The sequence below is a fragment of the Ochlerotatus camptorhynchus genome, unplaced genomic scaffold (genome assembly GCF_037179485.1).
Source record: "Ochlerotatus camptorhynchus isolate MF236.1 unplaced genomic scaffold, CSIRO-AGI_Acam_v1.1 ptg000274l, whole genome shotgun sequence".
Taxonomy (NCBI): Eukaryota; Metazoa; Arthropoda; class Insecta; order Diptera; family Culicidae; genus Ochlerotatus; species Ochlerotatus camptorhynchus.
In genome coordinates, this window is record NW_027040763.1 from 7646798 (window position 1) to 8652444 (window position 1005647).

Consider the following 1005647-nt stretch of genomic DNA (forward strand, 5'->3'; position numbering starts at 1 on the left):
AGGAAATTTGATGGGATGGATTTTTTGAACTAATAGTCGATGTAGTCCTTACTATCTGATGCAGTACCAGAATTTAAAGATTTAATTAGTTCTAAATAATTCTAATATTACTCTGAGGTTGATCAGATTAACAGTTTGATTCTTGACATTATACAACACGCAACACCCAGCAGACTTGTAGGCATTTTTTTATTTTGAAGCAAAATTCACCGGACTGAAGTGGGAATCAAAGCCTAACATCGCGGAACTCACACACAGTTTATCTAAACTATGGGTAACTCCACTCTTTGCATGACCATGACGAATAATTTTATGCCAAAGAATATTTTTTTCGCCTTTTTTATTTTTAGTTCAATTTGAATCATCCTCGAATGCAATCATATTTCTTTTCTATAGGGTATACGTCCCTAACCTCGGTCTAATATGCAGCCATAGATTACGTTTTTAATCATAACTCATCAATTAATTTACCTGCAAACGATATTCTACTGCTAAATGGTATGCTTAGATATGCTTATCATGTCGTTTGCTATCAGGAACCGCAAAAAGTTGAAAAACTTACTTTTTTTAAGACAAAAACTCACCAGGGAAATGTATGTAATATCGGTCTATTGTCCCCAAATTGGGTCTATTTATGGATGCAACTTCGTCCTATCCTGTTTGATTCTCAAAAAAAACGCTCTTGGTAACGTTTTCTTATGTATTTTTTTTTATCACTATCACTGTTAACTTAATACTCTTCATTCCTCAAAACATTTCTTAGAGAAAATTTTACGAAAACTACATTAAATCACTCAAGTTAAAAATTAAAAATTAAAAATTTCGCTTATCGTCTTTCGACCGCAGAATATCTAAATCAAAACATTGTGATGTTCATTATACAGATTTGGCAGAAAAAATCTCCCTTCCTGTTCGTTCCTTATCATCCAAATGCAAACCACATTGTTGACGTTACTCTTATTGCTATATGCTGTCAAATGAATTTCATGGGCCAAAGTTAGGAACATAGAAAAGAAATGTGTCCCTAAAGTTGGGTCCATGATTTACTTGTGAAAACGTTGTTAAACAATTAAAATAAACATAAAATATTCAAACAGTAACTGTGAGTTTTACGTCTAGTGTGTATTATCAGGTAATTCCATTCAATAAATGCCATAATCAGGCCATTTGATGATCGTCAGTGCAACCTTCCCATCTTAACCTTAGAAGTCATGGCGGCTAAAAACTCCGAACAGAGTGATATTCTCAACCAGTTTTATTACTTACGAGAGCTGAAAATGTATTGAAATGTTGTGATATAAATTGATTTGTGTGTGGTACACATTTATCAATCATCAGTGATCAATATTTTCCTTATTTTTTGTGTAATATTCCTTAATTAATTATTTATTTGCGTGATAGGCCGAATGAAAGGACTAGACCCACATTACATACCGTAACCCTATTCCCCTAAAATAATCTTGAAAATATCTAAATTTTTCTAGTAACATTCTAAGAATTCTTAGTATTACCTCTTGTAATTTCTTATAAATTCCACAGCTCCCTCAAACTGGCAAGAATTGGCTCAATTTTGTGTCCATTTTTCTCTATGAAATTCTTAAAATATTCTTAACAATTTCCTTGGTACACAATGACTGTCACATTCTTCTCAGACTCAACCGATAATTTCCTTCGAACTGCTTTGTAGGTAAAGTCAGAATTATTTTGAAATCCTTTTCAGTATTACCGAACTACTCAAGTACTTTGCCAAAATGGTTTTGAAAGTCTACCAGAAATTGCGCTTAAAATTTTATGAAAATTAATCTCCCTAGAAACATTGGACAGAATTCCAATGAAATTATTCTCACGATTCGTATCAGCAGACCCCTTAAGTTTCATCATAAGAATTTTCTATGATTTCTTTTCCGGATTGTATCTTCTTTAGTGACATAATCTCCATGCAATTTTCATCAGAGTTGACAAGACAATTGACACCGTCTTCAACCAGAGGTTTCACAAAGAATTCGTCTCACAGTTAACTGTGAACTATTTTCAGAATTACCTTAAAATTCCAATAATGTCCAACGTTGGTTAAAAAATCTGGGAAAATCTGGAACATATTTTAAAAATCTGGAAATATACGTGGTCTGTCTGTCTATCTGGCAAGGTGACTAAAAATCTGGAAAATCCAGATAAATCTGGAATACTGGCAACGCTGAGTGCAGGTTCAACGCCAGAGTCGCGACGCCGTAGGAGATTCTGCTGCAACAGTGAGTACCGTAATACCCAACAAACAATTTTAGCTGCAGACTAGCATATACAGGCAAAAATTAGCTGTATAAGCCAATTTTTTGCTGTATAAGCTAATCTGCAGCTAAAATTGTTTGTTGGGTAGCTTCATAAACTCTCGCTTACACGCCACACAAATACGTGAAAACCCACACCCACACGCCACAGAACAGGGTAAATAAATGGTTTTAGAAAATGTGAATATTCCTGTGTGTTCATACTTTGTCCGCGTAGCCCCTTCGAATACCCAGTAACATGCCGGCCCTGCGACACAGTTCAGCGGTCTCGTGCTACTGAGCTAGTTACCCGGGAGTGTCTGGTCATGCCATAGTCATACTACTGACACCTTCCTGTGGGGAAAAAGGTTTCCAAAAAAATAAAGTATGGAGTCGTCCATTAATTATGTCAAACATTTAGGGGGGAGGGAGGTTTTGAAAACTGTGACGATCCATACAAAAAAAAAATAAGTTCCATATCAAAAATGTGACAAAGGGGGGAGGGGGGTTGAAAATGGGCCAAATTTGCGAAATCAGCATTTTCCGGGTTTCTGCATACAAAATAAATCGCCGGAACATTTTTTTACTAGCGACATCTGTTGCGAAATTCAACCATGCTGGTAATCCAATGGAAATCAATCTTTACTTCGTTGCTAATGCCAATACAACTTTCTTAGCTAGTCAAGCCCCCAGGACAACATCATTACTACTAATCCTTTCTTTGATCACCCGCCTTGAACTTCTTTCTGTTAAATTGTCCAGACCGACCCAAACCATAACTGTTAACGTAGCAATAACCAGCAGCAGAAGAAGCCAAAAACCAATCAACTAGGTAGGTATTCGATCCTGCGATAGTGTTCGTGAGCTGCGGAAGGAGGAATGGAGGAACAATCCCGGAAATTGTTTTAGGTTGGGTTTTTTTTTTCTCGCTTTTACAGCCAGCTGAAGTAGGATGGAAGGAAGGTGAAAGGTTAACAGACTTTTGGACGAGTTTGATTGATACATTTCATTCGCATTGGACAGTTGGTAATTTAATTGAGTTGAGTTGCTGTTCGTTTCTTTGTCAAACATGGTTTCAACTTCTAACGGTGTATGACGCGTCCCCATCGAATTGGATAGTTTTCCTAGATTTCGCTTTGTTGTTTGTTTCAAACCGATAGAGCAAGCAATCAAAACCCTTGGTCTCGAATAAACCTAATCTTCTTCGTTCCACATCGTTTAATTCGTACTGAATTTGCAGGAATATGTTTGCGTGCACAAGAATAAGCGTGCGGGGAGAGCATCTAGATAAAAAATAATGACCCCAATAGTGTGCAATGAAAGAGTTCTTTTACCACGAGCATGATTGCTTCCACTCACTTGGACTTATTCACTTCATAAAATAATCATTAGTCACTGATTGTGACGCTGTGAAAGCGAAATTGACAAACACATACAGTACCCGTTCAATTTTGGCACGGTGCCAGATTTTGAAAATAATGTATTTTTGCTCCTTGTGATTGCAATTTTTAATAAAATATTAACTATTAATTACGTCTATGTCGCAAAGATAACTCACAGTGGTCTAAAATCAACGAATTCATAAATTAAATTTCATGATAGACCGTTCGATTTTGGCAACACTAAATTTTCGAATCGAACGTGTACTGTACTTTACAACCTCTTGTTGAAACTTGCAAGTAGAAAATATAATTATAACATCTAATGATTTCATACTTCAGCTGGTCAGCTTGTCTTTAAGCATCCAATCGCTCGCATCTTCTTGGAAGCATGTCAAAAATAAGCCACCAGGTTCGCCGAACTCGCACCGACGGAAACAACCCTCCCAGACCAGATCCTATCTGCCGAAAGTCACGTTCCCAGTCCCCGGGCATTGTAGTTCGGTAAAAACGCGCAGCTAGAACAGCTTAATTAACTGCCTTGTTGTGGGTGGTGGCCCCATATATCCTTTAACGACACTCACTCAAAAGCTCACGATGCGGTAGGGACGACGGTGGCAAAGCTGATGCAGAACGTGACATCATGTACGCGCCTATCTGTGCGCTGTCGGGTCGTTCGCTAGGAGTAAGATACACGTTGGAGAACGATGAAATTGTTCCGCGAAAATTGAATTTAATCAGCTTCATCTTAGTCGTAAATACGTGCACTGGCGAGGACCGTCCTCGGTTTACCCCTTCCTTCCTCCCTCTCGAACGGAGCAGGGGCTGTTGTGCCACGCGTTGTCGATTGGGGTGTTATCTCCAGTGTAGTTGGAATGAAATTGTTCTCGAATTTAATGGGCCGGCTGACTGAAACATGGAACTGTGTAATTAAAATGTTACTTGATAAGAAGAAAAAGAAGGAGTAAGAGTGAAATATTATCTGATAGGAATACCCAACCGGGAAATGTACGATTTTTACTACAGATTTGCATACAAATTATGCAGAATTTATAATTTTTTTCCGCATGAACACATTCTGTAATTTAAATTTTTAAATTTTATGTTTGCAAAATTTTCGAACAAGGTTTGCTTCATAGAAAACCTTTTTTTTTTAAGGATTAGCAAATAAGGTAGTGGATTTAATTGGAAATTACTAATCCTTTTCTCTTTCTTTATACAGGTGTTCCACTAAGACACCCACATTCATCAGGATTGCAGTACAAGCTAGAAAGTACCATGATGGATGATTTTGTAGATATGAGGGAAAGCTATATCATGGTCTCATAAAAATAATAATGGCTGGAATATAAAATCATTGTAGTGAAGCTTTATAGCTAATGAAACGATAGATTTAATCAACCGGCATGATGGGCATTTATGCAGCATAATATAGGTATGTTAAACGTTAATTTCCCAGGCATTTTTGCATAGGAGTAGTAATCCTTCTCAATTTAGCGTCAAACCAATTGTAGTGATCGGACCGGAATAAAGAACGATTAGTTACGAAATACTTAAAATCTTTATTTTTACTTTCAATAGAAAACAACCACGTTCGCGCGTTGATAGCTGCGTAAAAAAGATTGACAGTTCTTTTTCTTCGACGACGACCCGATGGAAGCCAGGCTGACCAGTGTTGCCGGGCGATGCCACAGGGCCCCTCCAGTTACACCAAAAATCTTACGCGATGTCCAGATTGTGTAACTTTCGTACGATGATCATCTTGAGGATATTTCTGCAAATCCGGATTACAAGTGAAAGCCGCTTTTATTCGGTCGACTGAAATGCGCTGCTGTTTTCCAGAAATAAGTACGTCGAAGAACTTATCATCTCGTCTTATTACCTTGAATGGACCTTCATAAGGATGCTGCAACGGTCGCTTCACAAAATCCACTCGTACAAATACATGTGTACATGTTTTCAAATTGGCGTTGACAAAAACTTGTCGTTCTCCATGACGTTTAGTATCGTGCGGTTTTATATTGTCGAACGTACGGTGAAGCATTTGGGCAAACTCCGATCGGTCGATATCTCCAGGTGCAGACTGAAAGAATTCACCAGGAATCCGTAAAGCCTGACCGTAAACCATATCCGCAACCGAGCACTGCAGGTCGTCACTAAATGCCACCCTTAGTCCCAGAAGAATCATTGGAAGTTCGTCGTACTAATTCTTAGAGTTTACACACATTATCGATGCTTTCAATGTTCGGTGAAAACGTTCTACGATGCCGTTCGCTTGTGGGTGATAGGCATTCGTACGAATATGGTGAACACCTAACATTCGCGTTAACTCCCGAAAGAGATCGGACTCAAATTGCCGTCCTTGGTCGGTTGTCAGGTTTTCTAGGACTCCAAATCTTGCTATCCATGTTGAGTACAGTGCTTGAGCCACAGATGCTGCAGTCATATCGACAAGTGTAACCGCTTCGGGCCATCTGGTAAAACGGTCAATCATGGTCAGTAGGTAGCGGTATCCTTGTGACGGCGGCAAAGGACCAACCAGATCAATATGAAGGTGTTGGAAACGAGCCTTCGGTAGGTCAAATTTTCCCAACGGAGAGACGGTATGTCGATGCACCTTCGACCGTTGGCAGTCGACGCAGTGTTTGACAAACTCATTTATTTCACGGTTCATAGCTGGCCAAACGAATCGCTCGGAGATTAACTTCCTGCTGCCTCGTGGTCCTGGGTGAGAAATTCCGTGTAGGCATTCCATGATGGTTCTCCGTTGAGTACTTGGAACGAAAGGTCGTGGTTTTCCGGTCGAGACGTCACAGTAGATCGGTTGAGAACAACCACTCATCCGTTTTGCTTCAAATTTCAGCGAAGTAGATTTGGATTGCATCAACTGCTGAAGCTCCGCGTCGTTTTTCTGCTTTCGTCCGATTTCTTCATAGTCCACCGAAGTAGGCGCTAGTATACTCTCCACACGAGACAATGCATCGGCGACGTAATTTTCACTTCCACTGACATGTTGTATATCCGTAGTAAATTCCGAGATGAAACGTAGGTATCGTTCTTCATGCGGTAGCCGAGAGCTGGAATCGGTTGTTAGCGCCTATGTTAGTGGGCGATGGTCAGTGAAGATCGTGAAGTTGCGTCCTTCAAGGAAGTGCCGAAAATATTTCACAGACATTTTCATCGCAGTCAGTTCACGGCCAAAAGTAGAGTATTTCGTTTGGGACATCGAAAATTTTTCAGAATAAAATCCGAGTGGTTCCCAATTCTGCCCATTTAGCTGCTGCAAGACAGCCCCCGCAGCAATATTTGAGGCATCGATCATCAGAGCTAATGGTTTCGACGAGTCAGGATAGTGAAGCAGTGCTGTCTCCGCTAATGATTTTTTACAACGTTCGAAGCTTGATGAAGCTGCATCTGTCCACTGTAGTTTACGTATGTCGTTTTTCCTGTTCCCGGGAATAAGCTTCTGCAACTCAGCTTGGATGTCGGATGCATGACGAACGAAGCGTTTGTAGCCGTTGGCGAGTGCCAGAAAGCGACGGAGTTTCTTGACTGTTGTCGGTTTCTCGTAGTCCATAATGGCTTGGACGCGTGACGGGAGCGGCCGCACTCCATCACTGCTGATCAGGTATCCTAAAAATTCCACTTCCTTTTGGGCAAACACGCTCTTACCCAAATTTAGAACGAGTCCGTGCTGGCGTAGGCGGTCAAACACTATGCGTAGATGCTCCTGGTGTTGAGCAAAGGATTCAGAAGCGATGCATATGTCATCTATAAAGACAACAACGAAATCAAGATCACCAAAGATTCGGTTCATGTAGCGCTGGAACGTCTGACTTGCGTTACATAACCCAAATTACATGCGGGTGAACTCAAACAAGCCAAACGATGTGATGACCGCCGTTTTGGGAATGTCTGCTTCCTCCACCGCAACCTGATGATACGCTCGCTCCAGATCAAGAGTTGTGAAAACGGACTTACCATGAAGCGAATGCAGCAAATCGTGGATGTGCGGTACCGGATAACGGTCAGGTGTAGTGATATGATTTAAGCGACGGTAGTCACCAACGAAACGCCATTTCCCGTTCCTTTTTAGCACACAATGCAAAGGACTTGCCCAACTGCTACTCGATGGTCTGCATATTCCTAGGTCACACATAAGGCGAAACTCTTCCTTAGCAGCTTTAACTTTGTCCGGATGCATTCGTCGAACTTTAGACGCCACGGGTGGTCTACGAGTAACTATGTGATGGGTTACGTCACACTGCGTGACAGAACGAAGCGTCGATGGCAGAGTTATTTCCCGGTACTCCATTAACAAATCGTGGAACGGATGATCGGCACCAACAAGTGTTACACTGTGCAGAGCAGCAGTCATCATACCTCCAGAAGACTTCAATCCTGTCTGGCCATCTATCAGTTTTTGGTTTTTCAAATCGACGAGTATGCCGAAGTGCACCAAAAAATCAGCACCGATTATTGGCATCGTCACTTCAGCAACGAGGAAATTCCAGGTGAATCTTCGTCTCAATGCTAGGTCAACAGGAATAAATTTCGTTCCAAATGTCCGAATTCTACTTCCGTTGGCTGCGTGGAGCTGTTGTATAACGGTACCGTTCAATCGATCTCTCCTGGAGGCAGGCAATATTGTGACGTCCGATCCAGTGTCGATTAGAAAGCGTGTATTGTTTGTCCTGTCAAAAATTACCATTCGGCGACTTTCCGACACTCCGGCCACCACCGCCGATGATGGTGGGGAGGATGCTAGTTTTTTGAGCTCCATGAACACGGTTCTCGGCACCGCTGAGCATCGTTTCCATATTTCCTATGGTACCAGCACAGTCCGGATCGTGATGACGAACGAGAACCACTTCGGTTTCGCGAAAACGAACGGCCTCGCTCAGGGTTGGGAGCCTTCAGGCGTCGGATTTCCGCTGTGAGAAGTTCGATCTGCTCTGCTAGCTCCTTTCACCACTGTTGCTGTACGTTGGTTCGTTGTGCACCATGGCAACTGCGGAGGACTGACCGTTGGAGGCGTCGTTGATCTTGTCTGCCATTTCAGCCAACTTCTCGATGGTACCATCGTGGCATGTGAGAATTGGTCGAATGTTTGCCGGGAGGCGTTGAATGAAAATCATTTTGAGCAGATTGTTATCCACGCCCAAACCCGTCGACAACTCTCTCTCTCATCTTTGCTAACAGATGCGTTGGGCGCATATCGCCAAGATCGTGGGCCCCCAGCAGCTGTTCGAAGCGGCTTTCAGCAGACATGGCGAAGCGAGCAATTAGGCGATCTTTCACTGTTTTGTATTTATTTTCCGCTGGAGGAGCAGCTACCAAATCGGCTATGTGACATATAACCGATTGATCCACTTTGGCCACGATGTGGTAAAACTTGGTTTCATGATTGACGATTTTCGCAAGGTGGAATTGCGCTTCCGATTGCGCAAACCACATAGCCGGATCAGTTTTCCAAAAATCCGGTAGTTTTACCGCGACAGATGCTGCTGCGTTGCTCCCGTTATCGTCCGGCATTTTGAGGTTAGTTTCGGCTTTGATATCGAATATCGGCGAATAACCGTGAAATCGGACCGAAACTTTTAGATTCGCGACGTCGCGGGTCACCAATGCAGTGATCGGACACGGAATAAAGAACGATTAGTTACGAAATACTTAAAATCTTTATTTTTACTTTCAATAGAAAAACAACCACGTTCGCGCGTTGATAGCTGCGTAGAAAAAATTGACAGCTTGAGTTCTTTTTCTTCGACGACGACCCGATGGAAGCCAGGCTGACCAGTGTTGCCGGGCGATGCCACACAATAATTAGGAAACGCTACCGAACGGTTGAGTTCTTTAAACTTACTTTTGAATTGATGCCTCTCATTTGCTCTCTTGTTGTTGTCAAAATTGAGCTCTATTCACTCAACTCGACAGATCCGTGCGCTAAGTTAAAATTGAGTAAGTTGTGTCAAGCTCAATTTTGAGTAATTTGAACTTGAGTGATTTGAACTAGGGGAACAGGATTTTTCAGTAATCAAAGGAACACATCTTAGTTACTTTTTATGCCTTGTTAATAGTGACAAGACTCGTCTTTGTCCACCGAGGAAGATCTTGAAACAAGGAAAAAAATTAGTTAGTTAGTCTTCATCTTTGTGATTCCTAATCTTCCATTCGTTGTTCACTAGTTTGAATTGATTAAGACTAGGGTTCTGATGCATGGTTATTTTGTCGCTAAGGAATCCAATTTTGACTGACAAAGGGTTTCAACACTCCGACGGGTATAAATAGCGGAACCTTTCAATTAGAGTCGGATCCTTGCGATAAATATAAGAATGACAACTATAAAAACATCGAATACTTCATCATTTCTCAATAGTGATGGAGTAATACGACATGCAGTAAACTAAGGACACGGGATATACTGCAATAGATTAAATTACTGGTCGCAGTGGTATTAGGTTCCGAACAGAGAAAAAAAGGGAGCGCCCCCTTTTAATCTGGGATGGAAATGAAAATATAGCCGGAGACTGAAATTTATCAGCATTTTCATATGATATTCTATGCAAAGGTAAATCAAAATTCCAAATTCCCACACTATTGTATTATTGATTTTCATTGTGTTAACTATAACTCACCTGATTCACGCTTGCTCAATCCAAACAATTGAATTTCACAATAAATTTCACTAACTTTTTCACTTTCACACGATTTACACTGATTACCTTCCGATGTAAACACGGCTCCCAACCACTCAAGAAATCCGCAATTTTCCTAATAAAAAGCAGCTCTTGCGATACCGTCCTAGAAATCGATTCCAATCCCGGGCATAAAACGCACACCGGAGGAGCACTTAATTACTTTTGACGAGTAATCCGAGCATAAATTCGAAGGAAAGGAACCACCGGAATCCGACCGAGCACCATATAAACACGGACCACGCGATTGCGTCGTTATCAAAACAAAACAGTGTTTTCGACTCTCCTCTTCACTTGCGTCGCCACAGCTGATTTTTGACATTTGCTTGTTTTGCTCTCGCTTTCTGTGAAACGTGCCCTTCAGGAACGTGGTTTACTATACACTGGATGCAAATTTCACATGCAAAATCGACGCATGTGGTCTTTATACCGCTATCTGGTTGTGATGAATTCGAAGATTGCAGTGTAACTATTGCGCGCTTTCGACACCTACATTTCAAAGTGAGAACTGTTAGATGCTTAGCTGTAATTTATGAAAATGGTGAAAATATGTGATTTCCTCCTTCCGGAGGATTTACTAAGAAAGGTTTCATTATGGGATGTTGGAGAAGTTGTTGTGTGACGGTATTATCAACAATCAATACGAAACTAACGATTTTAAATTGGCTCACCACTTTAGTAGCCTATTGGTCCCAAGCAAACGATTAACGTACCCTATTCTAGTTGAAATTCTATTACTACACTATGTTTGTTTTGATTCGCTATGAAAGTTTGACAGATAACATCAGGGGTGTGTGGATTCATGCAGAACATGCAGGGGTGAGTGAAATAGCTTGGGACTGCTTGGGACCGTTGTTCTGGTACTGAGTGAGCCAAAAATAATAATGATTTTCTTCGGGACCCAGTGGTCTTAGAGTTACCTCTATGGTATTATTCAATAATAGTTAATAACTGGGTACTGCGGAGTCGTTCGATTTCATTTTGCAAGTCAATGGAAAACTGCTTGAAAATTTTCGTAAGTTTAAAATTGTTTTGCTCGTTCTCAGTTGATTCCCGCCAAAAGGCTCGAGCCCCCATGACTCTATCAAAGTTTGTTTACATACATGTTTCGCCCAAGCATGTTTTACTGCAATTGAAAAGTCAGCTGAGTCATAAAAACTATGCTGGTTTTTATAGTTTCATCACTAAGCCTGCTAGTTTTTGTCTTTGAGCTTAAAATTAAGTATGTGTTATGAAAAAAGTATGGATATTTTTTTATGAATTTACAATGCTTGACGATGGATAAGAACAGTAACTACATTTGTTGCTTCTGAATGTTAAGCTCCCGTTTGACAGTTCTCACTGGCTCCCAAATGACAAGCACATTGAGTGAGTCCGCAGTACTCAGGTTCATAAAAAACCTTTTTGGGAAAACATTTGGATACTCACAAATTTCGATGTAAAATACAATTCGATGTAAAATACAAAATGCAAAATCCAAATGAAGGATGTTCCCGATTCACCCGAGCGTTGCAGAACACTAACCAGTGCGGAAGTTAATTATGTTGTCGGTTTCGGTTGGCTTTCATACCCAAAAAATCCGTATTGCTTTTTCGATATGGTCACCTGTTGTTCACGATTAGTCTTCACGCACATAACATATCTGGAGCTAGATTGTTGCACAAAGGCGCTTCTCACTATGTGTTTTTTCGAAGGAACTACTGGAGGGATGCATTGCTTCTACTGAAGATGGCCTCTACTACTGCATTTGGAAGACGAGGTCTTTTTATTTTTGGAGTTGGAACGTTTGGGTTTCACTTGTTTCCGATGCTGTTTGTAAGATTTCCTGGAGAAGTGAAAATTCGATCGTTGGGGACATTTTCTGTCGTCATCATTTCCGGAACTGCAACTAGTGGTAGAATTGCAGCTACTGCACGGCGGACTTGCTTTCTGAGTCAGAAGTTAAACTACCAACAAACCGACATAAATGACCATAGCAACAATAAAATTTCTGACCAAAGCACACTACTTACATCTGGCTCCGTGTACGTGAGAAATATTTAGCTAAGCCATGAACCCGCATGCAAAAGTTTGTAGCAGGTACACCAAGTGTACGTACATGTTGTAAATAGTAAAATTAAAAATTAAAATAAGAATGAAATAGATCTAATCCATACGCCAAAAAATATGCCAGTAGCAAAACGACACTGGTCGATTTACTATAAAAATAGAATGCCTCGTGAGTAAAGCCACTCGACCTTGTACAATTTCTCCCAAGGCCGAGTCCAGTGAAATCTTCGGGAAAGTTGGGAAAAGAGAGAGTGTGGCTACACCCGACTTTGAACGAAGGACCAGCGATCGGAATAATCTCTCGCATTACCGATCTCGTTCGAAGAAGTTCGCGGGAAAATCGAACTTCCGTTAAGTTCGGCCGAGGTCACCTTCCCTAATCTGAGGTCACGGTTTCGCTTCACTTTCGTCCGAACCGCAGATTGCAGTGGAAGTGTTTCATTTGTTCGCGTGATTGTTTCGTTTTGTAAAGTGGTTGTACTTTTATACTTCAATTCTAATTTCTCCTCGTCGTTTGTTTAGTTATAGCTATAAATATAAACGTAGTGTGCGTCGTAGGCTAGACTTTGTGTGTGCGAAAAATAAGCTAGACCAGGTAATGTGCTCGTTAAAGAAATCTGTGCATTGTGCTTAATGTTCTTTTCACCAGCCAACGGCTACGTTTACGCTTCCAACGTCAGCATCTGCATCCCAGGGCGAATAATCCCGGTAACCGTCACCTTGTCCGGTGGAAAGCGATCCGCATCTACATCGCTGAGCGGGGCTTTGTGGTTCGTCCACCCACGTGGAAATCGTTGGCCGTTCAAACACCAACGGTCGAACGCGCATCGATTGACGGTAGCATCGTCGCCGCGCCAGTAACAGCAGCGCAGCAATCATCAGCAGCTAAACCAACTGGTGAGTCCGTTCTGTTTTTTTCGTTGAGTGTGGCGTCCGGCGAGGGCGCCACGGAGGACATTTTTTGTCGACCATAAGGTCGAAGAGCATGAATTGCTAACATTTGGAGAAGTCCAAGAATTGTAAGGTTGGGTGTCGGCAAGACAAACGTGCGCACGTAACGTCATACATGGATGCCCACCCAACCCAACAATGTTAGACACCCGGGTGCCAAGCTTTGCCGTTCCCCGCTTGCTGCATCGTCGTGGGATTCGTCAAGAAGAGACACAAGAGCACAGCACAGATAGGTAGTTACGCACACAAGGATAGGACCAGATAGAGAAATATAATAAAGAGGAGTAGAAAATATACAAACAATGGAAATTTCGTAAAAGCATGCATTAGTTCATAATAAAATCTCAACTTACCGTTTTCCGTTGTGAAATAAATGTTTTATTTGAAATTGATGTAATGTTGTTGATCAGTCCTATCAAAGATTAGAATGAGAGGAAAAAAGTATCTTTACGTTGTTTTCGGATCCGTTTAATTATGTTGTTGTCTTCCGCGTGGTCGGAATTTGACTGTTATGTTGCGTACCTCTTTTACTGCAGCTGCGCCTCTGGTTATGAATTGGTTCGTGTCTAATCTATTGTGGACAAATTATTTTTATCTAGATCAAAACATCCTATGGTTTTGACAGTTCTGATCACTGCACATTTAAATCGGCCGTTTACGATTTTCGGGCATAAGTCAGAATTGTGTGTCATTTCGGTTTGTCGGTGGTTAAACCATAGAGGTAACTCTAAGACCAGAAGGTCCCGAAGAAACAAGCTCAACTTCAGAGTTGGTTGGAAATGCTAACATGAAGCTTTAGTGTGATGATTTATTAGCTAGAGAATGATCTTTAGAATAGGGTAGGTGGATAGTTCCGTTAGAGTACGGCAGTATGAAAATTGAATAGAAGTTGAAAATGAGCGAAGGGCCATTAATGCGACAGTTTTTAAAGATAGACGCACATTTTTGCCTAACCCGTACGATGTACGCGGAGACTTGAAGTATGTCTCCAAGTCTACAGGCAAAAATGTGCGTCCCATAAAAACACTTTGAATGTAACAACTCAAGGCGGGAGTAGCCGTCAACAATGCTGATGATGGTACAGCACGCAACAACCACCTGCTTTCTCTCTGATATGATCACGTTGGTCATGACGAGAGGAGCAACACAATAGTTGGGTAAAGAAGAACTGCATTATAACACACCATCGACTGGAAATGCTCTCGCAACGTGGGGCTTTAGGTAGTGATGAAAACGTCGCTAGAACTATTCCACAGCCGCAGTCAGTTTATGAGCAAAAAGAGGGACGCACATTTTTGCCTGTAGACTTGACTCGTATTGATTGTTGGTACTACCATCTACGATACTTTTAAATTGACCGTTAAATGCTTGTTCTATGAAAAACTTGCAATAATAATTTACTTTTCCATTTATTTTTCAACTGCTTACCAGCGTACCAGGCTAAACCACAGAACAGAAGGGGAAGTGCAAACAAATCGGTGAATCAAAAAGGGGTACGTTTTTCTGCTCAACAAGCGATGCAATGTGAAGATGCCCTCACGGGCTTTCTATGCGCACCGAGTTGAGTATCCTAATCTATTATTGTCAGGAGGGTAAATATGAGGTCTACCCCTCTGACAATTATTTGTTCACCGCCGAAAATTAGCTCTCAAGGATTTAGTATATCCATAATATAGGTCACAAAACTGATCAAAAATTTAAGCTTGGCAATGATCAACCACACTTTTTACGAAAATTATTAAAATTCAGATATGTATATTAAGGGATGTTTTCAACGGTCGTGTTTGTATCGCATGGGTATTGGACACTTGAGGAATCTACAAGGAATCACATTCAAAATGTCTACGATTCTAATCCTTAAAATGCTATTGTATATTTTCAAATTGAGGACCAATACAGTCACTTGCATGGTGGCCAATACCCTGCGCACATGGCGTGTATCGCCGATGTCTTCAAGAAGGGTTCCTACTACGTGGTTCATGGAACAGAGCACGTCGACTGCGAGGATGACTCGGTGCAAGCCATTGATTGTTTTTATAAATCCTTTAAGGTCTTTAATTTACCTGTTCCGACCCTGCTGAGATCACTTCATGACTCATTCAGTATTATTCATTATAAGACACTCACACAGAGCAGAAGTTTTCAAGTGAACTTGTTAGTGCAGGCATTCAAGCAAGTAGAGCAGGTTCAGTAACCGCTTATTTTTGTAGCACTTGTGTTTTCGCACAGTAACAAGCTTTTCGTCCCTATTCCCGTTTTCAAACAAATCGAATCCGCCATACAAAATTATTTTTGGAATCGTTTGAAAACGATAATAGGTGTTTTTATTGTTATGCACATGCATTTGAGAATAAAAAAAAATACATAGCATTGTAAACTTACGGTAAACTTGTTTAATGAGGGTCTAGGATAAGAGAGGATCGAATTCGAAACAAACTGCCTCGGCAAGGTGGTTCATAGTAACCCTTTAAATGAAAACAAAATTAAGATGAGCACTGCTCGATTGCCTTCGTTTGGCTCAAAATCAATTCTCCTCTCCTCTCCTCTTTATCCTAGACGCTCACTAAACTGTCCAATTTATTTTAAACGTTCATTCAAAAAAAGAAATTTTTCCAACACAATTCAACGGGGTTTACTCCAGGGTTTTCTCGCTTTTTTTTCTTTTTTTCCCCTGGGTAGAAAGTTACCCATTTTGAAAGTTCGGTTCTACGAACTCATTTTTTGAGTTCGAGGCCAGTTACCCAAAAATGAGGAGCGCTAACGAACTTCGATTTTGGGTAACTTTCTACCCATAAATGGGTAACCGGGCCTTAGCGTGTAGCAAATGTAGTTTTTATTGCAGTGTAATTAATACGCTGCTGGCGCCACCTTTGAGTCAAATATACAAAGTTCGATGAAAATGTTATCGGTTGCATCAGCAGATGGCATTGCTATTGATCATTAGGGTAAGGTACGTATTGTTTTGCACAAGGTACCTATTTTAAACACTGTAATCTGAATCCAAAATATAATAAAATTAAGAAGTCGTTACAAATTTTATTTACAAATAATAGAATATAGCAGGCATTTCTTTCCAAGGAATACCAAACCTACGTTCATTACTTTTGCATGTATTTCAATATTTCGATTGGGTGATTTAAACTTTTGCTTAATAATATGTATGTAATATGTGGGTCTGTGTGTATGTGTGTAATATTGGTGTAGATTTCCCTTAAATAGTTCCATAAGTAAAGTAATGCTCTACTAGCATGCTACGACGCTCAAGTACCGCCTTCTACACAACTGGATAATGGTTTTCAACGTTTTTGTTTTTTAAATTTATTTAACTTTACTGATTGTTCTTGTTTTTATTTGCGATCCTCGTGTCTCTTTCATAATAAAGTAGGCATATATTCAACTTAAATAGCTCGAGTTTAACCTAAACAAAAACATAGACGATAGCAATAAGACAAATTTCTTACACAAAAATTACAAGCAAAAAAAATACACTTTTCGCTTTGTCCTTCGATGATAAATGCATCTGGACAAAGCGAAACTTAAGTAGCTTAACGAAGCACATCCAGATTCGCCCCAAAAAATAAAACAGCTTATCGCTTAGAAAAGGAAAGACTGCATATTGATGTCCTTAGGTAGTAACGAGGGTATTTAACAACGAACTTAGGCAGCTACAATTTAGCGAATACAAATAATAATAATACGAACAATGCACAAAGTTATATAACACAAGTTAAATTTAAATTAACAGATTCTACACGAACGTTGTAATTAGATGCATGTAAATGTTTGCTTTATTTGGTATGTTTCCGTTCTGTAAGTTCGATTCCTATCGAGTGTGTTACTTAATACGTTTTTTTTTTTAAATTACGATTTGATATTTTTGTTTCCGTTTGATAAATAGGCAAATGTGAGTAAATGTGATTTAATGTAACTTTTTTCATCCGTAAATATGTTATCGCAACATGATTTTTTTTTTATTGTTTCGATTAACCGATTGGATTTGATCAAGACGAAAATTGGTGTCCTACAACATGTTTGTGATTTATAAATATATCGGTCGAATTATCTAAGCTCGACATGACGATTCCTTACAAGTTCAATAATGTATTGTATATAAAGATTGATGTATTTCAACGAGGGCGAATTGCAAATTGGTGTTGCATGTTGCAGTTGTCGCTTAAAAGCTTAACTTTTTCACTAACATTAGATTTTTGGTCACTTAAGAGATACAAAACTTACGCGATTTTAAAGAGTTTACGATTTTTTGTTTTTATTTCATGATTGATGGTCGTAAATAGTATAAAACAAACAACGAAAGGCTTCTTCGTTAACAGTTTCTCTACGGGAATTGAGGGGGCTACAGGGTGCGATTGCTTTCGGTGCAGTCTATTTGAACGGTGTGTGGAAAACTTTGGAAGACGCTATTGGCTAAGCACGTTTTAGGGTAAAGTTAGGAAGGATGATTACGACTGTCGATCGATGGTTTGAAAGAACCACTCGGTGAAGCGTCGTAGCTGCTGGACAGCGGCCTGGCTCTCGTCCTGGAGACGACGGTTCTCTTCGGTCAGTCGTCGGACGGCATGTTCCAGTGACCGTCTTCGGCGTTGTTCCCGCAGCACCCGGTCCGATAGCTGGGTCACTTGACTCTGCAGCTCCGGTAGGCTGGAGCTGTTCGACATTGACATCAGCTGAGTGCCGTTGCCAGTGCTGCCACTGCCGATGGACACCGGTGAAGCGGAACTGGATGTGGACGATAGATCAGAGAGGGCCGGTGTTCCGGAGCCGTTCTGGTGTGTGGGAGGGGTAAGCTGGGAATGTTGTTGTTGATGTTGTTGTTGATGTTGATGTTGTTGAAGCTGTTGCTGCTGCTGTTGTTGGAGTTGAAGTTGCTGTAGCTGCTGTTGCTGTTGTTGAAGTTGCTGCTGTTGCTGAACTACGCCGTTCAAGACCTGACTGATGTCGTCGTAGTATACGTTTCCATGTGGGTGTTTAGAACCGGATTCGCTGAGCTAAAATAGAAGGGAATGCATGAGAATGGTATGTTTAATGCTTTAAGTAAAACTACAAACTTTTTATGAACAGCAGCTTGATCATGACGAATTGTTGATCAAGATAAGTTATTGATCAAGGCAAATGTTCACCAACGCACATTGTTGATCAAGGAGAATGTTGATCATGGCAATTTGGCGAGCAAATCAAATTGATGATCATGGCAGACAGTTGATCAAGTTGAATTGATGATCAAGGCCAAATTGTTGTTCAACGTAGATTTGTTGATTCAGGACAGGATCAAGGAGAATAGTTGATCATGTCAAATTGTTGATCGAAGCGAATTGCTGATCAAAGCGTATTGGTAATTAAGGAGAAATGTTGATCAAGGCAAATTATTCATCAAGGAAAATTGATAATGTTGGTAGATTAGTCAAGTCGAATTGTTGGTCAAGGTTAATTCTTCAAGATTGTTCTTCAAGGCAAATTTTTGATCAAAGAAAACTGTTGATCACGATAGATTTTTTTTTATTGAAAACATATATAGACCACGGTGGATGGTTGATTTAGGCAAATTATAGGTCAAACAAATTGTTGATTAAAACAAATTGTGAAAAAAGCAAATTGCTGATCAAATTCAATTTTCCAGAAGAGATGTTCATCAGGTCAAATTGTTGATCATGGTTATTTTTTTTAGAAAGGCAAATTTTTGATCAAGTCGAATTGATGATTAAGGCGGATTGTCGATCAAGGCCAGTTGTTGATCATGGAGCATAATTTACCAATGCATATTGTTGAGCAATGCGAATTGTTAATGAAAACAAATTATTGTTGAAGGTCGATTCTTGATCAAGGTTATTTTTGATCAACGCATGTTGATAAAAAAAATGCAGCTTGTTGATCAATTCAATGCGAATTGGTGATCAAGTCATCAATACGAATATTGTTCATCATGATCAAAGGAGATGTTAGTTAAGGAATAGCCATGAATTTTTGAATTGTCAGAATTTATTTGATTACTGGTTTTCCTTCCAGAAATTTTGCATAAATTTTCAAAGATAATTATATAAGTTTTGAAAATCTCTGGAAAATTTTAAATGAAAGACGATTAAGCCTCTCAACGACCATCAAAATTGAGTAATTTCCAGCGCATTGCGTCCAAATCGTACCAAATATTAACTACCTGAAGCTCCAAACCTCTACGAAAAAAAAATCCCACAATCCCAACTCACCTGCGTCATTGCCTTGGTTGCCGTATCCACCAGACTGCTCCAGTCCATCTCTTGCATGTCGGGCAGAGGAATCTTCCCTCCACCATTCACGTTCCCTCCAGCACCCCCGCCACCTCCGTTGCCATTGGTCATCATTCCGCCGTTCTTCAGAATCCCACCAGCTGCGGCGGCAGCCGCCAGGGCCATAATTTGCTGCTTCTTGCCCGGTGACATCTTCAGGTGATCCTCGTTGATGTGCAGCTTATTGTTGTTGTTGTTGTTGTTCAACTCACTGGCCGGGCTGGAACAGTTGCTCGTCGTCGAAGAAATCACCGTAGCCGGCCGGGCCGTGGTGAATATCACATCCGACTCCGACTGCTCGGACCCATTCGCCGAACCACCGTTGCCGTTCACATTACCATTACTTTTGGCAACCTTCAGGTTGTTCGAGGAGCCCAGATTGATGCCCTCTCGTGAGCGCGATTTCTGCGTCAACTGCTGCTGAATTGGTTTCAGCCCTGCGGCAGCCGTCAGCGACGAAATGTTCCCCAAGCTGTGACTGTTTGGGTGACCTTTATGCATTTTCTCTATACCGCCGGTGTTGAAGTTGTCATCACTGGAAGCCGCGGCAATGTAGTCCGGGTTGATCAGCTTCATCAAATCTTCCTGCAGGGAGCTGCCTGTGTAGTTGACGCTGTTCCGTTGAGGTGCTGCACTTTTGGTCCGCGGTTTGGCATCTGCGGCGCCGTTATTCGGCCGAGGACTGTTATTGCGGGAGCTGGAGGTGCTACTAGAGCTGAGGGCTCCGTTGGGCAAAGCCTTCTTGCTGCTGCCGCTGCCACCACCACCGTTGATTCCGTAGATGTTCGTAGTGGTAGCGGAGCGTTTCAGCTGTGGCGAGTTGTGGCGGGATATGTCTTCCTCCTCGGTGGCGCTAAGGTGATGGTGATTGGCAAGGTTTTTCATTGAGCTGCTGTACAGAGGTTCGGAGGAACCGTTTTCGTGGGTGCCGTTGTTTTCGCTGATGATCAAGCGTTTCAGGAGGGCAATGTTGGCGTTGCTGTTAGGGTTGCTGCTGATGTTGTTTAACTGGCGGGAGTCTTGATGTAGGGAAAGGGGGCGAGGAGAAGCTCCAGCCAGGGGTAAAGAGTTACTGGAAGCGGTCAGCTTTGGATGGTGGTAGTTGTTCGGATCTGACGGAGGAGGCATAACCGAGGGAGCTGGAGCTTCATGTTGGGGTTCCAGGACGTCGTACCAGCGTTCATCGTTCGATGAGTGACCACTGGATGAGCTCGTTAAAGTACCCATATCCGTTGGTCCGTATCGGTGATCACTGGGAGGAACTCCATTTTGGTTCAATGCAGTAAACGATCGACTACTGCTGCCGGTTCCATAGCCAGAACTGTTGCTCGATCGCGGTGGCGAAAAGTTCCGTTCATATCTTCGGCGATGGTTTGCCGATTGCAACTGGGCACTGGGTAGGTGTTTCTTCCCGGTCTTATCCGCCTGTTCCGGAACGGTGTCATAATCGCTCTCGTAGTTGATTGCATTGAATCTACAGTTCTGTAAAAAACAGCCCCGTCGGGGGCTGAAGTCTGCAAACGATTCTATCACTGTGACTGTAACCTGCGCGGAAGTCTTCAGCAGGTCTACCATCTGATCGTGCGATAAGGTAGCCACCGCTACCTTACAAATCTCAACCAACCTGTACCCTTGCCGAAGTCCAGCCGTCCACGCCTGTCCAGAGATCTCCACTTGCGTGACAACGCCATCCGGCTGAACATGAAATCCCAACTGCCCCATGGGATTCCTTCTCAAACTCAGCTCCAACGCTCCGCAACCATTCGTAACGGCTCGTAATCGTTCGATTACCTCCAGCTGTTCATCTCGATCACCTGAGTCTCTCATATTCAGCGTCACACATTCTCCTTGATGGTAATACACCCTCAACGAGTTCTGACTCGTCGACCACCCCAAAATGGCCTTGCAGGGAGTCACGAAGATGATCTGTCGCGAGCACTCCTCGATCAGAACAAACGTTTCCGCCGAGATTCCCAGGAAACAATCCACCTGCGTAGACATTCCGCTATCGTGCAGCACAACCTGCCAACAGAACGCTCCCCGTTGCGTCAAGTCCCCTGAGAACCTCGGTTTACTCCGCTCTCGCTTCTTACTTGGGAATATCGAAAACTTCTGCCCGGTATCCACCAAAGCGGCGCTACAGTAGTTGCTGGTAAGATCCTTCAGGTATTCCTGCCTTGTCCGCGTAGCCATCGTGGCGAACTTCTCCGATCTATGTGCCGCATTCTCGGCGTTGATCACCTTCGACAGCAGGAAATCGGCGAAGTGTTTTCCTTTGGCGTAGAGAGCACCCGGTCGTACCGGTGGGCCAAATACCGGTACTTCCTTCGATCGGGAAACGGCCACCCGGTACTGGGTGTGATCCGTGCAGGGATTCACCGCTCGAACGATGATAAACACATGCTGAAACTGGCTTCGTATGTTCTTTGGAGTAAACGGAAGAGCTCCCGGTTCTTGGAATACGACCGTAACAATGTCGTTACCGATATGCCGCTTGCGTAGCAGTTGCTGCCGGTTGTTCGGTGTGAACGGGAGCATCGTCGATACGTGGAACATAATTTCGCAGTCCTGATAGTTGGCGTACAGAGAGTGTGTCCCAGTCGAGTCGGTCTTGTTGTCCAGGCCGGCTTTGTAGTGTTCGAAACCTTTGAGACGCGCACGTTTGCCAATTGTGTCCAGGAATTCGTTGAACGCTGGGCCGGCATCTTCGTTATTGTACATGTCCTCCTCGGAGGACTGACCCGCTCGGCAGTATAGGATCCCAACCTTGTACTTGTTGGTCAAACCCTGTTCATCGAGCTTCAGGAGTTGCTGTTCACACTGAGGTGTGTTCACTCCTAACCTTAGACAGCTGATTTGTACTTCTGGAGCAACGTATTCCAGAATTTCTTTGGTACTGACGTGCTTACCCGTTCCGCGAGGATTCGGGATGGAGTCCTCGATGACGGATCCGCGCAAGGTTAACAGCTCCGACGTGCGAACTATCAACCGATACAGGTGCTGAGGAGCTTGATTAGACGTTGCAGCGACGTCCGCTCCGTGGATCGTAAGCGTAGGTGTTGCACTGGGGGGAAGCTTTTCCCTCTTGATGGAGATCGCTACCGGACCGAGCTGCTCGTCCATTCCGAACCAGTTTTGATGTTCCTGGCTAAAGAAGTGCTGCCGGTAGTATAGAGCACCGTTGTCAATCTGTTCGATTGGTCGAGGACCTTTCTGATAGGGGCAGCTGTTCGCCTTCCACAGAGTTTCGTTCGTACCGCATTCCAGCACGGAAACTCCGTAGGCCAGAGCTGGTCGATGGATTGCTCGCCTTTGCTGACCTGCCGGGAGTGGATTTTGCATTCTTGTTAGACTGACCTCCCGTTCTTCTTCGCCGCCGATTTCGTTCCGGAAGAATGGGCAACTGTCAAGCAGTTCGTTCCCCTGTCCGTCTCCGTAGTCTTCGTCTATGCTGTCTCCGTCTGGGGTGGATGATCGCGTCCCGTACGTAGCAGCTGCCGACGCACCCGTTGTCGTATTCCTCCGTCTAGCAAGTAGAAGTCCGCGCAGCTTGGCTGCATAGCCCAAATTTGCCGTCAGCGATTGGCAATCGAAGTGGGCAAAAGCTCTTCTTCGTTGCCGTTCTTCGATGTCGGCTGACGAAACCGTAGTCGTCGACGTCGTACTGACATTCGATACGTTCGAGAGCACCGAAACGTTCGGGTTCATCGCGGCATCGTCTAGGGAAGCGCTTTGCGTTTGTCCACGACCTGCCTTAACTGCATGGCCTCCCGAGGAAGACCACAACCGATTGAACTTCATCCGTAGCTTAGGACTGGAATTTCCACGATCCAAGCTGTCTTCGCCGGAAGAAGTCATCCCACCATTTCGACCATCGTGGTGACTGTGATGTCCGCCATGGAGATGCGAATGCTCCATCCCAAACACAGCCGGCCGGTATTCCTGCAGCATAGCCAGGAAACTCTCCCCCGTCGACTGGCCATGGTGGCGATCGGAAGATATCACATCGATCGAGCCATGACTGCCGTACTCCCGCCGTAGATTGGTCCCTCCCGCATGAAGGCCATCGTGATTTCCACTGTGATCGTGTATCAGCTCCAAGCTCGAGTTGCTCCGGTACAGATTCTCGGAATTCTGCGGAATCAACTTACCGCCAGCGTTCATCCCCAGATGACGCTGGATGTACGGATATCGTTCGTGGACCGAACTCCTCGGTCCGGCCAGGCCCGCACCGACCCGTGCCCTCAGGACATTACTGTTGTAGTACTCGACCGCATGCTGGGCGCGTTCACGTGCCGTCCCACCGGAACGTCCACCCATCTGCTGGGGTGGCGGTGGAGGATGAAGATGCGCCTGATGGGCCATACCGCCCGCTGCCGAATGGTGGTGACCTGGGGGTAGCAGACTGCCGGGTCCACCGTTGTTGGGGTTGGCAGCAGCAGCAGCCATCATCGCAGCCGGTGTCGTCATCAGTTGTCCCGGCGGTGGACCCCCGAGCTCCGCTTGCAGTCCGATCATCCCATTGCTGGAGTCCTGAAGGTAGGAAGAAAAAGGGAGAGAATGGGCATAATTAGAAGGGATTATCACATTTGATCGATCTTAAATTATAATACACAAACATCAGTGGCGTTCTTGGGGGAGGATAAGCCTCGAAAACGGATCTTCTTCTCGATTCCGACAGCGGGAAACAGTCTATGACGGGACACTAAAATAGGAAATTAATGAGGGTACTCAGCGTAGGATAAAACTCAATCGAAGAGGAAAACTTTCCACAACCTGTTTCGAAACGATAGACGGTAAAATGGAAAAGGTGAAACAGATGCTTGCGGAATAGGGTGTCCCAAAAACAGTGTTGATATGAGAAGCAACTTGATCACCCAGGAAATATAGGCGGCCTTAGGTACACCCTAATGTAGAATCCTAAATTAAAAAGGAAACGACGAAACCTGTGGGAAAGTTGATGTTTATTTCCCTTTCGTCGCTTCCTAATCTCCTTCGAAGGTCGTAAAAATTCTCTATCCTCCACAAATGACCTGAGCATTGAAGATAGTCCCCCTGCCGAAATGCGTGGGAGTGACGTTTGGGCAATCGAGCCATAAATTAGACCTGCTTGCCTGCTTTTCGATAGCGCTTCGTAATCCACCCACGAAATTTGAAGGCTGCTGCTGAAAGCCCCGTCTCACTAATCTTCGTCTAGTCCGTATATTAATTCAAAACATCTCAATGCCGTAATTCGATTGATACGAGAACGAGAACCAGAACTCAGAGCCAAGCACTCGCACTATCAATTGACTGCAATTGACATCAATTTATCCTGCTGTAGCGATCGGGTTACAAATTGCTTCATTTCTTGCAATTCGCACTCCACTCAAGGTCGACTCCGTACTGAATGTCATTTGACATCGAACGAAAGTGACCATTTTCTCCGTTCGGCTCGCCATTCGGTCGTTGACAATGATGGGTTTGATTAACAACCCATCAAAAAAAAAAGAAGTGGCTACAATTCCTATCACGTACTCCCTCCGGACAACAGTTTACTACCTGTGTATTTTAGCAACTTTGCATTTTGCCTGTTCGTTGGAATTCTGAAGCACACCTTGTTCATTGTGCCAAATACCCATAGAACGGCCGTCGCGTCGGTCGGTAGTTGTTCCACTTGCGCGAGACTCTTGAAAGTTATGGTCAATGAAGGATGACTGATGACTCTTTGCTCTGCTTGGGGGGGGAGTGAAGGGAGCAATACACGTACCTCTCTATACCGCATTGCGTTTGAGCAGCGAAACAATCGACTCATTATGCCTCCCCGGTAGTAAATGAAATTATTCAAATTCTTAAGCTTTCCACCGATCGATCGACCCTCCCACTCGGTGGCGATACTTGTTGGCTTCTGCTATCTGCTTGAGCAGTATGTTGGGGTTCTTTATGCTCGGCGCGTATGGGAAAAGTTTAGAAAGAAGTTGATTGAAAGCGATATTTGCATATGGAATTTGTGTGTCTTGTTTTAAGCTTCTCTAACTATGCCGATTGACGCGCGGAAACGATCAGTTAGACATAGGAACGTTGGAATTTTTGAAAGTTTTATTCGAGGGACTGTCAAGAGTAACGATTTGCCCTCAAGAGGGTCAGAACATTTTAAGAATAACCGTATTTTGAAGACAAGTGGTTCTCAAACTTTCGTTGACTGCGTTAAGGTGATTCCCTGTTGCGTCCTTTTTCGTGTTACACATCGCAATTTCACATGTAAAATTTTAAGGTTTCTGTGAATACACGTAGCTGAAACTACTACTTGTTGTTTGCTGCAGAGAAGCAAGCAATGTCTGGAATTTGCAGATCTATTAACCTCGTAGATCTTGAGTTGTGTGCTCTTGAAATTGCGAGGTGTGATGGAAAAATGGACTCTACAAGGAAACACCTTAAGCATGAGATGATCAACTTGTAAACAATGTTGTTTCCAACAATGGGCTTTTGTATACAATACTTGCTGCATTGCATGAAATGTCTCAGAACTTTATATAATATATATAATGTAAACTTATATGATATGTGACGCTCCATTTATACTCAACAGAAATTTACACTACTTTTTCGAACTGTGTTGGATAAAAGGGGTGGGTTTTCAACAGTGACCGTTTCGGTTTACAATACGCTGAATTGATGTGATGGGTTCATGCTAACAAAGTAAGTGATGCGACACCAACGAATTCAACGCGAAGGAACCTGTGATTGAACCCTCGATCTTCTGTTCAGTAAGCAAAAACGGTTGCCACTAGACAACCGAGTCCCTTATATAGCAACACACCACCTGTGATCGAGTTGTACTGCGATGTACTTTGAGAAACTCTTTTATCTCGCGACCCACCAATACTGGAAGACAGGTTTTCCTTACAACAAAATGACTTTAGAACGACGAAAAAACCTTCATAATTGCATAATTGCCTGTATTCCATGCCAACTAGTCTAAAAACGCCTATTCAGGCCAAATTCGTACATAAGAGTTTTGCCATCCTATCAATATCGATGGCTGGACCAGACCTTATTTGGGTACATTGGAACCAGTTCCGGTATGGTATCAAAAGGAATACTTTCAGTTTCTCAAATAATGTTTCATGATTTTTCATGAAGAAGTGTTTTACAAGGCTCGATGGATGGAGTTGACCACATACTGTAACCGGTTCAGATGCATTGGGTTAATCTTGTTGCGATAGGTTAATCTATGACGAACTTCAACCACGCAACTTCGAAGTCGTAGCACTGCAGGAACTTTGCTGGACGGGACAAAAGGTATGGAAAAGCGGACATCGAGCGGCTACTTTCTACCAGAGCTGTGGCACCACCAACGAGCTGGGAACCGGCTTTGTAGTGCTGGGTAAGATGCACCAACGCGTGATTGGTTGGCAGCCGATCAACGCGAGGATGTGCAAGTTGAGGATTAAGGGCCGTTTCTTCAACTACAGTATCATCAACGAGCACTGCCCACACGAAGGGAGACCCCACGACGAGAAAGAAGCGTTCTATGCGCAGCTGGAACAGGTGTACGACGGCTGTTCGCAACGGGACGTCAAAATCGTCATCGGCGACATGAACGCTCAGGTAGGACGGGAGGCAATGTATAGACTGGCAATCGGGCCAAACAGCCTGGATGCCGTATCGAACGCCAACGGCCAACGATGCGTGAACTTTGCAGCCTCCCGGGGTATGGTAGTTCGAAGTACCTTTTTCCCCCGCAAGGATATCCACTAAGCCACCTGGAGATCACCTGACTAACACACAGAAAACCAAATCGATCACGTTCTAATCGACGGGAAATTCTTCTCCGACATTATCAACGTCCGCACGTACCGCAGTGCGAACATAGATTCGGACCACTACCTAGTTGCAGTATGCATGCGCTCAAAACTCTCGACGGTGCATAACACCCGTTGAAGTCGAACGCCGCCATAGGTAGTACTGCTGCAGTGGCACTAGGTACTGCAATCCCGGACCGAAGAAATGACTGGTTTGACGGCGAATGCAAACTGTTAGTAGAGGAGAAGAATGCAGCACGGGCGAGAATGCTGCAACATCGCACGAGATTGAATGTGGAGCGATACAGACAAGCGCAGAACAGACAAAACTCGGTTTTCCGAAGGAAGAAGCGTCAGCAGGAAGACCAAGATCGCGAGGCGATGGAAAATCTGTACCGCGTAAACGACACACGGAAGTTCTATGAGAAGCTAAATAGTTCGCGCAAAGGCTACGTGCCGCAAGCCGATATGTGCAAGGACTTGGACGGTAACCTTCTCACGAACGAGTGTGAGGTGATTGAGAGGTGGAAGCAGTACTATGACGAGCACCTCAACGGTGAAGCAGCAGAAAACGAAGGTGGCACGGCAACAGACCTTGGAGCACGCGCAGAAGACGACAGGCTACCGGCCCCTGATCTTCAAGAAGTTGAGGAGGAGATCGGTCGGCTGCAGAACAACAAAGCAACTGGTGTAGATCAACTACCAAGTGAGCTATTAAAATACGGTGGTGAAGCACTGGCTAGAGCGCTGCACTGGGTAATTGCCAAGATTTCGGAGGAGGAGATATTACCAGAGGAGCGGATGGAAGGTGTCGTATGCCCAATCTACAAAAAGGGCGACAAGTTGGATTGCTGCAACTACCGCGCGATCATACTGCTGAGCGTTGCCTACAAAGTACTCTCCCAAATTCTATGCCGCCGCCTGTCACCATTTGCAAGAGAGTTCGTGGGGCAATACCAGGCGGGTGCCCGCGCTACCACGGACCAAATTTTCGCGATTCGGCAGGTTCTGCAGAAATGCCGCAAATACAGCTATGGCAGATTATGCACGAGTACGGATTTCCGGACAAACTGACGCGATTGGTCAAGGCGACGATGGATCGAGTGATGTGCGTTGTTCGAGTATCGGGGACACTCTCGAGTCCATTTGAATCTCAAAGGGGGTTATGGCAAGGTGATGGACTTTCGTGTCTGCTGTTCAACATCGCGTTAGAAGGTGTGATCAGAAGAGCTGGGATAGACACGAGTTGCACGAGCATCCAGCTCCTTGGCTTCGCCGATGACATTGACATTATGGCACGGAACTTTGAGATGATGGCGGAAACGTACATCAGACTGAAGGCTGAAGCTAGACGGATTAGACTTGCCATCAACGCATCAAAGACAAAATACACGAAAGGAAGAGGTTCTAGGGAAGACAATGTTAGCCTCCCACCCCGAGCCATGGATCGAGTAGAGTGGAGACGACTTCTTCGGACAGCAGAGAACAACAAGGCCTTAGCCTGATTGGTAAGGTAAGGTAAGTGACTACGAAAAAGCTTTCGACCGACTCAATCACGAAAATCTGCGTCTCGAAGTTCCGAAGCACAATACGAGGCTTTCACATGTAGATTCCTGCATAATGGAGCCTTGTCCGACCCTATCCGGGTAGTCGCACGTGTGAGGCAAGGATGTATACTATCACCGCTACTGTCCCTCATCGTAATCGACGAGATCATGGTAGGTCCATTTGACCGTGTACCGAACACCGTGGAGCACCTCAACGACTTCGAGTTGGCTGATGATGTTGCGCTATTAGCACAACGGCACTTTGATATGCAGATAATGCTCCTCTACGGCGGGTGTCACCATCAACGTCGATGGGTTCGATTCCCGGTCCGGTCTAGGAATTTTTCGGGTTGGAAAATTTCTCAACTTCCTTGGGCATAGAGTTTTTTTTCTTCTTCTTTATTTAAGAGATTTTTAGCCATATGCTAGTTCATCTCTTCTGGGCACATAATTATACTAATGCAAAAATGGTACATGCATCAATTAATAACTGTGAAAGTGCATCTACAACACTCAGCTAATAATGCTATAAGCAATAAGTTTGAAATGATACAGAAGTATCAGAATTTAACGGGGATCAATAAATTGCAGTGGTTTAAAAAGTTTATTAAACTTCCGTTGATTTAAAATTTTATGAAAAATTTACTTTATTTTAAAGTCATGTTGGGATTAAAATGGTACTTAAATGAGATCCTTTTGTTATGTAAAATGATTTGAATTTCTAATTATGAAAAATTTGCGGAATATTAAAATAAATTTACAATTATTTACAATCTTCTATCAAATTTTTTATTGTTGGCTACAAACATAATTTATAAAACCAGGAAAATCGGGAAAAATTCAGTTGCCACCCTGAAAAAAATTACAGCAAATAACAGTAAATCGGCAACGGTGGTGTAGTGGTAAGCGTGACTGCTTTCTAACACCCCGATGGGTCTGGGTTCAATCCCAGCCGAGGTCGGTGGGATTTTTCTGAGGCATAAAAATCTCTGGTCACGTCTTCCTTCGGAAGGGAAGTAAAGCCGTTGGTCCCGGCCCATGTGTGTTGTGAATGGGTGCGATATCCTACGCAGGTGCGGAAGCTGCCTTCGTGCACATTCGATTGCCGTCAATGGATGACAATCGATGTCCGTCGGTGATTGGCACTAGATTGCGGAACAGAGACCGACGTTAAATAAAGGAAAGAAGAAAAGAAGAACAGTAAATCTTGGTTTCAATTTGATCTCCAGCTTTGCTCGAGTTGATATTTTCATGAAATATTTCATGCTGATTGAAAAGATACACCATCATGCATCAAAATTAGGCTGAAAAAAAGAAAACAATTGAGCAAAATGTTACACTAAATTCATCTGGATCGAATTAATTTTCATCAATTGTGTGTCAAATAAAAAGACTTCAAAAATCAAAAGTGTCATAGATTTTATAATATCAACAGTACATACTGCAAAAAATAGCTTGGAGTCATTTGGATCCCAAAAGGGTTGAGAATTTCAATTGATTACATCTCAATTCCCTCTATGATTACCATTTGCCTTCATATGTCACTCAAAGCTTCCAAACGTATCTTCCGTGAATCATAACAAACACCTCCGTTCGAAGCGAAAAATTAAAGTCGGAAGGTACTCTCGCGTGAGCGTGAGCATGTATCCACTCGACACCCAAATAAAGATATACCTTCCAATCAATAAACAAACAAGCAACATTTTATTATTACCTATAATTTTCTGTTTCCCTCCGCCACCGAACATCACCCCCTTCTCGAATGAACTTCTCAAACTTCAAAACATCGCATCGCTCGTCGCGACGCGCACAAGACGCGCATTTATGATCTGTTTAAATAGCGACAACAACAACAACATACACCGAACCATCTTCGGGGTCCACCACGGTCGTAATCCCTTTACCTCCCTCTCCGGCCCATTCCATGTATGTTATTACCCATCATTACAAACTATTTATGAAATCTAATATCCATCACACGATCATCGCCCTGCCATAGGGGCAAACAAACATAGACTCACGACGACGACCGCAGGTCGTCCGTTGAGCTGTCAGACGATATTCGATGTGCTTCCTGAACTCCGGCGTCGTTGCCCTGACCTGTTGCCACCTCGTCCATATGAACCACTAGTCACGGTTTCAGACAAGAAGCAGATGAGTCTAAACTATCCGCCACCGCATCATCATCGTCGTACCCAATTTGGGTAGTTTGGCACGGCCAGCCGGAGCGAGCGAGCGAGCGAGGTGTTGAAAAGTATGATTTTCCAAATCTTCCTCATCCGACGCATACCGCATACTCTCATCTTGGACTTGAACGGGCGACCGTGGTGTCGCTTCGGTTCAACTTTAAATTAAACTAAACACAAACACCAGACCATATCGTGCGGAGTTTGAGGACCGCTTTATAAATATGCTTGTTCCGAGCGCTCACGGTGTGTAGAATATTTGAACGAACGGTAGTGCACTAGAACTCTAGGGGATGCGAGGGCTGAACAAGAACAGTCTTTCACCACTTGCGTAACTAATTCCCATTGCCCCTTATATGGCTCGAAGGAACACCGTGATGATGATGGATAAACGAGTTGAACTTCAAATCAAATATAAAATAGCGCAAAGTAGGTAGGTACCTACTCCGGTAACACCATCAGGAACGAGTACTCCGTGGTGCGGGAGGAAGCGTAAACCAACATATGACGGAGGTAGAGAAGGCCCCAAAGATCGTGCTCGCCCGGATTGACCAAGATAGAAGCTTGGATGAAATGGGAATAGGATGGTATAGACAAACAGCAAGAACTCTATAGTCTAGTAGTAAGTAGCACGCTGCTGCTGTGGCGGCAGTGGCGGCGGGGTTCGAAGAATGTGAAAGAGCCAGAGTGACGCGGTGAGAGAGGTAAGGTTCGTTGCCCTTCTCGTTGCTCTCGAGCTGACCGCGATGATGATGATCTTGATGGACCCGGCGAAGCGTCTTATTCGCGGGATGGACGAACTACTGTGGTAGTTTGGATTTTCTTTCTCCGATTTTCGCCACACAATGCGAGCAAAATAGAACGCTAATGAAAACAAAATTGATCTTTTATTCGCGTTGCATGGGTCGATGGATGGAAAGAATTGGCTGCAATTACCTTCCGATGATGTTCGTGACTTACGTACGTTCACACCGAATTGAATGAATACTGCGATAAGCGGGTTCGAATGAGATTTGGTGTTATCTGCCTCCGATGACATTCTCAAAAATTGTTTGATTTTTTTTCCTCGAAATGAGTGCATTTCGACTTCAAGACCAAAGAGCTTCTGGGACATACTACTCCAAAATCTTTCATTTCACACTATATACCTAAGTGTCTTGGGGGAACTTTCTAGGCATGCGAAGCCCTATCTTGTGACGGTACCTGGTTGGTTGATTTATCCCCCTTAAAGTGAGTTTTTTGAAAAGTTGAGATAGAGACTTGGTGTCTTTGGCAAAGACACAGTAAATGACAATACACCTGAAGACACCAATCCTCTATTTATTCACACGATACAATTTTGAAGCGTTTTTTTTACGGACGATCCCTTAAAATCTGTTTTATATCTATAAGTTTTTGCATGTAATTTTTACTTGTTTGTCATGTTCTAATGAGTTGTTTATATTTTTAAAATACACATTGTACAAGACAATCACTGGATATTCTTTGTATCTTCGGAGATATTGTACTTTTTTAATCCAAATAGGCTCATTTTTAAATTGAATAATTCATAGGGTTGCAAATGGTGACATATCAGATAACTTATGCTGGAAAGTACAACAAAAATACTGCAAAACCCCGTTGGAATTATCTACATCTGACAACACCGTGAAAAGTTATAGCAGACAGAATTTAACCTTCGAGTAGATTGGTGCGTCTGCTCAATCCAGCTTTGTCCATCAAAAATCAATACCTTGACCGCATTGGAGCGCGTTTGAGTAAATGCAAGAATGGTGGAGAGTTAAGCAGGTTTTAGACACGGCAAATCATCGATCAACGCAGTTGAATTCAATTGGATTGAAAAGTTGAGCCTGGTTCAACTTTTTTTTCAATTCGAATGAGTTGATCAATTTACTTACCTTGTCTAAACCCAGATTTAAGAGAAGATGATGATTTTTCTCTGAATACTTCAAGTTATGGTTCCTTATTGTGTTCTTAACAGCTTGATAAGCTCACAGAACTAACTAAATAATAATTTAGGATAATGGCGAAGACTGTACCTGTCGCTTGGATTCTGGCAAAGTTGCCAGTCTTCTTGATTTGTTGTCTTTGATAATGGTCTTGCTTGGGAGGAATTTTGTTTTAGATTGCTTGGAATAGCACTTTTATGATGGAATAATGATTCAAATATACGTAGACAAGCATTGCCTTGACAGTTAGCCTAGTTTGTTCGTAAAATTAGCTTCTCATTGAAGTTTTAGTTCTGTAATGTTGCTGCTATTGCAATTTAAATGGATTTAACTTACAGAATTTCGGAGGTGAAAGCGCTGTTTTTTACGATTTCCCACTGGATGAATCCGCCCGCGAATTAGCTTATGGTTAAGCGTATTATCCGGAATAATTTTCTTGCGGAGCTGGGTCTCAAAATATGCTCAAAGTATGGTATTAAAAACAAGTGTTTTCTATGTAAAATTCAGGGTGACCAGTAAACCGGGAAAACTGAAAAAAAAGCTGGGAATTTGAAGTCACCGGGAAAATTCCGTGAATTTTGATGACAAATCTGGAAAAATATACCTCGTCCTCTCTTCGAAAACAACGAAAACGACCCTTGGACTGGACTAGATTTTCAGGATACAGTCACTTTGAAGAAGTGTTAAGAGAATTTTAGATTGTTTTCCAAAACAAATTAGAGCAGATTTTAGAATGAATTCTAGAGATAACACCAAGGTATTTCAGAGAATATTTGCAAGGAAGCTTTAGGAAAACCTCTAAGATTCCGTAGTTTTCCAGGATTCCAGGATTCTTGAAAAATACCAAGGGAAGCAAATTTTGACGGTACAATTCCAAAATAATTCTGCGAAGATTTATAAGGAAAGTCCGAGGATAATTCCATTTAGACTGGAATTTCTAGAGAATTTGAATGAGAATTCCATACAATTTCCAGACGAATTTGAAGGCGAACTCAAAGATAATTCTGAGCAAAATTTGAAGACAATTTTCGGCGGAAGAGTTTTCCCTGCCCGATGGTGTGTAAGGAAGGTTTTTCTCAGAAAAGCTAATAGGCCGTTTTCAATTGTTGGTCGAGAATCTAAGTTGAATTGCATGGTAACTCTACGGAAAATTTCAAGCAATTTAAAAAAATGAAGCTCCAGTGAATTCTTAAAATCAGTTTAAAATTCGGAGAGAGTCTAAGAACGAAATTTAAAATTGGTTTGGAGTGTTCTACTGAGAAATTCTGTACTGTTATAAAGACATTTTCAAGGGACTTTCAGAGAAAATTTCTAATTTATTTTACAGGGTGATTCGGAATAACTGTCACTTTTAAAAATGGTCATAGCGATGGAACGCTTGCATGAATTTTTGAGATCTGTATATTACAGAATTACAACATATATAACCTTCAACTTAGCTTACGTTAATTCAAATCTCTCTCCCTTTACCTTAATTACCAGTAACATTTGTCACGAAAATTAACCACAGCTGGCACGCACGCTTAAGTCCCAGCAATGTTTGAGTGCTGGCGATGCGTCTAAGCTCTGATATTGAATGGATTATCCAAGCATGCTTCATTTGTTCCTCTATAATGATGCGAAAAATAAATGCTACATTCTTTCGAAGAGATTTCAGTTTCTAAGAGATAACACACGCCTTTAACAGATTTTTGACATGCTCTATTTTCAAGTCCATGGCTGCTTAAAATCGCAAACAATGGAAATTTCAAATCCTACTATCAATACAAGCTGATATTTGTACACACTTTAAAACAAAAATACTTGAACATATACCCATTTTACCCATTGAGAATTGCATATTTATGAAACCGGTGACAGTTATTCTGAATCACCCTGTAGAAGAATTCTGAAAAGAACTCTCAATGCAATGCCTGTAAAGTTTTGAGCGAAGACTTCGAACGTGTCGCAGGGCCAAGTTCAAGATCCGGGAAATTTTCCAAAATTCTGGGCGAAAAACGGGGAAAACCAGGAAATTGCTCATCGAGGTTTGCTGGTCACCATATGGAGGAGATCTGGATGAATGTAAAGTCTGTTCCATTTAGAATTTGGCCGCACAAAATAGGTCATTAGGGTAAATAAAGTACAAAAACATAGGGGAAATAAAGTACAAAAACGCTAAAGGTATCATTTTGAAGGATTTAGATTATTTAGCTTTAAGGGAAGAATACAACAAAAATTATTCGTCAGCTTTTCGGATGAATTTTCGAACTTTTCGCAGAATACCTCTCATCATGTCTTGTACAGTAGTACTGTCAACCTCATCTACCATCCTTTTCCACCACTTCTCCAAATCAGATGGTGGTTTGATTGTTTTGTCACATTTCTTCAATTTGCGCTTGATAATTGCCCAAAATTTTGCAATGGGACGAAAATCTGGACAATTTGGTGGATTGATACTTTTCTGATAAATCGACATTATTCTGCTTATACTATTCTATGACATAGCGGCTGTAATGGCAGCTGGCTAAGTCAGGCCAGAACTTTGCGGGACCTTCGTGTGACTGAATGAACGGCAAAATTATGTTCTGGAGACATTCGTCCTGGTAAAGTTGTCCATTCATAGTCGCTCCAGTGATGAAAACCTTTGTTTTTTTTTCTGCAACTGCAGATGCCTTGCCAAATCATCAACTTGCGAGTGAATTTATCTGCAAAGACAATTTGAATTTATCAGGAGCATCCCCCTTACATTTAGCAAAGTAAAAAATTTGGCCCGGGATTGGTCCAAAGTCCATTTTTACATAATTTTCATCGTCCATCAAAATACATCCGTTATACTTGGTTAGAACTTGCTCGTACAGCTTCGTTGCACGGTTTTTGGCAACCTGGTTTTGTTTCAGCATCCTGTTGGGATTTTTGCTGGCATGGTACTGCCGGAAACCTTCTCGCATACAGATTCGCCGAACTGTACTGTGTGCCGCACTGAACCTTTTCGCCTAATCACGACCGGAGATCCCAGGATTCTTTTGGACTGCCCTTATGACCTTCGCTCGTAGGTTTTCGGTCATATGTTCCACTTCTACGTTTGTTTTGTTTTGCACTATCCAGCGTTAGTGTTTCCCGGTAACGTTTAAGCACGATATTCAAAGTCGATTTTGGAAATTTGAGGGCCTTTGCAATCATTCTTCCTGACCACGTTGGATTTTGCACGTGTAGATTTTTTTCACGTCTGTCACGTCGATAACTTTTGAACAAGTATATGAATCCTGATGACATTTTCACTACTAAATAAATAATCCTTCCGGATCAAAACGCTGTCAATAGTTTCTTGCTACGACAACTAGAGGCGCTACAGTAATTCAAAAGAAGCGACCAAATACTAACTGGATCATACTTTACTTTTCTATCCGCATAGTATCCGCATAGACTCCGAACAATGTATGTTTAGAATAGGGGTGTTTTATATCAAATACTCATCAATATTTATATGGGTATTTTTGAAATCAAGATGACGTCTAGAGGCCGAAAATCTATATCCCATGTCATTCTGAAATACAAGCTGGCGGCTTCCGGTTTCAGAAAAAGTGGGATATACTCCCAAGTAACATTTCCAGTTTTATAGAGGTTTTAAAGCATTCTATAAGTCTTAATCATGGTCTACAGAACCTTCATAAAACCAAAATTGTTACTTGGGCTATCAAATACCCATCAATGTGGGTATTTTTGGAATCGACGTCTAGAGGCCATAATCGATATCTGGCGCCATTTTTAAATCCAATATGACAGCATCGGGTTTCAGAAAAAGTGGGAAATACTGTCAAATACACATCAATATAAGGATTTTGGAAATCAAATTTAGCGGCTTTCAGTTTTTGAAAAAGTGGGAAATACAGTCAAATCCCCATCAATAAAGGTATTTTTGGAATCGGGTGACGTCTACTGGCCGAAAATGAATATTCGATACCTGAAATGACGGCATCTAGCTTTTGAAAAAGTGGGAAACACTGTTAAATACCCATCAATACTAATTATGGATGGAATGGTCAATGGTAATTGTGGAATCAGGGTAATGTCTAGAAAAGACTGGAAATCGATATGAAACTCCATTTTGAAATCCAAGATGGCGGCCATCGGGTTCAGAAAAGTGCCAAATACCCAGTACGCGTTTGATTAAGCAATTTTATAGATTCACTTCCACAACTTTGATGCTGGACGCTTTACAATGGTTGTCGCAAAGAATATTATATTTGACTACCCAACAAACAATCGTCTATTGAAGAAACGACTTGTTGGCCATTTTATTCGACTGCATGCTTAATAGTACTTGCACTATTTTTAATAATAACTTCTGTTCAGGCTTTGTTCACACAAATCTGGAGAATTTATTCAACCACAACATTGAACTACTGGTGTTGTATAAGGTATGTCGAGAAGCTTTTATTCGACTTATATGAGTTGTAACAGAGTTTATACGATAAAATTTTTGATTATTCAGCGTTTATTAGACATCACTGCTTCCTTAAAACAGTGATGCTCTGTATACGCTTGATTTTCAAGTGAAGTAACGTTTAATTAGACATTATTATACATTTATTAAACGATTATTCAACTGCGGGAAAATTAACCCAAAAATAAGAACCCCCGTGATGGGTGTGATTCTTAAGTGTATTGTATTTCATTATTTCTGACGGGGCTCGCGCATCACACAGATATTAGAAAATTTATTATATTACTTATACATGTCGTTGTATGGGATTCGAACAATGTACCTTCCGATCACCAGCCGCTTGCCTTGTCATCTGAGCTATTCTAGAATTCATCATATGGGCAACTCAATAATCAATAAAAGCTTGCATGAAAGTAAATACCTATCAGCACTCCCGATCGCAACTCTGGCTCCTTCAAGGCACTGTGGGAATGATTAATTCATTCATCGTTGTTTTAAATGAGAGCAATGTTGCCTCTTCACATCTCAAAGTCGAAAGAAAGGATGCTCGGTTATATTTCAAACTAGATCAATGCATTCATTATCGTGAGTCATGTGATCGATGATTACTATTTAAATTAATTATGTTCTACACAAATAAAAAAAAAGGGTTGAGCGTGGGATTGAACTCACGACCTTCTAATTGGAAAGCGGAAACGATAACCACTACTCAACTGATTTCGCCTTGTTGTAAGACTGAATCAGTGTTGTCGAATAATGAATCTAATACGTCGTTTATAAAGCATTTACAAATAATGTGATTACAACATGGACGCATAGTGGTATAAGAGCTATTATGCTGACTGTTTTCACCTTTATTCAGCAATATTGTAAAGTACTGCAATGAAATCTAAAAAAGGAGCCGGAGAACATTTATTAGACGTCTAATAAAGCATGTTATTAAATCAATTGAAAACAGTTGAATGAAAGTGTCAATGTATGTACAAATTACACTTATTCAGTTTGTTATTAGATCGAACTTCTGGCGTTGAATTGGGAAGACATTTAACAGTTTTACAGCTTTTAATAAGTAAATTAATCAGATCAGAGCAAACAGTGGAATAAATGTGCATCTATCGATCTTAATGTGCTTTTTTAGCACATAATTTGACAACTCTTTTATTCAGCATTGTACACTATTATACAGCATTTATTCAATATACATGCTTATTTGTGATTCTGAGTTGTTTGTTGGGTGGTATAAGAGCTATTTTGCTGAGTGTATTCACCTTTATACAGCAATATTGTAAAGCAATGCAATGAAATCAATTAATGGAGCTAGAAAACATTTATAAGACGTTTAATAAAGCATTTTATTCAATCAATTGAAAACAGTCGAATTAAAACGACAATGTATGTGCAAATTACACTTATTCAGTTTGTTATTAGATCAAACTTTTGGTTCTGAATAAGGAAGACAGTCAATGTTTATAAAGCTTTTTATAAGGAAATTAATCATATCAGAGCAAACGGCGGAATAAAGGCGCATCTATCGATCTCAATGAGCTTTTTTCAGCACATAATTCGACATCCTGTTTTATTCAGCATTGTACACTGTTATACAGCAATTATTCAATGTGTGACTTTGAATTGTTTGTTGGGTAAGGTGTTCATTTTTATCTAGTTTACGGTTTGCTACCTCGATATTTGTGTGATCCAAGAGGAAGTGATTTTCATAGATATAATAAAGGGTGTTCACATTGCATCACTTTCAAAAAGCTGTAACATTATGCCCTTTGGGTTAATTTTAATGAAATTTTGGGGAGATGACCTCAGCGTGTATTGTTTACACTGCGTGAGGCTCAGCGCGTGCGCGAGAAAATTTTGCACACTCTCCTCAACAAGTTACATCTTTCGCACCGAGTCATCGGAAAGATGTTGAAAATCCAACGATCTACTGTTTCTCGTGTCATAAAACGTTTCGGAGAACGTTTAACTGTCGATCGGAAGCAAGTGAGTGCAAGAAAACGACTGCTTCCGTTTCACAAATCACACAACGTTCCTACAAGTTTTTGGCCGGATCTAGCTTCCTGTCACTTATCCAAAGACGTGCTGGCATGGATACAAAACGGATGGGGTCAACTTCGTGCCGAAGGATCTCAATCCCCCAAACACACCGGCGTTGCGGCCGATTGGAAGCTACTGGGCTATAATGAAGCAACGTCGCTAGAACTATTCCACAGCCGCAGACAGTATATGATCAAGTCAAACACGCACTCTTTTGTAGATTTGAGGTAATACTTCAAGTCTCCTCATATATTAATGTATAAGTTAGGTAAAGGAGTGTACGTTTGACTAGTACTGTCGCAGTAATGGCCCTCGCTCATTTTCAACTTCTATTCAAGATTCACACTGCCGTACTCTAGCGGAACTATCTACTTACCCTCTTCTAAAGACCATTCTCTAGCTGATAAATTATCACACTTAAGCTTCATGTGAACGCCCAAGCTTTTCCACATTTAAATCGATGTGAAGCAACTGTAAACCCTAGAGGGAATTTATAGCTGTAACTGTAACCAGTTCGATTTTGTTTGCAAACCTGGTTAAATTGTCATATTAAATTATCTTAAAGAAAAATCGTCCAGCTCAAACCTCAAAGAGGTAGGACCATCATCATCATCATCATCATCATCATCATCATCATCATGTTGATATTAGATAGCATTTAAAACCAACTCTGAAAATCGTAAACTTCACGTATGAAGTAACAAAAAAAAAATTACTTTTTAATAATTATTGTAGCACTGCAGTAGTCTACAAAACTTTGAGCCTTGCGCGCGTATTACGGACACAGATGACTGAATTTAACATTTTATAAAGAGAGAGAGAGAAAGATTAGTAATTTCCATTTAATTCCACTACCTTATTTGATTATCCTTGACAGATACGCGTATTTCATCAACAATGTGCAGACTTCTTCAGTGTCTTGTACTAATACTCGACTTACAAGACTAATACTCTACAATGTACAAGACACTGAAGAAGTCTACACATTGTAGACGAAATACGCGTATCTGTCAAGGATAAGCAAATAAGGTAGTGGAATTAAATGGAAATTACTAATCTTTCTCTCTCTCTCTCTCACATTCATCAGGATTTAACATTTTATATAATAAAAAATGTAACTTTGAAGCTTATTTGGAAGATACCTTGAGTTAGTAGTAAGTAGTGACATTGCTGAGGATTCCAAAATGGGGTCGGATATCGATTTTCGGAGTGAGAGTTCGTGTTTGGCTTTCAACGTTAGCAGTTCAGCTCGTGCCGTGCTCTGTGTGTGCATTCTTTTATCCCTTTGCTTGTTGCGTGCTGGCCTTCGGCTTCCCGAACGAAAGGCGCTGGTCGAATGTTGTCGTCGTCGTGTTTGTGCGTTGAGGTTGTGCTTCAGAAATGCAATAGAAGTGTGTCGTGACTGCTTTTAAGTGCACCCCACACGACAGAAGTTTCATCAATATTTCCATCAATATTTTTTTCTTTCCTTTATTTAACGTCGGTCTCTGTTCCGCAATCTAGTGCCAATCACCGACGGACATCGATTGCCATCCATTGACGGCAATCGAATGTGCAGGAAGGCAGCTTCCACACCTGCGTAGGATATCGCACCCATTCAACACACATGGGCCGGGACCAACGGCTTTACTTCCCTTCCGAAGGAAGACGTGACCAGAGATTTTTATGCCTCAGAAAAATCCCACCGACCTCGGCTGGGATTGAACCCAGACCCATCGGGGTGTTAGAAAGCAGTCACGCTTACCACTACACCACCGGCGCCGGCTATTTCCATCAATATGTTCATGTTAATATTTTTAACAATATTTTCGCGGGGTCATTAACACAGGGTCACTTCTCACTAACATTGTTGTATCCGTTGGAATATTCCGATTCAAATCACAACCGCCTTGATAAAAGATGTCGAGGAATAGGCCCCACCTGCTGCTGTATTCAAACAGAAGAACCAATATATTCGTCGTCAATATTGGCATCAATGTGATTTGTTAGGAGCCTCATAGCCTAGTCAGTAAAGGCACGGTATTACCAAGCCGGAGGCGGCGGGTTCGGTTCCCGGTCCGGTCGAGGGAATCTTTCTGGTTGGAAATTTTCTCGACTTCCCTGGGCATAGAGTATCATTGTGCTTGCCACACAATATACACATTCATGCATTGGTATTGGCATCGAAAGCTCTCAATTAATAACTGTGGAAGTACATTTAGAACACTAAGTTGAGAGCACGCAATAAGCTAATATGCGCTAAGCAATAAGCTTGAAATGCGAACAAGAAGAAGAAGACGTGATTGTCAATACTATTGAGTATTGACAATATATTTACCTCAGTGTCGAAAACATTAAATGCTGGGTACGGAAGGGGCCACCAGGGCACCCGATTGAAGCGAAATGGATGGAAAGAGTGGAAATGCCAACTTCCTGTCTATAACATTTCGTGAATAAAGGCCGGGCTCTTCTCCCCACTCATTGGGGCTTCCTCCTGTTAGATTGACCTGTTGACCTGTATGATCCTGTTGTTAGAAGGAGATTCTCATTTATCCCGTGAATGCACGTGAGGGATGTTGCCAATTGATTCACCCAAACCCAGTGGCGTTTCCTTAACCTCAATCTACCTGTGCACCAACTCGTAAAACATAAACAATTATCAACATATTGCTTGCAATGGATAGATATCGAGTAAACTAGAAGATTAAGTGTATTTGTCAATTGATTCGAGTATGAAGTATGGCATTAAATCTGGTTTTGAAAGTTGGTGCACAGGTAAAAAGTGAGGTTACGGGACGCCACTGCCCAAACCGTTTTGGCCCTTTACACAATGGCAGGTTGGGTACACAATTAGAGGATATTAAACTTGATCTAGTCGAACAGCGAGGATAGTCAACACTCTACCGACAGTTGTCTTGCTACAGTGAGTGGTAGTTCCATATCATCATCATATCATCATTAACGCGTCGTCCCCGTCCCGAAAATACCCATATCAAATACCTTACTTTGACACTTTTTCTGAGCCCCATAGCCACCATCTTGGATTCAAAAATGGCGCCGGATATTTATTTTCGGCATCAAGCGACGTGATACATTGGATAATGGATAATGAATAGAGGTAATTTTGATGCCTGGCCACGGCATACTCACCTGAAAATTTTCGCTCGATTCTGCGATCAACGAATCACGTCGCTATAGTCAATCCAATGAATCACAACTTTCGAGCAGTTTAAAATGACGCTTCCTACCAGTCGAACTTTGCCTACACTGTATGAACAAGTGTTTCTTAGGCAACATTGAGGGCATCGGATGAATTCCTGCCCAATCGGACAGAATCCAGAGGCCAACCCGGAATCCCTTACAGCACATCAATTCTCAAGAGAAGAAGAACAATTTTTGAAACTCAACAACCAAACACGCTCGGTCGACGAAATCGATTGATCCATGAACTTTTGAGACGAAAATCAATCGAATAAGGAATTCAGCCGCGAGTCGGACATTCAAATTGCTGAAAATCTAATTATCAGCAATTGTGTCTGTTTCTTCACATTCCACATTCGGTTCTTCTTCCACATACTTATGTATATAAATGCTTTGGGAGGAAATCGAACGAAAACCAAACCGAAAAACGCCCTCCAGTCTGGTAATGAGGCTGGTCATGACCTATGGGGCGCCTCCGCTGCCGGTGCACGCAGTTTAACGTGTTTTATTTGTCGAGGAATTCCGTGCTTCATATGCTGTGCTTGTATGGAAGGAGCGCTGTGCGCACCGCGACCACCAAATTCACAATTGGCATGAAAACGAAAGCGGGTTTTTTTTCTCGACCGCCTCGCGTCGTCGGTTGCTCTTCGACCTGGTTTACATCCGTCTTCCCGCACTGATGGATGGCACAGACGGAGGGGACGTTTGTTGGCTGTCGATCGTCGTCGTGGATGTCACCGACATGTGTGTCACGAGGGAAATTGCCTAAAAATGGCACACATCTTCTCTCCAATTCACCGCTCAACTATTACGTTTGTAGGTACGCGTTGTCGCAATTATGGGTGTATGGCGACGATGAAGAGCGTCAGAGTTTCCGGGACCCATAAAACAACGCATTATTGAAGGGAAAGTGCAAAAACCTACTCAGACTCAGAAGAGATGCCAGCAACGTGAGGATTTAGCATAGTTTATAAAAAAAAAACCAAAAACTAAACCCACAGGGGAAGAGCACAGGAATATGGCAAAGTGAAAACGAAAACAAAATAACTCATCCCAGATATAAGACTACGCAGCCAGATGTTGTCAATTTAATTTATGCAAGTAAACGTGCACGGTTTCGGAAATTTTCCCTAAAGAGAGCTGGGCCACTACAGTACCATAACCGATTGTAATTTTGCTGGCAGAAAACGCGTGGAAATGGGACTTCCAACAGCAAGAGCCAAAACTAAGTATTGGATTGGCTACGGTGGATTCGTTTCGCTCCCAGAACAACGACGTGACGAGAGTGGTTACGGTTCGTCTTCGTCTTCGTTGGCAGCTGTAAATTAATATCATAGGATGGATTATCATGACGACTGCCGTGAGGTCGTCAAATGCTCCAATCTAGAGCAGAGAGGGATGGATATTTTTGATTTAAGACAACCAGACAGCGTGTGATCTCCAAACTGGCACGTGTTTCCGTTGTATGAGAACTACAAATGTTGATGCTGGGAATTATTCCATGATCCAGAGCGTTTCAAAATTATATGTTCGTAATACCGAGGTCAAGAGTTTAAGTTGAATACAATCAATTGCCAATTGGAGTAGCAAACTGGAAATGTAAGATTTACTTACTGTTGCCAAATATTCTAGATAAACGAATCTCTAATTTGAAGAAATTCCATAAATTCACGACCCACATGGGCAAAATAGTTTTTCACTCTGGATTTTCTCTTTCGTGGTGCTTTCCACATCCCGGGGGCCTCCACTTCTCCTGACGCTTTCAGTACAATGCATTGGTTCTGGTTACTTCTTCTGAGGCCTTCGGAGCGTCTCCGGGAGTGACCAATGTATTTATTTATTTGTTTATTTATGTCACCAATCAATCGTAGACCAATTACAATGAATGCTTATTAAGGTTCAATTTACTTTGATGCAGTTTCGAAAAACTCAAATGCAGTTTTTTTCGACGCATCATTTCAGATTGCAAAAAACTCGCGTCATTCTACTCTTTTTGCTATATTACACAAAATGACGCGAGCTTTTTGCAATCTAAAATGATCCGTCGAAAAAAAAACTGCATTGGATTTTTTTTTAAATGCATCAAAGTGAATTGAACCTTAACTACGTCTTAAATATTACTAGCTAAGTGTGCCCGGCCTTGCTCGAGATTCAATATTAGCTTGAGTTTATGCGCCAATTAAAAAAAGCATGCTATATTGTACGTAGCCCCCCTCTTATTTAAGGGGCTATCCCCTATGACCTCCATATGCCAAATTTGGTTCCATTTGCTTGATTAGTTCTCGAGTTATGCAGAAATTTCTGTTTCATTTGTATGGGAGCCCCCCCTTAAAGAGGGGGAGGGGTCTCCAAATATCATAAGAACCTTTCCCTGCCCCAAATACCCCTGCATACAAATTTTCACGCCGATCGGTTCAGTAGTTTCCGAGTCTATAAGGGTCAAACAGACAAACAAACAGACAGACAGACAGACAGAAATTAATTTATAAATAGGTATATAGATTGCCTGGCGAACCTTGAAAAGAATGATTTTTTTGGATTGGGTTGATTGGGAATGTGCGTTATAGCAGGACATAATTCCATTCAAAGGCCCATTTTTAGTATAGCTTGTTCTTTGACTGTTAATGGAAAACAAATTCCTAATCCTCAGAGAGCGAGTGGGAGCATAACAATTTATATTTTCATTAACATTAACTCTTTGTGCAATAACATCACAATGTGGACCACGGTACTCAATATGGCTTCCATTGAGCTAATATTTGAAGGCTCGTGTAAATTGAGGTGTCACATGGCAGATTTGGACATGCTTGGCATGCACAGTTGCACACACCAACTGCTCATTTGTTAATAACTTTTCACTCAGTTGTCGAAATTTAGTTTTCTTCAAAGTAATTGATAGATTAGGATCATAGTTTACTGTAGACATGCAAATAGTAGGTAAATCAATACCAATGAATTTTTACACTTACAGTCCGAGATGTGCAGCGAGCATATCTCACTTCATTTTTGCAACACAAAATCAAATACAGTTCATTACTAGAATTAAAATCTCCTTTTTCTACGTACCTATAAGAAGCTTAAACTCTATTCTATCGACTGCTTCAAACAGAACTATGTTTCGTCAACTCTGTGCAAAGTTATTAGCAAATGAGCAGTTCGCGAGCAAAACTGTGTATGCCAAGCATGGATTTGGGCTCTGATCATTTTCCCTAGGGCCTCTGGAACACGCTCAAGCCAATGCGGTTCACGAACCCACTTGTTTTCCATTGATGCGCGTTTTGTAGGCTCATGTGGATTGATGTGTCTTACCACCAGAGGCGTCGCGTGTCTCATTTTTATACCTTTGCGCCAAACTGTATTCGTTGCAATTTACCACATTTACCACCACATATTAGTTTTGTTTTATTTTCATTTGTAGTAAATATCTTTTGTAAATAAATCTTATATGGCCCTTTTCGTGCGAACCGAAGTACTCCTACGCAAACACTTCTCATTTTTATCACAAGGCTAACTCTTTCCACTGAAGTGTAATACAGAATATCCATCGAACACTTCCGAAAACATTTTTTGTTACAAGACAGTGTCGAAATCTAGAGAAAATTCATGAAGTCCCCTGGGTGGCAAACTTGAAATAATCAACACTTCATTCATCGGAACAAAACTATCTGAATGAACCACAGAAAGCTCTTAAATTTGGACAGGTGGTCCAACCGGCAACCATCGGCAATTGAGAGATTTGCAACTAGCAAGAGAGTGAGAGTGAGTAATATTTTCTTTTCCTACGCGGGAAGGCGGGAGAAATCAACATTTTGAGCATTTCTCTGTTGCTCTGTTTGCCTACAATCAGATCTACAAGTGCACAGCAAGAAGTGCACGCTTTAAGCACCCATACATCACAAATGTTCTTCTAATTAAAACTCATAGATTCAAGACGGTGTGCAAGTATGATACACGTCCAAAGCGCACCAGACTGCTGATTCCGCGTTGCTCCCGTTTAGCGCGTGCTGGATTGAAAGTTTCAATTTAGACTAGTGGCGCAAACCGACATGTGGTAAGTTTCAAGCATAATTTAATGTTATCTCCAGATGATAGAAGATCTGGAAATCACTTAGCTTACATCAGGCATTTGACCATTCAAAAACTTGTCACCCACCACCAGAAAAAGCTCGCTTTTAGGTGCACGAGTTTTGTCATGGTAGTAGTATCGACATGAATCAAGAAATCAATGCACTAGGGATTAGGCAGACCATCCGAACTGAATGTAATCCTTCATGAAGCAAACCAAGGTTAACGATTTAATTGAGTCACACTATAAAATAGGGTATTCATGATCACTTGTGGTCTAAAGTATAGACGCATAGCTATAAGGTGACTATAAAATCTATAAAAATCTAATTTTAATTTTATATTATTTGCACCTGTGTTGGTTGTGCACAGGTTGCACATGTGGACGCGACGCCACTGGTTACCACTTACCCCGGGGCCTCCCGAACATATCTGGTGTTGGTCAAAATGGTTTCCAATTAACTGCTTTCTAAAAGCTCATGCACTGAGGCAAATAAACGTAAGAAATTCATAAGGATCGACTTATGAGCTACACATGTGTATTTCATAAGCGTAACTTATGAATGAATTTCGTCTAACATGAGGTAGCTCTTATACGCCTTCAACCATTTCATTATACCAAACATTAAAAAACGAGTGGTCACAACACGGCCCTCATCCATGATTCGGTTCCAGTATGCTCCGTTATATTATTTTTTGTCAACATTATTTTTCATAAGGCAAATCAATGAAATTCATACCGATTTCTTGTGGCTAAAATTAATAAGTAGTTCTTATGGAATTCTTCCGTTCTTTTGCCTCAGTGTGTGATTTTATGTACCGCATCTGGGTAGTTACTGTGGAGTCAATCGATTTTATTTTGCAATCCAATGGAGAACTGTTTGAAACTAGCAGCAAATTGTGTTGCTCTTCTTCAGCTGAATCCCACCAAAAACTCTGATCCAGGAGTGCTTGAGTCCCCATGACAATCATAAAGTTTGTTTACATTAGTTTTTCGCCAGAGTATGTTTTATTGGAATTGTAACCCAGTCACCAGTGCTGCACAATTTCGACAATACATGGTGATACTCAAAATTCTGCTTTGGTCACTCGTTTGAGCTAACAGTCATCGTCAAGGCAAACCATGTCAATTGTCAGTGGCATTTTTGTCAGTGACGAACATGTGCTGATTTGTTTATTAGCTAAATTTAAAATGAAATAAAATGGCTTGAGGAAAACAATTACATGGAGCCATTAAAGTGAACAAGCATCTACGTCCTGAACAGCTTGGATAACAATAATGTGACTCAGAATGCAAGAAATTACCCTTTCTGTTACCAGGTGAATCTTTGTCATTGACGAAAAAATGAATGAGATTTTGACAAAGATTTTTTTGAGGATCAAGTCTATCATTGACTATGTGAAAAACAATTTTGTCAATATCGTGCAAAAGTCTGTCAATGACAATGACAAATCTCAGCACTGCCAGTCACCCTTGATTTGTTTTCCGTGCTGAGCACCAATGCTACCGACGCCAGAGAGGCAGCTCATGGACCCTACTTATCGACGAGGTAAGGTTATCAGAGATGTTATTCCTTAGAACATCCCGGCGGCGCCGACTGGGATTGAACCCCGCTGAGCCTTTTGGTTTCTGCCGTTGAGCTTACAACATTCAATGATGTGTTATGAAAAAGTGCGGTTCATTTTTGACGTAGGACTATGCCTGTGATTTCTATATGGGGGTACACATTGTGAAAACCGAAAATGGAACATGTAACAAAATTATGAAAGATTTTGAACATTAATAACTCAGCTGACCCTGGACCGATTTCAATAATTTTATCACCAATCGATCAGAAATATTTCTACGCATCAATAACAATGCTTCCGGCTGACGATTTTCAACAAGAAACCATTGAAAAAGTGGTAATGTCAAGCATTGTCCAATGTTCAACTAAAAATTGATAATTTTATCACTGTTTTCATAAAATAAACGTTGTTCCCAAACCCAGTCGTCATAATCGAGTACCACTTGGTTACGCATCATTTTGTTTTAACCTGGAAAAATATAAAAGAGCGCTGCTGTCTAGCTTCAACTCATTTTCGCTTCGGACGGTGTGGTGAGCAGGCAGCAGAAGCAGCAATAGCAGCAGTAGGAAGGTGGTGGTAGGTTAGGTAGTCCACTTTTATTTCTAACAAGCAACAATGACTGGTCGTGGCAAAGGAGGAAAGGGTCTTGATAAAGATGGCGCCAAGCGTCATCGCAAGGTTCTTCGTGATAACCGCCATCCGTCGTCTGGTACGCCGTGGCGGTGTCAAACGTATCTTCGGTCTGATCTACGAGGTGTGCTGAAGGTGTTGGATGTCATCTACGCTTTGAAGTGATTGAGACGTACTCTGTACGGTTTCTGAGGTTAATCATCACCAAATTTGGCACCAAAACGGCCCTTTTCAGGGCCAACAAGCTTATTACATAACTGCAGTAAAGAGTTGGAATAGAATTGATCTGTACCTGTGTCCATATTCAGAATGTTCTCCAGAGTTGTAATATTGTAACCAAACTTGGAAACAGGGATGCAAGTGATTTTGAGCTATTCTCTCCATTAACTTTCTCTTTGAAAAAAAATACTACAACGTTGGTACGACTACAATTCAAACAATACACGTCAAGCTTCCGTTCGTGCCCATAGGCACAGACCCTTCTACTTTTATGTTATGACGATACTTGGAGATAGTTAAGAAGAGTGACTACATGTTTGGCTTTTGAATGTTAGCCAGTTCACATTGGCTTCTAGTCGACAAGCATATTGAGTGAGTCCGCAGTACCCAATACCGTATGATGTATTTAAGCAATGAGGTACAGAGAGAGGTGGCGCAGATTGTGAAATATTATTGTATTGGTTGTATAGGTATACCACGATATACCGTAACTGTCACTTTTGACCGTCATCGTCGATGTCTCTCAAATAACTATTAAATCATATAAATCAACATTACCAATAGATGGAGGTTTGTCTCAACTTTCCCATGAAATCATTACTTTGCATGATTGAATGATCGTTTGTGAGAAATCGGCGAGGGAAGTCAAAAGTGATAGTTACGTTATATCGAGGTATACCTGTATTTACATGTATCGTACAGTGGTTTCACTCACACAACTTAACCAATTGCCTCATCTCGGTAATCAATCTCATTGGTATTTCAGAACCTTAGGTAGCCAAGTATGTTAAGGGTAAACCGGAGGCGGCGAGCTCGATTCCCATACCGGTCAAGAAAATCTTTCGGTTTGGAAAGTTTCTCGACTTCTCTAAGCATAGAGTAACATTGAATGTACAAATTTACGCATTGCTAGGCATAGATAGCACTCAATTACTAACTGTGGAAGTGTTTCAAAGTGAGAGCAGACGACAGCTCGTGTAAGAACGTCAAAACCAGGAAGAAAATGAAAACAAGAAGCTAATTTTGCATTTAACGATTTAGACTATTTTGGCGTCTACATCATCGTTCTTGGGGTTTTAAGCTATTTCTGTGGTTTTTAACCATTTCAGGTCTTTCAGGTTATTTTGATTTTGCTTATGTATTAAATGTTTTAATGATATTTTGACTATTCTTTTAATGTTTGCCTACCATTTTCGGCAATTTAAGGCCATTTCTGGACTGATTTGACGTTTTAACTCCATTTTGTCGTTTTTTGACTATCTCACGGTTTTTAAGACCACTTTGACTGGTGTCAGGCCATTTTTACACCCAGGGCTGGTAGTTGGTATGTGATATAATAGTAGTGACTTTAGACTTCATGAACAAATAGTGACTTTAACACAATGAAAAAGTGACCAATAGTGACATTAATAGATAGCGCTGGAATTAGGGCGTAACAGCGTTTGTAAACAATGACTTCTCTCGTTGATTTATAGGAATTCAAGGCACACCTACACAAACCAACATATACATCGAGGAAGAGGAAATCTTCCTCTACTCGATGGTGATGTCGATTTGCCAAGGAGAACCATGACGAGAAAACATCGAGAGAAATCATTGTTAACAAAAACTGTTACGCCCTAATTCCAGCTCTATTTAAATTTATTGATCGGAAAGATATGGTTTCAATTTTCCGTTGATTGCGACTCACTTCCAGAAATTTTAAAATCTCAACCCATCATTAGCATTTTTTATACTTCTTTAAAGTAAAGCAAATTGCTGAAGGATCCCATAAATGTGTTCTCGAAAAATCAGTATTAATTGAATACGTAAGAGTACGGTCCTATTCTAATCTCTATTTCCTCACTCTGCACTCATTTTTCTAACTCGAACCATTATTGTGATTTGGAGCTAAACGGAGCCGAAGGACTAATTTTTTTGTCAATACAATAATTGAGATCTTGATTTTTATTCTTCTTTCAGGACTACTTTGACGTTTACAGGCCAGTTGTGCGATTTCAAGATTAATTTGGCATTTCAAGATTCTTATAAGAGTTGGCATTTTCAAGATTTGTATAATAGCTGTCGGCCGTTCTAATAATTTTAAGGAAGATTTGACGTTTTCAGTCTTATTCTAGGTCATTTTAGTTTTGACGTTTTGACTGTTGAGGCCATTTTTGCGATTTTCAACTTTTGACGCTGCAAGTTGGACCGGAGTCAATGCTTTTCTATTCAGGTTTAATAATAAGTTGATCTTAAAAGAAAATGTAAGATTCCGGGAAAAATTTAAGAGATTTTGGATAATTTATTTTTTAATCGAGATCTTTAAGACAAACAAATTAAGAAAATGTGTACTTCTGAAACATAGAAAACATTTTATGATCCGGGACATTTTTTTTCTAAAATCAGAAAAGTCCGAAAAAAAATACAGTGCAAATATTGAATGGACTTAGAAAAGAGCTTGAAAATTTTCAGAGACCTTTTTTCGACATCGTGTGTGTTTTCCAAACTTATTTTTTTTTTGTAAAATCGTCTCGAGGTTAGTGGAGATTTACTGTTTCATGGATGGGGAGAGGGAGAAGGAGGTTTGAAATATGATTTACGATACAATTATTTCATTATACCTAAAACATGAACTTATTCGTATTCAACTTGATATCATAAGTGTAATTCTAGTATTATTTTAAAACAAACATTTAAAATAAAAACCCACACACACAAAATACAAACTAAACACAAGGTTAATCAAACTTACAATCTAAGGTTAATATTTTTCAAATTGGAAAACTTATAAAAAAAAGCCATTGAGAGCAGATTTATTTCCGAAACCTCCAAAAATTTGCAATAAGTCTATTAAAATTTTATAATCTGGAAATATTTGCAACATAACGGACTTGAATGTCTAGATCACAGGCTTGAAAAGAAAAAACAAAATATTAGTGATTTTGTCAACACCAATGGGACAGTAGAAGTTCCCGACTGTTCTAAACTCTTCTTGTCAGAATTAGACGCTAAATTTTAATCAATCTTCCTAACACAAATTTGTTACCAAATCAAGCTGTGATTTGATGCGAGGAAAATTCTTCTCTCATTGGTCGTAGAAAAGTGACTTTAGTGATATAGTGATAGTGAAATACTGTACAATATACGTCTTTTAATAAGGGTAGGTCGTGATTAATATCTCAAAGTGGGTCGCAATCAACGAAAGTTAGAGAACCACTGAGTTATGCCACATTTACATTCATTTTTTTTTACATTGAATTGTCTGTCTTCCCGAGCAGGAACGAATATCTCGATACTTTAAATTGGTATGGATGAGGCTGACATAAGAGGTAAAATACCAAAAAAATGTTCCCACAATACTATTACAATACCAAATTATGATAATTCAATACCAAAACATACCACACAGGTATTCTTTTGGTATCCAAATACATATTAATGTTGGATATTTACAAAGTATTTTGCATGCAATTTTTTGGTATTTTACCTCTTTCCGAGCAGGAGAAAATAACTAATGAATACCTAATTTTATCTGATTTCAAAATTTGGTGTTGATCAGCATGACATAAGAGGTAGAATGCAAAAATTGGTATTGGGATGGTATTGTGGGAACATTTTTTTGGTATTATTTTTTGGTATTTTACCTCTTATACCTAGGCTCATCCATACCAATTTAAGGTATCGAGATATTCGTTATGTCGGATTATGTCATGCTGGTCAATTCCAAATTTCGGTATCAGATCAGAACTAGGTATTCATTAGTTATTTTCTCCTGCTCGGGTTGCTAAACACAGAAAACAAAAATGGATTTTTTTTTTATCGTGGCGTATTCCACGTGTAATTTTGAGCTATAAACAAAGCGCATGCAATATTGTAGATTCACGCGATATTTTGTGTAAATTTACATGATGCCGTTTGAAAAATTGCCCACCACCAAACTATTATAGGTCTTCATATGAAGCAGTTATCACTATTCGATTACCTCATCAACATCGACTCTTCCATCCGAAGATTTAAATCAACCCTGTGCCTAATTTGCCTCATTATTTAAATCCAAATGAGTTGAAAGCTAATACAATTTTACGCCACATTAAGTGCGCTAGCAGAACCGTACCGTGAAAAACCCCTTCGAATATCTTTCGACTGCTACTAAAATTGATCTATAAAACCCGCGCACATGAGGTTACCCTCCATCATGCATCGCTCCTATTACTGCCGCTAGCTAGTCCCTTGCTGTAGCTTTGCCAATCAAAGCTCCATCCACCACCATCTACCCAGATTCCTTATTTTGAAGCAAACAAAACATTAGTAACACCTTGCCGCTCGCTACCGCACACACCACCATCTGCCACCCTCGGATGTTATATAGCAGCCAGCCACTCTTATTTCATCCATCATGGCCCATAAACCGTGACGCGTTGGAGCAAAACAGTGAAAAGGTAATAAAATTAAGTAACACACTACCTAAATACTCGCGCTCGCTCTTCGACTCCATAGATCAATCGACATGGCTCGAAGGCAGAAGAAATCAATTCTAAACTTTTCAGAAAAATAACAAATGATTCTTGCCGGTTCTAGAAAGGAAGCGCACGGCGCGGTGTGCCGAGGTTCAATGTGATTCGATTCGGTTCAATAGGTTCCGAATGGGAGGAAATCGGAATGGCCCAATTTAAAGCTTTCGAACGCGTCTCGTAGGATGGCACTCGTCATTGTTATTGACTCGCTCGAGCCTCTCCGATTACTAATAGCCCCGGATTGGAACGTTTTTCGCCGTCTCAACTCCCACCCAACCTAGCTGAAACGGTCAACGACGGTGATTGATGGATTGATTATAGCTATTATGGCAAATCGATTGGATTGTCTCAATTTCGGGTCGGAGTTTGCGCCAATTTAAGCCCGTACGTCTGCCAACCCTATCGCGGGGAGCTGTGGCCCACAACCAACTCCAAGAGGGAGAACTGGAATAACGTGTCTCTTTTACGTTGTAAACAACTTTGGGCGCGTGGAACGAGTGCGGAGATGTGTCCACGAGATGTGAGATGGTATCCGATGACGACGAGGAAATGAGTGTGTAAACAAACCTAGACAGAGACCCACTGAAACGCCGTTTGTTGTTGCTGGTGTGGCAGGACCGGTTTTCCATCTGCAACTGCACCGAACGAAGAGGAGGAAAAACCGCAACCGTCCGTAGGCACGGACGGGCGAAGTTACTGTTGTAGTTCAAAGTCTTGGCTGGCTGGCTGATGGACAACCAAGATCATGTTGCAAGTCGGGGTCGTCAGAGCCTAATGGGTGTAGCGTTGATTTGCAGTGTCAGCGGGTTGGGTGGATTTGCTGTTGTTTTCGGGAAGAGTGACCTTAGAAATTATGTGGATGTGTGGGTGTGAACACTACGGCACTTGTCTAATCGTCTTTGCCTTGAATTCAATTCAAACACAAGCAAGCTTGTTGCGTTCTGAACTCCAACAGCCATCGAACGCCAATTTCACTCAATTGCACCTCTACCCTACACTCTAAATTTCTAGGTCTTCGCCTGCGGTATAACAACTGTCAGGGAGTGTAAACGTGTGAATTCCAACTGTTTAAGTTGCTTCAAAGGATTATTATCTATTTACATTGCAAAGAGCTTATATCAACGGCGAGGACGGACGACCGTGCGGAAGTACTTAGATAGAAACCCTTCCATTTTACTCGTACTCGTCATTATCAGTTGCTTGCATTCCATATAAGTACATGTATGTACTTCCCTTTAAGTTGCGTTTGCCCTTTTCCGGCATGATTCGCATTTTATCAATCAACGCCGTTCAGTGTCAACAAACAAATGTAGACTTTCGCTTTCAGCTAATCGGTAAACCTGTTAACCCAATTTAACCCAATTTCGGAGAATTATCTCAATCCTAAGGCTAACGAGAACACTGCTCGCATTTTGGTGCGGCGCTCCAGTTTGGGTGAAGCTCAGATCAACACATCCCACGAGAAGTCGTCTAAGAAATAAATCAAATTTACACCGAATCGAGGTGCGCCACCGAATGTGTGCCAATAAACTCTGAAAGCTCGCCAAAGTCCAGCGTGGGATTCGCGACTCGCGTGAAAACGAAATGATATTATTTTGTATTCCAACCGACGAACCTCCCAGGATGGCGATGATGACCGATGATGGCGAGTGCGCGGTGAAATAAAGCACTAATCAGATTATGCGACTCGTTTACTGCTTCGTCCACCTATGGAGCAAGGTTCCCCCGTATCGAAGCTCAATTGCATATTTATGACGAAATCCAGCTGCACGAGAAGGGGGAACACAGAAAGCCAACGAATGATGACTTTAGAATGCAAGCCCAACCAAGAAAAGATCGACATCGATTTCATAATACGTGCCTTTATATTGCTGACCGCTGGCTGCGCTGCCATTTAGGTACTACTACAGACAGACTACAGCTGATCTAGAACAACCGAGTCAGCGTAAAACCTCGCACACGACATACGACGAGCGGACGACCCCCCGCGTTTGAGTTCGAGTCGTACCTACTTGTTGATAAATATAGACATTGGACGCTCTCTGGAGCTCGGCTTCTACAATCGTGCAATTGTGTATCAATTTGTTTATTGATACTGGCTGCGAGTCACGTCGTTCAAAGCTAATAAATACAAAGCAAGGGTCGGAACTGAGGTGAGCGGTTATGAAAAGGCGTAAAGGGGGAAGCTAAACAAATACAGCTGAATGTTATCGAATGCGTGGAAAGGAAGTCGATGCAAAGTCAGAACACTTCTTCATCATTTAAGAGCCAGGTACACTCTTTGAGTATTTCTTGGATAATTTTGGAAAGTTTATCAATAGGTTGGAAAATTCCTCGGCTTCCATGTGTATATAGTATTGTACTTGCCACATAATTATTCTAATGCAAAAATGGTACAGGCATCGAAAGCTCTTAATTAATTACTGTGGAAGTGCATCTGGAACACTAAGTTGAGAGCAAGCAATAAGATAATATGCGATTACTCACAGGTCATTTTACTGTAGTGTGGTAGAAATGGATCCAGAGCGATACATTCCTAACAGCTCAGGCTGAGTGCGAGAGCGCCAAACCATCCAATTCAGTCACCCATCCACATTGTTTGTATCCCACGGTAGAATGACAAGGTAAAGAAAGATCAAACATTCGGTCACTCCCATAGAGGCGAAATACACTGCTGCCTTCGCTCACTAGCTCGGAGACCCAATAACGCCTTCAAGATCTCAGATTTACCAAAAATAAATCTTGAACTAACATAAAATGTCAGGATTCGGACACATTGATGATCTGGAGAATTTTGATGAGAATTCCAAATCAGTATTGATGAGAATTGCAGTCCTATAAAATTAACTCTCTTCAGGAATTCTGAGCATAATTCTAAAGAAAGTTGACTAGAAGCTTCGGGGAATTTTGAGAAGCTTTTTATTATGAAGATACTACCATCAGGATTATGAGTACAATTCCAGGAAATTCTCAAGCAATTCTGAAGGAATTTCAACAAACTTAATAATGATATTCTTTTTTTTTCATATTCTCATATTCAATTCTGACACCCTTATTCAATACATCAATCAGAGAAAAGAACATAACTCTGTACTCGCACGTTGTACTTTGTACCATAGTGTGAGTTTTCCATTGCCATTTTGCTGCCGAGCTACCAATCGATCTGAAACCAACGTGTATTCCCCAAAAAAAAACTTGTTTTGAACTAAACAAGCTAAACTTTGACTTCAGTCAACTCCACGGATAATAGGAAAATGTAAATGGAAACCGCGTAAACGGTGTCCATTTCTAAGTGGGATTTGACTGAATTGGTTACGACATGCTGTGTTTCCCATTTGCAACTCTACACTGAGCGGCGCTCTTTGCGTCGGAGCCGTCGGAGCGATGGCTACACATTGAGCTTTCGTTATTTCTGGGTATGTGTATGTCTTCTCTTCTCCGCTGCTTTACACATGCGCAGGGTGAAAACAAGCAAACTTTGTGTTTGCTTGATTCTCACTTTGTATATTTCAGAAAATCAGTACAATGCGCGCATTGAGTGATCAGATGACAGCCCTGCTGAGGAATATTTCAAAGGAATGAAATAAGAGATAAGGTAAGTTTCAAAGAAATAATTTAGTTGATTCAAACATTGAAAATTATTCACGATCCCGTACAAAGAAATTCAAGTAAAATGAGCTACTCTTAGCTCATGAAAAAAGCAGGAGTAGCTCACCAAGGAGTTTTAGATCAGAGACAAAGCTGAGGAAACTTAATTCTCAGGAAAGGTTCACGGTGAATTCCGTACAAAATTATAAACTATTTTCATGGAGAATCTCGAACAACTGGTGAATTCAAAGCTAAATTTAGAGCGAATTTTGAGTGGATACATTTGGAATGGAAATTTCAATTTCAGTTTTCAATAGATTTAAAAAAAAAATCTGTGAAATATTTGTGAACTTTAAAGAGATTTATTTAGAAAAGTTTAAGCAAAATTTCACGATAATTATTAATATAGCTAAGATAGTTGTAGAGGGAATTCCAAGAATATTCTTAAAAAAATGATTATGAAACTTCAAAAATCGCATTATTTTAAACAAAATTACAGTTTAAAAAACTGGGGATTGAAATACGTTCACAAATTATGTATTTTTTAGAAATTCTGGACAATTAATATCCCAGAGACTTACAGACATATTTTAAATGTCATACATCGATAAAGTAATGGGATTCCGAAGTCAATGAAACTTCAATATCTGAGACTTAGGATTCTTACATCTATCATTAAGAGAAAAAGAGTCAACATCTTGCATTTTTTAACTTTAGGACATTGACAGACAGACAAACTTGGAAATTGTTTCGCTATCCTAATCCTGATCCTGACTATTTTAGACCCTCTCTCTCCCTCGTAGCGTATTTCGCTATACCTAATACATCGCTAGTAACAGCATCAAACCCCCCCCCTCCCATCTCCTCTCAAAAGCTACGTAATTTGTAATCTTGGAGAAATATTCACGATTCTAAGGTTTAAATACATGGCTGGTCACAGCATTTTAGAATTGTTACATGTATCATTAGGAAAAAAAAAAGATTTTTTTGTAAATCTTAGGACATTGACTGACAGACAAACTTGGTTAATTTTATCGCTATCCTGGACTAAAGGACCATCCATAAATGACGTCTTAATTAACAAATTTTAGACCCCCTCTCCCCTTTGTAGCGTATTTCGCTTTAACATGGCTGGTCACAACTTCTGAAAACCCCTCTATCCACCGTCAAATGCTACGTAATGTGTGCATGTTCCCTAAGATAAAAATAATAAAATCGAACTTGGAGATATATTCCCGATTTTAAGGTTTTATGAACAGATTCTGGGAGAACCCTAATAAAAAAATACTATAAAAGAACGATAACCCAAATGATTTAACTATTCCACACATGGTTTGGATGATACACCGAACACGTCGTTAAGCAAATTAACCATACAATTTTTATTAGGGAAGGGCATTATTTTGTATACATATATTGAACAGGGTTGCTTCCACTCACTTGCTATAAAAAATTGTTTTTTGAAATTATAAATTCATTAGGTGATGTAACGATATGTTGTAGTTGTAAGTAACAAGAAGAGGGTGTAAAGTATGTGTTTAACTCATAAAACCTGTCAATTTCGCTTACAGAGCGTCACAATCAGCGATCTTATGATTCGTGAGCGTTCACTCAGAGTGAGTGCTCACGAGTCGTAAAATCACTCATTGCGACCCACTGAAAGCAATATTGACAGGTTTTATGAGTCAAACACATACCTAACGATCTCTTCTTGTAACTTACAAGTACTAATTATGATTATAACATCTAATGATTTCATAATTCTGAAAGACAATTTTTTATAGCAAGTGAGTGGAAGTAACCCTGATATTGAACAAGGTACAGTCCGAAAATTTAGTGTTGCCAAAATCTAACCGTGCCAAAATCGAACGGGTTTATTTTGAAATTTAATTTATGATTTCATTGAGTTTGGACCACCGTGACCATCTTTATGACATAGACGTTATTAATAATTAATCTTTTATTAAAAATTGTAATCACAAGGAGCAAAAACACATTATTTTCAAAATCCGGCACCGTGCCAAAAACGAACAGTTTTATGGTTTTGTTGCCTAAATGGAATCGTGTTAAATTCGAACGGGTAAAGAGTAAATAGTATAGTGGGTCACCGTTACATGGAAAAACGCGAACTTTACCCCACCAAGCGATAACAACTCTTTTTTGGTTCCATTTGGAGTCCCAATCAACTGTACCAAATTTGGGGACGATTGGTTTCAACCTGGCTTCCGCATTGCGGTTGGAATTTGTATAGAAATTAGTATGGGAAAACCTACTTTTTTCCATTTTGATCCCTAGATAGTACAATTTAGCTTGAACCATGCAACTAATTATGTACAAATATAGTCCAGGAAGTGCCTAGCAACTTTTCCAAAGGAAGTACGGTGCTAGAATGTTATAACTATTCAAATATTTATGGTTTGAATTAAATGCAAAAAATCACTTTTTCTGGCAACACTGCGGTGTACCAATGAAATTCAGATTCCAAACTGAAATGCTAATCCATTTGGTATGTTCAGATGAATTATTCAAAACCAATGCGTAGTTAAAGGGCGGGAGTTTTTGAATTAAAAATTGTTGTAGTGTAAAAATTTAATATCCACTTATTCGTACAGTTGTTAGTGAAGTGATGTTGTTTGAATTATTAACAGTTTGAAAGTTTTAAATTTCAATATTAAGCTTTAATTTGAAATATTAAACTGCCATAAGGGGCACCACCATATAGAAAACACAGAAGTAGTCTTAAGTCAAAAAACAAAAACAGGAGAAAACGAAAACTGTCTTCACGACATAGGTACAGTCGGATTTAGCTCGTTGGGCTATCTTTAAGTGGGCTACGTTTTAGTCAAACGTCATTTCTGACAGTGCTGATTTCTTTTCGAAATTTCGACCGACTTCATGCGAAAACCGACAAACGAGTGGATATTATTTCAATGCGATACAACGAATTGCTTCCTTGATGGTTGTCAACGATGTGGCTGAAGGAGGGGTGAGGCTAATTTCTGACTCTACCGAGAAATCCACCCGATACCCAGTTCAACAACTATATTTGCTTAAGGTGATCGAACAGCATAAAAAAGAGTACCCTAAGAAATCGTAAAATATTATACTGAAATATGATCGTTGCAATCCAATGTCAGATTATATCTCTGTCATATTACACCAAAAGAGTAGGGAAGGAGGTGGGTATACTCACTTTCAAACTGCTCTTATGAGATTGAGCAAATGTTTTTGAATAACCCATCCGAACAACTCGAAAGATGGGAAACTCTGAAGTTATCTTTACTTTCATTGATATAACTGAGGGGGCAAAAAGGATACAGTAAGCCCCCCCATATCCAACTACGCAAATGTTTTTGAATACATCTGAACACACCAACTTGACAAGTTCAGAAACACCGAAGCTATTTCAGTTTTACTTTTATTTATATGAGTAAGGGGAGCGGCGGTATAGTATAGCAAGCCCCCTCCCCTATTCTCTAACTATACCTATGAGGTTGAGAAATTGTGTTTGAATAATTCATCTGAACCACTAAGAAACTCCGAAGTTATTTCAGTTTGAAACTTTACTTGTATTGATATGAGTGAGGTGGCGGGGAGGGGGGGGGGGTGTATTGAGCCCCCTTCCCTCTCCAACTACGCATATGAAATTCTATTGTTTTTGAATAATTAATCTGAACGCCAGGTTAGTACCAATCGTCCCAAAAAATTTCACAGTTGTTCGGGACCCCAAATGGAACCAAAAAAAAACATTATTCTAAAAACATTATCATGATGACCCATCCTAATAAATAGAACTACTGAAGGAGTGCATACACCGTGAAACAATTCGATCAATATTAATATAGGGTATAAAAAATATTTGAAGGTTACTATCGAGTCCCAGGGTTCGTTTAGAAGTCTAAGCAGCGCCGTTTTTGTGTGAAAGAAAATAAACACTGATAGAACACGGTCCGATGCAAACTTATGAGTATGCGGTATTCTAATCCGGTATAGAAAGCATAGCCGGTCACAGTGGTTTTATGTGAGGTAAGGGGCTCGGCGGCATATTGACGACTGTTTTTGCATACTGAGCAGAAATGGGTTCTATGCCAGGCTCCTTTACATTACTGAATTGATATGGTCAAAAGGTGAAACTTACCATTCCCACTAGCAAAAACTTCCTTCCCGTGACAGCCGTGGAGATGCGGAGGTGTATTCGGTCTCTTGTAAAAGCCGATGAGCGTAAGGGCGTGGCAGGTGCCATTTTTCACCAGATAAATAAATTAATCTTCGGATATGTACAACTTAACAATTCCCTACTTCGCACAGTTCTTTCGATTTTTATTGAAGGTCCCCAACTACTGTGCCACGTTTGAACGAATTTTGTTACGATCTGGATTTGCGGGAGTTTTATAATTTGTATGGGAAAATGTATGGGAAACGGTTCGAATTGTTTGTCAACAATTCAAAAATAGCTAAATTTTTACCAAACCTAGGACTTGGATTGAGAAAACAAAAACAGAACAACTTCGTTGAAGACCGCAACTCGATTCACATTATCTAATCTAATCTAATCTAATCTAATCTAATCTAATCTAATCTAATCTAATCTAATCTAATCTAATCTCACACTAACGCAGCCAATACTTTGAAAGCATCCTGGAAAATGACGGCTTCACGAATCCGTCATTTTTCTTGTGAAGACCGCAACTCGATTCGCATTATGTGCAAAAAGTTGTTGTTTTATATTTATGGCCATGATTTCCGCACATATCTACTGGGGTGCATATAAGCATATAGGTATGCGAGGAACACCCGGGTGAAACTAAAAAAAAATGTTTGCGCAAAAGTTGAATCGTTTTGCGACCTTCAACGAAGATGTTTTGGATAGTTTTATTAATCTAAGTCCTAGGATTGGGGAAAATTGAGAAATTTTTGAAAATTTGTTAAGCTAATGAATAATTTTGTTCCGTTTCCCATACAAATTTCTTCTCAAATTTTCATTCACATTTGGAACAGTTGCTGGGGATCTCAATACGAATCGAAAGAGTTGTGGGGAGCCAGCGGTTGTGATCTGTCGTAAAAAGTTGACCCACCCTAATGTACATACAGAATGGTTAGCTCATCGTAGATCTATGTGCATATTTTGCTGGTTCTTGTCAATCACGGAGCAGCAGCTATGAAATGTACTGCTGTTTTATGCCAACTATAGCTCAAAATTACACGCAGAAGATTTAAAGCAGCGATGAAAATTAAAGTGCGTTTCGCTCTAGTGATCTTCATAGAATGGAGTGATTTCTCATTTTCGCAAGTGCAGTGATGGAAAAGTTCGTGAAAACTCACTATGACTCGCGAACTTTTCCCTTGGTGAACTTCGTGAAATATCGCGAACTTTTTCAACACTGCGCAAGTGTTTTCTAAAAAGCTCATTGCCTATTTTAGCTGTTAGCTCAGACCAGAAAAAATAAAAATCAGGAACACGTTGCATGATTTTTGATGTCTGATACGCACACTGGAAATCTCACATTGACCTCTACGGGTTCGGGTTCAAAAGGCACGCCAGCACCATCAAAGTGGTAGCCAGCCAAGCAGCCCACTTGGAGTCCGTAGCGTTTAATTCTCGCTTACTCCCCCTAACTCTCATCAGGCATTCATTTTTTGCCATTATTACGCATTTAAGCATAACGCTTCTACGGGTCTCCACCAACTACCCCCCCCCCCCTTTTTCCGGGCGCATATACATAATTATTTATGTGCGGTGTTTGCTCGCTCGAGTAGCAACAACATGGATTCTCCCGGTAAGGTGCTTTGTTTCTGCCAGTTTTTTTTTAATGTTCGTTCCTGGGAGAGATGAAGCACACAAAAAAAAACAGAAGACCCGCAGGCACACCTGGGTCTGAAATCGTGATTCATTCAAGAAGTAGTTCCTCTCGGTGGGGCAAAAAAGCAAAACGCAAACTGTACCAGCGGAGAAGATTTTCATTCCCAGATTATGCGGGCTTTTAAATTTGGGAACGTCTCGGATGCGTGGAAGAGCCCATCTTCGTCGTCGTCGTCGTCGTCGCCGTTTTTGTTGTCAGGAGTGATTCAGAGGTTTGCCATGAATTTGGCAAAAATTTGTTAGATTTAAACGCCCGGACTGTGTTTTTTTTTCACAGACATGAACACAACAAAGAAACTCAGTTAGACTGGAGGCTTTCCATTAGATGTTTGTGAGCAGACTGAAAACTAGGGTGTTCAAATCTAATTTTAGAAAATCAAAATGCACTACATCTTCCTCAAGAAGCCCACCAAATTGAATCGATATGAAAGTTTCTGATTCCTGATTTACAAATTTAGTCCTCACAACATGGTCACACGTAAGGGTTTTTGGGACACCCTACCGCTCGGAACCAATGAATTAATTCGTTCCAGTCTCTTGGCCGGTTGTCCCTTCTTACACACCCTGACGATGACCGCCGTCCGCGACACAGACTACGAGGAAGCATAAGAAACGGCACGATGCAGCACGTTTTCTGGTCCCGCCGCAGAGTTCAGCAGCAGCAGCAGCATATAAAAACGGGTTAAATAAAGAAACATCATGCGGTAACAACAGCTACACAGCCACAACGAACGGGAAGGTGGAAATCTGGATGGACGAGACGGGACTCGAAGAACCCATCATAGAAAACCGGTTCTGGTGCTTCGGCTCTCGGCCCGGATCGGGGCAAGATAGGGCTGTGTTTGTGTCGTCCGTCGGTCGCCGTGATCTTTTATGTTGTTATTGTCGTCTAAGCAAGGAATCAGAGTTGGTTGGGTGGTTTGGGTGTGCACACAAATACAGAACCCGCAACTCAGTCGTGTGATCTTGTTTGAAGAAAGCCTCGTCGCATTGGGATCTCGACATAAAGGGCCAAGAAGCGGAAAGAAGTCTTCGATCATCAGTAGAGCATTGCTGTGTGTATGTTGTGTTATGGTGGTATGTTGGAGGTGTGGAAGTATGGGAGCCACGCTGCTGGTTGATGGTTGGTGTAGAATGAATTAAACGCAAAAAAAAAAACAAAAGATCGAGACCTATGCTTGCAAAAGGGAAACTGGAACCTCTCGCAGTCGACGGTTTTTTATGTTCAATTTATTGTTATTGATTGTAACAAGACGCGTCTCCGGTTGAGGGGGTCACGCTGCGAGGGACAAGCACGAAGATATAGGCACGATTGAGGCCAATTATGCTCGCAAGAGGCGAATCAAAACGTTTACTCACGTACATGGAGAGATCTATCTAGGATGCTTGGATGGAGATTGGTTTCAAGATTTGTTATTAATTCGTAAGAGAACAGCGGAAAATTTACAGTTGCTGAAGGACGAACTTCCGGGATCAGTCCAAAATATCTAGCCTGGTTAGTTATCATTTTAGCAATGGAAGAGAAAGCTGAGCAGTTCCATGCCAAATAGCAAACAAAAATGAATTATTGAATCATTTATTTGAGAAACCGCATAAGTCACCTTTTAGCTCTTTTTGGATTCGCTTAGATTAATACACCTCCTACAAATATTTGATAATTTGGATGAGCAAAACCGTTTTAAATTAGGGTCCAAAATATTCATTTGTAGAGCAACCTAAGCTCGGTTGTTTGTTGTTTTCCAGCATTAGTATCAAATGGACTTGGATGCGGTTTCTCAAATAAATGATTCAACCATTTGGACTATTTTTTTACGTGCGGGATTCATCTTTGAAGGAAAGAATGAAACGTTAACAAACATGGCATGTAAAGTTAAGAGTTACGTGACAGAAAAATATGTAGCTCGGGGAAAAATCCGTTTGATTGAAGTGATGTTTCATGACATAAGTGACGCTCGAATATACCAGTCACAGAGCACCAACAATTGATTTTCGTTAAGGTGTGTGGGCAATCATTCACATTTGAGCTAAAGTTAGACCATTTTGACTCGTCAGGGCGGCCAGTGGATTATCATTTTGAAATTCCCACTTTTTTGCCAGGTTCAAAACTAAAAAAATCCTAGTTTTATAATATACAGCAAAAATCGGAAGTAGGAGAAATGACTCTAATGTTGGCCTATGGATCTAAGATTGGGTCCATCGCTAAAAGTCCGCTATTTATCAGTTTTATCTAGATAAACGCGTCATTGGGACGGAACTAATGGATATTTTTGGTCGCTATTGAAAATTTAGTCAATTGCTGAATTTATGTATGGGCGCAAATTAGGGGCATTTAGGCCGACATTACATCCATTTCCCCTATTCAATGTTTTTTTAATGTGACCAGATGCAAATTTTTGGTTATTTGTGAGAAGCTTATCTTCAATAGCAAAACTACAGAACACATTTTTTAAAAGCTAAATACTTGTTAGTTTACACTAGCTTGAATAGCATTCAACTAAAAGACTCACAGTGGGACGAAAACAAAATCAAAAGGTTCGTGCCAATCGGCTTACCCCTCACCCAATTTTTTATAAACACCCGTTTACAATTTTACATATCTCTGGAACCAATAAAGATACAAACGACGTTTGGTACCCCTTTTTAAGCATTTTGAACGTGCAATCAAATTTGCGATCCTAATTTTTCTACAGTGTTGCCAACTCTGCGATTTTGTTTTATTTGGTTAAACGCAAAAATGACAAGATGTCAACACTGTAGACCAAAATCAGATCTCAGAATTTGATTGTACTGTCAGGTCTTAAGCATACTCACAAAAGCAACTTTAAACTTCGAAGCGAATGAATTGGGATCATAATCAGTGAATTGATTATTATTGATGCTGTAGTGGTGTGAGTGTACATCACCCACTGCCGCAACTTCCGTAAATATAGCTGCTAGACTTAGTTTTGATTTGGTCGAAAAAGTAACATTATGACTAAACCTCTACTAAAGTGTCTACTGCATGGAAAAACCGGAAAACCGGGAATTCTCAGGGAATTTTATTTCACCTGAAAATACATGGAAGTCTCAGGGAATCTTATCATTACTCAGGAAATTTAATATTTTTTTTTACTAAGGATATTCCAAAGAAAATAATGCATTTTAAAATAAAAAAAAAACAATATTCCTAGTTATATTCATTCACACTTTTGAAATCGGAGCATAAGTTCTCGTAATTTTTTGGTGAACACTTAGGGGGTGAAGGGGATGCTAAAAGGAGGATTACAAATAAATCTGAGAATAACTCCAGGAGATGTTTAAAGAAATTCGGAAAATAATTCCAGGAGATATTTGTAAAACAAATCTAATGAATTTGTGAGGACAAATGAAATTGAATTCTTAGGAGGCTTCCAATGTGAGTAGAATTCCAACGGAAGGAGTGAGATTGAAAAAGAAATCTGAAATGAATTCAAAGAAAATGCTGAGAATTTTTCCATAGGATTTCTTACTGAGGAGAATTTCAATGCAATTCTAAGGAAAATTAAAAGAAAATTTGCTTCGGAGGATAGTTGCAAGAAGTATTCGAACTATATTCTTGTGATATTTTTTAGAGAATTCAGAGAAGCGTTCCAAGTGAATTTCTGAAATAATTCCATGAGACTTTCGGGAGAATACTATACGAGCGAATGACGAGGAGAACTCCAAGCGAATTTTCATGAGAAATCTCCGTTGAATATGTAATGGACTATTCTGAGGTCTTCAGAACAACTTGAAAGCTCCCAAAATATTCTTGAAGAGTTAATGAAACTGCCTTGAAGTTCTTTTGTAGTTTGAGAAACTAGCCTGATGCTCACAATACTTCTCATCATTGTTTTTAACTTCTCTAAACTTTTTCGGACTTCCTAAAGTTTCCACAATTTTCCTAACGATCATGAATCTTCTCTAAAGTTTTAACAATTCGCTGAATTTCTCGAAACTTTTTAAAAATTAATGTGATTTCGCTGGTCTGAGGATATCTCTAGATAGAGCTGGAATTAGGGCGTATCAGCTTTTGTAAACAATGACTTCTCTAGTTGATTTCTTGGAATTCAATGCAGGCCTACACAAACCAACATATCCATCGGGTAGGAGAAGTCTTCCCCTACTCGATGGTGATGTTGATTTGCCAGGGAGAGCCACGAATTTCGAGAAATCATCAAGAGAAGTCATTGTTTACAAAAGCTGTTACGCCCTAATTCCAGCTCTATTTAGATCTGTGCTTTTTTGAGGTTTTTTTTTAGCTTTTTAGCGAGATCAATATCTTTCTTGAAGTTCTAGAAACTTCTCTAAAGTGTTTGTAGTTCTCATGAAGCTTGTTGTACTACCTTGCATTTAATTGAACTGTTCTAAAAATGTTTAAGCTTCCGTGAACTTCTGGACTTATGTGAAAACCTCAATAGTTTTCTTAACATCTCTAAAATTCTCTGAAAGTTTATGAACTTCTTGAAATTTTCAGCTTATTTAGTGAAAATAAGGAAACGGAACTCTCTGAAATTCCCCTTGTTTTTGGAGCTTTACTAAACCTATTTGAAATGCTCCCGAAATTTTCTCATAAGTTCCTGAAGTTCTCGGATCGTCCCTTAAGTTCCATAGACCTTTATGAAGTTCTCCAAATGTTTCTGAAGATCTCTGTACTTCTTTGAAGATTTCGAAGTTATTCTGAAATTCCAGTAACTTTTTTAAGCTCCCGCAACGAAATATTTAATATAGTTCTATGATTTTCACTGAAATTCTCAAGATTTGTAGATTTTCGAAACTAATTCACAGCTTCTTCAATAGTCTAGAGTTTCCTGATGTTTTAAAAACTGCCTTAAAAGTAAAATTCTCTAGACTGCCCTGAATATCTTAGTATTTTTTTAATGGCCAACAATTTTACTGAAATTGATTGAATTAAAGGCAATTTTCCTTAAGTTTTATAAATTTTATAAACGCTCACGGAACTTTGCCTTACATCACTTATTTTCCCTGGAAAGTCCAGCTCTGAAGTTTTCTATGCTTACCTTAATTTCTACAAAGTGATCTAATGTTCCGGTAAATTTTCTGTAATTTATTTATAATTTCCTGAATCAAAATATTCTTAAATTTTCAGATCAATCATAGAATTCTCGGTATATCCCATAATACCAAGGAATGTAAGTCGCAGCAAATTTCCTTAAGGGGAGAAATACATTTAAAAAAATTTTTTATCGATTTTTTTATATTTTAAAAAATTAAAAAAAAATGCTACGAGCACGAGGAAGGAGTGATCTACGGCCCCGGTATCGCCAATCAACCGTAAGTTCCAGAAATCATGTTTTTACACAACCCAAAACTTTAAACGCGTTTTTCTCAAAACAGTGTTTTCCAAATTGGCGGGAAAGATAACTCAAAAAGTTCTCATCCAAATAGCTAGCCTAGCGCATCTTAAAGGAAATAGATTTTTACTCTATGTGAACCACTGATATCATGAAAAAATTAACAATAAATAATTTTCAGGTCTGCCTAAAGTGAAAAAAAAAACAGTGAAAATCAACTTTTTTTTCATATATTTTTTTCAAATTTTGAAATGGTTTTTTTTTTGGGTTTTAGAGGTTCACCTAGAGCAAAAATCTTTTCTGAATAAGGTCCAATTGATAAAAGTAAGTTTTGTCTATTTTTCAGGTCTCTAGAACGCCCGCCAATTACTAATCCCCACCGGAGGCGACCTCCTTCCGATGTGACCCCAAGGAGCCAAAGAGGTCACACACCAATGAAAAAAATCTCAAATGTAGAGGAAGATTTTAGCAATTTAATGCAAAAAAACCGAAAACGTTTGCGTTGTTTCATTTGCTCACAAAAAAATCCGAAAATCGTCGAGTTTTTGACGTGTTACTTGTATTTCCCCCCTTAAGTTAACGGTATTTTTCTGATGTTATCTGATCGTCCTCGAAGTACTCGGAACTGCACTGAACATAACGAAACAATCTAAAATAATCTAAATTTCTTAGAAGTTCTCTGGAATTTCTTGAAAATATTTTTGGTGCATGCTTAAAGTTCTCGCATTTTGTTTTTAATTAATGGGACTTCATTGATGTTCTCTAATCAATTTTTCGAAATTTTTTAGATCTTTAAATTTCCATGATATAACACCCTCTCACATATTCTGGATGTTCATATAATTTTTATTGCGTTCCAGAATTTTTCTCTTAGCAAACCAAAGTTTCCGGAAATTTTCTTGAAACTTCTTTAAGGTTTCTGCAATTTCCTTGAATTTTTTTTTAACTGCCCTTTAATTCTTGATGTTCTTGGAGCTTCCCTAAAGCTCTCAATTCTAATGAAGATGTCGGTACTGTTTTAAAATAAATGGAATTCTCGTGAACACCTTTAAACTTCCCTGGAATTCTCTCGATTTCTGTAAAGTTCCTGAAAAATTTCTGAAGTTTTCATAAATTTTCTGTACTAAATCCCTCGGAACATCTTAAGGGTTCTCGATTTTATTTCAGCACATCATGGGATTATCCTGAATTTGTCTAAACTCACGTTTATAGATTTTTAAACCAGTTAAAATTTCGGGGACTTCCGTTTAAGATCTCTGGAATTCCCCATGATCTCTAGATCTAGTTTTTCTGAGATAAATAGAACTTTTTAAAAGTTTCCACAATTTTGCTAGTACGAATCTTCAAGGCATTAAAAATTTTGTGATCTTAGACTTACTAAAATGAAGTAAAGCTGTTTCTTTAAAACTGACTGGCATGTCTTAAAACCGTTTGCGTTAGTTGTTGTTGTTTTACAAAAAAAAATCATATTTTAACACATTTCATAAATAGCTTTCTTATTATAAACCTGGAAATTATCCGCCAATTTTATGGAAAAAACCTGGAAAACTCAGGGAACTTTATTTAGCCAAATGAGTGGACACCCTGTAGATAGAGAAAGACGATTAAACGTGAAAAAAACTCTATACAAGGTCGTTAACTTCGAATTGTTCAAAAATTAGAACAACATGTAGGCCTTTCCTACACACTGCAAGAAGAATGATCAATCTTGAAGTAAATTCAGGTTAAAAAAAAGTTTAAAATGGTGACTGATTAAAAGAAAAAGTGACTTTAGTGACTTGGCCTTAAAAAATAATACTTCTTAGTGACTTGCTAGAAAAAAAAGACTCGCTACCAGCCCTACAATGATGAACTAAAATGGGTACTATCTCATTTTTTTTTTAAAGCCGGAAACTTTTCATGTACTCATTTTTTAAGATATCACTTTAACAGTTTTCTTTTGATATATTACACGCATACACTTACATTGAACACTTATCATTCTTAGATGAAACGTTGAAACTTACCTGAAAAAAGAAGAAAAGAAAGATAATTAGCAACTTTGGAAAATAAGATAATTAGGATATGTTTCCGAATACCTCCAAGGCTGAAAATCTCTATAATAAAGCAAAAAAAAAAATGTGTCCGAATCAGCGTTGGCAAAATCAGCAATCAATTGATATTTTTCCGCTATCATGCGCTCGCAATATCACGCGTGATATTGTAACAAAATATCATGCTTGATATTGATTTTACAAGCTCCTTTGATATTGCGCGACTATTCACAACGTTCAAAAATCAAGCTGAGAGTTGACTCGACACACAAATGATTCCGTTGCACATCGTTTTCTTAGAAAGAGAAAGTATAGTTTGCTATCTCTTTTTACTCTTCACCGATGGCAGGCACGAAGTGACTGCTGCCAGCCGTTATGGAAGTTTCGGTTGCATTCGGGTGTAAAACAAAAATCATGAAACTCAATCTCACCACAGTTTGTTGAGATTTGCAGCTGGTGAGTTTTGTTAGCTTGATATTCCGAGCTGCGATATCACAGCTTGCAAAATCAACCGCAGTTGTTTGCTTGTCTACGAAAATCAAGCGTGATCTTGGGCGTTGGTGAGATTTGATTTTTTGATATTTTCCCAACACTGCTCCGAATAAAAAATTAGAACTTTAGAATTTAGGAACATTTTGAGAACGGCACACAATGCAATGGGACGAAATCAAAAAAGTGGGACATGGGAATTTGCGACGAAACTATTGAGTGTAGCTTTTTGATGTATTTTAGAATGTTTCTTCAATTTTTTGAGTACTTTATTTGAGTGGTGAAATTTTTTGGTTAAGGGAGATATACACTCAAATAAAAAAAAATAACTTGTTTACTTCTTGTTAAAATTGATGAACATCTATTGAAGCATTGTAGATGAAGCCATTTTACGAAACTTTGTTGAACACGACACTTTTATATCTCTTAAGTGGGCGAAGTTATAGGGTGAAAATGGAATACAAACGGTAGTAGCCCCCTTAAAACCCGTTTTTTTTATCATAAGTTTATGCTTGAATTTTCCAATTTCTTCAATGTTCTACAAAGTTGTAAGTGCTCTAAAAATGCACATTTTTGCTGGAGGAAACAAATCGATATGTCTTCGTTTAAAGAATTTACATCCTTATTTATAATTGTTTAACACTATCTTAAAGGGGGTGTATCTTGCAGGTTAGCAGGTATTAGCAGATAAACTCAACGTAGTTTCGTTCAGCAACTTATACCTGACTGTTACATATCCAATCATAGGGCAATCCAAGGGAATGTCTAATGAATTTTCGAATAAAGTACCTCAATGTTTTGTTACGTTTTGCTGTTTTCATGATAATTTTTCCAAGTATGTATATTAGGGTGGCTTGCGGCTTGGTTTAGTATAGTGAGTCCGAGGTTTGGTGAAATTTGAGCAATATTTGGATTTTTGGTAAGCAAATGAATAGGATCGTTAAGTTTCCCATACATTTTCCAAAACAAAATTTAAAACTCTCCCACAAATCGAGATTATAATCAAATTCGATCAAATTTGGCTAGTTGTTGGGGAGCTGAATAAGCATTGAAAAAGCAGTAGGGAACCCACCCTAATGTAAATACTAGGAAAAATGGTCATGGAAACAGCAAAACGCAACAAAACACTTACGTACTTTATTAGAAAATTGATTAGGCATCCCCTTGGATCCCCCTATGTATTGTATGGGTAACGGTAGGGTATAAGATGCTGAACAAAAGCTGCTAATACCTGCTGATCTGCAAGGTACGGGGTGTACCAAGGATTTACGTCAATTTTTATAATATTTTAACGCTATGTTAAAGGGGGTCTTTAACATAGCGTAAAAATATTATAAAAATGGACGTAAATCCTTGAAACGAAAAGATAGCGATTTGTTTTCTTGAGCAAAATGTGCATTTTTAGAGCACTAACAACTTTGTAGAACATTGCAACAATTCTTTCAAAAAAGTTATGGTAAAAAACCGGTTTTTAAGGGGGTGGTTTCACTGGTACTGCATTTTGACCCTACAACTTAGTCCAGTTGAGAGATAGAAAATTGTCGTCTTGGACAAAGATTCTTAAAATGATGTCATCGACAATGTTTTCATAGATGTTTATCGACATGCTTGGTATGCACAGTTTAACACACCAACTGCCCATTTGTTTATAACTTTTCACTCAGTTTATGAAATTTGTTTTTCTTTGAAGTATTTAATAGATTAGGATCATAGCGTACTATAGATATGCCAAAAGTAGGTAAATCTTCACATTTGAATCAACTCCAATGAATTTTTACACTTAAAGTCCGAGATGTGCAGCGAGCATTTCTCACTTAATTTTTGCAACGCAAAAACAAATACAGTTTACTACTAGAATTAAAATCTACTTTTTTTTACATATCTATAAAAAGCATATACTCTATTCTATCTACTGCTTCAAAAATAACTATGTTTCGTCGACTGTATGCTAAGTTATAAGCAAATGAGCAGTTCTTGACTAAAACTGTGTATGTCAAGCATGTTTATCGATTTTAACAAGACATAAAAAAGTAATTTTTTATCTTAGGGTATACCCTCTCATGCAAATTGTTTTTGCAAGTACTCAAAAATTGAAGAAACATTCTATAAGACATCAAAAAATGCTACACTCAATAGTTTCGTCGCAAATGGTCATGTCCCACTTTTCTTGATTTCGTCCCACTGTGCGGCATTCCAAAAAACTTCTCTGAAATTTCCGATAGGATTTAACACCGAAAGTTAGACATTTTCAAGAATTTGCTTGTGATATTCTTGTTGATAAGAACGGATTCGAACACCATCACACTCAAATAGCTCCCAATTGTTTCACTCGGCGGTGAATCTTTCTGCCACTGCAATTAAGCTCCCATCAATAAGATTGTCGATTCGACACAGGTATCCGTAACACATCGGACAGTTTAACCATCGAGCCCCATCTGCCGTCCCTAGAATAATGCCTCGTCAGTTTTGGTTCTTCCTGCCTTTCGTTCACTTCGCTTTTTACAGGGTGCAAAACTGGTCCCAATTAGGTGGTGCGTACGATCATCACAAACAACACGTTGTAAACCATCCGATCGATGGATGACGCCACTTTCGTAGAATTCTTTTTTAGCCCAATCGAAGACTGTACTCACCGTCTCTCATCAATGGAGAATCAACCGTATGGCACTCTTGCGTACGTAGCTTAGCAGTCAGTAGCAAAAGGTCGTTATCTTGCGCGGGCTATCTTCTCGTCGACGTGAAATTGATCGACCAGTCTTTTCGTTGGATCTTTTTTTTTCTGGGAGCGAAAATCTTATTACACAGCAACATGATGCCGAGATAAGCTGAGAACGTGGGGTGCCAATTAGACCCCTGCCGATGGCTGAATTATTGATACTTTTGTTCTGTTACAATTGGGGATCTAAATTGGCACAACAATACCGGGATCCAATCTCCATTGGAGCTTAAACGATGTTGGAAAGATGAAAAAGTTAATTCCCCAAGATTGATTTCCTCCCGTACGAGATTTTGGCCAGCGAAAAAAAAAATCGATCGGGAAGAAGTGAATTACACTATTGGAAGAAGCAGTCAGAAAATTCGTAAAATTACGAACCGAACGCCAGAATCGTAGGCGCTGAAAGGCGGAAACAGAATCAATTCTTTCCGCTCTTTCACCAAGTTTGTGGATCTATACCGGGGCCCGGTTAAGCCAATTATTGGCCACTCTAAAGTGTATCTCTTTCTGCGAAGCGGTTGTGTTCGTTCTGTATGTGGGCATAGGGTAGGGTACATCAACGCCGCAGTTGTTCTACGGTCAAACGCTATTATAAAAACAAAATTTATGCACAAAACAGAGGTGAAATGATCGATTTTCGAACTTTCCAAGACGGAGTCGAAGGCAGCAGCGGATGTAAACAACTGATCCTAACCGAGAGAGAAAAAAAAAAACGACAACGAAGAAGCCCTATCGATCGTGTGCGTTGAAAGAAAACCAGTTTCTTTCACGGCACTTTCAGTGCGCTTCACCGAGTACCTAGCGTAAGAATAACACTATACACAGGGAGCAGAGGGCTTCTGACCCGGTAGGACCAGCGATCTGATGTCGGGCGTGGCGCTCTTTTTTTCCTTTCATCGGAACCCACATGAATATTAATTACAGTCGAAGAAGGGAAAATTCGTCGGGATCCGTCGGGAGGAAATCGGTTCATTAATAAATTTGGGTCTACTCAATCGTGGTCTTCTTTTTTTGCCAAGAACGAACCCGATCGCTGACAGTGAACCGGTCCTGGACCTGGACCTGGGGATGGAGAAACTATTAATAATCAAATTATACAGAATTACTCCTTCAGTCGACGGTGTGGTGTAGTGTGTACGAAGCACGCTGTGTGGATCTTCGCCTTCAGGCATAGGACCCACGGATTCCCACGGTCGCCGATCGGTTTGTTGGTCGATTCCTGACGATGTTCGCGTGTGGCGATTCGGTCATGGGCGATGATGATGATGAGATTTGTTAATGAAATTGTACGGGCTGGTAGGTAAGGGGGAGGGGGTTGCTTTCAACGGGAACGACGGACGGGGGCAGGAAGGGATAAATTACTGGTGGATGGGTTCGATTCCAGAGTAGATTTTCAAGTCGACCCAGAACTGGGTCGAACACGCAAAGTGGAGATATTTCAATTATTCTAGTGCGGGTTTGATCAATTTTTGGAATTTTGCGTAGGGATAATACCAGCTCAAATGGCCCGGAGCCTGTGGAACTGTGAAAGTGCACAACAAGATCACTTAGTTGAGAGCATAAATATAATTCAAGCTGGGATGTAATAGACATAGAATATAGAAGATATTTATCAACAGGATGAAAGTAGTTGCAAAAAATTTGGTATAATATTGCATGTAATTTGATGCTATATGATCAACATGAATGTGATCAAAATAGTGAGATTTGGAGGATAAACATGTGTGACATAGCATTGAGTGACAAAACTGATTACTTAAGTTCCTTATTGATTCATGATTTAATTCCTAAACTGTTATCTTGGATTAAATCTTCCATTCACCTGTCTCCACGTCAGTCCAATAAGATTATTCACCGCAGTAAAAAAAATAACCTCATTTTTCTTATCCTGATGTGCAACATTGTATGCGCCTGTTAACCCGTCGTCATCGTCGTCGTTGATGCCATTCCCGACAAACCAGCTCTTGTTTGCAAACGTGTCTTTCTGGGTTGGCTTCAGTTTTATTCGAAATTAAAATACATACCACCACCAGACCGAAACCGAGTTTCAGTGAAAGGAGTCCTCCTCGGTTGAGAATCCATCACTAGCAAAAGTATGAAACTTAATATACGAGATAGGCATTTTTAACACCCCCGACTGACTGCGTAATTGGCATCTCATTTTTGGTCATATTTCACCAACGGCTACCGCGGTTCATCTGTCAGTCATGAATACATTTTTGGTTAAGATGAAATCATAAAACCGTTGGACCACAAATCTTCCCTGAGGACCACTAAAGAGTCGTTTAATTAAAAGTTTCCGGGTGCACGGCGCGGCGGTAGGTGATGGATAAGTGATGCAAATCATAGATCTTCAATTCCATTGTTTCGGCAGCTCGCAATCCGATCGCCATCTACGAGGAGGTTGTGGATGTGTTCACATTTTATCTTTCGGTTTTTGTTGTGTTAGCAAGTGACAAACTAGCGCCGAAACGCCGTTGTAAAACAACGAACTGAACTGAATTTATAACCAAGTCATAAACCAATTAGACAATGTACTATTGTCATCGGCTCAGGCGAAAACGAAAACCCAAAAACCCAGGCTAATTGAGTTGTCAAATGTCATACAGATGCGATCCAAATCTGAATACAATTCAACCGCGAGTGGGAAAATGATGCGTTCCAAATAAATCATAACGCTCGCCGTTGTCAGTTTGAGGGTGACTTATGGAAACACAATGGAGGCGTCATAATGAGAGGATTCCACGCGATTGTAAGACCATTAACTTTTAAGTCGGTTTCCGATTCATGGCTGTGGTGGTGACAGGTAGTGCAGCGTGGCAAACAATGGAATGAGGGCGATAAATTTTGACAATCAACGTAACGAATGGTGCAGTGGCTCCTCCTAGGCAAGGGACTGGAGGAAGCCGAAGAATGGTTTACGATCTGCGATGGTGGAGTTGATAATTTGAAAATATGGCATATAAAGAACCTTAAGTAGGCACAAGCACCCAATGATTGCGTGATTATAATTGTAAAATATGGCGATAACTTAGAAGGATGCAACCATCAATCACTTTAGGAAGAACTTCAACAAATGTCAGGTTGGTAATATCAAATGCAATAATTTAGACAATTTGAACAATGCAATAGTTTTGAATTTTTCGGAACTGTTGAACTGTTATTATCAGCCTGACCTTATAGTTAATAACTTCAGCTAAGAAGTATTTGGAAGCTCTGGGTGAAAACCAATGAAAGCCTGTGCCCAAGGTTGCTAAACAATTTACCAACCCGAAAAAATCCCTGAGCGACCGGAAATTGTACCCGTCGCCTGCGACATGGTATTTGACTGACCTCCTAAATGAAGTTGCAAATTTAATAGCATATATATATTGTTTTAAGCATGTCGTTATAGAATCAATTTACAAATCCCACAATAGAAAATCCTTGGAGGTAATTTCATGACTAGAGTAAATTTATGACGAGTTCAGCCTATTGTCGTTAATCCACAAATGGTCGCTATGATGGTTGGAGGTAAATGAAGTTTGCATGTGAAAACATCATGTTTCAGAGCCTTGTTTCGCTAAAATTAGGCGTTCAAGAAATTTGTTTAGCGTCTGATGATAATGGGTAATGGTACTGTTGAAGCCATCATTTACCCTACGATAGAAATTGTTTTGCAAGATTTAATTGTAAATCTGAAAGGAAAGATTCCAATGCATCTTACGTAATGGAATCTAACTTGGACCTTTTTTTTTAGATGAAAAAAGTAAAAGGTTGTATCCAAGACACGACCGTAGATTTGACGTAGGATTACGTGCTCGGTATCAATATTTGGCGACTGTGTTAGGGAAACCACTTTTTGCAGGCAATCGGTGATAATTTTAATCACCATTGTAACAGTTGGACATTTGTGTAATTTTCAATATTGACCTATTGAAAATTGATAAAGTATTCATTTTTTCAATCTATTTGCTTGTTAAGAATTAAAATCCATCCGCTATTGACAAAGTTATAAGTGGTCAAAACCAGACCACTTTTCGTAACACGGTCGATTCTGGTTTTTTGAAATTGCACTCCCAATATGTTGCCGAAAGACGTAATCCTACGTCAAAAAACCGTGAAATATTTAGTTGCTACTCCATGATTGATCAGACTAGTGAAATTATATAAGGAGCAACGTACATGGAACTTGAGATGAGATTTCCAGCTTCAATGTTCAAGTTTATTGTTTTAATTAGTTCCATTTTAGACCAGTAGTAGCGTTCGGCACGTCTTTGATGAAAAGATAATTAGTTTGACGATATGAACGTGTGACATATCGATCGTTTGATGTTTGATCGAAAGAAATATAAAGATTGTATGGGATCAATCAAACATACATTATAGATAATATATCATATTAACAATGATTTATTCATGACTCGCACCATTCAGCGGCGAAAAAGGACATACAAAAGGGCAAAAAAAAGTTTTACTGAGGTCTCAGCAAACATTTCATTTGTGTGCTGAGATTCAGCTAAGCATTTTCCGAGACTCAGCAATCAAATGTCACTTTTGCTGAGATCTCAGTGAAACTTATATTTGCCGAGATTTGCACATCCGAGCTCGGTAGAAAAAACTAAGTGTGTAGCACTTACTACAAAGATTAAAGTCTAATTATTTTCATTACTTACATTTTATTTATAACATTATTATTAAGAATCAATTATAATAACTTTATGTAGAATCGAGTCCTCTTACGGAGCAAGACATTTTTTTTTTAAAGTATCGTGATCTGTACTAATATAAATCTTACAAACAAATAAAATCCTTAAAAAAAACTCTATGATTCTGAGGCTTTGACATGTGCTTAGAGACTTTGAATATGCAATTTTTTAGAGATTTGTGACTTATGAAAATCCATCCATTTAGAAAAAAAACAGGATTGGATTTTTTTTTCCAACGATAATGAAACAGAAAAATAGTCAAAATGTGGGATTTCGGTGGGATATTTTTTCCAGATCCCTGATTAAGAAAAAAGTGTCAAGTTTACTGATTTGGAGAAATACAGTCGCTGGAAAATTGTGTGGTCTTGGAAAAAAATTTCTAGAACTCAAGAAGAATTTTTAATAGAATTTAGAAAATTCAAACTCAAAGATCTCGAAGAATTCAATTCAACGGAACCCTGACAAGAAAGGATTTTAGGACAATATTTTATAAGAATTACAAGGGAGTTGTGAGGCGAACTTCAATGGTGATTCTGAAGAGAATTGTATGCGAATTGTGAGGAGAATAGCAGGTAAACTTTAAGGAGAATTTAAAAAGACAGATAAACAGAATTTAAAGGGGTTTCTGATGATAATTTCAAAGGAATACTGATGAAGATTAACTAGACAACTTTAAGCAAGATCCGAGAAAAATGCCGAAGAAATGTTCTGATGTAGGGTAAATGTCGGCTTTGACTGTTTGCGGCAACCAACATCAAACACTTCGCTGAATGTATTCAAACGATTCCTTAGTCTTTCCGGTTCAATCTGATTACATTTTTACGACTGAGATTTTTCTTTAAATGAAATATACGCACTTGAAAATGCGGCTGATTTCGAGTTGCCGATAATAGAACAGCAAGTTTAACACGCAGTTCAAATGGAAAGGTTGTCGAAGAAAAAGGGGTTGCCTACAATAGTCACACTCACCTGAGTGGAACTGAAAAATTTAAATTAAATTCTTACGAAAGTTTTACTAAAATTCAGCACATAATTCCAAGGTATTCTGTGGAGAGATTTAAGATAATTAAGAGCTGAATAAACCATTTTTATGCTAACGAAACATATGTTTGCTTGATTAAGCTCAAGCTGTTATTCAACTTAATTTTTGTTGGAATATGTTATGGTTCATTGATTTTTCCCGGTTCTCCCGTCAAATTCCCGGATTTCACGATTTTCCCGGTTCGCTGGCCACAATGTTATTTGATTTATCCCTCGTGAAGATAATAAATACATTGGAAGCCTATTATCCACAGAGGTACTCTCTTCGCTAAGAATTCGGTTCGCCAGCTAAGCGAAAGAGTGGATCATATGGTTAATATGTTATATTTTATTATAGGTATTTGGGCCATACATGTGTGTTTCGAAAAAAAATCAAGATTTCGTTCAGAAAGGATTTAGGATCCTAAACTCAGTCATATTTGCTGGTATGGAAAACTTTTTAAGATTTTGGGGCTTGAAGATAATTGTGAAGATCTTGGGCACAGAAAATGTTCTAGGAAATAAGATTCGAACACAATTGAGATCTCGAGAAAGATTTTAAGCTGAGGAATTCTTAGCCTCTGATTTTCAAAAATTGATTCTTTCAAGTTTAAAGGGTTCATCTGAAGACATTTCTAGTTTAAAGTTTTCCTTCTAACCTTGTTATTCCCTATGTTACTTAAATTGATTACACGTAATATTTATGTATCCTAGTATGTTTAAGAACAGTGAAAAATCAATAATTTCCAAATCAAAATCCACCCTAGATTCTTACAGTTAATTCACTTGTAGCGGTAGCTGTTATGCATTTAAAATACCAATACCAATACTAGTTTCAATAGAAAGAGGCATCTATACACATTCCTGAGTGGTAAGTACCCGTGAATAAAAAAAAACACACTGTCCAACGCTCAGAATTCTATAGTTAAATGGAGCCTGGGATTTATCCGAATATCTTATGTTTAGCAAACAAAAACGGTCACCACTAGGCCATCGGGCTCTTAACATCACAAAATACCACTACAATCGAAGATCGTTCGAACCTACCTACTTGAAGCTATTCGAATAATGGAAAGATGCTCACGGCAGGACTCAAGTCCATACCTCTCCGATCAAATTCTCGCTAGTTCAATAGCGATTTTATGCGTCATGCACTGGAAATTTTACGTTAAATACGCTATACAGTGTAGCAGTCCTAGACGACTGTATGGTGGTAAAACAATTCATTTTGCAGAAGCCGTAAAAATGCACTTAGGATCATCGAAATTTATGGTTGAGCGTTTCAATAGAATAATTACATATCTTCTTCTTCTTCTTCGCATTTCAAGCTTATTGCCTATCGCATATTAGCTTATTCCATGCTTTCAACTTAGTGTTCTAGATGCACTTCCACAGTTTTTAATTGAGTTGCGCCTTTACCGATTGAGCTAAGGGAGAAGGTATATCTTATTCTGTTGTTTTTTTTTTCATTTATTTCTACTACTATTGTAGCACTTCACTATACACCTTCACTATCACTACTTGCAAACTGAGGAAAAACAACGTAAAAAGCAATACTTATAATCAGTTCCAAACACAACGAAATCCCATTAACCGAGCCTGTATGTTCGATCGCTATTTTAGTACCTCTGTCTTCAGAATTCCCTTAGTAGTCTTCCAAAAAACGCTTGGAATGCTCACAGAAATCGATTGGCTACGCAGAGAGAGTGGATCTTATACCTCTCAAAAATTATCTACGTGGTTTACGAACCGCCCCTAAGTATGTTCGCGAAATTCCCTTGGAATTTTCCTCAAAATTACCTTGATTTGCTCTATTCCTAGGAAATACTCTTGGGACTATTTTTTCCCTTGATTTGTTTTCCGTCGATCTTGTTTTCCGTGCTGAGCACCAATGCTAGCAACGCCAGGGAGGCAGCTCCCACATCTGGACCCTACCTATCGACCCATCAACTCATGAACCGGGGGGGCGTGATCAGAGATGTTATGCCTCAGAACATCCCAGCGACGCCGACTGGGATTGAACCCAGGCCTGCTGGGGTGAGAGGTAATCACGCTTACCACTACACCACCGGCGCTGCTCTCTCGAAACTATGTTCAGAATTATAATTTGATATCATCATTCCATTGTAACTACTATTAAAATTATCATCAACAACTCTTTCAAATTTCTTTGGAATAATAATCACAAATCTACTCAGAGTTCCTTTGGAATTTTCTCAACTCAAACTCTCCTGGAATAATAATCCCTATGAGGTTCTCCTCAAAATAACCTTGAAATGCTCATGACTCGGTTTCCTTAGTATTCTCTAAGTATTAGCGTTGGATTCCCTAGGAATTCTGTTAAAAATCCCTTAAAATTATTTTCGTAATTCTCACCAAACTATCCTCAATAGTTACTCATAAAATGCTGGGTAATAGTTACTCATAAAATCGTTTAAAAAGATCAACCATTAATAAGCCACTTTCCTTCAAAATGGGCAAACTTTTACTCATTGTTGAAATTGATTTAATGTTTGCTGTGTTTTTTTTGTAAAATTGTATGAACAAAGAACAAATAATAATCCACCACCTAAAAGAGCAAATTAAATTCTCTTTTTATTATAAACTATCAAATTCAAATTCTATTTCAGACAAACAGACGTAACTCTTTGAATAAGTTTTTCTTAAAGTATAGTATCTCAAAACATAGGACTTCAGTAACGACATCTCTCGGGATTCTCGCGGAAAACAAGCTTGCTCGCTAAGTCGCAAACAATATTCATGCAATATATATAAATCCCGCGTAACAGGAGAAAAGGGCCTATAATTGTTGATCGATTCTCTTCATCGATTTTCTCTTTGGCGAAAAACCCGACTGCAAATGAATTTTCCATTGAGTGTGTTATCGATTGTAAAAAAAAATAATCTTAATATACTTGAATACGACGATCTAGACTCTGGAAAAAAAGGAATGCATTTTCTTTGAAACCGTCAAGAAAATAGCAATGGTCCAAGCTTCAATCTTCCTTTTTGGTAAATGAATTTATGCTGGGAAAAGGCCGGAAAGTGAGTAAAGCGTTAGTTTGATGTTACATCTATTTTCATTGTCATTTTTCGTATTTATACATGAATATTGTAGAAAAACATTATTTTTACCTTTTGCATGCTTACCAATGTCGAATCATACATATTTAATTTTAATTTTTATCCTTTTGCTCCGCACTACTGACAGAATGCACTTTTTAAAACGACAAAGTGATTACTCAAATGTGGTTATAATGATAGTTGGGTGGGTTTGTAAAAGCATAAATCAGGTCCAGAATAGTAATTATATGATGTCTACAATACTACTACATTACGGATTTCGGAAGTTTGTACAACTTTTTGGGTTAAATACTCCTATGTGCAACGTGTGGATAGGGAAACGGATTGAATGGTGTGGAACTCGTCATGATTTAGTCACTGTGCATATTATTCTTAATAATCCTTGAAAATGAAAACGCAGCCTTGAAAGATAATATTAATCCTAGCCATCAAAATCAAAGAAAGAGAATTACTTTGCAAATACGGAAGGGGATCTGATCTAAGATTAAAACCACCATCTTTTCCTCAGAAAACAAAAGCAGTAGCCGGTTGGGCACCAAGCCCATATTTGCATTTATGGTAGCCACTTTCCAACTCGATTTATATCCCACATTTTTAATGGTCGCTTTCCATTTTTTATGGATCATTTATCGGTGTTAAAACACAAAAATACGTTTGCCAATTTGAACTGGCATACGGAATAGAAACTAACACTTCTAATCCAGGATAAAAGGTGGCCAAACACACCGTTTATTGTAAGTGTGGATTCAATAGGTGTGAGTAAGATGCATAATCATTTTTAATCGTGTTTCAATCGTACTTATAAAACGTAAAATTAGATAAAATTTAAAATAATTTTAGAAGTCAAATCAACTTCAGTGTAAATGTAAAATTCCGATCGAAAAAAGAGCTAGTTGTTACGTGAAACCGAACCCAACTCGCTTTAGGTGTTAAAGACTCAATCGATTAAATAACATATCAGAAGAAACAAAAAAACTGCTTGCTTCGGGCGGTTCAAAAAACTACTACTCGATCAATAACAATGAATCTCGTGCTCAACCCGGTCAATTAACTGATATATCCGGGTAGACGCGGGCACACTCGAATGCAAGCATGCACGGCAATGCGTTCATCATAACGTTTATTGATAAGAAAAGAAATCACTGCTTTTTTACGACCGATAACGACGAGCTATAAGTAGACATGCATTCGTCACAATCGATTTCGTTGATGACGCGTTCGGCCGTGTTTGGGAGCAAATACGATCATTTGTGTTATGTTTGGAGTCAACCGGTCTAGACATACCCGCGAGGCTTGTTGGAAATGTGCCGGAGTTGACGAATTGGCAGTGAGCTAATTCTCACAGCTAATTGTTTCGTGCAAATAGAGCGTGCCTAATTCAAGTTGAACGGACAAATTACCTAAAGTGTTGGTTCGATCAGTATTGATCCAATTTCAGTATCGCCTCCCTCACGAGAACGGCTCTACCGCTGACCAACGACCAACGAAGGCGAAGCTAAGTGAGTCACCCAATAGAGCCAAGATCGCAACAACCCCCGTCGTCGGCATCTAACACTGAACACACCCGCGTGTGCCGGCTGTCACAAATCGATACGCGGTCGGTTACGAAAGTAATTGGCCTCTTGCTGAGGGTCCAACAACAACTGCCTGTCTCCAGTGGCGCCCGGCTAGTGTGGGACCTAAACATTGCTCTCTAGTACCAGTTGGTTCGGGTAGCAAAAAAAAACATGATCCGAGAAGGTTTCTGAAGTGCGTAGGACTCACAGATCCGAGAGTTGTGCATTGGCATCGCTGTTGTACAGAAAAGACCTCGAAGCTGTCAGATAGTAGTGCATTTCAAAACGTTTGGACGTCTCGTGCGAAAACACGTTGTTTGATATTGACGCGGGGAATAGTTTCGTAAGTAAATACATAGAAAGGCGAAGGCACGAATTGTGAGCTGTATTGTTCTGGATGCATTCGCATCACCGTAAATTTGATAGGAAAATTAATTTATAAACACTATTTGGAAATGCAAAGAAGGCAACCAACAAGCAGCAATTGATCGTTTATTAACCAACATTCTCCTAGCAGAGGCTCATTGGTGGAAGAAATTAATAGGCTTAATTAATAATTCAATTTCATGCTATTTTGAGAGTGGTGCAAAACGACGACGGCAGAGATGGTGCAGTAGTAGGTAGTCTTTTGTTGTTGCCGCTCCATGCTGTTGTCTGCCAGAGATGAGGGTGTCGTAAATTAGGGCCACGGCAGTTGAGTTGAATTAATCGTTTAGAGATCTTCGGGGTGCACCATGCTATGGTAATAGATATTGAGATTGAGATGATCAATTTCAAGCTTAATTGCTGCTTGTGGATCGTTAGCGGAATAAAATGGACGAGAAGGCCGAATTATGGATTCAAATATAGAATGTTTCAATTTATTTGATTCAAACATGGGTGGGTTGATTTTTCAATTAATTGATTGACTGGGGTCAAAGATTCAATTTCCGGGCGAAGTTGGATGAAAATTTTCGAGTAAGTACTGGAAAAAATTCCAGGAAAACCAGAAGCACTTTGAGGAAAGTCGGAATAAGCTTTCATGAGAAGTCGAAAGAAACCTTCGTGAGAAGCTTGCAAAATCTTCTAGACAGGAGGTTTGAAGTTGGGAAAATATTTACACTAGAAGTAAGGTTAAATCGGAAAAATCTATATATGTATTTATATTGTTTCACCATCTTTGACGGAATAGCCACACAGACTGTTTAAAAACACTTGATTCTGTTCTTAAAAACTAGTCTACTAATATTAAAATCGTACACCTAATACACTTTATTACATAGTCTACAACATCTATCTAGATGATTGTTATATCGGAAAGCCGAATGGTGCACAGAAAGTAAAAAGTGCTTCGGTGGTGCATGGGAGCGTTGATGTTCTGAAGCATGTAAAAAATGAACTGCCTCTGCAGGAAGCTGCGACGACCTGACAATGTTTGAAATCCAATGGATCAATGAAAATGCTGAGGTTTTGACAGAACTATGCTGTAACTATGCTACCACAGTATTTTACATATGATCGTCCATATAACGTAGCGCCAAAAGCATGCCGTGGTGGATTCAAAGCTTGAGCATCTAAAGTGATTAATTAGTGCGCATCTATGTTCGGTCTTCGGAAGCCGCCTTAATTCGATTGTGAGTAAGCGGTTTTGCATTCTCTCAATGCCAGGGAGTCCATACAGATCAAATGTTTCAATTCCCGGTTCTGAAAAACAATCCAACTCCCATGACCTCGCCCTACACGTTATAATCATATAATTTCTTCGGTAGAACTGCACTGCAGAAAAAATATGACATGGGATTTTCATTAATACGTTGATGACTGAAACCTGCCAAATCTCATGAAACTATTAATTCGCTTAAAATCAAAGAGTTTCTTGCAAGTAATGAGAGTTCTTCATATCATCATGGAGTTTAGATCGCTCAGGCTTGATACTGGAACTACTTCACTTGGGAAAATGTAGAAGTTTTACCAAACCTGGGACTCAGATTAAGAAAACTAAACGGCACAACTTCGTAGAAGATCACAAATCGATTCGACTTCTGTGCAAATCCAGATCTTAACTAAATACGTTCGAGTTGTTGGGGACCTTAATACAAATCGAAAGAGCTATGGGGAGCAGGGGATTGTTAAGTGGACTCACCCTAATGGACACACTGCGGATTCCACCAGGGTTGGTTGAAATTCCTCCCTTAGCTCAGTCGGTAAAGGCGGAGCTACAAAACAAGACCTTGGTGGAGGTGGCTTCTAGGAATTTTTCGGGTTGGAAAATTTATCGACTTCCCTGGACAAAGCCTATGATTGTACTTACCACACATGCAACAATGGTACAGGCATCAAAACCCGAGCAGGAACCGATAGCTAATCGATAACAAACGAATATCTTAATGTGGTATGATACCAGATTTCTGTATGCTTGTGGTATAAAACCTTGTTTTGATATTATTCAGTTATCGACATATTTTGTAAAATATCAAATGACTACCAAAATAACAAATTGTGATTTCTCAGTTTTTGGAAAATAACACCTAAAAGAATTATTGAATTGGTATTAGAAGACCTTCAAAATAACAAACTATGGTATTCTTGCATCTAAAAAAGCGTCTGTTATTGTAATAACTAAATTATTGATTAGTTCGTTATTCGTAGAACATTTTTGATGTATAATTTTTGGTATTTTACCTCTTATGTCAGCCTCACTAATACCATATTTAGGTTGCCAGTTATGCTATTTTCATACCTGAATTTGGTATTAATAAGTTATTTTTTCCTGCTCGGGAAGCTCGCAAAAAATAGCAGTGGAAGTGCATCTTAGTGTTCTGAAGTTGAGAGCTCGCAATAAGCTAATATGAGATAAGCAATAAGCTTTTTTTTGGGAGGGGAGTAAAACCACTGCGTCCATCATTTGAACTTTTGTGGTACCCCTATTTGCTGTTTGTATCATGCAAAGCGACTACTATTAAACGAGTGAACGGCTAATTGCCTGGACACATCTCTTTTCCCAGTCCGGTATAATATGGTTTATAAAACCAACTACCTTTCCTGAATTAGAAGACCAAATTCTACTAGGTTGTAAGCTAATACTTCCAAGAAATTTAGATCTACGCTTGTGTAATGCATCACAACACAGAGCAGATGTTCCAAGGTTTCACGATCAATGCTACAGAAACGGCAGATATCGCTCTGAGCCCGCCCAATGTTCTTCGTGTGATATCTACTAGAACAGTGCCCAGTTACTAAGCCAGTGTATATACTAAGAGCTCTTTTATTGAGCTCTAAGAGCTTTTTGGTGTATGTTATATTAGGAGTTAAAATCTTATCGACTGGTTACAGTTTGTGACAGTCGTTCAGTAGGCCATCACCCTTTGCTCTTCCCAGCATTTGAGTTCCATTTTTACCGTACAGTATGATATTCCACAGTATGGTTCTGGGCCAAAAAAAACTGTGAATTGGAACGTAGCTTTGCTAGGTCGCCTGCCCTAGTCTGCCACAGTGTCCTGGTACCCAATATAAGTTTACTGAGTTCCGTTGGCACAGTTGCCGAAGCGAGAGAATACATTCCCAGACGATCTTTGATGTACATTTGTAAGCACTCAGTGCTTTCAGCGCTGCTTGACTATCCGAAAAAAAAAACAAATATTTGCACATCTGTATTTCCTCCTCAGACAAACATGTACACATTCAAGTATGGCTAAGCTATAAGTGAGCAATCAGCTTGAAATGCGAAGTAGTAGTAGAAGAAGAATGGTTGAAAATCGATTCTGAACAATATCAATACAAGTTAGAAGAAAATTGTGGTAGAAGTCGGAAGAACCTTTTGGGGGAATTCCGAAGAAACTTGTAGAGCAAAACGAAAGATTCAGAAGATTCTTTCCGGAGAAACTTCCGGGGAAAGTCTAAAGAAACTTTCGGAAAAGATTGCAAAAGAATCTGCGAGATGTCAGATCAAACTTCCTAAAACTAAATATCGTGAAATTTCTACTTGTTATTTATTTATGAATGATTTTCAAATGGCATCCAGAAATCATAAAAAAAAATGTTATTGAATGTAATAATAGAGAGCAGCAGTATGAGCAATCATTCATATTTGTGCTAAAATTCGACCATTGTGAATCTTGTATTTTTTTTAATGGCGTATTAAACGTTTTTTTTTTATTTTAAATGCAGAAAACCGGAGGACGGGGTTAGTGAGAATCAAAATAAATTTTCAAAATTTTTTAATTTTCATTACTTATTATAATTTAGATAATTTTTTGAAGTCCGCAATTTCTTAATTTTCGTAATGCTCTGAAGTATCTCAGAATTCTGAAATATTTCTAAATTATAGGGATAATGTCCCTAATGTCAGCCTAAGTGTCCCTAATATTTGGCCCATACATAAAATTCGAAGGAAAGCATGTTTTGACAATGTTTAACTAGCAACCACAAATATCCATTTGTATTAGCCAGATGACGCTTTGCGTTGCGAAGAATTGAAGAACAGGAGATTTTTATCGATGGGCCCAATCTTTAGATCCATAGGCCAACATTAGAGCTATTTCCCCTTTGTTAATTATTCGAAAGGCACAAGGATGAATGGTTGTAAATGTTGATCTATCAAAGATAAAATGGGTAATAATTCCAAAGAAATCAAATTCTTAATATAGCACAACATATTCATTGCAGAATTTTACGCTATTCAAACATTCAATAGAATTCCTAAAATAATAAATAAAATTTTTGTTCCTCTGGCGGAATTTAAGTGAAGCTACCGATGAGGAGAAATTAACGTGGAACGTTGTATAGGGTTTGTGTATTCTCTTACCGGGAGCTTTTCAGAATTGATCATTTTATCAAGCTTCTGCATTCATGTTCCATCCAGGGCTGAAAAAATCACAAAAATTCATCAAAGTTCACTATGGATGAAAAATTCATTTCATAGTGAATGCTGGTGATTTTTTCATGATTTTTTCAACCCTGGTTCTATCAGATGTCACAGCTGTTGTTTGCGGTGACATCTATCGGAAACTAGACACAATCTGTTTTCCTATAATTGTTCACAGAGGACACTGCAGTGCAAAACATGTCTGGTACCTCTATAAATGCATTTGCTTTAACATTTGAAGTCCCTCCCTTTTTACACATTCTGCACACAAAATAGCTCACCCCTCACAGAATTTCCCGCCGAATTTTATGTATGGGGCGGGGCATAAAGTATCTTTTGCGCAGAATATGTAAAAAAGGAGGGACTTCAAATGTTAAAGCAAATGCATATATAGAGGTATCAGACATGTTTTGTAGTGTCAGGTACTCTATTTTGTAATCTGTGAAAGGGAAATCACAAATCGAGTGTCAACAAAATACATGGCATGTTGAGAGATTGAAGTCGTGAGAGCAAATTTTCTCTCTCAAATTTGAATTTTTCGGCTCTCTGGGAGCTGGTAGTAAATCAGGTAAAGCTGTATGGGGAAAAATCATTTTTATTTAATTGTAGCTTGTTTAACAATAATTTCCGGGGAAAAACTGAACTACAAAGTCCCTGATTAATTTCTTTAGGTTGTCGTTCACTTTTTTTGACCTGAATATGCACCGAAAGCGAATTATTCCCACTTCTCTCAATTTCTATATGGGGATTTTTATCACTTCCTACCAGCGGAACAGCGCCATCTCTGTGGAAAATGGTCGAAAAAAATGATTAATTATTTCAATGTTGTGATAGATTATGCTGTTTCGCAATAGGGGTTTCTACTCGATCAAATTCGGTAGTAGTCAAGCTGGCTCGATCTCTTCTTTCTATGATTTTCAATTGGACTCGCCCTGAGGCAGTCTCATCCGGACAAACTCAACGTGGCCTGCGGTCTGAAGAAATTTCCCATGGAATTCTATGGAGGATATCCTAGAAAATTAAAAGAGATCCTTCTCAAGAGCAGTGCTGAGATTAGTTGTTGTCACTGAAAGACTTTCGCGCGATATTGACAAAATTGTTTTTTTTTCACATAGACTTGATCCTCAAAAAAATCTTTGTCGAATTCTCATTCATTTTTTCGTCAATGACAAAGGTTCACCTGGTAACAAAAAGCGGAATTTCGTGCATTCTCAATCACATTATTGTTATCCAAGAAGTTCAGGACGTAGATAGTTATTTACTTTAACGGCTCCATGTAATTGTTTTACACAAATTATTGAATTTCATTTCTAATTAAACTAATAAAAAATCTGTACATGTTCGTCACTGACAGCATTGTCACTGACAATTGTCATGGTTTGCCTTGACCATGACTGTTAGCTCAAATGAATGACCAAAGCAGAATTTTGAATATCGCTGTGTATTGTCGATATTTTGCAGCACTGCTCAAGAGCACTTTGAGAAGCATTTCAAGAAAATTCTGAGGAAAGTTTCTAAGGAAGTGTTCTGCTCAGAATTTTTATTTAAATCGAGAAAATCATCACAGAATCATCAGATTACTGATTTGAAATTCTGAAGACATTTTGAAATGATCCTATGGAAATCTTTGAGAAATGTGCAAAAATATCATGAGATAAATTTCAAATGGATAATTTAGTTATTTTCACATCCCGTATTATGTTTATTTTTATATTCCACAAGACGTTACAAGACGATACGACTTTTTCATACAAGCGTTCATTGGACAAATGTATCGTTTTGACCTTTCCAATGAGGTCCCTGGTCTTAAAAAACTGTCGAAAATCTTAAGGCAAATAACTACAATACCGGACAAATTATCAACAAATCTCCTATGAAGAGCATTTTGAAGTGATTTAAATAATTTACTTTTACTTACGTTATACATGATGACTAGCAAATAGCTATTCCCATTTTGTAATTTGATTTTGATTCTGCCTTCGAAATCTTTAAATATTTGATATATCTAGGTAGATAACTTTGATAATTTGCTACGAAATTTTCACAGAATTTCTTCAGAATGATCTCAAGAACTTTTTTAGAATAATTCCCCTTCTCTTAAACTTGGAGGCAAATAAGCTTTTACAAAAATAATATTGCATTCTTGAAATTCTTTGCAGAAAAATCAACAAAATTCTTGGAAATAGATTATTTTCGTAGTTGGAAATGCTTTACATCAAATATCAGCACTAAAATGGACATTTTATACAATAGATCAGGAGATGAAAGTAAAGAGTTAATAGTTCCGTTGTAGTATGGCAGTGTGAAATTTGTGTATATAAAGTAGAAAGCGAAAAAATGACAAATTTGAGGAAGGTAGAGACATTTCAAAACAAAAATTGATCATAAACTTTGAAACTCTTCTCAGAATTCCTTTTGAACCTATTTCGAACTGCTTAGAATTCTCTTGGAACTATCGTCAGAAATCACCCCAGAATTCTTTTAGCACTAACCGCAGAGACCATCTTTGGAGTTCACGGGATTTTCATGGAATTTTCATCAGAGCAAAGATTCAGAACTAATTTTGAATTCTTTTTAGAATTGGACCTAGAATCCTCATCCAATGATCATAGAATTCTTCTCAGAATTCTTGTTGAAATGCACTCTCAATTATATAAGTATTATTTCCAAAATGGTTTCGGAGCTGAATTTTGCGTCTCTAATAATTTAAACAATGATCAATAATCGTATGTGTTAAGCCAAGTTTAACTGTATAGGTAAACCTGGCTTAAGATTTAAGCGGAGAAGAAGAAATCGGTCACCGGAGCACTTAATTTTACATGAGACATTCGTAGTCTGTACTTTCGTATTCTTCTCTGATATATATTGGTGTCATCCCTAGAACCTTTAAAATTATTTTAAAATTTACTTTGGATTTATTAAAGTTCTTAATCATCATTGAAAAACTTTTGAAAATCTATCACAGAAAAATACCTTTGGAAAGTTAGGTTTCCAAGGTTTACAATTTATTTTCTGGGAAAGAAGGTTTATTTTCCCCAATTTTTAGTCAAAATTGTAGGCATTTCCCAATAGTTTTCCGGGTGTTCTAAAGTTTTGCGATAAAATTTTCAATTTTTTAAAAGATATTTATATTTTTTTTTAAACTACTGTAGACTTTCTTAGTGCCAAGTACTCAATTCATAAATTTTGTTGATATTTTAAAATTTCACTCTATTTTAGTAGTGAAAAAGGGACTTTAGTGACTATTTTTAGGGAAATAGTGACTTTAGTGACTTCTTGGTGTAAAAAGTGACTTTTTAGTGACTGACTTGAAATCAGTGACCAAATCACTAAGAAGTGACCTGATACTGCACCGCTGTTGAATATTTTTTAAACTTTTTAAAAAGCATATGAAAAATGCAATATTTCAAAATATGGAAAACCGTGGACCCTTAAAAATTACAGTAAATTGTGGGGAAATTTTTGAACTTTTCAACATTTTTTTAAATTTTTTTACCCAAAAATACTAATCAAAATTTACCGTGTACATTTTTATTAGAAATAATTCATTATTTCGTAATGCAAATCGTAGAAGGACGAATCTGATCGATTCGTCATTTGGCATGGAACTGCTCTATAGATACACATTTCGAAAGCCATTCTCTTATCCATCACTGATATCGTAACGCATTTCGGTCCAATTCACCGTCATAGGTTCAACAGTCACCAACAACAACTACAGCAGGTGCAACAAGTGGCTGATCAAACCTGTCTGACAAGGGAATCGTCTGCAATTACCCTTACGCACAGATATTCGTACTCCTGCAAAATCTATGCCACTGACGCCGCCCCACTGTCGTCACTGAAAATCGACGACACAGTGCACGTATGACCTGCTGCAACAACAAGAAGCAACCATAAATTACATGCGGTTGCATCGACGAGAAGCAGTCAATTCTTTCGCGATGACTCCATTGTTGTTTGCATTGTGTCTATGTACAACAATGCACGTTAATGCACACACAGGTTGGTTATCGAATAAGCATCAGTGTAACACTAAGTGGAAAAACTGGAAAATCTTACCGGTTAGGAAAAGCTTCACCTCCATCTCCTCTTCGTTTCTACCGTACGGCGTTCTTGAGGTTGATTGTTTGAAGAAATGAAAATTTCCTCCGTTCGATAAGCGCTCATTAGAAAATTAGCATACAATCGCTCAAAACAATACCCCTCTCAGCCTCCTTCCTTGCCGCTTGAACAACCGTAACATGCATGAATGCGTCGGAGAAGAGCCAATTTTTGTTTTCGTTTCAATAAAAGTGAGAAACCATCTACGCAAAGACAACGAACGGAAAGGAAAATTCACGTGGCGAACCGTTTTTCCGTGGTGCAACGGCGCAGCTCCACCATCGGCAGAAGAGTCAGTCAGTCAGTCAGTCAATCGGCCTACCGCAACTTCCCCATTTCCATCGGGCACCACCACCAACCCGGGAGATGAGAATGGAAAACATGAGGAAAAAGTGAAAATTTCCTCCCCATCTCCATCATCGAGTGGCGAGCAAGGTGCCTAGTGGCAAAAGTGCAACAACGTTATACAGGCCTATTGCTCTTTTTCGCTTTTCATTAACCATATTAATGAAGCGTGTGCTAATGAAATATCGCACTCACAGATAAATAGCGTTTGTTCATACATTCACCCTCAGTGCCCTCCAAACAGCAGACTCTGCTCCGGCAGGGCAGGGAGTAGTGTTAGTAGTCGAGTGCAGGTAAGCAAATTTTATGTTATACAAAGCAACGCATCACCGAAGCTCAGCGCGCGATTATGTTTTTTTTTTGCCCTGCACGGTTCAACAGACAGTGGTAGTGAAAATAGTTTTGTTACGCGTCGTCGCGCGGCTTTTGTTATGCTCGTGCACCCATGACTGATTGAGTATTTTTACTAGATTACGTAATCTCATTAACCCTTGTTCGCTGCTGGCCTATACGAAAAACACTGATGCTACTCACGGGTGTGAAGTGTATGTGAATTTGATACGGTGGTTTTCTGTAATAGGTTCGGTACTCGCACCTTCATAGAGATCGTTAATGGAAAGCTTAACAGTCTTCCGGGGTCGTTTTTTTTTCTGATTTTTTTTTCTTATTAAAATAGTTTTGTTAAATTTATACAGCGCAATATGTTATTTTTGTTAATCTACATACAATTTAATTTCGGCTCCGTGTAGCTAACCCGATTGTAAATGTGTAGGGAAATTAAACAAAAATTAGCTAAAGTTAAACAACATTTCCAAAACATTTTTATGAGTTCCTTCCATCTATTATATGAACAAAAGAACATCTTTGACAAACGACATTTAAATGCAGTATTAGTAAATTTTAACACTTTTGATTGACTTTCTATACCAATAATATTTGAAATCGATCGATGCTGCCAGAAGTTTAAGAACTACTAGAAGTCCCCAAATTCATGAAACAATCTCGAACCATTAAAACATTCAATGGATTGCTCTGGAATAAAAACAATCTAGATATTCTCACCATCTCCGGAACATTGGGAGTTTGTCAATGTCATGACGTCAAACTCTTCGTTACAGTAGAACAGCGGTAGAATGAAAGAGACAACAAATTCACATTGCCGGTCCTGTTCTCCATGACATATGACATTGAGAGTTTGTGGCTGACTGAGAAATCCACATTACTTTTATCATGTTGAAACATTCGGAATTTTTCACACACCAACAACTTTGAGGACTTCAGGAACTGCTTCTGGAGCAGCCAGGAGTTCAAGGTACGACATTTTCAGATTTCATGGCTGTTCCAGAAGATTCTAGCTTTTGCAGGAGTTCTGGAAGTTTTAGAAAGTTCGTGGAATATTGAATTTTGAAAATCTTCGGATGTTCTGTGAGTTATTTGAGTCTGGGAACTCATTCACTAACTCATGTTTCCTGAGCACTTCCAGTGGTGCACTTGAAAGATTGTCATCCAGGGCGGTTACTTGGTTTAGATTTGATCAGGGCGCAGCTCACTTGCTTGATTTCATTGCTGAGGCTTAGCCACCTGGGCCTGTCTCTGCTGGGATCCAATCCAGCGCTTGTTAGCAGAATTCGTATCCGCTCTTCATAGAGTATGGCCAACCCACCTCCACTTACGTTTATGGATTGATGCTAATATCGGTTTTTGATGATATCGACGATGAAATTCGGCATTCGAGGTCCAGTAGTGAGGCCACCAAGCACGAATTATATAGTAAGTCGGGTAAATTTCCGGCACATCCAGATTTTCAAGAATTCTTAAAGTATCCTAGATAGTATTTTGAGCTCTTGGAGCTCTCAAAGTATTTTTTTTTTGTTTTTATATAAATGGAAAATTTGTCTTATGGACAGATTAATGTATCCTTAAACCAAAATGCATATCTTCAATATAATTCGAATTATCTGATCGTGTAAGGGAAATCTAATTTGAAAAATAATTTCCATGTATCTTTTTCTCCTTTGGCTTTACTACGTCCCCACTGATACTTTACGCCGACCCTCGAAAGTTAGTGTTCTTTGAGCACATCCACAGTTGTTAATTGACAGCTTTTTAAGCCTGTACAATTTGTTTTAGATTATATTCTGTGGCAAAGAAAGTACAATCATACTATATGACCAGGAAAGTGAATTAATTTTCCAACCCGACAAATTCCTAGGCCAAACCGGGAATCTAACCCAGCCGCCTTCATCTTCTTATTCGCATTTCAAGCTTATTACTTAGTGCATATTAGTTAATTGCGTGCTCTCAACTTAGAGTTCTAAAATGCACTTCCACAATAATTAATTAAGAGCTTTCGATGCCAATACCAATGCATGAATTTGTCTATTAGGTGGCAAGCACAATGATATTCTATACACAGGGAAGTCGAGAAAATTCCAACCCGAAAAGATTCCCTCGATCGGACCGGGAATCAAACCCGCCGCTTGGTAATACCGTGCCTTTATACTGACTGGGCTACGAGGCCCCCCAACCCGCCTTCAGCAAGGTCTTAATTTATAGCTGAACCTTAACCGACTGAGCTAAGATAGGCCCCAAGTACAAGAATCTTAAAATAATTATATGTTTAGTATCTCGAATATGGGATTATCAATTTTCCCTAAACCTGTTTATCGAAAACGATTCCATGTCCCGGAGTTTTAAATTTGTCTAGGTTTAAGATTTTGTGAATGTTTCTAACAGCAAGCACCATAAAAAAAAGCTCATAGACATTTGATTTTCTTAAATTGACAATCTGTATTTTTTTAGCTGGCGACAATTCTTGTATGAGACCATAAACCCTTATATTCAGGTTCCTCCACCGATTAGTCTCGGTATTCGACTCAACTAGTAAGATTCAAGAAAATTTGGCAAAACTTAAAAATATAAATCACGTCTTCGTAAAGCTCCCATGAATTGAAAACTAATTCAAGGGATCTTAGCAGTTTTACGATCTAAAAAGTTTTCTATCACCTAGAATTAAAAGGTCGGAAATAGAATTCTCAAAAGTCTCAAAATCTAAATTAAAAAAAGAACATAAAAATCATAAACTCAATCCAGGCCGGAGAATCTTTAAACATTACAGTAATGGTTAGAACACTGGTTGATAATACGTCTCCGATTTCTTTAATTTGCTTGTGCTTTGCACTTACAAACCTAAGAACCTATTTGGTATATTTCTTAGATTTTCCGAATAATTGTGCAGCTTTGGAAGTGGTTAGACAATTAGAAATGCAAAAATCAGACCCTTACTGTATACACCGTAATAATCTCCAAACAATTTCTTAGCCCAAGATTTAGATTTTCTAATAACATAAAATGAACATCGACTCCGTAAAGCTACTGCAAATGAGCCATGACAAATAAAAAACAAGAAAAAAAAATTCTCATTTTCCTCAGTTGATTTTTTTTAAATTGGCGGTTGTGTAATTAAGAAAAAAATCAGCATGTTATGAAATGTGTTTTCTCAAATTTTCCTGATAGTTGTAAAGCTATGGAAGTGGAAAGGTAATTAGGTTTGCGATAATCAAAATTTCTTTTTCTTCTTCTTTTTTCGCATTTCAAGCTTATTGCATATCGCATATTAGTGTTCTAGATGCACTTCTACAGTTATAAATTGAGAGCTTTTGATGCCTGTACCATTTCTGCATTAGTATGATTGTGTGGCAAGTACAATCATACTCTATGTCCAGGGAAGTCGAGAAATTTTCCAACCCGAAAAATTCCTAGACCTGACCGGGAATCGAACCCAGCCACCTCCAGCATGGTCTTGCTTTGTAGCTGCACCTTTGCCGACTGATCTAAGGGAGGCCCCTAATGAAAATTTGTGCGAGGTAAAAAGTTGGGGATTTCTTTTTACTATCTGACAGGTTTGGGCCAAAGGGTTTCAGGATTTAACAGAAAGAGTTTAATATTAACGAAAAAAAAATCTAGGGTGGTTAATTTTTCCGCAAAATAGTAGTTGAAGTTTTTGGAATTTCCCTGACATCACGTATTTTGAACATTCAAAACTCACGAACCAATAATCGTAGAAAAACGTTATGTAGTAAAATTATAAGGAAATTATATCAGCAATCAAAAAAATTATAATCTGAGAACTGGTTTTCACGAAAATTTGTACGGTGGAGGAAAATCCAAAAAATAACCGGGAAAAATTATTAATGAGTTACGAATTATCTAAGTACTTGAGATTCGGGACAATCCAAAAACCCAACTAAAATTTTCCCGGAACATTAAAGGGGGAAGGGGACGTCATTAATTTGGAAATTCAAAGGCAGTTTTCTCGTTTAAAACCCAAGTTCTGTCAATGAAAATTTTATCCGCGTTCTGGTAGGTATTTTCATGAACGTAATTTTGGTTTTGAACGAAAAATCTGCTTTTGTTTTTTGAAAATTAATGACGTCCCCTTTCACTTAACCAATACGATTTTTTTATTGTTCATGAGCTCTACCTGTTGGTTTTTCCGATAGTAAATAAAAACCCTGTAGCCAAAATCTAACCCTTAAACTTAAAGGCACGTAATAATCTTTAAACAATCATCAGGATTTTCACCAAACTTAAAATGAACTTCGACTCCGTAAAGCTACTGAAAATGAGCCATGAATGATAAATAAAAAACTTGATAGAAAAAAAACTTCTCTGTTTTTATAGTTAACAAAATTTAAAAATTCACGCTTGTGTAATTCAAAAAAAAATTAAACGTTTTGAATGTCATTAATTGGGTTGTTAGTGAAATACTCTTAGGAGCAAAATAGCTATTTGTTATCATATAATTCCACTTAGGATATTGTATTCATTTCATACAGAACATTGAGTAAAATTACATGGTAACATAGCATTTTTTATTACACAAAATATGAGATTTTGAATAACTTTCGAGTGCTTGAAGTCCAAAAAATGCTTCAAATTCAGTCACTTTTTTCAGCTTGATGTTTTTGACATTCAGGAATCTGCAAGGAACTAAGATATCTTTATGAGTTGAGTAGAAAGTCTGAAAAAAATGATAAAAGATCTAAATGGACGAAAAGTCGAATGACATTTGAAGGGACGAAAATTCGAAATGGACAAAAGATCAAAAAGTCCTCGTTACAATCGCCAAAACGTCCCGAAAGTCTACCAAGATCCATAGAATGAGTATATTCAAGATACAAAATTTGACCATTTTAATCTACCTCCTAGCTTCAATTCTTGTATATACGATATTTTACCAAATAACCGCGGAAGTTCTCACAATCCTGAATGTTTTCGGAGTTCAAAGAATTTCGAGCGATCTTGATGTTCGGGAAGCGACTAAACATATTTCAAATTTCTTGAAATACCCAACAAACATTGGGAGTTTCATAGAACCTAAACAGCCCTAAAAAGGGCTTAATCAACTGAAAACAAAGGCCTATTCAGCTTATAATCAGCTCACATGATTATTGGATATTTTATTTTTTCTTAAATTCAATGAAAGAATCAAGAAATCGTTGAAAATTTTTGAGGAAAGCAGATTTTTAAATCTACAAGTTTCTGTTATTTTTGAAGCGATATCGCATTAGAATTATTTAAAAAGTGTATATCTATCGTCACGTTTTTCCTATACCTAATGCATTGCTTGTCACAAAATCTTAGACCCCCCCCCCTCGCCTCTTGAAGCGTGACATAATATATGCATCAACCCTTAACTACATCCCTAAACTATTTGTTGAATATTTAAAGTTGTTCAATTCTTTCAGAATGCATCATGTCATGATAAAAGCCAGGGGACCCTATACTACTCCCCCTAATTTATATTCAGTACTGACAGCTTCCGGAGATTTCGGGAATTCAAGGGAACACTGGGTACTCCTGCAAAGTCTAGAATACCTAAAAATCTAGCAGCTCGGAGCCTCCCTTCCTCTAGTAAAAATCGGAACTGCAGGATTTCCCGGAGTTCTGGTACACAAGCATCTTAAGCTCCCAAATCTGCTGGAACCCCCAAAACTCTCTGAGATCACGAAGGTCTAACATTTTCGTAAGTTTTTTGTCTCCAGAGTTGTAGAACGTCGAGGGTCCTCAGACAACCAGAATTCGTATACAATTCACATGTAGAATCTTAAATGATTAAAGCAGGGTGACCAGTGAATTTACATTTTGAAATTCCGGTTTTTCAAAAAAAAATCCCGTTTGTTAATATTCAACAACAAAACAAAATTTAACGTGCTGAAAGGAATTTACTGAAAGTTGTTTAAGATGATTCCCAAGATTCCTGGGCGTTAAAGTCTGAAACTAGAACTTTTCCTCAAATTTGTGATTAATAACAATCTTCGTGATGCAAGATTAGGAGAGAAAATAATAAAAATGAGAGATTTTGAAAAAATTTCAAGATCATAGATTTGAAAAAAAAACTACTTATGAGTCGTGAAGTCATAATTGTCACACTCTGAGACTTGGAAGCATTTTAAGGGTTATAACAAATTACAGAACAATCTATTGAATCTAGCGGAGAAACCCTGGAATTTTTAGTAAAATTCAAAAGAATGTTGAATGTCAAAGTGTTGATTTCAAACAAATATTGAGAAGGATTCCCACACAGTTTTCGAGGGGGAAGTTCTGAGCAGAATTCCAGAATTATTCTGACATGAAATCCTTAGAAAAAGGAGTTGTGAAAAACAAAACTTTGCGGAAAATCCCTACGTGATTCTGAGTAGATTTGTATGGGGATCGTGAGGAAAATGACAGATGAATTTTAAGAATAATTCCAAGATAATTGTAATCAGAATTTAGCAAGAAACAGAGTTCTAAGAGTGTTCTGGCAATAATTTCAACCCTAGTGCGAAAGATTCATCACAGAACTCCAACAAATTTGAATGCAAAAAATTTGCTGATCATTAGAAAGAAATTCTTTAAAATACTCCAAGGGGATTCGAAATAAAAATTCGAGAGATTTCTGCTGTTTTGAATAGAGTTGAAAGAAATTTTTGAAAAGATTTTCAAAGGAATCAAAGTCTCCGGATAGGCTCAAGGGAATTCTAAGAAGGATTCCAATTAAATTCTTAGAAGGAATTGCAAGGAAATGCCAAAAATAATTCAACGGTAATTATTACGCGGAGTGTTTTCGGCTTTATTTCAGAATAATTTCAGAGCAGAATTCCAAGTTAATTATGGAATTCATATCATGAGAATTTTGAACAACGAAAAATTAAAACCCCGGAAAAGTATAATTCAGTTTCGGTTTTTACAAATATTTGTTTCCAAAGTCCAGCATATTCAAGAAGTCCACTTATTTAGTTCAATTATCCCAACACCAATCAAATCCCAAACCATTTAAACTCCTTAGCCCCCTCCTCCGGAACTTCGTCCGAGCCATTTGAAGTAACCAATTGCCAACGAGGAGAAAGTTTCTTTGTTTCTGGTCGTCGTGGCACTTCGATCCACTACGATCCGGGTGCAATTAAAGGCCGCGCCGCATCGGTCGGTCGTGGGGGCCTATACTGAGTGTGCTGAGCCGGGCGACAACTGTCGCGGATTTTCGTGATCATGATCTTTTTGGATCATTTTACTTCGCGCAGCTCGCGAGATGCGGATATACCCCCTTATAGGTAGGTATATGTAGCAATAAACCGCACGATCACCAAGGAAAAATATCCGAGCCCAAAGCGGGCGCCATTATAAGCGTCTCCGGATTTCGAATCCGCGTCTGATGACGCGAGGTGAAAGGAAATTGAATCTCTGATTTCTGATTTTGTTTTGGGTGCAATAGTTGATTTTTTCCCTCAATCGGGTCGATGAGGTTCGGGTAACGATTGACTGATGGTGTCGAATCGTTCCGCATCGCAGCCAAACTAATTACCGTTGCAGTGAGACATTTTTTTCGTAATCCTTCCATTATTCATACGCGACAACAAAAGGTATTCGATTGGAGATAAGATATATTTTGCCGCTGAAATGATAATATCGAAAGTTCAAGGTTTCCCCCGTGTTGCAAACAGTATGAGCAGAAATCTCTCGTTCAGTACAAACGATTTTCGGATCAGTTAAGCATGTAATGATTGTTTCGCATTCAAAGCGTCGTTTGGAAACAATTTTAGAACTGTAGCCAAAAAAAAGTCCCACTAAGGCGAAAAAAAAAACGTGGCGTGAAATGGTTTAATTGTTTCAATTCCAATTACCATCTTCGCTGAGTTGATAATTTTGCAACCGACAATCACATACAGCGTCTGCCTCTTTCTGTGAAGGTTCAAGTGCTTACCAGTTCGTTTTGAAATCGTTCAAAAATTAATCTTCTACAATCTTAAATGCGCACCTCCTCGTTGTATGTACGCGTGTAAGAAGCACCATCCATCCACCGGGCCAATGTAAACACAACAAAGTCATGGAAATAATTTCTCGGAACGTTAAATCCCCTCAAAAGCAACAATACCGCCGGCGGCGGTAGGAAAAATAGGAAAAATGAAAATTTAATTGAAATAGCGCCCCATTGAGGCTCGGGCGGCCGCAGGTACCAGAAGCAGTTCCGCAACCTGGCAGACGGCCGAGGTCGTTTGTAAGTAATAACAGACCGGGCAAGGAATTAGGCACAAAGATCTCTCAATAAACGAAAGGAAAACAATGCGGATTGTTATGATGTGTGAAGAGAGTCGAGAGGAGATCCATCATCGATCGGAATGTGTGTCGGTCTGTGTAGGAAATTTTACGCTATAGTTTTGATTGCGGTGCAATTTGGATGCGCGCGATGGATGGTTGTGTGCACTTGTAAGCTGAAAGGAATGGGGAAAAGCGCCTTTGTGTCGGGCATTATAGGATAAGTATCGCAACGGAAGTATAATTTCTGTTATTCATCGTTAAGGTTGGTTCGGAACTGGTAAGGTTGAAAATTGATGGACATCGTATACGTCCTGTGATCATGTAATCCCGCTCAGAAAAGGGAGCGTTCGATCATTTTGCCATGGTTGATGTTAGAGTCAATTTTGTGTTTCCGATCTGAAGATCTCCGCGAATCGATTTAACTGATTTGAAGGGTTGTTACAGACATCCATATTTCGAATCCGAAAAATCCACACCGCGAAAGTTGATGATCCGGTCTTTAGAAAAAAAAATATTGAATTTACAACTCAAATACCCTTTACGGCTCCACAAAGCTAACGCAATGGAGCCTTGGCAATAACATGGATTACAAAAAAAAAACTCAACATGATTACTTGGCACTGAGGAAGTCTACTTGTTGTGGATGAAATACGCGTATCACTTATAAGAAAGCCAATTATCACTGAATAAAAGAGGAAATTACTCAACGCACTCCAAAAGCTCTTCAGTCGTCACGGGTTGCTGTGACCGTTATTATCAACAAAAAATGTTCATAAATTCTGTGTATCCCAGCCAAAAGAGTTGATCATTCTACGTATTCACTGTGAAAATCAAAATAATCTATTTAAAAAAAATAGAATCGCTTTTAAATTTGTTTTTGCAAATCCCTCCAGATAACTTTCATGGCAGGATCACGTGTTCTTTGATATTACCTCCTACGGACATTTTTCAGACGGATCAAGAGCTGAAGAGCGTCGTCTATATTTTAATTGAATCGAATTTAACCTCGCAGTTTGGTACTGAGGCAGTTTTTGCAGAAATGAAACCATCTTTCCTCGGTGTTCTAGATGACGAAATTTTATAATATTGCTCCGTGGTATAGTTTGAGTGGTAGGAAACATCAATTTAAAGTGCTCGAATGATGTGATCCATTGAGTAGAATTTTGCTTAAAAGCAAACTTTTCTAAAAATATGCTACATTTTGAATAACATTTTCTCAGTTTTCAAAAATTTTCATTGTTAAAGAAACTAGCGAAATCTGACTCAGTATTGAGTTGACTAAAACAGCCAACAAAAACAAGTTTCGGAAAGAAAGTAGATACTAATGTACCTCCAAGATGTAAACTAATTTCCCTATTTAATCATCCCCTTACACCCGAATATGCTTTGAATACTGCTGGGAAACCAGTAGTTCCTGCCATTAAGGAGAAGCTCACAGCCCAAAAAAAAATAGCTTTTTGATTTTTTTTTTAATATTGGAAAAAAATCTGTTTATTTTTTATTTTTCTATTTTATCATGGCACCAGGGTTGCTTCCACTCACTTGCTATAAAAAAATGATTTTCTGAATTTTGAAATCATTCGATGTTATAATGATATTTTGGACTTCTTTGATACAAGAAGCGGATGAAAGGCAAGTGTTTGACTCATAAAACCTATCAATTTCGCTACCAGAGTGTTACAATAAGCGATTTTATGATTCGTGAGCGTTCACTCAGAATGAGCGCTCCCGACTCGTAAAATCGCTGATTGTGACTATCTGAAAGCTAATTTGACAGGTTTCATGTGTCAAACACTTGCCTTTCAACCTCTTCTTGTAACTAACAAGTACAAAATATGATTATAACATCTAATGATTTCAAAATTCGGAAAATCATGTTTTTATAGCAAGTGAGTGGAAGCAAGCCTGCATGGCACAAAGTTGAAATCAAAAAAACATAAAAATCAACCATTCAGTTTTGTTTAGAGTTCAACCTTATTTCATAATGAGATATAATGATAAAACACATCATAAAAGGAACGATTAATTATAATTGCTACACCCACCCTGTGTACATGTATTTTTTTTTTTCTTGTATTTTAGACATCTTTTTCCAATATTTTTAGAAAACCCAAACTGCACAAGAAAAAAAATGGAGATAGCTTCCTCTTAAGGTATGTTCCGGGCACCCCTCCGATAGTGACTAGAATATGATATCAAACTATTTAATATTATATGAGAAAGACACTTGCCATCAGTATGTTGGAGATGAACTGGCTTAAAATCTTCTAAATAAAGCTTTAAAAAATAACTTGTCCCCGTAGGTTAATCAACCACCCAAAATTTCACGATTTTGGTCATATCTCCGGAATCAAAAGTCCAATTGGTATACAATTGAATAGAGTTCTATGGGATATAGAAACAAACCAAATGGAACCGGTTTTGCTCAAATCGGTCAAGCCATCGTTGAGAAAAGTGAATGAGCATTACTGTTATATAGCAAAATTTCACTGTTTTGGTCATATCAATGCTTTGGAATCAAATGTCAAATCGAGATGAAATTCAATAAACGGGGTGGTCACTGGATTTAGGAAAATAAATTCCCGTTTTTTTTTTGTTTTCCCCAGATGCTCATCATACCTTTCCCGGATTCATATCAACAGCTATAGGGTATATGTCCCTAAACTCGGTCTAATATGAAGACTTCAATTACATTTTATGCCGTATCTTATGTAATGATTGAGCTGCCGTCAATATTTCACTGTGAACATGTAAGCTTAGATATTCTTATTATTTGGATATTGATTAGGCACGACTGAAAATTGTTTAATCTCACCATTTTAACATTAAAACATTCCAGGTACGTGGATGTAATGTTGGTCTACTGTACTCAAATTGGGTCTATAAATGCAACTTCGTTCTATCGAAGAGAAACCTCGTTCTACAAAGGATCGGCAAGTGGAATCGCGCTTCTTTTTCACTCTTTATCATTAATATGTAACCACATCGTTGACGTCACTTTCACTTCTCGCGTAAAAGCTGATAAGGATGAAAGATAGTGTTTTCCATTGATCCAGATAACATAAATCACGAGCCAAATAGATCATCTCACGACCACACATATAACGAACTGTAAAGTCAAGTGATAGCAGCCGAACAATGCATTAACATTGAAAGATTCCTTTAGTAGATTTTTTTCTTTGCATCCCCACGGCCATGTAAAGATACTTCCAGCTATTTCCAACACATAGTTCGATAAAAGAAGCAATTATCTAGCATCTAATACGGCAAACTCGACAAGAAACGGATTTGTAGCCAAGTTATTAACGAAAGAGAAAGTGGACGAGGAGAATCGATCAATGTTACTTAGGACCTTATGCATTGTTCGGCTTGATAGTTTTTCGACGGGCCTATACGGTAAATCAATATGACTCATATTTGAATCCCGATCACTCAAATTTGCAAAAACGTAAGTCACTCATAGAATGAGTAAATGTTTACTCAGATATGATTAAACGTCACTCATATATGATTAAATGTCAATCAAATATGAGTGACATTTAATCATATTTGATAAAAAAAATACGCTTTACGCTTTTGTGAGTTTGAGTGAACGGTACTCAAATATGGGTCAGTCACATTTGCCGTGAAGTTTGTTTTGACGGGAGGATTGACTGCACGCTATTTCTAAATAACCCAATTTTAGTAGAATCTACTAATATCCGTCAAAAGTAAGGCTACCGAAAATTGAGCAAACAAAGTTGCAACTGACAAGATGACAAATCAACAACATCGTTTGGATTCGTCTCGATGTTTTCCATTCGTCATCTTGTTAGTCTAAACTTTGTTTACTCAAATTTGGTGTACCCTACTTTTGACGAATATGAGTAGATCCTTCTCAAATTTGGGTTGTTTAGAAATAGCGTGTGTACCGCTTCGACTGGACCTTGCACGGAAAGATTAACATTTTACCTACGAGATTTTTCAGTGGAGTGAAAGGATAAGAAACGAAATTCGACATTTGCTTATGGGGGTTTCCTATAGAAGTGAACAGTTGCAGAGTCGTCGTCAACGCGAATGGTTTCACCAATACCAAAACAAGGTTATCAAATAAAGTTCGTAAAATCGTTAAATCTTTTAAATTACCAGGAAGATTGAAAAGTGTGATATTCATTTATGATTTTAGCATGTTACAATAAGGTAAGTCCTTTCAATTCATGAAATTATCAGGTTTTTTGATGACCACAGCTCTGCAGATTTTCGTTAGTGCAATAATACGGCAAGATCATGGCGCCTAGAAATCGAAAATTAAGTAAATTTCGCGAAACTTTTTCTTGGAAAAAGAGGAATACATGTTCAAAAATTTCCCAAAAATGGGCAATTCATTGACGGATTACAATTTTACAGCAGATGTTGTATTAGTTTTTCATTACTATTGTGTATTATTGCTGAATTAATGAGTTATTTACTTGATAGGCCGAAGTGAGGGACTAGGCTGACATTACATCCCGTAACCCTATAAGGTAAAATTGAGTAACAACAAGAATCAATTTTCAGAATTAATAAAAAAAAATTAGGCTTCAAGTATAAAATTGTCTAATCATGTTTCAGATACGAACCAGCCCACGGCTGAAAGTCTTTTAATAAAGAAATCAATCAATCAATCAAATCATGTTCCACAATTTAGTATACAAAAATTCAGAAATTTGAAATTTCTCATGGTAGCAGAGCTGACCGTATTTTACAAAGTTATATATTGAACATGGGAATAACGTACTGAGAAGTTGTATGAGAAAATTATCCAGATTTTCAGACTGGACCAGTTTTTAACATTCTTGAACTTTTCGAGATTTCACATTCCGAAAAATTTAAAATTTCAATATTTAAGATTTATTAAAAAAAAATGGATTCTGACACTTTGAATAATTGTGTACAGAATTTTAAAGAAAATGCGAAATGAGTCGTGAGAAGAATTGTAGAGGAATTGAAGGGTTAATTATAACGGAATTTTGAAGAAAATTCTAAAGGAATTCAACTAGAAGTACCAGGTTATTTTAAGAAGTGTTTAAACAGAATTGATAGGAGAGCTAAAGGTAAATTCCAAATTAGTTCTGATGAGACTATTATAGGGCTGGACAGGAGGATTCCAGGAAAAATATAAAAAATTAAAAATGAAAGATCAATCGATCAATAAATCAATGAAAGAAAATTCTGAGCAGAGCTCCATGAAAATATTCCAAGGGAATCTAATTCTGCACAGCAAAAATTTTTGATATCACATCAAAGTGGATGCACTTCAATCGTGTCAAAAATATGGTGTAATATTACTTGCCAAAAAGGACAACATTGTCATTAAAACAGTGCATGAACTGACATTACCGCTGCTTTCAATGCATTTGTTTATTTTTGTGGCCTTAAAAATTACATGAGATATTCGACATGATTGAAGTGCATCCTATTGGATGTAATATTAAAATTAATTTTTTGCTGTATGACGAAAGATCAAATAGAAAAAAATCTTTGCTCAATTTCAAGCCAGTTTGAAGACAGCTTCAAAGGAATTTCTAGGAGACTTCTTTAGAATTTTGAGAGGGTAACAAGGATTTTCCGAAAGGAATCCAATAAGAATAGTAATGTAATTCAAAGGGAATATGGAACATATTTTCAAAGAATTCTGAGTACCATTCCAGGAAGTTTCGGAAGAAAGTTTCAATACATCTATTGAGAGTTTAAAAAAAAATCCGAAGAGAATTCCAAGGAAATTTTAAGAGATTCTATCAAGGGCATTTCTTTGTGAGAATAATTTCAAGAGAATTCAGAAAAACAGATTCATGGAATTCCAAGCTTTTTTTTTTTTTTTTTTTTTTTTTTTTTTTTTTTTTTTTTTTTTTTTTTTAACTCTTTATTTGTTCCAAATTCAAAATAAATTACATTTCATTTTTAATCTAGGTGCTCCAGTTACTACAGTAACTTACCAGCCTTAATTGTTATGATATATATCTAAGTGTTTTTACATTGTTCCTGTCTTGGCAATTCAGTATTTTAAACAAGTTTTTTAAACCTGCATGTCAGTATAACAATTGATAGCTTAAAACTAAATAACTAAAACTAAATCTTATCTAAGTATAAAGGGAATTAATCGTTGCAATTGAGGATTGTAACGATTTTTGCCAAAAATTATTAATTATTTTGTTGGACATTTGTGCTAAAGTCTCAACATTCGAAATTCTATGTACTTCGGTAGTACTGTACCAGGGAGGCAACTTCAAAATCATCTTCAGAATTTTGTTCTGAATCCTTTGAAGTGCTTTTTTCCTGGTAGTGCAACAACTAGACCATATTGGCACAGCGTAAAGCATGGCCGGTCTAAAAACTTGTTTAAATATTAGAAGTTTATTCGTCAGGCAAAGTTTGGATTTCCTGTTTATAAGAGGATACAAACATTTTATATATTTGTTACATTTGGCTTGAATGCCCTCAATGTGATCTTTAAAAGTTAAATTTTGGTCAAGTATTAATCCAAGATATTTCACTTGGTTTGACCAGGAAATTGGAACTCCGTTCATAGTGACTATGTGACTACTACTAGGTTTCAAAAACGAAGCTCTAGGCTTATGTGGAAATATTATAAGTTGAGTTTTGGAAGCGTTGGGAGAAATCTTCCATTTTTGTAAATAAGAAGAGAAAATATCTAAACTTTTCTGAAGTCTGCTGCAAATAACACGAAGACTTCTTCCTTTAGCGGAAATGCCTGTGTCATCAGCGAACAAAGATTTGTGGCAACCCTGAGGCAAATCAGGGAGGTCCGAAGTGAAAATGTTATACAATATAGGCCCAAGAATGCTACCCTGAGGAACTCCTGCTCTAACAGGTAGTCGATTAGATTTGGAATTTTGATAATTTACTTGCAGAGTTCTGTCAGTTAAATAATTTTGAACTAATTTCATAATGTAAAGTGGAAAATTAAACTTTTTCAATTTAGCAATCAAACCTTCATGCCAAACACTGTCGAATGCTTTTTCTATGTCTAGAAGAGCAACTCCAGTTGAGTGGCCTTCAGATTTGTTTGAACGAATTAAATTGGTAACTCTCAAGAGTTGATGAGTAGTTGAATGCCCATGGCGAAATCCAAACTGCTCATCTGCAAAAATTGAGTTCGTATTGATGTGAAGCATCATTCTATTCAAAATTATTTTTTCAAAAAGTTTACTTATTGAAGAAAGCAAACTTATTGGACGGTAGCTAGAAGCTTCAGCTGGATTTTTATCCGGCTTCAAAATTGGAACAACTTTTGCATTTTTCCATTTATCAGGAAAGTATGCCAAATGGAAACATCTGTTAAATAATTTTACCAGGAAAGACAAGGTACTCTCTGGGAGTTTTTTGATGAGGATATAGAAAATTCCATCATCACCTGGAGCTTTCATATTTTGAAATTTTTTAGTTATAGACCTTACTTCGTCCAAATCAGTCCCCCAGGAATCATCAAAAATATTTTCCCGAGAGAAAATATTCCGAAAATCCCGAGCAACCTGATTCTCAATAGGACTAGTAAGACCCAAACTGAAATTATGGGAACTCTCGAATTGCTTAGCAAGTTTCTGAGCTTTTTCCAAATTTGTGATCAAAATTTTACCACCTTCTTTAAGCGCTGGAATTGGCTTTTGAGGTTTTTTCAAAATTTTTGTGAGTTTCCAAAAGGGTTTGGAACTCGGGTCTAATTTAGAAACATTATTTTCAAAAGTTTTGTTCCTCAGGGCAGAGAATCGCTTTTTAATTTGTTTTTGCAAATCCCGCCAGATAACTTTCATGGCAGGATCGTGTGTTCTTTGATATTGTCTCCTACGGACATTTTTAAGACGGATCAAGAGTTGAAGATCGTCGTCTATAATCATTGAATCGAATTTAACCTCGCATTTTGGTACTGAGGCAGCTCTTGCTTCAACTATAGAAGTAGTCAGAGATTCAAGAGCATAATTAATTTCATCTTTGGTTTGCAAAGGAATGTTTGGATCGAAGTTATATTCCATAAATGTTCGATATTGCTCCCAATCAGCCCTATGGTAATTGAAAGTAAAGCTGTTGGGATTAGAAATTATTTCTTGGGATATTTCAAAAGTTACTGGAAGGTGATCAGAACCGAAGTCAGCATGGGTAACCAATTGGCTACAAAGATGACATGAATCAGTTAAGACCAAATCAATAGTTGAGGGATTTCTTGCAGAAGAAAAGCATGTTGGGCTGTTTGGATATTGAATAGTGTAATAACCTGCAGAACAATCATCAAACAGAATATTACCATTGGAATTGCTTTGAGCATTATTCCATGAGCGGTGTTTTGCATTAAAATCACCAATAATGAAGAATTTAGACCTATGACGGGTAAGTTTCTGGAGGTCACCCTTGAGAAATTTTTTTTTGCTGGCCTACGCATTGGAAAGGCAAATAGGCAGCTATAAACGTAAGTTGGAATTCCAAGCTAATTTTAGGACAATACTATGGGAAACCAGAGGTGAATTTCAACAGCAGAGACATCCTAACGATAATTCCTAGATAATGCTGATAAGAATTTCAAGAAAATTATGAAGCAAACCTTATGGGAATTTAGAGGAGAAATACTCTAGAGTCTGCGACATGAAAAGTTTTCAAGGTTAGGAAACTAACAAAGTTACTCAAATTGCCGAACTTTTTTTTTCCAAGATTTGTTTTCCGTCGATCTTGTTTTCCGTACTGAGTACCAATACTACCGACGCCACGGAGGCAGTTCCCACACCTGGACCCTGCCTATCGACCCATCAACTCATAGACCGGGACAATATAAATCAAGTGCTTGGATGATTCTCCCTGGATTTATTTAGAAAAAAAATCTGGAACTAATTTGTTTGGATCTCATATTTAATTTTTGGTATCTCGTACTAAGAAAAAGATAAGTATTGCAAGATTTAAGAAATATTCAACATATCGGACTGATAAGTTGTATTACCAGAATTCGATTTATTTAAATTAACTCATATCAATAAATGCATAAAGCAAATCAAATTATGTTTTAAGGTTCAAATCAAATTCCCGGTTTCCCGATTATTTTCGATTTTCGGATAATTCCCGAATCTCCCGGCTTTCCCGGTCCATTGGCCACGCTGAATAAGGTTCTATGAGATATAGATACAAACAAAACGGAACCGGTTGCACTCAAATTGGTCTAGCAATTTTCGAGCAAAGTGAGTGAATATTACTATCAGTGTTGATCAATCAAATGATACTTTTTCCGTTCTCATACGCTCTCAATATCACGCGTGATATTGCAACAAAATATCATGGCTGATATTGACTTTACAAGCTATTTTGTTGTTGCAAGACTATTCACAACGTGTAATAATGAAGCTGAGGATTGACTCGACACAAAAATGATTCCGTTGCACATCGTTTTCATAGAAAGAGAAAGTATAGTTTGCTATCTCTTTTCACTCTTCACCGATGGCAGACACGAAGGTACTGCTGCCAGCAGTGACGGTTGTTTCGGGTTGCGTTCGGATGTAAAGCAAAAATCATGAAACTCAAACTCACCACGGTTTGGTTAGAACTGTAGCTGGTGAGTTTTGTTAACTTGATATTCGCAGCTACGATATCTCAGCCTGTAATATCGCCTGTAATAATGCTTGCTTGTTGATTGTTGTCTACGAAAATCAAACGTGATCCTGGGAAATGCTGAGATTTGATTTTTTTTTATTTTCCTAACACTGATTACTGTTCTGTAAAATTTCATTTTTGGGCATATCTCCGGAACCAGAAATCCGATCGGGACAAGGTTCTACGAGAGCTAAAAACGCACTAATTGGTACTTGTTGCGCTCAAATTGGTTCAGCCACTGCCGAGAAAAGTGAGTGAGTACCAACAGCAACAACACACACATACATTTTTTGATCTCGACGAGCTGATTCGATTGGTAGGTATATGACACCCGACACCCGACCCTCCGGGCCTTTTATTGAGCATGTGTTTTTTCAAGTGATAGTATAGCCTTCCGGTTTCACGAGAAAGGCAACAATAATCATAAAATTTGAATCTGGTATTGTGTAGAAGAAATGCTGTTGTTAGGTTAGGAGAAATATCAGGAGAGATTTCCAAAATGAAAGGAAGTCATTTAAGTTATTCTATGGATGGTTTTATGATAATTCCATGCAAAATCAATATTAAGGTCCATGAACTCATTCAATGTTCATTTATTGTGCCCCAAAAACATAGTGGATCAACACCAAATTTGAATATCCCAAATTTGAAAATTCCACAATTTTACAAAATTTAAATAGTTAACGTTATGCTGAGTTACGAAAACATCTCTCATTTAAAAAAAAAAAAACTACTAGGGACCGCCCTATGGGGCTGTACGCAATGGTGACGGTGGTCTTATATAATAAATGATATTTGTTAACTGCAGCAAGAACTTGTGTTTTGTGTAGGAATAGGAATTTGAGGGGGGGTTCTCTCTGTTAATACTCTTTAGTATGACTATGATTGCCCTTAAAAGAACCGTTTGATATGAATTTTTGTTGGGAAATTTAACTTGGATGAATGTGTTGGGGAAGCAGCATATGTATGTACTTAATTGGTGGATTTGTTAGTTATTTCAACGCTTTTGGACAATGCTTGACATTTACCACATTTTCAATAGTTTCTTCCTTTTAATTTGTCGAACCTCATAACGGAATCCCTTTATGAAGAGCTTTGAGTGGGTTGGTTTATTTCCTTTAAATTCCGTTATAATTGCTTATCTTTTGACAGATACGCGTATTTCGTCTACTACTTGCAGACTTCATCAGTGCCAAGTACTCAACACCACTGCAAGTAGTAGACGAAATACGCGTATCTGTCAAAAGATAAGCAATTATAACGGAATTTAAAGGAAATAAACCAACCCACTCAAAGCTCTTCATAATAGTTTCTTGTTGAAAATGAACAGTCGGCTGCATTGCGTAGAAATATTTCTGATCGTTTGGTGACAAAATTATTGAAATTGCTCCAGGGGCAGCTGAGTTATTAACGTTCAAAATCTCTCTTAATTTCGTTACATGTTCCATTTTCGGTATTCACAAAGTGTACGCCCATATAGAAATCACATACGAAGACCTGTACGTCAAAAAATATACCTGGTCAGCGTAGGTGTAATCAAATAAAATAAAGAATAGGGGAAAAATTACCGCCGCGTAAAACGACCCATTGCCGTTTCTAAAGACTATTTCGAAACTTTAACGGAGACAGATTTTATTTGAACCCTTTTTTGATAGTAAGTAGCTGACACACGGCCTTTGCTTTTGCAGCGTCAAGTTTACTCGATCCTTATGGGAAATGACATTGCGGCGTTTCCCGTTCATTTGAAATAACCAAAGGCCGTGTGAAATTTTGTACAAACGTTTGAGAAAAATGAAAATGCCGCACGGTGTTTCAAATTGAAGGAATCCAACAATATTGGCTAGGCGTGGGGCAAGCATACGAATGTTTTGATGTGGAACAATCTTACGTATAAAATAAAAAAATTTGTACATGTTCGACAACTTTTTTTTTTCAATATAAAGGACTGAAATTGACACGTTCCTACACAAATCAAAACAAAACAAAAAGCTGGACGTATTTATTATCTACATTTATTGATAAATAATTATCTTTGAATTAAATAATGTCTTACATACATCAAGCGGAACTTTTCTCGGAAAGCCTGTCTGCCCCGGTGTCAACATCGAACTAAATTTGTCCAACATTTGTTGGTCCTTATCTTCTGTGGCGCGGCGTCGGTCATAAAATTCCAACCTACATGAACAACACCGCTCTAAGAAATTCTCCTAAGATACATATCGATAATTATTTAGTCAAGGCATCAACATCGCATCACTGAATTTAATAACTTCATGCCTAGTTATAATCGAACCTATAACAAGCACAGCTGCACAGCAGCGGTCTCCATGCGGCCAATTCATTAGAAATCAATTAAAGCTTGCTAGTTGCACATTCCGGCAGTCCATCCAGCGCAGCCAAGAACAGTTTAATTGGCCTTGAAAAAGGCATCACCGGCATGATGAACATAGACAACAAAAACAACTGAGCAAATATGGTCCATTTTTCACGCTTGGACAGGCTTTCTATATTTATCAGCTGTTGCAGCTTACAGCAGTGCAAATGCAACCATCTTCTTGTCAGCAGAAGGCTTCCCGTCTGTGTAGCACGAGCAATCCGGCAACCATCCAACAAACGGTGCAAAAACAGAAGTGTTTAATCGAGCCATCCATCCTTGATGTTGCTTCTACTGCTGAACCAGCAGCAAGAAAGAGAGCTATTACAAAAAAAATTGACCCATTTTCGATGTTCATGCTACGCAGCACCAACGGCCTGTTTTTAAGACATTTTATGTTCTATTAACTTCGTGGAGCTAATAAGAAATAGAGCTTTTCGCTTCCACCTTCTCAAGCACGGATCCTCCTAATGGTCCCGAATTAATTACTCAATCGTTTTTTGCTTTTCTGGTGTTCTACCGTGCATCGCCCATAGCATCTTCGGTATTTAATGAGGTGAATCCACTACGAAATTGTTTGCTATTTTGTTGCTCTAATGATGACCATCCACTATTTTGCAAACTCAGGGAAACAGGGACGGGTGAACGGAGTGCCCAACATAAGGCCAACGACCTGCAGCACCCGGATCCAGCGAAGCGCAAAGTCTACTGAATCAACCATTGTTCTTGGATTACAGCAGCGATATGCTGGTTGGTAGAAGTTCTCAGAGCCGGACCGGGCGTGTGAAGGTGAATTTTAATAAGAATGGATACAAGTCTTGTACAACCATCCGAGCGGCATACAAATGGCTTCCTGCTGGAGCGGCGGCACAAAAACCGTCACAACAAATGAACGGGGGATGTGTTTGGCCCAACCCCTCAGGGAAGTCATCGTTGCAGCCTCATTACGGGTGACGACGATCGAAGTGTCACTTTGCGTGCAGTCAACCGAAATTAGCAAGTGAATTGCCGAATCCGGTGGAACCTTCACAGTTCGCTGCAAACGATGGCCAAATGACACTCGACGGTATGCGGTGAAACCTAGCCGGAGCAGAAGGGGAACCATAAACTACGGTTGGGAGAACCTGGGGTAGTTCACGGTTGAGTTGATTTCTTTTTTTCTATGCGGATGAGTGGCTTGTATCTTGTTTGATTAGAATCGAAAGAAGTGGGAGCAGGTTGATCAATCAACTCAATAGCGCCGATCCTTCCTTTCCTTCTCTCAATTAAATCCCAACCGAAATCCTGACCAACCACTTTCATCTTCATTCGATTGGATCAGCCTGCTTACTACACAAATTTCCTTTCGTTTCATTTACACACTCACCGGCTGTCTCCTTTTCTCCTTTCACCCAAACCGTCTGCCTACTCCCAGTGGAATCCCAGCTCCAATCCGCACCGAATCAGCAATCACTTCTCGCTTACTGGCACCGGGATCTGGGTCAACAACCAGAGTATAACAACTCGAACATTCACCGCTGCTGCTGCTGCTGTCCATTTCTCCGTTTTGTGCATTGCATACACCTTTCTTTAACACTCCCGCACTCGCGGGTTCCGCTGCATATATTTCACTTTCTACCGTACCACAACATCGAACGGTCTTCGAGAGTTGCGCCACTGGATGAGCGCTGAAAAATGGTTACCGCTTTGATTTCACCCCAACAGCCGTTTACTTAGAATTTTCAATTTTCCCACTCACCCGACGAGACCAACTCAGTGCGAGCAACAATTACCTACGGCAGGGAGTCCGGAATTACACGTGTCATCCATTGTGATGAGAATTATGCTGCCGTGTCCAGCTGAAGAAATGCCCAAGGTGGTTGGCGTTTCCAACATGTTGAACATACTAATCCAACCGAACGAACGAGGCTCATAAGCATAAGCATAAGCGTGAAGTCGGATTTTTCGGGGTATTGTGTTTCACGGGTGACGTCGAGCATTAAAAACGTGATGTGCAAGAAATTATTGCTTGTTTGCTGAGTGGGTACTTAGCAATGCCGATTCTGCAGTGGAATTGTAATTTGTTTGAATAAATACTAACAGCGCATTATCGATTGATAATGATAAACGAAACACATTCGAAAAATTAGGCCAACAATCCCAACGCTAGGAAGGTGGAAATTATAAATTTAGCGCTGAGCAAATTTGTATAAGAAATATATTTGGGCGATTAGATTTTTTTAAACGGTCAATGACCCACTTCCGCTGAGAATATCGTACATGTTACGGTACGACAAAATCCGGAAACATAATCTCCGGGACTATTGTTGCTATGTCCCGGCCATTTTTGGCTTCCCGGGAAACGGGACACAGCTAATGGCTCCTCCGGGAAATATTTTGTTCATACACCAGAAAAGTATTGGCCTGGAGCTGGAGCTGATTCCGAATTTTCTCCTAGAAGTCTCTTCCAGCTTTCCTAGAAATGTTCATATAATGTCAATAGAAACTTCTTTAAGAATTCTTTCTGGCTTCCACGGTAGCTTCTTTTGACTTCCTCTGGAACTTCAACTTATTTAGCAAGTGAATATAAATTTTCCTTGGAGGTTTCTATTCAATCGATTATAACTCTCCCAAAAGTTTTTTTTTTTCGATATCCCCGGAAGTATCGTCCTTTTGGCTTCACATAAAAATGTCTCCTGACTGCCCAGAAACATTTTCCTGGTATCCCCAGAAATTCATTCTAACTTCCCTTGGAAAATTCTACCGACTTCTTCCCAAAAATTCTTCCGATTGCCCTTAGAAGATCTACAGATTGGTTTGAAAGATTCTTCAAACTTTCTCCTTAGAAGTTTATTTTGACTCTTCAGTTAAACTTCTTTTAACTTTCACCCGAAAATCCGTCTAAAATTGTTTCCCGGGAATCGGGAAACGTGATTTTTTGGTTTTGGTTTGGCTCTTAAATATATGAAAATGCATCGTAAATGATGGACAATCTACTGAATCTACTTAGACATGTTTAACTACTATCGACATTGTCCCAGTCGTGGTAGTTCGATATGAATATATGGCGATATGGCCAAGACCAAGGTGGCCACTGGATTTGGGAAATTAAATTCCCGATTTTTCCCGGGTACCTATATGGTAAAATGAAGGGGTACCGCCCAAGTAACAATTCAACAGCCCTTTGCATTTCACTATGATTTATCGTGGTTTTATAACGGCAATAAAAAATATTTTTTATTTAAATAGGGGAAATGACGGCTTCGGCATGACAGACTATTTTCGGCAACCAAAATTGAAACACTATTTTCACGGGATTTTCTTACGAAAACACTTCGCTGAATGCATGCAAACGATTCTTTATGCTTTCAGCTTCAATTTGACTATATTTTTACCACTGAGAAAAAGCAATCTAGCAGGGTTTTCTTGAAATGAAACACACGCTCTACAAATTGTAGCTGATTTCGAGTTGCCGATAATAGAACAGCAGATTTACATGCAGTTCAAATGGAACGGTTGCCGAAGAAAAACTGGTTGCCGACAATACTCGCTCTCACTAGAGAAGATTGGAGCTTTGTAAAAGCGTTTCAAAACAGTTTTTGACAATTCTTTCGACTGAAATTGTTAGAGCAGCTGGCAGCAAAAGATTGTAAACAAACCATTACTGCATATGTGTGCGTTCCATAGAGAAAAAGGCTATAGAAAGAAGGTCGAGAATACGTAAATTCCCCTACAGCATTTAATAGTGCAAAACATTCTTGGCTAGCAGTTCATCATTTTGCTGTTTAAAAAACCTTTTAAAGTCTGACGATGAAGTCAAAAAGTGTCTGATTTTTTATATTAAACTTCATTAAACTGTTCTGTAAATCAATCTAGTGTTTGTTTATTGATGTCACGATAATGTACTCCATAAGGATTTTTTTTATTATTATAAAAGCAATCATAAAACCATTGGGTTTCAAACAGAAACAAAAAGTATATATGCATATTGTTATTTTTTGTGTAAATAAAGGGTCTCATAAAATCCCCCACTGTTTACATATTAAACTAAAAAGATGGATCTGCATAGAGACAAACAGTGAAAAAAATGTATCGAGCTACGTTTTCAAACCTGGAACCACAAGGAAATGCCAAAGGATAGTCGAAGTAGGAGGAATAATTCTAGCGATGCTGACGACGGAAAGGAAAATTAATCCAATTCCAGAACTTCCTGGAACGATCAGTAGCTCCAACTGAATCAATCAACAACAACAGAACAACCAACTGAAAAGAATGAAGTGAATGCGGTCAATGAAGCACTGAAATCCGTCAAATTAGACTCTTAATATGTTGGGTCATGTTCTGAATAAAAATATACCAGCCTTCTCCAGAAATTGTGTTTCCATGATGATCTGAATAACATGCATCAGTGCCGAACTGAGACTGCAGAAAGCTGCCGACAGGAAACTACAGAAGCTATCATCCGGGAGAATGGAAACTTTTCGGGAACGATTGAGCCTGTTCCAATTTATGCAGACAATTTCCTGAGTCCGGAGAAAATTGTCCTTATTGAGGATATCACGCAACTCGTTGACCCAACGTTGGAGTAGAACCTCGTTGCAATGATCGCACTTCAAAACTATCGAAAGATAAACAATTTTCGACTTTTAACTTTTTCCAGGGAACTTGGCCATCACTAATGCTGTCATAAAACCAAATGGTTTAGGATCAATCAAAGTGGCTTCAGATACAAACAATTCATTGTAGACTGAATTGTTTGTATCTGAAGCCACTTTGATTGATCCTAAACCGTTTGGTTTTATCTTCATAAAAGCTGTATTAAAACGTGTTGCATTTGTTAGTAATTTCATGGAGGTGAAACAGCTTTTTCACAAATGGCTTATATGGAAAATCAATTTTTAAACCACCTTGCTATTATTCTATTTGCAGGGTGGCCAGTGAATTTTGATTTTGAGATTCCCGGTTTTCCCGGTTCAAAGCTCAAAAATTTCACGATTTCAGTATGATATTCAGTAGAACACAAAAGTATTTAATGATAATTTTAATTTAAAACGTGACCATGAGTTAATTTTCAAAAATATGTGCGGGAACATTATCTTCAACAGCAATAATACAGGAAACATTTTTAAAGCTGAAGTTATAATTCAACTAAATGGCTCGCTTGATATATTAAAAAATAAACCATTGATTTCACGATTTTGTGATCCATTATATACGTTTTACTGTCATCCCACAATTATGGATGTGTGTGTGTCATCCTCTAAATACTTCTCACTCAAGTGGGAGCGTTGGGCGAATAGAACTGCGAATAATTTGATCAAATCTAATGCTCCGTGGCCCTTTATGTTGTGAAGATCAGTACTTTAAAAAGGCAAGACAAGGTATCCTCAACTAGTTTAAGGAAGTGGATGTACTAATGTCCACAACCGGTACAGCAAAACATCACAGAGACGCCCTTATTCGCACTATCTATTGAGCGATAGACGGAAAAGAAGAGACACCGCAGCCAACTGAAGCTTGAACCGTGTACCTGGGAAACCCACATTACCCGCGGCAACAGCCAGCAATCGATGCCCTGTCGTATTTAGTTGTTGAATATTGTTGCATTTATAAATGCATTTTAGGTTATGTACTAGAATAAATGTATTTTTATTAAATTGATGGATCTTACCAAAATTTGAGTCTGATCCTGTTCTTCTCCAAACATAATGTTATTCTGACCGCCGTCTGAATTAATCATATCGTCTGGCCATTTTCCACAGAGATGGCGCTGTTCCGTTGGTAGAAAGTGATAAAAATCCCCATATAGAAATTGAGAAAAGTGGGAATAATTCACTTTCGGTGCATATTTAGGTCAAAAAAAGTGTACGACAACCTAAATACATTAGTCAGGGACTTGTCGGTCAGTTTTTTCCCGTATATTATTGTTAAACAAGCTACAATTTAATAAAAACTGATTCTTCCCCATACAGTGTTACCTGCTTTAGTACCAGTCCCAGAGAACCAAAAAATTCGAATTTGAGAGAGAGAATTTGTTCTCACGACCTAAATCTCTCAACATGCCATGTATTTTGATGACACTCGGTTTGTGATTTCCCTTTCACAGATTACAAAATAGAGTACCTGACACTACAAAACATGTCTGGTACCTCTATATATGCATCTAGATTAACATTCGTAGTCCCTTCTTTTTTACATATTCTGCACAGAAGATACTTTCTGCCCCGCCCCATTCATAAAAGTCGGTGGAAAATTCTGTGAGGGGTGAGCTATTTTGTGCAGAATTTGTAAAAAATGAGGGACTTCGAATATTAATCTAAATGCATATATAGAGGTACCAGACGTGTTTTGCATTGCACTGTCCTCTGTGAACAATATGCTTATAAAAATCAATTTGCATTGCTTTTCTAAGTTTAAGACCTCTTATGTTTGCAAATCCCCACAACTTACTGAGCAACTGAGTCATGGAATATTTGTATAGTCACTACACAGAACGCCATTGAGCTGAATTAGTCATTAAACCGAATTGTAGAGAGTGACAGATTGACTTAAGAAATCAGTTTAGAAATTTTTAACTTGATACAAATGAGATAGTAGGTAAGTCTAGGAAAAAAATCAGGGCTCTACAACTACTTATTTGAGAAGAATACTCAAATTCGGAATATTGAAAAAAATACAAGATCCCTGATTGGTCCAGGGAAAAATTCAGGGCTCTACAACTACGTATTTTCAGGAGAATTTAAAAGGAATTAAAGTGTTAATTCAAGAGAAATGCTGAGAGAATAAATAAACAATCTGGTAAGATGCTGTGCGTGTGTTCAAACCTGACGTTTGTTTTTTTCCGGGGAGTTTTTTTCTAAATCTATAATCGATTGCTAATCTGGCTACAACCAGACCCAAGAGACAATTTCTAGTTCCTCATTCTAGATCCCTATTATTTGCCACTGAGAAGCTGTTCCGAAGCTAAGTTGAACCTCCACGAGGCGTCCCATCATTAGTTCCATAATTCGTTGAGTCGCAGCGTTGAACCTGACTATTGGCCACGGAAAAGCTTGCCAATGCACGTCAAAAATCGACTACATACATCCAAACATTTGTTTATCTCAAATCGAAGGAAGACATTCCGCGCAACTACCATAAACCGGACTAGTTGATGTTGATCTTTGTCAAGCTTCGTCTACAATTTGGACTTCTACATCAACACATGTCAGGCAGCCTTCAGGTTCAAATGGCTAAACTTGGTGAGTTCGTTCCATTTTGTAAATTTTTATCTTTTCAAACCAGTAACGTTGGGAGATCACCTTTTTGTGGTGCGTTACTGGTATAAGATCTACCACCGAACCCTAGTCGTGCCAACTTCAAACTAGGGGATCAGGATTTTTCAGTAATCAAAGGATCACATTGTTCATAGATTTCGCATAATCCTTTTCCCTTTGTCCTTCTCCTTTTCCTTTCCCTCTTCTCTTTTTAGAAAGCGAGTAATGGCGCTATGGCCATAAGTCATAAAAGGCTAGTACAAGAGTTAGTGCTCATGCCCCAAACGTCAGAAGAAAATGGAGCATTACTTAACCTTTCTAGCTTTGATGTTTCCAACGACCAACCAATCATATAATTACCAAAATCGGAACGTACGGTACGAGATGTCCACGTTTCATCCACTTATTGGATTCTGAAGCATCATGTTTAAATCTCCGATTTAAAGAGGCCCGATGTTTTCTGAATCATCTTGCCCCTTAAATGCTGCACAGTAGGCCTGACCGTTCTGATATGTATGACGCATCTTCGATGTGAAACATATATAAAATAGACAAGAAAAATGATGTAGGTTATATATATCATTTTCCAGGATGCTTTCAAGAACTGGCTGTGTTGGTGTCAGATTAGATTAGATAATTCAAGAGAAATGCTGAGAAGAATAACTAAAAAATCTGGTAATTATCTTAAGAAAATCCTGACCAGGATTCGATGATAATTCTGAGATAATATCCTAAGGAATTTCTGAGGAGAAGAAAGGAAGATCTGATTTCAATTCCTAGGTAATTATTAGAATAATTCTATGAGAGTTGTGAAAAGAACTTCAAGTCGAGCCAAGTTCTTATACAAATTTTGACCATTTCATTGGAAAATGAGGCAAATTACAAATGTTATCATGCAATTTAAGCCATTTTTCATTTAATGCTCTGGAATCACGTTCGAAGCTCATTTTTTTATGCGGTTCAATATAATTCATTATTCGATTTTTTTTTTGTAATAGATATATTAAAAAAAAAAATATCATTTTTATTGGCGTTATTTTGTGATCAGTCAACAAACAGTTTTGTGACAATCAAAAAACTTTAAAAGCATTACATATGGGTCATTCCAGCTCAACCAGCATCGACCTGTGGTTGATGTCACCGATTTGAGCCAAACTTGGCCAAAATGCTTATATTGACATTCTGAACAAACGCCTTTTTTTATTTTGCTCTGAAGTGCCTAGATCCCTCTCGAATACAACCCTGGATTTTCGATATTAAAAAAAAAACAACTTTCAGGGAAGCTATTCGTGATATTAGAACGTCAATTTGAAGGTTTTTTAATGTAGATTCTTATAGGTGTACTCACATTTGTTTTTGTTATAGTCACTACAGTAAACAGGCTGATTACCGGCAGGCATCCAAATTGTCAAAAAATGGCCGATTTTCACAATGGGCGGGATTTTTTATTTCTTAATATTTTGAGCTCAAATTTTCACCACACTTTGCAAAACTCTTCTACTTGATGTGTTTTTACGGGCAAATTATTTGGACAAATAGTTTTGAAATATGACCAGATGAGTGAGGGTTGTTTTGAGATTTTCTGATCGAAAATCAATGCTATTTAATATTTTTTTCATTTTGTATTGAATTCCTTCACGCCGATGACACAATAATATTTTAATGTTATTTTTCACATGTTCTGGGCAGGATTCTCTTTATGTGAAATCATAACTAACCAATTTTTTGACAATTTTTATACCTGCCGGTAATCAGCCTGTTTACTGTAGTTACTATAACAAAAACAAAATGTGAGTACACCTTTCTGAATCACCATAAAAAAAACCTTCAAATTGACGTTCTAAGATCACGAATAGCTTATTTTGTTGTGGAGTAATCTCTTCTGAAAATTTAAATTTTTAAAGATCTCGAAAATCCAGAGTTGTAGCCCAGAAGAATCGAGGCATTTTACAGCAAAATAAAAAAAGGCGTTTGTTCTGAATGCCAAAATAAGCGTTTTGCCCAAGTTTGGCTCAAATCGGTGACATCGACCACAACTTTTTTAAATTCTTGAGCTGGAAAGACCCATATTTGATAACTTTGTTTAATGCCTTCTTATGACATTCCTGAACAAATTAATTACTAATTAAAAATAGTTTAAATTAATTTATTAGCCTTGGAACTTTTTTTACTCAAATGTTTTCTCTAAAATTCGAAGGATGGATCACAAAATTGATGTTCAATTAATATATTTCAATGTACAATTACAATATTGAAAATTCAGCAAATATTTGAATCTGTGAGCAAGGATCGTTTTGCAAAAATCTAAAATGTCAATAAATGTCATTGCCATTTAGTATGGAAAATTGTAGCTTAAATGTACTAAAGCTATTTTTGTTTAAACATTTAATCAACTGGATTCCATTGAAACACATTCTTATTCCATGTATTTGAGGAGTCGAAGTCGGAGTCGGGCGATATAGATTCGACTCCACAGCCCTGACTAAAATAGACTAAAATATGGGCGAGATGTAAATGAATAATCTTGGTTTGATGCAATTTTCAAAACTAAAATAAGAAAACTGGATTTCTCCAATTATCACAAACCTCTTGAAGAGCTTTTGGACTGGGTTCAGTAATTTTCTTTTAATTCCGATAGTATTGCTAATCTTTTGAAGATACGTGTATTCCATCCACTATTTGTTTGAACGGCCCCGGCATAGTGGATAACATTCATACCTCGCACGCCTAAGCCTAAGAGGTCAATTCTCATCCCGACTAGTTACGAATGACCCAAAAATATGAAAGTGACTATATTATTTAAATAAATCCACTATTTGTGGAAATCCGAAATAAGACACCACATATTCTCTTGGTAGAGTTGCCAAAGTTCTGAAAGATTCAAAAACGAAAGTTATGTGTTTTCAGATACAAATTTCAATATCTTATTGTGATTTTAATAAAACCACGTAGTCATTGTAACTATGGGACAGATTATATGCAATTAAATCTTTCATTATTACTAAACACCAAAAATTAAGAAAAAAAACATGTGCAAAGGCTCAAGATCACCCAGTTCGAGACCTTCAAAACTCTGGAATTTCACCCTTTTCAGAAAATTGGCAAATCACGTGCGCCATTGAACTTGATTTTGCAACATTTAAAACAAACCAACCGACCATCGATCGTCAAAACAAACCGGCGCGAAAGAAGTGCAAGCCAAACAGTCCATTGACCGTCGAAAAAAACGATCCGCCGCAGTCTACAACACAATATTTTCGTTCACCACTCGCATATGGAAAGTATCAAGCACTCGCCACGAACCGATCATAAAAATCGCCAAAAAGAAAGAAAAAACCTGTCCCGGTTTTCGTTCCGCCTCTTTCTCCACACCACGTAGTTATCCGTTGAGGAGCTGTTAAGTGACGTTTTCCAATTTAGAAAGTGGTCTCTCCCCGTCATCCCGCGTCCCGTTCATGGGTGTTGTGTGTGTACGGTTTCGATCCTGGCAAGATTGCAAGTTGTTTTCGCGAAACTTGTTCGACTACATCAAAATTGAACTGACGACGGCGTCTTTCGAAGATGATGGCTTTTGTCGTCCCTTTAAAGAGCTTGTTCTTCGGGGGTAATTACGACCGTTTCCTTGTTCTACGCTGCTACGCCATATAGTCTTCCTTCCCATTTGTGGTTGTCGTAACGGCCCATAAAACGAAGCGAAAGCATGAAACCACATTTCCTGAGGTTTGAGATCCGAGCCGGAAAGTACCGCTACACGATTCTTAAAGGTTTCCTTGCGCCGCAGTTGGTTGGTTTGTTGCAAGATATCGAAACTCCGATTGCAGCTGCCGACCCTGCCTCCTGGACAGGTTCTGACGAGTGATTCCTTTTGTGCCAATCGAATGACGTTTAATAGCCGTTTCTTCTTTGCTTGGTAGTAAGGAATATCGACAAAAGAAACTGTTGCAGATCGGGCTACAAAACAAAGACCATTTCGCATGGACCCAACTGAGGTATTGGTGAAACCCGGTAAATGTCGTGATATTTACTATACTACGCCATAAACTGTCGGATAAAGATTAGTCAGCGTCGCGTCGCGTAGCGTCGGGCTGGCGAGAGGCTTCAGTGTGCTCAGCGCTCGTTAACCTATTTATCGATTTGTGTTTGGGTTTCTCACTGGCTGGGGTGCTCTTAAAGTGTTTACTCATGCTCGCACGCTATGGGTAGGCACCACAGCTCTCATGAGGAATCTTGTGTTTTTTTTTGCACAACTTTAAATTCACGATCACGACTTAGTAGTATGACTAAAAGCCGCGACTAAAGAGCTAATACGTGGTCGTAGTAGGATTTGTGCAACCGGATTTGCTTCACGCGTTTCATTACCAACCAAACAACCAGTTTCCTAGTGGGGCTTCTCAGGGCGCTCGCTCCTACACTAGGTCATGCCGCCCATCTACGCGCGATAATTGAAAATCTTTAATTCTGACAAAGTCTACCCATTTGGGTCTAACTGAGCAGGTGATTCCTCTGCTTATTTACGCATCGTCATGACGCTCCAATGCCATGATTATTATGACACACTCATAATCCCCCATCAAGACCACTTGGTACAGAGAGCCGATGATGAATCATCACTGACTACCTCACCTGAATGCTAACGGAATCCCGAGCCCGAGAGGGAGATACCAAGCAGCTACTAAAAATTTGACTGTACCCTCTCAATGAAAAGAGTAATACATATTAATATGCTTTACGGTGCACTCGAATCGTACGTAGAAAATATGAATGCCTCCTGCACACGAGTGAGTGTCGAACTTGTGTAACCTGATATTGGTGTGCGGTTAACCCTGACGCGCCTACCTAGCCAAGTGTGATGCTGCTGCCCACCGGTATTGACGGACCCCGTGTGAAGGCTTTTAATTGTTCCGACGACGTGCCGAGCCGGTATTGACCAAGAACAACAGTACGGCGCTGATGTGGGCATTTTTATTGGCATCGGTTCTGCTGTGGCCAGTACCGTTTTAATCGGAGGTCATCACCGCGCAGTGTTGCCCGATGTTGTGACCTAAGGCAAGAATATTTTCTATAGACAATCTTGAAAAGCATTCAAAATTTCGATAAAAGCTTCTGGATTATAGTATGTTCTAAATGTTCACAACTAGCCCCGGCAAACGACGTACTGCCTAGTCGTTTGATATGAACCCGTCGGGGCCCAAGACGAACAAAATAAAAGAAAAATCTTGCAAATCCGTCAATCCTTTCTCGAGTTATAGCGTAACATACGAGCACCATTTCATTTTTATTTATGTGTAATGGATTTAATCAAGAAGTTCGTAAAAACCACAATTTCTTATATTCCTGAAAAAAATAAATCCAATTCCGGGGGTTTCCCTAATAGGCATCTTTGGAAATTGATCAATTCCGCAGAATTTTCCGCAGATCTGCCATCACTGCTCCGTCATATTTGGAGTTCTAATTAGCACCAGAAGCTTAACGGATACTGCAGTGCATTATTCGATTAATACCAATGCCCAATATATCAGTCTGATTTATGTTGATGTCTGGGCGTCGTGATGACGGACGGATGGACGGACGGGCGGACGGTGTAAGTCAGCATTGGTCTAATAGATGGTACCGTTTTGTTTTGCTTATTATACCCGTCTGGTGCCGTACGGTATGGTATGGTAGAGTAGAATCAAACAAAAGTGTGTCAACTAACTAGGAAGTGTTCACCCTACTCGCTTCACAATTATGTGCGTGCTGCAGCTTGCAGCAGTTGTCTATTGTGTGATTTAGTACTGCATAATAGTCGGGGAAATATGTTTCCCTACGGTGTTTACATTTCTTTCCACAAGTGTATGTGTGTATGGGTGCGCGTGCGGTTTAGAGCATGAGGTTGCGATCACGGAAGAGCCGTTAACAGAGCATGACTCAATTAGCTTGGGAAAGGGCCGTACATTTTAACCTGTCCACCCGTCCGTGGACCGTTTTGCGTACAATTTGGGTCCATTTTGGAAAAATACTAGCTACCTGTACAAGTTATCGTTAAACCTCGTGCCATCAGTCAACTACAAATGTATATGCAATGTGATGTAGAATACTTACAACTATGACTGACAAAATATTTCTGAACATACCTGTAAGAAAAAGTAGAAAAAAAACACGTTAGTTGCAAATACCACTGAGTTCGTAAACAAAACAGTAGAAGGAGATTATCAGACTTAAGGAACCATAAACTCAATTAGGACACTGCGAGAAGCTCACAACCTACACCAAATAAAAAAAAAGCGGAAAAGAAGAAAGGAAGTTGCGCAAAAAGTCACACGACTAAGCGCTGAACCCAGTCACATGAAATTATTATCCCATTGTCGTTGTCCCCGAAAAAAATGCGGGAGTAGGTTTATTCTTCGCTTCGGGGACGCCAACAATTAACTAATCTACGCATTTCTGCGCGCTCAAAGCTGATTCTAATCGCATTTTCACACGGAGTTTATTTCTTTCTGGTTTGGCGGCGTCGACGACGACGACGACGACGACGATGACGATTGCATCACATTCTGTATTTTTTTTTTTTGGGGGGGTCGACTCCAGCAACTTTCGTTTAAACGTCTTCCTACTGTTGAGATGGAACGAACAACAACAACAGCCAACAACAAAAAAACTGTTACTTTTGGATCAAGCTCCGGACGCAGCGTCGCGGTGGGTGACGGAAAAAGTGAATGATGGTTCGGCCCCCTCGCGCGATCTTGACAACTCCGATGACTCGACCGACCGGGAAGAAGTGACGGATTATTGCGGAACTGCGGAATTAATAATACACTGGAGTCGCTTTTTACGCGGGTGATACGTCCCGCGTAAAAAAAAACCGCGTAAAAAAAACCGCGTAAATTCCGGAATCCGCGTAAAAAAAAACCGCGTAAATTCCGAAATCCGCGTAAAAAAAAACCGAGTAAAAAAAAGACCGTGTAAGAAAAAACCGCGTAAAAAGCGATATACCGCGTAAATTCAAAAATCCGCGTAAAAAAAAACCAAAATCCGCGTAAAAAAAAACCGCGTAAATTCCGGAATCCGCGTAAAAAAAAACCGCGTAAATTCCGAAATCCGCGTAAAAAAAAACCGCGTAAAAAAAAACCGTGTAAAAAAAAACCGCGTAAAAAGCGACTCCAGTGTAATGGCGTAACTTTTTGGGGGTCTTTTGGTGATGCTTTTAAGGTGCTAATTAGCTTTAACGATTGATTATATATACACCGTGTGCCCGGGCAGATTGTAAATACGATGGGAGCGCCGAGTGGGATTTCTCATTGTGGGGTGCAGAATTTTTACGATCGCATTGTCGTTATCGAGAGTCATGAATTATTCTAGGGCACACAATCAACGGAGTTTTAAGCTGAGACTGTGGGGGTGATATCGAGGCAATGCACATTGGAGAGTGATGATGATGTTCTTGACTGCAAGAGAATGGGGTCATTCACGAGGACGGTCAAGAAAAATTGAACATTTAAAAGAACAAATTAAAAAAAAATCATCCTTTGGAAATTTCACATTTAAATTTTATGGAAAAGATTGATAGAAGCCACAAATTGATCCCGAAAAGTTACTGAAGCAATGACTGACATAAAAAACATAAAAATCAGTCAGACATCGATTCAATAAACTGCTAATAACTTTTTAGGATCAACTTGGATCGTCTTCCGGTGTTCGACAAAGTTGTTGAGCATATAATTTTCTGGTGTTGGGTGTGGTTATGTTTGGGACGTTAGCAACGCCACCTAGTGGCAAAATTTTGAAAATTATGTATTTTTATACCTTTCAAATTTCAACTCGTAAAAAATTGCCCAAATGGGTTGACCGATTTGGCTCCAATTTTGAACAAAGCCGTAGGATTACATAGAGAATAAGTGGTTTTATGGCGAGGGAGATGATCATGTTTTAGTCACCTTAATGGCGTCTAAGGTTAGAAAAATGCAAATTTTTTGACGTAGACTACGGGAAGATGCAGGTTGTCAACCGAAAATCTAAAATTGTGACCGTCATGAAAAGGTGTTAGGGTTTGAACACTTTTAACTTTGACATTTATAGCTGAAATTTGAATCCAAACACACCAATCGAAAGGAAATAACTGTACAAATCTGTTACTACATTTACAATTTTCAATTAAGAAAATTTTGAACAATAAACAAATAAAAAGTGTAAATTATTATAATCGCTGTATTCATGAACTAAACGTTTTCCTAACCCAGTTGTCATACTCGAGTACCATTTGCTTGCGCATCGTTCTGCATGAACCTGTAGAACTATAAATTAGGGGGTCGACTCAACGAAGAAAACAAAATTCCCTGATATTCCCTGATTTTCCAGTAATTTTCAAAAAAAATCCGGGTGCGGTGCCTACTCGTTTTTGGCAATATAACATTTCTCAGTGCTTTATGGAAATTTTTTCATGAAATACCACACGGACCTCTAACCCATGAAGAGTGGTCCAGTACAAATTCAAATTAAAATAAAGCGTTAGAAATCTCGTTTAGCCAACACTGGAAAGGATCCGCATTATACCCTGGGGGCATACATTCATTAAGATCGACTTCTGGTGAGCAACAAATCTCTTTTAGAATTTTTTTCGTTTCCTCCCGGAATTTTGGAAGTTTTCGCGGTTTAGGTAGGGTAGAGAACTACTTCGGCTCAATAGCTCATTTTGGGCCTATCGAGCAGAAAACTTCAAATAAATCCATGATTTCAGAGTTAACAAGTCAATTATGCAATTGGTACGATACTTAAGTTAATAAGCTACAGAACGTAGTCAATTATTCCCGAAAACAAAAGAAGCGCACCGACCGAATCAATTTATATCTTCATCCGATAGGCCGAAGTGAATTCATTGGCGTTTCAATGGAGTTTCAATGAGTTAGGCCGAGTTTAGAATCCGTAGGCCGACTAGTAGTGTTAGACTTTTGCCAATATCTCAACGATTGGTTTCTCTTTATCAAATCTTACGGAACATACGGAAAGGTAAATAGATTTTGAAGCCATCAGTAATAATAACATTCCGTTTGGTGCTAAACTGCACTAGATTAAGAAAGACTAAGTGCGGGCTGTGCTTAATAGGCCGGAAATGGGGTAGTGGACCCTATTTTAATTAGGCATAAAACTGAATGCGATTGAACCGAAGGTTAAATAGGTTATTTCCAAGACAACAGCACCTTTGCTGGACCTTGAATTTGGTTCTGCAACGGGTTTGAAGTCTTCACAAATTGGTGTATGAAAATTTCTCTCAAAACTTTACAGGCCTATATTTATTGTTCTCATGCTTTTCCTTTAGATTAATTTCCTGTCACAGAGATCTTTCCAGAATTCTTCTAAAATAAACTTGAAATTCTATCTGGAAATCCCTTGATTTTTTTTTATACTAGTCTGGAAATTCTCCGTAAAACACTAAGAATTAACCTTTTAAATTTGCATGAAACTTTCCGTAGAATTTCCATGCTCATAATTGTCTTTGAAGTTCTCCTATAATTTTTTTCTAGAAATTGTATGAAATTATCATTAACATTCTCTAGAAATTCCATTCGAAATGCACTTGGAATTATACTCGGACTTTCCTTATGATCTTGGCAGAATTATTTTTGAATTGTTGAGAGTTTTAGTAAAAACACTCTAAGAGGTTTTCCTAAACCTATCTAGAAAATATTCTCTGAAATATATTGGTGTTGCCTCTAGAATTGATTCTAAAATCTATTTAAATTTGTTTTGGACAAATTCTAAAATTTTCTTAATAGTTATTCAAAGTGACTGTAGTTATCCTGAAAATCTAGTCCAGTCCAAGGGTCTTAAAATCTCATTGTTTTCAAAAAGAGGACGAGGTATATTTTTCCAGATTTGCCATGTAAATTCACGGGATCTTCCCGGTTCACTGGTCACTCTGCATTTCACATATGAAACACTTGTTTTTAATCCCATTATATTTGTTTTGCCTTGAGCACATTTTGAGAAAATTATTCCGGATAATAGGCTTAACCAAAAGTTAATTCACGGGTGCATTCCTCCAGTGGGAAATCGCAAAAAAACAAAAACTGTTCATGGCTGACATTCACCTCCAACATTCTGTAAGTTAATTTCATTTAAATTGCAATAGCAGCAACATTACAATACTAAAACTTTACTGATAAGCTAATTTGATGAGCTAGCCAGGTTCACAATGAAGACCAAAAATACTTAATACAGCCGCTCTATGCTGTCAAAGCAATGCTTGTCTACGTATGTTTGAATCATTATTCAATAATAAAAGTGTTGCACGAAGCAATACAAAAAAAATCCGCCCAAGCAAGACCATTATCCTGAATTCCCATTTAGTTAGTGCTCTGAGCTAATCAAGCTGTTAAGAACACAATATGAAACAAGACCTATAAGTATTCAGAAAAAAATCACCATCTTCTCTTAAAACTGGGTTTAGACAAGGCAAGTCTCAGTTGAATTCAACTTGCTTGAACGTGTAAACCATGCCATTCAACTGACTTGATCAACTAACTCGAATTTAAAAAAGTTGAACAACTCTCAACTGAGTTGATCAATGACTTGCCTGGTCTAAACCCAGCTTAACTCTTAACTATTCTTGCATTTACACATAGGCGCTCCAATGCGCTTAAGGGATTGATATTTGTTGGACACAGCTCGATCGAGCAGACGCACCAATCTACTCGAAGGTAAAATTTTGTCAGACGCAATTAGGTATAACGTCTATTAAGAGACGCACATTCCCATTAGCAGCTTAAATTTTGCAACAACTAACAACGTCTTGCGTCTCTACGAAAATTAAACTCTGGAATGTGACAACACCCAGTGGGAACTAAATTTATAATAGGCTCAAAATCATCGAATACCCTTCTATTTGAATAACTTTTGCTCAACTTGCAAAAATTCAACATCAAACATTGAACAACAACAAGTTCGCAACTCTAGTTCAAATTTGGAATGAAAGACCATCCTTAAACTACAACCAGTTAGTTGTTTACTACAACCAGTAAGTTGTTTAAAACTAGCGAAGTCAGCCATACTTATTAATAAGTTTCTGTTATAAAGAAATATTTCCCGAACTTTGAATGAAATTCCGTCCCTGATTTTCCAGGTAAAAAAAAGAATTCTCTGATATTCCCTGATTTTCCAGGTTTTTCCATGTAGTCGACACTCTAATAAATGAAAAGCGGTAAAAGGTGAAATGTTTCCCTCTTTCTGCCGTCATTCAGAAAAAAAAACTTCCTCGCAGCGGAGTGGATCGCCTTGACAAGCAATGGCGGGGTGGAAGGAGACTCACCTCTTCAACGAGCTGTTTTTGCATTAAGTTCAATCTGCACCTACCCGATATCATCTGAACCGACTGGCGATTTTCTATACATACATATCTCGCTCTCTCATTTGTGGAGAGTCGATCGAATGATATCGAGCCGATGTGATCGAACAAATCTCCTGAGCAACTAGCAGCGGCAGTATCTCCAACGGTAGGTGGAGCCTTTTGACTCGGATTGAACAATCGGTCCTTCTCAGGACCACACATTTGTACAGAAAGAGTTAAATTCGTGTGATAAATTGGCAGTTGATTAGCACTTAATTTTATGGCTTTCTCAGTCTAGTCGACGTTTCGGCCGCTTATTGTGGCCTTTTTCAAGGGTAAAACAGTCTACCGTTTGTCGTCTGTTTTACCCTTAAAAAAGGCCACAATAAACGGCCGAAACGTCGGGCAATGCAAAACTAACTGTTTGAATTACCCTAGACTGAGAAAGCCATAAAAACGAAATCTCCATAAAACCAGTCGAACAACCAAATCAGTATACTTGATTTAAATGCATATCGCACAACCGGGAAAATGTTCAAAATTCTGGAAAAAAAAACCGTTTGTTTCTGGATCCAAAGTCACCAAAATTTGTCAATGTTTTAACTATCTTGAAAAAGTTCGGTCGGTTCCCTTAGAAATATTTCCCCTCACAGAATTATTTTCAGAGTTTCACGAAAATAAATTTGAGATTCTCTCTGAGTCGCCGAGAAACCCTTGAACATTATTCTTTATAACATTTCAGAACACTAAAAAAAATCCAGGAATTCATCCTAAGATTCGCTTTGAAAAAAATCACTGAAGCTTTTTTTCATAATTATATTTAAAACCCTTTCATAATTATATAGTGAATCCTCCTTAGAACTTCCAATTCTTGCAATTCTGCTCATAATTATGCTGGAACTCTGCTCTTAATTAACTTAAAATCCTCTTAAAATTATTCACGATATGCCCTTGGAATTATTCTCGGAATTCTCATAAAACTATTCTAAGAATTGCTCTGGAATTTGATCCTCTTGGTATTTCTCGCTGGATTTTATTGTAACTCTCTTTCGAATTAACTTGAAATTATCTTTAAAATTTTCAAAGAACTCAATACTCTTGAAATTTTCTTGGAGTGGTCATCACAACTGTTTGAAATTTTTTCTCATAACTTATTTGGAATATTCATTAGAAATGGACCTGGAATCCTCTTTACAATCGTCATGCAATTTTCCACACAGCTATCTAAAGATATCTACTCTGAACTCACACTATTGACTTGGAGTTCTAGTGAAATATCTTGGTATTTTGCTATGAAATATATTCTTGTTATCTCCAGATTTCTTTTTAAAATCTCTTTAAAATTCTCTTCATATTCAGTTCATCAGAGTGACTGTATCCTGAAAATCCAGTCCAAGGGCCTTGAAATTTTTAATCGAAATTACAAGCTTTTCCCGGTTTTCTCTATTTCCCGATTCTGGTCACCCTGCAATTAGATCAATATTTCTATTACTGATTTCCCTATCACAGATTTCAATACCAAGCACTGCAATTATCAGACGGTACCTCTCTTTATTCTGTTAGATTAGCATTGTAAGTCCCTTCAACTTGGAGCATAATGCTATGAAACGGCTTGTTGTGCCACGTCTCAATTTTAATTTCCTGGATTTTTTTCTGATGGGGGCGAGCATGCCGTACTTTAGCATATTTCTCCATGTAGGAGGGACTTACAATGCTAATCGAAAAGCGTTAATAGAGGTACCGTCTGGTTTTTTTTTCTCTGTGCAAAGTACTGAAATTTGTAATCTGTGATAGGGAAATCGCTTTTTTCCCCACCACAGAAACGCCCATACAAAATAAACAAAGACAAGTTGTTCACAATGCATTAAACTAATAGGGTTAATGTTCCTAAAGTCAGCCTAATTGTCCCTAATTTTGGACCTATAAATTAATTTCGAGGGCAAGTATTTTTTTGATAATGATAAACTAGAAATCAAAAATATTAATTTGTATTGTCCAGATGACACAATTTAAGAACAGGAGATTTTTATAGATGGGTCCAATCTTTGGATCCATAGGTCAAAATTAGAGCCATTTCCCATATATAATTTTTTTTACAGCATTCTCTTCTGATAGGAATGCTAAGAATTAAATAAATTATTACAGTCAACTCTCACTTACTGGATCTCTCCTTATCTCGATTCTCCCTAACTCGATGGAAATCCAGGGACCTTGATTCGCAAGTCGAATCAAACTAACTAGCCTAAAGCGTGCAGTTATGATTCGCCACTCAACTACAATAAATTGATGCCGTAAATCCTGAAAATATTACGTTGGTGATTAAGAATGCACAACTATCATTATAAAATTGAAATTGTCACTGCAAGACACTTCTGATCCAGCCGTTAACTATCTAGGAACGATTGCGCAATAATAGTGTGAACCAATGACAATCACGGTAGCAGAAAACATAAATTATCAGTTCAGTTGCGTACTTTGAATTTTGGCGTGCACCTTTTCAAACAAATGTTTTGCAATTTGTGACTACAAATTAAAATTATCCATAGAAAATTTCAACACTAACCGTCGAACATTAGACTTTTGACAATATATCAACGATTGGTTTCTCTCTATCCAATCTTATGGTACGTACAGAAAGGTAAATAAATTTGGAAGCCATCAGAAATAATAACATTCCGTTTGGTGCTAAACTGCGCTAGATTGAGAAAGACTAAGTTCAGGTTGTGCTTAATAGGCCGGAAATGGGGTAGTTAACCCTATTTGAATGTTATCAATTTTATGGAATTTTTACTCAAAATAAAAAAAAAATTTACCGCTAATGTTTTTCCCAGAAAGGCTTTACTTTTTCAATAACTTTGTCTCAGACGTCATTTCGATCAAAAGTGTCGTTTCCGTGCTACAATTTATTAAAAATGTCAAAGACGCCATTTTGAAATCTTGTCCAACATGATCGATTTTTTTTTTGTTTTTTGCAAAAATGTGAATGATTGACCATAACAAACAATTATGCAAAGTTTCATGCAAATCGGAGAAGGTCGAGTAAATTTCTTTTATTTTTTAGCTATTTGACGTGGAACTGGTCACCTGAAATTGGAATAGGGGAAATCGATGTAAATGCCCCTAATTTGGGCCCATACATAAATTCAGCAATCGACTAAATTTTCAATAGTGACCAAAAATATCCATTAGTACCGTCCCAATCCTAGATAAAATTGATTAATAGCTGATTGTTAGCGATGGGCCCAATCTTAGATCCATAGGCCAACATTAGAGCCATGATTGAATCCTAAAAACAATAATATGGGATACAGAACAAGTCATTCTTTTGATAAGGACTCGCTCTATTATATTGGGTAATTTTGAAATTTTACCATGTTCGTACTCTAAGGTTTATTTACTTTCCCAGTTATTTCGTCTAATTCCCGTGTTTTTCTCGGTTACTTTTAAAATTTCTGGTTCGCTGGGCAGTGTGAATGGTGTATTTTGGGGAATTGATTCTGGCGAATGGTTTTCGAGCAAATGTCATACAATCGGAATTTTGATAAAAAAAATCCCTTGTAATTATAATCATAAAATGAATTCCACTCCGTGAGGGCAGAATTGAAATATATAATGAGGAAAAAATTATCATATCTTCAGATCTTCAGAAATCATCAAGGATATTTGTATTATTAGCTAAATTTGGAGGATTCGCTTTTTAGAGGCTTATTATTAAATTCAAGAACCCCGGGCATGAACTTTTCCAATCTCAACTTGAGTTCAACCAAGCATCCAATTCTTAAAATCCTGCACTTCCTCTGTTCTGAAGCCGCACAAACGAATAGAATCTCCCAACAACAACGACAACAACAAAACAACCCCGGGAGTAATCTAAATTAAACATTTCCGTTTTCAATTACGATCCAATCAAATGCGAGCCAGAATGGAGGAAAATCTTTTTTTTATTATTATTGTATCGCAGAGAGGCTGCGATAAAACGCAGCGCCCGGCGGCTTCATCCTATTAAGGGGTAGGGTATCCCATTGCAGCGAATCACACAACAAAGTGAGAAATATGAGAACACCTTCAGGAAAGAGGCAGCAACAACAATCTAATTACAGCTCCGAATTAGAAGACACGCTGGAACATCCAAAACAAGGCGAAACAAAACCGAGAATCTTCTCCGAAAAGAATCTTTCAGCTCGTTGTTTGTGAGTTTGAGAATTATCTAAAGCCCGGCTCATATATCATCCTTTGCGTTCCCTTGGCATGGGTGTGGTGTGTGGTTGGAGCTGCTGACAGTTTTACGAGTTGGGCTGTTGCTACTGGCGCTCCCGAAAATTTAAAAATGAAAAATCTAAACACACATCCACCTCTCGGCGCAAGTGGGTGTCAAGTGTTGGATAGATCGACGATCACGTTTGGTGAATGGAAAAAAAATATACAACTTACTAGAACGAGCGATTAAGACACTTCGTTGGTCACTGCTGTTGCCTCAATGGTGGTGTAGAGAAGTGGATTGATGCCTTACAGCAGATAAGTTTGACATAATTAGGCTATTCACTGAATGAACGATGGGATTCAGAGCAGCGATGAAAGGGAGTGGGGTGCGAGGTGAGACGAATCGGAATGATGTGTGCGTTGTAAATTGGAATGCTGAGAGTTGGTGCATATGTGCAATGATGGAGGCTGTGGTCCGATCGTCGCTCGGTCGCCCTATGCAGACGATCATCATTGGTGATGATGGTATGAAATATTTGTTTTAATTTATGGCATGCATGTTTGTTTAGAAAACTGTATGTCGTTTGTTGCAGTTAAAGAATGGAATGTTTTATGCTTTCTGTGTTTTCCGACAATTGAAAGCTATTAAAATAGCGATGCGATGTGAGATATTAGCTTCGTCGCACTTGCTTGGTGAGGCAAAACTGTTCCCAGTTAAAGTAGTGATATATACAGATGTTTTTTAATAGGTAATCTCCACAGCCCCATTTCTTAACTAAATAAATGTTCCCTATTTCAAGGCTGTTCTTCGTTTGCATAACAATGGCGGCTCCTAAGCACAGTCACTAAATTCCGAACAAATGCACCGCATCCAGGTCAACAATTGGCAATTTCGGTCAACGATCCGTTAGATTATAGCATCGCAAGATTTAGGCCATTCTGTGCTGGTGGTTGTAGTGGCGGTTGGGGGTTCCGAGCGCCTATCGTAAATACTTCTTCCTCTATTCGCCCTCCCTAGAAGGAAGCTTAATACCAAAATACCAGTTGCGTTCTATCGAATCCGTTTTTAGCTATCATATTTAACGCGCTTTCCACACCGACTCCTCCTCTTCCTGCTTTCCGATAGTATTATGTTGACTTGCTAGTTCTTTACTATTATTTGCTCACGGGACACTTCTTCATCGCTCTTCTTTTTATTTTGTACCATCGAACAACGAACTTTACTTGAATGCCAGATGTCTGAATAAATATTCAAATGGTTTCTATTTTCGATTTTTGCTTCCCCTCTTTTGGGTAGATTTATCATTTTATTGTTGCTGTCGTTTGCTGGAAATCACCTCGACATAAATCATCATCAGCTGTGCAACTCCGTCCAACGACTGTGTCTGCTTGAAGTAATATCTAACGAACTGTTGAAGTGGGTGCAGAGGCGTTGCGTTGTTTTGATTCACGGTCCAAAGTGTCATTTTGTTTGTTTATCCAAAAAATGTTCAGGAGATTGATATACATGAGGGTGTGTAGGTATAACCGATGGATGGTAATCTAATCCACTAGTTTGAGGTAGTAATTCATCAAAACGGTACTCGATTATGGAATCCGCCTTTCCGGTTTTGGAAGACAACGATTCATGTTTATTACCGTTTTGGAATTTTATTGAATGACCTGTGAATAACCCACCGATCATCGTGGATACCACCTCTGCTGTTTGACCGGCTTTAATGAGAACGATAAATTATGATTTATTTTCGTGGCTCATCATCATCATCGCCTCCGTCTTCATGTTCGACCTTGTTGATCGCATCTAATACTTGGTTTATTATTTTTAAATTAATTTAATTACCTCCGCACGCGTTCGCGATCTGACAGAGCATTTTTCGTTCCCATATCGCACACACAATGGGGCAACCTTTGAACCAACGTTCTTGAGATTTACACGCTACAGAAGTGCAATAACGCTGCAACAGGTCACAGAATGGTCGCAAAAAACTTGTTTGCGCCCCTCCAGGGCACTTGGCGGAACATATTTTAATTACCTACCCGAGAACACCCATCATTTGAAAGCGATAGTTGCAAATGAACCCATTTCCTGGGAAAGCACATGGTCGTGGTTTGATGAGACCCTTAGCGAACGACCTCCGAACGACACACGAATGTAGGAAGTTGCAGTAGATTGTCCAACTTGGTTCGGCTTTGCTGGCTGTTGACCGCATGCCTGCGAGGTTGCGAAACCACAACTGACATGCGTGTGTAGGAATTTACTATGGCCGAGGTCATCCGTGTTATTGCTGCTTGGCACCGCTTTCAAGCAACATGCGTGAGATCCATGCGAAACGCATTTATAGCCATCCGCAAGCGGGCGAGCAGCGAGTGTGCAAGACTGCAAGTCATGTGTGACAGTTTGATGGGACAAAGAAACTTATGGACCATGGTGAGGGAAAGTTGCTTCGTAGTAAATTCCGCAATGCCACTACTGGATGTCCATTCCATTGGAGGGTATTTGCAACTTGTCATTAGTTGGTAGCATCTCTGCATGGTCTTGGTGAGGGATGTGTATGAAATACAATCGACTCCTCAAAACAGAATTTGAAAACAAGCTCAATGGTCGCTCAAAATGTTAGTGACCAGTTTCTGACTAGAACCAAAACGCATCACTTTAATGCCACATGAGAATTCAAAACCAAGTTCAATGGTAGTTATAAAATGCACTGGGGACCACATTGGTCACATCTGGACATGTTAAGGGTACCTCCGAGGAAGTGGCCATATTTTGACTTGGACCAAAACCCATCATGCAACACCTCAAATCACATAAGAAAAGTGGCGTTCCGGAACCTCACTTTTTACCAGTGCACCACCTTTCAAAACTAGATTTAAATTAATGTTCATACTCGATTCTGTTGAAAAAAATACACTTAATCTTCTAGTTTACTCGATATCTATCCATTGCAAGCAATATTTTGATAATTATGCATGTTTTCAGAGTTGGTGCACAGGTAGATTGAGGTTAAGGAAACGACATTTTTTAATATATCACGAAAACGTCACTTGTAATCGATGAAGTTTGATGCGAAGTTGAAGAGAAAAAATAAAGTCTTTGTAAGAAAAATAAACACGGTAAAAAAATCAGCAAAAACATTATAAAAAAAGGTGTTCAAAACTTAAATAACAAAAAATGCAATTGTGCAATATTTTGTTTTTGTTTTAAGTTTACGGATAATGCAAACTGTTGATATATAAAAAACTTTGGACACTTGAAAATTGACAAAAATCGTAGAACAACTCTTGGTCAATTTTTTGGATTTCAGGGAATTTCACTCATTTTCCTAGAATTTCGTCATATTCGAAGAAAACCAAGGAGAATTTCACTCATTCAATGAGTAACCAACTTTTGAAGAGCTTTGAGTGTGTTGGTTTATTTCCTTCAAATTCCGTTATAATTGCTTATCTTTTGACAGATACGCGTATTTCGTCTACTACTTCCAGAATTTATCAGTGCCAAGTACTCAACACCACTGATGAAGTCTGCAAGTAGTAGACGAAATACGCGTATCTTTTAAAAGATAAGCAATTATAACGGAATTTAAAGGAAATAAACCAACACACTCAAAGCTCTTCATAAAGGGATTCCGTTAAGAGGTTCGACAAATTTAAAGGATTCAACTTTTAAAGATTTTGAATGAAATCCGGCTCCATTTTGAGTTGATCTCATCGGTCTCAGTTTTGTGGACTATACTGGGGTGCAAATCAAAACATTGTGTAACGAAATAGTGTTAGGTTTTGAACGCTTATAACTTGGTCATTTATTGATAGATTTAAATTCTTTTCGCACCCTTTGATTCAGAATTGATGTGAGATTTTTTGATATAAAGATTATAGTACTTTACCATTTGTAAACTATTGAAAAATTATCAAACTTTTAGGCCGCAATCAGCCAATTGGGTTCTTTAAGGGTATTGAGGTAAATGCATATTCGTAATCTGCATTAAAAATGGAACCCAAACCCAAAATTTCATCAATTTTGGTACACTGGAACTATTTTAAATAAGAACGATTACATTTGCAAAAATCACCTTATTAGCGCCCCTCGGTGTCACTTTGTATGAGAGTGAGCTGTCATTTTGTCAGTTTAGTGTCAAACAGTGAAGTTATTATTTTGCTTTAAATCTTGGTTTAAAAATCGAGATTAAAATGTGTGGGTTCGAAAAAAATATCGCTGTGCTCAGAAAACGAAGCTCTTTCAGATGATATATAAAAACCAATATATTTTTCAAAATTAAAGAACCCAATTACGTGCTCGCTTGCTATAACTTTCGCGAGAACTAAGAGAAGACCGGTTTCTAGGTTATAAAAGAGCTTACCTGTACGTTTTAGTTCAGATCGTATGGGGATGTGACGGTTGTCACATCGTCTCAAGCCGTACACGGCCGATGAAACTAGCTCGAAATTGAATTAGTATTAGTAAGATTTCTCTCAAGATAGCAGAAGTATACGGCCAATGAGATTAACTCAAAATTTAGTCGAATTTGACTCAAAATTTGCTTAGTGAATGAGCAAAAACTTCTTGAATACCGTAGAATCCAGTTGAATAGCTAAAATTGCATTTAAACGACACTCACTTTGAATTTGTTTAACGGGTACTCCTGCAGTGCCCAATGGCGCTACGCAATGTAATATAATTGTGAGTTGAATTCGACTCAGGAATTAAGCTACTTTTATCGGCCGTGTGGGTAGAGTGGGTAATTTTTTTCTCTCGATTTTCGTCATATTCGAGCAGATTTTTGAGGAAAATTTGACTCGCTCAGTTAATAAAACTTTCACGATTTTAAGTTAAATATTCAGTGATGTCATGGTGGTTAGAATTGGTAACCCTCCAGGGTAATATTTATATTTATTTCCTACAAGGACGCAAAGGGTAATTCTAAATGAGTAACCAGTTCCAAATTTACCATGACATCACAGGATTGAGGTCTTCATCAAAACTGTTCAGATGCACCGGAAGGTGAACAGTTGAGTTCAGAATTCGTCGTCCAGGTGGCTAACTAATAAATTATTTGCTTAACTTGACATCTTGACTAGATAGAAGGTTACTGTTTTTGACAAAGTTGCTCTGATTAATAAGACCAGTACGACTAGACAGAGGGGCCTCCCTTAGCTCAGTCGGTAAAGGCATAGCTTCAAAGCAAGCCATGCTGGAGGTGGCTGGGTTCAATTCCCGGTCCGGTCTAGGAATTTTTTGGGTTGGAAAATTTCTCGTTTTCCCTGGGCATAGAAGTATGATTGGACTTGCCACCCAATTATACCAATTGCATAAATGGTACAGGCATCGAAAGCTCTCAATTAATAACTGTGGAAGTGCATCTAGAACACTAAGTTGAGAGCACGCAATAAGCTAATATGCGATATGCAATAAGCTTGAAATGCGAAGAAGAAGAAGACGACTAGACAGAAGTTTGCTGTCTTCGGTTCTGAATGACAAGATCTATCGTATCTCACTCGAACAAATCACTAACCCCTAGTGCCATTTGATACTAATGGCTTGCTTAAGTCGACATCTCGACTAAATAGAAGGTTACTTCCAACACGACCTATTGTATAGGGGACAGCTTAGTTCAACATTCTCACACCTGGATTGGCGAGTATACGATTTGACTTGAAATTACTTGCTCTAACTTGAAAGCTCAACTAGATAGATGGTTGCAGTTTTTGACAAAGTTGATCAGATTTATAAGACCTATTGTATTGTTGCCAGTTTAGTTGAAAATTTCTTCACCATTGTGATAGGAACTGTATTTTGAAATATGAAAATTGAATTCAATTAAGGATATTGGATGTCCCTTAATTTCAAAAACTTGAATTGAATGTTTGTTTATTTTAGGATAAAATTTATAAAACAATAATATTGAAAATATTAGTTAAATTACTAAGCAAAAAAAAACAATCTCAATCCTACGTCAATAATGCGGTCGTGGCTGGGACACAATTGGCAAATCAAAGTTGGCTCTCGTGGAGAATAGAAGAACTATGAAAGTGATGATGGTTTCAAAATTTTCCACGGGGAAGTATACGAGTGCAATCTTAAAATGCTTTTATTTTGAAAATGGAGCATTTTATTTAAATCTGGTTACTGCTACAGTGGTAGAAAAGCGGAAGTCTATGTTTACACCTAAAAATCTGAACAGAAATTATGTTTTCTGTATTATATGTCTATTGAGTAGTCCTGAAGTTTTCTACTAACGTAGCACTAACCAGATTTAAATAAAATGCTCCATTCACAAAATAAAAGCATTTTAAGATTGCACTCGTATACTTCCCCGTGGAAAATTTTGAAACCATCATCACTTTCATAGTTCTTCTATTCTCCACGAGAGCCAACTTTGATTTGCCAATCTTTATTTTTGACCTAGGACGGTAAGGTTCTGAATGTATCGTACCTATTGCAAACTTTTCCAAAGTTTACAAGCTGAAATTTAATGCTTGGTGATAGTTTTGAAATAAATAATAAATTACACCTAAAATATTGTGAGTAAATGTAAATTTTAACACAAGAGAATGATTGAATTATATAAACTATAATTATTCCAATGAATTGAAATCAAATTTCGCCTTTTGAATTTAAAAATATTAATTTTCTGGCAGCCGGTGCTGAGTTGGGTTGTCACGAAAATTTCCGAAAAAATATAAATCGGAAAACTTGCCAATCATGAGCCGGTTGGCCAATCAGGAGCTAGAGTAGCGTAGGTTGACTTCGAAATTCGAACATAGCTAGCGTAGGGATTGTAGGGGGATTCCACTGCTCGCATCTCTTCGAAATTGGTCTAGGTAGCCAAGACCAATACCATTACAGCGGCTACTCTACTACAAAAGGCGCAATTCACCCTGAACGTGATCCGGTATATGTGACCTGGTGATATATCGTACGATCGATCATACGATCCCTTTTGTAAGCATGGGACCAGGAATGCTATATAAGATCGTCCGGCCCACAGGGACGGTCTCTTATACCTAGAATAGCGAGAAGATCAAGTCGGTGAATATTTGGCAAGCGTGAATAAAGTGAAATTGTGCTGACAAAGTCTAAACTTCGTTTTCAAATTCACTTGTTTAAAGTTAATAAGATTTGCTTTAGCAAATAGTGTTTTGGTTCACAAACAGTTAAATACGGTTCGTGGAAAGTGATTTCGGGGTAACTTGTAAGGCCACCACGTGGCCCTGGTCCTCCTTATCGCCAACGTTGAGGCCAGTAGTGGAGTGAGAGATCGCAAACCGTTCGAGACGTGAGAAGTCGGCACATAGACTGTCCGTGAAGTTAGCCGACCGGAATCGCAAGGTGTCGCGCGAGTGTGAACTAAACCGAAAATAATTCCTCTTGAAGAAAGTGTGCACATGAACGCTATCCAGGTTTGCCAAAGGTCGTCCGTCAACATAGGTCATCCACGGTGAAGATCACCTCCGACCGAAGTCGGAACCGGAAGCCGTAGTAGCATGAGTGCAGCCTCCGACGGTACCGTGGTAACGGTATCACGACCAGCAGCAGGAGCAACAACGAGTATAGTGAGTCCGTTCTTATTTTTTAAGTAAATTTCCAATAAATTTTGGAGTTAAATATTTGAATAAACCGTTAGTTAGTTTGCTTTCCGTAATTTTTTACTTTTAATACTTTTCTTGTGTGCACCGAAAATTGAGTTCAGCTTGGTTCGCTTTCGGCAGCAAAAGGGACAGGTGAGTTTCCACTAGTGCGTTTGGTCGACCCTGAGAATTATTAAAGAGGTGAGTTAGCTCGGCTGGCTAGTGAAGACGTCCGCGCCAAATACGGTGGGAAGTTTTCATTAGTTACACTATAGTGCAATCTGTCCCTTCTAACCAATATAACAAGTAATTCATCGCACCATGAGATTTGACTTATTTGACACCATAAGCAAGTCCAAGTGTGGTCAATATGGCCCTGAGCACCACTGTTATTATCGAATATTAGGTTTGATTCAAGATGATGTTGACCACTTCTCGGAGTATTCTGGCTTTTTGGCGTTCTTACGCCATTTAGGCAATTTGAAGCAAATTTTAATTTGTCGTCTTTGAAGCCATTTTGGTATTTATAGGCCATTTTGGCCTTTCTTAGGGCGATTTTATTGTGTTTATAGAGTCATTTTCGCGACATCAGGGCTGCCATTCGGATGACCAATTTGATAGTTCTAGGCCAAGTTCCCTAAGTTCATCCGTTCTCAAGTAATTGCGAATTTTAAAAATAGACGTTAATATATTTCCATTATTTTAGACCTTTTTCGAATATGAAGAGCTTTGAGTGGGTTGGTTTATTTCTTTAAATTCCGTTATAATTGCTTATCTTTTGACAGATACGCGTATTTCGTCTACTACTTGCAGACTTCATCAGTGCCAAGTACTCAACACCAATTGCACATCTACTCGACTAAGTTGGCAGTTACCTCTCAGATTCCAAATTACAGCAATTGGGTGCAAATATTTTGACTGATTGGGTTGTTTAACTTCGAAAAATATATCGATTTTTATACATCATCGTTATAGAGCTTCATTTTATGAGCACAACGATATTTTAATCGATCCCGTAGACATTTATCTCGATTTTTAAATCAAGATTTAAATTTTTGATCGTTGACAGCTCGCTTCCATACAAAGTCCTTCCAAGGGGCTCTACGATGATGATTTTTGCTAATGTAATCGTACTTATTTAAAATAGTTCCAGTGTACCAAAATTGATGAAATTTAGGATTTCGGTTCCAACCCAATTAAACATCATTCCATACTTGTTTTATGATTTTTGAAAAGGTCTAATTTTGGAAGCTTACGATTTAAAACAAACTAAACACATTTTTTAAATAAGCCATAGAAAAATTAGTCCGGAAAAATTGACAATTTGTAATGGAAAATGTAATCTTGGGTAGCAACCAACTTATCTGCAAATTTTCATAAAAACCTGAAAGTGGTTTCATTTTTGTCGAGAGATGGAGAACTCTATTTTGTGTTTCAAGTGCAATTTTATCGTTTTATAACAATTGAAGCATTCTGCTGATTCTTTTGGTATTTTTACACCACGGGGTAGATTCGAAGAGCACCTTCTGATGACTTAAATTAAAGCTATGGCACAACCGGCCATTAGGGACACCCTACTGCGTCATTCGCGAGCTGTTTTAAAAATGACCAGGACCATATCAAGTTTGGTAAGTTTCCAAGAAGAAACTTTCCAACGCTTCTGCAAGACTTTTTGGAGACGATTATCCCATTCCCCGTGTTTCCCACGCAACCATACTACTAAATATATTAAGTGAATTTGTCAGCCAACAGTGCCGGGCATCCGGGAAATTCTCACGTGCAGAGAGCAGAGCATCCTTTTTTGGCCCACTGCCAGCAGCTGCTTTGGGCAGGCCTTCGAGGGTAATGTCTCGCAACTATGCAGCAGCTCTTCCAGAACATCGTCCCAGACGACGACGACGGCCGGCAAAGAGGACGTGAGAAATTTTGCATTTTCATAATTGCCTCAGACTCACGTAAAATATGCTGCTCCTGCTGCTAGTTCACACAATGACTTATGATGAGAGCAGCAGAAGCACTATCTTCTTACTCTCTGGCACAGTTTTTCCCCCAGCAGGAAGGACTATTTTAAACGTCAACTCCACACTTAGCCGTCCGGGACCGGGTCGTACGAATTCTTGGTAATAAATTAATGACTTTAATTTGTCCCAACTATTCTGCTCGTTGCGGCTTTCAAGAAGATGTCGGATTTAGTCAAGAGTTGTTGCTGGGAGGAAAAGGGCCAAATTCTGCGGATTCCTCTGTGGGCAAAGTGGTGCGATGTGTCGTGCACTATGTCCGTCTCCGGCACAAAGCGTGGAACCGTGTGGATCGGGTAATTAAACCTGATGCTGTCGGTGCTCGAGCTAGCCAAATAGACAGCGCAGTGGAATTTAGTGTAGATGGTCTCACGCCGCCGTGCCGGTCGATCCGCCAGAGACGTAATCTTGCGAGCATTTGGAAGAGCGGTGGTTGTAAATAGAAGCTGGCGAGAATAAACAAAACTAATAGGTGCACGGACGTGTCGAGTTCAGACCGAGTGCGGATTATCTTATCTCGGGCGTTTTTCGGGAGAAATTGGAGACGGCATATTTGTTAGACTTAGTGGCGGCTTGATGTGGGATTGAGGGTGAACTGAACTGCGAAACGCGATCTAGCACTACATTTAAATTCCAATGACCCTTCCATCGGATCTAAACACATGTGAATGTAACTGGGGTTTTTGCTATTCTTTTTTGGGTCGTAGCCTGCAATAACTGGTTCAAAACTTGCATTCGAACGGACTGAATTATGCATTATTAGTAAGTAAAAGCTACAGAAGAATCTACAACGCTAACCAACCAGAGCAATTTAAAACCTATGTACTGCAATTAAGTACCGTTCGCTAGCAGTTACACATTTGCATAGCTCACCCTTTGCCAAAGGGGGTCAGTTCAGAACATTTTTCCCTCCTTTTTCAGTAAAGCCGTGTAAGATTACAACTCAATCTCCCGGAGCAACGGATGTTGCTTTGGTTTCTTCTACTTCTCCGGCTCCAATTGACCACCGGGGGAAAAACGCCGGGCGGTGTGTTTTATGGCAATAAAATTTCCTTTCCCAACTTTCATCCTGCTGATGCTCTCTCTCTCTCTCGCTTCATGTTTATTTACTCCTGGCCAATATGGCATCGTGAAATTATTAAAAGCATTTTTACCACTCACTCTCGCTCGTGCTATTTGAAACTTTTAGTTAAATCTCTACATTTCGCCAGAAGGAAGCTTCTCAGACCCCCAAGATTTCCAGATCCCCCCTTTCCCAATATAAATAATCTATATATGTAGATTTTTCTCGCGTCTAGTGCAAAGTCATCGTCATTATTTTAATAGCCCCAACCCGGCTCATGCCCCTACGAACACGCGGTCAGATTGTAGGTAGGCAGCTGAGCGAGCAGGAATTAACTCGCTTAAAAATTGCTGATGGATGGATTGGATTGGGGGATGGGGGGATTGGTACAAACTAATTTTCATAAATTTCAAAGCGATTTAAATAGCGTGTAGCAAATCCGCGTACCGTGGCGGCGGTGGCGGCCCATGCACCCAGGGCATATGTGAATGTGCGCGTTTTTTTTTTTCAGGAATTGAAATACAACAAAAACGATGAAATCTACTTTGTTTACGTTAGTTGGTCGGCGTGGCGCGGCCATTCTCTGCTCTGTGCAGTGAACCTTCTTTGGGGTCTCTCTATAAATGGGCATTAAAGCAGAGGCATAGCACCGGAGGGTTTAAGGTTTAAGGCCCAGCTCTGCTCTGCTGCTGCCAAATGTGTTTCCTGTTTGCTGGTCGCGGAAGCCCACACACATGCACGCTGCACGGCTTAGAAGCGGTGCGGCGGTGGTGATAAACAATGGTGTTGTTGTTGATGGTCTGACGCCTTTGTCGGAGAGCTGAGGGTATTTAGATTTGATATGCTGACATGTGGCAAATACGGGGAAATGAGTGGTTCACCAAAAAAAAAAATGAATTTCGTTGTGCTTTGAAGTTTGGCATGAGTTTTAGCAAGTGTGATAGAAAGATTAACGTCCGATCGTTATGGTGGGATGAATCCGTAATTTGACAAGATTTCTAAAAAAAAAATGAGCAATGGAAGTGGTGCAGTGACGCCTTCCAGCTTTCACTGTAGCTTGAGCTTGAATGCCTGTACATAGCACAGTTGCTACTCGATGATTGACAAAGCTAGCAAAATTGCTCAATGAACCAAATGAATGTATCTTAACTTTAGCTGAACATTCTCACTGCACAATTTTTGAAAGCTTACTACATTATTCTGTAATAATGACGCAGACCACGTCCTTGCTATATTATTGTTGAGGTTAGCTTTATCAAACGATTCAGTTACAACATCCATGACCCGTATGCAATAAAATCACTGTACTGTCTTACATTTATGTAAGATCAATAGTTAAATATTGCAGCATAGTTTGGTCACTTTTTTCACTCACGCTGAGGAACGATTAGAATCAGTTCAAAACAAATTCTTATTATTTGCTCTTCGTAAAGTATCCCTAATAAAAAATAACCATAAAAGAGAGCTTAACGACGTGTTCGGGATATCATCCAAACCATTTGTGGGATAGTTTACCCATCCGGAATACAGTTCGTTTATGGTATTTGTTTATTAGGGATGTTGGACAAGATTTCCTCTTCCATCTTATGATGCACGCTGCATGCTCATCAACATCTTCTTCTTCTTCTTCTTCTTCGCATTTCAAGCTTATTGCACATCGCATATTAGCTTATTGCGTGCTCTCAACTTAGTGTTCTAGATGCACTTCCACAGTTATTAATTGAGAGCTTTCGATGCCTGTACCATTTTTGCATTGGTATAATTGTGTGGCAAGTCCAATCATACTTCTATGCCCAGGGAAGTCGAGAAATTTTCCAACCCGAAAAATTCCTAGACCGGACCGGGAATTGAACCCAGCCACCTCCAGCATGGTCTTGCTTTGTAGCTGCGCCTTTACCGACTGAGCTAAGGGAGGCCCCCAGAAAAAAAAACAGCAGTACTTTAATTCTATTCGTAATGTTAACACATGACTTGTTACTTGTTGAAAATGGTCTACATCTGATTGACGACAGTAAATAAATAAATAAATAATTAAATAAATGCGCATTTGATTTATAAGGTTGTTAAGGACGGAAATTTCAAGGGAATGCCCAGAAGGAATTATAAGATGATTCTGGGGAGTCCTGAAAGCAAGTCTGAAAACATCTTGGGATGATTCTAAGAAAATTATATCCTATGAAGAAGTACATCTTATATAAATCTGGAAATTGTCTAAGTTATCATAACTACCTATCGTAATCCTACTTCAAAGTTATGATCGTTGATTCAGAATTAAAAAAAAAACAAAATTTCTGTGCCCGATAATGTGTGTCTTGAAACATTTTCCATAACTTAGTTATGGAAAATTTTTCAAAACATACATTATCGGACAAAGAAATTTTGTTTTTGTTTTTATTCTGGGGCCACGACCGTGGCTTTGACGTAGGATTACGAAAGGTAGTTTTGATGTCACAGCAAAAGTATAGTATATATTAAATTGATTTCTTAACTCGTTATCAGTGAAAAATTTCGATAGGTTGAAATTCGGAAGCAATTTGAGAGTTCTGTAGTACAAGCCAATCCTGGACAATATGTCTTGGATAAAAGCTCTTACTTAGTTAACTCTTTTATCAGCCATTTGTGGTCCTGAAAAGGACCGATGGGTTGGAAGCCTGGAAGCCAGTTTAGAACAATGCTGTGGAAATTTGTCCTCGATGTTCTTCGAGATGATATCGGTGCGGGAAATGAAATATGTATTAGGGAAAACACATCAATCACAGAATCTGAGCCTACCGGACGGTACCTACGTTTATACTTTTTGATGCAAATTTTAAGCCTCTTCTATTAAGAGAATTTGGTAAGATTTTTTTTCGTAATTATCTTAAAAGGAGGAGCTTAAAATTTGCAACAAAAGGCATAAAGATAGGTACGGTCTGGCATGCTCAATGCTTGGAATTGATATTCGGCGACTGTGTTAGAGAAACCACTTTTCCTATCACGGAAACGCCTCGTTTTTTATGTCAAAATTACGCATTTCGTACAAAAAAACGCACAGAACTTTTGGTTTATTCAATAGATAATAATGAGAGAGAGAAGGATTAGTATTTTCCATTTAATTCCACTACTTTATTTGCTTATCCTTGACAGATACGCGTATTTCGTCTACAATGTGCAGACTTCTTCAGTGTCTTGTACTAATACTCGACTGAAGAAAAACATCGCATTTACCGAATATATATTAACACAGGTACATTTTCACTTAGAAACTAGGTAAACTTAAATTTAATTTTCTATAGGAACAGGTACTCCGCTGCTTACTCGTTGATGTGTCCTAGGTAGTAACTTGAAAAGCCATGTGTGTCCGTTTCCTTGATCCCTGTTGAGTAAAGTTGAATTACGTTGTTTGTTGATCTCGAGGCTTTCTGCAACATCCAATTTCCATGGTGTAGATACGGTTCGTAAAATCGTTATGTCCTCCGTCGATAGTTGGTGGTCCTCTGTGAATATGTGTTCTGCAACCTTTGATTTGAAATCATATGTTAGGCCCTTTTCTTCTTGCTTTTTGGCCTTATTAACCTCCGCTATATGTTCTTTAAATCTAGTTGCTAAAGTTCTCTTGGTTTGTCCTACATATACTTTGTTACAATGATTACAGCTTATTTTATATACACCTGCTTTACCTAAAACATTAACTGGGTCTTTAGTGGATCCTAACAATGATTTCAACTGGTTATGTCTACTGGTGAAAACTAAATCTAATCCGAATTGTTTTAACTGTGGTCTTAGTTTACAAGTAATATCTTGATCAAATGGAACGGACACTCGTTTCAATGGTTCAGGTGCTGTGGTGAGGGTTGTAAATAATCTCCTTTGTAGAATTCTCGCTTTTTTATCGATGATTGCCTGGATTGTGGTCTCCTTGTATCCGTTGAGTCTTGCTGTTTCGAAGATGTACTGTAATTCCTTAACCTTTCCTGTATCGCTGAGTGGAAGAGTCTGCATTCGGTGAATCATGTGGTGAAAGGCGGCCATTTTCTGCTGGAACGAATGGTTGGAAGTATAGGGGATAACTCTTTTGGTGCTTGTTGGTTTCCTGTAAATTTCGTATTCAAGCGAGGAAGATGATGACGATTCCCTGATGACTAGAAGATCGAGAAATGCGAGTTTCCCGTCTTTTTCTACCTCGTGAGTGAATTTGATATCCTTATGAATTCTGTTGATCTCATTTAAAATTTGTGGAAGGGCTTCCCGTTTAACTACGCTGAAGATATCGTCAACAAACCTCCACCAACGGTTTGGTAATAGTCCTTTCTCCTTCAGGATTGTCTCCAAGTTGGCCATGAAAAGTTCACACAAGAAGGGGGATAGGGGGTTTCCCATTGGGGCTCCTTTCGTCTGCTTGTAGAAGTTACCTCGGAAAGAGAAGTAGTTCTCTTCCATACAAAGGCGGGTCAGCTTAAGGTACGTCCGAACCTTGTTTCTCCATGCTGCATCCTCTCGTTGTGTTAATAGCCAGTCCTCCAAATGGTTGATCGCTTCCTTGACCGGTACGCTGGGAAAAAGAGCTGTGACGTCGAAAGATACCATAATCTCGTCCTCGTTGATGTCTCCTGAAGATTGTAGTTGCTGGGTGAACTCCTGGGTGTTACTAACTGCTTTACTCTGGAACTGATTCGGCATACTCTGGAACTCTTTGACTAGCCACTTCGCTAGTTTGTGGGTGGGGGAACCAACTGCAGACACGATCTCTCGCATTTCATTTCCTGGTTTGTGGACTTTGGGAAGACCTTTGATCCTGGGTAGAATGGGATTGGGTTCCCGTATACGACCTGCTCCATCTCCTAATATCGATTTGCACTCCTTCAGTGCTTTCTCCACGCGTTTCACTATGTTCTGTAAGGGGTCTACTCGAAGCTGTCTATACGGTCCGTTGTTAATCTTCGTTATCATTTGATTATCGTAATCGTCCTTGTCCATGATAACGACCGCGTTTCCCTTGTCTGCCTTTACGTAGTATACTGCTTTACTTTTTAGCTCCTTTACAATCCGAATTTCTTTTTCGTTGGCGCGTCCGTCCTGTCCGTCCTTGATTATGTTCGATGTGATAGTCCTAACCGTATTCTGTGATGTTGTTGGAAGCGTCTTGGTAATCGCTGTTTCTACGTCAATGATGATCTGCTCCACGTCTGGCTTGGTTGTAACCGCGTATCCTAGCCCCTTGTTGAGGTGTGTCAATTGTTCTTCCGTGAATGCGGTCGTCGATCGGTTGACAACCAACCCATCAATGGAGTGAACCCTCGGCGTCGTGGTGATGGTTGATGGGATCTGCTCACCCGTTCGGTGTGTCGTCCGTCTCCGTTGAGACTCCTGCCGTAGTCTGTTTAGCTTCCTATCCTGCAGCTTCCGCTTCCTATCCGATTCGCACTCCTCTGCTACCTTGGCCCTAGACAGAAACTCCTGGAATTTAATTGGATACTCCTTGGCCAATTTGAGATGTAGATAATAACATTCCAAAACCTTCATGTCCAGTTTGCTATATAGCCGTCTGATGCTATCCTTGATGAACTCTGCTTCCATCCTCTTTACTACGCTGGGTGGGGTGGGTGTCCGTACCTTAATCCTATGGCTTATAGGTATAACCTTATATTTTTGGCATTTCTTCAGAAATGCTACGTCCTTGTGAAGCGATGCGATGGTTTTCTTCAATCCGATGAATTTATTTGGCTCCGACGGCTTGGTTGCCATGATGAATCCTGATGAATGTGGGCGTCTTAGTGGAATACCTGTATAATGAGAGAGAGAAGGATTAGTATTTTCCATTTAATTCCACTACTTTATTTGCTTATCCTTGACAGATACGCGTATTTCGTCTACAATGTGCAGACTTCTTCAGTGTCTTGTACTAATACTCGACTGAAGAAAAACATCGCATTTACCGAATATATATTAACACAGGTACATTTTCACTTAGAAACTAGGTAAACTTAAATTTAATTTTCTATAGGAACAGGTACTCCGCTGCTTACTCGTTGATGTGTCCTAGGTAGTAACTTGAAAAGCCATGTGTGTCCGTTTCCTTGATCCCTGTTGAGTAAAGTTGAATTACGTTGTTTGTTGATCTCGAGGCTTTCTGCAACATCCAATTTCCATGGTGTAGATACGGTTCGTAAAATCGTTATGTCCTCCGTCGATAGTTGGTGGTCCTCTGTGAATATGTGTTCTGCAACCTTTGATTTGAAATCATATGTTAGGCCCTTTTCTTCTTGCTTTTTGGCCTTATTAACCTCCGCTATATGTTCTTTAAATCTAGTTGCTAAAGTTCTCTTGGTTTGTCCTACATATACTTTGTTACAATGATTACAGCTTATTTTATATACACCTGCTTTACCTAAAACATTAACTGGGTCTTTAGTGGATCCTAACAATGATTTCAACTGGTTATGTCTACTGGTGAAAACTAAATCTAATCCGAATTGTTTTAACTGTGGTCTTAGTTTACAAGTAATATCTTGATCAAATGGAACGGACACTCGTTTCAATGGTTCAGGTGCTGTGGTGAGGGTTGTAAATAATCTCCTTTGTAGAATTCTCGCTTTTTTATCGATGATTGCCTGGATTGTGGTCTCCTTGTATCCGTTGAGTCTTGCTGTTTCGAAGATGTACTGTAATTCCTTAACCTTTCCTGTATCGCTGAGTGGAAGAGTCTGCATTCGGTGAATCATGTGGTGAAAGGCGGCCATTTTCTGCTGGAACGAATGGTTGGAAGTATAGGGGATAACTCTTTTGGTGCTTGTTGGTTTCCTGTAAATTTCGTATTCAAGCGAGGAAGATGATGACGATTCCCTGATGACTAGAAGATCGAGAAATGCGAGTTTCCCGTCTTTTTCTACCTCGTGAGTGAATTTGATATCCTTATGAATTCTGTTGATCTCATTTAAAATTTGTGGAAGGGCTTCCCGTTTAACTACGCTGAAGATATCGTCAACAAACCTCCACCAACGGTTTGGTAATAGTCCTTTCTCCTTCAGGATTGTCTCCAAGTTGGCCATGAAAAGTTCACACAAGAAGGGGGATAGGGGGTTTCCCATTGGGGCTCCTTTCGTCTGCTTGTAGAAGTTACCTCGGAAAGAGAAGTAGTTCTCTTCCATACAAAGGCGGGTCAGCTTAAGGTACGTCCGAACCTTGTTTCTCCATGCTGCATCCTCTCGTTGTGTTAATAGCCAGTCCTCCAAATGGTTGATCGCTTCCTTGACCGGTACGCTGGGAAAAAGAGCTGTGACGTCGAAAGATACCATAATCTCGTCCTCGTTGATGTCTCCTGAAGATTGTAGTTGCTGGGTGAACTCCTGGGTGTTACTAACTGCTTTACTCTGGAACTGATTCGGCATACTCTGGAACTCTTTGACTAGCCACTTCGCTAGTTTGTGGGTGGGGGAACCAACTGCAGACACGATCTCTCGCATTTCATTTCCTGGTAAAAATAATAAAAAAAGTAAAAAAAGCGAAAAAATAATAAAGATAATAAAAAAGCGAAAATTGATTGCAGGAATTTCTTGATAAAAAGGTTCCAATCGCAATCAATCATATAAATACGAGATTTTTTTGCTTTTTCTAGCGTCCTGGAGAAAACCTTACGAAGTGTTTCTGATTATTTGACATGGTCATTTGGTATTCGGTCATTGCGAGAATTGTTATGTACCACTTCAATACTTGACGCATTTGACCACAAATGTTTGGTTGATGGGTACATTATCAAAGAGCTTTGGGGTTGATGTGGCTGGCAGCAAGGCGAGCGAACGTTGAATGAAAATTAACTCAACAACAATAATTTATGGTGGTCCTGAAAAGAACCGTTTTGTCGTGATTTTTGAGTAATGCTGAGCTATTAGGGTGTTCAACACGGAAGGGCTGACGAGCTGTATGTTGTTTGGAACGAGGGTGACGCGCTCGGCATAGATGGCCCACAGTGGCTCACGACGAGTAACTGAATCCGATCAGCGGTTGAGGCAGCCTTGATAGCTAGCTGCTCGCGGGGAGCCTTTCGTCGTGTACTGGAGAACACCACACTATGTTAGGGAGAGCGCTTTTCGCAGGCAATCGGTTGACCATTATATGATCATAGCAACACTTGCACATTCGTGCAATTTTCAATAGTGACATTTTGAAAAATGATAAATCCTTAATTTTAACAGACTCGTAGAAAACTTTCCTATCGATTTGCGTATTCAGAATTAAAACCCATCATCTCTGGATCAAAATCAGACCACTTCCATGCCGTGACCGACTTTTAATTCTGAAATTGCACTACCAATGTTGCCTTAAAAATATATGGTATGTTAGATTTAAACATATGGGAACTGAAATCCGATTGATGACCTTGACAAATGTCCAAAAAATACTCTTTATCAAATTTATAGTGGTCCTGAAAAGGGCCGTTTTGTCGTGATGGTTGAGTAATGCTGAGCTAGTAAGGTGTTCAACACGGATGAGGCTGACGAGCTGTATGTTGTTTGGAACGAGGGTGACGCGCTTGGCATAGATGGCCCACAGCGTCTCACGAAGATGGATCCCGATCAGTAGCGGTGAGGTTTCTTCCTCCTTCTTCGGTGAATGAACACTCATGTGGGCTGCTGCTCGCTGCTTGCGGGCAGCCTTTCGTTGTGTACATTGTTCAACGCTACGCGCCGAATGCACTGCTGCTGCTGCTGCTGACGACCGACCGGACACCACCACACACGGTGATTGAATAAGCACCGTTCAGGGAGACAGGATCGAATTCGATTTTGAAATCTGTGTTAAGGAATGCGCAGTTTACAGGTAATCGGGGATAATTTTGATCACTATTGCAACAGTTGGACATTTGTGTAATTTTCAGTAGTGACTTATTGAAAATTAATAAAGACTGGAACGCGCAAAAATTGATCGACAAAAAATCGGTTCTTTCAGTCAAAATTCATATTACAAAAATCTTCTTATTTTTCTTTTGGTAATTCAATTCATATATTTAAAGGAAAAAAATGTGCGTTTATTCTTTTGGTTTGCCAAATCCGAACTTCCGTGCCTTCCGCTTAACCTCTTCCACTAAATTTCACAGTGGTCTCATCGACTTTATTCGCCGCCGAACGCCAGTTAGATTTAAACTGCTGCTCGTTTTCCATGGATTTATTAGTTTTTTTTTAGATTCCGTTTGACCAAGGCCCAATACCGTTCGATAGGGCAGAGATCTGGGCTGTTGGGAGGGTTGTGATCTTTGGGTACCAAAACCACGTTGTTCGCTTCCCGAACACTTTTAAAACGTTTGTCAGGTCGATTTGGCCACATCCAGCAATTTTGCCAACTTGGCGTGTGAGAACGTCGGATTCTCTTGCTGCGCGAGCAAAATTTTGACACGCTGCTCCTCTTGCTTGGACGTCATTTTGAAAACTGTAGAGCAAACGGTGAAAACTCATCATAGCAACCATTGTATATACACTCAACTGCCAAATACAGCATTTCAGTTTTTTAATGTTTTGTTTGTTTGTTTGTTTATTAAGGACATTTACATCTCCGCGATGCATTCATGTCCGTAGTTTTTTAATGCATGCTTAACAGAAATACACCAAAATGAAGCAATTTTTGCGCGTTCCAGACTTTGAAGTGTGCAATTTAGCAGATTTGTAGCAAAATTTCTAATCGATTGGCTTGTTTAGAATTAAAATCCATCCGCTATTGACAGAGTTATATGTGGTCAAAACCTGACCACTTTTCGTAATGCGGTCAATTCTGGTTTTTTGAAATTGCACCCCCAATATGTTGCTGAAAGACGTAATCTTACGTCAAAAGATCCCGGAGTAAGAAAACGTTTCAAAACAGAAAGTGTTCGGATCAATGTTATAATAGCACTAAATTTTTGCAGCAGCTTTTCAAGCAGCTCAACGGTATATTTTAATAAACAACTGTTTCACCTTGAATTAATTACTAAATTACTTGCAAAAAATAGTCCCCTCTAATCCCTTGTGCTCCGACACTGGTTATGCTGCTGTTTTGAGTTCCAACACTAGTCCTAAATAGGTAAGTTTAATTTCTTATTGTTTTGCTTTTAATCTTATTCTTTATAGGAACTCACAAATCAATCAATTTATTTCACTTGTTTACGAAACTATTCTGATAGGGTTTTTGATCTAATTTCCGCCCTACTAAGTACAACCTGCACTTTACCTCTGTTTTCTGAACGAGTTTAAACAAAAATTGAAATATTTCTGTCAAAGATGACTTTTAAATTTATTCACCTTTTCATACGTATCCGTTGGATTTGATAAAGAGTTACAAATTGTTGAGATATTGTTTAAAATCTAATACTGCTTCTTGATTTTAAATTCGTTCTACGAGTTTCAATTCCGTTCTAGCGCATTGAAACGCCATTTGATTTTCTTCGTCCTACGGATAAACGTAGAAAGGGGGATTCGCTAAGAGCGCTTCTTTTGTTTTGAGAACAATGAGCGTAAATATTCATACAATGCGCTCTAATACAGGGCTGGTAGTGCTGATGCGATATAATAGTAGTGACTTTAGTGACTAAAATTACGAGAATAGTGACCAAATAGTGACTTGTAAATACTAAATAAGTAACCATTTATATGGTAACTTAGAAATTCAAATACGGTATGATATTGAAATAAACTTTTTATGTCATGGAACTTAAAGTCAAATTTCATAAATTCCTCTAATTTAATCGAAGCTCACAACGGAATATCCTGTGAAGAGCATTTGAAGTGATTTGAATAATTTACTTTTGCTTACGTTGTATGATACATTATTAGATGACTAGCTATTTCCATTTTTTTTATGATCTTGTATTTGATTCTGCGTTCGAGATCTTTTAAATTTTGGTATATCTAGGTAGATAACTTTGATAATTAGCTAAGAACTTTTCTCAGAATTTCTTCAGAATGATCTCAATAAATTAATAATTCCCTTTCTCTTAAATTTAGAGGCAAATAAGCGTTTACAAAAATAATACTGCATTCTTGAATTTTTTTCAGAACAGTCAACAAAATTCTTGGAAATAGATTATTTTCGTAGTTGGAAATGCTTAACATCAAATATCAGAATTAAAATGGACATTTTAGACGATGGATGAGGAGATGAAAGTAAAGAGTTGATAGTTTCTGTTATAGTACGGCAGTGTGAAATTTGTATATAGAAAGTAGAAAGCGAACAAACGACAATTTTGAGGAAGGTACAAATCGGGTAGAGCATCTCCCTTACCAAGCTCATCCGTTAATGAGGAATGGTGAGGGGTGTTTCCCCCTGCCATCACTGGCAAAAGGGATGATCGCCGATTTGCTCATGTACCTCCGATGCGGAAGCAGTTATATCGATTGTTTCACACTCAACTCGATATCTGACGTAAACAATTACTCGATTCATACCTTCCTCAAAATTGTCCTTTGCTCGCTAGCTTTTTACTTTGTATATACAATTTTCACACTGCCGTACTATTACGGAACTATAAGCTTTATAATTTAATCTCCTCATCTGTCGTATAAAATCTCCACTTTAAGTCTGATATTTGACGTCAAGCATCACCAATTCTGTACATCGTTAAATTCACGCATGAAGTAATAACACATGATTAGTTAAAATGGAACTTTCGATTTTGTATTGATTCTTCTAGGAACTCCCTGAAGGCCCCTTCCATAAATCCATTTAAAGTTTATGTGAATTCTTCTTAGAATTTCCATGCAATTAACCTCAGAAATTTCATAAATTTCTGCTTAGAATAATCTTGGACTTCTTCCTTGCATTCAATTGTAAATTTAATTCGTTAGAATTCCCATAGTATTTCCTCAGAATTCTCAAACCAAAAATCCACCACAGAATAACTTTGAAACTTTTCTTTGAGATTGAACCTTCAAAATTCGATTCCATTGAAATTATAGGAATTTATTTCTAACTCTTTAGAATTTTCTTGGAATTTCAGAATTAATTTTGAATTGAGGGGGTTAGAGGCAAAGGGGTGTAAGTGACTTTGATCGATTCTCTTCACCGACTTTCTCTTTCGTTAATAATTCAGCTGCAAACACATTCCTTGATTCGTGTGCCATTCGGGATGCTAGATGAGAACCTCCGTTGTCAAACTAAATATGTGGCAGAAATAGCGCAAAATCTGTTCATAAAGCTGTGACGATCAAAAGCGAAAGTGGATGAAGAGAATAGATCAAAGTCACTTACACCCCTCTTCTTCTAACCTCCTCAATTCTTATTAGAATTGGACCTAGAATCCTCATCAAATTATCATAGGGTTTTGCATCTCTTTTAATTTAAACAACAATCAAAAGCGACGCTCGTATGTGTTAAGCCAAGTTTAACTATACATATAGGGAAACCTGGCTTAAGATTTAAGCAGAGATGAAGAAAACAGTCGTCTCGATGAGTCTCATCGTCGCCCACTGGTCACCATAGCCGGTCGAACTCCAGACGAATCTAGAACCGTTCATACTGGCGACAGCGCTCTGATGAGACAACGAAACCCTACTCCCAAGCTCCTCCCCTTTTCCTATCCTTCGACAATGTACCCCTCTAATCTCGAGTAAGCCGCGAGTATTCGACCCAACTCCTACTAGACATAGAATTAAGTGAATTTTTTTTACAAACAAAGAACAATGAATTATCGGCTCCGTAAAGCTAACGCGATTGAGCCTTACAAATAAACGAACTAGATAAAAAAAAAAGAAATCAGTCTTCAGAACACTTAATTTTACATGAGACTTTCGTAGTCTGTACTTTGGTATTCTCCTCTGATATATCTTGGTGTCATCCCTAGAAACCTTTAAAATTCTCTTAAAATTCACTTTGAATTTTTTTAAAGTTCTAAATCATCCATTGAAAATCTATCACATACCTTTGGAAAGTTTTCAAGGTTTACAATTTATTTTCTTGGAAAAGAGGTATCGGAGAAAATGATTTTTAATCGAAATTGAAGGCATTTCCCAATAGTTTTCCTGGTGTTCTAAAGTTTTGCGGTTCACTGGTCACCTGGTTAAAATTTTAAATTTAACAGATATGTATATTTTGTTAAAACTACTGTTGACTGTCTTAGTGATAAGTACTCAATTCAAACATTTTGTTGATATTTTTAAATTTCACTCTATTTTAGTAGTGAAAAAGTGACTTTAGTGACTATTTTTAGGGAAATAGTGACTTTAGTGACTTTTTGGTGTAAAAAGTGGCTTTTTAGTGACTGGCTTCAAAATAGTGACCTGCGACCAGCCCTGCTAATAGGATATATTTTGCATCCGAAAAAAACCTATTATTGATTTGTGCACGGTGATGTCATTTATCTTTTCTAATCGATAGAACGGAAATGGGCGATTACGACGCAGCAGCGCTCTACCCTATTATCTTCCACTTCTGGCAGGTAATCATACGATTTAGAAAATTATCCCTAGTATTGAAATATGTTATGTCACATCTAGTAAATATAGGGCATTTCATTTTGTTTACTCACGGAATATTTAGCACTAAACTAATGAACTACCACTTTCGCTGAGAACTTATTTAACTAAACTCCTCCACTATCTCTTGGGTTTGTTTTTGTTTGTATCCTCCCTCCTAACTTCTCCGCGGATCGACGTAAACATTCTACCGCTTCGGCGACGCATACATCTCGCTGCTCACATCTCACTTTACGGCAGGTCGGTCGCGAGTACAACTGAACCCCAGTGGTGTCAACAGAAAGCTTGATTCGCACAACACGAGTCGGACCCTATGATATGTTTGATTGGTAAGCCACCTCAGGACAGACTAAGGACTTTTTTTTTCTATCACAGGCTAAGGAAAATGAAATCGATAAGCGATTCTCTGAAAAGTACAAGTCAGTTTACATGCACATGTAGAGAAATCATCGAGGAAAAAAGTACAAATAGATAACAAGTTAACAGAATTCGATCAAAACATATTTTGAGATTGCCATCAAATTCCTGCTTCTCGCGGTGTTGGGTGTCCTAAACGCAGAAAAATTAAAAAGCATAGCTCGACTTTTATAACCCACCAAGATTTTAATTTCAAATAAATGTTGTATAGTCTTTTAAAACCAAATGAACTGAATTCTAGCGATGCATGGATCGCAAGATCGAATTATCAGCCAGCGGGCAGGACGCAGTTCATTCAGTCGTAACCCAAAGATTGAGAAACGCTCTTTCAGATTATTCCCGGAAGTCCTCAATATTTTGCTCCAGACTGTTCTAGGAATGTGCCCTCAAAATTCGCTAAGCCTGTGAATCCTGACCGATTTCCATGTCAATTTACGTGCTGCTAAAAATTGAGCAGTTTGTGCGCTAACGTCTCACTATGGTAGCAATTTAAGATTGTCATAAATTTCAAGAATTATCTTAACTCATCAACCTTTTCCAAAAGTTGTCCCAACTCAAACTTGATTCCCTCAAATCTACCTGCATTCAAATCCACCAACAACACCACCAGGAAGCACGATGCACGATAGTTATCGGCAAAAATTAGGCCACTGAGGCAAGATCACTGCACCTGATAGCCTCTCCGCATATGGTCGTCATTGAAGCACCCCAGAGCAGCGCGATCGCCGGTATTTGAGTCGTGCCATGTCCTCGTCAATACGACGCGTGAAAACGGGTGGGCGTTCATAATACAGAAACACACACACACACACACAGGTTGTTCAGGATGAATCATCATCGCAAGTTTCACCACTGAAGTTTTGCGGCGGGAAACGCAGCGATGATGATGGAATGTTCATCAACCGCCGACGACGTCAAGAGCAAAAAATCCGACTAACTCAACTCGAGAACAAGTTCGTCATTGTTTTGAGCCAATTTCGTTGCGGAAAAGATTTCAAGAAGAAGCAATCTCTATGGATGGGTCAATAGCCTGTCTGGAGCTGGATCTGTTGAGCGATTATATTCATAACGATGCAAACAGGATTGTTATTTCGGCGGCAGAAGACGTGATCTGAATGCAAATTTTCTGTATAATTCGGCTATCTCGAGGTGTGGCAATCTGGCTGATCAACTGAAATACGAATTGCTCATTTCGAAACCGGCTTCGGGCGAGTGGACATGACACTCTTTATTGTTTTAAAAACCATCCATCAACTTCTCAAAACACTTAATAAAAAACTCATTGCTAATTGCAGCGATTGCAATAAAAGTTCAAATGTTATCTGTTGCCTCTGCACATAGCTCGATCGTACGCGCACTTGTTTGTTGTTGCATCTTTCCAGAGAGAGAGACCACCCATCTGAACGGCACCGAACGCATAATCACACCCGAGAGTCGCCCCGGCAAATGGTGTAATTGCGAGCAATTTCATTTCCGTTTTTCCCAACACAATACGACGCACTGGATGGATGGATGGATGAATCTCCGAACGTAATAAAATGGCAAACAACAACAGCATCGCACACTTGAGAAATTAAGGCCGGATAAAGGAAATATAAATTTTCCTCTGATGTAGTTACACGCTCGTATGAAATCAAAAGTGTTGCTCCAGACGGGGGTACGGGGTCTTATGGGTGGTTTTTCTCAAGTCCAATAATAACGACCGCCGGAGACGACCAAGACGGCAGTGGCTAAGGCCAAAGTAGGCAGTACCGGAGCAAGTGAATTTTGCGCACAACGACGGAAGGAGGCGTCGCAGTGGAACGAACCGACAAACGCTCTCGGGGCTGGTGGGTTTGACACGCGGCGTTAATGAGTCGTTTTGTTGTACAGAATAATTGTGAGGATGCTGGAGAAAAAGCTAAATGAATATCTGAATGGGAAGTGCTTGTAAAGAAAATACAACGCGATTAAATTAAGTAAGATGGCGTATAGAGTAAAGTTGCGAGGTTGTCAATTTCTTTCTGATTTCAGTAGCAGTCATTCTTTCACTTCTTCCACTGTGACCGTCCGATTAACATCCGATTGATTCTAAAGAACCATAACCAGAAGTGATTGGTTGGGCAACAAAGGGTTAAATTCGAAGTACCTATATCTATTTCTCAATCTTTCTCAAGGCTTTTGCATCCACACTAAGTCGTACACTGCTTTGCAGCGCAATTTCTAAACGTCATCGCAGTCGAACAGGTGACTCAACTCCGAGCATGTCAATTTCATCATCACATCATATTGCAATATTACCCTGTCATCTCCGCGCACAGCAGCGATTTCAGGTGTGCTATCTGTTAATGGAACTCATCATCATCACCCTACTTGGCAAATACGATAGCATATAGAAGAGCCGGGGTGGAATATAGATAATGTAGTTTTCAATGAAGCATCTTCACCCCTCACCGGTTTCCACCAGGACAGTCTTCTCTCCAACCCAATCAATAATCCACTGAATACTTGCGCGTAAAAACATCGCGCGAGCGCTCTTTTAGAATTAGCATAATTCCGTGCAAGTAGTTAATGATTCACGTTTCCAGCTCAGTTATTGCTCGGTTCTTTCTTCTGCTTCCTCCACCTAGTAGCTCGTGGGCACATGTTCCATTAGTGGGTCCGTCCGGCAGTCAGTCAGTCAGTGGCTGCAACCACCAACGAGAGTCACGTTTCCTACGATATTATGGAATTATAATAAGTGATAAATTTCGCGTGAATCGCGTTTCCAGTGAAGCGTACGAGCGTGATCCGGCGATCCACGGGCTGAGCATTTTTGGCAACTAGAACTGTCGCTTAATGTCACGTCGTAGAGAGACGACACGACGGTGAATTTTCCAGCTAATTTGGTTACCCATCCATTAGTGCGTATTTTACATAATGGCCATTAGGGGGCCCACGATAGAGGCAGTCGCAGCGGAAGCAGCTGACCAACAATTCATAGTGCTCACTCCCCCGCAAGGCCCACTTAATAGTAATTGTAATCGCTCTACGCCCTCTGGCATCAAACCACCACCTTGCGAACCTGACAAAGGCAACGACGGCGCGCAGATGAGATGAAGATGACCCGAAATGAGGTGAAAATTAATTTCTTCATTTTTTCTTCCATCATCATCCGCCCGGCGATAGGCGCGTGCTCCGCTGATGGCCACCTGAGATGGGCATACCGTGCGTAACCGCCACTACGTGGGATGAATCGTTGGAAACCAGCAACAATGTATGGTAAAATATTAACAAGACGAATAAAATGCCCGTTAAAGTTATGTGCCGAATAATGGAATAGAATTGGGATTGACCAATCAGGGAAGTGACATTTATCTGATGTGCATTTGGCAATGATGTTTACGAACCATTGTCGTGCGACGAAGCCACACGGCAATAGCGAAAACGTCACGATGTACGACGCCAAATACTCTCTTTCGTGCAATCGCAAGATCAACCCGTGAGAAATAAACAAACAGTGGATGTTGATGTTGGGAAGCACTTCGGAAGGTTTTCCGTGATTTACACGAGATTTTAGGCGGAGGTTGCGATGATGAATGCTGATGCAATTTTTAAATTGCGATAAAATTAAGTTGTTAAATGCCGGGGACTTGATCCTTGGTCTAATGTTACGACGTATTGTTCGGATAGCTTTTGAGGTGGTGTCAACGAAAATAATTATAGGTCTTACGGGTAGAAACTTCCCATTGTATGGTAACAATACTAATGTAGCATTCATTTCTCAGAAGATCAGTGCCAAATTTTTGTTGATTTTGAACTACTCGTTTCAGACTACAATGACTCACAGTGGACTCTCCGAACATTGCAAGGATATATAAATCGAAATTTAAATCCCCAGAAGCCTCCACAGCATTTCCTGTCGAGCCGCCCAAGCCGTAAACCACAAGAAACCGATCACTCTGCAATATGTATATTGCTTTGCAAAAGATGCTCCCTTGTCGGTAGTCACCTTTCGGCGATTTAATCCTTTCCTCCCGAGTAAGCGTGCTTCCACCGAGAACCGGTTAATATATGGGCGAATAGCATAACTAAAACCAGATAAATGAACGTAGGCAGAGGGGGGCTGTTCCAGAATTAAAGTCCACTATGTCAAAAAATGTCAAGGTTCAGAGTGAGAGATTGAATAAAGAAATTGTTTCAGAATTCTCAAACTTGATACAAAAGAGAAATCATAAAAAAAAATTGGATTAAGAAAAATTCCAAGAGTCTTCGAATTTTGTAAGAAGCATTCGACAATGACTATTTGTTTCAAGATTTGTGTTTTATAAAAATCTTTAAGATTTAGAAAAAAAAAAATGACTTTTTTAAATATGGGATTGAGAAAAATACTCAAACTGTGGAATTTTGGAAAATTTACAGGTTTAAAAATATAATTATTTTGGTCGTGGAAAATTTTCAAGGCTGTCCAGCTTGGAAGATTGTTTAAGAAACCTTAAAAAAAATTCTGAGTAGAATACACATGGAATGTTTAGGAGAATGTAAATGAAATTGAAGTGTTAATTGAAGAGAAATGCATAGGAGAATTACAGTAGAATTTTGCTCGTTGGGCTATCTTTAAGTGGGCTAAGTTTTAGTTAGGCTCCCTTTAGTTAGGCTGTAGCCTGCCTAAATCGAAGTCAACCATCAATTCTGGCAGAACTTATACCTTATCTAGGGGCTCGTGGATGAACGATTTGGATAGTTGTTAAACCATTTTGATGATAATAACCAATCGGTGTATCCCTCAACCAATTTTCAGCTTTGACTGCTGAGCCCAACTAGCGAAAGCTTTTTCCGTTATTTTGTGGTTGGAATTTCTGAAGGAAGATGTGCGCGGAATGACGGTCATGCATGTCGGTCTTTCGGGAGAATGATTCGAGCCCGCCTGCCAGATGCAGAATGTATACATTTTGCATATGTTGAACGAGTTCTGGGTCGTTTTCTGCCATTTCTGAATCAAGTGCAATTTAAATTCATAATGTATGAATCCGCACCATTGGACACCCGAGCAAAGTCGGTTAACAAAATGAAAGCTAATCGATATTAAAGTTTGCAGTTTCTATCATAATGAAAACTCATTTTGATTTCAATTGTCGCGACATAAATCTTATATCATATTGTGCTTTAATTATGCAGTCAAAACTTTTTTAAATTAAAGCAACTTAACTTGAAGTTTTGCTGTTAACGTCTTGTTTAAAATTTAATTTAAGTTCATCTGTCGTTGAACTAATGATTATTGTTTATTTGTTTTGTTTAACACATTTTAGGTCATTCATGACTTGCCCGGGGTGAGATTTGAGCTCAACTCTTTCAACGTGAGAAGCATGGATACTAACCATTTACGCCACGCCCGTATTCAGTTAAACATTATGAATGCAAAATCAGTAACCAAATTGATTTCATTGAAAGCAAGATTAGTTTTCCGTTTGATTCAACAGTGTAAAATTTTGCTCTCATTTTTGCTGTGTTAACCGTTAAGTCAACCGAAATGAGATCAACGGGAGTATTCAAAATAAGTTACATCATAACAGCAAATTTTGATTTCAATTTGATCTCCAGCTTTGCTCGGGCAACGATTATCGTTGAATTTGGTGAGTTTGTTCCAGTTGAAGAACGATGCATTTGTTATCAGTGTTCTTGATTTCTTGATTTTGTGAGTTTTTGTGATTTTCCTTTGGCTGATCGGAGTGTGTGATTGGGATTAGTGATTAAGGTTCTGGCCAGGAATAGTGAACATTATATCGAAGTATCGTTATACATATCAGATTATTGTGCAGCAACAACACAATATTTGTGACACAGATGTTACAAAACTGCCATTGGATATATTGATTTAAATCAAGGGTGGAAGTTTTAGCGCGTAATTTTTCGAAATCTTTGTTCAGTGTTTTTTTTAAATAGAGATAACGACGCGATAAAGTTAACTCTTTTTTTGGCATGTAAACTTGAAAGAGCGATTCATTTTAAGCTTATGAAACATTAGGAGACCAGCTAACTACATCATTGGGATGAGATCCTTTCCAGGTATTTGCTTAAATTTAAATCAATCTTTACCAAACAACGTCTCAAAAAATTAATTGAGGAATTTGGCTGCTTGATTGTTGCCAGTTTATGTTTAGAGCATGTTGATCGGAAATCCATATTAAATCCTTCTCAACAGCACTTGTTGTCGTCGTCTGTGAGGTCAGCGCTGATTTAAGGACCTCGGTTGCCTAGTGGCGACCAAGCTCCTTCACATAATAGAGCTCTAGTGTGAATCGGATTTATTCTTAATATGAGATAAAGCGTATTGAAATTCGGTTAGAGGAACGATTACGTAAAATAAATAAAATTCGTGTCTTAGGAAAGACGTATTGATCGGAAATATTTAACAAATCATTTTCAAGAGTAGCTGTTATCGTAGTAACAGCAAGTTGAACAGGAACTTGGACGTAATTGTTTTGTAAAATAAGGAGCTCGGTGGCCTTGTGGTGACCGATTTTGCTAACTGACCAGAAAATCATGGGTTCAATCCCAAGCGCCTTCACATTTTAGAGTTATACTCTAAATCGGAATTTTTTCATAATATGATGTAAAGCGTAAAGAAATTCGATTTGAAGGGCCGGGAATGTAAAGAAGTAATATTTGAGTTTTTGGAAAGACGTGTAGATTGGAAATCCAAATAAAATCCTTCTCAAGAGCAGTTGTTGCCGTTGTCAGTGAGGCACCGCCGGGATGACAACAAATTGAACAGAAAGTTGATCGTAATTGTTTTGGAGGAGCTCGGTGGCCTAGTTGCGACCGATTTTGCTTACTGAACAGAAGACCGTGGGTTCAATCCATCAATTTCAATTTTTGCGCAAATATATATTCAAATTCAAAACAGGGGATTAAGTGGGTCCACACTCCACTACGGTTTAAAAAAGTAGTCAACTCCTAGAGATGAAAAAAAACTTTCGAGCATTTTAAGTTGAGTTATTAAAAAGCATTTATCTGTCAAAAAAGGCTTCATGTTTGAAAGAAGGAGTCAACTCCAAGAGAGGGATAAACCTTTTGACAATTTTCAGTTGGATCAATAATGTGTATCAGTCATAGAGCTGCTCATTTTTTATGTAGTTAAAGTCAAGGTATATGATAAGGATTGGACATGAGCTGTGATTTTATACGTGTCATGTCGAGGCTCATGTCTAATCACTGCTCGTTAGACTCGCATTTCTTTCGAATTGGGCTCACTGGCAGCAATTTGTGCGCTTGTGGTAGTGGTTATCACGAGATCGACCACGTGCTTTGGTCATGCACCCTACATTGTGTTGCTAGATCCGAGTTATCCGCATCCCTCAGGGCCCGAGGAAAACAACCTTTGTGGCCTGTTAGAGACATCTTGGCGAACTGAGATTTCGATTATTTTAATTTAATTTATGTGTTTTTAAAACGGATCGATCTGAGGATTTAGTAGTTAGTGTCATCTTGTGTTCTCTCAAGTTGTTAGGTCCCCATCGGTGTACCGTCATGTTCGTCTTTTTCTCCAGTATGTCGCTTAGTTCTAGATCAAGATCACATTGCTCGAAAAAACCTTGTGTTCTCAATCCCTACCCTGCCATCCGTTTGTTACAATTTGTTACCCCTAACCTCGAGATAGCCACGAGTAATCGGCCCCCGCTTTACTAACGTTAGTTTTAAGTAATTTTGTAACCCAAACGATGAATATCGGCTCCGCAAAGCTACGGAAAATGAGCCAGTCCCAATGCGTTCATCTAGATAAAATTGATAAATAGCAGATTTTTAGCGATGGGCCCAATCTTAGATCCATAGGCCAACATTAGAGCCATTTCCCCATTATGCTCAATTTTCCAATTTAGACAATTTTAAGAAGCCCAAAATTTGAAATATTCCTTCAAGTCTCAGAATTTTGAAATATATCTAAATTACATACAAATTATTGGAAGAGCGCAAGGCCAAGTTGATAGATTGAGCTTACAAATTCTTTTAAAAACAATGAGATCTACAAATATTTGAATTCGGACAGAAATATTGTTCGAAGATTGCTTTACAAAATATTTAAGATTATTTGTTTATCACATTCTTGAACTTTGCGAGATTTTTACTTTGCTTATTTTAAAGATTTAAGATTAAAAACAAATCATGGCAAGAATTTATATGAATTTTGAGGGGATTTCAAGGAGCTTCCTGGAGGGTTTGGCAAAACATTTTGAGCTTATATTAAAATAAAAACTTTGAGTAGAATCTGAAGAAATTTTCAGACAAATGCTAAAGAGATTCCCAAGATTCCATGATAATTCCAAGCTATCCAGAGGCATTTTGAGAAGAATTCTGACGTGAAATCCAAGGAAATTTTAAGAGAGTACATTTCCTAATAGAAAATTTGTCTTAAATTTGTGACACGACTTGACAAGTTTTCAAGGTTCTAGACTTATCAAAAATATTCAAAATACCAGACTCTGGGACATTACTATTTCTTTTATCTCAGGCTTAATTGTTGGCATCCTGTACTATCGAAAGGAAGAAGAGAAATAAGTGCTTGAAGAAATATTCAAGATATCGAACTTAGAATGTTTATTGACAGTACAACAGACTATTGTAAGGAGTCAAAAACATTCTCGGTTATTGCGGGTTGTTTTCGATTCCTGATTAAATCCCGATTCTCCCGGTTCGATGGCCACTCTGAATTTGAATTAAATTATCATCTATGCATTTGACCAGATGGCTTTTCCAAGCTTATCCCATTCGCCCGATTGAACCATAACCAAAAACGAAACAAAAAGCCGCCGCTCTGTTTGAAACCTGGCTACGCCTCTTGACCAGATTACGCAGGTGCCATCGGCAACGACGTACAGCAGGACATCATTTCCTTTTGAAAACAGTGAATGTAGACTGCGTTGTTGTGATCCCTTCTCCAGCAACCGCAGCAGCAACAACAACACCGACATTTATTACGACGGAAATGTCGATTACGATTCTTTACGACCTGATTTTTTCTTTACCTCTTAAATATATCAAGACCAAGAGATAGCACCCAGAAACCCAAAGGAAACCGAGCAAACTACTGAGCTGGAAACGATAACGTGCGGGAGAGAGAAAAAAAAGTGCAAAAAAACTGAGAACGGAAATGAGATCTTTAAACTTGTAAAATCTACCTAAGAAGCTACGACCAAAGAAAGGAAGTTCGAAACCAGAAAGTAAGAAGAACAAACCAATACAACAACTAAAAAAAAGAACAGAAGAGAAGAAAACAGACAGTTGGAGAGTGGCACACGAGCAGCAGCAACAACAACAACAACAAAGCAGCAAAATGACAAAATCTGACTTTACCTTGGTCTTCTTTGCGATCGGGTAGTGAACGGAGGATGCTCTGGTCCTATGATACATGCAAAAGTGTGCGCTGGCCACTTACCTGGAAAAGGAGAGAATGGAAAATAAAATTAGAGCATGATTATTAGAGTGCTATACGCCATAGAACCAACAAAATAGTGTTGAATCTCATTTTTGTCAGGAACATGGACGGTTGATGATACATGTAAGCTTATGGGATTTTGTTTTGTTTTGTCATTTAAACGTTCTGATCATGTTGTGTCAAATGCGTCAAATGTGTTTTTGTTCCACCGAAAATACTTTTAAAAAAATTAATAACCACAATTGTACCACTTAGTTTTTGTTGAAATGGTCCCATTTTATGGGTTATAGGTTCCACTATATGAAAAGTTTACAGCCGACAGAACAAGTTTCCACGATGTAATGTTCACATCTGCAGTCCTTGTCAACTGCACAAAAAAAAACTTTCACGCAAAAGCATGCAACCAAACCCATGCGCAAGGGATGCTGAAAAGCAGCCCTTTATCCTCCACCGTGTCATCTGCTGTTGTTCTCACATAGCGCAAAAAAAACGCAACCTGCACCTGAATCACCCAACACGTGCACTCACACTCATGTCGGTCTTTCAGTGACATCAGTGCATCTGTTTCAAGTGCAGCAAAAATGTTGCTGCTGCTACTGATAGTGATGCATCATCGCATCGGCTGAAGTGAGTTTACAACCTGCACCATGACAATCGATCAGTCGGCTCAACTATAGGTTCATGTTCGAAACACACCTATAGCCATATCGTATCCCATTGAATGGGATCTACAACTGAAAAAGAGCAACGAAATGGAGGGAAAAAAACATGTCTCTAGACTTCGGAGATGAACTTTGGCGACGACTGCCATCGGTAGTCTGCTTTTGCTGTTAATAGCATTTTGCTGATAATGACATTTCCGGCGACGATGGACGGCGCGCGGATGGGGAGCTCGCTCTTGACAAGCGAGTATCGATACAATAAATGGTACATAAATAGGGTGAGCCAAAAACGAAGCAACCAATGCTTTAAAGCGGCTCCGTAAAGTTGGATCCATGATTCCGTTTTATTCGCTAGTTCCATAATCTCAAAGTTTCAGGCACACCCTAACCCAAGAGCACACATGACCGGCTGCTGTTCCTCCATTGTCAAGTGGGCAGTAAATCGAGAAAGATGTATAATTACAGTACTCCAGTTGATGGTTACGTAACGCGTCTGCTGACGAGTTTAAAACTGCGCACTTCTATTTTAAACCTAGAAATCGGATTTGTCATCGAAGGTTTCCAAACTTTCCCCACCCTCAGCATTGTTTCCCAGGCCAAATTCGAATTTCCAAACAAAAAAAAACGTTTCACCTCGCTTCTTCGAGCGCTAATTGATAACAACGAAGGAAATTTAATTTACAACTTATTTGACAACCGGAAAAAGTGCTTCATCCATATAATGATGGAGCTCCATTATGACTAAATGTTTTCTCTTCAAAGGCACTAGTTTCTAATTAAATTTGCCCAAAAACCGCTCAATTTACACCGGAATTAGTCATTGTGTGTAACGCCACAGTCTCGTCTCGTCTTCCTCTGGCGATTTTAGATTAACTTAGCCGACCAAAACCGACGAGATAAATTATCTTCCCATCTGTGCCGTTTACCCCCGCAGCACCTAATTCCGACCAAGGTCCATTTTATCACCCTTCTGAACGAAATGTGTTCGATAACACACTGCCGACGTTGCTCGCTAAAACCAGCTGTGTGTTTCGGAATTGTTGTTTCATTTTCAAAACAAAAAAAAAGTGCAGCAGCTGTTTTTCGAAGGCGGGTGAAGCGTAAGCAAACTCCGTAAATAAATGCTCGAAAATCATACTTGAGGAAATACGCATACTTTTTGTTTTTGTTTGCGGAACTCTAATCCGGATTGCGATTTCGGCGGGAAAGAGAGACATCATAAATCTTTACACTCTTATCCGGGTCCGGGCGCTTCGAGGTGATTAATTTTTATTGACCCTCAGGCAACTCTTCTGGCATATATTGCTGTGCGCACTCGCTTTCATGGATATTTAAATATATGCTTTTATAAATTAGCATAGATAAACTAATTAGGAGGGTCTCACCGTAGTCTATTAGTCATTACTGAGAAAGTTTGCATAAGATAATAAAGAAAAACAAATTGAGTAGGGGAAATGGATGTAATGTCGACCTAAATGCCCCTAATTTGGGCCCATACGTAAATTCAGCAGTCGACTAAATTTTCAATAGCGACCAAAAATATCCATTAGTACCGTCCCAATGACGGTATAGATTTTTAGCGATGGGCCCAATCTTAGATCCATAGGCCAATATTAGAGCCATTTCCCCTATCTTAGTTATTTCAGGCGATGGAAAGTGACTTCTAAATGTTTAGGATAACTGTACTGCTTTTGTTCAGCGGCGTTTGGCGTTGTCGTATGAATCACGAATTGTAACATGGAAATGGCTCTAATGTTGGCCTATGGATCTAAGATTGGGCCCATCGCTAAAAATCTGCTATTTATCAATTTTATCTAGATGAACGCGTCATTGGGACGGTACTAATGGATATTTTTGGTCTCTATTGAAAATTTAGTCGATTGCTGAATTTATGTATGGGCCCAAATTAGGGGCATTTAAGCCGACATTACATCCATTTCCCCTGACACGATTTTTTCTCGGTTTTTAAACATCAAAAATTTCCCGGTTGTTAACATTGAGTAAAAAAAAAGGATGCGTAAAATGTTTGCAAAATCACATTAGTTAAGGGGTACTTGGAATCAATTTGAAATGACTCGAGTCCTCTTTAGATTTTAAAGCGCCAGCTTTTACAAAGTACCAGAGTATTTGTTTAAGGTCACACAGCCGAACGCAATCGGGTTGAATGGGTCATTGGAAGAGATTAAATTAAGAAATTGTTTTAGAAATCTTGAACTTGAATCACAGATCTCAAAATACATGAACTTAAGCGCATGATCTGTACAACTAGAAATATATTCAAAAAAAATAAGAACGTTTCTATGATTCTGAGGCTTTGACATTTGTTTAGAGTCTTAGAATATGACTTTTTTTTTCGAGATTTGTGATTTATAAAAATCTATCCTAGATGCACAAAAAAAAGGATTGAAATTTTTTCCAACAACTGGGACTGAGCAGGACCGTCTCAACCACCCTTGGTCCATTTTTGAAATTCTGGCACACATTAAATTAAAATAGATAGGGTAGAGAACTACTTCGGCCTAATCGCCCATTTTGGGCCTATCGAGCAGAAAACTTCAAAGAAATCCATGATTTCAGAGTTAACAAGTCAATTGTGCGTTTGGTACGAACTTTAGTTAATAAGCTACCGAACAAAGTCAATGAGAACGCCTGGTATGAAGGTTTGAACACATTATTCCCAAAAACAAAAGAAGCGCTCCGACCGAATCAATTTTTATCTTCATCCTATAATAGGCCGAAGTGAATTCATTAGAGCTTCAATTGCGTTTCAATGCGTTAGGCCGAGTTTAAAATCCGTAGGCCGAGTTTGGCGTCGAGAAGCAGTGGTGGACTTTTGACAATATCTCAACGATTGGTTTCTCGTTTTCAAATCTTACGGTACGTACGGAAAGGTAAATAAATTTGGAAGCCATCAGTAATAATAACAATTCGTTTGATGCTAAACTGCGCTAGATTAAGAAATACTAAGTGCGGGTTATGCTTAATAGGCTGGAAATGGGGTAGTTAACCCTACTTGCGGCAATCCATTTTCGTTGATTTTTTTCTTCTTCTGACCTGCTTTTATTTTAGCACCCATTTAAACTAAATAAACTAAACTCATACTTGCGAATTTGTTAATAGAAGTGTTGATATCAATTTCCATTAATATTTCGTACTCAATATTCACGACCAGCAGTCAATTAAGTCTGGTTTTAATTTACTTTAACTATATGTTTTGTATTACTTTTGCGTGAAGTCAACGATTTACATACACACTAAAAAAATCTGAATGTTACTGGTGATGTAAACATCCATGCATGCAAACATTCATGCATGTAAACTTCCTTTTCACGTAAACTAGCAGCTTGCAAGAAATGTTGCAAACAAAGGTGGAAAGTTGCATACAATATATGGAATATTGCATAACATGTCTCATAAATTTACACGATATATAATGTAAATTTGTGTGATTTATGACGCTCCATTTATGTGCATCATAGTAACGGAAATTTACACTACTTTTTTTTAGCTGTGTAGTTGAAGATGCTAATTTCAAATAACAGACTAAAGTGGTATTTTTTATACGATAGATGAGGAGATGAAAGCAGTGGCATCGCGTAACCTCACTTTTTACCTGTGCACCAACTTTCAAAAACAGATTTAATGCCATATTCATACTCGAATCGGTTGAAAAATGCACTTAATCTTCTAGTTAGCTCGCTATCTATCCATTGCAAGCCTTATTTTGATAATTGTTTATGTTTTGAGAGTTGGTGCACAGGTAGATTGAGGTTAAGGCGACGCCACTGGATGAAAGTATAGAGTTGATAGTTCCGTTAGAGTACGGCAGTGTGAAAATTGTATATAGAGAGTAGAAAGCGAACAAGGACAACTTTTAAGGAAGGTACAAATCGGTTTGATCATCTCTCTTTACCAAACTCCCCCGTTAGAGAGGGATGGTGAGGGGTATTCCCCCCGCCACTACTGGCAAAAAGGGATGATCACCGACTCGCTCATGTACCGACGATATGTTTGAAACAGTTCTATCGATTTTACCGCACTCAAGTTGTTATCTGAAGGAAGGCATCCAGTCGTAGGTTTGGAAATTGCAGCTATTGTTACCTCTACCACGGTATGTCAAGCTGAACATTGCATTAGGTCCTAAGTAACATTGATCGATTCTCTTCGTCGACTTTCTCTTTCGTTAATAACTTGACCACATATACGTTTCTTGTTGTGTATGTCGTATTAGATGCTAGATAAAAGCTTCTTTTATCGATCAGTGTGCTGAAAATACCTGGGAATGTCTTTAAATGGCCGTCAGGATGCAAAGAGAAAGTCGACAAAGAGAATCTGTCAATGTTACTTAGGACCTAATGCAATGTTCAGCCTGGATAAAACTACTACTTGGGTTCAGTCTATATGTCAATAACTAGTTTGTACAACCCATCTTCTTCTAGTTTCAGGCATAGTGCATTGGAAAAAAACACACACACAAACACACTTAGTTCAAACATGCACCGAACGTAAAAATTATAGAAAACAGTTCAATGAAGATCACAATCTTCACCAACATGAGTGGTTCGTAATTCAAGATCTGCAAGTAACGGATTACCAATATATTATTGCGAAATGCTCCATAGGTTTCCTTCCACCTGGCATCTTATCCCAACCAAAAGTACGCTATTCTAGAGGTTCTACGTAACAGCCAAGGGAGAAAAGCAATTAAAATAGTTTTTATTTAGCGACTTTCCTCATAATTCATTGCATTAATAAAAAAATATTTTATAAGATTTTGAAAAAACAAACAATCAAATCGCGAATCATTCAAACAATTGATTCTATAAAACTGTCATACATTTTACGAGCTCTAAAATTAAGTTAATATTTTGAAGTTGGATATCTCGAAAGATGTCCAATGACTTTTCTAAGCTACAAAATCATGAAAATTATCCGAAGGCTGCTATGCTGAACGCTATGGTTAACAGAGTTAAATTTTAAAATTGTAATAAGAAATTCTTTTAGAAGCCTTGAGCTTGAAAAAAAAACTGGGATGTGTCTTGAACTCGATGAGAATTGGCATAATCTAAAGGTTATTCCAATGAGAACTCATAGGGAATTCTGGGAAGTATTCTAAAGGAATTCCGAAGAGACTAGAAAATAATTCTGAAAAGAAATTGAAAGGCTTGGGAGGAAAGCTTCAGGAAAATACTAGGGCAATTTAGAGGTAGTTATAAGAAGAGCTACATGGCAATTATGAAGAGAAAACCAAGGGCATTGTGAGTAAATGTCTATGAGAATTTCCAAGAATCTCTGAGAAGAACTCTAAAAGAATTCAGAGGATAATACCAAAACATATCCAAACGTCCACAACTCCAAATAAATTCATACAAGATTTCCAAAGCAATGCTGACAAGCTGACATTAATTTGAGCAGAATTGTGATAAGAATTCGAAAGGAATCTGTACTTGAGGTTGAGTCGGTTCCAAAGGAATATTAAAGAGAATTTAATATTTTCAACTGTGTCAAGGAGAGGTTTTATAGCAGTAATTTTGAGTTAAATTTCAAGGAAGCTCAAACTCACAACATCTGAGCATAGTGTGCGGAAATTTTGAGGATAATTCAACATAATTAAAAAAATATTTGCAACGGAATTTGAAAGATTGATTTTTAATATTTGATTTAATAGTAGATTAATTAAAAAAAAATAGTCTACAAAGGTTTGAGCCTCGCGCGCGTATTACGGATATAGAGGACTGAATTTAACATTTGATAAAAAAATGCAATTTTGAAGCTTATTTGTAAGATACCTTGAGTTAGTAGTAAGTTTTCTGGCAAATGTTAGGGGTTCGTGACATTGCTGAAAATTATGATAGCATCAGATTGCGGGGTTGCTGGTGTAATAGGATGCTTTGTTGATTGTTCATTAACTCTTGATTGCTTGTAATACTTATGAATATTTTAGGTGGACGAAAAGGCGAACTAAGAGGTGGACGCCTGAGCTTTTCCACATTTATATCGCTGTGAAGCAACTGTAAACTCTAGAGGGAATTTATATCTGTAACTGAAACCAGTTCGATTTTGATTGCCAACCTGGTTAAAATGTCATATTCAATTATCTTAAAGATAAATCGTCCAGCTCAAACCTTTGTAGGGGTAAGAGGTGGGACCATCATCATCATCATCATAAAATTCTGAAAATAATTCTGAGGATGAAAAAGAAGAAGTTCCAAAAAGAGTTGCAAAAGAACTCTGATATGAAATCCAAGGAAATCTTAATTTAATAAGCTTCATACATACATTGGGACCTCCCTTAGGTGAACTAGCTCAGTCGGTAAAGGCGCAGCTACAAAGCAAGACCATGCTGGAGGTGACTGGGTTCGATTCCCGGTCCGGTCTAGAAATTTTTCGGGTTAGAAAATTTCTCGACTTCCCTGGGCATAGAGTATGATTGTACTTGCCACACAATTATACTAATGCAAAAATTGTAGCGGGCATCGAAAGCTCTCAATTAATAACTGAGCTAATATGCGATAAGCATTAAACTAATATGCGATAAGCATTAAGCTTGAAAAATGAAAGGGAAAAGAAGAAGAAGACATTCCACAGACTGAAAGCATTCTACGCGCCGCATGTGGACGGTGGGCCATTGGATTAGCAGCACTGTTCTAGGCGGTGGGAACAAGAACCAAACAGAAACCTTAAAAAGTTGGTGCTTTGTAAACCGAACAACTTTGTTGAAAACCGTAGAGCTGTAGTAAATATGCCCAATGACTCTGGAGATTTTGGCCACGCTACTGGCCCTATTGTTCTTCTGTAACCGGACAGTATATGTGAGAGTTTTAATTTTCATTTAATTTATTAATTTATATAGTTGAAGATGCTAATTTCAAATAATTAGTCTGTTAGTCCACCTACGACTGGATGCCTTCCTTTAGATAACAACTTGAGTGCGGTAAAAATCGATAGAACTGTTTCAAACACATCGTCGGCACATGAGCGAGTCGGCGATCATCTCTTTTTACCAGTGGTGGCGGGGGGGGAATACCCCTCACCATCCTTCTCCAACTGGGGAGTTTGGTAAAGAGAGATGATCAAACCGATTTGTACCTTCCTTAAAGTTTTCCTTGCTCGCTTTCTACTGTCTATATACAATCTTCATACTGCCGTACTCTAACGGCACTTTCATCTCCTCATCTATCGTATAAATATTACCACTTTAGTCTGTTATTTGAAATTAGCATATTCAACTATGTAAATCGTCGACTTCACGCAGAAGTAATACAAAACATATCGTCAAAGTAATTTATTAAGTTAGTTGAGTTAAGTTTTCTTTATTAGGGAGGCTTTCAGCCTGAGGTTGGTTCGCTTCCGGTATTTAATTTATTTTCACAAATACAAAACTAACCAACGATTAATTACTTGAAACATATTATTGAGAAGGTTATGATTGACGTATCTGAGCCTTGGGAGGGGGGGGGGGGGGAGGCTCTAAATTAGGGGCCCTGGTTTTACCCCACAATCGCTCTACCGTTAATATGGCACTGGAACTGAGAAATATATTAAAAATGTGAGATTTTAAAAAAAGTGACAAAATTCCAGATTTTGAAAAAAATTAAAGATCCCTGTTCCTGTAAAATTTTGTAGGCTTGGAAAAATGTCTAGGGTAGGGTTACCAAAACTAAAGATAAATCTGTATTTCTATGAATTGTATGGGGATTGTGAGGAAATATAAACATAATTTAAAAGGAATACTGAGAGAGATTCAGAAGAAAGCTTTAAGCAAGTTTCGAGACAAATGCCAAACGAATCGTGTTCTTAGGTTGATTAAAAAAATGCGGAAGAATTTAAATGAAACTCTTAAGACAGTTTCAAGACAATTCAGAAGAGAATTCCAAGATATTCTGCGAGAATTCCAAAGGATGTCTGAAGGGAGTTTTGCATAAGCTCAAATAATTTTTTTGAAAAGAATTCCAAAGATTTAAGAAGAGCTGAATAAGCTATTTTTTAGCTGAAGATGCATATGTTTGCTTGATTAAGATCAAGGTCGTATTTTCAGTTTTTGTTGGAATATGTTGAGGTTTATTGGGTTTTCCCGGTTCTCCCATCAAATTCCCGGTTCACTAACCACAATGTTACAAGTATGTAACGGAATGGACGTTTCCGATGCTACGGTGGGCGGATCATGTAGCACGGATGCTGGAAGATCGATAAGGGAATATGATACTCAGTAGAGAACCCGGATGAGCTCTTCGATTCCAGGGTTGAGTCGAACACGATGAGAAGGACATTAGATAGTTTAATGTCTATAGCGACTGGAAGCGATTGGCTCCGGACCAATTCCAGTGTAAAGATTTCTCCGTTTGGCGTAGATTCAACGGATTGTAGCCAATCAAACAACACCTAGCTGTGAATTTGGAAATCACCTCGGCTTCACTGTCACACAATGTACACATTCATTCACCGCTATAAGTTCCAATTGTTTTGGGGATAAATCTAGACCTAGAGGATTTCTGAGACCAGCTATGCTAAATTAGGCACGAATACGGATTAACTGATGTGCGTTGTTCGAGATTGGAGGATACTCTTGAGTCCCTTTTTGGGCTTTCGTATCTGCTGTTTACATCGATTTGGAAGGTATCATCAGTACGATCTTGCTTCCATTTCCTGGCCATATTTAACTACTCGCGAAGAGGGAATCAATTTAAATCTCGTCCCGGGTATCTGGAAATATTTTAAATCCGTAATCAAATTCAACGAAAGATTGATAAAGGATTCGATCTTTCCACTTACTCCAGAAGTCCTTCCGGCTCTGTCTGCAAATGTATTTGGTTTCTTCAGGAAAGTGCATTCAACCGAGTTTCGTCTTACTTCTGCGAAACGGTTCATGAAAACTTCCTCTTGAAGATTCTTTCGACTTCTTCTGGAAATTTAACCGGTTTCCAGGTGAGCACTGGATTTCATAATGTAAATTCCCGGTTTTTTCCTTGTTTTTCTCGGTTGTCTAACATAGTTTCCGGATTTGATTGAAGCAGTTAAATATAATAAAAAATACCACAAATAATAAGTTTGATCGAGGATCTACAAAAGCGAGGTCTATAAGAGAATGATAAAATCAAAACTGTTATTTCGGCATAGACTATTATTTCGGCATCGATTATTATTTCGGATAACTTTTGACCCTTTTTTTTTTTTAAAGGGACGTACCTGCTTTTGTACACAAAGATCCAAACATCAATTTGTTGAAACTCTTAGTACCACCACGCAAACTAACAACACCATCTTGTTGGGGAAACATTACCCTAGCTGATGGTCATGTTAGTTTGCATGTGAGTGCAATAACAATAATCGAGAAATATCTGATTAGAACTTTTTGACCGAGTGTCCAATACAAATATGGGAACAGACTTGGACACTTGAAATTTTACGAATGTCGTTCTAAGAACCAACGACACCTGAAAAAAAAACCTGAATTTATTCACCTGTGGTGTGATCGAACCTTCCTAGCCAATATTGATTTATCGAACCATGAGGAGATTTGACTCAAATCAAATAATCGTTATTTCCCTGGGCGTATTCGGAACATGTCCAGGTGTGGCCAGTGCAATGTGGTCCTGGGCGCCCTGTATCACTGCCATAGATGATGATTGTATGATGGGATTCAATTCTCTTCTAGTAACAAAACCAATACTCAACGAAATATTGAAAATTTAAAAAAAATTATAAGTAAAATCCCGAGCATAGAGCAATTTTCAAGATTTTAAACATATGTCCAAAAGCTTGTGATTCTCTTTTATGTATCTCCATGCCATATGTATTACTATGTACACAAACATTACCAAATACCGATTAATCATCCCTTCCCTTCGCCTCCACCCAACGCCAAATTCCAGCACCACCAAATTGCGTAATGCAATTCGTTCTTATTGCTCCCTTCAAAGGCTTCCTATCGTCACACCATATCTTTGCCCTTCTGTAATAAACGCAGATGTTCGATTTTCACTCGTCGCATTCAATCTTTAAAAAAAAAAACTGCTGTGCCATCATGAAACGATGGTCTTTTGTGCTGCATACAGAGCGCACACACACAGCGTAGCACCGGAAATGAAATTGAACTCAGAAAATCCAGAGGGATTTGCACTCTCTTCTATCGTCATCAGTATTCGGCTCCGGTTTGGTTCACTGCGATAACAGTTTGATAAGAGCAGCAACGGCACTTCGCTTAAGAAAATTGAGATTTTTTCCCCGTTTTTTTTTTTTCGTAGGATGCAGCACTACGATAATTTTCTATTGTCGTTATGCAAATTGTCAATAAGACTAATGCCTCTCGGGAGAACCCTTCTTTTTTTCCGGAGAACTGCATGATTTTAATCATAAAAAAGCACGCCGTTAAGTAACAGCGTGGATTTCGTCGTTCCGCACGAAAGTCACGTACATTTCATTCAAATTGGATCTCTTCATTTGCCGAGAGTGCACCCAGCGTTCTTCAAGTGTCACTTTTCATCATGCCGCGTTCTATATCTATGCGGGAATTTGCCCCGGTTCGGTGGGAGAGAACTTCCCTCGCCGCCAGGAATGCACACAGACACACACTCGCACAGTTGGGCGAGCAAAGTTGCAAGTGATTAAAAATAAAGACGTTCGCAGATGAAATTGGAGATGCTCGCTCGCATCATGAACTGAAGTGATGAGAAACCCATGCAAGCAGCAAACATGCCAAACTCAGGCGGCAATTGCCGAGCAGTTGATGGAGACGAGGTTGATGAAAACCGGCTGGAATTCACGTCCGCGTCTGACTGCAGCCAGTGAGTGAAGAGGACCACCGCGGCGGAACGGGTTCAAGTCGTCGGGTTTCGTCCAGCTGCCCAAACTTGTGTACGGGCGAGCCAGCGCGCGCGTATAAAATTGGTAAATTACACTTACGGTGTGGTTCTCGTAAGTTGCAATGGGGTCACGATCGAACAAAACAATTCGGAAGAGTTCATCATCTCCCGCAGCGAACGAGTTCCGCGGATCGGCAATTGGTAGGATTGGCATTGTTTTGGAAATTGTTGCGGCGGAAACAAAGGTCGTCCGTCGTCGTGCGATGGGGTTGAAGTTTGATTAACGATTTCGGGTCCTGGATGGCTGAGAATGGGCAGAATTTGCGTGCATTTGAATTGACGGGAAATCGTTAACGAATTAAGTCGTCTTGACTCGCTGAGAGTTCCAGATGAGTATGGGTACCTACTCAAGTGCATTTGTATTGTGGGATCATACGCAGCGAAATTTAAATTCAGTGGAAAACCAATTAGCAAGGGGGATTTACGATGAATGTGCGTGAAGAATTGTATATTTTCAACTTACCGTGGATGATGGTTGTTGAGAGCTTTCAAAGGAAAGGTTTCCATTGCATGATTATACGTGTATCAGTATTCTCAGTCAGTATTTTCTTACTGCTCATGAAACCCTTCGAGTTGTGCTACTTTTCAACTAATTGAATATCTTTTTTTAATCTAAATAAAATGAAACAAATATTTTCTAGTGCACCTTTCAAATAATACATCAGGTTCAGACTTCGCGCGATAATTTGCTATCTTTCAATAATTAATGTCTATTATTGCCAATTTTGAGTGCAAGATGTTAATTGTTTAGGTGTCAAATTTATAGCATCAATAATCTGCAATAAATGTTATTGTAACTTTCACGTCGGCATTTTTTTTCTCCAATACTTGATCCACATAAAGATTTTCGAGTGGAGTCTGGGATCTGAACTTTATACCAAAATGATGCAACTCAACGTAAAAGAAAAGGCAAGCAACTATTGCATTGGCAATGAGCATGAGTAACCTGCGTAACTTTGCTTCAATAAGTACCCATCATAATTTTAATATTGCATTCCATCGGATGCACTGATAACATACACATTTAGGGTGGTTCAAATAGTTAATTTTCCCCAGCACAACGAAAACGATTCCAACTTTGGAGCCGAAAGAAGCGAATTTAATATGAACTGCTGGTATGAAAATTCGTTTCTGCGTTGAACTGGATTTTTCGGCAATTTCTCGGCTATTTTTCAACCGATTGAGCAGATTTTTTGTATGATATTAGCGTCAATAATAAACTAGTCAATCAGCCCAGATCGACAAGCCGAGAAAAAGCGGTGGGTTGACGGCTTACACCACGGCTTACATTTCTCGTAAGAAACACATACGGAGAACGTAAGAAAGCCATAATTAAATTTGCTGCATTTGCCCATGTTGGTTTAACAAGAATGAGAGTTCACATTTGGAGAGCCTAATCAGGACCAGATTTCCAATAGATTTCACCGTGCATAGTGAATGATTTGAACCACCCTAATACACGTACACATAATCCCTTCGCTACCACCGACCTGGTCGTCGCCGTGACCGCCTCCGGTCCTAAGCAAGCGTGACAAACAAACGACCGGAACTCTGTCTGATGTCTGGTGCTGCTCTAACCAAGCCTCTTCTATCATCGCAGCCGGCCGTCTGCTGCTGCTGCTCCGTTCAGGGGGCTCTGCCTCTCCTCGATATGTGTTATCACTATCAGCCCGCCGCCGGACCCGATGAGAAAAATAATGGCATGTCATTTGTTTCCCTTTCGTTTCCCGGTGTGTCCCGGTAATCGAACAGACAGCTACATAGTTCGTTGGATGCTACTTCTTTTTCCGTTTTCCACTTCAGCAGCTCACTGACGCTGTTGCATGTTTTTGTTATAGTATATTGAACTAGATTTCTAATAATAGAGGTGAGTGCATTCTACGGTTATCGGTTACAAAGTTTGTGCGAGTCATCGTCCTCTTAGCAGGTCGATGAAACACGGCAAAGGCTTGCAGGACAATGTATATTAGGATGAAGGCATTGTTGCGCTGAGATTGACTGGAAGTTGGTAGTTTTTATCGAAAATAGCATTCATGAAACCGAATCGATCAAGATCCGTATCGCACTTTCGAAACAGGCATCTCCCGCTTATTTAAAGCCTAGTTGCAGCTGCTGCATCCGATCGGGCGCGGACACACTCTTTTCGAAAGCGCATGCCTCGATGCATAATTGTGCAACTTCACTGCGTTCAGTTTCATTCGACCAACGCAACGTGGAACTCTTGATTTTAATCTTGATTGAAATTCTGGCTCGGATGGAATTCGGACGAAAGCAAAATCCGCATTGAATTTCGTGCTACACTTGGTTGAGTTTTGCATTACCGATGCTACCAACCTCTTTATCCAGCTCCGATAGGCGATGGGAGGCTTTTCGTGAAAAGGAATGCCATGTTTCACTTTCAAAAATGATGTTTGCCTCAAGCTGATACATAATTCATAGTTCGAGGCAGCGTACAACCCAACTAGGTCGTAAATCTCGGAAAACCGACAAGATAATCGAAGCAGATGATTTGGGAAAACAATGTATTTTTTCCATGGTTTTGTGCAAAACTTCATAACGCACATTGCGTTATCTAACACACGATCGCCCCATTTCTAGTGTACCGAATAGAAGCTGGGCTTTCTCCTAAATCTCAGCCATCAAAAGTAGGAAACCTTCACCTTGGCCAGCTTTGCTCGTTTGCGCCAAAAGTATCCTACTGTGGTAAATTAGGCACACAGGAAAAAAAATATGCAAGCAACCACTTAACCGACATGTGTCCGACGAAGCAGAGCGGCAACAGTAGCAAACATGTGAAATGCACTTTCAATATCAAAAAACCAACCGCGTCGCCGCCGCCCGCTGACTGACAGAATGGAATGACCCCACACGGGCTGTCCGTGAAAAGTGATTCACTGCAAGCGTGCTACGTGCTGAGGTGGCTCTTTAATTCTGCTTACCCGAGTGAACACATTTGATCGGGGTATTTTTTTTTCGCGCAATTGAAATTTGAATTGATTGATTCTCACTTGTGAACGACAGTCGGTTAACCGTGTGAATACGGTACGGTACACACTTAGAAATTATCGCGGACTTCGGTAAGTTGTATCAATATCTCAACAACTGAGCTTTTTTTGTTCATTAATTTATTTCATAAGGCTCAACCGAATTAACTTTACAAAGCCGAGGATTCTTGTTCACTATACAATACATCTTAAAACTACAGTCAAAAGGTACAACACAATAAACATTTTAACTTCCGCTTTCCAATAAGCCTCCTCCACCAAAACGGGAGCCGCTTCCAGTGGTTTCATTGTATGGCAGATTCGCCAACGGGGGTCAGAGCGCTTCCATCGCAGCAATGGACGCAAAACGTGGTCAGCACTCACACATTCATCACGTTGCTTTCCAAAGTCGACGATGCATCGACTGAAAGAACTGCTTATGAAGAACAATGAGGAGGACCACACAATGGTTGCTGCCGAGTTAACAGACAATCGAGTGACACCCATTGAGAGTGGTCTGCTTCTGTCGACAATCGAGTGAACACTGTAACAGCTGAACTGTTCGGTATTATTTAGGCAGTTTAATTGTTTTAAAACTAAATGAAAACTTCACTACAATGACAAGATTTATTCATTAAAAAAACAATTCCACTTAATTATCTTTTGTAACGTAATTTGGCTACAATTTACATGCTTCCCAAGTGGGAATGACACTGATGAATACGGCACATTGTAGTCGAAATATCTTACAAAAATTAATGAAGTGGAATCAAATGCAAGATAACCTGTTTTTTAGCCTACCACTAACAACCCAATTCAATTACTTCAAGAATTACATTTGAATTAGCTTGAACGTGTTTTAAAATTATGTTTGAGGTAAACGTTTCACCGAACGTTCAGCTGTTATGATTTCGGAAAAAAAAAATTACCGAACACGGCAATGATTTTCGAGTGTGTGGGTGCTTTTTAATTTACGATTTCTGAAGTTCCCAGCAGGGTTGCCAAAAGTAAATCTGTGCTTTTACCCGAAAAAAAAATCCTTTCATCTTAGTTTTTGTCCAGAAAATCTGTGATGATATCTGTGTTGATATTTTAAAAATTTCCTTTGAAAAGTGTTTGAGCCAAAAATAAATAAAAATATATGTATCGTAAATTACTTATGGTTCGGCAAAAAAGAATACCTCTGACAGTCCTCATTCTCCTTTTTAACACCGAAAAAAACATGCTTAGATATATAAGTTGGTGATGGTAAAATAAGTTTAAATAATGTTTTGTTTTTAAACATCTAAAGTTTTATTTTTTAAATGTTTGATCATATTTTTAAAATCTGTGTACACTGGAGTCGCTTTTTACGCGGGTGATACGTCCCGCGTAAAAAAAAACCGCGTAAAAAAAAACCGCGTAAATTCCGGAATCCGCGTAAAAAAAAACCGCGTAAATTCCGAAATCCGCGTAAAAAAAAACCGAGTAAAAAAAGACCGTGTAAGAAAAAAACGCGTAAAAAGCGATATACCGCGTAAATTCTGAAATCCGCGTAAAAAAAAATCAATATCCGCGTAAAAAAAAACCGCGTAAATTCCGGAATCCGCGTAAAAAAAAACCGCGTAAATTCCGAAATCCGCGTAAAAAAAAACCGCGTAAAAAAAAACCGTGTAAAAAAAAACCGCGTAAAAAGCGACTCCAGTGTAATTTGTTTAAATTCTAAAAATCTGTAATCTGTGAATACAGAATCGTGGTTTTAAAAACTCTGAGAAATCTGTTTTGGTAACCCTGCTTCCCAGAACTTTTATGAACTTCTCTAAATCTTGATGAAATATTCCAAAGGTCGCTACAATTTTTAGAACGTTTCTGATTCAGCATACTGAATAACTACAAAACTCCTTGAAACCCCTCGAAGTCTCATGAACAGGTCCGTATTTTTTTGAAACACGCATAAGATCTTCAAAGTTTTCAGAACCTCTCTGTATCCGTCTGTAGTTCGAGTTAGATGATCTCAGAGCTCCACAGCTACATATTTTTAGAAGCTCTACGATCCATTCAGACCTTCTTTAAGAAATTCTGAGACGATTATTGAACTGCAGCGTAATCCATCGAACTTTAGAGAAATTTCCTGTATTTCATAGAAGACTACACACTGAGAAATAACTACTTTTACACGAGACGTAATCCATAATGGACGTAAATCACGGAACGTAGATAAATATTTCATGTAAAATTAAGTGTTCTCAAACCGAAACATAAGCAACTCGGCGAAGAGTAAGGCTTGTACTCGAAAAAAATGCACCATTTTTATCCGTGTGTAACTTTTTTATCCGTGGGTAAAAATTGATGAAAATCTGGGTATAACTAGTTTGGAGTGAATTGTTTACATGTGCAAAATTTCGTAGCAATCGGTTCAGTGGTTATTGAGATGTCATCGAAAATCGCCGGAAAATTTTGCGCGCCGTCATCGAAAATCAGACTGCGACCATGAGATGGATCGGAAGACAACTGGGAATCACCCATACAACAGTGTCTCGGGTGGTAAAATCGTTTAAGGAGTCCCAGACGACCGAGCGGCGGGCTGGAAGTGGAAGAAAATCGAAGACAGCGGACCCTGTGAAGGGCCCGGAAGGTGTTGGATTATTTCAAGCGTAATCCGAACCTTTCGATTCCCGACGCGGCTCTGAAGGCAAAGTGTTCCGCCTGGTTCGTTCAGCAAACCATGAAACGAGCTGGGCTTCGTGTATTCAAGGTCCGGAAGGCGCCGAACCGGCGTGATCAACAAAACACGGCGGCCAAATCCCGCGCAAGGAAGCTGTATCGAGAGTGGTTAACGAAACCGATGTGTGTGGTTATGGAGTTCTACGTTGCCAAATCACGGTTTGATGTTCCGGAAGACATAAGGAAGAAGAAAGTGGACAAATTCGCCAATGCGGTAAACTGAGTAAACCGTACATCACAAAGGGTACCATCAACTGCGAAATTTACTGCACCGAGTGCCTCCAGAAGCGTCTGTTGCCCTTCCTGCGGTCCCACGGAGGCGAGACATTATTTTGGCCGGACCTGGCATCATGCCTTTACGCGCGATCGACGTTGGATTGGTACAGAGACAATAACGTTGTTTTTGTACCAAAAACCGCCAACACCCCAAATTCACCAGAGATTCGTCCGGTGGAAAGATTTTGGGCCATAATGAAGGCCAAAGTTCGAAAATCGTCCAAGGTGTTTAAGAACGAGCTGGAGTTGAAGAAAGAATGGATGAAAGTGACCAAAAAGGTGGCGCCCACCATTGCACAAAATGTAATGAGGGGTCTTAAGGGAAATGTGCGGGCTTTCAGCGATGGAAAGGAAATTGAATAAAGTAATTATGCCGAAACATAATCCATATGTATTAGTTCATTCCCTGAAAGTTTCAAGGAAATCCGACTTTTGTCTGGTGCATTTTTTTCGAGTACAGGCCTTACGTGTGATTGAATTGATTTTATCGTTTTTTTTTCAACTGATTCTTATGTCAAAATGGCCGCTTACATGTGTCGGTCTCAGGGAACCAAAATTTACACGACTTTTTCGAAGTGTGTAACAATGTTTAGAGATGAGATGCTCAGGGAACTAAATAGTAATCTAAGAAATTTCCGAAAAACTCTTCGGAGCCGTCCAAAGGAACCACATATACAGGGCTGGTAGCAATCACTGCTGTTAAAAATAGTGATTTTAGTGACCATGTTGATGAAATAAGTGACCAAATAGTGACTTATAGTTGAAAACATAGTGTCCTAAAAGTAAATTTTAATGAAAACTCTCAGGAATTTCTGAGGAGCACAACTCCTGGATTTTTTTTTTTTTAATTACAAAAAGAAGGATTACAATTAAATCTGAGAATAACTCCAGGACATCTGCAAAGGAATTCGGAAAATGAATTCAGAAGAGTTTGCCAAACAAATTATGAGAAGAAATCTAAGGAATTTGTGAGGAGAAATGCCAATGAATTCTTAGGAGACTTTCAATGTGAGTAGAATTCCAAGGGAAGGAGTGAGATTGAAAAGGAAATCTGAAATGCATTCAATGAATATCCGGAGAATCTTTCGAAAGGGTTTCTTATTGTGGAGAATTTCAAGGTAATCCCAAGAAAAACTAAAAGAAAATTTTGAGGAATATTTCAATGGAAAACTCCGTTGAATATGGACTATTCTGAGGTTTTCAGAACTACTTGAAATTTTTCTTGCAGTTAATGAAACTGCCTTGAAGTTCTTTTATAGTTTGAGAAACTAGTCTGAGTCTCACAATACTTCTCATCAAATTCTTAAACTTTCCTGAACTTTTTAGGACTTCCCAAAGTTTCCTAATTTTTTTCAATGATCATGTATCTTCTCTAAAGGTTTTACAATTCGCTGAAGTTCTCTAAACTTCTTTACAATTTATGTAACTTCTCCAATGTTAACGGAACTGCTCTGAGGTTCTCTGTTCTTTTCTGAAATTTTGAAAACCTTTCTAAAGTGTTTGCAGTTCTCATGAAGCTTGTTGTGCTGCGCTGAATTTAATTGAACCGTCCTAAAAATGTTTAAGCTTCAGTAAACTTATGCGAAGACATCAATTAACTTTTTAACGTCTCCGAAGTTATCTGAAAATCAGAGAACTGCTTTAAATTTCCAACTAATTTTCTGAAACTAAAGAAACTGACCTCTCCCTGAAATTCCTTCAATTTTAGGAGCTTACTAAACTTCTCGCACCACTGTCCTTTTGTAAAGTTTTCGAAGTTTTTTTTTTCTAAATAACTCGAACTTTTGTGCTCCCGCAATTTTCATGGAATTCGAACGAAATAATTAATATAGTTCCCTGGATATGTTCACAGTAGTAAAGTGCATATGGATGCAATATTATTAGCGTCAATTAAAGTTTCCATTTGATTAATCTATTTTCTATCGTATGAGGGGAAATTGGGCAAAATGGACTATTTCCTGAGATACGGTTAAGATGAGTCCAGGTCCATTCGACCTCTCAGATATTTTTACAATAGCAAAGGACACCTGAGTCCAATACTGTTGCACCACGCTTAAGTTTGTTTTATCTAGTTCGTTTATTTGAAAGGCTCAATCACGATAGCTTTACGATGCCGATAATTCAATGTTTAGTAACAAATTTAACTTATTTCTATGTCTAGTAGGAAATGGGCGGAATAGTCGCGGCTTACTCGAGGTTGAAGGGGTACATTTTCGAAGGATAGGATCAAGGGATAAGCTTGGAGTGGGGTTTCGTTGTCTTATCAGAGCATTGTCACCAGTAGATCAACGATAGTGCGGTTCTAGATTCAACTTCGTCTGGAATTCGATGAGACTAATCAAGGGGGGGAAACAAAACAAACAAAAACTATTTAATTTTTCGTCTGCAATGAGAGTAAAATCGGGCAAAATGGGCAACTTCCTGAAATCCATCCATTTGATTTTTCATATTTGTTTTGCAAGACTCCTCTAGGAAAAAGTTAATGTTAAAGTTTTGTTCCTCAGAGCAGAGAATCGGGTTTTATTTTGTTTTTTGCAAATCCCGCCAGATAAATTTCAAGGCAGGATCGCGTGTTCTTTTATATTGCCTCATACGGACATTTTTCAGACGGATCAAGAGCTGAAGATCGTCGTCTATTATAATTGAATCGAATTTAACCTCGCATTTTGGTACTGAGGCAGCTCTAGCTTCAACTATAGAAGTAGTCAGAGATTCAAGAGCATAATTAACATCATCTTTGGTTTGCAAAGGAATATTTGTATCTAAGTTATATTTCATAAATGTTGGGATTTGAAATTATTTCTTGCGATATTTAAAAAGTTACTGGAAGGGGATCAGAACCGAAGTCAGCATAGGTAACCAATTGGCTACAAAGTTGCCATGAATCATTAATAACCTGCAGAACAGTCATCAAACAGAATATTACCATTCGAAATGCATAAGTGGATTGGAAGCGGTGTTTTGCATTAAAATCACCAATAATGAAGAATTTCGACCTATGATGGGTAAGTTTCAGAAGGTCACTCTTGAGAAAATTCTTTTGCTGGCCTACGCATTGGAATTGGTAATAGGCCACTATAAACGAAAGTTGTCCAAATTTTGTTTCGGCAGAAACTCGCAACAACTTTGGTTTCAAATGAAGAAAGAATTTGATGATGATTTGATACGTCTATGAACAATGATGATGTAGATCTCCAAAATCCCATGGAATCGTGAATTCGTATGAAATCAAAGAGTTTCACTGCAAAAAATGAGCCTTAATCTTGTGTTGGTATGTCAGGAAAACATATATCAAAAAATAAAAAAAAACCTAAGCAGGAGAAACGCAGTATTAAAATTTCTTCAAATCTTCCTGGAGTTTAGATCTTGAAGTTCTATAAGCCAACTAACAAAATATTTATCATTTTTCAAATTGTCCTAGCGATACAGGTTAATTGTAATTTTGTTCGATGTCTACTCAGAATTTATGAGCATTTTGTACTTCACGAAGACTCATAACATCATTAACAACTAGGGTTAACTACCCCATTTCCGGCCTATTAAACACAACCCGCTCTTAGTCTTTCTTAATCTAGCGCAGTTTAGCACCAAACGGAATGTTATTATTGCTGATGGCTTTCAAATTTATTTACCTTTCTGTACGTACCGTAAGATTTGATTAAGAAACCAATCGTTCAGATATTGTCAAAAGTCTAACACTGCTTCTTGACGCCAAACTCGGCCTACGGATTCTAAACTCGGCCTAATGCATTGAAACGCCATTGAAAGGCCAACGCATTCACTTCGGCTTATCGGATGAAAATAAAAATTGATTCGGTCAGAGCGCTTCATTTGTATTTGAGAATATTGGGTGCAAACATTCATATCACGCGTTCGTATTGACTTCGTTCGATAGCATTTGAACTAAAGTATCGTACCAAACACTTAATTTACCTGTTAACGCCGAAATCATGGATTTATTTGATGTTTACTGCTTGATAGGCCCAGAATGGGCGCTTAGGCCGAAGTAGTTCTCTGCCCTATTAATTGTGTTTAAAAATAACATTGTTGGACTATCCAAATCATACCGGATATCAGATCTTGAAGTTCTGCAGACTCAACAAGGTATACGAAACCCCATAATATCATTGGTTTGGTTTATTAGGTTTTCCAAAATTCCTGGAGTTCAGATCTTTATTATCTTTGTATTGTCACATCAAAAGAAATTATACCAAATAACTCTGTAAGCTATCGTGGTAGGAATAATGGCAAAATCACCATTTGCCCCGTGCGCGAACAGATTGCGAGTGAGAGTAAAATTTGCAATAATTTTGAGGATTTTATGATACTTTACTTTACTTTGATACAGTTTTTGGTTGTTTATTGATTTATTTGATAAGGCTCAAACGAATTAACTTTACAGAGCCAAGGATTATTGGTCACTATACAATACATCTTAAAACTATAGTCAAAAGGTACAACACAATAAGCACTTTATCTTCCGCTATCGAAAAAGCCTCCTCCATCAGAACTGGAGCCGCTTCCAGTGGTTTCATTGTATGGCAGTTACGCCATCGAGGGGCAGAGCGCTTCCATTGCAGCAATGGACGCAAAACGTGGTCAGCACTCACACATTCATCACGAAACGGTTGCTTTCCAAAGTCGACGACGCATCGACCGAAAGAAGTGCTGATGAAGAACAATGAGGAGGACAACACAATGGTTGCTGCCGATAAAACAGACGATCGCGTGGCACACATCGAGAGTGGCCTGCTTTTGTCGACAGCCGAGTGAACACTGACTTTACCACAGTGAAAGACATAATATGACAGTTGTAAACAGATGTGTAAACAAGAGAATATAATGGAGTATGTGATATAAAATTGATTGATTCCAAGTCGCATTGCATGTTTTATAAAGGCTTAAAGAATTCTTCAAGATTAAATTTTGGCATACAAGGCTATGATAAAACCAAAATTGTTACTTGGGATGAGGGTATAAGGTCTTTACCGGTGCGATTTGGGTTTTCCGGCATTTTTGGCGATTTTTTCCCAGTCAGATTGACATCCTGCATTATGGCTCAAACTGTTCGCTTTACGGTGCCGAATGTAATTTATTTTGCTATAATAAAATGGCATCGATTGGCTTCTTGCTCCCCTCGATCAGTGTTCATCAGATCATCAGCTAGTTTTCTTTGAAGATTGATTTAATTCCATCTTAGAAGAGAATCTCACGGATCGCTAGTTATAAATATCTGCGCAATTTGTTGGGCTTTTACTTGAAAATCCGTTTACGAACTTTTCGGTACATCGCAGATGAAATACTCCTGATAATGCTGGAATAACCGATTAAATTAACTACTCTGTACCTGTCAAGTACAACTTTAACTTGATTGAACTTGACACGGAGCCCAGTTGCAACGTCAATATTTCCAAGCTGCTAATTACGCAACTGTTTTACAATGTAATCCAACAGCAGAACCAGTTTCGCTCGACAAGTGATGGAAACAATGAATTCTAGACAAGTCGTTCATTTCGTCCGAAAATTACACCGGAGGAAAGTCGTACAAAATCATTATCATAATTTTCATAATAAAAAACTTCCGTTGCAAAATTTACTACTCATCAAATCATACCCGGGCCGACATTACTCCGTTATTACCGAGACTGATACAGACCGAGTCACAATTGTAGAAAATGAAGAAAAACAGAACACTTTGTCCACATCGGCAGAAAAGTTGCATTGTCTGATTGCGAACGGCAGGAGGGACAGAGAAGTGAAGAAGACATCGCATCATATGTCATTTCGCGCAATGTAAGTCCGATTCCAGGAACGGGCAACAACGACAACAACAACAACAACAACAAGCTCTACACATAAGAAGTCGATCCGTTCTGTTCCAACGGCAAGAGGGTTGCACCCCGCTGCATCATCACCGACGACGACGACGACGACGACCGCTCCGAAAGATTTTCTGATGAGCTGAACAATCAACTGACTCTCTGGGGATATTTGACGTCCCCATTCTGTGCTCTGTTGTACTCAGAGTATAAAGTGCTGGTGGTGTCCATTGTCTCTGTACGGGTGCTAGGGCAACGCGTACCTACGTCGTAGCCCGCGGAGACCTTCGGAGCAAACTGCAAATGCAGCAAGATTTTCCCAGAGCAAACGTAGCGTGGAAAAGCCCGGACTAATCCACTCAAGAGCACGATTCGAGTTTTCATTGGGTCTGCAGGGCAGAGTTTTGCATCTGTAGGAAACAGAGAACTTCAACTTCCAATGAGAGTCTTCGGACCGGAATTCGAACCTTCCAGCTCCTAGCACTAATATGAGATCACGTCGCTTTGTGGTAGAGTTTAACACTATACATTACTGAACCCCGGTAGGACTTTGCCATAAGCGCCCATTTCCGTCATATCGAGCCGAAACATCAAACATGTCAATGATTTCGACGGGAACGAATTAATTATATGTTTGGAAAATGATCGTTACAAAACTAAATCTTTAAGAACGCGTATCATGAATATTTACATTCATTTATCTCAAAAACCAAAGAAGCGCCCCTAGCGAAACCATTTCGTCTGTCTTAATCCGTGTGCCGAAGCGAATCCAATGACGTTTCAATGTGTTCGACCCGAATTGAAACTCGTAAAACGGAATTGGAATCAAGAAGCATTATTAGATTATTAACAATATCTCAACAATTTGTGACTCTTTATCAAATCAAACGGTACGTATGGAAAAGGTAAATAAATGTAGAAGTAATATTTATGGAAACAATTAATTTTTTGTTCAACCTTGTTCGAAAGAGAGAGATAAAGTGCAAGTTGTGCGTAGTATGATGGAAATTTTGTCGATTGTTTCGCTTTTCTCGAATCTCAGAAAGAGTAGGAAACCCACCAAGACATTTTTATTATGCCCACATAGGTAACTAATTGCCGCTGCTTAATGTTTTCTGTACGGCGCAGGCCCTGCGTGGACATGCAGCTCCTGTTAATTGGCGGGGAACGCGAACCGCCACTTTATACTTGTTAGAGTCCATTGTCTTGCTTTCGAGTAGGAAAATTCACCACCCAGTGCAAACAACCGACTGCCAGGGCCCTGAAAGAAAATGGTTTATTTTTGCTAAATGACTTCGCTTGTTTGCTGTGTTGCATTTTTTGTTTTCGTCAGTTACCCATTATCTACCCTTGCCTGCACCGACTGACTGACTGTTCACACCTTTGCGTAATTCTGCCTGCTGCTGCTCCGATGTGTAATCACAGTTTGCGCAGCGAATTGAATCAAAATGCTTTTTGATGCTGAAATTTTGGACCCATTTTTGCGCCGAAAATTTTGAAACCAACTCGATGGTGGAAACGCCCCTGTTGCGCTGTAATCGTCAACAGAGGGCCAAACTGTTACACATTTTGAACTTCATTGCTACCCCTGGCTGGGGTATTTCATCAACGAGAGTGACAATTTGTGGGCTAATGAAATCGTAAAATCAGAAGCAGATAGCATTGTCTTTCGCTGCGAAATATGAACGGGTTCTCTTCTCTTGGTTGTGAGCTAGCAAGGTTTGATTACGTGTATCGACATAACACACAACGACACTCGGTCACAACAAACTTTTATCATTTCCAAATGTAGGGCAAAGTTCTGTGCAATGACAGCCCACGTCCATAAACTGTGGGAAATGATCAAATCAGTTTTGTTCAACGACAAAAAAAAACCAATTCACTCTACTTTCATCAATCTTATCGACCGGCGGTTGTCAGTGACCGTCTACGACCGTGTCCAATTGCCTAATGTTTGCTCATGGTTTTATGCACCCACCAGAGACACGCATGTAGGCTCGAACCGGACGACCGGAACGTGTGACAGGTTCATCTCCGCGTGTCCGTCACGCAAAAAGTGCCAATCCATTAAAATAGCCTCCACTCGAAGGTTGCACTTTCACTAACTTCCGGATATTGTATGTGCTGCATCTCCCTTGAGCTTGAGCAGACGATGATGATCGCTAGCAATTACACCTGTCTATCGTCGTTTTGTCGTGTCCGTGTCCGCATCTGCCTCTGGCTCTGACTGGTCAAATATCTAGCCGATTCATCATGATGCCGGTTGATGAAGGCCGGAGGAGGGCACAATTTGTGTTTTAATCACACATCGATCGCGTCGCTGATGGACTTTACGAGTGAAGGTAAACCCTTTAGTGGTATGCTTGAATCAATCGATGGTCAGTGTGGTGGAATGTAAATAGTTGCCAATAGTCTCGGACCCTGTAATTTTATGTAAATTAGGGGTAGGGCTTACCAGATCAGGTGTTCATGTCCGTAACAATTAACCAAATTATAAATTATGTAATATGCGTGGTGACTGCCATGTTGATTGCATCCAAATTACAATAAGTCAAAGTAGTAATTTGGTACGTCGTGGATCTTCGATAGACATTGAGACATCATTTTCTTATATTGGTGTCAAACTGCAAATATTTTGCGATTGACTCCGGTAGTTCGGTTGAGTCAAGATCATTCCATATCAAACGGCAGATTGTTAAAAAGTAAGCTTTTTATTTATTTTATTGTCACTATAACAGTCTTGGGTCATGCGCAGTGTTGCCACATATACAGAACGATACAGAAATTTGTATTGCAGATTATAGATTTTTGTAAAAAAATACAAATGTTAAGAAAATATCTACGCATTGATAAAGATTTTTTAGGCTAAAAATCAATAAAATACAGATGTGGCATCACTGGTCATGCGTGACTAGTCGGGGGGTGAGATTTGAACTCGTGTCTTTGACGTGAGAGGCATGGATGTTTACCACTAAGCCGGGGCCGTCCTCTTTGTTTTATGATTGAAATTAATATTATTCAACAGAAATCAATTAAAATGCTACACAGTTCGAAAAAGCAGTGTAAATTTCTGTCATGCACATAAATGGAGCGTCACTTACCATACAAATTCACATAACAGATCGTGTAAATTTATGAGTCATTTCATGAAATATTCTAAATATTGTAAGCAACCATCCATCTTTGTAAGCAATATTTCTTCCAAGTTGTTAGTTTAAGTAAAAAAGAAGTTTACATGCTTCAATTTTAGCATGCATGAATATTTACATCACCATTAAAACTCATAATTTTTTGGTGTGTATAACAATAACAAAATGACCGTAAAAACCCAGTGATTTTTTATTTTGAAATTCCCGGTTGAAATCTCGAAAATTTCCCGGATGGTAATATTCAGCAAGAAACGAAAATGTTGTCAAAGATGTTTGTGGGAAAATTATCGTAAGTAACCAAAATATAGGAATCGTTTCTTTAAAGCAGAAAGATTAATGCAACTAAATTTATTTATTTATTCGTCAATCAATCAAATCGTCGACTACATATTAACATTAGGACTTATGTTCTATGACTTCGCAGGGTTCTGAAATATATTTTCAATTCTGTTGAGGGCATATTTAGGTCAATCATTTCACAATTATGATTATAAACAATCATCATCTGATTGACCGGTTCAAATTAGGCGTAATTGGTCCGATGGCGATCTACTGCGAACAAGTTTCAACTGCGTAATTGTCGGGAATGTGCATACAAATTAAATCTTGACAATAGATCAGCTGAGTCAATGCGTTGCGAAATGATATTGTTTAATAAAGAAATTTTTGCGTAATCCCGACGTTCTTTCAATGTTTGAATGCTGATCAACAAGCAACGTGCTTCATATGACGGGAGAGGAAAAGTCGTACAACCTAACTTACGTAGTGCACATAAAAAAACTGCTTTTGGATTGACTCTATTCGTTTTCCATGCTTTTTCATATAAGGTGACCAAACAACGCTACAATATTCTAATATTGACCTCACATAAGCAAAGTAAAGTGATTTGATTGTATAAGGATCTTTAAAGTGGAGACCGAAACGTTTTATAAAATTAAGCATATTGCCTGCTCTAGGTATGTATTATTGTGATGTAATGGTCCACAAATGTCAATTTAGAATCTAGAATAACACCTAAATCTCTTATATTTTCGCATTTTTTAACATTTTCATTACCTAATGTAATAGAAGATTTTGTTTGTTTAGTTCTAGTTTACATTTTTTAATATTTAATTTCATCCTATTTCTAAAAATAGCTTCATGTCATCAGCGTATATAAGTACTCTTATATTTTTTTAAATAAGAGAGACGTCATTAATATACAAAATAAAAAGAAGGGGACCAAGGTGTGAGCCCTGGGGAACCCCTGACGTGACATGAATTGGCTTAGATGTTTTCCCGTTGAATCTTACGCTGGCGATCAACTAAATACGACTTAATCCAGGTGAGCTTCATCTCAATTCCCATTTTTTTTTTTCAAATTTAAAAATCAGCATTGGGATATCAATTCTGTCAAACGCATTGCTGAAGTCCGTATATAAAGCTTCTGCTTGGTTACCTCTGTCCATTGTATTTAATACGAAGTCCACAAATTCCAGAAGGTTTGTGGTGATTGAACGGCCTTTAAAAACCGCGTTGTGCACTAGTTGTTCTTTGTTTTATTTGGCCAAAAATGATTTGATTTATAATTGATTCGAAGAGTTTTGGAATGCACGAAATGATAGCAATCCCACGATAATTTCGAATATAGGATTTTTTACTAGGATTTTTCCATTCGTTCGGGAACATACCAGATTCAAATGACATATTAAATTACCAGAATAAAGGGATTGTGAGTTCAGTTGCTAAGTTTTTCATAAAAATAGGTGGGATTCCATCTGGTTCTGAACCTTTGTGGCGTCCAAATCTCGTAAGCCATTCCAAATATCATGAACCGAAATGTTATTAACGCAAACAGTAGTTGAAAAGTCAGGAAAATATGAAAAAAAATATTCATTATCACGATCATTATCTGATAATTTCGTGTACGTTTTCTTGAAAAAAAAAAGTGGCGGAAAGATTACATATATCATAAGAATTATTACCTTCCTTTTCATCCAATATCATTTTTGATGGAAAGCCACACGATTTCATTTTATTTGTGACGTAATTGAAGAAGTTCCTTGGACATGATTTAATTTCATTCTCAGTTTTTATGTTATACTCAGACAGTGCCAAAGAAATCGCATCATTAAGTTGATCACAAATACTTAAGTACTTTTCAAGATTATCACGATTTTTTTTTCTGTATATTTTGTGAGCTTTTTTCCAAGTGAATGATATGATTATTGAACCAAACCGGATATTAGGAGGAATAATTGCGTCGTATCATTTTTAATGGAAATTCCTCGTTAATTACGTCAAACAAAATTTTATAAAAAAAAACCTCCACTGCACATTCAACATTTATTTACCTGATCCTTCAAAATGGTTTTCCAATTTACTCAATTGAAATGGGTCGCTTGGTTTATTCAAAAACGAACCATAAATATTTACGATACTGTTTTGATTCATTATAAACGTTTTACAGTCATCCCACAATTATGGGTCAACTAATAATAATTATGAATCAGTCTGTTCAGCATGTTAGTCAACTGGAAGGGATCCTTAACTTTTGTATGATTGAATAAAAGATACAAAAAGTAAATTTTATCTTCGAAATACAGAAAACTCTTCCATACTCGATATTCAAGGAACCATCAACTTAGGGACGTATCAAGTTACAGAATATAAATAAAACAAAATGAATGAATTGCAAAAATAAAAATTATTCAATTCCAAAAATCAAAATTAATTAAACTCAATAATTTAATGGTCTATTTAGCTATGATTTTGATATTAAATTAGAAATTATATTTAAAATGTTGTTCGTCAAGTGAAATATTTATTCCAAACCGTTTAACTAAAAAATTTACTTAATATTTTTTTCCTAAAATATATCCTCTAGATCACAATTAAACACTAATTTGAATCTCAAGTTCTATCTAAAATTGTTGTAAAAAAATATACATTATATCGACATAGGGAGGTGACATTGAATTGCATCGAGTAAGGGATAATATCTAAATACATAATATCAAGTCAGGGAGAGTTGACTATACTTAGAAACATCAATTTATAACTTGTATTTATAAATTTTCTTGGAAATTAACCTTTGCGTCTCTGAAGTATTTTGTTGTCCTAAATGTTGTAGCTAATTTGGCTCTAGTTTTCTCAATTTTTTACCGATTCAAACCAAACACCCTGCACATAATCGAGAAATTTTCAGAGTTTCAAATGGTGAGGCAGTTTCATTATATTTTTTATTTCTAATATGAACATAGCACTTTTTCGTTGTCAAATCATAATCGAATCGTATATATGTGACTTTGAATAAGTTTCCGGGAAAAGTTGGAGAACTAAATCGGGCGAGTTCAGAAAAAAACCTCCGATTGCCATGTATACCAGATGTTTTAAGTTCTTCAAAGCGTTCTGGAGTTCAGATTATTTATTCTACAACCATGACTGGGATCAAGTCTGTAGTATCGAAATATATCCAAACAGATTCATAGTGTCTATATGGATAATGTTCAATTATTTCCACGTATACCAGACGATCTAGGTTCTCCAAATCGTCCTGCAGTTCAGATGATTTGTTTTACTAGATCAACAAAAACTGGGATAATATTGGCAGTATCGAAATATCGATTTGGAAATCCTAGAACATTTGGCATACATGGAAATAGGTTGGCATGATCCACATAGACACTGCAAATTTGTTTGGGCATATTTCGATACTACAGATATTGAATTAGTCTTGGGTGATCTAGGAGAAAAACAATCTGATCTCCAGAATGATTTCAGAACCTATAACATCTTGTATCTGTTTGAACATATTTCGATTCTACAGACATTATTGCAGTCTTGGTTGATATAGTAGAACAAATCAACTGAACTCCAGCACGATTTAGAGAACCTAGAATATCCGGTATACATGGCAATTACTCGCATATATACGATTCGTTTATGATTTGATAAATTTTATGTTCATATTGGACATAAAAAAAACATGAAGATGTCTCACATTCGACAGACCACAAGGAATTTCCGTGTAAATCCGGTGTGGCTTGTGGAATTTGGATCATTTCTCGATTATTTGCAGGGTGTTTGGTTTTAACCGGTAAAAAATTGAGAGTCAAATGAACAACAAAATTGATGACAGCAAAATAATCCGGGACGGAAAGGTTACAATGAATTCCACAATTTTTGGGACAGCACATCAGTCCCTTCGCGATTTTCGCGACATCATTTAATGTTTCCGCGATTTTCGCTACTGAAAGTTCAAATCCGCGAAAATCGTGAAATCCGCGCCTGTTGTAACAGCCCTGCAACTATGGTTTGTTATGATCAATTGAGCTGAAACTTTGACACAGAACTACAAATATGCTGAATTTCGCATGTACATACGTAATCAAATTATTGGGAGCGCTTGCCGGAAATTGACGGGCTGGTTGAAAATGACCAACTAATTAGCACATGTATAATTCGGAATTTCCGAAGTGTTATAGTTTTAAAATTTTCAACCATATTGACAATAAACGACGGCGTGCTTAAGAAAGTTATTTATGATATGGTCAAAAATTTCCGAAATAATAGACTTCGGAAATTTCGAATTGTGAATTTCCGGCAAGCGCTCCAATAATTTGATATTACGTATACGCAAAATTCAGCCAATTTGTAGTTCTGTGTCAAAATTTCAGCTCAATTGATCATAACAAAACATAGTTGCAACGTGCCAAAGTTGGCTAGCTTGTATGAAAATCGGCCTATTGTGCTAATTTAAAGGCCATCAAAACAATTGTTCGAGGAATCGTATGTTTTTCCACAATTTGGGAGTGAGAAAAAAAGTTAAAATGAGGGATTAAAAATGTCCATGATCTTAGATTTGAACACTACAAACATTATTATAGTATAGTCGAGTATTAGTACAAGACACTGAAGAAGTCTGCACATTGTAGACGAAATACGCGTATCTGTCAAGGATAAGCAAATAAGGTAGTGGAATTAAATGGAAATTACTAATCCTTCTCTCTCTCATTATACAGGTATTCCACTAAGACGCCCACATTCATCAGGAAATATCATTATAATCAGCCTTGGGAAACTTTCGAGTCGCAGGGGCTTGGAAGAATTATCAGGTTTCAAACAATTTAAAGGATATTCCAAAGAATTCTGACGCGAATTTTGGGAAATTTTGAGGAAAAATTAATAAGAAATTAAGTGTTGATTTCTAAAAAATGCTCAAGAGAAATCCTACAAAAATCTTGGAAAATTATGAAGATTTCGACAGGAATTGCAACATGAAGTCCCAAGGAATTCTGAGACTAATTCCAAGGGATTTATGGTAGAATGAAAAATGAAGTTCTGAATTGAATTCCCATGCTATTATAACAATAATTCCAAAAGAGTTATGAGGATTACTTTATGGAAAAATATTTTGGAATCCTTTTTTATGTAGTTCGTTTATTTGGAAGGCTCAATCGCGTTAGCTTTACGGAGCCGATATATCATTGTTCATTGTTTGTAACCAAATTTACTTAATTCTATGTATAGTAGGAATTGGGCCGAATGGGGATCTTGAGGAGAACAGAAGGTTAATTTTAATGAGAATTCATAGAAAATGCTTATAAGCATTTAAATAGAATTATTAACAGAATACAATGGAACAATTTTAATTTTTTTTGAAGGGAGAAAAGTTCTTAGGAAATAGAAAATGTTGCGTGCGTCTAGAATTTATAATCTCGATCTTGAAAAGACTTCTAAGATTTCGGTATAAATTTTAGAGATTTTTGACCATTATTTTTTTTTAATTCTGGGACTTAAAAATTCGAGATATATAAAAAAAAAACAAATTAATGTTGTGAGGCCATGAAGTTTTTTTTCGATATTTTGAATATTAATTTCACAATCCTAGAAAAATACAAATGCTGCTGAAACGTAGAAAACATTTTTGATCTTAGACATAGATTTTCTTTTCAATCTGGGAATGAAAATTGTTTGATTCCGGAGTACAATATTGGAAAGAATATCCTACAATTTAATGGACTTAGAAATGAACTCAAGATTCAGCACCATGAATTTTTCCTATGCCATTTTTCGACATCTTAGGCTTGGACAACTTTCCAGATCACGAAGTTAAAAAAGCTAGGATATTGGGATCAAGGGACAAGAAAACTTAGATATATTTGAAAATAGCATCAACTATTTAAATATCAACGAAAATATATAAGTATTTTCAAAAACTGATGCGTTCTTGGTGCTCAGCACGGAAAACAAGATCGACGAAAAAACAAACCAAAGGAAAAAAAAACTGATGCGTGTAAAAGATAGAGCTTTTTGAGCTGAGCAATGTTTGTTCTACGGATACTAAATGTTAATAAATAGTGATTTTAGTGACTTTTTAATGATAACAGATACTTTTTAGTGACTGACTTTAAAATAGTGACCTAGCCACTAAAAAATAACCTGCATAATGCTTCTTAGTGTGCGATTTTAATATTTATTTTCAATAATCTAGAATCTTGAAAAATGAATCTTCGGGTTAGTGTGCTTCGACTCAATGACCCTACACTTCTTGGATCCATTTGTTGCTGGACATAATCTAATTTAAAAAAATAGCTAGAATTAATTCAATAAAATCTACTGTTTTACAGAATTCTGTTATGCGAAGATTAAGACGGTTAGTTTTCCAAACAATTGGATTCCGATTCAATAAATAGGTCGATGCCACCGGAAATTGTTAACGACATGACGACATGAAGGTCGCGTACCTCTTATCAGTATACAGCTACGAATAGCACCGCTTTGGTCGTAAGCATATTACTATAAAACCTAATCAGCTCCTGTGGAAAAAAAAACAACACTCGTACTCGTAACAACAAGAAGCCCGACTACATATCAGCGTTGTATGTAGTAAATGGTAATCAATGTTTTGGCCAATCTTGAAAGAATGCCGCGTGCACTTTGACAAATTTTTTTTTTGCTGCTCAAATTCCTAGTACCCCACAGATAGGAAAATGAAACTTGCACATTTCGATGGAAGAAAAAAAAGTACTTGTATCCTCGATCATGAATGGATTCCATTCATTGAAGTTCGGTCTCACACAAGAGCCAGAGCAAATGAAAGGTTATAAATTATCGAAACGGTGATGCCGAAGAATTCTGTTCTTCGTTCCGTCTCACCTTCGTTGGAGTCCTACCTATAAGGCTTCCTCTTTCCTTTGTTGCCTCATTCGCTCACATGGGAACAGTTTCGAATTTTTCTCTTCTCACATGCCTCGAACTGAAACAGCATCCACTATCCTTTTCGGTCCAAGCTCGGAACAGCTGCTGTTACCGCACCACAGGTAGCACAGCAAGATCAAGTGTTGTCTAGAATGGAAAAATCCAGTTCACTGGCTCGTTAAATAATCGAGCATTCTTCAGCCTTTTCAGGTAGGTTGGTACACGCGTTGAACCTCCGAGCTCGACGACTCGGCGTTGAGAGATGCAATTGCATCTCGAGTGTGCATCCGTCCGAGGCCAAGCACAGGTTAGTTTATGGTCCGAGCTATGCCCATAACTTAATCTTGCATTGATCTACGAACTTGAAATGGAAGACTGCAACCCGTCGTTGCAACGAAATATAAAGCGAAATAGCGCTGATTAGGGCCCAGACCAATAATAAATCCGATTGCTGAATGCGGAGAAACCGACGGCGACGGCGATGAAGACGCCGTGAAGGTTTCGAGCTGACATTGAATTTCCATCACGACCCAGCAGCGGCCCAGTGCTTATGGGTTTATAGGCTGGCTGGCGATGTGTGGTGGGACCCAGCGAAGCATGGCCCACAGACCCACCCATCGCACAAAAAGCGAAAGTCTCCACCTCGCGCTCGGTGGTATCAAAAATTAAATATATTGGTTGGTGGTGACTACGAAATTAAAAGTGAAAGACACCTCACCTCACATTCATTTATACTGAAAGGCTCTCTTCGGTGTGCTAAGGTCGCACTTTCCTTTCTGAGGTGCGGTTTCGTGTGAGGCTCGTGGTTCGGATTTGGAAGAATTTAAAAACCGGTTAAGGCTACTAGCTAGGAAAGGTTGGTCGAGAGGGTCTTCGCAGAAGAGGTGTTGTGTTGTTTTTTTTTTTAATCTGGGACGGGGACGTACATACATCACGGGTTATTTTGGAATGATAATCTTTTCGGTTGATATTTGGAAAGCGGTGGTGGCGCAAGCCGGTTTGATTACGATGATGAGTTGATTACAAGACATCGGGTAGTGGATCTTTTGGGGACAATGCTCGTAACTGGTTGAAAGGTTAATTCGTCGATTTAAATCCATGCATCGTGTTGATGTAATGTTGGGGTCACATAAAGGTGGTTGTCTGCGCTACAAAAGTCTGCATTTAAATGATTTACGATCTGGTTCCGGAATAATCCGGAATAGTTCCGGTTGATCTTGTATGTGTTGCCCTTATCCATGGAATTATACATATTACTTTGGTAGACTTCAAAGCACATTTAGTGGGGCGAGTACCAGGGCAAATCGGAATTGGTTTTTGAGGCAACTTAAGGAAGTTTCAACGCAATATCATATAGTTATAGTAACAGTAATATGTATAGTTACGAAGCGGTTCCGATGAACGATGGTGGTGAGTACGCAGTGTTCGAAGATTGATTGAGGATCCATGGACCCAAAATCCCACTAAATTAGACGACGCAGGGTAGGAGTCCTCCCTTAACTCAATCGGTAAAGGCGCAACTAAAAAGCAAGACCATGCTTGAGGTGGCTGGGTTCGATTCCTGGTCCGGTCTAGGAATTTTTTGGGTTGGAAAATTTGAAAATGAAAGATCAATGTTTTTCAATACAAAATTAATTTTTTTAATACCATTATGTTTGTCATTAAAGACATTTTTAATTACCTTTCATTACCACCGTAATTACAAAATAAAAAAATACGGGTTTAATATTTTGCGATAGGGAACAAAAATACTAATTGTTACGAAATTCTGAGAACCACTAAGTCGTTTTGCTAAGGAATAGCTGTATATATAAAGTTACTACATCAATCATATGATCGATCAATGTATCGGAATTCATAATTGTGTTATGATATTCAATTTTGTTATGATATTGCAATATAGTCTTGTGTATTTCAATTATCCAATGTTTGCCATTATACTAAATGTTGCAAACATAACAGTGCCGGTCAAAAGGTAAAGTTCTACCACAAACCGAACAATTTTACTAACATCCTTGCTTTGAATCGGTATCAGCCGGAAGTGCACGTTCAGGCAATCTTTAGCGATCCGCAAAACCTTGAAGCATTTGTTGCAATCCGACACTTTTGCAATACATTGATTCACCAAACTGCGATTCCAGTCGGTCCCGTAGTCTCCACATTGCACCTCGAGGCGTTCCAAATTGAATCCATCGGCATCGCTGTACAAACCCAACCTAATGAAGAAGCATCTGAGTAGACAGGCTTCTTCCGGAATCCTACTACCGTTCTGCGCTGCTTGAAACAGGCTTTCTTCCGAAATTCCCAGTATTTCGGCGCATTCCACCAGGATCTGAGTTAGTTGAATCACAGTGAAGGGAATATAATGTGGAGATTGTTCATTCACTTGTCCATAGTGATCGTTGAGGCACTGAATGGAATCCTTCGCCCGCTGACAACTATCGTGAGAGGTTACACCATTTAGACATCGCTGGGTTCGGTTCAGGAAACACTTGTCCTTTGGATCCGGCTGATAGAATCGAGCAACGAATTTTAGTCCACTGGCATCGCTCCAGAGCCGATCGACCAGTCCACGGCATCGTATGTTACAATCTCCATGCTCGTTGCCCAAGTACTGCAGGCACTCCCTGTCCGTCAAGCGGATACTTTTGAAGGTGGCAGAATGCTGTCCAACACAAACTACATCGCTGGCTTGATGGGTCAAGACTGTTAAAAATAACAGTAGCTGAAATCTCGTTGAATCCATTCGATAGTCTTCTCTTGATGCTTACGGAATTGGTACTGAATTTAAAATCGACTTGTTTGTTAACTTTATAGTTCTGTTCGTTAGTGTACGCTTCCTGGCGATAGCATATTTGCTATGAAAGCACGAATTGTGTGATATCAAATGTTTGTTACAGGCTTCTGATTGTCTGAGTGCTCAAGTCTAACATACATGTAATCATTTTTGGATACCATTATTCTGCCGTTCTACGCATGCCTGTCCCATGTTGGAAAAAACTGGAATTTATCCACAAATGGTGAGATCTAACCCTATTATTATATTACAGGCCGGACTCGATTATCCGGAGGCTCGATTAACCGGAGGCTCGATTATCCGGGGCTCGATTATCCGGAGAAAATGGCTCGATTATCCGGAGTGATATTTTTTTTTTACCTATCTTGCAAATTATTTTTCATAAACCGCTTGGAAAACCGACTTTCGATCTGAGAACGAGTTACAGGGCGGACTCGATTATCCGGAGTCTTGAAAAAAATTTCACTCCGGATAATCGAGCCCTCCGGATAATCGAGCCATCAAAATAAATTTTTTTTTTTTTGGTCCTATGTGGTCTTATTTAATGTTTTTAGTGGTCCCATTGAACGCTATTGAAGGATTATGGAATCGGACCACTGGTTTTGTAGATATGGCCGGAACAAGTTCCGGCGTTTATGGGCCATGAGGCTTATTTGACCCGAAAGGAACAAAACCCATTAAGCGACATATCAAATTAAATCAAAATTTGGTATCAAGATCAATGGTGGCAAAAATTTAGTACTTTGGACCATTTTGGCCACTTCCGGGCTAGTTCCGGGTGCCTCCGGAAAAGTGGCCAGAACCAGACTTGAATAATAACCTATCATGCGACACATCAGATTATCTCAAAATCCGATAACCAGATCAATGGTGGAAACAATTAAGTACCTTGGACCATATTGGCCACTTCCGGACAAGTTCCAGGTGCACCGGGAAAGTGACCAGAATCGGACTTGGATAATAACCTATCATGAGGCACATTAAAATACATCAAAGTTCGATAAGAAGATCAATGGAATTGAACCCATGGACCATCCGCTTGAGAAGCGAACGTGTAGCCAACCACGCCATGGGACCCCTCAACTTGAGAAAAATCGTAGTCTCGCGACTAACACAAGTGTGTAGAGACAAAGTTGACCTTGGCTAAAAATCACGGCTACCGTGAAGGCACCATATTTGACGCGGTTCCTAACTTGACGCACTCGATCAATTTCGACCATTTTCCATTGATATTTTTGAAATTTTAACATTGCAAATATTAGTTCCGGTGCTCTAGGGATGATAGCGTAACATTTTTTTTTTGAAAGTATCTCACCAAAATCGAATTGTAATTAAAAATAGAAAAGTGCGTCACCATTAGGAACCGCGTCTAATGTGGTGCTGGCACGGTACATACTTGACTGTAGCTCACAATAACAAATCCCACACGCTATTTCAAAACTACCCAAATTTGGGTAGAATCCACCCAGATCATTCAATGCTGAACCTACCCAAAAATGGGTAAACTGTGTTGGGAGTGACAAGTTGACAAATGAACAACATCGACTTTCGATCCTAGGACGAGTAACATACATCGTTCGACTCAGTCTGACAAGATCGGGAAATGACTATATGTGTTTGTGTGCCTGTTACAAAATCCGGCGTTAAGGGGTTTTGGATTAACTTTGACCTGAAAGGAATCAAACATATCATGTGCCACAACAACATACAAAAACTAAATCGCATGATGGTCCGTGCACTAATTACGTCACATTTCAGGGGGGCGGGGAATTGCAACCGAACAAAATTTTTGAAGATCCGTAAAAAAATGTACCAAAGGGCCTTTTAAGGGGGGTTTCGTGAGAATTGGTCTTTTGGTGGCTTCATACCTGAAAATTTATATCAATTTTCTTATTTTTCTTCAATTCATTTATTCATCACTTCAGTAAAAACAGTAGTTCATCAGTAAAGTAATTGTGTAAAAACATAGAGAATTGCTAATTTAATCATAAATCAATCCTTATTGACTATTTTATCAAGTATATTTCCCCTGATTTCACGAAGTAAAAACTGCCGTTCCAACGGCAATTGGTTTTCCTCAGCCCATGTGATGAGAGTGTCAATACTGTTCAGCGCTGATTGATCTGGAACTGGTTCGTACTCCTCATCTCGGTTGTCATCTGCTGTAGACATGTTTGCAGTTTCATCCAGAGTGGTGTTCGTCACGCTTTCTCCTTCATAAAAATGTGAATCATGGTTAAGAACAGCATTGACTATGTCAGCATCAGACATGACATCGAATTCCGCATTCTCGTCTTCATTTTCGCCTGCAGCCGCTTTGTCAGCAACCATCAGTTGAATTGTAGTCAAACGTTCCTTTATGATCGACAACGGTACATCATCTTCTTCGTCAAATTTTGGTTCGGTGTATAGCAACTTCCAGGACTTGGAAATCGATTCGGCCGAAACTTCTTCCCATGCTTCAGCAACCCAGAATATGGCGTCCTTGATGTTGATTCGCTTTATGTTTTCAATAAATTCTCCAGGTCGTCCGAGTATCTCCCTCATCAACTTTTGGCGGTAATTGGCCTTCACCATTTGAATAATATTCTGATCCATTGGTTGCAGTATAGCGGTTGTGTTTGGGGGTAGAAAAACAGTTGTAAAAGCTCCATCTGGAGTTATCAGTTCATCGCTGCTGCAATGTGCGGAACAGTTATCCAATACCAATACAGCGCGGAGCGGTAGATTCGCAGATTTCAAATAGGCAGTCACTTTAGGGACGAACTCTTGGAAAAACCAATCCCGAAACAGTCCACGTGTCATCCAAGCATTTTTCGAAAACGTATAATGCACTGGCAGCACACGTATGTTCTTAAGAGCCCTTGGGCGCCTCGATTTTCCTATCATCATAAGTGGTAGCTTGAATGATCCGTCTGCGTTACAACATGGCATGAAAGTTATTCGCTCTTTGTTGCCTTTTCGTCCCGGGGCCGAAGATTCATCGTGGGCTACAAATGTAGATGAAGGTGTGCATTTATAGTACAAACCACTCTCATCAGCGTTGAAAATTTGTGCAGCAGATAATTCATTGTGTCGAACTATGCTGGCAAATTGACTGACATATGCATCAATACAAGCGACATCATTCGATAGCTTTTCACCGGTAATTTTGAGAAAACGAATGTTATGTCGTTGGATGAACTTTCGTGTGTATCCTCGACTTCCCCGAAACTGTCCTTCGCCATAAATTTCATTAAATAATTTTTTGGCTTGGACAGCCAACATGTCTTGACTGACAGGAATGTGTTGCTCCCGCTTCTGCAAGAACCAAATGTGCAAAGCATTGTCCAGTAGAGGGTACTTTGCTTTCTTCAGAGTCTTGCGTTTATCTATACAAAAAAAAAACAAATTTCATTGCCAGGCACATATGTATAAAATTTCGGGATTTGGCTATGCAGTCTAGAGAGTTCAAACCGTACTGCGGTTTGAACTCGCTACACTGCTTAGCCAAATCCTGAAATCAAGCAATCTCAACAGTCGGAAAATCAACACATATGTATAAAAAACATCTTTTTCAAAAAAAAAAATCTCCAAAAGCCGTGACTTACCTAATGGTATTAGTTGGTGTGCAATTTCGTCTTTCAATTGGTTTTTCTTCTTCTTCAAATCATGTGCAGTCGATTCCGGAATTTTATATTTGCGCATTATATCACTGACAGATAACTCTTTCTCAAAATCTTCAAAAATTTTAACCTTTTCTTTCATCGACAAAACTACTCGGCGTCTCTTGACTCGAAACTTTCCACTAATCGTCTGTACTTCCGCCATTTTGTTCACTTTGAATCTCTGGATATGCGAAAACGTGTCACGAAACCCACAAAGTTCTCTTAGTCTTCAGGCCGGCGACCAACCCCAGCTACACATTCGGTTCCGACAAGAAACCGATTTCGTTCGTTCTTCTTCTTCGTTCGAATATATCTGGCTACTCACACTCGCGAATCGATGTCTTTCCACAGCGAGTTCCACAACTTCGTTTCGAAACCGATGAAGCGGGCAGTAAAAAATAAATAGCCCGCCTCTAACTGTCATGATTACCTGTACGCTATTTCAAAACTACCCAAATTTGGGTAGAATCCACCCAGATCTGTCAAAACTGAACCTACCCAAAAATGGGTAAACTATGTTCAGTATGACAAGTTGACAAATTAACAACGTCGATCGGATTCATGTCGATGTTGTTCATTTGTCAACTTGTCACTCCCAACACAGTTTACCCATTTTTGGGTAGGTTCAGCATTGAATGATCTGGGTGGATTCTACCCAAATTTGGGTAGTTTTGAAATAGCGTGTGGGATTTGTTATTGTGAGCTACAGTCAAGTATGTACCGTGCCAGCACCACATTAGACGCGGTTCCTAATGGTGACGCACTTTTCTATTTTTTAATTACAATTCGATTTTGGTGAGATACTTTCAAAAAAAAAATGTTACGCTATCATCCCTAGAGCACCGGAACTAATATTTGCAATGTTAAAATTTCAAAAATATCAATGGAAAATGGTCGAAATTGATCGAGTGCGTCAAGTTAGGAACCGCGTCAAATATGGTGCCTTCACGGTAGCCGTGATTTTTAGCCAAGGTCAACTTTGTCTCTACACACTTGTGAGAGTCGCGAGACTACGATTTTTCTCAAGTTGAGGGGTCCCATGGCGTGGTTGGCTACACGTTCGCTTCTCAAGCGGATGGTCCATGGGTTCAATTCCATTGATCTTCTTATCGAACTTTGATGTATTTTAATGTGCCTCATGATAGGTTATTATCCAAGTCCGATTCTGGTCACTTTCCCGGTGCACCTGGAACTTGTCCGGAAGTGGCCAATATGGTCCAAGGTACTTAATTGTTTCCACCATTGATCTGGTTATCGGATTTTGAGATAATCTGATGTGTCGCATGATAGGTTATTATTCAAGTCTGGTTCTGGCCACTTTTCCGGAGGCACCCGGAACTAGCCCGGAAGTGGCCAAAATGGTCCAAAGTACTAAATTTTTGCCACCATTGATCTTGATACCAAATTTTGATTTAATTTGATATGTCGCTTAATGGGTTTTGTTCCTTTCAAGTCAAATAAGCCTCATGGCTCATAAACGCCGGAACTTGTTCCGACCATATCTACAAAACCAGTGGTCCGATTCCATAATCCTTCAATAGCGTTCAATGGGACCACTAAAAACATTAAATGAGACCACATAAGACCAAAAAAAAAATTTTTATTTTGATGGCTCGATTATCCGGAGGGCTCGATTATCCGGAGTGAAAATTTTTTCAAGACTCCGGATAATCGAGTCCGCCCTGTATTACTAAACCTATGACTTATTGCAGGGAAATTAAGTAAGATAGTTTCTGAATAGGTAATAATAACGTTTTTCTCAGAAGTCTAATCGACTTGCAGTCTTAGGCAAAGTTGTTCTGCATAGTATTCCCAATGTAAGGCCAAGATTTGGTGAAATTTGAGCAAAACTTAAATTGTTGGCAAGCAAATGAATAGGTTCAGTGTTTACTCGGCTGTCGACAAAAGCAGGCCACTCTCGATGTGTGCCACGCGATCGTCTGTTTTCTCGGCAGCAACCATTGTGTGGTCCTCTTCATTGTTCTTCATCAGCAGTTCTTTCGGTCGATGCGTCGTCGACTTTGGAAAGCAACCGTTTCCACGTTTTTGACCACGTTTTGCGTCCATTGCTGCAATGGACGCGCTCTGACCCTCGTTGGCGTAACTGCCATTCAATGAAACTACTAGAAGCGGCTCCAGTTCTGATGAATGAGGCTTTTTGGATAGCGGAAGATAAAGTGTTTATTGTGTTGTTCCTTTTGACTATAATTTAAGATGTATTGTATAGTAACCAAAAATCCTCGGCTCTGTAAAGTTAATTCGGTTGAGCCTTATCAAATAAATTAATAAACAAAAAAAATGAATAGGTTCGTTTTGTTTCCCATAGATTTTCCCATACAAAATTTAAAATTCTCCCGCATATCCAGATCATAACCAAATTCGTTCAAATATGACACCGTTGTTGGGGACCTCAATATGCATAGGAAGAGCAGTGGGGAACAGGGGTTTATGATTCACCATACAAACTTCAACCTCCTACTAGGCACACAATATTATTGTTATTGAACTTTTATGAGATATAACGTGTCGCATGGCGGCTTTTTGGCTTTTGTCAAATTATGGTCAGTTACTGCTCCTGGGATGACTACAATTGAAATTGTATTTGAATTTTCATCGACCTCAAGTGTCGCAAGATGAGTTTTGATCCAAGACATAAACTGGCCGCTTCCCGGTGGACACCCGGAACATGGTCGTATGAAGCCAATGTGATGCAGGGAACTCGATATGACTACCATTACACTTGTTTTTGTATGCTCATGTCATTTGAGGCGTCGTATGGTGAGTTTTAGTTCTAGCCACTAATTTGAGGGAACACGCAACATGTTTGAGTGTGACCAATGTGGACTTGGACACTCAATATCCCCACCGATGGTTTTGTTTTTCAATTCTCATGTGATTTAAGGTATCACATGATGAGTTTTAACTCAAGTCAGGCCACTTTCCCGGGGGCACCCAGAACATGTCCGGTTGTGGCCAATGTGGTTTTGTTTCCAGATTATCATGTGAGTTGATTTGTCACATAAGGGTTTTCGTTCAAGGCAGATTCTGGTCACTTTTCCCAGTATCCTCTCAATGTCTGGTGACTGGAACACAGCCAAAAGTAGCAACAGAACCTTTAGAAGCCAGTCTAGAGTTTTATCGACCCGTTGGGGACCATGGTATTTAAGGGGAAGGTGGGTATGCTTCATTTGTGACAAGGGGGAAGGGTTGTTCACAATTTGGCATATTTATAAAAAAAAAATTCAAGTACAGTCAACTTTCCATTTCTTGATATTGAAGAGACCATCGAGATAGGGAGAGATCGACATTCACAGTGTGGCCAATGAATTTTCATTTTGAAATTCCCTACATTTTTCCGGTTTTCCCGGTGCAAATCAGTAAGAAACGAAAGTGTGTTAAATAAATTTGGGATTCAAGAATATTTTCAGGATTGGTTTTGACATTTGTTTACAGTCTTAGACTACGATATATTCCCGAGATTTATGAATTATAAAAATGTTCGGGATACTAGATTTAAGAAAAAAAAACTTTGTCAAAATGTGGGATCTTGAACAAAACATCAAGATCCCAGATTTTCAAGGCTTTAGAACTTTCAGGGATCTAACCTAACAATTTAAAGATTTTTGTGTAGAATTCAGCCAAGAAAACCTGTTGGGGCAGGTTCGTGATTTCTGTAACTATGCTGAGCGGACATAGTATTAACTGACATAATCCCAAGCCATCGAAACTTCCTCAAAGTACCAAGACTGGAAAATCCGTGTCGATTCATAGTTGAAATGGCTGGTTCTCAACAATGCAATGACCAATCGCCAGCCACCAATCGAAAGATATGGCAATCTAATTTTATTTTGAATAAATAGAAACCCAATTGGACCTGTAGTTGGCCAGCCGGAACGGAAAAACCCGGAAAAGTCCCGAGCAAAATGCGTGTCGATTCATGTTGACATGACTGGTTCTCGGCAGTTTGGTTACCACATCTTAAGATTGAGCCACTACTTGAAAGGTATGACTATCTACTTTCAAACGGAACAGACAAGGGACCGATTGGAGTTGTGGGTGGCCAATCCGAACGATAAAACCCGTGAAAGGTGGCTCTGTGGAAATTCGGATTCACCGGGAAAATGGTCAATTCTTGAAAATAGACTTAGAGATCCGCGAGTTTTTTTTCTAAATTGCATACAATCATGAGCATAGAGAAAATATACCTTCACCTATATCGATTTTGCAACCAAGTGGCCAGAAAACGGTCCTCTGGATATCCGGAATCATCGGGAAATTAGTCAATTATCAATAATCATTAGCAAAGAGAAAATATGACATCAACATATCGATTCTGCTACCGGGTGGCCAGAAAGCGGTCCTCTGGATATCCGAAATCACCTTGAAAATAGTCAATTCTTAAAATTAGATCGTGATTCCTTAGAAAATGTGAAGAACCCATAGTTGAGAGGATATATCTCAGTGCCATATTGATTTGGTCCCCCGGTGGCCATCTGGCCATATCCGGAATACATCTGGAGAGGTAACCCTAAGACCAGAAGGTCCCGAAGAAACGTGCTCAACTTTTTGGTTGTTACTCCCTTTTTTACTTCCCTTAGTCCAAACGTGGAAGGGAACGCTCCCAGGGTCGTTTTATGTTTATGTCTGACACTGTTATCGCAGCATAAAGAAGAACCATCAAAAACTGGATGAACATTAAAGGGTTCGTCGGCCAGGGTTGAACCTTCTAATTACACCGCCCTTACCTTTTCAAACCACGGCAAGAGTTAAGAAAGCGAGGGGTGGGAAACTTCCACTTTGTATGAAGTTTTCAACGTAGTAGAACGGATTCAAATAAAAGGTGTGAAGCCCAAGGAAGACTATCTTCTTCTATTAATAGAAAAGCTACTAATTTGTGGTTTGAAAATCGAAATTCGTACATCGGGTATTATTTATTTCCCCATTTAACCTCACTACAAACTACTACGTGATCACGTTTTTAACTTGTTTGTGTATGTCTACCAATTTTACAATTTTAACAATTTTCGTGTTTTGTCTTATGTCCTAACTCTACATGCATATCGGTTTTCAACACAATAACCAGCGCGACTTGCGGTTTTTTCAGGAGGGTGCTGTGGTGGTGGTGGTGACTTACGGACGCAGGTGCTAATAAACTACGGTGGTTATTGGTAATACGGGGTGATGGTGATCAACTGCTCTTCATTGGCCACCTAACCGTTGATCCGGTCAACCGGGAGGCCTCAGGTGATGGTCAATTTCAATGGCCGCTTTCCGTGGTGACTTCCAGCCAAAGTGGTCGAAACAATGGCCTTATCCAGGGGACGCAAGGCTCCCCAAAATGGCTGACACAATGGATGGTCCCAGCCTTGGTTCTGGCGACGTGTAGCTCCCAGAGTGACCGAAACAATGGCCGATCTTAGCCGTCGTTCTGCCACTAAAATTGCGTACTGGGAGAGATGTGGTGGACCTTACCACTCGAGAGAATCATCTGCCGTGGCCTCCAATGAAGCACCCGCAGGGACGATTTCTGGCTCAGGGATGTATTTTCCGGAGGACAACAATGTCCACGTGGTATTTGACCGTCGATTAACGAGCTGTGCGGTCCTAGATCTATCTAGACGAACGGAAAAAGGCCTCACTTGGCCTTTTTTCCAATTTGCACTCCGGTAACTCTTCGTATTGGAGATGGACAAAGGTCCCTTTCTCCGGCACAGCACCCCTCTACTAACACGTACTAACACTAACTTTTTCAAACACTCTGACTTTTTCTACCACTAGATAATAATTAATCTAAAATAGAAAAAAATAGACATTTATAAGGAGAACCACACACTTTTTACACAACGGACAACCTCGATTATATTAACGCGCCGCGCACTTCTAACTTCCTTGAAGTCTTGAGCCAGAAAGAACGAATCAGTCCGACCGAAGTAACTAGAAAGTTTTAAAATTGCAGGTAGCCTACAATTTTCCTGTTCATTTTTTTGACAAGCCCCCCACTGTTCAACCCGATAATTATGTTTCTTCCCTAGCTTGGATTTACAGTGTAAGACATCCTGGAGTAGACCCAATTCATTTGCTTAGAAAATGAACACAGATTTGTGACACACAGATGGCAGCACTTGACTACCAAATGCAAGGTGCGTTGAAAGGCGTAACTCTATGTTAGTGCACTTGACAAAGTCAATGCAAATGGGTACATGAAACCAACGGTTACATGGTTCAGCTCTGGTACTATCTTCGGTCCCAAGCTAATCGATGCACCCCTCGAAACATAGGAAAATCCACGAACTCCTTATTTTATCTGTCATAGCGAATCAAAACAAACATAGTGTAGTACTAGAATTCGATTTGCTTGGGACCAATAGGTTATTCAAGTAGTGAGCCAATTTATAATCTTTAGTTTCCACCGGTTGGTATTACACTCATTTGCAGTACTAGAAATTTGGGAACAGATTGAGAGCAAACAAAACCCATGGAAGTTTGGGGTAAATTTAAAAAGAGTTAAAGAGTTAATACAAAAGAGGTATTGAGTAGGATTCCTTAAAAATTCTGGAAAAAAAACTAAATCCAAATTTTGATATTTAGTCCTAAGACATTCTGAGATGAATCCCTAAGTGATTCTGAAGCGAATACCAGGATTTAAGGAGAATTAGAAAAGAACTATTAAAATAATTTAAAGGGTGTTTTAAAGATAATTCTAATGAATACTGAAGGAGATTCAGAAACGTTGAAGTATTCAAAAAAAATATCAAAAAGATCATACTCTGAGGATAATTTAAAAAACGAAGGAAAACTTAGATGCAAATTTCAAGGGTTTTTTTCTGAAGAGATTTTCATAGGATTTACCAAAAAAAAATTGAAAAGAATTTAAATGGAATTTGCTTATTGAAATATAGATCACTGACGCAGCGGTGAGGTAAATATAAAATCGTCTTTTTATACAAAATATAGGTCAAACTTAATGCTTTTTATATGCACATAATGTGAACCTATTTTAGCGATTTTTCTATGGATTTTTCGTTCAATCGTTATTGCATGAAAAATATCGACGACATGTTTTTATGTTCAAGATCTCCGATGAAAATGTTGAGCAGAAGTATCAAAATGCAGAAAAAAGTGTTTTCTTTTTTAAATTGTGGAAATCGTTTAATTCAAATTTTTAGAATTTATTTTATTATAACAAGCACCCCATGGAATGATTTCAACTAAATTCTCTAAAGTATTAAATAAATTTAACAATTCTGTTTTAATATTTTGATTTAACCTGGAAGACCAAAAGTTTCGTCCGACTTTTCTGGAAGTCAGCTTGTTCCAGATGTTAATTTCAACTACTCCAGGAAGTGTCATCCGACTTCTCCAGAATTTTGTTTTCCAAATTTCCCCGATTTCTTCTGATTTTCATCAAAGATTCTTCAGCCATGCCTCGGAAGTTTTTTTTTTAAATTTCTCCGGAAGATTCTTCCGACTTATCCGGGTAGTTTATTTTCTATATTCACCTAGAACAATCGAAAGGTTACTCCTGAAAATCCATTCTAGTTTTCTTGGAATGCTTAGCTCAACATTCTTCCATCTTTCCGCGTAAGCTTGTTCCAATCATATTAGGATGTTTTTACAACTTCCACCGGAAGAGTCCTGTATCTTCTGCTGGATGTTAATTCCGGTTTTTCTAGACTCGATCTGGAAGCTTCTTCTGACTGGCATTGGCCAATTCTAACGATTTATCTTGAAAGTTTCTTCCGAGTTCCCCTAGAGGTTCTGCTGACATGCCCCGGAAGATTCTGGAAGTTTCTCTAAACTTTTTCTGAAAGTTTCTTCCGCCTGGCTCCGGAAATTTCTTCCGTATTGGATGTCGGGAGTCTGTCAAGTTTCTTCTAACTTTCTCCGGAAGTTTTTTTCTGACTACTCTGGAAGCTCTTTCTAACTTCTCCAAATAGTTTCCATCAGCATCCATTCGAAATTTCTTTCAATTTATTGAAAGTTATTCACAGAGTTAATTTCCCTGGTATGTTATATTTAGATTTTTTCCGGAATGAATGTATATTAAGCATGTTTTTTAACTGTTTCCTTTATCAATAGAAATAGCTTCCATGGAATTTGATGGAATTAATGGAAATTGGTGTGGTGCTTTTAAAAAAATTACGTTATTATCACAACCTATACAGTTTTCAATTTTTGATTTGTTATTGGTAGATTTAATATCAAACCAACTGTAAATGTTACTAAAGGATGACAAATTTTTAAGTTTAATTTCGTAAACTTTAAAATAACGTTGTTCATTTTTTGTACTTTATTAACTCTCAAACCCCCAACGTCTGACACTGAGAAATTTAAAAACTAGCATAACTCTGTAATTTTTAAAAAGATTTTTTATCGATCCATCTAAAAAAAAACACAATCTTTTCAAGTTTTGATTCACTTTAAAGTATTTAAAAAAAACTTTTCATTTTTCAAAATATTTTGATTTGAAATGGAGTGTTGGAAAGTTAAAGAGGTTCACCTCTAAACCAGGTTAGTTTTTTTTAAAGCTCCATCTCCATCTTAGAAAAGCTTTTAATGACTTCCACAGTTATTAATTGAGAGCTTTCGATGCCTTTTCCATTTTTGCATTAGAAATTTATCGAGAAATTTATCCACCCGAAAAAAAAAACCTAGACCGGCATGGTCTTGCTTTGTAGCTGTGTTTTCACCGACTGAGCTAAGGGAGGCCCTAAACAGATACTTTAAGTAGTATTATTTACGGTACAATTTGAAGTGTGCTAGTGCTGGATATAACTTATCGATTTGTGGTCTTCGACAAAGTTATTCTGCATAGTCCCAGGTTTGCTTAGAATTGAGCAATTTGTGAATTTTCGACAAACAAATTAATACAAACAGTGAATTTTCACTTTAAAATTCCCGGTTTTTTCCCGGTTCAAATCTGAGAATATTCCCGGTTTTTAATATTTAGTATAAAATAATGATTGCAATATCACGTTATTTGCGAGAAACTTGAAATCAATTTGAATCACTTTTTTTAGACTCGAGTCCTCTTATGATTGTAAAGCGCCAGAATTTACAAAGTACCACAAATATTGATTTTTTAACGTCGCTATCGGGCTGAATGGGTCATTATACCGAAACTTAGAGGGAGAGATAAAAATAAGAAATTGTTTTAAAAAGCTTGAACTTGGTACGGAGCAAGAATTTTTTTTTGAGTATCGTGATCTGTACGAATATAAATCTTAAAAACAAATGTAATTTTAAGAACCATTTCAATTTCTAAGATTCTAAGACTTTGACATGTGTTTAGAGTCTTAGTATATTCCATTTTTTTACAAATGTGTGACTTATGAAAATATATCCTATTTAGATTTAGAAGAAAAAGCAGCATTGGATTTACAGTCCCTGGAAAATTTTGTTCGCTTGCAAAAATGTTCAGGGTTCTAATAATTTGCAGAATATTTAAATTGAGCTCTGACAAGAATCCCAAACTAATTCTAGGATTAACTCCTGACGAACTCTTAGAAGAATTACAAGGGAGTTGTGAGGAGAACTTCAAGGAGAATTCCTAGTTGATTCTGAAGAGCATTTAAAAAGAAATTTAAAAAGAATTTAAAGGGTTTTCTGATAATAATTTCAAATGAATACCGAGGAAGATTTACAACAGAACTTTAAGCAATATCCGAGAGAAATGCCGAAGGAATCGTGTTCTGAGGTAAATAAAGAAAAATGCAGAAGAATTTAATTACATTTTTAAGAAAGTTTCAAGACAATTCAGCACAGAATTCCAAGGTATTCTGAGGAGAATTCCAAAGCAGTTCTGAAGAGAGTTTTGTGAAAGGTCAACTAATTTCAAAGGTTTAAGATGATTAAGAGCTGAATAAACCATTTTTTTTTTTTTTTTTTTTTTCCTTTATTAACGAGACTTTCAGCCTCTGAATAAACCATTTTTGAGCTGAAAAAACATATGTTTGCTGTTATTCAACTTTCTATTTTTGCTGCAATATGTTAAGGTTTATTGATTTTCCCGGTTCCCGTCAAATTCCCGGTTTTCCCGGCTTCTTTTCATATTCTTGGTTATTTCCCGGTTTTCACGGTTTTCCCGGTTCGCTGGCCAAAGAGGAATAGTTTCGTTCCGTTTCCCATGCATTTTAATATACATACTTCAAAGTTCTCCCGTAAATCCTGATAGTAACCAAATTGGTTCAAATTCAACATCGTTTTTGGGGACCTCAATACAGATCCAAAGAGCGATGGGGAGCTTTTGATCCCCCATATTAACTTGACCCACCTTGATGTATACATAATAAGGAGCTCAGAGGCCTAGTAGCAACCGTTTTTGCTTGCTGAGCGGAAGATCATGGTTTTAGCTTTTTCTTTTCTTGGTTCGCAGGGATTCGCCTAATTTCCTTATTAAGCTATAAAATACATCGCGAACCTTATTCGCGTGAAATGGTGGTAAGCAATAGATTAAATCAAAAGCATGATCACATCACCCATCAAGGTGAATCCTGATCCAAGAAACATTACCTACTAACATAGTCTCCATGGGACCTTTGGTGGGACGCAGAGTTTGACACAGTCCCTTAAACAACTTATACTTTATACTTATATATATGCCCCACTCTTATTTGACTGCAAGGACGTGGCCGTGACAGCTAGCATATTTTTATATTTCTCAAGGAATTCAGACAAAAACAATTTAGTGTATGCATACAAGGATTTATGATCTAAGGTTTTTCATATATTGTTATATCAATAAATAAAATAATGAATTAAACATTTATTCACCGTACTGCAATGGACAAACCTTATGAAATTCAATCACGTCGTCTGAATTCTAAAGACGGAAAATTGAATAATAGTATTGTTTCTTAGGGCGTTTGGCACAGTTTTTGTATTCCGTTGCAAGTTTCGACGTTGTGAATGAAAATATCACACTAGCACAAGCATTTCATAAATAAAAACAATGGATTACATCTTAGAAACAAAATTGAACAGTTTCGTTTACCTATGTATCTGGGAAATGTATGTAATGTCGGCCTAAATGCCCCTAATATGGGCCCATACATAAATTCAGCAATCGACTAAATTTTCAATAGCGACCAAAAATATCGATTAGTACCGTCCCAATGACGCGTTCATCTAGATAAAATTGAAAAATAGCAGATTTTTAGCGATGGGCCCAATCTTAGATCCATAGGCCAACATTAGAGCCATTTCCCCTATATCCGAAAATTGCTTCTAATGTGCCATGCTTGAAAAATTGCCATAATGACAGTTTTCTGCATCAAGCGATGCATGCCACCTTCAGATTAACTGAACCAAGTCTGTTAAATCTTCACCGCTCAATCAAACACATCATGCTGTGTTGCCATCTTCGCAATCAGTTTCATGCGTCGGCTGATCGTGTAAGCATTTCACATAAAAAGTGCCTCTCAAACCATAAACCACAAAAAAAAAACAACAACACACACGTGATGGATACTCCCCTTCACCTTTCCATTCAACGAGATCAACATCATGTAAATGCTACATCTACCCCTCAATGATGATGAGCAGTTGTATTGGAAAACGATATGCAGCCCGCGGTTTTTTTGTATTATTCTCCTTGCGCAAAATTTGCCCCAGCCCCACGCGATGTAAAATGCCATCGCTCACGCGAAAAGCAAAAAAAAAAGCCTTTAGCTTACTTGCTTACTAATAAAGCGCTAAATATCGAAATAATTCCTGCGTGCGTACGTTGAAGCTACTGTAGATCCATAACGACCGCGTGATTCGGTTGAGACTGTTGACTTCAAACTGTGCACTTTGAGGTACATACATTATGGTTATTTTTTTTTCGTCATGACTTTTATTCCAAAGCCGAATCGCGTGTTTTTGCTTTGCTTTAGGTAGGTGCTCAAGTTTAGCATTACAGTGCATGACGACGACGACGATGATGATGGGTTCCAGCCATACAATAACGAAATGGATACTTGGGCTAAACGATCGAAAATACCTATGGCTAATGGGCGAGTTGAATCGATGGAAAAAAATTGCTACACATTCTTTGAATATTGCTGCAAACCGTTGAACTTCAATGTAAACCGTTCTAAATAGCTTGATGATTGGTTTGAACGATCCAATTCACACTTTCAAACTCTGCTCTGCTCGGCGCACCCGTCCGGTCGCAGACTGATCGTTATGGCGAAGGTTATCACCACTCTCCGTTTTACATACAGTCAACTGACAGATCGCCAAGACATTGCATTGTCAAGGACGGACGGAATTCCATTCCAGCGAAACCACTTTCAACCGCCAGAATTAAAAAGTGGGAATCTCTCTGTCCTCCCACTTTGGTTGGCGTCAATGGATGTCGATGACTGATACCGACCGTAGCCAATCAAACGCACACCTCACTCGCGATCAATCCCATGGCACGTTGATCGGTATGCAAAATCAGGTTTTCAGTGTTTGGAATTTCACACAGAGAGTCATGACGCGACAAGCTCGACGACGACGACGACGACGGCACCGAGCACGTTGTCGACGCTGCTCTGTCCCCTACTGAAAGCCCCCAGCGAATCTACCTTTAGCATGCGGTTGGGACTCAGAGTGGTGAAAACGCAAACGCCAAATTCTTCAGACATGAGATCACTCCATGTGCAGTGTGCAGCCGACCAGCCGACGACGACGTTATGACAGAGGTCGCGTGGCGTTGATCAATATTGGAACTGGACAAGAAGGTTTTTGGCAATTTGCGTGGGAGGATACCTGTTTGCGGTGAGTGTGTCAATAGAAAAGCCGAATCAGTGGAGATTTCCGTTCTTGATCTTGATCGCTGCTTCCGTTAAATCTAATTGAATTTTCAGCTAACCCATCTTAACATAGATAGTTTAATGCTATTAATCGATCAAAATTCAATGTGTGGAAATTTTGCATTTTGATAGGAGATTAATAGCACTTAACTATATGCCGGTATAGAATTTAAAACCAATTGTATTTTGTCTACAAGGTGTACCGTAAGCTGCATCAGATTTGACCTACCTTCTATGATAGCACTACACGAATGTAATGTAGTTTGACTAAATAGACATATCTCTGAAGTGAATATGAAGTTTTCTAGACAGTTCTCTGATATACTTTGGAGACTTCTTTGCAGTTTTATGGAATCTTCTCTGAATGCTATTTGGACATTCCCTTGAAGATCTTTGGACACTGTTTCTGGAATTCTTTCGACACGTCTCTGTCGGAAACTTTTTTGAGATTGTATGGACACTTTTCGGAAGCTGTTAGCAGACTTCTATAATGTTCGTGACTAGACACTTCTCTGAAAGTCTTCGGAACCATCTCTGAAATTTTCTGGACATTTCTCTGAAATTCACTGGATACTTTTGCTCTACCATGCCCAGCTGGAATGGGAGGGGAGAGTAAACTCACTCAAGATTACTCTTAGACTAATAAAAGTCGTGTGTATCAATTTAACGTGTCGCCAAGGGCCAAAAACAGCACTGAAATAAACAAAATTACTGTTTCAGATTTCTTTTCGACCCTTGCTGCGCATGTTATTTGGACAATCGTTTGAAATTCTTTGGACCATTCTTTAACCTTACCAATGTATTAGGAAAAAGTCACACATTGTGCATTATCGGGTCAAATAAGACCCAAACTGCAACTCGCTGCCAAAAATCCATTTTTGAACCGATTCTTAATCTTTTGGCGTCAAATGAAAGATGAAAGTTTCTAGAAAGGCATCCTGCCCAGGATTTTTCAAATTTGGCCATTTGGGCTACCTGACACACTTCCAAAAGTATCGCCCGACGGCTCAAAATCTATGATTTTTTCTCATACACCATGCCGTGGACCAACAGATAGATAAGGACATTTCCTAAGCCTCATGTACTGGTACCGTCCAACGGCTCATAATTTACGATTTTTCATCCCAAAGTAAATAGACAAAATCTTCGAATATTGCACTAGCAGGGTGGCAAGTGAATTTCCATTTTGAAATTCCTGGTTTTTTCCTGGTTTTCCTGGTTAATGATTTAAAAATTTCCTGGTTTTAAAAATAAATACATGGTTTTTAAAACCAGGAAATTTTTAAATCATTAACCAGGAAAACCAGGAAAAAACCAGGAATTTCAAAATGGAAATTTAAAAAAATATATATAGTGAATCCTGGTACCATCATTCTTCGCGCAATGCGGAATTTCACAAACCACAATAGGTATTAAGGTTCTTATGAATGCCCGTGAAATCTTTATCTGATTGTTTGCTGCAAAGAAGCTAGTAGGGAGCCGCGCTACTTAGTTTTTTCCAAAAACATCTTTGCTTACAAGATTAATTACGATTGACACTGAAACATTTGCGATAGCCCGTAAAATGAGCGATTTTAGGGGTGTAAGACGAAGAAATGCTGAGATACGACGGACTAGCGCGGAGCCCTATCTAATGTCTGAAATTTAAAGATCTATAAGCCCCTAAATTTTAACGGCGCCGGTGATGTAGTGGTAAGCGTGATTACCTCTCACCCCAGCAGGCCTGGGTTCAATCCCAGTCGGCGCCGCCGGGATGTTCTGAGGCATAACATCTCTGATCACGCCTTCCTTCGGATGGGAAGTAAAGCCGTTGGTCCCCGGTTCATGAGTTGATGGGTCGATAGGTAGGGTCCAGGTGTGGGAGCTGCCTTCCTGGCACGTCGGTAGCATTGGTGCTCAGCACGGAAAACAAGATCGACGGAAAAAACAAACCAAAGGAAAAAAAAAAAAAAAAAAAAAAAAAAAAAAAAAAAAAAAGCCCCTAAATTTTGAGATTTCTTTTACCTTTATTATTGATATTTTTAGCCAACGGGTTTATTAAGTTTATCTCAAGGTGAAATTGCGAAGTGTGATATGAATGAGGACTCTTTAAGCAAACCTTTGCTTCTAACAATTTTAAGGATTTCCAGTTTGTTTAAATTTTCCGCAAATTGTCAACGATTAAGGATCTTATTTAGCGGAATTTTGATTACAACATGGTTTCAAAATCATATGATTAAAAGATTTCATAAACAACGCCCGTTTAATAACTCTTATTATTAAAAAGACTGACTGCTGAAGTTCATAGAAAGTCCCTAAAGTTCGTAGAACTTCCCTGAAGCGTTAAGGTCTTTCCTGAAGGGTTCATTGAAGTTTGTAATGCCTGAATTTCATGGGACTTCCCCGAAGATCGAAGGACTTATTTTAAGATCTTAGAACTTCCCTGAAGTTCGGAGTTTTTTTTAAATTCATGGGAATTTCTTCAGAAGTTCGTAAGACTGAGGACTTCCCTGAAATTTGAAGAACTTAACTGAATATATGAGGACCCTAAATTTAGAAGAGCTTCCCTGAATTTCATAAGGCTTTAAATATCGAAGGGTTTTTTCCAAAAGTTTGTGGGTCTATCCTTAATTTCTTGGAAATTCCCAGAAGTTTGGAGAGCTCCCATGAATTTCGTAGGACTACATGTAGTTCAATCGACTTCTCGGAAGTTCTAGGAACTTTTTTGAGCTTGGAGAACTATGTTAAGTTCAAAGAACTTCCCAAGAGTATTGAAGACTTCTCTGAAGCTCGGAAAAAAATCCATAAGTGCCATAGAATTATCCTTAAGTTTTAAGCAATGCCTAAATGTCGTAGAAGTTACATTAAATCTGTAGAAAATTCTGTAAAATTCGTAGTTATTCCCCAAAGATTAAAGGACTTCCCTGAAGTTCGTAAGACTTCTCTAAAATTTGTAGAACTTCTCTGAAGGTTCGGAGAGATTTTCTGACCGTCGTGAGTCATCACAGTAGTTCACAGGATTTTACTGAAACTTGTAAGACTTTCCCGAATTTTGTAGAACTTGCATGAAGTTCGAAGGCCTTATCTGAAGTTTTTTAGAAATAGAACTTTTTTATTGAACATGTTGAACAGGTACTTCAAAGGAGTTACGCGTCGGCACTGCTTAAGTCTGCTATCAATTAAGCACAAATCAAACATGCAATTGATTCGAGAAAAAAATTAAATTATAAATAAATACAAAATATATTTACTAAACTCTCAGGGTAAATTTTGTTCATCAATGTTCAGTTGTGTGAAAGATTTAGCTTGAACAAAATGGTTAGTTTTGACCTGATTATAAAAAGAAACTGTAACATACATAAAATTTAAAACCTTTTTAAATTATACAAACAAGATTATTTTCCTGGTGGACTATGAAATTCCTGGTTTTTTCCCGGTTTTTGCTGGTGAAAATAAATTCCCGACTTTTTCCCGGTTTTCCTGGTTGTCCTGGTTCACTTGCCACCCTGTCACTAGTCATCTGGAAACAACCGAAAGTTTTCTGGTTTTTGATGATCTGGAACGTTGGAAATGGCCAGTTTGTTTTTGCGTTAGAAATCTATCGTGTGACAAGTAAACCATTAAGTATTAAGTTGTTTGCCCAAAATGACACGTGGCCTTTGATAATCGTTGCCATAAAAGATGTAGTCGCAATCATCAAAAATTCAACAATAAATAGGTTTGAAAATCTGGGGCAGGGTGCCTTTTTGGGACCCTTTATCTTTCTTTTGAGGTCAATAGATCAATAATCGGTTCAAAAATAAATTTTAGGGAGCAAGTTGCAGTCTGGGTGTTTTTGGACCCTAATGCAAAATGTGTAGCTTTTTTGTAGCGCCACTCTTAGACGTCACTGAAAGCTTCTTTTGACAGCAAAATGTTCGTTTCCAAAAGTTGAGAAAAGTGAAGAATTTTCAGGTCTCTATTATATTTCGTTACAAAGTTACAGCTTTTTTAAAGTGACGTCGGTTCTAAAAAAGACCCTAATGCACTAGAAGGTTAATATTCTTTGTGAACTTCTTTAAAATTTTGAAATTTGATGCTATTTGAATACTTCATCGATGATCTCTTGTTACATTTTTGAAGATATTTGGAAGTATTCTAATGAGATTGTAGGAACACTTCAATGCAGTTCTCTGGACACTTATTTGATATCCTTTGGAAACTGCTCTGAAGTCTTCTGGGCACTAAGTGCAACATGTGAAAAGGGCATTTGTACAAAATGTAAACAATGGCTTTAAACGTCAATATGTCTAGGATTAAGACTCATTCAGGCAAACACACAGCACCATCTGGTAGATGAAGTTTCATGAGCGTTCGACGTTTAAAATCATTGTTAAAATTTGGCATGGAAGCCCTTTTCCAGATGTTGCTCGAGACTTATCTAATGTTCATACAACACTTCACTGAAGTTTTCAAAATACTTCGATGATTTTCTTTTTTTTTATTCCTCTGTACATTCAAAATGTTTTTTATGTTGCTTCATACGCGAAGTTTGCGATTTTAGGAGTTGTATAGTAGCAACTCTGAGAATCGCAAAATTCGCGTATGAAGTAACATAAAAACACTTTGAATGTAACAACTCAAGGCGGGAGTAGCCGTTAACAATGCTGATGATGGTACAGCACGCAACAACCACCCTACTGCTTTCTCTCTGAGATGACTACGTTGGTCATGACGAGAGGAGCAACACAATAGTTTGGTAAATAAGAATTGCATTATAACACACCATCGACTGGAACTGCTTTCGGCAACGTGGGGCTTTAGGTAGTGATGAAACGTCGCTAGAACAGTATTTGAGCAAAGTCAGGCGCTCACTTTTTGCCTGTAGATTTGAAGACATACTTCAAATCTTCGCATACATCGTACGGGTTAGGCAAAGAGTGTGCGTTTGACTTGCACTGTTGCATTAATGGTCCTTCGCTCATTTTCAACTTCTATTCAATTTTCATACTGCCGTACTCTAACTGAACTATCTACCTACCCTCTTCTGAGACCATTCCCTAGCTAATAAATTATCACACCAAAGCTTCATGTTTGATAGCATTTCCAACCGACTCTATTCCTCTGTAGTTTTCTGGACATTTCACTGAAATCCTCTCGACATTTCTCTGAAATTATCCAGACATTTCAGATTAGTTCTTTGGTTCGTTTTTTGAAGATTTGTGAACACTTCTACGAAGTATCCTGGACATCTTGACTTCCATTATGTTTCCTGAACATTTATGAAGTTTTCTGAACCTCTATAAAGTTCTCTGACCTTCTATGAAGTTCTCTGTACAGCTCTAGGTTTCCTGAACTGTTATGAAGTTACCTGTGCTTTTTAGCATTTGTTAAACCTGCTTAGATTCTGTTAACTTTGCATAAATTCCATGAATTATTCTGCTATAAATTTAATTGAATTTATCTGCAAAAGTGGCTTTTAGATCTCAGAAATCATATTCAGTACGTGTACATTTCTAACACGCAGGGCAGGGCTGACAAAACTAGTTATTTTAGGTACCGTGTTGAAGAAATAATTGACCAAATAGTGACTTATAGTTCACTAAACAATTTTCTAAGAGAAGAAAAGTTGTCGTTCTGATGCCACACCAAATAAATGTTTAATGTTTTAGACCTATTAAATTAGTATCTCATAAACGTTTATGTATGACATGAAACTTTAAAGCGAAAGATTCAATAGAAAGTTAATGCCCGAACCCACGGTATTAGCCAGGGTGTACTACCTGGAAAACCTTGGAAAACCGAGAATTTTTAGTGAATTTTATTTTTCCTGAAAATACCTGGAAGTCTTAGGGAATTTAATAATTTTCAAACAAAGGATATTTCAAAGAAAATAATGCATTTTAAAATACAAGCATTTAATTTTCCCCGTTATTTTCATTCACACATAGAACTTTATAGATCAAGAGTAGATTAAACTTCAGTATTTATTTTTTTTTTAATTCAGAGACTTGAAATGTTTTTTGCGCATTTCCAGGCCAGATACAAGATTTTCAAAATAGGATCCACAAAATTCAAGATTTATCAAAAAGAAATCCGCGACTTAAAATACTAATCCACGACAAATAAAACACTTTTTTCAGTGCCTAAAAATACCATTTGTATTACTACTAAGGTAAATGTCGGCTTCGGCACCCATTGACTGTTTTCGGCAACCAAAATTTAAACGTTAATTTCACTGTAGTTTCCCATCAAAACACTTCACTGAATGTATTCAAACGATTCCTAAGTTTTTCAGCTTCAATATGATTACATTTTTACGACTGAGCAATGCTGTTATGCCAGATATTTCTTTAAATGAAATATACGCAATGCAAAATACGGCTGATTTCGAGTTGCTGATAATAGAACAGCTGGTTAACACATAGTTCAAATGGAAAAGTTGCCGAAGAAAAAGAGACTGCCGACAATAGACACACTCACCTGAGTAGTTTGGAGCCATGTAAAAAGTCAAACAGTTTTGAACAATTCTGTCGATTGGAATGGATAGAGAAACAAGCAGCAGATAAACGTAAGCAAGCAAACACGACTTATGTTATTGCTAATAGAACTGCGGACGCTGCTTAGATTGACGAGAATACGTAAATTCCCCTAAATGGCATTTCAAGCTTATAACATATTAGCTCTCAACTTAGTCTTCTTTGAAGCACTTCCATATTTTAATTTAGAGCTTTCTATGCCTGTACCATCCTATACCCAAGGAAGTCAAGAAATTTCCAACCCGAAAAATTAATAGATCAGACGGGAATCGAACCGAGTCGCCTGCAGCATAGACTGGCTTCGTAGCTACGCCTTTACCGACTGAGCTAAGGGAGTATCGTTTGTACACTTAAAAAAAAAATAAATAACAATGTATCATCTTCAGCTATTTATGTTCATGTTAGTATAAATTCTAAATATTTAGTGAACATAATAAAACACCCTTACATTATTAGATTCTAAGGTATAAAAAACGGTCAGGCTTTTCTGAATCATTAATTTAAAACATTTATGCATTTTCATTTGAAATACAAATTAACTGCAAAATGATTAACATCGAAATCCTAATAAAAAATAGGATACATAGAACGAGTTACCATTCAATAAAATTAATTTATGGTTTTCATTTTAAGAACAATAATACAGAACATAACCCTTCTTTGGAGTATTCCAAAAGAGTTTTGGAGGAAAAATTTATGTTAATTCCATGGAAAATTCTACGAGAATTAAACTCTGAACTTCTAAGCTAGTTCCAACAAAATTTAAAGGAACATTTCTAAGCAATTCTGAGAGTTATTCCAAGGATAATCCAGTGATAACTTTTAGAAAATTCAAACGATAGTATCAAGGAAATTATGAGTATTTTATTTTTTAGAGTATTATGGCGGACAAAATATTAAATTATTCCATAAACAATTGCGAGATTGTGGGCACAGAAAATGAATCAAGATTCAATGCTTGGGAAACAAAATTCTGAGGCTGAGTTTTTTATGGTTTCATGCTAAGAAAATTACATGATCCTGGATTTATAAAAATCTTCAAAGTCATGGTGTTTTATTTAAAAATAATATTCTAAACATGGAAGAAAATTAGGGAACGTGAGAAGGTTTCCAATTTCCAAAACTAAAGACATATTTGAAATGCCGAATTTTGAAATTTCATTTTGCGAACATACCACTCCGAACACGATGCCTCCGGTAAAATGTGTAACGGTAAATTGGCAATGATTGAAAAATCATTGCTCAGCAATTTATCAATAGATTTTCGGAAGCTTTCGAAAACAAATTTTATCTCTTAGAGCTTAGAAGTTATTTATAAAAAATAATTTTTTTTTATTGAATCCTCTGATACTTCCGGAGCATTTCAGAAAGTATTCCAAAGAGAAGTTCAGTGTATTGTTAAAGGAAGCAGTGGTGCATTTTAGGAGATGTGTTTCCTGAATTGTATGTGAAGATTCCGGATCTAATAAAAAAAAATCGGTTTCCTTAACCATTTCTAAGATTCTCTTTTTGAGTCTTAAGAAGTCCACGCAAGCTCATAAAGTTCCCCAACTTTTATAAGATGTCTAATCTTTTCAGAAACTCCCTGATCATCCCGGAAAGGTTCCAAAGCGAAGTTCAGTGTATTCATAAAGGAAGTTCTGGATAATTTTGCAAAAATGTTAAACAAAATAATTCAACGATCCCCTAATTTAATAGATAAATCTTAATAATAGTCAATGATTCCCTTAAATTGAGGAACATCAAGTGGATGTTCTGGGAACTTTACGGAACAAGTTTGGGATGTTTGAGGACCTTTGAAGAAGGTTTATAAGAACTACATTAAGATGGGAGAACATTCAGGAGAGAAATTTGGAACATTTTGAGGTTGTGCTGAGAACGTTATACAGTTGTTCAAGAAGCTCGAAGGAAATTTCAGGAGATTGGGATGATCCCAGGCCCGGAAATTATTAAAAAACTCTTAATGAAAACTCAAGTAATTCAAATGAACTCCGAGAAAGTGCTTGTTGACCTTTTAAGAGATTTGATGGAATTCCTGGAGATGTTCAGGGAATAACAATGAGAAGTTTAAGATAATTCTATGAAATATTCCAGGATGGTTGCGTTACGTTCAAAATAAATACGGCTATCCTCCTTCATAAAAGTACTGGGTAAAAGAGCTACCAATTGCTTCCATAGTTTTTTTGAACTCTTTTTCGTAGTATCTCCAACTTTCATTTGGTATGGGCTTTGGAATGACATGAATAGTCTTGAGTGAGGCTTATTCAGGCTCTGTGGCTACGTTCGATTGTCTTGATGATGGGAATGTTCTTGTAACCTTGACGTCAAGGGCGTAGGCAGGGAGAGGAAGGCAGAAGGGATCAAATTCAATCATGAATTTAGTTCTCAGAATTTTGATTTTTCAAAGATCTTAAAAACCATCTTTGGCAACAAATGTCCCAAAATTCTATTCAGATTTGTTTGAAGACGGATAACGTAGAAATTCATCAAGAATTCATAATTTAAAAATACAGTTACAGAGTTAGAGAATCTTGAAAATTTTCCTTAGGTGACATACAAGCTTTTTGTAAACAAACTTTTGTTGGTCCTTTTCTCGCCAACCGAGGGTCGCCCACGCAAACCAACAACATGATCGGGAAGGGGAAAGCTTCCCCTACCCGGTGATGTTGATGGTTAGCGTTGGTGTCATATGTGTGGCGAGAAAAGGGCATAAGAAGGTTTGTTAACAAAAAGCTTGTATGCCCTTTTCACATGTGCCTCTTGAGTTATTGTTTTAAACATCATAGAAAAGCAAAATTTTGAAATCCATTGAAGAAAGATCTCGGATTAAGGAAAGTGTTCTTACGGAAAAAGAATAATTCTCCAGATTCTAGAGCTTTTCTGGAAAATTTTCGAGATTCTGATGCATGCATTATTCGAACACTGGGATTTTTTCGATTTCAGAATGAAATAATAATGAGTAAGTAGATACAGAAAAACAGTTCCACATTTCAAACTGAGAGATTTTTTATGATTTCAAGGGGTCATCCACAAATTATGTGAGGGTTTTTGACTGACACTATTTTTAAGATTCTAAGTTTTTGATTTTTGAAAGCAGATCTTATTAATTTTGGCAATGACCAATCATCAAAGAAAAAATGTTTTTACCGCCCTTTGCTTCAACTTGACTATGCTGATAGGAAAATTTAAAAAAAATATCGATTTTCAGGCAAAGTTTTCGACTCTGGTAGTCTCAAAAGCAACAAAAACGATGTTTTCTTGTACACTAGACGTTCGCTAATTGAAAGACTTTTAACTGAAAGTTTCAGTTATCGAATACTTGTCAGTCAGATTGGTGCATTTCAAAATGTCAAGATGAACCAAATGAACAAGGAGATGAAGAATTATGTATTTTAAGTGCATTTAACAGCTGGTTTGACACAAGAAATGCATCTCCGTTAGCGAGTGCCGTTCGCTAAATGAAAAATAAACATGTTTCAGTTAGAGGCAACGTTTATTGATAATATGTTGTACCCTACATATTTTCTTCCAACAACATTGGTCCACAACGGTGCCCACTTCAGAGCATTGGTATCGATTTCTGTGTGTCCCACTGTTCACTTGATCTGAAACGTTTACCGTTAGGATAAAAATTCTGTTCTATCGTTTGATTATGGAGCGCGGGAGTTTACTCTACGGAGAATTCCTACAATACTTACATTCACATCAGACGAATCGGAAGACAAGCGTTGCTTTACCGGTACGCAAAACAGCGCCAGGTTGGTCCTTATGTATCCTGCGTTCTATTACCCTCTCCGATCAGTGTTGGATGCCTCTTTAGTACGTCGATTTTGTCCCAAAGGGTGTAATGCTCTCCCTTAACTTCTTCCTTCGCTCGCTTCAATATCCGGTGCAATTCTTTTCCCCTGTTCTTTTTTTTTTCTGCAGTTAATTATTCCTTCTTCTTTTTCTCAAGTTCCCATGCACAATACTAGCGCACACAATTTTACGGAACCTTGCACAACTTAATTGGTTCAACTAGCACACTGGACTGGGGTCACATTCGCACTCTCCGCGCTGCTGCTGTTTACCTTTCTACCGGGAATAGACGAACCAAGGTAAATACCATTAAGTAATCCAATTTACTTGCTTCGAATTTGTTGTTGTCGTTATTGCTTTCGATGATTTTCCACTATTTGATATGGATTTATCGCTTACTTATTTGCTTGTTGTCACACGAACCGTTTTTTGCCACTTTTAGAATTTTTTTTTATTGTTCAGGCATTAGAATAACAAAATTCTGATAGAAAACTACACTTTTTCTTCTGAAGCACTAGTATTGGTGTTTGTGACAGAATTTCACCGCACGTTCGTTCTGACGATGCTCATAAACACGCTCAAACCGTAGTAGGTACCTATGTATCGTGTTTCGTGCAGAGCGGACGCAACAAGTTTTTTATTATTGTTATTCTGATTCCACCCCAACTTCGTCGTCACTGCCTGCTGCAATCCACAGAACTCACCACACTCGTTTCACCACTATTTTCGCGTTTGTGTTGTTTTGTTATTATTCATTGACAGTTGCACTGGTATGGGTGTCTCGTTGCCGATGTGCTTGATTGTGGATTCTTGTGGACACATTCAATTCAACCACCAACAGTTGCGAATAACGTTGAAAAGGCAAAAAAAAAAATAACTCCACTCTCTTTCGCGCGAGCATTCATATGAGGCACTCAAAGAGAAAACTTTACAATACACGGGCCTGCAGCGCTGGAGGATAATCAATATTCATGAAATGCACAATACACTACTTTTCCAAAACTGCAGTAATACACACCCCAATTCCGATGAGATGCGATTTCGCTCTTTCTTTGCACAATCCAATAGCTTTTCGGTTTGAGTATTATATTTTTTTTCGCTCCGTATAATTCAAATAAAAAAGGCAGGATTTCCGGAACTAGCTCAGCGCACAACAATCAACAATTATTATTCCAATTCTATCAGAACAACGATCGAAAAGAACAACAATAATAACCGCACAACCACTTTCAAGCTTTCTTTTGTGTTTGATTGCACGCACTGCTTGCTTTCAATGCTAGGATGTTGTGCTATTCTCTTCTTGGTGTGTGCTGTGTGCTAGGCACGCATCTTCTCAACACAAACACACAGGAAAAATCTAATGCACTTCCAGAAAACACCAAAACAGCTAAATCCGAAATGCCGACACTACTTCAATTCTAGACTAACATTTGAAAAGGGCGTAATTCCAAAATGACCATATCGAGAAAATCGCTTCTGAATTTTGTTGACCTAAAAATTAATCCTATTTCACGACTTTCCATTTTCTGGTTGATTTTATAAGCTTGACATATAGTTAATAGTGTAATCTATCGTCATGCATCACTAAAAACTCAAAAAAAGCTTTCTTTGTCGTGAAAATGAGAAGAAAACATCATACGCCCTGATAATTTCATACATGTTGTTACCCCCCAGATCTTCCACCCTTTGAACTGCCAACACTGGTGATACGCCGTGGAAGTACACCCTCGGGATTTTTTGTTTGTTGTTCCGCCTTGGTTCTTCGTTCGCAAATTTTGTGAGAGTGGAATTACGCCCGGAGATGTTTTGGTCTTCTTTTTGTTCGTTGTTTACACGTGAACTATCAATCGGATGCATTTCAAATGAATCGGGCGTGACTAGATACTAGAGAATCAAAACATTTGGCATATTAAAACGATATAATTCGTAGTTCTGGTGCAAGGCGTAACAACCAGATTCATCATAGAGTTGAAAGTTGGAAATACGCCATGTAAGAAGAAACGTTTTTGATGATTTGAAGTGATATTTTCTTCTACTTTTTCGTGTTTATCGAGTAGTTTGTGAACTATTCTCTCTATATGTGGCAAAATATGGTTTGTTTACATTTTGGCTCTTACGCCCCTTTCAAATGTTAGTCTAGAATTAACTCGCGTTCTCAAAAACATGAATCCTGACCAATAATATGAAAGGATTTACACACTTCACACGCACACCCCCGATTGGTGACGGTCAACTAAGGATACGTCCGTACGCGATCAAATCTCAACTGCGAATGAGATAGCTTGGCGTGGTGTTGAACGCTTTGAAAGGCTCTATTCAGTATTCACCCCAACTCACCACACTCGGTAAGTTGATGCGATCTCCACACCACACCACACCACACCAGAACAAAAGAGGGAGGTCGGTTCGGGTACGGTCGGTTCCATGAATGCTGAAAATAATGAATGAACAAACAGTGTGTGTGTGTGAGTGGAATAACGGGGGATTTGTAGTTACAGATGTGTGAGTGGTATGGCGCAGATAAACGGAGTTTGTAGTCGAAGCTTTCGCCTATCGCGCGAGAAAGAGCTTTACCGTTAGCTTTTTTCAAGATAAGGCTAGTACGGGGGGTGTACCGAAGGAAAATAGAACGTGTAATCTTTGAAAAATAAAAGAGCAATTCTAGATAAACATTTCAAAAGGTCCTATCTGCATTGAACGATTATCTTCATCGACGTTCTCTTCCATTTATAACTCAACTTCAAAAGCATTCCCTGCTGTGTTCAACGTTCTAAGCACAAGATAGCAACTTCTGCCATTAAACTGTGTGGCAAAAAATGCACCAAATGAATTTGTGTAGGCGTGGTTATCAAAAGAGAAAGTCGATGAAGAGAATCGATCAAAGCAGATAGGATCATTTCGACAGTGAGCATGCATAAGGGCCTTATCGCGATAATTGATTCTCTTCGTCGATTTTCTCTTTTGTTAATAACTCGCTCGATTTAACGTTTCTCGGTGCGTTTGCTGTTGCTTTTGATAGCCAATACAACCTGTTACTACTCTGCATTGAACACATTCTAGAAAATTGTTTCGCTCAGCTGTAGCAATGCAAAGAGAAAATCGATTAAGAGAATCGATCATCGCGTATTCGCCCTTATGCATGCTCACTGTCGATTCGAAATGTTCATCGAGAATTGGGTTCTTTAAGGGTATTGAGGTAAATGCATATTCGCAATCTGCATTAAAAATGGAATCCAAACCCAAAATTTCATCAATTTTGGTACACTTCTTCGTTCTCTTCTTGTTCGCATTTCAAGCTTATTGCTTTGCGCATATTAGCTTATTGCGTGCTCTCAACTTAGTGTTCTAAATGCACTTCCATAGTTATTAATTGAGAGCTTTCGATGCCAATACCAATGAATGAATTTGTATATTGTGTGGCAAGCAAAATGATACTCTATGCCCAGGGAAGTCGAGAAAATTTCCAACCCGAAAGATTCCCTCGACCGGACCGGGAATCGAACCCACCGCCTCCGGCTTTGTAATACCACCAGCTAAGATCAGCAGGTCCCGAAGAAACGTGCTCAACTTTTTGGCTCCGCTCTGGTACTCTCTTCGGTCCCAAGCTAATCGATTCACCCCTCGAAACATAGGAAAATCCACTAACCCCTCATTTTATCTGTCAAACATTCATAGCGAATCAAAACAAACATTGCGTAGTACTAGAATTTCGACTAGAATGGGGTAGGTTAATCGTTTGCTTGGGACCAATAGGCTAGTCAAGCAGTGAGCCAATTTAAAATCGTTAGTTTCGTATTGATTGTTGGTAATACCGTGCCTTTACTGACTAGGCTAATAGCCCCCTTTTGGTACACTGTAACTATTTTAAATAAGAACGATTACATTTGCAAAAATCACCTAAATTGGGTTGTTTCATTTCGAAAAACATACCGGTTTTTATTATAGACACTATAGATTCCATACATAAGCGGATGCGAAGTAGAATTTAGCCAAACGAACTGTCAGTTAGTGTAGCCAAACGAGCATGACGCCATCAAGGAGTTTTATGTAGAGGAAGTATTGTAATATGATGAGCAAAATTTTATTTATTTTCATATTATTTTTATTTTTTTCGTGACTAAATATATATCGGAAGTAACTGTTTTTCAACAATAAATTACATTAATTTACACGTAAAGTTTTAATAATTTAGGGCACAGATATGATTACCCATCTCTAAATAGCCATTGATTTATTTCATGAAAACGGAACAAGAAAATATCACGCAAACCACTCCTCGATTATAATTTTTTTTACAAACATTTGCTTTGCACTTCATTTTGAACTTTTGCACAGCGAAGAGCGCTTTGGTGGCATCAACATTTTCACGGTAAGAGCATTTATTTTTAATGGATGCCAAAACAAACCTTTTCTAATTCATCTATAGAATCATCATCTTAAAGAGGGGGGCTAAGACCTAGGTGCCTAAAGCATAGGTGATACAGTAGGAAGAAGTGTTAGTTTGTTTACTAAAATGAACTATGCCAATTTAATTATGGCAAGTTTTGCTATAAGAAATGCTCCTCGTGTTTATTAGCGAAATTCACATCAAAGATTTATTAATTGCGTGAGAAATCATAAAAACATCTCGGGTCAAGATCTAGGCGCTTAATATAACAGGTGGGCAGGAGCTCACGGTCTCCCAGTGTTGGTGAGTTCTTTACCGTTAATGTTCACGAAAAGTTCACTTTTTTGCCATAAAGAACTTCAAAAGAAAAATTTTTATGGCGGATCTGGACAGTTTTTGACCTGTTTCATACGACCGGAAGGTGTATGCTGGTCACAAATGCCGTGCCAAACTGATTTCCTACGCAATTAATCAATCTTTGATGTGAATTTCGCTAGTAAACACGAGGAGCATTTCTTATAGCAAAACTTGACATAACAAAATGGGCATAGTTCATTTTAGTAAACAAACTAACACTTCTCCCTACTGTGTCAACTTTCTATTACCCGCCTAGGGCTAAGACGGTGATTTTGCCTAAGGTTGTAACCCGACAGCCTTACGAGTTTCCCGTTTTTAGTAAAAATGGCTTAAGCGCCACTCCCGAGGGAGACCATCTACCGAGACTAGGGTTGCCCGACCATATGAGACCTTTCAGGGAAGGTTCTGTTTTTCTCAAATGAATGAGCGGGAAGCAAGTTGGCTGTTGATCGATTACGATAAGGACGGGAATGCCCACGACCTATGGTCGTGAAAGAATCAAATAAAAGAATGAAGCATTCACGAAAACGATTTCTGCCACCGATGAATTGCTCTCGCGGATTTTATCATCACGGGCAGACTTGACACAACACTTCGAACGGATCCCGTTCGAATAGAGAGAAATCCTGGTTGGTTTCGGGGCCAACTTCCCCAGTAAAACTCTGCAAAAACTTCAAAAGAAAACGACCGGAAACGTGAAAAAGCCTTACATTCGCTTTTCTAGATCACTTTGGGAAATGATGAACAAAAACTTTTTATCTGTAGTGTGTTGGTTTATTTTCGTACTTCTACGTTATCGACAATTTATTATTCTAGGCCTATCTCAAATTCATTCCCTCTAGTTAGCTATCCTTTTCTTCTTTCTTCTTCTGGCGGTATTTATCTAGTGTGCTGTGCGACGAATGGTATTCATTTTGTGTGTGCTACAAAAAAGCTGTTTGGCGTTACCGACGCTTGCGCGGATCGGAATGGGTAACGGCTGAATGAACAGCGGCCACGCTAGCGGTTATGCTATGCTAGGGGCTTTAACTCACCATGCGCATGGGAATTTTGTGAACATGCATGTTACTCACGTTTTGACTCGCTACTTGCGTGGAGGAATTGGCGGTTGCTCGATGATGCCGGTTGAACCCACGTGTACCACACGTGATACTCCTACGGACTCCGAAACTATGCTACTGCGGACTGCACATAGCCGATGTAGTTTTCCAACTACGCCTCACACGCTGAGTTGTGGTCTTCTACCTAGACGGGGTACGGCCGTCGCATCGATGGTCGTCACCGTCGACGGGAAACTGCGGAAAGTGGTTGCCGCTGGAGAGGGAGGTCACCGGTTCGAAACCAGTGGGTTGCTGCTCACTGTGCCTAGGGCGCGGAAACCTTTTTGCTGCCCTTTTCCGGCCTCTGGTACCACCGGGTGTTCTTCGAAGCTGGAAAATGGGGTCGAAAACGGTCGCTGACTGATGTGGGTGGTGTGACGAGCTTCGCAACTTGCCACAAATCTGCCAAAGAGAAATTCCGTCGCGTGGCATTCAACATCTGCACACTGAACAAAGTTATGCACACAAAATTACCTCGGTTTCAATACACCTTCGCACACTCCTAACCGCCGAACTAACGCACTAAGCACTTTCTGCTCTAATTTCGAAAACTAACGAACTAATCGAGGGAATTTATAAAGAATATCTAAATTAACAAACTTAAAGACTATTTCACGTTTACTAATTCACCTTTAAATTCACACCACGGCGCGATAACTAAAACTCGGACCGCTCTCGCCTCTTCCACAAACCAGAACGAAGTGAAAGAATCAAGTCTGAAGGTCCTCAGATTAGGCGCAAGAATTGCAATCTTCGTCGCCGGAAATTACGTGAAATCAACGAAGTTGATTTTCACGAAGTTCAAAAAATCGCCTTCACGCATACTAATTTTTTGTAAAAAATTACGAAGGAAGGCATTCTCCTTCTATCAAGTTAACGCATATGCCAATTCGCTTCCCACCCGAAGTGCATGAAAGGATGGGACGGGTCAACAAATCCTGAAAGCAGAATTGTGCAGGTCGATGTCCGTGCGTTTACGCGTGGTTTGCTTAGACTCTTCGTTTGGCTATCGAATTACGCTTTGGCGCCCGAAATGGTACAGAGAACTCATTTACCATCTAATGAACATTTCGGTGAGTGAACTTTTTGCGAACGCTTCATGCGTCAAGGGGTAATTCGATGGTGTTTGAAAAATTTCAATTAATGTACAACTTTTTACATTTTGATTTTTATAATATAGCACCTGCCACATTATTCCTCACTAAAATTTCGAAAATTTGATTGGTCATTGCAAAAAGGTGTTCAAAACCAATCAAATTTTCGAAGGTAATTTGGTTTTACTTCGGTAATTACTGATGATTTCCGGGGTCATATGTGTTCATCGTCAACGTTTGACTCATCCTCTATTTACAGATCGTTATCAGTTAATCACGTCTGCCACTGACCATCAACGTTTTGCAACTCCGGTCTCCAGCGGAAATCAAAAATTATCACAAAGGCAAAAACAAAATCCCTAAAATATTTACAAAGAAAAAGTATACTACTAATCAACTAATATTTACTTACTACAAAAACAATGTCGTCTCTCGAAATGCTGATCTTGATCAAACAAATTAACTTTAACATACAAAATTCTGACTGTTGGCAACACTATCACTCTTTAAGAAAATCAATGAAAATTTTAGCAAAAATATGTTTGAATTAAATTTGAAAAATAACACAATCACTACACAAAAACTTAAAAAGAATACAGCACCAACCTCAGTATAAAAACTAAGCAACAGGTGTGTTTTCTCCGAAACTATCACCGCAGTGAAAAATAACTGATGAATTATATTGACATCCAAACCTCAGGTCAAATCCTAAGAACGACGGATTCAGTATAATTCAACTTAAATGGGGGTCTGTTTCAGCTTATGGAAAACTACCCAGAACTCTTTCCAGGAAAATGTTTTCCGTAAGCTTGAAACGCAAAAAACATTAAACTAGAAAATTTTCTAACCATCGGATTAACACCGACTACAAAAATCTTCTTTAAACTACCAAACACAAATTTACCATTAACACACCCCTCGCGTATGCGCCACAATCACTCACACATTCATTCAAGTCGCTCACTCGTGCCAACGTCATGAACCCTGATAGTGAACAAAAACAAAGTTTGACGGATCGATTTGTGAAACGCGCGTCTGGAAAGTGATTTTTCCGTGAAAAACGGTGGAAATTCAGTGAAAACGATGGACTACTATGGGAAAACAACTGCTAACCTGGATCAACGGATAAGGAGAGTTATTTTTATGTCGTTCCATAGAGATGTAAGTTGAAAAGAGATTTTTTTGCTTGTTTCCATTTTCGTTCGCAGATGTAGCGGTGAAACGGCGATTCAGTCACTGATATTGACGATGTTGCTGGGGAAAGCAAAATGAACGGGATCAAAATAGGACGGGATCGATATAGAAGGACAGCATGCAATAAGGAGCATTTATGATGGAATATTCTCTAATGAAAATCGGCAAAACAGAGCTATGGATGATGAAAAATAGGATGGGAATCGGCAAAGAAGGACTACAAAGGGATGGATGGCAATAAAAACTGGAAAATACAACGGATGTCTAAATTCAAAAACAGAGTGCAATTTCGAGAAACAACCAACTATAAAAAGGTAACGATTTGTTCTAATCCTCAAATTAAATGCTGAAAATGCAAAATACTAATTCAATTTTTCGACTTTTAGGTAATATTCGACAAAGATTAAAAAAAATGAATAATTTACAAGGAAAATTTATGAATTTATTCGAAAAAAAAATGGAAATATTCAAAACTCAAAGGAAAATCGTATGTTATTTGAATTATCTAATACTAACCTAATCTAAGTATTCACTATAGTTTTATGAATAGGACTAAACGTAGGACTTGAAAAACTAACTAACTAATCTAATCTACTTTATACAAGGGGATATTTACATTGAAATGCGTTGTTTCGAGTCTTCATCGGTTGAAGATGTCGTATTGTCTGCCCGTAGTTGGTGTTTTTAGGGAAATTTTTCTCGTTGTCACTCACTTGAGATTTTGCATAGCTTATAAAGTAAATTTTGAAAAATTCATGTCGTTACTAGTTGTCTCTTCCAAGTACTCTCGGTTAAATTGATTTGCTAGTTGGCTTGCTCATCCGCTTCATGAAAAACACTACTAAGTTGATAAGGAAGTCATCGTCGAGACTCGCTTTATGCATTCGTGGATAATCCACTACTGTAAACAGGTCATAGTCTCGGCTCCTTCGCTTCTTCGTGGAGTTCACTACTAAGAGGAAATCAGCACAAGCTGATACTAGAACTATCAAATACACCCAATCGTTTTCCTCCAAGAATTCGACTTAGTAATCGAAAAATAATTGCCCCGTAGGTGTTTTGTTTTCGATTTCGTACTCATCGTAATCGGTAGTTGCTCTTAAAAGAGGCACATAGCTGAATTTCCAAGCTTTTTAGTTTGGATGAGATGGTGCGTTCAACTTTTTCAGCTGATTAGCAAAGAAAACTCCAATTCGTTTACCGTTTTCATCTTCCAGTTCGTAAGTATGCGATCCAAGGACTTTCCTTACGACACAAGGCTCAAACTTAGGCGCAAGTTTTTTGCAAAAGCCTTTACCTTTGTCTGAGAGGTCGAAGGTCTTTTTAAGGACTTTTTCCCCAGCAACGTATCGCGGACAGCTAACGTTCGATCGCAGATTGTAGGTTTTCTTGTGCTTTTCGTAAGCTGCCGAAAGGTTTTTCTTAACCTCCTCAAACGACTTCTTTCTCGCTTTGGATACCTCCGTCTCATCCGACTCGTCCGGTTGATATTTATCGCGTATTTGTGCATATTCTCCGCCATCCGATACTTGATTCCTTCCGAACACCACGAAGTATGGACTATATTTGGTGGAATCGTGCACCGCTGTCCTGATCGCGTTCGCGATCGCTTGGATCCCCTCAGCCCAATGCCTATGCTCCTTCTTCAGTGTTGCCCTGATGGCCGTTCCTATCACCCGATTTACCCGCTCGGTGTTGTTGACTTGCGGATGATATGCGGGAGTCAACCAGTGATTTACGCCGTATCGCTGCAGCAGATTTTTGAATATCTTCGAGACGAACTGTGATCCGTTGTCCGTGAGGATGATCTCCGGAACACCAAACAACCGGAAGATCATATTCTCCACAAATTCAACTAGTGGTTCCGCTTTAGCCTCCCGAAAAGGCTGAACAAGGACAAACTTGCTGAACACATCCGTTGCTACTAGCAGACAGGTGCAGCGATTTCTTCCCGACGCTGGTAGTGGCCCAATGTAGTCCAACGTGACAAATTGCCATGGGTATTCCACCGGTTTCTGCGATCCCATTGGAGGTGTCACGTTAATGTTTCCTGCCTTGCTCGTCTGACAGATCAAGCACTCCCTGCAGAATTTTCTAATCTGCTCGTTCATCTTCGGCCAGAAGTATCGTTCCTTGATGGTGGCTAGGGTCTTCTCAAAACCGAAGTGGGCTTTGTCATGCTCCTGCTGAATAATACAGATCCTTTCCGCTTGCATGGGAAACTGTTTCCACGAGAATCGAGGGTCGTTCTGACGGCTGGGACACTTTACGTACTTCCAGATTTTCCCGTCTATCACACGATACTCGCCATAACGCACGGCGTCGGCTTGGATGTTTGTCGCTAGTTCCTCGTACTCCGGATCAAGCTGGATAGCCATGATCATCTCGATCGATCTGGACAGACAATCTGCAGTGATGTTGTTCTTCCCTTTGCGGTACTCGAGTTCGATATCATAGGATTGAATTCGAAGAGCCCATCGTAAAAGTTTCGAATTCCCCGATTCTGCTCCAATCTTGAAGAGCCATAGCAAACTTCTCGCATCCGTCACCACCTTGAACCGTGTTCCTTCCACGTAATGTCGGAAATTGTCTACGGCCAGTAGGACACCTAGGCACTCTTTCTCTACTGCCGCGTACTTCCTCTGGGTACTACTGAGCTTTTTGCTGAAGTATCCGATGACTCTGGTTTCTCCACCCTGTTCTTGGACCAACGCAGCTCCCACAGCATTCTCCGAGGCATCCGACTCGATGGCGAACGGTTTCGTGAAATCCGGATTGGCTAAGACCGGTGCCGATGTGAGCACTGATTTTAGTTCGTTCAGAGCTACTTCCGCTTCCTCCGACCAGGTGAACTTCTTCTTGTCCTTCTTCAAGAGATCCGTTATTGGAGTCGTGACTCGGCTGTAATTTTTAATAAACCTCTGGTAGAACCCAGCAAGACCCATCAGTCTACGAATGTCCTTCATCGACTTCGGACGAGCGTAGTCCAGGATTGGTTGAATCCTTGAACGGTCGATGGAGACGCCTCGCTCGGTCAGCAAATACCCCAGATACATCACCTGTTTTCTGCAAAACTTGGATTTCTCCAACGATATGGTTAATTTTCCCTTCCTCAATCGTTCTGCTACTATTCCGAGGAGTCGAAAATGTTCCTCTAGGGTTTCGGTGGCAATCACAATGTCGTCTAGATAAACAAAGACGAAGGGTTGAAGGTCGAATCCAATGACCTTGTTCATCAACCGACACATCGTGAAAGGTGCGTTTGTTAATCCAAACGGGCACACCTTGAAACGGAACAGCCCTTTCGACGTTCGGAACGCAGTGTAGTTCCTGCTCGCTTCGTTTAAAGGGATCTGGAAATAAGCATCCTTTAAGTCGATAATTGTGTAATATTTTGCATGGCCTAGCCTGTGGAATATATCCTGCATGTTTTGCATCGGATATGCGTCCTTGACAGTCATCGCATTTATCCGACGGGAGTCAAGGCAGACACGTATTTTCCCATTGGACTTCCTCACCGGGACCAGCGGGTTAGTCCACTCGCTGTAGCATTCTTCGATTGCGTCCAGCTCCTTAAAACGCTCGATCTCCGCATCAATCTCCTTCTGGATGAAAGGGGAGCATTTATAGATTGGTTGGTTCCTCGGCTTAGCATCCTCCTTGAGTACGATCTCGTGCTGGATTAGGTCGGTTCGACCTAGCTTCCCAGGAGCGGTAAACTCGAACTTCTTAATTGCTTCGATTAGTCTATTTCTCTCGCTTTCCGACAACTCGTGTTCCGTCTCGATGTTTTCCGGTACTGGTTCTGCCGGCACGTCAAACGTCGGTATGTCGAGTGTCTCATCCGGCTCTTTCATTTCCACCTTCGGTAGCTTCCCAGTTGGTTCTATGTTGAAGCAGATGTACGGCTCTGCCACGGCTTCTAGGGTCTCGATTTTCTCCAGTCCGTTCCCGACGTCAATCATCGGTTGGATTCCAAAACTTTCCCAAAAATCCGCTCCTAAAATGAGAGTTCTGGAAATCTGTGGAACGATAATTGTCGGAACTACCCTAGTAATCCCTTTGAAAGTGAAAGGAATGTTTAGGTATCCTACACACGTGTACTCTGTTCCATCTGCTGTACTAACTCGGACTGCGGCTGGGAGAACCTTTAGGCCGTACAGTTGTGCAATATCCGGTGAGTTGATGACGCTGATGCCTGCACCCGAATCCAAAAGTGCTTCAATCTCAGTTTCAAACACCTGCACTCGGATGTGGGGACATTTTGTCACGCTTACCCTAATGTGGTGTATTCTCGTTAGAGGGTCAAAATCGGTCATTGTCGTGTTCGATTTGGGAATCTCGTTCGATTGAGGGGTGGTTCGATTCCCTTCTCTACACCCCTTGCTTAGTTTCCCTGATTTGTGTTGGTTCTATTCATTGCCGAACACCGTTCGCAGCAACGAATAGTTCGTCCCAAATTTCCGCACCCGTAGCAAAAAATTACCTTGGGTCTGGTACATTCTCTCCAACTGTGACCTTGCTGTTGGCAGTTCCAGCAGGCTCGTTGGGCTGATGGCTCACCATTTCCGGATGTCGGTTGATTCTGTCGCTGGGTTTGTTGGGTTTGTGATTGGATCTGCACTGTTGGAGTCCTGTTCTCCCTGGTCGGTCGTGGTTTCATAGCGTTAACCGCTGCTGACTCGTCGCTGTTGTAGTCTGATTCCTCGACTTTCACGTTATTAACCGTTCGCCTTGGGTCTCCGGGTTGATGAAGAGATGGGTCCGCTGCGTCGATCCGGTGGTTCAATTTGACCAGTTGTTGCAGGTCTTTCACGTCGACGATGGATATCTTCGAGCGATAGTGCTGTCTCATGTTGTCCCAGACCAACTCGAACTTCCGCGTTCTTGACAGTGGCTTAGACAACATCCGGTTCAGCTTCTCAATTTCGGTGACGAATGCGATAAAAGTTTCACCGCGATGTTGCTTCCTCTCCTGGATCTTCTGGCGGATTCCCTGGTCTTGGTTAGGATTTCCGAATCGGTATTTGATGAGTCTCTCGAACGTAGACCAATCCTCAAACTCGTCCACAAAGGTAAAGAACCAATCGGATGCCGGCCCATCTAAGAGTAGGTGAATGTCCCTCAACAATTGTCTCTTTGAGACGTCCTCTCGTTGAGCAATCTTTTCCAGTTTGTACAAGAAATTCTCTACACTTACAGATCTGGAATCTCCGGTGAACCTGATCTTCCATTTTTCCACTCGGTTGAGATGATCCCTAACCCCATGCTCACGTCTATCATTATGGCGGTGTCGTAGATTTATCTGCGGCCTCGGATGTCCCCTGTCTGACCGATTGTTACTGTCGATGGAACTCTCCGAATCGTTATCGGTAGATCCCCGTTGCTTCCGGGCTGTCTCATAGTGTCGGTTGCTACGTTCAGGTTTATCCTCTTCACCACTAGAGCTAGAATCGTGTTGAGAAAATAATCCAGAACAGCGAGATTGCTTGATCACACGTTTGGTTGATCGTTTATTTTCGGTTGGCGCTTCACATGACTCCCGCTCCGTCAGCAATTTTGCCATACTCTCGAGCATTCGCTCCAGGTGGTCTATCCTCTGCTGCGTTTCATCGTTTAGTTCCGATTCCTTAGTCCCTGTGCTGTTTTGCTTTGGCCCTTTCGGTATTGTACCCGTTACCTTCGGACTTGTGGGTGTACTATTTCCCTGAGCCCCTGGCTGATCCAGACCTACCCCACTTTTTTCTGCTTCGGTTAGCATGTCGTTGATTCGCTCAACTACTGGTGATGCTGGTGGCCCTATTTTGTACTCTTTCATCCACTCTTCTATGCGACGTACCAACTCTCTCCTAACCTTTTTTTCGTCTTCATCCCTGGCAATGGTCCGTTTCGTGCGGTACCAGTAGTGAAGCAATCGTGAAATATACCGTGGTTCCAGACCATGACGCTTAATCGATTTCAACAAATCCGTAACCCTGCCGTCAATGTGATCATGTTCATGCATAATATTGTATGGCGACGGGTAATTTTTAAAAATTTTAATATCATGTTTAAACAGGGCTCTGAGATGTCTTTGTTTATTCGCAAGATCAAGTGCAGCGACAGTTTCATCTAATTCACCACGAATAAGAAGTTCATAATCAACTTCTTCTTGATTCAAGTATTCTGGATAAGGAAATTTATCCATGTTGTGTTTTTTTTTACGAGAGAGACCGTTTGTAGTAGGAAACAAAAATATATGTATATAAATATTTTGAGGAATGCAATTTATGTAACAATAAAAGAATATCAGTGTTTCAAGATACTAAGGCTAATTTGTACTAAGAGACTATAAAAAGATTAATTGAAATGAAGGAAGAGAAAGAAAAAAAAAACAAAACTTAATTGTACCTAAAAAATGTTCTACTACTAGTACAGTACTAGTTGTAAAAAGCTACTCAATAAAATGTATACTAAATTCAAATTAAAGACAAAAAATTTTAATCTACAAAAGCAAAATGTGCCGGTTTTGTTGGGCGCCAAATGTAACCCGACAGCCTTACGAGTTTCCCGTTTTTAGTAAAAATGGCTTAAGCGCCACTCCCGAGGGAGACCATCTACCGAGACTAGGGTTGCCCGACCATATGAGACCTTTCAGGGAAGGTTCTGTTTTTCTCAAATGAATGAGCGGGAAGCAAGTTGGCTGTTGATCGATTACGATAAGGACGGGAATGCCCACGACCTATGGTCGTGAAAGAATCAAATAAAAGAATGAAGCATTCACGAAAACGATTTCTGCCACCGATGAATTGCTCTCGCGGATTTTATCATCACGGGCAGACTTGACACAACACTTCGAACGGATCCCGTTCGAATAGAGAGAAATCCTGGTTGGTTTCGGGGCCAACTTCCCCAGTAAAACTCTGCAAAAACTTCAAAAGAAAACGACCGGAAACGTGAAAAAGCCTTACATTCGCTTTTCTAGATCACTTTGGGAAATGATGAACAAAAACTTTTTATCTGTAGTGTGTTGGTTTATTTTCGTACTTCTACGTTATCGACAATTTATTATTCTAGGCCTATCTCAAATTCATTCCCTCTAGTTAGCTATCCTTTTCTTCTTTCTTCTTCTGGCGGTATTTATCTAGTGTGCTGTGCGACGAATGGTATTCATTTTGTGTGTGCTACAAAAAAGCTGTTTGGCGTTACCGACGCTTGCGCGGATCGGAATGGGTAACGGCTGAATGAACAGCGGCCACGCTAGCGGTTATGCTATGCTAGGGGCTTTAACTCACCATGCGCATGGGAATTTTGTGAACATGCATGTTACTCACGTTTTGACTCGCTACTTGCGTGGAGGAATTGGCGGTTGCTCGATGATGCCGGTTGAACCCACGTGTACCACACGTGATACTCCTACGGACTCCGAAACTATGCTACTGCGGACTGCACATAGCCGATGTAGTTTTCCAACTACGCCTCACACGCTGAGTTGTGGTCTTCTACCTAGACGGGGTACGGCCGTCGCATCGATGGTCGTCACCGTCGACGGGAAACTGCGGAAAGTGGTTGCCGCTGGAGAGGGAGGTCACCGGTTCGAAACCAGTGGGTTGCTGCTCACTGTGCCTAGGGCGCGGAAACCTTTTTGCTGCCCTTTTCCGGCCTCTGGTACCACCGGGTGTTCTTCGAAGCTGGAAAATGGGGTCGAAAACGGTCGCTGACTGATGTGGGTGGTGTGACGAGCTTCGCAACTTGCCACAAATCTGCCAAAGAGAAATTCCGTCGCGTGGCATTCAACATCTGCACACTGAACAAAGTTATGCACACAAAATTACCTCGGTTTCAATACACCTTCGCACACTCCTAACCGCCGAACTAACGCACTAAGCACTTTCTGCTCTAATTTCGAAAACTAACGAACTAATCGAGGGAATTTATAAAGAATATCTAAATTAACAAACTTAAAGACTATTTCACGTTTACTAATTCACCTTTAAATTCACACCACGGCGCGATAACTAAAACTCGGACCGCTCTCGCCTCTTCCACAAACCAGAACGAAGTGAAAGAATCAAGTCTGAAGGTCCTCAGATTAGGCGCAAGAATTGCAATCTTCGTCGCCGGAAATTACGTGAAATCAACGAAGTTGATTTTCACGAAGTTCAAAAAATCGCCTTCACGCATACTAATTTTTTGTAAAAAATTACGAAGGAAGGCATTCTCCTTCTATCAAGTTAACGCATATGCCAATTCGCTTCCCACCCGAAGTGCATGAAAGGATGGGACGGGTCAACAAATCCTGAAAGCAGAATTGTGCAGGTCGATGTCCGTGCGTTTACGCGTGGTTTGCTTAGACTCTTCGTTTGGCTATCGAATTACGCTTTGGCGCCCGAAATGGTACAGAGAACTCATTTACCATCTAATGAACATTTCGGTGAGTGAACTTTTTGCGAACGCTTCATGCGTCAAGGGGTAATTCGATGGTGTTTGAAAAATTTCAATTAATGTACAACTTTTTACATTTTGATTTTTATAATATAGCACCTGCCACAAGGTAATCGCACTTATTTAAAATGGATCCAGGGTCAGGGGGCGCACTCATCGATTTGACTGCGAGGAAATGAAAATACAATTCAAATATTTATTAATAATTAAAATATTTTAAGCGGTATTGAAATAATAAACAAAATATTTAAAGCAATATTAAAGCAGTCGAAAATTATTAATATGAATATGCATTTATCGCAATACACCTAAATAACCCAATTGGGTTGTTTAAGGGTATTGAGATAATTGGGCTGTTTAGGGGTATTGAGATAAATACATATTCGTTATCTGCATTAAAAATGGAACCGAAATCCAAAGTTTCATCAATTTTGGTACACTGGAACTATTTTAAATAAGCACGATTATACTAGCAAAAAATCACCATCTTAGCGCCCCTTGGTGGGACTTTGTATGGGAGCGAGCTGTCAACGAAAAGATTTAGTGTCAACGATCAAAAATTTAAATCTTGATTTAAAATTCGAGATGAATGTCTACGGGATTGATGAAAATATCGTTGTGCTAAGAAAACGAAGCGCTATCAGATGACGTATAAAAACCGGTATATTTTTCGAAGTTAAACAACCCCAATTGCATTTTCGTAATCTGCATTACAAATGGAACTCAATTCCAAATTTTGATAGACTGGTACATTTTAAATAAGTGCGATTACATTAGCAAAAATCACCATCTTAGCACCCCTCGATGTGACTTAGTATGGGAGCGAGCTGTCAACTAAAATATTTAATGTCAAAAATTAAAAAAATAAATCTTGATTTAAAAATTGAGATGAAAGCTATGGGTCCAAGAAAAAAAAAATGTGCTCAGAAAACTAAGCCCTTTCAGATGATGTTACTATATGATATATTTTTCAAAATTAAAGAACCCAATTTATAAATCAACGAATCACTAAAGCGAGTCTGTGTGGCCTTCCATAAAAATTTAAAAAAATCTATCCCCTTGATTGTGAAAAAAAAGTCACAACTTATCGAGATCTATGTGTTTCAAAAATGCGAGACCCGTCGGTTCTTTATGAATTAAAGGAAAAACAGTATTTATAAAACCCTAAAATTTACTAAATCAGACGTTGCGATCACGAAGAACCTAGTCGAAACGAAGCTGTTTGAATGGTTTGAATGGATCATCGTTACCGGAGATGTATTCATGTCCTTGCACCATCAAGCGACCCCTCGTCAAAACAAACTTAAATCATAATATGAATACGGCAAAAGCGTAGACAAGCTGCCGAAACACATCTAGCAAACAAAATACCATCTTGCGAATATCCATTTAATAGAATTGCATTTCACAAATAAATATTAAAACTTAAATAGTTAACTTACAGTAAATGGCCGAAAAATAAAGAAATTTAGGAAATCATTCAGCAAACAACACAACACTAGATATGTCGATCCATCTGATGTGTCTCACATCGGATGGCGGAGTTCCGATCTACTCGAAAAAGAAAGGCGACTGTGAGACCGTGAGAATCCTAGATAAGAAACGAAATACTAATCATTGATACTTATTCGGACTAATCCAGAGGTGCTGGTTCTCTCAAATGACTAAGGTGGTGGTTTAATGCTAATTCAACTGAAAATGGGTTCGTAATTGCGATGCCTTGATAGTCAGTAGTGGATACAAGAATTCCTATTTCAGCTTCCATTCTCCACGATCGCCTCCCTGAACGGGGTGCACATGTTCTGCAAGTCGCAGGGCGTGGACCTCTCGATCACACACCTGGAGGAGGGAATGATCATCTGGAAGGAGTACGATGGCACTCTCATGATGATCGGTATCGCCAAGGGCCTCAGCGAAAAGATTCTGCGCAATCTGATGGACTTTGCCTACTACTCGATGGTATTCTGCGTGGGGATATCCGCCATCAAGAAGATCAAGAACATTGATCGTTTCAAACGGGAGTTGAAAAATTGCTATACGCTGATCGATCAGCTGATGGAAGTGGTTGAGAGTGACTTTTTCCGCTACAACGAAGCAGTGCTGTGTCCGGAGAGTATGGCAATGTTGGTCAAGCTGAACGAGTTCAGTGTGCAGATTGGATCTCCGTTCTGTTCGATCCTGGTCCGGCAGAAGGTCGCCTGCGGAACGGAGGGATGGTGGGACTTGGATATCGTGGACAGGAAACTGCTGATGGTTCTGTTGAATGCATCCAGCACCATTCAGCAGGACGTTCCGGTGTTTCTGCCGAAGAAGAGTCCCGGCATTGCGTATCGGTTCATCAGTATTCCGATAACGCAAGGCGTAAGCATATGTGCTCTGTGCGGGGCGGAACCTCCGTACGATAAGCTACAAACGATGAGCCAGCAGTTTTGGATGAACGAAATCGATCTGCTGATCACGGCGGAGCAGAACTATCCGAAGAACTACCCGGCGACGGTTGAGCTGGACTCGAGCATATTGGGATTTTTGCTGGTTAACAGGGAGCAGTCCAAGTACGTGATATCGAGAAATGTGCATCTGACGAGTACGGGGAAGAGAACACTGTCCGGGAATCATCGGTTGGACGTTCTTCGGACTTTCTTCCACCAGTCGGTGGAGGCAATGGACGATCTGTTTCGAGATGCGGATAAGGTTGCGAATTTGGAGCAGTACTGGTGTTCGGATTATCACAAGTGCTACGCACTACTGGAAGGGCAGAATATTCTGTGCGTACTGTACACATCGGCGATCCCGACGCATATTATGAGGTGAGCGAGGATTTCGGTATACTTTAGAATAGTAATAAGGCTCGGTTGTTAGTAAAATATGTTGGTTTTTCTTGCTTATGTCAATTCCCTCTAAAGATTTGGTTTTGCATTTGTATAATTTATTATCCTTTAGTTGCTTTAGTCTGCTGGGTATTAGAAGTTTATCACTGCTGTGAACTTAGTTGATTATATAGTTACCGTCGTCGATTCTAATTCCCTCCGAAAACTTTCGTTTTATTCCACAGATTCATAACACAAAAAACACTGAACACGCTAATAGCGGATAAGGATGTCTGCTGGTAGCTGTGTCATGTCTGAACTGCGACACACCCACCCTTTTTTGAGCTTCGTTTCATGGATTAATACTAGGGATGTTTACCGGTAATGTCAAATCTAAAAAGCCTTAAACATCCAAATGTAGATTAAAGTGAGTGGGAAGGATAGATAAAGCGAACATTGGTAATGGAGTTCGTAAGCTCCCGACACACATAGTCGACTTTATCTATCTTTCCAACTAACTTTAATTCACATTTGGATGTTTGAGGTTTTTTAGATTCGATTTTAAAATAAAAACACGATCAGCAATGACATTACCCGTAAACAACCCTGTTAAATACATGCTTTCGTATGTGGAATGATCCTTTCCGCTTTTTATTTCTTGCCTACATAAGAACGACTACTAGCTATAGTTTGGATTCTTACTTGAGTGTTTAAACTATATCACAAATCCAAAACGGCAACCGAGATGATCCAAGAGAAAGGTAAATAGACTTCCAAGATCAGGAGAGGATAGATCGATAGACGAACAGAAAACCGCAGTAGAATTCCGATCGTGTCGCTTATTGTCTTCGCGTCACCAAACAATGGAGGCAATAAATCATGATAAGAAGGTATAATAATAATAATAATAACAGATTCTCTAGTTTTTGATTTCGTTTTGATGATTTGTCCCTCTACACCACCCACTTGGTGTATGAATTCGTTTGCCTAGTTTCGATTTTCCGCTTCAGTCTTCTCTCGATAGAAGCTTTCCCTACTAACAACTTATGCACGATAACAGAGGAAAAACAGTGGAAGATAGTACGATAGATTTGGAAACTTAACCAACGTAGATCGGATAGAAGCGTTATTGGTTGACTTACAGTATTCACTTTACGGCGAATGCATATATATCCTAAATACCTTAAACGTATCTAATGCTGATATAATTTAGTTTATTGTCATGCTAGAAGTTTATCGATAAGTAACGTGTCGTTACGACGACTGGAGCTATTTCCCTTAGCATACACAATCTAGGATTATTATCACTCTGACTTTCACTGATCAGATTGAATTTATGTTTTGCACTGAAAATTTGCGTGAATGACAAACTGGAGGATTACACGATTTTGTGCCGTCTGCTTTGTACGAATGATTCGGTTGAATAGGTGGTGACTTGGTGGAACAGTGTGGTCGAAACTGTAAAGAGGAACTTCAGGAAGAAGCTCAGTGAGGTGTACTTGGGGGAAAATCAAATAGTAATGCAAGCATTTGGCAGATCTTATCTTTAAAGTAAAAAACAAAAACGATGAATCCAGGAACTAGTTATGAGAAGATTGATTGCCAAACTACACTGCCCTATTCAACCGAAACCAACCAACTCGAACCACAACACAGAGCATATAAATGTTCGTTAACTTATATTTTACGGTAAGTTTCATAACCTGGATCGAGTCATTGGAAAAATGCACATTTTACGTTCACGCTAATCTTACACACTATGCCTAAATTAAAGAAACGCACAAGTTCACATTAACTTCACCATCGCTTCGTATGTATGTGTGTGATGTGTAAAAATTTGGTTTGAAACACGCAAAAGTAACACAAATCTACACCACAATTACTCATTCATTACACAGTGGACGTCTCGTCCCAAAACCTTCTCTTCGCGACACACTATACACAGTAAATTGTATAATACCTTTCTCATTCCTCCGTGAATACGCTTGCCTCCTGCGAATCTTAACCTAAGAGCGATTATCATATGGCTAAAACTAAAATTTGTTATAATCAAATCACACACCCGTAGGTGCTTAAGATCTTCCACGTTTCACTTTTCACCTGTTTCCTAAATCATTTGTATAAATATATCATTTGTTTCACTTTGTAGGTGTAATGTACAATCTTCCTTGCCATTAAAAAACAAAAATCTAGAAATCTTTCCGTTCTACGTTCAACCCTCAAGAACGTATAAGTTCGCATTGTCCGACACCTTAGACGCCTTAGTTCAAGTTCGGATTGATAATCCGTGCTACACTGGTGTACGTACCGAACACGAATCCACAGATGCCGAATGTCATGATGGCAATGTCCTTCCACAGGACCCAATAGTTCCTACCGAGACCGTCCGGCCAGAAGGTAACGATCTCGATCAACGGCGGGAAGATCAGCGCCAGGGTGGAGCTGCTGACGGCGCCGACTAGCGAAATGACCGCACCCAAGTTGGGAATCATGGCCGCGAGGAGGAAGGTGAATACGACCATGCCCACGCGCAGCAGATACTCACCGATGAGTTGCGCCTGCTCGGATTGGAGGCGCCGTTTGATCGACGGACTCATGATCGAGATGGGCACGTAGAACTGCAGCCCGTAGGAGAAGAAAATGGCCAGCGCCATCATGATCCGGACCAGTTGGGCGATGCTACGGAATGGATGGGGTTAGAGAATGGCTTAAACTAGAGGATTACTCGGACAACCAGAATGTACTTGCGTAAGTGATGCAAAACTTAACTAACTAACTTAAGTCGCAATTCAACGACTTCGGAAGACTTGCTTAAGCCTTACCACCTAAGCCTAGCCAAGTAACAGATAGCTATATACTAACAACTTAAGTAAAGTTGAAGTAGTGGGTCTAACCTGGGTGATGCGAAGACGGACCCCAAAATCGAACCAATTTCGAGCTGTCAAATGTAAGTATTGTAGTCCATCAATACTAAAAATGTTCAAGCTTATCTTAAATAATTCTTTTAATAGTGGGATGTTGTGATAATGTAAGCCACATTTTTACAAATATATTTTAAAATGGGTTTGCAAATAGGTTCATTTCGATTCTCTCCAATCTTTCACGAATTCACGAACGTAAACAAACAATGGCAGAGTCACAGATTGAGATTTACGCATAATGCTGTTTGGTAGCGCTTGCTGCCAGCCAATGACGAAGAATAGCACTGCCAACATTGAAAAGAAGCCACACCGCATCACCCAGGTTCTAACTATACAGGGAAATTATGAAAGCACCAGTTTATAGCCATATTCAAAGGCTTAGATATCCAGAACCTTATGAAGTTTTTATCTGGACAGCGACAATACTTTTTGAAACGGAACCTGCATTGCCATGTTTATCAAAACCAACTTGTCAATTCAAGATGAATTTGCTTGTCACCAACGTGTTCTAAGTTTTCTAAATTGTTCTGGAGTTCCGATTATTTGATCTACTGAATCAACCAAGGTCTACACGATGTCCTCAGCGACAATACCTGCCCAAACATGTTCATAGAGCTTTTACACATAATTTATAGTCTGTTTTTATGTAGGATAAATGTGCCAGTTGAGCCCTAGTGGTCCCCTATGGCCCTATAAAAAATTTCAATTTATTCATTCTTCCCAAATTCAATTCAATGCAAGGCTAGAACATAGATTCTGCCATATATCTACGTAATTAAAAACAAACAAAATTATTTCATACTGAAGCACTAGTGCCATAACTGGAACATTTACTCTATATGATGCTAAAGGTTCTCCCAAAATTATCATGGAGTTCAGATCAGATGATCTACCAGATCAACCAAGACTGTTACAAGGCCCTTAATAGCGAAACATCTCCAAGCAGATTCATGGAGATTACCCAAGTAACAATTTTGGTTTTATGAGGGTTCTGTAGACCGTGATTTGGACTTGTAGAATGCTATAAAACCTCTATAAAGCTTGCAATGTAACTTGGGTATGCACATCATTTATGTTTCAATTGCATGTGTATAGGATGTTCTAGATTCTCCAAATTGTCTTGCAGTTCAGATTGTTTTATCTACTGGATTAACCAAGGCCTGCACAATGTCCTCAGTGGCGACACCAGCCCAAACATGTTCCTATAGCTTTTGTGCATAATCTAGTTTGAAATATATAGGATGCTAAAGGTTGTCCATATTATCCTAGAGTATCCAGATCAACCATGACTGATACAAGGCTCTTAATAACGAAATATTTACAAACAGGTTCTTTCTTAATGCACATAATTTAAGTAAGAGATGAACAAGCATACGGCTAAAAATCTCAACAATAAAGTAAAAATAACATAATTTAATAATTAAAAAAAAAACATAAGTTTCAATTTAATGTGTATAGCCCAAGCAGCACACTTCGACCGAAATAACCTGCTGCAACTTGATTGTGACTGGAATAAGTGGCACACAAGTAACCAAAATTGTTGCCCCGTAACGTGGTTAGATCACCTTTGCATGGTACGTTACGGGATGTAAGATCTACCACCGATTCCTAGTCTTGAATACTTCAAACTAGGGGAACAGGATTTTTCAGTAATCAAAGGAACACATCTTAGTCCTTGTTACTGTTCATGCCTTGTTGATAGTGATAAGTCCTCGGGTTGCGTGGAACAAGGATGATCTTGAAACAAGGAAAAAATGAGTTAGTTAGTCTTCACCTATGTATGTGATTCCTAATCTTCTATTCGTTGTTCCCTAGTTTGAAGTGGTTAAGACTAGGGTTCTGATGCATGGTCATTATCGGTGTCATTGCTTTTTTTTGTTGCTAAGGAATCCAATTTTGACTGACAAAGGGGCGCGCCTTTGAAGGGTATTCCAACACTCCGAAGGGTATAAATAGCGGGACCTTTCAATTAGAGTCGGATCCTTGCGATAAATGCAAGAGTGGCAACTGTAAAAAAATCGAATACTTCATCATTTCTCAATAGTGATGGAGTAATACGACATGCACTAAACTAAGGACACGGGATACAGGGTAAATTATGGCTTCGGCACCCATTGACTGTTTTCGGCAACCGAAATTGAAACGTTTATTCCACTGTATTTTCCCATCAAAACTCTTCGCTGAATGTATTAAGCCGATTCCTTACCTTTTCAGCTTCAATCTGATTACATTTTTACGACTGTGAATTCCTGTTATACCATATTTTTCTTTAAATGAAATATACATACTACAAAATACGGCTGATTTCGAGTTGCCGATAATAGAACAGCTGGTTAACACGCAGTTCAAATGGAAAGGGTGCCGAAGAAAAAGAGACTGCCGACAATAGTCACTCCCGCCTGAGAAGTTTGGAGCGTTGTAAAAACATGTTCAATCCGTTTTGATCAATTCTGTCGATTGGAATTGGTAGAACAGCAAGCAGCAGATAAATGTCAACAAACAAACCTGTCATGTATATGTGTTACGCTGAGAAATCGCTAATAGAAGTTCGGACGCTGCTTAGATTGACGAGAATACGTAAATTCCCCTACTACAATGGATCAAATTACTGGTCGCAGTGGTGTTATGTCTCGAACAGAGGAAAAAAAGACCAAAATTGTTCAGTGACCTGTGTGCTTCTAGGGAGGATAATCCAGGTTCTCCAAATTGTCCTGGAGTTCGGATTCATTGATCTACTGGATCAACCAAGGCCTGCACGATGTCCTCAGAGACAACATCTGCTCAAACATCTTCATGGAGTTCTTAGGAATTATGCATAATCTATTATGGTGTATATAGGGTGCTAAAAGTTCTCCAAATTATTCAATTCAGATCAAATGATCTTTAGATCAACCATGACTGATACGATGCCCTTAGCAACGAAACATCTCCAAACAGATTCATAGAGATTATGCTCGTCATTTAAGTTTCAATTTCATCTAATAATCTGAACTCCAGAACAATTTGGAGAGCCTAGAACATCCTATACACATGCAATTGAAACGTAAATGATGTGCATAACCTCTCAAAAACCTGTTTGGAGATGTTTCGCTACTAAGGGCCTTGTATCAGTCATGATCTGCCCAACACGCACGTTCAATAATAGTTTATATAACCTTCCTTTATATTACTGGATTTGGTTTTAAAGAATTTTACTCAAAAAAATTGCATGAAGTTTTGTTACTTCGGTGGTAGATCATTTCATCTGAACTCCAGAATAACTTGGAGAACCTTGAGCATCCTATATACTTCAAAATATAATCTAAATAATGCGCAAAAACTCTATGAACATGTTTGTGTTGGTGCTGTCGCTGAAGACATCGTGAAGGCCTTGGTTGATCCAGTAGATCAAATAATCTGAACTCCAGAACAATTTGAAGAACCTGGAACATCTTCTTCACATATAATTGCAACCTTAATGATGTGCATAATCTCAGTGAACCTGTTTGAAGATGGTTTGTTACTAAGGGCCTTCTATCATTCATTGTTGATCTGGGTAGATCAATTGATCTGAACTCCTGAATAATTTGGACGTCTTAGATAATCCTAAATGACCTCCCTTAGCTCAGTCGGTAAAGGCACAGCTACAAAGCAAGACCATGCTGGAGGTGGCTGGGTTCGATTCCCGGTCCAGTCCAGGAATTTTTCGGGTTGAAAAATTTCTCGACTTCCCTGGCATAGAGTATGATTTTACTTGCCACACAATTATACTGATGCAAAAATGGTACAGGCATCGAAAGCTCTCAATTAATAACTGTGGAAGTGCATCTAGAACACTAAGTTGAGAGCATGCAATAAGCTAATATGCCATACGCAATAAGCTTGAAATGCGAGGAAGAAGAAGAAGATAATCCTAAAAAATCGGCTTCCGATAATTTCTAAGCATTTGTACTTAAATAGTCTAGAAGTTACATTCGTTCAGCAATCGAGCTATTTGTTCGCTTTCCCTTGCTCAACCAATCACCGTTTTCTTGATGGAAGGTACTTCTCAGGCATTATCGATATCGACATCAGAACCACGTCGCAAACATCGATTCAGACTTCTATCGCAACGGTACAATCTGGAACAACTTGTGCATTCCGAAGGCGCAACTAACTACGCCCTAAATCTAGACGTAGCGTTACCGGAAGTGCTAATTGAAGTCCCTCTTGATGACGGCTGGGCAGCCTTTACCGACTGAGCTAAGGGAGGCCCCGAGGTGAATGTCATGAAGTGATGTAAATAACCTGCTCTCCAATCAAAGACATAAAATCTGGGAAACGGGATTCGATATGCAAGACGTGTATGATAACGTTGTAGACTCATTTGTAAACATACAACGGCATTTGTTCTGAGCATTAGCCCATAAAATGTAATCTATAATAATTTTCTAAAAAAATACATTCAGCTTTATAAAAAAAATCAAGGTTGACGTTATTGCGATGTGCGTGGAAAATGGCTTTCAGTCTCGATAAAATAAAAATAACAAAACAGTCTGGATTCGATATATTAAATTAGCTTGTGCTCTGCACTCAAAAAATGTCAATCCCCATATATTTTCCTTAGACTTTCTCTATGATGGTGAAGCTTTGGATGTGGTCAGATAAATCAGATTATCAATTATTAAAATTTGTAGAATTTGTGTGTTACTAAACTCGAACACTTACTGTATTGCTTTTTTATTTTTGTCTGACGTTTCAGTCCGTTTGTGACCTTCTTCAGGGACTCGATAGCTAAGGTTTTGTCGTCCAGTATGATTATGTAGCGAAAAAAATGGACTGGACCACATCTTAGATTTTTTAAACATCTTGAATCTAAATTGAAAATGCTTTAAATTCCGCAAGATCCATAATTTAAGTTATTCTTTAAAGGTAAAAATGTTCAGAAAAAATAGCAGTATCAGACATTTATAAAAATACCAGTACGACATGGTCACAACTTGAGAATGAAAATGAGCATGAGTATGACGGGAATGACTGACCACCATTGCTACTCCGTTTTTACCAAACCACCTAACACAGATAACCAACAATTTTCTTCAATGTGTGAAAACTGCTAGTCTCAAACTTTACAATAAGCATTACAAGCGACCTCCTCGTCTGAATACAGATCAGTTACATAATTGGTAGAAATGTGTTGATGTGATACACGATTTGAAGGAAGATAAGAGATTATCTGCAATGCCAAGAAAAATCACTGGCTGGTTTTGCAACCGTCATTTTCGTTTGGTGTTGCACTTACGACTTTATAAATTTGAAGGAGCTGTGAAATTAATCCACAATCTTCTGCTCAATAAGCAAAAACAGTCGCCTTTAGGCCACCGAGCCCTCAACATTACAATACAGCATCTGTGATCGAGTTGGAACCTCAGATCGCCTGGACAGTAAAAGCATGGTATTACCATGCCAGTTAGGTCTAGAAAACATTTTGTGTTGAAAATTTTCTTGACTTCCCCTGTGCATAGAGTATTATAGTGCTTGCCACAGAATATACAATTTCATGCCATGGGTTTTAAATTGGTTTGGGCTCTTTTTAAAATTCTGAAGTACGAATAGGGGTTTTGATCTTTTTTGAACGGGTTCGAAGAAACAATTGAATAATTCTGTCAAAGATGACTTCTAAATTTATTCACCTTTCCATACGTACCGTTAGATTTGATAAAGAGTGACAAATTGTTGAGATATTGTTCAAAATCTAATACTGCTTCTTGATTCTAAATCCGTCCTACGAGTTTCAATTCCGTCCAAACGCATTGAAATGTCATTAGATTTTCTTCGTCGTACGGATAAACGAAGCAAAAAGGGATTCGCTAGAAGCGCTTCTTTTATTTTGAAAACAATCAGCGTAAATATTCATACAATGCGCTTTAATAGGATTTATGTTGTACCTAATGAACTAACGCATCGGAACAAACCTATGATTGATTTGTGCACGTTTAAATCATTGATATTATTGATCTTTTCTGATCGATAGAACGGAACTGGGCGATTACGACGAAGTAGTGCTCTACCCTAGCTAATGGCCAAGAATGTCATAAGTCGAATATTTAAACAATATTAAAGCTGTAAAAGAAAATCAAAATTTGTAAATACAGCCAACTCTGCCCAACTCTTCACTTAGTCAATATCGAGTTATAGAACCATAGAGCATTTCCAGGTCAAATAGCAAAAAACAAGAATTTCAGCCTCGACCAGTGATGCCAGGATTGCTTTGATGTTTATCTTTTTGCCAAATTCATGTTTTTAATTTCTCCGCTGGTCTCTTATTCCAGTGTTCCTAGTTTGAAGTAGTTCGGACTAGGCTTCGGTGGTAGACCACGAAAAGGCAATCTACCAGGCGTGACTGGGCAGGCAAGCTTAAAATTGGCATCATGGCGAGATTTCAGTCAATAGTGCTTCTATTTTTCTTATAATGAACCCTTTCGTCAAGCTTCTGCTCTTATTTTCCTTCAAGTAGCACTACGGTTGTTTGTAGCGACATATATAGGAAATTATAAGCAAACCAAACTTTTTAGCGTTACAGTTTTTAATAGGGGACAGTGCAGTCAACCTATCTAGATATAATTTTCACAGTCATTAAAATAGAGTACTTTGCACAGCAAACATATCTAGTACCCTTAAGCTTAGTAGGCATTTAGAAGAAAGCCGGGGAACAAAAAAGGCAAACTGCATGCTGCACCCTGCACGAGTAAGCTCCAACCAGTACTATCATGACATTTTCTACCAATCATGTTCTTCTAAAAGTACTGTTGAAGATAACGGAGAAAGTCAATCAGTTAGTTGTAAAAGTCTATCTGATACTGGTCCATGTATATCTTGCGTCTTCCATATACATTGAAAGTTGACAGATTATGCTCGAGAAAGCGAATTTTCTCTCGTGGATATGACTTTTTCGGCTCTCTTAGACAGTGTTCAGAAAATCATACTCAAATCTTAATAATTGAGCCTGAGAGTATAAAATCGCGTGCAAATTTTCATACACTGATGAAAAAACAACACTGATACCTGCGACGCCGCAAACATTACGCAAACATTGATACACGACTTCTGGTTGTCCAGCAGCTTAGCTTGTTAAAATACTTACAACTGATCCCCTGGCAGATTGAGTGTGATGCTTCCCTGTACATCTTCACCGTACTTGAGATAACCGAAGAAACCAACGGCCGTGTACAAGCAAGCAACGATCACCATTCCGGTGTTGAGCACCCCTGTCAATCCGCCAAAGTCCTCCGGAGTCTTCATGTTGTTCTCCAGCGGAAGCACGATACCAATTCCTTCAAAGGCATACACGGCCGTCCCAAAGTACAGCGGCAGTTGGGCCCACGATGCGAACGATTTGACGGTGTGCGTGTTCGGCAGATCCTGCAGCACGAAGTAGAACGTACACGTGAGACCTACGGGAGAAATGATCAACAATATATGAAAAATTCCCGTCTGCGCAATTTCATTAAAACGATCACATACCTGCTACGGTCAAGCAAGCCGCAATCAGCGAAACCGGAGTCAGGAACTTCAGGTTCTTAACCAGATTCAGTAGCACCATCGGAACCAACATCAACAGCAGGTAGACCCTCACATCCAGATCGAAGAAGTAATGTGCGACCACTTCCCGCAGATTGACAGCCACGAATACGAAATACACACAGCAGAAGCCCAGCTGGGTGATAACCAGGAACATGTTGACCAAATTACGTGCCAAATTGGAGTACCGCCGTAGCCCAATGGGTCCCGTCTCGAACGATCGGCAGCAAACGTCGGCAAAGTTCAGCGATGGGACCTGCAACCGTCGGCATAGTTCGTGCGAACACTTGACCAACATGTGCATACAATGGGTACAGATCATGCCCATCAACAGCGTTCCGAACAAACCCACATACAACCCGGCATTCTTAAATGCATCCGGCATCGCTAGGATCCCGGTTCCGATGTTTCCTTTCAGCAGGTGGATCATCGTGTCCACATTGGTGGTGGGGTGTTCCAGCGTTCGGTGCAACGAGGGGTCGTACGTTTCGTTAGCCGAACCATACGTGGCATCCTCTTTGGTGGCTGACTGCGTGAGGCTGTCGTTGTCGTTGTTGACATCAACGATCATATTTTCCGGGGAACTGCGAAGATCCGGCCGCGCTAGCAGGTGCTGGTGCTCATTGTGCGTTACTTCCAACGAGTTGTCTGAGGTGCTTAGCAGAGGTTCTCGTTCGTTTTTCATCCTTCGAGAACCCTAGATTTGGGGGAGGGGGGAATAGTGAGCGTTAGGATTTAAGCAAATTTATTGGATGCGAAAAAAAAACTAAAATCATACCGAAAACTAGCTCGATTCACAGCACAATTAGTAACTTAGATCAGTGCAGCAAGTGTTAGTCTCTCTAGCTGTAGTGTTAGTACTTTGATGGTTGCGGTGAGTTAACATGCTAAATTGTCATGAACAGCTGATAGTGCCAGTTAGTATGAAATTTACACCACTTGTTATCGCATAATTCCGAAGAATGAGAGCGGAACTAATTTGCTCAAATCCAGTACATTATCAGAATAGAACGACCTTTACCGTTATGCCAATTTTTTCCAACATTGATAACCGAACCATTTTTGATTTCGTCCACTTTGACGTACAACCGAGCGTGACTGACCACGCGTAATCTCAATCAAAACGGAATCCACTAATCCGGAGATGTTCTCGAGACGAACGTCTGTGCCAAACTGATAGATGGGATGCTGGGCCTGTTCCGACGTTGTTCTGTTCAATTTCGCGCGAACGCTGGATGCGGGCATTATTGTCAACGATCGACGAACAAACGCAAAGCAAAGCCCGAATCGGCTTGGTTTGATAAGATGGTACGTATGTTATGTTTTGCGGGAGGTGGAATACGTCGGAATCGGCAATTTGCTGCCCAGTAGTGGAATTTTATCGATACTAACACTCGTAAAGTTGTTCAAATGAAATGAATAACCGAAGTTGATATATGCATCGCATCAAATCTTTTAGCTGGAATTCAATCGAAAACTTGCATGGAAATATTCTACATAACTAGTCAAAAGAACTTGCTCACAATAATGACCAAGTGGAAAAAACCCACCCGCATGAGAAATGCCTGGAAACGAACGCACAAAAAAGGAAAGTTCAATACACTCAAATTTATGAGCTGCTCTGGAGAATTGCCTCTAATGGTGTGATCAGGTATTAGAAATAGATCTTTGTACTAGAATACGGATATGGCGGTGATTAACTGAAACTCGGTAGGATTATACGATCTTCAAAAAGTGTATGTATAGATTTTTCCACAGTTGACCTCACCTACGTTACACAATGATTAAGTGAGAGTTTTCCATGACCTCGCATCAAAAATAACTTAAAAGTCCTCGTAGCAACATGCTAGTAATAAATAATTTCCATTCATAATCTTTTATTTTTGTGGCTGAGGCCATTTTCAAATGTGAAGTAGGTATTTCAAAACAGTTTTTCAGTAACACTTTAATCAATCATCAAAAATGACTTTTACCAGCCTTTCTACGTATTGATTGTTTGTTTTACCTTCAGCCTCTTCCAATAAGAAAGTCGTTTTCGATTTGATTATAAAATAATCAATATGATTTTTATAAGTAGCGGGATTAGCGACTGTCTACGGATTCATTTTCATTTTTCATTTTGCAGCCCAGGGTGGAGCAGTAAGAGCGCAAGTCATTCCAAGGTCGATAGTAAGGGGGAAAATGGGCTACATGATCGCCATGGGAAGGGATGATGATTAGTTGAAGTGAATGGTTGAATTTTTTTTGGATTGAGCTGGCCACGATGCCACAAGATGATATGGAATGTGTAAGCTGGTAATAATTTGAAATTTGAATGAGTTATTTATATAGGGGTCATTCCAGCTCAAGTGGGTACACCACCTGTGGTCGATGTCACCGATTTGAGCCAAACTTGGCCAAAACGCTCAATTTGGCATTCTGAATAAGCACCTTTTTTGATTTTACTCTAAAGTGCCTGGATCCCTCTCGGCTACAACCCTGGATTTTCGAGATTTAAAAAAAAATATTTTTCAGAAGAGATTACTCCACAACTAAATAAGCTATTCGTGATCTTAGAACGTCAATATAAAGGTTTTGTAATGTAGATTCACATAGGTGTACTCACATTTTATTTTTGTTATTGTTACTACAGAAAACAGCCTGATTACCGGCAGGTATCCAAATTGTTAAAAAATGACCTATTTTTATCATGGGCGGGATTTTATATTTCTTAATATTTTGGGCTAAAATTTTAATCATACTTTGGAAAACTCTTCTACTTGGTGTGTTTCACACAGCAGCAGCTGTCATCCACAACTGAAATTTTATATATGTACCTATTAATCTATCGGATTTCATCGTACTTCTAAAGCACAACGTTTTGGCTGTATCCCATAGGAACGTATTTTTCATTTTTAGGACCACAATTAAACTATGGATAGAAGTAAATAAATGAGCTAGTTATGATTTCATATCAAGAGAACCCTGCCCAGAACATGTGAAAAATAACATAAAAATATTATTGTGCCATCGGCGTGAAGGAATTCAAGAAAAAATAAAAAAAATATTAAATAGCATTGATTTTCCACCAGAAAAGCTTAAAACTAATTGTCCAAATCATTTCCCCTTCGAAACACATCTAGTAGAAGAGTTTTCCAAAGTATGATGAAAATTTTAGCCCAAAATTTAAGAAATATAAAATCCCGCCCATGGTAAAAATAGGTCATTTTTTAACAATTTGGATACCTGCCGGTAATCAGCCTGTTTTCTGTAGTAACAATAACAAAAATAAAATGTGAGTACTCCTATGTGAATCTACATTACAAAACCTTTATATTGACGTTCTAAGATCATGAATAGCTTATTTGGTTGTGGAGTAATCTCTTCTGAAAGTTAAAATTTTTAAAAATCCAGGGTTGTATCCCAGAAGGATCTAGGCCTTAAAAGGCCTCTAAAGAGTAAAATTAAAAAAGGGGTTTGTTCACAATGCCAACATTAGCGTTTTGGCCAAGTTTGGCTCAAATCGGTGCCATCGACCACAACTTTTTAAATTCTGTACCCACTTGAGCTGGAATGACCCATACACCCAATGACCCTAATGTTGGCATTTTGATCTAAGATTGGGCCCATCGCTAAAAATCTGCTATTTATCAATTTTATTTAGATGAATGCTTCATTAGAACGGCACTAATCGATATTTTTGGTCGCTATTGAAAGTTTAGTCGACTGCTGAATTTATGTATGGGCCCAGATTCGGGGCATTTAGGCCGACATTACATCCATTTCCCCTATGAATTCATTATTGAGAGTTCTGCTCTGCTTTGAATAGAATTTGATTTATTGAGAGGTAAGGAATAGTTCCAATGTGATAAAGATTTAAACATTTCAACTTTCGGTTATTACGGCGCCTTATGATCTCGAAACCCGGCGATGGTGGTTTATTCTGTTGTGGGAGAGCTTTTTCAAACCCATGATTTTTAGCTCAGTAAGCAAAAACGATTCCTCCAACATTCCAAAACTACAACACTCCACGACAAAATATGATTAAGTTTTCGTTTGGTATGTAATGCGATAATTCATATGGTTTTTACGGTTGATGATTAATAAGCTAATACCAGTGGAAAGACACAATATCCCCCTACCAGATACAGACAATTGCATAACAATCCGAACTCTCACTACGAGCAATCAACAAATTCCTGACCAGCCTCATCCTATCATTACTTATTGAATTTTCTTTCTTCCCTAAAATTCACTTGTTAGCAAACATATGATCGAAGATTTGATTACTATTTGTATTGGTTGAAGCAACAACTTCCACTATTGCCTATAACTACAAATAAACAAATTTGGGAGATTTATTCTACATATTTAAGGCATGACCCCCCGCATCATATTCTTCTCACGAGACCAGCCTGAAAGTAATATTTCTCTCTATCTCCTTATTATGCTACCTTTCTACATTGATGCGCAAAATTTATCTTGTCTTTGCCCGTCTTAGGTAACACTTTTCTGTGATAAAATGCTTCATTCCGAGATTAGTTTCCAATCTAAAGTATATTTTGTTTAGGGTAATCACGCCCACCTGTCACTCCATCCCAACGCATCCTGTCATGGTAAATGGTATTCCCAAATGCCACAACCGAACACATAACAGTACACACAGCCATAACGGAAGCATTCACTCTTTTCGAAAATGAAGCAATACATAAATTATGTAAGATACCAACTGCAATATTATTGGTTATTCATTCAATGTTAATTATTGAATGAAAAACAATTAAAGTACGTCACATAACTGAAAAATGCACTTTTAAGTAGTTTCCCCCACTGGCGTGTATAGGGTGAGGCAAGGTGAGGCAATTTCCCCCCTTTTATAAATAAGATTTTCATTTTCACATTTACAAAATTAGAATATAAAATAACTTGATTTCTTGATAACTTGATTTCATAATAAAATGGCACTGAAAACCTTTTATTGCGTCAAAGGTGCATAAAGCAGGGTGGCCAGTGAATTTTTATTTTTAAATTCCCGGTTTTTTCCCGGTTAAAATCTTTAAAAAATCCCGGTTGTTAATATTAAACAAAAAAACCAAATTGAACGCATTTTCAAGAACGCTATGAAAGGAATTTACTGAAAGGACAAAAAAATGTGATTTAAGAAGATTCCCAAGATTCTGGGGCTATAAAATTTGAGTAGTGTCTGAAAATAGAACTTTTTTTTTTTTTTTTTTTCAAAATTTGTGATTAATAACAATCTTTGTGATGCAAGATTTGGAGTAAAAATAATTAAAATGTGAGATTTTGAAAATTTTTCAAGATCACAGATATGAAAAATAAATAAATATCATACTTATGAGTCGTGGAGTCATAATTGTCACGCTATGAGACTTGAAAGCATTTTAAGGGTTATAAACAATGACATAACAATCTATAGGATCTAGTGGACAAACCCTGGAATTTTTATTAAATTTTAAAAGAATTCAAAGTGTTGATTTCAAACAAATATTGAGAAAGATTCCCACACAGTTTTCGAAGGAAAAGTTTTGAGCAGATTTCCAGAATTATTCTGACATGAAAACCCTAGTAATTGTTATATGAATTCGGAAGGATTTCTGTGGAGAAGTATGCAAATTCTAAATTAAATAATTTTAGAAGATTTAAAAAGGAGTTGTCAAAAACAAAACATTGCGGAAAATTCCTAAGTGATTCTGGTGAGATTTGTATGGGTATCGTGAAGAAAATGAGAGATGAATTTTAAGAAGAATTCCAAGTGAATTATGATCAGAATTCAACAAGAAACAGAGTTCTTAGATTGTGCTGGCAATAATTTCAACCCTAGTGCGAAAGATTCATCACAGAACTCCAACAAAATTTATTGCAAAAAATTCTGAGAATTAGAAAGAAATTCTTTAAAATACTCCAAGGGGTTTCTAAATAAAATTTCGAAAGATTTCTACTGTTTTGAATAGAGTTAAAATAAATTTTTGAAAATATTTTCAAAGGAATCAAAGTCTCCGGATAGGCTTAAGGGAATTCTAAGAAGCATTCCAATTAAATTCTAGAAGTCAATTATTACGCGGAGTGTCTTCTGGTTTATTTCAGAACCATTTCAAGATAACTCAGAGCAGAATTCTAAGTTAATTCTGGAATTCATGTCATGAGAATTTTGAACAATGAAAAATTAAACCCCCGGAAAAGAATAATTCAGTTTCGGTTTTTACAAATATTTGTTTCGAAAGTCCAGCATCTTCAATATTTTCTTTTAAGGACCATGCACTTTACATCTGAAATTGAGACGACAAAAATCAATTTTCAATATTGCTGAGTGATTAAATTCTAAAAACAATAACACGGGAAACTGAAGAAAATTATGCAGCAAATAGAGCAAGACATTCATTTAGTAAAGGATAACTCTGTTTTTTATGATTTATTATGAAATTCTGGTGTAAAAACTTGTTCCTATGGTATGTTTAATTTATTTTCCCGGTTCTCTCATTGAATTCCCGGGTTTTTCCCGGTTACTTTTCAAATTCCCGGATATTTCCCGGTTTTCCCGGTTTGCTGGCCACCCTGATGAAGGGACAAACTTCAATGAAATTTTTTGGTCAAAAAATTGCACCACAGGTGTGCATACAAAAAAAATTCTGGTGTAAATTTTTTTTTTTTTTTAAGGTAGTTCATGGAGTTTGAACCCATTTTTAAGAGGGTAATTTTAAGGTTGACAAAATTCACCGAAGAAAAAGCTTTTTATTGAATATTTCTGGTGTAAAAATATCATCTGGTGGTGCATGGAGGGACTAATCAAAACAATAACTTTGGTGGAAAAATTGAATCACGCTTAACATTTGGAGGTGCACATTTAACTGAAAATTTCTGTTGGAAAGTTCGCAACACTGTGGTGAATGTAGAAGCAAGGATTCTTCATTTTTCTGGTGCATAATTTGCATCGTTCTGATGAATGCAAGCTTCATTCATGGTTGCAAATACTCATTTCAGCTAAAACAATGTTTTTTTTTATTATGAAATAATTAGATGCCATGATCATATTTTGAATTGGTAGGATACAAGAAGAGGTTGCAAAGAATGTGTTTGACATATTAAACCTGTTTATTTCACTTTATGAGAGTCACAATCAGCGATTTTTCACACACTCACTCACTCACTCACTCAGCGATCTGAAAATCGCTGATTGTGACTCCTAGAAAACAAAATTTACAGGTTCTATGTTTCAAACGCATACTTTGTAACCTCTTCTTGTAAGTTACAAGTAAAACATGCCATCATACCATCTTTTGGTTTTATTATTCAGAAAAACATTATTTTAGCTGAAATGAGTATTTGCAACCTTGGCTTCATTGAGAATTTATGGTGGAAAATTTGCATCATTCTGGTGCATGAAAATTGCACCACAAAGGTGCATGGTGAAACAAACTTCACTGACAATTTTTGGTGCACCGTTCTGGTGAATAGATGAGCATGCTTTATTGAAAATTTCTGGTGCAAAATTTGCATTGCTCTGATAAATGAAATGAACAGAAATTTCTGGTGGAAAACTTGCACTGGTCTGATAAATAAAGGTACAAGTTTTATTTAAAATTAAGCTTAATTGAAAATTTCTGGTGGAAAATCTGCACCGTACTGGTGAACGGATGGTCAAGCTTTTCGAAAAAGTTTTGGTCTTAAATTTGCATCCTTCTGCTGAATAGAGAAACTAATTTTAATAATAATTTCTGGTGTAAAATTTGCACCATTCTGATGATTGGAGGAAAGCTGCTTTACTGAAAATTTATGATGAAAAATCCGAAAATAGGGGCAAGCTTTATTTGGTGGAAAACCTGCAACATTCTGATGATAGGAGAAGCCAGCTTTATTGAAAATGTCTGGTGGAAAATGGAAAAAGGAAATCTGCTCCAATCAGAAGATTGGAGAAGCAATTTTTAATGAACATTCACAGTGGATAATTTTCACCGTTCTGGTCAATTGAAATTTTCTGGTCTAAAATTACCTGTAAGATTTGCAACAATCTACTGCATGGAGGGGCAAGCTGAATTGAAAATTCCTGATGTAAAAATTGCACAGTTCTGGTGAATGCAGGGGCAAGCTTTATTGAACATTTCTGGTAGAAAAACTACAACGTTTTGGTGAATGGACGGACAACTTAAACTTGACTTCCGAGAAGAACCTCAAGGGTATTGAATTCTGATGACAGTTAAAAAAAAACAGATTTCTGGGGATGATTCCATGAAAATTCTGCGAATAATTTCTAGTGAATCCTGCAGATAGTTCCAAGATAATTTCGATAAGAATACCGAGGGAATCAAATTTTGAACGAAATTCCAAATAGATGTTGAGGAAAATTTCAAGGGAATTCCGAGGATAATTTAAAGCTCATTCTGGGAAGAATTTCTGGAGAATACAGAGGAAATTCGTTTGAAGCTTTAGGGGAATTTCAGTTCCAAGGTGTTCTGAGAAAAAAAAGTTCTTAAATATTCCGAGAAGAACCTCAAGGATATTGAATTCTTAGGACAGTTCCAAAATATTTCTGGGGAGAATTCAAAGAAAATTCTGCGGATAATTTCTAGTGCATCCTGCAGATATTTCCAAGATAATTTCGAAAAGAATACCGAGAAAATCAAATTTCGAGTGAAATTCCAAAGGGATTTTAAGCAAAATTTCAAGCCAATTCCGAGGATAATTTCTAGCTCATTCCGGGAAAATTTTCTGAAACTCTACAGGAATTACAGTTCTAAGGTGTTTTGAGAAAAAAATCATGAAGAATTCTAAGTATAATTCCAGAGGACTTCTGAAATGAATTTCAAGAGAGTTCTAAAAAAAGAGAGTTCTAAAAAGATCCGAGAAGAACCTCAAGGATATTGAATTCTGAGGACAGTTCCAAAGAATTTCTGTGGAGTATTCCAAGAAAATTCTGCAAATAATTTCTAGTGAATTCTGCAGATAGTTCCAAGATAATTCCGAAAAGAATACCGAGAAAATTAAATTTTGAGTGAAATTCAAAAGGGATTTTGAGGAAAATTCCTAGGAAGTACCGATAATTAATGTCTAGCTCATTCTGGGAATAATTTCTGAATAATACTGAGGAAATTCTTCTGAAACTCTAAGGGAATTTTAGTTTCAATGTGTTCTGAGTAAAAGTCAAGAAGAGTTCTAAAAATAATTCAAGAGGACTTCTGATTCTGCTTAGGAATGGCCTACGGGAGGGCTAGCAACTACGGATTCAAACAAAAACTGTTGAAAAATAGTATGAACATCTGTCTACGGAGGGAGAAGTGATGAGGGCAGGACTGATCCAGAACCGCACGTATTTCGTGCCGCTGGGTCCAGGTGGTCCCAAAAATCGATTCTTTTCTAAAATGTTACGATCACTATAAATGAATGGAGACGCATGGTAGTCTAGTCGCATAGTAGTATTGACCGAAAACCTCGAAAAGGTTTAGTTCAGCTTCAGTTTTAACATATAGTTTTTTTTTCCAAAGTCCAATATCTTCAATATCTTATTTTAAGCCCGTGCAATGTACATTGGAAATATTACTGAGGGATTAAATTTAAAAAAAAATATATGGAAAACTGATGGAAATTATGCACCAAAAAGAGCAAGTCATTCTTTTGGTTAGCACTCGCTCTGTTTTATTGGTTTATTCTGAAAATCTGACGTGAACATTTGTTCGTATTTTTTATTTATTTCATCCCGGTTACTTTTCAAATTCCCGGTTATTTCTCGGTACATAGAATTTTGTTTCAAGAATTTCCTTAACATCATTTTGCTGTTTTCTCAAAGTTCATCTTGGCAGTTTCTGTGGTATTTCCGCATTATTCATCATAACTCACACGGAATTCTATGTAAACAACTCTTAAAATGCTATTATCTTGGAATTTATAAAAATCATCATAGAATTTCGTTAAAATTTACCTTAGAATTGTGTTGAAAATTTTCTTGGAATTTCCTTCAGGATTTTATAAGTATTCTCCCTAAAACATCGATGGAATTGTTCCAAGAATAAACTTTAGATTTCTGCCCACGAATTCATTTACTTGACCTCAGCATTCTCATGGAAGTCTCCTCCGAGTTCCTTTGAAATTCCTATGGAATTTTTCTCAACATTCCTTTCGAATGCGCCATGGAAATCTTTTGGAATTATCCTCAACATTTCCGTCGAGTTCTCTTGGCATTCTAGTCAGAGCTGCTTTGGAATTTTCCTTAGAAAATACTTGGAGTTCAATTCATTGGAATCAGTACTCTCCTCATAATTATCCAACTGAAACCTCCAACTAGTCAGAACTCCCTTGGAGTTTTTTTTAATACTGCAGCTGAAGCTTCTAGCTACCGTCCAATAAGTTTGCTGTCTTCAATAAGTAAACTTTTTGAAAAATTAATTTTGAATAGAATGATGCTTCACATCAATACGAACTCGATTTTTGCAGATGAGCAGTTTGGATTTCGCCATGGGTATTCAACTACTCATCAACTCTTAAGAGCTACCAATTTGATTCGTTCAAACAAATGTTAAGGCTGTTCAACTCTAGACATAGAAAAAGCATTCGATAGTGCTTGGCCTGAAGGTTTGATTGCTAAATTGAAAAAGTTTAATTTTCTCTCTATAGTTAAAAAAAAAATATTTAAATTCCAGCAGAACTCATACCTACTCAGTTTTATTTAAATAGCCTAGTAATTTGTCATGGCATTCAAATTGCATACAATAATGCATTTGAGTTTCTAGGGGACGGCCCGTGGATAACATCTATACCATCTAAAAAACGCAAAATCTTGTTTCAAAATGCATCTGTTCACAGAGTCACAAAATAGATGAAATTTAAAGATTCTCATTCAACGGAATGGACAAATTTTGATCTGAATGTATGGTTTGAATGGTGTCAACTGACATTGAAAAAGTGCGATGAAGTGCAAAAAGAAGCTGTATGGAAGAATGTCAACTACGTGGTGTTTTCCCCAGTAGTGACATCAATTTCAACTAACAAAATTTATGAACGGAAGCAGAGCAAGTCACTTTTTGACATCGAAACATACTGCACAAATTTTCGCTTCCATGATTTAGATAATTGTGTTTCATTAATGCAAGTTTTTTTTTTCCTTTGATTTGTTTTCCGTCGATCTTGTTTTCCGTGCTGAGCACCAATGCTACCGACGCCAGGGAGGCAGCTCCCATACCTCGACCCTACCTATCGACCCATCAACTAATGAACCGGGGACCAACGGCTTTACTTCCCTTCCGAAGGAAGGCGCGAGCAGAGATGTTATGCCTCAGAACATCCCGGCGGCGCTGACTGATTAATGCAAGTGTAGCTCTCTACATAATCAATGAGCTTTTACGTTTCTGTTTACAATTAATTCAAACAGTAGTCATAATTTATGCCATCTCTGATACCATGATGAAAGGTCAGCGAAAAGCACATAGCCGGAATAATTATGCTGTGGTAGAAAACAATTAATTTACATTCACACCTTGCCATCCTTTGATTACCACTGCGTGATGCAAAGTGGGGTGTTTTTAATATTTATGAAGATACTTAAACATAAACATTGCATAAATTATTCATCATCGTAAATATCAGGATCCGGTGAAGAGGTTCCTCCAGCGTAATGTTGTTGCGGAAACCCTCTGATCACTGACAATGGCATTGCTGCGATGATAAATAAGGTAAACGTGACTGGCCAGCAGTATCTAGAAGGATGTTGAAAAATAAATGAAAATAATTTTCCATGTTGCTTTTCCCCTCTTACTAACAAGACGATCAAACTTTTCCTGCGCCTCGATAATTCATTCCTTGCTACTTGCTAGACACCGGTTGAAGTCGAAAATTCTTCGCCTGCGTGGGTGAAAAAGCAATCCAATAAAGATGCGTACCAGCACAAATATTATACAGCAAATACCTAAATACGATTCTAATAAATATCATCATCATTATGCTGTTTCATTCCCCCATCTTAGTCTGGTCCACTTTGTATTCGAATTCCATCCCACTTTTCCCCCGCCATCCGGTTCGGGGTAATAACAAATGTTAACGGTGTAAAACCCTATTATAAATACCCATTTGTCTTGCAGGCGAACATGCTTCCGATTCTCCCTTCTCCTAAGCCCTTCCAAAATGTACGACCAGACACAAAATTCGGCGAAAATCCTCTTTATCGCACGTCCCGTGTAGATACCGGCACATGTTGACAGTCGAGTGGTTTTCGCTTGTTTAGATAGCACATCATTGGAATGGATCCCTGCCTCGAACCCCTTGTAGAAGCCAGGAAACGTCCTCCCTTCGTTTCCTTTTTTCTAGCCGGCCGGCCGGCTGACCTGCAGTGTAAGCCGAATTTTTCGCAAGTGAAGGAAATCCGAGCTTCACCCACCGACGCTACCACAGAGTGGAGGGAACCAGTTACGAAAGTTTTCCCGCAAAAGTGCTGATCTATGGAGGCTTTTCTGCAGATCAACGATTGTCTATCAAAAGCGTGAAGTTTGACGTGTTGTGAACGTTTAACAATGCTTTAAATGGAGGTTCGTTATAGGCGTGTTTATGGTTGTGGGATGCTGGTGGTGAAAAATGGCTGCAGGGATGAATCCTTGCGAATGTAATACAACACTCGATAGCCGTAAGTGTCGCAAAATTGCACCTTACCTCAAATAATCAAGTGGTGTGGTGCGGATACAAATCGACTTCTTAATATGAAGGTTCGGGTAACGAAGCTAGTTCCTGTGAATATTGTGAATTTTGAGGTGAATTTGCAAAAAACCGTTTATAGAAAATCAGTGTGTACGTAAATGACCTCTCTTGGATTCAATACTTTTTATTTTACAATGCAAATAATATTTGATTTTTACAGGCTGTAGCGAGCAAGTAAATTTTTCCTGAACCAATATTTTCGTACAAAACCCTGATAAGATGATTTTCAATCCCAAAAAATTACATTTTGAGTTATAAGTTTTAACACTTCTTAGAAATTGTTATGCAAAATTACTAAAAACAATTACCGGGTCTATTGACGTCTTCATGCTACGATTTATTGAAAAATGGCAAATACGCCATATTGAAAGAAAAAAGCAAATTTCAAAATGGTCGAATTTCAGCACAAATTTGAAACTTTGCAGATTTGTTTGTTATGAACGTTTTTTATTTTTTTTTTTTTTCAAAAAATTGTAGCACTTTGTATCAGATTTCATTTCGATCAGAAATGCCATCTTATAATTTAATATTTAAGATTATTTCTTACTCAAGCTTTTTTACTTCTACCAAGATATCAGAACATCTATGAACTTCTTCTAATATCAGGGAAAATCCTCAACTTTTTTAACATCTGAGAAGTTCCTAGAATTAAAACGAGCCTCCCAAAACTTTCAGGAAATTCATTTAACTTTTTTGAAGCAAGATCTCTGAAAAACTGGTAAGAAGTTTGTTGAGCTTCTAAGATGTTTTCCGAACTTTTACGGGGGTCGTTAAACTTTTACAAAAAAAAAACCCTGCCCTTCTATGAAGTTTCACGAAGTTCCTCGAATTGCTACGTAAGTTCGCTGCGCTTCTACGTTTCTTGTTGATTTTCTACACAAAATTTCCTGAACTTAAATGGAATTCCCTGAACTATTTTAAAAGTTCATCAACTTCATCGGCACTTCGATGAAGTTGATGAACTTTTGAAATAGTTCATGCAATTTCATGAAGGGCTCTTAAGCAATGTTCCCTTAACGTATACGAAGTTCCACAATCTTGTGCAAAGTTCCTGAATCCACGAAGTTTCCTGATTTTTTTCAAAGCTCCCTAGATTTATGTGCAGTTCTCTGAAGCTCTACGAAGATCCCAGAATTTTTACGAAGTTTTCTGAGTTTATACAATGTTCCCTGAACCTCTACGAAATCTCTGAAGTTTTACAAAGATCCCTGAAGTTAGACAAAAATCCCTGAACTTAAGCTACGCTCCCCAAATTACTACAAAATTCACAAAATTTCCCTAGTTCGCTAAATTTGTACAAAGTACGATGAAGTTCTACAAAGTTCACTGAAGTTTTACAAAATATGTTGAACTTCTAATAAATTTGTAATACTTCTTCAAAATTCGACGATGTTCACTGAAGTTCAAAAAAGTTTACGATCTTCTACAAAGTTGGCTTGTACTTCTTGAAAGCTTTCACAGTTTCCTGAACATTTATATTCGATATAAACAGGCTTGATGTTTCCTAATAATCTTACCGCTTATATGTGACTAGCAATGGGCGATCTTGGATCGAAACACAAGAAATCGATTCTTTTGGTTTGATTAATCGATTTTTTGAATAGATCTCAACCACGACAAAAATCGACTGGATCGATCCTTTTCATTCGATTTTTTTTTTTTTTTTTTTTTTTTTTTTTTTTTTTTTTTTTTTTTTTTTTTTTTTTTTTAAATTATAGTCACTTTAACGCTCTTGGGTCATTTGTGACTTGTCTGGGGGTGAGATTTGAACTCGTGACTTTGGCGTAAGAGGTATGGATGCTAACCACTACGCCGGGGTCGCCCCCTCATTCGATTTTTGTTTCAATCCTAAAAAATGTTTTCTGTGCATTTGCATTTGCAATTTAATATTGATTTTTTTTTGTCTCCACCTTTGCACATCACTTGCCTTGAACATGGATTCAGTGAAAGATTTGGCGGAAAAAATTGCACTGCAGTTTGACGAGAGGTTCAAAGACGTTGAGCTGGTGGAAACATTAGCTATTGCAACGCTCCTTGATCATCGTTTCAAGACACTAAAACACTGTCGATCCTTTTCAAATATGGGAGAAAATCCGTATTGAATATCCCCATGTATACCCCATTGCTCGAGAATATTTATCAAGAATGGTCAGAGAGGCTATTATCGAAAACTGGTGAAACCACACAGAATCGATATCGGCTCAATGCAAAACGCATGGCTCAATTAGTTTTACACTCAGACCATCTAATCGTTTTGTTTCGTATGCTAATCTTTTGTTTTTTAAATCGTTCATTTAATACCAATAAAACGAATATTATAACCTGTTGAATCACTTAATCAAGTATATTGAGCAAAAACTTTCACATGTGAAAGAAATCAAAATAGTCATTAACTATATTCTCATCATGTATGTATGTTACACTCACAACTTTTACTGCGTACGTACAACACAATTTATTTCCAAATGATATCAATCATCACACTAATTGACTATTATAAGTGAAATCAAGCTGAACATTGCATTAGGTCCTAAGTAACATTGACAGATTATCTTTGTCGACTTCCTCTTTGCATCCTCACGGCCATGCTAAGACATTCCCAGCTATTTTCAACTCACAGATCGTTGAAAGAAGCTATTATCTATCTTGTAAAATGCCAAACATGACATGAAACAGTTCTATACCAAAGTAATTAACGAAAGACTTACTTACTTAGGACCGAATGCAATGTTCAGCTTGAAATGTCATAACAAGACAGCTTATGTAACGTAATATCAACTTTAGACTTAACTTGGCGTTAATTTGCACCAACTTTCCTATGATCCGTTATATTTGAAACATTCGTGTGCCATATTGAAAAATGAATCGATTCAAAAGATCGATTCAAAAAGATCGATTCAAAATGATTGATTAAATCGGTGAATAGATTATTTTCAAAAAAATGAATCGATTCACTAAGATCGATTCTTCCCTCAAGATCGCCCAATGCTATATGTGACACGCCTCTTCGATTTGAAACATATATCAAATAGACAAGAAAATTGATGAAGGTATATCCATCATTTTCCAGAACGCTTTCAAGAACTGGCTGTGTTGGTGTTAGATTAGATTAGAGAACGAAATGATTAGTTTTGAATATTTTTAGTTTTGAAACATGTGCCAATATCACTTATGTGAAATTCAGAAACTTTTGAAATCATTTTTCTTTTAGATTTTCTGGTTGACATGCCACCCTGTATTAACGCTTAATGCGGTTAGGATGCCTTGGGTGTCTTGAAATATTACAAATATATTGTATGAAAACGCTCATCTTCACGACCGATGAGATTGGCTCAAAATTGGTTACTCATAGGCTGAGTCAAATTATACTATATTTTCCTCAAAAAATGTTCAAATAAGATATAAATCGAGGAAATGTTTGCTCTGTCTGTGAGTAACCGTGTTTTAGCGAATTCGCGTCAAAAAGTTATCAATTTTGAGTCGATCTCATCGGCCATGTTGCTTGCAAGCTTTTGCGCACAACTCTTACAACTTACAGCAATCTTCTGCTCAAATGGTTAATTTGTGTAAATGTGGAGTGTAAAGGAAGATATTTTCATCCTACCAGGAGTTCAACCCTGTCAACGTAAAAATATAGCCACTGTTATTCGCTGAACGTGGGCGTTGTCCACCCCTGCTGCCGCGTTAGATTTTCCATTCAAACCACTTATGATGGAAGCGTCAGACACGGCATCATCATGCGAACGCAGCATCCCGTGAATGACGGCAGGAAATGGAAAATCCTTTAGCATGTGATATGAACACTCTGCCATCCTTCACCCAACTAAATGATCCGTGTGATACGACAGCACAGAGCAATCACGATCAAGATAGTCATACTTCAGGAGGAAAAAATCTTAGTAAAAAAATATTCGTTTCCGGTCAAATAGTTATTAAACCTTCAATTGAATAGGGTAAATGATGGCTTCGGTTTCCATTGACTGTTTTCGGCAACCAATATTTAAACGTTAATTCTGCTGCATTTTCTCACTTAAATTTAAGTGAACGATTCCTTAGTCTTTCAGCTATAATTTGATTACATTTTTACGACTGAGCAAACCTGTTGATAGGTTTTTCTTCAAATGAAACATACGCACTACAAAATACTGCAGATTTAGAGTTACCGGTAATAGAACAACTGGTTAACACGCAGTTCAACTGGATAGGTTGCAAAAGAAAAGGAGGCTGCCGACAATAGTCCCACTTACCTGTGAAGTTTGGAACGTTGTAAAAACGTATTCAAACCGTTTTGGGCAATTCTGTCGATTGGAATGGATAGAACAGCAGTCAGCAGATAAATGTAAACAAACAAACACGCCAAATGAATGCGTGACGCGGAGAAATTGCTAATGCGAACGCTGCTACCATTATTCGAGCAAAAACCCCATTCCACAGCTATAGAAACTCCACCAGAATACGTACCCTATAGAAACTTATTCACATTGTTTTTGTTGTTTTGTTTTGTATATTCCAAGATATCAACTAAGCTAGTTCTACAAGTCCGAGATTCGATAAATTTCACATGACTCACAACCTTGATTTCTGTTTCAAGTCTGGAAAAACCTAATACAAAATTAAAAAAAAAATCATCAATACGAAATCTTGCAAATCTTTCAGGTTTAAAATATCAAAAATATGTAATAGGATAAATGACTCTAATGTTGGCCTATGGATCTAAGATTGTGCCCATCGCTAAAAATCTGCTACTTATCAATGCTATCTAGATAAACGCGTCATTGGGACGGTACCAAGGGATATTTTTGGTCGCTATTGTAAATTTAGTCGATTGCTGAATTTAGGTATGGGCCCAAATTAGGGGCATTTAGGGCCGACATTACATCCATTTCCCCTAGTCCGGAATTTGTATAAACTAAAATGATCGTGTTTCTTGTTTGACAAGCTTTGGATTTTAATAAAAAGTTAAGTCCGCAATTTTCAAAATTTTCCTAAGTACGAAACCTGGAGTCCCAGAGCCTTAAAGAAATTGTCCATTTTTTGGATCATTAAATATTGTTTCTAGGTAAAGAACTTTTTCCCTGGATTTGAAATGATCACTAAATCATACCCATACATTGTTTCACTTTTCAACACGATTGGTGATCTCATTATATAAAGAGAGAGAGACAGAAGGATTACTAATTTCCATTTAATCCGATCAACCATTTGGAGGACTGGCTATTAACACAACGAGAGGATGCAGCATGGAGAAACAGTGTCCGGGCGTACCTTAAGCTGATCCACCTTTCTATGAAAGAGAACTGCTGCTCTTCCCGAGGTAACTTCTACAATCATACGAAAGGATCCCCAATGGGAAATTGGAGACAATCCTGAAGGAGAAAGAACTATTATCAAACCGTTGGTGGAGGTTTGTAGTCGATATCTTCAGCGTAGTTAACCGAGAAGTCCTTCCACAAATTTTAGATGAGATAAACAGAATTCACAAGGATCTTCTAGTCATCACGGAATCGTCATGATCTTCTTCGTTTGAATATGAAGTTTACAGGAAACCAACAAGCACCAAAAGAGCTATCCCCTATACTTCCAACCATTCGTTTCAGAAAAAATGGCCACCTTCCCCAAGTAACAGTTTGGGTTTTATGAGGGTTCTGTAGACCGTGTTTTAGACTTGTAGAACGCTTTAAAACCTCGATAAAACTTGCAATGTTACTTGGGTTCCATCACATGATTCATCGGATGCAGACTCTTACACTCAGCGAAACAGGAAAGGGTAAGAAATTTCAGTCAGTGCTACAAAATGCTGAATTTCTCTAGCCACCGGATGTCAGTATCAGTTCACACCGTTGGAATATCAATATCACTGATATTCAAAGTTCTGTCGCAATTATTTTCTTATATAGGGGAAATGGCTCTAATGTGGGCCTATGGATCTAAGATTGGCCCCATCGCTAAAAATCTGCTATCATCTGATCTATATGAAAACGTCATTGGGACGGTTCTAATGGATATTTTTAGTCATTAAGGGGGTATTCCCGATCTTTTTTTTCAAAAAATCAAATTTTTTTTTTCACGTTTTTTTGTACTTTAGACTATATACTTTCATCCCCCCAAGCCGTTTTCCGATCAGCGAATTCGGTGTCCAGGCATAGCTGACTAATGGTAAGAACCCCCAAATGGTTTTAACTAAAGTCAAAACTTTAAACGCGTTTTTCTCGAAACCACATTTTTTTTATCGGGCGAAGATTTTTCTCAGAAACTATAAGAGATATTGACTTGAATCTTTGCGCATTTTGTTCCTTATTAAATTCTTTGGAGCTTCTCCCACTTTCAGCCAAAAATATTAACATTTAACATTGTTTGAAGCACCTTAAAGCTGCAAAAAAGCGGGCTAAAAATCGCCTGTTTTTTCATATGGCCGCCATTTTGTTAATTTGCAAGATTTTTTGCTGCCAACGGGAGAAGCTCCAGAGAATCTTATGCAGATTATAATTTCATCACGAAATCTGTTTCAGATGAAGCCGTTCCAGAGAAAAGTCTTCGCCCGTCCAGGCGTTTGCGGCGAACAGGGGTCTGTTTGCCACCATTTTGTGACGTCAATAATGTCTTTTTTTATGTCGAAAAAAATTTATTTGTAAACTTTAATGTTCAATAAACAAGAATCCCAAAGAGTTAGGCGCATTACTATTCATTTTCCTTGAAAAAAAATTAATTGAAAAACAGGCCGAAAAAAGGCAAAAGATTGGGAATACCCCCTTAATGAAAATTTAGTCAATTGCTGAATTTATGTATGGACCCAAATTAGGGGCCCAAAGTGGGCCGACATTACATCCATCTCCCCTACGCAAGCTAATCGAGTACCGAATCTTTAGAAAGCTCATCAGCTCGGCAACGGTTATATTAAAAAAGTTGATTTATTGAGATAAAAGTAAGATCTTCAACTTGTCCCTGGTGATATCATGCTTACCACGAATATCAGTGTTGGAACTGAAATTCACTGCTAAATCAATATCTTATGTAGATGAACCAGCGTCTGGCTGAAACTCTTCTTAATAAAGACAACCAACCAATATATTACGTCAATTGACATTGTTCACAGCACGCAGTACGGAGCAGAACATCTTCGAAACAGCGAGACTCAAATGATAAAAGGAGACCACAATCCAGGCAATCATCGATAAAAAAGTGTGAGTTCTACAAAGGAGATTCTTTACAACCCTCACCGCAGCATTTGAACCCTTGAAACGAGTGTCCGTTCCATTTGATATTACTTGTAAGCTAAGACCACAGTTCAAAAAATTCGGATTGGATGTTGTTTTCACTAGTAGGCATAACCAGTTAAAATCATTGTTAGGATCCACTAAAGACCAAGTTAATGTTTTAGGTAAAGCTGGTGCATATAAAATAAGCTGTAATCATTGTAACAAAGTATATGCAGGACAAACCAAGAGAACTTTAGCAACTAGATTTAAAGAACATATAGCGGAGGTTAATAAGGCCAAAAAGCAAGAGGAAGAAGGCCTAACATATGATTTCAATTCAAAGAACACATCTTCACAGAGGACCACCAACTATCGATTGAGGACATCACGATGTAACTAACCGTATCTACACCATGGACATTGGATGTTGCAGAGAGCCTCGAGATCAACGAACAACGGAATTCAACTTTACTCAACAGGGATTAAGAAATATGTCTTTTTCAAGTTTCTGCCTAGGTCACAGCAACGAGTAAGCAGCGGAGTGCCTGCTTCTATAGGAGATTTGATTTAAGTAAACTTAGCTTTTAAGTGAAAATGTACCTATGTTAATATATATTCGGTAAAATGTGATGTTTTCTTCAATTGAGTATTAGTACAAGACACTGAAGAATTCTGCACATTGTAGACGAAATACGCGTATCTGTCAAGGATCACCAAAAGGCAGTGGAATTAAATGGAATTTATTAATCCTTCTCTCTCTCTCTCTTTATACAGGTATTCCACTAAGACGCCCACATTCATCAGGATATCATTATAGTATTCGATGCAGTTATTATTATTATTATTATTATTATTACTTTACTTACTACTTCTTCGCTTTTCAAGCTTATTGCATATCGCATATTAGCTTATTGCGTGCTCTCAACTTAGTGTTCTAGATGCACTTCCACAGTTATTAATTGAGAGCTTTCGATGCCTGTACCATTTTTGCATTGGTATAATTGTGTGGCAAGTCCAATCATACTTCTATGCCCAGGGAAGTCGAGAAATTTTCCAACCCGAAAAATTCCTAGACAGGACCGGGAATCGAACCCAGCCACCTCCAGCATGGTCTTGCTTTGTAGCTGCGCCTTTACCGACTGAGCTAAGGGAGGCCCGTTCTATTATTATTATTATTAAATATTTTCATTATTTTGAGAAAATTCCCAGATTTTCCATCTTTTCGAAGAAAACCGATCGAACCAAAAAGGATTATATCAACACTGAACGCTCATAAGGGCCAATGTTGCAAACGTAAACAATGGCTTCTTTAAATTTCTCGTAATTCATTGACTTTGAGCCACCAATTCTATCAGATAGGGGGACGCTCCCTCTACACAATCATCGTGGTGGTCTACTTGAGCGAGTTTTCATGTTCGCTAAATTCGCGGAAAAAGTCATTGTTTCCGTTTGCGACATTGGCCCTTATGAAAGAAAAGTAGAGATAGGGATAACTACCCCATTTCCGGCCTATTAAGCACAACCCGCACTTAGTCTTTCTTAATTTAGCGCAGTTTATCACCAAAAGGAATATTATTATTACTGATGGCTTCCAAATTTATTTACCTTTCCGTACGTGTAAGATTTGATAAAGAGAAACCATCGTTGAGATATTGTCAAAAGTCTAACACTGCTTCTTGACGCCAAACTCGGCCTACGGATTCTAAACTCGGCCTAACGCATTGAAACGCCATCGAAACGTCAATGAATTCACTTCGGCCTATCGGATGAAGATAAAGATTGATTCGATCGGAGCGCTTCATTTGTATTTGAGAATATTGGGTGCAAACATTCATATCACGCGTTCGTATTGACTTCGTTCGGTAGCATTTGAAGTAAAGTATCGTACCAATCGCATAATTTACCTGTTAATGCCAAAATCATTGATTTATTGGATGTTTTCTGCTTGATAGGCCCAAAATGGGCGCTTTTGCCGAAGTAGTTTTCTACCCTATTTCCCCTTCATCGTTTCGCATTCTTCTGGAAATACAAAAAACCACAAACCCTGTATGAGCCTACACTTTTGGAGAAAGCTAGTTAGCACGATTTTATGAACTCGGTTGCCCGTTATGATTTTATCAACTGAAATATCTGCGCCATCAAAAGTGATCGCAAAACGATGAAAGGGTAACATGTAGCAAACGCATAATTTATTAGTCATACAAAACCGCAACTACATTCAGTCGAAGCGAACTAGACCGAAGTCTTCAACTCGATAACAAACAAACAAACAAAAAACTATATGAGTCATTCGATACGATCGGTTCGCTATCTTTACACACATACACAAAAGGACCCATGAAGCCAAACAGTCTGCTGGCAGGTATAGGAAAATCGCCATATGGAAGAATAATTCTGCTGAAACCTGAAGCTCAAGTTCACTTGCTAGTAAGCTAGTCAGGCGAATCGACAGTTGCCTGGTGTTAAACCACCCTACATTAGCTGAACTGCAATTTCAAAATGCAGCTGATTGGGGGTCAGCTCACAACGATGATGTCAGCGCTTGACGAATCCAGTCTCGCGCTAATTGAGTGGGACGATAAATGTAACAAGTAACGCAGTGAGTGATAAGAATATTGCATGTGGCAATTTGACCAACTTTGTGCACGCTTGAGAGTCATGCGTGCATGTGAACTATCATAGTTGGAAAAGTTCGATCAACGACATGTGTTTGTAGACCGACTGGCCGAGTACACAAATGTACGCTAATGCCCTTTGCTAACCGGTAGGCCCACTATCCGCTATCAGCTGCTGCTTCTTCGATTGAGTTTTGTTTGATTTCGGTGGGAATTTTCCTCAATAATGCACTGGTTGTTATGTCATCAAATGTGTGCATGAACTACGACTGTTTACACCAATCGTTTTTGTTGGCGATCGCTGTAATTCATTGCAGTCTAGTTAGCTCAGCTGTTGAAGCGATAGCATTAGATCAATGTACACTGGTTTGGAACACACTCACAGTGAGACAGTGTTGTACTTCGAGACTGTTGTTACTGATGTTGGAATACATTTTGAAACATGGGATTGTGCAATAACCATAAGTTATGGTTTACGGTTTTGTATAAAAATATACAGATTATCAAATAAATCACCATATTTATAGATTATGGATTTGTGCGAGGTTAATGAGTCAGGGACAAGTTGCAGTACTGTGTTTGTAAATACTGAAATATAGGACAATACAAAATGTGAAGGTTTTTGAAGAACGAACTTACTTACTAACGATTCTATAAAGAAGCTAAACATTATCTCAATTTTATACACCAGCTAAGTTCCAACCAAGGTTGCAAATACTCATTTCAGCTAAAATAATGTTTTTCGGAATAATAAAACCAAAAGATGGTATGATGGCATGTTTTACTTGGAACTTACAAGAAGAGGTTACAAAGTATGCGTTTGAAACACAAAACCTGTAAATTTAGCTTTCTATGAGTCACAATCAGCGATTTTCTGATCGCTGAGTGAGTGAGTGAGTGAGTGAGTGAGTTTATGAAAAATCGCTGATTGTGACTCTCATGAAGTGAAATAAACATGTTTAATATGCCAAACACATTCTTTGCAACCTCTTCTTGTATCCTACCAATTCAAAATTTGATCATGGCATCTAATTATTTCATAATTTAGAAAAAAAAACATTGTTTTAGCTTAAATGAGTATTTGCAACCTTGGTTCCAACCACAGCGACTAATGTATAACGTATTTAAAAATATAATAACTAGAATATCAAAAGATGACTGAAGATTAACTTAAGACACTGGACAATCGTTTAAAGCTGCTAACCGTTTAAAGCACGTCAACTCATCGCTCCCCAGAAAAGCCCTCAACCACATTTTTTTTTTTTTGGGAACGTATTTCCAGAACGAGTTACTGCCATCCTTCTCGTCAGCTTTGGACATTCCACTGCTGCCAGTCAGTGGGGTGATTGGTGGATGAAGCTCAAAATTCCGTCCCTTCCGAAAATGTTGACTATGTTTCCTTCCCGGCTGGTTTCCGGGCTTGTCTGGGCCCCAACAGATCCAATGGTGTGTTATCTATACAAGCGAAAACCACTCGGCTGTCACCGGTCAACATTCCGGCATCTGTATTTGTAGACAGAACGGGCAGTTAATAGGCTTTTCGACGAATTCTATCGGTGGTCGTCGTCGCCAATTTTGGGGAGCAGAGCTATTTGTCTCGTGTTACAAAAATGAACTGTAAGTGGCGAGAGGAACGACAGATAACAAATAGATTTTTATAATGGGGTCCTAGACCATCAACATTTTTGTTGTTGTTTGCTCAAGCAAAAAAGCTAGATAAGGGCAAACATTCAAATCCATCACAGCGCTCATTGCTACCAGTTTCGAGATGGAGAAACAGGAAAATGATGATATTTCTTAGAATGTGAGGTATTTGCTGTATAATATTCGTACCACCACCAGCGCACTTAATTGGATTTTTGTTTTGGGCTACGATGCTATGTAGGCGGAGAAGCATGAACTTCTCTTGGAATTGTGTTGGAAGGAATGGGATTTTTTCTTCTAAAAAGCATGTAATTTTCTAACGTTCTTTAAGGTAAGAAGAATATTAGGGGAAATGGATGTTATGTCGGCCTAAATGCCCCTAATTTGGGCCCATACATAAATTCAGCAATGGACTAAATTTCAATAGCGACCAAAAATATCCATTAGTATCGTCCCAATGACGCGTCTAGATAAAATTGATAAATAGGTAATTTTTAGCGATGGGCCCAATGTTAGATCCATAGGCCAACATTAGAGCCATTTCCCCTATATTTTAACCAAAATACCCATACAAAATTCAAACTAAAAGCACCAGCTCATCTTACAGCCAAATGAGCTGAAACATTCAGAGATTTGGGCCCGTGGAAAATTAAAGCTTGAGTCATTTAATATCTGGACGCCTAAAAACGGATGTATCTCGGAACCATCTTAATGAAATAAAAATGTTGAGTACTCAAAATGAAGGTCATTTATTGCACTTTAAAGGAAAAATAGCGAAAACAAATTATTCCGATTTGGTTTTGATGAAATCTCGAACTATAATCGAATTGAATACCACTTATCATATTTTGGACAATCTGTTGGCTAACCTGAGCGGTCGTTTTGTTCCACAATTTCTTCATCTCTGTCGCATCCAGAGTCACCTTTCCACTCTCTTTAACTTCTGCCCAAAATTTCTCAATTGTGCGGAATTGAGGGCAGTTGGGTGCATTGATGTCCTTTTCGAAGAAATTTATCCCGTTTTAACTTCTCCGCTATAGTGGCAGCTTGCCAAATCAGGCCAAAACTTCAGGTCCATTGTGAGCCTTAATGTACGGAAGAATACGTTCTTTCAGCCACTCCTACTTGTGCATTTTGGAATCCATAGTCTTGTTTGTCACGAAAACCTAGGTTATTTGTCCGCAGCTTTCTTGCCAATTTACCGGCAAAAACGAATTTGAACTTTCTAGGGATATCACCTTGATCAGTGGCTTTACAGAACTTTTGTCCGGGAAGCTGCCCATAATCCATCTTCACGATCGTTTCGTCGTCCATGAGGATGCAACCTTCGTACTTTATAAGAAACTTCAGTGTCCTGTTTGGTTGCTTACTTGCTCGAAAATATCGAAATCCTTCTCGCTGATGAATCCTTCTGACTGTGCTTTGGCTGGCATTGAATTTCTTGGCTATATCATAATCCGACAGGCCTCCCGAGCAAAGTCGGTTAACAAAATGAAAGCAAATCGATATTAAAGTGTGCAGTTCCTATCATAATGAAAACTCATTTTGATTTCAAATGTTGCGACATAAGTCTGATATCATATTGTGCTTTCATTATGCAGTCAAGACTTTTTAAATGAAAGCAACTTAACTTGATGTTCTGCTGTTACGTCTTGTTTAAAATTTAATTGAAATTCATCTGTCGTTGAACTAATGATTATTGTTTATTTGATTTGTTCAACACATTTTAGGTCATTCGTGACTTGCCCGGGGTGAGATTGGAGCCCAAGTCTTTCAGCTTGAGAAACATGAATGGTAACCATTTACTCCAGGCCCGTATTCAGTTGAACATTATGGATGCAAAATCAGTAATCAAATTGATTTCATTGAAAGCAGGATTAGTTTTCCGTTTGCTTCAACAGTGTAAAATGTTGCTCTCATTTTTGCTGTGTTAACCGTTGAGTCAACCAAAATGAGATCAACTGGAGTATTCAAAGGAAGTTACATCATAACAGCAAATTTTGATTTCTTTCAATTTGATCTTCAGCTTTGCTCGGGCTGGGTTTACCCTAACCGTTCTCAACACCTTCAAATGCAGCTTCCGATCCTTAGTTCCACTACGACGCTCGCTATGATCCTACCGATCGATAGTATGCCACCCACGGAATTGACTTTGCGGTTTTTGAACCTGACCAGGTTGGATTTTCCAAGAGGGTGTCCAATATTAATTTCTTTTAAACAAAATTAATCGTGACGAACTTGTCAACACTGAACGAGAAAACATTTCAAAACAAACTGCTGTCAAAACATTCCAGATTCGACCGCTAGTAAAATAAACAGTGCGTCCAGATATTAAATGACTCAAGCTTTATTCGCATAACAGTTCTATGTATATAGGAAATCCACAGGACATGGGATTGTTATGCGAATAGCGGCAGTGCAGGAGTGAATGTGAATAACAACGAAAAGAAGCCAGTTGTCGAATCTTATCTTAGGCAGGGACAGCTGTTTGTTTTGAACCACGTTTTTTTTAAATGTGTTAGTGAAATCTCACGTCACTTTTCAAATAGACCCATCTACATTATTTTTTTCTTTTTTATATTCATTATTAAGGTGATTTTTAGCAACTTCTGGGCTTGTTAATTACCAAATCTACATTGATCTATTCTCTTCATCGACTCTCTCTTTCGGAAATAACTCGACTACAAAAACGTTTCCTGCCATCTTTGTCGTATTAGATGCTACATTGTTGCTTCTTCCATCGATCTGTGTGTCGAAAATATCCGGAAATATCTCAACATATAGATAGGACTTATTGAAAAGTGGCGCGAGAAATGACCACCACCAGAAATGTCAAGTTGACTATTATATTCATTCTGGAAGGCGGGGGGAGATGACTGTCAAATACGAACAATCGTCGCCTACCTCTCAAAACTGGATCCAAACGACAACAAAGCCATAAGCAAAGATGGTTTGTTGATGTTTGGAACCAAATTCACATATTGATACTCAATGAGCGTAAACAGGTAGCCGGCGCCGGTGGTGTAGTGGTAAGCGTGACTGCTTTCTAACAATGGGTCTGGGTTCAATCCCAGCCGAGGTCGGTGGGATTTTTCTGAGGCATAAAAATCTCTGATCCCGTCTTCCTTCGGAAGGGAAGTAAAGCCGTTGGTCCCGGCCCATGTGTGTTGAATGGGTGCGATATCCTACGCAGGTGTGGAAGCTACCTTCCTGCACATTCGATTGCCGTCAATGGATGGCAATCGATGTCCGTCGGTGATTGGCACTAGATTGCGAAACAGAGACCGACGTTAAATAAAGGAAAGAAAAAAAAGAGCGTAAACAGGTGATGCCCAGTAAACTTGCCGTCTCTTTTGTTCTCGCGCTGATTATATGGATGACGAAGTTTGACGTCACACTCCTTCAACCGGTTAAACGGCGCGGGAGAACGAAAGAGATGACAAATTCACTGAGCCTTACATATTTACATCTCATTGATGGATGTTCAGTAGGCGGATTTGACAGCACATTCCGCCCCTGCTGAAAAGATGTTAAGGCTGTGCAGCGTTGCCAGATGAAACGATTTATCGGTATTTGTACCGATTTTCGAACTTGATACCGATATACAGATAAGGTTCATCAGAATACCGATTGTAGAAATTTTATACCGATTTATACCGATTTTTCAAATAATCAAAATGTCAACATATCTTTATGAATATGTCAATTTTCTTAAGATATTCAAAAAATTATTTATCTTTAAATATTTTTTCTGCTTGATACTCTTTCGACTAGTGTTTCCATTTCCTCGGCGTTTTCGGCAACACAGGAATTGGGAAACGGTTGATGGCTCATCATGATGGAATTATCCTGGGAATCGAGAAATACTTTTAACTTTTTTGTTACCGAAAAATTTCATCAGAATGTTAATTTTATAACGTTCTAACGCTTATTTAATCTTCCCTTAGAAGTTTCTTCTAGCTTTCCCCTGGAATTTTCTTTCACCTTACGCCTTATGTTATTTTCAGATTCCTCCCAGAAAATTATACCGACATCACTCGCTTCTCCTGGCTTCGCTTGAAAGGTTATTGAATATTGTGCTTGCCATAGAAGATTCTACCGGTTTCCACCGGAAATTTCTTTGGACATCCCACAGAAATCTCTTTCTTCCGGAAATTGTTTGCGCCCAATTTCTTCTAGAAGTTTCTTTCGATTATACCAAAAACCCTCTGGTTTCTGCTTGATGAAGTTTCTGACTTTCTTCCCAACTACCTCAAGAGGTTTCTTCCAGTTTCGAATTCTCCCAGAAGATTATTTAGTCTTCCTCTAGAAGTTTCTCCGTGAGCTTCTTCCGGAGGTTTTTTTTTTCGGCTTCCATTCGAGGGATTCTCCGAGCTTCTTCTAGCTTCCCCTGGAAATGGCTATTCATAGAATGTTCTTCCGATTTCCGAAACCTTTCTGGCTTCCTCTGGATGTGTCATCCGATTTTTCCCGAAAGTTTCTTTAAATTTTCCCCAGAAGTTTCTCAGCATTTTTCTTGGAAGTACCCCAGATGCTTTTTCGATTTTTCTTGGAACTTTCTCCGAAAAGGCTGCTTCTATTTTTGGAAGTTTGTTCGGATTTCTTCAGAAGCTAATTCCCGGAATTTTTCCGGCTTTCCTGGAAAGGCCGTTCTTAATCCAAAAGTTTCGAAAACATTTGATGCCTATAAGCTTGAAAACATCTGGCAACGCTGAAGTTTATTTGAAATTTTTCCATCTTTCAAATTTAAGTAAATATACCCCAAATGGAACACAGCCTAAGAGCAGCAAATTTAATTGCATGGGCCAAGGAGAAGTTGAAAGCTAAGTAATAAGTAAAAAGCAACGAGAAAAATAAGATTCATGCTTTGTTAGAAGTTCTCCTTATCAAGGAAGTTTTAAAATGAAGATTTTTACCGAAGACAACATATCAAGTCGACTGGCAACTCTTTCATTTTTTCGTACAACCGCTATGAGGCATCGCGTTATCTACCGTTCAAAGGTAAATGCTTCGAACGAATTTGATAGCAAAGATTACATCCTCCGAAAAAAAAAGGTTTGTGTATTTGCTAATTTTTCCAGCGTTGCTCCCACCTTCGCTCTAGTGCAGCGCTACTGTATGTGTCGGTTGGATTCTGGCAAAGTTGCCAGTCTTCTTGATATGATGTCTTTGTTTTTACATAACAGCCACAACTTGATCAATCATTTAAATTTTACGAACCTCTTAACGGAATCCCTTTATGAAGAGCTTTGAGTGTGTTGGTTTATTTCCTTTTAATTCCGTTATAATTGCTTATCTTTTGAAAGATACGCGTATTTCGTCTACTACTTGCAGACTTCATCAGTGCCAAGTACTCAACACCACTGAAGAATCCATTTTTTATCTACGAGTTATATCAATAGGTATCCACTGCCATGTCACAATTTACCTAACCAGGTACCTAAATTTAGTCTCGAGTATCCGTTTCCTTGATCTCCTGCTGCTGAATACTAAATCTAGGCCAAAACTTCTAAACTTCGAAATCAATAGTTTGGTAATGTTTTTGTCGAAATTCACCGCTACCCGTTTTAAACCCTCAGTTACTGGTGTAAGAGTTGTCGAAGTATGTACGCCTAAAATGATCCCTTGTTCTTTTATCGACTGCTGCTTGAATTGTTTTTTTTTTTCTTGATATCCATTAAGTCTAGCGATTTCAAAAATGTGAGCTATCGCTAAGAGGAAGAGTTTGCATCCTGTGAACCATGTGGTGAAAAGCGGCCATTTTTTGTTGATGGAAATGGTTTGAAGTGCTTATGCTCTCTTTGTATTTGTTGGTTTCCTATAGATTTCGAAATTGAACGAAGACGTTTCCCTGTTGATGAGAAGATCTAAGAAGGGGAGTTTGCCGTCTCTCTCTTCTTCGTGAGTGAATTTGAACGTTGCTTATGGCCTCCAAAAATTTTGATAAATCTACCCTTTTGACAATGCTAAAAATGTCATCCACGTACCTATACCAACACTTGGGCAACAAATTCCAATCCTCCAGAGTATTTTCTAGGTTAGCCATGAACAATTCACATAAAAATGGAGAAGGCGGATTTCCCATAGGAGCACCTTTAGTTTGTTTATAAAACTTTCCTCTGAAAATGAAACAATGTTCCTCCATACAAAGACGAGTTGCTTTAGAAGCCAATCCTCTAAAAGGCTGATGGCTTCCTTTACTGGTACACTCGTAAAAAGTGCTGTGACATCAAATGAAACCATGACTTCATCTTTCCGAATCTCTCCTGATGTCTGAAGTTGATTTGCGAATTCCTGTGTGCTATTAACTGAGCGAGTGGTAAAGGGTTTAGGCATATTTTGAAATTCCTTTACTAGCCATTTGGCAAGCTTATGAGTGGGGGATCCTTCAGCCGAGATAATCTCCCTCATTTCGTTTCCTGGTTTGTGTATCATTGGTAAACCTTTGATCCTAGGTAGAATAGGGTTTCAAACTTTCAATTGATTCGTAGTGTTGCCAATAAACGCCTTGCACTCTTTCGACGAGGGGGTCAATCCTCAACTGCTTGTATGGGCCATTAGTATTTTTCCGTCATCCGATTGTCATAGCCCTCTTTGTTCAAAATCACTACTGCATTACCTTTGTCCGCTTTTGTATAGAATACCGGCTTTGTTTTTAGTTCGTTGAGAATTCGAATTTCCTTTTTTTCGGTTTTACTATGTGAATGTCCCTTTCCGTTTTGTTTTGTTTCTGAAATAATATTCATGACAGTATCGTGTAATTGAATAGAAAATGTGTGAGTGATTGCTGTCTCCATGTCAATGATGGCCTCTTCCACGTCAGGTTTTGAGAGGATCGCATATCCTAATCCCTTGTTGAGAAGTGTCAATTGTTCTTCTGAGAACTGCTGCGTCCAGCGATTTACCACAAAACCTTCGACGGATTGAACCATAGCTGTGTTAACTGAACTGTGTGATTTCTGGTTTATCTGCTGTGTTGTGTAATTCCAATGGTATTGTAGTGACCTGTAGGAAATACGCGTATCTGTCAAAAGATAAGCAATTATAACGGAATTAAAAGGAAATAAACCAACACACTCAAAGCTCTTCACACAACTTGATGTTGAAAACGACATTTTCGTAAACTTCGCTTCCATGATCCTTCATTATAATGGAAAGTCACGTGCACCCTATTTGTCATCATCACAGCGACTGACCGCATCTTGTAAAGCATCGTCTATCATCACCTACTTAGTTCTTAGCGCTCCACTGCTATTAATCCCGAAGCCTGATGGATTTGTATGATCTATGCGAATGTGTTATAAGCAACCGTCTAGGTTAAGGTACATGAATAATAAAACCACCCCTCACTAGATCCTTTGCCCCTGTGGCAATGATGGAAGGGCAAAGAGGTGTGGATGTAAATTAATTCTTTGCCACCACAGCAACATGGCTGTTTTATGGTTACGAGCCTTTCGGTAGTTGTTCATCCGGGGCAACAGAGATGATGATTATTATTCGACTGAAATGTAAATTAATGATTGTCGATTGGGAGAGTGTTAAATTTCAATTACCTTGATAGGATCCAATAATCAAAACAATTGAAGTGAAAATGGAGCACAGCTATGTGAATGCATAATTTTGGAATAATAAACACCTCAACACGATTTAAAATGTATTAAATATTTATTTCCGTGTAAAATAAAAAAAAAACGTGTGAAGTAGAAATAGCTCGAGAAACTTCCGGAGAAAGTTGGAAAAACTTTTATGAAAAGTAGAAATAAATTCCCTGGAAGAATTGGAAGAACCTTCCAAGGGCAGCTGCATGAATCTTTAGTACGAAGTCAGTAAAGTTTCTGGACGAAGAAAGTTCCAAGCGAAACCGGTAGACGCTTCCGAGGAAAGTTGAAACAGACTTCCAGGAAAACTGTATGGCTGGGAGTAAAGTCAAAAACAAAGGCAGTCACAGGGACTTCTGGGGAAGCCGGAAGAAACTTTGTTACCTGTTAACTCGGGATAAGGGATCTCAGGGTCATTTACTCTTGCTTGTATCGTCCACTTCTACGTCAACTATGCGAATTCCAAATTAACAGGAGCAACTGCACTGAATCGAAGACAACGAATCAAGAAGATTGACAACTCTTCCATTTTCTCATACGCACGCTATGAGACAGGTACAATCGCGTCATCTGCCGCTCAAAGGTAAAAGCCTGGAACGAATTTGATAGCAAAGATAACATCCTGAGAAGAAAGGTTTGTGTATTTGCTCATTTTTTCTATGCGTTGCTTCCACCTTCACTCAAGCGCAGCGCTATTGTATCTGTCGCTTGGATTCTGGCAAAGTTGCCAGTTTTCATGATATGATGTCTTTGACTGAATGAAAGCTCAACACCCACGAAGAAGAAATTTTAACTAGTATCTCATGGAAGGCGACGCCTGATGTTTCCCTTGTGAACCCGGTTTCAGACGGAATTACGGACATGGTGAAAATGTGTTAACCAGGGCCGCTCCTCTAAATAATAGACTACCACTGAAGCTACTTTTCTATTTTACATTTGTATATTCGTGACGTCACAATTTAGGGTACTTGCATGCTTTATTTTCGGACCTGGATCCATGTTTACGCTGGTGATGATACAGTTGGTCGTGCTGGCGATGATAACGGTGGTTGACAGCGATGGATGACAGTTGTAGCGGTGGTGTAAGGTGAAGGTGGTATGGGCGGACGACAGCAGCCGGATAATTTATCCGCAAGGGCGAAAGAGGATAACCGAAGATAATGATGATGATAGCCGGGGACTCGATTCAACCCGCTAACATTAGCGTTGACCACGCTGTGGCTTTGGCTACGGTGGGTTTACGATGACGGATGGATAGTTTTAATAATGGCCGATGTGGCTTTTGTGGGCAGTCACTGCATCCCCATATGGCTATAATCACAATGGCGGCCATCCGAGACGTCGGAAACACCCAGCCTCTTCGCGGATCACGGAGTACCACCGGAATTCCACTCACCGAACACTTTCCTGTCGGATTAAACCACAAAATAAAAGAAAAAGGCCATTTGGACCTAACAAGCAACATTATTTACCCTGTGACGTCAGTTTTGTAAACCTGCATAGTTTTCACAATCTTACAAACTAATTACTTTTTTCTTATAGTTTTCCTGGTTTCTGTAAATTAACTTCACTCTTTTTTAACGTACTAACTCCGTGTACTATTTACAAGGATCCGAGCAAGAATCTACTAAAATAAGAGACAAACACTGAAACTAACACGTTTTCACCATGAGGTTATTTAATTTACTATCTCTGAATTACTGTAACACACACGCGCACTTCTACGCCGTTCTAGGATAAGTTGGGAGTAAGTAAGTCTTTTTTCGAGTAGAAGCTGAGCTATATCAATCTGAACATTGCATTAGATCCTAAGTAACATTGACAGATTCTCTTTGCATCCCCACGGCCATGTAAAGACATTCCCAGGTATTTTCAGCACACAGATCGATAAAAGAAGCTTTTACCTAGCATCTTATACAACAAACACATCAAGAAACGGTTCTGTGATCAAGTTATTAACGAAAGAGAAAGTCGACGAAAAGAATCGATCAATGTTACTTAGGACCTAATGCAATGTTCAGCTTGATATATATACATTTTAAAATAATAATGTCCATAATCTTGAACATTCCAATTGAAGAATCAAAGTGACGATTGACTCACAGATGGCGAGTGCATGACCTTTTTTTAGCACATCTAGTGTAACATTTGAAATGGGCCTATGTAAAAAACGTAAACAAACCAGAAAATGAATTTTAAATTTTTCCGCCAATATTCAATTCATATTTAAGAAAATTGAAGTATTTTAGGCATTTACTTTGTTCATAATAACAATAGTAACTGTATCTCAGTATACAACATCCAAAATATGCGAAAAGCTTTCAAAAATATATGAAAATCGATAACCATTTTAATTTCATAAATTAATATGCCTTTTTGTGAATCTTTCAATGGTTAGGCCCTTTTTGTTAAGCCGTTGTGCTTGTCATCACAAAGGGTACGCCCTTTGCTAAGCCTTTTCGCAACGTCAAATAAATTCAAAATAAATAATTGGCCCTGCCTCAAGCAGTAGGGCCTAGCTTTGGTTTGAAAATTTTCAATCATCGGCCCTTCTACGTCACTAGGTTTATCAAATAAATGAATGGTTGGCCGTTTTAGCGTGCGTATTAATGAATCGAAAATGGAGTTATTTTTAATGATTTGTCTCGATTAAGCGGAACTTTCCTACACGATTAGTAGCTATCAAGCGGTGCTAAAGAATGGAATCAAAACCCAATTTGTTTATGTTTTGGACATAGGCCCATTTCAAATGTTACTCGAGACATCATCATTTTTGTAATTGTTGATTTGAAAACTAGGTGTCGCATGACCAGTTTTGACTTTGCTTTGATTCGCCAATTGATGAATTTACGTTACGGTCGACCAGCAGATGGAAATGATGTGAAAATGATAATGACGTTTTGCTACTTGTCAAATCATATGGAATATTTTCTAGTACATCATCACTTTTGTGGTTTTGGATTTCAAACCTAGGTGTCGCATGCACTGGTGCAGTTTCGCGTAAATTCATTAATTGACATTTGATAAATTTAAGCAAAGGTAAAACTGGACATGCGACACCTAGTTTTCAGATTTGCAATTACAAAACTGATGATGTACTAAAAATATTCCATACGATTTGACAGGTAGCAAAACGTCATTATCATGTTTCACCTCATTTCCATCTGCTGGTCGACCGTCACGTAAATTCATCATTTATGTTTTATTTTATGAAACACCTTGCTCTCAAAACCTTACGCGCCATCTGTGGATGAACTCAGGTACTAGTAGGGCTGGAATATGTTTTGCTTGCTCAAACTGATCTAACAGAATCGCACTCGGATCGGTACTAGTGGAAGTGGAACAGGCTCACACACTCGCAAGCCAATAAGTGAGTGGCACTGTTACCAAAGATTCAGTAAAAATGCTCGTTTAATCTGAAGGGCACATTCGTTTTATACGATAATCAGCTTGTGGAGGAGCCTACAAGTAATAATTTGGAACCACTGGTTACAATTTTAATTTTCAGAAGAGTCATCCATGGGAAGTCTGAAAGAACTTCAGGGTGAAATGGGAAATAATTTCCGCTTCCAGAGGATCCTGTTGGAACCGAGGGGGACGAAAGTAATCTATTATACATTTAATTTAACGGATTTCAATAAAATTTGCTTCATAAAGTAGATTTTTGTGGATTTTTCCGATTCGTAAAGAATTATACCGATATCACCCGATTTCATTCGCTTTTCATCAATAATCTTGAATAAGTCAGAATTATCCAACGCTCTCTTATTTAAATTTTAATGTGTATCACGGTTTGTGTTCCGGAGAAGTCGATAACATACAAACACCGTCCTTTAGTTGTGCCGAAGAAGAAACTTTAAGGCTAAAATTTATTTCAAAAGACTCAATGAGGTTATGTTTATAAAAGTGTTTTCTACTACTCACAAAACGGTATTCTTTTGTGGTTACCGGTTATCGACTATCTCTCGCTTCTTTCATGCGATGCGGACGATAATTTCTGACCTATCGAAGCACAACATTAGTTACTAATTAACAAATTTAGTTCCGTCTTACACTTATAGCTTTCTTTTGAATTTCTCTACCTAATTTCTCGTTCACAGATTAAAACATTTTACACAAGCAATTTTCGTTTGAGAGTATATACAACGCGTTTTTCAGTTTTCGTCTTCTTCCTATCATCGGATCAGTTGTTTAGGTAACCGTGTTCCCAGTTCACCTATTCGCTGCCCAGTCGAGGGGCCTCCGCCACAGTTTGACCAACCGGTCCGCACTCGTGTTTATTTCAGTTACCATGGGGACGTAATTTGTGATTAACCCCGGTCCCTTTCAAATTGTATCATTATTTATGTATGGCCATATATTTGAAATGACATTTCGCATTCATCTAGTGATGGCCGATTTTCATTCGAATAATCGATTAACGAACCGAAAAGTAAAATATTTGCAATCGGTTATATCATGCCGATATAAGCATTAACTTTTCCAGAGGATCATCACCCATCGTTTCAAACATGTGCATGTGTAGTTGTTAATCAAGTAATTAAAAAAATGGAACATCTCTGATTTTGGGGTGACTGTTTTGATTAAAAAGAGCGCCAAATTTCATCTCTACCGAGGGGGCAGCGAAACCACAAAATTACCTTGCATACGGGGGGTATTCATTGTATGAAAGGGACCGTGAAAGAGGACACTAAAATAGAAAGTTATTCTTCCGACTGTTTCATCTTAGTATTCTTCTTTGGTTTGACTGTCTGTCACTTTATTTTTTTATCGAACCTCGGACTACCAACTAGCCAGCAGCAGCTGCTTTTTGATATTTTCAAAAAGTTGTGCCCAAATAGCATTAACCCACCAAAAATTCTACTTTCGCCCAACCATCTACAGCAGAAGCACACTCCAAAGCTCTTCGTATGAAGCTCCCAACCAAAGAATTTCTTTCATAGGATTTAGACCTCCATTCCTCACCGAATACTTCTGAAATACAGCCTTCAGCCGAAATTCGTTTGCCTTCGCAACCACTTCCACCTTCTAGTTGGATGTTCCCGAAGTGCGGTATAAGAGGTGAGGAGAAAGGAAACTAGTGGACTCTTTCATTCTGACGGTGTTCTTATGCAACAGCAGACGTGACGTCACGTCTGTTGCTGCATAAGAAGACGCGAGAACGAAAGAGTCCACTAGTTTCCTTTCTCCTCACCTCTTTTACCGCACATCGGGATGTTCCAACTTGGAACACCTCTTAAGGTGATTCGCTGTGACATCCTTATTCCCGTAATCACTTCGAAACTTTAAGTGCACAAATATCAGCTTCCTCGACACGTGCAGCATTTAAATTATTACTCCACGTTTGCTGCACTGCAGTATACATGAAGTAGCAATTTCAAATGAAAAGGAGCACTGATTTCCGAGATTTGTGTAATTGAAAATTCGAAGTGGAAGTACATTTATAGCCATTTGTGGACTCAACAAGGAATCACCTTAATTGTGACATTATCATCGTCCTCATCTTTCCGTTTTCCATTGTCTTGCATCCTTTTTTAATTGTTAACTCCCTCTATTGAAACCGAAAAATCCTTTGGTTTCTTCCCCCATACGGCCACTAATGTGATGTAAACAGGGGAGGCAATGTGAATGTTTGTCCATCCCATCAACCATTCAAACAGTGGGAGAATGAAAGAGACGACAAAATCACAATGTTTACATCGCATTGTACCGCACCGAGGCGCTCCTTCGCGGCGTCCTCAACAGCGTTGCCAGAATGTTTACAAGCTTATCGGTATCAAAGGTTTTCAAAAATCGGTATTTATCGGTATTTACTATTTTAATTAATTTTAATATTTTTGCCGTTTTTGAAAGCGATAATTTTAACTTTTGGACTATGATCGGAAAATTCTGGACGAAAACTCCGGAGTATGTTTGAATTAGCTTCTAGAGGAAGCTGAAAACAACATCCAGCGATAGAAGAAAGAAGCTCTCCTGGAAGAAATTTGAGGAAAGTTCTGAGAGAAGTCGGAAAAAAACATCCGCGGAACTTCCAAAACATAAATTGAGAAACCTCTGGCGAAAATTTAAAGAAACTTTCAGAAAAAATCAGATGTGCTTTAAAGGAAGGCAGAAATGTTTCGGAAATTGGAAGTAAATTCCAGAAGTAGCCATTTCCAGGGAAAGCCAGGAGAAGCTCGGAAAAACCTTCTAATAGAAGTCAAAAAAAGCAACGGGACAAAATTCCAGAACTAGACGAAGGAAATTTCTGGGAGAAGTTTAATTGAACTTCCAGGAGAAGACGGAAGAAACTTCCTGGAGACGCTGGCAGAAACTTCCTAAGGTTGATTGGGAAAAAAATTCTGGAGAAGTCGGAAGTCAGAGCGCTTACGGAGCAGTCGAAAGAAACAATGTGGGATGTGCTAATGATCCAGAAAGTGTTCATAAACAGCCCTGAAGCCCTCGCAATGCCCCTGAAGTTTTTGGAACATTCCTGAAATGTACTTAGGGATTTTAGGCTGTTATGGAGTACTCTGATCATTTTTGAAATACTTGGAACTTCCCTAATTATAATGAGACTACCGGAATATCTCTAATCAACTTTGAAGGTCTCTAGACTTTCTTGAAGATTACGAAATTTCTAAAGCGCACAATTTTCTTGAATTAATTGTAACATCAGCAATGAAGTTCTCTGATCTTCCCGATTTTTCTAATTTTTAAAAGTTATCGACACTGCCATTAATAAGCACGGAACTTCCCATAAAATGTTCTCACAATGCGCTAATGTTCATGTAACTTCCCTTACTTTTCTTAGATTTGCATGAACCCCACGGAACATTGCTGAAGTTTTCGGAAATTGCCTGAGTTTCTCTGAACTCTTTTAAAATTTCAGCGATTTCATTTCCCATATTAAAAAAAAAACAAGTTTTTCACAATAATTTTCTCCAAAATTCGAGAGCGGGCAGGCAATAATCATATTGATTATTTAAATAAATCGGTATAAATCGGTATAAAACCTCAAAAATCGGAATTCTGAGGAACCTTATCTGTATATCGGTATCTAGTTCGGAATCGATATAAATACCGATAAATCGGTATATCTGGGAACGCTGCTTCGCGGCGTCCTCAAATACCCACGGCGAATGAGAACAACTCAAATTTGAGTTTAGTTCACTCATAATCGCCAAGAGTGCAGGAACTCAGCGATGTGTAAAATTTGTCTCATGGTTTCCTGTGGAAAACCTAAAAAATCTGCCGGAAAATGAGGAAATTGACGAAAATTTTATTCAGTTTCGGAGTAGTACCAATAGACTGAGTAAATCCAATCTTTACTTTTCTCATATTCAGGAATTTTTCCCTGGAAAATCCTGGAAAAACCTGGGAAAACATGAGGCAAATTTACTCATCGCTGAGTTCCTGCACTTTTGGCGATTATGAGTGAACTAAACTCAAATTTGAATCGTTCTCATTCGCCGTGCCGTATTCTGTCATGAGATAGTTAGAGATGTGACCCGATATTATAGAGATGTGATCGATAAAAAACTATATCTAGATAGAGCAGGAGTTAGGGCGTAGCAGCTTTTGTAAACAATGACTTCTCTCGACGATTTCTAGGAATTCAAGGTACGCCCACGCAAACCAACATAAGCATTAGATAGAGGAAGCCTTCCCCTATCCGATGGTGATCTTGATTTGTGTGGGCGAGCCTTGGTTTTCTAGAATTATTCGAAAGAAGTCATTGTTTACAAAAGCTGTTACGCCCTAATTCCAGCTCTATCTAGATATTTTTTATTTTGGAGATAATTTATCGGATAAAGTGGATTTATTCAGAAATGAATCGATTTACCAAAATAAAGATTTTTTTTATAAAACTTGAATAAATCTGGGAGTTTTGTCCCCCTAGGTTGGAAGGGAAAGTTTAACGAAACTTCCGTTGAACGATGGTAGAATTTTCCGGAGAAAGTTGGAAGAACCTTTCGTTAAAAGATGGGCAAGTTGGATAACAAAAAACTTCCGGGAGATTTTGGAAGAAACGTCCGTGTAAAGTCGGGTGAAACTTCCGAGAGAAATCATGAAGAAATCGAAGAAACCGTTTAAAATCTTCAAGGGGAAGTTGGAAGAAACTTCCAGATTTCGGAAAAATCTTCCGGTGGAAACCAGGGCGAATCTGGTGAAACATCCGGAGGGATGTTTGCGGATGAAAACAAAATATTTAAATATTGAAATATGTTGCATGCTTCATAAGTCGATCGGCAGAAGTTCAAATTCTAATAATCGGAAATTATTCCTGGTCACCGAATAACAATATTTTCCTATTCCCGGGTAGCTAGAAATGGCCGGGAAATGGATTGCTTTAAGCGATCTAAATAGTCAACTCCGGAAGTCTACGAATAAACATTAATTTCTGATATCTCGATATCTGTCTTATAGGTCAACTCCGTAAAGTCAACACCTTACGGAATAAGTCTACATAATAATTGGCTCAACTCAGAGCCGTACTCAAGATATTTTTCGGGATAAACTCTCATTTTTGCGGCTCCACCCCACCTCCTGACATTCATTTTTACGATGTTCCATCACATTCGTACCTATTTTTTCTGACATGGAGTGGGAGTTGTTCTACATTCAAATCCGTTTTTTTTTCCAAGATGTCGTAGAACTTTGATGAAGTTGTTCAAACTTTTCTTGAACTTTTCTTATGTTTGATTTTTTTCCATGGATTTGTTTTCCGTCGATCTTGTTTTCCGTGCTGAGCACCAATGCTACCGACGCCAGGAAGGCAGCTCCCACACCTGGACCCTACCTAGGGGCTGTCCATAAACTACGTAGACAGTTTAGGGGGGGGGGGGGGGGGTGGAGGTTGACAATTATCCACGGCCCATACAAATTTTAATTTTTTTTGTATGGACAATTGTCTACGCAGGGGGAGGGAGGGGTCAGTAATCCTAAAAAAAACTATCTACGTAGTTTATGAACAGGTTAAAGCTCATATCATTTTGATAGAGTTCATTGAACTCTCATGAAGTTCCTAGAACTTACCAGGAGGACATTGAACATACCTTACCCTATTTGTATGGGAAATCCGTTTCGAACGGAACAGAGAATAGGGGTGATTAACTCCTCCGAAACAAATCACTATGGTTCCCACTAACTACCCATAACAGGTAAAACACTGCCAAAAAATATACTTTACCAAAGTGCAGAAAGATTTATCAGAACCAGAAATGGGGTGTTAATCCCTGTTGTTGAAATATCTCCCCACAAAAAGTATTATCCAGCAACTAGCAGACAACCCAGCACGACAGTAATGTCACCCGTGGAAAAGTTTGGAAGACCCGGACTCCGACTGCTACAAGTGCCCATGTGATAGAGAACAAGAACAATGTGCTGAAAAAGTGTGCAGGCATAAAACAAATTGCGAAAATAGCTATCTACTGTGACGGAGGTGTGGAAATGTACCGAATCGTTGCTGTGGCGGTTTGCAGCCCGCCGTGATTTTGTGGGTATCGTCGGCAGATGTGCACATCTATGGGTTGTGCTGTGTGTGTGTGTAAGGTGGGGAGGATCCAGGGATAAGCAAAACAGTAAAAAGTACGACCGAAAAACTAGCTTTTTGTTGTTGTTGTTGTTAGTACAGAACAGTGAGGAATGCATACCGGATAAGTAAGAACACTTACTAAGACACAATTGTTGCACGAAAGTGATTCCCCGTTCCACCGCTACTGACGGAATTCCAAACTATGTATTGGATGGTGGAAGATTAACGATTTCTGGGATTACTTCCGCCGATTCTTTTCCTTTTCCTACGCCGGTCGGTTCTTGCTAAACGAGGCAATTATCTTGTACCCAGTTTTTACTCCGTTCTTTGCGGGGGAAGATAATAGTACTTGCACTTGCAAACAAGAAAGCAATCCCTGCCAGTGTCTTGTTCAATTCTGCTGTGGTAATTCGAGAAATAAATTAAACAAAAAGGAAAAGTCAATTATGGTATAATTGTTGGGGAATCAGGATCAGGATGGACCCGGAAAAAATATATATTAAGGATGGAGTTGGTTTGGATTTTTGGACGGGGGGTCCAATATGTGTATGAAGCATAATTTGAAAACCTGAAGCTTTTTTTTTCCAGAATTTACTAATTTGAAGTCCACATCCAAATCATTGTTGGACCCCCCAGGAAAGGATCCCCGCTCTATGGCGACATACCGACTCATCGTGGTCCGGGTTGGGGTGGTGGTGGAATGGCAACTTCTAACAAACAAAGAAACGAGCCTTGCAGCAATATTGCAAAGTTCATCTGAAGGAAGGCAGGCAACCGCCAGGGCGACTGACAATGAACGTGTGCGAGAGAAGGATAATAATTGGAGGAAAATTTCCGGATGCCAAACCAGAATAAGGGGGAAATTGTCTGGAAAAGCGGATGTTTTGCGTCGGTTGTTTCGAGGGGATCCCTGTTATTTGATAAGGTGGGGGTATTCTGCCATTGATTGGATTTCTCAACCTACCTGTAGATTGATCAGCGGGGTGAAATCCTCCATTCCTTTTTTCGCTGCTCACGCTCCAATGGAAGAAGCAAACACTGATGATCTACTGAAAACTCCCGGGCACACTGCAGTAGGTATCCGGGGAAACAGAAGCAATGCAAATTCGGTATCACTCTTTTCACTTCGTTTTCTTTTGCTTATTACTCAGTCCCCTATTCTTGCTTTGTTTTGTTGCGGTCACCACAATCACACTCCTCTTCTTGGTGGTGTGAAACACATACACAACAAACGTTTACACAATCGCTCCTACTGTTTTCGCCTTTTCACTATTCTAATAAAAATGCACCAGCCTTGGGAGACTACGTAACTGCGTTTTATTCTCCTACTGTCCACCCAAAATTCGCGAAACATCCGACGTCCCAGTTGAGGAGCGCACAATCGACGACGAAAAATTTCAATTCACACACAATCGCGGACAATCACTCACTTTTGCCTATTTTTTTGCACTTTGGATGCTCAAAATTCTGTGTCCACACGAGAGCTTAATCCTCCCCGTTGCTTGCTTGATGGCCGATCTGATATCCAATGCGAGCTCCAAACAACGAATGCGACATGCAGCAGTGGTGGATCGAATCGAGTCGCGAGAAAAAAAAAACAACGCAAAGCAAACACCCTTATTTTTCCTATTTTTCTTTTGCTGTTTTTTGTGACAGTTCGCAATAATATAATATCGAAGATAATTATCCAGAACAGCTCTACCTCTTGGTTGACTACTCCAGCGTTGCCAGATATACAGATTTCTTATTTTCACAGATATCCAACTGTAGAGATTTTATCACCATTTTAAACCGAGTTATACATTTTTTTCAATAATCAAAGTGATGCCCGCGCTAGAAAAAAAACCTATTGTAGGAGACTTTTATTTATGTTTTTGAATATTTAATTTTTTTTGTAGATGCTCAAAAGTCTACTGGCGTCTTCCAGTAGAACTTTTGTGAGTTTTCGCCACCTACATTTCGAAGTGAGAACTGTTATATGGATGATGGTTACAAAACTCTAAAAGGGAAATTAGCGATTTTTGGGGGAAAATTGCTCCATGAAGCCAAACTAATCTTTTCCCGGGGAAACTGTTACTTTAATCGTGTAGGAATACGTTTTAGGTATAACTAACTAATCATTTCTATTTTACACTCACATGGAAAGTTTACCTTCTGCGCATCTTTATTTTTAGGAAAATGGCAGGGAAAATGGTTATATGAAAGTGAAATCTGAGTGCATTTACTAAGGAAAGCTTTTATCATGCCGGTGAGATTGGAGAAATGGTTGTCTGGGGCGGTATTATCAACAATCAATACGAAATTAACGATTTTAAATTGGCTAACTACTTGACTAGCCTATTGGTCCCAAGCAAATCAATAAACGTACCCAAGGGGTAAGACAACTGTACTCAGAGTTGATATATTTGCAGTGAGTAAATTTGTGTTACTCATATTTACTCAAAAATAAACAAAGTAGTCTAATATTTTTCATCACAGTCCCGTCTGACAGAATGTTTTGAATTCAAGATTTAATTTTCATTCATTAAAAGATCCAAGTTAGATGGCTCTTGTCCAGGCCAGGCGATGTTTAGGACTCTTTTGCTTTCTAGGGATGGATGGCTAAAGCGAGGGCTGAAGTAATGTCTTTGAAGTTTTTGGTGATGTGGTGGTGTTAGTGTTTCCATTTCCCAGCCATTTATAGTAACCCGGGAATCTTAAAATCGCTGAAGACTCTTCCCGGCAATCGGGAAATATTTTCGGTAGCTATTTATTAAAACTTGAACTTCGTCAGGATTTCCTCCGGAAGATTTTACCGACAATTTCTGGAAGTTTCTTCCAACTTTCCCTTGAAGATTTCAACCAGCTTCTTCAGAAGGATTCTTATGATTTTTCTGGGAGTTTCAATTCTAGATGCTCAACAAATCTCACTCTAGCGAATCAAACTTCGAAAAATATTCTTTCATTTCTCTCATCTACTTGCATCGCGCATCATCTTTTTGCATCTCTTCATAATCGACATCAATCTTCTTTCTATCTACTCCGAGGCGGACGACTCTATCTACAATGCAAAAAAGATTGTGTTTTGCTGTAGCTAGCAACGCGCACACTGAGTTGTGTGATCATTTTTAATATACATGGTTTTTGTACAAAAAAGAACCGCTTCTCGGGAAGTCAAACTAGTTTCCTGGGAATCGGGAAATGATAATTCTGGTAAATTGCCCGGGCAGGAAACACTAAATAGTGTGACTTCAAGACTAAGGAAGTAGGAATTTGGCCAAATGTTTTCAGAAGATTAATTTTAGCTCATGAAAATTAGTATTCAATCTCACAAAATCGGTCAAAAAGGTTTCACATTTTGTTGCATTGCATGCCTGAAATGAGGAAACTCATCATTAATAATTATTATTAATAATTACGGTGTACCGTGATAAGCAACATTTTATTTACCAGCATTCATAAAGGAAGAGGGATTCAAATCTTTGAGAATATTTAGCTGGAAAAAGTCAGAGTTAGTGTCAATTCTCTTCAGAAGCGTTCATTGTTTCCACTGATGCTCCTGCAAGACACGAGATGCATCAATAGACATCAAGCTCCTGCAAAAAGACATCAATGTGTCTATTTGAAGGGCTTGAAGTTGAAAAAGGGTGAACAGGAACGGGTTGAATTTTCATCGTCTGATGTTATTGTGATGATCCATATTTAGCATAAAAGGAGCATTGTTGAATGTGGTCTTTTATTTAACTGTTCATCCCCGGTCAAATCTACGTGATGAACTAGCCTACGGCTAAAAATCACGGTAATAATGAAAAAAAAAATCCCAGGTTAGTTCTGGACAACTTCATAGTTGATTCTATTCTGAAACTTATTTGAAGTTTGTCAATGCGCGATCGTCGAAGGGATTCAAGAACCACATCCCATTGTTTCATACTGGGATTGCCCAGAATCCCCCTTTGGATTGACTGGATTATTTGGAATTCCTCCTGGACGGTCATTAGACTGATGCAAATTTTGACATTTTCGCTCCACAGTGCTCAAACGGTTCCAAATCGGGTCCTGATTAGTCTCCCAAAATTTGAACTCATTTGAAAAGAAACTGACTTCTCACAAACCATTTGAAGTTTATATGGAAATTACTATGGGAAAAACTAATGTTTTGTTCATATCCATCTAACAATTTACCATATAGTTCTGCTTTAAAAAATGATAACTGAGCTCGTAGAAAATTTTCTCAGCTACAACTTAGTCCTGAACCACTTTTCAATATAATGTTAGCATCAAAAGTTATCAATAATTCAAGCCACTAATGTCTTACGATTATGCTCAATCAACTGTTCAGCAGGCAACATTGGTGTTTCTGGCGCTTGGAATAGAGCACAAAAATCATGGCTACTATGTCACACTGCAAGATACAGTGTTGCTCACAAAACAGCTGCTCGATCATGCCATAAGATTATCCATCTCTTAAACAATTAATAACTATTTTATTTGACGTTTGGCTCAACAACTACATTCTGCTAAGTTGAAGCTGAGAAAATTTTCCATAAATATTGCTTTTGAATTTTTGAACAGTGCCATATGGAAAAAGGTAAGAAGACAATGAACAAAAAGTTTGGATTTCCCATAGTAATTTCCATATAAACTTCAAATGGTTTGTGCCAAGTCAGTTTCTTTTCAAATGAGTTCAAATTTTGAGAGACTAATCAGGACCCGATTTGGAACCGTTTGAGCACTGTGGAGCGAAAATGTCAAAATTTGCATCAGTCTAACGGTCATGAATCCCCCTCAGTATTGAGTGAAATCCTTCCTGTGATTGTGTGGAATCTCCGCTGGGATAGTCCATATTCCTTCTTTGGATATTCCGAAGTCCCCTTTGATATTGTTTGGGGGGCCGAACTGGGATTGTCTAAAATTCTCCTTAGTATTATCTGAAATTCTCCTTAAGAATCTCTACTGAGACTGTCGTAGATCCCCTTTGCGATTAACTGAAACCCTTCTAGAGATTGTACAGAATCATCCTAGGGGCATCCCACTCTAAACTTTGTATTTCTCGCATTATACTCAGAAAGTTCTTACTGATATCTAAGATACCTGCAAATACTTAAAAATACTTAAGAAATATTTAGCGCTAGTTTGTTACCTCCGTTGCTAGACAGATTTTTTTTTTTCGATTGTTTACCCGGTGTCATCCGGGAATTTGTGTGTACGTATTTAGAAAAATCAACTTTTATTCTTTAATTTATTCCTTTTTTGTAGGAATTGAGGAAGAGTCCATTTTGATTTTAGGAATATTACATTGCCAAACCGATTCAACTGTCATTCAAAGGAAGAATAATGAACTATTTGGAAAGTTACTGTGGAAGAAACTGCGTGTGGAAGCTAATTCCCTGAGCAAATGTTCGTATCCCAAAACAATGTCTCCATAAAGATGGATTTTTCGTCCATTAGGTTATTGACCGTTGGACGATAACTTCAGGCCTTTACGCTGATTGAAGTGTGAAAGCTTTCTGCACCATCCGCAAAGCCACATCTCCTAGATTGCCGTCGAATGAGAAGATAATCACATTTCCTCGGTTTTGGAACTATTTAGCAGAAAACATCAAATCAAACCATGATTACAGCGTTAACAAGTCAATTATGCGTTTGGTACGATACTTCTGTTCCAAATCTACTGAACGAAGTCAATAAGAAAATGTGATATGAATGTTTGCACCCATTATTCTCAAAAAACAAAAGAGTGAATAACAATTGCGTTTGAATGGCGTTTCAATGCGTTAGGCCGAGTTTAGGGTCAAGAAGTAGTGTTAGATTTTTAACAATATCTCAACAATGTGTTACTCTTTATCAAATCTTACGATACGTACGGAAAGTTCAATAAAATTGGAAGGCATTTGCATTGAGAACATTCCATTTTGAAAAAATCGTTCTAAAAATAGAGGTAAAGGACGGGTTGTGCTTACTAGGCCCAAAATAAGATCTAAGCCGTATTAAGGCTGAACATAATAAAACCAACATATTCACTCCGTGTTAATCTCGGAACCGTTCTCTAATTGATTCTATCATTCATCAGAAACGGCTATGTGTAAAACTTTAATTTGGACTGTTTGGGGAATGGTTTGAAATAAATTCATACATTTTAACTTAGGATTATTTTACATGAAATTGGTATAAATAAGTAACGTTTTGGAACAAAATCTTTTTATTTGGAATATCAATGGTTTGATATAAATTATAATTTCAGAACAGATTAATATTTTTCTTATCCTTACTTACTGGAAAAAGTGAGAAATTCATGTTGATTTCACATAAAGCCTTCGGTTGCTATCAGGATACTCACTCAACTCCCTCACCAGTCCGTCATAACTCATATTTACCAATGTAAATTTATCAAAACGCGGTACGATACGACCACCAGTGGCAATTGTAATTAGTTCAACTTCGAGCCCACCAGCACAACGTATTTTTGGTAGTTATGCTTCATTGTCCTCTGGCAAATAACCAGCGTAATCCTAGCATCCTTGGCCTGCTTAAAGTCAAGAATTCCATAATCATGCAGCTTGCGATAATTCTTAGCCGAATTGACATTCAACATACGCTTTTATTTTGGCAGTTCAGTTTGAAATCTAGTTAAATAATTGAACAGTTTGATATCGTACTAAACAGCCAGTTCGAAATCATAAATAATTCGCTATCCCTGCTCCAACTTGTTCGCTGAAAGTAAAATGTTTTTGTTGAACTATTTCATAACTAGAATTAAAATACTTACTTATAAACATGATCACACTTCTTCATTTAATTTAAAACATATTGAAACTAGTATTTATATGCTTTAATACGTGATTCAAAGTAATACATTGACGGGATATACAACAGTAAACAACTACATTAGTAACCGGTCACTACGATTAAAAAATCCAAATCTTAAAATACTTAAACATACTTAAGAATACTTATCAGATACTTCGAAATACTAAATTGATACTAGAGCTATAGTTTAGAGTGGGATGCCCCTTGGAATCATCCCTGTATTAGAACGTCATCGGCATGGCAGTAAGGCAAGACAGCTCTGACTGTTCCGTAAGGTCACTATAAAAATCTTAAAATGTTGTTGATTTGCTTTGCTTGACAGTATCGGTTGCTATGTGCATCAGTATCAAGTTGAGCAACGCGAGTTACTCAGAGTTACTCAAAATTAACTCCGATTTTACTCATGATCAAAAGCTGTCTTGCCCCAAGAACGTACCTTATTATCATAGAGGTAACTCTAAGACCAGAAGGTCCCGAAGAAACGAGCTCAACTTTTTGGCTCAGCTCTGGTACTATCTTCGGTCCCAAGCTAATCGATTCACCCCTCGAAAATCCACTAACCCCTCATTTTATCTGTCAAACTTTCATAGCGAATCAAAAAAAACATAGTGTAGTACTGGAATTTGTACTAGAATGGGGCACGTTAATCAATTTGCTTGGGACCAATAGGCTAGTCAAGTAGTGAGCCAATTTAAAATCGTTAGTTTCGTATTGATTGTTGTTATTATAGCCAAAATTCTAGTACTACTCAATGTTTGTTTTGATTCGCTATGAAAGTTTGACAGATAAAATTAGGGGTTCGTGGATTTTCCTATGTTTCGAGGGGTGCATCGATTAGCTTGGGACCAGGGCCTGGACCAGGGTTTACATTGTCAAAATTGTTAGTTGGGTGGTTTCTAGCAACAGTTCTAATGTAATCAAGATAGGTACACGGATAGAAATCACCTTATACCTTTTGGCAAATTACTATTGCTGATTATTCATAAAATGAAACGTGAAACGCATGAATAAAATAATTAATTTTCGTTTCGTGTACTGCTCGATTGGCTCTGGCTGTGACAGTTCGTTTGGGTCAAAACCAGCCAGTCCACTCCTCTCTTATGGACCCTCTCTAGTTGAACCGGAATGATGACTTGGATGGATCGATCCTCTAAGAACGACTGGATGATCTTAGTTAGATCTAAGAGAAGAGGTGACAATACGGGGGCGAAAATGAACCACTTTTCTGTCAAACGTGAACCAGCTCCTGATTGGCGTAAGATAGAGATGGAGATAGATAAAGATAGAGATAGAGATAGAAATAAAAGAGGAAGAAGCCAATTGTCACCTCTTCCTCTTAGAGTTGGATAAAGTATGCACACCAGAGTAGGTACACACTTAGATTAGATTAGAGCACAAATATCACTTCTCACGAAACATTCAACAAGGAAACTGGAACTTAACGTTTGCTGCACTGCAGGGAAATCCAATTTCATGAGCAGTGTCACAACATTGTCTGAGATTTGAGCTCTAGAAAACTTGAAGTGATAGCCCTAATAAAAAAAATGCTAAATGATCGATTATTCAAATAATATTGCAAAATGTTTCTTAACATAGATTTTCGCTTTCAATTTCGCACTCACCACTCCCACCTTGGATCATGTATAACGCTTGGTTTCCATTACATTTTGTCTGATGTTTACTTTTGACTCGTTTGCTCCAAACCAGCTGGTTAATCCTCTTCCATATGTGACATGTGACTTCTTTGTTCTCGAGGTCACAGCTGGTCATGTTTACATAACAAATCCAGCTGGTGAACCTGTTTGCGCGCGAAAACGACAAGGAATAGCTGAAATGGTAAGATGGTAATGGTAATGGTAATGGTAATGGTAACGGTAATGGTAATGGTAATGCTAAAACCACTGAAAAATTTGGAAGCTTCCACATTTCTTCGAGAAAGTCTAAATATTCATAAAAACCACAATAGAACTAATCCACAAATGGTTTGGATGATACCCCAAACAATAATGGAAAAAAATTGTTCCATGTTGCATTTACCTCGGCATTTACTACTCACTCACACGCATACAACATCAGAAACGAACACCAGCTTGTGCAAGCTGCACTGATTTCGTTCGTATTCGCATTGCTTCTATTTTCTTCGATGAACGAAATATGATTTGAGTAGTAGCTATACTGAAGATCCGAAAGATGTCGCCCTTCAGTGGTAGGAAAATCATTTTTGCAGTATGGAGAATATCAGTAAATCCACGATTTGAGGCTAAACATGCTTTCACAGAAGGAAACAAATAAACGAGTGTTTACCTTATCACCCTGAGTTACCTCTATGCTAATACTACCATCAGATAGGGGAAATTCTCCCCTACCTGCTAGTGGTGTTAGTAAGCGTGTGCGAGCTACCAGCTACGCCCAATCGACGATGAAATGCATTGTTTACAAAAGCTGATACGTCCCTTTGAAAAAGTTATCGAGTATTGACGAAAATTCAAATGTACACCAAAAATCTGAATCGAGTTCCAGCAAAATTAATTGCTGGACTGCTCCCAGCAAAAACATTTCTTGCTGAACAACCAGTAATCCATAAAAATGCTGGATTTTACAGTAAACTGTTTGAAACGTCAAAGTCGACCGGGGTCATCGTTCACTTCTCTGCAGTTCATTTTTTTTTTTTCGAGTCAAGAAGTGTACGACTTTTGAATCATCCTATGAATTACATGAATGGTATTTTTATCATGGTGTAAGTATTTTTAACTTTAAGTCTTGCTGACTAAGTTTAAAAGGTTATTTTCTCTTTATTTATAGCCTTTTCATATGAATAAAACTATAGAATGGCCACTGGAATGTGCTCAAAATAAGTCGTTTTTTTTATCGTTTGTTCAAAAATTGTCTCTTCATATGAGAATAATAAAGTTTTGTAAGATTCTAATACAGTAAACCAGTGTAATAAAGTGTTTTTCAGTTAAAATTCTATCAAGAATGTTATAAACAATTTAAACGATTGAGAATTACTGCTCTTCCAGCAAAATGATTGGCATTACGCAATGCTGGATAATCCGTATACATCACTGGTTTTACAGCAAAGTGCTGTCAGTTTGACTTTGGGCCTAATTGGGTTCTTTAATTTTGAAAAATATATCGGTTTTTATATATCTGAAAGAGCTTCGTTTTCTGAGCACAGCGATATTTTTTTCAACCTACACACTTTCATCTCGATTTTTAAATCAAGATTTAAAGCAAAATAATAACTTCACTGTTTGACACTAAACTGACAAACTGACAGCTCACTCCCATACAAAGTGACACCGAGGGGCGCTAATAAGGCGATTTTTGCAAATGTAATCGTACTTATTTAAAATAGTTCCAGTGTACCAAAATTGATGAAATTTTGGGTTTGGGTTCCATTTTTAATGCAGATTACGAATATGCATTAACCTCAATACCCTTAAAGAACCCAATTGCTGGTGGTTCATCAAATAGTATTTTGCTGGATGGATTGCTGAACTTCCAGCTCGGCAAAATCCAGCAAAATATTGCTGAATTCCAGCAATAAAAAATGAGTGTGTGATTATGGGCAGTGCAGTGATTAAATTCAAATCGAAACGGCAGCACTGCAATGGCACAGCTCTGTAATTCCAAATCTCCATCGACCAGCAACACCAACACGTCAAAAGTATCGATTATGCATTTTCCGATCGCAAAGCACTACGTGTCTCGCGTTTGTCTCATTCGTGTCCTCGACGGAGTGTGTAATTTTGCGGCATTTTTAGCTTTAATTCGACGTTAAAATCTCCAAAACAGCAGCAAGATGACCAACATCAAGACGGTTCTGGCCAAATTCTACGACGAGTACACCACCTGCACTCCGAAGAAGCTGAAAATCGTCGATTCCTATCTGCTGTTCATTCTGCTGACCGGCATCACCCAGTTTGTTTACTGCTGCCTGGTCGGAACATTCCCGTTCAACTCGTTCCTGGCCGGATTCATCAGTACCGTGAGCTGTTTCGTCCTGGGAGGTGAGTTCGGTTGTTTCATTAATTACTTTACTTCTAGCACGTAAAGTTGTCGGAATAGATCCATCAAATTCCCCCGATGCATTTGACCGCTTCGAATCCGGATGTTCAAAAATAAGCTTCATTTCGGTTTTGATTTCAGTCTGTCTCCGCCTGCAGTCGAATCCTCAGAACAAATCGCAATTCCTGGGAATCTCACCGGAGCGGGGTTTCGCCGATTTCGTCTTTGCCCACATTATTCTGCACCTGGTGGTGGTCAACTTTATCGGTTGAGAAGCCATCGTGGAGGAACGTAAGTGTGTGAGTCCGAATGCATTTCCTTCTACCAATAATCTACCTAATTTAGTTCGCCTATAAAATTACTGTCTCCCGCTCCGGGGAGCATTGAATATGATTGTGTGAATCAGATTGATCCCAAAAACACTGATATGAAGGTACTAATAGAAAGTTTCCTCAATTGAAGGGAAGAAAGTTTGCGGGAGATTGTTGGTTGTAGAAAAAAAAAAAGCAAATCCGAAAGCCTTGAATGGTTTAAATGCTTTTAAAACAGTTGATTACTACGCGGAGACCGATTAGGATAAATAGCGTTTGGAAAAGAAAGAAATTAATTAGAAATAAATGTCTGATAGTTTTGTAAAAGTTTGGCACTGAAGCTACCTTAGAATTCTATCCAAAACAATTATTATATATACCGTGGGCCCGTTTTTAATCTGAACACTTTTTAATGTTAACCCTGCTAATCTGCATTTCAAGCTTATTGCTTATCGCATATTAGCTTATTGCAGGGAATTGCCCAGGGAAGTCGAGAAATGTTCCAACCCGCAAAATTCCTAGATCGGAAATCGAAAACCCAGCCAACTCCAGCATGGTCTTGCTTTGTAGCTGTGCCTTTACCGACTGAGCTACGCTGCCCATAATCGCATATCAGTCCCATCTTTGCTTGATTTCCTATCCATATGGGACTGATATGCGATTATGGGTAGTACGGCAGGTTCCAAACTAAACATTACTCAAAAACAAAACAACAAATAAGGCTACCAGAAACATACATTTTTGTTGCTCATAGATTTAGTAGATTTTAATAAGAATTTCCTTGTCATTTGGATTGTCCTCAGAGTTTCTTTGGAATACTTCGAGAATCAGGAAATACTTTTATATAACATGAGGCAAATTTACTCATCGCTGAGTTCCTGCACTTTGTGACTTATGAGTAAGCTAAACTTATAGCGAATTCGTTTATTATTCAGTTCCAACCGAGGGGGACGAAAGTCCCAGATTTGTTCAAATTTTATCCAAAAATACCTTTTAATTTGATGAATTGATTTAAATCCATGCAAATTTATTTTATCCGAAATAATCGCGTTCAAATCTTTAAAATGAATAATATCGTCTTTTTATCGCTCACATCTCTAATATATCGGGTCACATCTCTATCTATCACATGACAGATTATTTATCATTACACAAGGCCGTTCGCAATGCTGAGTTTCAAAATTGTTTTAAACTACTCGTCAATTCTATAATTTGAAACTGTCAAAAATAAAACTGCAACACGATCAGCGCAACGCACAGTTCTAAAACATGTTTGTAATCATCAAGTTCCATAAACTTTACTGTTCTCTATGAAGTTCTCCGTTTTTTTTTGTGGAGCTCTTCGAAACATCTTCAACACATCCAAAGAAATTTGAAACAGAGTTCCATTCGTGTTTCAAACTCGCTCAGAAATAAAACAGAATAGTCGAGCAGTTGCAAATCTGGTGCAAAATAGTGCTCGAATAATGAAACTGCAACTCAGCATTGCGAGAGGTGTGTTTCTGTTCTAGTTTCAAATTGAAACAGTCCTTATAAAATACAACAGCATTGCGAACGGCCTAACAACTCTCTGCTGCTTTTTCATAAGGGCCAATATCGAAAACGTAAACAATGACTTCTTCCGCGAATTTCTCGAAGATGAAAACTCGCTCAAGTAAAATACACCATGACCGTTTAGAGGGAGAGTCCCCCCATTCAATAGAATTAGTGGCTTGCATGGATAGACTTTGAATTAGGTAAATTTAAGAAAGAAGCCATTGTTTACGTTTACAACATTGGCCCTTATAAACGCTCAATTTCGAGATGTTGAGGTGGATTTCTTCAGAGTTCGATGAGGAATGTGGGTGCTTCGAGTTCACGAATCTCAACCTGGATAACGGGTTCTGTCCAAATAGCTGCAACCGACGTATGACCGAGCAGCACCAGGTTTGCTTGCCTGAGAATCATGAAATAATTGAGCATCTTCCGGGTGAGAGGCTGAGGTGGTTGTAAAACCCTCGGCGAGACCAAACGGGTTTGGGTTGACGGCTGGATTTCGGGAGTACTCGGTGAGGGGTTGTCTCGATCTTGCGAGGGAGGTTGTTGGTTAGGAGCGGTATAGGCGGAGTGCCGGAGTTAAGCTTCTTCTACTGCTGCTGATGGGTTGCGAATCGGGGACTGGTTAGGGGATTTGCGAGGCGTTGTCGCTGATATTTAGGTAGATTAGCGCGATCGGAATCTATGGGTCAGAGAATGGGACGGAGGTCATGGACCAGAGACGGAGGACGGAGGGGATGAGTATTTAAGCCAGATACCCTTTGGAGTGCAGATTGACTAACTTCGGCGATACCGTTCCCTGGCAAATAAGCGTAGTGTTCACTTGGCGTGTAACGAGTACCGTAATCTAAACTCTTCGCTCTACAAATCGTACGTTTTACGAGTGCAAACTAATTTAAGGCGAAACCCCAAGAGCTTTTGGAGCTATGTAAACTCGAAGAGGAAAAATTCAACAATGCCTGCAAGCATTTTTTTCAATGACGTTGAATCGTCGATAGGCGGGGAGAAATGTGAGCTTTTTGCTGCTCATTTTTCGTCGGTTTTTGCCGCAGAATCCATCACCTCGACTGAACTTGTCTCGGCTGTTTCGGATGTGCCTTCAAACCTTGTTGACATAAACACTTTTGAAATAACGCCCGTTATGGTAACTAATGCCGCCAAGAAAATGAAATGTACCTTCTCGCCTGGACCAGATGGCATTCCTTCTGCAGTGTATTGTCGTACCATTGGAGCGCTTGTTGAACCGCTTTGCAGAATCTTCAACAAATCTTTTGTAGAGTCGAAATTTCCTGCAATCTAGAAAGAGTCATTTATGGTTCCGGTACACAAGAAAGGAGATAAACGTGACGTTAAAAACTACAGAGGAATTACTAATCTCTCTGCAGCATCAAAACTGTTTGAGATAATTGTGAGTGGTTTCATTCTTGAGCACACCAAATGCTATATCTCTAGTGACCAGCATGGCTTCATGCCTGGACGATCGGTTACCACAAATCTTCTAGATTTTACCACGACATGTTTTGAGCAACTGGAAAATGGGGCACAAATAGACGTCATCTACACTGATCTAAAAGCAGCGTTTGATACGATCAACCATGACATTATGTTGGCAAAGCTATCCAAACTCGGTGCGTCGGACCGTTTGACTTCGTGGTTGTGCTCCTACTTGACTGACAGGTCTCTGCGAGTGAAACTCGATTCCAGTACTTCCTCGTATTTCACGAACTCGTCAGGTGTACCACAGGGTAGCAATCTTGGCCCGTTGCTGTTTGTGTTGTACATCAACGACGCACTTCTTCTACTTGGAGATGGCTGTAAGCTTGCGTATGCCGATGACCTAAAGCTGTACTTCGTGGTGCGGACTGCTGAGGATTGCATTCGTCTTCAATCGGTATTGGATCTGTTCGTTGATTGGTGTCGTCGGAATAAGCTTACCCTCAGCATTCCTAAATGTATGGTAATGTCGTATTACCGCATCAGGCAGCCGATTGTTTTTGACTATGCCATCAACGGTGTGGTTCTTCAAAGAACCGACCAGTTCAGCGATCTTGGTGTTCTACTGGACCATAAGTTGACGTTCAACCTCCACCGCTCTGCTCTGATCACAAAGGCGAATCGCCAGCTAGGTTTTGTGTCGAAAATATCGAAGGACTTCATTGACCCACACTGCCTGAAAGCTCTCTATTGCTCACTTGTGCGACCAATCCTGGAAAATGCCTCCTTGGTCTGGTTTCCTCATCAGTTGACTTGGAGCTTGAGGATCGAAAGTGTTCAGCGCAAGTTTATCAGGATAGCATTACGTAGTCTACCATGGCGTGATCCGCAAAATCTCCCGCCGTATTCTGATCGCTGCAATCTGTTGAGCTTGGATACTCTGGAATGCCGACGGAAAAATCAGCAAGCAGTTTTTGTTGCCAAGCTATTGAATGGTGAGGTTGACACTCGAGGCACAGACAAACAGACATAACACATTGAATATTTCTCACTGTAAAACATCGTCGCTAAAACATTACCACCATCTGTTGAATACACTGTGGTGGGTAGTACGCTGAACAGATGGCGGTAGTGTGTAAACGTCAAACGCAAGGGAATTGACTATGCGCGCCACAGGTGGCGGTACTACCAACTACGTTACTTTTAAATTGACCGTTAAATGCTTGTTCGATGAACAACTTTCGAGTGTTATGTCTGTTTGTCTGTGCTCAAGGCTTCTCTCGCTGTTAGATATCCGAGTACCACCGAGAACATTACGAAGTGGTACCCTTCTCCAACCGCGGTACCATCGAACGGCGTTCGGTTACAACGAACCACTAACAACTATGATGCGTACGTTTACGGCTGTCGAAGAATTATTCGAATTTGGGGAATCTTCATCTCGCTTTTTGGCACGGATTAGAAACACTTGAATTGTTTTAGCTTTAAGGTTGTTTCATGTAGACAATAGTCCGATGAATAAAATTAAATAATAATAATAATAATAATAATAATAACTTGACCCCGGGGGTGGATGCTAGTCCTGTCCTCGATGAGTTCTTTCAGACGTTGGAATTCAATTTGGTGACCTGAGAAGCGCATTTGATGGATCCTTTTCCGGTCATGTTTCCAGCATCCGATCGTCTGCCACTATTTGGGGTCCAAGACTGCATCAACTAAACGGAACTGCTTTGCTGAACGGAAGATTGGCAGGTAAGGGTAGTATTTGTTGTTACTCCGGGGAAGAGTGTAGTGGCCTAAAAGAATTTGCCGCTCGATTTGAGATTTTTTCAGTGAACATAAACACACTGAAACATATTAGAGTAAACAGATAGATAATTCTAACTCATCCAAGATTATCGAAGAATAGTTCCATTTTTTTTTAGTTAAATCTGTTAAATGAAATGTAAAATGGATTACTTTCGTCCCCCTCGGTACCAACCTGGATCGGGTATCAAGATTGGGTCTGATTGTTTTCTGACAGACGTCAGTTTGATCATTTGTTTTTAAAACCCAGCTCAGGTTGAGGTTCGCACTGACGAAAAGTTCGGTTTCGCACTGGGTTGGAACTGGTTCCAACCCCGATAATAAACGAATTCGCTATTAGTCTTAGGCTGTTAGCAAGGTGAACTACATGTAGGTGTTCTAATATGTCAAATTCATGATTCAGCCATGTTGGATTTTTGTATGGGACAGCGACCGAGTTTGTTTACAATTTGCTCTAAAACCGCACTTTTCCCCCCGCGACCTCCTCGCCTATATAGTGACAAAGCTGTATCACCATTTATATACCCACCATGGCTGTGAGCCATTTGGCGGATTTTTTCAACCTTTGGTTAAAATTTGACAGATGGAAAGTTATCGATTAACCCTGCTATTTCTGCGTGGTTGTTTCTGACAGACAAGAAGCTAAATTTTGACAACCGTGGCTGAGTTCTGCTCGAAATCCGATCGATCGGTAGCACAGGCATTTTCGAACATGTAAAATAACTTTCGGAATGTCACTTTTAACCACGAGTTAAATTTAACTCGACAAATGGTTCACAGCCTTAGTGAAAAGCACAGCAGCTAAAGGCCTGTATAGAGATCGAAGCGAAGTGAAATTCCCATATAAAATACTCGAATGTAATTGACCACTTTGTCAAGCAGTTTTGGCGTGACTTTCTACCAGTGATTTCATAAAACTGGACCAACTAATTTCTAATTTTGACGTAGGACTACGTCTTTGATTTCTATATGGGGGTACACTTTGTGAAAACCGAAAATGGAATATGTAACAAATTAAGAAAGATTTTGAATTTTAATAACTCAGCTGCCCCTGGTCCAATTTCAATATTTTTATCACCAATCGATCAGAAATATGGCTACGCATTGATAACAATGCTTTTGAATGTTGATTTTTTTTAACAAGAAACTGTTGAAAAACTGGTAAATGTCCAGCATTGTCCTAAAACGTCGAATTAACTAACAAATCCACCAATTACCTACATGCATATGCTGCTTCCCCAGCACAGTCGTCAGAGAGTAGTAAGTAGACGAAACAAGTCGAAGTGGCATTCGCCTCCGATCCTCGGGCGCGTGCGAATAGGGAGGATGGAATTGCGTAATATTTTGCATACTCATCGCCATACTCAGAACCACACGCTCCCAAATTAGTCGAAATTAGTAGCAGCAGTAGCAGTGCTTTCGGCGTGTGGCGTTGAAAATTGTTCTCCAGTAACAATGAAAGGCTGCCTGCAAGCAGCGAGCTGCAGAGCCCACATAAGCAACCATCAAAGGAGGAAGAAACTGCACCGCTATGCTATGGATCGGAATCTGTAGCTCTTCGTGAGTCGCTGCGGGTTGGTCATATATGCCAAGCGTGTCACTCTCGCTCCAAACGACATACAACTCGACAGCCTCATCTGTGTTGAACATAAAACTCAGAATTACTCAACCATCACTACAAAACGGTCCTTTTCAGGACCCCCTTAAATTTGTTAAGAGTATTATTTGGACATTTGACAAGGTCATCAGTTCCCGCAAGCAGCTAGCTATCAAGGCTCAACCTGGTCTCTATAAAAGGTGTGAAATTGTAGGCCCGAATGAATTGGTGAGATTAATCAACGTCCGACCATTTTCCAGAACACGTTGGTAGGAAGTGTTAAAAATCCATATAGAATTTGAGAGAAGTGGGAATAATTCGTTTTGGGTGTATATTCAGTCCCCAGAAAGCCAATAAAATCAACTTTGAGAGAAAATTAGCTCTCAAGAGTTCAATCTCTCGAAGTCCCTCTTTTTTTTTACATATTATGCACAAACGATACTTTCATATAATTCGGAAGGAAATCATGTAAGGGGTGAATTGAATACATTTTAATACCGAAATGCACAAAACTTTCAAAATACACCTTTTAAAGTCGGGTAGATGAATCGAAAATACTCAAGTTGACAGCTCCTTGGATTCTCTTCATCAACTTTCTCTTTGAAATAAATACTACAAATTTGATACGCTTACAAATTAAAAACGGAAAGAGTTAAGATAATTGATGATTGATCAATTAAAAGAACTAAATGTTCACATTTGTTCCGTCCAGTAGCGGTCCTACGTCAAGCTTCCGTTCGTGCCCCTAGGCACAAACCGAGGGGGACGACTCTATCTACGATGCAAAAAAGATTGTGTTTTGCTGTGGCTAGCTGCGCGCACACTGAGTAGATAGAAAGAAGATTGATGACGATTCTGAAGATTTCCTTTAAAAAATTGATGAGCGATGCAAGTAGATGCGACAAATGAAAGAAGATTGTTCGAAGATTGATTCGCTAGTGTGAGATTTGTTGACCATCTAAACTTGAGATTTAGATGTGTCGCCCCCCTCGGCACAAACCCTTCTACTTTTTTATGAAACGCACAAAAATAATGTTTAATTTCAAAGTTCGAGTGGTAGTAAACGTCATTGTAACTGCTCGAATGAAGTGGTTAATTAACCATTTTATTCGAGCACTTAAAATGACGTTTACTACCACTCGAACTTTGAAATAAAACATTATTTTGAGATTTTTTCTTCTAGAACCTCGAGAAAAGTAGCCAACATTTGTGCGTTTCATAAAAAAATATAAATTATTTGGTCCAGTTTTGTGAAATCGCTGGTAGAAAGTCATGCCAAAACTGCTTGACAAAGTGGTCAATTGACAAAATTTTCACTTCGCTTGGAACTGTAAACAGATACGGTCCAGTGAAATCAACTTTTGTGGATCACATCTTTTTCGCGTACGTTTAGTTTTTTCACGCATGCAGCTGATTGTGAAAAAACAGCAGCTAAGCGAAAAGTTGACGTTTCGAGAAAGAGTGTATCTGTCAGAATTTCACTTCACCGTAAAGGCCTGTATAGAGATCGAAGCGAAGCGAAAATCTCATACAAATTACTACATTTTTCACCAGCGTGAAAAACGCAATTGGCAAATTTTTCACTTCGCTTTGAACTGTAAACAGATACGATCCAGTGAAATGTAATGTTGTAGATCGCATCTTTTTCGCTAACGTTTATTTTTTTTCGCGCATGCAGCGCTCGCGAAAAGAGCAGCAGGTAAGTTGACGTTTCGAGAAAGAGCGTATCTGTCAGATTTTCACTTCACCGGAGGTGTAAACTGACCGATTTCGTTTCACACTGCGAAAAAAGGAAACTGGAAAATGTTCCACAAACATTTTTTCACAACCTTTTTCGCTAGCGAAATTTTATGATTTTTCGCGTGCTTCAATTTTCGTTTCGCTTCAATCTGTATACTAAGCTTAAACTGATCAATTTCGTTTCACGTGAACTGTGAACTGTGAACAAGAGGAAATTGGAATATGTTCCACAGCAATTTTTCCACAACCTCTTTTGCCAGAGAAATTTCATGCTTCTTCACCTTATTCAAATATACTTCTCATTGTATACTAGGCTAAGACATCGGCAAAAATGTTAAAATAATCAAAATAGTAAATTCCGATTAATACCGAACCTTTGATACCGATAAGCATGAAAACAATCTGGCAACTCTGTATCGAACAGCTTTCTCAAACACGCCACGTGGGCTCAATTGAAATGTCAAACGCGTTCGTCGGATTGTAAACAAAAATGCACTTTTTGGTGCATTCATTCGTGACTCGCTCTGCACGCTTGTTTTTTCTTCTCAACTCACGGCGTATATCAGTCGGGCAGCATGTTGTGCAACAATCACGTTCTCTGCTGGTGAAAGTATTCTAAATATTCTTCAGTGATCCCCCCCCAGTGCGCATCAAGTTCAAAATGTACAAATTGATCAAGTCTGTGATTAGAGTGGACCTGCGGTCCCCGGGCCTGCCGGTACCGGCATTGTATTCCACCTTCAGACCCGCCGAATTCCACTTCGAAACGTCAGACGGCGAAAGCGGCACATTGATTCATCGTTTCTCGAGGCACATCGCCCTCACCAAGCGGGACTACACCGATACGACGAGATTTAACTTTAAATATTCATCATTCTACCCGGTTTACCGGCCGGACCAGTTCATGGAGCAGTTGGCGAGCATATCGACCCACGATCTGGGAAAGTTGATCTGTATGACCACTGACTTCCGGGGGAAGACCGATACTAGAATGTATACCGATGTGGTCAATGTGCTGGATGAGGAAAGTGAGAGCCGGGTGGAACGGACCGAGTTCCGGGAGTTGGTTGGTATGATGCACGGGTATATGTATTTGCTGCCGAACAAGATAACAAAACTAAAGACGTACCAGAAGGCGATGCCACGGTTGGTGGAAGCGTTCGGAAGGAATGTGAACAGAAAGGATTTCATGACGCTAGTGTTCTTTTTGGGACTGTGGAAGAAGAATGCTGCTGGAAGCCGACTGATCGAACAGTTTTTGCAGGATTATCTTGGTCAGTTTTTGAATGATGAAATGGATTTGATGGATTTCGTCATCGTGGCTAATGCCAGCTATAAAACCAGTGTGCGGATCAAGGATGGACAGTTTCGGGATCGTTTGGTGGAGGAAATTTGTAAGCTTGAGGACAATGACATGGCACTGTTTGTAACGCTTATTAAATGTGCTCGAATGAATCGGATACGATCGGATCGGATTGTGGAGAAGTTGAAAAGCATTATGCAGGACAAACCGGAGTCGGTGGATTTCCGAGGTCTGTCCCATTTGTTCGCATACGTCGCTGATAATCTGATAAAAGATGATACTCTAACCAATATCTTCCTGGGAGAAGGCAGCAAGCACATAGAAGCTGAAATCCTCGCCCAACCAGAGGAAAGCGATTCTGCTCCGCAAAACTTCCGAGCCAAAGATTTTGCTACCTTCCTTTGGAGTTGTTCAACGCTATCGATTTCGCTGGAGGAGCTCGACTTGGAGGCAAAAGATCTGAAGGACTTGGTTTTCCGAAAGATCGACAACAACGAGTATCGCTTCATTCCGGACACCCTGGTGGACACGTGTCTCTCGCTGTGGTTAATGGGCTACCCGTCGGTCGATATGATGGCCAGTATCTTCAGCGACAGCCAGTTTGCGAAAAATTTCAAGAAGGATCGGGTGAAGATCGAATCCAGACGCGACTTGCTGCTGGCTTGCGCCGAGATTGAAAGACCGGAAGCGTTCAAAATTATCTCCAAGCTACCACGGGTCCGGGCGTACCAGCTGGAGAGACCGGCTCCGGATTACTCGGTTAAGAACCGCAGGGATCTTCAACGAGTCCGGGCCTGCCTTGAGAATGTGAAGGATAAGCTTTCGATCAGCGGAGTGGAATTCAACATGCCCATTAGGTTCTTGAACATTGCAGGGCTGCTCGTGAAGATGGACAACGAAGAAGTGATCAACTTGGATGTGCTGGACAGAGCTTACTGTCTGTCGGATGAAGAGACACCGACAGGATTGTTACTGTTGAAGCAACGGCTTTTGAACAAAATGGGAGTCGAAACGGTTCTGGTGAGTGTTACTTTGATCTCAGTTGGAAATCTCAAAGACTAACCAAATTTGCACATTCTTACAGGTCAAACCGCTTCGGATAGAATCCGACGAAGCTTTGGCTCAAACCTTGGAAGACATCATTCGGAGTACGATGAAACCAAAACTCAGCAGAGAAACCAGCAAAGCGGTTTAGCTAAAACACAAATCTATTAGTCAATAAAATATCAAATGATAATTCAAAATGGTTAAAATTCGTTCAATTCCATCCGAACAACGTCCTAGTCGTTTCTAAAGCATGCCTTTCGAGTCCAGCTGCCGGATGCATCGGTCCATCACCTGGTGGATGGCATCCGTCGTCTGTGCGGAACTGTACGGCTTGCCGATGTCCGGCACGTGAATAAACAGCGACCGGTCCCGATCGACGTCCAACGATTTGAGGTAAATATATCCGCACAGGTAGCTGCCTACTTCCTGCGAGCAGCAGCACTTGACCGCATCCAATTCACCGGCAATTGCGTGCACGTCGAGATTTGTCTCCAGCAATTCGCATTTGCCCTCACCGGTAGCGCTTTTCAGCGTTATCTTATCGGAGGGTAAACACTTGTTCGCAAAGTCCGGTCGACAGTAGCCCGACGAGTCGGAACACTTTTCCAGATTAATCGTCTCGATACGACCGTGCACACCGACGTGGATGACCAGCTGTGAAACACAAATAGAATCAAGTAAAATTCCGACTGCAAAACACTCCGGCAAACACTTACCGCCGGATTTTCGCTCCAAATCTTCGGCACCATGGCATCGACCGCTTCGTATGTAACAGGTATTTCCATCTTTTTCACTTGATACTGAACACTTTTATATTGGTACGAGTCGGGAAGCAGCTTCACGGCCTCCCAGCTAGCGTTGCGTTCTTCGTGGCCAGCGAATGGGCCGAACCCGGTCACTATGATGATACGGGACTTGCCAACCATATCTAACTAGGATCGTTGGGACCGGAGCTCTCGCTGTTTCGGGCTGTGCCTAGATCCACCCACGTATTATTAGGTACTGCTCGCTCGTACCTACCGGATTCACAGCTTGCGAGGAATGATATCATTTCTCTTTCTTTATATTCATCTGCTAGCTTGTTTTGTCGCATCGCTTGCATAGTTGTATGCTGGTACAATCGTCAGTTTCGTATTTTTTTGGTACTTCGTATCAAGTATGAAAGGTGCAAAACGGTAATGTACCTACCTAAAATTTCCTTTTTTTTTTAAAGAAATCTAATTGTCATATTTTGGTGATTGTGTCAATTCTAGAACAACCGCATTCGCAACAATTAAGTGACGGCTATCAGGAGTCAACCACTAGGGACAGCGAACGGGAGTGCAGTTGCTAGATTTTCTAACTGGATTTAGAGCAACCTCTGCTTTTGGAATTTCTGATTCTCCAGATCCACCATCATTAGACTGATGCAAAATTTGAAATTTTCGCTCCACAGTGCTCAAACGGTTCCAAATTGGGCCCTAACTAGCCTCCAAAAAATTTGAACTCATTTAGTGAGAACCTGACTTGGCACAAATCATTTGAAGTTTATATGGGAATTACTATGGAGAAACCATAATTTCGGTTCATATCTATCCCAAAATTCACCAGTTCACTCTACTTTAGAAAATGATAGCTGGGCTTGTTGAAAATTTTCTCAGTTGAAGACCACTTTTCGATCAAATTTAAGGAACAAAAATTATTAATGATTCAAGTCACTGATGTCTTATGATTATGCTCAATCAACTGGCAACATTGGTGTTTATGGCACGTAGAATATAATATAATATAATATAATTTCTATCTATATCTATAGAGGACAAACATCATGGCTACTATGTTACACTATAGAATACAGTGTTGCCCACAATACAGTTGCTTAATCTTGCCATAAGATTATCAATCTCTTAAACAATTAATAACTATTTAATTTGACGTTTGGCTGAAAGTTGGAGCTGATAAAAATTCCCATAAGAATAGCAATAGAATTTGTTAACAGTACAATATGTCAAAAGGCTAGAAGACAATGAACAAAAAGTTTTATTTTCCCATATTAATTTCCATATAAACTTCAAATGGTTTGTTTTTTTTTTGTTTATTAATATATTTGATAAGGCTCAACCGAATTAACTTTACAGAGCCGAGGATTCTTGGTCACTATACAATACATCTGAAAACTATAGTCAAAAGGTACAACACAATAAACACTTTATCTTCCGCTATCCAAAAAGCCTCCTCCATCAGAACTGGAGCCGCTTCCAGTGGTTTGATTGTATGGCAAATTGTTGTACGCCAACGAGGGTCAGAGCGCGTCCATTGCAGCAATGGACGCAAAACGTGGTCAGCACTCACACACTCATCACGAAACGGTTGCTTTCCAAAGTCGACGACGCATCGACCGAAAGAACTGCTGATGAAGAACAATGAGGAGGACCACACAATGGTTGCTGCCGAGAAAACAGACGATCGCGTAGCACACATCGAGAGTGGCCTGCTTTTGTCGACAGCCGAGTGAACACTGCAAATCGTTTGAGTCAAGCAGAGTTTTGCATTTTCGAAACAAAGAAAAGAAAACTGAACCCTCCGCAGAATCGCTTCATTTCGAGCAAAATCCGTCCAAAATGGCGGCCATCGGGTTTCAGAAAAAAGTGTCAAATACCCTACAATAGGGTATTTTCGGAACGGGGATGCCACGTAGATGCTGAAAATCGATACCCGACGCCATTTTGGAATTCAAGATAGTGGCCATTGGTTTTATGAAGTGTCAAATACCCTAAGATATGGGCATTTTCGGAACGGGAACAACGCGTAGATGCCAAAAATAGATATCCGACGCTATGTTGGAATCCAATATGGCGGCCATCAGCATTCAGAGAGTGTTAACAATCTAACTACAATATGGGTATTTTCGGAACGGGGACGACGCGTAGATGCCGAAAATCGGTATTCGACGCCATTTTGGAATCCAAAGATCATAAGATCTGGGTATTTTTGGGTCGTCCTCGTTCGTAGATGCTGAAAATCGATATTCGATGCCATTTGTAGGTTATTTGACACTTATTCTGAAATCGGAAGCCCGATTTAAAAAAAAACCACATTGATCGGTATTTGACAATATTTCACAAACCAAAATCATACCCGCCAACCTGAAAATAATGGGTTGGGACATATTTTGGAAGAATTTTTTTTTGACACCCAAAAACCCTCCAAATCTCGATTAGAGCCGTATTTACGGAGATAAATCGATTTAAAGATTTTCATACCCGCCAGCCTGAAAATACCCAACCCATTATTTTAAAGCTGGCGGGTATGAAAATCTTTAAATCGATTTATCTCCGTAAATACGGCTCTAATCAAGATTTGGAGGGTTTTTAGGTGTCAAAAAAAAATTTCTTCAAAAAAATGTCCCAACTCATTATTTTTAGGCTGGCGCGTATGAAAATCTTTAAATCGATTTATGTCCGTTAATACGGCTCTAATCAAGATTTGGAGGGTTTTTAGGTGTCAATTTTTTTTTTCTAAATTTCTTGAAGTATGATAGCTTTCAAGTTCAGAACTAGTTCAAATCATTTTTTAGGAAATATGCATGTTCCAAAACCAAAAAAAAAAAAGATTTATTTTATTGAATTTATTCGTAACTGAAGATTAGTCCACTGTGAATCTTCAAAGTTCAAAGTGTGAGTGGAAATAACGAGAAAAAATAAATGGTTGTATTTTAAAATTCATTATTTTCTTTAAAATATCCTAAGCAAGAATTTTTTTTTAATTTTAAATTTTAAAGAAACAAAAAAAAAGTAGAAGGGTCTGTGCCTAGGGGCACGAACGGAAGCTTGACGTAGGACCGCTAGTGGACGGAATATGTGAAGAGCATTAAGTTCTTTTAATTGATCATATATCTATTATCTCAACTCTTTCCGCTTTTGAATTGCAGGCGTACCAAATTTGTAGTAATCTTTTTAAAAGAGAAACCCGCATAAGCGCGAACCATAAATTGACCTTACCGATAATGGTTATAAATTGTTTATAATCCCTGCTAAACTTCAACTGAAATGGTTATGGAACTTTACATGAACGTTTAATGATAAAGTTTTAACCTTAAGTATTATAGTTTTTTGGAAGTGGACCTTACAAATAATGGGTTGTTAAGAACCATTACCATTCAAAATTCTTGTTTTCTCCATACATTTTCGGAAAGAAAACTATACTGAAACCTTTTAACTTATGGTTTGAGAACATTAATGGTAATGGTTATGGTAACCAGTAAGGTCCATGAATGGTTTTGTAACATCGATCAACTTTATGTGGAATATATCGTGAATTGGTAATCAGTAATGTACAGGCAACCAATTCGCGATATATTCCACATAAAGTTGATCGATGTTACAAAACCATTCATGGACCTTACTGGTTACCATAACCATTACCATTAATGTTCTCAAACCATAAGTTAAAAGGTTTTAGTATAGTTTTCTTTCCGAAAATGTATGGAGAAAACAAGAATTTTGAATGGTAATGGTTCTTAACAACCCATTATTAGTAAGGTCCACTTCCAAAAAACTATAATACTTAAGGTTAAAACTTTATCATTAAACGTTCATGTAAAGTTCCATAACCATTTCAGTTGAAGTTTAGCAGGGATTATAAACAATTTATAACCATTATCGATAAGGTCAATTTATGGTTCGCGCTTATGCGGGAAGTTGATTACGAGAATCAATCACTTGCACCCCTGCTTCCAAGTTTGTGTGGTCGTTGGGGGCTTGTGGTTCTGAATATGGACAAACAAGCACAGATAAATTCTATTCCAACTATTTACTGATGTAAGCTTGATGGCCCTGAAAAGGGCCGTTTTATTGAAGAGAACATCCATGGCCACTTACGCTTGGCGTGTTTAGTGTAGGTGATAGCATCACGGACCTCATTTTCCAGGAACACCTTCAACACACCGTAGATCAGACCGGAGATACATCAGACACCGCCACGGCGAGCCAGACGACGGATGGTGGTTATCTCGAAGAATTTGCGATGACGATTGGCACCTCCTTTGCCACGACCAGTCAATTGTTGCTTGTTAGGCTATAGAAAAGTGGACTAACCACCTTCCTACTGCTGCTATTGCTGACCACGCCGTCCGAAGCGAAAATGAGCTGATACCAGACTTGACTTTTTTACTGACTTTAAATGATCTATATTTCTTGTGAATTTGTGTGGTTTACATGTATAACTTATCAAGTGACACATATGCGTCTTTTCAACTTTAGGAATAGGAGCTTTTCGTCAAACAACATCCCGAGATAGGTTACTTCGGCGGACCACTCAACCCTTGTGCCATCCATGATTACAGTACAAAAGGGGGCCGGTTTTAGTTTGGGTGATTGCCGATGGAGGAACATGATTGTTTGTGTTTTGGAAGCATTGATTTTGATTTTCCACGTGGTGGCATAATCAGCAAAGGCGTTAAGGCATCGTTGAAGTTTGTTCGTTATTTCGCGAGGCATCCTTCCTTTGACGGCTATTGCGGTATCATCTGCGAACAGGAAAAACACGCAACCGTCTCCAAGGGGAGGAATGTCGGAAGTGTAAATGCTGTAAAGCAAGGGGCCCAGCAGACTGCCTTGCGGGACTCCTGCTGAGATGGAAAATGTGTCGGAAAGACAACCATTCAACGATACCTTAAACGACCTTTGCTGGAGGTAGCTACGGGTGATTTTAACCAGATGTAATGGAAAGTTGAAGTTACAGAGCTTGTATACAAGCCCATTGTGCCAGACATTATCAAACGCTTTCTCAACGTCTAACAAGGCCATGGCTGTGGACTTGGATACAGCTTTGTTACTTCGGATGTTATTCATCACCCGCACTAGCTGGTGATTGGTGGAGTGCCCCTTTCTGAACCCAAACTGTTCCGGAAGGAGAATGTTATTTTCCTCGACAAACTTGAGCAAACGATTGAGAATGAGTTTCTCGAACAATTTGCTCAGCGCTGAAAGGAGGCTGATTGGTCTGTAGCTTGAAGACAATGTTGGATCCTTACCGGGTTTGCGGATTGGTATGATTTTTGCTATTTTCCAGATGCTTGGAAAGTAGTGCAGTTCCAAACAACTGTTGAAGATAGCGGTTAGAAGAGACTGCACTTTCATGCTGAGTCTCTTCAAGATCAAGTTAAATATACCGTCAAACCCGGGAGCCTTCATGTTCTTGGTGCATTTCAACGCTGAGCAAATTTGTTGTACTGTAATCATATCCGCCGGAGGTACGACACAAGGGGAGGCATCTAGGTACTGAACGCATTGCGCAACCTGATCATCGAGCGGACTTTGGATAGTCGAGCCAAGCAAATGCGATGAAGCGACATGCTCGCCGATCGCATTTGCTTTCTCCTGTGGGGTAATTAAAAGCCGATCGTCATCATTTTCGACTTTGAGAGGTGGAACGGGTTTGGGATGATTTTTTAGGACCTTGGCTACCTTCCAGAATGGTCTGGAGCGGTCGTCCAGATTCTGGACAACACGCCCGAAACTTTCATTTCGGAGTGAGTCCATTCTGGAAGCAATCTGCCTGTTCAGAACGGCCACTTCACGTTTTTTGCCCAGATCTCCAGTCCTCTGAAACTGGCGTCTACGAACATTTCTCAACCGAATAAGTAAATGGGTGTGGGAATCAATAGCAACAAACTTACCCCTCACAGGAACTTGTCGAACACACGCCTCGTCAGCCACGCATATGGCCTGTTGGAGTCCTTCCAACGCCCGGTCGATGTCATCTACAGTGTCGAGCAGTGGATTTTCATCGATGTTGCTGTCCACCATTCGCCCGTACTGCACCCAGTTGACATGGTGGTAGTCTTTACGCAGGCAGCTTCTAGCAGGAACCACGTTGACACCGACTTCAGTCACCACCGGTTGGTGGTCGGAGCTGAGATCGTTGTGCGCCTCCGGCTTGGATAGTCCGATGTTTGACAAGAAAAAGTCCAGCGTGGAGGGATTTCCCGCCGGAGAGATGAAGGTTGGTTCGTCCGGAAATTGCACAGTGCACAGTCCATGTTGTGCGTGGTCGAACAATAGACATCCGTTCCGGTTCCTCTGGTAGTTCCGCCAAGCTTCATGGCGGGCATTCAGGTCCCCCCAACGATGAATCGGGAGCTAGTATGGGTGATGGCGGTCAGGTCCTTCTTGAATTGGATTCCTAATCCGTTGCTTGTGGTACACTGGCGTGGGCAGTAAACAGCGATGAACCGGACGTTTCCAGTTGGTGATTCCACCTCCACACTAACGGCCTCGATGATAGAAGTGCCGATGTGGGGCAGAGTGCAAAACTTGATTCCCTTTCTGACGATGACCGCTACACCACCCCCCTGGAGCTGGTGCGATCAAGCCGGATAATGTTGTGGTCAGGCAGAAGCTGTCACCGGACTTTAGGTGGGTCTCGGTTAGAAGAACCACGTCGATGCTATGCTTGCGGAGGAAGTCGGCAAGCTCAATCTTTTTTGCTCTTACAGAGCAAGCGTTCCAGGTAGCGATGGTTAGCGGTTTAGACACCATACTGGATGATGAACTTACCGAGCACTTGGATCTGTTCGAGCTTATTGCGGCACTTACGAAGAGCACCGGTCATGTTGTCGAAAATTTCCATCAGTTCATCCGCTGAAAACAGATCGGGGTTGTTGTTTTGCGCTGGTGATTGTCTCCAGAATCCAGGGGGGGATGGAGAGCTTTGGCCAGCAGAATCACCAGAAGTTGCTTGAGCTGAATGCACCTGTGAATTCGCTTGCCTTTGCTGAGGAGCACGAAGAGGCGGGAAATCCTCCGTCCGAAATGCCGGGACTTTGTCCTTCTTGCGTCCTGGTTGGTTGTTAGTTGCCGCCTGTTTTCGGATGCGTTTGAAGTCCTCGCGTTTGGAGCACTGTCTGTCGGAACCATGGTGAGCACCACCACAGTTGGCGCATTTTAACGCCACGGCTCCATCCGCAGGGCAGTCGGAAGTGGCGTGGTCTTGAGCGCAATTGCCACAGCGTGGCTTAATGTTGCAGTTGCGGGTGCCGTGTCCGAAGTTCAGACATCGTTGGCACTGGGTCACATCGCGATGGCCTCCACGGTATGGCTCCCATCGTACGATTATGGAGTAGATTGAGCGGATAGCCTGCAGCGCATTCAGCGTCACCGTTCCCTTCTGGAAGTGCACCAGGAAAAGAAAATCCGGGTACGTCTTCACGTTTTCGTCTCGCCTCGTCATCCGAAAGACAGCGATTGGGGCCAGCTTGTACCGGTCCTTGAGTTCTTCTTCGATCGCCTTGGGATCAACATCTGGTAGACCCCTGATTACTACCTTGAAGGGCTTTTCACCGGGGATGTCGTGCGTGAAGTATTCCGCATTGGAATCCTTCAGGAATTTGACTGCGATTTCGTATTCCGCTTTCGTCCGGAGCATCACCTTAGTGCCGATCCTGCTGATCTTGTACTCAGCTGCGATGCCCAGCGATGCGAAATCGCCAATGAGCGTCTTGAGTGGCACTACCTTCACCACCAGTGGAGGAAGCTTGACTTTCGCCGCACTCGGGCCGGCAGAATTCTCGGTTTCGACGGCGTCGCCGAAATCGCCGATGTCGCTGGCGTTCGTCGCGGTAACATCGTCGCGTCCGCTCGTACCATCAGACTGTCCTTGGTTCTTCTTCCTCTTTTTCGTCCGCTTAACCGGGACTGGGTTGGTATTTCCAACATCGGTGGGCAGAGTAGCGTACCTATTTGAGGTAGGTACCGAGCTACCCTCACCACTGTTCTTCTTCTCCGCTTGGTCACGAAGTCGGCTCCGAGAGCGCAGTCTTCCCATCACGCGATGCGACCGACACTACTGACGACGCGACGTGCAGTATATCTGCGAACGTTTGTAACAAACTATAGATTTATCGAACAACTCGACAAAGCGAGCAAAGACCGAACTGAACTGCTTGACGTTCAAGCAGATAATCTATGAGCTGATACCAGACAGCAGCGCTGCTTTATATCTTTTTAGGTTAAAGCAGAATGATGTGCAACCAAGTGGTATAAAAGTTACAAAAAACCCCTCCCATTATGATTAGTTTGCTATCAAGTAGCGACACTGGCTATTTTCTTTTTGCGTACACGGCGAATGAGAACGACCCAAATTTTTAGTTCACTCATAATCGCCAAAAGTATAGGAACTCAGCGATGAGTAAATTTGTCTCATGGTATCATGTGGAAAACCTAAAAAAGTTGGAGGGTGGTGTACAAGACACAACCGCATTGTTGACGTAGGACTACGAAATTTTGTACGGTTCGGACGTTTTCGAAGATGTCGCGCAGCAGGAGAATGCATACGATGAGGGTTTCTCAGTTAATGAAAGTGAAACGGAAAAAAATTAACCCACCGATAAGATAGAACATAATTTATTTCCCTAACAAATTATTTGATTTTTGAATCGTTTTGATGTATCTAGTGACAAATTGAATGGGTGAATCATGGTTACTCTATATAAATTCTATTCTAACTCTTTACTGAAATGAACTTGGTGGCCCTGAAAAGGGCCGTTTTGTTTCGTTGGTGATAAGTAACCTCCGAAAACGTACAGAGTGCGTCCCTGTCGCTTCAGAGCGTAGACGACATCCATGAACGTGACGGTTTTGCGCTTAGCGTGTTCAGTGTAGGTGAAGGCATCACGCATATTTTCTAGGAACACCTTCAGCACATCTCGGGTTTCCTCGAAGATCAGACCGGAGACACTTGACACAACCACGTCGAGCCAGACGACGGATGGCAGGCTTGGGAAAACCCTGAATGTTTTCACGCAGAACCTTCCGATAACGCTTGGCGCCTCCTTTTCGAAACCTTTGAGTCCCTTTGCTTACTTGATGCTTGTTTGTCGTTGAACGGGTGAATCGAAACTAAGCCTAAAGCGTAGATAGCAACCTGCTATATAGACAACCAGCTCTGCCGGTACCATATTTTCTCGCTTCCCATTGGCTATATAATAATTTTTCAGGGACGAATGACCGTTTACGGTTAAAGTCCCGTTAAAACAAAGACAAGACAACACAAGCTTTAGGCCTAGTTTCGATTCACTCGTTCAACGACAAACAAGCAACAAGTGCTTGGTCGGAAAAGGAGGCACCAAGCGTTATCGGAAGGTTCTAGGTGAAAACACCAAGCCTGCCATTCGTCGTCTGGCTCGACGTGGTTATGTCAAGCGTCTCCGGTCTGATCTTTGAGGAAACCCGAAAAAACTTATCACCAATGTAACAAAACGGCCCTTTTCAGGGCCACCAAGTTCATTTCAAAAAAGAGTTAGAATAATGCTTCCAAGTTTGGTTACAAGATTACAACTCTAGAGAGCAGCGCCCGTGGTGTAGTGGTAAGCATCCCAGCAGGCCTGGGTTCAATCCCACTCAACGCTGCCAATAAGTTCTGAGGATCTCTGATCACGCCTTCCTTCGGGGTTCCCGGTTCATGAGTAGGTAGGGTCCAGATGTGGGCATGCACAGTTGTGCACACTAACTGCTCATTTGGTAATAACTTTTCACTCAGATGTTGAAATTTATTTTTCTTTAAAGTAATTGATAGATTTATAGATATGCGAAGATTAGGTAACGCTTAACATTTGAATCAACACTAATTAATTTAACACTTAAATTCCGAGATGTGTAGTGAGCATTTCTCACCTTATTTTTACAACGCAAAAACAAGTACAGTTTACTACTAGTATTAAAATCTACTTTATTTTACATATCTATAACAAGCTTACACTCTATTCTATCTACTGCTTCAAAAAGAACTATGTTCCGTTAACTGTGTGCAAAGTTATTAGCAAATGAGCAGTTCGTGACCAAAACTGTGTATTCCAAGCATGGGTGTGGGCATTGGTGCTCAGCATGGAAAACAAATCCAAGGAAAAAAACTGCATTTTGTGTGGTCGTTGGCGGCGTGTGGTTCTGAATTGGCAACAAAATGGTCCGCAATTGTATCCTCCCTATTCGTACGCGCCCGAAGATCGAAGGCGAATGTCACTTCGACTTGTTTCATCTAGGAACCATTCTCTGATGACTGTGTTGGGGAAGCAGCACATGCATGTACGTAATTGGTGGATTTGTTAGTTATTTAGAAGCTTTTGGACAATGCTTGACATTTACCACTTTTTCAATAGTTTCAATTTGAAAATCAACAGTCAAGAGCATTGTTATCGATGCGTAGAAATGTTTTTGATCGATTTGTGATAAAATAATTGAAATTGGTCCAGAGGCAGCAAAGTTATTAACGTTCAAAATCTTTCATAATTTCATTTTTCGCTTTTCATAAATTGTACCTCCATCTTCCCGAAAGACGTAGTCCTACGTCAAAATCTGCCAGAAAATGAGGAAATTGACGAAAATTTTATTCAGTCTCGGAGTAGTACCAATAGACTGAGTGAATCCAATTTTTACTTTTCTCAAATTCGGGAATTTTTCCCTGGAAAATCCTGGAAAAACCTGGGAAAACATCAGGCAAATTTACTGATCGCTGAGTTCCTGCACTTTATTTCTTATTTCTGAGATAAATAAACTCAAATTTGGCTCATTCTCATTCGCCGTGATAGATATCGGCGCCGGTGGTTAGCGTGATTACCTCTCACCCCAGCAGGCCTGGGTCCAATCTCAGTCGGCGCCACCGGCATGTTCTAAGGCATAACATCTCTGGGAGCTGCCTCCCTGGCGTCGGTAGCATTGGAGCTCAGTACGGAAAACAAATCTCGCGTCACTTTTCAATAGGTCCTATCTACATTGATCGATTCTCTTCATCGACACTCTCTTTCGTAAATAACTCGGCTTCACAAATCTGGATCAACAATAGAAAAGGGCCCATCAGTATTTGTAAACAAACCGTTTCAAAGCCCTTTACTCACAAAGCGAAGGCCACCCACACAAACCAACACCATCATCGGATAGGGGAAACTTCTACCTACACAATGATGGTGTTGGTTTGTGTGAGCGGCCTTCGATTTGTGGTTAGTTTACAAATGCTGATGGGCCCTTTTCTATTGTTGATCCAGAAATGTTTCCTGCCGTCTTCGTCGAATTAGATGCTAGATTGTTGCTTCTTCCATAGAAAATATCCGGCCGTGGCGATTCAAAGTGGATCAAGGTTGATCAAAATAATTTGTATCCCTGCTTCCAGTTTGATTACATGAGCATTTTGTGTGGTCGTTGGTTCTGAATATGGAAAAACAGGCAGATGAATTATATTCCTACTCTTTACTGTAATAAGCTTGGTGGTCCTGAAAGAGCCGTTTTGTTTCCAAAGTTGGTGATGATTTAACTTCCAAAACCAAACAGAGTGCGTCTCTGTCACTTCAAAAACGTAGATGACATCCATGGCCGCTTACGCTTGGCGTGTTTAGTGTAGGTGACAGCATCACGGATCTCATTTTTCAGGAACACCTTCAGCACACCTCGTATATCAAACCGGAGATACGTCAGACACCGCCACGGCGAGCCAGACAACGGATGATGGTTATCTTGAAGAATTTGCGTTTGGTTCTGAATATGGCGATGACGATGAGTGTGCAAAATATTACGCAATTCCATCCTCCCTATTCGCACGCGCCCGAGGATCGGAGGCGAATGCCACTTCGACTTGTTTCGTCTACTTACTACTCTCTGACGACTGTGCTGGGGAAGCAGCATATGCATGTAGGTAATTGGTGGATTTGTTAGTTAATTCGACGCTTTTGGACAATGCTGAACATTTACCAGTTTTTCAATAGTTTCTTGTTGAAAATCAATATTCGAAAGCATTGTTATCGATGCGTAGCCATATTTATGATCGATTGGTGATAAAATTATTGAAATTGGACCAGGGGCAGCTGAGTTATTAACGTTCAAAATCTTTCTTAATTTGTTACATGTTTCATTTTCGGTTTTCACAAAGTGTACCCCCATATAGAAATCAAAGACGTAGTCCTACGTCAAAAATCCTGGGGATTCTCGGTTTTCCAGATTTTTGCAGTTAGTAGATACCGTGACTAATACCATGGGTTTGGTTATAAACTTTCTATTGAATCTTTCGCTTTAAAGGTTCATATTGTACCTAAGTGTTTATGAGATAATAATTTAATAAGTCTAAAACATCAAACATTTATTTGATGTGCCTTCTTTTTATTCACTATTTTTACAACTATAAGTCCTATTTGGTCACTTATTTATTCAACATGGAAACTACAATCACTATTTCTGACAGCAGTGATCGCTACCAGCTCTGCTATAGGACTCCACAATCGAGAGGGGGTGAAGAAGTAGGCTTTGAAAAGCTGGCATTCTCAAACTAGCTCCCTAGCTGTAAATACCACATTTAGAACCTAATAAACGTTAGTTGTAGTTGTTACGACTGCGTCTTTGCCTGTCTGCTCATCCAGACTAGGCGGATTCAATTACAATAATATCCAAAAGACTTCAATTAAGTTTATGATCAGTTGTAGGTCTTCAACGCGAACAACCCTTCCAAATTTACCGTAGCAGGGCGGTAGCAGTGGAGAAAGTCATACAGTCATACTCTATGCTGAGGGAAGTCGAAGCTGCACCTTTACCAACTGAGCTAAGGGAGGGAGCCATCATAAAATATAATGATTTCATAATTCCGAATAACATTTTGTTTACCTAGAATGAAAATGTTCAACCATGCTTTTATCGCCTGCAGTGATGGAGGCTCGGAGTTGACGCGAGTGATGCGCCTCACCCTATTGGTTGATCATAATGGTTAGTTGGTCGTTGAAACTTGAAGATGTTGTTCGAAGTGCTCAAACCAACATTTCAGCTGGGGTCAGGAGGAAGCAACTAACCAGTCACGTCCTTGCTCCATTCAGGCGTCGTGACGAGCTATCGTAGAGGGAATTACAGTTGTTACAGCTTTACTCCTTGTTGTCCCCTGGAAACATCCAGTTTTACCATGCCCGTGCCCAGTATGGAACAACAGGATAAGCGACTAGTGAATAACCCATAGCAGCTTGTATGCAAACATATCGATGAGTGCCACGAGAAAGGGTGATGAGATCCAGTACCGAAGGGCCTTTTTCTCATTACTTTCCACCGCAGTAAAAGATCCCTTCGCTAGGAAATTATTGCACATCATTCTCATCTGACAAATGTATTCACTGATTCTCAGGAAACGGGGAGCTACAATATTTCAGGAAAGAGTGTTTGCACGTAAGACTTTTACTGTGAATGAGTGGGTTGAGTTCGTGTATTCTACGGTTTTGTCTTTCAAAAATAAATCATATTTCCATTGTTTCTTAAATCTGAGATGCTTTGCAATTGAGTTTTTACATATTTTTGTTAGTGTAACCATTTTACATTTCTCAGACTTGATCGCTTCCTTTCAATAATGACTTTGCTGGAGCTTCTTCCTACACTTAACCATTTATCACCATTATGCATGCAGTATGGTTCAATGTTACATTCAGTTTGCTGTGTGTTTGTGTGTTTTCTTTAAATATATAGTTATGGATTTACCGATTTCTTACTCGCTAGATTTGTGTCACTTACAGTTGCTTACATACTATAGTTTGCATTATTTGATTCTCCTCTTCCTGCTCATGTGGATGCGGAACTAGCCCTCCAAAATGCTACACGGTCTGCAACTATAGAAATGCTTCGAAAAAGTTTCTCTCTGATTTGTCAACGATAAAATTTTGCATCAGTGCCAGTCGGGGTTTTTTTTCCGTTTTATGTTGCGGAAATTCTAAACCAAAGCTGAAGTGCATGCATTGCAGCTAATTTTGCTCCGGAGAAAGATATATGTACAAAAGAATGCGTTCACATTTCCCGTTTCTATTGCTTAGTCATATAAATCTACTGTACCGTGGTTGTTTCGTATCAAAAAGAAAACAAAAGAGTCAACATTGACATTGGTTTTAAAAAAGCTACTTTCTTGCTAGTATCAGTTTGGTAAAACCTAAGCACCAACGATAACTTAAAAATAACTTGCCAAGCAAATCATAATTAATATTCACTACAACCCATGAATTTACTGTTCGTAAAAAATCTAAGTCTAAAAAAAAAGTCAGGCGAAAGATATTTACAACTGAAAAGTACTTAAAAATAATCAACAATTCTTCGAAGGTGAAAGCTCGCTCACTTTGCTTAAAAGTTAATTCAATGTGGGGTGTGAAATTCGGTGCGAAATCAGGTATACCTATTGGTTTGTGTTTCTCTCCTAGAGCATACACGTCGAATGAGAACGACCCAAATTTGAGTTTAGTTTACTCATAACCACATAAAGTGCAGGAACTCAGTGATGAGTTAACTTGCGTCATGTTTTTACAGGAAAAAATCCCGGTAAAATTTTCGTCAATTTTCCTCATTTTCCGGCAGATTTTTGAGGTGTTGCACAGGAAAACATAAGCCAAATTTATTCATCGCTGCGTTCCTGCAAATTTGTGTCGTTCTCATTGGCCGTGTATATCGTCATATGTGGAAGTAGTTCGATATTGCTTCCAATTGTTTTGTCTATACCAATGAAAGGGGGAGGGGTTTAAGGAATGATATCCGGGATTGATGAAGGAGAAAAAGCACACAAGTCGGTGAAATAGTGCTGCTCTACGATGGGGGAAACCTCAAATTCAAATCTTTCTTGTTACGGTTGTTTGATGGCTATTATCGTATTCTACATCAGTTCTCGTCACACGGAGAAGATATACGGTTGCGCATGTGAACATTCGGTCGATAGGAATAAAGAGATTGTAGTTTACAGTACCGTATGTGATTTTTGAATTATAATTTTAGAAAATTGTTCAAAACATGTTTGATTTGTTGATGTTGAACTTTGGATGCAAAGTACAGAAACTGTTTTGTTAATTTGTTTGTACGTCATTTTTTACCTATACATACGGGGCCTTACGATTTTTGCTTGCTGTGTTATTGTTGCATATTAACTTAATAAACAATAATTATAACGTATCATTTGAGTGCCGATTCCAATGATTTTGGGGCTTTCAACTCGATTCATATGGCTTATCCAAATTTGACGGAATATGACATAACTCCCTGGGATGCTCAGTATTTTAGGATGAGCCCACTCAAAATACTGTTTTCGATCACTCGAACCTTATAAATCCGGACTTATGCAGTATCATTCGCATTGTTTGAAGCTTAAGCGCCATTGGAAACAGCACAACAATAAATCCCTTCCATTCACCTCAAACCAAATTGCTTGTATATTCTGCTTTTCGTTTCTACCTAGTCCACCATTTATCGGAAGCCATAAAATATACTTTATCGCTTTACTTTGTTACCTTACTCCCACACCTTGATAATAAATACCTACTCGTAAACATACATACATATACATAATTAATGTCTCCCGGTTAGCAAGCAACGGTCCTGGCGTCCTCTTTTCCGTTCGACTCACGCGCGGTCTGCAAATTAGGAATCAAACTACAAGATAATCGAAGCTGGAACTTAATACCCTTGCTGAAAGGAAAAAAAAACATAAAGCGATAATACCCCCCACATCAACTTAGACATCGTGACTCAATAGCGGCACGTCGTGATGCTTCCGATTCAGCGTGGCACAGGGAAACAGCCACATGGCAGGATGACCCCGGCCGCACACCTCCGCCAGCAGAGCCATCTTGGGCCTGTGGCTGCGGTAGGGTCCCTTCTGTTGGACCGCTTCCACTGCGGTTTCGTCATACAGGATGGCATGCATTTGGTCCACCATGATGGCTATCACAAACAGCCCGAATAGAGCCGACTCCAGCAGGAGCAGCACGCTGTGCAGCATGCGGCTCTGCGTTTCCGGAACCGTGGTCGAGCAATTCTCACAGGGGTACACCCACGAAGCGATGATCAGGAAGATCGAGTACAGAGCCAGCGCACAGACGTACATCAGAAACTGCAAGAAGTACTTCTGGTTCCTCTCACCGACGCAGTTGTTAATCCACGGGCAGTGGTGGTCCATCCGGCGGATGCAGCGCTTGCAGATGCGACAGTGGTGGGCCCTCGGGGGTCGGTACGTCTCACAGCGGGTGCACACGGTCCACTCTTCGTGCTCGCGGTTATAGTTTCGTTCCGAGTGCAGATCGGAGAAGTCGATACGGGTTTGCGGCAGTGGCACAGTCCCCGGATCCAGCAGCACCGCCTTTAGGTGAGCCATCGACAGCAGGAACACGATGGTGTTGAATGCGACCACGTGAAACGGGGCCCAGAGGCTGGAAGAGGGAAATGGGATTAATGGACGCGATTATAATTCTGGGGAACTCTAAAGCGAATGGAAAGGAATTTCCCAAGTAACCATCCAGCTCGCTAATTAAAAAAAAATGCAACATAATGGTGAGGTTATGTTGCAAAAAAGGCCATTATTAGGTTATTTACGGGCTTGTTGGTTACTTGGGTAGTTTCAAGATAATTCCTAAGAGAATTCAGAAGCATTTTGAAGGGCATTTCAATGAGTTTCCGGGAGGCAAGAATTTTTGAGCATATGACTAGTACTCCAAGATAATCTGAAGAAATTTCCAACGCAATACTAAGGAAAGTTTCAAGAGAATTCCAAGGTAATCCCAAGAGATCTTAAGGACATTTTTGGGTTGAAATCCAAGGAAATTTTGAGATAATACATTTCTTAATTCTAAACGGCATACCAAAAGATTTCCGAGGAATATTTCAAGCGAATTCTAAAAAAAAATTATGGATAGAAATTAAACAAATTCTTGCGAGAATTATTAAAGGGCGAACACGAAATTATTGCGACACATTCAACAGGGCATAACTTTTTTACCATTGGGTAACAATCAATCAAATTTTGCACACTTTCTCATTGATGTGTATTGTGTACATGCTGTCAAACTCGAAGTCGTGTTTTTCGATTCAACGAAAATGTTGAGAGAACAAATTCTTTCCAAACACCTGGAATTTCCTGACCTGTCGCACCGGCAGCTGGGAAAAATGTTGAACATTCACCATTCAACCGTCTCCAGAGTGTTGAAGCGGTTCCAGGAGCGGTTGACGTTGGACCACGGCAAAGGAGCTGGAAGAAAACCGGGACCGGAGAACAAAAAGATGGAGGGAAAGGTGAAGCGGATGATTAAAGCAAATTCCAACGTCTCAAGCCGTGATTTGGCTAAAAAGATCGGCATGTCGCAGAGCTACGTCCAGAATGCAAAGAAGAGAGCTGGACTACATACATACAAGGTACAGAACTTCCCAAACCGCGATGAGCGGCAACAATCGACGGCTAAAACTCGGGCACGGAAGCTCTACGAGAAGATGCTGACAAAATATGGCTGCTGTGTGATGGACGACGAAACGTATATAAAAGCCGATTTTAAGCAAATTCCGGGGTTGGAGTTTTTCACCGGCAAGAGCAAGTTCGATGTGGACGACAAATTTAAGAAGAAAAAAATGTCGAAGTTCGCCTCCAAATATCTCATTTGGCAGGCCATCTGCTCTTGCGGACTGAGGAGTGAGCCTCTCGTGACAAAGGGCACAGTAAATGGCGAGATCTACAAATCTGAGTGCCTCGAGAAGCGCCTTTTGCCGTTCTTGCAGCAGCACGACGAAGCTCCGCTATTTTGGCCAGATTTGGCATCATGCCACTATTCTAAAAGTGTCCTGGAGTGGTATGAGGCCAATTCTGTTCATTTTGTTCCAAAGGACATGAATCCGCCAAACTGTCCGGAGCTGCGCCCGGTGGAGCAGTACTGGGCAATAATGAAGCGGGAACTTCGGAAGAGCAAGAAGATAGTCAAAGACGAGAAGGACATGTTAAGAAAATGGAAAAAAAAAAACTGAGAAACTGGTACCGGATGACACTGTAAAGACTTTGATGGAGGGCATCAAGCGAAAATGCGTTCAATTTTACACTCAAGGCTCCATCGATTAACTTTTCTTTTGATTTTTGAAGTAAATATATGTATAAAACTACCCTAAAATTTTGGTTTGATTCTAAACATTATAAGAAAATTGGCATGACATTTTCGGTGTCGCAATAATTTCGTGTTCGACCTTTATGAGGATTGTGGTAAGCGATTTGCCTATTTTCTGTATGGGTTAGTGTGCTCGTGTATTTCATTGCACATTCACTACACTCTAGCAAAGCTTATCACGGATAATGCAAATGTTCTATTCAAGTGTAGTAATTGTCTGTCAGATCAGAGTTATGACGAGCAGAATGTATCGGTTTCGGATGGCAAAATCATCGGTAAAGACTCTATTACTGACATACGAAACAACGTTGCTGATCAGATAGACAACGCGTAAGAATCGAGATGGAAAGAATGCAACAAAATGCAAATGGTTCTTTAAGTTGCTTTGACAAAATAATTAAGGAGAAATGGAACACGCTTACTAGTTAATTTTTTGAAATTAGTGCGAAAAAGACTTTAGCTGCAACAAATGTTCAGTGCAGTGCATCTAGGAAGATCATTTTGAATCGGACCGAAATCCCAGACGCAAAAAACGTAAATTTCAAAATAGTAACAACGATCGACTGATGATGTTTTTCAACAAAATGCGAGTTTTGTGGATGTTGTATCTAGTCGTGCTAGTACAAGTACAAGTAAAAATATTAGTAACAGTAACAAGCCGAATAATTGTAAGCCTCGGTCATTGTGATTAAACCGATAGAGTACAAAAAAACTTGCGAAGATACTCGTAAGTTAGAACACAGTTAGATCAAAAAACACACAAAATCAGCAATTTTAGGAATGGTAAAGATGGCTCTATTATTGTTGAGTGTGCAAAAATTGTATTGAAAGCAATCTGGGTGAAAACTATAGTGCTGTTGTTCCCACTTTGGTGCCAAGATACAGTATTCCTCCGATGTCTTCATTGACTACACAAAAAGTCAAAATGAAGACATCGCTATAAATGAAGTAAAAGTAGTTAACATGTTTCAAAATCCACGCTTCACTTACAACAAGTTTAGAGTTGTTTGTTTGTTTGTTTGTTTATTTATCATCTGCCAGTGTAAGGGGTAATCCCTTTTAAAATACCACCTCCGTGTTGTAAAATGTTTTGTACATAATATAGTATGTCGTCAGTTATATAATACAAACACTAACCTATGTCTAACCTTTATCGACAATTCCAAAACTCGAGGGCTGCCTCGAGTTTTGGAATTGTCGATAAAGGTTAGATCGTCGAACGTTTAATCGTAGAAGGCAGCATATTCCAATTTACCACACCTCCGACGAACATTGTGCTTGCGTAGCCTGACGTGTTGTTCGGTGGAAGGATCAAATTTTGCGATCGACGACTTTGAAACGGGATCAACTTCTGGAAGAGCGCTGGTGGGGAACACGTTTTGGCAAGTTTCCACAAAAAGACACAATTCTGCTACGAGCAACCGATCAAGTTTGGCTGGAGATGACTCACTCCTGCGTACCGGTCAAGCCCATAGACGAAACGGACACAGCTATTAAGTGCAACTCGTAACCTGCCCATGGAGTTCGCGCTGGGGTTTACATGCAGAAGATCTCCAAACAGAAAATCCGGCAGTAAGAGAGCTTTGAACATCTTAAGCCGAACATTCGTGGATGGGGCAGAAGCTGTACTATAGAGCGTGCGCAGACAAGCGTAGATTTTCCCGCATTGCTGATTAATTAGTCCATCCCACTCCAAGTCAGCTTGAAACACGAAACCAAGATTTACAGCTCTGTCGGTCCATTCAAAGGGTTGTCCTTTCATGGAGATAACAGGCAGCGAATCAGTGCGAACAGAGTTACGACGGCGTCTCTTAACGAAAATTGCCGTGCTTTTCGACTGGTTCACGAAAAGCTCGTTACGATCAGACCATTCAGCAACTCTCTCAAGGTCTTCGTTCACCATTCTCATTAGCTCATGAACACACGGGCCAAACCGTCTTACAAACAGCAAAACAACAAAGGGCCGATCACCGACCCTTGCGGTACGCCAGATGTTACCTCGCCAATCTTAGCGCATTGATTGCCACAAAAGACAGTAGTTTGATTTCTTCCAAATAGGTACGAATTGACGAGGCATACTGGGATTGTATCGAACGCCTTGGAAAAATCCAACAGGAGCAATATGGCGGACCCTTTCTTGTCGATTGTGGTCGCCAAATCATCGTAAACACGTTACGTCGCAGTTTTGATGCTATGTCCTCTGCGAAACCCAGCTTGACAATCCGATAGAAGATGGTTCTCAGAAATGAACGCCGACATTTGTTGCTTTAAAAGTTTTTCAAAAACCTTCGACATCGCACACAAGATGCTAATAGGCCTGAGATTTGTGAACGTGTTCAAATGTGTCTTTTTTTCGTAGAGGCAGTACTTTCGCTTGCTTCCAGTACGCAGGAAAGGTAGAATATAATGTCCCATGTTGCGTTCACAACTTCCCAGTCTTGTACAGGATGGAAGGAGAAGCTTGTGTGGAATGCCTTGGTATGTACTATTGGTGTAGCTCGCCAAAAACACTCGGTTTATTTCGGTTGGGTCGAATTCACAGTCCGCTGACACTTGTTCCTTACCAGCACCAAGAGTTTTGATCCGCTTCCACAGAGTTTTGGATGGGATCCTGTCGTCTAAGAAGCGGCGCAGGTAACGTGCATTGGTGTCCTTGATCAACGCGTTGGTTCGATTGTTCAGTGCTTTATATCGTTGTCTTGCTTGTAACTTTGAATCCGACGATGCATTCAGCCAGTCCTTGTAGGCTAAATCGCGTTCCAGTATTGACTTCCTGATATTGTAATCAATCCACGAGTTACTCTGCATACGGTCGCTGTCTGTTCGAAACGGGAAACATTGATCATGGATCCGTTTGAGATGACTGTTGAAGAAATCGAGTAAATCATCGGGGTCGTCAATGGAGTACATATTGTCCCATGCAACGGACTGTATAGCGTTTTCCAAAGCCGGAGCGTCGAAATTGACATAGTCACGATATGTTTGAATTATTGGTGCAGGCGAACCATCAAAATCCAAAGAACCGAAAGTCAGATCATGCTGCGAAAGTGCAGGGAAACTAACCTGATTAAAGCGCAGAACCTTCGAATCGCAGCTAGTGATAAACAGATCCAACTGTGAGCATCCCGTATGGTGAAAGAAGGTTGGCTCGTCACCAACAGACGTCAACGCAAAACTCTGAAGCACTGTTTCGAAGTTTGCTTGCTTACTGTTTCGGGTGTTCAAGCCTGTGTTGAAATCTCTAATAAGCAAAACGGTTTCATAACGTGCGGCAAAGTCGGCTAATTTATCGGCAAGAAAACCTGAACAGTCGTTTTTTGGGGGATTGTAAACGGCTACAATCAGCAGTTTCTCCGAGCCAAGTCGCAACTCCAACGCTAGGCGCTCTGTTTTGTCTTCTGAATCGAGTTGTAGTACTGTCCCAAAAATGTTATTAGGGGAAACAGTCTGTACGTTAGAAGCGTTAGAAGCCTATTGTTGTGTATGGAGGTCTCCATACACAACAATAGGCTCCTAACGCTTCTAACGTACCGCAATAATAGGAATGTTTCCCCTACACCGTAAGTGATCTTTGTAATAGATCACAATTCCACCTCCACGCTTATACAGTCGGTCGTTGCGTAAGATTTTATATCCAGGAATGGCAATGCTGCGGTTACTAACTTTGGAGTCTTGAAGCAGTTTTCATACTTCGTCCAGTTTGGTTGACCTCCTAGCACAGATACTTTGGGCATTTCCGTGACACACATTTAGTTTTCCGGGGAGAAGCACTGCATTCATCACTGCACGGGGAATGTTCGTCAGGGTGTGGCTATTCAACGAGGGAATAGAGAGCACAGAGGGAAGCAATTCTTAGGGGGCTGCAAGAAAACACGAATACAATTTTTCAACATAGTACAATCAACAATCAATACGAAACTAACGATTTTAAATTGGCTCACCACTTTAGTAGCCTATTGGTCCCAAGCAAACGATTAACGTACCCTATTCTAGTTGAAATTCTATTACTACACTATGTTTGTTTTGATTCGCTATGAAAGTTTGACAGATAACATCAGGGGTGTGTGGATTCATGCAGGGGTGAGTGAAATAGCTTGGGACTGCTTGGGACCGTTGTTCTGGTACTGAGTGAGCCAAAAATAATAATGATTTTCTTCGGGACCCAGTGGTCTTAGAGTTACCTCTATAGTACAATCTTCACAAAATAGAATATTCTACAAACTCTGATAGTGGAATACAGATAATATACACATTGTGATTGAAGTCGATGGAGATACGTATAAATGTTTATTAAGTGCGAAAGAAGTAAATGTTGGGTTTGATCGGTGCTCGATAGTTCCCGCGATTAATGTGTTGAGATGCTTCAAATGTGGAGAATTTGGGCACAAGATCATGGCTTGCAAACATTGTGAGAAGTGTTCTAGGTGCAGCCAACAACTCTAAACCTCGGAGTGTACGTCAACTGTATTGAAATGTGTTTATTGTTTACAAATGAATAAAGAACGTAAAATGAACTTGAACGTCAACCATGCCGCATTTAGCTCTGAATCTTTGCTCTATAAAAGACTTTTTGATCAGAAGAAAAGCAGCTTGCGTTTCAATAAATAGCAGCCAAGTTCCAGGAATGTGAATCAATTCGATTTTTTGTATTTGAATATTGCCGGGTTGTCAACAAACTACGTTGCATTACGTCAGATTGTTGAGGAAAAACGTCCTATTTTAGTTTTATTATCTGAAACTCATATTGTAGAAACTGAAACTTTTGATCAGTATAGTATTCCGAGATATAATGTTGCTGCTTGTTTATCGCATTCTAGACACACTGGCGGCGTTGTTATTTATGTCAAAGAATCATTTCAATTCAACCTTCGTACCTCGCTTCGTACTAGTAATCCTATATTCAAAGATTCGCAGAAATATTATCAGACGATTTCGGTTTTTTCTTTGCATTGCTACAGCGAAATAATTTTCTAGAATTTGTTCAATACAGAGTTTTAACGGGTTGTATTGGCTATCAAAAGCAACAGCAAACGCACCGAGAAACGTTAAATCTAGCGAGTTATTAACAAAAGAGAAAATCTACGAAGAGAATCGATCATCGCGTTTACGCCCTTATGCATACTCACTGTCGAACTATTTTTATATAAATTTCAATTAAAATTTATTGTATATGAAGCGCATTGCCAAGTTTTCCCCTAACCACCGTCGTGGAAGTGTAACGAGGTGTTGGAGGCGAACCAGCCTAAGGCTGAAAGCCTCCTAAATAAAGCTAAATTAATTAATTAATTGTAACGAGGTGTAACAATGTGAATATTTTCCGGTTTTCAAAAAACGCTGAACTTCTTGAAAAATGACTGGAGTTTTGCGGACTACCGTCGGATTTTCACCTAGTAGATTTTATGCGTTTGTGCAGTGTATGTTATGCCGCGGATACACTTGCATGACAATCTGAGTGAGCATTATTTGTATAATACAATATGAGCTAATCCATGAACTATACAAGTGTGACCATGGATGTGCTCATAATTTATAATACAAATAATGCTCATGCTCATAGTTGGTCATACAAGTGTATCCGCGGCATTACAATGATAATTATTTGTTGGTATCTAGTTAAAACTCAATGCTTCTTCCGGTACCTCTTCGAGCACAAGCAATTGTATTTTGCTACAGAAGGTGGAGAACTTCTGAATTCAAAGTGTTGCTTGTTACTTCATACGTGAAGTTTACGATTTTCAGAGTTGGTTGGAAATGCTATACTAATATCAACATGAAGCTTTAGTGTGATAATTTATTAACTAGAGAAAGTTCTGAAGAGGATAGGTTGATAGTTCCGCTAGAGTACGGCAGTGTGAAAATTGAATAGAAGTTGAAATTGAGCGAATTGCCATTAATGCAACAGTACTAAGTCAAACGCACACTCCTCTACCTAATTCATACATTAATGGATGAGGGGACTTGAAGTTTTTCTTCAAACCCACGGTCCGTCACACAATTTTTCGATTTGCCCCCCAGTAGTTTTTTTTCCTTGACGTGTTGAGCAACAATGCTACCGACGCCAGGGAGGAAGCTCCCACACCTGGGCCCTACCTCTCGACCCATCAATTCATAAACCGGGGACCAATGGCTTTACTAACCGGTGTAAACTAACGATTTTAAATTGGCTCACTACTTGACTAGCCTATTGGTCCCAAGCAAATCGATTAACGTACCCCATTCCAGTCGAAATTCTAGTACTACACTATGTTTGTTTTGATTCGCTATGAAAGTTTTACAGATAAAATGATGGGTTCGCGGATTTTCCTATGTTTCGAGGGGTGCATCGATTAGCTTGACACCCAAGAGAGTACCAGAGATGAGCTAAAAAGTTGAGAACGTTTCTTCGGGACCGTCTGGTCTTAGAGTTACCTCTATGGCTTTACTTCCTTTCCGAAGGTAGGCGTGATCAGAGATGTTATGCCTTTTCGGTCCTTCTCATACTTTTTAATTAGTAGCGTAGCTTTAAATGACTATTTTTTTTCAAACATCAACTGGAATTTTACGACTGCTCCCTCCCAACATAAGTATTTCAACTAACAAGTGTTGGACTACTTAAACTTTCAAAGCCAGCACCTTTCTTGCAACTATGATACTCTATGTCGGCGCGAATCGAACCCGCCGTCTTCATCGTCTTTCCACAAACATCTACACACACCAGTGTTTTCCTAATAAATCAAACTTTGAACATTATTTTTGATATCTACACCCCGAAAGCCAAGCGCGATTAACAGATAAGATCTCAAATATGCATTGAACCGTCGTCCGTCACTGTACCAACCTGTTCTGCATGGTTTGCAGGATGATCCACCGGGTCACCACATAGTCGGCGTAAATCACCGCCAAGTAGGTCACCAGCACGCAAACAATTCCGCACGGATCTTTGACGAAGCCCATTTTTTTGCACTTTCGATCGTAAGTCACAGAAAAGTTTGTCGCAATTCCTGTTGTGAGTACTCTGTGCAGCAAGCAGCTAAATAGCTATACAGATAGTGATTACAGCTTCTTCCTTCCAATAAGCGTTTTTTTTTTCCAAGCCAGATTTCGGCAACTCTTGCGTGTAATCTTCTTTTCGTTTACGCTGTAGAGCACAATAATGTCGTCGTCGATGCCGTTTCCTTTTCGTCTCGATCGCTTTGCTGATGGACGTTGAATAGTTAGGTAGCTACATATATTATTGCCAATCAAATCGATGCCCCTCCAGCAAAAGCAGCAATCTTTCACGCATTTTGGGCTGCTTCCAGACTATTCTTCACCTGCACTTGAACGGCTGCACTGGGAAAGTCACAGTATCAATGGCTATGTTTTCCTTTCTGGAGATTTTTCACCTTATTTTCACACCACGGAGCTCATAAGCATAATATCACCAGCCATGAGCAATAGATGAGCCACTTCGAGGTAGACGGACGGTTCACGAAACCAAACACACCACCCCAGCAGACGGGAGAAGACAAGAAGCACAAACACAACTGCGCAAGCTCGCAATCGTTTTGACGGATTTTCCTTCTCATCGATGAAGTGCTAGTGGTTGAGCAAACGAGCGGATCAGCTGGCGGTGTGGGACTGCGGGGGTGGATTATTTTGACACGCATAACTGTCAGACGGTTGACTGTTGTTTATACACGCCTATAAAAATTTATACAATATTGACAAAAAAAAAACTGTGCACAATGGACGAGAAAAGTCCAATAGTGGACAAAATGCTATAAGCTGGGATAATTAAAATTGAACCAAAAATACACTAATAAAAATTCAATGATTATTTTTATGTGTTCCACATATGAATTTTTGCAATGTGATAAACAAATGATGTATATGTCGACGACACATACTTTTTATGTGTACTTATAAAAATCATGTGTAACCACACACACGGATAGAAATCTCCTTATACCTTTTGGCAAATCTACCAAAAAGAACCAACGCTAACGTTTAATTTTACCAATGGTTTTTTTTTTAAATTTATTAACGATTATTTTTTGTGTGTATTCACGGGAAATATTTAGCTAAGCCATGAACCCTTATATAAAAGTTGTGAATTGGTTTGTGTCTGATCTATTCTGAACAAATTATTTTTATCTAGATCAAACAATCCTATGGTTTTGACAGTTCGGATCACTGCACATTTAAATCGGCCGTTTACGATTTTCGTGCATAAGTCAGAATTAAGTGTCATGTCGGTTTGTCAGTGATTCAACGGAATTTTGACGGGGTTTTCACGCGTTCTCGGTGAAGCAGCCCTCATAAACGCGAACCATAAATTGACCTTACCTAAAATGGTTAAAAATTGTTTATAATCCCTGCTAAACTTCAACTGAAATGGTTATGGAACTTTACATGAACGTTTAATGATAAAGTTTCAACCTTATGTATTATGGTTTTTTGGAACTGGACCATACAAATAATGGGTTGTTAAGAACCATTACCGTTCCAAATTCTTGTTTTCTCCATACATTTTCGGAAAGAGAACTATATTAGAACCTTTTAACTTATGGTTTGAGAACTTTAATGGTAATGGTTATGGTAGTCAGTAAGGTCCACGAATGGTTTTGTAACATCGATCAACTTTATGTGGAATATATCGCGAATTGGTTGCCTGTAATTTACTGATTACCAATTCACGATATATTCCACGTAAAGTTGAGCGATAATACAAAACCATTAATGGACCTTAGTGACTACCATAACCATTACCATAAATGTTCTCAAATCATAAGTAAAAACGTTCTTATATAGTTCTCTTTCTGAAAATGTACACTCAAAGATAAATTAAATCAAAAAAGCTTAAAAAGTATGCAGATTCCCGCTTCACCTTATTGAGTCCGAGCCATGATTACTTCGGCAGTAGTCATGCATGATTAAAATCGAAATAATCTTCCCAGTATTAAATTTTATTCTTTTTCAATACTGATATATAATCAAAAAAGATCAAAATTCAATCAAAAATTATTAAAATGAAATCAAAAATGATTGACATTTATTCAAGAAAAGATAATCTACAATCTAATCAACCATGATTAAACTAGGATTAATATCAGATGCTTATATTTTAGAAAGAGAGGATTAGTTTTTAATCATTCGATATGATTAAACGGAGTTTAATGTCAAATTGATTAAATTTCAAGCAAAATGGGAATAGTTCAATTTATCAGTGTATGGAGAAAACAAGAATTTGGAATGGTAATGGTTCTTAACAACCCATTATTTGTAAGGTCCATTTCCAAAAAATCATAATACATAAGGTTGAAACTTTATCATTAAACGTTCATGTAAAGTTCCATAACCATTTCAGTTAAAGTTTAGCAGGGATTATAAACAATTTTTAACCATTTTAGGTAAGGTCAATTTATGGTTCGCGTTTATGCGGGAGGCTTAGCACGATTTCGGAGGAGGTTTTCGATGTTGACACTGGAAGTTCCGGAGGCAGCTTCTGCACGATTTCGTTTGAGATTTCCGTTGCTACCGGATGAGGTTGCAGTGAGTTTCTAGTAAGTTTATGCGTGTTCACGGCGGAGAAAATACCATAGTATGATTTCGGTGGATATTTTATATGTTACGGATGTTCCGGGGAGATTTGACAGTGTTTTCAAATGTTCACGTCGGATAGAGTTCCGGGCGAATTCGATGGAGATTTTCGGTGCTGCCAACGGAGGTTCCATGGTAAGTCACTCTGCCACCTTGTAACTGTGCTAATTGTGTTTCTTGTGTGTTTTTGGGTGTTTCAGAGTGTTTCTGTGTCGAATGAGCTGTCAAAACGTCAAGCGGCAACATACAATGTTTACTGGCAACCATGACTTCCACATTGCTGAAATGACAGATCCCCCTGCGATCGTCTTTGTTTATTGGCGTTGACGGTGACTCTGTATACAGGTATAGCTCTTTACTCCTACACACAAAAAATAAAAATTGTTTCTTCAAAAATAATGCATTTTCAAATTAAAAGTCTCCCAACTTTCGTAGTTTCAACTACGACAAGATTTAACATGAAAGCAATATTGTTATTTTATAAGTTTGTCTTTCACTTTATACTTGTCATTTTAATAAGACATATTTTCAAACTGAAAATTGTTCAACTGTCAAAAATACCATTGACTAAATGTTGGGTTGTTTCGTTTTTTCGTGCATCACAGCCATCACAAGTGAAAAAAAAACAAAAAACCCGGGAAAAAATCTACCAGTTTGATGTACTTAAATGTAGTTTAAAATATTAAAATACATATGTATTCGCATGTTCAGTGGAGTGAAGTGCGAGCATATGGAAGTGCTGGAATCAGGTTTGGCCAAGAGTAGGTAGCTTATTTCGGAATGTGCAACTGGAGTTGAATACTAGGTAAGTTAATTTGGGGTTAGGTTTTAAAGGTGAATTATTTAAAGGTGGTCTTATCTTGTTGCAGATTTTGACACGTTTCTGGAAAGTACGAAGCACTTTGCACCATCTTCGATGTTGACACCACAGAAGCCACTACGGATGCCATTGACGGTGGTTTCACCGGGAAAGCATTCCTCTAGCCGATCCGATGTATCCTCCTTAGCGAAAATTGCAAGAACTGACAAAGGAATATTATTAGAAGTATCCGGCGCTCAGCTTGGAAAACATGAAACCACATGAAACGGTACATCGAAGAAATATCGGAGTCTATAAAACCTGCGAGAAATATCGTAGTATATAGAACCTTTTCTTGGATCTGGAGTACTTCCCTAAAGATTACGAGTAACTGGGATATCAATAAATATATATTAATTAAATTATAATAAAAACATTAGGAATTAAAAAAACTGATACCAATATTTTATAGAAATGAAAATGAAAATTATGTGTTATAATATTAAAATTGCTTATTTTTTAACTTAATTTTTATTATATTAAACTAAAAATGACCCCTCTTATTTCATTCATACCAAACTTTCAAGCCCAAAAGCATGATTTTAATTTAAAAAATCCACTTTTAATTTCAACCCAGTCGATCTTTTCTTTTGACAGCAGAACAATTTATTTTGAAAGTTTCAACTTTTAAAAACAGTGACCAGGCAACTTTTGATTAGAAAGTTGTCTGACTTTTGTTTTGAATGCTAATGACTTTCTACCAAAAAGAACCAATGCAAACTTTTAATTCTACCAATGGTTTTTTAAATTTTATTAGCGATAATTTTTTGTGTGTATGGTAAAATCCTGTAAAATCCAATAAGCAAACGACAGTCTGTGCGTGATACATGGCGGAATTGATGCACATCTTCGCACCGGACCAGATCACGGCAAAGTCCCGTTTCTGGTACTTCCTGCGGCAGCTGCGTAAGTTCAAGAAGGCCACCGGTGAGATTGTCTCGGTCAAGCGTATCCTGGAGAAAACTTCGCTGCGCGTGAAGAACTTCGGCATCTGGCTGCGGTACGATTCGCGTCCCGTACCCACAACATGTACCGCGAGTATCGTGATCTGACCGTTGGCGGTGCTGTCACGCAGTGCTATAGCGATATGGCTTCGCGCCACCATGCCCGTGCCCACTCCATTCAGGTGAGTTGCTTTTTGGTAGTATTGACCCGGAAAGAATCACTGATGCGAATATTTTCCCAACAGATCATCAAGGTCGAATCGGTTGAGGCCTCCAAGACCCGTCGTGCTCACATCAAGCAGTTCCACGACTCGAAGATCCGCTTCCCGCTGGTGCAAAGATACCACCACAAGCGCTACAGGAAGCTGTTCTCTTTCCGCCGACCGGATACTTACTATCAGTAAACCAGGAGCCACCGTTCATGTACTGTTAATTCCACTCTTTTTTAGGGAGTAAAAATGATGAAGATCCGTAAGAAACCATGTGAACATTCTTCGTGATTCGTTGAGAAAGAAAATCCGTGAGTGGAATAAAAGTGGATCCTAAGGAAGTTGGTTCAATGCTTCCCTTGAGAACAACTATTTTGTGAAGATGGATGAGTTTGAATTGGCGATTTCATGCCGCATTAAGGCTGTGAACCATTTGCCGAGTTAAATTTAACTCGTAGTTAAAAGTGACATTTCGAAAGTTATTTCTTATGTTCGAAAATCCCCGTGCTGTCGATCGACCGGTTTTCGAGCCACGGTAGTCAAAATTTAACTTCTTGTCTGTCAGAAATAACCACGCTCGGATAGCAGGGTTAATCGATAACTTTCCATCTGTCAAATTTTAACCAAAAGTTAAAATAATCCACCAAATGGTTCAGAGCCTAAATTTAGCAATGACGGACATTCGTAATTGAGTAATGCCGTGTGAACATTTCAAAAGGGCCGAATTGTTTTTGTAAACAATGACTTTAGACGTCGATTACTCGCGAATGAAAGCTCACAGCTGGTAAACTTCGCCCCGTACTAAGTGTATAAGACTGGTAGTTCTCTACGGGCACGAGTCTCTCGAAACGGATTTCCCATACAACGGAATAGAGAAAGGGGTGATCGCAGGGGTCAAACACTTACCTGCTAGATTCTCAAAATATGTCCTGATAATGCTCCTATCTCTATACAGTTCAAATAAACAGCCGTACGTCCATAAAGAGCAACTCAGGGAAAGTAAAGCCAAACGCACTGAAGATGAAATGAAATTCTGATACCTGTCCCCCGGTAGAAAATTCGACAATTTGGAATGCCACCGCAACAGCATAGCAACCACTGATGGCGCACGCTTATTCTGGTCAGCTCAAAATTGAGTCGAATGTACTCATCTCAGCGGCAAGTATGGCTACTCAAAATTGAGTAGCCTTATGTTGACTCACTTTTGAGTAAACTACGTTCTCACGTAGACTGAGTCAAATCCACTCGCCGGTATTTTCAGTTGCAGGGAGAGTTTTTGTTTTGATTTTTATTCAAGGAAATGGAAATTGCCTGCTCCGGATTCATTCTACCGGAGCAAAAAACGGTTCAACACCGTTTCCCTAAGCAATTCGTACATACCTGAAGGCATTTCAGCCGGTTTTGAGTTACATTTTCTATGAGGTTTCCTACGACATGACTGGCATTTTTTCCAAGTCAAGAGCAAATTTTCATTATGTCGTAAGTAACATTCGCACCAATCCGAGAAAAATAAAGTTTTGTTTTGATGACCGAAAATTTATTCCTATTTCCAAGTAAACACATATAATCTCATAGTGATAGCAATGTTTAACATATTTAGCAGGGTTTTAATCATACAAATGCAAATCGCTAGCTTTCATGCTAAAAAATACTGGTTTTTGAGTCAAAAGTTATTATACGTCGTTTGGTGGCCCCTATTGTTACTTAAGTCAAAGTGTATTTACCAGGATATTCGGGAGAATTATCAATTACGTCTCCTTACGTGCAGCCCATTCATCATTTTAGGACCACCGAAATCATCTTAGCAACAAACAGTTCGATTTATTCACTTTAATAATGAGAAAGCGAAACGACGAACGAACACTTTTCACGGGTTTCTCAGCGCTGTTACTTAAGTCAAACGGCATCTCCATAGAAATTGGGTGACTTAAGTAACATCGAAAACTATTTTGATCGGAAGGTGATTACGTCAAAAAGCAATTTGACTGGTAAATAAATTTAAAAATGGGATTTGATCCTATATTCGGACAGTATTATAGTGTAATAGCAGGAGAATCGATTGACACTGATAGCTCGACTTTGTTTACATTTGTTACATTCGACGTAATGAAAATTTGCTCTTGAAGTCTAGGATTTTGCTGACTGAGTGGCTTTTACTCAGTTTGACATTTCTCGTTTACTCAATTTTTGACAACTCGATACATCGGACGAAAGTGAGTACGATCGACTCACCTGGTGAGTAAGCAGAAGTTAGCGTGCGGAGAATAATAATTCACTGTTCTATTGGCGTTGACGGCACCGTCGAAAAATTTGCTCTTCCACAGGCTCTTCCAACAAATTTAGACAGTTTCTTATGGGAACTTTCGGTGAAGTGAAAGGATAGTGCAAAGTCCGCAATGTTTCACGCACAGTCTGACGTTTGCTTATGGATTTTCTCATAGGAGTAAAGAGCTACAGAGTCGCCGTGATCGCCAATTGATCAACAAACGTAAAAATTAATGGCAGTGGTGCCAGAATTCATGAAAACATTAACTTTTATGTAATTGAATGAATGTAAATGTAAATGTAAATGAATCATCTTTGTGTTCATCTGGTTCATCTCGACGTTTTGAAATGCAACAATTTGACAGAAAAGTGTTCGATAACTGAAACTGCTTGTAGTTAGTGGACTTTCAGTTAAAAAAAACATTTCAGCCAAAAGTTTTGCAGTTAGCTAATTTCTAGTGTACTTATCAAACACCTTCATCTTTTTGAAAAGCCTTATCAAAGTTGAGCCTTTTTCAAATATCCGTTGCTACTCGTACTAACCGTTTCATAAGTTTTCTAACAGCTTCTAAGATTTTTCCTAAGAGGAAGACGAGACAACTGGCTTCTTACTCTTTTATCTCTATCTCTATCTATATCTATCTCTATCTCTATCTTACGCACTTCAAATCGGCCAATCACGAGCTGGTTCGCGTTTGATAGAAAAGTGGTTCGTTTTCGCCCCCGTATTGTCTGCTCTTCTCTTAGGATTTTTCTAACCACCTCTAATCTTTGTAGTGGTCTGACAGAAACGTCTAAATTTGGTTTTGTTTGTTGGTGTTCCTGACGTTCCTGTCGGAGGAGGTTCCAGAAGATTTCGGTGGAGATTTCAGAAGCTGCCAATGACTCGGTCAATAAAGGATCCAGACGATTCCAACGGAGTAGATCCCAGACGATATCGATAAAGATTTCAGACAATTAACTACTTCATTCGAGCACTTAAAATGACGTTTACTACCACTCGAACTTTGAAATAAAACATTATTTTGAGATTGTTTCTTCTAGAACCTCTAGAAAAGTAGCCATCATTTGTGCGTTTTATAAAAAAATTGAAATTAGTTGGTCCAGTTTTGTGAAATCGCTTGTAGAAAGTCACGCCAAAACTGCTTGACAAAGTGGTCAATTTCGATGGAGTTTACTGATGTGTGTGACGGAGGAGATTCCGGTGAAGATTTCAGATGCCACCCACGAAGGTTTCAGCAGATTCCGACAGATATTTTGCAGACGATTTTGACATAAATCCCACATAATTTCGACAGAGTTTACTGACGTTCACCATGGAAGAGGTTTAAGCTAGGATATTTGAGATACTGCCTCATCTGGATTATTTGTCAAAATTTTCTGTAATGTTCTTCGTCTGAATCACATGGAAATTTCACTGGCAGTATCTGAAATCGTCGTGAACGTCAGCAAACTCCGTTGAAATCGACTAGAATTTTTTTCGCAATCGTCTGAAACCTCTTCCATGGTGAACGTCAGCACAGTCTATAAAAATCGTGTGGAACCTACACTAATATCATATGGAACCTCCTCTGTCAGGAACGTCAGCAAGCTCCGTCACAATCGTGTGGAATCTGTGTTGCAATCATTTGAAACCTCCTCCGTCGGTAACGTCAGCAAACTCCGTTGAAATTGAAGTTCACAAACATCACTTTTATTTCATAGGAATTCGACAGCTTGGCATGGTTTACTTACGAATTTTCGTGAGCAAATCACCCCAAACTGTCAAATTCTTAAGGAGAACAGTGAGGTTAACATATCCTGTACATCTATACCGTTAAAAACTCGATTTTTCACCAGCGTGAAAAATGTTTATTGACAAAAATTTCACTTCGCTCGGAACTATAAACAGATACGATCCAACGAAACCGAAATTTGTCGTTTGCAACTTTTTTGCTTAAGCCTAGTAAACATACAGTTCAAAGCGAAGTGAAATTTAAAGCTAGTGAAAAATCTTGAAATTTCGCTAGCGAAAACGGTAGTGAAAAAAATGGTTGTGGAACATTTTTCAATTTCCTCTTTTCGCAGTTCGTTCACAGTTCGCACAAAAGTGAAAATCTGACGGATACGCTCTTTCTCGAAACGTCAAGTTTTCGCTTAGCTGCTGTTTTTTCACGAGCAGCTGCATGCGTGAAAAAAAGTGAACGTAAGCGAAAACGATACGATTTCACTGGATCGTATCTGTTTACAATTCCAAGCGAAGTGAAATTTATGTCAATCACATTTTTTACGCTGGTGAAAAATCAAGTATTTTATATGGGAATTTCACTTCGCTTCGATCTCTATACAGGTCTTTATACCTAGTACACAGTTCAAAGAAAAGTGAAATTTTATGCAAGTGGAAAATCTTAAAATTTCGCTATCGAAAAAGATTGTGCAAAAATTGTTGTGTACTTGGTTGTGGAACATTTTCCGATTCCTTTTTTCCGCAGTTCACAGTTCACGTGAATAGAAATGAACTACACAGCAAAAAAAGTTGTTGAATATTACATCGAAACTGCTACAACCAGGTCAATCCCTCGGTTGTGTAATATCACATTGTACGATGTACATCGATTTTGCGAACAAAATTACATCCATTGATGTAAAATTGTATCTGCTTTTTGCTATTACATCATTATTTCATACATCAGCGTGAATTACGTTGATCGATATTACATTTTTTTTGCTGTGTAGCCTATGGCTAAAAATCTCTTAAATAAAGGAAAAAAAAAGTTCACGTGAACCGAAATCGATCAATCTTGATGAATGTGGGCGTCTTATTTCCACAACCTTATTTGCTTATCCTGACAGTTACGCGTATTTCGTCTAAAATGTGCAGATTCCTTCAGTGTCTTGTATTTACTCGGTCTTGTACTAATACTCGACTATCGATCAGTGGACACCTCCGGTGAAGTGAAAATCTGACAGCTATGAAAGTTTGACAGATAAAATGAGGGGTTCGTGGATTTTCCTATATTTCGAGGGGTGCATCTATTAGCTTGGGGCCGAAGAGAGCGAGGAAGGGAGTACCAGAGCTGAGCCAAAAAGCACGTTTCTTCGTGATCTTCTGGTCTTAGAATTACCTCTATGCCTATATGGCTTTAGTGCGGTAATTTATTAGCGAAAAAGTTTTGAAGAGGATAGATTGTCAATTAAATTTCATGGCTAGTTCTGACGGACGACTGCTTTTTAGTTGGGACGTCACCCAATCAGTGAACACCCAACTAAAAAAATATACTAACTAGAAAACCCACAACGAGTGAATCACATTGCCGTTTCAGGGAAAACAATTCGACGCTACTGACATCATGCTATTAAAGCTGATAATGTATCCTAATAAAAAAATACCATAACCGAATGACAACCCAAATGATTGATCTATTCCACAAATGGTTTGGAACACGTCGTTAAGCAAAAATAGCCTTAACAATGTTATTAGGGTATCGCCAAAGGCTAATTTTCTCTGAATTGGCAACCCTAATAAAAATACCATAAACGAACGATAACCCAAATGATAAAACTATTCCACCAATAGGTTGGATGATACCCCGACCTAAAAACGTTAAGCAAAATAACCATAAAGATTTTATTAGGGAAACTTTTTTTCTCCAAAAATTGATTAAACTTTACACATTCTTTGATAAATAATAATTTTGAGTGTATACACTTTCGTCGCTCACCCCTGCAAACCTCTCGAAAAACTCTGTCAACAAACTGCTTGAATCGAGCAGTTTTTGATTTGATTCATCATCGCTTCGGCGAGCTGTCGTCGTCGTCGTCATAAAAAGAAAAAAAAATCTCCAATCTGCACCCATCAGAATCTGTCGGAGACAGTGGAAATTTAAGCTTTTCGCGTTGAAATTTCCGTGTCACGGTAACGAAATAGTGCAAAATCGATAGTTCGCAATCGGTTGCATCCGGAGGTGATAACGTTTGGACGTGGAACTTGTTCGTCGGGCGAAAAAACGGGTTTAACAAAACAAAGGTTCTCCCCTCGGGACTCCTCCATCATCATCGCGTCGAGCAGGGGGAACGACAAGACGTGAAAAAGAGAGAGAGAGGTACAAAGACGTCGGTACGATTATTTTGCTTTCTCGTCACTGGTGCGTACGCGGAACGGAGCGGAGTGTGTTGGGGGTTTGTGGGAGGTGTAGCTGGAGTGCAGTCATCAGCAACGAAGAAAACAAGAACCTGTCAAAAAAAAAATTAGTTCGACGGAGATTATTACTATTATTTGTGTGCGCCTAGTCGTGTTGAAAGGAAGGATCGTCCTTGAGAGTTCCGTTTACTATATCCGCAAGTAGCCGTTCGATCGAAGGATGGGCATTTTAGGGAATTCAAATTCACTGGCCTCCGATATAGGTGAGTCAAAGTCATTTACAATGCAATGGGTTAATGGGTGGTAATTGATATCGCATTTCATGAGCCGTCATGCAAATCTTATCTTTTTTTCCCCCTGAAGTACGCTGATGATGAGTAACAATATTTGGAAACTGAACGAGAGGTGAAACCCTACCAATAAAATCGAACAAAGATGCAGACAGCAACTTTATGTTTTCATCATCTGTCACGGGGTCATTTTCATTTGGTCTGCTATCCACACACTGTTCCTGATTTATTAATTAAGTTAGTGTTGGCTCTGTGGTTTTGTGAGGACAGCTTTTGTGGTCAACCGTTGCTGTTGGAATGCAGGCAGTTTTTGCGTGTTGCTGCGGCTCCGACTGGCACTGAAGGAAGGGAAATATTTATTTACGCTGGCTTTAGCTCGCTGCGGTGCTTGGCTTTGTCTTTTGAGGTGGTATTGATAGAACCATTGGAGCTGTACATTTTTTTTACAGGCTTTTTAAGGAACTCGATGAGATTCGTTCAGGCGGGCACCAACTTAATCCTGAATGAGATACTTGAGTGATTCGTTCTAGCGTAATTTGGGAGATTCCCTTTATCGACCATTGTGTGTGTGTTTTTTTGCCTTCTACCCCATCTGGCGGAGCGCTACGCGCGCCAGCTCATTCATTGTTGTCTACTTTTGCGTCGCGACTGGAACGTCATCAATGTTATTTTTATAGCGAATTAGCAGAATGTGCATGCACTGCATATAAAAAGAAAGTAATTGCGAAGAAAGCTGATGCATCACATTGTGGCGCTTCCCACTCTGTAACTGGACGAGACTACTGTAAATACCTAGGTGTATGCAAACATTCATCCGTGACTGTGTGAATAGGACCGATTAGCACGTTGGTTGGTGCTCTAGGTGTTACGGAATACTAATAAACTTGATTAGTAACAGTTAACTGTAGAGTAACTGTAACTACCTTTCACTTCATATTAACATTTGTTACACTCCTAATGGACCACTTTGTCAAGCAGTTTTGGCGTGACTTTCTATGATTGATTTCTCAAAACTGTACAAACAAATTACATTTTTTTGATGAAGCGCGCAAATTGGGGCTACTTTTCTCGTGGTTCTTAAAGAAAAAGTTCGAAGTGGGGTATACTACTCGAATGAAGTGTGTCAACTTTCCTTTTAATTTAACTGGGTTTCTTACCATATAGATTCTGTAATGTAGTCGTTGGAGGACTTTTCGGATTTAACCTTTCAAAGTTTAATTATTTAATTTATTTAGCATAAAGTATCAGAAACTGTATGTTATCGTTTGGTTTGGGTGTATGGTGCATTTTTATTCGGGTTGCGTTTCCATCGAAGAAAATCAAAAACGGAATGTTCAATGTGTTTGAATCGAAAACTTAAGCTTATCGCGGCTGGCAACGTATGCGCTAGCGATAACCTACGCGAATTCGTCACAGTGATGTCATGGTCGACCGGTATAATACGCGTATTTGCAGTTATCAGAATGTACACACTCTTGAAAAATGTGTTGATGTTTTTTGTATTTAATTCAATTAGTTTAACTCGGGTGGTGCTCTGAAATACAATACAATGACTGGATCAGTTGAATCGAACAGTTGAAATTTACTTTCACATGCACATTAAAGGGTGATACGGTCAAAATTTGGTCAATATCAACTTGACGTATTTCTTTCAATTTTGCATTTAAAAAACCTGAACACCCCTCATTTTGAAGGTGTGTGTGTGTAGAATGTTGCTCCTATTTTGATTTTGGAATTCACTCTTCAGTTGTCAAAATGCCGTCCAAGCAAGAAGAGCAGCGTATCAAAATTTTGCTCGCGCATCGCGAAAATCCGAGCTACTCGCACGCAAAGTTGGCAAAATCGCTAAAAGTTGCCAAATCAACCGTTACAAATGTAATTAAAGTGTTTGGGGAACGTTTGTCGACAGCCAGGAAGTCTGGATCGGGGGGAAATCGAAAACCAGAAGCCGCTGAGACGACAAAGAGAGTTGCCGGTAGTTTCAAGCGAAACCCTAACCTCTCTCTCCGAGATGCCGCAAATAAGCTGGGTGTATCGTCTACAACCGTGCATCGAGCCAAAAAACGAGCCGGACTATCGACTTACAAGAAGGTAGTGACTCCAAATCGCGATGATAAACAAAATACGACGGCCAAAGCGCGATCCCGGAGGCTGTACACGACGATGCTGACGAAGTTTGACTGCGTGGTAATGGACGACGAAACCTACGTCAAAGCCGACTACAAGCAGCTTCCGGGACAGGAGTTTTATACGGCAAAAGGAAGGGGAAAGGTAGCAGATGTTTTCAAGCACATGAAACTGTCAAAGTTCGCAAAGAAATATCTGGTTTGGCAAGCCATCTGTACCTGTGGCTTGAAAAGCAGCATTTTCATAGCTTCCGGGACTGTCAACCAAGAAATTTACGTGAAAGAGTGTTTGAATAAACGTCTGCTGCCTTTCCTGAAGAAACACGGTTGTTCCGTACTGTTTTGGCCGGATTTGGCATCTTGCCATTACGGTAAAAAGGCCATGGAGTGGTACGCCGCCAACAACGTGCAGGTGGTTCCCAAGGACAAGAACCCTCCCAACACGCCAGAGCTCCGCCCAATTGAGAAATACTGGGCTATTGTCAAGCGGAACCTAAAGAAGACCAAAAAAACTGCTAAGGGCGAGCAGCAGTTCAAGGCAAACTGGCTTTCTGCGGCGAAGAAGGTGGACAAGGTGGCTGTACAAAATCTGATGGCAGGGGTCAAGCGTAAGGCCCGGCAATTCGGATTTGGAAAAGCGGAAGCCTAACTGAATATTTTTCCTGAATTTTATACTAATTGAACTTGAAAAAGAAATTTAATTTGATTTTTTAAATAAACGATTTCACCGATTTACACGCGTTTTCCCTTGACCAAATTTTGACCGTATCACCCTTTACATTCGTTAATTTCTAATCGACTTGGTTGTCACACAATGATCAACTAAATTAAAACGAAAATTGAAATAATTCACTAGTTTGTACTAGTAACTTTCAGTTTAGTACATTCTTTCTTTTGGAAACGGATTTGCAGATCCTTTAAATTTATCATCATTTTCTACCAAAGGTTTTACTAGGCTAGGCTACAATCGCGGATAATTTGTTTTTCAAGCATACCGTGCAAATTCCTCAAATAATTATATTCTCGGTATCACTACACTTTTGCAGAGTAGTCACTGAACCAACCAGTAGATGCCAATTGATAGTGGATAGCGTTGCTATCTCAAAATTGACGAAAATGCATATGGGACTGATATGCAATTATAGGCAATGCTTGTATCGAACCGTATCGTCACCTATCCAGCATACTACGTTGAATCCGGTGACGAAAGGTTTCCGCTGTGCAGTTGAAGTCAAAAAAAGCATAGAATTCATTGAAACGACGTGCTGCTCGGGGTCCGAGATGCAGGAAAATTCTCGTTCAGGTGCATAGATTTCGAATTCGGCCAAAATCCCAGGAGAGTCGATTTCGCTTATCAGCACTTTCGCTGCAAAAACTGCCTGGTTAATCTTCCGCCTAAGTTCAAGAGTTTCAATACCCAGGAGTTCGCATCAGCCATGGTAAAAAGTTGAAGGGTCTGTGCCTAGAAGCTTGACGTAGGACCGCTAGTGGACGGAATAAATGTGAAGAGCATTTAGTTCTTTTAATTGATCAATTATCTATTATCTCAACTCTTTCCGTTTTTGAATTGAAGGCGTACCAAATTTGTAGTAATCTTTTTCGAAGAGAAAGTTGATTAAGAGAATCAATCAAAATCACTTGCACCCCTGCTTCCAAGTTTGGTCCAAGATTACAACTCTTGAGAGCATTTTGTGTGGTCGTTGAGGGCTTGTGGTTCTGAATATGGACAAACAAGCACAGATAAATTCTATTCTAATTCTTTGCTGATGTAAGCTTGATGGCCCTGAAAAGAGCCGTTTTATTGTAGAGGACATCCATGGCCACTTACGCTTGACGTGTTTAGTGTATGTGACAGCTCCACGGACCTCATTTTCCAGGAACACCTTCAGCACACCTCGTAGATCAGACCGGAGATACGTTTGACACCACCACGGCGAGCCAGACGACCGATGGCGGTTATCTCGAAGAACTTTGCGATGATGCTTGGCGGCTCCTTTACCAGACCTTTTCCTCCTTTGCCACGACCAGTCAATTGTTGCTTGTTAGGTGTGAAGGAGTGGACTAGCCACCACCTTCCTACTGCTGCTATTGCTGTTCACCACGCCGTCCGAAGCGAAAATGAGCTAATGTCATACAGCAGCACTCTTTTATATCTTTTCAGGTTAAAGCAGAATGATGTGCAACCAAGTGGTATAAAAGCTACAAAGACTCCTCCCATTATGAGTAGTTTGCTATCAAGTAGCGACACTGGCTCTTTTCCTTTTGTGTACACGGCGAATGAGAACGACCCAAATTTGAGTTTAGTTCACTCATAATCGCCAAAAGTGCAGGAACTCAGCGATGAGTAAATTTGTCTCATGGTTTCCTGTGGAAAACCTAAAAAATCTGCCAGAAAATAAGGAAATTGACGAAAATTTTATTCAGTCTCGGAGTAGTACCAATAGACTGAGTGAATCCAATCTTTACTTTTCTCAAATTCGGGAATTTTTCCCTGGAAAATACTGGAAAAACCTGGGAAAACATGAGACAAATTTACTCATCGCTGAGTTCCTGCACTTTATTTCTTATTTCTGAGAACTGAGAACTCAAATTTGGCTCGATCTCATTCGCCGTGATATCACCTTGTAAGATATCGGCGCCGGTGGTTAGCGTGATTACCTCTCACCCCAGCAGGCCTGGGTCCAATCTCAGTCGCCGCCACCGGCATGTTCTAAGGCATAACATCTCTGATCACGCCTTCCTTCGGGAAGTAAAGCCGTTGGTCCCTGGTTGAGTTGATGGGTCGATTGGTAGGGTCCAGGTGTGGGAGCTGCTGGACAATGCTGGACATTTACCAGTTTTTCAATAGTTTCTTGTTGAAAATCAACATTCGGAAGCATTGTTATCGATGCGTAGCCATATTTCTGACCGATTGGTGATTTAATTATTGAAATTGGACCAGGGGCAGCTGAGTTATTAACGTTCAAAATCTTTCTTAATTTGTTACATGTTCTATTTTCGGTTTTCACAAAGTGTACCCCCATATAGAAATCAAAGACGTAGTCCTACGTCAAAACACTGAACCCTTTTGCACGGGTGGCAGTTTTATGTACAAACACACCACCAAGAGCATTCAGTTTCACGCTCCGTACTAGTGCTCGATAGAAAACACCAATCGCAGCGAACAAGGCACCGGTACCGGTGCTCATGCATAATAATTGTTTGCACCGGTGTTTCGGCAAGCACCAAAGCCGAGTGTTTCTGACTTCGACAAACACCGCAGTCGAGTGTTTTAGATTTCGGAAAACACGCTTGCTGCTCACAGGAATCTTCCTTGGGCGACTTCTGAAAGATTATCGTAGCTCTTATACGCCTTTAGCATCTTCCGTTTCGACTAAAGCTGATAGACGAGTGGTCGAAGCATTTCTTTCATAATGCCAATGTTCATGGTTCGATTCCAGTCTGTCCCCCTCCATTTTTTTCTGTCAACATTACTTTCATAAGGCAAATCTATGAAATTCATTTCGATTTCTTTTTGGCTAAAAAGTATTACGCAATCTTATAAAGCTTATGAGCTCAAGGGATCATCTACCAGGATTATTAAAAATACACAAATCACTCACTTCGGAAGAGCGTGTTGCTGTTGCCGTCCACCCACTGGTATTTCTTGGCTTTGTATTCAATAATTTAGCTGATAACTTATCTCCAACAAAAACAAACAGCTCAACTGATTGAATAATAGTAGATATATATAGGGTGTTTACATAATATGTAATAATGCTGGTTCACTAGCTCAACCAACTCAACTAACCAGCACGAATTTCTGAGGCTCCTAAAATCTCATGCTGGTAGATGCTGACGCCCTGTTTACATTATGCTGACTATTTATAAGTACAGCTTTATTTCACTAGCATCAGCACACCAGCACAGATGTAAACACCCAAATAGCGGCGGACGAACAGAACTACTCACCATTCATGTAGGGTAGAACCAACAATCAATACGAAACTAACGATTTTAAATTGGCTCACCACTTTAGTAGCCTATTGGTCCCAAGCAAACGATTAACGTACCCTATTCTAGTCGAAATTCTAGTACTACGCAATGTTTGTTTTGATTCGCTATGAAAGTTTGACAGATAAAATGAGGGGTTATTGGTTTTACCTATGTTTCGAGGGATGATTCGACAAGCTTGGGACCGAAGATAGTACCAGAGGTGAGCCAAAAAGTTGAGCACGTTTCTTCGGGACCTACTTGTCTTAGAGTTACCTCTATGGTAGAACAGCCCGAAATGCACCCCGGGCCAAACGCCCGATTTGATTTTTCATAGCTATTCCACTCTTAATTTTGCCGAAATGCTAGTTCAAGTACTAAACTAGCACTGTGACTTGTCAAATTTATGAATTAAAAACGGGAATGCTATGAAAAATCGCATCGAGCGATTTGCGCCAGGTGCATTTTGGGCTGTTTTCCCCAAAATAAAAACAACGCGCTACCTTCTACAAGCTCCGTATCAGCCATGGTACACTGAACCAATATGACAAATTCATGTTATGTGGAAGTCTAATAAATTTGCGCTATAAGATAATCCATTGAAAATGATATGATTGAAAATTTGTCAGGTAAATTCTATATGAATATCTGATATATTTACAATGCTGATAATTTGGATACTAATAGATATTTTTGGTCGCTATTTAAATATTAGTCGATTGCTGAATTTATGTATGGGCCCAAATTAGGGACACTTAGGCCGACATTACATACATTTCGCCTATTTAATCGATTTCTAAAAATAAATCGAAAAATGAACATCAGGTAGTGGGAGCTTTCACAGTTGTGTCTTTTTTTTATTGTAGCTGATTTGGGATTCGATCAAGAACTGTTGAGGTGTGATGCTTTCGGTGTCTGCGCTCGATTCCACTGGGCCAATGCTGACTTCAATATTGAGCTCGTTCAATTAGCATGAAGTAAGAACAGCTCTCCCGACATGGAATGAAGTGCAACGTTATGCTCGTTTTGCTAGAGTGAAGAAAAATAACACTGACAAATTTATGCTCCTCGGTGGTGTCGTGTATTCAAATCTTTCTTAATGCTCCTGTGTGCAATAAAACAACGACTACATTATATGAGTTCATGGAACTGGTTCAGGAAGTTCGAGTACTACTGTGTTACCTGACTTATAATGAATATACGTTGTATACGAGTACCCCGAATAGAGATGATAGCATTTGCAATATAAAATTAGACGAACTATACTTTGTATTCGGGGTATTCGTATACAACGTATATTCGTTATAAGTTAGGTAACACAGTAGTGCTGGAATCTGAATTAGCCTTACAATTAGAATCTTAGCAAAGTAAATATTGCAGTAGAATATTTTTTTTTTTTCAATCTCAATACATTCTTTTCCGGAACCCCTTATATTATTGAACAATAACATACAAAGATTATTCAATACAGTATCATTGTTGTTAGCAATATTTAGTTCGACTTATCATTTTAATGAGTGTACGATAACATCGTTGAAAATTGTTTTAATAATTTATAAAGAACAATCATGTAAGATGTTTTTTATTTTTATTCATCCCGGAAAATCATGCCAAAACAAATGTTTGCTGTTGGATTTCTCAAAACGCAAATCTATATGACTATAATAATGATTGGGATAGATCTGTTTACAATCTTTAAACCTCAAAAATCAAAGGAAGCTATTCCAATGACATGTTTTCCTATACTGCAAAGTTAAATGACAGTCCAATAGTTTCTACATGTCTGTTCAAACGCGACATATCAACAAACGTCAAAAATCGTTAAAAGCAACTCCAATAAAATATACAGGATTATCTTATAAGATATATCTTTTGGTGAGCAATATTCATCATGAAAACAGGTATATTTTACTGAATTTTCTCATAGTGCAAACTTATATGATTTTCCATCAGTTTCTAGATGTCTGTTCCCACCCATGACATATCAACAGTTTTTCACCATGCAATATTCATATACATCTTACCTATCGCTAACCACATTCGAAGCAAAGTTTTATCAAGTACTAGGTATGTGAAATTACGATAGAAATCATTCCATATCGCAGTCATAGTTTTTAAGGGGGTATTCCCAATCTTTTGCCTTTTTTCGGCCTGTTTTTCAATTAATTTTTTTTCAAGGTAAATGAATAGTAATGCGCCTAACTCTTTGGGATTCTTGTTTATTGAACATTAAAGTTTACAAATAAATTTTTTTCGACATAAAAAAGACATTATTGACGTCACAAAATGGCGGCAAACAGACCCCTGTTCGCCGCAAACGCCTGGACGGGCGAAGACTTTTTTCTGGAACGGCTTCATCTGAAACAGATTTCGTGATGAAATTAATAATCTGCATAAGATTCTCTGGAGCTTCTCCCGTTGGCAGCAAAAAATCTTGCAAATTAACAAAATGGCGGCCATATGAAAAAACAGGCGATTTTTAGCCCGCTTTTTTGCAGCTTTAAGGTGCTTCAAACAATGTTAAATGTTAATATTTTTGGCTGAAAGTGGGAGAAGCTCCAAAGAATTTAATAAGGAACAAAATGCGCAAAGATTCAAGTCAATATCTCTTATAGTTTCTGAGAAAAATCTTCGCCCGATAAAAAAAATGTGGTTTCGAGAAAAACGCGTTTAAAGTTTTGACTTTAGTTAAAACCATTTTGGGGGTTCTTACCATTAGTCAGCTATGCCTGGACACCGAATTCGCTGATCGGAAAACGGCTTGGGGGGATGAAAGTATATAGTCTAAAGTACAAAAAAACGTGAAAAAAAAATTTGATTTTTTGAAAAAAAAAGATCGGGAATACCCCCTTAAGTGATAATCCGATGGAATCTATCAATCATCACATTAAATGAATAAATCTGCTGACATTGCTATGATATAAGATGGATCCAATAAACGGTACATGTCGATTTGTTTCAGTGTAGCTGTTTTGTTGTTGTTGTTGGATATAAGTTATCATTATTAGATTGACTCAAATCGTGTAAAAACAATAAGCTCAATTAGTTAACATAAAGCTAAGAAATACCATTGGGTGGACGGCAACAAAAACACGCTCTTGCGACGTGGGTGATTTGCGTATTTTTAATAATCCTGGTAGATGATCCTTTGAGCTCATAAGATTCATAAGATTGCGTAATGCTTTTTAGCCAAAAGAAATCGAAATGAATTTCATAGATAGACCCTATAAAAACAATGTTGACAGAAACAATTGGAGGGTGACAGACCGGAATCCAACAATGGACATTGGCATTACGAAACCAATTCTTCGTCCACTCGTCTATCAGCTCTAGTCGCGTGGTGAAAGTTAATGCTTTTCCGTTGATACTGACTCCGCACCCGTTCGAACCACACCCAAATTCAAAATGCATCAATACCAACAAGCATTGCAAATTCGCAAAATGGGAAGTATTGAAATTTTGACAAATACAAAATTATTGTAAAGTTATAATAATTCTACTACTGAAATGACAATTTCAATTCCAAGATTCCAAGGACAGGAAAGTCCTACTGAAGTTCAGGGAAGTCTTGGCGTAGTTCAGGGAAGGCCTGCCGAACTTCAGGAAAGTCCTGCCAAAGTTCAGGGAAGTCCTGCCGTAGTTCAGGGAAATTCTGCCATTTCAATTCTTGGAAATAAGAGTTGTCCTGATGAAGTTCAAAGAAGTCCTGCCGAAGTTCAGGAACGGCCTGTCGAAGGTCCGGGAAGTCTTGCTGAACTTCAGGGAAGTCCTGCCGAACTTCAGAGAAGTCCTGCTGAAGTTCAGAGAAAACCTGCCGAAGTTCATGCAACTATTGCCGAAGTTCAGGGAAGTCCTGTTGAAGTTCAGAGAAGTTCTGCCATTTCAATTCTTGGAAATCAGGGAAGTCCTGCCAAAGTTCAGAGAAGTCCAGCAGACGTTCAGAGAAAGCCTGCCAAAGCTCAGGGATGTTGCGCCGAAGTTCAGGGATGTTTTGCTGATGTTCAGGGAAGTTCTGCCGAAGTTCAGGGAAGTATTGCTGAAGTTCAGGGAAGTCCTACTGCAGTTCATGGAAGTCCTGCCGAAGTTCAGAGAAATTTTGCTGAAGTTCAGGGAAATTCTGCCGAAGTTCAGGGAAGCTTTGCTGAAATTTAGGGAAGTCCTGTCAATGTTCCTGGAAGGCCTGCTGAACTTCAGGAAAGTCCTGCCAAAGTTCAGGGAAGTCCTACCAATGTTCAGGAAAGTCCTGCCAAAGATCAGGGAAGTCCTGCCAAAGTTCAGGACAGTCCTGCCAAAGTTCAGGGAAGTCCTTCCGTAGTTCAGCGTAGTCCTGCCGAAGTTCAGGGAAGTCCTGCCGTAGTTCAGCGAAGTCCTGCCGAAGTTCAGGGAAGTCCTGCCGAAGTTCAGAGAAATTTTGCTGAAGTTCAGGGAAATTCTGCCGAAGTTCAGGGAAGCTTTGCTGAAATTTAGGGAAGTCCTGCCAATGTTCCTGAAAGGCCTCCTGAACTTCAGGAAAGTTCTGCCAGAGTTCAGGGAAGTCCTACCAATGTTCAGGAAAGTCCTGCCAAAGATCAGGGAAGTCCTGCCAAAGTTCAGGACAGTCCTGCCAAAGTTCAGGGAAGTCCTTTCGTAGTTCAGCGTAGTCCTGCTGAAGTTCAGAGAAGTCCTGCGGTAGTTCAGCGTAGTCCTGCCGAAGTTCAGGGAAGTCCTGCCATTTCAATTGCTGCCAATTCAGGGAAATTCTGCCAAAGTACAGGCAAGATTTTCCGAATTCAGTGAAGTCCTGCCGAAGTTTAGGGAAGTCTTGCCGAAGTTCAGGGAAGTATTGCTGAAGTTCAGGGAAGTTCTGCTGCAGTACATGGAAGTCCTGCCGAAGTTCAATGAAGTTTTGCTGAAGTTCAGGGAAATTCTAATGAAGTTCAGGGAAGGCCTGCCAATGTTCAAGGAAGGCCTGCCGAACTTCAGGAAAGTCCTGCTGAAGTTCAGGGAAGTCCTGTCGTAGTTCAAGGAAGGCCTGCCAAAGTTCAGAGAAGTCCTGCCATTTCAATTGCTGCCAATTCAGGGAAATTCTGCCAAAGTACAGGCAAGTTTTTCCGAACTTCAGTGAAGCCCTGCCGAAGTCCTGCCGAAGCTCAGGGAAGTTCTGCCGAAGTTCAGGGAAGTTATTTCGAAATTTGTGGAATTATCTAATTATCTTTAAAAATACCAAGATATAACAGAATACCTTCATCAAAAAGGCTGAAATTTTTACAAAATATACTCAAATACTTGTGAAACAACATATGAAAATTGAGGAACCTTTTGATATGAAAAATATTTCATTTAGCAATGGCAAAGATGGGTGATTTCTAAAATTGTTCCATTTATCTATAAAAATATCCAGGTATATCAGAAAACTTCCATCAAATAGGCTGAAACATTCACAGAGCCACACTTGAATTGTTTTTATTATTTCACAAATACACGCGTTTCCAACACGACTTAGAAATACTCTCAATTTAGAAATATTTTTAGTATTTATTTTCAAGCACTTTCATAATGGCGATAACGCAAAGATGACATTGCCGAATAGCATCCATTTTCAACTATCGATAATTTTAATTGAAATACCAATATCAATAATAAATATTTCGAATGGAAATACCAATAGATATCTTGAAATATGCATCAATTATTGCGAATGGAAAACGTCACGCGCGTGCTTGATCCTGCTGACGGTGCTGATGGTTTTTCGTGCTAATTCACTCATGGATCGCGCCCCGTCTTGTGGCTTTTTTTTTTCGCTTCTCTGTTTTGTGCGAGGGTTCCAAATCACATTGTTCTTCAACCTGGAGCATGCTTACGCACAGATACATGCAAAAGCCAGCTGATTGCTTAGGAAAACGAAATCTAATGCTTGGAATTGCGTTACAAAAAAAATGGTTTGCATTGAAATAATGCATTTTACAGGTATATTGTCTTCGGAGGAAATGTTCCTAACAATATTTTGAAACAATCTACGGGAGTGAAATATGACCTTTCATAGGAAATACTTGTATAATTGATGAGCAAAGTTAGCGACCACTATGATTGAGGTCCAAAAATTGAACTTAGAAAATGGTTTACAGAAAATTTAAACAATAAATCAATCTAGTAAAAATTGCTTGAGATAGCAATTTTAGTTCTTTAATTTTGCACGGAAGAATTTTTTCGATTGAGCGTTGCAGTATTTTGTAACAAAAATCGATGAAGTGAGTCATTCTGAACCCATCCACTTTCACCTTAAGGGGGGAAATACAAGTAACACGTCAAAAACTCGACGATTTTCGTAATTTTTTTTTGTGAGCAAATGAAACAACGCAAACGTTTGGGTTTTTTTTTGCATTAAATTGCTTAAATCTTCCTCTACATTTGAGATTTTTTTCATTGGTGTGTGACCTCTGTGGCTCCTTGGGGTCACATCGGAAGGAGGTCGCCTCCGGTGGGGATTAGTAATTGGCGGGCGTTGTAGAGACCTGAAAAATGGACAAAACTTACTTTTATCAATTGGACCTTATTCAGAAAAGATTTTTGTTCTATGTGAACCCAAAAAAAAAGGATTTAAAATTTTTGAACTGTTTTTTCCAATTTAGGCAGACCTGAAAATTATTTATTGTTAATTTTTTCATGATATCAGTGGTTCACATAGAGTAAAAATCTATTTCCAGAAGATGCGCCAGTTTTCAAGTCATTTGGATGAGAACTTTTTGAGTTATCTTTCCCGCCAATTTGGAAAACAAAAGTTTCGAAAAAACGCGTTTTTTTTTTTTTTTTTTTTTAAAGTAAAATTTAAAAAATCGATAAAAAAATTTTTTACTTTTAAGTCCTACCTTGTGTAAGAAGATAATCTTTCATAAGTCGCCCAAAGAAAACTCCTGCGAGCAGCAAGCGTGTTTTCCGAAATCTAAAACACTCGGCTTTGGTGCTTGCACAAGATCCATACACCGATGCAAACAATTATGCACGGGCACCGGTACAAGTGCCTTGTTTGCTGCTTTTGGTGTTTTCTATCGAAGCACTGGTACGGAGCGTACAACTCAATGCTCTTCGTGGAGTGTAAAAAAGGCAGTACGCAGAGTAGTGTTGCGTTTAGACATGCCTACACGCTATTTGTGGACTACTCAGTGACTGGGTAGATCGCACTCATTTTTGCATGCTGTATGGAGTTGTCAAAAAATGAGTAAACTGGTTTTACTGCAATGAGTTGGATCTACCCAGATTGTGGGTAAATGGTTCTGATATCAATTTTTCCTAAGTTCAAAATGGCGCACTTTGAACGGGCGATCTTTGCGCAGTGAGTTTAAAATTAGTTTTTAGAAGTGAAACAGTGAAAATGGAGCAGCTATCAGTAGCTAGTTGATTACGTATACAACTCTAACAAATAGTTCGTTGGTATCAATAAATACAAAATTATCAAATTCACAATATTTTTTTTAATATTCTTCCTGGACGAAACAAATTATCATTCATGGGGCATTCATTCGTTTCTACCGATATGGGTAAGGTTTACTCAGTTGACAAATGTCATAATCTGAGTAACCGTTACCCAGTTTCCTCCATAGGCTCGGTTACTCAAATTTGAGTAAAATCATGTTTACTCATTTTTGGGTAACTTACCTTTTGGATGGGCTGAGTAATTTTCGACTCAAAAATGAGTAGCCACAAAATAGCGTGTGGTTCGCATCGATCTTCGTAGGGTGGAAGGTTCGTTGGATCATGGTGGCGAAGAACGTAACGAACGAATTTCCTCTGAAAAGACTAGACCTTCGCTATCCAAACTGTTTCATACGGACACCGTACTACATGATACTACTGCACCAAATTTCAAAATCGATCGCACTAAAGAATATTAAAGCTGTCTTTGGACAGCCCCGGAGCATTCATTGTTTTGGACGTATATGACGGAACTTAGCTCTATACCTTATTCCTCTGAAATCCTTTAGGAATTGCATTGAAATCCTAATGGAATTCCTTGCTAGATTTCACTGAGAAAATCTCACCAAATCTCACCAAACTAACGGCAAATCCGTAAATTTTCTATGCAAATTGTACCAAATTCTTAGAGAATTATTGCAAAATTCAATTGAAAGAAGTCAGTGCCTGTTAAACTTGATTTGTCCTCTGTCATTTTCTCCCCTCTCGCCAGATAAAGCAACCAGTGAGACCAACACGCAGGAAAAGTGGGGCCTCATCATGGAGGTGTGCGACAAAGTGACCAACGGTGCGGTCAACTCGAAGGAATGCCTAAAAGTGATCGTGAAACGGCTCAACCACAGCGATCCGCACGTGGTCATGCAAGCGATAACGGTAAATTAGCAGAAATTGAAATTCCAAGACCCATCTTATAGAGATCACATTCAATCTTCGTTTCAGCTCCTGGACGCTTGCGTCAGCAATTGCGGTAAGCAGTTCCACCTGGAGGTGGCGTCACGTGAGTTCGAAACCGAATTCCGCAAACTGATGCAGAAAAGTCAACCCAAAGTTAATACGGTTCGTTGCCCCGTGCGATGATTTGTTCCGCTGTACACATTCCTAACATCCCTTCCGCTTCTTTTGACAGCGTCTCAAACTGTGCCTCAAAAAGTGGGCCGAATCGGAATTCAAAAGCGATCCGCAGCTGAACTTGATCCCGTCGCTGTACATGAAGCTGCGTACCGAAGGGCACGACTTCAGCGACCCCTCGGTAACGCCCAAGCGCGAAGTTCCGCTGAGCAAGGATCCGAACGTGGTCTCTAGTCAACAGGAGGAGGAAGACATTGCCAAGGCGATCGAACTGTCACTGAAGGAAACCAAGAGCAGCGCTGGTGCCAGTGGTAGCAGCAGCAGCCAGTCACCGAAGATGGCATCCAGCGGGGGTGCTGCCGCCTCGGTATGTGTTGCTATTGAGCGAAGGACGAGGTAAACGAAACTGTAAGGTCTATTTTCTCTCTACAGAGCTCCCTTTATCCTTCGCTGCTGACGACGACGGCGACGTCCACGGCACCGCTTGCAGAACCGAGAAAGGTTAGTAAAACTTTGTCGTCTTGGGTGCTTATTTGAAGCTGACAATATTTGCTGCCTTTGCAGGTTCGTGCCCTTTATGACTTTGAAGCGGCTGAAGATAACGAAATGACGTTCCACGCTGGAGAAATTCTCATGGTGCTGGACGATAGCGACCCAAATTGGTGGAAGGGTGAGAATCATCGAGGGGAGGGACTGTTCCCGTCGAATTTCGTTACGACGGATTTGAATGCCGAACCGGAAGGGGTGAGTAAGAGTAAGAAGAATGTGCAATTTTCCGACGAACAAAAGAAGGATGAGGAAGAGGAGGAGAAAGCGAAGGAGCAGGTAGTCGAGATTAATGAGGAAAATATCGATCGATTGTTGCACCTTTTGCATGAGGCGGATCCCGAGGATCCTTCGGCGGACAGCGAAGAGATGTTGCAGTTGGAGCAAATGGTCAATCAGATGGGACCGTTGATTGATACGGAACTGGAACGGGTTGATCGAAAACATGCACAGCTCACTCAGCTCAGCAGTGACCTAGTGGAAGCCATCAACTTGTACCATACGCTTATGAGAGAACCAGATCGTTCGATGATGATGGGATCGATGATGGGAGGATTTCCGGGACAAGCTCCAATGTCGGGAATGTACAGCATGCCGGGAATGTACGGTCCAAATATGCCAGGAATGTTCCCGGGAATGGGAGGAATGCCTGGTGGAATGTCACCGTATGGAATGGGCCAGCTTCGGCATGATATGGGACAGATGAGCGTCAGTTCGATACCACAGTTTCCTCCTCCACAGCAAGCGATGCCCACAATGAGTCAAAATGGTCCATCTAGCTTACCACCGCATCAGATTCCCACCAGTGCAGCTGCTGTGGCAGGACTACACGCTTTGGGGCAGCAACAAGTGGCTGCAGGACAGCCTCCTATGCATCAACATATGCCGTCTCAACCGAGAACCCAACAGCCGCAACCTACTCAGTCTCAACACATGCCAAATATGACGATCCAGCAGCAGTCAACGCCTAGTGGCGCTCCCCACATGATGAACATGGGTCACATGCAATCTCCACTACCACAGAACTACTCGAATCCGACATCTCCGCCGCCGGTCATTAGTTCAGCTCCTACTTCTCTGCCTCAGCAGCAGCACCAGCAACAACCGCCAGCAATTTCGAATCAACCTATTCCTCGGCCTCCTATTCAGCAACAACAGCCACCTCAACCAGTGGGTGCTCCGGCCGGAAGCTTTCCTCCATACGGAGCAGTACCACCTCCTCAACAACAGCAACATCATCAAGCTCCCCAAAATGGCCCGGTTCCTCCTCCCCCTCAGCAACATCCTCAACCACCGACAGCAACGGCTCCGCCTCCCAACAACATGAACCACCATCCTCATCCACCCCAAATGGCACCTGTTGCACTCTATCAAACCACAGCCCTTCCGCCTTACATGCAAATGCCACCGGGTGGTGCTCCAGGAGGTTTTCCCCATCATCACATGCTGGGCCACATGATGGCTCCGCCCGGATCGCCCCTCTCGATCAACACCGCTTCAAATTCGCCGCAGAACATTCCAATCTATCAGCAGCAACGGTAAACCTTTTCCTATTCTTGGTACCACTTTTTACAGAATTTTTCCTACACCGACACTCACACACTCATGCGCTTCGGGGACAGATGGTCTCTTGTACATACTGGAGAAAGTTGATATTCTTCCATTCCTGAGTTTACCTCCCTTTTTTTTGTTGTTGATTTGGTCTTGGTGTATTTGACTGATCTTGTAATCGTTTTCGCTCACCTATTTTAAATTCATTTTCCCCGTTCGTGATACAACTTTTGAAGAATTCCCGAAGTAATGCATGTATCTAGTAGCAAGAGGAAGGCAAACAATCAAGACTAAGCGAAGAATCGTCCCCCGATTTGTTGAGCCATGATCGTCAACGAAACGAAAACCTATGAAATGTTACTTGCTTCAAGCGTGAAACAGACAAGGGCTAAATGATTTGACTCCCTCACCCTTGAAAGAAGTTACTTGCTCTGATTAATACCTAGAAATGATATAGCGAAGAAACAAATAAAAATAAATCAAGCTGAACATTGCATTAGGTCCTAAGTCACATAGCACATAACCGTTTCTTGTTGTGTTTGTCGTATTAGAATCTGTCAATGTTACTTAGGACCTAATGCAATGTTCAGCTTGAAATATGAACATAAAAATACTAAATTACTATTACCTACTATGAATATTATGTATTTATAACTAAACGCAAAATTAAATGAATAAAAACGATAAAATGATACTGAACTAGAAAAGGGAGATGCACATACACATACACGTGGTGGTCACTAGTTTATAACCATAGAAGCATATATCGCAACCAGCGCGGAGAGTCAAAGTGTGTGGGTCTCCAAAAGTGTAATATAATGAACGATGGTGTACAACAAGTTGAGAGGCCGGCAACGGGAAAATAAAGTTTATTCAATAATAAATTCAAAACATTAATAAATAGTGTAGAAGGACGTGGTAAGGTCGTTTGTCCGAAAATCCGTGGGTTTAAAATTTATATTTGCTGTAAATGGAGTTAACTTAAATTGGCTGAGACCACGACCGTTCACAGCTGCAACTCTGAATAAATAGCTGCTGTACTCCCCCCACCACAGAAGAACCGACATGAATGACCATACACGGCCATTGAGTTCGACTTAAATTTGAGTTCCGTTTACTCAAATTTACAAAACCGCTGGTCACTTAGGCTCTGAACCATTTGGTGGATTATTTTAACTTTTGGTTAAAATTTGACAGATGGAATGTTATCGATGAACCCTGCTATCCGAGCATGGTTATTTCTGACAGACAAGAAGTTAAATTTCGACCACGGTGGGTCGAAAACCGGTCGATCGACAGCACGGGGATTTTCGAACATAGAAAATAACTTTCGAAATGTCACTTTTAACCACGAGTTAAGGGGGTATTCCCAATCTTTTGCCTTTTTTCGGCCTGTTTTTCAATTATTTTTTTTTCAAGGAAAATGAATAGTAATGCGCCTAACTCTTTGGGATTCTTGTTTATTGAACATTAAAGTTTACAAATAAATTTTTTTCGACATAAAAAAAGACATTATTGACGTCACAAAATGGCGGCAAACAGACCCCTGTTCGCCGCAAACGCCTGGACGGGCGAAGACTTTTCTCTGGAACGGCTTCATCTGAAACAGATTTCGTGATGAAATAATAATCTGCATAAGATTCTCTGGAGCTTCTCCCGTTGGCAGCAAAAAATCTAGCAAATTAACAAAATGGCGGCCATATGAAAAAACAGGCGATTTTTAGCCCGCTTTTTTGCAGCTTTAAGGTTGCTTCAAACAATGTTAAATGTTGATATTTTTGGCTGAAAGTGGGAGAAGCTCCAAAGAATTTAATAAGGAACAAAATGCGCAAAGATTCAAGTCAATATCTCTTATAGTTTCTGAGAAAAATCTTCGCCCGATAAAAAAAATGTGGTTTCGAGAAAAACGCGTTTAAAGTTTTGACTTTAGTTAAAACCATTTGGGGGTTCTTACCATTAGTCAGCTATGCCTGGACACCGAATTCGCTGATCGGAAAACGGCTTGGGGGGATGAAAGTATATAGTCTAAAGTACAAAAAAACGTGAAAAAAAAAAATTTGATTTTTTGAAAAAAAAGATCGGGAATACCCCCTTAATTTTAACTCGGCAAATGGTTCACAGCCTTAGGCCGTTCGCAATGCTGTTGTATTTTATAAGGACTGTTTCAATTTGAAACTAGAACAGAAACGCACCTCTCGCAATGCTGAGTTGCAGTTTCATTATTCGAGCACTATTTTGCACCAGATTTGCAACTGCTCGACTATTCTGTTTTATTTCTGAGCGAGTTTGAAACACGAATGGAACTCTGTTTCAAATTTATTTGGATTTATTTAAAGATGTTTCGAAGAGCTTCACAAAAAAAACGGAGAGCTTCATAGAGAATAGTAAAGTTTATGGAACATGATGATTACAAACATCTTTTAGAACTGTGCGTTGCGCTGATCGTGTTGTAGTTTTATTTTTGACAGTTTCAAATTATAGAATTGTCGCGTAGTTTAAAACAATTTTGAAACTCAGCATTGCGAACGGCCTTAGACTATCTGATTTGTTGGTCTGATTCGAGTTGACTGCTCGATAATTTTGTCGGATGCAATGTTCGAATGCGTTCACACTTTTTCGAGATGATGATCAGATTTGACGTTTGATTTGTCGAACGTAACACTAGTTTACAAAACAACATAAAAAGTGTGAACTTTAGTGGTCGACCAACGTTTCTAATACAAAATCCTACGCTGAATTCAATGCCGTGGTCAGAAAAAATTAAAGTAGAGCCATTTTTAAGATATACAAAAAATTTGATTTTTTGTATTTTGGACAAAAGTACGACTACTAAAATGTCAATATCTTTGAAACTACCCGCATAAATCACAACCATACGATTACCACATTAAAAATGGTTTATCTTCCTCTGAAAACCATAATGAGAAAGGTTCAGTCAACTTTAATCAAACCATACCTAGATAAAGTTTTGACCATATTGATTAAGGTTTTCGAAGACCCAACCATATGAACAATGGGTGGTTAAGAACGTTCACCATACGAAATCTCGCTTTTTCTCATACATTTTTAGCAAAACAACTATAGCCTTACCACATCAGAAAAGGTTCTAGTTGGATATGTGAAACTATTTCCATTAACTTTCGAATAAGGTAGTACGGTTTAGAACCAACCATTGTTGTTAACTTCATGATATACTATGAAATGGTATAAATTACTATACTTATTGACGTTATAATAAATACTGTCGTAGCTTATCCGGAATACAGCCATCATGGGTTGTTCTTTAATTTTAATGTGATTTACAAGATTTCTTTTTGTGGACACCTCCCTTGCTCTTGGTAACATGTTTATTGATCTAATATAAAATGAATAGATAAATGAATTTGCCCTGCAAAACAAACTCCATTCCATTTCTGGAAGATAAAAAGGCCCCGGCATAACGTACCTGCTTCGATTTCCTTTTTGGATGATGTGAGCCACCAACATCGAAATCTCCTTCACATGTAAACCGCTGTTAGCCCTGAATATTTGTGTAGAAAATGCATGCGCTTTTAAGAAATATTTTATGCTTTAAGCTAATATTACCAAGGGTTTTAAAAATAAAATAACGAACAAAACAACACAATGAACTCACGAGCACCGTTTCAAAAGCGTTTTCTTCTGTTTGTACAAATTGTAAAAACATAAAGCAACCATAATCGAAACACGTAAGCGTTGTACAAGTTGTTTACAACTTTTATTCGTAATGTTTTGTAACAGTTCAGTATAGTTGATCAACCGTAACAAAATTTAGCTGAAACATACCAGAAACTGTAACAGTTGAAAGTAGTGTTTCTTTAATGTTTATTACATTCCATAAACCATAACAAAACTATTTTGTGAAAAGTTAACATAGCTAGTAAGGTGTCAGTGAAGTTTGAACTGTTCTAGAAATGGTATTTTTCTATGCGGGTAGTGCTACAATTTTAAATCTTTTTTTATGAAAGTGAAGCTAAATAAATTTGCTATCGTTCACTAGAATATTATGTCTTAATTAAAAATTTAATTTTGAAGTCATTTAAAAATTTACAGCATTTTTTTTTTTTTTCCTGCTTATTTTCCATAAAAATCTTGTTTTAATCAACATTTTTAATGGGATAAAAGATTCAAAAATCATTCCATAATTTATTCTTAAAGTCCATTAAAAACTGGAGAAAATGAGCCTTTAATGGATAAAATCGGTTGGAAATTGTCGAAGTTATGAAATTTTTTGTAAAATCTTGGAAATTGAATGTTCCAAGATTGGCCGTTGTCCCGCTCCTAGGTTCATGCACCACTTCCAGTAAGCCTTTCTGCGGACGTGTACGCATACGGTGCATTTCACAAACACTACCAGCTGTCACGCAAAATTAAATGGGATATTTTCAACAATATAATTTACGCTAGTGTTTGTGAGACCGCTCGGCGAGAACCTAACGCAACCAACTCAATTTGACAGCTTTCTTTCTTAAACATTGCTTAACGATGTATACGACAAAACGTGAATTCAAGTGTAAAAATGATCCTCAAAAGTTTTGTTACGCGTGTGGCAACTATATATTTACAAAATCGGTCAATTTCACTGCTCCGTTGCAAACTGCATATAGGCTTTATTTTAAAATTGATCCTGGAGACTTTGACGAACCGTGGATTCCAAAAGTATTATGTAGTTCGTGCAAAACGTGCTTGGCTAGGTGGATGTCAGGCGCAAGGTAAAATGATTTTTTGAATAACTTTCATATAAACAATTTATGTACAGCATGGTAGTGCTTTGTTCTTTCCTGATCGACATTATCTTACTTCATCTATTTTTGATAAGTGTTAATGTCTTACTTACTAACTCACTTATTTGTTATCTGTCAGTCGCTATTTGTCCTTTGACATGCCCACCATATGGCGTCGACCGTTTTGTCATGCAACGGATTGTTATTTCTGCTTGACAAAAGTTAAGCAAAAAGGACGCCAGCCAACGGCTAAAAGTCTCCTTAATAAAGACATAAAAAAAAAAAAAAACAAGGACGTCACAAAACAGTTGAGTATCCACAAGTGGCTTCTATGACAAAACCTGTTCCACATTCAAGTTCGGTCCCGTATCCTGTCTATCCAAAGCGGAAACGAGCGCCCTCTGTTGAATCGACTGTTACAAAAAGTGAGGAGGAATTCAAGGAGGAATGCGAGGAAGACTTCGAGGTGGAATTGGAAAGAAACCCAAAACTGTTTACACAATCCGAATTTAATGATTTGGTGCGAGATCTCGACTTATCGAAGGAGAAATCCGAATTGCTGGCATCACGCTTGAAAGAACACAACATGCTGAGCAAGGAGGTCAAAATTTCTTGTCACAGGAATCGTCACAAGAAATTTGACAAATATTATTCTACAAAGGACAAGGCATGTTTTTGCCATGACGTAAACGGCTTGTTTGAAGAGTTTGGTGAGCCATATGATCCAGCTGAATGGCGTTTATTCATCGATAGCAGCAAGTTGAGTTTCAAAGCCGTTTTACTGCATCAAGGGAATGAGAAACTTTCCCAAATTTATCTGAGGCAAAGATAAAGGAAGGTGTATTTGTTGGCCCACAGATCAAAAAACTGCTCAATGATTCCGCATTCAATACAGTTTTGACACCAGATGAGGAAGAAGCGTGGAAATCGTTCCAGCGTGTTGTCACAACCTTTTTAGGAAATTTCAGAAGCCCAGATTATGAGGAAGCCGTCGATGAATTGCTCAAAAATTATGAGAAAATAGGTATAAATCAAAAATATTGTGTTTGTTACATATAATTAATTTCAAATCCTTTTATTTCACTGAACACAGGTGTGAATATGTCTTTAAAGATACATTTCCTACATTCTCACATGGATTTTTTCCCGGAAAATCTTGGTGACGAGAGTGATGAGCACGGCGAACGTTTTCACCAACAAATGAAGATGATGGAACGTCGTTACCAAGGGTTTTGGGATGAAGCAATGATGGGTGACTATTGTTGGTTTCTGATTCGAGAAACAAGTTCAAAACATCGAAGACAAAGTCATTCGATTCTCAATCATTTTTAATAAAACCTAAATAAATTTCTTTTGTATCAACTCGGTTGAAAACTTTACATGCGATTTGGATGCTTACAACGACACCTAGAAAAGGAACTCTAAAGCTGTTGTATTTCAGCAACATTTTTAAGTGTTTTACAAAAATGCTCATAACTTCGACAATTTCCAACCGATTTCATCCGTTAAAAGCTCATTTTCTCCGGTTTTGAATGGACTTTAAGAATAAATTATGGAATGATTTTTTGAATCGTTTTATCCCATTAAAAATGTTAATTGAAACAAGATTTTTATGGAAAATTCGCAGGAAAAATAAAAAAAAAATGCTGTAAATTTTTAAATGACCTCAAAATTAAATTTTTAATTAAGACATAATATTCTAGTGACCGATAGCAAATTTATTTAGCTTCATTTTCATAAAAAAAAGATTTAAAATTGGTGCACTAGTTTCAAAGATATTAACATTTTAGTAATCGTACTTTTGTCCAAAATTCAAAAAATTAAATTTTTTGTATATCTCAAAAATGGCTCTACTTTAATTTTTTCTGACCACGGCATTGAATTCAGCGTAGGATTTTGCATTGGAAATGATCATCACCTTACCGAGTTCAAAAATGCTGTAAACTAGTGTAATAGGTTGACAGGAGATTGAAGCAGCTGTCAGAAGCATGAAATCCAACCATGCTCCAGGGGTCGATCGCATATCAGCAGAGATGCTCAAAGCTGACCCCATGCTATCCGCACAAATGTTGCATCAACTATTCTGTAATATCTGTGACACCGCGACTTTTCCGGCCGACTGGATGCAGGGCATCTTAGTGAAGGTCCCAAAGAAGGGGGATCTAACTGTGTGCGACAATTGGCGAGGCATCATGTTACTGTGTATTGTTCTCAAAGTTCTGTGCAAAGTTATCCTGAATCGGATACAGGAGAAGATCGACGCGACTCTCCGACGGCAGCAGGCAGGATTCCGTGCCGAAAGATCTTGTGTGGACCATATTGTCACGCTCCGCATCATCCTGGAGCAGGTCAATGAATTCCAAGAGTCCCTTTATTTGGTATTCATTGACTACGAAAAAACTTTCGACCGTCTCAATAACGAGAATCTGTGGGGCGCCCTGAGACGCAAGGGAGTCCCGGATAAAATCGTCAACCTTATCGGCGCAGTATGAGGCGTTCACGTGCAGAGTTCTGCATAACGGAGCCTTGTCCGACCCTATCCGGGTAGTCGCTGGTGTGAGACAAGGATGTATACTATCACCGCTACTGTTTCTCATCGTAATCGACGAGATCATGGTAGGTGCAATTGACCGTGTACCGAAACGTGGGCTGCTTTGTCAGCCTATCATCATGGAGCATTTCAACGACTTCGATTTGGCTGATGATGTTGCTCTACTAGCACAACGGCGCTCTGATATGCAGAGTAAGCTCAATGACCTAGCCGAACGCTCCTCTGCGGCGGGTCTCACCATCAACGTCAACAAGACCAAATCGTTGGATATCAACACGGGCAACCCTTCCAACTTTACGGTAGCGGGGCAAGCAGTGGAGAAGATCGAAAGTTTCCAATATCTTGGCAACCAATTAGCGTCGGACGGTGGGACCAAGAGCGACATATGTGCACGAATCAAGAAGGCTAGGGCTGCCTTTGCGAGTTTACGAAACGTATGCAGATCCATCCGCACCAAAATCCGAATTTTCAACTCGAACGTGAAATCTGTGTTGTTATACGCCAGCGAGACGTGGTGTGTATCAGCGGAGAACACTCAAAAGCTGCAGGTCTTCATCAACCGATGCCTGCGGTATATAATTCGTGCCTGGTGGCCTCACAATTGGATCTCGAATGCGATGTCGATGATAGCAACAGAAATTCGAGAGCGAAAGTGGAGGTGGGTCGGCCACACACTTCGACGGGGTGGAAACGAAATCTGCAAGCAAGCGCTGGATTGGAATCCGGCAGGACATCGCAGCAGAGGCAGACCCAGGGGCTCATGGTGGCGGAGCCTCAATAAAGAAATTAAGCAAGTCGATAGGAATCTGACCTGGGCCCAGGTCAAGGCAAAAGCGAACAGCCGCCCAGGATGGAAGTCTTTCACGTTGGCCCTTTGCACCGCTGGTGGTGGACAGGACCCTTAAGTAAGTAAGTAATAGGTTTGTGTTTAATTTCCATTCGACTCATTCAGCAAAATAGCCGCAAGTGAAATGAAAATATTGTTTTTTTTTCTTCTAAAATTTCATGGATTTGATTTGTGTTCACTATTCTATTTCAGTGTGTATAATTTGACTGATTTTTATGTTCTAGTGTGTTTGACCGTCAACAAAACAGTGTTTATATAATAATATAAAATAATAATAATCATGCCAGTCAGCAGGTCTGAAAGCCTACTAAGCTTTTTTTAGAGCTTCAGAGAGATTTGTGATTTGTGTAAAACTATAAAAGAAATTTCGGTAAATATTCAGGGAAGTTCGCAGACCTTCAGCAGAATTTACAGTGATATGTAAAGAATTTCACAGAAGTTTGGAGTCTACTGAAAAATTATTGAACATAAGAAAAGTTCGTAGATTTTCAGAACAAAGCTACAAAACTTTGGAAAAATCACAAAAATGGTCATAGATCTTCAGATAAATTTTTAGACCTTCAAGAAAGAGTGCAGATTTTCTGATGCATTTTTAGATAGTCAGAAATTTCAGGGAAATTTGTAAATCTTGAGAGAAACATTTAAAACTTCAAGGAAGCTCAACTATTTTCAGATAGATTTTGAGAACTTTAGGTAATTTAGAAGATCTGCTGGGACATTTTCAGATGTTCAGGGTAGCCTGAGAGCCTACAGAGAAATATAAAAAAACTTCAGACAAGTTTTCAGATCTACTGAGAAATGTATTGAGCCTCAAGGTAAATCGTAGATCTTGAGAATAAAACTACGGAGCTTCAGACAACTATACAGAATTTTAAATGTATTTTCAGAACTTCAGGAGAGTGAATATTTAGAGAAATCTGTAGAACTGCAAAGAATTTTGCAGATCTTCAGAGACATCCAGTGATTCAGTGTTTCAGAAGAGTACTTCAATAAAAAAAAAAAAAAAATCTCAGCGAAGTACGAAAGTCCAAGATTTTGCAGAACTCCATGGAAGTTGGAAATAGATAGATCTGAAGAACTTCATAAAAGTCCGTAGACCTTAAGAGAAGTATGTAGAACTTCAGGAAGTTCGAATTTTTTTAGAAAAAACTGCAAAACTTCAGCAAAAATCACAGAACTTCTGGAAAGTTCGCCAATCTTCAAATGTATTTACACAACTTCAGAGAAATTCAAATATTTTCAGATAATTTGTAGAGCTTTTGTGGATTTCAAAGAATTTCAGATAAATCTGCAGAACTTTACGGAAGTCCAAGAATCCACAAAGAAATGTACAGAACTTTAGAGAAGATCTACTACAAAATCTAAAGTTCTTGGACTTTAAGTGAAATTTGCAGAACTTCTGGGAAGTTCGCTGATCTTTATAGATATCTGCACAACTTCAGAAAAATTAGTAGATCTTCAGAGAACTTCCTTAAATTTCCGGGAAGCACAAAAATTTCTAGATATTTTTTTTATACTTAAAGGAATTGCGTAGATGTTCAAAGATATTTGCAGATATTAATCAAATCATGATAATCTACAGAGAAAATTATATAACTTTTGAGAAGTTTGTAGATTATTAGACATTTAGTGAACATCAGAGATAATTGTTGATATTTAAGGATCTTAAGTCTGCATGAATTCAGGAACTTTGTAAATTTTTAGACAAATTTGCAGAACTTCTAAAGAACACGCAGAATTTCTAAGAAATCTGCAGAACTACCGAGCAATTTGCAGATCTTCAGGAAAGTTTGTTGATCTTCAAAGATATTTTACCTGAAAACAGCAATAAAACTTCAGGTACGTCCGCACCTCTTCAGAGAAATATGCAGAATTGAGATCTTAACAGAAATTTTCAGAACTCAAGGAATCATCTAGATCTTCTCCTTCTCATTTTATTTAAAATAATAAAAGCAAATACGCCTGTCGAAGCTAGAACAATTTTCCGGTAATTCATTATGGAAGCATTTACTTTTGATTCCGGATACACATTTTGTTTTGAAATCTAAATTGGCAATTCTTTTGACATGTGCAAGCAGTGTGAACACCAGCAAACAGGGGGGGTTCGACAAAGTGTGTCAAAAGTAAAATCGAGCAGATTTTTCATTATGGCGGCGGTCAAAATCAGACCAAGAAATCAGATAGTCTAAACGGACTTTTATAGATAAGATTAAGTAATTTTTCCTCAATTTTCCTCAAAAATCTGCTCGAATATGAAGAAAATCGGGTACAATAATTAACCACTTTATTCGAGCAGTTAATAAAACGTTTCCTACAACTCGATCTTCGAAAAAAAAAATATATATATATATATATTTTCCTATTTTTTTTTCTTCTAGAGTCAAAATTTGTGCGTTTCTTAAAAGATAGTAAATTTTGTCTGTGGTAAATTGTTGGTCCAGTTTTGTGAAATCAATAGAAATAGGTAGAAAGTAAAGTACTCAGTCTAAGGCCGCTGGTAGAATGAAAGCTGGTGACCGAGCGGACAAAAGATTCTATTTATTAATAATTGTTATTCCTTTTGCTGGTCAGCTCGGTCAGCCGGAAAATATTTACTTTTTTCTAGATTTTTATCTAGATAAAACATTTCTATGGTTTTGACAGATAGAATCGCTGCACATTCGAATCGGCCGTTATGGTTTCTCGATCAAGAGTTCATTTTAAGTTTCATGCCGGTTTATCGGTGACCCAACCGCCCTGGGTCAAAAAAAAATGTTGTAAATACCAAAGAAAGAAATGTGGATCGGAATAATCGACACAGACCTACGCGACGAAATAAGGACTACGATTGGAAATTCGGAACATGGAACTGCAAACCGCTCGACTTCCCGGTCTGCGATAGATTAATCTATGACGAACTTCAACCACGCAACTTCGAAGTCGTGTCACTGCAGGAACTTTGCTGGACGGGACAAAAGGTATGAAATAGCGGGCATCGAGCGGCTTTGTAGTGCTGGGTAAGATGCGCCAACACATGATTGGTTTAACGCTCAGGTAGAAAGGGAGGCAATGTACAGACCGGTAATAGGGGCCAAGCAGCCTGCATGCAGTATCGAACGACAACGGCTAACGATGCGTGAACTTTACAGCCTCCTGCGGTATGGTAGTTCGAAGAGGGCCGAAGTACCTTTTTCCCCCGCAAGGATATTTACAAAGCTACCTGGAGATCGACGGGAAATTCTTCTCCGACATTATCAACGTCCGCACGTACCGCAGTGCGAACATAGATTCGGATCACTACTTAGTTGCAGTATGCATGCGCTCCAAACTCTTGACGATGCATCACACCCGTCGAAGCTGCTGGAGTTGCCTAGGATTACGCGCAGCAGCTGGAAGCTGCACTACCCACAAAAGAGCAGCTTGGTGCAGCTACTCTTGAAGATGGCTAGAACGACATCCGTTTCGCCATAGGTAGTATCATAGAGGTAACTCTAAGACTAGAAGGTCCCGAAGAAACGTGCTCAACTTTTTGGCTCAGCTCTGGTACTCTCTTCGGTCCCAAGTTAATCGATTCACCCCTCGAAACATAGGAAAATTCACTAACCCCTCATTTTATCTGTCAAACTTTCATAGCGAATCAAAACAAACATTGCGTAGTACTAGAATTTCGACTAGAATGGGATACGTTAATCGTTTGCTTGGGACCAATAGGCTAGTCAAGTAGTGAGCCAATTTAAAATCGTTAGTTTCGAATTGATTGTTGGTAGTATTGCTGCAGCGATACTGCGATCCCGGACCGAAAAATGACCGGTTTAACGGCGAATGCAAACTATTAGTAAAGGAGAAGAATGCAGCCTGGGCGAGAATGCTGCAACACCGCACGAGATTGTATGTGGAACGGTACAGACAAGCGAAGTACAGACAAAACTCGATTTTTCGAAGAAAGAAGTATCAGCAGGAAGACCGAGATCGCGAGGCGATGGAAATAGTTCGCGGCAACAGACCTTGGAGCACGCGCAGAAGAGGACAGGCTACCGGCCCCAGATGTTCAAGAAGTTGAGAAGTAGATCGGTCGACTGAAAAACAACAAAACAAATGGTGTAGATCAACTACCAAGTGAGCTATTAAAATACGGTGGTGAAGCACTGTCTAGAGCGCTGCACTGGATAATTGCCATGATTTGGTAGGAGAAGATAGTACTAGAGCTTAGCCAAAAAGTTGAGCGCGTTTCTTCGGGACCTGCTGGTCTTGGAGTTACCTCTATGGTGCAACGGTATTACAACGGTGTATTTTGTATGTCTGTGCTAGGTCTAAATTGATCCGATTGGTCAAAGCGACGATGGATCGAGTAATGTGCGTTGTTCGAGTATCGGGGACACTCGAGTCCCTTTCAATCTCGAAGGGGGCTACGGCAAGGTGGTGGATTTTCATGTCTGCTATTTAACATCGCGTTGGAAGGTGGGATGGACACGAGTGGCACGATCTTTAGGAAGTTCATCCAGTTCAAATTGACGGTGACGAAATCGGGGTGGTCGACGAGTTCGTGTATTTCGGCTCACTGGTGACCGCCGAAAAATTCAAAGACGCATTATGGCAGGGGATCGTGCCTAGTTTGGACTCCAGAGCGAGGGGGACGGCTCTATCTACGATGCAAAAAGATTGTGTTTTGCTGTGGCTAGCTGCGCGCACACTGAGTTGATAGAAAGAAGATTGATGACGATTCTGAAGATTTCCTGCAAAAAGATGATGCTCGATGCAAGTAGATGCGACAAATGAAAGAAGATTTTTCGAAGACTGATTCGCTAGTGTGAGATTTGTTGAGCATCTTAACTTAACGCTCCGGTCCAATAAAATTCGCCGCCGCTGGAAGTTGACTATCTACAAGACGTTGATTAGACCGGTGGTCCTCTATACGGCCACGAGACCTAGACTACACGCTAACTTGGAAGCAGCGTTGCCAGAATGTTTTAAAGTTTATCGGTATCAGAGGTTTTAAAAAATCGGTAGTTACTATTTTAATTAATTTAAAATTTGAAAGCGAAAATTTTTATCTCTTTGGACTATGATCGGAAAATTTCAGAAGAAAACTCCGGGGGATGTTTGAAATAGCTTCTGGAGGAAGCTGAAAACAACATCCAGAGAAAGAAAAAATAAACTCTCCTGGAGGAAATTTGAGGAAAGTTCTAAGAGAAGTCGGAAAATCATAAGACATAAATTCAGAAACTTCTGGCGAAAATTAAAAAAAAAACATTCAGAAAAAAATCAGGTTTCGCATTCAAAACAAGACAGAAAAGTTTCAGATATCGGAAATAAATTTCAGAAGTAGGCATTTACAGAAGAAGCCAGAAGGAGCTCGGAAAAACCTTCCACTAGAAGTCAAGAAACAAAAAAAAAACCTCTGGACAACATTCCAGAACTAGACGAAATAAATTTCTGGGAGAAGTTTAATTGAACTTCCTGGAGAAAACGGAAGAAACTTCCTAAGGTAGATTGGAAATAAAATTCTGGAGGAAGTCGAAAGCCAAAGCGCTAACGGAACAGTCCAAAAAAACACAAGGACCTGATTCCGGAAGAAAGAGCTCTTGGGGGATGTTCTAATGATCCAAAAAAAAATTCCAAATGGTCAGAAAACATCCCTGAATACCCCGCGATGTCCCTGAAGTTTTTGGAACATTCCTGAAATGTACATAGGAATATTCCATTTTTCCTCGGGTTGTTTTGGAGTGCTCTGATCATCTTTGAAATACTTGGAACTTCCCTGATTATACTGAGAATAGCGGAATATCTCTTATAAACTTTGAAGGTCTCTAGACTTTCTTGAAGATTACGAAATTTTTTAAGCGCTCTCACAATCTTCTTGAATTTATTGTAACATCAGCATTGAAGTTCTCTGATCTTCCCGATTTTTCTAATTTTTAAAAGTTATAAAATGTTCGCACAATGTGCTTCCTAAAGCTCTCTCAGATCTCCTGAAACTAATGGAACTGTCCTGAAAACCATTAAATTTTCCAGAAGTTCATTGGACTTGTGAAGTATCCAAAATCTAGATAAACATGTCAAAAGATCCTATCTGCATTAATCGATTCTCTCCATCGACTCTCTCTTTCGTTAATAACTCAACTGCAAAACCTATCTCTGTAGTATTTGACGTTTTGGACGCTAGACAATGACCTCCTTTATCAAACAATGTGGCAAAATTAGCGTGAAATATGTTCGTATAGCAGTGCTTATCAAAAGAGAAAGTCGATAAAGAGAATCGATCAAAGCAGATAGAACCATTTGAAAAATGTTCATCGAGAAATATTTAAGATGTTTCCTAAAGTTCACTGGAGTTCGCTGGACCGGATTTTAGAATTTTAACAGAAGTTATTGAAACATTCTTCAATTTATCGAAACTTACTCAAGAGTCTGGACTTTTCTGAAGTGTCAGAGCTTCTTAAAAGTTCTTGCAGCTAGTGTGAATCCGCAATCAAAATCTGGAAGCATCCCTGAAGTTCCGGGAAAGTTGAAAAAACTGGCGGGAAAAGATGGAAGAACCATTCGAGCGTAGGTTGAAGAAATCTCCAAGGGAAGTCGAAATAAGTTTCCGAGAGGAATCGTAAAATAATTTACGATGCAAGGTGGAAGATAATTCAGGAAGTTGAATAATGTTTATAAAGTATTTCCCGATTCCTCTGGAATTACAAGAAAGGGCCATTGACTGTTTATCAATTCATGGGTAGCCAAAAACAGTGAGGAAATTGCAACATTAATCGAAAGAGTGTCCATAAGAAGCGGCGCCAGTGGTATAGTGGTAAGCGTGATTACCTTTCACCCCAGCAGGCCTGGGTTCAATCCCAGTCGGCGCCGCTGGGATGTTCTGAGGCATAGCATCTCTGATCACGCCTTCCTTCGGAAGGGAAGTAAAGCCGTTGGTCCCCGGTTCATGAGTTGATGGGTCGATAGGTAGGGTCCAGGTGTGGGAGCTGCCTCCCTGGCGTCGGTAGCATTGGTGCTCAGCACGGAAAACAAGATCGACGGAAAACAAATCAAAGAAAAAAAAAAGAGTGTCCATAAGACATTTTTAAGGATGATTTTCTTTTAAATTTGAAAGGCTCAAAACATTTGGGATATTCAAAAAGATACGAGTCTCTCACAATAATTTTCTTCAAAATTCGAGCGCGGGCAGGTAATAATCATTTTGAATACCGATTTTTGAGAATTTGTACCGATTTATACCGATTTTATTAAATATATTTAATAAAATCGGTATAAATCGGTACAAATTCTCAAAAATCGGTATTCTGAGGAACCTTATCTGTAAATCGGTATAAATACCGATAAATCGGTATATCTGGCAACGTTGCTTGGAAGTACCCATCAAATATGTACACGGATAGAAATCTCCTTATACCTTTTGGCAAATTTCCATTGCTGATTATTAATAAATTGTATAAGTCAACTAATAAGCAGACACCTTGCAAAAAGTTAATAAAGATCATGTGTCAAATGAAATGTATAAGCAATCACACATACCTTTTATGCATTCTAATAGGACCTATGTGGTTTGTCTTATGGAATGTATAAGGCTGATGCTTTGGCAAAAATGTATAAGTGAAACACATGAATTAAATAATTGATTTTCGTTTCGTGTATCTTGTACTCATTTTTTAAAGTTATTCAAATCTGTAAAAAATTGATATTTTCAAAAAAGAAAAGCGTGTACTTTTTCCCCATTTGAGAAAATGTTTTCTGCAAAAAAGAATGCTTTCAATCAACGTCAACACATCTCCGACGAAGTGAAGACCCAAAGTGAGTGTTGCGATCATTCGCGAAACGAGTATTGTCTTTTTCATTCGAGACAATACTCACCGAAACCATTTCAAAAATCGTCGTTATAGGAATTTTGAACCGGTTGCTACGAGGTAAGAATTAGAAGTGCAATCATGATGAAAATTATGGCACGTATTTTGAAAATGTGTTCCGTTTCAGGCTAACGAAGAACTCTAAAAAGGAAAAAGCGAACCTGTGCGATGAGCAGCATCTCTCGCGGACTAAAATTGTTCTTTCACAAGGACAACTTTATGCCACGGAACTCGGATATATGATGATTATTGTGTTTATAAACAATGAAGAGTATGGCGTGTTTCAATTATTAAGGATTTTTTAAAAGATTTAATTGGTTTAATGTCAGGTTAGGTAGCATCATGAAGCAAAACACTCGGCAAAACACAAATCAACAAAATAGGGGAAATGTATGTAATGTCGGCCTAAGTGTCCATAATTTGGGCCCATACATTAATTCAGCAATCGACTAAATTTTCAATAGCAACCAAAAATATCCATTAGTACCGTCCCAATGATGCGTTCATCTAGATACAATTGATAAATAGCAGATTTTTAGCGAACAACAGGCCAACATTAGAGCCATTTCCCCCTGTTTTACTCATCTACAGAAATTTAGAGATGAACTAGCCTAAGGCTAAAAATCTCTTTAATAAAGAATTAAAAAAAAAAAATCTACAGAAATAAAAAGGGTACATTTTTTTGACGTATTCATCATATACTCATTAATGAGTAAAGTCTTTTTGATTCATTTCATGAGTTAAGCCACTTTTCTTCAAAATGGGTCTTTTTTACTCTTCGATGGGCACTTTTAAGTTAGCGTGTTCACTTTTTACCGATATGAGTAGATCCTAAAAATTTGGGTAGTTTTGAAAAAGCGTGAACATCGCAAAATGAACTGCTTTTGTTTTTGTTCATCCATACATCGATCCACATCTGATCGATCGGTAGCCGGTGTACAGTGCGTGGAGTCGCGCTCACTCGTTGTATAATTTCCTAGAAATCCTACCGGAATAATGTTCCGTTTAGTACAAAGATTCCGAATAAGGAACTACTGCACCCAGTCAGGAACGTCGCAGTTGGTAAGTTGGTTTCATTCCATTAAACTGTTTTTTTTTAAACCGATTCCCATCTTGCTCCCAGGTCAATTCGCTAGCTTCCTCCATCGATGGTCTGGAAAAGGAAACTCTGACCAAACTGTTCCAAAGCGCACCACAACTCGCCAAGTATGTCCCCGAGCTGTGGCATCGGACGTACAATCTGATGGCTCAGGAAGGTATCGACACCGCCAACTTCCTCTCCATCGTGACAGGCTATCCGGAAGTTCTTACCCGGCATCCGGACCGGTTGACTTCCAGCATGCACTGCTGGCGATCGTGTCAGTTTGGTGACCGACAAATGCAGGTGCTGTTGGCTGCCCATCCACAGTTGTTCGATTTTACCGATCACAACCAGCTGGCCCAGAGGGTAGCGTTCCTGCATTCGTATTTTGAAACGCGAAAGAACGTCTGGCGGTTATTCCTGAACTGTCCGAATCTGGTGGTGGACAAGGAGGGGGACATTAGGCCGAAGATAGACTACGTTCTGCAGACAATGCGAATCGAAGTGCTGGAGGTGGTCAAGTCATGTGCGTTTGTGGCGGATCTGGACCTGATTCGCTGTAGGCATGTGTTCCTTGAACGGTTGGGATTGTTTAAACCGAGGAGTTTGAAGGCGGAACCCGGGGATCCTAGCAGTAATCCTAAGCTGCACCAGATAACCGACACCACTGATAAGCGATTTGCGGTGAAGGTGGCATTCGTGACCCTGGAGGAGTATGAGGCTTTTGTAGAGTTGTACCGGAAGGAGCGGGACCGCTTCGGGGAGGGAACTGGGGACCTGGATGAGGAGGACGATGAGTACGATTTTGATGATGCAGCTGATGAAGGACGCCAGGAAAGGAAGCAAAAGTATCGGAAGAAGACGAGAAGGAACAACTCCGGGCGGTGATAAGGTAGCTGGTTCCAGTCTGTTGATTCTTGTAATATAGATTAGGTTCACGTGATTGGTGGCTTCGAATGGTGAAAGAACTTCCTCTTTAGAATTGTCCAGAACGTGAAAAAAGGACCCGCATTTAAATTCATTCATTTATTTCGTTCACTGAGCCTTAGATTTTTTTTTTGTCACTTGTGTATTAATATTATCAGTATTTTTGCAAAGCAAGATTTTTTTCAATTGGGGGTTCCAAGGTTAAGACCTGTGTCGCTTCTTCCCTAATTTCAATCCTCACTATCTCTTCTCATATTATCGCTTCGTTCGATACCCAGAATGGTGGCCGACTTTAAAAAGCTAATTGGATAAAAACTTTAAATCGATACACAGTCCCCTGCCGCGCGCGGTGCGGCGCTTGCTTTCATTTATATATAAACATTAGGTAATGTACTTTTTATATGTATAGGTATATAATTGTAGGCGTGTGTAATAGGTCGAAAAGTGGAAAGGAAAACTCGTTTTTAAAATATTAGCGTTCTTCGTCTGCTATCATAATAATTAGAGGGTATTATGGGTTGAAGGTAATCCGATAGTAGTAGTCCTAGCCGTTCTCCACTCATAGCTGATCGTAGCCCTGCTTGATCTTGCCGTCAAAATGTCGAACCATGTCGGCAAAGTCCCCGTAGCCGGCGATCTGTATCGCGTCGTCCCGCTCGAGCCACTTGAGATCCTGATGCTCGTCGGACAGTTTGACCTCCTTGGACGGGTCGATCAGCTCGGCCAGCCAGTAGACGACCGCCTTGTCGTGTCCTTTGACTTTGTATTCGAGGGTGCGGGTTTGGTTTTTGAAAACCCGGAGATCACTTTCCTGGTAGCTGAAATAGAGAAACAGCGGTTAGAACTATAGGGTTGTACCGGTACTGACATTTGAAAGTACCAGTATTTTCGGTACTGATCATTTAAAAAATGCTTAAGCTCATTTTCAATTTTGATGCTAAATATAATTTAAAAGCATTTTTAGTAGGAGTGAATACTTTATATTATACTATTGGGGCCTCCCTTAGCTCAGTCGGTAAAGGCGCAGCTACACACTTAGTTTTTTCTATCGACCTCGGCTGTGCAAATCTCGGCAAAATAAATTTCACTGAGATCTCAGCAAAAGTGACATTTGATGACTGAATCTCGGATAATGCTTAGCTGAATCTCAGCAAACAAATGAAATGTTTGCTGAGATCACAGTAAAAAATCTTTTGCAGAGATTTGCACAGCCGATCTCGGTAGAAAAATCTAAGTGTGTACAAAGTAGGACCAAGTTGGAGGTAGCTGGGTTCGATTCCCGGTCCGGTCTAGGAATTTTTCGGGTTGGAAAATTTCTCGACTTCCCTGGTCATAGAAGTATGATTGGACTTGCCACACAATTATACCAATGCAAAAATGGTACAGGCATCAAAAGCTCTAAATTAATAACTGTGGAAGTGCATCTAGAACACTAAGTTGAGAGCACGCTATAAGCTAATATGCGATACGCAATAAGCTTGAAATGCGAAGAAGATGAAGAAGAAGAATACTTTATAAATCGTCTTGAATTACCATGCTTGAAATATTCTATAAAACATCGTGAACAGAACAGTGAAAGTACAAAAGTATCGGTGAGTCAAAAAGTTAAAAGTAAGTGATATGCTTTCTATTAGCACTCAGATCGACTGCCAGTCTTAAAAACTGCAGGCTGCAGGTAAATGCGTTATTTCTACACACTAATTTTTTTTTTACAGTATACCGTAATTTTTTACCGAATATGAAACAGCTGAACATTCGGTAACCTAATCGGTAATTTTTTTATTTGAAATCCGTTTGGTAAATTTTGTTTCCTTGTGAGCTGTCAAAATGTACTGACCAGGACTGTAAATTTTGCTGAATGATCGGTAAAGTTTGCACGGCCCTTGTTACGAGTATCACTTCACGGTGAAAACGAAGTGAAGTGACCACTAGTCACTCACGGTGAAGTGCTTGCCGTGTAAATCAAATGGGAATCACTTCACCGTGAAGTGACATCGGTAATAAGGGCCAAGGTACTTGCTAGCGTGTAGGAAGTCAGTCTACAACATTTAGGCTCTGAACCATTTGGTGGATTATTTTAACTTTTGGTTAAAATTTGACAGATGGAAAGTTATCGATTAACCCTGCTATCCGAGCATGGTTATTTCTGACAGACAAGAAGTTAAATTTTGACAACCGTGGCTCGAAAACCGGTCGAGCGACAGCACAGGGATTTTCGAACATAGAAAATAACTTTCGAAATGTAACTTTTAACCACGAGTTAAATTTAACTCGGCAAATGGTTCACAGCCTTAGGCTGTGTTCCATCATTTCAGTGCCAACATTTCAAAGGGGCGTAATTGCTTTTGTAAACAATGGCTTTAGTCGTCGATTTCTCGCAAATGAAAGCACACTTATGAAAATGAATGATACCAGCACGCAGAGGAATGTTTCCTGTATTAGCTAGCATTCGTAATTTGAAGGGGTGGGTTTTCATTTGCGAGAAATCTACGTCTAAAGCCATTTTTTACAAAAGCAATTACGCCCCTTTGAAATGTTGGCACTGATTTGGTGATTTTTTTCTTAAATTTGACAGATGGAAAATTTCCAAATAAACTTGCTATTCCAGCAGACATATTTCTGACAGACAAGGAATCAATTTTGACAGACGCTTCCTCGAAAATCGAGGGATTTTCGAACATCTTAATTTATTTTCGAAGTGTCAAATCTAAGTGAAAATTTAAGAAATGGAACACAGCCTGAGGTTCTGAACTGTGTTGAATGGGTGCGATATCCTACGCAGGTGTGGAAGCTGCCTTCCTGCACATTCGATTGCATTCAATGGATGGCAATCGATGTCCGTCGGTGATTGGCACTAGATTGCGGAACAGAGACCGACGTTCAATAAGAAGAAAGAAGAGGTTCTGAACCATTTGGCGATTTTTTTTTTACTTTTGGTTAAAATTTGACGGATGGAAAGTTATCGATTAACCCTGCTATCCGAGCATGGTTATTTCTGATAGACAAGAATTTAATTTTTTACAATTGTAGCTCGAAAACCGGTTGATCGACAGCACGGGGATTTTCGAACATAGAAAAGAACTTTTGAAATGTCACTTTTGACCACGAGTTAAATTAAACTCGGCAAATGGTTAAAAGCCTTATAAAACATATCCAGTGAGCGTATTTCAGAGATCATTCGGCATACTGCAACTACCTTCAGATGGTAATCGAATGGCATCGATCGTGTTCCTGCTCATGCAAGAATGTATTACAAGTATCGCGATGATTTAGGCTCTGAACCATTTGGTGGATTTTTTTTTAAACTTTTGGTTAAAATTTGACAGATGGAAAGTTATCGATTAAAATGTGATTCCTTGTGAGTCCACAAATGGCTATAAATGCACTTCCAACTCGAATTTTTAATTGCACAAATCCCGGAAATTATAGTTTTATTTCACCTGAAATTGCTACTGCAGCGCAGCAAACGTGGAGTAACAGTTTGATTGTAGTACGTGTCGTGGAAGCTGATATTTGTGCACTTAAAGCACAGACAAACAGACATAACACTCGCAATTTGTTCATCGAACAAGCATTTAACGGTCAATTCAAAAGTATCATAGTTGGTAGTACCAACAATCAATACGAAACTAACGATTTTAAATTGGCTCACCACTTTAGTAGCCTATTGGTCCCAAGCAAACGATTAACGTACCCTATTCTTGTTGAAATTCTATTACTACACTATGTTTGTTTTGATTCGCTATGAAAGTTTGACAGATAACATCAGGGGTGTGTGGATTCATGCAGAACATGCAGGGGTGAATGAAATAGCTTGGGACTGCTTGGGACCGTTGTTCTGGTACTGAGTGAGCCAAAAATAATAATGATTTTCTTCGGGACCCAGTGGTCTTAGAGTTACCTCTATGGTAGTACCACCACCTGTGGCGCGCATAGTCAATTCCCTTGCGTTTGACGTTTACACACTACCGCCATCTGTTCAGCGTACTACCCACCACAGTGTACTCAACAGATGGTGGTAATAGGTCGTATGAATAAAAGCGTTTACTTTACTTCTCCCGTAAGAAAAGCACGGTAAAGTAAAGTAAACTCTTTTTATTCATACGACCCAATGTTTTAGCGACGATGTTTTACATTGAGAAATATTCAATGTGTTATGCCTGTTTGTCTGTGCTTAAAGTTTCGAAATGGTAGCCCTAATAAAAAAATTACCATAATCGAACGATAACCTAAATGATTGAACTATTCCACAAATGATTTGTATGATACCCCGAACACGTCGTTAAGCAAATTAACCATAATATTTTATTAGGGAGCGAGAATAAGGATCTCACAGCGAACCACCTTAACCAACCGGTGGAAACTAGGGTTGTGTTCCATTTGGTAAATTTTCACTTAGATTTGACACTTCGAAAATAAATTAAGATGTTCGAAAATTCCTCTTCTTTCCTTTATTTAACGTCGGTCTCTGTTCCGCAATCACCGGTGGACATCGATTGCCATCCATTGACGATAATCGAATGTGCAGGAAGGCAGCTTCCACACCTGCGTAGTATATCGCACCCATTCAAACACACACATGGGCCGGGACCAACGGCTTTACTTCCCTTCCGAAGGAAGATGTGACCAGAGATTTTTATGCTTCAGAAAAATCCCACCGACCTCGGCTGGGATTGAACCCAGACCCATTGGGGTGAGAAAGCAGTCACGCTTACCACTACACCACCGGCGCCGGCTCGAAAATCCTTCTGTTATTGATCGGCCGATTTTCGAGAAAGCGTCTGTCAAAATTGATTCCTTGTCTGTCAGAAATAAGTCTGCTGGAATAGCAGGTTTATTTGAAAATTTTCCATCTGTCAAATTTAAGAAAAAAATCACCAAATGGAACACAGCCTAGAAACACTGGAATTAGAGACCAGCGGAGAAAAAAAAACATGAATTTGGCAACAAGATAAACATCAAAGCAATCATGGCATCACTTGCATTTGTAACTGCTTTCGAGTGACTTCGCCAATGCACCGACGAGCGAGTTCATGAGTGATTGTTAAACGATTTTAATACTCCTCCCTAATTGAAGCAAACCATTTGTAAACATTGCAGATTGGAACCGCTTTTGACAGTTAGATTGGAATCATAACAGTTTCTCCGCTGGTCTCTTATTTCAGTGTTTCTAGTGGAAACTAACGATTTTAAATTGGCTCACTACTTGACTAGCCTATTGGTCCCAAGCAAATCGATTAACGCACCCCATTATAGTCTAAATTCTAGAACTACACTATGTTTGTTGTGATTCGCTATGAAAGTTTGACTTTTCCTTTGTTTCTAGGGGTGCATCGATTAGCTTGGGACCGAAGATAGTACCAGAGCTGAGCCAAAAATGTGAGCACCTTTCTTTGGGACCTTCTGGTCTTATACACGGTTAGAAAAAAGTACCCAAAATTAAGTTCTTTTCACTCATCTCGGCACTATAGTGCAGGAACCCAAAAGTAGGTAAAGCGGGTCAAAGTAATTTTGATTTACTTGTGTGCAGTTCGTATGGAATTTTCCACTAGCTTTTTAACCAAAAGTAAGTTAGTTGTACCCAACAGTAGGTAAATATGATTATACCCAACGTTGGGTTCCCACACTTTACTACCCCTGTTGGGTGGTTTTGCTCCTTCTTTTTTGACAACATTAGAAGGAGAAAATGAGACAAACTAGTCAAAAGTAGGTAAAAGTGAACTGGCCGTTGGGTACTTTTTTCTTACCGTGTAGGCTCTGAACCATTTGGCGGATTTTTTAACTTTTGGTTAAAATTTGACAGATAGAAAATTATCGATTAACCCTGCTATCCGAGCGTGGTTATTTCTGACAGACACAGCCCGGTGGCAGGCGCGTAGGCAACATGTTATACCGTGACAGCGGGCCCAGTACAGCAAAATAAACTATTTGAGCCCGGGACATGCTGCCAACTGTCAAACGCTGCTGTTGGTATAGGCCTTGTCATTGGCCTGGACAGACAAGAAGTTAAATTTTGACAAGCGAGAAAATACCGAAACATCTGTAATTTTTAGCATTACCGATCTAATACCCCGTTCACATTACAGCCTATATCACGTAATATAGGCTGTCTTGTAATGAGCACTCATACATAGGATTTCCAGTGAAAACTAGATGTATGAGTGCTCATTGCAAGACAGCGTATATCACGTGATATACGCTGTAATGTGAACGGGGTATAAGACGGTAATTCTTTTACCGAACTCAGGGTCTCTGTTTAAGTGTGTATGTAGAGAACTACTTTGGCCTAATAGTAACCGGTGGAAACTAATGATTTTAAATTGGCTCACCACTTGACTAGCCTATTCTGCCGGTAATCGCAAGTCAGTCCCATCTGCATTTTTATAAATTTTGAGTTAGCATCATTATTCAGTTTATCTTTCTATGTTTTTTGAAATGTGCTATTGAAAAAAGGTGGTAAAAGGTTACCGCAAGTCAGTCCCATTAGAAAAAAAAAATATGTTAGAAATGTTAGACAACACATCGCATCATGAGATTTGTCTCAAGACAGATTTTGTCCACTTTCCCAAGGGTATCTGGAACATGTCCGGATGTTGCCAATATAGTTCTTACGATACTCAGTTTTACCGCCAATGAATTGGGCTTTTGAACTAATTTCCGTCCTAACAAGCACAACCCACGTTTTACCTCTCTTTTTTGAACGGGTTTGAACAAAAAAGGAATATTTCTGTCAATGATGACTTTAAATTTATTCTCCTTTCCATACAGGATTTGATATAGAGTCACAAATTGATGAGATATTGTTTAAAATCTAATACTGCTTCTTGATTCTAAATTCATCCTTCGAGTTTCAATTCCGTCCAAACGCATTGAAACCACTCCGGTGGCAACAGTTTAAAGAGACGTTAATAGACGTGATATATACGTATCCACTCCGGTGACATCAAAGTCATTCAAGAACATTTAGCTTGAATCCAATTTTTTGGTTCTTTTGGTTCGATTATATGTCAGTTATTGACAGCTAATGTAAACATTAGGAGTTTCAACTTCGTTTATGCGTTTGGTATCGTTGCGGTAGGTGAAAATTTATAAAGTGCGTGGAGTTTTAGATGATTGTTTCGGTGTATTTCAGTTGTTTTTCTATCGCTCGATGTAATTATAAGAGGGAAGTGCATGAAAGCGAATTCACGGTGGCTTCAAGAATCAATGACCGTGCTATTTACGTGAGTGGATGGTAACGTATGAACCAAGCTTAAAATCACTATGACATCAACGCCACCAATACTACTGACGGCAGCTTTAAGAACCAATGGCCGTTCCAGAGGATTGATTGAAACGCCAATAGATTTTCTTCGTCCTACGGAAAAAGGGGATTCGCTTGGAGCGCTTCAATTGTTTTGAGAACGATGAGCGTAAATATTCATAAATTGCGCTCTTATAGGATTTATGTTAAAGCTAATGAACTAACGCATCAGAACAAACCTATTATTGATTTGTGTACGGTGGAATCATTGATATTATTGATCTTTTCTGATCGTAGAACGGAAATGGGCGATATCCGGAACATGTCTGGGTGTGGCCCACATGGTGCTGGTCACTCAGCATGAGTCCTATTGATCTTATTTTAGAATTCTCATGTGCATTGATTTATCGCATGGTGGGTTTGGCACATTTATGAAAAGCTGTTGTCTGATGAAGACACATACTCACCGGAATATGTTTCGGCCATTGCTCTGGAACCAGCGGATCAAATCCAGAAATCAATAACGTTCTATGGGACCATGGTATCTTTCTACTGTTCAATACTGTGCTAAACTAATGCAACATCGTCATGGAATTGTGACTGACTTGCGGTTATTTTTCTCATTGACGTTAAATGTAATCGCAAGTCAGTCCCACTCAGATTTTGGACATAAAATAAAAATTTCACGATATTTTTCAAATATTTTTGGGTAAACATAGATGCATTCTATCACATTGTACATTTAGTTTTAAATTTATCACTCCAAAATAAGTGTCAAATCAGAAAACTTGAAAAATCTTTGAATGCCGTTTTCTCATTTCAAGATTTTTACAGATGGGACTGACTTGCAATTACCGGCAGTTATTGGTCCCAAGCAAACGATTAACGTACTCCATTCTAGTTGAAATTCTAGTACTACGCTATGTTTGTTTTGATTCGCTATGAAAGTTTGACAGATAAAATGAGGGGTTCGGAGATTTTCTTATGTTTCGAGGGGTGCATCGATTAGCTTGGGACCGAAGAGAGTACCAGAGCTTAGCCAAAAAGTTGAGCACGTTTCTTCGGGATCTTCTGGTCTTAAACGCTGTCCAGACTGGAGAGTTATAACATGTTATAACGGTTGTCAACTAATTGCAACACAGAAACCACCATCAAGATAGCGCTATAACATGTTATAACTCTGTAGTCTGAACCTGGGTACTGCGAACACAGCCGTTTTTGTTTTGCAAGTCAGCAGGAAACAACTTGAAAATATTCCGATATCACAAATTGTTTTGCTAATGCAGTGCTCACAATTTGCATATACATGCTGTCGAAAGTTCACCCTTTGCTCCATAAATAACGTGTACATGGTGTTGGGAATGCACCTACCCACATGACTCTTATAAAGTTTGTTTGCATTCTTCCTTCAGCAGTTCGTGCAGGTTCGTTCGTTCGTTGCATTGTTTACATCCGAGTATTTGAGCAAGTTTTTTGTTGAAGAATTTTAGTAAAAAAATGCCGAAATGACAATATTTTCAACATTGACCACAATACTTTCTCTGCCGACGGGGATTGTATGAGAAAAGTATCACTTTTAGCAGCTCTAGATCGTTGGATTCTTTTTGACAGCACCAGTTGGATTCTTTTTGACAACCATTTCGTGTTTCTCCGCACCACTCAGGTCTGAACGTACTATTATAGTACGTTCAGTCTACAGAGTTATAACATAGAGGTAACTCTAAGACCACTGGGTCCCGAAGAAAATCATTATTATTTTTGGCTCACTCAGTACCAGAACAACGGTCCCAAGCAGTCCCAAGCTATTTCACTCACCCCTGCATGTTCTGCATGAATCCACACACCCCTGATGTTATCTGTCAAACTTTCATAGCGAATCAAAACAAACATAGTGTAGTAATAGAATTTCAACTAGAATAGGGTACGTTAATCGTTTGCTTGGGACCAATAGGCTACTAAAGTGGTGAGCCAATTTAAAATCGTTAGTTTCGTATTGATTGTTGTTATAACTCTCCAGTCTGGACAGCGTTTAATCGCCCATTTTGGGCCTATCGAGCAGAAAATTTCAAATAAATCCATGATTTCAGAGTTAACAAGTCAATTATGCGTTTGGTACGATACTTTAGTTAATAAGCTACGGAACGAAGTCAATAAGAACGCGTGATATGAACGTTTGCACCCATTATTCCAAAAAAAGGAGCGCTCCGACCGAATCAATTTTTATCTTCATCCGATAGGCCGAACTGAATTCATTGGCGTTTCAATGCGTTAGGCCGAGTTTAGAATCCGTAGGCCGAGTGTGGATTCAAGAAGCAGTGTTAGACTTTTGACAATATCTCAACGATGGTTTCTCTTTATCAAATCTTACGGTACATACGGAAAGGTAAATAAATTTGGAAGCCATCAATAATAATAACAATTCGTTTGATGCTAAACTGCGCTAGATTAAGAAAAACTAAGTGCGGATTGTGCTTAATAGGCCGGAAATGGGGTAGCTAACCCTATATAAATAATCCGAATTTCAAAAAAGACCAGTTTGATTTCAGAGAAATTCAAAGAACAGCGACAGAACCACAGAGAAGTTTACTGCGGCTATACACATAAATGTCCCACGGCCCACAAGGATTGTCTTGAACCAGTGACTGTTATGCATATAACGGCCGTTTAGGAACCTCAGAAAGACTTTTTGCCTTCCCAGCTATCCGCCAAGGACAGAATTTATATGCACAGGAATTAAGGACTCTTATCTAAAACTAGTGTAATGGTAAAGGAGAAATAACGCCAAAGTAAACCTTGTGACATAGACATAAATCACAGACAAACAGACATAACACATTGAATATTTCTCACTGTAAAACATCGTCGCTAAAACATTACCGCCATCTGTTGAGTACACTGTGGTGGGTAGTACGCTGAACAGATGGCGGTAGTGTGTAAACGTCAAACGCAAAGGAATTGACTATGCGCGCCACAGGTGGCGGTACTACCAACTACGATACTTTTAAATTGACCGTTAAATGCTTGTTCGATGAACAACTTGCGAGTGTTATGTCTGTTTGTCTGTGCATAAATGCTTTGACCCATTCCGTCAACCAAATTACCTAATGTGAAGAGGTTTAATAAAACGAAGACAACAGTGCCGTACCGGCGCGGACAAACTTACCCGGACTCCTCCATCGTCTCCCGGAGGGCCGTCTTGAAGTCGTCCTCGCCGGGGTCGACGTGTCCCTTGGGTGGAGACCAGTGGTGCTGCCCGTAGGACGCCTGCAGCATCAGGAACTCGATCCGTTCCCGCAGCCGGCGGAATATGAGAAAACCGGCGGCCCGTTTAGCCATCACCAGGTCGGACAGTTTCCGGTTTGAGGACGTAATGTTGACGACTGACTTGTGTTTTTTTTATTGTTTATCGATACGCTGCAGGCTGCAGCCGAGCCGATGAGACGATTCGGTTCACACGCAGACACTCACCCGACCGTGCCGTCTTCGCTCGTCGTAAATATGATGGTGTCGATTGCCGGCGCTGGGTGCGGATATGATAGAGCCGAGTCGATTGTGTGCGGACGGGGAGGAGCTCGGATCTGGAAAGGATGATGACGATGTCGGCATGTGCCGTTTGCATCGATAATCAATATTTTCACGGTCATGGTTGAATTTTATTTTTACCTACCGATATTGCTGCACTTTTTTCCTGATTTCAAACTACACAACGAAGGTTTTCTTCACAAAGAGAAAGCACTAATGCGGTGAACTTGAAGGTATTTTATTTATGTACTCCCGGACTCGATATGTACTTGTGTGTATGAAAGCGCATCCAAATCCGTCCAAATAATGATGATCGATGACTGTCGTCGGCAAATGTCAAAATAATGCAAAACATGCAGTCAAATGACAGCTTCAGATGCAACGTTCATTTACGAGGCTCGTGAATTCGTGAACTCCAGCTACCGCACTGTAACATTTTTAAGAAAAATAAGTCAATCCATTTTATGGGTTAACAATTTTTTTTCCCCATTAATGAGTTACAAGTTACTCATAAATGAGTAATTGTTACCCATTGGCGGATAAACGTTACTCATGAATATGTAATTTTGTCAAAATGGGTGAAATTGTATCCATTAATGGTGACTTTACCGTTAGAGTGTGCATGAACATCTTTGCTTTGAGCTCGTTCGCGAAAGTAGTTAAGATTTTGTTTACGTCGGTGCATTTTGGTTGCTGATAAAAAACATACAAAGAATGTCCTTTAACATTCTTCCCAACGAACTTCTGGAGCACATCTTCGGCTATTGCGACAGGAACGACCAATTTACGGTGGGTTTGGTCTGTCACCGATGGGGTCATGTCGTGGAGGCTTTGCTGCTCAGGCGAACCTGCTTGAAGGTTTCGTACGGTATCCGACTGTATGACCAGTACGGACAAACCCTGATGATCGACAAGGCGGTTTTGGAGCAGTCCACACGACGCTACAGTTGCTTGCGGGTAGAATGGGGCGATGGTGAAAGTGAACGGAGTATGGCTGCTTTGCATGACCTGCTGGACATTTGTCAGGAGCGATTTCCGATTCAAAGACTGTACATCAGAGGGACACCGAACAAAACGTTGGCTGAATTTTTCGAGGATTACCGGACGTGGTTGGAAGATTTGCTGGAACTGCACGTGGAACTCGGGTCTCCCTATAACGGAAAGTCGACGGATGATGCTTTTTGTGAACTTTCACTGCCTAAGTTGCAGAAGTTGACCTGGTTGGAGATAGAAAAGTCGGACGCTGATCCCGGAACCTGGGGTGATCGTGAATCGAACATATTCTTCGACGAGTGGTACGCATTTGCCGTGATTGCTCCAGAGCTGTCCCAGTTGAAGGTCCGAATGAACAGTAAACTTGTGCGGAACCCTCTGTTCAGTCGTTCGAAAGTTAAAGGAATCTGTGAACTGTTCCTGCCCAGTTTGGAGCTGAAAACGTTTCCCAAACTTCAAAACGTTGAAATTGAAGGTCTGTTCGAAGTCAACCAAAAGCGAGTGAAGGCATGCGAGATGTTTCTGCAGAATTTGCAGGTTCTGTCTTTTATCATGTGCCACAGTAACGTCATCAAGAAGATATGTCACAAATGTTGCAATCTACGCGAGTTGACCATCGACGAGCCAATGGAAGGTCTGCTGTCCTTTCAGGTTTCACAAACCATATCCCCTGTGTTGGAGAAATTCACCTTCAGAGGAATCTACCACTCGTTCGCCCGTAACGACCGAGCCGTTTTCCCAAAGCTACGTTATCTTAAACTGGAAGAAATGTGCATCGGTTTGATTTTGGGAAACGTTCCTCTGGTTGCCCCACAACTGACCACATTCATTGCACCCCAATCGGATTACTGTCAGCTGATTCTGCCTCACAAGGAACAAATTTGTACCATGGCAATGGAGCTAGACTCGTTGAGCAAGGAATTGGCAACGCCGCCGCCAAATGTAACGGAACTGTTTCTCCGATTGTCGGACAAATGCGACGAATATTTCTCAGTCAAGGAATATCTCAAACTGTTTCCTAATCTCCGACGACTGACGCTTGCGGGCATTGACAAATCCGTAGTAGACGGTACATTACTCAGTGGCACCTTTCCACACCTGGAGTACTTCCATGCACATCGTCTCAGGCTGGATTTGTCGGATCTCCAAGATATAGCTTCTCTGAAGGTACGTTCAAGTTATCTCAATTCCAATAAACCTTAGATAATCACAATGGGTGAAATTCCAGTTCATCATTCTCACAAAATGCACCGTCCAAATGCACCCGGGTGACGACGACGAGCCAGTAACAGTAGCGAATTACTTCCGAGCAGAGCTAGTCACGATTGAAGTAGTAGCGGACGAAGGCGGCGATGGCAAAAATGTGGACCGGTTTCCAATCCGAACCAACGAGCGACAACCACCGGTCGAGGCGGTTGAGATCTCCGACGACGACCGGCGGAGGAATGTGTTCAGTTCCCGAAACTTTCACATGCGGCTGCCGGAGGAGTTTCAGCACATCGTAGAGCGGAAGGTGGAACCGATCATACGGCAAACCTGGTAGGGACGATTCAGCGTCAGCGCGTATGCTGAGAACTAAGTTTTGTTATTTTTTGATTAGCTGTATTTTGTTGGACGTGTTTGAATTAGCTTTTAAGCGGATTTTTTTTTTAAATAAGGTATATAAGAACAGCTAACAGCATTTTCTTTTAATTATTATAGATTCAATTGCGCATCGATTGTTTATGCGCATAAAGGATACGAAAATAAATCTGTATTACTCTTAATAGTTTGGTTTGGTTCTTCTGATGTTTTTGCATAGTTAGTTTCGACCTCGGTTTCGACAAAACTTCCAAAAAGTCCACAGAGCTTCCGACAAGTTCATAGTCTATACCAGCTGCATATGTATTGTTTAAACATACATATTAGTTAGCTGGAGGGCCAGAAATTTACATTACATTATCCTTCCCCCATTTGTACAAAATCAGAAGCTTTTAACAAGCTCAGACGTGGGAAATGCCATGAAAATGTTATGGGGAAACATGTCGTGACATTAGTTTCCCCCATACAATTGAGTGGTGACATCTCTGTAGTAAAAGTTTACATTTACCACCTCTGAACAAGCATTAAAAATTAACTAAATAAAGAAAACGCAACGATCATCAGCAATGTTTTAACTTTTTTATTTAATTTTGTTAGCTTTTAATACCCCGTTCACATTACAGCCTATATCACGTAATATAGGCTGTCTTGCAATGAGCACTCATGCATAGGATTTCCAGTGAAAACTAGATCTATGAGTGCTCATTGCAAGACAGTGTATATCAAGTGATATGTAATGTGAACGGGTATAAGATAAAAGCGGTCATGTGCTTCACACAAGAAATAAAAGTTAATTAAATTCGTAGAATTAAAAGTTTGCGTTGGCTCTTTTTGGTAGAAAATCTTTAGCATTCAACACAAAACTCAGTCAACTGTTCCAATTCAAAAGTAGCTAGGTCTCTACTTTTAAATCGAATATTGTAGAACTGTCCCCTGCGCTTTGGTCAGATAGCGAATAGGGCGTCGTTGTGCCAATTTGGTCGTGGCATATATCGAGTATGAGAGAGTGATTGCAGTTTGCTCAAAGGTGCCTGAGTAAAATGCAAGTATTTTCGATGATTACCTGTAGTTGTTACAGTGAAGATATACACCCATATTCTCGTTTATGTCTGGACGTGTTTGCCATACAGAAACATTTTTATTTGATTTTGTGTGGTGGATGGGTTTCGGGCGTGGATGGGCTTATGGGTGATAATATTAAGTTTACGTTAGGATAACGTTGAAAAATTGATAAATGTATCGCTTCAGTTTGAGAAGCACCTCACTTCGCAACCGATGAACCATTCTGACGGCCAACATTACCGTGCAGGCGCCGTGTGTTGGCAGGGTCCAATATTGGGCAGTTTAATGTTTATAAAGTACCATCAGTTAAAACTGTATTTTTGAGCTTTATCCCTATACATTCTTAGGTGTTTCTTAGAAGATTATCATGTTGGTGTACGCTGATTCAAAAAGGAAATGGTATTAACAACAATCAATACGAAACTAACGATTTTAAATTTGCTCAATAGCCGGCGCCGGTGGTGTAGTGGTAATCGTGACTGCTTTCTAACACCCCAATGGGTCTGGGTTCAATCCCAGCCGAGGTCGGTGGGATTTTTCTGAGGCATAAAAATCTCTGGTCACGTCTTCCTTCGGAAGGGAAGTAAAGCTGTTGGGCCCGGCCCATGTGTCTTTGAATGGGTGCGATATCCTACGCAGGTGTGGAAGCTGCCTTCCTGCACAGTCGATTGCCGTCAATGGATGGCAATCGATGTCCGTCGGTGATTGGCACTAGATTGCGGAACAGAGACCGACGTTAAATAAAGGAATGAATGAAATTTGCTCACTACTTGACTAGCCTATTGGTCCCAAGCAAATCGATTAACATACCCCATTTTAGTCGAAATTCTAGTACTACACTATGTTTGTTTTGATTTGCTATGAAAGTTTGACAGATAAATTGAGGGGTTCGCGGATTTTCCTATGTTTCGAGGGGTGCATCGATTAGCTTGGGACCGAAGATAGTTCCTAGAGACGAGCCAAAAAGTTGAGCTCGTTTCTTCTGGTCTTAGAGTTACCTCTATGGTATTAACATTGAGCTGTCCATAGTTGGGCGTTGTTGAACATGTGGTACTTGCACAACATTTCATGTGAGTACCAAAGTAACCAATAATCACAAAATATATCAGCAAAATAGGGTTATCTTCCATTTAATTCCACTTAATTAATTTTGGTATCCATGACAGATACGTATTTCGACTACAATGTGCAGTCTTCATCAGTGCCATTCCCACTAAAGAACTTATCAAAATCTAACCCCCTTAAGTACTCATCCCCTAGGTATAAAAGTCAAGATCACAGGTATATAAATGAAACTACAATGTGTTGAATCGGAACCTACCTAACTAATTAAAACCAAAGATTTAAGTAAGCTAAAGGAGAAAAATCTATTCAACTCTCTATGAGGGGTGATTGGTTTTTCCTATGTTTCGAGGGGTGAATCGATTAGCTTGGGACCGAAGAGAGTACCAGAGCTGAGCCAAAAAGTTTAGCACGTTTCTTCAGGACCTACTAGCATAGAGGTAACTCTAAGACCACTGGGTCCCGAAGAAAATCATTATTATTTTTGGCTCACTCAGTACCAGAACAACGGTCCCAAGCAGTCCCAAGCTATTTCACTCACCCCTGCATGTTCTGCATGAATCCACACACCCCTGATGTTATCTGTCAAACTTTCATAGCGAATCAAAACAAACATAGTGTAGTAACAGAATTTAAACTAGAATAGGGTACGTTAATCGTTTGCTTGGGACCAATAGGCTACTAAAGTGGTGAGCCAATTTAAAATCGTTAGTTTCGTATTGATTGTTGATCATAATCTTGCGCACCACCAAGACACTACCTGAACAGCTTCGTGCAGTTATGTCCCTCGTGCAAAAGTATGGACCGTAAAGCCATCAAAATAGTCAATTGGAACGCTTGCTCGCTCAAGAGTAAAATCATTGAGTTCGTTGATTTCCTCAATGAACATAGCATAGACATCGCCGTCATCACCGAAACACACCTGAAGCCTGGGATAAATGTTCACCACCGATTTTCGGCTCGTAAGGCTAGACCGGACTAGCTTCTGCGGAGGAGGAGTGGCTATTGCATTAATCTAATCTAATCTAATCTCACACTAACGCAGCCAATACTTTGAAAGCATCCTGGAAAATGACGGCTTCACGAATCCGTCATTTTTCTTGTCAACGGCCAGGCCAACTGCGCAGCATGTGCCGCAGAGAGGATTTCAATGAGTCAAGTGATGTCAGAAATAAACATCTGAAACCATTCCACAACCTGAGATCAAGGGAAAGGAAGAAAGCGTGGAGCTCCCGTACCAAACGCTTCCAGTTACAATTGAATAATAGTATTTACATAGAGGTAACTCTAAGACAAGTAGGTCCCGAAGAAACGTGCTCAACTTTTTGGCTCACCTCTGGTACTATCTTCGGTCCCAAGCTTGTCGAATCACCCCTCGAAACATAGGTAAAACCAATAACCCCTCATTTTATCTGTCAAACTTTCATAGCGAATCAAAACAAACATTGCGTAGTACTAGAATTTCGACTAGAATAGGGTACGTTAATCGTTTGCTTGGGACCAATAGGCTACTAAAGTGGTGAGCCAATTTAAAATCGTTAGTTTCGTATTGATTGTTGGTAACGTGCTCAACTTTTTGGCTCAGCTCTGGTACTATCTTCGGTCCCAAGCTAATCGATTTACCCCTCGAAACATAGGAAAATCCACTAATCCCTCATTTTATCTGTCAAACTTTCATAGTGAATCAAAACAAATATAGTGTAGTACTAGAATTTCGACTAGCATAGGGTACGTTAATCGTTTGCTTGGGACCAATAGGCTACTAAAGTGGTGAGCCAATTTAAAATCGTTAGTTTCGTATTGATTGTTGGTACTACCAACTGAGATACTTTTAAATTGACTGTTAAATTCTTGGTCTATGAACAACTTGTGAGTGTTATATCTGTTTGTCTGTGGAAGATTGATGACGATTCTGAAGATTTCCTGCTAAAAGATGATGAGCGATGTAAGTAGATGCGACAAATGAAAGAAGATTTTTCGAAGATTGATTCGCTAGTGTGAGATTGAGAAAACACTTGAGTTCCACATTCTACAACCATCTGGCACTGATTTTTAATCTGTGCCTTCGACTTGGCTACTTCTCCTCGTGTTGTCAGTTAGCTAAAGTCATACCCATCCGGAAACCTGGGAAGGATCCGTCCTCACCTTCAAGTTATCGACCAATCAGCCTTCCCTCAGGGTTATCAAAACTGTTCGAAAGAGCAGTCTATCACCGGCTCCTAACATGTGCCGAAGAAAACAACTTGTTACTCGAGGAACAGTTTGGTTTTCGGAAAGGTCATTCGACCGTCCACCAGCTGACTCGAGTAACCGAGCGAGTAACAAACATTCTTAGACGGAACTAGTATGTTTCGAAAACATCTGCCATAGCGTTGTTGGACGTTGAAAAGGCGTTCGACAATGTCTGGCATGATGGCCTGGTGTTCAAATTGCAGCAGTACGATCTTCCAATCTTCATAGTGAAGATAATAAATAACTATCTATCGGACAGGACGTTCCGAGTCTCTATGATTGGCATCACATTGAATGCTTTCAACATCAGTGCCGGGATTCCACAAGGAAGCTTCCTTGGCCTCATTTTATTCAACCTGTTCACCTCCAATATGCCGGCTCTCCCTGATGGTGGATCGTTGTCTCTGTTCGCAGATGACACATCCAGCGTCTACAAGGGTAGGGTTATCGGAGCTCTGACTGCCACACTTCAGAGAGGCCTGGACGTCCTGTCTGAATATTTCAACAGCTGGAAGATCCGTATCAACGCGGCAAAGACCCAGGTCATCATCTTTCCACACTCCTAAATCTCCCAGACTTGTTCCGTCGGAAAATAATAAGATCGGCCTGAACGGCACAATGGTGGAATGGTCCAAAGAGGTCGTGTACCTCGGGCTAACACTAGACAGCAAGCTTCTTTTCAGGGAGCACGTTGATAAAACGAAAACCAAGTGCAACATCCTGATAAGATCCCTGTATCCACTCATCAATAGGAGGTCAACCCTGTCCCTGAAAAATAAGCTTGCTGTCTACAAACAAATTATCCTTCCCGTAATCGGGTACGGTATGCCAATCTGGGAGAGTTGCGCCAAATGCCATCACCTCAAACTCTAAAGGATCCAGAACAAAATCCTTTTGATGATCCTAAACAGTCTCCCGTGAACTAGAAATTCTGAGATCCACCTCCTGCCTGGAATTCAGACATTAGAAGAACGGAGAGTTTTTATCCTGGAAAGGTTCAGAGACACCTGTCTGAGATCAACTCATCAGATCATACGTAGGTTATCACTTTTTTTTCAATTCAAACATAACACACCCCCCAAGGGGTATTCTGTAGACTGTTCGGTTCTCTAATTCAAAGCATTAGCGAGTAGTCAGATATCAGATGAAATTGACCCGTAGTTCACACGAAAGAAAAAAAAGCAGGATAACCTATTTATTTGAACAAAAAACCTTTAATGTTAATTATTTATTCGTCCGACTAAAACATTGGATCAATTTCAGGACAAGAAAATTGTCTGAATTTGTACTCCTTATGAATTAATTTATTCGTACTAAAGAACAGGGTCGAATCATTCCATTTGGTAACGACCTCCTGATTGGCTCCGTTGACCAACAGAATCGGAAAATCGGTCCTCGATGTGCCTCTCAGTTGGACGCAATCGACAATTATCCGTTCTACTCCTGGCAATCGAACAACATCGTTCCACATTCCGCTACAGTTGATGGTACAAGCGACAAGCTTGAGACTCTGAAATGTATATATTTTATTATTTATTTCATTCTTACTGATATTCAACCATTATATCAACCTTGAGCGATTTCCAGCCCGCAAGTAAGCGGAAAAAATTGATAGGAACATCAAACCGATGCAACTCAAGATGTTCTACGCTCTCTACTATGCGATCATAGATGAAATCATCTTGAACTAGAACCTCCCCGGAGCTTACCCTCCCCAGTGTAAGATTTTTAATATGTTTATGTTCCTGTAAGAAAGTACAAATGATCTGTTCGAACGAATCGTTATAGATCGAAACTTGCAAATCCACATAGAGTTCAAACAGGTGTTTGTTTTCGCGCAATTGTAGATAATTCAGCATATCCAGTTCCAGTGATAGAGTTTTGAGCTTGGGAGCGTTTAAGATGCTGTTTTTAGAAAAGGTAACTTCTCTTAGTTTTAGAAACACCAACTGGTCAGCTTGAATCTCATTGTTAGCTGTAAGATTGATTCCAAAAAGGTCAAGTGTCTCCAAATTCTCAAACTTTCCGATGATTTTCTCCAGATTTAGCGTGCATTTATCGAGACTCCGGCTATCTGATCTGATAATCAAAACCTTCAGCAGTTTCGAATTTGGCATTGCTTCCACTTCTTGCAAATAATTCATGGCATTACCAAAGTGCAATGATAGATACCGCAACTGATGCATTTTGGAGAGGCAGCTAACATTACACTTGTCATGAACAATATTAAGAATGAGGGTTTCCACATTGCCAAAGTCGCCAACGAATATATCGTCGAAGTGCTTCGTGTAAAACATGCACCTGATGTATTTTAAGCGCTCACAGTGAGGAATTCTCAAAACGGCAGATGCGTCTAAACTGTCATCGATGTGTACGAATTCCAATCCGGGGGCATCAATCGTGACTGTCTTTTCTCCATGGCCGTACAAGCATTCCTTCCAATACAGTTGTTTCAGATTCGGTAGTGTTAGAATGTAATCCTCTGGTTCGCACACAAAAAGGTTTTCGAATCTATCGTCCAACGAAACTTGCAAGAATTCGAGTCGCTCCATCCAACGCCGGTATGCCCGATAGAACCGATCGAGGTAATCTTGTAGCACACCAGCCAGATACAGCTTCCGAACATTCGGGAACTTTTGCATGCATTCCGATACCACCGCCTGAAGCTGTTCCCATTTGCTTATCCGATAGATGAGAATTGATTGATAGTTACGGGTGCTATTACGAACCATTTCTAAATTTTTCACCACTTGCTCGTGGATACTAAGCTGTCCATTACGAACGATGAACGTTCCGGATGCCTGATTCCAACGGTGGCAGACCAACGATGCGACCTTAAGCTCGTCATATGAAAGGTACGACAGAATCTCTTGAAGGACCTCCAACGGAAGCTGATTGATGTCCATTATTTGGTGTCATACGGCTTACAGGAATTGTTGTCAAACGAACGAGGAACACTTGCTACTGAATCTGAAGTAGAACACGCGTTCACGCTCGGGTAACAGTACTGGTGAGGTGACAGAGTGGTCATTCCTTTCAGTTCATCACAGCCTCACCATGGGCGCGGTTCATCTTCCCCCCGAAATTTGGGATCGCATTTTCGATTTCCTGCCATTTGGACACCAGCTCAGAACAGCCACCGTTTGCCGTGCCTGGAATGGACGCGTAGCTCGATGGGCCACTTTACGGCTATCGTGCCTTGGTCACAGAAGCAAAGACCATATTTCAGCAATCAGTCAGTCCCTGCGAAACTACAAAAATTTCTCTGTGGAAACGCTGAAAACCGATGAAGACTACCAGTGCATCCAGAAACCAGTAAAAGAGTGCGAACGCAAATTCACCGTTCAAAAGTTTCGCTTCGGATATGTTACTGCTGCAATGTTGGAACGATTTGTTCAGGAACATTTCGAATGGTTCTGTACCGTGCGAAGTCTGCTAATACATCTAACCGATGATGGACGGTTTGCAATGGATGTTTTGCAAAATTTATGACACCTTCGAGAACTACGACTGCTGAATGTGTGCGATACGACAGTTGATTGGACCGTAATTCGATCTGCTTTCCTTACAAAACTAACGATAGATGCAGCCTGGTACTTCAACGACGAGGCACTGGAAGAGCTTCTGGATGCGGTAAGCAGTTGTAGGAACCTGACGGATTTGACGCTACGTTCGAACGATACGGCAAGCTTGGGAAGGATAGCCGACAGTCTGCCACGTCTGGAAAGGTTGACCATACTTAGCATGACCGTACGTTTGGCAGAAGAAGTTTTGAGTTTTCCTGTTCTCAAATACCTAAACTTCGACATCGAATGGTTTGTGTTCGACAAACCGTACCTTGTTCTACGGACTCCGGTGCTACAGTCCCTTAAAATATCTAAAAAAACGATTCACTTTGTAAAGTTCTCCGAATGTACCCGGATTTCGCGCTTGAATCTTTTCGGTCACAGTTTATCAACCGTGCATCCTTGTTTTGCGTCAGTGAAAGAGCTGAATCTGACCACGTGGGAACCGCCCAATCAGGAAGCTGTCGTAGAGGAAATACAGCTGTTCCCCAACGTCCACAAACTGTCTGTGAAGCTTTGCTCCAAAGAATGCACCATAGCGGTACCGGAAGCCGTCATTTTTCGACACGTTATGCGTTTGCATTTGAATAACTTCGTGCTGTCGATGCAGTTTTTTGCGGAAATCGAACAGATGCAATTGTTGGAGGTAAGTTTATTCCGCTGAATATGCCATCTTGTATATCAGTAGCTGAGTGTGCCCGGCCTTGCTCGGAATTCAATATGAGCTTGAGTTTGTATGGGACCCCCCCTTACAAAGGGGGGAGGAGCTCGAACCATCATAAGAACCTTTCTCGACCCCCAAAACCCTTGCATACAAATTTTCACGCTCATCGGTTCAATAGTTTCCGAGTCTATAAGGGTCAGACAGACAGAAATTCATTTTTGTATGTATAGATGTATAGAATTACAATTTATTTGTATTTGTTGACTTTTTTTTTAAATAAATTTAAAAATCCTTGAAAATTTACCTATCCAGATTTCCATGTTCGGTAATGATGGCCTGCGAGGTTCTTAAATTGCATCATTAGCTTTAGTGTTTGACACTATAATTTGGGATTGCAAGTCATTTCATTTTCCTCTGTTCGTGGAAATAAAAACCGGTACTGTAAAGACAAGAGTGAAAATTCGTACCTGCACTTAGTGTCAAATAGGATGCGTTTTAAGACCATGCCATTATCGAGCGTGAAAGCTGGATTCCTGATACAATTTCCCTTTTTCACTGTGTATTTTCCTGCAGCACCTATCGCTGGAAGAATGCAACTTCTTCCCGGAATCGACCGTCCTCGGCGACCAAGCAAACCTGTCGCATCTTAGCTATTTCAACGTAAAGCGAGTGTCCATGGCCATGACGGTGGAAAAATTCCCCATAATCACCAACGAGAATCAGCCTCCCATCGAGATTGTAGACAAACTTCGAACGCATCTTTGGCGGAACGATCATTTCAATGTTTTTAGCTCCCGAAGCGACTAGTATTAACCGGTTGATTTGGCAGCACTGATACTACTGTTCATGGTAATTTAAATTCATCCATTCATTCGTCCGCCATCGCACAAACACAAATGAAGCTTCATTCATTAATCAAAAATACTACGCACAACAGCTGATCGTCTATCAAATATGGCAACAGTGCAGGCACCCTTCGCCCAGCCAGCACATCAGTCAAAACAAAAACATAAACATAAACAGTCACCACTGTAAGCAATCACAAGATGTCGTTCGACGTTTTACCGGCGGAAATACTGCAGAAAATTTTCGACTACATCCCAGGGGTCGAGCAGCTGCAGAAAACCGCAATCAGCCGCCGCTGGAACCGGCTGACGCTGCGGGAGACGTATTTGATTTTGGCCTACGGTGAGCAGGTCATCAGTGAGAGGATTCTTCGACGCACCCAGAGGGGCTACTGTTGCTTTTCGATCGAATTTAGTGAAGCGTACGCGGTACTGAAACCGCGGCTGCAGATATGCGCGGAGAAGTTCTTCCTCCGGAAGTTAATTCTGGATGGTATTCAGACCTACGCCCTGGTTCAGTTTGTTAAAGAATACCGTAATTGGCTACGGGGTGTGGTTCATCTATCCGTGACACTAACCAACCAGGTCGATTCGGGCAGCGAAGATGATCATTTGGATTTGCCACGATTGCGAGTTCTATCGTGGACCTGTGGCACCGAAGGAGGCAGCCCGGTTCTGCCAAAGTTTACATTGAATGCCCCGGCATTGGAGGATGTGTATGTGGAATGTGCAGATACAGACCGAACGCCATTGGTATTGGAGCACACGACGAATCTGAAGTCACTCGGAATTTTCGTGCCGAAGCTTATCCCCGCCATGTGCCCCAATGGACTGCTTGTCCTCGATTGCTTGAGAATCTACAATTCGATGAGACCGTTTTCCTGGGATCCACAACAATTTGGTCTACCTCGACTGACGGTTCTCGAGCTCTGCGGCTGTACGGTGAACAACGAATCGATCTCCAGTTTGCAACACTTTCCAAATCTGGAAACTCTCATAATCCAAACGGAAACGACAAACCTGATTAATCTGCACATCATAGCAAATTCGTTACCGAAGCTCAAACAACTTCGTCTCTTCGACGTCAAATGGACGCACAATGCGGACATTCTGACCTTCCCAGCCCTCCAGGTGCTCGACGTTAACGATACCGTTCAAACGGGCGACGGTTGGCCACTGGAGATCAACGCTCCGCATCTGATCACCCTCAAAGGGACCGCCTTCAATCTGCTCGGATTTGAGCTGACCAATCCAGTCAGCGTCAAATGCATGATCATGTACGGTCTGTACCTCAACTATTTCCACCCGCGACTGTTTGCATCGGTTATGATACTGCACATCGACGTGCCCTGCGACAACCGGCAGCTCATGATCACCGAATGTATCCACCAGTTCCCGAATCTCACCCGGCTCACGTTGGTCCTGCACGAAAAGCAATCGACCGTGAGTATCAATGGCCATTTGCTCGCCATAAGTTTCATACACCTGCGTTATCTGCATCTGCGGAACTTCGATCTGGATTACAACTTCCTGGTTGGGATGGGAAAGTGTCTCAAGCTGAGGGTAAGATTGTTGATTCATTTCGTAAAGTGCACACTTCTCATTCTAGATTGCGAATTTCAGACACTGGTCCTGCAGGATGGCACACTGAACGTAACGCCGGACGACAGGCCGGTGTACTTCTCCGACCAGCAACTTTTTTTCCTGCAGAATGTGAAGATTCCGAAGGACGTGACGTCGTTTCCGGTGTTTAATCCGCCGACCAAGATGATCCTTTCGCTGGCCGATGGCAACGTTTTTAGCACCCTCAAGTGGGACGAGAAGAACATCAAAAGCGCAGAGGACTACGTCACATTTCTGCTCTGGTGAAAAAAGGGGGGTTAACACTTCATAATCATATGATAAGTCAGTTTTCATCGTATTGTATTTTATGTGTGCATTTTTGAAGTTTGATAAGACTTTTTAGGAAGAATTCTGAATTTTTCATTTGTCGTTAAATTGATGACATTCGTTGGCTTTTTGATACAGCTCGACCGCAATGTGGTGAGGCGGTGGCGAAATCGGCCAAGGGCGACATGCCCCGCATGGGTAGTTATCAGTAGAGTTGTCACTGTTATTTAAAATTGAGATTTAGATGTGTCGCCCCCCTCGGTTAAAACTGCATAGACTTTCATGCTAAGCCTTTTTATGATTAGGTTAAATATGCCGTCAAAACCTTTGAATATTTCAGCGCTGAGCAAATCGATTCTACAGTAATTCTATCCTCCGGAGGCACGGCACAAGGGGAGTAATCTACATTGCGTCACCTGGTTTTCGAGCGGATAGTTGAGCCAAGCAAATTCGAAGCAGCAATATGATTGCCAATCGCATTTGCTTTCTCTTGTGGGATAATGAGCCGATCGTCATCATTTCCGACTCTGAGAGGTGGAACGGGTTTAGGATGAGTTTTCAGCACCCTGGCTACCTTCCAGAATGGACGGGAGCGGTCATCCAGATTCTGAACAACACGCCCGAAACTTTCATTTCGGAGTGCGTCCATTTTGGAAGCAATCTGCCTGTTCAGATCGACCATTACACGTTTTTAACCAGATCACCAGTCCTCTAAAACTGGCGTCTACGCACATTGCTCAAGCGAATCAGTAATTGGGTGTGGGAATCAATGGCAACAAACTTACCCCTCACAGGAACTTGTCGAACACACGCGTCTCGTCAGCCACGGATATAGCCTGGTGGAGTCCTTCCAGTACCCGGTCGATGTCCTCTACGGTGTCAAGCGGCGGATTTTCATTGATGTCTCTGTCAACCACATGCCCAAACTGTACCCAGTGGACATGGTGGTAATCTTTGCGCAGGCTTTGAGCAGGTGCCACGTTGATGCCGACTACAGCCACTACGCCATCGGTTTGGATAGTCCAAAGATCGATAGAAAAAGTCTAGAGTGGAAGGATTTCCCGCCGGAGAGATGAATGTCGGTTAATCCGGGAATTTCACTGTATACAGCCCATGCTGCGAGTGGTTGAAGAGCAGACGTCCGTTCTGATTCCGCTGATAGTTCCGCCATGACGAATCGTGAGCTCGTGCGAGTGATCATGGTCAGGTCATTTTTAAATTGAATGCCTAATCCATTACTGACAGCACACTGACGAGGGCAGTATACGGCGATGAACCGGACGTTTCTAGTTGAGGATTACACCTCCACACTAAGGGCCTCGATGATAGAAGCATAGAGGTAACTCTAAGACTAGAAGGTCCCGAAGAAACGTGCTCAACTTTTTGGCTCAGCTCTGGTACCATAGAGGTAACTCTAAGACTAGAAGGTCCCGAAATAACGTGCTCAACTTTTTAGCCAACAATCAATACGAAACCAACGATTTTAAATTGGCTCACTACAAGACTAGCCTATTGATCCCAAGCAAATCGACTAACGTACCCCAATCTAGTATTAATTCCAGTACTACACTATGTTTGTTTTGATTCGCTATGAAAGTTTGACAGATAAAATGAGGGGTTAGTGGATTTTCCTATGTTTCGAGGGGTGAATCGATTAGCTTGGGACCGAAGAAAGTACCAGAGCTGAGCCAAAAAGTTGAGCTCGTTTCTTCGGGACCTTCTGGTCTTAGAGTTACCTCTATGTTTTGGCTCAGCTCTGGTACTCTCTTCGGTCCCAAGCTAATCGATTCACCCCTCGAAAATCCACTAACCCCTCATTTTATCTGTCAAACTCTCATAGCGAATCAAAACAAACATAGTGTAGTACTAGAATTCCGACTAGAATTGGCTACGTTAATCGTTTGCTTGGGACCAATAGGCTACTAAAGTGGTGAGCCAATTTAAAATCGTTAGTTTCGTATTGATTGTTGGTACGTTAATCGTTTGCTTGGGACCAATAGGCTAGTCAAGTAGTGGGCCAATTTAAAATCGTTAGTTTCGTATTGATTGTTGATAAAAGTGCAGATTTGGGGCAGCGGACAGAACTTGATTTCTTTCTTGATGATGATACGATCAATCCGGATAATGTGGTGATCAAACCAAAAGCTGTCACCGGATTTGAGATGGGTCTCTGTTAGAAGGCCCACGTCGATACTATGTGCTTGCGGAGGAAGTCAGCAAGCTCGAGCCTTTTTGCTCTTATAGAGCAAGCGTTCCATGTGACGACAGTTATCGGTTTAGACGCCATACTGAATAATAAACTTACCGAGCACTTGGATCTGTTCGGGCTTGCTGCAGCACTGACGGTCACGTCGACGAAAATCTTCATCAGCTCATCCGCAGAGAAGAAATCGGGATTTACGTTTTGTGCTGATGGTTGTCTCCAGAATCGAGGGGGGATGGGGAGCTTTGTTCAGCAGAAGCACCGGACGTTTCTTGAAGAGGGCCGGATTGCACCCGCGGATTTGCTTGACCGTGTTGCGTAGCACGAAGAGGCGGGAAGTCGTCCACTCTGAATGCCGGCGTATTGTCCTTCTTTTGCCCTGGTTGGTTTCTTGTGGACGCCTGCTTTCGGATCCGCTTGATATCTTTGCGTTTGGGGAACTGTGCCACCACAGTTGGCGCATTTGACCGTTTCCGACTCGTCGACATCACACTCGGAGGAGATATGGTTTTGAGCCCATTTGCCACAACGCGGCTTGATGTAGCAGTTTCGGGTGCCGGGTGACGTCGTGACGGCCGCCACGGTATGGCTCTCATCGGACAATGATGAAATTGATGGAGCGGATGGCCACAGTTCCCTTCTGGAAATGCACCAGGAAAAGGCAATCCGGATACTGCTTGACGTTCCCGTCCGTCCTTGTCATCCGAAAACGGCAGTTGGGGCTAGCTTGTAGCGGTCCTTGATTTCCGCTTAGATTAACTTCAGGTCAAAGCTGGGTAAACCTCGGATGACCACTTTGAAGGGTTTCTCGCCTGGGATATCGTGAGTGAAGAATTCCGCCTTGAACTTCTTCAGGTAAGATGTGGCCAGCTCGTATTCCGCTTTCGTACGGAGCATCACCTTTGTTTCGATTCTACCATAGAGGTAACTCTAAGACTAGAAGGTCCCGAAATAACGTGCTCAACTTTTTGGCTCAGCTCTGGTACTATCATCGGTCCCAAGCTAATCGATGCATCCTTCTAAACATAGGAAAATCCACGAACCCCTCATTTTATCTGCCAAACTTTCATAGCGAATCAAAACAAACATAGTGTAGTACTGGAATATATACTAGAATGGAGTACGTTAATCGATTTGCTTGGGACCAATAGGCTAGTCAAGTAGTGAGCCAATTTAAAATCGTTAGTTTCGAATTGATTGTTGGTATCAGCGCCGAAGGGGGCGACACATCTAAATCTCAATTGTAGATGCTCAAAAAATCTCAGACTAGCGAATAAATCTTCGAAAAATCTTCTTTCATTTCTCGCATCTACTTGCATCGCGCATCATCTTTTTGCAGGAAATCTTCAAAATCGTGATAAATCTTCTTTCTAGCCACAGCAAACACAATATTTCCTACATCGTAGATAGAGTTGTCCCCCTCGATCAGCGCTGTGTGGACACAGCAATTGACTACGACGTCCTACCGGAGTCGTTCGAAGAAGTCGATCAGTGTCTGTGCAAACCATCGAAGAGGCGATATCCCGTGCCAGGGAGCAACACGTACCAGCATCCAGACAGGTGAGTCATACTCTGAACCTTGACAGCCCAACCGAAGATTATATCAGGCTCCGTAACACCATTCGTAGGCAGTTCCAGCGTTCTGGGCTGCCCCACTTGAAGACCAATGTCAATAGGCTAACCAAAATTATCCACGCCAGGATGGTGCAACTCAGAAATAACGATTTTGCCAACAAGATTCGCTCTCTCCCAGATTGTGCAAAACCAGTTTGGAAGATGACCAAAATTTTGAAAAATAAGTCGAGACCGATCCCTCCGCTTTCCTCTGTTGACCAGTACTAGGGATGGGTCCACTACTCATAACCCCAGTTGAAAAGGCCAATGCTCTTGGCCAACATTTTGTGATTTCACATAATCTTGGCCAAACCCCCCATGGGCCTGCCGTACTGGAGGCAATGTCTAGAGTCGCTGACACCCCCGTAGTAGTGCATGATGATAGTAGAATATCGGCTGATGAGGTGATGCAGCTGTTAGAAGCACTAAAACCATGAAGGCTGCGGGTATGGATGGTGTAGTCAACCTCAAGTTGAAACACTTGAGTACATATTGACTTCTTCAACCATCTTACCCTTATCTTCAACAAATGTTTGGAGCTTGGCTACTTCCCTGCATGCTGGAAGTTAGCCTAATTGATTCCAATACACAAGCCTGGCAAAGATTCTACCAGTGCAATTCGGGTTTAGGAAAGGCCACTCTACCATCCACCAACTCGCACGGGTTACTAACATCATCAAGCGGAATAAGTCCATTTCCAATACATCTACCATGGCATTGTTGGATGTCGAGAAGGCGTTCGACAATGTATGGCATGATGGTCTAGTGTACAAGCTGCATCGATACAACTTTCCGATCTACCTCGTGAAGATTATCAAAAACTACTTGTCGGGCAGATCATTCCAGGTCTACTTGAACAATGTTCCCTCTGATACGTTCAACGTTGATACAGGGTAAAGGGCGAACACGAAATTATTGCGACACCGAAAATGTCATGCCAATTTTCTTATAATGTTTAGAATCAAACCTAAATTTTAGGGTAGTTTTATACATATATTTACTTCAAAAATCAAAAGAAAAGTTAATCGATGGAGCCTTGAGTGTAAAATTGAACGCATTATCGCTTGATGCCCTCCATCAAAGTCTTTACAGTGTCATCCGGTACCAGTTTCTCAGTTTTTTTTTTTTCCATTTTCTTAACATGTCCTTCTCGTCTTTGACTGTCTTCTTGCTCTTCCGAAGTTCCCGCTTCATTATTGCCCAGTACTGCTCCACCGGGCGCAGCTCCGGACAGTTTGGCGGATTCATGTCCTTTGGAACAAAATGGACAGAATTGGCCTCATACCACTCCAGGACACTTTTAGAATAGTGGCATGATGCCAAATCTGGCCAAAATAGCGGAGCTTCGTCGTGCTGCTGCAAGAACGGCAAAAGGCGCTTCTCGAGGCACTCAGATTTGTAGATCTCGCCATTTACTGTGCCCTTTGTCACGAAAGGCTCACTCCTTAGTCCGCAAGAGCAGATGGCCTGCCAAATGAGATATTTGGAGGCGAACTTCGACATTTTCTTCTTCTTAAATTTGTCGTCCACATCGAACTTGCTCTTGCCGGTGAAAAACTCCAACCCCGGAATTTGCTTAAAATCGGCTTTTATATACGTTTCGTCGTCCATCACACAGCAGCCATATTTTGTCAGCATCTTCTCGTAGAGCTTCCGTGCCCGAGTTTTAGCCGTCGATTGTTGCCGCTCATCGCGGTTTGGGAAGTTCTGTACCTTGTATGTATGTAGTCCAGCTCTCTTCTTTGCATTCTGGACGTAGCTCTGCGACATGCCGATCTTTTTAGCCAAATCACGGCTTGAGACGTTGGGATTTGCTTTAATCATCCGCTTCACCTTTCCCTCCGTCTTTTTGTTCTCCGGTCCCGGTTTTCTTCCAGCTCCTTTGCCGTGGTCCAACGTCAACCGCTCCTGGAACCGCTTCAACACTCTGGAGACGGTTGAATGGTGAATGTTCAACATTTTTCCCAACTGCCGGTGCGACAGGTCAGGAAATTCCAGGTGTTTGGAAAGAATTTGTTCTCTCAACTCGCGTTGGTTCACCTCCATTTTCGTTGAATCGAAAAACACGACTTCGAGTTTGACAGCATGTACACAATACACATCAATGAGAAAGTGTGCAAAATTTGGTTGATTTTTACCCAATGGTAAAAAAAGTTATGCCCTGTTGAATGTGTTGCAATAATTTCGTGTTCGCCCTTTAGCCTGCTTGGGCCTATCCTGTTCAACATCTTCACGTCAGACGTTCCTCTCCTGCCGGGTGGTGTTATCCTGTCAATTTTCGCAGATGACACCTCCATCATCTATAAGGGTCGAGTGATCCGTGCTCTGGCGAGTAAACTACAATCAGGCCTGGATGTTCTGTCCGACTATTTCAAGAGCTGGGAGATTTGTATCAATTGCCTTTGGCTGAAAATCTCCTAAATAGAGATAATAATAATAATAATAATTTGTATCAATGCAGCTAAAACACAAACCATTCTGTTTCCACACTCGAATTTACCTCGGCTTGTTCCGCCTGCTAACGTCAAGGTCCATGTTGATAGCACTCCTATTGAATGGTCGAGTGAAGTAGTCTACCTTGGTCTCACCCTCGATAGCAAATTGCTATTCCGATTCCATGTGGACAAGACATCCACCAAGTGTAACATCTTGATCAGGTCGCTCTACCCTCTGATAAACAGGAAGTCCACCCTCAAAAACAAGCTTGCTGTCCACAAGCAGATCATTCTGTCGGCTATTGAGTATGGCATGCCAATCTGGAAGAGTTGTGCTAAGTGCCACCACCTAAAGCTTCAGAGGATCCAAAACACAAACCATTCTGTTTCCACACTCGAATTTACCTCGGCTTGTTCCGCCTGCTAACGTCAAGGTCCATGTTGATAGCACTCCTATTGAATGGTCGAGTGAAGTAGTCTACCTTGGTCTCACCCTCGATAGCAAATTGCTATTCCGATTCCATGTGGACAAGACATCCACCAAGTGTAACATCTTGATCAGGTCGCTCTACCCTCTGATAAACAGGAAGTCCACCCTCAAAAACAAGCTTGCTGTCCACAAGCAGATCATTCTGTCGGCTATTGAGTATGGCATGCCAATCTGGAAGAGTTGTGCTAAGTGCCACCACCTAAAGCTTCAGAGGATCCAAAACAAGATCCTCAGAATGATCGTTAGCAGTCCTCCGGGAACTCGTAATTCTGAGATTCACCACCTGGTCGGTCTTCAAACACTCGAGGAGCGAAAGACTTCCACGCTGGAAAGGTTGTCTGCGATCAAACCACCAGATCATTCGTGATTTGGCAACCTTGTTTAAGTAGTTAGGCAGGTTCCTGTGCTCAAGTAGGTAGGTTATCAATTTTTTTAATTCAAACCTTAACAATCCCATAAAGGGTATTCTGTAAATTAGCGCTAAACGCAATCATCACATTAGAATAACCAATTAACTAGAACAAAGATGAAGAGCCAAAGGCTAATCAATTGAAATGTTGAACCAAATGTTGAAACATAAAAAATAGAAAATAAACGTAAATTTTACTACTAAAAAAAAAGCTAGCGATGAGCATGTTTAGAGGTGCATTTTTCACTACTAACGGTGGAAGTTTGACATTTGCCGTACTTGGGCTGGCATTTTCGGTTTCATCAGCGATACCGAAATCGCCGATATCGCTGACGTTTGTCGTGGTAACATCGTCGCGACCAATCGTGCCATCGGACTGGCCTCGATTCTTCTTCCTCTTTTTACTGCGCTTTTCCATTACAGCTGGTTGGGTATTCCCATCGAAGGGAAGAACAGCAAACCTGTTTGCTGTAGGTACACCCGAGCTTCGTTCACCCATTTCAAGGTATGCACACAAAAAACCGCGAAAGAGAGAGCGCGAACACTATGGCAACGAACTTTCCGAACAACTCGAGAGAGCGAGCTAACACCGAACTGAACTGCTTGACGATCAACTTGACTTATATCCGTCCGTTGCTCGAAAGTAAATGACGAAGAAAACGATTTGGCAAGCGTTTCTATTACAGCTGCTTATCTCCTCCCTTTCTTTGATTGGTGAAATGGTGAGCGGTCAACTAAGCATTCTATTTGCTCTTTATCGTTACGTCCGTGTTTGGGATTTTTCGTTACATGTATGAATTTTGATTTTTTTTTAATGTGACCCCCAGTCGAGGGGGGCGACTCTATCTACGATGCAGAAAAGATTATGTTTTGCTGAGGCTAGCTGCGCGCACGCTGAGTAGATAAAAAGAAGATTGATGACGATTCTGAAGAATTCCTGCAAAAAGATGATGCACGAAGCAAGTAGATACGACAAATGAAAGAAGATTTTTCGAAGATTGATTCGCTAGTGTGAGATTTGTTGAGCATCTTAACTTGAGATTTAGATGTGTCGCCCCCCTCACCCCCAGTATAGAAATTAAAGACGTAGTCCTACGTCAAAAGGTTCTAATATAGTTTTCGTTCCGAAAATGTATGGACAAACAAGAATTTTGAATGGTAATGGTTCTTAAGAACCTATTTTTTGTAGGGGTCACTTCCAAAAAAACCATAATACATAAGGTTAAAACTTTATCACACAAACATTCATGTAAAGTTCCATAACCATTTCAGTTTAAGTTTAGCAGGGATTATAAACAATTTTTAACCATTTTCGTTAAGGTCAAGTTATGGTTCGCGTTTATGCAGGTTGGTCCCCTTATTATTCTCAAGAGCTGACATCTATTAAAATGACCTGAAAAAGAACTGGCATCACTGATAAGTTCGAAATGTAGTGGCTTGCTTAACGCTTCAGTGGCACCACCATGACAAATGCGAGCACATTCCCAACTAAAACCTTATTTGTGAATAATGTGATTGTGGGTGCTATGTCTGTTTGTCTGTGCTCTACGTGTGAATAAAATTTCATAACATTCTGACACCTTTCGGCTCATTTTATCCAATACTAAAACGGCGTAAAAAGTTCACCCAATACATATTCTCTAGACGATTTCACTAGCAAGTTCGCTAAGTGGTACATACACAATTTCAGTTAAACGACACTTATCTGGCACAATACTGCAGCATTAACATATGCAAACAAAACTCGTATTATGGAACTGTGTTGGAAAACTCTCAATAACCAAAACCGTAGCAGTTCCAGCTCTAACGGAATCACTCAAGTAGAAAATCAATCCTCAAAAACCCTCAATGAAACAGTCAGCAAATACCGATTACATAGGGCAAATTCTTTTATTTCCAAGCGAGTATTTCCGCACCAATTCGTCATTTGCGCCATTTGAATCGAAAACGATTGACCCGTACCGTTTTTCCCCCACCAGATCCTCCCCGGTGCTCGTCGCCAAAGGAAAGCGCTTCTGATGTTGATTGACCAACTGCACTTGGCTGACGGTTAGCTGATTTAAATGGTCGAGGATCACCATTTCGTCGGCGTCTTTGGTTCCGATCAGGCATTTGGACAGGGTGAGATGCTGAAATTGTACAAGGGAATTATTATTTACGAATCCATAGCAGGTTTCGTCCACTCACTTTCAGATGGTTGGATTCCGCAATGAGCTTAAGGCTTTCTAAAGAAATTGCCATATTGATTAAATGGAGTCGTTCCACGTTGTGTAAACCACTTAGCGGGCAACTAGAATCCACAACGGTATCGTAGCAGTCAGGCTTAAACAGTATCAGCTCCCGGACCATGTTGCTGGATTGTTTCAAAAAAGGGCTCAAGTACGAATCCAGCGCTTCTGCCAGGTTAAGCGATTCTACGTTTACAAAAAGTAGCTTATTATTTGGTCCAGCTTGAAGACTTATTCGGGAAAGCAGTTTAGCATTGAGGGAAATTGTTCGCAAAGCTGGGTAGTGCATTGCAAGAATATCGGTTTCTTCCCTCAAATCTACGTTGACTAGTTTTAGGAGGGTTAATCGTTGAAAAGCTGTCGGCTTCCATCCCGGGCTTAAGTACACATTGTTCAGCTCCAGTTGCTCCAGGAGAGGCAGTGATTCAGCAAGTCGGTTAAGGTCTACACTGCACGGTGCGGTGTCACCCATCAGCACTAACTGCAACCCTTCCAGGAGCTTGCATCCGGTGATCGCATCCATAGTATCGACGAAAAGTGACTCCAGTAGTTCCTTCTCCAACTCGACCAGCAACGTTAACCATTTTAGCCTAGGTAAAGAGTATAAAAACTTAACATTTTGAACCGTATAGTATATTCGCAAAATAAGCGTTGTCAAGTGTTCGAAAGATGCTCTGTATAGTTCGGTAAAGTTTTTCCTGTATAAAGTGCACTCCAACGATTCTAAAGCATCACAGTCGGGCAGTATTAGAATGAGTTTGCTGGCGAAGCTGTCGCTAATGGATACCCGTTTCAAACGGGGTCCATTGACAGTGATGGTCCTGTTGCCTCTTCGTATGTGAATTTCACTCCAGTGCAAGCATCTAGCCGTGGGTAATCGTATCACGTAGGTCTTTCCACTGCAGGTGTCATTCCGAAAGAAGCGATGATCGAGCGAGATGTGAACCTCTTCGACTCTATCCAACCAATCAGCGTAGAGCAGGAAAAACTGGCACACATAATCTATCCAAGCTCGGGTGATGCTCAACCGCCGGAGGTTAACCTTTTCACTACAAACGTCCATCGTTGGCTTCAGCTGTTCCCACGAATGGACCATGGTGAGAAGGACGTTTCTGTGACTTCGACGGTTCCATGCCAGCTCGGTGAGATCATTGGTCCGGTCCAGGTGAATCGCAAGCCAGCTTCTTCTGGTGAGTGGGTTCTCGGTGGCATAGTACCAACTCTGACACACCAGACTGGCACTGAGCAGATCCCGAAACGGTAGCCAATCGAATATGAGCTGCACGATTTCCAGTGGAAGGCTATCGAAGGACATAATGTTCGAGCATGGTGCACCGTTTCGTTCAACTTCAGAATTAGTAAGAAATGAGAATTTTAGCGACTTTTTTACGATTAAATTTTGGAGCTTTGGAAACTGAAACGTCAACAGTAATCTAATTACTGCAGCATTCACTCGTACGCATACATGTTGCAGTCAAAATCAGCTGATTGGACCTTTAAATACCGTTGCAGTTGGTGCGGGCTGTGTGGTGGCCGGTGTGCGGAGGTGTAGCGGTTCATTCTCTTTTGTAGTGTGCGTAAAAGGTAGTGAATTCATTCGCGTCAATGCAGTCGTAGCAATGGCAAGTTGTTTACCACCCCGAGTGTAAGCTTGTTTCAAACGATTGCTAGAATAATTAAATATAAATAATAAATTGTTTTGGTGTGATTCGAACCCACAAAGTATTTAGAATGAAACAGGATCCCTAATTTAAGGTTTACAACTTTCTCTATTAACAATTTGATGATGTTCAATGTTTTGATGTTTTGGTCAAAGTTTTTCCTCGGTTTTTGCTCTGATTGTTGTCAATTTTTGAGTGTTCAAAGTTTCAAAATTTAAAAAGTTTGCATTTTCATAAGCTGTTAAGTGGTACATATACTCTTCTTTGTAAGAAGGGTAAAAACATAACAGGATGTCTCGATTGAATAACGTTTTCATGAAGTTTTAGCTAAACATAGTTTAACAAAAAAAAAGGGGTTTTTATTTAACCTAGAAAAACCTGGAATTCTCAGGGAATTTTCGAATTCCTTTTTCAAGCTAATATTGAAGTACGCAAGAGAACCTTCTTAGGAATTTAAAAATATTTTATAATGCAACCACCTTTATCTTCCTCGTTTACTTTTACTCTTTGGACAAAATAATTCTGGAGTGGATTTATCTTCAGTAACAACATACATTCTTAGACTGCAATTCTGTTTTTTTTTAACTTCTGGAACTTGTAAAATTTCTACAGATTTTAAACATAGACTATTTTTTGAAATCTTGGGTCCAATGAAATCAAGCTTGGAGACATTTTCAAGAATATAGAACGAAAATAAATATTCAAGACAACCCCAACAAACAATACAAAGCTGCAAATAAGCATATCTATTGAATAAATGCTGAACAACAGTGTACATCGAATAATGTACCGAACAAAACTAATTTTGATCAAAAGATACGGTTTGGTTCCACTTTTAATTTTTATCTGAATAGTATGCTTATTAAACTCTTTACAAACGTTTTCTAACTGCCTGACTCGATGATAGAAGATTTGTCTAATAATAAGATGAATATGTGCAACTTCCACCCAAATCGACGCTTCCATTTGACTTGCTGCAGTTGCTCAAATAACTTGCTTATTAGATGCCTAATAAATGTTCCTAGTTGCATTGTTCGATTGTACTAGATTCCTTGATAGTCAACTTTTGAACTTCTATTCCACTATGCGAACATGGTTGAATAGTGTGCTTAGTATGTAAATGCTTAATAAACGTTGCACAAATCTATTATTAGACAACAGAGAATCAGCCTAATAATACAATGGCATAATTGTTTATTGAAGAACCTCCTTCATAGTAATTAAATTAGGTTAGTTCCGCAAAAAGCCCTACTTTGTTTAAGGTGCCGAAGATCTGGAAACTATCGCTTTATAATCGATTTTTCGTAGACGATTAAGTTACTTTCTGTGCTGTGGAATTATGACCGCCGAGATAAGAACGATACCGAATTTGTCGTATAGTGCAGTGATTAAGTGGTTCAATTATTTGTTGATTTAATAGGATATGTACCCAGAATTGCTGAAATAGAGTGAATAAAGGAAGATTTTGGAAAATAATAACTACATATCTTCTTCTTCTTCTTATTCGCATTCCAAGCTTATTGCTTAGCGCATATTAGTTTATTGCGTGCTCTCAACTTAGTGTTCTAAATGCACTTCCACAGTTATTAATTGAGAGCTATCGAAGCCAATACCAATGCATGAATTTGTATATTGTGTGGCAAGCACCGAGGCAAGCACAATGATACTCTATGCCCAGGGAAGTCGAGAAAACTTCCTACCCGAAAGATTCCCTCGACCAGACCGGGAATTGAACTCGCCTATATTATACTATATTATGTAATCGTAAATTGTTTTATGACGTGTGCCTTGTAGCGATTTAAAGGCTATAACTTGGTTTCTTGCAAAATGCTGAATAAAACAGTCGAAAAAGAGTTGTGTAGACACCATTATAAAGCTTCTAATCAACGATATTGTTGTAGAACGACATGTGGCATTTCCGTACCAGTTCTAAGTGTTGGTGTAGCGAAGTTGGTACGAGTTCGAGTCCACCTTCCAGTCAGGTAATAATTTGCTAGTAAAGTTATGATAAATACCTTAGATAAAGGTTAGTCGTAACATAATAAATAAATACAGGAGATATGGAGTGTGGAGTAAAATGAAACAACTTGCCATGTGTATGTACCAGGATGTAAACAATATTTTGCTAGGCACCCATCACAAAGCTGTATAGTGATTATCTGGCAGCTGATTAAAGCTGGAATAAGCGCCTTTGAAGTTCATACTCAGTTAAACAGTTGTAAAACAGCGTTTAAGAATACAAGAGCCTTTAAAAAAAAATCAGATGTGGCTGACTAATTTCGCTTTCATGACAAGCGTATGCAACGAAGAGGGCCAATCAGCAGTGAAGTTTAATAAAAGCTGAACCAGCTAAAAAATAGTCGAAATGTGTAACCGTTTTGTTACAAAGGTTCAATACAATATTTTAAATATGCACCATGTGATCGAGCATTCAAATAAATTTGTGTAACACTTGCGGTGAAACCCACTGGGCAGACGATACAGCCACAGACAAACAGACGTAACTCTTAGAAAAACTTGACTCAATACAGCCGACGTTCGGTCAGCCTCGCTTCGTCCGCCATTGTCGGAATTGTACCAGAATTTCACCGAGCGGTGGTACCGCCATCTTGCCGACAAGATCGGCCTTTAAGGATCTTTCCGGAACCACAGCGAGCGCTCGCTGGTCTGCAGTCGTCGTAGTCGCCATCGTCATCAAAGGTATGTGCCAAGAAAATCGAACACAACACCACGCAATCCCCACTATCGGTAATTGGAGAAATACAGTGTTTAAATTGATCCGCGTTGTGTTTCAGTTTAATTGAAGGCTTGAGTGCCTTTTCATCCGCGTAGCCCCTCCAGTTTGCCCAGTAGTGCGCCGACTCTGAGACACAGTTCAAGGAGTCTCGTGCTGCTGAGTTGTTGTCGGGCAGAACATAAGTTTCAAATGATACAACGCTCATCAGTTTAATTTTTAGTTGAATAGATTCTCCAGATTTGTGTGACAAAGCTTGAAATGAAGTGGTGACAAAAAATAGTGCAGCTATTATTCAGTATGCAACTTAATTAAATTATCATGAAGGCGTTTCTACAGATAAAAATTGTTTCTTGGGACGTACAAAGATTAAATTTTAAGAACCCAGATTTCAAATAAATTAAGGGCCATGCATAAGTTTCAAAACTTGAATAAATTTGATCAAAATTTTCTAGGATGTCTAGTAATAATTTCAAGGGAATTCAGAGGAAAATTTCCAAGGATGGATTTTTTGGAAAGTTAATTCTGAGGAATCTTTTCAAATAAGTTCTGAGAAACTCCAGACTCCAAAGTGAAACGTACGAAGAATTCCAAGGTATTTCTGAGTAGGATTACAAGAAAATCCTGAGTAGAATTCAAAGTACAAGAGCATTCTGTAGATATAATTCCAAAGAGAATTTAAAGAGAGTTATGACTAAAACTACAAAGTAATTTTGAGGAGACTTTTCTAAAGGATTTGCAAGGAGAACTGAGAAGAATGAGTGTCCAAAGGGAATTCCAAAATTAATTCAATGACAATAATTCCAAAGGATAATTCCAAAAGTATTCTTAGAAGTATTTCAAAGAAGTTTTCATGAAAGTTTAAAGGAAATTCCCAACGAAGTTTTTCAAAGGAATACTATGGAGAATTTCAATGATGTTCCTGTAGTTACCTTTGGGGAATTCAAAAAAGAGTTCGTAGAGAACGGAACCACTCCAATAGAATTCTGAGTGAAATATAGAGGGAATGCCGAAGATTATTCCATTGGAATTTTAGAAGAATAATTAGTGAATACGATAATGCAGCGAGAATTGTTAAGAATCTTATGATAATTGCAGACGGAATTAAATAGCGTTCTGTAGAGAATTTCTTGCGTATGCACAGGAAGCTTAATTGACAGGTTTTATGTGTCAAATACATACTTCCCAACCTCTTCTTGTATCTGACAAGTACAAAATATTATTATAGAATCCAATGATTCCATAATTTCGAAAAAAAAAAATTAAAGCAAAGTGAGTGGAAGCAGGGTTGCTTTCACTCACTTGCTATAAAAACATATTTTTTTGAATTATGCAATCATTAGATGATATAATGATATGCTGTACTTGTAAGCAGTGCGCAAAACAGTCAGGTTCATTGAGTCGTTTTGATATGAATATGAACTACCATCTGCCTCATCATTCACTGCCTCGTGAGAGTCTGAATGATTGAGAGGTAAACGAGTCACTGACAGCCGAGCACTCAGTCGGTAGCTCAGTCAACACGTTTATTCTGCCGTGATGGTACCCATTTTTTTTTGAATGACTGAGCGTACATTTTCTATGGAAAAATGGCTGTGTGAGCGAAGGCAAGCGGTGTGCGTCACCTGCTCATGAGTGACTGAATGTTTTTGTCGGCTCTTTCATTGCCTCGTCCTTTACCGTTTGGTACAAACGGTCTGCACAGAGCAATGGATTGAATAGTGCAGTGCTTTCACACTCAGCCTAGGCAGTTAATAATTTTACGCTCTGCTTGTAAGTAACGAGAAGAGGGTTGAAAGTATGTGTTTGACTCATAAAACCGGTAAATTTTGCTTTCAGAGCGTTACAATAAGCGATCTTATGATTCGTGAGCGTTCACTCAGAGTGAGCACTCACGAGTCGTAAAATTGCTGATTGTGACGCACTGAAAGCAATATTGACAGATTTTATGTATCAAACACATAGTTCACGTCCTCATCTTGTAACTTACAAGCAGGGTTACTTCCACTCACTTGCAATAAAAAAAAATGTTTTTCGGAATTATGAGTGGAAGTAACCCTGTTTCCAGTCGATGGTGTGTTATACTGCTATTCTTCTTTACCCAACTATTGTGTTGTTCCTCTCGTCATGACCAATGTGGTGTGTCAAACACATACTTCAAGACCTCTTCTTGTGACTTACAAATTCTAATAATCATTATACCATCTCATGATTTCATAATTCCGAAAAACATTTTTTTATAGCGAGTGAGTGGAAGTAACCCTACTTTTATGAATTGACCATTTTCCCGTTGAATTTGAATTTCCACAGAGCCACCTTTCCCGTTCCGACTGGCCAACCGCAGGTCCAATAGATTTTCTGTCCGTTCAAGCTGAACATTGCATAAGGTCCTAATTAACATTGACAGATTTTCTTCGTCGACTTTCTCTTTGCATCCCCACGGCCATGTAAAGACATTCCCAGATATTTTCAGCACAAAGATCGATAAAAGAAGCTTTTATCTAGTATCTAATATGACAAACACATCAAGAAACGGTTCTGTGCTCAAGTTATTAACGAAAGAGAAAGTTGACGAAGAGAATCGTTCAATGTTACTTAGTACCTAATGCAATGTTCAGCTTGAAGTAGATAGCCACTACACTGAACGAAAACATCCGCTATACTTCGACTGATTATTGTATTGCTCGAGCCCTTCAACAATATACTGTCGAATTTCAGATGATTTCCTTATGGTTGAATTCGTCATCAACTGATGAGCATCTGAGCATTCGATTGTTTACATTTCCATATTGAATAGCCATGAACAACCATTCATCATGAATACAAAAATTACTCGTTGGTGTTGGTAGAGGAAACTTCCTCCACCACGAAATAGACAATCAATCATGTTTTGTTGTTTTTGACATCATCCACATCCAGAGGGCCAGTCACTTTCGAATGTATGGGAATTGTAGGAAACCATTCAGTTTTTATTCATTATCGTCTTTATGAGCAGATTTAGATGCACAAAAATTGCACGAGAACATTACTATGGTGATAAGGTAAACACTCGTGGATTTTCTGATATTCTCCATACTGCAAAAATGATTTTCCTACCACTGAAGGGGTGACATCTCTCGGATCTTCAGTATAGCTACTACTCAAATCATATAATTAATTTATGGCTTCTGAACTTTACAAATGTTCGTACCACCTCTGATCACGATGGCTATGCTTCCACCTCGTTTGACTACTCAGAGCAGCAAATAACGTTCGATAGAATTATTTACATCATCGATTTGAATGATTTGCGTTAAGGGGCTGAACCAATACCATATACATTTCAATTTAAGATGACTATCATTCTGCAGAGAGCATTACGCATTCCAACTGAAGGCCCTATACCTTTTCATAACAATGTTCATCCTGTATATGAGAGGAAAATCATCTGATTTCAAAACAACCGTCATCCGGTTGCAGCTATTATTCGAAAAGGCGATTTCGATGTTTCGATTTGAATGGTCTGAGGTTTCGTTCGAACAGAGGACGGTGGTTTGGTACAGGCTCAATCTTAAAATTCTAGTGCAACACGAGAAATGGGCCTATCCACGTTGATCGATTCTCTTCATCGACTTTCTCTTTGGTTTACCACAACAACATAAACGAATTTCTCGCTAAGCTCGCAGCACAGTTCAACAGAAGATGATGTTAGCTTGCACCTAAAACAAAACACTGAATGGGAAATTCATTTGCAGTCGGGTTGGTCGCGAAAGAGAAAATCGATGAAAAGAATCGATCAACAATGATAGGCTCTTTTCTCGTGTTGCACGAGAGTTTGGTTAACAAATTGCCCTAAAGCTGGGTTAGCTAGGCAAGTCAAATGATCAACTCAGTTGAATTCAATTGGCTTGAAAAGTTGAGCCTGGTTCAACTTTTTTTCAATTCAAGTGAGTTGATCAGGTCAGTTGAATGGTATGGTTTACACGTTCAATTCGCGTTCAAGTCAGTTGAATTTAACTGACTTGATCAATTGACTTGCCCTGTCTAAACCCAGCTTAAGAGAAGAGGTGACAATTATAGTCGCTATATTCATAGTCTGGCGAATAGAATTTCGATCTATCAAAAAGCGGAACCAATTCAATATATTTTAGACCAACAATTGAAAGGGTACTATCAAATTTATAAACAAAACGTTGATTATTCTTTCCTTGCCAAACAAACGCAAATTGCCAGCATCATCGGATAGGGGAAACTTGCCCCAACCCAAAGATGGTGTCAGTTTGCGTAGGCGAGCCTTGAGTCACGAGAAAGGGTTTCCGAAGTTTTGTTCGCAATAGCTGATGTGCTCTTTTCTGTTGTTGGTCATGATTTGCTCAATTGGTTCCGCTATTTGACAGCTCAATTGGTTCCCGAGATTCTATCCGCCAGACTATGAATATAGCGACTATAGTGACAATACGGGGCGAAAATGAACCACTTTTCTGTCAAACGTGAACCAGCTCCTGATTGGACGATTTCATGTGCGTAAGATAGAGATAGAGATAGATAAAGGTAGAGATACAGATGTATGTATGCATGTAAGTAGCCACCATCCTAGCTTGGGTCTTGCCCTACATGCGGTTCCACTCAACAGCAAGATCAAATTCCGTAATCATTCTGAGATAAAGATAGAGATAGAGATATAAATAAAAGAGGAAAAAGCCAATTGTCACCTCTTCCTCTAAGAAATTGCCGAGAACAATTATTGTCAACATGAATCGACACGCATTTTTCTCGGAACTTTTTCGGGTTTTTCCGCTCCGGTCGGCCAACTACAGGTCCAATCGAGTTTCCAAATGAAAATAAATAGCCATACCTTTCGAATGCTGGCTGAATCATAACAGTTGATCGTCGCATTGCCGAGAACCAACCCTGTAAACATGCATCTACACGCATTTTGCAGCCTTGCGGTTTTGTCAGTTAATTGGCCCGAAAAATCGTCTCTTCTAGCAAAGATTGACAGTTTCTTATGGGAATTTTCTGTGGAGTGAAAGGATAGTACAAAGTCCGCCATCTTTCACGCACAGTCTGACGTTTGTTTATGGATTTTACCATTGGAGTAAAGAGCTACAGAGTCGCCGTCAACGCCAATAGATCTTTTGAAGCAAATAGGATCCAGCATTTCTGTTAAAAGTTAAAATATTTCAATTTCAGTAATACCAACAGTCAATACGAAACTATCGATTTGAAATTGGCTCACTACTTGACTAGCCTATTGGTCACAAGCAAACGATTAACGTATCCCATTCTAGTCGAAATTCTAGTACTTCACTATGTTTGTTTTGATTCTCTATGAAGGTTTGACAGATAAAATGAGGGGTTCGTGGTTTTTCACATTTTTCGAGGGGTGAATCGATTAGCTTGGGACCGAAGATAGTACCAGAGCTGAGCCAAAAAGTTGAACACGTTTCTTCGGGACCTACTAGTATTAGAGTTACCTCTATGGTAATACCATAGAGGTAACTCTAAGACCACTGGGTCCCGAAGAAAATCATTATTATTTTTGGCTCACTCAGTACCAGAACAACGGTCCCAAACAGTCCCAAGCTATTTCACTCACCCCTGCAAGTTCTGCATGAATCCACACACCCCTGATGTTATCTGTCAAACTTTAATAGCGAATCAAAACAAACATAGTGTAGTAATAGAATTTCAACTAGAATAGGGTACATTAATCGTTTGCTTGTGACCAATAGGCTACTAAAGTGGTGAGCCAATTTAAAATCGTTAGTTTCGTATTGATTGTTGGTAATACCACAAACGAAGTGACAGACGACTAACTGGCGAAGAAATCCATTAAAATAATGTGGTTCACTGTAATAGAATTTTCTTGGAAGCTTGTGCCATCATCCACCAGATGGGTTAGTTTTTTTGTTTTGATTTGAACAAAGTTTATTTTGTGTACAATGATTCTTTGACAGTGTGCAAAGAGTGCGTATCATTTTGTCATTTTTTTATGCATTTCAGTTTAGAGTTGAGTGAAAGAGATAGAACCAAAACATTCTAATACATTTGGTGAAAATGCTAGTACAATCCAGTAGTAGTGTTGCCATGTGGTACACTGAAAAATTGAAATAGCAGATTAGTCACCAAAGTTTTCGAGCCGCTCCGTCTGTCACTTCGTTTGTGGTAATACATTGATGTTAGACTTTAACTTTCATTAGCTGTTCTTTTAAAACTGTTTTGACATTTAAGTTATTGTCGCGACTCCAGTAAACCAAAATTCGTAGGTCTGAGTTGCGACTTCCGACGTCAAAATTTCCACTGGAGACATAGGAAATTCAAGTGTTGCCAGCGAAAACGGCGCATGCACCTTATGTAAAAACGGTTGTGGCACTTGAGTTATTGTTTTACCCAAAATAGCATTTTTTTTTAAACCTGGAAATTTGCCGTTGAAGTCCTAGAAAAATCTGGTAAACTCAGGGAATTTTATTTATCAAAATTAGTAGACACCCTGTATAAACCAATGCAAAAACCGCATAAAGTTTGATTTTTTTTCTTCTCTGAGATCTATCCAAAATTAAAACATGTGTGATCATGCTTGTTCAATATACTCTCGCTTAAAATCGAAGAATAATGTCGATTAGGGAAATCAATCAACAGATTTGATCCCGTACCAGCACGCACTTTCATTTTAACTTTTCCTAGGAGGTTAGAGATAGCCTTCGTTCATTCTCGCACTCCGATTAAAAAGCAGATGAAAGAATTACATTCGCAGTGCGCCTGTGAATGATGTGAATTTCCTTATGCACATCTATAAGCTTAACGTGCGCTTCTCGCTAGTATCGGAAATTGCTTGTATTCATCTTGCAAACCTCGCAACGCCGTCGATGAAACACGAGCTTTTACATCATTGACTGCTACCTTGCGTCGGATGTGGCTATTTTAGTACACCATTCAGTATCCTTCTGCTGTGCTGTAGTGAAGATCAACGTCGGTAGTGATCAAAAGAGATTGGTTGGATGGATGTTATTGCGACTCTACCGGAGGAAATGCTACGGGAGATCCTGTCGCTACTTCCGTTCAACGATCTACTGCACTGCACGTTGGTCTGCTGGCACTGGCACAATATCGCCGAGCCGATGATCCATCGTAGAGGCTACATTCGGATAGGCGTCGACATGACCGGTCACGGTCGAACATTGTGGAACAGTACCCGGCAGTATCACACCGTTGTCGTCGACAATCCACCCGGTTCGAGGCGATCACTAGTGAACCTGTTGATGCTTCCAAGTACGTGGATTTTCAAGCCTTCGGAAATTCAGCTGTTGAACTTTCTGGCGGACAGTTTGGATAAATTTTGCAGACATGGCCATCGATTGCTTGAGAATGCTGAGACAGTCCACATCAAGTTGGACGACGACAGACACATGTATCTGAACGACGGTGCTGAGGAGTTTGTTTTGAAGTTTCCTATGATGAAACACCTCGTCTGGAGTGAATCACTACACGGTCATGGATGGAAAACGGTAACAATTGATGCTCCTCTATTGCAGACTGTCGTTGTGAGTGATGCCCTGGATCCTACGGCTGTGCTGAAAATACCTGAGTGCGATCAGCTGCAACACGTGAAGTGTTCATTTCGCACGAAGACATTCGAAAACGTGTTCACCGGTTATTTATCGAGATTAGAGACGTTGATTTTAGATTTTCACCATCATGACTACGATCTGTATATGGTAAGAGGTATGCCTTGTTTGAAATGGTTGGAGTTATCAGTTGAGTTAGAACTACCACACAGCATTATTGAAACGATCCTCGGTTGTTCAAAGTTGGAAGGATTGAAACTTGAGGTGAGAAATTGTCATGCGCCTCACGGTAGGATAAATTTGAACCAGGTGTTTGACAAGTTGTCAGAGCTTCAGCAGATTGAGTTATCTGGATTGAGTTTGAGTGGATGCAATCCCATTGAGGCACAAGAATTGAGACTGCTCAAGATGAGGAATGTTAAGCTACCGAAAGCTGATTGTGAACTATCATTCAATGCTCCAACACTTCACACACTGTCAACCTGCGAAGAAAGTCTTGTAAAGATGAATATCGACATCGGCAATCGAATGAAAAAGCTGTACGTAGAGTTGAAAGACACTAATTGGAAGGAAGCATTCAACGTATACTTGCGACCATTCCTACATCTGCATGTAAGCATTGACGAATTGATACTGATGTTCCCGTACTCGAACAATTTGATCACATGTGATAAATCACTCTTCGACCAGCCAGCGCTGGAAGTGGTGCGATTGGAGTTGCATCATTTCGAAATCCGTTGCGATTTTACGGAAAATGTTAATAACTGGCACTCGTTGCAGGTACGTTTCGTTGACGGTGTTATTTGAGGTTATGTACCTAAATTAGCTCAGATTATTGTGTTCACAGCGTCTTTCACTAGTCAACTGCAACGTCATTTGCTGCTGTCCGACGACAACCTCCGAGTGTGGAATTTTTAATAGCAGAAATTTGCCAGCAATTGTTATTAAGACGATGAGGAATCACCGGAAACGAAGAGAATGGACATCTCTTGGACGAAATCACATAAATCCTTTATAAAGAATATAGTGGAAAACTGCACTGGATTGAAAGTAAATAATCAACTAGACCAATCCGAACAACAAACACCCTTAAATCCCTTGGATTAAAATGTCTTTCCAGTCGGGTTAAACCGTCATGAACCTTATGCGATTGGGTGCCATCTTAACCCACGTAGGATAATGGATTTTGGTTGGACCTATTTATGTCATTTTCACACTGCGTTTAAATGTATGCCGTGTTTTTTTTTTGCAATGAATATAACATATGGACATGAAAAATGGGTGTTTGGTGATAAAGTGTACCTTTCGATAGTTGAAGATGCTAATTTCAAATAACAGACTGTAGTGGTAATTTTTTATACGATAGATGGAGTTTTAAATAAATAAAATTTAAATAAATTGCTCCATTTGCAAAATAAAAGCATTTCAAGATTGCTAGAAGACTCTTATACCTCCCCGTGAAAAATTCTGAAACCATAATCACTCTCATAGTTCTTCTATTCTCCACGAGTGCCAACTTTGATTTGCCAATTCGGCAGCAGGGATTTATTCCTAAATTATCTTGCAACCCTTGTTAGAAGCTAGCATTTCACATGACTATTATTTTTGATTCGATTTACGTACAAATTAATAATTGATTGCAATTGATCATTAAAAATGTAACCCAAACCCAAAGCTTCATCAATTTTGGTACACTGGAACTATTTTAAATAAGTACGATTACATTTGCAAAAATCACCTTATTAGCGCCCCTCGGTGTCACTTTGTATGGGAGCGAGCTGTCAATTTGTCAGTTTAGTGTCAAACAGTGTAGTTATTATTTTGCTTTAAATCTTGATTTAAAAATCGAGATGAAAGTGTGTGGCTTCGAAAAAAATATCGCTGTGCTCAGAAAACGAAGCTCTTTCAGATGATATTCAAAAACCGATATATTTGGCAAAATTTAAGAACCCAATTGTGCCGAGATCTCGCCTAACAAACATAAATTTAGCTGAGATCTAAAAATAAATACCGAGTCTGCTCGTTGGTGCCAATCTCGGCAAAAATCTAAGTGTGTACACGTAGATTTATAGTGTTTCAATCTTTGAAATGTTGATAATCTCTGTTCTCTATCAATTCAAGTGTATTGCACACTACTGTTCAAAATAGATGGATTTGAAGTGTTTTGCATTTCCATGCGATGTGAACTGTTTTTTCTACAAAGAATCGAAAACATGAGTCGTGACTTCATCCTTATCAACCAAAGATTACAAATGAGAATAACCGTGGCCCAGTGATATCGAACGAAGACAACGGCAGCAGCACACCCCAAGTGTTCGGGATCAAGTCCCAAATCAGACGTATTAAAAAAAATGCATGTGCACACTCAAAAAATTCAACACGTTTGATCGAAGTGTTTAAACACTTGATTTTTTAAATGCATAATCATATTTACTTTAAGTGTATTTCACCTTGGTTCAATGTGTTATACACGTTAATTTATAGTGTTTCAAACTTTGAAATGTTGAAAATCTTTCACTATCTATTCAAGTGTATTGCACATTGGAATCACACTACTGTTCAAAACAGATGGATTTAAAGTGTTTTGCATTTCAATGCGATGTGAATTGCTTGCTCAGAAAGGTAAACATCGAAAACAAGACTTGTGCTTGTGACCTTATCCTACACACTTAGAAATAACTACTTTTAAACGAGACGTAATCCATATTGGACGTAAATCATGCAACATAAACAAACTTTTGATGTAAAATTAGGTGCTCTCAAACCGAAACATAAGCAACTCGACGAAGAGAACGTTTGATTGATATGATTTTCTCGTTTCTTATATCAAAAGGGCCGCTTACATGTGTCGGTCTCAGGGAACCGAAATTTACACGACTTTTTTTTGTAGTGTGTATCAACACGCCTCATATATGAGAACAACCGTGGCATAGTGAGAGCAGCAGCACACCCCAACAGTCCATGATCGAGTCCCAAATCAGACCCATTAAAAAGATATGTGAAAGCTCTGGCCTCTGGCAGTTTTGTTTATATATTTGTCGATTCATTTTTAGAGCCGGTAAAGTAGAAGTCGATAAAGTAGAATATTGTAGAATATTGAACTATGATGTGCAACCAGCGTTGCAAGAATTACCGATTTATCGGTATTTATACCGATTTCCAAACTAGGTAGATACCGATATACAGATAAGGTTCCTCAGAATACCGATTTTTAAGATTTTATACCGATTTATACCGTTTTTTTTTAAATAATCCAAATTATTATTGCCTGCCCGCGTTCGAATTTCGGAGAGACTTGTATCTTTTTGAATACACTGGAGTCGCTTTTTACGCGGGGGATACGTGCCGCGTAAAAAAAAACCGCGTAAAAAAAACCACGTAAAAAAAACTACCAAGATTTTGATTTTTCACTAGCTTAAATATTTTTTATAAATCGGATTTTTATGTCATTCGTTATTATAGCATACTATGGTCAATATAGACATATTTTAAAAATTTATGTATTTAAAAATTTATGTACCAAAAATTGTGATTTTTTAAAAGTATGCCATTCGATTACCTATAGTTTGAAACGGATAATGTGATTGGAATCATGTCGATAGGTCGTATCGTTCTCGAGAAATGTTTAAAAACCTACCGCGTAAATTGCGACTCAGCGGCACTAACCGCGTAAAAAAAACCGTACCACGTAAAAAAACCGCGTAAAAATCGACTCCAGTGTACCTCATATTTTTTGAGCCTTCAAAATTCTAAACAATCATCTCTAAAGATTCCTTATGCTTGATACTCTTTCGACTCATGTTTGCATTTCCTCGCCGTTTCTGGATACATATCAATCGCGAAATAGTCGTTGGATCTTTCCGATAATTCCGAGGGTAATTCCTAGGGAATCGAGAAATATATTTCAAACATTATTTAACTTCCGGAAGTTTTTATTCATTTTTTAACTTCCTGAAGTTTCATCCAACTTTTCCTGGAATTTTCTTTCACCTTACCTTGGAAGCTTCTTCAGCCTCCATGAATCTTTCATCTTCTCCCGCCAGTTTTTTCAACTTTCACGGAACTTCAAGGATGCTATCAGATTTGTATTGCGAACTAGCTGCAGGCACATTTAAGAAGATCCGAAACTTCTGAAAAGTTCAGACTTTTGTGTAAGTTTCAATAAATTAATGACAGTCCAGCGAACTCCAGTGAACTTAAGAAAACATCATAAATATTTTGGAAATTTCACAAGTCCAAAGAACTTCAGGGAAATTTAATGGTTTTCGGGAACTTTAGTGAAGCTCAGAGAACATCAGGACAGATCAATTAATCAATAAAATTGCTGACATTCTAAAGGAGTTCCGAGAAACTCAGACAATTTCCGAAAACTTCAACAATGTTTTGAGAGGCTCATGCAAATTTAGGAAAAGTAAGGGAAGTTAAATGAACATTAGAACATTGTGAGAACATATTATGGCAAGTTCTATGCTTTTTAATGGCAGTGTCGAAAATTTTTAAAAATTAAAAAAAAATCGGGAAGATCAGAGAAGAAAATTCAAGAAAATTGTGAGAGCACTAAAGAGATTTTGTAATCTTCAAGAAAGTCCAGAAACCTTCAAAGATGATTAGAGATATTCCGATAGTCTTATTATAATCAGGGAAGTTCCGAACACTTCGAGGATGACCAAAGAACTCCTAAACAGCTCCTAATTTCAGGAAAATTATAAGAATTTTTAAGGAATTTCGAGGAATTATGGAGTTCTGAAAACTTCAGGGAAATTGCGGAGTCTTAAGGGATGTTTTATGAAGATCAGGAAAATTTTCTGGATCATTATAACATCCCCCAGGAATCTCTTTATTCCGGAATTATGTAGTTGTTTCTTTCGACTGTTCCGTAAGCACTCTGGCTTCCGACTTTCTTCAGATGTTTCTTCCAATCTACCTTAGGAAGTTTCTCCAGGAATATTCTTTCGTTTTCCCCAGGAAGTTCAATTAATTCTCCCAGAAATTTCTTTCGTCTTCTGGAAGTTTGACCATAAGCCAAAGGTTTTTTTGTTCGACTTCTATTGCAAGGTGTTTCCAAGCTTCTTCTGGCTTTCCCTGGAAATGGCTACTTCTGAAAATTTACTTCCGGTTTCCGAAACTTTTCTGGCTTCCATTAGATGTGACATCCCATTTTTTCCGATAGTGTATTTAAATTTTCGCCACAAGTTTCTCAATTCGTGTCTTGGAAGTTTCTTCTGCCTTTCTCTGGATGTTTTTTCGGCTTCGTTCAGAGACTAATTCAAACATTCCCCGGAGTTTTATTCCGTAATTTTCCGATCATTGTACAAAAGCTAAAAATTTGCTTTGATTAACGGCTTTCTCAGTCTTAAAACACTGCAACGACTACGATGTAATCTGCTCGACATTTCGACCATGGGTTGTGACCTTTTCAAGTGAAAATATTGTTTGTCGTTATTGTCAATAGTTTAGTCGTTGTTGTGGCTGATTTTCCATATTTTGGTTTCATTTAATGATATTTAATTGAAAAAACTACTCTCTCACAATTTTGATCACCACTTGAGGACAACAATTATTTTAGAAATTAAATTAAAAAAATAAGGACTGTTTAAAGACTGAGAAAGTCGTTAAAAAAGTAATTCCCCTCAAGTCCCAGTCGTCACCATCGTTAAAATTTTCGCTTGCAAAAACGGCGAAAAATATAAAATTAATTTATAGTAAATACCGATAAATACCGAAGGTATTAATTTGACACCGATAAGTTTTAAAACAATCTGGCAACGCTGTGTGCAACGCTATTGATATCACCATACACTCAAAAAATTCCACACGCCATCATCATGTGTCTCACACTTAATTTTGCGCTTATTGTGAAACACATCCATTTCATGTGTGAATCTTTGTGACACACTTGGATTCTATGTGCCTCATATGGTGATATCAATAGCTTTGCACACCATAGTTCAATATTCTACAATATTCTACTTTATCGACTTCTACTTAACCGACTCTAAAAATGAATCGACAAATATATAAACAAAACTGCCAGAGGCCAGAGCTTTCACATATCTTTTTAATGGGTCTGATTTTAGATTCGATCATGAACTGTTGGGGTGTGCTGCTGCCAGAGTCTTCGTTCGATCTCTCTGTGCCACGGTTGTTTTCATATATAAGGCGGGTTGATAGGGAAAAGTCACAACTCTTGTTTTCGATGTTTACCTTTCTGAGCTAGCAATTCACATCGTATTGAAATGCAAAACACTTTAAATCCATCTGTTTTGAACAGTAGCGTGATTCAATGTGCAGTACACTTGAATAGATAGTGAAAAAATTTCAACATTTCAAAGTTTGAAACACTATAAATTAACGTGTATAACACATTGAACCAAGGTGAAATACACTTAAAGTAAATGTGATTCTGCATTTAAAAAATCAAGTGTTTAAACACTTCGATCAAACGTGTGAAATTTTTTGAGTGTATGAGGCACATAGAATCCAAGTGTGTCACAATTCAAATCTATAATGTTCAGGCATGGTTCATAGCATAAGATGCACACATGAAATGGATGTGTTCCACAATAAGCGCAAAATTAAGTGTGAGACACATGGTGATGACGTGTGGAATTTTTTGAGTGTATAACATTGTAGAACGAGTGTTCAGCAGAAAAAGCGGCTCGTCCCAGGAGGTCGATAAGCCCTGCACAAACCCTCATTGTGCAAAGGCAGGAGTGACAACGGGTTCTTAGAGTGTAGACGACTCTGACCAAGTCGCAGCACACGCAGCTAGTACGCAGTCACGTTTGTCCTGTCCCGCCGTGGACAGCTGGCTTGCTGCCACGTCTGCTCTAGAACTCAGGCGAACAACTAACGGCGAACGATTAAGAGGAAGGCCCTGCACAGCCGCTCGCTGTGCAGTAGCGAGTGAAAACACTAGTGGTGCGCCATAGCGCAATCGGCCCCCTCCCATGATGTAATGCTTTCGGGCGGTTCCGGGGAGGGCAAGGGCCAAGAGCACAGGGTAAGGTTTAGTGGGTTGACTACTTCTACCATCCCCACATCTTCTCAGGTGTCTGCGAGCAGGGAATGGACTATGCGTGCGACAGGTGGCGGTACTACCAACTACGATACTTTTAAATTGACCGTTAAATGCTTGTTGAACACCTTGTTGTTTGGCAAACAAAAACAATTGAACATTCGTCGACAGTTATTTCTCGAGTTATTTCTCAATCTCGAAGGTGACTCTTTTTCAAAACGTGAGCAGCTCTTTGGCTCATGGCAATTGAAAACTGCAAATTATTCGAAAATTATTTCTCTCTCTCTTGGAGTTCATGTGGTCCTTTCTCGTGAATCGATCTTGAATTGTCAATTTTTGGGAACCACAAATGGTTCAAAAAAAAATACTGCATAATAAATCATAGCTTTGATTATAAAAATACTAAAAATTACTCATAATCCGAATTTATGCGTTCTTTATTCTCCCCAACCCTGCCCGCTACAGTGTGCTCCACAGTATTCTATTGGTTGAAATTTCTCCAGTCATTAAAACACACTCAATCATCATTCTTCTGAATTTTATTACCTCTTTTGTTTTGCATTGATTCAAATATAAATTTCCTAATTTTCATTACACCGCGTCGCTTCTATTTCTTCTTCCTTTCCTAATTGATACAACACTGGTTTCTTTTTGGTTTGCTCTTCTCTGCATCTCTTGCTCGTTCTCGCGAATGGTGTTTGGCTCTTTCCCTCTCACTCCCTCTCCTTGTCTCGCACCATCGACAATTTGCTTTATTTTTTGTGATTAATAAAAAAAAGAACTGTACATAACATTGCCCCCTCCCCCCCTGTTTTTTTTCCAGAAGACCGTCTGCCCAGACTGAGTGTGTGGCTCTAAGCCTAAATTCGATTTGTTCTCTCCTGAAACGTCAGACGTCTTCTCTTTCTCTCACTCTTTATCCTGATCGATTCAAATCTCATTCATAATTAAGCCGGGCTCTTAAGCTTTCTTTTCTCTCGCTCTCCGTTCTCCGTAATGTTTCATCAATTTTTTGCTTGTTTGGAAATTTCGTGTGATTCTCAAATTAGCTTGTAGCAGATTTGCTCAGACTAAATCGAAACAATATAGTAGTAGTAGTAGCAGTAGTTCAAATGGCAACTGCCTGACAGTTGGATTTATTTGAATCTAATTTAAACACTAATCGATAAATAACACTAATTAGCTTTGCTTTAGTGGTGATTCTCTTTTAACTTGTTTGTTTGTTTGTTTTTAATGACTTTCTTCCTTTCGATGAGTTTTTACTCGTTCTTGCCAAACCTTTCCGGGTAGCAATCAGTAAATTTAATTTCTAAAAATATATTCCATTTTTGTTTTCCTAATCATAAAGACGTGTCTCTTTTGATGTTCTCCTTTTGCTACTCGCATCGTTCGATTGTTTTAGACATTTCTTTTTTTTTATTTCCTTTCACGGTTTAGTTTCTTTTTGTGTGTGTGTGGAATGTCGTTTGTTTTTATTTTCTTTTACTTTAAATAATATAGTTTATTATACAGTTTTCTTTTGTAATCAACTAATTTTCTAGCTATTTTGAACTAACTAACTCAAATATGTATTTTTCAATAGTTGAAATGCTATGCAACTAGTTTCAACACTTTATTTTGTAAATATACAATACAAAACATAAAGTAAACTGAAAAAATAAACATTAAGACTAATCGTTATGAACAAGTGGCTTAATGAGTAAACGAGCATTGAAACAAATAAACAGTTGAAGGATGGGTAGGACAGCGCAGGTCGAAGAAGGCGGGGTGTTTTCATGCAACTTCCGAGACAACCCAACAAACATTGGAAACTAAACAAGAGCTTATTCAGCTGTTAATCAGCCCCCGTTGTTTGTTGGGAAAACGGTCGTGAGGAGTGGTCGGTAGCCATGGATGATGGTAAGCCTACTCTGATATCTTAGTGTGCTAGATCAACTCGGCTGCTGAGTTTAATTATGGATGAAATTGACAATTTGTTCGTTCTGCTGGAGGTCGGGGCTTGCTTTTGATCCTGTGCGCCTGGCTCTGCTGTTCCCTCTCTCGCTCGGTGTCCGGGTCTACCGTGTCTGTGTCCTAATGTTATATAGTGATCTACCGTTTGCTTGGCGTAAGTTTACGCAGCAATAAACATTAACAGTTTGTTATTTCTATACAGCTGATTGGGATTTCGGAAGGATATCACATCATTTGTTCTATTCACTCCAGTCGCGCGGGGTCCGGTCCGGTGCTCTGGGAAACTCTCGTGTGGAATCGGTTTGTTGCTTGTTTGTTTAGTGATTTGCTTTCTCAGATATGCTCCAAACGACCTTGAACGTCGACCTTGAATTTATGGCAGCGCACGAGTGGTGTGTGGTGTAGATTCCGGATCCCAGCGGATCAATGCCAGGTAAAGACTACGTGGGCAAACATTAGATAAATGGTGGACACGATCACGCTGCCGACCATCACTGGGAAACCGACTCTGCAAGAAGGGCACGAAAAAAAGTGAGGTTAGAATGCGTTCTGATCAGATTTTAAGGTTATCGCAACTTACTTGAAATATTCTATGAAGGTAAACCTATAGCCGTGTTGCTCAGCAACACCGGCGCATACTACGTTAGCGGAGGCACCGATCAGTGTACCGTTTCCTGGAATGAGAGTTGAATGAGGTTAGAATTGTACGAAGGGTTGTCAGCAGTCGAGGTACGAACCTCCCAAGCACGCTCCTAAGGCAAGTGCCCAAACAAGTGGTTTGAGGGGCAGGTCGAGCGCTTCGTTCTCGGCCAGGCCAATGGCGATCTTAACCATCATCGTGGTCAGCGGAATATTGTCGACAAAGGCGGATGCGAATGCAGATACCTGTAACGATAGTTGGCATGGTTAGATGAAATACTTATTTGACACGAGATTTACTTTTTATTCGAACATTATATCACCGACAAAATTATATTTTACTCAAGGATCTATAACTCTTAGACCACCGAACCAAAATTAAAATTTTCACTATTTTTGTAATATTATTTCTAATTTTCAATGATTCTCCGATGAATATTATCTTGTCGGAAAGAAATTTAGTTCCTCTTTCTTATGATTCAATTGGCCATGTCACAAGGTGGTTGGGTACGATTGTATATCCAATTTTTGGATTTTCAATATTTGTAGAGTCGGTAGTCATTAGCAAGTTAAAACCAAGGTTGCAAATACTCATTTCAGCTAAAACAATGTTTTTTTTTTTAAATTATGAAATAATTAGATGCTACGATCATATTTTGAATATGTAAGCGTTAGCGTTAGCGTTGTTATGATATACTTCGTAGATTGGATACTAGCGACACTCACGTCTCTTCTGAAATTCTCAGTTAGACTACTTTCAGGAATAATGCTGGGGAGTAAACATTGGTTCCAATCTAAACAAGAGTAACAGAAGCATGACTGTCGCTATTCCCGGCCACGCCCATCTTTACCATAACTAGGGATAGGGAAGGAAATGTTGATGTAGTACTTACTTAACGAGAGGCCACCGACTTAGCGACACCCTCATAAGTGCTACGGAGTTGGAGGGTTGGGTAGGGTATTCGGTTAGGATTCACCTCAAGTTGGCGATGCAACCAAAAGTATGTATTGCTTATTTGTTGTTGATTTAATCTCTCGATAGCCGGCTATCGAAAGAACATATTTATTTTGTTTAGTAATAATGAATATTAAGAGTCATGACGGAGAGCTTGGGATTAAACCCATGAATTTCTGCTCAGTAAGCAAACACGATCCCTCCAGGGTCATCGAGCATCTCAGAACCATAACGCTTCGCGACAATACAAATAGTTTCCGAGGTTAATATTCAATATCAAATATACAAATGATGGTGGCGATTTATTGTGCTGTGGAAGAGCTTGGGGTTAAATCCATGATTTTCTGCTCAGTAAGCACAATCGATCCCTCCAGAGTCATCGAGCATCTCATTATCCGATCATATTTTGAATAGGTAAGATACAAGAAGAGGTTGCAAAGAATGTGTTTGACATATTAAACCTGTTTATTTCACTTCATGAGAGTCACAATCAGTGATTTTTCACACACTCACTCACTCACTCACTCACTCACTCACTCACTCAGCGATCAGCAAATCGCTGATTGTGACTCATAGAAAGCAAAATTTATAGGTTTTATGTTTCAAACGCATACTTTGTAACCTCTTCTTGTAAGTTACAAACTTGTAAAACATGTCATCATACCATCTTTTGGTTTTATTATATCGCAAAACATTATTTTAACTGAAATGAGTATTTGCAAGCTAATCAAAATATCTAGTAGAATTCTACATAGTCGAATTTTTAATAGCACTACTGAAAGAGTACTGACCTCCAAATTTGTTTTGGTAAATTAGGTAAATATGGTAAATATAATTTGATAAATTTAGTAAATTTGATAAATTTGGTGTAAATTTTGTAAATTTGGTAAATTTAGCAGATCAGATATATTTGGTAAATTTCGTGATAGAGCTGGAATTAGAGCGTAACAGCTTATGTAAACAATGACTTCTCTCGATGATTTTTAAATCGCCCATGCAAATCAACATCGCAATCAGGTTATATTGGTTTGCATGGGCGTACCTTGAATTCCTAGAAATCATCGAGAGTAGTCATTAAAAAAGCTGTTACGCCCTAATTCCAGCTATGTATATCTAGATTAACTAAATATGATGCAAATTTGATAGGTTCGACAAATGTAGTAGATTTGGTAAATTTAGTGTAAAATGGATGAATTTTGTGTTAATTTGGTAAATTTTAGTAAATTTGATAAATTTGGAAAATGTAGTAGATTTGGTAAATTTGGTGTAAAATTGATGGATTTTAAAATATGGTAAATTTGGTAAATTTTGGTAAAATTGGTGTTAATATGGGGAATTTTGTGTTAATTTAATAAATTCGGTAAATTTGATGTTAATTTAATAATTTTAATAAATTTTGTGTAAATGTGGTAAATTTGATAAATTTGGTAAATTTGATAAATTTGGTGTAAAACAGATGAATTTGAAAAATTTGGTAATTTTGGTAAATTTGGTGTAAAACTGATGGATTTTAAAATATGGTAAATTTGGTAAATTTTGGTAAGATTTGTGTTAATTTGGTGAATTTTGTGTTAATTTAATAAATTCGGTAAATTTGATGTTAATTTGATAAATTTAATAAATTTTGTTTAAATGTGGTAATTTTGATAAATTTGATAAATGTTTTAGTTAATTTGGTAAATTTGGTAAATTTGATAAATTTGGTGTAAAATAGATGAATTTGAAAAATTCAGTAAATTTGGTAAATTGGGTAAATTTGGTAAATTGGGTAAATTTGGTAAATTGGGTAAATTTGGTGTTAATTTGGTAAATTTGGCAAATTTGTAAACTAGGTAAATTTGGTGTTAAATTAGGTAAATTTTTTAAATTGGGTACATTAAGTAAATTTGGTGCATATTTGGTGTTAATTTGATAAATTTGGAAAATGTTGTTGAATTTGGTGTAAAAGTGGTAAATTTGAAAAATTTGGTAAATTTGGTTTTATTTGGTGAATTTTGGGTTAATTTAATAAATTTGGTAATTTTGATGTTAGTTTGATAAATTTAATAAATGTTGTGTGTATGTGGTAAATTTGATAAATTTGGTAAATTTGTAGTTAATTTGGAAAAAAAAAATTTGGGGTAAAATAGATGAATTTGTAATTTTTGGTACATTTGTGTAAATTGGGTAAATTTGGTGTCTATATGGTAAATTTGGCAAATTTGTAAACTAGGTAAATTTGGTGTTAAATTAGGTAATTTTTTAAATTGGGTGCATTAAGTAAATTTGGTGCAAATTTTGTGTTAAATTGATAAATTTGGAAAATGTTGTTGAATTTGGTGTAAAATTGATAAATTTGAAAAATTTGGTAAATTTGGTAAATTTTGGTAAATTTGGATTTATTTGGTGAATTTTGTGTTAATATAATAAATTCGGTAAATTTGATGTTAATTTAATAAATTTAATAAATTTTGTGTAAATGTGGTAAATTTGATAAATTTGGTAAATTTGAAGTTGGTGAATTTGAAAAATTCGGTAAATTTGGTAAATTGGATAAATTTGGTAAATTTGGTGTAAAACTGATGGATTTTAAAATATGGTAAATTTTGTTAAATTTTGGTAAAATTGGTGGTAATTTGGAGAAGTATGTGTTAATTTAATAAATTCGGTAAATTTGATAAATTTATTAAATTTTGTTTAAATGTGGTAATTTTGATAAATTTGATAAATGTTTTAGTTAATTTGGTAAATTTTATAAATTTGGTGCAAAATAGATGAATTTGAAAAATTCGGTAAATTTGGTAAATTGGGTAAATTTGGTGTTAATTTGGTAAATTTGGCAAATTTGTAAACTAGGTAAATTTGGTGTAAAACTGATGGATTTTAAAATATGGTAAATTTGGTAAATTTTGGTAAGATTGGTGTTAATTTGGTGAATTTTGTGTTAATTTAATAAATTCGGTAAATTTGATGTTAATTTGATAAATTTAATAAATTTTGTTTAAATGTGGTAATTTTGATAAATTTGATAAATGTTTTAGTTAATTTGGTAAATTTGGTAAATTTGATAAATTTGGTGTAAAATAGATGAATTTGAAAAATTCAGTAAATTTGGTAAATTGGGTAAATTTGGTGTTAATTTGGTAAATTTGGCAAATTTGTAAACTAGGTAAATTTGGTGTTAAATTAGGTAAATTTTTTAAATTGGGTACATTAAGTAAATTTGGTGCATATTTGGTGTTAATTTGATAAATTTGGAAAATGTTGTTGAATTTGGTGTAAAATTGATGAATTTGAAAAATTTGGTTAATTTGGTTTTATTTGGTGAATTTTGTGTTAATTTAATAAATTCGGTAATTTTGATAATAGTTTGATAAATTTAATAAATTTTGTGTATACGTGGTAAATTTGATAAATTTGGTAAATTTGTAGTTAATTTGGAAAAAAAATAAATTTGGGGTAAAATAGATGAATTTGAAAAATTCGGTACATTTGTGTAAATTGGGTAAATTTGGTGTTTATATGGTAAATTTGGCAAATTTGTAAACTAGGTAAATTTGGTGTTAAATTAGGTAATTTGTTGAATTTTGTGTAAAATTGATAAATTTGAAAAATTTGGTAAATTTGGTAAATTTTGGTAAATTTGGTTTTATTTGGTGAATTTTGTGTTAATTTAATAAATTCGGTAAATTTGATGTTAATTTAATAAATTTAATAAATTTTGGGTAAATATGGTAAATTTGATAAATTTGGTAAATTTGAAGTTGATTTGGTAAATTTGATAAATTTGGTGTTAAACAGATGAATTTAAAAAATTCGGAAAATTTGGTAAATTGGATTAATTTGGTAAATTTGGCAAATTTGTAAACTAGGTAAATTTGGTGTTAAATGAGGTAATTTTTTAAATTGGGTGCATTAAGTAAATTTGGTGCAAATTTGGTGTTCAATTGATAAATTTGGAAAATGTTGTTGAATTTGATGTAAAATTGATAAATTTGGTAAATTTGGTAAATTTTGGTAAATTTGGTTTTATTTGGTGAATTTTGTGTTAATTTAATAAATTCGGTAAATTTGATGTTAATTTAATAAATTCAAATAAATACATTTTGTGTAAATGTGGTAAATTTGATAGATTTGGTTAATTTGTAGTTGATTTGGTTAATTTGATAAATTTGGTGTAAAACGGATGAATTTGAAAAATTCGGTAAATTAGGTAAATTGGATAAATTTGGTAAATTTGACAAATTTGCAAACTAGGTAAATTTGGTGCTAAATTAGGTAATTTTTTAAATTGGGTACAGCAAGTAAATTTGGTGCAAATTTGGTTTTAAATTGATAAATTTGGTAAATATTGTTGAATGTGGTGTAAAATTGATGGATATGAAAAATGTGGTAAATGTGGTAAATTTAGGTGAAAATTGGGTTAATTTTGGATAATTCGATAAATATGGTTTTAATTTGGTAAACTGGATAAATTTTGGGTAAAGTTAGTGTAAATTTGATAAGTTTGATAATTTGTTAAATTTTTAATATTCAATGAATTTGGTAATTAGTATTTTTTTATTCTTGTTTTTTTTTCTGTCGGCCTTTGTTCCGCAATCTCAGTGCCAATCACTGATCCACGGAAAGGAACTCAACACATGGACCATAAATATTGAATCCATCAACATAAGAGCCGTACGGCTTTACTTCCCTCCTGAAGGAAGAAGTGAATTATTCTAGATAGAGCAGGAATTAGGGCGTAACAGCTTTTGTAAACAATGACTTCTATCGCTGATTTCTAGGAATTCAAGGCACGTCCACGCAGACCAACATAACCATCGGATAGGGGAAGTCTTTCCCTACCCGATGAGGATGTTGGTTTGCGTGGGCGAGCCTTAAATTTCTAGAAATTAGCGATAGAAGTCATTGTTTACAAAAGCTGTTACGCCCTAATTCCTGCTCTATGTAGTATTGGTTAATTTAGTTAGGTCGGTAAATTTGAAAAATTTGGGCACTATGTTAAATTTGGAATAGATTTTGTATAATGAGAGAGAGAAGGATTAGTATTTTCCATTTAATTCCACTACTTTATTTGCTTATCCTTGACAGATACGCGTATTTCGTCTACAATGTGCAGACTTCTTCAGTGTCTTGTACTAATACTCGACTACTACTAGTCGAGTATTAGTACAAGACACTGAAGAAGTCTGCACATTGTAGACGAAATACGCGTATCTGTCAAGGATAAGCAAATAAAGTAGTGGAATTAAATGGAAAATACTAATCCTTCTCTCTCTCATTATACAGGTATTCCACTAAGACGCCCACATTCATCAGAATAGATTTTGTAAATTTGGATGATTTGGTAAATTTGATAATTTTTGTAAAAGTTTTATAAATTTGGAAAATGTAGTAAATTTGGTAAATTTTTACAGTTGGTAAATTTGTAAAATTTCGTAAAATTTAAATATCCGGAAAACTTTGAGATTAGGGCGTAATTCGTTTTGTAAATAAACTCGTCAATCACCGATTTCTCGCGAATAAAAGCTCAATCTTGAAAACTAATAGCGCAATCATGTATATGAATGATTCCTCTATCATTTGGTATAATTTGTTCGCGAATTGAGCGTTTATTCGCTAGAAATCGTCGATCAACGTGTTTGATTACAAAAGCAGTTACGCCCAAATCTCAAAGTTTTCCGGATATTTGGTAAATTCAGTATCAAGGTTAAGAATCGGCACACAAATAACGGAGGTTTGAACTTTTTTGTTATCTTACTTAATTTTTATGATGACTCCAAACTCCGACTCCGACAAACCATATGACTCTTCAAAAAGTCAAGCACCAAAATCAAGGTGATTCAGGAACCGGATTTGACGCGACTGTTTTCGAATAAATTCAATACAATAATGGGTAGGATCTACCCAGTTTAGTCAACATTGGATCTACCCAAAAATTGGTAGACGTTTGTAAGATTGTACGTGCTATTTTAAAACTACCCAAATTTGGGTAGAATCCACCCAGATCGGTCAAAACTGAACCTATCAAAAAATGGGTAAACTATGTTGGGAGTGACAAGTTGACAAATTGACAACATCGACATGAATCTGATCGACTTTGTTCATTTGTCAACTTGTTACTTCCATCATAGTTTGCCCATTTTTGGGTAGGTTCAGTTTTGACAGATATGAGTGGACTCTACCCAAATTTAGGAAGTTTTGAAATAGCGTGTACGATGTGCCGATGTGCAGAGGAATTTTGTTTTCTTTGCCAGAGATTGCCTATTAATCGGTCAGTCTAGAGCAATGGTGCTCATCTCCTTTTGTTCAATGGCTGTATTTTGGTTCAATGGTCATGTTTTAAGTCTAATTTTGTTAATTTTGCCATACAATCGTAATGCAAAATGAAATTCAAGCTGACGTTGTGGCTGCACTTTAGCCACCACTGGTCTAGAGGGTCCTCTGGAGATGCTTGGCATGCACAGTTGTACACACCAACTGCTCATTTGTTAATAACTTTTCACTCAGTTGATGAAATTCGTGTTTCATTAAAGAAATTGATAGATTAGGATCATAGTTTACTATAGATATGCAAAGAGTAGGTAAATCATAATATTTGAACCAACAACAATGAATTTTTACACTTTAAGTTCGAGATGTGCAGCGAGCACTTCTCACTTCATTTTTACAACGCAAAAACAAATATAGTTTATTACTAGAATTAAAATCAACTTTTTGTTACGTATCTATAACAAGCTTAAACTCTATTCTATCTACTGGTTCAAAAATAACTATGTTTCGTCAACTATGTGCAAAGTTATTTGCAAATGAGCAGTTCGTGACCAAAACTGTGTATGCCAAGCATGCATCTGGACAAGGATCAGTTCAGAAATCTTTGAGATCCAGCCCAAAGGGTCTCCTGGAGATGAATAGAGAACTACTTGATACAGAGGGTCTCCCGGGCTAGTTTAGGGAGTCTTTTGGGCAAGTTCAGAAGATCGATACGATCAATTTAAAGAACACTCGGTTCAAGTCCATTGGACAAGGCTTGGAAATCCAGGAGATGATCTCTAGTCTAATTCAGAGACTTTCCAAGGCAAATTCGGATGGATTCAAAGCCAATTTCAGTCCATTTTCAGCTGGGTAAACCCAGAGAATTTAAAGGAAAAGTTCGGAGACCTTCAAGGCAATTCCTATATGTCTGTAGGGCTACACTAGGTATTCTTTTGGGTGTCTTGGAAAACATTAGAGATAAATCTAGGGGACGATCAAGTTAGGCCCAAGAGATTTCTAGCTCAGCTTTAAAGGATATTTAGGGCAAATCCAGAGGGTTTTCATGTTAAATCAAGGAGATTTCCAAATCAACTCTAAAGGTTCTTCAGGACATGTTCCAATGACCTTCAGTGTAAGTACAGAGACCCCTGGGTGGTGCATTAGCAAAGTACTTCCGATGCAAAAATCCCACAAACTCCCTTTCGATTTGCAAATACCCTCCCTGCCCAAATACAACCATACTCACCCAGAGAATGAGTAATAGGGCAACAGCTAAACGAGATTCTTCCGATACGGATAAAATAACATTCTCCGTCTGCTTTCCGATCCACTCGATTAGCCCGAGCTCAGCGAGCGCTTCCATCAGGATGAATAAGGCAGCAAAGAACAGCAGGGTGGACCACTCGACACGGGCAATCACCGATTCGATGTCTTCCCTGCGATTGAAAAAAAAACAATATGCGTGATTAGTAAATGCTGATCCCGTTTGAAAGCGAGTGAGCGATCTTACCTATCAGCAAGGATCAGCAGTAGGACGGCTCCCAGCAAGGCGGTCCAGCCGAGCGAGAGCTTCTGAATATCTGGAGCCGAGTGCAAGAAGAAGAATGTGATCACAAACGCCAGGGTGACGGCGGACTTCACCAGAAGGACCTTGTTCCTGATCGGGTACTGTGAGGATAGATCGATAATCAATGTTGGAAGTCTAAGAAAATTTTCCGGTTTGCAAACCTTGTTCTTCAGATCCTCCAGGGTGGCTTTATATTCCACGGGTACCGAACCACTGACCAGTTTCTTTTTCAGCGAGCGGGACAACTTGTTGACCTTTTTGAGCAGTGTCTCGCGTACCAGATCTTCGTCCTTGGAGTAGGACGACAGCGACGCGGCTGCACGTTGCCAGACGGCGATTTCATGGCGAACCTCCTGAACGTCCTGTGGCTCGGTGAACCGCAGATCGTTGATTGTTTTGAACTTCATGCGCAGTTGGAAGTACGTCGTCACCATTACGATCGCAATCGGGATAGCCATGTGCAGGGTGAAAGTTGCGAAATTGACTCCCTGAAAATTAAAAGGATTTAAGTAATCATGTCCGTAGTTCTTGAGGAATCGGAAACTCACATTCTTCGAGATATAGCTATTAGAGGCGATGATAACGTTTGGCGGGTCGCCAACCGGTGTCAGTGTGCCTCCGACGTTCGAGTAGATTACCATCGACATCAGCACCGGCACCGGATTTAGTTCCATCACCTCACACAGCCTTATAGTGACCGGTGTCATCAGAAGTACGGTAGTGACATTGTCCAGGAATGATGACAGCACGGCCGTGAAGATACACAGACAGTTGATCAGAGGCCACACTCTGCCGTTCGTCACCTGGTAGGCGTACACGGCCAGGAAGTCGAAGATGCCGGTCTCCGAAAGGATCGCGACCATGATCATCATTCCGAACAGCAGAAGCAACGTTTCCACGTCGATCCACGAGATCAACTTCGGCATACTGGGCCGTTCGTCCATGGCCGCTAGGACACCGATAGCCAGCGTGGACGCAAGCATCGCTGCGAAGGTACGGTTCACTATCTCCCAAATGATGAGAACGTACAGTCCTAACAGTACGATCGCAGCGTAGATGACGCCGGTTTCTTTGTCCATCGGTGTCGGGTCGTAGGTGAACTTGACGGGAACGTCGGCATCCAAGTTGCTGGACATGTACACTCGGATGACCGCCTTCCCGCTGGCCACTTTTCGATGGCTCGCAGTGCCGATGTCGAACACGTGTTTGCGTGTGATCTCGTCCATCCGGTCCATCTGCTCGAGTTTGGCCGGGACCGGTACCATCCAGGTGTCGGTTATGTTCTGCGTGGGAAAATTATTAGAGCTAGATAAATTTTGGAAAAGTGCAACACTTACCTCCACATACTTTTCATCGTGCTCCGGCACGAACGTAATGTTGGAGCTATTGCTATTGATGTAGAGCAGCTGCAGGTTCACCGATACGTAATTGCTCGTCATGTTGTGCTGCTGATCGTTGAGGAAGGCACCTTTGAGGTAGATTCCTACCCTGGATGCGGGAGGAGCGTCTGGCAAAATGTACGCTGAAAAGCCAATCATACAATTATCAATGTGGTTTCGGAAAATCGCTCGCGCGCAAAACTCACTTCTGAACCTCCCTTCCGGAACTGACATCTGGCGGGGTTCGAGTTCCTTCTCGTTCTTCGACATAAGGAAGCCGGTAAAAACGAGCCAAACCACCAGCAGCAAGGAAATCTTGACAATTCCAAATATTTTACCCTGCTGGGGGTGTGCATGGCCGTGCATACCGGGCATCGTGACCTCGTGCTCGTCCCCGTCCGCATCCATGGTGGTGTTGGGACCGTTCTTGTCGCCATTCTGCTGATTTTTGCTGCCGGAACGAGATGCTGGGGTGGCCGTCGCTGTCGTCGTTGCCGTCGTCGTCAGTTTACCACTGGCACTGTCCGTCCCATCCTCGTTCTGACTCGGGTTTGTGACTTTGATTGTGATAAACTCCTTACTATTGTCATCACCGTCGTCCACCGAACCGTCCTCGTTCGGCAGCGGATCGTCATCGGGACCTGTTGGGAGGGAGCAGATGACAGGAAGCATTAATCATATGTCACATTCGCTTAACTATAGACTGAGGGCGAAGGTGTTGACTGACTGGTGACGGCTAGGGCCGGGCATGGAAAATTCTACCTCAAAGTCATTAATCACTAAACTCTTATAGATGTGATAGAGACACACACGAGTGATTGATCTCGTTGTGATTCAGATGGATTCGATTCGATAGCTGATCTCAATGGCAGCGATTTGTAGGAATTGCTGAAACGACGACTTGTGTGGGAAAATCGATCAATCACCATACTGCCTCATTTAGGTTTGATAAAAAGTCGGCTTGAGGTAAAGAATGCACACTTTAAATGAAACTCAAGTATCATTGAGGCTGCTGGAATGAGCAATATTTTAATTTGTCGCAACCACATTGGATTAATACACGTGATGGATTCCCAACAAACAATTCACAGTCACAAATAAGCATACACATTGAATAAATGCTGTATAACAGTGTACCATGCTGAATAAAACAAGATGTCGAATTATGTGCTGAAAAAAGCTCATTGAGATCGATAGATGCGCCTTTATTCCGCCGTTTGCTCTGATATGATTAATTTACTTATTAAAAGCTTTATAAACGTTGACTGTCTTCCTGATTCAGAACCAGAAGTTTGATCTAATAACAAACTGAATAAGTGTAATTTTCACATACATTGTCGCTTTAATTCGACTGTTTTCAATTGCTTTAATAAAATGCTTTAGTAGACGTCTTATAAATGTTTTCTAGCTCCATTATTAGATTTCATTGCATTGCTTAACAATATTGCTGTATAAAGGTGAATACAGTCAGCAAAATAGCTCTTATACCACTATGCGTCCATGTTTTAGTTGAATGCTTTGTAAATGCTTTATAAACCACGTATTAGAGTCATTATTCCACAACACTGCCCAAAAACAATTCAGAGTCACAAATAAGCATATAGATTGAATAAATGCTTTATAACAGTGTACAATGCTGAATAAAACGGGTTGTCAAATTATGTGCTCAGAAAACCTTCAACCTGATTCAGAACCAGAAGTTTGATCTAATAACATACTGAATAAGTGTAATTTGCACATACATTGACGCTTTAATCCGACTGTTTCAATTGATTTAATAACATGCTTTATTATACGTCTAATAATTGTTTTCTAGCTCCATTACTAGATTCCATTGCATTGCTTAACAATATTGCTGAATAAAGGTGAATACAGTCAGCATAATAGCTCTTACACCACTATGCGTCCATGTTTTAATTGCATGCTTTATAAATGTTTTACAAACGACGTATTATTCCACAACAGTGCTTCAGGCTAACAACAAAACGAAATTGGTAGCATAGTGGTTACCGTTTCCGCTTTCCAAGTAGAAGGTCGCGAGTTCAATCCCAACCTCAACCCTTATTTATTTATGTTCTACTCCTAATTAATTTAAATCGTAATCATAAATCGTATCACTTACGACAACCAATTCATAGATCTATAGAAAAGAATAGCATCCTTTCCATCGAAATTAGAGATGGAGAGGTAACGTTGGTCAAATGTTAAATAACTATGAATGAATTAATAATTCTCACATCTCCTTCAATTAGTTAGAGTTACGACTGGAAGTGCTGATAGGTTTTCAGATTCAAGCTTTTATTGCTTATTTAGCTGCTCATATGATGTATTCTAGGATAGCTCAGATGGCAAGGCAAGCGGCTGGTGATCGGAAGGTCATGGTTCGAATCCCACGACATGTGTGTGTGTGTGTGTATGTATGTAAAATAAATTCGAAAGAAATAATGACTAACGAGAGAACACAACCCTGCTCCGTGCCGTTCTTATTTTCGGATTAATTATCCCGTAGTTGAATAATTGTTTAATAAAGGTATAATGATGTAATAATTAAACATTATTTCACATGATATTCAAGCGTCTATATACACCTCTATACCATCGCTGTTTAAGGAAGTACAGATGTTTAATAAACGCTGAATAATCAAAAATTTGATCGAATAAGCTCTGTTTACAACTCTTGTAAGTCGAATAAAAGCTTCTCGACATACCTTATTCAACCAAATATTTCGATTTTGTGGTTGAATAAATTCTCCAGATTTGTGTGAACAAAGCCTGAACAGAAGTTATTATTAAAAATAGTACAAGTATTATTAAGCATGCAGTGGAATAAAATCGTCAAGAAGTCGTTTCTTCAATAGGCAATTGTTTGTTGGGTTGTTTAATCGACAAAGGCACAGGCATTTCCGTTTTGTAATGGTTTGTTAAACAACAAATTGAATCCTGTAATTAGCGAGCAATAATTGAGGAAGTCGTATCTATGTTAGATGACTGATTGTAGTGGAGCATTTTATGCATAGTTGACGTAGCTTTTGAGCGAACTTAGAGAATGGAATGTAGAGGGACCAGTATTATCTTGTGAAATACTCAAATGTTGGATGTGGGCTTTTCGTTAACCATGACTTTGGCAAGTAACGTTACGCAAACTTGCCTCATAAATCCGATGAAGCTGTCCCAAAAGTCCTGTAGAGCAGCTCTAAAGCCGTTGAGCTGATAATGTTTTTCATAAGTTGTATGGAGTTGCAGAGAAATTGTGCGAAGCCAATGAAAAGTTACCTCAGAACCCTTCTCGTTTTCAGGAGCATTAATCGCAACATCACAGAAGTCGTACAGATGTGAAAACTCTCAACCAACAATAGAAAAGAGTCTATCAGCTTTTGTAAACAAAACTTTCTAATGCCCTTTCGCGGGAACCGAAGCTCGCCTATCCAAACCAACAACACTTACTTTTGTGCATTTTCTAAACATTTGAACCCATTATTTTTCGACGCATCATTTCAGGTGGCTGTGTTATTGGGCCTCCCTTAGCTCAGTCGGTGAAGGCGCAGCTACAAAGCAAGACCATGCTGGAGGTGGCTGGGTTCAATTCCCGGTCCGGTCTAGGAATTTTTCGAGTTGGAAAATTTCTCGACCTCCCTGGGCACAGAAGTATGATTGGACTTGCCACACAATTATACCTATACAAAAATGGTAAAGGCATCGAAAGCTCTCAAATAATAACTGTGGAAGTGCATCTAGAACACTAAGTTGAGAGCACGCAATAAGCTAATATGCGATATGCAATAAGCTTGAAATGCGAAGAAGAAGAAGAAGAAGAAGTGTTATTGCGCTGAATAGGTCATTTCACCTAAGGTCATTTCTCCGAATAGGTCATTTAGCCGTAAAACAAATCGCCGAATTTCAATTAAAAACTCTCAATTGTACACGGAATATATATAAAAACTACAAGGGACAGCCCTATGGGGTTGTACGCAATGGTGACAGAAACAGAAAATCGATGAAGAGAATCGATCAAAATCACTTGCACCCCTGCTTCCAAGTTTGGTTACAAGTTACAAGTTACCTCTATGTTACAACTCTGGAGAGAATTTTGCGTGGTCGTTGAGGGCGTGTGGTTCTGAATATGGTGATGAGAGTGCAAAATGTTAAGCAGTTGCATCCTCCCTATTTGCACACGCCCGAAAATCGGAGGTGAATGCCACTTCGACTTGTTTCGTCCACTAACAACTCTCTGATGACAGTGTTGGGGAAGCAGCAATGCTTGATCGACATGTTTTGTCTAGAAACCATTCTCTGATGACTGTGTTGGGGAAGCAGCATATGCATGTACGTAATTGGTGGATTTGTTAGTTATTCCGACGCTTTTGGACAATGCTTAACATTTACCACTTTTTGAATAGTTTCTTGTTAAAAGTCGGAAGCATTGCTATCGATGCAAATAAATATTTCTGATCGATTGGTGATGAAATTATTGAAATTGGTCCAGGGGCAGTTGAGTTATTAACGTTCAAAATCTTTCATAATTTCGTTACATGTTTCATTTTTGGTTTTCACAAAGTTTACCCTCATGTAGATATCATTTGACGTAATCCTACGTCAAAAATAAATTAACAACAAGTAAGCTGCTAACTTAGCTGAATAAAGAGGCAATGTCGGCAACGAATAAAATATAATCAAGTGGATTTCTACTTACCAACCAAATGATACCAAATCAGGCATAACATTGATAACGGCACAAAAGCATTTGTAAACAAACATTCTAAGGCCCTTTACACGCGAACCAAAGTACGCCCACGTAAACCAATACCACTATCGGAAAGGTGATAGTTGCCCCTATCCGATGATGTTGTTGGTTTGCGTTTGTTTATGAATGCTTTTGTGCCGTTATCAAATGTTATGCCTGAAGTAACTTATTAGGAAAAATGCTGATTTTTCGGATCGGGTCGGGTCGAATATTTTTCGATAAGGAACAAAATTAACAATTTTTACGAAATTCTAAGACCCACTCTAACTATTTTCTATGGAAATGCTGAATTTTGTTACTGGAGAAATATTATGAGGGTTTTCAATAGAAACTAGGTGAAAACTTTTTTCAGCATGGAAAACGCAAAATTCTCCCTGGCATTCTTCTAAGTATTCTCCTCACAAAGCCTAAGATATTTTAACGGAGTTACCATCGGATTGTAGTCAAAACTCCCTTAAAATTTCTTCAATTCTTCAAGGAATTCCTCAAACAATTCTTTTAAAAGAACTTTTGAATTTTTTCTTCTTCTTTGGTTTGTTTTTCGTCGATCTTGTTTTCCGTACTGAGTAACAATGCTTCCGACGCCAGGAAGGCAGCTCCCACACCTGGACCCTACCATATCGACTCATCAACTCATGGACCGGGGACCAACGGGTTTACTTCCCTCTTCAGAAAATCCCGGTGGCGCCGACTGGGATTGAACCCAGGCATATTAGGGTGAGAGGCAATCACGCTTACCACTACACCACCGGCACCGCTAACTCTTGGAATTAATACCTGAATTTAATTTAAATTCAGCTCAAAATTTCTATGGAATTGTCACTAAAACTCTATTGGGAAATTATCAAGGTCTTGCTTCTTGTAGTTGTAGTAAAAATTCCAAGAGAGTTTCAGAATTAAATTCAGGGATTAATTCCACGAGTTATATTAAAACAAAAATGTGAGTAATTTGTGGTTGTTATTTAAGGGAGTTGTGACGACAATTCGAAGGTAACTCTGTAAGAATTTCTTAGGGTTTGTAAGGAGAACAGTTAGGAGAATACCAAGGTCTTTTTTTGAGGAGAATTCCATGGAGGCTGTGTGGAAAAATCCAGCAGAATTTCCAAGATAATTGGAAGGGAATAACTCCCAACGAATTCCTTGATTTCTTAAAGATAGTTCCAAACAAAATCTTATGTGATTTTCAAGGAACTTTAATCAAATTCTGACTCGAACTCCAAAAGAATTCTGACAAGAGTTCCATGGGCCAGCTCGCTATTAACTGTTGTCGAGGGAAGACGGCTGCAGCAGTTGTATCTCTCGTGGTCGATCACGCAATCGTCAAATTACATATGCACATTAGGGAATGTCGACATTACATTCGCATGCTTCCCAGTGCTCTTTCGAAGCGTATTGCGGTCTCGAATAATTGTGTAAAATTTGAGTGAATTTGGTTATGATCTGGATTTGCGGGAGAAGTGGCGTAGAAATACAGCATTTGATCAAATTCAGTTTCGTCAATGGAAGTGCGAAACCCACATGGGAAATTTATAAAAATGGCAATTAATTCAATATCTCAAAATGCTGTTGAATATGTTGAGATATTTATACATCAAAAGAAAGCTTTTTTATGAAAAATCAAATGCCTAGGGGGTTACTTACGGCACGAATCATTTTCGGGTAGTTTGGGGTGAAAATAACAATTATGCAAATAGTTGAAGATGCTAATTTCAAATAACAGACTGTAGTGGTAATTTTTATACGATAGATGGAGTAGATGAAAGCATAGAGTTGATAGTTCCCGTTAGAGTACGGCAGTGTGAAGATTGTATAGAGATATTAGAATAGCGAACTAGGACAACTTTTAAGGAAGGTACAAATCGGTTTTTTTCATCTCTCTTTACCAAACTCCTCCTTTGGAGAGGGATGGTGAGGGATGCCCCCCCCCCCGCCACCACTGGCAAAAAGAGATGAAAACCGACCCGTTCAAGTACCAACTGTGTGTTTGAAACAGTTCTACCTATTTTTACCGCACTTCAATTGTTATTTGAAGGAAGGCATACAGTCGTAGGTTTGGAAATTGCAACTATTGTTTACCCCTACCCTCTCCAAAGGGGAAGTTTGGTAAAGAGAGATGAAAAAAACCGATTTGTACCTTCCTTAAAAGTTGTCCTAGTTCGCTATTCTAATATCTATATACAATCTTCACACTGCCGTACTCTAACGGAACTATCAACTCTATGCTTTCATCTACTCCATCTATCGTATAAAAATTACCACTACAGTCTGTTATTTGAAATTAGCATCTTCAACTATGTAAATCGTTGACTTCACGTAGAAGTAATACTAAAAACATATAGTCAAAGTAATTATGCAAAGTTTCATACAAATCGGAGATGTCCATAAACTACGTAGACTGTTTTTGGATCCGCTTAGACAATCGTCCATGCAATTTTTTGGGAAATTTGTGTAGACCGAAGCAACTCGCCAAACCCCCATCCATAATCATAAGAAAATTGATTTTTTTCCGCATTCATACGCTCTTAATATCACGCGTGGAATTCGAGCAAAATATCATGCTTGATATTGATTTTACAAGATCCTTTGATATTGTGAGACTATTCATAACGTGTAAAGTTGAATCGACGCAAAAATGATTTCGCTGCACATCGTTTTCTTAGAAAGAGAAGGTATAATAAAGCTATCTCTTTTTTCTCTTCACCGATGGCAGACACGAAGCAATTGCTGCCACCCGTTATCGCAGTTTCGGTTTCGTTCGAGTGTAAAGCAAAAAATCATGAAACTCAATCTCACCACAGTTTGGTGAGATTTGTAAGCTTGATATTCCGAGCTGCGATATCACAGCTTGCAATATCAACCGCAGTTGTTTGCTTGTTGATTTTTGTGTACGAAAATTAAGCGTTATATTGTTCTTTGGTGGGATTAGAATTTTTGATAATTTCCCAACACTGCCCCCATCATTCAAATAACTAATGCTAGTACAGATCGCCAAGTGACAAATTTTATGAATTTCACGACATCCGTATAGTAAAACGGCATAGTTGAGCTTATCGTGCTGATTAAGGGTAAACTTATACTTTACTACTCGCTTTCGTTTCAGTTTACGTAAATACCCCATCAGCAAGGTGCACTTGCCACAAGCCTAAACGATCATTATGAACCTTTCGTATACATTCGATCCGAGGTGATCCTACATCTACGTATCGAGTTGCATTTGTCTGTTTCGTTCTGGGCAAGCGATCGTACTTCGAACTGGCGAGAGATTGAAACAGAAACCGTCTCAATGTGATAATGAGCGGAAGTGTTTCATGCTGGATATTTGCATAAAATAATTGAAGATAATCTTCACTTGGCCCCGGCCGTGGCGGCTGCTGCTGCTTGACATATAACTGTACGAACAAGAAAGTAAGCGGCATGTGCTTTTGAAACAATTGCGGCCGCCGTTACCCGAGCAGGAGAAAATAACTTATTAATACTAAATTCAAGTATGAAAATAGCTTAGCTGGCAACACTGGCTGACATAAGAGGTAACATCAAGCTGACCATTGCATTTGGTCCTAAGTAACATTGACAGATTATCTTCGTCGACTTTCTCTTTGCATCCTCACGACCATGTTAAGACATTCCCAGCTATTTTTAGCTCACAGATCGACGAAAGAAGCTATTATCTATCTTCTAATACGACACACATGACAAGAAACGGTTCTATGTACAAGATATTAACGAAAGATAAAGTCGATGATGAGAATCGATCAATGTTACTTAGGACCTAATGCAATGTTCAGCTCGAAATACCAAAAATAACGCGTCAAAAATGATCTATGAATAACGAAATAATAAATTATTTGTTAATGTGCTATTTAAAATGCCGTCTAATATCATACCAGTCCCATATGGATTTTAATCAGCTTTGAGATAACAACGCTGTCCTCTATCAATTGGCATCTACTTTCATATGATGTGATAAAACTACGGACTTTGATCATGAAAAATGTGAAAACAACATGAAGTCAGTTTGTCCCATCCTTAAATTCAATCGTCCAGATGTGAAGTTAAAATTCTGCTTTTGGAGTTACCATATTTTTCGCTGATATAACATAACATGCAAGCTTCATTGCAACTGATTTTAACTTGAAAAAATATTAATAAATTTACTATGATTTTCCAAATATTTACACGGGAATCGCACTTCGTTCAACTGCCATTTTCTCAATGCCTACTTTTCCATATGAGACTGATATGCGATTATGGGAAGTTTAGGTGTTAGTGTCTAAAAACATTGTCACATTGTGTTATTTTGGTATTTGCATGATATTTTACCAAATATTTCGATAACTGAATAATATCAAAACAAGGTTTTATGCCACACCCACAAGTATACCAACATAAGGTATCATACCACAGATATTCATATGTTATCGGTTTCTGCTCGGGTAGGGTTACTATGTAGGGTTCGGACGGGGCAGATCTCCAGCGGCTTTCGGTAGTTGCTTTCATCCAATCTGCTGCGGTGGGGAAGAGCGCGAGAAAGTGTCCAATCCGAGCAAATGTGTGGACAAATTCATTTGTTGTTTACTTTTCCATTTTAGCGAATGAAACACGGTGGATTTTGGACCGGTTGACGTTGTCGGAGGGCTGCTGGCTGGATGATCGCGGTCCAAAAATAAATCCGTGCGTTGATGATGGAGGTGCGCGGTGATTCACGGCCAAACTAGTCGTCGTCAGTTAGTATGGTGGGTACTGGGGGATAATTTACGCGGTAAATGTCACGCAATCAGAGGCAAGCGAGCGCGTGAGTAAATTGCATCGGGAAACGTACGAATTTATGATGCTGATCGTGGGACAACCATGTGGAGGAATCACGTACAGAAATTTGTGAACTTCAGTCAATGTATCGCTGCCATTAGAAATTCTGTTTTGTGTACGTTCTCAGCTCGCAAAATAAAAATCAGAACATCAATGCACAGCATAGGATAGGATATCTTTATTAGAGAGCTTTCCAGCCATCGGCTGGTTCATCTCTTACATCAATGTACAGTTGGTACATCAGATTGCATAATAAATATCACTTCAACATCCATTTGCATTCACGTCATAAGTATGAACAGGGTAATGCTCATATTACTTTTAATTGGCAAATCGGACTCCTATTCATCGCTAGTCACACGATAGACACCGCTGACCAATAGGGGATAACAGTCCATAGGGTAAAGTGGCCCCACGTGGTTTTCCGTTGCAGTCCCGTTTTAATTCTAGGATTTTATTTGCCAGAATGCTAGTTCAAGTATTGAACTAACAAGTCTGCTATTCAAATTCACAAATAGACAATCGGAAAGCACGGGGCCATTTTACCCCAGGGTTGCGTTTAGTTCCACCCTACCCTATTAGTTTCACTTGATCCGAGTTAACGTTCTATTTTACGAGCTCTATGATTCTGCTTTTACGACGCTCCCGAGCGTTAATTAGTGAAAATTGAGCACAATTTTTCATTCATAAATGCTCACGCTACCGCGCCCAGTGCTGCGGTGGAGGTGACACATGCCACTGATCTCTGATCTCCGCTTCAGCGTATTTAAATGTGCACATCTTATCGCTAATTGCGACTCTTTTCTTCAAACGTTCACCAGCCATTCATTGAGAAGTGATTCATCTGGCACCCGTGTCATCTTCATCATCCCGGAATGGTGATGGCTGATGAACAGCAGCAACTTTGCTAATCAATAAATTAATTTCCTCCAGTAACCTTGGTCCTTCTGCTCTAGCAAGTACAGCCAAAGTTGGTTGCGCTGATGCGAAAATAGAACTCTATTTCCATTTTACACATACCTCAGTCCTAGAACCCACCACCTCAACGTTCCCCCAAGTATTTCAACTTTTTTCCCGATACTAACAACAACTCTTCATCGACATTTCAAAAGGGCGAAACTGCTTTTGTAAACAATGACATGCAAACTAACAACACTATCAAGTTGGGAAATTTTTCCTCTACCAGTTGGTATGGTTGGTTAGTTTGCGGGAGTGTATGTTTACAGAAGCAGTTTCGCCCCAATGAAATGTTGGCACCGAACTGTCAGCAGCGAGGAGTGACGGTAAAAATAGATGATAACAGTGGCATTCCCCCAGTCCCTCCTCAGTGCAATAAAACCAATACCCATCAGATACCAGGTTATGACCAACCGAGCGACCGAGACGACGGATGGATGGTTTGTGGTGGTCACATGTTGCCTGATCCTGGCTCAGTGTTGCTGAGAGGAAAATCGATCTTTATTTTTGGCCCGATCGAGACACACACTGCGTCTCTCTGGTACCCGGGTAGAGGTGAATAACAAAACCTCTCTCATAGCGGCCACTCAATTGAAAAAAAAAAAAAACAGCGGGAAATTGGTTGCAGTCTTTAAATATATTAGTATATAGGATGTCCTAGAAAGTACAAGCACACCTTCAACTCGACGCCATTTCTACCCCGATGAAGTTTATCAGCTGTTCATCGATGTGCGTTGTTGTTTACTTATTGCTCAACAACTTTGTGTGCGCGAAGTGCATTTTTACAAAATCATCAAAATGCGAGTCATTTCCCCGGAAAAGCGCAAACAGATCGTGCACAAATGTTACACTATTTCCAACCTATCAGTAAGGGATGGTGAAAATGGTGGAAGTAAGTATCGGAGCAGTCCAAACTGTCATCCGGAAGTTCGGTAAAGAATCTAACTTCGACCACACATCGAAATCTGGCCGTAAACCGGGACCGGTGGACCGAAAAGTGGACCAAAAGATCACCAAGCTTTCGTCCAACGTGCCAAGGCAAGAAACGGGTTGAAAACGTTCAAGAAGCAGAAGAAGCCGGAACGGAGTCAGAAACAAGCCGCATCCGTCAAACCGAGGGCTCGGAAGCTATATGATAGCTTGCTGTGTGGAAAATTGGCGTGTGTTATCATGGACGATGGACGACGACAAGACGCTTCCGGTAGACCAATACCAACCGGTGGAAACTAACGATTTTAAATTGGCTCACTACTTGACTAGCCTATTGGTCCCAAGCAAATCGATTAACGTACCCCATTCTAGTCGAAATTCTAGTACTGCACAATGTTTGTTTTGATTCGCTATGCAAGTTTGACAGATTAAATGAGGGGTTCGTAGATTTTCCTATGTTTCGAGGGGTGCATCGATTAGCTTGGGACCGAAGACAGTATCAGAGCTGAGCCAAGAAGTTGAGCACGTTTCTTCGAGACCTTCTGGTCTTAGAGTTACCTCTATGCCAATACTACACAGTCCGTGATGGTCAGGAAGTTGACGGTGCCGATAAGTACATTTTTACAGAAAAATTTGGCAAGAAGGCCATGGTTTGTCAAGCGATATGTGAGTGTGGCAAGCTGTCAAAGCCATTTGTGACGAAGGCGACGATGAACACTGAAATTTACGTTCGGCGTTTAAATCGGCGTCTGCGGCCCATGATCCGTCAACATGATGGCCCAGTACTATTTTGGTCCGATTTGGTGTCAATGCGCTACTCGAAAGATACGGTAGCTTGGTACAAGGCAAACAATGTGCAATGTGTGTTCCCCAATTTTAATAGTAAAAATTTGCTATTGATTTGATATTCTCGGCCACTAGGGTAGTGTACTCTGGCTGACCACATCGCACCAGGTCATAAATCGTACAAGAACGGAGTGAGTAAATACAAGTTGACGGCTGGTTGAATGGTCTACTAGCGCAAAGCGCACATTCACAAAATTATTGTGGCATCCTATAGCATCCCACCTATAGATAGGACAGAGGAAAATACAATCAAGTCAAGGTTCGATCTGATGATGTTGTGAGAGAAAGTGACAACCGGTGTTGATGGCAGTTGGTTTGAGTTTACGTGCTTTTGTTTATGCCTTGACAATGACCTTTGGACGTATTCCCTATTGACGGTGATGGTAAATATTTGACATTTCGATGAGAGTTAATTTCTCACGTAAACATCATTGAAGGAGATGTAGCCTGTAGTTTTTGTTAGGTTATTGTAGCCAGATTTTTTGGAATTCTCCTCGGTATAACCAACAATCAATACGAAACTAACGATTTTAAATTGGCTCACTACTTGACTAGCCTATCGGTCCCAAGCAAACGATTAACGTACCCCATTCTAGTCGAAATTCTAGTACTACGCAATGTTTGTTTTGATTTGCTATGAAAGTTTGACAGATAAAATGAGGGGTTATTGGTTTTTCCTATGTTTCGAGGGGTGAATCAATTAGCTTGGGACCGAAGAGAGTACCAGAGCTGAGCCAAAAACTTGAGCACGTTTCTTCGGGACCTTCTGGTCTTAGAGTTACCTCTATGGTATTACCATAGAGGTAACTCTAAGACCACTGGGTCCCGAAGAAAATCATTATTATTTTTGGCTCACTCAGTACCAGAACAACGGTCCCAAGCAGTCCCAAGCTATTTCACTCACCCCTGCATGTTCTGCATGAATCCACACACCCCTGATGTTATCTGTCAAACTTTCATAGCGAATCAAAACAAACATAGTGTAGTAATAGAATTTCAACTAGAATAGGGTACGTTAATCGTTTGCTTGGGACCAATAGGCTACTAAAGTGGTGAGCCAATTTAAAATCGTTAGTTTCGTATTGATTGTTGGTATTACCATAGAGGTAACTCTAAGTAGAAGGTCCCGAAGAAACGAGCTCAACTTTTTGACTCAGCTCTGGTACTCTCTTAGATCGCAAGCTAATCGATGCACCCCTCGAAACATAGGAAAATCCACGAACCTCTCATTTTATCAGTCAAATTTTCATAGCGAACCAAAACAAACATAGTGTAGTACTAGAATGTCGACTGGAATGGGGCACGTTGATCGATTTGCTTAGGACCAATAGGCTAGTCAAGTAGTGAGCCAATTTAGAATCGTTGGTTTCCACTGGTTAGTATTACCTTAGAATTCAACTCTATGACATTACTCCGAATGTCACTACCCTGAATTCCATTGCCCCGAATGACCCATTATTGTTACCCAGAATTTCAAAATAAATATCTTTTTTTTTATTAAAGTATTCAGTATCCAGTTACAGTTATATTAGGTGAGTTCCAGTTCCAGTTATTCTAGGTACTATTGAGGCCATTTCCACTTGTTAGAAACCTTTTAATGCTGCATGCATTCCACAACCAATTCGCTTTTCAAGGCAAGGCAAACAAGATAGGGCTGCCACCCAGCTGGGTTTAGCCAAGGGGTAAGTCACCCAGCACATTGTGCCAACATTAGATTCGGCACATCCATTGGCATACCTCCGGCATTCATTGGGCACACCTTCGGCACAATCTCGTACACTGAGGTAAATACACCTAAGAATTTCATTTTCCCAAACCGAGTGGTCAACAAACGGGCCCCCTCAACGTCCATTTTCCGGTTCCAGTCTGCTCCGATTTATTTTTTTGCCAACATTATTTTTCATAAGGCAAATCAATGAACTTCACACTCATTTCTTATGGCTAAAATTCAAGTGTTTCTTATGGAATTCTTACGTTATTTTGCCTGCGTGTGGGCATTGGATTGTTGTAAATAAAATGGGAGCACTGCTGGATAACAGTCATTGAAGTTTATACAACATTACGTGCTGTTTGACTGTATATTCAGGAACATCCTCTAATTGAATATACCAGAGGAACTCAGACCAGCATTTCACTTATAGATCTAAATACGAAATGTAGGTTTTAGAGTGGGCTCAAGAGAAAGAGGCAGTTATTTAGACCCCATTAGCACCCTTAATTCAAATAATGATACAACTCGCACAAAACAAACTACAGAAGTCTATTCATCATCCTCTATAGTCAGTCTCCAACAATGTTCCACAATGGTTTCATCTCTTTCCGGCCGCTGATAGACCGTTGTTTTTCACAGCACGATAGGCTAGGTTTCTGGTCTGCCTTTGAGGGCATTATAAAACGCTAAAACACAGAACTTTTTTAATCATCCTATGAACATAAAACACCAACACCCGACACTTCCCGCGTCATCCTCAATCTGATTTATCGTTGCTATTTCAAACTAAAACATTCAAGGTGTCAGAAATACCGGGTTGCCGGGATGGGTATTTGACTAACAATCGCAGCTTGCTCTATGACCGGCACAATCGGTACACCTGCGGTACACTTTCGGCACACTGACAAAAAAGATCACCCAAGATTGGTGTGCGGAGTGACCTACCCCTTGAGTTTAGCTCATTAGCGACAAAATTTACCCTTTTATTGCGTATTTGTCACCTGTGAGCAACTGTTAACAATTGAAAATAAATAATGGGTACTAGTTACTCATTAAATTGTTAAAACATTTAGCCATTAATGAGTTAAGCCACTTGTCTTCAAAATGGCTGCAATTTTACTTATTAATGAGTACTAAAAATTAACGTGTATGCTACTCATATTCTGCAATTCTTGAGCTACGTTTAATGAATTGGGTTCTTTAATTTAGAAAAGTTTATCGATTTTTATACATCATCTGAAAGAATTTCGTTTTCTGAGCACAACGATATTTTTTTCGAACCTATAGACATTTAGATTTTTAATTCAATATTTATTTTTTTTTTTATTATTTTAGTTGTTATTTTGCAACTTCACTGTTTGTGTGTGTATTCCCTCTAACCCCCACTGGCCGGCAGCGCTATTATGGAAGAACTATCTCTACAATGTCGTATTTATGGTCATTGTAGACAGCTTTAATCTGGGAGTTAGAAAGAGATAGCTCTATTGCAGATCCAGCAACCCATTTCAGAATGTCTGGAGAGTCACGCCAATTCCGAGGTTACATTCACTTACAATAAGCCCCGCATGTATGCATCACCATTATCAAATGGATATTGGTCTTACATACACGCTTCCAGGTCCGAATTTATTCTTTTCAAACCTGGCACGTATTTAGTTTATGTTTTTTTTAACTGTAAAATGTATTTGGACTGGTCTCACCATGTTAATTAGATCCTCCAATCCATGGGTTCCGTAATTTTGAATTTCTCTAAGCTTTGCATCTCATTTCGTGATGCACCTTTGTCATAATACTTTGCGTGTAATCCTTTCCCTAGGAACAGTTCGGGGCCACCAACTGCCACCCGTCCAGTCTTGGGCGTATCCAGCGAGGCATCTTTCATATTGCTCGCAATCTCCGGCACCGGCGAGAGACCATCAGCCGAGCACTTTTGCAAGCGGAAAAATTGCTGATTCACGGCAACGTCGGCCACCGAATCACCACCAAAACTCGCGACGGACACATTATCAACACGTTCCCGGGCTAATTCACCAGCCGGAGCGATCTCTCAATAGAACTACACGCCGAAAGTGTAGCATCCGAACTCGGAGAACCGGGCCCCCAGGAGGCAATGAAAATCGACACCGAATAATGGAACTGAATCTGCGTTGTATATTTTGGAGGTTCGATTCAAGTTCAACCGAGCTACTCAAGGCAAACACAGGCAAAACACGATACACCTATCACTAAATGATAACTTTATGAATACTTGCAACTAAATTTCAGCACACAAATTAACAAATTTAAAGCCAAAATGTGATTAATTCACTTACAAAAAATATGCAGCAAAAGAAAAGCACGTCAGTTTTCAAGCGCGGCCTACTGCGATATTCAAACAATAACTTCACTGTTTGACACTAAACTAACAAATTGATAGCTCGCTTCCATACAAAGTCTCACCGAGGGGCGCCAAGATCGGGATTTTTGCTAATGCAATCGCAATTATTTGAAATAGTTTCAGTGTACCAAAAATGTTGAAATTTTGGATTTTGATTCCATTTTCAATGCAGATTACGAATATGCATTTACCTTAATACCCTTAAACAAACAACTCAAATTTCGCTTGCTCAGAGCATGAGTAGCTCCACTTTTTACCCAAATGAGCAGCTAGCGCTAGTTAATTTTGAGTTATTAGCAGCGGTCGTGTGGACTGCCATAAAATCTCCTCAGAATGCTTTTGGAATCCTCCTCAGAAATCTATCCAGTTATCTCATTTCGCTAGAAATTCTGCTTTTAATTTTCTCGGAACTCTCTTCACAATTCCTTTGGAAACTATGTTCCGCTCTGGTTTGCAATCATTCCCTGGATTCGCTTTGATATATTCTCTGAATTTCTTTGGAATTCTTAGAAAGCATCTGGATTTTTTCCACAATCCCCATGAAATTCTCTGAAGTTTACTAAAAACTCTCTGAACGCTGAACATGTTGGAAATTTCTTATGTTTCGATACTCACTAATTCTCTCAAAAGCTCTCAGAACCTGTCAAAACCAAAGGAGTTCATATTAGCTCAGAATGTCTCCACAGACATCCAGAGGAAGTTTTGAGAAGCTTGATGCTAAATAATAATAATAGTAATTCTGAGCAGAATTTCAATATATTTCCGAGTTGAATTGCACTGGAAATCAAAGAAAAATTCATGTGAACTTTAAATAGAATTATAAGGGAATTACAGAGATTCTTGAGATCAGAATCATAAAAAAACCGAAAAAAAAACTTAGGGTGAATCACTGTAGAAACCTTATTTCTGAATGATCCTACTATCAACTTGAAATTTCAAGAGCACAAATATAGGGTCCCAAAAACCAGGGGCCTGGCTGGCGGCCATGTTTTTGATGCTATCATCAGCCCTTGTCTTTCTGCTAATAACTCGATTTTCCGTCCCTTTCCACCAAGTATACGTCAGGCGGGCCGTATTTAAATAAGGCCCGTAAGGCCCGTGATGTTGCCTACTGTCAAACGTATAAAGGATTGATATAGGGTTGCCAGCCCCCTGCAAAAAAACACAACAATGAAACTGGAACTCCACGTTTGCTGCAATGGCAGTACCATCAAAAATCAACTACATACATCCGAACATTTGTTTATCTCAAATCGAAGGAAGACATTCCGCGTAACTACCATAAATCGGCCTAGTTTATGTTGATCTTCATCAAGCTTCGTCTACAATTTGGACTTCTAGATCAACACATGTCAGGCAGCCTTCAGGTAAAATTGGCTAAACTTGATGAGTTCACCTTTTTGTGGTGCGTTACTGGTATAAGATCTACCACCGAACCCTAGTCGTGCAACTTCAAACTTTCCAGTAATCAAAGGATCATATTTTAGTCCTTGTTACTTTTTATGACTTGATAATAGTGACAAGGCTCGGGTTTTGCATTTCTATATTGTATATTACAAATAAAAAAATATTGTTTATATTCATGGATTTCACATAATCCTTTTCCCTTTGTCCTTCTCCTTTTGCTTTCCCTCTTCTCTTTTCAGAAAGCGAGTAATGGCGCTATAGCCATAAGTCATAAAAGGCTAGGACAAGAGTATGAAGAAAATGGAGCATCAGTTAACCTTTCTAGCTTTGATGCTTCCAACGACAAACTAATCATATAATTACAAAAATCGGAACGTACGGTACGAGATGTTCACGTTTCATCCATTTATTGGATTCTGAAGCATCGTGTTTAAATCTGCGATATAAACAGGCCCGATGATTTCTGAATCATCTTGTCCCTTAAATGCTGCACAGTAGGCCTGGCCGTTTTGATATGTTTGACGCATCTTCGATGTGAAACATATATCAAATAGACAAAAAAAAATGGCCGATGTCACAGTAGTTTCCCCTCCCCCCAAAGCATTGTAGCTACGTAGCTGAAAGATAGCCCCTCATACAAAAATCAAAGACTGGCGTTTTTAAGATACGTTGAAATTTGCCTTAACAAGCGCTTTGTTCTTAATAACACTAGTTTACTTATTCTCGCAAAACCGCTACTAAGCAATACTGTTTAACCGGCTTTCTCTATCAAGAGATTAATTTTCCTCATAATTTGTATCCGTCCTGCTCGCACTTGTTCGATTGAACGTCATAAAACTCTATAAACTCTCTTCTTGATGTGTTGTCTTCGGTTCATCTTCCAAAATTAATTATTTATTTTTTCACTCTCTATTTACACGCACAAACTAAACCAGCAAATCAATCAATTCCCTACTACTCAAGTTGGCCCGTTCTACCGCAAACGGCTGCCAGCGTTTTCAATCCACAGATCAAAACAAACACATTACCACTCATCTACCACCTCCTCTCCGTCCATCACCAGCGGTTTATTGCCACCAGCTGGGTGGGTAGCTAAACGGTGGTGTTTCTCCGGTTTTTTCTTTTTTCCACAGCAGACCTAGCTCAAGTACGTACCTAACATAGAAAAACCAAAATTGATCCAGACGAAAATCGATATTGCGTCACCGGCCAGTGGCGCCTCCTCCCATGGTGTGTCTGTGGTCGCCGGGTTGATTTGGGGGGTAGGAGAGACCAAGTGAAACGTGCTCAGAAATGCTAAAAGCGGAAACGACTCGAGTTCACGGAGAAAGGTCAATGTCAGCTTACTGAGGAAGCGCAGATTTGGTTGAATTTTGGCGAAAAATATCCAGTGTAATTTATCAATTGTGTAATAGCTTATCACACTCGCGGTAGCACCCAACGAGAGATGCTAGTTGCACAGCATTCACAATTGATTTATTGCTGAATAAATTGTATGCTAATTGTTTTCGTCTTCGCGTCCGTACAAAGGCTAGACCAAGGTGGTTTCATATCAAGGCAACATTACCGAATGATTTATAGATGCTCATCGCATCGTTGATTGGTGTATCCCTTACGGCGGTATCCGAGATGGATCGAGAACGAGCGTGTCGCTTGCTGCCTGCTCAGTGTCATATTCGTTTGATTTCGCCATAATCACCGGGGCTGTGATTTGGAGCGATTCTCGTCGTCACACGGACTGGCCGGCCACACATCATCATCACCCTCACTCAGACGATTTAAGACGCTTTTTGCAGGAAATTGAACATTTCACTATTTGCAATACCAATTGAGCAGGAGCTGGAGCTGGAGCGCAAAATTCAGGCCTGTTCATTCCAAGAAACAGAACAAATTGAAGCACGTATAATTTACAACAATTTGTTTGCAGATAAGTTTGACAGCTTAATGGAAGCTGAATGAGGCTGATTTCGCATCTCTGTAAGGTCCAAGATCAAGCTGACTACTTTGGTAGAATCATCTTTTGAAATCCTGTCAATCGCGCAGTTTTTGCTTTTGATCCAATGATGTTTTAAGGTTCAGTAAAGACCCAGGAGAGCTTCCTCAAGGATTAGAGAGGGTGGGATTAAAGATTGTTGCTCGTGGGTCTGCAAAACACTGCACTTGGACGAGTCGGGTGAACTTGATGGATTCAAATATTGGTCCGGTAGATATAAGGGCAAATGCACTTATATTACAGTGGAGACCCAGCGGACTTCAAAGGCAAGTTTGATAAATTTGATGTAGGTACCCAAGTTACCAAGAAGCTAAACAAAAGGCTGGTATATCATACTGTTCAAAAAATCATGGCTAATACATAATTCAGAACTTTATATAAGCCTTATATTTTTCCTGAATTTTGACGCATCTTATGCGACGTGGTACCTACTCTCAATTTAGTTAGAGAGCTTTCCACACCAACCAATGTATTAATTTGTATATTGTGTGGCATGCACAATGATACTCTATGTTCAGGGAAGTCGTGAAAATTTCCAAACGAATTCACTGCCTACGGTTTGGTAATACGGTGCCATGTTGGCTGGCTACTTGGTTACTTGGGTAGGACGCCTCGAGATCCTCGATAATGGGTCGTGGATTATACAAAAAAAAATAGAGTGGTGAGCAGATTCAGAGAGGCTTTTCAGTAAATCGCATATAGTAGTTTCCTTTAACCAGCAAATTTTTATTGAGAATATGCAATTTACTCAAAAATAACATATTGGGCTGAACTATATCGTTGGGTCGAATCTCTCGTTCCTGTTTTGACAACAATGCAAGGGAGAGGCTGAACTCAAAATTAAGTAAAAAGTAAGGGTTTAAAATGTGCACCCTAAGTAGATTGGTGTTATATATGGTGAAAATAAGTGTATTCCAGGTTGTTAGAATTGGTTGGAGAAGCCATTCATGTTAGTTTGTTGGTGATTATCGTACGGAGCCGGGATCCGTGCACGTGGGGAATGCTTCGGGGCCCATCTGGTTTATGCAGAATCTATGCAATTTATATGAGTATGAACGAAGACAACATATCAAGAAGACTGGCAACTTTGCCTGAATCCGAGCGACATACACTGTAGCGCTGTGCTCGAGCGAAGGTGGAAACAATGCATAGAAAAATGAGCAAATGCACAAACCTTTCTTCTGAGGATGGAACCTTTGCTATCCAAATCACTCGGATCATTTACCTTTGAGCGACAGATGACGCGATTGTGTCTGTCTCATGCCAGTCGTTTGAAAAAATGGAAGACTTTACAGTCTTCTTATATTCGGTATGAACGAGGTGGTGCAATTTTAATTCATATAGTGTTTAAATCCGCACCATTGATCATGGATAAATTTGGTAAGTTTATTCCAGTTGATAAATATTTTAATAAATTTATTATAACTGTTATTGATTCCCTTTTGCTACCTGTCGGGATAACCTCGATCATACGTAATCTATTGTTCGGTTGGTACGGTTAAGTATGTGTGATGAGTTATGTTTTTGTTTTTTGTTGAGACATGATTCGTTTTGAGGGAAAACATAGATGCCACGATCGCGATCGAACATACAGGCTTGGTACTTTTCCAATTAGATTTAGTTTTTTTTTTATGGAAAAGTTGACTTATACTAACTGTTTTTTCATAGCTTCATGCGTCCCTGAGTGATCGTCGGTAGCAGTTGGTTTGTTTCGATGTAAGAGGCTCGGTTGTATAGTGAAAACCGTTTTTGCATACTTAGTAGAAGATACAGGAGTTGATAGGGTCAAATCCTCGCATCATTTACTTAGCATGCGTTTTAAGATCCCGTTACTTTCCAAAGAGAATTCAGGTCAAATTCATACTTCCTACTAACAAAAACTTTTTTTGAGTGAGCAGTTGCAGAGGTATACTCGGTTTACCTCGGAAATAACATTTCTCTCCCGTATGATCGTTAGAACTTTGGCAGCACTAATAACGATCTTGAAAGTACTGGTTCATCAGACTCAGCTATCAGTGTTCATGCTCTCTACTTATGCTGACATTGCTTGCTCGTCATGATTTACGGATGCAGTTGCCGTCGTCGGATTTGAATGGTTATAGCACCAATTTGATCATAAGTTGTGTGTTGTAATATAATGGCCTTTGACAGCCATTTTTGATTAGTGAGCAGCCAATCATGGAATCAAACCCAGGTACCATCATAGTAAGAATGTGGAAGCAATGCATAGTGAAATTGGTCGTCGTCGTCGTCGTCAGTGCAGGATTTGAATTGTTACCGTTTTTGCTATTTAAGGAGAAAATTATAGGTCCTCAAGCCCCTGCATATTCAAGATTCGTTAGTCGCATTCGTTCTTAATTTGAACCCATTCAGGGTACCGTTTGCCAAAATAAACCCTGCTACAAACCCGACCTTTCCAACATCTCAGCGAGTTCTCGTAGATGGGAAGAGGATTCAACCGCATCAGATTAATCATGCGCTAGAACTTCTATTTACACTATATTCATAAACTTCGAAAATTTCAGAAACTGTCGGAACCTAAGGAGCCTGCGAAGCTAAATAATAGATTAGGATCAGAGATTAGGGTACTACTGGAACGCTCTGAAGGATTTCGGAAATTCTTGGAGTCCCAGAAATTTCAGAAGTTGTGGATTTGACAGACAGAGTGTAGTACGAAATACTAATTATTATTTCAAGCTCAACTCTGCCTGCTACAGTAGGGTCTCTGGAGTTCTTGAGCAAGAATCTCTGGAGTTTTCTATATATAGTACCAAGAATTAAGAATATTCTCGTGATTCTAGGTTTCTAAAGTTCCGATAACCTTAGGATTTTCCGAAGTTTTAGGAGTTTTCGAAAAAGCTATATATTGCCACGCAGGACCTAGTCGGATGGAAGAATCTTCCATTCACCTATATTCATAGAACTTAAAAACTCCGGAGACGAACCAGCCCAGGACTGAAAGTCTCCTTAATAAAGATATAGAAAAAATAGAACTTAAAATCCTATGATTTTTTCCTGTAACAAACCAAGTCAAATAGGAAAACCAAAATTATTTTTTGACTCGACCTTCTGCGATTTGCATGATATTTTGCAGAATTGTTTGTTATAGTCAATCATTTACATTTGTGCTGTACAGGGTGTCTGCAAATTATCCGTACAGACTTTGTCAGCATGCCTCTATAGAACCAAACGGATTAAACTAAGCATTGCTAGATGCTTTAATATCTTGACCTATTGTCGTTATACGCAGTAAATTTGGTAAAGTTTTGCGCGGAATAGTTTGCGCGAAGCTGTTGTTAAACTTTTTCGTCAATGAAAAACTGTGTCAGAGATTGCAAAGACGGTGAATATGGCGAAATCTACTGTAAGTGACTCAATGAAACGATTCGTGGAGCTTGGAACGCTAGAGGACCGCGTCAGGAGAGGAAAAAACGCACCATTCGGACTCCACAAATGCGCGAGACAATCCAGCGACGAATCAAACAAAATTCAACAATCCGAAAGTTGGCGAAATCACTTTCTTCTGCTGCTGCCATAGTTCATGATGACTTGAAGCTTAAATCAGATAAACTTTGCAAAAACCACTACTGGAATGACATCATGAAAACTTTTTTTTTTTTCCTTTATTAACGAGACTTTCAGCCTTAGGCTGGTTTATCTCTATAGACCATGAAAACAAATCGGTTCAAAAATGTTAAGGTTCTTCTGAACCGGTTGTCCGAGGGCCACCATCAGTTCCAATGCTGTTTACCGATGCAAAAAATTTCACTATCGAGCAGCAACCACCAGAATAATCAACAGTTGCTTCCTGATACTTCTAAAAATCGAGGAACTATTTCAAGGAGTCATCATCCCGGTTCCGTCATGGTTTGGGCTGGAATAACTCACACCGGCAAAACCCCGTTGGTCTTCATAGACAAAGGGGTAAAAGTGAAGCAAGCTGTTGACTGACTCAGTAGCTCCCTGGGCATCACAGCGAACGCCTTTTTCGGAGCTTTTTGGCGAAAGAGGAATGGACTTCCAACTCACCGGATTTGAATCCAATGGACCATTCGGTATGGTCTATCTTGGAGTCAAGAGCCTGCAGAACCCCACATAAATCACTGGAACATTTGAAAGCATCTCTTCTAAATGTTTGGGAAGAAATATCTGAAGAAGAACTTGCGGCCATCGTGGATAACTGCCCGAAACGTTTGAAGGCGTTTATCTCAGCACGGGGCGGCCATTTTGAAATGAACAAATAAGACTGTTTTCTTCTATACACATTGCTATAATAAACAATGTATATTGATTTTTTTACTTGTCAATAAAGGTCATATCAATACAATTTTTTTTGTGCGGAATAAATTCGAACACCCTGTATTTCAGCCATTTTGGATCTTGCAAACATTTTCAAAATGGCGTATTTGACTTTTTTTAAATAAATCGTAGCCTGAAAATGTCATTTTCAATCGAAATGACGGGTTATACAAAATTGTATAGTAAAATAAAGTCTTTCTTGATAAAATATAGACGGTAATTTTTTTTTTAATTTTTAGTTTAAATTCCAAGAAAGTGATCAAAACTTCAATCATTCAAAACGTCCTTGTTCAGCATTTATAGTTTTTGAAGTATCGAAAACATTGGGACAGTTCAAAATTTGCGAAAATCGTAGAACAAGAACATTTGGTTGAACATTTAGCTGAATTTTTGAGCTTTCTGTATAATATTTTGTAATTTTTATACAGAACACGATTTGAAAGGTCTAAGAAATTGTTGTCTGTGCAAAACTGAGAAAGAAAGCGTAGTTAAAACAAAATTGCCACAAATTCTTGTTAAACGATTTTTGTCAATTTTTAACCCGTAAAAGCCCGGGACAAACTTTTTAATAAAATTTTTTTGTATCATAGAGATTTCATGGCCGATTAAATCATTTTTTTTAACATAATTCCGGAGAGTAATTCTTACATCTGTTGGGTAGTACGTCCCCCAGGCCGCTTCCCTATTTGATAACTATTCAAGAATGTGTTGGCACGGGAGTGTTTTTTTCAATTTTACTTATCATTGCGACCACATAATAATTTTTACGTGGTACTCCAGGAAATTATAGAGAACAATCATAATACCACATGTCTACTATGGAATCGGCTCCGTGTGTTCCGGATAATGGTTCCATATGGTCAAATTTATGATCTACCATAACCATATCATGCGACCTATCAAATCACATCTATTCGACGCAATATGACCGATAGCACTCAAAACAACAACCGTACAGCCATATGGCCATCGTAGAACCGGTTTCAGATATTTCGGATTATGGTTCCATATGGTCAAATTTTAAATCTCTCATACATAACCATATCAAGCGACATATTAAATCACATCTACTCGACGAAATATGACCAATGACACTCAAAACAACAACCACGGTATCATATGGTCACCGTAGAACCAGTTCTGAAAACGAAAACCATACACCCATATGGCCACTCTAGAACCGGTTCTGCATTATGGTTCCGTGTGGTAAATTTAGTTATCTTTCGGAATCATAACAAGTGACATATCAAATCCCACATATTCGACGAAATATGGCCAACGGCTCTCAAAGCGAAAACCATATAGCCGTATGTCCACCGTAGAACCGGTTTCGGGAATTCCATATTATGGTTCATCGTGGTAAAATTTGATTTTTCTGATAACCGACATATCAAATCACATCTAATCGACAAACTATTACCAATAGCTCTAACAATCAATAACAGAGCCTTATGGCCACCATAGAACCGGTTCCAGATATCCCGAATTATGGCTCCACATGGTCAAATTCGTTATCTATCATTGCCATATCAAATCACATCTACTCAACGAAATATAGTCAATAGACTGATGCAAAATTTGACTTTTTCGCTTCACAGTGCTTAAATGGTTTCAAATCGGGTGCTGATTAGCCTCCCAAAGTTAAAAATCATTTGGTTAGAAACAGACTTCGCACAAGCCATTTGAAGTTAACATGTAAATTACTATAGGAAATCTCAACTTTTTGTTCATTGCCTTCTAGTCTTTTTCCTTATTGATCTGCGAAACAGTTCGATAGCTATTCTTATAGAAAATTTTCTCAGCTACAACTTTGCTCAAAATCGTTTCTATGTAAAACGAGACAGGAAAATTATTTAAGAGATTGGTGAACTTATGACATGATCAAGCAGCTGCTCTGTAGGCAACACTGTATTTGGCAGTGTGACATAGTAGCCATGATTTTTGTGTCCTATTCAACGCCCCAGAAACACCAATGTTGCCTGCTGAGCAGTTGATTGAGCATGATCATAAGACATCAGCGCATTGAACCATTGATAACATTCGATCCTTGCATTTAATGAAAAAGTAGTTTTCAGCAAAGTTGTAGCTGGGAAAATTTCCTACAAGTACAGTTGAAAGTTTTTGAAGCAGATTGATATGGTGAATTATTAGATAGACATGAACAAAAATCTTGGTTTTACCATAGTAATTCCCATACAAACTTCAAATGGTTTGCGCCATCTCAGTTTCTCACCATATGGGTTCAAATTTTGAGAGGTTAGTCAGGATCCGATTTGGAATCGTTTAAGTACTGTGGAGCGAAAATTTCAAGTTTTGCATCACTCTAATGGTCAATGGCACTCAAAACAAAATTCATTGAGCCATATGACCACCTACAAGCCGATTTGAGATGTACCTAATACATATGGCATAATATAACTAAACAGAATCCGACAGATCCGAAGTTGATATCAACAGAATTTCAGAAACATAAGTAATTGTTTATGTCCCTCTCCGAGTGAGGTTTCCTTCAATCGTGACGAATTTTTGCAGTAAATTTCAAATAGTAATTTCTCATGCTTGCGGATCATGATTTAGATATATTTGGCAGCACTGAATTGCTCATACTGTTAGGTGTAAAATGTAAACAAATAGTGTTGAGTAAACGTAAAGATGTCGAAACAAAAGAGCAATCGGTCAGCCGCTGTCGCTTTGTTGCACGCCGAAGTAAGCGTAATAGAAATAATTCGGTGGATAAATGTGTCTGAAAGAACAGTGTTTAATATAAAAAAAGGCCTAGGAAAGTGATAATACGGAGAACCTGCTCATACTGCTAATAAAACACAGAAATGGCTTGCGGAAAATATTTCGGAATTTTGGGAGAAAGAAATTTGGCCCCCAAGCAGTCCCGATATCAATCCGTTGGATTATTTTGTACGGGGCATCGTCGAACGGAATACCAATAGAACCCCTAACACCACACTTAAGTCTCTAAAAGCTAAAATCAAGGTAGTGATGACATCTATGGATTAAAACATTGTCAAACGTGCATATGGCAGTTTCCGGAAGCGTCTAGCTACAGTCGTCGAAAGGGAAGGCGATTTTTTTTGAATAAAATTAGTTACAACTTCCATATTTTGCGAAAGAAAATAAATCACATAACATTCATTGCTAGAATAGCTAACTGGTGTAATTTTTCTCAAATATGTCATTTACTGCAAAAATTCGTCACGCACCCTGTATATGAAACTGGCTGATAGTCTGACAGCTGTTTTGGGACTGTCCATAAACTACGCAGATCGTTTTACAGAGAATTAGAACCACCTTCCCCCGTGCAGACATTCATTCATATATAATTTAAATGCCTCCCAATCCCTGAATAATATCCATTGAAACCTCATTGGCTCAGTATTGAGCATAAAAAAAAGGTAAAACAATTTATAAAAAAACGCCTTTTTATTGAAAAACCTAATTTACTTGAAATAAAATGAATATATCTTCATGAAATTTTGCTCATTTTTAGTCGTAATAAAGATCATTCATATGCCACTAATTTTACTAAAATTTGGCCACTAGGTAAAAAGTTGAAAATCGAGCGTTTTACTAAAATAAATCTAACATCATACAGACTCTTCCAATAAAGACCAAAACTATAGCAATAAATCAATAAACATTTGTTCAACCACCAACTAAGATTATAATTTGATCTTAGCTGTTTTTATGCCGTGAAAACCTGAACATTCATTGAATGAGCATACGAAAAAGTGATCAATTGATTTAAAAATTTCTCAACTCAATAATCAATAATTTTATGCAAATTTTGTATTCTTACTTATTTACTTACTACATTTTAGGGAGGAGGAGGGTTGACTTAAAATCTTAAACATTGTATTACATGGAGTGAGAGGGGTATAATAATCACTCATAGACTCACATAATTTATGGATGACCCCTCTCGAAAATATTTTTTTTCACTTTTATTTATTTTTTTAACTTTTAATGTTCTATTTTGATTTATTTCTAATTTGGGTGCTTTATTTTTCAAATTAAAATGGTCAATCAAAATATTTTCATATGAAATTCAAATAGCGGAAATGACTCTAATGGTGACCTATGGATCTAAAGAAGGCACGTCGATAAAAATTATTTTTATTCTTTGGACAATGTGTATTCTGGCCAAAACAAAAGGAACATTTTTGGTTACAATTGTTAAAAAATACTTTCCTTCGAAATTGTTACATGGGCCCAATATTACAGATACCTAGGCCAACATGAGGAACATTAACACTATCTAGTTTAGAATTGAAATTTATGAATCTAGATTCAATTACAAAATTTCAAACCGTTAATTTTAAAAGGATTAACAGTATTTATAAATCTTTACGGAGCCAAAGCAGTGCAATAGACGCATTTCGCGCCAAATTGAATCGAAGCTGGCAGCACCCTCTCAGATTCCAATAAAATTTTCTAGATGTGTAGACTTTGACTAAATAAGCACTTTTGCATACTCAGTTTTTCCAAAATTTATCTAGACTAATATTTGAGAAGGGCCAAACTTTTTCTGCCGATTTTTTTCAAAAAAATATTATGGAAAAATGACAACTCCAACAAAAATATGTCGCATTGATTGCTTTTAGGAAATTGACCAAATTATCGAAAAAAAAATACTGAAAAAAAAATTTCATTTGAAACCTACACTGAAAAAAATAGATTTAAAAAATTTAAAGTCAATTTAAAAAATGGCCTTGTTTGATTTGGATGAAGCTTTGCCTCAAGATAGGTAACTATGTTTACTACCATCCGTCGATACATCGCGAGATGGGCACTTTCAAGGAAAAAAAGTTTTTCTTACAAAAACTTTTTCATGTCTGAACTGATTTTTTAACGTACCATTTTTACACAAAACTAAACCAGTGAAGCTCAAAATCATCTCAGAACCCAATGAAGCTCCATTTGTGATTCATATTTGTCTAATCAGCAACTTATAACTTGGATTAATCGAGAATTCCATATGAAAAGGGCTTATATCATTAGAAAATAATATAATTGATTATATTGTCTACTACTGAGGCAAAATCCGATACTCCTATAGCAACTTAGAATTCTTAGCTCAAAGTATCCATAAAGAATTAGGTATGAATAAAATTTAAATTGAGATTTTCTTTGGAATCAACAACGATTTGGGAAGTCAACGTATCGCATCATAATTCTATATGCCCTTCTGTTATTTATACCTCAACCATTAACATTATATACCTACCACTTCATTCTACCTATGAGCACTATAAAACTAAGGTTGATTTCATACAAGCAGCAGTCAATCTGATAACGAAAGTTGTGAAGACAAGTTGTAGTAAAATTATTATCATGGACCAAAGTAGTAAATTAAGGCTCAAAGGATTGAAATGTTGTGCAAATATAAATAATCCGAGATGCAACCGAAATAAGTTACGGGCCATATCGTCAACGATGGTAGAAAAAAATACATTCTATGGGATATAACCACGAAATTGATGAAACGATGAGCATTTGTGAATCATGCCGTAGCGTGATATCTTATAATAGAAGTCCAGTTATGAAAAAACGCCGATCGGTGGGAAATGAAGTAAATATCCAACCGTCAACTAGTGAGCAGCAGCATAGTGATGATCCAGGTCCATCAATGAGCGGCCATCAATCCGTAGATGATAACTTGGAGAATTTCCTAAAAGTCATCCATACAACACATATTTGTACGAGTTGTAATTTTTCCATAATATTTTTTTGAAAAAAATCGACAGAAAAAGTTTGGCCCTTCTCAAATGTAAGTCTAGATAAATTTTGGAAAAACTAAGTATGCAAAGTGGCATATTTAGTCAAGGTCCACACATCCAGAAAGTTTCATTGAAATCTGAGAGGGTGCTTTCAGCTCCGAATACGATTTGGCGCGAAATGCGTCAATAGGGGAGTCTCTTTTGATGATTCCTGAATTAATCATTTCAAACGTGTTTTTCTACTTTCAATGTTGGATTTTGGATTTTTTTTTTTTTTCCTTTGGTTTGTTTTTTTCCGTCGATCTTGTTTTCCGTGCTGAGCACCAATGCTACCGACGTGCCAGGAAGGCAGCTCCCACACCTGGACCCTACCTATCGACCCATCAAACTCATGAACCGGGGACCAACGGCTTTACTTCCCTTCCGAAGGATAGCGTGATCAGAGATGTTATGCCTCAGAACATCCCGGCGGCGCCGACTGGGATTGAACCCAGGCCTGCTGGGGTGAGAGGTAATCACGCTTACCACTACACCACCGGCGCCGTTGGATTTTGGATGTTGAATTATTTTTTTAGTTGATAAATTTTGAATTTCTAATCTTTTTCATGAATAATAGTTATAGTGGAAACAGTCTCCATTCACAAAAATAGGCTCCTAACGCTTCTACCCGGGTAGAGGGAAATAGCAAAACCAGAGCAAAATAATATAACATTTTACTATCAATATCATATTATGTTATTGGTAAGTTGTATGCTTTAACATGTTAATTGCTTATTCTGCTATCAGAGCATAATCTGATATTGTTAGAATACAGTATCCGTTCTATTTTGGCAACAAAACCACAAAACCGTTCGTTTTTGGCACGGTTTATTTAATTAAGCTTGTCTTCTCACTCTCTTTGCGACTCTGTGGAGACGAAAAGCTTCGGAGCCTCTGCTCTGCCATTCGCGCTCCACGGAGACGCATGGTGTTTGACATAGAGAAATCATCTGTTGCTTGAAATACATCTACTTACTCTAACGAACAGAAGAGAAAGGATACTCACCATGTAACCGCTCGTGCTCCTGCCGGAATGAGGCCAGGCTGGGATCCTGCCGGATCGCGGCCGGTAGTGTGCGCCATATCTCGAGCGATGCCTCCGTCACCTGACTGAGAGAGATAATAGAGTAGTTAGGCGTGAGCTTTTTCGTGGAGCAGCCGTTCTGTTGCAAATCTTTCGTCTCCTCGTCTTCATTGAATTTGAGCTGCTTGAACACGACATTCTTGTGCTTGTTTTTGGCAGGCATGATGAAGGTTGTTTGGTGGTGGGGCGGTTGATGGTTTGGTAATAGTACTAGCTGCAGCCGCTAGGGGGGTTGCTGAGGCCGCTGTGTGTGTGTGTAGAATTTCTTTTTTGTTTTGGTTTTTGGTGTGCGTGCGAGTATTTGTACTTTTGGCTTCAAAGTTTCACTGATTGAGCATTGAGTTGCAGGATTGTAATACTGATTGTCTTAAATTCAATGAAAGCTTCGGTTCAGAATCGTATCTTCAGTTTTGATTTTTTTTTTTGGTTAGTCTTAGGGTTGTCACACAGAAAAAAATCACAGTTAGTTATCACAGGATCATGCAACATAGGAAAACTGACAGCTGCAAAAATAGAAATATACAAATTTGTAACAGTGTACATCGAGCAATAGAAAGAGAGAGAGAGAGAAAGTAGCAAAACCACGACATCCAGTTAAAAGTACAGTTCATCACACATTCGCTGCATGCACTTGCTTAGAGGGGCGGGCAAACCAAATTCAAACAAATCTGCCCATCTCATCAAAGAGTGGACTGGATCATCACCTCTGGTCCATATCTTAGTCCGTACGCAATTTTGAATGAGTTTTGCTAAGAAGGCACACTGTTGTGGTGTTTCAATTCAGCGAATGCGCCGACAGCGCCGACGATGATCGAGGAAATCTTTTACAATACACTCTCTCTTCTATTTATTCTTCTTTTAAAGATACACATGGGTTTTTCTCCGTTCACTGGGATCGAGGAGTTGAGGGATTGATTATTTTCAGCGAGCAGTTTCACAGTTCATGGCTGAGCAGTGCTCTGCTTTTTCGTGTCTGCGCTCCTTGTTGTCCGAAACGGATTGGCCGAGGGAGGAAACATTGAAAATTTAATTTTTTTTCTGACTTGCTTGAGCTCGACTTTCGGCACGATTTATGTGTCGCAGCACCGTTACTTTGGTGAACAAATGGGTTCGTCATTGTGCGAGAAGAGTTTTTCTTTTTGTTTGTTTGTGTGAAATTTGAACCTGAGTGGGTGAATTTTTATCATCTGCTATGGTAACATGACATTCTGAATTTTCACGGTCAGCATTTAAGTTTTTTTTTTAATTCCCGGTAATTTTAAATTTGTATCAGTGCAAAAGCCCCCCTATCATCGTTCGCGTGGAATTGACACCCGACATTGCGTCCCCATTTGCCCCCTTCCGCCATAGAAGCATCTTCGCGCATCGTCACTGTTGTCAATTCCAACGTGGCAATCAACATTCGTTTTTTCTCTTCCATTAAATTCACAACATCCCCAGCCAATGCCCTTTGCTGGCGTCTGTCTTCTGTGGCATTACTCGTGGAATCCACCACCCCTCTTTAGTACATAATACTAACTTCAATAGAAAAGCCATTCTTCTTGTTTGCATTCGCCCGAATCAAGACGTCATAATGATACATAGTTATCATTTCTTAACCAGCCTTGAATACAGCGAAACAAGCTTGCGAACTTGTGAATACTCAACCTTATGTCACGGTTCACAAAATTCTCCACAAGGGAAATCAGAGGCGGAGAGGGGGCGCGTATAGCTCGTGCTCATTGAACGAACATACAATGGACGTGTTAAAGTGAGTAGTAAACAGGCGCGTGATGAACGAATTCCATACCGGGAGCGCGATCCTATTGTGAATCTATTTCGGGGCTTTACGTGGTTGCTAATCATTATGGAGCTACAGCAGTGCACAAAAGGCTTAGAGGGTTCAAGTGTACGGTGCTAATCGAGTCCACGCGGCGCAAACTGCATTCTTGTGCGATTGGTGGGTTGCACAATGCACAATTTGTCTCACCTGCAGCAGCAGTGGCACGGGGTGGTGGCGCTTGTTTTATTTAATTAGTTTTGTTGACAAAATTGTATACAGCATGGGGATTTTCTTGAGCGACCGATGGACTTGCACTTCCTAGTACATATTTAATCCAACAGTAAGTTAAGCGGTAGCCGCCACCGCAGTGATAACAGTTCAGATATCGAAACGTGCGATGGCAATCAATCATCGAAGTCGGTCTGTGAATGAATGGATGGATTGCAGTCACTGACAGCCATGCCGTCTGGTCAGTTGACGAGCATTGTAATAAGATAATCAGTGAAATGGGAACCTTTTTACTCTTCCTAGAAAGAAGAGTGTGACAAATTCGTGTCAAATAGCAAATACGTCGTGTTTCGCTCGTTGGGCTATGTTTAAGTGGGTTACGTTTAAGTTGGGCTCCCGTTAGTTGGGCTTTAGCCAACCTAAATTGAAGTCAAACGTCATTTCTGACAGTGATGATTCATTTTCGAGGGGCTCATGTGTGAACAATTTGGAAAGTTGCTAAAGGATTGTGATGATAATAAACAATCGGTGTATCCCTCAACCAATTTTCAGCTTGACAGCTCAGCCCAACTAACGAAAGCTAAGTGAGCTACGGGCTTAGCCCAACGAGCGAAAGTTGACTGTACGTCAAATTTCAGGTTCTATCCCCTCCGAGTTCGATGAAACTTTACATAATTGACTTCTTGTCGTAAGATTTCTCTAATACAACGTTGCTAGTGTAGCCGAGTAAAATCGATTTGTTTATTATTTTCAACCACGAAATCAGCTGTCAAAGTGTTCGTCATGACAGCGGTTTGTTTTTTTAATTTTCAACCAGTAAAACGCTTGTATTAGTGAAACTGCTCACTAATACTAACGGTGGTAGAGAACTCTATAGAGATCTCCAAGCGCAATCTCACGAACACTAAAATCCAACATCCATATATAGAAATGAATTAGAAGAAGAACCAAAAAGGTATCGCGATATCACAACTACTTAAAAAGGTAGTGCGTGGTCTCACGTACACTTTTGTGCATCTGGAGAACTCTATTGTTTACTATGGGCAGCTGGAATTAGGCCATCTTGACTCGCGCTTCCGTTCTCCAAATGGTGTATTTGATATTTTTCAATAAATCATAGCATGAAAACGTATCTTTTAATCGAAATGATGTATGAAGAGCAGTTTCACGCCAAATGACGTATCGAAAAAACTCAACCAATTCAAAATTTAACCCGATTTAATCAGCCCACTTTTTGAAAATCTTTTCTAATGTTCTACGAAGCCCATACGCTTTTTCAGTGGTCTTATTGCACCAATGTATACCTTAAACATCCATCTTGGAGATGAACGAGAAAGATTTGGAATTACTGTATATGAAATTGATAGCTTTACCTCTGCTACAACTTTGTCCAATACCATTTTTCGTTTAAATTTAAGGTGCTTAAGTTATTAATGGTTCAAGCTGCTGATATATTATGATCATGCTCAATCAACTACTCATCAGCAGTGGATTTAAGGAAATACCCCAAAACCCCTCACGCATCAAGTGAGCTAGGCATTTGATTAGTATTGTCGCATTATGGCCCTTCGCTCAATTTCAACTTCTGTTCAATTTTCACACTGCTGGGAGCAATTTTCAAAACCTCCGGGAGCAGTGCTCCAAAACGGAAATTTAGCAGGAAAACATTATTTACTCTGTTGCTATTCATTTGAAAGGGTTAGTGTCTTCGGAGAAGTTTTTTTTATATTGAAATGGGCCTAAACATGATGATTAGGGTGTTCTTCAGTTTTTCTTAAATCAGAAATCTAACTTTTTTGTTTGAAGTTATAGGTGGTGTAATTTTTCAACAAAGTCGTACAAAAATATTTCAAGCAACTTTGCTGAAGAAACAATTTTTCTAGTGCTTCATCTGACCATACTAGAGCTATTTTTCTGCGTTGCGTTAGGGTGTCCCTAAAAACAGTTTTTATTCTAACTTTTTTGTTTCTAATGTTACGAAGAAGTGTGATCTTCAGACAAGTTGTAGGAAAATTTATGATGTGCATCTTCGCATTTGGGTATACATTAAAATTTAAAAAATTATGGGTAATTTTAATCTAAAAAACATACAGTCTTCAAATGTCGATATCTCATGTAGTTAGAAAGATAATTATATTCTTGATACAGCAATTGAAAGGTCGTAAAAATTCTATGCGGAAAAAGCTACGATATAAACTTCTTTTAAAATTGAGTCAATTATCTTCAAAAATACCAAAAATTAATTCGAAAATTTAGTGTAACTCTCAACAAAGCAACTTGCTGTCTTGAGCAAAAATGTAGGTTGTAGCTAGTTCTACAATTCTTCTTTTACTCATTTATGCTTAAATGAACAACAAATAAGTTAGAATGCAAAAACTGTTGTTATTAGGGGCACCCTAATAAAAACAGAAAAATAGCTCCAGAATGTCAAAATAAAGAGATATATATATATAGGGTTTCTTGAGCAAAGCTGCATAATTTTTGAAAAGGTTCTTAACCAAGATTTATTTACTTAATTATTTACTAAAAACGGATTACAATATAGGCACAAATTTTATTTCATCATCATCGTTTTGATCATCGGCTTTTTTTCCCAGTAGTGAGCTCGATAAATTTTGGACAAAACGTATTCAGAATCACCCTATTGCTCTGATTGAATCTCCTCTCTGCATTAACAGGAAATCTACTTCTTAGGAAAACCAAGGTTGCAAATACTCATTTCAGTTAAAATAATATTTTTTTAAAACAGCAAAAGGGTTTATCTTCCATTTAATTCCACTTAATTAATTTTTGTATCCATGACAGATACGTATTTCGACTACAATGTGCAGCCTTCATCATTGCATCATTGCACATTGTAGTCGAAATACGTATCTGTCATGGATACAAAAATTAATTAAGTGGAATTAAATGGAAGATAAACCCTTTTGCTGTTTTATTTAGCATTCCGCTAACAACCCAATTTCATTACTTCAATATTTTTTTGAATAATAAAACCAAAAGATGGTATGATGGCATGTTTTACTTGTAACTTACAAGAAGAGGTTACAAAGTATGCGTTTGAAACACAAAACCTGTAAATTTTGCTTTCTATGAGTCACAATCAGCGATTTGATGATCGCTGAGTGAGTGAGTGAGTGAGTGAGTGAGTGAGTGAGTGAGTGAGTGAGTGAGTGAGTGAGTGAGTGAGTGAGTGAGTGAGTGAGTGAGTGTGTGAAAAATTACTGATTGTGACTCTCATGAAGTGAAATAAACAGGTTTAATATGTCAAACACATTCTTTGCACAAATATGATCATGGCATCTAATTATTCCATAAATTAAAAAAAAACATTCTTATAGCTGAAATGAGTATTGGCAACCTTGTGGAAAACCCTGGAGTTCTCAGGGATTTTTTAAATTCTCAAACTATGTCATTATTTAAATTTAATATTGCAATTATTTTATTTTCTTCGTTTTTTTTTTTAACTCTTTATTTGTTCCAAATTCAAAATAAATTACATTTCATTTTTAACCTAGGTGCTCCAGTTACTACAGTAACTTACCAGCCTTAATTGTTATGATATATATCTAAGTGTTTTTACATTGTTCCTGTCTTGGCAATTCAGTATTTTAAACAGGTTTTTTTAAACCTGCATGTCAGTATAACAATTGATAGCTTAAAACTAAATAACTAAAACTAAATCTTATCTAAGTATATAGGGAATTAATCGTTGCAATTGAGGATTGTAACGATTTTTGCCGGAAATTATTAATTATTTTGTTGGACATTTGTGCTAAAGTCTCAACATTCGAAATTCTATGTACTTCGGTAGTACTGTACCAGGGAGGCAACTTCAAAATCATCTTCAGAATTTTGTTCTGAATCCTTTGAAGTGCTTTTTTCCTGGTAGTGCAACAACTAGACCATATTGGTACAGCGTAAAGCATGGCCGGTCTAAAAACTTGTTTAAATATTAGAAGTTTATTCGTCAGGCAAAGTTTGGATTTCCTGTTAATAAGAGGATACAAACATTTTATATATTTGTTACATTTGGCTTGAATGCCCTCAATGTGATCTTTAAAAGTTAAATTATGGTCAAGTATTAATCCAAGATATTTCACTTGGTTTGACCAGGAAATTGGAACTCCGTTCATAGTGACTATGTGACTACTACTAGGTTTCAAAAAGGAAGCTCTAGGCTTGTGTGGAAATATTATAAGTTGAGTTTTGGAAGCGTTGGAAGAAATCTTCCATTTTTGTAAATAAGAAGAGAAAATATCTAAACTTTTCTGAAGTCTGCTGCAAATAACACGAAGACTTCTTCCTTTAGCGGAAATGCCTGTGTCATCAGCGAACAAAGATTTGTGGCAACCCTGAGGCAAATCAGGGAGGTTCGAAGTGAAAATGTTATACAATATAGGCCCAAGAATGCTACCCTGAGGAACTCCTGCTCTAACAGGTAGTCGATTAGATTTGGAATTTTGATAATTTACCTGCAGAGTTCTGTCAGTTAAATAATTTTGAACTAATTTAATAATATAAAGTGGAAAATTAAACTTTTTCAATTTAGCAATCAAACCTTCATGCCAAACACTGTCGAATGCTTTTTCTATGTCTAGAAGAGCAACTCCAGTCGAGTGGCCTTCAGATTTGTTTGAACGAATTAAATTGGTAACTCTCAAGAGTTGATGAGTAGTTGAATGCCCATGGCGAAATCCAAACTGCTCATCTGCAAAAATTGAGTTCGTATTGATGTGAAGCATCATTCTATTCAAAATTATTTTTTCAAAAAGTTTACTTATTGAAGAAAGCAAACTTATTGGACGGTAGCTAGAAGCTTCAGCTGGATTTTTATCCGGCTTCAAAATTGGAACAACTTTTGCATTTTTCCATTTATCAGGAAAGTATGCCAAATGGAAACATCTGTTAAATAATTTTACCAGGAAAGACAAGGTACTCTCTGGGAGTTTTTTGATGAGGATACAGAAAATTCCATCATCACCTGGAGCTTTCATATTTTGAAACTTTTTAGTTATAGACCTTACTTCGTCCAAATCAGTCCCCCAGGAATCATCAAAAATATTTTCCCGAGAGAAAATATTCCGAAAATCCCGAGCAACCTGATTCTCAATAGGACTAGTAAGACCCAAACTGAAATTATGGGAACTCTCGAATTGCTTAGCAAGTTTCTGAGCTTTTTCCAAATTTGTGATCAAAATTTTACCACCTTCTTTAAGCGCTGGAATTGGCTTTTGAGGTTTTTTCAAAATTTTTGTGAGTTTCCAAAAGGGTTTGGAACTCGGGTCTAATTTAGAAACATTATTTTCAAAAGTTTTGTTCCTCAGGGCAGAGAATCGCTTTTTAATTTGTTTTTGCAAATTCCGCCAGATAACTTTCATGGCAGGATCGCGTGTTCTTTGAAATTGTCTCCTACGGACATTTTTAAGACGGATCAAGAGCTGAAGATCATCGTCTATTATAATTGAATCGAATTTAACCTCGCATTTTGGTACTGAGGCAGCTCTTGCTTCAACTATAGAAGTAGTCAGAGATTCAAGAGCATAATTAATTTCATCTTTGGTTTGCAAAGGAATGTTTGGATCGAAGTTATATTCCATAAATGTTCGATATTGCTCCCAATCAGCCCTATGGTAATTGAAAGTAAAGCTGTTGGGATTAGAAATTATTTCTTGGGATATTTCTAAAGTTACTGGAAGGTGATCAGAACCAAAGTCAGCATGGGTAACCAATTGGCTACAAAGATGACATGAATCAGTTAAGACCAAATCAATAGTTGAGGGATTTCTTGCAGAAGAAAAGCATGTTGGGCTGTTTGGATATTGAATAGTGTAATAACCTGCAGAACAATCATCAAACAGAATATTACCATTGGAATTGCTTTGAGCATTATTCCATGAGCGGTGTTTTGCATTAAAATCACCAATAATGAAGAATTTAGACCTATGACGGGTAAGTTTCTGGAGGTCACCCTTGAGAAAATTCTTTTGCTGGCCTACGCATTGGAATGGCAAATAGGCAGCTATAAACGTAAGTTGTCCAAATTTTGTTTCAACAGAAACTCCCAAAGTTTCAAAAACTTTGGTTTCAAATGAAGAAAGAATTTTATGCTTGATTCGTCTATGAATAATGATGGCAACGCCACCACAGGGTCCATCAAGACGATCATTTCTATAAATCAAGTAATTTGCGTCCTTCTTAACCTTATGGTCAGGTTTAAGGAACGTTTCAGTTATAACGGCAATATGCACGTTATGAACTCGCAAAAAGTTAAATAGCTCGTCTTCATTATCTTTAAGAGATCGAGCATTCCAATTTACAATATTTAATGCTTTAAAATCCATTACTGAATTTTAAAGTCATGACAATATTATTTGCAAATTTTACTCCAGTTTGAATAGCATCAAACATGGAGTTAGATTTAAGCATATCAGAAATCATGTCAATTAATGAATTCTGTAAAAATTCCATTTTGGGGGCAGTAATGCTTCCTAAGTCAAAATTGTCCGTTAGAACGTTGGTTAGTATTTTGATTTCTACCCGCTGCAGTAGCAGCATAGGTAGCTCCATTAACTCGCTGAACATTGTTAGCAGCGAGGGGAGTAGGTACAGATGAAACATTTGAAGCAGGGGTGATATTTGTACCTACGGGTACGAATGTAGAATTTGTTCCTCGCTGACCGTTGTTAACAGCAGAGGAATTTGTACCTGTTCGGAAACGTGGAGCGTTTCCTACCTGACGGTTAGAACGAGATTGTAGGATCGCTTTGCGAGTCTTACATTCCCAAAAATTGGATTTGTGGTTTTCACCACAATTTGAACATTTAAATTTCTTAGGATCTTCCTTCACAGGACAGTCGTCCTTTGCGTGAGAGGAATCACCACAATTCATGCATTTAGCTGGCATGTAGGAATTTTTTGTTCTGTGACCCCATCCCTGGCACTTACGGCACTGGGTGAGGTTTTGGAAATTTCCTCCAGTCTTCCTGAAGTGTTCCCACTTCACTCGGACATGGAGCATAAGGCTAGCTTTTTCTAAGGCCTTAAGGTTGTTTAGTTCACTAGACTTGAAGTGAACTAAATAAAAATCATTAGAAATCCCGTTGCGCGAATCGCCAGGACGGGATTTCATTTTCATTTTGATTACTTGGAGTGGCACAACTCCAAGTAATTTTGCCAGTTCATCTTTGATCTGATCCAGGGATTCACCACTGGGCAGTCCTTTCATGACAACCTTGAACACACGTTCAGTTTTGGTGTCGTAAGTAAAAAATTTGTGCTTCTTCTCAGTAAGATACTTGAGAAGACATTTAAATCCGTCCAAGGTTTCAGCCAATACACGGCATTCACCCCGACGTCCAATTTGTAGTGAAAACTTAACTTTCACGATATTCAAAAGTTCCATGCGAAGAGCATGGAAATTGGTAGTGGTTATCACAATAGGGGGAATCTTTTCTTTCTTGGCATTAAGCCGGGAAAGTTTACTAGAATTTTTTTTGGATGATGGATCATTCTCATCATCCGTGAGCAAATCAAATTGATTACTCAAATTAATTTCATCAGAAGGGGGGTCAAGAGTTTGCCCCTTTCTTTTGCGTTTAGGCGCCATAGCGGCAGTAAATTTTTATCCAAATCGACTTCCAAGCAGATTACTATAAGAATCTGAAGGATCGAAGAGGAATTTTCCAAATCGATATCCAAGAAGGATTACCTCGGGTAGGGTCCAAACAAGGATCGAAGAGGAATAAGAGGAGTTGAACAAGGTAGAAATTTTTTACAGGTTGAGCACTGAAAAGTGCGATTATGCGATTATCCAAATCGACTTCCAAGCAGATTACTATAAGAATCTGAAGGATCGAAGAGGAATTTTCCAAATCGATATCCAAGAAGGATTACCTCGGGTAGGGTCCAAACAAGGATCGAAGAGGAATAAGAGGAGTTGAACAAGGTAGAATATTTTTACAGGTTGAGCACTGAAAAGTGCTGTTTAAATTTGTTGTAGCTTTAGCAAAAAGCAAATAGATCCGCACGGCAAGAGAGCACGATGCGGACTGGATTATTTTCTTCGTTAATTTCTTGCACTCCTTGAACTTAACAGATCCGGAACGGATTTATCTTCAGTAACAACGTATTTTTTTTTTGAAATTAAGAGGCTTGAATTTATTTTTAATTCTGGGCTTAAATATAGTTATGTATGGAAAATGCTCATGAATATGGAACGACGATGGAATATGGAACGAGTATTGATTATTTTTAGTAATTCAATTTTTTTCAAGGTGATACATTTGAAAATAAAATCGATTTTTTAGGCTCTTTGCAAGAGTGCTCTGGGAGGAGCTGCAACGAAAACAGTAAGTGAAATCTGCTTTATATGTAGTTCTGAAGAACTCTAGATTCCATGCGAATCCTTTTGGAGAATAATAGGGTAAATCTTAGTAGAATTCCAAGGAAACCCTGAATAGGAGTCAAGCTAAATTTTAATGAAAGTTCTTAAGAATGTCTAAGATTAATTCCTAAAGAATTCTGAGCAAATTTGGAAGACAATTCTGAGGAGCGCTCCAACGAAATTCAATAGAGAAAACCAAGGAAATTCTGATGACAATTTCAAGATGTTTCTAAGAGAGATAGAACCCGGAGCTTAATTCCATTGAAGTTTTCAGAGAATACATTGAGAGGAGGATTTCATGAATCATAAATGAAAATTCTTAAGAATTTCTGAGATTAATTCCTAAGGAATTCTGAGCAAATCTGGAAGAGAATTCTGAGGAGCATTTCATGATAATTCTGAGGAGCACTCCAACGAAATTCAATAGAGAAATCCATGAAAATTCTGATGACAATTTCAATCAGTTTCTAGGAGAAATAGAACCCGGAGGTTAATTCCATTGGAATTTTCAGAGAATACGTTGAGAGGAGGGGTTCATGAATCATTAAAGAAAATTCTTAAGAATGTCTAAGATTAATTCCTAAGGCATTCTGAACAAATTTTTAAGAGAATTCTGAGGATTATTTCATAATAATTCTGAGGAGAGCTCCAACGAAATTCAATGGAGAAATCCAAGGAAATTCTGATGACAATTTCAAGACGTTTCTAGGAGAAAAAAAAAACCCGGAGCTTAATTCCATTGGAGTTTTCAGAGAACACATTGAGAGGAGAATTTCATGAATCATAAAAGAAAATTCTTAAGAATTTCTGAGATTAATGTGTAGGGAATTCTGAGCAAATTTGGAACATAATTCTGAAGATTAACTCCTGATCATTCTGAGGAGCGCTCCAACGAAATTCAAGAAAATTCTGATGAATATTTCAAGAAGTGTCTAGGAGAAATAGATCCCGGAGGTTAATTCCATAGGAATTCTCAGAGAATACATTGAGAGGAGGATTTCATGAATCATAAATGAAAATTCTTAAGAATTTATGAGATTTAATTCCTAAGGAATTCTGAGCAAATTTGGAAGATAATTCTGAAGATTAATTCCTGATCATTCTGAGGAGCGCTCCAGCGAAATTCAAGAAAATTCTGATAAAAATTTCAAGAAGTTTCTAGGAGAAATAGATCCCGGAAGTTAATTCCATAAGAATTCTCAGATAATACATTGAGAGGAGGATTTCATGAATCATAAATTAAAATTCTTAAGAATTTATGAGATTCAATTCCTAAGGAATTCTGAGCAAATCTGGAAGAGAATTCTGAGGAGCTCCAACGAAATTCAAAGGAGAAATTCAAGAAAATTCTGATGACAATTTCAAGAAGTTTCTAGGAGAAATGGAACCCGGAGGTTAATTCCATTAGAATTCTAAGAGAATACATGGAGAGGTGGACTTCATCTAAATACATTTCATTCGATTAAATCTGAGAATAATTCGTGAAGAACTTCAAAGGAATTTGGAGAAGAATTCTAAGTGAGTCGAGAGAATGCCAACTCATTTATGAGGATAAATCTAAGGAATTTGTGAAGAGAACTCCAAGTGAATTCTTAGAAGAATTTCAAAGTTTGTTAATAGAATTCCAAGGGCAAAATTCAAAGGAGATTCTGAAATGAATTCAATAAAAACTTCATTGAAGCATTCGGAAAGAATTCGGAGGAATATTTCAAGAGCATTTCGAGGATAATGCCAAGGATATTCCGATGATAATTTTTAGATAATTTAAAGGAGAGTTGAAAATGGAAATTCTGAAAGGCATTTTGTTTAGTTGTTAGTTTTACTTATTTTCGAGACTTTCAGCCGTAGGCTGGTTCGACTTCTCTCTGAAGCATTTCAAAGAAGTTGTTAAAATTCTGAGCTGAATTAAAAACGATTTATATGATAATTCCATGGGAATTTCTGGTGAATACTAAGTAAACTGTGGCGAACTCCATGTGAATTTTCAGGAAAAATTTTCGGAAAATTTCTAGGTATACCTGCTAGAATTATTATAAATTTGAAGAGCAGAGTGAATCCAAAAAGTCTTCTGCAGAAGAGTTTCAAAAGCATTATAGTGCTAATTAATAAAAGAAATAGGTCTAAGATGAGCCTCAGAGCCAGTCTTGTAAGTGGTCACCGTAGTCGACATATTTTCTGTGATAATCGACTGATTTTGCTTCCGACACTTACAAAACAAGCTATCAAATTACAGTACCAAACTAAAATGTTATATGACAGGCTCTGTCATTCGACACTGTTGACGAAGACCGTCGCGAATGTATGTATTTTAGTTTTTCTCATAATAAGAGCTGCTGATATTGTGCTTGTGTGAATTCTGAAAATAGCAAGCAACGATGTCCTAGTAATAACATTTCTGATCAGAAATTGTTTAATTTACACCTTATTGAGGAATTAGAACGAAATCACACATGTCATATGATAGTTATTTGAAAATTTTATTTTTGCTCGAATGTTCCTCTACCGTTTGTGTTGTGTAAGAGAGACGACGGTAGAGCATGAGAGCACGAATAAAAACAGACTGTCGCGCACGACAACGAAAGTGTCGTAAAAAAACGTCAACAGTCTCAACCCCTGCTCAGAGCTGTCCTGAGATGATTCTATAAAAAATTGTAGAAGGAATTCGACAAATAGTTCCAAGGGTACCAAGATTATTCAAACATAGATTCATTTTCGAGATCCTGGGCACAGAAAATAAATCAAGATCCAAGAATAAGCAAAAACTATAATTCTTTTTTAGATTTCATACAAGTTCGGGGAGGTGTATATTAAATTCAATATTCAGAACATGGAAGAATTTGTCAAGATTCTAGAAAATGAGATGATTTCATGTTCCAAAACTAATAGAAATATTCGATATATATATTAAACTTCGAAAATTCCGACTTCGAAAATTCCGACTTCGAAGTGTTTTTAAGATTGCCAACTTGAAATAAATCAAATGACTTCCTTTTTAATTCTGGCACTTATATAAATGTTCAAGATCTCTTACTTGGAATTGGAATTCAAACCTTTGTATTTGTGAGATCTTAGACTTTGTGAAAATAAGTAAATGTTTAACTTGATGGTTTTGATTGTAAAACCGTTCTATTTTTTTAAACGTTTGTGGCAATTAAGTTGTTGTTAAACCAAACAAAATGTGTATTTTTAAACGCATTTAAAACCCAGCTTTCATATCAACTTTGACGTTTTCGTAAAAGTTCTGCAGAATCCTGGGAAACTCAGGGAATTTTATTTATCAAAATGAGTAGACAGTGGTCCATGATGGGGATTTAGCTAGACAAAAGTCCTGGCGCCTTTTCCTTACGTTTTAGTGTCAGCTAATCACCCATTGATTCATTATACTGCATGAACTCAACAACTTTGTTCTGGAAAAGTTTGGGAAAACAGTCAAACGGGCTGTCCCATTACATAAGAAGCAATGGTACTAAACAAATATAAAACGCGTTTTTCTCGGCTTGCTAATTTGTGCTATGGGACGGACTTGCCATGAGAGGAAGATATTCAGGCAAAAATATGCTTCTTCAAATAAAAAATGGCTCAAATTGTTTGTTGGGTTATCTTTGGTAAACATTTTTATGCTTGAAAAGTTCCTTTGTTTGACTGTTTTTAAATTAGGGTGGTCTTGAAATTAATTTTTATTTCAAGATCAACTTTCTTAATTTTGGAAATAGAGCTACATGATCTAGCGAAAAGTTGCAGCCTAGAGGATTTCAAGCTACTTTCTTTGAGAAGCATTTATTCTATCTGTTAATGTTCTCATTTGAAACCATTTTTGAAAATTGAGAAATAGTTTCATCATTAAATCGGACAGCTGTCTTCCCACTGCGGTGGATAAACCAGTTTTGCGGTATGAAGACTTTCGAAAAATCGTCGGTTTCTCTTCAAACCTTGCTTTTAGTGGGGAAATTTTTTCTACATTTTCTTCTTCTTTTTAGTAATAGTGACATTATGTAAAACCTAAATAACGGACAAATTACACCATTGTTGATATTTTTAATTAAAAGTGAATTTTGTCATACAATCTCAAGTAGGGCTCTACATTTTAGAAGCTCAAAAATGAACTTGTGTTTTGTTTCTGTACGTGTTGAACGTACTTTCAGCACGAAACGAAATTGAAACAGAAGCACGCTTAGAACGAAATACTGGTTGTGAATTTTTTCGTCGTTGCTTTGCTCATCGCTTTCAGTGAAAGTAACGTCGATTTTAACGAGTTGAAACGCAACCTCATAATGGCTTTCAATCCCTTTCACCGACACTCTATCACCGCTCTTTCAATGTGTTTAATATGCGCTGCGACATTCGTTACGTTTTTTTAGATACATATGTAGATGAAAGATAAATTACACATATTACGTGCAATCTTCAAGTGCTTTCACGTGAGAAATCCTTTAAATTTAAATGCTTTTCCATCATATACGTCATTAAACCTCTGTTGATGTGTTTCATGAAAGACGAAACTATCAAACTCAAGCGCTTTTTCACTCGTCCGATTCACCGAAGCTTGAAAAAAAGACCAATGAAGTGTCGGGAGAAAGATAGACAAGCGGTTGAAATTTTGTTTGCAGACGCTGACTGAGGTTCTAGAATGCTGCAAAGCTGTTCGACTTCAACAGAAAAAAAGCTAGCAGTCTCTTCGTCGCATCGATTTTGTCGATTGAAGCTGATATTGTGACGCCCTGTTCTCAAGTAGATTTTGCACCAGCTTATACGATTGAACGCTGCTCGTACTCTGGTGGTGAGTGCTGTCAGAAGCAGCATGAAACATCTAATTAACGTAGGTTTTTCCTGAGAAATTGTGTTTTTGAGCTTAACTTTTTTATTCGAAATTTATCTAGAAGATAATTTTTAGAACTTATTGTTATTAATATGCTCATTTTTGTCAAATACAGCTAATCAATATCTCTAAGCTATCGCGAAATTTTTAAAGTTATTTTGAAATTTTTAAGAGATATTCTAAATTGACTGATTAATTGAGATATAAAAAAAAACATTTCTTCAAAAAAGTAGCTTTAAATCATAACAGCTACAATTTGGTTGAAGATCGTGTGTCTGTATTTTCAAAAATAAGATAGCTAGTTTTTGAATAACAATCAATTTGAGAGCACACCTTTTTTAAAAACAGCCCAAAATAAGAAGTTTTGTTTAGTTAGTTTTCTTTATTAAAGAGGCTTTATACAAAATAAGAAGTTTTTCAAGGAAAAACAAGTTTACCAGAGACACCAAATGTCTAAAGCATAAGACAAAAGCACTATACTTTCTGTCTGGTTAAATTCCCATCCTGGACCACTGTGCAAAGCTTTACTAAACAACACTTTAGCCCAATTGCTCAAGAATGCAGGTCACCGGTTCTGATCTGATCTACTATGCTGATGAAGCGTGTTGTAGTTTTTGATGGAAAACAATCCCACCAGTTCTGAAACCTGTTTTCCCTTTGTTGTATATGCAAGTCTAATGGACCACTACGCCGTCACCGGTTCTAGTTTTATTTTCTGCGTGGTAACGCTCCCATTTAATAACTCGGGGATCAGTAAAGTCCATGTAGGTGCAATTGTGCATTTGTTTCACAATCATAATAAAACAAGTCGTTCAAGGTTAGATCAAAACAAAAACAACATTTTGACATCGAGTGTCGGATTTATACTGGGATCGACGTCAGCTGTTGCCGAATTGGTGTTGGGATTGGGACTCATACACGTGAGGATATTCCTACGACTGCGCTGAGTTACGATTGATGCGCATAAAGTTTCCCTGCCTTGAAAGATAGAGGAACGGATTTTTCCTTGTAATTAAGAGTAAACACGTTCCTATTTACAACATTCTGTAATGATAGCGCCAGGATTGATTTTGATATTCTAATTATAGCACGTTCGTACGTCATAACGGTTTATTTCGGGAAGTACAAGGTTATACACTTGGCGCAACATGTTTATGCTTAACGAATGAAAATAAAAACCGCGCCTTCTGGCATAAACAAACGCGGCTGACTGAGCGAATTAATGTCTCCCAGATAAGGGGCTCGACTAATCCAGTTTCCAGTTGATTAAACTTCCCGGAAATGGGAAGAATTGCGTTTCTTCCGAATTTCCGAGGGTTTAACGTAGAAATACATTTGGCGTGGAAACTGCGGAAAACCCAAAGTCACCCACAAACGGCGCAATGTGTGACACATAAATCGTGATAAAAAAAATCGGCCAGGATGAGAGAGAAAACAAAAATTAAGATCGTCGACGTTCTCATTTCTCAGTTCAAGCAAAATGGTTCACTGCCATTCTTCGGACGTTGCTACTGATTTTCCCGGCTTCTTCTTATCAATTTTCCTTCAACACACTGACGATGTCCACCGACTTTTTATGCGTGGCTACGCGCAGAGATTTTCCTTTTTATTTTTACACTCTCGGTGTCATGCCGACGGTTACCGATATAGAAATTGTGTTATAATTCGAGGCACTTTTTCTTGGACTGTGAATTTTTGCTTTCTTGCGAGATTCTGGATGATTTTCACTCACTATCACCAACTGACCGAATGGGAATTCCTCTAATCTAAACCGGCTTCGTTGTTCACTTTATACAGCTAGCGGTGCACTTGATCGTTAAGTAGAAAAAAAATCAATCCTTATTGACAACTTAACAAAAGCGATGGAATCTTCCAAGAGCACTTTTACGAGCCCTTTCGAGAGTGTGGAAATCCTATTCACTCCTCGTTCACTACAAGTGTCACCTCTCCAGCTCGAAAGTCAAACACCGAAAACAGTTAACCAGTGGAGCTAATGGTCGGGAAAATCCTTGCTCTTCTTTATGTTTTTGCTGGAGACAACGATTCGCTCTCCTTCACTCTCCACTTGGGGGCGCCCACAAACGAACCACCCCCGCATTCGTAACGGCAAGGATTCTTCCACGTCTAACCACGCGTTGCGCTTTTCTTCAATAAAAAAAAAACTTTTCCTCACGTTTTCCTTCTAGTACTTTTCTCCAACTAGTAAATTGATTCGACGAATTAATAAAACAGAAAAACTAACACTGGAAGGACTTTATGATTGTGGAAGAAGGCACATGCGTACCGACCGACCGTTGTCAGTAGACTGAACTTGGAGAGGTCAGAAATTTTGTGTTTTAAAAAAATCATCACAAAAACATCCACAGACAGAACAACGTAAGCTCAAGCCGGCTGCCCGTCCGTCCGTCCGTGTGGAGATAGGCGCGCCGGACGTACACAGACACACGTTCTATAATAGCAGCAACGCGAGCAACTAAACTGAGCGAGTAGAGCGCTCTACTAGCCCGCAGAAGTGCAAGATCGCAGCAACAGTTGCGATTGTCCGAATATAAATGTGGAATTATTGTAACCTGTGTCTACTGGATAGATATGTGCGGACCTATCGCTATGTCGGTTCTTCAAAGCATGGCTTGCTCTCTTCCAGAGCTTTTAGTAGCCATGTGTGACAGCTCTTGTTGCCATCAATTACCCTCCCCGTTGGGGTGTGGAAGCGTTTCCGAGGGGGTCAATTCAGTGGCGGTTGAAATGGAGAAAAGCTTTCGCGGTGAGTTCGGTGTGATCATCACGATGACGACCGGCAGCGAGGCAGTTGCCTATTAGATGTGTGATTTGTGCACTATGTGGCAAATGCTTGGATTTGTCGTTGGAAATTATTTGTGTTTGACGATTGAGATGGTGTCGTTGATGAGAGCGAGTTGTGATTCGGTAGGCAGTGAGTGTTATGCTTTGGATTATGACGGCAATAGGGGGGACCTAGCTCTGGGATTGGTTTGAATTTTCACAATGGATTTTTTTAAATTTTGTTTAAAAGATTAATTCATTTAAATATCACTGAGGTTTCAATTGATCGAGTAGAGTGCTTGAAAAACGATTTCTTGTACAGAATTACTTTGCAAATTAAGTGGCTGGCCATCAATGGAGGCGCTTGGTCATAGTATCCATAGTAGGATGGGTCATCATTATCATTTTTTCTTCCATTTGGGGTACCAAATATCCGTGCAAAAATGTGGGGACGATTGGATGTAAGCCGGCTTTCCGCTTTCGTTTGAAATTTTTATGGAAATTAGTATGGTATTTTTGCATTTTCATTCCTAGAGACCACAGTTATATTTGAACCATGCAACTACTCATGTAAATGTATATTGCAGGAAGTTCCTAATAACTATGCCGAAGGATGTATGATATTATAATGTCTCCTAAAAAAGTTATAGCGGTTCAAAGATCGATGTTTCGATTTATGTGCCAAAAATCACCTTTACTGCCAACACTGCCGATGTTCTAATGAAAGTAAGATTCCAAAATTGAAATAATTTCAGATTTTGTTATCTTATCGATTTGGTATGTTCAGATGAATTATTCTAAAACAATAGCCCTATCTCATATGCGTATTGGAGAGTGAGGGGTTATTTAAAAATATTTGCTCAATATCATAGGCGTTGTTTGAAAGTAAGTACCCCCTCCTTCATATTGTTTCAGTCTGCAACTTTACTTTCATTGATATAAGTCAGCTGGCGGAAGAGATACAGTAAGACCCCCTCCTATCCAACAACACCTGTTAAATTGAGAAAATATTTTTGAATTACACATCTGAACACACCAACTCGGCAAGATGAGAAACACCGAAGTTTTTTTAACTAGTTTATTTACTAGGCTCAGTCATGTGTGACACTTTGCGGAGCCAAAAATCAGTAATGTTTCAATTTACATTTTAAGCAGCAGTAGTTCTAGGTTAGTATTGGGTACCAATTACTCGTGGCGGGCTCGAGGTTAATGGGTAACAATTTCGATTGGAAGGAGCTAGGTAGGAAACAGTTTTCTGAAGCCTCCTTCAGATCCCGAGCAGGAACGAATATCTTAATACCATAAAGTGGTATGGATGAGCCTGACATAAGAGGTAAACTACCAAAAAATAATACAAAAAAAATGTTCCCACAATGCCATTCCAATACCAAATTATGATAATGCAATACCAAAACAATACCACCCAGGTATTCTTTTGGTATCCAAATATCAATTTTTGGTATTTACAAAGTATTTTGCATGTAATTTTTGGTATTATTCTTTGGTATTTTACCTCTTATGTCATGCTGGTCAATACCAAATTTTGGTATCAGATTAGAATTAGGTATTCATTAGTTATTTTCTCCTGCTCGGGATACTACTCTCGAACGGTTGACCAAATGCTGGCTGTGCAGAGACAAGTAGCACATAAGCAGGTAGATAATAAGACTGGGACACAATGGCTGGAAAATGTGTGGAAAGCAGGGGATGGTTACATCACATTCTAACATCAGACAAACAAAGAAATTCGTAGATCGCCTGCATGTAGTGAAGATCACCGGTTCCCAATACATCTCCTACTTCACGGAAGGGTTGTCTACCCCGTGCAACCCAAAGTTATTTCAGTTCGAACCTTTACTTCCATTGATAAGAGTGAGGGACGGGGGTATAGGGAGACGATTTAATCTCTAACTACGCTTATGAGATTGTGTAATTGTTTCCGAATATTTCATCTGAACATACCAAATCGGTAAGATAAGAAAATACGAAATTGTTTTTGTTTGGAGTCTGACTTCCATTGGTTCGCCGGCAGTGTTGGCAGAAAAAGTTATTTTTGGCATTCAATTCTAACAATAAATATTTGAACATTCATAACTTTTTATATATACATTATAGCAGCGTATTTCGTTCGGAAAAGTTGTTAGGCACTTCCTAGACTATATTTGTACATAAATAGTGGCATGGTTCATGCCAAATTGTGGTCTCTATACACTTTGAAATTATTACCGACTTCAGTTATTTTATACCGAACTTCCAACAGCTTTTACTTTCGGTAAAACTTTAACCCTAATTTCAAAAGCTGTTTCACTAAGTTTTAATTTTAAAACACTTTCAATCTTGTTTAAATAATGAAGTCTTGCCATTGTGGTGAAGATTTCCTTGTTTTGAAGCTTTAACACTAATGAATTAAAATATTTGATTTTTACCCAACAGTTCAGTAAAAAATACTGAAGCCGTTAATCGTTTCTTAGTGTGTAAGGATGAAAGTGGAAACAAGTAGGTTTTCCCATACTAATTTCCTTACAAACTTCAAACTCAATGCGGAAAGCCGGGCTACAACTAATCGTCCCCAAATTATGCACAGTTGTTTGGGACCTCAAATGGTATTAAAGAAGGGGTGTTCTCGGTTGATGAGGTCAAGCTTGCGTTTTTCGATATAACGGCTTTGTGAGGAGAACTTCAAGCGTATTTTCTGATAATAATGGCTAGAAAATAGATTTCCGAGGCAGCTAAGAGTAGAATTACATGGACATTTTAAGAATTGTCCCATGGGAATTGTGAGGAGAAGTTCACGAGAGTTTTAAGAAGAATACCAAAAGAACACTGAGGAATATTAAAAGGGAATTCTGGCTGTGATTGAGTAGAATTCGATGGAGGGTTCTTAGAAGATTTTGAGGAAAATTAATAGGAAATTTTAAGGAGCATTCAAAGTTATTCTGATGCATGTTCCAAAGAAATTCTAGAAATAATTCTATTGGAATTCTGACAAAAACTCCAAAGGCATTCTGAAAAGGACTCGAACTTAATTCTTATAACAAAACTGAGCAACACGAACAACAGAAGAATTTAGCCATATTTTACTTTCTTATGGTCTGCTGAGTTGAGGTCTACCATAACACGTCACGATTTTTAGGTACCGTTCTCTTTATGAGGATGTAATGTTTATCAGGCATATATGAGGTCAACGGGCTAGAGATGTGCTCCATGTTCTAAAATACACAGCCTAAGTATTAGAAATATCACCAAAATGAGAGGTGAAACATTGAGATAGCGTTTTGACATTTGTTGCTTGAGTCATTTCCTACAAATGATTGTTGCACAAATATAGTGCCACGTGCTTATATTGACAGTAAATGTAAACAAATGTGAATAATGCCCCAACACTAAAGAGAGCGATACCTAAAAACAAGACGTGTTAGGGCATAAGTATATCCTAGATTTTAACGCAAAGGACCACAATATAGTTAAATATGGTAAATATGAGAGCTGAATGCAAATAAAAGGTTATTTTCTAGAGAATATAAATAAATCTCAGCGGGACGGCCCTGATTTAGTGGTTAACATCCATACCTCTCACGTCAAAGTCACGAGTTCAAATCTCACCCCCGGAAATTCACGAATGACCCAAGAGTGTTAAAGTCACTTTGACAAAAAAAAAAAGTCTCTGACATTTTATGGTAATTTTGTGAACCATTTCACGGGAATTATTGAAGTATTCTTCAGGAATAACTAGAAGGATTCCAAGATAATTCTAAGCAGAATCCCAATGCAACTGTGCGCATTCGTTTCATCCTAAAGGGTTTACTAAGAGTATTAAAATTGAGTAAGTCCCGAGAACGATTAGGAATTGCAAGAGAATTGTGAAGTCATTAGGGTTATTCAGTATTCAGTAATTAAAAAGATAAATTATTCCATAGATATAGCAGAAGTTGATGGAATATTTCATTTTTTTTGATTGGCGCATTTCATATTTATTCTGAAACAATTCTTTATTGTTTAGGGAACCTTTCATGACGTTTTCGAGGACCATTTTTCTGTTTTGATTGAAAATTTTTATAAAGATTTTTTTTTTATTTTACTGGGGCAATTTAACTTATTCATGGTGCCTCTAATTTATTTATTGAGCATTTCATCATTATTATTGGCACATCTACTTGTTTTTTATGGGTCGAATATTGATTTTTTAGGGTGAATTGGAAGACTGGCGGCACTGGCGCATCAAGTGGTAGCGGAAAAAATAGCCGACCCAGTTAAATCATAATTCCAATGTTTTTTGGTGGAATTTATTAAAAAAGATATGAGTAAGGCTTAAATAAGTACGGTGGAAAGTGATTTGATGCAAAATATTAGTGTTAGAAGTCTCAGAAAGGTCTAAAAGTGTGAAAAATGAGTTGGCGTAGATTGTGAAAATAAAAATAAAAATAAAAAGGAAAATGGCGAGAAGCAGAAGGAACCGGATGGCTGAACGACGGTGCAATACGAGAAAAAAAACAAACGGTTGCGTCCTCTGCGTAAGATGGCCGAAAGACGAAAAAGAAGGAATGGATGGTTTGTCCTTCAAAAAAAGCTAAGTACAATAGTTTTTGTGTTGCGTTAAATGTAGAGGGTGGGTTTAGTCGGGAATGGGATGCAGATTTTCCGGAAAAGCTGCAGCAATGTGGGTGACGTTTCCTCGAATTTGGGTGGAATTTTGCTCATTTGTATGTGGATACACTTTTTACGCTTTTTGAGTGAACTGATATGAGCACACTGATAAAATTTCAAAGATTATTTTTATGTGCCCCACACATGAATTTTTGAAATGTGATCAACGAATTATATCTATTTGTCAAACGCATACTTAATATGTGTACACATAAAAGCCATGTGTAACCAAAAAAACTATTCTTTTGACTAATAAATTTTATGTGTGCTTCTGGGTGGATTCTGTTTATGTGTGGTCACATAAAAAATCATGTGGAAATTCGTCAGTAAAAATGTGTGGAATTGTATTAGTGTAGCATTTTTTGTCCGAGTATAGAATGGTAGAGATAGGCGAGACAACAACCAATTGAAGCGTTTGTTGTAATGCTATCTAGTGTCAATTTAAAAAAGTATAGATGTAATGATAGTACACGACTAGAAAATGGTTCCCAGCGACCAGTTCACTTTTCCTTACTTTTGATAGTATGTCTCCTTTTCTCCTTCTAATGTTGCCAAAAACAATGAAAATTAATGAGATAAGATTAAATTTGTTCGTTTGTGGTTGTGTATGAAAAAACTGATTCAGGTTGTGTTGATTCTGCCATGGTTATTGTATTTGGTGGGCTAGTTCCAATTATGTCGCTTTCGTTATTGCGGTGTAGCACCGATGTAGTGTAAACAGGAATAAGCGCGAGTCTTTGACAGCTTAACATCATTAGTTTTTAAACAAAGGTGCATCCTATATCAACACCCTATATTATTTCAGTGTACAGCAGTGTAGCACCGCAAAAACGAAAACGAAATAAATTTCGTATAATTTGAGTGCATCACATAAACTTAAGTTTACTTTAATTGATTATAATTAAAATTGAAAAGACATAGAGGTTTTGGACCTACGGGAGAAGAGGTAGTACAATTATTTTCACTCCCGCGAGTTTTCCTCTCAATCAATAGAAAAAAAGATAAAATACAACATATTTCCTTCCTTTTAATTAGCTACGGGTGTGACAAGTTGTCACTGACAACGATGGCGAGTTCACTATGTTATATTTTCATTTTATTTCAGCAACCTTATCTTCCAGCAGATGATCCGGACAGCAATTTCAACATTAATAAAAAAAAAACTATATATGCCAGCAACACTGACTGGGTGTATCCTATGGCTTACCTTCCCTACTAACATAATTCCTAAATTCCCGAGACATTTATGAGGGGTCGTAGAGTTCTCTGCATCTCTCTTAAGTAAATGTTGGACTAACATACCTTTCCTATCCCTACCAGTTGTAAGGACGTGGCCAGGACAATCCTTAACTGTTGGAGCGGGATATGTCTTTATCTGGGAGATAGTAATTACTTCCTACTTACTATCTGTCCAGTAATAGATATCCGTCTTGCTCTTAATAGTTTTGAATTCGTACCACCTACGATATTGTGCAACTTGTTCGATGCTAATATTGATTTTTTAGGGTGAATTTTATTGAGTTATTTTGTTTTTGAAACCAGGCCGCCATTGACACATGGTATTTAAGTATATAAATATATCCGCTTGATTCGTCGAAACTTATGAAAAAAATGAGATCACTACTTCCCTTAGCTCAAATTAATGGACCCCTCGCTCACCAAGGGGCCTTATAGAAAAACGTATTTTTCACTATGTTCGTAACCACTGATTTTGATTCTGAGGTCACCGTCTGAACACCGACAGAAAATGCTATCAGATACTCTCTACAGATTAGGTGAGCAATGACATTAACACTATGAAACAATAATTTTTTATAACGAGGTTCACAATTTTCCACGCATGACGCTCCATCAACGTCAAAGCAGCGCCAGCGTTCAGTGCGCGTGTGTTGTATGTTTGTTTGCATGGTTGTGTATTGTTAACTAATTTTTCGCATGTATAAATGCGTTCATCACAATGATTTTGACGTTTGATTTTTCTCGACGGATGTTTGTTCTGTGTTCCAGATTAACTAAGGAGGTTGTAGAATTGCGGTGAAACCCAAACGATCAGTTACCCAAAAAGGCAGTCCGTGTTTGAAACCGCTTATGTTCTAACCCTTTTGTAAAAACTAATCACACAAACTAGAGAAAAGCATTGAAACTTACGAAAGTGAATCGATCGCATCTCGTCCTTGGCATCTTATGGATGTTTCAGACGACTAATGTCGTTTTTGTTTTTGCGGTGTAGCTACACCGGTGCTACACTGCCGTACACCGAAATAATTTAGGCTGTATTTATAGGATGCACCTTTGTTTACAAACAAATGATGTTGAGCTGTCAAAGACTCGCGCTTATTCCTGTGCTACACCGCAAAAACGAAAACGACATAAGATGAGATTAACGTGGAGGAAGTATCGATATTTGATAGAGACTGCAATAGCATTGCAGACATTCTATTGCGACTTGGAATGCAGAACGTCGGTGTCAGAGATCTTCGACCGGATGGCTACCGCTGAACGTTGGCGCTGCTTTGACGTTGATAGCGCTCCATTCGTGGAAAATTGTGAACCTCGATAAAAAAATTTGTTGTTTCATAGTGTTAATATCGTTGCTCACCTAATCTATAAGGTGTATCTGATAGCATTTTTTACCATTTTCAGATGGTGACGTAAAACGTAACGTCAGATGATTACGTAAAAATCGGTGAAAAATACGTTTTTCTGATAAAATCTAATATCGTAGCCAAAAAAAAAACTATTCCGAATGAAAGTCCTATCTTTCCTCTTCATAATAACGTGTTGTTTTAAGGAGGGTTCAATATTTAATTTCAAAGATTTAACATGATAAATATGTAAGGAATTACTAGAAATTCAACTTTTATGGAAACTGTTAGGCCCCTTGGCGATCGAGGGGTCCATTAATTTGAGCTAAGGCAAGTGACAATCTAATTTTTTCATGAGTTTTAACCAATCAAAGATATATTTAAATATTTAAAGACTATGTGTCAATGCCGGCCTGGTTTCAACGAGAATTACTCATTGTTTCTATTGGTGCAAAACATGGCCTGCCTGCGTGAGTCAAAATGGTCAAACTCCGGCACAAATTTGAATGATTGCCCATAGCGAACAAGTATGCATTTGATGGATTTGATCAGTAACAAAATCTCCAAAATGTATCGCCTAGAATCGGGTTGAAATAAATGGGCCATATAAGCGAATTTTAAAATGTTAGATAAGTATTTTTCTTCTTCTTCGTCGTCGCATTTGAAGCTTTTTGCTTATTGCATATCGCATATCAATCTAGATGCACTTCCACAGTTATTAATTAAGAGCTTTCGATGCCTGTACCATTTTTGCATTAGTATAATTGTGTGGTAAGTACAATCATACTCTATGTCCAAGGGAATCGAACCCAGCCACCTCCAGCATGGTCTTGCTTTGTAGCTGCGCCTTTACTTACTGAGATAAGGGAGATCCCCAAATGTTAGATACGTATCTAACTTAAAAATTGTAGGCGAAACTTGACACATTTGAGATCCAAGGACCAATTTTTGGGATCTCTGCATCAGAAAATTTCTGAAAACTGCTAGCTAAGAAAAATCTTCAATATTCTGAAACATAGGGGAAATGTATGTAATGTCGGCCTAAGTGTCCCTAATTTGGGCCCATACATTAATTCAGCAATCAACTAAATTTTCAAAAGCAACCAAAAATATCAATTAGTACCGTTCCAATGACGCGTTCATCTAGATAAAATGGATCAATAGCAGATTTTTAGCGATGGGCCCAATGTTAGATCCATAGGCCAACATTAGAGCCATTTCCCCTAGTTTTTTTTTTAAATCTGGGGCCACACTATGGGACAAACTCGAAACTTTTTTCATACAAGCATTCATACGAAAAATGCTTCGTTTCGACTTCCCCAATGAGGCCCCTTATGTTGGAATGCAGTCCAGACACTTGTAAAATTGGGGGATGGCCCGGCAAAGTGTTTGACATCCAAACCTCTCACGCCAAAGTCACAAATGACCCTGGAGACTATAGTAAAAACATAAATATATCTATGAAATTGTTCCAAATTTCCCAGACAAATTTTTGACTTAGAAAATGAGCTCAAAGTCCTGGGACAAAAATTGTCATTAGTGCCCGACGTTGACCGAAAATTCAATGATCCAAGGTTTGGGAAAAGCGTGTGAGATGTTTGCTAAACATTTTGCATCTATCTTCGATAAAAATATGACAAGTGACGTTGAAGCTGAATCTGCTGCCTCTGATACGCCTAGTGACTTGGTGGAACTAAGCACATTCGAAGTAACTCGGGATACGGTACAGCTGCAAGGAGACTGATTTCATGGTACTTATTAATCTTTCTACAGCAGCTTTTCCGATGATATATGGTACAATTACACTTCAAAATGGTGCAAAGCGGTGCATACTAAGGAGCATTTTCAAATGCTTAATGTACAGTTTTCTCTATTTTAGGGAGCGTACTTTAAATATTTACTGAGCATTTTAAGATTTTTAACGTATTTTGATCAATCATTTAAGGATCAACCCGATCTATTTTAAGGAGATTTTTTTTACTTATTAAGGATAATTTCATCTGTTTTATTGAGCAAAAGTAGGGCTGCCTTTTGTTTACGTTATTTTTCTTCTTCTTCTTCTTTCCTTTATTTAACGTCGGTCTCTGTTCCGCAATCTAGTACCAATCACCGACGGACATCGATTGCCATCCATTGACGACAATCGAATGTGCAGGAAGGCAGCTTCCACACCTGCGTAGGATATCGCACCCATTCAACACGCATGGGCCGGGACCAATGGCTTTACTTCCCTTCCGAAGGAAGACGTGACCAGAGATTTTTATGCCTCAGAAAAATCCCACCGACCTCGGCTGCGATTGAACCCAGACCCATTGGAGTGTTAGAAAGCAGTCACGCTTACCACTACACCACCGGCGCCGGTACGTTATTCTTCAACGATGTTGCAACTTTGTTGGGAGTTAAATGCAAGCTTGTTTATACAGATGATCTTAAGCTATACGTCATAGTTCACTCGGTTGAGGATTGTCATCGTCTTCAAGCTCTGCTAGATTTGTAAATAAGTAAATTAAAAATCCAAGAATAATTTCAAGGAAATTGAATTCTGACGATAATTCCTAGGAGAAAAATCGCAATGACTTTCAGAGAGCACACACATATTTATGCTAATTCAATGAGGATACTGACGAAAATTTAAAAGGAATACATAGGAAGAAGAGGAAAATTCCACAGGAGATCTTAGAAAAACTCCATGTTAATACCAAAAATAATTCCATCGAATGATGATGATGATTCATTAGGGGAATACCAAGGCGATTCTGAAGAGTGTTTCAAGGAAGAACTCCGTAAAGAATTGCATAAAAATAGAATTTAAGGATAGCTCAAAAGGAATAATTCGAACATTGTTTGACGACAGATGGAAGTTTGAGAAGAATTTTAAGATACTGCTGAAGTATACCAAGGAAATTATGAAGAATATTTGAATGGAATTTTACTGAGAATCGTGGAGGGAATTTTACTAGAAGCAGAGGAGTATTGTGGCATGACCAAGTGGAGCAAGATCTTGCTAACGCTCGATAAACTGATGGCATGGAGCTACGAATCGAGTTAGTTGGCTAACATTGTTCAACAGGTTAAGTCTATTCGAAGAACGTCCGACCAGGAAAGATAAGATTAAGTAAGAAGTGAAATTTAAATGCCTCTTGAAATTTTCTTTGAACTCGAAGGGAATTCCAGAGTGCCTTTTAAATGTTTTATGTAGCGAATTCCTGAAATGTTATGCATAGAATCAGGGTGGCTAGCGATCCTGGAAATCCGGGATAGCCGTGAAATAACCGGGAATTTGAAAAGCAATCGGGAAATACTCGGAAAATAAATAAACCTTACCATACGAACAAATTTTCACGCCTGAATTTCAGAAGCAAGTTGTTACCAAAATAATGATGCGCTTTTTGCTGAATAATTTCCATCAGTTTCCCACGATCAGGATTAAATCACTCAACAGAATTTCAAAATGATTTTTAGTTTTATTCTAATTTGAAGTGGGTTGACATTTAATAGAAAATATGCGGGTCTTTGGGAAAAATATTTGTAAAACCGAAACTGAACTAAACCTCTTCGAGATTTTATTGGTTTGTATCCATGAAATTTTATTCACAATTCTCATAATATGAATTACAGAACTAGCTTGGGTGTCTGCTCTGAATTATCATGGAATTCTTCGTAAACATCCGGAAAACTCTAAAAAAAACAGAAGCTTCCGTTGAATTTTATTTGGAATTACCTTGATACCTCTTCTAAGAATTCGATTGGAATTCTTCTGTAAGTTTGATTCCATTGAAATTTTCCCATAATTTTCTTTTAATTTTAGTCAAAACTCTTAGCAAAAATCTTTCAAAATTGTATTCAATATCCCTTTGAGCATTTTTAGGAATTCCTTTTGAATTAACAGGCCATTTTTGTGGAATCAAATCTTTTGTAGTTCTCTTGTGGATCTTTTACACTGTTCTTCTGAAATAATCCCCAGAACATTATTAAAATTGTGTTTCTTGTTGAAGTCTCATCATTCTCTTTGAATTGTCTGTAATTCTACGGAGATGAACTACGGTTAAAAATTTCCTAAATAAAGGAAGAAAAAAAATCTGTAATTTTTCTTACAATCTCCATACAATTCTCCTTAAAATTACGTGGAATTTTCCTTTGAGTTTTCTTTGCAACTTCTGTTGAAATTTTCTTAAATTACCTGAGAAATTTAGAACTTCCATCTTCTCCACAGAAATCCTTCCATATTCATCTAACAATTTCTTAGGACTGCATCTCGGAATAATTTTGGAATTCTGCTCATAACTTCTCCTTCCAAAATTATGCGGGAACATCCAACATTAAGTTCTTTTCACTCATCTCCCATGTTCCGTTCAATAAGCTTATTTTCAGTAAACCGCTTATAGTAGTTAACATTTGACTACGGCAAAAATAATTACTAGCTCGCGAGTGTCTTCAACCCAACATTAAGTTCAATTGACTCAAATTTGAGAATATCTCATATACTCACTAGTAGCTTATTGAACATTAGTCATGAGAAAATCGAATCTCTCGTTTTTGACAATAACAAAACGTGAGAGTGGGCTGCAAAACTCAAAATTACCCAAAATTAAGTAAAAAGAACTTAAATTTAGGGTTTTTTTCTCTGTGTATTAAGCAGTATCTGTAACTTTATTGGATGTAAACATTAAATATAACTGCTCTTACGTCGTTTGGAGGATTATTTAATCCAAATTGCCTTAAAATGCCCACATTCCGAAAAATGTTCGAAAACTAGCAATAAATCAAAACCAGTTCGATAAACTGTTGCAAAATCTGTTTAAAGGTATAACAAGTGTGGTTCGATGTTGTTCACGAAGTTTTCTGGATGTCCATAGAAAACGAGTGTTAGGATTGATAGGGCTATTAACTGAATCAAAATCAAGCTTTTCAGCTCTTATAGTAGCAACACATAATGATAAAGAGTTACAAATTGTTTATATATTGTTAAAAATCTAGCACTGCTATTCGTTCTACGGATTTCAATTCCGTCCTAACGCATTGAATGCCCATTGGATTTCATCCTTCGTTTATAGCGTTTCTTTTGTTTTGATAACAATGAGTGAAAATATTCACACAACGCGTTCATATAAGCTTTGTTTTGTAGCTTATAAGCTAACGCATCAAAAAACGTATTATGGATTTGTTCACGGTGAAATAATTGATATTTTTGATGTTTTTTGCTCGATAGAACGAAAATGGGCAATTACGGTGAAGTAGCGCTCTACCCTACATACTCGTCGATTTTCAATGAAACTTGCACTCGGCACAGATTGTTTTTCACATTATTTCAGTTTCTCGTCTATTTCGCTCTACGGCTCTCACTTTGGAGCATTCATGCAGAGCCACATGCTTAGCGTGATTGTTTTTTAGCAATCGTAGTTCGGAATGCTCGTTAACAACGAGTGATCAACGTAGTGGACCAAAACCGGCAGGATTTGGAATTCTCGGTATTCGTTCTTGAGATTTAAAATTGGCGAAAATTTCTGCTGTCAACGTGGGACACAACCCCAACGCCCCGCACCCAGAGTACAGTATCGGCTGGATTTGTCGTAGCCTTTCGCAGATGCTTTTAAGCCACATTCCAAGCATGGAGAGAATAAGTATGAATATAAATAATCAACTGACATGAAACTAGTTCACCCCACACCATTGTTGCTTGGGTTGTTGTCCCCCGCCTGCCGCCACAAAGCCATCAGCATGAACCGGGTCAAAGCCCTTTCCGCCACCAAACGTCGCCAAATGAATGATGGTGCGCTGGTGGTGACGTAGGTTGGTTGGTTGACCGAGTGACCATCACTACGTTCACCACACGACGAGACCGGTAGCAGAAGTAGATATTATCACAGATACGATATCAGGCTGGCAGTGACCTTTGGAATCAAGGTAGGGTAGGATGGTCTAAACCGCACCCCTGGGTTAAAATGGCCCCTTGCAGTTTTTCAAAGCTTTCCGATTGCTGCTAGATCAGCATTCTGACACATACAATCCCAGAATTAGTAATAGGAAAGCATCGAAAAATTGCGTGGGGCCATTTTGGCCCAGGGGTGCATTATGGACTGTTCTGCCCTACTTCCATTGCTTGAGTTGTTTGGATATATCGACTACATAAAAAGTGAATTGATTTAGGGGTAGGTGTGGGAAACAAGTCAGCTGGTTAGTTTCTTCCGAGAGGGTAATTATAGGACTGATAGGAGAGAGATGTAATCAATTTCGATGTCGGCATTGATAAGAATGGATCGGAAGTTGTGCTATTTTTAGACCCCCTGGTTCAATTAATTGGAAGTGTTGTAGAAGTATGCTCTCGTGAATGAACTGTTTGGACGTTATCAGCAAATAGGAAATGTACGACCTCATCGGAGAAAGCCATGTGTATCACCAGCACTACGTTCAAGTCGTATGAATGAGGCTATGTGTGAGTTTGATTGCGGGGAACACATTGAATAGGCACATTAAGCGGATTTGCTTTGATCAAGAGTGACAATCCATTACACGCTTTCATATTTGCGCTAGAGCACTTCGCTGATAGACGAATGCGAATCGAGAAGCATAACTATTTTAGTTCACTTCAACAGGGTACGAAACGGCGAAACCTGAAGTCAGTTTTCAGACGGATTTTTTTAATTGATGCAACGTCATAGCTGATCAGTGATCGGAGTTTTGCAAAACTATACATTGCAACCTTTGCAGGTTCTGTCGAACCTGTTTATCAGGTTCCCCTGCACGGTTCGGTCGACGGCGTCCGACAACTCGGTTCACTGTTTCGGCTGATTCAACGCTGCAGCGCCAGTCAGTCTAATGGCCAATTAACAAACACACACACACAGCGTTCCAAATCAACACAAGTTCGCATTTTCGGCTCTGAAGATCAAGGTATCTTTGTATGTTCATTGATCACCTTCACAATCTCACACCCCCCAACAACCCAGCTCACCTTTTCCGCCAGATTCCATTCGAGTAGCAGTACGTCACCGAGGATTCCATTATCTCGATTCATCCACCCCCGCGCAATGGCGTTAATCGGTCGTAATCAAGTTGATTTGATTAAAGCAATAATATAAATTTTTTGGTGTTGATTCAATTGAACTGCAACCTGCCCGAAGTCGATAAAATCATACACCATACTGAAGTTACCATTATTCTTGGGCCACACTACAGACGAGCCTTATCTCGCCAAAATAGCAGTGTCCGTTCCGTCCGGCCGACGGAGTAAACAAAGTCCCGGAGATTGGTAAAATTCCATAACCAAATGTGCTGGACTTGAAGATTATGGGGATTTGTAGTAGCGCATGATAAACAAATCCTTTAAATCCGGGGTCGGGATTTGCACGGTTGTATACGTCATAAATCGAGGCCATAGCCGGTTCGGTCTGGATGGACTCCATCACGGCCTGACTCAGCTCGGGCGACCAATGGAAGCACGTGCATTGGGGACCGTGACGAGAGTAAATTTATTAGGAATGGCGCACATCGCATTGTCCTTAATCCCGTTGGATCAAGACACAGGAACAGGTGGATGATTGGGAATGAGTTGAACAAAATATTGTTTCAAAAATAGGCGCCAATAAAAAAACTGGCGGGGGCGATTTGCGTAGCAGGATTAAGCGAGGGTGGGTTAGTCATAATTAACCTTGGCTGATGAAAAACAGGCGTGGTATGGCGTAATGTAGATTGATGGAAAATTATTTTGAACTGAATTTACAGCTGCAATGGCTGAAGCATGGTGGGTTCTTTTTTAATTGGAGAGCTGTTTAAAAACTAGTACTAAACCGAACTGCATTCCCACGCAATTGAAACGCACAAACAACATGATAGGCTGAAAGTATTCAGACAAAATCATGAGCATGAGCAAACACTAGAAAGTTAGAAATTATTACCGACTTCGGTAATTTATTACCGAACTTTCAACAGCTGAACGTTCGGTAAAACTTTGACTCTCATTTCAAAAGTTATATAATTGAATTTCAATTGAAAACCACTTTCAGCCTTATTGAGGTATTCGAATCTGGCCATTGTGGTGAAGTTTTCTGAATTTTACCAAACAGTTCATCTGTTTAAAGTTCGATAAAAATTACCGAGTTCGTTAATCATTTCAGAGCGTGCAACCGAGTTTTGCCGCTTTAAAAATGATCATAGAGGAGTATTTGGGTCGGATAGTTGGTCAAAATAGGAAAACCTCAAACAGCGGTAAACATAAGCTCTGTTTCTTGGCTCGATTTTATCCATCCCCTGGCGAAAAATATATAAACCATGAACACCGCTTCCTTTCCTAAATGTGAAAGATCGATCAACTTTAAATGGTATACATCACGGAAATGGCAAATAAGTATGCGGGAAATTAAAATGATGCTTTCTTGGGGCAATACCAAGGGGTAGTCAACTCGGCACACTGTGCCTAAACACATCACGGCACACTGATCGGCTTTTTAGAGCACAAATTGACAAGAATGACACAGAATATAATATAAAACGGCATCACTGTTTTTTGCTGACGATTTTCCAACAGTTGCTAAGGTTTCGCACTTTGTTGACAGTCGCTGATCTCCGCTTAAGGATGAATTTAATAAATCCATCGTACTAGACGATCAGATTCCGGGATAGAAGGAAGTACCAACAATCAATACGAAACTAACGATTTTAAATTGGCTCACCACTTTAGTAGCCTATTGGTCCCAAGCAAACGATTAACGTACCCTATTCTAGTTGAAATTCTATTACTACACTATGTTTGTTTTGATTCGCTATGAAAGTTTGACAGATAACATCAGGGGTGTGTGGATTCATGCAGAACATGCAGGGGTGAGTGAAATAGCTTGGGACTGCTTGGGACCGTTGTTCTGGTACTGAGTGAGCCAAAAATAATAATGATTTTCTTCGGGACCCAGTGGTCTTAGAGTTACCTCTATGGAAGTACTGCTGCAGCCAGTACTTCATCTAATTCCCTACAAGAGTTGTTAAAATGTGATGATAAATAGCAGCGCCGATATCATAACCAGCAACAGCAATATCTAGGTCACCCTCAGGGTCATCCACAGTTGCTTTCCGTTTCCGGTAGCGACAATATCGGTCACGGTTTAGATGGGACAATTTCACAGGCACGGTGGCCAGATACATAGCGCCATACAAATCAGCCTCCTCGCGAGAGCGATCTCCACCGGTAGCTCACCCTGTTTAAGTAATCAAGATTCATTCAATAAATACTATGATATTCTATTGTGCAGTCTTCGACGTATTAGAAAGGCTTTATTTAAACATTGTTTTATATTTTATTCATTTAACAATATAGGTATACCTCAATATAACATAACTGTTACTTTTGACTTCCAATCGACGATATCTCACAAATAACATTTCAATGTTTCAATTTGGCTTGACAATAGATGGAAGATTGTCTCATATTTCCGATGGTGTTATTACTTTGCTTGATTTAGTGATTGTTAGCTAGAAATCAGTGATGGAATTCAAAAGCGACAATTACGTTATATCGAGGTATACCTGAATACATTTCACAACCTAAACCCGATCCTTCGATTTAAAAAAAAATCTCCGATAACCTCCACTTGCAGCCGATTGAACAGTTCCACCTCCAGCTCGCAATTTTTATCGCTGTCGTACTTTTCCATAATCAACGCCACGGATGAAGAACCACATCCAGCTTGCCGGAATCCATCCGACGGAGTATAGCTAAGGAACCGGCATGCACCAGGGCTACAATCAGTCTTCTTGGAACAGATTTAGTTTGGTTTGCTAATTCTGGTGGAATTTCCGTGCAACAGCAGTGGTTTTAGGCTGTACATCAATTACTTCGGCTGTATACATCACTCTTCGTTTTCTTGCACGATCACAAATAAACAATCATAAAAGTCATAACATCTTCCGGGTTGTCAAACTCATGGAATACTTGATTGGTACGCTTCGGCACAGCGTTTGGCATAACTTTCGGCACAGCTAAACCCTTGGGCAAGACAGCTTTTGAGCATGAGTAAAATCGGAGTTACTTTTGAGTAAATCTGAGTAACTCACTCAACATCAAATACACATAGCAACCTGATTGATTACACATTGCAACCAATAGAGTCAAGCAAGGCGAATTTACGTACATATTTCAACAACATTTTAAACGGTGCGCTTGCAATGCTTAACCGAGAAGATATTTCGGCAATGGAAGGGCAATTGCAGTTTCGTACTGCACGTGTACGAAAGGAACAAAGAAGCTGCCCTCTCAAAAGATTTTTATGGTGACTTTACGGAACAGTCAGAGATGTTTTGCTTTACTGCCATGCCGATGACGTTCGAGTACTGCAAACATTAGCAATCGTATAGTACGGATCAGTGCTGAGATTTGTCATTGTCATTGACAGATTTTCACGCAATATTTACTAAATTTTTCGTCACATAGTCACTGATAGACTTGATCCTAAAAAAAACCTTCATCAAAATCTCATTCATTTTTTCGTCAATGACAAAGATTCACCTGGTAATGAAAAGTGTAATTTCGTACATTCTGTTTCACATTGTTGTTATCCAAGCAGTTCAGGACGTAGATGCTTGTTCACATTAACGGCTCCATGTAATTGTGTTGCTCAAGTCATTTAATTTCGTTACAAATTTATATACATAATATAAAAATATACACATGTTCGTCACTGACAGCATTGTCATTGACAATTGACATGGTTTGCCTTGACTGTGACTGTTAGCTCAAATGAGTGACCGAAGCAGAATTGTCAATATCACCGTGTATTGTTGAGATTTTGCAGCACTGGTACGGATTCTAATGGACAATCCCAAGGAGAATTCATGACAGTCCCAGGGGGGATTCTGGGCAATCCCTGGGAGGATTCCAGTCAACCACAAAGGGGATTTATGACAGTCTCAGTAGATATTACGAACAAGCCTAGAGAGGATTTCAGACAATCACAGTGCGGCTTCCCAACAATATCAAAGGGGACTGAGAATCTGAACAATCCCAGGGAGGATTTCAGACAATATTCTAGGAGGATTCACGACAGTCCAGGAGAGTTTCCGGACAATGACAGGGAGGATTCCAGTCAATCCAAAGGATGGATTCTGGACAATCCCAATATGAACAAAATGTGATGTGGTGGTTCCTGCATCCCTTCAACAATCGCTCATTGACAATCTTTATATTAGTTTCAGAATAGAATCAACCATGAAGTTGGCCAAATCTAACCTAATTTGTCCTGGGATGGACAGCTAAATAAAAGACCGCATTCAACAATGTTCCTTTTGTGCCAAATATGGATCATCACAACAACAACAGACCAGTGCTGTAAATTCTCAAAATCATTTGATCATTTTTGATGAAAATGAGAAAAGCAGCTATTCGCTATCAATGGGTGATATCGGTTGCTTAGTCATTTTACGAAGGCATGGATCATTCTTCAATTGAGTGTAACCTACACACAAACGGAGCTCCGGCGAAAAAGCTAAGCCAATCCGACACCAACCTGACTTCTACCAAACCCCAACCCGATGTTGAACCGACATTGACCCGACATAAACCCAAAATTTATCAGACAACAACATTACATTGGGTTGAAATCGACCTTAAATTAGCCCTACATTGATCCGACATCGGGTCGACTTGTCTGTTCGCGACCATTTTGCTGGATTTCTTCCATACTTCACTGTCGTATATCAAATGATAGTGAGTGACTCAATTGACAGTGACAATAAGCTTCGAATGAGAAAGGGGCTCTTCAAATTATGGTCATGTGAGAATTCGTTTACACAGAATTGATTGAATGGTTGTATTGGATCATCTTCAATCGAATGATATGAAAATTTACAGCACTGCAACAGACGATGTAAATTCAACCCGTTCATGTTCACCCTTTTCAACTGTCTTTTTGCAGGAAACAACGGAAGTCGAGCTGAACATTGCATTAGGTCCTAAGTAACATAGATCGATTCTCTTCGTCGGCTTTCTCCTTCGTTAATAGCTTGGGAAAAAACAGTTTTTTTTCTGTGTTTGTTTTATCAGATGCTAGATAAAGCTTCTTTTACCAATCTGTGTGCCGAAAACAAAAAACTGAGAATGTCTTTACATGGCCACAATCTCACAAAGAAAAAGTCGTGGAAGAGAATCTGTCAATTTTACTTAGGACCTAATGCAATGTTCTGCTTGAAGTGTCTGGAGAGAGTTGACCCTAACCGAAGACTACAATTCAACTGTTCCCTTCTCCCATACAAATGCCAAACGTCACTGATAACAGCGCCTCTGTCGATCAAAGGTGGAACTTTGAAGCACAAGTGTTAGTGAGACTGCTCATAAACAGCGACTGTGTGTGTGTGTGTGACCTAATGTCACCGAAACGAATAATCATAACACGGTACTCGTTGTTGTTTTTGTTTTGCTTTACAAAATTTCACGGCAATTTGTATGCTAATCACAGCAAGCTCGTGGTTTTCCTACTACAAACCGAAAAACTTGTCATGGTGGATCAAGTAGAGGATTGAAACTCGGATCGATGCCTAGTGAAAGTAACTTTTACTTGTGTACGATGAACCGAAATATTGTTTACTGTGCCAGTTGGAAGCAATCAATTATAAGGAATTGGCGGCTTCCACCTCCGTTGAGTGAACTACCGTCATTCGGAAGCTGCTGAAAATTCAAGGATCCAAAAAGAAGAAAGCAAGCGTAACTATTCAAATCGACCTATCTGATTTTGTAAACAATCACTTCAATCGACGATTTGTGGCAACTGCTAGCTCACTCACAGAAACTAACAACACCAGCTTGTAGGGGAAAGATTCCCCTACCTGTTGATGGTGTTTGTTTGCGTGGATTAGTTAGCAGTTAAGACAAACCGTCGATTGAAGTGATTGTTTACAAAAGCAGATACGTCGGTTTGAATAGTTACGCTTGAAAGATCCGGTACCTACATCACGATCCAACGGAAGGCGTAGCAGAATCTAATGTTGGAGAATATGAACATGAAAGGTTGAAGGACTGCAATCCCAGAAGGCACTCATTGATAAAGAATATATTTCTATTTTAGATGTTGCCAGAACACAAACAATCAAAGCGTTTGTTGCAATGCCATCTAGGGTAAATCTTTCATTTGCCATAAATTTTAGATTTAAGTATGGTTTTGAGCAACCTTATGTTACAGCAGAGTTTCAGCAATTTCAATATTTATAAAAAAATCTACATTTGCCAGCAACACTGACTGGGTGTATCCTATGGCTTACCTTCCGTACTAACATAATTCCTAAATTCCCGAGACATTTATGAGGGGTCGTAGAGTTCTCTGCATCTCCCTTAAGGAAATGTTGAACTAACATACCTTTCTTATCCCTACCAGCTGTAAGGACGTGGCCAGGACAATTCTTAACTGTTGGAGCGGGTTATGTCTTTATCTGAGAGATAGTGATTGCTTCCTACTTACTATCTGTCCAGTAATAGATATCCGTCTTGCTCTTAATAGTTTTGAATTCGTACCATCTACGATATTGTGCAACTTGTTCGAACCTAATGCTAATTTTAGATGTTGTTCCAGAGAATGATAACAACAGCATCGGATTGGCCAGTGACATTCAAATGGTCAGCGAGTACTGTGCCAAGTTGCCGAGCGTGACAACGTAACTCCCCCCAGGTTCCAAAGCCGTGTGGAACGGGCATGCATTTTACTAATGCACCATACGAATGCCCATAAATGCATCCCTAAAGGGCTTAGGAAAAGTGGAAGGTCCCACCATCATTGTGCATCATTGCCTTAGTTTTAATTTTCAATACTTTACTAACGTATCTGTTCAATTTCAACTGGAATTTTACTCGTTGTCAGCATAAAGCAAAGAAAGAATCGTTTACTTTACTAACCAAATCATAACAAAACCAATAATTGGCATCTTTGACTATATGTTTTTAGTATTACTTCTACGTGAAGTCAACGATTTACATAGTTGAAGATGCTAATTTCAAATAACAGACTGTAGTGGTAATTTTTATACGATAGATGGAGTAGATGAATGCATAGAGTTGATAGTTCCGTTAGAGTACGGCAGTGTGAAGATTGTATATAGATATTAGAATAGCGAACTACACACTACGAAAAATACATGTAAATTTCAGTGCCCTGAGACCGACACATGCAAGCGGCCCTTTTGACATAAGAATCAGTTGAAAAGGACCAGAAAATCAATCCAATCAAACGCACTTTTCTTCGAGTTGCATATGTTTCAGTTTCAGGACACTTAATTTTACATGCCATGTTTGTTTACGTTCCATGATTTACGTCAAAGCTGAATTACGTCTCGTGTAAAAATAATAATTTCTAAGTGTGTAGGACAACTTTTAAGGAAGGTACAAATCGGTTTTTTCATCTCTCTTTACCAAAGTTTGGTAAAGAGAGATGAAAAAACCGATTTGTACCTTCCTTAAAAGTTGTCCTAGTTCGCTATTCTAATATCTATATACAATCTTCACACTATGCTTTCATCTACTCCATCTATCGTATAAAAATTACCACTACAGTCTGTTATTTGAAATTAGCATCTTCAACTATAATTGGCATCTATTTATTTCTACCTATGTGTGTGAAGGCATGCGTGAATTAACACACACCATCATACACAGGTTCCACTTGTGCTCAGAAGAGGCGTTGCCGTTACTGTCTCCTGATTTTTGGCAGAGTTGCCAGTCTTCTTGATTTGTAGTCTTCGTCCTAACTCTGACCTTTTCTAGCTAAATATTCTCAAAGATTAATATCCCTCTTCCGTTATGGAGGCCTAAAAATAACATTTTGCTGATCACGGTACACCGTAATTATTATTAATTATTATTAATGTTGAGCTTCCTCGTTTCAGGCATGTAATGCAACAAACCTCTTTGACTGATATTGTGAGATTGAGTATTACTTTTCATGAACTAAACATAATCTTCTGAAAACATGTGGCCAAATTTCAACTTCCTTGGTCTTGAAATCACACCACCTAGTTGTTTCTACCCGGGAAATGTACCAGAATTTTCATTTCTCGATTCCCGGGAAACTAGTTTGACACGACAGTCCAGGAGGGTTTCCAGACAATAACAGGGAGGATTCCAGTCAATCCAAAGGGTGGATTTGGACAATCCCAGTATGAATAAAATGTGATGTGGTGGTTCCTGCATCCCTTCGACAATCGCTCATTGACAATCTTTATATTAATTTCAGAATAGAATCAACTATGAAGTTTTTTTTTCCTTTGTTCGGGACCTAACATCACTGCGACCAGTAATTTAATCTATTGTAGTATGAAGTATTCGATTTTTTTTACAGTTGTCATTCTCGCATTTATCGCAAGGATAAATGGATGGATGGATTGATTCCTTAGCAACAAAATTATGGAATGACACCGATAATGACCATGCATCAGAACCCTAGTCTTAACCACTTCAAATTAGAGAACAACGATTAGGAGATTAGGAATCACATAGAGAAAGACTAACTAACTCAATTTTTCCTTGTTTCAAGATCATCCTCGGTGGACAAAGCCGAGTCTTGTCACTATCAACAAGGCATAAAAAGTAACAAGGACTAAGATGTGTTCCTTGGATTACTGAAAAATCCTGTTCCCCTAGTTTGAAGTAGTAAGGACTAGGAATCGGTGGTAGATCTTACATCCCGTAACGTACCACGAAAAGGTGATCTACCTACGTTACGGGGCAAATGTTGGTCAGATATAACCTATTTCGACCTGGGATGAACAACTAAATAAAAGAACGCATTCAACAATGTTCCTTTTGTGCTAAATATCGATCATCACAACAACAACAGACGATGTAAATTCAACCCGTTCCTGTTCACCTTTTTCAACTGCCTTTATGCAGGAAACAACGGAAGTGTCTGGAGAGAGTTGACCCTAACTCTGATTTTTCCAGCTAAACATTCTCAAAGATTTATATCCCTCTTCCGTTATGGAGGCATATAAATAAAATTTTGCTGACGGTACACTGTAATTATTAATAATTATTATTAATGTTGAGTTTCCTCGTTTCAGGCATGTAATGACCAATATTGTGAGATTGAGTATTACTTTTCATGATCTAAACATAATCTTCTGAAAACATTTGGCCAAATTCCAACTTCCTTGGTCTTGAAATCACACCACCACCATTTCTCGATTCCCGGGAAGCTAGTTTGACTTCCCGCGAAACGGTTTTTTATATGGAAAAATGGAAGAACCTATCTTGAGGAGCCAATAGACACATCTAGGGGACGTTGGAGGAAACTGCCGGGAAAGTTGGAAGAAAATGTCAGGGATTTCTGAAAATATATCTTGGGTAAATTTGAAGACACTTTCAGGGGAAGCCAACAGGACTTCTAGAGAGGTATGAAGAATCTTCGAAAACTTTCCTGGAGACACTATTAACTAATAGCTTAGGTGCACATAATTTTTCCTCCTTTAGAAGACATGGGAACCACTGGGAACTAAATATCACCACCAATGATCTTCTTTCTTAGTTATCATGATGGGTTTTGGCTCAAGTAAGATACACACCCTATTTCAAAACTACCTACATTTGGGTCGAACCCATCCAGATCGGTCAAAACTGAACCTACCCAAAAATAGGTAAACTATGTTGGGAGTGACAAGTTGACAAATGAACAACATCGACATGAATCCGATCGACTTTGTTCATTTGTCAACTTGTCATTCCCAACATTCAGATTTGACCGATCTGGGTGGATTCCACCCAAATTTGGGTAGTTTTGAAATAGCGTGCTGGATGCTACTCGGAACATATCCGGGTTGATCAATCTGGTCCTAGGCACTTAAAATAATTTCCATTGAACTAGGTTTTGAATATGATTTGTCTCACGATAAATTTTGGTTCGCTTGGGTATTCTATATGACTACCATTGATCTTGGGTTTGAGTTCTCTTGTGATTTGAGGTGTCGCATGACATGTTTGGCACATTTCACTTCTAGTCTTAAGGCATTGTCGCATTTCGAACCACTGAGCATTTTGGCAAATAGCATTTTGGCAAATAGCCACCTGCTCAATCACTCTAAAACGCATGTGATGTTTATTTGCCAGTCGATTATCTTGAATTTGCGCACTTTTTTTTAGAAAACGACTCAAGATATTAAATTGACATCCGTATGTTAAACTTATGAGCTTATTCGTCTGTTGTTGAAATAGCTGGTCGAAGTCAAAACAAATCAATATTCGCACAGTTTGATTGAATCATAATCAGCATAGTGATAATCAGCTCATCACTCATTTGGAAATAAATATATTCGCAGATTTTCACCATCCAATCATTGAAGCGTTAAATGATCGGATCTCAGTTCGTCGTCACCCACGTGACTGGTTATGTATCGCTGTGAGAAAAGTTGTGTACATTTTGATCTTTGAGCTAGTAAGTGATAGCAAAGTCGGATTACAAAATGAAAGCAACAAATGTTTGATGTTCCTATTATAATGAAAGCTCATTTTGTTTCAATATTCGCGACATAAGTCTGGGCTTTCATTATGCATTCAAGAGATTTTTAAATGAAAGCAAATTGACTTCAAGTTCTGCTGTTGAACGTCTTGTTGAAAATTTAATTCAAGTTCATCTGCAGTTGAACTAACGGTTGTTTTGTTTAACACATTTTAGGTTATTCGTGACTTGTCCGGGGTGAGATTTGCCCTCAAATCTTTAAGCGTGAGAAGCATGGATGCTAACCATTTACGCCTGCCCGTATTCAGTTAAATGTCATGAATGCAAAATCAGTAATGAAACTGAACTTTTTGTCAGTGCGAACCTCAACCTGAGGTAGGTTTTAAAAACAAACGATCAAAGTGACGTTTGTCAGAAAACAAGCAGAGCCGATCTTGATACCCAATCCAGGTTGGAACTGAATAATAAACAAATTTGGTTTTCCGTTTGAGTGAGCTCTCATTTCTGCTGTGTTATCCGTTTAGTCAACCAAAAAAGGATCAACTGGAGTATTCCAAACAAGTTACATCGTAGCAGCAAATTTTAATTTCAATTCGATCTCCTGCTTTGCTTCCTTTGGTAATAAACCAACGTGAATTGTGAATAAGGACGTAATAAAAATAGATCATCGAACTTGCTAACCTCTTGTAAATCTATAGCTGCTGGTTGATTTGAAAATGCTTGTGCATAGCTTTGGATTAAACTTGCTATTTTTGTTACTTTCTCAAAGCCTCACGAACACGAGTGTACATATTTGAATTAGGTAGGTACTTTAACCATTTATAATCGTAAGTTTGTTGCACTCGTGTTGATTACTGAGTTGAGTATTAGCAATTCCGCTTGCAACTGGTTTTTGCTTATTTATGAACCTGCTGTTCTTTGAGCATTTGCCCAGCTGTCAATTGAGAGCTTTCTTTGGACTTCTCAGACGTTTGTGAAATGCACAAGTATTAGTGCAGAACTTGGGGTAAATTATAAGTATTACTGGGGAAGTTGATTTGGAGTATAGATACTATAGATTCCATAGATAAGCGGAGGCAAAGTATAATGTAGCCAAACGAACTGTCAGCTAGTGTAGCCAAACGAGCATGACGTCATCATGGTGTTGTTTGAGGGAGAAGTATTGTAATATTATGAGCACAAAACGCTTTCCAACGGCGCCGGTGGTGTAGTGGTAAGCGTGATTACCTCTCACCCCAGAAGGCCTGGGTCCAATCCCAGTCGGCGCCGCCGGGATGTTCTGAGGCATAACATCTCTGATCACGCCTTCCTTCGGATGGGAAGTAAAGCCGTTGGTCCCCGGTTCATGAGTTGATGGGTCGATAGGTAGGGTCCAGGTGTGGGAGCTGCCTTCCTGGCACGTCGGTAGCATTGGTGCTCAGCACGGAAAACAAGATCGACGGAAAAAACAAACCAAAGGAAAAAAAAAAAAACGCTTTCCACGCTCCACATTCCGATTTATTTCGCGGACAACGGAAGAAGGAAAGATAAAGCAAACCATTCCTCGATTCATTGTTGCAAAGATTTGCTTTACACTTCATTTTGAACTTTTACGCTCGAAACAAAATAAAATTGCACAACGGAGAGCTCTATGATGGCATGAACCTTTTGCACGGATGCCAGTAAGATCATTTATTTTTCATGGTTGCCAAAACAACTTTTTGGTCCTCCGATTATGTATGGAAACTATTGTATCTTTAATTTGGAGCTGTGCTTTATGAGCTATGAGAGGCCCATTTGTAAAGAACTTTAACCATCGAATTTAGAACAACACAACTATCAAGAATCACTACCCAAGTAACCATAGGCACCTTATTTCGCCTTTTGGCTATATACGGGCCTCATCAGAACTTACAAACTCTGGTATAGCCGATGTTCAGCTGTATATAGCCAAAAAGGCGAAATAACGTGCCTATGGTTACTTGGGTAGACTTCTCTGCCGTTTGTGAAATGCACTAGTATTTCTTGCACTAATACTTATAATTTACCCCAAGTTCTGCATTAATACTTGTGCATTTCACAAACGTCAGAGAAATCTATAGGATGAATCTTAGTGAAACATTGTTTACTTTGATTTCCTATTAATTGATTCGGCAATTTTCGAGTTGAGGAGAGAAGCAAACGGCAAAGCATGGTTGTGTTCCATTTGGTGAATTTGCACTTAAATTTGACACTCCGAAAATAAATTATAGTGTTCAAAAATCCCTCTGTTGTTGATCGTCATGGATCGTTATGGAATTCTCATACGCCATAATTGGAACACATCATAATATGAACGTATAGCCATAGCTGGTACATCTACCCTAGTGGATTTTGATTTGAGAAAACCGAAAAATGTAGATTTTTACGAAATCATGTCCTTCTTGATTTTTGTTTTACCGCGATGGTCACCAAATATTTCTTCTCTTTTCGCTTCTAAAATCGATGTTTTTGGAAGAATGTTCAAATCTCGATGTATGTTTTTTTTAATAACTTTTAGCCCATAGGAAGTGCGTAGTGATGAGATTAAAACTGACAGCCTACATTAATCTATTCAAAATTGAAGCTCCCACGAATGATGGCTCCGGCGTAACAGTATTTCAACCCAAATACGAGTTTGATGCCGCTTCTGACAGCTCTCACTATCAGAGGGCGAAGAGGGCGAGCAGCCTTCTATCCAGCGTTGCCATATATACCGATTTTCGAACTTGATACAGATAAGGTTTCTCAGAATACTGATATTTGAAATTTTATACCTAGTTGAAGATGCTAATTTCAAATAACAGACTAAATAAGAGACTGGTAATTTTTATACGATAGATGAGGAGATGAAAGTATAGAGTTGATAGTTCCGTTAGAGTACAGCAGTTTGAAAATTGTATATACACTGAAAGGAATTTTGCAGTAGAAATTACTATATTGGGGATTTAAAATAAATGCAACGCACCTACGTTTTTTTGCTGACTACATTGTGTTTGGCAACAAGCACAAAGAAAGTAAAAAATACCATGTAGTAAAAAATTGCTATGCATGGTATTTTCTACAAAGACTGCATTCAGTTTTACTATGAAATTTTCTCGGGGTTTTTGCCCTGGCTTTTGAAGATTTTACTATGTAATAGTTGTTTATACTATTCTGCTTTACCTGCTCTGTGATGATTTTTGTTTTTCAATTAAACTCTGGATTTTATAGCACGCTCACTTTATTTATCATTCTTACACATAAAGACTATACTCCTACAAGTTAGACCGTATTCCTAGCCTAACCCAGATAAATAAAAACGGACACTCGCACCGCACTCTAATCGATCAGCATAAAATTATCACTGCTTTTTCCATGCCAGATTGAAAATCTCTCGTTAATTCCACACGCCGATGCAGCTTCTTGTTCCGGTACATTTCATAGACATTTGTTTCCTAACTCTCGATCAACGAAATGATGCTGCTCCTTGCCGTGGTGGATAGCTTTATACTTCTTACTGTAATATACGAATAAAAACAGATGATTTTGAAATGAAAAGTACAAATTTTCTACATCCTTACCTTGCAATTCCAAGTTTGATTTATTCTGCGGATTTATTTTCACCTCAAACCTCGCGAAATAGCGTTACAACGACGTGAGAAAATAAAGCAAAGTGAAAACAGCGATTTCTTGTTGTTTACAAATGGCTTCCATCAAAACATTCGGATGTATAAAGAATACCATGAATATGGTATTTACAACCGCAACATATTATCAGCAAAAAACTGTCGGTGTGAAGCTTTCAATTTTACTACAAATGCGGTTAAAAACAATCGAAGAAAATGGTTCGTGTCCACAGTTGCATGTCGCATGGTAGATTCAAACATTTTAACGATTACTATTAGCCGAAAATCTCAACTACGGTTAATGGTTAAAAATACTATATAATTTCTTGCTAGTGCATGGTACTTTCTACTGAAATACGCTAAATACAATAAGAATTGTCGTAATTTCAACTATTTTATGACAAGGTTAAAATAAACAGAGTTTTCTTGCATTAATTACTACACAATTATGCTCAGTGCAGAGAGTAGAAAACGAGCAAGGACAACTTTTTAGGAAGGTACAAATCAGTTTGATGATCTCTCTTTACCAAACTCCCCTGTTGGAGAGGGATAGTGAGGGGTATCTCCCCCTCATGTACCGACGATGTGTTTGAAACAGTTCTATCGATTTTTACCGCACTCAAGTTGTTATTTGAAGGAAGGCATCCAGTCGTAGGTTTGGAAATTGCAGCTATTATTACCTCTACCATGGTATGTGCTCCGATTATCTTTTTAAATATCTCAAATTTTTAAGCCTGCTCAACAATTATTCATCTATAAAATTGTCATATGCTTGATACACTTGATACTGCTACTCGGCTACTCAGGAATCGAGAAACAGCTGATGGATCATCCCAGTAATTCCTGGGCATAGGGAAATACCTTTACTCAGTGAATAAATAGGTTCATCAAAATGTTAGTTTTGTTAACATCCTGGAAGTTTCTTCCAACTTTCTCTTGGTATTTTCTTCCTCCTTACCCCGTAAGTTAGTTTCCGATTCTTACCGGAAAGTTATATCGACTTCCCTTGGAAGCATCTTCCGGTTTCTCACGGTTCTTCCGTACTCTCCTGTCAGTTTTTTTTTCAATTTCTCCGCAACTTCCGGGATGCTTCCAGAGTTTTATTGCGGTTCCATTAGCTTCAGGAAAGCTGCAGGAACTTTTAAGAAGTTCGGAAAATTCTGAAAGTCCAGACTTTTGGGTAAGTTTTAAGAGCTGTAAGGGTAAGTTCCGATAAATTTAAGACAATTTCAAAAACTTCTGTTAAAATTCGAGAACCCCCGAATTTCAGGAAAGTCAAGAGAATTAATTAATTTATCTTTATTAGGGAGGCTTTCAGCCTGGGGCTGGTCGCCTCCACATCAAAGTCAAGAGAACTCCAATGAACTAAAAGAAACATTAGTAATATTTTGGAAACTTCACAAGTCCAAAGAACTTCAGGGACATTTAATGTTGTTCAGGACAGTCCCATATCGTTTCAGGAGAATTGAGAGAACTTTAGGAAACCTTTGAATCAGAACGTCAGAACAGATTAATTAATTTCAAGGAAAAACTTCTGGGAACTTCAGCAATGTTCTGAGAGGTTCATTAAAATTTTGGATACGTAGGAAAGTAAGAAAGTAACATGATTATTAGTAAATTGATTAGAAACACTTTAATGGAAGTTTTAAGGAGACCTTCAAAGAAGATTTGAGATTTTTGGTAGATTCAGGGAAGTTCCAAGTACTTCTAGGATGATCAGGAAAATTGCAAGAACTTTCCAGGAGTTCCAAGGAATTATGCGATATTTCAAAGTGCATTTCTGAAATGTTTTATGAATATCAGGAAAATTGCTGGATCATTAGAACACGTAAGGAGCTTTAGGGAATGTTGTGCTAACTTCCTCAAGAACTCTGTTTTCTTCGGATTTTTTTAAGTTTCTTTCGACTGTTTCGTAAGTTCTCTGGTTTCCGACTTTCTACAGAAAATTCTTCCAATGTGCACACTTAGAAAAATTCATGTAAATTTAGGTGCTCTGAGACTGACATATGCGAGTGTCAATTTTGACATAAAATTGAGTCATAATAGACGCAAAATTCAGCTCAATCAAACATACTTTTAGTCGAGTAACAAACCTTTCAGGCTCAGAGCACTTAATTTTACATGACATATTTGTTTACGTCTCATCCTTTATGTCAAAGATGGTTTCCGTCACTACTTAATTTTGTATTTCTAAGTGTGTGCCTTAGGAAGTTTCTTCCAGCGTCTCCATGAAGTTTCTTCCATCTTTTCCAGGAAGTTCATTTAAACTTCTACCGAATGTATCTCTGGAATTCTCCGAAAAGTTCCCTTCCTCTTCCTCTGTAAGTTTCTCCATGAACCGTTCTCCGAAGGCTTTTTCTGAGCTCCTTCTGGCTCCCTCTGGAAATGGCTACTTCTGAAATTTGTTTGCGATTTCCGAATCTTTTCAGGCTTCCTCTTTTCCAAAAGTTTATTTAAATTTTCGCCACAAAATTTCTCAATATTTGTCTTGAAAGTTCCCCGGATGTTTGTCCAACTTTACCTAGAAATGTCTTCAAACTTGGTCCAGAAGAGCTTCTATATTCTTTTACTGGAAGATTTGTTGGCTTCCTTCAAAAGCTATTTCAAAAATTCACCGAAATTTTCTTCCGACTTCTCCTGAAAAGCAAATTTTTCGTTTTAGTCCAAAAGTGTGAATTTTCGCCTTCAAAAACGGTATTTATCTGTATTTACTATTTGAATTAATATTATATTTAATTAAAATAGTAGATACAGATAAATACCGGTTGTTTTAAATATTTGATACCGATAAGCTTGAAACCCATCTCGCAACGCTGCTTCAATCTTATGGGCTAGTGGAAAATCGACTTAAATAAGTCATTCTACACGTCTACACACCAAATTACACTCCCGATCATAAGTTTAAGGACACCCCCAAAAAAACATGACAAATTTGTTATGTTCATATCTCTGTCATGTTACGTCCAATTTTCGTTCTCTTTAGATCATTTGAAAGGTATTGAAAGGAACTTTCCTCGTAGGCAAATTGTTCAATATAATTTTCAAATTTTGTGAGCTAAAAGTTCACCCAAAGTTACAATATTTTTCAAAATTTACTTTGAAGAATCGTGACTGATTTTCTCCGAATTGGGTTGGCCAAATTTTGAAATAAAAGTAGTAGTAGAACACTTATGCTATGCCATTCATACCATTCAAATAACCTTTGGAGATCAAAAATTGAACGTAAAATGAGAGATCATTGAACAAAACATATTTGCATGGTTTTTTAGGGGTGTCCTTAAACTTATGATCGGTAGTGTACATTATTCAATTTTAAATACCCAGACTTAAGGTTTTCTTAAAAAAAACTGCCTGTTTTCTCTTTATGAACAAGCATTTGTCGTAAGAAGGGTCTGATCCCACCCTAGCTATGCATTGGTCGATTAAGTTGAGGTTCATTATGTAGATAAGAGTGGTTGTCTTCGGCAAAGTTTTCTGTTTGCTTATAATCTTATAGGGGAGATGACTCTAATGTTGGCATATGGATATAAGATTGAGCCCATCGCTAAAAATCGGCTATTTATCAATTTTATCTAGATGAACGCGTCACTGGGAGTACTAGTGGATATTTTTGGTCGCTATTGACGATTTAGTTGATTGCTGTATTTATGTATTGGCCCAAATTGGGGGCATTTAGGCCAACATTACATCCATTAACCCTACATAAAAGCATGCAATTCTTCATAAATTAGGTACTTCGAAGGCAAAGTTAGTTTCCAGCTTTCCACGTTGGGCAGTGTGCGGTCTGCGCACTGTAGTTTTGGCACTAGATGATGGGTTGCTTCCACTCACTTGCTATAAAAAATGTTTTTTGAAATTATGAAATCATTAGATGTTATTATGATATGTTGGACTTGTAAGTTAAAAGAAGAGGTTGTAAAGTATGTGTTTGACACATGAAATTTGTCGATTTCGCTCGCCGAGTGTCACAATCAGCTATTTTATGATTCGTGAGCGTTCACTCAGAGTGAGCGCTCGCGAGTCATAAAATCGCTGATTGTGACTATCTGAAAGCGAATTTGACAGGTTTTAATTGTCAAACACTTGCCTTTCAACCACTACTTGTATCTAGCAAGTACAAAATATAATTATAATATCTAATAATTTCAAAATCCCGAAAATCATTTTTTTTTAGAGCAAGTGAGTAGAAGCAAGCCTGGATGGAGGTTCGAATTTCCACTACTCCCCTTCTCCTTTCTCAGGAACTGAAGAAAATGAAACGACATGCTATTTTTCGTCAGGGGAAAAAAACTACAGTGAAGTATACATTTTGAGAACTATGCAGCCCACCATTACCGAGCGAGGAGAGCTGGTTAACTTTGCGAATAATGTAACGTTGAGTTATTTTCCGCATTACGAACCACTGATCATTTTGGTAAATATCATCACTGAAGCCACCTGCTCAATCACTCTAAAACGCATGTGATGTTTATTTGAAGGTCGATTATCTTAAATTTGCGGCACTTTTTTTAGAAATCGACCCAAGATATTAAATTGACATCCGTATGTTAAACTTATGAGCTTATTCGTCTGTTGTTGAAATAGCTGGTCGAAATCAAAACAAATCAATATTCGCACAGTTTGATTGAATCATAATCAGCATAGTGATAATCAGCTCATCAATCATTTGGAAATAAATATATTCGCAGATTTTCACCATCCAATCATTGAAGCGTTAAATGATCGGATCTCAGTTCGTCGTCGCCCACGTGACTGGTTATGCATCGCTGTGAGAAAAATTGTGTAAATTTTGATCTTTGAGCAAGTAAGTGATAGAACATGAAATAGGACCTACCCGAGCAAAGTCGGTTAACAAAATGAAAACAACTCGATATTAAAGTTTGCAAGTTCCTACTAGAGTTCCTATTATAATGAACACTCATTTTGATTTCAATTGTCGCGACATAAGTCTGATACTATTTCAGGCGTAGGCTCTTTACACGCGGTAGGCTCTTTACACGCTAACCAAAGTACGCCCACGCAAAAATATACCACTTTCAGAAAGGTGAGAGTTGCCGCTATCCAATCATGTTGTTGGTTTGCGTTAGCGTACTTCGGTTCACGTGTAAAGGGCCTTAAAAAGTTTGCTTACAAAAGCTTTTGTGCCGTTATCAAGTGTTACGCTTGATTTCAAACATTCTCCGGAAATTTCTTCTGACTTTTCCAGAAAAGCAAATTTTACGTTTTTAGTCCAATAGTTTGAATTTCCCCCCTTCAAAAACGGTATTTATCTGTACATATTTACTATTTCAATTAATTTTGTATCTAACTAAAATACCGTTTTTTTTTTAACTTTTGATACCGATAAGCTTGAAAACAATCCGACAACGCTGCTTCAATCGTATGGACTGGTGGAAAATCGACTTGAGAGTGTAAGGCGAAATTCACTTTTAATTAATGATACCAATAATGGTGTAAATTGACCGATATGTCATTTCTACATAATGTCACTATTACTAAAAAGAACAAAATTTTGAAATTTCCTGAACGCTAGAAGCAAGTTCTGAAGAGAAATGGACGATTTTTCAAAAATAATCATACCGCAAAACTGCTTTATACACCACTGGCGGGGTGACGTCTATTGGATTTGATGGTGCAAACTAACGAGATTAAATTGGGTAAAGAGGCGACATCTTATCCATTCGACAGGTCTTATACTCGATTGCAGAGATGCCAGATTTACAGACATGTCTGTGAATTTACAGAATTTTATTTTTTCCACAGACATTCTTTTTTTCGTTACAGACATTTACATACTTTTTAGTTTTTTTTCACAGATATTTACAGACTTTTGTAATCAAGGGAAAATTTTAAAATTTATTTGGTTACACTATTTTACATCTTCAGTCAAATTACACGTGCGATGCGTTTTGCAACACGCATTAGAAATTCACACGTTTTCAAATCCACCACACTAACGAGCTGTCACTGTTATAGATGATCATAGTTATAACACCGACAAACCATCAAACCATTGCAAAAACCATAAAATTTCTGACCAATTCGTTTATGTCAATAGATGGTCCTTATTATGATGAGAAACTTTGCCGAAGACCCTAAGTCGTTTCGGAGTTATACATTTTACTCCACTTGATTGCATTCTTGGCCCAGTGTGCAATATTATTGCAATCTGGACAAGAGATTTTGTAGACTTCGGGTTTTCCTAAGTTATTTATTGAATCTTTTGTTGATCCTAACAGTGACTTCAGCTGATTTGTCTTGCTGCTGAATACTAAATCTAGACTAAAACTTCAAAACATCGAACTTAATGGTTTGGTAATGTTTTTGTCGAATTTTTTTAAGCCCTCAGTTACTGGTGTTAGAGTTGTCAAAGTACGCCTAAAATAATCCCTTGTTCTTTTATCGATTACTGCTTGAATTGTTTTTTTTTTCTAGCGAATTAAAAAATGTGAGCTATTTCCTTTTCCTTTCCTCATTTCATGTGATATCATAATTGGGAATTGCACCACAAAATCACATGAAACTTATGTGTCAAATGAAATTTAAGTGATTTTTATCATGTTCTATCATGTGATCACATCACATTTTGTTAATGGAGAATTATCATGTGCATTCCATTTCCAACTACATGGAAACTTTTTTTCGTGTACTAATTTCATTTGGACATCGAGATGTTGCTCATATTAGAAAACAAATTCCTGTAAAAGCTCGGAAAGTTTTACTCAGTCTATGAGTCTAATCTCAACTTTGAATCGACCTCATTTGTCGTGTAATCGTAATTTATCGTTTTATTAATTGCTTTTAACGCATACGGCGTAAATGGATGCATTCCCAACTCCAATAAGGTACAATTCGTTAAAAGCCTGTCTTTTTTGGTCGACCATGACTTTTACTTACTGACATATCAAATTTCGCATCTATTTCATGTCCTCCAATCAGGGCCCCACAAAGTCACTTTCAGTCGAAAATCGTCAAGCGACGATGAAGCTGTCGACCATCACTTTCAATTGAAAGTCATTCTGTCTTCTCTTCGAGCATATCCCCTTCAACATCAACAGAACCACTTTCGATCAGTTTTCATGCTGTTTGTTTTGGCTTGACTAGTCTTCACTTCTTCTTTCATTGCATTGCATTGCATTGAAGCGAAGCTGTTCGATCCAAATTCGTGCAGTTTTATGATTTTTGTTGTTTGTTCACTCGGTTCATTTAAGCGTATGCGCATAGATCTGTGCACGTGGATGCCAAATTTATCATTGTCGGGTGGTTTGTTTACCCATCAAAATGGGTACTGTTTGAATTGGGGTGACGTCTAGAGATCAAAAATTGATATGCGACGCCATTTTGAAATCCAAGATGGCAACTTCCAGTTTAAGAAAAAGTGGGAAATACTGCAAATACTTATCAATAAAGGTATTTTGGGTTATCGGAATGATGTCTAGAGGATGAAAATCGATATCCGACGCCATTTTGAAATCGAAGATGGCGGCTTACGATCTACGAAAAAGTGGAAATACAGTCGAATACCCATCAATATTGGTATTTTTGTAATCGGTATGAAGTCTACAGATCGAAAATTGATAAGCGACGTCATTTCGAAATCCATGATGGCGGCTTCCGATTTCACATTAAGTGGGAAATACTGTCAAATACCCATCAATATAGCTATTTTTGGAATCGGGATGGCATCTAGAGGCCGGAAATCGATAGCTCACGTTATTTTTAAATCCAATATGGCGGCTTCCTATTTCAGAAAAAATGGGAAATGCTAATGCCGTCCCATCAATATGGGTATTTTTGGAATCGGGGTGACGTCTGAAGATTGGAAATCAATATCCGATGGCGGCTTTCGGTTTGAGAAAAAGTTGTAAATTCTATCAAATACCCATACAAACGGTTTTTTTTATAATCATGGTAACATCTAGAAACTGGAAATCGATATCCGACGCCACGGCGGCTTCCGATTTGCGGTAAAGTGTCAAATATCCTAAAATATGGTTATTTTCAGAATGGGGATGAGACGTAGATGCCGAAAATTGATGTCACGCCGTCTTCAAATCCAAGATGGCGGCTTTGGTTCAGAAAAACTGTGAAATACTGTCAAATACCGATCAATGTGGGTTTTTTGGAATCGGGTTGACATCTAGAAGAAAGAAATCGATGTCCGACGCCATCTTGGAATTCAAGATGGTCGCTTCCGATTTCAAAAGAAGTGTCAAATAGCCTACAAATGGCATCGAATATCGATTTTCAGCATCTATGCGTCGTCCTCGTTCCGAAATACCCAGATTTTAGGGTATTTGACACATTTTGTGAAACCGGATGGCCGCCACATTGGATTCCAAAATGGCATCGGATATCGATTTTCGGTATTCACACGTTGTCCCCATTCCGAAAATACCCATATTGTAGGGTATTGACACTTTCTGAACCCTCATGGTCGCCATATTGGATTCCAAAGTGGTATCTGATATCGATTTTTGGCATCTACGCGTTGTCCCTGTTCCAAAAATAACCATATTGACACTTTTTCGGCAGTCACGCGTTGTCTCCGTTCCGAAAATACCCATATCTAATGGGATAAGACACGTTTTATGAAACTTGATGACCACCATCTTGGATTCCAAAATGGCATCGAATATCGATTGTCGGCATCCCCGTTCCGAAAATACCCATATTGTAAGATAGTTGACACTTTCTGAATCCTTACGGCCGCCATTTTGGATTCCAACATAGCGTCGGATATCGAAAACATAGCGTCCCGTTCCGAAAATAACCATATCTTAGGGTATTTGACACTTCATAAAACCAATGGCCACTATCTTGAATTCCAAAATGGCTTCGGATATCGATTTTCAGCATCTACGCGGCATCCCCGTTCCGAAAATACCCTATTGCACAGTGGTTCAAAACCCCCCAAAACGTGCGTTTTTTATTTTTCGGTATGAAAACGACATTTTAGAAGGATGGTGTCTTGAGAAGAGTTGCAGAGTTTTCAAATGACTATCGTTTAGTGCTGAGATATTGCTGATCTATCCACCTAGAAGGGCAGGGCAAAATTAAAATTTTACAAACTTGCTCAAATCATGTTGGTGTCTTGAGCAGTTGTAGATTATATCAAATGAAACAACTTTGCTGAAGACACCAACTTTTTAAAACGATTGAGTAACGAGTTAACGAACGTTTTCTTTAAATGACCCCCCAAAAACAGTTTTTTTTAATAACTTTTATGGACGCGATGTTATCAACAAGATTTGTTCTAAAAAGTTATTTGCAATCACAAAACATACATTTGACCTGAAGACACTTTATCTCTCTGACCATAACTGTCAAAGTTATAAACAATATTATAGTCAAAATACGCATTTTTCACGTCGACACACCATAAAAACTGCCAAAAACCGGCAAACCAAACAGTTTCCATTCGAAAGATACGCTTTCAAACTACAAAACACCATAGGTTTCATATTGTTCTGTAATGTTCTTCTATTGATTTATCCTCATTCAAAGAGGAGCGTATTTTCCTCATACAGCATTCCGGTTTTACCTTTGGTCTTCAGTTTGCCATCCTACTAACACATTCACATCTTTATATAGTACACAATGTTTACCGAGTTTATGTGAGAGCTTGACAAAAATAAATTACAGTTTTTGATCAACCACGTGCTGCTTAGTTTCAGTTTGTTTGTGCTGGCAATTCGTACCGTTCAGTTTATTGTGTTAGACGATCTTTATCTTAAAATCTAAAATGGAGTCCGAAAAGATGTGCAACCTTTCAGGTACGTAAAAATAATAATATTGATACTTCCATTTTGCTGTATACCTAAAATGCAATGTAATTTGTTAACACAGAGGGTATTGATAGACGGGATCTGTTCCTCTCCTGGAAAGAAGCTAAAGGAACGTTCCCGAACGAACGAGAATGAACGAGAGGAACAGATCCCGTCTATCAATACCCTCTGTGTTAACAAATTACATTGCATTTTAGGTATACAGCAAAATGGAAGCATCAATATTATTATTTTTACGTACCTGAAAGGTTGCACATCTTTTCGGATTCCATTTTAGATTTTAAGATAAAGATCGTCTAACATAATAAACTGAACGGTACGAATTGCCAGCACAAACAAACTGAAACTAAGCAGCACGTGGTTGATGATTGTCTTCAGCAAAGCTGTTTCATTTGACATAATCTACAACTTTGATCAAAACACCAACATGATTTGAGCAAGTTTGTAAAATTTTAATTTTGCCCTGCCCTTCTAGGTGAATAGATCAGCAATATCTCAGCACCAAACGATAGTCCTTTGAAAACTCTACAACTCTTCTCAAGACACCATCCTTCTAAAATGTCGTTTTCATACCGAAAAAATAAAAAACGCACGTTTTGGGGGGTTTTGAACCACTGTGTATTGTAGGGTATTTGACACTTTTTCTGAAACCCGATGGCCGCCATTTTGGATTCCAAAATAAAGTCGAATATCGATTTCCGACACCTTCGCGTCGTCCCCGTTCCGAAAATACACGTATTGTAGGGGGGTATTTGAGACTTTCCCCGACCCCGATGGCTGCCATCTTGGACTCCAGAATGGCCTCGTTAATTTAATTTTCGTTTAATATAAAAGAATATAGTATTACTACATATAATCCGGATGCCATCCCTAGCGGCAACCGATATTGTGCGGATACTTTTGGGATACTATATGTTGATGCCTGCGTCGTCAAGTCGTGACAAGTCGAATGAGCCCCGAATTGAAGTGAAAGTGGAAAAAAGGAAGGAAGCAGTTTTCGAGTCGTTCATTGCGTCAATGGATCAATGAAAATGCTGTGTTTTTGACAGAACTATGCTGTGACTACCACAGTATTTTACATTTGATCGTCCATATACAGTAGCACCAAAAGCATGCTGTGGTGGTTTCAAAACTTGACCATCCAAAATGATCAATGGATCATTTTAGATGGCTGAGTTTTGAACCCACCACAGCTTTCATTTGGCGCTACTGTATACGGACGAACCAATGTAAAATACTGTGGTAGCCACAGTACGGTGCTGTCAAAACCTCAGCATCTTCAATGATCCATTGAAACAAGTCTGGATTAACAATAGAAAAGGGCCCATCAGCATTTGTAAACAAACCGTTCCAAAGCCCTTTACTTACAAAGCGAAGGCCACCCACGCAAACCAACATCATCATCGGATAGGGGAAACTTCCACCTACACGATGATGGTGTTGGTTTGTGTGGGCAGCCTTCGATTTGTGAAGAATGGGCTTTGGAACGGTTTGTTTATAAATGCTGATGGGCCCTTTTCTATTGTTGATCCAGAAGTCTTTGCTTCAAATGAAATGAACTGAAGCACTTGACGAACGAAACAAGTGATAGTCCAGTCATGTTTGAAAAGAGGAATGTTCATCGTGACTCGATAACAAGAAACACGATGACTTATACGAAAATTATATTGCTCGAAATTAAGCGATTCTGCGGAGAGTTCATTTTCTTTTCTTTGTTTCGAAAATGCAGAACCCTGCCTCCAGTACAACTCCCCTCCCCCGTCACACGCAAAACTTCTGCTAATTTTATGCAGCCCAATTACAGACATTTCTGAAATTCACAGACATTTTTCGCAGACTTCTGAAAAACAAATCTGGCATATTTGCTCGATTGGAATAACTTTTCCTTTTCCTATGACTTTGACAGATAATCGGTAGTTCCAATTTATACATGTCGTGTCTTTATAAATGCAGCCTCTTTAGTGCAAACCATTACACATTTTTTTTTCCATTCCTCTTTATCATTGATCTGATCTATTTCAATTTGTCTGGATAGATTTAGGCAAATGAGTGTTCGTTTGAGTAGTACTATAGCGGAATTATCATCATATCTTCTTCAGAACTTTCTCTAGTTAATAAATTATCACTTCTAAAGCTTCATGTTGATATGAGTATGGCATTTCCAACAAACTCTTACTTTCGAATTGTTTGTTAACGATATAAATAGTCCTCGAATGTATATCTGAAGGTATCACATTCCTCGGGCTCAAAGGCAACAATTTAAAAAACTAGAAGGGACAGCCCTACGGGGTTGTACGCAATGGTGACGTTGGACTACGTGGTCTTATATAATACATGGTAATGTGTATCTTTATTCAGCCAGGTATTAATCTGAACCATATTTTAATTATTTTCCTTACCTCATTTTCATATTTTCATTTTCTGTTCTATTTACTATCGTACAGATTTGTCTTGGATCTGATGAAATATTGCTTGGAGCCAATGTCCATGATTGTGCTGGGTAATTAAAATTTTTATTCAACAGATTGCGTTCAACGTATCCAGATCGTATAATGGCCGCACCAAGTAGACCGCTCGTAAGTCCACCGGAGGAAAGGTTCCTCTCAAACAGATGGAGGAGTGAAGAAGTCTCATCGCTACCGGCCAGGAACTGTCGCTCTGCGTGAGATCCGTCGTTACCAGAAATCGACCGTGCTGCTGACTGCAAGTTGCCTTTCAAGCGTCTGGTCCGTGAAATCGCCCAGGACCTCAAGACCGATCTGCGCTTCCAGAGCTCGGCCGTTAATGGCCCTACAGGAATTCAGCGAGGCCTATCTGGTCGGTCTGTTCGCCATCCATGCCAAGCGTGTCACAATTAATTCATGTTCCATATTCGGGTTTCACAATGTGTACCCCCATATAGAAATCACAGACGTCCTACGTCAAAACCGTACGGTCGTGTCATGGATGCAACCTCTTATTCTTTTTGTCAACATTATTTTCATAAGGAAAATCAGCTGATTTCTTATCGCGGACTTTGCTAACGCTGCTTTCGAACATTTAAAAGTTCAATAAATAATCAAAACCTCTTTCACTGGAGCTAGTGTACTTGGTGACGGCCTTGGTTCCTTCAGAGACAGCGTGCTTGGTCCACTCACCCGGCAGCAGCAGACGGACAGCAGTTTGGATTTCGCGGGAGGTGATCGTCGAGCGACTCAGCAGCAATACGTTCGAAGATGTCATTGACGAAGCTGTTCATGATGCTCATGGCCTTCGACGAGACTCCGGTGTCCGGGTGGACCTGCTTCAACAGCTTTGTAGATGTAGATGGCATAGCTTTCTTTCCTGCTCTGTCTCCTCTTCTTCTTCTCTCCCTTGACGATGACGTTCTGCGCCTTTCCGGACTTCTTGGCGGCCTTTCCACTAGTTTTCGGTGCCATAATTTAGCTGTTCGCTTTGGTAGAGAAATCTCGTCACGAAAACGTTTCGACGGTGGTGTCTCGTTTTGTGTCCGTAGCATAAGAAGCGAAGCTCCTCCCCTTTTCAGTATTTTGCTTCCCACTGTATGTATTGTACCCTCCCTGTATTAATAATACGCTACTCGACGCAGGTATAAGTATACCCTCGATGAGTGAAATAAACCGACCTATCTGGTCGGTCTGTTCGCCATTCACGCCAAGCATGTCACAATTATGCCAAAGGACATTCAGCTGGCTCTTTGTGGTGAACGCTCTTAATTTTTCCGTCGAAATCTATCAAAACCGGCCCTTTTCAGAGCCACTAAAAGTTCCCACAAGAGAGTTGAGAAGGAAATTTCTGCAGCTTAAAACTGATCGCATCACAGAGAAATCCTGATCTAAAAATTGCAACCAGCAAGTACCCTAGAACCAAAAGCGATGCGATGCTATGACGATGACTTTAAGGGACTTAGAAGCAGAAGGGTGAAAGCCAATTTGGTTTTTCGATTTCATCTTTTGTGATGACCATAGCTTCCCCCATTTCGCACTATTTCTGCTATGCTCTTCTATCAACAAACGAATCAATGAATGTGTTTGCCGTCGAGTTAACGTTATCTGACCGAGCACTTCGTAGTTGCTCCTCCGTGAATGATCACAACTAATCCACTTGCACAGAGAACTACATAGATGGGCGCATGGGATAAGCTTTCCATCTTCAATGTACAAGCACATTAATTCATTCTATAGATCAATTCACAGCGCCGGCCACGTCCTCCCGGTCTTTTGGGGAAGGTAGGATGATTAGTTCGACGTCCGGTTGTTACTAGAGACCGAGAATACCTCTACATCTCCACGGCTGTCTCGGGAAGGATAGTTGTGTAAGTGAGGTAGGTTATTTTTAGATTAGGATTCACTGTGGTAAGTGATGCGATCGGTTAAAGCAGAATTTGTTCTTTATTTAAATCTAGTGGTGATAGAATAAGGCAAAGTGAAAAATTGCAAGGGGGGGGGGTGGGGGTGGGGGTAGGGGATTGAACTCCCTACCTTCTGCTCAGTAAGCAGAAACGGTAACCACTGAACTACCGAACCTCGTCGTAATGCTATATCGACATGTTTCGTCTACTTACTACTCTCTGACGACTGTGCTGGGGAAGCAGCATATGCATGTACGTAATTGGTGGATTTGTTAATTATTTCGACGCTTTTGGATAATGCTTGACATTTACTACTTTTTCAATAGTTTCTTGTTGAACATAAACAGTCAAAAGCATTGATATCGATGCGTAAGCGTATCCCTGATCGATTGGTGATAAAATTATTGAAATTGGTTCAGGGGCAGCTGAGTTATTAACGTTCAAAATCTTTCATAATTTGTTACATGTTCCATTTTCAGTTTTCACAAAGTGTACCCCCATATAGAAATCAAAGACGTAGTCCTACGTCAAAAAACAGAACCTATCATAAATCCACGCAACGCAAAAATATTCTCCCATAATCCGTCACAAAATGTAAACGGCGTTGATGGAATGTGATTGGTTCAAATATATTTACGATCCAACGTGCCTCCGAATCGAATCGAACGAGAATGCTGTCTGTGGAGTGTACACGGTCGATGAGACCAACTCAAAATTTATTGGTTTTTCACACAAAATCGCAAAAACTTAGGTTTTCATATAGGCTGAGTAAAACTATAATAGCTTTTCCTGAAACATAGCTCGAACATGAGGAAAACTGACGACGTTTTTACTAATTTGAGTGAACGAAACTCAAATTTAAATTGATTTAATCGACCGTGCACGCTGTGAGTACACGTTGCTGTCAGTTATTAATCATCGCGCATACACGATTCTTTTGTCGCAGAGTTCGATAGTATACCCTCAGGCGCTTTTCGCAAATGCGAAAGACACTAACAGCGACGAGGGGTTGTACGATTTGAGTCCCGAAAAGAAAGTTCATATGAAGGTAAATGCCTCATCAGGAAATTATAACTTCAGATTTTAACACCTCCTTTGAGCTCAAGTTTATGCTTTCCGTCAAGGTCATAGTTAAATAAACTTTTGCAAGCATTTTTTATTCCTTCAGCGCAGGACAGGTCTTCGATTGGCATTTCCATCAACAGGCGTGGGTAGGTGCGCGTGCTCAGGCTATCATATGCTCTACATCTACGCACGGTACCGCACGCCGCACGGTTAGTGCGAACCGACAGCCGAACGAAAAGCAGAAGTTACTGCCGCTCAGGCTGTATTTTATTCATCATTCGGGTTTATGGGAGATATGTGAATGAAAGTGAAATTAGTGCTAATGGGGCAGTGCTGGTGGTTGCGGTTGTGGGTTATGTCTCTTGCTTACTCCCCTGTCTGTCTTGTCTCAGCAGCAACAGCAAGCAGCGACGAATGCCGTGTACGTATTTCCTTTTTACCGTTGGCTGCTCTCCGCATTCCTCAGGCGAATGGAATAAGACATTTGGGGAAGTTGTAGTCGTCGTCGTCGTCGTTACGGTCAAGGTCGTTCGTTGCTTTTGTTGGTTTTGGCGATGATGGTTAGCAGGTGCTTATGTAATGTTTCCTAAATTAGATTTCGGGTCATGTTTGATTGCAAATCTATAGCAAATCACATTTTGTGATTTCGACTTTATCAAATTTATGAACAGTAGTAGTCCACAGTATCTAACGAACGAAAACAGGAGCAAAAATAACAAGTTAAAAAACTCAACTGTGAGAGATCATTTGCTTTTTAGCTTTGGGCAGAGCCACGTCCAACTGCTAAAATCAATTCAACTGATTCTATCACTGATCCAAAAGTGACTCACCGATTGATTCATGACTGATTCTAAATCATCAACGTTCAGTTCTGAAGCAATCCTTCGGGCTTTAATTTTGAATCCTTTTGTGGCCTTATTCAAACAGATCACCTTTTATCAAACTTTTCGCTGGGGTTCAAAACAGCACAGATTCCACGCAGATTGCCAATAATGTTGTCTATCAATGTTCGTTTTTTTTTTCTTTTGTCATCCTTTGCCTGTTTATCTCTGCGAAGCACAGAAAGATCAAAATTGACATACCTTACTTTTGAAAAGCAAAAACAAAGCCCCACCCACTCAGATCCAGGCTACATTCACCCGGTGTCCTTTAACCTACGCAAAGAAGAGGTGGACGGATTGAAGAGATGTAGCAACCGTCTATGGAAAACCGGGAATTATATCACCAAATCATCGTATGATTGGAATTACCTGCTTGGAAAGAAAATCCCAAACAACCGATTCCGGTAGCCAATCCGGATACATCCTCACTGTGTGAGGAAGATGTTATATTTCGATTGCTCTCCGGATGGGATCTTCCCACACGACCTTTTCCCGGGAACGAAACAACCCGAAAATGATGTGAGCATTTTGTTTTCCATAGGAAAGAATGATTTCATGGTTGGTTCCAATCACTCATCGTTGGACGCAGCGTTGTCAGTTCATCTGATTTCAATCGTCTTGCTAGTTAAAATATGTTCCATATTTTCCCAGATATTTAAACATGTTGCTTTAATAATTTCACTGCAATTGATTTACGCTGTCATCAAAAAATAATAAGCCAAAACAGCTAAATTATGTATGACCTTTAATAATTTACGAAGCAGTTTTGGCTTATTATGTTTTGATGGCAGGGTTAATCAATTGCAGTGAAATTCCATCGGACACAACTACTACATCGTACATGGAATTGTTACAACACACACACACTTGGAAATAACTATTTTTACGCGAGACGCGTTTCTTTCAACTGATTCTTATGTCAAAAGGGCCGCTTGCATGTGTCAGTTCCAGGATACCGAAAAGTGGAATATCAGGTTTATTGTTGGGAGCTGGTATTTCAAGCTGAACATTACATTAGGTTAGGACCTTACTTAGGTCAACATTGACAGATTATCTTCGTCGACTTTCTCTTTGAGTTCTCACGGCCATGTAAAGACATTCCCAGGTATTTTCAGCACACAGACACTGGCATAGGTAATGAGGGTGCCAGACCCCCTCCAGAATGATCTAGGCCCTCTCCAGGATTGTTGGTGTTTTTTTTTTGACTCACTGGTATTTTGTCAAGCTTGTTAAGTACGATGCTACTATTTAACAGTGATTAATAAAATTGGACCACCAACAAAGATTTTTTTGAAGTCCTTTATCTTGATTACTTTTGTTATGTTCTGGACTAGAAGAAACAATTTTGAGAAATTTTATTATATCAAATAGATGGCCAATAAGACGTCTTCAGGCTCTACAAATCTGCCAAGACCCCAGGGATTTTTTCTTTAACTTGTGGGAACTTAGTAAAACTTCACTTTTGTGAACTTCATAGACCGTCAGAAAAACTCGTAGAAAAAAAGGAACTTGGAAAAGTTCTGAAAACTGCGTACAAGTAGAGAAGTCATTTAAATTTGAAGAGCTTCGTAGAAGTTAAAGGAACATAATTTTATTTTAGAGAAGCTCATTATTGATCGGGAACCTCTCCATGATTTAAATTTTTTTAAGCCTCCTGTACTTGGAATAGTTGTGGAAATTACGTACAAATTCAAGAAATTTCGTTCATTTTCGTGAAAAATTCAACGAGAATCGTAGAAGAACAGCAAACTTTTTAGAAGCTTTTCGAATCTCGTAGCATTTTGAGGAGCTGCGTAAAGCTTCATAGTGTAAGGAATTTTGAAAAAGTCCAGGGAATTTTATAGAAGATCTAAAAATAGTTCAATAAACTTCTAAGAACTTCAGGAATCTTCGCTTCAGTTTAGGGAACTTCGTTGCAGTTTTTCAGAGATCTTATTCCAAAAAAGCTCCACGAACTTCTTTGCTAAATTTCAAGGAACTTTCTAGGTGTCTTTCCAGAAGTGCAAAGATGTTCAGAGATCTTTGTGAAATTAAGAGAGATGGAAAAAAAAAAATGGAATTTGGAGCAAATTCAGGTAACTTGCTAGATCTTGATTTTATATATAACACCGGATAAATGCTTTATTATTTTTTTTCTCTTCAAATATCCATGCCATTCAAAACCGGTTTCTTAAAAACCTGATGAAATTTTCGAAAATTTTAAATCTTAATTTTTTCTTACTTTCTTATCTCGAAGAATTTTTCTCTCGAGAAATGCTGTGGGTCTCAGAATCTAGGTAAGTTTCCTAAGGTCTTGAATTATGAATTTTAAAGACCAGGAGATTCAAAACTCGTCCAAGCCTATTATATCGGAAACTTTTTTAAATCCATTAAATTTATTTTGAACAAAATTTCGTCGAATTTTTTTTTCATCAGGCCGTTTATTTTGTGGAGTTTTTTAAACTTTTGATTAGGTCAGACATATTATAATTATTAAAATTCTTCCTGAAATGACTGTCTAGGGAGGATCTTGCAATTTTATCTTAGTTTTATAATTAGGACAATTGATCTTAATTCGTTGACTTTTATTTACATTCGTATTTGAAGAATTTATGCTTACAATCTGTATCAGAGATATCTTGAAAACATATGGGTTTGGGATCCCAAAACTATTTTTATTTTAACATTCACAATGTTAAGAATTGTGCATGAACGTAATTGGTGAATTTGCTGGTTATCTCGACGTTTTTGGATAATGTTTGTCATTTTCCATTTTTTCAATAGTTTCTTGTTGAAAATCAACAATTTGAAGTTCGATTGGTGATAAAATTATTGAAATTGGTCCAGGGGCAGCTGAGTTATTAACGTTCAAAATCTTTCATTATTTCGTTACATGTTCCATTTTCGGTTTTCACAAAGTATACCCCCATATGGAAATCACAGACGTAGTCCTACGTCAAAAAAAATGTGCATCTTGAACATTTTCCTACGTCCTAAATGTATTAAATTTATTCGGTGAGCACTTTACATTGAAACAGCCAGAATTTTATAAAATTATAAATTTTAAACTCCTAGAATTTAATTTCGGTTTCAATGCCTGAGATTTGACTGATGGTGAAATATTCAAAATCTAAAAAAGCTAGCTACAAAATTCATGAAATTACAATACCGATCATAAGTTTAAGGACACCCCAAAAAAAACCATGCAAATATGTTTTGTTCAATCATCTTTTATTTTACGTTCAATTTTCGATCTCCAAAGGTGATTTGAAGTGATCTGTTACTACTTTTATTTCAAAATTTGGCCAACCCAATTATGAGAAAATCAGTCACGATTCTTAAGAGTAAATTTTTAAAAATATTGTAACTTTGGGTGAACTTTTAGGTCACAAAATTTGAAAATTATATTGAACAATTTGGCTACGAGGAAAGTTCCATTCAATACCTTTCAAATGATCTAAAGAGAACGAAAATTGGCCGTAACATGACAGAGATATGAACATAACAAATTGTTCATGCTTTTTTGGGGGTGGTCTTAAACTTATGATCGGGAGTGTACCTAACTCTGAGAATTTTCTTAAGTTTGAGATGCTAACATTTACAAGATCCAGACTGTGAACAAACGATCTTTGCTTGTTCAAAATCAATAAGCGTTGAAGGCTCTCCCAATGTAGGTCCCAATCGTTGTTATGGAATAAATATAATCAAATTTATTGTTTCACCATTAAAATAATAGTAAGCCTCAATGTCATATTATTGGTCACAGAAGAAAAAAAATGTACCCAAAAATCAGTTGCCTTGACGCAATTTCAGTGAGTTTTTATTTAACCGTAGTTTTTCAAATTAAAAACTACAAGGGACAACCCTAATGGGTTGTACGCAATGGAGACGTAGGACTACGTGGTCTTATATAATAAATCTTATTTGTTAACTGCAGCAGGAGCAAATTCTCCCTCTTTATACTCTTTAGTATGACGCGATTGACATAGATGGTCTACAGCGACTCACGAAGAGCTAATGATTCTGACCAATAGCGGTGCGGCTTCTTTCGTGTATGTATTGTGTATTGGAGAACATCACCACTCACCACGCGGTGATTGAATATACACCGTTTGGTGAGACCGGATGGAATTAATCTTTGAAATCTGAGTTAGGGAAATCGCTTTTCGCAGGAAATCGGTGATAATTTTAATTAGCATAGCAACAGTTGCACATTCGTGCAATTTTCAATAGTGACATTTTGAAAAATGATAAAGTCTTAACTTAAGCAGATGCGTAGACATATTTCTGATCGATTGGTGATAGAATTATTGGAATTGGTCCAGGGGCAGCTATGTTATTAACGTTCAAAATCTTTCATAATTTTGTTACATGTTCCATTTTCGGTTTTCACAAAGTGTTCACCCCTAAATAGAAATCACATACGTAGTCCTACGTCAAAAAAGTGCAGCAGGCTAGCTTAGACCCCCTCCAGATAAATTTTCTAGCTACGCCAATGCACACAGATCGATAAAAGAAGCTTTTATCTAGCATTCAATACACAAAAATAACGGTTACGTTCTCAAGTTATTAACATAAAACGGTTACGTTCTAAACTTATTAACGAAAGAGAAAGTCGAAGAAGAGCACTGACCAATGTTACTTAGGGCCTAACGCAATGTTCAGCTTGAATTGACCCGTTGAAGTTTAAAATGATCAGACATCTATCCAGTAGAGATGGGCGTTCTGCTCCGAGCTGTTCTAAAGACCCGATTCACTAATGTGAGCTGATGATCCGCGGTTCATTTTTAACGAACCGCAGCTCATCAGCTCACTGATATCACAAGTCTAAACCATACAATCCGTCACTTATAGCGAAACTTAAAAAAAAAGGACTGATAAAGACCACCCTACATCATCTCTTCACTTCTCCTTCTCCTCATCTTATCTTAATTGAACACACCTTAACTCAATACCCTATGGAAATTTCCAAAAACCCTTAGAGTTTTTTTTATGTAATGCGTTTATTTTTTCCTGCTCATTTTTCGTAGCTTTGTGGAGCCGATATTCATTGTTTAGATTAGATATGGGCGATCCACTCCTGAGCTGTTCTAAAGACCCGATTCACTAAAGTGAGCTGATTATCCGTGGTTCATTTTTAAAGAACCATAGCTCGTCAGCTCACTGATATCACAAGACTAAACCATTCAATCCGTCACTTATAGCGAAACTTAAAAAAAGGACTTACGCATTGAACTAACACCGCGCAAACCACGATGCGCGCATAATACAACATGTGCCAACTAATTGATAGGATCAACGGTAAAGGATACTTCCAAGCGGATGATTGAGAGAGAGAGACATATGTACATGACTTACTCCTCCCATCATTCTCTGGGAGAGCGGAAGATCCACACATAAGCAAATAACCGAAAAGCAAAATGCAGCTTTCCACTTCACAGCTCAGTTTCGGATCTGAATCATCGACCCGAATGATTCAGTGGGAGCTGTTTAGGATACCAGCTCTCGAACCCGTCGAGCTCTTTGGCTCCGTCTTGCCCTTGGACCCGTCCTGCTCTTCGGATTCAGCTCCCCGGATCATGCTGATGATCTGGAACTGATGTCGAGAATATTGAGGGCATTTTTGCTGGGGAATTAACATCAATATAGGCTGGATTGCACAGCATATGAGAAATAGCGTAACATCTTGTGACACGATGTTAATTATATCCTCGCGTGTGTTATAGATGTAGCTCTATCGCATACACTTTTTGCTTTTACTGATATGTTGTTGGCTCCATTTGCGCGCATTTTGGTTGTTCAGATTTTGCGTAATCAATTGAAGCCTGTTTTAAGATACGGATTTTGACGTAGAACTACGTCTTTGTCGACAATACTGGGGTACAAATCAAAAAAATATGTGTGGTGAAATAGTGTTAGGTTTTGAACGCTTGTAACTTTGTCATTTATAGATGAAACTAAAATCCAAGTACGCCAATCGATAGGATATTACTTAACGGATCTGCTGAAATAAATACTTTTCCAATTTTCAATCAAAAAACTTTTGAAAAATGCGCAAATGATAATGTTATTACTGTTTTCATGAACTAAACGTTTTTCCCAAACCCAGTCATCATAACCGAATACCACTTGGTTGCACATCATTCTGTTTGAACTTAAAAAGATATAAAACAGCGCTGCTTTCCTGCCTCTGCTCATTACCGCTTCGGACGGCGTGGCGCTAGGTCCTGCAGCAAGCAGGACCAAGACAACGGCTAAAGTTGAATCACGGCGTGACCATGACCACCATAATGAGGAATGAGACTTGGATATGCAAAATACCCCTCCCCCCGTCTATAACGTCAACTCAAAAAAGACATGGATTTGACGATCCCTTTTTCCGCAAACTACAATTATAAGTAAAAACCAAAGTCAAAATTTTTAAAACAATTGCTTAAGAGGCGACATACATCCGATGATATTATGTTGGTAAATTACCAACAACTCACTGTAACACATAGCTGGTACTTCTATATATGCAATTAGATTAACATCCAAAGTCCATCCTTTTTTTCCATATTCTGCACAAAAGATACGTTCTTCCCCGCTCCATTAATAATAATAAGTATAATAGTCAAAAATGCATGACAAACCCCGAGTAGCACCCTTTCATCACAATAAGTTACAGCAACTTTTTTATGACTGAAATAAGTCGTATTTAAGTTTTTGCAATTGATTTGTGACAAGCGTGCTACTAGGGACATCAATGTTGCGTGGTTCTACGTCATACTGCGTTCGTGTCTAGGACACAACCCTTTAATTTTTTTTTTAGCTTAGACTACTTTTACGATTTTATGTAGTTTTAAGCTTCAATAGCTCTATTGGTTTAGGGTCACCAAAATTAATTATTTCTTTTCCGACTTTGAATTTGTGCATAAATTTCAATAATTTCAATGTGAGCTGAAGAGCTGTGTTGAGAATTGACTCTCCTTAGTGAGCTGGACGGGTCTGATCCGCTCACCCAGATGAGCTGATGTGCCCACCTCTACTATCCAGGCCTGTCATGGTGGTTACTCATGGTTACTCCAGGAGTAACCAGTTCCGCAGAATGAGTTTTGGGCGCAGACTTTTCGATCTTGTACGCCCATCTAGACGACTGATCGATAATTGCTTTTCTGTTGTTCTGCACTCATCAAATATAACTGGTGTGCACCTATCAGGTACATACAATTTGATTTAATTTGGGCCGCCTCATGCGGATGCACTCCGGTGTAGACATCATTAGTGATATAACAAAGTTTGCACCTGCATATGAAAAATTTGTTGCTTCCATTACAAACAATTTGGTTTTATTCATAATGCTCATGCAGCGAGCAGTAGCTCATGAGTTAAATCTCAGGTCCCGCCCACTTGGAAAAAATGTGTCTTTGATGAAATGCCAAGAACGATTCCCGAGCAAAGTCTGAGTTCAAATTGAAAACTAAATTTGATATCGTGATGTCGCTAATAATGAATACTCAGGTTGCTGTCGTTTTGGTCGTTTTAACGGTAAAGATATCAAAATTTACACGCTATTTCAAAACTACCCAAATTTGGGAAGAATCCACCCAGATCTGTCAAAACTGAACCTACCTAAAAATGGGTAAACTATGTTGGGAGTGACAAGTTGACAAACTAACAACGTCGATCGGATTCTTGTCGATGTTGTTCATTTGTCAAATTGTGACTCCCAGTGTTGGGAAAATATCAAAAAATCAAATCTCACCAATGCCCAAGATCACGCCTGATTTTCGTAGACAAAAATAAAACAAGCGGACAGCTGCGGTTGATTTTGCAAGCTGTGATGTCGCAGCTCGGAATATCAAGCTAACAAAACTCTTCAGCTGCAAATCTCAACAAACAACTGTTGTGAGATTGAGTTTAATGATTTTTGCTTCACACCCGAACGCAACCGACACTTCCATAACGGCTGACAGCAGTCACTTCGCGTCTGCCATCGATGAACAGTAAAATGGGAAGGGAATCATTTTTGTATCTAGTCAACTCTCCGCTTGATTTTTGCACGTTGTGAATAGTCTCGCAATATCCAAGGACTTTGTAAAATCAATATCAAGCATGATATTTTGCTCCAATATCACGCGTGATATTGAGAGCGTATGAGAGGAAAAAATATAATTTGATTGATGATTTTGCCAACACTGCTCCCAATACAGTTTACCCATTTTTGGGTAGGTTAAATTTTGACCGATCTGGGTGGATTCTACCCAAATTTGGGAAGTTTTAAAATAGCGTGTAGAGCAAAAAAAATCTTCCTGTGACATCATATTGAAACTAATTCTGCTATCAGTGAGAGAATGCTGAAAAATCAATTTGATGTAAACTTAACCTGTTGATAACTAAACAAGTATTCAATTTGATGTTCTGCTAAGGGACTGAAAACAAGACCGTAACAACATATTATTTGAAGAGCAAATTTACAGCAAAATGAAAACAAAATTTGTAATCAAATTTGAAATTATGATTTCAGTTTGATGTTGATGTCAAAATTTGATTTAGACTTGCTGTCATTTTGATGCTGGACTCTGCTAGGGTCACCAAACGTAGCTTATAGCTTACCCGAGCAAAGTCCAGCATCAAAATGACAGCAAATCTAAATCAAATTTTGACATCAACATCAAACTGAAATCATAATTTGATTTCAGTTCACACGATTGACAAATTTGATAGCAAATTTAATTTTAATTTTGTACATTTGCTCTTCAAAAATATGTTGTTGCAGTTTTATTTTCATTGCCTTAGCAGAACATCAAATTGAATACTCGTTTTGTTATCAACAGGAAAAATGTACATCAAATTGAGTTTTCCGTTTGCTCTCACTGATAGCAGAATTGGTTTTCAATGTGACATCACAGAAAAAAAAATGTGCTCTCAATTTGATTTTTTTAACCGCTGAAACGATCAAAACGACAGCAACCTGAGTAATCATTATCAAACTTAGTTTTCAATCTGATCTCAGACTTTGCTCGGGTATCCATTCTACTGACAAACGTCCAGCCATCCTGTGACACTTAGGAATGGTCGTAGGGGTAGTTCCAATAATTTGAGGAAAATAACAGGAACTTAATAGAAGTTGCTAGAAATTTAGGGAAGCCTAGAAATAATCAGAGTAATGGAAAATAGTGGAAACCTTTAGAAAGTTTTGAAAAATTCAGTGAAGCCTAAAAAAAAATCCTGAAAATAACCTGCCAACGCTGGTTGGAAGGGTACACAGTTATAGCATACAATTCCACGTTTCATTCGGTTCATCGAACCGCTACGCCTCAACGGAAGCGAGAAACGAATGTGTACAACTTTCCGGTTAGTTTTTTTTTCCGAGAATGGATCCTCTTCTAGCCTTGGGGGCACATCGAAAGTCGCAGTTAGAGAATGTGATATTTGCGACACACTAGCTCAGCTGATGCCGATTTTCATCATTGATTACCTTCCGGGAATTTGAAAAGTTCCACGATGTTTGATACCCTCATATGTGCATGATGCTTAAAATGTGGTAGCTTTTTTGTCGTTCTCAAGTACCGAAAGTTCAAGTTTGCTCGAATGAATGAGCTAATTTTCACACCAGATCAGGGGGACTTCGAGCGTGGGTACACAAAACTTCTCATGATGGGGCTATTTACGACACCTCAGGCTATGGTTTAAAAAACTTAATGGTCGAGCTCGGTAAATTTATGAGCCAGATTTAGCCAGTTTCAGAGTCTCGTCTTCGTCTATGGAGCCTTCAAGGCCAGGTCTGGTACTAAGACAAGGCAATAAAGAAGTTTATAATCTAACTTTTTTACCCAAATAAACTTGATGGATTGGGGTGTTTTGTTTGCGATGCAAATGAAAACAAACTAAACTAATCTCTCAAATTCCTTAGGAAAAAGTGAGGTTTACGAGTCGTGCACTTCTCTATGGGGTATAGATTTGGATTCAGTTTGTGATCCAGTCGCTAATTGATTGATTTTGATGTTTAAGATTGTTTATAGTAGGGTCTTCATCCGGTAATTTAGCTACTCTTCAAATTTTTATTTTAAAATAAAATCTAAAAAGCCTCAAACATCGAAATGTGTAAAGAGAGAGAGAAAAGGATTAGTAATTTCCATTTAATACCACTACCTTATTTACTTATCCTTGACAGATAGCAAATGAGGTAGAGGAATTACATGGAAATTATTAATCATTCTCTCTCTCTTTATACAGGTATTCCACTAAGACGCCCACATTCATCAGGATTGAAATGTGGTTAAAGTGAGTGGGGAAGTGGTAGTGATGGATAAAGTAGGCTTTATCAATGGGATCTGTTTTGCTTCGGATTCGGGAGATCATGAACTCCATTATGAATCCAATTAACAGCCCAATGACCGGTTACACTGAGCAGATACGGAACAGCTCGGATGCCCCCGGGAAATATATTACTTGGTGGTCTTATTGAGTGCCTGAGTACAAATCAAACTCACTGTGAATCTTCAGCAAACCCTTATGATTTTTTTATAATGCGTTTATTTTTCCAGGCTGTTTTCCGTAGCTTTGCGGAGCCGATATCCATTGTTTAGATTACAAAATTACTTAAAACTAACGTTGGTGAAGCGGGGGTTGATTACTCGCGGCTATCTCGAGGTTAGGGGTAACAAATTGTAACAAATGGATGGCAGGGTAGGGATTGAGAACGCAAGGTTTGGAGCGCAATGTGCTCTTGATCTCAAACTAAGCGACATACTGATGAAAAAGACAGACATGGGGGTACACCGATGGGCAGCTAACAACTTGGGAGAACACAAGATGACACTAACTACTAAACTCCTCAGATCTATCCGTTTTAAAAACACATAAATTAAATAGCAATAGTCGAGATCTCGGCTCGTCAGCAAACCCTTATGTACCACTTAGATTTTTAGTGCTGCAGAGAATAATTTTATTTATTTATATCTTTACTAAGGAGACTTTCAGCCCTGGGCTGGTTCGTCTCCGCTAGCAGAGAATCATACTGCTTCGTGGATATTGAGTTCCTTGCTCGCAAATTCATAAGGTGAGGCGACTGACTGATTTGAAGCTTCTTAGACAGAGTTCCTTGTTTTAAAGTCCACTGTGTTCAGAAATTATCCTTCAGCGTTTTTGAAACGTTACAGAAAGGTGCAAGTAGCTGTAGCTGTGAATAAAATAAATAACTTAAAAGTTTCCACAACCTGAATAAGTGTAGATGCTTGTGCTGAAGATCCTTCTCAATTACCTATGAGATATCCTGGCAGCAGTTCCACGCCATCGAAAAAACTCGACCTTCCCCGATTTGCATGAAACGTTGTACACCTGTTTGTTTATTTGGATCTACATCAACAGACTGGGTTTAGTCCAAATGGATTTAGCAATACTAGGAAATACAAAATAGTCAAGAAGTAACAAGCTGCAAAAACCGTGAAGTCCAACTTAATTCCTAATTATTAAAAATACATCACGGAGTCTTTGACGCAGCGTCTCGCGTGCCAAGTGAAAATCAAATAAGGAAGCAACAGGATTGAAAACCCTTTGTAGCCCATTGATAGCACCATACGAACTATAGTTTGTACGACGAAACGGCTTCCTTAGCATTGCGTTGTTACGGAGTGCTCGTGGTTGAACGTTAACGTCGATTGGTTGTAGAATAGAAGGACAATCGATTCTGCCCTTTAGAATGCCTTCCACAAACAGGGCCCTTGTCGTATCTCTTCGACTCCACAAAGGATCCAGGTGAATTAACTGGCACCGACTTTCGTATCTTGGAAGGCGATGAGGATCCCTCCAAGGCAATCGTCGAAGGGCAAACCAGATGAATCGTCGTTGAATAGACTCTACTCTTTGTACACTGTTTTGGTAATTGGGATTCCATACAGGGCAGCAGTATTCCTAACACCGACCGGACGAGGGAGCAGTAAAGCGACTTCAAACAGTAGATGTCCGAGAAACTTTTAGCTATCCTGAAAATGAAGCCGAGCGTTCTGGATGGCTTGTCGATCACGTACGGCTGTCTGTATGTGAGTTGACAATCTAAGATGACTACCAGATTCTTAATGTGATTCACACGATGTACGTCAACGCCTTCTAGGATATAACTGAATGTAATTGCATGTTTCTTCCGAGAGAACGTGATTACTGAACATTTTGTTGGATTTACAACCATGCGGTTCAGTTGGCACCAATGTAAGTGCTAGTGTCTTTGTTTCGAGAATTTTTTAGATTATCGTGGTGTTTAGTTCCGTTAAATTGTAGAAAAATAATGGCAGGTAATGTTCGTGAGTGTTGTGCAGTTTTCTCCGCCGTCAAACTCCCTAGTAGGCAGAGATAGGACAGCTTACTGTACCTAGAACGCAACAATCAGCCCCACCGAAAATTGCAAAACCCGCCACCAGATGGACGAACAACTGCCTGTTGGGAGGCCATGAGGGGTGGCGATGGATGCGAAAGAGGTACACAACGACGAAGTGGAGAGGAAGTGGACGTCGACCGAGGACAAGCGGTCGACGATCGAAGACACGTGGTGGAGGTGTTGCGAGGGGCCCCGACGAAGAAAACAGGTCAGATAGATTGTACGAAAGTGGGAGAATAAGGGAGTAATTAGAGAAACAAAATAAAAGTTGTCAGGAAAGTGAAATAAATATTTCAGTGCTAACATTTCAAAACGGCACAAAAGCCATTTGTAAACAAATGGTTTGTGGGCCCTTTACTCACTACTTGAAGTACACCCACGCGACACAACAGCAACATCGGGTAGGGGAAATTTTCCCCTTCCTGACGATGCTGTTGGTTTGCGTGGGCGTTCTTCGGGTAGCGAGTAAAGGGCCCACAAACCATTTGTTTACAAATGGCTTTTGCGCCGTTTTCAAATGTTAGCACTGATTTAATCTTGAGTAGGGAAGTGCTTGTGGAGTTTGTTTTTCTGTGTGTCACGTGCGATCATTCCCTGCCCCGCGAAATTGCAATCAGTAAGCGTGCCAACCCTGAGACTATTGGAGTCAGGGAGTCTCGGATGTGCTCATGACTGAGGTGGCTGACACTTACACCAATTAGCAAAAGCGTTGAGTTGGAGTTGGAGAAGGTGGCAGTCAGCGATGGCTCGGATTCGGAGATAGATTTTCATGTCGTCTGCGAACGACAGTCGTGGACCGTCGAGGACGAAATTGATGTCGTTGAAATACACTAGAAATATCAACGTGCCGAGGTGGCTACCTTGCGGAATACCCGAAGTGGCAGGGAACGAAGGAGATCGGCAGTCGTCGATTGCAACTTCCAACTGACGATCAGGATGCGAACCATCGTAGGAGACTGCCGTTTATACCGAGCATATCCAGTTTGGCGATCGCTATACGATAATTCAACTTGTCGAAGGCGGCTGATAGGTCAGTGTAGATGACATCTGTTTGCACATGGTCTGTAATGTACGAGGTGAGTCACAGAAGGTTGGAAGTAGTCGACCGCCCTGCCATGAAACCATGCTGGTCTTCGCTCAAGTGCTGCTTGAAGTGAGACACTAATGGTTCCATAGCGACCAACTCGAACAGTTTAGATATGGCACACAACGATGTGATGCCGCGATAGTTGTTGATGTTTCTTTTGAATCCCTTCTTATGCACTGGAAACATCTCAGCTGATTTCCAGCAGGAAGGAAACACCCCACTGAAGAGGGACATTTCGAACAGAAGGCAGAGAGGAGCCACCAGGCTATCGGTGTGTTGCTTGAGAAAGACGGAAGGAACTCCGTCAGGTGGAGGCTTAAATGAAGACTTCAGTTGCGAAGCCACCCTAGTTATCATAGCGAGGTCGATGTTGATAGCTGCCAAGGATTGACAAGACATTGGAACATTACTGGCTACTAGAGAAACGTGCTCGTCAGGTAGGTTCTCATCCGAGAATACACTCGCAAACTTGGTTGAGAACAGACGGCAAATGTCCTGAGGGGATGAAGCTTCTTCGCCGTTCAGTACCATAGTCGGTGGAAGGCCAGACTCCTTTCGTTGCTCGTTCACATAATTCCAAAAAGTTTACGGGTGAGATCGAAGCTTCCGTTGAACATCTTGTTGATAACGCCGATAAAATTGGCGACTGGTTCGTTGATACGCATGGTTGATCCTCGCATAACCCAAGTAACAATTTTGGTTTTATGAGGGTTCTGTAGATCATGATTTGGACTTGTAGAATGCTATAAAACCTCTATAAAGCTTGCAATGTTACTTGGGAATGGTCCTTGAGTTGTAGGGTGTGGTACTTGGTGCATTTTCTTAGCGCGGCTCTTTTGGAAGACTTTAATATACGGAGTTCACTTGTTTGCCAATGATGATGATTACCTTGTTTAGGAACTTTTTTTCGGAACGTGTCGCTTAATGACGTAAGCCAAAATATGCGAGAGCGTTTGGGCAGCTGCATTGACATCGGCAGGGACGAGTATCCTGTGCCAGTCCAAATTCGAAAGAAGTTCCCCGATACTGTCGTGGTCAGCATTTCGGAAATCGTTGGAGACCTCTAGAGGGTTGGAATGACCTCAGGAATTTGGTTGCCTTCAAGTGCAATAACTAAAGGAGGATGGTGTGGAACAGTCTTTATCAACGGAGAAACAGCCATAGACAAATGCGGAGCAGTGTCCTGACCGGTGACGAAGCAAAGGTCTAAGCTACGAATGTTCTCATTAACCACGTGGTTGATTTGCTTCAGAGTGGCGATACTGTAATGATCCAAAAGGCTTACAGCTCCAGAGTGAAATGTAGAACGGTCGCGGTCGGGATACACGAATCCACCGTCGGCTGTTATGGTCAATGTTTCACATTTTTGCTAAAATTTTCCCATTTTGGATCTTGTAAAATTTTCAAAATAGTGCCTTTGAAATTTAAAAAAAATGTAGCACAGAAATGGCACTTCAAAAACCAATCGGTTGTTATGGTAGCTCAATTTGGATTATCCGAAAATTTCAGCTTAATTTTGCATGAAATTGAAAACCCTACAACCTTCTGTAAAGTCCTAAAATTATGCCATATTAAGCTGCTTGAGCTTGAGTAAACTGAATTAAAATTTGGGTTGATCTTATTGACCGTGTATCCAAACGAACTGTCAAATCAGTTCAAAACAAATAAGATAGGGGAATTTACGTATTCTCGGCAATCTAAGCAGCTTGCGGACTTCTATTAGCATTTCCTCAGTGTCACGCACACATATGACGTGTTTGTTTGATAACATTTATCTGCTGCTAGATACTCTATCCATTTCAATCGACAGAACTGTCCAAAACGGTTTGAAAACGTTTTTAAGGCGCTCCAAACTTTTCAGGTGAGTGTGACTATTGTCGGAAGATTCTTTTACTTCGGCAACCTTTCGGTTTAAACTGTGTGTTAACCAGTTGTTCTATTATCGGCAACTCGAAATCAGCCGCATTTTCATGTGCTTATGTTTCATTTGAAGAAACACCTGGCATAACAGGTTTTATCAGTCGTGAAAATGTATTAGGATTGAACCTGAAAGACTAAGGAATCGTTTAAATACATTCAGCGAAGTGTTTTAGTGAGAAAATACAGCGAAATTAACTTTTAAATTGTAGTTGCCGAAAACAGTCGATGGCTGCCGAAGCCATCATTCAGCCGTCGGCTGGTTCATATCTGGGATGTTAACACAAAACTAAAAGAAAATACTTACAATTCAGAATCCTTAGGAAAATTGTGACAAGATTTTTGATTGTTTATTTGCGCACAAATAAAACTCGCATTTGCGGCTGTTTGATGTTTGAATTAGCTTCTGAACGAAGCTGAAAAAACATCCAGAGAAAGACGAAAGAAGCACTCGTGGATGAAGTTCGAGAAAAGTTCTAAGAAAAACCTTCCATTATACGTCGAACAAAAAAACATTTGGCTTATGGTCAAACTTCCAGAAGAAGACGAAAGAAATTTCTGGGAGAATTAATTGAACTTCCTGGAGAAGACGAAAGAAACTTTCTAGAGACGCTGGCAGAAACTTCCTAAGGTAGATTGGAAGAAACATCTGAAGAAAGTCGGAAGCCAGAGCGCTTACGGAACAGTCAAAAGAAACAAGGACATAATTCGGGTTGTTCAAGTGATCCAGAAAAATTTCCTGATATTCATAAAACATCCCTGAAGTTTTCGGAACATTCCTGAAATGCACCTAGGAATATTCCATAATTTCTCGAAATTCCTTAAAAGTTCTTGTAATTTTCCTGAAATTGGGGGCTCTTTTGGAGTTCTCTGGTCATACTCGAAGAGCTCGGAACTTTTCTGATTATAATAAGGCTACCGGAATATCTCTAATCATCTTTGAAAGTCTCTGGACGATAGATGACGAAATATCTTAAGTGCTCTCACAATTTTCTTGAATTTATTGTAACATCAGCTATGAAGTTCCCTGATCTTACCGATGTGTTTAATTTTTAAAAGTTATCGACACTGCCATTAAAAAGCATAGAACTTCCCATAAAATGGTCTCACAATGATCAAATGTTCATGTAACTTCCCTTACGTTTCCAAAAATTTGCATGACATCAAGACATTGTTGAAGTTTTCGGAAATTTCCTGAGTTTATCGGAACTCCTTTATAATTTCAGCAATTTCATTGATTGTCCTGATGTTCTCTGAACTTCACCGAGGAGGATTAGTAATTTCCATTTAATTACTAATCCTTCTCTTTCTCCTTCCTGGAAAGTAATAATCCTTCTTCTCTCTTGAAAAATGTGTAAACAACCAGGCATGGAAAATCATTTGCATTCATTTCGTGCATTCATTTACATTCATTTGCTCCTAAATTTGTTCATCAACAGATTTCCTCAAACTTTTGTAGGTTTTGCTATTCCCTACAACTTTTGCTAAGAACTCAAATCCGTATCTTTTATGCATGACGAACCAGAGCGAACAGAAGCCACTACTGTTTTTCAGTGAATGTATTTTCAATCACTGAAAAACAGTAACAAGTTCTGCCCACTCTAATTCGTGATGCATAAGAGATACAGATTTGAGTTAGGGGTAAAAATTGTAGCTAATAACAAAACCTACTAAAGCTTTAAACAACATTTTGCGGAATGCTGTTTTTAAAAAAAAATTATAGGAAAATGAATGTAAATGAATGCATGAAATGAATGTAAATGATTTTCCATGCCTGTATACAACTACTCTAGATAACCTTAATTAATCTAAATCAAACTACATAACATTAGAAAAGGGGTTGTCTCTGTTGATCGATACGTTAGTAAAAATTACAGCACTTGTCCAATTAGTAAAACATTAGCCTTGTAATAACATTTTCAAGTTCACATTTTCGTTCCGATATTTAGTGAACGCCTTTCCTACTCCCCTGAACATAACCAATGATTATCATGGTAATCATTTAGCATACAGTCAACGAAACAGATTGTCTTCCACCGAAAGCGCCACCAAGCTGTCAGATAATTACTCACTCATCTTGTCACATTAAAATTTCGCGCGTTCGGCCTTCATCAGCTGGTTCGAAAAGTAACACTTTCTAGCACCGACAGCAGGTCGTGGTCAATGAGACGAAATAAACGTGACTACAATGGGTAATTGTCTGCATATGTAAACATACCTACTTGTCATTTTCGATTGACGACAGCCCGTCTCCTTCATTTACGCAAAACTCAACCGTGGCTTTCTTTGTTACCAGCACCCGTCATTGATGTCAATTCCCGGCCAGTTGTTTATTTCGAGAAAGGCTAATTTCCAAAGATTTATCACCCTCCTAGGAGTACCTTGATCCACGACGTGCACCCATATGGAATTAACGGCTATCGGACCGACCTTAGGTCACGATAGTTGTCACCCTGCGGAACACCACTGTGCCAGGACCTAGAGATGTAGCCGTTCAATTGAAATTTATGTCTTTCTCTCATCAAAACCACATTTGGCGATTGTGGCGGGCGGCATCGGCCAAGTTGTCGGACCCATTTCGCCATTGTTTACTGGATTACGACGACCGGCAAATAGGTATAGGTACATATGTGCCACTTTGGAGCAGTCACGTCTGACTAGCTAGCGGAGCTAGTCGTGCGAAGGAAAATAGGTCAACCGATGCATATCATCCACCACCACCGCCTTGTAGCCTACGCTAGAGAGTCGATAACGATGGGAACCGGTACCCCTCTAGGAGCTTGTTCAATGACTAATCAGCAGGATGGAAATTGATCCAATTGCGTTGATCATCTTGTTTAAAAACTAGTGTCGGCTGCGAGTGCAGATGAGGTGGATCAATTTAAATATCAATTGACGACGGGTGGAAAAGATCCTGTTATTAGAGCTCTTACAGCCCGCTTCATGGCTACCTACTGCGCAAAGGTCAACTTGAAATCAATTTTGCTACGGTTGTTGGGGTCTTCCTGTTCATCTATGTAGTGGATGTACGGGAGCTACATTCTATAAATGGATTTAGCATGCAACGAGAAAAAAAAGACCTTTCGCACCTGTTCAGACGCAAACCAGTTCATAACGGGACTGGTGGTTAATGTTTCCAATATACATCCGCAATCGTGCGAATAGCCATCATGCTATGAGAGTAATAGTGATGTGAGGCTTTATTTATAATTAATTTTCAGATCATTTCAAATTGGATCTTCTTTGGTAACAATTATCGCATCATCGATCAGTTTCACATGGCAAAGATCAAGTGTCATAGAAATTTGCCAATTGATTAATAGGCGTCACGTTTTTTTTTCGATTCCTTTATTTTGGTGAGGATATTTTTTATGACGTCAGCCGAAGTGTTTCTAAAACCCCAGCCTGTGGCAAAAATAATACATAACAAAAAAAAAAAACCGCAACCAAGAGTAATGGAAAACGAACGTCTCTAAATTGAGCTTTATTTATTTAAACCGTAAGGTCAGCCGGAGGCTCAACAGTGCTGTTTCACCCCTTGGCTGAAGAAGCTCCTCTCGTCATAAGCTGTGTGTTGTACTGTGTGTCACTTTCGTTCAATCCAGAGGTGATTCAGAAAAAAAAGTCTTGCGTCTTCACGTCACCCTTGTGCAATAACGAGCTCGAACGAGGATGGCGGCCGCCGACGATAGTCTTGATTGAAATTGCTCAAAAACTGTCACAGCAATCACCAGCAATGATCGCCGACGGGCGCGAGTGAGCCCGTATATAAGCTAATATGAAGACATATAAAACAACAGAGTCAAATTGTCGGCTGCCGACAAGGGACGGTTCTAAACTGACTGACACATGTATCTTCTTCATTGGAAAGATATGTCGTTGAGTTCAATTGTTGTTGTTGTTGTTTGTGTCACAAACCACTGACGGTTTCAATTTCGTCCGGGTGGAGAGCAAAGTTCAAGTGTTTTCCGAATGGGTAAATTTTGACGGGTAAGATTCAATAAATGGAGATTCGTTTGGTAAAATTTCAGGAATTGCTGAATCAGTACATAATGTGTACTGATACTGGTTAATGCTGTTCATCATACTTTCACAACTCTTGGATTACGTACTAAAGAGACTCCCGAAACTTCAAGAGCTCTATATACGCTCTTCATTTTCCTTAAAATGTTATTGAAATATTTCGCAAAATTACCTGGATCTTTGACATTCACCTTAGATAATCCTTTTCAAATCTAATTTTCCATTCTCTTGATAATTCTTCAAAGCGTCTGAATTCAGAATCAGTTTTGTCGATGTCCATGAATTACCACAAATCCTCACCATGTAGGATATTACCAACAATCAATACGAAACTAACGATTTTAAATTGGCTCACTACTTGACTAGCCTATTGGTCCCAAGCAAATCGATTAACGTACCCCATTCTAGTCAAAATTCTAGTACTACACAACGTTTGTTTTGATTCACTATGAAAGTTTGACAGATAAAATGAGGGGTTATTGGATTTTCCTATGTTTCGAGGGGTGAATCGATTAGCTTGGGACCGAAGATAGTACCAGAGCTAAGCCAAAAAGTTGAGCACGTTTCTTCGGGACCTTCTAGTCTTAGAGTTACCTCTATGATATTACTTTCTTTAGTAAAGATGTTCAAGAATACAAGATTCCCCTTTTATTTAAAAATTGTTTTATCGTCAAGGGCACTAAATTTAATTAGCAAAACATTTGAAATTTAAAAAATTAATTGAATCATCGCTGAGATACTGTAATTGGAATTTGAGATCAAATTGAGACAACATATGTTGCAGATTACAGATTACAAGAAGGCACCCCTTATCATGGAAAAATTAGATAAATTCAGGGCCCTGGTTTTAAAATGACCCCAATTTAATTTGATACTGCATTGGAGGGCGAAAATGCGACTTCTTCCTATATCCCCTCTGTATTGACCAATGAATGAAATGTCCAAGAAGTCTATACCATTATCATTCGGTTCGTTGATCGCTTGTCATTATGTTATTTGGAGATATTTTTGATTCCTTGATCATGATTCGTGGGTCTATAACAAATCAAATTTAAATTTCTGAAAATTTCTCGAAAACTATTTAACCAACTTAAGCCCCACCCTCCCCCATTAGACCTGTTGGTCCATATTTAAAGGCTAACCCTGGTTGAATATTTGGTGGTGATTCATGATTCTCTGCTTGAACGTCAAGCAGTACAGTTCGGTCTTTGCTCGCTCTGTCGAGTTGTTCTAAAGTTTCTAGTTTGTTCCAAACATTCGTAGTTTAATCGCGTCGTCAGTAGTGTCGGTCGCTTCGTGAAGACAGCGCTCCCGAAGCAGGCTCCGAGAGAAAACGGAGAAGAAGAACAGCGGTGAGCGTAGCGAATAGGTACGCTACTCTTCCCACTGATGTAGGGAATACCACCTCAGCCACGGTGAAGCGGTCTAAGAAGAAGAAGAAAAATCAAGGCCAGTCCGATGGTGCGAGTGGACGGGACGATGCTACCGCGACGAACGTCAGCGTCATTGGTGATTTCGGTGACGCCGTCGACAACGAAACTGCTACCAGCCCGAGTGCAGCAAAAAATGAAGCTTCCTCCACTGGTGGTGAAGCAAGTACCACTCAACACGCTGATTGGCGATCTCTCATCGCTGGGCGTTGCAGCTGAGTTTAAGCTCGGCAGGATCGGCACCAAGGAATGCTCCGAACGAAAGCGGAGTACGAAGTGGTCGTGAAATATCTGAAGGATTCCAAGGCGGAATTCTTCACGCACGACATCCCCGGTGAGAAGCCCTTCAAGGTAGTCATCAGTATAGTCGCTATATTCATAGTCTGGCGGATAGAATCTCGGGAACCAATTGAACTGTCAAATAGCGGAACCAATCGAGCAAATCACGAGCAACAACAGAAAATAGCACATCAGCTATTGCGAACAAATCTTAGGAAACCCTTTTCTCGTGACTCAAGACTCGTCTACGCAAGCTAACACCATATTTGGGTTGGGGAAAGTTTCCCTTATCCGATGATGCTGGTAATTTTCTTTCGATTGGCGAAGAAAGAATAATCCACGTTTTGTTTATAAAAGTTGATAGTACCTTTTCAATTGTTGGTCTACAATATATTGAATTGGTTCCGCTTTTTGATAGATCGAAATTCTATCCGCCAGACTATGAATATAGCGACTATAGTCATCAGGGGTCTACCAAACTTCGACCCCAAGATGGTCGAAGCTGAAATCAACCGGTACAAGCTAGCTGTTTTCAGAATGACAAGGAGAGACGGAAACGTGAAGACGTACCCGGATTGTCTCTTCCTGGTGCACTTCCAGAAAGGGACGGTGACTCTCAATGCGCTGCAAGCCATCCGATCGGAATAATATACCACACTCTGTCCCATATCCGTACCTCTATCATCGAGGCCCTTGGTGTGGAGGTGGAGTCGTCGACTGGATACGTCCAGTTCATCGCCGTCTACTGCCCTCGACAGTGTGCCGCCAGTAGTGGACTAGCGGCTAAATTCAAGAAGGACCATCACCCGTAACGGTTCCCGCTTCGTAGTAGGAGGAGATCTAAACGCTCACCATGAGGCCTGGCGAAACTACAGGCAGAACCAGAACGGTCCTCTGCTGTTCGACCACTCACAGCATGGGCTGTACTCCGTTTGGTTTTCGGATGAGCCAACATTTATCTCACCGGTGGGCAACCCATCGACGCTAGACCTGTTCCTGACAAATATCGGCTTGTCCAAGCCGGTAGCCTTGAACGAACTCAGCTCCGACCACCAACCGGTGGTGGCTGAACTGGGCTACAACGTGGCTCCTGCTTCAAGCCTGCGCAAGGACTATCATCAACAATCAATACGAGACTAACGATTTTAAATTGACTCACTACTTGACTAGCCTATTGGTCCCAAGCAAATCGATTAACGTACCCCATTTTAGTCGAAATTCAAGTACTACACAATGTTTGTTTTGATTCGCTATGAAAGTTAGACAGATAAAATGAGAGGTTCGTGGATTTTCCTTTGTTTCGAGGGGTGCATCGATTAGCTTGGGACCGAAAAGAGTACCATAGCTGAGCCAAAAAGTTGAGCACGTTTCTTAGGGACCTTCTGGTCTTGAAGTTACCTCTATGCTATCATCGCGTAAACTGGGCTCAGTTTGGACGCGTGGTAGACAGGCACATCATCGACAACTCGCCGCTTGACTCCGTGGAGGACATCGACCGAGCGTTGGAGGGACTCCACCAAGCCATAACCGTGGCTGACGAAGCGTGCGTCCGACGAGTTCCTGTGAGGGGTAAGTTTATTGCCATTGATTCCCACACCCAACTCTTGATTCGCCTGAGAAATGTTCGTAGACGCCAGTTTCATAGGACTGGAGACCTAGCGAGGAAACGTAAAATGGCCGATCTGAACAAGGAGATTGCTTCCAGAATGGTCTCATGGGCGGCTTGTCCAAAATCTGGACAACCGCTCCAGACCATTCTGGAAAGTTGCCAAGGTCTTAAAGACGCATAGCCCAGCACAACCGAAGCTTCAATATTTGGGTAAATCAATCACTCATCCTATGTCCTTCAAATATCCTGGGATCTGGTTCGATTCCAAATGCACCTGGAGATCCCACTTTGAGTATCTGAATTGGAAATGCCAACAAAGGATCAATTTTCTCCGAACAATTACCGGAACGTGGTGGGGAGCGCATCCGCAAGATCTTCTAACGTTGTACCGGACAACGATTTTATCGGTTTTAGAATACGGTAGTTTTTGTTTCCATTAGACAGTTAAAACGCACATCATCAAACTGGAATGAATCCAGTATCGCTGTCTTCGTATCGCGTTAGGATGCATGCACTTGCTCATACGATGAGTCTCGAAGTGTTGGCGGGAATATTGCCATTCTCGGTGTGAAGTTATGAAGCCACTGATGATTGCAAACTTTGAGAAGCTTCTTGAACTAAACCCCCAAACTCGTTTTATGTAATTGTACTACGTGTACATAACACAGGATGTCAGCCCTTCGCAGCATAATCCCTATCGTGTTTGCTTCTCCGACTTCGGCAATTCTGTTCATTTTGATTTATCCATGACGGGGGAGATTCGTGGGATCCCAGAATATCATCGTTTCATGATTGTTCCGTCAATTTTCGCTGCAAAGTTTGGCCAAGTTGATTCCGCAAGATCGTTCTTCACAGATGAATCACTAATAGAGGCGTCCGCTGGTTGTGGTATTGATAACGAATTTCATAGCGCCTTTCGAATGCTTCAAGCTCCTTGTTCCGTATATGTTGCTGAGCGGGTGGCAATACATTATACGCTAGAAACTATCGCCTCATTTGCACCAGATCATTATTTCTATACAGAGCTGGAAAAAGGGAATATCTGCATTGATCGATTCTCTTCATCGACTTTCTCTTTCGTTAATAACTCAGCTGCAACAACAATCCCTGTTGTATTTGACGATTTGGACGATAGATAAAAACCTGCTTTGGAAAAAATAGCACGAAAGCTGTTTGCCTACACGGTTAGAAAAAAGTACCCAAAATTAAGTTCTTTTCACTCACCCCGGCACTATAGTGCAGGAACCCAAAAGTAGGTAAAGCGGGTCAAAGCAATTTTCATTGACTTGTGTGCAATTCGTATGGAATTTTCCACTGGCTTTTTAACCAAAAGTATGTTAGTTGTACCCAACAGTAGGTAAATATGATTATACTCAACGTTGGGTTCCCACACTTTACTAGCCCTGTTGGGTGGTTTTGCTCCTCCGTTTTTGACAACATTAGAAGGAGAAAATGAGACAAACTAATCAAAAGTAGGTAAAAGTGAACTTTCCGTTGGGTACTTTTTTCTTACCGTGTAGCCGTGGTTATGTCAATAACGAGCCGTGGAATGTCAATAAAGAGAATCTAAAGCAGATAGGCCCTTTTATCCAGCTCTGTATAGATTTTATTCTTACGGATAGTGTAACGATCAGGAGTTTTGTAGAAATTTATATATAATTTAATAGGTTTAAATTGTTTTGAATTAAATTCCTTAGTGTAGGCAGTAGGAAGACACAAGCATGTTTGCTGAAATCTTTCCTAAGACGGGTCCATTTAATTCATGGATAAGGTAGGAAAGGGACAGCCGCACATTTAAACCAGTTAAGTTATCACGAAGGGTTTCGGGAAATGCTGGACTTCCGGTTCGTCCGAGCTTTACTTTCCTTAATCTGAGGATTCACGGTCTCGATCATTTCGCCCGTGACTTCCCAACGATCTTGAAGTGTGTGCGTTTTTTCGTGGTCGTTTAAAGTAGTTAAAGTATGTAATTTAAAGTGATGTCAAGTATTTACATTAATTATAGATTTTTGGTTAGTTTCCATAGCTAGTACAATAAGTATGCGTGTAGAAAATTGTGTGCGATCAGGAGACAGGCTAGTGAAGTTACCACTTAGTTCGAGCAGTTAAAATGACGTTTACTACCACTGAAACTTTGAAATTAAACATTATTTTGAGATTTCCGGAGTGATTTGAGATTTGGGCTTCAGTTGTCGATTTCTCGCGAATGAAAGTTCAGCCTAGAAAATTAACAACACAAACAGGTAAAATAATGATTCATCTACCATGTTGTGTAATTTGATCCTGAGATTGAGCTTTTATTCGCGAGAAATCGGCGACTGACGTGTTTGTTTACAAAAGCAATTACGCCCAAATCTCGAAGTTCTCCGGATTTATTCTTTAACCAACATTTGTGCGTTTCATAAAACAATAGAAATTAGTTGGTCCAGTTTTGTGAAATCGCTGGTAGAAAGTCCCGCCAACGCTGCTTGACAAAGTGGTCAATTACAGGTGATTTTGAGCTCAATATGTGCTGTCCATGTCCGTACTCGTGCTTGTGCTCACTGTTCTGGTGTAGCCGTATTTCTTTAAATCTTTCGCAGCAAATCTCCGTACCCAAGCGCAGCAGCTTCTCCCAGACGGACGGAATTTCCCCGGCAATCGCCAACCGGCCGGTCCGAGGAGACTCAGGGGATCTGCACGTGGACACGGTCCACCCGTCGGTTCGTCAAACTACCGGCACGGCAGAGTAACCACCATCGCACCGGCGTGTGAAACGACATTGTAGCGAGCTTCATTCATCGGATCACCATCGGCGATCACTAGCGAGTGCGTCGAACCTCTCGATAGGTCATCGACTGTGACCATCACGTAAGCCAACGATCATCGGGTGAGTTAAGCCTTTTTTTACTTTGGAGTGTGGCGTCCGGCGTCACGGAGTGATAATTTTTGCTACATGAGCGAATAGCGCTGAGTTTCCGTCACTAGGAGCGCAGACTCGTTTGGAGCTGAGTTGCCGATAAAGTGACGTCACACACATGAACACGTAAGAGCACATGAGCACTTAAGCTGGGCTTAGACAGGGCAAGTCAGTTGATCAAGTAATGAGACTTGAACGCGAATTGAACGTGTAGGTAAAGCTGGGTTTAAACTAGGCAAGTCAAATGATCAACTCAGTTGAATTCAATTGGCTTGAAAAATTGAGCCTGGTTCAACTTTTTTCAATTCAAGTGAATTGATCAAGTCAGTTTACTGGCATGGTTTACACGTTCAATTCGCGTTCAAGTCAGTTGAATTCAACTGACTTGATCAATTGATTTGCCCTGTCTAAACCCAGCTTAAACCATGCCATTCAACTGACTTGATCAACTCACTTGAATTGAAAAATGTTGAAACAGGCTCAACTTTTCAAGCCAATTGAATTCAACTGAGTTGATCATTTGACTTGTCTAGTCTAAACCAGGATGGGCAAAACACCGGTACAGCACCGGTACGGTTTTCTAAAGCATAACCAATGAGCTGATCTGTTGTACCAAGTGTATGGTGCTGCTGTCGGTTCGGTTTGGTATTTGCAAGTAACACCGCACCGTGTTCACCAGTTCGCTGCACACGGTGCGGTTCTGATTTTCCAGTACCGGTGTTCTGTGTTCACAAGGATGATGTTTTGAATTCAAGAACCGATCCGGTGCTGTTGTGTGTTTATGTGCGTGGTGCGCATTATTCAGAATTGCCAGTGATGGCAGATAACTAAACAGAAATTGTATTTGATGAATAATATTATGCAGTGTCAAGTCGAAATAGCGGTTTTTGAATACAGAAAAACTGTGAATTCAAATTATGTATTACGCAATCTGGGTATTTCCAGAATCGGTGTGACGTGGAGATCGGAAATCGTCAACCAACGCCACCTAGACATCCGGTTATAGAAAAAAAAATTTAAACACCTTTAAACACCTGTCAAATACCTTTCAAAATGGGTATTTCCGGAATCAGGGTGACGTCTTGAGACCGGAAATCAATGTCTGCCGTCATTTTGAAATCCAAGATGGCGGCTTCCGGTTATATTAAAACTGGGAAATAATGCCAAATATCCTTCAATATGGGTATTTTTGAAATCAGGATGACGTATAAATACCGGAAATCAATGTCTGACGCTATTTTGAAATTCAAGATGGCGGCTTCCGGTTATAGAAAAACTGGGGAATAATGCCAAATATCCTTCAATATGGGTATTTTTGGAATCTGGATGACGTATAAATACCCGAAATCAATGTCTGACGCCTTTTTGAAATCCAAGATGGCGGCTTCCAGTTGTGGACAAACTGGGAAATAATTCCAAATATCCTTCAATATGGGTATTTTTGGAATCGGGATGACGTATAAATACCGGAAATCAATGTCAGAGCCCTCTTGAAATGCAAGATGGTGGCTTCTGGTTGTAGGAAAACTGGAAAATACTAGCAAATACCCTTCAAAATGGGTATTTTCGGAATGGGGAAGACTTATATAGACCAGATATCAATGGCAGACGCCATTTTGAAATCCAATATGGCAGCTTCTGGTTGTAAAAAAACTGAGAAATACTGTCAAATACCCTTCAATATAGTTATTTTTGGAATTGGGATGACGTCTAGAGACCGGAAATCAATTTCAGACGCCATCTTAAATCCAATATGGCGGTTTCCGGTTGCACAAAAACTAGGAAATTCTGTGAAATGCCCTTCAATATGGGTTTTTTTCGGAATTGGTGTGACGTATAGAGACCGGAAATGGATTTCCGAAGCAATCCTGAAATCCAAGATGGCTGCTCCTGGTTGCAGAAAAACTGGGAAATACTGTCAAATATCCTTCAGGACGGGTATTTTTAGGGAAAGACGTAGAGACCGGAAATATAGAAAGTTGTATTTTTGGAATTGGAACGACGTAGAGACCGGAAGTATAGGGAAATACTGTCCAACATCCTTTGACATGGGTATTTTCGGAATTAGAGTGTTAAATTGACTTAAAGTTCTCTACTTGTGGATGTATTGTTGATTTTCGTCTTTATTAGTGATCAAATATTAGTGGTAAAATATCTTTTATTGTCGATCTTATCTCATTACTCTAGTTAAAAAGAATATGACCCAATGGCCACCATATTAGATTCCAAAATGGCAACGGACATTCATTTTCGGCATCTACAAGTCTTCTTGGTTCCGAAAATACCTAAATTGTAGGGTATTTGACCCATATTGAAGGGAATTTGCTAGTATTTCCCAGTTTTAATACAACCGGAAGCCGCCATCTTGAATTTCAAGATGGTGTCAGACATTGATTTCCGGTCTTTATACGTCATCACGATTCCAAAAATACCCATATTGAAGGGTATTTGCTAGCATTTCCCAGTTTTTCTACAACCAGAAGCCACCATCTTGGATTTCAAGATGGCGTCAGACATTGATTTCCAGTCTCTATACGTCATCCCGATTCCAAAAATACCTATATTGAAGGATATTTGACATTATTTCCCAGTTTTTATAGAACCGGAAGCCGCCATATTGGATTTCAAGATGGCGTCAGACATTGATTTTTGGTCTTTATACATCATCTCGATAACAAAAATACTCATATTGAAGGATATTTGACATTATTTCCCAGTTTTTATACAACCGGAAGCCGCCATATTGGATTTCAAGATGGCGCCAGACATTGATTTTCGGTCTTTATACGTCATCTCGATACCAAAACTACCCATATTGAAGGATATTTGACATTATTTCCCAGTTTTTCTACAACCGGAAGCTGACGAATCCAACTTAAACTAATGCGCGCCTGGTGACAGGAATAAGCACTATTCGACGGTGATCAGCTAGTGACAGCCCTTGGAAATTTCATTATTTTTATGGAAATTTGTTAAATTACAGTGCTAGTTCGTGTAAATATGCTATTAAAATGAATGAATCTTGTACAAAACCTAAAAAACTATTGTGATATGAGTCTATCCTAAAATATAAATTACTAGTTTTCAAATAAAATTGAAAAAACATGCTAAGGTTACGAACATGGTTATGTTAACAGCCATACCACATCGATTAATGTTGATATGGAGACGCCCTAATAAAAATGTTATGGTTAATTTACTTAACGACGTGTTCAAGGTATCATCCAAACCATTTGTGGAATAGTTCAATGATTTGGGTTATCGTTCGTTTATGGTATTTTTTTTTTATTAGGGCTTGACCAACCAAACTAAATAATAATAGAAGAGCCCCTTTGTAAAATGTATTCCAATGCAGGCACCCGATGCTGGTTGTTACGATAGGATTGTATTCGGATACGGATTCGGATTATCATGTTTGTTATTCGATTTTTTTTTTCAATGCTATTTCAATAATTTAGCACTTAAATATCTAATTCTTCTTACCACAGAGATTGTATTTATGCCAGAGAAGAAAGGGTTTCCGTTCGGCTATATTCCTTCAGCTATAGGAAAGATTCAGGTTCAGCTATAGGAAAGATGATGTTCCTGCGGATGGAACAATATATTGTTTTGATTGCTTCAATATGTAAAATTGTTCTAACAACTCAAAACTAATTGATTTAATTCAATTTCCGATGGGATGCTCCTGCAGGATTGCATTCTCAGTTTGAATCCTGTAAAAGTATTGTTAACATTATTTGTTGATGTTTTGCTGGGAGCAACATATTTTTCATTTTGAAGAAATCTCTATAATTTTGCATTTAAAAATTAGGATTTACTTACCATTCTTACCGGCGCTACTTTTCTGTTCATATTTGCTTTCTGTTATTGAATAAAGCAATAACAATAACACGTAAAACATAGTTTTCTTATCACAAACTTGAAAATATATGCAGTTTGACAGATGATCTCAAGTTCATCACCGCTACGATTACAGCGCCGCGGTGGCCGGCATTAACTTGGATTTGTCAATTGATTTGGACATCACTTCGCGTTCTCCGTTGTAGTTTTCATGTTCCATCCTCATGTTGAGAGTTTGAATGTTGGGTAGAGTAGTCCACTTCCAGATCGGGGTGACGTCTAGTGGCAAGTGATGAAACTGCCGATGAGGATAAACTCTTTCGTAGAGGTAGTTAGGTATGAAGGAGCTCTCACCGACTCTCTGAGCGATTATCGTGTTTGTGATTTCATGGAGATAATAGGGTTTTCCCGTTTGGGCGTTTAGTTGAACGCCAGCTTGCCTGATCCGTAAATCCTTTCTAGGAGATTTGATGGACCCGCCCTTAGGAGAGTCTCAACCGGGCAAATATACATTGGGCGTGTGGTCTCTTTTTTGGAGTGGCGCTTAAGCCACACGTTTTTAGAGACAGATCGCCCGGGCTGGCTACAAATTGGCGCCCAACGTAGGGCTCGCGCTCCCACGTTGCTCAGTTATGTCGAGGCTATTCGTTCCATGAGGCCCGTAAAGTACTCCTCGTTTTTTCTCATGAAAATACGAGAGGTTCTAAATGCTTTGGGGGTTATTCCAAAAGTCGAAGTGACTTTTGTCACTAGTGAAGTGAATAACCCTCTTTATCTTTACGATTTTTTGTCGTCACCTTTGCATGGGTCCCATCTCATTGCTCGATTCCGGGCAACGAGAAAGCGGAATCGCTTGCAAAGGTGGCGCTATGGAAGGCGATATTTACGATCGACAAATCGCCTTCAACGACTTTATCTTCATTTATCGTCGCTCGCCAGCTGGCAAAATAAATGGAGTGAAGGTAGTTTGGGACGATGGCTATATTCGATCATCCTTGATACAAAGGGTTGGAGGTGGGTCGTGTGATGTCTCGCCTCATGTCGAATCACTATTCGTTAAACGCTCACTTGTTCCGTGTTGGGCTGGGGGACAGCAATCTCTGTGAATGTGGACAAGGCTACAAGGACGCAGATCATATTATTTGGTTATGTGCTGAGCATCGTGGAGTCAGATCTGAGCTGTACGATTCCCTTCGGGCTCGAGGTAGACAATCAAATGATCCAGTTCGGGATATTTTGGCCGGATGCGATCTGGAGTTTTTGAAATTCATATATGTTTTCTTGAAGAATATTAACCTTAGATTTTAAGTTTGACTAATTTTGTATTTAGTTTGTATTTTGTGTGTGTGTGTGGGTTTTTTTAAATTTATTTTTGTAATAATAGTATAAATACACTGCTGATATAAACATGAATAAGAATTAGTTCATGTTTTAGGAATAATGAAATATTGCAAATCATAACACTAGTTTACAAAACAACATAAAAAGTGTGAACTTTAGTGGTTGACCAACGTTTCTAATGCAAAATCCTACGCTGAATTCAATGCCGTGGTCAGAAAAAAAATTAAAGTAGGGCCATTTTTGAGATATACAAAAATTTTGATTTTTTGAATTTTGGACAAAAGTACGATTACTAAAATGTCAATATCTTTGGAACTAGTGCACCAATTTTAAATTTTTTTTTTATGAAAGTAAAGCTCAATAAATTTGCTATCGTTCACTAGAATATTATGTCTTAATTAAAAATTTAATTTTGAAGTCATTTAAAAATTTGCAGCATTTTTTTAATTTTTCCTGCGAATTTTCCATAAAAATCTTGTTTTAATCAACATTTTAATGGGATAAAAAGATTCAAAAAATCATGCCATAATTTATTCTTAAAGTCCATTAAAAACTGGAGAAAATGAGCCTTTAATGGATGAAATCGGTTGGAAATTGTCGAAGTTATGAAATTTTTTGTAAAATCATGGAAATTGAATGTTCCAAGATTGGCCGTTGTCCCGCTCCTAGGTTCATGCACCACTTCCAGTAAGCCTTTCTGCGGACGTGTACGCATACGGTGCATTTCACTAACACTACCAGCTGTCACGCAAAATTAAATGGGATATTTTCAACAATATAATTTACGCTAGTGTTTGTGAGACCGCTCGGCGAGAACCTAACTCAATTTGACAGCTTTCTTTCTTTAACATTGCTTAACGATGTATACGACAAAACGTGAATTCAAGTGTAAAAATGATCCTCAAAAGTTTTGTTACGCGTGTGGCAACTAATATTTACAAAATCGGTCAATTTCACTGCTTCGTTGCAAGCTGCATACAGGCTTTATTTTAAAATTGATCCTGGAGACTTTGACGAACCGTGGATTCCAAAAGTATTATGTAGTTCGGGCAAAACGTGCTTGGCTAGGTGAATGTCAGGCGCAAGGTAAATTGATTTTTTGAATAACTTTCATATAAACAATTTGTGTACAGCATGGTAGTGCTTTGTTCTTTCCTGATCGACATTATCTTACTTCATCTATTTTTGATAAGTGTTAATGTCTTACTTACTAACTCACTTATTTGTTATCTGTCAGTCGCTATTTGTCCTTTGACATGCCCACCATATGGCGTCGACCGTTTTGTCATGCAACGGATTGTTATTTCTGCTTGACAAAAGTTAAGCAACAAGGACGTCACAAAACAGTTGAGTATCCACAAGTGGCTTCTATGACAAAACCTGTTCCACATTCAAGTTCGGTCCCGTATCCTGTTTATCCAAAGCGGAAACGAGCGCCCTCTGTTGAATCGACCGTTACAAAAAGTGAGGAGGAATTCAAGGAGGAATGCGAGGAAGACTTCGAGGTGGAATTGGAAAGAAACCCAAAACTGTTTACACAATCCGAATTTAATGATTTGGTGCGAGATCTCGACTTATCGAAGGAGAAATCCGAATTGCTGGCATCACGGCAGATAAATTTCCTACATTCTCACATGGATTTTTTCCCGGAAAATCTTGGTGACGAGAGTGATGAGCACGGCGAATGTATTCACCAACAAATGAAGATGATGGAACGTCGTTACCAAGGGTTTTGGGATGAAGCAATGATGGGTGACTATTGTTGGTTTCTGATTCGAGAAACAAGTTCAAAACATCGAAGACAAAGTCATTCGATTCTCAATCATTTTTAATAAAACCTAAATAAATTTCTTTTGTATCAACTCGGTTTTAAATCCTGATATGCCTTAATCAAATTGATATGTAGAGAAAAGAATCTTCCATGAAAACTTTACATGCGATTTGGATGCTTACAACGACACCTAGAAAAGGAACTCTAAAGCTGTTGTATTTCAGCAACATTTTTAAGTATTTTACAAAAATGCTCATAACTTCGACAATTTCCAACCGATTTTATCCATTAAAGGCTCATTTTCTATGGTTTTAAATGGATTTTAAGAATAAATAATGGAATGATTTTTTGAATCATTTTATCCCATTAAAAATGTTGATTAAAACAAGATATTTATGGAAAATTCGCAGGAAAAAAAATGCTGTAAATTTTTAAAAGACTTCAAAATTAAATTTTTAATTAAGACATAATATTCTAGTGAACGATAGCAAATTTATTTAGCTTCATTTTCATAAAAAAGATTCAAAATTGGTGCACTAGTTCCAAAGATATTGACATTTTAGTAATCGTACTTTTGTCCAAAATTCAAAAAATCAAAATTTTTGTATATCTCGAAAATGGCTCTACTTTAATTTTTTCTCACTACGGCATTGAATTCAGCGTAGGATTTTGCATTGGAAATAATCATCACCTTACCTAGTTCAAAAATGCTGTAAACTAGTGTAATTCAAACCTCCTTCTCTCTCTCCCCATCCATAAAACTGTAAATTGTCACTAACTTCGAGACGACCGCGAGTATTCGGTTCAATTCCTTTAACTTTAGATCTAAGACATTAATAAAGTATAACGCAAATGATAACTTGGTTCTGTAAATTTTATTCGAATAAGCCTGTACAAATGAATTAATAAATAAAAAAAAAAGATTGAAAACAGTCAAAAGAAAGGATATTTAATTTAATCTTCAAATGCCATTTGATTTCCCAATTTAAAGTCGTTAGAAATCATTTCATACAATTAGTAAAGCTAAAATTTCACACCCAACTCATAAAACAAAGACTATAAATAGAACGCCTTTGCGTGATGATTTTGGTGCATAAACCAAGCAATGGATGAAATCAGAGACGGACCATAAAAAGATAAAACCGTCCAGATGCCTTAAAAAAAAAACATTTTCCTCGTTAGCAGAATCACTTTCGCCCATGCAAAATCGCTAACTGTTGCGACCATAAATCGAATGTCGACACATTAAGCCCCACAATAGCCCTTTTATTGGCTCTAGTACATCTGGTTTGCGTGTCAAAAGCCATTTCGCATTCGGAATGTACCTCCAATTCCACTTTGGGTAGCTCTTCCCACGTGGAGTCATAATTCTAAACAATGTTAGTTTAGTCTACTTGTTCGGCATGTTATGAAATCACGGTCGCCGATTAACCACCACCACCACCACCGTCACCTCCCGTCGACCCTGAAAAAGGGAAAACAAGCTTCCTACCTGGTTGGATTAAAATAGCATCCATCACGCGAAGACATGCCATTCCTGCAAGTGGATGACTATCAAAATCGAAAGAACACGATTGGTGGCGAATAAATCACATCAAGTGTCTACAGGCGACGGGGATTGCAGAAAAAAAGTGCTAGACTGGTTAGGTACACGTACAGTTAATTTGTGCATAAATTAGATAATCATATTAGCTTATTGATCACTGCTGCCGTTTAGTCATCGATCGACCGCGGTCTTTTCTCGAAAAGCCGGGCAGTAGAGTGATATAGTTTCGCTTTATTAATTGTAATGGCTGTAAATTTATGTAAGAAAATGGCCAATAAACTAGTGCGGAGTGTAAACAGATTGGCACGTTTCTATCGCTGCTGCCCACATTCGTGAATGTTGGCTTTAGGGACGAACGGTGCAAGATTTGAGCTGTGAAAGTGAAGCCCGTTCGATTCATCGCCAACTCGGGAAAACTTGAGCACCCCTAGCAGTACTTGACATTATTAATCATTCTAATTTCCATTGTGATTATATCAACCGGTGCTGGACAGCTCGGAATCGGAATACTCCATTCCAGTCATCCATTGTAGGTGGGTGATCGTATGCAGATCAGAACCAACCGACGACGATGTACGGCGAGAAATTCCTCTCTCAAACAAGTTAAATATCTTCGAACACACGACTTTTCCAGTAGCAAGTTTTGCAAACACGTTCTTTTACGTCAGCCGCAGAACTTGCACCAGCTTAATAAGCGATCAATTGTCCCGATCTTGATTTAATTAGCTTCCCGGTCACGACTATGTCCTTGTGTTTCACAAAATCCATACTATCGAATTTAAATTTTCTACCAACGATCACTTGCTGATGTACGATTTTGAACTGATTCTAATTACACATTCAATAATGGTGGCACTGGTTGCAGTGATTCATATACGATCATCCTACGCTTATTTCCATCGGAAGGTTGTTCTCAGTGATGAATCACTTCCTTTGAATTTCAATAGTGAAGTCGGACAACTTTCATGCAAAGATTTTCCACAAAGTCAAACATTGATCTATGTTTCTAACGAGCTCCAAACTTTGCAAATTGCGATGCGCCATCCGACCAATTAAACACCCGTTCCATCATGCATAAATTGGCTGATTGCAAACAACAAACATGTACGGAAGCCTGCCGCCGGCCGGTTGCACATGACCTAGACAATCCCCCCTTAGATTTTGGAACCGGTGGAATGGAGAGAGGAGACGGTTGAGCGCGTCTCTGTCCCTGACCGGCCGGTCGTCGTCGTCGTCGTCGTCGTCATCGCAATCATTGTCGGTCGACGTGCACTCGGACTGGAGTTCAATGTTGGTGTTTGATCGATACACAATGGCACCTCAGTAGTCATCATCACTGGCAGGAGCGGCAGGAAGGAAGAGCAAACTAAAATAATAATTGAACTATTTAAATGTTAGAGCGATTTTCGTGCGCTCTCCTTTCTCGGTTCGACGGTTTGCGAGCAGTGCCGAATCAACCGAAAAGGCTCACCCTCGGGCGAGTACCAGGGCAGTGCCTATACAATTTGGGGTATCCAGAGATTGTTTTTTAAATGGACGATGATGTGAATTGGGCCTCCCTTAGCTAAGTCGGTAAAGCCGCAGCTACAAAGCAAGACCATGCTGGAAAGGTGGCTGGGTTCGATTCGCGGTCCGGTCTACACCCAACCGGGGAGGTAAGATTCGCTTACAATTACAGTCAGGAATCCTTATTGCCGGGGTAACGGGGGCGTGAATAAGGAACCGCGAATAAGGATACTGTGGGAGCTTATGGGATTTTCACTAATAGGGGCTGTAGTGGATTATCTAATTTGTTTCAATACATAAAGCTATACTGTCTTCGACAAAGTGACTGTACTGGGTTAGACCAACAAGCCTGGCGCTTCACTTTTATGTTACTTATGACGGGCGATATAATATATGGATCATATTCCCAACATAGAATATTTAGTGATCCTGACCATATAGAGAGTTACTGTCTTCAGCAAAGTTGCTCAAGTGACCAAGTCCTTTCGGATGGTGGTCATATTAGTTCAGAACTCTCTCACTACGCAGCGCTAGTGTGCATGTGCAATTCCTATATAAACTGTATCTCGAGAGCCTGGCCATATAGTAAGTTGCTGTTTTCAGCAAAGTTGTGCAGGTGATCAATTCCTTTCGGATGATGGTCATATTAGTTCAGAACACACTCACTACGCGGCGCTAGTGTGCAAGTGAATTTCCTGTATAAGCTGTATCTCGAGAGCCTGGCCATATAGAAGGTTACTGTCTTCAGCAAAGTTGTTCAGGTGACTAAGTCCTTTCGGATGATGGTCATATTATTTCAGAACTCTCACACTACGCGGCGCTAGTGTGCACATGAACTTCCTTAATATGTTATGTCTCCAAAGCTTGTCCATATAAGATGTTGCTGTGCAATGTGAGAACAGGAACCGGAAAAGGGATGACGTATAGAGGCCGGAAATCGATGTCAGATGCCATTTTGGAATCCAAGATGGCGGCCATCGGCTCAAGAAAAACTGTCAAATACCCTACAATATGGATATTTTTGGAAAGGGGACGACGTGTAGAGGCCGGAAATCGTTGCCAGACGTCATTTTGGAATCCAAGATGGCAGCCATCGGGTAAAGAAAAACTGTCAAATACCCAACAACATGGGTATTTTCGGATAGGAGATGACGTATAGGGACCGGAAATCGATGTTAGATGCCATTTTGTAATCCAAGATGGCGACCATAGGTTCAAGAAAAACTGTCAAATACCCTATAATATGGATATTTTTGGAAGGAGACGACGTGTAGAGGCCGAAAATCGATGCCAGACGACATTTTGGGATCCAAGATGGTGGCCATCGGTTAAAGAAAAACTGTCAAATACTCTACAATATGAGTATTTCCGGAAAGAAAACGACGTGTAGAGGCCGAAAATCGATGCCAGATGCCATTTTGAAATTCAAGATGTCGGCCATCGGTTCAATAAAAACTGTCAAATACCCTATAATGAGGGAATTACGACGTGTAGAGGCCAGATATAGATTCCAGACGCTATTTTGGAATCCAATATGGCGGCAACATGTTTTCCATAAATAAGGCTTACCAAGCATATTGCGTATAATTTATTGTGTATAGCATATCATTGAGCAATATCGCAACGTAATGTGGTATTGAGATTGGGTTTGAATTTAATTGTTATCAAGGAGATTTTCAGTCAGACGCTGGTTAACTGTTGAGATTTAAATAATTATAATTAAGTTTGTGTATTAAAAGTGAAATTGGACAGGGAATATTATTGTTATTCACCAACTGTATTTTCGTTATGTTCTCACGAAATATTTGCTCCAGCACAACGAAATACATCTACACAGCCTCTGTTACAAAAATCGGTGTAATTTTTCAAGATAGTAAAATTTGTGAAATACTTCAAAAGAGCAATTTTACTCAAACATGGTAGGAAGCTACAATCGCAGATTGAATAATTGTGTGCAACGCTCTATAGAATATACCCTCCAATGTGGTATATTCGGTGTCACTCAGAGTTGTCAAAAATTGAGGCTTCAAATACTTCAATTGAATAGCGATACTACCGATACGTTTAAAAAACTACAAGGGACGGGACTTATGGGGTTGTACGCAGTGGTGACGTAGGACTACGTGGTCTTATATAATGAATGTTATTTGTTAACGGCAGCAGGAGCTTGTGTTTTGTTTAAGAATAGGATTTTGAGCGGGGTTCTCTCTATTTATACACTTTAGTATGACTAGGATTACCCTAAAAAGAACCTTTTGGTATGAATTTAGTTGGGACAAGTTCAAAAATTTAACTCCCTGTGCTTTGGTCGTGGAACATTTCGAATATGTGAGAGAGTGATTGCAGTTAGATCAAAAGTGCCTGAGAAAATGCAAGCACAAGCACTCGCGGATTACCCGGAGTTGCGATAGTGAAGGTATGATCACAGACTAGCAGACATAACATTCTTAAGATGTTCATCTAAATCGCTTTTAACGGTCAATTTAAATGTTTCTTAGTTGACAGTACCGCCACTTGTGGCGCACATAATCAATTTACTTGCGTTTGACGTTTACACACTACAGCCATCTGTTGAGTGTATTACCGATCACAGTGTATATGAAAGATAGCGGTATGTTTTACATTGATAAATGTTCAGTGTGTTGTGTCTGTTTGTCTGTGATATAACATTGAGGTAGCGTTAGGATGAAATCAAAACATTGGGATATATATCGCATCACTTTCAGGAATACTTCACTTCGCAACCAATGAACTATTCTGACGGCCATATGAGTACCCAAATAACCATTTAGTCACAATATAGCTTGTATTAACTTACTTTGCTTCAGTATGGTTAGTTGGGGAATCTGATGAAACTATTATTTTTTAAACTAATCCCTTTCGGATTCCATTCATTCTCATTTCGCACTTTGTATGTAACACCATTTCATACTAATCTCTATATTGATTCAATGACTTATTCCGGTCACCGGTCTCGGTGGACCAGCAACTTAAGACGCGAGCCTTATGCCAGATGACCATGGCAAACAGATGGTGGACGTGAGATCGACCACACAAACCAGCGAGGAAGAGTAAACATCGAGCCAGGTACGGAAATTAGTGCGAATTTATCACCCTTGGAAAACAAGAAAACGCGGAAAAGGCGGAATCATGTCAGAACCGACCAAGGACGATCTACAGAAGGAAATTGCCAGTGAAGTGCGGAATGAAATATGAAGCGTTAGAAAAAAAGTACAAGGGATTCCAAAAGAAGCAATCAATGGCGGCAGACCAGCGGAACATGGTGAGAGCTGTCCAAATTATTGTTTACAAATTAAATATCAAAATTAAACTAAATACATGCCAGGGTTGAAAAGAATATTTTCGAACCTGGAAATGTGTATGTAATATTAATATCCAATTGATAGAGGTAATACATATATGCGGGGCTTATTGTAAGTGAAAGTAACCTCGGAATGTGCGTGATTCTGTAGAAAGTCTGAAATGGGTTGCTGGATCTGCAATATCACCTTCTAACTCCCGGACTAAAGCTGTCTACAATGACCAAGGAAATGAACTTAAGGAAACATCATACATATTTTGGAAACTTCACAAGTCCAAAGAACTTCAGGGAAATTTAATTGTTGTCAGGAACTTTAGTGAAGCTCATCAGAGAACACCAGGACAGATTTTATTAATTTCAGCAATGAACTACTTGGTCGCAATTTTGATCACCACTTGAGGACACCGATAATTTTAAAAATTAAATTAAAACAATTAAAGAATGTTTTAAGACTGAGAAAGCCGTTAAGCAATTCCCCTCAAATCCCAGTCATCACCATCGTTAAAGTTTTCGCTTTCAAAAACGACAAAAATATAAAATTAAATAAATAGTAAATACCGATAAATACCAATTTTTTATACCTTTGATACCGATAAGCTTTAAACATTATGGCAACGCTGATGACGACGACTGAATTAAGGGGCTTAGAAGCAGAGGGGTGAAAGTCAATTCTCTTCATCGATTTCCTCTTTTGATGGACATTGCTTCACTAACCTATTTCGCACTATTTCTGCTATGCTCTTCTATCATCCAGAACAACAAACGTATCAATGAATGTGTTTGCCGTCGAGTTGTTAACGAAACAGAAAGTCGATGAAGAGAATCGATCAAAATCACTTAGCCCCTGCTTCCAAGTTTGGTTACAAGATTACAACTCTGGAGAGTATTTTGTGTCGCCTTTAGGGGCGTGTGGTTCTGAATATGGCGATGAGTGTGCATAATGTTACGCAGTTTCATCCTCCCTATTTGCACACGCCCGAAGATCGGAGGCGAATGCCACTTCGACTTGTTTCGTCTAGAAACGATCCTCTGATGACAGTGTTGGGTAAGCATCATATTCATGTACGTAATAGGTGGATTTGTTAGTTATTTCGACGCTTTTGGACAATGCTTTACATTTACCGCTTTTTCAATAGTTTCTTGTTAAATCAACAGTCGAAAGGATTACTATCGATGCGTAGAAATATTTTTGATCGATTGGTGATAAAATTATTGATATTGGTCCAGGTTCAGCTGAGTTATTAACGTTCAAAATCTTTCATAATTTCGTTACATGTTCCATTTTCGGTTTTCACAACGTGTACCTCGATATAGAAATCACAGACGTAGTCCAGTCGCTCAAATTAAAAGTCACTTGAAGTAAACATAAAATTGCGGGTTGCCAAACCTTGCAGAAAAACAAATTAGTTGGCCGGGCTACCAGATTTACTTTTATTCTCTCCGCGCGTCTCTTATATAACATCGTCTCTGGTGGAGACTACATGAACGGAGGATGCGATAGACACCGAGCTGCGGTCCAATACAAGAAAATGGAGAAAGAAAATTGTGGAGTGTATTAGTGAATCATGTCGAAAAAAAGTTTGCCGACTAGGACTCGAACAAGGAACGTATCAGACCTGTGCTTTGTCCACTGCTTTCTCCATGCTTCGGAATATGGTTAGGCTAAAAGCGAACAAAAAGCGCTCATAGTACGATAATTTGATTTCGCATGGTTTTACTGCTGAACGAGAATTGGAGAGAATCTAAACAGAATGTGCGTCGTTCAACAATGTTATAAATAAAAAGCTTGGTGGTATAGTCGAAAGCGTAGACAGAACACGATATAGAAAAGGCAACAAACCATTACATCGTCTGCGATGTCAACTTATATCATTCGCTACGGGATTGGCTGCAGAGGATGACAGGAAATGTAACTAACATTCAAAATAATAGATTTTTGGATTGCGTGTAGGAGTTTTTCGGGTTAAAAAATTTCTCAAATTACCTGGGCACAGAGTACTTGTACACTCAGGTATTTTTTACAGTGTAAAAATACGTTTGATTCTGATTTTTCACATGCTAAAATATTTTAAAAAGAATGCTAAAAACGCACGGAATTTTTGTTTTATTCAATAGATAACAAATAAAAAAAGCTATTATTGATTGGAGGAATTTCTTGCTCAAATTTTTCCAATCGCGATCAATCATATAAATTCGAGATGTTTTTGCTTTTTCTAGCGTCCTGGAGAAAACCTTACGAAGTGTTTCAGGTTAATTGACATGGTCATGTGGTATTCGCTCATTACTAGATGTACCACTTCAATACTGATACGCATTTGACGACAAATGTTTGGTTGCTGGATACATTATCAAAGAGCTTTGGGGGTGATGTGGCTGGCAGAAAGGCGAGCGAACGATCAATGAAAATGAATTCTAAAACAACAATAATTTATGGTGATCCTGAAAAGGACCATTTTGTCGTGATGGTTGAGTAATGCTGAGCTATTAGGGTGTTCAACACGGATGAGGCTGGCGAGCTGTATGTTGTTTGGAGCAAGAGTGACGCGCTTGGCATAGATGACCCACAGCGACTCACGTAGAAACGGATTTCGATCCATAGCGGTGCGGCTTCTTCCGCCTTCTATGGATGCTTATGTGGGCTGTGCAGCGCACTGCTTGCAGGCTACTTTTCGTTGTGTACTGGAGAACAGTGTTCAACGCCACACGCTGAACTGAAAGCACTGCTGCTGCTGACACCAACGACCGGATACCACCCACACGGTAATTGAATGAGCACCGTTTAGTGAGACAGGATCGAATTCGATTATTAAATCTGTTTGCAGGCAATCGGTGATAATTTTGTTCACCATTGCAACAGTTGGACATTTGTGTATTTTTCAATAGTGATCTATTGAAAATTAATAAAATGATCATTTTAGCAGATTGGTAGATAAATTTCCTATCGATTGGCTGGTTTAGAATTAAAATCCATCTGCTATTGACAAAGTTATATGTGGTCGAAACCTGACCTCTTTTCGTAATGCGGTCGATTTTGGTTTTTTGAAATTAAACCCCCAAAATGTTGCCGAAAGACGTAATCCTACGTCAAAAAGTTATCTAAAAATTGAAACCCTCGCACAAAAACCATATCCTCAAGCTGGCCCTGTCTGGATGAAACAGGATCCAAGGAGAGTATAACGTAGAGCTACCTCTGTAGGCACGATAGCACGAATTTAGGTCACCGCAGTTCTGAGCGGTACGGATGGCACATGATGAGGATGCACATGCAATATAAATAAACAGCGCATTTTGCTCTAATTGTAACAGTTTTCAATGACGTCCCACCGGAGCAGCAGAAAAGCAGAATGCACGAGAAGGTGGCGGATCCCCCTCGGCCGGGTGTCAGCATTTGGGATTGACAGTTAATTTCAAAGTGATGATGAACTTGGTAGTTGTACCCTGATGAACGTGGGTGTGGAATACCTGTTTATAGAAAGAGAGAAGGAATAGTAATTTTCATTTAATTCCACTACCACTATCCTTGACTGATACGCGTATTTCGTCTACAGGTAGTCGAGTACAATACACTGAAGCAGTGCTACAAAATATCAACCTGATGTCAGTATCACTTCACACACTTAAAATATCAATGTCATTCGCCGCAATGTCAGTGCGCAAATGACATTGACATCGTAAAGGGACCACTGATATTAAAAGTTCTGCCGCAAATTTGTCTTATATACGAAGGCTAATCGAGTACCGATCTTTAGAAAACTCATCTGATATATTCAAACAATGCAACGGTTGAACAAAAATATATTATATATAATATATTCATATGGATAGTAATGCCAAAGCCGTACTACCGCCTGATATTATGCTTACCAAGAATATCAGTGTCGGAAGTAAAATTCAGTTCTGGGCCAATCACCCCTATTCTGTATTTCGTTTCGAACGAAATTGTCATACAAAAAAATATTTTTTTGTATGAGAATTTCGTTCGAAACGAAATACAGAATAGGGGTGAATATCTTACATCAATTGACATTGTTGACAGCACGCAGCACTGCACTGAAGAAATCTGTACATAGTAGACGAAATACGCGTATATGGAATGAAATGGAAATTACTAAACTTCCCTTTTTTATATTGGTGGTTGCAGTTGTTATAACAATGTACTCGCGTTGCATGCGTAGCCCTTTGTTGTTACAAATAGGACATTTGATTGTGTTGTGGTGCATTAGTAACCGGTGTATTGCTTCTTATTCACTTGCGAGTGTGACTTCCGCCATCAATGTGCCCTGTATCAATCAACACGTCACATAAAATCTAATGTTCACACATAAATTCCACGTCTCAATAATTACCCGGTATTAAAAGCTCTGTAAACATATTATTAAGCATTATCAACGAATTCCTACCAACAAAAGTCGGTCCAACCCTCGCAATTAATATCAATTTACATCGCTCGGTAGCAGCCCCTTCGCCGGCTATAAACCTTTCACAACCGAACGACACTAATAGCGCACTTAAGGACGCAGTGTTTTGTCACTTGCCATCGCAGGGAGCAACATAAATTACCAACCAACAACAGCTGCCTTCACCAGAGACTGTGTGTAAATACCCAGCGGGCCACTCTGTGTTATTCTGGAAGCTCTTCATTTTTCCCGATCAAATTCAATCAATTAGTGGGACATTCATAGACGGTATCACACGCCAATGAATAACGCCGGAGGTTCTTCCGAAGCACAGGCAAGCAAGCGAAACCATTCACAAAATGTCACCCTCAACTAAGCTCACAGTAGTGTCAATGACATTGCATGTTTTCAATTAACAAAGACTACATATTCATTGATAGGTACCGACGACATGCGAGAGAACCGAAATTGGAAGATGTGGTGGGGCTGTGGCGCCACCCGTCTCGCGGTTCAGTCGGCATATAACTCCGTCAGTCGATTGATATTAGTATGTGGACGGGTGGATGGCTTTATTTTCGGCGGAAGCTGCGGGTTCCAGATGTTAACAATTATATTTGTTATGGAGATTCATCGGATGAAATACTACTCACTAGAACGACGATTCTACATATTGAAATTAATTTAACAGCATGAATAAAATTATTCAAAACATCCAGCGTCAAACTTCAATCAAATCCGCAAGGTAGTTTATTGTGTAGGTGAGCTCTTCGATTCTCTCATTTCAAAGGAGTTTTACAATTACCTGCCTTCACAGTAACTTCCAATCGTGAGCTACCTGGTTCGGATTCGTGACACACCCACCGGAGATTTCAGACGTTTCTGGTGGAGGTTGTAGTTGTGCCCGATGATGATTCCAGATGTTCTCGACAATGGTGCTTCTATGTACATTTCATGGTACAGTAAACGGTCTGACTTCTTCTTCTTTTTCTTTTTCGCATTTCAAACTTATTACTTAACGCATATTAGACCGTTCGCAATACTGACTTTCATAATTGTTTCAAACTACTTGACAGTTTTAAAATTTGAAACTGTCATAAATGAAACTGCAACACGATCAGCGCAACAGGCGTTTGGTAGGGGAAATGGCTCTAATGTTGGCCTATGGATCTAAGATTGGGCCCATCGTTAAAAATCTGCTATTTATCCGAGGGGGGCGACACATCTAAATCTCAAGTTTAGATGCTCAACAAATCTCACACTAGCAAATCAATCTTCGAAAAATGTTCTTTCATTTGTCGCATCTAGTTGCATCGCGCATCATTTTTTTGCAGGAAATCTTCAGAATCGTCATCAATCTTCTTTCTATCTACTCAGCGCACGCGCAGCTAGCCACAGCATAACACATTTTTTTCTGCATCGTAGATAGAGTCTTCCCCCTCGTATTTATCAATTTTATCTAGACGAACTTTGGGACTGTACTTATGGATATTTTTAGTTGCTATTGAAAATTTAGTCGATTACTGAATTTATGTATGGGCCTAAATTAGGGGCATTTAGGCCGACATTACATACATTTCCCCTATGTATCCCTATATATATGTGTGTGTGTGAAAAGTTTGTTTGCTTCGGTGATTTTAGAACATTCCTGAATTTAGCACGTATTTGATCCCTAATGGTCTTTGTAATAATTTCTGAACAACCTGGTATCATAAGAGAATATCTGAGAGACGTGATTTCAATTATTGGACAGTAGAAGATCTTCAGAATAATGGATCAACCAGAAGTTTTGAAAAAATATCCTAAGAAGTTTTTGGAGATCTGAAGATCTATGGAAAATGTAGGAGGCATCTGGTTTTCTGAGAAAATATCTGAGAGATATTATTTGAATTTTTGGACAGTTTGGGATCTTCATAATAGTACCTGATCAATCAGAAGTCTTTAGAATAGTACCTGCACAACTTGAAGACTTTCAAAAATATCCTGAGTACTTTATGGAGATCTCTGATTACCTGAAAAGGGTATGACATAATTTCTGAGTCACTTCCCAACTAACATTTTCAGTTTTATAAGTCAACCCCAACTAACATTTTCAGTTTTATAAGCCAACTTTTGCAGCGTTGTGCTGTAAAGTAGCTGAAAAAAAGCTGCAGATACAGCTACAAGCAGAAGCTAGCAAAACAGTTTTGGAGAGCGTTTACTCAACTTTTTCACAACCATTATTCAATTTGTCAGTCGCTCTGAATAACAACAGCCAATAAACGCTAATGTAACTTTTATGCACATGCCAATCAACTTTCAACTTGTAGCTATGTTACTCATTTGATGGCTTCTACACAACCAACCACTCTTGCTGAATAACATAAACCTCAAAAGTGTTTTTTAAACCACTAAACAACCTGTACTCAGCAAAAAAAAACTGTGTTAGTGCCACTTTGGAAGCATTTTTATAGTCAACTAGGTTTATTTTTAGACGTGTGCAGTTTCACAGCTTTTACTCAGCTCCTTTACAAAGCTGAAGTAACTAGTCGAGAAAAGTGATTCATGTGCACTATTAAAAAGCCTCCACTCAGCGATTTTGTAGCAAGACATGTTGATTTTTTTACATCAGTTCAAAGTGTTGGCGTAGCACAGTTGGTAGTGTCAAGGTTTACCAATGCGGTCGTCTCGAGTTTGATTCCAGGTTCCGGTGTAGGGCTAGATAATTTGGTGGTGTGCTTGTAACTAATTTCGATTAATTTGATTCGCAGTAAAATAAACACGATAGATCCCCCCAACAAAAAAAAAACGTAAACAACATTTAACATGGCGTCAAGAGAAAGCTATGTGGTGATTATTGGATAATCGGATAAAGGTTGAGTAAGCGCCTTTCAAGTTCACACACAGCTAAACAGCAGGATAACAGCTGTATAGAAGTGTTAATGGATATTCAATAAGAACTTGTCCCAACCGTCCCAACAACCATAAGTAGCTGACTAAGTTCGCCAGATTTGCTTCTATAGAGGTTGAGATAAGGTTTCCTCATATCGTATAACTGTTTGAATACAGCTCGAGGCTGTATAAATGAAATGAGTAAAGCGTTTACACTGTGAAAATTGTTAGTTGGGACTTTTCCAACGTTGTGCAGTAAAGTAGCTGAAACAAAGCTGCAGATACAGCTACAAGCAGAAGCTAGCAAAATAGTTTTGGAGAGCGTTTACTCAACTGTTTCACAACAATTATTCAATTTGTCAGCCGCATTGAATAACATCAGCCAACAAACGCTACTGTCACTTCTATGCAACTATTAATAAACTTTCAACTTTTAGCTGTGAAATAAAGCTAATAAAGCGAATATATAACTTATTTCATGGCTTCTATACAACCAACCACTCTTGCTGAATAACATAAACATCAAAAGTGCTTTTTCAACAACCTGTACTCAGCTAATAAACAGTGTTAGCGCTACTTTGGAAGCATTTTTACAGTTAACTGGGTTTATTTTTAGACGTCTGCAGTTTTACAGCTTGTACTCTGCTCCTTTACAAAGGGTAAATAATTTGGGGTGGTGTGCTTATAACTAATTTCGATTAATTTGATTCTCACAGCAAAATAAAATCAACCAATTCCTTCAACAAAGAGCACAAATAATATTTAACCCGGCTTTAAGAGAAAGCTGTGTAGTGATTATTGGATAACCGGGAAAAGGTTGAATAAGCGCCTTTCAAGTTCGCACACAACTAAACAGCAGGATAACAGCTTTATAGAAGCGTAATAGAAATGCAGTAAGAGCTTGTTCCAACTGTCAAAACAGCCATAAGTAGCTGACTAAGTTCGCCAGATTTGCTTGTATAGAGGCCTCATATCGTATAACGTTTGAATACAGCTTGAGGCTGTATACATGAAATGAGTGAATCGTTTACTTTGCGAAAATTGTTAGTTGGGTTGGTATGAGATAGTATCTCAGGGATGTGATTTGGATTGTTGATTATTTATGGAGATCACTGATCACCTGATGGTTTTTGAAACAACTTCTGAGCAAACTGGTATCATGGGTGAATATCTGAGCGACGTAATTTTGGTGGACAGTTTAAGATCTTTACAATAATACTTGATCAACCTGAAGACTTGAACATACATCATGACAAGTTTTTGGAGATCTCTGATCACATGAAGATCTTTGGAATATATTCTGAGACACCTGGGATCATGAGACAATATCTGGAAGATGTGATTTTAACTTTTAGACAGTTTGAAAGAATAGTGCACGATCAACCTGAAGCCTTGAAAAAGTATCCAGAGACCTTTATGACAATCTTAAAACACATAACATAATTTCAGAGGCAATATCATGTGGGAGAATATCTGAGAGATGTGATATGGATTGTTGGATAGTTGGAAATTTTCAGAATGACAACTGATCAACCTGAAGTCTTGAGGTTATCATGGGAATCTCAGATCACCTGGTGGTCTTCGGAATAATGTCTGAGTAACCTGATATTATGAGAAAACATCTAGTAAGCGTGGTTTGAATTGTTGGATAGTTGAAGCTCTTTAGAATAATACCTCATCAACCTGAATTCTTGACAAAATTCATGGATATCTTAGAACACCTGAAGATCGTTGGAATAATTTCTGAGCAGCCTGGTATCATATGAAAGAATATCTGTTTGATGTAAAAGACGCAAGCGCTTTCATGAAATTCTGAAAAAAACATCCATGCATTTCCATGAAGTTCTATATTATACCATGAAATTCTCAGAGCTTCTATGATGTCCCCAATTTTTAGTGAAATTCCTCTCACTTCTATGAAATTCTGATACTCCCTAAATCTTTTTTAAAATTCAAGTTCCATAAAGTCTACTGTTCTTTATAAAGTTCTCCGATTTTTTGTAAAGCTCCTCGTATTTTTAGGAAGTTCTTCGAAGTATCTCCAAACTTCTCAGAAGTTGCCAAAACTTCTGTAAAATTCAAAAATGTCTATTGAATCCTCTCAACTACTATGAAGTTCTCTTAACACTCCGAATACGATGCCTCCGAAAAACGTGTAACGGCAAGTTTGCAATGGCATAACTTAGCCAATTCTTAATGAATTCCAAACATTGTGGTACCTTTAGAATTCCTAGGGTTTGTAGATGATTTTGATTGTAAAAATATTGAAAATAGAGTCGTCTACTTTTTAAAAAAAGCGAAAAGAGTTGTTACACGTTTTTTTGAATTGTGTGTTTGTAGGGTTTTGCAAGTGGCGTAACATCTGCAATTTAGATTAATGGGCACAAATGTTCGAGTTGCGTCAGAACACTGAATTTTACATGACATGTTTGTTTACGTTTCATTGTTTACGTGTTGATTTACGTCACGGGTAAAACCAGTTATTTCTAAGTGTGTAGGTGCGCTAATTCATACAACGACCTTTTCGCGTAATTGAGCGATGCAAGGCCAGGCCTAAACATTGCATATATTTTGCTTGAAATATCTGTATAAACCGGAACACACGCGGCAAAAATTTGAAGCTAACCACAGAGTGTGAATTGTATGGCAAATAAACCAGTGCTAGGACGTTTCGCACTGTTTTGGCCATTAGTGTAGAAAATCAACAAATATCACTTTGTAAATTGGGCTGTAAACATGATATTTCAGGATTTACTGCTCTCAGGTGACAAGATAATCGATGAAATATGTATTTTTTTTAAACCGTACGTCAATTGATTACACGGTGTTACACGTCAAAAAATCATTTCAAGTGACCTAAAGTGGGTTGTTAGTCTAGTCAAGTACACCATGAAATCACATTTGGAATTGTTCTTCACGTGCTTTAATAAAATGCTAATAGCTTTCCAGGATCAACTAGGTCTTCCGGTCTTCGACAAAGCTGTTGAGCATATAATGTCACTTAAAAAGTTCATTTTATTTTTGTTTTATTTGTAACACTTTGTTATTAAGGGAATTCAGATCGTCTAATTGTTTATTGTTTATTAGTCATGGATTTAAACGCATTATGTCAGACGTTTTGATCTTTTGTATAAACTAGCATATAGTTTACTAGTAAACAATTATTGCTTGCTATGATTTGATTTTCAAAAGTCATTGTAAATGTTTTGAATAGCGATGGCCCTATTGGTACTATACGAAATGTTTTTGTCATCAATATCTTCCAATTTTTACCAAACTCCACCGTGTTTCACAAGGTTTCACCTTGTTGCATCAGTTAAAAATTAATAATGATTGCGAGAAATAAATCAGATTTATTTATTTTAATTCGTTTGACTCGATTGCAATTGACATTAAACATTTGGAAGTTTCCCAAGCATGCATCCTTCATTTGCAAGCAACGCTGCCATGCACAATAGAACTTGGACGGTTACCCCTCGCATGCAAATCAACCATTGACCGTGGCACTGATTTTAGAGATGCAAAGCAAGCTACTGTCAGACTGGCTCCCTCTATTACCGACAGATGATATTTCACACGAATCGAAAACGGTCGCATCACTCTTGCTACCGAGTAGCAGCTTACATAGTATGAAATAATAATTACTCGCTTATAGTCCAGCACTCCATCATTCCATCCACCGCACATAGGGAGTATCTGACCCAAAAAGTTGGCCAAAAATCCGAAATGTGTGAATCTCATTATTTTTTTCGTAACAACATATTGTTTTAGTAACAGCATATTTCTTCTTCTTATTCTTCTTCGCATTTCAAGCTTATTCCTTATCACATATTGGCTTATTGCGTGCTCTCAACTTAGTGCTCTATATATGTACTTCCACAGTTATTAATTGAGAGCTTTCGATGCCTGTACCATTTTTACATTAGTATAATTAGCACAATCATACCAACCGGTGGAAACTAACGATTTTAAATGGACTCACTACTTGACGCAAAATCGATTAACGTACACCATTCTAGTCGACATTCTAGTACTACACAATGTTTGCTTTGATTCGCTATGAAAGTTTGACAGATAAAATGAGGGGTTCGTGGATTTTCCTATGTTTCGATGAGTACATCGATTAGCTTGGAACCGAAGATAGTACCAGAGCTGAGCCAAAAAGTTGAGCTTGTTTCTTCAGGGCCTACTAGTCTTAGAGTTAGCTCCATGATCATACTCTATGCCCAGGAAAGTCGAGAGATTTTCCAACCCGAAAAATTCCTAGACCGGACCGGAAATCGAACCCAGCCACCTCCAGCATGGTCTTGGGAGGCCCCAACAACATTTTGCTGCCACCCACCCAACTGTCATCATTGAGTAATACTTGTTCGTTCATTCTGTCAGTAGTAAGGAGTAAAAAGATACAAAATTGAGCATGATCATGAGCATGATTGACCGCCCACGGTTGCTACTCTATTATTGTAAGATCGGCTGTAACTACACAGAGAACTAATAGACGTTGCTTGGGACTTCAATTCATCCTTAAGGCCGTTCGCAATGCTGAGTTTCAAAATTGTTGCAAACTACTCGACAGTTCTAAAATTTGAAACTGTCAAAAATTAAACTGCAATACGATCAGCAGTTTTAAACGGTGTTTGGTATTCATCCCTACATATGTGTGCGTGTGCAAATTTTGTTTGGTTCGGTGATTTTAGTACGAACGGAGAAGGTGATTCTGATTAAAGAATGGTTTCTCGAACAAGATGATTGCAACAACATAATCCAGTGTCAGGTAACAAGTTCGAACCACGAAAAAAGGTCCCGGACGATTCTGCTGTCAAATCATGCAGGGTGGTCACTGAACCAGTATGTCTTGGAAAAAATATCCAGTGATGGGTTTGGCGACCAATGAGCACCTGAAGGTTTTTTCAAAAATTTCTGAGACACCTGATATCCAATTGTTGGGCAGTTGAAGATCTTCCATGAAGTTCTATAATATACCATGAAATTATTAGAACTTCTATGATGTCCCCTATCTTTAATGAAACTCCTCTCACTTCTATGATATTCGGGTACTCGAATGATACTCCCTAAATGTTTTTTTTTTTAAATACAAGTTCCATAAAGTTTACTGTTCTCTATGAACATCCCCTATCTTTAATGAAACTCCTCTCACTTCTATGATATTCGGGTACTCGAATGATACTCCCTAAATGTTTTTTTTAAATACAAGTTCCATAAAGTTTACTGTTCTCTATGAAGTTCTCCGATTTTTTTGTGAAGCTCCTCGTATTTTTAGGAAGTTCTTCGAAATATCTCCAAACTTCTCAGAAGTTCCCAAAACTTCTGTAAAATACAAAAAATTCCAATAAATCCTCTCAACAACTATGAAGATCCCTTAACATTTACGATAACATCTATAAATACATCCAAAGAAATTTGAAACAGAGTTCCTTTCGTGTTTCAAACCTGCTCAGAAATAAAACAGAATAGTCTAGCAGTTGCAAATCTGGGGAAAAATAGTGCTCGAATTATGAAACTGCAACTAAGTATTGCGAGGGGTGTGCTTCTGTTCCTAGTTTAAAATTGAACAGTCCATATAAAATACAACACCATTGCGAACGGCCTTAGCTTATTGCGTGCTCTCAACTTAGTGTTCTAAAATCTAAAAATTTCCAACTCGAAAGATTCCCGGAACCAGTGTTCGAACCCAGTTCAGTTTGTCAGGTAACAAATTCGAACCACGAGAAAAGGTCCGGACAATTCTGCTGTCAAATCATGCAGGGTGGTTACTGAACCAGGATGTATTGGAAAAAAATATATACAGTGATGGGTTTGGAGACCAATGACCACCTGAAGGTCTTTGCAATAATTTCAATCTCTGAGCGACGGTATTTCAATTCTGATGAATGTGGACGTCTTAGTGGGATACCTGTGTAAAGAGAGCATTAGTACAAGACACTGAAGAAGTCTGCACATTGTAGACGAAATACGCGTATCTGTCAAGGGTAAGCAAATAAGGTAGTGGAATTAAATGGGAATTACTAATCCTTCTCTCTCTCTTTATACAGGTATTTTAATTGTTGGACAGTTGAAGATCTTCAGAATAATACTTGATCATGCTGAAGTATTGAAAAAAAAAATATCCCGATAAGATTTTGGAGACCTGTGAGTACCTGAAGGTTTTTGCAATAATTTCTGATACACCTGTTATCACGAGAGAAAATTTGATAAACGTTATTTGAATTGTTGGACAGTTGAATATCTTCAGAATAAAACTTGTTTATCCTGAAGTAGTGAAAAAATACCATGAGAAGTTATTGGAGACCTATGAGCACCTGAAAACTTTGCTATAATTTCTGAGACACCTAGAGAATCTATGATATTTGATCATCCTGAAGTATTGAGAAAATATCCTGAGAAGTCTTTGAAAACCTGTGAACACCCGAAGGCCTTTGGAATAAGTTCTGGGACACCTGGTATCATGAGAGAATCTCTGAGAGACGTTATTTGAATGTTAAACAGTTAAATATCTTCAGAATAATAGTTGATCATCCAGAAGTATTGAAAAAATATCAAAAGAATTTTTTGGGGAGCTGATCTGATCAGGTCTGATCACCTGAAGCTCTTTGGTTTAATTTCTGAGTCACGTGGTATCAAAAGAGAATATCTGAGAGATACAATTTGAATTGGTGGATACCTTCAGAATAGTACCTATTAGTCCTCTGCACTTCCACGAGGAGTCACTGGGATGTAATACACGGGAAAAAAAGAGTTCCCATATTCGTGAACTACAGCCGTGAACCATAGTTCACGGTGTATATTTGAGAAAATTTTGTTCTGGATAGCTGGCCGTGATTTTTAGTTCACGGTCCGTTCCCGTTTTCGGGAACGGATTTTTTTTCCAAGTAGCGTTGGGTTTACAGCAGGGTTCGTTTTGGTAAACGATAAGCTGAATTAATGCCCTAACGATAATGTAATGCAAAAGAGCTTGGGATTGAACCCATGGTCTTCTATAGAGATGGGCAATCCGCTCCTGAGCTGTTCTGTAGACCCGATTCTCTTAATTGAGCTGATGACCCGCGGTTCATTTTTTAGGAACCGCAGCACATCAGCTCACTGATATCACAAGTCTAAACCATTCAATCCATCACTCATAGCGAAGCTTTTCAAAAAAGGACCGCGTAAACCAAGATGCGCGCACAATACAACATACAACGACAGCACCAACGGTAAAAGCAAACTTCCAAGCGGGTGTTTGGGAGAGAGACATATTTACATGTGCTACACGATGTTAATTTTCTACTCGTATTATCCAATTTATTTATGTACTCGGCTCTTGTTGCTGATGTTATTCCTCCAGCATATGTGCTTTTACCTCTCCTCCATCATTGTCTGCTGGAGCGGAAGATCCTCACAAAAGCAAAAAACCGATAATCGAAATGCAGCTCTCCAGCTTATCAGCTCAGCTCCAGATCCAAATCAACGACTTGAATGATTCACTGGGAGCTGTTTAGGATGACAACTCTCGGACCCGCCCAGCTCGTGGACCCATCCAGCTCTTCTGATCTTTTTTTTATCTTTCGTTTCTTCACTATTCAGCTCCGGATCCGGTTCTGAGCTGATGATCTTGAGCTGAAGCCGATAATAGTGAGAGAAATTCTGCTGGAGAATTAACATCAGAACTAAAATCTGTATGTATGTTTACGCGATGCTTGATCAGTTGCTGCGTTAGTGGCGTTTTCCATTGATAAGTAGAGCCATGTTGTAAGGTACGGATTTATTGGTTTAGACTACTTTTACGATTTTATGCAGTTTTAAGCACTAAAACCACTAATTAATTTTCCGGTTTTGAATTTGTGTCATAATTTCTATAATTTCAATGTGAGCTGTTCAAAAGGATCGACTCCCTTTAGTGAGCTGGATAGGTTTGATCCACTCAGCCAGATGAGCTGTTTTGCCCACCTCTAGTCTTCTACTCAGTAAGCAAAAACGTGCTCCTTTTTAATCATCGAGTTTCTGCTATTACCATGCAGTCATATTAATAAATAAAACGATTGACAAACCTTGAATGTGGATGGGACTGAGATTAAACTCATGATGTTCAGCTCAGTAAGCTAAAACGGTCGCTCGAAGGCCACCGAGCCCCTCATATTACATCACACCGTTACTCGAGTTGTTGCAGCCATTTTCGGTTGCTTATCCGGTCAAAATTACTGAAGGTTTTATTCCGATTAATCTCCGTTGTTCTATTAGTCCCATCGTCGGTCCGTCCGTGTCACCCTCTCGTGCTCCCGGTGCTCCTTCCAAGTGTAAAAAATTTATACCCAGAATCTTCTTCCTCGTCTGTGTCATTGGTGTAGCTAACAGGGGTGCCAAGGGGGCCAGGTCCTCTCCAGAACTAGTTTGCACCCCTCCCCAGGAATTTTGGGAGTTTTTTTTTTATACACTGGTATTTTGTCAAGCAGTTTCGAGGTTACTTTTTATTTTTATTGATTTTTATGAATGACCCTTCTTGTTAATGTTCTAGACTAGAATAAACTATGTCGAGAATTTATATTATATCGACATTTAATCGATAGCATAATAAGACGTCTTCAGGCTCTACAAATTGGGCAAGACTGTCGGACGGCTCGTTTTTTGACCATATTTACGATCATGTGGCTGGAAGGAGATTCTCTATCATGCCGTGGATAGGTGAATTTACCTATCGATCCGCCAAAACCATTTTGGCCCTTCATACAGTGCCACGTTGAGGGCAATAAGAGATTATTAAGCTTGATCAAATCAAACAGCGAGGAGCGCCCAATGCTATCGGACTTAGTTTCCTTGCTACAATGAGTGGTTGACAATTATCATCATCATCACATCATTAACAGCTAGAAGAGTTTTTAGATTGGTATTATAAGACCTTCTGAATAACTAATTATGGTGTTCTGGCATCAAAAAAGCGTCTGCTCTCCGTTAGTTATATAAATATCAAAATTATCAAAAGGTATTATCATAGAGGTAACTCCAAGACTAGAAGGTCCCAAAGAAACGTGCTCAACTGGCTCTGCTCTGGTACTCTCTTCGGTCCCAAGCTAATCGATGCACCCCTCGATATATAGGTAAATCCACTAATCCCTCATTTTATCTGTCAAACTTTCATAGCGAATCAAAACAAACATAGTGCAGTACTAGAATTTCGACTAGAATGGGCTACGTTAATCGATTTGCTTGGGACCAATAGGCTAGTCAAGTAGTGAGCCAATTTAGTTTCCACCGGTTGGTATTATGTTTGGTAATTTACCTCTTATGTATGGCTCATCAATACCATATTTAGGTTGCCAGTTTTGCTATTTTCATATCTGAATTTGGTATTAGTAAGTTATTTTCTCCTTCTCGGGTACTGGAATAGTGTTCCTATGAAAGGAGAACGAGTTTTCTAAAAATGTATGTAATTTGATTACAATGTAATATTTTTCTTGCAAAATAGAGATTAAGAGCTTTAGATTGACGTATACAAATTGTAGGAACATCGTATATTTATTTTTTAATAAATTGCCTCAGTTCCTCCACTACTGCCCAAGTAACAATTCAGCAGCTACTTGGCATCCACTCTGGTTTATGATGGTTTTATAACGGAAATAAACAATCCATTTAGTTTAAGTACAGCATTTCAAAGTGTAAAACATTTCTGGTTAGTAATTTAACTTATTACTGCTTTTAAAAACCTTTTATAATCTGTCGAGAAAGTTGTTTAAAAAATAAATTTAAAGCAGCTCTCAATACCTCCATAAAACTGTTCTGTAAATCAATCATAAACTTTATTAGCTATTGTTTATTAATGCCTTGATAAAATACTCTTTAAAGTTGTTCTGTCATTATCAAAGCAACCATAAAACAATTAGGTTTTAAATGAGAGTAAAAAGCATATATTGTTGTTGTTTAGACTTGTTAAAGTGTACCATAAAATCTCCAATTACTATGTTTCCAAATTGAACTCAAAAATTGGATCCTCATAGAGAATAAAAGCAATATTGATGACAAGGAAATCTCGAAGAGTAGACGAAGTAGGATGAAAAATTCAAGCGATTTTAACAACGAAGGGAAGTCAATTTCAGCAACGACTGGCGTTTGAATTACGTTCTGACCGGTGTTGACCGTCTCCTTTATGAAATTGTCAGTAAGTAGAGATTGGCTGGTTTCAAATTCATAGCAGTAATTTTATTCAGCGAAAGGTTCGAAATTTCATTCAAACGTACTTAATTTCAACTGCATCGTTTGATGGTGCACTTCGGGAATCATCTGCAAGAAGGGGATATTTTACGGGAACGATTGAACTTCCAGATGTTGTTGTTGCGATATATGCGAAATGTTGCAAAAAAGTTCCGCACACTTCCTTAATAGCTGCTTCCAATTCAGCTGAAGTAAAACCTCGTTGCAATGATCGAACAACGCAACTCTCGAAAGATAAACAAACTTTGACGTTTAACTTTTTGCAGGCAACTTTGCCTCCATAAATGCTGATATAAATCTGAACGGGATAGGATCAAGCAAAATGGCTTTAGATAAATACAATTCAGTCAGGAAGTTTTCTTCATAAAAGCTATTTTCAAACCTTATGAATTTGTTAGGGATTTCATTAAAGCAAAACAACTTTTTCACAAATGGCCCATGCGAACCAACTTTTAAGCCACCACCGTATTACAATTATTTAGTTTGCCTTTACAAACTTCGTTTTCATTGTGTAATTCCATGGATATAACTTTATTTTGGTCAATTTAGGAATGAGCAGATATTTGAAATACAAAAATCAAAAAACAAACCCCGGCTGAGCTTAATGATCAATCTGAAGAATAATTAATTTTTCTTCTCGATTAAAAATAATAAGTGAGATCAACGTTTTTCGAGGGCGTACTTATTTTTTTCGATGTTTTCAAGTACATTTCACATAAGATTTAATATGGCACCTTTAACTTGGCCACTTTATGAGAACAATTTTAATAATTTTGGAAATTGAATTTTTATATGATCAGTTTGTATATCAATTATATTGGTAAGATCGGATGGTACGTTTGAATCCTTTTCTATCTTGATTGATGATTTTTCTGGTGGATTCAGCAAGCGGCTAGGGAAAATGGCTTGAAAATGGTTTTTATTGTTGCCAAATAGCTTTTATTGTAGCTTAAATACGGATTTCAAATGGTTCTCAATACGTTCGTCATACAACCTTTTTGCAGTAAATCAATCTTGAAGAGCTTCGAAAATATATCCTTCAGAACCTTCTCCAGGATGGGCCAACTAGACAGATTCTAGTCTTAATGAGGTTTTGGTGGATGCATCAATGGCAAAGTAGCCTTGACCAGGGTTTTATGAATGTTGTTTTATAGTAGCTTTGTATTACTTCATAAAACTTAAAATGTTACTTGGGTGGCTCACCCACCCGACTAGCAAACATTTAATCAATTCCAACAAAAAGTTATCGATATAATGTTTTGGCCAACTTTTTGGGTCAAATACTCCGATGTGCACCGTCGCGTTGCCGCCGTCTAGAACAAAACAAAGAATCGAAATAGATGACTTGTCTGTGGATGGCAATATTTCACATCCAATATTCGCGTTGCGCCGTCGTCGTTAGAATTGCATACAGAAATTTGCAAACTATGACCACGCGGATCGACTAATTGGCGATCGACATCATCAACGAGGAACGCGACGGATGGTACGTGCGTAGGACATGTGTCTCTTTAATCCGCATTCAAAGTTGGTCATAAAAAGTAGTATCCAACGACAAACCGCGGATAAATGACGATCACCTTTTTGAGGGTAGCCTTTTGCGAGTCGCGCTCGGTGTCTGCCAAGCAAGGTTCCTCCGGAAAGATATGTGCAAAAATGTGCATCCGCCAGCCGAAGCCGAAGCCGAAGCGTGTCGAAAGTATGTCAATTACCACCACCCAATGAGAATCGGGCAGTTTATGTGTGCGTCCTTTGAATAAATCACGGCTTCGCGCTCCCCCGCACAGTGACAAATGAGTATGGGCCTTTTGAGCCTAATTTGTCGATTAAACGAAGGCGATGGCGAAGTAAGTGGGGTGATTTATTTTATCGGAACGCAGCGGGTCAATGTTCACTCCAACCGCGTCGGAAGAAAATAATAATGCTTTCAAGCACACAAAAAACAAACACCATCTCTTGGTTGACCTGGGGGCACTTCGGTGAGAGTTCAATGATTGGGATTAGCCGCACTTAATGTGCTCATATGCCAAGCTCTGGCCCCCATTCGCACACACTCACTTGAATTCAACGCGGCGAAAAGGCAATACAGCAAGATGTGCAGCATGATAAAAATAAATCCATCAGACCGGATTGAGTGAAGTGCCGGAATAATAATATTAGCAAGAAAAACAAAACCATCTGCTGTTTAAACTGGCTTGAGGACACGGGTCCAGCACAAGAGGCACAATTAGATTAAACCAACAGCTCTACTGCGAGGGTGAGGGCGGAATCAATGTAGCCTCTGGTCAGAGGCGAACAAGTTTTGCTTGCAGAACACTGCTTAACTGAATCAGTCGAAGGAGTAGGATATTTTTAGCACTCTGTTAGGTGATCTTCCTCGTGTGGACCGATAAAATACGCATGAACGAATTTAGTGCTTTAATCGCTGGACAATAGATCGTTGGCTGTGTGTTGACCCAGCTCATTAACACCAATCGAGAATGTCTCGGACAGAAATGATTCATTCGTAACAATCGATGGAGGTGCTAATTCAATGCGATTGCTTGTAAACTAACTGGTTATGGTCAGCGTCGTAGCAAAAAGGAATGGAGGTCTTACTCACTACCTCCCCCCGTCAGAAAATGGTCACTTTCGAACTTCAAATCATTTGTGAGCGCAAATGATCGGTGAGTTTAACGTTTTTTTAGATTGCTGAACGCAAAATAAAACCGTTCCGATTTTCGTGAGCAAATAATCAAGAAGGTTCTCGTAAACGTGAAAAAGAATCGCATATTCGTGAACATAGCTCATGTCTGTTTTGCGCCCCCTCACCGTCGTAATGCAATAAGACATACAAAATAAAATTATGATAACGTGATTTGGCAAGCCAAATGCGTGATTTCGTTTCTGCACCGTGAACGTTGCTCATGTTCAACTTAGGCAGCTGTCATTTGAAGTAACGAATGCACAGAAATTTGCACATTATTTTGTAGTTGAAACTTTTTACCCTCGAAAAAATACCCTGTGGAATATTTGGGCTCATTCAGACATGATTTAGGGGTGGCGCAAATCGTTATAGTTTGAGATTTTTGATGTGCAACATAAATGATAATCCGTGATCTCAGTTGAACACTGATTTGATTTCGTACTAGTATTTTTTAAAGATGCAATATATCGGAAAATACGCTTTTTTATTAGCTGGTCCCCATCGAATCACATGTTCTCCTGTGTTGCCTACGAGTTTCTAAATGATATTGTTTACATTACAATAATTAGTATTCTATAAAATATACATTGAACTGCAGGGCAACATATGTACTACAAAATTATTGGGTTTAAGGAAGGGTATAGCAGTCAAATGAGTGACGGCCAACATATTTATGTAATGGGTCATTATGCTGAATTTTACTTTACTATATGCTTGCCATTTTGCCTATTCAGACTTTACAAAAGTTTTGATAATTCTAGGAGTTCTTCAAGAGCTTTCAGATGTAGTGATTTTTCAAGATTTTGAACACTGAAGTACTTTGTCGGGTTAGCACTGGTACATTGTTTTTTTATTAATTATTTGACATTTAAAATTTAGTGTCAAAACATGAATGGATCATACTTATGATTTTAAGAGCGCATACATGATTTTCTATGGATCAATTTTGTTAGTTTAAGGTTCAATGTTGAACGTTTTATGGATCACTTGCAATATGTTTATGGATTATTCGTACAATTTCAATGCTCATTCTTTAACCATTTCATAGCAATTTTGATAATTGTTTTGTAAAACTTTACAAAAAATATGGATTCACACTTTTTTAGAGATTTTCACCGGGATTTTATGAATCATTTTGGTGGTTTATAAGGATCGTTTTGTATTTTTTATGGATCGTTTTGTTAATTATAAAAGTCCATATTTAGGGATGCCCTCACTATGGTAAGGGGTTTTAAATATCAGCCTTTTTAGTTATTTGAGATAGTCCGGCACAATGTCCCACAAAGTTGTAAAAAAATATATGAAGACAAAATTGGAAGACGTTAGCAGAGTACTAAGTCATCAAACTGTGTGTCGATGTTGTGACACAGCGTCCCGTTGCCGTGAAGCGAGCTTGTTCGCAGTATCGATACGCAGAGTTAATTATCTAGGTCTAATTTTTCATAATATATACTGCTTTGTGAATAGTATCTTGGGGTGACTTCTTAAAATCGGGTTTGTTAAATTCACTATTCTTACATTTATATCTCGAAAATTATTTCTAGGGAAAGCTAGAATAAAGGCCGCACAGCTTCTGTTAAAAATTGCTTCTCTCGATGATTTCTAGGAATTCAAGACATGCTCACACAAACCAACATCAGCATCGGGTAGGGGAAGACTTACCCTACTTAATGGTTATGTTGGTTAATGGTTTGCGTGGGCGTGTCTTGAATTCCTAGAAATCATCGAGATACGTATTTGTTTACATAAGCTCTTAGGCTCTTATTCTAGCTCTATCTAGATTTATTCTAAGCACCTTCTGAACTTTATTTGGCACTTATTTCTTTTTATGATGAGATCAACTTGTTATCACTTTTTGGTGGAAAGTAATAATTTGCTGAGGGGCCACCCATAAATGACGTAGCGTTTTGGTAGTGTATTTTGCTATACCTAAAAATACATAATTGGTCACAACCTCCCCTTGCCTTCCCCTTCAAATGCTACACCATTTATGCATGTTCCCTTACAAAATGCTGTCCAAAAATTCCAGAACTGAACACTAGGGGCGCTGCTATAAAATAAATTTTGCCTCCAAGCCTGGACCAAGCCTTAAACATCAAAAGAGCTTTCAAAGTGTTTTTATGTTACTCTTCATACGCGAAGTTTTGCGATTTTCAGAGATGGTTGGAAATGCTATCTAACATGAAGCTTTTAGTGTGATCTTAGAAGAGGGTGGGCGGATAGTTCCGTTAGAGTACGGCAGTATGAAAATTGAGTAGAAGTTGAAAATGAGCGAAGGGCCATTAATGCGACAGTACAAAGTCAAACGCACGGCTGTGGAATAGTTCTAGCGACGTTTCAGTAGACAGAAATGAGCAAAGGCGGACGCATACTTTTTGCCTGTAGATTTGAAGATCCGCGTACATCGTACGGGCTAGGCAAAAGGTGTGCGTTTGACTGTGTACTGTGGCATTAATGGCCCTGCACTCATTTTCAACTTCTATTCAATTTTCATACTGCCGTACGCTAACGGAACTATCCACCTTCCCTCTTCTAATATCATTCTCTAGCTAATAAATTATCACACTAAAAGCTTGATGTTAGATAGCATAATGTTAATACGGTTCTTCTATCATATATTTTGTGAGAATGGAACTAAGCCCGGAGATATTTTTGCATAAGGGCGTATACACGATGGCCGATTCTCTTTATCGATTTGCTCTTTGCATTGCTACAGCTAAGCGAAACCATTTTCTAGAATTTGTTCAATGCAGAGTTGTAACAGGTTGTATTGGCTATCAAAAACAAATGCAAACGCACCGAGAAAATTTAATTCTATCGAGTTATTAACAAAAGAGAAAATCGACGAAGAGATTCGGTCATCGCGTTTACGCCCTTATGCATGCTCACTGTCGAAAAAGGACATGGTGGACCATTTTAAAAGTCCAAAGGATCCTGGCATCCATGGCAGTAACCTGGAAGAGAGGTAGCAGCCGTCCAACGAAGATAATGAATAATAAAACGCTCCGCTTGCTGCACAACATGTTCAACAACAAGGAGTCGGTAAGTCAACGGGAAGCGGACAATTCCGTTGTTCGAAGTCACACATCTGCAAGACTCAAAGGAAGGAGGGAATAGTAAGCAGAAAGAAAACGAGATCACCAGAGTACTTGATAGCAAATCCAAACCGTGAGATCCCAATGCCGCCGCTGGATGACCAGGAAGTACTGTAGAAGTCCAAAATATACCATATGTACCAAAATACCGAAATCCGACAAATCTGTCGCCAGGGATGCCATTCTCCCCAGATGAGTTGAAAAGGCACCTCGCACTATGACAAAAGCAAACTCACCCGAGAGATTTTTATTTTGGTTTCACTTTCTACTGCTTCTCCCACTTCGCAAACAAATACAGTTTTTGACGTTCGCACCTCCACAGTCCAACACACCGGAGCGTATGAGTGATCACTAGGGAGCACCGAAGAGAGTTCGTTTGCTTCACCGAGGAGAATCACCCCGGTGCGCGGTGAAGATTTTGGTTGTTAGTTTGTTGCATACAAAGATTTTTTAAAGGTTACTTTTTCTATTAACGAACAGTATGTAGTCCATTCCTAGTTGAGCATTCAGTCGGTTAACAACGTCCCGGTTTCAGTTGCGCGGCATCTAGTTTTTTTCGGTGTTTTTTCCGCCCGAGCGGTTTTTTTCACCCCCCATTGGGTGCCCCAAGTGACCAGTGTCCAACAGAGGAAGTGGAATTCCATCGGCCGAGCCCCTTGGAGTTACCATCCAGCTTTAATTCATCCCGGTAATCCATCACCGGAGTTAACGGCGTCGTCAAGTCCATCATTTTTTCACGCCGTCGCGAGGGTGTACAAGTGATAGTGAAGCGTGTCGTATCACCAGCTTGCTGACCCACCAACACCAACCATCACCACCGGATAGCAGCGTGGACCAACACCAACGCACCACGTGATAACAGCGTTTCCACACACACGCTTTGTGCCGGTGTAGTTAAGTAGCGAATAAGTTTTATTTATTACCCCTTTGTTTTAGTTTCCCCTTTCTCCCATCCCACGCAAATATTTTCTTCTTCTTGTTCTTTTTTCTCTTGTCCCTGTGTGTTCCCTGTGTGTAGTTGTTTTGTATCTGGTAATAGTGATGGCGGGGGGAATACCCTTCCTGCCCTTCCCACTGAAGACGAACTGTCCGACGTGGAAACGTCAGCCACGGTGAAGAAGTACACCGGAACCATCCCGAAGCGGCCCAGGCGAAAACGAGCACCGGAGCCCGTACCGCCTACCCCATCTCCTCCTACCCCGCCTAATCCATCGCCACCAACACCACCAGCACCGTCACCCCCCGCACCACCAAACCCGTTTCCCCCTACCCCACCTAATCCCTCTCCCCCCACACCGCCAAAACCGTCTCCCCCTACTCCGCCTAACCCCGCCAAGAAAACAAAAACTGCCCCCCGCCATAAGTCATACCCAGACGCCTCGACAGGCCCATGGGTTGTTTTTTTCCGACCCAAACAAAAACCGCTTAACGTTAACCAGATCGAAAAAGATCTATTCAAACGTTTCTCGTCAGTGACCGACATTTTGAAGGTGAGGCCAGACAAACTGCGCGTCACTGTTGGTAACCGCAAGCAGGCGAATGAGATTGTTGCCTGCGAGCTTTTTACGTTAGAGTACCGCGTTTACATTCCCAGTCGTGACGTGGAAATCGAAGGAGTGGTCACCGAAGCGAGTTTGACCTGCGATGACTTCTTGAAGAGGGGGGTTGGTGTCTTCAAGAACCCCGTTCTTCCAGAAGTCAAGATTCTTGACTGCACCCAAATGCAGTCAGCATCCCTCGACGGGACAAAAAAAATCTATTCGCTGTCTGACTCGTTTCGAGTGACTTTCTCCGGATCGACTCTGCCAGATTACGTCCGAATTGGGAGGGTTCGACTTCCTGTGCGGTTGTTTATACCAAGGGTGATGAACTGCACCAAGTGCAAACAATTAGGCCACACCGCCGCCTTCTGCGGCAACAAGCCACGATGCGATCAGTGCGGCGAGAAGCATGCGGAGGGTGCTTGTGGTGCTCCTCCTAAATGTGTTTATTGTTTGGCACCTCCGCATCCTCTCGCAGATTGCCCGAAGTATAAACAGCAAGGAAAAAAACTTGAACGGTCTCTGAAGGCGCGCTCTCAGCGTTCCTTTGCGGAGATCTTGAAGACTTTCAATCCTCCTCCCAAAATCACTCCGGAAAAAGAAAACAATAATCCGTTCAATCTTCTCCCAGTTGACGAGGACGACACTGACTCAGAGGGCAATGACGGAAGTCCTTTTGTTTTCAAAGGTCCTTCAAGGAAGCGATCCAAGAATGACTCGCAGAAAACTAAAAAAACTGACTCCCAAGCCCACTTGGATAAATCAAGAGGTCACGGAAATAAACCGAAACCCAATCCACCGGGTTTTAAGCCTGTCGATTATGACAAAGAATTTCCGGGGCTTCCGGGAACATCTAAAACCCCAGATGTCCCAGTTTTGCAACCAGAACAGCAGAACGCCATGTTCACGCTTTCTGGAATTGTGGACAGCATTCTCGATCTGTTCAACATCACTGACCCTCTTCGGAGCATCATTAACATGATGCTTCCAATCGTGAAACCTTTTCTGAAGCAATTTGCTTCCAAGTGGCCCCTCCTTGCTTCATTCGTATCCTTCGATGGATAATTTTCCAAAAAATGATACGGTATCTCTCCTTCAATGGAATTGTAGAAGCATTTTACCAAAACTAGACATATTCAAATTTTTACTGCATAACATACACTGTGATGCGTTTGCTCTCTGCGAAACATGGCTCCCTCCAGATGTTAACCTTTCTCTTCACGACTACAACATTATCCGTCTCGATCGTGCAGATTCGTACGGTGGGGTGCTCCTAGGGGTCAACAAACAACACTCATTCTACAGAATCGACCTTCCTCCAGTGTCAGGTATTGAAATTGTCGCATGTCAGGTGAATATTAGAGGTAAAACCTTCAGTATTACCTCGTTATACATCCCTCCGAGAACGGCTGTTTCTCGGCGAGCGCTATCTGACATCTGCTCAGTGCTACCTGAGCCGCGGTTGATCTTAGGGGATTTTAATTCCCACGGTACAGGCTGGGGAGAGCTGTACGATGACAACCGCTCAACCATCATCTATGACCTATGCGACGATTTCAATATGACCATTCTAAACACCGGTGAAGTAACTCGAATAGCCAAACCTCCAGCAAGAGAGAGCAGACTAGACTTGTCACTCTGTTCGAACTCACTATCATTGGATTGCATGTGGGAGGTAATCCAAGACCCCTATGGTAGTGATCATTTACCCATCAAAATTTCGATTTCCAACGGTTCATCTTCACAGTGTCCAATCAACATCGCGTACGATCTCACGAGAAACATCAATTGGGAAGAATACGCGAACGCGGTCCGTGACGGTTCAGAATCGGTCGACGTTCTCTCTCCGTTGGATGAGTACTCCTTCCTATCGCGGCTCATAGTGGATTGCGCGCTTCAAGCACAAACGAAGCCTGTTCCTGGCACTACCATTCGCAAACGTCCTCCCACTGTGTGGTGGGACCAGGAATGCACCGACGTGAATAAAGAGAAGTCTACCGCGTTTAAACAGTTTCGTAAATACGGTTCCCGCGAATACTTTGAGCGGTATACGGAGCTTGAGGAAAAGTTTAAGAGCTTGGTCAGGGCCAAAAAACGCGGTTACTGGCGTCGGTTCGTCGAAGGGCTATCGCGAGAGACTTCCATGCAAACGCTCTGGAATGTCGGCAGGAGAATGCGTAACGCGGCATCGTCGGTCAACGAGGGCAAGGAGTACTCTAACAAGTGGATTTTCGACTTCGCGCGTAAGGTTTGTCCCGATTCGGTTCCGGTCCGATGCAACACTCGCGATCCGCCGCTGGAAAACGATGACATGGACTCCCCGTTTTCGATGGTAGAATTCTCAATTGCTCTTCTTTCATGCAATAACTCAGCTCCGGGAATTGATCGAATTCAAGTTCAACCTGCTCAAGAACCTCCCAGAAGTCACAAAGAGGCGATTGTTGAACTTGTTCAATCGATTCCTTGAGCTCAACGTTGTTCCGGATGATTGGAGACAAGTGAGAGTTATCGCCATCCAGAAGCCCGGTAAACCCGCTTCGGATCATAATTCGTACCGTCCCATCGCGATGCTGTCGTGTATTCGGAAGCTGTTAGAAAAAATGATTCTTCTTCGTCTGGACAAGTGGGTCGAAGCGAATGGCTTACTCTCAGATACGCAATTTGGATTCCGTAGGGGCAAAGGGACGAACGACTGCATTGCGTTGCTTTCAACTGAAATCCAATTAGCCTATGCTGAAAAACAGCAGATGGGTTCAGTTTTCTTGGACATTAAAGGGGCGTTTGATTCTGTTTGCATCGACATCCTTTCGGACAAACTTCATGCGAGTGAGCTTTCTCCGATTATCAACAATTTCCTGTTTAATTTGTTGTCCGAGAAACGAATGAGCTTCTCTCATGGCAACACGGAAATTGCACGAATCAGCTACATGGGTCTTCCACAAGGCTCTTGTTTAAGTCCCCTCCTGTACAACTTCTATGTCAAAGACATTGATGAATGTCTGGCCGAAAATTGCACGCTAAGGCAGCTTGCAGATGACGGCGTGGTTTCCATGGTTGGACCAACAGCACCGGACCTGCAAGGACCATTGCAAGATACCTTGGATAATTTGTCTACTTGGGCAATGAATCTGGGTATCGAATTCTCTCCGGAGAAAACAGAGATGGTTGTTTTTTCTAGGAAGCTTTATCCAGCACAGTTTCAGCTTCAACTTATGGGTAGAACAATCACTCACAGCATGTCGTTTAAGTATTTAGGTGTCTGGTTCGATTCCAAGTGCACTTGGGGAAAACACATAGCGTATCTGAGGCAGAGATGCCAACAGCGAATCAATTTCCTTCGTTCCATTACCGGCACTTCATGGGGAGCCCATCCGGAAGATCTGATAAGACTCTACAAGACCACCATTCTCTCGATTTTGGAGTACGGTAGCTTTTGCTTTCAATCGGCGGCGGGGACGCACATATTGAAGCTCCAAAGGATTCAATATCGTTGCATTCGAATCGCGCTAGGTTGTATGCAATCGACGCATACCATGAGTCTTGAAGTTCTTGCGGGCGTCCTCCCCTTAACAAATCGTTTTGCGGATTTATCGTTCCGGTTCCTCATCCGCTGTGAAGTCATGAACCCGCTGGTGATCGAAAACTTTGAGAAGCTGCTAGAGCGGAATCCTCAAACACGATTCATGAGCTTGTACTACGAGTACATGACTCTGGACATCGGCCCCTCCTCGTTCAACCCCAATCGTGCTGTCTCCCATCATTTCAGTGGTTCTTCCGTGAGATTCGATCTCACAATGAGGCAGGAGATTCAAGGAATTCCAGAGCCTCACCGTGCCCTGATTGTCCCAACTATTTTTGCGAACAAATACCGCCACGTCCCCACCGAGAAGAGATTTTTCACAGATGGGTCGGTGATAAATGCGTCCACTGGTTTTGGAGTATTCCACGATCTTCATAGCGCCTCATACAAGCTTCAAAAGCCGTGTTCGGTATACGTTGCTGAACTAGCAGCTATATCGTACACGTTAGAGCGTATTGCCTCACTTCCACCTGACCAATATTTCATTTTTACGGATAGCCTAAGCTCCCTGGAGGCTATGCGTTCAATGAGGCCGATGAAGCACTCGGCGTATTTCCTCCAGGAAATACGATCGTCATTGAGTGCTTTATCAAACAGCTCACATGTCATCACCTTGGTATGGGTCCCTTCTCATTGCTCTATCCCGGGCAATGAGAAAGCGGACTCGCTGGCCAAGGTGGGCGCTATGGAAGGCGATATTTACGAGCGACAAATCGCCTACCACGAATTTTTCACGATTTCTCGTCAGCAAGTCCTCGCCAACTGGCAACAAAAGTGGAATGATGGTGATCTGGGAAGATGGCTACATTCTATTGTCCCACAGGTGTCGATCAAACCCTGGTTCAAAGGGTTGGATATGAGTCGTGATTTTATTCGTGTAATGTCCAGGCTCATATCCAATCACTGTTCGTTAAACGCCCACCTCTTCCGTATTACGCTTGCCGACAGCAACTTGTGCACCTGTGGAAACGGTTATCACGACATCGAGCATGTTGTTTGGTCCTGCTCCTTGCATCATGAGGCGAGATCCGTTTTTTGTGATTCCCTTAGGGTCCGAGGAAAACAACCCTTTAAGCCAATTAGAGACGTCTTGGCTTGCCGTGATATCGACTTTATGAAGCTTATTTACGACTTTCTTAAAGCTGTTGATTTATGTGTTTAGTGTTTTGTGTTTTAGTCATCCTTTACGTTTAAGTTTTAAATTAGTTCAAAATGCTTTCCCTTGTCCTCCCTCCAAATGATAAATAAATGTAATCCCTAATCTCGAGTAAACCGCGAGTAATCGGCCCCCGTTCTACTAACATTAGTTGTAAGAAAATGATATTCACACACAATTATGTAAAAATATTCGGCTCCGCAAAGCTAACGCATTTGAGCCTTGACAAATAAATGGATTATAAAAAAAAAAAAAAAAAAAGCATGTAGTCAATTATTTTAAAATTTGGTAAAATACTAATGTACACATTTTGGAAATGCGAATGCGGGAAGTGCATCCGCGCATCATTATTGAAATTTGCTTCAGTGTAGTCGACAGACAAACATGGGACAAATATCGATTAGGATCACAGCGGGTGTTCCACAAGGCTCCATCCTTGGTCCAACGCTCTTGAACGGGATGTACAACGGCGTGCTAACGCTGAAGCTGCCCAAATGAGTTGAGATCGTTGGATTTGCGGACGACGTCGTCTTGACGGTAACAGGCGAGACGCTGGAAGAGGTGGAAGTGTTGGTGACCGAGGTGATCAACATGATTAGTAACTGGATGCAAGGAGTGAAGCTGCAGATTGCCCACCACAAAACGGAAGTGCTATTGGCCAGTAACTGTAAATCGGTACAGCGGGCAGATATCACCGTCAGGGGCACGCCATAACCTCAAAGCGTGTGTTGAATTATCTGGGAGTGATGATCGATGACCGGCTAAACTTCAACAGCCACGTCGAATATGCCTGTGAGAACGCTGTATACGTTGATGTTTTCACTCACTCACGTAAAGTTCTGCCGGAATCTTTGGAGAAACAATAAAGCCGTTACTCTTTCTCACGGAAGTGAGTGTATAAACAGACGAACAGTGAACAGTCAACAGGATAAATCTCCGAGGATACGAGCAGAGATTCACCCCAGAGAATGATATCTCTCGCACCCGAGTGATTCTCCCCAGACAATTTTCAACCCTGTCTGTCGCAGTGCCGTCCTATCGAGGATTTTTTTCGGCCCATTGAGCTCCATGGTATACAAGGATAATTGTAGGGCAAGGACACCAAGCAACTCACCAACAGGATCAAAAGATGCGTCCGGAAAATCGATGAGGCAGCTGTCCAACGGTCATATTCCAATATCATGAATAAGCCGCGCTTCCGATTATTTATATTAAATCAACTAAAGGTCTTATTTTTGATGATTGAATGTCATTATTTACCGTAAGTAGGGGTGACAATGAGTAAAAAAAAAAAATCGTTCCCTACCTAACAACATTCAAATTTTAGGAAGGAAAACAATTACAAACATGTGAATATATTCATCAATGATATATTTACGACCATCATGGATATGGTTAATTGAAATTTATGTCTCGTTTTTCTAAAATTAAATAAAAAAAAGATCAATGTAAAACCTTATGGGGGGATATTGAACCAAAGCATACATTCGGTTAAAATATCTTAACATATGTAAATGAAACGTAACTATTAAGAGTACACTTGGTTATAATCACAATGTAATTCGTATGTATGGTTACCGATTAAGAGTAACCCTCGTCTATCCACATAAAAGTGTGTTCAAACTTATGTGTTCCTATGGACGTTTATAAAAACGTGTTTTTGCTACTATTTATTCCACTTGACTACTGGTTAATGTTATCTTCACCTTACTCCAGGAGATCAAGAAACATATGCTTGTCATTGTTTTTCGTTTATTAAAAGATATTTACATCAATAAACAGAGTTGGTTGGAAATGCTAACATGAAGCTTTAGTGTGATGATTTATTAGCTAGAGAATGATCTTTAGAAGAGGGTAGGTGGATAGTTCCGTTAGAGTACGGCAGTATGAAAATTGAATAGAAGTTGAAAATGAGCGAAGGGCCATTAATGCGACAGTTTTTCAAGATAGACGCACATTTTTGCCTAACCCGTACGATGTACGCGGGGACTTGAAGTATGTCTCCAAGTCCACAGGCAAAAATGTGCGTCCCTCTTTTTGCTCATAAACTGACTTGAAAAACTGTCGCATTAATGGCCCTTCGCTCATTTTCAACTTCTATTCAATTTTCATACTGCCGTACTCTAACGGAACTATCCACCTACCCTCTTCTAAAGATCATTCTCTAGCTAATAAATCATCACACTAAAGCTTCATGTTAGCATTTCCAACCAACTCTGAAAATCGTTAACTTCGCGTATGAAGTAACATAAAAACACTTTGAATCAATAAACATTTATCAAAGTTGGCCAATTTCACCCCCTTTGGACCTAGTCAACAAAAAGGATTTCTAAAAAAAATAAAATAAAAATTAAATATGGAGCATCTAGCAGGCCGCAATTTGTTGAAGTGTCTCAAAACAATGGATATGAAAAATTTGAGAAAAATCGTAGAACAAGAACTTTTGTTCAATTATTTTTACTTTTTGCTGGTACGCTTTTTTATGAATTTTTTTCACAGAATATAATAGTGTTGGAATTCAACTTTGAAATCTGTGTCGCTTTTTGCAGCAACAGTTGCACAATTATCATAGCAACAGTTGAACATTCGTGCAATTTTCAATAGTGACATTTTGAAAAATGATAAAGTCATACGTTTAACAGACGCGTAGAAATATTTCTGATCGATTGATGATAAAATTATTGAAGTTGGTCCTGGGGCAGCTGAGTTATTAACGGTCAAAATCTTTCATAATTTTGTTACATGTACCATTTTCAGTTTTCACAAACTGTACCTCCATATAGAAATCACAGACGTAGTCCTACGTCAAAAAAAATAAAAGTTTCAAAAGGTTGAAATCCCGCACAGATGTGTAACAGCTATGCAAAGTTTCATGCAAATAGGAAAATGTGCTATATTGCCTTGAACTGCTTCATTAGACAACCAGTTCTGTACGAGGATCTGAGTATTGTTTTAAAATTTAGTTTTTATCTTGTTTCTCTTACATCGTATGAAAATTTCATGTAAATTTCTACGATAACGCATACGATATTAACGCTAGATTTGGCGTAAATTTACACGATATTTTATGTAAATTTATGCGTATTATAGCATATATCAGTCATGTTGTATGCAAGGTTGTAAACAATTTCGTTGTTAATGCGAACTATAGCGCAAAATTAAACGACTGAAGATTTTACGTGACAGTTCAAATTCAGTATTTTTTTATGTGTACTACATATTTGTTTTGCCAACAGGTTTTACTCTTTCTGTACTTACAAACTTACTGTCATTCATTCCGTGATGCCATCAAAAAGAAAGGAACAGACATTCAAATCATCAAACTTTTGTCTGTTGAAGGTATGGCAGACTATGAAATTTTAATTTTAATTCCAAGAATTGCCCGCATTAATTGAGAGTTGCAAATTGGGAGCCGCAGTCAAGAACAAGCAGAACCACAGGTTATACATTGATTACGCTCGAGGAGTAAGTTCTGAACGAGGTGCTGTGTAATTTTGAATTATGTTTTTTTTTACGTTCGCCGCTTCTCTTTTCGTATTTGGCTTGTATATTTTCCTTCTTTCGTTCTTCAGCTGCCAGTTCACCTACTGTTATTTAATCGGTTTCCCCACCTTCATAAACCAAGAGTTGAGAGATATATGTATGTATGCCAGTAAAATATTAATGAACAATAGAAATTACTGCATACGAGTATCCGCGATCACCGGTGAGTAGTTCCATAAATCTTCCGCAAGAAATGAAATGCCACTACCCACTACTCTAACCCTGCGATTCCAGGATGTAAATTAAGCATGAAACTAACCGCAGGTGATCACATGCATTCGCTGCTGGTTTGTCCACACATCTCTTTTTTTTCCCCTTTACGGCATACCTATTGCTAATTACGTTTTACGAGTCTTCTGATATTCAAACCGAGGACGAAGACGAGGAGAAGAAACGACATCTTTGTGCTCAAAGGTACACCTTTTCGCGCAAAGTCATATGCTGGTAAAATAAAAACAAAGATTCAAGTTCAACTCACTTTGGTGCGGGATAGATCTCCAAGCTTTTCTTGCTGCTTTTCCTGCGTCGCAAAATCCGCTTTCCGGTCGCTTTGACTTTCATCTCCAGCGAACCACCGCAGTGGGTTCCGATCTTACCTCGATTGTAGGGGAAAAACTTGCGAATCGCTTCTGTTGAACGATGGGATGAGGGGGGAGGGGGGTCAAAGTCGTTGTTTTCGTTGATGTCGATGGTTAAGGCAATCGGTGTTGAAGGATTTCATGAAACCAGTTACAGCGCCGGGAATCGATGATCATTTGAAATGGAATTGAGTGGGGGAAATCGTTGTTGAGCTTTTTTTTTGTACTGTGGATTTTTTTTTCTTGCAGCACACTAGTTATGCTTTTTTCACTACAGTCGTACTTCGTATCTTCACTCTAGAGCATCTCATTCACTATATTATAGAACACATTGAATTCGTACCATCACTACGCGAATTGGAATGCTTCTGGAAAAACAGAACTCGACTTATTGGAGTTGCTTTTCGTGCCACTACGGAGGTGCAAAAAACTGAAACAGAACTAGCACTAAAAAAACGGAAAATTGCTACCAGACTTCGGTGGCAGACAACTACTTCAATTTCACAAGGTGCACGGCAACCAAATTATGCATCTACATGTAGATGATATCAAAGCGGTGCACTCGTTTGAGGGAGATCACGACGGCGACACTTTCCAATCCTACCGGGGGTCTACTGTCTGGCTTGAGCAGTCTGCTACACTTTTGCTGTTGCTGCTGCTACTCCTGGACCACTACCTAAAGTCTGTCAACACAGCCAGCCTGGGCCCTGGGACCGGCGAAAACGGTGAAATCAATTGGCCAAGATCTAGTTTCCAAAGCACGTACGCGAAATTATCACGTCGTCGTCGTCGTCGTCGCGCGTTCTCTTGCGCTGCTACGGAGCAAATCCTCGCGAGTGGCTCTCAGTCAGCGAACTAAACACGGCCCAACGCTGGGTAGGTACATGCGCTCGCGCCGAGGAGTTCTGGACACTCACTCACAACCATCAACAATCCGGCAAACGGTTGGCTGCAGCAGCAGTAGATACATACCTACCAATACACCCGAATGGCGAAGGGGTAGCATAACAACTTATTGGCGCGCGCGGAATTGGCTGGTGGAAATACCATCTATGTACCTATATATGCGATCGCGAACAGATCGCCACAAGATCGGATTTGAAGGGAAAGACATCGTTGCGTCTTGTCGTTGGTTGAGAGCACTGCCCCGTAGAGTGACCGGACGACGACGACGACGCGGCGGTGGCGCGGTTTGGTGCATTCTTTCTGGACTAGTATAGATACCGTTGAGAAGTGATAGGGTTTCCAATTTCCTTTCCAATGTGGGTGCAGGACGGGTTTTGATGAGGTGCCGACGGTCTTAGCGTCAAAGTTTTAATCAAACCAATCAGTGTGCTGGCATTTCCAGCTTTCTGATAAATCATGTTGGAAAACTTTGGTAACTTCTGTTTTCAACTGCGAAATATGGCGGTGCACTAAAATATGACTTTTTTTGGCGAAATAAATTTGGTCATTTTATACCTTTGTGTAGTAGTTGTATGAAATTTGACGATGCATAAACTCTAACAATTTTTCTCATTTTAATTAAAATATTTCTTTGTATTGTGGTGTGGTGTATTGAATAAGACAAAACTGATTGCGCTTAAATCGTTAGTTTTAGGTTAAGGGTGTCTTCTGAAAAATTTGTATATACTTTTTGGACAATTGGACTATGTAATAGACATTATTGTGGGCTCTACGGTTATTGAGTTCAAAATATAAACTTTTTAGTTATTTGAGATTGACCAGCACAATGTTATACGAAGTTGTAGAACAATGTATTTGATGCTACTTTGATGGAGATACCGATTATGTATTCATAAATAGTGTAAACACTACGAGAGCCTGTTTTGTTTGAGTCATATTTCAAAATATGGTCAGTCCAATTCTCATTAAATCAGCCATCAGTGCTGGTATCGGCTCACTTTGACGTTTCTATACATTCTATAGAACTTTTATGCAATATTGTTTGCGAGTTAGTGAGCAAGCTTGTTTTCCGAGAGAAGTCCGAGAGATATCGTTACTGAGGTCCTATCTTTTGAGATACTATGTTTTCAAGAGAAAAAAACTTTCAAAGAGTTACGTCTGTTTGTCTGTGCTATAAAGAGCGAAAATCGGTCTTAAAATGGCAGAGATATGATCAAAAAACATTTACATGGTTTTAAACTTATGATCAGGAGTGTATCTACATTTCCAAAGGCATTAAAGAATTTTTGAATAGAAATTTACATTAGGCGCTCTCAAAGTGTAAACATATTGCTCTATTTCTATAGATAAAAAGAGCCACCTTAAATAATCCTGTTATATTGAAAATGTGTATTACCTCTAGCATCCAGAAATTACATAAAATACATAATCCAGGCATTTTAAAGTTTATTTGGCCTGTGAATGTATCCGTAGTTGGTTGGATTTTAAACGGATTTTTACGTGGAACTCAGGACAGTTCCAAGAACTTTAGGGAATATCCGAAACATTCAGAGATATTTAAAAAAATTCAGGTAAGTTCCGAGAAATACAGAAAAGTTCGGAACTTTGAGATCTCTTTAGGTTTAAATTCTGAAAACTGCAGGGCAATTGAAATGTACTTAAGGAAAATTTTGTAAACTAAGATGAAGAACAGAGAACTTCACGACAGCTTTATAAACTTCAAGAAAAAATCAGGAATTTTGATATTGTGGAAAATTTAGGGAACTTCCGAAATCTTCGGAAAAAATTGAAAACTTAAGGACCATTCAATTAATTTCAGAAAAGGATCTTTACAGGTTACCCAAGAATAAAGTCCAGAAAACTTTTTCAAAGTTTGGAGTCCCATGAACGTCAGGAAAATTGCAGGATTATTAACACTCCGAACATGATGCCTCCGGAAAAAAAGTGCGTAACGACAAATTGGCAATGTTTAAAACATCATTGTTCGGCAGTTTATCGATAGATTTTAAATTTGTTGATATCGGACAATTTTTTTTTAAGTCTATTGCCAATAGAATTGAAATTTGTCAATAAATGGCTGAGCTATGATTTTTCAAACACTTCAAGTTTTCCGTTACACTTTTTTACCGGAGGCATCGTGTTCAGAGTGTTAATGAAGTTCCGAGAAAATTTTGAAATATTTACGTCAGTTCTTATTAACATAAAAAAAAATGCGGGAATTTTCCAAAATGAGAAATTTCTGGTTTTTCTAAGAATTTTGAGGTTTTTCCAGAAAACTTCAAGAACGTCCAGAATTTTGCGCAAGTTTTAAGATCTTTCAGATAAATTCCGGGAGCTTCAGGGCAGTTCGATAGATTTCAGGAAAATTTGTAAAAATTCAATGAAGATCAAAGAGCTTCATGGCACTCCCAATAACTTCAGTAAAGTTGCAGAAACCTAACAGAAGTTGCCAAAACTTAAATTGAGATAAAAGATCTTAAAGGGAGCTAAGTAGCTTCGAGCAGTTCTAACTTAGAACTCAGACCATGATTATCAGAAAAAAATGCAGGAATTTTAGGGAACTTCCAAGATCTCCAGGTGAATTTCGAGAACTTTGGGACAGTTCCATCGAATTCTGGAAATTGTTGGGAACGTAGAAGTTTTAAAAATTACTGAGAGCATCAGGGAAGTTTAGAGAACGTATTGTTTGAAAACTTTACTGAAGTTGGAGAAATTCGGCAATTCCAGGATCATCATCAGCGATAACGATAACGATAACTTTAGGAAACCGGACCACCTCTGCCGAAAACCTGCTAGACCATTGATAGCACGCCTTCCGTCAAGGATATGGAACGTCAACTTATTTCGCAACATTAGGGGAGGTCCTCAAGAGTGCCAAAGATAGCGGTCTCCACACCTAGATCGTCTCGCTGGATATATCGAAGGCCTTCAACAGGCCGTAAACGCCCCTCGTCTTAGAGCAGCTTGTCAACTGGGGGCTGTGTGAACCCATGGTCCACTTAATCAAAAATTTCCTGACCGATCGTTCTTTCAGAGTCGCAGTTGGCGGTTCCAGCTTTTTAGAGAAGAGGGGCGTCCCACAAGGTTCAGTTATCGCCGTTACCCTCTTCCTTGTGGCCATGAAGGGAGTTTTCGGAGGACTGCCGAAAAATGTGTACATTTTCATGTATGCTGACGATGTACTTATCACCGGCCCAACAGCAGCACGTAACAGGATCAAGGCCCAGGCAACAGTCCCCGCTGTAGCCAGGAGGGCCAGGGCGGTAGGTTTCCAGCTTTCAGCCACCAAAAGCGTCAGGTCCACGTGTGTCCATCTCGGCACCGTGTCAGCGGGCCACTTATCAAAGTTCAAAGCCAGCCCATACCACTGAAGAAGACGGTCCGTATTCTGGGGGTACTTGTTGACCGGTCCCTCAACTTCGAGCAGCACTTTAAGGCGATCAAGAACGACTGCCGAGTAGGATCAACTTGATCACCAACACCATCATTCGCCCCCACCGGTCTAGCAATCGCGACACTCGTTTCCGAGTTGCAAGAGCCGTCATCGATAGTCGCCAACTGTACGATCTTGAGATGACGTGCATCGCCACCGAAAAGCTCTTGCAGCTTCTTCGAAGCGGGTATTCTACCCTTCCGCCATCGTATAACCGCAGCAATTGCAACGAAAGCCACTGCCTTCACAGCAATGACCTCCGGAAATGCCAGGATCTTTCTCCTCGATGAGGGGAACAGACTCCTCCACATGACTGCCAATTAGGAGCTCCTCCCAGTGGCCAAGGTCCATTGGTACGGAGACAAAAAATGGCGCAAACCTCCACCAAAAATCGAGAGTCGGATAAAGAGCGAGTTCAAGGCTGGATACATCTCTGCAGCGCTGAGGAGAACTTTCCCGAGCCGCGGTCGGAATTGGAGTAGCCAGAATTTCAACACCGATGAGTTGCAGCCTACTGCCATAATGCTCGGTTTTCTCCGCCGAAGCTGCAGCCATCTTTGTTGCCGTTACAACACCCTCGAACCGGCCCATACTGGTGCTATCCGATTCGTACAGCGTGATACAAGCCCTTACATCTGAGACCCTGCCTCACCACTGGATACAGGGTATTGTGTAGGCCACACCTCCGAACACGGTGTTTTCCTGGATCCCTGGGCACTGCGGTATCCCAGGAAATAGCGAAGCAGATACCGAAGAGCGAAGAGCCACTACAGGACATAAAGCGAGGGATAGTCAGCAAAATGTGGGAAGCCTGAGAAGCAGAGTGGTGCCTCTTCATCCGAAGAATCAAAGGAACGACGAGCAAGTGGACGGATATGTCGAAACTACGGGACCAGAAGGCGGTTTCTCGTCTTAGGACAGGCCATACAAAGGTCTCACATAGTTTTGGTGGGACGCAGTTCCACAGAATGTGCTACGTTTGCGGAACCACTGCATCGGTGGAACACATCCTATGCCTGTGTCCACTATACCAACAACTACGCGATCAGTACGCACTTCCCAACAGCATTAGGGACATACTGGGCGACGAACCTTCCACTTTAGCGATAGCTATTTATTTCCTCAAGGGCGCTGGGCTATACAACAGAATATAGGTCCTTTTAAACTTCTTTACCCATTACCCATCCTATGGTGGAGCTCCGATCTTTTTCAAAACCCTACACCCAACCGGTGGATGTAAGATTCGCTTACAATTATGTGGGATTCATCATCAGAGGTTGTAAGTGGAGACCGCATGAACCGAGGATGCGATATACCTAGCTGCGGTCCGATGTAAGAAAATTGGAGACCGAAAAATGTGGAGTTGTATTAGTGAGTGAAATTAATATGTCGAAAAAAATAGAAAAAAGGTTACCGACTGGACTCGAACCACGGACGTTGCGACTATCAGACCTGTGCTTTCTCCACTGCTCTCTCCATGCTTCTGAATATGGTCAGCCTAAAAGCAAACATGAAGCGCTCATTTTCTCGCATGCTCGACTTCGTATGCTTTTTCTGCTGGAGAGATTCGAGTTAAGTGTGTGCGTCGTTCTACAATGTTCTACAATGTGCGTCGTTCTACAAGCTTACTGGTATAGTCGAAAGCGTAGAAAGAACACGAAATGAAAAAGACAAAAAACCATTACATCGCCTGTAAGGTCAACTTCTAACATTCGCTGCGATGTTCATGAACAGAGGATGATAGGAAACGGAACTAACATTCATTGTAATAGATTTTTGGTTTGCGTGTACATTACTGGTACATCAAACCAGATTGTTTTTTTTTCTCGTTACCTGTATTGTTAGTCTTTTTACTGGAATCTGTTTTGATTGCTTCTATTTGAGAACATGTGAATTGAAAGCCAACTCCGTAACAAAATTTGCAAGCAGAACCCCCCTCTGGGGTCTCCTTTTTTATAGAGATGAACTAGCCAACGGCTAAAAATCTCTCTAATAAAGTCAAAAGAGAACTTCAAGAGGGTGCACCAAAATTGTAGGAAGAAGTTTCGAGGAAAGAAAGAGGCAATTAGTGGCGTCACCCATCGTTCAGGCGTATTGCGAGTGCCACGAAGTGAGGACTCGATTCCCGCTCTAGCCAGTGGAACTTTTCAAAACCCGTAAATTTCCATACTGGCACAGAACAGAAGGGGAAGGGCAAACATATCGGTGAATCAAAAAGTGGTTCGTTTTTCTGCTCAACAAGCGATGTTTTGTGGTAGCGTTACACACGGGCTTTCTATGTGCACTCACACTTTCATACACGCAAACCAAAAATCTATTACAATGAATGTTAGTTCCGTTTCCTATCATCCTCTGTTCATGAACATCGCAACGAATGTTATAAATTGACCATGCAGGCGATGTAATGGTTTTTTGCCTTTTTTATTTCGTGTTCCATCTACGCTTTCGACTATACCAGTAAGCTTGTAGAACGACGCACATTGTAGAACATTGTAGAACGACGCACACACTTATCTCGAATCTCTCCAGCAGAAAAAGCATACGAAGTCGAGCATTTTTATTTCTTGTTCCATCTACGCTTTCGACTATACCAGTAAGCTTGTAGAACGACGCACATTGTAGAACATTGTAGAACGACGCACACACTTATCTCGAATCTCTCCAGCAGAAAAAGCATACGAAGTCGAGCATGCGAGAAAATGAGCGCTTCATGTTTGCTTTTAGGCTATCCACATTCAGGAGCATGGAGAGAGCAGTGGAGAAAGCACAGGTCTGATAGTCGCAACGTCCGTGGTTCGAGTCCAGTCGGCAACCTTTTTTTCTATTTTTTCCACATAATAAATTTCACTCACTAATACACTCCACATTTTTCGGTCTCCAATTTTCTTACATCGGACCGCAGCTAGGTATATCGCATCCTCGGTTCATGCGGTCTCCACTTACATCCTCTGATGATGAATCCCACATAATTGTAAGCGAATCTTACATCCACCGGTTGGGTGTAGCATGCTGCCTATCGTAACTGCAGGCAGAAGATGCCTTCTACCGCTAGGTGCGCTAGTGCTCGCAAATGACAAGTGGAGCCACTTTCTGATTCGAAGTTCCACTTCTGTTATGTGCTACTGGTCTACTGGGTGTTGTGTGTTGTCCGTTTTCTAATGTTAAGTGTTCAGTCTGTGCAACCTCTGGTTGAAGACGGTGTCAATTGTCTTCTTTATTAAAATTACCGAAGATTTCGGGATAGTTACATGAACAGACTTCGGGATAATAAGAGAACTCCTGTAACATTTTGGGCATATCAGGTTCAACTTCAAGGTGGATTCATCGACTTCAAGGGAACTGCAGTAGCTTTTATGAAGTTCTATGACTACTGAGATATCTAGAGATATACAGAGATATAAAAAAATCATCTGAGGAGAAGTCTGCAGAACTTTAGGCACGGTATTTCTGGATGAAAAAAAATATTAATAACAATCAGTATCGCTGAAACATCCACAGCCGAAACGCACTACTTTTAGACTATGACGTTCTCTGAACGTTCTTTTGATGTCCCCTGGATCAGCAGCATTGAAGTCACCCAGCCCTGCCCCGATAAATCATTTGTATAAACATTCCCATTCAGAAGCGAGCAAACGATTTTCTTGATTTTATTAGAAAATCATCTCTCATTTTGCCCGCCGTTCCCGGAGCTACGACAAACTTGTTCCAAGCCAATTGATACATACAATCGCAAAACCTATACGGGACTGCATTCTGCTCGCGCCCGCATACACGGCACATACTGCGGCGGTTTCGATTCATCCGAAGAGAAATCCATTTCAAGAATTTCCTTCAAGTCACTTGACGATATTGGCTACCAACAACTGCTTCAAACCACTCTAGCGCGGGTAGTGGAATACAAGCTGTTGCTTACTCCGGCAAAGCTACTAATGAGGCTGCCATCGAAATCGAACAATCCATAGCAGAACGAAATCGAAATCGAAATCGAATTAAATTGTATATATGATCAAGTGGTTGCCAACTGTGTGAACTGTGTCATCTGTAGTACCTAAGCATTAGCTACTGGATGGTAGTCAAACAGAGCAGGTTATCGCTGAAGTGGGTGGTTATTTCTCGTGACGTTGTTTCTGATACAAACTGTGGATAGAAAGTTTGTGCTCGGACGTAATGGTCACCTTCAAGTTCAAAACAAAAGCCTGATGGCAATGCCATCGGATTCTGCGGACGGAAATTCCGTGCGAAGCCAAAGCAAAAGCAAGGGAAACCGGTATTCTGCGATTGGTTTCAAATGTTTCCAGAAGATCTCACCCGCCATTGCAAATCAGTTGAGGCGCACACATTTTAATCATTTATTTTATTTCGCAGGAAATCTGAATCGTTCATTTCTCACTCGGATGGGGCCGTCAGAGCGTCGTCGGTCAAAACGTCAATGAACCCCACTCTTGTGGTCCCATTAGTGAGAGTTAGCAATGCACTTTTGCGATCGAACCGCTTGGTTTCACAAATGACCTATAGTTGTAATTGCGAGGGTAATAAATTTTAGCTCTTCGATTAGATAATTGCACAAGTTTTTTTTTTGTCGCTCCTACGACATTGCCATTCTAAACTGGTGCGCAAAAAATAAACATCTGTACCAGCGTCCAATTAGGCCAAATGTGGATAAAACCTGGTCGGGTGGTTGGCGGTGGGTTGCCCAATCGTACTGTAGGGTAGGGTGACCACTTGCTTGATCCCACGCGGTCTGTTAGTTTTATCACAGAAATCGGTTTAAAAAATAAAACCGAATCCAGTTTGTTCTAGTCGAGGAGCATAGTTTTGTGAGTTCTAAGTGGTTCAGACTGCTGCCGAGCGGGAGTTACAATTGTCACATTATCTGCTATTTATTATCCAATTACGCCGCTCAGTGGGATCGTCCCCAGCCAGTGTGGAGGACGACACCCGTGGATACGCGCCGGTAGCTCTCTGATAACGGGGCATTCTTGTTTGGCTCGCCGTAGTGTGGCAGAATGGCATACTACAGCGTAGATATGTAGCGTAGGTAGGTACTTATCTTTGAACCATGACGGCTTGGGATGCGTGTTGCTCTCGTGCGGCTGTCCTACAGCTAATGGCGAAGATGATGGAACGAAAATTGAACGCCCGAGGCATTCAGATTATTGTAGCTCGAGTAGAGGGTGGAATTAGATTCAAACCTGCCATAAGTAGATGGCCAAAAATAGAAGAGGGTTAACAGCGAACGTGCAAAACTTTGTCCGATCATTAATCAGCAAATGGGTCAGGTGTGTGTGATTCTTGTCAAACTATAGGTTCTGTTGTGATGAGATACGAAATTATATATATCATAGTGACCACATTCAATGGCGTGACCCATTGAGGGTGATTCGGAATCATGTTGCGTCCCTACCTTGTTTTATGTGTTCAAATTTTAACTGATTTGTCAATAACTGGTTTCAATCGATCACAACTGACTAAAATGTTGAACTAATTCAAAAGATATTAAAATATGTTGTGGGGTTCTGGTAACTCTTTGGTAAATTTATTAATCTAGCCATGCCTACATGAAACTCAAAACTTCAGCTGATTTGTGATCGATTGTAACCAGTTTCATCCATATTTGATCAATTCCAGGCCAAATGGCAAAATTTCAGATGCGATTTTGCATAACTCTAGATAGAAATGGAATTAGGGCCTAACAGCTTTTGTAAACTTTTTTTGACTTCTATCAATGATTTCTAGAAATTCTAGGCTGACCCACGCAAACCAACATCCTCATGGGGTACGGAAAGACTTCCCCTATCCGATGATTATGTGCGTGCCTTGAGTTCCTAGAATTCATCGATAGATGTCTTTGTTTACAAAAGTTGTTGCGCCTTAATTCCAGCTCTATCTAGAACTATTCGTCAAGAGCAAGTATTTAAATTAGTGCTGAAATTCAGCCAATTTAAATTTGCGCGTCATATTATATTATATAGGGGAAATGGATGTAATGTCGGCCTAAATGCCCCTTATTTGGGCACATACATAAATTCAGCAATCAACTAAATTTTCAATAGCGACTAAACATATTCATTAGTTCCGTCCCAATGACGCGTTTATCTAGATAAAATTGATAAATAGCAGATTTTTAGCGATGGGCCCAGTCTTAGATCCATAGGCCAACATTAGAGCTATTTCCCTTATTATATAACAACATAGGATCAAAGTTGGCCGCGCTGTTGAATTGAAGTTTTTAGTATTTTGCTACGTGATGTTCTCGCTAAAAATTAAATTTCAAATAACTAATAATTTAAATTGTAAAAATTGTGAACTTAAGTTATTAGTGCTTTGCGTAACGATGATGATGTTGAGTTTTATTCGCTTTCGTTGCTTTAGCATTTGGCATTGGTGAATAGTGGAGTCTGCCGGAAGACAGCAGTTTGTTCCAGCCGCTCAGCTAAGTAATTTGTCTTTCGTTAAAAAAAATCAAGAAATTATATGAAGCTCATTAAATATTCGTCAATCAAGTATTGCACCACTGCTCGATTGAAAGTTTCAATACATTATCGGTGGTATATTAGGATCAATAATATATTGGGGCGGGGCTTACCGTGTATGAAAATAGCGTCGGAATGCTCGCGTTCTTGAAAAGGGCTATTGTATCTACGGTAGAGTTTTCATTTTCTAACTCCGGATTTAAGCTTCTTGCAGTTGTAGATCATGATTCCAGGGAGAATTTTTTTTTATCAATATTGCAATTGCCAGACAGAGGGAGTTAGACTGTAAATACATACATACACACAAAGCACAGTCGAAAGCAATAGCGTTTTTGATCTAAATTCCGTCCTACTAAGCACAACTCGCGCTTTACCTCTATTTTCTGAACGAGTTAAAACAAAAAATGGAATATTTCTGTCAAAGATGACATCTAAATTTATTCACCTTCCCATACGTACCGTGGGATTCGATGAAGAGTCACAAATACTGCTTCTTGATTCTAAATTCGTTCAACTGGTTTCAATTCCGTCCAAACGTATTGAAACGCCATTAGATTTTCTTCGCCCTACGGATAAACGTAGAAAAAAGAGATTCTCTAGGAGCACCTCTTTTGTTTTGAGAACAATGAGCGTAAATATTCATACAATGCGCACTAACAGGGTTTATGTTGTAGCTAATGAACTAACGCATCGGAACAAACCTATCATTGATTTGTGCACGGTGAAATCATTGATATTATTGATCTTTTCTGATCGATAGAACGAAAATGGGCGATTACGGCGAAGTAGCGCTCTATCCTATACAGTTTTCAATAATGGTTGGCACGAAAATGTCTCTTCTAATAGCAACAGATGGCAACACTGTTGTAAAAAAAATCTGATGTCAGCACTTGATTGGACTTAGCGATGTAAGGATCAGGTCTTCACCATGCTTACACATTTGATTGTTTTAAAACAACTTTCATACCAACATTCTATATTAAAGCGTGTAATGGATCATTTAAAAACAACTGAATATCTATATCTAACATCCTAAACGAAACATATTTTTTTTTATTGTTAAGTGATTATTATGTCAAAATATCAATTGAACACTTTGGCGCTATCAAAACAAATAAAGAGTGTTGAAATTTGGAGATATCTTTATCAAAATTTTCAAATTAAAAATATTGCCGTTGGTAGCAAAAAAAAAATGCGATCACAAAATTTGTACGTTCAAAATTCTTCAAAAAGGGTACTCAATGTCGTTTGTATCTTTATTGGTTCCAAGGATATGTAAAATTGAATATTGATGTTTATTTAAAAAAAAAGAGGGGTGGGGGCCTTATTCCGGTCTGGATCTTTCAAAATCTTTGGATTTTAAAATTTTGGCCTAAACTAGGTAGACTCACCAATTTTGGTTCAAATCGGAGAGGGTCGATGCAATTTTTCGGTCACTTGAGATGGAATGACCCATTTATGACTTTTGATATCAAGATAGTATTACTTCATATCAGCTATAGTCTGAGCGTGGTATAAGTCTGTTGGGTTACAATTGGTTATAATTACATTTGAGGGCAATTATTTTACTTTTTAATCTTTTGCTTCAAATCTTATTCTTATCGTTTATTGTAAATTTGTATACAATACTGTTACTGTTAGTATGTCGTATTACTCCATCACTATTGAGAAATGAAGAAGTAATCGGTTTTGATACAGTTGTCATTCTTGCGTTTATCGCATTGATCCGATTTTAATTGTAAGGTCCCGCTCTTTATACCCTTTAGAGTGTTGGAACACCCTCCAAAGGCGCGCCATTTTGAAGCCAAAAACGGATTCCCTAGCAATAAAATCAAGCAATAACACCGATAATAACCATGCAACAGAATTCTTGTCTTCACCACTTCAAACCAGAGAACAGCGAACAAAAGATTAGGAATCACGTAGATGAAAAATAACTACCTAACTCATTTTTTTTTCTTGTTTCAAGATCATCCTCGGTGGATAAAGCCAAGTCTTGTCACTATCAACAAGGCATACAAAGTAAAATGGACTAAGATGTGTTCCTTTGATTACAAAGCAATTATGTTCCCCTAGTTTGAAGTAATTCGGACCAAGCTTCGGTGGTAGATCTTAATGCCAGTAACGCACCACGAAAAGGTAATCTACCAAGCGTTACTCGGCCATACTTAATCCAGATTGAATGGTACCCACATGATCTTCACGAGTTTTGAACTTCAACATACTTATTATTTCTCCCCGTGCTGATGCAGCAGTAAATTGCATATTGGTTTTATCTTTGGGAACCAATCACAAATTTCAGCCACGCACAGCACTTGTAGTCGATGAAATGAATTAATGAACCCATATGTACTGGGCTTCTCTCACGATATCCTACGAAGTGAAATCCATAATGGCAGTAATAGTCTAATTAACGATCTGACCGTCTTTTTTGAGCTACACTGCCACGGGGACTGACTCAGTGAGAGAGAAATTTTGGTTGTAGCTATGATAATTACGTAAAAACCAACTTACACAGCTTTTTTTTAAGAATTTCCTATAGAACTGAGTAAAAGTTATTATCTTACTGAGTATGTCTCAGCGGCCGTTGAGGTTGAGCGCGTAGCTGTTTTGTCAAAATATGACCTTAACTACCTCGTACTCAAATGATGGTCTAAGGCGATTTGACGTTTTGTTTATTTTATGTTTAATTTATTTTTTATTTTTTAATATCATTGTAAACATGTGTGGTATATTTCATGTTAGAGATATTCATGCCTCGATATCCTTACTATACAGAATGTTACTACATTGAGCAAAGATGGTCAAGAATACAAAGTCTTCAAAACTGTGGATAATGTATTGTAGAATTTACTCATTAGATGGCGGTAATACGAAAATGGTCAAGTTTCACTATCATAGATCTAGAGATTCTGCTCATATGGAAGATTCCTGTCATCGCCTGAGTTGTAAAATGAACTAGTCCTATTGTATGGTAAATATCTTAGTACAGAATTCGCTCGCCTGGTGGCACTAGTGCAAAGGTTTGAGAGGAGGAGATATTTCCCGAGGAGTGGATGGAAGGTGTTGTATGCCCAACCTACAAAAACGGCGACGCGTTGGATTGCTGCAACTACCGCGCGGTCACAATGCTGGTCATAAATTCTATGCCGCCCTCGTGGGGCAATTCCAGGCGAGATTCATGGATGCCAACACAACCACGGACCACATTTTCGTGATTTGACACACATAATTTGTTCATCGATTTCAAATCACAATCACAATCAATCGAGATCAGCTATGGCAGAATATGCACGAGTACAGATTTCCGGATAAACTGACGCGTCAAGGTGACGATGGACCGACTGATGCGCGTTGTTCGAGTATCGGGGACACTCTCGGGTCCCATTTAATCTCGAAGGGGGTTACGGCAAGGTGAAAGACTTTTGTGTCTGCTATTTAACATCGCGTTAGAAGGTGTGATAAGAAGAGCTGGGATATACACGAGCGGCACTATCTACAGGAAGTCCTTGCTTCTTGGTTTCGCCGATGACATTGACATCATGGAACGGATCTTTGAGTCGATGGTGGAAACGTACATCAGACTGAAGGCTGAAGCTAGGCGGATTGGACGTAGACGAAATACATGAGAGGAAATAGGTTCTGGGGAAGACAATGTTGGCCTCCCACCCCGACTTCAGATTGACGGTGACGAAATCGACATGGTCGACGAGTTCGTGTATTTGAGCTCACTGGTGAGCGCCGAAAATAATACCAGCAGAGAAATTCAAAGATGCATTATGGCAGGGCATCAAGCGGTGCCGGTGGTATAGTAGTAAGCGTGATTACCTCTCACCCCAGCAGGCCTGGGTTCAATCCAAGTCGGCGCCGAAAGGTATGGGAGCTGCCTCCCTGGTGTCGGTAGCATTGGTGCTCAGTACGGAAAACAAGATCGACGGAAAACAAATCAAGGAAAAAAATAATAATGGCAGGGCATCGTGCCTACTTTGGACTCCAGAGGACGCTTCTTCTTCTTATTCTTCTTCTTCGTGTTCTTCGCATTTAAAGCTTATTGCTTATCGAATATTAGCTTATTGCGTGCTCTCAACTCAGTGTTCTAGATGCTCTTCCACAATTATTAATTGGGAGCTTTCGATGCCTGTACCATTTTTGCATTAGTAGTGTGGCAAGCACAATGATACTCTATTCCCAAGGCAGTCGAGAAATTTTCCAACCCGAAAAATTCCTACACTGCCGAAAAATTCCGAACCCAGCCACCTCCAGCATGGTCTTGCTTTGTAGCTGCACCTTTGCTGACTGAGCTAAGGGAGGCGGCCGTGAGGCGGACAATACATATTAAAGGGTTGACAGCTCTCTTCAGAATTCATTCAGGGCCAGTGGGCCAGGAATGCAATCATGCTGGACATAATTAATAACTCCAAATCGAAGCATTTCCGAGGCTTGGAGTCTTCAGCATAATGAGGATCATTTACCAACATCAACAGATAGTTAGAAGTTCATCTGTATAGATGGCATCAAAATCAAACTTTTCTCACTGACATTTCAACAAAGATATTTAAAATAAACAAACTCTTCTGAAGACTTCGAAATTCCGTAGCCTACTGCCTTCAAGTTACTAAAAAATAAACATTAAAAATGGAATGCAATTTAGCGGAACAAAACTAATAACTCTGAAACGATTATTTATTCCGCCATTCTATAGCAAAACGATGTAGCGTTTCTCAAAATTTCATGAAAATTTGTAGATTTGTTCCTTATTGCAAATATTAGAACTTTATTTTTTATTTTGTCATTAGGGTGATCATTTCCATGTTGGGAAGGTTAAACAAATCGATTTTTTTTTTCAAAAATGGCATTTTTCAAAAATTTATAACTATTGAATCACATAGCCAATTTCAATATCAAATGAAAGGTAATCAAAAATACTTCATAGTGAGTTTTATATTGAAAAACATTGATTGTGTATGGTTTTTTTTTAATGTTTTTCGTTTTTACACAACATATCAAAAAACCATTGCCAAAAGAAACAAAACTACCAATATTAACGAAATTCTAAGAACCACTTTATTTGTAGATATATTTATTTATTTATTTATTTTTTTATTAATTTATTTGTTTCTTTATTTATTTATTTATTTATTTATTTATTCACTTATTTATTTATTAACTTTTTTATTTATTTATTTTTTTTATTTATTTATTAACTATTTTTTTTTCATTAAAAACACTTTTTAAACTTCATAACTTTTGAACCACAAAATTTCAAATGAAAGGTAATTAAAAATACGTTTTAGTAAAAACACAATAAATTTGGAATATGTATTGACAAACATTGATGGTAGAATGGATATAATGTCGGCCTAAATGCCCCATAAAATCAGAAATCGACTAAATTTTCAATAGCGACCAAAAATATCCATTAGTACCGCCCCAATGCGCGTTCATTTAGATAAAATTGATAAATAGCAGATTTTTAGCGATGGACTCAATCTTAGATCCATAGGCCAACATTAGAGCCATTTCCCCTATTTGTTTTTATGCTTTTCATCTGGGGGCAAGACAGCTGTACTCAGAGTAAATATATTTGCAGCGAGTAAATTTGAGTTACTCATATTTACTCAAAAATTATCAAAGTTGTCTCGATTTTTTAATCAACGAAAATATCGTCTGACAGCATATTTCGTTTGAAGTATCTGTTCGCTCATTTGAAAGATCTAATCGCTCGTTTAACAAATCGAATTGTGGACAAACGAAATGCTCTTGTGGTGGTTTGACTGCACGAACGTTTTACGAGGCTTGTCGTTCGTGTGTGACTTGGATGCCTTTCAGGCGCCTTCCTTCGTTGGTAAGGATTGACATGGCCTAGGACGATCCAGGAGTGACGGGAGTGACCCGTTCCAAAAGGGGAATGCTCCTTTTCGGTAACCTGAGGTACAACCTGAGCTTTAAACGTCCTTCGTGGTCAATAGAATTGGTCCTTGACTGCTGATTGTGGTATATTATGTAGCTGCTGATTCTAGGCCAGATTAGGTCAGCTCTGACCAGCTTCGTGGAGTTTGTTAAGGTTCAACAATTAAATTTGTATTCTTCTTATTTTTGCAATATTCTCCAATCATCATCATAAGTATACACATACATTCACAAATTATTAATACAAAAATTTAACACATGTATTTCATGATTTTAGAACGAAAACTTCCCGGCTAAAGCACATTCACTATATTTACTTACTTGTGTTCTTACACACAATCGAATACAAGAAACTCAAAACTCTTGGTGAACAAAATTGAACACTAAGAAAACCACTTAAGCGCTTTGCCAGCAATCGTAAATGTATCATTGAAAAAGCGTTGCCAAATGTATTGCCTCCAGCAATGAATTAAAGTTTATTAAAACAAGCAATTGTGAAGTTTGACTCATTAACATGGGTGAGTGGATGTATTTAATGGTGAATAAATATCGAAGGATATGTCAAAAAGAAGAAGCAACCAAATTATTTACCCTTTGTGGAACCTTAACATTAATAATCATGCCATGGTCAACAACCATAAACAGTGCCGTACCGTTTTTGGAAACACGGCCTCATATGTTTATTTCCTCAATTTTGTCCCCAGAGCACAACATTTCATGAAATATCAAGCGTCTAATACCTGAAGAATGATCGAGTAATCCTATAAATCGAATGGAGCTTTCGTTGAATTTATAGACAGCATAACATGCAAAAATCATTTGTTACCAATAATGGGAAGGCACTGTATTCTTATCTTTTTGAAAATCGTGCAGCATGTACTGTATTATTTTTATATATTTGTGTAAATAACGTTTTCATTGAGTTTCTGGAAGTTTATAAAAACGTGAACTATATTTCTCTAAAAATTGAATTTATTGAATTAATTAAGTCTAATCCGAACCTATCGAACCACCTCAAAAATCCCTACACAGAAATTCCAAGAAAGCACGTCAACTTACTTTACTTGACAACATCGGTTTCAACATTATTTTCAATACAACAATCAGGTTGCTATGTGTATATAAGATATTGAGCAACGTGAGTTACTCAGAGTTACTCAAAATTAACTCCGGTTTTACTCATGATCGAAAGCTGTATTGCCCCCAGCTTTTCATGGTTTGTGGACACAATATGTTTTTATATTTTTCCTTGAAAATGGAGGCTTTTTTACATAACATTCTAAAAAATCAGCGATGTATTGTTTTTCGTTTTTGAGCTATATTTTTCTGGAGTTAACAAGTTTTGGGGTTTCGCTTAATACTTCTATGCGACGAGACTACAATGCGTCTGCATTGATTTATAGCGACTGTAACATGGTCACTCCGAGGAGCTTATATTTTTGTCCAGTGAGATTGGATATCTGGCTCAGAATGTGAATTTATTAATAATAGTAGTCCTAGAGCTATTGCTGTCATATTTAGACGTTTGTTGTCTTTGGAGAAGATTTTGAGCTTAAAAAACCCTTATTTTACCACCATAAAACTCAAACTCGGATTAACTTTTAATACCGTCCCTGTTTGGATGAAGTGGATTTAATCCGAGGATAATACCTATTGGAGCTTACCACCATTAGTGCTTATAAACATCAGGGTGGTCATAAAATTAATTGATTTCCATAGTTTTGCAAAATAAAGTCATATAATGATCAGCAAAGTTTTGGCAGAGTTAATTTCAAGTAACTTAAATAAAAAGCATTTTTTCTATCTCTTGACGTTCTTATTTAGAGTAATTTTTCAGAATTGCCTGAAGATGTACCTGAAAAATTTAATTTGTTGGCTCTAAATATTTCGTTTAAAACTTCTCGTGAAAGCTATCATTAAGGCAGTTTTAGAACTCAAAAAAGTACACATTTTTTGTTGTATAGAGTAATAATCACGCGATATTAACGGTGTCACGCCCTTTTCAAATGTTGTTTACTCAATATGGAACGAATATAATCCCATTTTCAATCCAGCATTTGAATGGACACAAAAGTAAGTCCCTTCTTTTGGGGGTTGTTAATAATAGTGAGGTCCTCAAATTATTTGATATTCAAAAACCAACTTCCCTACTTTTTAAAATAAAGACTTACAATTTTCAGCAAAGTTGTAGCTGAGTTAATTTCAAGAAACTTTGTGCAAGAAACATTTTCTTCTATCTCATAACGTCTTCATTTTAAAGTTATACTTCGGAGTTGACTTAGAGTGTTTAAATTTAAAATTTCTCATGAAAGCGATTTTGAAGAGACTTTTAAACTTTTTTAAGTCGCATGTTTTGTAAGAACAAACCAAGGTTGCAAATACTCATTTCAGCTAAAATAATGTTTTTCGGAATAATAAAACCAAAAGATGGTATGATGGCATGTTTAACTTGTAACTTACAAGAAGAGGTTACAAAGTATGCGTTTGAAACATAAAATCTGTAAATTTTGCTTTCTATGAGTCACAATCAGCGATTTTCTGATCGCTGAGTGAGTGAGTGAGTTTGTGAAAAATCGCTGATTGTGACTCTCATGAAGTGAAATAAACAGGTTTAATATGTCAAACACATTCTTTGCAACCTCTTCTTGTATCCTACCAATTCAAAATTTGATCATGGCATCTAATTATTTCATAATTTAGAAAAACATTGTTTTAGCTGAAATGAGTATTTGCAACCTTGGAACAAACATGTCTGTATCTCTTTTAATAAAAAAAATCTATAGGGTAAATGATGGCTTTCGCACCCACATACTGTTTTCGGCAACCAAAGTTTAACATTAATTTTACTGTATTTTCTCACCAAAAACTTGCCTGAATGTATTTAAACGATTCCTTAGTCTTTCAGCTTCAATATGATTACATTTTTACGACTGAGCGAACTGTTATACGCACTACAAAATACGGCTGATTTTCGAGTTGCCAATAATAGAACAGCTGGTTAACACCCAGTTCTAATTGAAAGGTTGCCGAAGAAAAAGAGCCTGCCGACAGTAGTGACACTCACCATAAAGAAAGATAAGATAAGACACACTCACCAGAGAACTTTGAACCGTTGTAAACACGTTTTTAAAACGTTTTAAACCCGTTTTGGACAATTCTGTCGATTGGAATGGATAGAATGCTAATATGAGTGTGTACGCTGCTTAGATTGACGAGAATACGTCATTTTTCCTACCCAAATATATTTTTAAAAATGAACACAGTCAAATTGATGCTATATGAGTTTGAAATATAATTTATCTCTAATTTGTTCGTATATTATATTTTAAAAGTAGCCCTTTTAAAATGTTAACTTAAACAATCATACGTCTTTAAAATTTAAAAAGGGCGCATTTTATAGAGAAAATCATTTATAAAGAATCATCTTTAAGAGATGTCATTTCGCTTTACTAGACAACAATGTGTTTTTTAACAAGTTCTAATAGTTTTTTCAACACGATTAGAGCAACTGACAGCAAAAGATTGTAAGCAAACCAATACTGCATATGTGTGCGTTCCTGAGAGAAAAAGGCTATAGAAAGATGGTCGCTGCTTAGGTTGCCGAGAATACGTAAATTCCCCTACATCTTTATTGAACATTATGTTTTTATTTTCAAAAATAAGTTATTTTTTGAAAATCACTTATTTTTAGGGCCATTTTAATGTTTACAACGACCATAAGCAAAAAAAAACATCATCAAAGCCACTAAACGTCTAAATATTACAGCAAATGCTCTTGGACTACTATTCATGCTAAATTCCCAATTCATTATTGTGGACTGTTTTCCGAATGTGAGGTAGACATGCATTTTGGGACTCGACTCCGACTCCGACTACTCAACTCTGACTCCTTAGATCCGACTCAAACTCCGCAGCCATGGTTCTGAGATGGAATTTGCTTTAATCAGTCTTGAAGACATAGGAGGAATTATTTAAATGTTATTTACAACAAATTCGATTGTACAAGACATAAATTAGCAAAATTGATTGGCTACATTTGTAAGCGCAAACTAGAAAGCTGAGTATGTTTGACAATGCTATCTCAACTAATTTAATCTCAAATATGTCAATGCAGTGTAATTTCCCTGGCTAAATTATCAAATTCCTGACATTTCCTGATTTCCCTGCCAAAATCGGAACGAATTTGGGTGATTTTTGGAGGCATCCAGTAGAACAATATTAAAGAGAATTTAGGAGCTTTTTGATAGTTGAACGACAATAATGATCAAGATGCAACTAGCGCGCATTCAGATCATTAAATGAATTGATTAATTAGTGTTACTAATCATCCATGAGCTTTTCGTCATCGCGTCAAAAATAACACCTACTCCATCTCTGCCGGCCCTTATGCCGCCATAGTTCGACAGCCAACAGGACCGTGACACCGTGCTACTAATTAGAGCGCATTATAATGCTAATCCGATGAGTTATGTTGGGTAGTTTCTAAGCCATCCATGACCTTCTCGTGCCACCTTTTATGAAAATAACAAAACCATCCAAAAGTAAGGAAGAGATTCCGGTTGAGATACTTAATGCTTGTTCTAGAGGCGTTACCTAATTTTCGCGTTAAGTTTATTTTGATTGCATTAATTATCCGAAACAGTTCGCTTTATCAGCTCTCAAGGAAAAGTATCCGCTCATGGAAAGGTGTTTATTTATCGACGCAGATGTACAGCTGTAATTTGCGAGTGTTGGTGGTTGAAAAGTGTTTTTGTTTGCGAACTCGAACAAAGAACATTCGTCCAGAATAGATTCGCTCGAGGAAGCAAAATAACACCGAATCCATTTTTGGCGCACTCAATCGTGGTGCATCAATATGGACTCATTCGTCACTAAATCGATCACTTAATCGAACGACAGTCCATAAATGCATAGCTTTTATAGATAACTCCTGGCAACGGGTGATCGTTTCCGAATCTTTATTGGACTATAGGCACCATGCCACACAGTTCGATTGTCGTCGTTGCCGGTGGGACTCACCATTAGTAGCGTGGTAATAACAGTAATAATCACAAACTTTGTTTTTTTTTCATCCACTTTGAAAGGTGCACTACACTAGTCTGCTAGTTAGCGATGGTGGTGCTGGTGACGGGGGATAACAATGATTTATTTATATTTTGATACGAAATGATACCCGGTAATTGGGTGGGTGATTGCTAAATAACTATAAACATTTCATTCGAACGCTCACTCACACTTAAGACTGATGATGAACTCATTTTCGGTGCTACAAAGAATGTTTCAATAAAATGAGTTCAAGGTGGCAAACTATGTGCACTTGCCAATGCAGGATGCGTAGGGTAGATTTTTGAAAGTCACGCAATTTTAATGAGCATCGCAACTATGGCTGTAGCCTTCAACTTGTAGCGCGAGCCAGGGGTAGTTCAGTGACTTGGACAACAATCGAAGAATCACTTTCAGAGGGATAACATTCCAGAACTGCAGATGGTACCGTTAGGTAAAATATCGCACTGACAACTGGCTGCAATCTGCGACCACATATTGCCAAACTAATAAACTGACCACAAGCCGAAGCAGCAGCGTCAGAGACCAAACACGACGCAAGAAGGACGGAATGCAATCAACTGCACTAGGGGTGATCGATAATCTGAATTTTTCGTTGTAGCATGTCTAATTTCGACGAAGAATACAGAATAAGGACAAATCACTAGATATTTTTTTTTTTGAAAATTGGTCATGGTCAAAACTCAACAACCTTTTGAACACCTTTGAAGAACTGAAATGCACATGCACATGTGTCCGGACGGTGTGATGCCGAGCACGGTGGACCCTGGCAAGCATGCATGCATGCATGCATGTGTAAACATACGAAATCACTACAGTACTGACGGATGGACTGACGAACTGACTGACATGGTGTTGCACTGCATGTTTCAAGTAAGTAGGTATAGGCGATTTTTTTTGTTGCTCCCACTGAACTTTCATACTTTAATATCTTCTTGGACGAGCGAGAAGTGCACTCTGAGCATGCTTCACAGCGATAATGCAGTGAAAATTTCTCCAATAAACAGCGCACATATTGGTTGGTCGGTCACGGGCTCATTTAGTGCAGAGCGCCCTGCGCTATATTGCAGCAATGCAAATGTTTTGGTTGGCCAGCGTTTGGTGGAATTAACCTTACCCGGCTTTCGTCGATGTGGTGTTGATATGGAGAATGATGATAGACTTTATGCGGTTTTTTTTCAACTCTGTTTTTATTTCCTTGAATTCCGGTTTTGTGGAAATCAGCTGTTTATATGTTCTACCCTCTAAATGGCTTAGCCGGAAGGGGCTTCAATTTACTTTTGTTAGTAATATTAATTCAACTTGTATTCCAGTGAAATTTCGATAGTCGTGTTTGTCAAATCTGAGTTTTTCAATGCAAATGGTAGCTAAACACCCATATTTTCATAATACTGGATGAACGTTTTTGACATCAAAATGTCTATCTAATTTAGATGAATTAACGCAATCAATAGCATGTAATCGGTAGAGTGTATATATTTTTAAGATTCCCGCGGTACAAGTAACAATAATATCAATAAATGAGCTAGATATTGCGATGCTCACAAAACTATCACGTTCTATCATGGCAAAAAGATCGATGATATTTAAAAAAAAATGTTTCTATCATTGTTATCTCATCCAGTGATAGTGACAGAAGTATATCTGTAAAAACCACGTAAGATCTTTCATTGAAAAAGACCCTTACCAGCCCTGGTCCCATCACATAAGAAGCAATGGTACGAAGCAAACTTCAAACGCGATTTTCTCGGCATGCTGATTTCAGCCATGGGACGAACATGTGAAGAGCGGCAGTATAGTCAATTGAAGCTATTGTTTCGGTGCGCGGTACGATCATTACCTGAAGCTTGGTGTGACTTGATAATTGCATTGTCGTTTAAAACGAAAATTTGGCGATGAATGTTGAAGTGAAGCATAGCATCCGTTTACTTAGGGCTGGACTGGACATTTTCGAAGCACTGGATGCAAATCCCGATGGGATGGAAGCAATTCACTGGATTTCGGAGTAAAAAGCACTTTTCATTAAGTTCAAATAGGAAAAAGTTTGCATTGATGAATAACTCCAAGCGTTTAACATTTCATTATGCTGCTGTGAATACGCTCAAGATACGTGTGATTGCATCGGAGGTCCCGGATCGTGATCTAGCGTTGGTGCTGGGAAAATATGGGAAGTTAAGCGTGTCATCCAGGGAAAATCCCTGCGGAGCTGCACCACGAAATGCACACAGGTGTGCGAGGTGTATGAAGAAGAACATTTCAGCAACGTTTAATTTCGGAAATGATCATTTTCTAAGATGTAATCAAAAACAAGTGTTTATTATACTATATTGAGGGGAAACAAAAAAACAAAAATCAGAACGAACAAAAGCAAGAACAAAACGGAGAATAGAGCAATTGATGGAGATTCATCGAAAAAAACAGATTGGCATCAATCAACAGAAACAAAAACAGATTGGCATCAAAACGGGTTAAAAACGCCAACCTTTAATAAAGACAAAAATTTTGCTTTTTTTATCTTGATATACTGAAACAGTCATCGAAACGGTTGACAAAAATGCAACTCCGAGTCAACTTACAACTCCTAGTCAACTTGCAACGCCAGAATGACCTTCAATGCAAAACATGGCCTAAAATCATAAAAATTTCCTCAAAACGCTGAAATTTTTTTTTAAAACGTCTTGAAAACCCTCACCATAATTTGGAAAATGCCGAATTATCCTTTAAAGCCTAACTGAGGATACACTGGAGACACACATGTGAGAACATTTAAAATACTCCAGAAACTGCTAGGTTGCCGAAAATACTCGCTAAAGATCATTCCAATGGTCTGGGAACTTTGAAAAAAGAGGATGGCTCTTTTACTACTTCTACAAATGAAACGTTAGAGTTGATGATGAGAACGCATTTTCCATGTTCTAATATTAATTCAAACGAAGACCAAAACGCAACGACGACAGCAATTGGTATCGATGAAACCAGGACGAATATTCATGAAATATTGAATGAAACGACTGAGTTAGACAGAACAAGAGCTGCTGCTTGCACTTTGGCCAACACAATCTTTACTGAAAGAAAAGTTGAATGGGCGATTGACTCCTTTGACCCTTTCAAGTCAGCAGGTAGGGATGGAATTTTTCCTGTACTACTACAGAAGGGAAAAGCGGTTTTAATGTCTATTCCAACAAAGATATTTCGAGCAAGCTTAATATTAAGCTATATGCCGGCAGTGTGGCGTCAAGTGTGGCTAATAAAAAGGATATAACTTGACCAAAATCCTTCAGGCCAATAAGCTAATCGTCTATTTTGCTAAAAATAATGGAAAAAACAATAGATGAACACATAAAGTCGTCAATTCTAGTTACAAATTCTCTGAGCAAATATCAGTTTGCATACCAGGAAAATAAGTAACCAGTAACAGCACTCCATACGGTTGTTACAAAACTAGAAACATCTTTTGAAGCCAAAGAAATTTCACTTGCTGTATTGACATTTAAGGTGCATTCGATAATTCATCTCACGATTCAATGACTACAGCTATGGTGAAACGTGGTTTCGATCAAAGCATTGTAAATTGGATCAATGAAATGTTATCAAAAAGAGAAATATCAGCAAACCTTGGAAGCTCACTCACCAGTGTAATAGCAACCAAAGGATGCCCGCAAGGAGGCGTGTTATCACCTCTATTATGGTCTTTAATAGTTGATGATCTTCTCAAAAATTTAATAGCCCAAGGCTTCGAAATAATTGGCTTCGCAGATGATATAGTCATAATTGTACGTGGCAAATATGATTGTATTATCGCTAACAGAATGCAAATTGCTTTAAATTTTGTCTCATCGTGGTGTGATAGGGAAGGATTGCACATAAGTTCTTCTAAAACTACTATTGTGCCATTTACGCGAAGGAAGAAATTTTCATTAGACAACATAAGATTGAAAGGCACACTTTTGGAACTTTCTAATGCTGTCAAATATCTTGGAGTAATGCTTGATAGTAAAAATAATTGGAATATGCATCTAGAGCAGGCAATAAACAAAACTACTATAATGCTCTATGGATATGCAAAAGAACATTCGGTAAACAGTGGGGACTGAAACCAAAAATGATCCATTGGATTTACTCGGCAATTGTGAAACCCAGAGTTACTTATGGTACATTGGTCTGGTGGTCCAAAAATAAAAGAAAGTGTTGCTCAGAGAGACTCAAAAAACCCCAATGGTTAGTAACTCTCTCAATAACACGTGCAATGAGAAGTACACCATCGAAGGCATTGGATGCTTTGCTTTATATGCTACCATTGCATCAATTTGTACAATTAGAAGCCGAAAAGTGTGCTCTAAGGATTAGAAGGTCAGTGAAACTCTTTGAAGGACATCTTAGGATCCTGAAAATTGTTAGTATCAACTCTCTAGCAAGGAACAACGAAGACTGGATGGAGAAAAGAGACAATTTCAATCGACTTTTTCAAGTAGTTGACCCTGGGCGTAATTCATGGCAATTTGGTGGCCCGGCTCTTCGTCCAGGATCGATTGTTTTTTATACAGATGGTTCAAGATTAAACAATCAAGTGGGAGCAGGAGTAGCTGGCCCATGGATAGAAATATCGGTTCCTATGGGCAGACTCTAAATGCTTTAAAGTCTATTGCAGTCGAAGCGATTCATTAATTCAAACATTTCTGTGACCCACAAAATCCTGGAACTTACTAAGAAAGACCTTAGTATATATGCAGGTCTTATAACAGGTCATTGTCCGAGTCATCATCACTTGAAGCTGATTGGAAAACTTCAAGATGATGTATGTCGCTTCTGTGGCATAGAAAAAGAAGACTCGGAACATTTGCTATGCCACTGTCCGGCAATTTTCAATAAAAGGCGTAAGTTCTTCGACAAGGGGCTGATAGAACCCTTTGACATTTGGAGAACAATTCTCAGTACGGCAGTGCACTTTATTCGATGCATAATGCCGTGCTGGGATAATGCTATTAGTCCAACGATGGCGATCATTCCTAATAATAGTGATACGGCATCTTGATATAGCTAAAGAAAAAAAAAATTGAGAATATATCACAATAGATCAGAAAAATGGGCTATCACGCTCTCACATATCGCACCAATACAACCGGACGTGAAAATCTCTATAGAAGCGAGGACGCTACTTAGATTGGCGATAATACGTTAATTCCTCTGTCAGTCTAAGGGCACTGAAATTTACATGATTTTTTTTCTTGTGTGTAAGATAAAGCCAGATGTTTCGACGGACATGCTTCCATTAAATGCATTGCTTGTAGGCAAATAAAAACCAAGTGTAACCTTTTAAAATACGTAACATTATCAGCACAGCAAAAAAATAATTTTGATATCACATCTAAGTGGATGCAATTCAATCGTGTCAAAAGGACCTGGTGCCAAAATTATCATAATACAGTGCATGAACTGACATTACGCTGCTTTACTGCATTTGTTTATTTTTGTGGCCATGAAAATTACATGAAATTTTCGACATGATTGAAGTGCATCCTCTTGGATGTAATATTAAAATTTATTTTTTGCTGTGGGGAAAGATAAGGTTTGATTTAGCACAAATTGAGCAACATTTGACGACGCACTTTATGTCTATTCAAAGTTCAAATGTGATCGCATTTTTGAAGTACCTTTGTTGTGTTGGAGTTCTGCGCAATTTTTCGGCTTACAAATATTCTCGCCCCCACAAAATAGCAGATTGAGACCTTCAAATGCAGCCAACTCAGAAGATTTCATCTTCACCCAACCCGCTTCGGGTAGATTGGAATGATGACGTAAACAGAGCTCTGCGACATAAACTAGAGATACATAAACAAGGTAATCGCGTGATTGTTGTGCGTTCTAGTGGCATTAGGTTTTGTTCTGTTTTGTTTTTCATGCTGATGATCTGATGCTACATGTAGAATTGGGAAATTGAGCAAAACAAAAAACTGCTGGTAAACAACTCAAATGTAATTTCATAATTTATTACCATCTACGCTTGAAGGGTCTCGTAAACAAGGTAACACGTTAGATTCCATCAAGCGGGTATGATTTTTTACAATGTTGACTAACTTTGATATGCGTTCTTGAAAAGTTCAAAGTTGGACGAGTTAGTCTACACCTTACACTTGCTTGTTCTCGTTTATTAGCAAACGATCCGTTTCTAGGTTATAGTGTCATCCATTTGGTCGTAGCAGCAGCAGCAGCAGCAGCAGCAGCAAAAGTAGAGACACGCATTTTTCCGAGTCACTTTTGAAGTCTGGCGTCAACCACCGTCCCTTCAACTTGCTTTCGTCACTGATTTTCCGCCCACTAAACGAGCGCACGCACTAAACACACAAACTCCTTCTCCCACAGCACCCAACTAGCCGGCATGCTTAACGGTTTTCCAAGCGATATAGATAACCATCGTCGCTCCGTTGGTTTTAAAAATAGTGATCTTCTATTTTCGTTCTCGCACGTAGATCTCCAAGCACCGATCATTCTTCTCTTCCGCCAAACACCGCACGCTTCAGCCATGCCAAAAATTTCGCCCTCATGTCAGTCAAATTAGCCTTTGTGCAAAATTAAACTTTAACGGGGTATCACCTTTCACAACGTGGAAAACAGCCGACGAAAACGCAAAATGCTGCACACTGAACTACAGCGCTTGCCGACGATCCTGGACCCGCACACTCCGATCGGGGTCCAAATCCTTAGCAGACACTTGTTTGGCACAGCTTCCTGTGGTAAACGACGCTCGCTCTCCAGCTACCAGCTATTCGCAGCAACTCCACGCGCGATTTTTCAAACGTTAAAAAAAAATATATCGGACCAAAGAAAAGCAAAAACTAAAAAACCGACGGCGGCAGTTCGGGATCTGCTCGCGGCAAAAGTTCAAAACCTAATGTTGCATGGAAATGTACGAGCGGCGGCTATAACTAAACAGCAGCAGCAGCAGTAGCAGCCACAGGCAGGGATGTAGGTACCTACAGTCTACACTCGCCACCGACCGACCGGAGTACTGCGGTTGTATGGTGTACAGAGATGTACCGTTGTTTGCGGACTGAGTTTTAGCCGGTGTTCTTGTTGCTATTTTCCTTGATACCCCGTTTTTGGTATTGTGCAATTAGATAAAATTATATGTACGTCGCTGATGAGTTGAATTCCGACGCGATTAGTAGCAATGTAAGAGAACGGTGATTATAGTTAACAATAACAAACCAAAATTGTGAAGGTCGGAAGTCGGAAGTCATGACTTCCGAGCATTAGTTTGGTGCTGGCGCCACAATAACAAAACTACCATTTGCGGTCAGTAGTCTGACTACTAAAAGGAATTCCGATTAAAACTCCATCCGCAAACAACGGTTCCCCTCTGTACTGGTGTTTCTGCGTTATTTCGGGCAGTCAGCAGTCGATTGATGCTGCCTCACAGCTGACTACGAGGAGAAGAGTTGTAGGTGCTTCGTACAAACGCCACGACCAACGACGACGACGTCTTCAATGAATCGCCTCATCATCAACGTAGTCGCCTTGCTGGAATTTCTCCCTACCAGCTACCTTCTACAGTAGCTCATGGAGAGTCTCGGAGAGTCGCCCGAGTGACTGCTGTGGGGGGTGTTGGAATTGGTGGATGATCACAATCATTAATGTCACCACCACCCGTCACCATCGCCATTACGATAATCATCATCATCATCATCATCATTAACGATGACTGGCTGTTCTTGTGGAACTGTGATGGTACATTCGAACTTTCAATATCTGATGTAGGTGCGGGAGGTAAGTGGAGACGAGTCAAGTGGTTGAAGAGTTTGTTATGGATCGGTTTTTTTTTCTCTACGAATGTCGCAGTGATAACATTCGATAGGGATAATTTGGATAGCATGTTTCTCGTTTGAAAATTATAACACCAGCTACATCAGTACGTATACATATTGAACGAAATATTCCGGCGGTACTAAATCGATAATTGGTATTGGACATTATCTTATCTTCCCAAGGGCCTTGTCTACCCAAAATTGAAAAAAAACCCTATAAATCTTATGCACCGTTGAATTTGATTTACAGCTCCTTCATGTGTCGTGTGCTATCGTAAATAAAACACATTTGCCAGAGGCATCGCGCCAGTACAATGCTAGCTTGTCAGCAGCTTTCGGAACGTGTTGTTTGATTACAAATTGGATCCAAGCAAGAGCAGAATTCTGTTATGATTTGGCCGGGAAACCACAAAACCAGTAAGCCCATCATCTTGATAAGTGAGAAATATGTCAATCTTTCGATGTCCAAACTGTACCTGAATGAGTAATCAATACCATTTATGAATGAACGATACGCACTGTTTTCGTACACTGCTCAGTAATTATCAACTACGGTCAAGCTCTCGCAATACTATTGTAAATGAGTAAACGACCTTTCTCCGATTTTGATGCATCTTTTCTCGTGTTTGTGATAGTGGACAACGTGTCTAGAGCTGAGAATCATAAGGGCCTAAGTGATATGACCAATCCTATTAATCGATTTTCTTTTTTGATAGTAGTTCGTCTGGATAAACATTTCTCGTTGCCTTTGGCTAGTAACATTCACTTAAAGAACTGTATTGGAGAAATTTCGGACTGTTTTACTGTAGGTTCACTTAACTATTTTTAGTGATTTTAAAGTGGACTCTGCACGATTGCTATTATTGACAATAGTCGTATTGACAATATTTCTGTATTCACATCATCAATATTATTGGCAATAATTCCCCTTCGCGTCAATATATTGATACGTAGTGGCACCGGTGGTGTAGTGGTAAGCGTGATTATCTCTCACCCCAGCAGGCCTGGGTTCAATTCCAGTCAGCGCCACCGGGATGTTCTGAAGCATAACATATCTGATCAGGCCTTCCTTCGGAAGGGAAGTAAAGCCGTTGGTCCCGCGGTTCATGAGTTGCTGGGTCGTTTAAACAGCTGATTATCACGCTAAACCATTGTTTACATTTCGACCATGTCGACATTTCGAGTTTCGTGTATCGCAAGTGCCGGCGCCGGTGGTGTAGTGGTAAGCGTGACTGCTTTCTTACCCCAATGGGTCTGGGTTCAATCCCAGCCGAGGTCGGTGGGATTTTTCTAAGGCATAAAAATCTCTGGTCACGTCTTCCTTCGGAAGGGAAGTAAAGCCGTTGGTCCCGGCCCATGTGTGTTGAATGGGTGTGATATCCTACGCAGGTGTGGAAAAGTTGCCTTGCTGCACATTCGATTGCCGTCAATGGATGGCAATCGATATCCGTCGGTGATTGGCACTAGATTGCGGAACAGAGATCGACGTTAAATAAGGGAAAGAAGAAGAAGAAGAAGAATAAGAAGAAGAAGAAGTGTATCGCAAGTGTCGGTTCTTTACATTTCCGTGACAATGCGAAGCATTTCTTCGGAAAAGCGCAAACAGATCGTGCACAAATTGTGTACTATACCCAACATTTCTCTGAGTCAATTAGCGAAATTGGAAGGTGTAAGAATCGGAGCCGTTCGAAACGCGAGTCGGAAGTATGGTGATAAAGCAACTTTCCAGGACAAAAATCTTTACGTAAACCGAACCCTGTTGATCGAAATCTGGACCGGAAAATCGTGCACGCTTTCACTCGCAAGAAAAGTGATTCGATTCGAGACGTGGCTAAAAAAGTGGGATCTTCGAAGAGTAATGTCCAGCGGGCCAAGGCAAGAATGGGTCTAAAGACGTATAAGAAGCGGAAGAAGCCAAAGCGGAGTTAAAAACAAGCCGCATCCGTCAAACCGAGGGCTCGGAAGTTATACGACCAATTGCTGTGCGGGAAAATCGGTGTCCGTGATTACATACATACATTTATTTGTACAACATCACATTTAAGACATAATCAACAATAGTACGCCACAATACTCGGTTTGCGGCTGCCGCTCTCCATCCTCGGTCATGCCCAATGCTCGCTAGATCACGCTCTACCTGGTCCACCCATCGTGCTCTCTGCGCTCCACGCCTTCTTGTGCCAACCGGATCAGTAGCGAACACCAACTTTGCAGGGTTGTTGTCCGACATTCTTGCAACATGCCCTGCCCACCGCATCCTTCCGGCTTTGGCCACCTTCTGGATGATGGGTTCGCCGTAGAGTGCACCGAGCTCGTGGTTCATTCTTCGCCGCCACTCACCGTTCTCCTGCACACCGCCGAAGATCGTCCTTAGCACACGTCGCTCGAAAACTCCGAGTGCTTGCAGGTCCTCCTCGAGCATAGTCCATGTCTCGTGTCCATAGAGGACCACCGGTCTTATTAGCGTTCTGTACATAATACATTTGGTGTGGGGTGAATCTTTTCTGACCATAGTTTCTTCTGGAGCCCGTAGTAGGCACGACTTTCACTGATGATGCGCCTTCATATTTCACGACTCACATTGTTGTCAGCCGTCAGTAAGGATCCAAGGTAAACGAATTCCTCCACTACCTCGAAAGTATCCCCGTCTATCGTGACATTACTTCCTAGACGAATCCTGTCATGTTCGGTTCCGCCTACTAGCATGTACTTTGTTTTTGACGCACTCACCACCAGTCCGACCTTTGCTGCTTCGTGTTTCAGGCGGGTGTATAGTTCTGCCACCGTTCCAAATGTTCTTGCGATAATGTCCATGTCGTCCGCAAAGCACACAAATTGACCGGATTTCGTGAAAATCGTACCCCGGCTGTTGAGCCCGGCTCGTCGCATTACACCTTCTAGAGCGATGTTGAAGAGTAGGCATGAGAGTTCGTTACCTTGTCGCAGTCCCCGGCGAGATTCGAATGAACAGGATAGTTCACCCGAAACCCTTACGCAGTATTGCACACCGTCCATCGTTGCTTTGATCAGTCTGATCAGTTTCCCAGGAAAGCCGTTCTCGTCCATGATTTTCCATAGCTCTGTGCGGTCGATACTGTCGTATGCCGCCTTAAAGTCGATGAACAAATTATGCGTTGGGACCTGGTATTCACGGCTTTTCTGGAGGATTAGCCGTACGGTGAAGATCTGGTCCGTTGTCGATCGGCTGTCGATGAAGCTGGCTTGATAACTTCGCACGAACTCGGTCATTTTAGGTGATAGACGACGGAAGATGATCTGGGATAGCACTTTGTAGGCGGCATTCAAAATAGTGATCGCTCTGAAGTTCTCACATTCCAAATGGTCGCCTTTCTTGTGAATGGGGCAGATTACCCCCTCGTTGCACTCCTCCGGTAGCTGTTCTGTTTCCCAGATCCTGACTATCATCCGGTGCAGGCAGGTGGCCAACTTTTCTGGGCCCATCTTGATGAGTTCGGCAGCGATACCATCCTTACCAGCTGCTTTGTTGTTTTTGAGCTGCTGAATGGCATCCTTAACTTCCCTCAGCGTGGGAGTTGGGTCAGTCCGTCTTCTGCTGCACTTACGTAGTCGTTTCCTCCATTGCGCTGGTCTCCCGTGCCTACGTTCTCTTCGCCATTCAGGTGCGCCTCGAAGTGCTGCTTCCACCTTTCAATCACCTCATGTCCGTCCGTCAAGAGGCTCCCGTCCTTATCCTTGCACATTTCGGCTCGCGGCACGAAGCCGTTGCGGGATGCGTTGAGCTTCTGGTAGAACTTACGTGTTTCTTGGGAACGGCACAGCAGTTCCATTTCCTCGCACTCCGCTTCTTCCAGGCGGCGTTTTTCTCTCCCGAAAGATGCGGGTCTGCTGTTTCCGTTTCTGTTTATACCGTTCCACGTTCTGTCGGGTCCCATGCTGCAGCATTACCGCCCGCGCTGCGTTCTTCTCCTCCAAAATCACTATGCACTTCTCGCCGAACCATACATTCCGTCGACTTCTTTCCACGTACCCGATGGTGCTCTCGGCTGCGTCGGTGATGGCTGCTTTTACTGTACTCCAGCAGTCCTCTAGAGGGGGCACATCGAGCTCGCCCTCCTCTGGCAACGCTGCCTCGAGATTCTGCGCGTATGCTAAGGTGACATCAGGTTGCTTCAGTCGCTCTAGGTTGTACCGTGGCGGGCGTCGGTACCGTACATTGTTGATGACGGAGAATTTTGGGCGCAGTTTGACCATCACCAGGTAGTGGTCAGAGTCGATGTTAGCGCCACGATAGGTCCTGACGTCGATAATGTCGGAGAAGTGCCGTCCATCAATCAGAACGTGGTCGATTTGCGATTCCGTCTGCTATGGTAATCTCCAGGTGTAACGATAGGGGAGGCTGTGTTGGAAGAAGGTGCTACGTATGGCCATTAGACTGATGCAAAATTTGAAATTTTCGCTCCACAGTGCTTAAACGATTCGAAATTGGGTCCTGCTTAGCCTCCCAAAATATTAACTACTTTAGTAAGAAACTGACTTGGCACAAACCATTCAAGTTTATATGGGAATTACTATGGGAAAATTTATGTTTTTGTTCATATCTATCTAACAATTCAACACATCACCATGTTTTTAAAAATGATAGCAGTGGTTGTAGCAAATTTTCTCAGCTACAACTTTGTTGAAAACTACTTTTTAATCAAATGTATGGAACAAAAGTTATTAATGATTCAAGTCACTGATGTCTTATGATTATGCTCATTCAACTGTTCAGCAGGCAACATTGGTGTTTCTTGTGCGAAGAATAGAGCACAAATATCATGGCTACTATGTCACACTGCAGAATACAGTGTTGCCCACAGAACAGCTGCTTGATCATGCCATAAGATTATCAATCTCTTAAACAATTAATAACAATTTAATTTGACATTTGGCTGAAAAACAGTATTCCACAAGTTGTAGCTTAGAAAATTTCCTGTAAGAATAATTATAGAAATTTTCAAAAAAGCAATATGGAATATGGGTAGAAGACAATGAACAAAAAGTTTGGTTTTCCCATAGTAATTTCCATACAAACTTCGAATAGTTTGTGCCAAGTCAGTTTCTTACCAAATGAGTTTAAATTTTGGGAGGCTAATCAGGACCTGATTTGAAACCGTTTGAGCATTGTGGAGCGAAAATTTCAAATTTTGCATCAGTCTAATGGCCATGTTCTTGGAGGCGGCGAAATCAATGAGTTGTAAGCCGTTCTCGTTCATTAGCTGGTGGGCGCTGAACTTTCCAATCGTCGGTCTGAATTCCTCCTCCTGGCCTACCTGAGCATTTAGGTCTCCTATGATGATCTTGACGTTTTGGCTTGGGCAGCGATTGTACTCGCTGTCGAGCTGCGCGTAAAATGCGTCCTTGTCATCATCAGTGCTTCCGGTGTCCGTGATTATGTACCATGAATCATACGTTAAATTTGATTACAAAACTCTTCCTGGTGATGAGTACTACACCGTTTGTGATGGCCGAACTGTTGACGACGCGGATAAGCCGATTTGTACCGAAACATTGGGTAAAAAGGTTATGGTTTGGCAAGCCATTTGTTAGTGTGGTATGCTTTCCAAACCGTTTGTGACGGATACAATGACAACCGATATTTACGCGCGTGAGTGTTTAAACAAGCGTCTGCTACCAAGGGCGTAGTCAGGTAGGGAGACGCGAAAAAAAAATACTATGGAATATTTGGCCGAATGCCATTTCATCGAACGTTATTTCCCCGAAAGCCTTTGTGTTGCTGAGTATAGGGGGTAGTCGCCTATGTCTATTACCCAAGATCCGGAAACACGATGTCTCAGTACTGTTTTGGCCGGATTTGACGTCGGTTCATTACTCCAAGGACACAGCCTGGTATAAAGCCAACAAGGTCCAATTCAAACCCAATGAAATGAATCCGCCAAACTGTTCCCAGGCCAGGTCAATCGAAACTTTTTGGGTCCTGACCAAAGCATATTTGCGGAAACATGTAAAGGCAGCGGATTCCGTTACAAAGTTTACGAAATACAGGGAAAAAGTATCCAAAATTGTTGGAAAGGCATCTATGTATGCTGAAGCTAATTAGTAGCGTGAGATCAAAAATCCGCTTGGAGAGAATCCCGAGCAGGAACGAATATCTCCATATCTTAAATTGGTATGGATGAGCCTGACATAAGAGGTAAAATACCAAACAATAATACCAAGTTTTCTGGTATTATTCTTTAGTATTTTACCTATTATGTCATGCTGGTCAATACCAAATTTTGGTATCAGATCAGAATTAGGTATTTAACGGCGCCGGTGGTGTAGTGGTAAGCGTGATTACCTCTCACCCCAGCAGGCCTGGGTTCAATCCCAGTCGGCGCCGCCGGGATGTTCTGAGGCATAACATCTCTGATCACGCCTTCCTTCGGATGGGAAGTAAAGCCGTTGGTCCCCGGTTCACGAGTTGATGGGTCGATAGGTAGGGTCCAGGTGTGGGAGCTGCCTTCTTGGCACGTCGGTAGCATTGGTGCTCAGCACGGAAAACAAGATCGACGGAAAAAACAAACCAAAGGAAAAAAAAAAGAATTAGGTATTCATTAGTTATTTTCTCCTGCTCGGGATACTATAGAGAACATGAATACAACATAAAAATCGCATTTGCTGTAAACAGAGTTATGTACGTTATCGTTTTTTTTTTTTAATCGTGCTTAGACATTCTGGGACACCCTATATTACAATCCATGAAAAGTGATGCAATTTAACTGTGGACACCCAAGTGTGATCACTTCTTAGTGATCACCACTACACAGAATTAACCAAATGAGCACGGTTACAAAGAACGCTATTGAATATTTTCAGAATCGGTCAACTTGTTCCGGAGATAAGGTCCGAACATGTTCCGATGAGTACCGATCTCGACCTGAAACATGCGAAAATCATCACGAGATTGCAAAATAAGATCAATGGTGATCATATTGAGTGCTAAGTTTTACGTTGGCCATGCCCGGACTAGATGGATAGATGTACAGGTCAAGTACTCACGGTCCGCTAGTGCTGGTGAGTTATTTGCCGTTAATGCTCATGAAAAGTTCACTATTTTGCCATAAACAGTGTCAAAACAAACAAAAAATACGGCGTATTTAGACAGATTCGGCCGGAACGGAAAGTATGCTGGTCAAAAATGCCTTGCCAAATTTATTTCCTACACAAGTGATTCATATTTGATGTGAATTTCACGACTAAACATGGCGAGGGTTGTTTATAGGAAAATCTGCCATAAAGGATCGTCATAGTTAATTTTAGTAAACAAACTAACACTTCTTACCCCGTTACGGGGGTAGATCACCTTTTCGTGGTACGTTACGGGATGTAAGATCTACCACCGATTCCTAGTCTTGACTATTTGAAACTAGGGGAACAGGATTTTTCAGTAATCAAAGGAACACATCTTAGTCCTTGTTACTTTTTATGCCTTGTTGATAGTGATAAGTCCTCGGGTTGCCTGAACCGAGGATGATCTTGAAACAAGGAAAAAATGAGTTAGTTAGTATTCATCTATGTGATTCCTTATATTCTATTCGTTGTTCCCTAGTTTAAAGTGGTTAAGACTAGGGTTCTGATGTATGGTCATTATCGGTGTCCTTGCTTATTTTTGTTGCTAAGGAAACCAATTTTAACTGACAAAGGGGCGCACCTTTGGAGGGTGTTCCAACACTCTGAAGGGTATAAAGAGCGGGACCTTTCAATTAGAATCGATTCCTTGCGATGAAGGCAAGAATGACAACTGTATCAAAACCGAATACTTCATCATTTCTCAATAGTGATGGAGTAATACGACATGCACTAAACTAAGGACACGGGATATACTACAATAGATCAAATTACTGGTCGCAGTAGTGTTATGTCCCGAACAGAGGAAAAAAACACTTCTTCCTTGTGTGGCACCTTTCTTAGGTGCCTGGATGCCCGGATATCCCGGATAAAAATAACCACAAAATTATAATAGCATATCAATAAAATACATTAGATTCTATTGATGACAATTAACCCTATTATAATTGTATTGTATTCGTCAAATGATCAAATAGTCACCACAATAGGTTTGCAATTAATTCTATGTTATCAAAATTTTGCACAATAAAAAAAACAATAACATTTATTGTAATGAGATCATTTTTTTTTTTCGATTTAAAACTGATTTTTTTTTATGGTTACGGTAACTAACAACCTCCCTTTTCTATAGTAAAAGCAAATATTATAAATTCGTTCGTTCGTGGATTTTCCTATAACTCGAGGGGTGAATCGATTAGCTTGGGACCGAAGATAGTACCAGAGCTGAGCCAAAAAGTTGAGCACATTTCTTCGGGACCTTCTGGTCTTAGAGTTACCTCTATGGTATTACTTATGCGTCTTTTCAGAAATATATGGGAATTCTGGAAGTGAACCATATTGTTAATTTATAATATTTGGTAAAAGCCACATATACAATATATTCGATTGTACATAGCAATAAGTTCAAATGTATTTTAATTGTTTTTGACTATAAGATTCATGGTTGCTACAATACATTTTATTGCATTCGAACAATAGATTCTATTGTTTTTGTATGGTAAATTTTTATTCAGTATGTTCCATAAATTGAAAAACGATGCCCTATACGCTTTTGATTCACTGATCATCATCCATGAAGATTTGTTCAAAAGATTATTATTCCTCATGTTTATCGATGCTACAAACACTAAGAGCATCATCATTTGACAACAGTGTCACCCTGCAATTTTGGTATCAAACATTGGAATTAAGGAATTATAATTCTATGCATCTGAAATTATTGTTCCTTGATGATAACTGCGTAGTCATTATGAATCCACATGTTCGTATTGTTCTTGTGACAAAGAAATGTAATCTTACTGTCCTGGCATGGCTTTACTACGGTTGTCACCGTCGCCAACACAATGCACTCAATCGAACTTTTATCTCTAGATTCAAACCAACTCCAAATTTGGGTTGTCGAGAGCAGCCAGTGCTTCTTTTTGGCAGCAAATTTATTTGATCGTCTCGAAAATATAAAGTCCTTCAGCGATGCCCTTAAGGAAATTCAGACTAAAGACTATAATCGTGGACTTGTTCTAGAAATTCTGAGGACATTCCTTAGTAGTTCCATGGATTTTTCATGTAAACATGAGTCAAATATCAAATATGACAAATTAAGAGACCTTCCAGGGTTAGTGTACACATATCGTAAATTTCTGTTATACGTTAATATACGTCTAATATACGTTAAAAAATATAAAATTTACTTTGAGAATTCATTGAGGGTGTGACTATAAGTCTACATAAATATTTGCAGATAGATTCATAGTTTTTCCATGAAATTGGTAAGCTACTGAAGACGAAATCTTGACCACAAGTTTTCAAGAACCAAATCTTAAGATAGGACCAAATTTTAACTCAACTAAGTGCACCCGCTGATCATTAGTCATTCTATTGATCGGTTGACATTTTAATAATTTTCCATTGCATTTTTTTTTTCTCTACACATTCACGATTGCATTTCATTCCACAGTGGCTGCATAGACCTCTATTTGTGTACCCACCGTGTTTCTGGCTTGTCTACAGATTCCACGGCCTCTGACTTTGGTCATCAGAAAGGCAAAATGCCAACAGCAGCAGCAGCAGAACCACGCTGTGGAGATGTGTGTTTGTGTTTATTCATGGCAGCCATTCTCATACTTTCAACACTGATTCATCTAGGTGCCTAGATGAATCGGGGGTCTCCACCGGTTTCGTGTTCCCAATCGGTTTTGGAGGAGTGGAAATTGCAAACAAGCAATTGTAAAATGCAAAACGACCGATAGCATCATTTTGCATAAATAATGTTCTCTCTCTGCGTAGTCTGCCCGTCTGTCTGTCTGTCTGTATCTGTGATCGGTGCACCACACAGTTGGAGTATTCTAATAATAGAGAAGTCGAGGAACCTGTCACCGGCTCTCGGTTGGGGGGTTGACGGTCGGCGGGAGATGCTTGCAGGTCGAGTTTTAATAATCTGGGCGAAGATCGGTGATGAACCTTTTTTTTTACGACGCAACTGCCGCAGCCGCACCATCAGCCCGGAGAATATATGGAATCTGAGCCGTTCGGTTGATGGTCGTTCAGAGAATTGTGAATTGTTTTTATTTGGCATACAATCGAGATCGAGGGAAATCCCGCAGTGTGTTTGTCAGCGGTTACAGGTTGTAAAACGGGGCGGCGGTGATATTTTTTTATTCGTCGTGAACTTCCTCCGAACCGGGTTCCGGTTCATAATGAATTCAATTAGCGAAGTTAATTAATGCAAGATGCAACTCTGTAAGTGAGACTGTTTTTTCGCCCGTGTTTAGTGACTACCTTGAGTGCGGTTGCATAGGAAGGAAAACAAAAAGTCCGATTGTATTTTTCACTCTGATGAATGTTTCCTCCATGCGGAATGGGCAGGTTCCATCGGTAATGTAGTTAGAATAACGCGAACACACTGTTATTTTGTAACTGCATGACTGTTTTATTTTTCATTTATTCATTCATCAATCCCATCTTCATTCGTGAGGTCGCACCCACCCTCTTAACCTTTAAGTGGAGGTAAGTATCCGACGGCGACGGCATTCTTGCCGTGATCTCGCAATCGAGACACGTTTCGTTTGCTCAGGAAGGTAACATCTGGTAAAGAGCATCTTTGGTTAAGTGTGAACGGAATCATTCGGTTACTACCCGCCGCATTGAGAGTAGCCTTGCTGCGATAGACGCAGAGGTGACAATCGACATCGTGAAAGCTCATATCTTCGAGGTGCCACTTATTTAAACGGCTGTCACGATTCAGTAAGGCAAACCGTTTTATTGGCAGCACGCGCGATGACTGTTATACGATGAACTCTATCGTGACAAAGGAAAGAAAAAGAAAAATTTTACCAAAACAGTGCGAATCATTTGGGAAATCCTTTCCAGTCGATTGTTTTAGGGTCATAGATAATGCAAACAATGGCAATGGCCAACAAGAAGAAGAGGTAAGCAGAGATCAATCAACACAGAGATCAATTGAGAAGTACAAGTAGATTAGAAATTTGCAAGTCAACAGTCCACATATCAGCAAGTACCATTCAAGCGGGAGACAGCACTTGACTTTTTTTTTCAACTGCAACTGCAAATCATCTCTTTTGATCGCAGAGATAAATATTATTTGTAAATGTTGTTGTTCGTAACTTTATGACAAGCAACTGATTGCTAGATGTGTAAGATCATAATCCCTTTACTGCTTTTTCGATTTCAGATACCGTAAAACGGGGTATCTTTTTTTTTTCCTTCGGTTTGTTTTTTCCGTCGATCTTGTTTTCCGTGCTGAGCACCAATGCTACCGACGTGCCAGGAAGGCAGCTCCCACACCTGGACCGATCGACCCATCAACTCATGAACCGGGGACCAACGGCTTTACTTCCCATCCGAAGGAAGGCGTGATCAGAGATTTTATGCCTCAGAACATCCCGGCGGCGCCGACTGGGATTGAACCCAGGCCTGTTGGGGTGAGAGGTAATCACGCTTACCACTACACCACCGGCGCCGTTACTGGGGTATCTTTGATAATGCGGGCAACTTTGATAGTAGAATATAGAACGATTAAATTTACTCTCTGCACTAGTTCCGAATTGGAAATATTGGTTCCATGTAATTTTTTTTTTTTTTAATTATTATTATAGTTACTTTAACACTCTTGGGTCATTCGTGACTTGTCCGGGGGTGAGATTTGAACTCGTGACTTTGGCGTGAGAGGTATGGATGTTAACCAGTACGCCGGGGTCGCCCCCAGGGTTCCATGTAGTTATTACCTTTGATATCGTATAGAGTTTCTATATAGTATGTTTTACATATTATTTAAAACAAAAACCCTAAAACACAATTTTCTTGATTTCTGTCTGATTGAAAAGGCCATATAGCCATCATAAATTCCATGTTGTCTTCTTATTGTTTATCATCTTTCTGGTTATATACTCCTTGAACTAAATTGTTTGAGATTCACGCATGTTTTTCTACATTCATCGAGTATTATCAAAGTAACCCCAAAACAAACAAAAAACTGATGTTCGGACACAAGACAAAAAAAAAATGCAAATGCGATAATTTCCGTTACACATATTACTTACGAATGAATTCTCTGATCCTCAGTACTTGTTGTTAGAAACATTAATTGTTATAAAAAAAACATTTGGAATATACTTTAAAAAACTATCAAAGTTACCCCGTTTTACGGTACAACAAATTATACCAAAATTGATCAATTTGGTTGTTATTTGAAATTGCGGGAGAATTTTAAAGTTAGTATGGGAAACGGTAAGAAAATATTCACACATTGCTCAAATTTTTACCATATCTATAGCCAAGATTGAGAAAATTATGCAGAACAACTTTATCCAAGACGGCAAATGTATTCCAATGCTGTGTAAAAAGTTAATATCATTTACATACATCAAGCGACCAATTCAAGATCAAGAGTTCTTAATTATTTATTTTTCCCGGAATTCGTTCTATGGGTCAACTTAATCTAATCTCAATTTTCTTTAGGCAACAGATGCGTAGGAATATTTCTGATCGATTGGTGATAAAATTATTGAAATTGATCCAGGAGCAGCTGAGTTATTAACGTTCATAATCTTTCATAATTTCGTTACATGTTCCATTTTTGGTTTTCACAAAGTGTACCCGCATATAGAAATCACAGACGTTATCCTACGTCAAAAGTATCTCTGATATGTGTTTTCCATAAAAAAAAGTTTAATCGCGTTTATCTCCTTAATTGAGGCCTAAAGCGCAATTTGAGGGATTGGGAATTTGAAACCTTTAACCGCGTTTATCTCTTTAATTAAGGCCTAAATCGTGATGTAAGTGGTGTTAAGGGATTTGAAATTTTAAATTGCGTTTATCTCCATAATTAAGGTCTAAATTGCGATTTTTACATCGATTCGATGAAGGGTGTAAGTTTTTTACGCCTGAATTTTCGAAATCTTAGCCCATTTAATATGTATAAATATATTTTTAGGCGGTGAACTTGGAAGAGCGATTGATTTTAAGCTTATGAAATATGGAGGGTGCCTAATTACAGATCTTTCGGATTAGATACTTTCCAGTTATTTGTTTAAACTTAATTCAATATTTTCCATATAACGGCTCAAAATATGATTTGTGGAGCTCGGCTAGCTTGATGGATGCCACTTTTGCATACTGAATAGAAGAGCGTATGTTTAAGACGTATTGATCGGAAATCTCCAATCCTTCTCAAGAGAAGTTTTTGTCGTCGTTTGTGAGGTCGCCGCGGAAACCGAAATCTAGTAACAGCAAGTTGAACGGGAACTCGTGATTTGTTTGTGATACAGGGAGCTTGGTGGCCTAGTGGAAACCGATTTTGATTATTGAGCAGAAAATTATGGGTTCAATCTCAAACTCCTTCACATTATAGAGTTTCAATGTAAATCGGATTTTTTTTTAATATGAGACAAAGCGTATCAAAATTAGGTTCGAAGAACGAGTACGTAAAAGAAATAATGTTCGAATTTTAGGAAAGACGTGTTGATCGAAAATCTATAACAAATCCTTCTCAAGAGCAGGCTTCCAAATAGCCTTCTCGCGACAGTTGGTTTATACCTGAATTGGCTGTTACTTTGCGTGCTTTACCACCGTTTGCTACCGTACGTTCAGATCTGAATTCGAAGTGTATTGGCAACAGCGCACGCATGAACGAATGAAAGCTGTCTTAGAATATCTATACCCGCTTTGCTAAAATCATCGTGCTTGGAACGTAGTGAATTGAATGGGCTGTATTTATACATTTCTTTATGACCAGGTTTTCAATGTTTCTGTCGTCATGACAGCCTTGACAAACCGACGACATCCCTCAGCTTACCCAAGCGGCTGTCACGAAAAGGCTGTCACGAGACATTATACAGGGTGCGTGACGAATTGTTGCAGTAAATGGCATATTTGAGAAAAAATACACCAGTTAGTTATTCTAGCAATGAATTTTGTGCGATTTATTTTCTTTCGCAACATATGGAAGTTGTAAGTAAATTTATTCATAATTCCCTTTCGACGACTGTAGTTAGACGCTTCCGGAAACTGCAGTATGCACGTTTTTAAAATGTTTCGATCCATAGATGTCATCACTGCCTTGATTTTAACTTTTAGCGACTTAAGTGTGGTGTGAGGGGTTCTATTGGTATCCCGTTGGACGACGCCCTATACAATATAATCCAACGGATTGATATCGGGACTGCTTGTGGGCCAAATTTCTTCCTCCCAAATTTACGAAATATTTTCCGTACGCCATTTCTGTGCTTTATTAGCAGTATGAGCAGGTGCTCCGTCTTATCACTTTCCCAAGCCTTTTTTAATATTATACACTGTTCTTTCAGACACATTTACCGACCGAATTATTTCTTTCAATGCATACTCCGGCGCGCAACAAAGGGACAACGGCTGACAGATTGCTCTCTTGTTTCGACATCTTTACGTTTACTCAACATTGTTTGTTTAAATCTTACACCTAACAGTATAAGCTATCCAGTGCTGCCAAATATATCTAAATCATGATGCACAAGCATGAGAAATTACTATTTGAAATTTACTGCAAAAATTCGTCACGCACCCTGTATACAATTGATATACGGTAGTGGAGTATGGTAGAAACCCAGAAAAAATGATCCCGAACAGACATGTCCGCCCGATGTTGGATCAATGTAAGGTCAATGTATGATCGACGTCGGCCAAATTTCGGCTCGATGTCGGGTCAATTCTTTGCTTATGTCGGGTCAATGACGGGCCAACATCGGGTTGGGGTTTGGTAGAGTCAGGTTGGTTTCGGGTAGGCTTATATTTTTCGCCTAAATGTAGGAATGTCTGATCTGCTCAAGACCGCGCGTTTAAAAAAAAATATCGGATGAAAATTTTGCAATGGGCAGCACGAACGTGATAGCAACCGAACGAGCTTCGGCGTTACACTGGTAGTGTAGTAGCATTCTCACGACATACGAACAAAATTTCAAAGACAGCAGCAACGAATCGGCAGTTTGACGGACTGCTTGTTGTATGTACGAGGAACGTTACGAATGACCATTCGAGGCTGTCATAACCGAACGAACAAAATACATGAATAAGAACGAGCTGTCGTGTACTGTACAAGACGGCAACGATGCATGTCGTATGACAGCCTCACTGTGGGCTGTCGTTTATAGCTCAATCTCAAGGCTGTCGTAGGAAAAAGAAAGCGACAAACGTTGGAATACTGTCATGAGGCGGTACTTTTGGTATGCCTGCTCAAGAGTAGTTTTTATCGTAGCAACAGCAAGTCGAACAGGAACTTGGTCTTAATTGTTCTGCGAAATAAGGAGCTCGCTAGTCTTGTGGCAACCGATTTTGCTTACTGAGCACAAAATCGTGGGTTCAATCCCAAGCTCATTCACATTACAGAGTTATACCATAGAGGTAACTCTAAGACTAGAAGGTTCCGAAATAACGTGCTCAACTTTTTGGCTCAGCTCTGGTACTTTCTTCGGTCCCAAGCTAATCGTTTCCCCTCTCGAAACATAGGAAAAACCAATAACCCCTCATTTTATCTGTCAAACTTTCATAGCGAATCAGAACAAACATTGCGTAGTACTAGAATTTTGACGAGAATGGGATACGTTAATCGTTTGCTTGGGACCAATACGCTAGTCAAGTAGTGAGCCAATTTAAAATCGTTAGTTTCGTATTGATTGTTGGTTATACTTCAAACCGGCTTTCTTTCACAGTGATGCAAAATATCGTGACAATCACTCGAAACTCGTCAACGCATCAACTGACTATCACTGACAGAACGTTTTGTCACGCAGTGAGAGGTAAAGCCATGGCAAACAACAATCACCAGTAATGGGCGCTGCTCACAGGCAAAACGTGTAACACTCGCTTGCTGATGATGTAAAGGACAACGAAAACAGTGAAGACTTCTGCAGTACGATGATGAGAAAAACTACTCATTCCAAGTTCGTCTCGACATGCGCGACTGTGTGAGTTTCAAACAAAGCTGGCAAAATTAAACGGAAGCTGTTAGGCTTACTGACCAACACACTCACATAAACAAGCAAAGCAGCAACTGCTTCAAAACGAGCACATATGAGTGTCGTGATGGTCGGGAATGACCAGATCGGTGATGGATAACCGCCGAAGACGACATTCAGCAGTTACTTTTTACTTCTTCCGTCAACTTGATGGATGGTCAATATGGTCATGAAGAGAGCTTCCACAAGCACATTGATGGGAATGTAGCAAGCGTTACTACCATCAGCTGTTTGACGATCGTGATTGTGATAGGTCGTAATTCTGTTCTTTCATAATATGATGTAAAGCGTAACGTAATTCGGTTGGAGAGTCGGATACATAAAAGAAGTAATATTTGAGTTTTAGGAAAGACGTGTTGATCGAAAATCCTTCTCAAGAGCAGTTGTTGTCGTCGTCGTTGAGGTCGCCGCCGGGATAATAACAAGTTGAACGGTAGCTTGATCGTAATTGTTTTGTGATGTAAGGAGCTCGGTGGCCTAGTGGCAACCAATTTTGGTTCACACCCGATATTGTGATATTGTTGCGATATTGAATCGTTAGGACATCAATTCAGCATATCGTTTACCAAAACGAATCCTGCTGCAATCCCAACCCTTTTATCCAACCAGTTATTTCTCGTGAAAGTGCAGAGGTGTTCTGTTACCATTTGGGTACTTTGCCTTATGGAAAAAGCTCGAGCAGAGCGATAGCAGCGCTCAACCGAACAAGACAGCAATCCACTAGTATACTGCTGTTGGGTGCGCTCAAGGCTGAGAACCATGAAAGTTTGTAATCAGGAATGATTGAACTAATGTTAGTTCTTTTCCACGCCAACCTTGGAGTTAACAACACACCAAAAAATTCTGAATTTTACTGGCTATGTAAACATCCATGCATGCAAACATTCATACATGTAAACTTCCTTTACATGTAAATTAGCAGCTTGCAAGAAATGTTGCAAACAAAAGTGGACAGTTGCATACAATATATGGAATATTGCATGACATGTCTCATAAATTTACACGATCTATAATCTAAACTTGTATGATATATGACGCTCCATTTATGTGCATCATAGTAACGGAAATTTACACTATATTTTTAGCAGTGAATTTCACCAAGTTGAAGAACAAAGTTTATAAGTTCACATAGTTTGATAAATAGTGAACAGTCGAATACGGGTGGGAAAACAAAGCTGCCTAGTCCTTTGAAACCTCAGATAGGAAGATATAAAACGGACTCCGCTAGCATAACATTCAATGGACCCTTTTCCTATTTCCCACGAGCCCGCAGGACACATTGAGTTTTACCTCAAAGCCGTGTGTTATACACACAAACACACCCAGAAATTGTTATTAGGTTTTGAAAAATAAAACTTTACTAGTGAAAGAGTAGGTGACCGTGTTTGAACTTGCTGATCAGTGTCTTCTATTTGTCCGGAGCTGAGCTTGAGAGCCCTGTCTCTCAAGCTCGAGCTAGTCGCTGCAAAAGAGGATGGTGGATAGTCCACCCCGTCTGGTCCCCGTGGCTTTAGACCAGGGACCTGGGGCATTGTAGTGATAGAGTGAGTGAGAGAGCACTCGGAGATTAACAATTCTCAGCTTGCATTGAAGCGAGTATTAATTACGTCAACATATCCCTACCCATCCCATACCACCAGTATTTACACATTGAGGATGATTGCTAGTCCCAAGCAACGTCTACTGGTTCTCTATGTAATTACAGCAGATCAGGCGGTTTTGAAAATATAGGATCGGAATATGAGCAGGGTTGGTAATCGATAACTCGATACATTTTTTTCGTTAACGCCTGCAATGGGAAATTCGCGTAGCAGGCGTTAACGTAACTTGCTCCCTTAGCTCAGTCGGTAAAGGAGCAGCTTGAAAGCAAGACTATGCTGGAGGTGGCTGGGTTCAATTCCCGATCTGGTATGTGCATTTTTCGGGTTGGAAAATTTCTTGACTTCCCTGGGTATAAGAGTATGATTGTACTTCCCACAAAATTTTACTAAAGCAAAATTGGTACAGGCATCGAAAGCTGTCAATTAATAACTGTGGAAGTGCATCTAGAATACTAAGTTAAGAGCACGCAATAAGCTAATATTCGATAAGCAATAAGCTTGAAAAGGAAAAAAACAAGAAGAAGAATAAGAAGAAGAAGAAGATGAAGCGCTAACGAAAAGATGTTATCCAGTTATTGATTAACATTCCTGGTATTGAGACAAGAAACGACCTCACACATTATGTCAGCGGCACCGGTGGTGTAGTGGTAAGCGTGATTACCTCTCACCCCAGTAGGCCTGGGTTCAATCCCAGTCGGCGCTGCCGGGATGTTCTGAGGCATAACATCTCTGATCACGCCTTCCGGGAAGTTGCCGTTGGTCCCCGGTTCATGAGTTGATGAGTCGATAGGTAGGGTGCAGGTGTGGGAGCTGCCTCCCACACGAGAATTCAAAAACAATGTCAGCATACCAACAACAGCGTTTGACAGTAGGCTGCATTTCCCGGACCCAAATAATTTGTTTTTTTATTTTTTTATTTTGGCTAGCTATCACGTGTACTATGTTGCCTACGCAATAATGGAGCTTGTCATTGGGCTGGAAAAAGCTTAGGTATGCAAAGGTTAAAGGTAAAACAGCGACAATGATAGCTCGAGTTGTATCCCAACTTTCCAGTAATGTTACTTACGTTAAATTACGTTGAATCTACTTTATGTTTGGACCGCATATTGCACTCATTGCAATTATTGCTCGGAAATTAATTCGCATGGGATATTACACCTGACAAAACCCATATTCTAAAGTCTTCTCTCCGGTTTATACGTTTTGATTCAATGGGGTTTGACGTTTCGCTTCCGAGACCTAATCAAAACCAGTGGAAGTAAATATTATATGTAACGTTCCTTGGATAATGAACTCCTATGTGTGCTCAGTAATAACCGACTGCGCATTTTATGCAAGGATGCACGCAAGTGATGATGACATTAGTGACATTAGATTTAGGTCGGAACAAATCACAAGTTTTTCTTTTGTCACTTGATGCTCACACCAGTCGAGGGGGGGGGGGGGAATGAAAAATAACCAAACAAAAAAATAAAACATTCAAAATTCGGTTTACATCTCATCTAGACCGTATATTTCGAACGTTTACATTACTTCTTAGCCTTCGCTTTAGCCTTATACTTCTTTGAAGCCGTAATTTTTGACACGAATGTATGACTTTATTATGTGTAACACTCGGGTTATCAACAAGACATTTCGCGCATAAGTTTTTGTATCCTTTGAAGGAAGAACATTGGTAATAATGTAGATGAATAGGATCAAAGCAACTGATTTTTGGGGTTTGACAAATTCCAGGTAAACCATGAAGCAGAATACCTCAAACGTAATAGTTCTTTTCGAAAAAAAAAACGTTCTGTTTTCGATAGTTGCTCCTTATTCAAATATAACATGGCAGAACAGGAAACCCAAATTGATATAAAAATACCTACGTTGTGAATTCAAACCCAGTTTTCGCAACAATTGTGCGTGCTGCAAAAAATCTAACTAGACGTATGGATTCAGGAAGGTCTATTCAACAAAATTCAAGCCTAATATTCAAAGGAAGGAGCCAAAATCAAAATTGGCTAACATAAAAACCAAAGTTTAATAAAAATACGTACTTTTGTCAATTTAAGCGTGGCTTTGGGTATGCTTAAAAAATAATCATCACGTATGAATTCAGCAAGGTCCATTCTATAAAATCCAAGCATAACTTTCAAAGGACGGTATCAACTAAGCTGAAAAGGAAAGCCAAATTTATAAAAAAAACTTTCGAATTACAAACCCGGTTTATCCTTCACGTATGGATTAAGCAAGGTCTATTCTATAAAATACAAGCCTATTTTTCAAAGATATGGGCCGAAATTCTATGAAAATACGCACTTTTGTGAATATTAACCAGGTTCGTCCTTCACGTATGGATTCAGCAGGTTCCATTCTATAAAATCCATAAACTTACGAAAATACGTATAAGTTCAGTAATTCTATAAAATCCACACCTATGTTCAAAGGAAGGAGCCGAAATTCAACTTGGCTGAACAGGAAATCAAAGTTTATATGAAAATACGTGCTTTTGTGAACTCTGTTTTCTCAAAAAATAAGAAATTCAACCATTACATATGGATTCAGCAAGTTCTATTCTATAAAATACAAGCCTATTGTTCAATGATAGGAGGCAAAATTCAGTTCGGCAAAACATAAAAATCAAATTTCTATGAAAATACCTACTTTTGTGAATATTAACCAGGTTCGTCCTTCACGCATGGATTCAGTAACCCTAATAAAAAAATTACCGTACACGAACGATAACCTAAATGATTGAACTATTCCACAAATGGTTTGGATGATACCCCGAACACGTCGTTAAGCAAATTAACCATAACATTTTTTAGGGAAGGTCCATTCTATAAAATCCACGATAGAACCGAAATTCAAACTGGCTCCAAAAAAATCTACCATTACGTATGAACTCACAAAGGTCTATTCTATAAAATCCAAGCCTGTTTTTCAAAGGATGGAGCCAAAATCCAACTTGGCTGATCAAGAAATCCTAATTTCTATAAAAAATACGTACTTTTGTGGATGTAAGCCCAGTTTTCTCAACAATTGTGATTGCTTTAAAAAATCTACCATCAGGTATGAACATACGAAGGTCCATTCTTTAAAATATCAGCTTAATTTTCAAACAATGTGAATCTCACAAGAACAAGAAAGTGTCGAAGAACTAGATGACCTAAACAAGATTGTGTCCTTGCCAAATGCCAAAGCAGTTAACAAAAATCACTTAGGAAAATGTCAAACCCGTTCTGACTAGTTTGGATTCAGTTCGGTTAAAGTTGAATCAATTGACGAGTGCACGGATGGATTTGAGTTCACTCACTCGACAAAAAGTGACACAACAGCGGGGCCCTGTTTACTAAAAATGAACACATATGTGTTCATTTTTAGTAAACAGGGCCCCGCTGTTGTGTCACTTTTTGTCGAGTGAGTGAACTCAAATCCATCCGTGCACTCGTCAATGCAGGAAACTTTGGATTCATTTAGGTTAGGGATGAAATCAGCTAATTTGGCCTCACTCCAGAAAATGCGAAACCAATTCTTTAAAACTTGGGTTCGGGCTATGTTGGATCACTTTAGGAAAGCTTTGACAAGTTTAAAAAGGATTGCATAACATAACAGAAAAGTTTAGGCTCAGTTAGAAAAATGTTGATGACTTATTCGAAAGTTTGAACTCATTTCAAAAAAGTTCAGACTCGGCTTTGAATCTGCTTTGAAAAGTGTCACCTTAATTAGGAATTTCCTGAATCGTTTCTGATTTGGTCTCATTTCTAAAAATTTTAAACCAATTTTAAAAAGATTAGATTTAGCTCGGAAATTGTTGAATCACTGTAGAAAAGAATTGAATCATTAAGTAGCATTATAGCAGGTTTGTAAGTTAAAGAACAACTTGAGATTTGTTCCGGCCTTATATCTCTATATTTGTTTGCTCTGCAGTATAAATTGTATGATATACATATTTTATATAATTATATTATTCAACTGTGACCAGCAAGCCTTCTGCCGCCAGCCATCTGCAGCAAAAGCATCGCACTAATTAAAATTAACCATTTAAGGTTAATGATTAATCATAAATGTAATCCCTGGTGATCGACCCCCCAAAGTTCGGTGATTTATTTCCACCTTATTAAACAATGCTGCATGTTCACAAACCTAAACGCGAATGAAGCGAAGCTGTGAACAAGAATGTGCCACCTACAAGGCAGCAGGGCCCACCTGAATCGCATAAACTCACTTTAATTGGCCGATTTATGAAATGGAAACCATCAGAGCGTGATCGTCCTGTGCGTGAGTAAGTGAATTTTTATGCAAATAAATTAGATTTATTCGAATCCTGATGTGGCGCAAGGGAACAAATGACTTTGCTATGAAGCTTGAAAGCACCCACCATCTTTATTGATTTGTGTTTGCATTCTTGAACGATCAAACAGAATGATGTCTGAAAACGAAAGTGAAGAGTCTCTACCCACATTGACAATTCAGCGAAGCAGCTAGACTACGACGCGACAATCTACTTGAAGTCGGGCGCATTGCATCGAATACGAAATTGAGTTTCATTGAGAAGTTCTTTATTTGCTTGCGGTAAGCGTAAACACGTGAGATTTAATGACTGCATCTGAAGACGCTACCGTAAATGAGTGATTTTAAATTGGTTGTAACGATGTCGGTCGGATGCCGCTGGAGTGCTTTGAAGTGGGGTTTGTTCATAAAGCAAGCACCACACGGGCAACAATATTGTCAATACTCAAAAACATTGACAATCATGTTGATGCAAACAACGGCACCGGTGTTGTAGTGGTAAGCGTGATTACCTCTCACCCCAGCAGGCCTGGGTTCAATCCCAGTCGGCGCCGCCGGGATGTTCTGAGGCATAACATCTCTGATCACGCCTTCCTTCGGATGGGAAGTAAAGCCGTTGGTCCCCGGTTCATGAGTTGATGGGTCGATAGGTAGGGTCCAGGTGTGGGAACTGCCTTCCTGGCACGTCGGTAGTATTGGTGCTCAGCACGGAAAACAAGATCGACGGAAAAAACAAACCAAAGGAAAAAAAAAAAAAAATGTTGATGCAAATGTTGATGCTCAACATATTGATGCAAAATTGTTCCTTTCTGTTTAACTACAGTAGCAGATGGGGTCTGATCCTTGACCACTTTTGACAAGGTGGTTGTGATTTGACTCGGAATATTCCATCGGACACAACTATGTTAGTGAGAAACAACCCCCCGAAAATATTTTAGTCTTGAAAATATTGATGGAACTATTGCAGAAGCTTCTGTCGTGTGGGGTGCACTTAAGGTGGATAATGAAGGAACACAGATCTGTGATATTGAAATTGGTTATTTTTAAAGAGGTAGAACGTCGCGAAACTACAAAACTCAACTCTGTTCTCGTTAATAGCATCCGATGACGGAAGCAAAGAAGAGGAAGATTATGATCACAAAATTTATTGTAGCCGCCCTTTGAAGTGCGCTGCAAATTGTATGTGTGTGGCCAATTAATGTAATTTATGAATGTTGCTGCTGGAAGGAAGACGACACACGACTGAGGAAGTCACACAAACGTATTGTACATAGAGGGTTCTGAGAAAAAAAAAAAAACTAACAAGCACTACGACGCAAAGTGCGAAAAAATTGCACGATCGTATCTTGCTACTTTGACTGTGCCTTCGCAGTTTTTTTTCTCATGATCTCCAAGTGGCAGAAGAAATTAATCAGAATTAATGAATAAATTGTTTTGTTTTCGCACGATGGTTGTGATGAGTTTGGGTATCTTTCAGTGACATCAATTCCCGTGCTATAGAATTATAGGCAAATGCTCTATATTACTAGACCGCGAGAACCAATCATGATTGGAAAATTCATAATCGTACAATTCTAGGTCAATAAAAATAGTTTTAAAATATACTACGCATGTATGTACTATATGTTTAATCCAACTCCCGCGATCCGGCAGTGGCATTATGAGCTGCACAAATTACCAACACGTGCCAGTTTACAGACAGGTGAGCAATACTCTGAACCTTGATAGATCCACTAAAGAGATTATAAGATTCCGTAACGCCATGCGTAGGCAGTACCAACGCACTAGACTGACCACCATGAAGACCCATTGCAACCGCCAAACAAAAATTATTCATAAATGAGGACTTTAGTGGCAAATTGCGTTCTCTCGCAGATTGTGCCAAGCTCTTCTAGAAACTAACGAAAATCCTTAAAAATAATCCAAGGCCCATTCCACCACTTGTGCCGTTGAATCAACCCAATGATTCAGTCACCCATCTGATAACCCCTGAAGAGAAGGCTGAAGCTACAGGTTAACACTTCGACAGCTCTCATAATCTCGGACTGAACATGGCTAGTCCATACGATACTGCGGTTGCAGAAAATGCAGCCATCCTCCATCAAGTTCCCCACAATTTTCCTGTGGAATCCGAGATTACGGCTGACGAACTGTTGGTCTATACCAAATCATCTAAAAAAAATGAAGGCCCCTGGTTTCGACCAAATTCTGAATCTGGAACTCAACCGCTTGAGTTCCAGATTCTTCAACCAACTGGCACTGATTTTTAATCAGTGCCTTAGACTTGGCTACTTCCCCTCGTGCTGAAAGTCAGCTAAAGTTATTCCCATCCGGAAGCCTGGAAAAGATCCGTCCTCTTCTTCAAGTTACCGACCCATCAGCCCTCTCTCGGGGTTATGTAAGCTGCTTGAAAGGGCAGTCTACCACCGACTAAAGACATCTGCCGATAAAAACAACATGTTGCTCGAGGAGCAGTTTGGCATCCGTAAAGGTCGCTCGACTGTTCACCAGCTGACTCGAGTGACAAACATTCTCAGACGGAACAAGTCTGTAGCTTAAACATCTGCCATGGTATTGTTAGACGTTGAAAAAGCGTTCGACAATGTCTGGCACGACGGCCCGGTTTACAAATTGCAGCGATACGGTCTTCCAATATTCCTTGTGAAGATCATAAAAAACTGGGACTTATTACGGGTGTCACTACACGGTGATAAGGAAGTGATACTCATAATAAGAGCCGTGATTGCCGTGCAAATCAAATGGGAATCGCTTCACCGTGACGACAAGTGACAAGTTTTCACCGTAAAGTAACATCCGTAATAAGCCCTACTATCTCTCGGACAGGACATTCCGAGTCTCTCTGAATGGCATCGGTGCGGGTGTTCCACAAGGAAGCATCCTTGGACCCATCTTGTTCAACCTGTTCACCTCCGATATGCCGGCTCCTCCTGATGGTGGATCGTTGTCTCTGTTTGCAGATGACACATTCATCATCTATAAGAGTAGGGTCATCGGAGCTCTGACCACCAAACTTCAGGGAGGACTGGATGCCCTGTCTGATTATTTCAACATCTGGAAGATTCGTAAAAATGTGGTGAAGACCCAGATAATCATCTTTCCTCGGGGGCGACCCCGGCGTAGTGGTTAACATCCATACCTCTCACGCCAAAGTCACGAGTTCAAATCTCACCCCCGGACAAGTCACGAATGACCCAAGAGTGTTAAAGTGACTATAATAAAAAAAAAAAAAAAAAAAAAAAATCATCTTTCCTCATATAATAATACGATCAACTTGAACGGTACAGTGAGTGGTGGAATGGTCCAAAGAGTTTGTGGACCTCGGACTAACACTCGACAGCAAGCTTCTTTTCAGGAAGCACATTGACAAAACTAACACTAAGTGCACTTCGCTGATTTCGTGCGGAATGATCAGTTCGGATTGCAGGATTTTCTCAACGTCCACGTTCACAGTGTCACACCGAGAGCCTACATGTTCAGTTCCGGGCTGCTTGATCGAAGATAAAGTTTTCGACTTTGATGTCCCGGTGCAGAATGTTCAACGAGTGTAGGAAAGCAACCGCATGAGCAATCTGTCGAAAGATCCAACAACCCAGCCTCTACGTCATCACGGGTCTTCGATCGATAAACTCGAACGGGCCCATCCCGAAGCAGTGGATTTCCATCACAACCTGGAAAAACTCGTCGTTCTCGAACCAATCGAACATATTGACAATGTTCGGACGCTTCACGTGCGTCAACAGGAACACTTCCATCGGAGTTTGTAGCTTCGCCTTGGTCTTAATTATAAACTGCGCAGGCCTCACTTGGCCATGATGGTCCTGTCGAAGGGCAAGATTCCGAGGAAGGATACTGTACGTCACCTTAAAATCAGAATACTTGCCTGGCACTTTGCGATCCCTCGCGCTGCGCCTCGTGGTAGGTTGAGAAACGTTCCGAGTTGATTGCGGAAGGAGCGCACTGAACTGCTGCAATGCAACTGCATCGGAATCGTCTTCTTCATCATTGTCGGAGGCCAAAACTCGAGATGGCGTCTTTCTGTTCATCTGCCTGCTCTGGTTCCCCGTTCCGCTCCGGGTGCTCCCTCTCTTCGCTCAGGATGATCACATCACGATTCACGAATACTTTCCTCGTTGTTGGATCGTACACTCGGTATCCTTTGGAACAGTCAGCATAGCCAACCAGGATACACGGCCTCGACTTCGGATCCCATTTCTTCCGATTAATTTTTGGGACACCCTCGATCCGAAAACTCGTAGATTTGAAACGTCTGGCATCGTTCCAGTGAATTCTTCAATTGGTGTGATTTTCTTACCTTTTGTTGACGATCTGTTAATCAAGAACACCGCTGTTGAGGTTGCTTCAGCCCAAAACCGCTTGTTCAATCCAGCATCGAAGAGCAAACATCTGACGCGTTCTCTGATCGTCCGGTTCATCCTTTCTGCAAGTCCGTTTTGTTGCTGATTGTAGGCAACCGAGGTCTCGTGACGAATGCCGCATACCTTCAAGAACTGCTCGAATGTATTTCCGACATACTCGGTTCCGTTGTCGGTCCGCAAACGCTTGATAGATTTTCCTGTCTGCTTCTCGACATACGCTTTGAATTCCACGAACACATCAAATGCCTCAGCTTTGGATTTTAGGAAGTAAGTGTGTGTCTTATCCATTGGTCCGCATAGGTCCGAATGGACCAGCTCCAAAAATTCAGTGGATCACCTACTCACCGACTTGAACGGTTGCTTGTGGTGCTTACCTTCAGCACACTCGATGCACGTTGGTATGTCCTGGCCACGGACTTCGATCCCAGCAACCATTGACGGCAAACGCTTCACAATGTCCAGATTCAGGTGGCCGAACCGTCTATGCCACAGCTCCAGATTCTCCCCGGGTTTTGCCACGAATACGCTGGCTGGCTTGAACTGCCGTACCGGTCGCGATGATCTCACCGGTGGACTCGCTGGCTACCTCGCAAAAGTTCCTCGAGAAATTGATCCGGTACCCTTTCTTGCAAATACGGCTCAACGAGAGCAGGTTGACCGCTAGGTCTGGAACGAACAGAACATCAGCGATATCTAGAGTACTGCACATACTTTTCACATCGGCATCCAGTTTGACGCTGCCGACGGTTGGAAAGGAACTTCGGTTGAATTGACCACAAAAATGATCTCCGAGACTTCTTTCTTGATTTACACATGTGCCGTCCTGCTCCTGAATCCAAAATCCAGTCTTCCGTCTCCAGCTTCGATTTCATGCACGCCATCAAAGCCGTTTGCTTTCCATGGAATCCTTTCTCGGGCTTCGACTTCAGCTTTACCTGGCACTCGGGCGCGTAGTGCCCAAGCTTGTCGCATTTAAAACATTTTACACCAGACTTATCCTTCTTCTTCTGGAACTTTCTTTAACGAGTGGCTAGCGCTGCGGCAGCACCGCTTGACTTGACATTGGTATCCATGGCGACGTCTTGAAGAATTTTCGATTTCACCATATCCGCCGTGAGCTTGATACTTGAGACATCCAGTCCCATGATCATGGGCTCGTAGTTCTTTGGGAGACCCATGAGCAGGATCAGCGACAACCATTCATCATCCAACACAAAACCAATTTCTCCCAGCTTGTGGCTCGTGGACATGATTTCGTCGACGTACTCCTCGACGGACGAACAATCTTCCAGCTCCAGCCTGGTCCACTTCCTCAGCAAGCTTATCTTCCGGTATCGTCCGCAGTCTTGAAACGCCGTTTCCAGACTGTTCCAGGCCTCCTTCGCAGTCTTGGCCCGCTGGACAAGGCTGTAGTTGTACGGTTCAATACTTAGGCAGATGGTTACCAACGCCCTCCCTGTCCGACAAATCCTGGTCAACTTGAACACCTTCCGGGAAATGTACTGCGCACCAGGTTCTCTCGCGGATCATCACCATCCGCATCCCAAAGGTACAGGTCACGTAGTTCTCCCGTCCTTTGAGTTTCTGCTCCACCGGAAGCGAAATACTGCCACTTGGAATCCTCTCATTGCTCACCACTGGCGCATTCTGACTTGAAGTGCCATCAGTTTGGCCTGTAGTCGGGTTTCCAGAAGGCTCCAAGTTATCTCCGGAACGCCGAGTTCTTCCCATGGCTTCGCTTCTTTGGTGACTTCGAGAAAATAAAATTTCACTTTCGGCCGGTGACAACGGCCGTAACTATGGAACCTTCCCTGGGCCCATAACCTGATAGAAACGTCTACTCAAGTTAGAGTGCAAGTAACGACTGAAGATTTATTGATCAATTATAGCAACGCTTACTATGTTCTAACCAAGGGTTTGGTCACTCTACACAGTGTGCCAAAATCAAACTTGGGCACACCCGGCCGTCGTCATTGCGTCACAGCGTCTGTTTGGCACCCATGGTTACAATTTTTATGATCTTTAAAGTTACTGGCAACACTGAACTTTTTCTGCGCCTACGCAGTATGCATGTGTCAAAATTAGTTATTGATGTTGCCACAATATAATCAAATTATTTTCAAAACAACCGTGAATCTCAACCAAATCTCGCTATGGATTCTCAAAATCGTTACACCCGTGACGGCAGCCGCATCCACATTTCCTCCCAGACGAAGAACAGCTGACAGCGGCTGCGGCTCCTTCCAATGCTGCTGCTGGTCCGTCTTTTTTTTTATGAATTTTGGATGAGACACACCGTTCATAGACTTGGAGGAGGAAAAGCACAGCTTCATAATGAACGGGAATTTTGTGCATTTGTGATCGATCGCGCTTTGGTTGTACTTCATGATGGCGTTCACCGCCAGGGCTACGCTCGGGAACTCGACCAATCCGGAGGAGGAAATTTCAGATTTCAGCGGGAACATTCGCACTTGCGACGGGTGGCAGTCCTTGGTGGTGAATGCAGTCAGCAGCAGATCCTCGGAAGGCATACGGGTGGGGTATTGAAGAAGTGGAGAATGCGATTTTTGCTGGTCTGGGAAGTGATTGGTCTTGGAGGCGCTGTAGACCTTGAAGCTGATTGAATTGTTCGGCAGGGTGTACGTTCGACTGGTTCGACTGCGATGGCGTCTCCCATATAGACCATGGCGGTACCCTCTTTGGTCTTCAGGAACTTTATTCTGACAACATTTCCATACAGGAAGAACAGATTGAACAGCTTATCGGTGTTGGCTGTGTTGTTATCGAGTCCGTATCACTGCGCCCTGTTGCTGTGCCGGTTGAATGAAGTTGACTGATCCGTTTCGGGTCAGCGGTGCGTCCTTCATCAGTCCGACGTGTGTTCCGGACGGTGTTTGTTTCCAGTTTTCCGACGGATGATACTCGGGCGGTGACAAATTCATTTCCTCCGCCGGCTCCCAGAAGGGCTGGTTGACTAATGATTGACGTTCGTTGTGCGAGGTCGGCCTTCCGCCGAAGATGGATGTTTTTGAAACATTGAAAATCAAAACAAAAACAAGAGCTGTTAAAATACCGGGTTGCCAAACAAAGCATTATTCACAAGGAAACAAAAGTCAGTGCAATGACTTTTCGGCACTGCCGATACAGCTGCGGCACACTGAGGTACACTGAGAAAAATGTTGGCGCAAAATAAGTGTGTCGAGTGTTAGACCACCCCTTGGTTCTAACAAGTTTGTTTAGAAATAAATTTTGATTGGCCTTTCGCTTGCAATGATTTTGCGATAGTGAAAAAAAAAATGTTGGTTTTTGTTAGTAGAGCTTTGCCTGCTCCGTCTGATTGCTGTTAAATCTCCATTTGTTTACATTTTGCTAGTTTCGCGCTAATCACAATTTACTCCGGTGATGAACTAGCCTCAGGCTAAAAATCTCTATAATAAAGAAAAAAAAAAAATTTACTCCGGAATTGCCTTATTTTTTACCCCCTGATTTTTTGAGTCAAATTTGAAGAGGAAGGGGGGAGTTTTAAACTTCAAAATAAATTTTAAATGGCCTCATATTTGTAAATATATCATTATTTCTTACCTGTTGGTCCCACTCCCTGGTAAAATTTCAATAATAATAAAGCACAAGGCTCACCAAATGTGTTTCGAGAGAAACACGTTGGAAGGGGGCGGCTTGACCAATGGGCCTTTTTTTCTTTCTGATTTCACGGTCTTAATCACTATCACTGTCACGACATGGCTACTGAATACGTAAAAACTTGAGCTGGAGTATAAATTTGGAAATAATCCAAATGAAAATGCTGCCGGATGGAGCAGCCCTAGCAGCCAAAACACTCATAGCAGAGGAGCATTCCGACTATAGAAAACAAACACGTCTTATCGCATTCAAGGCACACTTCGATCCCAAAATAATTTTAAAATGTTCTGTATAGAAATCGATATACCGAAATACTTAAATATTTTACTAAGAACAGCAATAAATATTCTTAGACATTGTCCACTTGTTTAAAGCTGCCAGTGATTCTAAGCATGTTAATAATGCATTGGAAATGAACCCTATCTAAAATATGTTTAAGAAAGTTAGAGCACCCAATAAGCTCGTTATAATCGGTCCGACTGTTTTGAGCTTCTTTTCACAAACGCAAGACTCCGTTAAGTGCCCACCACACTACAATTTTTACGCTTTATTTATGCCCGAAAAACGGAACGCACTTCCATTAAGTTGTCTTCCCTAATTATCCCCAATGGCGTGACATGTTTCAAAATTGTCTTGACATTGATCCAAGCTCGTGACAAGAGTCCCAAGATCGTTTTTCGAAATCTATTTCCAAAGAATGGACTTCTTATCTCCATCCAAATCGAACCGACCAGCCGCGATTGTTCGATGGAAACCAAGGTTCGATATGTCAATCACGTGTCAATCCCTGAAATTTTCTCCATCATTGGCGGATGGCGACGACGGTTCGACACTGTTCTATTATTGATCCATCGTAGAATATTTGCAATCATTTCCAAAGATGTTGTCGCTCGTGTACGAATCAATTTGACTCGTGTCGTCCCTGGTCTGTTTCCAGGCAATGCCACTTTCAGCAACGGCTGTTGAGATTCTTGGGAAAAGAGGACGTCGCTTTTTTCCTCTCGAGCATGGGCTCTCATTATGCAACCGAACGCCGTCTTCATCGACAAGGTGCTTCAATAAATGTTCCAATTCAATCTAGCAGAAGTCTACAAAGTTGCTTCTTTGCTCCTGCCCACGTTTGCACACTCTGGAAGCTTCTGTCGGCACGTGGGACACTTGGGTCCGAGAAGCTTTCCTGTAGGGAGAGCAAACTTGAGGAAGAGCGTCACCGAAACGAGCAACTCTTGTTGTTGACTTTTCCAATCACCATCATCATCATCCTTTCCCATACATAAATCCCCTTCCTTGACAGCATCATCATCTTCAACCTGGACGATGGAATTTCCTTCCGGGAAAGTGAGCAACTCTTGGTCGAAAAGGAAACGGAAAAGGGTTTTTCGTGTACGTCGGGGTACAGGCAAAACTTTGAATCGTATCACTGTTAACGGTTTAGATTATAAATCTGCAGGGGACGGTGGGGGAGGGGGGGCGAAATGGGGATTTGAGTATTTTCAGCGATGACTGTTGCCTGTGCTTTACAGGAAAGGGTCTAATTGTTTCATTGTAGATGTGCAGTAGGAAATTGTTAACTAAAATTGTCGACGTGGAAATAGAGAGCCGCTTTAGTAGTAGTAGGACATTGTTAATTAGCAGTATTTTACTTTTATGAACAAGATGAAGGATAAATATAAACGATAGCTGATTTTCAGGCAGTTGATTTTTAGGCATCGAAATTTAATGCATAATGCTCCCCGTTAAAAGCTTAATAATATTTTGTACAGAGATCGAATATGCGGTCCTCAACGAAGTTGTTCTATATAGTTTTTGACGTAGGACTACGTCTCTAATTTTTATACCTGGGGTCACATTAATAAAATAATAATTCATGTAACGAAAAATCCCAAACACGGACGCAACGATAGAGCACAAATCAAACAAACGACACATGGGGCATGCTCACATGAGCGAGCTCAATGCTCCGTTGATCGCTCACCATTTCACCAATGAAAGGAAGGGAGAAGAAAATCAGCGATAATAAAAATGCTTGCCAAACCCTTTTCTTCGTTATTTGCTTTCAAGCAACGGACGGATAAGTGTCGGACACGACGTATGAGTGGAACAGCATGCATCGCACCAATACGAAGACGACCCAGTGTTGCCACATTATTTCCAATTTCAATCTGTACTTTCTCCGTAATTTTCATTTTCAATCTGTTTCTGGCTGACAAAAATCTGTAAATAAAGTCTATATTATGATCTTATTGCGAATCGTCGTAAATATATGTTGAGCTCATTTGAAGTTCAGAAATAGTTTGTTCATAGTTTAGAAGATTGACTTAAGTTTGCTTTCTAAAGAATTAATCTATTTAAAAGACCTCGAAACCCTGAATCTTGATTTTTTTAAGTGATTTGTATTTTTTTCTAAAAGTCTAAAAATACAAAAAATCAAGTTCCAGCAATGAGAGACAAACCTGAAAAAAAAATAATGAAGAAACAATCACATTTTCGTAAAAAATTTAATTTTGTATTTCCGAGATTATGAAAATCTTTGTTGGGTCAATTGTTTGCTCAACAATTTTAGAAAATAAAAAATAAGCATTGAAATTTTATGAAGTATTAGTTGTAAAACGTTATGCTTGATGTTTCATTTTCTAAAATTTTTCTTATCTAACCAAATTTCAACTTTATCTAATCATTTGGCAGATTAAAAGGATATTGAATTTAACAATTTATCTGAAACATACTTCGACTTTCATAAAGCAAACTATGTACTTCTCAAAGAAAAATTAGCCTGTATTGACTGGCAAACTACAATACGTAATCTTGACATAGAACAGGCAGTGGACACATTTTATCAAATTATTTATAAAATTCTGCAACAGACGGTACCCTTGAAGCAGAGGAAACCCACAAAGTCCAAGACACCAGTTTGGTACAATAAAAAGGTTATCAATCTTAAAAATAGGAAACAGAAAGCACATAAGATTTATAAAAGAAATCATAGTGAAGAAAATCTTACATTTTATCTAGAAGTCTGCGATCAACTGAATGAAGAAATGAAAAATGCATATGAAGAACATAATACCAAGGTAGAAAATAATATTAAAACGGATCCAAAATCATATTTTAACTATGTTAAAGAGAGACAAAAATCGAAGAACTTTCCTTCTAAAATGCAGTTAGATAACAGAACCGGGAACACATCTGGTGAGATCAGTAATTTATTTGCGGACTTTTTTTCAGAACATTTACACAACTCATGACGAGAATGATCGCGATTATGAATATTTTTCATACCTTCCGGAGTCAATGACGGATATTACAGTTAACAATTTATCCCTCAAAGAAATCTTGCATGCTCTTGAGTCCTTGGATACGTCAAAAGGCGCTGGTCCAGATGGTTTACCACCTATTCTTCTTTCAAATGAATTAGTAAAGTATTTTGGTTGTTTAATTCATCGTTAAAGGCCAGTATGCTGAAGGAATCTTTCTTAATCCCTATTTTTAAAAACGGGAAAAAATCGGATATCATAAACTATCGCGGGATTGCTATATTATCTACTATTCCTAAACTTTTCGAGTCCATCATTAATGCCAACATATTTTCCCAAGTTAAATCTCTCATTACTAGTAAACAACATGGATTTGTTAAAGGTCCATCTACAGCCACTAATTTGATACATTTTGTAACCTATGCTTTATATGTAATGGATAAGGGAAATTACGTAGAAACATTATATACTGATTTTAGTAAAGCATTCGATAGAGTGGATATACCACTGTTGATTTTCAAGTTGTCCAAGTTAGGTTTTAATACCAGGCTACTGCAATGGATCGAGTCATACTTGTCAAGGAGAACGCAAAGAGTAAGATTTGAAGGAAAATTGTCGTCTGTCGTTCATGTAACATCTGGTGTACCACAATCTTGGTCCACTACTATTCATCTTATTTCTCAATGATATAGAATACATTTTGAAGCTGCTTCATGTTTCAATATATGCAGACGACATGAAACTTTTCATGGAAATATCTAAAGCATCTGATATGCAGCTATTTCAGCAAGAAGTTGACATTTTTTACACTTGGTGTAAGAAGAATTTGTTAGAGATTAACGTTAGTAAATGTAATTCTATATCGTTTACAAGAAAGCATGCCATAGTAAATGACACAATTTCCCTTGGTGAGAAAACAGTTGAAAGGTGTAATCAAGTAAGGGACTTAGGCATTATTCTCGACTCTAAGTTGTCATTTGTTGATCACTACAATAACATTATATATAAAGCAAGTAACATGCTAGGGTTTATCAATGATCCTTACACTATTAAAACATTGTATGTGGCCTATGTGAGACCTCTTCTTGAATACTGTAGCGTAGTGTGGGCTCCGTATCAGGATACATATATAAACCGCATTGAGTCTGTTCAAAAACAGTTTTTGTTGTTTGCCCTTCAAAAATTAGGTTGGACGAGATTACCACTTCCATCTTATGAATCGCGATGTTTGTTAATAAGTTTAGATGGACTGAAAAAACGAAGAGACTTTGCCATGGTAACATTTATAAACGATGGTATTGCTCAAAGAGTTAATGTTCCGGAAATTTTAGAAAATATAAATTTTTATGCTCCCACTCGCTCTCTGAGGATTAGGAATTTGTTTTACATTAACAATCAAAGAACAAACTATGCTAAAAATGGGCCTTTGAATAGAATTATGACCTGCTATAACGCATATTCCCAATCAATTGATGTAACAATGAATAAAATAACACTAAAAAAAGCATTCTTTTCAAGGTTAGCCAGGCAATAATATTTAAGACATAGTTAATAAGCATTCATTGTAATTGGTCTACGATTGATTGACGACATAAATAAATAAATAAATAAATAAATTCGCTAGCTGTTGCTCGAACGAATATACCTAAGTGTACTCAGTATTTTTTGTGAAAAACTTTGGGATGGCTTCATCTGTATTTCTCTATTTGCAATCCTGTTCATACCAGTGTTCACTCGGCTGTCGACAAAAGCAGGCCACTCTCGATGTGTGCTACGCGATCGTCTGTTTTTTCGGCAACAACCATTGTGTGGTCCTCCTCATTGTTCTTCATCAGCAGTTCTTTCGGTCGATGCGTCGTCGACTTTGAAAAGCAACCGTTTCGTGATGAGTGTGTGAGTGCTGACCACGTTTTGCGTCCATTGCTGCAATGGACGCGCTCTGACCCTCGTTGGCGTACAACAATTTGCCATACAATGAAACCACTGGAAGCGGCTCCAGTTCTGATGGAGGAGGCTTTTTGGATAGCGGAAGATAAAGTGTTTATTGTGTTGTACCTTTTGACTATAGTTTTAAGATCTATTGTATAGTGACCAAGAATCCTCGGCTCTGTAAAGTTAATTCGGTTGAGCCTTATCAAATAAATTAATAAACAAAAAAAAAAAAAAATCCTGTTCATATGTTTTATAAACTTTATTGTATTTTCATTGTCACAACACATAACTTTTATTTGGATAATACGTGGAATTGCATAGAATATTCTTTATTTATGATATTACGCTAGTTAAATGTCAAAATATCAAGTTGACTGTTCGACTCACAAACTGTAATCAATCAGCTTGTGGGTTTTTAAAACGGCTTGTTTACCGATTCGACAAATTAAAAAAAATAATCATAGTACCTGTCACCATGTGATATGGTTGATTAAACAATAAGAATGAAAAACTAACATCCCTTCTAACGACCAATCAGAAATCAGAGCATCTGAGTATCAGAATTCCGTTCAAAATTAACGAAGATAAGAAAATAAAAAGTGACAAATTGGGATTCGGTTAGGTGCTCGAACCTACTCAAAATGAAGAAAAGATTATTTACAGATATTCAGAGATGAACCAGTCGACGGCTGAAAGTCTATTTAATAAAGAAAGATAAGACAAGATAAGATTTATGGATATTAATAAACATAATCCAGAGTTCAATATATATTCCACTTATTTGAAAAATCTTCCTTATGTATATTCAAAATTTTTAAAAAATCTGTATCATTACAGATAAATCTGTATATGTGACATAACTGAGACGAAGACGAAAGCACCCACTTCGACCTGAGGAAAGGCTTCCTGCTATAGGAAGCATGACTATCCGAGTAGCACACTTTCATCACAATAAGTTACAGCAACTTGTTTATGACTGAAATAAATCGTATATAAGTTTCTACAATTGATTTGTGACAAACGTGCTACTAGGGTAGGCCGCCGTCATCCGGTCGGCATCGACTTGCACTGGTGTGGCCACCATTTGAAAAACAACCGGCCCTTTTCATAGCCACCAATTTAAAAACGGAAAGAGTTAAGAACTAAATGATCAACATAGTTGTTCTGTCCACTAGCGGTCCAGGATTTTAGAAAATTGAGCTATTTTTGAATTGTTGCCAAACAACAGTTTCTCATACATTTTCCATACAAATTATAAAGCTCTCCCGTAAATCCAGATCGTAACCAAATTCGTTCACATTTGGCACAGTTTTTGGGGACCTCAAAACGAATCGAAAGAGCTGTAGAGAGTAGGGGCTTCCCAAGTAACAATTCTGCAATCATTTGGCATCCACTCGGATTTATGATGGTTTTATAATGGCAATGAATAATCCATTTAGTTTAAAAACAGCAATCTACAGTGTAAAACGTTCCTGCTTAGTAGTTCACTTTTTCGCTGTTTTAAAAACCTTTTACAGTCTGGCGAGAGGTCAAAAGCTGCCTTGTTTTAAAATTAAATTTACCAATATTTTATTAATGTCTTAATAAAATACTCTACGAACCTGTTCTATAATTATAAAAGCAATCATAAAACCATTAGGATTTAAATGAGAGTAAAAGGTATATATTGTTGCCTTTTAGGCTTTTAAAAGTGTATCATAAAATCTCCTCTGTTTACAAATTGAACTTTAATGATGGATCCTCATAGTGAATAAAAACCAAATTTATGACAGCGATGCCATCGACCGAAGGGAAGTCGATTTCAGTAAAATTAAGTTCTTTAGAAGAACCAGCACGTCCGGTGGAACGGGTACCATCAACGACTGAGCATCTGGTGGAGAATAGTGAAGTTAGCGTGGTCCTCAAATTCATAAAACATTGTCAAAACAGTTTGAAAACAGACCAGTCTTCTCCAGACCTTGCGAATAGATTAAGATCGGCATAATTTGGTTCAGTACCGACAGCAAACCACTGAAACTGTCAGTTAGCGAACACTAGTTGGTTTCCGATCCATAGCTGCGATTTTATTCGGCAAAAGGGTCATCACTTGGAAAAAAAATCATTCAACCGTACATTCCTGCATCGTTTCACGGTGCACTTCCAGCACCATCCGGAAGAAGGGGATCTTTTCGGGAATGATCGAGGTTACAGCTGTGCGAAATGCGAAATGTCGTGATCACTTTCTAAGTAACTGCTTTCAAGCCATCGGTAGAGAATCGCCCGGAAGAACGCTGAATCGCACAGCGCAACTATCGAAAGATAAACAAACTTTGACATTTAACATTTTGTAGGCAACATTGCCGCCAGAAATGCTGCCATAAATCTGAACGGGTTAGGATCAAGCAAAATGGCTTTAGATAAATACAGTTCAGTCTACAAGTTTTCTTCATAAAAGCCATTTCAAAACCTTATGAATTTGATAAGGATTTCTTGAAAGCAAAATAACTTTTTCACAAATGGCCCATGAAAATCAACTTTTATGCCTCAACTTTTTTGTTTTTTACAATCTATATTTCCTTAAATATAACTTAATTTTAGTTAATTTAGCAATGAGAAAATATTTAGAATGCAAAAATTATGAGAAACAAGAATCTCGGCTAAGCTTAATGATCGATCTTTTTTCTTAATGTAAAATAATTAGTAACATCGTTGTTTTCCGTAGGCGGACTCAAGATTTTCGATTTTTTCACGTACATTTCACATCAAATTTTAAATGGCACCTAAAAATAGGCCACTTCATGAGAACTATTTTATAATTTTGGAAATTCGGCAGGACTTTGATCGTATGTCGTTTTTATTTTAATTATTTTGATAAGATCGGATGGTATTTATGAATCCTTTTTTATCTTGATTTTTGTTTTTCTAGTGCACTTAGCAAGCAGCTAGGGTAAATGGCTCGGATAATGGTTTTAATTGTTGCCAAATAGCTTTTATTGTAGCTTAAATACGGGTTTGAAATCTATCTCAATGTGTACAACCATTTTGCAGTAAATCAATCTTAAAGAGCTTCGAAAATATACCCTTCAGAACCTTCTCCAGGGTGGGCCAACTAGACAGATTCTAGCATCAATAAGGTTTTGGTGGATACATCAATGGCAAAGCAGTCTTGACCAGGGTTTTATGAATGTTGTTTTATAGTAGCTTTGTAGTATTTCATAAAACATAAAATGTTACTTGGGTTGTTTAGTTGACCATTGTTGTACGATTTTTCCAAATTTTTGCAAATGCTTTAAGACTTTTATAAAATAGTTTTATTAATTATATTCTGTTAAAGCCTGTTATGTCAATGTTTTTTTCATCATTCGCTGAAAACATGTAATGAAGATGTATGGACATTTTTTTGCCGGCTTGAGGACTTTTCTAAAAAAAAAACAATTAACATCTGGAACGTGGTACGGAAAAGATGAAAAACAGAAGGGACAGCAGGTAAGTGAAAACGCATTTTAAACCTTGGACATATTCTTATAAATGCATGTTTCCACCATGTCGGTTATCTGATATTTTTCGAAAACTGGAACTCGCCATTGTGGATTCCAAAATGGCATGGTACATCGATGTAGGATATTTGTTGAATATCTGACACCATTTGAAATCTTTATTACGTAGGGGAAATGACAGCTTCGGCATGACAAACTATTTTCGGCAACACAAATATAAACACTATTTTCACTGGATTTTCTTACGAAAACACTTCGCTGAATGCATGCAAACGATTCTTTATGCTTTCAGCTTCAATTTGACTATGTTTTTACCACTGAGAAAAAGCAATCTAGCCAGGTTTTCTTGAAATGCAACACACGCACTACAAATTGTAGCTGATTTCGAGTTGCCGATAATAGAACAGCAGATTTACATGCAGTTCAAATGGAACGGTTGCCGAAGAAAAACTGGTTGCCGACAATACTAGCTCTCACTAGAGAAGATTGGAGGTTTGTAAAAGCGTTTCAAAACAGTTTTTGACAATTCTTTCGACTGAAATTGTTAGAGCAGCTGGCAGCAAAAGATTGTAAACAAACCAATACTGCATATGTGTGCGTTCCTTAGAGAAAAAGGCTATAGAAAGAAGGTCGCTGCTTAGGTTGCCGAGAATACGTAAATTCCCCTAATTTCGTAAAAGCCTAAAAACTAAGCACGTAGTTTTCTTAAACTCATCAAGAAATTGGCCTTATTTTGATGAGCCAAATCTTATTTTAAACTGTATTATCACCATTTTCAAATCGGCCATGTTTGCCAAACGCTTCATTTCTTCTGTAATCATTGGATCCATTGTCATTTTAACGAACTGCAAACAAACATCCCCCATATAATCAACTGCCCTCATTCCCATCAGAGAGCAACATCACCATCAACCCCAGCAGCTGCAGCCCCTGCACTAATAACCGCTTCAATTGCTTTTAATTAATCGTTTCTTGAGAGAAGCTCTTCCAACCAACTACCATCAACGGGAAAGGAGCCACTCGATTTGTTCACATCATCACGATGATCAAGATAATCGAGAACGTCCCCCGTTTTGCGAACCGATTCTCACCGACCGGGACCGACTCCGCTGTGGCTGGTCTGGTCCGTGGTAGTCCAAACTGCCAATATCTGGCACTAGTTGCCACTCATTAAGATCCCTATCGTTGAATCTGGTGCGGGTGCTGTAGTTGTCACACTACTGCTGCTGCTGCAGTCAGTCCGGGCACGTACCACCACCCAAGTACAAACACCTTTTCAAGACCGTTTCTCACATCGCGGCTTATGCCGCGAAGAATGTGATTTATGTGCCGACCATCATCGCCGCCGCCGCCATATCATCGCTACCATTTCGATGAGTTTGTTTTGCTCTTATTGGTTTCCTTTCGTTCACCACAAGAGGGAGGTCATGACCCTTTACACTACCACACATAGGGCGCCGTAGGGTAGGAATGTAATGTCAAATGAAAGTCAATGAAATTCGGCTGGACGGTTTGAAAACACGCACCGTCAGGCGCCGAATTACGGTCGACTAATTGACAAACATTCATGAATTAGAAATAAGCAGGTGCTATAATTAGGAAGGAACAATGGCTTTTGCCTAAATCAATTTAGTCCCATGGCCCAGACATGGACTAAATGTGTGTAATAATGGACCACATTATCAAGCAGTTTTGGTGTGACTTTCAACCAGTGATTTCACAAAACTGGGCCAACAAATTACTATTTTTTTATGGAATAAATAAATTTTGGCTACTTTTCTCCAGGTTCCAGAAGGACAAATATCAAAATATTGTTTTATATCGATGATAGTGGTAGTAAACGTCATTTTAACTGCTCGAATGAAGTGGTTATTTATCAATTGCAGTAGGGGAAACAGCCCTATTGTTGCGGTACGTTAGCAGAGTTAGAAGCCTATTGTTGTGTATGGAGACCTCCATACACAGCAATAGGCTTCTAACGCTGCTAACGTACCGCAACAATATGGCTGTTTCCCCTACCCCTGTATTTTTGGATTTAAAAAATAAAATATATTTTTAAATTGCACACTGTACTACACTCACTTTTCTCGGTGAATGCTGAACCGATTTAAGTGCAACCGTAGAACCTTACTGAATTTCATTGCGATCGGAAGTTTGATTCTGGATATATTAGCTGAACTTTGATATTTTGCGATAAAACAGCAACACTCACTCGCTTTTCTCTGCTATGACCAGGGCTGTATACATTTTCGAAGTTCTAAAATAAACTCGAGTTTTGTTTCTCTCCTCCAAACGTGTTCAACGTTTCATTTCTATAACGCCTAGCTAGACTATCAGCAAGAAATGATAATGAAAAAGAAGCACGCTTAGAAGCAAACGCTGGCTGTGGATTTTCTCGTCGTTGCTTTGCTCATCGCTTTCAATGTAAGTAGTGTCGATTTTCTAGTTAAACGAAACCTCATTATGGCTTTCAATCCCCTTTCACGAACACTCTATCACCGCTCTTTCAATTTGTTTAATATTAATTTTTTTTTTTAGATAAATATGTGGATGGAAGATAAATTAAACATATTACGTGTAATCTTCAAGTGTTTTCACGTGAGAAATGCTTTAAATATGCCATTTCATTTTCCGTCATATATACGTCATGAAACCTCTGTTGATGTGTTTCATGAAAGAGAAAACTACCAAAGTCGAGCGCTCTTTCGCTCATCCGTTTCACCGAAGCTTGAAAGGAAGGCCAATGGAGCGACGGGAGAAAGAGAGACAAGCGTTTGAACATTTGTTTGTGCACGCCTACTGAGGTTCTAGAATGCTGCGAAGCTGTTCAACTTTAACAGAAAAAGAAAGCCAGCAGTCTCTTCGTCGCATCGATTTGGTCGATTGAAGCTGATTTTTTTTTTTTTTTTATTATAGTCACTTTAACACTCTTGGGTCATTCGTGACTTGTCCGGGGGTGAGATTTGAACTCGTGACGTTGGCGTGAGAGGTATGGATGTTAACCACTACGTGGGGGTCGCCCCCGATTGAAGCTGATATTGTGACGCCCTGGCTATGACACATCCGATTTGAGTGTAACCGGATCCAATTTGTTTATATATGGGTCATTCCAGCACAAGTGGGTACAGAATTTAAAAAAAAGTTGTGGTCGAAGTCACCGATTTGAGCCAAACTTGGCCAAAACGCTTATTTTGACTTCCTGAACAAATGCCTTTTTTGATTTTTCTCTAATGTGCCTAGATCCTTCTGGGCTACAACCCTGGATTTTCGAGATTTTTTTAAAAATTTCAACTTTCAGAAGAGATTACTTCACAATCAAATAAGCTATTCGTGATGTTAGAACATCAATTTGAAGGTTTTTTTTTTTAATGTTAATTCTTATAGGTGTACCCACATTTTGATTTTATTATAGTAACTACAGTAAACAGGTTGATTACCGACAGGTATCCAAATTGTCTAAAAATTGGCTATTTTCACCATGGGCGGGATTTTTCATTTTTTTAATATTTTGGGCTCAAATTTTTACCACACTTTGGAAAACTCTTCTACTTTATGTGCTTCCAAGGGCAAATGATTTGGATAAATAGTTTTTGAGATAAGACCAGATGAGTGAGAGGTAGTTTTGAGCTTTTCTGGTGAAAAATCAATGCTATTTAATATACTTTTATTTTTCTTGAATTCCTTCACGCTGATGGCACAATAATATTGTTGTGGTATTTTTTACATGTTCTGGGCTGGATTCTCATTATATGAAATCATAACCAACTCATCTATTTACTTCTGTCCATAATTTAATTATGGTACTAAAAGATTGAATCTAAAAAAATAATCTAATTACTCAAATAAGGGTATTATTATTCAAGTAGCAGCTGTCATCCACAACTGAAATTTTGTATACCTGCTAATCTATCTGATTTCATCGTACTTTTAAAGCACGTTTTGGCTGTATCCCGTAGGAACGTATTTTTCACTTTTAGGACCATAATTAAATTATGGACAGATGTAATGAGAATCCAGTTTAGAACATGTGAAAAATAACATAAAAATATTATTGTGCCATCAGCGTGAAGGAATTAAAGAAAAAATAAAAAATATATTAAATGGCATTGATTTTTCACCAGAAAAGCTCAAAACAACCTCTCACTTATCTGGTCTTATCTCAAAAACTATTTGCCCTTGGAAACACATAAAGTAGAAGAGTTTTCCAACGTGTGGTGAACATTTGAGCCCTTTCACCATAGGCCATTTTTAGACAATTTGGATACCTGCCGGTAATCAGCCTGTTTACTGTAGTTACTATAACAAAAACAAAATGTGAGTGCAGCTATATGAATTAACATTAAAAAACTAAGATCACGAATAGCTTATTTGGTTTTGGAGTAATCTCTTCTGAAAGTTGAAATTTTTAAATACAGGGTTGTAGCCCAGAAGGATTGCTTTTATGTGAAAGGAAAATAACCAATATTTATATTTATTTAAGTATTTTGTTAATATTCATATTTTTATTTTTTCATTCACATAAGGGTGTTAATATCCGAGATGTCTTTGGCGGATGGTTTTGGTGAAGGTTTTCTCCCAGACGCGGAGCTCCAACATGCAACGGACTTGGTCGAACGAAAGTGCATCTTGTTTTCACTGCTGGCCAACGATAAGCAGCGAAACCTGGTGCGACTAAATCTTACCAGTATCCTATATAAAATAACTGAATCTGTAGTCCCTTCAGCGATACATTGCAAACGCTATTGATAGCCACCGAAAGCATCTCTGCAGTGTGCTCTTACGTCCCAATATGCTGGCGATCTGGAAAATGATCATTTTGTTTTTCAAAACCACCCTCGAAATATCTAGACAGTAGTTGCAATCTTACCTTACTGCGAAAACTTTACTCTTTCTCATTGCCTGCGGTACCGGAATCGGTTCCCGAAACTGCACGATGCACGATTGATCTTCTGCGGTTTGATTCTAGCGTCTCATACTATATGCCCTATTGGATTTTTGAGCCATGACAATTATAGTCGCTATATTTATAGTCTGGCGAATAGAATTTCGATCTATCAAAAAGCGGAACCAATTTAATATATTGTAGACCAACAATTGAAAAGGCACTAGGGTTTTTGATTTAATTTTCGTCCTCTAAGCACAACCCGCGCTTTACCTCTCTTTCTTTAGCGGGTTTAAACAATAAATGAAATGTTTCTATCAAAGATGACTTCTAAATAAGTACCGTTGAATTTGGTAAAGAGCCACATATTGTTGAGATATTGTTAAAAATCTAACACTGCTTCTTGATTCCAAATTCGTCCTACGAGTTTCAATTCCGTCCAAACGCATTGAAACGCCATTGGATTTTCTTCGTCCTACGGATGAAGGTAGAAAAAGCGAGTTCGCTAGGAGCGCTTCTTTAGAGAACAATGAGTGTAAATATTCACACAATACGCTCTAACTTTTAAAATAACGTCAATAAAGAAAATATTTGAATATATTTGAAATATTGAATATGAATACAGCGGCGCCGGTGGTGTAGTGGTAAGCGTGATTACCTCTCACCCCAGCAGGCCTGAGTTCAATCCCAGTCGGCGCCGCCGGGATGTTCTGAGGCATAACATCTCTGATTACGCCTTCCTTCGGAAGGGAAGTAAAGCCGTTGGTCCACGTTTCATGAGTTGATGGGTTGATAGGTAGGGTCCAGGTGTGGGAGTTGCCTCCCTGGCGTCGGTAGCATTGGTGCTCAGTACGGAAAACAAGATCGACGGAAAACAAACCAAGGAAAAAAAAAATATAAATAGTTGAAACTACCAAATTCGAGAAACTTTTAATTTGAAATGTTTTTTTTTATAGATACAATTTTTGTTTTTTGTGTGTACACACTAATCCAGGCCCCCGCTGTTCGGTAATTTTTAAACTACGGAGCTTCAAAAATTGAAAAACTTATTTTGAATTAGTACAATAAAATGGTGGGCTACAAAATGGTGAGTTGACACCTGGAAGGAGCGGAATACCTACCAGCTGAAACATGGACACAGCTGGGTGGCGTAGCCTGGGCAATGTTGCCAGTCCGGCAATAGCAAAGTGAAGAGGTGCGACACGAACACTGGTGCGGTAACCATAGTACGGTGATAGAGGAAATGCTTCACCAAACCCGAGCGTCTGTTCACCATGGAGGTGCGGCTCAAAACGGCGTCTGTCCTCCATGTAAGGAGCGGCTCATCACCGTCCTAGTGCCCGCGTGGGACTCTAAACAGAGCTGAGCACGATGGTCCCCCGGCGAGACAGGAGGTTGGGGCAGGCCCAACAAGCCCCCCTAAAAAAAAAACAAAGTTGCAAATACTGAAGAAAGAAATACGGATCGGAACAATCGGCACAGACCTACGCGACGAAATAAGGACTACGATTGGAAACTCGGAACATTGAACTGCAAATCGCTCGGCTTCCCGTGCTGCGATAGGTTAATCTATGACGAACTTCAACCACGTAACTTCGAATTCGTAGCAATACAGGAACTTTGCTGGACGGGACAAAAGGTATGGAAAAGCGGGCATCGAACGGCTACTTGAGACTAGTTGAGGATTAAGGGCCGTTTCTTAAACTACAACATCATCAACGTGCACTGCCCACTCGAAGAGAGACCCGACGACGAGAAAGAAGCGTTTTATGTGCAGCTGAAGCAGGTGTACGACGGCTGTTCGCAACGGGACGTCAAAATCGTCATCGGCGACATGAACGCTCAGGTAGGCCTGCATGCCGTATCGAACGACAACGGCCAACGATGCGTGAGCTTTGCCCCCTCTCGGGGTATGGTAGTTCGAAGTATCTTTTCCCCCGCAAGGATATCCACAAAGCCACCTGGAGATCACCTGACCAACACACACAAAACCAAATCGATCACGTTCTAATCGACGGGAAATTCTTCTCCGACGATTATCAACGTCCGCACGTACCGCAGTGCGAACATAGATTCGGACCACTACCTAGTTGCAGTATGCATGCGCTCAAAACTCTCGACGGTTCATAACACCCCTCGAAGTCGAACGCCGCGACCCAACATTGAGCAACTACGGGTCGCCGGAGTTGCCCAGGACTACGAGCAGCAGCTGGAAGTTGCACTACCCACGGAAGAGCAGCTTGGCGCAGCTTCTCTTAAAGATGGCTGGAGGGACATCCGTTCAGCCATAGGTAGTACTGCTGCAGCGGCACTAGGTACTGGAATCCCGGACCGAATGCAAGCTGTTAGTAGAGGAGAAGAATGCAGCACGAGCGAGAATGCTGCAACACCGCACGAGATTGAATGTGGAGCGATACAGACAAGCGCGGAACAGACTCAAAAACTCGGTTTTCCGAAGGAAGAAGCGTCAGCAGGAAGACCGAGATCGCGAGGCGATGGAAAATCTGTACCGCGTAAACGACACACGGAAGTTCTACGAGAAGCTAAATAGTTCGCGCAAAGGCTACGTGCCGCAAGCCGATATGTGCAAGGACTTGGACGGTAACCTTCTCACGAACGAGTGTAAGGTGATTGAGAGGTGGAAGCAGTACTATGACGAGCACCTCAACGGTAAAGCAGCAGAAAACGAAGGTGGCACGGCAACAGACCTTGGAGCACGCGTAGAAGACGACAGGCTACCGGCCCCTGATCTTCAAGAAGTTGAGGAGGAGATCGGTCGGCTGAAGAACAACAAAGCAACTGGTGTAGATCAACTACCAAGTGAGCTATTAAAATACGGTGGTGAAGCACTGGGTAATTGCCAAGATTTGGGAGGAGGATATATTACCGGAGGTGTCGTATGCCCAATCTACAAAAAGGGTGACAAGTTGGATTGCTGCAACTACCGCGCGATCTTACTGTTGAGCGCCGTCTACAAGGTACTCTCCCAAATTCTATGCCGCCGCCTGTCACCATTTGCAAGAGAGTTCGTGAGGCAATACCAGGCGGGCGGGATTCATGGGTGCCCGCGCTACCACGGACCAAATTTTCGCGATTCGGTAGGTTCTGCAGAAATGCCGCGAATATAATGTGCTCACACATCATTTGTTCATCGATTTCAAATCCGGATACGACACAATCGATCGAGATCAGCTATGGCAGATTATGCACGAGTACGGATTTCCGGATAAACTGACGCGATTGGTCAAGGCAACGATGGATCGAGTGATGTGCGTTGTTCGAGTATCGGGGACACTCTCGAGTCCCTTTGAATCTTGAAGAGAGTTACGGCAAGGTGATGGACTTTCGTGTCTGCTATTCAACATCGCGTTAGAAGGTGTGATCAGAAGAGCTGGGATAGACACGAGTGGCACGATCTTCAGGAAGTCCATCCAGCTTCTTGGCGGAAACGTACATCATACTGAAGGCTGAAGCTAGGCGGACTGGACTTGCCATCAACGCATCAAAGACAAAATACATGAAAGGAAGAGTTTCTAGGGAAGACAATGTAAGCTTCCCACCCCGAGTTCAGATTGACGGTGACGAAATCGAGGTGGTCGAAGAATTCATGTATTTGGGCTCACTGGTGACTGCCGAAAATGATACCAGCAGAAAATTCAAAGACGCATTATGGCAGAAAATCAAGCCTACTTTAGACTCCGAAGGACACTCCGGTCGACTAAAATGCGCCGCCGCACGAAGTTGAATGTCTACAATACGCTGATTAGACCGGTGGTCCTCTACGGCCACGAGACCTGGACTATGCTCGTGGAGGACCAACGGGCTCTTGATGTTTTCGAACGTAAGGTGTTGCGTACCATCTACGGTGGAGTGCAGATGGATGACGGAACGTGGAGGAGGCGAATGAACCACGAATTTCACCAGCTGTTGGGAGAACCATCCATCGTCCACATTGCAAAAATTGGGCGACTACGGTGGGCTGGGCACGTGGTAAGAATGCCGCACGACGACCTAGTGAAAATAGTTCTAGAAAGTGACCCAACAGGAACAAGAAGAAGAGGCGCGCAGCGGGCAAGGTGGATCGACCAAGTAGAAGGCGACCTGCGGACCCTTCGCAGACTACGAGGCTGGCGAACTGTGGCCATGGATCGAGAAGAGTGGAGACGACTTCTTCGGACAGCAGAGGACAACAAGGCCTTAGTCTGATTGGTAAGGTAAAGTACATAGTAAGTAATTCCATTTAATGATAAAAGTTTATGTTTTTGATTTTATTGATTTCTTACGTGTAACGGTCATTTGAAATTTTGCCGACTTTTTCAGCTGTTAAAAAACCCGGTAAAATTTAACCGACTACGGTGATCTGAATTCAGTTGTCATAAATATTATTGACCGGTGCACCGAATAATTGTGCTTAACATGTTTATGACTAACATCCATTATGGTAAACATACGCGAAGCAATTGCCCAAATGGCTATAACTTCAATTGTAGTTTCATATTTATACCACAGACAGATATAACACTCACCGTGATCGCAAATAAGTTTTTAGTTGGGAATGTGCTTGCATTTGTCATGGTGGCACCACTGAAGCGTTAAGCAAGCCTCCTCTACATTTCGAACTTATCAGTGATGCCAGTTCTATTTCAAGTCAATTTAGTATATGTCAGTTGTTGATAACGATAAAGGGACCAAGGCATCACACTGCAGGCATATACAGTAATGACCCGATTTTGCCAGCCCTTTTTTTGAAAATCTTTTCTAATGTTCTACGAAACCCATGTGTTTTATCAGTGGTCTTATTGGACCAAAGTATACCTTAAACACCCATCTTGAAGATGCAAGAGAATGATTTGGAATTACGATTTTATGAAATTATGTAATGATAAAAGTCTAATGCGTAGAGGGGTTGACAAAATCGGGTCATTACTGTACCACATACTAATCTGACGAATACAGAAAATAAAAACTTGTTGAATATTACAGCCAAAGAGTCGATTGGTCATTCCGCTTATTGTGTAACACTTCACAATCAAAACAAATCCCTAAAAAACAGAGCTTCTGTGAATTTTTCCTACGTATTTGTGCAAAATTCAATCAATTCTATAGATCTACGGAAAATTTCGTAGAACCGACATCACTGACTTTCATCTGTTTTGTTTTTATTCAACACAGCTGACGCGTTGACAGAACGAGGGAAAAGCAACTAGCGAAAAAAAAAATGCATGAACGAGGGATGCTCTGGTTGCAAAACCATGCTTCGGAATGTGCACGATAGAGGGTGCTACTGTGCATGCAAAATACGACGATATTTTTTGAAGAATTATCTTCTAAGAGCTATGTCTGTCTGTCTGTGTTTATACTTTGCTTGCAATTAAAACGATTTGGACAGCAAGGTCATGACCCCTGGTGACTTGCAAGATTTTTTCCTGTGTAAATTATTTCCCACAGTACTGAGTTAGGAAACTGAATCACCCATGAGAAACTACTTCGCACAAATTCAGAACATTTTCTCGTCCATTCCAACTGCACCCGAAAATTATTTCCGGTGCAGGTCACGGTTTGAGCTGCATGTTTCCAATCCCTACGGTTTCATCTGACATGCTTTCAATCAACTATTCATACCATACAGTATGACTGAACTTGAAATGGTGGTTGCATGTGGCAACTTCGTGACACAGCCATCGTCGTCGTCGTCGGCAATGCACTGCAGTGACGGGCTCCAACAAGGTTCACAAGACAGCTCGGCGACATACCCGGCAACATGTGTTTCAGGTTTCAGCCAGTTAGGAACACACATAATTCGAGCGCAGGATTTCATTCGGATTCGAAAAATTCACCGTTTGAGCTCTGGTTGCTCTGGATCTCCAATGTGACAGTTGCTCTAACCTGAATTAAAAATACTCAGAGGAAGAGATGGGCGGGGAAAACAAAATACAATTAGGCAGCAGGGTTTTGTAGTTAAAACTATCTTGCAACCCTTACACAAGCTAGCATTTCACATGACTTTTCTTTTCGATTCGATGTCCGTAAAACATAATAATTGAGTACATCGCAATATTTTGTACATTTCATGGTGCCAACAAAGATCAATTAATCGATAGAGTTGGAATATTATTTTTGATTCTAACAACTCGTTGAATTTTATAAGCACACGAAAAATAAGGGTAATTAATCATAATTTTCTCTCTCAAATTTGAATTTTTTGGCTCTCTGGGAGCTGGTAGTAAAGTAGGTAAAACTGTATGGGGAAAAATCATTTTTATTTAATTGTAGCTTGTTTAACAATAATTTCCGGGAAAAAACTGAACTACCAAGTCCCTGATTAATTTCTTTAGGTTGTCGTTCACTTTTTTTGACCTGATTATGCACCGAAAGCGAATTATTCCCACTTCTCTCAATTTCTATATGGGGATTTTTATCACTTCCTACCAGCGGAACAGCGACATCTCTGTGGAAAATGGTTGAACAAAATGATTAATTGAATTTCTATTTGATTACATTACTCTCAAACATCATCTAGTAAGAAAACGAAACCCTCGGAAAAAATCTAATGGGAATGTTAGATTGGCTCAGATGTTGACAGTTCATTTGGCTCAAAACATTCTCTTTGATCATCTCTCCTCTATGGATTTCTAGCCTAAACCAGTGACAGATAAGTACTGGGCAGCAGTGCACGGCCAATTAGAATAACTCAGAGAGAGAGAGTCACTTCTACTCAGTTGTTTGAGAAATTTCTTAAGCTGCAGTTAATCACTCCTGAGTTCCTACAGTTTTTAAAAATGTATCCATTGTGGCAGGTGCCATATTATAAAAATCAAAATGTAAAAAATTGTACATTATTTGAAATTTTTCAAACACCATCGAATTACCCCTTGACGCATGAAGCGTTCGCAAAAAGTTCACTCACCGAAATGTTCATTAGATGGTAAATGAGTTCTCTGTACCATTTCGGGCGCCAAAGCGTAATTCGATAGCCAAACGAAGAGCCTAAGCAAACCACGCGTAAGCGCACGGACATCGACCTGCACAATTCTGCTTTCAGGATTTGTTGACCCGTCCCATCCTTTCATGCACTTCGGGTGGGAAGCGAATTGGCATATGCGTTAACTTGATAGAAGGAGAATGCCTTCCTTCGTAATTTTTTACAAAAAAATAGTATGCGTGAAGGCGATTTTTTGAACTTCGTGAAAATCAACTTCGTTGATTTCACGTAATTTCCGGCGACGAAGATTGCAATTCTTGCGCCTAATCTGAGGACCTTCAGACTTGATTCTTTCACTTCGTTCTGGTTTGTGGAAGAGGCGAGAGCGGTCCGAGTTTCAGTAATCGCGCCGTGGTGTGAATTTAAAGGTGAATTAGTAAACGTGAAATAGTCTTTAAGTTTGTTAATTTAGATTTTCTTTATAAATTCCCTCGATTAGTTCGTTAGTTTTCGAAATTAGAGCAGAAAGTGCTTAGTGCGTTAGTTCGGCGGTTAGGAGTGTGCGAAGGTGTATTAAAACCGAGGTAATTTTGTGTGCATAATTTTGTTCAGTGTGCAGATGTTGAATGCCACGCGACGGAATTTCTCTTTGGCAGATTTGTGGCAAGTTGCGAAGCTCGTCACACCACCCACATCAGTCAGCGACCGTTTTCGACCCCATTTTCCAGCTTCGAAGAACACCCGGTGGTACCAGAGGCCGGAAAAGGGCAGCAAAAAGGTTTACGCGCCCTAGGCACAGTGAGCAGCAACCCACTGGTTTCGAACCGGTGACCTCCCTCTCCAGCGGCAACCACTTTCCGCAGTTTCCCGTCGACGGTGACGACCATCGATGCGACGGCCGTACCCCGTCTAGGTAGAAGACCACCACTCAGCGTGTGAGGCGTAGTTGGAAAACTACATCGGCTATGTGCAGTCCGCAGAAGCATAGTTTCGGAGTCCGTAGGAGTATCACGTGTGGTACACGTGGGTTCAACCGGCATCATCGAGCAACCGCCAATTCCTCCACGCAAGTAGCGAGTCAAAACGTGAGTAACATGCATGTTCACAAAATTCCCATGCGCATGGTGAGTTAAAGCCCCTAGCATAGCATAACCGCTAGCGTGGCCGCTGTTCATTCAGCCGTTACCCATTCCGATCCGCGCAAGCGTCGGTAACGCCAAACAGCTTTTTGTAGCACACACAAAATGAATACCATTCGTCGCACAGCACACTAGATAAATACCGCCAGAAGAAGAAAGAAGAAAAGGATAGCTAAAAGGATAGGGAATGAATTTGAGATAGGCCTAGAATAATAAATTGTCGATAACGTAGAAGTACGAAAATAAACCATCATGAACAAGAGGTAGTTTGAAGATGAATAGGAGGCGTTTTCAATAAACCAACACACTACAGATAAAAAGTTTTTGTTCATCATTTCCCAAAGTGATCTTGAAAAGCGAATGTAAGGCTTTTTCACGTTTCCGGTCGTTTTCTTTTGAAGTTTTTGCAGAGTTTTACTGGGGAAGTTGGCCCCGAAACCAACCAGGATTTCTCTCTATTCGAACGGGATCCGTTCGAAGTGTTGTATCAAGCCTGCCCGTGATGATAAAATCCGCGAGAGCAATTCATCGGTGGCAGAAATCGTTTTCGTGAATGCTTCATTCTTTTATTTGATTCTTTCACGACCATAGGTCGTGGGCATTCCCGTCCTTATCGTAATCGATTAACAGCCAACTTGCTTCCCGCTCATTCATTTGAGAAAAACAGAACCTTCCCTGAAAGGTCTCATATGGTCGGGCAACCCTAGTCTCGGTAGATGGTCTCCCTCGGGAGTGGCGCTTAAGCCATTTTTACTAAAAACGGGGAACTCGTAAGGCTGTCGGGTTACACCATACAACTGAGTAGAATTCTTAAGTGACTCTCTCTGAGTTATTCTCATTGGCCGTGCGGGATACAAACTTGAGTCACTGTTGGCTTGTTGGTTGGTTTGATAGAGATTGAAGGCACGTGTCCGAGTTGGAGCTGTGGGAAACAGTTGAAAAACTTTAATTACACCATTCTTTATTCCACAACCGAGTTGAGAAGGAATAATTGAATTTTTGTTTGGGAAACATTTGCAGGCACAAACGATAACAAAGTGCAACGGCGGTGGCCTGTGGTGATGGTGCAGTTATTAGAGCACGGTCAGCTGATTGGTTGATGGCGATGCACGTCTCCGGTAGGTATATACAATAACTGATTTTTACGTGACTTTGGCCTCAGAAGAGTGGGCGCTCTCGGTCGCTATTTAAGGGTGTCGATTATTCCGAATAATGGCATCATTTTCCAAGAAGCTTTGTCGCGTGCATGCACTTATCCGCCAGTCTATACTTTGTGGGCGCTCTCTTCCCCGGTGGGCGAAAATGCAAGCACAAAGAACTGGCTATTGCGATATTTACTGAGGACGGTCAGTTGCGGTTACGGAGCTGTTGTTGTATGTCTTAATTATTGTATCGATTTTGTTGTTGCCCACAGGGCACATTAGTGAAGTAGAAAAAGTCGCGTTTGCATTGGTGGGGAGCGTAAAATGAAACAGGTACTAATGTTTCCCAGAAGCGCTAAACATTTCCCAGAATTACTCGTCAAATTTACAATGGTTTACCAGTAATCAATCCATCAAGTGTTTGTCGTAGTAATCCAAAGCACTGTGTAATGTCCAGGATATGTCCCTACAAAATCGAGACAACAATGTATTTCGTGCGAGCTAGTTCTACCTGGTTGAACTCGTTAGAGGTCACGTGGGTTTTAGAGAAGAACAAGAAGAAACGAATCTACATCACATTAGTATTTTTTTTTTAAATAATTTCACCTAAAAATACAGAAAATTTAAAAACAGATCAAATGGCTGTTCATTGAAACAATCAAGTCGAACAAGGTCACGGTCGGTCGAGGGAGGTTTGACTGTTATTTTTTAAAGAAAAACCCGATTAAGTACGGCCAAGTTCGAGTTAGTGCGAGCTGTGTCATTTTTTTTTCATGATTTGTTTTCCGTCAATCTTGTTTTCCATACTGAGTACCAATGCTACTGACGCCAGGGAGGAAATTCCCCCACCTGGACCAACTATCGACCCATCACAACTCATGGACCGGGGACCAACGGCTTTTACTTCCCTGGTGACCAGAGATTTATGCTTCAGAAAATACTGACTGCGCCAACTGGGATTGAACCCGGCCCTTTGGCGTAAGAGGCAGTCACGCTTACAACTACACCACCGGCGCCGCTAGCTGTGTCATTATACAGACCTATTCTTATCAAGAAACCATTTCAGGAGAAAATCGTTTGATTTTTCCTTTTCGACTGTTCTCAAGTTCGTTTCAAGTTCATCGATCATCAATGCGTCTTATGTCATCTAAAAAGATTTTCCAGAGAAGGAGCTTTTACCATCGAAAAATGATTCGGTTGAATTATCTTTTCGTCGTACTTCACTTTTAGTATGAGACACAATCGAATCAGTTGAATAAATGTTCAAGCATTTTGCAATCCCTCACATTCCTTCCACCCGGAACGATGATGCGGCGGCCATAAACTTAACAAATTTGTTTTGACGGTTCCAATTTCCTGCCGGTCGCGTACGTTCGTGGGTGGTCTTTCCTCAACGCAGTCACCACCACCTCTCCCTGATGGACTATACCAACAGAACCGCAGTGCCCGCTGCCTTGTTTTTGACTTTCCAGTTGACTGATTACCGGGGAAGATTAATTGCTCACGGTGTCGTCTGGGACCACAGAGAGCGACTCGGTCTTCTGGGAGACGATAAGATGTTCGTAAACGGTTTTTTTCAAGCGTACTTAGAAGAGCTTGAAAGGGTCGGATAAATGACGACCTCTGCCCAAAGGCGTCATCTACTTAAGTGATTGCGTTTTTCAATCAATCTCCGTACATTGGAAAAGGACCATGCGTCTCCCCTACTCCAAAGTAAGATGATGGAGACGATAAAGTATCCCGTGGATAGATCCATGATTCATAGCAAACCGACATTCTTGCATCAATTTCAGCCGTCCCACGAGCTATAATTAGATAATTTCCGAAGAAATGATAATTGCTCAACCGTAAACGCTAATTCGATTACAGCTTCAATTGAGGCAACTGGTTACGAACAGACCCGATGCTGAAGTGAAGTTCAACAACGCATTAACCTCTAACAGTTCCGCCGAACAAAATACAGCTAGAAAAAAAAACGGTACATGTTTACAAAGTGTTTCCCATATTTAAGAAGATTTCAATCCAACGAGCTCCGTTTTGTTCGTAACCCGATGATCCGATCTTAAAAGGTGCCATCCCCGTTCCACCTTTTGTTTTTTGACTAAATGATTAAACTGTAATCCGCTTTCTTTTGCTGCCGGTTCGAGAAGACGGAAAAGTGAAAAAGTTTTCCTTTCCCGGAGCTCCTAATCATCGTCCCAAGATAAATACGTCGAAGTCTCCAGCGATCAGGCGCGAAATGTGCTGACACAGGTTCTGGAAAAAGGAAAACTTTTCCTTTTGCGATTGTGTTTGTGTTGCTGCGTCAGAAACATTTTCACCATCCGTTAGCAGTGTGTGCGTTCGATGCCATTATCGATGATGGAAACGTGGCGTTAATTATTGATGGGTGGTGCTTGATTTATGGAATCAATTTGTGGTACGTGCCAAGTTCGAAACGGTTATCGAATTTGGCTTTGTTTGTTTGCAGTTTGGAAACGGTAATTGATTCCAGGAATGGGGTTTTCCAAAAATTAGGGACGGTTCGTATGATCATTTTAGGCCAACATTCTTCTCCTGATGAATGTGGGTGGCTTAGGGGAATACCTGTATAAAGAAAGAGAGAAGGATTAGTAATTTGCATTTAATTCATCTACATTAATTGCTTTTCCTTGGCATCAAGGATTAGAGGTAGTGAAATTAAATGGAAATTACTAATCTTTCTCTCTTGCTTTAGAGTGTATTGTTTACATCAGTTATGCAGTTGTCAGTGAGATACCGGTAGAGATGGAAGAAAATCATCAAACCGTTCGCGAAAGAATGAAAGAGATGAATATACATCATTCGGCTACCTTAAGGGTCCTTTAAAGGTTCCAGAAACAGATGCCAGTGGACCACAAGCCAGTGGACGAGAACCGGGAACAACGAGCAAAAAGAAACAATAGAGCACTGTTTGCTCATTTCAAGCGGAATCCGAACATTTCGACGCGGGACTTGACCAAAAAAAATTATGGTTCACAAAGTTTCATCCAGAGGGCCAAGGAAAGATCCGGATTAAAGACGTACAATGTGCAGAACTTCCCAAATCGTCAGAGTGTTGCCAAAACACGCGCCCGGAAACTCTGAAACGTGCACGTGCGAAAACCGTGCAGAAATGGTATGCGGCAAATTCTGTGGATTTTGTGCCGAAATACACCAAACCTTAAGTCTTTAACTCCATTCGATCGATAACCCATGGCCATGATGAAGTGCGAACTTCGGAAGACCAAAGGAGAGATGAAGGACGAAAAGGAGATGATGAGGAAGTGGGGAAAAACTGAGAAAAAAGTACCAGAAACGACTGTACTAGTAGGATGAAACTCATCCTAAAATTTAACCGACATATGTATACTCAACTACTCAACTACTGTAACAATTTGGTTTCACTCGATAACAATAGCCAATTTACCAATCAAACTTTAGATCTTTAGACCGAATAATAATCTTTTTTTTTTTCTTTAATACCGTGATTTTTAGCCGTAGGCTAGTTCATCACGTTATACAGCAGATGGTCAGGCTAGATCCTGCCTAAAAAATAGGCAATTTGACATGAACGTGACGTATAACCGGCTCTGATGAGACAGCAAATGAGACAGACAACATTTTAAAAACTTAATGTAAAGTGAGGATTAGATCGGGGCTGTGGTGAGGACTGGGTGCGCGAACAAGGTAGAGCTCCACCGTAGGAGACAGTGTCCGGTCCGACGGAGAAAACCCAACGCAGAAAAAAAAATAGAAACGTGAGGAACACACGATCAGTGCAGCCACCGACGGGGGGGCTAGATTTGGTCATATACAAGGAATCAAAAATATCTCCAAATGACAAAATGACAAGCGATCAACGAACCGAATAATAACGCTATGTCAGAAGTGCAAAGCAATAATGATATAATCTTCTTCGTTCTTTTTCATGAAAAGCAGCCCGTGCGACACAATTCACTCGGGGCGGTAGAAGGACACGAGCAAATTGTTGGCAAGCTGCTTCACGAAGTAGAGCCGAAGATGATACACGTGTTCTAATGGGAATTTTTTTGTTATGTCTTTTCTCGATTCATATCAAGCTATGTCCTCATCCGTGTATATTGCAACAAAGCAGGCAAGCAATATATCATTATCCTTTTACCACTCGGATCGAACTATGTTATAGAGCGAGTTTGTCATGGTAGTCGTAGCAACCGTTTCATACAAGTGAGCTTCTTTCAGAAAGGCGAGTCCATGTTGTTCGCGTAGCTTTTGGAACTCCGGGCAGACAAACAACATGTGTTCCACCGAAGCGGGGATGCTGCAGATTGAACAGACCTTGCGGAAAGGAGTCCCACCGAAATTACAGGAAATCCTCGCATAGCCGGTCCGGAGTCTTGAGATGATCCGCTGGTCCTGGTACTTTTGGCTGTCCGGCCAGGAGCGTACGGTTCCCTTGATCTTCCTCAGGAAAGTGGTCCGTGACTGGAACCATTCCTGCTGCCAGACCTCCATAATGGTATTCACAATCCAACGCCTGGCGTTGAGGAGGGGTACGTTCCTGGTGTAGCGGGGACGGGATGCGCCAGATCCCGCCAGTCTGTCCGCAGCCTCGTTTCCGGGAACGCCGCAGTGTCCGGTTGAAGGTGGGGCGTACCGTGTAATGGCTTGTATCCAGGGGTGGCTCAGGGCTTCGCTTGAATGACGCTGTGTCAGTTAATCACGAGGATCGATTGATCTGCCGGAGTAATGGCTGCGTCTAGAATAGCTGCGGCTTCAGCGAAAAAGATGGAACATTCCTCCGGTAGACTTTGACTCGTTGCAGTGTTCGGTCCTGCCACTCCGAGTCCAACTCCAACGTGCCCCGGATAAACCGACCCGAGAAGCTCTGCAACAGAACGTCTCAAAGCTACAGAGTTATCTCCGGCTTGGAATCCACTCTAAATCCGCTTATCTATTTTGACGACGTTTGATCGCCAACTCTTCTCTCCATGCCAGTGGACCCTGGCCACCGGGGGGAGTTCACGGTTGGCTGCAGTGCGGACCCTTTCATTCCCAGATGTCTTAGCACCGAGGGCAGCGACTTTCGTAGCAATGCATTGCAATGGCTGCAGCAGATCGATAGCGGAAAGGGAGGATTCCGGTTTCCACACATGCGGCGTCTGAAGGCGTGGAAGGGAGAAGGCCGGATACGATGCGTACGTAGGTATTGTATACCGGAGCGAGGGTGTGGTTGAGCTTCTCGGTGGCTAAGCAGGTTATTCCGAGGCCGTAGAAAAGTCGACTGTCGATAACAGCCCAAGCGAAACGAAGGCGGATCTCACGGTTGCTGGAGCGATGCGGGCGGGAGATTGTCCTGACTATGTTGATGCGGCTACGACAGTTTTCTTTCACCTTCCTTAAGTGCTGGTTGAAGCTTAGGGTGCGATCCAGTACTACCCCCAGAACACGCACTGTTGAGCGGAATCGGGTGATCATGGATGGTGATCGGTGGTCCTCGAATCAGGTGGCCCGAGTGACAGATATGGCACCGTACACTCTTCGGAGCGGAGAACCTGCTGACGGTGGAGACTGCTGCTTGAGCTATATTCCTGGTCCGCTTAGTCGTTCGTCCCGTTACGACGATGAGTAGGTATGTCGACGGCATAAACGATTACGTGTACGTTCTTAGGAAATCGGCTAAATACCCCGTTCATTGCCACCAGGAATAGCGTTACCGCTATGACGGACCCCTGGGGCACTCCAGTCTCTTCGGGGAACGGATCCGAGCGAGTGTTCCCGACGGTCACCTGGAAGGTACGATCAAGGAGGAAATTTCGTACAAAATGTGTGATGTGACCTTCCGGGCCCAGCCGATGAGCTGCCTGATGACACCAGGTGTCCATGTCCTGTTGAACGCCTTTGAAATATCAAGGGAGACTAGCTCCGCATGGTGACCGTTGTCCTGGGCTTCCTTAAGTACATTCCCGACGGCTGCAAAGTAAGTGGAGGAGCCGTGTCCTTGCCGGAACGCATGCTGCCGTTCGTCAAGGAGGCCGTTTGACTCCAGGAACTGCTTAAGATGACGATTTACCATTCTCTCCATCACTTGGAGCGCAATCGGCCTAATGGAGGAGGCTTCTTCACTCGCCGTGTTGTTCTTCGGAATGGGCAAACCAAGCTTTGTTTCCAGAAGTCCGGATACGAGCCAGTGAGCCATAGATCGTTGAAGAGGGCGATTAGCCTCGTTTTTTCGTCGGCTTTTAATACCGGGTATCCAATCTCGTCCGGCCCGGCAGATTTACCACTACTGCTGCCGAGGGCAAATTGGCGCTCCCGGAATGTAAGAGCTTCGTTGATCTGAAGAGCAGGAACATCGGGTGGAATTCGCAAGTCGCGAATGCTGCTTGTGGAAGGTTTGACGCGCTGGACGAAATCGCTGTCGTAGCCACTGACAGCACACAGCCCGTAAAAAAAGAATCAGTGAGGTACAATGAAATGTATTGTAACCATACAATAGAATTTATTGCTTTTACAATAAATCGTATTGTCCACAACTATAGAATAACCATAGGATTTATTGTTTCCACAACAAGATCTATGGTAAATTGGATAATCTACAATAGGACAAGGGGGTTGTTATGTATCTTAACCATACACCTAACCAATCACTTTTTCCCGAACAAACTTGAGCCATTTATCATTAATTTTGTTGTTTTTCTATTGTTGAAAATTCATACTATATGGGACGTATCGTAGAGCTATTGTAATAACAATATTTTAAATTTACTTGTATAATATACATACAATAAGACCGATTGTTGGAAATAGATTTTGTTGTGAATGTATAATATTTTATGGTAATTGTATCATTATTATTTTCCGGGAGGCCGGCAAAATATTTTCCTAATTCTTCGCCGATGTCCTCCGGTTCTGAGATCGAGGTGCCATGAGCTTGAAAAGTAGGTGGAGTAGACCGCCGCTTGCCACTCAGCGCGTTGACGCGATTCCACAATTCACTCGACGATTGGGATTCGTCGATTGAATCCAAGAAATCCATCCAGCTAGATCGCTTTGCGTCACGGATCACCTGTCTGCACGAGAGATGGCGTTCTCGGTAAAACTTCCGCGTTTCCTCCCTCCCAGGGTCGTCTAAGGCGAGACGCTTAAGCCGGTGTAAAGCTTTGCGTCGCGCTTTCACCGCACATTTGGTATCCTCGTTTCACCAACGTAGGGCTTTTCGCCCGGGTACGCTACCCGTCTTTGGGATAGATACTGTTGCAGCTTCGTAGAGTACTTCCGTGAAACTCGAGATGTCGTTCGGATTGCGTTGCTGAAGCGTTAGATTTCTCCCTGAAGGCGTCCCAGTTGGCTTCCTCGTAGCGCCATTTGGTTCTCCGAGTCGTTGGAGGGGCCGCGCCTACGGAAAACTGTATACGGATCGGGTAATGGTCACTGCCATGCAGGTCGTTACCGATATTCCACTGTGTCCTATTCGCGATAGATCGACTGGCAGTGGCAATGTCGATCGCGGTGGTGTGCCGTCTATTAAAAAAGGTGGGAGCGCCGTCGTTCAGTACCACCAGGTCCTCACTCTCGAAGATGTTCGCCAGAGTAGAACCTGTGGAGTCTGGGCGGGGGCTGCCCCAGTCCGGATGGTGCCCATTGAAGTCGCCGGCGATGAGCCGCGGATCCGGAAGCTTGGAAATAGCTGCACTTAAGTCTCCATCTAAGTTGGCTATCCGTCCGCAGGGCAGGTACGCACCGCCGATAGCTAAGCTAGCGGCGTTGTTGAGGCGAACGCCAACGATTGGTAAGGCCTGTACTCGAAAAAAAAATACACCAGATAAAAGTGTTCGCCAAAAAATTTATTTAAAGTCGGATTTTCTTGAAACTTTCAGGGAATGAACATAATTACTTTATTCTATTTCCTTTCCATCGCTGAAAGCCCGCACCTTTCCCTTAAGACCCCTCATTACATTTTGTGCAATGGTGGAGCCGACCTTTTTGGTCACTTTCATCCATTCTTTCTTCAACTCCAGCTCGTTCTTAAACACCTTGGACGATTTTTCGAACTTTGGCCTTCATTATGGCCCAAAATCTTTCCACCGGACGAATCTCTGGTGAATTTGGGGGGTTGGCGGTTTTTGGTACAAAAACAACGTTATTGTCTCTGTACCAATCCAACGTCGATCGCGCGTAGTGGCATGATGCCAGGTCCGGCCAAAATAATGTCTCGCCTCCGTGGGACCGCAGGAAGGGCAACAGACGCTTCTGGAGGCACTCGGTGCGGTAAATTTTGCTGTTGATGATACCCATTGTGATGTACGGTTTACTCAGTTTACCGCATTGGCATATGGCCTGCCAGAGCAAGTATTTTTTGGCGAATTTGTCCACTTTCTTCTTCCTTATGTCTTCCGGAACATTAAACCGTGATTTGGCAACGTAGAACTCCAGCTCCGGTATCTGCTTTGCGTCTGCCTTGGTGTAGGTTTCGTCATCCATAACCACACACATCGGTTTCGTTAACCACTATCGATACAGTTTCCTTGCGCGGAATTTGGCCACCGTGTTTTGTTGATCACGCCGGTTCGGTGCCTTCCGGACATTGAATACATGAAGCCCAGCTCGTTTCATGGCTTGCTGAACGAACCTGGCGGAACATTTTGCCTTCAGAACCGCGTCGCGAATCGAAAGGATCGGATTACGCTTGAAATAATCCAACACCTTCCGGGCCTTCACAGGGTCAGCTGTCTTCGATTTTCTTCCACTTCCAGCCCGCCGCTCGGTCGCCTGGGACTACTTAAACGATTTTACCACCCCAGACACAGTTGTATGGGTGATTCCCAGTTGTATTCCGATCCATCTCATGGATTTCAATTCCCCGTCGATTTTCTTCTTGTTTCGATGACATCTCAATAACCACTGAACCGATTGTTATGAAATTTTGCACATGTAAACAATTCACTCCAAACTAGTTATACCCAGATTTTCATCAATGTTTACCCACGGATAAAAAAGTTACACACGGATAAAAATGGTGCATTTTTTTCGAGTACAAGCCTTAGGTCGGTTTGAAGGTCAAAAACTTGGTGTGGAATGCTCCTAAGCACCCCGATGACTACGGAGTGCCTGAAGCTACCGCAGTGCTTGTAGCACCAATCGTATCTCCCTCCCAGCGAACGATTGAGTTGGTCGGTTGTAACTTTATTGACCTCTTGTAGAGCGATTATCCAGGGGGCTTCGCTTTGGAAAAGGAGCTCCAATTCCCCTAGGCGGCCAAGGAATCCGTTTATATTCCACTGGAGAACAACGTTCACCGGCTTGGGCAGTGCAGGCGTGGAGTACGAGATGGTAGACTCACTGCATGTCGAGTAGGGCCTAGCCGCGCTGAGGGGAGGTTTAGGCATTCCATCTACGGTGTCGTAGATGCTAGGTACGTTCGTGCGACTGGTGGCGTCGATTTCGTCGGCCGAGACCGTGTCCGTCAGAGCTTCGCCAAGGATAAGTGGAGGCGTTCCATCACACAAATGCGAAGATGGCACATAATAATCGACTCACCCTTTACTAGCCTAGATGTTAAAATGTTGTGATTTTTAGAAAATTTTACTCATTTCAATGTACTCATTATAGCATCTCACAAATTAAAAAATTAAAAATATGATGATGTGACGTTACGCTTAAACAAACCGCCCTCCCCCGTTTATCACATTTGGTCACGTTTTCTTAAACCCCCTACCCCCTAGATGTGTGACGTAATTTATGGATGTAGTCTTTATTAGCACTTTAAAGCTAGCAACCACAAATGATTGAGTGCATTATGTCGTAGCCCTACATGCGCTTATCAAGCTTTCAGTAATGCTAGTTTGTATTGATTCTTCTATGCATTAACAATGCTGATATGCACCAAGGCTTCTTGGCATCAGAAATACCGAACTAGTTCAAATATAGGGCTATACCCAAGTAACAATTCAGTAACGATTTAGCATCCACTCTGATTTATAATGGTTTTATAATGGCAATGAACAATCCATTTAGTTTAAATATAGCATTTCAAAGTGTTAAACATTCCTGCTTAGTAATTCAGCTTTTTGCTGTTTTAAAAACCTTTTATAGTCTGGCAAGGAAGTCAAAAACTGTCTTGTTTTAAAACTAAAAAAACAGTTATCAATCCCTCCTTAAAACTGTTCTGTAATTCAAGCATAAACGTCATTACCAATTGTTTATTAATGTCTTGATGAAATACTTTATAAACGTATTCTATCATTATAAAAGCAACCATAAAACCATTAGGTTTTGCATTAGAGCAAAAAGCATTTATTGTTGCTTTTTAGGCTTTTTAAAGTGCATCATTAACTCCCCAATTACTCTGTTTACAAATTGAGCTTAAAAGATCGTTTCTCATAGTTGATAAATGCCAAATTTATGACAAGGAAATCTCGAAGGATAGACGAAGTAGGATGAAAAATTCAAGTCGATTTCAGCAAAATTTACTTCTTTAGAAGAACCAGCACACCATCAACGACTGACCATCTGGCGGCGAAGAGTAAAGTGAGCGTGGCCCTCAAATTCATAAAACATTGTCGAAATTTTTGAAAAATACCACCCTTCTCCAGATCTTGCGAATAGATTACAATCGAAATAACAACCGACAGCAAACCACTGCACTGTTAGTTAGCGGAGATTAGCTGGTTTCCGATCCATAGCAGCGATTTTATTCGGCGAAATAATCAATTCTTCGAAAATTTCATTCAAGCGTACATCCTAGCGTACATCCCTGCATCGTTGGATGGTGCACTTCTGTAACCATCCGAAAGAAGGGGATCTTTTTCGGGAACGACTGCGCCTCCAGCTGTTCGAAATGCGAAATGTTGTAAAACAGTATTGCAAACTGTATGAGTAATCAATTTCCCAATCTATGGGGAGAAAACCACCTGGAAGAACCCTGGATCCCACACCGCAACTTTCGAAAAATAAACAAACTTTGACGTTTAACTTTTTGCAGGCAACTTTGCCTCCATAAATGCTGCCATAAATCTGAACGGGTTAGGATCAAGCAAAATGGCTTTAGATAAATACAATTCAGCCTGCAAGTTGTCTTCATAAAAGCCATTTTAAAACCTTATTAATTTGTTAAGGAATTCTTGAAAGCAAAGCAACTTTTTCACAAATGACTCATGAAAATAAACTTTTATGCCACCGCCATGTTACAATTAGTTTGCTTGGTTTTTAAAATCTTTGATTTTCAATCTATATTTCCTTAGATATAACTATATTTTGGTAAATTTAGCAATGAGTAAACATTTAAATGCGAAAATAATAAAAAAATTCCCGACCAAGCTCGATCTGAAGAATATATATTTTTTTCAATGTTAAATAATTAGTCAAATCGACGTTTTACGAGGGTTGACTTAATTTTTTCGATGTTTTCACGTACATTTCACATAAAATTTTATATGGCACTTAAAACTAGACCACTTAATGAAAACTATTGTAATAAATTTGGATATTCAACCAGATTTTATACCATCAGTTTCTATTTTAATTATTTTGATATAATCGAATTCATAAATCCTTTTCTATCTTGATTGATGCTTTCCTATCGGATTTAGCAAGTAGCTAGGGGAAATGGCTTGGAAAGGGTTTTTATTGTTGCTAAATAGCTTTTATTGTAGCTGTCAAATGTTTCTCAAAACAACCTTTTGCAGTAAATCAATCTTGAAGAGCTTCGAGAATACACCCTTCAGAACCATCTCCAGGGTGGGCCAACTAGACATATTCTAGTCTTAATGAGGTTTTGATGGATGCATTAATGACAAAATAGCCTTGACCAGAGTTTTATGAATGTTGTTTTATAGTTGCTTTGTAGTATTTCATAAAACTTAAAATGTTACTTGGGTAGATTTATGCTTTTATTTACTTATAGTACGTTCAGACTACAGAGTTATAACATGTTATAGCGCTATCTTGATGGTGGTTTCTGTGTTGCAATTATTTGACAACCGTTATAACATGTTATAACTGCTCAGTCTGGACAGCGTTTTAGAGATGTAGCTGTTTTTATTAGTTATGTTTATTTCAAGTATGACGGACACGAGTTTCTAATGACGAAGTGTGATACACCCTTTCAAAGGACTGAGACGGAAGACTTTGCCAACTACTTCAAACCATTCGATGATATTTTTATTATAGTTACTTTTTCACTCTTGGGTTATTCGTGACTTAGGCGTGCGAGATATGGGCCGTCCCCATTCGGTTATAATAAACAGAACGTACCTATCCACCTTTAATATTTATGCTAGACTGTCAACGGAAGGATGGTTGACAATGACAAATTGAAATTGGAAATAGCAGAAAAATAATTGCATGATTTTGGAAAACACATTAGTTGCCGTAAGATTGCTATCATGTAAATCAGTATTATCGTTTTTGATTGAGTATTACATGAATTCACACACACAAAATATAAGCAGAATAGCATATTCGTCTACTTAAAGAACATACCACCGGTTAGTCTTACTGGAGGTTAGTAATTTCAGGAAAGATTAGCTTTGTCAACGGAAAAAGAGGCTTTCTCACAATTGACAGTTGAAAGGAGAGACACTCACACTGACATCGAACACCGAACACACAACACAGTTAGTAGGTACATTGACGGGTTGATTGAAAAGCCAAACAAACACTCACGGGTCCATCTCCTGGCTGTGCAAGGAATCGTCCGATTCGGGTACCAGACCAATCCTCCCGTAGGCATTGGTCGATGTGGGGGGCCGCAAATTTTTCGGCATGTTCTCTCCTCTGTTCTGTGTGTTTTCGAGTGGATAATTGCTGCTTTGCGTGATGTGTTATGAACGTGGTGGTGGTGGCTACAAATTTATTGCTTCACTGGACACAATCGAATTATTCAACAAGCACAATGATCAATGCGGTGTGGGTGAACAACTAAATGTACGATTATGATTTTTCAACTTCAGCGTGGTGCAGCACTACAAATCTGGGCTGCGTTTGATGCAAATTGCAAAATTACCAATGGACCGATACTAAACAAACACTAACAACACTTTAAATTTAGAATTTCATACGAGGCCACAATTTTGAATTTCTTCTTCCGAATTGAACTTGGATTGATGGAACCAGAAAAGGGTGTCTTGATTTCGATGTGTGATTTGATGTTTCTTTTTTTTTTTGAATTTTGCTTCTTTCTCTTTTCTTCGGTGACAGATTTACAATGTCAATTATAGTATTTTCCAATTGCTACCACTTTTCTTGGCGAGCTTGCAAATCTAGTACAACTGCGACACGAGCTTGCCGAGGCGAGATGAGATGATCCTGATTCAGGCGAATTGTGAAGGTGTGGCCAATTTTCGTCACTAGCAGCCACATCAAGCTACAGATGAAAAGTGCACTCTGTTGGAAAAGAAAATAATATTGGATAAATATTGATGCACGTGATCGAGCGGTTGATCGTTTGATTTGGCATTGGGTATGTTGTTGATTTTTTGGGATGATTGACGAAAAGAGGTGAGAGAAGATGTTGCATAAATGTTGATCAAACTTGACACAATTGATAGAATACAAAGAGTATGGATTTTCCCGTATTTTTTTTAGTGATAAAGCTAAAGAACGGCGTTTCAGGAGCTCAATAGCTTAACATGAAATTCAAAATTCGGGTACCCTGTATGCAGCAATGAGGGATTGAAACTTTTGCCGTTTTTTACTACACTAGCGTGCGCGACACTCATGCTCTACCGTCGCCTCCCTCACGCAACACCAACCGTAGAACAGCATTCGAGCAGAAAGAAAATTATCAAATAACTATCATATGACCATGTGTAATTTATTTTTTTTATTTTGAGGGAAAAGCCCACACTAGTGGGCGCAAAACCTCATCATTTCAGCACCAACAGACAACATGGAATCCTACAGATACATTTGCTTGAACTAAGTCGTAAACATATAAAAAGATATTAATGATAACATAATTAACTTAATTTAAATACAGAAAACAGAAACCGTCAGGAAGTTAAAAGTACATTATACAACAGATTCTTAAGCCTAATACGGGAGATATTAAAATCAAAGCAGTTATAAAATTTGTTGAAAATCTTGCACATGCTAGTTAACGGCTCATTGCGCCGTAGTTTGTGCGAGAAGCCGGGATGTTGAAAAAATAATAAGAACGTAAATTTACGCGTCTGATATTTACATTCAACTGCTGCAGAAGTGAACTGCAATTAATGTCCGATCGTAGGAGATCAGCGATGAAGGTAGCCTTAGAGACGCTTCGGCGAACACTAAGTAATTGTAGGGATATCAAATTACAGCATTTTTCATAATTAGGTAGATTGAAAGGATCACTTCAGGGTAGCCAAAGAAGGGCGAAACGTACAAATCTTCGCTGAATGGCCTCAATACGATTCACCCTGTTGCTGTAAAAAGGAGCCCATGCTACGGAACAGTACTCTAATGTGGAGCAATAGAGTGTTTTTAAACAGAAAATGTCCCTAAAGTCTTTGGCGAAACGAAAAATTAAACCAAGTTGAGAAGATGCCTTAGCAGAAACATAAGCCACATGGTCCTTGAAGGTGAGTTGTGAATCAAGTAGGACGTCTTTAATGGTAGATTCACAGCTTAATATTTGCTCCTGCAGGGGTTGTAAGCATAACAGATAGATGACTTTTTACTGGAAAACGTTATAATGGCACATTTAATACCATCCTGTTCTTGTCACACCAAACAGTAAAAACGTTCAGCTGCTGCTGAAGAAACCATGCATCACTTTGATCTATGATGACAAAGTATAGTTTGAAATCATCAGCATAAGACAGCTTCAGGCAACGGATCGAAAAGTGAACGTCATTCGGATGCAATAAAAATATGAACGGTCCCAGATGACTGCCTTGAGGAACACCAGAAGAAACAGCGAACGGTTGAGAAAAATGATCTCCAATCTTCACTGACATACGTCGACCGGTGAGGTATGAGCGAAGCCAATCAAGAAGGTAACCGTGAAAACCAAGTCGCTCTAGTTTGGCCACTGCAATCTCGTGATTGATTTTATCAAAAGCATCAGAAATATCGGTGTAGATAGCATCCACTTGATGACCTTTTTCCATCTCGCGTATGATTGTTGATGTGTATTGAACGAGATTTGTAGCGGTTGACCTCTTCGGCATAAATCCGTGTTGTTCAGTCGCGGTCACGATGTAACTAGAGCATGTGAGTTTTAAATAATCTAGTACCAATTGTTCAAAAAGTTTTGACACTGCACACAAAGCAGGGCAGCAGTTCCATTTGAAATGACGATTTTTTTAAATTTTTTGATCGACCTTCTACGATTATGTTGAAACTTTGCACAGTTGTTTGTTATTGTCCAACATGCCATCTTACATATTTGGTTCCCTAGTTTTGTACACGACTAACACTTGAAAGGGCTTATGCAAAAATGATACGCATGAATAGAAAAACATATATCTTGCGAACGATTTGTTTGATTGAGATGGTGTCTTGGAAGAAGTTGGGGACAAGTATTGTACCTTTCAAGAAAAATATACAGTGTAAAAAATTGTATTTAAAAAAAATCAAAATTATCAAAAAAAAATTAAAATTACTCAAATTGCATATTTTTGTTTAATTGTTTTGTTTTATATTTATTTTGTAGTTTAGATAAAGTAATACCTACTGACACTGTGCATTTGCTGGGCGCATCATAAACAAAAAAGTTATGAATTATTGTAAAAATAAGTATTTTCCAAAGTACTACCAATAGCTATCGAATATCTTTAAAATAGTGTTAATATTAAAACACATTTAATTTACAACAAAAAAACTCAAAATGGTTAAATTTAAAGTTGTTATTTTCGAGATACTCGTAGGTTAAAAATTCACTTGTCGCATAATTTGAGCAATTTTCACTCTTTTGAGATGTTATTCGTGAGTGTTCAATCTTGAAAGTATACTTTGAAAGGCTGTTCAATCATACTCATGAGTTAAGATATAATTAATTATGAGTAAGAGACGGTATGGGAAAAGTGTATTTTTCTGTTTGGCCCCATATACGGCTAGCTAGTTTAGCTAGTTAGTTATATCTTAACTCATGCGCATGATTGAAAAACTGTGAACAGCAAAGTTTAAGGAAATTAATTGGGCTTTTTGTTAAAAATAACAACTTTGGGCAATTTAAGCATTATGAGATTTTTTTGTAAATTTAATGTGTTTTAATATTAACACTATTTCAAAGATATTCGATAACCATCGGTAGTATTTTGGAAAATACTTATTTTTTCAATAATTCATAACTTTTTTAATTATGATTTGCCCAGCAAATACACAGTATCAATAGGTTTTTCTTTACCTAAGCTACATAATAAATATAAAAAAAATTGCAATTTGAGTAATTTTAATTTTTTTTTGATAATTTTGATTTTTTTTGTAAAAAAAATATAAATTTTTACAGTGTATATTTTTTCTAGGAAGGCACAATACTTGTCCGCAACTTCTTCTAAGACACCATCTCGATCAAACAAATCGTTGACGAGATACATATTTTTCTATTGATGCGTATCATTTTTGCATAAGCCCTTTTCAAGTGTTGGTCGTGTGCAAAACTAGGGAACCATATATGTAAAATGGCATGTTGGGCAATAACAAACAACTGTGCAAAGTTTCATCATAATTGTAAAAGGTCGATCCGAAACGATTTGCGAATCTGTGTGAATCTGAATCTGATCTGAATCTACTCAGGGATACCACGGTAGTTGGACACCGACTGCTTATTGCCTTTTTTTAAGACAGGGAAAACAAAAGAATCCATCCAGCAGTCGGGAAAGATTCCAAATCCAAAAAGAGATTGAAGATGGATGCTAACGGTGCGGCCAGCACTCCAATACAGTTCTTAATAACCGCGGAAGGTATTCTGTCAGGGCCAGTGCTGAAATAGTTTTGGGCGGATGCAGCCCAACAGCAGAAAGTACGGGACCATCACTTACGGCGGCTACGATGTGCTTGTTAGGTAAATTTTCTTTGACGAAGACACTGCTGAATTGTGACATGAACAGATCAGCGATTCCCTCTGTATCTTCTTGATCCGTATTTTGTACATAGTAGAAGGTAAGCCCGATTCCTTCCGTTGATCGTTCACATGATTCCAGAAGCTCTTGGGATTGGCTTTGAGTTTAGTTTGTAGATGGCGCTTGATAAAGCGGTTTGTTGAGCCGCTTATACTGTTTGTTAACGAGGTTGTACTTCCTCGTTCTAATTCTTGAAAAATGTGTAAATTAAACCATTTCTGATTAGTAAAATGTTTTTACTAGGAAATCATTGCTTGCTTTTTTCAGAATTCACACAAGCACTACATTAGCAGCACTTATTATGAGACAAACTATAACACATAAATACGTGACGATCCTCGGCGACAATGTCGTATGACAGAGATTGTCATATGAAATTTTAGTTTGGTACTGTAAATTGATAGCTTGTTTTGAAGGGTCGAAAGCAAAGGCAGCCGAATGTCACAGAAAATGTGTCGATCATAGTAATCCTACATATAGAGATTCACGGAAGCGGCCATCTTGAGCCAATCGAGCAGCGAGAACTGTCAAAATTTGAGCCAAACGAACATTCTGATTAGAAAATATTCAGAAGATTTCTTATTGGGTTGAGAAGTACTGTAATCGGGGTGAAATAAGTTCAAACAAAACGTTTTTTAATTTAAAAAAAAAAACATTATAGCAGTGAAATGCGTACTTTAACTTAAGAGAGAAAATACAAATGCGTGTGTGAAGTAGTACTGAAAGAAGCTTTTAGTTTTAAGTAAATACATACCACTCAATAATAATCATTGTAACATACACTGCACAAACGCATAGAATCCTCTAAGGAAAAATCTGCCGGTGGTCCGTAAAACTCAGTAGTGTGTTTTTCGGAAACCTGAAAAAAGCTCACAATTTTTGCACTCGTTGCATTTCCACGACCACGGTTCACCATTTCACTAAGAATTCAAATAACGTAAATAAACAAACTCATACCGTAGACATACGGTAAAGTCACGCACAAAGCTGGAACATTTTGCTCTGCGGTAAGTGTTGGCAGGTTATGAGAACGAAACGAATCACGTTGCCAAATCGTCTGATGATATTTCCGCGAATCTCTGTATATAGGATTGCTAGTCAACCAGTGCTGCAAAATCTTGACAATACACGGTGATATTCAAAATTCTGCTTTGGTCACTCATTTGAGCTAACAGTCATCGTCAAGACAAACCATGTCAACTATCAGTGACAAAGCTGTCAGTGACGAACATGTGCTGATTTATTTTTATTAGCTAAGTTTAAAACGAAATTGAATTACTTGAACAAAACAATTACATGGAACCGTTAAAGTGAACAAGCATCTACGTCCTGAACTGCTTGGATAACAATCATGTGGCTCAGAATGCAAGAAATTACACTTTTTGTTACCAGGTTAATCTTTGCCATTTACGAAAAATTTAATGAGATTTTGACAAAGTTCTCTTTTTTTAGGGTCAAGGCCATCAATATTAATGATCAACCTCTGTAAATTTGTTTACCAATATTATTTTAAATTATCGAAGTTTTGCCTTCGTCATCTTCTCTTGAGAATTTATTTATTGAATCGAAATAAGATTTAAGCTAGTTCTTATGCAGGGAGTGTACTCATTTTGCTAATTAAAATTCCCTGAGTTTCCTACCTTTTTACAGAACTTTTACTTTTACGGAAACTTCATAAGAAAGCTGTTTTCTAATTGCGTTACAAAATATGTTATTTTTGGTAGAACAGCCATTTAATTTCCAAAAACGATTTTATTACATGGCAATCAATTTTTAAGAGAACAGTTTTACAATCCAAACCATTCATAGTGGAAGTTTTATCATTTACTTAAGTCTAAGATCTCATTAAAAACTAAAGCTTTAATGTTTAGTACTCCAAGTCCAAGATCTAGAAAAATTTTCAAAGTGTTAGAAGTTCAGATATAAAAAAAGATTGAAGTTTAAGACATTTGATTAACTTAAAGTCCGCAATCTTAAACATATTTCAAAGATTCTTTGCTAGTTGGTCATGTTCCCTAATCTTGGAAATTTCTCCAAGTCAGGAATATTTAATTTTAAATAAATCTTCATTCAAGTGTTTCAAGTGCCAGAAGCTTGCAGCTGACATTGGAGGCATTTGGTGAGATTCTTCCACAATATTTAAATACCATTCATTACAGGGGAAATGGCTCTAATGTTGGCCTATGGATCTAAGATTGGGCCCATCGCTAAAAATCTGCTATTTATCAATTTTATCTAGTTGAACGCGTCATTGGGACGGTACTTATGAATATTTTTGGTCGCTATTGAAAATTTAGTCGATTGCTGAATTTATGTATGGGCCCAAATTAGGGGTATTTAGGCCAACATTACATCCATTTCCCCTATTACTGTTACATCCAATCCTAATCTAACTCGGAGCGTTTGGTACGGTATGTCCACGCATCCTTCCACCCCTGAAGATTTACGAAATGTATCGCTGTTTAAATTAGTTTATTTAAACTCGAATCATTTCACAGAATCAACTTTGCGGCAAATGCAACGCAGTAGGCTTGGCCGTATTGCTGTTTGTGTCATATCTCAGATAAACTGCAAGCATCAATGTTGACAAGAAAAATTATTAGGTCTTACCTAACCTAATCTAACCTAAATTTTCCAGGATGCTTTCTCGTACTGGCTGCGTTTGTATTATATTAGATTAGATTAGATTAGATTAGATTAGATTAGATTAGATTAGATTAGATTAGTTTAGATTATATTAGATTAGAACATTAGCGAAATTACCGTATGAAACCACACACTTAGATTTAAAAGTGAAAATTTTGCCGACATTCAGTTAACAAACGAGACTTTTGCCGAGAGAAATAAGTGCTGAGCCTGCTCGGTGGTGCCAATCTCGGCAAAAAAATCTAAGTGTGCAGGGTTGCTTCCATTCATTTTGGATAAAAAAAATATGTATATGGTATTATGGTACTATGAGATGTTTTAATTATAGTTTGTATATGTAAGCTACAATAAGGCGACTCTCATAACGTGAAATAGGTCCACACATAAATTCATCAATCGACTAAATTTTCAATAGCGACCAAAAATATCCATTAGTACCGTCCCAATGACGCGTTCATCTATATAAAATTGATAAATAGCAGATTTTCTGCGATGGGCTCAATCTTAGATCCATAGGCCAACATTAGAGCTATTTCCCCTATCTTATGATTCTATAATCCCATAAAAATATGTTAAATGAATGGAAGTAATCCTAGATGAAACCCCTAGTTTCTGCACACTTAGAAATACTTAATATTACACGTGACGTTGCATTCATTTCGTGCATTCATTTACATTCATTTGCCCCTAACTTTTTTAATGAACATAATTCCGCAAAATGATGTATAGAGCTTTTGTAGGTTTTATTATTAGCTACAACTTTTGTGATCCGTATCTCTTATGCATGACGAACCAGCGCAAATAGAATACACTACTGTTTTTCAGTGAATGTGTTTTACATTCACTGAAAAACAGTAACGAGTTCTGCCCACTCTAATTCATGATGCATAAGAGATACAGATTTGAGTTACTGGCAAAAGTTGTAGCTTATAACAAAACCTACGAAAGCTCCATACTTCATTTTGCGGAATTCTGTTGATGAAAAAAGTTAGGGGCAAATGAATGTAAATGAATGCATGAAATGAATGTAAATGATTTTCCTTGCCTGATACTGACATATACTGCCCATAATCGCATATCAGTCCCATATGGATAGGAAATCAAGCAAAGATGGGACTGATATGCGATTATGGGTAGTATACGAGCGTCAATATTGACATAAAATTTAATCATAATAGACGCGAAATTCAGCTCAATCAAACGTACCGAACTTTTCAGTCTCGGAGCACTTCTTTATTTTACATGACATGTCTGTTTACGTCTCATCCTTTATGTCAAAGATGGATTCCGTCACGTATAAGATTAGGTATTTCTAAGTGTGTAGTTTAAATTCACATTTAGGAGCTACTGTATAAATACAAAATACCATTTTTAATCTGTATTCTGACAGTTTCTCAATATGTAGAGTGGACATCAACGACACTCGCATTCTCTCTCTCTAATGTGTAGATTATTTTGGTGCGATGATGAAATCTCATTTATTTACATTCGAAAACTTTAAATCGTCTCCCATGAAAACCACATGATCCCCAACCTGAACAATTGAATCACAAGCAAGCAATCACCCGAAGCAAGTTGAACAAGGTCAGTTCCGTTGCTTCATCCCATTTTTTGTTTGTTTTGTCGGATGCCTCTTCCAAAAACGGACAACGTTTCTTATCAATTGTGTCAAGCTCTTTTGTCAAACCAGCGGTACTCTAGTGTGCAACCAATACTACTACAAAAGCGGTGCTAAGCTGTTGCACAACGCTAACGCTAATACTCGTTTGACGTGGACCTACTTCAAAGCGTAACGAAAGACTACCGAAATACAGAGTTGATAATGGTTTCCGCGTTCCAAAGCCGGTTCAACTCTTTCAATTTCCGTACAGATAAAAAAAATGCAACAAAAGTCACTATCGAATCCCGCTACAATTTTCCCATAAAAGTCAATCAGTAGGAAACCAACTTACTTTTCCACATGATTCTTCGCAATTTTCTTCTTATCACACTTTTCACTTCGGTAGAGTTTTCCAATCCAATTAGACACAAAAAAAAACTCACTCGCCACAGGCAGACAAACAGTCTTGGCCGTTTCTCACTTTCTTTTCGTCGTCGTAGTCGTCGTCGTCAGCGTCACCATGGTCAAGGATGGATGGCACACACGAACTCCGAGGACGCCACCAAACTGCAATATCGCGTGCAATCACCACCGCCGATTGCTTCACTTTGCAGGCCTTCCACCCCCTTTTCGGTTGTGATTTTCAAGGCCACATCAACCACCGTGCAACTGTAGATGCCAAGGTGCACACTTTGTGCATACACTCGATTTGCTTTTAAATTAAATTAAAAATCACTCCAGCCGTCGTTCACCTTTACACCACAAACCACTCCCGGACAAACAAACGTGTGCCTCACAAGAACCTACGCGATCCTTTGCTACGCTTCTCCACTCTCACTCCAGATCACTCACTTCAGAGCACAATCAAAGCTGATCATTGTCGGACAAACTAGGGTCACGTCACTACCATGACCTAACTCACACACAAAAATCCACTGTGAGCCGGTCTGAATCAGGCCCGAATTAGTCTAGAACTAAAACTCTCCGTCCACTGTCTGTCGACTGCGATCGATGGTCCAGTCGGTTGAGCTGCTGGGAGAGCGAGCAAGATCCGATCGTGATCCCCGAATACTCGATTTGTGTGTGCAATTGTGTGCGCTGCTCTACCACCACCACCACCAGGGACGGGGTTATTTCTGAAATCTCTGAAATATAAATCGAAAGTGAAGGAAAAATTATTGTACGATTTATTACAAGCAGACTTGGGGCTTGGCTTGGCTTCGAATGTGTGTAGGATTTTTTGTTACACCAAGATGTGAGTAATGAGATGGAACTATTTTTCGAAGACGACCGCGGGTGTTCGATGGGATCAAGACGGGAAAACGGCGAAAATGTGTTACAGATGTGGAGACGTTCTGCCTTGTCCCTTCGGAATGTTATTTCAGGGCTTTGGTTCGAGATCGTTAAATTGTGGTTGGCAAAATTGAGGTTGCATTGTTTCGGAAGAGACGGATGATCGGACATTTCTGGGAGGAGGAAAAGGTGCTGCAATTTTACGACTGATGGGGATTAGAGCTTATTCCTTAGATAGTTCCCGGATCTAACCTCAACATAAATAGAAACAAGTCATTCGGAATTCTTTATCTTTTCCGTTTTCTTCTTATACCATTACACGGCCGATGATAGTAAATCAGTAACTGAGTCGAATTCAACTCAAGATTGTAAGAAATAGGTTTACTCAGTGAGTGAGTAAACCTATTTCTTACAATCTTGAAGGTAGTAAGACTTAGGTATGAAGGATAGGAGACAAAAATCCTCAAATGTTCAACTAGTTTAGCAGCAAAATGCTTAATCAGGGTACCTGGACTCAGTTGAGAATTTTTATTTAAGAAATTATTTCTGCAGGTTTCACAGATTTTTGACAACGATTCTATTTATGTCTATTACAGAGCTTCATTTCTTTTTTTCTCTGACGTTTGTGAATTGTACAAGTATTAGTGCAGAACTTTGGATAAATTTACAGGTTTTCTTGCACTGATACTTATAATTTACCCAAATTTCTGCACTAATACTGCATTTCACAAACGTCAGAGAAGTCTATTTTGATTTTGACATTTGCTCTACAATTAACAATAAGGAGCCCAAAATTTTGCAAGCGCATAGCTAAAATCCGAACTACTCGCACTTCAAACAGACTTCAAATAGCTTCCTGGGTATGAGCTTTATACGGCAACCGAAAGGGGAAAAGTGGCAGGCATTTTCAAGCATATGAAACTGTCGAAGTTCGCTAATCAATATCTAGTTTGGCAGGCTGTACCTGTGGCCTGAAAAGCGACATTTTCCTTGCAACCGGGACCTTCGACCAGGAAATTTGCGTGCATAATGACATTACGGAAAAAAGGCCATGTGCCGCCAACAACGTGCCGCTGGTGCCCAAGACCAAGAACCCTCGCAACACATCAGAGCTCAGCCCAATCGAAAGAAAATTGGGTCATCATCAAGCGGAACCAGAAGAAGACCCAAAAACTGTTGGAAGCAAGAAGCAGTTAAAGGCAAACTGGCGTTCTGCGGCGATCAAAGTGGACGAGCTCGCTGTACAGAATCTGATGGCAGGAGTTAAAAGAAAGACACGGCAATTCGGATTCGGTCAACCAGAAGTTTAGCTGAATATTTTTTCTATATTTTCTTCTAATTGAACTTAAAAAAGATAAATAATTAGATCTTTTTAATAAAAAAAAATAATCAATTTACACGCAGTTTTGGTTGACCAAATTTTGATCGTAACACCCTTTATGCAACCGAAAAATTAAGGAAACCTACAATTTTGAATGGACACAACCCACAAACTAGATTTTAGTTTCTCTCTTCTTAAAAACTATGAACTGTCGAGGTAATTTTGCTCGCTTTCTCAAACGCTTAAGCGTCATAGTAATCCTCATCCTCGGAATACGCCCAATCTTCGTCCATCGCGGCCTCAACATCCACCACATTCAACTGCTCAATGTACTCATCGGGTAAATAGGGAATGCAGAATGCATTCTCTCCATTCTCCAGCAAATCCTTCTGCTCTTCTTCTCTTATCACCGTCCTCTCCAGGTTAGGCCAAGCGAGCTTAAGTTTCGCAAACATACCGTCCGAATAGCTCCAATCGGTAATGATTTCACACGATTTCAACTTCCTACAGTGCGTCATCGCGGCCTGGAACACTTCCGAATGGCACCGCCGTAGCTTGATGAATTCCAGTTGCTTCGTCTGGCAGAATATCTCATCCCACTTGAATTCGACTTCTGATTGCCTTTGGGTGACCTCTGCCAGATCAAGCCGTCGGATATGTTCCATACTTACTTTGACTACATCGCAGAATACGTTGTCTCCCAGACGTACGCGGAGTTCGGTGAGTTGGTTACATTCGCGTAGGATTAGCGGTGCAATCGACATCTTTTCGAGCCAGAACCCGGTCGTGTACTCCCAGTAGTTGGATCTGATCCGGAACTGTAGGTTGGCACTGTGAAGCTTCGGTGCGAAGACGATGAACTGCGTAGCCACGGAAACCTCTGGAACCCCGTAGAACTCGATCTGTTTCGGCTCCTCCCAGCTGAACCGACGAAGCTCCGGTAGGTGAAGGTTGAATCCGGGTTTCTGGCGGGATCTGAGTATTGAAATTTCCACCGGTAGAAATGTGATGTATAGTTCTTCGAGTTTGATAAACAAATCTTTCGTGACTTTGAAGATCTCGAGCAACTTTTCCGTTGAATCCACTGTTAGGTATAGATGTTTGAGATTGCATTTTCGTTTGTAGTGCTCAACCACATCGTAGATCAGATTGGCCTTCCGGGGCGTGGTGAATTCCGTCAAACTGATATCGAGGGCCGTGTAGCGTATAGTGCTCTTCTTCGCAGCTTTGAAGTCTGTTTGCGGGTGGAGGCGTAGAGCCACGTTCCGGAGTGGCAATATTGCTTCGACGGCGATCTTCCAACTGTGACACACGAGACACGAATTGAGCAGCTCGGCTACGGACAAATAGTTGAAAATGTTCTGCTTCATCTCCAACGGGAGATCACTGAAGGATGCCATGTCCTCGAATATGGCGGTGAAGTTTAAGACGTACTAGTAGCGGCGACAATTGAAGGTGAAATCTTATATCTATGCTAGGTAGAAATTATTTGCCTGATCTTTCGTACCAAAATATCAGTCGTACGAGTACTACAACTAGGTAGTTATGGAAAATAGCAAAGTTACCTTGTTATGACAATGAAAGGTACAGGTAGCATAAAGGCCAAACATGTCCGAGGGCTGGTTAAAATCAAAACATCATGCAAATGATCCAAATTTCGTGTGCAGAAACTGAACTATAAACTATGCTCATAATCTATTCCATTCGTTCCCAGATTCTCCTCCTACACAGCACGGTAGCTTTCCGTGTTTGTTTTCATTTCGAGCAAGCTTTTGAACCTGAACTGAATAAGAAGTATCAGTTCTGCCTCCCCCGAGGCACGCTCCATATTCGAGCCCAAGTTGAAGGGAAAATGTTGTGTTGCTCTGACAACAGCACCACCACCAACAACAACAACATCACCAATGGCACTTGAATAAGGTGTTGCGACGAGGTTGCGACACGGGGAAAATTAGGACAGGCGACGTCGCTAGGGAAATTCAGCCTGTTGTGAAAATGATTTCAAAGGCGATTTGTGTGCAAAATATCCGAGCAGAAGATATAGGTAGGTGAGAATTGCTACACTACTGACTGGCTGCACCGAGTTCATGCGGTGACCGAGTTTTCCACCGAAGCGAAGATGCAACCTCCATCCACCCGCGTTCCGGCCTGGTCTGAACGAAATGTTGACACCGGTTGACAGCCAGTGGTGATGCCGGTGTCGAGAGGGATGGCATTATCCTATCAATTTGAATGAAGTTTATTTTTAGATCCCGATGAATATGATGGGGAATGGAAAATGTGTCTCCCAGTGTGCAATCGGCTGTACAATGCATTTCGCTTGGAGCTTGGTGCCAGTATGTTCACATGGTGGGGAGCACGACTTTATGTGAACCACTGACTGGATGGACACTGTCATTGGACAGGGTGACAATTCCGGATACAGAGAACATGCTTTCGATGTATTATTTCAGTTCTCGTGTTATTTTTCTTTTTCATTAACCCACAGAAGCCCCCCTCCATGAACTGTCTACGTGATTTATGAACAGCCCTCCAATTGTCATTTTCGTTTGAGATTGTAAGAAGACATTTGATTTTCGCATACATTTTGAAGATATTTCATATATTACGAAGACTTGTGAAGACATATGAAGACAGTTGGAAAGTGTAGTAGACTTTTAAATATGTTTTAAACTTTTGAGTAGGCAAGTAAAGATTATGACTTCAGTTTGCTTTGCTTATTTGCTGAATTGAATTTACTGACTCGTCCTGGCTTTTCAGGACTTCAACTGTTCGATCAAGCTTAATAACCTCTGATTGTCCTCAACATGTCACTGTATGAAGGGCCAAAAACGGGATGGTAGAGAATCTCTTTCCAGCCACATGATCATACAATTGGTCAAAAAACGAGCTGTCCGACAGAAGGATACCCCAATGAGTATGGAGAAGAGCCCGCCTTTTTTCCACGAGATGTTAACAACAGGGAGTTGACAATTTCACTCTCCCCATCCAAATCGCTTCAATTATATGCCTTGATGGTCACTCCCAATCCCAGCATTGTTTTGTATATATGAGCAATAATAAAAATTAAAACTTTAAAACGATCTCACCAACATTCGCTGTTTCTTCACCCTTCTTTCCATTTTTCGCGCCTATTTGTGAACTCGTTGTCCTTCTCTACATCATTGCTAGTCGCTACTAGTCTCCCATGTTATACGATATTTCGACGTCCATTATCTTTGTATCACAGACAAACAGACATAACACATTGAATATTTCTCACTGTAAAACATCGTCGTTAAAACATTACCGCCATCTGTTGAGTACACTGTGGTGGGCACTACACTGAACAGATGGCGGTAGTGTGTAAACGTCAAACGCAAGGGAATTGACTATGCGCGCCACAGGTGGCGGTACTACCAACTACAATACTTTTAAATTGACCGTTAAATGCTTGTTCGATGAACAACTAGCGAGTGTTATGTCTGTTTGTCTGTGTTTGTATGATGATCTTGAGTTCCTAGTTGCGTCTTATAAAACCGTAACACCAAGGCGGAAAATGGACAATGTCTCCGGGTATTTTCTTAACGAGCATCACTCCATTTTCGTATCGCATGTGCTCCATTTTGCAGCTCTTCTTTCACTTTGTTGACTCCATGGTATCGGAAAAGATATAGATGTATAAATTATTAGCAATGATGTAATATAACCACAACGGGATGACCCTTCAGAATGGTTCAACGGATGTGAAATGAGGGAACATTTAAATTTAACACGATTTAAATTATTTCAATGCAACTTTACGTTTGTTCACTAACAATCAGCACATTTTTCAATATGTTATCGTAACTAATTTCTGGGCGAATTTACAATTAGTATCAATGTTCTGTCATATCGTATCTTCAAGTGATCATCACAAGCGCCACATTTCGTTCAGGCTCTTTGGAACTACATGTGATGGAAATATGAAACGCACATGGAATCTGCCTTAACCAAACTGGCAGAACGCGCCCTAACCCTCACTGAACCAAAGGGCAGGGCGTAGTGGTAAATGCGCTCTTAGACTAATAAAAGTCGCATATCGAATCTAATTTGAACACTCCTCAATCTGAACCCTGCTAATCTGCACGCCGTGCAAACTAAAAATTGCTCAAACGGCATTCAGCATATGGAATGGATGAAAGTGAAATGGAACATTGCGAAACGGAACGCAGAACCAAAACAATACAGCAAATAAGGCTACCAGAAACATGCATTTCTGATACTGATTGGGTTGCTAGAAGTGCAAATCAAAAATGAACCCCGTTAATATGCATGAAGTGTCGTTTAGATTTGCGGGGGTCCACGGTATTTCCATTTAAGGCGTCTCAAAAGCTCAAAAATAAAGCTCGCAAATGAACAAAATGACTAACGGTGTCAGTTTGAGACTTGTTTTCCATCCTTTCCACGCACGCTAGTGTTTAAAACTCACCGTGGAATTTCATTCATTTTTTTTTCTTTATTTGAGAGAGTTTTAGCCATAGGCTAGTTTATCTCTTTGGAATTCATTCAGAATTTCGATGAAATTTTCTTCAGAATTCAATTCCCTTGGAATTTTCCTAGGAATGGGAATGGAATCTCTCCTCAGAATTTCTTTTGAATACTCCTAAAAATTCTTTTGGAATTATCTTCAGAATTATAATTAAATTATTTTTAAGAATTACCATAAAATCCTTCTCCTTGCCATGTAATTATAGTCACAATAAGTTTGGAATAATTGTGCAAAAGAGTTAGCAAATTTCCTTTGATGATCTCATGGAATTATTCTCACATTTAATTGTAATCCTTCTTAGTACACTTTTTTTTCAAAAATCACATAGAATTGTGCTCCGGATTCATTTTCAATCTTCCCAAAAATTGATCAGGATTGAATCCGAGGATAATACCAGTTGGAGCTTACCACCATGAATGTTCCTGGAATTTTCTTTGGAATTCGGAGTGTTTTTTTTTTGGAATCCTGAAAAGGATTTCCTTGGAACTCTAGTCAAAACTTTTCAGGAATTCACTTTGGGTTTCTCCTGGAATCTATAGTTCCCCAGAATTAACCTTGAAGGCAACCCTTAGCCTGGGCCTGGGTTCAATCTCAGTCGGCTTCGCCGGGATTATCTGAGCCACGCCTTCCTTCGGAAGGGAAGTAAAGCTGTTGGTCCCCGGTCCATGAGATGATGTGTCGATAGGTAAGGTAGGCATTGGTACTCAGTACGAAAAACAATATCGAAGGAAAACAAATCAAGGGAGAAAAAAACAGACGAAATTCTTCATTCTGGATCATCGTTCACGTATTTAACGATTGATATGAATATTATTATTGGCGCTGGAATCGAATCACTTTGACGTTTCTATATATCTTGTTTACCTTGCATACAACATTGTTATCGACTTAGCGAGCAAGTTTGTTTTCCGCGCGAAGCTCGATACATGTACATGAAAATGATGTCCTATTTATTTAGGTACAATGTTTTCAAGAAAAACGTATTAAGAGGTTACGCTTACCTGCAAACTTTCAAAAAATCGATTTTTTTTATTGTCCTAATCGAAAGTATATAAAGTCAAGAATATTTCCTCAAAAGATCAAGTTGATCCGATGAAAATTGTGAAAGTTATGCGACGTACAAAAATATTCACTTATAGTGGACTAAACCCAACTTGAAACTTTAAACGCGATTATCTCGGAATCATATTTTCAAAACCGATGCCAAAAATTTCTCGAAATGTATACATTCGATTCGTTCGATTCGTTTTGATTTCTGTTCAGTACTATTTTGTGCAGTCCACGATCGTTAGGATTTCGTGTATCATTTAATTTCGATTTTTTACAGCCGATCAAAGGGAGCAGCCGTGCGGGGCACCAGGACCTCGTTTTTACAGCATCGACTGATAAATGTACCCATTTAATGTGTGTTCAATAAACGGCAGAAAACCGATTTTCAATATGTTGCGTCGTTTTCGAGAAAAAAAAATCCAAACTTTCGCTTTTTTTCGGTCTTGCAGGTAGGCGTAACCCCTTAAAAGAGTTAGGCCTGTTTGTCTGTGGAATTATCTTTTGATTTTCCTTGAAATTATTCCTTGATTTCCTTAGACATTCTCATCAACCTCATTCATCAAAGTCCGTAAACCTTGCTAATTTAGCAAGGATGTTATTTTCAAATACGAGATCTTGGAAAATGTTTTATGTCCTTCAGCGTGAGAAGCATGGATGCCAGGCCCACCCCAGTATCAGTTGAATAAAACGTGCAGAGTTGAATAAAACGGAGAAGTCCAAAGAAAGTCAGTAAAACATCTGGGAAAGCTGGACAGAAACGTCCTGTGATCGTTGGAGAATCAGGAGAATCTTCTAGCCTTAGGCGGATGGATTATCTGAAGTAGAATATTTCGAAAGGAATTCAGAAAACAGACACTGCCAGGCGAGGTTCCAAAGAATTCTGGAGAGTTCCAAGATATACATCGGGGACAAATCGGGAGAATTGTTCAGGGAAGTTTGGCAGAAATTTTCGGTCAAAGTCAGACAAACAATCCAAGGGAAAACAAGGAAGATTTTTAGAAGATATCTCTGAGGGAAATTGTAAAGAAAGAGAAGTTTCCGAAGCAAGTCGGAAAATTTTTCGAGGAAAAATAGGAAAAAAATTGGAAGGTAAGAAAAAACTTTCGGAGTAGTCGAAAGTCAAGTCTAGGAGATGCAAGAATTATCCATGGATTGTTCAACAGCAATTAAAAATAAACATTCTGTTAAACCTATCTCTGGATAAGCAACTGGTTCCTGTTTTCCACCATCAGCTGCTTCCCGATTGATTGGTATCCAAAATAAGCCAGGAAAAGGAAACACTAATCAATCACAGGAATGAATCGCTCTACGGGCCATAGTCGTTAAAATTTCTCCAAGTGTGGTTATTTATAGTCCATAATTTGAAAAAAAAAATCGACTAAGTTTAAAACAAAAAAAAAGTTCATGATCCAGAAACAAACGAAAAATCAAGCCTCAGAACGTTTGAAATGTATTTTGTTACTGAATACCAATCTGTTCCAGAGTTATTAAGTTGAATGAGTAAAAGCAAATCTTCAGCAAGATCAATTGCATTTTACAATGTTTTGAAACTCTTCAGATCTGCGTGACCTACGTTTTTTATTTATCATACAACTGAGAAAAAATACTCACATACTGAGTTAGTCTCAGCGGCCGTGTTCAGGCTGTGTTTCACGTTTCCCAATTCCTGGGCAGCCAGATAATTTAGTTTCAGGAGAAACTTTGATTTTTGACGACTGTGATTTCTATATGGGGGTACACTTTGTGAAAACCGAAAATGGAACATGTAATAAAATTATGAAAGATTTTGAACGTTATTAACTCAGTTGTCCCTGGACCAATTTCAATAATTTTATCACCAATAGATCAGAAATATTTCTACGCATTTGTTAAATTAAGACTTTATCATTTTTCAAAATGTCACTATTGAAAGTTGCACGAATGTGTAACTGTTGCTATTAAAATTAAAATTATCACCGATTGCCTGCGAAAAGCGATTTCCCTAACACAGATTTAAAAGTTGAATTCCATCCGGTCTCACCAAACGGTTTTTAGTCAATCACCGCGTGGTGAGTGAAGTGGTGGTGTTCTCCAGTTCACAACCAAAGGGCTGCCTGCAAGCAGCAAGCTGCAGCCCACATGAGCATCCATAAAAGGAGGAAGAAACCGCACCGCTATTTATCGAAATCCGAAGAGCTTCTGTCGCTGTGGGCCATCTATGTCAAGTGCGTCATACTAAAGAGTATAAACAGAAAGAACTCCAATCAAATTCCTATTCTTACACAAAACACAAGCTTCTGCTGCAGTTAACAAATAAGATTTATTATATAAGACCACGTAGTCCTACGTCACCATTACGTGCAACCCCTTAGGGCTGTCCCTTGTAGGGGAAAAGTTGGCTTCGGCAATACCTTAACCTGTTATCGTCAGGGGGGTAAACAAAGTCCTAGAGCACTCAAATTTGGCCAATAGTTGCTCTGAAACACAATGTATCCACATGCCAAAATTGAGCTCTCAAGGACGTTGTGTACCCCCCTGACGATAATAGGTTAATGTATTGCCGAAGCCAACTTTTCCCCTAGTTGTTTTTTTTTAATTTTTGTGAAAGTGAAAGTGATACAATAGTAGTAGAATTAAAAACAAAACAAAAACGTTACAAGGTATATAATTATTCTACTAAAACGCTCATCACTCGATTTAAACATTTGTAGCAGCTTATACAGGAAAAAATGAGCTCATGCAGCAAATGTGTGTACTGCAGCTAATAATTGTTTGTTGGAAGCTCTCTTGATGAAGCTGGAATTAATCTCCAAAGGAAGTCGAAAAAAATAATTAAAGGATGGTGGAACAAAAACTTCCGATGGAAGGCTGGAAGATTCTGGGAAAAATCAGAAGACACATCCAGAGGATAGGCTTCGTACACAAATTGCGTATTGCATGGATGGGGGGGGGCGAACTTGCGTTACATAGTGGGGGAGGAAGTAAAAAATGTAAACGGGGAGGGGGTTCTGCCAAGCGTTACTTATTGTGACATAGGAGAGAGGGAGTGGGTTCAACATCCGGATTTTTGCTTTGTTTAATTTGTGCCGAAGAGTTCTGGAAGATTTCAGAAACCATCTCCAGGAGAAGTTGGAGACATTTTCCGACGGTAGTAAAAATGAAATTTTCTGGAGAAGTCGATTACAACTTCCTGGGAATTTGAAAATAAACTTTAAGGGGTAACTTTCTTTTAATAGTCATTTTCACACATTTTGAGTCATTCATTACTTAAATATCCGGGATGAAATCTGAGAACTTGAGTTTAAGCGTTAGAAGTATGTTTTTTTATCACTATCACTAAGTATGGATGCCAGGCCCACCCCAATATAAGTTTGATAAAACGTTCGAAGTAAGTCTGGAAGAGTCTAGAGGAAGTCGGTAAAATATCTAGAAGAGCTCAACAGACACGTCCTGTGGAAGTTGGAAAAGCTTCTTGAAGAAGAAGAACTCTGATAGAAACCCTCTGGGTTAGAACGGAGGAAACTTCTGGAGAATGCCAGAAGAATCTTCCAGCGTAAGCCGGAAGGATTTTTAGGGGCAGTTAGAAGAAACTTCTAGGAGAAGTCAGAAGAATCTTCCGAAAAGAATGCAAAAGTCAGATACGAAACGTCACTGCAAGCTAGCTTGGTTATAGTCATCAAATAGACGGCGAATGAGAACGACCCAAATTTGAGTTTAGTTCACTTCAACCACTTCGCCAAAAGTGCAGGAAGTCAGCGATGAGTTGCCTCATGCTTTCCAGTGGAAAACCACACAAAATTGCTGGAAAATGAAGAAAATTAACGAAAATTTTACTTAGCCCAGGAGTAGTAGCAATGGACTGAGTGAATCCAATCTTTACTCTTCTCATATTTGGAAAGTTTTTCCTGTACAAACCTGGAAAAACTTGGAAAAACATGAGGCAAATTTACTCATCACTGAGTTCCTGCATGTTATGTGCTTTATAAGTTATCTAAACTCAAATTTGGGTTGTTTTCATTCGCCGTGTAGGAAAGCGGGAGAGTGGGACTCAATTGAAGAATCAATGTGACGATTGGCTCACAGATGGCGAGTCAGTGAAAATGGTAATGACGTTTTAATATCTGTCAAATTGCACGACATTTTTTTGTACATCATCATTTTTGTAATTGTGGATCATAAACTAGGTGCCGCATGACCAGTTCTGGCTTTGCTTTGATTCGCCAATAGAGACGAAATCGAGCCCTACGATTCCACAGGCTCACGGATGATCGAGCGGTCGTTGGACAGCGCCTATACAGAAAATGTTTTGTGGATATTCCTCGACTATCCAGAGCTGTGTCAGTAGACTGGAAATAGCCGAGCTACTTAGATAGCTTATTAGTCTCATTGCGATAGCAATCCACCGCGCGATTTTTGACTGTTCCGGGGAGAAGACGGAATAAAGTGATCCGAAAAATTGCAATAGCTCCTATCATCCGGCCACGTTTCCGTCAGTACGATCAAATCATGTTCAGCCTCCGCAACAGCTAAGAAAAATGAATCGATTTTAGTCCTCAGAACACGCACGTTTTGATAACAAATCCGGTGGCGATCGAGCCGACGAGCTATCCCGGTAGTTGGAAACCGAAGGAAATTTGGCTCACTGAGCAATGTGAGCGATGTGCCTCAAAAGCAACTCTGAAATTGTTGCCAATCATCATTTCAATAAAGTGTGGCCCTCACTCTGCAGAACCATCTCGGGTTCCATTTGATCTTACAAGGAACATCGACTGGCAGAAATATGCAACGGCGGTGACAATCGGTGTCGAATCAATAGATGCGCTTCCACCATTGGAAGAATATCGATTCCTAGCCGATTTGATTTACAAAAGCTCACTGGAAGCACAAAAAAGAAAAGTTCCAAGTGCACCCTTTAAAAGGAGACCAGCCACACCTGGTTGGGACGAAGAATGCACAAAATTGTATGTAGAAAAATCTGATGCTTTCAAAGCTTTTCGTAGACACAAAACCTCCACTTACTTCGAGGAATATTCAAAGCTTGAGACAAAGCTGAAACAATTAATCAAAGCAAAAAAACGCGGTTATTGGCGCAATTTCGTCGAGGGACTCTCACGAGAAACCTCAATGAACACCTTGTGGAGGGTGGCTCGCAACATGCGTAACCGCTCATCTTTCAATGAGAGTGAAGAATACTCCAACCGATGGATATTCGATTTCGCTAAAAAGGTCTGTCCGGACTCAGTTCCAGCACAAAATATTCTTCGAGAAGCGTCTCCTAGCGGCGGCTCTCTGGATAGACCATTCTCAATGCTGGATTTCTCTATGGCTCTTCTTTCATCGAACAACTCCTCACCGGGAAGCGATATGATTAAATTCAATCTTCTGAAAAATCTCCCAGATATCGCTAAAAGACGCTTGCTAGATTTATTCAATTCCTTGCTAGAAAACAACATTGTACCGCCTGAATGGAGACAGGTCAAAGTAATAGCCATTAAAAAACCTGGCAAACCAGCGTCTGACCATAACTCATACCGTCCCATTGCAATGCTTTCGTGCATTAGGAAATTATTGGAGAAAATGATCCTTCGGAGACTCGATCACTGGGTCGAATCAAATAACTTGCTATCAAATACACAACAAACGATTGTCTAGCGCTGCTTTCCCCAGATATTCAACTGGCCTTTGCACACAAGGAGAAATTGGCTTCAGTATTCTTGGACATTAAGGGGGCTTTTGATTCAGTTTCCATTGAAATTCTGTCAGACAATCTGCACAGATGTGGACTTTCTGGAATTTTAAATAATTTCTTGTACAATTTGTTGTCAGAAAAGCAAATGAACTTTTCCCTTGGACAACTGACAACTTCCAGAATTAGCTCATGTCTCAGCCCTCTTCTTTATAACTTTTACGTCAAAGATATCGACAACTGTTTGGCAGAACAATGCACGCTAAGACAACTTGCAGATGACGGTGTGGTTTCCGTAAGAGGTCCACATGCCGTGGACTTGCAAGGACCATTGCAAAATTCCTTAGATAACTTGTCTTCTTGGGCTATGAATCTAGGGATCGAATTCTCGCCGCAGAAAACTGAACTGGTAGTGTTTACTCGAAAGCGGTACCCAGCCCAAATGCAGCTTAATCTTTTGGGCAGAAACATTACCCAATCATTGTCTTTCAAGTACCTTGGGGTCTGGTTTGATTCAAAGTGCACTTGGAATGCCCATATTACGTATTTGAAGCAAAAATGTCAGCAGAGGATCAACTTTCTCCGTTCAATTTGCGGCACATGGTGGGGTTCTCATGCGGGAGACCTCATAACGCTTTATAAAACAACTATTCTCTCTGTTCTAGAGTACTGCTCTTTCTGCTTTCTCTCGGCAAGAAAAAGTCACCTAATAAAATTGGAACGAATTCAATATCGTTGTCTGCGTATTGCTCTAGGCTGTATGCACTCAACGCATAACATGAGTCTCGAGGTTCTGGCAGGAGTAACACCCCTCCAGAACCGTTTCTGGGAGCTCTCTCTCAGAATACTAATCAAATGCGGAGTGACGAACACACTTATAATTGCTAATTTTGAAGAAATTCTTGGGCTGAACACACAATCTCGATTTATGAGAATCTACCACCACTACATATCATCAGATATGTGTCTTCCTTGTTATACTCCAGACCGTGTTCACTTCACCAATCGCAGTTCCTCAATTGAATATGATCTGACCATGAAACAAGCAACTCATGGGATTCCCGATCAACTTCGACCTATTATTATTCCGCGTATTTTTACTGAAAAGTACCAACAAGTCAATTGCATGAAAAGATATTTTACAGACGGGTCCCGTCTCAATGGATCCACTGGCTTCGGTGTCTTCAATGAAAACTCTAGTGCCTTCCGCAAACTTCAGGAACCTTGTTCCGTTTTTGTTGCTGAGCTGGCAGCAATCAACTTCGCATTGGGGATGATTTCCAACATGCTCGCAGACCATTACTTCATCTTCACGGATAGTCTCAGTTCGATTGAGGCTATTCGGTCGATGAAACAAGGTAGGCACTCATCTTATTTCCTTTCAAAGGTAAGGGAGCAGATGTGTGTGCTGGTCGAAAGATCATATATGATTACCTTTGTATGGGTCCCCTCACATTGCTCAATCCCAGGCAATGAGAAGGCGGACTCTCTCGCAAAGGTGGGCGCGCAGGAAGGCGAATTGTATGACAGGCAAATTTCACACGATGAATTTTACCATTTAGTGCGTCAGAGTACCTTTTCGAGTTGGCAAACCGATTGGGACACTGGAAATCTTGGACGGTGGTTACATTCAATTATTCCTAATGTTTCTTCGAGAGCGTGGTTTAAAGGCTTGGGCTTAAGTCGTGACTTCATTCGCGTGATGAGTAGACTTATGTCCAACCACTACTCGCTAGATGCTCATCTCAATAGAATAAACCTCGTGGACAGCAACATCTGTCGGTGTGGAAACGGTTACGATGACATCGAACACGCAGTTTGGCAATGTACGGATAATGACGCCGCCAGAGAGCGACTTTTGAATACCCTCGAGGCCCAAGGAAGACAACCCTATGTTCCTATCAGAGACGTGTTGGCAACCCGTGATCTCTGCTATATGCAGTCCGTTTATGTTTTTCTTCAAATGTCTAGTATAAGAATTTAATTCCTTTTGTCTTTTGTCTCTCTTTATTAGTTTTTGTTTGTCTTGTCCCCCCGTCTCGATGAGTCTCATCGTCGCCCACTGGTCACCCACCATAGCCGGTCGAACTCCGGACGAATCTAGAACAGCACTACCGTTCATACTGGCGACAACGCTCTGATGAGACAACGAAACCCTACCCCAAGCTCCTCCTCTGATCCTATCCTTCGAAAATGTACCCTTCTAACCTCGAGTAAGCCGCGAGTAATCGGCCCAACTCCTACTAGACATAGAATTAAGTGAATTTTGTTACACACAGTGAACAAGGAATTATCGGCTCCGTAAAGCTAACGCGATTGAGCCTTCCAAATACACGAACTAGATAAAAAAAAACTCTGAAATTGCTTATGATTAGGAGCTAACTTTCCCCTTGCTTACGATGACCAAGTGGAGTTCCACTCATTTCGGTTGCTTTAGCTTGCTGACATTGGCGAATACTGGAATCTTCCGGAAGACAGTAGTTTGTACTAAAAAGCCTGAATTTACGAAGAGACGACTTGCCAAAATTGGAACAATCGATTATCTATCAAAGTCATGGGAAAAGTTATTCCAATCGAGCAGAAGACCTGTCCAATGGATAAGATGTCGTCTCTTTATAAATTCAGGCTCTTTAGTTTGTACCAGCCGTGCTGGCACCCTACGCTCGCTATGTTTTTTGGCTTTCGTTTCTATAACTTTTATACAAAAAATCAAAAAATCACTTATTACACTACTGCTTGATTGATAATTTCAATAAAACTTCTTCTTCTTCGTCACATTTTAAGCTTATTCCTTATCGCACATTAGCTTATTGCGTGCTCTCAACTTAGTGTTCTAAGATGCACTTCCGCAGTTATTAATTGAGAGCTTTCGATGCTTGTACCATTTTTGCATTTATAGAACTGTATGGCAAGTCCAATCATACTTGTCGAGAAATTTTCCAACCCGAAAAATTCCTAGACTGGCCCGAACTTACTGTGTATGAAAATAGCTTCGGAATGCTTGGAATTGGGTCAACAGTAGAGCTGTCACGTTCTCACTCCCAGATTCAAGCTTCTTGCAGTCATCATTGCAGGGAGATTTTATCCATTATGCCACTGCAAGAGAGTGGGAGTTGCATTGTAAATATATACAGACTCACAATTCATCAGTGGTCAATATTTAACATAAGGCTAGGTCATATGTTTACATACGAAAAAGGCATATGACCAATAGGTCACTGGATTAATTAGGGTTTCTCTTTGGTAGATCACCTCAATTTTATCAAATACTGTCGTGTAGCGCGCATGACATTTCCTAATCCTTTTGCCGGGCGGGGGCAGAGTTGGAGAAACATTAACACACACCTAGTGATTTCCAAATATAATTTTCCCATTCAGCGGTCAACAATGCGAAAAAATAACCAAAATAGAATTATAGGGTTTTTATCTAATTTCCGTCCTACTAAGCACAACCCGCACTTAACCTTTCTTTTCCAAACGGATATGATCTCAAAAATGGAGTGATTCTGCTATGGATGTCTTCCACATTTACTTACACTGGATTTGATGAAGAGTCGCAAATTGTTGAGATATTGTTATAAATCTAATACTGCTTCTTGAATCCAAATTAGTTCTGCGAGTTTCAATTCTGTCCTAACGCAATCAAAGCACAGCCAAAACTGGTCATTCGACACCTCGTTTTAAAATCCGCAATTACACAAATGATTATGTGCTAAAAAAAATCATGCAATTTGACAGATATTTAAACGTCATTACCATTTTCACCCACAATAAAAATTGATTTGCTAGGAGCGCTGCTTTTGTTTGAGAACAATGAGTGTGAATATTCAAACAATGCGCTCGAATAGGCTTTGTTTTGTAGCTTATGATCGAACGCATCGGAACAAACGTATTATTGAATTGTGCACGGTGAAACCATTGATGGGCAGTTACGACGAAGTAGCGCTCTACCCTACCTAATAAACTTAAATAACACATTTCCCCGAATGAAGCCCTGACAAGGTGACACGCCCCTTTTCAAACAACGCAATACCTCTCTAGAGAAAAAAAAACCCTTTTCTTTACAATTCCAATTGAAAGACATCAAAAGTTTCATAAACTTCATAATATTATGTCGTGTCATGCACAAAGTGGGAAACGAAAATAATCTGTCCTTCGCAATGTGCTCACGCATGTCGTAATTTAATATTAGGACAAAGGAATTGTTCGTGCAATGAAAGTTGAAGCTACATGCTACAAACTGAAATCGGGAGCTTCTGTCTGCTGATATGAATAAAATATGCAGTGTATCTCCAAATTGAGTGTACAGCTGTCGTTAAACTTCAGAAAAACAGCTGTACCAGCACAATTTAAAAAGATAGATTTCGGCCAGGGTGTTGTTTGGCGGTGTAGTATTGGACTTATTTGGATGAGTGTGTAAGAAGTTACAGCTGTTTTAGAGAAACGCCTTTTCTAGAAATACAAATTTTCGAGCGTTTTACTAAAATTGCCAAAACTTCATACCGGCTCTGCTAATAAAGTTCAAACCTATAACGATAAATCACTAAATAGTTGTTCAACCACCAGCCCAGATTTTGAAAATCTATCTACTCATAATGTTTCAATAATTTTTTCCATTCAGGTGAACGCTCAATGCTGCGATACACTGTAGAAGATATAGCGAGCTGACAAAACGGATATCATCGTTACTGCGCATTGAAAAAAGGCAAAAAGAGGAATATTAAGGAATAATAAACGGATCCCGACGCAATATCGTAATTGCTAGCAGTGTTTTTATACACCTGAAAACGATAATCCTGCCTGCACGTAACAGCAATTCATATAACGGGCGGTAGGTGCAGTCTGTTTAGAATCAAGGTTTCATTTTACCACACTTTCGAGTGTTGTATTATATTTACCCCCATTTGCACTTTGGAGCCACCAGCGCCAACCTATACCGTTTCCATGCATAAACCGAGCACGGGGAAAACTATGTACATATTCAACATCGACCGGCGCTGTTATCTGCTTTGCAGGGACACTGGGTAAACAGGCAACGAAAATGAGCTTCACGTCGGCGGTCGTCCAAAAATGGGTTTTCCGTGCATCTACTTATGTATATCTAACAAACATTAACCGGTCCCCATTCAAGCGCTCAAATCAATCCTTGTGCGGTCGGTGGATTTGGATCAATTCAACAGCCACGCCACAATCCCTTGACGATTAAATCAATAAAAAATGGATCGAGACTAATACGTTGAAGCACCATGCACCTCCACACTAAATGCCGGCTGATAAAGCGGAACCATATGTTCTGTTGATATTGGCAACTCTCTTTCACCCACATCATCAGCCACTCAAATATTTGTTTTGCCTTCATTCTTCTTTTTGTTTTGTTTCGTTCGAACGTCATCAACGGCCCTGTCAGTCGTCGCGGTTTGACATTCACCCAAACCGCCCAGATTTTCCTCAGTACACCCTTTTCCGAAGTGGTTGATAAAATATTAAAATTTATTTTCAACGTGTTCGGAGTGTTCATTTATGTATGCACTATTTATGTACAGTGAAATGGTTACACGTTTGACATGTGGCTCAGTTGTAGGGATTCACGGTTTACCCACTTACCCGGTTTCGAATTTACCTTGGTCGTGATTCGTTATGACTAGAGGGGGTAGATCGGCTTTGTGGTTGGCAAGGTTTAGGTCAGCTGGCAACTTCGATTTGTCGTGTTGAATGAGGAACAATTTTTGAATTGGGAATTAGCAAGTCCAGGCCTAACAATGCATGTTCAGTATGGGTTCAGGGCGAGGACAGTATTTTGTGTTTGCTGTGTATAGACATTGTGACATTTGTGCAGGAACTCTGTCGTATTGACTCTCGTCTAATTTTTCAAAGTGGCGTGTTCGACATTTTTCACTAAATCATAGCACGAAAACGGCTAATCGTTTCGAGACAAAGTTGTAGGAAACTAGATTTCATTTTCACATTAAAAAAAAAAATCACAAATTTTCAGCCTAAAACAAAAAAGAGTTGTTAAGACCAATAACATGAAAAGTATATTCCCGTTCTGATGGCTTTTTGGATAGCGGAAGATAAAGTGTTTATTGTTACCTTTTGACTATAGTTTTAAGATATTTTGTATAGTGAACAACAATTCTCGTCTCTGTAAAGTTAATTCGGTTGATCTTTATCAAATAAATAAATGAATGAACCAAGATGTTTAAGCTTATTTTAATTTGAAAGCATTTAAAAAAATGCAAACTTTTCAGAAATTGACACAATGAATACTTCAAAATAGACCAAAATCGTTGAACCTCAACTTTTGGAACAGAATTCAAACTTTTTTTTTTCCTAAAATAATTGATGCCATGTAGTATTTTTTAGTACAGAAAATATTTTCCTGTGCAAAAATCATATAACTATCACGCGAAAAAACAAAATTGAAAAAAAAAATTAATTAAAGCAAATTCCTACGATTTTGATCAATTTTGAAGTGTCCATTGTGTTCATTTCAGAACAGTTAGCATTTTTGATGAGGTTTCAACTATACATAATTATAAAAATTCTAAAAAAAATGGACTCTTTTGATATTGAAGTTCTTAAAAGTGGTTTTTAAATTTTTATTTTCTTACAAAAATACAAGACATATTATTTTTTCTGAAAAGACACTCCAGTTTCCTGCAATTTTGGCTCAGACGACATTTCGATTAGATGAGCTGGTTTCGTGTTATAATTTGTTGAAACACATCGAATATGCCTTTTGAAAATTTAGGCAAAAGTCTTACTTACTTACTTATCCTGGTCCGACATCCCTCAGGATTGCACCTGCATCACAATGTTACGCCAATTCACTTGGTCCGTGGCTGCTTGTCTCCAATTTCTTGACCGTCCCACACTTAAGAGATCCTGCTCCACTTGGTCTAACCATAGAGGTAACTCTAAGACTAGTAGGTCCCGAAGAAAAGTGCTCAACTTTTTGGCTCAGCTCTGGTACTATCTTCGGTCCCAAGCTAATTGATTCGCCCCCCGAAACATAGGAAAATCCACTAACCCCTCGTTTTATCTGTCAAACTTTTATAGCAAATCAAAACAAACATTGTGTAGTACTAGAATTTCGACTAAAATGGGGTACGTTAATCGTTTGCTTGGGACCAATAGGCTAGTCAAGTAGTGAGCCAATTTAAAATCGTTAGCTTCGTATTGTTTGTTGGTCTAACCACCTTGCTCGCTATGCTCCTCTTCGTCTTTTACCGACCGGATTCGAGGCAAACACCATTTTTGCGGGATTGTTGTCCGGCATTCTTAAAACGTGTCCCACCCATCGTACCCGTCCAGCTTTCGCAACTTTCTGGATACAGGGTTCGTCGTAGAGTTGCGCCAGCTCGTGGTTCATCCTTCGCCTCCATACACCGTTCTCACATACCCCGCCAAAGATGGTCCTAAGCACTCGTCGTTCGAAAACACCCAGTGCTTGCCGGTCCTCCACGAGCATCGTCCACGTCTCGTGCCCGTACAGAACTGCCGGTCTAATCAGCGTCTTGTACATAGTACATTTAGTACGGAGGTGAAGTTTACCCGACCTCAGGGTCTTGTGGAGTCCGTAGTAAGCACGACTTCCGGCAATAATACGCCGACGAATTTCTCTGCTGCAGTTGTTATCCGGCGTCACTAATGATCCGAGGTACACAAATTCATCCACCGTCATCTCCGTCGATTGTCACGCTTCTTCCTATGTGAGCCCTATCCCGCTCGGTTCCTCCAGCTAACAGATACTTTGTCTTCATATTCACCTTTAATCCAACCTTCTCTGCTTCACGTTCCAGCCTGGTGTACTGCTCCGCCACGGCCTGAAACGTTCTTCCGACAATTTCCACGTCGTCAGCGAAGCAGATAAACTGGCTGGACTTATTGAAGATCGTGCCCGCATGTTAAAGGCCGCACGTTCCATAACACCTTCTAGCGCAATGTTGAACAGGAGACAGGAAAGACCATCGCCTTGTCGAAGTCCTTTGAGCGTTTCAAACGAGTCCAATAACGCACCCGATATCTTCACGCAGCACTGTACACCATCGATCGTAGCCCTGATCAGTCTGGTCAGCTTCCCGGGAAAACCGTTCTCGTCCATAATCTTCCATAGCTCTTCACGGTCAATAGTATCATAAGTGGCCTTGAAATCGATGAATAGGTGGTGCGTAGGGACTTGATATTCATGACATTTTTGAAGCATCATCCGCAACGTTGAGATTTGGTGCGTTGTCAACCGCCCGTCCACAAAACCGGCTTGATAGCTTCCCACAAATCTGCTTGCTAGCGGCGATAAACGGCGAATGATGATCACTTTGTAGGCCGCGTTAAGAATAGTGTTCGCTCGATGGTTCTCACATTCTAGTTTGTCGCCTTTTTTATATACTGGGCATATTACTCCCTCTTTCCACTCCTCCGGTAGCTGTTCTGTATCCCAGATTCTGACTATCAGTCGGTGCAGACAAGTGTCCAACTTATCCGGGGCCATTTTGATAAGTTCCGCTCCGATACCAGCTACTTTGTTGTTCTTAAGCTGTTGGATAGCATCCTTAACTTCACCTATCGTGGGAGCTGGTATGTCTCCCCCCCAGGTGGCGTGGAACTGCTCTATTACTGAATGGTAAATCACTATAGTCAGCTGATTTAGAGCAGATGGCGCTTATATGCGACAGTTATTTGTAAACAGGGCGTCAGAATCTACCAGCATGAGATTTCAGGAATAACTGAAAATAGTGCTAGTTTGTTGAGCTGGTTGAGCTAGTGTACCAGCGTATATGTAACCGGCTGAATTAAAGTCGACGAATGATCGCTTGTGATGCATTAATTAGTTAGCTGGAACTCCACCCAGCTTGTCCATGTTTCAGTTGGTAGTCGTTTCATATGACTCTAGGATGCGAGAAATAGTTGAACTTGTGAGGGCCGGGGCTAGGTACCACGTGGTACCACATTCCAGAATACCATCTCACCATTTCGTAGCCTTGGCCTGGTCCATTTTTTCCGTAAAATAACATTGGAAAGGTTAAAATTACCGTTAAAATGTCTACAGTGCCATTAAAATCCTCTTAAAAGGTCTTAAAAATGCGAAAAAGACCTCAGATTAAATGACAAAACAGCCCTAGAAACAGCTTATACACTACAGGTTCGATATAACATAGCTGTCACTTTTGACTTCCATCGTCAATATCTCCCGAGTAACAATTGAATCATACAAAAAATAATATTAGAAAATTACGCATTTTCGTGCCCAAATCGCATGGAATTTTTGGTTTATTCAATAGATAATAAAGAAAGCGGAAGTCGATTGGAGGCATTTCTTGCTAAAATTTTCCATTTGCGAGTTATTTGACCGACCGACCAGATACCACCACCGGACACTACCACACGTGGTGATTGAATAAGCACTAGACTGATGCAAAATTTGAAATTTTCTCGCCACAGTGCTCAAACGGTTCCAAATTGGGCCCTGATTAGCCTCCCAAAATTTGAACTCATTTAGTAAAAAACGGACTTGGCACAAACCATTTGAAGTTTATATGGAAATTACTATGGAGAAACCATAATTTCGGTTCATATCTATCTCAAAATTCATTCGTTTGCTCTTCTTTAGAAAATGACAATTTAGCTTGATGAAAACTTTCTCAGCTACAACTTTGTACAAGACCACTTTTCGATCAAATGTAAGGAACAAAAATTATTAAGGATTCAAGTCACTGATGTCTTATGATTATGCTCAACCAACTGTTTAGCAGGCAACATTGGTGTTTATGGCGCGTAGAATAGAGGAAAAAAATCATGACTACTGTGTCACACTGCAGAATACAGTGTTGCCCACAATACAGTTGCTTAATCTTGCCATAAGATTATCAATCTCTTAAACAATTAATAACTATTTAACTTGACGTTTGGCTGAAAAATGATTTTCTGCAAAGTTCTAGCTGATGAAAATTCCCATAAGAATAGAAATAGAATTTGTTAACAGTACAATATGTAAAAAGGCTAGAAGATAATGAACAAAAAGTTTTGTTTTCCCATATTAATTTCCATATAAACTTCAAATGGTTTGTGCCAAGTCAGTTTCTTATCAAATGAGTTTATACTTTCGAATGCTAATCAGGGCCCAATTTGAAACCGTTTGAGCACTGTGGAGCGAAAATTTCAAATTTTGCATCAGTCTTATAAGCACCGTTCGGCGAGACCGGATGGAATTCAATTTTGAAATCTGTGTTGGGGAAAACGCTTTTTTCAGGCAATCGGTGATAATTTTGCTCACCATTGCACAAAATTATTTTGCTGGAAGGATTGCCGAACTTCCAGCTCGGAAAAATGCAGCAAAATGTTACTGGTTTACGGCAACAAAAATTGGGTGTGTAGGGATTTAGTTTTCTTCTGCCATTACTACCCGTTCACTGGAAGCAGTGTATCCCACTATGTGATACAGAAGTAGAAGAAATCATGAGTGTCTGCTCAAAATTCATAGCCTGGAATGTGGTCGTCCACTGATTTTTCAATACTCAAACCAAAAGTGTCAATAATATAATGTTGTTACTAAAACAATCTGGTAAATAATGACAGAATAATCACATGGCCGGCGATGGCCGAGAACATTTCTTCTTGCGAGAATAAACACGTGACGTAAACTTATAACGAATTAAAACTTTATTGTAACGATTAAAATGCAAAAACTAATCGCGTTGATCGAGGTGCGCATCACAAACTTCTCGAACATTCTATGCTGCTCCGCTATCACGCGTCAACGGGTGACAGGTACGGCTGCCATCAGTGAGCTCAGGGCAAGGCTCAGGGGCAGCCGAGACCGGACTTGACAATCTAGCTTCTCACTCTTCTTAATGTTTTTGATGAATGGCCGTCGAAAATTAGCACATGGTGTTTGACGCAGGGGATGGATATGGCTGTCATATCACTTAAGTTTGCTGCGTACCGAACATCTGCAACGTTGTAAGCGGTACCATGATATGTTTTGTTGTTTTGATGTTGAGTACGTGTATTCAACTATATGTCAAACCCCTGGTTTGACGGAGTTGACCAATGATGCCAGGATTGCAGAATGATTTTTCTATTTTTATTTTTATTTGATTCGGAGTTTCTACCGCAGTTTAGTAAAGCCCTTTAGTTAAAGTATGAACGACTGTCACCACAAAACTGAAAAAAATGCTGTTCCAATCAAGCAAAGTGGTGCATTTTGACGGTTCGATTGGAACAACCTTTGACAGACGTCCTAACTTTTACTGTAGGGTTTTACAGTTTAACACCTTGTACATCATTTTTGCTTAACACAATAAAAACAACCATACACAAACAAGAATATCCATCGCTTAAAGCACGCCGTGGACCCTATTTTCCAGCTATCCTTTCGCAAATATAAACAATTAACAACGCCATTGACGTCAACATTGATTCCAGCATCACCTTTTTATCTCACGATTGCAACTGTCAAATCGACCAATCAGAAACTGGCTCGGTTTTGACAGCAAATTGGCTCGAAATCGTTACCCATTTGTCAAGTCCCGTCCCAGAGCGGCAATGTTGGTAGGGTCGTTTGGTAGAGATGTCCATTCGCCACAACAAATATCAACTGTCATGTCAAGAGCAAATTTTCATAAGTAACATTCGCACCAATCCGAGAAAAATAAAGTTTTGTTTTGATGACCGAAAAGTTATTCCTATTTCCAATGAAACACATATAATCTCATAGTGATAGCAATGTTTAAAATATTTAGCAGGGTTTTAATCATACAAATGCAAATCGCAAGCTTTCATGCTAAAAAATACTGGTTTTTGAGTTAAAAGTTATTATACGTCGTTTGGTGGCCCCTATTGTTACTTAAATCAAAGTGTATTTACCAGGATATTCGGGAGAATTATCAATTACGTCTCCTTACGTGCAGCTCATTCATCATTTTAGGACCCCCGAAATCATCTTAGCAACAAACAGTTCGATTTATTCACTTTAATAATAAGAAAGCGAAACGACGAACGTACACTTTTCACGGGTTTCTCAGCGCTGTTACTTAAGTCAAACGGCATCTCCATAGAAATCGGGTGACTTAAGTAACATCGAAAACTATTTTGATTAGTCCAGTGCGCAAAACAGTCAGGTTCATTGAGTCATTTTGATATGAATACGAACTGCCATCTGCCTCATCATTCACTGCCTCGTGAGAGTCTGAATGATTCAGAGGTAAACGAGTCACTGACAGCCGAGCACTCAGTCAGTTGCTCAGTCAACACGTTTATTCTTCTGTGATGATACCCAATATTTGTTTTGAATGACTGAGCGTGCATTTTCTATGGAAAAATGACTCAATTACATGCTGTGTGAGTGAAGGCAAGCGGTGTGCGTCGCCTGCTCGTGAGTGACTGAATGTTTTTGTTGGCTCTTTCATTGCCTCGTCCTTTACCGTTTGGTACACACCCCTATTCTGTATTTCGTTTCGAACGAAATTCTCATACAAAAAAATATTTTTTTGTATGAGAATTTCGTTCGAAACGAAATCTAGACTAACATTTGAAAAGGGCGTAATTCCAAAATGACCATATCGAGAAAATCGCTTCTGAATTTTGTTGACCTAAAAATTAATCCTATTACACGACTTTCCATTTTCTGGTTGATTTTATAAGCTTGACATATAGTTAATAGTGTAATCTATCATCGTGCATCACTAAAAACTCAAAAAAAGTTTTCTTTGTCGTGAAATTGAGAAGAAAACATCATACGCCCTGATAATTTCATACATGTTGTTACCCCCCAGATCATCCACCCTTTGAACTGCCAACACTGGTGATACGCCGTGGAAGTACACCCTCGGGATTTTTTGTTTGTTGTTCCGCCTTGGTTCTTCGTTCGCAAATTTTGTGAGAGTGGAATTACGCCCGGAGATTTTTTGGTCTTCTTTTTGTTCGTTGTTTACACGTGAAATATCAATCGGATGCGTTTCAAATGAATCGGGCGTGACTAGATACTACAGAGTCAATACGTTTGGCATATTAAAACAATATAATTCGTTGTTCTGGTGCAAGGCGTAACAACCATATTCATCATAGATTTGAAAGTTGGAAATACGCCATGTAAGAAGAAACGTTTTTGGTGATTTGAAGTGATATTTTCTTCTACTTTTTCGTGTTTATCGAGAAGTTTGTGAACTATTCTCTCTATATGTGGCAAAATATGGTTTGTTTACATTTTGGCTCTTACGCCCCTTTCAAATGTTAGTCTAGAAATACAGAATAGGGGTGACAAACGGTCTGCACAGAGCAATGGATTGAATAGTGCAGTGCTTTCACACACAGCCTAGGCAGTCAATAATTTTAAGCTCTGACTGATTACGTCAAAAAGCAATTTGACTGGTAAATAAATTTAAAAACGGGATGTGATCCTATATTCGGACAGTATATAGTGTAATAGCAGGAGAATCGATTGACACTGATAGCTCGACTTTGTTTACCTTTGTTACTTTCGTCGTAATGAAAATTTGCTCTTGATGCAGAAGAAAATAATTCAAGCTGAACATTGCATTAGGTCCTAAGTAACATTGATCGATTCTCTTCGTCAATTTTCTCTTTCGTTAATAACTTGAGCACATAAACGTTTCTTGCTGTGTTTGTCGTATTAGATGCTAGATTAGATGCTTCTTTTATCGATCTGTGTGCTGAAAATACTAGAGAATGTCCTTACATGGCCGAGGGGATACAAAGAGGAAGTCGACGAAGAGAATCTGTCAATGTTACTTAGGACCTAATGCAATGTTCAGCTTGAATTGTCTAATGTCAGATAGGGGTGATTTAAGTTTTATAGTAGAAGCAGCCTAAAGAGCCGAATAAATATGCAATCAATTGTTAATGTAAACTAAGTCTTATGGGAAGGTACAGGGAGTAAATAAAAAAAACTCAAATTGCGACCGTCACGAAAAGGGGTTAGGCTTTAAACGGTTATAACTTTGTCATTTATAGATGAAATTAAAATCCAAATACACTATTCGATAGGAAATAACTCTACACATCTACTGAAATAAATGCTTTGTCAATTTTTCTTTAAAAAAATCTTTTGGAAAATGTTGTCATTGTTTTAATGAAATAATCGTTTTTCCTAACCCACACGTCATAATCGAGTACCACTTGGTTACACATCGTTCTGGTTGAATCTGTAAAGTAATACAAGAGCGGTGCTGTGCTCTAATTTTGAAATTCAATAACTAAGAGAGGCCACCGTGTTTGAAGTGAACCCCACACGTTTCAATATATTGACGCGAAGGGCTATTATTGACAATAATATTGATGATGTGAATAAAGAAATATTGTCAATACCGATGTATTGACGTCAATATAGAATGTATTGACAATACGATTATTGTCAATAAAAGCAATCGTGTAGGGTCCACTTAAGAAATATAATCCCCCTTTTATCCCAGTTTCTCCTGGGTGCCAAACATATTTTTCCCGGTTTCATATAAACGGCTAAACATTTTTAGAAGCCCACTAGGCCGAACGCTACTGAGTCGTATAGGTCATCAGACCGAATAGAAAGATGTTGTAAGTTCAAGTGATCGATTGAACTTAGAAATTCTTTTGAAAAAAAAACGGATCAACGGAATGACATTTCAGATCGCGGATTAGGATTTCTTTTTGAACATTATATGAAACAGTTTTACAGAGGCAATGGGTTTTTTTTTTACACTATTGAACTAGATTTCAGACTTTGGAAAATGTAAAATTTCAAGGCTTAATTTTCAAGAACTCTGATTAAAAAAAAATCTTTACTCTTGGATTTGGACAACATTTTAGGATTTTAACACTTTGAAGTATTGTCTAGTGAGAGAGAGAGAGAGATGTACCCCGTAGCCTGGGTAGATCACCTTTTCGTGGTACGTTACGGGATGTAAGATCTACCACCGATTCCTAGTCCTGACTACTTCAAACTAGGGGAACAGGATTTTTCAGTAATCCAAGGAACACATCTTAGTCCTTGTTACTTTTTATACCTTGTTAATAGTGACAAGACTCGGCTTTGTCCACCGAGGATGATCTTGAAACAAGGAAAAAATGAGTTAGTTAGTCTTCATCTATGGGATTCCTAATCTTCTATTCGTTGTTCCCTAGTTTGAAGTGATAAAGACTAGGGTTCTGATGCATGGTCATTATCGGTGTCATTCCTTAATTTTATTGCTAAGGAATCCAATTTTGACTGACAAAGGGGCGCGTCTTTGGAGAGTGTTTCAACACTCCGAAGGGTATAAATAGTGGGACCTTTCAATTAGAGTCGGATCCTTGCGATAAATGCGAGAATGACAACTGCAAATCGAATACTTCATCATTTCTCAATAGTGATGGAGTAATACGACATGCACTAAACTAAGGACACGGGATATACTACAATAGATCAAATTACTGGTCGCAGTAGTGTTAGGTCCCGAACAGAGAAAAAAAATGTCTAGAGAATTTTGATGAGAATGTCAACCGAGAATTGAGTAGAATTGTAGAGGAAAAATACGAAGAGGATTCTGAGGAGAAGTTCCAGGTCATTTTGAACAGTTTTACAAGGAAGTGTTAAGGACTTTTAAACTTAAGACAAAATCCAGAATTCCAAGGTACTCATGAATCCAGGGAATTCTAAAGCAAATGAGAAGGAATTCGAGCATTTTAAAGGAATTTGGGGGAAAATTCTATGTTAATTAAACCTACGAAAATCTTAATTATGATAATGATAACTACACCAAGCCTAAAATGATAACCTGCGGCAGAAAATATTTCAAATGTTAAGCAATCAATAGATCAATCAAAGATTTCACTGAGAAGAAGTTTGAGGAGAGCTTCAACATCGATACTAATTCCACAAGAATTTAATTCTGAATATAGCTATATATTTGCAGAATTTCAAGCAAGCTTCAAGGTAATTCCTACAAGAATTTAGAAAATTTTAATGAGAATTTCCGAGATGGTTTCAAATAGTTGAATTCACAGAAAAGTTTGAGCATATTTCCAAAAATATTTGGATTAGCGTGCGGACTATTTTGAAGAAATTTCCAAGGGTATTCAAAGGAGAGTTTCGAGTGAATTAATTAAAAATTCAAATAGGATCTCTTAAGGGAATTTGAGAAACATTTCAGAAAAATTCTCAGAAAAGTTCCCTTGTAACTCTTAAGTAAATTCAAAAGAAATTCTGGAAGAATTCTTTCCAAATTCAAACCAAGAGATTTATGAAAAATATTCCAAATGAATTTAAAAAAATATATATGAAGAGAAATTGAAGCAAATTGTCACGAGAGTTATTTTGAAGACAAAGATAATACAAGCTTACAGCATATTTGCTCTTTGTACTATGATGGTCATTACCCATTTTTTATTATTATTTTTTACCTTGCTTAAAGCTTAGCTGAAATCCATTTTTTCCCGGAAATATGCAAGCAAATAAAAAATCAACTCCCGGTTATGTCCGGTTGGTTACGACACTCGGTTAATTTCTGGATTTCCTGGATCAGTGGCCACCCTGATAACTGAATCCCCTTAATTTTCAATTAATGTGCACACTTAGAAATTATTATTTTTACACGAGATGTAATTTAGCTTTGACGTAAATCATGGAACGTAAACAAACATGGCATGTAAATTTAAGTGTCCTGAAACTGAAACATATGCAACTCGACGAAAAGTGCATTTGATTAAATTGATTTTCCCGTTCTTTTCAACTGATTCTTATGTCAAAAGGGCCGCTTGCATGTGTCGGTCTCAGGGCACTGAAATTTACATGTCTTTTTTGCAGTGCACCTTCTTATTGGAAACCAGACGTTTGATTTGAAAAAAGTCACTTCTACTTCTACTGTATTTTAAATTAATATGAAGAAAAAATGCACGAGAAGCTCACTAAACAGCTTAACGTAGTCTGGATCACGTATACGGTCGTGTCTTGTACACAACCACCCTTTTTTTTTTGTTTGGGACAAGGACGCACTGCGCCTTGTAATTTGATCTATTGTTGTATTCCATAAATTTCGTGCAATCGTACAATCAAGTTCTGAGTTGAAAATATCTAATTAGTGTGAGACTGGTCTATTATCAGTTGATGTTTAGCGAATCTCTATGTTATATATGTATATATAGGAATTTTAAGAGCCTACACAAGTATGTGGTGGAGAATTCTGTGATTCTCTATTAAATTCCAAAAGAGATATTTTCGCAAGCGGTATACTTGCCAGCTATGTATTACTAATCAAACGCTGTTAGCTTTATTGTTTCTAGAACTGGCGCTGTTCTATTTTCCCAATAATATGAACAGACGCAAAACCTTTACCCACATGCCCCGGAGGGATAAAAGCAATAAAACAAGCACTCTTACAACGGTATCAGTCCGATCAGAAGATAACCAATGGCCATCATGTTTCACAATTTCCTATCTCCTATGGGCGGTGAGCCCATCATGGCCGGAAAAGTCCCATGTAAGCACTTTTTCTGATATGAGAATGATTTATGACCGTCGTATGTAGTGGTTAGAATACTTACGTTCTTTCGACTAGCAGCCACGCAAATAATCCTCTGATGAAGCTGTCCGTCTGTTTGTCAGTCAGTTAGTTTTTCACCCTTTCTCTTATCCAAACAAAGCCAAGAAAGGGGAGGCTGATGTTGATTAGTGAAATTGAGTGCTAGAAAAAGTCTTTGCTCTTTTTCTCCACGCAGTACTCGGTCAGACGAGGGGCACTAAGAAGGAGGTGCCTTCACTCCGTCCTCTCTAGACCCTGTCGTCTTCGTCGTCGTCGCTGCTACTGGAAGCAACCACTTCCGACGATTGCTGTTGACACAAATCCCGGCTGGCCACTGCCAAACTGCACATTTTACCTACAAACTCTGGTCCCTCTGTGTCTGGGTCGAGCTCGACTTGATTCGCGAACTCAATCGACGACGTAGGATGGTTGTAACCAAATTATAACTTTTTCCTCCTACGTCAGATTTTCACTATGTCGCCGTCGTCAACTGCCATTCATCGTCGAACAAAAGAAAACTCCATCCACTTTAAGCTTTTCACTGCCCTACGGAGAATCCACCCACAAGCACGTCAAAATCCTCTGATTCCTACTTCAAGCGAAAACTAATCACATAAAATGATAGTGATTGACCAGATCAGAAATAGAGAAACAGACACGCAGAGCCAGAAGCATCCAAAGAATCGTAGCACCAGACGCAGTCGTTACTTCCAGCAGAAATTGCAGAGAGTCCCGTGCGATCCGTTCCGTTCCGACGGAGAACACACCACCGCCGCCGCCGCCGGTCGTGGATTTTCCTTGCGACGCAACTTTGGGAGGTCACCCTCGCGGGCGTCAAAGCAGACACACAAGAGGCAGAGCACACCACAGAGAGCGAGCGCGCGAGAGGCATGAAGAGACTGAAGCTCGGTGCCACTTTCGATGTTCAGCTGACCTGGCCCATTTGATATCGGTTGTTCGATTCACCGCGCCGTCGCCGTCGTGCAATTCGCCCGATGAGTAGACTTCCCTTCCAGCGAGTGCACCACGGACGGACGACGGATGGGAGCTCACTCACAGCTGACTGTGAGTTGATAAGGGGGTGGATGGATGGATCGTAATCGAATCGCAGCCGCTGGTGAGCGTGGTGAGAAAATTGAGATGGCGATGAAGTGAGAAAACAGAAATTGGACCGTTGAGTTCTGTGGGTAAATGCATGGAAAACTGTGAGCTGATGAAGTGGCGGCATGTCGGAGCTGGAAATAAATGTATCGAAAGGTTGTGAGTATTGTGGAGAACCAATACTTAGCTGGAAGGTAAAGTTGCTGATGTTCTGAGCAGACTGAGGAAAATGTGATGCTCATAATGAGTTTATTGATTGAAAGCTCGCAATTCGGTTGCTGATTCTATTTGGTAGATGGCTCTGCATAATAAATAACTCGCAGAATGTACAATTCAAGTAGGGAGAACAGTCCATGATGCACTCCTGGGGTAAAATGGCCCCACGCGGTTTTTGGTTTCTTTCCCGTTACTTATTATGGAATTTTATTCAAGTACTGAACTAGCATTTTGCTCGTTAAATTCACGAATTAACAATCGGAAATCTATGAAAAAACGTGGGCCATGTTATTCCAGTTTCTTATAGTTCAGTCACATACACTAGAATTCATGACATTCTTTTTCATTGCGAATTTGAGATAGATTGTTAAAATATTAGAAGGAGTACATTAATAGAAACTCGTGTAAGCAGTGTGTAATCGGCCGGTCACCGCTTCTACTAACTTAAGTATTAAGAAAGATTGTAAATAGTATAATCCCTCCCAGTGGACACGCACAGTGGGGTACAGGTACACACTTAATCTAGCTCGGTAAAATCTCCAGCAGCCGATTACCTCGGCATTTACTTTTGGTGATATCTCCTTGGGGCAAGACAGCTTTTGATCATGAGTAAAATCGGAGTTAATTTTGAGTAACTCTGAGTAACTCGCGTTGCTCAACATAAAATACACATAGCAACCGATACTGTCAAGCAAAGCAAAGCAACAACATTTTAAACGGTGTGCTTGCAATGCTTTACTGGGAACATCTTTCAGCAATTAAAAGGCAATTGCACGTGTATGAAAGGAACTACAAGCTGTCCCCTAAAATTCGATGGAAGATTTCTATGGTGACCTTACGAAACAGTCAAAGCTGTCTTGCTTTACTGCCATGCCGATGGCGTTTTATTAGGGGGATTTTGTACAATCTCTAGGAGAGTTCCAGTCAATCGCAAAGGGGATTTATGACAGTCTCAGTAGGGATTCCGAACAAGCCTAGGGGGAATTTCAGACAATCCCAGTTCGGTTTCCCAACAATATCAAAGGTAACTTCGGAAAATCCAAAGAAGGAATATGAACTATCCCAGGGAGGATTCCGGACAATCACAGGAAGAATTGCATTCAATATTGACGGGGATTCATGACTGCCCAGGGGGGATTCCATATAATCCAGTCAATCCAAAGGTTGATTTTGGACAATCCCAGTATTAAAAAATGGTATGTGATGGTTCCTACATCCTTTCGACGATCGCTCATTGACAAACTTCATATAAGTTTCAGAATATAATCAACTATGCAGTTGGCCAGAACTAACCTATTTGGACCTGGGATGAACAATTAAATAAAAGACTGCATATATAAATAAATATCGATCAACACAACAACACCAGACGATGAAAATTCAACTTGTTCCTGTTCAACCTTTTTCGACTCGTGTCTATTGATGTCTTTTTGCAGGAGTATCAGGGAAAACAACGAACGCTTCTGGAGAGAGTTGACCCTAACTCTGACATTTTCTAGCTAAATATTCTCATAGATTTAAACCCCTCTTCCTTAATGAATGCTGGTAAATAAAATGTTGCTTATCACGAAAGAGTTTCCTTATTTCAGGCATGTAGTGCAACAAAATATGAAACCTCTTTGACCGATTTTAGGAGATTGAGTTTTAATTTTCATAAGCTAAATTAATCTTCTGAAAACATTTGGCCAAATTCTTACTTCCTTAGTCTTGAAATCACACCATCTAGTGTTTCCTTCCCGGGCAATTTACCAGAATTATCATTTCCCGATTCCCAGAAAACTAGTTTGACTTCCCGAGAAGCAGTTTTTTTGTACGAAAACCATGTTAAACATATATTATATTAAAAATGACCACACAACTTTTGGGGAAAATTGATGAACATTTCCGGAGAAAGTTTGGCGAATCTTTAGTGCGAAGTCAAGAAAGCTTCCTGTCGAAGAATCTTTCAAACGAAACAGGTAGACGCTTCTGACACAAACTGTGAAAAACTCCCGGGCGAAGTTAGAAGAGACTTCCATGCAAATTTAGGAAGCCGGATGAAACTTTCAGAATAATTCAAAAAAGTTTTCCGTGGGAAGTCCGGATGAAATGGGAAATAGTTTCCACTTTCAGCGGTAGGACTTCTGATTGTAATCTAGGACTTCTGATTATAATCTGATACTGTTGGAATGAAAAGCTGATGAAACTTCCGTTGAACAATGGACGAAGGTGGAAGATTCTTCCAGGGCAATTTTGAAAAAAAAAAACTTCCAGGGGATGTTGGAAGAAACTTTCGTGCAAAGTCAGACGAAACCTCCCAGAGTAATCATAAGAATCTTTCCGAAGAAGCTGGTCGAAATCTTCAAGGGGAAGTTGGAAGAAACTTCCAGAAATTGTCGGAAAAATCTTCCGGGAGAAATCCTGACGAAGTTCAAGTTTTAATAAATAACTACCGAAAATATTTCCCGATTTCCGGGAAGAGTCTTTAGCTATTTTAAGATTCCCGGGTTATTATAAATGGCTGGGATATGGAAACACTAACACCACCACATCACCAAAAACTTCAAAGACATTACAGTATAGCCATCCATCCTAGAAAGCAAAAGAGACCTAAACATCCCTTGGCTTGGACAAGAGCCATCTAACTTGGATCTTTTAATGAATGAAAACTAAATCTTGAAATCAAAACATTCTGTCAGACGGGGATTGTTTGAACATTATTTGATGAAAAATATTAGACTATTTTGTTTGTTTTTGAGTAAATATTGAGTAACTCAAATTTACTCACAGCAAATATATTAACTCTGAGAACAGTTGTCTTACCCCTAGGATATCTCTGCAAAATATATGTTTGTTAGCGGCAATTGTTTTGTATATTTGTTATATTTGCATCAACAGACTAGAAATAGTCCCAATGATGTGTTGTAAAAAAAAGTACAGATTATACACATATACTCAAGGGGTAGGTCACTCCACACACCAATCTTGGGTCATCTTTTTTGTCAGTGTGCCGCAAGTATGCCGATTGTGCCGGTCATAGAGCAAGCTGCGATTGTTTGTAAAATACCCATCCCGACAACCCGGTATTTCTGGCACCTTGAATGTTTTGGTTTGAAATCGCAAGGATAAATCGGATTGACGATGACGCGGGAAGTGGCGAGTGTGCGAAGTTTCGGTGTTTTGTGATCCATAGGGTAATAAAAGTCCTGTGTTTTATTGTTTTATAATGCCCTCAAAGGCAGACCCGAAACCTAGCCTTTCGGCCGGAAAGAGTTGGAACCGATGGGGAAAATGGTTGGAGACCGACTGTGGAGGGTGAAGCATCGACTTCTTTAGTTTGTTTCGTGTGAGTTGCAGCATTATTTGAATTAAGGGTACTAATGAGATCTGATTAACTGCCTCTTCCTCTTCAGTCCACTCTAGAACCTACAATTCGTATTTAGATCTATAAGTGAACTGGTATATTCAAATAGAAGATGTTCCTGAACATACAGTCAAACAGCACGTAATGTTCAGAACAACTTTAATGACCTTTTGTCCAGCAGTGTTCCCATTTTATTTACAACAATCTAATGCCTACGAGATTGTGCCGGAGGTATGCCGAAAATGTGCCGATGGATGTGCCCAAGCTGTGTAGAATATAATTCCGGCACAATGTGCTGAGTGATTTATCCCTTGCATATACTACAGTTACAAACGAAAATAACAAGGAAAGCATTGTCAAGTTACTAAAAATGTATTAGTCTAACATTTTACACTTAGGTGTTGGGCGTCAAGCGCCTTGGGTCAGCGAAAAATTCAGAGAATCTTCGGCGAAGCATATTCCGTATCAGTTTCTATTTTATCATTTACTATCACACGCAAGGAGTAGCGCTTCAACCCAGTGTAGATGAGTCGCGTTTGTTTTGAATATCTTCGCAGTTACGTAAGAGCGAAATGAACAAATGAGTTCATTATAAATCAACGAATACGTGTTTGTTGATATTCTCCAGTGCTTGATTGTCCAACCCAAAATTTTCAAAATCAGAAATGATCCTCAAAATAATCAAATTCATTTTGGGCAAAATGATTATTTTGAATATGGTCGACTCCAGAGCCTAAACCCGGAATTTTATCATCAATTCAGCATAAGGCAATAATTTGCCATCGGCTTGTGTGTAAAAACTAACACAACACGTCCTGCAGCGCTATATTTGTGTGAAATTAAAATAATCATTGTGCATTAGATCCTCAAAATCATCCTCACCAAGATGAAAACGAATATTAATATTGACAACAACGGAGGCGATAATGAACATTCAGCCACGAATGAAGAAAAACAAATGCCAACATTTCAAAGGGGCGTAATTGCTTTTGTAAACCATTACTTTAACCGTCAATTTCTCGCGAATGAAATCTTACCTCTCCAAAATTACAATGCTAGCTGGTAAAGGAGACATTCCTCTACCTGCTGGTACCATTATTTTTCATGAGTGAGGTTTTATTAGCGAGAAATCGACGGCTAAAGCCATTGTTTGCAAACGCAATTACGCCCCTTTGAAATGTTGGCACTGAAATGTTGTTTACTATACTCAGAGGTTGCCATGATCAAGAGAATGTTCTTATGTCAAAATTCAGATTCATGCAAGTAGTTGGTCTATCTGTTAAGGTTGTCTTCATTTTCAGCTATGTTGAGTTTAGAAGAAATGATTTTTATCAGCACTGTTCCGTATCAAGTGGAAATCGAACATCAACGCTACTCGGTTGAACACTCGCTGCAAGCCGTAAATAGCACTCCCTAAGCTATAATTAGTTCAAAGAAGTGGAAGTCTTAGCATAAGACTGTTGCGTAGTGATCGAGGTTGAACATAAATGTTCACTTGAAGCAGAATTGTTTCGCAGTCGATTCTTCTTTGCAGAGTATCGGCGACTGTTAAGGCTCGAAAAACATCTCTTCGGATACGTAAGGGCTCGACATTGATCAATTGGCAGCGATTCTCGAAGCTTGAAAGACGAAGTGGGTATCTCCAAGACAGCTTACGAGGCGCGAAGCGAAGAAAACGCCATTGCACAGATTCAATTCGCTCGGCCACATTATTGTAGTTCGGGCTCCAGACTGCAGAGCAGTATTCCAGCGTAGATCGTACGAGAGAGCAATAGAGCGATTTCAACCAGTAAATGTCTGTGAAGTTCCTAGTAATCTTGAAGACAAAGCCAAGAGTTCTGGACGCTTTGTCGACGATATACGATATATGGTGTGAGTATGTCAGCTTTGAGTCTGAAAAATTGCCTAAGTCTTTCACGCAATGCACCCGTTCGATAGTCGTGCCTAATAGTTTGTTATTGAAAATAATCGGTTGTTGCTTGTGTGAGAAAGTAATGATTGTACACTTAGCTGGGTTGACGATCAGTCGATTTAGACTACACCAGTAAGCAACAACCTTTATATGAACAGGAAACATATCCGAAGTCTTCCAGCAAGACGGGAAGATGCCGCTGGAAAGAGAGAGCTGGAATATGCGGCGCAGTGGATCTAAAAGCGGAAAGTTGCTCGTCTTCAAACACACTAGCAAATTTGGCTGAGAACAGGTTGCAAATGTCTTGTTGATTTCCAGCAGTTTCAATTTATTTTGCTGAAGCTCAGCTAAATAAATTGCAGAACTGCTCGGCTGTTGGAATCTCGGCGAAAAAATTTAAGTGTGTAGGCTGTAATGTTTTGCAATAACATACGAAATTATTTTCCCTATGGAATCGTTTCCCAAAGTTTCATTACTATGGCACTTCATACTAATAGTGCGCTGACAATTTGGTAAAGTGGAAAGAACAGTGTTTAAAAAAAAAAATTATTGCATATTGACAACTTCATTGTAAAGTCTGGTCCACTTGGAATCCAGACACTTTATTTATTCTATAGCAGCGCCTCTAGTGGTTGGATTTGGAATATGTTGACAGCGATTTTCCTCGATTTTCTAGGAAATTTTTTTTTGAATACCGTTGAATAGCTAAAATTGAATTTAAGCGGCGCTCACTTTGAGTATCCCTACAGCGCCCAATGGTGCTAGGCAATGTAATGCAATTGTGAGTTGAGTTCGACTCAGGTATTGAGTTACTTTTGTCGGCCAAGTATACTGGGTAAATTTTTTCTTGATTTTCGTCACATTCGCGCAGATTTTTGAGGAAAATTTGACTCACTCACTGAGTAACCACACTTTCACAATTTTCAGTGATGTCATGGTCCCTTAGCCGAGCCAGTAAAGGCGCAGCTACAAAGCAAGACCATGCTGGAGGTGGCTGGGTTCAATTCCCGGTCCAGTCTAGGAATTTTTCGGGTTCGAAAATTTCTCGACTTCCCTGGGCATAGAAGTATGATTATACCAATGCAAAAATGGTACAGGCATCGAAAGCTCTCAATTAATAACTATGGAAGTGTATCTAGAACACTAAGTTGAGAGCACGCAATAAGCTAATATACGATATGCAATAAGCTTGAAATGCGAAGAAGAAGAAAAAGAAGAAGAAGAAGAAGAAGAAGAAGAAGAAGAAGAAGATGGTGGTTAGAACTGATCACTTGATTCATCTGAGATGCTCCAAAACTTGATCTACAGTTGTAAAATTTAATTAACCACTTCATTCAAGCAGTTAAAATGACGTTTACTACCACTCGAACTTTGAAATAAAACATTATTTTCAGATTTTTTTCTTCTAGAACCTCGAAAAAAGTAGCCAACATTTGTGCGTTTCATAAAAAAATAGAAATTAGTTGGTCCAGTTTTGGCCAAAGCTGCTTGACAAAGTGGTCAATTCTGTATCGTTTTTGCAAGAACGCTGCTGGTGTTCATGATTTTTTTTGTTGAGAAAAAAGTAAAATTAGAATAGTTCCCTATTGGTCATGATCTTCCGAAATTCTTGTGTGTGAATAGTGAACAGTTCAGATCTATGGAATATCGTAAAATAGGACAATTACTGATGGAAATTGGCAAGACGTTCTATGAAAAATGCTTTAATTTGCGTTGTGAAAAATCTTTATTCTGATGTAAGCAAACGGTTTGGTTGACGTTTCCTCACGAACTCGCCTGGCACTCTCTACACTGGAGGTGCATTAAAAGGCTTATTGGAAGGTGAACAGTTGAGTTCAGAATTTTTCTTCCAGGTGGCACTAATCAATTATTTGCTTAACTTGACATCTTGACTAGATAGAAGGTTTCTGTCTTTGGAAAAGTTTTTCAAGTGAAAGAAACTTATTGGATGGTGTACATCACACTAGTATATTTTTAACTTCTTATTACTAGCATACCATTTTACTTCTTATTGCTTTAACTTGCGACTGCGACTAGATAGAAGGTAGTGGTCTTGGACAAATTTTGATTATTAAGACCTATTGGATGATGGACAACTCAGTTCAGATTTCACTCACCATGTGACGCTAACGTGCAATTTGACATCTTATTGCTTGCTTTGACTTGACAGTACGACTAGATAGAAGTTTGCTGTCTTCAGTTCTGAATGACTATACCTATCATTTCTCACTCGAATAATAAATCCTATTTGTTAACTGCAGCAGGACCTTGTGTTTTGGGTAGTCATAGGAATTTGAGCAGGGTTCTCTCTATTTTTACTCTTTAGTATGACGCTTTTGACATAGATGGGCCACAGCGACTCACGAAGAGCTACTGATTCTGATCATTAGCGGTGCGGCTTCTTCCTCATTCTATGGATGCTCATGTGGGCTGCAGCTCACTGCTGCTGATACCACCACACAAGGTGATTAGAATCCGATCAGTGGTTGAAGCCTTCATGGTTAGTTGCTTGCGGGGAGCCTTTCGTTGTGTATTGGAGAACACCACCACTCACTACGCGGTGATTGAATAAACACCGTTTGGTGCGATCAGATGGAATTCAACTTTGTCTGTGTTAGGGAAATCGCTTTTCGCAGGCAATTGGTGATAATTTTAATTATCATAGCAACAGTTTTTTTTCCTCTGTTTGGGACCTAACACCACTGCGACCAGTAATTTGTTCTATTGTAGTATATCCCGTGTCCTTAGTTTAGTGCATGTCGTATTACTCCATCACTATTGAGAAATGGTGAAGTATTCGATTTTTTTTACAGTTGTCATTCTTGTATTTATCGCAAGGATCCGAATCTAATTGAAAGGTTCCGCTATTTATACCCTTCGGAGTGTTAAATCACCCTCCAAAGGCGCGTCCCTTTGTCAATCAAAATTGGATTCCTTAGCAACAAAATTATGGAATGACACCGATAATGACCATGCACCAGAACCCTAGTCTTCACCACTTCAAACTAGGGAGCAACGAATAGATGATTAAGAATCGCATAGATGAAGACTAACTAACTCATTTTTTCCTTGTTTCAAGATCATCCTCGGTGGACAAAGTCGAGTCTTGTAACTATCAACAAGGCATAAACAGTAACAAGGGCTAAGATGTGTTTCTTTGATTACTGAAAAATCCTGTTCCCCTAGTTTGAAGTAGTCAGGACTAGGAATCGGTGGTTTTAAATATGATAAAGTCTTAAATTCAACAGATGCGTAAGAATATTTCTAATCGATTGGTGATAAAACTATTGAAATTGGTCCAAGGGCAGCTGAGTTATTAACGTTCAAAATCTTTCATAATGGTGTTACATGTTCCATTTTCGGTTTTCACAAAGTGTACCCCAAAAAAGAAAACACAGACGTAGTCCTACGTCAAAAGTTGATCACGTTTCTTCGGGACCTTGTGGTCTTAGAGTTACCTCTCTGCTAATAGCCATCAGCTTAAGTCGACATCTCGACTAGATAGAAGGTTGCTGTCAATACGACCTATTGTATAATGAAAAGCTTCGTTCTATACAAATCAATAATTTTGAAATTGGGGGAAATGGATGTAAGGTCAGCCTAAATGCTCCTAATTTGGACCCATACATAAATTCAGCAATCGACTAAATTTTCAATAGCGACCAAAAATATCCATTAGTTTCGTCCCAATGACGCATTCATCTAGATAAATAGCAGATTTTTAGCGATGAGCCCAATCTTAGATCCATAGGCCAGCATTAGAGCCATTTCCGCTATCTTTTAAATTATCAAACAAAAAACAACCTCCGTAGTCCCACTTCAATAATGCGGTCATGCTTGGGACACAACCCTTAATTTTTTAATACGGTGTTCTTTCAGAGGTGCCGCGCATGATGCATGATAGTGGTTTACCACGCATTGTAGCACGGAAACTAAGTCCGACAGCAGTGGGCTCTCTTCTCTGTTTGTCTTGATCAAGCTTAATAACCTCTGATTGTCCTCAACATGTCGCTGTATGAAGGGCCAAAAACGGATTGGGTAGATCGATAGGCAAAGTTGCCTATACGCATCTACGGAACAAGAGAATCTCCTTCCAGCAACTTGATCAGCCAATTGGTCAAAAAGACAAGCCCCAAACAGGAAGATGCCCCAATGAGTGGGGAGAAGAGCCCACCCTTTATCCACGAAATGTTATCAACAGGGAGTTGGCATTCCCACTCTCCCTGTCCAAATCGCTTCAAATGGGTGCCCTGTTGGACCGTCCCTTCCCTTTGATTTATGTATTTCAATGTATATACGAGTTGATTGTAATGATTATTGTCAATAATACTTACATTTCGATGAAAATCGTGATACTTATCATTACAGAAACCAATTTTGAATCGTAGACCATGTCGTTCAACAATCCACTCGTTCCGAGACGGGGCTCTGTGATAAAGCCATCTTCTTCATCATGTTCGCTCGTCACCCGGAATGCATGCAAATGAAAATGAGATACCGTGATACATAAACTTGAAATTTATTAATTACATGATTTTGCTGTACATATCTTCTATTCAAATACCCATGATTGTGAATGCCGATAAACTAAGGTATAATAACACAGAACACATATTAATAGTGAAATACGCACTGAGGAAAAATACTATAAATAATAAGTGCTGAAATCACCATGTTTACACGACTGGCAGTGGATGTAAATAAAATAAATGTTCTCAAAATGTACCTGTCAAGTTATCAGTACATGACAAACTGAAGCTATATAGGTTTTAATATAAAAAAAATCATGTTTTTGAATTTTGGCCATTTTTTGCTCTAGTTACTCCACTGAAGAATGGAGCTACAATATTCTCATTCGTATCCCTTACCGTTCTGGAGCTACAACGACAAGAAAGTAAGTAAATTTAGAGCCTCGAGATGACCAGCAACCCGAGCAAAGCCTGAGATCAAATTTGAATCTAAATTTGATGTTGTGATTTCACTGATAATGATTACTCAGGTTGCTGTCGTTTTGGTCGTTTTAACGGTTAAAATATCAAAATTGAGAGCAAACAAATCTTCCTGTGACATCACATTGAAAACAATTTCTGCTATCAGTGAGAGCAAATTGAAAACTTAATTTGATATCAGTTTTTCCTGTTGATAACAAAACAAGTTTTCAATTTGATGTTATGCTGATGTTATGTTATTATGTTATTATGCAATGAAAACAAACTCGCAACAACAATTTTTGAAGAGCAAATGCACAGCAAAATGAAAACAAAATTTGTTATCAAATTTGACAATTGTGTAAACTGAAATCAAATTATGATTTTAGTTTGATGTTGATATCAACATTTGATTTCGATTTGCTGTCACTCGGGAAGCCACTTGACGGGTTGAGAGTGACAATCGAAAAGATAATTATGAGTGTGGAGCTCAACATTCGAGGTCCGGTTGTGAAAAAAGGGAATATATCTCAACTCTGCTAATATTGCTGTAAGGTTTCGATGCACTGTTTTCCTAATTAAGGATACCCTGCTCATAAAGACAGACACCAGTATATGTTGAAATGATGATTTTTAAATGTCTGCTAATAAACTTTAATGCAATAATAAAACGATTTGTGTAATGTGAAATGTTTTTATTTACATGATTTTAAATTAAATGGATTAACAGTGAACAAATATAGTTGGAGATTAGTTAAACAATTGAAAAATAGGCTTACACTAATGACCAAATGGAAAATAATTATTATTGCATGATAATATTAAAGTAATAAAACGTAAAGCTTCCAAAGCCTTTCAAAGGCACAAAAAGTTATCCTAAAGAGTAGAATTTCGGCATTAAATTTAAGAACATTCAGCGATTTATGAATGACAAAATTTATTGGATTACTACTTTCGTACTTTCATACTAAAACCTTCCGACTCTGACAAAAAGAGATACAAATGAGAGAAGAATACCAGAGATACAATTCGTATTGGAGATTTGTTTTTTCTCTATAACATGAAACTATAATCCTTTACCTCATGGTAGAAGTAGATAGTACAAGAACACTTACCAACATTTTGAACGGTTGCTGCTTACGTTCTAGTAGTTTGAATAGGTTAATTGCAGTTATAAATACAAACGATTCATCCCAGGGATGTTTTGGTTCACTTTTAGCTATGCTTAAATGTAGATGTGTACGGGGGGAGGGGCGAGGGGGTAGGTATGGTCGTGTAAATATTCAGAAAACATCTAGTCGATTCCACCTGGGTTGTGTACTATCTCAAGGAACTGGGGCATTTTTAATGCCAGGCGAACACTACGTGAGCCATGATCAGATATCCTGTCGTTACTATCACACTGACCAACATGATGGGGAATCCGAGTCTGTAAATACAATGTGGGTGAATGATTGCGATTTATGTGACGCAACAGTAATGGTACTTACTTAAAATAGTCCATGAAACTGAACCGATAGCCGTGCTGCTCCGCTATTCCAGCGCAGATGACGTTTGCCGAAGCACCGACCAGTGTTCCGTTGCCTGTGTTGAAATTAAGTTTATAGTTAATCAGCGAGTCATAGCATGTCTAGAACTGAACGTACCTCCCAAGCAAGGACCGAAAGCCAACGCCCAAACCAATGGCTGCAGAGGAAGACCCAATGTCGATTTCTCCGATAGGGCCACAACGATCTTAACCATCATGGCCGTAACCGGAATGCTGTCTACGAAGGCCGAAGTCAGAGCCGAGATCCACAGAATGATGATGATCGCTACTGCCAGCCGTAGGTCTTCCGATACGGATTGGATAATTGACTCGGTGGCATGACCGATCCAGTCGATCAAACCCATCCGTTCGACGGCTTCCATCAGGGTGAACATGGCTGCGAAGAAGAGCAACGTTGGCCATTCGATGCGGGACAGTACAGCATCCATGTCGTTTCTGAGAATGATGGTTTATGATAGTAAATGATCCAAGAAAAATTCGATTAGATAACTTACTTATCGGAGATTATCAGCAGCAACATCACGCCGAGTAGGGCTGCCCAACCCGATGACATTCGTCTCAGCTCCGGGATCGATTCCAGGAAGAACAACGAAATGATGAAAGCACACGCCACGCCGGATTTGATCAGCAGACCCTTGTTCTTGATCGGATGCTCCTTCTGGAGTTCCTCCAGCGTGGATCGGTAGATTTCCTCCGGAACGCATCCCTTGGTCATTTTTTTCTTGAGCTCGTGCCGTAACATTCGAACCTTCTTCGTCAGCGTTTCCCTCACTATATTGGCATCCTTGGAGTACGGTGGAATTTTCCCGGCGGCCCGTTCCCAAACCTTGATGTTTCGTCGAAGTTCCTTCAACTCCTTCGGTTCGTGCATCCGCAAGTTGTTTATGTTCCTGTACTTCAGCCGAAGATGGATGTTCGTTGCTATTACGACGATGATCACACCGACCATCATGTGAGCAGTGAAGGTTAAAAATGTAACACCCTGCAAAAGATCGACAAGCTTGATAAGGAACGTTTCACGAAAAATGGTGGCAAGAGAACTTACGTGTTTCAAAATGTACTGATTCGACGTGATGATGATGTTGGGCGGATCACCGACCGGGGTCATCGTTCCACCGATGTTGGCGTGCACGGTGATGGCCATCAAAACCGGTACTGGGTTCATATCCATCACCTCACATAATCTTAAATTAAATAGGAAATGTTAGCACCACTAGGAACACCAAGGATTCCGGACGCACCTTATAGTTATTGGAGCCATCAACAGCACCGTAGTAACGTTGTCCAGGAAAGAAGAGATCAGAGTAGTACATATGCATAAACAGTGAATGAGGTTCCAAATTTTACCATTAGTGATCTGCAATTGCACATTTTAAAAGTTATCAAAAAATAAACTAATTGTGTCTAGTGATCAAACCTTATAGATATAAACAGCCAAAAAGTCAAAGATGCCTGTCTCCGCCAAGATTGCTACCAGGATCATCATCGAAAACAGCAACAGGATCGTTTCCACATCGATCCACCCCACGATGTCCTCCATCGTGGGCCGATCGTCCAGTGCCGCCAGGATCGAGATGGCCAACGTCGACGCCATCACCGCCGCAAAAGTTCGATGAACCACTTCCCAGATGATCAACGCATACAGGAAGATCAACACAAACGCTGCGTAGATCACTCCGATGTCCCGATTGACCGGCGATTGATCATACGTCACGGCTATCGGAATGCTGGCCTTGATGTTACTTTTGACCATCATCCGAACGGCACTACTCTGCGAGTGGATCCGTTCGAAATTGTTATCGCTAATGTCGAAGCTATGCTGTTTCTTGATGATCGCCGCACTATCAAACAAATAAGGATGTACGATCGGCACATGCCACGGATCACTAATATTGTGCACCGAATCGGAATCCATAAATTCACTTTGATTCCTCTCCAACGTCGACGTAAGCGATTGCAGATAAATGGTCACATAGTTTTCCGTAATATTGGTATACTGTTCTCCAAGGAATGTTCCCTCGAAGGAAAACTTCACCCGGGAGCTGAGTGGCAGTTCGGGCAGGATGTAGGCCTTGGTTTTGCCGACCGGAATCGACAGGTGTTTGGTGTTGACAATCTTCTCGTCCTTCACCACCAGGAAAGCAATGATCACCATCCACGTGATGAACAGGCAAATTATCTTGGAGTACTTGCGGAAGGGGTGGTCCTCATCCAGGTGGTTCTGACCGGTGTCGATGTCCTCGTGCTTCGGGGGAGTGATATTGCCGATGTAGTGACCGGCCAGGTGGTGTACGTGCGGCTTGGGGATTTCCCTGGTTGGTGGAGGAAGTTTCATGTTAATCTGTTTTTTTTTTTATAGTTAGTTCTATGGAGTAATAATTGCCAAGGTTAAGGCTGTCTTCGGAGTGGATGCTCTAGTGGATGTTCAAAGATCAATAGCGACATTTTTTTTAATGTTTCGTTGCCATCTCTGCGTGGAACTTCCGTCATTGCATATTTTGATATTGAGCTGATATTCAGCAGTTCCACGCCAAATGACGAATCAATCTGATGCAACCCTATCCAAGTTACATGAAACTTTGCATAATTGGTAGTTATGGTCAATTATTCACATTTTTGCTAAAATTCGGCTATTTTGAATCTCGCAAAAAAAAAAAACTTCAAAATGACGGATTCAAAAACATCACGAAATGTCTAAGACTAAGTTGTGGGAACAAATATTACTTTTAAGCAGGGTTACTTCCACTCACTTGCTATAAAAAATTGTTTTTCAGAATTAAGAAATCATTAGATGTTATAATTATAATTAGAGCTTGTAAGCTACAAGAAGTGGTCGTTAAGTCGCAATCAGCGATTTTACGATTCGTGAGCGCTCACTCTGAGTGAACGCTCACGAATCATACGATCGCTGATTGTGACGCTCTGCAAGCGAAATTGACAGGTTTTATGAGTCATACACATACTTTTACACCCTCTTTTTGTTACTACAAGTACAACAAATTGTTACATCATCTAATAATTTCATAATTCAGAAAAACAAATTTTTATAGCAAGTGAGTGGAAGCAACCCTGCTTTTAAGGAATATAATACATTTTTATTAAAAAAATGCTACTTTCTGTGAAAATGTGATATTGGACAGATAACTATAAACAAAAATCCTTAAACAACAACTTATGTTACAAATTAATTAACTTAAAGCTAAATTTAGCACACAAAACCATTTTGAAGAAATTTGTCCAAGGACTTTTAAGATTTTTAAGTGTTCATTTTGGAATTATTTATAATTGGTAGAATTTATCATTTGTCAAATGAAAAACCTATATTTAAAAAATATTGAAGAGGGTCATTTTTTGGTATTTGAATATAAAACACTTTTTTTTTATTGATTTCAACTAAAATTCCGCAAAATTATTAACCCTGTATATTTTTCTTGAAAATAAATAATTTTCCTAATTTATTTTTAATTTTTAATTAAGCTAATTTAAATTATAAAAAAAAAATAATGAAATTTAAAATGGCCGAATTTTAGCAAAAAATGTAAATGATTGACTATAAAAATGATTTTTGTGGTAAAATTTGCGTTTTTCATGAGCTTCAAAAATTTTAATTCGGACATGTACATTTTAAGATATTTAGTTTTTGTTTGTTTTTTGCTTTAAATCACTAAAAGCATTTTTGTGTGTATTTTCCCCAGAAAAAAAATATTATTTGTCTCTACAACTTTGTCTCACACGTCATTTCGATCAGAAGAGCCTTTTTCTTTCCTTTCCTTTATTTAACGTCGGTCTCTGTTCCGCAATCTAGTGCCAATCACCGACGGACATCGATTGCCATCCATTGACAACAATCGAATGTGCAAGGAAGGCAGCTTCCACACCTGCGTAGGATATCGCACCCATTCACAACACACATGGGCCGGGACCAACGGCTTTACTTCCCTTCCGAAGGAAGACGTGACCAGAGATTTTTATGCCTCAGAAAAATCCCACCGACCTCGACTGGGATTGAACCCAGACCCATTGGGGTGTTAGAAAGCAGTCACGCTTACCACTACACCACCGGCGCCGGCCAGCCTTTTTCGTGCAACAACTTTTTGAACAATTTCAAAGACGCCATTGTACAAATTTTCCAAGATCCGAAATGGCTGAATTTTAGATGAAATGTGAATCATTGCCCATAACAAACAATTATGCAAAGTTTCATGCAAATCGGAGAAATTCGAGTTTTTTTCAATTTGTCAATTGGCGTGGAACTGCTCTCTCGTAAATTTAAAGTGATATTGAGATCTATCAAAAAATGGTTCCATAGAGTTTAACCAGTGAAATACCTCACAATATGGGTATTGTTGGAATCGGAGTGACGTGTAGGGACCGGAAATCGATGTCTGACGCCATTTTAAAATCCAAGATGGCGGCTTCCGGTTACAGGAAAACTTGGACATTCTGCCAAATACCCCACAATATGGGTATTTTTGGAATCGGAGTGACGTGTAGGGACCAAAAATCAATGTCTGACGCCATTTTGAAATCCAAGATGGCGACTTCCGGTTACAGAAAAACTTGGACATTCTGCCAAATACCCCACAATATGGGTATTTTTGGAATCGGAGTGACGTGTAGGGACCGGAAATCAATGTCTGACACCATTTTGAAATCCAAAATGGCGACTTCCGGTTACAGAAAAACTTGGAAATTCTGCCAAATAACCCCACAATATGGGTATTTTTGGAATCGGAGTGATGTGTAGGGACCGGAAATCGATGTCTGGTGCCATTTTGAAATCCAATATGGCGGCTTCCGGTAACAGAAAAGCTTGGGAATTCTGTCATACACTCCACAATATGGGTATTTTTTGGAAATGTAGTGACGTCTAAGAACCGGAAATCGATATCTGAAGTCATTTCGAAATCGAAGATGGCGGCTTCCGGAAACAGAAAAATTGGCGAATACCACCACGTTACCCCGATACTTAAGATACCCATATTGTAGGTTATGTAATATTACTTTTATGTTTTTATGTAACCGGAAGTTGCGACATTGAATTTCAAAATGGCGTCAGACATAAGTTTTCAGTCCTAATAGGTCACCCCGATTCCAAACAACCTATATTGTTGAGTATTTGACAGTTTTCCCAGTGTTTCTGTAACCGGATGTCACCATCTTGGATTTCAAAATGGCGTCAGACATGGATTCTCGGTTCTCACAGGTCACTTCGATTCCAAATATATCCATATTGTTGTGTATTTTACGGTATTTTTCTGTTTTCCTGTAACCGGAAGCCACCATGTTGGGTTTCAAAAAGGCGTCAGACATCGATTTATGGTCCCTACACGTCACTCCATTTCCAAAAAATACCCATATTGTGGGGTATTTGACAGAATTTTGAAGTTTTTCTGTCACCGGAAGCCACCATCTTGGATATAAAAATGGTGCCACACATCGATTTCCGGTCCTTCCACGTCACTCCGGTTCCAAAAATACTCATATTGTGGGGTATTTGACAGAATTTCCATGTTTTCCTGTAACCGGAAGCCGCCATTTTGGATTTCAAAATGGCGTCAGACATCGATTTCCGGTCCCTACACGTCACTCCGATTCCGAAAATACCCATATTGTGGGGTATTTGACAGAATTTCCATGTTTTCCTGTAACCGGAAGCCGCCATCTTGGATTTTAAAATGGCGTCAGACATCGATTTCCGGTCCCTACATGTCACTCCGATTCCAAAAATACCCATATTGTGGGGTATTTGACAGAATTTCCATGTTTTCCTGTAACTGGAAGCCGCCATCTTGGATTTTAAAATGGCGTCAGACATCGATTTCCGGTCCCTACACGTCACTCCGATTCCAAAAATACCCATATTGTGGGGTATTTGACAATATTTTCAAAAACCTCTTTTTACGAAGTAAATCCCAAATAACGAGTTTTCTTTTTACGAAGTAAATCCCAAATAACGAGTTTTTTTTATGCACTAATTCGATTTACGAACCCCCGTTTTGGTTCGTAAATGGAGGTTCCAGTGTATTATAAATTAATAATATGATCCACTCTTCTATTATCCTCTAGACACGATTTTGCCCGACACTTGCGCAACTAGTGACATGAAAGGTGACTAGTACACTGTAAATTGAGCGCTTAGCAGTTGACTGCTCAATATCAACAAGGCTATCGAAAACAATTCACAGCAGAGTAAACTTTTACTCAATTTTGAGAAAAATTATCTGTTTAAAATTATATTACACTTTCATTCAATCGGGATGGTTTTGGCAAAACAGAATATAACGGCACAAAAGCTTCTGTAAACAAACTTTCTAAGGCCCTTAACACGCGAACCAAAGTACGCCCACGCAAACCAATACCACTTTCGGAAAGGTGAGAGTTGCCCCTATCCGATCATGTTGTTGGTTTGCGTGAGCGTTCTTCGATTCGCGTGTAAAGGGCTTTAAAAAGTTTATTTACAAAAGCTTTTGTGCCGTTATCAAATGTTACGCCTGATATAATAGAAGAAAAAAAAACAACATCAGTCTAAAACGAATACAGTACTTGTTCGCTTACTGGGCTAAATACGTAGCTCAGTTAGCAAATTCCACTCGCTAACTGGGCTGGCTTGTCCAACGTCAAAAAACACTGAGGGGAGCTTCAATGGATTCTTTGATCAACGTTAAAATCAATCATGTGCATTGAATTTATACAGTGTAATGTTTGTTATTGTTATTTTCACAGCATTCAATCTCACTAGTTAAGAAAGGTTTAATGCTTTTGCTCATAACGCTTTTAAGTCTTGATTTCAGTGTGGAATGAAAATAATTTCAAATTTATTTACATTAACACTTAATATTCCATTCGAATGCCCCTCACCAATTATGACAACTAAATGTCAAACTAAATGTGACGTCTATTTGACACATAACTGCTTGATCGCGCACTGGCGGGATCCCTACATTGTGTTACGGATATAAAATAAAACAACACCGATTGCTTTGCCGTCCTGTCATGGCAGAGGCAGTGAAACCAACAATCAATACGAAACTAACGATTTTAAATTGGCTCACCACTTTAGTAGCCTATTGGTCCCAAGCAAACGATTAACGTACCCTATTCTAGTTGAAATTCTATTACTACACTATGTTTGTTTTGATTCGCTATGAAAGTTTGACAGATAACATCAGGGGTGTGTGGATTCATGCAGAACATGCAGGGGTGAGTGAAATAGCTTGGGACTGCTTGGGACCGTTGTTCTGGTACTGAGTGAGCCAAAAATAATAATGATTTTCTTCGGGACCCAGTGGTCTTAGAGTTACCTCTATGGTGAAACTACCCAAGTAACATTGTAGGTTTTATCGCGTTTTTATAGCATTCTACAAGTCTACAGAACCCTCAAAAACCCAAATTTGTTACTTGGGTATTGATATGCATATTTATTGTTATCATTGGTATCATTTGTATCTGCTTGTTGATGTGAATATGTGTATCGCCGGTAGGGTAGGTGTGCATATATACGACGTATTGCACAAACACTGCTTTTTAACTGGGCTACAGCCCAGTTAACGAACGCCCAGTTAAAAAGCAGACCAGTTATACCAGATCGCCCGGTTAGCGAACAAGTACTGTAATATTCGATCTAAGATGTTTGTTTTAAATTGAAAGCCAGCAATTTTCACTATAGTAGCGTTAAAAGCCTAGAAAAAGTTAAATTCTACTCAATTTAGAGTTGTTTTCCTGGACCGTGTCAATACTGTTATCTAATCATCTAAACCAGCGCTGCCCCAGCGGGCTGGACGAGGTATCTGGATTTCAGCAATGAATAATTCTAATCCAATTTTATTCATGATTATGAACTTTAGCCCAGAATGAATGAGCATTAAACGAAATGCAGCTAGAAAAAGGTTTTTTAAAAACCAAATTTAATAAACTATCTGGATCATTTTATTTACTGATTAAATTCAAAGTGTTTTATGTTACTTCATACGCGAAGTTTGCGATTTTCAGAGTTGGTTGGAAATGCTATCTAACATGAAGCTTTAGTGTGATAATTTATTAGCTAGAGAATGGTCTTTATGTAGAAGAGGGTAGGTCGATAGTTCCGTTAGAGTACGGCAGTATGAAAATTGAATAGAAGTTTAAAATGAGCGAAGGGCTATTAATGCGACAGTACAAAGTCAAACGCACACCTTTTGCCTAACTCTAACGGCTAACGATGTACGCGGAGATTTGAAGTATGTACAATTTTCATACTGCCGTACTATAACGGAACTATCTACTATCTCTTCTAAAGATCATTCTCTAGTTAATAATGTATCACACTAAAGCTTCATGTTAGATAGCATTTCCAACCAACTCTGATTAAATTGTTTGCAAAAACGTAATGGGTCGAACGTTTTGCGCAGTTCCTTCGTGATCTAACTCAAAAAAGGCCCATCTAGTATTTATTTCTTCCATGCTACAAACAAGTATTCAGTCTTGTCACAGACAAACATTTGTAACTCTTTAAAAAAGTATTTCTTGAAAACATAGTATCTCAAAACATAGGACCTCAGTAACGACATCTCTCGGGTTTCTCACGGAAAACAAGCTTGCTCGCTAACTTGCAAACAATATTGCATAAAAGTTCTATAGAATGAATAGACACGTCAAGGTGATCCGAAGCTAGCGCTGCGGCGAGTAGTTCGCGAAACTGATAATATTCAAATCAACCCATAAATGCGTGAACAAAGATACACAATGAAGTGTTACGTCTGTTTGTATGTGGTTTTGTGCTTATGTTGTAAACAATGATTTTAAACGTCGATTTCTCGTGAATAAAGACTAATGAAGGCAAACCGACACCAGCATCTGAAAGAAACTTTGCCCTATGGGATGTTATAGTAAGTTTGTGTGGGCGTGTGCTGTAATTCGTGAACAATTCAAGACCAACAATTGAAATGGCCTTAACTCCATTTTGTAAACAAACCTTGTAAGGCTATTTTCTCGCGAACCGAAACCTTCATTCGCAAACCTAAACCACAATCGGGTAGAGGAGAATTTCCCCTACTTGTTCATTATGTTGGTTTGCCTTTGCGGACTTCGGTTCGCGAGAAAATGGCCTTACAAGGTTTGTTTACAAAACGGAGTTAAGGCCATTTCAATTGTTGGTCTTGAATTGATGTTTAGAGTCTACACGGCCAATGAGAACGACCCAAATTTGAGTTTAGTTCACTCATAATCGCCTAAAGCGTAGGAACTCAGCGATGAGTAAATTTGCCGCATGATTTTCTGTGGAAAACCTCAAAAATCTGCCGGAAAATTAGGAAAATTTTACTCAGTCTAGCAGTAGTACCAACAATCAATACGAAACTAACGATTTTAAATTGGCTCACTAGCCTATTGGTCCTAAGCAAACGATTAACGTACCCCATTCCAGTCGAAAATCTACTATTACACAATGTTTGTTTTGATTTGCTATGAAAGTTTGACAGATAAAATGAAGGATTAGTGAATTTTCCTATGTTTCGAGTGGTGAATCGATTAGCTTGGGACTGAAGAGAGTACGAGAGCTGAGCCAAAAAGTTGAACACGTTATTTCGGAACCTTCTAGTCTTAGAGTTACCTCTATGGTAGTACCAATAAACTGAGTGGATCCAATCTTTACTTTTCTCATATTCGGGATTTTTATCCTGGACAAACCTGGAAAAACATGAGGCAATTGGGTTGTTTAATTTCGAAAGATATACAAATTTTTATACATCATCTGATGGAGCTTCGTTTCTGAGCACAACGATATTTTTATGGATCCCATAGACATTCATCTCGATTTTAAAATCAAGATTTAAATTTTTGATCGTTGATACTTAATCTATTCGTTGACAACTCGCTCCCATACAAAGTCCCACCAAGGGGCGCTAAGATTGTGATTTTTGCTAATGTAATCGTACTTATTTAAGATAGTTCAAGTGTACCAAAATTGATGAAATTTTGGATTTCGGTTCCATTTTTAATGTAAAAAACGAATATGTATTTACCTCAATACCCCTAAACAACCCAATTTTGCCCAGTTTCTGCTCTTTACATGATTTATGAATAAATAAAACTGAAGCAAACCGAAAAAAAAACTTGCAGTAAAAGAAGAAATAGGTCATTTTGGAGCACGTTTGAAGATAGTTCTAAGAAAAGTCGGAAAAACATTCAAGAATCTTCCAAGAAAATTATTGAGAAACTTCTGGAGAAAATTTATAAAAAATTTCGGATAAAATTGGATGATACATCCAGAGTAAGCCAGAATGGTTAGGAAATTGGAAGAAAATTCAAGGAGTAGCCATTTCCAAGAGAAGCTATAAGAGGCTCGGAAAAACCTTCCAAAAGAAGTCGGAAAAAAACCTCCGCAAGAAGCTCATGTAGAAACTTCCAGAGCAAGACGAAAGAAACTTTTGGGAAAATTTGGTACACGGAGATGAAAAACTACCCAAAATTAAGTACTTCTCCCTCAATTCCGGGGTTCAGCCTAATAACCCAAATTTGAGTAAATCGCATATAGTTGTTTCCATTTAAAACCAGCAAGAAAAAAATACCTTGAGCTTGAGCTTGAGCTTGATTGACCGCCCACGGTTGCTACTCTGTTACTGCCAGATCAGCTGTAATTACACAGAGAACCAATAGACGATGCTTGGGACTAGCAATCATCCTCAATGTGTAAAAACTGGTGATCTTAAATTAGGCAATACCAGCGCCGGCCGCGCCCGAACACAGGTCAAGAAAGGAATGGAAAGGATTGTGTTGACATGACACTCGCTTTGATGGAAGCCGAGAACACCTCTGCACTTCCACGAGGAATCACTGGGATGTTGGATAAGAGGGTTGGGTTTGCAGCAGGGTTCGTTTTGGTAAACGATAAACTGAATTGATGTCCTAACGATCATATAACGCAAAGGAGCTAGGGACTAAACCCACGGTCTTCTGCTCAGTAAGCAAAAACGTTTGCCACTAGGCAGACGAGCACCTTTTTAATCACCGAGTTGCTGTTATTACCATGTAGTCATATTAACAAATAAAAGGATTGACGAATCTTGAATGTGGATGGGCCTGAGATTAGACTCATGATGTTCTGCTCAGTAAGCAAAAACGAGCCCCTCATATCACATAATACCGTTGCTCAAATTTGTGTATCCATTCAAACCCGGAACCAACGACAAAAACGAGTTTCGCAAAATACACGATACACAAGCGATTTTACCATAAATCTCTTTGATATGTAAGGACCTGGGACCGCGTTTTTCTGCTCAGTAAGCAGGCCACTGTTACCGACGATATCTCAAGTCCGAAAACTGAAAACTACGAAAAAGTACTTAGGCCTTCATTAAGTTCCTTTTTCACGCGACCTTTAATGCTCTTTACGTATTATTCAGGCTATAAATGGGCCCTTTTCAAAAGTTACGCGAGAAATACGCACAATCGTCGCCTACCTCGCCTAGTCATATAAATCACCACAGCTCATTATCTTAAGCGTTATCGGTTTTTGTTTCTGGATCTTTAGTTGCCTCTGTGATATACTTACTTGCGGCATACTATTTTGGGAGTGTATATGAGCGTGTACCATGTACGGTAGCTCATCTCTCATCGTGATGGTGGAACATAGTAGACAAATTAGAGAGAAAACAAGAGAGAAAACAAGAGAGAAAACAAGGAGGTATTAGTATTAGTTATATGTAAACAAACAAAACAAAAGAAGAGAAGAGGAAAGAAGAGCAGAAAAATAAAAAAAGGGGATAAAGTAGATAACAAAGAAAAGAAACGTAGGCAGATTATTAGAAAAGGCATTATCCGAGACCTCAATCAAATGTCACTCCCGCCGAGATCTCAGCGAAACCCTCCCCGCCGAGACCCGCACAGCCGAACTCGGTAGAAAAAACTAAGTGTGTAGATAGATTAGTAGGAAAATAAATAAAACTACTTTATGACTCAAAGTGCAATGAATGAGCGTTAGTTTCGGGATCATTTCAGTGTTAGAGTTATGTTAGTTTTGATCAGCCCTGCCGACCCCTCCAACATTAGTTGTAGGCAGTGGTTGTTAGATAATGCGGCACTGTAACTAGTACTATTTTAGAGGTATGACTCGTCAAGTTTATACAACTCAATGTTTCAATTGAGGCAAACTATGTATCTTACAATTACAAAAGCAAACCTAAACTTACAATTATATGCAATTGCAAAATGAAACTTGACAAATCATCGTCAATCCCATTATTCCAGGGCAGGGCCTGACGATTTGAATCTAATTTTGATCAGTGAACGGGCACCATATGGTACATTTTCTCACCATGAACCTATCATTTCCAGCCTATCTGAACTATTTAATAAATTGAAGCCATAACATGGGTTACGCTCCCCCTAAGCGGGCCCTCCGCATCTTGTCTCTGTCTTATCTCAAATACAAAATGCCAATGGTATGAATGTACCTATATATAACTTGGAAATGACGTACAATCAAATAAACCCGTAACCCACTCACTTGGTCAGGCTTCAGAATCGTCCAGTGGACAGTGCGCTCTACACTCCAAGTACCCTTTTTTTCAAATTTACCGCAAATTTGATATTTTACCCATTGAGTGTTGATTAGTCACAATGAAACATTGTGACAGAAGTTGAGGTTACTAGTGTATTAAATAATCTAGGTCCTATTTAGGAAACCAAATCTGGCCAACGCCCACCCTAAACCTAAACCTGTTCTAATCCACCTGAAATGACTAACGAATGGAAGACTTTGACTACCCAGCCATGCAATAGTCTCATTCCGTGCCTTATGGCAACTTGATGATTCTATTGCGCTCATCTTCTGGCACCACCTAGGGGAGACTTGGTCCTGTACCCAATGCTTAACTTATCTCCATTCCACTCAGCTACTCGCAATTTCTTGTGATATAGTGGGCGGAATATTATTATGTGAGACAATTCAATGCAGACGTCTTTCCAAATTTGGCAGATCGACAGGTAATCGGTGATTTTCCACGATAGTTGCTATTCAACAACTCGACAACGTCCCATCGTCAACGCCTGCTATGAGAATTTCCCATTGCAGACGCCAACGAAATGACGTCATCGAGCTATCGATCAACTACCCTGGTTATCGCCTGGTACCTTATAGCACGATGCTAGGAGGTGAACCGGAAGAATCGATGAGCTACCTCCCCCAAAACCAGCAAGAAAAAAATACCTACTCTTAAGTATATTCTACCCAACATTAAGTTTAATTCACGTAAATTTGACAATATGCAATTTACTCAAAAGTAACTTATTGGGCTGAACTATATCGTTAGGTCGAATCTCTCGTTCCTTTTTTGACAACAATAACGAGTGCAAGTGAGAGGCTGAACTCAATGTTAAGTAAAAAGAACTCAAATTTTGGGTAGTATTGTTTCTCCGTGTAGATACGTTCGGTAGAAGTAAAGGTAAAGAAACTTCCTGTTTCTAAAGAAAGTTGGTAGATTATTCCGGCGAAAGTCAGAAGGTTTTCGGGACAGTCGAGAAAGAGCTTTCTGGGGGATATCGAGAGAAAATTCCGAAGAAAATCGGTAGAATCTTCTAGACAAAGTAAGTACAATATTCCGGGAGAAGTTGAAAAAAAAATTGACGGGAGAAGACGGTACAACCATTGAGGTAACTCTAAGACAAGAAGGTCCCAAAGAAACGTACTCATCTTTTTGGCTCATCCCTGGTACTCTCTTCGGTCCCAAGCTAATCGATGCACCCCTCGAAACATAGGAAAATCCACGAGCCCCTCATTTTATCTGTCAAACTTTCATAGCCAATCAAAACAAACATAGTTTAGTACTAGAATTTCGACTAGACGTATCCCATCGTTAATCGATTTGCTTGGGAGGGACCAATAGACTAGTCAAGTAGTGAGCCAATTTAAAATCGTTAGTTTCCACCGGTTGGTATTACTGTTGCGTCTTTTCAGAAATTTTGGGAATTCTAGTAGTGGACCATATGATGATGATGATGGTCCTACCTCTTACCCCAAAGGTTTGAGCTGGACGATTTATCTTTAAGATAATTAAATGTGACAATTTAACCAGGTTTGCAAACAAAATCGAACTGGTTACAGTTACAGATATAAATTCCATCTAGAGCTTACAGTTGCTTCACAGCGATATAAATGTGAAAAAGCTTAGGCATCCACTTCTTAGATCGCCTTTTTGTCCACCTAAAATATTCATAAGTATTACAAGCAATCAAGAGTTAATGAACAATCAACAAAGCATCCTATTACACTAACAACCCCGCAATAATAATTTTCAGCAATGTCAGGAATGCTCACGAACCCCCAACATTTGCCAGAAAACTTACTACTAACTCAAGGTATCTTCCAAATAAGCTACAAAATTGCATTTTTTTTATCATATGTTAAATTCAGTCATCATATTATTAATTTACCATATTTGTTTCGACAACTTACTTCTTCTCCTTGATATGTTCGAGCTCCTTGTTCACGCCCTGTTCGTTGGTGACGTTAATGGTGATGAACTCGTTTCCATTGTCTTCATCATCTTCCTCCTCTTCCTCTTCGTCGTCCTCCTCATCATCCATCGGTTGAATTTCCGGAAACGAATCTTCATGATCGTCACCTGTGGTCGATTGAAAGAAACCGAGAGAAGCATGTTATCACGTGATACCAATCCTTTGGAAGGTCAACAATAGTGAACAAAGAAATACGAAGCTAGATTTGAAAAACCACATCCATTACATCGATCGATTTCCAATAATCGATTCCTAACCTTAACTGACACACATAGAATTCGACACCTATCATCAATGTATAACAAGATAAACGGGCAACTTAATCCAACTCAAATGAATCTGTACGGTCCTCCAATAGTAGACGACATGGCATGCGTTAACGAAGCTTTTGTTTGCCTTTCTCATCTGACCGATCCTCCATCAACACTCAAGTAGAACACACATAGAGACACGCATGTTAGGGTGCCAATGAAATGTGTGGGAAAAAAGTGACCATGGAATTTTTCAATCCGACCATATAAAAAAATGTTCATTGCATCGACAAAAAAAATACCTTATGCAAAGTTTGGGCTTATGTGTACATGATTTGGGGTGTCGCAAAATCGTCATAGATTAAACTTTTATTACATGATGAGAAATCGATTTATTGTTTGTGAAGCCAAATGACTTAAAAACGCATGAAACGTCGAGATCTAGTGTTAACTCGATTTTGTTTTGCCATGAATCAACATTCAGGGAAAGTCAATTTTTGACAAAAAGTGTTTTTTACAGATAACGACTAGATCTCGACGTTTCAAGCATTTTTAAGTCATTTAGCATAACAAAAATTGATTTCCGAAAATTCACCCCTGAAACTCGATTTTCGACAAAACATTGTTTTCGAGTTAACATAGATCTCGACGTTTCAAGAACCTTTACTGCCCATAATCGCAAGTCAGTCCAATCTGTAAAAATTTGGAAATGAGAAACGGCGTTCAAAGATTTTACAGGTTTTCTGATTTGACACTTATTTTGGAGGGATAAATTTAAAAATAAACGTACAATGTGATAGAATGCATCTATGTTTACCATAAAATATTGAAAAAAATATCGTGAAATTTTTATTTTATGGCCAAAATCTGAATGGGACTAACTTGCGATTACATTTAACGTCAATGAGAAAAATAACCGTAAGTCAGTTACAATTCCATGACGATGCTGCATTAGTTTAGCACAGTATTGAACAGTAGAAAGATACCATGGTCCCATAGAACGTTATTTAATGTTTCTGGATTTGTTTTGCTGGTTTCAGAGCAATGGCCAGAACGTATTCCGGTGAGTAACGATCCAGACCAGACCAGAGCTTTTCATAAACGTGCCAAACCCACCATGCGATAAATCAATTGAGTATTCACATAATTCACATAAGCATTCAAAAATAAGATCGATAAGAGTCATGATCAGTGACCAGCACCATGTTGGCCAAACCCGGACATGTTCCGGGTATCCCCTGGGAAGTGGTAAATCCTTTTTAAATCAAAATCCATCAAGCGATACATCAAATCACATGAGAATTCAAAGCCATCCATTGGCGGTCAAACTGAGTATCGTAAGAACTATATTGGCCACATCAGGACATGTTCTAGATACCCTAGAAGAAGTGGACAAAATCTGTCTTGAGACAAATCTCATGATGCGATGTGTTGTTTAACATTTCTAACATATTTTTTTCTAATGGGACTGACTTGCGGTTACTTTTCGGTGTGAGACAATTTGACTTGGTATTGTTTTTCATTTTTCTTGAACAAACCACCTTTTTTCAATAGCGCATCTCAAAAACATAGAAAGATAAACTGAATAATGATGCTATCTCAAAATTGATTTAAATGCAGATGGGACTGACTTGCGATTACAGCCAGTTTAAGTCATACGGCATAAAAAAAAATCGATTTACTAAATTGCATATATCCACCCTCAGAGAAAAAAGTTTAAACTTTGACGAGTTTGCGTCAACCCAAATCATGTCCGATTGAGCCTAAATTTTACATATCAGGCATAACATTTAATAACGGCACAAAAACATTTGTAAACATTCTTTCTAAAGCCCTTTACACGCGAACATCATCGGATAGGGGCAACTATCACCTTTCCAAAAGTGATATTGGTTTGCGTGGGCGTACTTTGGTTCGTGTGTAAAGGACCTTAGAAAGTGTGTTTACAAATGCTTTTGTGCCATTATCAAATGTTATGCCTGATATGTTCTTTTTTCGAGACAATAAACATTTTGTATATGGTTATAATTTTTTTCATTGGCACCCTAACGCATCGTAACCTGAGAGCCGATAAGAAGGTGAAGATATTTTCGACAACTCTCCCTTCACCGAAAGACGCAGGGAGTTGTGTCCGAATGAAAACGGAATGTGTATCTGTCTAGGCATTGACTGGCCCCGCTTTTTTTTTATCTGACAATGCCAAATGTAATATAAAAATAAATTCAAAGCAAAAATAGGATGATGAACGGAGATGACACAAATTGGAGCACAAAAGACGCATAAAACTGATTAACATTCAATTTAGACGAATCGACGAAAATGCGTTTTTAAATCACTGACAAAACCACGCGGCGATACATTTATGAATATGAATTGGCGCATTGACGTTGCCTACACCTACGCATTCCAGTATGTCGACAAATCGTAAGACGTAAAAGTCATCGACCCCCTTAGGATGGGAAGCCCTTCCGACGAAATTACTCTCGATTCCTATCATTATTGCCTATACAATACATATACCGCGCTTTGTGCTACTTTTTTGCCTTAGATCCAGAGTAAGTACCTTAGGAGGACCGTACTTAACAACATTGCAATTTATACGAGCATGTGGAAGTGCTCTTCTAATTTCCGAACCACCGCTCGACTCAATTGAATCATCTAGATTGGTGCACTGATGATGGGGGATGATGATGATGATGATGATGATTGCATACATATACAAATGTAGCTACGACAAATGGTGCGGAAATGGCGCCTACAACTAATGGATTATTTCCCTACTGATTGCATTTTGCAAATGGCACAAGAGGAGAAATGTGTTCAACTTTTGTAAAGCGGAGGTGCAGTCATCGAAGCTTTTACATGCAAATTAAAATGGCATTCTAAGGTGGTAATGTCTAAAATGTATGTTATACCGTCGTGCACTTTTGATTCGAGGGGCTACTTTGGAAACATTCGAATTTGTTGAACCAAATGAAGTAGATTAAATAATCGATTGAATGTTTATCCACAAGTTGCTACTAGGACTGCAGTATTCTCGAGCATATGAAACCCTTAGCAAATATCATTAAGCACTTCTCAGAATTAAGCGGAAAAGTTTACCAACGAGTTTTATAAAAAGTGTACCTGCTTAAAATATGACCCAAAACCGTTGTTGAAACACGTAAAAATATTCACAAGCTCTTCTCGGGAGTTGATAAGCATTTATTATACTGAATAGCGCTTGATATTCTAAAGGGCGAACACGAAATTATTGCGACACCGAAAATGTCATGCCAATTTTCTTATAATGTTTAGAATCAAACCAAAATTTTAGGGTAGTTTTATACATATATTTACTTCAAAAATCAAAAGAAAAGTTAATCGATGGAGCCTTGAGTGAAAAATTGAACGCATTTTCGCTTGATGCCCTCAGTTTTTTTTTCCATTTTCTTAACATGTCCTTCTCGTCTTTGACTGTCTTCTTGCTCTTCCAAAGTTCCCGGTTCATTATTGCCCAGTACTGGGGCCGGGCGCAGCTCCGGACAGTTTGGCGGATTCATGTCCTTTGGAACAAAATGGACAGAATTGGCCTCATACCACTCCAGGACACTTTTAGAATAGTGGCATGATGCCAAATCTGGCCAAAATAGCAGAGCTTCGTCGTGCTGCTGCAAGAACGGCAAAATGCGCTTCTCGAGGCACTCAGATTTGTAGATCTCGCCATTTACTGTGCCCTTTGTCACGAAAGACTCACTCCTCAGTCCGCAAGAGCAGATGGCCTGCCAAATGAGATATTTGGAGGCGAACTTCGACATTTTCTTCTTCTTAAATTTGTCGTCCACATCGAACTTGCTCTTGCCGGTGAAAAACTCCAACCCCGGAATTTGCTTAAAATCGGCTTTTATATACGTTTCGTCGTCCATCACACAGCAGCCATATTTTGTCAGCATCTTCTCGTAGAGCTTCCGTGCCCGAGTTTTAGCCGTCGATTGTTGCCGCTCATCGCGGTTTGGGAAGTTCTGTACCTTGTATGTATGTAGTCCAGCTCTCTTCTTTGCATTCTGGACGTAGCTCTGCGACATTCCGATCTTTTTAGCCAAATCACGACTTGAGACGTTGGGATTTGCTTTAATCATCCGCTTCACCTTTCCCTCCGTCGTTTTGTTCTCCGGTCCCTGTTTTCTTCCAGCTCCTTTGCCGTGGTCCAACGTCAACCGCTTCAACACTCTGGAGACGGTTGAATGGTGAATGTTCAACATTTTTCCCAACTGCCGGTGCGACAGGTCAGGAAATTCCAGGTGTTTGGAAAGAATTTGTTCTCTCAACTCGCGTTGGTTCACCTCCATTTTCGTTGAATCGAAAAACACGACTTTGAGTTTGACAGCATGTACACAATACACATCAATGAGAAAGTGTGCAAAATTTGGTTGATTTTTACGCAATGGTAAAAAAGTTATGCCCTGTTGAATGTGTCGCAATAATTTCGTGTTCGCCCTTTATGTGAAAATTGTGTATATAAAGTCATGTACAGGTAAAGAGAATTATTTAAATGAAAAATCTTTAGAAGAGTTGATGTAGTAATTTGACTGATCTGACTTTTAATTTTGTACAGGTTGTTTATTTTTGGATGGAGTTTATGATGTTGATTAATTTTGTCTATTAAAATAGCAACAAAAAACTGAAAATTTACCCCGTGTCCAAAGTAGCTTCTCTGTTTCCAGAGAAGTTTGATGTTTGATGGCTACCCAGATAACCAGAATGTACGTATATTTAAAGTTGTTTCTGTGATATACAAACATATATACAAACAAACAAATCGTATAGAATGCAAAAAAAAGGCCTATACCAACAAAAGTGGAGGCCATATACGTGCAAATATTAATTTCTTTTTAAACGAGTTGATTTGACATTATATACGATTCAATCTGTAATAACAAATTCAATTTGAAAAACCTTACGATGTAATCCGATTTAATTTGTGATACAGTACGATGAAAAAAAGATTCGTCGTATATAAGTCGGAAATTTGCATTCTATACGATTTAACTTTAACATAATGCGATGTATGTCATACTTATATGGGATGTTAACCCCGGCCATAAGATTCTGCACAACCTGTGAATCAACCGTTTTTTGCATGTAAACCCATACTTTCTTCAGTTCCTCGACTGTCTTCAGTACCTTAGGTCGTTTAAGAAGGTGCTGCTTCATAATCGCCCAGTACTTCTCGATGGGGTGGAGCTCCAGAGTGTTGGGAGGGTTGAACATTTTCGGCACGAAATTGACCTTATTGTCCGCATACCACTTCAGCACGTCCTTGGAGTAGTGGCATGAGGCCAAATCCGGCCAGAAGATTGTTGGGACGTTGTGGGCCTTCAGGAGAGGAAGCAGCCGCTTCTGGAGGCACTCTTTTATGTACACCTGTCCGTTCATCGTGTCCTGGGTCACGAAAGGTGCACTCCGCTTCCCGCACGTGCAGATAGCTTGCCAAACCAGGAATTTCTTCGCAAATTTGGACATCTTCTGAGTGCGGACATGCTCCGGAACGCTGAACTTATCCTTGGCCGTGAAAAACAGGTTGCCGGGGATCTGTTTGAAGTCGGCCTTCACATATGTTTCGTCGTCCATGATGCAGCATTCAACTTTCGTCAGCAACTTCCTGGCACGGGTTTTGGCGGACTTGTTCTGCTTCTCGTCGCGATTAGGGGCCTTTTGTACCTTGAACGTTCAAAGCCCAGCCTTAGTTTTGGCCTTCTGGACAAAACTTCGGCTTAGGTGCAGCTTCTTAGCCACATCCCTAACGGAGGCGTTCGGATTTCGGTTGAAGGCCCCAACTACGCGGTTGTGATTTTTGGTGTTGTACGGAATACTTTTTCCTTCACTTCTGGGCTTCCGATCGGTGGTCAACCGTTCCTCGAACCGCTTAATCACTCGCGACACCGTGGAATTCGCGATTCCCAACGTTTTAGCGATGGAACGATGCGAGAGATCCTTGTTCTCGTGATGAATGCGCAAGATTTTATCACGCACGAGCTGTTCTTTCGACTCCATTTCCGCGAGTTTTGATCACAGGACTTTAAAACTTGCAGGATGTAAATAATGCACTATGAACTAAATCCACCCAAATTTTCATTAAATTCTACCCAACGGTTAAAAAGTTAGAGCAATTTCATAGTGTGGCAATTTCATCGTGGACACCCTTTATGCACCATAAAGGCATCCCTTTTGGATGTACACCACATCCTATTGTCATTTACTTTATTTATTTCATACGAACATGCTAAAGTTCGGTTACACTAACGAAGTGCCCAAAGCAGCCCCGTTCGACGGTAGTTTTCTATTACTTATAGCCGTTATGGATCGGTCTGTTCTTGTTCGCGGAAATAAAATACCTATCAAACATTGGACGCTAAATTAGAGCTTATTCAGGCAAATGTATGCTTCTTCAGCTGAAATATTGCTTACTCAGACTTTTCTTTCTTTTATTTAACGTCGGTCTCTGTTCCGCAATCTAGTGCCAATCACCGACGGACATCGATTGCCATCCATTGACGGCAATCGAATGTGCAGGAAGGCAGCTTCCACACCTGCGTAGGATATCGCACCCATTCAACACACATGGGCCGGGACCAACGGCTTTACTTCCCTTCCGAAGGAAGACGTGACCAGGGTTTTTTTGTGCCTCAGAAAAATCCCACCGACCTCAGCTGGGATTGAACCCAGACCCATTGGGGTGTTAGAAAGCAGTCACGCTTACCACTACACCACCGGCGCCGGCTACCGTTCTCAGCTTTTATTCTGCTTAAATTGTTTGTTGGGTAGTTTTGGAAATTTTGCTGATAATCAACTGAAGAAATTAGGCAATGAAGATTCAGAATATTACTCTGGATACCAACATGCGATAAACTGAGACTCTAATAACTCCAATAATCCGTCTAAAATGCTCAAATTGCTGAACAATTTTTGAAAGATGTCAGTGTTGATTTGATTTTAAAATATTGAATTATGTGATTACGTGATTACGCTTGGTGAATTTTGGCCAATTCCACGGGGGCATCCAGAACATGTTGCTCTAGCATTATGCCCACCATTATGGATCTCAAATTCTCATGAGCGCAGCTGATCTTGTTCTTGAAGCCTTATTTTATCTAGCTCGTTTATTTGGAAGGCTCAATCGCGTTAACTTTACGGAGTCGATAATTCATTGTTCTTTGTTTGTAACAAAATTCACTTAATTCTATGTCTAGTAGGAGTTGGGCCGAATACTCGTGGCTCCCCCGAGGTTAGAGGGGTACATTGTCGAAGGATAGGATAAGGGGAGGAGCTTGTGGGAAGGGTTTCGTTGTCTCATCAGATCGATGTAGCCAGTATGAACGGTAGTGTGGTTCTAGATTTGTCTGGAGTTCCACCATAGCCGCTCGGGCGACGATAAGACTCATCGAGACGGGAGACAAAACAAACAAAAACTAATAATCTTGTTTCTTGAAGCCTCTGTCGAAGAATTTCTTTCAGAAAATGACTGATGTGGTCGTGGGTACTGAATATTATCCTCAATGATCCTCTTCTTCTTTTTATTCTTCTTCGTCTTCGCATTTCAAGCTTATTGCTTAGTGTATATAAGCTTATTGTGTGCTCTCAACTTAGTGTTCTAGATGCACTTCCACAGTTATTAATGGAGAGCTTTTGATGCCTGTACCATTTTTGCATTACTATATTTAATTGTGTGGCAAGTGCAATCATACTCTATGTACACTCAAAAAATAAATCACATTTCCAATTGAAAATATTCATTAGAATTTCACAAAACTTTCATGTGATATAATAATTGGGAATCGCACTACAAAATCACATGAACCATATGTGCCCAATGAAATTTATGAAATTTATCGTATAGAATTCATGTGATCATATTAATGTTATGTGAATGATGAAAAAATCATTATGTTGTTATTGGAAAAATATCATGTGCGTTCCCAATGGAAACTATTTGAAAACTTTTTTCGGTGTATACTAGGGTGTTGGCTAGGGTTGGGTATACCGGTTTTACCGTTACCGAGAACCGGTAAAACCGTCAAATTATTATTACCGAATTTACCAGTTTTTTCATGGATCTAAATCCGAGAATCCCGGTGTTATTTTGGCAACAAATTTATTTTTTTATCCCCTGATTTGTTTTCCGTCGATCTTGTTTTCCGTGCTGAGGATCAATGGTTTACTATCTATAGCCTGTTGCATGGAGAGATCATAGTCAATGGGGGATTGACTATGATCTCTCCATGAAACAGGCTATTCAAGGAGTTCCAGATCAGCTTCGACCTATCTCAATTCCCCGTATTTTTGCTGAAAAGTACCAACAAGTCAATTGCAATAGAAGATTTTTCACTGATGGATCACGCATTGATGGATCCACTGATTTCGGCGTCTTCAATGAATACTCAACCGCCTTTCGGAAACTTCAGGAACCTTGTTCCGTTTATGTTGCTGAGCTAGCAGCAATCAACTTCGCATTGGGGATGATTTCCAACATGCCCATAGACCATTACTTTATCTGTTCGGATATTATCAGTTCTATTGAGGCTATTCGGTCGATGAAACAAGTTAGATACTCATATTATTTCCTTTCAAAGGTAAGGGAGCAGATGAGTTTGCTGGTCGAAAGATTATATAGGATTACCTTTGTATGGGTCCCCTTATATTGCTAAATCCCAGGTAATGAGAAGACAGACTTTCTCGCAAAGGTTGGCACCAGTGTTGGCAAAATCAGAAATCAATTGATATTTTTCCGCTCTCATGTGCTCGCAATATCACGCGTAATATTGGAACAAAATATCATGCTTAATATTGATTTTACATTTTGATATTGCGAGACTATTCACAACGTGCAAAGATCAAGCTGAGAGTTGACTCGACACAAAAATGATTCCATTGCACATCATTTTCTTAGAAAGAGAAAGCATCGTTTGCTATCTCTTTTTCATCTTCACCGATGGCAGACGCGAAGGGACTGCTGCAAGCCGTTATGGAAGTTTCGGTAGCATTCGGGAGTAAAGCAAAAATCATTAAACTCAATCTCACCACAACTTGGTGAGATTCGCAGTTGGTGAGTTTTGTTAGCTTGATATTCCGAGGTGCGATATCACAGCTTGCAAAATCAACCGCAGTTGTTTGCTTGTTGATTTTCGTTCACGAAAATCAAGCGTGATCTTGGGCGTTGGTGAGATTTTTTGATATTTTTCCAACACAACAACGCGAGATTTATGATAGAAGAATTTCACATGATGAATTTTTCCCATTAGTACGTCAGAGTTCTCTTTTAAGTTGGCAAAACGATTGGACAAGTAATCCTCTGGGGCGGTGGTTACATTCCATTATTCCAAATGTTTCTTCGAGAGCGTAGTTCAAAGGAATGGACGTAAGTCGGGGATTCATTCGCGTGATGTCAAGACTAATGTCCAACCACTACTCGCTAGACACACATCTCTACAGAATAAACCTCGTTGACAGCAATATATGTAGGTGCAGAACCGGTTATGATGACATCGATCACGCAGTTTGGTATTGCCCGGGTAATGACGCCTCGCAGAGCACGACTGTTGGATACCCTAGTGGCCCGAGGTAGACAACCCTTCCGTGAAGTAAGAGTTGTAATGGGGACCCGTGATTATTCCCACATGCAGGCAATCTACGAATTCCTTTGTTTGTCTGATGTTAGAGTTTGATGTGACCCTCCCTTCCTTTCCAAACAATTTCCAGCCATTGTGTCCCAGTCTTATTATCCTCCTGTTTCTGTGCTACTTGCCCCTGCCCAGCCAGGATTTGGTCAACCGTCCGAGAGTAGTATCTGAAGGAGGCTTCAGAAACCAGTTTCCTACCTAGCTCCTTCCAATCGAAATTGTTACCCATTAACCTCGAGCCCGCCACGAGTAATTGGTACCCAATACTAACCTAGAACTACTGCTGTTTAAAATGTAAATTCCAGCATTATTGATTTTTGGCTCCGCAAAGTGTCACACTCGACTGAACCTACTAAATAAACGAACTAGTTAAAAAAACTTTTTGTGCCTCTGCTTATCTATGGAATCTATAGTATTTGTAGTCAATAAAAGCAAGGGTGTAGCCAGGTTTCGAGCTAGGGAGAGGCGAAAAAAAATTACTATGGAAAATTTGACCGAATACCATTTCACCGAACGCCATTTCCTCGAAAGCCTTTGTGTTGCTGAGTTTAGGGGGCAGTCATCCCCCTCTGGCTACGCCTATGTACAGATATGTTCACCTACTTTTAAGCCTTTCCTTGCCGATGCGAGTATGTTTGCCACTGCTTACACGCTTGAATGAATGTGTTGGTGATTTTCTCTATCTACACTGTACCAAACCACCGTCCTCTGTTCGAATGAAACCTCAGACCATTCAAATCGAAACATTGAAATCGCCTTTTCAAATGATAGCTGCATATATGAACAACATATATGAATTTCATAAGCGTGACTTATGAATGATTTTCGGGTAACATGAGGTAGCTCTTAAGCGAACGCCACACGTGACGTGAAGGGGAATTATTGACCATAATATTGATGATGTGAATACAGAAATATTGTCAATATCGATGTATTGACGTCAATATAGAATGTATTGACAATACGATTATTGTCAATAAAAGCAATCGTGTAGGGTCCACTTTATACGCCTTTACCCATTTCAGTTTCCCAAGCGTTGAAAGACGAGTGCACGGCGAATGAGAACGACCCAAATTTGAGTTTAGTTCACTCATAATCGCCAAAACTGCAGGAACGCAGCGATGAGTTAAATTTGTCTCATGGTTTCCTGTGTAAAACATAAAAAATCTGCCGGAAAATGAGGAAATTGACGAAAATTTTATTCAGTCTCGGAGTAGTACCAATAGACTGAGTGAATCCAATCTTTACTTTTCTCAAATTCGGGATTTTTTCCCTGGAAAAAACATTGTAAACAGTAAACAATCAAGGGGTTCGTCAAAAAGTAATAAACTATTATGATTCAGTGGTAAAACAACATACTAAGCAGTTCGAGGAAATATGGTGACAGGTGAAACAAAAAGTAAGCCTCAGTTTCTGAGGCATAAAAATCTCTGGTCACGTCTCCCTTCGGAAGGGAAGTATAGCTATTCGTCCCGGCTCATGTGTGTTTGAATTCAAATTTTCGGGTACGGGCTAGGGTACGGGTATCTAAAAAAAATATATATCGGTCTCGGGTCGGGTACGGGTAACAAAATAAACGAACAAGTCGGGTACGTGTCGGGTTCGGGTAATATTATTTGCATCTTAACCAGTCGAAAAAAATATTGATTCTAAAAATCAAAACCTGATTTTTTTCGTGTATTTGATCGAAAAAGATTACTCGATTTGTGTAAAATTAAAAAAAAGGGAGATCGTCCAATGTTTTTCATGCCACCAAGTGTCAAAAATTTGCGAACTTTTCAGTGACAGGTTGCAATATTAGACGCTATAGAAGAACAAACCTCTCATTGAAAACTTTGAGTAGGTACATTGGCATTCGTTCACATAAATAAGCGGAAATTAATGTTTACTTTCATATTTACTCCTTTATTCTGTAAAAAACTGAATACGAACGATGACTCGAAAATAAATATGTTATTAAATAGTTTTAATTTTTGAATAGCATTTCGAAAATTCGAGTTTTAGCTGGATATTTTGGATCGGGCTCGGGTCGGGTACGGGTAAAATAGTTTTCAATTTATCGGGTTCGGGTCGAGTACGTGTAATGGTATGTATTTTGAAGTCGAGTTCGGGTCGGGTACGGGTTCTTGAAAATTTAATGAGTCGAGTACGGGTCGGGTTCGGGTATTGAAATTTCCATACCCGACCATCTCTAAGAAGCAAGCTGTGGAATTACTCCAAAGAATTATCAAGGAACAGCTTTCCTCACACATCGATAAAGAACCTACAGCAGAAGCAGAACATGATCAACATAGCCTGGATAAACTTTCCGTCAAGGAGCTCTTCGAGAAGCAGCTGAATGAATCAAGATCGATACATACTACAACCTCTAAATTGTATTCTAAATATACACTTAAAATTTTTCGCCGAGATTCCAACAGCCGAGTAGCTCTGCAATTAATTTTGCTGAGATTCAGTAAAACAATTGCCGACACTCAGCTAACAAACATAACTGAGATATCAGCTAACAAACAGATGTTTTGCAGATATATCAGCAAAAGTAAATGCCGAGGTAAACTGTTGGAGATTTTACCGAGCTAGATTAAGTGTGTAGGTAAATACTGTAAAAATGTAATATGCGGTTGCTATAACAGTATTCAAAAAGCCTGTTTTTTTTACTATAACATTGGTGTTGCTGACAGGAATATAAATAGTCATGATTTTGCCTGATTTGACATTTTTAAGTATTTTAATTTCGTTTGTATTGTTACCAAACCGACTGACAAGGCCAGGCTTGTTAATCATTGCCAAAGCAACAATATATTGAAATTTAAAAAGACTAACCAGCTCAGGACTGAAAGGCTCTATAAGAAAGCAAAAGAAGAAGAACATCTTCAAATTTAACAAGATTTTGATACAAGAATCAAAGTTAGAGGGATATTTGTGGAGTTAAAAAATCTTCTATAGTTATTCGATAAAATTTCCATACAGATGTTTAACCATTTTAACGGGCTTGCACGTTCATCAATCTTTTCCATTTTCTGCACAGGCATATATTACAAATTGGTGTTACAAATCGAACTGGGGGATGGCTACTATGTTTGATAATTATTTTCCCAAAATGAAGCACCCTACTCTACGCATTCTTAACTACAAAAAATAAAACTACAATTTATAAAATCATATTCAGTTTCTGTTACAAACCTTCAAGCGTACAAAAATTGGCTTCGACAGGGCTGGGACCTCGCGAATAACCATGTATGCTGGCTAAAAAGGAAACATACGCAATTGCTTGTTAGATTTATGTTTAAAACTCGTTACATTCGGAACTGATCACCGAATGACTTTCCATTTTTGGGAGAACATCTTTAACCGACGAATGTAAGCCAAGGTCTTGAGCCACACCAAATTCAGCAGGAGTCGGTCATCTTTCAAACGAGCCAGCTCTAGCCAGCAATAACAATAATATAAACATTGAAAAGTGCGCATCGTTATGCACATCACATAAATATGCATCATCCAGTGTGACCCACTTCTTTGCGCAATTTGCATTCTCGGAGCAGCCGACCAGTCGCTGCTGTTCAGTCACCATCATCGCTGTGCGTGCTGCTGTTATAACTAAACGTCCACATCAAGGATATCAAGTTACAGAGTTTATTACATTCTGGTTTCGAGAAACTGCAGATAGCATCTCGTCGAATGTCTGTGGTGGCTACATTTCTTTGAAAACGTTGTTTTCCAATCAACTTCTCCATGGCGGAAAGGAAATTGAATCATTCCAAATAACAGTAGGCTAAGTAGAGGTATGTGGGTGGGGTTAACGTTCCTAATGTCGGCCTAAGTGTCCTTAGTATTGGGCCGAAAAAATTTCACTAGCAGCCAAAATATCCATTTATTTTGTCCAAATGACGCTATGTTCTAAGAAAAAATGAAGAACATGAGATTTTTTATCCATGGGCCCAATCTTTAGATCCATAGGCCAACATTCGAGCCATTTTCCCTGTATGGAAATAAAGAAATCAAAAACAATACTCACCATGCAGCCGTGCGTGCTCGAGTTCGACCTGCTGGAACGACACCATGCTCGGATCCTGCCGGATCTTGGTCGGAAGGGTTCGCCATAGTTCCAGCGATGCCTCGGTCACCTCGCTAATGGGAACAACGGAAACGGTTCGCTTACGTTTGCTCTTTTTCTTCCGCGTCTTGCCGTCCGGGGGAGTACTGGCCCCGTTAACGCCTCCGCCACTTGGTTCACCCGAAGAGCTGGTGGAAATTTCTCCCGCCGAGGGACTGGCCGGCGAGAGGGTTATCGTCGGGGACGACGCCGATTCGGTCGTTGTGGGCATTGTCGCCGCCGCAGCCACCGTCACCGTCCCGGCCGTATCCGACGACGTGTGCCGCCGTCGCCGGAAGAGGTTCAACTTATCCAGATAGTCCATAGCACTAATTTAAGGTTCTTTAATTGTTTGTTGCAACTCTTTAAGATTCGATTTAATCTTTCCTCAGTCACTCCATTACATATCTAAACTGGCCAGCATATTAATACATTTTTGCTTCCAATCAACAAGTACACATTTTCTTCTTCGGAAAATCCAACTGCCTCTCTTCACTACCGTCCCGGGTGGTGTTTTCTTTGCAAATAACGAACGGAGTAAGGAACTGTTGCTTCAGCTCGAGAATCGGACGACGACAATGGCCTGGTAGGCATCTATATAACTATGTAGCTATTGAAACGATGCTTTGATTAAGGGGGTCCAATTTGGAGCGGATTTTGTTTCCTCGAAAACAACATTCAAAAAAAGTACAGCTTATTTCCTTTCAAGACGATTCACGTGTGATGAGTACGATAATCTAGCTGGATTATGATAACTGACATTGGAGGACCCCCCAACCTGGTAATACCACGATAGTCGACCATCACGAGCACCCGTAGGAATAGTGTGTACCGATGATTATGGGGTGACCAGATGTTGGTGTGGTCATAATGAATAAATAAGGTTGATAGTGTCTTTAATATTTTATCTACTTAGCAATTCAGTTGATTTTAACTTAACACATTTATTTTTTTTTGTCTAAAAGCATCTGTCAAAATGCTAAGATTTTTTGATTTCATATAAGCACATTGATCAAAAAAGAACATCTGCTTAATGGTGTATGCAAAAACTTAGTATTTCTCGACCTCTTTTGACTTAAAATGTTGCGATAAATTGTGACTTAAGTAGAGGAAAGATCACACTTAAGGTTGACACTTGAGGTGGCAGTTAAAGCAGATTGTATGTAACAAGCTAAAAGTTCGCATACTCACTAACAACGCCTAGTAAGAGAATTTAAAATTTAACCATCCTCCATCATGAAGACGTTAGACCATTTCCAGGTCAAATACCAAAAAAAAATGTTTATAAACTCGACCATCCGATTTGCTTGAAACTTTGCAAAATTGATTGTTATTGGCCATTCTAATTTTTGCTAAGATTCGGCCGTTCGCGCAAAAGCAATTTTCAAGATTTTTCAACCGAAAACGTCACTTCCAACCGAAATGACGTCTGAGACAAAGTTGAAGGAAACACTACAAGGGACACCCCAATGGGGTTGTACGCAATGGTGACGTAAGACTACGTGGTCTTATATAATAAATGTTATTTGTTAACTGCAGCAGGAGCTTGTGTTTTGTGTAGGAATAGGGATTTGAGTGAGATTTTTTCTGTTTATACTCTTTAGTATGACTATGATTGCCCTGAAAAGAACCTTTTGATATGAATTTTTGTTGGGACATTTTCAGACATTGAACTCTTTTTGAAAATCTTGGTGGCCCTGAAAAGGGCCAATGGTAGTACAGGCTTAAAGCCTTTGGAAGATGATAATGACGTATAGGCAGTTGGATCAGCAAATCGGACCGGACAATCCCATATTCTTCGGTTCAATGATTGGGCACTCGCAAAAGTCTCGGCCCGTTTGCTGCTGGACTTGGACAGGGAATGAACTGGTCTCTGCGACAGGTTGGAAGGCCGCAGAATATCAGTGTCCACCCAGCTAAAGCTCCTCCCCTATCTAGATTTTTTCTCGTTAAACTCCTTCTCTCAACATGTTGGTAAATCTTAGCCTTTATCAGAAAGACGCTTAACATTTTTTCGGCGAATTTATGATTCTATTTCACGTCATGGTTTTTCTCTATGCCTGATCAAATAAATTAGTACTTTTTTTTATTTTCTCTACTGCGCTAAATCAAACGAGTAGTTTATATTTAATCGAATAGCTAGAAAAATCTTTATTCGAATTATTGGACTTTTAAGCATCTCAGAAAATAGAGTAATTTCATATTTTTTGGTAATCCTTCGAAAAAGTCGAACAGCAGAATTGCAACCAGCAAGTGTAACTCCAAAACCCAAAAGCGGTGCGATGCTTGTTTTCATTGCTAAGACGACGACTGAATAAAGGGGCTTAGGAGCAGAGGGGTGAAAGTCAATTCTCTTCATTGATTTCCTCTTTTGATGGCCATGACTTCACTAACCTATTTCGCACTATTTCTACTATGCTCTTCTATCATCCAGAACAACAACCGTATCAATGAATGTGTTTGCCGTCGAGTTATTAACGAAACAGAAAGTCGATGAAGATAATCGATCAAAATCACTTGCACCCTTGCTTCCAAGTCTGGTTACAAGATTACAACTCTGGAGAGCATTTTGTGTGGTCGTTGGTGGCGTGTGGTTCCATGAAATCAGCTGAAATGTTCAGTAAAAATGCACAAATGCACACAATGATTTACTGAACATTTCAGCTGATTTCATGGTACTTATTAACCTTTCTACAGCAGCTTTTCCGATGATATATGGTACAATTACACTTCAAAATGGTGCAAAGCGGTGTATACTAAGGAGCATTTTCAACTGCTTAATGTACAGTTTTCTCTATTTTAGGGAGCGTAGTTTAAATATTTACTTAGCATTTTAAGATTTTTAACGTATTTTGATCAATCATTTAAGGAGCAACCCGATCTATTTTAAGGAGATTTTTTTTACTTATTAAGGATAATTTCATCTGTTTTATTGAGCAAAAGTAGGGCTGCCATTTGCAAGATCGCGTATGATCTCGTGATTTGACCTCAGAAAGGCATCTCTGAACCTTTCGAGGATGAGCATACTTCGCACTACCAGTGTCTGAAGATCAGCCAGGCGATGGATCTCAGAATTTCGAGTCCTCGGGGGACTCTTGAGGATCATCCTAAGGATCTTGTTCTAGATCCTTTGGAGTTTGAGGTGATGGCACTTAGCACAGCTCTCCCATATTGGCGTTCCGTACTCAATGGCGGGGCGGATGATTTGCTTGTGGACGGCAAGCTTGTTTTTAAAGGAAAGGGTGGACTTTCTGTTGATATGTGGATAGAGCGACCTAATCAAGATGTTGCACTTGGTGGATGATTTGTCCACATGGGAACGGAACAGCAACTTGCTATCAAGGGTGAGACCAAGGTAGATGACAACCCTTATAGATGATGGCAGTGTCATGCGCAAACATTGACAAAATACCCCCACCCGGAAGAGGAGGAACATCTGACGTGAAGATGTTGAAGTGGATAAGACCAAGGAGGCTACTCTGGGGAACCCCAGCATCAACGTTGAACGTATCAGAAGGTGAATTGTTTAAGAAGACCTGGAATGATCTGCCTGACAAGTAGTTTTTGATGATCTTGACAAGGAAGATCGGGAAGTTATATCGATGCAGCTTTTACACTAGACCATCATGCCAGACATTGTCGCACGCCTTCTCGACGTCCAACAATGCCATGGTTAACGGCGCCGGTGGTGTAGTGGTAAGCGTGATTACCTCTCACCCCAGCAGGCCTGGGTTCAATCCCAGTCGGCGCCGCCGGGATGTTCTGAGGCATAACATCTCTGATCACGCCTTCCTTCGGATGGGAAGTAAAGCCGTTGGTCCCCGGTTCATGAGTTGATGGGTCGATTGGTAGGGTCCAGGTGTGGGAGCTGCCTTCCTGGCACGTCGGTAGCATTGGTGCTCAGCACGGAAAACAAGATCGACGGAAAAAACAAACCAAAGGAAAAAAAAACAATGCCATGGCAGGTGTATTGGAAACGAACTTGTTCCGCTTGATGATGTTAGTAACCCGTGCGAGTTGGTGGATGGTAGAGTGGCTAAACCCGAATTGCTCTTTGATAAAGATTATATTATCATTTGAAAACACCAGCAGTCAGCTGAGTATCAACTTTTCAAATAGCTTCGAGATGGAGGACAAGAGACTGATGGGGCGATAGCTTTTGGCACTGGTAGGGTCTTTGTCAGGCTTGTGGATTGGAATGACATTGGCTAACTTCCAGCATGCAGTGTTCACTCGGCTGTCGACAGAAGCAGACCACTCTCAATGTGTGTCACGCGATCGTCTGTTTACTCGGCAGCAAACATTGTGTGGTCCTCCTCATTGTTCTTCATCAGCAGTTCTTTCAGTCGATGCGTCGTCGACTTTGGAAAGCAACCGTTTCGTGATGAGTGTGTGAGTGCTGACCACGTTTTGCGTCCATTGCTGCAATGGAAGCGCTCTGACCCTCGTTGGCAAATCTGCCATAAAAAGAAACCACTGGAAGCGGATCCCGTTCTGGTGGAGGAGGCTTTTTGGATAGCGGAAGATAAAGTGTTTATTGTGTTGTACCTTTTGACTATAGTATTAAGATGTATTGTATAGTGAATAAGAATCCTCGGCTCTGTAAAGTTAATTCGGTTGAGCCTTATCAAATAAATTAATAAACAAAAAAAAAAAAAAAAAACTTCCAGCATGCAGGGAAGTAGCCAAGCAACTCGAGGTTGACCACTCCATGGACACCAGCGGTCTTCATTTTCTTGTTTGATTTAATCGCTGCTATCACCTCATCAGCCGATATTCTACTAGACATTGCCTCCAATACTGCAGGCTCGTAGGGACTGACCATGGATTGGCCAAGGTTATGTGAATTCACAAAATGGCAAGCGTTTTTATTATCGCTGCTTTTCTCCTCCCTTCCTTTAATTGGTGAAATGGTGAGCGATCAACCGACCATTGAGCTCGCTCATGTGAGCATGCGCAATGCGTCGTTTGTTCGATTTGCGCTCTACCGGTGCGTCCGTGTTTGGGATTTATCGTTACATGCCTAAAATGGTTTTCTATGTAACCACCAGTATAATGATGTAGTCCTACGTCAAAAAATGTTACAATATTTTGTTACAGATTTTTAAAGTATTTTATGTCCAGGAAAATAGGAAAAATTAGAATTAAATTGTCTGGACCGATAGTTTTTTTATCATAACTTAAAAACGGTAAGAAACCCCACTTCTAAACTTTAACAAGTAAAATATTTTTTTTCTTTTAAATATGAATAAAATAGTTGAAAAATTTCATTACAAACGAAATGGTTTTTCCTGCTTTTCTTTATAATTTTCATCCATGGTGAAAATGTTCTAGGAAAATATTTTTCATGTTATATTTTATATGAATTGCTGAGATAATTTCCTTATCACTTCATTAAATGACATTTGTTCTACGATGCTTGGTTCATGAGTTATGAATTTCCAAAGTACGTTGTCCGGGAAAATCCGAAATCTTCAATTTAAGTTTTCCCGAAAAATTGGTCACCCCAAATTTTATAAATAAATATTATCATAAACTATACCTGTGAGTGAAATTTTATAAAATTCAGAGAACTTTCGGCCCAAACCTGACCGATACTTTAAAAAAGAAAATCCACTTATGGTAAAGGAAACTGATCAGGGTGGCCACTGAATCGAGAAACCGGGAGAATATGGAATCCAAAATGACCTGACGGGAATTCGATTGAAACTTTAACATAGCATTTATCTTTTCTGTCCGGAATTTTAATTATTTATCTTAGGATTTGGAATCTAGCCCCATAAACTTGGACAGTTTTTTAAGACCAGAAATGAAACGTTTTTCCTTATGAAAAAATGAAATAAAATATTTTTTTGAAACTTATCTCAGGATGTCTTCGAAAATTTCTCAAGGATTTTCTTAGGATCATTTCAAAATGTCTTCTGAATTACCTTCACTTTCAGAATTCCCCTCAATAATGTTATGATTCTCTTCGGTATTCCCTTTATTTTTTCTCAATTTAAATCAAAATTTTGTTCAGAACACTTTAGGAAATCCCTCTCGCCAGAATTTACTTTCTCTTCTCTCCATTATAATCTTAACAATTCACGTGGAAAATTCCTAGAAATCTCTCAATTCAATTTTATCTAAACTCTCCCTAGAATTCACTTGGAATTTTTTTCACAATTTCCTGCAACACTACTACATATTATTATCTTAGGAAATATGCTACAAATTTCCAGACAAACCCTCCCAAATTTTTTGGTATTGCTTCAAAATTCTTATTAGAATTATCTTGAAACTATCTTCAAAATAGCTTAAACTCTGCATAGAATTGTTTTTTTGATAAATTAAGAATTATATTCCCTTGGAATTATTATTCCTATTTCCTTGCACCTCAACATTTACATCCAGTCGGCTTTGTGCCCTTCGAATAATTTACTTGTAACTGTGTCTGTACCATTACTAAGAATATCATTCCTGTCAAGGTGGATCGAGTAGATCCCTTGATATGCACTCTAGGCCGAATTGAAGAGCCTAGGACGACTAATTAATATTGTATTCTTTCCTAAATGAATCATACACCTACGAACCATGCTGGAGATCTTTTGATTGCGAGAATATCGCTGACCATAGGTCTTCAAACATGAATTCCAGAATATTTTAGACTAAATATGCCACACGATAACCAATACAAGATCTCTTGAATAATAACCTGGCAATCTCAATGAAGAATGTTTGATAAATTTAACTGGTAAAAATTAAAATTAATTCAAGATACTAAAAAAGTATTCGAGTCAGTTAACTTAACTTTGTTTAGCCTTCTTATTAAACGTAAACGGTTTATTTTTTCACAAACTTCACTTCAAACTTGACCATAATTTGTATCTAGTTTAGTTTCTTATTGAAAAGAAATAGCAAAAATCATTGAAAATACGATTCTCTGGTTTTAAAATTTAAGTCCTAGAGATGAACTAGCCTTCGGTTAAAAATCTCTCTAATAAAGATTTTTTAATCTTTATTAGAGAGATTTTTAACCGAAGGCTAGTTCATCTCTAGGACTGAAAATATGTTTTCTGCATAAAAATCAATGTATATGTTTAACTGGGGGTGACCTCGGCGTAGTGGTTACCATCCATACCTCTCACACCAAAGTCACGAGTTCAAATCTCACCCCCTGACAAGTCAAGAATGACCCAAGAGCGTTAAAGTGACTATAATAAAAAAAATATATATGTTTAACAATTTTGATCAGTTTTTAAATGCCCATTGTGTCCATTTCAGAAAAGTTAGCATCGTTATAAGCTGTCAAATAAACATAAGTTATTTTATTTTTTTTTCAAATGTCACAATAAATTGAAGTTTTAAAATGTTTTATTAATATTTTGACGATTTTTTTTTAATTTTTGTTTAGTGTATATTTTTTTATGAAATGCCAATCTAGTTTCCTGCGATTTTATCTTGGTGTCATTTCGATTCGATGAGCCGTTTCTGTGATATCATTCATTAAAAAATATCAAATACACCAGCGTAGATTAAAATCACCGAATGCCGACAAAAAATGATTCATTGCCCCTAATAAACAATTCAAGCTAAACATTGCATTAGGTCCTAAGTAACATTGATCGATTCTCTTCATCGACTTTCTCTTTCGTTAATAACTTGGGTATAGAACCGTTTCTTGTAATGTTTGTGGTATTAGAAGATAGATAATAGCTTCTTTCGTCGATCTGTGAGCTGAAAATAGCTGGGAATGTCTTAACATGGCCGTGACGATGCAAAGAGAAAGTCGACGAAGAAAATCTGTCAATGTTACTTAGGACCTAATGCAATGTTCAGCTTGAATTATGTGAAGTTTCATGGAATTCGAAGAGGGAAAAATAAAATCGATTCGTTAGTTGGCGTGGAACTGCTCTATAGAGTTTAGGTTAGGGCGCGCCAGAATTAAAAATGTTGATCCAAGCATCCCATCGAAAGAAATTTAAATCTAAAATGTATGGATTCAATTGTTTCTAACTATCATTAATTATCATTGGATGGAAACATTAATGTTAAGCCCATAAATACCGAACCCAACTATTCTTCAACCAGCTTGGCAACCCTATCATCTACCACCCTCAAAGCCGACTGTAGTGCTTCGCATTCGTGTGACGAACTTTTCCCGAGTCCTTTACCCCACTTGTTCCGTTGGAGTAAATCGGCTTCGTCATCGTTCCCACAGAAATAGTGACCTTTTCAGTGTTTTTTTTTTTTTTTCATTCATCCATTCTCCGCCTTGAATACCCTTCCCTCGTTCCTTCCAGCGGGACCACCCACAAGTCGGTAGGCACCTAATTGAAAATAGATGACGCTTTTGAGCGTTTCTCGATCAACTGGTGGGTGCTGCGTGGTTGTTGGTGGGATGCAACTTTTCTACCCCCGGAAAAACCTAAGCCTGAGTGCGGTCGCTATAAACGGGGAGTTGGTTTTGGCTCGGATTCTGACTGCCCAATTGAGTTTTGTATGTTTTTTGGCGTCGTCGTCGCCGTTGCCGTCGTCACCGTTTTGATGACACAACGCCACTTAATGCCTCGGTTAGCTAGGTACAGTTTGGTGATGCCAGATTGGGTAAGGTGGTGGTATTTGTTTTACCATTTTGATTTGTGACAAGATCTAGCGTTTGATTTAGATGATTATCGGTTTGGCGTTATCGTGGTGTTATGGTGATCTCACGATTGCCTTTTTGCGACGTTACCACACAGTTTGAGAAATCATTTATGACATTTACTGCTTGAGAGAGGATCAGTTACAAATGACCGATGTCTAACTCTGAATCTCACAACTCTGAAACACAACACTTGAATGTGATTGAACTATAAAGAAACTTCTCTGATCATATCAGAAACATAATGAAAGCCAATCAAACTTCTGAAATTCAGTTCCAGAACGATCAGCATGCCCAAAACGACGTTCATCATCGCCGGACGTAGCGACGACATTCCAAAATCTGTACTTAATTAATTTGCTATAAAAGTGGTCCCCTTCCAGGAAAAATTTCTCCACCCACATTGCAAAACATAAGCCCCTAGCCATAACTCGATAATTTTATGACGGTCGGTAGTCCAATAACAGAAACATCCTCCCCTACATCATATTTCTGCTCCATTGGAATCGTGTAAACAGATACCGGTGCTCCGCAGCGTGGAGAAAAGAAAATTAAAAAAAACTCCGGAAACAGCCCTTACGAAGAGAAACTTTTCTTTCCCCTGCCCACTTCCTCCGGCAAACAATTTCTATAGCTTGGAAGGGAACGGAACTGGACACATGTTTTTCCGCAAACAAGGTGGGCGTTGGGAACAGTGCTCAATTTGTCTTGTCCCGCGTTGGACGGCGAAGAGCAGAATTTAACGGAAAAGGCGTAATAAATTGAAGGAAGGTCTTCCGAGAAACTTTCCATCAATTCTTCAGTATTCATTGGGATCGAATCTGACGCCACAATTATGCAAATCAGATAGCTATCGACAGCCCAATAAGAGGTCACTAGAGGAGGGCAAAATTCTTATGATACGATGCGGAATCGGAGATAGGTTATTGGGTCGAATGTCATTAATCAAGTAAAATTCTCAATGCCTTACAGCTTTAGTTGAGTTTTATTAAAGGAGCAAGCATGAATTCATTTAGTTTTATTAAGTCAACAAGCCGATTGGTCATTTGTCACTTTAAGGTACATAGAATGTTTCACCACGTTTAAAAGTCTATAACAAAGTTTTAATTTTCTTCAAACTATTTGCTCTACATAAATGTTTTATTATTATTAAACCACCTTATGTACGGCTGTTTGATAAAACAATTATAAAACAAACAATCATTTCAATGTGGTTTTGAGAAAATACCTGATAAAACTATTTCATCTCCAAGAAATTTGTTTTCTAAACAACACAGTAAAAAAATAATTTTAATATCGCATCAAAGTGGATGCACTTCAATCGTGTCGAAAATATGGTGTAATATTACTTCTCGAAATGGTCGAAATTATCATTAATACAGTGCATGAACTGCACACTTAGAAATTATTATTTTTACACGAGACGTAATTCAGCTTTGACGTAAATCATGGAACGTAAACAAACATGGCATGTAAAATTAAGTGTCCTGAAACTGAAACATATGCAACTCGGCGAAAAGTGCGTTTGATTAAATTGATTTTCTCGTCCTTTTCAACTGATTCTTATGTCAAAAGGGCCGCTTGCATGTGTCGGTCTCAGGGCACTGAAATTTACATGTCTTTTTCGTAGTGTGTGACATTACGCGGCTTTTACTGCATTTGTTTATATTTGTGGCCATAAAAATTACATAAGGTTTTCGACATGATTGAAGTGCATCCTCTTGGATTTAATAATAAAATTTATGTTTAGCTGTGAACAAGGTTTGAATTCAAACTGAATAGTTTTATTTAGTGACCTTATGGTTTCTAATAAACCAATGACGAAATCTTTAAAAAAGCTACTCTATATCATGTCAAAATGGATTATTTTAACATGTTTATTCACAGGAGTAGGATGAGTAGGAATAGGAGGAAGTCGAAGAGCTGCTCATCCGCTTGGGTTTCTTATAATGCTTGCATTTTTTGAAGTTCTTGTTCCACTTCTGCACGGATAGCGTAATTCCTTTTCTCGGCACAATTCATTCTCCCAGAGATGGTCACAGAGAGAGGAAGTTACGGAACTTGTTTTGGCCACAGTTGGCCATAATAATTAGGAATTTTCCAGTCCAAGCGTGAGTCAACTGGAAGTGTGGAATGTGGAGCGATTGTATGAAATATATCAAGTTTCAAGTTAACTTTTGGATGACCAATATTTGTTTATGGTCACTAGGCCAAACGCTATTTAACTGAATAGATCATTAGGCCGAATGGTAAAGATAGAGGGATTGAATTAAGAGATATAGGGAAAATTGTTCGAGATCTTGGAGTAAGAAAATTATGCTTCTTAGTAGTTCTTAGCCTGTGCTAACAGCAACCTTAAAAAGTGGGATTAATAAATTGTCCAATATTCTAAAGCTTCGAAATTTTTGGTCCGAAATTTGTGTTTATAAAATCTTTAGAAAAAAAAACTGGTTTTGTTTTCAATCATATTTTGTATTTTGGGAAATTTACAAGATTTCAGATAAAAAAAATCATTATTTTGGGGAAGGAATGTTTTCAAGACTTTGCAACGTGGAAGAATGATCCAGCAATTTGAAAAAAATATCTACAAAATTCTGAGGAAAATACCTATGGATTTTTTAGGAGAATTTAAAGAAATTAATGTGTTAATTCAAGAGTAAGAATATCTCAATTTTTTTCGAATCGTAAATAAGTTTTTCATCAAATATTCATCATACTAAGCACAATCCGCGCTTTATCAATCTTTTTCGTACGGATTTGAACGATAAGATTCTACTATTGACGCATAATGACTTCTAAATTTATTTATCGTTGGATTTGATAAAGAATCACACATTGTTAATATATTGTTAAAATCTAACATTGCTTCTTGAGTCTATCTTATCATTTCCACTAAAAAATATATCTACGATACTTGGTTCATGAGTTATGGATTTTCAAAATATGCATGTTAATTTTGGAAAAATCAGAGAAGTAAAACCAACATTTTCCGGGCCGTTAGTGTTTTGGACATCTCAAAAACGGTAAGAGACACCTCTCAGAACTTGAGGTACACACTACGAAAAAGACATGTAAGTGTCAGTGCCCTGAGACCTACACTTGCAAGCGGCCCTTTTGACATAATAATCAGTTGAAAAGGACGAGAAAATCAATTCAATCAAACGCACTTTTCGTCGAGTTGCATATGCTTCAGTTTCAGGACACTTAATTTTACATGTCATGTTTGTTTACGTTCCATGATTTACGCCAAAATTTGTAAAAATAATAATTTCTAAGTGTGTAAGACAGCTTTCGATCGTGAGTATAATCGGAGTTAATTTTGAGTAACTATGAGTAACTTGCATTGCTCAACAACATTTACACATAGCAACCTGGTTGTTTGGTTGAAACCGATGCTGTCAAGCAAAGATAATTTAGTGACAACATTTCAAACGGGCGTAATTGTATTTGTAAATGGATGGACTGATGGACAATCACAAGAAGGATTCAGGACAATCCCTAGAAGACTTCGGACAATCACTGGAAGGATTCCAGTCAAACGAAAAGAGAATTTATGACGGAGGGACTCTGAACTAGCCTAGGGGTGATTCCAGACAATTATCAGAAAAGATTTCATACACTCTCAGTACGGCTTCCGGACAACATCAGAGGGGACTTCAGGCAAATCCAACAGGCATTCTGGACAGTCAAAAGGACAATTTCAGTAAATTTGAGGGGTATTCATGCCAGTCCAGATAGGATCCCAAACAATCCCAGAAAGGATTCCGTACAATTCCAGGGAGATTCCGGACAATCTCAGGGAGGACTACAGTCATCCCAGATGGAGGATTCTGAACAATTCTAAGTAGCATGACAAAAAAGAGATGAAGGAATTCCTGCATCCCTTCGACGATCGCTCATGTAAGTGTCAGAATAGAATCAACTATGAAGTTGGCCAAACTAATCTACTGTGACTTAGGATGAACAGCTACATAAAAGACCGCATTCGTCAATGTTCCATTTGTGCTAAATGTGGATCATCACAACAACACCAGGCGATGAAAATTTAACCCGTTTCTGATCACAATTTTCAACTGTCTTTTTCTAAGAGTATCAGGGAAAACAACGGAAGTTTCTAGTGACAGTTGACCAATAATCTGACTTTTTCAAGCGAATTTTTTTCCGGAGATTTATATCGATCTTCCATTATGGAAGATGGTAAATTTAATTTTGCTGGTCACTGTACACCTCAATTATAAATAATTAGTAATGCTGAGTTTCCAGAAACTAATTCCACAGAACAAGAAGCCTCTTAAAGCGATTTCGAGAGGTTGAGCATTAATTTTCATGAGCTAAAATAATCTTCTCATAATATCATATATTAAATTCCAACTTCTTTGGACTTGAAATCACAACACCACATCACGAAAAACTTCGAAGATTATCAATTCCTAGAAAGCAAAAGAGGCCCCTGGCCTGGAAAAAAATAATGTAACTTGGACCTTTTTATAATTAAAACTTAATAGTGTCGTTTCATGGACATCATGCTATATTAAAGTTGATAATATGACGCCAAATACTAAATTTTCTCTCAATTGAAAATATTTATACAAAACATTCTGTCAGACGGTAGTTGTTTCCAGAACTTCTTATGATGAAAAATACGAGACTACTTTGTTCATTTTTTTAAGTAAATATGAGCAACTCAAATTTACTCGCAGCAAATATATTTACTCTGAGTACAGCTGTCTTGCCCCTGCCATTGAAATATTAGCAGTTTTCAAGCATGAAAAAATTCATTTGAAAAATTTCCATTATTCTGGCATTGGTTTTTCCAGATTTTCTTTGAAACTTCCCTCCACCGTAATTTTCACCGTGACGAATTTTTGCAGTAAATGGCATATTTGAGAAAAAAATACACCAGTTAGTTGTTCTAGCAATGAATTTTGTGCGATTTATTTTCTTTCGCAACATATGGAAGTTGTAAGTAAATTTATTCAAAAAAAATTGCCTTCCCTTTCGACGACTGTAGTTAGACGCTTCCGGAAACTGCAGTAAGCACGTTTTAAAATGTTTCGATCCATAGATGTCATCACTGCCTTGATTTTAGCTTTTAGCGACTTAAGTGTGGTGTGAGGGGTTCTATTGGTATCCCGTTGGACGACGCCCTATACAAAAAAAAATCCAACGGATTGATATCGGGACTGCTTGGGGGCCAAATTTCTTCCTCCCAAATTTACGAAATATTTTCCGTAAGCCATTTCTGTGCTTTATTAGCAGTATGAGCAGGTGCTCCGTCTTATCACTTTCCCAAGCCTTTTTTTAATATTATACACTGTTCTTTCAGACACTAACCGAATTATTTCTTTCATTCATACTCCGGCGCGCAACAAAGCGACAACGGCTGACAGATTGCTCTCTTGTTTCGACATCTTTACGTTTACTCAACATTGTTTGTTTAAATCTTACACCTAACAGTATAAGCTATCCAGTGCTGCCAAATATATCTAATAATGATGCACAAGCATGAGAAATTAATATCTGAAATTTACTGCAAAAATTCGTCACGCACCCTGTATTTACGATGGCTATGAATGAGTTTTGAATTTTCAAAGTAGGTGATGTCCGGGAAAATCCAAACCAAAATTTTCCGGAAATATTAACAACCCCGATTTTTTATTTTTTTTTTTTTTTTCGTTCATATAACAATAAGCTCTACCTGTGGGCAAAAATTAAAAAAAAATCCCCACCACAGGCGAACAGACATAACTCTCACATGTTGTTTATCGATCATGCATTTATCGATCGATATATGTTTCTTAGTTAGCAGTACCACCGCATGTGGTGCGCATATTTAATTCCCTTGCACGGTCGTTCACACCGTCCGCAAATTTAGTCGAATCGAATGAATTTTGGCAAAACTGGATTTACTTAAAAATTAGTTATTTTGCCGTGGAAAACCAGAAAAACATCTCGATACGAGGATAAAATACTGAGTGAAACCTCCAGTGATTTTCCTCATGTTTGAGAAGTTTTTCCTGGAAAAGCCCGGAAAATTCAACTCATTTTGAGTAAATCCACTTTTGTCGAAATTTACTCAATTTCGAGTCAGTCTGAACGATCGTGTGCGTTTGATGTTTACACACTAGCGCCATCTGTTGAACGTACTGCCCATCACAGTGTACTCAACAGATGGCGGTAGTGTTTTAGCGAAGTTGTTATACAGTGAAAAATAATAAATGTGTTATGTTCCCAAATTGGAGTTAGTAAACATCCTAAGAAGTTCTGATTAAGATTCTAAGATAATTGTGAGATAATGTCGTAAGGAATTCTGAGATGAATTCCAAGGAATTTAAGGGGAGGCGAATGAAAATTCTGAATTTAATTGCTAGGTCATTCTTAGAATAATTCCATGAGAGTTGTAAAACGAACATCACGGCGAATTCTTAGGTGATTCTGCGTAAAATTGTGTGAATTTTCAATTCACAAACTTTATAATAGGTTCGTGCAAATAATATATCTTCAGTTAGAATAATCTTATACATTCATAAACAATAAAAAAAAAACTGCTTTCATTTAAGTGACCATATATTAAGGTTTATTGATATTTCCCGGTTCTCATGTCTTATTCCCGAGTATTCCTGGTTTTCCCGGCTACTTTTCAAATTCACAGTTATTTCCCGGATTTCGAGGTTTTTTTTCCGACAAACTGGCTAACCTACGAATTCCATGATACTTTGCATAATTGTTCACGTTTATCCAAGTTTGTGCCGACCTTCGACCATTTTGACTCACGCTTAATTTTTCATAATGGCGTATTAGATATTTTGCAATAAATCGTAGCAGAAAAACGGCTCATCTAATCAAAATGACATCTGAGACAAAGTTGTAGGATTGTCTACTCAGATAAAAAAAAAACAAACTGAAAAAAATCACAAATTTTCATCAAAAATTAAAAAAAAACTATTCAAAACTTGAGTAACAACAAGTAAATTTATACGATTTTTAAACTTATGTTTATTTGAAACCTTATCAAAAATGATAACTTTTCTGAAATGGATTCATTGATGAAACATAAAAATTGACCAAAATCAATAAACATCAACTGCACACTTAGAAATTATTATTTTTACACGAGACGTAATTCAGTTTTGACGTAAATCATGGAACGTAAACAAACATGGCATGTAAAATTAAGTGTCCTGAAACTGAAACACATGCAACTCGACGAAAAATGTGTTTGATTGAATTGATTTTCTCGTCCTTCAACTGATTCTTATGTTAAAAGGGCCGCTTGCATGTGTCGGTCTCAAGGCACTGAAATTTACATGTCTTTTTTGTAGTGTGTAGGCATTAGTAAAAATTTTAACTTTTTTTTTTCCACAAATAATTTTTATTCACTTTAACTATTTTGTTTGTATTAGGGTTAATTACCCCATTTCCGGCCTATTAAGCACAACCCGCACTTAGCATTGCTTAATCTAGCGCAGTTTAGCACCAAACGGAATGTTATTATTACTGATGGCTTCCAAATGTATTTACCTTTCCGTACGTATCGTAAGATTTGATAAAGAGAAACCAATCGTTGAGATATTGTCAAAAGTCTAACACTGCTTCTTGACGCTAAACGCCATTGAAACGCCAATGAATTCACTTCGGCCTATCGGATGAAGATAAAACGTGATTCGGTCGAAGCACTTCTTTTGTTTTTGGGAATAATGTATGCAAACCTTCATATCACGCATTCTCATTGACTTCGTTGCTTAGCTTATAAACTAAAGTATCGTACCAAACGCACAATTGACTTGTTAACTCTGAAATCAAGGATTTATTTGAAGTTTTCTGCTCGATAGGCCCAAAATGGGCGATTAAGCCGAAGTAGTTCTCTACCCTACTTCTGCGTGAAGTTAACGATTTACATAGTTGAAGATGCTAAGCGTCAAATAACAGAATTAAAGTAGTAATTTTATACGATAGATGGAGGAGATAAAAGTATAGAGTTGATAATTCCGTTAGAGTACGGCAGTGTGAAAGTTGTACATAGAGAGTAGAAAGCGAGCAAGGACAACTTTGAGCTCTCTATCAAACTCCCCGGTTGGGTTAAAGCGAAAACGACGCGATTGTACCTGTTGCATAGCGTTCGTATGAGAAAATGGAAGAGTTGCCAGTCTTCTTGATATGTTGTCTTCGGTTAAAGTCTAAAATCTCTAAGAGTTCTTTCCAAAACTCCCTTTAATTTTCTCTGAAATTCAATGGTGTTCTGAATTTAATGAATTTAAACGAATACTGAAGAGTATACCAAGAAAATTTAGAAGAGAGTTTCACATAAATTATGAGAATAATTCTAAGTGAATTGAATTCTGAGGATGACCCTAAAGATTTCTGAAAAGAGTTTCAAGGACAATATCAAGGGAATTCTTGTGGCATTTGTACAAGAATTCCAAACAAATCGAATTCTGATTAGACTTTCTTAGAAATTTTCTAGAGATGGTTGCAAAAGGATTATTAGAAAAGTTTCAGTGCATTTCCGCTGAAAATTTCAAGAAGATTCAAATGTATTTGTGGGAATTTTCAAAATAGCAGCAAAACAGGTTATTTTCTATTTAATTCCACTTAATTAATTTTGGTATCCATAACGTATTTCGACTACAATGTGCAGTCTTCATCAGTGTCATTCCCACAAAAGAATTTCATTGTTACGTGTTACACCTGAGGGAGGAGGAGCGAAGGGGGGAAATAATTTGTAAATATGCTACATCTGGAGGGAGGGGGAGCATGAAACTGCGTTACGTAATTTGAGAATAGACCATTAATCATTACACAAAAATTCGTGTCCGATGGAGACCGAGCTTCAACAAAGAAATTCTCTTCATCGATTTTCTCTTTAAATTGCTACAGCTAAGGGAAGAAATTTTCTGAAATTTGTTCCATACAGTGCTGTAACAGGTTGTATTGGCTATCAAAAGCAACATCATTTCACCGAGAAATGTTACTTCAGTCTAGTTATTAACGAAAGAGAAAATTGATTAAGAGAATCGATCATCGCAGTTAGGCCATTATGATTCTGAACGCTAGAAATACAAGAAGTCAACAGAAATTTGACCTTCACCCAGGTCAAGGCAAAAGCAAACAATCTCCAGATGGATCTTGCATGATTTTGTGTGAGCGCACCATGGTCAAAAGCAATATTTCACTTTTAACTGGGCTCTTAGTATTGATATAGACCACGTGATAACTGACCGATTGCTTCAGTATCATTTTCAAAAAATCCCAAGTAATGATTTGAGTTGAATAGTTCCATGCTACATAATTACCTACTAGGAAATATTTTGTAAAAACGTTACATACTCCAATACACACCATGAACGACAAGTTAACCTCGGTACGCTTATTATGGCAGATGAAGTTTGACGTCATCGAGATGCTGACTGTAAACAATATGTAATTAGGCGTAATCGATGGCACAAACAAAAACAAATGAGATTGTCCCATCGCTTAATCATTTTGTGCATAGTTTTGTTGAAATTTGTGACTGGTTTTTTTTTTATTTTTAAAGTGCTCTGAAAGATCTGGAGTCTCATTTCGACATTCAAGAAACGACAGACTTTTTTTCGTTTCGACTTCCGTAATGATGCCCCTGATTTCGTTCTTACGATACGAAGTCCCACGCCACTTGACAGGTCAACAAAAGAATTTTATTAAATTACATCACACTAAAGGTACTAGGAAGGGCAATAACTATAAAAATGCGTTGTAAGCTCTTTATCCATGCCTGCAAGGTAGGACTATCAGTTCATTTTAATCTATCAAAGCATCTGTAAAACCTAAAAGTTTGCATGGTGTGGAATCAGCCAGACCCATTAGCAATCCAAGCCGTTGCGAATTCAATGTCACTTATCCACACCAAAAAAGAAAATCTTCCCTCTGTGCGTCGCTGGTAACCCAACTTTGAACAACAACGTATAACGAGGATCTATTAATAAAAACTTGTCGTTTCACCGAAAAAAAAATATTCGCTCAAACCCCAAATAAAATAAGAAAACACTGAATGAATTGGGGCGCGCCGATAGCGTCGAGTTTTTCTGCGAAATTTTTATCTCTCCGGCATTCCTTCTTTTCACTGACCGTTTTCAAGACGAAACACTGACGGGGATCATCTTCCTTCGCCATTCTCCGCCGTCAGGAAAAGCACGAGTCCCTGCCAAGCGTTTCTCCCTTCCTCCCCTGCCCGGCACTTATTTCGGCCTCATTACGACCATACTTTGTACCGCATAAATACCAAATTAGACGAATTTGGTCAGCTGCGTTAATTTCCACTAGATCACTCTTCGCCTCGTTGCCCGTGAACTGGAGCTTGATTTATTCCTCCAGGTTCGACTATACCAATCAAAACATCCATCAATCAGCCGACAGTCGATAGATTTCCACTTGCCCAACTGACCTACCACGCGCACCACCGTTCCCGAATCCCTAATCCTTGGACACCTTATAGCTTATAGCACTTCGACTTCAACGTCTCAAACCGGAAAACCGTGTACGCATTGGATCGCGCTTCTCGCAAGACTGAGACGACCAAGCTTATGGAAATCCACTCTCAGCTGCTGCTTCTGTTGCTCGTCACACAACACACCGACTCACTCGTCGGTCACACTCGACGCTCAGTACCAGAATTATTAGTAGAACTTTTTTTTTTTTATTCATTTCATTTACCTATATAAATCCACCCGCCGCCGAGCCGGTCGAGTGCGGTGGACTCTCGTCGTACTCATCATCACCATCATCCACAAAGACGACTGGCTGTGGGTACAGGCTACTACGTGTGTAGTTAAACTGCAAAATTTTGATGTGTGGCATACGAACGACGACGCCGGTCCAAAACTCCCGAACGGAATAAATACTCTTGGCAGTGAAAAGACAGCGGCTCCCCAGCCCCCACGCCGGTTGTGTTGAGGTGGTTCTAAAACGTTGCCTTTGTTTAATTGGTTGGAAATGTGGTTGGATGTTAAGGTGCAACGCACTTCGTATTGGATCGCAATTTGAACGACCCTAATTTTTGAAGGTTTTGTGCTAGCAATTATTAGGTGCATATCGGCCTTATATTGCAAAAGTGCCCATCAGCGGAATTGATGGCTGCTTCGGTGGAACTTAACGCCTGTACTTATTGAGCAATTGTTGACTGACAGCTTCTAAAGCAGTTTATCCGTATGGTTAGCTGAATTAGAAAACCATTGCAACCGACGATCGCTCAAGCCCGACAATATGAAGCTATGAAAATAAGATTACATTTTTGAAATAAGTCAACATTATTTTCAAATCCGGATCCCTTGGAAGGGTGACGCTCGCGAAAAAAAAAACTTAAAGCTCTAGAAAGCTTAAAGGCATATTAAAATATAAATCCATGTTCAAGGTTTTTTTTTTATATCCAGAATTTCGAATAATTTTAAGTCTCATAATCGTTCAGATTTTTTTTTATAAACGATGAGATAAAAAATGTACATCAGACTGATGCAAAATTTAAAATTTTCGCTCCAAAGTCCTCAAACGGCTTCAAATCAGTTCCTGATTAGCCTCCTAAAATTTAATCTCATTTGGTAAGAAATTGACTTGGCACAAACTATGGGAAAACCAAACTTTTTGTTCATTGTCTTCTACCCATTTTCCATATCGCTTTTTCGAAAATTTCTATAACTATTCTTACGGGAAATTTTCTAAGTTACAACTTTGCCGAATTTTGTTTTTCAGCCAAATGTCAAGTTAAATTGTTATTAATTGTTTAAGAGATTGATAATCTTATGGCATGATCAAGCAGCTGTTTTGTGGGCAACACTGTATTCTGCAGTGTGACATAGTAGCCATGATATTTGTGCTCTATTTTTCGCATCAGAAACACCAATGTTGCCTGCTGAACAGTTGGTTGAGCATAATCATAAGACATCAGTGACTTTAATCATTAATAACTTTTGTTCCTTGCATTTGATTGAAAAGTGGTTTTGAACAAAGTTGTAGCTGAGAAAATTTGCTACAATTACTGCTATCATTTTTAAAAGCATAGTGATGTGGTGAATTGTTACATTGATATGAACAAAAACATAAGTTTTCCCATAGTAATTCCCATATAAACCAAGTCAATTTCTTACTAAAGTAGTTCAAATTTAGGGAGGCTAAGCAGGACCCAATTTGGAACCGTTTAAACACTGTGGAGCGAAAATTTCAAATTTTGCATCAGTCTAATGTACATGCATAAGAACTAAATTTTTGGATAAATAACTACTTTATGAGCACGGAATGTAGAAAAATTCTCGGTGTCTAAATTACATTGATTATTTAATTTCAACACTACACAGGATTTCTAAAGAATAATTTTCAGAATTTGTCTAAATCATTTTTGGGTTTCCCCGATAAAACACCACCATTCACTTCTTATCCTTAATAATTCTCCAAAGAGTTTTCTTAAGTTAACGACTTTAAAATTTTGTGCAAAATTTCTATAAAATATTTCTCAGAATATTCACAGTTTGAGTTGCGTTAAGAATTGCATTGGAATTCGGTTCAGCATAATCTTAGATCTGAAAATTCCGTTAAAGGGTGATACGGTCAAAATTTGGTCAATATCAACTTGACGTATTTCTTTCAATTTTGCATTTAAAAAACCTGAACACCCCTCATTTTGAAGGTGTGTGTGTGTAGAATGTTGCTCCTATTTTGATTTTGGAATTCACTCTTCAGTTGTCAAAATGCCGTCCAAGCAAGAAGAGCAGCGTATCAAAATTTTGCTCGTGCATCGCGAAAATCCGAGCTACTCGCACGCAAAGTTGGCAAAATCGCTAAAAGTTGCCAAATCAACCGTTACAAATGTAATTAAAGTGTTTGGGGAACGTTTGTCTTGCCATTACGGTAAAAAGGCCATGGAGTGGTACGCCGCCAACAACGTGCAGGTGGTTCCCAAGGACAAGAACCCTCCCAACACGCCAGAGCTCCGCCCAATTGAGAAATACTGGGCTATTGTCAAGCGGAACCTAAAGAAGACCAAAAAAACTGCTAAGGGCGAGCAGCAGTTCAAGGCAAACTGGCTTTCTGCAGCGAAGAAGGTGGACAAGGTGGCTGTACAAAATCTGATGGCAGGGGTCAAGCGTAAGGCCCGGCAATTCGGATTTGGAAAAGTGGAAGCCTAACTGAATATTTTTCCTGAATTTTATACTAATTGAACTTGAAAAAGAAATTTAATTTGATTTTTTAAATAAACGATTTCACCGATTTACACGCGTTTTCCCTTGACCAAATTTTGACCGTATCACCCTTTAGAATTCCCATGCAATTTTCCAGAAAATTCCTTTACACAGAATTCTATTCCCTGGAACACATTTAGGAATGTATCAAATAATTTGCGCCATTCAAAATTACGTTTGCTACTACTCATACTTTGCAGTGGAACAATATTTTGTTTAAGTAATGAAATTGGGTTGTTAGGGGAATGCTTAGCTCTTTGTATGTACATTGGGGTCAATTTGACCCCCAGGCCACTTTTAAAGACTGTAACTTTTCTATTTGCCGAAGGATTTTACTAATTCTTTCGTGACTAGGTTCGTCCACCAAAGCTCTGCAACACTAGATGAAATCTGCTGCAAAAAGCTTGAAAAAATACTTATTGGAAACATATTACTAGAATACTAACGTTGTCTGTAACCTGGGGTCAATTTGACTCCAAATTCAAATTGCCGTATCTTAACAAAATTTCAATGGATTTCTGAAATTAAAAAAAAATTCTGAAAAAAAAATTCATAAAATGGATTTAAAAAGATTTGTAAAGTAATTTTAGTGCACTTCTTGTTTAAATAATCAGATTTTTTACAGACAGATCTCTCAGAAGGAGGGGTCATTGTAAAAATATACCCATGAAGTGACATGTTTTGATGTTAGAGATATTTATATCACGAAATCCCAACCATATTGGATGTTGCATCCTTCTGCAAAGATATTTAAAAATAAATGTTCAAGACCATGGAATAGATTATGATGTAGTATACTCACTAGATGGCACTAAGATGAAAGTGATCAAGTTGTGGCTTCTTAAATACACATTATATAACGATATCTACAGATCCTGCTCATATACTGCTCATGGCACAGGCCAATCAACTCTCAACGTGACATCAGCCCCAATGAGTAGATCCGACGACAAGTTCTGGCTGTATCTAACAAAAATATCACCAGATGTATCGAAGGCAGACATCGAGAAACTTGCCAAAGATTGTTTGAATACGGATGAAGTTGTTGCCAAATCCCTTAAACCCAGAGGACGGCCTTTGTCAGCACTGTCCTTCGTTTCATTCAAGGTTGGAGTCAATCTCGAAATGAAGACAAAAGCGATGGATCCTTCGTCTTGGTCACAAGGTATCGAATTTCGGGAGTTCGTTGAAGATGAAAGGAGAACGCAGAATTTTTCGAAACCGGCACCAAGGCGGTGAATTCTCCTCGTCAAGGCGGAAAACAAGCAGAATCGAGTCAGTTGGTCGACCAGTCCAGCGAATGCGGTTTCGAAAGCGGCAGAATAAAAGGAAGACAAGTTTTTACTTTTCATCTTTTATTCTCCGATATTAACCGTGTGCGATACAAAAATTAACTGAGCTCATTCACGAATGGGCTGCTTTATTTATACTCATTCACCGATCCGACAACGTATAATGGGCGGAGCATTGCGCACTATTCTACGTTTTCTTCTTGTAGGTTGCCTTTGTTGGTGTGCGTCGCTTCTACTGCTGCCACTGCTTCTGTTGGTGTGCGTCGTTTGGTTTCATTTGGCAGTCTTTCTTGAGCGAACGGTCCAATGAGCAACGTCTAGAGTCAGCTGAACCAAGCACCTCGCCCAACCTAGCGCCTTGTGACCCTGCCAACATTCGCACAGATTGGACCGTATATTATCAAAACGTCCGAGGCTTGAGGACAAAAACTAACGCTGTACTCCATTCACTGCTTTCTAGTGATTTCGACATGGTGCTATTCACTGAAACCTGGCTTCATACCGACATTACGAATGCTGAACTCGCAAGCAACTACACAATCTACCGCTGTGACCGGAATTCTCGCACCAGCGCACTACGACATGGCGGTGGCGTCTTAATTGCCGTGAAATCTGAGCTGAAGTGTAATGCTGTGCATCTTGTGGGCGTTGAGAATCCCAAATAAATTGCTGTTCAAGTCGATTTACAACATCAATCGATCTTCCTGTGCTGCATCTATATTCGACCAAACAGTTAGCCCGACATTTACACCAAACACGCTGAGTCCGTACAACAGCTCCTTGGTATGGCGAACCCTCACGATACAACCATAGTTGTGGGCGATTACAATCTGCCAAATCTAGCTTGGGACTTCGATGAGGACGTCAGAGGATTTCTGCCTCTCAATGCTTCATCAGAACAGGAACTCGTTGTAGTGGAGTCCATACTGTCTGCTGGATTGAAGCAAATCAACGATCTGGTGAACACGAATGGTAAGCTTCTTGTCCTGGTTCTCGTCAGTGACTCCGATTGCATCGAGCTGTTTGAACCACCCTCTGCAATTATGAAAGTTGATTGTCACCACAAGCCGTTGGTTCTAAAAGTTGACTCCCGTTCGAGAGATCATCCGCTCCCGTACCCAGCAGCCCGCAGTGAGTATAATTTTGCACAATGTGATTTCGATGTTGTTGACACGAGGGTTGCCGCCTTGGATTGGGTACAAATACTTGACCAACCCACCATTGATGCCGCCGTCTCCGTATTCTACGACAACATCTATAAAGTAATCCAAGATACTGTTCCGGTGAAGACACGAAAATCTTGTTTGCAATTCCAACAACCTTGGTGGAATCCGCAATTGCGTAATTTGCGTAACCGTCTGCGTAAAGCTCGAAAACGTTACTTTCGTTCCCGGACCGCAGCAAACAAGTATACGGTGCAGCTAGTAGAAGCAGAGTTTAATAGTTTGCAGGAAGCTCGCTTTCGTGAGTACGTCGACAACCTCCAGAGGGGTTTCAAGGAAAATCCATCGTCGTTCTGGTCTTTTATCAACTCTCGGAAAAGATCAGCTGGTATTCCCGTGGACGTCACCTACGGTAGTAGAAGCTCCACCACCGACACCGCTTCTGCTGACCTTTTCGCTGACTTTTTCCGAAGTGTTTTCGAACCCGATCAAACTCCTCCACCGCAGTCAAGACGCTATTCTCAAAGCCCTTTGCTCAGTCGATCCATCGAAAGGTCCAGGCCCGGACCGTATTCCACAGTCTTTCGTCATCGTTGGCCACTCCCGTTATGTCTATTTTCAATCGATCGCTTAAGAATGGCGTTTTTTTCCGGATGCCTGGAAGCTCGCCTCAATTACACCAATCTTCAAGTCCGGGAACATGCATAAAGTGGAAAATTACCGACCTACCTAAATCCTGAACTGCTTGGCCAAAGTTCTCGAAAGTCTTCTGCATGAGAAGTTGTATCCAGCTGTTCAACCCATAATCTCAGAGTTTCAGCATGGATTCATGAAAAAGCGCTCGACAGTCTCTAACTTGATGACTTACACGAACACTCTTATAGGTTGTATCGAGAAGCGTCAGCAAGTGGACTCCGTTTACATCAACTTCTCTAAGGCTTTTGCCAAAATCCCTCACGACCTAGCCATTATGAAGCTAAACCACCTTGGTCTTCCACCGTGGATCGTTTGTTAGTTGAAATCACACTTATCATCCAGGAAGGCTTTCGTTAAGGTACGTGATTCCAGATCCGAGGTATTCCATATACCATCGGGGGTTCCACAAGGGAGTCACCTAGGACCTCTCATTTTCGTTCTGTTTATTAACGACGTGTGTGATATGCTAACTTCCTGTAAGTTGCTATATGCGGATGATCTTAAGCTGTACCGTGTGATCAAATCGATCGTGGATTGTTGCGCACTACAAGCTGATGTCAGATGAATAGAATGCAAGCCACTGCTGCCAAATGAAAAGTGATTACCCTTACCCGCTCTCACTCTCCGATCATTTTTGATTACTCTATGAATCAATCGCCGCTGGAAAGGGTTAATGCCATTAAGGCTCTTGGGATCATCTTGGACAGCAAACTACGGTTTAACGAGCACATATCCATGACAGTTGCAAAGGTCAACTCCATGCTAGGATTTTTGCGCCGCAATACTGCACAATTCGACGACGTGTACGCCCTGAAAGCGCTGTACTGCTCTATGGTCCGCAGTGTTCTTGAATATGGAGTACAAATTTGGGCTCCATATCATGCTGTTCATGTACTGCGCATCGAGAGAATCCAGAAACAGTTTATAAAGTTTGCATTACGACGTCTGCCATGGACAAATCCAGATAGCTTACCTCCGTACGAGCATAGATGTGCGCTTATTGGACTGCGAACACTAACAAATCGTCGAGCCTTTCTCCAGAGGATGTTCATATTTGACATGATTAGTAATCATATTGACTGCAGTTGTTTGCTCGGGAACATCAATTTCCCCACTCCAGCTCGCCGTCTCGGCATCTATTACTTTCTGTGGGCTTCCGGACATCGTACTGCTTACGGTTATAACAATCCTCTCGACAGATGTTGCAGACTGTTTAATGATGTGTGTGATGTTTTTGATTTTAATATAAGTAGAACAGTTTTTAAGAATAGGATTAAGTCACTTAAAACAGTCTGTATGGCTAAAATGTTAAAGATGGTGGTTAAAATAAAAAAAATGGTTCCCGTCTTGAGCTAAGTTGATCAGCTGAACAAGAGCTATCCTGAGGTAAAGAGTTTAGTTCAGAATTAGCTCAGCAGGTAACGCTAGGGTGATATTCATTTCGAATTCATTGCGCTTACTTACCATCTTGACTAGACATAAGGTCCCCGACTCCGGCAAAGTTTTTCAGATGGACAAGGCATATTTTATATAAAGCAAGTTCATGCCAGAAGCAGCATGGTTCAATTCCCGGTCATTTTACAGATTGCAAAATTTCTCGAGTTCCCTGGGCAAAATTTTCTCGAGTTCCCTGAGCAAAAAATTCTGAATTATAATTGTGATGTAAACATTCATTCACGTAAACTTGTATTTCATTTCACGCAAACGAACAACTTGTAAGCAATGTTGTTTACAAATATGGGCTTTTGTATACATTATTTGCAACATTTCATGAAATGTCTCAGAACTTTACATGATTTATAATGTAAACTTAGATGAGATGTGACGCTTCTTTTATGTGCATCATATTGAACAGAAATTTACACTACTTTTTCGAACTGTGTAGAGTATGATTGTACTTGCCACACAGTTTACTAATGCAAATATTGTACAGGCTTAGAAAGTTCTTAATTAACAACTGTGGAGGTACATCTAGAAAAGTTGAGAGCCAGCGTAAAGTCCAAGCAGCGACGTAACAAAAAAACATAGTAGGTTTTGTTCATCTGAACAAATTTACCCAAGACGGAAATCTTTTATCCAGCCCATATATTAAGTAAGGACAAATAATTCATAATGAATGTCACACTAGCGCTACCTGGTGAGTGAATTATGAACTAAACTCTTTAACATAAGATAGGTCTTGTCCATCTGAACAACTTTGACAAAGACGGAAACCTTATATCTAGTCCATAAATAAAGTTAGGACAATCTATCTAGTCAAGATGTTAAATCTGGTCAAACAATTCAAAATTAATGCCACACTAGTGCCACCTAAACAACTTTACCGAAGACGGGAATTTTCTACCTAGTACATATGTCAGGTTAGGACAAACAATTCAAAATTAATGTCACACTAGCGCTGCCTGATGTGTGAATTCTGTACTAAACTCTTTACCTTAGGATTGGTCTTAACCCGAGTCTTGACCATCTGAACAGCTTTAATGAAGATGGAAACCTCCCAACAAACAATTCAAAGTCACAAATAAGCATACACATTGAATAAATGCTGTATAACAGTGTACAATGCTGAATAAAACAGAATGTCGAATTATGTGCTGAAAAAAGCTCATTGAGATCGGTAGATGCGACTTTATTCCACCATTGGCTCTGATATGATTAATTTACTCATTAAAAGCTTTATAAACGTTGACTGTCTTCTTGATTCAGAACCAGAGGTTTGATCTAATAACAAACTGAATAAGTGTAATTTGCACATACATTGTCGCTTTAATTCGACTGTTTTCAATTGATTTAATAAAATGCTTCATTAGACGTGTTAAAAATGTTTTCTAGCTCCATTATTAGATTTCATTGCATTGCTTTACAATATTGTTAACCTGCGTCTGGCTGAAAATCTCCTTAATAAAGACAACCAACCAACCTACAATATAGCTGTATAAAGGTGAATACAGTCAGTAAAATAGCTCTTATACCACTATGCTTCCATGTTTTAATTTCATGCTTTGTAAATACATTACAAACGGCGTATTCATTCATTAATCCACAACACTGCTTCAGGCTAGCAACAAAACGAAATTGGTAGCATTGTGGTTACCGTTTCCGCTTTCCAAGTAGAAGGTCGCGAGTTCAATCCCAACCTCAACCTTTTTTTTTTTATTTATTTTCTACGCCTAATTAATTTAAATCGTAATCATAGATCGTATCACTCACGACAACCAATTCATAGATTTATTGAAAAGAATAGCATCCTTTCCATCGAAATTAGAGAGATGGAGAGGTAGCGTTGGTCCATAGCAAAAACAATAAAATTTCTGACCAAAGCATACTACTGACGTCTGGCTTCGTGTTCGCGGGAAATATTTAGCTAAGCCATGAGCCCGCATGCAAAAGTTATGAATTGGTTCGTGTCTGATCTATTCTGGACAAATTATTTTTATCTAGATCTAAAAATCCTATGATTTTGACAGTTTGGATCACTGCACATTAGAGTGTTTCAAAATAGGTCAAATCTGGGATTTCAAACGCTACCCTCTGGAATGGTAGTTTTGGGGGTCAGAAACACCCTGCCAAAATTTGAAGTGATTTGGTTCACGGGAACCCCTCGCTCAAACGGCTTGAAGTTTGTATGGGGAAAATCGACAAAATGTATGGGGGAGCGAGCCACTTTCACATTCGTGGCTCTAGGTGGCGCTGTAGTGGGTCGATTTTCTTCGTGTACAAAATGTAGCACTTTTGAATTATTGTGAACATCTTGGCTCAAGACCGGATGTGAATCCGAGTTACCCCCGAAAAGTTATTAGCGTTTCAAACGAACACCACCTGCTTTACTTCTGTAGATTTTCAGCACCACCTTGTTCTAGACGAGTGGTACCTTTTCTCCCCCCGATGGTCTCTCGGAAACCCGGAATAAAACCGGAACCACTTGGCCAATCTGTTCCAATTTTTAGTAGACCATAATTTCGAACATTTTTCTACTCACTGTGAAAATTTCAACCAATTTCATGGTTAAACAAAAAAGTTATACCTATGCAAACATTGCTATTCGTAGACCTGTTCGTAAAAATAAAAACTGCACAAGCGCGTTAGGCCCTCCCCAGAAGTAAAGCAGGTGGTGTTAGTTTGAAACGCTAATAATTTTTCGGGGGTAACTCGGATTCACATCCGGTCTTCAGCCAAGATGCTCACAATACTCCAAAGGTGCTTCATTTTGTACACGAAGAAAATCGACCCACTACAGCGCCACCTAGAGCCGCGGATGTGAAAGTGGCTCGCTCCCCCATACATTTTGTCGATTTTCCCCATACAAACTTCAAGCCGTTTGAGCGAGGGGTTCCCGTCAACCAAATGACTTCAAATTTTGGCAGGGTGATTCTGACCCCCCAAACTACAATTCCAGAGGGTAGCGTTTGAAATTCCAGACTTTGACTTTTTTCCATATAACGCTGAAACACTCTACTGCACATGTAAATCAGCCGTTTACGATTTTCGGGTATAAGTCAGAATTAAGTGTCATGTCGGTTTGTCGGTGGAAATAGTACGCGTACCCCGGGCGTAAGTAATACAAACTGGAACAGATTTTATAATTCAACTGAAATTGATCCTCAAATGTGGAGCGATTGTAAGAAATATATCAAGTAGGGGAAATGGATGTAATGTCGGCCTAAATGCCCCTAATTTGGGCCCATACATACATTCAGCAATCGACTAAATTTTCAATAGCGACCAAAAATATCCAGAAGTACCGTTCCAAAGACGCGTTCAACTAGATAAAATTGATAAATAACAGATTTTTAGCGATGGGCCCAATCTTAGAAGCATAGGCCAACATAAGAGTTAAAGATTTCTTAACAAAATTCTTAATTCAATCTCTCACTGTTAACAATTCGGTCAAATGACTCATTCAGCTTAATAGCGATCGGCCTAGTCCCCAGTTTTTTTTTTTTAAATGCGTTTTAGACATCTTTGAGAAAAAAACGTAGTTTTGAGCATAAATACATCACTTCGGAGTCTTTTGAGTATTTATAAACTTTCAAAAGATGATTGTATATTTTTTTGTGCTGAGATATTTCCTAAGTCGAAACAGGGATTAAGCGTGCCCACTCTCCCCTATTTATTTGAATATAAAATATGTGATTTTTTACTTGCTAATGTACAATTTTAAACCTTCATGTGGATTCTCAAATTAATAAATCCTCGAATAGTTGAAGATGCTTATTTCAATAACAGACTGGTCATTTTTATACGTTATATGAGGAGATGAAAGTATAGAGTTGATAGTTCCGTCCTATACTTTCATCTACTCATCTATCGTCTAAAAATGACCATTTTAGTCTGTTATTTGAAATCAGCATCCTCAACTATGTAAATCGTCAACTTCACGCAGAAGCAATGCAAACAAAATAGTTAAAGTAAATCCTTGAAAATATTCAAACATTTTCTATAAATATAATAGCACAGAGTCAGAGTCGGCGTCAGCAGACATATTTGTAAGGAAGAAATTGGATATTTTTTATCCGATTCCATAGTGCTGGTTTATACCAAGTTTATAAAATAATTCCAACCGTAACCACCCTCGGGAACGGGGATGTGCATTTGAGCAGAACAAAACATTTGTTTTAATCATTTTAATAGTGGTATTCTTGCAACTTGCTCTTTGTCATCGCATTCATTGGCGGATTTGCAACCGAGTAAAAGTATAACATTGTTCGAATGGGTAGGTTAGGAGCCTACCTAATAAACAATCTTGTGCGTAAAAACCGGCGCTATTATTTATCCCCTTGACAGCCACGCCTCGTTCGGGAACGCCAAATAAAAACTATAATATAAACAACGCAGTCGGAGCGTCGGAGGTGGTGGTGGTGATGGTGCGAGCGAGCGAGAATCAAATTATAAACAGGTGAAGGACGACTACGGACGGTGATGAGCACGCTCAAATGAAAAATAGAATCAAGTGAAAGTCAATTCCACAGTGTCCGGACTTTTGCCGCGAGAAGTGAACTCATTCTCTTCTACGCCACCGAGCGGAAGTGAACTGAAAAAATGAGAGCGCTCCGACTACAATACAAGTTATGATTATAAACAGTTCCAGCCAGTGGCGGTCAACCGCGAGCTAGTGGGTTGTAGGTCATTTGGAATAAAGTCGTTTAGCATAATTTCGTTTGGCATAATGGTCATTTGGAATAAAGTTGTTTGGCATAATGGTCGTATTGTATTGGTATTGGTTTTGCGGCATAATGCACCAAATTAAAATCAAAAAGCAGCAGAATTTTCTCACAACTTGGTGCTAGTAAACACATGCAATTCCAGCATATACAATAGCTCGAGATCCTGAGCAGATAGAAAGTTATTGTTTTGGGCAAACTTGTTCAGGGGGTCCAGACCTTTTGGGTGGTGGACAGTAGCCCAGAACTTTCTCACCACGTGGCGCTAGTAAACGTGTACAATTCTCGCGTATGCTATAGGTCGAGATTCTGAACAGTTAGAAAATTACTGTGTTCGAAAAAGTTGTTCATGAGGTCAATGCCTATTGCTTGGTGCACAATAGTTCAGAATTTTCACACTACGTGGCATTAGTATACACGCAAAATTCTCGCATGTAAAATATCTCGAGATTCTAATCAGATAGATTTCGCTAGTGGACAGTAGTTCAAAATTTTCTCACTATGTAGCGCTAGAATACACGTGAAATTCTCGCATGTGGTTTGTTGCGAGATCCTGACCAGATAGAAAGTTACTGTCTTGGACAAATTTGTTCAGGAGGTCAAAGCCTACTGCTTGATGTACAATAGTTGAGAATTTCCTAAGCGGCGCTAGTATACACGTGAAATTTGCATATTTAAAATATCACGAGATCCTGACCAAATAGAATGTTACTGTCTTCGGAAAGTTGTTCAGGGAGCCAAGGCCTTTTGGCTGATGGACAGAAATTCAACTTTTTTTTTCACATCATTGTGCTTGTATACACGTGCAATTCTCGCATTAGATATATTTCGAGACCTGCTAAACTGTCATCGGCAAAGATACCAGGAGATCAAAACTTTTTCGTTGGTCGACAGTACAGAATATTCTCACCACTCGGCGCTAGGATATACGTGCAATCTTCGCATAGATAATATCTTGAGATCCTGAACAGCTAGAAATTTACTGAATTTGGCAAAGCTGTTAAAGAGATAAAGATCTTTTGGCTGATGAACAGTAGTTCAGAAATTTCTCAAAACTTGGCGGGCAATTCTCCCATATCTAATACCATAAAATAAAAATACAATTTACATCAGCCTAAGTGGGATAAGACAAATATATTCTGGATTTCTTTTACTGGTGAAGATTTTCATGCAGATTTGTGGATACATAAATTGGGGTGAGTCGTTCCACTTGTATACCTCTGATAAAATTAGTGGTAACACGTATCTCAGATGGAATTATCTCAAAAGATCAATATCGCTGAAACTTCCACCAAATGAATGTTTAGATTCTCCCTTTCATTTAAGGCTAATTTCAAAATGTCTTGTCGAGGGGTCTAGAACAAAAAAAAATCCCCGTATTTACGTGTGCACGGACAACGAAACCAACTCAGAGAGTGAGGCACTTTTGCTCAGTTGAATGGAGAAATTTATAAAACCGTACACACCCGATCATAAGTTTAAGGACACGCCCTAATAATATCATTTTCAAATTTTGTATACCAAAGGTTCACCCAAAGTTACACTATTTTTCAAAATTTACTCTGAAGAATCATAATTAATTTTCTCAGAATTAACTTGAAAAAAAAATTGAAATTAAAAGAAGTAGTAGAACCTTTATGCTATACCATTCATACCATTCAAATAACCTAAGGAGATCAAAAATTGGACGTAAAATGAGAGAGCTTTGAACAAAACACATTTGCATGTTCACCATCCGGTAAAACTTTGCCGCATGTAAAACTTTGATGATGACAGTTACTTCCTGACCTTAAGCTACACAAATATTTACAAGCACACTAGCGCCGCATACCGAAAATATTCTGAACTATTTACTGTTCACCAGCAAAAAGCTTTGATCCCCTAAACAACTTTGCCGAAGACAGTAATTTTCTAGCTGTTCGGGTTCTCAACCTGTAGCATACATGAAAATTGCACGTGTATACTAGCGCAACGCAGTGAGAAAATTCTGAACTACTGTTCACCAGCCAAAAGACCTTGACCTCCTGAACAACTTTGTCGTAGACAGTATCTTTCTATTCGGTCAGGATCTCGAGATATTTTATATATGAAAATTTCACGTGTATACTAGCGCCGCGTAGTGAGAAAATTCTGAAACATTGTGCACCAAAAATAGGCTTTAACCTCCTGATAAACTTTGCTCAAGACAGTAACTTTCTATCATGGTCAAGAACTTGAGATATTTTATATGCGAGAATTTCACATGTATACTAGCATCATGAAGTGAGAAAATTCTGGACTACTGTCCACCAGCCAAAAGACCTTGACCTCCTCAACAACTTTGTCGTAGACAGTAACTTTCTATCTGATCAGGATCTCGAGATATAGAATATGCGAGAAAGACACGTATATACTAGCGCCGATAGTGAGAAAATTCTTAATAAATGTCACCCAACAAAAAGATCCTGGCTTCCTAAAAAACTTTGCCGAATACATTTTCTATCTATCTGGTCAGAATCTAGAGATATTTTTTATGCAAGAGTTTCATAGGTATAGTAGCGCCGCAAAGTGAGAAAACTCTGAACTACTATCCACCTGCGAAAAAGCCTTGACCTCCTGAACAACTATGCCCAAGACAGTACCTTTCTATCTGGTTGGGAACTCGAGATATTTTATATGAGAATTTTACGTGTGTACTAGCGTCGCGTAGTGAGCAAATTCCGAACTACTGTCGGCCAGCGACAAGGCTATGATCTCCTGAACAACTTTATCGGAGACAATCTTTCTATCTGGTCAGAATCTCGATATATTCTATGTTGTAATCAATTAAGTCAAATCCCACGTAGTATGGTCACAGTTTACGCGGTTTCCATTTACATTTTCCCTATTATCCGCATTTTTTAGGTGTTTACTGTGATCAAAGTTTAGCTTGTTTAGATCAAAACAAGTTTTTTGAGGAATACTCGTTGGTTTCAGATCGATTGGTAATTCAGCAACAAAATGGCAATGGAAAACAGTTACTCATGTGTGTTGTACAAAGTACAACAGCGCGAGTAACGGAGGGTTAAGGATATCAACCTTAATTCAGCTGTTAATACAGTAGAGGATTGGATGGTGACGAAGACAAACTATGATGTTCTCTTCAAAGTGGTTAAATCAAGCCACCATATATGATAATCTGGTGGGCCAAATATACGTCCAGGATCTATTGTATTTTACACCGACGGGTCGAAAATGGGTGAAAATACTGGAACTGGGGTCTATGGCCCTGGAGTCAGTAAATTTGTACCTATAGGACATAGTCCCACAATACTTCAAGGAGAAATTCAAGCAATCATTGAATGTGTGAATATCTGCCTAATAAGGAAATACAGGTTTGCTAAGATCTATATATTCTCGAAAAGCCAAGCAGCTCTTAATGTGCTTAAGGCGTTTACATGTCGAGCAAAGCTAGTGTGGGAATGCAATCTTTCTTTAAAACAATTGGCAGAAAGGAACGAAGTTACATTATGCTGGGTGCCCGGTCGTTATGGTATTTTTTTTTTTCTTGATTTGTTTTCCGTCGATCTTGTTTTCCGTGCTGAGCACCAATGCTACCGACGCCAGGGAGGCAGCTCCCCACCTGGACCCTACCTATCGACCCATCCACTCAAGACACCGGGGACCTATGGCTTTACTTCCCTTCCGAAGGAAGGCGTGATTAGAGATGTTATGCCTCAGAACATCCCGGCGGCGCCGACTGGGATTGAACCCAGGGGCTACACCACTATACCGCCGGCGCCGCTAGTCATTATGGTATTGAAGGAAATGAAAATGCCGACCGTCTAGCAAGACAGGCTTCTGCATCGAGCTTCATCGGTCCGGAACCTTTTTGTGGAGTCCCTGAGTGCGCTCTGAGATTCGAACTAAGAACTTTGGAAATGTCTATGGTAGAATCTTATTGGAATGCCACGGATACATCCAGACAAGCCAAAAAAAAATTATAACACCGAGTGCTGCCAAAGCTCGGATCTTACTTATTCCTAGGAAAACAGATTTACAGGTAATAACTGGTCTAACTGCCCTAAATGTAAGATCGAAAATCGATCGTAAAATGGCAGAGCTAAGAGCAAAAACATTTACATGTTTTATAAAGGGTAGCCCCATACTTATGATCGATAGTTTACCTATCCTACAAAACCAATCATATGTTTTGCCGACGAATAATGGTATGAGCTGCCGCTATTGAGTTTAGTTTGAACTTGATTTTGAGGGAAACTTGCCTACTCACCTTCTAAGTGTCAGTAAGCATGTGTGATAGCAACGCACGCAAGGCAGCTACATATTTGAAATGGTTATAAATACAATTATCATACACAAGCCGTTTGTTCGAGATGGTACCATTTCTTCGACCTGTCAATAATCCATAATGATGGAAGCCCTCAAAAGAGAAATATAATTTTATCGATTTTCCCGCCGGCTGCCGACGTTAACCCTTATCACAAAAAGAGATAAACACCCGTATCGACAGCAATCGATATTTACCACATCATGAAACATATTTCGCTGAGAAAGGAATCCGTTCCTATTCAAACCCATTTGAATGTCAATTGGTTTAAGGAGTCAACATTTGAAGAGCTTTCTGTGAATCATTATATTCTATATTTACATTCCAAACGAAGCATAGGATAGGATGTGTAACTCAAAACCTCCAGCATTGATAGAGCTTCTATCAAAGGTCAAATTCTATTTTTATACGCTGTGACATCGTTCCTGTAAATTTGCTAAATTGACGGAACCATGTGATTTCGTACCTGCGTCGTTTATGGTTTATCTCGTATCTGGTCATTGCGAGAAAGTGAAGCATGAATACTTAATGAAGACATCCTGTTTCGCGCGTTACCGTGTCTACCGAGGCATACATATAGCCTCATAGATAACCGAAGAACCACGGAAAGCAGAGGTTGCTGGTAAATGTTCGGTCGTTAATCATTTCAGTTTGGTAGTGCTGTGGATAGACCACGCTAAAGGAGTTGGAAATGGCTATAAAAGCTCTAATTTGCATGCTATCGCAAAAAGCTATCAGCGAAAGTAGTTAAAGGTTAATCCATTTTTAAACTGCTGTTTAACACTAGAAATGCGGGGAGAAAAAAAATCCCGCGGAATACCAGGTTCAAGAACCACTGGGACCTAAATGTTAAACCAGATGGATCTCGGTGGTTTCGCAACCAATTTTCAAAATTCTTTCATCAATGTCTTACTAGATGAAATCTACTAAATAGGGTAGAGAACTACTTCGGCCTAATCCCCCATTTTGGGCCTATCGATCAGAAAACATCAAATAAATCCATGATTTCAGAGTTAACAAGTCAATTATGCCTTTGGTACGATACTTTAGTTAATAAGTGACCGAACGAAGTCAATGAGAACGCGTGATATGAAAGTTTGTACCCATAATACCCAAAAACAAAAGAAGCGCTCCGATCGAACCAATTTTTATTTTCATCCGATAGGCCGAAGTGCGTTTCAATGGCGTTTCAATGACGTTTCAATGCGGTAGACCGAGTTTAGAATCCGTAGGCCGAGTTTGGCGTCAAGAAGCAGTGTTAGACTTTTGACAATATCTCAACGATTGGTTTCTCTTTATCAAATCTTACGGTACGAACGGAAAGGTAAATAAATTTGGAAGCCATCAGTGATAATAACATTCCGTTTGGTGCTAAACTGCGCTAGATTAAGAAAGACTAAGTGTGGGTGGAGCTTAATAGGCCGGAAATGGGGTAGTTAACCCTAATTAAGTAACATATAAAAAATTGAGCTTTTTTCGTTAACATTTAGATGTGGTGCAAGGGGTCTACGTCCAAAATGTCGAACAATGAGCTTTTTCAAATAAAATATATACTTCTATAAGTAAACACTTCTTCTTCTTCTTGTTCGCATTTCAAGCTTACTGCTTAGCGCATATTAGCTTATTGCGTGCTCTCAACTTAGTGTTCTAAATGCACTTCCACAGTTATTAATTGAGAGCTTTCGATGCGAATACCAATGCATGAATTTTTATATTGTGTGGCAAAGCACAATGATACTCTATGCCCAGGGAAGTCGAGAAAATTTCCAACCCGAAAAGATTCCCTCGACCGGACCGGGAATCAAACCCGCCGCCTCCACCTTGGTAATACCATAGAGGTAACTCTAAGACCACTGGGTCCCGAAGAAAATCATTATTATTTTTGGCTCACTCAGTACCAGAACAACGGTCCCAAGCAGTCCCAAGCTATTTCACTCACCCCTGCATGTTCTGCATGAATCCACACACCCCTGATGTTATCTGTCAAACTTTCATAGCGAATCAAAACAAACATAGTGTAGTAATAGAATTTCGACTAGAATAGGGTACGTTAATCGTTTGCTTGGGACCAATAGGCTACTAAAGTGGTGAGCCAATTTAAAATCGTTAGTTTCGTATTGATTGTTGGTAATACCGTGCCTTTACTGAGATCGTCAAGTCAACGATGACAGGAGCACATATCGTGGTAGGGGTAAACAATAGTTGCAATTTCCAAACTTACGACTGGATGCCTTTTAACGGAACTATCAACTGTACTCTAACGGAACTATCAACTCTATGCTTTCATCTACTCCATCTATCGTATAAAAATTACCACTACAGTCTGTTATTTGAAATAAGCATCTTCAACTATGTAAATAGTTGACTTCACGTAGAAGTAATTCTAAAAACATATAGTCAAAGTAATTTTCTATCTAATAATCTGTTTAAAACCTAGAATTGATCTATGATCTGTGAATACGATTCGAACGAGAATACGTAGACGATATTAATATAGGGGAAACAGTCCTATTGTTGCGGTACGTTAGAAGCGTTAAAAGCCTATTGGTGTGTATGGCGGTCTTCATACACATCAATTGGCTCCTAACGCTTTTAACGTTCGCAACAATAGGACTGTTTCCCCTATCGCAAAAAGGAAAATTAACGGATTTGTTGGTTACTTGGGGGCAGTGCTGTGGAAGAAACACTAAGTTGAGAATCGGTGTTAAGTCCCAGTGGTGAAGTAATAAGCTATAGAAGAAGATTATTTACACATACTGCTCCAGTCTTTGTTGATCCGGTAGATCTATTGAGGTAAACTCCAGGATGATTTGGAGAACCTGCATAATTTTAAAATACCAAAATTGCTTTAGAATAGTCTAAATAGCCCTTAACCGCTTCAGTCCCTATGTTGTCTAAGGCTTATTTTAAGGAACTTTTTACATAAGTCGAGTAGTACAAGGCACTGAAGAAGTCTGCACATTGTAGTAGAAATACGCGTATCTGTCAAGGATAAGCAAATAAGGTAGTGGAGTTAAATAGAATTTACCAATCCTTTTCTCTCTCATGAACCGGGGACCAACGGCTTTACTTCCCTTCCCAAGGAAGGCGTAATCAGAGATGTTATGCCTCAAAACAGGATTGAACCCAGGCCTGCTGGGGTGAGAGGTAATCACGCTTACACGCTCCCTCTCCCCATCCATGAAACTGTAAATCTCCACTAACCTCGAGACGACCGCGAGTACTCGGTTCAATTCCTTTAACTTTAGAGTTTAACTTTAGATTTAAGACAATAATATATAACGCAAATTATAGTTTGGCTCTGTAAAGTTTATTCGATTGAACCTATACAAATAAATTAGTTTACAAAAAAAAATTAATTTTGACCTATTGCTCCACACATACCTACAGGCGTATGCATGAGCTTGTAGGTCCGTGTGGATCACTTGGTCTAAAGTGAAAGATTAGTAACTTTTTGTACAAATACCAAATCGATTTGCTGTCTTAGACAAAGTTGTTTTGTATAGTATTCTCAATCTAAGTCCGAGATTTGGTGGTATTTGAGCAATATTTGGATTTTTGGTAAACAAATGATTAGGATCGTTTCATTTCCCATACATTTTCCCGAACAAAATTTAAAATTCTTTGAAATTTTGCACAGTTGTTAGGGACCTCAACACATTGAAAGAACAGTGGGGAACAAGGGGTTGTAAAGTTGACCCACCCTAATGTCCATAGGTAAGCTCGGAAGACTTAAGAAACAAGAGTCTTGAGATCATATGTCCCATTGAACAAATCTTAATATCTATAGAGGCAAACCAGACATCCTGGAAAAATCAGGATCTTCGATTCATGAATGCTGAATAGTGTCTTCCCTTCCATGGAATAGAGAACTCAGAAGATTTGGGTATAACCCTCCAGTTCACAAGAATGACCCGGAGCATATAGCTAATTTTGGGTGCACTCTTTGACTTTGTATCTGATTTCGCCTAGACCTGGAACCAGGTCTGATTTTGTGTCATTAGCTTTCATTTCATAATTGATACTTAGCTGCTATGCGTCCTTGGGTCTTCTTCTACAGCGACGTCCTCGGGATAGGAAATTTTTGAAAAATTTACCATACAAAAACAATAGAACCTATTGTTACACTGCAATAAAACCTATTGTAGCAACAATAAATGTTATTGTCAAAACAATAAAAATATAATAGAACTTATTGTTATGTACAATCTAATATATTGTTAATGAGACATTTACAATAGAAAAGGGGGGTTAATAGTTATCGTAACCATAAAAAAAATCAAATTTTTCTCGAACAAATTCGATCTCATTACAATAAATTTAAATGTTTTTTTACTGTGCAAAAGTTGGATTTCATAGAATTTGTTGTAAACCTATTGTGGTGACTATTTGATTATTTTACCAATACAATAGAATAACAATAAGATTAATTGTCAACAAAAGAATCTATTTTATTTTATTGATATTTTATTGTAATTTTATTGTTATTTTTATCCGGACTGCTATCATTTTTCGTATTCATCAATGTTTCGCGATGATTAGGTATAATTGAGTTATTCTATTTTTAAATTTCTCGAACTTATTTGCTGGCGTGATTAGCACCTATGATTAACATTAATTTAACAAGTCCGGTATTTTCCCTACACACATTTGAATTCTATCCAGCTGCATTCCAAATAGACAATCGGATGAGTCAACAAACTCCTAATGATCAACCACCCAAGGCGTATGAACCGACCCTAGACAGCTCGACGGCGGCGCCACCGTCCGAAACGGAATAGAAATATATTAATTATCACACAACAAACGGGCGCTGCCACTTCCTCACATTCTCCCATAATACTTAAACAAACTGGTGGTAAACACGGTATACGCTACATTATCATTATCATTATTGTTCGGCACCCTGTGTCGCGATGGAGACGCACTTCGGTGTCGTCGGAAACGACCAATACCGTATCGCAACGGTCAATTTGATTGCAGTTTTTATCGCTCGCTTATCGCCGAAATGGATGGCATTCAATTTTGGTTCCCATCAAAACTCGGACTTCCCTGCCGGTTGCGCTGCTGGCCGCAAGGTTCCTCAATTATAACAGTGACAAAACAATAGCAATTAAAATAGATGCGGTGGAGATCGTGATTTGATGGGAGACGTTGTTTAACCCTGATGAAGCCATAAAGATGGATAAGTTGCAGTTTCGGCCAGGAGAGACGAGTGATGCTCCCCTAATCTGACTCAGTCCCTCGCAATCCCATGAACCAGAATCGGATGAACCAAGTGGACGTAGTCGTCGTCGTCGTCGTCTTCCTAACTTGTATTGAATTCACTCGCTTACCTCGGCTGGGGGAACTCCAGTCCATGCTTGCATTTGTGTCGGCTGAAGCTTTTTCGCGCACTTTTCAGTCGCATCTTGATTGGGCCCGAAACGACAACTGTGGCCGTCGCCGCCGCCGCCGCTGCCGATGGGGTGGCAATCTTGGCGACGTGTGTAGTGTGTGTTGTGTGTGTGTGTTGGTGTGTGCTGATGATGATAGTGACGACGATGTCGAAGGGCTCTCTGCTCTGCCTCTAATAAGGTGGGAACGCAGCGAAGCGAAGATAGTACTTATGAGAATCTCAAGGTTCCAAGACGCGCTCGAGATTACCGGTGGTGGCGATTGGAGGTGCTCGCTGGTGACATGTATGGGCAATATTATGGTTGGTTGAGAGAAAAGGTGAGTGAAAATCTATGCTCTGATATTTCGTTGCTTCGTTGGATGGTTCGTGGTGCTTCGATGTTAGAGCATCTGGAAGGACGAGAAAGAAATGGTGTTTTATTATTGCACTAGATTTACATGTTTTTTTTTTAAACAGCATTAAAGCGAACACAACATATCCAGAAGACTGGTAACTCTTCCATTTTCTCAAACGACCGGCATGAGACAGGCACAATCGCGTCATCTGCCGTACAAAGGTAAATGCTCCGAACGAATTTGATAGCAAAGGTTCCATCCTCAGAAGAAAGGTTTGTGCGTTTGCTCATTTTTCTATGCGTTGCTTCCACCTTCGCTCGAGCACAGCGCTACTGTGTCTGTCGCTCGGATCCAGGCAAGGTTGCCAGTCTTCTTGATATTATGTCTTCGATTAAAGTCTTGCTCAGCGAAGATAAAAAAAAACATTATTCTGGCATGTGAACGCAACGGGTGGTAGATGATTAGTGCAATCAATCATTTTAATGGAGGTGTAATGTACGCATAATCGCATAACAGTCCCTTATGGATAGGAAAGCAAAAAAAGATTTAACCCACCATGCGAGACCTCAAATCACAGGAGGACACAAAAACGTGATCAATGGTGGTCATATTGTCCAGAGCCTCGTTGGTCACATCCGGATACGTTCCAGGTGCCCCAGGGAAGTCGCCAATTTCTGAATTTGAGAAAAAACCCTTAATGCGTCACCTCAAATCACATGAGAATTTCAAAAAAAGATCCATAGTGGTCATATTCAGTAACCAGAACTTCAGGACCTGTTTCTGACTTGAGTCAACCCTATCAACATTAGTGTGAACATTAGTGGTTTTTCTCAATTCCTATAGGAGAAAGACTAAGATAACAACTGGATCGGTATAGTCACACAATTTTTGACAGAGTTGTAGATCTATTAATTTTCTATTTCTAACGGGTGCACCTTTATACTGGTTTTAATAAGTAGCTTGGGGTGAACCCTGAAAATCAGGTTTCTAAAATTAACTTGGAGTCCTATAGCAAGTGACAGTGAGCTGAAAAATCTCGATCGTACTATCACGAAATAAAAATGATCTTCAAAGAATGCCATGTTATTGACAACGCAAAGTGGTCCAGGAATGCAATCTAGAACAAAATTAATATCTTCAAAATGAGCTATTTGAGTGATTTTATTTCTTCGGTAATGTTTTTTTAATGAATGGCGCTATCTTTTGAAATGAAAAATAAATGTTAAAATTTTTTACTAAACTGCTATTGAAAATGTATATTTTTACTACTTCATTTTGGACAGTTGGTGTCTTGCACAAAGTTTTTTAGTATTCAAACATTATAAAACTCTTACGAAGACGTCAAAATAACAGCAAGCTTGGTTTTCAAGATATAGATTTTATAGTTTTAAAGTTTTATTAAATCGAGATTCAACATAACGATCAGAGCGCAAAATTATTAACTGCTTAGGCTGAATGTGAAATCACTGCACTATTCAATTCATTGCTCTGTCCAGACCATTTGTACAAAGCGGTAAAGGACGATGCAATGAAAAAGCCAACAAAAACCAGGGTGTCGACTCAAAGTCGAAAAAAAAATCCCTGACTTTCCCTGATTTTCCAGTGGGTTTTCAAAAAAATTCCAGTCCACAAAACTCCGATATTTTAACCTAAGAAGCTACAACGTGATGTGCTTTATTATACCGTAGTGCAAATTATGGTTAGTATAAAATGAGCAGCAGAGTTTTCGAAAATATCAAGAATAGCATACTCATAGCACACACAACAGAACTTGATACTAATACAATTTATACAGAACATATGACCGACTACCTACGAAGAGTGTGAATAGGCCTAGGGTTATAAATACATATGTATTATAATGTAATAATGAATAACTACTGCTCACAACTAGGCTCACTATTTATTACTAAATAATAATAGGAATATTTAATCAATGTCACCAAGCTCTCAATTTGTGTTCATAATTTCACAACCAAATAAAAATCAACCCGTAGACCTTTATCTTTACCAGTGTTCGGAAGATCATTCTTAAATCTCATTCATTGAGTGTCCTTGCGAGAATAAATTCGCGTGCGAATGTGGTAAACAAAATTCACGCTTGAGATTCTCATGAATATTCACGCAATCACACTCACAACGTCGAAAAATCATTCCAACTTTAAACTCATAAAAACCATGCAAACGTTAATTGATACCATGGTTATGCATGTTTTTTTTAGATTTCCAAACCCTGATGCACAAACAATAGTAATAGCAATAAATAACGCCAAAATATAAATTAATTAATTTTTGAACCTGAAAACTCTTCGGTGATTTTTGCAATGATAAATTTTGCAAGGCAAAACTCATAGGTGCAAAAACTCATGCATGAGTTTTGAGTTTTTCCGAACACTGCTCTTTACATATAAATTATTGTAAAATAACAGAGCAGTGGTTATTCTTGCTTTGACTCGAGTTTTCGTACTCTCTGGACCTTCATATGACAACCGCAGACATGGCAAAATAATTTAAGTTTAATTATCATTAACATTTTATTCTTTCAATGAGTTCACATTACAACGTGAAATTACAAGTTGAATTTGTGTTTATGTTCAGATTACTATAAAAAATGTTTATGATTTGAGCAGAACAATTTTCTCCTGCAAACTCTCGGCTTCTTTTTGAGCATTTTCCAATTACTTTCTTCACTTATTCTCGAGATGTTTCGCTTCTGCTTCTCTCTGGCGTTTCAACAACTTCACTTTGTCGGAATCGAGAGCTTCTTTCATACGACGATCCTGCATGAGTAACACCATCATAGATCTGACGTCACGCTACGACTGACTCTTCCCTCATGTTTTCAAAAAGACATTCTGCATTTACTAAAAAAAACCTCTCTCTGCATAGGCGTTGCCATGCGATAAGCAGCAAATCATTTTCAAAAACCAACAATAGTTCTGAATACGCCGACCAATAACCTGTGCCATTTACCTGTGCAATATTGTTCAGATGATCAATATTAATGAACCTTTCCATAATGCCTCTAACCATTTGAGACATCGCGTTGTACAAAAAAGGCACCACAGGGTTGTCCGTCTGAAATTCGCATAGAAATGGCTCAACTTCGACAGCAACTGATTTCATGAAAGCCAGCTTAATACCACGTTCAAACGCTGTCCAGACTGGAGAGTTATAACATGTTATAACGGTTGTCAAATAATTGCAACACAGAAACCACCATCAAGATAGTGATATAACATGTTATAACTGTTATAACCCTGTAGTTTGAACTTACTATTAGCCATCAGCAGCAAGTCATTCAAACAGTTTTTAACATCTTGGTAGGAAGCCGACGTTGGTTCGATTTTGTCTTTCTGGACGCCTTGAATAAATTTTCGTATTTGCGGAATAATTTCGATTGCCCTCTGAACAGCACCTCTATTATTCAGCCATCGGTGGCCGCAAAACTTTAACGGGAATATGGTAGATCCGGAATACATTGTGAAAAACGCTCGTCTTGCTGGTACATCTTTGAAGATATTGTAGATACCTCGCAAATATTTGACAACATCCCAACTGGTACTGCGAACAAGATCCTTGAATGCATTTTGCAAAATATGCAGCCCACAGCTTCCCAGATCTATCAGCTTCTCACCACCTTTTTGTACTTCAATTCACATTGGGCCCATCCATGGAAACTTGCGGCAACTTGTTCGAAGGGTTACCGGCAAGGGCTTCGATAAACGCAGCGAGTAGATCTGATGCCTGGGATCTTTCCAAAAACTTTGACGTCTTGTAACGAGTTGCCACCTCGTTTTTCGAATTATCCCAGAGTCGGGCATTCAAATCCTTTTGTTTTTTTTAGGGGTTCGCTAAATCCTACAACAAAAAAGCTGGACTTTTGCAGTGTTTTTCTCAGCTCTGCTTTATTGTACGGAGCAATGCCAAACATATCCAGGTCACGTCCTAGCTGAAACTTAGCAGCGATTTGACTGTCGAAAAACATTATTTTTAAAACAGTCATGTCAACGAGCTCTTTGCCCCATTGCACCAGTTTTGAGTATAGATACTATAGATTCCATAGATAAGCGGAGGCACAAAAAATTGTTTTGGCAACCATGAAAAATAAATGATCTTACTGGCATCCGTGAAAAAAAGTTCATGCCATTATAGAACTCTTCGTTGTGCAGTTTTATTTTGTTTCGTGCGTAAAAGTTCAAAATGAAGTGCAAAGCAAATCTTTACAACAATGAATCGAGGAATAGTTTACTTTATCTTTCCTTCTTCCGTTGTCCACGAAATAAATCGAAATGTGGAGTGTGGAAAGCGTTTTTTGCTCATAATATTACAATACTTCACCCTCAAACAACACCATGATGACGTCATGCTGGTTGGGCTACACTAACTGACAGTTCGTTTGGCTACATTATACTTTGTCTCCGCTTATCTATGGAATCTATAGTATCTATAGTTTTGAGGTAAACGAACTAGAGGGGGTACCAAAAAGCAAAGTACCAAAATCAATGTGAGGTAGACGCCTTATATAAGTATATTGGATTTGACAACCACAGCATACCCCTGGCAAATTAGTAAAGGACTACACTTACAAAATCAGGAAGGCCTGATTATTTTTCTGAACGAAGCGAAAGAGAAAACAGCCAAATGAAACAACACAAAATTTGTGTTGGTGATACTCTAAGGAAGTCTTAGCGTGAAACTTTAAAGGCACAAATGTCAGCTTCCACAAAACATACAATTTTGAAATTGCTACTCCTTGTTTGCTGTGCTACTACAAACAGAGAGTAGCAATTTCAAATATGTATGTTTTGTGGAAGTTGACGTCAGAATAAACGTGCTGAGTCAGTAGCTCAGACTGAGTGCTCGGCTGTCAGTGACTCGTTTACTTCTCAATCATTCAGACTCTCACGAGGCAGTGAATGATGGTGCAGATGTAAGTTCATATTCATATGAAAATGACTAAAAGAGCGAATTGTCAGAGCTATAGCATTTTATAATAATGTTGTGAAACTTATGTAATATTTGTATACAGTCAACTCTCCCTTATTCGATCTCTCTATAACTCGATAGCTTGAGCTTGATTGACCGCCCACGGTTGCTACTCTGTTACTGCCAGATCAGCTGTAATTACACAGAGAACCAATAGACGATGCTTGGGACTAGCAATCATCCTCAATGTGTAAAAACTGGTGATCTTAAATTAGGCAATACCAGCGCCGGCCGCGCCCGAACACAGGTCAAGAAAGGAATGGGAAGGATTGTGTTGACATGACACTCGCTTTGATGGAAGCCGAGAACACCTCTGCACTTCCACGAGGAATCACTGGGATGTTGGATAAGAGGGTTGGGTTTGCAGCAGAGTTCGTTTTGGTAAACGATAAGCTGAATTGATGTCCTAACGATCATATAACGCGAAGGAGCTTGGGACTAAACCCACGGTCTTCTGCTCAGTAAGCAAAAACGTTTGCCACCAGGCAGACGAGCACCTTTTTAATCACCGAGTTGCTGTTTTTACCATGTAGTCATATTAACAAATAAAACGATTGACGAATCTTGAATGTGGATGGGCCTGAGATTAGACTCATGATGTTCTGCTCAGTAAGCAAAAACGGTTGCTCTAAGGCCACCGAGCCCATCATATCACATAATACCGTTGCTCAAATTTGTGTATCCATTCAAACCCGGAACCAACGACAACAACGAGTTTCCATAAATCTCTTTGATATGTAAGGACCTGGGACCGCGTTTTTCTGCTCAGTAAGCAGGCCACTGTAACCGACGATCTTTCAAATCCGAAAACTAAAAACTACGAAAAAGTATTTAGGCCTTCATTAAGTTCCACTTTCACGCGACGTTCAATGACAGGGTCCTATCCAGGATTACATCTGAAAAATCCAAATCTGGCCAACGCCCACCCTAAACCTAAACCTGTTCTAATCCACCTGAAATGTCTAACGAATGGAAGACTTTGACTACCCAGCCATGCAATAGTCTCATTCCGTGCCTTATGGCAACTTGATGATTCTATTGCGCTCATCTTTTGGCACCACCCAGGGGAGACTTGGTCCTGTACCCAATGCTTAACTTATCTCCATTCCACTCAGCTACTCGCAATTTCTTGTGATATAGTGGGCGGAATATTATTATATGAGACAATTCAATGCAGACGTCTTTCCAAATTTGGCAGATCGACAGGTAATCGGTGAGCTACCACGATAGTTGCTATTCAACAACTCGACAACGTCCCATCGTCAACGCCTGCTATGAGAATTTCCCATTGCAGACGCCAACGAAATGACGTCATCGAGCTATCGATCAACTACCCTGGTTATCGCCTGGTACCTTATAGCACGATGCTAGGAGGCGAACCGGAAGAATCGATGAGCTACCTCCCCCCTCGATCTCTCTATAACTCGATATTCTCTCAAACTCTAAAGAAATCCAAGCTACTTTGACCACGCTTCCCATACAAATTTTCAAAATTTACCTCCAAAACTAGATGTTCTTCCTAACTCGCTGATCCCTTCAATATCGAGTTAGGGAGAGTTGACTGTAAAACCTTGGTGTAGCCAAGCTTTTTTGCCTAAAAAAAGTAAGAGGTTGTATCCACGACCGTAGATTTGACGTAAGATTACGTGCTCGGTATCAATATTCGGTGACTGTGTTAGGGAAACCACTTTTTTTCCCATCACGGAAACGCCTCGTTTTCTGATGACAAAATTACGCATTTCCGGGCACAGAACGCACGAAATTTTTGGTTTATTCAAAAGATAATAAAAAAAGCAAAAATTTATTCCAATCGCGAAATAAATTCTAGATTTTGTTTGCTTTTTTCTAGCGTCCTGGAGAAAATCTTACCTTAATTCGATGTGTTTCTGGTTAATTGACAAGGCTATGTGGTAATCGGTCATTGCGAGAATTTTTTTGTACCACTTCAATACCGTTACGCATTTGACCACAAACGTTTGGTTGCTGGGTACATTATCAAAGAGCTTTGGGGGTGATGTTGCTGGCAGCAAGGCAAGCGAACGTTCAATGAAAATTAACTCTTAAGCAACAATAATTTATGGCGATGCTAAGCTATTAGGGTGTTCAACACACATGAGCCTGTCGAGCTGTATGTACGACCCACGAAGAGCTACTGAATCCGATCAGTAGCGATGTGGCTTTTTCCTCCTTCTTCGGTGAATGGACGCTCGTGTGGACTGCAGCTCGCTGCTTGCGAGCAGCCTTTCGTTGTGTACTTGAGAACAATGTTCAACGCCACGTGCCGAAAGCACTGCTGCTGCTGCCGCTGATGACGACCGACCGGACACCACCACACACGGTGATTGAATAAGCACCGTTCAGCGAGACCGAATACTATTCGATTTTGAAATCTGTGTTAGGGAAAGCGCTTTATGAAGGCAATCGGTGATAATTTTGATTTCATTTGTATAATTTTCGATAGTGATCTATTGGAAATTTATATCGTGTTAATTTAACGGATTATAGAAATTCATAGAAAAATTTCCAATCGATTGGCTTGTTTAGAAATAAAATCCATCCGCTATTGACAGAGTTATAAGTGGTCAAAACCTGACCACTTTTCGTAACGTGGCCGATTTTGGTTTTTTGAAATTGCACCCCCAATATGTTGCCTTTGGAGGCTTTTCATTACTTTATATTACAGAATGCCAACGTAAAATCCAGTTGATTTTCAGTTAACCCATCGTAAAAAAGATAGTTTAATGCTATCAATATCCCTATCCAAATGCAAAATTTCCGCACCGGAGAGCCACACTCTGTGTGTCACTGAAGATGCACTCTCAAGTGCACCTTCAGCAAAAACTCAGAGTGTGGCTTTTCGGTAAGGGTTTTTTATATGTTGATAAGAAAATGAAAAGCACTAAACGATCTATTCTAAGAATTCAATTGTTTTTACAGGGCTGATACAAGATTTTCAAAATTTGATCCGTGGAATCCGCGATTTCTCAAAATAAATCCGCAACTTCAAACACTAATCCGCGACAAAAAAAAACTGTTTTCATTGCTTAAAAATAGCATTCGTATACTACTACATGGCATTACAAGCTTATTGCTTATAGCATATTAGATTGTTGCCTGCTCTCAACTTAGTGTTCTTTGAAGCACTTTCACATTTTAATTGAGAGCTTTCTATGTTTGAACCATCCTATGCCCAAGGAAGTAGAGAAATTTTCCAACCCGAAAAATTAATAGACCGAACGGGAATCGAACTCAGTCACCTCTAGCATGGACTTGCTTTGTAGCTGCGCCTTTACCGACTGAGCTAAAGGAATATCGTTTGTAACCTTTGAAAAAAAAAAATAAAAAAATAGCAATGGATCATCTTCAGTTATTTATGTATAGTATAAATTCTGAGTAATTAGTGAACATAATAAAACAACCTTACATTATGACATTCAACTGGATAATACCGGCCTAGATTTGATGAAACATTATTAAAAAAAAATGCATTTTCATTTGAAATGCAAATTTTTTTGAAAGTTAATCTTTGCGTCTCTGAAGTATTTTGCTGTCCTAAATGTTGTAGTTAGTTTGACTCTATCTTTCTCAATTTTTGGCCGATTCAAACCAAACACCCTGCAAATAATCCAGAAATTACCAGAGTCACACTTATTGGTCACGTCGCGGTTCTGTATTTACACGGATATTCCTTAGGGTCTGTCCAATGGTGAGACATTTTCATAATTTTTTTTTATTTCTAATATGAACCTTTTCGTTGTCAAAGCATAACCGAATCGTATATATGTGACTTTGTGGATCATGCATGTACATATACCGGAAATTATAGGTTTTCCAAATCGTCCAGGACATCAGTTGATTTGTTCTACTAGATCAACCAAGACTGCAATAATGTCTGTAGTGTCGAAAAATGTCCAATCAGATTCAAAGTGTCTACAGTGGATCATGCATGATCTATTTCCGTAATCCAGATGCTGTAGGTTCTTCAAATCGTCCTGATCGTCCTGAAATCGTTCAGATTATTTGATCTACTAGATCAACCGAGATTGAGACTTTAGTATCGAAATATTTCCAGACAGATGCACAGTGTCTATGTGGATTGTGCATGAGTTATTGCCATGTATACCAGATGTTTTAAGTTCTCCAAATCGTTCTGGAGTTCAGATGATTTATTCAACTAGATCAACCATGACTGGGATAAGGTCTGTAGTATCGAAACATGTCCAAACAGATCCATAGTGTCTATATGGATAATGTTTTATTATTTCCATGTGTACCAGATGATCTAGGTTCTCCAAATCGTCCTGCAGTTCAGGTGATTTGTTTTACTAGATCAACAAATACTGGGATAATATCTGTAGTATAGAAATATCGATATGGAAATCCTAGAACATTTGGCATACACGAAAATAGGTTCGCATGATCCACATAGACACTGCAAATTTGTTTGGACATATTTCGATACTACAGATATTGAATTAGTCTTGGGTGATCTAGTAGAAAAATAATCTGATCTCCAGAATAATTTCAGAACCTATAACATCTTGTATACGTAACAATAGGTCGGGCACGATCCACATAGACACTTTGAATCTGTTTGGACATATTTCGATACTACAGACATTATTGCAGTCTTGGTTGATATAGCAGAACAAATCAACTGATCTCCAGGACGATTTGGAGAACCTAGAATATCCTATTTACATGGCAATTACTCGCATATACACGATTGGTTTATGATTTGACAACGAAAAATGCAATGCTCATATTGGAAATAAAAAAAAAACATGAAAATGTCTCACATTGGACAGACCCCAGGGAATTTCCGTGTAAATCCGGTGTGACTAATGGAATTGAGATCATTTCTCGATTATTTGCAGAGTGTTTAGTTTGAACCGGTAAATGATGATGTTGATGATGATGATAGTCCCTCTTACCCCTACAAAGGTTTGAGCTGGACGACTTATCTTTATGATAATTAAATATGACAATTTAACCAGATTTGCAGACAAAATCGAACTGGTTTCAGTAACAGATATAAATTCCCTATAGAGTTTACAGTTGCTTCACAGCGATATACATGTGGAAAAGCTCAGATGTCCAGTTCGCCTTTTTGTCCACCTAAAATATTCATAAGTATTACAAGCAATCAAGAGTTAATGAACAATCAACAAAGCATCCTATTACACTAGCAACCCCGAAATCTGATGCTATCATAATTTTCAGCAATGTCAGGAATGCTCACGAACCCCCAACATTTGCCAGAAAACTTACTACCAACTCAAGGTATCTTACAAATAAGCTTCAAAATTGCATTTTTTTTTTTTTTTCAAATGTTAAATTCAGTTCTCTATATCCGTAATACGCGCGCAAGGCTCAAACCTTTGTAGACTGATTTTTTTTACTACTACTATTAAATCAAATATCAAAAATCCATCATCTCGTCCATGGCGAACAGAAATAGTTTTTGCAGTGCTACAATAATTATTAAAAAGTCGTTATAACAGTCCATACAAAATAATCCGTTAAAAATAACTTCGTCAAGATACATAATTTGTCAATTCATAAAAAAAATCACCGTTCAAAAGACAGTTTTAACGTGGGAAATGCAATGTCTCTTAAATTCTGCTAATGTTGTTACACGTTTAGTGTGTCTAGGCATCGAATTGAAAACATTTATTACTTTTAAAAATAATGAATTCTGTGAAGCACAAGTCAAGAAATGTGGTGTTCTTATTTCATCCACGTTTCTAGTATTATATCTATGAAAGCCACTTGCTCTTTAAATTCGATCACACAAATATCGAGGCAGCAAACCGTTAACTACTTTAAAAATGAACACCATAGTCAAATATACAATTCTTTGCTTCACCGACAACCATTGTAAGGCGTCTAGCATCAAAGTTGAGGAAGTGAATCTATTACATCTCAAAATCAAACGCATTATGTTATTGTGTAAGCGCTGTAATCTCGATATTTGTGTTGCATTGGACAGAAATAAAATGGATGGGCAAAAGTCTAGATGAAGAGAGATGATTGATTTGTATAGCTGTATTTTACTGGCAATAGTTAAATCGTTTTTCAATCGACATAGAATTCCATACTTCTTGGCAATTTTCTTGATGACATTGTCACTGTGAGAGTTGAACTTAAGTTTGTCATCAATAATCACGCCAAGATATTTAATCTCCTGAACGTGATCAATCGTCTCATCATCAATTACAACTGAGACGTTCTCATTTAATCGATTCCGCGAAATTACCATAAATTTAGTTTTACTTGTATTCAATTTTAACTGCTTATACTTCAACAATCTACTTAGATACTGAAAATCTTCATTCAAGTGTGATACGGCAACTTCTTAATCCTTAGCTGCAATGAATAACACAGTATCATCTGCAAAAAGATTAATGTCGCAAAATCGTAAAACACGTCGCAAGTCATTAATATACATGATAAATAACAAGGGTCCTAATACACTTCCCTGGGGCACTCCAAGGTTATTCCCCACGGGACTGGAAACAGAATCATTAAAAACAGTCCGTTGAGTTCTGTCAGACAAATAGCTTTCAAACCATTTATATACAGTACTCGTAATTCCAAAGCGCTTGATTGATTTTAACAGTAAGGGCCTAGAAATTGTTTCAAAAGCGCGTTTCAGATCCAAAAAAACAGCAACAATCGTATCTTTACGCTCCAAGTTGTCTTTCCACTTTGCTAACACCAAATTCAACGCAGTTTCACATGAATGACCCTCCCGATATCCCGATTGTTCTGGTATCAACAAAGAGTTGCAATTCAAATACTCCAACAGCTGGCCTTTAACAACAAGTTCTAAGATTTTCTCTAATGTGTGCAACATGTTGATAGGACGAAACTCTTCGGCTTTAATTGTTCCAGCAACTTTTTGAATAGGAACCACCAAGGATTCCTTCCAAATTTGTGGCACAAATCCATTCTGCTATGATTTATTAATAAAATTGAGAGCCGAAAGAACAACAAAATTGATGACAGCAAAATAATCCGGGACGGAAAGGTTACAATGAATTCCACAATTTTTGTGACAGCACAATTCGCGATTTTTGCGACATTATTTAATGTTTCCGCGGTTTTCGCGACTGAATGTTCAAATCCGCGACAAATCTGCGAAATTCGCACCAGTTGTAACAGCCCTGTATTTAACGTAAACATTCTATATTAAAAAGTAATGACAAAGTCCCAAAAGAGCGATTCATCCCTACTCAATCAGCAACAAAAGGTTAGAACCAGAGTTTGGTAGATTTTATACCGCAATACACTCTCGCATGGTGATTTATAAGTGATTTACCCGAGTTACGGTTATGTTGATAGCTATCTATGAATGTTCGAAAACGACAACGAGTAGCAGTTTGTCGATTATAAAAAGTGGCGTACAGTGCATCCGGATTTGATACGTTGCGATAAAGTAACTGCTAAACCTATCGTCTAACTTTCAGATTTACCGCAGATGTATTGGATTGTTCACTGCTCGACGTGAGTCACTAAATTCCAAAAACCGAAATAAGAGTCCAAAACAAATGCGCTATCTCTCGTTTTATCGTGGAAAACGCATCTGTGAAGTATTTCTATTTCAGGTTAATAACTTTTTTTTATCTACCACAGGTTTATCAACAATTCTGTTCACGATGATAATAATCGATAATGATAATCCATCATCGCTTTTGGCGTAAATGAATACTCTGACTTGCAGGGTAAAACCGATATAAATAATAAAATAGCAGAGTGCCTCTTATGCTAGGTCATCATGTCAAATAACACCGCATACATCAATTGGAAAGTACGTTTTATAAATTGAATGCGTCAGAAAGCACTTCACTAATCGTTAGAGAGTCAGAATATTGATTGGTTATCTTTACTCGAAACACTAGGATCATCATAATCTGCTCTCAAAATTATCATCTCATAATAGATTACACCACTTAGCCAGTTTATCTCCGAATCTTGCACACAGCATCTTGCAGCCATCTCAAGTTGGACATACTTTCTCGCAATGACAGTAACCCATCCATGTATGCGATCGGTGGTACCGTCGACCCACCGCTATTTTTCGGCTGTCCCCCAACCAATTGCGCTGATTTTCTGTAGATAACTAATCACTAATCACCTACAAAAAAAATCAGCGTAATTGGTTAGCAACATGGACAGCCGAGAAACCGCGGTGGTGGACGGAACCACCCACCGCATATATGAAGGGAATGCTGTATCCCTACCGAATGTGTGTGTGCTTGCGAAACTGCTGTCGAGTGCAAAACAAAAGCGGCCACCGATGGCCAAAACGAGACGCAGTTTATCATCATATCTTCAAGGGGGTAGAAAAGCCTTTCAGAACACAAGCAACGCTAAGCATGAGTTAGTGTGTGAAGGATGTTCGACTCGATGGGTGGATGGCAAGCTCTAGGAGTAGAAGAAGTACGGTGTTGTAGATTATAACAAACAGAAAATGCCACCGGCACTCTGGGACAATTTTCTCCTACTAAGCTACGCTCGATTCACTTTGAGGGCTAGTGGACTTTGATGACGATGACGGCATGAAAGTGAAGGTACGGTACTAAAAATAGCTCCTACCAGGATCAAGGGATATCGTCTTGCCATACCTATATGTTCCATGAATCAGTAACAGACATCGGCATTTACATTTCCCTCTGAAACCTTTATGGGGCCTCAGATCAATGAGGTACAGAGAAAGGTGAAGCAGATCGTGAAATATGGTTGTATTAGTAATCCAAAAAATAAACGTAAACGCAATTAGTGACGTCACTAATTGCATGTATCGTACAGGGGTTTTACTCACACAACTTAACCGACTGCTTCACCTCGGTAATCCAGCTCATTGGCCTCAGATAGCTTATACAGTAGAGGCAGGGTTTTAACACGGACAATTTTTACGGAGCGGGTAACACTCCTACTGTTAATTCTCAATTCAGTGCTCGATTAAGAGAACATCATTGCTAAAAAAAAGACAAACAAATCAATAATTTGATGGAATTTTCCCGGTAGAATGGTTTTCACCTTGGATGAACAACGAATAGCAGGAAAAATGAGCAAATGCGTAACGATATACAGTCAAGTTTCTTGCTCCGTGGACCCGTTCCTCAAGGAGTCTCATAAAGCAAGCATCAAATTAAGAATCACACTCTTCAACGACATTCGGGCTAATTGATCCCATGCTCTCTAACTCGAAATGTTCGTTTTGTTCATAATCATGGTACCAATAAATCGCACAGCAGGAATGATGACTGTACAGTTTTCACCCCTGGTTTCCACGGGTGATTGAATTTTCTGGAAGCTTAATATGCCCTAATCGTAATTATTACAAACGATGTTCATCCGCTTACCCCACTCTCAACCACCATTACGATGACGATGATGATGATGATGACGAAGATGATATAGTTTTTAGTGGTCGCATCGAAGGCAGAAAAAGAACTCTCAATGATGGATTACGACGAGTTCACTTTAATCCGCTTCGTCAAGGAGCAGCAGCATGTTCGTTCTGCTCGCTGCAGTTACTTATTAGAAGTGACACTGCTGTGTAACAAGAATACAAGAATCGATGGCTGGCTGGCATGGATAATCTCCCGGTGAGTGTACGGGTGAAAAATCCTTTACAGCTCCGTAGAGTGCGCTTCTAAGGATTCACTTTATTGATCTAACTTCGTTTTGTTTTTCTATGTTATTATCGGTACTGCTGTCTGGTGGCTTATACATACGTACACACGCTATTTCGCATGATAGGAAGCCAGCATTTATGGGTGATTTGTGTCAACTGGAAAAGTTCACCCCTTCGTCGACATAAGACGCCCAATTTGGCTTCTTCTTCTGCTTGATTCCTTTATTCAACGTCGGTCTCTGTACTGCAATCTTGTGTCAATCACCGACGGACATTGATTGTCATCCATTTTCGACTACCGAATGGCCAGGGAGGTGGCCTAACCTATCCACTTGAGCACAGGAACCTACATAACTACTTAAACTAGGTTGCCAAATCACGAATAATCTGGTGGTTTGATCGCAGACAGGCGACTTTGAATCTTTCCAGCGTGGAATTCTTTCGCTCCTCGAGTGTTTGAAGACCGGCCAGGTGGTGAATCTCAGAATTCCGAGTTCGCGGTGGACTGTTAAGGATCATTCTGAGGATCTTGTTTTGGATCCTCTGAAGCTTTCGGTGGTGGCACTTAGCACAACTCTCCCAGATTGGCATACCATACTCAATTGTTTTTGAGGGACAGGGTGGACTTCCTGTTTATCAGAGGGTAGAGCGACCTGATCACGATGTTACACTTGGTGGATGTCTTGTCCACATGGGATCGGAATAGCAATTTGTTATCGAGGGTGAGATCAAGGTAGACTACTTCACTCGACCATTCAATGGGAGTGTTATCAAGATGGATCTTGACGCTAGCAGGCGGAACAAGCCGAGATGAATTCGAGTGTGGAATCAGAATGGTTTGTGTTTTAGCTGCATTGATACAAATCTTCCAGCTCTTGAAAGAGTCGGACAGAACATCCAGGCCTGATTGTAGTTTACTCGCCAGAGCACGGATCACTCGACCCTTATAGATGATGGAGGTGTCATCTGCGAACATAGACAGGATACCACCACCCGGCAGAGGAGGAACGTCTGACGTGAAAATGTTGAACAGGGTATGCCCAAGCAGACTACCCTGAGGGACTCCTGCAACAACGTTGAACGTATCAGAGGGGACATTGTTCAAGTAGACCTGGAATGATCTGCCCGACAAGTAGTTTTTGATGATCTTCACGAGGTAGATCGGAAAGTTGTATCGATGCAGCTTGTACACTAGACCATCATGCCAGACATTGTCGAACGCCTTCTCGACGTCCAACAATGCCATGGCAGATGTATTGGAAACGGACTTGTGCGAGTTGGTGGATGGTAGAGTGGCCTTTTCTAAACCCGAATTGCTCTTTGAGAAAGATGTTATTATCATTTGAAAACACCAGCAGACGGCTGAGCATCAACTTTTCGAATAGCTTCGAGATGGAGGACAAGAGGTTGATGGGGCGATAGCTTTTGGCACTGGTAGGATCTTTGCCAGGCTTGCGTATTGGAATCACTTTGACTAACTTCCAGCATGCAGGGAAGTAGCCAAGCTCCTAACGTTTGTTGAAGATAAGGGTAAGATGGTTGAAGATGTCAATACTCAAGTTTTTCAACTAGAGGTTGACTACACCATCCATACCCACAGCCTTCATGTTTTTAGTACTTCTAATAGCTGCTATAACCTCATCAGCCGATATTCTTCTATAATCATGCACTACTAAGGGGGTGTCAGCGACTCTAGACATTGCCTCCAGTACGGCAGGCCCATGGGGGCTCACCATGGTTTGGCCAAGAATATGTAAAATCACAAAATGTTGGCCAAGAGCATTGGCCTTTTCAACTGGGGCTATGAGTAGGGATGGGTCCAAGTTCTGGTCAACAGAGGAAAGCGAAGGGATCGGTCTAGACATATTTTTCAAAATGTTGGTCATCTTCCAAAATGGTTTTGCACAATCTGGCAGAGAGCGAATCTTGTTGACGAAATCGTTATTTCTGAGTCCCACCATCCTGGCCTGGATAATATTGGTTAGCCTATTGACATTGGTCTTCAAGTGGGGCAGCCCAAAACGCTGGAACTGGCTACGAATGGTGTTACGGAGCCCGATAAGATCTTTGGTTGGGCTGTCAACCTTCAGAGCATGACTCACCTGTCTGGATGCTGGTGCGTGTTGCTCCCTGGCACGGGATATCGCCTCTTCGATGGTTTGCAGACACCGATCGACTTCTTCGAACGACTCCGGTAGGACGTCGTAGTCGATTGCTGTGTCCACACAGCGCTGGTACTGCTGCCAGTTGACACGATGGTAATTTCGCCGGGAAACTTGAAACCTATTGGCCGAGGAACCTACTTCGGCTACCACCGGATAGTGGTACGAGCTCAGTTCCTGATAGGCGATAGGATGTTATCGCCAATGTTTTTGATGAAGATGTCGATGGTGGCCTGAGCTCCGGATCGACTCAACCGAGTGGGAGTGTCCGGACACAGGATGTTGTATTGGGCTTCCTGCAGATCGTTCTATAAGATTTTGCCGTTCTGGTTTCACCGACTATTGCCCCAGGCTTGATGCTTAGCGTTCAGGTCGCCTGCAATGACGAATTTTTGCCGCCGTCGTGTTAGCTTGATGATGTCTCTTCGGAGGTCTGCGGCCGAGCCGTCCCTAATGTTGGTTTGCTTGGGGCAGTAGACCGCGATGATGGTGGTTGGACCAAGCGATGTGCTCACCTCAACACCGATGGCTTCGATAATTTTCAGCTGGAAGCTTGGTAGTAGTCGGCAGCTGATGTTCCGTCTCGCACCGATTGCCACTCCCCCTCCCCCGGAGCTGGTGCGGTCAAGCCTTACGAGCCGAAAGTCGGGAAGGAAGATGTCAGCTCGGGCTTCAAGTGAGTCTCGGTGATGACGACTATGTCGATGTACCGTTCGATGAGAAAGTCAACAAACTCGATGTTTTTGCTTTTCAAGGAGCAAGCATTCCAATTTACGATCTTGATTGCTTCACGGTCCATACTTAGTGACAAGGGACAGGGCAGCATGTAGCTGTTCAGATCGAGTCTTGCAAGTGCGCATGATGATGATGACCTAGGCCACGAGCGTCACAAGTTCCTCCGAGGTGAACGGAGCCAGGGAGGCGGCTCCCACACCTGGGTAGATATCGCACCCATCAACCACATGAGCCGGGACCAACGGCTTTCCCAAGTAACATTTCAAGTTTTATCGTGGTTTTAAAGTGTTCTACAAGTCTAAATCACCCTATAAAACACAAATTGCTATTTGGGTTACTTCCCTTCCGAAGGAAGACGTGACCAGGGATTTCAATGCCTCAGAAAAATCCCACCGACCTCGGCTGGGATCATTTGGATTCTATGGTTTTTTGAGTAGAAGTCATTTATGGATGAATTGAAGAAATATTAGCGACTCATTTTCCCAAGCAACTTGACTCTTACTAACAGCAAAAAAACAAGTTATCTTCCATTTAATTTCACTTAATTAATTTATGTATCCATGATAAATACGTAGTCGATTTCAGCCCAATTTACTTCTTTAGAAGAACTAGTACGTCCGGCTAAACTGTTACCACCAACGACTGGCCATCTGGCGGAGAAGATTAAGCGAGTTCATAAAACATTGTCTAAACAGTCTAAAAACAGACTATTTTGACTTCACCAAATCTTGCGAATAGATGACGATCGGAATAATTTGCATCAGTACCGACTTAAAACTACTGAAACTGTCAGTTAGCGGAGACTACCTGGTTTCCGATCCATAGCATAGCATAGCATCCATAGCGATTGTTTTCGGTGGAAAGGTCAACTCTTTGAACCTGCATCGTTTGATGGTGCACTTCCGGAACCATTCGGAAGTAGGGGATCTTTTTCTGGAACGAGTTGGAAGCTCAATGCTGTTCGAAATGCGAAATGTTGTAAACCAGTATCGCACACTTTCTGAGTAATTGCTTCCATCGAATGGGATGAAATCGCCTGTAAGAACGCTGGCTATCGAAAGATTAAGAAATTTTTACGTTTAACTTTTTGCCGATAACTTTGCCTCCATAAATGCTGCCATAAATCTTAAGGGGTTAGGATCAAGCAATATGGTTTTAGATAAATACAATTCACTCTGCAAGTTTTCTTCATAAAAGCCATTTTAAAACCATTTGAATTTGTGTGGGATTTCTTGAAAGCAAACCAACTTTTTTCACAAATGGCCCAAGAAAATAAAATTTTACGCCACTGCCATATTACAATTATTTTGTTTGATTTTTACAATCTATGATTTTCAATCTATATTTCCTTTGATATAATTTTATTTAAAATGTGAAAATCATAAAAAATCTCGTCTAAGCTTAATGATCGATCTTTTTTTTATCATAATTAGTTAAATCGACGATTTCCGAGGGCAGACTTTTTTTTTCGATGTTCTCACGAATATTTCACATAAGATTTAATATGGCACCTAAAACTAGGCCACTTTATGAGAACTATTTTAATGATTTTAAAAATTCAACATGATTTATGATGCGATATGATGATTATGCGATCATTTTAATTGTTTTTAACTACAACAAAAGCAAAAATATGACTTGGGTTATGATCGATTATATGAATCACAAATTTTTATTTAAATTCCTGAATAGGTACAGAATAAGGGCTCTACTACCATTTTCATTTCAAAATTTGCAAGACCCAATTTTGAGAAAACCAGCCATGATTATATAGTGTGAGTTTCGTAAAATGTTCTGGTAAAGTTTTAGTATACAGAATTTGAAAAATATATTTCGCAAATACTTACGAAATCACTATCATTCAATACCTTTCAAAAGACATTTAAAGAATTAAAATTAAACGTAAAATATCAGAGATATAAAAAAAAAACATTTGCAAGACTTTTTTCCGGTGACCCCAAACTTTTTAATGGGAGTGTATCTCTAGAATCTGTTCAAAATTGCTTTGGAAAAATAATCAAAAATCCCCAAATAGTTCTTTAAAGTGACTGTATCCTGAAAATCTTTAAATTTTTTAATCCACCTCATAGTCGCATCTTATTTTTCTCATGATTCATTTCGTAATTCATTTTGTAAATAAATCAATTAAATAATAGAATGTATCATTAGACTGATGCAAATTTTGACATTTTCGCTCCACAGTGCTCATACGGTTCCAAATCGGGTCCTGATTAGTTTCCCAAAATTTGAACTCATTCGATAAGAAACTGACTTGGCACAAACCATTTGAAGTTTATATGGAAATTACTATGGGAAATCAAAACTTTTTGTTCATTGTCTTCTCACCTTTTTCCATATTGCACTGTTCAAAAATTCAAAAGCTTTACTTATGGAAAATTTTCTCAGCTTCAACTTAGCAGAATATAGTTGTTGAGCCAAACGTCAAATAAAATAGTTATTAATTGTTATAGAGATTGATAATCTTATGGCATGATCAAGCAGCTGTTTTGTGAGCAACACTGTATCTTGCAGTGTGACATAGTAGCCATGATTTTTGTGCTCTATTTTAAGCCCCAGAAACACCAATGTTGCCTGCTGAACAGTTGATTGAGCATAATCGTAAGACATTAGTGGCTTGAATTATTGATAACTTTTGATGCTTACATTATATTGAAAAGTGGTTAAGGACAAAGTTGTAGCTGAGAAAATTTTCTACGAGCTAAGTTATCATTTTTTAAAGCAGAGCGATATGGTTAATTGTTAGATGGATATGAACAAAACATTTGGTTTTCCTATAGTAATTTCCATATAAACTTCAAATGGTTTGTGCCAAGTCAGTTTCTTATCGAATGAGTTCAAATTTTGGGAAACTAATCAGGACCCGATTTGGAACCGTTTGAGCACTGTGGAGCGAAAATTTCAAAATTTGCATCAGTCTAATGTATCATCCATTACACTTTCAGTACATTCTTCTATCCATTGACAAAGATGCATACTTGATAAAACAGCCGTAGCTCTACCATAAACAGGAGAAACTACTTACATCGAGGCAACTCTTAATATTGATAGTGGTGTAACCAGTGCTGGTAAATACTGACATTTGTTCATAGCTATCATCGTATGTTAATTGTTTCAGTTTACGGACCGCAGTTTGTGTACAGGTATAGTTTTGAGCCACCGCTTGTAAAGTGAACCCCATTCACATCAATATATTAAAACGAAGGGGAATTATTGATGTATTGTCAATACCAGTAACGGAAGCACTGACAATAGTATTATTGTCAATAATATTGATACGTGTGGGGACCGCTTAAGAGCAGTGAAAAACGAATGTTCTCGCTTGCATTTGCCGACAGTAGCCGAACTACTGCAAGCTTGTGTATGAGTAAAAAGTTGTTCCTGGATGGATTAATTGATTATTCACTCATTTTTGTCAAATTTAAATATATAAACATTGGAGTGGATAGTATTAATTCTTAACTTGTGATTCCATGCTATAAACTTCAAATATATGCGGTAATTAATAACGTGCAAACACTTGTGTGTAAAAATGTAGCGTAGCCGAAAAAAAACAGTTCAAACATGTCGTAACATTTCTGAAATACATCACGGCACGCGGTTAGGGCACAGTTTGACAAGTATGACACAAAATATAATATGCAACGGCATCACTGTTGTCGCCGATCTTCATTTCAGGATGAAACTGACACATCCATCGGACTAGACGATCTGATTCCGGATTATAAGACAAACATATACTTTGCTCGGACCTCTCCAGCAGCCAGTACTTCGTCCAATTCCCTACAAGAGTTGCCAAAGTTTGAGTGATAAATAAATACCAGTGCCAAGATCAAACAACAGCAATAACTAGGTCACTCTCAGGGTCATCCACTTTAGCAACGTACACTTGCTTGGCGTTTCCGGTATAGTTTCCAATATCGGTAATCACGGTTCACATGGGTCAATGCCACAGGGTGGCCACCCAAATAACATTTTCAGCTTTTTAAGCCAACTTTTCCAGCGTTGTGCTGTAAAGTAGCTGAAAAGAAGCTGCAAATACAACTACAAGCAGAAGCTAGCAAAATAGTTTTGGAGAGCGTTTACTCAACTTTTTCACAACCATTATTCAATTTGTCAGTCGCACTGAATAACAGTAGCCGATAAACGCTAATGTCACTTTTATACACATGCTAATCAACTTTTAACTTGTAGCTGCAAAACAAAGCTAATAAAGGGAATATATTACTCATTTGATGGCTTCTACACAACCAACCACTCTTGCTGAATAACATAAACATCAAAAGTGCTTTTTCAACAACTAAATATCCTGTACTCAGCTAATAAACTGTGTTAGAGCTACTTCGGAAGCATTTTCACAGTCAACTAGGTTTATTTTTAGACGTGTGCAGTTTTACAGCTTTTACTCTGCTCCTTTACAACGCTGAAGTAACTGGTCGAGAAAAGTGATTCATGTGCACTATTATAAAACATCTACTCAGTGATTTTGTTGTAGAAGGGTATGTTGATTTGTTTACATCAGTTCAAAGTGTTGGCGTAGTACAGTTGGTAGTGTTTAGATTTGCCAATGCGGTCGTCTCGAGTTCGATTCCAGGTTCTCCGGTGCAGGGTAAATTATTTTTTTGATGACTTGTAACTAATTTCGATTAATTTGATTTGACAACAAAATAAACTCAATAAATTCCTCCATAAAAAAAATCGTAAACAGTATATAACCCGGCTTCAAGAGAAAGCTGTGTAGTGATTATTGGATAACCGGGAAAAGGTTGAATAAACGCCTTTCAAGTTGACACACAACTAAACAGCAGGATTAACAGCTGTATAGAAGCGTTAATGGATACGCAATAAGAGCTTGTCCCAACTGTCCCAACAACAATAATTTGATGACTAAGTTCGCCAGATTTGCTTGTATAGAGGTTGAGTAAGGGAACCTTTCATATCCTATAACGTTTGAATACAGCTTGAGGCTGTATTAATGAAATGAGTAAAGCGTTTACATTGTGAAAATTGTTAGTTGGGCGTCATACAAATCAGGCACCTTTCCTGCCGGATGAGCGATCTATGGCACCACTAGTCACTCACTTTGTTTAAATAATCAGGATTATGATACCCAATTGTACATTCTTAGACAATTTATTAGATAGGCTTTCTGTAAAACAAATTAAGTACATTTTGACAACCTGAACCCGATCCTTAAGCCCTTAAACTTTTCCCTTGGCATACAACAGAACCACATTCGGCAACCGCCCACAGCTTGCAGCTGATTGAACAGTTCCACCGCCGCCTCGCAGTTGCTATCGTTGTCATACTGCTTCATAATCAACGCCTCGGACGAAGAACCGCGTCCAGCTTGCCGCAATCCACTAGAATCTCGAACTATGTCATGATGTACTCGTGGTTGATGAACGTTTTCGGATCTATGAGGATCCGCCGGAGTTGGGCTTCGAAACCGACTTCCATTACCATCCGTGTTTTGTTGGTGATAAACGGTTCGAATCTTGAAACAGATTTGGTTTACTTTGCCCAGTTTTCTTATTCGGATAGAATTTCCATACTGCAGCAGTGATTTTTGAGTGCATCAATTCATCACGCTTCTTTTTCTCGCACAATCACAAACAAACAATCATAAAAGTCATTAAAACTTCAATGTTGCCAAACTCATGGAATACTTGATTGGCAGACTTCGGTACAGCTTTCGGCACCGCTAAAACATTCGGCACAGATTGAGGTGTGCAGAGTTGATTTCCCCTTGGCCACGCCACAATTTAAATTGTTTGTTTTGGTTCATGATAGGTGCCAATAAAAAATATTGAATTTTCAAATGTACTGCAGTAAACCAGTACTGATTGTGTGTAATTCGCGAAACCGGAAACATCCGGAATGTTTTATTTTACTATTGCTACAAGGAAGAATACAACTTTCAAATGCTATACGTTTTTCAACCGAAACCTACCAGAAAACTATCTTATTCAACTTATTCATTTACTTCTTGTTTGTGTATGTTCAGGTATTGTGTAGCAAACACCGATCCCGTTTATTTGCATTCCAAATACACTCAATTTTGATTTTAAACGATTTTATTTTTTTTTTTCGATTTTACCCTGATTCCATCCTATTTTTGATTGATTTTTTGAAACAAGTTGCATTTAATTTGGATTCAATTTGAGATCACACGATCGATATAATGGCAGTAAAATGCGTAGAAGAGTTTTTGATATTGTAGGTCAAAAGCATTGCCACGTCAAACCACGGAATTGTTTTCACACAACATGCATTTGGTGCTGATGAACCGGAATCGCTCCAGACAGTTTAAGAAGCGTCCCATCTTCTTTAGCAAAATAAAATTGCGAGCACACTGGAAGTGGTACTGGAAGAAGCATTAAATTTTAACTAGATGCCACCAAATGATTATCATTGTAAAATACACTGTAAAAACGCATATAATCTATTGGGGAAAAATCCGACGGTAGTCCGTTATACTTCAGCCATTTTTTACAAAGTTCAGCGTCTTCGGAAACCAGAAAAAAACGCACATTGTTGCACTTCATCCAATTTCACAACCACGGTTAGGGAAAAACTAGGCAATACACTTCATATTCAATAAATTTTATTCGATAATAGTTCACCAGTTCACTGAGAATTCAAACAACGTAAACAAACTCGTAGCGTAGAAAACGATAAAGTCACGCACAAAGCTGAAACATTTTGCTTAGCGTTAAATGTTGGCAGCTTTTGTAACAAATCACGTTGCCAAATCGTCTGATAATATTTCCGTGAATCTCCCAAGTAACAATATTGGTTTTATGAGGGTTCTATAGACCATGATTCAGGCTTGTAGAATGCTATAAAACATCTATAAAGCTTGCAATGTTACTTGGGCTATGTATATAAAATAACTAGTTCTAAAATCTTCTAATCACACTCTAAAATAAAACTAGCACAATATAATAAACTCAAATTATACTTTTGGAATTATGATCAGGTTTTTATTTTATTTACTCCACTGTGCATCTTAAAAAATTGGTTCGACCAATTTCCGATCATCTTCTGCTGGTGTTCCAAACACTTTCTGAACAACATTGTTAAGTTAATGTAGTGTCATAAAAATATGTGAAAATCTCGATTGCAAATGCGACATGCAATGAGCAGCAGAGGAACTGTTCGCTGGTAGAAGTTTTCTAATTATCCATGCGAGTAGCTAGAAACAACTGAATCCATTTAGTTCATAACAAAAGTTTCTTCTACCAAATCAACTCCCGAATGACACTCCAAGCGATTCTCCTTATCGTCGAAGGTTAATAACGTGAAACATAGTTTACTTCTGTTCAACAACACACTATATTGTTGCATAGTTTGAAATGCATGAACAAAAACAGAAGACAACACCTTGTCTGTTCCCTGTAGTATTGATACGTTGTGTTTATATTATCTCTACTACAGCAGCTATGAGCAGCTGTGGCTAGTATGATCCACTATCAACCTTTTCAAGCCACGGTCAACATAATTACTGTTTCAACTATCAGTACGTTATTACACCAATTAAAATGCCTAATTGCTACCTCATGAATCTCGAGCTTCGGAATAAAATGTTTATACAACCAACCAAGACATGTCACGAAACTCACCTTCCTCAAGTTCACTTGTCCTCTCGGAATATCCTCGATAGGGCCCTCGTTACACAAACGACGGGCACTAACAAGCGTATGTACCAGCAGTAGCTGTGGCACAATCTTCACCTGCTTGAGCACAAAATATACTTGAAAGCTACATGAAATGCTCACGGCAGATCATAATAGAAATTTCCACGATAACACTTGTAATTTGTAATGCCACTTTTCCAAAGTATACAAACTTTGGGAAAGAAAAAGGAAACTCAACACACAAATATCCCTTCCACAGGACAGCTTTTCTTTCTTCAGCCCGTGCACGCTCACACACACGTACCAGGGGCCGCACGAACAACACACACGCCACTCACGGAGCAACAGGAACAGGAAAGACGGATGATTCACTCCGACCGTGGCAGTAACTGCGAATCGACTGACAAGACAGCGGCCGAAGCTTCCAGCTCAAGCCCAAGGAGCCTCACGACGGCAGCATATCAGCATCAGACTCCACCGCGAAAATGGAATGGGACCCTCCGTCAAATCGAATACATGTATCCAATTCCAAAATTCCAATCCTACACACTGTGACACCGCATCGCTACGACGACGACGACGTCGACGACGATTACGACGCTGCGTCGCTCGGCTCGTCGAAATCGGCATGGTTCATAAAGCATCAGGTTTCCCCCGTCGGACAACTGTCATTCTCGATTTTCTTGGAGAGCTTCCCAGAACTGCCATCGGTCTCACTCCACCGACGACGACACCCAGGAATTTCATTGTACACCATAATGGCGCGCCGGGCTGTAGCAAGCAGCAGAAGCTATTCGCTACTCACTGTGCCGGTCAGGAATGGCGATAATGGCACATTTTGCCGATCCTGCCCCGAACCCATCGCCCCAGAAGCATTTCGGCAATTATACCCCTATAATTCCACACCGCAAGCAATTCGCTCATTCGCATCCTCCACCTATCAATATGGACGCGTAAGTTCGACACTCAATGTCAGTGGAATGATGAGTCCATCGCCAGGACAGGATCAGCAGCAGCAACAATCATGCGTACGCTTTACTGGAAGGGCACCAGCACCACGCGTCCCCATCGGCGTCTTGCCGGTCGACCATCACCGCAAGGAGGTGGTAGGACGGAGAGAATCATGAGGGTGAGCAGGTGGTTGAGGAACCTGCGGCGGGTGGTGAGAGAATGAGATTTTTCCAGTGAGGAAACCAAATCTCACCGTGGTGGTAGGTAGTCCTAGCTTGTTGGTTGGAATAAGTGGGTAGATTCACCTATACATTGAAGGCAGATGCCGGTTTCCATGGTGCAGTGTATCAATCATATGCCAACCATGGTTTCATGTGTCTGTGGGAGAGCAAAAGAGAGCTTTTTCAAATATATGCTGTGAGAAAATTGAGTAAAAAGACCAACACGGCCGTTCAAGCTAACTCAGTGACTGAGTAAAATTGTATTGCTCTTTTTCACTCACGGATGTGTTTCTCAATTATCATAAAAACTGGAGTTGCACAACAGAGCTCTGGAAACTCTTTTTTTTTATAAATGAGTAATATTTCCGTGAAAGCAATATAATAGTACTCAGTGACTGAGTTAAATTGATCGACCGTGTGCGATAGCTTTCGCTTTGACTTTCGATTAAATGTTGAAAGCTGGCGGTGCTGTGGCCAAAGAGAAAGGAAAATAGGGAAAAATACCTATACACACCAAATTTAAATTGCTGAAAATGAGCAAAGTTTTGGTGATTTTGGACTTGATGAACAGTCAGCAAACTCTCCAACAAAATAATGCTGCTGAATCTACCAGCAATTTCAACTTCTGTCAAAATTACTACAATTTACTAAAAATCAGTAAAAATTTCAGCAATATTTTTTACTGATTTTTTCAGCAATCCAAAAATCTGACATTTGCGAGGATTTTGCTGAAAATATCAGAAATGCTTTTTTTTTCGTTATTATCTTGATGGGTGTTCTTTATTATTGTAAAAGAATATAGCATGAACTTTTCCATGATTTATTAATTTGGTGCTGTCAGTTTTCAATTCGATTTTTTATAGACTGATACCTCTACCTCCATCGTATTAGATGAGGTATTGGGAAGGCCTTGAGAAAGAATTATTCTCATCAAGCCGGAAGCATGTTTCTTGATAGTTGTTGAGATTAACCTAGTAAACACATAATTTTGACATGTATTAAAGTATATTAGCAATATTCATACATTAATTATAGGGTAACTTACCATTTTAAATAACCGAAGAATTTGAGATATAAATTCGCGGCAACCTGTAGACACCCATTTTAACTTTTGTGCAAAGTTACTTGATTGCTTGTGACGCTAACACTTTGACAGGTCTTCATTGATTTCCAGCAGATCACTCATGTTTGCTGTAGTATTCAGTAAAAAAAAACAATTGTTAGCTGATTTTCGGCAAAACTCATGGTTTGCTGAGCTTGTTCCAGTAATCCGTTTTGCTGGTTTTCAAATCTGAAATTTGGTGTGTACGTCTCGGTTAGGAGGTGAATAATTTTTTAGAGTACTCGTCAAATCTTTCCAGGATGGGTTCAGGATAATTTTGCATATAATTTCAAGAACAATATATCCCCTTTGCTGGGACCTTCACTAAGACAGCCTGCATCTAGTCGGCCGAAAAAGTCGCAGTATGCCAGATATTACAGGAACCCTGGTCCACATCGTGCTCTCTTGCCGTGCAGATATATTTGCTTTTTGCTGCTACCTAAAGCTACAACGAATTTAAAGAACACTTTTCAGTGCTCAACCTGTAAAATTTCTACCTTATGTCACTCTTATTCCTCTTCGATCCTTGTGTGGACCCTACCCAAGGTAATCCTGCTTGGATATAGATTTGGAAAATTCCTCTTCGATCCTTCGGATTCTTATAGTAATCTACTTGGAAATCAATTTAGATAAACTTGGTTTTACCTAAGCGCAAAATAGAAGGGCAATCGCTTGATCCCCCTTCTGATAAAATTCAATTGAGCAATCAATTCGATATGCTTACGGATGATGAGAATGATTCATCATCCAGGCAAAATTCCATTAAAAATTCCCGACTTAATGCCAAAAAGGAAAAGGTTCCCCCCATTGCCATAACCACTTCCGATTGCCATGCTCTTCGCAGGGAACTTTTGAACTTCGTTCAATTTAAGTTTTCACTTCAAATTGGTCGTCGGGCGTGCTTTGACTGAAACCTTGGACGGATTCAAACGTCTTCTCAAGTGCCTTACAGCAAACTTCAGGAACCTTGTTCCGTTTTTGTTGCTGAGCTGGCAGCAATCAACTTCGCATTGGGGATGATTTCCAACATGCCCGCAGACCATTACTTCATCTTCACGGATAGTCTCAGTTCGATTGAGGCTAGTCGGTCGATGAAACCAAGTAGGCACTCATCTTATTTCCTTTCAAAGGTAAGGGAGCAGATGTGTGTGCTGGTCGAAAGATCTTATATGATTACCTTTGTATGGGTCATATCCCAGGCAATGAGAAGGCGGACTCTCTCGCAAAGGTGGGCGCGCAGGAAGGCGAATTGTATGACAGGCAAATTTCACACGATGAATTTTACCATTTAGTGCGTCAGAGTACCTTTTCGAGTTGGCAAACCGATTGGGACACTGGAAATCTTGGACGGTGGTTACATTCAATTATTCCTAATGTTTCTTCGAGAGCGTGGTTTAAAGGCTTGGGCTTAAGTCGTGACTTCATTCGCGTGATGAGTAGACTTATGTCCAACCACTACTCGCTAGATGCTCATCTCAATAGAATAAACCTCGTGGACAGCAACATCTGTCGGTGTGGAAACGGTTACGATGACATCGAACACGCAGTTTGGCAATGTACGGATAATGACGCCGCCAGAGAGCGACTTTTGAATACCCTCGAGGCCCAAGGAAGATAACCCTATGTTCCTATCAGAGACGTGTTGGCAACCCGTGATCTCTGCTATATGCAGTCCGTTTATGTTTTTCTTCAAATGTCTAGTATAAGAATTTAATTCCTTTTGTCTTTTGTCTCTCTTTATTAGTTTTTGTTTGTCTTGTCCCCCCGTCTCGATGAGTCTCATCGTCGCCCACTGGTTACCCACCATAGCCGGTCGAACTCCGGACGAAGCTAGAACAGCACTACCGTTCATACTGGCGACAACGCTCTGATGAGACAACGTTACCCTACCCCAAGCTCCTCCCCTGATCCTATCCTTCGAAAATGTACCCTTCTAACCTCGAGTAAGCCGCGAGTAATCGGCCCAACTCCTACTAGACATAGAATTAAGTGAATTTTGTTACACACAGTGAACAATGAATTATCGGCTCCGTAAAGCTAACGCGATTGAGCCTTCCAAATAAACGAACTAGATAAAAAAAAAGTGCCTTACTGAGAAACAACACACATTTTTTTAGACACCAAAACTGAACGTCTGTTCAAGGTTGTCTTGAAAGATCTGCCCAGTGGTGAATCCCTGAACTAAATTACTTGTCTGTCCAAGTAATCAAAATGAAAATGAAATCCCGTTCTGGCGATTCAAGCAACGAGATTTCCAATGATTTATATTTAGTTTACTTTAATTCTAGTGAACTAAACAACCTTAAGGCCTTGAAAAAAGCTAGCCTTATACTCCATGTCCGAGTGAAGTGGAAACAGCTCAGGAAGACTGGAGGAAATTTCTAAACCTCACTTAGTGCCGTAAGTGCCAGGGATGGGGTCACGGATCCAAAACTTGCTACATGCCAGCAAAATGCATGAATTGTGGTGATTCCTCTCACGCTAAGGATGGCTGTCCTGTGAAGGAAGATCCTAAAAAAATTAAATGTTCAAATTGTGGTAAAAACCACATTTGTACCCGTAGGTGCAAATATCACCCCTGTTTCAAATTCTTCATCTATACATGCTCCCTCGCTGCTAACAATTTTCAGTGTGTAAATGGAGCTACTTATACTTCTATTGCAGCTGGAACAAATCAAAGTTCTAGCCAACATAATTCTACCGGAAATTTTGATAATTTTGACTAAGGAAGCATTAGGGTAGAGAACTACTCCGGCCTAATCGCCCATTTTGGGCCTATCGACCAGAAAACATCACATAAATCCATTGTTTCAGAGTTAACAAGTCAATTAAAGCTATGTCCATTTAGAATCCGGAATAATAAAATCATCTGTATCTCGGTAACGGATTGACGTACTAAAGGTTAATACATCAAAACAAAGGTAATTCACTAAAAGTACAGTGAATTAAAAAATACACTGTACAGGAAAAAATATCAATACAAATCATTTCTCTTCGTTTCTAATGGAAATTCGCACTTTCTTCTTTATTCCTCCCATCAAACGCTGCACACCTCCGGAGTCAACTTCCTTGGCACATTTGTTCCACATTTTGGTCATCTGAATCGCGTCCCGAGCCGTTTTTCCACTTTTCTTAAGCTTCCGCTTCATTATTGCTCAAACTCTCTCGATGGGCCGGAACTGCGGACATTTGGGTGGATTTATGTTTTTATCGATGAAATCTACGTTATTATCGCGGTACCACTGGATGACTTCCCGGCTGTAGTGGCAACTCGCCAAATCTGGCCAAAACTTCACGGGACCTTTATGGGCTTTAATGAAAGGTATTACGCGGTTTTTGAGGCATTCTTCCTTGTACAGCTTCGAGTCCATCCTCTTATTCGTCACGAACACTTTGGTCTTTGCTCCGCAGCTGCATATCCCTTGCCAAATCATCAGTTTTTTGGCAAATTTGTCCATAAAAGCAAACTTAAACTTTGCAGGAACGTGCAGTCGCCATGTAGAATTTTTGGCCGGAAGCTGTCCGAAATCCATTTTGACGTAGGTTTCATCATCGATGAGTAGGCATCCTTGGTACTTCGTCAAAACCTGCTGGTAAAATTTCCGAGTTCGAGTTTTGGTGACGAAACTTTGCTTCAACGTTCTGTTTGGTTGCTTGCTGGCTCGATAAGAACGATATCCTGCTCGCAATAAGGTCTAGTTGTTGCACTACCAGGAAAAAGGCACTTCAAAGGATTCAGAACAAAGTTCTGAAGATGATTTTAAAGTTGCCTTCCTGGTACAGTACTACCATAGAGGTAACTCTAAGACTAGAAGGTTCCGAAGAAACGTGCTCAACTTTTTGACTCAGCTCTGGTACTCTGTTCGGTCCCAAGCTAATCGGTGCACCCCTCGAAATATAGAAAAATCCACGAACCCATCATTTTATCTGTCAAACTTTCATAGCGAATCAAAACAAACATTGTGTAGTACTGGGGTGGAATGGGGTACATTAATCGATTTGCTTGGGACCAATAGGCTAGTCAAGTAGTGAGCCAATTTAAAATCGTTGGTTTCCACCGGTTGGTACTACCGAGGTACATAGAATTTCGAATGTTGGGACTTAAGAACAAATCTTGATAGAGCTGGAATTAGGGCGAAACAGCTTTTGTAAACAATGACTTCTCTCGATTATCTCTAGAAAGCCTAGGCTCGCTCACTCAAATCAACGTCACCATCTGGTAGGGGAAGACTTCCCCTTCCCGTTGGTTATGTTGGTTTGCGTGGGTGTGCCTTGAGTTTCGAGAAATCATGGAGAGAAGTCATTGTTTATAAAAGCTGTTTCGCCCTAATTCCAGCTCTATCAAGAAATGTTCAACAAAATAATGAATAATTTCAGGCAAAAATCGTTGCAATCCTCAATTGCAACGATTTATTCCCTTAGATAAGATTTTTTTTTTTGTTTATTAATTTATTTAATAAGGCTCAATCGAATTAACTTTACAGAGCCGAGGATTCTTGTTCACTATGCAATACATTTTAAAATTACACAGATAAAAATTCTGAATTTTCACGTAGACTTGTATTTCACGTAGACTTGTATTTCACTTCACGCAACCGAGCAACTTGCAAACAATGTTGTTCACAAAGATGGGCTTTTGTATACAATATTTGACACAGTGCATGAAATGTGTCAGAACTTTACATGATATATAATGTAAACGTATATGATATGCGACGCTCCATGTATGTGCATCATATTGAACATAAATTTACACTGATTTTTCGAACTGTGCATAGTCAAAAGGTACAACACAATAAACATTTTATCTTTCGCTATCCAATAAGCCTCCTCCACTATAACGGGAGCCGCTTCCAGTGGTTTCATTGTACGGCAGATTCGCCAACGGGGGTCAAAGCGCTTCCATTGCAGCAATGGACGCAAAACGTGGTCAGCACTCACACATTCATCACGAAACGGTTGCTTTCCAAAATCGACGACGTCTCGACTGAAAGAACTGCTTATGAAGAATGAGAAGGACCACACAATGGTTGCTGCCGAGTAAACAGACGATCGCGTGATACACATTGAGAGTGGTCTGCTTCTGTTGACAGCCGAGTGAACACTGAGATAAGATTTAGTTTTAGTTTTTAGTTTTAAGATTTCAATTGTTATTCTGACATGCAGGTTTTAAAAACTTGTTTAAAATACTGAATTGCCATGGCAGGAACAATGTAAAAACACTTAGATATATATCATAACCAGGCATGGAAAATCATTTGCATTCATTTCGTGCATTCATTTACATTCATTTGCCTCTAACTATTTTCTTCAACAGGATTCCGCAAAATAATGTAAATAGCTTTTGTAGGTTTTGTTATTAGCTACAACTTTTGTTAACAAACCAAATCCGTATCTCTGATGCATGATGAACCAGAGTGAACAGAAGCAACTACTGTTTACAGTAACAAGTTCTGCCCGCTCTAGTTCGTGATGCATAAGAGATACAGATTTGAGTTATGAGCAAAAGTTGTAGCTAATAAACCTACAAAAGCTCTATACATCATTTTGCGGAATGCTGTTGATGCAAAACATTAGAAGCAAATGAATGTGAATGAATGTATGAAATGAATGTAAATGATTTTCCATGCCTGATCATAACAATTAAGGCTGGTAAGTTACTGTAGTAACTGGAGCACCTAGGTTAAAATGAAATGTTATTTATTTTGAATTTGGAACAAATAAAGAGTTTAAAAACAAGTTTAAATTGGCTCACTACTTGACTAACCTATTGGTCCCAAGCAAGTAGCAAAAATGGCTACGATTTGGACTGTTCTGGCTGTGGCGGTTCACAGGAAAATTTACGTGCATCAACGTGACGTGAAGACCGCTATGGGGATCTTCAAGAGCACGTGTTTTTTTTTTTTTTTTTTTTATATATATACAGTGGGGATCTGCTCCCAGACTCCTGAAAAGATAACTCAGGGTGTGGGGATGGGAGAAATAGCTCTCCCGATCCACTAAACCTTACCCTGTGCTCTAGGCCCTTGCCCTCCCCGGAACCGCCAGAAAGCATTACGTCATGGGAGGGGGCCGGGTTGCGCTATGGCGCATCACTTGGTGTTGTGTCCGACGTGACACTTGCTACTGCACAGTGAGCAGCTGTGCAGGGCCTTCCTCTTGTTGTTCGCTGTTCGTTGTTCGCCCGAGTTCTAGAGCAGACGTGATAGCCAGCCAACTATCCAACAGGGCAGCTTAGGACAGATGTGACCGCTTACCAGCTGCGTGTGCTAAGCACTCTAAGAACCCGGCGTCACTCCTGCCTTTGCACAACGAGGGTTTGTGCAGGGCTTCTCAACCTCCTGGGACGAGCTGGATGGGGTTCCAGCGTCCCTACTCTGCGGTAGTTCGTTTAGCCGCAATATCTCTCCCTTGGGTTCGATAATTAGCGTTTCCAGGGCACACCACGAGAAGGCGAACTACTTCATGCTCCTAGAACGTGTAGGGGACAATGGTATACAATGCACCCCCTGGGCAGAACGCACCAGCTGACTTTCATTTGTGTTTTTCATGGCTTTTCCGTAACTGTTTTGTTGTCTTATCAAGCAGCACTTCTAGCATAACATCTGAAATCAAAATCACGCATGATAAATCCTAGAATTGGATTCAAAATTCCAAGAAAGTATCAAAATAAAATGAAAAAGTGCGTCCTACCCCGGGGGTGCGTTATATACCGTTCTCCTCTACCTGATTGCTACTGACGCGATTGATGCGCCGTCCAACCTGGTATGAAAATTGAATAAATCTTTATAAGGAGAAGCAAAGACCACGCCGTTGGAACAACAAGTTGAACAAAGTACTCTTGAAGGAAGAATTTTCACGTTCCAAACACGATTACTGCTTATATGTCAAGACCACTAGGAAAGGTAATGTGTTCGTTATTATATATGTTGATGATCTCCTAGTTGCTGGCCACCATTTGGATTCAGTTTTGGACATCAAGAAGACACTTTCCGAGATGTTCCAAACAAGCTTGCAAATGCTCATTACAGCTAAAATGCTATTTTTCGGATTTATGAAGCTATGAAATATTTTAATGGTAATTTGTAATTTGTAAGAAGAGAAGGTAAAGTATTTTTATGATACATAAAACCTGTCAATTTAGCTTTCAGAGGGTCACAATAGCGATTAGCTGTAACGATGAGCAACGCGATGAGCGAGCAATCAGCGATCATAAAATCGCTAGTTGTGACCTTCTGAAAGCAAAATTGATACATTGTGTATGTCATACACAAACTTTACCACCTATGCTTGCTTCTTATAAACAAAAATTATTATTATAGTATCTCATAGTTTCATAATTCCGAAAATAGCATTTTAGCTGTAATGAGCAATTGCAAGCCTGGTTCCAAATGTCAGATTGCGGTGAAATCAAATACTTCCTGGGAATCAAGATTCGATACGAAGGGAAGACAGAAACTTTATCATTGTCCCATGAAACTGGAATCAATCGTGTACTGACCAAGTTTGGAATGGTTAACTGCAATTTCGTCAAAACGCCGATGGAAAAGGGTTGTCTGCTACAAGTTCAAGATATAAGAACTACGAAGCATTTTTTTTTTTTTTTTTTTTTTTCAATTCTTTATTTAAGAGATTTTTAGCCTTAGGCTAGTTCATCTCTAAAACTACGAAGCAGCCATACCGAGAGTTACTAGGAAAGTATCATGTACACAATGCTATGTGTTCGTCCGGATATCAGCGACCTCACCCAATTGGCCTTAGGGGTATTGAGATAAATGCATATTCGTAATCTGCATTGAAAATGAAACCGAAATCCAAAATTTCATCAATTTTGGTGCACTGGAACTATTTTAAATAAATGCCATTACATTAGCAAAAATCACCATCATACCGCCCCTCGGTGGAACTTTGCATAGGAGCGAGCTGTCAGTTTGTTAATGTCAAACAGTGAAGTTATTATTGTGCTTAAAATCTTGATTTAAAAGTCGGGATGAAAGTCTATGGGATTGAAAAAAAATTATCATTGTGCTCAGAAAACGAAGCTCTTTCAAATGATGTATAATAACCAGTGTGCAAACAGTCAGACTCAATGAGTCATTTTCATATAAATAAGAACTGCCATCTGCGTCATCATTCACTGCCTCGTGAGAGTTTGAATGATTGAGAGGTAAACGAGTCACTGACAGCCGAGCACTCAGTCAGTAGCTCAATCCGCACGTTTATTCTTCCGTTATGGTACCCAATACTTGTTTTGAATGACTGAGCGTACATTTTCTAAGGAAAAATGCCTCAATTACATGCTGTGTGAGCGAAGGCAAGCGGTGTGAGTCGCCTGTTCGTGAGTGACTGAATGTTTTTGTTGACTCTTTCATTGCCTCGTCCTTTACCGTTCGGTACAAACGATCTGCACAGAGCAATGGATTGAATAGTGCAGTGGTTTCACACTCAACCTAAGCAGTCAATAATGTTACGGTCTGATAATAACCGATATATTTTTCAAAATTAAAGAACCCAATTGTCCCAGGCCAATTGTGAAATCAGTGCCAACATTTGAAAGGGGCGTAATTGCGTTTGTAAACAATGGCTTTAGCTGTCGATTTCTCGCTAATAATGAAAATTAATGACACCTACAGGTAGATGAATGTTTCCTCTACCAGCTAGCATTGTTAATTTGGAGATGTGAGCTTTTATTTGCGAGAAATTGACGGCTAAAGCCATTGTTTACCAAAACAATTACGCCCCTTTGAAATATTGGCACAGAAATGTTGGGCAAATATGATGGGGATGCTGAAGGTAATTACCAAACGGTGAACGAAGAAAGTGTGCGCGGGTTCAGGAGCCGAGATGCAGGATTTGTCGCAATGACCTGATTTTGTCAACCCCCTTTGTTAAAAACTTTTCTAGGGCTCTATCATCACCGTCACGTCACCTCACTTTCTTGTCACCGTGACAGAAAAGTGACAAAAAAGTGACTCTCATAATCGCTCCGATTGCGTGACTCGTCACTATGTGACACAAAAGTGACTCGAAATGTATGCCATCAGTTGAGAGGAAAGCGCTTTAGAACGGTTTGTTAAAAAATGCTGATGAGCCCTTTTCTACTGTTAATCCAGGTTTGAGATCGACGAAATTAAAAATGGTTTGAGGGAACATGCACAAATGACGCAGCTTTTAATGGGGGAGGGAGGGTCTCAAGTTGTGACCGGCCATGTATTGGGTATAGCAAAATACGCTACGAGGTGGAGGGGGGTCTGAAATTGGTCAAAATATGCTACGTCATTTATGGAAGTTCCCGTAATACTCTCTTCACACAACCTACAGTGAATATTCGCTATTTGGGGGAGGCCTTTTCACGTTTTTGACGTTTTTAATCAATCCGCGGTGGTCTATTATCACCGTCTCGTCACTCCACTTTGATGTCACTGTGACAAAAAAGTGAGACTCATAACCGCTCCGGTGACGTGAATCTCGTCACTAAGTGACGAAAAGTGACACTCATAATCGCTCCAGTAAAGTGATCACCAGGTGAAGTAACGGTGATAATAGACTCCTATTGTTCTATGAAACATCCAAGAGCGAAAGATTTGGAACTACGGTTATGCGAAATTATTGAAAGATAAAAGGGGCTGACAAAATCGAGTCATTACTGTATAGGCAAGTAGATTCAGCTGTAAATAAAATTCATAACTAGGGAAGAGGCATGAATGACTTAGCATTTTAGGGTGACCAGCCATATAGACAAATACTCTACAAGGGGAGGGGGACCAAAGTGGATGCACTTTGTATCGTATTTTTCTACAAGGCTGGTCACTCTAAAATGCTACGTCATTTATGAATCTTCCCTTAGTACAAATAAATTTCGCTATCAGTTTCACATTTCTTCCACATTAACAGCAATCTGTTTGCACCAGTTACGGGGTCCAATGGAAAGATACTGTTTTGACTATGCTGCTATCGGCCTTTCGAGTCGCGCAAAAACGGATCTCCACATTTTGAGTTAAAAATAAGCCAGTAATGCATAAAACTTGTTTGTAAACAAAGCACTTCTTCCGTGATAATTTCTCTTCTTTACATCATACTTTGGCTGGGCTAGGCCGCCCTGGCGAAGCGCACCAGCCGATCGTGAAATGAGGACACCGGCACGCCGTTGCTCATCATCCGCCGAGCCCAACAATCGATCAATGAATGGGTTGAGGAACTGCGGCGTTCATTGACATTATTATTGTTCATCACGCAATATTCAAATCACGATCTGGCTTTCTTCGTGCACTCGCTGCTGTTGCTGGAAGAGGCCAAGTGCAGATCTTTGCATAATCGCCTATCATTAGCAGAAAAATCGATCGTTTATGAGCGATACCTACCCGAGCAGGCGACAAGTCGGGACGATAAAAAAAACTACCGCTACATCAGCCCGGTGTTCGGTGCTTTGTTGATCATAATTTCACCTTTCTCTGTCGCCATGCGCGGTGTGTCTATCCCATATAAAAGTGGCGGTTGGTGACGTTGGTTTAGCTATTTATCGGTGATTCCTGGGACGTAACGGAGCAACTCAGTGATCAGAGTTTAGTGTGGGCAAGTTTAGTTTCAGTCGTTTGTACCAATCGAGGAAGATGGCAGTGGACTTCAAGTGTAAAGTGTTACTTTATGTGGTGGGACTTTGTGGATTGGCAAGTTTTGTGGACTCGCAGATTCCGGGACTGGGAGGATGTCCGGATTACGTTCCGATTACAAAGTTCGATAGGACTAGGTTCCTGGGAAATTGGTACGAAGTGGAACGCTACTTTACCGTGAATGAAGTGGCCACCAAGTGCGTCGCGGTGACCTACGAGCTGATGGCGGATGGCAAAATCTACGTTCGGAATGCGTTTACCAATCGATTGTGAGTGTTCAAAGTTGCTGTTAAGCTTGATTGGTACACTAAGCATTCGCTAACTGAAAGGGATTTTTTACGTCTTTGTGTAAAATACGGGGGGTGCAAATCAAACACAGTTTGTTTAATGTGTGACGAAATAGTGTCAGGGTTTAAACGCTTATAACTTGGCCATTTATGGATGGATTTCTAATCCTATCACATCATTTTATACAGATTGGATGGAAGATTCGTTTATGATTATAGTAGTTTATCATTAGTAAACTATTGAAAATTGATCAAAATGTTAGCGGTAATCAACCATTTACATGGTTGGTTGCTATGACTATCGATAGAACAGAGATAGACGAACCAATACCAAGAGCGTGCCGTAAAACGAGGGAAAATCAATAAATTTTCACCGATAAATCTGAATATTTTTCCAATCACATGTTTGGCAGACAAACAAATACCTCCTAAATCTGTACTAGCAAATGATTGTCTATTGTACGAATTTAGTTTTTAAATTGCATTTCTTGTTTATTTTTAAAATTAAAATTAGATTAAAAATTATCAATTCTGGGGTGAAGATGATCATGCAGGTTTTTAGGCAGTGCAATAATCAGAAATTATCATTTATTCTCGAGTTTTGTTCTCTGAAGAAGAATCCGGTGTTAAAATTTCAACAAAAGTTGTGGTTTAAGAAAAAACTGTGTTAGAAATACGCCTAAATGTAGGCAATTAGAATCCGTTTTTCTCATAAATTATTTTCATACGTTCATTTTAACAAAATATTATTTCAAATTCGCATTCATCGACCCAAAATAAAATAAAATAAGTAATTTCACCGAATACAGCACCAGAATAAATGCTTATTCTGATAGGATGTTTAGGAATAGCTAAAAGTTGCATATTTTATCACTTCCACATAATTGTACTGGTAGAATAAAATAATAAACCAATTATCTTATTATATCATTATATCATGAAAATGACTGATCAGAAACAAAAATTGAACGATGTAGTGATCAACTTCATCCCGTTTTACGGTACCTGTTTTGGTTTAGTTCGTCTGTGGAAGCAGTGTGGTATCTATCGCCTCAGTCGCCAGCATTTCCACTTCTTCCAGCGTCTCGCCGGTTACCGTCAAGACGACATCGTCCGCAAAGCCAACGATCTCAACTCCTTTAGGCAGCTTGAGCATCAGCACGCCATTGTACATTCCGTTCCACAGCGTGGAGCCTTGTGGAACTCCCGCCGTGACTCTAAGCGATTTCTGCCCCATGTCAGTCACGTAGACCAGGACCCGGTTCTGGAAGTAACTACTTAGAATCCTGCAGAGGTAGTCTGGAACCTTCATTCTATGGAGCGCCTTGGCTATGACCTCCCAGCTGGCGCTATTAAATGCATTCTTCACATCAATCGTAATCACGGCGCAGTATCGATTTCCTCTCCGCTTCTGTTTGGAAGCTTTCTCGGCTCTGTCAATCACTGTCCGAATTGCATCCACCGTCGAACTCCCTTTAAGGAATCCGAACTGCAATCCGTGTTCACTCTCCGTGCATTTCGTCAGCCTGTTCAGGATGATCCTCTCCAAGAGCTTTCCGACAGTATTTACTTACTTACTTAAGGGTCCTGTGCACCACCAGCGGTGCAAAGGGCCAACGTGAAAGACTTCCATCCTGGGCGGCTGCTCGCTTTTGCCTTGACCTGGGCCCAGGTCAGATTTCTATCGACTTGCTTAATTTCCTTATTGAGGCTCCACCGCCATGAGCCCCTGGGTCTGCCTCTGCTGCGATGTCCTGCTGGATTCCAATCCAGCGCTTGCTTGCAGATTTCGTTTCCGCCCGGTCGAAGTGTGTGGCCGACCCACCTCCACTTTCGCTCTCGAATTTCTGTTGCTATCGGCTTCTGATGACATCGACGATGGAGCTCGGCATTCGAGATCCAGTTGTGAGGCCACCAGGCACGAATTATATACCGCAAGCATCGGTTGATGAAGACCTGCAGCTTTTGAGTGTTCTCCGCTGATACACACCACGTCTCGCTGGCGTATAACAACACAGATTTCACGTTCGAGTTGAAAATTCGGATTTTGGTGCGTTGACTTATCTGGTTGGATCTCCATACGTTTCGTAAACTCGCAAAGGCAGCCCTAGCCTTCTAGATTCGTGCACCTATGTCGCTCTTGGTCCCGCCGTCCGACGCTATTTGGCTGCCAAGATATTGGAAACTTTCGACCTTCTCCACTGCTTGCCCCGCTACCGTAAAGTTGGAAGGGTTGCCCGTGTTGATATCCAACGATTTGGTCTTGTTGACGTTGATGGTGAGACCCGCCGCAGAGGAGCGTTCGGCTAGGTCATTGAGCTTACTCTGCATATCAGAGCGCCTTTGTGCTAGTAGAGCAACATCATCAGTCAAATCGAAGTCGTTAAGATGCTCCATGGTGATAGGCTGCCAAAGCAGCCCACGGTTCGGTACACGGTCAATTGCACCTACCATGATCTCGTCGATTACGATGAGAAACAGTAGCGGTGATAGTATACATCCTTGTCTCACACCAGCGACTACCCGGATAGGGTCGGACAAGGCTCCGTTATGCAGAACTCTGCACGTGAAAGCCTCATACTGCGCTTCGATGAGGTTGACGATTTTATCCGGGACTCCCTTGCGTCTCAGGGCGCCCCACATATTCTCGTGATTGAGACGGTCGAAAGCTTTTTCGTAGTCAATGAATACCAAATTCTTGGAATTCATTGACCTGCGCCAGGATGATGCGGAGCGTGACAATATGGTCCACACAAGATCTTCCGGCACGGAATCCTGCCTGCTGCCGTCGGAGAGTCGCGTCGATCTTCTCCTGTATCCGATTCAGGATAACTTTGCACAGAACTTTGAGAACAATACACAGTAACATGATGCCTCGCCAATTGTCGCACACAGTCAGATCCCCCTTCTTTGGGACCTTCACTAAGATGCCCTGCATCCAGTCGGCCGGAAAAGTCGCGGTGTCCCAGATATTACAGAATAGTTGATGCAACATTTGTGTGGATAGCGTGGGGTCAGCTTTGAGCATCTCTGCTGATATACGATCGGCCCCTGGAGCCTTGTTGGATTTCATGCTTCGGATAGCTGCTTCAATCTCCTGCAGTGATGAGGCCTCGGAATTGACGCGAGTGATGCACCGCACCCTAGGCGGATCATGCCGAGATGTTGATGGCTGGTTGGCCGTCGAAACTTGAAGAAGTTATTCGAAGTGCTCAAACCAGTGTTTCAGCTGGTCAGTGGGGTCGGTAAGCAATTGTCCAGTCGTGTCCTTCACTGGCATCCTTGGGTTTATCCTTGCTCCACCCAGGCGTCGTGAGATATCGTAGAGGAGGCGTATATCGCCAGTGTTTGCGGCTTTCTCCCCTTCGTCGGCCAGGGAGTTCACCCACGCTCGCTTGTCCCGTCTGCAAGAGCGCTTGACTTCCTTCTCTAGAGCCGAGTACCGTTGACGGGTTTCGTTCTTGGCTCCTCTGGTTCTCGCCCGCTCTATCGCGGCTTTTGCTTCTCTACGCTACTCAATCTACCGCCAGGTTTCATCTGTGATCCACTCTTTCCTCTGGGTGCGCAGCTCACCCAAGTTGTTCTCGCTTGTTTCTATAAAGGCATTCTTGATGGCCGTCCATTGTTCTTCTACGCTGCCACCTTCTGGAACGTACGCAGCTCGAGTCTCAAGTTCTTCAACAAAAAACCTTTTTACCGCTGGATCTTCAAGTCGGCGTGTGTTGAACCGCCGCCCGAGTATCTCCTCCCATCGCTGGATCCTCGCCATGCGTAGGCGGATTTCGCCGATTAGAAGGTGATGGTCAGACGCGATGTCGGCGCTGCGTTTATTCCGGACATCAAGAAGGCTCCGTCTCCATTTTCGGCTGATGCAGATGTGGTCGATCTGATTCTCGGTATGTCCATCACGGGAAACCCACGTGACTTTGTGCACTGGCCGATGGGGGAAGAGCGAGCCCCCGATCACCATGTCGTTATTGCCACAAAATTCTGCAAACAGCTCACCGTTCTCGCTCATTTCGCCGAGACCATGGCGTCCCATGACACGCTCATAGTCCGTGTTGTCGGAGCCGATCTTCGCATTGAAGTCGCCAGTGTAGATCTTGATGTCACCCTTTGGAACCTTAACCACGACGGCATTCAGTTGACTGTAAAAATTCTCCTTGTCCTGTAGCTCGGCAGCATTGGTTGGCGCATAACATTGGATTATGGTAAGGTTACGAACCCGTATTCTAAATCTGGCAACGATTATCCTCTCATTAACAGGCTCCCACTTGATGAGCGCAGCACTTGCCTGGACGCTAAGTAGGAGACCAACTCCACGATGGCGGGGAGCGTTTTCACCTCGAATACCAGAGTAGTACCTGTCCCGACGGCAGTTTGTGTTCTCCAAAGTTTGGCCAACGAACTTCACTCAGTCCCAGGATTTCTAGCTTCATGCGTCGCGCCTCGTTGGCGAGTTGTGCCAGTTTACCCTGCTGGGCTAACGTCAATACATTCCATGATCCAATTCGTGTCCGTTGTTTTGCGCTAAAAGTCATTGCCGTTAAATCAGTTCGATGTCTTTATCTGTTGGTTTCTGTAACCAACCTGTAACCTGTAAAGGTTTCAGAGACAGTAGGTGGTTGGCCTAAGGTCCCCTATCCGCCGTGATGGGGCTGCCATCTTAGGTGTAGCTTCCGGGGAAGAGCATTTCTTATTCAGCCGCTGGATCCAAGTCAGACGCGAGACGCTGTTTGAGCCGCACCTCCATGGTGAACAGACGCTCGGGTTGGCGAAGTATTTCCTCTATCACCGTGCTATGGTTACCGCGCCAGTGTTCGCGTCGCACCTCCTCACTATGCTATTGTCGGATTGACAACATTGCCCAGGCTACGCCAACCAGTTGTGTCCATGTTTCAGCTGGCAGTCTTTTGTGATCATATGACTCGTGGAGGCGTGAGGTAGGAACTTGTGAGGACCGGAGCTAGGTATATCGCTCCTTCCAAATTGTCACTCACCATCTGCAGCACCATCCTGAACACGTCCGGGAGCGTCTGGATCGCCGCCTTCAACGCCACGTTGGGAATTCCATCCGGGCCGGGAGCTGTATTCGCCCTCAACCTTTTCGCTGCTGCTATGAGTTCCTCGTTGGAGACTTGTACAACGTTGTCTTCATGTTCCTCGCCATATGGTGTAGGTGGCCAGGTCTTTGGGCATTGCTGTGGGAAAAGTCCCTCCACGATGACTTTCAGCTCGTTGGGATACATTTAAACCGGCATCGTTGGACCTCTGATCTTCGCCATCGCGACTCGGTATGCGTTGCCCCAGGGGTTGGCATCGGCATCGCGGCACAGCTCCTTGAAAATATTTGACTTGCTCAGCTTTATCTTTCGTTTCAGTCCAGCCCTGGCCTCTCGAAACACCACCCTGCGCTCCTCTCTGTCTGCTTCCGTTCTTGCTCTCTGAGCGCGCCTTCTGTCTAGAAGACAAGTAGCACGGAGGGTGCTGATTTCCTCGTTCCACCAGTAAGCTGGACGCCGCCTGTTCGTTGGCTCCAGTTTTCTCGGCATATTTGTGTCACATGCCCTTGCTAATGATTCGGTCAACTCGTTCGCGCTTAGGCCCGGGACGCTGCTGTCTACCCTTAGAGCTTCGATGAAGAGATCCTTATTGAATGCCTTCGTCTTCCACTTCCGCTCGCTTACTTTCGTCCTTCGCATTTCCACCGGTGTCCGTTCGCCGATACTGTACCGAATCGCCTGATGGTCACTATGGGTGTACTCTTCGCACACTCTCCAGTTCACATTTGCCACTAGCGACGTACTGCAGAAAGGGACATCGATAATGGATTCCCTGCCATATTTGCGGAAGGTGCTGATGGTTCCTAAGTTGGCCAGACTGACGTTACCGTTTGTTCCTTTGCTCTTGTGGAACCCAAACTGTGTATTTGATTCCAAGTTACTTGATTTGACCCAGTGATCGAGTCTCCAAAGGATCATTTTCTCCAACAATTCCGTAATGCACGAAAGCATAGGCATGAGATATGGTCAGACGCTGATTTACCAGATTTGTCAATGTTGCTTTCTAGTAAGGAATTGAATTAAATCATATCGCTTCCCGGTGAGGAGTTGTTCGATACAACAAGAGCCATTGAGAATTCCATTGAATGGTTTATCCAGAGTGCCGCCGCTTGAAGACGCTTCTCGAAGAATATGTTGTGCTGGAACTGCCCCAGTGTTTAAAATGGCCCAGCGTTCAGGGAAGAAAATATAATGGGAGAAATCAATCAGTTTTAGCTTGCAATAATGGCCAGAGCCTTCCCCTTGTAATAAATAAAAGTAAACGTACGCCATTTCCAAACAGGACAAAATAATCCGAAATCCAATCAATATTGAAAAATGTGATTAAGGTTTAGGGCCCGAATCAGGGCTGGCAAATGTCATTTTCAATGATAGATCTCACGCGATATTTACAGAGATACTTCTGTCACTATCATTGGATGACAAAACGATGATAGAGGTTTTTCTTCAAAATCTCATCGAATTTTTTGTCATGACAGAACGTGACAGTGTTGTGATCATTAGCTTATTTAATGTTATTAAAGTTACTTGCACCGAGGAAATCTTAATAATATACTCACTCTACGGATTACATACGGTTGTTAGCTTAAATGCATCTAAATCAGCTAGAATTATTCTCATGAGTGCTTGATCATTGAAAAATTACAAGAAAGCTAATGATAGGTAGTTTCGTCTCGTGATAGTGAGAGGACCTGTTTTCTCATCGTCACATGATGGCCGTGATATTTACCAGCTCTGGCCCGAATAGCTGAGGCAATTTTGGCCCTTGCAGTCGTCAGAGCAGTCTGAAAAGATGAAAATAACTCTAAAAGAAAGTGATAGGGGAAATGGCTCTAATGTTGGCATATGGATCTAAGATTGGGCCCATAGCTAAAAATCTGATATTTATCAATTTTATCTAGATGAACGCGTCATTGGGACTGTACTTATGGATATTCTTGGTCGCTATTGAAAATTTAGTCGAATGCTGAATTTATGTATGGGCCCAAATTAGGGGCATTTGGGCCGACATTACATGCATTTTCCCTATCATTACCATTTCGAAAGTTGTTAACCAATTTTGCTGGAACACGTTCCAGCCGATCAGGAGATTCTTCTCATTTTAGTATATGTCAAGGTGAAGCATAATTTTCGTTTCGTTTATAAAATATTAAAATAAATTTCATGGAGATACAATTTAAATGTGTTTAAAGTTCTATAAAAATAATACTCAACATCACCTCAAGCGTTTAAATACTAGATTGATCTCCTAATCTCAAGACTGACGAAATGGGAAATAATTTGTTGGGGTAGTTAAGGTTAAAGCGAAGACATCATATCAAGAAGACTGGCAACTTTGCCAGAATCCAAGTGACAGATACGATAGCGCTGCGTTTCAGTGAAGGTGGAAGCAACGCAAACCTTTCTTCTGAGGATGTAATCTTTGCTATCAAATTCGTTCGAAGCATTTACCTTTGAGCGGCAGATGGCGCGATTGTACCTGTCTCATAGCGTTCGTATGAGAAAATGGAAGGGTTGCCAGTCTTCTTGATTTGTTGTCTTGTTAAGTACGCTGCACTGGTTTCCTCTTACGTCCGACTAACTCCAAGTCCCCTAACTTCAAATTCCAGCAACAATGTGGAGCGCATCATTTCCGGTGTAATGGAAGCACCGGGCAAAACCAAAAACGGCAAATACACCGTCAAGTACCAATCGTTCCCGTACAACTATAATGCTTCGTTTATGATCCTGGACACGGACTACGATAATTTCGCCGTAATCTACTCCTGTAGCACCATCGGCCCTGTTGGTCATACGGGTACCACTTGGATTTTAGCATCAGATTTTCGGAGGTTCTAATTATATCCCATTCCAGTTTCCGCCTGGTTGCTGACCCGAGAGCGTCTCCCACCGGGACCGGTTCTGCAGCGTGCCTACGGAGTACTGGACAAGTACCGCATCAATCGTACTTTCTTCGTTAAGACCAACCAGGACGATTGTGTTCCGAGGGCACCTCCACAGCCAGCCATTGATCCCACTGAGCCAAGCACTGGATCGCGTGATCAAGGTGACCCAAATGGCGTCGACCAGATAGACACAGAAGAGCAGCTCAATCAGCTGAGAAACGATATCTTTGCGATGCCGATTCCCCCAGGTCAAGACATACAGATTGACCCGATCGATGACGAAAATGAGTGAAAATCGAATGCAGTGCTGGGGTAAATTATTTATGTTGAAAATAAAAGCACTGTTCGAACCAGTTTCGAGTTCGAGTTTGATTGTGATCCGAAAAGAGTGTGACCCCTCGTTGAGCATAATGTGTGCTGCATGAAAAATCGATCCACCAAACGACTCCCACATCTTTCGACCGCTCAATATCTTCCATTACAACCTTTACAACATTACCACAGAAAGTTACAAAACAAAATCATGCTACTGGGTAAGTGATATGATCGGTTTCGTAACCGCTATCAGTCCACTTGCACCAAGCATGTGCTTTCACTTCAACGCATTCATGGGTTTGCATGAATTGAGATGATGGGCCACGCCGCACAGAGGGGTATTTCATCAATCTAGCTGGTCAAAATTAATCAAAATGTTGCAATGTTACATTTTTCAAAATAGATAGATAGATGTGTCTGAAATTCTACACACTACCTTAAAATTGATTTATTTTTGGAAAACTTGCATCTCGGTGCACAACTTTCTGTATTGAGTTGCCGCTAAAGGTCAAATTGTTACTAATGGTTTGAACTTCACTACCAACTATAGGCAGAAATGCACTACTTATTATTTCATATAGAACGCTAACGGTAAGTCCAATTAAATTTCCAATTAGGTCATCTTAAAATAGATCGATTAATGCTAGTTTCAAGGTGACCAGTGAATTTTTATTTTGAAATTCCCAATTTTTTCCCGGTTTTCCCGGTTCAAATCTTAAAAATTTCCCGATTGTTAATATTAAACAAAAAACCGAAATTGAACGAATTTTTAAAAACGTGCTGGAACGAATTTACTGAAAGGATAATAAAATGTAATTTAAGAAGATTCCCAAGATTCCGATGCTTTGAAATTTGTGTAGAGTCTGAAACTAGAACTTTTCTTAAAAATCTTCGTGATGCAAGATTTAGAGAAAAAATAATTAAAATGAGATTTTGAAAAAATTTCAAGGTAACAGATTTGAAAAAAAAACATATTTATAGGTCGTAGAGCCATAATTGTCACGTTCTGAGACTTTGCAGCATTTTAAGGGTTACAACAAATTACAGAACAATCTATAGAATCTTGCGGACAAACCCTGGAATTTTTAGTAAAATTTAAAAGAATTCAAAGTGTTGATTTCAAACACATATTGAGAAGGATTCCCACACAGTTTTTCAAGGAGAAGTTCTGAGCATAATTCCAGAATTATTCTGACATGAAGTCCTTAGAAATTGTTAGATGAATTTGGAGGGATTTCTGTGGAGAAGAATGCAGGTTCTAAATTAAATTGTTACGTAATCTAAGAAGATTTCAAAAGGAGTTGTGAAAAACAAAACTTTAAGTAAACTTCCTACGTAATTCTGAGGAGATTTGTATAGGGATCCCGAGGAAAATGACAGATAAATTTTAAGAATAAAAAAGAGAACTATGATCAGAATACAACAAGAAACAGTGTTCTTGCAATAATTTCAACCCTAGTGTGAAAAATTCATCACAGAAGTCCAGCAAAATTGATTGCAAAAAATTTGCTGATATTTAGAAAGAAATTCTTTAAATACTCCAAGGGGTTTCTCAATAAAATTTCGAAAGATTTCTGCTGTTTTTAATAGAGTTGAAAGAATTTTTTTTAAAGATTTTCAAAAGAATCAAAGTTGCCGAATGGGTTCAAGGGGATTCTAAGAAGGATTCCAATTAAATTCCTAGAAGGGGTTTCAAGTAAATTCCAAAAAGAATTCAACGGTAATTATTACGCGGAGTGTTTTCTGGTTAATTTCAGAAGAGCTCCATGATAATTCAAAGCAGAATAACAAGTTAATTCTGTAATTCATATCATGAGAATTTTGAACAACGAAAAATTAAAACCCCGGAAAAAATAATTCAGTTTCGGTTTTTACATATATTTGTATGCAAAGTCCAGCATCTTCAATATTTTCTTTTAAGGACCATGCCCTTTACATCTGAAATTGAAACGACAAAAATCAATTTATTGCAAATTTCTGAGTGATTGAATTCTAAAAGCAATAAGACGAGTAACTGAAGAAAATAATGCAGTGAATAGAGCAAGACATTCATTTGGTAAAGGATCACTCTGTTTTAATAGTTTATTCTGAAATTCTGATGCCTCTGATGTTCTCTCGTCGAATTCCCGGTTTTTTCCCGATTTTCCCGGTTATTTTTCAAATTCCCGGATATTTCCCGATATTCCCAGTTTTCCCTGTTTGCTGGCCACCCTGTAGTTTTCAACAACAGATAGATTTTCGAACATTTTAATTAATATTAGAAGTGTCAAATTTATGTGAAAATTGCAACTAAATCCGAAAAATTCTTTTCTATGTACAAATTTTCGAACAAAAGAAAACCTCCCTCCCAAAACATGACCCCACCCCTGTTTGGCCTAAAATCATTATATATTCTAAAACCAACAGAATCTTTTGACAACCTTTAATATTTTTGACCAGCTAGAATCCGAAAATACCCCACTGCCAAATACGCCTACCTCAACATAACAATTCACGTCCAAATATATTTATCTAGCTGGATGGTATCGAAGACGCCACAGATCAATATTCGGCGGACCATACAACGGTCAAGACGTGAATCTGCATCTGCTGCTACTCCTCCTACTCCGAGTGTACAGCACACATTCGAGTCGGTTCAAATTCAGCCCGGACGCGCATGTGCGATCGAACTCAAGTGGTAAAAAGTGATAGTGATTTGAAAAATTGAAATGATCGTCTGGCGCTTAATTGTTACAGCCACAGTGAAAAGTGAATAGCGGATTGTTTGCGCATTGAACACTTTCGTTAGCATAACGTCCGTCGGTTACGGATCGCGTTGCTGCATGGTTATTTGCTGAATTGGTTCGTAAACGGCGATAAGTGTTGAGGCTGCACGAGTTTAGTCGGAAATTGGGAGGCTGATTTGCTGAGGACCGGGAAGATATCAGCAAAATGGTGAAACAAATTTGGTAAGTTTGCAAAATTTGAATCCACTACCTTTTGGAGGGGGTCTCCCTTCTTAGCTCAGTCGGTAAAGGCGCAGCTGCGCGTTTTGCCAGTGTACCGGTTTTTCAGAAACCGTCACGCCACCGAGCTATGATTGCCCACGCCGGTCCTATTTTTTAAGCGTGCATTATTTTTCTTTATACCTGAAAACATAACTCTATAGATACCGTAAGACGAGGGGCCAAAATTGAAAAATGTTTATTGATGCAAATATCTTGAATATACAGAAAATGATGATTAGAATGTGTTTCTTGAATTCCATATAATAAGATAACATTAATCAGGTGTTTTGTTAGAATAGTGCTGAAAAGTTAAGTGGATACATATAAATCGGTAAAAATCATGGGTTGGTATAACACACATTTAATTTTTGTTTGAACTAGTTTTCAGGGCATCAAAATAAACATTTGAAATTAAAATTACTGAGTTATTATTATTTGAAGTTAGTGGTTTAAAAAAATGGGTCCCACGATATATCACCACTGTTTCGACCAAATCAGCTCATTTTTGGGGTGCAGACTCGTTAAGCAGGTCCCGTGTGCATGACGAAGGTTGATTTTTGAAAAGTAGATTGAAAAAGAGATGAAAATATTTTTTATGTTTTTCATATTAAAAATCATGTTTTTATTTCATATTTAAAAAAATCAAAATCCGGCTTCGTCACGGGATACCGAAAAACCGGGTGAATAGAAACAGTGGGGCGCAATGAAAAAACAACCTCCCAGCCTTAAAAAAAATTTTACAATGCTAAGATTATATCGAAAAATCATCGTACAACATTTTTCCCAGTTACTTAGCTATTGAAAGAGTTCAGCCAGCCGGCGCTGGTGGTGTAGTGGTAAGCGTGACTGCTTTCTAACACCCCGATGGGTCTGGGTTCAATCCCAGCCGAGGTCGGTGGGATTTTTCTGAGGCATAAAAATCTCTGGTCACGTCTTCCTTCGGAAGGGAAGTAAAGCCGTTGGTCCCGGCCCATGTGTGTTGAATGGGTGCGATATCCTACGCAGGTGTGGAAGCTGCCTTCCTGTACATTCGGTTGCCGTCAATGGATGGCAATCGATGTCCGTCTGTGATTGGCACTAGATTGCGGAACAGAGACCGACGTTAAATAAAGAAAAAGAAGAAAGAGTTCAGCCAAACTTTTGTTGGGTTGGCAACCCTGCTGACATTTTTCTAGAAATTTCATCAAATGGCGCTACGGATTAGTAGTATTTCTCTTCTTCTTCTTCTTCTTCGCATTTCAAGCTTATTGTATATCGCATAATAGCTTATTGCGTGCTCTCAACTTAGTGTTCTAGATGCACTTCCACAGTTATTAATTGAGAGCTTTCGATGCCTGTACCATTTTTGCATTGGTATAATTGTGTGGCAAGTCCAATCATACTTCTATGCCCAAGGAAGTCGAGAAATTTTCCAACCCGAAAAATTCCTAGACCGGACCGGGAATTGAACCCAGCCAATTCCAGCATGGTCTTGCTTTGTAGCAGCGCCTTTACCGACTGAGCTAAGGGAGGCCCCTGATTAGTAGTATTTGCTAGTGCGCTAAAACTTCACCGGTGGATGTCACTTTTTGTTTAATTCGAACTTGTTCACGTACTATAGCAGTTATATTATTCAGTTGTGTAAACTTCTACAGTGAAACATTCGAACATCAACAGGTATTTATCATATTATCACTTAAATTTGCATACGTGGTCCCGATTCACACTTTGACAGGGCGAATAGAAACAATGGCGCCGATAGTTGAAGTCATTCGTTTTATGCAATCGACACCAACATAGTGCTCCCTTATTTCTAGGAAAACAATGCACAGTGGTCCATTTTGACGCTCTTTTTTTATATATAATGCGTTTATTTTTCCAGGATCACTTGCTGTAGCTTTTCGGCGCCGATATTCATTGTTTAGATCACAATATTACTTAAAACAAAACGTTAGTAAAGCGGGGGCCGATTATTCGCGGCTATCTCGAGGTTACGGTTAACAAATTGTAACAAATGGATGGCTGGGTAGGGATTGAGAACACAAGGTTTGGAGAGCAATGTGCTCTTGATCTCGAACTGAGCGACATACTGATGGAAAAGACAAACAGTGGGGTACATCGATGGGCAGCTAACAACTTGGGAGAACACAAGATGACACTAACTACTAAATCCTCAGATCTATCCGTTTTAAAAAGACATAAATTAAATTCAAATAGTCAAGATCTCGGCTAGCCAAGACATCTCTAACAGGTATCGCTGGTTGTTTGCCTCGGGCCCTGAGGGATGTGGATAACTCAGATCTGGCAACACGGTGTAGGGTACATGACCAAACAACATGCTCTATATCATGATAACCACTGCCACACGCACATAAATTACTGTCTGAGATCTCAATTCGATAGAAGTGCAAGTCTAACGAACAGTGATTGGACATAAGCGAAATAACGCGTGTAAAGTCGCAGCTCATGTCCAACCCTTTGATCCATAGTTTGTTCGACACCTGTGGGAGAATAGAATGTAACCATCTTCCAAAATTTCCATCATTCCATTTTTGGTGCCAACTGACGAGCAATGGAGAAAAAATCGTTGAAGGCCTTTTTGTCGCTCAAAAATATCGCCTTCCATAGCGCCCATCTTAGCCAACGAGCCCGCTTTCTCATTACCCGGAATTGATTAATTAATTTATCTTTATTAGGGAGGCTTTCAGCCTGGGGCTGGTTCGCCTCCAACACCCGGAATTGAGCAAAGAGATGGGACCCAAGCTAAGATGATAGTATAGGAGCAGTTGGATAACTCTCAGTTTAGATCGTATTTCAGGCAGGAAATACGAGGAGTGCTTCATCGACCTCATTGAACGAATAACCTCCAATGAGCTAAGACTATCCGTAAAAATGAAATAATGGTCAGAAGGTAGTGAGGCAATTCGTTCTACTGCGTAAAATATGGCTGCGAGTTCCACAACGTATACGGAGCATGGTTTCTGCAGTTTATAGGATGCGCTATGAAATTGATTAAATACACCAAATCCAGTGGAAGCATTTATGGTTGACCCATCTGTGAAAAAAACCAAAAAAACAAGCTCCTTTGATATTGCGAGACTATTCACAACGTGCAAAAATCAAGCTGAGAGTTGATCAATTTATATGGTCAAGTTTTGAACCCACCACAGCATGTTTTTGGCGCTACTGTATATGGACGATCATATGTAAAATACTGTGGAAGCCACAGCATAGTTCTGTCAAAACCTCAGCGTTTTCATTGATCCGTTGACTCGAAACAAAAATGAATCCATTGCACATAGTTTTTTTAGAAAGAGAAAGCATAGTTTGCTATCTATTTTTAATCTTCACCGATGGCAGACGCGAAGGGACTGTTGCAAGCCGTTATCGAAGTTTCGGTTGCATTCAGGTGTAAAGCTAAGAGGAAGAGGTGACAACTGGCTTCTTCCTCTTTTATTTCTATCTCTATCTTTATCTATCTTTATTTCTATCTTACGCACATGAAATCGGCCAATCAGGAGCTGGTTCACGTTTGACAGAAAAGTGTTTCATTTTCGCCCCCGTATTGTCACCTCTTCTCTTAGGTGTAAAGCAAAAATCATTAAACTCAATCTCACCACAATTGATCATTTTAGATGGTCAAGTTTTGAACCCACCACAGCATGCTTTTGACGCTACTTCATATGGACGATCAAATGTAAAATACTGTGGTAGCCACAGCATAGTTCTGTCAAAACCTCAGCATTTTCAATGATCTATTTGGTAAGATTTGCAGTTGGTGAGTTTTGTTAGCTTGATATTCCGAGCTGCGATATCACAGCTTGCAAAATCAATCGCAGTAGTTTGCTTGTTGATTTTTGTCTACGAAAATCAAGCGTTATCTTGGGCGTTGGTGAGATTTGATTTTTTGATATTTTCCCAACACTGCCTCTAATTATCCGTTCGGGTAAGCGGTCTTTACATCAGCATGTTATACCAGCATCCCGTTAATAGTACTCGAAACGTTATTTGACGTACCATGGGTGCAAATACTTCATCATAGTCCATCTCGAATTTCTGAGTGGAGCCTTGTACGACTAGACGGGCCTTGTACCACCGACGAACTTGTACCTTACACTCAAAGGATTTTCAAATGTAAATAGATTAAAAACTACGCTAAATCGCAACTCTCCTGACCGACGCATAAGAGAGAGAGAATTAGATTTTGCTGTCCCTTTCTTTTGCTTTTTTTGTTTTGTAGCTCAATAAAAAAAAACATAGGGGAATTTACGTATTCTCGTCAATCTAAGCAGCGTCCGCACTTCTATTAGCATTTTGTCAGCGTTACGCACATATATCACGTGTCTGTTTGTTAACATTCATCTGCTGCTTGCTTCTCTATCCATTCCAATCGACAGAATTTTTCAAACCGGTTTGAAAGCGATTTTACAACGCTCCAAACTTCTCAGGTGAGTGTGACTATTGTCGGCAGCCTCTTTTTCTTCAGCAACCTTCCCATTAGAACTGCGTGTTAACCAGCTGTTCTATTATCGGCAACTCGAAATCAGCCCCATTTTGTAGTGCGTATACTTCATTTGAAGAAAAATCTGGCATAATAGGATTGCTCGGTCGTACAAATATAATCAGATTGAAGCTGAAAGACTAAAGAATCGTTTGAATACATTCAGGGAAGTGTGTTGATGGGAAAACATAGTGAAATTATCGTTTAAATTTTGGTTGCCGAAAACAGTCAATGGGTGCCGAAGCCAACATTTACCCTATATGGAAAAGATTTGTATTTCCTCTAAAGTTGGAGTAGAAACTGCATAAATCAACGTCTGACTGGTGAATGGCAATGATCCATAGCGGCTGGTAGAAATTCGGGGAACACGATGGCCCTTGGCTTCGTGGTCGTGCGGTTAACGGCGTCACCCGTCGTTCAGGCGTATTGTGAGTGCCACGAATTGAGGGTTCGATTCCCGCTCCAGCCGGTGGAACTTTTCGCAACCCGGAAATTTCCCTACTGGTTTACTGGGTGTTGTGTGTTGTCCATTGTCTAGTGTTAAGTATTCAGTCTGTACAACCTCTGGTTGAAGACGGTTTTAATTGTCTTTACACCACCCCAGACAGATGGTACAACTAGTTGTGCAATCCTCCGTGCAGAAGTTGATGGAATATCCGTTTGGCCGTCTTGCATTCGTACCGCCACGCCCCAACTATTGTGACTTTGGGACAAATTTGTGTCAACCCAATCTCCGTCCATGCAGTGAGTACAAGCACAAGTCGCTCCCGTCGGGACAATGCTGGTCTTCTCGTGAGCTGCCTCATATTGGTCAGGTTTTGCATCATTTGCGTGAAGCAATCTTCTATTTGTATCCTGTTCGATGCTGGTTTTTTCAAAACTGCTAGAACTTAAAAAATCTTAGCAGGTAACTTGAGCGGGAGCTTTTTTCAAACGTGTCCCATATGGATGCGACAATCTGCAACGTCACACCAGATAGCGGCAGCAAATGGATAATTTCAACGAATGGATTGGGGCCTGTAGAAAACTGTTAGATGTTATGGAATGTAGGTTGGATGAATTCTATTTTTGATTTTACCTTATCGACAATCAAACATTCATGGTTCTTTCCGGGCGAAAGAAGTGCGATAAACGGGTCCACTCAGCATTCGACTGGTTTCCGTTTTGCGATAATGAACTGTATGGGAGGAATATTTAATAAACAAAATGGAACATTATAATTTGCTCGTAAACGACTTACGCGTTTTGCCGTTAGGCTTGACTGGCAACGTCGACCTCTTCTAGGCGATCAGGCTGGAGTCTTCGCATATTTCCGGATTTCATTCAAAGGAATTTCAGCCAGTTCCATCTGCAAACCGTGATTAACCTTCACTATGTTGTCGACTCACTTCCCAACTTTGCTTGTCGCACCGGAATTCACATCGTGATGGGTCTTGATTCGGAAATTCCTTCGTACAAATCAAATCAACGATACTCATTCACAATAATCAATATCTCAATAAATACTAGATTATTTTTTTTGTTTTATCGAACTATTTAGTTGGAGTTAAAATAACGAAAATGAGGATAACAGACTTTTTACCCTCGTTTTAACCTAACGGAATCACGCAAGTTACCAAGTGTGCTTTTTATAAACGTCAGAAAAAATCAATACAGTAAACGATTTTCGCTCTGTTATTCGGAGTTAGCATAATTTTGAAGAGAAATTTTAATCGCAACAATGTATAAACGATGCATAACCATAAAATGTTTAAGTTTTAATCTATCATTGTTTAGTAATATTTTTGAGTGTACAATGTTACCATTTTCATCTCCCTGCGCTTCGGTCAGAGAGCGTATAGGGCGTCGTTGTGCCAATTTGGTCGTGGCACATTTCGAGTATGAGAGAGTTTGCAGTTAGATCAAAAGTGCCTGAGAAAAATGCAAGTATTTCGCAGATTACCCGAAGTTGCGATAGTGAAGGTATGATCACAGAAAAGCAGACATAACGCTCTTAAAACGTTCATCAAAATCGTTTTTAACGGTCAATTTAAATGTTTCTTAGTTGGTAGTACTGCCAAATCATCTGGACATCAAACCGACCAAAAAAGGCAGAATCATATTAGAACCAACCAACCAAGGACGGTCTACGGAAGGAAATTGCCGGTGAAGCACGGAATGAAATACGAAGCGTTAGAGAAAAAGTCCAAGGGATTCCAAAAGAAGCAAATAACGACGGCGGAAGAGCAGAATATGGTGAGAGCTTTCCATTTATAAAAAAAAATATCAAAATTACACTAAATACATGCCAGGGTTGAAAAGAATATTTTCGAACCTGGAAGTGTGTATGTATCACCAATATCCATTTGATAACGGTGATGCATACATGCGGGGCTTATTGTGAGTGAAAGTAACCTCGAAATGGGCGTGACTCTCCAGACATTCTGAAATGGGTTGCTGGATCTGCAATAGAGCTATCACCTTCTAACTCCCGGACTAAAGCTGTCTACAATGACCATAAATGCGACATTGTAGAGAGAGTTCTTCCATAATAACACTGCCGGCCAGTGGGGGTTAGAGGGAATACACACACACACACACACACACACACACCCATCTGTGAAAAAAAAACCTTTATCGTTACTTGTGGTACTTGATTGCAAAAATTGAGGGAACAACCAACGACCGATGGTGATCTGGTATTCCATGGATTTCTTGCATCATGGTCACATCAAAATTTACAGAGGAACCATAGAAGGCTTGAAAGCAATCACGATTGGAGATTACTAAAGAAGGACCAACCTCCAGCGTCATGTACTCATAGTACAAACTCATGAATCTTGTTTGAGGATTTCGGTCGAGTAGCTTCTCAGAGTGTTCTATTACCAAAGGATTCATAACTTCACAACGGATGAGTGGGAGAACACCCGCGAGTACTTCTAGGCTCATCGTATGAGTCAAGTGCATACAGCCTAGTGCAGTACGAAGGCAACGGCATTGAATCCGTTGCAGCTTAAGGATGTGTGTTTTTGCTGCGGATTGGAAGCAAAAGCTGCCATACTCTAAAACCGAAAGGATGGTTGTTCGGTACAACCTGATCAGATCTTCCGGGTGTGCTCCCCACCAAGTTCCGGTAATTGTACGAAGAAAATTAATCCTTTGCTGGCATTTTTGTTTCAGATACGCAATATGTTTTCCCCATGTGCATTATTGGAATCGAACCAGACACCTTAATACTTGAAAGATATACTTTGAGTGATTGTTCTACCCTTTAGTTGAAGCTGTAACTGTGCAGAATGATGCTTCCTAGAAAAAAAAACAACCAACTCAGTTTTCTCCGGAGAGAATTCGATACCCAGCTTCATACCCCAAGCAGACAAATTGTCTAAGGTATCTTGCAATGGTCCTTGCAGGTCCGGTGCACTTGGCCCTATTACGGACACAACGCCGTCATCTGCAAGCTGCCTCAGCGAGCAATTTTTATCAAGACAACCGACAACAATGTCTTTTACATAAAAAAAATATAAAGAAGGGGGCTTAAACATGAGCCCTGGGAGAGACCCATGAAACTAATTCGTGAAGTTGTCGAGTTTCCATGACAAAAGCTCATATATTTCTCAGACAACAAGTTGCTCAAATAGTTGTTCATAATTGGTGAAAGCCACCTCTCAGCGATCAAGCTTATGGTATTGTTTATATGGTGTTTTTGCGCTGGTTTGATTAATGGTTTTTTATCATACGGGTTAGCGAAAAATTATTTTCTCCGTTGTGTATCGTTGCATAAATACGTCAGCAATCAGCGAGAAGTGAAGTTCGTCGTGGAAATATCGTTTATAGTGTATATTTCGAGTTGTGAAATTAGTGCTGAATCAATTTCGTATCGGAATTCTTGTGTTTACTGCTGTGTTATTGTTATCAAGATCAGACGCACTGCTGAATCCACCTCCACCGTTCGAGTGACGAGCGTATTATAGCATCTCCACACGCGTGTTCAGTTGCTATCATATTCATCATGAGTTCTGCTTGTGACAAATGCGCAAAACCTGTTAAAGGCGATGAGGAGTCCGTTTCCTGCATGGCTTTCTGTGATAGGATAATACACATGAGGTGCGCGAACACGAAGCTGAACAAGGCTTTTCTGAACATTATCCACTCAAGTCCGAACTTGTACTGGATGTGTGACGAGTGCGTAACTTTGATGAAAAGTGCCAGATTTAAACCAACAGTCTCGTCGTTTGGAAGCGCAATCAACTCTATTACCGAGAGGCAAGAAATTGCACATACTGAGATCAGACAGGAAATGGCCAAACAAGGCAGCAAATTGCCCAGTTGACGAGACGAATCGCGTCATCCTCTCCGACAAATCTGGATTCCGGAAATATCACCCGTCAACCCCCATTGAAACGTCGCCGTGCTCGTTGGTGGTACCTATGGTGGTACTAAAGCGGTGACTGACGCTGATGTTCGGACTGTTGCTGAGCCTGCTGAGTTGTTCTGGCTGTACCTCTCCCGTATTCACCCTAGCGTGAAACCGGAATCAATTGAGAAGCTAGTTAAAACTAGCGTTCAGTGCGAAGATCCGGTAAAGGTTGTGGCGCTTGTGAAAAAGGGATCCGATACGAGTCGAATGAGCTTTATTTCGTACAAGGTCGGAATGGTTACAAAACTACGCGAAATTGCTTTGAGTTCGGATACTTGGCCAGAGGGGATTTTGTTCCGCGAATTCGAGGACACAAGTTCAAAAAACATGTGGTTGCCTCGTTTGAACACGCCGACCACACAGCAAAAAATAAATTTTAATATTACATCCAAGAGGATGCACTTCAGTCATGTCGAAAATCTCATGTAATTTTTATGGCCACACAAATAAACAAATGCAGTAAAAGCAACGTAGTGTCAGTTCATGCACTGTATTCATTATAATTTTGCCTTTTTTCGCAAGTAATATTACACCATATTTTCGACACGATTGAAGTGCATCCACTTTGATGTGATATTAAAATTATTTTTTTGCTGTGCATCACAATCTCTCCTGTTCCGGGTCCTTCGCATTATTCCACTCCCGTCGCCGGAATGGATGGCATCTAACTCCGAGTTACATGCAGCGTTGCACAATCGAAGCTGCAGCATCACTTGATGAAGTCGATTTTATTCCCAATTCCTGTAAACCAGAACGCACTGCCTGTCGCACTATGGGGGACCTCGTTCCGCTCGATCCGGTCGCGCACGCTGTTTCCAGTCATTATAGTCGTTCCCCTAATAAAAAATAACCATAAACGAACGATAACCCAAATAATTGAACTTTTCCACTAATGGTTTGGAAGATACCCAGAACACGTCGTTAAGCAAAATAACCATAACAATTTTATTAGGGTCTGGCCCTGCGGTCGAGTATGGCGGTGAGGTCCACCAACCTTCATGTTCAGGCAAGTATACAGGTAGTTGTCTGATCAGTTTTCGAGTTCCAGTGTTACGCCTCTAGATACCAAATCCTTCACCGACTTACTCCTGTTGAGTAGCATGTTATCCTTGGACTTGTGGTGTATTATCAAAATGTTCGTGGCTTGCGAACTAAAATTGACGACTTATTCTTGGCTGCTGTTTAGTCCAACTACGATGCAATAGTTCTTACCGAGACCTGGCTAGATGATCGAATTCACTCCCCACAATTATTTGGCAGTAGGTTCTCAGTTTTTCGTAATGACCGTAACCGGATGAACAGTGCCAAATCACGCGGTGGTGGCGTCTTGATTGCGGTTTCCAAACGACTGAACTGTTGCCTCGATCCTGCTCCGATTAGTACTTCTCTTGAGCAGTTATGGGTGAAGATTACGACGTCACACAACATGATAAGCATCGCCGTTATGTACCTTCCTCCTGACCGTAAACCTAATTTGAGCTGCGTTGAGAACCATATCAGTTCCATTGGTGCTGTATTGTCCCGATTACATCACAACGATCTAACTCTGCTATTTGGCGACTATAACCAGTCTGGGCTTGTTTGGAATATTTCCGCGAATGATCATCCAACCATTGACATTCTTCGGTCGTACATGCCTGCTTCCTGCTGTGCTCTTTTGGATGGTTTTAGCCTGCATGGTTTAATGCAAAGTAATTCTGTACCAAACAGAAACTCTCGGCTGCTTGATCTTGTGTTGGTGAACGAAGCCGCCGCACTAGAGTGCAGTGTCGCTGAGGCATCCGAGCCTCTGATACATCTAGACGCCGATCATCCAGCGTTGGAAGCATTCATCAATCGATCAGTTCCTGTTCTCTATGAAAACATCGTTGATGTACAAAGCCTGGACTTTCGTAGAACTGACTACGTCGCATTGAATCACTCACTGGCCCAGGTAGATTGGCAGTCGCTTGACTTGTGTTCGTCCATTGATGAAGCCGTTAACTATTTCGACGAAGTTATTAGCCGATTAATAATGGATTGTGTGCCTCTGAGGAGACCTGCCCCAAAACCTGCATGGTCCAATGCTCGATTACAACACTTGAAGCGTGTGATATCGAAGGCTCTTCGAAAATACAGCCAGTCCCGTAATCCATTCACCAAGAGATTATTTTCGTTAGCAAGTAATTGCTACCGAATGTACAACCGTTTTCTATACAAGAAGTACTCAAGACGTATGCAGACCAATCTTCGGCGTAATCCTAAGCTATTCTGGACGTTTGTGAAGACAAAAAGGAAAGAGGTTGGGCTACCGGTTGAGATTCATCTAAGCGATAAAAGAGCCAACACTCCCAGTGACGCGTTCAGCTTTGATATTTTCACGGTCGCATTGGACCTCGTCGACTCTGCCATCCAGAAGCTGAAATTCTCGAACGCTGTTGAGCCTGACGGCATTCCATCGTCCATACTCAAAAGATGCTCAACAAAGCTTTCCTCTCCGCTTTCAAAGCTGTTCAATATTTCGTTACAACAAGGTGTATTTCCCTCTCGTTGGAAATCTTCGTTCATGTTCCCGATTTTTAAGAAAGGAGACAAACAAAATGTGGAGAATTACCGAGGAATTGCTTCACTTTGTGCCTGCTCGAAAGTATTCGAGATAATCATCAACGACGCTTTATTTGCCAGCTGTAGAAACTACATTTCTCCTGACCAACATGGTTTCCACCCCAAACGTTCGGTCTCAACAAACCTCGCTCCTTTCATTTCCGTATGCCTACGGAATATGGAGGCAGGGGCACAGGTGGACGTCGTATACACGGATCTCAAGGCTGCTTTCGACCGGGTTGATCATGTCATTCGAATTGCCAAACTCGAGAAGCTTGGTTTTTCTCATGGACTCACTCGTTGGTTTGAATCTTATCTTACCAATCGAGAGCTTTGTGTGAAAATCGGATCTGATCAATCGGATTATTTTTCAAACAACTCAGGCGTTCCTCAAGGCAGCAATTTGGGACCGCTGCTATTCTCCATATTCATTAACGAAATCGGTTTGATACTTCCAACTGGCTGCCGGTCATTCTATGCAGACGATGTCAAGATGTACGTGGTTGTGCGATGCTTCACTGACTGCCTTGCGGTTGCAGCACCTGATCGATAGTTTCGAAGAGTGGTGCTCTAGGAATTTTCTCACGTTGAGTGTTCAAAAATGCAATATATCATCACTTTCCATCGCAAGCCAACCTCTGCAGCGTGTGGACAACGTTCGTGATCTAGGAATTACACTACTTGATTCTGCTTTGACATTTAAGCTACATTACACGGATATCATAGCCAAAGCTAACAGGCAACTCGGATTCATCTTCAAGATCTCTGATGAGTTTCGGGATCCTACCTGCCTGACAGCTCTATATTGTTCTCTAGTGCGATCGATCTTGGAATTTGGTGTAGTAGTATGGTGTCCGTATGAAACAGTTTGGATAGCGAGGATCGAGTCTGTTCAGAGGAAATTCGTTCGTTACGCTCTTTGCCACCTTCCTTGGTACGATCCTACGAACCTTCCACCCTACGAAGATCGTTGCCAACTACTGGGTATTGAAACGCTTGAACGTAGGCGGAAGATTAACCAGGCAGTTTTTGCAGCAAAAGTGCTGATAAGCGAAATCGACTCTCCAGGGATTTTGGCTGAATTCGAAATCTATGCACCTGAACGAGTTCTACGATCGAGAAGTTTCCTGCATCTCGGACCCCGTGCAGCTAATTAAGGATTACATGATCCAATACGGTTCATGTCTGCCCGTTTCAATGAATTCTATGTTTTTTTTTTCGATTTCAACTGCACAGTGGAAACATTTCGTCAACGGATTCAACGTAGTCTGCTGGATAGGTGACGATACGGTTCGACACATGCAACTGCTTTCAATCAGCAAATTGTTGCAAGACGGTGAGTAGCTGTCCATTAATGTACATCTGATGAATTTTGCTACCTGTTTCCTTTTTTGTTCCCGATCAACTCTGTGATGACGGCCTCGACTGATCCAAGGACAACTCCATGCCATAGGACGAGGTTATTTTTTTTTTATGATGAAGACCATACTTACCTTACCAATCAGGCTAAGGCCTTGTTGTCCTCTGCTGTCCGAAGAAGTCGTCTCCACTCTAATCGATCCATGGCCACAGTTCGCCAGCCTCGTAGTCTGCGAAGGGTCCGCAGGTCACCTTCTCATAGATTAACCTATCGCAACCCGGGAAGCCGAGCGATTTGCAGTTCCATGTTCCGAGTTTCCAATCGTAGTCCTTATTTCGTCGCGTAGGTCTGTGCCGATTGTTCCGATCCGTATTTCTTTCTTCGGTAATTGCAACTTTGTTTTTTTTTTTCAGGGCGGCTTGTTGGGCCTGCCCCAACCCCCTGTCTCGCCGAGGGACCATCGTGCACAGCTCTGTTTAGAGTCTCACGCTGGCACTAGGACGGGAGATCGAAATCCGGACTGAAAATAATGGAATCGAATTTGTATAGCAAGCGGACTGTAATTTTATTCTTTACTGGTTGACGGTTACACGTGTACTGAATGGATTTTATGTTCTTCTTTACTCTCGATGCTCGCTCGCACAGCGGAAGTCGTGCATTTCAAAAAACTTTCTTGAAACTGGGGTTCAGCACTCTCAATCGAGGGGTAGGAATGGCTCGCGAACATCCTCCCGGCCCTTGAGGCAGCTGCCTCAATCACAAGGTAGTAAAACCAATTTATGCACCGGCCGCTGGTATTCCATTTGTCCTCGACGAAGGGTCACGGTGCGTACGATTCCGTAGCGATCTGGATGTGTGTTCACAACACGAGCAAGATCCCAAGCTGCAGAAGGAGTATTCTCGTTCTTGATTAGAACTAGTTGTCCCGACGTAATGTTCTGTTGTACTGCATGCCACTTGTTCCGAGGTTGAAGAGTGGCTACATATTCATCCCTCCAACGGTTCCATATAGCTGTTGTATACTGTTGAATACGTTGCCATCTATCCAAACGATTCTCTGGAATGTGGCTGACGTCGGGCTGGGGCAGCAGATTCAAAGGTTGACCAATGATGAAGTGCCCTGGAGTGAGGGCTTCACAGGAGTCGATGGATGATTACAGCTGGCATAGAGGCCGAGAATTCAAACATGCCTCGACTTGGCTTAATACCGTACCAAGATCCTCGAACGTCAAAGTGTTGTTTCCGACGACTGCCCTTAGGTGCTTTTTCATACTCTTAACCGCTGCCTCCCAAATTCCACCCATATGGGGGGCTGACGGTGTGATGAACGTCCATTTCACTTTCAAATCACCGAGATATTGACCTACTGCTTCGTTGAACTTTTCGGACTGTAAGTACCTTCTGATTTCTCTGTCGGCACCCACAAAATTAGTGCCGTGGTCGGACCAGATATGATGACACAATCCACGACGACTGGTAAAACGCTTGAGAGCAGCAATAAATGCATTTGTAGACAGGTCCGTGACCGCCTCCAAATGTACTACCTTTGTGGATAGGCATACAAAAACGGCCACATAACCTTTGGATGTCTTCGCTGCGCGTAGATTGCTGGTGCGAATAAGTATTGGACCTGCGTAGTCGACGCCCGTGTGAACAAATGGTCGAGTTGGCATCGTGCGGACACTTGGTACCCATTAACTGCGTTGAAGTTTTTCCTTTCATCCGACAGCACTGCACACAACTATCGACGAAGGCACGAACGACGGCTTGACAACCGATGATCCAGTTCCGTTGATTTAATCTTGCGATCATCAAGGTCGGTCCAACATGTAGATTTCTCAAGTGGATTTCTGACAGCAGCAGCTGCGTATACCGATGTAACTTCGGTAGGATAACTGGATGACGAATGTCGTAAGGTTGAGCAGAATTCTGTAGTCGCCACCTACCCTTAGAGTGCCACAGGAATCGATAAAGGGGTACAGTGTCTTGAGCTTACTGTTGTTCGGTAGAGTGGAATTTCGTTGTAGTGACTCTAACTCCGATCGAAAGGTATCCTGTTGAGCTGCTTGAGCCAGTTGCAGACAAGCGTCGTCAATCTCCTTGGGAGTCAATGGTCCACTGAAGCTTTGAGTACCGTACAATTTAGCTTTGAGGTTCGTGGCAACTCGGTTGACCCAGCATAAAATGCGTCGAATACGATTCAAATCTGAGTAACGATTCAGCAGGAAGTTTTCTATGTCATAATTGCGGTTTGGCATGACATTAGTTGACAAACACGTTACTTTTGCCCGTCTTTCCAACATCTCTTCATCCTCAAATATCTCGTCTTCATGTGATGATACCCAGGTTGTAGTAGTTTCCTTGAGCCAGCTGGGGCCAGTCCACCAGAGAGCGTGGTTCACCAACTCGATCGGTGAAACACCTCTCGAAGCACAATCGGCGGGGTTTTCCATAGATGCAACGTGATACCACCGATTTCTTGGAAGAAAGTTGAGAATTTTCGAGGTACGATTAGCCACAAAGGTCTTCCACTTTCGAGGATGCGACGACGGCCATTGTAGAACCATGGACGAATCCGTCCACGCGAATAACTCAACTTTCAGATCCGAAAACGAATCCATGAGTCTTGTCATCAAGTCCACTAGCAAATCTGCTGCCAATAATTCTAGCCTTGGTAATGAAATTCGCTGAATTGGTGCCACCTTGGTCTTAGCAGCCACAATATTAACGCATACTTTTCCATCTTCATCCATAGAGCGAGCGTAAACCACGGCAGCGTAGGCCGCTTCAGAGGCATCTGCAAATCCATGGAGCTGTAGCCTCCCGTCTTGATGTGAGATCCACCGATTGATGCGGATCGTTTCGATGTGGTGAAGCGTTTCTTTCATTTCGATCCACTCGTCGCAAATACAGGCAGGCAGCGGATCATCCCATTGCAGGTCATACAGCCAGAGGTGCTGGAAAAGTATTTTCGATCGCACAATCACTGGAGCGATCCACCCGAATGGATCAAATAACTTCGATGAATCGGATAATAACTGACGTTTCGTGTTTACACTGTTGATGTCGAATGAAACCTTGAAATAAAAAATGTCATCCTGTGGTATCCATCGTATCCCGAGAGCCTTCAAAGTATCTTCTTCCTGCGGCAGCTTGATCGAAAAGATGGAAGGTAAAAACATTTGTTCGCTGGCACGGGAACTTCCGCAGGGGAAATCTTCTCCATATGACCAAGCGGCAAGTAGTCAGTCATGAACTGCGTGTAGAGCTGCTTGAGTTGTGGATCGATGCTGAACTTCCGCTCCATTGCATAGAAGCGCCGGATGGCAGCGGTAGCAGATTCACCAAGCTCCGATTTCGTGTCGTCGAAAGGTAAACGAACAACGTATCGTCCATCCGCACTTCGTGAGACGGTTGAATTGAAATGGTCGATTGCACGGCATTCGTCTTCAGTCAGTATTTTGACATTTGGTATTTCCTCTACTTCCCAAAACTTCCGCAACGTTTGATCCAAGTTGACCTCGGTAACTAGGTTGATCACCGCGTTGCTACGAGCATTTTGCGATGAAGCTTCAAAACGGCCACCCACCAAGTAGCCGAAGACTGAATTCTGGGCCAGTGGAATGCCGCGATTGTCTACCAGCTTTCCTGGCTCTAGAACGGAGAAGAACACTCCTACTCCCAATAACAGATCGATTTTACCACGTTCGTTGTACCATAGAGGTAACTCTAAGACCACTGGGTCCGGAAGAAAATCATTATTATTTTTGGCTCACTCAGTACCAGAACAACGGTCCCAAGCAGTCCCAAGCTATTTCACTCACCCCTGCATGTTCTGCATGAATCCACACACCCCTGATGTTATCTGTCAAACTTTCATAGGGAATCAAAACAAACATAGTGTAGTAATAGAATTTCAACTAGAATAGGGTAGGTTAATCGTTTGCTTGGGACCAATAGGCTACTAAAGTGGTGAGCCAATTTAAAATCGTTAGTTTCGTATTGATTGTTGGTTGTACTGTGGATCTGCTAAGGGTGCCTCAGCGAGGGCGCCGGTATCGACGGTGAACTTTTGGCACGGTTGATCTGAAACAAGTTGGTTGAGAATTAGTGTATCCACCACGACAACAATTGTTTCGTCGAATCGCGATGAGATCTGCAGCGTTACTGCTCCATCCGCTTTGCTGTGTTTTCCTGGAGTGATCATCTTGGTAATCATCGAACTCATACAAGCAGAATCGATAATCGCCCGTACTTCGTGAAACACATTGTCCTTTCCCAGGACCTTAACGACTGCTGTTGGCAACATGCTTACGAAGTCAGTTGAACGACAGGTCTCCAAATTCGTGACATACGATGCCACAAAATCCTCAACTTCCGACTTTGGAACTAGGATTTCTTCGTTATCACTGGCCACAGGAGGTTCGATACGCTGGGCAGAATCCTGTACGTTGCTTGTATTTACCAGACACAGAAGAGTGTGGTGTCTCTGCTTGCAATGTTTGCACACTATTGCTGACGTGCAATCCTTTGAGATGTGTGATGGCTTGAGACAGTTGTAGCAAAGCTTGATCCTCTGGACAAGTTCCCGCCGGTCGCCTACTACAATTTCTTTGAAGCTGGCACACTGGTAGATTGTGTGAGCTTGAGAACATATGGGACAGGACAACTGAGTGCTTGCATGGAAGCTTTGAACCACTTTGTTTGATGGAACGGCCTTCGTACTCTGCTCTCCCCTTCGTTCAGAATCCTTCTTTACTGCTACTTCGTTCCCCTTCCTGGTGAAAGACGCATAAGTCTCCATCGCGTCGCATCTTCGCTCGAGGAATGTTAGAAATTCCCGAAAGGTTGGATTATCCAGATTGACTACCTTTTGAGCCCACATAGAGCGAGTTTCACGATCGAGCTTATCTACGAGGAGATGGATCAACCATGGATCACGAGATTCGTATTCTGGACCGAGCGCTTTGAGCTGCCTGACAACCTCGTCTGCGGTCGTGACAAGCTTGCGAAGACCCGTGAGAGACGGAGCGTTCACCGACGGTTGTTCTACAAAATCCTTCACCAGTGCTGTCACGATATACTTCTTCTTATCGTAGTGTTCATTCAATTTATCCCATACCTCCACGTAGTTTGCATCCGTGATACTGAAAGCGCTCACTAATTTCTTCGCTTCCCCATCCAAATGGGAAAGCAGATACTGCAACTTCACCGAATCCTTGAGATGTTTGGAGTGGACGCAGCTGACGTATAGATCCTTGAATGAATTCCATTGTTTCCGATCGCCGTGGAAAACTGGAAGCGAAAACGTCGGCAGCTTGATCTCGAGTGGAAATTCACCTCCAGGAACAGGAGCACCAGCTAACGGCCGGAATGCATTTACTGACTGGAGCTGGCCAGCTAACTGTTGCACCGACGTTGAAGCTGCAGCTTGAGTATTTGCCAGCATACGCTGCGAATCCACCAGCAACTTAATGGCTTCCCTGAGGTCATCCCTTGGTTCGACGTAGGCGCCATCACTGTTTCCATGAAGGGTAGCGTCGTCGAGACAGCTCAAATACAAATTCTTCGTTTGGTAATAGATGGTCTCAAATTCCACTCGGTGATTGAAAATCGTCGATATTTCACTGATTCCGGGAGTGGACTCTTCAATTTCACTTTGCACATTTTCAAAATTGTCACTCAAGTCTGTTATTTTCTGCAATCGCTCTTGCACTTCACTTGGCGGAGGATTTCGGCTCTCCACAATACGCGCATTTGTATGCTCCCACTTCATTCGCTCGAAAAGCACGTCGCGTCGATTTCGAAGGACTTCCATGGTTCACTCGCGAAATCCGGCTCGAAGGACCAAATGTACGCACAGAGGACAAACGAAGGGAAATTAAACACTGGCGGAGACGGGAGATCGAAATCCGGACTGAAAATAATGGAATCGAATTTGTATAGCAAGCGGACTGTAATTTTATTCTTTACTGGTTGACGGTTACACGTGTACTGAATGGATTTTATGTTCTTCTTTACTCTCGATGCTCGCTCGCACAGCGGAAGTCGTGCATTTCAAAAAACTTTCTTGAAACTGGGGTTCAGCACTCTCAATCGAGGGGTAGGGTAGGAATGGCTCGCGAACAAAAAGATATGGGGTTTTTACGCCTATTTGCACAAATATTTGCCAAATATGCTTTTCCCCATCAATCTTCATTCAGATAACAAAAGTCCGACGAAGAGAACAATAAATAAATAAATAAATAAATAACGGAGTGCTCAATACAATCCATAACAAATTTTAGTTTATGACATTACTAGAATATTTTAAGGCATCAGAAATGACTGGTAACTATAGTCGCTATATTCATAGTCTGGCGGATAGAATTTCGATCTATCAAAAAGCAGAACCAATTCAATATATTTTAGACCAATAATTGAAAAGGTACTATCAACTTTTCTAAACAAAACGTTGATTATTCTTTCCTCGCCAATCGAACGCAAATAACCGGCATAGGGAAAACATTCCTCAACCCAAAGATGGTGTTAGTTTGCGTAGGCGAGCCTTGAGTCACGAGAAAAGGGTTTCCGAAGTTTTGTTCACAATAGCTGATGTGCTCATTTCTGTTGTTGGTCGTGATTTGCTCGATTGGTTCCGCTATTTGACAGCTCAATTGGTTCCCGAGATTCTATCCGCCAGGCTATGAATATAGCGACTATACTGGTAATGTGCATGTTAAAAAATATCCAGAAAGCAAAGATGCAAAACAGAGGAAAAATCTTATGCAGTAGTGTTGCCAAAAACTGGAAGTCACTGTACTACCCATTTGATTCGTTTCTGTTATCGAGCAAATTCCCCCATCCCTCTCTTTAACTCCCTCGTTCGCTCTCTCGAATTTTCGTTTCTAGCCGTCGTCGGAATCGTCGAGTTATAATTATCTGTTCATCCACATGCGTGCACAGAGTGCATATTAGATAACAACACATCGCAGACGTACATATACTCCACAAACACACAATCAATCTAATTTTGTAACTAAAAAGCACTAAAAGTTGGAACGGAGTTTCTCAACTAGTTTTTAAAAGTACAAGCAAACATATCGATATAATTTCGGCAATCTCTATTTACACAAAAAAAAACTGATACCGATTCTAGGTATAGTTCATTTGTTGACTTAAATTCCCACCAGAGAAAATACTCACTGCGAATGAAGCCCAGCTTGATGAAGCGACGGGAGAGGATGATGTATGGGATGCGGCGGTATGGGATATCCCGGAAAGTGCGGTAGAGATGCTGGGTCCGACTGCTGCTGACTTGCTACAGCACTGCTGGCGGACGGATCGATCGAAGCACTAGCGCTGCTTGAGCCCGTCGATTCGCCCCGCATGTAATGCTTCTTCTCATGCGTCAGCATGTTGTACTTGTTGTTGAACTTTCGATGGCAAACGTTGCACTCGTACGGCATCAGATCCGTGTGGATGATCGAGTGCTGCCGTAGGTAACCGGGGGTGGTGAATCCTTTTCCTGGGAATAAATGCAATTAGGACGAGCTGAAGAGGTTCCTAGCGGGAAAACCTACCACAAACGGCACAGATGTAGTTTTTCTCTTCGGTGTGCGTTTTCTGGTGCTTGGTAAGCGCTGCCTTCGGACCCTTTATTCGTTGGCCGCATATATCACAATCCTGATACTCGGGTCCATCGGCGCTGTGCTGACGTCGGATGTGCTTCATGAGCAGATTTCGACAGTAGAAAGCCAATGTGCATCCCTCCACCTGACAGACGTACGGTTTGAGTCCTGGGAACGAATCAGTCGTGTTTTAGATACGTTTCCAAGTGTTGAAAAAAAAAAACTCACCTAAATGCTGGTTCTGGTGGCTCTCGACCGTATGGTACTCGACCCATTCGCCGCAGAAATCACAAAGCGCCCCACGTCGTTTTCGGTTCGGATCCGTTGCGTTTTTTCTCTTATTGTTCCTCTGCCTGCTTTCACTATCCTGCAAGGCCAGATCATCGTCCTTTCTCGGATTTTTCTCCTTTTTCTGACGCTTTTTGTACGGCTTCGTAACTATCCTTACTCGCTTCTTCTTTGCAGGCGGTGGCGACGGACTAGGTACGTAATCGTCTTCATCCTCCACCTCCTCCTCCTCATCCACATCCTCATCATCCTCTGACGCAGGTTGGTAATCGTCATCCGAAACAGCTTCATTTTTCAACGAAATATCCCTCCCATCCACTCTATTCAGTTCAACTTTCAGCGCCTTCGTCCGAGAATGATTACTACTAGAATCGTCCTCCTGTGGCACTGGATCTGCTTCCACTGCAGCTGGTTCCCCTGCTTCCACGTGATCCACCATCACCATTTCGATAACCTCCGGTTTCACTTTAACGTCTTCCTGCGCAGTACTGGACTTTTCCAACTTGCTAAAAGTAGATGATTCCTCGTACGCAGCATCAATGTCCCGCCGGTGTGATTCAAGCAAATTCATACAGTAATCGATGGCCTTCAGGTTCTCTTCACTGTCCCAATCCTTCGCCGGGATGGCCTTCCGCTCGTGTGCCAACATATTTCTCGCCCGCAAACAAGTGTTCCTGAAATCGTACATCATATCCACCAGCTTCGAACAGGTCCGGCAAATGAACGGATAAGCATCTCCCAGGTAAACCTTGACTCCCAGCGCAGTCAAAATCTTCGTCTTCTGAGGGAACAAAATATACGCTAAGCCTGACCCGGGAAACTGTCGCAAACATATCCGGCACTGTTTCTCGAACGATTCCTTCGCCAAAATCGGACCAAGCGGCTCGTCTACAAAATTGCCTAGCGCCTCCTTCGGAATCAGCTGCAGATCCACTTGAACGCCACGGCTCATGTTCTTACGTTTCGCCGTTTGGACAGCCACTTCGGCCGTGCTTCGGCACGGTAGGTGCGGGAAAGCGATATCCGGCTCCGGAACCAAATCGTCCGGTGGTTCCGTCTTGATGTCGGCGCATTCGAAGGGGTTTTCAATGAAGATCAGCTCCGCGGAGGGTTCTGCAAAGGGAAGTGCCAGTCTTTAATTAAAGTCATTGTAGTTTGTTGGTTTTTTTAACTTACCAATAGGGGAAGTATCCATGTTTTCATTAGTTTTGGGCATTATTTTGGCGAAAAATTTGTAAAGCGATTATAATATTTTTTATTTACAAAAATGAACTGTCACAACACAATGCATCGCATCAAAGATAACAAAACTCGCCCCTGTGTCTGAAGTCAGTTGTTATTATCCAACAGTAGAATATTGCGCATTTAACACTAAACTGGACTAATAAGCGCGTTTTCACTTATGATAAAAGCACGAGTTTCCGTCTAATCGTCTTGGTGTCTTAGGTACACATATTCCATAACTTTCCTATAAACAATTAAATTGACTGCAAAGTCGCAAAACCGTAAAATCAAAAAGTAAAAGTAATTGATATTCATCAACTACGGCCCGGTGGTCGGAGGTGAGGCCGGCAGCTCAAAATGTTAGAGTCATACTGTACTGGACATATTTCAGCATGTAAGATGAATAACAAAAAAATGAGCTGTGTTTGTTCACATCGACTGATACTGAGTGGTTGCGGTACAAGCACATATCGTCGATAATAGACGATTGTTGTGTATCAGAGAACGCTTGCGCAAAAAGACTAGGGTGGGGAACGGATTCGAAACTCAAATGTCATTAGCCAAATACATCCGTAGACCATAGGTCCACCGTTGTATAATTGGCAATGCACCCGTGTACTGAATGGGAATTGTGGGTTCGAATCCCACCGGTGCCCTTAGATTTTTTCGCAAATTTTCTCACACACATGTCTCTTACCGATGATATGTGCTTACCTCTCAATATGTTCAAACTTTCCTATAAACATATTCCTTATGATACAAGCAATAAGTGATCCAAAAAAACCAAAATCAAAACGAAAATCCCGATAATTGACTTCTTGTTGCAAGTTGTCTTTAATAGTATGTTCAGACTACAGAGTTATGGTTATAACATGTTATAGCGCTATCTTGATGGTGGTTTCTGTGTTGTAATTATTTGACAAACGTTATAACATGTTATAACTGCTCAGTCTGGACAGCGTTTAACTTTGCCCAATGAAATTTTTCTATGCTACAACTTTGCGGAATATCATTTTTCAGCCAAATGCCAAATTAAATTGTTATTAATTGTGTAAGAGATTGATAACCTTATGGCATGATCAAGCAGCTGTTCTGTTAGCAACACTATATTCTGCAGTGTGACATAGTAGCCATGATATTTGTGCTCTATTCTTCTCACCAGATACACCATTGTTGCCTGCTGAACAGTTGAATGAGCATAATCATAAGACATCACTAATAAAAAATAACCATGTACGAATGATAACCCAAATCATTGAACTATTCCACAAATGGTTTGGATGATACCCAGAACACGTCGTTAAGCAAATTAACCATACAATTTTTATTAGGGATCAGTGACTTGAATCATTAATAACTTTTGTTTCGTACATTTGATTGAAAAATGGTTTCGAACAAAGTTTTAGCTGAAAATATTTGCTGCAATCACTGCTATCATTTTTGAATGCACAGTGATGTGGTGAATTGTTAGATAGATATAAACAAAAATATAAGTTTTCTCATAGTAATTCCCATATAAACTTGAAATAGTTTGTGCCAAGTCAGATTCTTACTAAAGTAGTTCAAATTTTTGGAGGCTAAGCAGGACCCAATTTGGAATTGTTTGAGCACTGTGGAGCGAAAATTTCAAATTTTGCATCAGTCTAATGAACACCCTTGTGAACACCAACACAGGCAACTCGAAGTAGGTAGAATCGAGTGTAGAATGTCCAAATGAGAGAAAATGACGAGTTGTTGAGAGTATGGTATAATTTGTTAATTACGTCGGTTCACGACAGAGAGTTGTTTCCTCGGTTGTTTCAATCTCTGATTATACACAGCTGACCAGTTCCAGGCCAAATAGGATACAAAATAAAAATTTAAGACTCAACCTTCTCCGATTTGCATGTAACAACAAACATTGGAAGCAGAATAAGAGCTTATTCAGGCAAAAATATGCTTCTTCAGCTAAAAAATAGCTTATTCAGCTTTCAATCAGCACAAATTGTTTGTTGGGGTGTTACTTTTTTGTAAAAAATTCAGCCATTTACTGCATTCATTACTTTAAATACACTGTTAATTTCATTAAATACTTTAATTACCTTAAATACTTTAATTACTGAAAGTTTACCAAATGGAACAGAGCCTATATGACACTATCTCTCAATCTTGTTCATCATTTCAGTCACCTTACACTAGCGATCCTGTTATTGTCACTCTGCCTCCTAATCGCCGATGGCCAAGTCGTGTCTCTGGGCAAGTGCCCGTATATGCCCGTGGTAGCAGACTTCAATCCAAGTGCCTTCCTTGGTCTGTGGTATGAGCAGAGAAAATATCCTAACCTGTTTCAAATCGGAGGAAAATGTAACACAGCTGAGTACAGCATGAAACACGACGGAACATTATCCATCATAAATCGACACGAGAACAAGCTGTAAGTTGAATGAATAGTTAATTTTACGAGACGTTCCTGATGAGCTGACCTTTCAATTAATTATTCTATCGAACAGTTTTAGCAACCGGTGGCAACTAACAATTTTAAATTGGTTCTCTATTTGACTAGCCTATTGGTCCCAAGCAAATCGATTAACGTATCCCATTCTAGTCCAAATTCCAGTACTACACTATGTTTGTTTTGATTCGCTATGAAAGTTTGACAGATAAAATGAAGGGTTCGTGGATTTTCGAATGTTTCGAGGGGTGCATCGATTGCTTGGGACCGAAGATAGTACCAGAGGTGAGCCAAAAAGTTGAGCTCGTTTCTTTGGGATCTTCTGGTCTTAGAGCTACCTCTATGGTACCACAGCTAAGCCAAAAAGTTGAGCACGTTTATTCGGGACCTTCTAGTCTTAGAGTTACCTCTATGCCATATGCTATACCTCTATGTTACCATTCCCGGAAAAGTCACGAATGACCTAAATTGTGTTTGTGACTATAATTCGAAACAAAACACCGTAAGAAGCATAATCAATATAATCATTTATGTCAAGCAATGGCTTCTGTCATTTCGCAAAATAGACCATTGGAAATGTTCTCTTACTTTTTTTTAACTATAACTCCTTCGTTACAGCACTGGAATTGAAACCGGAGAGCACGGATATGGTAGAATGCTGTTTCCTGGAAAGCTAAAAGTTAGATTCCCACAACCATGTAAGTTTCCACCTCAACAGATTTTCCAGTTGAACACTCGAATTCTTTCGATTCACAGGGAAAAGTGACGCCCCTTACTTCATCATCGGAACCGACTACAGCAATTATGCTGTGGTAGTTACCTGCAGTGAGTACGGTCTCGTAAACGGAAGTATGTCGTCCTTGTTCGATTCTCAGGTCATGTTTTAAATGGGTTTCTTCTTTTTTTTAGAAATTGCATGGATCCTAACCAGGCATCGCTACCCGAGTCAGAAAGTTATGCATAAGGCCTATACAGAAATGGAACATGCAAACCTATCGGTAGCGTTCCTGAAGAAAACCGACCAGAATCATTGCCATCCCGTGGGGCAACCGTTGGACAATTTTATCAAAAAAAACGTAGAGGGATAAGTGGAGGCGAAGACTGCTGAGCTTTGCATAGTGCGTGTATCGTTATCATCGTAAAAGTTTCAAGTTAGAGGAAACTTATAGTAAATTTGTTTATTATTCAGGTTGGAACCAGTTCCAACCCGTGTGAACCCGAGCTTATTGTCTGTTCGATCCTCAACCCGAGCCAGGTTACAAAAACAAACGTTCACAGCGACGTTTAACAGGCAACAATCAGACCCAATCTTGATACCCGATCCAGGATGGAACTGAATCAACAACAAATTCGCTATTAGTTTTCGTTTTTTTATTAATCAAAGAAATAAGTCTCTGTTTTATTGAGATTATATACTGAACGAGCGTCGGCTGAACGAGATTGTGTTTTTGTTTTGTGATTTAGAATTAAAGAATAAAATTAATTAAAGAATTAATAGATTTACCACATTGATTTGTAGTGCAGTGTACTGTTTTACAATGCTGCCCCCGTAGTAGTTCATCTAAATTTACATTGCAAATGCTATCCAAAATTAGACGAGTCATACGTTGTATTCGGTGTACTCGTATACAACGTATATTCGTTATAAGTCAGGTAATACAGTAGCTCACTTATGTTTGGTTTACATACACTAGTGCTGGTTCATAATGCTGATTTAACATGTGTATACCGGATAAGTTTGTGGAAAAACTTAGGTCTGTTCTCGTACTTGCTTTTCTGAATGATTCTGTACATTAAAAAGCAAAAGTAAGTTCCCGTACTTTCTGCAGCATATGATTTTCTTACATCACCTTACAGCAAAAGCAAAAAAGCAAGTACAGGAACAGACCTTTTAGGCTATGAACCATTTGGTGGATTATTTTAACTTTTGGTTAAAATTTTACAGATGGAAAGTTATCGATTAACCCTGCTATCCGAAATAGAAAATAACTTTCGAAATGTCACTTTTAACCACAAGTTAAATTTAAATCGGCAAATGGTTCACAGCCTTCATAGGCGTTGACGGCACCGTCGAAAAATCGTCTCCTCTAGAAAAGATTGACAGTTTCGTATGGGATTTTTCGGTGAAGTGAAAGGATAGTACGAAATCCGCCATGTTTCACGCAAAGTCTGACTTTTGCTTATGGATTTTACCATAGGAGTAAAGAGCTACAGAGTCACCGTCAACGCCAATTGCAGTATAAAATCATACACACAAAAAAAAATCGTTAGTAAAATTAAAAAACCATTGGTAGAATTAAAAGTTTGCGTTGGTTCTTTTTGGTAGAAAGTCTTTAGAATTTAAAATAAAATTTCGCCTACTATCAGTTCAAAAGTTAACCGCTCCCTACTTTTAAAAGTTCAAACTTTCAAAACGAATTGTACTTCTGTCAAAACAAAAGCATGGCAGTGTTGGAATAAGAAGTGGATTATTTTAAATTCAAAACAAATTTTTATCATGAAAGTGTGGTCTAATTGAAACGATCTTTTTCACTTTGAATTCAACAATTAAAATATTTTCATTTTAAATACCAGCATTTTCAGTATGACATGTAGAGTTTTTTTATTATTCAATTTTATATATATTATTTTTATTATGATATCAAATCATGGCTCGTGATGAACTGATGAACTCAGACAGTATGTATCAACGGTTTTGGATCGTTAGATATCATGCATTTGGCACACTGTAAGCATTGCTTTTATCTCTGCCAGTAGTCTCCAGGCCAGCTCCCTGGTTTCCTTGAAGATTGATAATCCTTGTAACCTGTGAACATGTTGAAGGGTCTATAATTCAAAATCATTGAGAAAATAGATTACACCTACAGTAAATATGATGCACATTATACAGTCCGAGGAACAGTTAAATCTGGGAAACGAATCCGGCAAAGGCCTCGGGCTTCGCATTTATTTTGGCAGTAATTGATTGCTAAAGTTCAATCGGTGCGGCACTCGATCGTGGTATCTTGGGATAATATGAACGGTTCCACGCCAACTTTGGCCAGCAGATGGTGCGAACGTTCATTTTGGGTCGTTTTGAGGTAATACTGTAAACAGCGAAAGTAGTAAGCATTTATAAAGGTTATTTAAAAATATAAAAAACACTTACTGGATCGTCGAGTGGGGCCTATTTGATTTGATCCAACATTTCAAAACCATTCACGGAAATCTAAAACCGGAAGCGAGTTTTAGGGACGGGCAGAATGTATGTTTGGGAAGTGGATTGATATGACACTACTGCTGCTGCTTCTGTTTTGTTTTGCATGTTTTATCTTAAAATTTAGCGGCAAAATTTCAGTGCTGCCAAAAGTGTTGGTGTTTAGAGGTATTTTGGACAGTAAAGCAACTTTCATTTTAAAAAAATGCACTTTTAAAATTACGACTCATAAATGAACGAAAAACTTTCAAACCAAAAAAATAGCTTTCGTTTTGAAATATTCGTTGTTGAAACTATGAAGTTTGAGGAATTTTCAATTTGAAAGTGAATTATTTTTATTACAACAATTTTTGTTCTTTGTGTGTATATACACGGCCAACTCCAACAAGCAACAACTCAACGACTGAATTCAATTGATTCAGAGCTAGAGTTAGAACATTTTTTTCCATACGAAATTTACTCATATTTGAAAAAAAAAAACTGAAGTTACTCGTAGCTAATGAGTAAATTTCGTATGGAAAAAAATGCTCTGAATCAATTGAATTCAGTCGCTGAGTTGTTGGAGTTGGCGGTGTATACATGATTTTATCCCCGACAAACCGACATGAAACTTAAACTTAACTTTCGCTCGAAAATCTATAACTGCCGATTCAAATGTGCAGCGATCCCACCTGTCAAAACCATAGAAACTTTTCATCTATATAAAACTAACTTGGCCAGAATAGATCAGACGCGAACCAACTCATACATTTTGCACTCGTGTTCGTGGCTTAGATAAAAGTTTTCCGTGAACACGGAGACAGATGTCGGTAGTGTGCTTTGAGCTGAAATTTCGTGGTAATTTGTATGGTCATTCATGTCGATTTGTCGGTGATTTTATACTGCACTTAAAACGTCTGTTCCTGTACTTGCTTTTTTGCTTTTGCTGTACGATGATGTAAAAAAAATCATATGCTGCAGAAAGTACGGCAACATGCTTTTGTTTTTTGCTGAATATAATTTTACAGAAATGCAAGTGCGGGAACAGACCGCCAATATTAATCAGCTGCGAGTTAACATCATGTTGATAACCATTGATGAGAGCGACAGGCCAACCAGCACAAGTGTAAACCGGCCATTAGAGGCAGCAAGACTGCTGTTTCTTGAGTATCCCACACTATCCATTTGCGACTTCATTTGGTCCGAGATTTGGTCAAACCACCTAGCTCGCTGCACTTCTCTTCGTGCAAATCTATGGCAAGCCCAGCATCAAGAAAGTCACTTTTGATGCTGGGCTCGCCATAGATTTGCACCACATCGTAGTTCATTATTTTCCTCCTTCAACAGCTTGAATGCCTTCATCATGTGCCGCTGCACGATAGGATTGGTTTTGACCACCACTTGTCTTGCTTTAGGATAACGCTAATGTACCGTAGAATGACGTCATCCAACTTCAAACCCGACTGGTATTCGACCACATCGAACAACATATCGTCGATGAAGGTTCCGCCAGTTTATTGAAGGATTGTGTGCTTCGAAATGTGTGGGGTGAGGGCGGATAGTGTCAAAAAGCACAGTGAAGGATACATTTATTCATACAAACAGGCCGCCATTACCGAGCATGTAAAGCTGGATAGAGTTCTCCAAGCCGGATCTCATGAACACTTCGCTATATTATAATATTATAGAGATTAGAGACGTTTAACCAACCGGTCCGCACTCGTGTTTATTTCAGTTACCATGGGGACGTAATTTGTGATTAGCTTCGGTCCCTTTCAAATTGTATCATTATTTATGTACGACCTAAAATTTGAAATGACGTTTCACATTCATCTAGTGATGGCCGATTTTCATTCGAATAATCGAGTAATCGATAAACGAACCGAAAATTAAAATATTTGTAATCGGTTATTATCATGCTGATATAAGCATTAACCTCAATTAGGATCATCACCCATCGTTTCAAACATATGCTGCACTCTCATTGGTGGAAAAATGACAGCACACCGAACAAAAAATAATCGATTAGATGTTAATCGAATAATTTAAAAAATGGGACATCTCTGATTTTGGTGGGATTGTTTTGATTTCATCTCTACCGAGGGGACAGCAAAACCACAAAATTACCTTGCATGCGAGGGGTATTCATTGGATGAAAGGGACCGTGAAAGAGGACACTAAAATAGAAAGTTTTTCTTCCGACTGTTTCATCTTAGTATTCATCTTTGGTTTAACGCACGCCCACTAACGGGGGTCTATCGCCGTGTAAAGTTGTTTATTATTTTACTCGGGCTAACCTTAAAATGTATGTAATTCGATCAGTCATAATGAGATTGACAGCTATCCCAAGTAACCAAAAGTTCTAATTAGTTGTCACAAAAGACATCAAGATGCTTAACTGAAGTCGATTTGGTTCTAACTAGTTTTCAATCCGACAAGTAGGCTTACTCAGATCGGGCTTTTCAGCTGCCACTGCCGTTCCGTTTTCGCTGTCATTGCGCTTGGGCCTTTAAGCAGCTTGGTTGAAGGTGGTCTATAGAATTCTAAGCAGCCTCATTTTTAAGTCGTTATTGTCGCTAGACTTGGAAACCGAAATGACCCACTCGCGACAATCGGTTTTACTCTCATTCTGTACGTTAAACATAACGTCGCATCTAGTGTGAACTATAGCGCATCATTTAACGAATACAGCGCAATAGATGCGACGTAATGTTTAACGTACAGAACGAGAGTAAAATCGATTGTCGCGAGTGGGTCATTTCGGTTTCCAAGTCTAGCGACAATATAAGAACTTGAAAGTTCTGGTACCACATTTGAAGAGCATTCTAAGCAGCCTCTGGCGGAACTTGAACGGAACTTTTAGAAAATAAATTAAAAAAGGTTTTTGCCCTCTCTACACCAATTATAGATTTAGTTCGCATTTTTATGAAAATTATTTCTAAAGGCAGGTATTAATGTGTATTGATTTATCAGCATTAGTAGTAGAATTTGAGCTGTTTGAAGAATTAAACCCAGTCCTTCTGCGTGATAGCCCCAGCACGAACCTCTACGTCATCTGAGATATATTATAGTGAGCTGTTGTCCCGCCTACTGTTGGAGTTTTCAGTGCCAGCTGACTGACTTGAATACGAAACACAACACCTTGATGAATTTTAAATTGGTGTTTGCCCGCATGGTATTCCAACACACTTGTGGCGCAGTGGTTAGCAATCGTAGATCGCATGCCGAATACACAGGTTCGAATCCAGGAAATCACTCTTTAATTTTTTTTTCTTTGATAGAATGTTGATACACTGCATAAAAATAAGAATTATGATTTATTCGGGCCACTGATCATTTCATATTTAGGTACATCAAATTTTGTTACTAATAAAGACTTTTGCTGATTGCTTCAGGTGGCTTGAAAGTTCTGTCGGAACTTTATTTGAACTTTATGGATCTTGGAAGTGATTTTAATCGTTGAATGCGGAACTTTTCGTTACTTGGGATATGTAATGTATTTTCCTCGGATTTTCACTAACACCCTCGCATATCGCACCAATACAACCGGACGTGAAAATCTCTACACACACTAAAATGTAGACCTAGGGGCATCCCACTCTAAACTATAGCCACAGACAAACAGACGTAACACTTCATTGTGTTTCTTCGTTCACGCATTTAACGGTTAATTTGAATATTATCAGTTCCGCGAACTACTCGCCGAAGCGCTGGCATCGCATCACTTTGACGTTTCTATACATTCTATAGAACTTTTATGCAATATTGTTTGCGAGTAAGAGAGCAAGCTTGTTTTCCGCGAGAAGCCCGCGAGGTGTCGTTACTGAGGTCCTATGTTTTGAGATACTATGTTTTCAAGCCAAACTTTTTCAAAGAGTTACGTCTGTTTGTCTGTGCTATAGCTGTCAATTAATCAATTAAGTATTTCGAAGTATCTGATAAGTATTCTTAAGTATTTTTAAGTATTTTAAGATTTGGATTTTTTAATCGTAGTGACCGGTTACTAATGTAGTTATTTGTTGTTTTATATTCCGTCAATGTATTACTTTTAATCACGTTTTAAATCATATTAATGCTAGTATGTTTTAAATTAAATGAAGTAGTGAAATTCAATGATTATAAGTAAGTATTTTAATTCTAGTTATGAAATAGTTCATCAAAAACATTTTACTTTCAGCGAACCAGTTGGAGCAGGGATAGCGAATTATTTATGATTTCGAACTGGCTGATTAGTACGATATCAAACTTTTGAATTATATTGCTTAGCTGGAGGTTAATGGTGCCGTTGTCGTCCGAACTCGTAACTAGATTTCAAACTGAACTGCCAAAATAAAAGCGTATGTTGAATGTCAATTCGGCTAAGAACTATCGCAAGCTGCATGATTATGAAATTCTTGACATTAAGCAGGCCAAGGATGCTAGGACTACGCTGGTTATTTGCCAGAGGACAATGAAGCATAACTACCAGCAATTCGTTGTGCTGGTGAGCTCGAAGTTGAACTAATTGCAATTGCCACTGGTGGTCGTATCGAACCGCGTTTTGATAAATTTACATAGGTAAAGATGAGTTATGATGGACTGGTGAGGGAGTTGAGCGAGTATCCTGATAGCAACCGAAGACTTTATGTGAAATCAAAATGAATTTCTCACTTTTACCAGTAATTTAGGATAAGAAAAATATTAATCTGTTCTGAAATTATAATTTATAACAAACCATTGATATACCAAATAAAACGATTTAGTTCCAAAACGTTACTTATTTGTACCAATTTCATGTAAAATAATCCTAAGTTAAAATGTATGAATTTATTTCAAACCATTCCCCAAACAGTCCAAATTAAAGTTTTAACACATAGCCGTTTCTGATGAATGATAGAATCAATTAGAGAACGGTTCCGAGATTAACACGAAGCGAATAAGTTGGTTTGATAATTTCCAGCTTTAATACGGCTTAGATCTTATTTTGGGCCTAGTAAGCACAACCCGCCCTTTACCTTTATTTTTAGAATGAATTTTTTCACAAAATGGAATGTTCTCACTGCAGATGCCTTCCAAATTTATTAAGCTTTCCGTACGTATCGTAAGATTTGATAAAGAGTAACACATTATTGAGATATTGTAAAAAATCTAACACTGCTTCTTGACCCCAAACTAGGCCTTCGGATTCTTAACTAGGCCTAACGCATTGAATTCACTCTTTTGTTTTTTGAGAATAATGGGTTCAAACATTCATATCACACTTTCTTATTGACTTCGTTCGGTAGTATCGAACCAAACGCATAATTGACGCCGTAATCATGGTTTGATTTAATGTTTTCTGCTAAATAGGCCCAAAATGGGCGATTAGGCCGAAGTAGCTCTCTGCCCTAATAAGCCTTAAGCAGGAGAGCATCAAAGGTTCCAAATCCGAGGAAATGTGATTCTCTTCTCATTCGACGGCAATCTAGGAGATGTGGCTTTGCGAATGGTGCAGAAAGCTTTCAAAACTTCTTATTCAGCTTCAATCAGCGTAAACGCCTGAAGTTATCGTCCAACGGTCAAGAACCTAATGGACGAAAAATCCATCTTTATGGAGACATTTTGGGATAGAAACATTTGCTCAGTTTCTTCCATAGTAACTTTCTAAAAAGTTCCTTATTCTTCCTTTGAATGACAGGTGAATCGTTTTGGCAATGTTATTTTTCTTTGATTCAAAATGGTCTCCTCCTCGATTCCTACAAAAAAGGAATAAATTAAAAAATAATAGTTGATTTTTCTAAATACGCACACACAAATTCTCGGATGACACCGGGTAAACAATCGAAAGAAATCTGTCTAGCAACGGAGGTAAAAAACTAGCGCTAAATATTTCTTAAGTATTTTTAAGTATTTGCAGGTATCTTAAATATCAGTAAGAACTTTCTGAGTATAATGCGAAAAATACAAAGTTTAGAGTGGGATGCCCCTAGATGTAGACTGTCATGGTATGCGTAGAATTTATTTTTAATTTGATTGTCAAATTTGTTTACATTCATTTCGTTTCGATCTTGTATGGTTGATTTTTCAATAACTACTGATGTGAAAAGTTGTTTCAAATTATTCGTAATATAATAATGCCAAATGTTCCGTGGAAGGCTATTCCAAGGGCTATTCCGTGTATGCAAAAGATGCAACCTATAAGCTGTCCGCTCGACTGGATAAAAAAAAGCAGTAACATCAACTTCAGCGCTTGCGGTGGCTCAAGAAATTGCAATTTCCCTCTAACGTCGTCTGCATTATTGGTGTGTGGTTGTCATTTTTATTCAGGAAAACCAGCTGATTTTCAAGAAACAAGAAATATTGACTGGATGCCAAGACGTAATTACCTTACCTTACCAATCAGGCTAAGGCCTTGTTGTCCTCTGCTGTCCGAAGAAGTCGTCTCCACTCTACTCGATCCATGGCCACAGTTCGCCAGCCTCGTAGTCTGCGAAGGGTCCGCAGGTCACCTTCTACTTGGTCGATCCACCTTGCCCGCTGCGCGCCTCTTCTTCTTGTTCCTGTTGGGTCGCTTTCTAGAACCATTTTCACTGGGTCGTCGTGCGGCATTCTTACGACGTGCCCAGCCCACCGTAGTCGCCCAATTTTTGCAATGTGGACGATGGATGGTTCTCCCAGCAGCTGGTGCAATTCGTGGTTCATTCGCCTCCTCCACGTTCCGTCATCCATCTGCACTCCACCGTAGATGGTACGCAACACCTTCCGTTCGAAAACACCAAGGGCGCGTTGGTCCTCCACGAGCATAGTCCAGGTCTCGTGGCCGTAAAGGACCACCGGTCTAATCAGCGTCTTGTAGACAGTCAACTTCGTGCGGCGGCGAATTTTATTCGACCGGAGCGTCCTCCGGAGTCCAAAGTAGGCACGATTCCCTGCCATAATGCGTCTTTGAATTTCTCTGCTGGTATCATTTTCGGCGGTCACCAGTGAGCCCAAATACACGAACTCATCGACCACCTCGATTTCGTCACCGTCAATCTGAACTCGGGGTGGGAGGCTAACATTGTCTTCCCTAGAACCTCTTGCTTTCATATATTTTGTCTTTGATGCGTTGATGGCAAGTCCAATCCGTCTAGCTTCAGCCTTCAGTCTGATGTACGTTTCCGCCATCATCTCAAAGTTCCGTGCCATAATGTCAATGTCATCGGCGAAACCAAGGAGCTGGATGGACTTCCTGAATATCGTGCCACTCGTGTCTATCCCAGCTCTTCTGATCACACCTTCTAACGCGATGTTGAACAGCAGACACGAAAGTCCATCACCCTGCCGTAACCCCCTTCGAGATTCAAAGGGACTCGAGAGTGTCCCCGATACTCGAACAACGCACGTCACTCGATCCATCGTCGCCTTGACCAATCGCGTCAGTTTATCCGGAAATCCGTACTCGTGCATAATCTGCCATAGCTGATCTCGATCGATTGTGTCGTATGCGGATTTGAAATCGATGAACAAATGATGTGTGGGCACGTTGTATTCGCGGCAAAGACGTAATTAAGAGACGTTATTATTGTCTACTTACCAGTTTTATGGTGAATCTCGATGGTTGTTTATTTGTATTTAAAGTGACAGTTCTAACAGTTAACAAAAAAATTCTTAAAGCTTACAAAAAACTTCTTCTCACTAACAAAAACAATTCGTACCAATACGAACATGATTGGTAAGGACTATTGTCTGTTTCTTTGGAAACAAAACGTGCCAAAACCTCGGTTTTGTTGAGCATCTAGACTTGAGATTTAGATGTGTCGCCCCCCTCGGCCAAAACCGTCGCAGAAATCGTCGCTGTATATTTATAGGAATTCCTATGGCAACGATTTCTGCGATGGTTTCGGCGTGGTTTGTTTCCAAAGAAGCAGACAATATTTTTTTACTCTATGCCGAGCTCTACACACTTAGGTTTCTTTATTTTCGCCAGCTCGGCAATTCTTTGCCGAAATTTGCACAGCCGAGTGCTCGGCATTATATTTTACTGATATCTCAACAAACATGACGTTTGTTTGCTGAGATACAGCAAAAAAAAAATCGGAGACTCAGCAACCAAACGACACTTTTGCTGAGATCTCGGCAAAAAAATATGTTTTCCGGGGCACGGCTGTGCAAATCGCGGCAAAAAATTTCGCAGATCCATGACGATCCAAGAGAAAGCAGAGAGAGTCAATGACGACAATCGATCAATTCGACAGTGAGCATGCATAAGGGCCTATACGCGATGATCGATTCTCTTCGTCGATTTTCTCTTTTGTTAATAACTCGCTAGATTTAACGTTTCTCGGTGCGTTTTCTGTTGCTTTTGATAGCCAATACAACCTGTTACTAGTCTGCATTGAACAAATTCTAGAAAATTGTTTCGCTTAGCTGTAGCAATGCAAAGAGAAAATCGATGAAGAGAATCGATCATCGCGTATTCGCCCTTATGCATGCTCTCTGTCGAATTGGTCTATTTGGAAAGTTGTGCGAGAATAGGCAATAATATTATAATATTCATGAAGATCAGTCACAGGGATTTGACGGTCTCCATGAGCTGAGAGAGCGGTGAGAGCCATGTAAACAAACCTCGCGCGGCAGAGTGGCGGAAAATAAACAGGTAAATAAAAGTAATTAAAATTTAATAAATAAATACAGCGATCGAGCAGTGCGCGTGTGAGAAAAGGTTGAAGACCACGACTGTTTATTATTCTGAAAATACCTACTTGTATATTCTTCTAGCTCCTCATTCGCCGGTGGCTGTTTCGTTTCGACTGTGCAGTGCAGCATCATCAGCAGCTCTGGCTGAGCTGGATGGAATGACTTCACTTCTAAATAAGCCGGCAATCACTCATCATCGAACGAACGAAGAGCTGAACGGGAGCGTAGTTTTTTTTCTGCATTGTGTAACATCTCGCTCGTGTTGGGAGCCCACGCGCCGTTCCAGTTCCGACCCCGAAGTGGAGGCGTCAAATGGAAAATGATTGCCATCTTCAAGTTGCTGCTTGTTTCGATTGTTCTCGGTGATAGGGAAAGAAGCGCGGTAGCCGGTCGAAACGATTACGAGTTTATTAACCTGCCGAAATCGCATCTCCCGTTATACTTTCGTCGGTTCCCTCAGCTAGAACGAAGGTGTTTGGATGATGAAGCTTGCGAGTACCGGAAGGTGCTGGCCAGCGATGCGTACAAGGCGAAGAAGAACATGTGCTGGGGCTACGAGGATGTATGCGAAGAGAAAAATCGGTTCTCGAAGCCACAGTGTCCGGGAGATTTCCGGGGATACGTGAAGACGAAGGAAGCCCAGCTTGAGACGTTCTATGCGCAGGCGGATTTTGGGTTTATACGCGATCAGATCCGGGAGACAAGGATTATGTGCGAGCCTAGATTTCCGCACGATTCGGCTCTTGAGTGTTCAAAGTATTTGCGGTTTTGTCGGGGGCGAAACATTATGGTTAATTTCACGGATTTGATCCACAGACCGTAAGAGTGAGATGTGGTAAGGTATTCTGTTCTAGAAGTAATGGGTATTGTTGTTATTGTAGGGAGCCTCTGCGGTATAAAATGGACGTACTAAGCCATGGTCAGATTGGAGGTCACTGCAAGCTGCACCGGAAGCGATTGGAAGATGAACTGGAACACATAAGCCCCCTGCAGTCCTGGGGCCCGGAGCTAAGGTTCTTCGACACAGTCGATCAACCGCTGTCCCAAGGTGGAAAGTGTGACGTTACCATCGAACGACCGGCGTTCCTGATGAAGATTGATGCCACCATCAACATGTACCATCATTTCTGCGATTTCATCAACCTGTACGGTTCGCTACATGCCAATCTGTCCGATCCGACCGGATTCACAACGGACGTCGAAATTCTTGTTTGGGAATCGTTCACTTACGATTCACCTTTTGCGGAGACGATGAAGGTGTTTACCAAACACCCGATTGCGGACCTGAAAACATACGCTGGCAAAGTGGTCTGCTTCAAAAATCTCGTGCTTCCTCTACTGCCCAGGATGATCTTCGGATTGTATTATAATACGCCTATTGTAAGCTTCCAACATAACTTATTAAACACGTACTAAGGATGTCCCACTTTCAGATTTCCGGTTGCGAAAACAGTGGCTTCTTCCAGGCTTTCTCCGAGCACGTGCTGCACCGGCTGAAAGTCCCGTTGAAGAGTCGAACGGATCGCAAGCTTCAAATAACATTCCTCTCGCGGCAAACCAAATTCCGGCGGGTGCTGAACGAAAACGAACTGCTGGAGGAAATCTCCGAGAATGATCACTATCGGATCAACCGGGCCAGTTTCACGTACAAAACGGACTTCCGGGAACAGCTCAAAATCACCCGAAACACCGATATCTTCATCGGAATGCACGGCGCCGGGCTGACGCATTTGCTTTTCCTTCCCAAGTGGGCCGTCTTGTTCGAGTTGTACCACTGTGAAGACCCCAACTGCTATAAGGATCTGGCCCGTCTCAAGGGAGTTCGTTACCTGTCGTGGGAGCGGGAGGATTTGGTTTACCCGGAGGACGAAGGTCATCACCCGGCCGATGGGGGAAGGCATGCCAAGTTCACCAACTATGCCTTCGATGCGAAAGAGTTTGCCCGGTTGGTGGCAACCGGGGCCGAGCACGTGTGGAACCACCAGGACTACCAGCAGCATTTGGAGCGATCGCGGAGAAAATGGAAAAAGTCGTCCACGAACGATGAGCTGTAACCGGGGAGAGGAGGTACGTATGAAGTGGGACGGCAATTGGAAGAAGCTACTTAAACACTAAGACTAAATCATTCCTATTTGACAACGAAAAGTTAACCAATGTTGCCTTGTTGATACAACGAACGAAGCGCTATATACAATTTACCTTTATCCTCTAACTGAACATACTCAAGCGTAATCTCGTTACTCGAATAATAGTATTATTTTATGAATATTGTATTAAATTGGTGCTGCATCGATAGAACCAAAAGAAAGTATCCTTTTAAGTGGGAGATCAAGATGCTTTCACTAGAATTCAATTTAATTTCAGATCCAGTCTACAATGATCTAAGACGGTTTAAGATTTTTCCCCATGACAATTAAATTTTTAGCGATCATTCTCGTGCGTCCTCAGATGCTTCTTCAGGTCATGATTCGAGTAGAATGAATAACTGCACTTGGAACAGGGATGATTCTTCTCACGGTTGTGATACTTCATGTGTTGTTTAAGCCGAGCACTGAAAGTGGGAAATGTAACCGATTAGTCCTTGATTTGCTGTTGCCTTATGCGCCTTATAATTACTTCGATGCGAATGCCTGGCTGCAAACCGAGCAGGCAAAATCCTTCGCCGAATGAACATCCTTTTTGTGGTAGTTGAGGCTTCGCTTGGAGCGATAGGACTTGTGGCAAACGTCGCACTCGTGCAGCTCTCCGTCGTGAGTGTTCCGGTAGTGGTGCAGCCGAAGTTGTTGACAGTGGAAAGCCAAGCTCTCGCAACCCCGTTCACACCAAAACGGTCGAAGACCTGTCCGTTCGTTCGTGATGGATTAATAAGGCTCTGAACCATTTGGTGGATTATTTTAACTTTTGGTTAAAATTTGACAGATGGAAAGTTATCGATTAACCCTGCTATCCGAGCATGGTTATTTCTGACAGACAAGAAGTTAAATTTTGACAACCGTGGCTCGAAAACCGGTCGATCGACAGCACAGGGATTTTCGAACATAGAAAATAACTTTCGAAATGTCACTTTTAACCACGAGTTAAATTTAACTCGGCAAATGGTTCACAGCCTAAGTTTAATGAGTAAAAATGTCAATCTGCAAATTGGATGCTGACCTTGATGCATGTTCTGATGGCCTTCCATGCGACCTTTGGGAATCATTTTCTCGCAGGTGGAACATTTCTCCAGTTGATTTCGGTAGACCTCTTTGAGATCGTAAACATACCGTTTCCGTCCGGATTTGGCTATTTCGATTCGTTGAAGGTGATGCAACTTCTTTCTTCTTCTGGTTGGCTCTTTCTGATCTCGAATTGATTCCGCTTTTGGTTCTACTGGTTGCGATTGTTCTGCGATATCGATAGTCAGAATCAGATCTTCTTCAGACGGGGGCACTTCCTCGGCTCCATCAAACGGAGACAGATCTTCTTCCACAATCGTGTAGCAGTCGCCTTGCATGGCTTCCTGTACTTCGAGGCATCGCAGCTTGAAGTCACGAAATTCGGTTAACTGTGTCCGGCAGCTTGCACAGATGGACCGACCGATGCTGTCGTCCTCGGAAACCTGCAACGGATTACAGATTGAGGGATTTCAAGACTGTGTGCGAAAGTTCTAAGATATATTCCACTCCATACCACAATCGTGAGGAAACCCGAAATCAATAGATTCAGATCATCCAGTTCGAATATGTCTTCAAGAAACTCTTCACTTAAACACAACCGACAGACTGATAGGAAATGTTGGACCAATTTAGACTCCGTTTCGATTGTTTGTGAACTCATTTTTTTGGATTAGGTATTCTATTCAAATATAGGTTGATCAGTCCCCAGTGAGAAATCTAGACTAGAAATACTCAGAGGGAGAGATAGGCGGAGAAAACAAAATACAATTCGGCAGCAGGGATTTGTTCCTAAATTATCTTGCAACCCTTGCTAGAAGCTATCATTTCAAATGACTTTTATTTTTTATTCGATTTACGTGCAAATTAATAATTGATTGCATCGCAATATTTTGCACATTTCTTGGTGCTATTAATTAACCAACAAAGATCAATTAATTAATAGAATTAGAATATTGTTTCTGATTCCAAGAACTAGTTGAAATTGGGAAGCACACGAAACATAAAGGTGATTGAATTTCTGTTCGATTGCAATAGCCTCACATTAAATCTAGTAAGAATGATAAACCATCGGGGAAATTCCAATTGGAATGCTCGTTTCGCTCAGATTTTGACAGTTCATTTGGCTCAAAACATTCTCTCCGCCCATCACTCCCTCTGAGCATTTCTAATCTAGACTAACATCTGAAAAGGGCGGAATTAAACACTTCATTCGAGCAGTTAAAATGACGTTTATACCTTGTACAGACATACAAAGTTCACTGTTGTACTACCGTTGTACTGCTTTAAGCTAGTACCACAAATTGTACGTTTTGAGGTACTAGATTAAAGAAGTACAACGGTACTAATTTGTATGTCTGTCTGTGGTATTACTACCACTTGAACTTTGAAATAAAACATTATTTTGAGATTTTTTCTTCTAGAACCACGAGAAAAGTAGCCAACATTTCAGTGCTAACATTTGAAAACGGCACAAAAGCCATTTGTAAACAAATGGTTTGTGGGCCCTTTACTCACTACTTGAAGTACACCCACGCGACACAACCATAGAGGTAACATAGGTAAACATAGAGGTTGACACAACAGCAACATCGGGTAGGGGAAATTTTCCCCTTCCTGACGATGCTGTTGGTTTGCGTGGGCGTTCTTCGGGTAGCGAGTAAAGGGCCCACAAACTATTTGTTTACAAATGGCTTTTGTGCCGTTTTCAAATGTTAGCACTGATTTGTGCGTTTCATAATAAAATAGAAATTTGTTGGTCCAGTTTTGAGAAATCGCTGGTAGAAAGTTACGCCACAACTGCTTGACAAAGTGGTCCATTCCATATCGATAAAATCGCTTCCGAATTTTGATGACCTAAAAATTAATCCTGTTTCACGACTTTCCATTTTCTGGATGATTTTATTAGCTTGACATATATGACGAGGCTCGGTAGCTCAGTGGTTACCGTTTCTGCTTACTGAGCAGAAGGTCGGGAGTTCAATCCCAGGCCCGTCCCCTTCCTTGCAATTTTTCACTTTGCCTTATTCTATACCCACTAGATTTTAATGAAAACAAATTCTTCTTTAACACCGATCGCATCACTTACCACAGTCCTGATATAAAAATAGAAATTGGATGAGTGCGCGCGCGTGTGTGTGTGTGTGTGTGTGTGTGTGTGTGTGTGTGTGTGTGTGTGTTTGTGTATTATAATCGCTCTACCAAAAACGATCCCTGCGTGTGCGTGCAACCTTTCCCCACATCCCAACATCCCAGTGATTTCTCGTGGAAGCGCAGAGGATTTCTCGGTTTCCTTCACAGCGAGTACCACGTCAACACATTCCTTCCCATTCCCTAGTTGACCTGCATTCGGACACGGCCGGCGCTGGTATTGCTAAATATTAGATCTCCAGTTCTTACACATTGAGGATGAATGTTAGTCCCAAACATCATCTGTTGGGTCTCTGTGTAATTGCAGCTGATCTGGTAATAATAGAGCAGCAACCGTGGGCGGTCAATCTGATTTTTTTTTTATTAGCTTGACATATAGTAATAGTCTTGGACTGAAGTTCCAGCGGAATGAAAGGCCGAGTTTTTTTTAATGTTTGATCTAATCTAATCTATCTAATCTCACACTAACGCAGCCAATACTTTGAAAGCATCCTGGAAAATGACGGCTTCACGAATCCGTCATTTTTCTTGTCAACGGCCAGGCCAACTGCGCAGCATGTGCCGCAGAGAGGATTTCAAGGAGTCAAGTGATGTCAGAAATGAATATCTGAAACCACTCCACAACCTGAGATCAAGGGAAAGGAAGAAAGCGTGGACCTCCCGTACCAAACGCTTCCAGTTACAATTGAATAATAGTATTTATATGTTTTCGTTGGGAGCATAATTGCTATAAAATTTAATTTATGCTCCTGGTGTCTTTGGATGAACTTTTGGCATTTGAACCAAAAGCCAGGCTATTTCTGGGTTAACATTTGAAACAAGCGGAACAACCATCCGTAAACGACAGCTCCAAACACAAACCCTTCAACTGCTTCAACCATCAAGAACACACCCACGAAATATAACACCAGCATCTGATAGAGCAAACTTTCTTTATCGAAAGGCCCCGACAGTCCGCGTGGGCACCATCTAAATTCAAAGAAACCCGCGTCAAAAGCCACTGCCCTCAAACGGTCGTTCCGCCCACTTCAAACTCAACCCAGATTTAATGCCAAGGTTATTGCGCCTTATCTCGCTCAGAAATATACAGATATATATATATATATGTCAATAAATAAAAGAGAGAAAAAAAAAAACAAAACAAAAAGAAATAAGATCACAGATAGGTCATGAAAAAGAAACGACCTGGTTAAACAAGCCATTCAAATGAAATTGCGTTCTCGAATTTCACTTGGAATGTAATGAACAACAGAAATACGCGATAATTCATATTATCAGCGGTTGATGTTTAATTTTAAATATACCAACGGTACTGCCCACGACTACGACGGCAATTACGACAGCGACTACGATGGCGCCTACGACAACGACAACAGAGAATTTGTAACTTACCATTTGTCTAGGATAAACACCTTTGCCCGGCACCTCCACTGGTTCTTCATGTCCGCTATCAGTCACTGTTTTCAAAATACCTAATAGCAATTACCTTTGTTGTGATACTTCCTGTATTGCCATGGTGATCTGGGAGGAGGTTCGCATCTAGTGCATCGAGACATCCTTCAGCTTACTCACAATGTCCGTCACTCGATGCAAATCGCAGGCACACTTAAGTGGACCCTACACGATTGCTTTTATTGACAATAATCGTATTGTCAATACATTCTATATTGACGTCAATACATCGAGATTGACAATATTTCTGAATTCACATCATCAATATTATTGTCAATAATTCCCCTTCGCGTCAATATATTGATGCGTGTGGGGTTTGCTTTACGCTAGTTACAAAAAAAAACACTCCCGTGCAAAGAAACGGATCCAATTGAGAAATCCAACTTAAACTCATGCGCGCCTGGTGGCAGGAATAAGCACTTACCGACGGTGATAAGTCTGTGACAGCCCTTGAAAATTTCATTGATTGTTTGCAAAATTATTTAATTTCAATCCATTCAAAGTGTTTTTATGTTACTTCATACGCGAAGTTAACGATTTTCAGAGTTGGTTGGAAATGCTAACATGAAGCTTTAGTGTGATGATTTATTAGCTAGAGAATGATCTTTAGAAGAGGGTAGGTGGATAGTTCCGTTAGAGTACGGCAGTATGAAAATTGAATAGAAGTTGAAAATGAGCGAAGGGCCATTAATGCGACAGTTTTCAAGATAGACGCACATTTTTGCCTAACCCGTACGATCTACGCGGGGACTTGAAGTATGTCTCCAAGTCCACAGGCAAAAATGTGCGTCCCTCTTGTTGCTCATAAACTGACTGCGGCTGTGGAATAGTTCTAGCGACGTTTTCATCACTACCTAAAGCCCCACGTCGCGAGAGCATTTCCAGTCGATGGTGTATTATAATGCAGTTCTTCTTTACCCAACTATTGTGTTGCTCCTCTCGTCATGACCAACTCTGAAAATCGTTAACTTCGCGTATGAAGTAACATAAAAAACACTTTGAATGTAACAACTCAAGGCGGGAGTAGCCGTCAACAATGCTGATGATGGTACAGCACGCAACAACCACCCTACTGCTTTCTCTCTGAGATGATCACGTTGGTCATGACGAGAGGAGCAACACAATAGTTGGGTAAAGAAGAACTGCATTATAACACACCATCGACTGGAAATGCTCTCGCAACGTGGGGCTTTAGGTAGTGATGAAAACGTCGCTAGAACTATTCCACAGCCGCAGTCAGTTTATGAGCAAAAAGAGGGACGCACATTTTTGCCTGTGGACTTGGAGACATACTTCAAGCACAAACGAAGTGACAGACGGAGCGGCTCGAAATTTGGTTTGACGCACTTACATTTGAAATTTTCGAGTGTACCTCACGGCAACACTATCTACTCATATGTACTAGCTTAAAGTAGTTGATGCTATTGGGGCACCGCCTGTTATCTCTTTTTCTCTAACGAAAATTGAAAGGGAGAGCCTGTTGTCAAACTGCATGTCACTATGTTGTGTTCATTGTTATCTGCACTTCTTTTGTATAATGAAAGACCTTAGGCCAAAATGATTAGGAGTAAACACATCGGGTTAACATTTGCTTACAAGTAAACAATGTTGAGCTGTCAATGACTCGCGCTTTTTGGCGGCAATTGTTGCTAAAGATTTCATCAGTCGGTGCTCCTAACCAAAGCCATGGTCATTCGCGACCGAGAAGATATCGTTGTTGGACGCCAAACAGGACCCGACCGTAAAAAAATCCAATAAAAATATAATGATTTTGAATGGAGATTTTTGTTGATTATCATAAAATCAAAACGAAAATCATGGTATATGAGAAATTTACAGTAAAAAAGGGGGGTTGTTAAGCATCTTAACAATAAAAAAACTGATTTTTCTCGAACAAATTTGATCTCATCAAATTAATTTTCATTGAGAATTGTATCTTTTAAAACGAAATTTATTTTTTCACCCGTCCAATAATTTAACAATAAATTTATAATGTGCCCGAAATTCAACCGTAAAAATCATTGTAATTTCGTTATTTTATTATAATTATTTTTTTTTCGGGTGGCCATACTCAGTATGCATTTGCTCCTCCGTAGAGGAACTGAAAGCTCTCGACGAGGGCGAAGAGGAAAATTTACTCCAAAATCATGCCGAAATCCATCGAATCGATCGACGTGCTGAAGGTGAGATGGTGAGAATGAAGGAGGATCGGATGAAACCAATTTTGTTCAATTTATTATTTATTTCGGCTAAAGATGCTGTATGTCACGCGTTTGAGCATGATTGCGGTACGATGGTGCGATGCTCTATTCTGGACCGGGCTACTAGACGTGGCAAAACTAGTCATTATACCTGCTACGTGTACCTTGTTACCTGAAGACGAGGAGGGAATCTTCGGATTCATGGAGGAGGACATCAGAAATGAGGAAGCTCGTATCCGAGGACAAAAGTGTTACATCTGCAAGGAACGGTATGCAAACGTTTGGTGTTGCGCGAAGAAGTGCTTCCGTTCATTCCATACGCTTTGTGGGATGCAGAATGAGTGCCTGTCGCATTACGTGGAAACGTTCCAGTCGTGGTGCGATAAGCACGTAGCGCTGGTGGATAAGGTGAAACACTCCTAGAATCGAATCGATTCGTGCCCCGTGCTGTCAGAATGGCTGGTTCCATCGGAGCTACGTGGCACAGTTTGCCCAATCGGCGAGGTACTTTTTCAATTGCCCTTTGTGCAACAAGGACGACTTTAGTCAGCAGATCCATCAGCGTGGCATTTATATTCCGGAAAATTAAGTGAAGCGGCGGAGGTGGGTGAATCGGTATTTGAATACTGAATATTTTATTTTAATTGTTCGAGGGAGCTGGAACCGAATGTATTCAACGATCAGTTGGAACGTCCTTCGGAGTGTGACGCTGAAGAGTGTCGCTGTCGGTATGGGCGAGATTACGACGATTGCAAGCGTTGGGATCTGATCCTTTGTGCAACGTGCGGTTCGACTTGTCGCCAAGATCAGTGCATGGAGGTTCCCTCGAAGAACTATGTTTTCACCTTTTGTCGTCCGATTGCCCGAAAGACGCCGGAAGCGGTTTTGAAGCTAGCCGAGGCTTCCCGAAGAGTGGAAGCAGCAAGATGGGCTGAAGCCGGTAACGATAGCAGAGAGGGGAGTTCTAGGGGCCGATCTAGTGGCAGACGTCAGATTGAATCGGATGATTCAGATTCTGAAGAGTCAGTTGCATTGACGACCAAACGCAAATCTCAGAAAAGACGAACCGCAATAGACAGTGACGACAGCGATTCCGATCTGGTTTCTACACGAAAGAAACCAACGTCGAAATGATGGCTGTCCACGTCTTCATCTAGTTCTTCCTCGTTCGTTTCTTCGAAGCGAAGAAATCAGTCTGGAGGAACTGGTCAAGAAGATTCCACTGCCACGAGGAACTTCCGTCGAAAAATTACTTCGAGTCAAACCGGTCGTAAGGCTCGAGAAGCTCAGCTCGGAAAAGATCAAATCGTTGACTTCTTCGGAGAATGAAGACGAAGCATCCTCCGCCGGATCGTCGACCGTGTTCGATTTCAACTATCGTGTGAAGTTAAACAAAAAGCAGGGCCGAAAATCGATGGTAGAATTGTAGCCGATCAAACAGGTCATCCGCTCCGACACGAACACGCTAACGGATGCCTCGGTGGAGATCGTGCGTCCCAAGACGCCTGCCCAGAAATCTTTTGGAAAGCAGTTCAAACTGAAGCTTTTTGGGTCCCACGAAAACGTTCCACCAGCGAGTCTGATCCGGAGTACGTTACAGCGAAGAAAAGTTGATTTATTTTAATGACGAACTTGCAGAATTTTCCAGCACTAGTGCACTAAGCAGGTCTTTCCCACGGCGCAATAGATTACTGCCAACGGTGCCACCTCAAGCGAAAATGCGATTCGAGACCGGGTTGACGTTGATGCTCAAAAGTGAGAAAATGTTCCGGATTTCTCTACCCATGCGAATGTCAGCTGGTATCACACTGCTTACAGGTACTGAGGGAGAACCTTCCAAAACTTCTAGTGTTTGGACTGGTGGTATGGCACAAAGAATGCACAATGCACCACGAACCGACGGAGAACCGTATGTGCTGTGATCAATGTGATTGGTGAGGCAGAAGGAAACAAGCCAGCACTTGCATTATCACGACGTTCTTATGCATAATCTAGTGTGACGAAACGTTGGATCATGCGTAAGAACACCGTGAGAACGACAGAGTCGACTACATTCCTTCTGCCGCACCTATAGTAACGCACACGGCTCCCGCGCTGACTGTTCCTTACTTTCTCACTCTAATCAAAATTTCCTTCGATGAGTGAGAAAACAGCACCCCGTCAACACGAGCAAGGATACGAGTTGCCAGATCATTGCACACAAAACCAACTTGAATTAATTCAAAACAAAAATACTAGCGAACCTGGCGGTGAGGGGCGGAAGGTGGACTAAAATTCTATTACAGAGAACCACATTATTTTAATTCATTTCTTCGGAGAAAGTCGTCTGTAACTTCGTTTGTGCTACTACTGGATTGTACCACATGGCAACACTACTACTAGATTGTACTAGCATTTTCACCAAATGTATTAGAATGTTTTGGTTCTATCTCTTTCACTCTACTCTAAACTGAAATACATAAAAAAAATGACAAAATTATACACTCTTTGCACACTGTCAAAGAATCATTATACACAAAATCAACTTTGTTCAAATCAAAACAAAAAAACTAACCCATCTGGTGGATGATGGCACAAGCTTCCAAAAAAAAATCTATTACTGTGAACCATATTATTTGAATGGATTTCTTCGCCAGTTAGTCGTCTGTCACTTTGTTTGTGGCCGTACTCTAACGGAACTATCCACCTACCCTCTTCTAAAGATCATTCTCTAGCTAATAAATCATCACACTAAAGCTTCATGTTAGCATTTCCAACCAACTCTTAATTTCAATGTAATTTCATGAAAATTTCTTGTCAGCATGGATGAATCTTGTACAAAATGCATAAAACTATTTTGTAATGCATTGTTCTTAAATAAAAAGCTACTTCAAGACTTATAAATTACTGAAAACATGTTAAGGTTTGAAATCATCTGCCGATTAAACAGCAGACAAAGTTGGCCGACTAAATCCATCGACGAAAAACTATTAAATAGGCCGATTGCTCGGTGTAGCACCAGACGAAAAACGATTTAATCTGCTGATTAATACACCGACTGAAATTATTTTTTAAGTTGCAATAGATTTAGTCGGTGGACGAATCGGGTGATCTGGATGATGTTTGTTTATTTGGAAGATATTTTCGAAACAAAGCACGATAAAATTCAGCATTATATACCATTATTACGAGTACTACTTTTTGCTCGGATCACGTTTTGACTTCCACAGAAGCTCGCTAGAATAAATAGAAAATAATAGTTTTTTGGTTGAAATTTCAGAAATGTATTCACATTCAGGGCTGTTACAACAGGCGCGGATTTCGCGAAGTTCGCGTATTTCGCGATTTTCGCGGATTTGTCGCGGATTTGAACTTTCAGTCGCGAAAATCGCGGAAAAATTAAATGATGTCGCGAAAATCGCGAAGGGACTGAAAAAAATAACAAAAATTGTGGAATTCATCGTAACCTTTCCGTCCCCGATTAAACCAAACACCCTGCAAATAATCGAGAAATGATCTCAATTCCATAAGTCACACCGGATTTACACGGAAAAATCCCTGGGGTTTGTCCAACGTGAGGCATTTTCATGTTTTTTTTTTTTTATTTATTTTTTTTTCGTTGGCAAATCATAAACGAATCGTATACATGCGAGTAATTGCCAATGTCTGTAGTATCGAAATATGTTCAAACAGATTCAAAGTGTCTATGTGGATCGTGCTCGACCTATTGAACGTATACATGATGTTATAGGTTCTGAAATCATTCTGGAGATCAGATTATTTTCTACTAGATCACCCAAAACTAATTCAATATCTGTAGTATCGAAATATGTCCAAACAAATTTGCAGTGTCTATGTGCATCATGCCAACCTATTTCCGTGTATGTCAAATGTTCTAAGATTTACAAATCGATATTTCGATACTACAGATATTATCCCAGTCTTCACAGCAAAAAAATAATTTTGATATCACGTCAAAGTGGATGCACTACAATCATGTCGAAAATATGGTGTAATATTACTTGCTAAAAAGGACAAAATTATCATTAATACAATGCATGAACTGACATTACGCTGCTTTTACTGCATTTGTTTATTTATGTGGTCATAAAAATTACATGAAATTTTCGACATGATTGTAGTGCATCCACTTTGATGTGATATCAAAATTATTTTTTTGCTGTGTTTGTTGATCTAGTAAAACAAATCCTCTGAACTGGAGGACGATTTGAAGAAACTAGATCATCTGGTATACGTGGAAATAAATCATAAATTGTATCCATATAGACATTATGAATCTGTTTGGACATATTTCGATACCACAGACATTATTTCAGTCATGGTTGATCTAGTAGAATAAATCATCTGAACTCCAGAATGATTTAGAGATCCTAAAACATCTGGTATACATAGCAATAGTTCATGAATGATCCACATAGACACTGCGCATCTGTCTGGAAATATTTCGATACTAAAGACATTGTCCCAATCTCGGTTGATCTAGTAGATTAAATTATCTGAACTCCAGGACAATTTGAAGAACCTACAACATCTGGATTACTCGGAAATAGATCACGAAATGATCCACGTAGACACTTTGAATCTGATTGGACATTTTTCGATACTTCGATAATGTCTTGGTTGATCTAGTAGAACAAATCAACTATAACCTCAACGATTTGGAAAACCTATAATTTCCTGTATACATAGTAATAAGTCGTGCATGATACTAAAAGTCACATAGGGTAGGTGTTTCGGTAATAGTGGTGTACCTAAAGTTGCGGTATGGAGGTTGTGCCGGAATAGTGAGGAGGATCCGGATAAGACTATTTTTCATCGGTAGCTCTCCTAAAATAAAGCATATTTGCATATTTCAAACTTAAAATATGCCCAAAGGTGACGGAAAATAATTAATTTTCCTTAAGATTTTCACTCCTTTGCACCTATAGTTGCGGTTGTGTTCCTATAATAGTGGAACCCATAAGAAACCAACGCATTCCACTATTATAGGAACCAAAGTAAGCAACTATCACATCTACTGGAACAGTGTTCTTATTAATGGAGGACGATCTTTCTAAAATTTTATGCAATTTTATTACAATGTAATATTTCTCTACCAAAATAGAGGTTGAAAGCTATAGATTGACGTATACAAATTGTGTGTACATCGTATATTTATTTTTAATTGATAAATTGGCTTAGTACCTCCACTACTGGCTCACCCACACTATATACGATTCGGTTATGATTTGGCATCGAAAGGGTTCATATTAAAAATAAAAAAATATCATGAAAATGTCTCACCATTGGACAGGAATATTCGTGTAAATGCAAAACCGCGACGTGACCAACAAGTGTGACTTATGAAACTCTGGTATTTTTTCAGTTATGTGCAGGGTGTTTGGTTTGAATCGGTAAAAAATTGAGTAAACTAGAGCCAAATTAACTACAACATTTAGGACAGCAAAATACATCAGAGACGCAAAGGTTAATTTTCAAAAAATATTGGTTACTGGTCTATTAATTTTTCGGGTTGGAAAATATCTCTACTTCCTTGGGCATAGGATGGTACAGGCATAGAAAGCTCTCAATTAAAATGTGAAAGTACTTCAAAGAACACTAAGTTGGGAGCAGGCAAAAATCTAATATGCTATAAGCAATAAGCTCGAAATGCCATGTAGTAGTATACAAATGGTATTTTTAGGCAATGAAAATAGTTTTTTTTTTGTCGCGGCTTAGTATTTGAAGTCGCGGATTTCTTTTGAGAAATCGCGGATTTCGCGGATCATATTTAGAAAATCTTGTAACAGCCCTGCACATTATTTCGGACTTATCACCGCTGCGATTGCAGCGTCACGGTGGTCGATTGAAACATGGATTTGTCAATAAACGTTACTCTTGCGAAAGCACACCCGTCGTCGTCGAACGGCAAAAAAAGGAATCGGTGGGCAATTTTGTGATACGGATTTCCAAACAGGGTGGCCAGACCTACCGATTTATCGGTAGTCCTACCGATTTTCGGGGTGCCTACCGATTCACAGACGAAAGGTTCAACACTACCGATTTTTCACTTTTCCTACCGAAAATCACAGATTTTTAGATTATAAAAAGAAAAATTGATTTCGACACGTTTAAAGCAGAAGAACTGAAGGACAGTGTATTGTTCTGGATCAAAGATTCCCCCCGCTCACTAAAGTTTCAAGTATCGGGAAAGCCTTCTTAAGTCGACCTACCGATGACTACCGATAAAAGTTTTGAGAAGCTACCGATAATGAAAAAATAATCTGTTTAAATATTTGTTTACATTTGTTACATTGGTCTATTTGAAAAGTGACGCGAGATTTCAGTGTAGCGTGCTCAACTGCTCGATTCAGCGCTGCCATTTATACAGATTTATCTGTATTATACAGATTTTTTAATCTTAATACAGACCCGATACAGAATACAGATTTATCACAGATTTTTAAATTACAATACAGATTTATACAGATTTTTATAAAATGCTTGAGAAAAAAAAATCTATATCAAAATAAGTTATCAAGCAGTACTCACTAATATCAATATATGTTATAATTTTGATATTCTTCGCATATCTTTTAGCTCTCATTTTTGTTCTGTTAGCCATCAACTCCATCAAAATGAAATCAATTTGAGTTATCAGGAATAATGAAAACAACATAATTCTTGTTTTCATTTTGTTCTCACCCTTTGCTCGGGAACCTATCAAATTTCCATCGACAATTAATCATGTTATGGTGTTTTTGACAGCATTCACAACCAGAGGACCAACCGCTTTCGGATGCATATAGAGCTGGTAGTAAACGATTTGAGATTGCATGGGGATTTACAGTATTAATTGAATATTTCCAATATAAGCATGTATGTTAAATACAAGAAAAGTGCCCGAGCACATTAAAATGGTACAAATACAAGTACTCGTAAACATTTTACTTGCATTGAAAATGTATTTCGTAAGAAATTGCGGATTTTCTGATATTCTCCATACTGCAAAAATGATTTTACCAGCACTGGCGGGGCGACATCTCTCGACTTTTCGGTGTAACTACCACACAAATGATGTAATTAATTGTATTCATCTATATTAAAAATATCAAATAGTAATGAACTCGTGCACTTTTTTGCATTTAAAACTGCTTATCAGGGAGATAATGAATAGAAACTAACTTCATATCACTCTTATAAATAAGTACGGACGATATCACAAATGGCGCAATTATATCCCGTATGGTTAGTACGATAGCCCGAATAGGTGGTTAAGCACTTTTTATGGTTATTTTGTATGCACTGTATTTGTAAAATAACAAAACATGATTAATTAAGAAAAAAATCGTCAATACAGAAAATACAGATTTTTTAATAGAGTGGATACAGATTTTTTATAAAACCACCTGGCAGCTCTGGCTCGATTATTCGGGTATCGGCTTAACGTAAACAAACAAACAAGAAAAAAAAACAAACTTCAGTTACTCGTCGTACTGTTTTGTGATTATTATTCCTATAAAATGGATACTACTTTAATCAAAACGGAATACACATCGATCCTGAACCTTCAACAAGTTTGCCGATTGTGTTTGAGTCAGGAACTGCTGGAAGACATATTCGCTCAGAAGGATCTTAATCTGTTGATATCTGCTTACCTCTCGATTGTGGTAGGTATAAGCTGGAGTCCAACATTGAATGCCGTCACTGAGGTTGGTTCGTCTCTTTCAGGTTTCCGAGAATGACAGCATCAGTCGATCCATCTGCTTTCTCTGCCGGACACGGTTGCACGAATTTCGTGACTTCCAACTGCGGTGCCTTGAAGTACAAGACGTGCTGCAAAGCGAGTCAACCCCGGTCGTAAAGGAAGAACCGTTGGATGAAGCAGAAGAGGCGGGACCGTCATCAGAGGCGGCACCGCAATCAGAGGCCGATGCTGAATTGACTACCGCTACTGAGGAGATCTTGCAACCGACAGAAGTAGCTGCAGAGCACGGTAAAATACCAAAACCTACTTTTCGGCTCGTTACGAAACGTGTAAAATACGACCACGAAAAGAAAACGGAATGTTCTATCTGCGGCGAAAAGATTCACGATTCTCGTATGGAAGGCCACCAGAATAAACACAAAGGTTAGTATCAGGTTTGCTTTTCTTATTATCTTTAATTTGGAACTTTACATTTCGTGGAGCAGGTCTTCAACCGTACAAGTGCATGCATGGCTGCGTGAATGTGAGTTTTCATAGCCGACAAGTCCAGCTGTATCATTATCGGAATATGCATAGCGCACAGCAATACGAGTGCGATATTTGTGACAAGTTGTTTCAGTCCAGGAAAAAGCTCTACGATCATAAAAGGGTCGCTCATACGTCAAGGACAAAAGTATGCTCGATTTGCGGCAAAGCGTTCCTAACACCGTAAGAAATTTTAGAATAATCACGAATCAACTAACTTTTAACGAACCTTCTGAATTTCAGCTCTGCACTGAAAGATCACATGAATTATCACAATCCCAACCGCGAGAGGAAATTTCCCTGTCCGGTTCACAAGAATTGGCGTATGAAGTTACATATGAAAATTCATGACAATGATGACGAGAGTCGAAGAACCAGGTCTAGTGCGAAGCAGGATTTATTGGAGCCACCAAGGGTGCAAAGTGACGGCGGTGTCGATTGTACGGAAAACCCAATCGAACAGGTTGACGCCGGTGAGGAACATTTCTCTTCGTTTGAAACAGGAAAAGTTAAAATGGAATTAGAAGCAGAACCTGAACAAGCGCAATATTCCGATGCAGTTGTGGCGGGAAGTTCTTCTTGGGTTGAATGTGGCGGAGAACCTGAAAGGGAGTTGCAACCAACCACAGCTACAGAATGCAGCTCCCAACAGCAGGATGAATCGAATTCAGAATCAGAACAGCAGCAAAGCTCGAACTTTTCAAGAAAGCGTAGATCCAATCCGCTAATAAACTGTCCCATCTGCGGCAAACAGATCAAGGAATCTGCTGTGGAAGGCCATCAGAATTTACATAATGGTAAATACCGTCTCCCATTACCAATTGAAATTCTATTGCTAACATTTTAAAGCTAATCCTTCTTAAAACAGATCATCGGCCATATAAATGTGAACGTGGCTGCGATGATGTAGATTTTCATTGCCGAACGAGTCGCAAGAACCACTACCGGTTCGCTCACAGCACACAACAAGAGTGCGACATTTGCCATAAGCTGTATACATCCGAGGCAAGTCTCGCCAATCACAAAAAGTACATGCACGCAGAGAAAAGATTCAACTGCGCCTTTTGCGACAAAGCGTTCACAACGAGGTAAGCACACATGAATCGATACTTAGCCCACACCACAATCCTTATTCATTTTAGTGCCCACACCAAGCAACACATGAAGAAGAATCACTTATATTGAAAAGTGTTTACTGTCCTCCTATGGCTCCTTAACTGTTTGGAAGGAAAATTAATATTTCCTAATTCTCAATGTTTCTCACAATCAGATACCAAGAACATGCAAATAAAGATGTTTTTCTTCGGGCAAATCACTGCTTGTTTATATTACAAGTCCATATGATGACAAGCAATAAGATTTCAAGTGCTTGGATTGGACTAGCTTTTCAGAATACAACTATTAATTAAGAGAATTTTTGATTTTTTTTTTGTTCCAAAAATGTTAGAATGAATTCTAGAGATAACACCAAGGTGTTTCACTTTTGGAAACTCAGCCAGCATGACTTCCGCCTGTGACCAATGCGCTAAACCAGTTAAACAACAGCAGATCGCTCAGCTATCGAAACGAATCGCATGGACAAATCCGACAAACTCTGATTTCATGCGTAAACCGCCATTAAAACGACGCCGCGTTGAAGGCTCGCTCACTAGCAAACCACTTGTTGGTGGTTCTTGTTGTGTCCTTGAAAAGGTATAAGATTACTCTGTTTACTAAAAGAATCAAACACGTCCGTCGTTGTTCATGGTCAGCGATATAAGAGACCGACACTCGTCTTTATTGCAGCTTTTTTTTTAACTTTATTTAAGAGATTTTTAGCCTTATAGGCTATAGTTCATCTCTAATTTATTGCAGCTTCGACCGTTTAACACATACAATATATCGTTCGAGTGAACATCACTGATCGTTTATCTTTCAGACCGTATTTTATCGCTAAAAGGGTTTCGATTTTTACACCGGACATATCAGTTCTCCCTCCTTAAGACATAACGCTAATTTGACTAGATTGCAGTACATTCGATTAGTTAGTTAAACTACACCAAAACTTCCTTTAAATTTAGCTTCGAACTGATATCTACATCAACAAATTTATTTTAAGCATTTTTCAATTTCAGATAACTTGTAATTTCAAATATCGAACTCGAAATTCTTCTCAGATGCTTCAATGATAATTCGTGTTAATTCACTTTTTCTTCTTCACGCGATTCCAAGGCTTCATTGCTTCTGGAACATCGCTCGACTTGAATCTTCCTCCTCCTTGTTCGTTTTTGATCGCGAATAGCTTCTCGTAGCGATAGGACTGCGTCTAGCCTGCTTGAAGCACCTGCTATCGCTGTCCTTTGCTGGTACCACTGGTACATCTGGAAATCCTCGAAACTCTTCCTCGTCAGAAACGCTGTTTTCTCGTGGTCTTTTTTCTCTCTGTATAGGTATACTTTTTTTTTTGACTTTAAATGATCTTTATTTCTTGTGTTTGTGTGGTTTACATGTATGAATTTTCAAGTGACACAGATGCGTCTTTTCAACTTTAGTACATTTGACATTTTAATTATTAATTACAGTTCCTAGTCCTATCAGGCCTGTTTTAGAGACTGACCACCTTGGTGGGATTGGTTTGTTTTAAATTGAAAAAGGAAACTACTTATAACTACTATTTACAACTACAACTACTATATACACTTAACCTACTATATACAAATTGCTTATCAAAGCATGTTCTGATAAATTACATTTTTGTGCAAATTGAGTCTTAATTTTGTTAATTTTGGAATCTATTTTGGCAATGCCTGCCTCTTCATGTAAATTTGTTATTCTAGTGTCGAAAGGACGATCAAGAACCATCCTCAGCACTCTATTTTGAGCGACCTGAATTTTGTTCCTGTGAGTCTGTGCACATGATTCCCACACCGGAGCTGCGTAGAGGATCGCAGGTGCTATGATTTGTTTGTAGACAGCCAGTTTGTTCACCTTTGAGAGGCGGGATCTGCGGCAAATCAGCGGATACAGACATCTAACCAAGGCAGAACACTTGATTACAGTTTTCTCTACATGCGAACGGAAGAGGAGCTTTTCATCGAACAACATCCCGAGTTAGGTAACTTCGGAAGACCACTCAACCCTTGTGCCATCCATGATTACAGTACAAGATGGAGCCGGTTTTAGTTTGGGCGATTGCCGATGGAGGAACATGATCGCTTGTGTTTTGGAAGAATTGATTTTAATTTCCCACGTGGTGGCATAATCAGCAAAGGCGTTAAGGGATCGTTGAAGTTTGTTAGTTATTTCGCGAGGCATCCTTCCTTTGACGGATGTCGGAAGTATAAATGCTGTAAAGCAAGGGGCCCAGCAAACTGCCTTGCGGGACTCCTGCTGGGATGGAAAACGTGTCTGAAAGACAACCATTCAACGATACCTTAAACGACCTTTGCTGGAGGTAGTTACGGGTGATTTTAATAAGATGTAAAGGAAAGTTGAAGTTACAAAGCTTGTACACAAGTCCATCATGCCAAACATTGTCAAACGCCTTTTCAACGTCTAACAAGGCCATGGCTGTGGACTTGGATACAGCTTTGTTACTTCGGATGTTATTCATCACCCGTACTAGCTGGTGATTGGTGGAGTGCCCCTTTCTGAACCCAAACTGTTCCGGAAGGAGATTGTTATTTTCCTCGACAAACTTGAGCAAACGATTGAGAATGAGTTTCTCGAACAATTTGCTCAGCGCTGAAAGGAGGCTGATGGGTCTGTAGCTTGAAGGCAATGTTGGATCCTTACCGGGTTTGCGGATTGGTATGATTTTAGCTACTTTCCAGATACTTGGAAAGTAGTGCAGTTCCAAACATCTGTTGAAGATAGCGGTTAGAAGAGACTGCACTTTCATGCTGAGTCTCTTCAAGATCAAATTGAATATACCGTCAAACCCGGGAGCCTTCATGTTCTTGGTGCATTTCAGCGCTGAGCAAATTTGTTGTACTGTAATCATATCCGCCGGAGGCACGACACAAGGGGTGGCATCTAGGTTTTGAACGCATTGCGCAACCTGGTTTTCGAGCGGACTTTGGATAGTCGAGCCAAGCAAATGCGATGAAGCGACATGCTTACCGATCGCATTTGCTGTGGGGTGATTAAAAGCCGATCGTCATCATTTTCGACTTAGAGAGGTGCCCAGACAACCAGAAGTCGTATAAGATTGTATATATTACATCGTATAAAATATGAGTTTAAATCACTATCGCATATCTGTATACGCTATGTACGGTCGATGTGTAAAATTCATCGCATATTATGTTTTTTCACGAACTTATTACGACGAATAGGCCAGACTCGCATAAATATACGCACGATCCCATATTATGTTGGTTTAAAGTCGTTAATATTTCACACAACGATGAATATGCATGCATTAGCCATATTATCCATATTACATCGTATTATATATGGTACACATCGTATAAAGTGTTACCTCAAAACACGATTTACGATTTAAATTATGATAACAATATAATGTACATCATATGTATGAACCAAGTCGGTTCATGTTGATTTTAAATCGTATGTAATATGAATTTTACTCGTAAGGATAAAATTAAAGCACAATATCAAAATTATTAAAGCTTGAGTGTTTTCATTAAGATCAGCAAGTATTATTAAAAAATGCGTGATTATTTGACAAAAAGGAGAATAGTTAAGGCTCGAAAGAGCGGAACCTATAGCCGACTGCTTCAGCGATATAGAAAGAAGTGGAAACTTTCTAGAAACAACAACCCAGATCCTAGCAAACAGATAGAACGAGCCATAGAGCATCCTGATGAATTTCTGCCTGAGATTCAGAACCATGTGATTCCCGAGACATTACCTATAAACGATGCTGATGATTTACCAGACATTTCCAACGAGGACCAGTCTGTGTCGGAAATCCGTAAGCTTAAACGTATCTAATATTGCTTCAATTTACAATCATACATTTTCAGCTGGTCGTCAAGATCTTCTTGCTGAACTTCGCAGCTGGTCTGCTGAGTTCCACATTACTCAGGCTGCATTGAAATCTCTTGTAGGGATTCTCAACTCCAACCTAGGTTTAAATCTGCCGAGTGATGCCCGCACCATCATGAGAACTCCAAGAAACTTGAACATAATTGAAATGGGAGAGAACGAACGATATTGGCATCAGGGTGTTGAGAATTGCCTACGAAAAGCTTTGGAACAGCTTGATCGACCATTATCAATATCTTTGAATTTTAACATCGACGGTTTGCCAATTCACAAAAGCAGCCTTAAAAACTTCTGGCCAATCCTGTGTAATATTCACGAATTGCCCCACATATCTCCTATGGCAATAGGAATATTTTATGGAACCAGCAAGCCAAAAAACGCAACTGAGTTTCTAAATCCGTTTATAGACGAGCTTTTGCCAATTCTAGAAACAGGATTGATGATAAATGGATACCAGGTTGTACAAGTGCGTTGTTTTGTGTGCGATTCTCCTGCCCGATCATTCATCAAAGGAGTGATGAATTTTAATGGTAAACATGGTTGTCTCAAATGTACAACCAAAGGTAAATTTTGTCACACAGCTGGCACAGTAATATTTCCTCAAATTGATGCACAACCTCGAACCAATGAGAAATTTAGAAACAAAGAGTATCCTGAACACCAAAAGAGCGATACACCTTTGCTCCGTTTACCTATTGATATGATTGAGGATATAATTGTCGCCGACGCACTTCATCTTTTGGAATTGGGTGTAATGCGGAAGTTACTGAATGGATGGCGTACGGGATCTATGACGAAGCGAGCAAAGTGGAGTACTGTAGAAAAAGGCGAAATATCTAATTTACTCGTAAGAATTCGTTTTCCTAAAGAAATTCACCGTCGAATGCGTTCATTAGAGCATGTTTCCCTATGGAAAGGCTTAGAATATCGCAATTTTCTGAATTACGTTGGTTTGGTTCTACTTAAAGACTATTTACCAGAAAAGTACTATCAACATTTCCTGTTTTTGTTTTGTGCCGTTAGAATTTGTTCTGTTGAAATGTATAAAAGCTTCCTTCCGGTTGCAAGGGAACTGTTCAACGATTTTGTAAAAGATTATAAGGATTTCTATGGTATAGAATATATCACTAGTAACGTTCATAATCTCTGTCATGTAGTGGATGAAGTAGAGAGGTTTGGACCGTTATCTACCCTATCTGCTTACCCATTTGAAAATTATCTTCATTCACTCAAAAAATTGCTTCATACTGGACCGCTACCTTTAAACCAAATTGCAAACCGTTTAACTGAACTTAGTAAAGAGGCCTCGAAAAGTATTAGAAATGCATGTCAAGTGAGTACTAGAACCATCCGGTCAGTCGAAAAAACAGAAACGAAGGTGACAATAACTCTAACAGATTTTACTTTGAGCACTAACTTCGAAGATAAATGGATTCTTACCAAAGATCTTACAATACTGTGCATGGAAAATGCTATACCAAACAATTCAGGCTGGAAAATTCAAGGTCGTTCCATACTTCTTAAATATGACTTTTTCAGTAAACCATTTAAATCATCATTTATTCATATTTTTGCTGCCAGAGAAGAGAAAAACAATTATTCTAAAGAGCAAGATTACGATTTAGATTGTATAATGTGCAAATTAGTTGCTATTCGAAGAAAAAGCGAAATTGTATTTGTACCTCTCATTCATACTGTAAAATAAAAATTGAAATTATGGTCGGTCATTCAGTCCACATTTTATTTTGAATATCTTTGTTTTTTGTCTTATTCTGATTCATCGTAAAAATAACAATAACAATAAAAGTAAGCAAGTGACTTAACATGTTTAACCAAAAAATATCCGTCGAAATACGAATAATAAATTTAAACATCAGCGAATCCAGCAAACTCTTGCGACTCATCTTCAGCGGTGCTCATTGAAGTTTCAGCCGGTTCAGGTTTATCCTCAACATCATCCGACCCATCTTCATTAGAATCAGTGGTGGCATTATCGGTTTGTACACTATCCTCGTCATCATCCTTGCCATTGACATCTTCAGCTTCATTTTCATCATCATTGGCTTTTTTATCCCGTTTTTGGCGGCATGTAGGCTTCATAAGCTGCTTACTTGTGGATCGTGCTTTAGAGTAACGGAAAAGTTTGTCCTTACAGAAAGACTCCAGTTTTTTAATCGTGTAAAATGGGTCACCAACGCGAACTATTTTCAGAAGCAGTTGAAGGACATTAGCGAATTCACGGAAACCCCGTTTTGATTTATTTCCTCTGTTGATGCCTGTCAGGTAAAGTTGTTCCAAAATGCTCGGGTGAACAAACAGTCTACGATTAAGTAACATGCCGAATCGCCTCTTTCCGAGTAGGTATCTGGAGCAATTATTTTTGAGAAATATTTGACCTGTAAGATACGTTTTGATTTAGACCTCTCTGATAGATATGTTGCGTTGGATATTGTTCTGGAAACATTGCTTATTCAGAGAAAAATTAATATATGTCGTCAGATTATTTGATAACCGCGTTGAAACATTTTCTTTGAAGTGGCAATATGCATGGCAATATATTGATCTTTTTAACGCAACATTAAATAAAATCATACTTCATTTGTTCCATTTCTGTCTTCAATTTGGCCATTTCAGATTTCACCGATTCTATCTCGAGTTTAAATTCATCGCGCGAAATCATATTTCCTAAAAGCATGTAAATGGTTAAGGGCCTATTCAAGTTAGGAATATGGGGTTACGTATCACTTCGTCGTACGTCATTTATACAAATAAACTAATACTGTGGGCATAGGCATCATACGACGAAGTAGCATGGAACCATAGACGATAAACCTGGATTAACAATAGAAAAGGGCCCATCAATATTTGTAAACAAACCGTTCTAAAGCCCTTTCCTCTCAAAGCGAAGATCACCTACGCAAACCGACACCATAAACGTTTAGGAGAAACTTTCCCCTATCCGATGATAATGTTGGTTTGTGTGGGTGGTCTTCGCTTTGTGAGGAAAGGGCTTTAGAACCGTTTGTTTACAAATGCTGATGGGCCCTTTTTTATTGTTGATCCAGAATATGGCAATTCATTTGATTTCATACCTGGTGCGTTGATGGCTCCGGAGTCATTTGTAGATGGATTGATGTAGACGATGCCGTCATCACTTACGAAAATAGATTGGTGTTGTTCCTGATTATGAGTCAGTTCAAGCAGGTCTGCTGGTATCAGATCTGCATCTATTAAAAACATGAAATTAATAAGCGTTTACTTATGGGTTATATTTTTTCACCTTCCGGGAATGAATTGTTTCGCTTTTCTGAAATGGCGTTTGACGGATGTGATGCAACGGAGTCAGATGGATGCGATGGCATTCCTAGCGATTTTACCGATGGACCCGGTACCTCATCCTGAGTTCCAAGAGCTCGTTCCTGATACGGTCGTTCTTGAGGCCGACTTGATGCTATCCCGGAAGCATTGTTCTGTGGTGATTGCAACAATACACCCTGTCCTACGTCCGGAACTGCTGGATTTTGTTCCTGATATGACAACCCGTTTGAACTAAACTGAACTGCTGTGTTCGATGAAGTAATTTCTAGGAAATTAAAAATAATAAGTAAATTTAATCAGCGATAGTAAACCAGAAGCCATACTCCCGATTATCTTGTTGTAATCCCTAGATCTTTGCGAAGTAGCTGATTTCGTTTTGCAGTTCTTTAGTAGCTTCCTTTTGGCATCGATGTCTGATATGTCATGTTTAAGAAGCTCTTCGGCGGCTGCTTCTGCTGCTTTCAGGCTTTTGTATTTACGAGAAGTAATTGCCGGTATTTTCTTTGTGGCACCGTGGAAATCAATACCATTCGTCCGCATTTTATCTAGTTTTTCGTTTGATGACAGCTTGGGCCACATTAAGTAACCATCACGTACCCACGAAGCAGGAACCGCTAGCACACGCAGCTGCTGCTTCTCAAAGAACTGTACCACAGAAAACATATTGGGGAAAATTGATTATTATTCTTATCAATCCGACAATAATTCATTGTATTATTGAGAAACTTACTGTTATGAAGTTAATTTCGATAGTTAATAGCAATTCCGAGCAGTTATTTTGACACTATGATACACTAAATGTTTGGAGAAACAGACGACGAGACGAACGCGAACGCGAATGTAAACAACAATGGCGGCATACAGAAAGTTCCTCGTATAGGTGTACATATTATATCACGTATTTACAAAGTTTCTCGTATATAATTACAAATTAAATCGTGAAACAGTATCTAGTAGACTTTAAATTATACGATTTACTTTGACCTTATAAGCGGTGAATGTAAAATGTCATAGTTAAAAATCAGTACATTCGATATCTAGGATGTGGTGCAGTGTACTGGATGCCGCTTATCAACATGAAAGTTCGTAGTTCGAGGCTGAGCCGGGGGTGATAAGGTAATAATTTATAAATGATAATAAATGTAAATTGATGAGAATTTGTCAGATCAATTGAAAGGATGAGAAATCTGCTAGTTATAATAGGGTTTGTGCTACGAGAGAATATTTTTTTTTTTAATTTCAAATAAACTATACAGATCAAGTCGCATAAAATACCAAATAATATCCTAACAATATACATCGGAAATCGTGAATTATGGTTAAAGAAATCACTGAGCAGAAACATAGTCGTAATTGAACCCATTTTACATCGCAAATAATGATATAACAAGTCGTACTGTGGCTTGAGTTTAATTGCAAATGTGTAGTTTTTAAGTCGCATAAAGTAATGAAAAACGTCGTAACAATACACATAAAAAATATCAGACAAGTAATGAAATAACTCGTAAGAAAGTCTGTGAAGTCGTATATATTTAGTTTTTAAATCGTTGTCGTTTTCTAATTATCAGGCACTGCACGTATATCGCCTCCACTTTTATACGTATAAGGACTTTTTTTGCATTATATGCGATTTAACATGAGGGGATATACACATGTATATCACGGCCATAAATTGTGATATCCATGCAAAATGGTTTACTGGGTGGAATGGGTTTGGGATGATTTTTCAGTACCTTGGCTACCTTCCAGAATGGTCTGGAGCGGTCGTCCAGATTCTGGACAACACGCCCGAAACTTTCATTTCGGAGTGAGTCCATTCTGGAAGCAATCTGCCTGTTCAGATCGGCCATTTCACGTTTTTTGCCCAGATCTACAGTCCTCTGAAACTGGCGTCTACGAACATTTCTCAGGCGAATCAAAAGTTGGGTGTGGGAATCAATAGCAATAAACTTACCCCTCACAGGAACTCGTCGGACGCGGGCGCTTTGGCCGTCGTATTTTGTTTATCATCGCGATTTGGAGTCACTACCTTCTTGTAAGTCGATAGTCCGGCTCGTTTTTTGGCTCGATGCACGGTTGTAGACGATACACCCAGCTTATTTGCGGCATCTCGGAGAGAGAGGTTAGGGTTTCGCTTGAAACTACCGGCAACTCTCTTTGTCGTCTCAGCGGCTTCCGGTTTTCGATTTCCCCCCGATCCAGACTTCCTGGCTGTCGACAAACGTTCCCCAAACACTTTAATTACATTTGTAACGGTTGATTTGGCAACTTTTAGCGATTTTGCCAATTTTGCGTGCGAGTAGCTCGGATTTTCGCGATGCGCGAGCAAAATTTTGATACGCTGCTCTTCTTGCTTGGACGGCATTTTGACAACTGAAGAGTGAATTCCAAAATCAAAATAGGAGCAACATTCTACACACACACACCTTCAAAATGAGGGGTGTTTAGGTTTTTTAAATGCAAAATTGAAAGAAATACGTCAAGTTGATATTGACCAAATTTTGACCGTATCACCCTTTACTCCTATTCATCGGACGTGTGCTCTTTCTGCTCTGCTTAACTTGGTGAAATATTGTAGCGAAAATGAGTGTAGTTCGTAAAAACACACTTGTTGTTGACTTCAGTGTACTTCCAGTTCGTCCCAATGCGGGAAAAGTGCAAAAATTCTTCGAGAACAATATTAAGCTTCAATATTCGGACGTTAGATGCATTCAGTTTTATAACGTCCGAAATTGTGTTTTTATTGCCCGCATAAACGATAACCATAAGGAGTGCCTAACAACCTATTCAGGTTATCATCCCAACAATATTCGGTACGGTGACACGATTTGTGATATCGTTCATGTATGGTGCTCGTATATTAGGGTGAGATGATAGACAATGAAGTTGCCTTGCGCTATGAAAAGGCGCACAACTATAAACACGCGAACTACAAAAATAAGTAGTAAGTATTCATTTGTGAATATCAAATACTCATAAATGGGTAATCTTTTTACTCATTTAATGGGTAGTCCCAGTCTCCATCAAAAATGCTTACTATGTACACAGCAAAAAAAGTTGTTGAATATTACATCTAAACTGCTGCAACCAAGTCAATCCATCGGTTGTGTAATATCACATTGTACGATGTACATCGATTTTGCGAACAAAATTACATCCATTGATGTAATATTGTATCTGCTTTTTGCTATTACATCATTATTCCATACATCAGCTTGAATTACGTTGATCGATATTACATTTTTTTTGCTGTGTAGTCATTATTGGCCCAGTCGGCGCCGCCGGGATGTTCTGAGGCATAACATCTCTGATCACGCCTTCCTTCGGATGGGAAGTAAAGCCGTTGGTCCCCGGTTCATGAGTTGATGGGTCGATAGGTAGGGTTCAAGTGTGGGAGCTGCCTTCCTGGCACGTCGGTAGCATTGGTGCGAGACGGCTAATACATAGGTGCCTCAGTCGGAAGAAGTGTTAGTTTGTTTACTTAAATGAACCATGCCCATTTTGTTATGGCATGTTTGCTATAAGAAATGCGCCTCGTGTTTATTAGCGAATTTCACATCAAAGATTGATTAATTGAGTAGGAAATCAGTTTGGCACGGCATTTGTGAACAGCATACACCTTCCGGTAGTATGAAACAGGTCAAAAACTGTTCAAATCCGGAGATAAAAATTTTTGTTTTGAATTTCTGTATAGCAAAACGGCATGAACATAAACGGCAAAGAACTCACCAACACTGGAAGACTGTGAGTTCCTGCCCACCTGTCATTTTCCATCTCGGCATTGGTGCTCAGCACGGAAAACAAGATCGACGGAAAAAACAAACCAAAGAAAAAAAAAATAGTCATTATTGGGTATTTTGCGTTACCGTGTAGTGTAGCTTTTAGATTTAAATATTTTTTTTTCAGTGTAAAGCTTTACTCATTTTAGGATAGTTTTAAAAGAGAGAGATACGCATACACGGCGAACGTACAAATTTGAGTTTAGTTCACTCATAATCGCCTAAAATGCAGGAACTCAGCGATGAGTAAATTTGTTTCATGGTTTCCTGTGGAAAACCTAAAAAATCTGCCGGAAAATGAGGATATTGACGAAAATTTTATTCAGTCTCGGAGTAGTACCAATTGACGAGTGCACGGATGGATTTGAGTTCACTCACTCGACAAAAAGTGACACAACAGCGGGGCCCTGTTTACTAAAAATGAACACATATATGTTCATTTTTAGTAAACAGGGCCCCGCTGTTGTGTCACTTTTTGTCGAGTGAGTGAACTCAAATCCATCCGTGCACTCGTCAATAGACTGAGTGCGAGACGGTTTTATGACAGGTGTGCAGGAACTCACAGTCTCCCAGTGTTGGTGAGTTCTTTGCCGTTAATGTTCACGAAAAGTTCACTATTTTGCTATACAGAAATTCAAAACAAAAATTTTATCTGCGGATTTGAACAGTTTTTGACCTGTTTCATACTACCGGAAGGTGTATGCTGGTCACAAATGCCGTGCCAAACTAATTTCCTACTCAATTAATCAATCTTTGATGTGAAATTCGCTAATAAACACGAGGCGCATTTCTTATAGCAAACATGCCATAACAAAATGGGCATGGTTCATTTAAGTAAACAAACTAACACTTCTTCCGACTGTTACACCTATGTATTAGCCGTCTCGGCCCCGCTGTTGTGTCACTTTTTGTCGAGTGAGTGGACTCAAATCCATCCGTGCACTATTTATAGTTTAAAAGTTTGACCATTTGTTTTGAGACCATTCTGTAAGCATTTCAACAATAAAAACAGTCTAAAGTCAGTAGACAAAGAAATGGTTGAACATTTTACATCAGTCTGCCGGTTGTGCATGATCAAAGAAGGATCCCTTGAAGACATATTCAGGTGCGAGGATCTAAACGTGTGGATATTGGATTTCCTCTCAATTGTGGTAGGTATTGGATAAGAATTTGTTTTCACACATCATGCTATCTTAATCTGTCCGACTTAGGTTTCCAAAGACGATAAAATCAGTCTGTCCATCTGCACTGGCTGTCGGAGGCGGTTACACGAATTTCGTGAGTACCAGTTGCGTTGCCTTGAAGTGCAAGATGTTCTACTTCGCAAATCAATCGCGGTCGAGGAGGGAGATTTATCGTTTGTGGAGTCGGAAGACCTCCAACAGCATACTGCCGATGTTCACGGGGAACATCAAACGACAGTAGCAGATGCACCTGTCATAAGGAAGCAATCCCGTTTTTGCAGACAAAAAAGCGAAAGCAGCAGCAATAAGGTAACATGCACTACTTGCACTAAAAAAGTTTTCCAATATCGCTTGGAAGGCCACCAGAACAGACATCAAGGTCAGTTTATTAGTCATTCAATCAATCAGCTCTAATTCACTAACAACTCTCAAGCAGGTCTTCGACCTTTCAAATGCGAACGTGGCTGCGAGAACGTGGACTTCAACTGCCGATATAACAGACAGCACCACTACCGGAACGTTCACGACGGGGAACAACACGAATGCGACGTTTGTCACAAGACGTTTCGTAACAAAGCTTGTCTGTACTATCACATAAAGGGCGTTCATGCGCCGAAGACATTCGAGTGTCCGGTTTGCAACAAGGGGTTCAGCACATCGTGAGGATTTTAGACGGCATTCATGGGTCAACTAATCTTATGGATCTTATCATTTCAGCTCCCGTCTGCTAGCGCACAAGAAGCGGCACAGTATCCGTGAGAGGAAATATCCCTGTTCGTTGTGTAGTCTTTCGTTCTTTACGAAATATATTCTACAAATCCATATGAAGACGCATCGTCGGGTGAATGCGCGGGGACAGAAGCAAACATTGGTTGATGCAGACCAAGCTGTGGAAAATCCTGAACGAATGCAGGCTGACACATCTCTGACCATAGGGGAAGATAAGTTTGCGGAAAAGGAAGTGAAAATTAAGCCTGATCCCGAGCAGAGCAACGATGGAAAAGACTGTTCGATTCCAGATGAAGAAAAACAGCTGTGTTCCGTTTGCGACAAAATTTTCCCCAAAGTTCGCATGGAAGGTCATCAGAATTGGCATCAAGGTCAGTATCTACTAGAATTAAATTATTGATGGTTGACCGGCATCTAAATCCCGGAACAGGTCTCCAACCCTTCGAATGCGAACGTGGCTGCGAGGACGTTGATTTCCACTGTCAACAAAAGCGACTGCAGCACTATCGGAAGGTTCACGACAGACACGAGTGCGATATTTGTCACAACTTCTTCCGGTCTAAGAAAACGCTTAGAACTCACAAGCAGGGCGTTCATGCGGCGAAGACATTTGAGTGCTCAGTTTGCAACCAGAAGTTCACAACATCGTAAGAAGAGCCGATCGGACTAAAATATATCGGGAGTAAAGTTACGAATCTTCCCTATTTCAGAGCGCGTCTTAAAATTCACACGAAGTTCGTTCATGATCGTGAGAAGAATCATGCATGTCAGAAATGTAGTAAATTGTTCTGCTTCAAATATGAACTTAATAGGCATTTGAAATCGCATGGGAAGGAAGAAGGAAGAAGACAAGCGAACAGGCAGATCGTCGTAATGGAAACATTGGTGAAACTTGAACCGGGGGCAGATTCTAAGCAACTTCAAGATGACATGCACGACGACTTCTCATCTATGGCCATGGAGGAAGTGGAGAAAATCGATGTCAATGTCCGGAAAACTGTTGAGAAACTGGAATGTCAAAAATGTGACAAAAAGATTCTCGAAACAGGCATGGAAGCACACCTCAATTGGCACGAAGGTCAGTATATGCATGAATTTCCTAATGATTCAAGTCTTTCACCTTAAGCTTGTCTTATAACAGGTCTTCGGCCCTACAAATGCGAACGTGGCTGCGATGGTGAGGGTTTCAGAAGTGATCAATTGCGACAGAACCACTATCGAATTGTTCACGAGAAAAATGGGTGCGATATTTGCCATAAGACGTTCCGATGCAAACAAAATCTGAACAGCCACAAAAGGAGCGTTCATGGAGCAAAGACTTTCACGTGTTTTTGTGGAAAAGCGTTTACAATAAAGTAAGAAGAAACGACGAGGCTTCCCGAATGGATTAATCTGGGAACCAGTTTCAATTTCAGATACCGTCTGGAGCGGCACATAGACCAGGTTCACAAGGGCGACAAGGATCAGTGCTGTCCGATGTGCAGCAAAGCTTTTACCAGAAAGCATGACATGATTAAACATATGGAGATTCACAAGAAGAACGAACAGGACGAGGAGCCTGCCGAGTTTGAGGATCTCTTTGAGGCAGAAGCGGTGAAAGTTGAAACTCGGGATGATATTGATGATGATTCTATCATTAGCATAAAAGAGGAAATCAATCCAACAGATGCAGCTATTCAGAAAACAACCGAATCATAATGATCTGAGTGGATTCAATAAAAAATAAGAAAAAATCTTTAGATGAATAATCAATTATGCCTGGGATCACACAAGATAAACAAATATTTGAACCGCTACCGCCACCTGTTGAATTTGAAACGTTCAAACATGGCTTTCGAAGATGTTTGTCAGACTTTTACACGATTGATTATCTATACTGTATTGCACCATTGGACGCAACAGACATTATTACTATGTGCTTAAAAATAATCACTTACCACATCGATCCGCACGACACACTTAGCTTAATTCTCGATACCTGACGTACGACAGCTCAGCCTTGTTACTTAACTAAAGCCAACATAAATCAAAAATATACCAATCCTAAATCGGATAGTACGGATTGGAGGAGGAACTTTGCTCATACCCGCTGGTATCCGGCTCTTCCTTGATCATCGGATCCAACATGTGCTCGTGGACGTACTCTGCCGGTCCGCCGAAGTCCTCCGCTTTCCGCTTCACACTGATCGGTCCGAAACCGTGATACTTGCGCACGTGCAGCGTGTAATTGGAAACAATAATGTTTCCGGTTCGATCCTTCGACAGCTTTGCCTTGGTGCTACACAGAGGGCAGAAGACGTATGCGTCCGGAACACCCTGTTCCGTAACGACTTGAATGTCCAAGTTGTCCTGGATAATTTTCAGGTAATCCGGAAGAATCTCCGCTTGGTTGTTGCTGAAAACAGTAGAACCATATTTCATTCGAATGATCTACGCTTGAAACCTAATAAAGAAATAACTTACGTCACAGCATTGAGGACCTTCTCCCGCAGCATTTGTCGGAGCGTTTGCGGGTCTTGGTTCTGCAGTTGCGAGCAAACCACCGGCCGCGGTTCACTATGGTGATGTACTGTGCGTAACGATTGGATAAAACTATCCAGTCCCTTCTTCCGGACCGACAGGGCTATGTTCTTCATCATTCGCCGCTCGCCGGATCGAAACCGGAACTCGCTCGGTGTGTGGCAGTACACTCCGAAGTACTTCTTCATCAGCTTTTCGTTGGTGGCAATCCGCAGCACCGTCGGGATGGTCCGCGCCTCCTGCTCAATCTGATCGATCAGCTCATCGTCCAGATCGGCGATAGAGGAATTGCAGAAACAGGAAAATTGCAGAAGGTATTTGATGTTTTCCGGAACTGGACCCACCAGCTTTTCGATTTGCATCCAAAAGTGATACTGATCAAAAGAGAGAGGTTTCGGGTGGTCAGTGGCCATTTTCCGATCGGTTCAGTAATATACTGAAGGCGAATGACGCGTCGAGTCCAATTAAAGATAATGTTGGCCAATTACGGTCAAGGAAAAGTCGTGAGAGAAGCGGACCATGTTCCAGGTAAAGAACAAACTATCTTACCTCGAGCGGGTCCATGCTTCTTACATGGAGATGGGTATCCTGAAGGCTGGACGTTAATCAAATTCACCAGGAAATTTCTATTTATTTGAGGCGTACCGAAAATTTAATGTCCGACAAGATTCGTGATCTCGCTGATGCGTTGTTTTTGTTTTTGACGAGTGCACCGATGAATTTGAGTTCACTCACTCGTTTTTAGAAGTGACACAAGCTGCGGGCAATGTTTACTTATCATGAACACTAAATGAGCACACGATTAATGAGAATAACTTAAAAGCGAGTCACTTATACTTACACTGATAGGCAAAATAAAGAAATCATTTTTTGAATTTCTCTCATTTATTTCTTAAATACACGGATAGAAATCTCCTTATAGCTTTTGGCAAATTTATATTGCTGATTATTCATAAAATGTATAAGTCAACGAAGTCAACTAATAAGCAGATGCCTTGCAAAAAGTTAATGAAGATCATGTGTCAAATGAAATGTATAAGCGGTCACACATACCTTTTATGCATTCTTATAGGACCTATGTGGTTTGCCTTATGGAATGTAACTTTAGATTACTGGAGTCAGTAAAATTTTACTGGGTTTTTGAATTGCGGACCAGTAATCATCACAGAAATAATTTGCATTACCGAACTATCCGTAAAGTCAATCTGTCAAAAATAACTGTTCATTCAGTAATTGGTTCGAGTTGCGTATAATGGAAAACTCAGCTTTTTTTTTTTGTTTATTTTGCTGCAATTTAACTGACAAGACAGTTATTTGGTACATTATTGTACCGTGTTATCCAGTTACATTAAAAGTTTTGTCAGGAGAAAAGGAACTAATTAATTTCAATAGTAATAAGACGGCCAGGAGGAAAATCATTTATTACAATGTTAATTGCATTTTATTTTTCTCATATTTTCAGGATACTGATAGGAAGCTACAACAACCATAAAATCAATCCAAACTACGGAGAAACTTTTCGCCCGTAGTTGTTATGTTTCCCAGTCCCATAAAAACTGAATACAAAAAATTGCTTGTCGCTTGATCGACAATCTACATTGAAGACAGTCAACGACATGCACAACATATGAAAACATTCCAAGAAATTCCTTTTCAAAGGAATAGTGACGTTCTTCCAGGAGATAATTCCATCGGTGTTGTCTTCAGGGAATTTTCCACGGACGTAAAGTGTAGGAGTTTCATGGTTCAATGTTGGTATTGGGTCATCCATCTAAATGAATTGAATATAATTTGATCACAAGCCATAGCTAAATCATGCACTATACGTCCTTTCAACGATTCCAGCCAATGGATTATCGTTGGATGAGCTCCTGTCGTCATCCTTGCTTCGCTCCTTTCCTCTGCTTGAATCTAGGCTTGAATTCTTCAATCGGATGATTCCCAATGCCCGTATGGTGTCTGTGTAAATAGGCATTAGTTATCAATTGCATTGATTCTACATTTAAAAACTTAAATTACCGTTAGTAACACACGTCAACGTATTCGGATAAGCAACTTTGCACTTTGTTGCACAAAATATCAAAACCTTCTTCAAGCTCCCGAGCCTGAAGGGCCACCCACATTAGATCCGTTTGCGTTGCGTTGACGTAAATTTGACAGTTAGACAATAGATTTAGCTGTCACTTTGCCGCAACAGCTGCGTGGGCCTTGAGGGTACATTTTTTGAAAATCGATTGAAATCTAAAATAAATTAAATCAAAATTTAGTATCGGTTTTACCACCCGTAGTGGAATTGTTGGTGGAATCTCATATATCTAATTAATTAACTAAAATAAACATAAATCTTTCTTATTGCCACCTAATTGCTTCGGAAAAAAAATCAACTGAGCCTAAATTACTCAACTTGTAGTCATCCTAGTAAGAAAAATAAAAAGTAATATAAATCCTACCAAATGTCCATCGAAGCCCGCAGCTACCGGAAAATCTTGCATGAAGATGTGAAATTCTTTATTCTGGCGAAATCTATCACGATCAGCAAACGTTTCGAGCCATAACTCCTCAACCGGTTCTTTGTATTTGGGCCAGGGCACAGAAACTTCAGTTCTTCAACCTATAAAGCACAATTTAAACATTTGGTCATTCAATATTAATGAATCAACAATTAATTTACCAACTGTCTGATATCCGTCAAGTTATCCTGAATGTCTTTATTGCATTTTGGTCTTCTGGCACAGGGATTGTCTTGCTGCGGATTATTTTCCTGTCCGTTGACTTTCGAACGAGGTACTCAAGATGGTAATGTAGACGTCCTGTAAGGCGATGTTTGCCTCTTGCATGCGGATAAAACCACAGTGCTTGTGGAATGTCCAGTGTACTCGATCGTAAGATTGAGTAAGAATCCACCAAGGAGATTGTCAGTAGATTTTTGTGAAATGCTGATGGTCGACTAGAATGTATCGAAATGTATGATTGAGCATTTTAATTTCTTTTTAAAAAAGACGTTGAATAATTACATTCCATAATTCAAACGCAGATAATCACACAAAATTTGTTTGATCTGTGTGAGTAGTTTGTCGGTGGGTTTGTTGCCTTGTTTCTAGGACTCCATTACTTTAAGCCCTGTGGCAGTCCTCTCAAGGATCCTATCGATATTAATTTTCTTAAATTAAAAAATAGTACATTAGACTTATACGAATCTATAGATATAGGTATACCTATAGTCACTGAACAAGAAGGGTCATTTTATTGATAGTCAACATCGACAAGCTTATTTTAGCCGTAATGCTGTTTTAAAAGGCAAACCATAAGGCTGATGTTTTGGTAAAAATGTTTAAGTGAAACACATAGATAAAATAATTGATTTTCGTTTCGTGTAGGATGCTGCACGCTGACGTCACGAATGAACGCGACGAACACACATTCATCAGTTTGACATCAAGTGGTGGTTTGTTTGTTAGTCGATTCAAGTGGATTAAAGGATTAAAATAAAAAGAATTTAAAAATATGATTTCCGACTATATTCGTTTGAAAAATATTCCTCTTCAAGAAATCTAAAAAAAAAACAATAAATATTTTTTTTTAATTTTTTTTATAAGTCCATGTTAACAAACCACTGGCAGATGTCAAAAAAGTGAGGTTAATCCGACGGTGCAGCTCCCTATTCATCAAGATATTCATTTAAAGCTTCTCTTATGGAATACTGAAAAAAAGAGGCACTTAAAAAAAAATCAATTTGTATTGAAAAGAAAACAGAGACAAAAAAAGTGCCCACTTTAACAATCGATATGTGTTTCCATCGGAAAACCCCTCAATTGTTAATATTTTGATATTTTGACACTAGTTTTGACATGTTTTGAAGCAAACGGTTCGACCTGGTGCATTTGTACACGTGATCGCATTTGATTCAATTGAAAAAAGAAGAACGCAGTGATTTCGAAAGATATTCCCTTGGGTATTCGAAAATTGGTGATTCATGATGTGCAAAACGGTGAATCGCACCGGGCTGTCGATAGGAAGTACAGTATCAGCAAGGCAGCTTTACATTGCATATAAAGGCTTTCTATAAAATTTGCTTCATAATGTCGATTTTAAAGATAAATTAGATTCCTAATGAATAATATCTCGCACCTGCCGATATTATCCGATTTCATTCACTATTCATCGATAATGTTGGATGTGGTAGAATTATCGAGCATTATGCTGATGTTATTTTTAGTGTGTTTTGTTTTGTGAACTGTCACTTTCTTGAGCACCTGCTTTTGTGATTGTTGCATGTTCAAACAGAATTGATGACCAAACGGACCAAACGTGACCAAACCCGTCGATGCTGATGTTCACCGGATGCCTGAGATTGGCGAAGTCTGTTGAGGTAGTGAAGGAAATCAGTAATGACCTCGGAGATATCCGAGAATTTATTCCTATTGTGTGTAATGCGCTATACTATCACCTCAAAATTTCAAGAGCACAGCTGCCACAAAACATACAACAATGAAACTGGAACGTCACATATGATGCAGCAAACAGGGAGTTCCAATTTCATGAGCGATGTCACAACTGTGACCGAAATTTGTTCTCTAGAACACTTGAAGTGATCATCTATCATGCGGAAATTTGTGGACTTTTCACGAGGGGCGATCAACTTTGTATATCAGCTGAATTGTAAGTACACACTTCGGAAAATACAAAAAAAAAATACGTAAATGTGTACACGCTGAAACTAAAATACCATAATAAAAATACTCAAAAATACGTCGAAAATACTTTGTACACGAAAAATACATTTCAAAATTCAATTTAATACACTTTAATACAAAAATACACCAAACTTAAAAATACATAAATACGAAAAAAAATACAAAATACACCTACAAGTCGACAGCCCTTCGACTCTTCAAGGAATCACCATAAATGATTTTTGAAGAAACGATTTTCGAAAAGATTTCTCGACCAAAGGCTGGATCAGCAAACTTGTAATGACCTTATCTTGTAATCTGAAGCTCGTCTACGCAAACCAATTCCACCAATCAGATAGGAAGAATTTTTTCCTAGCCAAAGATGTTATTGATTTGGCAAGGCAATCTTCGGTTTGCGATAAAAGCGCAACACAATATTTAATTACAAAAGCTGATCCGCCTTTTTGTAGTGTTGGTTGAGGTTTCACGACGTTTCTTTCTTACTGTTGTTGAGAGAGTGAAACAAGAAACTAAATTCCATGAATTTAATCCGTCGATGTTGTAAATTATAAAATTCCTAAGAATGAAACAGTTTTTACTGGTAATGTCAGCAGATTAATCAATTAAGTTTAAGTTAATCTTACTTTTAGTGTTTCTAGTTTCTCTAACAACTGTAATATTCGAATATCCCGCAGCTAACGACCTGTGTTTGTGTATATAATATTCGTTTAGTATTTAAATAGCTATAGTTTAGAATTAAGGAATTTCTCACCTATGAGCTAACGACAATACAATGGCATTCGTCATTACGGGCTGTTCAAAGCCTGGTTCTCATTGAATAACCTCCTTTTCGTCTAGATGTAGTATTATACGATATTTTCACTCTTATATCATTATCTTGTAAATAACTCACCTAAATTTAGCTTAATCCGAACAATTCAGTAGATGATAGTTCAAATTTCCGTAAATTTAGGAATAACCAATTTAGTATTAAGTACTCAATTGTCGTTTAGCAAAAAAAACTGTAGATTAATTTGATTTAACGATGGCCGCTTTGTTGTTATTTTGCATCTCTTCGGGTGATGATTCATTCGTAGCTAAGAGGAAGAGGTGACAATTGGCTTCTTCCTCTTTTATTTCTATCTCTATCTCTATCTTTATCTATCTCTATCTCTATCTTACGCACATGAAATCGACCAATCAGGAAGTGGTTCGCGTTTGACAGAAAAGTGGTTTTTTTTCGCCCCCGTATTGTCACCTCTTCTCTTAGATTCGTAGTGCTATTAATCCCTTGACCAGCGCTGGGTGTGGCGTACAGTAGCGGAGCGTTAAATGTGGGCACGGTCACGTTTGATTCTGACGGGGCGTAGTCAACACTTACACACAAAGAACAAATATTGTTGCTATAAAAATAATGCAATTTTAAATTTAAAGTTTCCCAAATTGTGTAGTTTTAACATCGATAATATTCTAAACGAAAGTTATTTTTTTGGTTTGAAAGTGTTTCTTTTAATTATCCACTCGTAATTTTAAAAGTGATTTTTTTTAAATAAAAGTTGTTGAACTGTCAAAAATACCTCCTCATTGCGATGTTTTTGGCAGCACTGGACTTCAGTTTGGCGCTAAATTTGACGGGCGACACAAAACAAGGCGAAGCAGTTTTCCATTGAATTGAATTTACACTTCACTCACTTTGCTTCCACCCCAGCTTCCACCGGATTTACCAGGCAGAAAATCATTAAAGTGAGAAATTTTAGGAATGATCACATACACAGTTTTCATTCATTTTATTTTTGCAGAACTGGAACCGGAAAGCTAGCCAGGATGCAGATTTTTGCTTTCAGCTTCCGCCATTCTTGAGGATGTTTCGCAGGGCCAATGTTGGACTTCATCATAGTTCAGGGCACCAGATTTGGACAAACTTGACTCAACGGATTGAATTCATCTAGTATCCAGGTAATTATCATGCATTACATTATCCAGGACATTACCTCAAGAGTTGTTCAAGCCTATTCGAATAATTCCACCACAGATTTTCTTACGTCACCCTAAAGATGCCTGTTCTGTTCCCCTTGTGTGTGATGGAGGATTTATCATGCACGTGATCAACCCGGTGATGGGAATACCGCAGTAATCACAAATTTGCCTCGTTTTTCAACAACAAATAGTCATCAAATCAAAATCAATGACTGATATCCTGAAGGAAGCAACCCACCGCCACGACGTCTTTGAAAATCGGGTTATCATAATAATTTATTGTTATTGTTGTTTATGTCAAGTGATAAAAATATTTCTGGATCTATGTATTAACCAAATAAAAACATATTTTAGAATTTAAAATGTAATGCGACGTGATTAAATTGAGAATGCTGTTTTTTTTACTGAAAATATTTAATTTTACGAAAATACCACATGTCATTTTAAAAGTTTAATTTTTTCAACACTGTCTGGCTTTTCATTTGACAGTAGTGCAATTCGTTTTGAAAGCTTAAACTTTTAAAATAAATGGCCGGAAAACTTTTGAATTGACATTTGATTGACTTTCGCTTTGAAAGCTAACTGCTTTCTACCAAAAAGAACCAATGCAAACTTTTAATTATATCAATGTTTTTTTTTAATTTTAGCAACGATTTTTCTTTGTGTGTATAAATAAATGACTGTCATCGTTACACTCAAAAAATTCAACACGTTTGATCGAAAGGTTTAAACACTTGATTTTTTAAATGCACAATCACATTTACTTTAAGTGTATTTCACCTTGGTTCAATGTGTTATACACGTTAATTTCTGGTGTTTCATACTTTGAAATGTTGAAAATCTTTCACTATCTATTCAAGTGTATTGCACATTGAATCACACTACTGTTCAAAACAGATGGATTTAAAGTGTTTCGCATTTCAATGCAATGTGAATTGCTTGCTCAGAAAGGTAAACATCGAAAACAAGAGTTGTGACTTTATCCTATCAACCCGCTTCATATATTAGAACAACCGTGGCACAGTGAGATCGAAGGAAGACTCCGGCAGCAGCACACCCCAACAGTCCATGATCGAATCCCAAATCAGACCCATTAAGGCTGTGAACCATTTGCCGAGTTTAATTTAACTCGTGGTTAAAAGTGACATTTCGAAAGTTATTTTCTATGTTCGAAAATCCCTGTGCTGTCGATCGACCGGTTTTCGAGCCACGGTTGTCAAAATTTAACTTCTTGTCTGTCAGAAATAACCATGCTCGGATAGCAGGGTTAATCGATAACTTTCCATCTGTCAAATTTTAACCAAAAGTTAAAATAATCTACCAAATGGTTCAGAGCCTAAAAAGATATGTGAAAGCTCTGACCTTTGGAAGTTTTGTTTATATATTTGTCGATTAATTTTTAGAGTCGGTAAAGTAGAAGTCGATAAAGTAGAATATTGTAGAATATTGAACTATGATGTGCAAAGCTATTGATATCACCATATGAGGCACATAGAATCCAAGTGTGTCACAATTCAAATCCATAGTGTTCAGGCATGGTTCATAGCATAAGATTCACACATGAAATGGATGTGTTTCACAATCAGCGCAAAATTAAGTGTGAGACACATGATGATGACGTGTGGAATTTTTCAAGTGTACCTGTCATCATACTTATACACCGAAAATAGTTTTCATGTAGCTTCCATTGGAATCGCAAATGATTTTCATCCATAAACAAAATTAATGGAATTCATCTTAATTTCACATAACATTTATGCAATCACGTGAATTTTATATGTTTTTTTATATGAATTTTATCGGCCTCATAATATTCATGTGATTTTGTGGTGAGATTTTTAGCTATGTGATCACATGAAAGCTATGTGAAATTCACATGGTTTTCATCCATTAGATATGTGATAAATTTTTTGAGTGTAGAGAAGTGACCCGATATAAGAGATGTGACCGATAAAACTCGATATTATTTATTTTAGGAGATTTAACACACGCTCGATATAATCCAATTAATTCGATAAAATGGATTTCTCCGACTATTAATCAATAAATCAAACTTTGTAAAAATTTCTGGCAGGACTTTCGTTCCCCTCGTTCTGAAACGTTAAAAAAATAATTCATTTTATTTTACCTATAAGTGTCCGAAGTCCCTGAAGTTTTAAAAAAAATTGAACTTCAACAGATTACCTCAAATTTCTACGAAATTCGCTAAAAATATTTAAAGTTTGTTAAATTTTTACAAAGTTTGATCAAGTTCTACAAAGATATCCGAAGGATACATTTATTCATACAGTCAGGCCACCATTACCGAGCATGGAAAGCTGGATAGGCTCGTCAAGTCGAGAGTCAAGTAGTGAGCCAATTAACCACTTCATTCGAGCAGTTAAAATGACGTTTACTACCACACTTTGAAATAAAACATTATTTTGACGTTTTTTCTTCTAGGACCTCGAGATAAGTAGCCAACATTTGTGCTTTTCATAAAAAAAATAGAAATTAGTTGGTCCAGTTTTCTAAAATCGCTGGTAGAAAGTCACGCCAAAACTGCGTGAAATTATAATCGTTAGTTTTTACCGGTTGGTAATTCTCTGTATTTGCAAGTTTACTAAAGTTTAAAAAAAAATAGCAGAACTTCTACAAAATTCACTGAGTTTCTACAAGGTCCGCTGCACTTTTACAAAATTTTCTGCACTTCCAGAAAGTTTACTGAATTACGCTAAGATTATTGGAGTTCTTTGATACTTCATGAAAATCTACGACGTTCTTTGAAGTTCTGCAAAGTTCCTTAATTTTAACGAATATCCTCGAATTTCTACGAAGCTCTCAGAAATCATATGATATTGTCTAAATTCCTACAAATTGCCCATGCATTCCCTAAACTTCCCCCCCCCCTTTGCTCAACGTCTGAAAAAAAAACTCGATTTTATAAATGTAAAATATTTAACACCCTCTCTCATCCTCAAATTGACCACACAGCAAAGAAAAAATTTAATATCGATCAACGAAATTCAAGCTGATGTATGAAATAATGATGTAATAGCAAAAAGCAGCTACAATATTACATCAATGGATGTAATTTTGTTCGCAAAATCGATGTACATCGTGCAATGTGATATTACACAACCGATGGATTGACCTGGTTGCAGCAGTTTCGATGTAATATTCAACAACTTTTTTTGCTGTGCACTTTGTCAAACAGCTTAGGCGTGACTTTCTACCAGCTATTTCACAAAACTGGGCTAACTAATTTCTATTTTTTATGAAACGCACAAATGTTGGCTACTTTTCTCGTGGTTCTAGAAGAAACAATCTCAAAATAATGTTTTATTTCAAAGTTCAAGTGGTAGTAATCGTCATTTTAACTGCTCGAATGAAGTGGTAAGTAACGGTGAAGGCATTTCGTCGATCTTTTTGAAGATTTTTTTTTTCAAATACACCTATAGCATACCTGCCTACAACTGCTCGAACTATAGTGAACTTATAAGTGAGTGTTTTTATGTGACGTAATAAATGGATACACCTGAAAACAGTAAACAAACGTGCTGATGCTCGTCACGAATGAACGCGATGAGCGCTTGTTCATGAGTTTGACATCCAATTAGGTACTGCAGCGTGACGTCATAAATGAACTCAGTGTTAGCCGGCTGAACCTTTTTGACAGTTCAGTGGTACTGTTTACAAGCACTTAGTCGTTTTTTCGAAAAAAAATATTCAAAAATTTCCGAATTTCAACTTGAAAATTGTCGAGGAACAGCGCGTAGAAAGGATGTTGCTCATGGACATTGCAGAAGTGTGGTTTACATCTCACTGCAGTCCGAAAAATTATTGAGAAAATCCACCCAAGAAAAAATCGACTAAGTCCACGTAAACAGTACCACTGAACTGTCATCAGATTGAGGTTAACCCCGACGGTGCAAAACCTAATTAGGTTCTGCAGCGTGACGTCACGAATGAACTCAGTGTTAATCGGCTGAACCTTTTTGACAGTTCAGTGGTACTGTTTACAAGCACTTAGCCGTTTTTTCAAAAAAAAAATATTCTTAAATTTCCGAATTTCAACTTGAAAATTGTCGAGGAACAGCGCGTTGAAAGGATGTTGCTCGTGGACATTGCAGAAGTGTGGTTTACATCTCACTGCAGTCTGAAAAATTATCGAGAAAATCCACCCAAAAAAAAATCGACTAAGTCCACGTAAACAGTACCACTGAACTGTCATCAGATTGAGGTTAACCCCGACGGTGCAAAACCTAATGGTGTTTTGCTTACCTTTGCCTCTTGGTCGATTCAAGTGGATTCGAGTTTTAAAATAACATGGACTTAAATTTACGTTTCCCAACTATGTTCTTTTAAAAAATCTTCCACTCTAGAAAATTAAAAACAAAGGCATTTAAAAAAAAGTCAATATTTTTCTTCTAAGTTCATGTAAGCAAACCACCATCAGATGTCAAAAAAGTGAGGACTCGACGGTGTAACTCACTATTTGAATGATCAAAATATTGCACATCAACATCAACAAGGTACAGAGAAAGTTTCACTAAATTTTGAACATTTTAAATTATTAATAGGTAGTTACATTGTTACATTGTTGTTTTCAGCCTTATTTGAGATAAAGATAACAAAAATGAGTTCACAAATTATCACAGAGCAACCAAAATTGAGGGAATATTTCCAAAAAGTCTGTCGGTTATGTTTCAGTGAAGAAATGCTTGAAGATGTTTTCAAAATCAAACAAGACGAAATTATTCGATGGATATCGGATTTACTCTCTATTGTGGTATGTATCAAACATCCTGATCGATTTTTACAGAAAAGCTGAACCGTTTCTCTCCCAGGTTTCCGAAGACGACCAAATCAGCCGATCCATTTGCGCTATCTGTCGGGCACGGTTGTACGAATTCCACAACTACAAAGTGAGCTGCCTCGAAGTGCAAGAAGTACTTCGGAGCCAAATATGTCCGGCTGCGGAGAAAGACACAGAACCTGCACTATTTGATCAGAAAACATCCGAGCTGCAAGACGACTCAGACACGGACGATCTGCTCGATGAAATGAAAATTTCAGCCGAAAACACCGAACTAGATGCAGAAACCGTTGAAATTGAGCACATCGAACAACCCGTTAGGAATCGTTCTGTACGGCAGAAGAAATCCGGACAGAAACAATATGTTTATGAGTATAAAGTAGTGAACAAAACCCAAGTGGTGTCATGCAGCACCTGCGGTAAAAAAGTTCCAAAATCTTGTCTACAGGCCCATCAAGATAAGCATAAGCATCGTTAGTACCTTCTCAACATTATTTTTTTTTCACGCTTATGTACATCAAATTAATTTCCCCACTGTTCCTTAGGATACCACAAAACAGGTCTTCCTATCTACAAATGCGAACATGGTTGTGTAGGTATGAAGTTCAAAAGCCTGCAAACCCAACTGCATCACTACGTGAACGTTCACGATTATCGGGCAATGGAGTGCAAAGTTTGCTGCAAATTGTTTAGATCCCAAACCAATCTATACTACCACATGAAAAGAATACATCAGTTGAAATCATACCATTGCACGATTTGCAACAGTTCGTTTCCAATAAAGTAAGGATAAGACGAGGCGAAAATTCCTGCGTTAAAAAATAATACACATTTCCTACCGCAATTTTCAGATGTCAGCTGGATCGGCACATGAACATTCACAGTGCTAAGGATCAACACTGCTCGATATGCGAGTATGCTACCAACATAAAGCATAACCTAACCCGACATATGCTTATACATGAGAGGCAGTAGAGGAAAAAAAAGCGAAGGCGGAACCAGAATTGAGCAGGATAAGGATCGTGTGACTTCCTGTCACTAGTGAGGTGACTCTCCGTGCAAATTAAATGGAGAGTTACTTCACACAGCGTAACTTTTGTCACCTCACCAGTGACAGAGAGTCACACGACTCGCATAATAGGCCTGACGAGTTTGTAGTTGAAAGTTGAAAATAAGAAAACAAATCGTTTTTTGATAGGAATATAGGAATGTTTCGCATCATCGATAAAAGTCATTAAAAATAGCTTGATTTAAAAATCGGCCGAACAACGAAATTTTTTAATTTATTCATAGGTCTTCAGGCTAAAACGGACTAACATAGTTTTGTTCGCTCCATAGCTTCCATTGATAACTCTAGAAGGGCCGATGATTGAAAATTTTCAAATCAAAGCAGGCCCTACTGTTGTTTCGCGGTTGAGGCAGGGCCGATGATTTGTTTTTCATTTATTTTACGCTAAATTTTACGGTATGAAAAGGCTTAGCAAAGGGCTTACCATTTCTGATGACAAGCAAAACAGCTTAACAAAAAGGGCCTAACCATTGAAAGAAGATTTACAAAAAGTCTCATTAATTTGTATAATAATTATGAGCACTATACAACAACTATACAAGCGTGACCAGGGATGTGCTCATAATTTATTATACTAATAATAATGCTCATGTTCATAGTTTGTCCTGCAAGTGTGTCTGCGGCATATGTCATACAAGTGTATCCGCGACATAGCCCCTATATTCATCACATTGGTAAGAGCTAAGACGAAATTCTTGATTGCTGCCCCGTGGAAAATTCTCCAAATGGAACACAGACTGAGTCAGGAATGAGACCTAAATGATTTTTCTATGATTAAGATACATAACAACCCACCTCTTCCATTGTAAAAGTCCTATTAAAAAAAGATCATTTTGGGTTAAGCAATAAGTTATATTGTATTTTTATTGTTCTTGACATTAAATTATATGGTAGCTACTATTGATTTTATTGGATACAATAGGTGCTATGTTATTGAATGGTGCATTTTTATTCGGGTGCCTTCGAAATCCCTGAATGTGGATGTGGCTACAAAATGGTGAGTTGACAACCTGGAAGGAGCGGAATACCTAGCCCTGGTCCTCACAAGTTCCTACTTCACGCCTCCTCGAGTCATATGATAACAAAAGACTACCAGCTGAAACATGGACACAGCTGGTTGGCGTAGCCTGGGCAATGTTGCCAGTCCGGCAATAGCAAAGTGAAGAGGTGCGACGCGAACACTGGCGCGGTAACCATAGTACGGTGATAGAGGAAATGCTTCACCAAACCTGAGCGTCTGCTCACCATGGAGGTGCGGCTCAAAACGGCGTCTGTTCTCCATGTTAGGAGCGGCTGATCACCGTCCTAGTGCCAGCGTGGGACTCTAAACAGAGCTGTGCACGATGGTCCCCCGGCGAGACAGGGGGTTGGGGCAGGCCCAACAAGCCGCCCTGGAAAAAAACAAAGTTGCAAATACCGAAGAAAGAAATACGGATCGGAACAATCGGCACAGACCTACGCGACGAAATAAGGACTACGATTGGAAACTCGGAACATGGAACTGCAAATCGCTCGGCTTCCCGGGTTGCGATAGGTTAATCTATGACGAACTTCAACCACGCAACTTCGAAGTCGTAGCACTGCAGGAACTTTGCTGGACGGGACAAAAGGTATGGAAAAGCGGGCATCGAGCGGCTACTTTCTACCAGAGCTGTGGCACCACCAACGAGCTGGGAACCGGCTTTGTAGTGCTGGGTAAGATGCGCCAACGCGTGATTGGTTGGCAGCCGATCAACGCGAGGATGTGCAAGTTGAGGATTAAGGGCCGTTTCTTCAACTACAGCATCATCAACGTGCACTGCCCACACGAAGGGAGACCCGACGACGAGAAAGAAGCGTTCTATGCGCAGCTGGAGCAGGTGTACGACGGCTGTTCGCAACGGGACGTCAAAATCGTCATCGGCGACATGAACGCTCAGGTAGGACGGGAGGCAATGTATAGACCGGCAATCGGGCCAAACAGCCTGCATGCCGTATCGAACGACAACGGCCAACGATGCGTGAACTTTGCAGCCTCCCGGGGTATGGTAGTTCGAAGTACCTTTTTCCCCCGCAAGGATATCCACAAAGCCACCTGGAGATCACCTGACCAACACACAGAAAACCAAATCGATCACGTTCTAATCGATGGGAAATTCTTCTCCGACATTATCAACGTCCGCACGTACCGCAGTGCGAACATAGATTCGGACCACTACCTAGTTGCAGTATGCATGCGCTCAAAACTCTCGACGGTGCATAACACAGGTCGAAGTCGAACGCCGCGACCCAACATTGAGCAACTACGGGACACCGGAGTTGCCCAGGACTACGCGCAGCAGCTGGAAGTTGCACTACCCACGGAAGAGCAGCTTGGCGCAGCTTCTCTTGAAGATGGCTGGTGGGACATCCGTTCAGCCATAGGTAGTACTGCTGTAGCGGCACTAGGTACTGCAATCCCGGACCGAAGAAATGACTGGTTTGACGGCGAATGCAAACTGTTAGTAGAGGAGAAGAATGCAGCACGGGCGAGAATGCTGCAACACCGCACGAGATTGAATGTGGAGCGATACAGACAAGCACGGAACAGACAAAACTCGGTTTTCCGAAGGAAGAAGCGTCAGCAGGAAGATCGAGATCGCGAGGCGATGGAAAATCTGTACCGCGTAAACGACACACGGAAGTTCTACGAGAAGCTAAATAGTTCGCGCAAAGGCTACGTGCCGCAAGCCGATATGTGCAAGGACTTGGACGGTAACCTTCTCACGAACGAGTGTGAGGTGATTGAGAGGTGGAAGCAGTACTATGACGAGCACCTCAACGGTGAAGCAGCAGAAAACGAAGGTGGCACGGCAACAGACCTTGGAGCACGCGCAGAAGACGACAGGCTACCGGCCCCTGATCTTCAAGAAGTTGAGGAGGAGATCGGTCGGCTGAAGAACAACAAAGCAACTGGTGTAGATCAACTACCAAGTGAGCTATTGAAATACGGTGGTGAAGCACTGGCTAGAGCGCTGCACTGGGTAATTGCCAAGATTTGGGAGGAGGAGATATTACCGGAGGAGTGGATGGAAGGTGTCGTATGCCCAATCTACAAAAAGGGCGACAAGTTGGATTGCTGCAACTACCGCGCGATCACACTGCTGAGCGCCGCCTACAAGGTACTCTCCCAAATTCTATGCCGCCGTCTGTCACCATATGCAAGAGAGTTCGTGGGGCAATACCAGGCGGGATTCATGGGTGCCCGCGCTACCACGGACCAAATTTTCGCGATTCGGCAGGTTCTGCAGAAATGCCGCGAATACAACGTGCCCACACATCATTTGTTCATCGATTTCAAATCCGCATACGACACAATCGATCGAGATCAGCTATGGCAGATTATGCACGAGTACGGATTTCCGGATAAACTGACGCGATTGGTCAAGGCGACGATGGATCGAGTGACGTGCGTTGTTCGAGTATCGGGGACACTCTCGAGTCCCTTTGAATCTCGAAGGGGGTTACGGCAGGGTGATGGACTTTCGTGTCTGCTGTTCAACATCGCGTTAGAAGGTGTGATCAGAAGAGCTGGGATAGACACGAGTGGCACGATATTCAGGAAGTCCATCCAGCTCCTTGGTTTCGCCGATGACATTGACATTATGGCACGGAACTTTGAGATGATGGCGGAAACGTACATCAGACTGAAGGCTGAAGCTAGACGGATTGGACTTGCCATCAACGCATCAAAGACAAAATATATGAAAGCAAGAGGTTCTAGGGAAGACAATGATAGCCTCCCACCCCGAGTTCAGATTGACGGTGACGAAATCGAGGTGGTCGATGAGTTCGTGTATTTGGGCTCACTGGTGACCGCCGAAAATGATACCAGCAGAGAAATTCAAAGACGCATTATGGCAGGGAATCGTGCCTACTTTGGACTCCGGAGGACGCTCCGGTCGAATAAAATTCGCCGCCGCACGAAGTTGACTGTCTACAAGACGCTGATTAGACCGGTGGTCCTTTACGGCCACGAGACCTGGACTATGCTCGTGGAGGACCAACGCGCCCTTGGTGTTTTCGAACGGAAGGTGTTGCGTACCATCTACGGTGGAGTGCAGATGGATGACGGAACGTGGAGGAGGCGAATGAACCACGAATTGCACCAGCTGCTGGGAGAACCATCCATCGTCCACATTGCAAAAATTGGGCGACTACGATGGGCTGGGCACGTCGTAAGAATGCCGCACGACGACCCAGTGAAAATGGTTCTAGAAAGCGACCCAACAGGAACAAGAAGAAGAGGCGCGCAGCGGGCAAGGTGGATCGACCAAGTAGAAGGTGACCTGCGGACCCTTCGCAGACTACGAGGCTGGCGAACTGTGGCCATGGATCGAGTAGAGTGGAGACGACTTCTTCGGACAGCAGAGGACAACAAGGCCTTAGCCTGATTGGTAAGGTAAGGTAAGAATGTGAAAAGATATTTTCCAAATACACTTGGCATCCCTTCCAGGAACTGCTCGAAAAAAGTGAGCGTTTTTACGTGACGTAATATATGGATAGCCCAAAAACAGTAAACAAATTTTAATGATCAAAACAGTGCACATCAACATTGATATCCACAGAAAAAGTTTCACTAAATTTTGAACAACCATTGAAATTATTATTCATAATTCGTTCTTAAACTGCCTGGTCTTGTTGCTCGAACTGAAATTTTCTGCCTTATTTGAAACATAAAAAATCATGAGTTCACAAATTATCAAAGACCAACCTAAATTGACGGAATATTTCCAAAAAGTCTGTCGATTATGTTTCAGTGAAGAAATGCTTGAAGATGTTTTCAAATTCAAACAAGACGAGATTATTCGACGGATATCAGATTTACTCTCTATTGTGGCATGCATCAAAAATCTCGTCCGATTTTACATCATAACCAAACCGTTTCTCTTGCAGATTTCCGAAGACGACCAAGTCAGCCGATCTATTTGCGCTATCTGTCGGGCACGGTTGTACGAATTCCACAACTACAAAGTGAGCTGCCTCGAAGTGCAAGATGTCCTTCGGAGCCAGATATGTCCGGCCGTGGAGAAAGATCTTTCCGTGTTAGAACCCGCATTAGACTCTGACCAAATAAAATCCGAGTTGCAGGAATACTTAAACACGGAAGAAGATCTGCTTGAGGAAATGAAAATTTCACCCGAAAACACAGAACTAGAAGCAGAAACCGTTAAGATTGATCACATCGAACAACCCGTTAGGAATCGTTCTGTACGGCAGAAGAAATCCGGTCAGAAACGATATGTTTATGAGTATAAAGTAGTGAACAAAACCCAAGTGGTGTCATGCAGCACCTGCGGTAAAAAAGTTCCACAATCTTGTCTACAGGCCCATCAAGATAAGCATCGTTAGTACCTACTCAACATTATTATTTTTTTCACGCTTATGTACATCAAATTAATTTACGCACTGTTTCTGATGATCTCACAAAACAGGTCTTCCAAACTACAAATGCGAACGTGGCTGTGTAGGCATGAAGTTTAAATGCCGGCAAACCCAACTTCAGCACTACGTGAACGTTCACGATTATCGGCCATTGGAGTGCAAACTTTGCTACAAATTATTCAGCGCCAAAAGCAGTCTTAACTACCACATGAAGAGCGTACATCAGTTGAAACCATACCAATGCACGATTTGCAACAGTTCTTACCCGATAAAGTAAGGATAAGATGAGGCGAACATTCCTGCGTTCAAAATTAACCAACTTTTCCTACCGCAATTTTCAGATATCTACTGGGGCGGCACATGAAGATTCACAGCGCTAAGATGGATCATCACTGCTCGATATGCGAGTACGCTACCAACATAAAGCATAATCTAACCCGACATATGCTTATGCATGCGAGACAGGAGAAAGAAAGAAACAAAGCAAAGGTAGATCCAGAATTGATGACCATCCTAAGTAGGAAGCTACTATAAAAGGCTAAGGGAGTATCTCCCCCCTATTCTGCGAGTCGCATGACTCTCTGTCACTAGTGAGGTGACAAAAGTCACGTCGCGTGAGGTGACTCTCCGTGCACGTGACTTTTGTCACTTCACTAATAGTGACAGAGAGGCCACCACCCCTATTCTGTATTTCGTTTCGAACGAAATTCTCATACAAAAAAATATTTTTTTGTATATACAGAATAGGGGTGCACGACTCGCAGAATAGGCCTGACGAGTTTGTAGTTGAAAATAGAAATAGTCTATTTTACGAAATGACAAAAGCTAATTTGCCGGACAGAATTTGCTGATATTTTTGTTGCTTCTCACAACACCTTCTGTCAAAGTTCAATCATGAGTTGAATTAGAATCGTCTCGTAATATTTTCTCTAAGCATAAGGTATGATCGATCTATTAAGGGGTTACATATATGTAAAGTCGACTAAAAATATGTGTTTTTCAAAAATGGTCGGATTCGATTCGTATTAGTAAACACGTATTCGCATTAGTAAGCACGTTTTGAGGTGAAATGTTACTTACTTATCCTGGTCCGACATCCCTCAGGATTGCACCTGCATCACAACGTTACGCCAATTCACTCGGTCCGAGGCTGCTTGTCTCCAATTTCTTGACCATCCCACACTTCCAAGATCCTGCTCCACTAGGTCTAACCACCTTGCTCGCTGTGCTCCTCTTCGTCTTGTACCGGCCGGAATTCGAGGCAAACACCATTTTTGCGGGATTGTTGTCCGGTATTCTTAAAACCTATCCCGCCCATCTTACCCGTCCAGCTTTCGCAACTTTCTGGATACATGGTTCGCCATAGAGTTGCGCCAGCTCATGGTTCATCCTTCGCCTCCATACACCGTTCTCACATACCCCACCAAAGATGGTCCTAAGCACTCGTCGTTCGAAAACACCCAGTGCTTGCAGGTCCTCCTCGAGCATCGTCCACGTCTCGTGCCCGTAGAGAACTACTGGTCTTATCAGCGTCTTGTACATAGTACATTTAGTACGGAGGTGAAGTTCACCCGACCTCAGGGTCTTGTGGAGTCCGTAGTAAGCACGACTTCCGGCAATTATACGCCGACGAATTTCTCTGCTACAGTTGTTATCCGACGTCACCAATGATCCGAGGTACACAAATTCATCCACCACCTCGAACTCATTTCCGTCGATTGTCACGCTTCTGCCTATGCGAGCCCTATCCCGCTCGGTTTCTCCAGCTAACAGATACTTTGTCTTCATATTCACCTTTAATCTAACCTTCTCTGCTTCACGTTTCAGCCTGGTGTACTGCTCCGCCACGGCCTGAAACGTTCTTCCGACAATTTCCACGTCGTCAGATCGTGCCCCGCATGTTAAATCCCGCACGTTTAACACCTTCTAGCGCAATGTTGAACAGGAGACAGGAAAGACCATCGCCTTGTCGAAGTCCTTTGCGAGTTTCAAACGAGTCCAATAACGCACCCGATATCTTCACGCAGCACTGTACACCATCTATCGTAGCCCTGTTCAGTCTGGTCAGCTTCCCGGGGAAACCGTTCTCGTCCATAATCTTCCATAGCTCTTCACGGTCAATAAAGGGTGATACGGTCAAAATTTGGTCAAGGGAAAACGCGTGTAAATCGGTGAAATCGTTTATTTAAAACATCAAATTAAATTTCTTTTTCAAGTCAATTAGTATAAAATTCAGGAAAAATATTCAGTTAGGCTTCCGCTTTTCCAAATCCGAATTGCCGGGCCTTACGCTTGACCCCTGCCATCAGATTTTGTACAGCCACCTTGTCCACCTTCTTCGCCGCAGAAAGCCAGTTTGCCTTGAACTGCTGCTCGCCCTTAGCAGTTTTTTTGGTCTTCTTTAGGTTCCGCTTGACAATAGCCCAGTATTTCTCAATTGGGCGGAGCTCTGGCGTGTTGGGAGGGTTCTTGTCCTTGGGAACCACCTGCACGTTGTTGGCGGCGTACCACTCCATGGCCTTTTTACCGTAATGGCAAGATGCCAAATCCGGCCAAAACAGTACGGAACAACCGTGTTTCTTCAGGAAAGGCAGCAGACGTTTATTCAAACACTCTTTCACGTAAATTTCTTGGTTGACAGTCCCGGAAGCTATGAAAATGCTGCTTTTCAAGCCACAGGTACAGATGGCTTGCCAAACCAGATATTTCTTTGCGAACTTTGACAGTTTCATGTGCTTGAAAACATCTGCTACCTTTCCCCTTCCTTTTGCCGTATAAAACTCCTGTCCCGGAAGCTGCTTGTAGTCGGCTTTGACGTAGGTTTCGTCGTCCATTACCACGCAGTCAAACTTCGTCAGCATCGTCGTGTACAGCCTCCGGGATCGCGCTTTGGCCGTCGTATTTTGTTTATCATCGCGATTTGGAGTCACTACCTTCTTGTAAGTCGATAGTCCGGCTCGTTTTTTGGCTCGATGCACGGTTGTAGACGATACACCCAGCTTATTTGCGGCATCTCAGAGAGAGAGGATAGGGTTTCGCTTGAAACTACCGGCAACTCTCTTTGTCGTCTCAGCGGCTTCCGGTTTTCGATTTCCCCCCGATCCAGACTTCCTGGCTGTCGACAAACGTTCCCCAAACACTTTAATTACATTTGTAACGGTTGATTTGGCAACTTTTAGCGATTTTGCCAACTTTGCGTGCGAGTAGCTCGGATTTTCGCGATGCGCGAGCAAAATTTTGATACGCTGCTCTTCTTGCTTGGACGGCATTTTGACAACTGAAGAGTGAATTCCAAAATCAAAATAGGAGCAACATTCTACACACACACACCTTCAAAATGAGGGGTGTTCAGGTTTTTTAAATGCAAAATTGAAAGAAATACGTCAAGTTGATATTGACCAAATTTTGACCGTATCACCCTTTAGTATCATAAGTGGCCTTGAAATCGATGAATAGGTAGTGCGTAGGGACTTGATATTCACGACACTTTTGAAGGATCATCCGCAACGTAAAGGTTTGGTCCGTTGTCGATCGCCCGTCCACAAAACCGGCTTGATAACTTCCCACAAATCTGCTTGCTAGCGGCGATAAACGGCGAAAGATGATCTGGGAAAGCACTTTGTAGGCCGCATTAAGAATAGTGATCGCTCGATAGTTCTCACATTCTTGTTTGTCGCCTTTTTTATATACTGGGCATATTACCATATTACCAACAATCTATACGAAACTAACGATTTTAAATTGGCTCACTACTTGACTAGCCTATTGGTCCCAACCAAACGATTAACGTATCCCATTCTAGTCGAAATTCTAGTACTATGCAATGTTTGTTTTGATTCGCTATGATAGTTTGACAGATAAAATGAGGGATTATTGGTTTTTCCTATGTTTCGAGGGGTGAATCGATTAGCTTGGGACCGAAGAGAGTACCAGAGCTGAGTCAAAAAGTTGAGCACATTATTTCGGGACCTTCTAGTCTTAGAGTTACCTCTATGATATTACCATAGAGGTAACTCTAAGACTAGTAGGTCCCGAAGAAACGAGCTCTACTTTTTGGCTCAGCTCTGGTACTATCTTCGTTAAGATACCCCCTTCCTTATCCCGACACATTTCGGCTCGCGGCACAAAGCCCTGGCGGGATGCGTTGAGTTTCTTGTAAAACCGCCGTGTTTCTTGAGAACGATACACAGCTGCTCAATTTCTTCGCACTCCAGCTCTTCCAGGCGGTGCTTCTTATCCCGGAAAAGATGGGTTTGCTGTCTTCGCTTTTGTTTATATCGCTCCACATTATGACGGGTTCATTGCTGCAGCATCGCCGCTCGCGCTGCGTTCTTCTCGTCCAAAACCGTCTGACACTCTTCGTCGAACCAATCGTTCCGTCGATTCCGCTCCACGAATCCAACGGCGCCTTCAGCAGCGCTGTTAATGGCTGCTTTCACGTTGCTCCAGCAGTCCTCAAGAGGGGCTTCGGTGAGCTCTCCCTCATCCGGCAACGCTGCGTCGAGGCATTGTACGTACTAATTTGCGACTTCGGGCAGCTTCAGTCGTTCCAGATTGTACCGTGGCGGGCGTCGGTACCGAATGTTGTTAGCAACGGAAAGTTTTTGGCGCACCATGACCATTAGAAGGTAGTGGTCCGAATCGATATTTGCGCCGCGATAGGTCCTGACGTCGATAATGTCCGAGAAGTGCCTTCCGTCGATCAAAACGTGGTCGATTTGCGATTCTGTCTGCTGCGGTGATCTCCAGGTGTACCGATATGGGAGGCTATGCTGGAAGTAGGTACTACGTATGGCCAGGCGGCGAAATCGATGAGTCTAAGGCCGTTGGCGTTCGTTAGGTGGCGAGCGCTGAACTTTCCTATAACCTGAATTCTGAATTCCTCCTCCTGGCCGACCTGAGCGTTAAGATCTCCGATGACGATTTTGACGTCATGGCTTGGGCAGCTGTCGTATTACCGTTCCAGCTGCGCGTAAAAAGCGTCTTTATCGTCATCGTCACTTGCTAAGTGAGGGCTGTGCACGTTGATTATGCTGACATTGAAAAAACAGTCTTTGATCCTCAACTTGCACATTCTGCTATTCATTGGCCGCCACCCAATCACGCGCCTCTGCATTTCGCCCATCACGATGAAAGCTTTACCCAGCTCATGTGTATTGCCGCAGCTCTGGTAGATGGTATAACCACAAACGAAGTGACAGACGACTAACTGGCGAAGAAATCAATTAAAATAATGTGGTTCGCTGTAATAGAATTTTCTTAGAAGCTTGTGCCATAAACCACCAGATGGGTTAGTTTTATTGTTTTTATTTGAACAAAGTTGATTTTGTGTACAATGATTCTTTGACAGTGTGCAAAGAGTGTATCATTTTGTCATTTGTTTTATGCATTTCAGTTTTGAGTAGAGTGAAAGAGATAGAACCAAAACATTCTAGTATATTTGGTGAAAATGCTAGTACAATCCAGTAGTAGTGTTGCCATATGGTACAATCCAGTAGTAGTGGTGTTGCCATGTGGTACACTGAAAAATTGCAATAGCAGGTTAGTCACCAAAGTTTTCGAGCCGCTCCGTCTGTCACTTCGTTTGTGGTATAACCATCCCTATACGTATGTAGTACACTATGTACCGACGATCCCTTCCAGCAAACCTCCTGCCGCGCTACGATGTCGAACTTGCGGACACTCAATAAATCGGAAAGAATGCGGGTACTTCCCAAGAAATTGAGAGACTTGCAGTTCTATGTTCCGAGTTTCCAATCGTTAATCCGTTTCCGTTGCTTGGGTCTATGCCAGAGGGTAAGTCACTCTGCCACATTGTGCTAACACCAAGAGAAACACAAGTCGACACACTTCAAACACCCTTCGGCCCCATGATAAGCAAATTTTTTAATCAATTCTGGTACCACTGCAAATAATGTTTACATCCGATTGTTATTGTTGTTGTTGTTGTTATTTTTGTTTACAGTTACAACGATTCGACCCCAGATTGGTGCGATTTCGGCAAATCTCGATACCCTCGGAAGTGATATAGTAATAGATTTTCGGGACACCACAGGATACGAATGGACTCATGGAATAACGCCGAGAAACATGGATACGGTAAGGTTGAATGATAGTTTAACGTGGTTTAACAATTAGGAAACGTGAACCTCGTTCACTTTTAGATAGTTGAATGACGGCCCTTGCCGTTTCCAGTTTAGTTCTCTGTGTGATATGTATAAACTAAAGAGCCTGAATTTTTAAAGAGGCGTCATCTTATCCATTTGACAGGTCGTCTGCTCGATTGGAATGACTTTTCCTATGACTTTGACAGACATTCGATTGTTCCAATTTTGACATGTCGTCTCTTTATAAATTCAGGCTCTTTAGTATAAACAACACTAGCCGGCGCCGGTGGTGTAGTGTTAAGCGTGACTGCTTTCTAACACCCCAAATGGGTCTGGGTTCAATCCCAGCCGAGGTCGGTGGGATTTTTCTGAGGCAAAAAATCCCTAGTCACGTCTTCCTCCGAAAGGGAAGTAAAGCCGTTGGTCCCGGCCCATGTGTGTTGAATGAATGGGTGCGATATCTAATACGCAGGTGTGGAAGCTGACTTCCTGCACATTCGATTACCAAATGGATGGCAATCGATGTCCGTCGGTGATTGGCACTAGATTGCGGAACAGAGACCGACGTTAAATAAAGGAATGAAGAAGAAGAAGAAGAGAAGTATAAACAAGCGAATGATAGAGCTGATCGTGAACGGCGTGATTACCTCTCACCCCAGCAGGCCTGGGTTCAATCCCAGTCGGCGCCGCCGGGATGTTCTGAGGCATAACATCTCTGATCACGCCTTCCTTCGGATGGGAAGTAAAGCCGTTGGTCCCCGGTTCATGAGTTGATGGGTCGATAGGTAGGGTCCAGGTGTGGGAGCTGCCTTCCTGGCACGTCGGTAGCATTGGTGCTCAGCACGGAAAACAAGATCGACGGAAAAAACAAACCAAAACAAAAAAAAAAAAAATAGAGCTGATCGTATCAAAGAGAACGCTGCCCAATTGGAGCTGGAGAATGAACATTAGGCTTACAACGAAATCGCAAAGCATTTTAGCGAAACGAGGCACTCACCGTGGTCACGAATTGCAGGGTTCTTTGAATCGCTTAGTCCCGGGAGAGGTCCCGGGTCCGTCCTGCTGGACATTGGATGCAGTAATGGTAAATACCTGGGGTTGAATCCACAGATCATCGGCTTGGATTGTGATCGGAGCGATAGATTATTGAAAGTTTATACACACTTAATCACGGTTTCCTTGTTCGGTAATTTTTTTTACAGTTTTCGAACTGTAAATCACAAAAACTACCGAACATTCAGCTGTTCTCAATAAAATTACTGACGTTCATTAGTTTTTGCAAGAAACTACTGAATGCGGTAATAGTAATCACTGAATTGACCGTAAAATAACAGTTTTACGTGAAATGACTAAAACTCAGTAAAATAGAACACCGAGTTTTCAGTACTGATTATGTTTTACTAAAACAGTCAGCAAACGAAATTCCAAAATTACTGATCACACTAGTAAATTGGACTCCTTTACGTCATTCTCCTCCGTTCCACCTCGCGCACTTAACTTCAGAAATTTGTGTGTGAAAACAGCAACATGTTTGTGAAAATTAGTTAAACGACTTGAAATCAACGCAGGAGTGCAAAATCATACGAAATCGGGCAGTTTCTGCACTCCTGCATCGACTTCCAGATGTTCCATTGAATTTGCAGCAAAAATTTCAATTGTGTGTAGCAGTGCTCCAGACTTACGCACGCAATCTGGCACTCCAAGAAAGCAACCAGCCGGCTGAACCACGAAGAAGTATTAAGCTGGACTAAAGGTCAAGATTAGTTTAAACAGCATCATTGCTATTATGCCTCTAAGCAAATAAACCTGAGTCCGAGTCTGAGTCCCCTAATAAAAATCTTAAAATATCCGACATATTTTATTTACTACTCATTGATATTTATTCGTCAAAATACTGGAAAACTCAGCAAAAATAATGTAAACAAATAAATTACTGAAAAAGTCAGCAATTTTTTTACTGACTGAAACGGTAAATTTTGACATTTCAGGGATTTTTCCATTTACCGAGTTTTCAGTTAAATCAAAAACTACTGAGTTGATTGCTGACAACTCAGCTGTTTAAAAACCCAGTAAAATTTTACCGACTTCGGTAATCTAAACTCTGTGTGTACCTACCGTGGCTTCAATGTGGACAATGCGACTGCCTAGCGTTTCCCCTTAAAACGACATGTGTAGATGCTTGCATCTGCATAGTATAAATACTATAGATTTCATTTATAGGAGGAGGAATATATAGTATCTATACTGAATATATCCATCACCTGGCATCGCTGGAACGTCGTAGGCAAGCGATTGGAGAAATTTGTCGAGTACTTCGCCCCAGCACAACAATAAACCACCGCGGGATGGAGAGCCGGAGAAGGTGGTTCCGATTGAACATGGCGACGGGGAATCGGTGCTGCCGATTCACACCAACAGGACGCAGATTCAGCATCAGGATTGGCTGGATTCCTTGGAAGTTGCGTGACGTATAACTGCAGCAGCAGGAAGCTAAGGTAACTTTTCTCAGGTATTACCATACACTAAAAAAAAATGAGCACGTCACTTTAATGTGTTTCACACTTGATTTCGCGCAAATTGTTAAAAACATCTATTTCATGTGTGAATCAGATGATACAATCTATTCAGTAACGCATCAGTAAATCCATTTGTTACACATTTAGATTTCATGGACTTCAAATGTCAGTGTCAACAACCAATCACATAATTGTCGAATATTCTACTCTCAACATCATATTGTCTATCATATATGACTTGAGTGTCCTGTATAATATCAATATTTTTTTTATAGTTTATTTAAAATGTTTATTATTAAATTACAATATATAATAATACTGAACATTATTGAAACTAATTTTGTTAGGTCCAGACATGCCTCGTTCTTACTCCCGTTCTCCGTTACGGTCAAGAAATCACGCGAAAGGAACACATATTCCTCCAGCTGCAGTGACTACAACTGGAATCTCCATGCGGATGATCGTTCTTCCAAATTTCGTTCGACAACGACATTACGAAAATTTTGACAAAAATTGAACTGCACCTTTCTTCTTCACCAAAGATCATCTCCTTGTCAATCCTGGATTACATCAGTTCTGAAAAGAAAAATTTGTTTAGGTGGCATATTTTGAACAAATTACCATCCCGATTTTGTTTGCAGTAAAATTAATCCAAACTCGGTTTCACAGTACCTTATCTGCTGCTTAAATTAAGGATGTATCAAGAAAATCAATCAAAAATTTCTATTATGAATTACCTGAACAATACCGTGAAGATCACAGCTGCTTCTTCAGCAGCTAATTGAATGATAAAACCTGGGATAATACGGAACGAAAATTAATAACTCGAATCAACTTAAGCAATTGACAGGTGGCAAACAAAGTTCTGTTGTTTACATTTGCAGAACAAGCAAATCATATCGTGCTGAAATGCAAAACACTTAAAATCCTTATGTTTTGAACAGTAGCAGGATTTAATAAATTGTGCAAATGGATTCAATGTGCATTGATATGGTAAGATTTTTCAACATTTCATAAATCAAAACACTTAAAACACTTCGAATGAATGTTGAAAACACTTCTAATTAATCAAACGTGTAGAATTTTTTGAGTGTAGAGGTAACTCTAAGATTAGTAGGTCCCTAAGAAACGTGCTCAACTTTTTGGCTCAGCTCTGGTACTATCTTCGGTCCCAAGCTAATCGATTCACCCCTCGAAACATAGGAAAAACCACTAACCCCTCATTTTATCTGTCAAACTTTCATATGAATCAAAACAAACATTGTGTAGTACTAGAATTTTGACTAGAATGGGGTACGTTAATCGTTTGCTTGGGACCAATAGGCTAGTCAAGTAGTGAGCCAATTTAAAATCGATAGTTTCGTATTGATTGTTGGTATTACCATAGAGGTAACTCTAAGACTAGAAGGTCCCGAAATAACGTGCTCAACTTTTTGGCTCAGCTCTGGTACTCTCTTCGGTCCCAAGCTAATCGATTCACCCCTCGAAACATAGTACGTTAATCGTTTGCTTGGGACCAATAGGCTACTAAAAAGGTGAGCCAATTTAAAATCGTCAGTTTTGTATTGATTGTTGGTATTACCATGTGTTCAGGGAGAAAGAATTGTCCGAATTGTGTTTGGCGGTGGGAGGGATTAGCGTGGAGGATACTTACACCAGGGGAATTGGTGTGTTATTTTTAGAAAATAATGAATATTTAGACCATTAAGGTGATCGATCGACTTGACTTTATCCGAAATGTGTCCCCGAAATGTAGATTTATTTGAAATAGCAGTTCATCTGGCAGTTCATTTACTCATCATCAACCGTTTTCACGACTCAGTAGAAATTGACCAACTCATCATAGTTATAATTCTCCAGCAGGTCTATCAACTGCGGCAGTTTCGCCTTCACATTGACGCCTTTGAACTTGAACTCGCTTGAACTTATCAATGCACAGATCGGTCAGAATCCCGTAGATGCGGTTCAGTATCGTGGGCTGCTTCTTAAATTTGGTTTCGATCTGTCAACAGATTCCGATATTTTTCCGACAGGGTTTCGAACTCTTCATCGTTTCGAATGTCCAAATCCATCAGTGCCTGCAGTATCTGGTAGTCCTTCGTCAGCTTGTTATAGTGAACGATCTTCGGTTCGATCAACTTGATTAATCCGGGAAGCGTTTGCTAGTTGATAACTGAAAATGGTTGCTACGCAGTTATCAATCAAATAGAATTTGTTGAAAGGTGTTACTCACTGGTTGAAATCTCCAGCTTTATCCGTTTCTTGGTGGCTTCCTTCGTAATAAAGTCCTTCAGAATCGAAATGGTAGCAATGTTGTCGCTTCTGAAGTTCGCTTCCGAATGGCCGTATTCGCAAATCAGTACCGTTCCGATGAATACGAGCCGGTTCCTTTCGTTTCCATAAATCTTTTCCGGTATTTCTGGGATACTGTTCATCAACCAGTTGTGCAATTCAATCTGACTGAAAGCCCTCTTGAGAGAGAACACATTCATAGGTCTAGATGCGATCTCGTCTGCATCAGAGGTTCTGCGATTTTCGAACTCCACCTTTTTCACTCCACCGAGAATCTTGAGTCCACTCGTTCACAAATAACAGCAAAGGAGTCGGAGGAGGATCTGTCATTATCAGCGTTATGTTGTTATGGTTGAGGATATAGTTGCCAGTATTTTTTTTTTGGTTGAAGTTTTGACAGCTCGGTCAACACGACGAAACACCTAGAAACACCTTCCGACACCCAAAAACACTCATGAAACACAATAAGCACAGACACAAGGTGGCAGAGTGACTTACCCCCTGGTCTATGCCGATTGTTCCGGTCCGTATTTACATTGCTTGCTTCCTGTACTTTTGTTTTTTTACGGCTGGCTTGTAGGGCACCAACCCCCATTGTCTCGCCGGGGGACCATCGTGCACAGCACTGTTTAGAGTCCCACGCTGGCACCAGGACGTTGATCAGCCGCTCCTAACATGGAGTACAGACGCCGTTTTGAGCCGCACCTCCATGGTGAACAGACGCTCGAACTGCACTCCCCGGAGAGAGGAGTCTCCCCCTTCCCTGTCAGCATACGACCAAGGTCCCACCGGGGTTGGTTACCCGATCTTCCCTATAGTTACTCGTACCCCAGCCGGCACCGCTGGGAGGTAGGGATAGGAGTTACTGGACAAGACGCTAAGGAACGCTAGTGGGGATACGCGAAGTATCAATGGTACGCATTGCATTGTCCAGCCGAACCGAAGTCCTATATATATATGTGGTTGCACTACGATTTGATATTTTGTACTCTAAATTAACCTGTCTATTCTGACATTCTTAGAGGTGTATTAATCTAAGCGGATTCAAAACCTGCTAATCGGTATTTTTCGATAAAAGTTTGATTTATACGGTTTCTCAAATAAATGATTAACATAAGGATCCAAAATGTGCTTCTGGGCTACGTCCCTCCCCTTGGCTAGTTTTTGCACCTTGCTGTTGGTGGGCGAGCTTAATTTCATGTTTTATAGTGGAGTGTTGGAGACGGTAGGTTTATGGTCGGCGTTTCTGGCTCATGCCGCGATAGAAATGCGTCATGGGCAGGCAATGGGGATTACTAAGCTTCCCTTCTCTGATAAACCACTGCATGAGAGAACCAAAGATCTAGTCTAGCAGTGATAGTATCACACTTGTTACTCCTTTAATTGAGAGCCGCGTCGTAGTACGCTTATGTATATTCACTGACGTTGGGTGTGATATAGACTGTTCCAGAAAGTATAAGCAAACTTTCAAAATAACAAAAAAGTCATGTTTTTTTAAGTTTTAATAATTTTATTTGGCAAATCATATTTGCATTTGTATTTCAAATGATATTTTACTCTCGTTTAATCAACATATTTAATCATAGCCAAGACTCCTAACTTTTCCTCGATCATGACCCATTAGCTTCTGCACAGTGGTACTTCCCACCATTTTGACCACTTTTGGCCAATCTTTTTTGAATTTTTGGATGTCGTCCGCTGGTTTTATTAATTTTCGAAGCTTTGCTTTGGTTAAAGCCCAAAAAGTCTCGATTGGCCGTGCCTCCGGGCTGTTCGGCGGATTCATGTCTTTCGGCACGAAACATACATTTTGACTTTTGTACCATTCTAAAGTGTCCTTTGCGTAATGACATGACGCCAAATCAGGCCAAAATACTACTTGACCTTCGTGCTGCCATCGGCAACAATCGCTTCTGGAGACATTCCTTAACGTATTTCTGAGTGTTCATCGTCTCCGTTGTGATGTACGGACTAGATTTTTTACCACACTCGCATATTGCCTGCCAAACCATAACCTTCTTACCGAATTTTTCGGTAAAAATTGCCTTCTCCGTTTCGGGGATGTCCTTGCCTTCGCTTACAGTATAGAATTGTGGTCCGGGAAGCGTTTTGTAATCTAGTTTCACGTACGTTTCGTCGTCCATTATTATACACCCAGAGTTTCGACACAATAACGAATCGAAGAGTTTGCGGGCCCGTGGTTTCACGGACGCGGCCTGTTTTGGGTTCCTTTTGGGTTTTTTCTGCTTCCGGTATGTTTTTAGCCCAAGTCTTTCTTTGGCACGCATGACGTTACTCGACGAGGTCCCTAGTTTTTTCGCAACATCCCGAACGGAAGTCGCTGGTTTTCGTTTGTAGGCATCCCTGATCTTTTTATCGATATCCGGACTTACAGGACCGGATTTCCGGCCACACTTCGGCGCATCTTCAAACGTACACTGTTCTCTATATTTTTTAATCGCAGTTAGTACCGCTCCGACGCTTACACCCTCTTCCTTGGCCAATTTTCTCAAGAAGGGTCCGCTCACAGTGCACCATTTGTGCACGATACTTTTTCGTTGTTCCGGTGTAAGACCACGCATTTTGACAGGAAACACAAAACTGAGCACTTGTTTGATGCTATGTCATTCGGAAATGGGCAAACAAAAGGACGCAGCCAAAACATGTTGAAATATTTCATTATTTTCAAAGTGACCGTTAAAATAAGGTGTGCTTATACTTTCTGGAACAGTCTATACTGGCGGGTTTTGCCGCAAATCACTCTTATTTTATTTATTTTTACGCAGATAGCTTTATTTGGGTTTGCAAGGGAATTATAACAACAATAGCAACAATCAATACGAAACTAACGATTTTAAATTGGCTCACTACTTGACTAGCCTATTGGTCCCAAGCAAACGATTAACGTATCCCATTCTAGTCGAAATTCTAGTACTACGCATTTGTTTTGATTCGCTATGAAAGTTTGACAGATAAAATGAGGGGTTATTGGTTTTTCCTATGTTTCGAGGGGTGAATCGATTAGATTGGGACCGAAGAGAGTACCAGAGCTGAGCCAAAAAGTTGAGCACGTTATTTCGGGACCTTCTAGTCTTAGAGTTACCTTTATGATTGGATGGTGCATTTATGCATTGATGCATTAACTTACGCATTGGTAAATTTTACTACGCAATGATGCATAAAGTGTTGTTCAATAGCTTTCAATTCATCCTTAGTTTGAATAATTGTTGTACATAGACCGAGACAAAACTCCTAGAGAAAATTAAAAGTTACCCTTCTTATCAACCTTCCTGAACCAAATTAATCACCAGGACAGAACGAAGGTCATCGTTCTCCATCATTCCGTCATGTCTAATTCTGAACCGCAACTTCCGAATCCGGTGCAATTTTTTCATCACTCCATCATTAAGAGTTCCTTGCCATTCTCGAAACTAGAACCCCCTCCAGTCGACAGAACGTAAAAGCAATCATTCACCGAAATCCTATTCAACCCAATCACTCTTTTCCCCGCGGAGGTCGACCGTAATCTCGAAACCAATAAAACATACGATTACCCAAAAGTCACAACATTGTTCTGTTTCATCTCGTTTCACTTGATAAGTAGGTATTAGTTCTCCTGAAGTTCCATGTTGTTTCGGGACGCATTTCACAATTAGTCGTTTACTGGGCTGATATGATAAGATTCGATTATTTTTTTTGGGTTGTGGAATTCCGGCATCACAATCATCCCGTTCCCGTTCGCTTTCACTTTATAGGAAAAGATCAGCCAGTTGCCGATCGACGCTCCGGCCGGAATAACGTGCTTACTACTTAGCTCTCACGCTGTTGCATTCTGAATTCTGGAAGATTTCCTAGAACCGTTTCAATTTTCTCAAGTGGTTGATCGAGTTATGTAACGCTTTAGCGATGTGGAGTGTTCAACGGATTTCAGTGCATTTCCTTTTGCTGGTAGCCGGTAGCTGTTTGGCTGTGGGAAAATTCTGCAACGAAGTTGAAAAGTAGTGCAACGCAAAATGTGCCCCATTTACAGAAGTGTTGCTAAAATTTTGAAAATTGATTTCAGAGTACCGAAGTTAGTGCAAACTGTGAACAAAGGAGTGGAATATGGAGTGTGCAACTACTACTGCATGTTCTCGGAGCATAGTTTCACGGTACCGGTGCCCATTGAGAAGATGTCGTGTGCTGTGAGTTGCCCGGTTTTGTGAATGATTAGAAATAAAATGGATGACTAAAAGTAGTGACTTTTCCTTTCAATTTATAGTTGGAATACGAAACCCACCAGAAGCAGGTCTGCTGCGAAGGATATCACCGTTACGGGAGTGAATGCTTACCTACCTGCAAGCACAAGTGTATCTTCGGCGAATGCACTGCACCGGAAGCGTGCAGCTGCTATGGTGGCTATCGGAAAGTGAATGAATTTCTGTAAGTGAAGTTTTCATCCACATCCATGAAGAATGATTGAAATGTGATTTTACGTTTCTCCGCAGTTGTGAGCCGATCTGTGAATCGCCATGTGATAATGGTCGTTGCGTAGCGCCAAACTCCTGCGTCTGTGATGAAGGTTTCGAGAAGGATGAGCACGGGGAGTGTGCGAGGAAATGTGAAAAGGAATGTCAATTTGGGCGGTGTGAGGAAAATCAGTGTCGGTGTTATGAGGGATACGCGTTGGATCCGGAAAACGATGGCCGCTGTGTTCCGCAGTGCGAACCGGAATGCCAGAATGGGAACTGCGTTCAGCCGAACGTTTGCCAGTGTGCAGCAGGTTGGTGTGATATATTTATTTGTATTTTATCCACGACCCATGAGATCAAGCCATATTTGAGTTCAGTTTAATCATAATCGCAAAAAGTGCAGGAACTTAGCGATGAGTAAATTTGCCCAGCGGCGCACGATGGTGTAGTCTTAAACGTAATTGCCTCTCAACCCTAAGGGCCTGGGTTCAATCCTAGTCGGCGCCATCGGGATTTTCTGAGGCATAAAATCTCTGATCACGCCTTCCTTCGGAAGGGTAGTAAAGCTGCTGGATGGGTCGATAGGTAGGGTCCAGTTGTAAGAAACACCTTCCTCGCGACGATAGTATTGGTACTCAGTACGGAAAAAAAAAAGAAATTAATTTGCTTCATGTTTTCCTGTGGAAAAACTAAAAAAATCTGCTGGGAAATTGACGAAAACTTTACTCAGCTTAGGAGTAGTACCAATAGACTGAGAGAATCCAATCTTTACTTTTCTCATATTTACTCATCACTGAGTTCCTGCACTTATGAATAAACTGAATTCAAATTTGGGTTGATCTCATTGGCCGGGTAGTGCGGATATAACAATCTTAAGCCGGTATGTTGTTTCGGCATTTTTGAATCAAATTGTTTCAGTTATCAATGTTTCTAGGAGTTGAAACACAAAGTATTTAGCCTAATTACTTGAAGCGTAATTTTATTCTCTAATCTATGTATAGAATATGTCATGGAATGCATTTTTTTCATTTTGTTTATTTGATAAGGCTTAATCGCGAGAGCCGTGATTTCTTCTTTGTGGCTTTACAAAACTTCTTAAATCTAGGTCTAGTAAGAGTAAGACCGGATAATTACGGTTTGTTCGAGCTTAGCGGCCGGGCTACATTTTTGTTTGTGGATAGGATTGGGAGAGGAGTCTGGAAGTAGAGTGTTTCTAGCGTGTTGACGGTAGTATCACCGACAAACCGACATGAATGACCATAGCAAAAACAATAAAATTTCTAATCAAAGCACACTACTAGCATCTGGCTCCGTGTTCGCCAGAAATATTTAGCTCAACCATGAACCCGCATGCAAAAGTTATGAATTGGTTAGTGTCTGATCTATTCTGGACAAATTATTTTTATCTAGATCAAAAACTCCTATGGTTTTGACAGTTCGGATCACTGGCCATTTAAATCGGCCGTTTACGATTTTCGGGCATAAGTTAGAATTAAGTGTCATGTCGGTTTGTCGGTGGTAGTATCAACAATCAATACGAAACTAACGATTTTAAATTGGCTCATTACATGACTAGACTATTGGCCCAAGCAAACGATTAACGTACCCCATTCTTGTCGAAATTCTACTACTACACAATGTTTGTTTTGATTCACTATGAAAGTTTGATAGATAAAATGAAGGATTAGTGGATTTTCCTATGTTTCGAGGGGTGAATCGATAAGCTTGGGACCGAAGAGAGTACCAGTGCTGAGCCAAAAAGGTGAGTACGTTATTTCGGGACCTTAGTCTTAGAGATACCTCTATGGTAGTATCTTGATTTTTTAACCAAACCCGGGATTTGGAATATCTGATATCTTGAAAAATATGTATGTTTGAACTATCGAAATAATTTCATTGGAACTTTCGCAAATTTGTTGTGCCATTTTCTATAGGAATTCCCGAGGGGGCGACACATCTAAATATGAATTCTAAATTCTTAACAAATCTCACACTAGCGAATCAATCTTCGGAAAATCTTCTTTCATTTCTCACATCTACTTGCATCGCACATCATCTTTTTGCAGAAAATCTTCAGAATCGTCATTAATTTTCTTTGTATATACCAACAATCAATACGAAACTAACGATTTTAAATTGGCTCACTACTTGACTAGCCTATTGGTCCCAAGCAAATCGATTACGTACCCCATTCTAGTCAAAATTCTAGTACTACACTATGTTTGTTTTGATTCGCTATGAAAGTTTGACAGATAAAATGAGGGGTTAGTGGATTTTCCTATGTTTCGAGGGGTGAATCGATTAGCTTGGGACCGAAGATAGTACCAGAGCTGAGCCAAAAAGTTGAGCACGTTTCTTCGGGACCTACTAGTCTTAGAGTTACCTCTATGTATATACTCAGCGTGCGCACAGCTAACCACAGCAAAACAAAAAAATTCCTGCATCGTAGATAGAGTCGCCCCCCTTGGGAATTCCTCAGAATGATTCTAGAATTTGCAGAAATGTTCTACAAACGTTCCCAAGAGAATCGTGTTTTTTTTTTACAACTGCTCAAAAAATTCATCACTTGATCGAGCAATTGATTTAAGATTTTTCAGACTTTAAGTCCGAGTGATAGGAAACGTCATTTTAAACTGTCCGAACGATGTGATATATTCACAAGTTTGAACATATTCCGTAAATTCAATAGTTTCCCAATGCTTATTTTAAGTAGCCATCATCTGGTTTGAAGATTCAAATTTGGCACAATTTGTTACATAAATTTCAACCGGGAGCTTCGCATCGGAGCATTTAAAAAGACTATCGCTCTTATCGCTGAACATCAACTCAGCTTTATTCAAATTAATCATTATTAAATTGGTTCTACCTGATTTATTGCCTAAGGCTGCATATTAGACTGATGTCAAATTTGAAATTGTCGCTCCACAGTGCTTAAACGGCTCCAAAAATTGGAACTCATTTAGTTAAAAACTGACTGTGTACAAACCATTTGAAGTTAATATGGGAATTACTATGGGAACAACAACGTTTGGATTCTTATCATTCTAACAATTCACCATATTCATACATACAATTTGGATAGCTGTACTTCTATATTTTTCTATTTTTCTCCGCTACAACTTTGCTGATGATCTTAAATGAACGGAATAAAAGTTATCAATGGTTCAAGACGCTGATATCTTATGATCATGCTCAATCAACTGCTCAATAGTAGGTGTCTCTGGCGCTTGGAATAGAGCACAAAAATCATGGCTACTATGTGACACTGCACTTGATCATGTCATAAGATTACCAATCTGTTAAATAATTAGGTAATACATTTTTCATATGTCGTTTGACTAAAACACAATCTTGAGCAAAGTTGTAGCAGAGATAATTTTCTAAAATAAAAGCTATCGAACATTTTCTCAGAGCAATATAAAAAAAGTGTAGAAGCCAATGATCAAAAAGTTTGGATTTCCCATTGTAATTCTCATACAAACTTCAAATGGTTTGTGCACATTCAGTTTCCAACCAATCGAGTTCAAATTTTAGGTGGCTAATCAGGACCCGGCTTGGAATCATTTAAGCACTGTGGAGCGAAGATTTAAAATTTTGCATCAGTCTACTGCATATCCTGTTGATGTTTACTTGGAGTTTTGTGTTAGTTCCCGTAGCTGCTTACGCTGGCGGTTTACAGTGGACTATGTATGTACTGACCGGGTGTGATATCGATCGGGTCATATCGATTGGATTGTTGGCCGGAATGCTGACTGTGTTGGCTGGTGCGATGCTCGGGTGGTTGGCCAGATGCTGACCGTGTAGACTGGTGCAATTGATGACTGTGCTATAGCTTGTATTATGACTGATGTGGTGGGTGATATGATCGGGCCGTTGGTAACTTTATACATATAGAGAATTGTTATAGGGTAAACGTCGGATCACTAAACCAATTCGCTGGATGTATTCTGGTTTCCTTAGGCTTCCAGCTTCAACCTAATAAGGTTTTATGGCTGACCAAACGCAATTTTACAGTTTTTTTTTCTTGAAATAAAACACACGCACTACAAAATACTGCTGATTTCGAGTTATCGATAATAGAACAGCAGATTAACAACCAGATCAAATGTAAAGGTTGCCACAAAAAAAGAGGCTGCCGACAATAGTGTGACATGTGCATACCACATGTCATTGCTACTTTTCTTTTGTAGTGGGAATATGCTGCGAAGCTTAATTACACCCGGCATCGAACCTTCAGTTCAATGCCTGGTCAAACCCTGTCAGCATTCATTGCGACAAACAGAAGTGTCGTATAACAATTTATTGAACCATACTGTTACCAAAAGTACAGTCATGGATTTTCTGATACTTTTCCATTCCCTCTTTCGCATGGCCGCCGATCACTGACTGGTGTTCGTGTAAATAGTAATTTATATATTCGGTGCTTCAAGTGTCTCCAACTAGGACTCTGTAAGAAAAATGAAAAAGCAAATAAATTAATTACGATCCAACGATCAAACACGACGTATCGTTTGAAACCGATATATCACGGTCATGGGTTCTGTGAACTAAGGACTTAACAATAGTCACACTCACCTGAGAAGCTTGAAGCGTTGTAAAAGTGCTTTTACCGTTGTTGACAATTCTATCGATTGAAATGGATAAACCACCAGGTAGCCGCTATTTGGAAAAGCCCATATAAGCGTGGACGCTGCTTAGATTGCTGAAAAGTCGCTATAGAGATAGTATAACCAAAGAAGAATACTAAGATGACTAGCAACAGTCGGAAGAAATAACTTTCTATTTTAGTGTCCTTTTTCACGGTCCCTTTCATTCATTTGCATGGTGTTCTGTGGTTATACTGCCCCCTCGGAAGAGTTGACAGTTAGCGCTTTTTTTGACGTAGAACTACGTCTTTGTCGACTATACTGGGGTGCAAGTCAAAAAATATGTGTGGTGAAGGAGTGTTAGGTTTTGAACGCTTGTAACTTTGTCATTTATAGATGAAATTAAAATCCAAATACGCCAATCGATAGGATATTACATTACGAACCTGTTGAAATAAATATTTTTCCAATTTTTCTGTAATTAAATTTTTGAAAATGTACAAATGATAATTTTATCGCTGATTTCATGAAATAAGCCTTTTTCCCAAACCCAGTCATCATAAACGAATACCACTTGGTTGCACATCATTCTGCTTGAACCTGAAAAGATATAAATCAGCGCTGCTCTCATGCCACTGCTCATTAACGCTTCGGACGGCGTGGCGCTTGGTCCTGCAGCAAGCAGGACCAAATCAGCGGCTTAAGGTGGATCACGGCGTGACCACAATGAGGAAAAGCAATGCCCCCCCTTCAACAACCGCTCCTACCCCCCCCCCACCATCAAACCTCTCCTATCCCTCTCCCCACCATCAAACCTCTCCTAAATCCCTCCCTCAAATACCTCTCCTAACCCCCCCCCCCCTCAAATACCTCTCAAATACCTCTCCAACAATAACCCGAAAGCGAGACAGACTTTGACGATCTCTTTTTTCCGGGAAATAAATTTTAAACAAACCACAATCATTAGTAAAACCAAGTTTTACCAAATTT

General features: G+C 39.6%; 27 protein-coding genes and 4 pseudogenes across 41 annotated transcripts; 17 read left to right on the plus strand and 14 right to left on the minus strand.

Annotated features, from left to right (window-relative positions):
- Positions 1-16643: 16643 nt before the first annotated feature.
- Positions 16644-235088, minus strand: LOC135705682 (signal-induced proliferation-associated 1-like protein 1). Of its 3 annotated transcripts, none has more exons than XM_065227464.1 (4): positions 233577-235088; positions 127231-127262; positions 19560-24152; positions 16644-18347 (listed from the first exon to the last, which is right to left on the minus strand). In XM_065227464.1, exons 2-4 carry the CDS (start codon positions 127258-127260, stop codon positions 17802-17804), a joined length of 5169 nt encoding a protein of 1722 aa, XP_065083536.1. In that variant the 5' UTR covers positions 127261-127262; positions 233577-235088; the 3' UTR covers positions 16644-17801. The 3 variants fall into 3 exon arrangements, with proteins under 3 accessions (XP_065083536.1, XP_065083535.1, XP_065083537.1); XM_065227463.1 differs by lacking the exon at positions 127231-127262 and adding an exon at positions 170437-170518; XM_065227465.1 differs by lacking the exon at positions 127231-127262.
- A 16507-nt stretch (positions 235089-251595) lies between these two features.
- On the plus strand, positions 251596-254751 carry fy (fuzzy planar cell polarity protein-like protein). Of its 2 annotated transcripts, none has more exons than XM_065227560.1 (3): positions 251596-251814; positions 251991-253039; positions 253285-254751. In XM_065227560.1, the coding sequence occupies exons 1-3, from the start codon at positions 251737-251739 to the stop codon at positions 253340-253342; spliced, it is 1185 nt and encodes a 394-aa protein (XP_065083632.1). In that variant the 5' UTR covers positions 251596-251736; the 3' UTR covers positions 253343-254751. The 2 variants fall into 2 exon arrangements, with proteins under 2 accessions (XP_065083632.1, XP_065083633.1); XM_065227561.1 differs by having other exon boundaries at positions 251730-251934.
- LOC135705712 (proton-coupled amino acid transporter-like protein CG1139) lies at positions 253089-306312 on the minus strand. 3 transcript variants are annotated; one of them, XM_065227548.1, is made up of 5 exons: positions 305706-306312; positions 304881-305138; positions 263443-264196; positions 263063-263372; positions 253089-255718 (listed from the first exon to the last, which is right to left on the minus strand). In XM_065227548.1, exons 3-5 carry the CDS (start codon positions 264182-264184, stop codon positions 255301-255303), a joined length of 1470 nt encoding a protein of 489 aa, XP_065083620.1. In that variant the 5' UTR covers positions 264185-264196; positions 304881-305138; positions 305706-306312; the 3' UTR covers positions 253089-255300. The 3 variants fall into 3 exon arrangements, with proteins under 3 accessions (XP_065083620.1, XP_065083619.1, XP_065083618.1); XM_065227547.1 differs by having other exon boundaries at positions 304881-305141; XM_065227546.1 differs by lacking the exon at positions 304881-305138.
- An 8936-nt stretch (positions 306313-315248) lies between these two features.
- On the plus strand, positions 315249-316012 carry Dad1 (dolichyl-diphosphooligosaccharide--protein glycosyltransferase subunit). The gene is made up of 2 exons (XM_065227639.1): positions 315249-315540; positions 315680-316012. The coding sequence occupies exons 1-2, from the start codon at positions 315333-315335 to the stop codon at positions 315808-315810; spliced, it is 339 nt and encodes a 112-aa protein (XP_065083711.1). The 5' UTR covers positions 315249-315332; the 3' UTR covers positions 315811-316012.
- Positions 316013-324504: 8492 nt separating this feature from the next.
- LOC135705889 (uncharacterized) lies at positions 324505-326518 on the plus strand. Its single transcript, XM_065227742.1, has 2 exons — positions 324505-326285; positions 326350-326518. The coding sequence occupies exons 1-2, from the start codon at positions 324624-324626 to the stop codon at positions 326458-326460; spliced, it is 1773 nt and encodes a 590-aa protein (XP_065083814.1). The 5' UTR covers positions 324505-324623; the 3' UTR covers positions 326461-326518.
- LOC135705890 (pyroglutamyl-peptidase 1) lies at positions 326481-327311 on the minus strand. Its single transcript, XM_065227744.1, has 2 exons — positions 327029-327311; positions 326481-326966 (listed from the first exon to the last, which is right to left on the minus strand). The coding sequence occupies exons 1-2, from the start codon at positions 327236-327238 to the stop codon at positions 326556-326558; spliced, it is 621 nt and encodes a 206-aa protein (XP_065083816.1). The 5' UTR covers positions 327239-327311; the 3' UTR covers positions 326481-326555.
- A 13078-nt stretch (positions 327312-340389) lies between these two features.
- Dnz1 (DNZDHHC/NEW1 zinc finger protein 11) lies at positions 340390-352712 on the minus strand. The gene is made up of 3 exons (XM_065227586.1): positions 352560-352712; positions 352013-352501; positions 340390-343482 (listed from the first exon to the last, which is right to left on the minus strand). The coding sequence occupies exons 2-3, from the start codon at positions 352126-352128 to the stop codon at positions 342789-342791; spliced, it is 810 nt and encodes a 269-aa protein (XP_065083658.1). The 5' UTR covers positions 352129-352501; positions 352560-352712; the 3' UTR covers positions 340390-342788.
- Positions 352713-356454: 3742 nt separating this feature from the next.
- Positions 356455-357045, plus strand: LOC135705756 (large ribosomal subunit protein eL20-like; annotated as a pseudogene).
- A 5808-nt stretch (positions 357046-362853) lies between these two features.
- On the plus strand, positions 362854-381027 carry Stam (signal transducing adaptor molecule). The gene is made up of 6 exons (XM_065227498.1): positions 362854-363416; positions 377703-377863; positions 377930-378046; positions 378117-378425; positions 378491-378559; positions 378623-381027. Exons 1-6 carry the CDS (start codon positions 363374-363376, stop codon positions 380144-380146), a joined length of 2223 nt encoding a protein of 740 aa, XP_065083570.1. The 5' UTR covers positions 362854-363373; the 3' UTR covers positions 380147-381027.
- Positions 381028-397057: 16030 nt separating this feature from the next.
- Positions 397058-398142, plus strand: LOC135705734 (uncharacterized). The gene is made up of 2 exons (XM_065227578.1): positions 397058-397180; positions 397242-398142. Exons 1-2 carry the CDS (start codon positions 397115-397117, stop codon positions 398085-398087), a joined length of 912 nt encoding a protein of 303 aa, XP_065083650.1. The 5' UTR covers positions 397058-397114; the 3' UTR covers positions 398088-398142.
- Positions 398143-398210: 68 nt separating this feature from the next.
- Positions 398211-409177, minus strand: Apf (purine phosphoribosyltransferase family protein Apf). The gene is made up of 3 exons (XM_065227612.1): positions 409037-409177; positions 408533-408947; positions 398211-398944 (listed from the first exon to the last, which is right to left on the minus strand). Exons 2-3 carry the CDS (start codon positions 408703-408705, stop codon positions 398686-398688), a joined length of 432 nt encoding a protein of 143 aa, XP_065083684.1. The 5' UTR covers positions 408706-408947; positions 409037-409177; the 3' UTR covers positions 398211-398685.
- Positions 409178-409549: 372 nt separating this feature from the next.
- LOC135705891 (uncharacterized) lies at positions 409550-411574 on the plus strand. Its single transcript, XM_065227745.1, has 2 exons — positions 409550-411051; positions 411113-411574. The coding sequence occupies exons 1-2, from the start codon at positions 409606-409608 to the stop codon at positions 411425-411427; spliced, it is 1761 nt and encodes a 586-aa protein (XP_065083817.1). The 5' UTR covers positions 409550-409605; the 3' UTR covers positions 411428-411574.
- A 5487-nt stretch (positions 411575-417061) lies between these two features.
- LOC135705796 (uncharacterized) lies at positions 417062-418807 on the minus strand. Its single transcript, XM_065227648.1, has 2 exons — positions 417393-418807; positions 417062-417331 (listed from the first exon to the last, which is right to left on the minus strand). The coding sequence occupies exons 1-2, from the start codon at positions 418725-418727 to the stop codon at positions 417062-417064; spliced, it is 1605 nt and encodes a 534-aa protein (XP_065083720.1). The 5' UTR covers positions 418728-418807.
- Positions 418808-418889: 82 nt separating this feature from the next.
- Positions 418890-422854, plus strand: LOC135705669 (uncharacterized). The gene is made up of 3 exons (XM_065227418.1): positions 418890-420033; positions 420625-422459; positions 422520-422854. The coding sequence occupies exons 2-3, from the start codon at positions 421098-421100 to the stop codon at positions 422763-422765; spliced, it is 1608 nt and encodes a 535-aa protein (XP_065083490.1). The 5' UTR covers positions 418890-420033; positions 420625-421097; the 3' UTR covers positions 422766-422854.
- An 8954-nt stretch (positions 422855-431808) lies between these two features.
- On the minus strand, positions 431809-433557 carry LOC135705797 (uncharacterized). The gene is made up of 2 exons (XM_065227649.1): positions 432125-433557; positions 431809-432066 (listed from the first exon to the last, which is right to left on the minus strand). Exons 1-2 carry the CDS (start codon positions 433478-433480, stop codon positions 431809-431811), a joined length of 1614 nt encoding a protein of 537 aa, XP_065083721.1. The 5' UTR covers positions 433481-433557.
- A 9983-nt stretch (positions 433558-443540) lies between these two features.
- LOC135705823 (uncharacterized) lies at positions 443541-445125 on the plus strand. Its single transcript, XM_065227672.1, has 2 exons — positions 443541-444887; positions 444955-445125. The coding sequence occupies exons 1-2, from the start codon at positions 443541-443543 to the stop codon at positions 445123-445125; spliced, it is 1518 nt and encodes a 505-aa protein (XP_065083744.1).
- Positions 445126-451648: 6523 nt separating this feature from the next.
- Positions 451649-765386, minus strand: LOC135705692 (P protein-like). Of its 6 annotated transcripts, XM_065227486.1 has the most exons (13): positions 764599-765386; positions 733598-734390; positions 724618-725337; positions 494697-494800; positions 464059-464493; positions 463811-463995; positions 463022-463756; positions 462635-462961; positions 462417-462574; positions 462153-462342; positions 453816-453963; positions 453659-453752; positions 451649-453586 (listed from the first exon to the last, which is right to left on the minus strand). In XM_065227486.1, the coding sequence occupies exons 3-13, from the start codon at positions 724716-724718 to the stop codon at positions 453502-453504; spliced, it is 2562 nt and encodes an 853-aa protein (XP_065083558.1). In that variant the 5' UTR covers positions 724719-725337; positions 733598-734390; positions 764599-765386; the 3' UTR covers positions 451649-453501. The 6 variants fall into 6 exon arrangements, with proteins under 6 accessions (XP_065083558.1, XP_065083560.1, XP_065083562.1 ...); XM_065227488.1 differs by lacking the exons at positions 724618-725337; positions 733598-734390; positions 764599-765386 and adding exons at positions 629532-629999; positions 658009-658024; XM_065227490.1 differs by lacking the exons at positions 724618-725337; positions 733598-734390; positions 764599-765386 and adding exons at positions 495479-495755; positions 512140-512249.
- Positions 756926-967451, minus strand: LOC135705742 (uncharacterized). 2 transcript variants are annotated; one of them, XM_065227591.1, is made up of 4 exons: positions 967335-967451; positions 966729-967159; positions 966287-966660; positions 756926-756935 (listed from the first exon to the last, which is right to left on the minus strand). In XM_065227591.1, exons 1-3 carry the CDS (start codon positions 967347-967349, stop codon positions 966309-966311), a joined length of 798 nt encoding a protein of 265 aa, XP_065083663.1. In that variant the 5' UTR covers positions 967350-967451; the 3' UTR covers positions 756926-756935; positions 966287-966308. The 2 variants fall into 2 exon arrangements, with proteins under 2 accessions (XP_065083663.1, XP_065083662.1); XM_065227590.1 differs by lacking the exon at positions 756926-756935 and having other exon boundaries at positions 965992-966660.
- Positions 777011-872640, minus strand: LOC135705688 (P protein-like). 3 transcript variants are annotated; one of them, XM_065227474.1, is made up of 11 exons: positions 872473-872640; positions 846901-847351; positions 806041-806153; positions 792057-792225; positions 779043-779937; positions 778867-778982; positions 778671-778809; positions 778120-778607; positions 777723-778060; positions 777567-777660; positions 777011-777505 (listed from the first exon to the last, which is right to left on the minus strand). In XM_065227474.1, exons 2-11 carry the CDS (start codon positions 846972-846974, stop codon positions 777421-777423), a joined length of 2511 nt encoding a protein of 836 aa, XP_065083546.1. In that variant the 5' UTR covers positions 846975-847351; positions 872473-872640; the 3' UTR covers positions 777011-777420. The 3 variants fall into 3 exon arrangements, with proteins under 3 accessions (XP_065083546.1, XP_065083545.1, XP_065083547.1); XM_065227473.1 differs by lacking the exons at positions 846901-847351; positions 872473-872640 and having other exon boundaries at positions 806041-806548; XM_065227475.1 differs by lacking the exons at positions 806041-806153; positions 846901-847351; positions 872473-872640 and adding an exon at positions 805209-805264.
- LOC135705892 (apolipoprotein D-like) lies at positions 885069-893959 on the plus strand. Its single transcript, XM_065227746.1, has 3 exons — positions 885069-885640; positions 893331-893518; positions 893576-893959. Exons 1-3 carry the CDS (start codon positions 885372-885374, stop codon positions 893896-893898), a joined length of 780 nt encoding a protein of 259 aa, XP_065083818.1. The 5' UTR covers positions 885069-885371; the 3' UTR covers positions 893899-893959.
- On the minus strand, positions 916853-918883 carry LOC135705893 (putative zinc finger protein 286B). Its single transcript, XM_065227747.1, has 4 exons — positions 918805-918883; positions 917569-918741; positions 917293-917508; positions 916853-917237 (listed from the first exon to the last, which is right to left on the minus strand). Exons 1-4 carry the CDS (start codon positions 918842-918844, stop codon positions 916912-916914), a joined length of 1755 nt encoding a protein of 584 aa, XP_065083819.1. The 5' UTR covers positions 918845-918883; the 3' UTR covers positions 916853-916911.
- LOC135705824 (apolipoprotein D-like) lies at positions 920982-922371 on the plus strand. Its single transcript, XM_065227673.1, has 4 exons — positions 920982-921265; positions 921902-921981; positions 922040-922132; positions 922193-922371. The coding sequence occupies exons 1-4, from the start codon at positions 920982-920984 to the stop codon at positions 922369-922371; spliced, it is 636 nt and encodes a 211-aa protein (XP_065083745.1).
- Positions 933212-935361, plus strand: Eogt (EGF-domain O-GlcNAc transferase). Its single transcript, XM_065227748.1, has 3 exons — positions 933212-933914; positions 933977-934475; positions 934529-935361. The coding sequence occupies exons 1-3, from the start codon at positions 933415-933417 to the stop codon at positions 935147-935149; spliced, it is 1620 nt and encodes a 539-aa protein (XP_065083820.1). The 5' UTR covers positions 933212-933414; the 3' UTR covers positions 935150-935361.
- Positions 935397-937168, minus strand: LOC135705895 (zinc finger protein 22-like). Its single transcript, XM_065227749.1, has 4 exons — positions 936765-937168; positions 936249-936693; positions 935712-935934; positions 935397-935646 (listed from the first exon to the last, which is right to left on the minus strand). Exons 1-4 carry the CDS (start codon positions 936909-936911, stop codon positions 935517-935519), a joined length of 945 nt encoding a protein of 314 aa, XP_065083821.1. The 5' UTR covers positions 936912-937168; the 3' UTR covers positions 935397-935516.
- Positions 942048-943665, plus strand: LOC135705825 (pineapple eye protein-like; annotated as a pseudogene).
- Positions 949524-965966, plus strand: LOC135705698 (zinc finger protein 62-like). Of its 2 annotated transcripts, none has more exons than XM_065227499.1 (8): positions 949524-949700; positions 963564-963915; positions 963973-964195; positions 964254-964636; positions 964696-964912; positions 964976-965343; positions 965407-965620; positions 965681-965966. In XM_065227499.1, the coding sequence occupies exons 1-8, from the start codon at positions 949554-949556 to the stop codon at positions 965961-965963; spliced, it is 2187 nt and encodes a 728-aa protein (XP_065083571.1). In that variant the 5' UTR covers positions 949524-949553; the 3' UTR covers positions 965964-965966. The 2 variants fall into 2 exon arrangements, with proteins under 2 accessions (XP_065083571.1, XP_065083572.1); XM_065227500.1 differs by lacking the exon at positions 949524-949700 and adding an exon at positions 963359-963503 and having other exon boundaries at positions 965669-965966.
- Positions 949729-951560, plus strand: LOC135705798 (zinc finger protein 454-like). Its single transcript, XM_065227650.1, has 5 exons — positions 949729-950161; positions 950224-950446; positions 950507-951060; positions 951132-951351; positions 951406-951560. The coding sequence occupies exons 1-5, from the start codon at positions 949729-949731 to the stop codon at positions 951446-951448; spliced, it is 1473 nt and encodes a 490-aa protein (XP_065083722.1). The 3' UTR covers positions 951449-951560.
- On the minus strand, positions 957122-959236 carry LOC135705799 (uncharacterized; annotated as a pseudogene).
- A 1494-nt stretch (positions 967452-968945) lies between the features above and the next one.
- LOC135705827 (uncharacterized) lies at positions 968946-972265 on the minus strand (annotated as a pseudogene).
- A 5629-nt stretch (positions 972266-977894) lies between these two features.
- LOC135705730 (zinc finger protein 225-like) lies at positions 977895-979478 on the plus strand. Its single transcript, XM_065227572.1, has 5 exons — positions 977895-977949; positions 978028-978206; positions 978265-978706; positions 978779-979016; positions 979085-979478. Exons 2-5 carry the CDS (start codon positions 978054-978056, stop codon positions 979206-979208), a joined length of 957 nt encoding a protein of 318 aa, XP_065083644.1. The 5' UTR covers positions 977895-977949; positions 978028-978053; the 3' UTR covers positions 979209-979478.
- A 19926-nt stretch (positions 979479-999404) lies between these two features.
- Positions 999405-1000382, plus strand: LOC135705828 (epidermal growth factor-like protein; the record flags this gene model as incomplete). Its single annotated transcript, XM_065227674.1, has 4 exons — positions 999405-999618; positions 999684-999804; positions 999882-1000042; positions 1000108-1000382. Coding segments are annotated over exons 1-4 (649 nt in total), but the record flags the coding sequence as incomplete, so codon positions are not given.
- Between the last annotated feature and the right edge of the window lie 5265 nt (positions 1000383-1005647).

What these genes read in the sequence shown, in the direction of transcription:
- LOC135705682 (XM_065227463.1), bottom strand. Translation starts at nt 170,493, where the DNA reads ATGTATCATAGGACCAGAGCATCCTCCGTTCACTACCCGATCGCAAAG. An exon ending in CGATCGCAAAGAAGACCAAG is followed by an intron (nt 24,153 to 170,436) that starts GTAAAGTCAGAT and finishes TCCTACCTTCAG; the next exon opens with GACTCCAGCAATGGGATGAT. An exon ending in CAACCAAGGCAATGACGCAG is followed by an intron (nt 18,348 to 19,559) that starts GTGAGTTGGGAT and finishes CTTCTATTTTAG; the next exon opens with CTCAGCGAATCCGGTTCTAA.
- fy (XM_065227560.1), top strand. Translation starts at nt 251,737, where the DNA reads ATGTCGATCCATCTGATGTGTCTCACATCGGATGGCGGAGTTCCGATC. An exon ending in AGAAAGGCGACTGTGAGACC is followed by an intron (nt 251,815 to 251,990) that starts GTGAGAATCCTA and finishes TTCCTATTTCAG; the next exon opens with CTTCCATTCTCCACGATCGC. An exon ending in ATCCCGACGCATATTATGAG is followed by an intron (nt 253,040 to 253,284) that starts GTGAGCGAGGAT and finishes TTTATTCCACAG; the next exon opens with ATTCATAACACAAAAAACAC.
- LOC135705712 (XM_065227546.1), bottom strand. Translation starts at nt 305,738, where the DNA reads ATGGAGGATTTCACCCCGCTGATCAATCTACAG. An exon ending in CCCCGCTGATCAATCTACAG is followed by an intron (nt 264,197 to 305,705) that starts GTAGGTTGAGAA and finishes CCCCAAATCTAG; the next exon opens with GGTTCTCGAAGGATGAAAAA. An exon ending in GGCTTGCTTGACCGTAGCAG is followed by an intron (nt 263,373 to 263,442) that starts GTATGTGATCGT and finishes TTTCTCCCGTAG; the next exon opens with GTCTCACGTGTACGTTCTAC.
- Dad1 (XM_065227639.1), top strand. Translation starts at nt 315,333, where the DNA reads ATGACCAACATCAAGACGGTTCTGGCCAAATTCTACGACGAGTACACC. An exon ending in GAGCTGTTTCGTCCTGGGAG is followed by an intron (nt 315,541 to 315,679) that starts GTGAGTTCGGTT and finishes TTTTGATTTCAG; the next exon opens with TCTGTCTCCGCCTGCAGTCG.
- LOC135705889 (XM_065227742.1), top strand. Translation starts at nt 324,624, where the DNA reads ATGTACAAATTGATCAAGTCTGTGATTAGAGTGGACCTGCGGTCCCCG. An exon ending in TGGGAGTCGAAACGGTTCTG is followed by an intron (nt 326,286 to 326,349) that starts GTGAGTGTTACT and finishes ACATTCTTACAG; the next exon opens with GTCAAACCGCTTCGGATAGA.
- LOC135705890 (XM_065227744.1), bottom strand. Translation starts at nt 327,238, where the DNA reads ATGGTTGGCAAGTCCCGTATCATCATAGTGACCGGGTTCGGCCCATTC. An exon ending in TTTGGAGCGAAAATCCGGCG is followed by an intron (nt 326,967 to 327,028) that starts GTAAGTGTTTGC and finishes TGTGTTTCACAG; the next exon opens with CTGGTCATCCACGTCGGTGT.
- Dnz1 (XM_065227586.1), bottom strand. Translation starts at nt 352,128, where the DNA reads ATGGGCTTCGTCAAAGATCCGTGCGGAATTGTTTGCGTGCTGGTGACC. An exon ending in CTGCAAACCATGCAGAACAG is followed by an intron (nt 343,483 to 352,012) that starts GTTGGTACAGTG and finishes TCCCTCTTCCAG; the next exon opens with CCTCTGGGCCCCGTTTCACG.
- Stam (XM_065227498.1), top strand. Translation starts at nt 363,374, where the DNA reads ATGGGCATTTTAGGGAATTCAAATTCACTGGCCTCCGATATAG. An exon ending in TGGTCATGCAAGCGATAACG is followed by an intron (nt 377,864 to 377,929) that starts GTAAATTAGCAG and finishes TCTTCGTTTCAG; the next exon opens with CTCCTGGACGCTTGCGTCAG. An exon ending in CGCTTGCAGAACCGAGAAAG is followed by an intron (nt 378,560 to 378,622) that starts GTTAGTAAAACT and finishes CTGCCTTTGCAG; the next exon opens with GTTCGTGCCCTTTATGACTT.
- LOC135705734 (XM_065227578.1), top strand. Translation starts at nt 397,115, where the DNA reads ATGTTCCGTTTAGTACAAAGATTCCGAATAAGGAACTACTGCACCCAG. An exon ending in AGTCAGGAACGTCGCAGTTG is followed by an intron (nt 397,181 to 397,241) that starts GTAAGTTGGTTT and finishes TCTTGCTCCCAG; the next exon opens with GTCAATTCGCTAGCTTCCTC.
- Apf (XM_065227612.1), bottom strand. Translation starts at nt 408,705, where the DNA reads ATGGCTAAACGGGCCGCCGGTTTTCTCATATTCCGCCGGCTGCGGGAA. An exon ending in GAGACGATGGAGGAGTCCGG is followed by an intron (nt 398,945 to 408,532) that starts GTAAGTTTGTCC and finishes TCTCTATTTCAG; the next exon opens with CTACCAGGAAAGTGATCTCC.
- LOC135705891 (XM_065227745.1), top strand. Translation starts at nt 409,606, where the DNA reads ATGTCCTTTAACATTCTTCCCAACGAACTTCTGGAGCACATCTTCGGC. An exon ending in AAGATATAGCTTCTCTGAAG is followed by an intron (nt 411,052 to 411,112) that starts GTACGTTCAAGT and finishes GTGAAATTCCAG; the next exon opens with TTCATCATTCTCACAAAATG.
- LOC135705796 (XM_065227648.1), bottom strand. Translation starts at nt 418,727, where the DNA reads ATGGACATCAATCAGCTTCCGTTGGAGGTCCTTCAAGAGATTCTGTCG. An exon ending in CGGGCTGGAAATCGCTCAAG is followed by an intron (nt 417,332 to 417,392) that starts GTTGATATAATG and finishes TATACATTTCAG; the next exon opens with AGTCTCAAGCTTGTCGCTTG.
- LOC135705669 (XM_065227418.1), top strand. Translation starts at nt 421,098, where the DNA reads ATGTCGTTCGACGTTTTACCGGCGGAAATACTGCAGAAAATTTTCGAC. An exon ending in GAAAGTGTCTCAAGCTGAGG is followed by an intron (nt 422,460 to 422,519) that starts GTAAGATTGTTG and finishes TGCGAATTTCAG; the next exon opens with ACACTGGTCCTGCAGGATGG.
- LOC135705797 (XM_065227649.1), bottom strand. Translation starts at nt 433,480, where the DNA reads ATGTCCTTCGATAGCCTTCCACTGGAAATCGTGCAGCTCATATTCGAT. An exon ending in CGGAATCCAACCATCTGAAA is followed by an intron (nt 432,067 to 432,124) that starts GTGAGTGGACGA and finishes GTACAATTTCAG; the next exon opens with CATCTCACCCTGTCCAAATG.
- LOC135705823 (XM_065227672.1), top strand. Translation starts at nt 443,541, where the DNA reads ATGGATGTTATTGCGACTCTACCGGAGGAAATGCTACGGGAGATCCTG. An exon ending in ATAACTGGCACTCGTTGCAG is followed by an intron (nt 444,888 to 444,954) that starts GTACGTTTCGTT and finishes TTGTGTTCACAG; the next exon opens with CGTCTTTCACTAGTCAACTG.
- LOC135705692 (XM_065227485.1), bottom strand. Translation starts at nt 494,937, where the DNA reads ATGCCTGCCAAAAACAAGCACAAGAATGTCGTGTTCAAGCAGCTCAAA. An exon ending in TCCGGAAGGGAGGTTCAGAA is followed by an intron (nt 463,996 to 464,058) that starts GTGAGTTTTGCG and finishes TTGGCTTTTCAG; the next exon opens with CGTACATTTTGCCAGACGCT. An exon ending in ATAGCTATATCTCGAAGAAT is followed by an intron (nt 462,962 to 463,021) that starts GTGAGTTTCCGA and finishes TTTAATTTTCAG; the next exon opens with GGAGTCAATTTCGCAACTTT.
- LOC135705688 (XM_065227473.1), bottom strand. Translation starts at nt 806,443, where the DNA reads ATGGACTATCTGGATAAGTTGAACCTCTTCCGGCGACGGCGGCACACG. An exon ending in ATCAGTACATTTTGAAACAC is followed by an intron (nt 778,608 to 778,670) that starts GTAAGTTCTCTT and finishes GATCTTTTGCAG; the next exon opens with GGTGTTACATTTTTAACCTT. An exon ending in CTGCTGATAATCTCCGATAA is followed by an intron (nt 778,061 to 778,119) that starts GTAAGTTATCTA and finishes CATCATTCTCAG; the next exon opens with AAACGACATGGATGCTGTAC.
- LOC135705892 (XM_065227746.1), top strand. Translation starts at nt 885,372, where the DNA reads ATGGCAGTGGACTTCAAGTGTAAAGTGTTACTTTATGTGGTGGGACTT. An exon ending in AATGCGTTTACCAATCGATT is followed by an intron (nt 885,641 to 893,330) that starts GTGAGTGTTCAA and finishes TTCAAATTCCAG; the next exon opens with CAACAATGTGGAGCGCATCA. An exon ending in CGGCCCTGTTGGTCATACGG is followed by an intron (nt 893,519 to 893,575) that starts GTACCACTTGGA and finishes ATCCCATTCCAG; the next exon opens with TTTCCGCCTGGTTGCTGACC.
- LOC135705893 (XM_065227747.1), bottom strand. Translation starts at nt 918,844, where the DNA reads ATGCCCAAAACTAATGAAAACATGGATACTTCCCCTATTG. An exon ending in CCACCAGAACCAGCATTTAG is followed by an intron (nt 917,509 to 917,568) that starts GTGAGTTTTTTT and finishes ATTCGTTCCCAG; the next exon opens with GACTCAAACCGTACGTCTGT. An exon ending in CTACATCTGTGCCGTTTGTG is followed by an intron (nt 917,238 to 917,292) that starts GTAGGTTTTCCC and finishes ATTTATTCCCAG; the next exon opens with GAAAAGGATTCACCACCCCC.
- LOC135705824 (XM_065227673.1), top strand. Translation starts at nt 920,982, where the DNA reads ATGACACTATCTCTCAATCTTGTTCATCATTTCAGTCACCTTACACTA. An exon ending in AATCGACACGAGAACAAGCT is followed by an intron (nt 921,266 to 921,901) that starts GTAAGTTGAATG and finishes CCTTCGTTACAG; the next exon opens with CACTGGAATTGAAACCGGAG. An exon ending in GTACGGTCTCGTAAACGGAA is followed by an intron (nt 922,133 to 922,192) that starts GTATGTCGTCCT and finishes TCTTTTTTTTAG; the next exon opens with AAATTGCATGGATCCTAACC.
- Eogt (XM_065227748.1), top strand. Translation starts at nt 933,415, where the DNA reads ATGATTGCCATCTTCAAGTTGCTGCTTGTTTCGATTGTTCTCGGTGAT. An exon ending in ACGGATTTGATCCACAGACC is followed by an intron (nt 933,915 to 933,976) that starts GTAAGAGTGAGA and finishes TTGTTATTGTAG; the next exon opens with GGAGCCTCTGCGGTATAAAA. An exon ending in TGTATTATAATACGCCTATT is followed by an intron (nt 934,476 to 934,528) that starts GTAAGCTTCCAA and finishes TCCCACTTTCAG; the next exon opens with ATTTCCGGTTGCGAAAACAG.
- LOC135705895 (XM_065227749.1), bottom strand. Translation starts at nt 936,911, where the DNA reads ATGAGTTCACAAACAATCGAAACGGAGTCTAAATTGGTCCAACATTTC. An exon ending in CCATCAGAACATGCATCAAG is followed by an intron (nt 935,935 to 936,248) that starts GTCAGCATCCAA and finishes ACGAACGGACAG; the next exon opens with GTCTTCGACCGTTTTGGTGT. An exon ending in AGCCAGGCATTCGCATCGAA is followed by an intron (nt 935,647 to 935,711) that starts GTAATTATAAGG and finishes TCCCACTTTCAG; the next exon opens with TGCTCGGCTTAAACAACACA.
- LOC135705698 (XM_065227499.1), top strand. Translation starts at nt 949,554, where the DNA reads ATGGATACTACTTTAATCAAAACGGAATACACATCGATCCTGAACCTT. An exon ending in CCACCAGAACAGACATCAAG is followed by an intron (nt 963,916 to 963,972) that starts GTCAGTTTATTA and finishes ACTCTCAAGCAG; the next exon opens with GTCTTCGACCTTTCAAATGC. An exon ending in TCATCAGAATTGGCATCAAG is followed by an intron (nt 964,637 to 964,695) that starts GTCAGTATCTAC and finishes ATCCCGGAACAG; the next exon opens with GTCTCCAACCCTTCGAATGC.
- LOC135705798 (XM_065227650.1), top strand. Translation starts at nt 949,729, where the DNA reads ATGCCGTCACTGAGGTTGGTTCGTCTCTTTCAGGTTTCCGAGAATGAC. An exon ending in GGCAAAGCGTTCCTAACACC is followed by an intron (nt 950,447 to 950,506) that starts GTAAGAAATTTT and finishes TCTGAATTTCAG; the next exon opens with CTCTGCACTGAAAGATCACA. An exon ending in CCATCAGAATTTACATAATG is followed by an intron (nt 951,061 to 951,131) that starts GTAAATACCGTC and finishes TTCTTAAAACAG; the next exon opens with ATCATCGGCCATATAAATGT.
- LOC135705742 (XM_065227591.1), bottom strand. An exon ending in AAGGTCCTCAATGCTGTGAC is followed by an intron (nt 966,661 to 966,728) that starts GTAAGTTATTTC and finishes TACTGTTTTCAG; the next exon opens with CAACAACCAAGCGGAGATTC.
- LOC135705730 (XM_065227572.1), top strand. Translation starts at nt 978,054, where the DNA reads ATGAGTTCACAAATTATCACAGAGCAACCAAAATTGAGGGAATATTTC. An exon ending in CGGATTTACTCTCTATTGTG is followed by an intron (nt 978,207 to 978,264) that starts GTATGTATCAAA and finishes TTTCTCTCCCAG; the next exon opens with GTTTCCGAAGACGACCAAAT. An exon ending in AACAGTTCGTTTCCAATAAA is followed by an intron (nt 979,017 to 979,084) that starts GTAAGGATAAGA and finishes CGCAATTTTCAG; the next exon opens with ATGTCAGCTGGATCGGCACA.